Source organism: Polypterus senegalus, chromosome 5, assembly GCF_016835505.1.
Source record: "Polypterus senegalus isolate Bchr_013 chromosome 5, ASM1683550v1, whole genome shotgun sequence".
NCBI lineage: Eukaryota > Metazoa > Chordata > Cladistia > Polypteriformes > Polypteridae > Polypterus > Polypterus senegalus.
In genome coordinates, this window is record NC_053158.1 from 155638033 (window position 1) to 156791465 (window position 1153433).

Here is a 1153433-nt window from a genome sequence, read left to right on the forward strand (position 1 = left end):
TATCACTGTGGGAGCTGCATGATCATCAGAGGTTCCTCTGACTGTTAATTTAAATGTTTCACCGTGATTTTTATAAATGATTTTCATTCTTGCAAAAGTGAATTCACAAAGTGTATAAAGATTAATGTGTTAGTGTGGGGCAGCAGAAAGTCATTTTAGCCAGAGTTAAAAAGACAACTGGTGTATGTCACTGTCATATGTGAGCCTGAATGCTTTTTATACACAATTTAGGGGTAGGTGGTATGGTCAAACATTTATATCATGATATAATTAAAAATGATCATGGTGACAGTATATATATGGTATAATCTATGTGCATATACTTTTTTAGATTGAATCCAGTTTAGGTGCTTCTTTTGGCTCAGTTTTATTGGTTAACAATCGGTAGTTCTACTGTGATGTTTCTTTTCATAAGGACCATTTTAATCAACTGAAGTACTGTAATTCCAAAATATCTGCATTCTGCAAAAACAAAAGAAGAACTGAACAAGAAATAAATAAACATATTGTTCATTTTTTTAAGACACAGAATTTTAGAAAATGTCTACTGTATAGGCTATCCAGTAAAAATGGAACAACAATTGACAATACAAAATAAGTATTCAAAGAGCTATTCTACCCAATTCCCTTGGGTTCCCAATGAACAAAAACAAGCAGCCCTAACTAGACTTTAATATTGCTTTTCAAAACATCTTTGTAAACATGAAGAACAATTATATAAAGATAAACTAAAAAAAGTGCCCATCTCCATTGACTGAAAACTGCCTCAGCTGAGTTTACCAAAAGAAGCCCTACAATTTAGACTATTAATGTAATCTTTCACACTTTTCATAGCATACTTTTCAATTTTCAGTGTTGTTTCAGTGTTGGTGGATTTTTTTTAAACATAATGTAATAAAGAAATATGATTATTTGAACTAAAAATATTTTCCATTCCATTGCTTTCTAACCTTGAAGATATACAGCATTTCAAAATTCATGTAAAAATAACGCTTATTGTTATTTACTTATAACTTTATTTATACTCATACTGTTGTAAAAACTCTGTGGTACCCAAAGTACTGTATATACATATCATGCTTAATGGTAATTATGCATAGATTGTGGAAAGTATCCACATGCATGCATTAAATCGCATCACAAAATGTATTTTCTGTTGGCAGCACAGATTAATTGTCATTGTTTTTGTTAAATGCAGAAAGCGCATTAATCAAGTTTATTACTGACTCCACCAAAAATCGATAGTTTTGAGTTTTGACTGAGAGCAGAATGATGTGTCATCATGTCATTCAAATTTAGCTGTCACAAGTTGAAACTTGTGTGGACTGAGCATGCCCCTTTTTATTTAACCAGTTTTTCATTTTTTTGTTTGTTGTGTGGATGTAAGTTAGTCTTCTTCTTGTTTTCCGACTTTTCCCTAGCTGGTAACAGGGCAGGGCTTATCCCATAGACCGTACAATGCTGTGGGTGTTGCAAGGCTTTGATTTTCGCTATTGACGTTTCTTTATTCTGGGTGGTACAAGGCAATGTCTTTGGCATCCAGAAGTTTAAGTTGATGGCTATTCAAATCCTCCTTAACTTGTTTTTTGGTGTGTGTCTTTGCATCTTCCAATTTTGTGGTTGTTTTCACCAAAGCAATTTGTATAGCGCCTAGTTGTGGTTCATCTGGCAGATATGTTCAGACCAGTGTATTTGCCTTCATTGGATCTCCATGTTCACTGTCAGTTGGCTGTTGCACCTATTTGGTATGGTCTTGTTTCGAAGTGTGACACCTGGGATTGATGTAGGAAACACATTTGGAGGACTTAGAGTTTATTCTGCTGAGAGCTGAGCATAGTCCACATTTCAGATCCATATTGAAGGATCGGCAGGATCAAAGACCTGTAAAGGTGGATGTTGGTCTTGATGGGGATGTTTGCCTTTTTCCAAAGGCACCACTTTAATGAAGTGAAAGCTGCTGTAATTTGGTCGATTTTACTGTGTACTTCTGTTGTAGAGGCATCCCTTTTTTTTCTTGGACAATCAATCCCAGACAAATTTTTGCACTTGTTTTATTCGGATCCCGTCCAGGTTAATATCTGCCGACGATCCATCTATAGTTAAGAATTTGGTATTTTCATGGTTGATCTTCAGAATATACTGTCACGACCTTATGGAATCTAAGCCTGCCTAGATGGACTAAAAACATTCTCTTCTGCCTTGGCCAAGGAAAATACTATCCACTTCCCTAAAGATGGACATTCAATCATCGAAGATCCTACTAAAGAACTGTATGACAACTCTGTTGTCCCGTGGGTGTTCTTTGGTTGTTTGTATATTTCGGAGTAAAAAACATTTAAAGGCAAAATACAATATCCTTTCTTTATCATTATATTTCCTTATGTTAATGTCTTCACCATGGTTACTGGGGATGAATAAAATAGTTATAGTATGGCTGCAATTGTAAAGAAAGAACTCATTCCCAGGGAACTGGTCCCACCTGCTAGATATACATGTGTTACTGAATATTTGTCTTGTTGACTTGTAGATGTCTCTGAATGTGATTTTTTTGTTGGTATTATAATATCTCAAAGGTAATGTCTTAAATGGGTTAACAGTGATCAATAAATGAGCCTACCTCTTTAATTTTGTTTTCGGAGTGGTATGTGGATCTTGAGTTAATCTTGATTAGTGTATGGATATTTAAAACTGTGTGGGGAGAGTTGTGCCTTGTGTTTTTAAGCAAAAGAAGTAAACTTATACCTTGGGATCCAACTGTTTTTGTCAAGTGTACCTTGGAAGGTTTTACTTGACTCATTTGTAGTTGACTAAAGCCCAGCTAAGATTCACACCGCCAATATGACTGTGAGTTATTTATTTTTTTGGTCAGGATCCCAGAAACGCACCCAGCCTTGGCCCGACTCACACACACTCCCTCACAGAGACAAAAAAGCAGAAATTAAAGAATGTATTAAACAATAATGAATTAAGTATATTCAATCCCAGTTCCCCTTACGGCGATATACTATAAACACAAATTCAACAATAACAAACCAGTAAAAAACCACACACTATGAACTTCATGAAAACGGCAACTGATGAAAGGAAATGATGGAGGAAGATAGTCCACAGATCAGCACACTGTATATAAATATAAAGATAGTCCTACCAGTATTTCCTGATGAGATGGGGACATGTGAATGGAATTAGGAGCACTCCTTTCTTCGCAGGTCAACAACAAATCCTCAGACAGTCCTCATGCAACAGGAAGACACCAGACAGTTCTTATACCCAAACTAAGAGACGAACCAAGACAAAACAAGAATCTGCAAGTACCAAAACGGGAAGGCAAACAGACAGGCAACTCCAAACACAAAAGACTTCTCCCCCCTCTGTATAACTGGCCCCCTTTTAAATGTCACACCAGTCTCCTTGTCCCCAGCAGCCTCTGCACCCTCAGCAGACAACCAATCAGAGCTACTGCAAGGACTGCTGGGAGCTGAAATTTCTTTACTCAGTAGCACCACTACACATTAACATTTAGGACTTAACATTTACATGTTATTAATAATTTTTAAAAGTATTTGACTTGTTAGATTTACTCCAGCTCTGTAGAACAGCTATAAGTGGAGTCTGAAGGATGTCAAGAATATTGGGACATGATGGAAACTTTTTAAGGGCAAATTTTACGCAAATGTTAGAAAAATGTTTTAAACTCAATGAACCACAGACAAATAGAGTACAATGCCAATTTAGAAAAGGTTGGAATGGTACAGAAAATGCAAATAAAAACAGAAAGGGATGATTTCAAAATTCATTTTGACTTGTAATCCAACACAAACAGTATAATATCAAGATAGTTAATATTTAGTCTGGTCAACTTCGTTTGTTTTTAAATATACATCCATTCCTGCCATTAAGAGCCCTGCAACATATTCCAAAAAAGTTGGAACAGGGCAGTTTAGGGCCAGTAACGAGTTAGAAAAAGAAAATAATGATGAGAGCAGATGACTGTAATCATGTTTTGGTATGAAAGCTGCATCCTGGAAACGCCTAGTCCTTTAGGAGCAAAGATGGGCCGAGGATCACCCATTTTTCCACAAATGCATGAGAAAAACATTTAAAAAAATTAAAAACAATGTCTCTTAAATTCAGATTAGAAAGTATTTGGGTATTTCACCCTCAACAGTGCATGTGCCTAAGCTGACTGCCTGTGATTTCTGATCCTTCAAACAATATTGCATCAACAGCCAACATTCATCAATAAGTGGTATGACCACAGAAGTACTTTTGCAAACCTTTATCAAGTAACAGAATTTGTAATTACTTTCACAAACGGCAATTACAATTGTACTGTGCAACAACGCAGCCGTATCTTAACAGTTTCCAGAAGTGCTGTTGATTTCTCAGGGCTCGGAGGCATCTGGGACAGACCATTATACAGTGGAAGCATGGGCTGTGGTCAGTTGAATCCATATATATACAGTATATACCTGTATATATTTTTGGTACACTGTTTGTAGAATTTCAATCAAGTATTTTTAATCGATACATGGTCATTTTTACAATTGAATACAAGTATATACTTAAAAGAAGTCGTATCAATGGATTATTAAAAGCTAAGGAGAAGGACTTAAGGTAACTAAAGGGTTAACTACATGCAGCTTAAAGCTTGAGCATATGAGGGTTTTCTCATCTTAAGAGGAACCATCAAGGAAATTACTAAGGTTAAAACAAAGTAAATGAGTAATGAACACCCCCTTTAAAAACAGGGACAAACTAGTGAGAAAGCCCAATCACCCATATTATGAAGCAGAGGTAAGAAAATGCGTAGGACACCACTATTAACGAAGTGATGTTTAAAATAACGGAAGAATCGACATGTATACGAAGTTACTGGTAACAGTGGTCGATTGGCTAAGATGATAGAATTCTACATATTAAGAGTCAGATGTTGTGATCTATTAGATATGGTAATGGTAATAGAAAAGTATAAAAGGGAATGAATTGTTTTGTTGATTGTTCACTCCATTGACCGAGACATTTGTGCATATCTATATAAATAATGAATCGCTCTACATTTTTATTTGGACTCGGAGAATGATTTATTTGAAAACAGAGGAAAGCTTTTTCTACAACATGTTCAAGTCTCTTTTAGAAGAAGTGCAAGCCGTGTCCTGCAGATCAAAGAATATAAAGATCATTCAGGCTGTTACAGCATCTGTGATGACATGGAGTTGTGTCAGTGCTCTGGGCAAGAGTAGCTTGTACTTCTGTGAATGCGCCATTAGTGCCTAAAAGTACATAGAGATTGATTTACATATGCTGCCTTCAAGATCATATCTTTTCCATGGATGTCCATGCATCTCAACAAGACAGTACAAAACCACACTCCGCACGCATTACAAAGGTTGCAGGTTCTTGACTGGCCTGTCTGCAGTTCTGACCTGTCCCCGATTGAGGATCAGTGGAATGTATTGAAAAGCGATAACCTCTTACTGTTGCACACCTTAAGACTTGTTTGCAAGTAGAATGAAACAAAATTGCACCTGAAACATTAAATAAATTGCTGTCTTCAGTACCTAAATGTTATATTAAGTGTTGAGAAGAAACAGTATTGTTACGAAGTGGTATGTTCTTTACTGTCTAAACATTTTTAAAATATGGTGCAAGTATCAAAATCAATGTTTATTTAAAAAAATAATAATGTAATTCATTAGTTTTAGCATCAGATAATTGGCTGTTAGATTGTTTTTAGGATGATTATTTTGTATTATTAATTAATCGCTGCTTACTGTTTTTATTCATTTTTTCCATAGCTTCCCAACTTTTCCCAAGTTTAGGTTGTAAATTATCATGTGGAGTTGTGGAAAGTAGAACTTCAGCGACCTCTAAATCTCAATTTGATGTATTTTGGACAATCCAGTAGAATAGGATAGAGGAGCTTGTTGGGTTGAATAGCCTATTCTCATCGCAATTGTTATAATGTTGCAGTGATTTGAATCTTGTTTAATTTAAGCAGAGATTAATGGATAATCTGGTAGAGGTATTTATAAACTTGAAGGAATAACTGAAGTTTATGCCAGCTGTAACTTAAACACAGTCACAGATTGGACTTGCCTGAAGGTAAATTTCACACAGACCAATCAATATCTGAAATAAAATACCAAGCAGTGTGTAATAAATGGTAATGTCAAAACTCCATTATATTTAAAACAAGTGAAAAAATGTACACATGGGAGACTTAGTTAACTGTTTTCAGTGTTGGTGCATTTAAGTCTTTCTTTAACAATTTGAATACTTTTTGTGATCAAATTTTTATTGATAAAATGAAAAAGGAATACAGTAAAAGCAAACCAACAATAATAACTAATGAGCAATGCTAGAATAAAAACAAAACATACTCAAAAAATGACTGGCAACAACCCACCATGTTCCATTTCACACAAGACACTTAATTAAACAGAAACAAAATAAGAGAAAAAAGGAGTTGACAGGTACACCTACAAACAAAAGTAAGAGAAGAATACAAAAAACGATAAAAGGTAAACAGGAGAAACTCCCCCCATGGAGCACCCCCAGCCAGTTCCTTAATAACTGAGCGCTTGTGGCCAAATGTGCAAAGTTCAAGAAGGATAAAACTGTAAAATTAAGACTTCCAGATGGCAGATTTCCAAGGATAGGCTGTAATAAGCTTATATGTTTAATATGTCACTGTGCTCTGTACAAAAATATTTTATAAATCGACTTTTCTACTCACATGTACAGCTAACACAAAGCCAGATTTAGCACACAGGAGTTCACCATATAAGAACAGCTAAGGACAACTGCAAAATGGGCAAGGTGCACTATTTCTGTGTGTCAAACTTAGCATGAAATTGTATCTTCTGTCAATAAACGGACTCTTAAAGGGCGCTGTTGCCCTGTGAAACCAAACAGACAGATGCAGACACAGATTTAAAAGCACTCAGAAGTATTTTAATTTTCTTCTTCAAAGTGCCCAAAAGCACCTCCACCACCATAAACAAATAAGCACTATAATAATCACAAAATACTAAATACAATAAATTTCCTCCTCTCATCCCAGTAGCTCTGTCACACTCCCTCCCAACTCCGACTCTCTTGCTGGGTCTCCACCAGTCCTTTATATAGTCCTTGACCCGGAAGTGGTTCTCCTCTTCTGTTCACGTGACTTGTTAGCACTTCCGGGTCAGATGGAGAATTACATCTTTCTTCAGCCTGGAAGTACTTCCGTCCTTCCGTCCGCATGACTTGGGAGTACTTCCAAGCTATATTGGAAACCAAAATCCCCTTGTCTCCCTGCAGCGTCCCCTGGTGGCACCCACGGTACCGAGCAGGGCTGTGAAGCCGAACTCCATCTCCCATAATGCCCTGCGGAAATCTAGGGCACCGCAAAGCTGCAGGGAAGTCGCCATCTAGCGTCCTGGGGGTTTCGTCTGGATTGAGCTGCTTATTTGGAATTGTAGTAAGTGGGGGCCTGCACGTGAAGTAAGACTATAAAGCCTTGGAACATTGCCTGGCACACCTTTGAAGTTGACAAAGTGATAGGAGATAACGTCATCTGATCCAGAAAATCCCTTCCAACGGTGCAACGAAAATGGCAGACTCTGCACATCGGACCCCCACTCCCGAACTGCATTTTTGTTATGGCTTCCTTGTCTGTTATGCAGCGTAAACCGTCATTAAAGAAAGTTATTTCTCCTATGTGTTTCCTTACTGCTGCAATTACAAAACAACTTATTCCAACAAGGGAGCTAGTGCCCCCTGCTGGATACATAGGCTAAATGCAATTTAGCTGCAGTGGTTACAGTCATTAAAAGCCTGTTTTGTGAGAGAAAAGTGGAATTGAGAGGAAATAGAAGAAAGGTCTAGAAGGAGAAGAACTTCAGGATACAAAGGAATAGAGAAAGAAAGAATTGTAGAGAGGGGTTTGGTCACGCAGAGACAGAACTGCAGCCGGAGGACATTCCAGAACATGTGGAGGAAGGTGTCAGGGACTTTAAAGACAACAAAGGTGACATGTGGGATCGAATTCTGTCCCAACAGATAACATCTCCTGGGAGTAAGGAACAGTCTATGAACAAATTTAAACTGTGAGTACTGATGATTAGGATTTTTAAAGTAATTTTTTATAATTAAAAAGATGGGAAAAGGTCTACTAGTCAATTAGACATTATCAGTAGAGATTTGAAGGAAAAATTGCGGAGGAGGGAATAGAGACCAGATACTTATTTGGACTTACAGGAAAGGGATGAAGCAAATGAGTACAAGGGATAAATTGGAAGAGGGGAAGAGAGAAGAACTAACTCCACATGTCCTGAGCACAGAAAAAGTAGAAAGTGAATAATAGAAAAAAATAATAAAAAATAAAGGTCTTAGCCCTCTCTAAGAGAGACTTTTGATTTTGGATTCGTTACTAGGGATCTAGTGTACTACTGACCTCTATCAGAGAGTGAAAAGTTATACATTTCTGTTACAATCGAGAATATTTAGACTTCAAAATCGAAATTGAAGCACATATATTAAATATTATTTATTATGTATTTCTACCTCATGAAGTAAATCATTACATTTCTTTATGTCACCCCAGGTTAACAGAGTCTTTTGCTAATTTTGACTTTTTAAAGGTTGCAAAGGACCAGGGCTAATCCTGACAGCACCAGGTGTAATGGAGTGACTGGTGTATCCAGATGTAACCAGCAGGTTTACATCAACTAATAAAAAAAAATAATAATCTATATGTAAATACTTTAAAGGAAAGCAGAAATAACCAGACGAAGGGTTGGGGTATCACAGACCAACTCCGTTTAATATCCTGTGGTGAAAAATGGCAATGGCCTGGAAAAAAAATCTAGTCACTTGTGAGGCGTTGACTATTCGGGCTTGTATGAAGTTGTCCTATTCAGAGAGCTGTGCTCTAGTTGGCAGCCACAGAAGGGAACATTCTAGTGGTTTCGTGTTATTTATGGGAAATGGGAAATCAGAAGGGAATGATCAATAAATGACGATGGTGATACTGTGGTGAAGCATCTTCCACACTAGGACAAACTGAAATTGCATTACATGGTGTTCCAATCATTTATTGAAGGACAGTGTACTTCAAGGGATTTTCTAGAGTGATAGGTGCAAATTCACCCATAGAGATAGAGATAGGTACAGTAGATGGTGCACGTTGTAGAAGAAAAACGACATGCAGTAACTCCAGTTTAGACAAACAGGATTCAACATGTAGCACTGCCACATAAATTTATGTTTCTTGTTTTTCTTTTGTGTCTCTCTGTGAATCCTGTTTCTGTCTGAACACACTGTAGCATAAGATGCTCAGATTGGATAGGGGGGACCCTTGTGAGGCAAGGGTCTGTCGTTGCGATTTCTGGGAGTGCCATGGAAACAGACAAACTATTGAAAAGGAGCGAGAGAAGACGGGAAGAGAAAAGGAAAAAACAGTCTGAGCTTTATGGTGGAGGGGAAAGACATGACCTATCTAAGGCCAGGAAAAAGACTGTTTCTCGTGGAGCACCAAAAGTCAGATGCAGTTTGGGGTGGCCATCTCGAAGAATCCTGATCGGAATCAGTGTGAGCAATAAATCTTTTATTCTTGGATTGGCAAGTCTGAGAAACTAAAATATTGGGACATATGATAATCTAATAAAGAGACTAAATTGAGTCGACGTTTTGGGGTATATGATTTTATGACATTTGTTTACTGTATATGTTGGGAAAGGATGAGCGGTTTTCAGAATTGGTTTATTTAAGGGGAGTTTGTGGGACCAATCAGTGAAGAGACACATAATAAGCACAAGCAAATCAGAGAGCAGTTAGAGGCTGCATTTTCAGAAGTCTATGTTTTCAACCGTCCACATAGAAATGACGCGCCAGAGTTTTCAAAAGTATGCAGTTCAAAAGTCTCTGTTTTCATGAATTAAAAATGCTGAGTAATGTAGATGAAAGGTGAAAGCAAAGACAAATGTATGCATTTTTAAATGAATGCATAGTAGTGTGAACAGAGCCTTAGAGGTTAAGTAACATTTGAATGAGTAAGCACTGCGTCACCAAGAAGTGTGAAGATGTGACAATGGGGATGCATGCATTGAGGAAAAAGGAAGAAACAGAAAAAAGTCAAGACAGAGAGTATATAAGAAATGAAATGCATATTCATACTTATTGAATTAAATTACCTGGAAGTTTGACTGTAATTTTAAAGGAGAACTTTATGCTCTGTATGCAGGATGTTTCGTTTTTCCCCTCCCACCAAATTCATGAATAGCGAGTGTGACAGATAGAGGTCGCTGTCGTCTCCTTAAACCCTAAGACCAGACTCCAGAAACACCAGATAAAAGTCCAAATAATTAATTTATTTTTACAATAAAGTGCACACAGTACCTTCACCTCCACTATACTTTCAATACTTGCAATAATAATAATAATCAGTAATACACAATTCACAATAATTAATCCTCCACACCTCCCAGCAACTCAGTCACCCTTCCTCCCAACTCGGCTCGCTGCTGTGATCTCCCACAGTCCTTTTAAACTTCTTAACCCAGAAGTGCTTCTGATCCCACAGTCCATGTGATTCCCCAGCAATTCCGGGTCAGGTGAAAACTCCTCTTTTTCTTCAGTACTTTATTTCTTCCATCCTCGTGACTGGGAAGTACTTCCGGGCTATACGGAAAATACAAGTCCTTGAGCCAACCTGCAGCGTCCTCTGGTGGCCCCAACGGTATCCAGCAGGGCTGTGAAGGAAAACTCCAAGGTTCATGATGGCCTGGTGGAATTCGGGGCATCTCCACATTGCAGGGAGGGCTCCATCTGGCGGCTTGGGAGTATTGGCCGGAATAAGTTGCTGGCCATAGTCCACACGAGCTAAAGGGAAGATGCTATTAGAAGAACTTGGCGACTCCCAGGAATGATACTGGGCGCAGAAAAGTAAACACGTCATAGTAATATGAGAGCGGAACACTAAAACTGATATTTTTTTATTCTGCACATAATTTTTTTAATGTAAGTGGGTTGATATTGATATGAAAATATATTTGTAAGACTTATTCGTTTGATAATTTTGGCTCTATAAAGTATTCTGTGTATTTGCAGAATACAATGTGTAAATTACAAATTATATATATATATATATATATATATATATATATATTGCTAGTAAAGCATTTATTTGGTAATTGCAAGCCAGTTGTGTGTCAAACTAAAATCTACGTATATAAAATGTTAAGGTTTGTCCGTCTCTCACATGACTGCTCGCAAACTACTGGGGTTATAACCTTGATCTGATCTTAATTATAAGGATATGATCTGATGTGTTCTGGAAATTCAAAAAAGTTTGGGTAGAGGCAACCTCCGCAAAGTGGCCTGTGTGGTCATGTGTTTATTACAGCCAAGTGACTGCAAAATCAAGTGACATGGCACAAAGATAACGAAGAGAAGTGAGAGCTGAGCATCAGGCACATTTCGTTTTCATAGTGTTTGCAGAACATCATGGTAGGAAGAAAAAGAAGAATTCCAGAGACATCTACAGAGTGTCAAGAACAGGATACAGAATGCAAGGACGACCTAGACAGGGAAATGTATGCTGACAATCTAGAAGATCGTCAAATACGTTTTCAGAATTCTTAATGATGAGTAAGTTCTTATGTCTGTATACATCTGACAGAGTTTACCGTTGTTTATATTTATACTTTTGTTGAGTCACACACCCCCCTTACTAAATCAAAATGCTCTTATAACACCAGTATGAAAACAGCATCCTGTTTTTGAATGTATTGTTTTTATTGATAATTCAACATCAAACTTTATTAAATGTATGAAAAATATGCAAAGTGACCCGTGGATGTATTCTTTAAGGTAAACTAATCCATAAACAATGTGATAACCACCATAACAGGAAAAAGAAGAGCAGCAACACCTGCTGAGCATCAAGCAAACTGCAGAAGGTCCTTAAGTGATGAAGAAAGAGGAACAATAAGACACTGAAGTGCATAGACAAGCAAGGAATAACATATATTTAATGTATTTTTTTGTTTGTGTTTTCATATATTTTAATTTTTTTTTTCAATAAAGCAATTATTTGATTTGTTCATCTTGTTCTTTATGAGCCACCACAAGGATTAACATACATTATAGCTTCTACAGGAGCTGAAAGAAGCAGCTCCTTAAAAAAATATATGAATTATGAACAGCTCCTTATCTTTACCTTAGTTTTTATTTGCTTTTTATTTTAGAACAGTTTGACCACTCCTTTTATTATTATTTAATAACATGAGGTATTAGACAAGAATTATACTGATTAAAGATAGACGTTGTCAAGTATTCATATTTGAGGATCACTCTCCAAGCTCTTCCCAGGTATGTAATTCCACATTTGGCCGAAAGAAACCGGCCCAGTGAGGGCAACTGATCCAACCCTTCCGATCCTTGGGCTTCAAAACTGTGACCACCCAGAAAGTGGTGTCACTGTGGTAGAAATTAACACCTTAATTAAAGAAAGAAACTTATCCTCTAAATCAGGGGTGTCGAACCCCGGTCCTGGACAGCCGCAGTGGCAGCAGGTTTTCATTCTAACCTTCTTCTTAATTAGTGACCAGTTTTTGCTGCTAATTAACTTCTTTTGTTTTACACACCCCTTAGTTTCTTTTTCCTTAATTAGCAGCCAAACAATAATGAGACACAAAATGAGCCGCCACAACTCACCTGTGCCCATCACACAATATCTGACAATAAAGAAAGGTAAAGGTCTCAGTAAGGCTGATCTGCTCAGGTCACTAAAACATCTTAACTTTGTTCTTAGAAAAAAGAGAAAATCAACAGTTTGGAAATGTCTGTAGTGGCAGAATGAGAGCAACAACAAGCTACAGAATTAAATAGCGAGTTTAATTAACAGCAATAAGCTGGTTGGAGTTTGAAGCCCCAAGGTCACCTGTTGGCTCGTTTCACATGTCATTTTTGTTTGACTGTTATTTAATGAAGAAAAGAATCAGTTGATAGGACTGAATCCTTAAAAACAGAGCTTCTAAGATGAAGGGAAAACAAGTTAACTATCAGTGAAAACTGGTCACTGTTTAGGAAAAGGGTTAGAATAAAAAACCTGTAGCCCTCCAGGCCTGGAGTTTGACAACTCTGCATCAGTAATCAGGCAGGAGAAAAGTTGTTCATTGTATCTTATAACCTCCTTAGTGTTAGACCCAAGTGTCACTCATGTTATTAAAATAGTGCTAATTGTGTCACTTGGTCAACGGTATAGACGCGTTTCGTGTAAGACCTGAGGTTTACCTGTGCTGAAAAAATACTGACAGCGTTAGTGGCGAGCGTTATTTGGGCAACGGTATAGGCGTGTCTAACGTAAGCCTCCGACCCAAGCGTTACCTAAGCAACGATGTAGATGCGACTTCTCCTAGCCTCATAATGGCGTCTTCTAAGAAACGCCTCTCATCAGCAGTCGTGGCAAAGTGTATCTGTCTTCAGGCAGAGAGATTAAAAAGGTCAGTGAAACTGAAAATGATTCTTGGAAACCGAAAGTGACGCTCGAGTCACTTGCACCTGTGCAGTGTGCTGTTCATATTATCATTATTATGGTTATTATTACTATTATTTGAATCTTTATTATACCTTCTACACTTCTGACTTTGTAATTTTAGTGTTTTGCACGTTTTAGAGTAGAAAGATGATATTTAATAAAAATGTAATTTTTCAAACCAAAAAATGCAGTGATTTTTACATTTTTTTTTTTTTTTGAGAAAAAATGTAGCGCCAAGGAGGTTAATTACTCCTCGGCAAAATTCCTTGTAGGAAGTATTCTTTAAAAGCAGTAATGTTACAGCATGGACAGAATGATCGGAGAAACAAAGAATAGAGGTTCATTTTATAAACTGTTGAATTTACATACAGTGTCAATCAATGCATACGTTTTACTCTGGTTGGTTCTTTGGCTTACACCCAAATGAACTATGTAAAATAAAAGTCTAATTTACCCAATTCTTATTCTTATTCTTGTTATACCTTTTGGGTTGATCCACCACCGTTGAAATCTCTGTGTATGTAACAACTGTCCACTCTGGACATCTGCTGATTTCTTAGTCATTGTTCAGTACATTTTTTTTTCACTTGGTCTTTATCCAGTTTCTCGATATGCCTGAACAGGTTTCTAACATTTATTAACCCTTTATGTTATTTCTGTAAGATCAATGCTATATTTTAATATGGAAAGCATATCAAAACACTTTATCCTACTGGACTATGTGACCCCCAAGTCTAATCTTTCTTCCACATCATTTGATGACCTGAGCTAAGGATTACTGAAGCAAAGATAGAGCCTGTTTAATGGTGGGCACATACCTTAGGTGGCGACTGGTTTTGTTTTCATTTTCATGCCGTTGTGTGTTTGTTTTATTTCAAGGAACTGAGAGTTAACAGTGCGGGCCGGTTAGCACCCCAGAATTCTACCGTTGTTGAGCCTTCTTTTCCTCAGATGACCACAATGTGTAAATACTAAATCCCACTGCCATGAAAAGCCCAGTAACTGAATGATAACAATTGTTATAAATTTAAGGGATTTTTCACAGAGGAAAAAACCCATGCAGTCATGAGAAAACATTCAGACTCCACACAGACAGCAGCTTGTGACTTTAAGTTGTGTAAATATTGTGTCATATGTGCGGGCCAAGTGGTTGACTAATATCACAAGAACTGAAATGTGCCTGTTGACCATTAGCAGTAGCAGTCATATTGTCACGTGTATAGAGTATTCTTAATTGCATGTCTGCTCATCGTGCAACACTTCGCTACCAGTGTTGCCTCTCTCACTTTTAGGAAAAACATAGACCATGTAACCAAATGAACACAGAAAAACACACACATGTTTCATAAGGTATACAAGGAATTTTCCAATTGAATGCAGCAGCAGCACATGTCTGCCAAATAAATTGAAGCGTCAAAAAGCTATATAAGTAGGAAATGTCAAATTTGAACTTGGGAGCAGAACATTAAACAGGACTCATCCTCACTCAAATCAAGAGCTTTAACTTTAAATTCTCCTGTTTTTACTTTTCCAGTTTCTCACAACATTGTTTAGGGCACCGTCCTTCTTTAACATCCTCGATGACAGATTTTGGTGGTTTCCCAGTATAGCAATTGATATTTAATGAACACTTTTGCTACCAGCACATTGTAGTGGTGCTACTGGGGAATAAAACTTGAACTTCCAGCAGTCCCTGCAGTGGCTCTTATTGGTCGTCTTCTGAGGGTGAAGGGGCTACTGGGCACAAGGAGGATGGAGCGACATTTAAAAGGAAGCCAGTTCTACAGAGAATAGAAGTCTTTTGTGTTGTCTATTTGCCTTCCCGCTCTGATATCTGTGGATTCTTGTTTTGTCCTGGATCATCTCCTGTTTTGGGGGTATGGACTGTCTGGTGTCTTCCTGCTGCATGAGGACTGTCTGAGGAATTGTTGTCGACCTGTGAAGAAAGGAGCGCTCCTGATCCCATTCACACATCCTCATCTCATCACGAAATACCGGTAGGTCTATCTTCTGCTGATCTCTGGACTGTCTACCTCCATCATTTCATTTCATTATTTGCCATTATTTATGATCTTCATCGTGTCTGGTTTTCATTAGTAATTTGTTATTGTTGATTTTGTGTTTATTGTATAATCAATGGAAGGAAACTGGGGTGGAATTATTGTAGTTTGTATAGTTATATTTCGTTTATTATTATTTAATACATTCTTTAATTTCTGTTTTATTACCGGTTGCTATTTTTGTCTCTGTGAGGGAGTGAATTGCCAAGGCTGGGTGCGTTCCTGGAATCTCCACCTTATAAATAAAAAAATCACCATCATATTGACGGTGTGAATCTTAGCTGGTTTTAGTCCACTACAACATGACTGACTGACATTAAGGCATGTACACTATGCAGGATGTGACGTCAAGGCACATGTCACCAATTGAAATCACCAAGTCAATTTGGTTATGCACAGACTAGTAATTAGGTTTTAGAGATGCGCAGAGTTGATCAGTTTTTGTTAAGATGTACGAAACAATACATTTATGTACACAAAAACTGTAGTGCAAGAATTGTAAAAGAAATACGTGTTTGTGATGAAAAAAACGTAGACTCAGGAGACAAAAAAAAATAGGAACAGAAAAACGTAGATCTAGATGGAAAAACATAGGGGTGGTAACAGTGTTCGCCACTCCCTGGTGCCATGATGTATTAAAATACCAGAGGGGTTGACCAGTTCTCTGTAGCTTGCAGCTGGATAGATTGGTAATTCTAAAATGACCTGGTTTAGGTGTGGGTATGGCAGATTGGCAGAGCCAGTCCACAGAGTGGTGGATATGCCTGCTACTCATTACTACCGCTACAGTTTGCGGTATTCTACATAGACCCAGTATAGACGTTGGTGGGGCAGTAAATGGACCTGCCATAGATACTACGAAGGGCCAATTGCTGTTGTCTTAGTTGCTAGATCCCTATAGTGTGCTGCCAAGGTGACTCTAAATGTACCCAGTATGTGTGTTGGCTGTGATAAACTGCCATATCAACTTGAGTTGGCTCCTGTCAAGTGTCCATATAGGGTGCACCACACCACTGGCCAAGAAAAAGGCAGATCAAGAAAATGGAAGAATTGTTTCAGACTCCACAAGGTCTGAACTCATAGTGCCAATACCCTTTTTAAGGTTTTGGAAAAGTGGTAGCAGTTTTTAAAAATGTTATTGTTAATTTATAAATGAATCTCTATACTAGTATATTGGAGGTTTAATTTATTTAGCTTTCTTATTTATTTATTGCTTTCAAACTTTAAGCAAATGTTCTTTAGAAAACTGCTGGATACATAAAGCATAAAAAGAACATGAAACTTGGCTTAGGAAGCGTGTTTCTGGAAATATATTTAGAAGACTGTGTACTGCAGTGAGTGGGAATCTGTGTAAGCCATAGTGCCATTTTAAAGTATTCAAAAGCAGCGCATGTCAAAAGAAGGTGGACAGAAAAGTATTTAAAGAAGCTCTGAATCATCGTGTGACTTTAAAATATTTAATGCACTTCCACCCTGTCACTGAGTGGGATTTGCGCTTCAGTGAATTGTAAAATCCAAACATAAAAATGGAAAAGTAGCATGCCTACTTGTTTGAAATTCAGAGGCCAGCCAATGCCTACAGTTGCAGAAAATAATCAAAACAAAAAGTAAAAATACAGAGTTATGACTTCAATTTGTGGTTGAATGGTCCATGTTAATTCTTTAAAGAAATATGAACTGGCATTAAAGCAGATCACTTGGAAGGCTAGCACAGAGGGAAACACGAGGACATGTATAGCGGGATGACATGCCAGGTTTTTCTTTTAGCTAGTTGCTTCTTGTATCATCAAGCAAAGGTTTATCAGATAGAAAACTGGTGACAAGTCAATGGCTGGTCTTTTGTACTCACTGTTTACATGCACATACCTGAACGATATTCTGTAATTAGAAAAATGAAAAAGGAAACGTGCCCCTTAACTGTTTTAATTTATTTTGATCCCTAGGAATTCACAAATTTAGGCTGTGCTTCGGCTTGCAGGATCCTCATTGACCAGGCCAAGGGGAAGCCCATGTAACACCAGATAGAGAGTCATTTAGTAAGGGTGGGACTGGACCGGGTGTCTGCCTGGGGGGTTGCCAACCAGGATCCTGAGCCATTTCGTCGTGGGGTAGGTGAAGTAACGTACTGTACCAGTGCATGCTCCCCAACCTGACCTGACCTGACCTGGGTATGCGTTTCTTCCAGGACTTCTGCTTACAACGCCGACAGACAGATGTTCTTTGGGGGGACCCTGGTGCTACATTGCCTTTCATTGACTCCACCTTTCACTTTTAACCAAAAAAAGAGCAGCCTTGAGTCAACATTACAAATTAAACTCAAAATGGACATCCCTTATTTACATCACGTTGCGGAATGTCACCCCGTAAGCAGCTAGCTTCTCCATGGCAAGACTGAAGGAATTAGTAGAACAGCTTCCTTTAACCAGCTAGATTTATTCACATATAATAGCTAGAAAGCATTTTGATTACACCATTCAGCACACAGATAAATAGTACAGTGGTGTGAAAAACTATTTGCCCCCTTCCTGATTTCTTTTTCTTTTGCATGTTTGTCACACAAAATGTTTCTGATCATCAAACACATTTAACCATTAGTCAAATATAACACAAGTAAACACAAAATACAGTTTTTAAATGATGGTTTTTATTATTTAGGAGAAAAAAAATCCAAACCTACATGACCCTGTGTGAAAAAGTAATTGCCCCCTGAACCTAATAACTGGTTGGGCCACCCTTAGCAGCAATAACTGCAATCAAGCGTTTGCGATAACTTGCAATGAGTCTTTTACAGCGCTCTGGAGGAATTTTGGCCCACTCATCTTTGCAGAATTGTTGTAATTCAGCTTTATTTGAGGGTTTTCTAGCATGAACCGCCTTTTTAAGGTCATGCCGTAGCATCTCAATTGGATTCAGGTCAGGACTTTGACTAGGCCACTCCAAAGTCTTCATTTTGTTTTTCTTCAGCCATTCAGAGGTGGATTTGCTGGTGTGTTTTGGGTCATTGTCCTGTTGCAGCACCCAAGATCGCTTCAGTTTGAGTTGACGAACAGAGGGCCGGACATTCTCCTTCAGGATTTTTTGGTAGACAGTAGAATTCATGGTTCCATCTATCACAGCAAGCCTTCCAGGTCCTGAAGCAGCAAAACAACCCCAGACCATCACACTACCACCACCATATTTTACTGTTGGTATGATGTTCTTTTTCTGAAATGCTGTGTTTCTTTTACGCCAGATGTAACGGACATTTGCCTTCCAAAAGTTCAACTTTTGTCCCATCAGTCCACAAGGTATTTTCCCAAAAGTCTTGGCAATCATTGAGATGTTTCTTAGCAAAATTGAGACGAGCCCTAATGTTCTTTTGCTTAACAGTGGTTTGCATCTTGGAAATCTGCCATGCAGGCCGTTTTGCCCAGTCTCTTTCTTATGGTGGAGTCGTGAACACTGACCTTAATTGAGGCAAGTGAGGCCTGCAGTTCTTTAGACGTTGTCCTGAGGTCTTTTGTGATCTCTCGGATGAGTCGTCTCTGCGCTCTTGGGGTAATTTTGGTCGGCCGGCTACTCCTGGGAAGGTTCACCACTGTTCCATGTTTTTGCCATTTGTGGATAATGGCTCTCACTGTGGTTCGCTGGAGTCCCAAAGCTTTAGAAATGGCTTTATAACCTTTACCAGACTGATAGATCTCAATTACTTCTGTTCTCATTTGTTCCTGAATTTCTTTGGATCTTGGCATGATGTCTAGCTTTTGAGGTGCTTTTGGTCTACTTCTCTGTGTCAGGCAGCTCCTATTTAAGTGATTTCTTGATTGAAACAGGTGTGGCAGTAATCAGGCCTGGGGTGGCTACTGAAATTGAACTCAGGTGTGATACACCACAGTTAGGTTATTTTTTAACAAGGGGGCAATTACTTTTTCACACAGGGCCATGTAGGTTTTTAATTTTTTTTTCTCCCTAAATAATAAAAACCATCATTTAAAAACTGCATTTTGTGTTTACTTGTGTTATATTTGACTAATGGTTAAATGTGTTTGATGATCAGAAACATTTTGTGTGACAAACATGCAAAAGAATAAGAAATCAGGAAGGGGGCAAATAGTTTTTCACACCACTGTATATTCCATAAACATCCCCGTGTCATTAAGTACCATCCAAAGGTCCCAAAATATCCATCCATCCATCCATTTTCTAACCCGCTGAATCCGAATAGGGTCACGGGGGTCTGCTGGAGCCAATCCCAGCCAACACAGGGCACAAGGCAGGAACCAATCCTGGGCAGGGTGCCAACCAACCGCAGGACACACACAAACACACCCACACACGGGCCAATTTAGAATCGCCAATCCACCTAACCTGCATGTCTTTGGATTGTGGGAGGAAACCGGAGCGCCCGGAGGAAACCCACGCAGACACGGGGAGAACATGCAAACTCCACGCAGGGAGGACCCGGGAAGCGAACCCGGGTGTCCTAACTGCGAGGCAGCAGCGCTACCACTGCGCCACCGTGCCGCCCATGTCCCAAAATATTTAATCATTAAATGTTTTGGGTAAATATCTGTTCATAGAATAAGATTTCCTATGTGTAGAGAACAAATTAAACAGATAAAATGTTATATGATCTTGCCTCTGAATTCATGTGCTGGTTATCCTACTTTAACTGTGTGATTCTGAGCAAGTTCTTGACCTGCCTGCGCTCCAAATGGAAACCCAAAAGAAATGGAACCAATTGTTTCATAAATGTTTTTGCCTTTGGATAAAGGCGTAAGTCAATGTAAATGTTAACAGGTAGGCCGTTTTCCAGCACATTTTCCCTTACATTACTTACTAGTAAATCGTCTTGATGGCAAATGTTTGTAATTTTGTGCAGAGATGTTGACTCTCATTTCTAGGCTCCTCTAGGTCACTGTCTGTGCTGGTTCTGCTTATTGTTCCTTTGTCAATATGGATTGCAATGTTAGAACTGATTGGCGTGAGTGAATGTGATTGCCTTTGTCTGTTGTTTCCAGAACAGAGTTGATGTTATTAAAAAAAAAAAGAAAAAACTAGGTTCAGAAAATGAAAGGTTGGAAAATGTAAAGCGAATATAGCAGTAAGCAAAACAGCAGTTTTGTAATGTGAAAGTGTCCCTAATTTTTTTTTTTGTTTTTTTTTGTGGGATGAAACACAAGGAATATTATTCCTTAAGGGTTATTTCATAGCCATACCCACTTTTTACTTTTTAAGGTGCCCCCCAAAGCCACCCAATTTTCGACCACTCCTGTCATATGGCTCCTAGCACTCTCAGCTGTCTTATGCACTGCCTTCCTGGGTGTTCACACCACCAGTTTTACCTCGCACCACTCATTTGTGAGCATTTCCTCACCTTCTCCAACTCTGTTAGCTGATCCAACCCAGGATCGTTTTAGAGTGTCAGTAGGGACCATATACCCAGGCCACTTAATTTAAGCAGCAGAGAAGTCCTTCTTAAGTGCTCTTTGAAAAATCCTGTCAATCCTATCATGGACTTGTGGACCAGCTAGTATGATAAACTGTTCATGGACCATTTAGGTGGAAATCGGGGAGCATTGGCATGGGAGAATGCTTCTTGGAGTTTTGAATGTGTAGATTTATTGGCCTTTGATTGTAGTGTGCTGCATTTTTTCTACTTGGAGTTTCAAGCGTTCAGATTTAATAACATTCGATTGCCCTAGGAGTTGAGAGGGGTTTCCGCTTGAAATATAGAACATTCACATTTACTAACAACACATTAATGAGCAGAGAACATTCCAGACCGGTAGTTAGGGGGAAAAATGAGCTAATATCAATGACCTGCCTGAATTTTGCAGACCGACAAAAATCTTCTGTGGACCAGTAACAGTTTTTGGGTGGAAAACACTGCTTTACACAATATATCTTGCTGTATTTTTGCACATGAAGAATTAATGGCACAAATTTCACTTGTGACGAAACACCATTCATTCTGCAAGTAAGTTTCACGGAAAATAACATTTCCCCAAATTTACTCATCACTAAAAATGAATAACAAAACACATCAGTATTAGGTCATCCAATGCCAGTGCTGGTAAAGACTTTTAGACACATGGGACACCATGTTGTTGCTACTTATGTTTGTTTTGAGCCTCAATTTTACATTTTGGGATTCTTGTATTAGGCAGTGTATAATGTGCAGTCTGCGGTGGGCTGGCGCCCTGCCTGGGGTTTCTTTCCTGCCTTGCGCCCTGTGTTGGCTGGGATTGGCTCCAGCAGACCCCCGTTACCCTGTCGTTAGAATATAGCGGGTTGGATAATGGATGGATGGATAACGTGCAGTCATGAAAGTCACCTACTTTGATTTAATTTAGATCTCATGAGGGTTTCTTGAATAACTCTATGTAGATGCCCCAGAGGATAAGTGACCATCCCACTGAGGACAGAGGCGAATAAGTGGGGGCAATACCCGGCCGGAATACCTTATGATTCCCGTCCTGATTGGGACACCCAAAAACATCAGGAGCCAGCAGGGGAGCAATCACCCCCACCATTCTAGGTGGCAGTGTCCCTAATGTAGGGTCCCAGTCTGGATACCTGCAGGACTGCATAGGAGTTGGAGTGCAGCCCTGTAGGGTTCCCAGAGAGACAGTAGAGGGCTTTGCCAGGGGAGAATGTCCCTGGCTTTCTTGTAGCCTAACAGTGCTTCCAACTGGCCATGTAATGACACCAGAACTACTCCCAGGTTTGCCTTAAAAGGTTCCATAACTCTTGGAGTCGGGAGAATGTGAGCAACACTCAGCTAGAGGATGGAAGAAGAAAAGATTCATTGGTTTATTGTGTTTATAATTGTATTTGTGGCAAATTATTAGAAGGACAGTTGGAGAGATACTTCGGAAAGGAATAACAATCCTTTATTTTATTCTGTCAACATGTGGTGCTTTACTGTGTCTATGGTTTCAGGCTCTCTGACATCCCCTTGTGGTCACATCTGTTAATGTCAACTTGTTTAAGGAGTGAAGCCTTCTAACAGTTTACATTTTTGAGCCCAAATTTGTATTGAAGTTTAGTAAGAAAAAATGCAAGATTCACAGAAATTAATATTCAATAAGAAATGCCTCACTGTCGACGAAGGGGAAGTTAAAAAAAAACAATGACAGTAAGTTCAGGCCTCGGGATCTCCCCTCCAGTACCAGTATCGGCCATGCTTATGACAGCCCTAAGTAGTTGGAGTGGAAAATATAGACCTGGACATGATGAAGAGAGTAGTGTGACCCACAGAGCATGTTCCAGGGATGAGAAGATTAGGAAGGAGTGTGGTGACAAGAACCGCTGGCCATCTGGCCCAGGATTAACTGTGGCAGAAACTGCAATTTCTCTACTTTGTGATATAGCGGGTCTGTGGCTCAGAAGGAAAGGCCAGCTTTTAAATAAGTAATTGCTGCAAATAGGAGGTGTGGTAATGTGGCCAGAGTGGTTCCCGGGCACCATGCAGGCATGGGCCTTTGCGCACTGAAGTGCACAGGTGTGAGATTGTCCACGTCTGTAACTGATGTAATCGCCGCTCCTGTGCCACATCCCCATTATAAATAGGAGAAGCATGAATGCAGAGGGAGAGAAAGAAAGAAGAAAAGAGAGGACAGAGGTTAAGGTTGAGAGAAGAAGGCAGGACGTGAAGGAGCTGGTGCAGGAGCAAGCGAGCAGGCAGGCTCGCTTTAGTAATTAGGCAGGCAGGTGGGAAGCAAACCCTAGCAGGGTGTTTGGCCGGCACTCAGGGGTCGATGGATTGGGTCACTCCTGCTGAGTTTTCAGAGGAGCAGGAATGACCAGGATCAAGAACAGCCCACCATGAAAGGCAGTGGGAGTCGTGGAGGCGTGGGAGGGAGAGTCCCAATGTGAGCATCCTGACCGTTGGGGAACCCGAGTCTTGGTCTGGCGGATCAGCTGTACGGAGCTAGGGGACAGAAGGCTACCCAGCCAGTTTATAAGGCAGCTACACCTGCAGGTAGGGCGACTCCCCTGTTGCACGGCCTGTATGGGAGAAGCAGTGGAATTGGCAGTTAAAAGAAGAAAGCACTGGGTTTTTAAAGAAGGGACTGCTTACAGCTAGTATTTTAACCTCATTTTTAAATTGAATTATTTATTGGGATTTTAACCTCCTCTTGTTGTTTTAATGGATTATTTGTTTTTTGACATTTTCAGCACTGCACTTTATTTCAACACTGTTTTGTTTTTGTTTTATTGAATAAAAGGACTTTTGCACTTTGCCCCTTCCCCTTGCTTCGCTTGGTGTCCTCATTGTCCAGCTCATCTGGATACATTACCGATGATATTGGGTTCAAAAGGCTCCCAGAAGAGTGGTGTGAGCATGGAGCAGGACCTGCATCGTAACGTACAAAGGTTAAGAAGAGCCATTAACTGTCACCGCTGACTGTTTGTGTAGAGGGAGATTGTATAGAGAAGCTCACCAGAGAGGAAAAGAAGGAAGATTGGCAGATTATCAGGGAAACACAAGAACCGACTTGGCAACAGTCATTCCCAGGGAGAATAACCGCTGTTGGGACATAAGAAGAGTTAGACAGGCGAGGACCTACAGAGGGTAGATTTGAATATGGAAAGAAATATTAATAGAAAGTAAAACTAATTAAACCCCACAGACCAAAATGCAGAAACCAGTAAACATTCCCAGAACGTAAGTACAAATGTGTGAAGGACATTTGCTTGATGATGCACAGTAAGTCTGAATTCAAAGCCAGCTCCATAGCAAAGTGCTTCTCGGGGTACGATAAAGGAGATAAGCGAACGTAATGGGAATATTCTGAAACTTGAGGTTTCTGAAGGAAGTACAAATGTTTTCAAACAATTAATCCTTTGGAAAGAGGAGTTTAAGGGAGGAAGTCATCATGTCAAACAAATTGGGCCCGTAAGATCCTTTGCACAAAAATGGATGCATTGCTGCCAACAAACATCATGGAGGGGGAAGTGAATTGGCATACTTATAGAAAGGAATCAGAAAAGGGAGCAATTGTTTGCACTTTACTTTCTTCCACTTTCAAATGTTTTGTTTGTTTTTTTCCATGTGGGCCACAACTGTTGTTTGAAGAAGAGGACTCAGCGTCTTCTTCATCAAAGTCACATCTACATCCAAACAATGACATTTAAAAGGGAGACATGAGTTGTTTTTCTCAAATAGCATGAGCTACCCTTGCAATCTAACCATAAAAATAAAGCAGGTCATTATTTCTTGTTTGCTTTTAAAAAATATGTAATTTTTATAGTGAAATCAACATATAATAATGACACCACTGTTTATTTTCTGCCTTGTAAGCAGAGAGAAAGATTCACTAAGAATGAGCTGTAAATAAAACATATTACAACGCTCATTAAAATAAATTAAATTTGTACAAAATACATTTCGATTGAAATTGAAAGTCTGCAGGAATGTGTCTGGGTGTATCAAATGAAATCAAATAGTAATCAAATATTTACAAAATGGAAAAGGCTGCATAACAGCCTAACTAAACTGTCTATTTTACTGTTTATTCACTCCATCTACCTACAGCTGCAAATGAAATATTTATTCGAGCATTCAATTATGTAATTTTATACCATGTTCCAATATATTGAAATAAAACTGTTAACTCCTTTCTGTTAGCCAAATGAGATTTTGCTGTGTAAAGAATTGTTTCATCTTTGTTCTCCCTGCACCTGCCTTCAGTTTATCACGGCTTCCTCCACTGGTTTTACATCAAGCTTTTGTCCATCCAGTAGCTGGCAGTTTAAATTATTTGCAATTACTTTTCATTATTTTTAGGTGCCTCATGTCATATGCGTGTCTCATGTGTGGGATGCTCAGCCAATTACAGTACAAAATTACAAGATAAGGTTCCTGTTAACAAGTAAGGAAATGTTGATGGCGTAACATTCAAGTGTGTTCAGAGACCTGGTTAGCTGGTTTGAAAGTTGGAGCATTTTTATACCTGCGGTGGGCTGGCGCCCTGCCCGGGGTTTGTTTCCTGCCTTGTGCCCTGTACTGGCTGGGATTGGCTCCAGCAGACCCCCGTGACCCTGTGTTAGGATATAGCGGGTTGGACAATGGCTGACTGACTGGTCTCTTCACAATTTCATTTATTACATACAGTATTTTTGTGACAGTGAGTAATATTACAAAATATCAGTGAAAACAGAATGTAGAGTTGGGGAAATACATATTCAAAACATCAGCATTTTCTTGTTAAACTTATTATCAATGCAGCTTTTCACATGGAACTTAAACGAGACATTGGTATAGTTATGGAGAACTTCAAAGTAAACACTCGGAGTCCTGGGATCGGCAAGCAGGATAGACTTTATTGCAAAGATATATAAGCACTGTCTCAGTTCAGTGAAGTGAGCGCCCTTCGTTGGACGAATCTTACATTTATTACAATTGTTATCAGTATCTCCTGTTGATGCCACAAGGGCTGAACGGGCAAAAGGCCAGGAGAGGGAGCAGACCTGGAAGGATGGACTGGAAACTGTGGACGGACAGCCCATTAAAAAGAGAAAATGTAGCTGTGGTTTTTTATTCCCCCAGCATGCTAGATGGCAGCAGCCCTGGTTATCAGTGCCCAGTGAGAAGTCAGCAGGACACGCCGAGAAATGTAGTCCAGCAGGGCAGCCCTCCTGGGGTCACAGGGTACTGCAAGAGGGCACTGCAGAGAGACAAGCTCCCTACTGTGATGGACTTCTCTGTGACTAAGTACTTAGATCGAGCAATCGCCCTGGCAAAAGAAGTACTCCCGGGTCTGTAATAAAAGGGACACCATTCCCTTATCCAGGTGAGTCTAAGTGTCGTATTTTTGAATGGGCCTCTAAGTCGGGGTCTGATTTTATGAATGATTTTTCGGGTTTCAAGACATATAGTACATATGGTACTGTTAAATGTGAATAACAACACTGGTTGCACCGATTCCCGTTTGTAAATTGGGATCGGTGCCTTTTAAACAGGTTTTCACTGATACGCTGGGGCTTGTGGGATTTGTAGTTTGTGGTTTGTATGCGCTGTAGCGATAAAACCAGAAGAGAAGGATGTGGTGGGACTTTTTGATTACGCCATTTTTCAAGCAACTTCTTCAGCAGCAGCTCTTAAACCTTTCATTAACTGGGCATTTGTACCAGAGAAGGATGGTGCTTAAGGACAGCGGTGGGTTCTTTTTCCTCCCAATCCAGTCCACCGATGTTCTTTGAGGAGACTTGCGCCACCAAAGACTGTTCTTCCGGATGCCGGTGGTAGGACAGTATTTCACTATCCAAGTTCTGGGAAGCAATTTATTAAAAGAGAGCATTCTGCACTTCTTTTTATCCTTTAACCATAGTTTATGTTTCCAGAACCACTTCCATCACCTACAGTAAGGACTTTTTCCAGGACTATAAATATCATCATGTGGGGGTTTATTCATGGTGTTTGTTTAGTACTGTTGGCATTATTTTGCTTTATCGTGTTTGTAAGTAGTTATTCTACTAAGTAAGGAATATTTATATATTTGTGTGTTGGCTGTGTTTAAAGTGTATGGACATTTTCCTGGAGTGTTGTTAATTTTCAGATGGCAGGCTGGACATATGGTAGGGCCTTAGGTGTTGGCCTGATTCTATCTGTCCTTAATTTTTGAAGCGTAGCAGCTTCTTTTCTTCGTAAATATGGAGGGAACCTCAGTGCTTGCTTAAAATCGGAGGGGTGTGCTACAGAGTGGCTTTCCATGCATTAAGAAAAATAAAAAATACAAGCATATGGCTTTAATAGTTTAACTCTTTCATAACCTAAGGCTAGCCAGTACAGTATGTTCCATTTTAATTTGATGAAGATTGCATTAATACAAGAATACAAACTTTAATTCCTCTATAGGATTAATTCAATAAAATCACACAGCCAAAGAAAGCGTGGCATTCCAATCCATGCAAAGGTTATGTGCAATAAAGCCCATTGCAACCACTTTTCACAATGAAATATTTGAAATGCCATGTAACCTGAATTTTTGTTTGGTTCATTTATCTTATACATGCAAAATGTAGTGAAAATCAATTCAGCTGTTTTTGGGGGATTGCGTCTTCTCTGTTTGTTTTCCAATCTTGAATAATAAATCACATCAAACAAAGCCAAAAAAATTCAAAAGACAGATAAGGTGGTATTAGACTTTATTTTATTAAATGCATATAGATCATTTATATTTTGTCCGAGATACCTGCCACTTTGTGTTGGTGACAGTTGGCTGCAGTCTTTCCTGTGTAGTAACTAGATGTTTTTTATTTTATTTTTTATTGAGTTTGCACCCTGCCATCTCAAACAAGATGATCAAAATAAAAAAAAAATTGGATTTTAATTTCCTGAAACTTTATTTTGATCATTTTCATATCTTACAGGTGACAGATATTGGTCTTGTTGGTTGTTGTATGCAACATATTTCTTTTTGAATTTCAAGTTGATTAATTGACTGGATTAAGTGGGTTTGAAATTGGATGGATGAAAGTTGTTTAATTCATTTTTAATCCCTAAATATTCACCTTCAATGCTGTGAAATCAAATACCCCGGCCTTTCAGTCTGAGCATTTTGAGGTGCATTCATGTATGAGCCAGGCTAATGTCACTCCCTGAACTTTGCTGAATGCTGATTTATATTGTGATGGACAGCCGGGTCCCATGCCCGGCAGGGACACCCCTGCTGCTTCTGTTCCGGGGGAGTCGCCATGGGAAGTCCAATACCTCCCCCGGGACGCTTGGTGGCAGCCTCCCTGGCCGACGGTGATTCCCCAACCGCCCGCAGGGCTCCATGGGAGATGGAGTCCTCCACAGCTTGGTTGGGGCCCGGCATGGCCGCTAGGGGGAGCTGCCTGCTTCCCACAGCTTGGCTGGACGAGCTTTGAGCCCCACCCGGAAGTTCAATTAGGACCAGGTGGTTAATCACCTAGAATGCTTCCGGGTAGGCTATAAAAGGCCCCAGCCACCACCACTCGGAGAGCCAGGGTTGGGAGGAGGAGGACTAAGCTTGCAGAGGAGTGGTGGAAGAAAAGGTGAAGGAGAATTGTGGTGTGTATTCTGTTTGGTGCTTTGGACTGTGTTTGGGCTGTGTGGCACGGGGAAGACGTGTCACACAGCTGAAGAAAAATAAAAGCCTGTGTGTTTTGTACACATTGCCTCTGCGTGGTTCTGTGCCGGGTCGGGCGCTATATAGCGCCTTTTACAATATTTAACACTAGCTGTCCCCTGTCAGTGGTGTAGCTAGGGGGGGGCAAGGGGGGACACCTGTCCCCGGGCGCAGCATCCAGGGGACGCCAAATTGATATTACGAAATTTTAGAATGAAATGTTTTCCATTCTTAAATGCACTAAAAAGTAAATAAAAAACATTTGCATACTCAGCCCATCAGTCCATCAGTATGAGGATATCTTTTCCTATGGTTTTTTGTCTCTTTCTGATTTCAAAAGGAAGTATTAGTTCTGTATACCCAACAGACAATAATTTATCCCCTCCACTACTCTAACATGCTTGACTCCCACCCAGAAACATTTTTGACGTTATTAAACAAGTTGCGCGACTGACATGAGGCATTAGTGTATCATTGCAAGTTGTTGCAAACGCTATTTCTGTGTGCCAAGTGATTTGTGTTTATGTGTTTCATAGATTGGGCTGTGGTGAAGTATTCTAGTAGATGGCTGCAAAAGTCTAGATGTTTCCTCATCAAATTTTAATACAAATAAATTGTAAGTAACGCAGTTTTTATAAATATATAATTATTTTGCTTTATAATTTGCTATATACTTTCTTTAAAATCATTTTTAAATGCAGAAAACGAATTTTTTCTTACAAAAACTAATGACGGATTTAGATTTTAAAGAACACAAGGCGGCATTATTTTCGGAGACTTATATGAAATTTTTTTCTTAAAATACTATTATTTTAAATACATTTTTAAAAATTTTCTTTCCCTTCCCCATTGCATTTTGGCAAACAGGAGGGGGTGCGAAATCTTCAGTTGTCCCCGGGCGCTGAAAACCCTAACTACGCCTCTGTCCCCCGTGGCTCTGCACACATAGTAGTGAAACAAGACAAACTTTAAAAATCAATAAAAAAAAATGTAATTGTGGCCAAGTGGAAGGTAGGTACGCTGCAACATGAGGCATTGGCACTGTATCTGATCGTGATCAGCTCTGACTGGAGAGAGTCCCCTGCGTGGGGAGATGAGCAAGTGGTCGTGATATCTCTGGTAATCAGCAGCTACCCTCTAAGACACACGTAGCTCTGATCTCTTTCTCAAAAACGTCAAACGTTACTTCTTAACAATCTCTAGATTATAATGTCTATTGAACAATCAGGTATCGCTAGCTAAGTGGGGGCAAGGTGCACTCCAACATGTGGCGAGAGGTATGGCGACTCAAACAGAGCCTGGCGCGTGAGAGAGAAGGTCCCTGTCCCCCTCTCCTTGACCCGAGCTGCTCTCTCAGATTCGTGTAAATAATTAGTGCATGTGAACTACGATACTTAATGCGAAGAGAGAAGTCGCAAAATCAATGTTCAAGCAAATTATAGATAAAAACCTGATCTAAATCCGTTTAAGTAGTTCTCTCGTGAAAAGCAGACAGACAGACAGACAGATGTTGGATTTTATACATACTGTATATAGATGTCTGCTTTTCTAAATTCTGATGCTGTTTGGCCTATTGGGATCTCTTTGGTTGACAAATTAGAATAAATTACGGACTCAGTTCTTTCGTGTTAAGGGCAAAATGGAAAATCTCGATCTGTTTGTGTCATGGCTATGGCCCCATTTTGATCGGACAACCCACTGAAAGGTTCTCCATTTCTTGTAATTCATTTTTCTCAGTCTATTCATAGATTCTTTCAATTTAGAGTGTGCCCTCATTGACATCTTTGACTCATGACAGTTATTAGGGATGTTATCTTTCCTGGCCTGATGCAGCTCTCTCAGCTTGGTATTTCTTCATCTTTCTGGTCAACACTGAATTCTCTGGATACCTGACTCTTTAGGAGATCTATTAAAATCTTCCTATTTAAATGAACCGGAAGAAAGGGGCTTTTAAAGGCGGTGATCAGCATGAGCTCAAGCGCGTGCAGAAGCAACTCCAAGTCCAGCGCAGGTAGGCGAAGGAGCAGTACAGGAGAAAGCTGGAGCAGAAGTTGCAGAATAACAGCATGAAGGAAGTGTGGGATGGGATGAAGATCATCACTGGATGCAGCTCGAAGCGGGGTGCCACCTTCGAAAGAGACATGGAGAGAGCAAACCAGATTAACAACTTCTTTAACAGGTTTGACCACCCTAACCCACTCTCACCTTGGAGTACTGCATCCTCCAGCCATCCTTCTGCTGATACCAGCTGTGACAGATTAAGTGCTTGCTCGCACCCTTGCACCCTCGGACCACACGTCAGACACCAGATAAAAGTCCAATAATAGGATATATCTATACTAATAAAGCAAAGCCCTCACTCACTCACTCACTCACTCACTCACTCACTCACTGACTCACTCACTGACTCACTCACTGACTCATCACTAATTCTCCAACTTCCCGTGTGGGTGGAAGGCTGAAATTTGGCAGGTTCATTCCTTACAGCTTCCTTACAAAAGTTGGGCAGGTTTTATATCGAAATTCTACGCGTAATGGTCATAACTGGAAGCAGTTTTTCTCCATTTACTGTAATGGAGATGAGCTTCAACGCCGTGGGGGCGGAGTTTCGTGTGACATCATCACGCCTCCCACGTAATCACGCAGTACATAGAAAACCAGGAAGACCTCAAAAAAGCGCTGAAGAAAACATGCATTATATAATTGAGAAGGCAGCGAAACAATAAGAAGCGAGCGACTGACATATACTACCATATTCATGAGTTCTGCTACTTCGGAAACAAAGCACGATGTAAACCTACACTTTAAATTAAGTTCATAGACAGGCTGCCGCTGGCATTTGTAATTTAGTGCCTGCCCATATAAGGCCGTCCGTCAGCGGCAATCCAATAGCAAACTGCCACTAAATATTCACGGGTGAAGGACTATGCTTATGGAGAGGAAGATGAGATGGTCAGGGTGGTGTTTGACACAAACTCAGCGAAACTGCGAGAGAAAGTTTTAAGTGCCAGGACTAAGGTAACATTAAATACAGCCACGGACATAGCACGAGATGGCACCAGCACAGCTGGGAACCTTCGATGCATGTACACCGAGTGGCTCACGTGAACTGACGCAGTGCACAGATAAAAGGCAACAGTTCCAAAGAGCTGAACAAAACAGAATTACACAATTGAAAAGGCAGCAAAAATATGAAGCGTTTGATACATACAAGCATATTCATAAATCCAGCTACTGCGGAAACAAAGCACACGTTGGAAAAAGTCAATGTCCCGCTAAAGGAAGACAGTGTAAAAAAAACCTGTGCATGCAGTGTGTCAGGTCTCAGATAAAGAAGAAGACGAGCTGTTTATTGATGCAGTAAGAAACGAATCGATGAAAGAAACTGTCATCTTTACAACAATTGACAAACACGGAATGTAACTTGAACACAACACATCCTACAAATACGAGCCTGATTGAAAGAAATAATGATAATCAAATCCTTGATGACAGCAACACTCATAACACTCACAAAACAATTACTGTATATTGACAGTCATGTTACGTTATTTTTAAAATGTTCCCTTTTCTTTTTCTAGCTTTTTAACACACTACTTCTCATGATACGCTTGTATATATATATGTGTATATATATATATAACCCGATCTACATACTCGAATAATGGATACTTTATTCGCCATCAATGATTGTTTTGGTAAAGCCATACTCAGTGTATTCATTAGATGAACGGTAAAAAAGTAAGAGCGAGGGGAGGATGACTTATTGAGGCATGCAGACTGTAGTGCGCGTCAACTCTATCTGAATTGCGCGATCACATTTAAAAAAATATATCTTTTCAAGTTCTATTTAGTCCATATGTGTCAAACTCAAGGGCTGTATTATTGTTATTAATGGCCCGGGTATATGAAGCGCTGGTAACACAATAAACTACAGATCCCATAATGCAGCGCTTCAGCTGCCTTGCCGAACACTTACCGCGTTAATCAAGTCTAGCTTATGATGCTGCAAGTTATTGCGAAGCTAGCTCACACGATGCTGAAGAGAAAAGTTGATTCTGAAAATAGAGCCTTTAAAACCGATGGGAGGCTGAGTATATGTTTACTGAACCCGTGTGTCTCATTTGTGGAGCTAATGTGGCTGTAATTACAGAATTTAATCTAAGACGGCACTATGAGACAAAACATCAGGGTAACCTGAATGCAATGCAGAAGATACAGAAAGCAGAAGAATTAAATAAGAATCTGACGCTTCAGCGGACGTTTTTACCCGTGCACAATCGCAAAGTGATTTCAAGTGAAGCTGCTTTTATGGGAGACAAAAATGCAATTTGCCCCACTTTCCCTGTTGCCAAGTAATGTTGAACCAAGTCGTCACTACGGTGTTCCCAAATACGCACTTTGCTGATAAACTGAGCGCACTGAGTTTGCACGGCGCTTTGGTGACTTTGAAGAACAAAAAATGTCCGTCTACATGCGGCTCGAACCTTGTGCATGTTTGGTAGCACATATCTGTGTGAGAAGCTCTTCTCAGTGATAAAGACTAACAAAACAGCACACAGGAGTCGCCTCACTGATGAGCACCTGCAATCCATCCTGAGAATCTCCACAACACAGAACCTCACAGCAAACAGAAACGAACTTGTGGCCAAAAAAAGATGCCAGGCGTCCAGCTCTAAAATGACATATGAGCAAAGACAACTGAATGATTTGATTTGTTTTGCTGAAAGGAACACATTTTATTTATATTTCCAGGTTTTGTTATGCAGCATGTTCATATTTGAATTTGTATAATTTTGACAGGATATATTTTTATGGAGAGCAAAATCTTTTGGGATATTTAAAATCTAAGTTTATTTTTTATATAAAATTACATAAGAGTAAAGAAATGTGAATGTTTGTTCTTTTAACGTTTACTTTATTTCTAACTTGTATAATTTAGACAGGATATATTTTTATGGAGAGCAAAATATTATAAGTTGTTTAAGGTTTGAGTTGATTTATTCAGGAATAATATTCCTGTCTGTTTTACCATTCCTACCAAAGATATTTCTGTCGACTAAATAAAATTCCTTCTATTTAAAATTTAAATAGAACTTGAACAAATACGATAGTTCATAATATCCACGCAGACTTGCACGTAAGAGCGGGAGTTATCCGTTTTAACAAGCAGCGTATTGCACTGATACGAAATAGCTGTGTGTGTATATATGTAGATATGTATGTATATGTATATATATGTTTATATATGTGTGTGTGTATGTGTATATATATATATATGTATTTGTGTGTATATATGTGTGTGTATGTATGTATGTGTGTATGTATATGTATGTGTATATATGTAGATATATATATGTATATATGTGTGTGTATATATATATATATATATTATATATATATATATATATATATATATATATATATATATATATATATATATATACAGCAACACTCATCACTCACAACAGTGACAAAACAATTACATTGACAATCATGTTACGTTATTTTCAAAATGTTTCCTTTTCTTTTTCATTGCTTCTTTAACACACTACTTCTCCGCTGCGAAGCGCGGGTATTTTGCTAGTTATAATAATAAAGTGCACAAAGCACGCTCCTCTCCACAATTCCCAATAAACAAACAATACACCAATGACCAAATCCTCCAATCTCCCAGACGCTTAGCCACCCTGCCTCCCAACTCAGCTCGCCATCTGGGAGCTCCCACAGTCCTTTTATATCCCCCGACCTGGAAGTGTTCCCAATCCAACAGTCCACAAGTCCTTATTCCTTCCGGGTCAGGGTAAACAATACTTTTTCTCACCCCGGAAGCCCGTCGCTCTTCCTATGACGAACTTCGGTCCTCCCTGCAGCTCCCTCTCGTGGCCCCCATGGCATCCAGCAGGGCGGTGCATAAAAACTCCATTGTCCATGATGCCCTGCTGGTCTTCTGGGGACCTCCATGCTGCAAGGAGGGCTCCACCTGGCGGCTTGGGGGTATTGGCCTGGGTACATGGCCGGCCATATCTTACAGTACTCCCCCCTCAGTGACGAATCATGATTGGGCGGCCAGCCCAGAGGGATGTCTTCCTCCAGGAGGAGTTGTTGTTCGGTCCTGGCGAAGTCCAGAAAATTTCCGGGAGAACCTTGGGGGAATATTAAATAAAAAAGGATTTGTATTCCACATCCTCCCAGGACAACTTCGCCATCCATGTCCCGGTCGGCAGCATTCATAGCACAGTCGCCTTCCTCCAGTGTGTATCCCTCTGCGAGTCTGGAAACAGTCTGGAAACTTTCACTCCGCCCCTTTGTCCACTGAGGAGGGTTCCACGGCTGCCCCTGAGCTCTCAGCTCGCTGCTCAACTTTGTCAGGAGACCCCTTCTTTATTCTTGGGATCTCCGGTTTACTCTGGGGCTTGTCCACAGTTTGGCTCTCTCTATTAGTGAAAGAGAGCCCTTTTACTGTCTGCACACCCTTTGATTCATAAATTACCGGTGGCGGCGTCTTTAGGGCTGTCTCGCTCCGGGAGTCAGCACTGTGTAGCTGCCCCGGATCGATTAGTCCTTCCGCCGGCCACTCGGTTATCGTACCGGCCTCTCTTGTAGGGCACGCCGTGTATTGGCACCCGCTATTTATTAAAAGTAGGCCCGGATTACACTGCGTCCCTCTTGTTTTATATACGGTACGGGTTTCACATACCTGTACCGCCACTTCATGATATACGGGAGGCTCCCCACCAAATCGGCGCACGTAGTCCCTCAGCTTCTCCAACGGCGCTTTGGCTACCGCTTCCAGTTCCCCGACGATCTTCTCAATGGTCGTCAGGACCTGTAAAGAACTCTTTACGGGCTGGATCAAGCGTTCGAGTTCCCGCAAGTCAATATTATTTATTTCGACCAGCATAAGACTTACTTCCTCATCTGTCTTCTCTGCCGGCCGGAAGCCAGTGAGCACGCCCGCTTCTGGCACGTGCTCTGACGGATTCCGCAAGGGAGCCTGGGACTTGGAGTTCTCTTTGGACGAGGACCGGGCCGCCATCTTTGGCTGACTGCGATCTGCCTTAATTAATTTGGCGTCAGATCGACCAGCCATTTCCCGGCCCTCCTTACCTTCTCGTGGGTTGAGCGGTGCTTCGCTCACCTCCCCTTTCCCCTTCGGAAAAATCAAGTCCGTCTTTTCTTGGGCGAAGCCACAAACAGCTGGACACGGAGCGTCACCTTTCTGGAATCCTTCGTGGTACGTCCCGTGTCCCTCGCTGGCACCCGTAATGCGGAAGTCCTTCGGGTTACTCGTTTGCCTGAACGAGAGCGCTCCATCGCCTTCGGGTTTATCTTCTGCCTCCCGCAGAGCCTTCGGATGGACATCTGGGAGGTATGTACACGGGACAACAGGTGTTAAATTAAAAAGATTGTAAAGTACATTCCCTGCACATACCTCGTCGGAGACGTCCTCCTCCGGAAATCTCTCCTGAAACGCTGCTCCATGGCTCGTCTTGAGCGCAGGCAATGTCGAGCTCTAGACCTCCACTGTTGCTGGCGCTCTGCTTTGTCTTCTTCTTCCCCATGACGGACTTGATAAAGGTGAGGTTTTTTGGCGATTTTTCTGTGTGTCTTGACGCTGTCTTCTTGGGGTATTGTGTCCACAATAAAATTTTTAAATTCAAGTCCTCCGCCAAACTGACGGCCAGAGAATCCTGCCGACTACGCCAATTGTGACAGATTAAGTGCTTGCTCGCACCCTTGCACCCTTGGACCACACGTCAGACACCAGATAAAAGTCCAATAATAGGATTTATTATAATAATAAAGTGCACAAAGCACGCTCCTCTCCACAATTCCCAATAAACAAACAATACACCAATGACCAAATCCTCCAATCTCCCAGACGCTTAGCCACCCTGCCTCCCAACTCAGCTCGCCGTCTGGGAGCTCCCACAGTCCTTTTATATCCCCCGACCTGGAAGTTTTCCCAATCCAACAGTCCACAAGTCCTTATTCCTTCCGGGTCAGGGTAAACAATACTTTTTCTCACCCCGGAAGCCCGTCGCTCTTCCTATGACGAACTTCCGGGTCATAGGGCACGAAGAACTCTTCGGTCCTCCCTGCAGCTCCCTCTCGTGGCCCCATGGCATCCAGCAGGGCGGTGCATAAAAACTCCATTGTCCATGATGCCCTGCTGGTCTTCTGGGGACCTCCATGCTGCAAGGAGGGCTCCACCTGGCAGCTTGGGGGTATTGGCCGGGGTACATGGCTGGCCATATCTTACACAGCATAGGAGAGAGTTTTCCCCCACCCACAATTACAGCAGCCCAGGTAAGCAGAGAGCTGTGTCACGTCCTGGTGAGCTGAATGACTTCTGGCCTGTCGCTCTAACGTCACATGTGATGAAGACCATGGTGCGGCTGCTGCTTCACCACCTGAGGCCACAGGTCCGCCATGCCCTTGACCCACTGCTGTTCAAGTGTGGGAGCAGAGGATGCCATCATCTATATGCTACACCGATCCCACTCCCACTTGGACAGAGGCAATGGTGCAGTAAGAATTATGTTTCTGGACTTCTCTAGCGCCTTCAACACCAACAACAACAACAACATTTATTTCTATAGCACATTTTCATACATACAGTAGCTCAAAGTGCTTTACATAATAAAGAATAGAAAAATAAAAGACACAATAAGAAAAACAAAATAAATCAACATTAATTAACATAGAATAAGAGTAAGGTCCAATGGCCAGGGGGAACAGAAAAAAAAAAAACACCAGACGGCTGGAGAAAAAAATAAAATCTGTAGGGATTCCAGACCAAGAGACCGGCCAGTCCCTTCTGAGCATTCTACCTAACATAAATGAAACAGTCGTCTTTGGATTTAGAGTTCTCACGGAAGGGCTTGATGGAGATGGTCACGTAGACTTCTGCCTTTTAATCCATCCATCATTGTTGGAGCATCATGAAGTTTTGAGTAGGTGGAGGTGGCGCAGTCCTAGTGATCTGATTAATATGCGATTTAAAATTCAGATTACAGTCAACAATTACCCCTAAGCTTTTTACCTCCGTCTTGACTTTTCATCCTAATGTATCCAGTTTATTTCTAATAGCCTCATTGTATCCATTATTGCTAATCACTAAGATTTCTGTTTTCTCTTTATTTAACTTGAGAAAGTTACTATTCATCCATTCTGAGATACAAGTCAGACATTGTGTTAGTGAATCAAGAGAATCTGGGTCATCAGGTGCTATTGATAAGTACAGCTGTGTGTCATCAGCATAGCTGTGGTAGCTCACGTTGTAACCTGAGATAATCTGACCTAACGGAAGCATGTAGATTAAGAATAACCTGGCATTATCAGAACTACTAGATGCTATAAAGTCACTCCAAGGTGGAAAAGCAGCAGGCCCTGATGGGTACCCTGCAGAGTTTTACAAGAGATTCTCCGCTCAGCTAGCTCCCCTACTATTAGCAACATTTACAGAAGCCAGAGATAACCAATTTCTTCCACAAACCTTTCGCCAAGCACTAATCACTGTTTTTCCAAAACAAAATAAGGACTTATTACAATGTGCATCATACAGACCAATTTCACTTCTGAATAACGATGTTAAAATACTCTCTAAAATCATAGCTAGAAGGATGGAGAAAGTGCTGCCCTCGGTAGTATCACACGACCAAACTGGATTTATTAGGGGCCGACACTTATCTTCAAATCTTCGACGCCTGTTTAATATAATATACTCACCAACTAAATCAAACACCCCAGAAATATTATTATCATTGGATGCAGAAAAGCATTCGACATGATTGAATGGAAATACCTTTTACTATTGGAGAAGTTTGGGTTTGGCCCAACATTTGTGCATGGATTAAATTACTGTATACTAACCCAGAAGCTTCAGTTTGCATCAATAACATTTGCTCAGACTACTTTAAACTAGAACGTGGCACAAGACAAGGATGCCCTTGTCACCGCTGTTTGCGATTGCCATTGAACCACTGGCAATACATTGTCGAAATACTGATCAGATAAAGGGGATTAGCAGAGAAGGACTGGAACAGAAAATCTCATTATATGCAGATGACATGGTACTGTATATATGGACCCAGAAAATTCTGTGCCTGCAGTCTTAGCAGCACTCACAGAATTTCAAAAGCTCTCTGGTCTCAGAATTAATCTGAATAAAAGTGTACTCTTTCCGTGAATTCTCAAGCATATAATATTAGATTAGACACCCTACCTTTTATCATTGCAGAACAGTTTAAATACCTCGGGGTAAACATCACAAGTAAACATAAAGCTCTTTATCAACAAAATTTTGCAGTCTGCATGGAAAAAATTAAACAAGACTTGCATAGATGGTCAACCCTTCATCTCACACTAGCTGGAAGAATTAACACTGTTAAGATGAATATTCTTCCTAAGCTCCTTTTTATTTCAAAACATCCCAATATACATTAATAAATCATTCTTTAAGCAATTAGATTCAACAATAACCTCATTTATTTGGAATTCAAAACATCCACGCATCAAAAGAGCGACCCTACAAAGACAAAAGGCAGAAGGCGGCATGGCTCTACCTAACTTCCAGTTTTATTACTGGGCGCAAATATACAGTCGATAAGAACCTGGACACAAATAGAAGAACATACACAGGCATGGACCGCAATAGAAGTAAAATCCTGCAGTACTTCTTTGTATTCCTTGCTCTGTGCTCCAATAAACACACGCTATCGGCAATACACTAATAACCCAATTGTGCTCCACTCACTTAGAATCTGGAACCAATGTAGAAAGCATTTTAAGACGGAGAAGCTTCTATCTGTGGCACCCTGCAAGAGAACCACCTCTTTCAACCTTCACAAACATATGCAGTTTTTAATATCTGGAAAAATTTGGAATTAACTTGCTTAGAGATCTTTATATAGACAACGTCTTTGCATCCTATGAACAATTACATTCCAAATTTAACATTCCAGCTACACATTTCTTTCACTATCTTCAAATCAGGAACTTTGTTAAACAGAACCTTCCAGATTTTCCTCATCTTGCACCCTCATCCACGCTGGAAAAATATTGCTCAATTTCAAGGATTAGACTCCATCTCTACAATATATAAAATCATTTTACAATCCCTTCCTTTCAAAGATCCAAGAGGACACTGGGAAAATGACCTCTCAATTAATATATCAGAAAAGGAGTGGAAAGTAGCAATGCAGAGAATTCACTTGAGCTCCATATGCGCAAAGCATACAATTATACAACTCAAAATTATATATCGAGCACATCTGTCTCGACTAAAACTCTCCAAAATGTTTCCAGGGCATGATCCAACCTGCGAACGTTGCAACCAAGCCCCAGCCTCACTGGGTCACATGTTCTGGGCCTGCACCAAATTAACATTATTCTGGACAAAAATTTTAATTACCTCTCAGACAGCCTTGGACTCACAATCCCTCCTAACCCATTAACAGCTGTGTTTGGGGTTCTTCCAGAGGGGCTTAAAGTGGAGAAAGACAAACAAATTGTGATTGCATTCACTACACTGTTGGCACGCAGACTTATTCTGATAAACTGGAAGAACCCAAACTCTCCTCTTTTAAGTCAGTGGGAAACTGATGTGTTATATTATTTAAAATTGGAAAAAATCAAATACTCAGTTAGTGGATCTGTACAGACTTTTTTCAAAACATGGCAGGATCTAATCAGTAATATTTTAAAATAAGTTTATAAAGCACAGAGAATTTATTAATTTAGGTATTTTACAAGCCTTAAATTTTACACGTTTGGCTTGCTCTCTCTCTCAGGGGTGGGGATCGATCTGTTCTTAACATAATTATTTTTTTGTAAAAACTTGATTGCTATGTATGGATTGTAATAAAATAAATAAAAAAAATAAATAAATAAGAATAACAGCGGACCCAGGATAGAGCCTTGTGGAACACCATATCGGATATCATGTGTCTTCGAGTTGTAATTCCCACAACTAACAAAAATTTTCTCCCTGTCAGGTAGGATTCAAACCAATTTAAGACACTGCCAGAGAGGCCCACCCATTGACTAAGGCGATTTCTAAGAATATTGTGATCAATGGTGTCAAATGCGGCACTCAGATCTAAGAGGATGAGAACAGATAAATGGCCTCTGTCTGAATTCACCCGCAAGTCATTTACTACTTTAACGAGTGCAGTTTCTGTGCTGTGATTTGTTCTAAAACCCGACTGAAATTAATCAAGAATAGCATGTTTATTGAGGTGGTCATTTAACTGCATAATGGCTGCTTTCTCCGGAACTTTACTTAAGAAAGGCAGGTTGAGATGGGTCTAAACTTTTCAAGAGCCGAGGGGTCAAGATTATGTTTCTTAAGAAGGGGTTTAACTACAGCAGTCTTAAGACAGTCTGGAAAGACCCCCATATCTAATGACGAATTTACTATGTCAAGAACATTATCAATTAGCACGCCTGATACTGCTTTGAAAAACATTGTTGGAATTGGATCAAGGACGCAGGTGGAGGATTTTAATTGAGATTTTATTTTTTGTAAATCAGGTAAATCTATCCTAGTGAAAGAGTTTAATTTGTTTATAACAGGATGTTGGGGTTTAGGAGGAACCTTAGTGTCGGAGGGATATTTTATGTTATTTCTAATATCATTAATTTTTTTATTGAAAAACCATCCAACCTCGGCTCCTTAGGGACAAGCTGACAGAGATGGAAGCAGATTCATACCTGGTGGTATGGATCATGGACTATCTTACAGACAGACCTCAGTATTTGTGTCTCGGGAACTGCAGGTCTGACATTGTGGTCAGCAACACAGGAGCACCACAGGGGACTGTACTTTCTCCAGTCCTGTTCAGCCTATATACATCGGACTTCCAATACAACTCAGAGTCCTGCCACATGCAAAAGTTCCCTGATGACACTGTTATTGTGGGCTGCATCAGGAGTGGGCAGGAGGAGGAGTATAGGAACCTAATCAAGGACTTTGTTATATGGTGCGACTCAAACCACCTACACCTGAACACTAGCAAAACCAAGCAGCTGGTGATGGATTTTAGGAGACCCAGGCCCCTCCCGGACCCTCTAATCATCAGAGGTGACTGTGTGCAGAGGGTACAGACCTATAAATACCTGGGAGTGCAGCTGGATGATAAATTGGACTGGACTGCCAATACTGATGCTCTGTGTAAGAGAGGACGGAGCCGACTATACTTCCTTAGAAGGCTGGCGTCCTTCAACATCTGCAATAAGATGCTGCAGATGTTCTATCAGACAGTTGTGGCGAGCGCCCTCTTCTACGCGGTGGTGTGCTGGGGAGGCAGCATAAAGAGTAGGGACGCCTCATGCCTTAACAAACTGGTGAGGAAGGCAGGCTCTATTGTAGGCATGGAGCTGGACAGTTTGAGATCCGTGGCAGAGTGACGGGCGCTGAGCAGGCTCCTGTCAATCATGGAGAATCCACTGCATCCACTGAACAGTATCATCTCCAGACAGAGGAGCAGCTTCAGCGAGAGACTGCTGTCACTGTCCTGCTCCACTGACAGACTGAGGAGATCATTCCTCCCTCACACTATGCGACTCTTCACTTCCACCCAGGGGAGTAAACGATAACATTGTACAAGATGATAGACTGTTATACCTGCCTCACACTCTTCACCTTGCATTTTTTAACTTGCACTGCACTTTTATTGCTCTTTAATTAATATTGTTTTTATCAGTATGCTGCCGCTAGAGTATGTGAATTTCCCTTTGGGGATTAATTAAATATCTATCTATCTATCTATCTATCTATCTATCTATCTATCTATCTATCTATCTATCTATCTATCCCAACTTGCAATTTGCTAACAGTAGCAGTTATTAAGCTATCACCAGAAGTCTATTTAAACGGTCCAGGTTTTGTTCAATCAGGTAGAAACTGATTATGAAGAGAAGCCTTTTATCTTTTTTGTTGTTTGATTCTGTTCCTTATTTCTTTTTCTTTGAGTCCCAGGCTTTTTCCAAAACCCTCTGAACAAAGACTTTGTTCAACATATTTTCATGATGTGCATTTTTTCCCCAGAACATTAGAAAAGATATAATAAATCAGACCATTCAGCTCAATTTGCCTCATCAGTCCTTCTTTGTAAAGAACTGTGGGTCCACAAATCAGTCATAATGTATTTAATGAACAATCTCACTGGAACTGGATATGTGCGTTAGATTGGTCCAAAAAACAAAAAACAGATTCAAGTTCTCCACAAGGCTATTTTTCTTCTTTATTGTATATATAACAAACACACAAACTTTTAATGAAAATAATACTTAGAGTTCACTTCATTTGATAGTTTTTATGCCATCTAAACTGAACAGCAGACGATTGTTCCACTCTTGTAGGCCTACAAGGAAACTGTGAGTGTACGACTGGACAAAGTGACATGCGGATTATGTGACAGAGGCAGTATTTTGGATTTTGTTTCCTGCTGTCCTGCGTTATCCAACAAACTACATTTTTCTCTCAGTCAGCACTACAAAGTACATGGGGTAAGTAACATATATAAAGTATTTTTTTCCTTTAATTGGAAACATTCGTCTTTTTAAACCTTTCCTCATAGCTCTATCTCTCTGGCCCCAGAATCAACCTACTCACTCTTCTCTGGGTGTCCTCACTCCACAGACCCTGAATAGTTCCTTCTGTGCTCCTTTGTCTCTGCATATCGCTAGTCCAGATTAAAGACCTTTTTACTTTGTTTCCATTTTAACCAATTGATACTGTGATTGTGCTTCTTGGTGCTTTGCAAAACATAGTATTTACTGCCTGTGATTAAATAGGTCAGTACATTACACACTGGATGAGTGATGACTATTTTCCTTAAACAGAAGAAAATTCTGAATATTGTCAGTTATAAATTATATATAAATTGGTGTTTCGCTGTAATTTCTCCTTAGGTCAGGGGTGTCCAGCTCTGGTCCTGGTGGGGCCGCTGTGGCTGCTGGTTTTCATTCTAACCCTTTTCCTAACCAGTTTTCACTCCTAATTAACTTCTTTTCCCTTCATTTCAATTGCCCCGTTTTTAAGGATTCAGTCCTCTGAATTAATTCATTTCTTCATTAAATGGCAGCCAAACAGAAATGAGACGTGAAACGAGCCAACAGATGACCAGTTAAATTGAAACATCAGACTCCAGCCAATTTCACTCCAACCAGTTTCTTAATGAGAAGCCAATTCTTGCTGTTAATTAAAGCCATTATTGAATATCAGGACTTGTTGCTGCTCTCATTCTGCCACGGCACACTGTTGATTTTGTGTTTTTTCTAAGATGTTTTGGTGACCTGAGCAGCCCAACATGACTGAGACCGTCACCTTTCTTTATTTTCAGGTTAGCTGGTCATGTGGTGGCTTGTTTTGTGTCTCATTATTGTTTGGCTGCTCATTAAGGAAAAAGAAACAATTAAGGGCCTGAGTCACGTCAATTAAAACTAAGGCATAAACGTTAATCAGCAGTAAAAACGGCTCACTAATTAAGAAGATGGTTAGAATTAGACACCCCTGCCTTAGATGCATTTTTTCTGTTAATTTGTTGTGAATATTCCTTAAGCGTTGTATTAAAAAGATCATGACCATGTATGTCTCTTTAGTTTGAGAAAGATATTATTTCTATGATATCATTTTAAGTGTGTCATACTGCCATTTTAGAATTTCAGTATTTTGTTAGTGAGTTGGCAGATAGCACTGCACAGCTGCCAAGGAATGCCTCCTTGCGTCACGTCAAGAAGGATTTGCTGTAAAACTCAGTGGAACACTCAAGCTCTCTGTCAGAGATTACAGATTTAAATCTTGAACGCTGTTTGTCTTGAACACGTAGCATTTGGCATTCTGGTTAGTGATTCATTGCTTCCCACTTCTTGATTCAGTTCGTAGTTGTAGTGTTTGGATTCTGGCAACATTCTCGTAGTTTTGTTAACAACTCCCGACAATTCATTTTTTTTTTACTTCGCTTATGATTTAGCCCTGTTGATTTTGTTTTTTGACAGCAATTCTTCAAAAATGTCTGTTTTTAACAACTTCTTTGCGTTTGCTCGCGGTCCTCTATTGCAACATAATGTAACTGAAATGGAAATGTAGTCTACACAAGAAATGTATGACAGCCCTAGTATAAATATTCATTTTTCCAGGAGTCATTTATTTTGTAAGTCACACCATACCAAGTCCATGTCCTAGGTGGCCTTATTTCTGATATTAGCATTATAAAATGTACTGTATGCCCCATGATAAAACAGCCTGAAATGGTCAAGACTAATGGTGTTGATGTCTCTTTGACTTTTTGTAAACAGCCACCTTATCAAGATGCACGCTGTATTTAGTTCACCATCTTAAGGGTCACATCTATTGATTGCACTTTTAGTATATTTTATATTTCCATTAATAATGACATTTGACAGACAATGGTACAGTATATACAACCACTCTTGATTGGTCAACTAATAAACACAGTGTAGATTATCTTGTTGTTTTTTCTATCTAATGCATTGTATATAAGTCATGTATGACTAGCATACAAATTAATTCAAGTCACTGTTTGAGAGCCACTTCTCTTCTACTTTTACTGTTGCTTTTGCATGTCAGAATGCTGTGATCCAACCGATAATCCAAGAGTTGATTATACAGTGGTGGCTAAGCAAGAGACAAGTTGGGTTGCTTCCCATTTTTCTTGTCCATCTAAACCAGGGGTGGGCAAAGTCAGTCCTGGAGGGCCGCAGTGGCTACAAGTTTTTGTTTCCGACCCAATTGCTTAATTAGAAAATAATCCTTGCCAATAACTGAATTTCATGACTTGTTAGTGCTTTAAAACTGCCATGTCAAGTAATTCTAATATCCTAGACTTTTTTTCTTTTCTAACAATATCATCCAAATGATCCATACACACCTCCATTATCCAACGTACAATACAGTGGAACCTCGGTATACGTCCTTAATCCATTCTAGACCCTTTGACTTATACCAAACAGGACGTATACCAAACAAATTATTACCATAAGAAATAATGAGAAAATGATTAATCCGTTCCCATGAAAGAAAAAAAATCCTATTGCTACTGGCATATTATACATTGATGGGGTTATATTAAATAATTTAAACACTGCTTAATAGTAAAATACATAAATACAAAAGCAATCAGATGAAATAAATGAAAATTTTACCTCACTTTACTTTTTAATAACATCTTTGTTTTTCACAATCGTAGATACCATCGTTCTCGGCAAACGGTATGCAACAGTCATGTCCCGGATTCGCATGCCACCTTCATACTTTTCAACAATCAATTCGAATTTACATGAAAAAAACACAAAATCACGTTGTGACGATGCAGGTTTGCTGTATGCTCCCATCTGCTGTCGGGGAGCCCTTGAACCCTACACTGTTGGTATTATGCCTCACTGCTAAGCTCATCAGTAATAACAAAGCAAGGGGATGGTGAAAAAGTGCAAAGTGCTTTATTAAAACAATTAACAAAACAAGGTGTTCAAATTAAAGTGCAGTCTCCAAAGTTCCAATAAATAATCCATAAAATCAGAAGTGAAACGTGGAGGTTAAAAACAGTAGAAAAAAGTCTACGAGGTTAAAATACAGCAGGAAGTATTCTTTAAAAAAAAAAACAAGAAGCCCGGTGCCTGCTTCCCAACTGGGGAGTCGCTCTACTTGCAGCTGACCTTCGCACTGCCTGTTTCAGCCACTTCATCCATGCGCGCTCTCGCTCGCTCTCTCTCTCGCGTCCATTCTTTCTTTTTACTCCCCTTCAAGCCAACTCGCGCTTCTGTTTATCAAGATAAGCAGCCCCAGGAACAATCATGAATGCGGACGGTCCCTCACAAGTGCACTTTGGTGAGAAACGCCAACATCGCTAATCGCCCTGACAACCTTCAGCCACATAACCACCACGCCCTCTCACCAATCTGTGAGCGCGGTGATTATTTATTTTAAAGCTGGACTTTGACAGGAGCTGTGGACCCGCTATACCACACACGTGAAAGTTCACAGAGAGTTATAGCGCGGGTTGTTCACTGAATGCTAGCAACTGGCGCACTAACGCTCGTGGGCAGTCGTGGCTTTGTCTCGAGAGAGGTAAACAAGGTTAGCACGCAAGTCGTATTCCAAACAAAGGTCGTATACCAAGCCAAATTTTTTGTGTCCAAACAGGACGTATACCAAGTTGGACTTATTCCAAAGCAGACGTATACCGAGGTACCACTGTATATCCTAACTACAGGGTCAGGGGGGTCTGCTGGAGCCAATCCCAGCCAACACAGGGCACAAGACAGGAAACAAACACCGGGTAGGGCGCCAGCTCACCACAGGTTGCGCACACACACACACCACACACCAAGCACACACACGGGACAATTTAGAATCGCCAATGCACCTAACCTGCATGTCTTCGGACTGTGGGAGGAAACCCACGCAGACACAAGGAGAACTTGTAAACTCCACACAGGGAGGACCCGGGAAACAAACCATGTGGTGCATGCGTACGGGTGCCGCTCTCATTCCCTACCACCTCCACCATCACTTCACCTACCTTCTTCATATCTCAAATCATTCTTGAGGCAGATTGATGACTTAAGTGCCAGCTTAAGTGAAAAATTAAAGAAAATGTACCAAGTAATTGCAACACAAACACTGATTTAAGCAGTTTTAACGTGAAAAGATGTTGACGAAAGAAGAGAAGCAGCGGGCCGCTAGAGTGGAGAAAAGAAGAGCTGCTCAGGAAGCAGCAAGAGCATCAACCTCTGAGCAAACGAATGCTAAACGTACAGAGAAAGAGGATGAAAACTATGAAGGCTCAAGTCAAGTGTATTCACTGCATGTTATCATACAGTGCGCCGTTACTGGTTTGATTATATTTTGATTATACTGAATGACTTTTGTCCTTTATTTGCTTTTGCCTTTAGCACTCTTATAAAGTTTACTTAAAAAGTAATAAAGCTTATAAAGCTTACTTATAAACTCTTATAAAGTTTACTTAAAGCCTCTTGATCGGTGACCCAGTCCTGCTGCATCTTTAGCACAATGTTAAGTGTTTATAAGAAATCTGGTATAATCTAGTGTAGCAGAGTCCTGACACCAAGGGTCCTGTTTATCAGCAACTAGCAAGGACATGAGAAATGAAGCTAATCATGTACTTGTGTAATTGACAAGTGTATTTTAAGAAGTGTTACCACTATCTGTAAGTCAGTCGTCTCTTGCCATGCACTGAGTAGCTCCACATACGTATCAGTTAATGGTATTCTTCCCATCCTGAACTGGCCTCGTTATTTGACTTTGACACATCAAAAGCTTGAACACCAGGATTGTTTCTTTCATTTTATTGCTTGACCCTGTTGTGATGACCTCCTTAATTCCTGGGCATTTAGAAGTCTGTGAAACTGAACAAAACACAGTAGTGAGTGAGATACATACAGACACTTGATAAAAACTTGAATACAGAGCCAGATTGAAAGAATACAAAAAGATGATGATAAAGCTGGTCAACGAACAAAATGCTAACACATAAAGGGAAAAGGATGAAAGGACAAAAGAGGAGATAAGCAACAGGAGCAGACACCTGAGGGAACCAGGTGGGATATGTAGTGCTACTTGATGGCATCATTTCATATTAACAGGCTAATAATTACCAATAACACAACAACAATAGCATACAATAGAGAAAGGAGCAGGGAAAAGCATAATCAAAAATTATTGACTAACTAAGACTGTCCCTTTAAAAGCTATGGAGGACCCGGTGCTACAGGGGTACTGTAAGTGGGTTACAAGATGGAGATCTAGCGTTGTGTTTCTATGGCCACATTAAGGCTCTGTTTGATTGATGATGATGAAAGATCCATTACGATTAGAGTTGTAAAGAGAACTGAAGGCTTGTTGATGGAAGGAAATGATCCAGGTTATTGAGAGAGAAGGGTAATGGGAGTTGTGGCATTTCACAGGTGGGCCTCACAATCGGACAGAAAGGGTGAAACCCTATTTACAGAGAGGCAGCAGGTTTTCGTGTTTTGCCATTCTTTTGGGTTTTGAGTTTTCCCTGTGAATGTGTGCATTTGAGCTCCTTTAACATTACCCCAAGTATGAAGAGACACAGCAGGAGTGCTCTCCAAAGCTACAATCTTCAATTTATGCAACCCAGGTACAGCAGAAGCTATGTGATATGGGGGTCGACTCCTTACTTTATGGTGACAATATAGATTTATCCAGAGTAGAGAGCCGGTCACTTGCAGTGTTGCAAGAAACTACACTTAAATAAACCTCTTGTGGTTCTATTTAGCAAAACGTTCATGTCTACAATTTTTGTATATACGATTTATGAAAGGAGTGCTGTTGTTAACTGGCCTCTAGTGATTTCTGTTTCTATTAGACTGGGCTCAGTAGACAGAGGAGTGGGTGGCATGCTCGCTCTGTTTCACTTGTGCTGTCAAAACACACTGCCAAGAGACAGTCAACTGTTCCAGAAGTAATTTCAATGTGCGAATGAAGAGGAGAACTGTACAGGAGCACAGTCAAACACATTTTGGCAGAGCACAGTTAGGGTGAAACTTTACTGATAATATACTATGATGAAACATGTACCTTTCTTTTTGTTGTGTTTTATAATCTTACCAATATGTTCAACTTGTTTAGCAACAGAACTGCTACAGCATTATAGTCCATTTTTCCTGTGCATTTCCATTATATTAATAAATTGTATTGTATTGTATTGCATATGTGAAGTGGCACGTGCCCTTTGACATTACCAACATTCCAGAAGCATTACAGAGAAACAAACATATTTGGAGCAAACTTACATATTCACACTTTCTCATGCCCTATGTTGTTCCTCTGTTACTCTAATTTTTAAGTATTGAAAGGTTTTATGCATATACTCAAGCAAATCACATAATGTTTACAGTGATGATGTGTTGCATGTTGATTACTACACAGAACAAAAAATTTACAGTAAATATACTCTGTTCATGCAACACTGATAACACTATAAATCTATATTTTGCATAAAAAAATATTGTAACTATTCTTAAACATGCTGGTGACGTTGATTGGCTATTCTAAATTTGCCCAGTGCGTGTGTGTGGGAGTCAGCACTGCAATCTTCTTCTTCTTCTTTTGGCTGCTCCCGTTAGGGGTTGCCACACTGGATCATCTTCTTCCATATCTTTCTGTCCTCTGCATCTTGCTCTGTTACACCCACCACCTGCATGTCTTCTCTCACCACATCCATAAACCTTCTCTTAGGCCTTCCTCTTTTCCCCTTGCCTGGCAGCTCTATCCTTAACGTTTCTTTCCCAATATACCCAACATCTCTCCTCTGCACATGTCCAAACCAACACAATCTTTCCTCTCTGAATTTGTCTCCCAAACGTCCAACTTGAGCTGACCCTCTTGTGTACTCATTTCTAATCCTATCCATCCTCGTCACACCCAGTGTAAATCTTAGCATCTTTAACTCTGCTACCTCCAGTTCTGTCTCCTGCTTTCTATTCAGTGCCACCGTCTCCAACCCATATAACATAGATGGTCTCACTACCGTCCTGTAGACCTTCCCTTTCACTCTTGCTGATACCCGTCTATCACAAATCACTCCTGACACTCTTTTCCACCCATTCCACCCTGCCTGCACTCTCTTTTCACCTCTCTTCCTCTGTACTGTTGATCATAAGTATTTAAACTCATCCACCTTCACCAACTCTACTCCCTGCATCCTCACCCTTCCACTGACCTCCCTCTCATTTACACATATGTATTCTGTCTTGTTCCAGCTGACCTTCATTCCTCTCCTCTCTAGAGCATATCTCCACTTCTCCAGGGTCTCCTCAACTTTCTCCCTACTCTCGCTACAGATCACAATGTCATCAGCAAACATCATAGTCCACGGGGACTCCTGTCTAATTGTGTCTGTCAACCATTGCATATAAGGAAGGATTCCGAGTCGATCCCTGATGTAATCCCATCTCCACTTTGAATTCATCCGTTACTCCTACCGCAGACCTCACCACTGTCACACTTTCCTCATACATATCATGTACAACACTTCATGTACATACTTCTTTGCCACTCCCGACTTCCTCATAAAATACCACAACTCCTCTCGAGGCACCCTGTCATATGCTTTCTCCAGGTCCACAAAGACGCAATGCAACTCCTGGCCTTCTCTAAACTTCTCCATCAACACCCTCAGAACAAACATTGCATATGTGGTGCTCTTTCTTGGCAAGAAACCATACTGCTGCTCACTAATCATCACCTCACTTCTTAACTTAGCTTCCACTACTCTTTTCCATAATTTCATGCTGTGGCTCTTCAATTTTATCCCCCTGTAGTTACTACAGCTTTGCACATCCCCGTTATTCTTGAAAATCAGTACCAGTACACTTCTTCTTCACTCCTCAGGCATCCCCTCACTTTCCAAGATTCCATTAAACAATCTGGTTAAAAACTCCATTGTCATTTCTTCTAAACACCTCCAGACTTCCACAGGTACGTCATTTGGACCAGTGGCCTTTACATTTTTCATCCTCTTCATAGCTGTCCTTACTTCCTCCTTGCTAATATGTTACCCTTCCTGATTCACTATCTCCACATCATCCAACCTCTTCTCTCTCTCATTCTCTTCATTCATCAGCCTCTCAAAGTACTCTTTTCATCTGCTCAACACACTCTCCTCGCTTGTGAGTACATTTCCATCTTTATTCTTTATCACCCTAACCTGCTGCACATCTTAACCCAGCTCGGTCCCTCTGTCTAGCCAATCAGTGCAGGTCCTTTTCTCACTCCTTAGTGTCCAGCCTCTCATACAACTCATACTAAGCCTTTTCTTTAGTCTTTGCCACCTCTCTCTTTACCTTGCACCTTATCTCTTTGTACTCTTGTCTACTTTCTGCATCTCTCTGACTATCCCACTTCTTCTTTGCCATCCTCTTCCTCTGTATACTCTCCTGTACTTCCCCATTCCACATCCAAGTTTCCTTTTCCTCCTTCCTCTGTCCAGATGTCATGCCAAGCACCCTTCTTGCTGTCACCCTTACTACATCTGCTGTAGTTTCCCAACTGTCTGGTAATTCTTCACTGCCACCCAGTGCCTGTCTTACCTTCTCCCTAAACTCAACCTTGCAGTCTTCCTTTTTCAACTTCCACCATTTGATACTTGGCTCTGCCCTCACTCTCTTCTTCTTCTTGATCTCCAACATCATCCTACAGACCACCATCCTATGCTGCTTAACTACACTTTCCCCTGCCACTACTTTGCAGTCTTTAATCTCCTTCAGATTGACTCTTCTGCATTGGATGTAATCTACCTGTGTGCATCTTCCCCCACTCTTGTATGTAACCCTATGTTCTTCCCTCTTCTTAAAATACGTATTCACCACAGCCATGTCTATCCTTTTTGCAAAATCCACTATCCTCTGACCTTCTTCATTCCTCTCCTTGACACCATACCTACCCATCACCTCCTCGTCGCTGCTGTTACCTTCACCAACATGTCCATTGAAATCCGCTCCAATTACCACTTTCTGTCCTTTGGGCACACTGTCCATCACTTCATCCAACTCACTCCAGAAATCTTCTTTCTCCTCCATCGCACACCCAAATTGTGGGGCATATACACTGACAACATTTATCATCACACCTTCAGTTTCCTGCTTCATAATCATCACTCTGTCTGACACTCTTTTCACCTCCAAAACACTCTTGAAATACTGCTACTTTAAAATAATCTCTACCAAATTTCTCCTCCCATCCACACCATGAAAGAACAAACTGAATCCACCTCTGATCCTCCTGGCCTCACTCCCCTTCCATTTAGTCTCTTGCACACACAATACAGTATATCAGCCTTCTTTCTCTCCATCATATCGGCTAACTCTCTCCCCTTACCAGTCATACTGCCAACATTTAAAGTTCCTATCCTCAGTTCCACTCTCTTTACCTTCCTCCTGTCCTCCTGCCTCCGGACACATCTCCCCCCTCTTCTTCTCCTTCTTCTTCTTCTTTGGCCAACAATAGCCCAATTTCCACCAGCACCCTGTTGGCTAACAGTACTGTTGGCAGCCGTTGTTAACCTGGGCTTTGACCGATCCGGTATGAAAATTTGTATAGTTGTCCGCATATTGATCTGCCAAAATTTTACACCAGATACCCATACTGAACTAACCCTCCTCATTTATCCGGGCTTGGGATCGGCATGAAGAAACACACTGGTTTGTGCTTCCCCTGTGGCTGGGGTACTGCAATAATACTAATTATAATAATAGTTTTTATTAATTACATTTATATAGCACTTTTCAAGGTACTCCTAGTGTTTTACACAGTCAGTGGGGAGCTACTTCAAACACCACTAATGTGTAGCATCCACCTGGAAGATGCGACGGCAGCCATTTTACACCACTACGCTTACCACACATTTGCTGTTAGGTAGCGGAGGGGTGAGAGATAGCCAGTCAGAGACAGGGGATGATTAGTTGAGCCAGAATGACCAGGTTGTGGTGAGCAATTTAGCCAGGACATCGGGATGCACCCTGCTCTTTATTAAGAAGTATTTAAAATCAATTGGTTGATCATCTTAACTCCAATAATTTATTTGAGACCTACCAGTCTGGTTTTAGGCGTTATCATGGTGTTGAGACGGCCGTCCTTAAAGTGTTCAATGACATCTCTATTATTACTGACTCAGGTGATGCGGCAGTCCTTGTCCTCCTTGACCTGTCCGGTGCCTTTGTCACTATTGACCATGAGATATTGCTTTTGCGGCTTGAACATCTTATTGGGCTTAAAGGGGCTGTTCTTAACTGGTTCAGGTCATATTTAACTGGTAGACACTTTTCAGTGACTTTAAATTCCTCTTTTTCTTCTACTGCTCCTCTTAAATGTGATGTTCCTCAGGGATCAATTTTGGGTCCTATTTTATTCTCTATATACCTTCACCCTATTGAAGCGATTTTTAGGAAATTTAACATTTCTTTTCACTGCTATGCTGATGATACTCAGATTTATATTCCTGTCTGCAACTCTGCAATAAATCAACTCCACAACTGTCTTTCTGAACTAAGATCCTGGATGGCTAATAATTTTCTTGATCTGAATCAAAATAAAACGGAGGTGCTTATAGTGGGTCCACCAGCTAAAGCCCAAATTGATCTTGGACTTCTCGGCTCTTTCTCTGTCTTTTGCAGACCTGAAGTCCGCAATCTTGGTGTTATCTTTGACAGTAACCTCTCTTTTCAGAAACAAGTAAATTCTGTAGTCAAGAGTTGCTTTTTCCAGCTTCATCTATTAGGTAAGATCAAGCCTTTTTTATCTTCTAGAGATCTTGAGAAAGCTTCTCATGCTTTTATCTTCTCACCTTGATTACTGCAACTCACTGTATTCTGGGATTAGCAAATTCCTGATATACAGGTTACAGCTGGTCCAAAATGCTGCCGCTCGCTTTCTAGTTGGGGCAAGAAAGTCCGATTCTGTTTCTCCAATTTTAGCTTTTTTACACTGGCTGCCTGTCAGTTTTTGAATTGATTTTAAAATCTTGTTGCTTGTTTTTAAATCTTTATATGGGTTTGCTCCTGCCTATTTATCTGAACTGTGTGCTTTACACCAGTCATCTAGAGTGCTTAGATCTTCTGGTTAGTTGTCTCTTGTTGTCCCTCGTACTAAGTGTAAAACTAAGGGGGACAGACAGGGCTTTTGCAGCTGCTGCTCCTCGCCTGTGGAACTTTTTACCTCATTACATAAAGGAGTCGTCTACAATTGAACTGTTCAAAACAAGATTAAAGACTCATTTCTATTCACTCGCATTCCGTGACCTTCAGTAATACTGATGGTTTCCTCATTGTGATTATGTAACATTACTTCTATTTATTATGTATTTTATTTATGTTCTTATATTTTATTTCTGTTTATGTTATTTGTTTGTTTCCTTTTATTCTATTATTGTAAAGCATTTTGGCCACAGCATTCCTATGTTGTTTTAAATGTGCTATATACTGTAAATAAATTGACATTGACATTGACAAGGATGGCCAGGGATCTTTAATGACTACAGAGAGTCAGGGCCTCAATCTTATATCTCTGAAGGATGGTGCCATTTTTACAGCACAGTATGCCCTTCACTGTACTGGGGCATTGAAATCGACATTCAGACCACATGGTAGGCACCCCCTGCTGGCCTCACCAACACCTCTTCCAGCAGCTACCCCAGCTTTTTTCCTGGTTGGCCTCCCATCCAAGTACTGGCCAGGCCCACCTTCAGATGGATGACCTGTTCTGAAATGCTTGTAGTATGGCTGCTGGCAATAACCTGGCACCAGGGGCTGTCTGGCCATTAGGGCTTTTGGGCAATGCCCGGTGGGCCGTGGACTCTGGTCTGGTTTTGGGCTGGCTGTTTCATGAAATAAATGTTATGTACTGGTTACTGTTTGACATTAAAATTAATTTTCTAAATTACTAAACTACTAAACATCTGCCTGGTACTGTGATTTATACAGTCCTATATAATTTACCCTATTATGTCATCAAGTTGTTTTAGTTGTCAGTACACAACGTTACAGTGAAAAACTTGATCAAAACTGCCTTTTGTCAATTTCTGTTTCAGTACCACTACATTTAGGCATATACAGTACATTATTGCAATTTATTTTATCTCATATCTAGTATTTAACTTTGGTACTAATAATTAGTTTAGATTATGTATTATGCATTTTATTGTTCTCTGGTCATAGGCGTGAGCGATAATTAGTGGTGCTCAGCTGCGATTATTTGTATGATGAAATAAAGTTATAAAGCACAGGATAGGACTTTTTCATAATAGGACGGAACATTTATAGTTTATTGTTAAGTTAATGGAACACTTCAATTGTGAGGTTTTCATTATAACCTCAGTTATAATTTATTCCATTGTAAATGAGCAGCTACTAGCCTACTAGGGTACTGGCACTTGGACATGACATTGACATTTGACATGTACTCTAATAACGTGTATGCCGTGTTACTAAATTTTTATTTTTCAGTAAATTTTATTTCTAAGTGTGTCGTCAAATTTTAAGTTGTGTCTAAACAACAGTGTACAGATTAAGTTTGGCAACAGTTTAGATAGAGCTCACAGCAAGTAGTGAGCCACGTACTTTTTAAGAAAATGACAATGAATAATGTACCGAGTGGGTCGACCTCATCACCTCAGTTGTTGAAGGATGCCCGGGCCGGTTTTGAGACCCAGTCTGCTCCTGCCTGGCACTCTGTCATGAGCTTTATCAAGCCTTGCGCCTGGTATGACACTTTACAGCTTCAGTACTGGTGCTGTGGTTTGACCAGATCAGAAGATCAGAAGCAGTCCATCTGAGCAAAGCAGGTCAATTGTCAGAAGTTTTTGTGGGTGAAAGCCAATCTCTAACAAACTCATTGAACTGAATCAAGTATATTAAACATTTCAGAACATTTATTTCAGCGTAGTGTTTTTGGCATTCATGAAGCACTATGTCAGGACAGTCTATTGGCTTTGGGTGCTACTTTGGACCTAGTTTAGCCAATTGTTTACCATGAAAATCCCGAGGGTTATGTGTTTATTAGAATATACTCTATCTGCTCACAGCAGAACTGTCTCAATGGGCTATCTCACCTATTTTAAGTGAGCTTCCTAAAAAGATTTATATGTGCTGCTGCAGTTCATTTACCATGCCAGACCCCCTGGGAGGCCTTTGACTTTACTGGCACAGTGAAATCAGCTTAAAACAATTAATTCATGGAACCTTTTACCATCTGATGTCTTCTTCTCTTAAAGCTTCCTTTTTAACTACTAGAAGCAATGAAATATTTACCCATTATTTTCTATTATATTTACACTACTGGGGAAATTAGAGCCCATCCCAATGCTATCTTATCATTCCATTGCAGTTGTAGAGAAATTAATAAAAATTTATTTTGTTTGCCATCACCAACGCTCCGTACTTCAGTTTTGGAACCTCTAAGCCCTTTGGCAGTTTGGCAAAGCTGAATAAATCTTTGCAGTGTTGAATATTCACCAGCAGTTTATTAGTTTTATTACCTGTAAGTTTTTGCCTTTATCAATAAGCCTGATTGTGGCCAGGAACACAGGGAGAAATATAGAAATAGAAGAAGCTTTTAGCTTTAAATGAATTTATAACACAATAACAACTTATGTTTTGTATAGCGCTCTTTTCTGAGTTTGGACGCGGAGTACCGTGAATAATTCTAGTTAAAATAAAAGTATAGATTATATTAATTATTAAATACAGAACTAGTACACATATAAATACAGATTTATTAAAACACAAAGAGCTCAAGGTAGGAAATGATTAAACTTACATGGAAACCAACAATATTTGTCCATTAATTAATTGATGAACTATGGCCAATTGACAATGGAGGAGATAAAAATTGTAAAAGAGAAAGTCAGACGTAAAGTCTTAGACATGGAGACCGCGGCTAAGTGGCTGCCATTTCCCCCCCAGTCACAGGTTGACAGCATCTTTCCATCGGATGATTCCAGCACTCCTTTATTCAAGACGACTTTACTGTATACATGAGAGCAGCTTGGCATTAGAGCAGTGGCACTAAGTGCCACATCCAGATACTGAGAAGAGAAACCGAATAGAGGAGGGTTAGTAATGGTTTAAAAATATTTTGATATTTCTATACAAACAGAAATGGAGTATTAACAGATAATCAGCAGCTTTAGTCAGGGTATAATAGACTAAAGTAGTAAGTCTTCAGTCTGGATATAAAAAGTGAGACTTATATTAGCAGGCAGACCATTCCACAGCTTCCAGGCCCTTTAATTAAAAGCTCGACTTCCCACTGTTATTTTAGTAATTCTTGGAATCTTAAGCAGGCCAGCATCTTGAGATCTCAATATATGCTCTTATTTATAAGTAATAGCGAAGCCCGCCGTAGTATACGGCGGTGTAAGAATAGGAACGGAAAACGGTGACAAAGGAATTCAGTATAACAAAGGCTTAGGAAACCACCGTCGCAGTATAACGAAAATAGCAAGGTGCGAAACCAATGCCAATGGTCGAGAGAGTACCTTCCTGTAGCAGGCTACAGAAAACATAGACATTTATAGATAGACGCCGCATTCACTGTGTTGCCCAGTCGACACGATAAGTCAGCGCATCCGCCCTATTGCGAGTGGTAAAAGTGCCATTTAAACTAATACAGGTAGACGTGGAAACTGGGTTTTCTGATGAAAAAACATTAACGTTTGAAACAGTATCGTTTACATACAACAGATTTTGGCAAATCGTTTACATGCAATTATTTATATCCATTTATACACTAAATGCGTGCGTATCCCATGGTCTTAGGGTTGGTGGACGGGGCTCTGTGAGTTGGCGGGCGTGACTCTCTGTCTTGCGTGCGATGTAAAGTCAACGTGGCTCAGAGGTGCATGTGGACTTTTGCACAGATAAAAGCAACTGAGGCTGTGTTTGGTGAGTTGTTGTGTGCCTCGTGAGCGACGCTGAACTCAGGAGGATGGTTACAGTTGGCGTGCGTGGCTCTGTCGTGCGTATCCCATGATGCGGTAGGAGGGTTAGAGTTGGCGGGCGGGGCTCTGTCGAGCGTATCCCATGATGCGGTAGGAGGGTTAGAGTTGGCGGGCGGGGCTCTGTCGAGCGTATCCCATGGTCTTAGAGTTTTCGGGCGGAGCTGTGTCTTGCTTGTGCTCAGTGTCTTGCGTCCCCTCAGTGAATTATATATATAGATGATAAGTTCAGGTAAGTAAACAGGGACTTGGCAATTTAAGACTTTATAAGTTCAAATGAGGATTTTGAAGTCAGCCCTAAGTATAACTGAGAGCCAGTGTAAGGAGTTATGTGTTTGTATTTTCTGGTTCGTGTAATAATTTTTGCAGCAGCATTTTGAATTAACTGAAACATGAATAAATAACAGAAGCTGAAAAGAGATCTTAGGAATTTGGAAGCCAGGTCATCACCACATGATCATGTTCCTCAAATCATTCCAGAACATCTTTTGCAGTGTGGCAGCCATCAGAGTATATCATTGCTCTTAAGGGTGTACATGTTCTGCAGCAAACTTTAGGTAGGTGATAGATGTCAAAGTAATATCCACATTTATACCAGGACCCAAGGTTTCCTGGCAGAACATTGTCCAGAGCATCATACTGCCTCTGCCAGTTACCTTCTTCCCATAGTGCATCACGGTAAATGGCAAAACACGCACTCAGCCATCCATGATGATCTAAAAGAAAATGTGGTTCATCACACTATGTCACCTTCTTCCATTGCTCCATGTTCCAATTCTGATGTTCACATGGGCATTTTAGGTGCCTTCAGCAGGAGACAGGGGTCAATGTGGGCACTCTGACTGGTCTGCGGGTATGCAGCCCCATACACAGCAAGCTGTGAGGCACTCTGTGTTGGGACACTTTTCTGTCATGGCCAGCATTAAGTTTTTCAGTAATTTGTGCTACAGCAGTGGGCTCAGACCAGACTGGTTAGCTGTCGCTCCCCACATACATCAGTGAGTGCCAGTTCACCGGTTGTCCATTTTTGGACCACTTTTGGTAGATACTAACCCCTGCATACTGGGAAAACCTCACAAGACCTGCTGTTTTGGAGATGCTCTGACTCAGTCATATAGCTACCACAATGTGGTCAAAGTTGCTGAAATCCTTACGCCTGATCATTTTTCTTGCTTCCAACATGTCAACTTGAAGAACCGACTGTTCACTTGCTTCCTTCTGTATTCCACCCCTTGACAGGTGCCATTGTAATGAGATCGCCAATGTTATTCACTTCAGCTCTCAGTGGTTTTAATGTTGTGGCTTATGGGTGTATATAGAATATCATATATATTGCTACATGTAATTTTGTTACAATACCACATCAGCTACTACTTCTACTAAAATAGTCATCTGAAGTAAAATATTGGATTAAAGATGACAGGGAACACAGTTACCTCAAGAAGGAAGAGCCTATGGATTTTAAAGACTTGTCCCTGTCAAAAAGACAGGATAGAAATAAATCAAAAAAGTTGAATGATGGATTGGTGAGGTGCACTGTGGATGTCCTCAAGTCCTTAGAAAAAACTGGTCAGTCTATGTGACATTCCTAATTTAGGGTTAAAAGAATGAAATCCTAGGTATATGCAGCCCAAAGTGTGGTTTTGCATAGGGTTTCGAGGGAGCTCAATAATTTAGCGCTAGTAATGGTCTGGATGAAGAGGAGCCCACTGACCGACATGGTGTTGGGTATCTAGTGAGAATGCTCTCCTTTGGCACTTCTGGAAGACATGTATTGTGAATATGAGGCCTTGGGCTGACCCAGGATTCAATGCTGAGATTATATCTCACAACTTCCATAACAGCATCTGGCAATTTCCTGTGAGGAGATAGGAATTGTTGATATGGGATGATGGACACCAGGAAGTGTTTCTTCACACATCTAGTCATAGGAATCTAGAACAAAGTATGCAGTTAAACCAAAAAATTTTGAAAAGTTGTAAATAGTGTCTGGATGGGGACAACTTAGCTGAATAGACCAAATGGTTTCCTCCATTATTTTGAAATTCTTATATTTTATCAGTACATTTCATATGATCTGCTTAACCTACTAACCAGTGCAACCCTCACTAGGGCAAATGTAGGAGATGAAGTGGGATTTGACATTAGAAACTTAAGTATGTGGTTTCTTTCAGAATCTCAAATGACCGAGTTTTTTTAAACTTTCTGCTAAGATTTACTTAAGAAATACACTGACGATTGAAAGGCTCAATAAAAGGAAACATTAGAAACACTTGGGAATATCAGCAAAGTTCATTTTTTGATGAATTTCCTCTCATGCAACTTCTCTGGAGAGCCTTTACTGAGCAAAGTTATTTGAACATTGCGATTTGCAAAATCAAATCAAATACAGTTTTAATGCCACCTTTATGAAGTGTATACACAGTTAAATAAAACAGAATAAAATGCAAGTCTGTGAAAACTACTATTCCTTACATAAAAAATAGCTTGCCACAGTAGAAGTCATCAGAATGTGTAGGCCTCACTGCAGAGAACCAATGTTAGGGGGTTTGGGGAAAGAGTTGATTTGTTTGAAGTAAATGTGAGTGATGTGAAGAGCTAAACACTGCATTCTGCTACGGTTAGGACTGTCCAGTGTTAAGATAACATACTGGACTTCTTCAGGTGGGACAGCAACTATCTGATGAGAGAATGACAGAATTTTCATACTAACTGCTGAATGTTTTTGAAATGTGTGTTTGTTGCAGGGGTTAACACTGCGCCTTTAAAGCTTCAGAGCAGTGGCTTTGAGTCCCAGCCCTGGTAACCATCTGTGCGGACCGCTCCCTTCATGGGTCTTCTTCACATCCCAAAGACTTGCACGTCAGGTTAACTGGAAATCGCTTGTTGAAATGGACTGACACCCCACCCATAAAATGGTCCTTGCCTTGTGCCCTGTGATGCCCATGACCATGATTATTTGGGTCTGGTAATGATGGATAGGTTTCTTAGGTCTTAGATCCGAAGCTTAAATTGCTGTATTTTGTTGGGATTTACAGTATTTACATTAAAGAGAGCAGGACATCAGTACGTCAGCACTCGTATATTGTTGAAACAACAGGAAAAAAAGAGCAACAAAGTAATGCCTTTCCAGATGTGAGTTCAAAGTTGAGCTGCCTAAGATGGCTGAACTTCTGGTCTTATGTGCAGGGGCGGGTCCAGGAAGTGACATCAGAGATGGCAGGAACGTCAATCATCCAGTCTGCTGTGGGAGAAAATGAGAAGACATTAGTACATGGCACCTACCCCTGGCTCGGCAGGTAATTACCATTAACTGAGACCCTAAGTTGTCTCCCAAACGCACACGCATGACAATGTATATACCAGTCAGGCCCCTAGCATATATAAAGTGTGCTGATTTTCCAGTCATGTAATACGGGGCATCAGCTAATTTCAACAAATAGTTGGCGAGGTGTTATTTTGAAAAAACTCACTTCTTCCACAAGTTATTGTTGTGGTGTGAATACTACAGACTTGTGAGCTGCACTCATTGTTAGCAGTGACTTAGCAAATGAATTTTTCCGTGCTGATGTTCACTTCACCATATAAACATGTAAAATGCATTCGCCCGGACCGAGCTCACTCTACATGAATACACACATGGACACGTGATGCAAGGTGCAATGTGAATAATGCACACCAATGAGACCTCTAAGCGGTGGCCTGGTCCTCTGTGCAAATCCCTTTTCGTGAGAGCAACAATTTCTAAAACCAACAACTTCTGAGCACCAGTATTACCAATGCACTTCCATATATAATGTAAATCACAAAAAATATCGCAAATGGGGTTGTTTACTATATTGCATTTTTAATGTTAAATGTCAAAAAATTAACAGAACTGATATAACAAGATTTTTTTAAAAAAAACAAAAAAACAAAATGGTTATTTCTACTCAAAATTTCACTGAATATTCAAAGAGTTTCTCTTAACCTTTTCTGTCTTCCATAAGGCATACACTTTATTAACATTAACAATCTGTTTGAAAAGATCTTAATTATCTAAGCTACTTCTGGATTTTAATTTTATATTGTTTATTGGGCTAAATCCTCTTTTGCAGTCAGCATTTGAGGCTGAAAATGTGCACAAATGTCTAAAAGTGAAACTACTGTAGCTCCTTGAAGCAGTCCTAGTGTTTAGTAAATGTAACCATATCTGAAAATTTCTTTACAATTCCAGTTTCTAATTTTTCCTTAATCAGTACCTTGAACCTCATTTAATGGTTTAAAATTACAATTACATCTGCCTCTGCAGCTTTGACAAGTCCTTCAGATTTTGCCTTCTTAACAGATGACCTTCAGAAAATTGTGTAAGTAGTCCTTAGCAAAGTCTCAGTGTCATTCAACAAGGGAGTGTCTTTCCTAGAATAATCGTTACAAAGATCCTCATGATGTGCTACATTGATAGATAGATAGATAGATGCAACATTGTCTATCTATCTATCTATCTATCTATCTATCTATCTATCTATCTATCTATCTATCTATCTATCTATCTATCTATCTATCTATCTATCTATCTATCTATCTATCTAAGTGTTGAATGGACTCCCACAAAATAGCAACTATACCTTTTCATTTGCCCTGCATGACTGATGTGCTGTCTGGTTTCAATTGAACTTGTTTTCCACATAAAACTTAGAAGGTGCAGGGCTTTTGGGCAGCATCTTAGGGCTTCAGGAAGAACAAAACGAAAAACGCTTTGCGGGGGTCTGCTGTACTTACTTACAGACCCAGTAAAACTCTGATGTCAATGAACAAAACAGTTACCTTTGTATCTGAGTTTGGCTCAGTAGTGCCCTCTGGAGACCACAACTGATGCCAGGCATTCTTACTGTACTGTATTCAAACTGTCACGTAATGAGTGAATGAGAGCTGCATTCAATATTTGAATTCCCGCACTTTTATATTTTCGTTGGAAACGGTGAAGTTGGGAGGAGTAGTAATTGGTCATGTCGTGTCATGTGACTCGTTCTGTCTGGCAAGTCAGCTGCCCTTGTAGTTTAGTTGTCACCCTGTGGTGAAGATGGCTGTGAAACTTATAAATTGTACCAAAGAGGAACAGCGTTCTGTCATACGTTTTTGTGGGCAGAAGGTGTGCCGGGAGCACAAATTCATCTCTGCATGTGTGCTCAGTATGGGGATAAAGTTCTCTCTCTTAGAGTCGTCTGTGAGTGGATTGAAATGTTCAAAAATGGCTGTACTAGTGTGGCGGATGCAGAACTCTCCAGACGTCCAGCTACAGCCACGACCACGAAAAATGATGTAAAAGCAGCGGTGCATCAGTGGCTACGCGCTCAACCAAAAACATTTTTTGCTGATGGTATTAAAAAGTTGGTACGACGCTGGATAGAAATTGCACCACAAAGGAAGGTGACTATGTAGAAAACTGAAATAATTTGTTTTTGATATACTTAATAAATAAAGTAAAAAAAAAAGTGCAGAACCTTTTTGAATGTCCCTTGTATTTTGCACCTAGTTGAACTTAATGTATAGTTTTCATTGTGTTGCTGTATTTGCAGGTTTTCTAATCAAAGGGTGGCGAAAACTAACAAATAAAGCCAGTGTTTCCAGAAATATAAAATATTTTTAATGGCATCGACATCAAGAAGGTGAGGAAGAAGTTACAACTTGTGTTTATTTGTATATTTAAACCGACTGGATTTTCACACTGAAGTTTTTTTTCCTGTTTTGTTAAGCAGAATACTATTGTACAGAAACAAATTTACGTGTGAAAGGTAAGCTCCTTAGAGACCTCTGGCCATTTTGTTTTGCAAAGTCTTGACTAGGAAATCCATTTTTTTTTAATTCATTATTTGTCTCTTACATTTCACTCATTCTGTAATTTAACATTTCTTAAGCATCAGCCTTAACATGTCTTGGTTTACTTCTTGCAAGTTTCATCTAGGTGTTGATGTTTTAAGTGTTTCAGTAAGTTTGTCTTATAGAATTACATTCAATTTGACGAGCCTTTTGCCATGAGGATTTTTAAAGTCACGCCCTTCTCTCAACCATTTTCAAACAAGACTACGGTCATCGAACTTCTCATTCGTGTGAATGCTTTTGTCAGACACACTTCCTGCACTCTCAGCTCTTATAAATTTTATCGTTTTCCTCACTTTAAGTTCCTATTTAAAGAATTTGTATTATGTACAAATCTTATTGAAGAATTTCATCACGGAGGGTTATCAACAGGAAAAATGATTACACGGGCGAACCTAGCACCGAGAAACAAGGAAGACAAACAAATTAATGCCAAAAGTGTTGATCGGTAACGCAGCAAAATGGTTAAACGTGTATCAATAGACTATTTCTGAAACAGTTGGTGGTGATCATGCGAAAGATGAAAACAACAACTTACAATATCGCGAAGAATATCTACAACCGTTAACACTGTCTGGTCTTTCAACGCATGAATTACCGTATGTGGCATCCGGCCGGGGCTGGATCCCGGCCAGGACGCCCAGGAGGACCGGAGGAGGGCTTGTGCCTCCTCCAGACCGCGAGGGGGCATCCGCCCTGGTTGTGTTGGGGGCCTCGGGTAAAGGGTTTGGAAGCCCAGCCCTGCAGGGACCCATGGCCACCGCCAGGCGGCGCCCCGGTGCCTGAATATCCCTGGAGCCCAGCACTTCCGCCACACCAGGATGTGCTGGGGGGAAGACGACAGGGGACACCCAGACGGCTTCCGGGTGTGCAGCCGGCACTTCCACCACACTGGGGCGTGTCTACGGAGGAGTGCCGGGAAGCAGTTGGAGCCCATCCGGGTTCCTATTTAAGGGGCTGCCTCCCTTCAGTCGATAGCGGAAGTCGGGTGGAAAAGAGACGGAGCTGGGAAGAGAGGACTGGAGGCAGCCAGGACGGCACAAAGACTGTGAGGCCTGGACATTGGGGGAGCGGTGCAAGAGGCACTGGGGTTTGTGTGCACGTATATTGACTTGTAAATATTGTAAATAAACAGTGTGTGGTGGAACTTACGATGTCCGTCTGTGTGTGTCCGGGTTCGAGTCCACACGTAGAAAGAAGGATGTATCCAAGAAAGGTAATGTAGTACATCTACCGCAAATAACATTACACAACAAAGGAGATCAAGATGTGCCATTCGTATTAAAACATTTACAGTTTCACGTTAGAATAGCTTTTGCAAAGACAATTAACAAATCTCAGAGCCAAACATTCGAAAAAGTTGTATTATTTAATAGAGAGAAAGAAACGAAATTCAATCTCGGGTGATTATACGTTGCGTGGATGCAAATGTAACAATTCACATGAAAATTAAAATCTGTTTAAATTGTACATCCACATCCCTACACGTGAGTGGCAGAACCATAAAGAGTGTAGCGCTGGCCCAGGGTTTGGCGAGCGAAACGAGCATTGCCCCCTTAGTTAGAATTAAAAACAAGTTTTTATTCTCACCTTATAGATGAATGTGAATTATAGTTGACATGAAAAACTGCAGATATCTCCCTTAATTTCAATTATTTCTGTAAAAATCTTCTTGTCCGTGCAGCATGATTAACAGCAAAACGCTGAGCTGCACACACAATAAATCTATAAGAGGGGAAAGCATTATCCTACCTTACACAAAATAAGGAAAATCATTTTGACATGCATGCTGTCACTCAGTGCTCGGTTATTGTTTTGTATTTACACAAAGTCACATGGTGATTATGGAAGTGTGCCCGAGCACAGAATGTTAAAGCACAGTGTGAGTGCAGGGGAGCAGGGAGGTGGCGCGGCACAGAACAAATGTGCCTAGTGTGAGTACACCCCAAGAACTGCGTACAGTAAGGTTCTCGAAGCGATGTGCAACAGTTTATCGTGCTTTTTCAGTTTTCCTCTCTAGACTGGAAGAGCAGCAGCAGCAGGAAGGGGACTGGTATCACTCCTGCCCTCCTGACTCAAACACTCCCATGTAGGAGGGATAAAACTGCAGTATTTCTAGCAGACACCTCATAGTGCAGACGGCTCTTCCTGCAGCTGACTCTCCTGTAATAGTGATGTGTTCAGTGTGATATAAATCCATCCTTGTATCAGTGTGTGGTCCTAACCTCTCCCTCTCTCTCTTTGGGCTAACTTATCTGTTATATTTGCATCATTAAATGGGGTCTCCCAGATGGGAGTAATGCCCACCTTATCTGGTTTATTTATGTCAGTTAAAACCACACAATACAGTCCAGGCAACCTTTTTCAATAGTTAGCCACTGACTTTTATTAACCCCATCTAGGAGTTAATTCAAAAGTTAATTCACATATTCATTTTTCATAACTGCAAATTCAAATAAAATCCATACTGTACTCATCATGTGTGACCCGACATTTGCACGATTGACATATGAGCGCCTACAAAATAGCGCCAATTAAAGCGTGGCGTCAAAATCGCGCTGACAAAATTGTGCAGCCAAAATTGCGAAAGTTTCATTAAATATGAATTACTAGTTTAAAGCATATATAATAATGTTTATTTTAGAAGTCAATATTATGAGACGCGGCATGCCATCAGCACAGCACACAGATAGTCCTTAAGATCACGCCCTGCATATGTAGGAAGAATTGCAGCAAGACGTCTTGATAGTTGAGTGTATTTAGACTTGCTGGCTGCTTGACTGCTGGTAATTCTGCTTTGTATACGATGCGTTATGCCAACCCTCGACTGAGTTATTTGTTCGCGGCATGCCATCAGCAGTTACAACAGTTATAACCTAGCACATAATGTGTACATAATGCGCACGTAAGCGTCCCACTCTCTTGGCCTCTCTCGCGATTTTGTTGTGGCGATTTTGTCGGCGCGCATTTGTCGAAAACCAGTTAGCAGGTTTGTCAGTGCTCATTTGTCCATCGCAGTTTTGTTGGAGCGCATATGTCTATCACACTTTTGTTGGTGAACCCTCATCATGATAGCCAAATATTGTGAGAAAAGCAGCACCACTGCAATAACAGCAGCAGACAAGTCAATAAAAGCAGAATCGGAGACTGACCTAAGAGAATTCACCCTGAGCCTTGAAGCAGCAGGGTGCTCTCCATCTACAAATGTACAATGGAACCTCGGTTCACAAACATCTTGGAACACATACAAATTGGGTTACAACCAAAAAGTTCATCAAACTTTTGCATCTGTTCACGACCACACACTCGGTATACAAACAAGCCAGTTTCCCTTTCGGTTTGAGCACACCGATGATTTCCGCACGTGCTCAGTCTCTACCTGTACTGTACATTGTTCTCGGTGCACTGTCCCTCAAAACTGTAACCTCCTCTCAACCCAGCATCCTCCTGTGGTATAGCGGGTCCCCAGCTCACGTCAAAAGAGCCAGTTTTAATAAATAACTAAATAAATGAAGCTGGTGCAGGAGACAGAGAGCGCAGGCTGGTGTGCTGCTGAGCAGGAAGCCTGGGTGTTTGTCTCAGTGTTATTCAATGTTTTTACATTAGTTTACTATTACACTATGCATTCTATGGTATAATTAACTATTTTTGTGCTTAAAAATCTTTAAAGAAAATATATTTACATACAGTTCATACGGTCTGGAATGGATTCATTGTATTTACATGCAATCCTATGGGGGAAATTACTTCGGGTCACAACCAAATCGGGTTACGAGTTTTGGAACAAATTATGGTCATGAACCGAGGCTCCACTGTACTTCTCTGGAGCAAAGAGTGGATGGATAATCAGAATGGGAGCTCAAATAGAAGCACCAGCAGCATAGCACATCCATACAGTTGTTGGTTGGAATCAATATAAAATGGATAACCTCAGGACATGCAGACAGCACCCTCAAAGACCACGAATAAGGTCAAGAGTGTCAGTTTGCTGAATGAGACCTCCCCAAGGTAAGCTTGGGCATTTACAGCATATCTTCCCAGCTTGATACAAACCTGAATCTCTCCTTCATGGAGACATATCAAGAAGAGAAAGAAGAATCATAGTACTGGTGGCCTGACTCTTCAAAAGAGATTAAACCAACAGCTGTATGTGGATAGAAGGCCATATGCTTGACACAACAGACACGGATATCATTGTGCCCCCTAAAGTGCTGGCTGCCTCTGCTTACAGTACCTACTGTGCCTTTGAAGAAGGCTGAATGCTCGGCATGACTCCTGTCATTGACCTGTAAGGTGGAGAGTAGATTTATGCTCCAATGCTTTCAGCCAGCAGTGTGAACGAAGGTCAAGGTAAAGATTGAGATGACAAGCCAGGTAAGAAATATATATACATTTTATAATAGTGCATAGTTCAAGATAGATAGCAATAAAAGTCAGAATCCAGAAAGGCAAACAGGCATTTGCAAAAACATCAAAAAGATCAAATACATCTGTGATGCACTGAAATAAGCGAGAAGGCATTTGAAGACCTGAAGCAAGTCTTGTTTGCGGGCTAACTGATGTGACCCTGTCCTTTGCGAAGGATACAGATATTAGGAAAGCAGGCATTGAAGCAGCGCTGGCCCAGTGACACGCAGAGGGGAGACCTGCGCACATCAGAGCTTAATGTTTCCAAGTCAGAGCAAACATTTCTGGTGTCTAAAGAGAAATGCTGGCAGAAGTAAGAGGTAAGAGATGGTGAAGATGTTTGTAGAATTCTTTGCCTTTCACTAACTTGAATCCTTTTCAGAGCGTGGGTTAGGTTGGCCAGTGGGTGGAAGAGCTTCGGGGTTTTCGGGGAGACAAGGAAAAGCACAACAATGAAGTTCTCTCCCGAGTGTTCAATAAAAAGGTGCGGCCACTTCAATGGTTATAAAGAATTAGCTGTCAGGCCCCAACGATTCCTGAGGGAGAATAAGAGTAGTGCACACTACAGTAGGACTGTCAGGTTGCTTGTCACTCTCTGAGTATAATTCAAATATATTAAGATGAAATGTGTTTGCACTTGTGTGACACGCCGTGTAGTGGCAAGGTTGTGGACGTCTTGTAGTTCGGGACTGACTGGGATCAGACTTGAGAGACGTCAGACATGGAGACACAGGCCAAAAAAGGTGCTATTTCCAAAAAACAATAGTAGGTTTTATTTACGGGTGCACAAAAACAAAAAATAATGTCCCAAGCAAAAACAATGAATTATATTTTCGGTGCAGAAAATGATAAATAGACAAAAATGTATATACACAAAATTGTAGTCATCCTCAAAAAAGAAAATAAACAGGAAGAAATTATACACGTTGAAATTTAAAAAAAATCCACGAAAATATTTAGAAGGAAAAAAAAAGTGTATATACAGGAAAAACAAAAAGTGCACTTCAAACCCAAACTCTACATAAATACCTTTACAAAAACAATACTAGAGCTAGAAGATATCTGTATAAAAATATTTACAAAAATAAGAACAAGCTACTGTTTGGTACACTAAATGAATTCTAAAGACAACTCCTTTGAGGCAGGAAGTGCCTCTTATAGTCAGGGAACAAATCTTCAGCCAATCCGGTGACACGTTGCTCCCTTTCACCAATCATGACTGACACAGGTGCTTTTTACACAGGTGCTCCTCTCAATCCTTACAAGGATTAAATAGGGCTAGCGGCCTCATGTTCAGGTGAGCGAGCACAAGCGTGAACATGAGCGCATCCCGACATGCTCCCCTCAGAAGAGCCGATACACACTACAAGAGTAAGTTACTTTTTCTTGGGAATCCCCTTCTCACACTAACGCATGCACTAACTGAACAAAACGCTTCACACCTTTTCCTTTGCTAATAGCAGGCCTCAAGAGACGCTCACCTTTATGACGGGGTATGCGCAGCGTCCTCCAGCAGGCCCGACCCATCGCAGGCGTCCCGCTGTGTGAACTTGCCGAAGACAAAGTTAAAATGATCGCAAAGGGCACCCCACACTTCAATGATTTAAATAGGTAAGTGCTTTAACTTTTATTCCCCAAAAGTCAACTTTACTCTTAGGACTCTCTTTCCTTTAAAGTGGTACTGCCAGGTGGGTGGATTACCACAACAAATGTTCATTTTTTTGACAATGTATTACTTGAAAATCTCAATTCAATATTAGGATGTTTTGCAGATCCCTTTTTTGTTCATCATCACTAGGATCAAGAAATTTGTAAATCGGAATGGTTAGCTTGTATAATCTTTAATAAGGTGGACAGCCTTCTGCTTCTTAAACATGTCTCTTCCTTGTACATTTTTGGATCGTGTTTTGTACTGCCCATTTTATTTTAGTAAATATAGAATCCAGCAGACCCCCATGACCCTGTAGTTAGGATATAGTGGGTTTGATAATGGATGGATGAAATATAGCAGTCCAACTTGATGTGACACCCACTTAAAGTGTGGTCATACTGTATAAGGGAAAAAAAAAATATATATATATATATATATATATACACTACTTGATAAAATTAAGGGAACACTTAATCATCACAGTCTAACACCAAGTCAGTTCAGCTTCAGGGATTACATTCTGTCCAGTTAGGAAGCGATTGTGAATAAACTTCACCTGCTTTGGTGCAAATAAACGTGACAGCAGGTGCACTGGAGAGACAACAGCAAGACAGCCCCCAAAATGGGAATAGTTTTGCAGGTGGTGGTCACAAACAATTGTTCTCTTCTTATCCCTTCCTGACTGATTCATCTCCAGTCTTGTGTTTTGCTACTGGTAGCATGAAGAGGTACCTGCAGCCAATTCAGGTTGCACAGCTCCTCCAGGATGACACATCCATACGTGATGTCGCATGACGGCCTGCTGTGTATCCCACCAGAGTCTCAAGATCACAGAGGAGATACCAAGTGATGGGTCATCTGAGTTTCAAAGGGATGACCACCTGGAAGGAGGTGTCCTAATAAAAGGAGTTCCAATTCCAAGGACCCGAAACATTCAGATATCAACTGCCTACATGGCACTTACCTTAGTTATCTTTTCTCACACCATTGAGTGTTGTTTTTGTTTTGGATTTTGCTTGTAATTTAGATATACTGTTTTTGTTGACCCTCCTTCACTCTGAGAAGGTGCCCCATGAGGACAAATGATTCTGTTGTCCACACTGCTAAGACCAGATATGTGATACCACTCTGGGATGAGAAGTGGGTGCTGTTGCTATCAGTCTTGTCTCATCCTTTTGCTGCTCTGACAAGGTGTCCCATGAGGGCAAATGATTCTGCTGTCATCACTCCAAGACGTCCTGCCATTGGGGTGTGAACCATATAAAGACAGCTGTTCGTGGAAGGAGGCAGTTCAGTCTTGACCCAAACCTACTACAAGATGAAGCTCCTCAGACAGACCCTGAGCACAGAGCCATCAGAGGCTATACTTCCTTTAGATGTTTTCCAGACTTTGTGCCACCAGCACCAACCTGGCCAGGTTGACACCCCAACTTTTCTTTGTCACTCATACCCGACAACATCAATTAGAGAGTAAATGTTTAGGTAACAAAAGTACCAATGTGACAAAGCTTTTATTCACTGTAACAGCATCGTTAATGGGAGAGCGATACACACTGTACAGAAATAGGCAACAGACTCAGATGGGTAAATTCACATTGGTTTTAATTATTTTTAATTGTATTCATTTATTTATTTTTGTACAAATCTTACAAATATACATCCATTAATACAGTATTGCCATTCAGTTATCATGCCTTTTTTCATTTATCTCTGCTTTACTTCACTTGTGCAAGCTTTCCTCAAAATGAGCTGCAAAAGATAAAAGGACTGCTGCTGTGAAAGTGATAATACACAATAAAAAAGAGAAGTGGGTAAAACTATCAGATCTATAAAAAATATATACTGTATAGATTTGTGTAAGTGTGTGCATATGTCTGTGTATATATAGAGAGAGAGGGAGTACATGGTTTTTAAATTACATTTGGATGTTAGGGTTCCCTATCGCTTCTCTTTATTATATATCCTAAAATGTCAAAGTATCTCCTTAAAAAAAACAGAAAATCATGTACAGAAGTAGAAATAATATGTCTTGGAAGGAAAAATCAAAACATATCTTCAGCGGCTGATCTAAATTACATACCATATCATACAATTTAATTAGAAAATTCTATCATATACCCGCAAATCCTATTTTTTTTTTTCATTCACAGCTATTATACAGATACTAAAATTGTGTCTCAGAAGCAGCCTCCTCTGATACTCAACTTCTTTGTTCTAAATACTATATGCCCTTTATAAAAGAACACACAGAACATTTTTGTACACTTTATACAGTTTTCTTTTTGTTTAAATGAAACATTGTATATCCCAGTTTTTGCTGCCATTGGAATATGGACATGGAGATTGTTTCTTTTTTATTTTAGAAGAGTAAAACCAATGGAGTTGATTTCCGAAATACATACCATCGAGGCTTAAGGACAACATTGCACACCTGATGACCTGAAATTTTCTATTATTAACAAAAAAACAAAAAACAGTTCAGGACTTGCAAACGTAAATATTAAGAGGCGAACACTCATTCCTCAAAATTCAGATTACAGAGACGTGCTCTTTGTTAGTTCAGATTCAACTTGTATACATTTCGCTCTATGGAATAAACCTTGTAATATTTTACACGAGCATCAATTTCTGCTCAAGTATAACTAATAGGGTAACTCATTAATGGAAGGTTGTGTACACTGCATTTCTAGTGTGTGTATTATGCACGCATGGGTAATAATTCAAATGAAAAGGCAATGAGCGAAGAAAGAGCTCTTGTGTGATTTGAGCTGCTTGGACACTAGGTGGCAGTGCTGCCTACAGAGTCAGGGGAGCACACTGTCTTGAAAAATGTTGGCTTTGCTTTTCTTCAGTTTTTACTATTACTGGAAATTTGACTTTACTTAATGGAAAGCTTTAGCAGTAGCTAGTTGTATAGCACAGAAACAAAATGAACGTGTCTAACTTAATCGAATGTGTCCAACAATGTTTTCACATCCTTCCAGATAGTTACCAGATTCTTCTTTTGCGTTTCTTAGAATTCAGCAGTATATGGACTCTAAAATATACTCATGTATTTGATCTCCAGTAGCAATTCCAATATTATCATTCATTTATTGAGCATTTTCAACTTCAGTTGCAATGTTTAATCATTCGATAGGCAGGAGCATTGTATTACTGTATAATTTTGTAACTATTCAGATTAATCACTTGATTACTTTTAATGATGTCCATAAACAAACCATTTTAGTCACACTGGGCCAATCCAGACAAAATGCTCTGTCGCTGTTTGTGACCCGAGGCTACATTAAGTCTAAACTGCAGGCCCACAGATTGGACATTCCATAAACTGCACTCCAGTGTTGTAGATCTAATCTTCTTCAATCATAGAGGGCACATCAGGACTGGAATCCTGCAGGACCCAACCTGATACAACATAAAACATATGGGCGTGGGATCTTTCACTCTCATGTGACCAGGAATGAGCGGTCAAATGGGACAAATGTGGGATGACAAATTCCAGTCAAACTCCTGGAAAAAATATTGTTTTTAAATATGAACATAAAGCATTACGTTTAAAAACAAGAATTGTAATGCTGTTATTTTGGATCATTATCAATCGGCAGAAAACGCTGCCAGGAAGTTTGAAAAGGACCGTCAAAAGCAGTCAAGACAGGACGGGTGCAGCTGGATATTTGGAGGAGGATTTCACTGGTTTTAGAATCCGATGTAAAGGAGATGAATGACCTGAGCTGTGAAAATCCATCCATCATCTTAACTTGCTTACTGTATCTAGGGCAAGGTCACAGGGCAGCTGGAGCCTATCCCAGCAATCACTGGGTGCATGGCAAGAGCAACAGGGCACCAGTTCATCACAGGGTGAGCAAGAACACACACGGGCCAATTCATGAATAAAAGTTTGAACAATAGACACACATCAGGTATCTCTGGCTTGCAGCGACAAGTTAGTTTGATCAAATCAGTTTGTGTTTCAGGGAGAAATACTGTAAGTTTCCCCTATTAACATTAACCAAGAAGCAACAATGAAGTCTGTTTCATTCTGGTGTTTTTGTAATTGCTGAAGAATTGAGAAAGACACCCAGCTACAAAACTCAATGTATCCAGAAATTGCCTCATCAAGCAAACAGTGCCCAGGCATGTGGTCAGAGTTACTGCGAGAATGGCTGGGACTTGTCATGGTGTTTGCAGATTAGAAAACATTCAAGGGCCCAGCTCTACCTTAGACCCTGGCCTTTAGATTCCAACGCCAAGCATCTGAATTTAAGCTTGATGTATGCAATTCTAGTCATCATGCTACAAAAAAGACATAACGGCACATGAAGCGGTGCAGAGGACACCAACCAGGTGCATCCCAGGACTTAAGGGCATGTCGTACTCTGACAGACTCACACAGTTAAACCTGTCTAGTTTAGGAGACTTTGTGGGGTTTTCAAAAATCTCAAAAGCATTGTTAAAGTAGACCTAACAGCCATACTTGAGGATGTCAGTGGAAATTAAAAGAAGTGCATTTAGGACTGAAGTCAGAAAGCACTTTTATAAGCAATGAGTTGTGGGAATCTACAACAAGCTACTGAGACATGTAGTTGAAGCAGAACCTTTACGATATATCTGGATGAGATATTGGGACAGCTTAGCTATTAACAAAACAAACAAACTTGAACTGAATGGTTTAACCTCGTTTGTCAAATTTCTTATGTTCCCTTTAATCCTTTCTAGATGTTTGACCCGTGCCACAAGGTAACCATCCTGTACTTTGCTCACAAATGGGGATTGATCTAGAAGGATCTTTGCGAATAGGAGCACTTTCAAGCCCCATATCTCTATGGTGGGACTTCATCACCTACGTTAATAGAGGCCATACTCTGACGAGGCTTTGCAAAGGAATAGCTGGTCACTTTATGCTAGGTGTACCTAATAAAACGACCCCTAGTCTAGGGTTTGTTGTTTAACAGTATATTTCTGGTTTTAAACATTATTCACTGCTATTTAATTCTAATTCTAAAATGTGGAGATGGTCACTTCTCCAACAGTGTTAAATGTATGATGAAGAACACTTCCCTGTATTGTGATTTTGCCAAAAATCTTATTATCTTTTTAAACAACCACTCAAAAACAGATTCGGGATCCAACATGCCAGGTTCCTCAGTACCTCCAAAGAGTGAGTGGTCAACACGTGGACACCAGTGGGCTGTGTTTCTGAATGTCTACGCATTTTCGAGAAGAGACACGCTCCTTCATCTTGCAGTCTGCTCTTTCCTACACAGGCAGGTGGAATTGCTCCTGCTCAGGTGGTTTCTTCATCCATGTGCCCAGACCGGCATCCTGCAGTGATCGGAAGAATTGCTGTTTGACAGTTTGGTACGTCTGAGCTGCCAGCTTTGCTTCACAGTACATCAGTGGTGTTTCTCCCCTGTTTGGCACTTGCATGCTCAGCTGCATAAAAAAAAAAGAGGAAAACAAAACGAATGAGCCGGCACAAACGGGAAACTTCAACAGCTGTGTAATCTTCCCATTTAAATTTCACAAGCAATTTAACATTCTCTGTGCTTTTGTGAAATTTCTTTGTTTTAGCAGAGGGGAGTAGAGCTCGATATTGACACAAGAAGAAAAAGCAGCAGACACAGGCCTCCTGGAGATCTCGGCTTCTGCACACAAGGGCAGGGCAAATGGAAGCTGTAAAGCCAGTCCAACCAATGCCTAACTTCGTAAAGCTTTTAATTTGATGGGAGTGCTGACATGATCTATATATGATGAATATGTGCTATACATACATTGCTGCTTTATGTCACTCGTTTTGAAATCACTATAATTGTTTGCTATTAAGAAACTCATAACACAACAACATTTACTAACATTGCCTAACATCAAGACCGCTCTTCTTCCACAATGGAGGATTTAATTAAAAAAATGAATGTCAAAGACACAGCTCAGCACCATATGTTTAATTAAATTTGCTCCTTCATTCAGTGGATGAAGTATCCTCAGTCAGAACAGCACATTTGTTCCAACGATATGAGCATATTAACAGCTTTGAAATTTAAAGAGTAAATATGGAATGATTAAGGGACCATAATTTGTTAAATAAAACATCTGTTTACTAAGCACAGTCCTTCTACAGAATCGAGGAACAGCAAAGGTAATTCATCTCTGCCTAATTTCTTCATTGCCTTCCATTTCATCAAAAGTTTCCTCCTTTTGCTAAATGTGTTGACATGGCGGAATAAAGGGCATCCGTTTGGTTTCAAGTGGGTGTTTAATATTGCAGCATTTCAGAGACACTTCAGAGTCCAGCTAAATTTGAAGTTCTCAAGGGATTTGTTATAATACTGCATTTATATACTGTATTTATTGACTTACTATTTTGAGCTTCCATTAAAAAGCCACATTTCACCTTGGGAACAAATAAAGTCCTAAAAGAATATTTTCGAATGTGTGTACCTTAACTTCCATTTGTGCTCGTGCATCCTGGCTTTGAGACAATCGTTGTCATCTATGTTTTAAAAATGCTTTATAATTTTTAATATACTAGGGGGCTCTGCCCCCTGCTCACTTCACTTGCCCACCCCTGGGTTTTGTTTACCGGATATACAATTAAAAATGATTGTTAGTTTCATGGGAGTTGTTACATATGCATTATTTTCACTTTTATTTAAAAACCTTTGTAAAAACAATACATTATTTCCATCCCCGGGCGTGGTTACATGTCTTTCTCGCAGGACGTATAATGCTGCTCGTGTTGTAAAGGGGGTTTGGCTGAACGCACGCTAAGGAGATGCCGTCGGATCATCTGCTGTCTTTCTGTTGCTGGCGAGCTGCCTGTTCTGCTTGTCTCACTGACCAGTCATTTCAAAGCCTGTACAGCAGCTGTCCTTTTGCCACTTCGCATCTCTGTCCCTTGCGTTGTGAAGGGGGTGGGGTGGGGACGAGGATTAGTTTGGCTGAATGCACACCAAGGAGAAGCATTCTGATCATCGGCAGGCTTTTTGCTGCTGGCGATCTGCATGTTTTGCTTGTCTCTTGTTATTATTTTAAGAGCAGGGAGCACATGAAGCATGTCCGCCAACAGCAATCCAACAACTTTTAGGTTATATGTCCATGGGCTTGTTTTAAATGATGTCTCACTGCCTTGTCTCGTGTGGCGTTGTAAACACAATACTTGTCCTTCATTTCTGGCCCAGGGTGTAGTTAAATCTCTTTCTCAGGACGTATAATGCTGCTCACGTTGTATCGGGGGCAGCTGAACGCATGCTAAGGAGTTGCCGTCGCGCTGCTATCAGTCTTCTGTGCTGTACTCCATCTCCCTCAATCAGACCTAACAGTCACTTGAAACAAAAAAGGCTTCAACCTGGCTGGGATGCTACAATACTTTTGAATTTTACTGCTTTCATATTCTTTAGCTTTCTCTGCATGTGCATCGCGCCATTGTTTGTTTGAGCCTTTTGAATTCCACTGCTTTCATAATCTTTTATCTGTCTTTTTTCTCTCGAACGCTTTTGGGTCTCTTTTCTCCACGCTGCTCTTTCTTCTTCTTTTGTTGATGTTTCATTTACGTCACACTGTCCTTATACGCTGTATATGTGCTGAAAGCACAGGATCTGTTTGTGCTACGTGCTTTACACGACTGAGTGTTATTTGATATTGTTTGAGTCTCATGGGTCTTTTAAATGTCTTCCGAGAAGATCACGTATTGTCGCCCTGCTTTTTCTTTCCAGGATTTTTTCTCCATTTGATAGATAGATAGATAGATAGATAGATAGATAGATACTTTATTAATCCCAAGGGGAAATTCACATAATCCAGCAGCAGTATACTGATACAAAGAAACAATATTAAATTAAATAGTAATAAAAATGAAAAGAATTAAAATAAAATTAATGTTCGCATTTACTCCCCCGGGTGGAATTGAAGAGTCGCATAGTGTAGGGGAGGAACGATCTCCTCAGTCTGTCAGTGGAGCAGGACAGTGACAAAAGTCTGTCACTGAAGCTACTCCTCTGTCTGGAGATGACACTGTTCAGTGGATGCAGTGGATTCTTCATGATTGACAGGAGTTTGCTTAGTGCCCGTCGCTCTGCCACAGATGTTAAACTGTCCAACTTTAATCCTACAATGGAGCCTGCCTTCTTAACAAGTTTGTCCAGGCGTGAGGCGTCTTTCATCTTTATGCTGCCACCCCAGCACACCACCGCGTAGAAGAGGGCACTCGCCACAACTGTCTGGTAGAACATCTGCAGCATCTTACTGCAGATGTTGAAGGATGCCAACCTTCTCAGAAAGTAAAGTCTGCTCTGAGCTTTCTTACATAGAGCATCAGCATTGGCAGTCCAGTCCAATTTGTCATCCAGCTGCACTCCCAGATATTTATAGGTCTGCACCCTCTGCACACAGTCACCTCTGATGATCACAGGGTCCATGAGGGGCCTGGGCCTCCTAAAATCCACCACCAGCTCCTTGGTCTTGCTGGTGTTAAGGTGTAAGTGGTTTGAGTCGCACCATTTAACAAAGTTGTTGGCTGGGTATGTAGGTGCCATCGGATTGGTGGATAGTGGGCATACAAGGTATGAGGTAGAGAAGGGTGGACAAAGGAACGAAGCAGCTGGAAGATGCCAGCAAAGTGCTCACTAAGTGCAGTGTCTGCGAATGCTGATCGATGAGCTGCTTTTTTTTTTTACCGGCTTCTCTGATAGTCTCACCCCTTTGGGCAGTTGATGATGCGTTTTTGTGGTTAGTACTCTAGTGCCATGCCTTTGGCTGTTTTTGGTAACAGAAAGTGTGCCACCACAGAAAAAAGGTTGGGAAACCTAATCAATGAAAGAAGGACCTCAAATAAACATAACAATATTAACAAAAATTACATAAAAGCAAAAAACAAACAAAAATAATAATTCAAAAATAACAATAAAATGAAAAATTAACATAAGACGGGAAACAAACCCTGGAGGTAACATAACAGCAAGCTTCTAGATTTTTCTCATTCTTTGCTCATTTTGAGACAGAACCTTTTCAAATAAGACAGCTATATATTTTAGTATCATGTATTCAAATTGTGTGATTCTATTCCTTGTGTCTTGTGGGTGGAACCCCTCTAAGAGGCAGGACCAACGTGACATCACTACTTTACAATGAGGTTGAGGAGATGGTCTCAATAGTCTCATCGGAGCTTGTGGAGTAAAGGACTTTCTGTCAGTATAGAATGGGATTTTCTGGTTTACTGAAGTTTATTTACTACTGGCTATTACATTATGATATCACAATGTGGATTGGGATCTTTTTGCTTTGGTTTGCCTTTCTAGGCACATTCTTTTGTCTTTATGTTGCCCTTTTCCATGTCTGTCCTCTTTTTTTGTCTTTTGGGAATAAATTCTTCATCCATAAAGATTCTTCATTAACCTTGTCCTTTACACAGGTTATACAGCTTCCTCACCCTTGATGGCTATTTTTGTATTTTTGTGACATTTAAAAATAATTTTGCACTTTTAAAGTTAGTGTCCCATCTTAGGAAAGTGCAGACCTGAAAGCCTGCCTCTAGATTTTGGGGTCTGGCTTCCTAGGGTGACGTCTGTTTCTAAGCAGACCAGTGAAAGTATTTTTTTGCCTGCACCTCCTTTCGCCATGTTGTGTGGCTACATCACAAAACACAGGAATTGGAGGACATCTTCGCCTTTTGCCCAAAGTACCCTGGGGTTTTAAACCAATAAAAATGGATATTTTTAAAGATGCTCTCCAGAGCTTTATGCTTCTGAAAACACAGCCTGAATGTTGTGGTGTGGACATGTGAAAACAACCACTCTTGAAAATGCAGACTCTAATTGAACTCTAATTTATTAATGCTTATTATGTAGCAGAATCCCTGATTAGATTCTGCTCATGATAGCATCTTATTCCCTAAGTGGGTCGCCCTTCATGGAAGAAAATCACATTTCAACATAGTGAACATACTGTAGAGGAGTTACTTCCTATAGCACTCGTTATGCTGCTTACCTGTACAGTATGCAGCTAAATTGCATTTTGGATGCTACATACATGCCAAAAATTTACCGGCTGCAGTGCTGTGACAAATTCTATGGATGGGGACGTTACTATCCCTTCAAGGATTTTATGTGGGGGCGCGCATGCCTGGTGCATGCAAACACCTATGTTATATACATTTCAGTCATTTTAGTGCAGAAGGAGTTACTTCCATAAACAATATGAAAACTTCAGTGTGGATGAAGATAATTTTCATTTAAAAATTTAATTTTTAAATAAAACAAACATAGTAATGTGTACATAGCCTTAAATAATCCAAGCTAGAAACAAACACCACGGTTAAGGGGGTAAGGTGAGAACCCAACCATAACGAGAATGCATGAACTTTTACTATGGGACAAGTTAAGTTACCAACCAATCTAAGAAGAAAACAGAACTCATAGAGAGAGGATGCAAAGGTACTTTAACATAAAACGTACATTAAGATTTTGTTCATCCTGATAAGTAAGGTTAAGACTGTGTTACTTGCCTTAAAGATAGACAGACTATGTCCGTATGAGGAAGTTATGGGGTTAGCAGGACTCTGAATAAATGTCACCTTGTAATATAACACATCTTTTGTTTTACTTTGGTCATTCTCTTAGCAATGGCAGAACTTTGTTCCAAATAACAACACTAACTTCAGGGCTCACGTGACAGAAGCAAACACAATAAAAAAACATCTGTTCATTTAGTGCGATAGTTTTTACTTGTATTTATTATAATTTTGTGAGGCTCAAAGTTTTATAATTATGGACTCTTCTGTGACTTGAGATTACATAGTTAATAATTAGAGTGTCATTTGTGTTTTTTCCTCATTCATTTTTGTCATTTGCTGAGTCAATGGAGGCTCTGATCGGGGCGCTTGAGAGCCTGAGCAAGGAGTCTGAGTGTCTGGGCTTGCTTGTGTCCTTGATAAAAACCAAGATCCAGGCTTTTAATGACCTCTTGGGCACAGTCATCAGCAGTGTGTCTGTTTGCAGAGAGAGTGTCGACCTTGTCGAGAGATTTACTTACCTTGGCAGTGACATTTATGTGTCTGGTGACTCTTCCTATGAAGTCAGTAGATGGATTGGGAGAGCATGGAGGGTCATGAGGTCGCTGGGAAGGGGTGTATGTCACTCCTGATATCTATGCAAAAGGACGAAGGTCCAAGTCTTTAGTGTCCTGGTGCTTCCTGTCTTGCTATATGGTTGCGAGACATGGACGCTATCCAGTGACCTGAGATGAAGACTGGACTCCTTTGGTACTGTGTCTTTCCGGAAAATCCTTAGGTACCGTTGGTTGGACTTTGTGTCAAATGATCAAGGAGTCCCAAATGAGGCACATTACCTGCATTGTGAGGGAGCGTCAGTTACAGCACTACAGCCATGTGGCACGTTTCCCCGAGGGTGATCCGGATCACAGGATCCTCATTGTTGGGGACCTGAGTGGCTGGATTAGGCCAAGGGGTCACCCATGTAACACCTGGCAGAGGACGATCGAGGGTCATTTCCGGAGGGTGAGAATGGACTGTGTGTCTGCCTGGGGTGTTGCCAACCGGGATCCCGAGCTGTTTTGTCATGTGGTGGGTGCAGCAGTGTACTGTACCAGTGCGTGCTCCCCACTTGACTTGACTTGTCATTTATGTATTTTATAAGCCTATGAGGGGTCGATTTATATAGCAGCTTATCTGCTTGTCTATCCCGGAGAACAACGGCCTGCACAAAATAAGGTGCACCTAGCTCAAGTCTACCTACATTACTACATTTTCTAATACTCCAGATGTTGAAATCAGCCAGGATATGAACTTTATGCCAGTCAAGGTCAGTCTGAAAAGCTGACACTTGTGTTCAACCAAATACTATTTCAACTAAAGGACACATTTGCTTTGCCAGTACAGAAATAAACTGGGATTTCACGCAGTGACCCCAACTCCTTCACATTTCCTATTTTGTGTTTTCTTGTTTTTGCAAAACTGAATTTCTGATGCATTGATTACTGCTGCTGCCTCATGGATACAGCGCACTAGATTTGAATCTCGTATCCAATCCACTATCAGTCTGCTTATTGTTGCGGTATCTGTGTGGGGATTCCGCTGTGTACTCTAATATTTATCCAACATCTTCAAACATGCGCACGTTATATTAACTGGTGATTCTGTTAGTATGAGTGAGGATGAGTGCTGGAGAAAGCTTTGCTAGGAACTGACGCCCTGCCTGGGGCTGATTTCTGCCTTCAGATTGGATTTAGCAGTTTTGAGAAGTAATGTTATTTCTTAACTGGACTTCAATTCCATCATCCTCCACTAACAGACAGAGAAGAAATGTGAATGGATGCTTAGACAAACAACTATTACTGAGAATGTTAATATGTGTTACAGAGTGAAATGTGTTTTCAACCTCACCTTCTGGTAAAGTTTAGCCCAGCGAGAGAAGAGAATGTGCTTGCAGAGGCGGGAAGGACCTCCAGAGTCTTTTTTTTTCCCTGTTGTGGTGCTAATAACTTCTAATTCATTGTCTCCGATGGTCCAGTTAAGGCTGAAGCAGCGAGACTTTCCAGGAGGACGACTTTCAGTGTTGCTGAGCCCTGGGAATACACATACAAATGGAAAAAAAAACATAAATGATAAAAATTAACAAATCATATCATATGGCACTTAAAGGGGAACACAAGAGTACAATTTCAATTTGTATTCTACAGTACATTGTCCCAGCTTGGAATTCATTCCTATATTCTGCCTGATGCTGCTAGTACAGAATTGACCCTGAGCTGGATTGAGCAGATTTGATAATAGATGGGTGGATGGATGGATGGGTAGATGGATATCTCGTTTGCAGCATGTGGTGGTTAGAATGTCTACCTCACACCTCAAGGCACCAATTCTTCATTACCATTCCAGTCATGGTCTTAATGGAATTTATGAGTTCTTCGACAGTCTGGATTCCCCAAGATGTTTTTGAAAGGTTGTTTCACAGCTCTTAATCAATCATAAACATTTAACTGTGTCTGAATCTGTGAGCACCTGGGAAAGTACAAGATAATGAGCACGGGCACCACTAGATAGTGGGTCAGGTTGTAAGGCTACCCTGGACTACAACAGCAACATCATTTATTTATATAGCATATTTTCATACAAATGATGTAGCTCAAAGTGCTTTACAAGATGAAGAAAGAAAACAGAAAAAATATAAAAATTAGGCAATGCTAATTAACAAAGAATAAAGTAAGGTCCGGAGGACTGGAGAAAAAAAACAAAATCTGCAGGGGTTCCAAGGCCCTGAGACCGCCCAGCTAAACATAAATGATCTCAATCCGTCCTCATGGTTTTCAGGCTTCACAAGGAAGAATTAGATGATGACGGTCATGTGGACCTCTGGCCTTCGATCCATCAATGTAGAGACTGCATGGTGCCTTGATCAGATGGTAGTGGCACAAATCGCCATCACAGAAAACCAGAAAAAGAACTACAGAGTAAGGGTTTGTGCATATTGTGGAAATATGATAAAAATGATAATTCAATGCATATACAGAATATCAGGGTTACACTAAAATGAAGCTATGAGAAAGGCATGTTAAAATAATGAGGTTTTTAGCAGTTTCTTAAAGATTTCTATCGGTCAGCTATTCCAGATTTTAGATGCATAACAGCACTTCTTTTAAATTTAGCTCTTGGAGTTCTAAGTAGACACGCATTTGAAGATCTGAGGTTACAATTTGGAGTTTAAGTTGAGAGGCATTCTGAGATATACTGTAGGATGGAGCGAGATTATTTAAGTCTTTGTAAATCATAAGCACTAGTTTAAAGTCAATTCTAAATGGCACAGGTAACCAGTGTAGTGACATCAATACTGGAGAAATGTGCTTGGATTTTCTTTTCCTAGTTAAGATTCTGGCAGCTGCATTCTGCACTTGTTGCAATCGATTTATGTCATTTCTGGGTAGTCCTGAGAGGAGTGCGTTACAGTAAACTAGTCGACTACAAACAAAAGCATAAACTAATCTTTCAGCATCTTGCAAAGTTATAAGGGGTCTAATTTTTGATATATTATCAAAAACTGCTGTCCTAGTGATCTGATTAATATGTGATAGTTCAGAGTCAATAGTTACCCCTAAATTCTTTACCTCTGTTTTAACTTTCAAGCCTTAAGGATCAAGTTCATTTCTAACACCCTCAATAGTCCTCACCCAGGACTACATGAGTCTTTCTTGAATATATGGCCTGAAACTGATATTTATTGCACAGTGTTGTATTCATTGTCTGTTGCTGGTAATATGGTCACTAGTCTGTGGGGTTCATGTAAGTAAGAACTTTATTGCGCTATGTACAGGATGAGACCTTTAAACTTGAAAGTGAGTGAGCCCAGTGCTGACTGTGCTCCTGTCCGGAGTTAATTCCTGCTTTGTATCCTGTGCTGCTTGGGAGAGACTCTGCCTCTCTACAACCCTATCATGGATTAGATGTTCTATGAGCAAGAAGATTGATTGGCATTTTATTTAGACAGGACCCAAACATTCTGCAGCTGCATACTGTCCATGTTTCATTTATGTAGTCCTAACTGTGGTGCACGTCAAAGCTTTTTATTCAGATTTAGTCATAGAAAATAGATTGCACACAGATAGGTATGATATTTTGTACAGTTATACTGACTCTTTCACATTGTGTGGATTCATTTAAAGCAGATGGAGTACAGGCAAGTATGGTGTTTAGCAGAGCCATACTGACTCTTCCTTATATCTATGTATTGTTCACAAATAACACTTGAGATTTCACAAATTTGAATCTTCCACATATATTCTCAGGCAATGTATAGCATAAAGCTAACCAACATCTGGAAATGAATGCAGTGCACAACATGGAGATTTTAATTAACACACACTAGAAACTCCAATTTGGATGACCCCGGAACAGAATCCAGATAGTAAGATTAATGCAGATTTTCTTCATCTCCACTGCTCTGCAAATGTTAAGATATATTTGGTGTTTATTTATCGTCATTACACATGGCCATTCATGCGTTACTTGGTCTGAGGGAACCTGTGGTAAAGTGAGGTCCGCCGCTGTTTGGTAGTTTTAATAAATAATCGCTGCATTCGCGTCTTCGTGTGGGTAGCGTGGCGAGCGGTTCCTGTGGACGATGTGGGTGCAGAAGGCCCTGCACTTAGTGCACGGGTGTGGGATGGTCCGCGACCCTAACTGACGCTGGGAACTGCTGATTGCCCAGCTGTGCCACGTCCCCATTTTAGTGCTTGAGAGAAGAATCGAGAAAAAGAAAAGACGGGGGTTAATAAGAGAGACAGAAAAAGGCAGGAGGCGGAAGGAGCTAGTGTGAACGAGCTGAAGGGAACGGGCCCAAGGGAGAGAAGGCAGGCAGCTGAGAAGGAGAGTGATCGCTCTGGCTGAGCAACTTGGGGAGCCAGAGTGATGTGCGTTAAAAGGAGCGACTCACCGTAAAATACCCGAAAGGCAGTGGGGATTGAGGAAGCTTGGGAGGAGAGCTCCAATGTGAGTGCCATGGCCGTTGGGGTCCCAAGCCTAGGTCTTAGGGTGTAGCTGTTGGACGGCAGGGATCAGGACCTCTGGAAGTTCAGCTGCACCCGTCAGTAGGATGACTGCTTTGCTGCAAGGCCCATATGGGAGGAAGTGTTGAAGAAGGCACCAGGTTTTTAGTTACAACAGTTTCCTGCCAGTTGATATTTTAACCTCGTTTTAATGGATTTAGTTATTTGGTCATTCTAACCTTCACCTCACATTTGTTTTTATTGGATTATTTATTTTTTGATGAAACACCGCTCTTTTTGAACACTTGTTTTAGACTTGTTTTTTAATAAAAGCACTGATCGCTTTTACGTCATCCCCTTGCTTCATGTGTGTTTTATCCTCATCTGCCATGCTCAACTGGTTACATTATCAATGGTGTTGGGTTCAAGAGGCTCCAATTATAGAAAAGGGAGCAAGGAGCCGACATGCACCGTCACAGAACCTCTAGAGCAAACATTAAAATAAAAGTTCTCAATACTGAAAAAGAAAAGTAATTCCCCATGAAGACAGGATGCTTACTCAAAATGTTGTGAAGTTTCTGCTTAAAAATGTTGTTTAATTCAATAGGGAGTTAAGCATGCATACAAATATAAACAGCAAGCATCTAAGCATACAAGTTACATGTATACTGTACAGGTGGACACCCCATTTATCCATTTTCTCATCCTTCTTTTGCACCGTAAGCGCATCCAATATCCAATATATGCACTCATCCAATATTACAGCCTTCTTTGCACAGACAGGTCATATTAGGTACAGCTAACTTCTAGTTGCACGATGAGTCAGGAACCGAAGGACACAAAAACGGTCAGAGTATTATTTCATTGAGTTGACATGGGCACTTTAACATGCTTCAGAAATTAGATGGAGGAGATATTTCAATGGCTTTACTATTTATTAACTTAATGGGGTGATGTTCAGACCTCTCTAATGTTGTAACCACTGGACTGCACTGCTGTCGTCTCCTTTCATGAGTTACTCTCCTGAATACTAGTGATGTTCAGTTTGGTAGCCATCCAAGCTCCAGAATTACACATCAGTTTACCTCTGTGTTACTCTCGGGCTCTCCATGGCCAGCCAGTTTGGTATAACATCCATCCATACATCTTTTTCCTGCAAGTCTATGGCTATAGTTTACTGTATATCGTGACTTTCATAATTTTACATGTAGGAAAACACTTTTGTGAACAGTTGACCCAGAATTCAAAAAGGAAAAGCATTAAAAGGAAGATCTTAGCAAACACATCATATACATTTGAGGCAGGATGGCTCAAAGAGACAATGTGTCACGGCTCAAAATACAATACAAGACAGTCTATTTTTATATAGCCCAAAATCACACAAGAAGTGCCGCAATGTCCTGCTTTTTGACAACCCCCCAGCCTTGACTCTCTAAGAAGACAAGGAACCCCCAAAAAAAATTGTAGGGAAAAAATGGAAGAAACCTTGGGAAAGGCAGTTCAAAGAGAGACCCCTTTCCAGGTAGGTTGGGCGTGCAGTGGGTGTCAAAAAAAAGGGGGCACATACAATACAATACACAGAACAAAACACAAGTAATCCTCAATACAATATAATAGTGCAGTTGAAAACGTACAGGTACAGAGCAGATTTCAACAGTAGATGATATCACATAGTACGATTTGGATTTGTTTAGAAATGTTGCCGGCATCAGCGCGTACAATTAGGAGACAACAACAACATTTATTTATATAGCACATTTTCATACAAACAAGACATCTAACGGGCCCTGGTGACTGCAATTCTACTGCCACTCCAGGGGTTGGCGCTGCATTCTAATGCCTCTCTCTCTTTCTCCTCCTGCAGACCAAATGATTGATGTCTTAAGACACCTCTGATGTCATTTCTGGTTTCTGTCAACCTGGACCCATCTCTTCCTGTCAGAATGGACCAAAATTGGAAGTTCCATCATCAGTTCTGTCTAAAACTCCTGTCCGTAGAGACGACTCTCCACAATGTTGTGTGTTTTTTGAATCTCGTTGCCTCCAAATATATGCAGTGGCTGTCTTGGCACCCCAACTTTTTATCAGTGACCTCTTTCTGTTTCTGTCTGTTCATTTACAGTAGCTTGACTCACAATCCTTCTAGTTAGTCTGGTAAAGTGTGGAATGTAATGGACTTTAAAGCAGATGACTGCTTATTGAATCACCAACTCTGACTCACTGTGTAACACTGAGCAGGACACTTAAACTACTGTATCTTTGCTCCAACTGATTAAAAAAATGTATACAGAAACTATTGGAGTTAGTGAAGGACTGCGTCAGCGTATAACTGCAAAGGAAAAAATAGGAAAATACATAGGAAAGCAGGTAAGAAACACTAAGTTTTAGCTATCTAATGTTCATCAAGAGTGTTGACGTTCCTGATGAATGCTATACAGCGGTGTCGTGAAACATGTTAGCGGGTATGGATTGTTTTTAATTGCTAATTCCTTTTATTTATTTTAATGGTTGCGGCATAACCTGTGTTGTTCAGGTGGGTGTAGGGGCACGGACATGACACCAGGGTTATAACTAATGATTGCTGGCCAATAGCAGTGTGGCAATCAGGAGGCACCAGAATAAAAGGGGGTGGGGTTAGGAAATAAAGAAGAAAAAAAAACAAAGAAAGGAAAGACAGAACTGGGAAAGAAAGCGATCGCTCCCTGTGGGAAAGGTAAACGGAGGAGGACAAGTGGAACTGCATCCTGACTGCTGATTATTTATGAAGAGCAGGGCTGGAGGAGCTCCAACAGGTGGCGTGCTCTTAGCAGCTAATGAGCTGAGATGCAAACTGTTGTGAGGAAGAGAACTGAAGAAGGGATGGAGTCTCAGATGGAGGGCAATGCACCCTGGGAATGGCAGTGACTGATGGAGGGAGCAGCTCTGGATTTATGGGTACTGCCTGAGGTGGCGTATCAAGGGGAATGCAGCGGGCTGTGTCCATGGAACGCCTATGGTTCTGACGAGGACTGAGAAAATGTTAAGATCTTCCCTTTACTTATGGATTTTACCCTATTTATTGGTATGCGTGCTGGAATTTAAACAGCTGATATTGATTTGACGGATTGTTTGTTAAAATATTTATCATTTTGGGACAGTGTTTGCACCTTCTTAACGCACTTTATATTCTCCATATTATGAATAAACTGTTATTTTTTTCGACATGCAGGTCTCTTGCTCGCTTGTTCCCTCACACTGATCCATCTTCATTTGTGATTAACAATGCCTTGGGAAATGGGCAGTGCCGTGACTGCAGGCACACAGGACATCACAAGCAGAACTGTTCCGACTTTCACCTTCTTCACTTTCAGAATGGAAATAACCTTTCATTTTTTTCTATGGAACTAATTTCCTCGTATAAAAGTGCAAGCCCAATTTATTATAATATTTCCCAAATCTGCTTATTCAGTTCTTAAGATGTTGTGACCCCAAGTATTGCAGTCTGACAGACAGAATTTTGAAAGAATGGTAACCAAAAAGCGGAATGTCCACTCCTGTCCTAGAATGTCCAGTTCTGAAAAAGCTTTGAAGACAATATCATGGAGGATAATTACATGTCTGCTGCTTCACTCTAAGCAGATACGATGGCATTACCCTGGTGGGGCGGCTAGCACATGACTGGAATAGTGGACGGTGGAGCTGACATTCACAATACTGAATGTTCTGACAGGATGTGTGCACAGTTGAAGAATCTAACAAACGCCTTCCATCCCACTGAAGATAAATGCACACAATCAATCCTCATATTTTGTCTTTCCCATCGATTTATATCACAAAGTGCCTTGCTGAAGTGGGTTACTAAGGATGTTATTACTTGCTCGTTTTAGAAGGCTTGTCATCATTAAAGAAAGCTTTCAAGCTTCAGCCTTCTTATGCCTCAAAACCTGTGGGCATCCTATTGATCTATTTTTCTGGGGGAGAACTAATATGAATGTGTAAGTAGAGACGAAAAGCCTGCTGGGATTAGTGAAACATAATCTGCACAAATTTAAACAAGAACAATGTGCACTATGTATTTCCAAAGTGTTGTGTAAAGAATGTGTCTGCAATTTAGAGTCCCCAGGCTTGCTAATTGAAAAGCAGCTCTGTATTAGACGCATTAACATGCCTATCAGAAGCAATTCATTAGACAAGTTGTATTTGTGGTTTGAATTTGAATGCCTAAGTGCGGCTGGAAATAATTCTTCTAATCAAGTCAATTCAGGGGAAGTGTGTGTGTGCTGCAGGCATGAGGGAGGGGGTGGGCTTGTGTAAGGAATCCCCATCTCATCTTTCAGAAATGGTCTATTAATATTTTTCATTAGAGTGTGAATTTCTTCAGGGTCAGGGACATTCCTCTGCACCGCCTGCTAGTTACACGGTGCGCCTGCTGCTGATTAAAGGGCAGTCGCTCTCAAACGAGTTCCCTTTGCAAAAAATTATATGCAGATCTCCCCTTCCCCATCACATTGGTTATGTTTCTTTTTTAGATAATTTAATGGGCAGCGGTTTGCCTATTAAATAGCTTGCCAGCGTAAACAACGTGGCACAGACTATAGCGTAATAATACGACTCTGCGTCATACAGTGAATTCAGAAAGCATTCAGACCCCTTCACTTTCTGCACACTTGATTGTGTTGTAGATTTAATATTAAATGGATAAACTTGACATTTTTGCCCATCACTCTATAAAGCTATAATAACAAGGTGAAAACATGTTTGCAGAAAGGTCTGCAAATTTATTAAAAATCAAAAACTCTCACTCATGTAAGTATTCAGACTCTTCATTTCGTAGAAGTCCCTTTGGCAGTAATTGGATTCTACTTGGGTAAAACTCTACAAGCTTTGCACACCTGGATTTGGGCAGTTCATCCCATTATTCCAGGCAGATCCTCTCAGGTTCCATTAGATTGAATGGGATGTGTCTGTAAATAATAGTGCTTACAAACTTGCTACTATATTTAATATAAAAAAATCAATTTCCACTGGAGGCTATCATGGAGATTCAATGAGCTCAGACTGTATTGTTTCTGTACAATTTATTGTGTTATAGACTTAATTTTAAATGGATAAATTTGACATTTGTGCCCATCAGTCTATACTCAATAACCCATAATGACAAAGTGAAAACACGTTTTCAAAAAGGTTTGAAAATTTATTAAAAATCAAAACTGAAATCTCTCATTTATGTAAGTATTCAGACCCTTCGATGTGGCACTCAAAATTGTGGTCAAATAAATCCTATTTGCTTTAATTCTTCTTGAGATGTGTCTTGAAGTCAATTGGAGTCCACTTGTGACAAGCTGAATTGACTGGACAATTTACAGAAGACAAACTGGTATATATATACTGTATATATATATAAATCCCACAATTCACACTGCATGTCAGGACTAAAAACAAAAACCAATTCATAAAGTCCAAGGAACTCTCTGTAGACCTTCACAATAAAACTGTGGAGTGGCATAAATCAGAGAAAGGAGATAAAACCATTTCTAGAGCTTTGAGTGTTCCCAGGAGCACAGTGGCCTCAATAATTGTGAAACTGAAAAAGTTTGGAACAACCAGAACTCTTTCTAGAGTTGGCCATCCAGCCAAACTGAGCAATCGGGCAAGATAGGTCAGGAAGGTGACCAAAAACACAATGGTCATTGGAAATAAGCTTCTGAAATTCTCTGTGAGATGGGAGAACCTTTTGGAAGGCCAGATATCCCAGCACCATTCCATCAATCAGGCGTTTATGGTAGTGTGGTTAGGCAGAAGACATTTTTGAGGCAAATGATTCTCTGGCCTAATGAGACAAAAACTGAACTCTCTGGGCAGATCTCTGTCACTATGTCTGGTTAACACCAGGGCCTGCTCCTCCCCTGCTTAACACAATCTCTTGAGTAAAGCCCTGACTTAAAGCCCACAGAACTTGTATGGAGATACCTAAAAATGGCGGTTTACGGATGTTTCCCATTCTGTCAAACACAGCTTGACAGCATTTGCCTGAGAGAATGGGATGAACTTCCCAAATTCAGGTGTGCAACCTTTTTTAGAGACTTACCCAAGAAAACTCAAAGCTGCAATTTCTGCCAAAGGGGCTACTACAACATACTCAAGTAATGGTCCGAATTCTAATAAGAATGACAGACGTTAATGGTAGAGTGGTTTGGCAAAGGCCACTCTTGAGTAAAAGGAAAGTGACAGCCCACTTGGTGTTTTTCAAATAGCATTTAAAGGACTCTAAGAGCATGAGGTCAGGTCAGATTGGGGAGCATGCACTGGGACAGCATGTTGTTGCAGCCACTAAACGATGAAACAGCTTGGGATCCAGTCCCACCCTCTATCTGCCACAGCCAAGTGTTACGTGTGGGTCCCCTTGGCCTAGTCCAGTCACTAGGGTCAATAATGAGGATCCTGTGAGCAGAATCACCCTCGGGGAATCTTGCCACTGGCTGTAGTGCCGTAATTGATGCAGGTAATGTGCTTCTTTCTGGACTCCATGAGCAACTTCTCACTTGAAACAAAGTAAAACCAGCGGTACCCAAAATATTCTTTGAAGAAACACAGTACCAAAGGAGTCCAGTCTTTGTCTCAGGTCACTGGATAGCATCCATGTCTTGCTATATATAGGAAGACAGGAAGCACCAGGACTCTAAAGACTTGCACCTTCGTCCTTTTGCAAAGATATCGGGAGAGCCACACACACCTCTTTCCAGTGACCTCGTGACCCCCATGCTCTCCCAATCCGTCTACTGACTTTATACGAAGAGTCACCAGAGGCATAAATGTTGCTGCTGAGATAAATAAACCTCTCGATAAGGTCGGCACTCTCTCTGCAAACAGACACACTACTGATGGCTGTGCACAAGAGGTCATTAAAGGCCTGGATCTTGGTTTTTATCCAGGACACTCGCAAGCCCAGACCCTCAGACTCCTCGCTCAGTCTCTCAAGAGCGCCGATCAGAGCCTCCATTGAGATTATTCGGTCTGAGGAGGCAAAACCCTAACCCCTAACCCTGATGAGACAAAATTTGTTCCTGTTGTGCAAAACTCCAAGCACCATATCTGTCTGACCAGACACTGCTCACCACCTGCCTAACACTATCCTAATGTGAAGCATAGTGGTGGCAGCATCATGATATGGGGGCTTCTCAACGGCAGGGACAGGAGACTGATCAAGAGCTGAGTGAAAGATGAATGCAGCCAAATGTGGAGAGGTCCTTGAAGAAAACCTGTTCCAGATTTCACGCAACTTCAGACGTGAACAACTTGTCGGTTCAGCACCACAATGACCCAAACCATATAGCCAAGACTACACTGCAGTGACTTCTAGACAAGTCTCAGACTGTCCTTGAGTGGCCCAGCCAAACCCAGACTAAAAACCCCATAGAAGATTAACTGAAGTGACCTGAAGATGGCAATTTACAGACACATCCCAACCAATCTAATGGAACTTGAGCGGATCTGCTAGGAATAATGGAAAGAACCATCCAAACCCAAGCATGCAAAGCTTGTAGAGTCTTACCCCAAGAAGAATCAAAGCTGTAATTGCTGCCAAACGAGCTTCTACAAAGTACCAAATTAAGGGTCTGAATACTCCTATGAATGAGATTTCAGTTTTTATTTAAAAAAAATTGGCAAACATTTTCACCTGTCATTATACTGTAGGATGTTGAATGTAGATTGATGGGCAACAATTGTACATTTATCCATTTAAAATTAAATACAGAAACAATTTTGTAAACATGATGATTTTATATATGATATTAGAATCATACCTTTTATTTATTTCATTCATGTGAAAAGGCCAGAGTGGTGGCTCTGTGGCTAAAGAATCTGGGCTGGTAACTCGAAGATTACCATTTCAAAACCTGCCAGTGACCGAAGGTAATGCTACTCCATTGGCCCCTTGAACCTTAACCTGCAATTGCTCTGGGGTGCTGACCCTGCGTTCTGCCCCTAAAACTCTGAGCAAGTCGAGATATATAAAAAAAGAATTTCTCCTTGGGGATTAATACAGTATACCAAAGTTTAGTGTGATGTTAATTTGTTTTGTAAAAAAAAATATTATGAGCTTATTTTAAATAGCACCGCCCATTGAGCTTGCAACCCTGAAGCATTTTATTCATAATTGTTATTAGGCTTCAATAAATGTGAAGCACAAGTGGGTGAAGTGACTAACTCAGGGTCACACAGTGACACAGGGCAGACCATTGAATTTGCAGCCTTACACTTTACAATAACAATGTCTGACATATAAGGTCATGCTGCCAGGCTCACTATGAATTAAAGAGTCTGATTTAAAGGTGCAACAGACTAAAAGTTGTAAGTTATATTTATGCAAATGAGAAATGTATTAGCAGGATTACAAAAATGCAATATTTATATCATTCTTCTAAACATTTTTGTCCAGTCATTTCATGGTCTATTTAATATTTTCTTGTATAATTCAGTATTTTTAGCTTAATGGACCATCAGAGGAAGACTGACTGATGTGACCCCAGCTAAATGGCTCTAATGAAACAGTTCCTTATTCTAGAGACGCATTACCCGTGGTTATAAAATCCTCACGAGGCCCTAACACCAGCTGCATTACCTCTCTTGTTTACACTTTTATGGGTATTTTAAGCACATACACCATAAATTAAATAATAAAAAAGATGCTTTGGCTTGTGCGGTGTGTTTCTTCAGTTAAATAAAGTTTGCCTCAAGCCATTATTCTGCTTTCTTTCATTTCTACGAACTTTCCTCCTTGAGGATGCGGGCAATCTAGAAATACCATAAACAAAACTGACAGATGACAGCATCAGAAACACACGGCGAGGCGCGCCTCAATTAACTTTTAAAAACATGACGGAATCAAAAAGGAAAATCAAATAAAACAAGAACAGAACCTGAATGAGAAAAGAGCACTGCTCTAAAAGATAATTTGTGAACGCATGGGGGTCATCATTACAATTTAAATGGTCAATTTTGAATATTCTAAAGCTATGTTTTAAAAACAAAAGTATCAAAATATTTGGAGTCACCAATTTTGTTTGTAGGTGACACTTAAGTTTTATTTACACAGTGATGCGTGAGTCCCTGTCTTGCAGCCCAAAACATTAGTACTTGAGCAAAACCAGCTTTATTCAGCTTGAAACAGGAACAGCACGGTTATTTATTGTAGCGGGATCTCTCCTATACAAAGACACAGCGATCAGGTAGGGTCGTGGTCAGGTTAGTGGGCATGTGATTGTGTTCCCTACATTTATTATGTCCCTTGCATCACCCATCGAAAACAGCCGCTTATAGCACGACCGTGATCGGGTTTGGGATTTGGGTAAGGACTCAGGCACTGCCGTGAGTGGCAGCTTTTCCAGCAGCTCCGTGTACGACTTTATTTTTCTACCTTTTTCTCTACTTTACTCCATTTTACTGATCACTCCTATCACTTTCTTTTATGTGGACACGTTCCCTGGACACTTTTTACTACTTTTTTACCCCTTGGGATTAATAAAGTATCTATCATCATCATCCTCATCAACAGGCGATTGCGATTCGGAGTGTCGTCCTGTTGGGAAACCTCACAACACTATTTACACCACACTGGCACACTCTTTTACCTTTAAAGCTTAGCAAGTGAACAGCCTACACACTTACTGTTTAGTCAGTCTTGGTTTAGGTCCCTAGAAAAAATAATGCAAAGTCATCATGGGACATTTATTACTGTCTTGTTTGCGTATGTCTTTTAAGCCGCAGTGAGCCCGAGAAGTAAACATGCAAAATTGACTCCTACTTTTGCTTTTGGAAACAACTTAAGCTGAGCCATCTGTCCAGCACTGTCAACGTTACACCAGCCAATGGCGCTTGCACTCGCTTTCCAGACTGTATGTTAAGGACTCCTGGCCCCGACAGCTGAGCCTGCCTAGCAGAATATGTTTACTGACCGCATTTGCGCCACTGATGAACAGGCTGAATCTACCGTGACTCTAATCAGCACGGAATAAACCATCACTGGGGAAAATATGGATGGCGTGTAACTGAAGCAAACTGCTTTTTTCCACTCTGAAAGGGGCATGCATTTAGGCAAGGAGTAGATTAACTCAAAAGTAGATTGACAAAGCATTGAAAAATTTCCAAGAAGATCTTGAGCTCCATGCAACTTGGTGATGGAAAAATAAAGGATGGTTAAGAGGTTTGTTCCAGTAAGGGTGTTATAGTAAAGAGAGCCGCAGGGGCAGCCATAGGCATGTGCAAACTGTGCACCTGCACAGGGCTGCCAAATCCCAGGGGCCGCCAGGCCAATATATATTGAATATAAAACAGAAAGAGAAAATGACAGCTGACGCGAAGCTGGTGCAACTGGGCAAGTCGTCTTACAAGTTAATGTTTCACCTAGTTTTAATAAAGTATTAGTGTTAGCGCAATAGTCATAGTGAATATCTGGTCGGATAGGGGACACAAGACATTCTCTTCCCCATTCTAAGCAAAATGAAGAGATTTCGAGTACACGAATCTGGTTATTCGAAACGAAAGAGAAAGGCGGCTCAGGAGGCTTTCATTGCGTCACAGGAAGGAGCAATCCTGAACTTTATCATAAGTTAAACGCTTATGTCATGAGCACGAAGCGGCTATGCAGCATCTGCAGCGGACGTAGCCATCCACCATGCATAAGATACCATATTGACATTGGCGGGTGAAGGGGCCACCGATTTTTTTCTCTGCTCAGGGCCGCCACGATCTTAGAGCTGCCCCTGAGAGCCACAACATTTGGGACGTGAATAAGTCAGTGATAATTGCATGCTTTTTAAATTTAAATTAGAAAGAAGACTCTTGTTATGGTCCTGAACAGGGATGCATGATGCGGCTCCCCATTTTATTTAACAGATATCGGACCTCTTCTGATTATCGCGCAAGTCAGATTGAAGAAGGTTTTCACATGGGTTGTACATGCTGGTCAGATCGAAGATAGGGAATGGGTGGGAGAGAAGAGTGGTTTTTGCACAAGTTGTATATGAACATTAAGTCAAACATTGCCTAGATGACAGATATCAAGAGCTTAAAGCCCTGAAGACCCCTCGACCCTCGGCGCCATTGCTCCGAGGCTTATGGAGGTGGCACTGAGGGCTACAACACAGATCATTAAGAGAAAACTTGAAACTGAAACCTTCCTGACAGGCAACATACACCAGTTTTGTTTGGTGTTACACTCACTCTCATTTAGGAGCACGATATGCCATATAGAACACCATCACACCATGATGTACAAGAGTAGTGAATGATAATGCAGTGGATTCAGAAAGTATTCAGACCCCTTCGCTTTCTGCACAGGTTGTGTTGTTGATTTAATTTTAACATTAATACATTTCATTGTGAGAGTAAATAGATAATGCACTCACATTTTTGGGTGTGGTTTAGGTAAGTAGTGTTGATCGAGCTGCCCTGTGGGACATCCTGAGACTTCGTGGGACCCCCTCAAGGTTTCTGGATATCATGGCTGGCCTGTACAATGGTACTATGAGTTCTGTGCAGAATGGAGGCAGAACCTCTGCGTTTTTCTCAGTTGATTCTGAGGTTCGTCAGGGATGTGGTTCTTGCTCCTACTCTGTTTGTTGCTTGCATGGACTGGGTGTTGGGCAAGGTCGTGGGGTCCAGCAGCTGTGGAGCATATGTTGGCGAAGAACGACTCACTGATCTTGACTTTGTTGTGATCTTCGCGGAGTCAATGGAGGCTCTGATCGGGGCGCTTGAGAGACTGTGAGGAGTCTGAGTGTTTTGGCTAGTGACATCCTGGGCACAGCCATCAGCAGTGTGTCTGTCTATGGAGAGATGTCGACCTTGTCGAGAGGTTTACTTTCCTCGGCAGTGACATTCATGTCTCTGGTGATTCTTCCTATGAAGTCAGTAGATGGATTGGGAGAGCATGGAGGGTCATGAGGTCGCTGGAAAGGGATGTGTGGCGCTCCCAATATCTTTGCAAAAGGATGAAGGCCCAAGTCTTTAAAGTCTTGGTGCTTCCTGTCTTCCTATATGGCTGCGAGACATGGACGCTATCAGATGACCCAAGACAAAAACTGGACTTCTTCGGTACTGTGTCTCTTCAGAGAATCCTTGGGTACCGTTGGTTTGACTTTGTGATGAATAAGCGGTTGCTCATTGAGTCCCAAATGAGGCTCATTACCTGGATTGTGAGGGAGCATCATTTAAATAGCAGTGGTGCGATTTTCTGAGGGTGATCCGGCTTGCGGGATTCTCATTGTTGAGGACCTGAGTGGCTGGGCCAGGCCAAGGGGACTCCCACGTAATACCTGGCAGTGGCAGATAGAGGATCATTTCTGCAGGGTGGGACTGGACCGCGTGTCTGCCTAGGGGGTTGTCAAACAGGATCCCGAGCTGTTTTGTCGTGTGGCGGGTTCAGCAACGCATTGTACCAGTGCATGCTGCCCAACCTGTAGGTAGTGTGGCGGAATGGCCCCAGAGGCAGACGTGAGGGAGGGTGATCCCATATCTACGTGTGCACATGTGGGATTGACTTGTTCCCTTGTTAGCACTGGCGCCATGATAGTCACACCTCCCATCAGGTTTTGAAAGAGAACTGAGGCATGAGAGAGACAGACAGACAAAGGAAAGACAAACAGAACCATGAGTGCACACAGTATCAGGTGTCTGAACCAGTTAGAGAGAGAAGAAGCAGAATGGTCGGTAGCCCTGTGGAATGGAGAATGATTGGCCCTCTAGGAGTGGATCATTATCGGATGATTTAATGGAGAAATGGGTACGATGGTGGAGTTCTACTTAGGGATCCAGAAGACATTAGGAGAGCATGATGGAGGACAGTCGGCTCTGAGCGGTCTGGCAGGCACCGATGGTGGCAGTCAAGACAGGACAGCAGCTGCCGGTGTGTCTCTGCCAGGTGAGCAATGCCTTGGGTGAGTTGGGGAGAGAATATAGAGTGGAAGTTGCGCTGGACTTGGTGAAAAGGAAAAAGAAGAGTAAGGACCCGATTCCTGTGTTGATTTTATCTTTGGAATATATATTGAATTTTTAATTCACGAACCGTCACAGATTATATGGATTATTTATTTATTGAAGATCTTTTGCACTGCACTTTGGATACTTTGTTTGGCTTTCATTAAAAGCAGTTTGCAGCAACCCCTTGCTGACTGTGTGTACCCTTGGGTACGTTTTCAGCGGCTCTGGGGTCAAGATGCTCCTGGAAGCAACCAGGGATAGTGGAGTTGACCCGGACCATCACATTGCTATTTTGACCATTAATCTACACTCAATAACAGATCATGACAAACTGAAAACATGTTTTCAGAGGTGCTTATCCAACTTTCAGCTGCAAGTTAACACAAAATACAGGAGGAGCAGTGTCAAAAAAAATATATCAGCTTAGATTCTAGTAAAAAGTGCTACCCTGCTTTTCCCACATTTTCATTCATGGGTCTGTGATTTCACACTTCAGATAAAACTCTATACAAAATAAATAAATATGAGTATAATAGAAATGAATTGGATGCAAATATGCAGCTTATGAGGTTCTGACACAATGGCCTGATTATTTTTTGCCAGCTTGCAAAGGCACTTGGGCACAGACTGGGAAGTGTCGCAGAAAAAAAAAAAGTAATTTCCAACATCGTCTGAGGGGATTGATAATTAGGATTCTGATAAATGTCAATTAGCAAGCATGTGCTTCACCCAGTACCAAATGGAAAATGTGAAAATTGGTCTCTAGCAGCATATTATTCTAACTTAGAGGTAATTACATTTTTTATGACAGAAAATATTGTTAATACATAGACCAGTAAAATGCAATAATATAAAATAAAATTAGTGGCATCATAAAGCACGCATATAAAAAAAGACTCCTTACTTCAGTTTTTGAAAACAGCTGATTCTTTTTCCGTTTTTTTACTTGCATAGTTAACATTTTGAGGAAAATTAAACCAACTGTTTTAAGAATTGTCTAATGCAAACAATGGCACTTTTCACTACTTCTTAGCTGGTTCATTGGCAAAGAAATGGAACCCGTTCCCCAAAAATGGTTATTTTCATGTGTGATCATCCATCTGAAGAAAAAAAAGTACTTGGCAGCTTTGACTCCTTTCTCACAGAATCTCATGGAATCTGGTAGGAATGTTCCATGCTTTTCTGTGTTCTACTTACAGTATGTTACAATGGAGCCTGATAATTATACTTATATTTAGTTTAGTGTACATCCAGGAAATGTTGGGAAAGATGAAGTAGTGAATTTAAGTAATGGGGATTGTGGAAGAGAGGTGAAAAAGAGGGTGGAATGGGTGGAGAAGAGTGTCAGGAGTGATTTGTGACAGACGGATATCAGCAAGAGTGAAAGGGAAGGTCTACAGGATGGTTGTGAGACCATCTATGTTATATGGGTTGGAGACGGTGGCACTGACCAGAAAGCAGGAGACAGAGCTGGAGGTAGCAGAGTTAAAGATGCTAAGATTTGCACTGGATGTGACTAGGATGGACAGGATTAGAAATGAGGACATTAGAGGGTCAGGTCAAGTTGGATTGTTGGGAGACAAAGTCAGAGAGGAGAGATTGCGCTGGCTTGGATATGTGCAGAGGAGAGATGCTGAGTAAAATGGGAGAAGGTTGCTAAGAAGAGAGCTGACAGGGAAAAGGAAAAGAGGAAGGGCTAAGCAAAGGTTTATGGAAGCTGCAAAGGACAGAAAGATATGGAAAAGGATGATCCACTGTGGCAACCCCTAAAGGGAGTAGCCGAAAAAAAAGAAGAATGTTGACCATTCACCCCCCGACAAAGAGAGACTTTTTTAGATCTCACCAATCTTGTTCCTATTCTACAATTTCCTCCTGTGCGTGTTGGGTGTGCTGATGTGGCAAGCCATGGCAATGCAGAATGGCCTTGTGTGTTTCACTAGAAGCCTGAATTGATGACAATAGTTAAGAAGAAACAAAATGCACAACAAGCAAAGAGAGGTGACCAAGGAGGTGTTTACTAAACCCTTTCAACCCGGCAGGCAATCTGAAAGTTTGGTATGACGGCCCACCATTCTATCGTCATAACCCTGCTGGGCTGAAAAATGTCCTATGTATATCTGTTAAACTATGCTGTTACACTACTCTACTCTCTAAATCTTCCAGTCCGCTGCCGTAGACATATTTTTGAAAGGCTGGTACACCTCATTGCCATCATCATTACCCGGCTGGCCAGAATATCAGCCTTTGCTATGTTAGACTATACTCATTATTTACCACCGTCTAGTTACGCTATTGCTCTACTTAAGCAAGTTACGTTACTGTTTTTTAGCTGCAGATCAGTTTTATTTTTCTTACAGAAAGAAAGCGGAAAAGTATTTTAGCATGGGAGCAACTCAAAACAATAGTTTGTGCAGAAACTTACAAGCACACAAAGTGAGCTTTTATTCCTCCCTGAGTTCCCCTTAGGACATCTGTGTTACGGTGAAGCAAGATCCCCCCCGCGGGAAGGGGAGATGTGAGACGATTTATCAAAATGCACTGAAAACCACGTGTAGTGTTCTTATGAATTGCTTCTGTCACTAAAAACTGTCTTGAAGCATATTACTCAAAGGTAGAGTTTTTGTGTTAGGTCCTTATGAAGGACGATAGAAAATGATAGAAACTGCGAGACTGTAGCTTGCTCTGTAGTAACAATCTATTATAACATTATGGCTTATCATCAATTAATCAAAATTTTTGGTTTTAAAAATTGTTGAAAATTGATGGTGAGGTTAGGGTTATAGTGCCAAAATGCTGGGAAGGGCAGGGTTCAAAGAGTTAAAAAACTTCAACTGTTCTATCCACAAAAACACCAGATGTCAAATCTCTCTATATATAAAATCCAACTTCTGTCTGTCTGTATGTCTGTCCACTTTTCATAAGAGAACTACTTAACGGATTTAGATTTAGGTTATTTTCTATAATTTCCTTGAATATTCCGGTTGATTTTGCGACTTCTCTCAAGTATCATAGTTCACTTACAGCACCAATTTATTCGCGTGAATCTGAGACACAGGCTGTAGGCCAAGAGGAGGAGGAGGCAGGAGTAGGATGCTGGGTGAGGCCTTCCTCACTCACGCGACAGCCTCCATTCGAGTCTACCTCTACCTCTCGCCACATGTTGGAGCGTACCTTGCCTCCGCTTAGCTAGCGATACCTGTGTGTTCAGCAGACATTATCATCTAGAGATTGTTAAAGAGTAAAGTTTGACATTTCTGAGAGGGAGATCACAGCTATGTGTGTTTTAGAGGGTACCTGCTCATTGGCAGAGATATCATAACCACATGCTCTTCTCTCCATGTGGAGGATTCTCTCCCATCAGAGCTGAACACGATGAAATACAGTGCCAATGTTGGAGCGTACCTACCTTCCACTTGGCCAGAGATACCTTGCCAACTTTTTACATTTTTGGCAAAGAGATCACAGCTACATTCTTGACCCTGAGAGCAAAACCAAAAATATTGTATATTATGAAGCCCTCGGATACGAAAGTGATCAACATAAATTCTTCTCAATACAAATTACATTACATTTTAAATTTTTTTTTATTGATTTTTAAAGTTTGTCCTGTTTCACTACTATGTGGGCGGAGCCACGGGGGACAGCTAGTAATATATAATGCAAAAATCAATGTAATCATTAGTGATTCATGTAAACCATTATGAAATGTATTTTAAAATGGGGCTGACACCAAAAACTAAACCTAGAAACTTGCTGCAGCAGAGGAGAGCGACCTCTGACCAAGGTTCATCACGATAACACCAGCGTCCTAGAATCACCAGCCAATACCCAGAGCAGATAGGTGAAGACAGAAGGACCTTGATGGAACTGAATGTCTGTGTCTCCCTCGGTTGTTGTATATTCTTTTAGAAGGTATCCTTTAATATTTAAATCTTCTTATGGGTGAAGCTTAGAGCACTGCTTCATTCTGTGAGATCTTTATTGTTTAATACTAAACACATAATGAACCTGTAATTAAATTAATTAATATTTGGCTCCTGTCTGTTATTGTTTAGTTCTGGTAACACTGTAAAAGGTTCACATACAGTTAGTGTGTTTACATGCACACACATATAATCGGGTTAAGGTGATTAACCTGGTTTCATAAAAATCCATGTTTATATGCGCAAGGAATCTTTTGGGATTTTCCTTCAACATCATTAAACTGACATCACATGTGATGAAGACCATGGAGCGGCTGCTGCTTCACCACCTGAGGCCACAGATCCGCCACGCCCTCGACCCTCTGCAGTTCGCATACCAGGAGAAGGTGGGAGAGGAGGATGCCATCATCTATATGCTACACCGACCCCTCTCCCACTTGGACAGAGGCAGTGGTGCTGTAAGAATTATGTTTCTGGACTTCTCTAGCACCTTCAACACCATCCAACCTCTGCTCCTTAGAGATAAGCTGACTGAGATGGGAGTAGACTCACACCTGGTGGTATGGATCGTGGACTATCTTACAGACAGACCTCAATATGTGCGTCTCAACAACTGCAGGTCTGACATTGTGGTCAGCAACACAGGAGCGCCGCAGGGGACTGTACTTTCTCTGGTTCTGTTCAGCCTATATACATCAGACTTGCAGTACAACTCGGAGTCCTGCCACGTGAAAAAGTTCACTGATGACACTGCTATTGTGGGCTGAATCAGAAGTGGGCAGGAGGAGGAGTATAGGAAGCTAATCAAAGACTTTGTTAAATGGTGCATCTCAAACCACCTACACCTGAACAGTAGCAAAACCAAGGAGCTGGTGGTGGATTTTAGGAGACCCAGGCCCAAAGGGTGCAGACCTATAAATACCTGGGAGTGCAGCTGGATGATAAATTGGACTGGACTGCCAATATTGATACTCTGTGCAAAAGAGGACAGAGCCGACTATACATCCTTAGAGGGCTGGCGTCTTCAACATCTGCAATAAGATGCTGCAGATGTTCTATCAGGTTGTTGTGGTGAGTGCCCTCTTCTATGCGGTGGTGTGCTGGGGAGGCAGCATAAAGAAGAGGGATGCCTGGTGAGGAAGGCAGGCTCTATTGTAGGCATGGAGCCGGACAGTTTGACATCCGTGGCAGAGCAACGGGCGCTGAGAAGGCTCCTGTCAATCATGGAGAATCCACTGCATCTACTGAACAGTGTCATCTCCAGGCAGAGGAGCAGCTTCAGCAACAGACTGCTGTCACTATCCTGCTTCACTGACAGACTGAGGAGATTGTTCCTCCCCCACACTATGTGACTCTTCAATTCCACCCGGGGAGATAAACGTTAACACAACACAAGACTATAGACTGTTATACCTGCCTCACACTCTCCACATTGTATTTTTTAACTTGCACTGCTTTTTTTTATTGCTCTTCAATTAATATTGTTTTTATCAGTATGCTGCTGCTGGAGTATGTGAATTTCCCCTTGGGATTAATAAAGTATCTATCTATCTATCTATCTATCTATCTATCTATCTATTAAACAACACAAAAAACATTAAACGTCTTCATTGGCCACTGTGAATTCAAAAATAAGCATGATGCCTGTGATAGTTTTCTTGTAATTTATCAATTTGTTTAGTCAAATTGATGCTTTATAAGTCTCTGCTTCTGAAAAGAGCAGACTCTTTTCTGCTTGGAGATGCAATTGAGCCCTGCAAAGGCCCCGGTACGTGTGCTTCTTGCCTTACACCCAGTGCTGCTAGAATAAAAATAATGCAGGTATTTTCACTTCAGTAAGGTATGCTTCAGGTTTAGTGCTAGTTATTTTGCACCCTAGGCCAAGCTTATTATTGCGGCAACTGACCGTATGGTAGCTAACTCATGCAGGGTTCCCCCCTTATGATCTATGCCCTAGGCGAATTAATTCGCCTTAATGGTGGCACCAGCACTGGTTAGGTTACTCGTTACTTTAAAAAGTAATTGGACTACCTAATGTACATTACTTTAAACATGTTACCCTGACTGCTCTTGAAATTGCGTTGCTCACCTACATTCAACTCATCAACATAAATATTGTGATTACTGAAATATCGACAGATTATTTCAGCCGGGAGAGGAAATAATGTAATTGCCCAAACATTTGCCTCTTGAAATATATTTTGTGGACACTTCTACCTGTGGTAGCTGAAAGTACAGTATATGCAAAACAAATGCATGTGCAGGCTGACAGAGTGCAAAGAACATAAGCAGATTACAAAATCTGTAACAGTAACTAAGTGTTTACATAGCCACATAATTGGGTTATTTGTGGAGAAATCTGCCTCTGTTAACCATATTCTCAGTGGCCAGTAACCTGATTTCTCCAATCAGAAGAAAGATTTACATGGCAGAAATGAAGTTTCTGTGAATAATCAGGTTATTGAAGCACATACGTATAAACATGCTAAGTGATCCAGGCCGGGGCATCTGAGAGGCGTATCTGTGCAAGTGCCTCCATGGCTGTAGAGGTGCCTTGCTGGAATGTTTTATTTAAGTTAAGGGGGACAACAGTTCTTATGGGAGACAACATGAGAAGGCCACTGCTCTGACATGTAAGCAAAATTAAAAGAACTTTTTTTTTTTCCATGACAATACATTTGGGGCCAATATATTTTCATTGTTACTTGCATTGTACAATGTAAGTGTGCCTTACAATTTGTTAGTGTCTTGCAAAAAGTACTGAAGAAACCTCATTTTTAAAATGGTACCAAAAGTTAATGGCAGTTTAAAAAAGCCTTGTGTTCAGCTCTTCATTATTCCACTCTCTGAAGAAATTTGAGACATTCACCCATACTCAATTATCTGGTAGTGATATGAACCAAAATCATGGACCTATAATATACCAGCACCCACCATTGTGTCACCATGTCAATTCATTCATTGCTAAATCTTATTAATCCCAATTCAGAGTCCAGTGGGCTGACGCACTTTATGCAAAGCAAGAACTAACCTTGAAACGTTTGCTTGAGGGCCAATCTATTTATGCACACACACACAGACACACACTTAGTTCTACTAGGCCAGTTACACATCACCAGTCATCGTAACATGTACCAGTATAATGTTAAGAATGTGGAAAGAAACCTGTAGAACCTGAACAAAGAAACAGGCTGACCCTGCCAGTTCCATACAAATGGAGCCAAGGGTGGGGACAACAGCACTAACTAATGTGTTCCAAATTTATATCATAAATGCAAAAATCTAAATTATTGTTGCATATTGTAGATTTAGCTTCTTCCTCATAATGAGTGAACACATTTCAAAATGTTGACTTTCTGTCTTATGTTCTATTCAGGATTAGTTTCTAATGGCATGGGTTCTAGGATCCTAGTAATCCTGAATCAGGATGTGAGGAAAGGAGAAGAAATAACCCACCACCATGTGAAGTGACAGACATCAGAATAAAGGGGCAGTAAATAATTAAGGCAGCAGAAAGAAAAAAAAAACCTGGTATGTTACAAAAACATTTTTACAAGTAACAGAAATGAGTTGAATACGAAATGCCAATTACATGTTAAACTAAAAGAATGATAAAAATGTGATGGTTGCAATGAATGTTTTTTTGTGATAAAGGCTGTTCTTGTCTTATTTGCATTAACATAAGAATGCAGAATACATTCATAAAAAATAACTCATCATTGTCTCATTATAATCAATCAACCAAAACCATATTACAGTTCTTGCATTGAATACAGTTGTTAATAAATCACATGATTTCACTCGATTTCGCTTTCTCAGGACTTTATTCACTAGATGAAAGGAGGAGGCCTACAATTCCAACAAAGAATGAGATAGAATGACAGTTTCTGCCAAGAATAGCAACAAGTTAAATTGCAAACAAGCACTTCCACCTAAGATGACAAAGCAAGGCATAATAAGGAAGGCTTAAAAGTAGAACAAACCCCAGAAAAATAAATGTATTTCTTTAAATATAGATATGAGCCCCAAGCTACCAGATGCCTCTGGGGAGTCTCTTGAACCCGCTACCACCGATAACGTACCCGAGTGATAAGCCAGCGAATGAGGACACAACACACACGTAGCAAGGGGTAGGTGTATAAGTGCTTCAGTGCACAGAGCATTGTTCAAAAGTGCAGTGCATCAAAAGTTTCATCAATAAATATTCCATAAAAAGCAGTGGTACTGGAGGTTAAAATGATTCAAATACATTTTTCCATTAAAACTGAGGTTAAAGCTTCTACAGGCAGGAATCTGTCCTTTACATGGTAGTCCCTGGTGCTTCCCTTGAGCCTGGCATCTCCTCTCCTTATCCTAACTGGACCTTGCAGGAGGAGAATCACGACAATAACCGACAATCATCACATGCGTTTCTTGGGCCCTGGTTCCTCCTGTCCCATGGCTACCAGCAGGGCTCCCCAGTCTGTACCAAGGCTTGGACCCCCATTGTTTATGACTATAATAAGGCTCCCACTCTGAGCTTTGTTAACTCCCATCGCCTTCCTGGAGTTGTGTGGTAAATCGCCTGCACTGCCTGATCACTCCAGCTCCATGAATTGCTCAGCGAGAATGATTCACTTCACCAACCCCAATCATCAGTTGCATGCTCCCTCCAAAGGGGCTGACTTCCTGACTGTACGCCATCTGTTTTTCTCTCACTCACTTACTCATGCACCAGCTCTCTCTCTCCCTTGTCTCCCTGCCTGCTTCTCTCTGTCCTGTCTTTTAACCTCTAGCTCCTTCTCTCTCCTTGTGCCAATCTCTCTTTTCTTGTGCCATCTCATCCTTATATGCTTCCGTGGGAGCAACATCCCAATTACACACCAAAGGAAGCTGTTGAAGCAATTGAGACAGACTGCATCCTCACATGCCTGTGTGTCTCACCCCAATTACTCCCCCAACCCCCCCAAAGCTGTGTGAGTAGGCACACCCACCAAAATCGAGCTGGCCAGTTAATTACCTTATTTATTAATGGATGAGATAGAAGGCTGCTTGATGCTTGTCTTGATCTACACATTTACAAGACAAAAGAAACTGATGCAGAGGTGCGAAGGGATTTAAGGTGGGTGGGGTTTACGAGTATTTTCGTAGGCTTTGGTAATTCTAGTGTTAAAAATCACCCACCTTTTTCTAAGCCACGGACCTGCTATACCACAAGATGCTTATTTCTTCCAATGAGTAAATTCAAGTGAGAGTTTCAGCACAACTCATTCTTATGTGATCTAAGAACAGCAACTAATTATGAGATGACTGTTAGAAATACTAAATAAAGTAAAGGAAGGCTCTAGAACAGGATTGGGCAAAGTCATTCCTGGAGGGCCACAGTGGCTGCAGGCTTTTTTCCAACCCAAATGCTTAATAAGAAGCACTTATTGCTCAAGTAACACTTCTGCTTCATTTAAATTGTATCACTTGTTAAGATTTTGAACCCTTATTGCTTATTTTAGTTTTAAACAGCTGTATTCTTGGTTGTAATTGCTCCTTATTAATAATAAGATGCAAATGGCAAAAGACAGCAGCATTTCTCCATTTAGCTTGGTATCACTTTCACCTGTGTGTATTCATCATGCACTATTTGATTTAATTAAATACTTGGAAGGAAACTAAAGAGAAAAAGTGAAGGACTGAGAATTAGACTTTAAAACATTTGGATGATATCCTTAGAAAGGAAAAAAAAATCTAGGATATTAGAATGATCTTACATGGCAGAGTTAAAGCACTAACAAGCCATGAAGTTAAATTATTGGTAAGGATTGTTTTCTAATTAAAAAACTGGATTGGAACAAAAACCTGCAGCCACTGCAGCATTCCAGGACTGTCTTTGCCCAACCCTGTTCTAGAATGTCTACAAAACTTTAGAATATTAAACGATTGTGACACGAGCAGGCCATTGCGCCCAACAAGCGTGTCCATCCTATTAAGATTGTTCAAAATAACATTAAGTTGAGATTTGATGGTCTCTAAAGTCCTACTTTGTTCCATCCTTCTTTGTAATTTTTTCCATAAGTCTATTAGTTTGAAGAAAAACTTCCTAATATTGATGTGAAATATGCTATTAAATTTCCAGCTGTGTCCCCATGTTTTCCATTGTTACTCTCCGAGTTTCAGTTTTTTGTCCAAGTCCCCAGCTTTGAGGGGTTTGTGCAGCTGTACTTTCTGAAACAGCCTGTTAACTGCAAGATAAATCAATTACATTTTTAAGGAGAGTGCTCTCTGTGCAAAATTCAATTGGTAAGAAGAACTGTTGCATCCTCACAGTTCTAGAACTGAAGGCTACAATCGCATCTCCCTCCCTCTCCATGTGGATTTTAGACATTTTCCTCATATCGACTTGGGATTTATCCCATTTTCTTCCCGCTCTCCAAATACATGCATGTTTTGTTAACTTGCAATTCCAAATTACAACTGTGCGAGTGTCTGTGTACTGTATGTATGTACGTACGTATGTACGTGAAAAGGCTTTAAAATGGACTGGTGCCTCGTCCTGGACAGTTTGCTACTTTGCATTGCACCTAGTGTTGCTAGGGTGGGCTCCAGCACCTGTGACCTTGAAATGGACTAAGTGGATTTCAGAATATACTGTTACGAATTCACGGTCTGACTCTCTAGATTGTTTCTATATTGTTTCCCTTACTCACACAATCACAATCCTGACTACCATCAACTCGCTTTGTGATATCTGTGGTCATCACCCAATGATTATTGTCAGCAAGGTTGTGAAGGAGCAAAATCTGCACACTAAGATTCAGAATTTATCTGTAAAACAGAACATGTTACCAAAGTTCTTACAATTGAATTCTGGAAAATTGGAACAGCGGTCAGGAAAATTGTACTGTTTCATTAGAAAGGGACAATTTAAGGCAGAAATAAGGCTCTGCGAAAAAAAATAAGAATTTAATGGACTGCAAACCAGCAATCCTAGGAAAGACTGTGATCTCACTTCATATAATGGGGTGCTCTATACTGCATATACTCCTATATCCAGTAACTCTGGAAATAAATGAGATTGAAAAATCAAAAATGCAACTTTGTTCTTTATTATTTTATAAAGGTATGTAGCAAACTTACCATTGAGCAGTGGTTGGTTATGTCTATAGGTTGCTGGTAACTGGCTGATACGTTCTAACCGATAGTTTACTATCCTTGCAAAGTGGCCAGTATGGTGAAGGCTTCCCACAGTGATGCTGTCTAAGTAGATGGGCTCAGTGAAATGACTGATGAGAGATCCCTGGATACCGAGGACATTCCATCTGAAAGAAAAGGAAGATAAACCACTGATGGATTTAATGATTTTAGTCTCAGAAAACACATCAGAAAAAAATGACTATTTGTCCGTCTATTGGTAAATCCCTCCTGGACATGCTGACAAATCTGCATTAGCGGCAGCTGGTTAATAAACCCTAAAGGACTGTGCAAGTGTCTCACCAGTGACATCCTTGTCTATAATAATTATAGTTACATTTATTTCTGATATGAAAGCTAAAGAGTTTTTGCATGTGCACTGCTTTTTCGTTTCTTTTTTTGTTTGTTTTTTATTTATTGATACAATGTACAGTATATCTATGAAGTAGTACAGTGGCTTGCAGATTAGCACTCCTACCTCAGATGACAAGGAATGTCTGCGCAGATTGAACATGTTCTCCCTGTTTCAGTTACGGTTTTCTCCCAGTGCACCTGTTTTTCCTCCCATATCCTAACAACAAGTTCATTAGGTTAATTGAAGATTCAAAGTCGGGCAGGTCTTTGTGCCTCTAGCATGTGCTTGCCTTATGCCCGTTATTGCCAAGAGAGACTCTAGTCTCTTGCAACCCTTGGATAAAGCAGTGTATAACATGCTATGTTAGATTAATTTCTGACTGTTCCTGGAGCTGCTACCATTGCTGCACATTTTGTCTCATGGAAAAAAGAAGTAATATCTCCATATCTTTAAAGCATAATTTCTGTTTGTTTGATTTTAGGAACAGCTTTCTTTTGTAAGCCACTGAATTGCAATTTATCACATGGTTCCGGTAACGATTTTTGTAATTTCAACGATTTTAGTAGGAGCTTGGGGCAACATGGAGCCTTCAGTGTGGAATGGTAGTATAACAGTTAACATGTTTACCTTTCATGTTTGGGCTCAACTCCTGTCTATTACACTGAATTTATTCTTTAGTTGGACACTTCTCTCACTGTTTTTGTCAGGGCTGTAAGGCCACCCTGGGCAGGGCCAAATTGTATCTGGTGTTACTTATTATACAGTGCTCAGCATACATCAGTTTTGTTAAGGTTTGTTCCATTTTCTAATAAATCCCATTTTCTAACTTTAGCTTGACTCTCCTCCCTTGTGTGTATATATATATATATATATATATATATATATATATATATATATATATATATATATATATATATATATATATATATACTGCTCAAAAGAATTAAAGGAACACTTTTTAATCAGAGTATAGCATAAAGTCAATGAAACTTATGGGATATTAATCTGGTCAGTTAAGTAGCAGAGGGGTTGTTAATCAGTTTCAGCTGCTGTGGTGTTAATGAAATTAACAACAGATGCACTAGAGGGGCAACAATGAGATGACCCCAAAACAGGAATGGTTTAACAGGTGGAGGCCACTGACATTTTTCCCTCCTCATCTTTTCTGACTGTTTCTTCACTAGTTTTGCATTTGGCTACAGTCAGTGTCACTACTGGTAGCATGAGGCGATACCTGGACCCTACAGAGGTTGCACAGGTAGTCCAACTTCTCCAGGATGGCACATCAATACGTGTCATTGCCAGAAGGTTTGCTGTGTCTCCTGCACAGTCTCAAGGGCATGGAGGAGATTCTAGGAGACAAGCAGTTACTCTAGGAGAGCTGGAGAGGGCCATAGAAGGTCCATAACCCATCAGCAGGACCAGTATCTGCTCCTTTGGGCAAGGAGGAACAGGATGAGCACTGCCAGAGCCCTACAAAATGACCTCCAGCAGGCCACTGGTGTGAATGTCTCTGACCAAACAACCAGAAAGACTTCATGAGGGTGACCCAAGGGCCCCATGTCCTCTAATGAGCCCTGAGCTCACTGCCCAGCAGCATGCAGCTCGATTGGCATTCGCCATAGAATACCAGAATTGGCAGATGCACCACTGGTGCCCTGTGCTTTTTACAGATGAGAGCAGGTTCACCCTGAGCACGTGACAGAAGTGAAAGGGTCTGGAGAAGCCATGGAGAACATTATGCTGCCTGTAACATCATTCAGCATGAGCAGTTTGGTGGTGGGTTAATGATTGTCTGGGGAGGCATATCCATGGAGGGTCACACAGACCGCTACAGGCTTGACAAAGGCACCTTGGCTGCCATTAGGTATCAGGATGAAATCCTTGGACCCATTGTCAGACCCTATGCTGGTACAGTGGCTCCTGGTACACGACAATTCCTGGCCTCATGTGGTGAGAGTATGCAGGCAGTTCCTGGAGGATGAAGGAATTGATACCATTGACTGGCCACCACACTTTCCTGACCTAAATCCAATAGAACACCTCTGGGACATTATGTTTTGGTCCATCCAATGCCACCAGGTTGCACCTCAGACTGTCCAGGAGCTCAGTGATGCCCTGGTCCACATCTGGGAGGAGATCCCCCACAACACCATCTGTCATCTCATTAGAAGCATGCACCGATGTTGTCAGGCATGTATACAAGAACACAGGGGCCATACAAAGTGCTGCGTACAATTCTGAGTTGCTGCAATTAAATTTTGGCAAAATGGACTAGCCTGCCACATCATTTTTTCAGTCTGATTTTTGGGGCGTCTTTGAATTCAGGGCTCTGTAGGTTGATCATTTTCATTTCCATCAAACGATGTGGCATCCTTTCGTTCCTAACACATTACCCAGTCTATATCAGTATAGATATCCAGGAGGATTTCTTTTTCCCATTGAGATCTGATGTGTTTTCAAAGTGTTCCTTTAATTTTTTTGAGCAGTTTATATATATATACTAGCAAAATACCCACGCTTCGAGAAGTAGTGTGTTAAAGAAGTAATGAAAAAGAAAAGGAAACATTTTAAAAATAACGTAACATGATTGACAATGTAATTGTATTGCCACTGTTATGAGTGTTGCTGTCATATATATATATATATATATACACTCACCTAAAGGATTATTAGGAACACCTGTTCAATTTCTCATTAATGCAATTATCTAATCAACCAATCACATGGCAGTTGTTTCAATGCATTTAGGGGTGTGGTCCTGGTCAAGACAATCTCCTGAACTCCAAACTGAATGTCAGAATGGGAAAGAAAGGTGATTTAAGCAATTTTGAGCGTGGCATGTTTGTTGGTGCCAGACGGGCCGGTCTGAGTATTTCACAATCTGCTCAGTTACTGGGATTTTCACGCACAACCATTTTTAGGGTTTACAAAGAATGGTGTGAAAAGGGAAAAACATCCAGTATGCGGCAGTCCTGTGTGTGAAAATGCCTTGTTGATGCTAGAGGTCAGAGGAGAATGGGCCGACTGATTCAAGCTGATAGAAGAGCAACTTTGACTGAAATAACCACTCGTTACAACCGAGGTATGCAGCAAAGCATTTGTGAAGCCACAACACGCACAACCTTAAGGCGGATGGGCTACAACAGCAGAAGACCCCACCGGGTACCACTCATCTCCACTACAAATAGGAAAAAGAGGCTACAATTTGCACAAGCTCACCAAAATTGGACAGTTGAAGACTGGACAAATGTTGCCTGGTCTGATGAGTCTCGATTTCTGTTGAGACATTCAAATGGTAGAGTCAGAATTTGGCGTAAGCAGAATGAGAACATGGATCCATCATGCCTTGTTACCATTGTGCAGGCTGGTGGTGGTGGTGTAATGGTGTGTTTTCTTGGCACACTTTAGGCCCCTTAGTGCCAATTGACCATCGTTTACATGCCACAGGCTACCTGAGCATTGTTTCTGACCATGTCCATCCCTTCATGACCACCATGTACCCATCCTCTGATGGCTACTTCCAGCAGGATAATGCACCATGTCACAAAGCTCGAATCATTTCAAATTGGTTTCTTGAACATGACAATAAGTTCACTGTACTAAAATGGCCCCCATAGTCACCAGATCTCAACCCAATAGAGCATCTTTGGGATGTGGTGGAACGGGAGCTTCGTGCCCGGGATGTGCATCCCACAAATCTACATCAACTGCAAGATGCTATTCTATCAATATGGGCCAACATTTCTAAAGAATGCTTTCAGCACCTTGTTGAATCAATGCCACGTAGAATTAAGGCATTTCTGAAGGCGAAAGGGGGTCAAACACCGTATTAGTATGGTGTTCCTAATAATCTTTTAGGTGAGTGTATATATATATATACACACACACACACATATAAACATATATATAAATATACACATATACACACATATCTACATATATACATATATACACATACATCCAGATATATATACATATATACATATCTACATATATACACACATACATATACAGTACACACATACATCTACACACATACATACACACACATACATACATACATATATATACACACATATATACATACACATATATACACACACACACACACACACACATATACATATATATATCTATACTAATAAAAGGCAAAGCCCTCACTGACTCACTTACTCACTCACTCATCACTAAGTCTCCAACTTCCCGTGTAGGTAGAAGGTTGAAATTTGGCAGGCTTATTCCTTACAAAAGTTAAGCAGGTTTCATTTTGAAATTCTACACGTAATGGTCATAACAGCCGACAACATCCGCTATGTTGAACTTTCTTATTTACGGCCCCATCTTCACGAAATTTGGTAGGCGGCTTCCCTGAGCTAACCGAAACCGATGTATGCGTACTTATTTCGATGGTATGACGCCACTGTCGGCCGCCATATTGAACTTTCCAACGTCACTAATTCTCCAACTTCCCGTGTAGGTAGAAGGCTGAAATTTAGCATGCTCATTCCTTACAGCTTACTTACATAAGTTAAGCAGGTTTCATTTAGAAATTCTACACATAACGGTCAACAATGTCCGCCATGTTGAACTTTCTTATTCATGGCCCCATCTTCACGAAATTTGGTAGGCGGCTTTCCCTGTGCTAACCGAAACCAATGTACGTACTTATTTCGGTGGTATGACGCCACTGTCAGCCGCCATATTGAACTTTTCAACGGTCTTTGTTACTTATGTGCTCATCTTCAAGAAATTTGGTACGCGGGATACCAACGCTAACTGAATCCGACTTACATTTATACGTCCATAGCCTGCAGCTCGGTCACCGTGTGAGGCGGCGTTGAGTCCCCCATCCCAATGCCTCCCACGTTGTTGGCTGGCTGCCTGCCTATATAAGGCCGTCCGTCGCTCCGGTCTCTACATTACCTTCCTTGCTTCGCCACGGGATTCACGTCTCACTGCTGATAACTACAGCCTTTTAATTTAATCCACGGCTTTTCCGCTGTTTTATTGTTTGTTTATTACGATTATAGTTATTGTTTAGGTATTTTAGACTTACTTTACATTGTTCAGGTACCCATTTCCTTTATCATTCCAACCGTACCCCCATTAACATGTCTATCGAGGTGATTACCATTGATCAAAGAACTGTCACTTACCGAGTGGTTTCCATGCCCGGAGATGGCACCTACCTTTTCCATTCTCTGTGTTACATATTGCACAGCCATATCAGGCTCTCTCTTGATATCCGGAGGAACATTGTGTCTTATGTATTGAATGACTGGGACAAGTTCAAGGTGTGGACTGATGACGGTACAGGAGATAATTATACTACACAGGAGCACTAGAAGAGTGAAATGCTTAAGCCCTTCACCTATGGTTCTGCATGTGAGTTGATGGCTGCCACCGAATTGTTCAGTTGTCGCTTTCAAGTGTACCGAAATGGCCAAATATTTTACACCTTTCGACAACTGCCAGTGCCTCTTAAACATCTTAGACTCACAGGTGACGATTTCAGTAGTGGACACTTTGATGTTTATGAATGCTTAAACTCTCAAAAGCTTAATGTGAAGTTATCAATGAAACCGGTTGTATGCTTACACAGCTTGACAGATGTCGAATGTCACTTCAACACAAGTCCTGCAAATACTGTCGTCATTGAAACAAACCATGAAACTCAAACCGATTATGACAGCAGCAATCCAAGCTGTGAGATTTGAGACAAGATTACAGTTCACATGGCCAACTGTACATTGCATGCTCGAGTAAGCTCAGTGCACAGCTTGGTCATATTACAACCGGAGGGCCGAACTCAAAATGTGGTATACAAAGAGATCCTTAACAAATAATTATTGGCATATTTTCCCTCAGTTTAAAAAGGTTTAATTTTCTTCTTAATAAAAATTTTAAGTCAGTACTTTCGCCGCTGCGAAGCGCGGGTATTTTGCTAGTCTACATATACACATATATATATACATATCTACATATATATATATATATATACAGTATGTTAATATATATATATATACCAATGTAATAGTTTTGTCACTGTTATGAGTGTTGCTGTCATCAAGGATTTGATTATCATTATTTCTTTCAATCAGGTTCGTATTTGGAGGATGTGTTGTGTTCAAGTTATATTCCGTGTTTGTCAACCATTGTAAAGATAACAGGTTTCATTCATTGAAGTGTTCACAACCCAAATCGGTACTCGTGAGTCTAAGATGTTTAGCAGGCATTCCCGGTATCAAAGCTTCTCAGCTGTGCTTGTGCTATCTCGTGCGATCTCGCGATGTCCACAGCTTTATTTAATGTTAGCTCAGACCTGGCATACAAGCAATTTAAACTCCATTACAGCAATTTTGCCCCCTATCCGCTTTGCTAGTAGTTTCGCGGGACTTCAAAGTGTCTCTCCGAGATAGTTTCTTATCCAAATGGGAGGCCAGAAAGGAAGGACAAATGGGTTGGCCGGCTGGATGAAGAACCAACTTTGTGCTCAGTCAGAATAATATAATGGCTGGACCAGCAGAAGCCAGAAGTCAAGAGCAGTTCGATTCCTCATATGGCATGTGGCAGTGGTCCACTTGTGGAAGTTAAAAAAAGAAATCAGTGATAATAAAATAGAGCATCCATCCTTTTATTTTCAAACCCACATGTAATTTACAGTCCTGGGGGCTGCAGTCCCTTACACACACTTCGGGAAGATTCCTGGACAGTTTGTCAGTCCAGCACAAGACATAACGTACAAGGTTTGTTTAAATCAAGATTTATTTTCAAGTAACATTTACAGATCACATATTGTATTACCCACATTTCCAAGAAAAAGAGTTACTAGCCAACAGGACCAGATGATCTAGAGTCAGTAGACAACTCAATCCATCTCCCTTCACCAAATTCAGTGTAGACAGCTGGTTCTTGCCTTTATTAATGATGCCCACTGGTTTGTATTCTAGGAATGGCTATGGACCAGACACTACCACTCTTCCTTACCAGTCGTGGTAATTTGCTGACTACTTATTGTTCAAGTTGATCAACTGATTCCCTAAGCACACACATGCACACATGCACGCAGACACACACAGTATCTTATCATAACTGGTCTTTCGCTATTTTATTTTTAAAGTCCATCCAAATCTTTAGAGAAACTGTTATTAAACAGAACAAAAAGTACTGAAGCAAAAGGAAACAAGTGACTCAGGGCACCTCTAGGTAGGGTCACCTTCCTCATTTGTAACATTAATTAGCGGAATCAGACTATGGAGGAAGTAAAATGCCATTGCAAGTGTATCTCTAAATCCCAATAGTGAAAGGAAATGATTAATGGCAAAACTAGTAAAAAAAGCGGCCTTAGCAGTTTCAGGGCAGAATGAACAAATCAGATAGTGATTGCAAACAAAACCAGGCAAAGTGTATAAATGTTCAAGGTGCAGAATGATGAAAATAAAGTGTAACAGTAATTTGGGCAATAGTGCTGGAATGTTGTACAGTTGTTGTCTGCAAATATTTAGACTTGAAAATTATTTACAAAACTCAGATAGAGATAAGTCACACATGGGCTACTGTGACAGAAGTGGCTGTTCATCGGGGAGACGAAACGAAGGCACTCAAAGAGACTTTCTGCTATTCAGATGTGTCTCATTTTCAGTTAGCATTCTAGGACCTGGTGGAGGATTTAAATTAGAGAAGATGAACTACATCTAAAATAATTTTTAGATCATGCAACCCTCAATTGAAAAAAACAATAGATTCTTATGAAAAAAGGTCCTCAACTCTGTCCCAATCTTATTCTTAATTTCCACCTATTCATGCAGTCTTTTCACATCTTTTTTTCCAGTATAGGCCAATGCAAGACATAAGAATAAGACAGGAGCCAATCCTTGATTGAATCTAATTCATCACATGGTACATTCTAGCGTAGATGTAGGCCAATGAAGGCACTGCTATTAGTGTAATGCACGTTACATTGGGATGCACTAGGAAAATACCTGCTTAAAATCCACACAGGCAAAAAACTATACACACTCTAAGTAGACAGTGACCAGGCCAGGAAAATCAGCCAGATTCTTTGGAGCGGTGAGGCAGTAGCACTAACAACTTTACCATCATACCATCTGTAAGTAAACACATTTTATCAGAAAATCAACCTAACATAAACACAAACCTCTGAGAAAAAATCAGAATGCCTGGGGAACACCAACACAGACAGTGGCCAGACCAGGGACTCCAGCCAGGTATTGCTATCCACTGTACCATCATGTAAAGCGTAATCGAACTGTACAGTATGTACTACAAATATCAATGCTTAAGAAATAGGAGTTTTTTTATTACTTATTATGGTCTAGATATTCTTATTAGTTTCATGTTTTTTTTGGTCATTTCAGTTAGCTAATTTGCATTAGACTGGTTGCTCTTTGCTCTGCCTGTGATTAGTGATTTATAACTCCTGTCACTGCATTTACGTGTAGCACCTAACCCTGGAAATCAGGTTGACTGCATGAAGCTGCCTGCATTTTAGGACATATATAACACAAATTAGCTTAGACAGGCACACAGGCTTACTAAACACCTCAGACATCCTGAACGGTCATTTTTCTTATTCATGCCTTCTGCTAAATGATAAAACACAATTTATGTGTACAGCAATGGATTCACGGACAGTTTCTATTCAGAAGTTGTGAGGTTACTGAACAGCCAGCATGAGAACAATAATGCATATGTTCTTGAATATATATATATATATATACACTGAGCAATAAATGTAATTATATGAACAAATTATATATATAAAATGAAACACTATGGTCTGTGTGTCCAGTCCCTCTGAGCAATCTCATTGGTCAGTTTCACTTTGGTGTCATTGGTCAGTTTGGCTTTGGTGAATCAAGGAAAGGACGTGTGAGTTTGAGACACATAAGGGGAGTAAAGGTGCATGCTGAAGGTCACCTTCTAACATGGAAAGTATTAAAATGGACAGGAGGTGAGAATGGAGCCTGTAAAATAATGAGGGAGTCAGAGAAACAGGCTTTACAGGAACATGCTCGTGATAGGGAGTGAAGAGACATTCACACACACACAGAGGAAAGGAGCTGAAGGTACACGTAGGCCAAATATTTTTTAATTATTCTATTGCCTGTTTTTGACAGGTACTGTGGCTAGTATAAATATATATCTGCTGTGGCAGACGGCCGGGGTCCATGCTCAGCTGGGACGTCCCTTCACAGTATATTCAGGGGGAGCAGCCCTGGACAGTGTAATACCTCCACTCTGGACGCTAGATGGCTGCCCCTCTGGAGCGGTGCCTCGGTTTCCCACATGGCTCCATGGGAATTGGAGTTGGGTGCAGCCCTGTTGGGTCTTTCAGGCGCCGCCAGGGGGTGCTGCAGCTGGGACTCCTGAGCCCGTATGGGCAGCGTGTTCGCCACAACCGGATGGACTATAAAAGCACCCAGCAACCACCACTCAATGGACAAAGTCGGAAGGAGGAGGAGGACTACACTTGCAGGAGGAGTGGTGGTGCGAAGGAGAAGAGTGTTTTGGGTGCTTTATTTGTGCTTGGGACTGTGTTGTGCCTGTGGGGATTATGACGAAGAAGTGCCCCACAGGTGAAGAAAAATAAAAGTTTATTTATTTTTATACGTGCCTCTGGCGTGAGTTTGTGTCGAGTCAGATGCCTACATAGCGCCTTTGTTACACTACATATTTAAAATACTAATGTCTGTCCATCTGCCATAAGATTACTCACAAACTAATGTGGCTAGAACATTGATCTTGGTCTTAATCAAAAGCTTATGACCTGATATATGTTGGAAATTCAAAAAAGCACGGTTTCCCGCAAGCTCATCTACTGCTAATCCCCCAGAACATGGACTATACAGTATATGATCAGAATTCATAATCAGGTGTTAAGTTTTTATTTTTGTAAACAGAGAGTTTACTGTTGTTTATATGTAGTCTCTTGTAGCATTTTATTTTAGGACCACAGGCCTATGTGTTTCACTAATATTTATATATTATTCTATGTATGCTTTTTTTTTAGTACTGTAATTGTTATTCCATACACTTAAACTTGAACTATACCACCACGAGCATTAAAAAATGTAGATTTTTTTTTGGCAAAAAAGCACAACAAAAGAATCTTCTTATATAATACGCTACCGTGGCTCTTCATTTGTCTGTCCAGGATTTTAAATCACCTGTAGCTCGCAAACTGTTTCATCTATTGACTTGAAATTTGGTACACATATACTACGTGATGTCTACTATCCGCATTCAGGGTGATGATTTTTATTATTATTTTAATTTATATTTTATTTTATTGTAGAATCAACTCTCGGCAGTGCGTAGCAGGGTGCCCGTGCGGTGCATGCGTATCGGCGCCGTTCTCATTCCCTACCACCCTTGCTAATCATTCTTGAGGCAGATTGAAGACTTAAGTGCCAATTTAAGTGACAAATTAAAGAAAACGTACTAAGTCATTGCAACACAAAAACTAACGTAATCAGTTTTAACCGGAAAAGTTACAGACGAAAGAAGAGAAGCAGCAGGCCGCTACGGTGGAGAAAAGAAGAGCTGCTCAGGAAGCAGCAAGCACATCAACTTCTGAGCAAATAAATGCTAAACAGAGACAGAAAAAGAGTATGAAAACTAGGAATGCTCAAGTCAAGTGTATTCACTGCACCTTATCATGCAGTACGCCGTTACTGGTGTTCTATAATAGGCATGCAATACAAAACATGAAATGCCACTCTGACACCCTTGGGCCTTACTAGATATGACTATAATGTAAAACTGACAGTATAGGTATCCCATAAACCTTACAGTGTCATCTTCTCTTATTTTCAGACTATTGTGCTTCTCTTCATGAGAAGTCTTACTTTTGTCTTCTACTCAAAGATCACAGACCTTTCAAATATCAGGACATTGACTGCTGTTGTCAGGCAACTTCAATTAGTCAGCTATTTGCTAATTTCTGGTCTTATTATAATCACAAATTTCTCAGTCATTGAGCGATCCTTTTGATTATCATGCTTTTGGATAAATTTCTGTAAATCGTTCTATTTCTGGACCTTGATTTTTTTCCTTTTTTAACTTTGATATTTCTAGAGTGGACTGCTGACCTTTTGCCTGTATGATGATGCCCACACCATTTAGCAGATGGGTAATTAATTACCAGAACTTTGTTGCTGGCTTGTTGTGGTTATTTTGCTTTTCATAAGTCAATTCCACCATGCACTACCAAACACTTGTCACACGCATGCGCATGGGAGGCAGCTAAAGGGCTCAAAAGAGGGTAATTCTGTGCTGGACCAGGGGTGGCAGAGTGCACTGATCCTTTCTCTTTTTCCTCTGCAGACCAACCACGGGAAATTCTGCCTTGGCCCGATGCCATAATTTCCGGTTCCGGGCCTGATGACCTCACTTCCGGTTCCTTTCCAGATGACATCACCTCCCCTGTCAGGCTTTAAAACTACCATGTTTTGTCTGTTACCTCAGTTCTGTTTTGGACTTGTGTCTGTGAAGGCCGATTGCTCATATTTTTGCTTTTCTTTCAAAACCAATTTTCAAGTATACGGGGTGGCTGCCCCAAACCTTTTTGTGGTGCCTTTTGCATCATTTCACACACAATAAGTGAAAACTTTTGCAGAATAATCTCATTCGGTAGGTGGTTAGCACAACCTTTGAGCTACATAAAAGTGACAAAAACAGCTACTTATACCAGTTTATATGATCTCTGTCATTCCATTACTTTGCTAAACAAAATCTTGTCCCTGTTTTTTTGCTTTTGAAAATGCATTCCATAGATGAAGTGCTAAAAACCAACTGTCTTTTTTTCTCTTTTACATGCAGGAGAAAAAAAATTCTTTGGTTAGGAATTTCTAGTTCTTAATTAAAACTCTCTTTTGACTTCTAATTTTTTTGTGTCCCATCATGAAAATTTGCCTGATCAATCGACCTCCACTAGTCTTAAAGGAATACTAAACCGAAAAATTGATATATTTTTTATATGTCTTAGCCTATGTGGTCTGTAGTGATAAATGAGAAAAAAATCTCATGTTCATGGAGAAAAATTAGCTGGACAATGTAAAAATATCCGTGAAAAAAAATATTACGTTAACTTGTGTCACATAATCTGCATGTTAAAAGTCATTCATTCGTATGCTCACAGTGGGCAAAATGTATGCACTGGTTGCTCAAATATTGTTCAATACACATAGAAAATCAGAGCAGTGCACACTGAGAAAATGTGTTCACAAGGGATCGAGTGTTTGAACTGAAGACCCGCCTCTTTCCCTAATTCATTGGTCAAAAACCATGTCTTCAATTCGAAAGCTCACTCCCATGTGAACATGAAAACATAAGATTAAAAATTCTTCCCAGCCAACACTATAAACTACTTTAGGTAGGTAAGCTGGTTTCTGGTTTGTGTAATTAATTTCTGACACTTGCTAAAACGAATCTACAAAATGAAATGTTCTATGAGGTTCCATCATGTTGCTCACAGTAGCTTTACCTGGATGGCCATGGCTTGAAATTGCAGATTGCTTCTCTACTTGGATGTGCTCTTGTTACTGTTTTCTCTGGGGAGTGGGTCATGAAAGTTTCCGGATGTAAATCTTGCTTTGTAATAGTCTTAATTATTCAAAATTAGATCTATTTATTTAAACACTAATTGAGCTTCTAGTCTCTTAGAACTGCATATGTAAATTAATATAATCTTACCAGTTCAATACTGCCTAAATATTTAATTCATATTATCTGCTGGGCATTTCGATACTTGCAAATTTCCTCAAGTAAATTTAATTTGTAAAATTCTAAACAGTGGATAATTTTTATTAACTCATAAGTAACATATCAGGACATTTCCTCTATTTTTTTTTCCTCTGTTACTGAACCGCCACACAGTTCATTGCTTATCTCTGTAAATCAGCTTCAGAAAGCCACACACTCTTCAGTATTTTTGCAAGGCTCTATACATATGAGCCATTCTAATGTGGCAGTGCTAATAAAATGTCAGATAAAAAGCCCACTGGGGACCAAAGGGTTATAGCAATTGCCCAATACGGGAACGCGATTCCTACACTTCATCACCCGAGAGGAAAGTGGACGATATTTGAAGGATAAAATAGCATTACCATATTTGGTCCTCTGCCCCTCTTGTCCCCTATGCACGCCCTTAAATAACTGGTAAAAAAATCTAAATCAGAAAAAAAGTGGGACTGATAAATATATTGAAAACTGCTGATTACATTTCCTTGCCTGGTGCCTGAGTGCTCATTTGTGATCCCACTTCCCCAGACGCCCTTCCTCTGCGGCCAAATCATGTCCCCTGGTTTGACACAGACAATAAAGAAAAATAAAAAACTGTTCTCAGAGAAAGCAGAAAGAAAGTTTTAACCTAGCCCATATATATGGAGAAGAAACCTTCAGTCCTCTGGCGAAAACGGCTTCTCCGCTGGCTATCACGAAGAAACGCACTCATGAGTCCGACTCACCAAACGGGAACGCCTGGAGAATACCAGACCCTGGCCTCTTCTAGGGGATTCGTCACACTGATTATTTCTTCAGGGTGGCCTCCCACAAATAGCAGATGTCCCTGGGTGAAGTCAGATCCTGATGTTTCTTAAAGCGTATATAGTCGCCTCCTTGCCTTCAGCCTTTTTCCTTCCTTTTTTTTTCCCCCTTCCTTGATCCGCCATTCCCCTTAAAAAGAAAAAGTTTCCCGCCAAAACATCTTTTCCCCTCTCGGTTGTTATGGAAACATGGAATATTTACTGGGTGGGATCCTCCCAGCACTGGGTCATCCTCAAAAGTGCCTGAAGGGCTATTTATAGACGCCCTCCCAGCCACATTATAAAGTGACGGACAGTCCAGAAGGCCAACCCGACTGACAAGTTATGTAGCCTTGCTACAGGGTGATTTGCACTTGTCCCGTTCTGACATAGAATTATGGTGAAGGGGTCAGAGGTTAAAGCAAAATTAATTTGGAAGAGGAAATACAGATCTATGCCACTTTTCTTGGTTTGTGTCAGAGGTTTTGTTAAAAGCAAAATACGAACTCCATGCCTGATCTTCAAGAAAAATAATTGTACATTTTAATTAAGGAAAGTCGTGAAATATTGTTACTATCTATTATGAATCCTAACTGCAATGAATGTATTCAATATTTATGTTAATAATGCTGAGCGATTAGAAAAAGAACCAAAATTATTTCTACCTTGCAGTTGAAAATTTACCTCTTGACATTCTATTTATTCGTTTATTTATAGGACCTGCTCAACCTGATGTCAAAGACACAAGGGACCCACAGTCCACAAAGGGATCACTAGATGTAAGAAAGCAAACAAACATATCGCAAAGCACACCTAGGCATAGATTGCCAGTTCATCACAGAGCAAAACAAAGCCAATTTGGATTCATCGATCAACTTAACATATGAGAAAAAATAGACAACCCAGAGAAAAATACATATAAACACAGTCACTAACCACACCAGGGTTTTCAATCAAGTCTCCCACTGCGTCACCAAGCTGCCCATTTCTACATCAATCATCCATCCACCACTCACTCATCTTGTCAAATCCAGTCACAGGTTGTGCAAACAGGAGTCTAATCTGGCAGCTTCAGATGAAACCAACCCTGGGCGAAGTTTAGGGTGTGTGAAGAAAAAGGTACTTGATAACTGTCTGGCTGTTTAACTTGACATATTAACATTATTTGAACCAACACATTTAAATATGAGGATGAGATCATGTAATTCATTTAACTTTATACTTTGTTCTCTGATAACAGTTTACATATAAGAAGTATTATTTATATGAACCAGATATCTACCTAAGGTTTTTACTAATTAACTATATTGGGACCTTTGGAGGGTACTTAATGGTACAGGGTAGAGGGGTGTAAATGATAGAACAAGCTGTTCTCTTAAGACTAACCATTCTTGCTGTGGAGAGTCTTGCCGCTCACATGGCTAGGCTCCACTGGCTAACTGTAATAAATGATGTCCATTTTGGATTTCATTTGTAACAATGACTTAGGACTCTTCTTTACTCTTCTTCTTACTGAGAATTTTCTGCAACAGGGTTTCAGTCCACTGCAGGACACACTCACATACACAGCCTTTCAAAATTCACTGAAATGTATGGGGAGGAATGGGGAATCTTCCTATTTATGTAACACATTTAATGAAAGCAAAGTGAGAACTGACCTGTTGAACAACTAAAGAACTTTGGGTAATGGGAAAGCACGTAAATACTCTGAAATGCTTAATCCTGTTCAAGGTCTCAGGGGAGTAGCTTGTGTCAGAGCACTGAAGCCAAGTCGGGAAACCACCCTGGAACGGCTTCCAGTCCATTAAAGACATTACAATCAATAATTTATGCAATGCTCTACATAGCTTGCTATAAAAATGATCATGTTACCTAAAAGCTAAATTCTTCTTGGTCCTAATAATGCAATGACCAGACTGAAGCACGTCTAGAAAAATGCATGGAATTCTGAGGCACGCTAGATGTTTCAAGCTTGCAGGAGAAAAGAAACTGGACTCTGGGATAAAGAATTCTAAATACTATAAAACAGAGGATACACTGTTAGAAGCTTGTGGGAGGAAAGAGTGATAACAAAACAGCTTGGTGACAAACTGAAAGTTAAAATGTGTGCAGAAACAGCGATAAATGAGATCAGCTAATGGGCTACTCATCATCTCAGGTAGTTGCTAAAAAGAAAAGTGCAGAAATTTAATTTGGGGAACAATTACAAAAACAACAAATCTCCTGTATGTTAAAATGTTATTAGCTTTATGTTCTGTGTCTTGTGATGATATTTCAGCTGCTTCTAAAGAGCTTTTGAATACTTTTAAAAGTAAAACATATATAATTAAAGGGAATGAGAAATATGATTTTATGTTGATATATTAATCTTTTTAAAGGTTAAGTCTTTGAATATTTTCTTGTTTCTGATCTGTATGCAATAAATAAGCCTGTGAATTTAAGAATGTCACACACATGCAAAAGGAAATAATATACTAACGTCTTAAAGGTAATGTCTTTGTGTATGGACTTGTAAGTGAACAACAAGTGAGCCTTCCCCTTTAAGGATATTTCTCAGAGTGTTGTGATTTGAAACATCCACCCATCCATTATCCAACCCGCTATATCCTAACACAGGGTCACGGGGGATTTGAAACAGCGAGAGATATAAAAAAGACTGCAATCAACAGATAAAGAGGTATATCTGGATGTACAACTATTAATCATTAATATATGTGTTTTTTGCAACACTCACACTTTTGTCGTATGTACTTCATGTTATGAAAGCAAAAAATGATCCTACAAAACAGACAAATTCTAAAGATAGTGCTGGGGTGCTTGCCATTGATCAAATCCAAATCTTCACGAACTAAAGAGAAACTTTGAACTGATGGTAATGTTCCCCATGGGTTTCTGTCAGTTTTTTTTTATTGACCATTTGCATTAAGCAAACTAAATGAACATATGCATGGCATTTTATTTTACTACAGTATAGTTGCTAAATTAAATCTCACTATGTCATTATATTTTGAAGAACCGAATCCTCAAGGCAGTTAGCATCTTTACTGGGTCAAATGGCGTAGTTGGCAGGATTGTGTTAGAATAGAGAATGTCCTGTGTAATGCACTGTCTGATTAAAAAAGGAAATATTACTGTGACGATGCGGGTTCTGGCTCCATGCTCCCATCTGATATTTGGAAGCCCTTGAACCCAACACCGTCGGTAATGTCACCGATGAGCTAGTCAGTGGAGGCAATAACAACTGAGAAAAGGGGATGGTAAAAAGTTAAAAAGTGCTTCTATTTAAAAAAGTCAACAATCAAAAACAAAGTGTTCAAATAAATTAAGTGCAGTGCTCTCCAAAATTCAGTCATTAAAGAAATAATCCATTAAAACGTGGAGGTTAAAACCAATACAAAAAAAAAACAATCCTTTAAAAACGAGGTTAAAAAGTTCATCACGTAGCAGTCTTTAAAAACAAATGACAAACCCGGTGCTTCTTTTCTGTAAGCGTTAGCGTCTCACCTGCTTCTCCCATACAGGCCCTGCAACAGGCAAGACGCTCTCAATGCAACTGACCTTCTGCCTACTCCTGCTGCTACTGTCAGTTGCCTTTCCGATCCTTGGCTCCGGTCGGCTCCCCCTGACAGTGACTTAGGAATCCCCTAACAGCCAAGGCTCTCACGTTGGGGACACCACGTCCCAAGTCCCGACTCCCGCTACCTTCCGCAGAGAGTACTGCAACTTGCAAAACAAACTCTGCGGGAGCGACCACAACTTCTCCCAGGTGTTGGCCAAACACCCAGGCTGCCTTCAGCTGCCTGCGAGCGTTCACTCACTCGCTCGCTTCCTGCTGCACCGATTTGCTCGCTCTCTCTCTCTCTTTACTGCTTCCTGCTGCCAACCTCAGTTTCCTTCTCTTTCTGTGATCTTTTCTCCCAACCGACTTGCGCTTCTTTTTATATAGCGAGGGGCCATAGCAGCTGTAGCACATTAGCCACGGGAACAATCACGGATGTGGGAAGTCCCTCACCTGTGCACTCGGTGAGAAACGCCCACACTGCAAATCGTCCCGTGGCTTGCTATGGCCCAACGCACCCTCACTAAGCCGCCGCGAGAGCGGTGATTATTTATTTAAAAACTGGCCCTTACTGAGAGCGCTGTGGACCTGCTATACCACAATTACCAAATGCTTATTTTAAGAAAATGGAATCCAAGGATGGGAAAGTAATAGCATGTAGGCAATTGCATAAATATGCTGCATTAACGGTGTAGCCACAACTAATAAGAGACAGTCAAAAAGTGGGTTTTTAAAATAAGAGGAATAATGAAAAAACCACTGCAAGGACAATTTGGATGGCTTTTATTGCATGAATTGGACTGTCAAGTCCATAAGTTAAAGAAATGGATTTGAAAAAAGAGATTAAAGATTTAAAGGATAAACAAGAGCTTACATGTGAATGTTTTGAGAATGTTTAGAGCAAATGATTGGGAAAATACGTGTGTAATAAGGACAATGTATTTATTAAAGGCAACACAGTGGATTACGGGAAAAAAGGACTACAGTTGTAGCACTGCTACGTAAATATAAATGTTGTTTGTGATTGTCCTTTGCATGCATAGGTTAATGGCCATTGCTTATTAATAGGAGAAGGAATGGGATGGTAGTATTTGAAGCATTTTTCTCTCCTTGGTGATAATAGTTGCTGTATCTTTATAAGACCCACAGTGAGATCACTCTAATTGCTATTCTTGGGGATTGGACCAACTGCCTTTTATTTTTAAACAGCTACTACTGCTTCAGTTAAAGACAGGTTTATGCCACCTTTACCAAATATCAACTCCACTTCTTTCAATAGCCATTTAAAAATTGCATCAGTTGGGGATTTGGTGGGAAACAGAATTGATTTTGTGCATGGATAATTGTCTCATATTGTCTGTTTATTTGCATGCTTGTTTCTTTTAAGTACTGTATATATGTATAAATAGGCTATATATCTGTGTTTTACTTAGTATCGTTTGCTCAATTGAATATACTTGTTATTTTCAGTTTTCATATTGTTGAAAGTTGTTTTTCTTGTTGGCAGATGAGGAGAGGACTGGATATGGTCTGATGTTGGTTAAGTCACAACACATAGTAAGCTCAGATTCTTGTTTGTGTTCTTTTTTGAGTGAATCATTACATGGTGCACGTTCAAAGTATGTGCTCTAGTACTTGAATTTTGTGAGGTGGGCAGAAGATCTGATAGATGGCTGGTTGCTGATTGATGAGTAAGAATAGAAAAACAACAATGAAGGCCTGACCTATCATTGAAATTAAAGACAAAAATGAGATTAAGACGGTGACCCTGATCTTGCAAGAAATATAAGAGATTATACACAAGCAAGAAAAAAGTAATACATTGGGTAGATACTAGAGACAGTGTTAAGTTAAGCAGTGTAGAAATGTAGAATTTAGATGAAAATGCAAAAAGTTAAATAATTCTTTGTGTTGCATAACTAGCTGAAATATGTCATCCATATTTGAATGGGCAGTAAGTGCCATGAGGTTTCCATGACTGAACCAGAGAGATAGAGAATATACGATCATACATTAGTATCATTACAAAACAAAAAGACTGTGGTGTACTGCATGTGAAGGTTCACAATGATTCAGGTCATTGACCACACAACAAGGTCTATATACTGTAATACTGATCAAGAAAGACAGTTAATGGGCCCAAATGACTGTTTCCAGATTTACCACCAGAATATGGAGGTGGTTTATTAAAAATACACTCATTATTTTAAAGGAATTCTCTTTTCTGTATTATCAGTCATGAAAATACATTTTGGAATATAACAGTGCTGCTAGGACAGTTACATGAGATGGGAGCAACTTCATCTATGAACAAAGCCAAAAGCTGGGGAGAACAACTGAAAATGAGAAAACACTAATAAATTGTTTAGTGTTGTTTAATGTTGTTTAATGTAGTAGCAGGAGTAACAAAAGATGAAATAGAAGGAATGCTAACTGCTAAAACTAATACCTGTTAAAACAAAAATGATTGTGATACGAATATTGTCTTACACAGAGGATAAAAATTAGTAGCAATCTAGTTTAAATGATAGATTATTTTAGATTTCTAAAACACTATATGATAGGACGGCAACATTCATCCATCCATTTTCTAACCCGCTGAATCCGAATACAGGGTCACGGGAGTCTGCTGGAGCCAATCCCAGCTAACACAGGGCACAAGGTAGGAACCAATCCTGGGCAGGATGCCAACCCACCGCAGGACACACACAAACACGCACTAGGGCCAATTCAGAATCGCCAATACACCTAACCTGCATGTCTTTGGATTGTGGGAGGAAACCGGAGCACCCGGAGGAAACCCACGCAGACACGGGGAGAACATGCAAACTCCACGCAGGGAGGACCTGGGAAGCGAACCCGGGTCTCCTAACTGCGAGGTAGCAGCGCTACCACTGCGCCACCGTGCTGCCCGGACGGCAACATACCCTGCACAAATTTTTATAAGAAACAGGGAAAACTTGGTAATCCAGAAATAATTTATCAAGTCAATAGTGTTAAAGATGCTGGACATTCAGATGGTATAATTAAGGCTACTGCAGGTCGGTCAGCAAGAAGATAGTCTTACCATGTTAGAGCTACCATACTGAATTCAAACCTAAAAGACTGTAATTTGTATATAAAGTGCACGGTAGCTAAGTAAAGGAAGTCTAAATAAGCAAATTTACGGAGTACAAAACAGAACACACATGTGAATTTCAAACAATACTTGCTGGAAGGCCAAAGGGAAATTAGGAAGACAATGAAAGAAGAGCTGTAGGAGGGAATTATTTAACCTGTAATTTGTCCTTTTAACTCTCCTGTGTGGGTAATCAGAAAACTGGACAGTTTTCCTCTAAACCTCAAAGCCTCAAATCTGATTTTTCCTGTTGCACCTCAAGGTTGGGATTTGTCAGGAAATGTTTGGATGGATACACAGTGCTCATGCCACAGCTCTCTTTCACAGCTGTAATGGCCTGATAACCGGAGACTTGACTTTAATTATCAGTATATTGAGGACATCATGCTGTCAGGCAAGGAGAAGTGTGTAAAAGACACTTTACTAATAAAAATGAAGAAAAGAGAATAGACTATGACTAAAGTGGGTGGCACTAGGAAAAATATTTAGGGGAACCTGAAAAAGAGGTGACATGGAGCATAATTAATTCTATATGGATACTAGCAGTGCAAAATAGTGAATAAGAAGTTAATATACGTATGTGACTGAATGAATTGTGAGGGGGCTGTATCCCACATTTAGGACATCACCTGCACATGGTGCAGTACAGTACATTGTATAATTTTGAGTAAGACTATTTTTGAGTCTATTAAAAGAACAAAGCTACTGGTTGCTTATAGGATTCTCTCAAATCACAAAAGACAGAATGGTGTAATGGTGTCACTAATTTGCCCAAAACCAGGTTGGGATAGTGAATCGAGAGTGAGAGCAGACACTGCTCAGAATAAGATAATGAGCCAATGGAAATTGTATGTGTAGGCAAAAACAAACCTGGAGCAAAGTGACAAAAGTGCACTGCAGAAGTCCATGACAGAGCAGAAAAAAACAAACTATGCCCAGCAGCCGCTACAGATTCAATAATTCACTTAACCCGCATGTCTTTGGGGATGAAGGACAAAAAGCAGTGAACCTGCAGAAAAACGCATGTGGACTAGCGAGAATATGCAAACTCTGTCAGACAATGCCTAGGTGTTAAAACCTAAAAAAGCAAAATTCTGAATCTATGAGGCCACCATGACACCCACAACAGGAAAGTTTCTCTAACAAATCTCTGCTTGGCCTCAAATGGAAATTTGAAAGAATTCTAAAATAAACTGATAATTCCATATTTTTCTGTACTGGGAGCTATCTATGTAAGATGATTTATGTCTGTCCTGTTCCTATAATAAAAGGAAACTTACTTCCAGGTGAATGTAGTTTTGTTTAGTTATGGAAGCTTAGATGATGCTTTCCTTGACCCTTTAGCGAGTATGTATATAAACCCTTGACACATATTTTTAGGAAGCCACTGCACACTGGAGAAATGCCGAAGGACTGAAAAATGGCAAATATTATCCTGTTGTATAAAAAGGGTGAGAGGGTAGATCCGAGCAACTATAGGCACAGAAAAATTAATGGAAGGAATTATTAAGGATAAAATTAAGCAGCTCCTGGCAAGTACAGGAGTTTTTCTGAACAGTTAGAATGGACTCAGAAGAGGGATTTCATGTTTTACTAACATGCTGGAATTCTGTGAGGAAACAACAAAAGGGTATGGTCAAAGTGGTGATAATAATATTATTTATCTGGACTTTCAGAAAGCATTTGATAAGGTGCCACATGAACGGTTGGGTTGGCTTTTCAAACTAAAAGAAGTGGGAGTTCAGGGTGATGTTTTTAGATGGGTGCAGAATTGGCTCAGACACAGGAAGCAGAGGGTGATGGTGCGAGGAACCTCATCAGAACTGGACGATGTTAAGAGTGGTGTTCCACAGGGGTCAGTGCTAGGGCCGCTGCTATTTTTATTATATATGAATAATTTAGGTAGGAAATATAAATAACAAGATGGTTAAGTTTGCAGATGATGCCAAGCCAGATGGATTGGCAGATAATCTGGGGTCTGTTAAACCATTAAAGAGGAACCTGGACAGCATATTGGCTTGGCCAGATTTTTGGCAGGTGAAATTTATTGTCAGTAATTGTAAAATATTATACATAGGAAGCAAAAACGTTAGGTTCGAATACACAATTTGAGGTCTGAAAATTGAGAGTACACTTTATGAGAAGGATTTAGAAGTCAAAGTGGACTCTACGCTATCAACTTCCCGACAGTGTTCAGAAGCCATTAAGAAGGCAAAAACAATGTTAGGTTATATAGCATAACATGTGGAGTACAAGTCCAAGGAGGTTCTGCTCAACCTTTATAATCCACTGGTGAGGCCTCAGCTGGAGTACTGGGTGCAGTTTTGGTCTCCACGCTACAAAAAGGACATAACAGCACTAGAAAATGTCCAGAGAAGAGTGACTAGGCTGATTCCAGGGCTAAAATTCTGAAGGGAATTAGTTCAGTGGATCGACACATGGAATAAGCTACCAAGTAGCATGATAGACAGTTAAGACTTTAGGGACTTTCAAAATTAGACTTGATGTATTTTAGAAGAATTAAGTGGGTAAGGACTGGTGAATTTTGCTGGACTGAATGGCTTGTTCTTGTCTAGATTACTGTAATAGTCTAATGTTCTACATTTACATTTAAATACTAGACTAATAGTCCATGATTTATCATGGATAGAGCTGGCTAGTTTTTAAATAATAAAAAAAAATCATTTAAATTTATGCATATACAGTACATTGTATACACTGTATATATAAAAGTTTACATAGCCTAAAGTATTTTGAAGGACTTTGCAACTCATTACCATTTATATACTTAATGGCTTTGTTTTAAAAACCTCAGCACAATCTGTACTTGCCTTGCCACATGGGGCCAGTGGCTAATTTAACACTTCAAAAGAAGCAAATTTTAAACTGCATCCTTGAACTGGAAACGTAAAAATAATGGTTTCCTATCTAATAATGGCAATGGCAGTGTTCTGTCAAATTGTTACGTGGCATTAGTTAAATACCACACAAACCGCAGAGTGCTCTATCAAGGGGGGTTATCACAATGTGACTACACTGTGTGTGTTCATTCTGGGTCTAAATTGGGTTGAAGAAGTGTCAAAGAGAAATGTTAACCTGTTAGATGCAAAAGTGACCGAGTTTTATAAAGAATGTACACCGATAGGCCAAATAATGAAGCTCATCCTCTCTTTTCCTGTTACTCTACAGCTTATTGAAAACAATGCCTCTGCGGACATTGCAGTTTAAAGCTGATGTGTGAAGGTGTGCAATTAAGGCAGAAAATAGGCAATACTAAAGGTTTATAGTTCTGAACACAGTCCCAGATATGCCAGCATAAGTGTATTAGGAAATCAAACTTGGTTGAACTTTCCAGATATCACCCTGCTATGAGAGTCATTAAGAATGAACCACTAACCAAAAATATCTACAGGCCAGTGGTTGAAAAATAACAGTTGAATGGGGCTTAGAGAAGCTGAAACTGGATCTGGCTCCTTTTTAAATTTTCTATATTGTTCCTGAGTCTCTATGACCTTGGTTAATTTTAAATAACCGTGACCATCTCCTAATTTCACTTCCCTTTCTAACTTGCTGCTACCCAGTGCAGCCTGAACACAAACTGGCTATATATGCAGTAACAATACAAGAACGAGTTGTATAAGAAATCACACTTCATTGTATCCTGTATTAGATGGGTATGACAGCAAATAATGTATACTGAGTAAGCCATTACCGTTATGCCACTGCACCACCATTACCTGTGAGGGTAGCTGGAAGTTCAATCAAGAGATGAGAAAAAACATACATCTTCATTTTGCTTTTGACTATTGGGATTGAGGAAGACTGATAAACAGAAAAATGGTTAAGTTCAAGAGCGTGTTGCTTCAAAGATGAATGAGCATTTGCTCAGAATACATTAAAGCTCATGAATAATTAAGAGAATGGCTTAGGAGAATATCATCGGTTTTAAAGGTTTACAATGGGTAAATAACATAGACAGGTACTTGGCTTGTTATTTTAAGATCCTTTAACTTCTTCAGTAAGTTTATCAGAATAGTAGACAAGGAAGTGTGATCTAATGACTTAGATGCTGGAAGCTAAAACACAAGACTGCTGATTTCAGCCCTACCTGTGACAAACACACTGTATGACCTGGAGCAAGTCTCTTAACCAACCTGCGATCCAAAAATATATAAGTAATAGATGTGACAGTTTGCCTTGCACTATAGTTTAACTTTAAATGTGTTAACATATGTGCTCTCTACAATAAAAGGCTTATATGCAGTAGTATTGACAGTAGAACAATACCAACAATAGACATAAAATACAATGAAAACAATATCAGTGCACTATATGAGATAATATATATATATATGTAACTGTAAACATCTATAAATATAACTAAATAAAAATAAACTAAATATAACTATATATATAAAACACATATACTGTATATAGTTACGGATGGCAGGCAGGGGCCGGTGTCACAACCGGAATGGTGCATAATCCCTTACCTGGTCAGGCAATCACTGCATTGAATGGCCAAGAACAATGGCAGGGTATTCCCTACCTCAGCCAGAAGACTGGTAAATGCCATCTGGGAAGTTGGTACAATGGCATGCCAGTAGAAATGACCCGAAGACACTTGCCCGGCCAGGTTGATAATGTAAGGAAGGGTGGGAGCAGATGACTTATTTGGGCCACTGGCTCCCCGACACACTAGATGGTAGCATTCCTGGGCTATGGCACCCAGATGGACATCTGCAGAGCTTGCTGGGTACTGTAGTCCTGTGGGCACCATCAGAGAGTGGTGCTGGAATTTGTGGGGCTTGAGGTAGTGTATCTTGATAGTGTAGTTTATAATTTAAAAATTGAATAAGAATCTGAAAATCTAACATCACACTAAAGTTTGATGCATTCTGAAAAGAATGAAACCAAACATACTGCATATATGTAGATTTTAAAATAAGCCTCATTTAAAGTGTGACAAAAAAACGTTGCACAAAATCGTTGTACTTTTAGGTAGGATTTTATATATACAATATATATATTCGCTTTGCTCACCGACCCCCGTGTTTGGATTATTATGAGATTGTTATTTTCATGGGAATTGTTACATATGCATTATTTTCACTTTTACTTTAAAAACTTTTGTAAAAACAATACTTGTCCTTTATTTTCGGCCCAGTGCGCGGTTACATCTCTTTCTCGGCCGATGTATAATGCTGCTTGCGTTGTGAAGGGGGGACGGCTGAACGCATGTTAAGGATATGTCGTCGGATCATCTGCTGTCTTTCTGCTGCTTGTGAGCTGCCTGTTCTGCTTGTCAAATGTCATTGTTTTAAGAGGTGGGAGCACATGATGCTTGTCTGCCAAAAGCAATCCAACAACTGCTAGGTTAGATGTCTGTGGACTTCTTTTAAATGATGGCTCACTGCCTTGTCTTGCATGATGTTGTAAAAACAATAATTGTCCTTTATTTCCGGCCCGGGCGTGGTTAAATCTCTTTCTTGCAGGACGTATAACGCTGCTCCCGTTGTAAATGGGGGGGCAGCTGCTATTGCGCTGCTCTTCGATCATTTTAAAGCCTGTACAGCCACTGTCCCTTTTGCCACTTTGTGTCTCTGCTGCTCGCGTTGTGATTGCTTCTCCTAGATCAGAAATCTACACCTGACCAAATTGTGATTTCTTTGAAATTAAACGTTGTTGCTTTAAATGTTGCGGGACCACAGATTCTCATAGCGTATGGTCCATTATTATGTAAATATACGTTTTGTGCATTGAATGATGCGAATGCGAAAAGGCTTTTTTTTTCTGCTCTTTACCTTTTATTTCTGACCTCGTTTTGTCCTGCTATTTTTCTCAATTACACCTGGTCCTGAAGATTAATTTTCTTTTGTTTGCATTAATGTGATCTTTTAGTCATCGACGTTTCATTTATAACGTATTGTCCTTTATACGCTTTATATGCACTGAGACCCTTGTATCTGTGTGTGCTGCATGCCTTTACATTACTGATTTTTTTTGATGGCCATGCTCTGATATTGCTTGTAAGTAGGGCGTGGCTTGCAAGAATCTCATGTTCTATATCCCCATGAGACGCTCCGTGGCCATTCTCTTTCGTCTCACAGGTCTTTTATTTGTCTCCCATGATCTTAATGTGAAGATCACGTATCGTCTCCTAGTCATTCCCTCCCATAGGATTTTTTTTTATATAATGTATACAGCCTGCCTTGCGCCCTGTGTTGGCTGGGTTTGGCCTCAGCAGACCCCTTTGACCCTATAGTTAGGATATAGTGGGTTGGATATTGAATGGATGGATGGATATATATATATATATATGTGTGTGTGTGTACTGCTCAAAAAATTAAAGGAACACTCTGAAAACACATCAGATCTCAATGTAAAAAAAAATTATCTATACTGATATGGACTGGGTAATGTGTTAGGAACCAAAAGATGCCACATCGTTTCATGCAAATGAAAATTATCACCCTACAGATGCTCCTAATGAGATGACGGATGGTGTCCTGGGGGATCTCCTCCCAGATCTGGACCAGGGCATCACTGAGCTCCTGGACAGTCTGAGGCGCAACCTGGCTAACATTGGATGGACTGAAACATAATGTCCCAGAGGTGTTCTATTGGATATAGGTCAGGCGGGCGTAGGGGCCAGTCAATGGTATCAATTCCTTCATCCTCCAGGAACTGCCTGCATACTCTCGCCACATGAGGCCAGGCATTGTCATGCACCAGGAGGAACCCAGTACCCACTGCACCAGCATAGTGTCTGACAATGGGTCAAAGGACTTCTTCCCGATACCAAATGGCAGTCAAGCCTTGTCTAGCCTGTAGAGGTCTGTGCATCCCTCCATGGATATGCCTCCCCAGACCATCACTGACCCACCACCAAATTGGTCATGCTGAATGATGTTATAGGCAGCATAACGTTCTCCATGGCTTCTCCAGACCCTTTTCACGTCTGTCACATGTGCTCAGGGTGAACCTGCTCTCATCTGTGAAAAGCACAGGGCACCAATGGTGCCCCTGCCAATTCTGGTATTCTGTGGCAAATGCCAGTTGAGCTCCATGGTGCCAGGCAGTGAGCACAGGGCCCACTAGAGGACGTCGGGCCCTCATGCCACCCTCATGAAGTTTGTTTCTGATTGTTTGTTCAGAGACATGAACACCAGTGGTCTGCTGGAGGTCATTTTGTAGGCTCTGGCAGTGCTCATCCTGTTCCTCCTTGCCCAAAGGAGCAGATACTGGCCCTGCAGATGGGTTAAGGACCTTTTATGGCCTTGTCCAGCTCTCATGGAGTAACTGCCTGTCTCCTTGAATCTCATCAATGCCCTTGAGACTGTGCTGGGAGACACAGCAAACCTTCTGGCAATGGCACGTATTGATATGCCATCTTGGAGAAGATGGACTACCTGTGCAACCTCTGTTGGTTCAAGGTATCGCCTCGTGCTACCAATAGTGACACTGACCGTAGCCAAATGCAAAACTAGTGAAAAAAAGATGAGGAGGGAAAAATGTCAGTAGCCTCACTCCACCTGTTAAACCATTCCTGTTTTGAGGGTCATCTCATTGTTGCCCCTCTAGTGCACCTGTTGTTAATTTCATTAACACCAAAGCAGCTGAAACTGATTTACAGCCCCCTCTGCTACTTAACTGACCAGATCAATAGCCCAGACGTTTCATCAACTTTATGCTATACTCTGATTAAAAAGTTTAAAATGTTTAAATTCTTCTTTCCTTAAATTTATTTCAACAAACAGTACTGAATGCCCAAAGGTACTGAACATAGGATTTTAGAAATTTCTGCAATTTTTTTTTAATAAAAAAGTAAATATCTCATTCACACAAGTATTGTATTTAGACTCTTTGCTATCACACTTTAAATTTTGGCCAGTTAGATGCAGCAGGACAAACTGGGCATTGCCCATTCTGCTAGGCTTTAGTGGCACACTAGGTCTGTTAAGGCAGCAGATGTAACAGACATCTGGCTGCACAAAACCCCCACTTGCACTCCAAAGTATGTGACAGAACTCCAACTTTTACCAGCTGATGTTGAGCTGAAATTTTTCCAGAGGGTTTTTTTACAGACCTCTTGAGCCAGAAGGTGCAAAATGGACTCAAGCAAGAAGAGCTTATAATTCAAGGATGACAACTGTGATAGACAGAAAAATTCGACTATGAGCATGCACTGATTTTGTAACTGAAAGTGCCTTTAATCCAATCAGGAGAAGTTATACATTCCCTTTAATATAGTTACTCTCATCCCAAATGGGAATATTCTCTGGACATTCTCAATTAATTCCGTGGAGACTCCCTTGGGGGACTCTGTCTGGGGTAGTATGTCCCAGGGAAGAACTGTGTTCTTACTCTGCAAAATGACCTCCTGAAACTTCTCTCTGAAATTAAAAGCTGATGAGCCATTCTCTGTTTGGGGATCAGAGTACTGACAACGCATATTTTTCATTGTGGCTCAGAAAATGACAATCTTTCTGTCAATCCAAACTCTGGACTGGTGGGCTGAAAGGCTGAGAAACAGCCATCACATCAAGAATGTAACTTCAGCATCTAAACTCTTATGTCAGAAAGAGTAAGGCTTTTTCTTATGAAGTTGCAAACAACACGGCAAAGAGCCTAACGGCGGAAAGCAAAAACAGAACAGAACACAACAAACAAAAGATGACGCAGCAAGGAGAAAGAGTGCACTCCAATGCAAGAAGAATCCTCCACTTGAAATCACAGCAGAATCAAAGCAACAACTTCACCCACCATCAGACATCACCTTCAAAGACTTGGTATTGTAAAATTGTTTATCTGTGCCAAGATAAATAAGAACTCTAAATTGCAAGAAAACAGCAAGCCTCTCTGTGTTATATGTTTGCATATGATAAGGAACGGCACGTGTTTTTAAAAGGTCCCACAGTTGACAATGTGTATCAGAGCAAAAAGCAAGCCATGAGGGCAAAGAATTGCCTGAAGAGCTTAAAGTTGGAATGGTCCTGAAACACAGACCCAGAGAAAGCTACAAAATAATTGCTGCCCCATTGAAGGCTTCCAAGAGCACAGTGGCCTTAAGTGGAAGAAGTATGGAACAAGCTTGACTCTTCCAAGAGCTGGCCACTTGGCCAAACTGAGCAATCAGGGAAGAAGGGGCATGGTAAGAGATGTGACCAAGAACCCAGATGTCACTCTGACTGAGATACCCTTTGTGAAGATGGGAGAAACTTCCAGTAGGATAATAATCACTGCAACAACTCACTGACCTGGGGCCTCATACATAACGTGCATAGAATTCACACTAAAACATGGCGTATGGACAAAAGCAGAAATGTCCGTATGCACAAAAAAATCCAGATGCATAAATCTGTGCATAAGCCAACTTCCACGTTCTTCCACTACATAAATCCTGGTCAGTGTGAAAAGTAACACACGTGCACGCGCCTGCTCCCCAACTCCTCCCAGAATTATGCCTCTTTGAATATGCAAATCAACATAAATAGCCCTAAAGCTCAGCATTCTGTGTAAAGGCAATGGCAAAAGCATAAGGAAAAATAGAAGATTTTCAGCGAATACCAAGTGGAGGCAAGGAAAAATGTACTATTTGTTGGTTTAAACAGTGGTATAAACAACAAAAGGAAATTGATCGAGTGACATAAGAGTGTCGGAGAAACTTGAAAGCTCAAGTTCACAAAGTCGCACAGTGCCCGAAATAAAAAAGAAGTTGTCAGATATCAAAGTCGCTGTGAAAAGGTGAGTCATAGCCCACCGTCTGAGTGTCATATGAAAGCTTATTAGGGTACAGAGAAAAGAAAAAAAAATAGGCACACAGTGGGAAAAAAAGCACAGAACTTTAATCTCGAAATTTCCACTTTGATCACGTAGTTTATTTTGTCAATAAAGTAAAACATCATAAGCTTTATCTTAAAATCTTTAATTTACTAGTTTCTCAAATACCATCATAACTAAAGTCGCACATTACATGCTTTGTTTTGTATAAGTTCTTCTATGTGCTCTATGTGTGTGAATCACGGCAGGTCATCCATTACGTCCATGATATTAGACCTCTCTGAATAATTTAAATACTGAGATGTATATTTGTTATCATTTTTATGATGATAGAAATTAAAGCATGTATTAAACATGGGAAGACAGTGGCGCAGTGATAGTGATGAGCTGGTGCCCCGTCCAGAGATTGTTCCTGCCTCCTGCAAGATGCTTGCTGCGCTGTGCGTGACCTTTGATGAAATTATTTATTGCAGCAGTACTGTTTCTTTCAAACGTACTAACCTCCAATTCCTGTCCTTCCTTTTCTTTCTCCAAGAAACCAATCGCCACACGATCAGCTCTGTAATAGATGTCAAGTCATCTGTAGGCTTAGAACGTCGATTCTTCAAAACTTTTAAAGAACATTGAAATATCTTCATAGTACATCTTTAATTATTCCATCCATCTATCCATCCAGTGTCACGCCAGTCCCGGCAAGAATACAGCACGAGGCAGGAATGGGCGCCAGCTCATCACTAGCGCTGAGACACCGTGTCCTCACATGTTTAATTATTGACAATATAGATTATTTAAATAATGTTATCATTTTTATCTGTATAATGTAATAAACATATTTTGCTGCATTTCATCTTAAAAATTATATCATTATATGTAAATACACGCTTTATAAAGTGGCTCAGGTTGAGCTATATTATAACGGTATCACAAGTTTACAGTGAGGTAATTGTACTTAAAAGTACAAACAGATCTACAAGGAGCACTTGATGGACTGATTGATTGCGTTTATAGCTCTTGGAATGAATCTGTTTCTGAACAGCGAGGTTCGTACAGGAAAGGCTCTGAAGCGTTTGTCATATGAGAGCAGTTCAAATAGATAGCATGGCTGAGGCAGCGTGTGCTTGATGCTGTATACCGATAATTCTCTTTCCGATCAGCTGCTGTAGAGCTTTGATTCCATGTTCAGATACAGTGATATAAATACTCCGAGTGGTGCAGTGAGAGTAATATGGAAAAAGATGATCCACTGTGGCAACCCCTAATGGGAGCAGCTGAAAGAAGAAGAAGAAGGTGCAGTGAGAGTAACAACGCTAAAGCAGCTTTGATATTTGGAATAGTTTGACCATTTTGTGGACCATTATATTGTTATAGGTTAATTACAATCAGATGCCTTAAACTAATAAACAATATGCTGTTAATTTCAGTGTATATGATAAAGCCGTGTCAGATATGTGGCTCTAAAAAAGAAAGGGAAACCACACTGGAACAAAAGCATTGCTTTGACGCTGGATGCTGCCAGTTTGCAAAACCGAGCAGAGAACTTGCGTACGCCAGGGTTTGAGCTAGCATGATAATGTGCGTGGCTTTACGCTAAGTTTAGGTTTTATACATTGCAATTTGAGCTTGGAAATGGGAGTACGCCTCTGGACTTTATGGCATGGTGGCCAGAAGAAAGCCTCTCCTCAGTAAGACAAACCAGATTCTCTAATCTCATGAAACCATGACTAAACAGGGAATGCTAATCACCTGCACAATTCTAATGGTGATGCATGGTGGTGGCGGTGTGATGCTGTGGGATTGTTTTTCAGCAGCAGGGGCTAGTTAGGGTTTAAGGAAAGCAGAATGGATAAAAATCTACTGATATCCTTAATGAAACCCTGCTCCAGAGTTCTCTGGACCTCAGACAAGACCAAAGGTTTAACTTCCAATAAGATAATAACTCCAAAAGAGAAGAAAAGTCAACAGAGGAGTGGCTTGGGGACATCTCTATGAAGGTCCTTGATTGGCCAGTGATAGCCCAAACCTGAACTCTATTAAACACATCTGGAGAGACCTGAAAATAGCTGCCCATCGATGGTCTTCCTCCAACCTGTCAAAGCTGGAGAGAATCTGCAGAGAAGAATGGCTGAAAATCCCCAAATTCAGACGTATGGTGCTTGTTAATTCAAAGAGGACGGTAGGCTGTAATTGGTCCCAAAAGTGCCTCACTAAGTACTGTAATAAGTAAAGTGTCTGAATACTTGTGTCAGTGTGATCGTCCTGTTTTTGCTTTGTTATACTGGAGTACTGAATGTTGCTCTTTGAGGGAAAATTCATTTAAATGTTTTTACCACAAGGCTGCAACACTACAAAAAAGAAAAGAGGTGAGACTTAAACCACAATGCCATTGAAATGCTACAGTCTGTTTCTATTCTGCAACAACCATAGACTGGAATTAATACCAGCCTTTCCTACAGCATTGCAGTTGTTTTCACAAGTACTTTTTTTTCTCAAAATTAACTTTTGGAAGATGTTTGATTTTTGTGGGCCACAGGGCGGTAAGTTCAATCAGTCTGTGAAAACTATTTTTTTCCTTAGGTTGTCTGCAAATAGCCAAGGATTTCTTATCAGTCAGTCAGTCAGTCGGAGAGTCAATCAGGAACATGTTGCTTTATACAGATACTGAGCATAGACATACAATATATATTAGATACAATCATGCATTTGTCGGTATGGGCAGATTTTGAGTAACCTTATGACCTGTGAATAAAATCTGTCCCTGAATCTCATGGTGGGAGTGCTAAAGATCCCATCCTATTTTGCTAGAACTGAGGAGAGAGGAACATGGCTCTGCAGGATGGCTGTGGTCTTTAATAATACTCTTTATCTTATAAAGTGAATGTGTTATATACTGTATGTTCTGAACTGAATGGAGCTATGTGAAAGAAATATTCTGAGATGACATCATTACCCTGTACATAGCGTTGCAGTTCTGAGCTGAGTATTCTGTGCCAGAATGTTACAACAACAACAACATTTATTTATATAGCACATTTTCATACAAGGGTGCCACGGTGGCGTAGTGGTAGCACTGCTGCCTCGCAGTAAGGAGCCCTGGGTTTGCTTCCCAGGTCCTCCCTGCGTGGAGTTTGCATGTTCTCCCCGTGTCTGCGTGAGTTTCCTCCTGGTACTCCGGTTTCCTCCCACAGTCCAAAAACATGCAGGTTAGGTGCATTGGCGATTCTAAATTGCTCCTGGTGTGTGTGTGAGTGCCCTGTGGTGGGGTGGCGCCCTGCCCAGGGTTTGTTTCCTGCCTTGCGCCCTGTGTTGTCTGGGATTGGCTCCAGCAGACCCCCGTAACCCTGTAGTTAGGATATAGCGAGTTGGACAATGGATGGATGGATTTTCATACAAATGGTGTAGCTCAAAGAACTTTACAAAATGAAGATAGAAATGTTTAAAAGAATAAAAACAATAAGGTTGATGGCCAGGAGGACAATAAAAACAAAAGCAAACTCCAGATGGACCAGAGTAAAAAAACAACATCTGCAGAGGTTCCGAGGCCACAAGACCACCCAGTCCTCACTGGGCATTCTACCTAACATAAATGATCTAAATCAGTCCTCATGGTTTTCAGGCTTCACGTGAAAGAATTTGATGATGAAGGTCACGTGGACATGTAGGGCACTGCCTTCAAACCATCAATGTAGGGACTGCAAGGTGACTTGATCAGGTGGTGGTGATTCCACCATGCACTTGTACAAGTTGGTGAGCAGTGGTAGAGACATTGGAGCTTTCCTCGGATATCTGAGGAAATAAAAGCATTGGTGAGCCTTCTTTACTATAGTCAAGAGGTGCTGTGCCCACCTCAGGCCATCAGTTATGGTCTCTCCAAGAACTTTAATGGGACTGACATTCTTCAAAGTATCTTGTTCGATACAGATAGGAGTGTGGCGTACTTTCTGCTTCCTAAAGTCTATGACCATCCCCTAGGTTTTGCTGGCATTAACGGAGAGGTTGTTGTTCTGGCACCACTTCTTTGGCAAACTTCTTCTCTGTAAGGTGTCACATCATTGTTAGTAATCATTCATGATGGTGGTGGTGGTGGCGGTCTCATCAACAAATGTAATGATGGAACTGAAGTTGTGTGTGACTACAGAGTTGTAGATGAACAAAGTCTACACCAGGGTGCTCTGCACAATAATCTATGGGGAGCCTGTGTCAAGGACGACTCTGGATCGATTGATGCTGACAATTATGAATACTGTTGGTATGCAAGTTATAATGTCCGAAATCCAATTGCAGGTGGTGGCACTAAATCCCAAGCTGATGACCTTAGTGACCAGTGTTGAGGGTACCACAGCATTATATACTAAGTTATAGTTTATAAATAGTATACTGATGTAGCAGTAGAGAAGAAACTGGACTCTAAACCACAAGGATGCTGCATCTGACTTATTACATGTCGCTCAGTAAATCACTTTACCTGCAGAGTGCAAATTGGAAAAAAAATGAAAATATAAATTGTTGTACTATGAATCTGTACTTGCAGAATGCAATGGGATGATTTTATTATAGAAGAGTGCTATATTAATTAGCTGATTGTTGTTATCATTTGTAAAGCTCCTTGGAATGGTGTTTACAATAGAACAGCACTACATAAAAATAAATGTTTTGCACTGAACCTCAGAATAGAATTCACAACAGATGCAAGCAATTCTTCTTCCTCTTTTTTTTTTCTCACTTCTATGTCGATGGGGTTGATATGCTTGATCAACCTTCTCCATGCTGCTCGGTCCTACACCTCCTCCCCACTCAGACCCTTTTTCTTTAAATCTTCTTTTATTCTATTCATCCACCTCTGATCTGGCCTCCCTTGCTTTCTCTTTGCCTGTACTTCCATTGGCATCACTCTTTTGCCAACGTATTCACTGTCTCTCCTTATCACATGTCCATCCCACTTCAGCTTACTTTCCTGCTCATTCTTAAATATATCTCCCACTTTTATTGTACATCTGATTGTCTTATTTCTTATTCTGTCCGTTTTTTGTAACTTAACACATCCATCTGAACATTCTCATTTCTGGCACATCCAACTTCTTCTTTTGCACTACCTTTACTGCCCACGTTTCAGCTCCATATATCATTGCTAGTCTTTCGAGTGTCTTAAAAATCTAACCTTTAATCTTTGCCTTAATTCTTCAATCACTCCATACGTCTGATACCTTCTTCCAATTGTTCCATCCACACTGCTCTCTATCAGTTATCTGCATCTCATTTTCCATCTTGGGCTACCACTGATCATAGATATTTAAATGTATCCCCTCTTTTCAATAGCTCTCCCTGTAATATAAAGTAAAATTAGATTGTATCAAGAAGCTGCAAATTAACCTACACTGCAGTATATGGTCAATCTAAACTACAAGAATACGAACTAATATTGACTATGTCACAAATCATGTATATGCTCACATTTTGGAATGTTTGGTTTTGTTGTAGAGTATTTTGCTTGAGCTGATGAAAAAGAAGACAAACTATGAAGATACTTACACAGGAGATGGCAGAATTCCATTTTATTTGCAGACAAGATGAGAGGGTTACGAATCAGGCCACTACCAATATAATTTCCAATCTCCAATATAAAAGATTTGGTTGTTTGGGAACTTCTTCAAGATGCCAATTCCTCAATTTTTAAATCCACTTAATCCAGTTGAGGATCACCTAGACTTGAGTTCATCTTTGGCAGCAGTGGGCATAAAGTAGGGTGTCATTGCTCGGCATATACACACGCACACCCAAGGCTACTCAATCTGGGCCAGTTTAGTAGTAAAACTAGCAGCAGAAGTAGTATTGTCACATATCCAAATTAGAGTGAAGTTCTTACTTGCATGTCCAACCACCATACAACAACATGTAATTAAGGCTAATAGGATACTAGTTAACATTTGTGTCTATGTTTATCAGGTTTATTGTCTCTCTATTGGAAGTATATAAGAGCACTAGAGCGATTCAAGGGTAAAGGTAGTACTCATTAGAGGACTACAAACTCAGTAGTATAATGAAGCAAAAAACAAAGCCAGCACACAAAACAGTCCAGAAAGTGAATACTTTGCAGCTAGGAAGTGGACCAGGGATAGAAATACAGAATTGCTGCTAATGCTAACCACCACAACTCCACACCATCATGTAACCAAGATGTGGGGTGAATACCTAAACGTTTAAAACAAAGAGGGAGTCAGTTCTTGACTGCTTCACATTCAGTGATGAGGTAACAGATGTGCCCAGTAGACAGAACCATTGTTTGTTGGTCTTTCCAGATCCTTGTCATCTCTGCGCTTAGTGGCAGCTTTGGACAGTTATGTTGCTTAAGTACAAGGTGTTGTTACATACTGTGTATATACAGTATATATCTTTCTGACAGTGTGGTATTAGGCATCTAAATAAACAATGACCACTCTCTGTCCCAGATCACTTGCCTACAAGCACATTATCATGCTGACTGCATATCACAACACCAGTGTCTACAAAAGGGCGTTTAAACACAGTCACAAACAAATCAGCATTCTGTCACTGTTTGTGCACAATGCTGTCTTTATTTTGTTAGAATATGGTTGGAGCACATTGGCAGTTGTCACATACAGATCAGTATGTCAGTAACACATTGGCATTCGCCTGCCAGAACATTACAACATCACCGCCAGCATACTGGCAGGCAGCTACTACATTTCTGCTGCCTGCACATTTTTATGCCATCATCAGTTTGGCAGTGTTCGTTTCATACAATAGGCAAAATGACATTCTCCTTTGGGCCCTTTGGCATACTTCCATCGTGCTGGCACATCACCACCCAAACATTTGCATGCAGTCAACTCACTGGCGCAGATTGGTCTTCAGATGAGCACATTCCAACAACCTCAGCACAAAGATGGCTGCATATCAGTAAATGTCTGTTTTTAGTGACTTACCAAACTGATTGCTCTTAGACCACAGGTATCACTCTAAGAAATTATTGTTACCGAACCAGGGGATGAAGAAGCAGGCAGAGGATTCACTGGTGACAGACTTGTCTCGTAAAACTCCTGAACTACTTCAAACACATTCACAATTTTTGACTATTTTCCTCAATGATGGTCCAATTCAATAAATGTCAGCAAATCGAGCATACAAAATGTGACGTGTGCTTTACAAGCGCTAAGTGGGGCAAACTAAAATGACAGCTGAATAGACCATGTCTGTTTATCTGATAAAAAAATAATAGATAATCAGGGTCAACAAATTTGGCATTAAGGGTGAAGTGAGAGTTTACATTTGCACAACATGTCTGGGATGGTAATCAAGTTAATGGAAATTCTCTAGTGGATTTTGTGTGATTGAATTAGCTAAAAATCAACCAAAAAGCCGTAACATTTAAAGAAAGCAAGCTGAACTTCCAATATATAGCTTGTGTTTTTACTTTTACATTGTTAATTAACCTCTAACCTATTTTGTCAGTCTCCTACTAAACACGGGGTATGAATCGTGTGACAGAATAACAACTTTAAATGCAAGACAACATGGATTACTAGAGTTAAAGTCGATTACTAAGGGAAAGTATTGAAGATTTTGCAGAACAAGTAGAGATGGCTTATCTTTTACTGGTTGATCAATTTAGAAAAAAAAACATAATTGATAACTAAAAAGTGACTCACTCAATATGTGGCTTTCAAACAGATGTTTCAATCAAAATCCTCGATAGATATGATCTGGAATACTTTCAATGAAAAGATGGTGTGTCACTCTCCAGCTACATGGGTCTTAACTAAGTGGTGTGCATAACACACATCACATCTATATATCTTATACTTGTATATAAACGTCTATGCGTGGAAGTGTGTGTGTATGTCTGTCTGGCCTGGAAATGCGAGACTACAGCAAAGAAACTCAAAGAGCTGGCAAGGTGACCCCAAGTTAACAAGTCGGTAGAAGAAAAAAGTAAGAGGCTACACCATGAAGCTCAAAGAGACGGTAAGGCGGCCTCAAGTTAACAAATCAGAAGAAGAAAGAAGTGTGAGGCTACAGCATGAAGCTCAAAGTTCCGGCGAGGTGGCCCAAAGTTAACAAGTTGGAGACAAACTTGCTTAGACGCTGATAGACAAGGGGGGGTGAGCACGTCCACAAAACGAATCTCTGCATTTCAATTTTTTTTCTAGTTTCTAGGAACTCAGGCTTTTTACAGCACGGCCTTACACAGCTAGTATGTATATAAAATCAAATTTCTGTCTGTCTGTATGTCTGTCCGCTTTTCACAAGAGAACTACTTAACGGATTTAGATTGGGTTTTTTTCTATAATTTTCTTCAACATTCCAGTTGATTTTCGACTTCTTTCATTGCGCTAAGTATCACAGTTCGCTTGCGGTATCGATTTATTTGCGCAAATCTGAAAGAGAGGTTGCAGAGTCCTCCTCACTCACTTGCCAGCCTCCATTCGAGTTGGTCTGCCTCTCGCCACATCTGTTTACCTCTCGTCACGTGTTGGAGCATACCTTGCCTCTGCTCATCTAGCGATACCTGTTTGTTCAACAGACATTATTATCTACAGATTATTAAGGAGTAACATTTGACGTTTTTGAGAGAGAGATCAGAGTTATGTGTGTTTTAGAGGGTAGCTGTTGATTGTCAAGGATATCACGGCCACGTGCTTTTCTCCCCACTCTGGTCTCTCCCGTCAGACCTGAACATGATCGAATATAGTGCCAAAGTCTATTGATTTTTAAAGTTTGTCCTGTTTCACTACTACGTGACCGTAGCCACAGGGGACAGCTAGTACAGTGTAAAACTGAGACGCTGGATATGCCAAATCTTTACTAAGATTATGTATTTTATGTGCTTCTATGTTAAAATGCCTGCATGTTCCATTTTTACCTGAGATTCATTCTGACATATGATTTCCTGTAAGATTTACTGTTTTTCTCTGTTAACACAGCTAGATAGATAGATAGATAGATAGATAGATAGATAGATAGATAGATAGATAGATAGATAGATAGATAGATAGATAGATAGATAGATAGATAGATTACATTATATCAGGACACTCAAATGTCACCAGTCAACCTGACTGTATATTTCAATATTTTTCTAAAGTTGGACATTGCACCTCACTCAATTTTGGCAAGTCGTGATGCACCCTTTCTCTTTGTAGCTAATCCTGAAATGCACCCCAGGTTGGGAACCCCTATTTTAATGGTCACCGAGGTTTCTGCTTCAACTATAATTATTTTGATTCAGCTACAATGTGGTGAATGAAGCATTAACGTTCTTACGGCCTCCTAGGCTATTCTGTCCAAGCTCACAGGTGTCAGTAAGAGGAATATAAAGAGGAATACTGCAGTCCTGTCTTATATAGAACAGGATAGCTTATGCAGAAATAGTTGCAAGTGGCTTTCTGTTGCAACCAATAGTGGGAACTGGAGAAAGCAGTTGTTTGGAAAGAGGAAGCAGGCCAACTCAGATTGTGCATATGCACATTTAGCTAGAGTTCTGGGCACAAGAAATATACAAACTTGGCTGTATGTGTTGTCTGTCTACAATTAATGCTATTCCAAGGCACTTGGTAAATCCAAAGCTGCAATACATTTTGCACATATTTTCATAAATAGAGCAGAGACAGGTTATGTAACTTGCTCAGGATGAAACAACAAAGGTGACAACTAAATCAGTGACCTTGCAGTTTAAAGTCCAATGCAATAGTCATGAGTCCACACTGTCTACGTCACAGCTATTAAAGCGAGACTGCAAAAGTCAACTAGGCATTTTTTAAATTTTCATATTTACTATGGTTTACCTGCTATAAGGCATGGTACAGTACTATTCCAAGACAGCAAGTGCCACACACAGATACTGTACAAATACATGCACATTAATGCGAGAACAGTCCAGGAGCAAGTGTTTGGTGTGTTGTTTTATATTTTCATATAACGTTATAGCGATAAAGCAGGTATTAAATCTTTGTTGTATTCTAGAGGAAATTAGTAGAAACACATTATTGTATTTTAGATGATATTTCCATCGTAACTATTTAGTAAACACATAATCAAAATTTTTTTTCTTTGTTTGCCTCATGGTCATCTAGAACAGATCACAGGAGGAATTTGAAGTTGGCTAACATGATACCTTACCTACCTTTACAACGTACCCACTGGTTCAGGCTTGCAAATGCCAAAAGACATGTTTTCTCCTAGCCCCTAGTCAAAAGTAGAACATTAATTGGTAGAAGGTTCAAAAACATAGGTCATGCATGATCTGGATTGGCTCAGTGGCCTTAGGCATGCATATTGAAAAGGAGGTAGTTCCTAAACTATGTTATTCCATTGGTCCAAGAAGTATAATAAGGAAGCACAAGACCAACATAAATGCAAGGACACCAAGAACCTTGGGGTCTCTACTTCCTCATCCATTGTGCCCATTTAGAGACCATGCCAGACCAAAGACTGGCCAGCTCAGAACAGAAATGCAAGATTTGACACGACCACCTGATATCTAGGAACATATGGTTCCTACACTTCTAGCATAAACAGATGATATCCATCCAAGTTGTACGGAGTGTTTGCCCCGCCCACCTCTTTTTGCTTTTGCTTTAGGCACTTCTAAAACTGAAATCTATAAAATGTTTTGAGTAAATAAATGTTTGAACCTGCTGCTCTAATTTCTTTATACTCTAGCTTACTGCCTGGAAATTAGTGAGTTAAATTAAAAAGTAATCAGCATAGTCAAGTCTGAATCGCCTTTATGGTGTCCACATGTAGAGCAGAAAACTGCAGCAAAATCTCTATGAAAGGATGGAAAGCTTATATAAAAAAATGGGATGAAACAGTTTGGAATATTCAGGTCTTCATTGGAAAAGGTTCTAAATTGAGGAGTGTCTCATCACCAGATGACAAAACACACATATATGCTCAAAAAAATTAGAGGAACACTTTGTAATCAGAATATAGCATCAAGTCAATGAAACTTCTAGGACATTGATCTGGTCAGTTAAGTGGCAGAGGGGGTTGTTAATCAGTTTCAGCTGATAATGAAATTAATAACAGATGCACTAGAGGGGCAACAATGAGACGACCCCCAAAACAGGAATGGTTTAACAAGTGGAGGGAGGCCATTGACATTTTTCCCTCCTCATCTTTTCTGACTGTATTCACTAGTTTTGCATTTGGATACTGTCAGTGTCACTACTGGTAGCATGAGGTGATACCTGGACCCTACAGAGGTTGCACAGGTAGCCCAACTTCTCCAGGATGGCACATCAATACGTGCCATTGCCAGAAGGTTTTCTGTGTCTCCCAGCACAGTCTTAAGGACATGAAGGAGATTCCAGGAGAATGGCAGTTACTCTAGGAGAGCTGGACAGGGCTGTAGACGGTTCTTAACCCATCAGCAGGACCGGTATCTGCTCCTTTGGGCAAGGAGGAACAGGATGAACACTGCCAGAGCCTTACAAAATGACCTCCAACAGGCCACTGGTGTGAATGTCTCTGATCAAACAATCAGAAACAGACTTCATGAGGGTGGCCTGAGTGCCCAACGTCCAGAATTAGCAGGTCCACCACTGGCACCCTGTGCTTTTTACAGATGAGAGCAGGTTCACCCTGAGCACATGTGACAGACATGAAAGGGTCTGGAGAAGCCATGGAGAACATTATGCTGCCTGTAACATCGTTCAGCATGACCGGTTTGGTGGTGGGTCAGTGATGGTCTGGGAAGGCATATCCATGGAGGGACGCACAGACCCCTACATGCTAGACAATGGCACCTTGACTGCCATTAGGTATCGGGATGAAATTCTTGGACCCATTGTCAGACCCTATGCTGGTGAAGTGGGTCCTGGGCTCCTCCTGGTGCACGACAATGTGGTGAAAGTATGCAGGCAATTCCTACAGGATGAAAGAATTGATACCATTGACTGGCCCGTATGCTCACCAGACCTAAATCCAATAGAACACCTCTGGGACATTATGTTTTGGTCCATCTGACGACGCCAGGTTGCACCACAGACTGTCCAGTGATGCCCTGGTCAAGATCTGGGAGGAGATCCCCCAGGACACCATCCGTTGTTTCATTAGGAGCATGCCCTAACGTTGTCAGGCATGCATACAAGCACGTGGGGGCCATACAAACTACTGAGTACGATTTTGAGTTGTTGCAATGAAATTTCTGCAAAATGGACTAACCTGCTGCATAATTTTTTCACTTTGATTTTTGGGGTGTCGTTGAATTCAGCCCTCTGTAGGTTGATAATTTTCGTCCTTTCGTTACTAACACATTACCCAGTCCATATCATTATACCTGTAGATATCCAGCAGGATTTTTTCCCATTGAGATCTGATGTGTTTTCAAAGATATTTTTGAGCAGTTTACATATATGTTTCTCGTGAATGGCATGTTGTTGCAATGGGCAGCACTGCCACCTCCCAACACTTGTTTTGTTCTTGGTTAGACTGCATTTTGTGTGGAATATGTGGGTCTCCACCAGGGGCTGTGGTTGCCTCCATGGCCTTCCAAACATGTGCTGTTAAAGGATGTTAATCAACACCACGAAGCTGTTTCAAATGAGAAGTAGTGTGCGCACCTTGAGGCGGAATAGGTTGGTTCCTGTTTTTGCTCGTTAGGTTAGTAATAAAAAAAATGGTAAAAACATAACTTTTTATGAATTACTGGTCACTAAAGTTTTTTCTTTTGCATGCAGTCAACACAGAAAATTTCAACTTTAGCAAAAAACTACCCCAGGGATGTGTGACATACTGTAAGCAAAAGTATGGTTCTTTATTTTATTTATTTTATTTTTTTGCTCCCTAAAATGGAAGCGATTTATCCTGCAATATTAATTTGCCCAAGAAGCAGCTCTGTGAATTAGAAACATCTTTTAATCTCATGCAAGAGGAGACAGCCATCTGGCTGTTGCTGAATTTGAGGGGGAGCTCCTCTGCTTTTCTGTCTCACTTGTGCTTCTCTGGGTTTCTCCCTCTGCTAATGCAGGCCATTAAAGTAATGTGTTCATCTACATAAAACTCAAATGGAATATAAAGGATAATATTCACACGCAAGCCGTTTAAACCTTCAATTAAAACAGTCATTGCCTTGATTAAACATCTACTCTGGTCAATCAGGTTTCCATTCATTTTACTTTGAAAAATCTTTTTTATTGTATCTCATAATCATAAAACTGCCCCATCTCCCAAAACAAAAAAAAATGGGTTGATAATTTTGCATGGAAAATTAACAATGCATCCTCAGGCATTGATAGCTGAGCATAACTACCACTCTCCTAAATCATCATTTTACACAATGCATGTCTCAGGCCTTTAGACCAGCTCGAGATCCAAACTGAGACCCTGCTGCTCTTTTCAATGACCTTGATTAATCTTGACGACCTGAGCACTCCAATGGAAGTGTAAATTACAGCGGTCTAAGGAGAGGGGGAGTTTGTGAAGGATGTTTAAAACCTCATGATTCTCTTTCTCTTTTGTAAAGAAATTGCTTTGACCTTAGGGGTGACCTGGACAGATTTAATCGGACCACATCCAGCCCTGGTGAAGTAAATCAAATTGTTCAAATTAACACTAGCGGAGAGGCAACAGGCAATGCCATTGGTTGAAGCCAGTAGACAAGGCCACTATCAGTAAGCCCTAGCGACTGATGCATGGTTACTGAATGTTACAAAAATCTAACATTTGATTGCTTTCTAGTTAATTCAACAAAGGTATAGCTCTGGAAAGTACTGCCATAGCTGGATCTAGTGGCTGGCACAGCTCTCTAACCTACTCCAACCACCCAACAAGAATCTGCCTGCACTGCACGGATACAGAGCCACACATAATCCAAAGAGCTTCAAAAAATGTTATTATCTATAATATAATCTATATTCTTCATACGCACAAGAAGATTAAAATACCTCATATGAACTTAATCCTTCTTTCTCTCATCTCCATCTCTTTCAATTTTTAAAATCTGCCAGAACAGTGTTAGCGTTTACTGAAGCATCTTTTGTAGTTGTCAAGAATAAAGTTGTCATAAAAATAGCAATATTTATCAAGGTAATCTATTAAATGATGCCTATAATGATTTGGACATCTTTTTCCCAATAAGTCATCTTTTTTAGTTATTATAGGAAGTTTTATATAATAAAAACAAAAAAGTAAAGCCTAGCACAAGAAATCAGTCTCTACATACTGGTCAGTTAAACCTATTCAGTTTGTTATTGTAGTCTCCTACCCTTTATATTTGTTGCTATAAATGCACTACATCAGTGTCATTAATATAAATTAAGTCCTGGAAGTCACCAATAATTTTCCTGACACTGAGATAAAATATTTGCCATGTGTAAGTATGAATATTGGAAAGATTAAAATTCTTTAATCATGAGAATAAATAGCTACCTAAGTCATATATGTATTCTTAGCAGGTTTAATTGGCCATTTAGCCCCATTTTAACATTTGATTAAATAAAGTTTAGATTTTTTGGGTAAACTGCTGCTGTTAGCAATGTATACGTTCTAAATAAAATGTCAACAGTAGGGTATCAAACTTTGCTCTGAGTCTATTTATCTCAAGCAGAAGAAAATGATGGCAATAATTTAAAGGAATACTCAACCCAAAAATAATATATTTTTATATGCTAATATATATTTGAGGGTTTCTAAAGTCTTTTGGGGCTCACCTCAGTGGGACGATACGCTGAACAGCGTCCCAAAGTGAGATTGCCGCATCTGTGGAAGACAGCTTATCAGTTTTTGGGGTAACCACAGGCTCCCAGCGCTGTAGCGACTCACAGCGAAACCAAATCTGAGATGATCGTGGTCGCACTATAAGTGCTGTTGTCGATGGGTGATGTAAGGAACATTATAAATGAAGGAAAAAGTATTAGGGTGGCACGGTGGCACAGTGGTAACACTGCTGCCTCGCAGTTAGGAGACATGGGTTCGCTTCCCGTGTCCTCCCTGCGTGGAGTTTGCATGTTCTCCCCGTGTCTGCGTGGGTTTCCTCCCACAGTCCAAAGACATGCCGGTTAGGTAGTTTGGTGATTCTAAATTGGCCCTAGTGTGTGCTTGGTGTATTTGTGTGTGTCCTGCAGTGGGTTGGCACCCTGCCCAGGACTGGTTCCTGCCTTGTGCCCTGTGTTGGCTGGGATTGGCTCCAGCAGACCCCTGTGTTTGGATTCAGCGGGTTGGAAAATGGATGGATGGATGAAAAAATGCAGACAGAGGTCATTTATCTGTTCTCATCCTCTTAGATCTGAGTGCTGCATTTGACACCATTGATCATAATATTCTTAGAAATCGCCTTAGTCAATGGGTGGGCCTCTCGGGCAGTGTCTTAAATTGGTTTGAATCCTACCTGGCAGGTAGAAAATTCTTTGTGAGTTGTGGTAATCACATCTCAAAGACACATGATATCCGATATGGTGTTCCACAAGGCTCTATGCTGGGTCTGCTGCTTTTCTCAATCTACATGCTTCCGTTAGGTCAGATTATCTCAGGTTACAAAGTGAGCTACCACAGCTATGCTGATGACACACAGTTGTACTTATCAATAGCACCTGATGACACCGACTCTTTCGATACACTAACACAATGTCTTACTGGTATTTCTGAATGGATGAATAGTAATTTTCTCAAACTAAATAAAGAGAAAACTGAAATTTTGGTAATTGGCAATAATGGATTCAGCGAGGTTATCAGAAATAAACTTAATGCACTAGGATTAAAAGTTAAGACGGAAGTAAAAATTTAGGGGTAACCGTTGACTGTAATCTGAATTTTAAATCGCATATTCATCAGACCACTAGGACAGCATTTTTTCACTTAAGAAACATAGCTAAAGTTAGACCTCTTATATCATTGAAAGATGCTGAGAAATTAATTCACGCTTTTGTTTTCAGTAGACTAGATTACTGTAACGCACTCCTCTCAGGACTACCCAAAAAAGACATAAATCATTTGCAACAAGTGCAGAATGCAGCTGCTAGAATCCTAACTGGGAAAAGAAAATCCGAACACATTTCTCCAGTTTTGATGTTGCTACACTGGTTGCCTGTGTCATTCAGGATTGACTTTAAAATACTGCTTATGGTTTATAAAGCCTTAAATAATCTCGCTCCATCTTATATATCGGAATGCCTGACACGTTATATTCCAAATCGTAACCTTAGATCTTCAAATGAGTGTCTCCTTATAATTCCAAAAGCTAAACTTAAAAGAAGTGGTGAGGCGGCCTTCTGCTGTTATGCACCCAAAATCTGGAATAGCCTGCCAATAGGAATTCGCCAGGCAAATACAGTAGAGCACTTTAAAACACTGCTGAAAACACATTACTTTAAAATGGCCTTTTTATAACTTCACTTTAACTTAATACTGATACTCTGTATGTTCAATTCTTCATAATAACTATTCATGGTGGCTCTAAAATCCGTACTGACCCCTACTCTCTTCTGTTTCTTTTTCCGGTTTCTTTGTGGTGGCAGCCTGCGCCACCACCACCTACTCAAAGCATCATGATGCACCAACATTGATGGACTGAAAGCCAGAAGTCTACGTGACCATCATCATCAGGTCCTTCGATGAAAACGCTAAATACAAAGAGGACTGTTTGATTTATGTTAGGTAGATTGCCCAGAGGGGACTGGGCGGTCTCTTGGTCTGGAACCCCTACAGATTTTATTTTTTCTCCAGCCTTTTGAGTTTTTTTGTTTTTTCTGTCCACCCTGGCCATCGGACCTTACTCTTATTCTATGTTAATTAATGTTGACTTATGTTTATCTTTTATTGTGTCTTCTATTTCTCTATTCATTTTGTAAAGCACTTTGAGCTACATTTTTTTGTATGAATATGTGCTATATAAATAAATGTTTGATTGATTGTTTGAAAAGTATTACTTGCTACAACCCTGCCTGATTGCTGTGCCTGTGTATAGAAGAGTTGTAAATCTTGCTACAATAAATAATCATGCTGTTCCTGTTTCAAGCTGAATGAAAGATGGTTTTGCTAAAGGACTGAGACTCAGTCTCGTGTTTTGAGGTGCAAGACAGGGACGCACGCGTTACAGTATATGACATACTGACTTGAACCCATGCAAGAAAAAAATGTAACCTCCTTTTCATGTAGAATGGAGATAATGTTTATGACAGAACTGGAGCCTATGGTGACATGAGTGTTGGACAACGGCAAACAATACCAAACACATCCATGAAAGCACTTCAGGTTATTCATGTCGCATAATCCACATGTCAAGTCACCAGTTAAAAGCTCGCAACACACAAATTGCATACAATATTTGCTGAAATATTGTCAGATAAATGCCTCAGGAACATGAAAATAGTCCACAAACAGGATCGTGCTTTTTAATTTAATCATTTTTCTTGCCCATAACTACAAACCACATGAGATAAGTACCTAATAAAAATTAATTTTTTTGGATGGAGTAGTTATTTAATTTGCAACAGGCAGTTTTAGACTACATTCCCTTAGTGTATCTGAAAAAGCTCGCATCATCAGGATCGACTACTTTGCAGTTATTTTTAAATCCCTAAAATTCAGTCATGTTTTTTTATCAATTAATCTAACGTTAGTCCTGTGTACAACAAACCACAATGTAATATAACTATTAATTTCTTAACAGGTGGAATACTTGCTAGTGTATTAAACATTTTGTTTTTGTTTTTCTTAGATTTTTACTACAAATAGACCAATCTACGTGCTCAAATTTACAAAGTGGCGACTAAGTAAAAATACAGGTTTTATTACAGTATGCAGAGGGCTTGATTGTATTTACTGTGTTAAAACTTGTTGAGCTACAATATTTATCTGTTGTAGATGCCACATAAGCTGGGTGGGCATCCCGGCCAGGAGAGGGACCAGACCTGGAAAGAAGGACCGGAAAGGGTGGTCAGACAGCCCATTAAAAAGAGAAGAAATTTCTGGAGATTTTTTATTCCCCCAACACGTTAGATGGCAGCAGCCGTGGAGGTCAGTGCACATGAAGAAGCCAGCAGGGCATGCCGGGAAATGTAGTCTGGCAGAGCAACCCAGCTGGGGTCACTGGGTACCATGAGAGGGTGCTGTAGGGAAACAACCTCTCTATTATGGACTTCCATACGACCCAGAAGTGCTTTCATTGGGCAGTTGCCCTGGCACTGGAAGTACTCCCGGGTCTGTAGTAAAAGAGACCACACTCCCTTATTCCAGCGAATCGTAGCTGTGAGGTAGTGGAGCAACGCTTGAGTAGAGGAGGGTAGTGTGGTAAGGTGGAAAGAGAGATATTGTGAGAGGAAGACCTGTATTTGCTTGTGCTTGTGTCACATTTGGAGGTATTTAAAATAAAAATACCTCCGCATTGGGGTTTGGGGATCACCGACGCCCTGGGTTTATCACAACTGGCATAGTCAGCGGGATTTTCTGGCCATCTGAGCTCACCAGAGCCCTGGGTTTATCACATTGTATATATATAAAATCCAACATCTGTCTGCTTTTCATGAGAGAACTACTTAACGGACTTTGATTGGGTTTTTTTCCATAATTTGCTTGCATATTCCAGTTGATTTTGCGACTTCACTCATCGCGCTAAGTGTCATAGTTTGCTTGCAGAAGCGATGTATTCGTGCTAATCCGAGGCTGTGGGCCAAGGGGAGGGGGAAGCTTGACATCAAGAGTGGGGAGCTGGGTGGGGCCCTCCTCTCTCACGTGCCGGCCTCCATTCAAGTACGTCTACCTACCTCTTGCCACATTTTGGAGTGTACCTTGCCACCGCTTAGATAGCGATACCTGTTTGTTTATTAATTTTTAAAGTTTGTCCTGTTTCACTACTACGCAGGGGACAGCTAGTAAAATATAAATTAAAACAGAAAGTGCAGGGTCCCAGAATACATTTGTCTTTTACCTAAAAAACTGCAGACTGCCTAATTACTATTTTTTTTTTTTTTCCTGAAATGAATTGCAATGAACTTTAAAGGATCTAACTAATATACCAAGGAATTTGTAGGACACTTGAAAATAATTTATCTTTAACACACACGCCATCTTAACAGCATAACAGGCCCTAAGGCAAAGTAGTATGCTGGGGACCATGTTTTGATAGCAAAACAGAAACATACATAGGCATCAGAAACATTGTGGGCCCCTATGCTCTTGGGGTTATGACCAGTGCCCATTGTACCCATATGTTAAGATGGCCCTGCAAAGAAGATCAACTGAAAAAGATGAAATCTGTATGCCCATATGACACCCAGTACCCACCCTCAAAGCCACCCCCCAGAGCCTATCAGCAGAATTAAAATCAAAAAATGCTTAAATAAAGAGGAGGAAAATAAGTAGGTAACAACAGCATCAGGAACACATCTAAGTGTGCTACAACTATGATGTCAATAGTCATCAAATAATAAAGGTTTAATTTTTGAAAATGAGGTAGACCAGTTCTCAATGGATTCTAAGGAGAAAGCATTTTATCTAACTACAGTTGTATTCCTTATTCCTTTTGATCAGTAGTTGAATATTCTGTCTTTTTGTACGAAAAGTTTATAACATTAATGATTGTGTCTTGTTATCCAAGCAATGTAGTTTAAAATGATCACACAGTTTACAAATTGTAAAGGAAACAGAGACAATATAAGCCTCATGTGCACCTTTAACATAAATAGTGAATTGAGGGACAAGAGAGTGGAGACAGGAAAAAGTAAAGTCAGAGACCGAGACATGTCAGAAACACACAGACAAATCATTTCATCTGGATGTCAAAGAGCACAACTTATTCAGCACACCAATTGCTAAATCAAAAAAGTGTTCAGAACAACATCCACCTTTGACATTGTTACTTTTCACTAAGCTTTCTATTATACTTTCTTCTACAAGTATTATTATACTTAAATAAATACAATATTGCTTTTAAATCTTATACTTTATCTTTATACTTAGAGTGATTGAAATAATAAAGTAAACATTAGGGCAAATGGTGTAGGGGAGATTGCCATTTGCTTTGACCTACAGAATTATCAGGCTGAGGGGGAGCACCACGTGTGGTAGAAGCAGAAACTTGTTGGCTGGTAAGTAGCATACTGTATAACCTAAAGCTTATATGAGTACAGGAAAGTTATGTAGAAGTTTGTCTTGTTGTGCAGAAAGAACCACCAGCAACTCAACATCAGCAAGACCAAAGAGCTGATGATGGATTCCAGTATGCCAAGGAGTCTCTGAGAAAAGTCACAATCCGGGGGAGGACATTGAAGTGGTGCAGAGCTACATAAACAACAAACTGGACTGGTCTGACAACACAGTGGTGCTGTACAAGAAGGGCCAGAGCAGACTGCACTTCCTAAGGAGAATCAGATCTTTTGATGTATGCAGCAAATTGCTGGAAATGTTCTAACAGTCCATAGTAGCCAGTGTGGTGTTCTATGCTGTGGTCTCCTTAGGAAGCAACTTGAGTTCAAAAGATCCACAATGCCTGAACACATTTATCAGGAAAGCCTACTCCATCACAAGGAGAACCCTGGGCAAACTGGAAGCTGTTGTGGAAAAGAGAATAGTGGCAAAATTCCCTTACATCCCCTCCAGGAGGTGCTCTCTTGAAGCACTTTTAGCCACACACTCATTCTATCATAGTGTGCTAAGAAGCTCCCTGGGGGTCTTTTCTGCTCATTGCTATCAGGCAATTCAATGCTTCTTCCTGACGTACTCTTTAACTTAATTTTGAAAATTCTGCACAATGTAAATTTATCTATTTATTTAATTAACTTACTTATTTATCGATCATTTGATTGATTGGTTGGCTGTATTAAATGTCCTGTTAGTTAATTTCCATGGTTTTATGCTTGGTTGCTGTATGAATGTGAATTTCCAATTTGATTTAATAAAGTTATCTAATCTAATCTAATTTAATCGAAAATAATGAGCATTCATATGTAACAAACATTGTATGTTGTTAGTGCTGAAGATAGTGAGTTCCTATGTGGAGTACAAGGAAGTGACTGGTAGCACATGCATCACTCATACAGTACTTACAAGAAAAAATGTAAATTGAATGACTTTTTTTTACTTTGGTTATATTCTTGAATAAAAGTGCATGTGTTTATTTGATACTAGCAAAATACCCGCGCTTCGCAGCGGAGAAGTACTGTGTTAAAGAAGTAATGAAAAAGAAAAGGAAACATTTTGAAAATAACGTAACATGATTGTCAATGTAATTGTTTTGTCACTGTTGTGAGTGATGAGTGTTGCTGTCATATATATATATATATATATATATATATATATATATATACTGTATATATACACACATATAAACATATATATATATATACATATCCATACATATATACATATACATATATATACATATATACATATATATATACACATATCTACATATAGGCACATACATATACATACACACATACATACATACACACACATATATATATAGACAAATACATATATACTGTAGATTCATACACACACATATTTAAACATATATATACATACATATCTACATATGCACACACATATATATATATATATATATACATATATACATACACTCTTTGGGGTGCGAGCAACTGTTGCATGGGGTGCCAGAATCCATCAAGGAAGAAAAATCAAAAACATTATTTGTACAAAATCTTAATTTATCTATCCATTCCTAAATAATTAAATGGGCAGGCTATTTCGTATCAGTGCAATACGCTGCTTGTTAAAACGGATGACTCCCGCTCTTACGTGCAAGCATATTATGAACTATCGTTATCTGTTCAAGTTCTATTTAAATTTTAAATAGAAGGAATTTTTATTTAGTCGACAGAAATGTCTTTGGTAGGAATGTAAGTTAAATGTAGGCATCATTGCATACATTTTTCTTCACCATAGAAATGTAAAGAGTAAATTCGCCTTACATTCCAACCAAAGATATTTGTGTTGACTAAATAGAACTTGAAAAGATATATTTTTTCGAATATGATCGCACAATTCAGATCGAGTTGACGCGCACTACATCGAGCTCACGTGCTATTGTAGTTTCGCCTGCGTGCCTCAATAAGTCACCCTCCCCTCGCTCTTACTTTTTTACTGTTCATCTAATGATTACACTGAGTATGGCTTTACCAAAACAAACAATCATTGATGACGAATAAAGTATCCATTATTCATAAAGCTTCAATTGGTGATCTGTCTTTCTGTGTTAACCGCATATTTTTTCATACGTCTCAAACCAAGGGGATGAGAGGGTAAAATGAATCGGGAAGCGCTGATATATATGTATGTGTGTGTATATATATGTATGTATATATATATATATTGAAATAGTTTTACTGTGAAATAATGCAAAGAGTACGTGACACGCGTTTCGCCCTAATTTTGGGGTCATCAGGGGTACATACTCAGTGCCTCTTCTATTGTGCCACGGTGTGTGCTTTGTCTATTTGAGAGAATGTAGATCGGGGTATGTATATATATATATATATATATATATATATATATATATATATATATATAGTGTATATATACTCGCGCTTCACAGCGGAGAAGTAGTGTGTTAAAGAAGTTATGAAAAAGAAAAGGGAACATTTTAAAAATAATGTAACATGATTGTCAATATACAGTAACTGTTTTGTGAGTGTTATGAGTGTTGCTGTCATCAAGGATTTGATTATCATTATTTCTTTAAATCAGGTTCGTATTTGTAGGATGTGTTGTGTTCAAGTTACATTCCGTGTTTGTCAGTCGTTGTAAAGATAACAGGTTTCATTCATCGATTTGTTTCTTACTGCATCAATAAACAGCTCGTCTTCCTCTTTATCTGAGACGTGACACACTGCATGCAGGTTTTTTTTTTTACACTGTCTTCCTTTAGTGGGACATTGACTTTTTCCACCGTGTGCTTTGTTTCTGCAGTAGTTGCACTTATGAATATGCTTGTATGTGTCTGACACTTCATATTTTTTTGCTGCCTTCTCAATTGTGTAATTCGTTTTTTTTTCAGCACTCTTTGGAACTGTTGCTTTTTGTCTGTGCACTGCGTCAGTTCACGTGAGCCGCTCGGTGTACATGCATAATAGACGTCTGCTCGATGGCCATGGGAGGTGCCATCGAGCAGACATCTATTATAGTATATGGACGAAAATTAGGTTCCAGTTATGACCATTATGCGTAGAATTTCGAAATGAAACCTGCCCAACTTTTGTAAGTAAGCTGTAAGAAATGAGCCTGCCAAATTTCAGCCTTCTACCTACATGGGAAGTTGAAGAATTAGTGGTGAGTGAGTGAGTCAGTGAGTGAGTGACTGAGGGCTTTGCCTTTTATTAGTATAGATTTAGACTAAAGTCTTCACACATTATACACTTCATGTCATTAGTAGTATAACATGGAAAACGTTTCTATTTTAGGTATGTGTTCAGCATTTCTTGCCTCGCATTTCCTTTCATCCTACACTTGCACACTAACACACATGAAATATATGTATTCCAAATAACTATATATTATTTATCCTATACAACTCTAGACACCTCACACCCAGATAAACTCACTTGAGCTGTGAGAATTTTGAGAATGAATTCAACTCTGTCTCTGGGATGGGATAGCAGGCTGCTTGTTGCTTGTGCTGATCACCACATTTACAAAATAAAAGATGCTGATGGAGAGGTGCGAAGGAATGTAAGGTGGCCCAAGAGTACAAGTTTTTTTGTAGGCTTCAGGGATTCTAGTGTTAATAAAGGCTGAATCTCATAATATTGAGGGTGTTCTGTTTGAAAATGACATATATAAAGTATTCAACAATGTGTGTATAATCACAGGATGCAGATCTATACTCATTAACTGTGTTGGCTTGAACAATTGACATATTTGGTAAGTTTTGCAGCTATTTCTCCATACCCCATAGACTTCAAAGTAAATAGCCATTGAGGGCAAGATGTTTTTTTTTAATTTGTAGAAATCAATTACCTTTGCAACACATTTTCTTATGGCAAATGCATATAAAGTATGTTTGTGAAGAAATAACTTTGACTTGAAAAACACCAAACTTATCCACCTACTATAAAAAGGATAATATCTGGTGTGCTTTTCATTGATTTGAAAATCCAGTAGGTAAAATAAATTCTTTGAAAGAGAGAATACAAGAGACTAACAAGTAACCAGGACTGCTATTCACAGTTTGGAATTGGAATTTGAATATTAATTTTTATAAGGTTTTCTCTGAAAACTTCAATAAAAATATGTCTCAAAAAAACAAGTGACTGCTAAAAAAGCAGAGATTCTAGAGATCATTTCTGTAAAAGATTAAGTCTTCTTCAACTTAACTAGAAGTCAGATGCTTAAGAAGATACCAGATCATAAAAAATCTAACATCCTTTTTTACTTTCTCGTATACGAAGTACAGGGAAAGTATTGTAATTGTCCAAAAATTCAATGTTGAGATTTTGATGAATCTCAACATTTTAGACCTCCCTGACTTCCACGTATATGAAGTATAGGGAAAGTATTGGAATTCTCCAAAAATTCCATTTCGAGAATTTGATGAATCGCAACGTTTTAGACCTCCCTGAGTCCAAAAATACCATTGTTGGAATTATGTCTGTGTGTGTGTGTGTATAAACATGATAACTTGAGTATGCTTTTACTTAGGTCAACCAAATTTTGCATACAAGTATTAGGTACAAAACGTAGATTTCTACCAATGTTTGGGCTATCTCTGCTAACCTGAAGTGGTACTTAACCTTTTATTCATGCAGCTGCAGAGTCAGATTTATTCAATTTTACTTTTATATTAATTGTTCAATACATTATTGATTTGATTTGATTTTGATGGTTCTTTAATGTAAATAATATAAAAATATATTCATGCCTTGCAGTTTACTCCTCAAATATCCATTCCCATATCTGAGTATATGGGAAAGTCTAGGGGAGAGCACTCCCGATTTATTTTCTTAATGGTAGTCCTTTAGGACTGTGGCACAGTCCTTCAGAAGATTTTGTTCAGAAAAAGTAAATGCAGCAGTTGCAGCTTCAGTTGATCCACCAAAAGGCAATAATTTCTATAGCATCAATTGTAGGAAATACATCTGCAAGACAATTTAGGAAAACCTCAAAATGAAAGTTAGCAATGGATCTGTACTCCCTTTGGAAAAGGACTTCCCGGGTAGTACAAAGAATGGTGCCCACTGATGACACAGAAGTCTAGCTCACAATATAATAAAGAACATATGCATTGTATATACTGATATTTGCAGAGTGAGCAGGCATATGACATTATTTCTAAGAAGAAAAATCCTCATAGCTCACCACAGAACTGCACAACACAATGACCACTGATTTTAGAGACTGTGGTCCCCGGCCGGGGCTGGAGCCCAGGAGGACGAGTGGAGGGCTTGTGCCTACTCCAGACTGAGAGGGGGCGTCCGTCCTGATTATGCGGGAGGCCTCGGGTAGAGGGCTTGGAAGCCCAGCCCTGTAGGGACCCATGGCCACCGCCAGGCGGCGCCCCAGTGCCTGATTATCCCGGGGGGAAGACGACAGGGGACACCCAGGTGGCTTCCGGGTGCGCAGCTGGCACTTCCGCCACACAGGGGTGTGTCCAAGGGAGATTGCCGGGAAGCAGCTGGAGCCCATCCGGGTTCCTATAAAAGGGGCCACCTTCCTCCAGTCATGGGTGGAAGTCGGGTAGAAGAGGACGGAGCTGGAGTGAGGACTGGAGGCAGCCAGGAGAAAGAGAGGCACAGGACTGTGTGGCCTGGACATTCGGGGAATCGGTGCTTGAAGCACTGGGGTTTGTGACTGCACTAATTTGTAAATATTGTACAAATAAACGTGTGTTGGGTGGAACTATGTTGTCCGTCTGTGTGTGTCCGGGCCAGCGTTCACAAGAGTTATGTGTTGATATAGTGGTAGGGCTAGAAACACAACTATTCTTTGACTAGTAGTGTTGCCAAAAATGTCACTATATTAAAGTACCCATCATTTCACAACACCACACTTATAGAGGATCTAAAGCCAAACATCTACTTCTATTAGTGGTAGATACTGAGACAGAGGGCTAATAGAAGACCAGGGAACTGATTGGATTGAAAAAGACCACAGCTCAGCTGATCTGACACTTGTGCTGTTTCCACACAGCAATGACCTGAATATCACATCATATGCAACAGCTTGGTGGTTTGTCATTAATGATTCAGGTTTGTCACGAGTGATGTTTCAAGTTTCTGGAAACCTTGTAGGGACTTAAAAGAGTTAAAAATCTATTTGTAGTAATGCCAATACAAAGCCTTATTACGATACAGAGAGGCGTAGCCATGCTGTGCTGTATTTCATTCTTTCAGTCACAATCCTTAAGTCAGATTTTGCTGCAGGTCCTAAATTAATCACTAGCTGTGTTAAATAACTTTTGATTGCTCTCTGTAACACTTGAAAATACGACTTTTAATTTTCCATATGGAAGGTACAGCTGTGTCACAGACTGCAGACAAGCTGGAAAATTGCATTCGATTAACTCCTCTGCATCCCTGATTCCCATCTGAATGAGAAAAATCATTAAAACCAAACTTGCACTTCCTCCATTTTAAGTGAGTAATGCTCCCACACACAGCAAATATTATAAGACCTTCACTTTTATTGCAGAATGCCTTTTAATACTGCAGTGTTTAAACTAAAAACTCCCATGTCCAGTTTTTAATAAAAATAATCCTTAAATCAATATATCGTCCTCTCTGTCTATCACTGAAATGTCACTGAAGGACGGAAGTGGTCCTTTAACAAATGTTTTACTTAGATTATGGCCCCATACCCTCAGATCATTTCTCAGTTAAATTGAAAAATTTAACTGAGTTCCCCATGGACACATTATGCCTATTAAATATTCAATTTTTAAGATTATAATTGTTACAAGAATAATTTCATCCTTTCAAGAAGAACACCATACGAAAGCCTTTGCATTTTTCTTTCCTGAGTTCAAGAAACAACATGTCACTTTTCATATGGAAAGCAAATGCCTGCTTTAAAAGGTGTACAAAAAGCTTAACAGTACATCACCTTTCTAGAAAGAATGCTCCTTCTTCTCAGTTCATGATCAGTTTTCTAGTGTATGTAATCATACGAGGCATTTCCTCTTTAAAACACAGTCCGTTACTGTTCTCTGATTAATATCCACCCATCCATCACATTTTTTTAACCTCCTTGCTCCATTACAGGGTTACAGTTAAAATGGTTTGAAATGAGGTGGAATGATTTTTATTTAATTTAGTTAACAGTTGTTAACTTCAGTTTGGAGAGCTTCAGATCTTAACCTGGGCTAAGAAATGATGAAATTTCAGAAAGAAGCAAGTAAGAATTCCAACCAACCACCAACCGTTTTCTAACCCGCTGAATCCGAATACAGGGTCACGGGGGTCTGCTGGAGCCAATCCCAGCCAACACAGGGCACAAGGCAGGAACCAATCCTGGGCAGGGTGCCAACCCACCACAGAAGTAAGAATTCATTCCTGTTAAAAAAAAGTTTCATGTCATTGTTTTACGAAAATTAATTTGATAGATGGATGAAAGAATAATTGAAACTTTTTGGCCAGGAAATGTATAACATATACAATATATAGCTTTGTACATTATATCTAACAGCAGCAGCAAACAATATAGAGCAAAGTACTCAATAATTACTTAAAAGTACTATAAGAATATGCAGGATTGCTCCTTACTCAATAAATACATAAACTACTATAACAATGTGTACAATTGCACCCATGCCTAATTCTCTGTGCTGTAAGTTGTTAAAAGAAAATGTAATTAAGTGTGGATGGTAGTGGTTGGAGGTCTTTGGGTAGCATAACGGAATCCATGACTGACAAGAGGGAAGCATACTAATGACATTTTTCTTACGCTGAGTACTGTTTTTATGATGGCAATCATGGAGTGTGGTCTTTGATTACATTTCTTCATTGTTTCCTGGATTTCGATGCTCATGAGTCTTAACTGAGTGCAGCTACAGGCATAAAATGCTTTAGGCCCCTTGAACAACAGGTTTATGTTTTGACAGAGCTGCTCTTAATAAGGTTAATTGTACAGCTGTAAATAAATGTTTAGGTACCCCAGGCAAATTGTATATTTCATTGAATCTGTAAGTGAAAAGAAGTTAAGACAATCTGTGCAGAGTAAACAAAGATAAATGTACAATATGTCGGCATTATCACAGGCCTAACAGCTCGGTGCTCCCATAGAGGTGAGAGTTCACACAGTGCTACCCTTAATGCTGTCATCCCTGTAGGACAAGCTATATGGTGGGGCTGCAGTGTAGCACATTTACCTGTACGACATGCCTGGTATTACAAGCCTAGGTTGGTGTGTAGATTAGGATTAGGCGACTTTAAAAAGGTATAACAATTTCTGCTTTATTATCAGCATGCCCATTATCCAAAGAACAATAAAAAACAGGCAGATTTTGTGGAAGAATAATTTTAGGGTAACATAGCATTCATCTTAAAGAAATAGCATAAAGGGTTAATAAATGTCGGAAACGAGATAAAGACCAACAACAAAATGTACACTGAAATATAAGATTTGGTTTAGGAAAAATACTGAGATGGTCAAGTAAATAAAGACTGTACCAGAAGAAAGGTTGATGTAATATACAAAATGTACTGAAGGATGACTAAGAGATGACTAAGAAATCAGCAGATGTCCTATACCCTAGAATGACCAGTTGTTATATGCACAGAAATTTCAGGGTGGTGTCTCATCTCCAAAGGTATAAGAAGAACCAGAATCTTTATATATAATACGCTATCGGGGCTGTTTGTTTGTCTGTTCTGGATTTTAAATCACCTGTTGCTTGCAAACCATTTGCACTATTGACCTGAAATTAGGTACACATATACTACGTGACCTCTACTACACGGTTTCAGGGTGATGATTGACCTCCAAGGCTATTCCTCTTTTTATTTTTACTTTATTTTATTGTAGAATCAACTCTCGGCAGCAGCCAGCATGGTGGCCGTGTGGTGCATGCCTACGGGGACTGTTCTCATCACTTCCACCTTCGCCATCACTTCCCCTACCTCTTCATATCTTACATCATTCTTGAGGCAGAAAAGACTTAAGTGTCAGCTTGAGTGAAAGATTAAAGAAAACGTCCTAAGTAATTGCAACACAAACACTGACTTAATGAGGTTTAACACGAAATGATACAAACGAAAAAAGAGAAAAAAACGGGCTGCTAGGGTGGAGAAAAGAAGAGCTGCTCAGGAAGAAGCAAGCGCATCAACCTCTAAGCAAACGAACAGTGAAAGAGGATGAAAACTATGGTTTTCGCTGCATATTATCGTGCAGTGTGCCATTACTGGTAGACTTTTATTCTATATAAATATTTGGGTGTAAACCAAAAAACCAACCAGAGTAAATGTATGCATTGATTGACATTGTATGTACATTCAGTAGCTTATAAAATGAACCTCTATCCTTTGTTTCTCTGACCTTTCTGACCATGCTGATACGCTGTAACGGACTGCTTTTGAAGAATGCTCCCTCCAAGTCATTTTGCTGAGGAGTAATTACAGCCTGATTACTGAATTGTCCTGTTAGAGGATGCTTCTTTCTTTAATAAGATGTTACAGTAAATTTCGACCACAATTGTCATACACAGAAATGGCAAGATAACTAGGAAAAATGCACAGGACAAAATCAAGATTCAAAAAACAGGTCAAAGCTCTAGGATACAATGAGAGCTAAAAATACTGGTTAATAAAAAAGCACAACGCACACAATGCTAAAACAACACTGGCCCCTGAGATCCCCTTTAATTCCCCTGTCACTATCACACTGTGACTGGTATATATACAAATTAGCACATTTTTGGCATGTGTTTTGGATGATTTTATGGGTTCCTACCATGTAGAATCTGTTTTTGAGGTTGAATTTGCTAATATGATTTGAAAATGTGTTATCAAATTCTCACTCCGTCTCTTTGTTTATGTGACACAGTAGTCACATTAATTATGTCACCAATTATGGCAGCAATCACATTTATCACTATCTGGAGTGGTTAGTTTATTTACCAAGTAAATCCTAGTAGCAGGTCTTTTTTATGTTTTTTTGATCTCTTTTTTAAATTAGACTTCTGATTCTCATTTTGCGCTCATGTTTTGCCTGCCTGACTACAATTTTTATTTTTTGCTTGACTTTACCACATTTTCATTATATTCCACATAATTAGCGTTACATAGCAAGCGGCATGCTAGTAGTGGCTAAGATGCCCCAGCCAGTTCTTCACATGTACATTTTAATTCACAGCTGCTATTTCTTTGATAGACTGTAAATGGCTGTTGCAGGAGTAACTTGTGGCCAGTACTGATATTAATAGATAGAGTGCTGGATTAAGTGGACTGATTTCCTCAAACGAGCTTTATCTTGCATTATAAAGATATGTACTCATGCTTACCTATTCTTTATCATTTTAAGAAATATTTTTAAATACCATCTTAAGCCTGATGGGTTTTAATGTGATGTCTTGTTTTGTCAATAATAATTCTGCTTCCAAATCAAATTTTATTCATGGAACGATAAAAGGTGAATTGCTCTTAACTATTCTGAATGAGAATACATTAATTTTAAAATGAAGCTAATGGATGGGTAGATCATTCATTTAGATTAGAAAGAGTAGAGAAAAATCACCACAGGTGCCACAGCACATCTTACCTGGCAATTTTGTCTGTACAAGACATTGTAATGAGTTGTTCTCCCTGTAACACGCCATCCCATGTTTGAAACAGACTCCTGGATCGCACTGGAAGGGTTCCTTCTCCTGACTCTATCTTTGTCCGAAGATGACTATGAAATTTCTTCACAATGTGCTTATTGCTATGCACTGCGATAAAGAAAAAGCAATGGTGCTTCTTAGTATAAAGACATCAGTTTCAAAAATAATTGTCTTGCCTCACTTCTGCAACTTTCAAAACATAAGTTTGTCATCGTCCCTTAAAATATTGTTATAATTAAATGTAGAAAAGCTGATTCAAGTGATGCTATCCCAAAGAGGAAAGTTTATTACATTGTTACAAGGAAATTCTCAGTTATCATACTTGAGTTTAGTACTGACAGTCTGCTTTTATTTAGACAGCAATCAGTCTATTTAGAGACCCAGCCTGTAAATACATCATTTACCGCCCAAAACTTAACATGGTTACAATGTGTGCAATGTTGTTAGGGTTTTCTACTAGCTTAGCCTAGGATTCAGAGGGGTTTAAACAAAAAGCTCTTCTAGGCTGAAACAGAGCTGAAAGCCCTCGGTTAATTATGTCACTCAAGTTCATCATCTCAGATGGCAACATCAAACGGCATGTCTTTTATTCAATGCCAAGAAATCCGAAGTTAAAGATAAAAGTGAAACCAAAGCATTACCTATAATTGGGAACAAGTAATATACATTGCTATAAAGAGAAAATTGGATGGACTATCATTAATAATAATTCTCTAAGCCTAAATATTCTGCATACGAGACAGTCCTGGCAAGGCTTAACACTACATACATAACTATCTTACTTATAAGATAGTACAATAGACCTAAGTAACTTACTGGATTTAATTCCACTACTACAAGAAAATAAAACTCAACATAACCGGACAAAGAAAAAGCAAACTTAACCAAATGTCTAATAGTCACAGCAAGAAACATGTAAAACATCTTCACTGACACACTTGCTGGATGTCTTTTCTTCTTTATATAGTCAAAATGTACAATGAAAGATATACATAGAGAAAGAGAGAAAAAACAGCGTATCTCACAGTTGGCTGTGATTTCATATGGAGAGTTGATGCGTGCATCTCCACAAGGCGAGCTGCTCATGTACATATGGAACTGGATGTTTTCCCTCAGTTTGTATCCGCCCTCCTTACGCTTGATGAAGATGGATTGTTCCCAGTCCTCTCCCTGCTTGCTGCAGGCAAACAAGAACAGAGAAAACATACATCAGGATGACTTGTGGAGCCAAGACGAGTGGGGTCGGTGCACACTAAGATGTGCAATTCTTCTCTTGGTTTCTCCAATGTTGCCTGATACAGATGTTCTGCGCTTTGTTATTTATTAAATAAGACACATTTTAAACTCATTTTATATTGGCATTAATGAATTTCACTTCGCAGTGAAGATTCAGGGAATATCACAAATTACACGAAAAACTCAGTTTTTGTTCAAACAACTGCAAAATTCATAACACTTGTAAAACAGAAAACATCATTTTCCATTATCACTTAAAATTTAAATCCATTACAGCATTTCTAAATTCTGATTACAATGATTAATTCTTTGTAAAACATTATATGCGACTTTCTAATTATGTATAAGCACGCATAAGAATGTGAGTTTACCTTCAAAAATCTACCTGGCTGAGAAATAATTCAACAGAATTTTAATTTATAAAATATTTCCTACATATTATTACTTTCTTATCTTTTTGATATCAAAATACATATAATGAAAGTGCTGGTTAACCCATCTTATTTATGCTTGATAACTCTAGGTAACAGTAGAGATCTGTCTAGTTATTGCTAAGAATTTTATAATTTTCAATCATCCTTCCTTGTACTGTATTTCTTTATTAACATTCAAATACAGCATTGGAAGACACTGGATTATACCTCAGCAGCATTAGAAGAAAGGTAAGAAACAGCACTCGTCGGGATGCTAGTCCATTGCAATGCACAGCCACGCACACTCCCACACTCACTCACTCACGTCAGGTTAATTTAGAAATGCCAATCAACCCAACCTACACATCTTTGGGATGTGGGAGGAAAATCTGAGTACCGGGAGGGGAAACCTAGGCAGACATATGGAAAATATACAAATACCTTACAGACAGTAACCAAGTTGGAATTTGAACCCAGTCTCCTGTACCTGTGAATCAGCACCATTATAAATATGTTAGCAGGCTGTCTTAAAGCTTTATTATTATTATTAAAGCTTTAAATTCCCTATATGAAGCAATTGTTTTTATACTGGAATGTGTAAAAACCCCATTTTCGTCTTCAGTTTTCATGAGCAAAGGTAATGTTGCAGTGATTGAGGATGAGCACTATTAGCTGCAATGTGAACTTTGATATGCTGTTTACATTTGACAATACCTCTGCTATTACTTACCTCATTGGCTCAAGCCCAGTTAGTGAGGCAGTGCAAAGTGATATGAAAAAGATATAAATCTACACAATCTTGAAGCACACATCATCCCTCTCAGAAGAGCAAGTATTTAGATGAGTGGTCTAGAAAAGCTGAGCTGCTAATTGTGCTCAGTGTAAGACCTATTAATTAACTACTCAATTATGGCACAAACCCCCAAGTGTTGAGCTGCTACATTGTGGATAACCAAAAATGGTCATCCCATAATGACATATTCAACCAACTCCCTGTGTGGCTTCCTTCCAGAAAACTCATATAGCTCTGATTGTGGAGCAGTGGCACAATGCCTGACATTCTGTGTCTGCGAACAACCAGACATTAGTCACTTAGCCTCCAATCCAGCAGCTAGATTTCCTCCTCCCTAGTGAGATGTGGTTTATGCTAAATCACTTCTGCAATCGACAGTGCTGCAAAATTCTACAAATGTTTTCTAGTCACATTAGATAAATGTCAGTTTGATCAGCTACTGACGATGCACCAAATAGTTAGTCGTGTCAATTAACAAATCTCAGCAACTGCTGATTATGATGATTGCACTTTGTCAGTGACTGCACAGTTACCTGGCTGAAAGGAGAAGCGATGAGAACGCTCTTACTATAAATGAAACTATGTAATGAAAGTAAAATTTCAGATTCTTTCTGCAGATTAAATAACATTACATTCCATACTGAAATCTTGTCCACCGCATTTGATGAGTTTGTATTTTAATAACAGAGTCCACTCCATTTATGTGCTTGTAAATGGTTTTACAGCTTTGTTGACTTAAATCAAATTGAATATTTCACTGGCTCACTATTTTGGTCATTCATAACTTCCGATGAATGAGTACACTTAATTTTGTGAGAGCCAAAAAAGGTACCCCAGCAGACCATTATGACATCTTTGACCTAAATCAGGGGTGTCCAACTCCAGTCCTGGTGGGAGGTTTTCATTCTAACCATCTTCTTAATTAGTGAGCCATTTTTACTGCTAATTCACTTGTTTTGCCTTAGTTTTAACTGATGTCACTCAGACCCCTTAGTTGTTTCTTTTTTCTTAATGAGCAGCCAAACAATAAAGAGACACAAAACAAGTTGCCACATGACCAGCTAACCTGAAAATAAAGAAAGGTAATCGTCTTGGTCATGTTGGTCTGCTCAGGTCACCAATACATTTTAGCAAAAACAGAAAATCAACAGTGTGCTGTGGCAGAATGAGAGCAGCAACAAGTCCTGATATTCAATAACAGCCTGAATTAACAGCAAGAACTGGTTTCTCATTAAGAAACTAGTTGGAGTGAAATTGGCTGGAGTTTGACGTTCCAATTTAGCTGGTCATTTGTCGGCTCATTTCACATCTCATTTCTGTTTGGCTGCCATTTAATGAAGAAACAAATCAATTCAAAGGACTGAATTCTTAAAAATGGGGCAATTAAAAATGAAGAGAAAAGGAGTTAATTAGCAGTGAAAACTGCTCGCTGATTAAGAAAAGGGTTAGAATGAAAACCTGCAGCCACTGCGGCCCACCAGGACCAGAGTTGGACACCCCTGACATAAATAGTCTGAATGGTGCGATTTTAAAGATTCAATTTTGTGCACTTTGTTTGAAGGGATCAGATTATGACATTATTTATAAAATATTCCATCCATAAATATTAAACAGTCATCTCATTCAGTGTTGCTTTTTCCATTTTTTAAAATTATTTTTTACCTTGTAGACTTGGCTTACACGTGCAGTGTAAAGAACACTGATCAGGTAAGAAAGCGGAAAGGTAAGCACAAGTTCACTTTTGATATAACACTTTCAAGACTCTAAGTACAGCTGGTCATTCAGGAGTTTTTCTGATTTTGAAAATTTAAACTAAAAGTCATAGTTTACACTACCTGGAAGAAACATGACACAAAAAGTGTCGCATGGAGAAGACCAGTATCTGCCCCCTACAGACTCCCACTGAGGAGCCAATCTAATTTATTAATGAGAACTTTTGCTCATCACAGCAGCGGTAAACACTAATAGATTTTCATGGCTTTAAACCAGTTGTTTCAGAGTGCTTTCCATAAATAGTGAGTGACCCATTTTTTTTAAGTGTTCTTCTGTAATAGAAAATTGGCCTTCATTTGCCCTCAGATAAACCTTAATTCCACATGGCACAACTCTCCATAGTGAAAATACATCAACCCAGTGATGACAACCTATGTCAGCTATAAAATGTCCTAAAGCAGTTGAAAGTTACCTGACCATGGAACTGTATTTTGACTAGCTTGTACCATGTGTGGAAGAAGCCCCTTAACACAGACAGACACAATGAATGGGAAGTTACTTACATGTCCCTGAAACCAATGTAGAAATTTTTCTAAGCTTATGGCGTGGTACTTCATACATTCTCCCATCGAAAAACTCCATTTGCATATGAGTAGTCCCATGTCTGCTGGCTTTACTACTTGATAAAATACTTGAACGACTAAAACCATGGGAGCCAATGCCTGCCATAAAAACACACCATAACTCAAATCAGCACCATCAGCCTGTATTGTTGACAACAGCCCATATGAACCAGTGGACTCACAGGTCCTCTGATCAGCATTAAGTAAATCAAGTGATGCTCATTTGTTGTATTCCTTAAACCTCTAAAAATGACCCTTCCTTTTTTTTCATTGCCCCCATGTGACAATGTTCAATGTGTGGTTGTGGTACAGTATGTTTGGGGTCTACGGTTATGGAAGTTTTATTAAACATTGTGCTTCAGGCTTTAATTGTGTGGGTGTATGCTTCCAGAAAGCCATGCAGCCATAGTGTATTTAACTGGGAAATTGCCTAATGGCTCATTAACATGTGAGCGTGATCAGCACAACCATCCCTCACTGATGCTCCTTGGGTCACTAGGGAAAGCATCTATATGCACAAAGATAAACGGGGTCTGAGTTGGAAAGAAACCAGAAACAACAAGGAAGGAAAAAAAAATGAGGAGAAAGGAAATGGAAGAGAGAGCAGAATCAGGTTATTTTGCTGCTTTGAGAGAGAGTAACAGGAACAGTGGTCCAGTGGCTGATCAGCCCTTCTAAGCAGTATACTGATGAGGCTATCATGTGCTTCAGGTTCCTGCAGACGCTGAACGAGGTAGCAGGATGAGGGAACTGGGCTTGGTGGGTCCTGGCGGACACTAAATGAGGAGGCTATGATGTGAGCCGGACAGGGAACCATTTTTACTGGCATCTTGGCCCTGTTGAGAAAACCTGGAGGGTGAAAATGGGAGACATGGGAGAGAGAGATGCAATGGAGTGGAGAGTACTGATTCTGATGTCTGGTTTTAACTGTTTCTTGGAGTAATTTGTTGGTTTTTATCATCTTCACAAATGCACTATTTTAATGGATTATTTATTAAAAGATTTTGATCCTGAACTGCACTTTGGACACAGCTTGACTTTTCATTGTTCTGAATAATCGAACTTTGCACTTTTACACTAGACATGTTGCTTGGGTCCTCATTCACCCTACTCCATCCTCAGTTATGACTATCAGGGTCCTGGGAAAGAGAAGGAGCTCAAAGCTGCAGGCACATAGGGCATTACAAAGGTGCATTTGATATGCTTCTTTCCTCAGAAATGTTGCACTCTGGTGTTACTTGACTAACTCTACCCAATTTATTATTATATACAAGTTGTGTAATCCTCTATGATCTTCTTTGGCTAGTTTATTTACGACTTTTGGTTGTTGGCTAATTTTTAACAATTCATAACCCCGTCATTTGTGAAAACTCCAGTAGGATTGCTGATCCTGACAAACAAGTAAAAAGCCATTTAAATCACTAGGTTGCCTATTCTCCTTCTGAATTGCACTCACACAATCGGTTGGTGATGCGTGCCTAAATAGTTTTGTCTGCACGTAGGATGGGGACACTGACTAAGAAGACAGTAATGTGGGGTGGACAAATGTATTTAATACAGTGCCCGCTCAGTGGAATGTTTACTGATTTAGCAGAATGTATTAAGGGGCATAAAAAGTCTATCTTTACCAAGAAACTTTACAAAAAATACTGACACTACATTTGACAGGTATGACTGTTTATTTAGACATCTATTTGGGGGTGGAAGCTTTCAGTCGCAGAGTGAATGCTTATTGCCTGAAGGTGAAACTAGGATTTGAAAAGCCTGTCCCGACTGCTATTAATGGGAAATACACCTTAAACTCTATCACTTATCTGTCATTATACCCAGGCTTAGCAATAATTATGGTGCCAGCATAATAATCAAAATACATTTCATTTATAAACCTTGGCTGTTACCATGGCACTAATTATGGATTAATTACTAAGCGCAGAAACGCAGACAAATGAAACAAAGGGGAAGGAGGTTAGGCAGACTTAGGCAGTAAAACTCCAGCAGCTGCTTTCTTTCTCCCTCTCCCCATGAGTCTCTTGTGCTGTTGTCTTGTTAACCCTGTATTTAACTGGAGGAGACACTACGCTGATGTACATGCTTAGGCAACTGAAGGCTATTCTATGTATTCAAAGATCAGGAAGCATTTTTGAAGATGACCATTTGTTGGAATGACAAAATTTACCAGTAAGACGATATGCAGAATGTTTTAGAAGGGACTAAGTTTCAAATAGTGTTACAATATAAACTCAACAGAGTGATTTATAAACATTTCAAAAGACATATTTGTTGTCCAGGAATATGTGCCTTTGTCCCATCATGAAGGTAAATGGATGATGTTGGGGAGTATGCAATGGTACAAGCAGATATGTGGTCCAGTCCAACCCCCGGAAATGACCCTTTTTATTTAAACTATTTTCTGCAGCCAGGTGTTACATGAGCATCCCTTTGGCCTGATGCAGCTGCTCAGGTCCTCAACAAGAGGATTCTGTGAGCTAGATCACCCTCGGGAAATTGTGTGAACTGACACTCCCTCACAATGCTGTCAATGTGCCTCAATCGGAACTCCATGAGCAACCGCTCACTCAACAGCAGTACCCAAGGATTCTCCGAAGAGAAACAGTACTGAAGGAGTCCAGTCTTCATCTCAGGTCAATGGACAGCGGCCGTGTCTTGCAATGATACAGAAAAACAGGAAGCACCAGGATTCTAAAGACTTGGGCCTTCATCCTTTTGCAAAGATATTGGGAGTGCTACATACCTTTCAAGCAACCTCATGACCCCCCATGCTCTCCCAATTCATCTACTGACTTCATAGGAAGAGCCATCAGAGACATGAATGTCGCTGCTGAGGTAAGTAAACTTTTCAACAAGGTTTACATTCTCTCCTCAGACAGACACACTGCTGATGACTGTGCTCAAGAGGTCAGGCCCAGATCTTGATTTATATCCAGGACACTCACAGGCCCAGACACTCAGACTCCTTGCTCAGTTTCTTTAGAGCCCCGATGAAATCCTCCATTGACTCCATGAAGATCACAGCATTTTTGACAAAGTGAGGATCAGTGAATCTTTCTTCACCAACAGATGCCCCGCCACCGCTTGTCATCACGACCCTGCCCAACACTCAGTCCATGCAAACACTGAACAGAGTAGGAGCAAGAACACACCCCTGATGAACCCCAGACTCAACTTGGAAAAACGCAGAGGTTCTCCCTCCACTCTGCACAGCACTCACAGTACCAGTGTACAGGCCGGCCATGATATCCAGCAACTTTGTGGGGATCCCGCAAAGTCTCAGGATGTTCCACAGGTCAGCTCAGTCAACTGATAAAGGCTGCAAAGAAACTCTGCCAATATTCACGTCTGCACTTCATGAGAACCCTCAGTGCCAGGATTCATTCGATGGTAGAATTCTTAGGAAAAATAACAGACTGTTCCAGTCGATGGTAGGTGAGCAAAGTGATCACGGATCCTATTGAGGATGACCCTAGCAAGGACCTTACCTGGCACCAAAAGCAGTGTTATCCTCCTGTAGTTGCCGCAATTCAGGCAATCCCCATTCCCTTTCCAGATAGGGACAACGAGTCCCGTTTTCAAGTCAGTTGGGATGATGCCTATTGCCCAAATGGAGGCATAGATTGCTTGCAATACCAGAAGGACAGTTTTATCACCAGCCTGGAGAAGTTCGACCTGGATACCACAGGTCTCTGCAGCCTTCCCTACCTTAAGCCAGTTCACCACTTGTGCAATCTCAGTGAGATTGGGTGGTTCACGGCTAATTGGAGGATCAGCCTCAAGAATGGATGGAACCATAGATGTCCAATGTCCTAGGAGGAGGATCAGCTTTAAACAGTGTGTGTGCTCTGTCATACAGCTCATGCCTGTTCTCCTTCAATTCATGAGATTTGTACATGCCAGTCCTATACAGAAAATGCTGAATCAAAATAAATTTTGTTAGAGGTAAAACCATCAGCTGAATTTTCTAGTCTATTGTTCTAATTATCTTACAATCATAATTAGCAAGATCTAACTTAATTGATGATAACAATAAAAAATGAAATTGTCAGTCTGAACAGTGAAATTTACTGTGTTCACTACAGCAAACATAACATTTATTATAATACAAAATTGAATTAATAGCTGCATCATTCAGTTAAATAACAGTGAATTACTTAGTTTTCAGATTTTAAGGCACAATTTTCAAAATGATGTAACAAATCATAAAAGCGTTAAGGTGCCTAAATAATCTTTTACCTTAGCAGCAGCTCCAGCTGAGAATAAAGGAATCGGACAAAGGCTCTCCGTGCAACAACTTCAGCATGGCAGTCATTGACAACAAGTCCCTGGTCGCTGATATATTCACCATTAATACATTTGGTGCCAGTTGAAAGTGCAACCACTTGTCCTTGTCTGATGTCTAAGCCTGTTAAAAATAAAAATATTCATTCATTGATGTTCTGAGCCCCTTTTTTGTCAAAGATGTAATGAAACCAGACTTTATTCATGTAGTGACTGGCTCCTGTACACCCATCTCTTCCATTTCTGCCTTTCATGTGCTGCCTGTGCCAAACTTATACCTTCATATGCCTTTTATTGCTCTTTAACCATGTCTGTCTGTCTGTTTACTTAATATTAAGGCAAGTGTTTGGAGGGGTATAGAATTTTAATAAAATATTTTAAATCAATACATTATAATTTTTACAATTTAATACAAGTATATACTTAAATGAAGTTGTAACAATGGATTATTAAAGGCAAAAGGAAAAGGACTGAAGGTACCTAAAGAATTACCTAAATGTGGTTTATAGCTTAAGCACATGAGGGTTACCCCATCTTAAAAGAGCCATGAACGTGATTACTAAGGTTAAAATGAAGTAAATGAGTAATGAACACCACTTTAAAAATGAGGACAAACTGGCTAAAAAGTCCAAACATGCCTATTACGAAACAGCAATAAGATCTGCACCAGCATAATGTCTGACAATGGCTCTGAGGATTTCATCTTGGTACTTAACAACAGTCAAAGTACCATGGCCTAGCATGTGGAGGTCTGTGCAGTCCTCTAAGGTTATGGCTCCCCAGATCATAACTGATCCACCACCATACCAGTCATGCTGGATGATGTTACCATGGCATCTCCAGACTCCTTCATGTCTGTCACAAGTGCTCAGTGTAAACCTGCTCTTATCTGTGAAGAGAACGGGGGCAAATGGTAGAGATGCAAATTGTGGTATTCTCTGGTAAATGCCAATCGAGCTGCACAGTGATGGGTTGTGAGCACAGGTCCCATTAGAGGATGTCAGGCCATCATGCCACCCTTATGGAGTCTGTTTGTGACAGTTTAGTCAGAAACATGCACACCAAGTTATTTTGTAGGGCTTTGGCAGTGCTCCTCTTGTTCCTGTTTGCACAACAAAGCAGATACCAGTCTTGCTGCTGGGCCCTGTCTACCTCTACTCATGTAATGGCCTATCTCCTGGTATCTCCTCCATGCTCTTGAGACTGTCAGGAAGGATAAGGAGAGAGCAAATGTCTGTAGCCTCCACCTGCAAAGCCATTACCTTTTTAGGGGGCGTCTTGCTGTTGCCTCTCTGTTGTCACTCTCATTTGCACCAAAGCAGGTGAAGTTGATTTAGAATCACTTATTCTTCCTAACTGGACAGACTAATCCCTGAAGCTGAACTGACTTGGTGAGAGACTGTGATATATAAATAGGTATAAGGAATTGTTACACAGCTACAAGAAAAAAAAAAAAACATAACAAGTAACAACTACTGCTAATATATATATATATATATATATATATATATATATATATATATATATATATATATATATATATATATATATATATATATATAGTGGTGTGAAAAACTATTTGCCCCCTTCCAGATTTCTTATTCTTTTGCATGTTTGTCACACAAAATGTTTCTGATCATCAAACACATTTAACCATTAGTCAAATATAACACAAGTAAACACAAAATGCAGTTTTTAAATGATGGTTTTTATTATTTAGGGAGAAAAAAAAATCCAAACCTACATGGCCCTGTGTGAAAAAAAAAAGGTTACTTTTTTTTTTTTTTTCAAGTGGAGCACAGGCAAGTTGTTCAGATTCATTAATGGGATTTAAAGTCCAAACCCTTAACCACTACATCACACTGCCTGATTTTATTGAAAGAAGACTAGAAATCTATAAACAGCAATTTCGCATGCTTTTTTGGTCCTAAAGTTAATTTAGAAGTGTCGCTGTGGCATCCTCCAACCCAACACTTTGCTCATTATTAAATACTAGCTGTGTAAACCTTGCTGTAAAAAGCCAGGGCTCCTGGAAACTATTGACATCATCAGAAAATAATTGAAATGCAGAGTCGGTGGTTTTGTTTTGCGGACGTGCTTGCCCCCCTTGTCTATCAGCGGCTAAGCTAGTTTCTCTCTCGTCTGAGGTTTCGTTTTGCCAATGTGCTTGCCTCACTTGTGTATTAGCGGCTAAGCGAGTTTGTCTTTCCTTGGCAGGCTCAGTTTGGCGACAGAGTCGCTTTCTTTCAGCTTCGTGCTGTAGCCTTGTACTTCTTTTAACTCGTTAACTTGGGGCTGCCTTGCTGACTCTTTGAGCTTCATGCTGTAGCCTCGTACTTCCGGGCCGGACAGACAGACACACACACTTCCATGCGTAGACGTTTATATATAAGATACTGTATATGACATAATATGATACATTTATATGCAACATAAATATGAGTGTGTTAAATAAAAGTCACAAGAAAAAAACACCAATAAATGTCAATTTTATACTCAGATATACTTAAACTTTTGCAGTTGGAACAATAGGAACTTGTCGCTTTTCTTTGGTCATGAAGCACTTTACTTAAGGAAATGCTATCAGTACATTGAAAGCCATTAAAATATCGGTATAATTTATGCAAAATATAAGGCTTGCTTATCAGAATCACAGTAGTAGTTATTTTCAAAATTGTATTTTTCTAACTGTCCTAGGTTCTGCTACAGTAAACTCTTCTATCAAATTCTCATAATTAACACTCTCCTACTTCTTTTTCAATGGAGATCATATCCAATACCTTCAATCTCTCTAGAAGACATAGTTGTTTTTAAAAATAAATATGTACAGTACATAAAAATATCAATGCACTTACAGTATATTCCATGTGAGCATGTGGAAGACACATATTACTAAGACAGTGTTTAATAATAAACACTGATGTCCTTTTCTATCGAATGTGTTAGAAAACAAATGTGACAGAATATAATCATTTAGTGTGAGCCTTAAACATGTTCTGTAGATTACAACTGATATCATGTGTGTGTCTGGTTTGTCAGTAAATTTGACAAGTTTTCCCACATTGTGCTGAGCTTAAGTCAAATGAGGCATGTATGTGGTATTGTATCTCTCAAGTTGTTGATCAGGTTGAGCTTATACCTTTCAAAACACTAAATCTTCAGGTTGTCACAGGCACATATGAATAAGTAACTGTGAACAAGTCAGTAACTTTAGTCTCATTTGAAATCAGACTAAGAAAACATTTACCTAGTTCACAATGAAGGAAAGAACAGCAAAAGGTTCAGTTAATAGCATCCCACTTACAAACCTAATTTGGATTTCTTGCAAACTGAACCCACCTAATCCATGTCTTAAGGATCACAAAGTGTCTTTTTCCGGCAGAATGCCCAGCTTAATCAGATTCAGCTGAAGGCCAGAGACTTCAACAGCACTCTCGCTGCTCAAATACAGGGCCCAGATAAAAATGGGGACAGTCCTGATAAGAAGAAAAGTTACCTGATGAAGTGCTGGTGAAGGATGCTTTGAAAATTTCTTTTACTCAGGGTTCTGAGGAGAAAAAGGCTACAATGTATCCCTTGGGATATTGTTAAAGATGGAAATTTCAAAAATAAATTGAAATGATGTTCACAAATGAGCAGCAAGCTGCTGGAGCACAGGGCTTACACCTCAGTTCATTTACTCAAGGGATAGGCCCGTTTGGCAATATACGTACATTTGGTACAGTCTCTTTGACGATCAGCCTCATTTGCTTGGATTTTGTCTGTAGTCCCACAAATCTATTATTAGCACAAAAAAGTAAATACCGAGTAAGAATAAATAATATAAAGAACTAGGGAGAGTGTTCAAAACCTGTGCAGATGTGATAAGTGGTCAACGATGCTGTGCTAATTTTAAATAAGTAATCACATCCCACAAAGTACAGGTCCTAGTCAGCTGCGGGTGGGTACACAAACATGCTCCGCTCCAAGAACAGATAGGGAAGTGCCTGCCTGATTGAGAAGACACGTGCGAATACATATGTTAAAAAGTGCCTCATTAATTCCTCGGAGGGAATGGTGAGTGCAAACTTGTGCCCCATTAGAACAGTGAGCTTAAAAGAAACATGCATGGGCAGAGGGAAGAATATAAAAAAAAGTGAGACACAGAGAGAGAGAGAGATCTGTGAGAACAGCATCGTTGAGAGAGGCAGGGCAAAACAGGCAGTGTTAGTGTGAGGCAGTGTGGTCGTAGGTCCACGAGGGAGCAAAGGATTGCTGCACTAGGGTCAAAGCACCCACTCTGATTAATGGTTGAGGAGTGGGAACGATGAAGTTGGCGCCCTACCCTAGGGATTCGAGATACTCCGGAATGGGCAAAGGAAGCCGGGAGGACAACCAACCCCGAGCAGTCTGGCTGCTGCCATTTGGAGGCAGCGAAGATGGAAAGGGCTGTGGCTGCTTGTGTCTCTGCTGGCTGAGCAAGTAATGGGTGAGCCAGGGAGATAGAAGTGGAGAGGTGATGAGCTTGTCTGACAGACTATGAAGGACCCGATGGATGTTTGCTTTAATCTTGTTTAAATCTGGATTGTAAACTCACAGACTGTCACTGTTTCTATGGATTAAAAAACAGAGCACTGCACTTTTAAACACTTTTTGTTTTGATTGACTTTGTTTTAATAAATTCTCTTAGCACTTTGCACCTACCCCTTGCTATGTGTGAGTGTCCTCATTTGCTAGGCTGATTCCTTGGGTATGTTATTGGTGATAGTGTCTTTAGTCCTGTCCTGAAGGACAACATGGACTAAAACCATCTTCCTCATAAGCATGGACTCACTAAAGATATTCCCATCAGTATGGGTTTCACATACAATACGACAACCAGGTCAGCACAGGTTTTTAAACAGTGATTCCAGGTACCCCAGGAATATCAGTATCCCCAAGAAAAACGTACTAGAAATACACAAGCTAGGGGATAATGGAAAAGCATTATATCACACCTGAATACATCATTTTGGCACTATTCTTAAACATTAGAATACTTCTCTTTTGGTGAATCCACCTTTAATTTAGGGTTGAAGTTAAAAGGTTCAACTTTCGACTAAAATCCTACCTGAGATGTTGAAAGCACTGGACATTGTTGGGGCAGTGTGGTTAATGCATCTATTCATTGTTGCATGTAAGGCAAGTAAAGCACCCTTGGACTCTTGTGGTGGTCCTCATCTTTAAGAAAGGTGACGAGATGGTGCATTCCAACTACAGAGGGATCACACTCCTCCACCTCCCAGGTAAGGCATATGCAAGGATGCTGGAGGGAAGAATCCATCCAATGACTGAGCCAACAATACAGGAGGAACAATGTAAATTCCTTCTTGGCTGTAGAACAGCAGACTAGCTCTTCTCTCTGGTGCAGTTTCTGGAGAATGAATGTGAGTATTACAGTCCAGTCTACATGTGGTTTGTAGATTGGGAAAAAGCATTTGACTAGTGTCCAACGGCATGTTTTGTGGGAGGTTATGCAGGAATATGGGGCTGCTCTGCAATTCATGCTCTATAAGAAGGCAGTGAGAACTGTGTCCGAATGCTTGGCATCAGACTCCATCAAGGCCATGTCTCGGCACCACTCCTGTTTATGGTTTTCATGGACAGGATATCAAGGTGCAGCTGAAGATGTGAGGCTGTTCACTTGAGGAGGCAAGTGAGAACATTGTAGCTTTATGGAGATGATTTTTTCCTCTTTGTCTCATCTGATGTGAGCTTTGGCATGCACTGAAGCAATTCATTGCTGAGTATTATTCGATTAGGATGAGGATCACCACCTTCAAGACTGAAGTAATGGATCTCTCGTGGAAAAGAGTGAATTGTTTTTTTCCAGGTGAGGCGGGAACAACTGCACTTAGTAGGGGAGTTCAAGTATCTCAGGATCTTTTTCATGAGTAGTTGACAAGCGGATTGAAGTGGCAGCAGCTATTCTATGGGTGCTGTACCGGTCACTGGTGGCGAAGGTGGAGTGGAGTCTAACGAAAAAATTATTGGCTTACTGGTCAGTCTATACCCCTGACCTTACATATGGTCATAAGCTGATGGTAAGGACCAAAAGAATGAGATTGTGAGTGCAATCAAAATGAAATTTCTTTGCATGGTGGCTGAGTGACTGACTATGTGGTAGGGTGAGTAGCTCAGTGATTAGAGTACAGTTGCTGCTCATCCAAATTGAGAGAAGCCAGTTAAGGTGGTTTGGGCATGTCGTAAGGAGGGCCCCATGGCGACTCTGGGCACGTCCTACTGGGCAGAGACTCTGTGGCAGACCAAGCACACCCTGGAGAGAGTAGATCTCTTGGCTGGCTTAAAAATTCCTGGAATCTGTAGCTGGAGACAGGGAAGTTTTGGCTGACCACTTTGGCCTTTTCTTCACTGTATTTTGGAAATATTCAAAAAATATTATTTTGCACAATGTGCATCCATTTGATGTATATCACACTCTAAAGGATTTTACCATGTTCAAAAATATGTACTATTATACATATGCAGCATGTTGTTATGTCCTGTGCCTAAGTACAGATAGTGCTATGCACTGAAGACATTTTAATAAAGATCAGATTTTCAAAAATACAACAAACTGATTACTTTTCTTTCTAAAAACTATAACAGAAGTCTAGAGAACATTTGGTCATTAAAGAACAAAGGACTGTGGCTTGGTCTGCTCCTCACCCTGCTTAACTGTACTCTCTGCTTGTACTGGTAGAATCTTTTTATCTCTGTAGTGACAGGCTTCCATGTTTTTTCAAGTTCCCAAAGGCACAAAGGGCTCAGAAAAGTGGTATGGATCATCTTGGTAATGAAGTGTTGGTAAAAAAAATATATCTTTCTGATAATACGGTATTACTGACTTTCCCATTCCATTCTATGCAATCAATTAATTATTTACAAATTTCATTGTGATAGGCGCAGAGCATGAATGTGGAAGATAACAACATTTCCAGGTGTGAAACAGAAGCATCTCTTTTAAACATCTTTATTGCCTCATCCCCCAAAGATTTAATCAATTTGCTTCTCACTGCTTCTTAGTCGGTATTATGAACATTAAGCCTTTATGCTGTCAAGAATCAGAATCATAATCCTCACAAGACCTCAGCACCATAAGGGTCCATGGCTTTATTGGCTACATTAATAAGTTGACCAATTTTTGAAAAGCTTCAAATAAGCCCAGACAAAGGAAACCATAAGCCTTTGACTGACACACCACAGATTCTCTCTGTAAAGTGAATAGCCAATCAGATGAGCGAAGAGCACTGTCCCTGCTGCCCTGTGTAAATTTGATTACATCTTCTGCTTTTAGCTTAATAAAGTCAGCAGACAAGCATCACTCTATCTACTGTATGGCACAATATTTTGCTGTCCTGCAAAATGCCATGTTAATAGTATAACTTATGAATCTCTATGATATTTCACTTCTTATTTTTCTCTGCAACCAAATGCAACATTCTGACTTCTATATACTTCAAACATACGAGCTTCTCAAAATAAAAAGCTACTGTGTTTTTCCAATTAAATTTGAATTATAACACATTTCTTCTCTGCTCAAGCGGGAACCAGACATTCACAGCTCTTTGCTCCAAGGTTTACTGGTTTTGATAAGTTGCTGCCAAAATTGCATTTTTCCAGCTGTATAATAGAAGCACTGCTTCATGCAAACCTCTCCCTGGTCTACATTTACAATTCCCATTGACAGATGCAAAATGGTAAACTCTTCAGCATTTGTAAACAACAGTTTTCGATAGATTTTTCAAAAATATTCTGATAATTTGCTTAATAGAAAATACTTTTTTTCTTTTTAAACGCATGTCTGATAAGTGTGCAGAAATGAAAACCACAAAGGCTGTAACTTACATTTAACTGACAGTTAACAGACTGCCAGTTTTGTCTGCATCCTTGAGAGATAAATGTCAAGAGCACAAGGCAATCCCTTTGGAAAAGAGTGAGGAAATTCAAATGCCTCACAGTGTGCCTTTCTCTTTTGTTTTGGGAAGACTAAAAGTATCCAGATGAAACCAAGCCTGGCAAGAACCAAGGAGGCTACAGGATGTGGTAGGGCCCAAGAAGACCTGACCAGAGTGAGAACCACCACGTTCAGCTCACTTTGGAACCAATTAAAGAAGACTAGCACAATGAGCTGTCAGTTTATTTCTCTCGTAAAGAGAGAGCTGCACTCTGAGTTTATTGTGACAAGAGGGACCCCAACCCTGTAAAGGTTAAAGGTAAATGAAATGCTTGAAGCTACTTTTTGGTGAGTTTAGTGTACTGTTTATAAGGACTGTTTTCTGAAGTGTTGGGTCAAAAATGTTATTTCGGTTATGAAAACACAAAGCAGCCTGACAGCTGCACAACTCAGATGGCCATCGCCTATCTTTTTCCCAAACTGACTGCTGAATGGTTAAACTTTTAGCAATGATTGTTTAAGAGCAACTGCTAGATGTTTAAAGCTGCTAATCAGGAAATATGTATTTGTTATGAGAATAAAATACAAAAAGACTTTACCAAAGACAGAAAATAAAAAAATAGAAGGAAGACTTTTGTAAGGGCTGCAAACTGTTCTTCAAGTCTGAGGGTTTAACTGTAATTAAAAAATGTGTAGATGGAAAAAAACACTTATGAATTTTACAATCCCTTTAAATGTGTCTTTGACCCACAAGACACACTGTTGCTCTAGTTTGATCTGCCGACAGCACTATGTTAATCAAGGACAAGCTTAGGATTTTCAAATGATGGGCTGAACGTTTTCATGAACTACTCAATCAAGTCCATATGTGATAACTCTCTTCTTGATGAACTTCCCAATCTTCCAACAGTTTCAGAGCTGGATGAACAATCAACCTTCTCTGAAATGTAGTCAGCAGGTCACTCATCTCTACTGTGTATATATATATATATACATAAAATCTAACGTCTGTCTGTTTACTTTTCACAAGAGAACTATTTAACGGATTTAGACGGGGCTGATTTTGTGACTTCACTCATTGTGCTAAGTAACATAGTTTGTTTGTGGTACCGATTTATTTGTACGAATCTAAGCTTCACGCAGTGGGTTGTGTGAAGGGGGGCGGGATCCATCTCACTCACGCACCAGCCTCGGGTATCTTACATCGACTTAGCTAGCGAATGACAGAACTTCTTAATGGATTTAGAGATTTTTTTTTTGTATAATTTGCTTGAACAATCGCAACTTCGCTCATCACGCTAAGTATCATAGTTCGCTTGCAGGAGTGATTTATTCATGGTAATCCAAGACAGTGGTTGTGGGCTGAGGGGAGGGGGAAGCATGACATCAGGAGTGAGTAGCCGGACGGGGCCCTCCTCACTCACATGCCAGCCTCTTTTCGAGTCGGTATACCTCTTGCCATGTTTTGGAGTGTACCTTGAATCCGCTTAGCTAGCGATATCTGTTTGTTTATTGGTTTTTAAAGTTTGGCCTGTTTCACTACAACGGGACAGCTAATATAAAATAAAAAAGCTCCTGCCAGTAATGGAGTTCCTAGCAAAATTTACAAACATGGTAGTTATATGACTATTGACCATATTCCTGCATTATTTACGATCTGTTGGGACATGAAATATGACCCTGATTGCTGGAAACATGCATTGATCATCACGATTTGATTTAGAATATAAAAGGAGATTGTTCTGATTGTAGTGACAATCGAGACACAATCGAGGCATTTCTTAGCTTGATGTTGCTGGTAAGATCCCTGTAACTGTAATTGTAGAAAGACAAGAATTGCAAAGTGTGTTTCATGAAAAGTTTACTATACTACCAGACCCAAAAAACTAAGGCCGGGGATATACTTAACATTACGTGAGCTTGAGGATGTTGCTGCTGCACAAGCAGTGTACTGATTATACCTGCATGTGTACTTTAAGCAAATCTGGAGGATTCCACCACATGGCAGTGCGAGAAATCATCATGTTGAGAAAGCAATGCCTGGTTTTGCTGTGTAATGAGTTGAGGGAAGAAAGATGTTAGAAATACAGATTCTTTGCATTCTGATGCTGTTGTGAAGATCCAAAAAACCTGACAGAAGAAGATGGTATGTGAGACCTTTAAATGTATTGCGCCATTACAACGGGGAAAATGCATTACTTGTATTACCTATGCAGAATTGGATGAAGAAAGGTACCATTAAGACATTTGCATCTCAGCTTTTAAATTTGATGATATGCTTCACCGCATCAAACCCTTCATCAAACATTGAAGCACACATATTGATCCTGTTGGAGCTGCAAGGCTGGCATCACATGTTGCTGATGTCACATAAAAAAACGTGAACACACACCCATATTTTTGTGCTGGTATTGTAATGCACACATTGTGTTCATTTCTGATGACGTGCTCAGAGAATGTGGTAAAAGAATGCTGGGAATGCGTAGCAGCTATAATGCGTGCGCATTAGCATTCTGAGCATAAAGTATAAGCTGGCCCTACGATGTAAATTTAAGGAGCTACCAGACACTTTGCCACACACGTGCGCATGGGAGGCAGCTAAAGGGCTTGAATGAGGTCAATTACGAATCTGACCCGGATGTGGCAGAATGCGCTGACTCTTTGTCTTGCTTTCCTGCAGACCATTCATGGGAAGTTCCACCTGGCCTTGCTGGCTCCAGCCCCCTTGATGTCACGTCCGCGCTCGAGCCTATGGCTGAAGACCTATCTGATCCTGGCCCCTTTGACGTCACTTCCTACCCTGACCTTTAAAAGCCTCCACCTTTTCCCTATTCCTTCAGTTCTGTTTTGGACTCCATTTTGTGCACATCAGTGCTATCATTTATTTGAAACTTTGCAGCCAGGAAACCAATTATAGTACAATCCCTCTTAACCGGCCACCTCGGGACTGGACCCATGGCCAGTTGCCGTTTTGGCTGGTTAATCTGAAAGCAATCCTATTTTCATGTAGAAAATTATTTCTAAGGTATGTTCCATATCCACAAGGCTTCATCCACGATTTTGTGGTATGTGTCGTTGATTGGTTCAGTGATCATGGAGCTGGAGTGACCGGTATTGAAGACAACTGGCCGTCGAAAGGCAGCGGCAGTCGTGGCGGCTTTGGGTTGGTTTAGCCCCAGCGTGAGCGCCCTAGCTACTGGGGAAAGAACCCAAGTCTGGAGCCTGAAATAGTCAGGGATTGGAGGGCTACCAGACCAGTGTGGATGGCAGCTGCACCTGCAGGTAGAAAGAAGAAGGCGTCGTGGTTTGGATTTTAAGAGACTGCTTCCAGCCATTGTTTTAACCTTGATGTGTTGTTTATAAAGGACTTGCTTTTTTACTAATGGATTTTAACCTCCACTAATACACTCGTTTTAATGGATTATTTATTTAAAGAAGACTTTTGATACACTGCACTTTATTTAAATTGAGCACTGTTTTGTTGTTTGCTGGTTTTAAAATACCTCTCACCTTCCAAGAAAGGATATGCATACATATAAAGAAGAACTCAGGATTAAAAAAAAATATCTTTTATTTTATTTTATTTTAACAGGCCGGTTAATCCGTCAGCCAGTTAATGTGAGGCCAGTTAAGAGGGATTGTACCGTGTACGGGTGCTGCCCCAAACCTTCTTTTTTTGTTTTTGTGACAACTTGTTCAAATCTAAAGAGTTACCAGACGCCAGAATATTGAAAATACTTGTTCACTGATCAGATTCTGTATCTGACAAAAGGGCTCCTGTGCTGCATTGATATTTAATAGCGAGTCTTCATGATGCATGATGCAAGAAACCAGACAAGATTCCCTAGCAACCTATTATCTACGTATAGCACCTTTTAAAAGGGCAATGTGACACACTTCAAATTTAAATTGAAAGAATGCAAGCTTTTCAAACAAAGAAACACAATTTTAACTAGTATATAAGAACATGGCTCAAAAATAAAGACGGGACAATATGAAAAAAATATGCAAAACACAAACAAATTAAAAAAAAAGAACCCAGGGCTGTGAAAACTCCTAGTGTAAGACTTTTTTCTTTTAAATAATATGCTTCATTCACCCAATAAAGGCACCTCTAGTTCTAACAGATGCAAAATAAATTAAGAAAATGTGTTACTGGAGCACCTCCATATGGTCTCGACAAATAACAGAATTCTTTTCTATTACAGTTAAACAAGACTCGAGAAGGTAAAAAAAAAATAATGGTAATTGGTGTTAAATTGCTATTTAAGTCTCACTTACATTAACATTCATTCATTTTCTGATTTAAAACCTCTGCTTGCTTTATTACATTATGACAATACATCAAAAAAATTAAAAAGCTGTAAAGTATACCAAAACTGTAGAATTTGTAATGTGAACTGCCTCAAACAAGGTTAGAAGTTGTCCCTACACTTTAAGTTGAATATAGTAAGGCTCCATGTACTCTCTCTATCAAGCACTTCATGTCACATTCACCTCATAGTAACTGCAGAAAACATGAATGACAGCTGCCCTTATTCTGTTATTTTGGCTTGATAGATATAAACTGTAGACATATTTCCAATCCACAGTAGTTTTTTATAGATAAACACAGAAAACAATCACAGAAAAACACTGTAAGAGGTTTCCATTCTGATTATCATCCCCTAGTTATGTCACAACTTGAGCAATTCAATCTGTCAGACATGTGCCTCTGCAGTGACCCTGGCTGAAATCTGCATGATTTATTTTGTGGCCACTCAAGTAGCGACAGCTACATGCAAGATTCCTTCAGGGAATTTGACCTGTTCTCTGAGTTGTGCGTCCAAATCTGATAAGTCATTGAGATTCAGGATGACACTGGGATGTCAGCATGTTTCCAATGTTAATCGAACTCAAAAGGACCGCAGAGACATATTGTCAACTTTACTTTTTCATCTGTTCCACTTAGCAATTGTTTTGATCAATTTGGTGCTAGAAGAGCATGTAATAATTCTCCCATCTTTTATCTCGGCATGAAATTGCTGTAAAAGTCCCCTTGGCCTGACGTTTACTGCAGAAGTCGAGCCAGCCTATTTGCTTTTAAATACAAAATGATTGTCAGCTGCACAAAGACAGCAGAAGAATGAGTAAGATCGAGATAGAAAGCTGTGCAGACAGAGGCCTCAAACACCAAGAAGGCAGAATCTAAGTGGAGGTGCTTTAAATGAGATTTGGGACGCAGCCGCACCCCTGTATTTAATCTGTCAGCCTGTATTGTGAGCATCAGGACTGTCAATGGTTTTTGCCGAAAATGTGCTTTGTCTTCCATCTGACAACTATGTGAGAAGATTTAGAAAGAAATAGACAACAAATTCCTTTGACAAAAGGCACAGCTCCCCCTGGTGAAAAACATCCTCAGACAAAATAGCAAGACGTTAGAAGATCCAAATAATAATTGCAAAAAGGAACAAATGCTTTCATCTGCTGTACTGTACAATGGACAATGTTTTACAATTTTATTTTATTTTTTTAATTGATTCGTGTTACTGTTTTTGCGCAGGAGGACATTGGTGCAGCAGATAGCAGTTGTAGTGGTGGAGCTCCCTCTTTAAAATGACTTTCTAAATGGAGACCCCAAATTCTTTTCACAGACCAATGACAAATTCTTTATATGGCCCTGCAATAAGTGTTTGGGCTTCTTACTTTAAAAAAGTGCATGTCTATTGCTTCTGTGACAATGAAAATAAGAATGAAAATGGACAACTGATTATATTACCAGGAAGATTATGGTCCCAAAAAGAAAATGATGCTAAAGTGGAAGAACAAAATGTAACAGATACTATTATAGTAATTACATTATAGTAATACAATGGTAATAGTACAGGGTGGTCCAGATCTAATTATGCAGATCCAGATCATCTGGATGACTTTAATTTATGCGGGGACGATTCCAGTACGGAACAAAGACAATTCTTCATGTAGTCAGTTTGCACACTTCCCAATGGTTTTTCGGGATATTTTCTATGTAATAAACTTAATAAGTTTAATAAGCGTAATGAAAATTGCATAATTAGATCTGGACAACCCTATAGTTACAGCACCACCGTGTCTATAAAAGTGTTCACCCCCTTGGAGTTTTCACATTGCATTGTTGCACAACACTAAAACACAGTGGATTTAAATTGGCTGCTTTAGCATTGATCAACAGAAAAAGACACTTTAATGCCCAAGTGAAAACAGATCTCTGCAATTGGACTAAATTAATCACAAAAATAAAACACAAAATAAGTATTCATCTCCTCTGTTATGACACACCTAAATCATCAGTGGTGCAGTCGCAAGTTAAATATTTAATTCAATGCAGGCCAGCTATCTGGGTTTTCCATTGCTTGCAGTATAAATGATCCAGCTTGTGGTGAGTCAGTATGGTGGTCTAAACTAAACAATGAAGGCAAAGAGACCCTCCAAGCAACTCCATGAAAAGGCGATTAAAGAGCACAAGCCAGGGGATGCAGACAAGACAATATACAAGTCACTGAAAATCCTCTGGAGTTCAGTTTAATCAATAATTAAGAAATGAAAAAAGAGTACGGCACAGCCCAGAGAAGGGTGTTCATAAAAACCGAGTGGTTGTGCCAGACGAAGGCTAGTGAGGGAGGAAACCATTAGAACCTGTGAGAACTCTGAAGGAGTGGATTGACCACCTACAGCAGTAGAGATCAGAGAGATTGTGCATACAACTGCTGTACTGTTGCTTCACCAGTCACAGTTTTATGGGAGAATGGCAAAAAAGCCACTGTAAAAAAAAAACATGAACAACATTTCTAATAGAGTTTGCCAGAAGGTATATATGGAAGACACTGAGGTGAGCTGGAACTAATGTTTCGGCCTGATGAGACCAAAATCGAGCTTTTTGACCATCAGATTAAATGCCTTGTTTGCCGAAAGACAAACACTGCACATTGCCAAAAACACACCATCCCCACCATGAAGCAAAGTGTTAGCATCATCATGCTGTGGGAAATGCTTCTCTGCAGAAGACTTTGAAGGCTTGTCAGGGTGGATGTTAAAATGAATGCAGAAAAATCCAAGGGAATCCTGGAGGAAAACCTGACACAGTCTTCCAAAAAACCTGTGCATTGGGAAAAGATTTGCTTTACAGCAATACAGTGGCCGAGTCAGAGTCCAGATCTCAGCCCGGTTGAGAATTTGTGACTTGACTTGAATAAGACAGTTCATTCTCAGTTCATCTCCAAGTGACATGACAGAGCCTGAGCAGTTTTGCAAAAGAAAAGAATGGTGAAAAACTGCAGTGTCCAAATGTTCAGAGCTAATAGAGACCTGTGGACAAAGACTCAATGCTGGAATGTCTGCAAAAGGTACATTCACTAAATACTGACTTGGAGCAGGTGAATACTCATCTGATCAATTATTTTGAACTTTTTATTTTGACTGCTTTGCAGAGATGTTCCTTCTTTAGCATTATTTGTTAATAAAAAAAGCCAAATTAAATCCACTGCGATTCAATGTTGTATAATAATAAAATGTGAAAACATACTTATAAAGTAAAGGCTAGCTAGTTGGTGGATTAGGCTCATTGGGTGTGGTATTCAAGAAAACACTGAGTACAAATTTAGAAATGAAAGTGGATGGATGAGCGTAATATGATAATTAAAATGATCATGTACATATTAGATAAAAAGAGGTCATAAAATGGATGGCTAGAAAGATGTTGGCTCAAGATGTTCACCGAAATGTGATGGCTCACTACAGAAGTGAAAAACAACATGACTCAATGAAAAGTTTATGAATGGGTAGAAAGGTTTAAAGCTCGGTCTGGTTGACCACCAACATTGCGCAAACAAGCCCACATTGACATGGCGAATGCCTACATCAGAGAAGACCGACGGATTCCATTGTCTGTGGGTTGCTACACACTTGGACGTCAGCTATGGATCTGCACATGCCGTGGTGCATGATGACTTGGGATACTTGGGAAGCTGGGTACCCAAACACCTTGCTGATCTGCACAAGCCAACATTTTGTGATGAAATTTAGCAGGTTTCACTCCATCTGCCCAAAGAAATCTCACTATAGGGCGTTGTTTTACAATGTTGCTGCAGACTGCTGATGTTCAACTGACCTTGGCTTCAACTAGACTAATGGCAGAGCACTTTGGTGTACTTATTTGAACTACCCATAAGCCATTGCATACGTGCTGTACTGCATCAAGTTCATTTTAAAATTGCCTTTATTTTTTGATTTAAACTCATACATTCCATATACTGGGAAAATTGAAAAGACAGTCTGACAAAGATATGACTATCTGTACTGTAGGCAACCAAAGGCTTACATTCCTTACAAAAACAATTCGTGTTCTTGAAATATTCTATTATATTATATAAGTGATTTTTGCATAGCATTCTTTACTGACTACAGGCTCAGAACACTGCAGTAAGATTACTGGTAATATATTAATCAGTAATTTTACAAATGATGTAATGTAAACATAGAAGGCTACAGATTGGGTTAAACACCCAATTAAAAGTGCAATTTCATAACAAAAATAGAACAATATATGTTCATTATCATTGAACTAGGACCAGTTAAGAACAGAGGAAGGAAAAACAAAACCTCTAGTAAGAAACATCCCTGGAAAAATTAAACCTCTGGGGGTCCGGAGTTGGTTATACTAGAAAGTCCTAGTCAAAGTCACAATAGTGAAGACCTATGCCAACCGACAGCCCCCCAACTCACCTTCTGGGTATCCTACAAGATTTTGTAGGATTGTGCTGGCACCTAACAAAAAGACAGAATTCTTTCATCCTTAGACTCCCAAGTATTTCCAGTGACTTTGCTATGAGCAGGAGAACAGTATGGCAGTACAACAATGGAAATAGAAAATACAGTGCAAAAACAAATTCCCTGAATTTTCCTTTTTCAGCAGTTTAATGCATGTAATAAAGGAAAAAAAATAAATAAATGAGGCAGAATTAATGTACACAGTACCAGTTAACCACATTACCACTATGTGCCATTTTAACTTAATGTATCTTATATTTTTTACACAAATTTGACTCTTGAAGAAGTATTTGTGTTAATGCATTTTTCTTGTATTCAGGAGTATTTAATTAAATATACAGTTTTATGGCACATTTATGTTGTCTGTTAAAAGGCACTTTAAGCTTAAACTATTTATATGAAGTGCTACAAATTAACATTTTAGAGCTGTTAGAACAATGTAAGTGACTGTCAAGGTCAGGAATGGTAATATCATTTACTCTCCATTATGGTCTGGAAATACCATAGAAAACAAAATCAATTTTAACCCCATTTTATTATCCAAAGTTTTAAAATGTGTCCAGAATACCAAGGATTCTTACCAATTAAAAAAGAAGACCACCTTAAATAAATGAAAATCGCTTGTGTATTTTTTGAAGAATAACACTTAATAGTTTTGAAAATATAGTCCAGTTTTATATGTTGTAATTCTTCCATGTTGAGTTGAATGGTTGATTTTTCCTTCTAATTATTATTAATGTATTATATTCTGCATGTATATACTGTATCTACACTAGCATTCAAACACTCAACCAGAATTCTTTTATTTTGTTTTTATGTTTTGGATAGAATTCAATACTGTTTTTTTTACCAAGGTACCATTCTTTTTATTAAAAAATAACAGCCAAAACATTAATGATGTGACAAATCGCTATTACTGCTTGAAAGTACTGCTTCATAATTTCTTATTCACATATGAATACAAAGCTCCATTTTCAGCAGCCATTACTCCAGTGTCTTATTGGTAAACTCTCATAGCTCATCCTTAATTAATTGTGTTTTAACGTGTTATTAGAGAGACCTTTGTATTTGTGTTAGCATACATGAACTGTTATTCTGGTCAATGAAGCAAATAAATTCTTTCTTTTTTGTTTTGCACGGTTCTGGCTCTCCTAAAGTTCAATCCTGGGTTAAAAGATGGCCAAAGTCAAACAGCTTTCTAAGAAACATATCAATCTGTTGTTGTTTTATGAAATTAAGGATATGACAGATTGCCAAGAAAATGAAGATTTCATACAAATCTGTCCACTACTGGCTTGAGAGAAAAGGGCAAACTGAATCTAACAAGGACAGAAAAGGAAGCAGAAAGGTCCAGTGCACAGCGGCATAAGGGGATAAGTACATCAGTGTCTGTAGTTTGAGGAGTTGATACTTTGTAGGTCCTCAGTTGGCTGCTTCCTTAAATTGTACATGTCAAATACCATTTTCATCTGCAATCTGTTGCATAAAATAACTTTCATTTTACAAGAAAACAATTGACTGACATGTTTCTCAAGAATGCTGCTTTATTTAGGCCATTTTATAACCTGAGATTGAATTTGAGATTGTCTTTGCCCCCAGTCATATTTGGACTTTTTAATCTAGAAAATATTTTTTCAGGGGTGATTTTGGGAGAGCTTTGTGACACACAGCTCCCTTAGAAAAGTCAGTCAGTCATTTTCCAACCCGCTATATCATAAGACAGGGTCATGGGGGTCTACTGGAGCCAGTCCCAGCCAGCTGAGGACGCAAGGCAGGAACAAATCCCGGGCAGGGCGCCATCCCACTGCAGGACACACACACACCCACACCAAGCACACACTAGGGACAATTTAGGATCGCCAATGCACCTAACCTGCATGTCTTTGGACTGTGGGAGGAAACCCACGCAGACATTGGGAGAACATGCAAACTCCACGCAGGGAGGACCTGGGAAGCAAACCCACGTCTCCTTACTGTGAGGCAGCAGCGCTACCACTGCGCCACCGTGACGCCCTCCCTTAGGACATGCTGTAGTAATTTAGTAAGAGATCCGTTTTAGACTCATTAATGGCTCATACTGGAAGTTAAACTGTAATTACGGCTTAAGAGAGTGAGCTGTATCTGGGTAGGTGAACAGTCCTTTAGAAAGAAATAACTGGAAAGGATGAAGAACGCTGCTGATGAAGCAGTAAGTTTAATGTAAGAGATGTAAATTAAGGAGCTTAGTTTAATTTTAATTCATCTAATAGTATGGTAACTTAATAATAATAGTATTTGTTAAGAATGACAAGGACAAACCTGGAAGGGTTGATTAACCTGTTTGGTATATTCAAATAAATAAATACATACATACATAAATAAATAATGATTGCCAATTACCAAATTATCAAAATTAGTTATTCTGTTCTAGTTTGTTAAATTATATGTTCACTTTTGTATGCTAAGTAAACTTCTGGTAGAGCCAGCACATTTCCAAACAGTTTAAACTCAAAATCACCCTGAATAATCCTGAATACGTTTATAGCCTACCATCTCTGAGGAGTTTTTTTGATTTTAGTACTGTTGTTTTTCACAATGTAAAGATATTCATGTTGATTATTTAGACTCTACCTTGACCTTGAGTGAGTATGCATGTGCTTGAATGTCTGCTGCAATGAACTGGCATCCTGTTCATGGCGGGTTCTTTCTGAGTGCCCAGTAGGTCCAGTTTAGACACCACATATGGTCTCTATGACCCTAAACTGCTTAAATGGAGTACTCATCACCATTCATTTCACATAACGTACTGAAACTTCTTAAATAGTATTAATGGAACTAAACAGTAATGCTAGACAGATGAGACAAAACAAAAATCCAATCTACACAGATTCCACAGAAGAAAAAACTCAAAGGCTCAATAACTATATGACATGGGTCAGCTGGTTGCTGAGTCCGTCTTTGGGCATTTTGCAATATATAACATCATGGCACACATTACAGCCTACAAATGTCTTGATATTACTGCTAACTTTGATGATGGAATTGATTTTTCATTTTAAAAATATGCTTTGTGATGGTCTTTTTAGGGCCGGTTCTTTCCATGTGCTAGGAAAGGCACCAGCTCTCTCTGGGCCAGAATTGGATAAAATAGGTTTAGGAAAAGAACAAAGTAAAACAATCCTAACATAAGAAAATAAACAACAAATGTAACAAATGACAGAATAATCAAAGAGCTAAAATGTGCACTATGGCCAGTATATGGCCAGCCATCTTTCTCAAGAACATTTTGTTATCTTTAGGTTTATAATTGTATCGGTTACTTACATGTGTTTGCAGTGTTCTTTCTGCATTAAAGATTATTGGGGCACAGCCCCACCAGATAGTGTGAAAAATAAGTAAAAATCTTTCCTCAATAATTTAAAATATTATGAAAATATTTAGAATGACCCTCAGGACTGCCTACTTAAGCATTTTTTTAGTATTCTATCAAGGTTAAAATAAATATAAGAAAATACTACTTCTTGTAGTATTTAAAACTGTTTTCATACTGGGTGCTGCAATTCTGTTTCTAGCTAAGCTGCTGGACCAAATGGAACTGTAGTGTTCTCTATAGCCCCGGTGATGTGCGTGCATGTGCAAGTGAACTTTGCATTTTAGAGGTTGGTCATCATCCATACTAAAATAACAACCAGTATCATTTGCTCTTTTAAGGGTATCCACAATAATTTAAAAGAAATGTCAGCAATGCTTCAATCACAAGGCATTATGCAGCAACACTGTGGAGGACCACTCTAAGTTTGGAGAAACCACCAATGAAGCCTACAAGTGGTCCATGCAACTTTGTGAACAGTTACAGTATGTATGTAGAAAAAAAAAAATTTCAATTGTTTGTTGGCCTACAGCAAAACCTTTGCCCATGGTAGTTAGTGCTGCTACTGGATGTGCAGTGTGCAGATTGAGTCATGAAGTGTGTGTAGTCTGCATATTTATTTCATGTTATTGTAACTTGTCCTTTTATCACCTCAAAGCCTTTTGATTGTAAATGAAAGTGTTGCCATTTCAATTTAGGCAGATTTGCCTAAGCAGCAATTGGTTGAAAGAGTCTCACTATTTGTACTGTCTTTAAATCTATATGGTTGTAAATTGTCAGATGATGACAATGTCAGAGGCTATCCCAGTGACATGATGGCAGTTTAGATGCTGCAGGCACCGACATCTCATTGTGTGATCGATTTGTTCTGACGTCAAAGGTGTGTGAACTTGCAGGTTTAGCTAGTTAATAGCAAAAGAGGGACAAATATTATATCGTAGTTAGGATAATGCTTGCATTAGAGAGTTTTGCACACATATAGGATTACTCTGGTATGGCCCTGCCAGACTTTTCATGCTAAAACACCACTATATGTATGTTAAGAGCTCCTTAAAACCCTTTACTGAATCAAATTCCACCAAACCTGATTGTATAAAAATAAAAAGATCTGTCTATCTATTGTCATGGATATGTACGTGGGAACCATCTTAATAGCTCTGATGAGGCAAGCAATGCCACCCTGGAACGAGATGGGAGGCGCTGACACAAACCTTATCTTCTCCTTACTCCTCTGCAGCCAAGAAAAAGTGCCTAAGAGGGTTAACTTACCCTGCTTCCACCCGAGAAACTCTGCTCCTTCCGGACTATAAAGCTGGCACATTTACGGAAGGTGCATCAGATGACAAACTGAGTATTCTAGAGGACACAGCTCCTACTGTTAATCACTGAGAGATACAGCAGATTAACTGATTTATGTTGGGGCTGCCCAGTAAATGTCAGTCTGCCCAGTCATTTCTTACACTATCTATCTATCTATCTATCTATCTATCTATCTATCTATCTATCTATCTATCTGTCTGTCTGAGTTAACAGTGTTAAAAAAAGTAAATATTACAGGAAATCATATTTCAGAATGAATTTCATGTAAAAATGGAAAATGTAGCCAATTTGACATAGACGCAGAGAAAATACATAATCTTGTTAAAGATTTGGCCTATCCAAGGTCTCGGTTTTATATTGTATATGACGTGTGTTAAGCACACCACTTAGTTAAGACCCATCTAGCTGGAGAGTGACGCACCATCTTTTCATTGAAAGTATTCCAGATCATAACTTAAACTCTAGACACTGCTGTCCTAAAAATGATTAGAACCCTCTATCTGTGAAGCTATGTAATGCATCTGCAGCAGACTGCTGAATTATTTCATGTGCAATGTTAGTAGATACTGTACTTATGAGGTGAATATTAATTATATATAATTCACACATCTGGTTTAAAAGTGGCCATCCAAGTCTTGGATAAGTCACCTGAATAGGCAAGTCATTATTCCGAGTTCAAAATGCATTAAATGAGGTGTAAGCCAGCAAACTAATTAAATAAGATGATTGCTCCCAAGGAAATAAAAAGCCCAAAGAAGAATTTCTCTTCCCACTCTCTTAAAAATCAACTGCTGATGAATAATTGCTTCATCTAGACACCCCTTCCACTCACTATGAATGTGCAGTATTACTTTGATGATCTCAATTATCCTGCAGTAAGATGATACTTACTTTCAATTTCAAATTAAATATTGCCTCAGCCACTGAACATAACGCAAGATAATTGGTTATATAATCATTACAAATTTTTACATTATTACATACTGAATATTACAACAATTGCCAGGGGCAACAGTGGCACCAATATGGCACAGAACAGGGTCAGTTGGCTTTGCAAGTGTATTGGGTGCACTGGAAGTAATAAATTTGGAAGCAACAGAGAAATAAGTGAACAGTGACACCTGACTAAGTCTGTAGAACGGTTTCCCAAAATACCAGAGGGAAGATGAACCAGTATGAACAAAATGGTGCAGAACTCTCTACTCACAGGGCAAACAGTCTACTGCTGTTGCGGATGCCACTAATCGTTGGCATGTATAATTTAAGGAACTATCTGAGCACCAGTAAGGCATCTTCCTCATGATATACTTATCCTCTTGCACCTTTATGTATCTGGGCCTTCAGTTTCTTCATCTGTCTTTGTAAGATCTCATTTGCCCTTTTCTTTGAAGTCAGTAGTTGACAAATTTGTATGAACTTTTCCGCATTTTGTCAATCTGTAACATGGGATAGCCTTCAATTTGCAAAACAACAACAGACTGCCATGTTTCTTGAGAAAGCTGTTTTGTTTTGGCTAATGTTTACCTCAGAATTGAGCTTTAGGAATACCAGCACCCTGCAACCCAAAGAAATACAGTTTACCTACTGTGTTGAAGGGGAAGTTTTCAGTTGTGCTAATACAATTAAAAAGGTTTCTCTATCTATCTATCTATCTATCTATCTATCTATCTATCTATCTATCTATCTATCTATCTATCTATCTATCTATCTATCTATCTATCTATCTATCCTTAATGGTGAAGGAATGCCCATATTGCTGAAATGCTTGAAAATCTTGGGATTTGAGGTCTTGGACCATCCTCCATATAAACCTGACCTCACTCCTGGGGTTACTATCTATCCATCTATAAAGCAGTAACAAACATTTTAAAAATTAGTAATACTGGATAAAACTCCTTCCCAATTGAGACTGCCTCCATCTCAGGTGGGGTGTCTTCATACCTTCTCGTACCACTTTGACAAATGACAATATTAGCTTCTCTGTTTTGGGCAGCGGGGCGTCATCTCTCCCACCATTACTGCTAACTTATTCTGTATTCTCTCTCCCTCAGGTGAATTTGAACTAATACTTCTGTATGTCTGAAGGGTGAAACATACCCGCACTGGCAAATTAATGTTTTTTCCATTTGCCAGACTGTGTGTGATGTGCCACCCTGATGCCAGCCAGTTAGTCCCATTATAAATACAGCACACATACATACACAGGGCAGGGAAAAGAATACTTTAAAAATAATGAAGAGTCTAAATATCAAAAATGTACTATAAAGAGTAAAAAATAACAAAAACAACCAAAAACTATATTTGATTAATATTTGGTATGACCACCCATTGCCTTTCAAAAGTTTCAGTACTCTTAGGTACAGTGTTGTGCCATTTTATAAGGTATTTATAGTCTGTTCTAAGCTTCCTGGAGAATTTGCTCCAGTTCTTCAATGTACTTTAGATGTTTCACTTTCTTCCATCGCTACAGGTAGTCCAAGACCCTCTTGATGATCTTGCCATTAGAGCTCTGTGGAGGCCTCACACCTGTTGCAGAACTCTGTATTCTTCCTTTTGCTGAAGATAATTCTTTGTGACCTTGGCTGTGTTTTGGGGGCCATTGTCTGGCCACAGAATGAAGTTAGGACTGAGCAGATGTCTTTGTGATGGTATTGCATGATGGATGAGAATCTGTTTGTACTTCTCAACATTGAGGATTTCAGCAATTCTCAATGAAATCACCAGCTCCATTTACAAAAATACAGTACCACACTGCAAAGAACCTTTGCTGTGCTTCACTGTTGACTGCAGACACTTAATCCTTGTATTACTCGCCAGCTTCTCTGCAGACAGTCTTCTTCCTTTTAGAGCCAAAAATGTCTTATTTTGACTCATTAGTTCATAGCACGCTGTCATTGTTCACATCACTCCAATCCTTGTGTTTTTATGCAATGATGAGTTTCTTGTCTTTTTTTTCCACGCTGGAGGTTGGCTTTTGGGCAGCAACTCTTAAATGATGACTATTTTTGACAAGATTTCTTTAGATTGCTGACAGGTATACTTGGATACCATTGGTTTCTGTGCATTCACAGCTGATAGCACTGCTGGACACTCAGTTTCTTTGGCTAACCACATCATTTTTGGGACACAGCACTGCTGGTTTCTTTGTGTTTCTTTAGAAGAAATTGGACAACACATCTTGAAATTCCTGAGCAGTGCAAAATTTCTGCTCAGGAAAGAGCCTTTTTGATGCAGGATGACCACAATATGTCCTGCTCCTATGTTCACTACTGCCATGGTGCTATAATTGCGGTTTTGAATGCAAGCCAGTCACATCTTCCACACCGTTACCTTTTTTTTTGGTTATCCATCACCGAGTTTGAATCATTCTCTATGAATTTCTCTTGGTTATTCAGTTTGGTTCATTATTTCTGTGATCACTAGCACCTGCTTGTTATCTTTACTTAATCATGTTTTATGCTACAGTATATACCTTGTGGCAGATGGCCAGGGCCCTTATTTGGCTAAGACGCCTTCATAAAGGTAATTATCTCCCATGGAGCGCTAGATGGCTGCCCCCCGGGTTACAGTGGTGCATCAGATTCCTACAGGGCTCCTTGGGAGTTGGAGTTCAGCACAGCCCTATTGTCTTCTGAGGGTGCCACCAGGGGGTGCTGCAGGAACTGAGGAGCCCTACTCTATTGGAGTTTCGCCTAACCAGGAAGTGCTTTGTGACCACCTAAGGGGCCACTGGAAGTACTACTGGGTGCAGCATAACAGAAACCCACAGCCTTCATTCTAGAAGAGAGTCAGAAAGGAGAGGAGTGGAGGCAGAAGACAAAGAGACTGAGAGGAAAGTAGAAGAAAAGAAAGTGCTGTATTGTTCTGTTGTGCTTGCTATACAGTGCTGGCAGGTGGGAAACGTTTCCCACAGCAGAATAAAACGTGTGTTGTGCTTGTGAATTTATGTCTGTATTTGTCAGTGTCAAGTTTGGGGAGCTGGTGTGCCCCCTGCAGGCCACAACCAACAGTGCAATCAAATTTTTATCTAAAAGTGAACTATTGCTTAATATATTACTTTGTTTAATGAAATACATAAAAAAATAATTTTTTGGAAAATAAATGTTTGCAAATTTTAAACTTGCTCTTTGTTAATACACTAATGCAGAAGATAAAAAATAAACACCTAAGACAAAATTTGCAGAAAATAAGGCGTACCTAAGTCTTTTGCACAGTACGGTATATGCATATACACCATCATATAAACATAGAAAATGTCTAATTTGTACTGATAAAAAGCTTGCTTAGAAAATGGCAATTTATCTACTGGGCCACAAATACATCAAACACAGGTTTCAAGAAGTGAAAACTGTCACTTTGATGTCAAAGCAAGCTTAAGTGGAGACACAGGTGCCAGGGCTTGCAGGGGAATTTTATCAGCACATGCAGCCCAAACCCCCTGACAGCTGAACAGAAGCCTGTTGCTATTGTACTGATGTATTTATGTGGGCTGAATATTTTCACACCCGTCTGCTGCTTATTAGGGACACGGTGCTACAGCTTTATTTATGTAGGAAACAAAGGCCGTCATGTCACTTAAAAACAGCGAATGTTACAAAATGACAGCAAAACAACATAGATGAGAGTAAAATATTAATATGAAGAATAATAATAGAGTTAACAATCTTCCTTGAAAAAAACAAGTTAATGTAACATAACCAAATTTCTTTAAAATAAACCACAATCCTAAGTCCATGGACTGGTGAAAAGGCTGTCTTCACAAATGAAAAGAACCTCTGAATTCAAGGAGGGAAAAAAATGAGAATGAATCACATTAGTTATTCACAAAGTGTATCTAATGATGGTAAAGAAAAAAGATATTAATTTAGTATGATTACCATTGCAAAAGCAGTACGGCACGCTAATAACCATTTTGATAGCATCGTACATTTATCTTCACAAATTCTTTACAGACAAAGCAAATCTCATAAAGCCATACAATCAGATATTCTTTCTTTTATACATGAAAGACACTTTCCCCTCATGCTGTGTGTAGATTTGTGAATGTCTGTATGCCGACGACTTTATTCAGGCCTGTGAATTATTCTATTCGAGATGAAGATGCTTGTTTCTTACCTTTAATTACTGTGCCTGCTCTTTGGCCTTGCTCAGTTACTTCTATTACGGCAAGGCAAATATAAACTAAACCACCACTGCAAAATGTTTTGTTAAATGTCTTCATGAATTCTAAGCGCCGCAATACAATATTGTTATTCTATTTCTTGTGCTCTCTTGGTTTACAGCTCTTCTGAGATTTTAGTTATGAAGAAATATGACATTGGGAAGCATAAACATGCCAGACTAATGTCTGAGAATGCTTTCCCAGGAAGTTTTTTGGCTCCACAGACTTTTTGTTTCTCCGGATGTACTGACACAAAGGCTGATTCCATCCATCCATCCATTATCCAACCTGCTAAATCCTAATGACAGGGTCATGGGGGTCTGCTGGAGCCAATCCCAGCCAGGACAGGGTGGAAGGCAGGAAACAAACCCCGGGCAATGCGCCAGCCCACCACAGGGCACACACACCCACACACCAAGCACACACTTGGGACAGTTTAGGATCGCCACTGCACCTAACCTGCATGTCTTTGGACTGTGGGAGGAAACCGGAGTACCTGGAGGAAACCCACACAGACATGGGGAAGGCTGATTCCACAATAATAATAAAAAATAATAAAGCCAGCCCAACGCTGAGGCACTATGAAATAACCCCTCCAACCATATCTGCTACCCATGTTTACACATAAACAGTGCCAGTTTGGATGAGGATATTTTCTGCTCCCATTTAGTTAAAAAATAAAGCAGCTTCCTCATCCCGGAAGGCAACTTTCAATCAATAAGTCCATCAATACACAAACAGAGTAATCAAAATATTGCACCCTCTGAAAGCCTAAAAATCTAAATTGTGGAGTTCCCAAAAAATAAATTCTATAAACAGGCAGCTGTCTGCGAGTGCTTCACAGGATGAGCAGAGCTGAACACCTGACCGACAGGGCAGTGAAGCGTGTCCATTGACAAGCCTCGAGTGGCTTCAAGAGGGCAGACTTTCAGAAAAGAAGTGTAATTAGAAGCCCCATGCCGCTGTTAGTAAGTGCCTTAATGATGACACCAACAGTACTCGTGTTTCGAGGAAACACAGATTGTGCTCTTCTGCCCTTCCTGTACTCTTAACAAACTAGAATAACGTTGGTCTGTGGCAGTGTGGCAAATTCACTCACAGCGCGGATTTATCTAATGAAGGAAGAGCACTTTTAGTGTCCCACACACAGTGTCTAAGTGTTAAGTGACTGTTCTGTGTGATGATGGACAGAAGTACAAGCTTATGTTTGTAAATAGCTTTTCCGTTTATGATGCAATTTGTCACTTTATGTTATGCATGCCCTAAGGCAGTATTTCTCAAGCTGTGGGTCACTGGATACTCCAAATAGGTCACCACCTTAAGTTTAAAAAAAAACTAAATGCAGATTTCAGTTCTGCACCCAGTCAAAAGAATATTTTTCTCCTGCAAACTGAGTACAATAACAGCAACAACATTTATTTTTATAGCACATTTTCATACAAGCAAAATAGCTCAAAGTGCTTTACAAGATGAAATAAAAAGGAAGTTAATATAAAACATAAACAAACAAGACTAGGCAATAATACGAGGGACGTTCAAAAGGTTTCCACACTTCCGTAATTTTCATTGGAAACGGTTAAGGTGGGAGGAATAGTAATTGGGCATTAAAAAGCTGGTATGACGCTGGGAAAATTGCATCACAAAGGAAGGTGACTATGTAGAAAAGTGATGTAATCTATTTTTGAAATTCTTAATAACTAGAGTTTAAAAAATAAGCTTTCTGAATGTCCCTAGGGTGGAGTGGTGGCTCTGAGTCTAGGCATTTGCACTGCCAATTGGAAGGACGCCGGTTCGTATCTCGTAAACGCATCGTATCTCGTCTACTTCGCTAGGCCCTTGAGCAAGGTCTTTAACCTGCAATTGCTCTGTCCTGAGTATGACGTTCATCTGCACAGATCAGTCAGTATATTTGTTGCTGTGCTGTTTATTTTATAAAGTACATTGTGATAGTGCATAATGAATATCATATAAAATAAACTGATAATAAAAGTACATTGATTTTGATTTCTGAAGCCATGTAAATATTTACATTAAGTTGATTCCGTAAGTTAATTATTAAAGAGGGACATTTATTTTATTCCTCCATCCACTTACATAGTTTAATTCAATTATTTGTGCTGTAGGGAGCTGGAAACTACCTCAGCAAAAAAAAAAACAACAAAACAATCATATTTATTTTGTACGGAATTAAAATGTATCACTATTATAAAGAAACGTCAAAAAATGATAGCTTTAAAACTCAACATTTAAAATTTATGAAGAGATGTAGCTAACATGTCCTTACAGAATATGATTTACATCAGGGTAAGCTTCATATTATCTGAAGGTGTTTTGCAAAATGATGTACTGGCAGGAAAAGTGATTTTCTAAAAAGGTAGTAGTGGAATGGAATTCCTTTGCTTTGAGGTTCATTACCCACTACAGTTTATTTCTACCCCATTACTTAGGTCAATGCACAGCTGACCATTCACTGCTGCTAGAAGGAGATTGATCATCTGTGGTCTAACTGCTAGGATATTCTTCATTTAGCAGACTATCATCAGGGTCCCCAGCATCACTCCTCTTGTTGATTGCAGGGTTTTACATCCACAACTAGTTTTAATAGGGCCACAGAACAGATCATACTTTGGTGATTTCTTTATAAAAACTAAACAGCACAACTGAAATAAAAGTCAGCCTTTTCAAATGATATTTATTTATGCCCAAGTTTGTTTGACAGCAAGATGCACCTACAGTACACATCCATTCCGTTTTCATGACTTGCTAATTCAGATGAATGTTACAAGGCAGTGGAACACAACCTGACAACAACAGGCACATGTTTAGAAAGCAGCAGATTCACATAAAAAATAAGCTGGATCGTGGACATTGGAGGTCATGAGAATTCTGAAATATATTTTATTCATTACAGAAAATAAACGATTATTAATAAAATCCACTGATCCATTTAGTGGAGCCGCTTATTCCTTAACAGTGAATAGGGTGGTGAATCCAACACTGGTAGAATTTGCATGATCCCTTCAGACTCAGCAGCAGTTTAATGTGATAGCATACATCGCAGCTGTGCATCGCTCAAGTAGAAACTTGTTTTCTGTAAACTAGTTCATAAGCATACAATACGACTAGCTGTATACCGAAATTTTGTTTGATTCTCATCCAAATGATCACTGAAATGTCTTGATGATCTTCTTCTATTACCATACTTTTGTATTGATAGTGCGTTAGTACAATACTGCCTTAGTTACACTATAAATGAGGGAGCACACAGAGCATGAGTATTGCGTACAGACAGCTATTAAGTTCCAAAGGTGTCTCCGGAATTCAAAGACATTGTCAGTATTATGGTTGGCAGTGTCCTTTTTAGAGCAACAGAGACAATCTAGCATCAATAAAGAAGGATTTGGCAAAGAGTTGTCATTTAACAAGTAGGGGTCCAACAATCCTCCACCAAAGCCTTTCAAGCATTTTATGAAGGTGATATTTATGCTATTTGAGCACAAATAAGTGCTATATTAACCAAATAAAACACAATGTGTGTATTAAATTTCTGACACAGGATCCAGCTTTTAAATTGGCATATTTAAATCTATCACTTTGGCAGGTCAGACCTCCAGCCTATGTTATTTTCTATGTGCGATTTGTAAAAGAAAAGGAAATTTACAGCAGAAATACAATGCATGCTTTTACTATATAGCCATCATTTGTTCACACAGAGAGTTTTGCTGTGCTAGCTGGTCTGAAAAAAAGTTAAAAATAGAAAAAAAATGATTAAAGACTGCACGCTATCTTTTTCTCAAGCCTTGCTGTGCTCATCATAACATAGCGTTCTGAGTGCCAAAACGATCATGAAGAATATTATGCCTAATTTGTCAATGCGTTTGTTCATTTCAGCTGAAATAAACATGAAATTAATTCAGAATTCTTTATGGATAGTTCAGGTTTTCCTAACTTCATGCCATTCCAAATTAACAGGAAAGGCTGTCCCTAACCTCGGAAGAACTGCCAGAAATTAACTTTTGATTAATGTCATTAGAAAATGTAAAACTCATTAGAATGCAGGCATACTCTGTTTCCTTTTTTCTTGAGGCTTAATGGATCCCAGTAACTGCCATTTTCACTCAAGGTTCCCACATCGGTAAAAGTGTCTTGGACTATCCAGGAAGCATTTTTAAATATCTTCATCATCGATCAAAGTATAGTTTCATTTTGTGGAATAATCTAGGAAATTCTTCAAGTAAATGTATTCTACTTGCTGCTACTACAACTGATGTAGCCAACTTTATTCTTTGTTATAAGAATTGTTTTAAAAGGGCTTTGGACTAAATGATGTTCAGGTTTATGTGATAATTATACTTAATCATTTTAAAACTGTTCCCTGCATATGCTGCAAAAAATATTGATATACTGCATAAGTGCTTTTTTCAAAGCAAATTAGGATGATTTGATACACATGGGTGTAAGCTGTTTTGTAGCTGAAAGCTTCATAAATGGGACTTTACCAAATATACTGTCAATTTCCATGAATTTCATGGACCACAATTTTTCAATATGTGTAATTTCACAGAATTAATTAAGAAAGACAATAATTTTTTCTCTGGGAATATAAACTAATCAAAACAACAGAAAAGGGACGAGCATATATTCTAAGCAGGCGTCATCTTCAGGAAATCATTTATTAGCGAAACTCTAGCGCATTTGCAATGAAAAAGATACACTTTTAAGGCTCTTTCATTACAGGAAGGGAATGGTCAAGCAGAAGGAGGAAAGTGTTAAGAACAGCAAAGTAGTGTATACAAGATACAAAAAATGAAGTAACAGATACTTGTAATTGAGATTTTTCTGAGGCATTTACCTCCTAATATGTCAGTAATATGATGGTATTGCAACTACAAATATAATCCAAGAAATGAGTGTAAGACATAAGAAAAGCAAGATGTTTGACAAACAAAGGGAAGACCATTCAATCCATCAAGACTGCTTGATTAGCTCACAGATAATTTGTCTCAAAATGTCATCCAGATACTGAAAGTGAGCAGAGCAGAAAGTGGTAAATGAATTAAAACCTTTGGAAGCAAATACAGAGCAGGCCTAAAAGAACCTATTCATTAAATGTCCATTCTATTTTTCAGAAATCATAAAATGTTGGGAAACTTCTTAAAGGAATACCTCACCCAAAAATTATATTTTTTTATATGTTCATGTCTACATTTTGTCATTTATTACTAAAACATGAAAAACTTTTCTGTTCTAACGATGTGTTTACATAGACTGTTTAAACACGGAACACACTAAATAACAATCTATTATTTCAACTCTAAAACTCCAGGACTTCACTCCAAGATAATCAAGGCTTGACCTGGGCTCTTTTTGCATTGGTGGGGGAGATGGTATAGCAGGCTGCTTGCTGCTTGTGTTGATCGACACATTTACAAGATAAAAGACACTGACGGAGAGGTGTGAAGGGATTTAAGGTGGGCCGGAATTTTTTGTAGGCTTTGGTAATTCTAGTGTTAACCAATTTGTTTTGTAGTGATGACTAACAAAAATGTTTAATCTCATGTTTTCATGGAGAATGAAAATAAAATAATGTATGCTATCATACAAGCCAATTGTGACCAATGCTGCACAATGGCAATCAATATGAGAGAAAAAAAAAACTTTCATGTTACATAACTTGCATTTCAATTACCCAGTCATTTGCTCACAATCTGCAAAAAATATGCATTTTTTAAATAGATACTTTTTTTTTTTTTTTGCTACTTTTTTGATACTGGAAAATCATTATCACATAATGCTGAGCTTTTAAACTGAAGATCCACCTATCCCTTTCATTCATTGGTGAAGAGTCCTGTCCTGTATTCCTGAAGATTGGAGTCACATTTGCAAATATGACTGCAATAGAGCCTTGTACGTACAGATAAATACATCTCACTTATGTACAATGCAAAATTACGGAAACTATAATAAGAAAAATGATAAAATAATATACTAAATAACAGCCATCATGGGGTTATGAGAGAAACATCTGACCAAACCAATTACCTAGACTTTCAAAAAGCCTTTGATATGGCCCCACACCAAAGATTATTTCTGAAACTAGAAGCTGTAGACATAAGAAGTTACCTAAAAAACAGGATATCAAGTTGGTTAACCTAAAGCAAAGCTGACCAAAAAGGCAATAAGTACCTCTCTTTGTTTAAAATGTTTACTCCTTAATGTTAGAAGCATTATAAAGAAAATGCATGAACTTGATGCAACAGTATTGACTTGGGACTATGATATTGTAGGAATTACAAAGCCAAGGCTGAATGAGACTGATGGAGAGGAATAGGACAATTGTGGCTACACATGCTCCAGGAGAGATACACAAGGAAAAAAGAAGTAGGTGACGTGCTATACGTGAAAAATAATATTCAGGGTCATGAATTCAAGAGGGAAGACGTGAAAACATTGGAATCACTGTGAGTTAAGTTAGTAAGGAAAAAAGCCAGAGACTTGGTTATTGGAGGTTGCTACACACTGCATGATTCTGATATTTTAGACAATGGCATAGGACATACTGTATGTGTAACTTTCCAAACATTGATTGGGAAGTCCCTATCAGAAATGCAAAAGATAAAAACTAAAATGGCGCTGATGGTAAATGATTGTTTTCTCAACTAGTATGTTTCATGCCCAACATGTGGTGACGCCTCTCTAGAAGTAATTTTTTCAAACAATAAGGACAGAGTAATAAAACAGAAATTACAAATTCTTTAGTCAACAGCGATCACAACATAGTAAAATTTAAGATCTTTGAAAACTCACAAATGTTTACCAAGACAAAGACTTATAATTTATGGAAAGCAGGCTTCATGGGGATAAGGAAGTATCTAAAAAACACAGAATGGGAAAGCAAAAAGACCTTCTGATCCAGGCTCAAAATAAGTCTATTCCAAAATCTAATGAAGCAAAAAGGCTAAAAAAAATGGTCTGTAATGGATAAATAAGGGCATTATTAAAAAGGTAAAACTGAAAAGATCAGTGTGCAAGAAAATTAAGAAACAAGCCAAATAATTCTGGTTCAGAGGAATATTGGACACTATAGCAAGAGATCCAAAATTCGAAAAGGTTAAAAGTGAAGCCAAAGAAAAAAAAACAGCAAAGCAAAAACTAACAACAACCATTTGTTTGAGTACTAATTTAGTAAAAAGACAATAAAACATTACTTAAGGAACCTCAGGGACATGAAAAGAAAAATCATGGAAAATAGGAAGGAACCTTAAACAGACCAAACAAATATTTCACCCAAGAAATAGTAAAGGAAGAAATAAATGGAAAACCCCATGCAGAAGTAAAAAATAGAACAGGCAGATGTGATTCAAGACCTCGATACAATTAAGACTAATAAAACCCTCAGATCTGATGAGATTTAACCAAACGTAATAAAATGAATGAAAGATGCTGTATATAAATACTTATTAGGCATATTTGAGTAAGGAGAAGTATCTGAGGACTGGAAAGTTGCAGATTGAGTGCAATCTTCGAGAAGGGAGACAAAATGGATCTTGGCAATTACAGACCAATAAATCTTACTTCTGTGTCATGTCGAATTATGAAAACTATAATAAGAAATAAACTAGAAAAGTACTTATATAAAAACAACATACTAAATGACAGTCATCATGGGTTTAGGTTATATTGTATAAAATGCTGAATGTAAATTGAGGGACGTTATGCTCAGACTATATAATGTACTAGTGAGACTGCATGTGAAGTATTGAGTCCAGTTCTGGTCAACATGGTACAAGAAAGGCATAGCAGCACTTCAAGCTATGCAGAGGAGAGCAAGCAGGTGCATCCCAAGACTTTAAGGTCATGTTGTACTCTGGCAGACTCAGAGAATTAAACCTGTTTAGTCTCAAGCAGAACACTGCATAGGGAGCTAATCCAGGTTTTCAAAATTCTCGAAGGCATTGATAAAGGAGTTCCAGCAAAATTCTTTCAACTCAACAGTAAATCACTTACTTGAGGATATCTGTGGACATTACAGAAAAGGGACATCAGGATTGAAGCCAGAAAGCACTTCTTTATGCAAAGAGTTATAGGAATCTGGAATAAACTACTGAGCCATGTAGCTGAAGCAGGAATCTAGACAACCTTTAAGAAGAAGAACCTTCTTATGGCCTTATGTTCTAATTAACAGGAAATAAATAGTACAGATAAGAGGTGAATGCTCCATGTGGAGTGAGGCCATCAGTGAAATCACTCGGTGTCTGTCCAGGGAGCATTACTTTTTCTGATTTATTTTAATTACATTAATTCCAATATTGATAGTAAACTTGTGAAATTCACAGATGATACTAAAATTGGAGGAATGCCTGACCTTGAGGAGGCAAAAAAAAGAATTCCAAAAGACTTGAATAAGCTTCAGAACTGGGCAAACACTTGGAAAATGTATTTAAGTACAAACTGCTTTACCTGAGTGACAAGAACATCAATTATAAATATAAGATGGGAAACACTGTTGTATAGGAAGCAATCTTTGAAAATGATTTAGGGGAATATGTTGACATAACTTGTTCATTGTCTAAGCAATGTGCAGAAGCAATTAAAAAGGCAAATAGAATGTCAGGTTATATTGTTAAAAACTGCTCAATATAATCAAGATATATTATGCTTAGACTAGTAAGACCACATCTGGAGCATTGTGTTCAGTTCTAGTCATCATGCTACACAAAAGACATAGCAGCACTTGAAGTTGTGCAGAAGAGAGCAACAAAGTGTACTGCAGGACTTAAGGACATGTCCTACTCTGACAGATGCAAAAAATTAAACTTGTTTAGTCACAAGCAGAGAAAACTGCATTAGGACCTTATCTAGGTCTTCAAAATCCTCAAAGGCATTGATAGAGTAGTTCCAGTAGAATTATTTCAACTAAACAGTGAATCACATACTCAAGGACACGTGCCAAATAAGGGGACATGCATTTAAGACTGAAACCAGGAAGCACTTCTTTATGCAAAGATTTATGGGATTTGGGAATAAACTACTAAGCCATGTAGCTGAAGCAGGAACTTGTACAACCTTTAAGAAGTATCTAGGTGAGATACTGGGATAGCTTAGCTATTAACTAATCATATGAGCTTGATGGACTGAATGGTCTCTGTGTTTGTTAATTATTTATATTCTTATTAGGTTAATTTCTTTTTCTTGGTCGTCATTACAAAACATAAAAATATTATTCCTTTAAAAAATGATAACCAGCAGATGGTATACCATTAAAAAGAAAGTCTGAGTAGGCTGACACTGGTAACTATAGGTCAGTTAGCTGAATAGGAAAATTAATGGAAGTAATTATAAAAGACAAGAAATCAAGCCAGTGTGAGTGTGTGAGCAGACCGCTAAAACTGGATTGGACAGGAAAGATTATATTTTATCAGCATTCTGGACTTTAAGGTGCAGGCAAAAAATAAGATTGTATTAAATACCTTGACCTTTAAAAGTTTTTTTTTCTATTTAGAGCCCCATGCTAGGTTACTCAAACTACAAAATACAGGAATTCAGTGAATAATACGCAGATTCGGACAGAACTGGAAAAACCAAAGAAAACAAACTAGTAAGGTATAAAAAATTTGTCAGAATTAGTTGAGCTCATAAGTGGGATACCGAAGGGTCAGTGTTAGACTACTAAATATTCATTTATATAACTTATGTAGGGAAAACTGTAAATAGTAATAAAAAATAAATTTGAATAAGTTGCTGCATTAAGTGGATTAGCAGACAGTCTCATCTCTGCAGAATTCCTATAGAATGGTAAGGTTGCTTATACACTTTGTTTCAAACACAATCATTTAATTCATTTTTTAAAACAGGGTTTCAAAGGGACTGCAGCCTATCCTAGCAGCAGTGGGTGCTACAGAAGACACCAAGTCCTGTGTAGGATACACTCACTCACATCATATTAGTTATGAGTCTGCAATAAACCTAAACATGGATTTCTTTACCATGTTGGGCAAAAGCCACTTAGACTTAAGAACACCATAAAAACACCAGAGATAATGTGTCCTGGTTTGGAAATGTGGCCAGAAAATATGAGGTGGCTTGAAAAGAAAACTCAAAATTACACATTTTCACTACAATTTAGTAATATTTTAAGACACAAAAATGATTATGATTGGTAATGGAGTGCCAATGGTTATTAAGTAAGTAAAAGTAAAGTTTAGAGTACACAATGGGGCCAAGATTTACTAATTCTTTCGAAAAGCATGTTAATTTGATTATTTTTATACTTAGTCCAAGGGGGAGTGAAGCTTATGTTAGAAAAGGAGATTTATTAGAAAATGGAATGAACCTTAACAAAACTGATAATGTAATTTCTCAATGTAGTCTCCACCTGGTGCCTGGACTGCAGCAGAATAAAAGTTTTTGCCTTGATCTTGTGCAATGCCTTCTTCATGTCATCATCGGTCTTGAATAGAGAACAACCCAGATGTGCTTTTAGCAGTCCAAAAAGGTGGAAATCACACAGTGCCAAATGTGGCAATACCTCAAACTTCAGTTTCACCAGACAAGCCTTGGTGTTCTTAGCAGTGTTTGGGCGGGCGGGCAGGCATTGTCTTGCAGCAAAAGGACTCCTTGAGACAGCAGTCCCTGCCACTTGGATCGAATAGCAGGCTTCACATTAATCCCCAGCAAGTCACAGTAACTTGCACTAGTGACCGTAGTACCCCTTGGCATGCACTGCTCAACAGTAACTCAGGTGCATGAGTGGTTGTGAGGATAATATAAAACCTGCTGGATTCCAGGCACTTCCAGGTAGGTGGAACAAATGCATTGAGAAGGTTGGAGACTACATTGAGAAATGACATTATCAGTTTTGTTAAGGTTCTTTCCATTTTCTAACTTTGGCTTGTCTCCCCCTCATATATTATCACTTGAGAAGTCATTCAGGGATAACACATGAGTTTAAGGAAGGCAAAAATACAATAATTACTCACACACTGTTATGTAGCAAGAACTTAACTTAGACTTTTTTGTCTTAATAACACTTACAGTATAATGGTTGCTCATCTCTACAATATGACCTACTAAAGTAACTTCACTTTGGAATGGTCAGAGGTGGCTTAACAGAGATGTATTTCCCTTGATATTTCATACTCCAGTATAAGACCTGTACCAGCACATCAAAGGCTTTTAATAAGAAACATTAAACAAAGATAAATAACCACTTTATGGATACTTTGTTTATGTGTCATTAAGGCTAGAAGAAGCAGCCTTTGTTACATGGCAGTATATGAGTGGTATGGTATGTATTTTTGCAGCACCTAAACTCAAGTGTTATCCCTAAACGATTTCTGAAGTGATAATATACTATGAATATATATAATATAAAAATATTCACAGAGATATGCAAGTAAAGTACTCGCAAGTAAAATGGATAGATCATTGTGAAGGTGAGAAGATACAGAGATGAGAGGCTGTTAGTCTGAATGCTAAGTCCACATTCCTTCTCTTTCAAATTACACAGCAGAGTTAATAGCCTAAGTGAATGTAAACCTTTTAAAACAGTACCTTTACTGCTGCAGCCTTTGTGCTGTGAGAATAAGTGGCTAACTGTGATAACCAGCTGAGAACATGTAGCTAAATCTAGCCTTGATTGATGATGCCTGTTTACATAAGTGTGTGAGATACACTTGTATGTGAGAAATCAGTGCCACGACTGCAACATTAATTGAGTGAGATCATTGTATTGAATGACTAAATATGACACAGGTTTTACTTATGGTATTATTGGACACGTTAAAATATCAAATGCACATTAGCATTCATACTTTACATATTTGTTGGTGTTTATACCAAAAACATAAACCTACTGCATGACACTTAAGCATCAAACTACTGAATATAATTATACATTCACTTATTAGGCTGACATCAGCTTACAACAACTGATTTTTTTTGTATTTCCAATTGTAGTACAGGTAGGTTAAGTGACATTTCATGGTCACACGGTGTCAGTAGCAGGATTTGAACCCACAAATTCAGAGTGTGAGGTCTGAAGCCTTAATTACTACACCACACTGACATACTAACTATACAACATTTAGTCGAAAGGGGTGCAGACTGTTCATCCCAGTCAGTTCAAAAGAAATGTGTATTTACTTAGCAATAGCTGCTTGTGGTACCTTTCTGTTAGCCCCAATTTATTATCCACTGCACTCCAAAAGTCCAAAAGAGCTTACAAGTACACACATATAAATTAGATTCAATTTATTTTCACATAACACTCTACACCGAGTACAAACTCTGAGCTTAAATTATAGGGAGAATATAAAATCAATAAGCTATATCGTGGGCACTATATTCAAATTTATTTCATAATTCCAAGCATTTCTTGTGATTATTTTTATTGCAACAATTATCTTATTTTCTTTTCCATTCATAGTCTTTGATCGTGTGTTCTCTTGGCATCATTAGTGTCATTAAACTTTTCTACTGAAAACTTGAGGTGGGAGGAAGTAGAACTTAATATAAGAGGGTATTAAAATATATTTTGTTTTGGTATTAAAATTTTTTTTTTTTATATATTAATGCTACACCGAGGACACATGTAAGAATTGTATGCTGTTGTTTTCCTATAGGAGGCGTTAGCTCCCTGGAAATATGTTTGTTTTGCAGTTGTGGCGTCTTAAGTAACCTGAACCTAAATAGATATATTATAAAGAGGCGATATGCCTCCCATAGTGAAGAAATCACATAAGAGAAAATAACTTAGCTTTCTTTAATGACAATTTACACGGCATTACAGACAAAGGAAATCATAGCAAGATATTAGGATGTGGGAGCTCGATGTATACAGTCTGCCATTTTCGTTGCTGCGCTGGAAGAATTTTCAGGATCGGATGACGTTATTGCCCATCCATCCATCGGCTTCAAAGGTGTGCCGGGCAATGTTCCAAGGCTTTATACTCTTTCTCCATGTGCAGGCCCTCACTTAGGTAAATCATGCCATTCAAACAAGGCAAAGAGAGGATACAATTTCATGCTGACTCTGACACACAGAAATAGTGCACGTTGCCCATTTGCAGTTATCTTTAACTTGTCTTGTCTTAAGATGGTTGCTTAGCAATTCTAAATGATGAGCCCTTGTGTGCTAAATCTGGCTTTGCGTTAGCTGTACATGTGAGAAGAAAAGAATGGCAGATTTAAAATATCTGCATAGAGCAAAGTGACATATTAAACTAATATTCTGATTACAGTTGTTGTTGCAATGTATGCAACAACAGCAGCACATGGCTTTACGAAAAACACTGCTGCTGTACTACAATTTGAGGTGTACCATTTACATTTATTTATTTTGCCAATGCCTTTATCTAAAGTGACTTACAACATTTGAGATACAATTGCTTACATTAGTTTTCTTTTTCCAACTGGAGCACAGGTGGGTGAAGTGACTTGCTCAGGGTCACACAGTGCCAGAGGCAGAATAAGTCAATGCCTTAACCACTGCACTACACTGCCACACTATATGTCAAAATGTAGAAGCGATACAATGTATTTTTACTAATATTACAAATTTTAACTCTGCCTAATTTTGGAAATTTTTTGCGAACTCTCGTTCACAGCAGAAAGTCGTCAAGTTCAAACATGTGGCATTTTATGGTACTGTGGAAAACCTCCTTAAACATCTTACTTCAGATGCCATTTTAATGCAGGATGGGTTTCAAATGATAAACCAGCGTGGTAAAAGCAGTAGGGGGACTGAAGATCTATGTGAATGAGCAATGGTAAAAAAAACCCAAGCACATTACAATTAGAACTGAAATGTGCAATCCAGGCATTGGCATACTAACCAAATTCGTCCACATTACTGCCTAGGAAGGTTAGGAGCATGCACTTATATTGCATTGCACTTATATTGCATTGCAACACCCACCACACATCATACCACCTGGATTGGGACCCGAGTGCAGCGGGTGACACCTCAGCACTACAGTCAAACTGTGTGAGGATTTTTCCAGTGGCTGGAGTGGTAATCTTGCCAACAGCCCCCAAGTGTTCCCTGTAAGTTGCAGGTCTTGCTTGCAGGGTTGGATGCACGTCATACCCAAGATGGAGAAATTGCTGGTATAGGGCTTTGCTCAAGGGCCCAATGGAGTGGAATCATTTCTGGTATTTACAGGCTTCAAACTGTCAACCTTCCGATTGTCGTCGCAGATCACCAACCTCAGAGCCACCACTCCGAGCAAGATGAGTAATATTATGCATATTAATGTTTAGCAACTCAAATGATTCACTCTGTTACCAATACTTTTATTATAAATTAATTTGACCCTAGAATGTTGGTGACTTCAGCCAGGAGAACTTTGAAAGGAACACAGTTCTTTGTTCCATTTGAACACAGGAAGCTGGACCTGCTCTGCCCAATTTTAATGCCCTGTGACACAATTGATGTGATCACCTACAAGCCTATTACCAGATGGCTGGAGATCTCATATTAATATTATTCAAGTCAGAAGTTCTTGTGTCTATTTAGGGAGTTGTGGCCTGTTGAAATATTTATATATTTTTTGAGCTCCTCCTCTTGGAGACAAATAAAGAATATCTATCTATCTATCTATCTATCTATCTATCTATCTATCTATCTATCTATCTATCTATCTATCTATACATTTGTACAAAAAGCATACAACAATAAGGCACATGTACAATATCTCATGACAACATACATTTATATAGCTTACAAGAATTTAAGCACACATTTGTATTTAATCCAACAGTTGTTCCAATCTGTAACATTCTAATGTCAACTATTGATTTACAACCCAATTACAAGCATACTGACTCATCTCATAAGGACTAACCTAGAGCCAAATATACACTGTTATAAACATGAATTCTTTTTAGATTGCATGACCTTCCTGTTATATTTGCAATAGTTTTGTTTCACCCATTTTAGATTTTTAAATATAGAGGATTTTGAGTTTTAAAATATATTTAACTTTGTAGAAATATATATTTTTTTTTCTGACATAATCTTTGTTTCTCACTGGAGCTGCCAAATTGGAAATGTTTGTTTTAGCTTTAACCTAGGACATAAGACAGAGATATGTGGTGCATGACATTAGTAGTGCAACGGGATAAAAGGTCAGTACTGGTGTCTCATTTCTATCCGAGATTGCAGGTATTCTCTGTGTTGGTGTGGGAATCCGTTTTGAATAAGTCATTTAGATTTAAAAACTATGATTTCATGTTCAGTGACTTTAATTTTTGATTAGCGATTTAAAGTTGGTAACAAATCAGCTTGACTTTTGGTATTTTGTCCTTGGTTCATTTCTTTACTACGTCTCATCTCCTGGGTCTTTTCATTCAATTAACCTACTGCCTCCTTTTAGTCTGTACAAACACAATGTCCAGATATTTGTTATGTAGCATATAAGTATCCCCAGTCTTACTGAGGAGACTGTTAAAGTACTTGAAATCCATTTAAGAAAAGATTTAAATGCAATGAGTTGAGCAATAGGCTTTACATATTAGAATGTAACAGACATATTTTTACTTATGAAGGTCTGATTTTAACTTTATCAGCTAAATAAAAAGCAAATAATAAAGTGTAATATACTACAGAAAAAGCAAGGCTTAATGTTTGAAAAGATATAATCATATTGTGACACAAGTATTTGAACAAACTTGTAACATAGAGTCCCCATAAATTTCTAACCCTAAAAGAAATGCAATAAATGTTTTGGTATAAACACAAAATGGTGTAATTTGGTGTAATTGTGTCTCTAATGTTTCTAATTTTGATATGCCTCATGTTAGCTACAGCAACCAACAATAAGCATTTTAATGTCCAACTTACTTGGTCAATTCCATATATTAATGAGGTGTGGAAAATAATGAAGAAGGAAATTTACACACAGAATTAATGCTTCCACACTTTTTTCTCATGTAAAAAGTAATGATATGACTGAAATGTGAAAGATGCTATTATCCTTCTGGGCAGAGTAGATTTCATTATAATTTATAAAGATTGACTTCTAAGGTCCCACAAATTTGGGGACAGCATCACTCAAACCCCAAAAAATTGTACCACATAGAGATATACCACACAATAAAGGAGCAATAGTCTCTTGTATTAAATATTTAAACACTGTTGTGGGCTTATATTTACAGTAGATTTTCTCCCTTGACGAGCTAAAGAATAATTTTATTTTTCTTACACATTACCGCAGGTACTTAACTCAAGGAAGTAAAACAAAATGTTTACAAGTCTTCATTAAAAAGTATAAATAAGGCTGAAGGTAAATATCCCTTTCTGGCCAGGTAAGCTGCATTAAAAGATGAAATAAATACAAACTGTCTTGGGGATTAACATGGCTATAGTTTGCTGACATATCTCATAAAGCAGGAGTTTAAATATTTAATATTGTATTATTCTGTAATGCTGCAATATGTTGAAATGTGCTAGCCTTCAATATATCGGACTTACTAAATAATTCAATGTCTTATAAATGCCAATAAAATGCGCCATACCTCTAGTCATTATGATTCCTGCCAAGAATTTGTGACGTGAGTACAGGGATGAACATCTGTTGGCAAGCTCCTGGAACTTCTGTGTCACCAACTGGAATACTGAGTCTGCAAACTCCTGAAAGACATAATCCAGCCTTTATTTACTTTGTTATCAAACTCTTAAATCTATAACAGCTTCAGTGGTGAGTTTTTGGTTGTTCCAATCTAAGTTTAATATGTGCAATTAAAATAAAAAAAATGAATTAAATGACATTGTTATGGATTGATTATCTGGATAAAATACTGGCCCTATAAAACAGTGGTTAACATTACCTCCACACATCACACGACATCCGCCTTACTCCTCAGCTGGCTTACACTTGCCTTTGTGTGAGGAGCTTTCCTTTCCTTTCTATGTTTGTGTGGTTTTCCATACATATTTGGGATTCTTCTTACCTTCCAGAGATCTTATATTGGGTGATCGTTTTAATTTTTTTCTGAAATGGGTCAATGAATGTAAAGGTTTATCCTGCAAATAGGCTGGCACCCCACTGTAAATGATACGTGTCTTGTACGTGCTTCTATCAAGAGGTTCTGTCACTGCAGTTTGGAAAATGGATGAACACAGTCAAATGGTTCAGAAAACATACTGAACATATCACATAAAGACACAGCTTTTCTTTATGTAGAACTTTTCTATACCTGATGTAGCACGTTTCTAAATTTAATACTGCCTCAACATACTTTACAATTAAAATAGAATACTTTCATAAGTTTTACAATTGTAACACAGGCAAGTTATGTCAACTACCGTAACATCACAGAAGTGGGTAATGAAAAGCCACCTTCTTCTTTACAATCTGGTACATTATCCACTGCACAAACAATCATACAGCCGAACCAATGGGAGAGATTCCAATAGTAATTTTTGCATGTTTCTGCAGCCCTGGAAACTACCTGCAAAGCTTTTCATTGACTGTAAGACATACAATAATGAATTGCATTCTTTTAACAGCTCTTTAAACATACAAAACTAGCAGAATTTCCTCATGTCACTGGTTCTGACGTGGACAATAACTATAGGATACACAATAGGTCATATAACAAGCCTGCTCATATGCTTGGGGAGGTCTCATATGACAATACATATGTACACCAGACAGTCAACATACCATATTGTCATTTGTCAAAGTGGTATGAGGAGGTATGAAGACACACCACCTGAGATGGAGGCAGCCTCAATTGGGAAGGAGTTTTATCCAATATTACTAATTTTTAAAACGTTTGTTACTGTTTTATAGATAGATAGATAGATAGATAGATAGTAACCCCGGGAGTGAGGTCAGGTTTATATGGAGGATGGTCCAAGACCTAAAATCCCAAGATTTTCAAGCATTTCAGCAATATGGGCAGCAGTACGTGGGCACAAATTGTAGTGCAACAACAAAACCTCCTTCACGATTAAGGATAGATAGATAGATAGATAGATAGATAGATAGATAGATAGATAGATAGATAGATAGATAGATAGATAGAGCTTTATTAACTCAAGGGAGGAAATTTGTTTTCTTAAAGAAGTCCTTCAAATAATTAAATATGTAAATCTACTCTAAATATATAAAATTCTTTAATGTGATGTTGTTAGGTTTTCAGATTCTTATTCCATTTTTAAATTATAAACTAAAATATTAAGAAAATCATGGGGCAGTCTACTAGGCTACAACTGGGGGTTGGGTGCCAAAGGCGCTAGGGGGGCTTATACCATACCTTTAAATACAATTGATTTCTCTAACAGAGCGGCTCAGCTGCAGGATAGATTGGGGGCCCAGCGCCCACCCTGGGTTTGGCGAGCGAAGCAAACAGTGGGCGGAGCCTCCTAGTAGATATACTGTATAAATATACTCATATACACTCATACTAAGAAGAAACTAAGGAAGAAAATGAAAAAAGAAATAAAACTGATTTGGCAGTCATAGGGAGGCATTATACAGGCACACTAATGTTGGTATAAAGGAGCCCAAGTAGCGCTTCTTGACACATTTCTGCTGAAAGTGCTTCTGAAAACGACTGCTAACTTTTACAGTATATGCTTTTGCTGCATGGAAAATATATGTGTCAGTCCAAAATATCTTTCACTTGAACACTCTGTCCACCATACTAGTGCCTGGTAGATAAAATTGAGCTTGTGTGTGACAGGTTGATATTGGTAGTATAAACTTCATTGGTCTCCTTGCAAAGTGCCTGCGTTTGATTAGCAGAAATTCTGATAAAACTTGGGCACAGTACTGCAAGGTAGCCTAACATATGTTAAGGTGATCATTAACATCTGACATAACTAATATGAGTGACCTCTGTAAGAAGTGTGTACATGAGAGGCTATGTGGTGTTTTAGAGCATTGTATGAGTGTTTCATTACTCTCCCAAAGAAGGATGAGAAAGACATCTGTTTTACCCCGGCTTAGAATTGAAGTTTGAAGGGCTTATTGTAGCACATCTTTTGTTTTCTTGTTGCTTTGTAACAAAAAAAAAGCCTTTTGTTAAGGTCTTTTTATAAAGCAGTTAAATGACTTATGTGCAATTTAGTTGGCCAATATTTTAAGGACCAGTGAACACTATGTAAGGGTCTGTTTATATAGAAAACTTCTTCTTTTGGCTGCTCCCATTAGGGGTCACCAAAGCAGATCATCTGTTTCCATATCTTCCTGTCCACCTGCATTTTGCTCTGTGAAACCCACCACCTGCATGTCTTCTCACCACATCCATAAACCTCCAATTAGGCCTTCCTCTTTTCCTATTGCCTGGCAGCTCCATCCCTAGCATCCTTCTCCCAAAATACCCAGCATCTCACCTCTGCACATGTCTAAACCAACACACTCTTGCCTCTCTAGGTTTGTCTTCAAACTGTCCAGCCTAAGATGACCCCCTAATGAGTACCTAATTCTGTTCATCTTCATCACACCCAATGCAAATCTGAATATCTTTAACTCTGCCACCTCCAGCTCTGCCTCCTGTCTTTTTGGAACTCCTGACGCTCTTCTACACCCAATTCCACCCTGCCTGCACTCTCTTTACCTCTCTTCCACACTGCCATATTACTGTGTATTGTTGATCACAGGTATTAAAACTCATCCACTTTCACCTGTTCTACTCCCTGAATTCTAACCATTCCTATGACCTCCCTCTCATTCACACACATGTATTCTGTCTTGCTCCTACTGACATTCCTCTACTCTCCCGAGCATATCTCCACCTCTCCATGGTCTTTCAACCTGCTCCCTATTCTCTTTACAGATCACCATGTCATCTGTAAACATCATAGTCCAAGGGGACTCCTGTCTAATTTCCTCTATCAACCTGTCTATCACCATTGCAAATAATCACACTCAGAGAAAACATTGCATTCTTGGCATGAAACCATACTGCTGTTCACTAATTATCACCACCCACCTTAACCTAGCTTCCACTACTCTTTCCTATAACTTCATGGTGTGGCTGATCAATTTTATTCCTCTTTAGTTAATACAGTTCTGCACATCCCCCTTGTTCTTAAAAATCAGTACCGGTACATTTCTTCTCCACTCCTCAGGCATCCTCTCACTTTCCAAGATTAAACAATCTAGTTAAAAACTCCACTTGCCATCTCTCCTAAACACCTCCATGCTTCCACATGTATGTCATCTGAACCAAATATGGGAATAACTAACTAAAAGATGCAATTCTTAAATATGTAACTGACTTTTCAAGTGGTATGTTAATTTTTACTTTTTGATCAACCCAATACTCTAACTCTTAGACATTCCTCTCTTGACTGCATACCTGGACATACTAAATGCACACATACTGTATATTTAACTACATATTCTGTACATGCTAATAATTTAGTCCTGTCCTACTCATCTTTCTTTATTGTCATTTTTTGTGTGATCTTATCTGACCAAACTATGAATGCAGTTAAGTCCTCTTTCCTAGACATTCATTCTTGTGGATGATTTAATATCTACATTGATATTCCTACATATAACCTCAGACAAATAATCATGGTTCTAGCATTCTGTGTTTTTGTATTTTTTTTATTCCTGCTTGTTATTTCTTAGTCTAATTCAGAAAATTGTGTTTCATGTACAGTGCCTATAAAAACTATTTACCCCATTGGAGTTTTCACATTTTATTGTTGCACAACATTGAATCACAGTTGATTTAATTTGGCTGTTTAGAAATTGATCAACAGAAAAAGATTATTTAATGCCGAAGTGAAAATAGAACTCTGCAAAGTGGTCTGAAATAATTACAAATATGCAACACAAAATAATTGCATTGGTATTCAAGTCAGTTTTTAGTAGATGCACCTTATGACAGCCATTCTAGCCCTGAGTCATTGTATCGAGGTCTTTATCAACTTTGCACATCTGGGGCCTCATGTATAACGGCGTGCGTAGAACTTGCACTATAACATGGCGTAAGCACAAAAGCCGAAATTTGCTTACGCACAGAAAAATCCAGATGCAGGAATCTGTGCGTACTCCAACTTCCACGTTCTTCCGATACATAAATCCCGATCAGCGTGAATAGTAACGCTCGTGCACGCGCTTTATGTAACGCCCCAACTCCTCCCAGAATTACGCCTCTGTGAATATGCAAATGAATATAAATCGCCCTTAAGCTCAGCCTTCTTTGAAAAGACAATGGGAAAAGCACGGGGGAAAATATAAGAATTTTAGCGAATACCAAGTGGAGGCAAAGGAAAAACTTACTATTTTTTCAAATAAACCGTGGTATAATCAACAAAAGGAAGTTGATCGAGTGACATAGTGTGTTGGAGAAACTTGAAAGCTCAGATATCAGTCACCGTGAAAAGGTGAGTCGTAGCCTACCGTCTGAGTGTCATATGAAAGCTTTTTAAGGTACAGAGAAAAAAAAGGCACACAGTGGGGAAAAAAAGCACGAAATGTCAACTTCAATCTCGAAATTTCCACTTTAATCACGTAGTTTATTTTGTCATTAAAGTAGAACATCAGAAACTTCATCTTAAAATCGTTTAATTAACCAGTTTCTCAAAATTACATCGTAATTAAAGTCGCACGTTAAATGCTTTGTTTTGTATTTGATCTTCTATGTGCTCTATGTGTGTGAATCACTACTTGCTTCTTAAACGGGCTCTCTTCCTCCAACTGGACACAAAATCCATTACATTCATGATATTACATCTCTCTGAATAACTAAAATACTGAGATGTATACATTATATAATTTTCATGATGATAGGAGTTAAAGCACATTATTAAACATGGGTTTCATGGCGCAGTGATTGTGTGCAACCTTCGATGAAATAATTTATTGCAGCAGTACTCAAGGGCGGCTCTAGGCTTGTGGTAGCACTGGGCAGAGGAAGAATCAATGTCAATAAGGTAGCTTATGCATGGTGGATGGCCACGTCCATTGCGGACACTGCATAGCCGCCTTGAGCTCATGACACAAGCATTTAACTTTTGCCGAAATTTGTTGCTGCGTTTTTAGCTGTGTTGTTATTTTCTCTTTCTGTTTTATATTCAATATATATTGGCGTAGCCAGCACTGCAGTCCTTGCTTTTCTTTCTCCAAGTAACCGATCGCCACACAATCAGCTCTGTAATAGACGTTAAGCCATCTGTAAGCTTAGAGCGCCGATTCTTCAAAACGTTTAAGGAACATTGAAATATCTTCATAGTACATGTTTAATTATTCTATCCTTCACGACAGTCCCAGTGAAGAATATAGATTATTTAAATGAAGTTAAAGTTTTACCTGTATAATATAATAAACATATTTTGCTGCATTTCATCTTAAAAATGATATCGTCATCATATGTAAATACGTGCTTTATAAAGTAGCTCAGGTTGTGTAATATTATAACTGTAGTGCAAGTTTACACTGTACTTATAAGTACAAACAGTTCTACAAGGAGCAATTGATTGAGTGCATTTAAAGTTTTTGGGATGAAACTGTTTCTGAACCACAAGGTCTGTACAGGAAAGGCTTTGAAACGTTCTGCCGTGGCTGAGACAGTGTGTTCTTGAAGCTGTATACCGATAATTCTCTTTCCGATCAGCTGCTGCTGTGATTCCCCACTCAGATACAGTGATATAAATACTCCGAGTGGTGCAGTGAGAGTAATATGGAAAAAGATGATCCGTTGTGGCAACTCCTAACGGAAGAAGCTGAAAGAAGAAGAAGAAGAAGGTGCAGTGAGAGTAACAACGCTAAAGCAGTTATGGTATTTGGAATACTATGGCTATTCCCTGGACCATTATATTGTTACAAGTTAACTACAATCAGATTCATTGCACTAATAAAAAATATACGGTTAGTTTCAGTGTATTTATTAAGCCGTGTCAGGAAAATAAGGTGTAACTACACAGGAAAAGTAGCACTGCTTTGACCCTGGGTGGCGCCAGTCTGCAAAACCGAGCGGAGAACTTGCGTACGACAAGGTATGAGGTACCGTGGAAAAGTGTGTGGCTTTACACCAAGTGTAGGTTTTATACATCGTGATTTGAACGTGGAAAAGTTCTTACGCAACATTTCTGTGCGTACGCACCGTTTATACATGAGGCCCCTGGCCACTACCATTTTTCTTTGCAAAACTTCCCATGCTCTGTCAAATTTAATAGGGATCATGAATGAACAGTCTTTTTCAAGTTCAAAAAACAATTTCTCCATTGAATTGAGTTCTGGACTCTGACTTGGCTACTGCAGAGGATTAACATTGTTTTTTTAATATATTCTTATGTAACATTGAATTTATATTTGGAGTCATGGTCTTGCTGGAAAACAAATCTTCTCCCAAAGTACAGTTTTCCTGCAGAATACTTCAGGTTTTCCTCCAGAATTTCTACATACTTTGCCACATTTATTTTACTCTTTACTCTCACAAGCCTTTCAGGGCCTGCTGTAGAGTGGCGTCCCTAGAGCCTGATGCAGCCACCACCATGCTTCATGGAGGTAATGCTGTGTTTTTGATACTGTGCAATGTTAAGCTTATGCAAACATGGCATTTAGGCTGATGGCCAAAAAGCTTAATTTTTTGTTAGTAGATCATAGAACTTTATTCCTGCTGACTTTAGAGTCTCCTGTGTGCCTTCTACCGAGAGGTCATGTGCATTTATAATACAATACAATACAATACAATTTATTTTTGTATAGCCCAAAATCACATAAGAAGTGCTGCAATGGGCTTTAACAAGGCCCTGCCTCTTGACAGCCCCCCAGCCTTGACTCTCTAAGAAGACAAGGAAAAACTCCCAAAAAAAACCCTTGCAGGGAAAAAATGGAAGAAACCTTGGGAAAGGCAGTTCAAAGAGAGACCCCTTTCCAGGTAGGTTGGGCGTGCAGTTGGTGTCAAAAAGAAGGAGGTCAATACAATACAATTTATAACTGATTTACTCTTTGCACTCTCCCCATACAGCATCCATGTAGCAGTTGATGTAAGCATAGTCTCTCTATTCTCATCCACTGTATCTTGTCACTCCTTCTATTAGGTCTTATGGTAGTCTCCATTACTAGTTGTCTTCTTCCAAAATCACTCGGTTTTGTAGATGGTCTGCTCAAGGCAGAGTTACGGCTGTTACCCTTTCAATTTCTTAATGACTGATTTAATTTTTCTGCTAAGGATATTCAGTAATTTCAGTATTTTTTCCATCCTCAGACTGTACTTTCCAGTCACCTTTTCGCAGAATTGACTAAAGTGTTCATTTATCTTTATTGTGTAGGTTTGGCCATGATATTCACTCACCACAGGTTGGACCTTCCACAGACAGGTGCATTTATACTACAATCACTGGAAACCCTTTAACTACAGACAGGTGATCTCCTTTGAAGTAATTATGTGAATTCTAAAAAATGACTTAGTTGATTTAGGTGCATCTTAATAAAGGAGGTGAATACGTATACTAATTATTTATTTTGTGTTTTATATTTGTAACTAACTTTGCAAAAATCTGTTTTCACATTGACATTAAAGAGACCTTTTCAGTTGATCAGAGTCAAAAAACCCTAACTAAAATCCACAGTGATTAAATGGGCACTGTATTAACCTATTACTTGGTGTTTAATATTTAATGTTATTTTCCATTCAGTGTTACTGATTTGATCTTTTTCTGTCCTCGAATTCCTTTTGTAAACTTTTGAATATTTGTAAAGTAGTATTAGCAATGAATTGAAATGAATTATTATTTGTAAAACATCTATCTATCTATCTATCTATCTATCTATCTATCTATCTATCTATCTATCTATCTATCTATCTATCTATCTATCTATCTATATAGTCTTACACTATTCTCATTGTGATTATAAGAACTAGTTTTATAAGTTTTAGTCAGGCAGTCAGACAGACAGCATATGCTTCTGCTCTCGGCATTTAGCTGCCTGTTGTGAACAATTAAAATATGGTGTGCCTTGGACACTGAAACAGTTGCCTGGCACATCAGGCCCTCACAGATGTTTTCATCCTTTACATGCCAGCTTCACACATCCTTGACCCCAAATGGGTTATTTTGCTTTCTAATTGCCAGTTTACCCTCCATGGCACTACAGAGGTGCCAGCAGCAAAAACAATAATTTGATAAAGTAAACAATTATAGTCCTAATTACTTATTCAAAATTGAAGCACAGTAACAGAAATTACTTAAACCTGAAAGAAAAGCCAGGCACTGAGGGAAGGGGGCGGTGTGTTTTGCTAGTCCTTTGGCTGGTAATGCAATAAAACTGACATTTGCCAGGACTGTGGTTGTGTGAAAGTCAACAGATAATGGAGAGAAAGCCTCTGGTAAACATTTGCTGTTCAATGCCTGTCCTTAGAATTAAAAGAGATTAAAGGAAAAAGTCAGCACTGTTTATAGTGGGCCAAGGTGCCTGCTAGTTGATGTATTTACACTTGTTGTTATCTGAACTTGCCAGTACTACATTTCATATAGCATCTTTGGCATGCACACAGTCACAAACTGCTTTATGAAGTGCACAAGAATACAATAACATGTCATACAAGATCAATCAAATATATATCAAAGCACAAGTATACTCTGGAAAAAAATGAACTGCATGTACAACAGGATCAGCATCATTATGGTAGACAGTACATAACAGTTATGGACCAACTGTGCTACCAGCTCATCCATTCATTTTGAATGCGTGCAGTGCAGAGAAAAGGTCACAGCAAGAGTCTGAGATAACATTTGACACCCCAAAATGAGTGTCATGTAACAGGAAAAATTGTGTGGCTTTTGCATGCTGAGCTAAAGAATTGTACTTTTTCCCTTAAGCTTAGCTCAACCGTCTGAAGAACTTTGACTATTCACCTAATATTCTGTACTTGCTCCATTTCCTGTGTGTAAGTGGTGAGACACCAAAGGGCATTCTGCCAGCACACATTTACATGCACACTCAAGGGCAGGCAGTTAGGCTAGTAGCATATCAGTGGAAATGGCATGTAAAAGTTAGAATTACATGTTAAATATATTGTAGTGACCAGAAAAAGTTCAGGGCTGTTGTTTTAACATCTCTAAAGTTCAGGGTGAGTTTGACACGTGGTGAGTTATCTTGGTTGTTATGCACAGTAAAAGCAAAAGGTTTTTTGGTTGTTGTTTGCTCACAGGCTTGGTGTATGGACGCACACTAAAACCACTCCGTACTCTGAGCTAGAGCAACAACCTGTTAAGCAGCATCTAATTCATTAAATTCAATGAAAATGTATTGCAGAATAATTCTGGATACCGTTTAGTTAATTATTAAATGCTTCCTGATGGATATCTTTGTCGTGGACCAGTTTTTTTTCCCTCGCCGCATGGACGGCACGACAATATAAATAATGACACAGACAAAAATATGCAAAATTCACACAGAAGGCATTCATTCTTTAACTTAGAATCTGGGCCCAGGAAAAGTTGAAAGCTTCTATAAAACATTAGGATGCAAGTTTAATTCCCAAGATTCTGTGTCCTTGACCAAGTCATTTAAACTCCTGCTAGTGTACCAAATGCCAAAATACTGTACCTGTAAGTTAATGGTGTTTATTTGCTGGCTTGCACCCCACAGCCAAGAAGAGAATAAACAGATCAGTAAATCGATGAATGGATGCATAACTGTATTCAAGTCACATGACTTCATCTCAACTAGGGAATCCATTCCCGGGAATTCCGCATGTCATTGCATGGGGTGACACAGTGCATGGGTATCTCACATGTGAACGGTTTTAGAAGGACCGACACTTCTTTTTAATAAAACTACTGCAATATGTTGACACCAATAAAAGTCTAACCTTATCTACAAGCAGTTCATGCTGTCATACAAGTACATGTATCTAGTTCAGGGGCGCCCAATGCATCAATCGCGATTGACCGGTAGATCGCTAAGGTAGTGCAGGTAGATCGCGTTGCATTCAAAAAAAAATTTTTTTTAAACGTTAGTCTATCATATATCCTCCCTATGGCATTTGCCACTTGATTGACATACAGGGCGGCCAGTCTGAGATCTCCTTTCTTCTAAGACACTGGTCACCCCGTACGCATGATCAAACGAGCGAGCTACTGCAAAACTCCGGCTGTGATCGAGTTAGCCTTCCAATTTATATTGACTAAAGAAGGGATTTAAAAAAAAACGTTTAAATGTTTGGGGAGGGTATCGGCTGAATGTGGAATTAGAAGAGGATTTTTTCTCTCACAGTGTCACAATTGAAGTGCGTTTGTCTGATCTGTCAATCTATCATTGCTATTCCAAAGAAGGAAAATGTGGAAAGGCACTTTCGAACTGTTCATAAAAACTACGAAACTGACTTCCTTCCGAAAAGTGATCTGAGAAAGAGAAAAGAGAGGGAACTAAAATTGAAGTTAATCGGACAGCCGTCATTTTTCACTCAGCTGAATTCAAAAGCTGCTTGACTAAATTATTCGGCTCTACTTATTTATGCGAGTCTTTTCCTGCATGAAGATTATTAAATCCAAATGCTGTAGTGACCACAAATGTATTGAATTGTTATTATGCCATAAAGGTTATTCAGTTATGCAAGGTACAAAAACATATATTTTATGTATAAAGTATACTCAGAGTATATATATATATTATCTTTTTAATGTAGGTAGATCATTTCGACCTGGTCATTTTAAAAGTAGCTCGCAAGCCGAAAAACTGTGGGGACCCCGATCTAGTTAGTTGCGGTAATAAGAGCGTAGAAAGCATAACATATCCAACGTGCGGTCGTCCAGGCGAGAGCGTACTTCGTGCAGAGTATGCCAGCCGCTGAGAAAGCACGCTCTGCCTCCACTGAAGTAGGCAGCACAGTCATCAGATACAGATATACTTCTTCTAAACAACGCCCGCGCTTGTCGTTGCTCTGAAACACCCCCATTTCATCTTTTACTGATGCATCCAGTTTCTTGTCATCATTCTGTGATGGCAAGTTTCTTGGCACAGATAATGCACAGACTGACGCATTGCAATTTCAAGTTGCTGTTCAAAGCTGTTGTCTGACAGACATCAATGAAGTCTTCAGTTTTAAACTCTAACTGTTATTTCTTCATCGATTTTTACACTTTTACTTGCTATATATGCAAGCTTGGCCGTTCCCGGTTTCCCGGGAATTACAGCAGTTTCCTGAAAAATGTCCAGGAATCCCGGGCTCCCGTTTACCGGATTCCCTAATCTCAACCAAAGCAAAACTAAGCAAACACACATAAATCTACGTGACATATTTTAGTGTTGGAAAGCAGGATTTAAGATGGCACAATTGCTTTGGTGCATTGCCTTAAGTGCTAGGGACATGGCTTTGATTCCCAGTCTGGCTACTCAACTATGTGGAGTTTGCACCTCCATTGACTTTGGTATCCTCAAGCAGTTTAACTGGTGACTTGTTTTGTCTGATATGAGTGAATGGATTGGAGTGGACGCATGAATTTGCCCCGTAAATGCATTCCCTTCTGAGTTGACTTTAATCTTCTGCCAAGTGCAGCTGACGCTTTGCCGCACATTGTGATCTAGTCTCCTTTTACAGACTTTTGTGTGATATTATCAATACGTGCCTCTGCTGAGAAAACTTCTCAGGGTGATGTCCCCCTCTTCGATGCACATCCTCCCTGAGACAGTATTGAGATGTGAATTTGGGGTATTTACATTGCAGAACAAGCTTGTTATGCTACGGAAGGCAGCAGTAAGAAAAAGTAAGACTGGAAGAGGAAACATAGTCCGAAATGAGCACTGGGGTCAAAACTATCTTTAATCAAAACAATAGCGAAACCAAATATCAAGGCCAAGAGTACAAAGCCTGAGTCAAAACCCACAGACAAAATACTGGATTTCTTAGGAACTAGTTTTGTTGAGAATAAAGGTTTTTTATCTGCAGTCTTGAAAAGGAAATTATGTCAAACTGACAACCTTTAAACCTGATATTGTAGTTGTGTCTTCTGAGAACACACCCCTAAAAACAGGGAGAAGCATTCAAACAATAAGTTGTAAGAAATTGTGGCAATCATGTTCTACCAGTGCATTGACCAGAGTCATTTTTATGAGAAACCAGGAGATGTGTGATCAACCAGAAAACGGTTAAAGCCAGGAAATCAACAAAACCAAGCAAGGTCAAAGTTCATATCAAAAAGATCAGTACTCAAAAAGAAATAACGAGAAAGGATTTAGCAAAGGTTGCGGTAAGGTTTTGAATTCTCAAATCGAGTAAGAAAGTGCACCTACAGCTGAATTTTAAACCTGTTCTGTTGAACATCAACAGGTCACGACTTCTGAGGCCACGCTTCTGAACACATGGGATGCGGACCTATCGACTGGTTAGTAAACTAGCAGCAAAAATGATCCAAAAAAATTGCTCAACTCCTTAACTATTTGGAGAATTAAAAAATTAATACCAGAAATGAAATCTCTCGTTTGGAAAACCTCATGTCAAATGATGAACAATACTGAATGAAAAATTAACATAACCCATAACATAACAGATCATAACAAACAAAACGTCAGTGAAAATGGCTTAAAATAATTACAAAAATATACATATACATTATTTCGAAAAAATAATGCTAAATATAATGTAGATTCCTTGACACAAAAAAACTTTAGCTACAAAATCAAAACGATTAAATCTACAAAAATAAAAATGCAAAAAATTAATAAACATGACCATTCTTAATAAACCTTTTCAGGGCATGCATCTAAAGAAAACTAAAGTACAGTGGCCATTAAGACTTCTAACTTCTTATATAGCAGCAGACTCTGTTTCTCTCTGCCTTGCTACACTAGCCATCGTGTTACACTAACCCCTTGTGGTATACGGGGTCCGCAGCTCAGAAAAAGTGGCCATTTTAATAAATAAATTATTGGTTGCGCTCGCGCTGGGGTGTGGAGCTGCTGCATGTGATCTGCTGTGAAGACGCCTTGGCTATGTTGGTTGGTATGAAGTGGTTGACAAACTTAGTTACCTTACCCACATGTGTGGGTGGTCTCAATATCAGTCTGGGGGGCAATCAGGTAATTGCAACTGCAACTACTCCCCAACATATAAAAAGGAGAGGGCAGGGAAGAGAAAGAAAACAAGCTGGTGTAGAGAATGGAAGCAGGTGGGCAGGAGTGAAGCCACAAGGTGGTGCGAGTGACCAACCCTCAGGATGGGGATGAAGGGTCGCTGCTGCTGAGTGACTAGGTAGCAGGAGTGTCCATCATGCTTGCAAGAGCCATTGAGATGGTAGTGGTGGGAGTACTGAGCACCCGTGTTGGGTAGAGCAAGGGTAGGCAGCGGTTCAGGTGGAGCAGGGCTCGGTGGTTGCCCGTGAACACTGTGGGATTGGTAACGGGGACACAGGCCAGATGAGAGGGGTGTCTGCACCTGTTGATCAACATCTCTCTGGGCTGCCAGATTCAAACAGGATAAGCCGGAGAGGTGGCAGTTTTAAAAGCAGGCATCTGGGCGTGTGGTTTTAAATGAGTTATTTTTTCAACCTAATTTTAATGGATTTATTTATTGGATTTTAACATTCACATCATGTTTATTTTATTGGATTATTTATAGACATTTTGAGCACTGCACTTTTTGGACACCTTGTTTTGTTGAACTGTTTAATAAAAGCACTGAGCACTGTTTCACCATCTCCTTGCTTGGTGTGTTTGTCCTCATCTGCTCAGCTCATCTTGGTCTTGACTATTGGCGGTGGCGGGTAGAAGAGGCTCCTGTTAGGACCCGGTAATCTGGGGCCGACCCACACCATCACACCCCTACTCTGAGTGAATCCAGGTCTTGCCACCATTTGACTCTGCTTATTAATCTGCTGCTATCTCAGCTGCTCATCCTTCTCTGGTAAATTACGAAGTTCAATTAAAACCAGGACTACGAGGTGTCATAAAAATATTTAATGTATTTACAAGTTATAAGATGCATGAACTAAAAATCTTGACCTTAAGTGTCTTCTACACTAATACTAGATATACCATATCTAGGTGTGATTGTATTAAATTGGCGATTTGTGTTGTGATTAGAAATGATGGATCATTTTGTCCTTAGAGTGTACATCTCTGCTGATTTTAATTTTATTAACCTCGGCCAATCAAACTCTGTGAAACAGATGTTATCATGGCAATCAAGCATTTACATGCGAAACATTTGGGCCTCAAACTGCATGTAGAATCTTTAGGTAAATGAGGTGCTATGCAGTTGTGGGGGTACTAGTTTATCTTTTAAAGTTCTGACCATTTGTCTTCTGAGTATGTATAGCCTAATTCAAGACTAATGTCCTAACATTACATCCAACTCATCAAAACGACCTGCTCTCAGTGTTGCATATCTGTGCTCTCAATTTCTGTTGCCATGCGTGTACGCATAGGAGACAATTTAAGGGCTCTGGTGACAGCAGTTATCTGCTGAACTAAGGGTCTGTGTTGTGCTCTGATGCCTTCCCTTTTCCTCCTTCTGCAGAATGAAAGATAGACGGCCATTTCACCACTGACGGCACTTCTGCTCTCCACCCACCTGGGCCCTCCCCTTCCTGCCTGGAACCCATATGACTGAAAGTTCGTCCATTTTGAGTCAGTTCAATTTTGAGCTCCTGTCTGAAAGGACATTATCTGTAATTGTGTGTTTTTCATTGTTGTCTTATTTCCAATTATATGGGTTCAACCAGGTGGTGCCATAGCACTGTGATGTTGTTTTAGGCAATACTACTCATATACACACAATTCACTCAACTTCATGAATAAAATCAATTAAAACTTTTTTATATCACTATCAAATCTATAATTTCTGTGCACATACAAATAATACTTTCCCCAATTTAAATCTAATAGTAGAATGAAATAGTAGAAAATTTCACAATGCTGGCTGGATTGGGAACAATGTAGGACCCAATCATGGACTGCCAGTCTACTGCAAATACACGGTGGAGTCCCTGGAGAAAAATCTATAACAGACAAACAGAAAAAGTTCACACAGCACATTGAAAAGCTTTACTTAAAATTTCCACCATTACATCTTGTGTCTTTGCCTTTAAACCACCAGGTTGCCGTTTCAGCTCTTGTCAATCTAAGACCCTAAACACATCACTAAAAACGCCAGAGTGCCTGCTGTAAAAGATACTGAATCTGTAAATATCCAGATATTGCAAGTCACCTTGGATAAATGTGTCACTTGAATAAAAGTAAAAGTAAAGATGAATTCTAGGTGTATCTTAATTTGTGGAAACCCTGTAAAATAAAATTGAATCACATTTTGTTTTACCTTCCAGGATGACAAGATGCTTCATTCACAATAAAAACCAATATAACAAGGAATAATTTTAAATCGCTAACAGAAGAGTCCATTCCACTAAACTGCTTTCCACCAGCTGTAGAAAGATTTACCACCAATTAAATTTGTATTCATGAAGTGACGTTTGCAACATACATCCATGACCATGCGGCAGTGCCATATCAGGTTCAGAAATGCAATCATACGTTCCCATACACAGTCAGTGATTTATTTACACTTGCCATCTTATCAGGCAGAACCAGAACGGCTCTGACTGCATTAAAATAGGCCATGTCTGATTTTCCTTCATAAGTATTTAACAATTCATTCAGCAGATTTTAACAGTATCTCTTTAAGAAACGAATCAGCATTTTATTTCATCTAAGGCTTTTGAAACTGATATAGGCTTATTCTGCAAGCTTCACTCTTGAAGGTTTTATTTCCTCTTTTTTTAATAGTGGGTACAAAATTAATATCACAAAATGCAATTTTACCTGGCTAATATTTCTCTTATGACTTTTGATATCCCAGTTTTTCTTTTCCTGTTCTTTGTGTACCTTGGAAGCTGAACTGTGTGCATATTCGAAAGTGTGATAAAATGGTGCCTCAAACCACTTCCAACCTTTGAGCACCATATCCAGATGGCTCACCAGCCTGTGTGGCAGACGTTACCCACGGGTGCTTTTATCACCGTCAGCAGGGTATTATGTCAGCCCGGCAAACTGTACTCCAAGAAGAGTGATGTATGAGGAAAGACACTGGAAAATATCAGATTCTTTTCATCTGTTCGAGCATTTGTACTATAAAAAATAAGAAATAACATAAAATGTACAAAATAGCTGATGCCTGACATGACAATATCTATAAATTTGACATTTAATATGTATGCCTTTGAAGACAAATGTTCATTCAAAATAAAGCCAAAAGTCATCAGTGACCTGTTAAGAGCAAAAATGAGCATTGAGATGGAGAGCCTGGTGGGTACTAAAACTGCACATAATTTGACATTATAAAGGAAAGGTGCTAGGCTGTAACATGCCCTTGTCGTAGGTGCAACGGCAACTTTGCTAGTGACACAAGGCCACTAACAGAGGGAACTTGGCCCAGATATAATGAAAGGTGTCCAGCGGTTAAGTACTCTGGCACATAAATATGGATGAAGGGCAGTGGGAGTATATAAATTGAACTACAGGAGTCGCTGAAGCCAACTCTAAGCAAGTGTACTGATGATGGCCTGATCATTTATAGGAGGTATGGAATTCAGGACTGCATAGATAGTTCTGGCAGATAGGGGGAGCTGCAAAGATTTTTCTAACCCCTGAATTAATCTACAGACCTGACCCCAGAAGTAGTTCCTGCATGAATGTCATGAGGATGATGTAATAATATTATGATAAAAATAAGTACTTAGAAAAAATACTTCAGAAAACAGTTGTACTTACTACAGGTCAGAACTAGTATAGATAAGAAGTTAAGAAAGCCCTGCTAAAAAGCAAGTTCTAGCCAGCTAGCCTGAAGGAATACAGGAGGCTGAGATGAAAGGAGAAGTGGCTGGCCTGGAATTAGCTGAGTCATGAACAGACCCCCATTGGTCCAAGAGATGTGCCAAGGATGACAAAACTGGACTTAAATGAAAAACTGAGAGAGATAATCCAAGGGCTAACCTGAACTATGTCAGATCTCAGACATACTAAAACAGAGAGTCACCTGGTAATCTAAGCAACATGAACTGATTATTACCCAGGTTGTAATTATGTTATCTTTTCAATACTAACATTTGTACTCTGCTTATATTTTGGGCACATTATCTCTCTATATATAAAATCCAACGTTTGTCTGTCTGGTGGCTCCAAAATCCGTACTAACCCATACTTTCTCTGCTGGTCTTTTGATCTACGCCACCACCACCTGATCAAAGCACCGTGATGTCCCTACATTGATGGATTAAAGGCCAGAAGTCCACATGACCATCATCATCAAGTTCTTCCATGTGAACCCTGATTACCATGAGGGCTGACTGAGGTCATTTATGTTAGGTAGAATGCCTAGAGGGGGCTGGGTGGTCTCGTGGCCTTGGAACCCACGCATATTTTATTTTTTTTTCTCCACTCGTCTGGAGTTTTTTTTTTCTTTTTCCTGTCATCCCTGGCCGTCAGACCTTAGTTTTTTATTCTATGTTAATTAACATCGTCTAATTTTATTTTTTAATAGATTTGGTCTTTTTTCTCTTTCTTCATCTTGTAAAGCACTTTGAGCTGCATCATTTGTATGAAAATATGCTATATAAATAAATAAATATTGTTGTTGTTGTTAGTCTGTATGTCTGTCCACTTCTCATGAGAGAACTACTTAATGGATTTAGATCGTGTTTTTTTCTATAATTTGCTTGAATATTCCGGTTGATTTTGCAACTGCTCTCATCGTGCTAAGTATCGTAGTTTGTTTATGGTACTGATTTATTTGCGTGAATCGGTGAGAGATGCAGCGGGCCACTCCTCACTCACGTGCCAGCCTCGGGGCATGTATCTTTCCTCCGCTAAGCTAGCGAACGAGATAACTGCTTAATGGATTTAAATCTGGCTTTTTTTCTATAATTTGCTTGAACATTCTGGTTGATTTTGCCAGTTCTCTCATCATGCTAAGAATCATAGTTTGCTTGCAGGAGTGAGACATTCACGCTAATCCGAGACAGAGGCTGTAGGCTGAGGGAACAAAGTGTGACGTCAGGAGTGGGGAGCCGGGTAGGGCCCTCCTTATTCATGCGCCAGCCCCTGTTCGAGTCGGTGTACCTCTGCGTTTTGGAGTGTAGCTTGCCTCTGCTTAGCTAGCGATACCTGTTTATTGATTTTTTAAATTTGTCCTGTTTCACTACTACATGGACGGAGCCGCGGGGAGCATTTAGTCTATAATAAATGAACACATGTGTAACTTTTTCGCCTGTCTGTTCTGCTTCTCTGTCTAATTGCCTGGGGTTACAGATGTAAAAAAAAGAGAGGGCTATAGATGGGATTTGGGGCATTATGTTAAAGTCTACATAGTAATGAGTCTTAAAGGGAAAATAGGGTCACCTTAGGACCCTATCACGACAAAATAATGGGAGTTAAAGGTCACATTCAGTCACTAGACCAGTGAGCTTGGAGATGGTAAGATGGTTCAGCTAGTCAGGTGAAAAGAGGCCAGCAAAGTAGAGAAAGAGAACGAGTGAATAGGAGGGAAGACATGCTTATCAATTTAGTGTGCAAGACCTCCCAAAATATCACATGAGAGTTGCAGATGTATTGTTTACCTCTATTTTTTGCCCAATTATCTTAAAAACGTTGTACCCTTCCATTACATTTATTTTTATTAATAAATTTTTATACAGTTTGGCTTTATTTGAGTTCAATGTAAAGCTACAAGCTATAACACTATAAGAAAACGAGCACATTTCACACAGATTGTTAGTATAAGCAAAAATCCAACAGATGGTTTAATGCAGATTTACCTTCTACAGAGACTGAAACCTGTTGCAAAAATAGTAACATGACTAATTAATCATACATTAATTACAGATAATCCCATATTCAGAATCTTTCAATAAAGCTAAATGTGCATTTCATTGAAACAATGAAATCTCAATTTATTATTATAATCCATAAACTGCTGTCCAAATAGGTTCCTTGAATCCTGTGGGATAATGACTATGGCAGTGCTTTATGTAGTGTTAACGTGGTTAAAATATATATTTTTAAGAAGAAAAATGCATAATCTTAGTGAAGAAAAGCAATTTTCACAATATTTACATTTAACATGTGATTAAACAGCAAAAAGAGACCATGGAAAAAATAACATGAAAGCATTTGTTTGCTGTACCTATATATTTCAATGGAGGATTGGAGTGGAGCTGAACCTATAATGGAAGCAGCTGGGTATAAGGCAGGAACTACCATGAATGATGTGCTAGTCTATCACAGGGTATACTCACTCACCACACTCGTATCGAGTCAGTTTGACACACTAGCATGCATTTCTATGAGTAGAAAACTGAAGAAAAATTAGAAAGAAGAAAACAAATAAATACAGCCAGAACATGCTAACTTGAAGTGGGTTAGGAAAACATTTACACTATCCTGCAGATATGAAAAGTACAATAAGACCACAAAATATTATATAACTAGTAACATTTGGACCTCCTGTCCTCAAAGAAAGGTGATTCACATGCCTTTCACGTAACACAGCACCCTAGGGCACTCTGCCGAGCTGGCTGCAATGTTTTTCACTGCCATCCAATGCCACCAGGGCTCTTTTCCTGACATGCATGCCACCTGCTTGTGCTTGTCATATATGAATGAAGGATGCCGGTGTCCATCCGCCTGGACCCGCCTCTTCCTGCTGGAAACCATTATAACCAGAAGAACTGCCATCTTGAGCAGCCAGAGTCAGACTCCTGTCTGAAAAGACATTTTTCATAATGCTATTTATGTTTTTCTTTGAAATTTAAATTAGACAGAATTTGCCAATGGGTACCCCAACACTCCTTATTGTCTCTGCTTTATTATTATACCATTATATAAAATTGGTGGTTCACACTAGCATTTGTCTGAACATTAGGAGAACAAATGGAAGACTAATAGAAACAACTATTTATTTGGAAAAGTATTTTAGGAATGCTGAACTTTGTGAAAATGGGGGTCAATTCCCACAGATAAACTACAAAATCTTGTAGAAATTCTTCTTAGGAGATTGGAAGCTGTAATCGCCACAAAGATGTGACCAACTCTATATTAATGCCCATTGTTTTGGAATGGAACATCCAACAAGATTTTGGATGATGGTCAGGTATCCACAAACCTCTTGCTATATGATGTACTTTTTCATATACAGTATATTACTACATATGAAGTAAATGGCTCTTTCCCAATGTCTGAAGTTGCCAGTGCAGAAAATAGTACCTGTGATTGTGAACTGGAGAAAAGTGGCAATTGATACTGAAATGCATAATACACAAGTTTCTGATTCTCATTAAATTATATACATTAATTTAAGATGCTCATGACTGTTGGTAAATCATGATAAAACATCAAGCATGGTTTGTCACATTCTTAAGTAATATTAACTTTTAATAATAATTCAGTAAAGTTAAAGCAAACTACTGTGGTAAGTGAATCCATTATCCTGTCATCTTCTCTTCATATGACAATGAATTCAGGTATTCAGTTTCACTCCACAATTAGTGACAAAGACGATCTAATCAATACAATGATATGAGGAGTCACTTTGTTTGTAAACCTGTTAGTACCTTAAGCAACTACTGTCTACAATATTCTTACATTTCAAAGAAAAAAACACACTTGGAAGAGACTCTAACAGAATTTGACAAATAATACCTGCACAAAAACACGAATAACAATTTTTCCAAAATTACAGTAAGAACTTATCAGTCTCATACTATTTTGTACTGTAACTCATAGCTCATTTATGAACAATTACATTGTTATCAAGGAATTGAGGGAAAGGTTGCAAAGACAAGCTGTTATTACCCTGCAGTTTGCCATGCTATTGAGCTCATGCTGATGTGCTTAAAACTGTTTGATGTATAAATAGAGAGAATGAGGCTAAGGAAGTAGAAGGAAGTAAAATAGAAAATGTGATGATAAACATAAACAGATGGCATCCTATACATAGTCAAACAAAACAAATCTGGAACAGGTAATTTAGCTTCACCGACTGCTGCAAAATATATAAAGTTCGGGGAGTGATCATCATGTAGGAGCCGAGTCTGCTGTGAGAATATATATTTCGGGCATAAAACAATCTGCATAGCCAGAACATGCTATGTTAGCATAGTTAACGTCAGTTAAATCAATGGGGAACAAATAAGGCAAATAAGGCAAAATGAGTAAGAGTACACTATAGGTGGAATCGAGGGAGATTAGCGTAAGGCTTGAAAAGGCACCTAATGTAGAATTTTTCCCAAATAAAGCAAACAGAGCCCAAGGGAAAAAAACTCACAATAACAATCCACAAAATCAGTGCTGCAGTGAGGAAATTAAAATTAAATAAATAAGAAAAATTTCAAGTAAAAAAAATCATAGTCAGAATTATCTTCTTTCAAATTGCTCCATAGTGCTTCACTTGTTCCCTCTCTCATCTCACCTTACTGACCCATCTCACCATGTATGGTCAGAAGCACCAAGACAGTGCCAACTGAGGTCCATATAATGACTTCCATCCCAGCCACCTTCCGTCTGTGTCCTCTGGGACACTGCAAACCTGACTCCCTCATTCTGCTGCCTGCATCGGCATCTGCAGGAGCTATGGAGCATTTGATCGATCTTGCTCCTAAGCTCAACAGGAACATTCCAATCCATCCTTGGAGCACTTCTGCCTACTATACGTTCCTTTGTGGGTTTTCCCCAACCACTCACCTCTTTCCACCAGCACTGGGTCTAACCCAGCTCTGTGCTTTCTTTCACTGGATTTCATTTTCACATAATTTTTTCTTCCAATTTCTATCTCCCCCTTTCTTTCCTTTTCAGGCCAATTATAGTTTTCTGAGTGCGGGTGCACTAACTGCTCTACAAAGCACCAATGAAGAATGGCTTAGCCGATTTGTCTTATGACCGTTCCCTCATTAAGTGTTCCATGGCTGTTTATTGCCTTGTGTACACCCACACTCATGGAGCCTAAGCCACACAATTTTACATACACACACCTACTCAGATCCATCAGTCACGCCAGTCTTGCCACAAATCCTGAACATACTAAACCACAGATCGCTATATGGTATTGTTACCATTATTAGAAGCCCTGGTGAAAGTTGCTCATTGGCATTACTGGTTTTAGGTTAACCGTTTAAAATGCAAAGATAAGGCATTATGCCTTAATACAATAGAATAACAAATTTAAACTGTTGATGTTGATGGATAGAGTGTCACTGTTTAAAGCTCTATGGAATCACTCAGATACATCTCACTACTGTCTACAGCACAGCTTGTGACGGTCATCAGAATTCAGTGCTGCTCAGCAAGCACAGTCTGAATTTGGGCACACTAGTGACTTTGCTTTTTGTGATCGCTTGTAGAGAAGAAAGGCAGCCAATTGTGTTATTTATTGTGTTAATTATTTAGTTGTCGATGGTGTTACTTCTCAGTTAGTGTCATTGTAGGGTGTGTCATCACTGGGTTTTATTGGATTTATGTTCTTATTGATTGTGAAGTTGTACAGGTTTTTGGTGTCTCTTCATGTAAAGCACACTAATCCCAATGGAAATGTTGCTTTGTAACTTATGCATCATGTGCTATCTACTCAGTTGGTATAATAATGTCATTAGATTGTGTCTGATGACCTATGAAAATAAATAAAAATCAACATTTAGTTGAATAGCAAACTTTTATTTTGCCATGTTGGTTTGGGCTGGAGGTACAGGTTGATGGTGGGAGCTGAAGTCTTGTCTTGGGACTTTTAATGTTGCAATGGTCAGGGTGGTCAGGTTCTGATTACATTTCCCTCTCATCTAAAATGGAGACAGCATTTCATCCTTACTATGTGAGTGCCAGCTCCCTTCTGTGTCCTCTTAAAATCCCCTTCCATAAAGGCAGTGCAATGCTAACAATCTTGAAACCCTTAACACTAGAATTCCTGAAGCCTACAAAAAAACTCCCGGCCCATCTTAAATCCCTTTGCACCTCTACCATCAGCGTCTTTTGTTTTGTAAAGGTGTCACAAAGCACAAGCAGCTCTTTATCTTTGAGTGAGATCTGGAGTTGTATAGGATAAATAATACAGTTTATTGTTATTTGGAATACACACATTTCATGTGTGTTCCTTGTCTACAAAGATCTGGGTAAGTGTAGGATGAAAGGAAATGCGAGAAATGTAAGAAATGCTGAACACATACCTAAAGCAGAACCTTTTTCCATGTAATAGTAATAATGACGTGAAGTGTATAATGTGTGAAGACTTTAGTCCAAATATCAAATTAACATGTACATTTTTATTCAAGAATATAACCAAAGGAAAAAAAAAGCATTTGATTTAGATGTTGCTGTCAATGAGTTAAAAGCTCAAGGTCAAATGTCAATCAACATGGAGTTTACACGTAAGAGGTAAGAACTGCTGCCTTATAACCTGAAGGTCCTGGGTTCGAGACCTTGCACTCTGCGTTTTGAGTAGTTAGCTGCTATTGTTATTATTATTATTTCTACAATATAATAAAAACATACATTTGATTTGAACCTGTAACACCCGGTGTAAATTTTGGCTACTTGTAAAAGTTAGCGCTTGATTTTTTATTATTCAGTTTTATTCTCTCAGTGACGCTCATGTGGTACAACGAACTTGCCTCTCCCTCTCTGAGTTGATGCCATTTATCTCCATTCTTTTCACAAGAGCAGTGCTGTGGCTGATACCTGCTTAGAACTATTTGTTTTACCGGCAATCAAAGATACAATGTCCTGTGACCACTGTCAGACTGGACAAAGGCAGGACTGTAGCAACAGACAGCTTCTGAACAGAGCTTTCACCGGCTAATAGTCTGCTGTAACACAACGCAACTCTGCTTGGCACCATAAGTAAAATGGGACTTCCACCTGCAGCTAAAGTGACTTTAGGACGCGAGCAATTCACCATGCTAGTGTTTAGATCTGACAGCGCTGTGGTGACGGTGTATGCGCCCAAATTTTACACCCGCTGTTACAGACTGAAATCAAAGGCTTCTTCTTTTTGGGCACATACACCATCAGCACTGTATTGCCAGATCTGCCAGAGTGTTAAAGTGATTTCCATTTTTTCTAAACAGTTATCTAAATGAGAAAAGAACAAATCTTTCCTGTAGAAAAAAGTAATCTGTCATTATTTGCCAGTAAAGTATTTTGTGGTCACCTTAGTAGTGAATGGTGAGGCAGTGGTGAGTATTGCTCAAGAGGTGATGGATAAACATTCTTCTAAGTGAAAGATAAGTGTACGTCTGAAGGATTGGATCCATTGTTAGCAAAACAATATTTCTTTAGAGTGCTCAGGGCACTCTAGAAACTTAGCAGAGTCTATCAAATCAGTCAGGAGATGCTGTACTGCAGATAGCAGCTTCAGCTAAAGAAAAACATTTTCTTTCTTTTTGTCTCTTTGATGAAGCAGTTTGTTATTCAGTTTGTAGAGACAGCTTCAATGCAAGATACCATTAATGACTACAAGAAACGCCTATATTCTCCTAAATAATTATTTTAAGGATTGCTCAGGCTTACAGATGAAATGCACCATCATATTTTCAGTTCAGCCTCTAGTCTTCTAACAGAAACTGCAAAAATGTGTTAAATATTTCATTGGAAACAGTGGACCTTTGCTATATGATAAGACATAATTTCACAAACACATTTTCTGAACCAAAATTTCCCATTGCAAGCTCAGGCAGGAGTTAGCATTGGATTAAACTGTCAAACCACAGTAGTATATTATAGCAACCACCAATTTTGTAAATGTTTATGAACCTTGCATGCAGAATTTGAGTTTGCATATCCTTGAATGGAAGGCCATTTTTTTTGCAAAGACTACATGTTTATAAAAAGACTAATTTAATTCAGAATATGTAAGACACATTGAAATTTCAACAGATGGTAAATGTTAGTTTTATTAGAAAAATAATGACTCAAGATCTAAGTTCTGACCTGAATAGTTAAACTGACACAGTTATTTGCTTAGGCTGCAGACAACAAAATGCCTTATTAGCTCAGTGTCAGTCCTTTGCCTGCTTTATGTTAAGAGGAGCTAATGCAGGTTGACTGAGCTGTCTGTTAAATATTAAACAGCCAATACATACTGCTGTTTTAGAATTTGCTATTTCTAAGGTGTTTGATTGGTTCTGTTTAGGTTGCTGAGGTAGTCTGGTGATTTCTCATACAGTATCTCAAAGTCACGCATTCCTAGGTCAAACACAGATATCTGTCTCTGCACTGATAGCCAAGATTTAAATAATCACTCTTGATAAAAATACTGTAGTAAGAAAGTCAAAAATATTTAACAAAGTGTATTTGTATAAAGTTTACAACTGTATTTAATAAGAAAAGATGACGAGACAAAACTTAATTTACCTTAATTACTGGCCATTATGAACATCAGGTCATTTTATATGAATTAGCTAATGTATTTCCTATACAGTAATCCCTCCTCGATTGCGGGGGTTGCGTTCCAGACCCCCCCACGATAGGTGAAAATCCGCAAAGTAGAAACCATATGTTTGTATGGTTATTTTTATATATTTTAAGCCCTTAAACTCTCCCACACTGTTCACATTATTAGAGCCCTCTAGACATGAAATAACACCCTTTAGTCAAAAGTTTAAACTGTGCTCCATGACAAGACAGAGATGACAGTTCTTTCTCACAATTAAAAGAATGCAAACATATCTTCTCTTCAAAGGAGCGCCATCAGGAGCAGAGAATGTCAAAGAGAGAGAGCGTGAGATAAGAAAAGCAAACAATCAAAAAATCAATACGTGCTTTTAAGTAGCCTATGCCGAAGCACCGCGATAAAGTGACATTTTGTAGAGGAGCGTCCGTATCCTCTGTGCAAACAGCCTCTGTGCAAACAGCCTCTCTGTCAGGCGCAGAGAATGACAGAGAGGGTGAGAGACAAAGAAAAGCAAACAATCAAGCACCGCGCGGGAAGCACATCACATATCATTGAGGAGTTTTAGTTAATATGTAATACATACTCTGATTGGGTAGCTTCTAAGCCATCTGCCAATAGCATCCCTTGTATGAAATCAACTGGGCAAACAAACTGAGGAAGCATGTACCATAAATTAAAAGACCCATTGTCCGCAGAAATCCGCGAACCAGCGAATAATCTGTCATATATATTTAGATATGCTTACATTTAAAATCCGCGATAGAGTGAAGCCGCGAAAGTCGAAGCGCGATATAGCGAGGGATTACTGTATTTCAGTTCTTTCATTTTATATATGGTGGTCAATATGCAGAACATTTTTCTTGCAAAAAAAGAGTAATTATATATTACACAAAAATAATTTCTCATTTATGAATAAAAATATTTTAATTGCGCTGTCATTGCTGTTATATTTTTGCCAGTGTTCAAATGCCGGTTTTATTTCTTTCTCGTTCATTTTTGATTCCTTTGTTTATGTTAATATTGTTTGTCATTTAGTCTATCTGTACCTATGTATCTTCTTTTATATTCTCAGTGTTTTGTGAGTGCTTCCACAACTACAAATATCCCATCACCTTCAAGGGACTACCCTCAACCCCATAAAGGCTGCGGAAAACAACAGTCCCTTGCGGTTCATTGTAAATGTGCACATGGTGTGGTGTGTTCTTTTGAGTTTACTCTGTGCTTTCTTGTGATTTATGGATTTCAGACCCCTTTGCTCTGTGTTTTGAGTACTATTTGGGCTTTTGTATTTGGACATTATTTGCCTTTTTTGTGCCTATTTTTATTTTATTTTTGTTTGACAGAGCGTTTTGTTAAAATAGTGTAACTTATAAAGATTCTGTTGTGAAGCTCAAGTGTCCCAAAATATCCCCAAAATGTCTGCTATAGTAAGAAATTCCCTCAAAAAAAGCTTGTATCACAAAGGGCAACGTAGAATCTTCAAAAACAAAAGATTTATTATGCAAGTGCATTGTGGAACTAATATAAACATGAAGGCACAGAAGGCAATACATTCAGTAAAAAGGCTATAAAAAGACAGAGAGGGTGAGAAGACATGTGCCAGAATTAGCAGACCGGATAAGAATATTTGAACCAGGCTGAGCAAAGAAGGCGAGGAGACTTAAACATTGAGTGGCAAACAGGGAAAGAAGGCCTCCTCCTTTTAGTCCCAGTGGGGCAAATGAAACTGGCGAACAACCTCCTGGTGATTCCAATGGGGCAAATGAAACGGGCAGACCACCTCCTGGTGTCTCCTGCAAGGCAAATGAAACAGGCAGATCACCACCTAGTGGCCCCCCCACAGGGCATGCGAGAAAGGAAGGCCACCTCCTTGTGGTTTTGGGAGTTTAAATGAGAAAGACAGACTTCCTCATCGTGGTCTCACCAGGGCAGGTGACTGGGCACCACTTATGGTAGATGTGGCAGGGCAGGCAACTGGGCAGCCTTACTGGTAGTCCCAAAGAAACACGTAATCATACAGCACCTCCTTGTGCTACCACTTTCAGTTTCTGGCTGTGCTGTTCACATTGTTTCTCAGGCTTCAGGCGGTGCACTAGCTCCATACCTCTGGCTTCTTTCGGAGTTTCCAGATCTGCATTCTCTGCAGTTTTTAAAATGTCTCTCTTAAACTGAAGTTGAGAGTGCTTCAGATCTTTCACCATAACCGCACAAAACTCAGCAAAAGGCTGGAATGTACCAACAACATGGCTCAAAGGTAGTGCTAGTAAAAATGATCAGAGATGAAAGGATAGACGTGATATCAATGACTGGAGATTTAGCTGCAGCCACAGGTGTAATGGTGGTGGCGGTGTTTCTTGGTTCAGCCACAGGGGAGCAGGAAGCCTGCTGGGCTTTCCGTCTGCTTTCAACGGTTCGAATAGCATACCGCTCTAACAGGTACTGAATATTAGTTTCACACATACACACCTCCTCCTCGTCTTCTTCCATATCACTCCAAATCACTATTCCTTGCCAGGAGAGCTGAGGCTACACACAGCTTGTCCTTGATTTCCCTTAAGTGATTATACAATAGATCCATAGGCGCACACTCAGAGACAAGACTTCTTTAAGGGTATCAAAATATTTAGGAAGATAGTCATCCACAGAGTTGAGAGTGAGTTTTTCAAAATCTGTAATTCACCCTACGCAGTGCTGCTGCCAAGGAGATGATTTTTTAAGGCGCTTTGTTTTATTATGACTTGCAGTCCCAACGCACGTAAATCCTGACACTTCCAAAGACAGATTTAAATGCAAACACAGGATATTTATAAAATAAAAGATTTCTTTTTTCAGCACACTCTGTAATAACAAGAAGGTCCATAGAACACAAGAGGCAAAGGGAGATTCTTGTAACAAAGGTAATTCGATAGAAAACATATTCCCAATACAGTAAACCAATGATAAAGATAAAAAACAGAATAGAAAGTTAAAAATCCAGAAAATCACAAAAAACACAAAGTACAAGAACTCACCAACTTCAGTGTGCATTAACAATGAACCACAAGGTACTACTGGATACCCTCCGTCTTTATTGGGCAGAGGAGAGTACCTTGCAGTGATAGGCATGTGGACCGACCTCTTGTGGAACCAACAACAAAACACATGGAATGTAACACAGGCATACATAAATAGACAAAATTAAAAACAAACAATAATGCATTTGATAAGTGGGAAATTAACCCTGGTGTCACTGCTGCTGGGCCCTCATTCTGGCATTTAATTGCATTCAGATAGAGACACCCGGAAGTGGATCATTGAATTTTTAAGTTTTGCTTTTTTTATATTTTCTGTTTTTTAGGAATTATGTTTGCTTTTTTTTCTGGATTTTTGTGCTAAACTAGATTGTCTTGGATTTAATTTTTCAGAAAATCTGTTTTCTGGGAAAATTTGTTATATACTGAACTTTTAAATCTATCTCCCCTTTTGTCTGTGTAGGCCCCAACCTACAGGTAGCAACTGGGGGAAGGCTGAAATGGGGCGAGCTTCTTCTGCACAGGCCAGTGAAGGTTCTTGGTGCAGGACATCTGCAGGCATTAAAATCTACCTGTCCTAGTGGGAACTCTGGCAGTTACTTGGATAAAGAATGAAAAAGATAAGAAACTTATAGAATTAAAAGAAGAAGAATAGATCTGGGATGACCAAGTGCATGATGGGAGCTCATGAAAGATTTGGCCAGTCATATACCCACACTTTTTGTGTTCTATTATCAAAAAATCCAGGAACTTGCCAAACAAGTTAAAATTCAAAAATCTATATATATAATTCACTAAGGGCACGCAAGACAGTGAGCGAAAGACAGAGAGCCACACCTGCCAACTCACAGAGCCCCGCCCACCAACTCTAAGACCATGGGATATGCATGACAGAGCCCCGCCCACCAACTTAAACCCTCTTCCCGCATCATGGGATGCGCACGACAGAGCCCCGCCCGCCAACTCTAACTCTCCTGCCGTGTCCACCCTCGCTCTCAATGTATGCGTACTGCCTGCTCATGTGCCCGCACGGAACACCTCACCAAACACAGACTCAGTTGCTTTCGTCTCTGCTACAGTCCATATAAACCTCAGAGCCACGTTGACTTTTCATTGTTCTTTTCAATACCGGCTGCTTTTCTATATATATAATCGACCAAGTCGCCCGACCATGGGGTACGCACAACAGAGCCCCACCCGCCCACTCTAACCCTCCTCTCACGTCATGGGGAATGCACGACAAAGCCCCGCCCACCTTCTCTAATCCTCCTTCCGCGTCCACTGTTGCTGTCGAGGCTAAAGAGAAGGCTAAATCAAACAGCAATAATTAGCAAACAAACAAAGATAACTGGCAGTAACAATGCAAAGTTCACAATTGGTATGCCAGTTTGAAAAGATAAGTTTTGAGGGTAGTTTTAAAATGTGTTATTGAATTGAGCTGATGTATATGAGAGAGAAGAGAATTCCCGAGTTGAGGAGCACTATGAGAGAAGCTCGAGGTCCCATTGCACAGAGTTTGATGTGTGGTACAGAAAGTACAGCTGCAGGTGAGAATCTGAGTGAGCAAGAGGAGTGTCAGTCTGTAGGAGATCAGTGAGGTTGTGGAGAGCTTTAAATGTTAAGAGCGGTATTTAGTATTGTATTCTGTAGTTAACAGGGAGCCAGTGAAGTTGAGAGAGAATAGTTCAGTGGATTTAGAACAGCAGAATTTTGAATAAATTGTAAGCGATGGATACATTTTTGTGGGATGACAGACAGAATAGCATTACAGTAATCTATACGTGAGGTGACTCAGGCATTAACCAATACTTTAGTACTGTGTTGCGTAAGAACAGGACGAAGTCTAGAAATATTTTGGAGATGGAAGAAAGCAGTCTGAGAAATGTTACTTATACAGGAGGAATTATTTAATAATAATAATAATTATTATTTAATAATTGCCATTATTAGTGTATAAATGGATATAAATAATTGCATGTAAACAATTCGCCAAAATCTGTTGTATGTAAACGATACTGTTTAAAACATTATTGTTTTTAATTAATAAGAAAAAACAGTTTCCACGTCTACCTGTATTAGTTTAAATGGCACTTTTACCACGCGCTGACTTATCGTGTCAACTGGGCAACACAGTGAATGAGGCATCTATCAATATATGTCTATGTTTTCCGTAGCCTGCTACAGGAAGGTACTCTCTCGATCATTGGCATTGGTTTCGCTTCTTGCTATTTTTGTTACACTGCGACGGTGGTTTCCTAAGCCTTTGTTATACTGAATTCCTTTTTCACCGTTTTCCGTTCCTATTCTTACACCGCCGTATGCTACGGCGGCTTCGGCTAGTATATTATAAATTAGCATCTCAATTAAAAAATGACGTAGATGAAAAATTAATAAACAGCAAGCAGTCAGATGCTGGTTTTGGGATCATCAAAGTACACATCAGCTGTAAAAATGTAGCTGCTTCTTTCTGCACTCCCCTCTTTGCTCTGTATGCAGTCATGCATTGACTTACGGCTCTGCTTATGATTGACCACTTCTCAGTCAAAAAGTCATTGCAATTGAGGGACTGTGAGTCTGGTGTGTTTAACCGAACTTGAAGTCTCTGCGTCCACACACTAAGTCTATGCAGGACAGTGATCCTCAATCACTGTCGAGCAGCCAGAGTCGTGGGCTACTGTTCTTGGTTTGAGAGTGACTTGTGATGGGTCATGATGGGGCACCTAAGAGATTAACAGCATTGTGCAATATGTTTCCCCATTTCTAACTGAGCTTGTTTCACTAAAGGAACCCCTGATTGTGCTCTTTTCACCAAGGGGCCACTTTGCTGCTACTTAGTGAGTTGTAAATTAAATTAAAAAGGCAAAATTAGGTTGTGGGATCATAAAGGCTGAGAAACGTCGGTGTAAGGGAAGGCGATGCAGGAATTCCAAGAGCCAGAAAACATTAGGGACCATCTGAAATAATAGTGAAAATAACGAAAGGTTACCGCACCTAGTTTTGGAAATTTCTAGAACATTGCTACCCTGTTGTTTTCCCATAGCCCTTAGCTGTAAGTACAATTCACCTTAACCCGGTCAGAGGTAAATCGGTGTATGACTGTACAAATTGGCATAGGTTTAGACAGGCATGAGTTTTGCTTACCACCTCCTTCTTAGTTTTTCCTTCATTCACTTATTTCACTTCCCTAACCAGCTTCCAGAGAGTTGGAGACTAACCTCAAATTATCAGATGTAATACAATAATCAATCAACCATCACAGGGCACGCTCATTCACTTACACATCTACACACATTCATACCAGATTTTTTTCTCTATTTTCCCTTGGCAGTTGGACTTAATTTAGTACATTCATATTCTTCCCTGTTATACTAACGTCATCTATCTATTCTTTATACTCACATAAGCCCTCACACATGCAGATGGCCAGTTTATAGATTTGCCAAATAAATGAATACGCATATCTTTGGGGTATGGGAGAAAACCCATTAAGACTGAAGTAAAACACTTAGGGGTAACTGTTGACTGTAACCTGAATTTTAAATCGCATATTCATCAGACCACTAAGACAGCATTTTTTCACTTAAGAAACATATCAAAAGTTAGATCTCTTATATCATTGAAAGATGCTGAGAAATTAATTCACGCTTTTGTTTTCAGTCGACTAGATTACTGTAACGCACTCCTCTCAGGACTACCCAAAAAAGACATAAATCATTTGCAACGAGTACAGAATGAAGCTGCTAGAATCCTAACTAAGAAAAGAAAATCCGAACACATTTCTCCAGTTTTGATGTCACTACACTGGTTACCTGTGTCATTCAGAATTGACCTTAAAATACTGCTTATGGTTTACAAAGCCTTAAATAATCTCGCTCCATCTTATATATCGGAATGTCTGACACCCTATATCGTAACCAAATCGTAACCTTAGATCCTCAGATGAGTGTCTCCTTAGAATTCCAAAAGCTAAACTTAAAAGTAGTGGTGAGGCGGCCTTCTGCTGTTATGAACCTAAAATCTGGAATAGCCTGCCAATAGGAATTCGCCAGGCAAATACAGTAGAGCACTTTAAAACACTGCTGAAAACACATGTACTTTAACATGGCCTTCTCATAACTTCACTTTAACTTAATACTGATACTCTGTATGTTCAATTCATCATAATAACTATTCAGGGTGGCTCTAAAATCCGTACTGACCCCAACTCTCTCTTCTGTTTCTTTTTCCAGCTAGGCCACCACCACCTACTCAAAGCATCATGATGCTCCAACATTGATGGACTAAAAGCCAGAAGTCTACATGAGCATCATCATCAAGTCCTTCCGTGAGAACCCTAAATGCAAAGAGGACTGTTTCATTTAGGTGAGGTAGAATCCGCAGAGGGGACTGGGTGGTCTCATGGTCTGGAATCCCTGCAGATTTTTTTTTTTTTTCTCCAGCCATCTGGAGTTTTGTTTGTTTTTTCTGTCCTCCCTGGCCATCGGACCTTATGCTTATTCTATGTTAATTAATGTTGACTTATTTTATTTTCATACTGTGTCTTTCATTTTTCTATTCTTCATTATGTAAAGCACTTTGAACTACATTTTTTGTATGAAAATGTGCTATATAAATAAATGTTGTTGTTGTTGTTGTACAATATGTATACATCGCACAGGCAGTGGTTTGAGTCAGTATTTGAACACAAAACTCTGTGGCAGCATTATTAATAGGGCCACCCTGTCACTAGAAATATTAAATAAATATATAAATGAAATAAAAGAATCAGTGTATCAGGAACCAAAACCATCTAGAGTATTCAAGGGATAATGTTATCATGATTGCATGATCATAATTCATAAGTCATTCATGATTACATTGAAAATGAGCTACCATTTAAAAAAAAAGGTCAAGCCAGCGGCAGTCCTGGTGTCAGAATAAATAAACAGAAGATTTATTAAGAATATCAAAGGGATCATGCTCAGCTTTGTTGGAAGAGACATATTAGAAATGTGTAGGTGCCTATGAACAATTTAAGTTCCTTGCCATTCAGGGAAAAAAGAATCTGTAATGAAAACTAACACTGAACCCTGGAGGACTGCTGAGACCATGTCCGGAGGAATGTAATGGAGTTCTCACACCAAAGAGGGGTTGTGGAAAGGTGTACCTAGATAAATAATTGCTCACTTTGTATATTGTGCATTTAGATGCAACGTGTTAATCAATCATCTTAACAAATTCAACAAACTCCTTACCCAAATGATAATAAAATATTAGTGACATTGCTGTTAGTGTCATTATAATATTGACAACATTTAAAAAACATTAATGGCATTTAAGTAAACAGCAGTCCTATACAATACCTGCCTTAATGCTAGAAGTACTGTTGATCTCAGACCCCTTAGACCTGCCACCAAACAGGAAGTGTAAACGCGTTCATGAGATCTCCTTGATAGACTTAATTCAACAAATGACTAGAGAATAGCAGTAATGCATCACATGTACTGAAAATCTCAAAATGAAAAATGTTAAAGTTACTAAAATCAAACACATCCAGCAGAAAAAGCCAACAATCTTTATACAGTAATTTGTTCATATATTTGAGCAGCCAGGATAAGGACCTCTGATAATGAGGAATCTGGCACCGAGTTGAACTGCACAGCATTTTCGGTTAAAATCCTGACAAGGAATAATGAGGCAAGCTAGTGTTCAAAAGTTGCTTAAATGTCATATGTAAATATTTACCATTCTGTGTTCTTTGCAGTGATCACTAATGGAAACTGCTTATTCTACTCAAATTTCATGCTATGAAAATGTATTCTTCAAAAGGTTAACATTTTCACTTCAGTGTGAGATATGGCTTTAAAAATGCTGCCATTTAATTTCAAAGGACAGCACGGATACCTGGCATGGGTAACGAGACTGACATTAGACCACAAACTAAAAGCAGCGCCTTGACACTAGAATATGTTTTAAAGCTGATATTCAATCCTGCATTGTTTTTCTCCTAGCTCCAACTGCAAGATTAATTTTTAACAACTGAGCTGGAGCGAAGTCTGTGGACAAAGCAGTCACTTCACTAGTCTGTTAACACAGCCATTCTCTGTTACGGTCACAAACTCTGGGTAGCAATCCTTCCTAAAATGACATGGATGCACTGTTTAACAGTAAGTGTGCAACCTCAAGGTGTGGATCAACACTCAACTAACATTCTTGGCTGGAAAAATTAATCAATATGGTTTGTTTCAAAGATTTTGATTTCACCTTTGGACTCAAGCCTGTTTATTTTAAAATTCAAGAACAGGTATGACATTTTTAAAAATTTATAAAAATGCTTTATATTAGAACACAACTTTATGTGACAAATTACTATATACCATGGATGTGAAGAAATAACTTTCACTTGAAAAATACAAAACTTATCCTTTAAGTAATCTGTCTATGCCAAAGATGTGTTTAATACAACTGATTCCATTTTATCATCTCTACTTGCTTTCATGGGCTCAGGGTTAGGTTAATGATGATGATGGCGGTGATGAAGTTTATAAACATGTTTTACTCAGTGCTGAAGCAGTTGATGTCTAACAGCTGTGATGGGCGGCCGGGTCCCATGACCGGCCGGGACGCCCCTTCAACACTGGATCCAGGGGAGCAGCCATGGGATGCACTCTACGTCCCCCGGAATGCTTGTTGGCAACCCTCCTGGGTTACCTCTGGGCCACAGGTGTTGGACTTCAGGACTCAGACCTGTTGGGCTCCATGGCCACCAGGTGCATGGCTTAACGAGCCTCTGTGGGCTGGAATGCAGCCACACCCGTAAGTGCAGCCTAATTAGGCCAATTACCACCTGGAGCACTTCTGGGAGGGCTACAAAAAGAGCCTGCAGCCACTACTCAGAGGCTTGAATCGGGAGGAGGAGGAGGAGGATTGGATTGGATTGGATTGGATTGGATTGGATTGGATTGGATTGGATTGGATTGGATTGGATTGGGTTGTGTGGTGTGGAGCTAAGTGCTTGTGGGACTATGTATTGCCTGTGGGGTTCACGGGGAAGATGTGCCCCACAGGTGAAGAAAAATAAAAGACTCTTTGTGATTTTACACGCGCCTCTGTGTCAGTCTGTGCCGGGTCAGGCGCAATATAGCTCCTTCATTTTACACAGCTCAAGAGTAATGGGGTTTGATTACCATTGCAGTGTTTGCATGAACTAGTTCAAACGAGCGCGTTCATTGAACAAGCTCATGTTTCTAAGAATTGTGAACTTAATGTAATGTATTTGCAACAACAACTTGAATGTGAGCTAGTTCAGTTTTATATGATATTCTGGATCTGGTTTAGATCCAGATTAAACATTTACCCTTTAATTGTAGGGGTGGAGCTGAATCCAAATACAATATTCGGATAAGTACAAATAGTGGATTTTTACGAATATTTATTTCATAGGAATTTTTTGCCATTTATTTGTAATTGGAGAAAATAACCTAAAATCAAATAGGCACTGTCTGTGTCTACCTGCTTGTGCGTAAGCTGCACCCGCGCTGACAAGGGCATGCGGTGAAGCTCCGCTTTCACTTTTAGGAAAACGTACTTCGTGAGGCCACTTTATATTTTTCCCCATTGGACATGCAACAAGATCCAGGCCTTTAATGACCTCTTGGGCAGAGCCATCAAGCAGTGTGTCTGTCTGCGGAAGGAATATCGACCTTGTCGAGAGGTTTACTTACCTTGGCAGTGACATTCATGTCTCTGGTGACTGTTCCTGTGAAGTCAGTAGACAGATTGGGAGAGCATGGGGGGTCATGAGGTCACTGGAAAGGGGTTTGTGGCACTCCCAATATCTATGCAAAAGGACGAAGGTCCAAGTCTTTAGAGTCCTGGTGCTTCCTGTCTTGCTATATGGTTGTGAGACATGGACACTATCCAGTGACCTGATACGAAGACTGGACTCCTTTGGTACTGTGTCTCTCCGGAAAACCCTTGGGTACCGTTGTTTTGACATTGTGTCGAATGAGCGGTTGCTCATGGGGTCTCAAATGAGGCACATTACCTACACTGTGAGGGAGCGTCAATTGTGCACCATGTGGTGCATTTCCCGAGGGTGGTCCAGCTCATAAAATCCTCATTGTTGGGGACCCAAGTGGCTGGACCAGGCCAAGGGGTCACCCACGTAACACCTGGCTGCAGCAGATGGAGGGTCATTTCCGGAGGGTAGGACTGGACCGCGTGTCTGCCTGGGGGGTTGCCAACCAGGATCCCAAGTTGTTTCACCATGTAGTGGGTACGGCAACGCACTGTACTAGTGCATGCTCCCCAACTTGACTTGACTTGAACATGCAATATGTGACACAAATTTTGACCGTTAGTTCACTTACAGTCAACATTTTTGTCACACAGTTGGAAATAGAGCTGTAATTTATATGCATACTTACATCTATTTAATGTATTTTTTGACCAGGAGGATATTAGCATATATAGTTATATGTGTTTGTTGCTGGGTATAACTCAATAAAGTGTATTTAAATAAAAAAGTCTTTATAATTATTGTACTTTATTCAAGAACACTGTAATCTATACTAATAAAAGGCAAAGCCCTATCTCACTCACTCACTCACTCACTCACTGACTCATCACTAATTCTCCAACTTCCCGTGTGGGTGGAAGGCTGAAATTTGGCAGGTTCATTCCTTACAGCTTCCTTACAAAAGTTGGGCAGGTTTTATATCGAAATTCTACGCGTAATGGTCATAACTGGAAGCAGTTTTTCTCCATTTACTGTAATGGAGATGAGCTTCAACGCCGTGGGGAGTTTCGTGTGACATCATCACGCCTCCCACGTAATCACGCAGTACATAGAAAACCAGGAAGAGCTCAAAAAAGCGCTTAAGAAAACATGCATTATATAATTGAGAAGGCAGCGAAACAATAAGAAGCGAGCGAGTGACATATACAACCATATTCATGAGTTCTGCTACTTCGGAAACAAAGCATGATGTAAACCTACACTTTAAATTAAGTTCATAGACAGGCTGCCGCTGGCGTTTGTAATTTAGTGCCTGCCCATATAAGGCCGTCCGTCAGCGGTAATCCAATAGCAAACTGCCACGGGTAAATATTCACGGGTGAAGGACTGTGCTTATGAAGAGGAAGATGAGATGGTCAGGGTGGTGTTTGACACAAACTCAGCGAAACTGCGAGAGAAAGTTTTAAGTGCCAGGACTAAGGTAACATTAAATACAGCCACGGACATAGCACGAGATGGCACCAGCACAGCTGGGAACCTTCGATGCATGTACACCGAGCGGCTCACATGAACTGACGCAGTGCACAGATAAAAGGCAACAGTTCCAAAGAGCTGAACAAAACCGAATTACACAATTGAAAAGGCAGCAAAAATATGAAGCGTCTGATAAGCATATTCATAAATCCAGCTACTGCGGAAACAAAGCACATGGTGGAAAAAGTCAATGTCCCGCTAAAGGAAGACAGTGTAAAAAACCCGTGCATGCAGTGTGTCAGGTCTCAGATAAAGAAGAAGACGAGCTATTTATTGATGCAGTAAGAAACGAATCGATGAAAGAAACCTGTCATCTTTACAACGATTGACAAACACGGAATGTAACTTGAACACAACACATCCTACAAATACGAACCTGATTGAAAGAAATAATGATAATCAAATCCTTGATGACAGCAACACTCAGTAACACTCACAAAACAAATACTGTATATTGACAGTCATGTTACGTTATTTTTAAAATGTTCCCTTTTCTTTTCTACCTTTTTAACACACTACTTCTCGCTGCGATACGGGTATATATATATATATATATATATATATCCCGCTCTACATACTCGAATAATGGATACTTTATTCACCATCAATGATTGTTTTGGTAAAGCCATACTCAGTGTATTCATTAGATGAACGGTAAAAAAGTAAGAGCGAGGGGAGGATGACTCATTGAGGCATGCAGGCTGTAGTGCGCGTCAACTCTATCTGAATTGCGCGATCACATTTGAAAAAACATATCTTTTCAAGTTCTATTTAGTCCATATGTGTCAAACTCAAGGGCGCGGGCCACATCCGCCCGGCGTAATTATATCCGCCCGAGATCATTTTATACACTGTATTATTGTTATTAAAGCCCGGGTATATGAAGCGCTGGTAACACAATAAACTACAGATCCCATAATGCAGCGCTTCAGCTGCCTTGCATCAGGGTAACCTGAATGCAATTCAGAAGATACAGAAAACAGCATAATTAAATAAGAATCTGACACTTCAGCGGACGTTTTAACCTGTGCACAATCACAAAGTGATTTCAAGTGAAGCTGCTTTTATGGGAGACACAAATGCACCAGTTCACCTTGCCCCACTTTCCCTGTTGCCAAGTACTGTTAAACCAAGTCGTCACTACGGTGTTCCCAAATACGCACTTTGCTGATAAACTGCGCACTGAGTTTGCACGGCGCTTTGGTGACTTTGATGAACAAAAAAAGTCAGTCTACATGCGGCTCGAACCTTGTGCATGTTTGGTAGCACATATCTGTGTGAGAAGCTCTTCTCAGTGATAAAGACTAACAAAACAGCACACAGGAGACGCCTCACTGATGAGCACCTGCAATCCATCCTGAGAATCTCCACAACACAGAACCTCACAGCAAACAGAAACGAACCTGTGGCCAAAAAAAGATGGCAGGCGTCCAGCTCTAAAATGACATATGAGCAAAGACAACTTAATGATTTGATTTGTTATTGCACGTAAGAGCGGAGTCAACCGTTTTAACAAACAGCGTATTGCACTGATACTGAAATAGCTGTGTGTGTATATATGTAGATATGTATGTATATGTATATATATGTTTATATATGTGTGTGTGTATATATGTATATATATATATATGTATTTGTGTGTATATATGTGTGTGTATCTATGTATATGTGTGTATATATGTGTGTGTATATATGTAGATATATATGTATGTATATATGTGTATATGTATAGATATGTATATATATATATATATATGTTTATGTGTGTGTGTGTAAATATATATATATATGACAACAACACTCATCACTCACAACAGTGACAAAACAATTACATTGACAATCAGGTTACGTTATTTTCAAAATGTTTCCTTTTCTTTTCATTGCTTCTTTAACACACTACTTCTCCGCTGCGAAGCGCGGGTATTTTGCTAGTCTATACTAATAAAAGGCAAAGCCCTCACTGACTGACTGACTCACTGACTCATCACTAATTCTCCAACTTCCCGTGTAGGTAGAAGGCTGAAATTTGGCAGGCTCATTCCTTACAGCTTCCTTACAAAAGTTGGGCAAGTTTCATTTAGAAATTCTATGCGTAATGGTCATAACTGGAAGGTATATTTCTCCATATACTGTAATGGAGTTGAGCTCGAAAGCCGTGGGGGGGCGGGGTTTCGTGTGAAATCATCACGCCTCCCACGTAATCACGTGAACTGACTGTCAACGCAGTACGGAAAACCAGGAAGAGCTCCAAAAAGCGCTGAAGAAAACATGCATTATATAACTGAGAAGGCAGCGAAACAATAATAAGCGAGTGAGTTACATATACAACAATATTCATGAGTGCTGCTACTTCGGAAACAAAGCAAGGTGTAAACCTAAACTTTAAATTAAGTTCATAGACAGGCTGCCGCTGGCGTTTGTCATGCCCACGGGTAATGCGGGATACAAGTTTAATGAGAGGACGCAGGATATAAACGAGAGTTTTGATCACTTTGTAACTAAGTTAAAATTGCAGGTAAAGGGCTGTGCTTATGCAAATTCCGAGAGACTGTGTTTGTGGGGGATTGACAGTTAAGGCGGGTGGGGGAGTCACGTCATCATCTCCCCTCCCATTCACCTCATTTCGCTCTGAGCTGAGCGCCGAAGCTAACGCAGTCTTACAGAAGTGACTTTGTGACGCTGCTACCAAATACTCACAGAAAAATCCACAAGTTAATACACACGCTGTCTGTAGAGTTTCTCCAAACTGAATCCTCCAGGCACTACTTACAAAAGGTTACATTGACAATCGTGTTACGTTATTTTTCAAATGTTTCCTTTTCTTAGCACAAGCACAGCTGAGAAGCTTCAATGCATATGCTCCATAACGCGTTAAAAAATAATGCATTTAATCACACTTTCAATTCCAAGCAAAGGGGAACTTCTGTCAATGCATGATTTCCTGGTACACCGATTACATTGATCAACGTTTCCCAATTCATTTTACCCTCTCACCTAATTGGTTTGAGAAGAAGTATGAAAAAATATGAGGTTAACAAAGATAAATAGTTCACCAATTGATTCATTATGAATAATCAATTCGCCATCAATAATTGTTTTAGTAAAGCCATACTCAGTGTAATCCTCCTTCCATTTTATAAATTTTCCGCCACTAGCCATGATTAAATGAACGTAAAAAAGTAAGAGCGAAGCGAGGGTGACTTATTCAGGCAGGCAGGCGACAGCTTAATAGCTCGAATTTGGATATAAGTAGATTCTATTTAGTCCCCAAAAATATCTTTGGTAGGAACGGAAGTTGAATTTAGTCTTTAAATTTCTATGATAAAGAAATAGTTATGCAATGATGACTAAATCTAACTAGACTTTATATATTCAGGTTTTGACTTTATATATTCCAGCAATGACTTTATATATTCAACTTTTGACTTTATATATTCAAGTTTTCACTTTATGTATTCCAGCGCTGACTTTATATATTCTGACGCTGACTTTATATATTCAAGTTTTGACTTTATATATTCAGAAAAAAGTTTTGACTTTATATATACCGACACTGACTTTATGTATTCAAGTTTTGAATTTATTATTTATATATATGTATATACAGTGGAACCTCGGTTTGCGAGCATAATTCGTTCCGGAAACGTGCTCGCAATCCAAAACACTTGTATATCAAAGCAAATTTCCCCATAAGAAATAATGGAAACTCAGATGATTCGTTCCACAACCCAAAACTATTCATATAAAAATGATTAAGACAAAATATAAAGTAAAATACATAATACAAATTAACCTGCACTTTACCTTTAAAAAGAATCATGGCTGGTGTGAGTTTCTAAACTCATGTGGGATTCCACCCAACAGGAAGACACGCGGAAGAGTGTCCCAAAGCAATCGCAGTTTCCCAGCGCTGTAGCAGTTCGCCGTATAAGCGCATCCAAAAAGATCGCAGACATGCTATAAGCGCCTGTCATCAATGGGTCATACAAGGAACATTATAAAGATCCCGCTGCAATAAATAACAGCACTGTTGCTGTTTCAAGCTGAATAAAACTAGTGTTAAAGTACTGAGACTCAGCTTCGTGTTTTGGGGAGCAAGATGGGGACTCGCACTTCACAGCACACACACACAGTCACAATGCTGTAGTAAACAGAGAGACGCGCTGGGCGAGCAAGCGAGATAAGGAGAGAGAGAGGTGCTGGGCAAGCGAGCGAGATAAGGAGAGAGAGAGGTGCTGGGCAAGCTAGCGAGATAAGGAGAGAGAGAGAAGAACCATCAGCTCAGTTGTGATCACATGACGCTCAGCAGACAAAGTGTATCCATACTGTTCGTATTGCAAGACATCGCTCATTTATCAAGTCAAAATTTATTAAAAATTTTTGCTCGTCTTGCAAAACGCTCGTAAACCAAGTTACTCGTAAACCGAGGTTCCACTGTATATATGTATATATATATGTATATATTGTGGTATCCGGCCAGGGCTGGAGCCTGGCCGGGACACCCAGGAGGACCGGAGGAGGGCTTGTGCATCCTCCAGACAATGAGGGGGTGTCCGTCCTGGTTATGTTGGGGGCCTCGGGTAAAGGGCTTGGAAGCCCAGCCCTGTAGGGACCCGTGGTCACCGCCAGGCGGCGCCCCGGTGCCTGAATATCCCTGGAGCCCAGCACTTCCACCACACCAGGAAGTGCTGGGGGGGAAGACGACAGGGGACACCCGGATGGCTTCCGGGTGCGCAGCCGGCACTTCCGCCACAATGGGGCATGGCTACGGAGGAGTGCCGGGAAGCAGCTGGAGCCCATCCGGGTTCCTATTTAAGGGGCCGCCTCCCTTCAGTGGATGGTGGACGTCGGGTGGAAGAGGATGGAGCTAGTGAGAGGACGGGAGGCGGCCAAGAGAGAGGCACAAAGACTGTGATGCCTGGACATTTGGGGGAATGGTGCTGGAGGCACTGGGAAGTACACTGACGTCATCATTGTAAATATAACTGTAAATAAAAGTGTGTTGGGTGAAATTAAGATGTCCACAATATATATATATATATATATATATAATATGCCAGCAACAGTCATGACAATGACAAAATAATTACGTTGTCAATCATGTTACGTTATTATTAAAATGTTTCCTTTTCTTTTTACTTCTCCGCTGCCAAGCGCGGGTATTTTGCTATATATATATCTATTTATATCTATATACATAGATATATATATATATATATATATATATATATATATATAGATATAGATACAGATATATATAATATATAGATATATATATATATATTATATACAGATATAAATAGATATATATATATATATATATATATATAGATATATATATATATATATAGATATATATATATATATATAGATATGACAACAACACTCATATCAATGACAAAACAATTACATTAACAATCATGTTAATTTATTTTTAAAATTTTTTTCTTTTCTTTTTCATAACTTCTTTTACACACTACTTCTCCGCTGCGAAGCGTGGGTATTCTGCTAGTAGCCTAATATAAGGCATACAAAATTGAAAAATGAACTGAATATGAACTAGTTGAAAATTGAAATGGTGAACTATGAATGTGAATATATTCATTTTAATCTATGTGAACTAAACTTTGAGCTAGTTCTTGTGAGGTTTGAACTTGCACAACACTGACCTTTTGAATATGACTTTGTGAAATTTGCATTTTTTCTCCATCATCTGCGAGTCTCTTAGAAACTCTATGATCCTTCTATCCCTTAAACCTGTTTCTGAATGGATAGCTTTGTACTATCAGTTCAGAAGACAGCAATGTGAACAGGGTTTCAGTTAAGAATAACCTTGTAATTTGTAAGTTGCTTTTTATCATATTATTAATTAAATAAAGAGAAATTGAAAATAGTGTTCCTTCAACAAAAATTGACAGGTTTCTACACTTTCTGCAAATCAGGAAAAGAACAAATAAAGCCACTTTAGACTGTAAGAAATGTTACTCTCTTCATTTTGAAACATTAAAAAAGACAAGTCAACAATATCCAGAATTGCTACAAATAAAATGTTCGATAATTATTGGAAATTATACAATACAAATAATGAAAAAAATGGCTAATAAGTAAAAATGTTTTCTTTGTGAGGAGCAGGACATACTTTATATCAGCAGATGGAATGCCATCAATCTGTCAGCCAGTTTAATCGAGAGCAAGGATATAAAATATTTAGTCGCAAATGAATAGATCCATATTGCTGATTGAGACCCCACAGAAAGTTTCATTAATCAGCCAAGAGAACTGTAGAAAGTCTGAGCCACGCTATTAAAATATATTGTTCATCATAAGGTAATGTTGTCTGTTTCTACGAGTGCAGTGAGACTCACCAGGGACAGAGTCCTATCCCATGACCACCTGAGTAAGCAGCAGCTTTTCACTGAGAAACTGAGCAAACACAGCAAAAGGTTATCAGTCCAAACAAGCAGTGGTAACATTTGAATAAATACACAATTCTCTGAACTCACTTAATGAAAGATTTTAGGATTTTCTGATTACACATTCTAAATGTTCCAGAAGGTAATGAGATTGGGTACTGGAAACTTGGACGCCCATCAGGAATTTTGTGATCAGCTTGGCCAAGAAAAGACAAAAAAAGGAGACAACTTGCATATAACCACATACAGTAACTGAAATAACTGTACTTATTCTAGATAGGCACATGGAAACATGCAATGATCACCCAAATAGTGATTCGGATAGGGTTTGAGCCCTAGAGCTGTGAGCACCACTATGCTGCCTGGAATGAGGAGTAATAATTAATGTCTGAGGGTATCTCATTTTAAAATGTTTAACATGGCAGAGAAGTCGGATAAGCCAGCTGATGCACAGAGTATGTAATTTGTGGTGGGGTTGTCGAAGGCTCTGCACTTATCTGGTTGTTATCATTGCTTTTCTATAACCTGCACCCCCCTAAATGTGAAGCTGCTGCTTTGATACCCTTTCTGTGACATCAAATTAGAATTTTTGAGCCTCTAGAAGGTGATCAAGTTCTAGAACCACGAGCACACCTTTGTCTTCCAGGAAGACAGCCTCGGGGAATACAGGTGGTCCAGATGAAAGGCTAGGATAGACTGAATAAACTGATCTTTGCAGAGGCATGCTGTGTCTCTAATGCTCTGTTCATACAGAAGGTCATGCCTTTGTCTGTGCTATCACATTGAGGGAGGATCCATGCACTGTCTCTGCAATTCTATCTAAGGGCCAAGAGGGATTACATTGGGCGTTTTATGTGACATTCTGGATCTGGTTTAGGTCTAGAGTAAACATTTACCCTCTAATGTATGGGTGGAGCTAAATGCAAATACGATATTCAGATAAGCACAAATAGTGGATTTTTACAAATATTTATTTTGTATGATTTCGTGGATTTTTCTCTGTGTCTGCCTGCTTGTGTATAAGCTGCACCCACGCTGACACGAGCATACGGTGAAGCTCCGCTTTCACTTTTAGGAAAACGTTGTACTTCGCGAGGCCACTTTATAATTTTCCCCATACTAACATAGAGAGCTACCTGGTAGCCCAAGCAAACAAGGTAAAACGCTTATTAATTGGGTTGTGTAATTTTATCAACACTCATTTTGCACCTGTTCATATTCTGGACAAAGTTAGAAATCTTAAGTTAACTTTCTCTCCTGTCTCTTCTTGTACTCAATCTATTTGCCTGAGGTTATAGATATAAAAGAAAAGGGGAAAGTATTTAACATCAATAGCAGTCAATCCTGACAGTGCCCAGGCTTGTAAGAGGAAACATAAAAGGCTATAGATGAGATTTGAGATGTTCTGTTCAAGTTTACATAATATTAAAAAAGGGAAAAAAGGGTCACCACACGACGCTACCATGTCAACACCAAGCCCAACTTAATTCACTCCATTACCTGTATTTAAAAAGTTTTACTTGTCGGCTTTGACAAATCAGTATGACTTCATTTTGCTGTAGCTATATAGTACAGAAAAGTTACATTTAACACAGAATAATGGTTACTGGTAGGTTCCTCGAACAGTTACTTTATTGTTTAATTTTGCTATTCCTGTGTAAAGAATGAAGCATATTTTTGGTTTCTGCTTTGTTTCAATACTGTATTATTTTACACTTAGAATCAATACTCAATCTACAGGAGGTCACTGGGGTAACAAAAGGTGAAATTTGGTGGTACACAGCATCACTTTATTATTCTGTTAAGTAATGTGGTAGGGAATAATGAGCTAAAGAAAAACCTAAATGAGTTAAGCACGACAGCGGCTATTTTGTTTAATAGCAGGAATCATGGACATTAGACTGGTTAATATTTCTATAGCAATAGGTGTAGCAAGAACTGTACTGCACAAAACAGCTTGGTTTGCCATAAAGAGACAGACTTGTTGGTAAATATATAGAGCAAGAAGGAAAGAAAGACCAAAAATTGACATTGTGGATGAAGAAAATATTATTAGCACTTAGTATTTTTGTCTATTAGTAATGATCCTATCTGGTGACCTGAGATGAAGACTGAACTCCTTCAGTACTGTGTTTCTGCGGAGAATCCTTGGGTACCGCTGATTTGACTTTGTGTCGATCACACTCATGGAGTCACGAATGCACTGCATTGTGAGGGAATGTCAGTTACAGCACTACGGCCACGTGGCACGATTCCCAGAGGGTGATCCGGCTCACAGGACCCGAGTGGTTGGACCAGGCCAAGGGGATGCCCACGTAATACCTGGCTGCAGTAGATAGATGATCATATTCCAAGGAGTGGTGGGTGCAGTAACACATTGTAACCGACGCATTCTCGCTCCATAACCTGACCTGATCCTAAATGAGCTTTTTGGAAGAAAATACAACTATTACATTTTTTTGAACACATTGTGTAGATTTCTACATTTTTGGCTCCCTGTCATGCAGTCACAATTTCCTTTTTGTTATGTTTTGCACTGTTGTTACCTATGGTGTTAGTGTCAAGAACTCTGCCAAAGATACTAATCTACTTGTCGCCTCATAAGCACAAGAAGCTGAAACATTCAATTAAAAAGTTTGAAATTCACTATATAGTTTTAACAAGTTTTATATTTGGATGTGGCTGTTTGCTAAGCTGTTATACATCTGCACCACAGTCACATCCTTGCAGTGCTGCCCTAGGCAAAAGTGAAAATGTAGCACCCAAACCACAGATTCCTGAAGGCAGCTGCTATACATATTATTGCAGATCAAAAACATGGGGGGAATTAAATAATGTGAATCATAAATGGATGTCTGATTCAAGAGCAGGGGTGTCCTGTTTGATTTTCACGCAAGTCGTACATGGATTTCAGATTGGGCAGCATGGGTGGGGGAAAGGGTGTGCTGATGGGGAAAAACTTGTCAGCCCCAGGCATCTGCCTAGTTGGCCTATATGGTGGAGGAAATCTTGCATCCTTCTGAAAAAAGAGCGACCCATATGGGAGTGTTGGATGTTCAAGGAGGAAATAAACTAAATCGAACAATTTTGGTAAATATTAATAAATAGCTATGTTTCAAAGCTCTACTGGCAGGTAAAAAAAAAAAAAACAAAGATGTGTCATGAACATAATAACGATCAAGATTTATGGACAGTCTGTGGTGTGAATATCTAAAAGCTCTGGACATAACCTAACAAAGAAAGAACCAGGCTGAAGTACCTACTGGGTCTGCAATAACTAACTTCATCCATCATGTCTGTGGATGCTTCAAACTAGGCAGCTCCAAAAAAACCTGAAATATCAAATAGTGGGTCTGCTCAAATTTAAGGAACTTCTGTTGGTATTTTTATGATTTCTCAGTATATTGTTCAGGAAAAATCAACGTTTACTGTTACCTCATATTTTTCCCTTTTACTATCATGTGACTTTTTGTCACATATTTCCTGTGAGATTCCATGCTACAGGACTGCAGCACAGACAGAATTTGAGCCTCTTGTAGTTAGTAAGACTGAGTATAAACTAGGGTGGTACAGAAGAACATAGACAGATGGAGGTAAGACTGAGTACAAGGAGGGGTGGTAGAGAAGAACATAGACAACAAATATACAAAAATACAAAAAGGTTCATTTAAAAACAAAACAAACAATGCATAAGTTACATAGTGTTGTGCCAATGCCAGCATATTAGATTACTTAGTTCAAGTGCAGGTGTTAAAAAAATCCCTTTTCTCACCTTTCTTCTCTAAAGGCTTCCTAGGAGAGGCCATCTTCTGGACAAAAACTCAAACCAAAATAAATCGATTGGCTTGCAGCTTCCAGCTCCCCACACTTGATCCAAAAGCTCTACCTCTACGCTTATAGTAAACTGAAAGTCTCCTTTTGCTAATTCAGCACTGCCTTCTATCTATTGGCTCAATGAGTAGGATGCTTCATCTCTCTAGCTCACTTTGTCTGCTCCACTTCACACCTCACCTTCTTGGAGGTCTCCTGGACTCCCAGCTCTGCATTACCTTCTCAATTTATGGAAAGTCTGTAGGCTGCCATGTACAGTACACAGGACCCACTCAGTAACTTCACAGCACCCTTCTCACTTAAGCTATTCATAGGAGGTCTGCAACACAGATAGTGAAGCACCTTCAGAAGATGATCAGGGAGACACCTAGCTACTTCTGCTTCTTGTTTTTATTGGCAGCTGGCAAACCTACTGTAAAAGTGTAATACTGCCACCTACTGAGCTGGAGTATGAAGATGTGTCAGGATTGTGAACCCAATATCTACTGTATCATACACAATATACACAATTAAACTACCACCCAATTGTTCTAAATTAAATAACATTATATAACTCAATAAGCTTCAAGTACTTCAATATATTTTTATGATACCCTTGGAATCCTTGACCATATCCAAAGTATCCATTGTGACATGTTTATTACTAAAGTATCCATTGTTACATATTTATTTTCTATAGTGTGCTTTCTGTCATTTTCATAAGTTTTACTTTCCAATCTTCTTCTTCCATAGCTATTCCCATTTTATATGCTGTTACAATTACTTTTTATTAGACTTCTCCAATAATACATGTGACACTATCTCTGGAATCTTACTCCTGCATTTCCCTGATACATGTTTGCCCATATGTTACATTTAAATCAATATGTCCAATTCCGGTTGGGGATATTATGAATCCCTTCCAAAGTGTTTTAACAGTTTTATGGATCCCAAATACATGTCTTTCCTTTATTTATGTATCCCATAACCTCTGCCAGAGTGCATAGACATGATACTTGATTAACACCTTTGGCCTCCTCCTTTCTTAATGAAATTTGTGTATCAATATTTTTGAACTTCACTGACTGGCCTTCATGTCAGTTACCCCATGTTATACCCACAGAAATTAGTCATAATCTCCCAGATATTGCAGCCTTAATAATGTCTAATTTCTAACATTTTATTTTGACAGCTCTTGGACGCACCTATTTTAAGACTACACAGTACAGAAAATGAGTCGGAACAGACTGTTAATTTGAACTGACATCTTGAACCCACTGTAATGCCATAAGAATCACCACCTTCTCAATTGTCTATACAGATAACTTATCTTTTAGTCTTATCTGAAAATTTGAAGCATACCATAATAAAGATGCCCACCTAGCATCTTATGCCATTTTAAACACCCATTGGATTTGTGCCGCCAATTCCAGCAGACTTCCCATCAGTCCTTACCAATTAAAGTGCACATCACCATGCTCACAATGCTATGGACTTCAGATTATTTTAGGAGATTCAGCTGCGCATGTACTGTACACTGCATACCCACACATCAACAGTGTCCTCCCAAATTTCAAGTTAACTCTTTCCTGCACACATTCTCTGGGCCCACAGCTCATTCAGAGTTGTTCTCGCTCTATCAGAAATGCTGAGATTCCCTTTTATTTTTCACAGCTATGCAGTGTGACGGATGGCCGGGGCCCATGCCCGGCCGGGACGCCCCTTCTATGTATGTTCCAGGGAAGCAAGCATGGGCTGCACAGTACCTTCCCTGGATCAGTTGGTGGCAGCCCCACTGGGTGACTGTGGTGCCTCAGATACCCACAGTTCTCCGGTTGGGATCTGGGGTGGCCACCAGGAGGCGCTGCAGGGGTTCCTGGGCCCGACTGGGTCGTAGTTCAGCCACACCCGGGGGTGCAATCAGAGGCAGGTGGTCAAGCACCTGAAGCACTTCCGGGTGAATTATAAAAGGGGCCAGCAGCCACCACTCCGGAAGCCTGAGTCGGGAGGAAGAGGACAACACTTGCTGGGAGGAGTGGTGGTGCAAAGAAGAAGAAGAAGAGTAGTGTGTGTTTTGGTGTAGTGCTTTTGGGACTGTGTACTGCCTGTGGGACACGGGGAAGATGTGTCCCACAGGTGAAGAAAAATAAAAGTTTATTTACTTTTATATGTGCCTCTGGTGCCAGTCTGTGTCGGGTCAGGCGCATATATAGCACCTTTATTACAGCAGCAACTCCATGGCGACAGCTTTTAGCGCACTTTTGCTCAGCAGCAGTCAGGACTTTCATATACCTGCATGTGTGCGCCGCCTCTTGGAGCTCAACTTTGTGCAGGTGCCCCACCATACCTTACTGTGACTTATACCTGCTCTGCTTGTAATAACCAGGCAAGTAAGAAAAATGGTTTTAACCAAGCACATAATCTACAAACAGCTTCCTAATACCCAAAAACGACTGCTTTGTGACATGGCTTTGTCATACTTCCACACTGAGGGCGTTTACAGGCACACAGAAAATGTGGATAATTGAGTAATCCGGTTAATGCATGCATTTTTAAAGGCTGGTACAGAATGGCTGCTTTCTCTCACAGAAATTGAGATCTACAGCAACGCTGTCCAATTAAAACAAGGGTTTTTAAGTACATCACTAAACATAGTTGCTTAAAAGGCATCCTCAAGAAAGCAGAAAGATGAATTAAAACAAAATAAATTGAAAAAGCATTAAAAAAATCTTAACTTTTAAGTGTACAGAGATGAATAATAATTATGTTTACTTTTATATAGTTACCCATGAAATTATGTTATTCAATTATATATTAACCCATGAAATTTTGTGATCACAGTAATCACAAAATAATGAATCATTTTCTCCTTCCTCCATAGCTATTCCCATTTTTATCTGGGGTTGCTATTTTTTTTGTTTGCTTAGACTTCTCTAATATTATCCATTAATCTTGTAAATATACATAAATATTCATAACCAGTAATGGCGGATTGCACAATAACGTGCAGTGAATACACTTGACTTATAGACTTCATACTCTTTCTCTGTATGTTTACATTCGTTTGCTCAGAGGTTGATGCGCTTGTTGCTTTGTGAGCAGCTCTTGTTTTCTCCACTCTAGCGGCCCGCTTCTTCTCTTCTTCTGTCGGCATCTTTTTGTATTTAAACTGATAACGTCAGTTTTTGTGTTGCAATTATTTAGTACGTTTTTCTTAATTTTTCACTTAAGCGGGTACTTAAGTGTTCAATCTGCCTCAAGAATGATTTAAGATATGAAGAGGTAGGGGAAGTGATGGCGAAGGTGGTAGGGATGAGAACGCATGCACCATCCTGCTACCTGATGCCAAGAGTTGATTGTACAATAAAATAAAATAAAAATAAAAACAGAAATAAAAATCATCACCCTGAAAGCGGACAGTAGAGCTCACATAGTATATGTGTACCAAATTTCAGTTCAATAGGTCAAATGTTTTGTGAGCTACAGGCGATTTAAAATCCTGGACAGACAAATGGACAGCCACGGTAGCGTATTATATAAGAAGAATAGCCATCCCCCGTGGCTTCGCCCACGTATTAGTGAAACAGGACAGTGAGGAGGGCCCCACCCAGCTCTCTACTCCTGACATCAATCTTCCCCCTTACCTCGGCCCGCAGCCTCTGTCTCGGATTAGCCAGAATAAATTGCTCCTGCATGATTCTTAGCGCAAAGAGAGAAGTCGCAAAATCAACGGGGAAGTTCAAGCAAATTATAGAAAAAAAAGATCTAGATCCGTTAAGTAGTTCTCTCGCTCGCTAACTAAGCGGAGTTAAGGTTACGTCCCGAGGCAGACGCATAAGTGAGGAGGGCCCCGCCCCCTCCCCACAGCCCGATGAGTCTCTCTCGGATTCACGCTAATAAATCGGTACCGCAAGCGAACTATGATACTGAGCTTGATGAGAAAGTCTCAAAATCAATGGAATGTTCAAGCAAATTATAGAAAAAAAAACAAAATCCGTTAAGTAGTTCTGTCGTGAAAAGCGGATGGACATACAAACGGGTCTAAAAAACTATAAGAAATTTCGGGCTTGGACCACAAAATTTTTAAAACCGTTTCTTAGCGAGGACCTATGGGCCAAGGGTAACCTACATTCCAAATTTCAAGTCCCAAGTCCTCATGGTTTGGGAGATTTCGTGATGAGTGAGTCAGTGGTATTTGGCTTTTATATAAATAGATAAGGAAGAATATTTAGCCAGAAGAAATTTAAAACACAAATGGTGAACATAATATATTAGTTAAGATCATCATGTCAGATGTGCAATTCATCGTAGGTATCAAACAAATTTTCTTCCTACTGCATTAGGATTTGGTGTATTTCACCATTAAAATGTTGCTAAAAAACACCAGTTGTAGCCTCATTTAACTATTTTTGTTGGTCATAATTTTTTTGTCGTAAATCAATCTATTTTTTCAGTATGCCCCTGCAACTCTGCAATGACATTGATACTCGTATTGCTACGGATATGATGACCTTGAAGGATGGATATAATGTGCTGCATATAATGTATTTTCTATGTTGCCTTAATATAAACGTTTTAAAAAAAAAAAAAGAAAACAAAAGGCACACACTACAAAGCTTCTTGTGAAAATGTGCATGATAAATCGATGTAAATATACTGCATGCAAAGTAATCAGTAGTGCCAGTAATGCTGTCATGTTTAGTGTATCAAATCTCACATTCATTTACTGCCCAGCTGAACACACAGCACAGCTGAACGACTGCAAAGCATACCCCAGCATCACGTCTGGCAAGGCTGCTACTAGCGAAGCCTTCCAGCAAGCCATACATCATAAAACATTGATAGGGTTCCAGTAGGCTGCCATACCTGACATTTGATTTATTGCTCAAGGTGTTCTTTTTTAATTCTAAACAGTCAACAAGGGATCACAGAAAAATGTCAAATGTGCACTATTTGGAAAACAAGAACGACAGGGCCAAACTGGGTAGACAGGTGACCCAAGTAAGTCCTCTGATTTGCCAACTGCCTGCTTTTGCCTTGCACTGACAGGACCCCTTCCGTGCTGCTCTCAGGATTTCAGATGTTTATCATCCTTAATATTCCCTGGGTTCCTGAATATTGCAATCATTTAGCTTTTTCACATTCCAATGACTTTTTATTATTTTCATTGACCAAAGTAAATTAATAAATTGTTTTAGACGGCACAAGATGGCATGGCAAAGAAATCAATAATTGGATTTTTAAAAGACTTGAAATAACTTGAATGCTTTCATTTTCAACACTTTTTTTTCCCCCAGTGGTAAATTTAAGCATTAAATAGCCTCTCTGGACTGGAACAATGTATAATTTATAGGACAGAGGTATAAACACATGTTGGTCTTTATTTTTGACTCTCACAAACCAATCTAAAACATACTATGCATTACTTGTTTTAAAGTCAGTGATGGCAGTCTTAGCGTATATCAAGTGGATGTGATTAATAACTAATTAATGGCTTAATTAAGTTTCCTGTTTACTTCTTGCTAATTTCAGGTGTCTCTTAGGCACACACAGAATAAGCAGCTTAACCATTATGCTGTTCTTGTCATGTAACAACCTTGGACATGCCTTTTGCAACACTGCTGCATAACGTTTGAATTGGACGATTTGCTTTTCCTATGGGACAGATCTTCATTCTTAGCGGCTGAGATGCAAAATGCCTTTCTTCGAGGGTACAGAAAATGGACTGATTTGAACATAAATAAGGATCGTAATACTTGCCAAAATTTTACAGAAAAAAACAAAGTTAATGTTATACAAAACAATAGCCAAAATCAGAAATTTTAAGTTGTTTGATTGCATTATACTGTACCTAGCCTTCTACAAAGCTATCCCTTAATTTCTTTAAAGTTAGGACACCGTATATGACAAGTGTGTTCTCATGATGTTACTGCTGTGAACAACAACAGTGGTCCTGAGCACAATATCCCCAAAAATCCCAAAAATGTTAACTAGAGGGTGTAAACAGTTAGACCCAGACGAGTCACAAAGAGAGCAAAGAAATATCTTTATAAGTAAAAGATTTATTTCAACAAAGGATAAGCTCTGAGGCACATAATAAGGACCAGTGTTGTGCACAAGATGCCAAAGGAACTGAAACAAAAAAGACAATCCAAACAATGTCCCAAAAATTATCGAAACACGAAACACAGAAGTTATAAAATGCAGTAATCACAAAATAATCAAAAGAGCAATGAACACTGGAGAACTCACCAAACACCTAGCACATTTAATGAACCACTAGGACTGTGAGTTTCCTTCGGCTTTTATAGGACTGAGAGCAGTCCCTTACAGAGGTGGGCAGGTGGGAAAACTGCCCACAAAACACAAGAATCATAGCAGAAGATGATTTGACAATAAGAAACTAGATGAACAACAATGTTTACATAAGAAATAAGAACAACAAATATAAAAGGGACATTTGAATCCCTTGGCTGAAACACAACACTTAGGGATAATACGTGCTACAGGGACCTAGCATCCAGGCATACCAAACAGAGGTGCCTTTAAGAAAAAAAAATACATGGTGACAAAATGATGTAATCAAAATAATGATAAAATAGAAATCAATATAAAGAAAAACTCTTAATGCATTTGTAATATTTTGCCACCCCTGTATCATATAGTTTACCTGTAATCATGCCTTCCACATTCAATTTCATGGCAATACTAATTATCTAAAACCATTTTGTCAAATCCTGTTGCATTTAAAATTTGCCCAGATGTTCACCCTTGCCTTATTATTAGACTTTTGGTATCCTTAGTTTCAGTAATTTCTTTCTAGTGATCCTTTCAATTTTTCTAACACTTTTTTGTTTTTTTCCTTAAATTGCTTGCATCCAGACCTTCATTTTGAATGATGTCTTTTGTTGCTCAGTGTCAAATTATTTTCACCAACTGGTTACTTATCTTTTTTCCATTTTAAAGACGTCTCATTATCCTATAGTGTTATCATTAAGAAATTCACCATCAATAATAAATATGGCCTATTTCTCCCTGTTAAATATAGTTAACTAAGTTTGTTCTTATAAACAAGTTTAACAAGATTAACTGTGAATAGAAATTAACTGTCCCGTGATGTGACAGGTATATTTGAATTCAAATTGATCCAGAGCAGAATCACAAAGATTAATCGGATTATCAAACCCTTTGGTAATTATGAATTATTTCTTAACTCCTAAATTTTTTACATATTCTCCTACTTGAATGATCAGTTTAGTTTATTCATAAAGCACATTTAAAAACAACCAATGTTGATAAGAGGGCTGTATATTAAAATAAATAATGTTAAAATAATTACATTCTAAGGAAGTGTAAGGTTTAACAAAACACATAAAATGCAATAAAAAAGAACCAATTATATTTAAAAGCCAAAGAGAAAAGATGCATTTTCATCCTGCATTTAAAAATGGTCACAGTTTCCGCAGACTTTACATGAGCTGGTAGATTGCTCCAAATCTAGTACAAAATCATGCTTTAGTGTTTTAGTTGAACCCTTAGAACTACTAAAAATGCCAAATTAGACAAATAAAGTTGGCAACATGGAACGTAAAGGTGTAAAAGTTTGGAGAGATGGGATGGTGCTAACTCATTTAGGCACTTGAAAACAAACAATGGTACCTTCAAACAAAATCTGTAATGAACTAGAATCCAATGAAGGGAGGCCAAAACCAGGGAAATATGATTATGCTTATGTGTGCTGGTCAAAAGTCTAGCAGCAGCATGTGTGACTTGTTGTAGAGATAAAGATTGCTGGGTAACTCCATTTTAAAATGAGTTACAGTAGCACAAATGTAAAGAAATAAAGACATTAGCGACCTTTTCAAGATCAGCAACATACAAGAAAAGGGCTTGATCTTAGCTAGAAAAACATGTTTTAACAACATAATTCATGTTTAACCAACTTGAGGTCGCAATCAAAAACCACACATTAAGTTCCTAGCATGGGATTTAGTTTACGGTGCAAGTGGACCAAGACTACAATCGTAGGCACAATGGAGGTCAGACAGCCCAAACATCACAATCTCAGTTTTTCCTTATATTAAAATCATGAACATTTTAGGATATTCAGGACTTGATACCTTCCGTACAATGCAATAAGGACATAAGGGAGTGACCACATTTCAAAGAGTGCAAAGAAATACCATATTTATTTAAAGGTAGACCTTACAGTGAGAGTAACATGCCACATACACAGGCACCATTTTGCAGAACCAGTAGGTGTAGTTCAAGTGTAACAGGGTTAAGAATAACATTAAATCTGATTAACAGGTACAGTAATTATCCAACTTGATTTCACTAAAGTATTCCAAAATTGCAAAAGAAACAGGTCAACAATGCACCAACTCTTTCTCCTTTTAGGCAAATGTGGCCTCTAATGAACTAAGACAGCTTAAGCCCACTGGGTAATATTTAAAATGCACATCAGATATCAGTTAATACCATATGTTACGTAATGTCAATACATTTAAATAAATCATCTAAAATGTCACAAGGACTAACAAGGATTAGCAAAGACATTTCTGATTATGCATCTAATTATTGAACAAATTCAAGTAAATTGCAAAACATCATTGTATTATTTAGACATAGCCAGGGTCATACAAGAATCAAACTGACCTGCACTCAACGATACATTGTGGCGCACCCAATCCCCATAGGCAACCTTATTTTCCACTGCATGGGGCTCAACTGAAGAATGAATTATCATCATCATTATTATTATTTTTTATTATTATTATTATTATTATTAAGAAAATGAAGTAGAAAAATAACTAGAAGAAGAAGAAAGGAATAATAAAGTGAACTATAGTAGTCCACAACTATATATTTCTGATAATGAAACAGAGTGAGTGAGGCTTCAAGTCGACAGAAAATTCTTTACTTCAAAAATGCACACAACTGCTGAGGAAATCATGAAATATTTTTTTCAGGTGACCGTTGACAACACCGTGAGAGCCTACAAAGCTTCCAAGAGTCACCAGGCAATAGTCCATCATCTCATTATGAAAAGTCCCTGCTAGATACAGATAACTAAAGGAAAGAACAATACATGTCCTAAAGTACATGCCAGTTTAGTAAGGGTTTAAGGCTGGCGATGCTCTCCTGGAATTTTACCCAACAGCTGCTATTTCACAAAGATGATGTGAATTTCACAGAAACCTATGAAGAAATTATTTTTACTACACGATATGTATATCACGTTATACTATACCAAGTACTGAAGACACAACACTGCTTATTTAATTAGACCTGTCTGTTTATGTATGTAAATTTTGTTAAGCGTATGTGGTCATATTATGTTTCCTAATCTGTTTAAGACCTCCAAGTCAATACACATTGAATTAAAAATAGAAACTGAATGGAATATTTTCTGAACGTGTTAGTTCTGTTATCACAGTGTCAGTCGCTTGTGTTTTTCTGGTTACTACAGTGCAGGTTACTATTGTTGTGCACGATAAGGAGCCCTGGCTGGCTGGGACGCCAGTTGGCTGGAAGGATCGGGGGAAAGAGTGGGCTCCCCCAGGATGGTAGAGGACAGCCCCTCTGGGTTGCTGTGGCACCAAGGATTACCTGGGAGTTTGTTGCAGCCCTGTTGGGCTCTATGGGTACCACCAGGGGGCGCTACAGAGACGGCAGAGCACTAGTACGGTGGGCTTTTACCACATCTGTAAGTGATTGCTGGCCATGCTAAAAAGCCACCTGGAGCACTCCCAGGTGGAGCTTAAGAAGTGCTAGCCAGAGTCAGGAGGAAGAGAGACAAAGCTTGCCAAAGGAGGAGTGAAGGCATAGAGAGAGAGCGAGAAAGAGAGAAAAGAAGAAGAGAAGACAAAGAGAAAGTACTGTGCTTGTGTTTTGTACTGTGCTGCTGAGGGGAATGATAGAGAAGTGTTACCCCTAGAGAATAATTGTGTGTGCTGTTGTGTGCTGAACTTGTGCCTGGTGTCTGTCTGTGTCGGGTTTGGGTGGGTGGTGCACCCCCTGCAGGTCAAACTGTATATTCAGGTCAGCAATTCTTTTGATCATACCCTCTTCCAAATAGATCTTCACAGTTCATGATGAAGGTAATGAAGGTCAAGGTAACTGACAACCTACACAGAGGCTCATTTACACAAAGCAAACATACAGCTGGCAATTAACTGAATGTACACATCTTTAGGATCTGGGATGCAACCAGAGAAAATCCAATCAACCAAAGAGAAGAAAGATGGGGGAAGGCACTTATTCGGGGACACTGCCTCCCCCAAGACACTAGATGGCCAGTTCCCTTAAGTGCAGTGGTGCCCTGGATTTCCGCAAGTCATCATGGACTTTGTAGTTCTGCTTGACAGCCCTGCTGGGCATTGTGGGTGCTGCCAGGGGACGCTGCCGGGGGACACGAGGCTTTATACTTTCCATATAACCTGGAAGCACTCCCAAGTCATCAGGACGGAAGGACAGAAGTACTTCCGGGCTGAAGAAAAATGAAATTCTCCAACTGACCTGGAAGTGTTGACAAATCACATGAACAGAAGAGGAGAAGCACGTCCAGATCAAGAACTATATAAAGGACTATGGGAAACCCGGCAGAGGAGCCGGAGTTAGGAGGGAGCGTGACAGAGCTTGCTGGGAGGAGTGGAGGAGAATTGTATTATTTATAATGGGTTTATTGTTTGTTGTGGTGGTTGTGGTGCTTTGGGGCACAACACAGAAAAGAGAAGAAATTAAATTACTTCTTAGTGATTTTATCCCGTGTCTTGCATACTGTCTGTTGGGGAAAAGGTAAGCAACAGCACCACAAAGCGTCCACTTTATGACAGGTCATAAATGACACCCTAAATACCCCATTTCCCTTTTTAGAATTTTCTCTCAAACACCCAGTTCTCCCTCCACTGTTATTCCTTTCACCTTCCACTTCTTTTTGCCATCTTCTAAACCTCCAGAAGCCCCCACCGTTCTTTGTATCTCACCTGTTTATGGTACCAGCCATCTTCTTCCTCCCAGTGTCAATCCTTTCACCCTTGGGTAGCCCCCCATACTGCACTCCACCTCCACAGCTAGATTCAAAATTCTCCTAGTCACCAGGTTACATTCTGGATAAGATGCTACACTATAATTGAATTTGCTGACAGCAACGATGAGACTGCACACCATTAGGAGATGAAGAGTCTGGCTAATTGGTGACACACTAACAACCTCACCTTGAACATAAACAAAACTAAAGAAATTATTGTAGATTTCAGGAAGGGAGATCAGTCTGCATTGATGAGTCAGTGGTACAAAGAGTGGGCAGTTTCAAATTTCTCAGTCTCCACATTTCAGAGAAACTAAACTAAGGCACCACTGCCATCATTATAAAAAGCATAGCAGTGTGTTCACTTACTCAGAAGCGTATGGAATTGTGGCATGCAAAACCAAATACTGGTGAGCTTCTACTGCAGCACTATTGAGAGTGTACTGAAATGAAGGATCACAATATGGTATGGGAACACCATAGCCCAGGAAAAGGGATCACTACACAGGGTGGTAGAGCAGGCACAGTGTATCACTTGTTCTGTTCTTCCACAGTAGAGTCCATATATACCAAACGCTACAGAAATAGGACTAATGCAATTCTACATGACCTTACTCACCCAGGGCACAGTCTGTTCTCTAAACTCAGGTCATGCCATTGGTATGCTATTATCAAAGCTGGCACCTCTCGGTTCAAGAACAATTTTAATCTCTGTCTTCTCAATAATGTGCATCATAGTCAGAAAAAGTAAACTGTACAATAACACAGTAAATGTCCAATAAGCAGACTAGTAAGCTACTTAGTAATGTAAGAGGTCTGTTCTGCATTTGTCTTGTCGTACTTGTTTCGTCGTATTTTATATGGGTGACCTGTTCTGTGTTTCATGTACTTGACTGAACAGATTGCATAATATTTTCTCTGTACATCTGTACAAAAGGCAAGTCAAAAGTCTTGAATCTTGATTAAGGGAGTGAGGTAACAGTCTTAGTAAACAAAAAGCAAGAGGTCGAAAGCCAGAAAGTCACGGTAGCAAACTAATGCAAAAGGCTAAAGAAAAGAGAGTAGTTAAGAATTTTCTAAAAAAAAAAGAACCATTAGCACATTAGCACGAGTTCATTTTCTGCCAAAGCTAAGATATTCTTCATACTACACCACCATCATGTTATAGCGTCATGAAATCTTGCGTAGAGTGGAAATCTTGCATGATGTGAACATCTTGTAAACACTGCATATCAAAATGGCAATACAATAACATCACCATCATCATAAAAATACAAGAAAAACATATACAATAAAAATCAGTTATAACTGTAAAATAATATATGGGAATGATAGTGTCCAAAAACTAAAATTCATAACACAGTATTGTCATTTATTTCAGTCTCTCCATTCTGGATGTTAAAGTTTCATTAATGCTTCATGTTTTGAAACTGTTTTGGTTAACAGTTGATCTGATGGAACCACTATATAATGAATGATAAAAGGCTCTCTCATAAATTGGTTGTGACAACTACCCTCGGACCACTTGGAAAGAGCTAGCTACAAAAGTGGAACTGCACACATTGCTTTGTGTGGTCCAATTTAATTTCACCTTCCACTATACACAAGTAATGTCAACTGGCAAGTTTAAATTGACCTGGAATGAGTGAGTGAAAGTGGGAATCCGAGTGTTCTCTGTGATGGGCTGGTGTTCCATCCAGGGTTGATTCCCGTATTCCACCCAAATACAAGCAGGCTCAACTCTGTAAAGTAAAAAGCAAATTCAGACCTTGAATAAACACTTGGAAACTAATTGTGGGACATTAAGATTGCACTCTACCACGTACTGTTGAGACTAAAGTTAAAGTATATGAGATTGTCCACCAGGTAAAATAGGCAGATATTTCTGCATTGAGCATCTTTAAGTTTGGATTGGAAAAGTTACATGAAAGACCACAACTGGTTCTTTAAAATTCCCAAGTGTATCTTAATGAATTGATCTTATAAGATTTACTCTGCCCACATGGTAGTGAAAAATAAATAAAAAAGCTGTAATTCTGGCCAAGTGGAAGGTAGGTACGCTCCAACGTCAAATGTTGGCACTGTATTTGATCATGTTCAGCTCTGACAGGAGAGTGTCCCATGTGCAGGGAAAAAAGCTTGTGGCTGTGATATCTCTGCCAATCAGCAGCTACCCTCTAAAACACACGTAGCTCTGATCTCTCTCAAAAATGTCAAAAGTTACTCCTGAACAATTTCTAGATGATAATGTCTGCTGAACAAACAGGTATCTCTTGCTAAACGGACGCAAGGCATGCTCCAACAGGTGGTTAGAAGTACTGTAGAGTGACTTGAACGGAGGCTAGTATGTGAGTGAAGAGGGCCCCACCTGGCTCCCCACTGCTGACGTCACGCTTCCCCTTTTTCTCGGCCCACAGCCTCTCTCTCAGATTCGCACGAATAAATCGGTGCTGCAAGTGAACTATGATACTTAGCGCAATGAGAGAAGTCAAAATCATCCAGAATGTTCAGCAAATTATAGAAAAGAAAACAATCTAAATCCGTTAAGCAATTTTCTCGTGAAAAGCGGACAGACATACATACAGGCAGAAAAACGTCTGGATTTTATATTGTGAAATGTTTGAACAGACACAAAAAAAGGTTTGGGGGCAGCCACCCATATACTTCAATCAGGCTGCCAAAATGAAAGATTGGTTCCAAATGACATGTCTCAACAGACTTCATTCCAACAATAGGCAAACATGCAGGGGAAGTGATGTCAGTAGGGCAGGTACCTACCGGAAGCGACACCCTCAAGTCCAGGCAAAATTTTTTGTGGTTGGTCTGCCGATGAAAAAAGAGGAAGGATTAGTGCACTCTGCCACAGCTGGTGTGGCACGGAATTATCTCTTTGTGGGCCCTTCGGCTGCCTCCCATTTGCACGTGTCTGACAATATATATATATATATATATATATATATATATATATATATATATATATATAGATAGATAGATAGATAGATAGATAGATAGATAGATAGATAGATATAGTGAATGAATAATGTGATAAACTGGGAATGATATATTTAAGATCATTTGTGACAAATAAGGGGAGATAAATTCAGTATGGAAAACTGACCATACAGAATTGTGCCAGACCATGCTGTTGAGATATGAAGACGGATCTACAGATATAAACAAATCAACCCAGTTTGTTGTGCTAAATGCACTCCGTTCATTTGAAAATCTTTCTCCATATGACTAAAATCAATACAGTCAGCAAAGCTCTGAGTTTATTAAAAAGTAGATCTAGGAGGCAGCTGTCATGGGGAAAGTTATTATGTTTTATCAAAAGTTGTGTCACACTTTATCTTTCATTCCTCAGCATGAAAATGGTCTTGTGTCAGAGTGATGGGAGTCGACAGTCTCCTGATGCAACAGATGTCACTCTGACTTAACATTAGGAAGTAGTCAGTCTTGCTGCTGTCAGATGTGCTCACAGAAATCATGTGTTCTGCATGGTAAAGACACCAAATATGAGACCTTTTCACATCCGCTTAATGTCTCAGAATTTTACATTAGGCCTATTTAAAACCTATACGAATCAAGTACATCATTTGGCATACATTAGATTAATATTTTTAAGGTGTTGTTTTAGTGCTTTACTTTTCCACTGCAAACTCTTAGATTTAGGGGCTTTGTAAGTAGGGAATCCATTCTCGGATGGGTTTATCCATTCCCGGGAATTTGGGAGTCCCGCAGCATGTCATTCCCGGGAATCACGTGCTCCTGGGGATGACACAGAGCACGGGCATCTCACATGTGAACGGTTTTAGAACGACTGACACTTAATTTTAATAAAACTACTGCAATATGTTGACACCAATAAAAGACTAACCTTATCTACAAGCAGTTCATGCTGTCATATAAGTACATGTACAGTATCTAGTTCAGGGGTGCCCACACTTTTTTGGCTTGCGAGCTACTTTTAAAATGACCAGGTCGAAATGATCTACCTACATTAACAATGCTATATTTTATATATATATATATATATATATATATATATATATATATATATATATATATATATATTTTGCATAGTTTTACTGTCAAATAGTGCAAAGAGTACGCGACACGTGTTTCGCCCTTTACGTTGCACCACAGTGTGTGGTTCGTTTTTCTGACAGCATGTAGATCGCGGTAATTACATTAATGGCATTCGTAGTCTGAATCACAATGTGATTGTATGGGTGGTTACCTACCAGGTAACGCTTGTGCCCTCTTCAGTTGCGAGAAGCAGATCATAGAATGTTGCAAAGTTTTACTGTCAAATAATTCAAAGAGTATGCAACACGTGTTTCGCCCTAATTCTGGGCTCATCAAGTGTACACACTCACTGCACCCCCTCTCGGGAATCGAACCTCAGACGTCAGAGGCGAAGCCACGGCGTGTGGTTCGTTTATTTGACAGCATGTAAATTGGGGAAATTACATTCATGGCATTCGTAGTCTGAATCACAATCTGATTGTATGGGTGCATGTGAGATGACCAGTGTGTTAGAAGAAAAGAGATCTCATACTGGCCGCCGTGTATGTCAATCAAGTGGTAAATGCCATAGGGAGGATATATGATGTGATGGCAAGTTTCTTGGCACAGATAATGCGGATGCAACAGACTGACGCATTGCAATTTCAAGTTGCTGTTCAAAGCTGTTGTCTGACAGACGTCAATGAAGTCTGCCCTGTCCTGGCATTCGTGAGCTGCAGAGTGCAGACTTTTCCCAGTCCACTGTACTCAGTCTTAGTCGGAGCCGGGAGACTGACGACTGTTGCTGGTTGACTGAATTAATCTGCAACACACTGTACTGTGGGCCAAAAAACGGTGCCACTTAATTATTTTCAACTATAACTCTGTTATTTCTTGATCGATTTTTACACTTTTACACGCTATATATGCGAGCTTGGCCGTTCCTGGTTTCCTGTGAATTACAGCAGTTTCATTCCCAGGAATGAAAAATGCCCGGGATTCCCTATTTGTAAGTCGTTGCCTTTAGTAATGGATCTTCCTGGTAAGCTACTGAGGGAGCCATATTTACTCTATACATTATGAATTAGAAAGGATTCCACTTAAGGCATTTTGAACACAAAAACGGCCTTTGGCTTTACAGTGAGCTCATACATAAAGTCACTAAGCTGTAAAAGAATTAAGGTAAAGAACAAAGGCAATCATGCCACAAAGTTCTGAAGAAACAAAGGATTGCAGGGTTCCCAAAGTAACATCAGTCTATTCATCCATTTTCTAAACATGCATATCCTAGCATCACCTTGTGTAAGGCAGGACTCAATCATGAACCATTTCAAGTAGGCTGCTTTTTTTCCAAAGCTTCCAGAATCACCAGATTGCTTGTTTTATGTACAGTATTTGCAAATTCAAATTGAGATCACTTCAATTTATTTATTATATGGCTTTGACACTAGTTGCCATGTGCAATTTAACTGTGTCAAATATTGACTGTCAGTTTTATTTCTGAAGTGACATTTGATAAAGGAAGAATCAAGAGGTTTCAAGGTCTGCTTTGGCTAGCAATCAACACTGATCATCATGCTGGACAGAAGCAATGTGGTCAAATATGGAAGTAAGAGTTTCATTGCATTCTGTATATGTAATGATAATATTCCTATTAACCTATTAAGATCATTTCTTACTACCACCTCTGTAACATAGCTCAAGCCAACTCATTCCTGTTCTTTTGTGTTACTAAGAAGCTTCTCCATGCTTTTATCACATCCATAAAACTCTCTTATCTCTGCTTCTGCTGGATCAAAACTCATTCAGACTTGCAGTCTTCAATGGATGGATCCCTGTGTCTTGTAAGATTAAATACAAAAGACTTTTGTCATCCTTGCCCTGGAGACCATAAATAACCTTCTATATTGGCATCCTACATTAGTCCTTGCCGCCAGTTCTAGGGAAGTATATTTAAGACTGAAGCTAGGAAGCACTTCTGTATGCAAAGAGTTGTGGGAATTTGGAACAAACTACTGAGATATGTCGTTGACGCAGAAACCTTGACAATCTTAAAAAAAGCATTTGGATAGATAAGAGACATTGGGCTAAAAAAAAAGTCTGATGAACCGAGTGATCTCTCCTATCATTGGTCAAATGTTTTATGTTCTTATGTTCCCTTCATGCTGGCATTCCTGTCATGTAACTAAACTACCTTATGCCCTACAGGTAACAAAGTATGCAGCTCTGTTGCTCCCGATCCAGAACATAATTAGTCCTAAATCTTATTAGAAAGGCATTTAACTTACACAAACATTCTTACATCCCTTCATTTTTGTTTATAAGTTATATAAAATTACACAATAAGTATGACACAGAACAACTGAGCACACATCAAGTGATGCTATATTTTATATCAAATTCAACTTCAACATCAACCACAACCCTTCCATAATGCTATGAAATGGGAAAGCCCATTATGAAGTTGTCACTCAAGGATACTTAAGCTTCTAAAAGGTTAACAAAGGCCCAACATGCTTAGTTAAGGAGATCATTAATTAATTCTTCCAAAATTCTAAAGAAGCTTTGGACAATTTCTGTTTTGGAAAATTAATTTTTTTTCTAATTTTAAACAGAATAGGACACCCATTGTGTTATAGTGGGTGGATTAACATTTCTCCAATTTAATAATATAAGGTGATGAGAAGGCAGTGTAGTGTAATATATCTTAATAGATTTTTCACTACCCATATTATCACATATCGTAATACTCCAAAAACTGCTAAAAAGGATTAGGAGTAATGCTGATTTAAATATTGTCTGACAGATAAGCAAAACTGTTTTCCCAGTACGGTATAAGTGTGAGAAACTTACTACTAAACACATTATGTTTCATTACATAAATTTTAAAGTGGCCAGCATTATCAAAAATAGTGATAGTTTTGATAAAATTAAATAATAATAATAATAATAATAAATTCTACATGTATATAACACTTCTCTCACTACTCAGGATGCTTTACATAGTTAGCAGGGAGCCACTTCAACTACCACCAATGTGCAGCATCAACCTAGATGATTGGACAGCAGCCATTCTTGTCCCAGTATGCTCACCACACATGAAGTATTTGGTGGTAAAGGGGTCAGAGAGATAGTTAGGCAGTTAGGGACAGGGAATGATTAGGGGGCCAGAATTACTAGACCACGGATGGCAATTTAGCCTGGACATCGGGATACACCCTGATCTTAATGAAGAATGTCCAGGGATCTGTTATGACCACAGAGAGTCAGGATCTCGATTTTACATCCCATTTGCCACCACTTTTACAGCACAGTGTCTGTGTCACTGCATTTGAGCATTGGGATCCACACACATACTGGCCAGGCCCAAACATGCTTAGCTTCAGGTGGATGACCTTTTCTGAAGTGCAAGGTTGGCCTTCTTAGTATTATGCTGATCTCTTATCAGAATCCCTTCTCTTCTTACTATACATACTTTATTTTACACTGTCACAAGCAAACATAAGCAAGAAGAAGCAGCCACCCATGTATAAATCTTACTTTAACTATCTTTATCATTGTTGATATTCGGTCCTGTATCACTTACTTTCCTTCATTATGCCTCATTCTTTCTCAAACTTATAAATGTCTTTCAGAAATCTCAGCTTTTTACTTCAGTTTCATTAGTTTTAAAAACATAAGCACTACAGTATTGATTGAAATGCTTTTTAAATGTCTCCATAATCAATTTGTTTCCCTGTTTAAGGAAACATTAGTTGGCAAATTAGCTTCAGCACTGACAGCCAAAGGCTTGTTAGCAGATCTATTGTTGAGAGTTCATCAGTCACACTGAGGTAAACCTGGCAATATATTATTTTCAGTGCATGAAAATAAATTTTCACCGAGAAGATTCACATCAAAAAAAAAAAAAGAAAGTCATAAAAAACCCTCTGACTTCATCATTTCAAGTTATTTATAGCACCCACACTCATGTTCTTTGTCATCTAATTGGATGTCTGACATACAGTAAATAGGTGGATTGACAAGTGCAGAAGGATGTGTGGAAATCAAATAGAGGAGACCCAAATGGTGTGACAGCAAGGCATTACAGTATATTATGATTTAAACAGTAAACTGGCCCAAATGGAGAAATCTGGTCCAGTACAGTGACAAACTGGAGATTTCAAAATTTTTCATATTTGAAACTTTAGTTAAAATTAAGTGTGACAAGAGCATGAAAGATGCCCAAAGAAGTGATTGTCTTTTCTGGCGGAAAAAAGTTTACTAATGGATATTTACAGTACCTTACAATGACTGATCCCACAAGAAAGATATCCTTGGCACCTGACTGATTTATATTTTATTTCCACATTACATTGGTAAGCTCAATGAGGAACCTTCTAAACTTTTATAGTTTGTCTCAAAGATATAATGAACTTATGGGGGAACAACAAAGTGCAGTACTTGGGAGGTGGCAAGATGCACCTCTGGGCTCCTCTTTCTCTCTAAAAAATAAATTCAGTGTTTAAAATCATAATAATAATAATAAATCTCACTATTATATTAAAAAAAGTTTTCCATTGTGTCCGTGTTATTCAGCCTTGACCACTCCCTTTCACACCGCTCGCCCAATCATTACTCCTATGGTGCTCATCCTCTCTCCATACCACCCTGTGACACTCTCAGTGCTAACTCGCCGTTCAACGCAGTCGGTTATAATGGCAAGACATAAAAGCAAACTTTCGATACGAAAACAAACAAAGAACAAACCGTCTTTCTCCCGCGCCCCATGTACTCTCCTATATGCCATCTCTTTAAATACAATCACTTTCTCTAATGGAGGAGCACCCTGATGCCCTTCAAGCAGCTCAGCTGTGAGATAGCGGGTGCCCCGCTCCCATCCCTGGGGTTTGGCGAGAGAAATGAGCAGGGGTTGGAGACCTCTAGTAACTAAAAAGAAAAAAACTTTAGAACATTTTTAAGTTCAAATTAACAATACAGGTGTACAGCAGTTTATTTTAGAGAAAAAACACGCTAGTTATAATTGCAAATCATACAGCCACCACTACACAGCAAAAACGGATAGACAAAGTCAGTTATAAGGATTGGAAGGTCCCTGATGTACTGACTTGCTATTTCACTTACCCTTCACAAACCACTAACCATTCTCTAGTAGTAGTATTGCTCTATTCCAGTATTTATTACTGTTTGCAAGGGTAACTACTACACATACTGTACTTCCATAGTTGTATCAGTTTAATTGTGATAGTTTTTGAGTCTTTAAATTATGTGTCTTATTATTAGTATATGTACATTAGCACTAAGCTATGTGTTCTTTTATTTTAGCTTTCTTTGTTCAGTACAGAAGAATTTTAGCAATATTGCATACTTAAGAAAATGAATACTGTACGTATAATTGGGCTATACATGAATGATGCAAAACTAAACCATGACATTTGAGTATTTAGTAAACTTTGCAGTAACAAGACCAGGGTTCATGTTTTGAGTCCTCCCTGTAGTTTGTTTGCACTGTTTGAGTCTGCATGGGTTTTCTGTGACGTCTACCATCTGCTTTCAGGGTGATGATTGACCTCCACAGCTGTTCCTCTTTTTATTTTTTTTTATTGTAGAATCAACTCTTGGCAGCAACCAGCAGGCACATGCGTATGGGCGCCATTCTCATCCCTACCACCTTTGCCGTCACTTCCCCTACCTCTTCATATCTTAAATCATTCTTGAGGCAGATGGAAGACTTAGGTGCAAGCTTAAGTGAAAAATTAAAGAAAACTAAGCATTTGCAACACAAACACTGACTTAATCAGTTTTAACTCGAAAAGATGCCGACGAAAGAAGAGAAGAAGTGGGCTGCTAGAGTGGAGAAAAGAAGAGCTGCTCAGGAAGCATCAAGCACATCAACATCTGAGCAAACGAATGCTAAACATACAGAGAAAGAGGATGAAAACTATGAATGCTCAAGTCAAGTGTATTCACTGCATGTTATCGTGCAGTGCGCCATTACTGGTAAATGCATAATGCATTTCGGTATCTCTTACATGAATTTAATGTAACATATAAACATATTTAAATTGATAAGTTGGACTTTTCATTCATTCAATTATATAAATAGCATACACAACAGAGATACTAGGTAACCGGTGAGCGAACTGCCACCAAGGTAGGAAAACACACTTAATAGACATTTGGGTCATCACAGGATACACACTCACACTAACACATTTTAAGCAACATCAGTCAACCTAATAGCAACTCTGTGTCAAATATGCAGACATTGCTGAAAAATGTGTAGCTATGACACCGCATGTCATCCCTGTGGATCACTGAGCCTACATTTTCTAGCTCATTGGAATTAGTGACCTTAATAATTAAAGCACATAGGTGCTACATACAGTACTTTGTATTATTCCTCTTTTTCATGTACCCGCTATAACTTTGAGCATTTGCACAGCTACTTTTTGCTGATCTTACAAAGAAGGCAGATTTAACTAAGCTACAACACCCCCCATGGAGGTGCCAGCCTTTGGTTGTGTTTCTAACAGTACCAGGTGGCCAGTGCTCCTAGCAGGAGGTTAATGGGATTTAATGGACCAAAAAGAGGACATTTCCAGGTGGGTGTAAATGCACTGAGGCTTCTGCCACACAGTTTCTTTCTTCTTTTTTTTTTTAAATAAGAAAATAAATAGGAGTTTTTTCAATTAAGATTATGATGAGAACCTGGCATTTACACACAATTGTAAAAAGCTTCATAACCTCTGTTACAGTACTCTTACATTCTGTATTTTTGGGCTAAAAGGAATACTTAAGCATTCCTGTCTATGTATGAAGAACACACACAGACAAATTAAAAAAAAAAAAAACCTAGACATTTTATGTAAGTGTAATTGTTGTATATTGCATGTCATGCTTTATTATTTATTATTTATATATCTTTAATAATATGCAGATTGTTTTTCCAAAAAGGTCTGATTGAAATATCTTATTAATGCATGCCCTTAGTGTTAAGGCACTGTACTAAAACAAATGGAGCGACAAAATGGTAGCAGCTTGTGCAGCAGGGGGAATGGCAGGAGGTCTGTCTTTCTCTTTAAGGACTCAAAATAAGCCTTTGGGCACCAAACCAGATGCTTGTGCATTAATCTAAGCTGAGTTTCATATTCCGATGCTACTTTTACAGCATATTGATAATAATAGTAATAACAAAATTGACTAAACCCAGCAGGTTTTTCTGATAACTTTCACTCCTTTCTAATGAAATCTACCCTGCAGTTGTCTTCCTGGAAGGCAATCAATTCATGAAACGGGAAGAGTTTTTACTATTCATATCTCATTTTTCTGGTTTTGTTCATGTCCTGCTGTCATTGTACCAATACGGTTATGAAAACATACTAAAGGAATATCGAGTGAAAGCAGTTTTCTCTGATCTGCTCCTCACACCTCTGCTATGTTCTTCAGCTTGTCTGCAGGCTTCACTTCCAAGCAGTCCACAGTGATAATGAATATCTGGCAGCAATGAGACTGACAAGACTGGAAAAGGATTCACTGTCAATTAGACATGTACTAAAAATGCAAAGCTTGTGCTTCTTAAATATTGTAAAATATTTACACTTAGTATGTCAAAAATGTATATTGAAAAGCGGATGGTGGAAAACTGGTGCAAATAGATAAACATGAGAATTGTAATGACTAATGAAACTGGGTCTCCGAGTGAGGTAAAGAAGGATACTTCAGTCCATTATGGAAGGCTGTCTGACAGCTACAGAGTTGTGGAGAGCTGATTATATAGATAGATAGATAGATAGATAGATAGATACTTTATTAATCCCAAGGGGAAATTCACATACTCCAGCAGCAGCATACTGATAAAGAACAATTTTAAATTAAAGAATGATAACAATGAAGGTATAGCAGACAGACAATAACTTTGTATAATGTTAACGTTTATCTCCCCGGGTGGAATTGAAGAGTCACATAGTGTGGGGGAGGAACGATCTCCTCAGTCTGTCAGTGGAGCAGGACAGTGACAGCAGTCTGTGACTGAAGCTGCTCCTCTGTCTGGAGATGATACTGTTCAGTAGATGCAGTGGATTCTCCATTATTGACAGGAGCCTGCTCAGTACCCATCGCTCTGCCATAGATGTCAAACTGTCCACCTCCGTGCCTGCAATAGAGCCTGCCTTCCTCACCAGTTTGTCCAGGCGTGAGGCATCCCTCTTCTTTATGCTAGGGACTAGCTCTGCATGGAAACCTGTCTGTTATCAATTTTACAAATCTAAATTTATTTATTTGGCTCCTTTATCCAAAGCAGCTTGCAACATTAGAGATACAATTAGTTACATTTCTTTTCTTTTTCCAAATGGAGCACAGACAGGTAACTGACTTGCTTAGGGTCAAACAGTGTTTGTGTAAGTCCAAAGCCTTAACCACTACGCCACACTGCCTGCATCAAGCTACATTCCGACAAAAAAATAGCTGCACCTTGCAGCAACAGTCCGTTCACATGATTACTATAGATAGAGAGAGAACAAGCTAAAGGATACGTGACTAAAAGATTACTCCAAACATATTGTAAAGCAAAAAACTACAAATGACCTACAGAAGCCTTATGATTTTATGCAAAGCCAGCAGGAAAGATGTCTGCTATGAATATTTTTAGATGACTACAAGTATCCTCAACATACCTTTTGGACTGTCACAACTCACCAGTGACTATTATAAAGAGGGTTCATTTCTATTTTCTTTACTTTAAAGGATTTTTTGATTGGGATTAGAAAATATACAGATTTCAAAGTGAAGATTAGCTTTGTTTAAAATATATTTAATATATTGAAAGTATTGTTGTGCTGTAATCAGCATTATGTGTGGTATGATTGCAACAATGTTGCTAAGAAATTAAACCTGTTACTTCCTAATATTCTGAGTTTCAAACTTTTGAAGAGAGTTAGTATGAAGTTTTTATTAGTAGTATTAGCTTTCAAAGAAAATTAACCTTTTGCTTTTTGTTACTAAATTTGATTTAGGATTTTGTTTTGGACATGTCCCTAAATCATTCTAATTTCCTGCCAATTGAACTTGGCTTTTCAACAGTCAAAAAATACTGCTAAGTTTTATCAATTAGCAGAATAGTGCAGGCAATGGTGCTCTTAATATAAAATACAAGTGTGTTGCAGATGATGTAACACTGAAACCTTGACCTTTCCGATAAACAAGAAATGATTGATCAACAAAGCCGTCTTTTTCGCAAACCTGAAAATGAAGATGTAAAAGCATGAAGATTTATTGCAAGAAGATCTTGCTTAATAATTTGTTTTATCATTTGTAATTTTGATAGCCTCATATGACACATCAGAGGTAAAAGCATGTAGTAGGCAATTATTCCCTTGCCATAAGAAGAAACTGTTTTGATGATGTGTCATTCAAAAATTCTGTAATGACTGCGCCATGGTTTATGACAACTTTCTGTGCCATTTCATTGGCCACACACTCCAAAAGCTAGAAGGAACACTCAATGATGAAGATGACCCCAATTTTTGTAAATAATACTCCAGGCTGCTTAAGATTGTTACGTGGAAGGGTCAAATGAGTAATGAATGTTCCAGTTCTGTTTGATTTGTATCTTTAAATGATAAGCCCTATGTTTGACACTCCAAAGGCTCTCATAAACTCAATGGTCATATTGACCGGGTCCTGGCAATGCTCATATTTTGTGCTCGGGAAATTTGGACTACTGCATCTGGCATGCATATTTTCTTGACACAGATATTGTCACCAGCAAGAAACACAAACAGAAGAATGCATGAACATTAAAATGAAATGCTGAAGAACTACCTGATCCAATCATGCTAGTTGTAACATTAGAAGGTTCAATCATGGCCTCTCTGTTGCCAAGAGGCCAAAATGGATTACAAATAATGTTTTGGTTCATACATCATACAGAGTGATGACTCTTTCACTTAGGTTGAACTCTCAAGTAGCACACTAAAGCGCTCCATTTTATACAGATCTTCTCTCTCACACATACACAACTTTGGTCAAATGGTGTCCCTCTGCCATTGATCCATCAGGAGCTTTTATAGATCATCATCTTTCAGGCAGCTTCTAGGCTTCCCCATTAAAAAGTGCTACATATTCCTGATCCTTCCAGATGGGGACAGTCTGCTACCACCTAATGGGCTATTGAGCAATGACTATCCTCCTGCAAATTCTCATGGACCTTAGTGTTAAAAGAGAAAATGGTTTCCTTTTTATTTTTAGGTCCATGTAATACAATCTATTTACAAATTAAATATTTATACAAAATTGTATCAAAAGTGAAATGTGTGTTAATAGTAAGAGCTCAGAAGGTGAAGTAAAACAAAAGGCAGTGTTGGCACGATATAGTGCCTAAGTACTTGTAAAACTGGCCTGTACCTTTCAACTGGCAAATATCCAAAGCTGAAAGTCAATAAAATATGGAATAGATCCCCAAATGGTGAAAAAAAAAAGCAACTCAACAAGTTCCATGACTAACATACTACAAAAGCAATGTCTGAAAACATAACATTGATTTGTTATTCCGAACAATGAAGTTCTCCTGAAAATGAGACCAAATACCCAGCACACCCTCTGCTATTTTGCCGTCTGACTTAAGTCCTTACAAAGCCTCTTTGCTTCACTGTGAGACCTCCCCTTCTTCAGAAGCTGCTGACCGGAGTCTCCTTCTAAGAGCAGATAAAGATGCAGGAGCTGTTTTGTATTGTGCTCAATAAGGTATCCTTCTGGGAGTCTGCTGTGGCAGAATGCAGCAACTATGTAATGATCTGCTCCTTTTGTCCTGATTCAGGCTCTCCTCTGCTTCACTGCTCTGACTTTGTTCATTTTTCTTTGCATTCTCTTGTAACAAAATACACCTTTTTTAAAGCAGTAATAGTCAACTGGCAGAGCTACAGAACTCTAATATGCCTTAGTAAAATAAAAATGCGTAGACTTCTGGAATTATATCATGTGACTTTTAAAATTATAAGATTCCCTAACTTTAAATTATCATCACTACACAGAATTGAACCTATACCTTTATGAACTTCCCTCAAAACAGATTACTATAATTTTTTTTTTTTTGATTGTCATTCTGGAAGGGGGTGCACAGTGACTTAGTAATCATTATGATAAATAGTATAATATTATTAGATACAATATTAAGGGGTTATGGTCAAGAAAGTAATAGTAAATATGATTTAATATCATGGAAACCCTTGTAAGCATAGTAAAATTTAGCAGGATTGAGAAGTTTATAATATAATATAATCTCTCTGTATGTCTGTCCACTTTTCACAAGAGAACTACTTAACGGATTTAGATTTTTTTCAATAATTTTCTTGAACATTCCAGTTGATTTTGTGACCTTTCTCATTATAGTTTGCTTGCGATAATGATTTATTTGCACAAATTCAAGAGAGAGGCAACAGGTCGAGGGGAGGGGAGGCGGGGCCCTCCTCACTCATGCACCAGCCTCAGCGCATACCTTACATCCGCTTAGCTAGCAAATGAGAGAACTTCTTAGCGGATTTAGATCGGGTTTTTTTCTAGAATTTGCTTGAACATTCCGGTTGATCTTACGACTTCTCTCATAGTGCTAAGAGTCATAGTTTGCTTGCGGGAGCGATATGTTCCAAGGGGAGAGGGATACGTGACGTCAGGAGTGGGGAGTGGGTAGTGGGTCTACCTCTGCGTTTTGGAGCGTACCTTGCCTCCTGTTTCACTACTACAGGGCAGGAATTGGGGGGTGGGCGTCAAGTAAAATATAATATAATATAATATAATACCTTTGGGTGGCATAATATGTCTCGCAAATCCACAGACACACATTCGATTCGCAGTTTGGCCACTTTGCTTGTGGTGTTTATAAGTTTTCTCTATTTATAGGTTGAATTTGCCCACATTTCAAAGATGTGTATGTCATGTTAATTTATGGGTAAGGTACTTCAGTTCCCAGAGTGACCAGTTCAGTGCTCTCTACCAACTCACTAATATATAAAATAAGGTTTGGTTGTTGTGTGCGAGTACAGCCAATGATTGGTCCAAGTCCCTTCTAGAGATGGTTACTGCTCAATAGCATAAAATATGAAGGTTACTGAAAATCTGTACAATGGATTATGGAGAAAGTCAGCTGATAAGACCTGTACTGCTGATATAGTGTGTTGAAATCCACACAGTTAAAACAAGATACAAGCCAAAATTAAATAACAGAGACACAACTTGTTTTATGTTTCTAACAATTCATCTATCTATCAATCTTGAGTCACTCCTTTCTTTAAATGTATACAGTGCATGCCACTACTTTGTTGGCATTATTACTATCCATTATCTTTATATTAAAAAGCACATGTGAATTCATGCCATCTAATATCTGCTTTATGCCCAATCTCTTAAAATAAATGTTACATATAAATTTGTTTTGAGATAATTAACATACCTCAATTTGAAGTGTGTTAAAAATGTTAACATTGATTACAATATTATCAAGGATGCATATGTCTTTACAGTATGTATAAATGTATAAAATCGAGTCGTTTAAGTTGCACAGCTAATATTCATACATTCTGAAGTGCATTGAGCTTGTTAGTCACACATATTAGCTGGTATACTGTAACATTAACTGGTAGTTCCATATATTTATTTATGTACAGAACATACTTGGTACACATTAATCTCTAGTGGCATAGTTCACAAACGTATATGAAGGCTGAAAATACACATCAAAGTTACATTTTTGTTTAGCTGACAGCAATATATTTTTTCTTGATAGTATTTGCATGGCAAGATCTGAATGCCCCCGGGCTTTTTTATTCCACTCAATTCAGTTTGTGTGGCTCCTTTGGTCTTGTTTATTCAAATACAAATTGAAGATCCACCTGTGCTCTGTTAGAATTGCAAAACTGAATTTGTCAGATATTTTGGTTTTACCCTTAAACTGTGACATTTAATCTTCTGACTGACCCTTATTTTCATCATATTTACTGATTGATTATTTTGTGTGGGATTCAGTAGCTAGAGCTGCTGCCACAAAGGATTTGGTCACTGGTCTGATTCTAGTCTGGGTGGAGTTTGCATATTCCTTTCATGTTAGTCTAGGTCCTCCTCCAAGACCTTTGTTTCATCTCATAGTCCAAAGACATGTATCTAGACTAGTGGTGTTCAAGTTTAGTCCAGGGGGTTGGAATTGATGTTTTGTTTGTTTGTTTTTGCACTTTTTTTACTTCATAAATGGCCTTGTTGTGTGTGTCCCCTTTGACATCTTTAAATCTATGCAGTTTAAAGTTGTGTATATCTTTGGGACCCATTCACAATCTTATGATACAATGGTGGAAGGAATGGGTAGGAGCCCATAACACTACCCCATTAACTCCAGTATGTTGACAGAATGAAGGCTGTGTATAACATTACATCAACGGCTGATTGAAAAGGCTCCGAACTTAAAAACTCAAAGGAGATGTGGGGCAGCCTATACATGGTACTGTATCAAAGGGAGGTGAATCGCCTGGCACCCAATGGTGCACTCTCAACAGCCTTCCTTACCTTGAATATCCTGAAAAAAGTACAAATAGAAATGAGTGTGGATTTTTGGAGACACTTCTCATCTCCTAAATCACTAGTTATAAATAATGCCACTATGAACAAGGTGGAATTATTTACATTTCTTGACACAATCATCACTCAGTCTGGCCTGGGATCAAAACATAACTGCTCTTATCAAAAAAGCACAGCAGCTGCTGCCTTTCTTTGTCAAATTAAAAAAGTTTAACTTGTCCTCATCAGTGCTGGTACGGTTTTATCAAGCTGTTATTGAAAGAATCCTCACTTTCTTCATAACAGTCTGGTAGGGCATTGCATTTGCTCGCTTGAAACGTAAAAATAAAAATTATAAACCTGAAACTGGACTCTATTGTGTATACATTGTAAGGTTTCTAAACTCTTTTGGGACCCCCCCAATGTGAGGACACACGATCACTGCGTCTATGGACGCTTGCCGCAAAAGCAAATCCGAGCCGATCGCGGTCATGCTATAAGTGCCATCATCGATGGGTGATGGTAGGAACATTATTAATGCAGTGAACAGCATTACTTGGCCACTAACCTGACCACGACCCTGGTTGACTGCTGTGTTTGTGCATAGGTGAGTGGTAGATCCCACTACAATAAATACCCATGTTGTTCCTGTTTCAAGCTGAATAAAGCTGGTTTTGCTAAAGCAGTGCTCCGCAACCGGTGTGCCATGGCACACTGGTGTGCCTTGAGCCGATACAGGTGTGACGCGGTCAAATAAGACAATTTTCTAACTAAATAATATTTCAACGGTCCTCCTTAGAAACACAACAATGAGAATACGTGCAATGAAATATTCGCTTAAATAGCCTTTTAAAGGTTTCATAATTTTATGTGTCATTTCTCTGAAATAATACATCCCATCGCCTGTCGCCTACAACGTAGGTCCTACGTAGTCGCCAGACAACTGCGTAGTATGCTTTGATAGGCAGAGCGCTCCGTGCCCTCACCTAGATTCAATTCAAGCCAACGTTTTAGTCGTGCTACGTCGCATTCACTCGTCTTGCGACAGTAGTTATCATTCATTACTATTAGTTGTGTTGCTGAATTGTGTATGGATAACCTTTGTGTGATTCATATTTAGTTTTATACCCCTTTAAATATGGTTACATTTTTACGTGGAAAAGATTCGTCTTCACGTACAGATGATGAAGAACCCAGCACCAGTGTTGCAAAAAAAACAAAGAAGATTGTGAAAAGGAAGTAAAACGAAGACTACATTCGATATGGATTCTCGTGGTGTGGTGACGAAACGGCTCCAAAGCCACAATGCATCATTTGCGGCAATCAGCTATCAAACAAGGCAATGGCACCCAGTAAACTGAATCGCCATCTAAATCAAACGATCCCAGTTATGCCAAAAAAGACAAACAATATTTTCAGAGGTGCTTAGAACAAAATCAAAAACAGAAGCAATTTATGAAATCGGCCATTACGGTTTCTGAAAAGGCCTGAGAAACTAGCTACCATGTAGCAAAATTAATTGCACGTCAGAAAAGACCACATACTATCGGCGAAACACTTATTAAACCAGCATGCATGGAAATTGTTCGACTTATGCTTGGGCCCAATGAAGTTAAGGAAGTGAATAAAGTTTCGTTGTCTGCCGATACTGTTAAAAGACGTGTTAACGACATGTCAAGCGATATTTTAGGAACACTGATTAGAAAACAGATATTGGCTGAAAAATTTGCGATTCAAATCAACGAATCAACCGATATTAAAAATAAAGCACAACTGATAGCTATTGTTATTGATAGCGAACTGCCGGTGAAGAAATTTTCCGAGTAACCCATGATTTCTTCAAAATATATAATATTCAATGGAGCAATTGCATTGCTATTTGCACGGATGGCGCTGCGGCAATGACGGGTAGTAAAAAGGTTTTGTCTCTTGTGTAAAATAAAAAAATCCAATAATACAAATTACATTGAGAAGCATACATCGAGAAGCATTGATGGTCAAGAATTTGCCAGAGGAACTTTTGAACACTATGAATGAATGCATTAAAATCATAAACATAATTGAATCGAGAGCCCTAAATTCGCGAATCTTTGGAATACTCCAATATGAATATGAATCCTTATTGTTTTATACTGAAGTTCGTTGGCTATCCCGAGGCAAAGTTTTGGCTAGATTGTTTGAGCTTCGCTACGAGGTGTGTGAGTTTCTTTTAGATCAAAATACAGTATGCCCGAACTATACCAGTGCCTCGATGATGATTACTGGATAGCCAAACTTGCATACATGGCTGATATATTCGAGCATCTGAATGAACTTAATAAAAACATGGAAGGACGGAATGAGAATATATTGACGTGGTCCGATAAATTACAGGGGTTCAAAAAAAAAACTCGAACTTTGGCAGGAAGAGTTGCGAAAAGGATGTTTAGAAATGTACCAAAGGACCAACCATAGTACAATTGAAAACCAACAATTAATTGGGGATTTGGCCCAATAACATTTAAGTAGGCTTCAGCAGAAATTTGATCACTATTTTTATTCTATTAATACAGAACAATACGATTGGATTCGAAATTCTTTTGCAACCAATGCAATAAATTCTACGGAAGCACTGTCACTGCAAATTAGAGAGGAATTTATAGAATTAAGTAATGACGGGACGTTAAAACTTAATTTCGCAGATGTTCCATTAGATGTTTTCTGGATTTCCGTTAAGAAAGAATATCCTCGCATTTCCGACAAGGCCATCCTAACACTACCATTCTCGACGACATATTCATGTGAGCAAAGTTTTTCAACTTAAAAAGTGTTAATTAAAAATGATAAGCGGTCATGCTTAAAAGATCTTGACCAAGAACTTCGGGTTGCGCTGTCAAATATTGAGCCGAATATAAAACTTTGTGTTCATTGAAACAAGCGCAGGTATCACATTAATCAGTCATTATATTATAATAATAATTAATAGCAAAATACCCGTGCTTCGCAGTGGACAAGCAGTGTGTAAAAGAAGTTATGAAAAAGAAAAGGAAACATTTTAAAAATAACGTAACATGATTGTCAATGTAATTGTTTTGTGACTGTTATGAGTGTTGCTGTCATCAAGGATTTGATTATCATTATTTCTTTCAATCAGGATCGTATTTGGAGGATGTGTTGTGTTCAAGTTATATTCCGTATTTCTCAACCGTTGTAAAGATAACAGGTTTCACTCATTGAAGTGTTCACTACCCAAATCGGTACTCGTGAATCTAAGATGTTTAACAGGCATTCCTGGTATTAAGTTGTGGATTTGCCTGCGAATATTTAGAGGCAGTGTGTCTATGAACTTAATTTGAACTTAAGCTTTACACCTTGATTTCCTATTGATATGTCTACAAAGGCTTGTTCAGATTCAGAGGGTTGTTCCTTTCTTACTGCATCAATTAACAGCTTGTCTTCCTCTTTATCTGAGACATCACACACTGCATGGACAGGTTTACCTTTCCCAGTCCTGCAAACTTTAGCGAAGTGGTTCAATTTACCACATTTTTACACTGTCTTCCTTTAGCTGGACATTGACTTTTTCCACCGTGTGCTTTGTTTCGGCAGTACCTGTACTTATGAATATGCTTGTATGCGTCACACGCTTCATATTCTTTTGCTGCCTTATCAATTGTGCAATGCGTTTTTTGTTCAGCGCTCTTTGGAGGTCTTGCTTTTTGTATGCGTACTGCATTCACAGTCAGTTCACGTGAGCCGCTCGGAGTACATGCATCGAAGGTTCTTAGCTGTGGTTGTGCTATCTCGTGCGATCTTGCGATGTCCATGGCTTTATTTTATGTTAGCTCAGACCCAGCACTTAAAAGTTTCTCTTGCACTTTTGCTGAGTTTGTGCCAAACACTATTCTATCCCTGACCATCTCATCTTCGTTTGCATAAGCACAGTCCTTCACCAGCAATTTTAACTCCGTTACAAAGTGATCAAAAGTCTCATTTATACCCTGCATTCTCTCATTAAACTTGTATCTTGCGAATTCGTATTCGTCTTAACTTAATTTAAAGTTAAGCTTTACACCTTTCTTTCCTATTCGTTTGCATAAGCACAGTCCTTCACCAGCAATTTTAACTCCGTTACAGCAATTTTAACTCTGTTACAAAGTGATCAAAACTCTCGTTTATACCCTGCGTCTTCTCATTAAACTTGTATATAACGAATATCGTATTAACTTAATTTAAACTTACGGTTCACACCGTGCTTTGTTTCTGCAGTAGCTGCACTTATGAATATGCTTGCATGCGTCACTCGCTTCGTATTCTTTTGCTGCCTTCTCAATTATGTAATGCTGACGGCCTTATATGGGCAGGCACTCAATTACGTGGGAGGCGTGACGATGAGGGACGTAACTCTGCCTCACACGGCGACCAAGCTGCAGGCTATAGCTGTATATATGTACGTAAGTAGGTTCAAGTTATGACCGTTACTCGTAGAATTTCAAAATGAAACCTGCCTAACTTTTGTAAGTAAGCTATAAGGAATGAGCCTGCCAAATTTCAGCCTTCTACCTACACGGGAATTTGGAGAATTAGTGAACAGTCAGTCAGTCAGTCAGTCAGTCAGTGAGAGCTTTGCCTTTTATTAGTATAGATTAAGATTGCATAAAAGTAAATATAGTATAGTTTTTATGTATATATACTTATAATAAATGTTTACTTATAATAAAAAATGAAAAATTATTGTAAAATTTGTGTATTAAATTAATATCTATATATCAGTGACATAGCTGGAGATCATGTTGCCCGGGCGGTGAAAAATTTGATGCCCTAAAGCTGAAAAATAAATTGGAGTTCATGTTGTCTGGGGCGGTGATAAATTTGACGCCCCAAAGCTGAAAGAAATTTTTTTTTGTGCCTCCTCAAGGAACAAAAAAAAAAGGAAACTACCATAGTTTGGACACCCCTAAATAGCTGGTGCTCGGAGCGGATCGCCTCCCCCACCCTAGCTACGCCACTGCTATATATTTTAGCATTTGACGTGCCGCAGAATTCTAGGAAGAACTTTGGTGTGTCGTAGGTGAGTAAAGGTTGCGGAGCACTGTGCTAAAGTACTGAGACTCAGCCTCGTGTTTTGGGGTGTAAGACAGGCACTCACACGTCACAACATCACAGGTCAAAAATGCACTGGAAATATAATCAAGGACTAGATTCACCAAGGCAGACATCTCTTTAAGTTATTACCATCGAGGAAACTTTAACGGTAATTAAATACAAGAAGTAGTAAACATTGAAACAGTTTCGTTCCTTCTGCAGTCACTACGGTTAAACTCAACCTCTGATTCATCTTTGTCTTTTCCTGATCTTTAAACTTGTCCATCTAATCTAAATTATGTTTATTTTATAAACATTTACTTCACATATTACTGGGCAGAAGTATATTTTTCCTTTACTATATTGTTTTGTATATTTGTGTTTTGCATAGCATATTTTTCAATACAACTACTATACAGCATATAATGCTTTGATGGTGTCAAGTATTGAATATTATGTCATTTAATTGTATTTACTTGTTTTGTGCATGAATGTAACACCAAGAGAAATTCTGAGCAACTTTTTTACATGCCAATAAAGTTCAAGTTCAATCTCGATTAAGGAAGTGAAATAAAAAAATAATAAATGCTAAAATTTTAATGTCTTATTTCATTAAAGTACTTCAAAGCAGTTTACTAAACACATTTGCTCAGAAAATCTCTTCATTACCCTTTGCCATTAGTACCTGTTAGGGGATGTCAGTTTCATCCATCCCACTTCAACCCAATGAGGATGAACTGAAATGTGCATGTGTTGAAACCAGAAAAATACTCAGATACTTAGAGGTGGACTGGATTAAGCTTGTTGAATATTTAGATATTATTGAAGATAAAGCCATCAAGAAAACTAGTAACTGCAGTCTTTTTATTGCATATTTCTTCAATCATCTGATGTAGAGCTTGGCCCTCATGAGAAAGAAATGATTTGAATTGAAGAAAACTGCAATGTTTGTAAATTTCTGATAATGTACTGTCTTACATGCTGTCACTGACCTGATGGATAACAACATTTTTTAAGTGTGTCGGAGCCATAAATGAATTGTTACAGAGCTTATCTAAGAGATGACAAACAGAAACATGCAAATTGTGATTGTTTTTACTAACTCCCCTTATGTAATTACATTTTGTTTTATTTGATGAACATACGCTTTAAATAGGAATTACTGAATTATATCTTGAATAACATAAACTTCAGTAATTTGTCCTAGCTTTAATATCTAATTTATCTTTTTCTACAGCTCATTATAAATACTACATCTCACTTGTGTGCAACCACCCATTTCTGACAATCAGCTGGCTAGTGGTCTCGGTTTGAACCTAAAATTCAGTGCAAACAAGTTTTAAGGGAAAATTTTTATAGAATGGTCAAACAAGCAACGGTCAAAATCTTAAATTGTGAATACCGGAGCATTTAAGACAAAGTCTAATAAAAAATTACTGTCAAAATGAAAGCAAAGTTCAAGGTCTGTACATGTTTTTTCTTTTTAAGTTTGTAGTTTTATTTTTTGAGATTGTCTTTATTAGATAGATTTCAGACACCAGGTAAGAGCTACATATCTAGAAACTGTTAAAGAATTGCCAGATGTGTCCTTTTTATGTATCTTCTTTTTCTTTGTCCTTTAGATATTATTTTGTAAATTATGTTTGTTTTCAATCTGTTGATATTTTATTATTTCTTAGTGAGTACTGACTTGTTTATTTTGTATTGTATTTGTGAATTGCCTACTTATCAGTTCTTATGTTTCTTGTCCTCTTCATGTTGAGCCTAAGTTGATGGGGCACTCAGGTTCTGCAGCTGTGGGTCCGTTCCCAGGTCTATATAAGCCTGAGAAAACCGCGTTTGCTTTCAATCAAGTTTGCTTGGATTTCTTGTCTTCATATTTTTGGATTATTGTAAGTACCTATTTTAGATATTCTAGTTCTTGTATTTCTGCTCTCCTTAATGCTTTGAATACGAGGTACAAGGGAACTCATGTGTCATTGAGCCACTATAGTATAATAGGTTAAAAAGCTGCTGATGCTTTTGAAAGTAGATTTGTTGCAAGAGGGATATTTTGATGATAACAATAATCGAGATAATGACAAAGAATGAGATGATGTGGATATTGGCTCTTTAGGCGTTTCTTCATCACAAGACACCTGACTTGTCACGACTGTCAGGACAGCACTACATGGACTTTTTGCCACCCACTGAGCGCTAACAATCACTTACTACAAAACGTGCGGTGTGCAATTAGCGTAGGTAGCGCAAAGAAACATGCGTTTGTAATACTGCATTCTGCGGAATGCCATGATTCAGGGGCTGTCATTCAAATGCACACCTTTAGTCATTTGCTGGTAAAAATAAAGTAATTAATAGTTTCTTAACATTTTGTATTGGATATATTTACATTTTCAGAGCGTTGAAGAGTTACTGTTGATAGTAAAACCATTGATTTTTAAAACATTAATTTATATTTTTAACAAGTTTTGATAGAGTTTATTATTTATTATATATGCATAAACCTACAGGGTGGTCCAGATATAATTATGCAGATCCAGATCGTCTGGATGAGTTTGATTTATGCAGGGACGATTCCAGTTTGGTGCAAAGACGATTCTTCATGTCGTCAGTTCGCACACTTCTCGATGGTCCGGGATTTTTCGGGTGATTTTCTATGTAATAAACTTAATAAGTTATAGCGTAATGAAAATTGCATAATTAGATCTGGACCACCCTATATACTTGCAGCAACCTGGCAACAAATGGCTCAGCAGTCAATGTGTTAAGGACTAGATTTCAGACTTTGGAATCTTTTCTATTTGGATTTGGATTTTTTATTTTTGAATTTTGGTTGTTTGAGGTAACATTATTTTTTCATTTTTTAAAAGTAAACCTTTTGTTTCTTGGGCAAGGGGCTTTAATGAGTACCCCTCTCCTTTTCTCAGCCTTGGCTTTATTTTAGTTTTTGCAGGCCATAAAGCCTGTTTCTCACCAGACTTATTTTGTATCTAGGGTTCATTTCAGTTTTTGTACTGAAGCCCTTTTTCAGTTTTATGAGCCACGTAGATTGTAGTAGCAATGGAAAGCAATGCTACAAACAATATTGCCCGACCAATACAACTAGGCCGACAAAATGGGAGTGCCTACATAAAAATGAAAACAAAATGATGCCATGAGGATGTCACCAACTCAACATGAAAATTAATCAAACTCAAAAACAATTCAGTTTGTATAAAAATGATGTCAAATGAATCCTAAAATATCCCTGATTTCATACCAAAATCAAAACATGACTAAATCTGTTAAAGGATATGTTTGGTATTTTTCAAGTCTAAGTTATTTACTGTATATACTCAAGTATAAGTCAGGTCTTGAAACCATAAAATCAGACCCCGACTTACACGCCCATTCAAAAATGCGACATATTTCTTTTTTTACATTTTCTTGCCTACTCCAATCTCGCACCAGTTTCTCAGACATGTCAAATTTTGCTGCAGCAGCGCAGTTACCAATTTCTTTCGCCACTTCAATGACTTTTAATTTCAAACTAGCTTCATATTTTCTTCTGATCAAACGCTCCATCGTAGATAAGAGATGCTCTTATGATAAAGGTGAATGAGGGTGTGAGATACCAAAAACACACAAGAGTGCAATTGTCACTTCGGAATAGTTCGGGTATTACCGTGTGGTCACGTAGGCTCAATACATAGAAAAAAAGGCAGTGTGCTCCATGGTTACTTTCTCAGGTGGGCATTAGCATATCATAATCTCTTGAATCAATAGGGCGAGTTTTCCACATTCAACTTATATGACCGATATTATAAAATACTGTAAACTATACGGTAAAATCAAGCCCCGACTTATCCGCGGGAGAACATAAATGCGAGTATATACGATATACAAAATCATGGTATATAATAATTTGCCACGTAAGACTGTGATCTAAAGTAAAGTGTTTTTTTTATAAATTTTTAAAAATACATTGTCTTCTCTTACAATGGGAATTAAGGGTACATGGGTCCATAAGACAGTGAAAAAGCCTTAAAACTTACCAAATATGACCACATTGAAAAAGCAAAGGTTTTGCTTCAAGAAAACATGCCTTGTGCATTTATAAGGCAAAATAATGATTGCATCACAGATTCTTAGAACTTTTTCTCTTGTGATAAGAATACATTTCCTGTTCACTTGTCTGCTCATAGCCTCTGTCATGGGTGGAGTTACGACAACCCCAAGAAGCCCCCAGTGCCAAGCTATATTCTGTTTAGACTTCTGCTTTTGCTTCTGCAGTAGTTATGTTCTGCCGTGGCTTCTACAAACAGATAGGTGTTTGCTCAGGTAATATAATAGCAAATTGCTGCTGCTAAAGTGGCGCAAGTTTTTATCTGTGTTCGCCTTGCAATGTACTGGCACCCTGTCCAAGAAAGTGTTGAGAGCCCGGCACCACAACCTTCTGATTGGTAATATTATAGTGATGATAAAAATTAATTAAATTAATTTTTTGAAACTTCTGAGTACTGTTTTAGTTGAAATAGTTGCATTCTTAGATAATATGTTGAAAGATATGTATGTGTGAATAAATACCCATCACAACCCTCTACAAGCATGTGCTAAAGCAGGGTTTGCTAATCACATACTGTACATGTAAAAATGGCTACTGTCCAGATTTTGTAACATATAATGTTATCCTTCTATTTATATTAGACTCTGCTTAATTTGCTTTAGTATAGACTGAAGATCCCTGAAACAATAGCAACATCAGACAAAGGTCAGGAATCATCACTGGTCCAAATAATGTTAGCTTCTCTTCATAAAAAAATAAGAAAAATCTACCAATGGCATAACATTCAGGTGTGTTTAGAAACGTAGTTAACTATTTTGAAAGCTGGAACATTTTTAAACTCTCTAACTTTCAAAGACACAGTTATTACATTTTGTTTATTAGATATTTTTATAACAGTGAGTTATATTTAAAGATAACAATAATAGAAAATAATTATATAAAGTATGTTAGTAAGGCACATAAAATACTTGTTTTCAATGGAAACAGAGCCCAAATAGGCTTATGAGTCAAAGTCAAGTGATGCAAAAAGTGCATCAGCTGATATGCTATTTTTTGTTGCTGGTTGTGCAGAGTTTATGGCTAATTGGGGTTCAAAACATTTCAGAAAGAAGATTTAAAATCTCTGTTGAAGTCTCTGTTGAAGACAGAGATTATTTTTTTTCAATCCAGACAATTCAGTGAAATTAAAATGATGCTTGGAAGTGTGTTGGCTTAGATAAAAATGAGAGCTGGTGTTTCTGATTTGTCAGCTGGGGTTTTTGGGTACTTGACCCCCATCTTCAAGTTAACTTGTGTAGTAAAGTACTTGCAGACTACTATGTCACCATCTCCGGTTCTCATAATGTAACTGGACCACAGTCTCGTTGATTGCTAAAATAGGGGAATACTTAAAATAATTATAAAAGTTCCACTTACGCCAACCTTTGTTTGAATTCGGGTAATTATTCAGGGAATGTGAGAGTGATTAATGGGTCACTTGTTACAGATTTACAAAATAAATACTGTACTGCTCAAAAAAGTATCTTTTGTTTTTTACTGCACAGATATCTTAAAAATAATTTCTTTATTGATTGTTAAACAACTAATCAAGACACAATTCTGTCACATGGCACAAATAAAGTTTGACTTCCTACAATCCAAGACAGAAGAAGGGAACACAATAAAAATGAAAATGCAGTACTGTAGTGAGATTCCCACATTAAATAAAAAATTGCAAAATGAATGATGCTAAAGTGCATTTTGAGCCAAGAGAGAAGCTCCTGCAGATTTACTATGCATTTTAGAAAACAATAGAGGCAAGCTCTAGCAGATTTCCTATCATTAGCACTAATTAGTGGCAAGCCAGTTAACATTTCAACAGCAAAATGACATAATTAAATCCACTTGACTCCACTGTTCCTGTAAAAGAAATTATATTTTCAGCAAAAATAAATTTTATTCTTGAATGCAGAGTCCTGGGTCTAACTCCTGTCCCAGATATAGTTTGTCTCCTTTGTTTGAATGTCTGAATATTCCCCTCATAAAAAAACAGAATAACTGTTATTTCCTTATCAGTATATTTTATTGCCTGTTTACAGATCTTAATGCACTTCATTTTCAAAGTAAAATATGTCATATTATAGTTTATTGTTGCAAAAACGTTAAATTATATTGTTGTCCTGACTTCTACCTGTGATTATTACACAATGTTTAATTAAGGTCACTCATGACAATGATAGTCCCAAATAAATGCACTTTATTGTTACAAAGCTACCTATTGGCACTGCTCTCAGTACTAGGGAGACTATAACATGATCAAAATGTTACAGTTCTATCACTGCAGCTTTCTATTCAAACTCAAATATTTTCAAAAGCATGTGGTTCATCTGCCCTCCGAAACAGTCTCATATTTATATTATTATGAAAATAGCCATCCTTGTGCATTTTTTGTTCTTGCCTGTCCTTTTAAAATAACATGAATCCATTAAAATTAGATTTATGCTCATTTTTAAGATTCAGCCAGGTTTCTGTTACTGCTATAATAATGTTATATTTATGTGCAGTTATACACAAGCTCAGCAATTTTATTTTTAACACTTCTGGCGATAAAAAGAGTAATTTATGGACTATTACTCTCTCTTTGTGTTTGCTTTTCCTCGGTTACTTAATATTTTCAACATTATGTTACTAGATGATTGGCATGGCGTTAGAGAGGTAAGCACTGCTGCTTTATAGCTCTGAGTGATAAGGATAAAAACCCCAGATCAGTCTGTGTGGAGTTGGCAAATTCCCTCTGTGTCTTTGTTAAATTTTAAAAGGGTAGTTCGATCTTCCTCTCCCATCATAAAGATGTGAGTAATAAGTTTGCTGGCCCAATGTGGATGTTTCTGCAAGTGCCCTGTGATAGGCAGCCATCCAGAGTTGGTTACTGTCTTGTATTAATTTCATTCTGCCATTGAAAAAATGGCAGTACAGCACTTTGTTTGGTGAAGGGACCAGGAGAAAGTCAAAAATATGGATGAAAGTCGGAACCAAAAATCTATCCTATCTGTTGTCAACCTAAAAAACTAATTTAAATTGCAATCATAATTATGAAGGAGATATTTTATTAATCCTAAAGACTATTGAATTGAAATTGAAATATACACTAAATGTTTTGAGGGATATTTGCAAATTCAAACAATTTGAATGTCACTGCTACTTTATTCTGTTATATGTTTGACCTCAAAAGCCACTCGCTTGCATTGTCTGAGTCTAACAATGTGGAGGTAATCATCAGCAAATGCCCCAAACCTGGCAGCACTCACTGGAAGAAAAACAGCATCCAGAAATATGAAAACGATTATTAACTCTTAGAAATATTGTTGGAAAACAAAAGTATCCTTAAGTGTTTTCGACTTGAGATACCTATTTTGTACATTAATAGTATTTCCTTGTTTGAATTCCTAAACCTGGCATACCTTGTATCATAAACGTCTTGCCTCCAGTTCTTTAATTTAAAGAGCACCCCGCTAACCTGCTTGTAAAACACTATCCTTCGACCTCCTGTAACCAGGTTTAGTCTGCTCCAAAAAGGACCCTCAAAATCATATAAATGTTTGAATCATATCTTCATGCATGACAGAGGACACACGCTTACACTTCTGATGTCAAACTACAATGAGTCAAGTTGTTCAATTTTGGTTCTTGAAAGGCGCCTTATATTAAATTTTGTTCTTGAAAGGCACTATTACCTTTAATGTTCATTTTATATTGGTGGACAAGTTAATACTCAACCTGGAATGATCTGCACTGTATACCTTATTCTAAGAGAAAGGTCTGTAACATATTAATAGTGGCCAGGGGCCTCATGCATAACGCCGTGCGTAGAATTTGCACTATAACATGACGTAAGTACAAAAGCCGAAATGTGCTTATGCACAGAAAAATCCAGATGCAGGAATCTGTGCATACTCCAACTTCCACGTTCTTCCGCTCCATAAATCCTGGTAAGCGTGAAAATTAACGCACGTGTACGCGCCTGTTGTCCCGCCCCAATTCCTCCAAGAATTACGCCTCTTTGAATATGCAAATCAATATAAATAGCCCTTCAGCTCAGCATTCTGTGAAAAGACAATGGGAAGAGCAAGAGGGAAAATTGAAGAACTTCAGCGAAAACCAAAGGAAAAACATACTATTTTTTGATTTAAACAGTGGTATAAACAAAAAAAGGAAGTTGATCGAGTAACATAGCGTGTTGGAGAAACTCGAAAGCTCAAGTTCACAAAGTCGCACAAAGCCAAAATAAAAATGAAGTCGTCAGATATCAAAGTCGCCGTGAAAAGGCCAGTTGTAGTACACCGTATGAGCTTATTAGGGTACAGACAAAAAAATAGGCACACATAATCTCAAAATTTCCATTTTAATCACATAGTTTATTTTGTCATTAAAGTAGAACATCATAAACTTCACCTTAAAATCATTTAATTTACTAGTTTTTCAAATCCCATCGTAACTAAAGTAGCAAGTTAAATGCTTTGTTTTGTATTTTATCTTCAATGTACTCTATGTGTGTGAATCACTACGTGCTTCTGTTCTTTCTCTGACAGGACACAGAATCCATTGCATTTGTGATATTACAGCTCTCTGAATAATTAAAATACTGAGATGTATATGTGATATTTTCATGATGATTGGAATGAAAGCATGTTATTAAACATGAGAACATGATGGCGCAGTGATTGTTCATGTCTCACACAAGATGCTGCTGCGCCATGTGCGAACTTCGATGAAATAATTTATTGTAGCAGTATTATCTCTTTCAAACGTACTAACTTGCAATTCTTGTCCTTACTTTTCTTTTCCCAAATACCCAATCGCCACACAATCAGCTCTGTAATAGATGTTAAGCCATCTGTAAGCTTACAACGATGATTCTTCAAAACTTTTAAGGAACATTGAAATATCTTCATGTATGTGTTTAATTATTCTATCCGTCTATCCTTCCAGTGTCACACCAGCCTCAGCAAATATAAAACGCAAGGCAGGGACAATACGTGAACTTGCTATTGCTGTGGCACCGTGTCCTCATATGTTTAATTATTAACAATACAGATTATTTAAATGAAGTTAAAGTTTTATCTGTATAATATAATCAACATATCTTGCTGCATTTCATCTTAAAAATGATATCGGCATGTAAATTCGCGCTTTATAAAGTGGCGCAGGTTGTGCAATATTATAACTGTAGTGCAAGTTTACAGTGGGGTAATTGTACTTGTAAGTACAAACAGTTCTACACGGAGCAATTGATTGAGTGCGTTTATAGTTTTTGGGATGAAACTGTTTCTGAACCGCAAGGTCTGTACAGGAAAGGCTTTGAAACATTTTGCCATGGCTAAGGCAGCGTGTGCTTGATGCTGTACACTGATAATTCTCTTTCTGATCAGCTGCTGCTGTGATTCCCTACTCAGATACAGTGATATAAATACTCTGAGTGGTTCAGTGAGAGTAATATGGAAAAAGATGATCCGCTGTTGCAACCCTTAAAGGGATTAGCTAAAAGAAGAAAAAGAAGGTGCAGTGAGAGTAACAACGCTAAAGCAGTTATGGTATTTAGAAAACTATGGCTATTCCCTGGACCATTATATTATTACAGGTTAATTACAATCAGATGCATTACACTAATAAACAATATGCGGTTAGTTTCAGTGTATTTATAAAGCCGCGTCAGAAATGTGGTTCTAAGAAATAAAGCATAACCACACAGGAACAGTAGCACTGCTTTGACGCTGGGTGCCGCCAGTCTGCAAAACCGAGCGAGAACTTGCGTACGACAGGGTATGAGCTACCGTGGAAAAGTGCGTGGCTTTACGCCAAGTGTAGGGTTTATACATCTCAATTTGAACATGGAAACGTTCTTACGCAACATTTCTGTGCGTATGCACCGTTTATACATGAGGCCCCAGGTCTGGCTACTTAAGCTTTAACACCTTAGCATGGGCCCGACGCTGCTCTGCTCATGAGTCACACTCCTTTTGGGATGCCTATATATCCTTCAGCTGCAAAATCATTATCCATGAAAAGGGGTACACTTCAAAGAACTTCAACAAAGGCCAAGAACAGCACCAGATGGGCGTCACAGGTGTGGCACTCTGATCCCTGACAGTTACTTTTGAAAAGGCTGCACTAATTCAGAACTCTATCAAAGGCCTGGAGAAACCCTTGCCAGGTAACCTGTTACCTGTTCTCGAAATGTTACCTCTGAAAGAGCCGAACAAACAATGAATCACACAAACAAGTACAGATCACACCTAAAGACATACATATCATTTACAAGACATATGACTCACATCTCGCTATATTGCACTTATCACTCAGGGGAGATTATATTTGTTAAAAAGGCAGTTTCAATGAGACAATACTCAAAGTTTATTTCAAACATTACTTATATTTAGTTGCATAAAAAGCAGGCATCAAATATTAGAAGTCATAAGTAGAAGAAAACAACCTTAACGATACAAATCAACTTTGGTATAGCCACGAAAAAGATGTCCGTGTAAACTAGAGTCCAATCTTCATAATTCAACTTTCTTAACATTTGAATTCCTGAAGCCTGCGAAAAAACTTGGAATCCCGGCTCACCTTAAATCCCTTCTCACCTCTCCATCAGCATCTTTTGTTTTGTAAATGCATCGATCAGCACAAGCAGAAAGCAGCCTGCTGTCCCATCCTCCACCTTGACGGAGCTCAGCTTGGGCAAAAAGCACTCCCAGCTCAAGGCTCCTTATCTGCGTGTGAGGTGAGGTGCCTGGAGTTGTATCTTCTTATATAATATGCTACTGTGGCTGTCCGTTTGTCTGTCCAGGATTTTAAATCACCTGTAGCTCGCAAACTGTTTGAACTATTGACCTGAAATTTGGTACACATATACTATGTGACATCAACTATCCGTTTTTGGGGTGATGACTGAATTCCAAGGTTATTCCTCTTTTTATTTTAATTTTATTTTATTGTAGAATCAACTCTTGGCAGCGGTCAGCAAGGTGGCCATGCGGTGCATGCGTACGAGCACCGTTCTCATCCCTACCACCTTCGCCATCATTTCCCCATATCCTTCATATCTTAAATCATTCATGAAGCAGATTGAAGACTTAAGTGCCAGCTTAACTGAAAAATTAAGGAAAATGTACTAAGTAATTGCAACACAAACACTGACTTAATCAGTTTTAACGCAAAATGATGCAGATGAAAGAAGGGAAGAAGCTGGCTGCTAGGGTGGAGAAAAAAGAGCTGCTCAGGAGCAGCAAGCGCATCAACCACTGAGCAAACGAATGCTAAACGTACAGAGAAAGTGGAGGAAAACTATGAATGCTCAAGTCAAGTGTATTCACTACATGTTATCAACAGTGTGCCATTACTGGTTGGGTAAATAATACAGTATATCTTTATTTGGAATACATGCATTTTATGTGTGTTCCGAGTCTACAAAGATCTGGGTAAGTGTAGGATGAAAGGAAATGAGAGAAATGTGAGAAATGCTGAACACATACCTTTGTCCATGTTATACTAATAATGACATAAAGTGTATAATGTGTGAAGACTTTAGTCCAAATATCAAATAAACCTGTGCGCTTTTATTCAAGAATATAACCAAAGGAAAAAAAAACATTTGATTTACATGTGGCTGTCAAAAAGTTAAAAACTAAAGCTTAAATGTCAATCGACATGGAGTTTACATGTATTCAGAGCAGAGGTAAGAACTGCTGCCTTATGACCCCAACGTCCCGGGTTTTTAGAACGGGGACTCTGCGTTTTGAGTAGTGAGCTGCTATTATTATTATTTCTACAATATAATAAAAACATACATTTGATTTGAGTCTGTAACACATGGTGTAAATTTTGGCTACTTGTAAAAGTTAGCACTTCTTTTTTTATTATTCAGTTTTATTCTCTCTGGGAACGTTCACATGGTACATGAACTTACTTCTCCCTCTCTGAGTTGATGGCATTTATCTCCACTCTTTTCACAAGAGCAGTGCTGTGACTGATGCCTGCTCAGAAATGTTTGTTGTACCGGCAATCAAAGAAACAATGTCCCATGACCGCTATCAGACTGGACTAAGGCAGGACTGTACCAACAGACAGCTTCTTCACAGCTCTTTCGCTGGCTAATAGACTGTTGCACTCTACTTGGAACAACAAAGTAAAATGGGACTTCCACCTGCAACTAAAGTCACTTTAGTATGTGGGCAATTCATCATGCTAGTGTTTAGATCTAACAGCGCCGTTTTGACAGTGCTTTAAGTTTTCTTTGGTTATATTGGTTATAATTGATTAAACCATTATAAGTTGAGTCGGAAAAGGATCTCTCACTCAACATCTCAGAAAAGGAGTGAAAGGTAGCAACGCACAAAATTCACTCAAGCTCCATATGCGCAATACATACAATTATTCAACATAAAATTATATATTGAGCGCATCTGTCTCGTTTAAAACTGTCCAAAATGTTTCCAGGGCAAGATCCAACCTGTGAACGTTGCAATCGAGCTCTAGCCTCACTGGGCCACATGTTTTGGGTGTGCACCAAATTTACATCATTCTGGACCAAAATCTTGAAATACCTTTCAGACAGTTTTGGTGTCACAATCCCTCCTAATCCATTAACAGCTGTGTTTGGTGCATTATTGGCAAGTAGAATTATCTTGCTCAACTGGAAGAATCCTAGCCAACAACTTTTAAGTCAGTGGGTAACTGATGTTATATACAGTACTTTATGAAACTGGAATAAAATCAAATTCTCACTTTGAGGATCTGTACAAAACTTTTTCAAAACCTGGCAGGATCTAATCAATAACATTTTAGAATAAGCATTTTAATTAAGGAAGTGGATTCTCTCCCTTCTTTTTTAACTCTATTTATTTTTATTAATTTATCCATTTACTTATTTTTATTAGCTTAAAGTACTCTGCTGGCCTAGCTCTCTTTCTCATGGGTGGGGGTTGATTTGTTTTGAACCAAGTCTTGTAAAACCACTTATTTGTATGGAATGTTATTTGATTTTAATAAAATCAATAAAATCAAAATAAATAAATAATAAAACCATTATAAGTCTGGTGCCCACACTTGAACGAAGTGTAACTTTCTATGAACATCTGATCGCTGTAGATTGAACTTTCATTAGCTTCAAGACTCCCCAGAACATCTCTAGAACCTTTTACATGGTCCTGGTACCCACAATTACACTTAGTCATCTTTATTTTACTGCTCAATTGTAATGTATGTTACAGATGATATTTTAAGCACTATGTGTTTATATGTTTTTGGTTTAACAGAAGCTAAAAGCAAATAAGAAAGCCATAATGCCAGATAAATCAATCAAATGATGCATCAATCATCATTTCTAAAAATAGTTAAGACACAGCTTTTTAGCCTTTGTATTTCTGTTTATTGTTATTTGTGAACATTTCTTTCTGCATTTTTAGCAACTAAATCAACAGATTTTTCCTTCAGATTCAGGCTGAATCACTGATTGTGACTGTATGATGACAATTTTGATCTTTAAATAAAATATACATCTAAGAATAATTTTTATTGAATGGTGAGGAAGATCAGTACAGAATTTATTCAAAACACAGAAATTCTGGAAAGACACCAGCAGCCAAATTAATAGAAGAAGAGTGGTTTAAATTCAAAATAGCTTCAAAAGAAAACGCCACAGAAATTAGTTTCCTCAAGCTAACCAAAAATTGTCTCTGTAAGCAATTACAAAGCACAATTCCACACACGTGAGGGCTAGAAGGACATGCTGCCTAGTGACACATGGCACAATATCAACCAGATAGAGTCTCTCCTCACTTGAAAAGCATAATGCATACCTGAAAAAACCCAAGTAATGTGACTTGTAATTCAAAAATATAATTACACTTAAATTAAATGGGGGAAAAAAGCATGTGTTCCTGATTTCCAAGATTGACACTGATTCTTCTAAAACTAACATCAAATTTCATTAAAATGAACACCATCACTTCAATAGCTAACAATATTAATAAGAATAAACTTTATATTAGCATTAATGACAATACTATAGTTCTCATTGAGCTCATTTCTGGCTCACAGTACACCAACTGTATATTTAAAAACAAATCAAACATGCAATACTCACTGGCACTATTCATAGTATTTCTTCTTTAGTTCAAAAAAGTGACAACAAAAAATGCAACTTATCACACTTGCCAAACAAACTGAGAATGTGGAGAAGAGGCAGATATGGTGATAGCATCCTTGCTATGGGCTTGCTGGTGACTGCAGGAGTTTGGGTAGTGATGGAGAAGAAAAGGATAAAAAGGAAAAAGGTGCCAAGTTCTTTCAGTTACATTGCTGGAAAGTTTATTTTTTTCCACCCTTCTCTTTTGTTTCAAAAGAGAATAAGAAAGGCCAGAGGTTGAAATCTGTGGGCATTAGCTGCAGAAAGCAGGTTCCTGTTAGTTTTGTTTATAATTTGCTAATGATTTACTGTATCTTTAAATGTGTTGCCATTCCGTGTATTTCGGGGGGAAAATGCCAAGAGGCGGCTCCACTCCGACATCACTGTTGCTGGATCCTCCCTTCTAGATTTATAAATTGGCCAGAAAAAAATCCAGTAGTAGAGCATTGAGTTTGCAGTGGTCCAGTGCTGCTAAGATTCAAATCGTCGATGAGACGGTCATTTATTTATTTTTTTTGTTAGAGATTCCAGGGATGCACCCGGCCTTGGCCCGAACCTCACACACTCACAAGCAGAGACACAAAACCAATGCATGAATAAATAATATATGAAATGAAAACCCAATACACAACAACATCAATCAGACAAACGTCCCCTTTCTCCTACAGCGATACAGTTGAAACATAACAATGAACCACAACACTAAACTCTCATGACAATGTCCTAATACAGTCCAATACAGCAAAAGCAGGTGAAATGGTATGGTGTGAAGATAAAAATCCCAAGAACAGCTTCCACAGGAAATGAGTGAAACAGTCCTACTGGTAGTCCTGTGCGGCGAGGGGTGAGATTTGCAGGAGTGTTCCTTTTGAAGATGCATGTCGATTAATCCACCGAGCTACACACGACAGGCAGGCACGATACAGTCCATTCATCCTAACGGGAAACGATCCAGGGCACAACTGACTTTTTAGACGACACGTTGGACAGGATACACAAAAACACTGATCTCCCGTTGCTTCGTTAGGCCCCCATTTTCAACTCTCCCGCTGGCCTCTTTTTCATCCCCAGCAGCACCTACTTCCGTTTCAGTCATTCTACGGTAGCACTGCTACAAGTTAGTATTGGAGTTTGTTATATATATTGTTTTTCCTTGATGATTAAGTTTTTAAATGTATTTTCTTGTCTTTGGATTGTGATTTATAGACATCATTCCCCTGGATTGTCTTTTAATGGATATACTTTTTGCTCTTTCGACCTTTTTGACATGTGGACCGAGTGAAGTATGAGAAATTCGTCTTTGCCTGTTTAGCCAGGAGTCCTCTTGGAGCTCAGAGTTCTTAAATTTACTAACATATAGGATCGAGGAGGAGGGTGGTCCCCGCTCTTTGAGTTTTGCACATTTATATTTATTACTATTAGGTTGGACAGAAGGCTTTCCATCTTGGAGTTTCAAGCAACCAGATTTACATGGATAGTTTAAACATCCACATTTCCAAACAAGAACTCAATGAGTGGCGAATGCTGCAGACCAACACTAGGGAAAGATTGTGCTAAAAAACATGACATGTCTGATGGTCTCAGAATGACAGTTGGGAAACACTGTTTCAGAGTATTTTTGTATGTCTACTCTATTCTGGTTGATAAACTCTTTATAAAGGTTCAACATAACCTTGTATTTACAAGGAAGAGTTTTTATGGTCACTTTCCCTTGTAAGACATTATTTGTGAATTCTGTTACTTACATTACATTATATCTGCCACAAATCTGCTCAAGCCTGTATGCTGTCCAAGTTCCTCTGTAATGATGTGACCAATTCTAGATTTTCCATACCACCTATTTTGGTATCATCTACAAATCCTAACCAGCTTGTTATTTAAATTCCAAGCCAGATAATGTATTTTAATTAAAAATAAAAGCAGCCCTGCCATTGACTATTGCAGGACACCTATTTAGCATAACCCAGTTAACATGTACTGCCAAATACGTGATACTTCACTTTCTGCATTTTTGGATGCCCTTACATTTTTATTCATACCCTTCATATTTGCTTAATGGCTTTCTGCAGAAAGTGGCAAATAAACAAAAACAAATATAAATGAAATGTAAATTTGTGGTGTTCCTATATATATTGTGACATGGTAAAAATACAATTGCTGTAGGTTTCTGCTACATTAATAAAAGCAAATTAAATTTAGGATATAAAACAATTAAATAATTAGGACTTCATTATCAAATGATTCATTTAAGCCTTATATTTTACACAGCACCAGTACATGGATATCCTTCCTCCTTTCTTTTATATCCTTATGTATCGCAGAGAATTCTTTCATATTGATGGAGCCACAGTTCAAAATTAAATTAAAATAAAGGAAGATGATTAAATTATAGAGATGTTCCCTAAGATGTAACAGTTCTGTGCCCTCTCAATCGAAAGGTTCATCAATATACCTCTAAAACTCCACTAAACACACTCTAACAATTTTCTGTGACAGCCTTTGTGGAATAAACAAAAAAACACAATGGGCGCACTGCATGCAGACACGTCTCAGCAAACTGTTAGGTCACTGCCAGGGGTAATCTGCAAGTCATTCTATTCTGCTTAAAGAAATAAGCCATCAGCAAAAGAAAACTAGAATGGTTCCAATGATTTATAATGAGCTATTTGGTACCTGAGCATCTATGAAATTGTAATGAAACTGATTATCTTTTAAATGAAGTGTGAGCTTTTTTATTGATATGCAGTTAAGGGTCTTAAGAGAAGGAGATGGGGAGTTAGTGGAGGAGCAGAAGCCGCACATTAACTGCTGTCAAGCGGCCAGCACATTTGTGTGAGGGTTGATCTCGCCCAATAGTAATGGCTGACCTGCTGCTCTCTTTAGCTATTTAAATCTGCCTCATATTAACTGCGGGGGCATTGCTTACATCATTCACCATATACCCATAAAGCTTTCACAGCCAGCAGAACAAATCTAATATCCTTATAGGTCATCTTTTGCATAAGTGTGAGACAAAGCATCATCATGCCCCCTGTAATGCAATCAGACTTGTGCCAATTTAAACTGTAAAATGCCACTGAAAAGCCTTGAATAACAATGTGAATTCGACAGAACAACTGCCCTGTGCATAATAAATACCAGAAGGAGGGTACTAAAGACCATGATCCACTATTGACAGTTCTATCCAGCAGGTCCAAGTGTGCCCATCTCCTGTGTTTTCTTCTGGTATGGATTTGTGAATCCTGGCTGGTGTTTGAACACTTGTGTTTTCTATTGAATGAAGTGATGATATGTATTTTAGTCCATTCTTGTTAATCATGGCAACATGTTGCATGCTGGTTGGATAGGCAAGTAAGAATTTCACTATACTCTGTACATGTGACAACACTACTACTCTTAGTATTGCTTCTCATGTACTTTCACATCCACAGCAAAAGGGTTAACAAACCTCTGAACCAAATAATGTGCTTTTCACACCTATTCAGTCTAAATTTATATCTGTTTAAATCTGCGCATCCCTCTATTACTAATTTGTTATAGCAATATTAATTAATGGTTTTCGCTTTATGGCAGGTGAAATGCTGTTTATATTGAGTGAGACAGATTAGTAGGAGTCGGAGATTAGAAAAACAATCTGTATGCCACTCTCTGGCAGCTGGGGTCACCTTGATGTGTCTGAAATGATTTTTAATTTTCATCTCATGTAGGCAAATTGCACTGCTAAATGACTTTAACACCAGTTTTCAGATAACAAAATATTTGAAACTCAGTGTGCGTGCCCACTTAAATTACTGAGGTCAAGAGCACCTTTTGCCCAAGCTGGCACTAATAAGACCAATCTGCTATCCTGTACTGTATATCCTGTAGAAAACATATGCTCTGACCTCTGACACAGGAGTTCACCACTGGGATGTTTAAATAATCAAGTACCTTTAGCAAAACTAACATCCCAAGCTTATCTCAAAGGTATTCATATTTACAAATGGATGTAATTTGAAATCACATCTAAACATTCTTGCTGAACCATCTTTTACAAAAATTAAATGTTAAATTGACTTTATTTAATGCTGGGATCAGAATAAGCTACTTAGCTTAATACAAATGTAATTTTAGGTTCAGGGCAAATTGTTTTTCCTTGAATTATACACATGACTGCTTAGGCTAGAATAGCCGTACTATAAATGATGAACATTCATATTCTTCTATCTTGAACAAAAACTCTCCCTCACCCCCTTAAAGTCAGCGAGTCACCAACCCAAATTACCCTCTGATTCCAACCACATTAAATACTGCAATTTCTATCTTGCTGTGATGGTTATTTCCATGTTAATCCTGACATCGCTTCTGCATTCAGAGAATATGGTGGCCCAAATGACACAAATTTAAGGTGAGCATCTAAAATCGTTCATCGGTTGCTACTGTTTATCATTTAAAACACTTTACTTGGACCTCCTGGTGCTACTGTGGACTGTGAATACAATCGACATTTTTGCCCATCATTATATACTGTACTTATTAACATATAATGACAAAGTGGAAACAGGTTTTTAGAAAGGTTTGCAAATAAAAAATCAAAAACTGAAATCTAACATTCAAATAAGTATTCAGACCCTTTGCTGTGGCACTCCAACTGTTGCAAACTGAATTGATCAGATGTACCCTAGTTTAGAAAGGCATGTATTGTACCTGTGCATATAAGGTCCCACAGTTCACATTTCATGTGAGAACAAAAACAAAGTCAAGGAATTTAAGAAACTCTGTTTTCGAGATCTATGATCAAATTGTCATGAGGTATTGATCAGGGAGAGGGTATAAAACCATAAAGCATAGTGGCCTCAATAATGGTGAAATGGATGTAGTCTGTAGCCACCAGAACTCTTCCTAGAGATGGCCCTCTGGCCAAACTGAGTAACAAGAAGGGCCTTGCTCAGGGAGGTGACCTAGAATTTAATGATAACACTAACAGGGATTCAGAAATCTGCTGAGATGAGAGACCCTGTCAAAGGCTGATCATCTCCATCAGACAGGCATTTATGGTGGATTTCTTAACTCCGATTAGGACTCTGTGTGCATGCAGTAAAAGATTCTCTGATCTGGAAACACAAAAGTTGAACTCTTTGGGCAGAAAGCCACTTGATACTGTATGTCTGGTGACAACCAATCACTACTTATCATCTTCCTAATACCATCGCTTCGGTGAAGCATAGTCGTGGCAACTTAAAGATATTGCGGTGCTTCTTAGCAGCAGGAACAGGGACATTGGCAGAAACTGGGGGAAGGATAAATGTAGCCAAAGAGGTCCTTGAAGAAAACCTGTTCCAGAGTGCACAGAATTGGGGCAATTGTTCACCTTTAAGCATAATAATGACCTGAAGCATACAGCCAGGGCAATGCTCGAGTGGTTTCGGGACAACTCTCTAACCGTCCTTGAGTGGCCCCGCCACAACCCAGACTTAACACTCACAGAACATCTGTGGAGAGACCTGAAAATGACAGTTTAAAGATGCTTTCAATTCAATCTAATGGAGCTTGAGAGGATCTACCAAGAAGAACAGGATAAACTGCTCGATTTCTGGTGTGCAAAGCTTGTATACACTTACCCAAGAAGATCTGAAGCTGTAATTGCCACCCAAAGGGCTTTTACAAAGTTATGCATTAAAGGTCTGAATATTTAAATAAATAAAAGATTTCAGCTTTGAATTTTTAATAAATTTGCACGCCTTTCTGAAAACATGTTTTCACTTAGTCATTATGCCTAACTGAGTGTAAATCAGGGTTGCCATAATCCAAAATCATAGACTGTGGTAGCCACCAATTCGAGTGAACAAATAAAAGATTTTAAGGAACTAAGGAAGACAAAAAAAAAAAAACATAATTTTGGTTAAATTATAGATATATAAATATGTTGTGATAGATGGCTGGCTGTTCAATCCGGCCATAAAATCCCAGAGCAAGAAGCATGGAGGAAGGCAGGCTTTTCTGGATGCTGTCTCCCCCGGGACGCTAGGTGGCAGCTCCCCTGTACAGCAACGGTTCCCCAGATTCCCTCAGGGCATCCTGGGTCATGGAGTCCCTCCCCTCAGCCCTGTTGGGGGCCGTGGGTGCTGCAAGAGGGAGCTCACAGAGAACTTGGAGATTTATATTATTACTACAACCCAGAAGTACTTCAGAGTCACGAGGACGGAAGCCCATAGTACTTCTGGGCTATTTGAGAAATGAGGACGTGGCATTGACCCAGAATAAGAGATGGATTACTTCCGGGTCATGAACTATTTAAAGGACTGGCCAAGACCCAGCAAGGAGAGCCGGAGTTGGGAGGGTGGGTGACTAAGCTGCTGGGAGTGGAGGATTGTTTATTGTATTGTGATTATTGCTTATTATTGAAGAATTATGGAGTGTTTGGTGCTTTGTGCACTAGATCTGAAGAAACATATTAAAGAAATCTTCTTTGTGCTTTAAAATGTGTGTTCTGGACATCTGTCTGGTGGGTTTAACGGGGCAACAGCGCCTCTAGTGTCTACAATGTATAATCCAAACATATAAGTATATGTAAATAAGTACATACAGTATATAGAAGAGAACATATAGAAAACAGTATGGGTATGTTTGATATAGCTTGCAACATGTTTTATGTTTCATATAATATGACATATGTATTATATGTAAATATAATGCAGATTTGCCAATACAAACTACCTTGTTAGCTGAAAAGCTTTTACAAATATCATTTTCAAGACAAATTACACACGAGCATGAGCAGCCATGATAAGCACGAGAAACATACAACGACACAAGCACATAATGTACACAAACACACACAATTCAAATACTCAGATTCAGCTGAGAATTATAGATTTTATTCATAAAGGGTAGTACGCTAGGTTGTCTACAAAAAGCTATCTAGTTATTCAATGTAAAAATTGATTTTATTTTTTTTTTCTACACAAAATTTTTGTTTCAATTGGGATTTTCAGAGGCAATGCAGGACTCATAATTTGTCTGTTAAACTTGGGACAATCCCACTCAAATTGGGGTATCTGGCAACCCTGGTGTAGATTTATGCACAAAAATGGCAAATGTATCCATTTAAAATAAATCTGCACCATAATAAAGTGTGCAGAAAGTGAAAGAGGTTGAATTCTTTATGAATCCACTGTACATATTGACTAGAGAGAAAATGCCCCTGACCATGAGCAGGGCCAAAATAACAACATTTAAAAAGTTCAACACTAAGAACCATGCCTGAACTCCCTGCATTTCATATCACTATTAGTGGCTAGATGAAAACTCCCTTACTATTCATTTCTTGAATTAGGTGTGCTGCCCACTAGAATAAATGATAATAATTACAAAGACTGATTACAGGACAGATTTTCTTCTATGCACACCTGTGCACATTTCACTGAAACAAGAGTCATAATGAGGTCTTTGCTTAACTAGTAACCCTTTAATGTCCTTCTTCTTCTTCAGGTATCCTTAGCTAGCATGCATCTTGAAAAATATGGGCTTGTGTGTAGGTTCAACAAATTATTTTACTACTATTACACATTTTAGTAAAGATTATATAATTATTGCAAATCACACTTTTTCATTTGTGGAGTTATTAAAGTGCACATGTTTACTGGAACACAAATCTGTGTAAAAAAAAAAACAAAAAAAAAAACATGTGAAATGTAATTATTTTTCATCTAGAATAGTTGAATATAACATCTTTAAAATATATATAGATATTTTTTTTAATAATAATGGAACCTTTACTATCTGTACTCATCTATGTGGCACAATGTTTAACAGGTTTTTACTATGACTTTAGAAACTGTCCTGGTTTGCAATAATTGCTGTACTCTATGGAACTTATCTGAACTATTCTTATTCTCTACCTTCTGATAGTGAAGACAGCTCCACAACAGAACGTCAAAAAAAAAGTTTTTTATTTTTAGGGCCCCAGACTACAACACAGTATAGATCTGTGATAATCTGTTACTGTGTCAATGACTTTCTGTTATAATTGTTATGATTTGTATTCATTATTCATTTTTTTCATGTTTTACTAATCTCTGGTCTCAACAAATGATATCCTTTTATATTTTTACGTCACAGAATCCATTTATGGCAATAGTTTTTAGAGTAAGAGTAATCTTTCCAATGGTTAATTATTTTTGGTGACTTATATCGGTGCCATCTTGATTTATCTGCACATCGCCATATTGAGGATTGGCTGCCACAACATTGCTATGCAGCATCTCTTGGTGTTGGCACAGGTAAAAAGGATATAAGCAAATAAATCTAAGAAATTTCCAAGTGTTTTGTGTTTTGGATTTACATGTCATTTTCAGTTCTTTGTTTCTGACATTCAACCTTGATTTTTTTGTTTTTTTTGCACTTAGAACTGACAATAGACCATCTGTTAACAATTTATTTGGCTTGTTTCTTTGGTGTTTCTCATCCTGGTCATCTCCATATTTTAAAGTTCCTTCTTCAAACATAACGATAACTAATCATGGATCTCCAGAGGTTTGTTTTTTTCGAGAGATACTACTGACTGCATTTTTTTCCCTCTCCACATTTGTCAACTGGCCACATATCAATGATAGTAGTAATGTTAATTAAAAATTAATTTATAAATTAACTATATTATTAATATTAATTATTAATCAAGAGGAGACCTGATGATTACAGTATCTTCAAATTACATTTTCGTGTGTTCATTATGCAATTTGTTTAGTTTGTAATTGCATCTTATGTTGCAGCATTCTGAGCCAGCACTGTTTTATTAATAAGTGGAAGTAGAGGTTATTGTAAGAAAGGAATTGGAGCGTAGCATAGTTCTGTGGATTTTCTACATAACAGCTGTAATGAAGAGGAGGCTAAGACTTCAAACCAAGTTTTCAAAGTACAGGTCAATCTACATTCCGATCCTAACCTATATGGCTCAAGCGTTAGACAACGTGTCTGAAACAATACAATTACTTCAGCAACTACCTAAAATGGGGGTTCATGCTCATTATTGCTAGATCATTGTCCAGGACAGCATGAGAACTCAGCAATATGGAAGAACTGCAAAGTAGAACTGCTACTTTTTCAGACCAAGAAGATCCAGTTGAGGGGGTTTGGGCATATAGTTAGGATACTCACTAGTTGCCTCAGTAGAGGCACTGGGTATAGTGCAGTAGAAGAAGAATGAGGTGCAGATCTGGGACACACTGTAGGGAATATACCAGGTTAGACTGGAATGAGAGAACCTGATAATTCCTGAGGAGTGGTGGAAAGATGTTGCTTAGAAGATTATGCATGTTGATATAATGAATAACCAAACTGAAAATTATTAATTAATGAACCCTGGAATACTCTTATGTCTAAAAATTAGCATGTTAAGTTAACTGGCTACAATTGGCACAGAGTTAGTTATCATAGATGTATAAGTGATGCACTGCAATATTGTTTTTAATCATTTTTAAGCATTTGGCTTCTCTGATTGGTGCTCTTCAATAACATTAATCCTTATTTCTTTGTGATTTTTTTTTTTTTAATCACAGCTTTGCTAATCAGATGAGGGACTAAAGATATGATAGGTGCTTTTCAGCTGAACTTGGGAAAACATCTTGATTGTGCACAGGTAGACACCATTTAAATAATTATGTGACTTTTCAAAAGACAGTTGGTTGCATCAGAAATTAATTAGGTTAGATATAATAAAATGGAGATAAATACATGTGTTTATTTATAATGAATTTAGATGAATAATTTCACTCTCATTACTGAGCTCTTTTTTTAGATCAATTCCAATTAAATAACTTATAATGATAATGTAGCATGATAAACTATGAAAAAAGTCTAAGGGGTGATGAGAAGGTGAATATTTTTAAACACTGTGTGTTTGCCTTTATAGTTCTGTATTATAAAGATATGAGAAATAAAGTGATATTTAATGCACTGCACCCTTCTTGTAGTTTTTAAAGTAACTATGAATAATCTGCAAAGCTTATTTTGATAAGTGTCAGAGATTAGTCAGGACCAATTCCTAGCTTCTTTAATGTATAAGTACTGATTTGTTTACTTATCTATTTGTCATGTTTATTTTAGTATTCTTAAAATGTATGCATTTGACACTATATTGTAAGTTAGGAAGAACGTAATGATGATGCTATTTATTAATGGTGCTTTATAAGAAAAGATTACTTGACTGTCACAGATTATGTCAATAATAAATAGAAGACTGGAAAGTGTTCTCTATACATTCAAATATATTATAATTCTTCCATCCACACACATTCTAACTCACTTATATAATTCAGGGTTGGGAGGAGTACGGAGTATAACATGGGAAACAAGCCTGTGTGGCACACCAGATCCTCTCTGTGCACACTCACACACAAACCCACACTCAATGTAGAGCTGCCAAATTGCTCTACTAAGCACATGATACTGATGTAAACTTTTTTTAGAAGTATTTCAAGTTATAAACTTATTTTGATATTCTACATGGAAACATTACAAGGTTTAAGATATGGTCTCTATAGATTTACTTACAAATTCTCTGTCTACCTTGGACATATATAATTTTGACAGTTGTGGTCAATATTTTCCAGTCCTTGCATGGGAAAAACTGTGCAATGTTCTGTCCACCTTTCCTGGACTTGAAATGGTTTCCCAGAATTTCCCAATTTTATTGATTTTATTGTAATCATTCCATACAAATAGATCAATTTTTACAAAAACTAGGACTGAAAACAAATCAACCCCCACCCCTGAGAAAGAGAGCATGGCCAACGGAATAAAACTTAAAGCTTGTAAAAATACATAAATTGATAAGTTTAATAGGCAGATAAAGATAAATGGAGAAGAAAAAGAAATGGGATGAGAATCTACTTCCTCAGTACTTTAAGAGCTTATTCTAAAACATTATTGATTACATCCTGCCAAGTTTTGAAAAAGTTCTACACAGATCCTCTAACTGAGAATTAGATTTTTTCCAATTTCAATAGTATAAAACATCAGTTACCCACTGACTTAAAAGAAGAGAGTTAGGATTCTTCCAGCTGAGCAAGATAAGTCGGTGTGCCAGAAGTGTAGTAAAAGCAATGACAGTTTGTTTGTCCTTCTCCACTTTAAGCCCATCCGGAAGAACACCAAACATAGCTGTTAATGGGTTAGAAGGGATTGTGACGCCAAGGCTGTCTGAAAGGCACTTAAATTTTTTTGATCCAGAATAATGTTAATTTGGTGCAGGCCTAAAACATGTGACCCAGTGAGGCTGGGACTTGATTGCAGCGTTCGCAGGTTGGATCTTGCCCAGGAAACATTTTGGACAGCTTTAAGCGAGACAAATGTGCTCTTTGTTCTTACACAGACATCAATTCTGTCTACATGTCGTAGACTTAGAAAAGCTTATAATTGTCTTCTTGTGGAAGTTGGCACAATGGCTTGCTATTCCATTCAGTACTGTGTGCCAGTGTTTGGTATTAAAGGATAAGTTTGGTATATTTCAAGTCAACTTTATTTTTTCATAATCTTAGTATACATAAATTTTTCACAGGAAATTGTGCTCTTAAGTGAAGCACGTTTTTATAAATAAAAAAATGGGGTCTATGGGGCACCAAATTGAACATGAAAAAAAACAAAACAAATAAAAACAGCCTTAAAACCTACCAAATATATCCAACAAAAGTGTTGAATACCAAACCTATCTTTAAAGTTAAGGCAATTCAATGTGGGCATTGTACTGTACGGTGCATTTGTTGCTGGTGTGTGTCTCTCATTTCCTTTCTTGTTTGTGATTTTCATTGACTTGTTATCAACCCACGGCCAAAGCTTGGAGAACATTCAGCTTGGAAATCTAAGATCTGCATATCTGCTGTTGTAGATGATGTTGATGTTGAGATCCCTGGAGGATGATGCTTTTAGGATGAGAATTAGATGAGATGCGAATTGAAGCTCTCTGTACCTGCACTTAGTGGACAGCGCTATGCAAAAAAACAAGTTGTGTTGTAATTAGCACCTCCAAATCTGAAGTCTATGTCTTTTCAAGGAAAATGTGGCATGTCTTTGTTGGTTAAGGGTTGGAGCTCAAGTTGAGGGGTTCAAGTACCTTGGGATATTGTTTTATAATTGCGGGTAGATGTGATCTTGAGATCGCTGAAGAAGCAACACCTTTACGGACATTATCAGATTGTAGTGGTGATGCAAGAGCTACGTCCTTAGATTAATATTTCAATCTACTTGCTAATCAACATCTCCATCTGACTTAAGTTTGTGATCTTTGAGGAAGTAAACGAAGAAAGGAAAACTGAAAGTACAAGTAACCAAAATAAACACTCCTGCTCAGAGTTAGTTGATCGCTCTATAAACTCTACAATGCAAGAAGACCTTGGTGTAAAACACATTGCTTCTCTGAACTGAGAGGAGCCAATTGCAATGGTTTGGAAATGTATTTAAGATGCACCACTGTAAGGCACAAGGTCTGGCCCATTAGGAGAAGACAGAATTGAAGACTCAAAAAACACTGGATAGATAATATATTCCACCTGGGATAAAAAGTCTGGAAATACCCTGAGAGGAGAAGGAAATTGCTGAAAATAGAGTAGCCATGTCAGCCCAGCATAATGTGTTTCCAATGCAACCCTCACCAGGAAAAGTAAAATGAAAATAATGATGATCATTTCTTACAGTCATTGTCTCTACCTTTATACCAGGAAATGGTTACTGTGTGCCTCAGATTACGTTCTGTACTCTTTTTTGCTTCTGAAGGTGACCCCTACCTTTTATGTTTCTTCCTGTTTGGTAACATAATTTTTGTGGACAATTTGATATCAGTTTCATTATGCTACAATAATATATAATGAGACATCTTCAATTTACAGTGCCAAATTTGATTGACTCAGAGGAATTGAGGTTACAAGCTTCTAAAGGCTTCATTGATGGAAGTAATAACAATAATCATAATAATAATAATAAAAACAGAAAATAATAATCAGCCAATGTAATATTACCCGCTGAAGGTCAAAGCAACCAGTTAGACAATGAAATTGGTTTTTCAAGTCTGGTACAGTATATCCATTTCAGAAGAAGGTTATGTTCTGGATAGTGACTAACTAGTATGGAAAATGTCCTGAAATAATATGCAGGCAAGAGAACCAGTGATAGATTCTTATTACATTTTTATAATATTTTCTGTTTTTACTAAGAGTAAGTGAAACTACTTTAGCCTTCTTTAGGTTGTGTTGTCTATGAGTTAAGTCAATCAGTTTCCGTAGACTTTTTAAGTTTGTTTCTAAAGTTAAAGGAGTTTAGGATAGAAATCTCAAAGTTTAAGGAAAGCATTACAATACATTTTATCATCTATATTATATACACTATTATTACACTATTTTAATGTGCACAATTGTTTTCCTCCACTTTCTCCTATTAAGTAAAATACTAAAAAAGCAATCTGATATAAATCATCTAAGGCCACCCTGGAGGTTGAAAGAGAAAAGCTTTACACAACAGCTAGGTAGATATATCCCTCTTGATTAAAGTTTATTTTTTTTTACAGTTTTAGATACTTAAAGATATTTCTTTCTGTTGCACACTGGAGGGTGTCTCCAACTAAGATAAAATGCTCAACATGCTAGCAATGTGGCAAAAGGCAGAGCATTAGAATAGCCTTTTAGGATTGATCCTTTCAAAAAGCTCAATTAGTAATACAGATAAAAGCCAAACTGATAGCAATGTAAAAATGAAAAATGTTTCTAAATTTCTTATGAACGTAAATATCTCACTTTTTCTATTCTCCAAATGCAGAACAGAAAAAGATGAAAAAAAAAACGGTCATTAAACAATGACTTCAGTGAGAGGCAGCCTCATTACATTGGTTACCTCTGTCCTTTATAATTGTTTTAAAATGTTATTAGTGGTATATAAACCTCTAAATAATCTTGCTCCTTCCTGTATTTGTGGAGTGCCAGCCCAAGAAAAAAGTTCTTGAAACTGCCTGCCCCTTAAACTAGGACATCCTGACTTCATTTTTACCAGCACACATTATATTAGGGAATGAGATCATACTGTATATGACATTTAAGTTTGTGCTTTGTTCTGTCAGAATAGTTTACACATAAGAAAAGTAACCTCAGATCTTCTAATAATGGTTTGCTTATTATTCCAAGAACTAAATATAAAAAAGAAGTTGTAAGCCTGCCTTTTACTGTTACACACCAAAAATATGGAAAACTTTACCGACAGAGATATGCCAGGCTAATAACCATGGAACACTTTAACAAACTTCTAAAAACCCACTTTTTTAATTTTGCTTTTTCTTAACAGCATTTTAGTTCTGCTTCTAATAGATTGTACACCATGAATTTGCAACCATTATTAACGTCTGCTTTCTTTTCCAGTTTTTCTGTGATGGCACGCTACACCACCATTGCTTGATCAAAGTGATTTATAGCCACGTGTGATGCTAAAACATAAGCAGATACTCCAACTGTCGACAAAACCCACAGCTTCACATTTTGGAGGGTGAAGCTCAAAAAACAAGAAACTACTTAAGAACATTTATGTTTGGTAGAATGCCTGGTGGGGGCTGGACAGCATTTTGGCTATGAATCCCCTGCAGATTTTTTTTTTTTTTTAATCTTTAACATCTCAACCCTGGAGTTTTTGTTTCCATGTCCTCCACAGCCTTCTGGCCAGACTATTGTACTTAGCATTAGAGACTTAAAAACAAAAATATATAAAATGACTCTACTTTTTCTATTACAGTACTTACACATCTGTTAGGTAGGTGCATTATTTACTTATTCTTATTTATTATATTTGGTGTTTATTCATTCTTATTATTAAAATGTGTTTTCTTTTTCTTGTAACTGTATATTTGACATCTCATAAAGAATTTTGATATTGTGGTATGTGATAATGTGATGTTGTTGTGGCAAAACCCTGCAGCCACAAGGGTCCCACAGGACTGAGATTATAATCCACAGTTCTAGATAGAAGTTATATTGCAGAATTCAATGGCAGCAGGTAAAAGAGGCCTCAGATAGTGCTGTCTGAAGCACAGTAGAGCCAGTCTTGTACTGGTCTCCATGTTGAACAGACAGTCATGTACACAGTAAGATGCATTATTCATGATAAACAGTAACTTGATCTTTGGCACTGCTTGCAGAGAGCCCAGGCTAGTGCCCAGGACAAAGCCAGCCATACGGAATAACATTTAAGTCTGTTGGCTTCTCTTGTACATATCTTAATACCATCAAGTTATATTCATTGGATAAAGGTAAGAGTCAAGGCAGCGTTGCTGCTCTTGAAATGCAAGTACAAGGACACTAGAAGGTGGAATGTTACAATTAAAGACACTACAGAATACACCAGCCAACAATTTACTTATTCTAACCATAGGCCTGAGAGAATGTTGTGTGAATAGATTTTTCAGTACAATTGAAAAACTTTTTTGTAATTAATATGTAAGTGGTATATCCAACAAATGCTTTTTGTCTTGTTCCTACAACAACAAAAAAATGATAGACAATACTAAGATAACCCTAAAATCTAAGTACACACACAGTTCATAGAATAGTGTCCATCTACGTCATGTGGAGAGATATGTACACACAATCATATATATGGCATTCACTCACTTAAAATAGATTTATTATAACTGTATATAAGAATAATACCACCACATATGTTTAGCTTACTTCCACTCTGTTTAACCTAAATTAATACATAGACTCTACCACAGCTGTTGAGACTTGTCGCACCCAGGTAGCACATAGTAAACACATAATCTAAGCACCTGTACTCGGTAGGGGGTCTTTTCTGATTTTTTATTTTCTTAGTATGGCAACATCACAGGCTGCATTAACTTGCAGAGTGAAGCAAAAACCTGATAACTTTCTGTCAATCAGAATATGCTTTTTTCATCAACTACTTTTATTTCTGTCTATAGAGTTTATTCTGTTATATAGCATTTTCATTTTTTAGGCTTGGTCAGGAAAGAGCTTATCTCAGTAGCACCAGGCTCAAAGTATAAGCCCAACTTAGACAGCTCAATCATTTAGCACACTAATGCACACACTGACACTCACACATTGCTAGCCATCATCATTATTTTAAGTCATCAAACAACCTTGAGATGTGGGAAGTACCAAGACGAACACCCACAATGTTACAGAGAGAACATGTAAACTCTAGAGACTGATCGTGTTGAGATCCAATTTCCCTGACTCCGGGAGATTACAATTTATATGGATGGTTTGCACAGAAAAATATGCATTGTGAGAAAATGTTGGATGGAGGAATTTTGATACAAACCATCAGGGCACATCCAGTGCAAGAAAAAAAAAACTTCTTATTGAACTAAAGGATGTACATTTTATGGATAATAATACTAGCAATGCATCCAGAAGCACAAATAGGCTGTTCCTAAAAGTAACTGTGAATTCCAAATGTAGATCACAAAATTCTCATATAGCTACAGTGATTACAGAGTTCGTTAGGCGGCACTTATCGGAGACACTTGAAATTTTCAGGCACATTTTGAATATAAATTGTAATATACATACAAGGGATGTTCAAAAAAGTTTCTGCACTTTTATATTTTCGTTGGAAACAGTGAAGGCGGGAGGAGTAGTAATTGGCCATTAAAAAGTTGGTACGATGCTGGGAAAATTGCATCACAAAGGAAGGAGACTATGTAGAAAAGTGATGTCAATTGTTTTTGAAATTCTTAACAAATAGAGCTGAAAAAACGCCCCTCATATGCTGTATTCCAAATAGAGATGAAAATGTGACAGCCTTACGATGTATTATTGACAATAAGCCTATAAGCCCAATTATTTTCAATATTTTCAACCTCTCTTCCATCCTACAGTGAATGATGCTATTTAAAAATAACTCAATGCCTGCTAAAATTTATTTTGGCTGACAGGAAGAGCATGCACAATCTATACAGAAGTCATCCTTGAGTAGATGTGAACATGGAAGTAGCATCAGCCTCTGTAAGTTACATGCAACCAATGCAAAAAAGAAATACAGCCATTCACTCTTCTAAACTGCCAGTCTAGGTGTCGCCTTACATATAAGCATTGACAATTTATCCAAACTTCAGGTAAAATGTTTACTGATTAGAGTGATGAAAAGGCACTCATTAAATCCATTTTTATACCATATTACTTTATGTGTCAATAAAAATGTATAAATGTATTGTGATTTTATTTTTCTGTGTGGGGCATCTGTTGGTGAAGAAAGATTCACGGATCTTGACATTGCTGACGATGCTGTGATCTTCACGGAGTCAATGGAGGCTCTGATCGGGTTGCTTGAGAGACTGAGTGAGGAGTCTGAGGGTCTGGGCTTGCGAGTGTCCTGGATAAAAACCAAGATCCAGGCCTTTACTAACTTCTTTGGCACAGTCATCAGCAGTGTGTCTGTTTGCAGAGAGAGTGTTGACCTTGTTGAGAGGTTTACTTATCTTGGCAGTGACATTCATGTCTCTGGTGACTGTTCTTATGAAGTCAGTAGATGGATTGGGAGAGCATGGGGGGTCATGAGGTTGCTGGAAAGGGGTGTGTGGCGCTCCCGATATCTATGCAAAAGGACAAAGGTCCAAGTCTTTAGAGTCCTGGTGCATCCTGTTGTGCTATATGGTTGCGAGACATAGACGCTATCCAGTGACCTAAGAAGAAGACTGGACTCTTTTGGTATTGTGTCTCTCCAGAAAATCCTTGGGTACCATTGTTTTGACTTTGTGTCGAATGAGCAGTTGTTCATGGAGTCCTGAATGAGGTACTTGCATTGTAAGGGTGCGTCAGTTACGGCACTACGGCCATGTAGCGTGTTTCCCAGAGGGTGATCTGGCACATAAGATCCTCATTGTTGGGGACCTGAGTGGCTGCACCAGGCCAAGGGGTTGCCCAAGAAACACCTGGCTGCGGCAGACAGAGGGTCATTTCTGGAGGGCGGGACTGGATGTAGGTTGCCAGTAGTCCATGTTAAAATATATATTATATGGTGTTTCAAAAATGTAATGAAGGTGCATCTCAAAAAGTGTGTATCATTCCAAAACATGTTTAATAAAGATGAACCAACTTAAAATCAAAGCAATTCAAAAATAGGTAGTTATAAAGGGGTAAGGGGGCAAAAATGCATTATAAAATGAAATTCATGAAATTTTGCCTTCCTATAACTGTTAGTACAACATAAAATCTAAACTTGAAGCCCTTTCAAAAGTTCCATCAAGAAACGGGGTTGTAATTGGATTAGGGGAAACCAAAACTGCATAATCACGGCACAACTGTTTCGCTGACGGTAATAAATTTGGCATATTGTTAAAATTTAGCCCTACTTACAGTGAAGGCTACATTCCAAGTCAGTAAATTAGTGGAAACAATGGCAGCTGGGGGATTTAGGTGTGGTATAATGGGGGGCCAACACATAAAATCAAGCATCAGTCGGGCATCACTCAAAAACTGTTACGACTAGTTTCATAGAATTTTGTATTTGCATTATTATTCATTCAATTTATATTATAGGCTTCAAGGAGTTTCAAGAATTTCACTAGGGAGTTGGGAGGGCCAACACCACAAAAACTACAATTTACTCCAAAACAGCTATGTGGATGTTCACAAAATTGTACAGGTATACTGCCCTTAGTCAACTAAACATATAAAATTTATGGAGTTTCAAAAGACTGATCATGTTCAATAGAGGAAGCAACACATAAACCGGTAGTCGTGCCCAGCTTACATGACATATCAATGATTCAATTCTTCAACAAGCCATGCAGATTACAGATTAAGTAGGATTAAACATCTATTCATGAAATCACAGTAAACACAAAGAAGTAGTGTTCATGGTTTCAACCCAACAAGGTGTTACTTCTATTAGGGAAGTCAGAGTCATACGCAAAAATAATGAATTCATAACTCATGAGAATGGATTAATTCACAGAGATGTAGTGTAGATGACAGATGGGACACTTGCATTTCAGCCAGGAGTGTCAAAAGGTCAGCATTTAAAAAGACACATAAATATTTGCTTTCTTACCATAACCCACTACATAAATATAGCTAGGTAAAACTAAGCACTTAGGCTAATTAATCATAAAGTTAATTATTACAGACATGGCATCTGTTAAAACCATAACATTGCTTTGCTTTGTAAGTTTGAAATCAAAAGGTGTCAATAGATAAAGGCTGCAAATTTAACAAGAACAAAATGAAGCACAACTGGCACTCTGGAGTGACCTAAACTGGTATTCTGTTTCCCAATTGCCTGTTCTGTTCAACTAATAATGGCTAATGCCTGCTTGTCCATCCATATACACCTCAGAAATGTTCAAGATGTACTGGTTACTTCTAGAGCTGATAAGGAGCTAGGGGACTGATTACTGGTGCTGCACTCTTGCACTGTAACACACCCTTAGAGAACTCCTGCTGTTAACACATTTGTTTTGGTTTTCTAGAAGCAGTATGAAGGTATTAACAACCTGATCAGTATTTATAATTATTATTGTAATTTTTATAACACTGCAGTAATTCTGTAACTTAAATATCAGTGTAGGAAGGAACCAACCTAAAAAACATTCATTTGTAATGTAAACGTGATCACCAAACCAAGGTGCCTTACAAATACAGAGCTGCTATACAGTATATTCACTCAGTGGCCGCTTCCTTGCTCATTAATACAAATAGTCTGCACCGCCATGCAACCAATCATGTGGCTGCAACTCAATATACAGAGCATGCAACATAGTCAAGAGGTTCACTTGTTGCTTTACCAAATAATACAATGGCCAAGATGTACCATATGATGTAAATGACTTTGAAAGGATTGTGATCTTTGATGTCAGACACGGAAGTTGAAATATTTCAGAGAAGGCTTCTTGCTAGAATTGACAGAGAACGGTCGACTCGATCCAGCTAACAGAAACACCACACATATTCAGACAGCACCACTTTACAATTGTGTTGTGCAGAAAGGTATCTTAGAAAGAACATATCAGATGTTAAAACAAGATGGGCTACAGCAGCAGAACATCATGGCAGATTCCACTACTGTCAGTTAAGAACAAAAAGATGAAGCTTCAGCGGAAAAGTGATCATAAAAAGGGGATGACCAAAATGTCACCGGCTCTGACAAATCCCAGTTCCTGCGGTGACATTCCAATAGCAGGGAAAGAATGTGGCATAAAGAAAATTAGTCATACCTTTTGTCAATGGTACAGATTTGTGTGTGGTAGTAATGTAATGGTTTGGGAAATGTTTTTTTGGCATATGTTAGGGCTCTGAATACCATTGCTTTATGTGCCACATTGTACCTAAGGATTATACTGACCACGTTCATCTTTTTATAGTCACAATCTACCCTTTCTCAAATGGATATTTGAAGCAGAATAATCCTCCATGTCACAAAGCATGCATCATGTCAAGGTTAAATTATGAACATGACAGTCACCTCAGTTCACTTCAATGGCATGCACAGTCGTCACTTCTCAATTCAAAAGGGCACCTCTGAGATGAAGTCAAATGGAAGGTTTGCAGCATGTATGTGTGATTGGAAAATGTGCAGGAACTGTAATATAGTCAAGTCAGCATGGATGAAAATCTGAAAAGGTTTTTTTTTAGCACCTTAAAGAATTTAGGCCGTTCTGAACACAAAAAGGTCCTACCCATTCCTACCTAATAAAGTGGCCAATGGGTGTATTTATTATATTTAACAGGTTGCTCAGGGTTGCTGGATCGGTTAGCCAGTGGGATTGACCCAACATACATGCAGCTTAAATTCTAATATCTAAACCATTAGGCCACACTGTTCAATAAAATGCTAACCTGAAACGTGTGTTCAAGTAACAGCATAGTTACGGACTAAACACAAATTATCCTCTAATTAGGGAGATCTATTCTAAAGTGTGCTCCTATGTTGGATGGTGTCATCCTAATATTACTATATAACACAAAATTGATTGATTGATTGACTTTTTTGGCATACATCCCTAAAGGAAGCTGGAACTCTCTACACTCTTATCAGAATATATTGCACTGAGTGCATTTAAACGAGGGCCCCCCTGAAAGCTTGTGTATCCTATCCACCCCTTTAAGTGCCCCTAAACAATGAGCCGACATATTAATTTAGTTATATACCAGGTAAGTTAAGTTTTTAAATTTGACTTTGATTGTACCAACAGTTCACTCGTTTCTATCAAAAACAATTAACAGAGTCATCACAGTATCTAAAATGGCACTTTTTTCAAAATTCACAGCTCGTCCCTCTTTTTGTTTTATTACAAACTGCACCTCCTGATGTTTACCTCTATCATGTTCGTCTCTGCCTAAATTTGAAAAGGCCAGATTGCAATTCAGAGCATGCAGTTCTTGTACACTGAGCTCCCATATCATTTTCTAGTAACACACACACAAACACCACACTGCTTGTGCACAAATCCCTTTAGAAAGCAACTGTGTTTCCTTTGCTTTCAGACACACAATAATTTGCTTCATTAGCATGGCTTTCCTTTTCAATAGATGAGTGAACAGATTTTGTTTACACACTGCATGAGCCTTCCTTCCGACATACAGATCTGCATGTTACGCTAAATGCAGCCCACAGCCTCCTTGCAAACTAAAGCCGATGCAGTTAACTCTCACGCTGAGACATTGGCCTCTCCTCCCAGTTAATGTGGACTTGGCCACCACCACCTTAGCCACCCTGCTGCTCTCTTTATCAAGTCTACCAAAGGCGAGGACAGCAGTGTGTGCCAGCATTCTCACCTGCGGTAAGTGACAGCATTTGCTCCTGCTGTATATGCGGCTTGTTTTTCCCTCGGGTACCATTCTGATGTTAAAGAGGGCCTGCAGAGCAGTCTGTGCAGCCTGAGCCTTTGCCTGCTTCTTACTGCGTCCAGAGCCTTCAAATGTTCTCCCATCAACCCTCACTGCCATTATGAAACTCTTGATGTGTTGCCTCTCTACTGTTTCAGCGAGGCAAATGTACCTCAGTCCAGGTCGCAGCTCATTTAGCAGCTCCACTGGATTCTTTTCGCTCTCGGTCGGGGATACCATCTTGTGCTTGTTTTGTTTGGCTTGGACCATTAAGTCCAACGTGTGGCAAAGTAATCTCCCATGTCGATAAGCACTGGAAAGCAATTCATTTTCTGTAGGTTTGTAGCACGGAAAGCTGTTGCCATGCGGTGCAGGCTCAAACTCCTTAAAAAGAGTGTCGGGAAAGTCAGCCTGGTCAGAGGTGAAGTCTGTGGATGCGTTGCTCAGCATCCCCATTGCAAAGTGGGCCTGAGAAGCATTTGGGAATTGAACAAATGACTTAAGGGCCATCTCAGCAGCACGCATCTTGGCTTTCTTTTTCGTTGGCCCCGAGCCCTCAAATGTGAGACCATTCACCTCCACAGATATGGAAAACACAGGTGCATGAACTGGTCCAGTCTGAGAGACCATTTTGTACTGTAAACCTGGCTTAAGCTCATTGAGCTGAACGAGAGCATTCTTTGGTGTGACTGACCAGGAGAGTTTTTTATAGATGAGCTTTAGTTTGCACAGATGGCGGCTATTTCCTTCTTCTAAAGGCCTTTTCCTTTTCAGACCTGGCGTCCCTCCTCTGGATGCATCGGCACAGCAGAACGACTGACGATCCACCGTCACAATGGAGCACTCCTCCAGATTGTCTACGTTTCGATTCTCCTTGACTTCTGCACTGCTGGTACCTGGTTAGTAGGAAATAAAAGACAGTGAATATTAAAACCTTATACCGAAATAGGGAGAAATCCATCTGTGCTTTAAAAAAAAATCCACTTCATATCTTAGGAGATTTATCATCTTGAGTAGCATCTGAAAATGAAATCGGCTCACATTAGCCTGATCCTGCTTCATGCACCGCTTCACATGCCACAAATACAGAATTCTTCCATGTACCAAGATATTTTAAATTAAATGCATGCTCAAAACACCAAGCTTGTTTATAACTGACACCTTTGAGTGGAGATGTGCACGGATTTGTGAGAAACATGCTGGACATATTAGATTTTGGGTAAATGTGATTTAAGCTTAGATCAAATAACTTGTTTCAGAAATTAAACATGCTGTCACTGTTGGATGCTGTTAGAAGAGGAGTTAGGATCAACACTGAGTGCTGTAAAGGGTCACAGATTCATTTGTCTGTGTGCTAAATAACGGTACTAAAGTAAACAGTAACAGTTATAAAACACTGCCATTGTAGCAGTTGACTTCTGGATTGAAAGCCATATCTTGTAAAAAAAATAAAATGTGCCACCTCCTGAACCAGTCAGCAGTGGAAGTGGAAGTGTATTAGATGAAGTCAACCTTGGAGGTTCTCAAAGCTACACTCATTTTTAAAATGGCACATCAGTAGCACACAGTATAAATAATCAATCATCAGTAGATCACTGTGATGTATTCTTTAAAATGGTATACACACTTAAATCTGATTTTTGCTGTATTTACATATAATCCCAATTACAAGAAAGCTGTGACAACATGGAAAATGTTAATATATATATATATATATAGAGAGAGAGAGGTTGGAAGCTGGCACTGATACAGTAAATTATCACACCCACCACAGGACAAACAACCTTTGGATCCCAAATTAGATCTCAAGTGCAACAGGGGACACCACACCAGTTCGAATGGAGTGGAACAGTGTGAGCTTTCATGCAGTGGCTGGAGTGACAATCCTGCCACCAACCCCTAAATTTTCCTTTGCAAGTTGGAGGACCTGATTGCATAGCTGGATGCAGGCTAACGTCCTTCCCAGGATGGAGAAACAACAGGATAAGGGCCTTGCTCAAGGACTCAACAGAGTGGAATCACTTCTGGCATTTATACGGTTTGAACTGAATTGCCACCACTCCACATAAAATGTTAATGAAAACAACTGAACTGTTTTTTAAAAATGTATTCAAAATTCAATAAAGTTGGAACGGGTAGTTTAGAACTAATAGTGATGTGACAAGTTGAAATAACAAGTTAATGTTAAACAGGCCTAGTCCTACAAGAGCAAGGCTGGGTTGAGACTCACCAATTTGACAACAGCAAATAATCCAGTATTTTGAGAACAATATTTCGCAAAGACAAATGAGATTTTGGGCATTTCATACTCTACAGTGCACAAAGAAATTAAAAGATTCAAGAAATCCAGTCAAATCTCAGTGCACAAAGAGCAAGTCTGGAGTCCATTTTTAAATATGCATAATCTCCGATCTGTGTGATGTCACGGTCTTAAAAACCGTAATGCGTCTGTAATGGATAAAACTGAATGGGCTTAGGAATACTTTGGTACCCTTTTGTCTGTCAACACCATTCCCTACTGCATCTACAGATACAAGTTAAGACTTTAGTATGCAAAGCAGGAGCCATACATCAACATTGTTCAGAAATGCAGATGACTTCTCTGAGCTTGGTCTCATCTGAGATGGAAAGTATAACAATGGAATCATGACAAGTCATTTCAAATAGTTTTTGGGAAAAAAAACATCAATCATGTTCACCAGACCAATAAGAAAAAGGACTATGCAAACTGTTATCAGCATCAGGCTCAAAATCTGGCATCTGTCACGGTATGGGGGTATGTCATTGCCCATGATATGGATAACTTGCACAACTGTGAGGGCAACATTAATGCAGAAAAATATGTACAAATTTTGGAACTACATATTTTGCCATCCATTAGCTGTCTTTTCCAGTGAAGTTCCAGCATTTTCCAGCAGGGTAACAAGAGTCGCATTCTACCCAGATCACAAGTGCATGGCCTGCCTGCAGTCCTGGCCTGTCTCTGATTGAGAATAAAGCGCAAAATACAGCAACGAAGGCCCCAGACAATTATTGCATTATGGATGAATGGGAGGAAATTCTTGCTAAACTTAACAAACCTGTGTCTTCAGTGTTCAAACACTTAATGTGTTATTAAAAGAAATGAAAATGTTGCAAAGACTTAAATACATCACTGTCCCAACTTATTTGGTGTGTGTTTAGCATGGATGTGTATTATCAAAAAAACCCCAAAACCAATTAAATTCACTAGGTAACACATCAAACGTGTGTTATAGTGTTTTCAATATAGTACAGGGTGAATGAAACTTACAAATCTCATGTTTTTATTAGCATTTTCCATACCATGACAACTTTTTTGTAATTGGGGTTATTTGTAGACACACAACGATTTAGGATGCGTTTTCCACACAAGAACTTTTTACAATATTCTGGTAAAACAGAGAAAGAGGAGGAAGAATAGGTATCTTGGATTACAGCTTCATTCATTGGACATGATCTGTAAAGACAATAAAATGAAGAGCCCTTACATACTGTAGCCAGCTTGTGCATCTGTCCTATGTTTTAACATCGACCTGCTTTTTAGAAAATTCCATCTATCATTTTGCACAGTTTTTCTTCAAACTAAGCCACCCGAACAAGGCATAAAATTAAAACACTCAAAAATGGAGAAGATATGTACATATGGTCCAGTTCTTATTTGGCTAATGAGGATGGTGATATACTTTTTGTCTTTACTGTTGCTTATAATTTACTAGCTGTCCCTCGTGGCTCCGTCTGCGTAGTAGTGAAACAGGACAAACTTTGAAAATCAATACAAAAATTTAAAAAAATGTAATAATTTGTATGGAGAAGAATTTATATGGATAGCTTTCATATCCAAGGGCCTCATGATATACAATATTTTTGGTTTTGCTCTCAGGATCGAGAATGTAGCTGTGATCAAGTTGGCATAGAATCTCTGCCCAAGCGAAAGGTAGGTACGCTCCAATGTCAAACACTGCCACTGTATCTGATCGTGTTCACCTCTGATGGGAGAGTGTCCCCCACGTGGGTAAAAGAGCACGTGGCCATGGTATCTCTACCAATGAGCAGGTACCCTCTAAAACACATGTAGCTGTGATCTCTCTCTCAAACACGTCAAACGTTACTCTTTAACAATTTCTAGATGATAATGTCTTCTGAACAAACAGGTATCGTTAGCTAAGCTAAGGTACGCTCCAACACGTGGCGAGAGGTAGAATGACTCGAATGGAGGCTGTCGCATGAGTCAGGATGGCCCCGCCTGGCTCTCTGCTCCTGAGGTCTTGCCTCCTCCTCACCTCAGCCCGCAGCCTGTGTCTCAGATTCGCGCAAAAAAATCAGTGCCGCAACTGAACTATGATACTTATCATGATGAGAGAAGTTGCAAAGTCAACTAGAATGTTCAAGCAAATTATAGAAAAAAAACATCAAAATCTGTTAAGTAGTTCTCTCCTGAAAAGCGGGCAGACATACAGACAGAGAGACAGATGTTGGATTTCATATACAGGTAGTCCCCAGGTTACAGACATTCAAACTACGACTTACAAATGAGGACGCAGCTGCGACGCATGCACCTCAGTAACTGCCGCTCCGTCATCTTCGGCCTGGGGATACTGCAAGCGCTGGCTGGAGGGGGGCGATTTCGCTGCTCGCGCAGTGTAGTGTCCCTCGGGCGGCTCCTGGCAGCAAGCAGTGACCCGTGGTCCATAGTCACCAGGGCCACATCTATTGCTCGTGTGCAGGACGATGGTTTGCTGCCCGCTCACTATGCTGCTGCAGCTACTGCTCCTGACTGAACGCAGGCTGGATGGAGCGGAGGGAGGCTTTTCACTGCCCGCCCAGCACACACGGCTGGTAATGCTGCAAGCAGTGACCCGGTTGTGGCTGAACAGGGTGGTGGGGGTAACATTGTAGTGTGCCTCGGATGGCTGCCTGTTGAACTGGGGTTGGGCGATTCACTACCCGCCTTTGGCCACACTGTGTTCGTTCTCGGTGAGCAGGCGCTGCAGGCACTGTAGTGGAGGTGACTGTGAGGTGGGCTAGTGATGAACCCCCCCCTCGCCGCCCCCAGTCATTCTCAATAGCAAGCCTGCTTGTACTGTTACGCACATAGCAGGAAGTTGTCTCTTGACAGTACATAAGACGTGTTGACGGGTGCCTTCCTACTGTGATAGCGTGTACTGTATAGCGCTGTGCAGAAGAGCTCATCTTAATCTTTTGTCTTCGCCCTTCAACAATGTCTCTGAAACACAAATCTGATGCAAGTGCTGGTGATACAGTAAAGAAGAGAAAAACCATCACCATGGAAAATAAAGTAGAAATAATAAAAAGTTCAGAGAGAGGTGAAACTCCATCATTCATTGGCAGAGCACTTGGTTACAGTCGGTCAACAATAGCATTTATGAAAATAATGTACCTGTTCCGACTTACATACAAATTCAACTTAAGTACAAACCTACTGTCCCTATCTCGTACGTAACCCGGGGACTGCCTGTACTGTATATAGAGATGTATAATGTTAAAATACCTGTAACAGTCAGTCAAAGTGCTAAAAATATATACAATGTCCAAGAATTTTTATCTTTTTCACTTGAATATGAGGGGTGTGCATGCATGTGTGTATTTTTATGGAATTGCAATTGGATTCAAAACAAAAGAATCATTTTCTCATAAAGCATCTACCTCTTGTAAAACACAACACCCAGTGGACTTTATTGTACTTTTAAGTTTTAAAGTTGATATTGCAATGTATTCTTGTTGGACAAAACAACTTATGATGTTACATACTTTGAATGGTGCTACATAAAATAAAGACTGACTGAAACATGTAGTAGAATGAAAATTTCTATATTATTATAAACAACTCTTAATAAAAGTACTTTACTAACACACAAGGCATATACAATTTCCCCTGAATACCAAATACACATTCAACTATATCCAATGTCACAACCTGCCTGTCCAATTCATGGTTGTGGAGAACATTTAAAATAAACAGATTATATAAGAAAATGTATTTGAAGCAATATAATTTTCATTGTATTACATTTTAGTGGTTTATAATACATACAGGTAATTGAAAAGCCACCTATTATTTTAGGTGTGAGTTTTACTGGGTCAGTAAGTAAGTATGTCTGGTACCTCTGTATCATTCACATACTACTGGTAGACCTACTTTAATCCACCTCCCTATAATTGGATTCCTTTGCTAATCTGGCATCAGTGTTGGACTGGTACTAAAATTGAAACTCTGGTATCAGTACTAGCTTTCAGGCATCAGTAGTATTATCAAACCAGTTCCGAAGCAATTAGATCCACCACAAGGAGCGGACACATCAAAGCAATAAATAATTGGCTAGACTGGGGGTGGTCCTTTTAGGAACTCCATATTGTGTCGCATATCTCTTTATAGCCATCTCCCTGGTGCACCGCATTGAAACAAAAAAATTGTCAAGAAGCCGCAATGACTTCAAAGCAATAAGAGGGAGGGGGTCCCCCGTGAAGTCACAAGTGTGTCAAAGCAATAAGGGGAGATTGGGCGTGGTTTTCAAAACTTCATTTACGGTATTTAGGTGGTAATACCATGATTGTTTTTGTTGATGGTTTTCCATAAAGAGTTATGCAATTTTCATTCATTCAGACATCTTTGCAAGGCAAATAAGTAGAAAACTCAGACAAAGTTTTTACTCAGAACAGAGTTTATTAAGACATATTTGATTAATTCCAAAACTAGAAAAAAAAATGCAGTGGATTAGATAAATGAATCACCAATACCTTCAAAACAGAAAGCCTGTAGGGCAGCTCGGAAATGGAGGTCCACGTTCCCTGGCCTGTACAATTCTTTGAAATTAGCAGGTGCCTCTGCAATACATGACTTATGCACACATTACGCATGCTACGGACTTAACTAGTTTTTAAGTATTGCACAGAAGGCAGCATCACACTATGTGACTTTTCTAACAATTTTTCAAGTATGGCTTTCATGTATACAACCTGAAAAAAATCACAGAAAGTTGTAATCATATGCAACACATGTCCATCACTGTCAATCTTTTATTGTGACATTCCAAGTTACTCGGCCATAGGACTCTGTTACTCACTATGATCAAATCAAATTGATCTGACTGTTTTGCAGAAAGGAGTTGTAGGGTTGAGCTCTTGTGCTTGCGAGAGTCAGCAGCTAATGAGTGCTCAGCTGGAAGTACCAAGCACACCATTGTTTTTCTTGTGAAATTCCCAAAAAGTTTGATGTGTCACATGACCCTCTTCCTATTAAAAAAACAAAAGTTGGATCCAAAATGGCCGACTTCAAAATGGCCACCATGGTCACCACCCATCTTGAAAAGTATTCCCCCTCACATATACTAATGTGCCACAAACAGGAAGTTAATATCACCAACCATTTCCATTTTATTAAGGTGTATCCATATAAATGGCCCACCCTGTACAATGAATTGTTGAGTCCAATTGTGTAATGCCAGCCAATGGAATGCCAAGAGAATGTATTTATCACATCTGAAACACTTGTTTTGCATAATTTGTCCATAATATTTGCCAACTGAAACTATTTAGCCCCATGACCCTCAAATGGATTTGTCTGGCACAAAAATTGATAGACAGAAGAAACTAATAAAACCATAGTAAAATATTTAATCACATGGCACAGTGGACAGCACTGATGCCAAAAGATCTGGAGTCTGGGAATTAAGCCCAGTACCAAGGCATTGTTGATGTTCTCCTCATATTTGCATGGGTTTTTATACTGGTTTTCAAGTTTTCTTGCACATTTCCAAACACATGTAGGTTAGATTAACTAGAAATTATTAACTGGTCCTTTGTGTATGATGGATGGGTACCTTGTACTTTCCCCTAGGACTAGATAGGTTCCCTAACACCCTTTATCTAATTATGTAGGTCTGAAAATGTTATATAGTGTTACAGTCATATGAAAAAGTTTGGGAACCCCTCTCAGCCTGCATAATAATTTACTCTACTTTCAACAAAAACGATGTCAGTGGTCTTTCATTTCCTAGGAACATCTGAGTACTGGGGTGTTTTCTGAACAAAGATTTTTAGTGAAGCAGTATTTAGTTGTATAAAATTAAATCAAATATGAAAAACTGGTTGTGCAAAAATTTGGGTACCCTTGGAATTTAGCTGATTTTAATGCATGTAACTGCTCAGTACTGATTACTACACCAAATTGATTGGATTAGCTTGTTAAGCATTGAACTTCATAGACAGGTGTGTCCAATCATGAGAAAAGGTATTTAAGGTGGTCAGTTGCAAGATGTGCTTCCCTTGGACTCTCCTCTGAAGAGTGACAGTATGGGATCCTCAAAGCAACTCTCAAAAGATCTGAAAACAAAGATTGTTCAGTATCATGGTTTTGGGGAAGGCTACAAAAGCTACCTCAGAGGTTTAAACTGTCAGTTTCAACTGTAAGGAATGTAAACAGGAAATGGAAGGCCACAGGCACAGTTGCTATTAAACCCAGGTCTGGCAGGACAGGAAAAATACAGGAGCGGCATATGCGCAGGATTGCGAGAATGGTTACAGACAACCCACAGATCACCTCCAAAGACCTGCAAGAACATCTTGCTGCAGATAGTGTATCTGTACATCATTCTACAATTCAGCTGAATTTGCACAAAGAACATCTGTATGGCAGGTTGATGAGAAAGAAGCCCTTTTTGCACTCATGCCACAAACAGAGTCGTTTAGACAAGGCAGATTCATTTTGGAACAAAGTGCTTTGGACTGATGAGACAAAAATTGAGTTATGCGGTCATAACAAAAAGCGCTTTGCATGGTGGAAGATGAACACCGCATTCCAAGAAAAACACCTGCTACCTGCTGTCAAATTTGGTGGAGGTTCCATCATGTTGTGGGGCTGTGTGGCTAGTTCAGGGACTGGGGCTCTTGTTAAAGTCAAGGGTCGGATGAATTCAGCCCAATATCTACAAATTCTTCAAGATAATGTTCAAGTATCAGTCACAAAGTTTAAGTTACGCAGGGATTGGATATTCCAACAAGACAATGACCCAAAACACAGTTCAAAACCTACAAAGGCATTCATGTAGAGGGAGAAGTACAATGTTCTGGAATGGCCGTCACTTCCCCTGACTTGAATATCATTGAAAATCTATGTGATGATTTGAATCAGGCTGTCCATTCTTGGCAGCCATCAAATTTAACTGAACTGGAGAGATTTTATATGGAAGAATGGTCAAAATTACCTCCATCCGGAATCCAGACACTCATCAAAGGCTATAGGAGGCATCTAGAGGCTTTTATATTTGCAAAAGGAGGCTCTACTAAGTATTGATGTAATATCTCTGTTGGGGTGCCCAAATTTATGCCCCTGTCTAATTTTGTTATGATGCATATTGCATATTTTCTCTTAATCCAGTAAACATAATGTCACTGCTGAAATAATACTGTTTCCATAAGGCATGTCATATATAAAAAGGAAGTTGCTACTTTGAAAGCTCAGCCAATGATAAACAAAAATCCAAAGAATTAAGAGGGGTTCCCAAACTTTTTCATATGACTATATTTCATTCATCCTTCCATTTTTTGTAAAATATGTGTCAGGGCAGCCCAAGCCTATTCTATCAGCATCACACACCAAATCAGAAATAAATCCTGCATCATATGCCAATCAATTAAATGGCACACACACACCAAGACTCTCTCATAATGTGCCATTACACCTGTCAAGCTGATCTGGAAACTATAGGACACAGAAGTACCTTGTTTAACCATTTAGACACAATCACAAACTGTACACAGACCACCACTAACTACTGCACAACTGTCCTACCCACCAGTTACAGAGTACTGTATATGCATAACACTACTATGGGTTCAAAAATTAGATTTTGCTAAAATTGTATTATAAACCTAGTCAAAGAAACAACGTGATGATGCTGGTTGATATTATCAGTGACAAACAAAATATTTAAAGAAATACTACATTAAGGACAGCATGCCTTATTAATGCAGACAATATAGCAATGCACAGTTTTAAATTGCAATAATATCTCAAAGCTAATGTGGTCACTGTATATTACTGCCTATTAACAGATACTGAGTGACACAGTGATTAGCAGCATAGCCTTATGGTACAGAGGATGCAAATTAACTTGTTTTCAGTTTATTACATTAGACTCTTAATAATTATCTACTGTTTTTTCATTTGAGGATAATTTAGATTAGATGTAGCTTTTAAGTGAATAAACTATGGGACCAAGACTATAACTGTATTATAGAGCTCATTAGGGAAACGCTAGCACTACTTTTAATTGTGTGTACATAAACAGGAGTTTAGTAGAAGGTAAAGAGAAGTAAAATGCAAGTACAAGACTGTGCAGCATCATGATATTGGCCTTGAGTTAGTGAGTAAGACGCTGCAGAAACTTCCCTGAGGAAGTGCTCTGAATGAAATAGTGCAAGGGACAGCTAGATAAGTACAGATTTAATAGACATTGTGTTAGATCTGTTCCTCTTTTGAACTAGCAGCTGAACAAATTAAAAGGAATAACAGTGTGCTTTGAAAGAGTGTTGCATTCTGGGATGAATTTATGCAAATTTAAAGTGTTCTGGGAAAAATAAGCAAATGTAAAGCAAAAGTTAAAGATATGATTGGATAAGATTAGAGAAGATAAGGATAAGGTTGAGCAGCACAAAGCAAAAGAATAGGAGTTTTTCTGAACAGTCAGCATGGGCTCAGATGAGGGAGGTCATGTTTTACTAACATGCTGGAATTCTATGAGGAAGCAACAAAAGAATATGATCAAAGAGGAGCATATGATATTATTTATCTGGACTTTCAAAAAGCATTTCATAAGGTGCCATGTGAGAGGTTGTGCATCAAAGTAAAAAAGTGGGAGTTCAGGGTGATGTTTGTAGAAGAAAGAATTGGCTCAGACACAGGAACCGGAGGGTGATGGTGCAAGGAACCTTATCAGAATTGGCTGATGTTAAGAGTCATGTTCCACAGGGGTCAGTGCTAGGGCTGCTGCTATTTTTAATATATATATATGATTTAGATAGGAATATAAGTAACAAGCTGGTTAAGTTTGCAGATGATACAAAAATAGGTGGATTGGCAGATAATCTACAATCCGTTATATCATTATAGAGGAACTTGGACAACATACAGGTTTGGAAAGATTTGTGGCAGATGAAGTTTAATGTCAGTAAATATAAAGTATTACACACAGGAAGCAAAAATGTTAGGTTTGAATACATAGTGCAGGAGGTCTGAAAATCGAGGGTCCACCTTATGAGATAGATTTATGAGTCTACTCTATCAACTTTCAGACAGTGTTCAGAAGCTATTAAGAAGGCAACCAGAATGTTAGGTTATATAGCATGTTTTGTGGAGTACAAGTCCAAGGAGGTTATGCTCAAGCTTTATAATGCACTGGTGTGGCCTCATCTGGAGTACTGTGTGCAACATTAGTCTACATGCTACAAAAAGGACATAGCAGTGCTAGAAAAGGTCCAGAGAAGAGCGACTAGGCTGATTCCAGGGTTACAGGCGATGAATTATAAGGAAAGATTAAAAGAGCTGAGCCTTTACAGTTTAAACAAAAGAAGATTAAGAGGTGACATGATTGAAGTGTTTAAAATTATGAAGGGAATCAGTACAGTGGATCAAGACTTATATTTTAAAATGAGTTCATCAAGAACATGGAGGCACAGTTTGAAACTTGTTAATGATAAATTTCACACAAACAGCAAGTTTTTCTTACACAGAGAACCACAGACACTTGGAATAAGCTACCAAGTAGTGGACAGTAAGACTTTAAGGACTTTCAAAACTAGACTTGATGTTTTTTAGAAGAATTAAGTGGATAGGACTGGTGAGCTTTGTTGGGCTGAATGACCTGTTCTCATCTAGATTGTTCTAATGTTCTAATAAGTGTCATTATTTATTAGAATGTACATGTTTAAACTGAGATAAACTTTGTGTTTCTTGCAAGTAATTCATTGTTTGTTTAGCTCTTCAGAGGTAAGGGTTTCAAGAGCCGTAGGATTTAGGTGTCCCAGCAGAATCTTCTGACCTAAGTTAGAGTCACTGTAAAAATGTGACACTTAATTTTTTTATTTTTTTACATCCTCTTTCCTCCACCAATCTCGTATCAGTTTCTCAGACGCATCGAATTTTGTTGTAGCAGCCCATTTACCAAATACTTTCGCTACTTCAACGACGTTTAATTTAAAACCAGAATCAGATTTTCGTCTGATCGAATGCTCCATCGTAGATAAGGGATGCTCTTACGATAAAGGTGTATGAGGATGTGAGATACAAAAAACACAGAATGAGTGCAAATTTTGCTTCGGAATAATTTGGGTATTACCATGTGGTCACATAGGCACGAGAGAGAGAGAGAGGTTAGGAGCACACGCTGATACAGTGCATTGCTGCCCCCACATCAAAAAAAAGCCAGTGTGCTCTGTGGTTACTCTCTCAGGTGGGCGTTAGCATATCATAATCTCTTGGACCAATAGCGTGAGTTTTCCACATTCGACTTATACATCCAACATTATAAAGTACCAGAAATTATATGGTTAAAATCAAGTCCTGACTTATCCGCAGGAGAACTTATCCACGAGTACATACAGTAAATGCACTTGATATAAATAAACTTCACCTTAATTTCCGCAGATCCTCAATTAAGTAACTGACTATTTAACTCACATAATCTTGCTGAATCAAATTTATTAATTGTTGTATTAGTTTGGTCACATGTTCAGAGTACAGTGAAGTTCTTACTTGAATGCCTGACCAACACGCACCAAATGGCCACTCTCCAGTGCCATTGTAAGAATTTAGTAAAATACATATTGATATCTTTCAGAATTTAGAAGATCTAGATTAGGTCCCTTTGCAACCTTCACTGCTTAAGACTAATGGGGTACAATTCTCTTCATGGGACATCTCCAATCTTTCCCCAAATATACTTGGTTGGTTGGCGCAAGGCTTCTAGTGTTACTTTATCTTTTTATATTGGTAGAACACAGCATATCTTAACATTGCACATAGTGTTGCAGAGGTGGTTTCAAAAGTGACATATACAGCCAGTGCATAACATCTGTTGATTTATATTTAAAATGTTTTTTTAAATATATCCTAATATTTTGCACATTGCATAGATGCTGAGAATGCTGGATTGATGTAAACCACTTAATTATTTCCAGAGGTTACTTCTCAAAAGTCCAACATATATTTATAACAAATGTTCCTTTTGTCTGAGTGTAGCGTTTTGCATTTTTCTAATTTACACTTCACTTTCCAAGTGTTTGCCTAATTCTTAAGATTTTTATGGTCATTTTGAGTTGCCTCATTTATTGACTCTTCAGTATCTAATTTTAATCAATTTCTAAATATACTAATTTGCCTCTGAGCGTGATGGCACACTGTAGTACTGCTAAATTATTGAATTCCTGGCCCAGCCACTAATTGTGTGGAATCTGTGCATTACCTCTGACTCTGTGTGGATTTTCTGCTCTGAGCTTTAAGAAAGTGTTGTTCTGGGTTGTGTGTGTGAAGTTGTAATGGACTGACTCTCCATCCAGGGTGGTTCCGGCCTTATACTCAGTGTTTATGGGAAGTGTTCAACCCCTGTCACTGCATTGGATAAGCGGATTTATATAATTAATTAATTTACTTACTCATCTGATTGCTTTTCCTCTTTCCTTTTTCTATACTAGTCATATTGAGTTCAACAAAACATCTTTTAATTTATTAACGATCAAGGCCCTTAACCTGCAATTGCTCTGTGATGGGTATGATGTAGACCCTCCAACTTGCACAGAAAAACTTGGGAGTTGGTGGCAGAATTGGCACTTTAACCACCATAAAAAAACCTTCCACTGTTCCACTCCATCTGAACTACTGGAGTGCTGTGGTGTCACCCGTTACATGGTTGTCGTCGGGTCCTAATCTGGGTTCCTGAGTTGGTTTGTCATATGGTGGGTGCAGCAATGCGCTGTATCAGCGTGTTCTCCTAACCTCAACTCACCTTAAACATAATGTAAAATGAAACCAAAAAAAAAACCTTAAAACTGCATTTTGTGAGTATCTTGCATAACACGAGGAATATTAAAAAAGCTTTTACATCATTAAACTATTTAATATTTATAATGAAAAACACAAGCTCCCTTCTCAGATATCCTGATGTTTTCTAGATTCAGCTGTCAAACGTCTTTCAGTTTCAGTGCTTTTAAAACCTGTTATCTTAACAACATGAACTTGCTAGCCTCAATATTTCCGTGGCTTTCGTGACTAGGGCCTCGCATTAATTTATTTAGCATGCTGTTTATAAAATCTATCCCTACCATAAATCTGCAGGAGGCTTAGACTGGAGCACTAAATACTGCAGTTACTCTTAGCATATTCATCCAATTTGTTCAAATACCTATAATCCTCTGTACAGTCATTATTTACAGCTGCCTAAATCTGAAAAGCTGTTTTGATACAAGGAAATGTACTATGTGCAAAGACTCTCCCAAAGACCAGCAGACAACTACATGTTTGAGACAAAAACAAAACATCAGTTTTTGTTCATTGCTTTATCCTTATAATTCCTACTGGTGTGGGGTAGAATTATACAAAAGTGATGGATTACTTTTTTTTTAAATGAAAGTTTTGAGATAATGATCATGAGTTTTCCATACACAAAATATAAGGTAATTAATTTTTTAAAAACCTCAAGCGCAGCACACTTTTTGATTTGGCTATTTAAGTACAGGTTTGTGGGGGGATGACTGAATGCAAACCACCTTGAACGTTCACACACTCACACTCAAAGTCAAAGTGAACTTTATTGTCATCTCAACCATATACAAGTATACAGATAGACGAAATTGCGAAGCTCAGGGTCCACAGTGTAACAACATGAAGTGCAAATAAAAATTAAAATTAAATTAAAAATAGAATTAAAATTAAATTTAAAATTAAAGTTTAAAATGAATACACAAACAAGACAAGACATTGTGCAAAGACAAGAGTGATGCAATGTATGATATTATCCAATCTAGATACATAAATATAGTCAAAAAATATGTAATATAATTAAAAAAAATAATAGATATAGATAATACAGAAATTATCAGTATATGATAATAGTTGTTTAAGACATGTGTAAACAATGGCAGGTCAGAATGTTTCAAAGAATGTCAAAGTGCAGTGTACAAAATACTTAAAGGTCAGTATGAGATTTTCAGTTCTTCTCTACATGCAGACTAGTCTTTACAGGAAAGTGGCTTGCATGTATAAAAGTTCTCTTTTTAGAGGTGGTTGAGGCGGTGTGGAAGATCTGGCTCTGATGCTGCAGTATCTTCTCTTAGATGGCAGAAGTGTGAAAAGTTCATGTGAGGGATGTAGGGGTCCTACCCAATGCTGCAGGCCTTGTGGCCTTGTAAAAATATATCCCAATAATGTTCTCTGCTGTCTTCACAATCCTTTGCAGGTGCTTGCGGTCAGATATGTTGCAGTTGCCATACCAGACAGTGATGCAGCTGGTCAGAACACTCTCAATGGTGCCTCTGTAGAACATGACATTATTCAACTATATGTCATCAGACTGTGACAGAAAACCTGAGAACCTGGGCACACTTCAGGCAATGCTAGCCACTGTGCCGACATTCTATTCAGGACCTACTTAAACAAAAACTAAATTTTATGTCTGTTTTTATAAGGTAAGAATCAATAAGGTTAAATAGCACTACTGTGTCGCAGAACTTGCTCTCCTGCTTGATCTGATTCAGCAGCTGCTTCTTTATGTAATTTACAGTATGTGTCGTCCACCCTTAACACCCTTTCTATGCACCCCTCCAAAAGCCCACAACATTACAAATCTGTTCTGATTTATCAACTCCAAACCTAAGGCATATTCATTCCTACTGTAAGGGGAGAAGTACATAAATGTGTTTGTTTTCATGGCCCCTGAGTATGGCTAAGAAAACAGAAGCTACGTCATTCAAGTGACCCAGGTTTTCATTAATGAGAGAGACAGAGAGAGAAAGAGATGTCAGTTCCTGCTGTTTGCAGACATCATGGAATTATTACCCCACTGCTTTTATTAACTTAAGACATCTTTAGCTCTAAGGTAAACAGCTGAAGACAGCCAAAGAGAAGAAAGAAGAAAATCAAATACACCACAAGAAAAGATTCAGATAAAAAACAAAAAATAATATATAAAAAATTATAAACACAACCCACATAGTTTTGTTGGACAGGTACGTAAAAACATTAAATGTAGAAATATATAGCAAGCTCAAAAAATTTTAAGATGATGACACACTGTTATGTACTGCTGTGTCCTATTTATAAAATACAGCACCATCAAATTGAAAAAGAACATTCCTATGTAAATACTTTTCATATTCTCCGTATGGTTACATATGATTTGCACATTATTGGGCAACAGTTGGTTGCCTGCTGTGTACAAGATATGGCAATGCTGCAACAGCATAACCACCTTGGTATGCTCAGTGCTTAGCATAATCACCATATGATACTAAGTAATCAATATGTAGACTATGGCCAAACACTAGAGCCTAGTTTACTCATCGGCAGCAACGACATTCCTTCCAGTGATGCTATTGGTCCTTGGGCAGTTGCGCCTCCACTGTTGAGAAAAGTTTACTGTTTGCAAACATCGCTAATCAATGTAATGAACCATTATGCTCAGGCATGTTTTCATAGCTCTACTTAATCATAAATCAGTTGTGGTTGCATAAAGTACCACTTATACTAGATCACTTCAATTTTTGTTTGACATTTAGGATAAAGTAAAGGCAACACAACTTAGAAAAGATAATCACGGAATCAGATGATACATTCCTTAGTCTGGTTGTTGGATCATTTTTTTAAAACCTTTGTTGCACATATTTTTAATTGGAGCCTTTGTGTCTTTTGATAAATGCAACGCAACGACTACTATTATCTGATTTTTCTTTGGATATCCTGATGGATATGCATATGTTTTTGTAACAAGCTCTAGGTCCAGACCCAGTGTCGGTAGACTATCTGAGGGGGTAAGAAGACCTGAAGAAGCCGGCCATAAAGCAGCCCATAAGCAGCAGGTAAGGAGGATGCTGGGGTGGTGTGGACACAACACTTAGAAGAGCACTTCAATCAGACATGTCTTCTGGCTGCTGAAGGCCATCATCTTGGAGGTGCTGCCATTGGTGATCATCAGATTGGACCCTGGACCTAACACTGACTTGGGATGGATCACAAAAATTGCCAGAAGGAATAGCGTTACATGCATGGTTCCTCTGACCCCAGGTGAGGTGGAGCTGGGTAGTGTGCATGAATGGACAAAGGGACAAGCAGATGAGAGAATGTTGTGATGCCACTGAAGACCTGAGCGATAGCCAGAAACAGCAATGAAGACGCTAACCACTACTTTTAAGAAACGCTCATTAGCAACAGACATTAAAAAGTTAATTTCATTCTTCCATCTCTTGTGGCTATTGCCTAAACATGTACTGGATATCTGCGTTGTGTCCTAACGTTACCAGAGCTATGTGCAGTTTACTTAGCTTTACGTAGCTGATTATATGTGTACATTTTAGATGGTTGTATAAATGTTTGATAGTAGTGTTGCAACAGTTTGCATTTGTGATCAACATCGTCATTATTGAAACAAAATAATATCAAGGACGGTTCACTTTTTATTGGTATTAAAACATCTAGAAAGCGTCAGGTGATTTTGGTTCCACATTACTTTTTATAAAAGACATTATTGGGGACCAAACTCCTTAAAATGAGTTCAGCATGGTTGCCCGTAACGATTCATGATCTAATATCTGGCATTACAGCACTTATTTGCAGTTAGATTAACCTGTAACTGGGAAAACTCAATCTCCGACAGCAAATGAGTGCTAAATGCAACACATTAATCGCCTGCTTTTATGATTGGTATATCACAGCAATTGTAATCGTAATCGCAATTAATATGCAATTATCTGAATGTGTAGCTCAAATTCCAGATTTTAATTTTTTCCTTTATCTATTTAATGAATTCTGTCGTAGAGCTTTTTTGTAACAGAATTGGCACCATTGTTATTGTTCTAAATTCCACTCCGCTTTATTTGTAAAGGTTTTCCTTCATTATCCAAGTAATTTTTAAGCAGACTGGTGAGATTAACCATCCAGATGTTGTGTGTGTGTGGAAGAGTGTGTCCTGTAGTGGACTAGATAGAGTCTCATAACCCCATTATGTGCATGATCCATGCAGGTAGACTGAGGGCCCTATGACCCATAACTGGAAAAATTAGTCACTGTCTGCGCAATATTATCATTTTTTGATATGATCTCTTCAGAATGATAAAACCTTCAAGCTGATGATATTTTTTGAATTGCCTTGTGCTTATTTATGTAAACTGTAATCTTTAGGACAACTACAGGTACTTTATTTATTTTCTTGGGCTGGAATGTGGTAAAATGAATCCATTTCACTAAAATGTTTGAAAAAATCAATCATGCACATGCCTACAGAAGCACTGAAATTAAAAGTACTGTAAAATTAAAAGATGGGTAGTGTAAAACGCATACAGTAAACTAATCCATAATTGTAGTTGCACAACATGTTTCTCTGTTTTAACACATTTGCAAATTTACCAAAATTTTCAATGAAGAATTTTGAAATTTCAAATTTTTTTTACAGAGTACGCTATTCAAGGGATCACAATGAAAACTGGATTTTCACAAAAAAATTCTTGAAAAGGAATTGTGACAAGATTTCAACAAAATTGCAAGCCAAATGTTTAATTAGAAAGCCAGATAGACATAGATACAATGCATCCACAGTTGGTGCTTTTATGTGCAAATGAACGTACAAAATAGTCAAAAACTTTACAAACCAAACTATACCAAAGCATCAGCTCTCTCAACGAATATCATAAAAGTGGTTAAGTGAACAGGCAAAAGAAACACATTTGGGAGAAACAGCAAGTTTACCTGGGAACAGTAACAGAGAATAAAAAATACATTGCTTATATTTTACATTACAGTTTATTCTAGATAGATAGCAGGATTGCACGCAACATATTTAAATGCCTTGACAGAATTAATGTTTAAAATGGTAAAATAAGAAAAACTGAACACATACAGTGCTTTCCCTGCTTGCTTACCACCTTGAAAGTACTTTGCACTCATTACTTTAAGGAACAAATAAAAATGCGAGTATACTATCATGTAAATAAGAACAGAATTTCTACCATTATTTTATAGTATACTGTACTGAAACATTTGCTTTTACCTATCTATCCATTGTATGTGCCAGGAAGGACAGGCATCCTAGCTGGGATAAAGGAAGGTTTCATACCCGGCCAGGAGGTCATAATGGAAGGACCAGGCAAACAGGCTTACAAGAAGCAGGTTATTCCTCCACACAACAGGTGGCAGTGTTCCTCAGGGCTGAACCTGATTAGGACATCCACAGATTGGCATGGAAATTGGAGTCCAGAAACGCAGCACTGTTGGGGTCTTTGGGGACTGCCAGAGAGTGCTGCCAGGGGAAGATTGCCCTTGTTTCCATATGACCTGGTAGTGCTCCGGACGACTTGAGTAGAAGGCCGGAAGCAGTTCCTGGGTCAACTTTAAAAGAAAGTCCAAAGCCTCATTTTAATTAGGTCAGAGTCTGGAGGCAGTGGGCAATGCTCTCTTGGAGGAAGAAAGAGGATTGTGAATGGTGTATTTGTGCTGGTGCTCTTATGAAAGGATGATTTTGTCAAATAAAAACCTTGAACCTGGAATTGTGCTGGATATTGCTGCATCTGTGGTTTGGGGCTCAGTGGTACCCCCCTGGTGATTACACCACCCATTTTTTGAAACTGATTTTTCCAGTACAGGGTCTCAAGTTATAAGGTGGTAGCATTATTTATTGTTTTGTGCTTATATAAACTTTGTGTATGTAGCATTTAAGCACTGCCTATACTAAAAATATAAAATATCTTGGGAGTTATTTAATATAGCTAATAATGCCCAAAGTCCTTTTCCAAACATAAATGTATAAGTAACATTAGAATAAATCCAGGACTACACAATTGAATTGTCAAAGTTTTAAAAAAATGATTGTTAGACCTAATAAATGTTTACACTTTGTTTGATAGTAAACACCATCCAAATTGTGACGCAGAAACTGAAAGACGTCAAAACCGAGTGATCAGCATTACCCAGACATCAAAATTAAAGAGATAAAATCAATACCAAGGGCAGTCTTAGATTTAATTTCTCTGCCAGGAGTTCTTAAAATATGTCATGTTGGTCAGACATTCAAGCAAGAATTTCATTGTACTCTGACAATGAATTTGAACATTGAATTTTGACAAAAGGCAGCGTTTTTTTTAAAGAACTTTTAGTAAATTAGATGCAACATGTTCTTGAATATAATACATCCAACACAACATCATATGCCAATAAATGATGCAAACACCACACTGGTGTCCCTGTGGCTAGGATTCACAGAAGAAAGGTGTGAATGTCTGATGATGTCCTTAGCCCATAACTCCTATGGTGCTAAACAAAAACAAACAAAATATTCTAAAATAAATTGATTAAATAAGTGAAGAATGAGAAAAATAAGTACAAGATGGAACTCAAACAGCACTACATCCTGGCATTTATTGTCTTACAAATCAATTTCCTTTGTGGAACTAAAGCAAATACAAAATCAAGTTTACTCTCTTGCCATAATCTCGTCGTCTGTGTTATGAAATGCTTTGGTCACTACATGCTTAAGACTGTTTGTAGCATTGATTTTTGTTTTTAAGAATTATACCAGGGACTGGAAAGCACAGGCTGAACATCTATTACTAGAGAAGACAAACTAACTAAAACACCAAAACTAGAACACTAACTAGGAAGAAGAGTTTTTAATGTCAGCCATAGTAGTCAGAGATCCTAAACTAAACAGATTTTCTTTACTCTATCTAATCTAAGGCAATCTGTTTGTTTTCAATTGAATCCAACATAAGGATTCATATTGCTCTGTGCCACCATCTTATATAGGCAGACATTATAATACAGAATGCCATATGATTTTTATGTCATGTGAGTGGCAACAACATGGTCACGGCTATACAAGAATACCACAAAATGGCTGCAGAAAACATCCAGAAAGGGCACTACATGGGGGAAATTTTCAGTGTTGCATTTGTAAGGGCATTTTTCTATGCAATGGAGACACCACTTCCAGACGGCACACCACAGAGGTGATCAGATTATATATTTAACTATTTTCATTTTTAACTGTAGTATTTATATGTAAGATGTTCCTATTCAATAAGACTTTTAATCTTTCTAGATTGTGGTAGATAGGGGGCACTCTCGCTCCCTTGAACCCCTGTCCACGACACCAAACACCAGGTCAAAGTCCTCAAACTGACTTTATTCAATTGCCACAGTGCACAAAGCACCCTCTCCTCCACAATACTCATATAATAACAATAATCAATCACAAATAAACAATCCTCCACTCCCAGACGCATTGCCACCCTTCCACCCAGCTCAGCTCGCCGTCTGGGAGCTCCCACAGTCCTTTTATATCTCCTGACCCAGAAGTGTTCCTAATCCCCAGTCCATGTGACTCTCAATCACTTCCGGGTCAGGTACAAGTTCTTTTCTTCACCCTGGAAGCACGTCATTCCTCTTGTCCACGTGTGCTTCCAGGGCGTGGGGGAAAATAGCCATTGTTCCTCCCTGCAGCATCCCCTAGTGGCCCCCACGGCATCCAGCAGGGCTGCGCATAAAAACTACAATGTCCATGATGCCCTGCTGGTCTTCTGGGGACCTCCATACTGCAAGTAGGGCTCCACCTGGCGGCTTGGGGGTATTGGCCGGGATAAACGGCCGGCCATCCTCCACAAGATACATTGGCACCTCTTTATCTGTATAAAATACTGGGTGCATGATGGCCTTTACTATTATCTTTGTGTTGATTGATATAAAATTGTGAGTTATACAGATATATTAGCTTAAGCTTTTATATGTTTCTTCAGTCTTGCCATAGTAAATTGAGCTGGATGTACATTGGAACCATTGCAGTTGTAATCTCAGCTGTTATTTAGAGGAAATTTTTCCAACACTCTATAATGATATTACTGTGATAATATAAAAAACAATACACAAAATACATTAATAAACATTTCAAAAATCTAGAAAACGGTTTCCATGAAGTTATAATATGGATTTGTGACAATATCAAATGACCCATTGAGAGGAGCAAAAATAGACTGACATGTAGGACTCACCAATGAACAGAAAACATCTACTTTTGTTTTCTTGTTAAGTTCACAGTAGCCTATCCAGCACCGACATTGCAAAGTGGCAGGGTATGGACCAGATGATCCAATATCAGGACGCTCATGGGTGTCAGCATTATCTTATCTCTTAATTTCTGAGCCCTTGAGGCCTGCGGTGTGGTTTGCACCTCTCAACTTACTTGGCCTCATATTCATGCCCCATTCCTTTCCATTGATGATGGAGGGAAGTTTTCTTATTCTATACTAGAAAACGTGGGCTACGGTCTTCCCAAGATCAAGGTCCCAGCCCCAGTAGTTTGCAAGTAGCAGCAGGTTGCTGTACCACACGTGATTGACATACAGAGGATGCCAGAGTTTTCATTCTTTTTCTTAATTCTCCTATTATGTAATCAGCTTCAGCAATTTGCTTCAAACTCAGCAGGTGTTCCTACTCTTCTCCTTCTTTCTGTCATGGCACATTTGCGATCAGTTTGTAGTAAGAAAGATGAAAAGAGTGCTAAGTTTGCGGAGGTTGCTGCTAATCTCATTTTTTGTTTTGCTAGCATGTATCATGCCATAATCTTTTGAATAAGATTATGTTTAAATAAACAAAATAAAAAATATTAATATGCATAATATGAACTAAATTTGATGTGTCTGGGAATCTCCCTAAATTAAAGGCCAGCATTTTGCTTGAAAGTTGGCTTTATGTTAACATGCAAAGCCAAGTTGTAAATCCTCATAATGTGAAATCTGATAAACCTCTCATCATTTACAATCAAGGGGTAAGCAATGATGAACCCATGTTCCAACCTACCTGTAACCTAGACACTGCAGAGGCACTGACTTTGATGAATGACATTGTCAATCCTTTATTCAGTAAGAACCTTACGAAAAAAAAATGTCAGTCTCTGTAACTGACATGAGGCTAATTGAAGCTCTGTACATGATAGACCTTCAGACCATTTTACAATGTCGCATTTGTTCGCTGACGTCTTTTTAGCTTCAAGAAAAATACCATCCCCTGGTTTGCCAAAAGCATCCACTGGTTTATTGTCTTAGGCACAGATGAGTATAAAAAATATGTAAGATTTAAAATTGTGAACACAAACATCTAAAATTGGAAAGGAATTAACGTGCAGTACATTGTGCTCTTTGACAGCGATTCTCACGTTCAGTCCAGGATGAGAGATGGCTGTAGAATTTTGTTCTGGCTTGATTCCCAATTAGTGAGTTTTTCGTTCTTTTAATGGATCACAATGAATTAGGCAGCTTCATTTCTGCTTTTATTTTTAACGTTAAGAAGGTATGGCAAGGTTCACATTTTTAAGAAGTTGAGAAAGATGTATATTTTTGGCAAAACTGTGGATGCTCAAAGGTTTCTTTTGTCACCTTCTTCTTTTTATTTCACTTTCTTTTGTCGCATTTTTTCCTTTTTATATGCCAACAGTGACTAGTAATTAGCAGAGCACACACAGGTGCAAATGACAAATAATGCGAAAGGCGGGGCTTCTTGGCAGTAGCGTGTGCCTGTCCTGTGTGCTCATTGGTGCATAATGGCTTAAACACCTAAAACCTTTAATCAGAATGCCAACAACACATGAAAGGGAAACAAATCATTTACTGCGTGCTACCCAACTGCTTGATAAATTCCTATACCAATTTAAGAAGCCCACTTTGCCTGGATTGATAAAAAAGAAAGAAACTATTAAAAAACACCATGATTATTGTTTACTGAAGACAGGAGTCCAGTTAAAAGTAGTAGCTGACTGTAATGAAAACCTTCTGTCTCTGACGTCCTCCATGATTAAACTTGGCAACCTCTGCTTTTAGAGGTGTAATGCTGTAAGAATCCTCAAAGATGCCACATTATTACTTCTTCAAATATGGTCTGCCTCTGTGGATGAGCTAGAAACTCCAAACATAAAGTAATGCAAAAAAGCAGTTGTGTAATGTATTTCCAAATAAGTAAAGCCAAAATATGGAAGCCAGTGTCGCGCATTTGTGCCTTGGGGTCATCTTTCTGGCCCTGGCAAGCTCTGCAAAAAATGAAATCTAAGCAAGCGAAAAGTATTTATATCGTGACATTAAATCTTGTTTTCCTTATTGTAAGAATTAATAACTTATTAAAAGATTTGAAATATGATTTTGTTAGCTTACTTTAAGAAATCTTGCCAAGTGAATTTTGGCAAAAGTAGGCAAAAAAAAGCAAAACATCTCCCATTTAAAGTTTTTTTTTGTGTAGTATTTGTATATGCTTTTTTTTTTTGAGGTAAGCAGTGCCACCCCACGAAAAGAGATGGCGATGTTGTTAAAACTGTCATCTTTATCTTCTGCAGTTCAGCCAGGCAGCCCCAGGACAATGCGTAACACCCACTTTCATCTCTGAAAATGCTTCTCCCCTTTCGTCGAAACACAATGAAAATGGGCTTCTCCGAATGATGGCAGCTCATTCTGAGACCAAAAAGCTTGAATTGATTAATGATTTGGACTGCTGTTTTGTCCATTTGCAAACACATTCTTTCTGTTTTATTTCTAGTTTTGACAACACCCTCAATTAAATAGTTTAGCCCATCTTGTGCCCCAACTATTTCTACTATTTCTCTCCCTCAGTCGGTGTAAAAGTCACACCATCAATGATCAAATAAGTTAGCACAGATTTTTTTCTGGCATTTACAACGATAAAAAACACACAAAAAAAGCAGGGCGTATGGTCGTTAGTAATATTTCTCATAAACATTCTGAGCAACCAAGTTAGTTAAATTTAACAGTCAACTTGAGTAAGGCTTTACATTTTTATTTAAGCATATCCTATATGACAGCATCAAAAATTTATGATGGAATGAGTTGGTAGAGAGAACTTCACACTGCCTTACAAAGCAAATGTAGTCACTGAGATAAAAAAAAAAACACTTTTTAAACTATTTCTGTATTTAAAAAAAAAATTCATTTTCATGTTGTAGCCTTATGTTAAACTCATTTAAATTCATGTTTTCCCTCGTAAAGCAACACTCAATACCCTATAATGACAAAGCAAACACAGGATTTTAGAAAGTTCTACAAATTTATTGCACATAAAAATCTGAAAAATCAACACTGAAATACCATATATACTCTCGTTTAAGTTCTCCCGTGGATAATTCGGGCCTTGATTTTACTGTATAATTTCTGGTATTTTATAATGTCGGTCGTATAAATTGAATGCGGAAAACTCACGCTATTGGTCCAAGAGATTATGATATGCTAACGCCCACCTCTGAGAGAGTAACCATGGAGCACACTGCCTTTTTTTCAATGTATTGTGCCTATGTGACCACACAGTAATACCTGAACTATTCCGAAGCGACATTTGCCTGTTTTGTGTTTTTTGAATCTCACACCCTCATACACCTTTATCATAACAGCATCCCTTATCTACAATGGAGCGCTCGATGGGAAGTTGGTTTTAAATTGAAAGTCGCTGAAGTGGCGAAATAAATTCGTAACTGCGTTGCTGCAACAATATTCGACATGTCTGAGAAACTGATGCAAGATGTAAAAAAAATTAAGGGTCATATTTTTGAATGGGCGTGTAAGTGGCGGTCTGATTTCATGATACAGTGAGTATTCAGAACCTTTGCTATGGAATTGAAATTTGCTTTGGTGCATTCCATTCTGTTGAACATTCTTGAGATGTTTGTGCACCTTGTCTAGAGTCCATCTGTGGTAAATTCACTTGATTTTACATAGAAAAGACACACACATGCCTATATTAGAACCAACGTTTGAAAATATGTATCAGAATAAAAACCAAGACATGAGGTCAAAGAAATTACCTGAAGGGCCTAGAGAAAGGATTGTGTCAAGACCTGGGGAAGACTACAAAACATTCCTGCAGCATTGAAAGTTTCCAAGAGACAACAGTAGCCTTCATAATTCTTAAACAGAAGAAGAACCGTGACCCTTCCTAGAGCTGGCCACCCAGCCAAACTGAGCAATCTGGATGCCACATAAAAAGACAATAACCCATGTCATAAGGTGTTAGAGATTTGACTAGCTCAAAGAAAAGATTAGTAATCATAGAGAGAAAAAAGAAAATCAGATAGGGATCATCTGTGCTTCATTTTATGGCTTTCATTCTGTTATTGTTCTAGTAATGAGCTGTAATATTAGTAAGGATTTTTGTGTACAGCCTCTGTTTAACATTCCCAATAATTCTACTGCCTATTCCTAAACAAAAAGACCTGCTTGCTAAAATGCTTTTTCCCAGAGCCCCCTCTTGCAAATATATCACTAGAAATATTAAATCAAACATGGTACAATGAGCAGAGAAACAGTTTTTAGTAGGCAGAAGCTTCTTAAAGATGGACAGAGGGAAATATTCATCTAAAGAATAGAAGAAGAAGAAAAAAGCTGCAGCTGCCTTGTTGAAGACAATGTCAAAATTTCCCTACCGTGTGTCTTGTGAGAAGTTTTTAGAGTTCTGCAGGCAGTGAGCAGACTATGAAGGAAGGTGCTTTGAAAAGTGAACGGTCCGCAATACCAAGGTCTATTCGGATGTTGAATGACAGTCCGACTGGCAACATTTTTACAGCTTGGAAAGTGTGACTTAAATGGTTAAATATGGCTAATACAGAAGTACTTTAAACATGAAAACAGAGTTCCCTGTACTTTAGTGGAGATAAACCCACTTTGTAGTAGTTAAAGGAAAAATGACAACTGCATTATCTGTATTACAAAAACATCATTTCAGAGGGCTAAGATGTTAAGGGAACACTGCAGTATAGTCTTTAAGGACTTGCTATAGTGTATCTACTAGACAGTTATTGATCTGCAACACAAAGCCTTCCTTAAGCTTTTGCTACATTGCATTAAATGATTAACAGATGCATTATGGCCTATATTCTAAAAAATAACAAGCAGGTTATCATTGACCCTGGTGTTTCATCATTGCTATCGGTGTTGCATTGCTTGTAGTCCATGAACTACTTGACCTCACAAAACATCACGTTATAAGAACATTCTACCATTAGAACATAGATAGAATATAGATCTTCAATTGGAAAGGCAAGTGAATTTTTTTAGGGAGAAGTAATTAATGGATGAACAAAACTATATAGCAGTCTTATACTTCTAACAGCTCAAAGTAACAAAGTGTGAATATTATTACACCTACAGTATATACATCCACTACTGTAACTTACTCTAATAAAGTGTAAAACATTTTTTTTAATTCTAATAAAATAAGTACAAATTAGAATGAATGCAAAAGGCAACAGATGTGTATGTTTAGCCCAAACAGCCCAGGTGTGTTTACAGCCTGCAGCTGCAAATTTGTTTCATGCAACAAGAATGAATCCAAAAATAATCAACAGCTTCCACGGGTTTTGATCTTCGAAATGACATATCGGAGGTTTTAGATTCAGAGGAACAGCTGTTCAAAATATTTAGAAATATTTTCCGTAACTAACTGAACACCAGAATGTAACATTAGCCAAAAGACAATCCGTGCTTTGACTGATGAATAACACAGCACCTATGGACAACCATGTTTGTACTTGAGGCTTGATGCTAACAAACATAAAAAGCATATTTTACAATTTTGAAATGGAAGTCTTTACAGCTGTTTACTTTCTTTTAAGGACAACTGTAGCCCTAATAAATACATTTAAAAATTGCCAAGAATCTCTCATTCTGCACATTATAAATAATGAGTACCATTCATCTAATGTCTAAAATTGCATTGACCAATTTGGCACTGTGTGGCGATATGATGGTGCAGGTTGTCTCCACACTATCTTCTGGAAGCCTCTTGAACTTGCTACTGCCGATAATGTACCCGAGGGATGTGCCAACAGATGAGGACACAAAACACAAATATAGCAAGGGGTAGATGAAGCAGTGCCAGTGCTTTTATTAAAACAATCAAAACAGTGTCCAAATAAATAGTGCAGTGCTCCATCAGTCAATAAATAAAGAAATAATCCTTAAAACAGTGTAAAGTGGAGGCTAAAGACAGTTCCAATAAATAAATTCATTAAAACAAGGTTAAAAAAAAACTGTCCTTTCTATTCTGAGTCCTGGTGACTTCCTTTAAAACAGACGTCTCTCCAGCTTATCCTATTTTGACTTTGCAGCATAGAGGGACGTCAACTAACAGGCACAGACAACCTTTTATTCCAGCCCGTGTCCCCGCCGCCAATCCCACGCCATTCCGGAGGGAGCCCTATTCCGCACACATCGCTGCCAACACCTGGCACACTGTACTCCCACCACTGCCAATCGCTGGCAAAAGCATTCGCTGATCATATTGGTCGCTCCTGCCTCACAGTCGCTCAACAGAAGCAATCCCTCAGAACTACCCTCAGCGTCGGCCGCACGCTCCTTCCTGAGAATCTCCTTCCTGTCTGCCTGCTTCCTTCCGTCTTGCACCGGCTCTCATTCACTCCTGCTATTCTCTCAGTTCCTCTCTTTAACCTTTTTTTCCCTGTCATTTCTCCTTTCCAACTCGGTCCTTTATTTCTCCCTCTTCTCGTGTCAGCTCTCCCTTATTTGCCTCCATGGGCACAATGCCTGAAATGCACACCGTAGAAGGCCAATGAAGCAATTGAGACAGACCGTACCCTCCAATTACCCCAATTACCTCACTAGCCTCCCGCCGCTGCATGAACACGCACACCCAACAGAGATCGAGTTGGCCATTCAATTATTTATTTTTCATCCACCTTCTTCTATATCATAGGCAGCTTTGGGTGCAGAGCAGAGCCCCATCTGCGGTCCATTGCACACACAAACCCTCACTCATACTGGGGCAATACAGAGTGGCCACATAAGGTAACAAGCACATGTTTGTAATGTGGGTGGGCAACCAGAATATCCAGAAAAAAAACCAACACAGACATGTGCAAATTAATCTGATGACCAAGTTCAAACACAGCTCATCCAAACAATAGTACTTCAACAAGTAAATTTGTAGTTTAGGGTCCAAAGCCTTATCTGTTATTCAGATTCCATAACGTGATATGATACCAATTGATACCTACTGTACAGTGTAAAACAAGGTAGGACACAACAATGCAGCCATTTAGTTTAAAATAAAAAAAGAAACCACTTTCGTGACCTTTTCTACACTGGGTCAGTAAGGCTACTATGGAATCTCAGTAGTCTTCCAAGTGCTTCTATTTGGTCATCCTACAATTGGAATAAGGAGTGCTAAACAAAGGCTTGCATCAAACATTTCCTCTGTCATAGCTTCTCTTTTTACATTTTAGAAGCAAGATATACTACATTCAGCTTTCAGTAAGATAGGTGCTTCATAGGCATGTTGATGTTGATTAAATGTTTTAATTGGTAACAATGAGTTATTAGTCTTTGCTCCTTTTACCAGTGTCAAATTGACATTACACTACATTGTGATAAGTACTAACTTGTTCAACACACTGTGACATTTTGAAAATATCACCTGATCTCTCCTGGACTATGAAATAAACTGCTCAAAAACATTAAAGGAACATTTTGTAAACACATCAGATCTCAATGGTAAAAAAATCCTGCAGGATATCTGTACTGATATAGACTGAGTAATGTGTTAGGAACGAAAGGATGCCACATGATTTGATGGAAATGAAAATTATCAACCTACAGAGGGCTGAATTCAATGACACCCCAAAAATCAAAGTGAAAGAATGATGTGGCAGGCTAGTCCATTTTGCCGAAATTTCATTGCAGCAACTCAAAATCGTACTCAGCAGTTTGTATGGCCCCCACATGCTCGTATGCATGCCTGAAAACGTTGGGACATATTCCTAATGAGATGACAGATGGTGTCCTGGGGGATCTCCACCCAGATCTGGACCAGTGCATTACTGAGCTCCTGGGCAGTCGAAGGTGCCACCTGGCAGCGTCGGATGCACCAAAACATAATGTCCCAGAGGTTTTCTATTGGATATAGGTCAGGCGAGTGTGGGGGCCAGTCAATGGTATCAATTCCTTCATCCTCCAGGAACTGCCTGTATGCTCTTGCCACATGAGGTTGGGCATTGTCGTGCACCAGGAGGAACCAGGACCCACTGCACCAGCACAGGGTCTGACAATAGGTCCAAGGATTTGATCCCGATACCTAATGGCAGTCAAGGTGCCATTGTCTAGCCTGTACAGGTCTGTGCATCCCTCCATGGATATGCCTCCCCAGACCATTACTGACCCACCACCAAGCCGGTCATGCTGAACGATGTTACAGGCAGCATAACATTCTTCACGGCTTCTCCAGACCCTTTCACGTTTGTCACATGTGCTCAGGGTGAACCTGCTCTCATCTGTGAAAAGCATAGGGTGGTAGTGGTGGACCTGCCAATTCTGGTTTTCTATGGTAAACGCCAATCGAGCTCCACGGTGCCAGGAAGTGAGCACAGGACCTACTAGAGGACATCGGGCCCTCAGGCCACCCTCATGATGTCTGTTTCTGATTCTGATTTGGTCAGAGATATTCACACCAGTGGCCTGGTGGAGGTCATTTTATAGGGCTCTGGCAGTGCTCATCCTGTTCCTCCTTGCCCAAAAGAACAGATACCGGTCCTGCTGGTGGGTTAAGAACCTTCTACAGCCCTGTCTAGCTCTCCTAGAGTAACTGGCTGTCTCCTGGAATCTCCTCCATGCCATAGAGACTGTGCTGGGAGACACAGCAAACCTTCTGGCAATGGCACATATTGATGTGCCATCCTGGAGAAGTTGGGCTACCAGTGCAACCTCTGTAGGGTCCGGGTATTGCCTCATGCTAATAGTAGTGACACTGACCATAGCTAAATGCAAAACTAGTGAAAAAACAGTCAGAAAAGATGAGGAGGGAAAAATGTCAGTGGCCTCCTCCTGTTAAACCATTTCTGTTTTGGGGTTCATCTCATTGTTGCCCCTCTAGTGCATCTGTTGTTACTTTCATTAACACCACAGCAGCTGAAACTGATTAACAACCCCCTCTGCTACTTAACTGACCAGATCAATAGCCCAGAAGTTTCATTGACTTGATGCTATACTCTGATTAAAAAGTGGTCCTTTAATTTTTTGACCAGTATATATCCCTGCACTTATGGTCAAAAGGGGAAAATGTTATGCTGGAAATACAAAAAGAAGGTCAAAATTGCTAAACAAATACAGTATTTGGAGAATCTTGGTGGAATATTGAATTCTGTTTGTTTTTATATTGGTCAAAGTAAGGCCCCAGATGAATCTCCTTTCCAATTTCTTTACATCAATTTTTTTGAAAATATTTTGTTTTTTTATTTTTTGACCACAGTTTCATTGTTACAAGCACAAAATTTTAAAGAGACCAAAAAGCAGACATATTTAGCTTCTCTTTATTTCAAAAATCAGTGAAGTGCCAGAGTAGTTATCAGTTATGCCTGTTAATCTGAAGGTCTTAAGTTTAATTCCCAGCAGTTTCTGACTCAGTTGAGCTTGTCGGAAGAAATGAAAGCACTAAGTCCGAAAGGCTGTCAGTTGGCAGGGAGGCAAATTACTTTTGGCGCCGACTGTTGTACTAGGAAGAACGGAGGGTGCTTGCCAATTGCTCCTCTTTAGTGGACGGAGATATTTCTGTCATCAGCAATAAAGCATTTTGTTCCCAAAGCTTTGTTAAAGGATTTGAAAAAGGCATAATCTGAATTTAGTGCAATGCTAATGTTAAATTATATGACTCTTACTTTACAGGACATAACCGCTTTGTCACGTTGCTTTCATTGTTCCTTAATTCTAAACACTTATGACTGTTTATTGCTACAAAAGGACTTGCTTGATTACAGTAGAAGAGACAATGTAGGAGTCATAACAGGCCTCCAACCACGACTTCTCAAAATCTAGGTGGTGTAACCACCAGGGGGCACCACTGAGCTCCAAACCTCAGACACAGTAATACCAAACATAATTCTGAATTTAAATGAAAGATATTTATTCAGTCAAATCACCCTTCCAGTAATCAGCCACTCAAAGATCAGCCACAATACACACAAATTAATCAAATTCTTCCTCCTTCCTCCAGTTGCCCGCTGACTCCCAACTCTGACCCCCCAGTGTGAGGTGGCAGACTCCTTTTCAAGCCAGACCTGGGAATGCTTCTGGTCCTCTTGGAAGGATTTCTGGGTCATATGAAAAGTAGGGAGACCACCACCAACAGTTCCCTCTACACAGGGACCCTGACAGGGTTGCACTTCCGGACTCCAACTCCCAAACACCCCTCCGGTGTCCAAACTGGGCTGCCACAAAGAGAACCACTGTCACTTGCCATTTAGAGTAGAGAACTGCTACCAGCTTCTGGTTTTTCACACACAGCTAATTTTGCTTACATGAGCCACTAAATGAAGAGCAATTAGTGAAGAAACACCGAAGAGATGTTACAAGAAACAGAGATTTTAAACACCTATGTATGGTTCAAAATAAAGGAGGCACAGAAGAGACTTTAGAGAGGGAATGTACAGGGTAGGGTACAATGTGAAGGCAGTCAATAGGTTACAGAATAACAGAAGTTATCAATAGCGGATTGATCCTGAAAATTGTCACTTGAATAAAGTTCAAATTAATGACTACCTGGATAAATAATATCGATTATTTGAAAAGAAAACATCCAAATAACTCAATTTTCTAGGCTAAGGCACAGCTCCTTGGAGATATGTTTCTAGGTGTTGCTGAAAAACTTGGATTAATCATCAAACTGTGTTTTAACATATTTTGGACTTATCTATGTTTTGTACACTTAAAATCAAATCCATCCAGTCCCTTAGTCGGTTCAGGGCTGTGATAAGCCAGAGCCAATCTCGACAGAAATGTGAGCCTGGAACCAAGAACCTTTGAATGGGGTTCCAGGTAATCAAAACCATTCAAAGCCAACATAGAATTACAAATCAAGCTAACATACACATGTCTACATCAGCAAGTACCCTTAGAAAACGCCAAGAGGATAACATAAACTACACATTAGGTGTCCATTCTAAGAATTAAACTTGCTGCACTGTGCCACAGGACTGAAATAAATAGCAAATAAATGTGCTATGGTGAATAAAAGAAGTAAACGTATTAGTTATTGGTGTTTATCTAAACTATGAGGTTGCCAGTTACGTTGCTGAGCCTGACCCACATTGGGACTCAGATATCCTATGAAACTACAATTGTAAAGTACCTTAGTATGGTGTTCAATACAGAAGAAATAGAATGTAAGATATTAAAGCAGTGCACTGATATTAAGTCATTTTGCAGTAGCTGAGTTGCATCAAGAGTACAAATTTACTAGCCTGCCCTGATACGTTTTCCTTTCTCAAAGTGCTTCATACGAACTAGCACACAAATTTCAGCATGAATTTTGCCTAACAGCATTTTAACACTAATTTTAGAATTCCTCATCTGTTTTTACAAGAAGAAAAATTCTCAGCTACTAATGACTTTTTTGATTGTTCTGGACCACAAGTGTCGCAAGTTCATCTAGTTATAATTACACAAAGTTGATGTTCAATCTGGGAAAAAAAAGAAACACATAAATTGGGTGGGTAGACAGCTCCTCTTGACACCCTGCCTATAGATTGTTCCTGCCTTGTGCCATATGCTAAGTGGTGTAGGCTCCATGTTCCTAAACACCCTGCTCAGGATAAAAGCAGTTTTGGAAGATGGGTGGATGGGTAGATTATTGTCCTTATTTATATTTATACTCTTAATTATTATCTCATTATTATCCAAACATGTGTAACAATGTCAATTTCAAATGATGTTCTAAGTTTTCTAGAGTTCCCCAGAGGCACAACACAGTCCTACAAGCACAGTACCACACAATTCTTTACTTTCTCCTTCTTTCTCCTCCACTCCTCTCTGGTAAGCTTAGTCCCTCTCCTCCCGACTCTGGCTCCCAGAGTGGAGGCTGCTGGCTTCTTTTATAGCCCACCTGGAAGTTCTCCAGGTGTTTGATGACCTATTTCCGGTTGCACCTCCGGGTGTGGCAGAAGAGCCACCCACATGGGCTCAGGAACCACTGCAGCGACCCCTGGCAGCACCCCCGGATCCCAACAGGGTTGTAGAGTAATCCATCTCCCATGGAGCCCTGTGGGAATCCGAGGCACCACTGCCACCCAGGGGGGCTTCCATCTAACATCCCGGGGGAGGTAATGTTCAGTCCCTGCTTGTTCCCCCAGACTATATAAAGAAGAGGCGCTCCGGCCGGGTAAGGACCCTGGCTGTCCAACACACATGTTAAAAGTATTTTATTTCATGTGAACGCTAATGTTTGATGGTCTAAACTGGAACTGCTCCTTTTACTGTAGTCACACAAATGCACATATCTGGGAATTGCTATTATTATATAAAAAAAATATTCAAAGCCCTAGTTGGACCCTTTTAAATGGTCTAATACAGCAATACTCAACCTTGTCCTACTCAGGAGCTACATGGGCAAAAATATTTTTGCAAGAGCCCCAATCCAAAAACGTCCCTTTCCTCCCTGAAACCATTATGCATTTTGAGAATAAGGATAATATTTGTTTTTAAGAGATGAAAGGCATGATGCAATAACTGTAATTTAGTATCACTGCAACCACACATTTCAACATTACTGGTAATGTTTCAACATTACCAAGCGCCGATCACAAAGTCCATAACAGCATAACAGACAGCACTGCCGATCACTCACTAGTATCAGTGTGGAAGCTGAGCAGTTCACTTCTGCACGAGTCTCGCCAGCTTTTTAGCCCATAGCTGTCCACCCTTCGGAAAGTTAGTGCTGAAGTTTGGGTGTTTAGCTTTGTGATGGCGCTGTAAATTGGACCTTTTGAACTGCAAAATGACATTATCAAAAAGCTGACAGATGCATTTTTCCGCACCACTTGACACAAAGAAAAACTTGAGTTCCCAGTCCTCTTTAAATGCCTGGTATTCCTGTTCATATTTGTGTCTCTTATGTTCTTTAACCATTTTTGATGAATGCTGTAAATGACTGCCAAATCATTCCATGCATAGGGAATGTAATGACGTGGGATGCAGGAGGAACTGGTAGCAACCTTTTACTTTTATTTTTTTCTTTCTCTTTGAATGCTTTCATTTCATTTATGTTTGATTAAGTTGTTGAACTTCGTTACATTTGTATTTGATTAATTTATTGAACTATATATTGTATATTTTTGCTTCAACTGTTTACTCGCTGTTTTTAGATTGATGTATGAGTTAGCATACTAATTGTTTTGGCTTCTTTGCTGTATCAACTGAAAGTGAGAAGATAACGGAAGGCAAACGCTTATCTGTGAAATGGACAAATCTTTTGGTAAGCAGAGTGAGGTACGCAAATTTGATTACATGTTGCTTCAACTATTATGTTTCTCTGTAAAATGTGTGTATAAAATGTCTTTTTACATTTTCTTTTGTTTATAGTTTTCACGGTACACATGATGGTGTAACTTTAATAAACAGATATAAAGTTTTGGAAGTAAATAAAGATAAAGCACCAGTCTGGGACTCTGCACCTTGATTTAAGAAAACTGCTACAAATGCTAGTTGCTCTGTGTTCATGCCAGTTTTCCTAGCACAAGACCTGAGGTACTGTAAATTGTGATTTTGTTTTTCAGATGGTTGAGGGGGCATAATAGATAGTGGTAGGTGATTCTCCTGATTTTCTTTTCGATCCGATACCAGGTGATACCGAGGCCAGTACTGCTGGTACTGATGCTGACACTGATGCAGCCAGAATGTTGTTTTGCAAGAATGGTTAAGTAGTTCTGTAAAAACTTACAGTATTTGTAGACATCAAAAAGTCACATTTTAAAGACTTTGCATTAGTAGCCTATTACATATAGTGCCAAAGATTAGACTTGTTTGCTTGTTAATTAACTGGAATCATTAAACATTGTCCTGCATTCACACTGGCAGTGCTGTGGTCCACCAGCCAAGGCAGTACAACTGTGTATGTGAGGCCATGCCTGAAAGGGTGGGGGACATATATATGATTTTACTTAACAAAGAATCTGGGCGTGAGAATAAAAGCCTCTATGTTTTAGGATAGGGTGTAAAGAGTTGTATTAGACCAATGGTTCTCTTCAAAGTCCACATCTAGCTCTTTTAAATCCTACGTAAGAAGAAAAAACTCTTTACCAATTTCATTTCCGTCTCATTTGCTCACATCAATCTATTATTAATACTAAAGTATCAATGCTACCGATCCTGATCTTTTAATTTAAACATCACTATTCATACTGAAAGTATCAATATTACACATTTTCAACAATACGCAAGGTTCTTAGAAATTATTTTTAAAAAGCATTTCATGGTATGAACATGATTAGATTAAACATGTCATATTCAGTAAAACAGGAGCTGCGTTTCCTTCCTAACTTGTTAAGGTTACATTGCTGCTGATCAAACATGACATGGATCTTCAGGTCTTAATTCTTCCCTCTTCCTCCTCCTACATCTTCCTCTTCCTACCTCTCCTCCAAGCTGTGCGGAGATCAGCCCAGCTATAGACAGACACAGACTTAGAATGTCCCAAAATACACGTTTTTTTTTTCTCTTCTGCACAGGACACAATGCATTAATCAGCCACAATACAGCTCGGTCCTTTTTACTTTTACTTTACTTTCATTTCTTCTCTCCTTCTTATTCTTCTACCGCCTCCACTCCTCTCCTGCAAGCTCTGTCCTCTGCCTCCCAACTCTGGCTCCTCTAATGGCCCCTTTTATAAAGCCCCGGATGTGCTCCATGTGGTCCCTGATGACCTTCCTGCAGCACTTCCTGGTGTGGCGGAAGTGCTGCATAGACATCCAGAAGCAGTCCAGGTGTAATTGGTTCCTGTTCCAGCAGCACTTCCTGGTGTGGTGGAAGTGTTGCAGTCCAAGGCTCCATAGTCATCCGGGCGTCCCCTGGCGGTGGCCATGTGCACCTACAGGGTTGAGCTTCTAAGCTCTGATCCCGTGGCCCCGATGCAAACCAGGGAGGTTGCCCTCTTGTGTCCCAGGGGAGGTATTGTCAGTCAATTGCTATTGAATGTTGATGTTACACAGTTTGATGTTAATCTCGAGTTGTTACGATACTACATCGTTATTATTATTCATGTTCAATAAAGGCTGGCTGGTTGCGTTGCAAGCAATTAAGGCTCCTTGGTCGGTCTGAGTGCGCATGCACATGCACCAATGCCGAGAAAAAATAGGCCTTTTTTGCATCGCAGCATCAGGCCCAATTTTGTCTTAATCCGGCCCTGCTAACATGTTCTATTTTATTGTATGTGATTAGCTGCAGTTACATAGGTCAGAAGTTCAAGTAAACAGAAATAAAATGGGTACAAATTCACAGTTCTATGCTGCATTATTATCCATAAAATGCCCTTAACAATTTAAAAATCTTGGAATGAAAGAAAGAGTTTAACATTCTTTCTTAATACTGCTTTCCCCAACTTAATCTCTCAACTCAAAGGAAAATGAATGCCTTCTGTGGTTGGTACAACTTCTAAGTGCATTTCAGATTATAGAGTGGGGTCTTTAATAAGAATGTAGACAGTGTGACAATCTCCTTTATTTGGTGCAAGAAATGGCCTCATCTGGGAAAACTGCAACTGCAAAAATCCAAGAGAGAGGGCGGTTTGGTACTTCAGATTTCCTTCTGCCTTACTGAGTAGCACTTTAATGTTCAAGTTCAGTCCTGGAGCTCTCTGCGGAAGTGGTTATTTGTTTCAACTGATGTCATAATTAGTCATTTTTACCTTTATTTGATCCAGTTGTTTAACCAGCTAACCAAATCTGGTTTATTTATATTTAGTATTAATAAAAGTGCATGTAATAGCCAATCTTAGAAAGTTAAAGCTTTCGAGTTAAACCCATATTAGTATTTGCTTAATTTGAATAGAATATAAATTTCTTTCATAGTCATAGACAATGGTATAGTCTTTCCCTCTGAAAGATAGTAAGAGATAACTAAGATGCTATAACTAAGATGCAGTGTGATAATCAAGTCAGTTGTTGTTTAGAACAGGTCCGAATACACAGGGACTTAAAAGACCTATTTTCAGCGTAGAAATGGGATAGACATACAGTTTTCTGACCGTTTTGAAATGGTTCAGAAATGTTTAGAAGTGATTTTGTAACGATTAGAAATAAAACAAAGATTTATAAGCTTTGAACAGAACATCTTTTAAAAGAACTTTTCTAATTTTTGCTATTTCAATTTTCTCTATTTTGTGTGAACTGTTTTACTTTGAATTTTAACTAAAACTTTAAAAAACAAAGATAGTTTGTCTGTGGAATCATTACGACGTGTCAGGCTTTTGCTGAATCCCATTTACAAGCTGGAGCTGCACAATTCTGTTCATTTTGGGTAAACACAGCTACAGTGCAAAGGTATAGGATTTACATTTGTAAAAATTGAATGTATATACAGTATTTTTTACCAAAGCTTTAAATGCTTAACTCTAATTATTATTAATTTGTAAATCACTTTTTATGGTGCGTTAGCTCAGTTAATTTTATTTGAATGCTGAAATTGAGTGGATACAGGTGTGAATGATACTTAACACTAACCGGACGACGCTACTTCAGCATTATTTATCCACTTGAGTACGTAGTGGTGAAGAATTGCTTAATTAACCTGAATATTTAAAAAGAACAAGTATTAATCAACAAGATAACAAAAATCCCAGTCTAATGCACATAAATGCGTCCTTTATTCAGTTCTGATTTAGAATTATCAGTTCATAATTTCTGGATTGACACAAAAAAATTTGGAAACTGGGAAATAATCAATTAATGGTGGAGCCAAATTAAAAGAAGAAATTGGTAGGGACAAAAGCTTGCAGTCACCAGGTGGCCACAGGACTAAACATGAAACTCCTGGGCTAACAAATGAGTGGGAAATGGGATACCAACAAAAATAATGTATCTCTCATCCTCTATCTGGGTCTGATAAAATGAAGAGGGAGAGACTGGTTTCTCATTCTCTTTATAAATTCTATTTATCTATAAGCAATCATAGATATAGCAGAAATCCACTAGTTTAATGCTCATTCAATATTTGTTACCTATACAGGTAATGCTTTGCTTCTATGATGTTACTGTTTCCCCTTAAAAACAAACCATATGGTTTTCATTTCACCAGAACATTCAACATTTAACATCTGACAAGAGTAGGTTGATGGATCATTAGTGACTTTTGTAGAGAAGACATTTTTCCATCATTTAAATACACCATATGCCAAAGAAACGTTCCTTCATTAATTGCTATTTAGATTTTTTTTTCCAAAACTACCATTTTAACTAGTATAGACACTGCTATTTAACAAGCTTACACAGAAATTATTAACTTCATATATACATCAACTTTTTCTTAAAATAGCTCAGCTAAAAACAAGAATATTTTATACTTAGTGTCACTGAGAACAAGTAACAAGTCAAGTTCCGGAAAGCACATTCCTCTTCAATTTTTCCTAGTCATGTATTCTTACAATCTAAAATCGTAATCCACATGCTCCTCTTTCCTTTATGTGTGAGAGATGCCAATGATGTCCAGAATCTTGTAGTCACCTGTTTCACCTTTATCCTCGATTATGACTGAACTGGACATTTACTGTATTTTTGTGACACAGGATTCTTTTTGGAATGGAATTGGGCAGAACATTTGTCTGCAATTATTATGCCACTGTTACATTGCTAGCTTGCCATCTAATTTCAGTCACCATCTTTATTGAATTGGTCTAAGATTTTTATAAAGTTTGAAATTTAAAAAATAAGATTTACCTAACAGAAATCAACATAGCTGCAAAAGAATGACAACCTTTTTTACGTAAACAACCCCAAAATCAATTTTAGGTCTTCTTCTTTTAGTCAGCTCTTTTTACTTCAGCTCATTGTTTCTTACTATGGGGAAAGGATTTGGAAAATAAAAAGAGGCATATTGTATTGTGTATATTTTAATAACTATATTATTGTATTGCTTTGCTGTTCAAAGAAGCCATTTATAAGATTTTTTTAGAATCTTCGAGTTGCATTTGTCAGAAGACTTAATACAGTATATCACTAGTAAATATGAAAATACATATCCATCCATCCATCCATCATCCAACCTGTTAAATCCTAACTACAGGGTCACGGGGGACTGCCGGAGCCAATCCCAGCCAACACAGGACGTAAGGCAGGAAACAAACCCAGGGCAGGGGGCCAGCCCACTGCAGGGCACACACACACAGACACCCACACACCAAGCACACACTAGGGACAATTTAGAATCATCAATGCACCTAACTTGCATGTCTTTGGACTGTGGAAGGAAACCGGAGTACCTGGAGGAAACCCACGCAGACACGGGGAGAACTTGCAAACTCCACACAGGGAGGAAACGGGATGTGGTCTGAAAACACATATATTTATACTATATATACAGTATACACACATACATATTATATATATATATATATATATATATATGTACACCAGGAGGCTCTGCCCACTGCTCGTTTCGTTTACCAAACCCTATCTATCCTGCAGCTCAACCGCACCGTTAGAGAAAACGTTTGTATTTAAAGATATGATACAAGCCCCCCTGGTGCCTTCGGTGCCACACTCCCAGCTGCGGCCTAGTAGGCCACCCCTTGACTTTCTTGATATTTTAGCTTATAATGTAAAAAATGGAATAAGAATCAGAAAATCTAACAAAATCACATTAAAGTTCGATAAATTACGATAAATTCTGAAAAGAATGATACCAAACATATACAGTGTATATGTAGGTTTTAAAATAAGCCCAATTTAAAGTGTGACAAAAAAGTGACATAAAAACGTCACATAAAACTGTTGCACTTTTAGGCTTAGGATTTTATATATATAGAATAGATATATATAGTTTACATACATATTATGGACACAATGGGGCGTACAGCTCCCCAAATTCTGGATACAACAGACACAGAGTCCAAGTTTAGCACACAAGACACGTTTATTCATCTCTGGGAAACGCTTTTGTCTTGTTCCCCACAGTACCACAGTTCCTCAGCACAGTACAATACAGCACCCTTTTTTTCATTTTCTCTTTCTTTTCACTTTCTCTCTGTCCACCTCTGCTCCTCTGCCTGCAAGCTTTGACCTCCATCTCCTGACTCTGGCCCTTGGAGTAGTGGCTGCTGACTCCTTTTATATGGTACCCAGAAGTGCCCCAGGTGCTTGATGTCCTTCTTCTGGCAGCACTTCCGGGTGTGGCGGAATTGTTGCAACACAGGGTCCCACAATACCTGCAGCACTGCCTTGCGGCACCCATGGAACCATATATATATATATAAAACACTCTCCGAAGACTGGAAGTGCACCATTACATGCAGTACATTCTTTTGAGCATCATTATTACTGCCATGTTCTTTATTTGCATTTGAAAAATGGGAATGCTTATTAGACAAATGGCAAAATTATTCATGCTCTTAGTTCCTCTCCAGTGGCTACACAATTGTCTGATTATAGTAGAGTTTCCAAATAAAGTGTCAGTCATTTTACAGTCATGCCATAATAATCTCCACAACAATATCCAATTTGATTAACTGTCTAGTGTAAATACAAATTTTCTCACCTTCACTGACAGAATTATTAGAGAATGGGTGACATCTCTGAAATGTGTTAGGCTGCATTGTTCTGAATGTCAGTGAATGTCTTGATGTTTCAGTCATATTTTTATTACAGAGTTAAAACACATATTATGGAAGGCTTCCCTGTGATCCATAATTTGGGAATCTGCTTGTAAACTCTCCTTCAGATATTTATCAGAAAATATTTCTCTTGTCAAAGTTATAATATTTGCAAATTCATTAAAATCTAATTGGATACTTTAAGGGTCCTTAGCTGTCAACGGTATTCAACCAATAATATTAATATCACTCAAATTAACCAAATTTCAACTTTTTAATCTAATCCTTAAATTGATTTTTTTTTAGTTTTTAAGATATTCAGCAGATTTTGTTTACTTAATTCACATGCCTTTTATAGTTATTTAGATAAGCATTTTAAATAATACACTGTTGTCTCATCTGGGCTTATTTCCTACCTTGCACTCTTCTGGGTTCTTCAGTCCCACTACTGTGATAGTAAAGGGTGTTCAGATACTTATGAACACGTGAACTTCGAAAAGCAAGGTAGTCAAAAAGTTCTCGGAATTAGCACATATTTTCACAACAGTATGGACTCCCTCTTCAGCTCAGAATATTTTGTTGTTCTTGCTGGACTAACATGAGTAAGTAGTACATCAGGTAAACTTATTTGTGTTTTTTACTAAATGAAGTGTATTTTGTATGTTTGTGGAACATGCAAGTAAGTATTTTATTATACTCTGTACATGTGACAATACCACTGCTATTATGGATAGTACTACTACTGAAAATACTATACTGCTACTACTAACACCACCACCACCACATTCTTGCATAATTAGAACATTACAACAATTGTGACAAGAAAAGGCCATTCACCCCAACAAGCGTGTCTGCCTAGTTGACCTAGATTCTCCAAAATAACATCAAGTCAAGACTGGAAGACTCCTCAAGTGCTACACTCGACCACAGTGGTCTCAAATTCCAATCCTGGAGGGCCACAGTGTCTGCAGGTTTTCATTCCAATCCTTTTCTTAATTAGTGACCAGTTTTTGCTGCTAATTAACTTGTTTTGAATTAATTTTTATTGACTTCTTCTTGAAGACTCCTCAATTGTTTCTTTTTCCTTAATTAGCAGTCAAACAATAATGAGATATAAAATGAGCCAAAACATGACTAGCAAACTGTGTCCACCCCACAATACCTGAAAATAAAGAAAGGTATGCTGATCTGCTCAGGTTCCCAAAATATTTTAAAGGTGCTCTTAGAAAAGAGAACATCAATAATTTTGGAAATGTTTGCTATTGCACATTGAGAGCAGCAAACACCATGGAATTAAAGAACGGGTTTAATTAACAACAAGAATCAGAACCTAATTAAGCAACTGGTTGGAGTGAAATTGGTTGGAGTTTGTGGCCCTGACTTAGTTGGTCTTCTGTTGGCTCACTCACTTCACGTTTCATTTCTGTTTAAGAAAAAATGAAGAAATTCTGGGGCACAAATCTTAAAAAAAAACAAGTCAATTAAAATTCAAAAGAAGTTAATTAGCAGCAAAAACAGGTCATAAATTAAGAAAAAGGGTTAGAAGGAAAACCTTCAGCCACTGCAGCCCTCGAGGACCTGAGTTTGAGACCACTTCTCTACCACATAATTTGGCCTTATTTATTCCATGTGTCTATGGTTCTTTGTGTGAAGAAAAAAAAAATTTCTTAGCATTTGTACAAATATGCCATTAAGAAATGTTTAATCATATGCTTGTGTTCTTGTTACAAAATTTATTTTCAAGAAACAGCTGGGGTGTACTGTAATATTTACATTTATAATTTTAAACACTTTGATCACGTCACCTCTAAATTTCCATTTGCTTAAACTGGAAACTCCTTTTAATACACTTAAATTTTAAATAATATTAGAATGCTATCACATTTTATTAAAAAAAAATAACTTAAATTTAAAAACATATGGTGCCAAAGTACATTAACTTCTTTTAGCAACAGTTGTAGACTATAAGAGACACTAACAAGCCATCTTTACACCCAAAAAGTAATTACAGAGACCAAAAAAGCCAAAATAAGCATTTATTAAGAGATCTTCATGTACACAAGTGAGAACTGAAAGTGTAAAACAGTGATAGGATGCATCACTGGTGGGGATGAGGAAGCCTACAGGAGGGAGTTGGACAGTCTGGCATCATGGTGTGAGGACAACAACCTCACCCTCAACACAGACAAGATGAAGGAGATGATAGTGGACATGAGGAAGGAGAGGAGACCTCACCTGCCACTGTTCATCCGATGGCTTGAAGTGAAGAGGGTGAGCAGCATTAAATACCTGGGCATTTACATCAGTGAGGACCTCACTTGGACACTTAACACCACACAGCTGATCAAGAGGGCTCAACAGCAGCTGTGCTTTCTGAGGAGGCCGAGGAAGTTTGGTATGTTGACTAAGAACCTCGGCAATCTTTACAGTTGCATTGTTGAGGCCATCTTGGCCAGCGCATCACCATGTTTTACGGCAACACTACTGCTATGGACCGCAAACGTCTGCAGAGAGTGTTAAAGACTGCTGAGAAGAATACTAGGACTCCATAGCCCTCTCTGCAGAGCATCTACAACTGCAAAGTCCACAGGAGAACTGCCTCGATTCTCAGCAGGGACCCCACCCAGCAGGAGGTATAGAAGTATGAAATGCAGGACTTCCAGGCTAAAGAACTCTTTCTTCCCCAAGGCCATTAAACTCCTAAATAACTGACTGGAGTTTATAACCATGGTTCACCTCATTCGATCTACCTCACACAACTGTATTTGACTTGTCCATCGCACACCTACCTGCACCTTACACTTTATACTTCTGTTCTGTTTTTATACTTTATGCTGCCTCTGTTACTTATTATCTGTCTGCTACTTATTATTTATGTTTATCTGTATACATTGGTTTTGGCATTTGGTGTGGATAGCAAAGACAGAATTTCATTGTACAGGGAAACATGTTTCCTTACTGTGCACATGACAATAAACTTTGAACTTGAACTTAAAAGGGTTGATAAACAATAACCTATACCTCTTTTGGGTCAACCGAAACAATTAAAAGTCTTAGCTGGCATACAGGTTGAAATATCCACCGTAATAACCAAAATACCTCCCTACAGCAATCCCTCCTCCACCTTCTGGTCTCTTCACTTTAACTCTTTTTAAACAGTCATTCCAAATTCAAGCTCCAGTCTCAGGAAGGTCTTTTCAGCCCCAGCTGTGAATTCCTGTTAGGTATCCCCTAGGAATTGCTTGTGGGGTCCCAGATGCAGCACATGTGTAAAACATTATCTAGAGACCATATGTATACTGGTGCTTCTTCAGCATCATTGATATATACTGGCAAGCACCACATACGGTGTCCTCCAAAGTACCCTTTATCACCTTGGGGGAATTCCAATACACTAATGGGAGTTTCCTGTTGCTTTCCCTTAATTAGCTCACAGCCATTCATGACCCTGCTTTTGTCTTGTAGTGTCTATTGTTGTTCATAACTGCTGTCTCTCCCAGGGTTTCCTATAAAAAGTTCAACAGTCACAACTGATTCTCCACATGCATTTACATTACATATCCTTTCAATGTTTAAAAAATATGTGTCTAAATTAATTGTCCAGTTATTCATTTGCTTTAAAAATATTTTTTTAATATTGAATTAAAGATATTCTAAGTAAAAAAAAAACAAAAATGATTGTGTGTTTCTATTTAGCAGCACAAACAGAATAAAGCACAAATATATGGAAATGTGCCATTTCAGACAGATTGAAGATGATGGTCTGCCTCTCCTCTGGGACTCACTGTCACTGACACTGTAAGACATGTTTTTAATTGCACTAGCAAAGAGAGGAGTTACACTCTGGTCCTTACCACAAGTCTGACAGCTTTAGAGAGCAGATGTTTGCTACCTGTGAACACCTCAGATCACACATTAGCAAGTTTTAGTTCAAATGATTTGGTTTCATTGTACATTAAATGTAAAAAGTGTCAGTGATGTTTCTAAAATTTAATTGGATTTTCATATTGTGGTGGCTAGCACCACCCTTCAGGTAATATAAAATTCTATGATGCCTCATTTTCAATGACCACAAAGATATTCTTCTTCACTTCTACAAAGAAATTCTAAAATGGCCTAAACACGTTTCTTGGTACACCTAGAAAAGATAATAAATAACTGGATTGGAGTTTTTTTTTTTAAACTAGCTGTTTTCTTTAATCAGTTGTCATAGAGGGCCAGGACGCCTCTTGGACTCTATGGACCGGGGGAGCAAGCCTGGTCAAGACCGTACCTCCTCTGGAATGCTAGATGGCAGCCCCCCTGGGTTGAAGGGGTGCCTAGGACTTCTGCAGGGCTTCATGGAAGATGGAGTTTGGTGCACCCCTGTTGGGATCTGTGGGCACTGCCGGGGGTGCTGTAGCTGCTGCTGAGCCCTACAGAGCAGCTCGTCCACCATACCTGGACGTGCTGCCGGAAATAGGTCATCAAGCAACTGGAGCATTTCTGGGTTCACAATAAAAGGAGCCAGCAGCCAGTACTCTGGGAGCCAGAGTCGGGTGGTAGTGGATGAAGCTTGCCAGAGAGGAGTGGCGGAGACAGAGAGAAGACAAAAGTATTGTGCGGTATTGTGCTTTGGACTATGTGTTGTGGACTCGTGGGAACGGGGAAAAATTTCTTCACGAGTGAAGAAAGATAAAAGCAATTGTGTTTTTAGTAGTGTGCCTCCCATGTCTGTCTGTGGTGGGTTGAGCGTTTGTATAGTGCCATCTACAGTCACACAGTATTATAAATGTGTCTAACCATGCAAACAGTCATTCAGCCTATTCAATTGGAGAAAGGTAGTCACACTGCTGTTTGATATTAACCGTGTCTCCAACATTGAAAGTAAAGGAGAGAGTTGTCTGTGGAGATCAGAAAGAAAATTATAGATGAGCATCTTAGAGGCAAAGGCGATAAAATCATCTTCAAGAAGCTTAATGTTCCTGTGACAACAGTTGCAAATATTACTAAGAAGTTTCAGGTCCAAGGTCCAATCTCCATGGACGCAGCTGCAACGGGAAACCAACCCCAGAACCGGCAAAAGGATAGCAAGAATGGTAGACAAAAAGCCAAGGAAAACTTCTAAAGAGATACAAGCTGAACTCCAAGGTCAAGGTTCATCAGTGTCTGATCACACCATCCATCGCTTTTTGAGTGACAGTGGGTTCAATAGAGGAAGACTCAGGAGGATTCCACTGTTGAAAAATAACATAAAATGCCCAGACTGCAATTTGCTAAAAAGCATATTGATAAGCCGCAATGCTTCTTTGGACAGATGAGAGAAAACTGGACTGAACTGGAGTCATGTCAGCTCTATGTCAAAAAAATTAAGCTTCCAAAGAAAAGAACACCATACCAACTGGAAAACATGGAGGTGGCTTGGTTATGTTTTAGGGCTACTTTACTGCATCTGGCACTGCATGTGTTGAGTCTGTGCAGGGAACAATGAAATCTCAAGACTGTAAGGACATTGTAGAGTGAAACGTACTGCCCAGTGTCAGAAAGACTTTGTTTCAGTCACAGGTCATGAATCCTTCAACAGGTTAATAACCCAACATATATCCTCCAACAGAATAATCACCTAACACAAATCCTCCAACACAGGATAATGACCCAAACACACAACTAAAAGCACCCAAGAATGCTAAGAAGAAAACACCAGAGTATTCTGAAGTGGTCTTCGATGATCCCTGATCTGAATTCTATCAAAAATCTATGCAATACAACTAATTATGTCTGGAGAAGGCACCCTACAAACCTTATGCAATGTAAGCGATGGCCGGCAGCTCAACCCGACCAGGACGCCCAGAAAATTGAAGGATGGGGGAAGGCTGCTACTTTTAGACACTGCTTCCCCCAAAATGATAGATGGAGACTCCCCTGAGGTATAGTCGTGCCCTGGATTCCTGTTGGGTACCATGGGATATAGAGTTTGACTTCACAGCCCTGCTGGGTACCGTGGGTGCCACCAGGAGACGCTGCAGGAGGACCTGGGAAGTCATGCTTCCCTCATAGCCCGGAAGTACTAGTGAGTCATGAGGACAAAAATCCAGAAGTACTTTCGGGTTGAAGAAAGCTCAAGTTCTCCATCTGACCCAGAAGTGCTGGCAAGCCACGTGAATGGAAGAACAGGAGCACTTCCAGGTTAGACCATATACAGTATGAAGGACTGTGAAACAACCAGCGAGGAGCCAGAGTCGGGTGGTTGGTGGCTGTTTATTGTGGCTGTGGTGCTTGGAGGGCATTGTTTATAGAAGAAAATAATTAAAAAGATCTTATTGGTGCTTTTGCCTGGTGTTCTGCATGTCTGTCTGTTGGGTTTAAAGGGCAACAGTGACCCCTAGCGTCCACAGCAGCTAGTGCAGTTTGCTCAGGAAGAGTAGACCAAGCTACGTGTTGACTTCTGCAGAAGTCTCAATGAGAGTTAGATGAATCTCTTGTTTGCCTGTAAACTGTGTGCAAGTTATTTCAGAGACAATCATGAAGGAGTACCAACATATTTCTCCACGTGCATTGCTTTACTCAATGACATATCAAAGACATGCAGGTACTGTATACATGGTACGATTATTTTTGTATTTAATCAATTTTCAGGAGGCATACAGTATTTTTCAATGAGCTGTAAGGGTTCTAACAAATGTATCCATGTCTGTAAAAAATAGAAATACACAAGATTTTTTACATCATTGTAATTATGAATACAGCTGATCTCATCCCATCCTCATTGGTTGCACCTTTACTCCAAACTCATTTAAGCACATGGGGGCAGACTGAACGTTACACCTCAGCGGTTTGTATGCTCCAGAAAAAACATGAGATATTCACTGAGCCCAACTCAAGTCAGTGGTGCAGAATAATGTACACAGAACAATACAAGGAGGGCGAAAATCAAAAATAAATGGTGACTTTCTCAGACAATAAAAAATTAATAAACTAAACAGAACAGATACACCATACGCTGTATATTTTGCATACTTTCATTTCTGAAAAGCATTAGTTCCTAATCTTGAGTTTACGGGAATCACTTTTCCTATAAATAAGTGTCAATATTTTAAGATGCCAATAAGCAAAAATGCTTGTTGCTCGAGTTGAAATTGCATTTATATCTCTGAAGTGCATTACATGAAGATGACACAACCACATGAAATTTAAATGAAAATCTCCAAGAGGTTGTGATGATATGAAGAAGGGAAGACCAATGAAAAAAGAAAAAGGTTAGGAAACCAAAGGTTTAGCAAAAAAATGAAGAAAGAATGTTCTATTTCTTACAGGAAACTGGAAGATTTCTTTAAAGAATTAGCTTAACCTAAACACGGATATCATAGTAAAAATCTCATCTTCTTCCTCTTTCAGCTCCTCCCATTAGAGGTTGCCACAGTGGGTCATGTTCCTCCATATCTTCCTATCCTCTACATCTTGCTCCATTACACTCATCACCTTCATGTCTTCTCTGACCACATGCATAAACCTTTTCTTAGGCCTTCCTCTTTTCCTCTTATCCTTCACATCCTTCTCTCACTAAACCCAGCATCTCTCCTCTGCACATGTCCAAACCAATGTGATCTTGCCTCTCTGATCTGAGCACAATTTTAAAAATTGGGGAAATAGCAACCTTTAAAACATAAATATCTGTCTTCTGTATACACTGAGTAGGCCATCACTCTGACCTAAAAGCTAAGCGATACCAAAATTTTTGGAATGAGCCATTAGATTTTACTTGTGGCAAGCTGGCCACTTGAAAACTAGTGAGTGGTCGCTTTTGTAAGTGATTTCAACCTTGCAATGTCATTAACTGTGTTTGAATTTTGAATCTACTCACTTTTTTGTTGCTCAGTGCCTCCAGAGTATATAAAATCAAATGTTCATATATTTATAAATGAAAGTTATTATTGGTGCTGCATAATACTAGAAATGTACAAATATTGAAACCATTAGTTTGAATGTTAAAGGGTCTTGTGCCAAATGTTAAACCAGGACGCATTGAAGAAATCAAAGATCATGACCTTTAAAACCACACCGGGAGTAGTATCTTGGCGACAGGATTCACAAAAAGCCAGCATGCACAGCAAAAACAAAATGGTGCCCGGACTTTTGAAAGCAACATATTAAATTAAAGTCTTCAAAACAACAACCACAAAATAATTAATCAGCCCAAAATGATACATGGTAACCCAAACCAACAATACACCATAAATCATGCTTAGTGAAAATTTAGAGATAGGCTGAGACTCCAGAGAGTGGAGCAGAGTTGATGACCCTCCACATCGAGAGCTGCCAGTTGAGGTGGTTTAAGCATCTAAAGTGGATGCCTCCTGGGTGTCACCCAGGGGTGGCTTTACAGGTATGACCAGCTAGGAGGAGACCCCAGGGAAGATCCAGGGCTCACTGGGAAGATTATATCTCCAGATGGCCAGGGAACCACTTGGGATCCAACAGTATAAGTTGTGGCTGGAGAAAGGGACGTATGGGCCTCACTGCTAAGACTGTTTACCCCGGGTTTGAACAAGCAGTGAAAAATTAATGAATGAATTAATAAAAATGTATCCAAGAAAAAAAAAAAATAACCAACCAAACATTTAGGCACTTGCAAAAAAAAAGATTCAAGCAACAAATGTAACTTTTTCAATATAATACAAAGGGTCGTCTTAACAGCATCGTTGGTCCCCGGGCAAAGTCATGCACTGGGGCCCCTATTTTGATAGCAAACCAGAAACATAAATAGGCTTTAAAAACATAGTGGACCCCTATGCTCTGAGATTACAATTAAATCTGGAACTTTCTCTTTCTTGATTCCTTATTGCATATTTATGTAATATTTAGAAGTATTATTTCAATTTGTACACAATATTATTTTATACTAAACTCTACCTAATGGATGTGAATCCCAAGTATTCCATTTAGAACTTAAACACTTCCAAAGAAGCAACGCTTTGCATTTTAAAAGAAAACAGTGGGTGAAGAAAGTAAAGTAGAAGAGTTGTGTAAAAAGTAGGTTGTAAATTGAAAATGCAAGTGGAGCCCGTGAAAGAAGAAAATGTGTAAGCTGGTATGCCGTGATATAAAGTCTCGGCAGGTGCCAAGAAGAAGCACAATGTAGCTAGAATAGGATACATAACAAAGTAAGAGCGACTGTTGTATAGTAACTTATAATGGTGGAGAAATGTGCCATATGGATGTTCTGTTTTTTTTCAGTTTTGTTGATGTGATGTGATTTCTGATATAATCGGTAACCTGAACTGTATCATATTGATTCAAAAAGAGAATAAGGTAGGTGGCATTTCAGATTTCAGGTTATTGCAATATCATATGTCATGCTGTGCTGTACTGTACTGTACTGATGTGTCATATAATGCCTAATATAAGGATGCCTCATGATGAATCTGAGCAAAGCTGGAATATCACATCTGCAGTAATACATTATCTTTAACATTCTTTAAAAATCAGCTTAACTACTAGCTCTAACAAATACAAGGCACCGTGAAACAAGTGCTTTTAAATCTTGACAAGAAAATACTTCCATGCATGAGGCTTCAAAGCTTCATGGTTTATGTTCTGATCCCATTAATCCACAGTGCTCACTCTATGACACTACAAAAAGCCCAATGTAACAAATGAAATATGAGTATTTGTAGCCTCTAATTCAGTGTGACAGCTGAGCCTCTAGCATTAAAGTTCCTACAGTAAAAAATGACATATAATGATTAACTTTAAATATGAAAATCTACTCACGACTAGAATTAAACAAAGTGCTAACAACTTTTATGATAGATAGATAGATAGCTAGATATAGATAGATAGATAGATAGATAGATAGATAGATAGATAGATAGATAGATAGATAGATAGATAGATAGATAGATAGATAGATAGATGGATGTGATTTGTTGGTCATTCACAATTGTGTGTATCCAAACCTCGTTACCCAGTTCAATGTATGCTGTTCTGTGTTAGAGAAAGGAATTTGAACCCAACTAAAGCATTCTGAGATGCTTCACAATGTATTATTTTAGGATCTCCAAAATGTTAAAAATAACTGAATGCACTTTACATTAGTTTCAATATCTGTAAAATGCCAAATCCACTGAAGAGTGTCATCTCCAGGCAGAGAAGTAGCTTCAGTGACAGACTTTTGTCACTGTCCTGCTCCACTGACAGACTGAGGAGATCGTTCCTCCCCCACACTATGCGACTCTTCAATTCCACCCGGGGGAGTAAATGCTAACATTACTCAGTTATTGTCTGCTTTTTTAATTTTTATTTTTTTAATTTTTTCATTTTTATTACTATTTAATTTAATATTGTTTCTTTGTGTCAGTGTACTGCTGCTGGATTGTGTGAATTTCCCCTTGGGATTAATAAAGTATCTATCTATCTATCTATCTATCTATCTATCTATCTATCTATCTATCTATCTATCTATCTATCTATCTATCTATCTATCTAAATGCTTTTGAAGTTTTGCACCTAAACACTTATCTAAATCTCTTAAATACCTTTCAATATATCTTAAAATAGCTTGTTTTTGTTTAAAATAAAATATTTCAGATTTAGCACCATGGGGAGATGGAAGGGGAAAGCAGTGTATCCACATGTAATACAATTTAGTTTTTGTTAAGCCGAATATCTAATTTATTGAACTTTCTGAATTTCTATATGTGTTTTTTATATTATTACCTTATCACCATTTTGGATTTTTTTCCCCACCATTTAGTGGTGTTTCTAATGGTTGCAGCAATACTATTAAAGACAATAGCGACCATTGGTGGCCACGTGGGCAGGATCTTTGACATCACCATATCATCCCATATAACTTCTTTACTGAATCTGCTTTTCCAATTCAGGGTCATGAGTACATTTACAGTATTTCAAGACTTTTCCAAATGTAAATATGTCACCTCAAACAAACGTAATACCAGTTCTCTAATAAAAAGCTTCATACCATCTTATACTAACCATAATGATAAAATGGACATACTAGTTGTATATATATGTGTGTGCCTTGCGCCCTGTGTTGGCTGAGATTGGCTCCAGCAGACCCTCATCACCCTGTAGTTAGGATATACACATGAGTATATGTGTATACTCATATGTATATGAGTATATGTGTATTAGTTCAGGAGGGTAATGACACTGCAGTGCTCCATGTAATACATTAAAATAACTTAACTGTATAAAAACAACCAAAGTATAGAATAGTTTACTATGCCATGGGAGACTTTGTCTTAATTATATGCTGGCAATGACAGATATAGCATTTTGCAGAACTAGTGCAGAAACTTTTAATCGAGAAAACTTTTAAATATTATTATTGTGCTTTACAATATCATGTATTTCTTTCTATTTCCCTTTCTGTAATGAGTCACCCCTCAGCCTACTTGCTGAATTGTACTGTGCTGGTCTAGCAGACATCTTAATAAACAAATACATTATGTTCAATACACTGTAACTTTCCAATGATTGACATCCTGCATTGTAACATTATAACTTAGTAAATACCTACCCTTTGTTAATTTACTTATAGATAATTCTTATTGCATGTGTCTTTGTAACTTTTATAATACTTAAGATTATGATCATTCTTGTTATATGTACACTAGCTGTGCTATTTGTCTGAGACAGGTTGAAATCTATGTAATTAACGTAGACTTCAATGTTAATGTTTGCAGTGCACTAAATATTGGAATGTTTTTTGTAATGCATCTAGTAATAAAATACACTACATTTTCCATTCCAGTAGATGGCACATCAAAAACATTTGTACTAATAAAATGCATTTCATCTGTATTTCCAACAGATGATGCATCACAAACATTACCATTGCTTTTATGAATCATATACAAAATGGCATATAACACAGTCATAGCAACTGGACCGACAAACAGATACCTAGACACACAGATGCTTGTCCTTTTATTAAGGTGGATTTGTACTATGTTTGTCTGCTACAGTAATGCTACAATTTCCTTTGTCTATATTTATCTATCTTAAAAAGTATAAGCCAAGGAAGGTTATGCTTAACTTATACTGTCTAAAGTACTAATAAGGCACTCACCCAGAGTACTTTGTGACGTTTTGGTGTCCATAATGCAAAAAAGATTCAGCAGTGCTACAGAAGGTCCAGAGAAGAGTGACTAGGAGGAGAGGAGAGTTGTTCAAAGTGTTCAAAATTATGAAAGGAATTATTATAATGTATCCCAGATGTTCTTTAAAATAAATAATTCAACATTCAACAAGAACACAGGGACACAGTTAGGATCTTTTTAAGGGGAGATTTTCCACAGATCTTGTATGTGTTTTGACTCTAAGAATCACAGACACCTGGAATAAAGAACTATGTGGTGTGGTGGACAGTTGGACTTACTGACCTTCACATCTTGACCTGATGTTATCTGGTGAATTGAGGTGAAGGGGATGAACAGGCTTGTTGGGCTGAATGGCCTGTTCTTTTCATAACTGGTGTAATGTTCTAAAATACCGTATATTGATGATTTGCCAATCCATCGCAGGATGAATTTAAAGGGAGTCCAAAAGGGTCAATTTAGATTTATCTTAACACGAAGGTGTAGACTGTGAGACTGTGCCTGAGGTGGGACTTAAACTAAAGAGATTTGAATGCTCAAGAAGTGTGAGGAGGAAGCACTATATACATCCTTTATATGCAAATGCAAAGTGAAGACTGCATTTCAGAAATCTTTCAGGCAAAGTAATAGATATTACTGCCCAAGGGAAGAAATTTCTCCATTAAATCCCACATACTATCTACATTTCTTACTAAAAAGTACCCACCCCTTTAATGTCTTTATTGAGAAAAGTTTAATTTCTTTCATTTTAACAGCTATTTAAAATTTCTTAGTCAATCAAGTCAAAGGATTTTATTTTCAAATACTGTTTTCATGCTTGCTTAAACTCTTAAAAAAACTCTACATTGTTAAGTAGCATAATGGAACCTCACACGGAGGGGGCTTGCCATTCAGTATATATGCACATCTGTCTGACTTCTAATAATGTGCTTTCATTCTGAACTGCAAATCAAGAACAGCTTTTAAATTAAAGAACAAATTGTGAAACAAAGAAAAAGAATAGAAATGACAGAAAAAAATAAATTATAGTTTAAGTGAAAGCCATTGCCAGATGAACTGTGGCAGAGGTTTACTTGATTAAAGTTATCTGAAAAGAAAGTTATAAAAATGAAAGACCAAGATGTAAAATGAAAATAGGGTATCTTCTTCTTACTTTAACAGTGCTAACAAATTACTGTTTTTACACATCATTAAACAATAGAGTCAGCACAAATGCTGTGCACTCATTAAATGGAGGCAGGTCATATGGTATAAAGCAATGGCTTACCAAACCACGTGCCTTATTAGATAACTGTAAGGCTTCATGGAGGTCCTAGGTTGTAAAAGCTAACTATACAAAAGAATGAAATGTCACATCACAGAAGCAGAGGGTTGGTCTGGCAGTTGAGGGGGTCAAACCATGCTCCATAATCTCCTGTCACTGTGCTGATCTAATAAAGGACAAGGGCCACATACTGTACTATCATCACCATCAGTGGGAGACAACTCTAAGCAGGGGGCCTGTCAAGAGCTGGATCTGATCCCCCGTAACCCTGAACTACATAAAGCGAGTCTGGATATAAATGTATAGAGTTTCTGCAGTACAGAAGGTGAATATTTTAAACAACTGCATTGTTTTTCATTTAATTGTGCTTTTAAACAATCACAGGGCCTTCCTTTTGTTGCACCACTTCCTCTCATCTGTAAAACATTTTATGTGCTTACATGTTATGAACCAAAAGAAACAAATGTTGTAATTAACTCCATAACTCTAGATTGTTACTACCAACAAATATACCGTATTTTTCGCTCCATAAGACACATTTTTTTCCCCAAAAGAAGGGTGGAAATGTCTGTGCGTCTTATGGAGCAAATATTGCGTCACAGACCGTGATGTATATTACCTGACAAAAGTCAACATTCAGGGGTAGAGGGCGACAATCAGCTGTTAATGGCGACAAAACTCACTGTTACGTTACAGGCATTCTCTCTCTGCTTAGAAGAATGTTAGACTCATTGACTTGGCATCTAATCCTTGCGTTGGCATGAGTTACGAAATGTAAACAAATGTAAACAAAGGCAAGATGGCATCAACATCTCACGTGGAAGCGAAGCGAGTGCAGAAAACAAAATACTCAGCAGATGATGTTTTGTGCATTATCGCTGAGTCGGATTTCTCAGAATCTGATATTGTTGAGAGTGACCAGGAGATCGAGCAAGAGAGTGAGGAACTGGCATCAGCTGATCGGACACCAGCCGATGCCACCCTAGCTGAGCGCATTCGCACAGCCGATGCACCTACAGCAAGGTTCGTGTGGGAGGAATACCCAGACATTGATCCGTGGCAGCCAAACTGGCTACCGGACTTCACAAGACAGCCTGGCTTGCTGTTGGACTCGAAAAATTATCAGCAGCTGGACTACTTCAGGTTGTTCTTTTCTGAGGCTGCCTTTCAGCTACTGTCAGACGAAACAAATAGGTATCCAGACCAATTTTTTGAATCATGGGCTGAGCTTGCACCTCATTCTCATTTTTCAAAGTGGAAACCCACAACAAAAGATGAGATGAAGGGTTTTGTAGCATTATAAATAGAGAGGGGAATAAACTGGCCATATAACTTCAGGGAGCATTGGTCCAAACGTGCTTTGTCCCCTGGTGGCTTTGGACAGGTTATGCCGCGTGATAGGTACATGCTCCTGCAAAGTGATTGTGAGCAACTGAGCTTCACAAATTCTGACACTAGCGATGAGGAGTTCTTGGGGTTTCCAGAAATCTAGAAGAGTGCTTGAACCTTAAAGTCTCTCTTCATTTGTTAATGACACTGATGATGGTTCTTAATACCACTGTTGACTTTACATGGTTGAAATATTATTCTGCTATATTTTATTAAATATATTAGTACACCGTTTGATTAAGAATATTTTTTTTTTGTTGTTTTCCTCCTCTAAACCTAGGTGCGTGTAATGGTCAGGTACGTTTTAAGGAGCAAAAAATATGGTAATTAAAGGATTGATTTTATCTATTTTCTGCACCAGGTTTAAAAGGATGTTCTAGAATCAGTTTATAAAAAAACTAAATATTTACAGAATAAGGAAACCAAGAAGCAACCTCTTTCCTTATGAAGAATGTCACCTTTTGTTGGACTGGGTGTCTTCCTCACTATTTAGTATGTGCACAAGATGCATAAATAGCAAATGACTTCTAAGGATTCAACTTGTTTATCTTGCTTTCTAAACACAACTTCTCTTTTTCTTTTCTCAAAACTCAGTGAAAAAGACAATCAATTGTGAAAGCCCTCAAGTGCCATCATTGAGACAAGGGTCTTATAATTAGTTTCATCCCTTTACAGATATAGCAGTGCACACAAAAATAATTTCCGTAAGGCTGAGTCTAGTAATGACAAAGACAGAATCAATACCTGGCCGATAAACTCTATGTAAATACTTAAACTTTTACATTAAATATTCAGTGCACTGCTTGTCAAATCAATAAACGTCTGACAATAAAACAGCAGTCAACAAGGAAAGTGACCTCTGTTGATCCTTAACAAAATAGATTTTGTTTCACAGACACCTGAATGAAGTGTGATGATCTGGTGAAGCTCAGGGATGTATCTGGCTGTCAAGGCATATAAATGAATCCAAGGAATAAATGTACAGAGAAAAAAGTGCAGAGCCATTTTTTTGTATGGCATTTCATGAATCAAATTATAAAATACTAGGAGCTACCACTCTATCAAAGGTGTCTGCGGTTTGGTCTTGTTAACATTGCATAACTTTTTAAAAAAGAAATAAAGATACAGCACAAAATAGTACAGTATAGTATCGTAAAGCACAATATCATGCTATAATTGTCTTGTAGAACTAAGATCCTGGATGGCTGACAATTTTTTCAGTTTTAATCAAAATAAAATGAAAGTTCTGATATCTGGCCCTCCTGCCAAAGATCAAATTGATTTTGAATTTCTCAGCTCTTTCATAGACTTTTGCAAACCTCATGTTCAGAATCTTGGCGTTATTTTTGAGAGTAAGCTCTCTTTTGAGAAACAGATAAATTCTGTGGTCAAAAGTTGCTTTTTCCAGCTTTGTCTTTTAGCCAAAGTTAAGCCATTTTTATCACTTAGGGATCTTGAGAAAGTTACTCATGCTTTTGTCTTTTCCCAGCTTGATTACTGCAACTCATTTTATTCAGGGATCAGCAAATTCCTTACGCAGGTTGTAGTTCGTCCACAATGCTGCTGCCTGTTTTTTGGTCGGGACAAGAAAGTTTGACTCTCTCCAATTTTAGCCTCTTTACATGGGTTGCCCATTAGTTTCAGAATTAATTTTAAAATTTTGCTGCTGGTTTTTAAATCAATACATGGGTGTGCTCCCACTTATTTATTTGAATTGTTTGTTATACACCAGCCTTCCAGAGAACTTAGATTCACCAGTCAGTTCTCTCTTGTTGTCCCTCGTACTAAGTGCAAAACTAAGGGAGACAGAGCTTTTTGCTGCTGCTGCACTTCGTCTGTGGAACTCTTTACCTAATTACATTAAGGAGTCACATTCAACTGATCTGAACTGATCTGATCTGTCAACTAGATTGAAGACGCATTACTATTCTCTAGCTTTTTGTGACAATCAGTGATACTGATGGTATATTGCAAAGTAAAGCAATTTGGCTACAACATTACTGATGCTGTTTTAAATGTGCCCTGTAAATCAATTGACATTGACATCATATAGCAGCCATTGACTGAGCAATGTGTTTTACATTATGTACCTCCAAGTAGTATGAAAATCTCTGTAAAAAAGTTAGAAATGGATTGACAGAGTTTGAAGTCAATCCAATCAGTGGCCTGTGATAGATAGATAGATAGATAGATAGATAGATAGATAGATAGATAGATAGATAGATAGATAGATAGATAGATAGATAGATAGATAGATAGATAGGTTTATTTGTCCCCAAGGGAAACTGAACAATAGGAGCTCATAATGCACACAAAGTCTCAAAGGCCAACCCTTAATTTCCTCATACTACCAGTTTTTCATTTTCATTTTATCAAAGAATTTAAGTTTTCAGTTTACTAGCGGTAACAGGACTACACAATAGTTTGAGGCACACTTTTAATGTACTTTAAGGCTGATCTCAAATTACCGCCCAGTTATTGTCTGCACAGCCTTTCCTTGTGTGCTTCAGCTTTGCTTCTGAAATCCTAAATCCTGCGTGTGTTAAGTGCTGGCTTTGTGTGACTAAATGTGGGTGGGTGTGGACAAGCGTGCCATGCAATGTACTGGTGCCTAATCCAGGGCTGTTCTTGGTCTATTACTCTATGATGCCAGGGAAACAGTCTGTGACCAAAAAAAAAAAAAAACACCAAAGAATGAATTGGGAGGGTTGGGTTCCTTTGTATTGGATGATATTGTTTTAATCCTGCCTTTTTTCTTATTTAATAAAAAAGGAAAATGAATGAACCCAATAGTAACCAAGTTAGACACTTATCTTCCCAAAATTCCAGCTTTCCAATCTTTGTTGTAGCCCTTCTTTTTCAAATTAAGACACTAATTCAAAGAGGTATTTTATTTCATTCTGCAAAGATTCAAAATGCACCTGGTATGAGTTAGCATAGGTGTGCACAAATGTGCCCTGCATTGGTTCCACCCCCTCACTGACCAAGAAGGGGGTTACCATTAATGGATGAATAAATCATTTTTACCATCATATGCATATCACGTTTGTCAAATTAGCAAAAAGCTGTGAAATCTGCTAGAACACAGAATTTGTCACATACAGTATTATTGCAGATAGCTGTCACAGACCAAGAGTTTTATTTAAAACTATAAATACTACCCTTAATCCTTCCATGTGACACATACACATTCACTTTAATGGAATGTCTGAAAAACATTAAGACATGAATTTCAGTAAATTTTCTCAATCTGAAACACAAACCAACAGAGATTGTGTGTTTTAGATCCTCTGACCTTATCTGTTCTAATGCAAGTACCGTGGCACTTTGACAATCTACTGTAAACCTTCCGCAAAAAATCTTACTGTGATTTCTGATAGTGCCCTCAAATCCATTAAAACAAATTAATTCTTTTGCTAAAGCTTGTTTCTGCCAGCTCAGGGTATTAGCTAAAGTCAAGTCTTTTCTATCCGTTGATAATTTTAAAAAACTAATTCATGCATTTGTCTCTTCTTGACTTGGCTATTGCAACTAATCATACACTCGAGTCAACCAGTCTCCCCTTGCTCGTCTTCAGTTACACAAAGCACAATCACATCACACCAATTTTAGGTTCTCTTCACTGGCTTCTTGTTCACTAGAGGATTGATTTTCAAATCTTATAGTTTGTTTTTAAGTTTCTGAATGGTTTAGAAACTTTTGAACTTACTGACCTCATATTCTTCCTTAAGATCACTTAGGTCTTCTAACCTGTTGCTCGTCATGTTGAGGTCTAGTCTTATGCTCAGAAGTGACTGTGCATTTGCAATAACTGGGCCTAAGCTTTGGAACAGTCTATTCCTTTATATTAGGTCTGCACCAACTGTGGGCACTTTTAAATCCAGGTTAAAAAACAATCTTTTGTCCTTGACTTTTTATACTTGGATGGAAGTATTTGTTGTTTGATTTATCCTGTTTATCTCATTTTATTTATGTATTGGTCTATTTGTAGGAACAGAACAGCACTTTGGTCAACTGTTCTAGTTTTAAACGTGCTATATAAGTAAAAATGACTTGACTTGATATGCAGTGGTATAACTTATGAAAACGAATACTCACTGGTTGTAGTCACTGCATTTTAAATTTCAACAGCCAACTGTTTATGATGTACAGCTTGCATAAATCCTCCAACTTTACTCATATAGAGTTGAAGCCTATCTAGGCAGCATCAACTAAAAAAACAGCACCCAGCACCCAGTCCTATATAGGATACCATTCCATGACTGGTCATAGTCTTGCACACACTGAACCCCACTCATAAAGGACCTGTTTACAGAAATGAACATGCAAAATCTTCATTTGCATGAGGAAACTGGAGTAGCCAAAGAAAACACATGTGAAAAGGGTGAGAATTAGTCTTGATTGGTGAAATTCTCCAGAGCATTTTTGCAACAAATTATTTAATGGTGATCTTGTTCGTGAAATATTTTTCAGGAAATTCAATGTGCGGCCAGCTTAGACTAACTTTTTTTTCCCAGCACCCCAGGATTGTTTGTGAATACCATAAGGCCAGAATGACATCACAGAGCCATGAAAGCCAAAATACTGAATGGCACCGCTCCTCCCCAAAGTATAAAACGCCGATCCTAGCTGAGGGCTAAAACTTAGCAGAAAAACTTGTGAATGCATTTAAACGCAAAATGGTCATTCAGAAGGAAACTGGAAATGTGTTGGTGTATTCATGTCATAAAGGTAAAGTGTTTTTGTATGAACTTGTATGTAACCTGTCTGTAAAGTTGAGCCCACTCCTTTAATAAGAATAACCATAGTACTGTGCTGTTGATGCAAACAGGAAGGATTGAAGAATCCACGTGCTTTAGTGTAGTGTTGTGCTTATTTGGTATAATGATCACGCAAATGTAAAAATATAACTTTATGTGACTTTCTGCAAATTGTTCTAACCATATTTAAAAACTATTTTACTTAGTGAATATGGCACAGTTTGCATACAAAGTATGAAGTGTGATGAAGTGTGGATGACATGTTTTCAACTTTTTAACTTACATCAAGTAAATGGTATTTAGTGTTGTAACTCCAATTTGAACTTATTTGCTATTGTTTGCATCTTTTTAATCTATTATCTTGCAGTATTTCACATTTTCATAATTTTGTGGTCATGTTGCTCACTGTAGTAAAACCCATTGTCTTTCACATTCACATTCATCAATATGTCAGCATTGTATGGATATTAAAAACAAAACCTTGAATTTCTGTTGATGTGTTTGGTTTGGGATATCTTTTTTGTTTGTTTCAGTTAAGACTTCAGACTTGATTTTCTACTGATTTCTAGAACTGGTTTTGGGCTTTGGTGGTTGACACTCTATTTTTTTTTTTTGCCTATTGACCTTTGCTCGTTTTTGCTCCAAAATAACTTTGCTTCATGTCCTGATCCAATTCAGCCCCTGTCTATTTCCCCTGTTCATACTATTGAGAATAAAATACAGTATGTAATGTCAATACATATAAATATCAAAAACTTACTTAAATTGTCTTCATCCTCAGTGCTAGTAGTCACTGGATTCAAGTATTTAAAAGGACCAATGAAAGCAGAAAGCATGTTCAATTTTTCTGAAAAACAAAAATAAAGAAATAGATCTGTTATTGCCAATAAGAAAATGACCAATTGATATTGAATAGCGCACTAGAGAAAATGGTGTACTGTATTAAATTTCAGTGCAATAACACTACTGTTTATAAGTCATTATAATGTACATTTAATTCCTGCTTTTATTCAAGGTGACTTAAAATATTAAGGTATATTATAGACCATAAGGTGCATACTAATTCAGTGTGAGCAGGAACACTCAATAAAACTGAATTCAAAAAAGAATCAGTTGACGGTGAGAAACGAAGAAGGCAGATTCACCAGCGTTTGTGTGTCAGCTTTTATCCCTCCAGATCAGGGAATGTCCAGTTCCATTGGCTCAAAACACGACTCACATCTACAGTTATTCCCAGTTTCAAATAAAAACTAACAGCGTCACCTCCCCTTAGTATGTATCGTGATTGAGAGAATAAAATTGAAAAAAAAAAGTCTTGCAAATGCACACTATCTGTCACAGACGCCAACCAAATGTATGTGTGTACTGTATAATATTAACAATAAGAGCAGCCCACTACTGAAAACGGCAAATATAGGAGGCATTCAGGATTGAACCTGGGACTCTTTATTACAAGTCAGTAAATCTTACAGCTATGCCATGGAAGCTGTTGTCTTATCCTTGAACCTTTTGTGAAAGTGTTTATTTGATCTTTGGACTTCAGGCTTCACACATTATATAGTTTATGCCAACATTTTGTCATTTACTACTAAAATACGAAATAATGATCTATTATTTCCACTCTAAAACTCCAGCACTTCACTCCCAGATAATCAAACAAGAAACGAGCTGGGAGAGGTTTGTGCACGTTCTGTGGCGGTGGGGGGATGGAATAGTAGGCTGCTTACTGCTTGTCTTTATCGGCACATTTACAGGACAAAAGACGCTGACGGAAAGGTGTGAATGGATTTAAAGCAGGCCGGATCTACGAGTTTTTTCGTAGGCTCTGGTAATTCTAGTGTTAGTGCCAGCTTAAGTGAAAAATTAAAGAAAACGTACTAAATAATTGCAACACAAACACTGACTTAAGATTAAATTTATAGTCCTATCAGTTCACAAGTAATGGTGTGACAGACTGACATACATTAGCATTCAATATACTTAAATAATATATATACAAAGACAGAGAATCAACGGTTATCCAAAGCAGGGAAGTAGAATCACAACACACCTAACTGATTCTAGAGTTAAAAATGGAAGCACAAACTGAGAATTGGAGGGTCCCTCTAAGTACCAATATTAATGAACAGCCACCAGAGTGCTGAATGTAGTTGGAAAGATTCCCTGAGACTATATATTTTGTGAGGAATAGGTCATAAGAAGCAGCCGGTTAAGTCAGGAGAATTCCACTAGACAGAAAAGTGATGGAAACAGTTTCCTGTTGTAGATATATTGGCACCCACTGCATAATACAGAGTTTGGACAACATGGGGACTACTAAGAGTGCTGGATCATTTATAGTAATTGGGGATTTGAATGCAGGAATGCAAGGTTGCCTGGGGCTGGCATAGTTAGCAATGGTAGCACAGTTCCAGGCCTTTCAGATGGTCTTTCTAAAATGCAGAACTAATCCCTGGTTGTGGTTTAGATGCCACTCTTTGTCATTAGGCCATTGAATGTCCAGTAAGTAGTTAAACTTGAGTTAAGGAATTAACTGAGATGGAGGTAGCATGGTTAGAAGATGGAGACAGAGAAAAGATGACAGAATTTGAAGGCAAGTAAGCATGTACTGTGGTGTCTTCAGGCACTGAACCTAATATTCAGAGACCAGAACCTCTAATAGCTGTATTATAATGAAGCAGTTACAATTGCTTGTTTTCTGCTTTATATGATACTAATGATCATCTCTCCTTTATTTGTTTTGGATAATAAAAATAAATCTTGACAACAATCTTGACTTTAACAGTCACTGGTTGGAGTTAGGGTGGTAGATGTGCCCCTTCACAAACTTACATGAACATATACAGGTCGTATACATTTCACATATAACCGCATTTACATTACTATACTTGTAGGTGAATCAACAGGTGATAACCAGACCATGAATGATGGCATTTCTCTCAGTTTGTGATGGTGACCTTTTACTGAGTAAACAGCTTAGCTTTAATTATCTTAGATGCAGATAACAAGCCACTGCATTAAGTACAGCCACAGTGGGATCTTGTTATTTATTTGCTTTTGTCCAAGTTGTCTTTTCCCATTACCCTGCCTTTTTCTTGTGTATGTATTGTGTGACAAATAAATAAGCATTTTCTTCATTCATGTTGACAGCGTCAGGCTCCCTGTTGGTTGCAGTACTTCAGAAGTAGAGATAACTCTCTCATGGCATATATTAGTATATAAATAAACACCCAGATCATTGCAAAATGTGGCATGTTGCATGAATTACTTAAAATGTTTAATATATCATTTAGCTTTTCACCACAGAGCCTGTGGGCAGCAGCATGTGTTTCCATGGTAACGGTGCTGCAGCTGAAAAGGCATTATTACATCAGGATTTTGGATCGAATTGGAACATGTGAAAATAATGTTTTTACTGTATGTGATTCATTTTCGCTCTGTTTATGAGGTTTTACACTGGGCTATGAAGCATTTTGGCTTGCACTTGATAAAATCTCCCATTCTTCCCCTAAAGTATGTAGGGGCTTTCATAAAAATAGTCAAAACATACTGTACACCATAGTAGAGTACTGTAGTGGTTTCTATCCAACACATATTCATTCAATTACACACTGACCTAACAGAGTAATGGTTCAAGAGTTGAAGAGAAAGCAAATACTGTTACATACTGAGCTTCTGCTATGTTAGCACTTAAGTAAAGTAACTTAAGTAATTAGTATTCAAAACCAGTAAACATTACCAATTTGAGCAATTAGCATTAAAACTGCAAAATATTACCAGTTTGAACAATTTGCTAAAACTGCTAAATATTAGCAATTTGAGCAATTAGTATTAAAAACTGCTGCTGTAAATGTTACTTTGCAACTATGCAGTATACAGTAGACTCCCTTTGACTATTTTGTTCAAAACTAGCTGTCACCTGTGGCTCTGCCAACGTAGTAGTGAAACAGGACAAACTTTAAAAATCAATTTAAAAAAAAGTAATCATTTCTATTGGGAAGAATTTATATTGATATCTTTTGTATCCAAGGGCCTCTTGATATACAATATTTTAGGTTTTGCTATCAGGGGCAAGAATGTAGCTGTGATCTCTTTGCCAAAAGTGTAAAAAGTCGACAAGGTATCTCTGGCCAAGCGGAAGGTTAGGTACGCTCCAATGTGAAACATTGCTGCTGTATGTGATCGTGTTCAGTTCTGACAGGAGAGCGTCTCCTGCGTGGGGAGATGAGCATGTGGCCGTGATATCTTTGGTAATCAACAGCTACCCTCTAAAATACACGTAGCTGTGATCTCTCTCTCAAAAACATCAAACATTACTCTTTTAACAATCTCTAGATGATAACGTCTGCTGAAAAAACAGGTATCGCTAGTTAAGCGGAGGCAAGGTATGCTCCAAGACGTGGCGAGAGGCAGAGTGACTCGAACGGAGGCTGGCGCGTGTGTGAGGATGGCCCCTCCTGGCTTCCCACTCCAGAGGTCCCACCTGCCCCTCCCCTCGGCCTGCAGCCTGCCTCTCGGATTCGCACAAATAAATCGGTGCCGCAACCAAACTATGATACTTAGCATGATGAGAGAAGTCGCAAAATAAAATTATAGAAAAAACCCGCTCTAAATCCGTGAAGTATTTCTTGTGAGAGACAGAGCGACTTGAACGGAGGCCGGCGCATGAGTAAGGATGGCCCCACCCGGCTCCCTATTCTTCAGGTCCCGCCTCCCCCTCCCCTCAGCCCACAGCCTGTCTCTCTGATTCCCGTGAATAAATCGGTACCGCAGCTAAACTATGATACTTTGTGTGATAAGAGAAGTCACAAAATCAACCGGAATGTTCAAGAAAATTATAGAAAAAAACCCGATCTAATTATAGAAAAAAACCCGATCTAAATCCGTTAAGTAGTTTTCTCGTGTCAAGCGGACAGGCATACATACATACATACATACAGACAGACAGAGACAGATAGATGTTGGATTATATATATATATAGAGAGAGAGAGAAGAGGTACCACAATACTCAGGGAATGGTACTAGTTGTGGGAGAACATACTCAAGATTTGACTCAAAAGGAGTACTGAGCCAGATTTCTATAACATACAGTACATGAGTAGAGATTGTAGCTTCATGCCTGTATTGACCATGCAAATTCCACAAAGGCTCTGCCTGGACCAAGACTTGAAAAAATTCTAGACTCTGGAACTGCTCCACCTAATAACAAAAATATGAATTTGTTTAGACCTGTATGAATTGTTAGCACAACAACACACATATTTCTCACCCCAATTGCACTGCCACAGTTATGCTGTGAAGTGCATCATGATATCACTTTTAACACTAAGAGTAAAGGGAGGCTGTCTACTGGAATTTCCCCAGAAATTCTGAAAAGAAATCGCCTGCTGCTTACTTTTCACTGCCCACTCATGCTCTCAAGAACAAGGGGCACATTTCCCTAAGGAAAGAACTCCTTAGCCAATCTGTGATGACAGTGCAGAGCTCCCCTTCATAGAAGTATACATCATAAAAAAGAGAACAGCATCTGAACACCAAAAGGTCTTAGATGTTTTTAAATGATGGTGTACATCATCTTTGTTTTGTCTTTCTCAATTAAGAGATTTTAAGGTACCCTAAAGTAAAACACTTAAAATTCCAAAAATGCATGCATCTTATATCAAATTCTCTAACCTGTTTAATTCAATTCAGGGTCACAGTAGTGGACCCAATCCTGGAAGCACAGAGTACAAGGCAGGAGACAGACCTAGACACACTCTGAATTGGATTAAGCGGTTAGACTTAATATGTTACACTAATGAGCTGCATTTTCTTCAGTATGTTTTTCCTTACTCATTCACTACGATTTCCTATGATTCCTTTCACTTTCCTTTGTTGACCTTTATCTCATCCTTATGAAAAAGAAGGTAGCAACAATGGCCTAACAGACACCCCACAGCCCATGCAAGGAGGGTTGATGGAGGGTGGGGCACCAGACCTCCACCAAGTCAGTCAGAAAAGTATAAATTTAACTATTGAAAAAGGAAAAATATGTAGTGCATTTTTAGACCTAACGTAAGAGGTGTGTTGCATTGTGTGACATTACAGTCAACAGACAGGCGAGCGCAATAATAATTATAATCTGCATAAGTTAGCTAGTAGAAAACGAAGTGACCCATCTATATAAGAAAAAGAAAATAACTAAATACTGGCAAAATCAAGCAATTGGTACAACAGGGCATTGTCAAACTACCAAAGATAACATCTCTGCTTAAACTATCAATGGAAGGGGAATTGGCATAAAATGAGCAAATTACAGAATTACTGTAATTACTGAATCGAGCATCGCGGCAAGAACGTCAAAAAGGCTTCTCCTTTATTCCTTCCTATTGTAGATGACCACAAGCTTATTAATAAAGACGTGCTGAACAACCTGGCAGCCTTAGACCCAGGCAGAAATAAGGATAAAGCAATATTTGAATAGACATAAGTAAATAATAACACTGAGGGTTCAAAATGTTTCATTCTCATTATGTTAATGCCACAGCAATTTTCCCCATGAATTGCAACAAATTTGCCAAGCACAGCACAAGTTTAATGTAATTTGGCCTCAGAAAAAATGAAAGAATGGTTTCTGACTTCAGCAGATTGGCACACAAATTTGATATATAGTAGAATACCCATGTACTGTTTTTTTTTTCTGGGGACCAATGGGGAAAAAAGTGTTAAATGCAGGAAATTGTCAAGGACTTCATAGGATCTCATAGCTGAAGTTGTTTATAGGATTAATAATTATGATCCAGATTGAAGCATCCTGCTATTGTCTATTTAATCTGTTGAATTAGTATTGTAATTTTTGTCATTTCAGATTGTTATTCCTTTTTCATGAACACCGCTGTGTTGTTTATACCAACTGTGCTGTTGTTACGCTACTGTGTACAACTGAAAAGGGCTACATTCACACTGCAGCTCCATTCTCATTTCTTTCCCTCATATCTGGCATTGATCTCATTTTTGAGAGAAGCATGATCATCAAAAAATTATATCTGAACTTTTCCAAAAGGATTTACACTGCTCTTGTAATGACTGTTTTGCACCAAAACTGTCCAACTCCTTCTCACTAGTCCTGTCCCTTGCCCTTTGGGCTAGTTACTTCTATGTACAGAATACTGACAGTAAGAAATGCACTCAAACCAACAGCTCTGATCTTTTATTTCTTGTTTCTCTTCCTTGCCATCATGGGCTTACAAATTAACAGACGTCTTGCAATGAAATAACCTAAAGAAGAGCAGTTTTGTTGACTGAGGTAACACATAAGTCCAAGAAAGAAATGTTTGGGTGCCAACCATATCGCTCCTTTTAATAACTAAGGTATCTGACAAAAACAAGCTGGTGCACAGTGGCACAAGGCGAAGTCAAAACACAAGAAAAGATCTATTACGGTTCTAACAAAGGGAGTCAAGCTCTCCGGAGCGCTTACAGGTTCAGTGTGTCTTGGCTTGTGGGGGTTCACCACATTGGGTGGTATCTCAGAGCCATGGTTGGAAAAAGAGACCATACCATCAGCAATAGTGCCCCCTCATGTCCCGGCGTGGTATTGCTTATCTCTGATGAGCCTGGAAGGTGAATCTCTGATGGCTGGACATGTGTGACAGCAGCATCCAGCATCTGTCTGACAAAACTGTTTTATTCATTTTGTACATGGTGGGCACCTGCAGGACAGACTCATCAGATTTGAATCAGTCGCAAAAAAAAAAAAAAAAAACAGATACGAGTTAAAAACCAGAATATTGTCACTTTTAGCTACCATGTGAACGCGGCTTTTGAAGGCTTTTATACTGTCAACAACAGCATCAAAAAAAAAATGTGTGAAAATGCAAAATATGGGCATGTTAAATTGGAGAACTACTGTAAATTATTTTTTCAGTAAGGGCCCACCTGTCCAATACATTCGGTGGTATGCTAGTGGGTGGCATACTTTCAAGTTAGACATACCCGGCAACCTCATCCGTTCCAGCAATCTTCAATTAATTTTAGGAAATTCTTAGGCCATCCCTAGCCAACCCCTGAGTCTTCTCCCAGTGGATGGTTTCTGCTATCTCTAGTGGGAGAAGCCATTCGGTGAATCTGATATTGTTGGTTTACTGTTGATTCCCGGATTTCCACCAAAGTTGTCATTCCAGGTCATGCACTCACCTTTGACCAATCAGGTTTCAACTCAGCCTCTGACATCATAAAGCAGGTGCTTTACACCACACAATACTGGTATACAAGTTCACATTTTTTAATAATTAAAAATGGGTTAACTTAGAAGTTTAAATGATAGCAGATGTTTTAATGTGAAAGTTTGTAGATTTTTTTAATTTCAATTTTTTCTGATGTCGGAGGCTGAGTGCTTTAAAGTAAAGGACTGTCCTAAACAACATCTTTATATTACCACTAGGAACAACAAAAACCCAATGATATCAGATATCTGAAAAGCATTTAGTTATCTTAGATGCTAGGTTAAATGGCTATCATTTATTTCTTTCATTGGAGGTAACAGATATAGAGTAATTATAGAGTAACCTCGCTCTAATGTATAAAACAAACACAAAACTTCAAAGGAGTGAGTCGCTAACTTTTACAGTGCAAGAAGTAATCAGTTTGGCTTTGTATTTGTCATGTGACGGAAAACTTTCTTGGCTTTTATAAAGTGTTTCCAAGTACGATATTTATACATTATTATAGTTATCCTTTTTTACAATGTGTAACTATTCAATTTTATTGGCTTATCGGTTGTATTTATAAATAAGGAGGAGAAGAAGCTTTACATAGAGAGGTAGGAGCTACTTCAATCACCACCAATGTGTGGCATCAGCCTGGATGATGCAATGGCAGCCGTTTTTTGCACCAGTACATGCACCGCACATTAGCTATTAGGTGGTGAAGTGGTGAGAGAAGTAGTCAGACAATTAGAGACTGGAGATGATTAGGAGGCCAGAATGACCAAAATGTGATGGGCAATTTAGCAAGGACATCAGGAAACTCCATAAACTTTATGAAAGATGCCTAGGGATATTTTATGATCACAGAGCGTCTGCACCTCGGTTTTATCTCTCATCCGAAGGATGGCACCATTTTTGTAGCACACTGTCCCCACTACTGTGCTCGGGCATTGGGATCCACACTCAGGCTACAGGGTAAGTGCCCCCTGCTGGCCTGACCAACACCTCTTTAAGCAGCAAGCCCAAGCTTATTCTAGATCAGGGGTTCTCAACATCAGTCCTGGGGACCCCCTGTAGCTGCAGGTTTTTGTTCCAACCAGCTTCTGTTTTTAATTGAACTCCTTGGCTAATTAAGTGAACTGATATTTCCCAAGTTCTGTGTTTAAAGAACAATATATTAATTAGAAAACTAAGTTTGTTAAAAAAATGTATATATATATTAAAATGTACCAAGCAGTTATATAGGAATAATGTATATATATGTATAATGTAATGGTCTGACTCTAAAGTAGCTGCAGCCTTAGATTATTCAGTGTTGTTTGCCTGGGTGTCTGCTCTGCTCGTTTTAAGTTGTCATTAATAAGATACAATGAAGGGGGAAAAACTGCACAGAGAAAGGACAAAGTATAATGAAATCAACAAAAGAGAGTTAAGCATTTAAATCTAGAGCAAAAGCAGAAATATTTATAAATGTCTTATAAATGTAAAAATCATGCTGCTATGCTTTTCTGAATGTCAAATAAAAGAAAAAAAAATACCAGCTAATGAAATGAGATCAGTGCTATCAAATCCATCCATCCATCCATTTTCTAACCCGCTGAATCCGAATACAGGGTCACGGGGGTCTGCTGGAGCCAATCCCAGCCAACACAGGGCACAAGGCAGGAACCAATCCTGGGCAGGGTGCCAACCCACCGCAGGTGCTATCAAATATTGTCACTAATTAAGAATCTGGTTACAACAAAAACCTGCAGCCGCAGGGGGTCCCCAGGACCGACGTTGAGAGCCCCTGTTCTAAATGGTCTACCATCCCATTACTGACCGGGCCCGAAGAGGCTTAGCTTCAGGTGTAGTACCTGTTCTGAAGTGCATGTAGTATGGCTGCTGGATAGTTAAGTTCACTTTAGATAGACCATACATTTTAGGAGTTTTCAGTAAAGACAAAGTGAAACTGACAAGCCATAAGGAACCTTCACTAGCTTTTTTACTTCTACATAGTTCGTAATGATCTGTAGATTTAATGGATTGTATCTGAATGTTGAAAAAAGAAACAAGAATAAAGAGAGTAATAAATCATCTGTAAAATAATCAAAACAGTTCATCTATTGATGTCTGCAGCATTCTCATTTTTTATCAAATAATTAACACTGTAAAAAAAAATCAAACAAGCACCAGGAGATTGCAAAATCAATTCTGATGCACAGTATACTGTATGAGTTGGCATCTAGAAGACAACATTGCTCTGATAACCGTATAGTTAATCATGCATCTATGAACTGAAGGTTATTGTTAATAACACATAATGAGTAGTAAAGAATGAAAGACATTTGTCTGTCTAATTACAGATCTGTCCTGCGGTGGGCTGGCACTCTGCCTTGTTTCCTGCCTTGCGCCCTGTGTTGGCTGGGATTGGCTCCAGCAGACCCCCGTGACCCTGTAGTTAGAATATAGCGGGTTGGATAATGGATGGATGGATTACAGATCTGCACAGTGGTTAGTGTTGCTGCCCCTGAACTTTAATCATGGTTTTTTGTCCATGTGGATTCTGCACATTCTCCTTATGTCTGTATGGATTTCCTCTGTGTACTCCAGTTCATCTCCTGCATCCTCAAAGACATTCATGATAGGTTAATGTGCAACATTGGAATGGTCCTATGTGAATGTGTGGGCTCAGCAATGGATGGGTTTCTACCTTATACAGTGAACCTGTACTGGGTTAAATGGGTTGAAAAATGTTATGTTATTTTTAATATCTGGTTATAAATGTTACTCTATACAGCGTCAGTTTATGCCTTAAGTCCTTTATTACTATGTGTATGCGAAGATCAAAAAATTTGTTTACGTTAGAAATTAAAGAAAACAAAATTACATGGCAGAATGGTTTAACCATCTTAAATTAAAAGTAAAAAGCATTGGATTGAAGGTGCATTTTTATGGATCTGAAGCAACTATTAAGTACCTTTTCTCTAGAAAGGTGGTCATTGGAGTATCTCATCCAGAGGCAACCAGATATAGCTCTGTTTTCTATGACACAAGATCTAAAGATAGATAGATAGATAGATAGATAGATAGATAGATAGATAGATAGATAGATAGATAGTGTGAAAGCTAGGGGGCGCAACTGAGCCCCAAACATGAACACACAAAAAAGTCCTGGTTTTCAAATCAAAGGGGTTTTATTGCACAACTACCCTTTGTACAAACAATTCACAAGGGGTCTCTCCTTCTTTCATTCTTGATAAGATACTCTTGATAAGAATGTTGCCCATCTCTGCTCCCAGCTCCAACTCACTTGGAGAAGGCAGTGCAGTCTCTTTTACTGAAGACAAAGGGGTACTTCTAGTGCCAGGGCTCTGTCTGTTGGAAGTACTTCCAGGTCATATGTAAGTCCCAAAGAATGGGGGGTGTAACTCCTTGCAGACCCTAGCAGGGTTGCACTACTGGACCACTATTCCTGGCATTCCCTGCTGATGTCTGAATGGGTATCGAGACACAGGGATGCTGTCACCTAGTATACGGGGGTTGAGATAATACCCTGGATATTTGGCTCTTCCCAGTCCATAATATTGGAGTCCCTGCCAGTTAGGGTTCCCAAGTCAGGTCTATCTGGGGCGCCGGTCTGAACGTGTCGTCTCTTACAATAGACAGATAGATAGATAGTCCTTTCTTGTCCCTCAGCAGTAACAAAGGACATACCAGCAATAATTGTTATATAAGTGCAATATAATAATAATGATGATAACTTCTTGCAATTGTAGTGGTGAGTGAAACAACACAGTTGTGTTTCTCATAGAGTCTCATGAAATTGACCCTAAAGTTTGTTTTGCATCTGATTTCAACACGATGAAATGCGAAACTCACTAAAAAGACTTTTTCTCTGTATATCTTTAGATTTGTTTGGGGTGGAAAGCAAGGACAATTGATCCCTAAGCACTGGGCAACACCTTGCATCTCATTGGGACTCATACATTTCTCAAACTAAGGGCCCAGATGAAAAAAAAGGAGAGAAATGTGTCTTTTGGAAATTCAACATGGCTAATAGAAAGTTTCAGTACTACTGTTAGGTAATTTCTTCTTTTTTGGATGTGTTAATGAAGTGGTCAGGCATGTATGGAGATGATGGGGAAAAAAAATCATATGGTGCCTCCAAGTCTAAACAAATAATTTTATACAGTCTTGATAAATGACACTAAATTAATTTTCCAAGTTTTTTTATATGGAGAAAAATGTTGAAAATGAGATGAAAACACGGGAAGACATAGGTTTTTATATATAAAACTAAAATATCTTTCATGCTGTGTCAATGATGCAAATTGTGCTGGTTGTGAAAGCCTGTAGTGTTAAAACAATTGTTAAAAATCTAACGTTTTAAACAAATTCAGCTATGTAAAAGTTGCTGGCTCATCGCTAACTAATTTTCTAGTATATCTGGATTGAGTAAGGATGGGCAGTTTGGGTGTTAGTAATGCTTCGGACAAAAAGAGTCCCAATAGTGCCCTGCTGCAAATGGTGGTGGAATGGGCCTGTGCCTAAAGATGCACCAGAACATCCTGCCTTGGAGAGGATAACCTCCCTCATAGCAGCCTGTGACTCATAGTTGGTCCTGCTCCATGCTCCATCTTCCCTTTTTGGCAGCCTCTCCAACCCAGCATCATTGGTAATGTAATCAGATGAGCTGGTCTGATGGAGACAAATCAAACTGAACAAGGGGATGGTGGAAAAAGGTGCAAGTGCTTTTATTAAAACAAAAACCAAAATAAAATCCAAACAGAGTCCATAATGAAAGTGCAGTGCTTTAAAATGTTAATCAGTAATCTATAAAAAGGTAAAAATCCAAATGTTTAAAACAAGGCTAAATAATACATGGGAATAGAAACCTGCAGCAGACATTGGAGCAAATCAGCCAAGCACAGATCCTTCACAGTCTGTCCAGCCCACCCAAGTTTTGCTCAGCTGAAGAGAATTCAGCATATGGGGTCCTCACACTACCGACCCCGGCCTTGCCTACCTCTGCTGGCATCTACCAGACTGCTCGGGGTCGATTGTCCTCCTGTCTTTCTTCTCACACACGTAGTCGTCCCTCAGATCCCTAAGGATGATTCCACCTCAATTGAACCAATTCCTCCCATTTAGTGGGAGCGATCCATCCCTCAAGTGCTGATCCTTCACTCCACACAGGACATGGTGCTGACCTCTCTCTTTAAGATAACTGGCTGGCAGGCCTGTCCTCTCTTTAACCCCTGATGCTGCTCTTGGTCTCTAAGCCCCTTTTGTTTCTTCTTTTCTGCCTTTTTTTTCCTCAACTTCTCCTATCTATGCCGGTATGTACTTATACGGCTCTGTAGACGCAGCGACTCAATCACGCACCACAGGAAGCAGATTAAGCAAATGAGAACAATCGCACCCTCACGTGCAGGTGTGACTCATTTCAATTACCTCATCAACTCCCAATGGCTGCAAGATCGCACCCACGAAGACTGACTTGTCCAAATGGATTATTTAAAAACAGGCCTTTCATTCAGAACCACGGACCTGCTATACCACAGAGCCTCTAATTTTGACATCATCCCCTTCTCTTCCACTGTCTCCAGTATGTCCAGGGTCAGCCCAGCAATGCAGCTGATCTTCCTTATCACTCTATGCAGGTGATTGGCATTCTTGAGCTGCTGTTGAATGCCCAGCACACCACAGCAAAGAACAGTACACTGGTATGGGCTAATAAAACATGTACAACACCTTGTCCTCTACTATAAAGACAATGAGCCTCCTCATAAATAATAGCCTACTCTGGACCTCTATGAACAACAGGCCTGTATACTCCACTCCATACTGTCTCCTGTTTAATTCACCCCCAGGTATTTATATGATTGGACCAGCCACCTTCCTACTTTTATTATAGTACAGTACTCTGGTATGCTGGAAGTGCACTTTTTCTGAGGGAGGTGGTTTATCCTCCACCACCTCACTATATTACAGAACCTCTGTAGGTGACATAGATTTGAGTTGTGCTTAAAAACATTGGTTTAGATAGAGAATACATTTACTTATTTGACTGATGCCTTTATCCAAGGCATCCAACAGCATTTAGGATATGACTGGTTACATTTCTTTTGGTTTTAAAATTGAAGCACAGACAGGTCAACTGATTTGCTCAGGGTCACACAGCATCAGTAGCAGGATTTGCACCCACAGCATCAGGGTTTGAGGTCCAAAGCCTTAACCATTGCACCATACTGCCTGCCTAGGAAGGGAGATGCTTGGATTATATTCATTGGAATGCTCTCTTTATTAAATACCGTTTTTACTTGTGCACCACACACCCTCGTTTAAGACGCGCACCGTAATTTTTACAAAGAAAATCGCGAGAATCATTTTGCCCCGTGTACGTTGTGATTGTATAGAAAGTGTCTAGGGCATGTTTTCCATGAAATGCCCTTCTGTTTTTGTTGCATGACGCCAGTCTCGAACACATGAACACCGTACTTGCGACCTGCTGCCCGATTTCTCTGCTTCCAAAATCACTTTTAGTTTTTCTCCCACCGTAAAGGAGTGTAAACGTTTGCCACTATATATGCTGAATGACGACGTCAAACTGATTCAAAAACAAGAGCGAGAGAGAGCGCGAGTGAGTGAGCCCATGCAGAAGAAGTAAACATTACAGAATTACATTTCCTCGTGTATGACACGCACCCGATTTTCTAATGCTAATTTTCGGGAAAAAATGTGCATGTGGTACACATGTAAATACGGTAAACTGATCCTCTACATAAGTCCTTCTCAGACTCAGTCCTGGAGACCACATGTTTTTGTTCCAAACAGTTTCACAACAAGTGAGCCATTTTACCGCTAATTGATCTCATTTAATTAGCCGGAGTTTTCTTCTTCTTCTTCTTTGCATTCAAAAATATACAGCACTGTCATTGTTACAAATATAAAATATTTATAAATATTTGTATAACTGCTATAGCTTTAAATTCTTAACTTCCTTCTTTTTTTTTTTTTTTTATTAATTTGCCTTTTTTGTATTGTTTGCTCCCTTTAATTGTATCCTAATAATGACAATTAACAACCAGTGGAGTAAACACCCAGGCAAATGACATTGAATGCTGAAAGGCTGCAACTCCTTCAGTATCAGACGCACTAATGTGCTCATTAGTAAATAATAGATTAAATAAGCACAACACCTGGAAAAGCAGAATGTAAATGATAACAATAATGAAAAAATATATATATATATATATATATATATATATATATATATATATATATACTGTATTGCTTGATACATTGTGGAGAAATACCAGTTTGCTTAATTAGGCTCAGGGTCCAATTAGAACAAAAACCTGCAGCCACAAGGGGTCCTCAGGAATGAATATGAGACCACTGCTATATGTCATGCATGGTATCACCACAGAAAAGGAAGAAAGAAAAATATATCTTACCGATGTGCAAAGCTACCAAACAACAATGGATTTGGTGGTAGTCCATATCAGGACACACTATCATGCACACTACACTCTCCATCCATCTATATTATAATTTGCTTGTTGTAATTAAAGCTGGAGGCAAAAGGTAGGAACCATCTTTGAATTAGACATGCACACGCACAAACACATTAAACTGTGGTCAGTTCAAAACCATGCACAAATCAAATAAGCACATTTTGGGGTTTAGAAGGAAACCAAAGAAGCTACCGAAATGGAGTCAAACTGAGAGCCCTCAAGCTGAGAAGGGGTAGTGCTAACCAGCGTACCACACGAATCTCAACTCACTTAAAGAAACAGTGCTGCTTTATATTCTTACCAGTAACGGCACACTGCACGTTACGCTTGACTTGAGCATTCACAGTTTTCATACTCTTTCTCTGTACGTTTAGAATTCATTTACTCAGAGGTTGATGCACTTGCCGCTTCCAGGGCAGCTCTTCTTTTCTCCACCCTAGCGGCCTGTTTTTCTGTTCTTTCGTTGGCATCTTTTCTCGTTAAAACTGATTAAGTCAGATTTTGTGTTGCAATTACTTAGTATGTTTTCCTTAATTTTTCACTTAAGCTGGCACCAGTCTTCAATCTGCCTCAAGATTGATTTAAGATATGAAGAGGTAGGGGAAGTGATGGAGAAGGTGGTAGGGATGAGAACGGCGCCCGTATGCATGTGCCGCACGGCCACCCTGCTGGCCGCTGCTGAGATTTGATTCTACAAAAAATAAAATAAAAATAAAAAGAGGAATAACCTTAGAGGTCAATCATTACCACAAAAGCGGATATTAGACATCATGTAGTAAATGTGTGCCAAATTTCAAGTCAATAGTTCAAACTGTTTCTGAGCTACAGGTGATTTAAAATCCTGGACAGACAAATGGACAGCCACGGTAGTGTATTATATATAAAGATTCCTCACATGCAATTAAAGACTTCAAAATTTGATCTTATGTAAGGTTCATTATCAATTGCCAGAAAAGCTTGTTCAATATTTGTATATGTATTGTGTTTACTATGAACACAACATTCATACTGCGGTGGACTGGCACCCTGCCCAGGGTTTGTTTCCTGCCTTGCACCCTGTGTTGGCTGGAATTGGCTCCAGCAGACCTCCATGACCCTGTAGTTAAGAAATAGCGGGTTGGAAAATAGATAGATGGATAGACAACATTCATAGTCAACCATGCTAAATATGTTCCTTTTAAAAAAGCAAACTCATTAAATTGCTGTCTAGTTTTAACAAGTGATGAAGTCTCCTTTGGTGTTCAGATCCCCCCAGAGAAGAACATGGTGTAGATTAAAGATATGTGACTGTGTGTCAAGATACAATGTGGCAATGACTGAAGAGTAACTTAGGAAAGATGATTACTGCATACAGCATGCTTTCATCTTTGGTGATCACAGCTTCCACTTGTCAGTGCTCAGTCATGCAGTGAGGTCCTTAACAAAACATGACGCAAGTGCTAACAAATATGTGCAAGCAGTGTGTTAGCATTCAATATGCTTCCCATTAAAATGTGTTGATGCTGCTCCTCTGTGAAATGAAATCGAGTGTTGACCCATTAATGATTCAAAAGGCAATCGGTTCACTCTGTGACTGAATGCGTTTCCCTAATGTCAAAAACTACTTCTCCATTTTCAACATGTGTCGACTGAGCACAACCTGTCAACAGTGATCTGTACATTTTTTAATCCTAAATTTACAAACTGAACCTGAACTGCCATTACATATGATGTACCAAACAGTGAACTTGACAGTTGTAAGTAAGGAATAATTCTAGGGTTATAGAATTTAGAATATATAATTAAGAATATTATTGTTCAGTGGGAATTGTGAATTAAAGCTTTGATATTGCTGTAGTTGTTCTTATTATTGTAATAAGCATCATTTTAATATGTCACTGTACTCTTTGCAAATATATCTTATAAATCTGCCTTTTTCTACTCACAAGCACAGTTGACACAGAGCCACATTTAGCACAGGGGTTCACCATATAGAACTGCTAGGTAAGCATTGTAAGACAAGAGAGATAGACACAACTGGGAAATGGGCAGTCAGACTGAGGACTGTTGTATACTATTTTTGTCTGTCAAAGTCAGCAAGAAACTGTATCCTATTTGGTCTTGTTTGGAATTGCATGATTCACCTAAGTGGGGGCCTGCACGTGGAGAAAGAGTATAAAGCCTTAAAACATTGCCCGGCACACCTTTGAAGCCGATGGAAGGATGGAAGATGATGTCATCCGATCCTAAAAATCATTCCACTGCAACAGCGAAAATGGCACACTCTACACTCCCAAACTGGGTTTTTGCCATTGGCTTCCTTCGTCCATTATGCAGAGTAAGCTGTCATTAAAGAAAGCTCAGTTATTTCTCCTATATGAGTTCTTTTTTTTATTAAGATTTCTTACCGCCATATCTCTAAAGAAGAGGTATTGCCTTTTTATATTATATCTGTATAGTTTTCGGGTTATGTAACACGCCACAATTACAAAAGAACTCAATTCAACAAAGGAGCTAATGCCCCCTGCTGGATACAATTATATACTGTATACATTAACTGTGTAAATGTTCAAAAGAATCAGCCTCACTGGGTCACATGTTCTGGGCCTGCACCAAATTAACATCATTCTGGACCAAAATTTTTAATTACCTTTCAGACAGCCTTGGTCTCACAATCCCTCCTAACCCATTAACAGCTTCTGTTTGGGGTTCTTCCAGATGGGTTTAAAGTGGAGAAAGACAAACAAACTGTGATTGCATTCACTACACTTTTGGCACGCAGACTTATTCTGATAAACTGGAAGAACACCAAACTCTCCTCTTTTAAGTCAGTGGGAAACTGAAGTTTTATACTATTTGAAATTGGAAAAAATCAAATACTCAGTTAGAGGATCTGTACAGACGTTTTTCAAAACATGGCAGGATCTAATCAGTAATATTTTAAAATAAGCTCTTAAAGCACAGAGGAAGCAATTATTTCTGTATTTCTTTGTCTTCTGCATTCATCTCTATTGGCTTATCAAACTTATTAATTTAGGTATGTTTACAAGCCTTAAATTTTACACCGTTTGCCTTGCTCTCTCTCTCAGGGGTGGGGGTCGACTTGTTCTTAACTCAGTTTTACTTTTTGTAAAAATTGATTGATTTGTATGGAATGATTGCAATAAAATTAATAAAACTTCAAAAAAAAAATATTCCAAAGAATCTAATGTCTTCTACGACATTTTATAAGAGACTATAAACTAAAACTGTGGCTTTAAGTTTTTATGTAGCAGTTTAGATGATTAGACATACATAAATGAAAGATCTGCGTGTGTGTGTGTGTGTGTGGAGCAGTCCAATCTGCTCAAGCTCAACCACAGCTACTAGACAACAACAACAATAACAGCAACAACATTTATTTATATAGCACATTTTCATACAAATAATGTAGCTCAAAGTGCTTTACATGATAAAGAAAGACTAAAAAGACAAAGTAAGAATTAAAATAAGAGAACACTAACTAACATAGAGTAAAAGTAAGGTCCGATGGTCAGAGAGGACAGAAAAAGCAAAAAAAAAAACTCCAGACGACTGGAGAAAAAATAAAATCTGCAGGGGTTCCAGGCCACAAGACCGCCCAGCCCACTCTAAGCATTCTACCTAACATAAATGATCAGTCCTCATTGTATTCAGGGTTCTCATGGAAGGACTTGATGATGACGGTCACGTGGACTTCTGGCCTTTAATCCATCAATGTAGATGGCGCATGCATTAATTTGTTCTGTTTTTTCGGTGCTTGCTACGAAGCAAACACCACTGTCCAACAACGACATAGTGCTATTGACACAGATGAAGAGATACAACGTTGAAACGAAGCAATCATCATGATTCAACAATGTACAAGTAAAACACCTCAGCAATGGACAGCAAGGCTTGAACTTTTCACTAAAAATACTCTCTATCTGGAGGTATTTTCCCAAGACAAACATTTATAGGGCTCATATGCCAGCAATATGGCTAAGATATGGTATCACCAGTGTCTTTTTACAAAAGTCAGTGGGGCAGCAAGCACAGGTGGGTCCACGTCCTCTGCACTGGGTAATTCTTAAGAGTTATCTAACGCCTCTTCAAGTTCACGAATATAGCAAAACTGTTAGGGAGTCTTTGGGTTGTTTTTTGTCCAAAGACCGTACACAGCTAGTATTAATAGAATGGAATATCACTTGTTCACCTCTGACTTTGTGGCCGGACACAACTCCAACTTCTTCATCAGATTTGCCAATGGCACCACCGTTTTAGGCCTAATCACCAACAATGATGAGACATCTTACACAGAAGAAGTCTAACTACTGACTCTGTGGTGCCAATAAATGTCAGCAAAACAAAGGAGCTAGTTATAGACTCTAGGAAGCAGAAAACTGTCCACACTGCTATCTACATCTGAGTGGATGCTCTTGAAAGTGAGCAGATTTAAATTTCTTACGTTGTTTATTACTGACAAAGTGAAGTGGGACAACACAAGAGCCAAAAAATTTCTACATGTCAAATAAGCTCACCGGCATGTCTACTTCATCTGGCATCTGAGGGCAGCCCAGATTTCTCAATCTGTTATCATGAATTTTTACCAGTGCACAGTACAGTCCATCCTCATTGAGTACATCACATTCTGGTATGGCACCAGTTTAAGATGGTTTAAGCATCTGCTTAGATCATAAATCACTGAAGATCGTGATGAAGCCAGCAAAGAATATCACTGTCAGACAGCTGCCTTCTATTCAGGCCCATACAATACTCACAAACTAAGAAAGACAAACAGGATAATTAAAGACTACAGCCATTCAATGATGATTTTCTAACTCCTCTCAACTGGTAAATGGTATTAGGTCATTTGCACACACATAAATTTATACCCACAAGGTTGCTAAACAGCCAGTTATATGAATTCAAATATTGTAAAATAACAGTGTGTATAAATATATTTATATTTATTTGCTTAGAAGATGCTTTTATCTAAAGTGACTTAGAAAAGAGGTCAACATAACTGAGTAAACATCAGTATGAAGAATTGTTTGGGGAAAGCTGTTACAGGAAAAGGTTACAAAATTCATCATCACAAGTGAAGAGCTTGGAACAAAGTACAAGCTAGTTACACATCTTGGTTACAAGAACCTATCAAAGCTAACAATAATTAGACAAAAATTCAGCAAACAAGAGAGTCTTCAAAAGCTTCTAAAACACATTGAAGGATTCAGAATTTTGAAAAGAGATGGGAAGCTCGTTCTACCAACTAGGAGCTACACAAGGACAGAGTCTGGATTGAGATTTGATGCCGTGCAGAGCTAGAACTACCAGATGCCATTCAATGAGAAGGAGCATTGGACCTCACAAATTTCTCAATAAATATAGGTGTACAAAAAAACTGAACTTAATATATGCTGCTACAGGTAGCCAATATAATGATCTGAAAACTGGAGTAACGTGTCCCTGCGTCGGCAGGTTGAACACCAAAAGTGGCGCCACATTTTTAATCATCTGCACTGGTTTGGTGAGGTATTCCAGTACGCCTGCCAGCAGAGAGCTGTAGTAGTCCAAATGTGACAACACCAAAGCCTCGACCAGGAGTTCTGAGCATATTCTGTTTCGATTACCACCCCAAGGCTGCATATACAATTGGCAGAAATGTGGTGCTAATACTTAGAAATACATAGTGTGTGTATATATATATATATATATATATATATATATATATATATATATATATATATATATATATATATATATATCCATCCATCCATTATCCAACCCGCTATATCCTAACTACAGGGTCACAGGGGTGTGCTGGAGCCAATACCAGCTAACACAGGGCACAAGGCAGGAAACAAACTCTGGGCAGGGCGCCAGCCCACCGCAGATATATATATATATATATTATATATATATATATATATATATAGTAAAAGATCAGCCCGGGAACAGACAGACACAGACTCCAGATTTCCCAAACACACACACTGTTTAATTGAAATACTGCACACACACAATACTGTGCACAAACCACAAGGTTCAGTCCTTTTTGCTTCTCTTCAACCGCCTCCACTCCTCTCTCACAAGCTCCATCTTCTCCCTCCCGACTCCGGCTCCTCGAAGGGAGTGAGACGGCCCCTTTTACCCCGTCCCAGAGATGTTCCAGGTGCTTCCTGATCTTCTTCTGGCAGCACTTCCTGGTGTGGAAAAAGTGCTGCTCTTGCACATGGAAGCACTCCGGGCGTACCTGGACTCTTCCTCTGGCAGAATTTCCTGGTGTGGAAGTGCTGCCATCCAGGGCTCCATAATTGTTGGGCGGTGGCCACAGGCCCCAATAGGAATGAGCTTTCATGCTCTGTTCCCGTGGCCCACAAGCAGACCAGGGCAGCTACCCTCTCGTGACCCAGGAGAGGTATTGTTCCTCTCCTGGTCCTTCCTGGTGTCCCGGCTAGGCAGGACCCCGAGCCGCCTGCCACAATATATATAAAAAATATTAAAGGAACACTTTTTAATCATCAAGTCAATGAAACTTCTGGGCTATTGATCTGGTCAGTTAAGAAGCAGAGGAGGTTATTAGATAGATAGATAGATAGATAGATAGATAGATAGATAGATAGATAGATAGATAGATAGATAGATAGATAGATAGATAGATAGATAGATAGATAGATAGATAGATAGATACTTTATTAATCCCAAGGGGAAAGTCACAAATCAATTTATCAATTAATCAGTTTCAGCTGCTTTGGTGTTAATGAAATCAACAACAGGTGCACTAGAGGGGCAACAATGAGATGACCCCCAAAACAGGAATGGTTTAACAGGTGGAGGCCACTGACATTTTTCCCTCCTCATCTTTTCTGACTGTTTTTTCACTAGTTTTGCATTTGGCTATGGTCAGTGTCACTACTGGTAGCATGAGGCGATACATGGACCCTACAGAGGTTGCACAGATAGTCCAACTTCTCCAGGATGGCACATCAATACATGCCACTGCCAGAAGGTTTGCTGTGTCTCCCAGCACAGTCTCAAGGGCACGGAGGAGATTCCAGGAGATAGGCAGTTAAGCTGGAATGGGCTATAGAAAGTTCTTAACCCATTAGCAGGACCACTATCTGCTCCTTTGGGTAAGGAGGTACAGGATGAGCACTGCCAGTGCCCTACAAAAAGCAGGTCACTGTTGTGAATGTCTCTGACCAAACAAACAGACTTCATGAGGTTGGCCTGAGGGCATGACCTTCTCTAGTGGCCCTGTGCTCACTGCACGGCACCGTGGGGCTTGATTGGCATTTGCCATAGAATACCAGAATTGGCAGGTCCACCACTGGCGCCCTGCGCTTTGCACAGATAAGAGCAGGTTCACATTGAGCACATGTGACAGACGTGAAAGAGTCTGGAGAACCCATGGAGAATGTTATTCTGCCTGTAACATCGTTCAGCATGATCAGTTTGGTGGTGGGTCAGTGATGGTCTGGGGAGGCATATCCATGGAGGGATGCACAGACCTCTACAGGCTAGACAATGGCACCTTGACTGCCATGAGATATCGGGATGAAATCCTTGGACCCACTGTCAGACCCTAAGCTGGTGCAGTGGGTCCTAGGTTCCTCCTGGTGCACAACAATGCCCAGCCTCATGTGGCGAGAGTATGCAGGCAGTTTCTGGAGGATGAAGGAAATGATACCATTGACTGGCCCCCATGCTCACCTGACCTAAGTCCAATAGAGCACCTCTAGTACATTATGTTTCGATCCATCCGACACCACCAGGGTGCACCTCAGACTGTCCAGAAGCTCAGTGATACACTGGTCCAGATCTGGGAGGAGATCCCCCAGGACACGATCTGTTGTCTCATTAGGAGCATGCACCGGCGTTGTCAGGCATGCATACAAACACATGGGTGCCATACAAATTACTGAGTGCGATTTTGAGTTGCTGCAATTAAATTTCCTGCAAAATGGGCTAGCCTGCCGCATCATTTTTTCACTTTGATTTTTTTTTTTAATTCAGCCCTCTGTAGGTTGATAATTTTCATTTCCATCAAACAATGTGGCATCCTTTCATTCCTAACACATTACCCAGTCCATGTCAATATAGATATCCAGCAGAATTTTTTCCCCATTGAGATCAGATGTGTTTTTAAAGTGCTCCTTTTTTGAGCATTTTATATAATTGTATATATATGCTACATGCTAAGTATTCTTTCTGTTTTGTGATTTACTTTTTTACTGTGTTTCTGTCAACTGTTCTAAGGAGACATTCAAGTAAGAATTTAAAGAACAAAGGCCGAAGGATTTTAAACTCACCATTTACACTGTGCTATAATACTAGCATTAACCTATAAATATAGTAATAATAGGTTTTAAACAGAAGACATTCAAATAATTTTTAATAGGCAGTTTATTAATGTTTTTTAAAAAATCAAGCAGCTGAAATTCTTGAAGAATCTTTTCTTTGACAAGAATTATGCACAGCGACTGGTTCTTGCCTTGTTGATATGTTCCAGTTGCCCAAATGTTCAGAACTACTGTAGAATAAGTGTATACAATAAATGGATAGAGGAATGGATGGAAAAAATATCCTTGAATGTTGCCAACCATCTCTATCATAGTTTTTTATTATAACGCCATTACTGACCAACAAAAATGAATAAATAAGAAACACATATCCTAAAATATGATAAAACCACATACCAAAATATAGAAGATTAAACTGAGAAAAATACTGCATAATTCTAACAGATTATTTGGTGATTTCCTGTTTTGTAAGTGTGAGACACGTGTGTGTGTGTTGTGTGTGAATGTTGTGTGTGAATGAGCCCTAAAACTGACTGTCACAGTATCCTACCTTGTAGCCAGTTTTGCCGGGATAGGCCTGATTTGAACTAAACAGAATTACTATATGTCTTGCATACTTTTTATAACAGTTAATGCTACCGTTTTTCTGGCCCATGGACTTGGGTTTGGGTCCCAGCTCTGTCTCTGTGGAGTTAGTTCATGTGGGTTTTATATTGTTACTCCCCTTTTTTTAGTTGATGACTCCGTTTTTAACCCTGCAATGGTGTATGGCGTGGTTGTATGCATGAATATTCCCAGCAATGGAGTGGCATCTTATACATTCTGGTTAATGTCTTGCACCCAATGCCACCATGATAGGCTATAATTTCATGACAACAAGGCAACACGGAATATTCCAGATAAGTGAGTATAAAATCAGTAGACTATAGAATTTGTTGTCTTGAAGTAAAATGTAAGGCCAACAGACTTTGTCTACCTTGACCACCATGCAATAGAGAGAATAGGACTTTAGAAATATGTAACAATTTAGATGGTGAAATAAATACTGCACATGCACAACAATTGTTAGTAGTGTTCAGATGAGATACTGGCTGAATACCATCATTAATAATTGTACATACAATAGATATACCATACCATACCATACCATTTTTATTTGTGGAGCGCTTAAAAACACAGCATTGCAACTGACCGAAGCGCTGTACAGTTAAAAAGAAGCAAGACTAAAAACAAAATATTAAACACAAACATTAAGAGAAATTAAAATAGAGATACTAAAAACAGGCCAGAGGACCCAATAAAATAGGGAAATAGGAAGAAACAAGTGGAAATGAGACAGGTTAAGAAGTAAAAGCCAATGTGAAGAAGTGTGTTTTTAGGCGTGATTTAAATGAGGCGACTGAGGTGGCTTTTCTAACCACTAAAGGTATGGAGTTCCAGAGCCTGGGTGCACAGACGGAAAAAGCCCTTTCACCACGAGCTTTAAAACGTGCCTTGGGAACAGTTAGGAGCAACTGATCTGCGGATCTAAGAACACGAAGAGGATTTTGAGGATGGAGCAAGACACTCAAATATGCGGGGGCTAGACCGTTTAGTGCCTTATAGGCTAAGAGGAGTATCTTAAAATCAATTCTGAATCTAACCGGCAGCCAGTGTAGGGTTTTTAAAATTGGTTATATATATAGATATAGATACAGTATAGGTTATTTAATACATAATAAAAGGCTGAAAAGGAAAAGAAACTTGATGAGTAGATTAGTTATCAAGATATTTTTTAAACAGTTTTTGTTGCAGGTGGAAATTAATTCATAATGTCATAAAATGTCACATACCTTTTAGCTCAGGCTCAAACCTCCCCTAATCCTTTTCTTCTGCTATTCTCTTTCACTGCTCCCTCTGTAGTTCCTTCTTCCGACTGTACCTACTGCTCTCCTGACAGACTTGCCACTCCAGACTAGGTGTTGCACACAACAAGGTGTCTTTAATTCCTCCATTAAGGACCCTGAAGTGGTCCTAGTCCATCTGGCTGGTACATCATAATATGACTAAAGTGAGCTATTAATTACAGAATGTCACTTTTGGAAGTGCCAAGTAGAATTCCCATGGGGAGGTCAAAAATGTGATAACTTTTAGCTTAAAGGCGAACTCAGTCTGTAACCAAAGGATTTTTTTTTCTCTGTACTGAGGAAAACTGAATCAAATAAATTAGGCTCTTGCTAGAAAAAAAGGGAACAACTTCAAGTCCCATCTAAGATGTTACAATGGAACATTTGCATTTACATTAACTGGAACTAAATTTGACAAGTTGCTTTCACATGCTTATTACAGCTCGCTAATTCACAGACAAATCTGTCACACCACATCTTGTTTGTATCCACCTTAAGGAACTTAGTGTCATGTCTGGGTATTCATGTAATTTATTCACAGATCCTAATCACTCCAATGTCCACATCTGACTGTAAACCAAGCATACACTTTACTTTATGCACAAGTCTACTGATCAATGAGCAGGATATCATAGAGCAAGCCAGAAAATAATGGAGGTACATGTGCTTATTATAATTTCCACCATCAGAAATATAGTATTGCATCTCAATTCATTTTCTTTGCCAGCACAGTGGCTAGATTGGGCGATTTCATGCCCATTTGGTTTATTCTTAAATCCATTGTGTATGAAACAAATGGCTTGGGCAAAACTCCTCATTTAGGGCAATTTTTCTTGAAATTGTGTGCATTTTTCTAAAGACTAAAAGTGTCTATTTGAATTTCCATACCACTTTAGCCGATAAAACCACCTCTTCTTCTTTCCAACTTAATGAAAGTGACATGTCACACAACCTCCTTCATTAAACAGCCTGTCTAAAAACGAATCAAAAACTGGAATGCAAAGGTGGGATAACTGCAGTAAGGAAAGCATTTTCATGGTATCTCAACTACTGTCGGATCACGTTGTGTAAAAAAATATATATATACAGTGATCCCTCCTTTATCGCGGGGGTTGCGTTCCAGAACCCCACCACCCACGAAAGGAGAAAATCTGCGAAGTAAAAACCATATGTTCATATGGTTATTTTTATATATTTTAAGCCCTTATAAACTCTCCCACACTCTTATAAACATTTTCCGCACAGTTATACAGCATAAACCCTTTGTATTCTTAGATATTAGGTAAGATTCGTTTAAATTATATATGTAAACACAGTTTATGCGCAGTAAAACCTAAACATTATTTTAAAGATATCGAGCTTCTCCGATATCACATATGTTACAGCCATTATGATAGACAGATCGTTTTGAAGCCATAACGAAGGGCTCGACTATGCACAAAGATAAACACAAAAGTTAACTCTTTACACAGCAAAACACATTGATGCTGAATGAGCGAGACGAGAGTTCCTGGTTAATGCAGCGCAATCGAATTCGGCGCTCCGTTGCTGAGACATTCAGCACACAGGAACTTAACTGCGTGCTCTGATTGGATAGCTTCTCAGCCATCCGCCAATAGTGTCCCTTGTATGAAATCAACTGGGCAAACCAACTGAGGAAGCATGTACCAGAAGTAAAAAGACCCATTGTCCACAGAAACCCGCGAAGCAGCAAAAAATCTGCGTTATATATTTAGATATACTTACATATAAAATCCGGAATAGAGTGAAGCTGCGAAAGTCGAAGCGCGATATAGCAAGGGATTACTGTATATTGTCAGGGATGCCAGGGGCCATGACCCGGCCGGGACGCCAGGAGGGACCGGAAGAGGGTCAGAGCCCTGCCTGGATCACGTGGGGTTTGCCTTCCGGGTTGCTTTGGGGGCCACGGGTCAAGGGCATGGAAGCCCTTCCCTGTAGGGGCCCGTGGTCACCGCCAGGAGGCGCCCAATGCCTTGGGACTTGTTTCCCAGCACTCCCGCCACACCAGGAAGTGCTGGGGGGAAGACTTTGGAGGATACCCGGAGAGCTGCCGGGAGAACAGCCGGCACTTCCGCCACGCTGGGGCGTGGCTAGAGGAGGAATGCCGGGAACACCTGGGGCTCATCCGGGTCCTGTATAAAAGGGGCCGTCTCCCTTCATTCGAAGCTGGAGTCGGGTGGAAGTAGGACGAAGCAAGAGGAGTGTGGAGGCGGCCCGAAGAAAGGCATTGTGGCCAGGAGTTTGAGGACTATTTGGGGTTTGTGCACGTGACTGGGTCTTTGTGACCACTAGTAGTGTGTAAATATTGTAAATAAACGTGTGGTGGTGTTTCAAACAAGATGTCCGCCTGTCTGTGCCCGGGTGGCGTTCACAATATATACATTTATAATTACCAATGCTGCCGTGATATCAGTTGATTACCATTCTGTCATACTTTCTTCCATCTAAAATGGAAGAAATTTTGTATTGTTTACTAGTTAAGTATGGTGGTTCACTTATTATGACTGCTGCCTCACAGCTCCAAAAACTTGACACCTCAATGACTGTGCAATATTTTCAGGTTGTGTAACAATTAGAGACCAGTTTATTCCATAACTAGAAACTCCATGAGTGTTTCCAGGACTCACATCACACCCAAGGTAGGTAACTGCTTTGTGCTAGATACTCCGGTCAAAGGCTATTGCTCCTCAAGATCATGCAATGAAAATTTGGTTTTGAAAAAACAAACAAATGGGTATTTTTTCAATCACTCCTTTAATTTACTCTACGACTGCATTGTATTTCTTGGTGTTCATTACAGTAAAAAAAGCTGGGTTTTATTTCTTTCAGACATACATAACAGTGTGGCATTTAAGTAAACTACATTCTGAGTGTAAAGTAAACATTTTAAGGCATGCCACCTGGTTGCCACTGTCCTGGTGTAAATCAGCGAAAAGACCTTTTGAAAGGCAGTCAAGATTAAGATTATCTACCTGTATGTAAATGTAATTGATAAGCAAGTGTCCTTCTTTGGCCTGTTGTTTGGAGAGTGAGATCACTGCAATGTCAGCATGGCTTAAATAAGGCCTTAGTATATCACAATGGTAAAGGCTTCAGTGCAGTGAAGTGTCAGCTTGGCCTGCTTTACAGAAAAATATATAAATGGTCTTAATGCCCCCTTTACCTTTCAAAAATTGCAATTGGATACTCTGTGTATTTTGACCTAAGTAAAAATGATAAGACTGAACAGCGGAGGCAGCTACACCTATCAACACAGACAGATTGTGTCAACAGCCAGTTAAACAAGAAGAAAAAAAATAACTTGCAACTGATCTTGCTTCTTGATACGCATCTGTCCAGCATTACTGTATTGGATGGTATGGAATTTAAAGTTTGGGTTTCCACAGAAATGTTGAAGGTCACTCAGGATGACCTTAAGAACACATGCATCCTGTGATATTGTGCCTATGGCAAGACCATCTGGGCCCTGAGTTGGCACAAAATAACTCAGAGTTATGGGACACAGACTTGGGATGGGAACTTCATTGCCAAGGGGTTCCCTCATGTTTACTGAAAGCAAGGCTTTCTGAGTAAAATAACCTTCATTGCTGTCATATCCTTTCTTAATATCTATTGTGGTAGGTGAACTAGGGGGTTATGATAGACAAACGTGACATGTCTAATCAAAAAGTGTAATGCCTGTACAAAACACCCATTTAACTGGGAAAAAAGCAGCATTAACTTGATATGAAATTTCTCAAAGCATGAATGAATAAATGAAGAATGGTACCCAAATTGAACATAATAAAAAGACACAAGCTCATGGTCCACTGTTTATGACAAGCTGAACTGTTGTGAACAACCTCGAAGTTGTTTAAGTGCTGTATGTCACAAGGGCATTCTTGTATTTGTCTTAACATACACAGCACCTGAAATAATTACACAAAAATACATTTGGGTCTGAGTCATAGGAGCCAATTCTCCATGCTGCATCATTCTGATACATTTAATGAACATAATTTGATAACATTTCAGAAAACGGATTAGGGTCTCTAAACAAATGTTACTTCCCCGAAGTCACTGACATCACATTCTCAACTATTTAAACTAAAGAAGTCTCACTCTGCACTTATGATTTGATTCTGTCACGGAGAGCAAAATAGAGAGTTACTTCCAGCAGCAATGCAAGTTGGTGGAAAGATTCTACAACAGGGGTGGGTAAACCTTTTGGCTCAGGGGCCACATTGACTTAAAATTTGACAGACGGGCCGGGCCAGCACAAGACGCATACATATCAAACATAAACACAAAAAAGGCATTACAGTGTTAATATTTACATTCACTTTTAATGGGAACAGTGTTGTTGACCTCCCTTTTTTGCCAGTGCATCGAAGTCTGGTGTTAGTTTTGTTGTGGCAATTCTCAGAACAGATCTGAGGTGTTCATCACTCAACTGGGATCTGTGGGGTGCTTTGTTGGTGTTCATCACACTAAAAGTCTGTTCACACACATACGTAGAGCCAAACAACACCAGCATCCTCTGTGCCATCTTCTGGATGTTTGGAAATTTGGCTGCCCTTAATGAAGCATACAACTCATCCAATTTAAGAGAGTTGAACTTCTCCTTTAAGACGGTATCACATTGGAGATCAATCAGTTTCAACTGCAACATCTGTGGCGCCGTTTCAGGGTCCTGTGTGAAGGGACATGACACCAGCTGAAGTGACTTGAAAATTTTTCCAAAATCAGAGAATCGACGGCAGAATTCTCCATGCAGGTCATCCAGTGATTTCCTGTATTTTTTAACAAGTCGAGGGGCCCCTTTCAGCATAGCCAGTGTGGGGAAATGAACAAATGAGTTGTTTGACATTTGCTTTGAGAATAAAGCTAGCTTGGTTTTGAAGGCTCTGACGTTTGTGTACATTTCATGCACAAACTGGTCCCTTGTAGCTTCACGTTCAGCTCATTCATGTGCGTCAGTATGTCCACAGCAGAAGCTAAATCACAAAGCCAATCTGTGTCACTCAGCTCAGGAGAATTGTCAGCTTTCTCAAGTAGCTCCAAAAATGAGATAATCTCCTGTTTGAGCTCCCACACTTGTCAACATACTTTCCCCAAACTTAACCAGCGGACATTGGAGTGGTAAAGCAAGTCCTGGTGATCAGCGTCAATTTTTTTAAGAAACTTAATAAACAGACGATGCTGAAGTCCCCTCGCTCGAATAAAGTTAATGTGTTTTACAACTGGCTTCACTACGTAGTCAAGCTGCAATACAAATTTACACAGTGCTTCCTGGTGGATTAGGCAGTGTAAGAAAATTACCTCCTGCTCAGGGTTGTCCTTTTTCACTCTCTCCTGTATTCTTTTGAGCAGCACAACTTTTTTTCCAGTCAGATTTGGCAATGTGGTAACATTGGCGAGCGTACTCCAAGGTAGCTTATGCCTATTGATGACCCCCAACACGCTGTCATACAAGTCCTCTCCCCGCATTTTCCCCTTTAGGGATTACATTGCCAAAAACTCATCCGTTATCTCAAAATTATCATTAATCCCTCTGATAAAAATTAAAAGCAGAGCAGAGTCCTTTATGTCATTACTTTCGTCCAGTGACAAGGAATATAATGTAAATGACTCCGCTTTTTTGTTTAACTTGCTAGCGAATCACTGTCCTGTGTGATAAGCTAATTTTTAAAAATTTGTTCTTGCTCTCAGGACACAAGATACCTGCTGTCTCTACCATGCACTCTTTGAGAAACTCCCCTTTGGAGAAAGGCTTGCTGGTCTTTGCTAATTTGAATGGCAGCACATAACTTGCCTTCGTCTTTGATTCTTGGATGGCAGTTTGCCAGATAAAGGTGTTTTACTGAGCCTGCAAACTAGCTGCCAACCTCTGAGCGATAGCCGTCCGTTCTTGCATTGACTGGTTGTTAGTGTAATATTCATGCTTGGTGGAAAAGTGACTTCTGATGTTAAAATTTAAATGTAAAATGATGTTTAAAACCGTAACGGTTTCTTGGCAAATAAGACATACAGCCTTTGACCGGACTTCAGTGAAAAAAGAATTTAGTTGTGCATTCCTTATTAAACACTCGGCACTCACTGTCGACTTTTCTTTTCTTTGGCCCACTCATTGTTGCAGATGGGTTCAGAGCAGTAGCAGAGTAATAACAGAGTAACCCAGGCTCCGCAAAATCAAGTCAATGTATCACTGCGCCTAATGCGCTACCTGGTGGAACAGCAGGCATTACAGGACAAGGTCAAATGAATGCAGTCATAATTATGATATGATTTGATTTGGGCAATTTTTTACCACTCTTCGGCGGGCCGGATTAAAAAGACCAACAGGCCGGATGTGGCCCGCAGGCCGTAGTTTGCCCACCCCTGTTCTACAAGCAATTTGTGACTGTGCCATAGTACATTTCACTGAAAACAATGCTGAATTAGATCTCAATTCTTGTCATTCTGTTTGACTGCATGCCTCCTTTTTACTTTCTCGTATGCGAAGTATAAGGAAAGGGATGTAATCGTCCAAAGATCTGATGTCAAGATTTTGATGAATCTCGACGTTTTAGACCTCCCTGACTTTCTTTTATTCGATGTATAGGGAAAGTATTGGAATCCTCAAAAAATACCATTTCGAGATTTTTAGGAATCTCGATGTTTTAGACCTCCCTGACTTTCCCTTATACGAAGTATAGGGAAAGTATTGGAATCCTCCAAAAAGTCAATTTTGAGATTTTGATGAATTTCGACGTTTTAGACCTCCCTGAGTCCAGAAATACCATATTTGGAATTATGTCTGTGTGTCTGTCTGTGTGTGCATGTCTGTATGTAAACACAATAACTTGAGTACGTTTTCACTTAGGTCAACCAAACTTTGCATACAAGTATTAGGTACAAAACGTAGATTTCTATCAACTTTTGGGCTATTTCCATTAACCAGAAGTGGTACTTTACCTTTTATGATGCAGCTGTAGAGTCCGATTTATTCAACTTTACTTTTATAATAATTGCTCAATATATTATTAATTTGATTTGATTTGTTGTTGATGGTTCTTTAATGTACATAATACAAAAATATAATCATTGTCTTGCGGTTTGCTCCTCAAATATTCATCCCAATATCTGAGTATACGAGAAAATCTAGGGGAGACCACTCTTGATTTTTATTTTTTATTCTCTTCAAGCCACCACCTGTAGAACCACAGTAGAAAACATTATCTGCCTCCTTTCACCCCTGCCAAGGTAAGAATTAAGTTATTCCTTCGACAAAAGAGCTTTTACGTAACTCATCTGAAATTATAGTACAGACGTGTGCCTTTGCTTCTTTAGCTTTAGAACACTGGATCCTCTTTTCTATGTTTATAGCATTGAATTCTTAAAATTATTAGTCATCAGTTAGATCTTCAGCTATTCTTCCTTTGAAATAAAAGCCCAATTTAAAAAGTAAAAAAAATGTTTGCAAATAACTTTTGTCTTATTGTACTGTGAAAGATAATATGCAGCAACAACAGATGGGGAATAAATGACTTGCACTTCATTCTTTAAAGGAGTAAATGATGCTCATTGTGGCCTGTTAGTGAGTTTGTTACAAATAAATTAATAAATTTAACTGAGACTGCGGATGTGTTCCTTCAAGTCAATACAGTGTCAGGATCACAGACACATCATCAAATAAAGTATTTTTTCACAGATGATCTATTAACATATGTAGCATTTATCTTTTCTTGAAGCTGTCACAATAACTTGCTTGAATAAACTGAACAACTGTAGACAGCAGAAGTCACACTAGGCAGGCACCAAAATATATCAGCTTGGCACCAGAATACAAAGGTGTCATTAGAGAGCCAGATGTTTCATGTTTTCAGAAAAATACCCCATTAAATTTCTAGAAACACTTCTGTAAAATGCTGATACAATATTCAACTAATGGAAGCTAATGTCCAACTCTTATTTATGTTCATCAAACTGGACTTATGCTTAATATTTGTCAAAATAGATATTTGTGGATTTCCATCTAACCCACCTATTCCATCACAGGTCCTCAAAGAACTATAAACTGGAAAGTCTTCAGGCAGCATCAGGACAAGTCAGGAATGAAACCTGAATAACATGCCATCACAGGGTACAATCCCACCTTTTATTTTTATTACCAATGTTCTGTAGTTTTCTGTTGTTTCCATAGCCATACAATATATAGCTTATTTTCTGCAAAATTACTGCTGCATTAGACTGTCGGGACAGTCTACAACAAAGCCAGAGAATACTACAAATAGCCAGAGAAGATCTTACAAGATATTGTGCTCCCAGACGGGCTTAAAGTGGAGAAGGACAAACAAACTGTAGTTGCCTTTACTTCACTACTAGCACATAGACTTGTCTTGCTAAACTGGAAGAATCCTAGCCCACCTCTTTTAAGTCAGTGGGTAACTAATGTTATATACTACTAGGGCGCTTACCCTCTGCTCGCTACACTCAGCAACCCCCCTTGCCTGCGCTACGCGCCAGCCACTTCACGTGTCTGCCGCTCATGTTGTGAAGAGGGGGGCTGAACACACCTCAATGAGACGTGGTCGCTCATCCAAAACCCCCTCTTAAACGTTGATACAATGGGAACCAAATACAGTTTTTTTTACATCCTCTTCACTCGATCAGTTGCTGGGCTGCTTCTGCTGCCGTGCTGTGTGATCTGCATCTTGTGCGGTACTGAAGCCGTCCTACTCTTTGTCTTTAATTTCTGGCCCCAGGCGTGGTTAAATCTCTTGGCAGAAAGTCTTGTCTCGCTGGACGCAAGTTCTTGATATTTTTTAGTTTATAATTTAAAAACGGAATAAGAATCTGAAAATCTAACATAATCACATTAAAGTTTGATAAATTCTGAAAAGAATGATACCAAACATATATACAAACCGGATTCCAAAAAAGTTGGGACACTATACAAATCGTGAATAAAAACTGAATGCAATGATGTGGAGGTGCCAACTTCTAATATTTTATTCAGAATAGAACATAAATCACGGAACAAAAGTTTAAACTGAGAAAATGTATCATTTTAAAGGAAAAATATGTTGATTCAGAATTTCATGGTGTCAACAAATCCCAAAAAAGTTGGGACAAGGCCATTTTCACCACTGTGTGGCATCCCCCCTTCTTACAACACTAAACAGACGTCTGGGGACCGAGGAGACCAGTTTCTCAAGTTTAGAAATAGGAATGCTCTCCCATTCTTGTCTAATACAGGCCTCTAACTGTTCAATTGTCTTGGGCCTTCTTTGTCGCACCTTCCTCTTTATGATGCGCCAAATGTTCTCTATAGGTGAAAGATCTGGACTGCAGACTGGCCATTTCAGTACCCGGATCCTTCTCCAACGCAGCCATGATGTTGTGATTGATGCAGAATGTGGTCTGGCATTATCTTGTTGGAAAATGCTGGGTCTTCCCTATATATATTTTTCTGCATTGATGGTGCCTTTCCAGACATGCAAGCTGCCCATGCTACACGCACTCATGCAACCCCATACCATCAGAGATGCAGTCTTCTGAACTGAGCGTTGATAACAACTTGGGTTGTCCTTGTCCTCTTTGGTCCGGATGACATGGCGTCCCAGATTTCCAAAAAGAACTTCGAATCGTGACTCGTCTGACTACAGAACAGTCTTCCATTTTGCCACACTCCATTTTAAATGATGCTTAGAAATGGCTTCTTCTTTGCACTGCAGAGTTTCAGCTGGCAACGGCGGATGGCACGGTGGATTGTGTTCACTGACAATGGTTTCTGGAAGTATTCTGTGATTTCCTTTACAGTAGCATTCCTTTTTGTGGTGCAGTGTCTTTTAAGGGCCTGGAGATCACGGGCATCCAGTATGGTTTTACGGCCTTGACCCTTACGCACAGAGATTGTTCCAGATTCTCTGAATCTTCGGATGATGTTGTGCACAGTTGATGATGATAGATGCAAAGTCTTTTGCAATTTTTCGCTGGGTAACACCTTTCTGATATTGCTCCACTATCTTTCTGCGCAACATTGTGGGAATTGGTGATCCTCTACCCATCTTGGCTTCTGAGAGAAACTGCCACTCTGAGAAGCTCTTTTTATACCCAGTCATGTTGCCAATTGACCTAATTAGTGTTTATTGGTCTTCCAGCTCTTCATTATGCTCAAATTTACTTTTTCCAGCCTCTTATTGCTACTTGTCCCAACTTTTTTGGGATTTGTTGACACCGTGAAATTTTGAATCAACATATGTTTCCTTTAAAATGATACATTTACTTGGATTAAACATTTGATCTGTCATCTACGTTCTATTACAAATAAAATATTGACATTTGCCATCTCCACATCATTGCATTCAGTTTTTATTCACAATTTGTTTAGTGTCCCAACTTTTTTGGAATCCGGTTTGTATATGAAGGTTTTAAAATAAGCCCGATTTAAAGCGTGACAAAAAAGTGACATAAAAACATCACATAAAATCATTACACAAAATCGTTGCACTTTTAGACTTAGGATTTTATATATATAGAGTAGATTTTAAATTGGAAAAAATCAAATTCTCACTTAGAGGATCTTTACAAAACTTTTTTAAAAACCTGGCAGGATCTAATTAATAACATTTTAGAATAAGCATTTATATTGGGAAGTAAGACTTTCTCTCTTTACTACTCTTAACAGTTTTGCTCTGGTTGTTGGCCTTACTCTCTTTCTCTCGGGAGGGGGTTGATTTGTATTTAAATTCTTTTAATAAATTCAATAAAAGATCCAAAATAAAAAAAATCTTACAAGACATAAATAAAACCAGGTCATCAGATATTCTACACGTTAAAGTTATCTTTATTAAAAAAATTGCAGAAGACCAACATTAGCTGGAAAAAGAGTACTTTAAAAGGATTGTGTTTGTCTGACTGTGGCCTCTTCTCTAAGCAGCACTATGACATTTGGTCGATGTGACATGGAGGGAAAGCAGGGATCCAGAATATCCACTTTCTTTTATCTATTCCTGGAAAAGATGTGTTTGTTTTTTTCACTGTAACTTGGCTTTATCTGATTCGCTTGTGATTTTGATATCTAAAATTTGAAACAGGACCAGTCCTCACACCTCAGTCATGATCTATTGCATGACCCAGCTACTAAACTCCATCCATGGAAGACTTGACATTATTTGGATTCCTATCTTAATTAAATATGCCATTATTTCCAGGTTTCTGCCTTTATTGCACAAAAATGCACAACAGGATTGATTTACTTTTTAAAGGAATGTAATAAGTATGGCTAAGCTATACACTGATCTTTCTTTTTAACAATGGACCATTTGATTTCTTTTAAAAGGTCTTGCTTTTTTAATCAGTTGTTTAGTAATGATCAAATAAGCAGAAACAAGAGTATAGAAGCTGCTCCTGTCATTTGCACTTGTGTCTGCTATCTTTTAATGGACACTATTTGAAGAAAAAAATAACATTACTTCTAATTAAACTTCTTATTCAATTAATTGGCCTTTCCCAAGTCTCTGCAGTTTGGAAGAAATTTAAATATGTTTTCACTTTTACATTTTGCTTCACCTTTTCCGAGAGACTGTATCCAAATAATGACAACTGAAAAAGAGAGGACACACTCACTAAATGCTAAAAAGAAGCAGTGCATTTAAAAACACTTTCACCTGAAAAATCATTAACATGTTAAAATGAATTAAGGCCATGTCGCATTAGATGACTTTTCTAGTGATATTTGAGTTGTAGCCTCTATTTACATAATCATAGTGATTCTGAGGCATTTGGCAGTTAAATCTCGTGATTTCAGTTGTGTAACGTCTCATGCCCAGTGACCATTGTTGAGTTATATATAATATGGGCAATACCCAAATACATCTGGTCCTCACTATGCCTTCTTCTAACTATAAGACAAAAATGTTTAAATGTGAGTAAATGGTGTGCTTGGTGCTGTATGGAATTGATACAAAATTAATATTCTTCACTGGTCATTCACTCTTCACTCTGACTTTTTCAACATTTATGCAAGTGCTTGTTAATTCATCTTGTATTACTGTATGTGGTTTGAATGACCACATAGAATGTCAGTATCTTACTTCCAGAATGTTCCAAGTTAGAAAACTTACAATAGGAAGACGCCATTCAGCCCGACACAGCTCATCAGCCTCTAGTCACCTAAAGGCCGTGTCACATTACCCGACTATTCCGGCAATCTTCATAATAGACCTCACTTACATAATCTTAGAGAGTTGGGACAATTGTGGTGCACTCCTGCGACCATCACTTGTGTGGTGTACAATACCCAGCGACTCAATCCATCTAGTCCTTGACTTGCCCTGAAAAAATCAAACAGGTTTGATTTTGTCTTTAATCATGGAGACGGGCTCTGACTACATGAGAGCTGACAACCAATGAATGCTCATATAATGTAAGTTATTTTGGACTTCACAAATAGAAGAGAAGCTTGTGTTATGTTTCATATTTTACATATCACTACATAATGGAAAAAAGAAAATAAAGGGGCCATGATTATGACTTAATTCGCTATACCTGTTAACCCTTCAAATAGCACCGGTTCTGTTAGGGAACATGCTATTGGCTGGTGCTGGAAAGTCATCACACAGTCACTAAAATTGACATGCCCAATGATCTTCAGTTACATATCTCAACATGGTCCAGCAACGGGAAAGTCTGACATACTCTACAACAAGACGTCGCTTAATATTGTAGCGGTACTGTCCCTGCAATGGTCGTCTGCTGAGGGTGCAGGGGCTTCTGGGTACAAGGAAGCCAGCACAACATTTAAAAGGGGGCCAGTGATACAAAAGTGGGGAAGTCTTTTGTGTTTTGTGTCTGGAATTATCTGTTTGTCTACCTTCAGTTATGATACCTTTGGATTCTTGTTTTGTCCTGGATCATCTCTTGTTTTGGGCTATGGTCTGTCTGGTGTCTTCTTGCACATGTCATCCTGTGAAGAAAGGAGTGTTCCTGGTCCCATTCACTCGTCTTCATCTCATCAGGAAATACCGGTAGGCCTATCTTTACATTCCCATTCAAAGTGCTGATCTCTGAACTACTGTATCAACCTCCATCACTGCATTTAATCAGGTTTCTGTTTGTGGTTTGTTTGTGTTTATTGTACAGTATAATCGCCGGAAGGGAACTGGGATGGGATAGTTTTAGCATGTAGTTATATTTTATTTATTATTATTTAACACATTCTTTAATTTCTGTTTTATTACCGGTTGCTTACTTGTCTTTGTGAGGGAGTATGTGTGAGTCGGGCCAAGGCTGGGCGCGTTCCTGAGATCCCCACCTAAAAAAATAAATAAATCACCGTCTTATCGACGGTGTGAATCTTAATTGGCTTAACACAGCAGATTTGAAGAATTTTATCATAATTTTTTAAAACGTCTTTGTGTCACTCTGTAATAACATAGTAAATAAAAATAAATATGCTTAATTAATATATTGGCTCCAATTAAAAGCAGGTCGGCACGGTGGCGCAGTGGTTAGCGCTGCTGCCTCACAGTCAGGAGTTTGCATGTTCTCCCCGTGTCTGCGTGGGTTTCCTCCGGGTGCTCCGTTTTCCTCCCACAGTCCAAAGACATGCAGATTGTAAATTGTCCCTAGTGTGTGCTTGGTGTGTGTGTGTGTGTGTGTCCTACGGTGGGCTGGCGCCCTGCCCGGGGTTTGTTTCGTGCCTTGTGCCCTGTGTTGGCTGGGATTGTCTCCAGCAGACCCCCATGACCCTGTAGTTAAGATATAGCGGGTTGAATAATGGATGGATGGAATTAAAAGCAGGTCTTGGATGGAATAAAGACCAGCACATATTGCATAGCCATTATTTGTGGTGTCACTCTAAGAATCAAATATGGAAAGAGACAACCCATAGGGTCATTTTTCAAATTGTTAGTATTCCACTGTAATAAAAAACAAGTTGCAGGGAGCAGCACATTAACAACATTTCATTAATCCAGGACCTGAAGTACTGATGCCGATACCACCTGAACATACTGTAAGGCAATTAAATTAAAATGCATTGTGCAAATAATAAGTGTTCATCCTCAAAGGATACAAAATACAGAACAAAAATAAGATAAGCTAAAGGAATACTGACTAAGAGAGAAGCTTATTGACAAAAATTGAAAGGAAAGCCATACAAGACAACCATCCTTCCAATTCTAAACCATACTTAATCCAGCCAAGGGTTGCCTATGCTGAAACCATAACAGTAACTGGATGACAATTGTGCTAATATGATCTGCTAGTTTACACAACTGATCGAACATACAAGGTTTATCACCAATCTGCATAACAAGAAATGCTTTCCTCTAGTAGTCTTTAAAAAGACTACTAATTTAAAAAGACACAAATAACGTAATCATCTGAAACTACAAAAAAGAAAAAGAAAAAGATATGTGAAGGAGGAAAATGGGGCATAGATTTTAAGTAGTGCATCTTAATAATGGAGAGGCTATTCATTTTAAACAGCACAATGGGATTACTTTGCAAAATACTTCATTTTATTTATGATGTTTATCGAGGCAAAAAAAGAAACCAATTTATCTTTATTGCATTATTACTCCACTTGGGATTAATTAAGAATCTGGGGCCCAAAGCTCAAACAGATGTAACCTCTTTTTTCCATCTCTACAAGTTACTGCCATTTACTAAAAGGACAGCACAATGTTTCACACAATACATGTAAAAATGTGCAAAAAATAGGCAAAATTAGTAAATACTATCCACTCCAAGGAAATGTAACAAACTTGCTTCAGTATGAGTATTAAATGGAGTTTTCATGGCTAGGACCCGTTAGAAATGCTCAGCTAGAATGCCTGATCTATCAGAAAAACCTACAACTGAAAGATGCAAATCTATTCACAATTACTACAGTGCAGTTCTGGAAGCTGCATAAGGATGTGGTCTGCAGCACTCACACTAGCATACAGATTATAATCTTTTGACTGGGGCTCTGAACACAGGTTCTAAAGGACATGAATCATCACTCACTGTTCTATTCTTTCACGTCCCAAAGACAAACAGGTTTGTTTGAAGGGTGATTATGAACTGGCTCTGCAGAAACGATTGTGAGGTGTGTGAATGTGGAATCTGGAAAAGGTGAAATAAAAATGAAAAATGAGCAAAATAATGTATTCAGGATGTTAATAGTAGAAGAGCAGAAAAGGAGGAGGTGAAGGGTATTAGCAGCAGTAAAGGGAAAATAAAATGTACAGGCAGTGAAGTAGTGAATGCTTTGAGTCTTGCATTTTTCTAAAGCTTCAGCATGTGAAGAAGTTGATAACCGCCTAACAGTAACAGGAACTATCAATGAGGTACTTAGTGATTTGGAAATTGCTGAGGAAGACATGTTGCATGAAATAAATAGGCTTAAATCTATCTAAGAAATTGCTGGGGCCTAGAGTATTTAAGAAGGCTAGTGAGTGCACATATAAACCATTGATGCTTATCTTTCAAAAACTACTGTTTCTGAGGGAAATTCCGAAAAAAACTGCAAGCTAACAAATATTGTACATTTATTTAAAAAAGGCGATGGGCTGATTCATGCAAGTTTCGGCCAGTTAGTTTAAAATGCCTCATGGGTAAATTGATGATAGCAAATATTAAGGAAAAGATCAACAGCAGGTGGGTTGGTAAACCATCATCATGGGTTTAAAAGGGGGAAGAACGTGTTTCAGAAATATGCTGGAATCCCAAGAGGAAAAAACAGAAACACATGAGCAGAGTGATGCATATGATATAATTTATCTGACTTTTCAGAAAGCTCTTCATAAAGTGCCACCTGACAGGTTAGTCATTAAATTAAAAAAGTAGTGTAAATGGGAGCAAAATTGATTTAAATAACAGGAACAAAGAGTTACATTGTAAGACATGCAGGTTAGGTGAATTGGCGATTCTAAATTGTCCCTAGTGTGTGCTTGGTGTGTGGGTGTGTGTGGGTGTGTGTGGGTGTGTGTGCGCACACCCAGCGGTGGGCTGGCACCCTGCCCATGGTTTGTTTCCTGCCTTGCGCCCTGTGTTGACTGGGATTGGCTCCAGCAGACCCTGTAGTTAGGATATAGCGGGTTGGATAATGGATGGATGGAAGTTGTGTCCCTCGGTGGTAAGTGTTGGATTAACTGATCTTATTATATATATATATTGGTGCCAGAGTGGTCCTTCAGAGCAGATGAGACTCATCCACATGAAGGTTCCAGAAAGAACCTTTATTTATTTAGATACCAGACTTCCCCCATGGCTATGCCTGTGTAAAAGTGAAAAAGGACTGTGAGGAGGGCCCTGCCTGGCTCCCTACTCCTAATGTCTTGTTGTGCAGCCTCTGTCTCAGATTAGCGTGAATATTTCACTCCTGCAAGCGAACTATGATTCTTAGTGCGATGAGAGAGGTCGCAAAATCAACTGGAATGTTCAAGCAAATTATAGAAAAACGGCCGATCTAAATCCGTTAAGTAGTTCTCTTGCTTGCTAGCTAAGCGCAAGTAAGATATGCCCTGAGACTGCTGCATGAGTGAGGAGGGCCCCACCTTTCTCCCCACGGCCCACTGCGTCTCTCTCGGATTTGCGCAAATAAATCGGTTGGCAAACTCTGATTCTTAGTGTGATGAGAGAAGTCGCAAGATCAACCAGAATGTTCAAGCAAAGTAGTTCTCTCATGAAAAGCAGACAGACAGACATACAGACAGACAGACATTGGATTTTATATATATAGAGATGTAACATGCTCTGTATGGTAGATAACGATGAAGAGACGGTAACATATTTGTAATATACCAATAGCTCATGATTTTTATATATACAGTAACACAGGCTAAGTTTAGGTTTTCATGATGTGTTAGTGTCTTGCAAGGTAGCCTACCACACATTCAAAATTTCAGTTTTTTCTAATTTTTAGAAACGTTTTTCAAAACATAAAGAACCAACTTAATATGTAAAGCGCTCGTCCCAGAATAAAATGGTGCTTTGTTAAGCATTAGTTCTACAAGGAATCACTCAACCCAGTAAAGAATCATAAAATACCTTTAAAGAACCAGTATTTTTAAAAGTGTACATATAAGGCAGAGCAAGTAGGAAGTAAAAATATTAGATTTGAAAAGCCAATTTGAGGTTTGAAATTTGAAAATACAACTTATAAGAAGAACCTTGGAGTCGTCCAACTTGTCACTGTCTACACTATATCCATACACTTTAATAGGCTAATATGATGTTAGGTTATATATATCAATATATATGTACAGTATCTCTATACTAATAAAAGGCAAAGCCCTCACTGACTGACTGACTGACTGACTCATCACTAATTCTCCAACTTCCCGTGTAGGTAGAAGGCTGAAATTTGGCAGGCTTATTCCTTACAGCTTACTTACAAAAGTTAAGCAGGTTTCATTTCGAAATTCTACATGTAACAGTCATAACAGTCGATAACAGTCGACAACGTCCGCCATGTTGAACTTTCTTATTTATGGCCCCATCTTCATGAAATTTGGTAGGCGGCTTCCCTGCGCTAACCGAAACCGATGGTATGACGCCACTTATTTCGATGGTATGAAGGCTGCCACTGTCGGCTGCCATATTGAACTTTCCAACGTCACTAATTTTCCAACTTCCCGTGTAGGTAGAAGGCTGGTCCCATCTTCATGAAATTTGGTAGGTGGCTTCCTTATTTATGGCGCTAACCAAAACCGATGGTATGTTCTTATTTTGGTGGTATGATGCCACCAAAACCGATGTCGGGTGGTATGATGCTGCCATATTGAATTTTCCAATGTCACTAATTCTCCAACTTCCCGTGTAGGTAGAAGGCTGAAATTTGGCAGGCTCATTCCTTACAGCTTACTTACAAAAGTTAAGCAGGTTTCATTTCGAAATTCTACATGTAACGGTCATAACAGTCGATAACAGTCGACAACGTCCGCCATGTTGAACTTTCTTATTTATGGCCCCATCTTCACGAAATTTGGTAGGCGGCTTCCCTGCGCTAACTGAAACCAATGTACGTACTTATTTCGATGGTATGACGCCACTGTCGGCTGCCATATTGAACTTTCCAACGTCACTAATTTTCCAACTTCCCGTGTAGGTAGAAGGCTGGTCCCATCTTCATGAAATTTGGTAGGTGGCTTCCCTGCGCTAACCAAAACCGATGATTTTCCAACTTCCCGTAGGTAGAAGGCGTTCTTATTTTGGTGGTATGACGCCACTGTCGGCTGCCATATTGAATTTTCCAATGTCACTAATTCTCCAACTTCCCATGTAGGTAGAAGGTTGAAATTTGGCAGGCTCATTCCTTACAGCTTACTTACAAACATTAAGCAGGTTTCATTTCGAAATTCTACGTGTAACGGTCATAACGGTCAACAACGTCCGCCATGTTGAACTTTCTTATTCATGGCCCCATCTTCACGAAATTTGGTAGGCGGCTTCCCTGCGCTAACCGAAACCGATGTACGTACTTATTTCGATGGTATGACGCCACTGTCAGCTGCCATATTGAACTTTCCAACGTCACTAATTTTCCGGCTTCCCGTGTAGGTAGAAGGCTGGTCCCATCTTCATGAAATTTGGTAGGTGGCTTCCCTGCGCTAACCAAAACCGATGTACGTTCTTATTTTGGTGGTATGACGCCACTGTCGGCCGCCATATTGAATTTTCCAACGTCACTAATTCTCCAACTTCCCATGTAGGTAGAAGGCTGAAATTTGGCAGGCTCATTCCTTACAGCTTACTTACAAAAGTTTAGCAGGTTTCATTTCGAAATTCAACGCGTAACGGTCATAACGGTCAACAACGTCCGCCATGTTGAACTTTCTTATTCATGGCCCCATCTTCACGAAATTTGGTAGGCGGCTTCCCTGCGCTAACCGAAACTAATGTTCATACTTATTTCGGTGGTATGACGCCACTGTCAGCCGCCATATTGAATTTTCCAACGTCACTAATTCTCCAAATTCCCGTGTAGGTAGAAGGCTGAAATTTAATACTTATTTCGGTGGTATGATGCCACTGTCGGCTGCCATATTGAACTTTTCAACAGTCTTTGTTACTTATGGGCCCATCTTCAAGAAATTTGGTACGTGGGTTCCCAACACTAACTGAATCCTACTTACGTACATATATATGTCCATAGCCTGCAGCTCGGTCACCGTGTGAGGCAGTGTTGGGTCCAGCATCCCAACGCCTCCCACGTTGTTGGCTGCCTTCCTATATAAGGATGTCCGTCGCTCCAGTCTCTATATTCCCTACCTTGCTTCGCCACGGGATTCACGTCTTCCTGCTGATAACTACAGCCTTTTTATTTAATCCACGGCTTCTCCGCTGTTTTATTGTTAATTTATTACGATTATAGTTATTGTGTAGGTATTTCAGACTTACTTTACATTGTTCAGATACCCATTTCCTTTATCATTGTAACCGTACCCGCATTAACATGTCTATCGAGGTGATCACCATCGATCAAACAACTGTCACTTACCGAGTGGTTTCCATGCCCAGAGATGGCAACTACCTTTTCCATTCTCTTTGGTACATATTGCACGGCCATATCAGGCTCACTCTTGATATCCGGAGGAACATTTTGTCTTATGTATTGAATGACTGGGACAGGTTCAAGGTGTGGACTGATGGTACAGGAGATAATTATACTACACAGGAGCACTATAAGAGTGAAATGCTTAAGCCCTTCACCTATGCATCTGCATGTGAGTTGATGGCTGCCGCTGAATTGTTCGGTTATCGCTTTCAAGTGTACCGAAATGGCCAAATATTTTACACCTTTGGACAACCGCCAATGCCTCTTAAACATCTTAGATTCACAGGTGACAATTTCAGTAGTGGACACTTTGATGTTTATGAATGTTTAAACTCTCAAAAGCTGGGTGTTAAGTTATCAATGAAACTGGTTGTATACTTACAACGCTTGACATATGCCGAATGTCACTTAAACACAAGTCCTACAAATATTGTCGTTATTGAAACAAACCATGAAACTCAAACCGATTATTACAGCAGCAATCCAAGCTGTGAGATTTGAGACAAGATTGCTTTTCACATGGCCAGCTGTACATTGCATGCTTAAGAGTAAGCTCAGCACACAGCTTGGTCATATTACAACCGGAGGGCCGAACTCAAAATGTGGTATACAAAGAGATCCTTAACAAATAATTATTGGTATATTTTCCAACAGTTTTAAAAGGCTTAATTTTCTTCTTAATAAAACTTTTAAGGCAGTACTTCGCCGCTGCAAAGTGCGGGTATTTTGCTAGTACAGACTATGCGTGAAAGGATATCATGCATAAGCTGTATAACACATGAGTGAGGTCTCATCTGCAGTACATGTACAGTTACGGTCTCCAAATATAAAAAATAAGACATAACAGCACTAGACAAAGTCCATAGAAGAGCAACAAGGTCGAATCCGGGACTACAGAGTTTCCAGCTATGAAGTAATACTGAAGGAGTAGAACCTTTTGAGTACAAGCAAAAGGGGATTATGAGGTAACATGATTTTTAAAATCATGAATTAGTATGATGGATCCCATTTGTTCTTCTTAATTAAGTTTTTTAACAAGAACATAGGATCACAGAAATGTGTTATTAGCAGTTTTACGCATAAATGGTAGAATTTTTTTTTTCACAAAGAGAACCACAGACACATTGAATAAATTACCAAGTAGTGTAGTAGACTTGAACTGTGCCTGATGTTATATAGAAAAAATCAGGCTGCATATACTGTTCTTATCCAAATTGTTTAAATGTGCGCTGCAGTAAATTGACACCCTATCCCAGTCTGGTTCATACCTATTGCCTGATTCTGCCAGGTTAGGCTCCAACTCCCTGGCATATGAGTTTTCTTTTGTTTTTGTTTTTTTAAAGAAAAACATTGTAAGGAATAAATTATCTGAACCTATATATTCTATTACAGAGGATCACAGGTATCCAAATCCCATTCCAGGATCACTGGACACATTGTAGGAACCAACATAGGATAGGACATCAATCTTTCAAAAACTACACTCACCCTCATGTACTCATGCTAATTCTTACTAAGTCAATGTAGTACCACCAGTCAACCTGACATTTACGTCTTTAGGATATGGGAAGAAAAACTTGAGGACTCTGAAAAAATCAATTTAGATGCAGAGTAAGTGGCTAGACTAAGACTGCCTAGAAATGCAAGGTAATAGTCCTTACCACAAATGCACTGTGGTGTCCTTAAGTGCTTAGGTGTATTCCTGTATTGTACCTTATAATCTAGCATCGCTTTTATTAAAGAGCATCTCATATGGATACCTTGACAGTCCCAAATGCATCCTGAGTAAACAGATCTAGAGGGCTATTAATCAACCCTAAAACAGACTCTTTGAACTGTCTTTATGAACAGGAGGATAAGCAGGAAAGTCTGGCTTTTTAAAATATATAGCAAGACTCAGCAATGCAGAAGAAATATGGATTTTCATGAGCCAGCTAGAGGCACCATTAAGGCATTCCAGCATTCAAGAAATGACCCCAGGGCTGGCTGCCCTGAGTTTGGATTTTGGAAGAGAAATAAACTGAATATCTCCTGACAGGGAGACAGTACTACAGACATTTTATCAGGAGGAATCCACAGCACAGTGGTAGTGTAGATTGATTTGCTTACTAAGTAAATTAGCTGCTCTACCACTTATTAAATGAAATCTTAAACCCTTGAATCCCAGGGGAACACCAGAGTTTTTGTGTTTTCAGTGATTTCCCTGTTTAAACTCTGAGCTCTTCTCATCTTAATATGTCTTGAAAAAACAATAATTGTCACATAGATCATATTTCCAGTTTCAGACAGTCTTTAAGAAGTGTTGTAGCATAATATACTGTACACACACACACACACACACACACACGCACACATATATTCAGTATATACATAAATATATGGTATAGTATGCAGTAGGAGGAGAGTTCCTTCAACTCACAGTACTACCAAGTAGGTCAAAGAGTATACAGATTGTTGCACTCATTAACAACCGACACATGGAAAGTAACAAATATAAGTGAGTAGATATGAATGCAAAGGTAAGAGACAACATGACTGTTTTCCTGGTGGAGAGGTTCTCCTACTTGCATAGCACACACTTCTGAATCAGACATTTTCCTCTTCCCAACTCTCTCTCTCTCTGTCCCTCTTTTTTGCACACCACACTTACTACTAACTTTTCCTCTCCAGATGATCACTGGCCATCAGCACAGCTCCCAATTCCACATACAATGAGACAATGGGCTTGAAGCAGCTTCATACTCTGTCCCAGAATCTGCTTCGGCATCACTTACAGGGGATAGCAGGCTAGAGTTTCCTACAAGTGGCTGGACCAAATAACTGCTTTGAAAAGTAAAAAAACTTTGGAGCAGTCCTTATGTTGCCCAACCATTTAAATAGGTTACCTGGTCTATGCTATCCTAGCCTGGGATCATGTGCTGTACAATATCGGCCATGAAGACTTTTGACATTCCCCTGGCCTTCCTTGGCTCACTTCTCTAATGTGTTTGTGTTTAGGGTCTTCAAAGTGGTGTGTGTCTATCCATCTTTGGCACTTGCTAGGTTACCTGCCATCTAACACCTTAGCAGAGCACTGACCAATTCCTGGCAGGTAGCCCTTCTTTCCTCGCTTTCTGGTTAATCCCCACATAGAAGCTGCCACCTCTCTTTTATTTGCCCATTCTGGGCCCTACTTCAATTCTCTACTTCCCTTTTATCCTGAAACCCATATCTACCAGATCCATATGTTATACATTGTGACAGTAGATGGCTCTTAGCCCGATACAGACAGACACGGGAGGCACACTTATAAAAACACAAGCTGTTTTTTATTTTTCTTTGCTCGTGTGGAACATCTTCCCCATCTCCACGAGCCCACAACACAGTCCAAGCACTAAACACAATGCTTTACTTTCTCTTTCTTTCTTATTCTTTCTCTTCCTTTCCTGTCCAGCAAACTTCATCACCCTCCTCCCAACTCTGGCTCCTGGAGTGGTGACTGCTGGCTCCTTTTATAATGACCCCGGAAGTACTCCAGGTGCTTGTTGACCTACTTCCGGCAGCACTTCTGGCTGTGGTGGAAAACCTGCCCAAGAGGGTTCAGCAAGTGTTGCAGCACCCTTTGGCAGCACCCCCGGATCCCAACAGGGCTGTAGATAACTCCAGCTCCCTTGAAGCCCTGTGGGAATCTATGGCACCACTGCAGCCCTCGAACAGCCATCTAACGTACCGGTGGAGGTTCTGTTCTGCCCATGCTTGCTCTTCCAGTCCTCTCCGTGAAGAGAAGTCCCAGCTGGACAAGGACCCCGGCCGTCTGTGACAACAGATATACAAATAAATCTTCTCACTTCCTTTTATATTGTAACACTACAGTTCTCTGCTTTTCAAGCCCAGATCACTTAACCCCTATGTCATAGCTACCCATCCTGTTATCAGACCCTCACTAGCAGGTCCAATTTTGGTCTCTCTCCTTTCTTGATCTTTTTCAGATTCTCCATGCACAGATACTCTTTAAATACTGTATCTCTAACCTCTTCTTCTGGGCAGCTCTTTCTTCTGAAGCCAAGTTACAGATTATGTCTGATTTCTCATTTAACCTTAATTGACCCTACATTGCTTCTACATATGTTAATGAAGTTCACTCTAACACAATAGAAGTCTCCCAGTAATACACCAAAAATACATATGGAGATGTGTTACCATTGCTGCCTGGCACAGTGAAGCAGACATTGATGATTTTATTGTAGCAGCAGGCATTTAAAGGACCATTCAATGTGATCAAATGTTGTCATGTGTGCCAGACATCAAGAGGGAAAGAACATAAAGAAACCACTTAGTTATTTATGACTTATGTAAAACAAAGCATTAGCCAGCTGGCATCACACTACATGTAACATAAAGAAAGGGAGCTGAATGTGAGGGAATATGATGAAAGAGAACCAGAAGCACAGTAAAAGCAGCAGGGCAAATAATACATCAGTGAAGGCAATGATAGCGCCTGTCAGACACCAGGCTGGAAAGTGAGGAATTACCACTCTTAGCAATGCGGCTACCCCGCCACAGGAGGCCAGGCAGCTGAACTGGAAAGGCACTTACAGCCACAACATGACACGCTCGAGGCCAGCGTGAGCCTCAGGAGCAGGAAAAAGTTGATGTGTATTCTCCTCCAATCTGGATTTTTCAGATTAGTTTGTCTACTTTTGTTTTGTTTTAAAAAAGCAGGGGACATGATTTCCTGTGGTGGAAATTAGGATAAAATGGTAAACTCAGATTGATCTGCTAGTTAGAGTAAGCAGTGCTTTGCTGCAATTTAATTTCATTTGGATCATAAACGTGTGTAGTAGTAGTGCACATTTTAAATGGTTTACCTTAAAGACATCTTTATTCATCATTACTAAACAGATGATGGCTTCATCAATAGACCTCACAGTTATATTTACACAGGTGTATAAAGGGGATGAAGGGCTGAATAATGATACCTTGATTTGGGTTGTTTTAAACATTCATGTTATAGATATACTGTACATCCTTTATCAAACTTCTTTACCTGGATGAAAGCTGTGAAGCCAATCAGAGTGAATCCTGGAGGAACTGGATACAAAGTCGAAACAAACTCGAGATAAGGGATCAGTCCAACACGGTGCACAAGTAGGTAAGGAAAACACAAGACACAAGGACCGTCTTACAATTAAGGACTACTTAGAATTAGTATTCAATTAAGATTTAAAATATGTGCGTGCATTTTTATTTGCATACAATGCGATGTTGAGGTAAAACGCATTCCTAAAAGCTGAGACTGCAGAATAAACCTCTACAGGCATACCAGTTATGATGAAAATGAGTTTCTGGTGGCAGTCTGGAGGGGTCACATACAAGGTAAGTGGTGCACAGATAAACTCAACTCTAGTGTTGAGGAAGTCAACTCAATTATCGTTCAGTAAAAAAAAAAACAGCTGTGCTAGTCTGTCTAACACACACTGATCACGTCGTTGTTGACCTTGGACCATGCCTGACAAACGGCTGGTGGCTTCAAAAAACACACAAATCTTTAATATTCTTGCATGCGACTGTGCTGTGTTGTTCTCATATAATTGGTCCTAAAGGCAAGCAGCTCTATGTTAAGAGACTAAGTTAAGCAGGCTGAAGTGTTTCTCTTTAAAACTGACAATAAGAATATTAATAATTATGCTCAATTTGGAAAACCAAGCTTACCAAGTCTACAATATATTATGGTAAGGAAGGATTCTACTTCATAGCCTTTATTTATAGTGAATAAATAAAATCATGTTTCCACTTGCTTATACTACCTGAGGACCAGCAATTCTTTAAAAACAATTATCCATATATATATATATATATATATATATATATATATATATATATATATATATATATATATATATATATATATATACATACATACTGTGAACACCAGGGGGTGCATAGGTCCCCAAATACCTGAACATACCAGACACTGACACAAGTCCCAGCACAAAACATTTCCAGCACCAAACAGCACACAATCCTTTCTCCTCTTTTATCTCTCTCTCTTTCTTCTACCTCTTCTCGTCCTTCAAGCTTCTTTCAGTTCCTCCCATCTCTGGCTCTCAGATTAGTGGCATCTAGCTCCTTTTATAGGGCACTTGGAAGTGCTTCCAGGTTTCCACTGGTCATCTTCTGACAGCACTTCCGGGTATGGCGGCAGTCCTGCTAAGGAGGGCTCAGCCGTTCCCCTTGCGCCCTCTGGTAGTGACCACGGGCCTTGGTAGTGTTGAGTTTCCACGCTTCAACCCTGTGGCACAGTAGCAAGCCAGGGGGCTGCCCTCTGTCATCCCGGCGGAGATATTGCCCCGTTCAAGCTCCTTTCCTTAAGAAGGCGTCCCAACCGGATAATAGTCCATCACAACACAAAGAAGAAAAATGACAAAGATGTTAGAGTAAGACAGTACTGTGTGTTGTGGTGGTATATGATAGGGTGAATGATTATACAATAAATCAAACGATAAATGTACTTTGTCTTCTTTTCTAACAGCATAGCTGTGCCAATGAAGAAAATGAAAGTTAAAAAAGTTTAGCAAACTGCAGCTTCCACTATGTGGACTCTCATTATCTAGTGGTTTTATAGTGCCATAAGCAGGCAGAGTCCTCTTTCACTTCTGTATTTTATGAAAGAAACCAAATATGTATCAGTCTTCATAAAATGACAGGGTTTGAAATACATATAATAAGAAAAGGTCTGTGATGATCTGTCTTGCAGGCTTTTATTGGTTATATTTGGGTAGTAGAGTGGACTCCTCTGCTACCAACCCATCTGTTTAGTTTGCACCCCTGTTCTTATGACACATCCAATTATTTTTAATGTGACTAAAATGTGCATCCTATCAAGCTACTATTCTTTTTTTATCAGATTGAGCCAAAAATATGACAAGCAAGAGAAGGGGAAATAGAAAAACAAGTATAAAATAAAAAAGTGCAGTACACATTTTATAGTATAACATGAACAATAACATAAAATAACAGAGGGCTTCAAAGACATCAGCTTAGATGCTGCTTGACACTTGGTTGTTCTCCCTGTGTATTTGTGTGTATGTTTTTGTTTTCCATCTAGGTATTCTGGGTTTCCTCTCACTTCACTTCCCAAAGACACAGGTTTACTGCCGAATCTAAACTGGATCATTGTAAACATATGTATGAGCATTCGAAGCGATGGACAGCACCTGGTGATGCTGGGATAGCCTTCAGTTTTCTTGTGACCTGCGCTGGACAATCAGGTACAGGAAAATTAATAAATGCATACTTGTTCTTTAAGTATTCTTCAGTTATTTTAACCGTGACTTTGCATCATTTGCAGAAACGTTCTTCTTTGTAATGAGAGTATCTGCTGAATGTACTTCATAGTGACGCGATTTCTATAGACTCGTGTCTTATGGGGAAACTGTCAAGACCCAGGAGATTACATTCCTTAAATGTGGGTTGTGGCATCCTTTACATATTCTACAACTCTGGGATGGCCAGTGCAGTTTTCTGCACTGTAGTATGCAGGGTCAAAAACATCACCTCAGGAGAGGCCCAGAATTCTGTAAAGGCTGACAATCACAGATGCATTAAGCACTTCTGTGACAATTTGTCTGTCTATGACATTTGTTTAGATCATTTACTATATGTGCTTAGTTTAAAATGAAACATTATTTAAGTTGTTCACTTTATTCACCTCAACTATGGGACACACGCTCGTCGCCCTGGAGGCAGTAGTGTAAGAGAGGATGAAAACAAATGCACACTGAGTACATACAGCCAGCAAATTATTTAGCAGGCATGGGTCAAGAAACGCTATTGGGACTCCTTTATACCTTCATATTCCTTTATAACACCTCACTGAGACTGTGACTGCTCTTTTTTATCTTTAGCAAAGTTAGAAGTTTTTCATTTCTTTTTAAATTTCTTTCTTTTTCATCAACCTGAAATGTACATTATTTGTTGTTTGTAATAATATAACAATAATTGCTTTATTTTGCTTCTGTAAAAAGTCAAACTTTCCCCTGGGGTTAAATGAGGTTTTATCTATCTGCTACTCATCTGCCCTAGTAAGAGGACAACCCCCAATGATAGATAGACAGACAGACAGATAGATAGATGAATAGATGGATAGACATACAGAAAGACAGACAGATAGATAGATAGATAGATAGACGGACGGACAGACAGACAGACAGATAGATGGATAGATGGATAGATGGATAGACAGACAGAAAGACAGACAGACAGACAGACAGACAGATAGATAGATAGATAGATAGATAGATAGATAGATAGATAGATAGATAGATAGATAGATAGACATGCTACAGAAGTTAGTCTACCTAATAATCTCTTTCTTACACTTTTAACTGTGTCTTATAAGGGTAACAATCACCATAAGTTTTAATTGGGAACTGGCATACTGTATATGAGAAAATAAGTCAAAGAATCAACAAAGAATATTAACAAATAACAATTACATTTTAAATTAAAATACATGTCACATAGGCCATTAGAAAATTACAATAGCCAAACTATTTTGACATTAAATGGCCTTTCAAATGAACAAGCTCATCAATCCAGTTCACCCAGTTTATTCAAAATAACATCAAGTGAAGTTTTAAAAGTCCCTAAAATCCTACTACGAACCACACTACTTGTGTCTACGCTTATCTGGGTGAAGAACAATGTTCTAAAGTTTGGAGAAATTTGCCCTTAGCAAGTTTCCTTCTCTGTCCCTGATTTCTTGCTAAATTACTTATTTTAAAATAACATCCTGGATCCACTGCATGAATTCCCTTCATAACTTAAACATTTGCATGTCACCTCTTAATCAGTCTTCTTCATCAGTCCACTACGATTCCTCCTCATTAGGTGTATTTTTAGGTTCAATCCTACTGCTATGTAATCAAATCTTAGCATTTTTATTTCTAACAGCATACATAATATTTTACATTTACTTACATTAAGATTAATCTATAGCAAACATGCCCAAGCCTATATTCCAGTGCTTTCCAACTTTTTTCCATCGCAACTCCCTAAAATCTTGCAAATTTCTGGATAACAGGCCAGCATATTTATGTACACAGCTACAGCCACATAGCTAGAGTTTAGAAGTGGAGTAGAAAAAAATAAGAACACATTTACACTGATAAAAAAATGTAATGGCAGATTTTCAACAGTTAGTGATTCACATATGACTAGTACATTTTAGAAATCTCTTTGAAACCAGATCAAACATGAGATATGTTAATTCTAATTTTTTATTATACAGTACCATATTTCAGTTCTTCCTTTTGTTATTATAATGGCTTTACAGTTACACTTGTAAAGATATTTTTTCATGTCAGCAATGCTCATTTAGCTACTGTACCTCTGCCAACACATTGTATAAATGCAATCTGTGTCTAAGGTGTGCAGCTGACTTGATGCACAATGCAATGCAAAGAAGGCATAATGAAAAATAAAGGTTAATGTCACCTCTATTACATTTTTACAAGCTGCACGACACCTAAAGCAATGGCACTCAGTTGGGAAAGCCCTGCTGTATTCTGCCCTGTTCCCTCTGCAGTGACTCAGCTGATTCTGAATTATCTGCCATTCTACCCAGTTTTGTATTATCTATCTATCTATCTATCCATCTATCTATCTATCTATCTATCTATCTATCTATCTATCTATCTATCTATCTATCTATCTATCTATCTATCTATCTATCTATCTATCTATCTATCTATCTATCTATCTATCTATCTATCTATCTATCTATCTATCATCTGCAAATGAAACCAGAGACATTCCAGGGCCCTGTCACATACACCATTCAAACAGGAGCTATTTTGGAATTCCCAATTAACCTAACCCACAAGTCTTTGGAAATGTTGAAAAAGCAGAGTAATTAGAAGAAACCCACTCAGACATGGGAAGAACATTCAAACTCCAGAGTAGGTACATAATTAGAACATACATTTGACTTCTGTCAGGGCTTAACAAAGGTACCTAACCAAACAATACTCATATTAAAATTTGCACAGGACCTAAAATAACAAACTTCTCAAACCCACTTAACCCAATTCATAGTCATGCTGGAGACTGAAGCCTGTCCTGGTATTAAAAAAGAAACTTGGACAGTGCAGCAGCCTATCACTGATCTCATTCTCAGAAATGCATGCCCTGAAACTTACACAGTACTAATTTAGAGTTCCGTGTTATTCTAATGCGCATGTTTTTCTGGGTGTAGAGGAAAACCCAGGCAAACATGAGGGATATGTGCAAACACTACCAAGTATAAGATTCAATGAGTTCAGATTTTTTTTTAAATATAACTACAATAAAAAACAATGAAGTAAACTTGTAAAACATAAATTGAGCTCAGTGTTTTGGACTTAGTAACACCAACCACTGAATGATCATACCGCCTGTCTTAACAAAATGCCTTTATAAAATAACCATTATTTACATCATGAAATTAAATGCAACATTGGTACATTGGCTCACTGATTAGAGCTGTTGTGTCATAATTCCAGAGTTTTGGGTTCGAATCTCTTCATAGCTATGTCATTTTTTTGCAGCTGCTCCGTTTTCCTTCCATATCCCAAAACTGTGCAGGTTAGGTTAGTTGGTGCCTCTAAAGTGAGCTCATATGAATGTGTGTGAGTATCCCCTGCAACAAATGAAGTGGGTTGGTTCCCTGACCAGCTCCTGATACTGCTGGAAATGGCTCTGACATTTGAACTGGATTAACAAAGTTTGTTAGTGGATGAATAGATGAAAGTAAAGAAAGTATGGCCTAAAGGGATTAGCTAAAATGAAACTGAAGAGAACATTTAAATTTAAAGGAAAGGGATCTGAAGAATGATTTAGAAAAACTGTGCAAAGCTTACTTAAAATTAATGTTAAACTAGCACAGGTTTGTTTTTACTCCCTGATGACATATTTTATGTCCTTGGGGAAAAAAAAATACAAAATCATTCAACAATTATCTGAACGCCATATTGTTTTATCTGGAGGAAAACAAGGTCACTCTGAGTGAGCCTTAATGGTGCATTATTACTATGCCAGACCACTCAAACCTTCCCATCTTTTACCATGTTGGACATTTTTCTCCTTCCAGCACATCTCATGAATATTTTCAGCAACTCCTAATGTTATTTTTTCAGACAATAACTTGTCATTAAAATCCTTTGACTTCTGCCAAGTATAACTTTTCACAGTATTTTTTCATGTTATATTTGCTATGGTATTTTACTATGTTTTACATATCTCTCTATTATATAAAAAAATCCTGGGACGAGACAAGACTTTTCAGCCTGGGATGAGACAAGACTTTTTCAGAGAGATAATTTCATGTCCCATGAGATGAGACTTTGAGGCAAGAGATTTAACCACGACCGGGGCCGGAAATAAAAGACAAAGAGTAGATGACAAAGTAGAACGTTGTAAAGAGGTTCAAAAACGTTTGCGCAATACATAACGAAAGTACTAAAATTTGAAAGTCTCAAGAAAATGATAGTAAAGATCGCATTAGCGGAAACAAACGGAAATCATTACATGGTGAAATAACAACAGCAAAAAGAGATTGAATATATGGACATACAGGTGATATGACAGAAGTATGCAGATATTGTTCGGATTTAATCTTTAAGTTGGAGACTTGTAGATCGTCTAATCTGTGTTGCCATCAGGAAAAAGTAGTGTTTCTTCCGAATGAAGAGGTGTATCTGCGAGAAATAAAAGATTTGTTGTTTGGTGAAAGTGAACTCCACATACATGAGCAGCAGAAACACAAAGTAGCTGGCGCACAGCGCAGGCCGGTGGGTTGGAAAGCGAAGTGAGCAGGGGGCAAAGCTCCCTAGTTATTCTAAAAAAAAACATTTTCTTAATTGGTATTAGAACGTTAGAAACTGCCAGAATAAGCGCATGCACTTCATTTTTACATGGCTGTAGGAAAAATACAGTTGTCTTTAGGATTCTTCAGACAAATGACCCATATAAAATTTGAAATGCTGATTATGAAGGTAGCACTAGACCAGTAACATACATAATATTAAATGACATACAGTATGGAGACTAGCACTAATATAAGTATAATTACAAGAATTATACCAATATTATTTCAGTTAGTAATAACAAACTAATTTTATCAACTCACAAAACATAAGTACTAACTTTAGGGGGGTCATGGGGTTAATAACGGTAATAATACCACACAGACTAATGATGCCCATTCTTTCATTACTACATTATTAAAAACAATGATAACATATTAATATACTTTTTCAATATTCCATCGATTTTCTTCGCTTATTTTTAATTCAAGGTTGCTATAAGTCGATCTCATAGAGGCAGGTGCAGGTTCATCTCAGAGCATAAGCAGTGGCAGTAATGCAAAGAATCATATGGAGGGAAAATTATTGCAGACCAGCCACCATTTAACTGGTCTGTGGTAGAGGACTTAAGGCCTCAGAGAAATGTAAGCATAGGTGTGTTTTCTTCAAGATTCCTAAAAAAAAGGTATTAGATACTGGAAAGGCTATGATATGTACACATACATTAAACATACATAAATGAAAGACCTGTGTGTGTTTGTATGGAGCAGTCTGCTCTGCTCATGCTGAACCACAGCCACTAGATGGCGCATTAATGTACTTTTACATTTTTTCGTTGCTTGCAGTTCTCACTACGAAAAACACGTTTGTGTGTGTGGAGCAGTCCACTCTGCTCACCCTTAACCACAGCCACAGCCACAGCTACAGGAGTTGGTGTTAATTCTATGGAATATGTAGAAGCTTATACAAGTGTGACTTGCACTTTGTGAGCTGACACTTGCATGCACCTCACTTCTCATTCAACCTAAGCAGACAAACTCAGCTTTCTGGTACTAATTCACATCGTATGTCCACATGGTGAGCTACCAACATGTTTACCTGAGACAGGTTCCAGCCTGTTCCAGTCAATTTCTGCCACAGCTGCACTCGACTACATGTCCGTCTTGGACAAGATACAACCTGTCCCAGCCCATTTAGCTGATGCCTCTGCAGGTTCATCAATATAGTAAAACTGCTAGGGAGTCTTCGAGTTGCTTATTGTCCCGAAGACCATGCGCAGCTAGTATACACATACTATAAAGCAGGGGTGCCCAATGCGTCGATCTCGATCGACCGGTAGATCGGAAAGGGAGTGCAGGTAGATGCGTTGCATTCAAAAAAATATTTTTTAAATGTTAGTCTATAATATATCCTCCCTATGGCATTTGCCACTTGATTGACATACACGGCGGCCAGTTTGAGATCTCTCTTCTTCTAACACACTGGTCATCCCACACGCACGATCAAACGTGCGAGCTACTGCAAAACTCCGACTATTTAAGTGATTTAGTTAGCCCTCCAATTTATATCGACTAAAGAATGGATTTTAAAAAAAAAAATGTTGTTTATGGGCTGGATGTGGAATTGGAAGAGGATTTTTTTCTCTCACAATGTCACAATCGAAGTGCATTTGTCTGATCTGTCAATCTATCATTGCTACTCCAAAGAAGGAAACTGTGGAAAGGCATTTTCGAACTGTTCATAAAAACTATAAAACTGACTCCCTTCCGAAAAGCAATCTGAGAAAGAGAAAGGAGAGAGAAGTAAAATTGCAGTTGAGACTCAATGGAAGGTGTGTGCACGACTTGACAGCATACGCTACAGAGCAGATTGAAAATTGTCTGTCAGACTTTATCTAATGGAAAAAAAGTAACGATTTGAGTGTTGCCGAATGTAGAGGAGTAAGTGTAGTGTTTCTTCTTCACAAATGTACTCAAGTAAAAGTAAAAAGTATGGTGCAGTAAAATTACTCTTCGAAGTACAATTTTTTTTTTTAAATTACCCAAGTAAATGTAACGGAGTAAATGTAGCTCGTTACTACCCACCTCTGATACTCAGTATATATATATATATATATAATTTTTAATGTAGGTAGATCATTTTGACCTGGTCATTTTAAAAGTAGCTTGGAAGACGAGAAAATGTGGGCATCCCTGCTATAAAGATTCACTGAAGTTTAAAATAAAAAAGGCAAAGAGAAAAATTGTGAATACACTTAAAAATTAAATTTTTGCTTTTGATAAAACATCATAGTTACAATCTATTAATTTACAGTATAGGTTTCTATAACTACATGAAAAATAGTCACAATACTGTTTCTTTATACATTTTTTGCAAACAAAAATAATATTACATTTTTCTTAACTAATTGGCTAAGATTATCTTGTTGTTATATCATAAATATAGCTGAATTTCTTAGAATATAGCTTGTTCGTTTACAGAGGGTAACTCAGAGTCTACCACTATCAATGTAGCATTTTAAAACTAACATTCTAGTCTAGTGTGAACTTTCCGCGACTGGCTGTTACACCAAGGCAATAATCACATAGTTGATACAAAGCCAGAAATCAAACTAATCAACATTCATCACATGCACCATCATGCCTCCTTATCTACTAATAATATAAAATAATGTATACATTTTGCTGGGATAGCATGTTGGGTACTACTCCAGTGTCTCAGATTCAATTTCCTAGCTGTGTGGAATCTGCAATTTCTTCAAATGTCTACATATTTTTTCTCCTAGATACTCTGGTTTCAAAGATGTGCATGTCAGGTTAGCTGCCAACTCTAAATTGGCCCAGTGTGAGTGAGTGTGGGTGTGTGCCCTGCTACGGTACCGCAAGATGAGAAAATAGCAGCAATTACTTAAAAAAGGAAATGCAAATAACAACTCCAATGTACTGTAATCATTACTAATGTCAAGTACATCTTGAAAACAGTCTCCATCCTGAGGCAAGCACATACGAGAAAGTCTCCAGATTAGCACAAAGGCTACACTGACTATATAAAGCATAAAGGCAGCTTTTGTGCAGGTTGTATGATTATGCAGGTAATATTCATGAAATTATGGTCATCCTACATGTGACTTGAGCAGGGTCCCAGACAGACAGACAGACAGACAGATAGATAGATAGATAGATAGATAGATAGATAGATAGATAGATAGATAGATAGATAGATAGATAGATAGATAGATAGATAGATAGATAGATAGATAGATAGATAGAATTTGCAAAGGATGTCACTAACTACATTAAAGGAGCTCAGTGTCCTAAGAAAAAAATCCTGCCGGCTCTGCACTCTCTTAATAGTTTCTCTGCATTCCGAGATCAGTCCAGCCTGTCACTGACACGAAACCCCAAGTACTTGTAAGGGTGTGCCACCTGCTACATCCATTCTCTGAATAGAGACCAGACATTGAGGCTTTTGGTGCAGATAAAGACAATAACCAGATCTCTGGTTTTGCTGATGTTAAGATGCAGACAATTCTTTTTACAACAAGAATCAAAGTTCTCCAACTGACTCCTATACTTTGTCTCGTCCCCCTTATTGATACCCTTCACAAGTGCAAAATCATCTGAGAATGTCTGCAAGTGGCATGACCGGGTTTCAGGTGTACTGAGTAAAGAGAAAAGGAGACAAGACTAATCCTTACGGTGCTCCAGTGTTGCTTACATCCATATAAGAGACACAGTCTTTGAGTCTCACAAACTGCAATCTTCCTGACAGATAGTCCATTATTTAGGACACCATAGCCATATCCACTTGTGATATGTCTGAGATATAATTGTAGAGATTATATATGAACCTGCTTTTTTTACGTTTTATTACCTTTTGTATGTGAGAGCTATGCAAAACTATTTCCTTTGTTCCCTGTGTTAAAATTTTAAACAATGTTAATTGCTGGAAAGAACTGGAAAACAGTATATGTGGATCCAGAATGAACTATCCTGTTTTTCTACTAGCTGAGCAGCCATATTCTCCTAACTGTCATGAAAATATGATTTTCTAATCATTCTGCTAGAGAAATGAACCCTTATAAATAAAGATCTCTATTTGTTAATATTGTGGCTTATATTTTCTTTGACAAAATTTAGGTCCAGGTACACTTTATGAGGAGTTTACATATTCTCCCTGAGTCTACATGAGTTTTTTTCAGAATATTCTGGGATCCAACCATATTTCAAAGACATGCTTATTAGTAAATTAGCAGCTCTAAATTGTCATTGTATGAGCAACTGCTGATGTGTGCAATGTTGGTTTGTTCCCAGCCTTGTACTCACTACTGTGAAAATGGGTAGAGGATCACCACAATTTACAAGTGGACACATAGATGGATGTCTCTTTGGATGTGCGCATGGCATTACACAATCACTGAGACAGTGCACAAACACAACACCAAAGAAACAGCAGATTAAATCCAACCAACATGAAGTGCCATAGGGACCTGCTGTGCAGCTGTGCTGCCCTAAGTAATAAAATACAACTGATAAGACACCATGAATAATATCACCTTTTACTATTAATATATTAATAATAAGGCATTAGGACAAATTACAGGCAATAAAAACTAGACAATCTTTATTTTAAATCATATCTTTCATGGCATATATCAATTCAAGGCACTTTACAAAGCACAGACAAATCTCTCTATTATAATAAAAAAAATCCTGGGATGAGACAAGACTTTTTAGCCTGAGATGAGACGTGACTTTTTCAGAGAGATACTTTCAAGTCCCACAAGACGAGACTTTGTGCCAAGAGATTTAACCACGTCCGGGGCCGGAAATAAAAGACAAAGAGCAGATGACAAAGTAGAACGTCGTAAAGAATTCAAAAACGTTGGCACGATACACGTGCAGAGCAGGTTAGAAATAATGAAAGTACTAAAATTTGAAGGTCTCAAAAAAATAATAGTACAGATCGCATTATCGCAAACAAATGGAAATTATTACTCGGTGAAATAACGGAACAGCGAAAAGAGATTGAATATATTGTTCGTATTTAAGCTTTAAGTCGGACACTTGTCATCTTATTCGTGTTGCCATCAGGTAAAAGTAGTGTTTCTTCCCAATGAAGAGGCGTATCCGCGAGAATTAAAAGATTTGTTATTTGGTGAAAGTGAACCCACATACGCGAGTGGCAAAGACGCAGAGTGGCAGGCGTGTAGCACAGGCCGGGGGGGGGTTGGCGAAGCGAGAAGGGGGCAAAGCCCTCTAGTAAAATATAAAAACAATGCAAGAAAATAATATCCCTAATAATATAAAATTAATATACTAAAAAGTGTGGTGAGAAATCAAGCAAAATGACACCTTTTATTGGCTAAGTAAAAAGATTACAATATACAAGCTTTCGAGGCAAATCAGGCCCCTTCTTCAGAAAAGATGTAATCAACCTAGTACTACTATATTAAAAAACTTAAAATCAACATAATGAAAAGTCGTAATAAGTGCAAAGCTAGAAATCTCTGTCTGTCTCTGTTGGTTTAGCAGGCCAATTTTCAGGTTCACTCCGGTAGGTCAAGTGCAATAGTCCAATGAACAGGGTTAAAGAAAACTGATACAACGTCAGCTTTACACCTTCTGCTACTATATTGAAAGGTTTGTTTACTGAAAAACATTTGGTGATTATCATTGAAAGATTTAAGCTGAACTCAAATGCAATTTCAGATTGACGTATCACATTGGAATTTAGAAAAACATGAAAGAAATTAGTATTGACTTTAGTATGTCAAACTGCATAATGATGTGGATACTTTGCATTACATGTAGTTCAACTGAACTAAAAACATTTTGCTGTTGATTTTCATTTGTACACTGCTTTAGTTTTGGTGCCCAATGATAGGCAGCCGGCTGGCGCCCTGCCCAGGGTTTCTTTCCTGCCTTGCGCCCTGTGTTGGCTGGGATTGGCTCCAGCAGACCCCCGTGACCCTGTGGTTAGGATATAGCGGGTTGGATAATGGATGGATGGATGGATGATAGGCACCCAGCACTGATAGATGCCACTTGCCCTGATACCACTTTTCCATCATTGCAATGTCCTGGTGAAACATGTTCATCTCTGACTTGTTCAGGATAAGTAAGCAAAAAAATTCAGACAATGAATGCAGGCAATGGATCTTTAGTGACATGTTGCATTCCTAATTTTCTATACTTGAAGCATATGTTGTCAACCAGTCAGACATAGTCTGGTGCTCTGTAGTTGCTAAGAAATTCTCAGCCACATCCTTGAATGCCTTCCATGCGACTTCCTCCAGCCTCAGTAATAGACCTATGGACCGCTTGTCAATAATGACTCGACTGATTTGTGGACCAGCAAAAATGCCTTCCTTAATCTTGTCATCTATTATTTGAGGAAACAACTATCTCAGATATCCAAATCTTTCACATTTCCTGTTCATTGCTTTTACAACTTTTTTTGTCAGTCCAAGTTTTAAATTATGAGGAGACAAAACTATCTTTTTTTTGCTCGGTAAGTGGTTTACATGACACACTTTTATGTCCTGGAACCAAACACCTATGGAATGGCCATTTTTTAATGTAGTGAGATTATTTAGCATGGCTGTCCCATTCACAAATGAAACAACAGTACTTTGTAATCTGCATACAAATATCTTCTATCTTGTCTGTGATTATCGGAGCTGCATTCCTAATAGCAATGGCGTTACTTTAGATTAGAACAGATTGTTGTTATAGTGCATTTGTATACTTATAACATGAGAAGAAATCACAAAATAGGAGATTGCAATAAACTAGCATTTGACAGGAAAATTTAAAGGTGATCTTTGTGATCAGCAAGCCAAAAATCCATAAGATACACCCAAAAGTGTTCAGGAGTCTTCATTATCCAGTGCTATTGATATTAAAGTTCGTCCACCCTTTATGAAACCAACTTAAATTAAAACTTGACAAAGTAGAGCAGCCAAAGAACCAACACTATATTAGGAATAGCAAAGTCATGCTCAAAAATGATTATTGCTGCTGTGTGTACCATACTTCAGTGACACTGTTTTGATTGGTTGCCTAAAATAATTAATCTGATACATGCAACTGCAAATTCGCTTGCTGTATTCCTGACTGGCATCAACTGCTATCACACTGGCCCCTCTAACTATGAAAAACTGGGCACAGAAAAATAAAAAAAGATAAATACTATGAAACTGCTGGGTTCCCTTTTCCTTCACAAAGAAATGTTTTTCACTTTCCAGGTTTTGGTGTGCAAGTCAGTCACTTCTGCCACAGTTATAAGTCAAGGCTAGGCAAGTGAGAGTAACTGCGCCACATACTGTATGTTAGGAGAATTAAAGTGAGTCCCTCCTGCACTACCCTCCCCATCCCGTCTGCTTGACCGAGTATCACTCAGTAGGCCCACATCAGGCAAGTGTCTGCAGCTCTTCGATGCTGCACCAATGGGGAAAGAGGCACAGATGGGACGCAGACAGTTTTTCATCGCCTGTTCCATACGATGAAACTCAACACATCTGCTATGCAGTGACAAGCATCTTTGCACTAATTTGTTTGTCACTATACATTGAAGGGACTATCAGTCATCCTGGCATGCAGTAGCTGCACCGTGATGTCTGAAAACATGGCCAGTCACAAGTTTCAGTGCTCGGCCTTCTGGGAGACACTTAACTGTGATGTGCTGAAATCACAAAAACACAGAGCCAGTGGAATTCTTTTCAAGGCTTCAGAGGATGCTTCACTTTTCCCATCATCATACAGGAGAAGAAAAAAAAATGAAAGGTCTGTAAGTGTGATTATTTGCTGTCTGCCTGCAATTTGTGGAGTGTAACTGCTGAGAACTGTAACGGGAATTAAAGTAATCCTCAAATATCAGCAGTAAAGAAAGACCCCGTCGACTGCTGCTGATTCAAAGGTTAACACAACATGAGCGTTTCTGTATAGACCAATCAGTTCACAAGACCTGAATCGTTTAGATGCTTGTTTATTATTTTTTCACTCAGCAATAAACTACACCTGTTTGTAAAGTATGGATGAAAAAAATAAATGTAAAGGACTACGTTCGTGGCACAAGAAAACAATTACATTTTTAAGCAGAGGCCAAAGAAGACTAGTCACTAATTAATTAGAAGACAGCATCCCATCCTATATGATCAATAGGTAGATGATACACCGGAAAATATAGTACTTTGTGTTTTACTTGATAAATGCAAATATTACCTTTCTAGTTTTTTTGTGTTACTGAAAAATGGATTTAGAACAAAAAAAAAAAGAAATACCTTGGAGGGAAAAAACACTGACAGTTAATAATATCGATCTCACTGCCCGCTAATCATCTCCTCTGCGGAAGAGCATCAGTTCCAGATGTATGGCTGTCAGATTTTCAGCCTTTTCACTGAGCCAGCATCTGTTACTTTGATGTTGTTTGTTTCCCTTCTGAAAATCTCAATCAGATCTCAAGTCGGTAGAGGAGGGGTATCTGTAAGGTGTTATTGTTTGAAAGTGGCTGCCCAAATCCTAGAGAAAGGTGGCTAAGGCCCACTTAGCCTAAAACGGCTCCCTCGTACAGTACTACCTCAATATGATTTCACAGCAGGATTGCGGAGGCTCTGAAAACCATGTCATTACTGGGACTGACACATTGCCTCTTTTCATCTTGAGAGACTTTTAAGCAGTTTTGCGTGGTTAACCAGTTGAAGGCTGCAATACTCAATTGCACCATTAAAGTGGAAAGTATTGTAAAGCTGTGTTATTTGAGAAATAAGATAATAAAATACAACTGACTACCAATTCTTGTGTAGAAATGTGTGCAGCTGAGGCAAAGTTATTAGCAAGTATAAGAAAAAAAATGTCAAGCCATAATTAATGGCAATTTTGTCACAATTCAGTTTTGAACAGTCAATATACAAGATCTATCATTAATTTTTCATAAATAAATTGTAGAAAATTTTATTGTAAAAATTACTGCCTGTAAGTTCTTGAATTGACTCTGAGAAATCACATTCTGTGAGGTCCCTTGGTATACAGTGCCTATAAAACGTGCCCCCTAGAAAGTTTTCACATTTTATTGTTGTACAACATTAAATCCCAGTGGATTTAACTTGGCTTTTAAGACACTAATTACCAGAAAAAGTGAAAACAGATCTCTGCAAAAGTGGTGTAAATTAATTACAAATACAAAACACAAAGTAACTTCATACATATTCACAACTAAGTCATCCAATTGGTTTTATAAGTCACGTAATTAGATAAACGGAGATTTCCTGTCTGTAGTGAAGGGGCTTCCATTGATTGTATACAAATACACCTTTAGAGTATCTGAAAGGTCCAGCTTGTAGTGAATCAGTATCGTAGGCTAACCAACACAATGAAGACAAAAGTACACTTCAAGAAACTCTGTGAAAAGGTGATTTATAAGCACAAGTATAGGTACGAAAACAAGAAAAGCCTTTAACATAACCCAAACACAACGGCAATATCAAAAACATACCATCCTGACCATAAAGCACGATGGTGGCAGCATCATGCAGTAGAGATGCATCTCTGCAGAGCCTGGAAGGCTTGTGGGGAAGAAATGAAAATAAATGCAGCAAAATACAGGAAACTTGTGCCTTGAGAGAAGATTTGCTTCTCAGCAAGACAACTACCCCATGCATGAAGCCAAACCTATAAAGGAATGGCTTAAAAGTAGCCGAATCAAAGTCCAGACCTCAATCCAATTGAGAATTTGTGGCACTATATTGGTTCAAACACTTTCAATCAGATGTGTTCAAGCAGTCTCATTTCTTTCATGTTAGATGTTTATAAATAAATACAAAAAATGTAGCTTATACAGTATAATAAAGAAAAATAATGAAAAGATAGATAGATAGATAGATAGATAGATAGATAGATAGATAGATAGATAGATGTCAAACTGTTCCGCTCCGTGCCTCCAATAGAGCCTGCCTTCCTCACCAGTTTGTCTAGGCGTGAGGTGTCCCTCTTCTTTATGCTGCCTCCCCAGCACACCACCGCATAGAAGAGGGCGCTCACCACAACCGTCTGATAGAACATCTGCAGCATCTTATTATTATATGCAGAACAGTCCATATAATGTGCCATTTTAGCACTGGTGGGCCTTCTTACCTTATGCATGAACTTTGCACTAATTAGTCAATATCCCTATTTTTCTTTAGACTCATCACGGCTCATTGGGAGACTTTCTCCCCACCATACTATCTGGGAAGTGCTCTGAGAGAGACAACAGTAAGATAAAATAAGATACAGTAAGATAATGTGCAATCTAAATGGTTTCTTTGATCAACAAGAAACATTTTTGTAAAACAGCTGAGTAATTAATATGTTACATTTTAATGTAACATAAAATTGTCACAACCTCCAAATCATGCATCTTATTCAAGAATTAAACCAGAATTGGAGGCACCACAGCACAGTGATTAGTGCTACTTCCTCAGTGCTTCGTGACCCTGGGTCCAAATCTTGTCCTAGCGATTGTAAATGTGTGGATGCTAGGGGTCACTGTTGCCTGTTTTTTAACCCCAACTGAACACAGGTTAAAAACACCAAGAACAGCCACCAATTGACAATTAAATAGGCACAATGATATTCTTAATTCTCTCCTCCACACCTCCCAACAAGCTCTGTCTACCACTTCCTGAGTCCGGCTCGCTTGTTTGTTATTCAGCCGTCCTTTATATAGTTCTTGACAGTCAGAGAATTGAGGTTTTAATCAGCCTGGAAGTACTTCAGGGCTTCTGTCGTCATAATCCATTAGTCCTCCTGGCTACAAAAGAAAGCAGGACTCCCCAGGTCCTTTCACAGCTCTCCCAGGTGGCACCCACAACACCCAGTAGAGCTGAGACACCGAACTCCAAGTCCCAGGAAGCCCTGTGGGAATCAGGGGCACCGCTGCATTCCAGGGGAGCTGCTATCTAGCGTTTTGGGGGAGGCAGTGTCCACAAATAGCTGCCTTCTCTCATCCTTCTATCTCTGGGATGAGCTGCCGGCTATTTTTCACACAAGTTATTTGTGTGGTGTTCTGACTTTCTCTCTACATCACTAAACATTCTTTTCCAATATTTCCACCCCAAAACCCAAAGAATGCTAACTGGACAACGTAAATTGGGCCCCTGTTGCGCTGTACATAATTATCCTCTACTATGATCTGTGGTTTTATCCAACATTGTTCCTAAAGCTTCTTGGATGGGGCCTACCTGATCCTCCACTAAATCTTATAAAAGATATATGTGCTAGAACTATACTGCACTATACTGTGCTTAATATTTAATAGTGATATCCAGGGAACTGATGCACATTATGTAAAAGCAATATCTGGCTAATAATCTAAATGTTTTAATTAATTAACAGCTATATCCAATGTCCCAAAATAGTCAATCACCTTTTATTTCATAAAAACAACAAGCCCATTAAGTCTTAAAATACAATTTCTGTTAATAAAGCCCAACTAATGTTAAATGTGAAAGTTGAAGTTGAAAGCTGAATGTTTCTGTGGTATACATATCAATAGTTGTCACCTAAAAGAAATGAAAGCAATACGACCAGTAAATGTGAAAAGGTTAAAGTAAATCTCCCATACTGATAGAACAGAGGCCATAGAAAACACTTGTCACCACGTTACATCTACAGAGAGACCACCAGCCTAAACAAGAAAAAGTAAGGGCCAGCAGACTATCCATTACACACTGCATGAGAGATCTTATAACTGCTGACAGTTTCTTCTACAGAAATGTCTCTCTCAACTCTGTACTACTCAGAGGAGTAGCTTGAGGTCCTATATGGGTGCCCTCTCCTGGGTAGGTAGGTTCAATATTAGACATATTAACAATTCATAGATGAAAAAATTCTCTCAGGACTATCATTTACATTTCTTTATTTGGCTGATGTCTTTATCCAAGGTGATGTACAAATTTTCTATATATACATAAAATCCAACGTCTGTCTGTATGTCTGTCAAATTTTAACAAGAGAACTACTTAACGGATTTAGATTGGGTTTTTTCTATAATTTGCTTGAACATTCCGGTTGATTTTGAGACTTTTCTCATCGCACTAAGGATCTTAGTTCACTTGCAGGAGTGATTTATTTGTGCTAATCCGAGACAGAAGCTGTAGGCTGAGGGTGAAGGGAAAGCGTGATGTCAGGAGTGGGGAGCCGGGCAGGGCCTTCCTCACTCACGCGCCAGCCTCCAAGTCAGTGTACCTCCCGCCACGTACTTTGCCTCTGCTTAGCTAGCGATTCCTGCTTGCTTATTGATTTGTAAAGTTTGTCCTGTTTCACTACTATGGGTGAACAGCCACAGGAGACAGCTAGTTTATGATACAATTGGTGACATTTCTTTTGGTTTTCCAGTTGGAGTACAGACAGGTCAAGTGGCTTGCTTATGGTCACACAGTATCAGTCCAAAGCCTTAACCACTACATCACACTCAATGTCAAAGACACAGCATTATTTGGCAGTTTAAAATACAGCATACTATACATTTAGGTATTTGTGTGAGTGAATAAATTATAAGAAGAGAGGGCAGACATTGCAGAAGTGAAAACAGAAAGTGTTATTTGTCACACAACTTGTACTGACACTCCAGCCTCCTAATGGCATCTAGCAGCTACAAAAATGCAGAGCTGTCTTACATTAGCTAAATGTGTTATGTTAGCTGTCTATAGTTTACCAAAACGTTGGGTTATTTTGCAAGATGAAAATGTTATGCACTGTTGACTTAATAAAGGGCTTTTTCCTACAGCATTATTATTAATCTGTTTTTACTTTTCTGACCTTTATAGCAGACAGATGCTAGAAGGAAGGACGCCCCCCTATACAGAGTGGACAGTATATGAGGTTATGCTGTTCTGCAACTTAATAAAAGTCTTTAGATCTGTGTAAGAAAATAATGTGTGGAAGTCATACTGTAGGTGGACTAATTGATGCAACCTTCATTATCAAACCCTATAAACAAAACCTCATCTGGTCAGTTGTAATGAGAGAGCTGTTCTTATTTGCACTTGTGCCACTTCCTGAACTATTCCGACCTGCTTGATGAGATTAAGGCAACAAGGTTTTTTTTTCTTTTATTCATTCACCAAGCCTACTTTTTCCAATACAAAGTTGCAGAAGGAACCATTCCAATATAGAGGATGTGATTTGTTTTCCAGTGACTGTAAATTGGTCTGCAGTGAATAAGTGGGTGATCACTGTAGTGGACTGGCATTTCTTTGGGAATCGAGTGGAAACCCTGAGTACCTGGATATGGGGGTGTGCAAAATGGATGAACAGTTAAATACAGTACATATAGAATACAATTGTACCACTCTTAGAACCAGTACGATTATAATATGCGCTGCCCTCCTAGAGTGGCAGCAAAGGAAAAAGAAAAAAATAACCTGTGGCGCGAGTGACCAACACTACTTTCCCACATAAAGTATAGAGGCACACCAGTGAAAGCAGGGTTAAGTAAAAAATGATTATTGAAAGATGATACACATACTTACTGTAACAAAAAACCCTATATACATAATATCGCGCTGAAGCACTTCCCACCCAACACAAATCACGGCACAAAACACAAACACATAAGCTACTAATACAGAATTTTGAGTAAGAGAAAAAAAAATAATGTATTCATAGTCCTTTAAATATTATCTGCATGGAAGGCCAAGCTTAGTCTGCTATGGGGAATGAGATGCCGACCATACCTCCTGTTCCAGGAAACGTACAGCTCAACAGTTCCTGTGCTGGCCTATCAGGTCCTCTCCCAAATACCTTTCACCAGAAAGTAAAAATAATTTGTCAATCCTTTCCCTCTTGCCTTTTCCTGTGATGGTGTCCACTTCTCTCTTGGATCTGCACTTCTCCTCTCCTTTTTCCCACCACCCATTCATATACTGTTGGTTCCTCCCCGTGCAGTCTGTTGGCCCTCCAAGCCAGGTGCTCTCCTCCCCCTGTACAATTGGCCGACCTTACAAATTAAGCCATTCCACTAATAACAGGAATGGGAAAAGGTACAAACTCACAGTGACGCACACATATTCCAGATGACTGTTACATAATGCTGTTGTGTTTTTAAAATAACATAATCGATGCCCTATGGCAAGCTAGAAGAAATGGCCTGAACACCTGCTTCTACTAAATAAAATCACTTTGTGTCTCACGTATGTTCACAGACAGTGATGGGGATCAATCCAGTGGTGTTCACTGAAGTAAACCAAAGCATTTTGTAGCTAACATGCACTTTGTCATGTTAAATGGAAAGTTTTTTGCTTTGTGCCCCCCCCATCATAACCTATCGTCTATGAGTGAGGAGCGAAAGCTTTAGATTCGTCAATAATTTCGATTTTCGGATGATCTTGATGTTTTAGGGACCCCTAATACTGAAAACATAAATATCTCAATGATGGGTGTGTGTCTGTCTGTGGGTCACAGTTTCTTGAGGATGGTCTAGAGCTAAAACGGCTGGACGGAAAATACCAAACTCGAAATTTAAGCTTGATATGAGATGACGATGTGCTGATTAGTTTTTGAGCCAAATAGTAAAAGAGAAAGAGGCACTCTAGAGGAACCCTCAAATACTGTAAGTTCTGCAAATAATTATTAATTCTTCTCATCGACTGCTATCGCAGTGACCTATTTTATGATCAGAAAGATCAGCATCAGAGCGGTAAATAATTACTGAAATGTTAAAAATTGCCTACTGATGCTCATGTCTGAGTGTGGCGCAATTTGTAGCACTGACGAACAGAGTCCTGAGAACTGAGTTTGAATCCTGGCTTTGACCACATGTTATGTAGCACTGGTGCATTCAACCCATGTCTATGCAGGTTTCTTTGCAGGTATTCCTCTTCTGCTCCCACAGCCCAAAGATGCGCTGGTTAGGACAGCTGGCCCAGTAAAGCACTGGCACTCAGTTCAGCATTGGTTCCTTTGTTATGCACGATTCTGAGAAAGACTTCAAAATAGAAATGATAGAATTATTTGAAGTGTTGCTCTCACTGCTGACCCCATAGCTCCATTATATCTGTAGTGATTATGTATTTGATACTGACTTTCAATTTGGAAAAAACAGTCCTAAACAAATCCCTTTACTTTTAGATTCCTTGTCATTTTTAAGGTTCTCAGCCCAACTTGCATTTACACAGAGTAACTTTCTTATGACAATCTAAACATTTGCAGGAATTATTTATTCACTTATTAATCAATTATCCTTCAGTTTTTCAAAACTCCTTAATTCCATTACAAGGAGTTTGAGACACAGTACATTGGGCAAATTATATGAACCAACTGTGAGTAGAATGGAAGTTTCAAAAAGCAGTAATAAATACATATGCATACCAAACCAAAATAGTATTATAAATTACCATATATATGAGATGAGGTGGAAAACCTAAGTATCAGAAAGAAAGGACACAAATATTGCCATAACATTCAAACTCTGCACAGACAAGTCCCATAGGCTACAACAGAGCAGTGCTAATCACTGCACCATCATGCCACTCTCCAAATAATCAATTTGTTTTGTCAAATCATACTGACATTATCACCATATTAGCTTAAGTTAAAAGTTTACAAAAAAAAATGTGTCACAATATAAATCCTGAAGTAAAATTGTGTCTGTCTAATTGAAATGATGTCCAGTTTTGTACTTATTAATGCAGTGATGGGTTAACTGTATAATTATATAAACAATTATACAGCAATTTTGATTTTACATAATAAAGATACATCCACGCAACAATCCATTTTACTACATTTGTCAATAATTATATCAGTTTATGACCCTTGAGGACTGATAACCTGGAGCAATGTCATCATGATAGTTCCCATTCATGTCACAAAATAAGCAATATATTTTGAAAAGAAATGCATCCGTCATGATATGCAGACAAGATTGCTGCCTAACCTTGGGCGACCCAATCAACACATCTGAGGAGAGCCGACACCTTGCTGAATGCGACTGACCAATGTCTGCCGGCAAGGTGACCCTAACTAGTGACATCACGAGTTCTGCAAGACACTTACTGAAATTGATTATGCTCCATTTGTACAGGAATACATTTCAGGATCATTGATAGGTAAAAAGTAAACTAATGGAAACAGAAGGAAATTCCTCTTTATAAGGGAAATTGAGTGGAATCACTATAAAATGACTTCATGTTCTATGCTAAGAAGTGAAATCTTTAATTTGATGACTTACAAATAGTAACAGAAACAAAAAAGGACATTTATGGTAACACTTATAACAGTTTTCACTATAAAATTAACTTTTCTTTTAGAATGAACATTCATCGAATATCTTCACTTTTAACCCACTTTTTGCATGACAGGGTTTTGTAGAGCAGGAGCCTACAATATCTTAGCAGCATAAAGCAGGAGAAAGGATGGATGGGGCACACTCAAGAGCACTTATATCAGGTTAGTTTGGAGATTTAAATGAATAAAATATGCACGTCGTGGGAATGTGGGAGGGAAATGGAGTACCTGATATAAAACCTTTCCAACATAGGGAAAACACGCCACATATTGATGACTCAAGCACCGCCGGGAGTGGCAGCCTCTCCAGCAGCTCCGTGTACGACTTTATTTTTCTACCTTTTTTCTCTGTCTTTCTCTTTTTTATTGATCACTCCTATCACTTTCTTTTATGTGGAATCGTTCCCCGGACACTTTTACTACTTGGACATGGATTTTTACATGCCGAGACTCATCTATTCAAGTAGTCAAATTCAAGCGCTGAGAACAAATGCCTGCGCCGGTGTGGTTCCCTATTTACCTGACGGGGTAAGAAGGCGGTATCGTGGCAGCAGAGCCGGAGCTAAGCTAAAAGCGAAGCGGCTTGTGAGAAAGTGGCGTTTCAAACCTTCAGTGCCTTCTGTGATCCTGGGAAAGCACGTGCAGAAGGAACTCTGAGTCCAGCTCAGGGACGAAGGAGCAGTACAGAAGAAAGCTGTAGCAGAAGTTGCAGAATAACAGCATGAAGGAAGTGTGGGATGGGATGAAGGTCATCACTGGCTGCAGCTTGAAGTGGGGTGCCACCATTGACAGAGACGTGGAGAAAGCAAACCAAATGAACAACTTCTTTAACAGGTTTGACCACCCTACCCCACTCTCACCTCGGAGTACTGCATCCTCCAACCATCCTTCTGCTGATATCAGCATAGGAGAGACATCCCTACCCACAATTACAGCAGCCTAGGTGAGCAGAGAGCTGAGGAGACTTCGTGCCAACAAAGCAGCGGGTCCAGATGGAGTATCGCCATGACTGCTGAAGGCCTATGCGCTGGAGCTGGGGTCCTCTACAGCACATCTTCAACCTAAGCCTGGAACAGGGGAGTCCCGAGGCTTTGGAAAACATCTTGCATCACCCCAGTCCCAAAGGTATCACGTCCTAGTGAGCTGAATGACTTCTGGCCTGTCGCCCTGACGTCACATGTGATGAAGACCATGGAGCAGCTGCTGCTTCACCACCTGAGGCCACAGGTCCGCCACGCCCTCGACCCTCTGCAGTTCGCATAGCAGGAGAAGGTGGGAGCGGAGGATGCCATCATCTATATGCTACACCGATCCCTATCCCACTTGAACAGAGGTAGTGGTGTTGTAAGAATTATGTTTCTGCACTTCTCTAGCGCCTTCAACACCATCCAAACTCTGCTCCTTAGGGACAAGCTGACAGAGATGGGAGTAGATTCATGCCTGGTGCCATGGATCATGGACTATTTTACAGACAGACCTCACTATGTGCGTCTCGGGAACTGCAGGTCTGACATTGTAGTCAGCAACACAAGAGCCCCGCAGGGGACTGTATTTTCTCCGGTCCTTTTCAGCCTATATACATCGGACTTCCAATACAACTTTGGATCCTTCCATGTGCAAAAGTTAGCTGATGACACTGCTATCGTGGTCTGCATCAGTAGTGGGCAGGAGGAGGAGGATAGGAACCTAATCAAGGACTTTGTTAAATGGTGCGACTCAAACCACTTACACCTGAACACCAGCAAAACCAAGGAGCTAGTGGTGGATTTTAGGAGACCCAGGCCCCTCCTGGACCCTGTGATCATCAGAGGTGATTGTGTGCAGAGGGTACAGACCTATAAATACCTGGGAGTTCTATCAGACGGTTGTGGCGAGCTGCCCTCTTCTACGAGGTGGTGTACTGGGGAGGCAGCATTGAGAAGAAGGACGCCTCATGCCTGGACAAACTGGTGAGAAAGGCAGGCTTTATTGTAGGCACAGAGCTGGACAGTTTGACATCCGTGGCAGAGCGACGGGCACTGAGCAGGCTCCTGTCAATCATGGAGAATCCACTGCATTCACTGAACAGTGTCATCTCCAGACAGAGGAGCAGCTTCAGCGACAGACTGCTGTCACTGTCCTGCTCCACTGACAGACTGAGGAGATCATTCCTCCCCCACACTATGTGACTCTTCAATTCCACCCGTGGAGGTAAACGTTAACATTATACAAAGTTATTGTCTGTTTTTACCTGCATTTTTATCACTCTTTAATTTAACATTGTTTTTTATTAGTATGCTGCTGCTGGAGCATGTGAATTTCCCCTTGAGATTAATAAAGTATCTTATCTATCTATCTATCTATCACAGTAATGAGGAGTGGAAACTCGGGGCTGCCTTATAGCAGATGTCTGTGCAACAGATTCCATTGGTGGGTACTGTATATGTGAAAAGTAAAATCAACGACGTTATAAATCAGTTCTGGGCTGGAAAGCTGATCTATTTTAAACTGGAAACTATTATTTGAATAAACTGTTGTTAATGTTTCTCATAAATGACATACACATACCCTCCGTGTTACAAAGGGGTCATCAGAATATTTACTATTCCAAGTGAATAGCTTGTCTTTTTCATAGTGGGTATTTGGGCTGGAAATTGCTATGATATGACAATGTTGTGATTTTCTGTGTTTTAAAATAAAGTAGTATGATTCAATTCTACAATATAGTACAATGTGTTATTGTCAGCAGACTCCACAGTATGACTGGAAGTTTTTAGCTATGGCACATAACACACTTACCTGTACAGTGTATCACGTAAGTTTAGCCTTGAGTGAGTCCTTCTAATATGATTTGTAGTAAGAATGTTAACCAATAATAATTTCATATTTAAAATAATATTTGAATATTGGCAAGTGCATGTCTAAAATATGGACAACACGAATGTAAACCACTGCCATTTTCAAAATAAACTAATAGATCTTCATACATAAGCAAAATGTGCTGAACGCTATTTAGTTGATAAAAATTCCATATCAATAGCCAGTAGCTTAAATTGTCCCTAGAGGTCCCCTTTACCTCATCTTTGTAAGGTGACTATGCTATGCAAACTGAATCCGGCGGCTCAGATTTTTGCCCAGCAGCTCTAACTGAAGAAACTCAACCAAGATTGGCACTGGCCAAGCAAATTACATCAATTAACTATGGGAGAAAGGTCATTCTTGAATTGTTTCACACTATCTGTCATTTGTATTATTTTAACGATATTAGTCTTTTTTTTCATTTCATTTGTGGAGCTTTGTTGCATCTCAGGCCAGACTCCATTTTCACAAGAATGTTGAAGAGCTATGACATTAAAAATCGAAATACATGATGTGGCTGTCGAAGGGAATGACACACTCGAAAAGAAAATTTTTGGGGTGCCAACCTGACTGTCCCCATGTACATCTGAGCTCAAACAAAACATACGCACGCTGGTGTAAAAAGGAAACAAAAAAGAATCGCCACACAAATAAAGTGGTTGCAATTAATTAGGCTCCGTGGTCTGCTTTTGGGTAATCTTGGAGCTCCTTAACTCTAGTTATTCTGGGTAGAAGTGACCCCTCCCTCTGCGAGGTCGCCTTTTTATAGACCGGGGATGGGAAGGGGCGGAGTCAGTTGCCCTCACTGGGTGGTTTTCTGTTTACTGTGGAGGAAGCAAAAGACCAGATAGTTAACAGAGGAAGCCCCTCTCAGCCCAGGGGGGTATCACATACCTAGGAAGAACTTGGAGGGTGACCCTTTGACACGCATGCTATATGACATGACATGTGACCTTTATAGCAATTTTATTTGACTGAATGTTGAAGACGTTTTCTGCCACTGTTAATCTAAGAATTTATGAACTCTTTGATCAAAAGGCTGTATATCACAACCATAAAACATTGCACCAGCTATTGTTTAATTATAAAAATTGCCAGATACATTTGATTTACTTCGCTCTGTCTCCTTTAAACCAGAATTAAATTCTCAACATTAATTGTATTCTTTAAGTGCATCGTAAAACTGAAAAGTTATCATTTTTTCACAGTAAAACTGAAAATCTTGATTTCGTAACTAAACCAAAGACAACCTCAGTGCAATCCTGAAGTAAAATGAGTTATCATTTAATGTTGTAAAATAACACTCATTTCTGGTACACATCTAACAACACTATAATATTCTATGTACGCCTGTGTGAATTTCCAGGCACCATATCTTAACTGTTGGCCACAAACTCTCCCTGTCCCATCTGCATAGACAGCAGTTGTCTCAATATGTGGTTCTACATAGCAATAACTCTCTCTTGGTAATATCAGCGAGTCCCCAGCATCACCGCATCAAGGCATTGCCTAGAACTTCTAAAACAGTTCTCCAGGTATTAGAAGTTTCAGACTTTCAAAAACAACGTAATTATTCAAGAATAGCCAGACAGGGTGTTTTAATTTACTTTATTTAACTGGTTGCGGTTAATTTTGCGGTTATCACACCAAGTGATAGCTAAACTTTGCCTGAGCTGATCATTTTCTGCTTACTAAGATCTAGGATATTTTAGATATCTTTATTACTATCTTTAGCTCACATTAGAATTTTTTAAACCTCATAACTTTGTATATCTAAACAACCCATACATTTCACAAAGTTCATACTGCGTTTCATATTTTTAGTTCATTCATTCATCCATCCATCAATTCAATGAACCTGATTATTTCAATCATAAGATCATAGGGTACAAGAGTCCATCCCAGCATTGCTGGAAACACTGCTAGAACCATACCTGTCTGGAGTGCCATATGATCATAAAGAACATTGACTGATACAGCGCTAATTAAGAGCTGCACATTTTTAGGATGTAGGAGGAACACAAGAGTACCCCAAAAAAAACTTACACGGACATGGAGTTGTGTATCAGCTCCGCACAGAGAGTGACTATGCCACGTTTCAAAACCCGCTTTCTTGAACTGTGATACAGTAACACTAACTAGTGTTAAATCATAACAGCCCCATTTTCTTCAAGGTTAGTTTGTGGCCAGAAGACAGGAAAAAATTGTGGACATTAGTCATACTCAGGTATTGTAACAAAGCCAACAAAATAAATATGAACCTAGAACTAGTATCTGTTTAATGCGTTTCATTATTTATAAAAATTTTCACATATTTACCTAATGACTTACAGGTAACAAATGTAGGTTACAGCTGTTTACGTGTTTCTAGAGTTTGCAATTGCTCACAACTACAGGACACTGGGAATTAGTTATCTGTGCTTTACATTTATTTGCTTACCAGATACTTGTATCCAAAACGACTGACAAAACAGGTCAGCATAATCAAGTAAACATCAGTCTGTGGGGATTGTTCGGATAGAAGAGTCACAAAACTGGTTACAAAATCGATCACCGAAAGTGAAGAGCTCAGGACACAATACAACCAAGTTACAATTCCTGCATTACCAAAACTGAACAGCTTATCAGTTAGACAGAAATTCACCACACAAGAGAGTCTTTAAACACACCGAGTCAGAAGTTCAAATAGAGGTGGGTAGCTCATTCCAGCTAGGACCTACACGTGAAAAGAATCTCACTTGAGATTTAATGCCACACAGAGGCGGCATCACTAGACACCAATCATCAGTAGACCTGACTGGTTGAGAAACAGTGTAATAACTCACAAGTGCTTTAATATATACATATAGGCGCTGACCCATTGACTACTGTGCAAGCAAGCATCAAGGATGTGAACTTGACGTCCGCTACAGAAAGCCTATGCAGTGATCTGAAAAGAGATTATCCACTGTGGCATTCTGCTTTTGCTTTATTTTTCTGAATTGTTTACAAAGCCTTCTGTATAATGATCTACAATTAAAACAAACTCCAATAATCTGTAATTGATGACTCACCATCTGACGTTTTGTTCAAGATAATTTGTGTCTCTCAACAGCTAGCCAAGAACGGTAAAATATTTAAACAAGCTGAGAAAGGAATTCCTTCTTTACTGCTACAATTTTCACAAACACACAGAAAACGATGATTTTAGTTGGATGAGAAGGTAAACTCAAAAACAATAAAAAGAAATGTTCTGAATATTATGTCCTTTCCTTTCTAAGAATATTATGTAAAGTGCTCTGCTGAAATTCTGCTTTAAATGGAGCCTTCAGGCAGTTTAGACCCCAGTTAAATTTGTATCATTTATCCTCAATTTTTTTTTGGATCCCTAGAGCAGTAGTTTGTCACAGGATCTGAACGCATGTGCCAGTAAGCTGTGTATTTTGGCCCACAAAATAATAATAAAAAATGTCCAGTGCTACCTTCTTTGAAAGATGTGATTTACTGCCACATTAGACACTGGGCCAGGCAACAGAGGGTACCATCCTCACTGAATATTATAGATCAGCCATGCAGAGTTACAGTTGTGTGTTGAAAACCACATTTTCGTTCCTCTGTATAAAAAGACAATTGTAAGTTCTGCAAATGTAGAAACTCATCTACATTGTCTGCTGAGCCTACATTGCTCTCAAGTTAGGGTCTCGAGCTTTTCAATACTAACATTATAATCAATTCACTCTTTGAATGCAGTTTTTCCCATTCATTGTCCTCCAAGAGCAATGGGGGAATTTTTTTATTATTTTTTTTTTTTATTATTATTTATTTTTTATTAATTTTATTACAATATTGCAATGGGGGAATTAACCCTTGACGGGATGTCATTCATGCCTGAACACAATCAAACACAGCAAAATAATCAACTTAACAGTTTATCTACGGGATATCCCAGGTTTTAGCTCTCTTTTCACTACACTCTCCTCTTGTTCTAATGTTGTTGAGATAAATATCTAAGTATTCATTTTTTAAGTTCTACAGTTTCTCATAAATAGTGAGAACAGATCACATCTTTGATATTTAAATTAATTTTGAACAACCAAACTATATCAGTTTTTACTGGGTTATCACAAAACTGAAGCAGACTTGACCAAAGAGCACAAGAATGCACATTAATCGCTAACTTGGTTTAATCTGGCCTACTACTCTAATTGCCATAAATTATAAATGTACTGTTTACACAAGGCAGCAGTTTTGAGAAAAATTGGACTCAGAAGATAGCATGAAGAAGTCAGAATTGATGCAGGCGTTGTAACCAGGACAACTATAATTAAATAATTGAAGCTTATGACGTGAAGCCACAATTACAGTCAAAATATAGAGCAGTAAGTCATAAGACAAAAAGGAAAACATAGAGTCATAGAGTCAAGAAACATGAGACATAAATCATAGTTAGAGGGCAGAAAATATTGTTGTAACCAGTAAAGATATGAAATAACGCAATGGTTTTTAAGGTTTTTTTTTCTTTTGTAAATTCAATCTTGGACAACCATGAAATTTCTTTTAAAACATTGTACCAGTGGTGGTATAACATGCAACCCGTTAGAACTGCATCCCAACAATGGAGAATTACCTTCTAGCAACTGCTCTCCAACATTGGCATTATTCATGATGAAAGCATGTTGACACCATGAAAAAACATAGGGAAACAAAAAGATGAATATAAGCACTAAATTGTTTAGTTTTGGGAACCCCTAAACTATACTAAAATCATTTTTAGAGGACAAGGAACAACTGAAAAACAATATCATAAGTCAGATCATAACAATAAAATCAATGTTCTCCATCATCTTCATCATTGTTTTCTAATTTTCCTTCTGATGTTTAGCCTGATGAACAGGTAGAGTGTGAGAAGTAGAAGATGGAAAAGGGTAGAAGGAGGACATAGCAAGCATCTATGGGTGAAAGGGGAGAATAATCATGCCAGTGAAGAATGGAGGACAACACCATAGTGCAGGGGTCCTCAATCACAGTCCTGGAGGGCAGCAGTGGCTGCAGGTTTTTGTTCTAACCCGGTTACTTAATTAGAAAGCAATTCTTGCCAATAATTTCATTTCATGGCTTGTTAGTGCTTTAACTCTGCTATGTCAGGTCATTCTCATATCCGAGATTTTCTTCCCCTTTCTTAGGATATCATCCAAATATTTTGAAGTCTAAAATGGAAGAGTAATTCTCAGTCTTTCACTTTTTTCTCTTCACTTTCCTGTCAAGTATTTAATTAAACTCAATAGTGCATGATAAATACACACAGGTGTAACTGATAACAAGCTAAATGGAGAACTGCTGGTTTCTTTTATTATTTGCATTTTATTGCTAATTAGGAGTAATTAAAAACCAAGAATACTGCTCTTTAAGACTAAAATTAGCAATAAGGGTTCAAAATCGTAACGAGCGAGACCACTAAAGTGAAGCAGAAGTGTTAATTGAGTGCTTCTTATTAAGCAATTGGGTTGGAGCAAAAACCTGCAGCCACTGCGGCCCTCCAGGACCGTGATTGAGGACCCCTGCCATAGTGCATTATGTTCTGTATATGAAATCACAGCACCATAAGGATTAGATGTTGGGCGCTGCTCTAGGAAGAAAAAAAGTGTGCTGTGCCAAAGTGCTAAATCAAATGCAAGGCAGCAGATACCATATAAGACAAGACATATAATCCTCCTGTTAATGAGAGGCTTAAGGAAGGTTAAAAGATATGCTGGCAAATGAAGAGGAGCACTAGATCTAGGATGGGAGAATAGGGACTGGGTTGTTTCTTAAGAGGGATTAAGGGTCAGGTCAGGTACTGGTACAGCGTGTTGCCACACCCATCACACAACAACAGCTTGGGATCCTGGTTGGCAACCCTCTTTTTCTTATGCATTGCTTGTCTGATACAGTATGGAATTTTTAGTTAATATACAATTTATTACAAGTATAGACATACAGTATATATGAAGCTATAACAGAATGAATTATTAAACATATTGAAAATGACTGAATGTAATTCAAGGGTTAATTAAATTTAAGTTAAATCTGATTTTAGAGAATCTAACAATATAATTTTCCAAGGTTAGAATGAGATAAATGAGTAACGAACACACCTCCAGAAATTGGGGATACATCCCTCCTATGAAATGGTGCTAAGATCAATGGAAGAATTGGCTGACCAACCCTCTTAACACTAGAATTACCAAAGACTACGAAAAAAAAAAGACACTAATCCCGGCCCACCTTAAATCCCTTTGCACCTCACCGTCAGCGTCTTTTGTGTTGTAAATGTGTCGATCAGTAAAAGCAGCAAGCAGCCTGCTATCGCAGAAATCAAAGAACAGAAGAAGAGTATGTAACCAGAATATAAGGATAATCATTAAGTTTTGCTTTTTTAAGAGGAAACAGAAATCATAGATGAATAGGGGAGTGGATACTCTGACGTTTATACAGTTGTGTTGATGATGTGACATGTTTTGTACTCCTGATTGTCTTGCCTGGTAACAGCATAGCAACAGTTAACATAAATGGCAGCACCCATAAGAAAACAAAAAGGCTCTGTGAAAGAATGTAATTCTTCACAACATCGAAAAAAAACTCACTTTGGTATAAAAAACAGATAACTGATGGATTCCTTAGTTCTGAAACCTTGGACATGATGTTCAAAAAAATTATAAGAACAAGGAGAAAACCATTAAAGTTGGCAGCCAAATCATGACAGACTGCTGCATCCATCTCTTTTATTTGGGATTTCCTGACAGTTTGAGCCTGCTTGTGGAATTTGTATGATGAAAGATTCTTTAATATAAGCAAAGTATAAATGTATTGATATTAGGATTTATTTCTGTTATTAATGTAGTTAATTTGTCACCATTATGGTGGAGCTCTTTGCTGGAGTTTACAACCAATTATATAGCACTCCATTATTTGATGTGGGGTTACTTCAAATATTGTTGTTAAAGTATTAAGAGTTACTTTAGATCCAAGGCTACCTGCGATATACAAAAAGTTTTACCCAAACTTGTTTGTGTATAGAATATTCCAAAAATATGTGATATGGCAGTTGGTGACATCCTAACACGTTTGATCTTACGATGTGTACATTTTAGATAAGATATATGTGAACAATGAGTAATTTGTCATGGTTTTTATAGCTGTATGCCTTTCCTGATTCCAACCCTCCCCATTTATCAACAATAATTACTTGATTGGTGGCTAAATTTAATTTTTCTATTTGAAAAATCTCTTTTTTGGATCTGGATCTACTTGTTAGAGGAAACATTATTCAAATTCACTCTAAAATGACCTTTCATTTAGGAAGGTTACCCTGGTGCCTACGTATTATAGCCTCTTGTAGACATCTGTCAAAATCAATGATGCTGATGCCAACAACCAGATGTGGACATAACAATGGACAATATTCTCCTCATCTTCAGTTTCCCTTCCATTTTTTAAATTTTGTATTTTGATATATTTTTATAAAAACACATTTCTAAAGTCTATTCCTTACTCAATAAAGCACAAGCTATTTTCTATTAGAAAATGTCAGGGAATCTCCCAGGCACTGATAATAACCTGTTATGCTGGGAAACTGTTTTCAATTATGTGTTCTTACTTCTCAAACACAAACCATCAATTTAGTTGGTTCCAAATAATGTGGAGATTACATAATATCATTGTAAATGTTACAGCATGGGACTCTAAACATGTGCACTGTATTCCTGTGAGTCTCTTTTCTTCATGTATACAGAAGTGTCCTCCTGTCATTTCTGCATTTTATTTCAGAACCCTTAAACTTACTTGGAAAACAAGAAAAAAATGTAAATTTTGAATGAATAAAAAAATATTGTTTTTGTTCCTTCACAGCTGCTATTCAAGATGTAAAAACCCAGGTCTTTTAACTCATGCATTGCTCCATTTACATTTTGGACTTATTTGAGTTGAAAATTTCTGCAGTCACTGGAAACCATATGAAGTCAATAATTGATTTGCCTATTTGTTTATTCACTGTTTAAAATTTGATTAGTGAAACTAATGTAAACTATTACATTTGGTTTTGATTGTAAGCTCAGCCTCCATGAAAGACGAAGAAGGGCAAAAGAAATAAAATCCTCATTAATGAAATGCAGTGTAGAAAATTCATTTTGTAGGGTTAGTAGTACGATGTCTGGTAGACCTACAACACACACAAAACATGACTCCTCTTTCTATACACCTTTTAAAATACAGAAGAACATATTATACATAGGTGCAGTGGGCAGGCACCCTGCCCGGAGTTTGTTTCCTGCCTTGCGCCCTGTGTTGGCTGGGATTGGCTCCATTAGACCCCCATGACCCTGTAGTTAGGATATATATATATACAGTGCATTCACAGCGCATCACTTTTTCCACATTTTGTTATGTTACAGCCTTATTCCAAAATGGATTAAATTCATTTTTTTCCTCAGAATTCTACACACAACACCCCATAATGACAATGTGAAAAAAGTTTACTTGAGGTTTTTTCAAATCTATTAAAAATAAAAAAAACTGAGAAATCACATGTACATAAGTATTCACAGCCTTTGCTCAATACTTTGTCGATGTACCTTTGGCAGCAATTACAGCCTCAAGTCTTTTTGAATATGATGCCACAAGCTTGGCACACCTATCCTTGGCCAGTTTCGCCCATTCCTCTTTGCAGCACCTCAAGCTTCATCAGGTTGGATGGGAAGCGTCGTTGCACAGCCATTTTAAGATCTCTTCAGAGATGTTCAATTGGATTCAAGTCTGGGCTCTGGCTGGGCCACTCAAGGACATTCACAAAGTTGTCCTGAAGCCACTACTTTGATATCTTGGCTGTGTGCTTAGGGTCGTTGTCCTGCTGAAAGATGAACCGTCACCCCAGTCTGAGGTCAAGAGTGCTCTGGAGCAGGTTTTCATCCAGGATGTCTCTGTACATTGCTGCAGTCATCTTTCCCTTTATCCTGACTAGTCTCCCAGTTCCTGCCGCTAAAAAACATCCCCACAGCATGATGCTGCCACCACCATGCTTCACTGTAGGGATGGTATTGGCCTGGTGATGAGCGGTGCCTGTTTTCCTCCAAACGTGACGCCTGGCATTCACACCAAAGTGTTAAATCTTTGTCTCGTCAGACCAGAGAATTTTGTTTCTCATGGTTTGAGAGTCCTTCAGGTGCCTTTTGGCAAACTGCAGGCGGGCTGCCATGTGCCTTTTACTAAGGAATGGCTTCCATCTGGCCACTCTACCATACAGGCCTGATTGGTGGATTGCTGCAGAAATGGTTGTCCTTCTGGAAGGGTCTCCTCTCTCCACAGAGGACCACTAGAGCTCTGACATAGTGACCATCGGGTTCTTGGTCACCTCCCTGACTAAGGCCCTTCTTCCCCGATCGCTCAGTTTAGATGGCCGGCCAGCTCTAGGAAGAGTCCTGGTGGTTTCGAACTTCTTCCACTTACGGTTGATGGAGGCCACTGTGCTCATTGGGACCTTCAAAGCAGCCGAAATTTTTCTGTAACCTTCCCCAGATTTGTGCCTCGAGACAATCCTGTCTCGGAGGTCTACAGACAATTCCTTTTACTTCATGCTTGGTTTGTGCTCTGACATGAACTGTCAACTGTGGGACCTTATATAGACAGGTGTGTGCCTTTCCAAATCATGTCCAATCAACTGAATTTACCACAGGTGGACTCCAATTAAGCTGCAGAAACATCTCAGGGGAAACAGGATGCACCTGAGCTCAATTTTTAGCTTCATGGCAAAGACTGAATACTTATGTACATGTGCTTTCTCAGTTTTTTTATTTTTAATAAATTTGCAAAAACCTCTAACTTTTTTCACGTTGTCATTAATGGAGTGTTGTGTGTAGAATTGTGAGGAAAAAAATTAATTGAATCCATTTTGGAATAAAGCTGTAATATAACAAAATGTGGAATAAGTGATGCGCTCTGAATACTTTCCGGATACACTGTGTGTGTGTGTGTGTATATATATATATATATATATATATATTTATATACATATACATAGGACCTTTAAAAAATGATGCCATTGCAGGGTTCTCTACAACTATATCACTGTTCTGTTCATTAGAAAAGTTTATTTATACTGTAACAAACATGTAGCCCACTACAGATACTGTTATTTTTAATCTAGCATTATTAGCCTAATTCTATAAGTAGCAATGCAAGATTTTACCAAAGCTATCAGAGGTAAGATTTAAACCAAAACAAAAATCTTCTAAGATGATACCTGCTGGATTAATTTTTCTAGGATGTTACATTAGGTCTAGTGCAGGTGCAAAGGCGAATGGACTGGCATCCTGACTAGGATGGAGAGTGATTCCTTATCCAGCCAGGGGGCCATAATGGAAGGAGCTGTAACCCAGCTGGTATGGTTATATCAGTCGGGGTAAAAGGCTAATGTATGGACTGGGCAAACATGGACACCAGAGGCAGTTCATTCCCCCACATGATAGGAGGCAGTGTTCCTCCAGGCTCGTCCCTGTTTTGTTTCCCGCAGGGTTGCATGGAAATTGGAGTTTAGAAGAGCAGCCCCTTAGAGGTCCCTGAGTGCCACAAGAGGGCGCTGTCATGGAAAGACTGCCCTGGTTTCTGTCTGACCTGGAAGTGCTCCAAATGACCACTGCTGTGACACTGGAAGCATTCCCAGATCTGGCTTAAAAGGAGCCCACTGCTTCTCTTCGGTGAGTCAGAGTTGGAAGGCAGCTGCACTCACTTGGAAATGTTAGTGACAAATAAAAAAACCTTTATTTGAACCCAGAGTTGTGTTGATTACATTGTATCTGTGGTTTGGGGCCGAATGGAGCCTCCTACTGGTTACACTTGATATTAATGAATAACTGAATCTAATTTAAGTACTGTAGAATGCCCACAAGGAGCTTAGCGATCATTTGGCCTTGAAACTCCTAGACATTTATTGTCTCCAGTATTAGTCCCAGTTAGTATTTTATGTTTCTTCGCTGTTAATCAGACCACAGAAAACACTTTCAAATTGGACACTGACTTTTGCACTATAACCTTAATATACTATTATATTTTTATTTTAATTTCTCTATTATTATTTATAAAGCACTTACAATGTATGCATGAAAATATAGAATATAAATAAAATGTGGCTGCCAGAAGCCATATCACCTGTACTTCAGAACAGAGGATCCACTTGAAGCTAAGCATGTCTGCCTAGCCAGTACTGGATGGGAGACCAACCAGAAAAGCATGGCTCGCTACTGGAAAAGGTGTTGGTGAGGCTATCAAAAGGCACTTACCCTTAAGTTTGTTTGTGGATCACAATACCCCAGAGCAGTGACAGGGACACAGGGCTGTAAAAATTGATGCCGTGCCTCAAAAGAGAAATAAAATTAAGGTTCTGACTCTCTGAAGATACTTAGGCATTGTGACGATGCAGGTTCTGCTCCATGCTCCCATCTAGCTTCTGGTGAGCTCTCGAACCCAACACTGTCGGTAATGTCGCCAATGAGCTGGATAGTGAGACACAACGAAGTAAGGGAATGGTGCAAAAAAGTGCTTTTATTAAAACCAAGCCAAAAACAGTGTTCAAATAAACAGTGCACTGCATAACGTTTAATAAATAAATAAATAATCCATTAAAAAGTTAAAATCCCAAACGGTTAAAACAAGGCTAAAACAGCAGCAGATATAGGTGCTACTCCAGCCAGACACAGCTCCTTCCCAGCCTCTTCAGCTCACTCATGGTTTGCTTAGCCAACGAGACTTCAGCTGCTGTGATCCCCTCGCTACCTGCCTCAGCTGGTGTCTACTAGACTTCTTGGGGTCGGTTGTCCTCCCGTCTTCCTTCTCGCACACGTGGTCATCCCTCAGATCCCTCGGGCAGACTCCTCCTCGATCGTTACTCACTCCTTCACATAGTCACTGGGCACTATCCATCCCTTTAGCGCCGATCGCTCGCTCTATCTGGGACCCCCGACCGTGCTGACCTTCCTTTTACTTTGCTGGCTGGCTCGTCCACTCTTTTGCACTACCCCAGTTCTGCTGTCTCGTTCTCCAGTCTTTTACCATTCTCTCTCCTCACTTTCTGCCTCACGCTTCTCCTATTTATTATGAGGACGTGGCTCAGGTGTGGCAATTAGCAGCTCCCGGCTTCAATCAAGGATGCGGAAACCGCTCCAGACACACTACCACACCCCCTCTTTAAGCCGCGAGTATGGCGATTATTCATTTTAAAAAAACTGGCCTTTTTGATCTGAGCTGTAAACCCTCTACACCACAGGCATCTTTCGAAAAGTGTAAGGTGTACACCGATGTCCTAGCTAAATTGCTTATCACAGCTTGGTCATTCTAACCCCCTAATCATCACCTGTCCCTAACTGGCTAACTATCCCTGTCACACTTCAACTACTAATAGCTTATATGTGGTGAGCGTACTGGCACAAGGTTACCGCTGCATCATCCTAGTGAGTGCTACACATTGCTGGTGGTTGAAGTGGCTCTCCACTCTCTTGAGTAACTTGAAAGGCGCTATATAAATGCTATTAATCATCATTATTATTTATAAACAGCATCTGTATGGTCTTCTAAAGTTTACATGATCTCCCAATCAATGTAGAAATGTCTCCCACAGACATGTTGTGGTGTTATGGCACTATTCACTTTTTGCACCACCCTTTGCTCAATTGTTTATTTGCCTTCACGGACTAGCTCACTCGGTTTCATTATCGACGATGTTGGGTTCAAGTGCTTCCAAAAATCAGATGGGAGTGTGGAGCCAGAACCCACATCGTCACACATGTGTGTTACGTTAACTGGGTATTCTAAAAAATGAGTTGTTGTGGAGGTCTGTTTGTGAGTGGGCACATGTCCAAAATGGCTTTGTGGCCCACACTGCCAGGATGGGCTTTAAGATAGGATCCTGTCCCCCTATGAACCAGAAATAGATTAAACCGGTTTGAAAATGTTATGCTGCATAAACATTTTTTAATTGACTTTAGCACAATAAAAAGTTGATAATTAAATTTTAGAGCATCTGAACAAAAAATAGAAATATCTACAGTAAAACTGTATAATACAAAGTACTGTTTAAGCACTTTAAACATTTTTAATGTATGAAGACAATTGTGCCAAAACTATTGCCAAATTTACTTCAGCTTAAATAGTTTTTTTTAATTAGTTTTTAGTTATAATTTTCATTTTGTTTTTTAAAACTTGAAAGTGCTCCCAGTGCCAAATATTTTCATTTTCACTGAGAAAATATAAAATCAGGCAGCAGCTATGCTAATTATCCTTGAGCACAATGCACAACGCCTTAATTCTAACAGATTCATTGATTTCCTGTTGAATGTCTGCCATATGTTTTGCTTCCACTGTACCTAGAATTCCACAAGTGTTCGCAAAGAGTTTTTTGCTGTAAATGAAAAAAATGACTGACATCTCTCCTCGATAGAATCATATAAATGAGGCTATAAACAGATACATAAATATGCAACACTATGAACAACTTTAGACAATTTAATAGCAACTGAACAGAATCAGACATATTTCTTTACAGTTATTTCTTCTTCTAATCATTAATAAGGCTCAGTGTCACCTTCATTCATCCATCTACTAATTGAATGAATATATTTATCAATTAGAGGGCCATAGTGAGCAGGAACCTATTCTGGTGTCAACACAGGAATGGGCTGCTAAAACACTGCATGGTGCACCACTTACAGGCACATTGGGTCATATTTGGCCATTTATGGTTAAAATCACTGCATTTCTTTCTTTATGAGAACAGATGCACACCACAGTTTTCAATAATCTTTATTAGTTCAAAATAAAAAATAGTTTAAAAAGTTTAAAAAAGAAAATTATGTGATTAAGACTATGAATAAAACATGACTAAAAAAGAGCAACATTAACTAGAACATTAGAATAATCTAGACGAGAACAGGCCATTCAGCCCAACAAAGTTTGCCGCTATCCACTTACTGTATATACTCATGTATAAGTCGGTTCCTGAAACCTGAAAAATCAATCATAAAATCAGACCCTGACTTATACGCACGTTCAAAAATGTGACACTTATTATTTTATTTTTTTTACATCTTCTTGCTTCCTCCAATCTTGCACCAGTTTCTCAGACACATCGAATTTTGTTGCAGCATCGCAGTTACCAATTTCTTTTGCTACTTCAACGATCTTTAATTTAAAACAAGCTTCACAATTTCTTCTGATCGAATGCTCCATCACAGATAACGGATGCTCTTACGATAAAGGTGTATGAGAGTGTGAGATACAAAAAACACAAAACAGTGGAAACATTGCTTCGGAATAGTTCGGGTATTACCGTGTGGCCACGTAGGCACAATACATAGAAAAAAAAGGCAGTGTGCTCCGTGGTTACTCTCTCAGGTGGGCGTTAGCATATCATAATCTTTTGGACCAATGGCGTGAGTTTTCCACATTTCACTTGTATGACTGACATTATAAAATACCAGAAATTATACGGTAAATCAAGCCTGAATTATCCGCAGTAGAACTTAAAAGCGAGTATATACGGTAATTCTTCAAAAAAAACCATCACGTCTACTTTTGGAAGTCCCTGAAGTCTTAGGCCTCATTTATACTTTACGCTCAGAACGTGTATGGATTATGGCTGCCACTCGCTCCCAGCGTTCATTTGACGTATCCTATGAGCACATCCTCAGAAATTAATGCGATGCATGCGCGAGTTGCAGTATCAACAAAACGTCAGGTGGCACAGTGTGCTAAAAGTCGGAATGTGACGTCAGAGTCTCTGTTTACTATCTACATGTGACAGAAAGCTTCGATGTTTGATGAATGGCTCGATGTTGTGAAGCAAAATGCCGACATACAAATGCATTCGTGGTGCTTTATATTCAAGCGTTGCATATTCCCGATCATACTGACATGATACATTTTAAAAGTCTCACATACCATCTTTTGTGCCATCTTTTTTTTCTGGGGCTTCCTCCTGACCTGACAGCAGTGGCAATCACCACACAGAACACATTACATTTATGATATTCCAACTCTCTGAACATTTAGAATCCTTAGATTTATACTTGATATCACTTTCATGATGTAATGCATTAGTGTATGTATGTTACATTTTACAGATAAATCATAAATTTCATTTAAATAATGAATACTGTTAATAATTACACACATGGGAGTGACACGGCAGCACAGCGGTAGCACTGCTGTCTCGCAGGGAGTCACGTCGCTGGTATTCCCTGCGTGGAGTTTACATGTTTTCCTGCTGGGCTTCCACAGTGTGCTCCAGTTTCCTTCCAAAGATATGCAGATGTGGTGACGCTAAAAGACACCAGTGTGTGTGTGCTTGTATTCACCTTGCGATGAGCTGATGCCCCATTTAGGGATTGTTTCTGCCTCATGCCCAATGCTAGCTGAAATGGAGACATCCCTGGATTGATGGATTTAATCATTAAACATCCTTTTCAGCATTCTCACCGTGATATATCACACTGCCACCTTGTGGATTCTTCCAGAATTACGTAAAGTACACACACAAGTATAAACAGTAAAACACTTGCGTAACAGGAGCGTCCGCTAGAGCATGCGTTGCGTCACGTGAAGTATAAACTTGGCCTAACTGTATACCACACTGCTTGGTAGCTTATTCCACGAGTCTATGGTTCTCTACAGTATGTAAAGAAAAACTTCCTAATATTTCTAATGCAAAATGTACCCATAACAACTGTGTCCCCTTGTTCTTGATGAACTAATTTTAAAATAACTGTCTTGATCCACTGTACTAATTCCCTCAAAATTTTAAACACTTCAATTATGTCACCTTAATAAAGGCATATCTCTTTTAAATCTTCACAATTCATCCCCTGTAGCCCTGGATTCAGCGTAGTCATTCTTCTCTGGACATTTTCTAGCGCTGCTATGTCCTTTTTGTAGCCACGAGACCAAAACTGCACACAGTACTCCAGATGAGGCCTCACCAGTGCATTATAAAGTTTGAGCTTAACCTCCTTGGTCTTGTACTCCACACATTGTACTATATAACGTAACATTCTGTTTGCTTCTTAATGGCTTCTAAACACTGTCTGGAAGTTGAGAGTGTGGAGTCCACTGTAACACCTAAATCCGTCTCATAAGATGTACCCTCGATTTTCAGACCTCTCTTTCTGTATTCAGACATACCATTTTTACTCCCTACCTTACATTTACTGACATTAAATTTTTTCTGCCACAAATCTGCTCCAGCCTGTATGCTGTCCAGATCCTTATGTAATGATTTAACAGATTCATCAAATAAATCTCTGTTTTAAGACCCAGTTACACAAAATATCATTGGCTGTTGTCTCCCAACATTAAAAGATCTGTTCATTGCCAGAGCAAAAAAGAGAACTTGAAAGATTGCAGCTGGCTCCACGCATCCCAGAAGCCATCTGTTCATTAAATTGCCATCACAGAGGAGGTACAGGTCTATCATGACCCCAAATACATGCCATCTCCTGAGTTTCCTTCTTTAAAAGTATTCACATCTTAAACAAACTTACATAGGGTTATTCCTAACTATTTTTGCAACATATAAATGTTAACTGTGTTGTTTGTCCATGTTTAAATCCTTCATATTTGCTCAAATTGTACCATTTGATTCTATTATTTTGTATAATTTTCTCATTATTGAGTCAAGTTTGCAAATGTTTTGTTCAAGAAATTGATGGATTTGTGTAGTGGTATGCACAGTGTTAGGCTAATAGTAAGTTGTAATCGTGCTGTTTTGTGTTTGGTAATGTCTTGTACTTCTTGTTTGTACCCAACCAAAGTTAATTCTGGTATGTTTCACATGCTAGCAATTCTGATTCTGATTCAAAATAAATTGAATTCAGATGTCATTGCCAAATAACATCTGAAACGAAAAAATATTTTTGACTACATAAAGCAAGACTAAATCAAAAGAAAACAGTAAAAAAAGAACTACTAATGAGTACCTCAGTGCATTAGACATTGTATGCAACTTCAAAGTTCTTAATCTAGGCTGTGTAAAGCCCAGAATTCTCTGCCTACAATCACCAAACTCTACAAGTGCACATTAGAGTCCTTTGTCACTGGCTGCATAACATAATAGTATGGCACCTTCTCATCTCAGAAGTTCAAAGTTTCAATTATTTGCATGCAGGTAAGCATCTCATTGTACCGCGCACAAGACACTGAAATTATAATTTTTTTATAGTACATTTTGGCGCTGATGCTTTCATAATCAAGTCATGTTTTATAATAGTGCAGGTGTGTATAGGAATGTTTGTTAGTTAAGGAAGAGTCAGTTTGCAAATATAGGGCTTCTTTATAACCCAAACACCTCCATTTCCCCACAGATGGAGAGCTTTTAGCCACAGCTTCACAAAGGAAATTCTCCAAGACACATTTCTTGGATGTCATGAACTGTAAGTCATAGAAGTACTGGGATTTAAAGTGGGAGTTAGACAAAGCCTTTAAAACAGTCAGCATGGACTCACACTTGCCTGATTTGTCAACATTTTGAGGAACCAAAAAGCATCTGAAAGTTACTAAAAATTAATAAAATTAATTTTATAAAAGAGTCTCATCACCCAAAACTGGGGTTTAATAATGCTATTTCATGAAATTTTACAATCTGATTTTTTTTGCCTGCAATACAGACCATGCAAACATCTACTGAACAATGAATCCACAAAATGAAGACTAATTGCATGGTTCTTGCCATTATGCTCTTTATGTAACACACTTTCTGTTTGACTGAGATTCTACAGTCGACATTGGACTACGTGTTGCTTTTCCATTTACAGCTAAGTAAATCATTTTGAAGGATTCCTGCCCCTTATGTACTTGGTTATAATAAAAGATACGTAATTAAACATTGGACATAAACAGGGCACTACCTCCCCCGGAACTCTAGATGGCAGCAACATCATTTCCTGCAGGACATCATGGAAATTGGAGTTCTGTAACTCAGCCCTGTTGGGTGCCGTGGGGGCCACCAGGGGGAGCTGCAGAGCCCTACTTTGTGGCACTTTCACCACACCTGGGAGTGCTTACAGACCTTGCTAACGAGCCACCTGGATCACTCCCAGGTGCAGCATAAAAGGTGCCGCCTGCCTTTGCTCAAGGCTCAAGAGTTGGAAGGAAAAGAGAGAAGAAGCTTGCCAGGTGGGGTGGAGGTGAGAAAGAGAGAAAGAGAGAAAGAAAGAAAGAAAGAAAGAAAGAAAGAAAGAAAGAAAGAAAGAAAGAAAGAAATGGATTGCTGTCTGCTGTTTAATGTATGCCTCGCAGTTAGGTGACCCAGGTTCGCTTCCCGGGTCCTCCCTGCGTGGAGTTTGCATGTTCTCCCCGTGTCTGCGTGGGTTTCCTCCGGGTGCTCCGGTTTCCTCCCACAATCCAAAGACATGCAGGTTAGGTGGATTGGCGATTCTAAATTGGCCCTGGTGTGTGCTTGGTGTGTGGGTGTGTTTGTGTGTGTCCTGCGGTGGGTTGGCACCCTGCCCAGGATTGGTACCTGCCTTGTGCCCTGTGTTGGCTGGGATTGGCTCCAGCAGACCCCCGTGACCCTGTATTCGGATTCAGCGGGTTAGAAAATGGATGGATGGATGGATGTTTAATGTACTTTAGTGTACTGTACTGAGCAGGTGAGAACAACTGAAAAGCGTTTTCCACTAAATAAAGCCTGTGTGTTACTAGACTTGTGCCTGGTGTCTGTCTGTGTCAGGTTTGGGGACTTGGTGCGCCCCCTGGTGGCCACAACAGACAGCTTCAAATGTCAACATTGTTGTATAGAAAGTGCATCTGGTAAAAGTTGCGCACTTAAGGTTATGTCACCAACATACGTTCCATTTGTGTTTATCTTTACCCTTCCTAAAGGGCTGTACTGGAAAACCAGGCATTCGGCGAGAACTAAACAAAAAAAAGCAAAAGTGCGTTATATGGCTGTGATTCTGAATGGAATATTATTTCATGATTGAGTGACTTTACAAAATCACTTTGTTTCCATGTTATTTTACAGTTCTTCAAATCACTATAAGTTTATTGCACTCCATCTGATTTCTGGCTTTGGCTTTAGTGAAAGGAGCTACTAAAAGTAGCGGTACATTCATCTTTTCCACTTGCATTATATCCATCCATCCATCCATTTTCCAACCCGCTGAATCCAAACACAGGGTCACGGGAGTCTGCTGGAGCCAATCCCAGTGAACACAGGGCACAAGGCAGGAACCAAACCCCGGGCAGGGTGCCAACCCACCGCAGAACTTGCTTTATATTTTGTGCCCAAAATGAATTGGTTCCAAGAGAGATGAACAACATGTTTTTGAAATGGTAGTAGAGCAGTTATTTCTATGGTAGGTAATTTGAAGGCTAATCTCTACTGAATCATGAATACTTCCTCTTCATTTGATTGTATAATTTTTACTCACATTTAGCTGTTTTTGAGCATAGGATTTTGCAGGAACTAAGCTTAAAGTGAAGAGTCCTAACATCTACAGTATTCACTCCAGGCACACAGATGAATTAACTATACAGAGCATCTCTTGAACTTCTGCATCTTTCATCTAAAGCATAAATCACCAGAAATGTGCATAAATGTTGTGCAACTACATATAAAAAAAATAAATAAAGCAGATAAGTAAAAAAACTGAGCAGCAGAAAAGAAAATAAAAAGCAACAATCAACCATAAATGATACCATAGTTTTCTCCCAGTGGGGGTGGTACAAAGAAAACTAAGCAAACCATAACTTTTCCCCAAACTATCTCAGCTTCTGCCTTCCTAGCCGCTCACTTTCCATATTTTAAAGGATAAAACAGAGGGCAGCACATCAGGCACCAAGACGCCAGGGATGCTTATTTCCTCACCTGGATGCTTATCGACTCCAATCATTTTACTTGCTCCCTGAAAACTGGAAGCTGTGATGTGAAAGTATTTTCATCAGTGACTTCTGGATCCTTATCAGACTACAGAATGTCTAATGCTGCCACTGACTCCAGCCTCTACTGTCAGGTGAGGTGACAAATAAGTAATTCTTCTGGATAGTGTTCATTTTTATAAAACCCTGTCCGTGTGTGTGTCAGCCTTAATGAGGTTAATAATCAGCACAGCCTGGGAAGATGCTAAAGTTCTCCCCTTTGCGTGCACTCACAGCAGCTCACACAGCTTCTTCTCAAAGATAAAGCTTTTAAGTCACGGTTGGTTTCCCATGGAAAATGCATATTGGTTTCCACTCAGCCAGTTATTAAGGAAAAGATTGATCCACAATGCATGCCGCTAAATACTGCAATCACATAAATAATGTTGCATCTGGTTAATAGGTGCTGCTGAAGGAATCTTAATGGCTTTTTGGCCCTTACTGTCAATTCTCAATCACATCAATATCTACAATTGAAACAAAAATCTACTGCTAGATCTAAATGCATGCAAACCATTTTTATTGTATAGCATCATTTGTGGTAAAATTATATCCTTTGCCCTTAATGTTGCCAGTACATACATTAGGTAGGTAAAAGAATTTGTTTTGGGGTCAATAGTAGGAACTGAACAGGAAGCCTTGAGATTGACAGTGCAAACCACAATGTCTGCCTGAACCAAACTGCCACAACATATGTCTGGCATTGTAACATTAACAAGTGCTTAGGATTCTTAGGGGTGTTACACACAATTTGTACCATAACTTAGAGGCATATTGGAGCTATCAAGAAATGCCCGACAAAATTAAAATGTATAGCATCGTAGCTCGTAGCTCCATTTATTGTTTTGCACCTCAATATAGAAACGATATCATCAACCTCAGTAAATTTAATCTGGTAGGGGAAAATGAAAACAAAGCAGTTCTCTAACACCCTGGCATTGTGAAAGTAAATCAAAGTAATTGAACTATAAAAAAGTAAAAAGTGCAACAAGTATTCGAGGCAAGCAAAGTAAAAATGCCCTTCAAAAGAATTTAGCCTGAAGCTGTGTACTTTGTGTGGGATTTAGGAAGCAATAATATTTAACTTCTAATGCAACTGTCAAGTTAAAACGTGCACATGGGCAGGGATGCAAACTCTGTATGTGGAAAGCTGCAGTTTCTTTATAGTTTAAGAACAGAATAGTCCAGGGGTCTCCAACTCCGGTCCTGGAGGACCACCGTGGCTGCAGGTTTTCATTCTAACCCTTTTTAATTGAGTGCCCTGTTTGAGCTGTTAATTAACTTCTTGTGAATGCTTTTTTAAGATTTGTTCCCCTGAATTTCTTCATCGTTCCTCTGAATTGCTTTGTCGTTTCTTTCCTTAAATGGCACCCAAACAGAAATGAAATGTGAAGTGAGGGAGCCAACAGAAGATCAACTAAGTCAGGGCCTCCTCCTCTAACCAATTTCACTCAAACAAGCTGCTCAATGAGGTGCCGATTCTTGTCGTTAATTAAACTCGTTTTTTAATGTCATGGCTTGTTGCTACTCTTGTGGTGCATTAGCAGACATTTCCGAAATTGTTCATTTTCTCTTTTCTAAGAGCACTATTAAAATGTTTTGGGGACCTGAGCAGATCGACATTCCTGAGACCTTCATCTTCCTTTATTTCAGATATTGTATGATTGTTTTGGCTCATTTTGCATCTCATTGTTGTTTGGCTGCTAATTAAGGAAACAGAAACAATTAAGGGGTCTGAGTCTTCAAAAGCAAGTCAATTAAAATGAATTTAAAAGAAGTTAATTAGCAGCAAAAACAGGTCACTATTTAAGAAAAGGTTTAGAATGAAAACCTGCAGCCATAGTGGTCCTCCAGGACTGGAGTTGGCAACCCCTGGAATAGTCTGATTAGCAAATATTCTGAAGAGACAGATTATAACTGACTGAACACACACAGATGTAGGATATGCACAATACATAAAGTCCAGTAACAATGAAGATCAGAAGAATTAGCTGATCAAAATTTGAACAAGAAAAAGAAATAACATATTGGTCATTGTGAAAAAAAAATCTTTGAGAAAGTAACTTTGAAATTGCTTGTACAGGGCATTAAGCTACTTTACACGTTAATAAAATTGGATCTTGACTCACTAAACATCTGTAAATGTACTAACAAATGCTAACTGACAAGTTAATTCCTTGATGATGCGTACAGTATGTCATTTTAAGCAAACCTTTCAGAATTACACATCTTAACTCTTCTAAACTGGTTTTATTGCCATTGGGTATCATGTGGTTGCAAGCAGGAGGCCTCTTTATAATCATGAGGGTACGTACCATTTAAAGCCACTTATATTTAAGCATTAGGGGTTTTAAACGTCAGCCAAAACAAGCTATCCAGATAAAATGAAAGCGGCACAGCCTGGTATTCTTCTGCCTCTCTCCATCCATTATCCAACCTGCTATATCCTAACTATAGGGTCATGGGGGCCTGCTGGGGCCAATCCCAGCCAACACAGGGCGCAAGGCAGGAAATAAACTCCAGGCAGGACACACATACACACACCAAGGCCAATTTTTAGAATCGCCAATGCACCTAACCTGAATGTCTTTGGACTGTGAAACCCATGCAGAAATGGGGAGAACATGCAAACTCCACACAGAGAGGACCCAGGAAGCGAACCCGGGTGTCCTAACTGCGCCACCATGCCGCCCTATCCCTCTCTCATCTTCAATAAATATATGAAACTATTTACAGTTTATATGCAACACCCTGCACTTCTTTATTATGTACTGATGTTTCAGTGCCAAATATCAAGAATTCACAGAAAGAGACAAGTTTTTCTGACTTTCGAACAAGATCCCAGGAAATTTGAGGAAAAATTATTAAAAAGATGTCACTTAAATAAGAGAACCATTTCTTAATGAGGAAATGAATGTTTGTTAACAGGAATACTAAGGTAATATTTAATTTAGGAAACAAATGCATCCCATCTCCACTGCCAGATGTGAATGCCAAGATTGTCGCACAGGTGCAGCCTTGGTGTGAAGAAAGAGATTCACCAAAGCAGCATCAGTTACTGTACTGGCTTACATCGCACTACCTTAACTTTTGGAAAACATAGTTTAGTTTACTGTCAACCCACCTACTTTTTGAATCTTCCTTTTACCATTCTTATGTTAACTTCACCGTTTGTTGTCTGGTACAAATATTGTAATCGGTATTTAACCCACTTCCTATTGTCTAAATAACTTGAAATTTTGCACACTTACTCACTTCCGATGACAATACAGGAATCAATAATCAGTTTCACTAATTGATCAATTAATCTATGTTAATTAAGAAATGAAATGTTCATATGAAACATAGTTAAAGATTTCACCAATAGATGGCGCTAGTAACGGCTAGAAATATTAAAGGAAATGTTAAAATATTGATTACAAAATTATTCTAAAACAAACCAAGACTAAAAAGTTGAAAATAATAAATGTATAAAAAAGATACTTTTTAAAAACCACGCTTATATTAAGTTAATAGTGCTAAAAAGTAAAAAATAAGTCTCTCATACATCACTCATAAAATTAAAGCGTGGGCGCTTTTCATCAATCAACATTTAAAAAAACACTTCTTAAAATTTTATTTTATCTTTACTTTATAAGTGATGTATGAGAGACAATTTTTTACATTTTAGTACGCTTTTAAGCATGGTTTTTAAAAAGTAGGCCTATTTTTTAATATATATACGAGACAACTGGAGCTTATCCCAATGCATGATGCTAGTCCACTGCAGTGGGCACTCACTCACTGCCAGTTTAGACCAACAACCTACATAAAATGCACAATCCACAAAAGAAATGACCAGGCTTTGAATTAAATGTCTGTTTCTATAGCTGGAAAGCAGCAGCCCTAACCACCTTGCCATTGTGCTCCTCAATCTCCAAAGCATGTGTTTTTATTGTGATACCTAACATGCATGTCTCTGGGCTATGAGAAGGCGCAGAAAAAACCTGTATAGACAAGAAAGATCACACACTGTGTAATGTGTTGTCTTTAAAGGAACGATTTACTAACTAACTGATAAACTGCTATTTTAATAATGTACGACATATGTATGTTTTTATTTCCCAATTACTAAAAAATAAACCTATTTACATCTTGTAATTACAGTGTCAAGTTCAGTACACATACAGCAGATTCAGAAAGTACTTAGACCCCTTCACTTTCTGCACACTTTATTGTGTTATAGATTTAATTTTACATGAACAAAATTTGCCATTTTTGTCCATCAGTGTACAATTAATAACCCATAATGACAAACTGAAATGTTTTCAGAAAGGGTTAGCAAATTTATTAAAAAATCGAAAACTAAAATCTCTCATTCGTATAAGCGTTTGCATGAATTATTTCTGTAACGCACATTAAATTAGTTATTAGCCTCTGAGGCTTTTGTAAAGCACATGCTACCTAAATAGCCCTTAACCTCTGAGGTTACGTATGAAAAACCGACTACTGGCCATGGTCAGATAGTTCTCTAGGATAACCTTAAGCGTTCTTGACCATAGCAATTCACCCTAATTCAAATATTCTAGTAGCTTATAGCTATCGCATATACTCGCGGATAAGTTGGGACCTGATTTTACCATATTAATTTCTGGTATTTTATAATGTCGGTCATATAAGTCAAATACGGAAAACTTACTATTGATCCAAAAGATTATGATATGCTAACACCCACCTGAGAGAGTAACCACAGAGCACACTGCCTTTTTTTATGTATTATGCCTACGTGACCACACAGTAATAACCCAAACTATTCTGAAGCGAGGTTTGCACTGATTTGTGTTTTTTGTATCTCACACCCTAATACACCTTTATTGTAAGAGCATCCCTTATCTACGATGGAGTGTTCAATCAGAAGAAAATATGAAGCTGGTTTTAAATTAAACATTGTTGAAGTAGCGAAAGAAATTTGTAACTGCGCTGCTGCAACACAACTTGATGCGTCTGAGAAACTGATGCGAGATTAGAGGAAGCAAAAAGATGTAAAAAAGAAAAAAATGTAAGTGTCGCATTTTTAAAAAGGGCGTAAAAGTTTTCTGGGTTTCAAGACCCGATATGATAATTCATCTCATACAGACAACATTTGTCTTTTAGACCAAAGCTGGAATCAGACTGATGGTCCACGCTAATTCTCCTATGTTGGTTAGATGATGTGAGTCTGTAGTAAAGCTGGTTAAGTAACATCTATATACAATAAACTCATAACCAGCTAATTTGTCCACAACAGGGGCAAGTTCAAGCTTTCTTTGGCTTGGGTTTGCAAGGTAAACTGGTCTTTGGAGTTTTAGGATAGGAGATCTATAATTCTAACAATTGTGCAATTTGCAAGGTAGTTATTCTTCTTTGTAGTAATCTTGCACGAGTGTACTTATGATAACATTGGTTGTCACTTTTTCTATCTTGGCTTGTTTTCTTGAATTTTTGTTAGAATTCCTTATGCATTATACTAACCTTCTGCAAACAAATTTCCCTTTTAGGATATTAGTCAGTCAGTCAGTCATTGTCCGACCTGCTATATCCTAACATAGGGTCATTGGGGGTCTGCTGGAGCCAATCCCAGCCAGCACAGTGCGCAAGGCAGGAACAAATCCCCGGGCAGGGTGCCAACCCACCACAGGACACCCACACACCCACACACCAAGCACACACTAGGGACAATACATACTCTTCCCCATCCTATCCTGCATTTCAGTACTTCTATCTATGATGACATACCAGTCTTTGAACTCTCACAACAGACTTTCGCTTATGTTGTACCTTGTAGAGATGGTCTATGAACAGTTCTCCTTATAAAATCTATATAAAACACTATCATTTACTATATGTGCTTATTCCAATACAGCATTTTAGGGAGGCAGAAACTAACCAACTCTGAAAAAATCTCCCCTAATTTACAGAATTTCAGGTTATCAATCAACCTACTGTGCATGTTTGTAGTAGGAAGGCCATCCAAAATACTGAGAGAACATTCAGTCTCTACAAAAATAGTGACCAGGGCCAGGATTTAATCTCAGGTCCTTGGTTCTATTAGTTAGCTGTGGTTAAGCAAGAGTCCTCTCTTCAAAGTGAGAAAGAGAGCAAATCTTTAGTTCACCAAAGCCCATATGAAAAAACAAAAAAAGGAGAATGAAAGGCAGAGAATTAGAAAGTCAAATTACAAACTCTGTTAACCTTTCTTTAGCTAAAGTTAACCATTTTTGGTAGCATCAGTGCTTTTACATCTGTGGTTAAGAAAAGGACTGTTATTATGCCATTTTTGAGTCACCCTTAAGCCATTATAACGTACATATTTTATCAACACAGAAGAAAAATCTGTATAAATTAAACAACACTAAAAATTCCCTAAATATGTCACAATAATAAAGATCCTGATAACTTCATGATAATGAAGATCTTTAATATCAAGTGCTGAATCATAAATTTGGATGAAATCACATAGTTGTAATTAACAGACCTTGAGGCATCTTGATTTATAGAAGACAGGACGATATGGAAGAAGATGATCCACTGTGGCAACCCCTAACGGGAGCAGCCGAAAGAAGAAGAAGAAGAGTAAGACGAGGCATCTTGATTTGTTTAATGGTATGAACTTGTTTTATAAAGCGAGCTGCTTTTGTTTCTTATTAATAAATAAAAACAATTGTTAAATCGTACAACCCAATCCAAGGCAGTGCAGAAAATCTTTTTTTTTTTATTTTTGTTTACATTAATACACAAGACAGCATAAACCCTTAGGATCCTAAAAGAGGTGAATAAATAACACAAACTAAACCAACTTTATGCACTTTCCCCATACCTGACATAAAGCATGCGGTAGAACTGACAATATATGTTTGGTTATTATTAAGCAAGATGAGAACTGGCAGTTACCTATGAGTTTTTAATAAAATGAATAGACATTGGCATGTCCAGGTAATTAAAATTATGTGCGATTAATGAAGGTGGAACATAATTACCAAAAGGAAATGAAATTGGTGAGAGTGAGAGATGATACTGTTCATTGCAGCGCAAAAATAATTGACTTCAGAATGGCAGCTATTGATTAAAGAACAAGGCTGGCTGCTAAAAGCTTGGCAAGCTAGAAAGGAAATCCTGTGACTTTTCTAAATTATCAGTGTGAAATACATCTCAGGGAAATCCTGATTATGCAAGATTTCAAAGCCAGAATCTGTTCTGCCTAGTCATCACCATCAGGCAACACATGGAAAAAGCAACAATGTGAGAGGAGTTTTCTGACAAGCTTATATTGCAAAAATACATGAAACTCAACATGAAATACAATCTCCTATAGGCACTAAAATCTGTTCCAATTTGGAGTTTCCTTTGTTCTCTATTAAAGTCAGTGAGACACTTCAACAATGTTCTGATGGTAGACTTCTCAAAGAGACTTATCCAACTATTCTCTTTTCTGTTTTATTTAGTAGAAAATTAACAGAGACAGAAAGTCATCAAAGTACAGACAGTATAATGATAAACCCTACTTTACTTCACTACTATTTGATTAAATTTCTGGTAAACCCAATGTCACTTGATGCATCTTTTTGTTGTAGGGCATGTCAGATTTGCCGACCACAGTTGCTGATCTCACCGCTGCACCATGTCAGTTTGCATGAATGAAAATCGCAGCCCACACCACATTTACTGAGTGAACAACGATCTTTGAGCGCAGTTGTGCTTACTCCATTTTCTGAGATCCAATACCATACTGTCTGACAGAGCTGGGGTCTCATGTATTAATGGTGCATACGCAAGAAAATGTTGCGTATAAACGTTTCCACATTCAAATTGTGATGTATCAAACTAAGGAATGTGTGAATTTAGGGTGTAGTGTGTAGATAGATACAAAATTGGTTCAAATATCAGAAGAATGGATTATGTTGTATCAAACGTCTTCAGAATTAGGTATTGTCATCAGGGATCACTGCCTGGGTGGCCTCTTTTCTTAATATAGATAAAGATCTTGATAAGATTATAAATAATATGCTGGTTAAGTATGCAGATGACACTTAAGCAGGTGGAATAGCATATACTGTAATATAACAATTAGCCAAATCAAAACAATATTGGATATGAATGTACAATAGGAGGTTGGAATCCTGAATGTACAGCTTATGAGAAGGACCTAACAGTAATAGTTGTGGACAGGTCACTTTCTACACCTGTATACAGCATGAAATATGGAGTACCAGTCAATGGAGGTTATACTTAAGGTATACGATGCACTAGTGAGCTTTGGTCTCCACAATTACAAATAAAGGACATAGCAGCACAAGAGAAAGTCCAGAAAAAACTGACTAGATAAATTCTAGGACTGTGACATATAAACCCTGGAGAAAGATTAAAGGATCGAAAACATGTGACAAGTGACATGTTAAAAATCACAAAGGGAATTAGTTTACCAGCTTCAGACAACCAATTTAAAATATATTCTTCAACTAGGACATATGGACACAGTTGGAAACTTTTGGACATATGTTAGAAAGTGTTTGTTTACACAGAGAACCACAGACACACAGGATAAGTTACCAAGTAGCATAGTAAAGTTCGACTCTATCATTTTGGAGCAATTCGGAAATTAGGAGTAGTGAGCTTTTTCAACCACATGTTCCAAATTCTTGAAATGCTCTAATACAGTATAATAAATATTTAAAATCTAAATGGCAATTACCCTTCATCTCTTACAGCCCTCTATATACATGTCAAACGAAAATTCTGCACACAAACAAAAAAAAATTCTAAATTTTTAAAACACGAAGGTTTGAAACAAGCTTCACCAGGCAATATTTATAAAGTGGCCACCAAGCATATCTCCATACATACAAGCAAAACACATTACTCTTTACATCCATCCATCCATCCATTATCCAACCCACTATATCCCAACTACAGGGTCACAGGGGTCTGCTGGAGCCAATCCTAGCCAACACAGGGCACAAGGCACGAAACAAACCCCAGGCAGGGTGCCAGCCCCCCGCAGTAGTACTCTTTACATGACTTTCATATTAACCCAGTTTGGAATCATCGGTTAACCTGACACGCTTTTAAGTATCAAGACAGACACTCCACACAGACATGGGCACGGTCTCCTGCGGCTCCACCATTCTATTCTCCTACATTATATTATTTACTACATGCTAACAATAAGTATGTAACTTTAAATATTTTAGAATGATTTTGCATCACTATATTTGAAGTCAATGCAAGTTTCTTGGAACTGACTTGATAGTAGAGGTGCAATTTATGTGTGTGCATTTAATTAAATTCTTTTCAGTCCTCTGAATGAAGATCTGTAAACAGAATCCTCTTATGCCACTGCAGTGTTTTGTGCTAAACTCATAATAGTTTCTCATCAGGTTTTTATGTATACAGTACTTCAAACCAACCAATAGCACAACTGGAGAGATATCAGTTCTGTCCACTTCATTTCACTGAAGTGTAATGTAAAATAATCTTCTAATTTTCTCAAACGGTTAGGCACTGAGCTTTCAGCACTTATTACCACTTGAACTGACCCTGTCAGTCTAATTAAACACTTCTAATTTTAATATTGACATCACAACAAACAGAATGACAGAAACTTTAATTATTATATTTAAAGACAAGAGAAACTCCTCCCTCATCACATTCTGGTATGTGTGGCAAAATTTTTCACCTCCAGGGCATTTGTCAAAGCAGACATTGATTTTGAAGACAACCTCTAGGCAGCCGGCCTACATGATGCACCCTCTTTGTAAGTATATTTATTATTTGTATTATTAAAAAAATCAAATTTATGAATAATGTGACTTATAGTTCAGGTTTTTTTGTCTGATTATTTATACTTGTGACTAACCCTTTTAATAATGATGAAATGCATTCATTCCACGTAACTGAGGATTTTACTATTGTGAAAGGTTTATGTGTAACTGTAACACTGGATGTCATTATCAGTAAAGTACCAGGCACCCAGCACAGTCTCGCTACTCCAGGACTAATAATGAACGGTACCATTAAGGGTTCAGTTATTCATAACACGGTGAACAGCCAAACTCATCTGGTCCTCACTGTGCTTTCTTCTAAGTATAAGACAAAAATGTTTAACTGTGAGAAAATGGTGTCCTTGGTGCTGTGTGGAATTGATACAAAATGAATATTCTTCACTGGTCATTCACTCTTCACTCTGACTTTATAAACATGGATGCTTGTATATCCTGTTTTTTCTGGTGTTGTGAATGACCACGTAAGATGTTAGTATCTTACTTCCTGAATGTTCCACCATTAGAAAATTTACGATAGATAGAGGCCATTCAGCCCAACATATCCCATCAGACTCAAGTCACTTAAATACTATGTCACATTACCCAACTGTTCTACAGATTTTTTAGTCATAGATGTCATTTACACAATCTTCGTGTGTCGGTAGCAGTTAAGGCGCACCACCATGACCATTGTTCATGTAGTCTAACATACCCAGTGACTCCATCCAAACAGTCCAGGTCTGATTTTGACTTACGTTTTAGAGGTAGGCTCTGTATGCATGACAGCTGACAACCAATGAATGACCACCAGGAAGTAAAATGCATATAATGCAGTAATGAGAAATAAGGCACAAGATTGTTTTGGACCTCACACACAGAAGTGAATCTCATCGGTCTGATGTCTTGTCATCATAATAACTATTCATGGTGGCTCTAAAATCCGTACTGACCCCTATTCTCTTTTTCGTTTCTTTTTCCGGTTTCTTTGTGGTGGTGGCCTGCGCCACCTCCACCTACTCAAAGCTTCATGATGCTCCAACAATGATGGATGGATTAAAAGGCAGAAGTCTACGTCACCATCATCATCAAGTCCTTCCGTGAGAACCCTAAATCCAAAGAGGACTGTTTCATTTATGTTAGGTAGAATGCCCAGAGGGGACTGGGTGGTCTCATGGTTTGGAATCCCTACAGATTTTATTTTTTTTCTCCAGCCGTCTGGAGTTTTTTTCTGTCCCTCCTGGCCACTGAACCTTACTCTTATTCGATGTTAATTAATGTTGATTTATTTTGTTTTCTTATTGTGTCCTTTATTTTTCTATTCTTTATTATGTAAAGCACTTTGAGCTACTGTTTGTATGAAAATGTGCTATATAAATAAATGTTGTTGTTGTTGTTGTGTTTTACATTCCAACACAAAATGCAAGTCCCATGTACAGCACCGGCTCCATCAGGCCACACATTACTGGCTGTCAGAAAAAAAGGGCATGAAAACGCAATTCTTTGGAAGTGTGAAATTGTTTTGGAAATACGTCACAAAGTCACATAATTTGACATCCCCTCTAATTTCTAGTCATAAAAATTGACATACTCAGGCGATGAAATCAGCAACCACCAATGTCAAGCATAACATTCCCTCCAACTAGAAGTCGTATAACATGACATCAGTTTAACAAACACATGACAATTTATAATATAGTTTACAAGATCCAGGTACCCTGGGTATCTCCTCCACATAACACACTTAGTGGCCATCAGGTAAAATGCATTGTGGTTTAAAAAATAGTTAACATCCATCCATTATCCAACCAGCTATATCCTAACTATTGGGTCACATGGGTCTGCTGGAGCCAATCCTTGCCAATTTTCCAGCACGCAAGGCAGGAAACAAACCCCGGGCAGGGCATGCGCACACAGGCACGCACAAACACACAAACACTAGGGACAATTTTAGGATTGCCAATGCACCTAACCTGCATGTTTTTGGACTGTGGGAGGAAACCGGAGCACCTGGAGGAAACCCACGCAGACACGGGGAGAACATGCAAACTCCATGAAGGGAGGAACCGGGAAGTGAAACCGAGTCTCCTAACTGCAAGGCAACTGTGCCACCGTGCCTCCCCTAAATAGTTAACAGTAAAATGTTAATTTCGGTCTTAAGAGGAACTTTTTCATTTTAAGCTTGGCTTTTCAGTTAAAGAGTGTGAGGTGGCAGGTATAAGGATCAGCACCTCCTGTGAGATCATGGTCCTCGGTAGGAAAAAAAGAAGACTGCCCTCTCCGAATAAGGGGGGTGAGTTGCTGCCACAAATGGAGCAGTTTTAGTACCTCAGGGTCTTGTTCACGAGTGAGGGAGAAAAGGAATGGTGAGATCAACAGACAGATTGGGGTTGCGAGTGCAGTTATGGGGTCGCTATTCCAATCTGCAGTGGGGAAGAAGGAGCTCAATTTACAAGTTGATCCATGTCCTTATTCTCACCTATCTATGGTCATGAGTTTTGGTAATAGACGAAAGAATATGATCGCAGGTACAAACGGTTGAAATGAGCTTACTCCGCAGAGTGGCTGGGCTCTCACTTAAGAGATACAGTGAGAGGTGCCAACATTCAGGATAGGCTTGGAGTAGAGCTGCTGTTCCTCTAATACTATACTTAATTGCTCATCACCGTCAATAACTTGATCATTTTTCTTTACATAATCTTTACACAAGTATTTTTCAAATGGTATCAAAAGGAGCCAATTGAGGTGGTTCGGGCGTCTGATACGGATGTCTCCTGGATGCCTCACTGTGGAGGTTTTAAGGGCATAACCAGCTGGGAGGAGACCCTTGGGAAGACCCATGCTCATTGGGAGAATTATATCTCCCAGATGGCCTAGGAATACCTTGGGATCCCAAAGTATGGATTGGCAAGTATGGCTGGGGTAAAGGATGTTTGGGCCTCACTGCTAAGACAGTTGCCCCCACTTCCTGGCTTCAGATATGCGGTGGAAAGTGAATGAATGAGTGAATTTTGGTTAAAAAAAACACAATATCCAACAAAGCTGAAAATTCTTTTAGTATTTATAATTTTAAGGGCATTTAACAACAATCATTTTATAATTTATTTAACTCTGCTATGACCGGAGGGTGATGGGATGAGAAATGAGTAGGAGAACCTTTGATCTGACTGTAACCCTGCTTAGCCAAGGGGAGCAGAGATGAAATGAAGCAACATTTACTTAATGGCTTAGATATTTATATATAATGCTTTGTATGCACATGTAAAATATATAATTAAATGTCATTTCTATACAAATAGATTTTAATTATTCACATGCAGGCTTAGACATGTAATTCCTTGTACTTAATAATAAAATCAAATTAAAAAAAAAAAGTAGTGTAGCATTAAAAGTAAATCTACAAACTGCACCTTGAAATATTACAGTTCTCTTGGCTGTTAGAGGAGATCAAGTTAATTCACTGTGTATTTCCCTGGACAATATTATCACATGTACACAGGCTGGATGGCTCATTGTTTTGAAACAGGAAATATTTAAAAAAGAAAACTATAAAAATCCTCTAAATAAATGCACACAAAAGAAATCTGAAGTGGTGCTTCAGGTAAGTATTGGCAGAAAAGATTTATTCTGCCATGCAGGCCCATTACAGGCTCTTCCCAATAAAATCAGAGCAGACACAAGGTTACCCCGTCCTTTTCCATGGCCTACATTTGAAGAAGAAAACTAATTGCATAATTTGTTTGAGGGTTAATAGCTTACAGTTGCTCACTGCCAGTTTGCAAGAGAGTGTGTTTGCCACAATATATTTCACGAAAGGACCAGGCTGTACAGTATGGTGCCGAGACTCAGCAGCTAAGGGAAGTCACACAAGGTTCTGAGTGCTTGCTTAGATGCAAAATTAATTAGAGAATAAAAGGATATGTTACAGTCTGTTCTCAGGACAGCAAATCAGAGCTCCTAAACAAACAGCTCTAACTACTTTGTTCAGAATGGCCTTTTACAAACTCCCAGACATGATGAACTTAACTCTGCATCATCTATGCCTAAGGCTGTCTGAGCAGATAAAAAATGATGCAGATAATGTGTGAGAGAGTACATCAGATAGCTAATGTACACATGAAATTACTGGAATTGTAAACGTTATGAGCAATAAGTTAAATTTAACAGCTGCCTAAAATTGTAACATCTTAATACCGTTACCATAAAGTAGCCATAATTTGAACAGTTTCATTCTATGAGCATTTCCCTAGATTCAGAAGGACATCACTTTTGAGATGAAAGTTTGTTCTTGTAAGTATTTATATTCTTAAAAATAAGCAACTTTGACTTGTAGCCCACGTCTATCTTGAGTAATATTAAAGTGTGGCAACTCCTAGGTTATGTTGCCTATATGCAATTGTCTCTTCTGTATTTCACTTTAGTCCCATCACACTACAGGGAATGCCCAGCAATTTTCAGCTGTAGCCTTCATCTACTGTACATAATCTTAGCAAGACATTGGCAGTCCTTGACCATGTGATGGCCCCAACAATGCATCAGGCTCAGTTTTATCACAAGTCATACAGATGAGGTCCAATAAGGGTGTTCTGGACCATGCAAACAGATTAGAAGCTTGTGGAACAGTGGGCTTAACAACATCTTGTGGAGAGTGAAGAAATAAAAAGATGTTGCACATTGATTACCTGCGAGAGTGTGTTGATCCCACTATTTGTTTGCAGTACAATAAGGAAATTTGAAACTATGCTGTGAAGTCATAAGGGAGACATGTTCTCTTACATCATCTGAGATTGCTAGTCATACAACCTGACACTATCAAGTCAACAAAATCAAGCAAATGGATTTACAAGTGACATGCTCTCCAACTTGAAGTAGTGTAGCACAATGCCAGACATTCTCTAAGGTTATATAAAGCAAACAATCCATCCATTTCTCCATTCATTTTGTGACCAGCTAAATTTAGCTTAGAAAATTACAATTAATCAGTGTTATAATTAAATTAACTAGGATGTGAATGTTGTATTTTAATTTCAAAGGTTGTTATTATGCAAAGTTTCAGCAGTAAATTATAGCAGATTCAAACTCTTATAAAGCTATTTAAACCACATCTACTGTATTTAAAAAAGTCTATCTTGTATCCATCATTAATAAATTACTGGTGTTTTGATTGTGACTATGACCACTAGTTGGCACTGCTGTCCCACATGTCAAGGAGACCAGGTTCAAATCCATGTCTATGCACTGTTTGTGAGGAATTTGCATGTTTTCTTGGTGACTGTGTGGGCTATTCTCCAAGTACTTCTCATCACAAAGATGTGCATGTTAGGTTACTTAATATGTGTAAACTGGCACAATATGACAAAGCATGAGTGTGTGAATAGGCGGCGGAACTGCTGCCTCACAGTTAGGAGACCTGGGTTCGCTTCCCGGGTCCTCCCTGCGTGGAGCTTGCATGTTCTCCCCGTGTCTGCGTGGGTTTCCAATGCAGGTTAGGTGCATTGGCAATGCTAAATTGTCCCTAGTGTGTGCTGGGTGTGGTTTGTTTCCTGCCTTGTGCTCTGTGTTTGCTGGGATTGGCTCCAGCAGACCCCTTGACCCTGTAGCTAGGATATAGTATGATGGATGTCTGCGTTTTTAAATGAAAATGGATTAGCGCGAACAGGACCACAGTGACAGTGGAAGCTTTTGAATCCAAGGAAACAAGGATCACATCTATATATTAGGCTGTCCGGAATATATGTACTTCAATTGTGGACTGTTGGCCACCTGGATTAGGTCACCACTGGTGTCTTTGTCTGACATTGACTGTAACATTGCTTGCTTAAACCAATTATGGAACCCTAAAAGGTTAATGTTCTTCATGAATAACATTAACTGGAATTTTTATTTTCATCTCCACCACTGACCACATTTGAAACATAATCTTAATTGATTTATGTTGTCATGATTTAATGCTACTTACATTGAAATTGTGTGTTCATGTATGTAAATGATGAATTGCAATGAATAGGCAAACATGTCACAGATGGCTAGGGTTCTTACCCGGCCGGGACGCCTAGAAGGTCTGGAAGGTGGCAGTAAAAGCTTCCGGGTCAGGAGGACACAACCGCCCTGGAGCAGGAGAGGATCATGGGAGAGGAGGAGAGACTTTCCAACTCGTTGGGACCCGTGGCCACCGCCAGGGGGCGCCTTAAGCCTCCTAAAACCCGGGAGAACATTACTTCCGCCACACTTAGCAAGATGGCGGAGGAACATGCCAGAGACGCCCGAAGTGCTTCCGGGGCAAAGGGCAGCACTTCCGCCACACCAGGAAGTCCTGCCGGAAGATCGTCACCAGCCACCTGGAGCACATCCGGGCGGGAATAAAAGGCACCGCCTCCCAGCCAGGAGGAGATTGGCGGCTAAAAGACTGACAAAAAGAAGGTTTATTGGGGAGATTAATTGCTGTGTGCATTGTGTGGTGTTTAGGACTTTATTCTTGTGTGTAATAAACGTGTGACTTTTTATAAAGATGTGGTCTCAGACTGGTGGTGTCCGGGCAAGTCTCACAATGGTAAAATGTGATTACAGTGCCCGTCATTCTAGCATAAGCAAATTAAGAGAAAAATCTACAAATTCTTCATTTAATAACAAGGAAGGAATTCACTTTGGCCAAAAGCACTGACTGAAAAATACAGGTAATATGAGTCATGGTTCAAGAAATCATCAAAAATGTCTCAATATCAAACCTTGGAAACGTCTAGCTGATTTAGACATGTAAACAATGGCTAGGCAAGCATACATCACATATTGCAAGATTAAAAAATTCTAGGTTGAGTGGAAGAAGGTATTGATTAACTGCAAGAAAGAGACTCAACATGCACAGAAATTGGGAGTGGTCTCCCATAGACTTACTTGTATACTCAGATATGGTGATGGATATTTGAGGAGTAAACCGCAAGACAATGATTATATTTTTATATTATATACATTAAAGAACTATCATCCATCCATCGTCTAACCCACTGAATCCGAATACAGGGTCAAGGGGGTCTGCTGGAGCCAATCCCAGCCAACACAGGGCATAAGGCAGGAACCAATCCTGGGCAGGGTGCCAACCCACCGCAGGACACACACAAACACACCCACACACCAAGCACACTCTAGAGCCAATTTAGAATCGCCAATCCACCTAACCTGCATGTCTTTGGATTGTGGGAGGAAACCCACGCAGACACGGGGAGAACATGCAAAACTCCACGCAGGGAGGACCCGGGAAGCAAACCCGGGTCTCCTAACTGCGAGGCAGCAGCGCTACCACTGCGCCACCGTGCCGCCTAAAGAACTATCAACAACAAATCAAACCAAATTAATAATATATTGAACAATTATTATAAAATTAAAGTTGAATAAATTGGACTCTGCAGCTGCTTAAATAAAAGGTAAAGTACAACTTCCAGTTAGCGTAAATAGCCCAAAAGTTGATACAATACAATACAATACAGTTTATTTTTGTATAGCCCAAAATCACACAGGAAGTGCCGCAATGGGCTTTAACAGGCCCTGCCTTTTGACAGCCCCCCAGCCTTGACTCTCTGAGAAGACAAGGAAAAACTCCCAATAAAAACCTTGTAGGAAAAATGGAAGAAACCTCGGGAAAGGCAGTTCAAAGAGAGACCCCTTTCCAGGTAGGTTGGGCGTGCAGTGGGTGTCAAAAGTAGGGGGTCAATACAATACAATATACAGAACAGAACAATTCCTTAAGACAGCATAATAATAAAAAATTTTTTAGAAGTACGGTTTCACAGTAGATGATATGACATAATTAGGTTTGGATCTAATAGAAATCTATGTTTTGTACCTAATACTTGTATGCAAAATTTGGTTGATCTAAGTGAAAGCGTACTTAAGTTATCGTGTTTACATACACGCACACACAGACACAAAGGCATAATTCCAAAAATGGTATTTCCGGAGGTATAAAACTAGAATTTTTGGAGGATTCCAGTACTTTGCCTACACTTCGCATACAAGAAAGTCAGGGAGGTCTAAAACGTCAAGATTTATCAAAATCCCAACATCAAATTTTTGAGTGATTACAACATTTCCTTATACTTCTTATACAAGAAAGTAAGGAAATTCAAATTTGCCAAATATAGTCAGATGTTAAGGTGATTCTGAGATGAACTTTGTGACCATTTTCTCAGTAATTATCAATACTGTATATTTAGTCCACCTACATCAGTTTTGCCTTTAAATGTGGGATAGGTACAGTAATTCACTAGTGTTTTTTCTTCTTCACCAAACACATTTAATGTATGTCAATTTATAATTTTAGCGTTGTTGTAAATGAGAAAAGATTAATAACTAAACATTGATACAGTGATCAGTAGGCCTAGTACATAATACTTTCCACCACACTGCTGTTGTGAGAGGTTGTTGTAAATGTAGAGAAGGAATAAAGTGATGAGGGAAACATATTTATATGTGGAGGAGTCTTACAGAAATAAATTATATTTTTCTGAAAATATATTAACAATCTCAGAAAGTTGATAAATGTACTGGAACATCCATAAGTTCCAAATATATGTATTTGGTAGACTTTAAGGCTTTTGATTCACGTGTGTTCCGATGCTCTTTTGGCTACAACTGTAAGCTCTGAAAATGATTATTTTCATTTTTAATTATAAATACACATTAATTTAACAATATACAGTAAGTTTACTGGGTAATACCCAGAAAGTGAAAAAAAACTCAGATTTTAAAAAATGCTGAATGTACTTTGCCATGGCTACTAAGAAGGAATTGCCTTTGATCTGAGGCATGGTACTTTTAGAACATTGTAGTTTAAAGACTTATGAATGTCATAGGTATTTTTTTTTTAATTTGCTAATACATTCTGACACCCATTTTCTTACTGTAATAAGGAGAGGCAGGGTTTGGGCATTCAGCTGAACAGAGAAGGGTTTTATCTTCAAGTAGGAAGTGTGTTTTAGCCATTGTCCTACTGTAGTCCTACTGTAGTTCGAAACCAGAAACAGGCAGACATGCTGTGAAATTTCACAGAGTGGTTAAATGCCCCTAACAAGCAGCAGAGGTGGCCCTTTATTATAGTGATGGGGCTCCATACTTTAACACCAGGCATTCTCTCAGTACACCATTTCAGAATGTCCTGATTGCACTGCAGTTAGTTTAGTTTTTATGTGCAAAGGAAAGAAGTGAAACTTGCCACTAAAGATGGCAGTTCTAGCTATTTGAATCGAACATAGACATAAAGTCTCACCTCTATAAATCATCAGCAATCAAAGGAGCATACCACATATTTGAAAATTATGAAAAATGTTGATCTAAGGTAGCTTGTAATGACCTGTTGGACACCCTTCTGTAAGACTTGAGAGTTTTTTTTTAATTATTGTCATCAGTATCATCCCATTAATATGCCAAAAATGTGGTACAGTATGGCACAGTGACCTCCTGCACTCATAAAGGTCAATATTTTGGGTTACAGCAAACCACTAAATTATTCCTGGGACAGCAAAATACACCATCATGAAATTGGTGATAAGCAGCAGCAGCCTTGCACATAACAGCAAATCACCTTTATCAGCCTTTGTCTAGCTGTTACCTTTTATTGGCAAGCCTTTTGCATGGCTCTCTACCGGTGATTGTTAATGTAATAGAAATAATAGACCTGTTTATATGAATATCTCATTATGCTACCAGTTTCCATGCAAATAAAGACAATTGTTCTAGGTACAACTATACCACAAATTAGCACAGATTTAGTCTGTCATATTAGTTTTTCGATGGTCACAGTCTGTGTATAGATAGAAGATCCACCTCTCCCCTCATTCCTTTTTTCAATTCAAAAGCACTACCCAGTGTGAAGAGATTGTCTGTTTGTGCACTACTTGCACTTTCCGGGATTATTTATTTTACAATATTTTAGAAAAAGATACATGTGTTTTGCAAGTTGTGAGTATACAACTGGATGACTTGACTTGTGGTTTATTTGACACAAGTAGTGTGAGATTTTTTATTGACATTTTTGATATTGTTTGCTGTTGTATAGAGCTCTTTCCATTCTCCATGAAAACAAGAGATCAACAATTTTCCACAGCCACCACTGTAAACTACATGGGGTTAATTTACATATTAAAAAAATCATTTTTGGTTGGAGTATTCGTTCAAGGTGATTAGTTGTGTGGTGAAATCTTTGTTGATCACCCTGCCCTTCTAACTGAGATAGCATCTGTTCTACAAGAAGTAGCTCTGAAACAATTTAAAGGACACTCCCCACTAAAAATGCATCACGTCTTTACAAATTTTACTTTAGAAGACAATTAGTAGCCTCGTGCACTCTAGACTGAAGAAGAAAGCAGAGAGGTTCGGCAGCATCACTATGTGTAAAGCTGCCTCCATTGTACTCAAACTGATGATATGGAACTTGTAGACCTTCTATATATTTTGTAGCATTGCAGCCTTTAGTGTTGTATCAAGTTGACTAGGCACACTCATTTTAAAAGAACACAACAATACAATTTATTAATCAACTAAAGGATTATAGAAATATGATAACTGCATATACTATATATATATATATATATATATTTATTTATTTATTTATTTTTATTTTTTTCAGAAAGTCATTTTGTATATTTCCCACTCCCTCAGAGAATCACAGAGAAGATGCCTTGAGTACAGTGAGGGTCCAGCATATATCCCAGAGAGCTTCTTCAGGATGGCAGTTTTAAATAAATGTATATGTCCTCCTGATTGGATTAAAGTGATTTCCAGTTACAAAATCAGTGTCTTCTAACTAGCGAGTTATTCTGCCCATCAGAGTTGTCATCCCTTGAAATAACAGGTTTTTGTTCTTGCTGGAGTCCATCTAATGCTTTCTGGTTCAAAAGGTCTCAGGAGAGATGTCAGCTTAACTCTGATATACACCTTTATTATTAAATAAAGTCCAGGAAGATCCAGATACAAACTGTAGTGCAGTCATTTAGTTTGGAATGCAAGAGGGAGAAGGTGGAGCTGGGATGCCTGCATCCCTGTTAAAGATGCTTTCTTAACAGAACTGGTGTGCCACTAAAGCCTAGCAGAATGGGAAATTCCCACTTTGTTCTACAGTAACACTGTACGTATCAACAATAGTCTAAATATTAACCATTGTGGACAATGGCTGGCTGTTCATCCTGGCCAATACCCCAACACCACTAGATAGAGCCCTTCCGGTAGCATGGAGGTGCCCCAAATTCCAGCAGGGCATCAAGGATATTGGAGTTTTCCTTTACAGCCCTGCTGGATATCATGAGGGATGCTGTGGGGAGGCTCAAAGACTTATATTTGCCCTATAACCCGGAATCATGTCCTAGTCACATGAATAGTGGAAATGACGTGCTTCCGGGATGAATAAGAAGAGTTTTGATTTGTGAAGTGCTAGGAAATCACATGGACTGAGAGTTCAGAAGCACTTCCGGGTCATGGACTATAAAGGACTCTGGGAAATTCCAGACGGGTGAGCTGAGCTGGGTGACAACGCGTCTGGGAGAGGAGGATTGATTATTGTTTATTGGAGAATTGATTTGTTTATGAGTATTGTGGAGAGGAGGGTGCTTTGTGCACTTTATTATTATAATAAATTCCACTTTTGGACTTTTACCTGGTGTCTGACGTATTGTCTGAGGGTTCAAGGGAGCGATAGCGGCCCTAATCTGTCACACCATCTATAAACATAATGTTATGCTATTACTGTGTAATTAACAGTAATAGACTATCATTACAAACAATAGTACTCTTAAAATATGTTACATTCATTGTTTTACAGATTTGTAACATTCTGACTTTTAATAGTTGCTGTAATCAGTAAGGGTGGCTATTGGGCCACAAACCCCAGAGACCAACACACCCAACACAGACCAGGGTTCAAATAAACATTTTAATTTATTTCCACAGTAACTTTACACTATGTTGATCCACTTTTATTGCCACCGATTGTATAATGTTCCTTTCCCTTCACTCAGTCCTCCAAGTGAGTGTCACCTTCTGCCTCCCAATTACAACCAAATTGGGGGAGGCTGGACGGCTTCCTTTTATGTTGGAGCTGGAGGTACCTCCGGTGCTATAACACTAAATTTCAGAAACCCCACAAAACAAGGAGTCCTCTTCCCTACAGTGTCCTCTGGCAGCACCCAAGGACCCCGACAGGGTTGATCCCATTAATCCCATTGATCACTGTGGGTGTCCATACTGGGTCCATGACAGAGGAATACTGCTATCTGTTGCACAGGGGGAGAAATTCTTCTGGATAGACAATCTCCCCCGTCCATCCACTGTGCCCTCCCAGCCAGGAAAGGCACTATCAACCAACCTGGCTGCGATGCCTATCCATCCACCTTGGCACCTACATTGCTTATAACAATTGCCTAAAGTGTTATAATCTTTTATTTACCGAAACAGATATTAATTTTCTAATGATAAAAGATATTAATTTGATGAGACTCTATATATAATACAGCACTCAAACATTACAATACAATATAATATACAGTATTTAGCACATAAGGTATCTAAAAAGAGCAGAATCCCTACCTAAATCTGACTTGTGAACCTGAAGTGCTCTGCACTCTTATAAATGCTGTAAATATGTGGCTACAAGCTGGCAGGTGCTGTGGGATACACCGTGTAGGGGTAGTATATCAAATGCTAAAGTGGCCATGGCCCAGTCACAGACACCACATGATTACTCGCCTTACATGACCCACAAGGCTAAACACTGACTCACTCAGTGCCTGCACTGTCAGCAGCCGCTGATAAATGTCCTTTATGTGAGAAGGGAACACACAGAATGTGCTGATAAAAATGGCTTTAGATTTTTCACCAAGATGTGTCAGAATGTTTGATTTCTTTAAAAAAAAAACCATAATCACAATATGCATTTTTTCTACATGTTACATGAACACAAAGAAATACCTGCCTTATCTTGGGTTCCCTGCAATGAAACTGGTAATTTTTGTTTTACTAGAGGGCAAAACTAATCAGTATAGAATAAATTAATCACTAAATGGTGTTCTTTCTAGTCTTCTTATGTGTTATGAGTGCATAAGGAGCTGAGGGTACACAATTTGTAACATAAAGCTTAGTGAAGCAGCAGAGCTTGAAGGAGCATCTCATGTGTGAGTGAGAGAAATGTCCTTGGTCTGAGAGATGGCAAGGCGCAATCTCACCTGTAGAATTACAAAACATAAAAAAAAATGTAGCACAGTCACTCTTGCTTATTTTTTACTGTTTCAATATGCCCATCCAAAAGGATTGTGCAAAATTTAGGTGATCCCCATTCTCAATAAAGCCAAAGCTATGTACTTAATTAAAAAATGTAAATGTAGCCATCTGATTTTATCCCCTGATGGTGTTTAGAAGAAGTAAATATATTGGACTTGTTCAGTGCAAACAAATGCAAAGTGTATTGAGGCTGTGATAAAATCAGAAAGAAGTGAAAAGCATTTGGCTAACATCCAACAGGCATTTCGAAATGCTGCTATATTTGATTTCTAAAAGAATCTGATGGAAATTCAGACACACTCTAAAGGTACTGAGATAAAAAACAAAGCCACCTTCCAATTCTACAAAACTTTAATTAGATACAGATGACTGTGCTCCTGTCGAGCTCAAGGTGTCATAAGAAATATAAGGTGCCAGAAAACCAAGGAAATATGAAAGCCAACATCTGCAAAATATCAAAATACAGCAAGCTGTGTCAACATTAAACTTTGACATTATTATTATTATTTTTTTTTACTGTCATGGACTTTGTTACCGTAATAAGAATATTTAAATACTCATGCATCCATTCATTTCTGAACTTCATTTTGCCATTAAAGGATTCCAGGAAGCCAGAGACTTATGTAGCAGGATCAGGAGCAGGGCAAGAACCAACCCTAGATGGAGTCCTGCTCTATTACCAGATATGGTTTTGCACTCAGTCAATCCTTCTGTATTGAAGAGAAAAAAATTCTAATATCTAGCATAAACAGTAGGGTGATTAATATTTTCTGGGTTGTATTTATCTAACAGTCATACTGTGGAAGCTTTATAAGCCAGTTCATTCTTACCAGTTAAAAATTCTGCATGCAGATGTTTAGCACCCAGCAGAAAATATCAAATCAGAAGAAGGGGGAGCTGACTGGCCGGTGCTGGACTGGACAATTGAAGGCTTTGAATTAGTGGTTGTAACTGATTGCATAAAAAAACTTTACTATAACCCATTATTTCACTAAATGCAAAGCTGCTGGTCTAATTATCTACCTGTGACACCAGAAGTGTGGATTTAGTTGGGCAGGTAGAAATTATGAGCCTCTGGAGCAAGGACAAGATTTAGAAGCATGGGCGCTCATTCTGCATCCTGGAAGATGGTCTGGAGGAATATAGGTAGCTGAGTTGAAAGGCCATAGGTGGACCAGCATGTGGTTATGACTAAACAGGACCGGGAAGAACCTGGGAAGTTCCTGCAATACAACGTTCAGGAAATACATCAAGGAAGCTGAACTAGCATAACTTTAGGCTAATAAAGATGCTAATTATCTTGATTCTGCTCCAGTCATGCAGAAGGCCATGCTGCCTGTTTTGGTCATTCCAGCCAAGAGCCATACCAGAACATGCTGGGCCGGGGACCTATCAACATACTAAGACAGAGAGCCACCTGGTAGACTAAACACTAAAATGAACTGTTCTTTATCCAGGTTGCATTGTTTTGCCAGCATTCTTACTTTACTTGTATTTGGGATAAAATTGGAAACTTTAAGTTAAACTATGAATGAAAAGAAACTTTCTCTTCTGTCTGTTCTGGTAGTCTACCTAATTGACTGGGGTTATGGATGCAAATGAAAGTGGGAGTATTTAAGTGCCACAACGGTCATCCCTAACGGTGACCAGGCTGGTAAGAGTAAACATATTGGGGCTATAGATGGGATTTGGGCATTCTGTTAAGGTCAAATGGTGAAGTGTCTGAAAGGTAAAACAGCTCACCATAGGACCCCCCACAGCAAAACTCCCACACTTGGCTGATCGGCAGTTTCCAATTAACTTCATATTAGAATTATGAGAAAACACACTCAATATAGCAATAATATCTCTTATTAGAAATGTTTATATAAATGTTTCAATTTAATTAAACATTAAGCTTTGACAGTTATAGAAAATGAGTAGGCACTAAATAATGTAAAAAATTTGGATGATAATGATTAACCATTGTTCAATCAAAGTATGCTAACAGTTTAAACAGAGTAATCTTACTTAATAAACAATTAATGTGTGTGCGGTGAGAAATTTAATTGTCTTCCTGCAATGCAAGGCAGACTTACTTTGAAATATGTTCTTTATTGAAATAGATTCATGGGTGTAATATTTGAGAGACATGTCAGAACATTTTATAACCAGGAGCAGAATAAAGGACCAGTGAAAATTTACTCAAAATGGGCTAAACACAGCATGGTTTGTGAGGACTTTGAGTGAAAGAATGAAAAAGTTTCCCTTAAACTGTGTACTAGTGTCCTGAAATACAGAAGCACCGCATCTACAATGCAACTCAATGCAAAAAACAAGCATAAATCACATACAGTCAGGGAGCAGCAACCCACCAAATACAGTAGGTAACACTAGTAAGGGAAAACTGTAAAGACTGCCAGTCAGAGGAGGTCTCACAGAAAATGTGTACAATAATAGAATAAGACGTGTTACTAGTGATTAACAAAATATTTCACATAAAATTGAATTCTTCATTCTGCAAAAAAATTTGCAAAATAAAATGAATTTTGCTTTATATGTATTCTAAGCCATTTACAGAAGATGAAAGGCATTTAGTTCCAGTTTGGACCCATTTTAATTGGTGCTGGGCAACGATTAAAAACTTTTAATCTCGTTTAATCGCAACAATCACAAATTTAATAATGAACTCAAAAGTAGTGCATTACATGTATTTGGTTTGCAAACACTTTAAATAAATAAGGTGCTTTTTAACAGCAGTATTCCCTTTACATAGTAGCAGTTAAAATACTTCTTGTAAATCTCGACTTAAACATTAATGTAATCAAATCAAACATAAAACCAAAGCTATTTGCCAAAGCCAGGGCATTAATGTTTTATCTAGTTTGTTAAAGAAAAACAATTTACTCTGAGAGTCCAGAGCCACGATCATAACATTATAACAGGCACCTTCTGAGCAACAGCAAGTTAACGTTTCTAAATCTGTTTTCTTTTTTATCTGAACAGATACCAGCAGAAACATTTTCTTTTATCATGGAGCAGAATAAACAGTCTATGTTCAGTAGCAACTCTTTGAGGGCTAATATTTTTTCCAAAAAACTCAGTTTTCTGAAAAGCGCACAAAGTAATGGTTTCACACATAAATCAGCATAAAACGTCTGTTGCTGCCTGTTTTGCCTGTTGTAGGCACCTGTTTGTAGCAGCGGCAGCTTGACGGCCAGCAGGAATGCATGGTGGGCTAGCTGGCTGGCTGTCTTTGCGAGACAGGTGCATGCGGGTGGCAGTTGCAGTGAGACACAATAAGGTTTGTACCTCCTGTCATCGTAAGTGTTTGTCCTCCCAGGCGAATGTATGTGTTCAGCACCACGATCAGTTGGAGACCGATCAGCTGATGCCAGTACCTCACTTTCGTTTTCAACCTACATCTCCAGATCACTTGCATTAAAATCAGAGTCAGACAAATCAGAGTCCGATTCAGTGATAATACAAAAGAGTTTTGTTTTGAGCATTCACTTCGGTATCTCTCCACATGCCATTTTATAAGCTGTTTGCTCTTCGCTACTCATGCACGTGCAGGAAATCGAGGTCAAATCAACAAAGCTAACTTTTCTTCTAGCAAAAGCATTATCGAATAACACTGTAACAAGACGATCACTGATCTCTATCGTTCACTAACGAGACTGAGGGTTTAAAAATAATAATAACAAAAACTGCATTAATGCACGATAAAATAATTGTCGGTGTTAATTAATTTATTAATGTGATAATAACATGTTAACTTGCCCAGCCCTAATTTTAATGCATTAATTCTGCAATGCATCTGTCTGTTATTTAGTATTTAAAAATGGATCAGTAGTCAAGGAAACAAAAATCACTGGAAATGTGCATATCCTCAACTAGGATAAGGTGGTTACTGGACAACAATTAGGTGAGGGGAGAAGATGGCAACAGTTTTCCTTGAGTGGAAATAGGGCAATGAACATAATGGTGTGTTTTGGTCTGTGTTTGTGAAAAATATGCATCATGTCATATTTTTAATAAAATGTACTGCATTCCTCTGAAGTAATGTGAAGAAGTAGTAGGTTTAATAAGTTTCGCACTTCACAATTATGAAATCATCTGCAAAACAAATTTTAGTGTCAGCCTCATGAAACTCTATGAAAGCTACCTGTTTTTTCATCACTCAATGTTGCCAATAAATGTAATTACTGTAGCACCAAATTAATAATCTTGAGTCAGTATATCACATTCCATCTAGAAACACGGCCACATGCCATATAGAATTTTTTTAATATAAAAAACAGAGCTAGCCACAGCTAATAAGCTTGCAAATGACTTTTAGACTGCTCTGACAACCCAGCAATACAGTCAAGCCCATACAAGTATAACGTGGCACTCGTGACAGTTGGGCAGCTGGCTGGGGAGTTCATACAACCCACTTACTGACATCTTTCTGCCAGTAGATGGTAGCAGTGAGCCAACACTGGTTTGACTGGATTCTGTCATTTGGAAAGAGTCACTAGTGATTCACTGCGCTCAAGTGTTACAGGAATGTTTTGAATTTACTTACCTTTCATCAGCATTCTGCATATGTGGATTTCCAATGGGCATTTCAGAAGAACAGTAAGGTTGCTGTTAATACATCATCATTCTTAATGAAAATAAAAAAGCAAACTAAACATCCATCCACCCATCCACTATCCACAAGTCTTATTTATTTCTAAATTTTTACAAGCATTTGACACCAACAGGAGGATAGTCAGTATATATATAATGTATTCTTTTTTATGTGTATTTTTTTACTGTTGCTGAGAGTTTGTATGAATGTAGAGCCAAATATCCCTTCATCAATTTAATGTTCAGTATATAATAAAAATACATTTTATTTATATAGAATCTTTCCTGTGTTCAAGGTGCTTCAAAGAAATTCAAAATGAACAACAGGGCATTTACAACATTGGATACAAATAATATTCATATACAACACTAAATAAAGATAACTATACTGTATATAGGAAACACTAAGCTTTGAGTTAGAATAAGAGGACAATGAATAAAAATACAAAATATACAAAATAATACAAGACAACAAAAAACATAATTTGTGAAGCAAATGCAAATCATATTGAGTTCCCAGAATGTCAGGGTAAGTTAAATGCATCCCTGAACAAACGAGTTTTAAGTTGTTTTTTTAACAATCGAGTTAGCTGATCTCATTCATTTAGGGAGGTCATTCCAAAGTCCTGGGCACTACAGAGCTGAAGGTGCAAGTTAGTTCAGGGCACAAAAAGATTTCCCATATCAGTGGACCTTAATGGACAAACAGGAGCATAGCAATGGAGGTTACTGATGTAGTTCAGCGCAAGGCCAATTAAAGCTTAACAGGTTCGCAATAGAATTTCATACTCCATCTATATTAGACACCGGGAGCCAGTAACGGTGAAGCAGGATGGATGTTATGTTCTTGCTGTTGTCGGTCTGTGTAAGGACCATTACAGGAAAGTTTTGAAGCAACTGGTGCTGGGATAACAAACTAGAAGTGGCACCTGCCAGTAGGGAGTTACAGCACTCAATGCGGAATGTAATAAAAGTTTCTTAGCATCAGAAAAGGAGAGGAATGAGCGAACACGACATATGTTACACTGGTAGAAGTAAGAACATTTCTTAATATGGTGTATGCAGATAGTGTCTTGGCTACACATGTGCAAACTAACATTACCCATCTTACATTTGGTTATTTCCATTTTATATCATTCAGATAATTTAGCTAAAGCAATGGTAACACTTAGTTTAGGTACTGCAAAAATGCATCTATTACTCATTTACTCTTATGTAACAAGTTTTTAACAAAGGCCTCTTTTGGTCTTCATAACACTCATAAAACATAAGTACTGTGATCCCTCGCTATATCACGCTTCGACTTTCGCGGCTTCACTCTTTCGCGTTTTTTTTCTCATACACGCTTACGTCACTACGCATGCGCTTTCTGAGAACTTTTATCTAAGCCCTACGATGCTGCTTTTTCTAAGCCTTCTGACAATAAAACTAAGCGCCGGAGGAAGATGCTTACTATCCAGGAGAAGGTGAAACTCTTGGATATGATTAAAGATGGCAATACCCTACAAAAGCCTCCTCACGCATATGAAAAGACAGTGCCAGCAACTGCCTATCAAGATGTTCTTCAGCCGCGCACCCAGACACCCACTGCCTAGTACTTCTTCATTGAAGACAACAACGCACCTGCTGAAGATACTGCACCACCTCTGAAGACTCTCCTACTGAGGTTGTGCCTTCATAGATTAGTGGTTGTGTGTAATTAAATGTACAGTACAATAATCTACTATAAAAAAGCGTTCGCGATTGTCCTTCCGTCCCGTGAGTGCAAAGCGTAGCGGTATTCCGCTTATTACAGACTTACTACTTGCGGCTTGCGGTAAGAAGCGACGCGATGTGAGCAGAGTTCTGGTGCTGTCGTCGTTCCCTTGCTTTTGTGCGCGATGTGCTGGAAAAATAGACAAAATTATGTCTCTGGAAATAATTAATGTTGATGGAGTACAAATGCCTCACCACGTAGTAAATATCAGGGGAGATGGTGCTTGCTTATTCTCATCTATAGCTTATTTAGTGCCTGAAACTCCGTCTTTAGCGGTACAGATTCGAGCTGACATTGTACGACTTTGGACAGGCACTTGAGGGAATAAAAAAAAAACTTAGGTTTTCGGGAGATGTTATGAATGGGCACTTTGATGTTCTCATTCCCTACACTTACATGCCTGATGTACACATGGAGCGCACAAAAATTGAGGATAAAAGTCGGTCGCCTTAAAAGGCGAGTGCGCCTAGTAATATGATATTTGTAACATCTAATACACTGTATGTCTTATTTTCTCTTATTTTGTCTAATATATTGGGTAATACGAGTGTAATGGTGACTAAAGGGTGTTATTTCATGTCTAGAGGGCTCTAATAATGTTAACAAACGTATTTAGAAGGTCGTAACAGGTTTTCTATACTCTTACTGCGAAAATATTCGATTTATAAATAAAGAATCCTACTTCGAGAAAATTAATTTATCACGGTAGAGTCTGGAACGGATTAACCGTGATAAACGAGGGTTCACTGTAGATAGGTTTCTATCTCTGTGATCTCTGTGCAGTGTGGCACTTTAACTTGATGGTAAAATTATTTGTTAATATGAAGGATTCACATGTCTTATACTAACTATGTAATATTGAGAGAAATGTGTCTCAGTTAAAGCACCTCAGACCACTCCAAAGTGAAGTTGTGTTAGTAGGTCACATTGCAGAGATGAATGAACACTTTACTGATGCTTTGTGAGTGTTACAAAAACTCAATGAAGTGTATGGTAAGGTCTTGTTACATAATATTAATGAGTAATGGATGCATTTTTTAAGTGCTTGCCAAAGTGTTTTTGTAAAATACAAGTTTTCAATCCAGTGAAAACTACTAAATTCATAAACTACACCATACCTCAAAATGGATAGATAAAGCAGAGTCTTTTAATAGCAGCCACAGCATTAGAAGGATGCTGAAGGTTGTAATGGTGTATAGTGAAAGCTGACAAAATTAGTGGGAACAATCGTAACCTTAACTACGAAGAAGAAGCAGATGTAAAAGTTCTCTGTCCCTGAACAATGAGTCTCCTTGAAAACCTCTAAAATATTTTCCATGCAAGGAATGTTGCCACATACAGTTTTCTATGATATAATGTTTGTTGAGTCATTGTTTCAGAGCAACAGATGTTGTTGTCCAAAATGGAGAGCTTTAAATATGTTTATATGTCTGAGGTGTTGAACTAAGACAGCTGCTGCACATAAGTGATTGGGAAAAAGAATTCCATTTGTATATAACTATATATAAAACGTTTTGAATATTTTCTGTTTCATTATTGTAAAACTAATATCCAAGGGTGTGGAAATAAACAACTAGTGAGACTGAAAAGAAAATAGCTTTGTATTAGTCACATGCATTTTCCATTTTTTTTTTTTTTAATTTATTTAGCATAGACTTTAATCCAATGCAAGTAATGTGAAGTATTAATTATGCTTTTCAAATTGATGCTGACTAGCCATTCCTTTGAAACATAACAGTTGCTTATCACAATGATTAGGAGTGTTCTCCTGTCAAGACGAAAGCCAACCCTCTGGTTGCGGAATGAAACAATGCCACACGTAACAGTGATGGATGCACTTAACACATGATAAGAGCAGAATGAGTTGAACAATCAGGGCAGAGGCAGAAATGGGAGACAAGGTGGAAAGGAGGTAAGGGAACAGAATATCTGGGGAGGGAAAATAATGGTCCTGAAAGCACAAAAATTAAAATCCATGAAAAAGGGCAAAAAAACAAAAGAAGGCAAAAAAATACATATCACAAATACAAAATAAAAACAAAACATGCAGACAAAGTTAAAAATCTAAAAGGTCACAAAAAAGTCAAGTAAGAACAGAAACATTGTGTTTTCTTGGAGGTGAAATGCTGAATGCTAAAAAAAGTTTTACAAAGTTAGGAAAAGTTCAAGAATTTTGTGGGAGTAAAAGGCATTTGCAGTTCGGATGTAAAGAAATACAAAGATGCAAACCTTGATTGCAAAAGCTACCAACTGCTCAAAGTGTGCAAAATTGAAGAGTACCAAAGTTCAATTATCTAGACAAGCCTTAAGATTTACCAAATGCATCCATATCTTTCATGAGACGAGTGATACGCATTGAGCTGAGCTATAGATCCCAAAGTACATTAGTACTTCATTAATACTGGATTACAGAAATTCAAGCGAATGCAACAAGATAACAACAAACAGGAGCATAGTATTTCAGCATGGGTAATGAAATTAGAAATGCCAATTTCTATAGCCACTAATAGCAAATGTATACAAAGTTTAAATGTATTATATAGTGTGGAAAAACGAGCCCCGACACGCACAGACAGACCACAGGAGTCACAAAACACACACTTTTTATTTTCCTTTCTGCTTTCTACAGCACACAAAGCACAATACCCAGCAATCAGTACTCAGTTCTTTCTTTCATCTTTTCTTGACCTTTCCTTCTCTCTTTCGGCTACCTCCACTTCTCTCCCACAAGCTCTGTCCTCTACCTCCCGACTCCGGCTCCCTTCTGTGAGGTCTCCTTTTATATTGGCCAACCTGGAAGTACTTGTGAGCTTCCAGTCACATGGCCTGCCAGCACTTCCGGGTTGGGTGAAAAACTTGTCTCTCCTAAATTCACAGCACCCCCTGGCGGCACCCAACAGGGCTGAGATACCGAACTCCGAGTCCCAGGATGCCCTGTGGTAATCCGGGGCACCGCTACATTCCAGGGAAGCTGCCATCTAATGTCTTAGGGGAAGAAGTACCCTAAAAAAGCTTCTTCCATATTCAGGATGTCCGGCCAGGTTGAGCTGCCGGCCGTGTCTTACAATAGTAACGTTCTCTTTTTCAGCACAGTTCTCCAAAGTTTGTCAAACTTAACTTTTATCTGTCTGTCCATCCATTCAGTCATCCACTTTTAAATCTGCTTAGTGAAATTCAAGATCAAAGTGGGATAAGAATTCAGTTCTGGCTTCGCTTGGCATTTGGCATAAATTAACCTTTAACAGCACATTATCAATTATTACTGGGCAGACACATTTGTGATGCAGCAGCATTAACCATACCTTGTTTTATTTGTACTTTTCTAAAATGCAAAAACCTACAAGTCCATATCTTTATACCTTACAGCTAAAATGTTGTTTTTCTTTTAGGCTTTCTCACCTTGTAACACTATCTTCAAGGCTTGTACATCACACTTTACCTATATATGTACCTTTGAGAAGGTTAATAATGGTTATCAATCAACAAGAAAATCTGAAGGTGTAATTTTTAATATTTCATGTCATAAATCAGTTTTACTGCAAAGAACCAGCATCCCGTATGGAAAAATGTCTTACCCTCATCCCAGTTCTCCCAGGATAAGTGCATCAGGAAACAAGAATGGAATAGATGGCTTGGTAGAGTGAGTGAAGATATGGATATCAGTGTCACATAATGTGTATTAGGCTACAATGACTACTTCTGGAATCGGGTGGCTTTATAAACTATGCCAAGAAGGCATATCCATTTGTTGAATGGGCCAAACTAATCCATACAGAGCCATATTCCTCGGGGTCTCTCATAGCCTATTTATAGAATGAAAAAAATAACTAATTAACAAATACAAATCTAAATTTAACTTTGCTAGAAGCTTAAGTGAAAAATGATAATTTTGCCAATTAATCTCTCTGTAAACAGACACTCACCAAGGAATGCCCCATCTATTCTACAGACTAAGGATGTTTTGTTCTTTTTTCATTCTTTTAAAAGCATTTCAGGTTTAATAGACCAAATACAGTATTTCAAAATACAAGACATTCCCTTTGAGATCAAATGTTATTTGACTGTCCCTGAAGCTTAAACCGTCTAATTCTCCTCGTTGTCGACAAAGTTTGGAAATAATGTTTAGTTTAGGAAATATGTTGTCTAAATGAATTGCCTATGGGCTTGGCATTGAGTAAAAAGTTTGCCAGTGTAGATTTTACATGGCAATTAACACAAAATGCCTGAAATTAAATGAATATGTTTCTGCAGAACTGCAGACACACGTTAAAGCATTTCTAAAGCAAACATGAATCTCCACCAAGAACAGCAATGTCTCCCTAAGGGATCTGTAATCCCCTTTGCTGCCAAATCTCATATCGCCAACAGCAGTCTACCATGTACAATATGTATGTTTCAAAGAGTGTTGGTGGAAGAACTCCTGAAGATTATTCCCTTTAATCAAATTCTTCAAATATTACAAATGGAAAACAGGCAACAGAGAAGTAATATATATCAAGTACTTAAATCACATCTACAATTGCTTGCTTGTTTATCACCAGTCATTTCTGAATTCTTTTAAAATTGATTTGCCAAGAAAATAAATTATCTAACAAAATTTAAATCTGGTGGTTCTTTTACCATTAGATCACATATTGCTATATTTACTTATTTATTCCTTTTGTGATGGCTGGGGGATTTAATGGGATTTAGTGTGGTGAAGTGGTTAAGGCTTTGGACTTCAATCCCTGAGGTTGTGGGTTCATATCCTGCTACTGACGCTGTGTAACCCTCAGCAAGTCACATCACCTTCCTGTGCTTCAGTTGGAAAACCAAAAGAAATGTCACCAATTGTATCATAAATGTTGTAAGTCACCTTGGATAAAGGCATCAGCCAAATAAGTCAATGTAATAGATGTTTGAATCAATGAAAATCACACATTATAGAAAGACTTTTTGTAAAAGTGAGGTTTCTGTACCAATGGGTAGGTCGATATACTGTATTTAAAGTCCAATGTAATGGGGTATTACAAAGTGCTGAAGAAACCAATTTGTAGAGAGGGAAAAAAATTCAATCTGTCATTAAGAAGCTGGGACATTAGGGTAGAACACTGTATGGCGGAGTTCCCTTACAGTACCTACAAGTATAAGATTTTATTGTTACACTACATTGAGTCACAATGGATTTAATTTGGATTTTTTGACATTGAAATAGACTCTTTACTGTCAAGGTAAAAACCAATCTCTGCAAAGAATTCCAAATTGATTACAAATATAAAACAAATTAATCACGTAAGTATCAATAAGATACACCTAAATCATTAGCAGTGCAGCCAACAGATTTTCAAAATCACATAATTATTTGCGATAGACGGCCGGAAGCTCAACCCGGCTAGGACACCCTGAGGATGGAAGGATGGGAGGAGGCAGCTACTTTTGGGCACTGCCTCCCCGAAAATGCTAGATGGCACCTCCCCTGGAGTGTGGCGGTGCCCCAGGTTTCTGCAGGGCATTCTGGGACTTGAAGTTCGGTTTCTCAGCCCTGTTTGGTATCATGGGTGCCGCCTGAAGGAGCTGTGAAAGGACCGGAGGAGCCATGCCTCATCCATAGCCCGGAAGTCCTCACAAGTCACGAGGATCGAAGCTCTGAAGCACTTCCGGGCTGAAGAAAAAGCCAGTTCTCCATCTGACCCGGAAGTTCTAGCAAGTCGAGTGGATGGAAGGACAGAAGCACTTCCGGGTCAAGGACTATTTAAAGGACTGCTTAAGACCCAGCAGGTGAGCCAGTGTCGGAAGGAGTAGAGCAGAGCTTGCTGGGAGGTGTGCAGGAGAGATTTGAGTTTATTATGATTATTGTGATTATTATTGAATTGCCTGTTTATTGTGGCAGAAGTGCTTGAGAGCACCATTACAGGAAGAAAAGAATAAAAAGATCTTGTTGCTTTTAACCTGTGTCCAGAGTGTTTGTCTGTTGGGTTTAAAGGGGAAACAGCAACCCCTAGCGTCTTACACAGCCTAATGGCCTAATGGACACAATGAAGACAAAAGAACACTCCAAGCAACACTGTGAAAAGGTGATTGAAAAGCAAAAGTCAAGGGATAGAGACAAGAAAATATGTAAGTGACTGAATATCCCTTGGAGTTCAGTTTAATCAGTCACTAAGAAATGGAAAGCATGTGGCACAGCTATAACCTGCCTATAGTATAAAACTGAGTGACCAGGAGAAGGGAAGCAACCAAGAGAAGTCTGAAGGAGGTACAAGCTATAGTGGCTCGGACTGGTGAGACCATGCATGCAACAAATGTTGCCCGCTGCTTCATCACTTGCACCTTTACAAGATTGTGGCAATTAGATAAAACACATGACATCTAGTCTAGAAGGTACATAGCAGACTCTGAAGTTAGGTAGAAGAAGGTTCTATAGTCTGCTTAGACCAAAATTCAACTTTTTGGCCATCACAGTAAATGTTTGTCATAAGCCTAACATTGCATTTTATTAAAAGTACTCCACTGTGAAGCATGGTGGAGGCAGAATCATGCTGTGGGGAAGCTTTGATGCAGCAGGCCCTGGATGGCCTATACAATCTGCAATAAACCTGTGCCTTGGGAGAGGATTTTACCTCCAGCAAGACAACGAATCCAAGCATAAAGCCAAAGCTGCAATGAAATGGCATAAAAACAACAAAGTTTAGGTCATATAGTAGCCAAATCAAAGTTCAAATGTCAATCCAACCCAGAATTTGTGGCTGGACGTTTAGAAGGGCTGTCCACTTGTGATCCACATGCAATCAGATAGAGCTTGAGCAGTGTGGCAAAGTAGAATTGCAATGTTCAGATGTGCAAAGCTGATAGAAACCAGTGCATATAGACTCAGGGCTGACGTGGCTGCCTAAATACTGACTTGAAGGAAGGTGAATACTTAAGAGTATCAAGTATTTTGTGTGTTATATTTGAAATTAATTTAGATTAGTTGGCAGAGATCGGTCTGCATCCTTTTTTTCAGTTGATCAATCTCAAACATCAACTTAAATCCACCATTAATTCATTGTTGTATAACAATTAAAGGAGGGGATGAATACTTGTTATAGACACTGTATAGCTTCAAAAATGAATGTTTCATTCCCAGCCAGTTGTGTCTCTAGTTGCCCGTTTTACTCCCACATCTGTGCAAATGTGATTGTTGATTCTGAGTTTGCTCGATGCATGTAAGTGAGGGGATAGTACAACATTACATTACATTAAGGTGAGGCAAATGTACAACCTTAATATTGGAGTTTTATACACATAAAAAACCTGCTCCCATGACAACTAACTGATGCCACTCAGACTGAAGGGGAAAAGACTCTGAAGGCAAATCCGTCACAGGTTAGCTACGATGTGATTAATTTTTACACAGGTTGTCAAAGAAATCTAAATTGACACTTTTGAAAATGGAAGGGCATTTCTTTAATGCAGTATAGAATTTGTCACATTAAAAATCAGGAGCTTTCATCTGTTCGTAATTAGGAACATGCTTAAGCTAGCATTTCTAGTGTTTTTACATATATAGGAAATACGATCTAAAGACATTTTACAAGTACTCCTACACATTGCAATAGTTACATGTATTTTTTAATTTGCATGGGGTGGCAAAATGAGTCGGAGATGACAGAGAAGAACTTTGCTTTGATGGTCCAGCCTTTCATTTGCACTCGCACAACCTACCTACACAAACTACTGTGTCCTGATTTTAGGGACACTGGATTGAAAATCAGACGATATCACATCCATATTAAATTCTATGTCCCAGAGTGTAACTCTCAACCCACCTTTTCCTTTTCACTAAATCTTTAAAAGTTGTGTTGCTTAAAGATGAAGTTGACTACGAAAGGTGTTATATGACAACAGTTTCTGTAAGAGTGCACTTTGGAAAATACTTCCTCGGTACTTCTGAAATAAAAATGTGGCTTCTGGGTGTTAAAAAAAATCCAAAGGAAGACTTCTTTTCTCATGTTGTTCTTTGGGGAATGAGAGAAAAGATTTCTTGCTTTTTTTTTATTTATTTACAGCTTAGACAGTCGGAGTCTGTTCTGCTCAGAAGACTGACTTTGTTCTGGTGCCTCAAGATGGGACACTGGCTATTGGCATAAGCATGTCTTCACAGGCATCTTTTTTAGTTTAAAGTGGATTATCCTCTGCATCAGATGCCTTCAGGACTATACTTTCACCACTGTGGATCTCTGTATTTTCTTTACTTACCTGCAGGGTCCTTTTGCTTCACACAACAAAACAGTTTTCATCGTCAATACACTGTATTGGTTTCCAAAGATAGAATGGAATTACTTACAGAAACATCCCTAGAAAAAAAAGTGCATCACACAGCAAAAGATGCAGAAGATGGGTCACACAATGGCTAACAGAAAGCTGCCTTTTCAAATAGACTGGCATGCATCTCAGCACAAAGGAGAAAAGCAGGGGAGACCAAAATATCTTTTTTTGGACCATTTCAGAAATGTCTTAACGCTTTAATTGCCAGCCATAGCAAGTTTTCTAAAAGTCCAGATAACAATATTTAGCATTTATACGAAGACTACAACTGCAAGTGTGTCTGTGTGCTCCAACAGTAGTACCATTTTTCTTTTGCATTTTTGGTCTGCTGTTTCGTTGTATAATTATGTAACAGACTGCAGTACTCTGCAATGGGCCCATGCCTTGTCCAATAATGGTTTCTGCATTGTGTCCAGTTCTTTACGGGCAAGCTTCTACCATTATGACCCTAAACAGGGTTAACTCAATTCAAAAATGGATGGATGGGTGCTGATGCCAACTTCCTGTTAAAATATCTTAATCACTGAGGCTGGGGCATTAGCATGGGTATTTGTTAGGTGGCACAATGCAAGGAGAGTCCCAAGTGAAACCTATAGTAAAGTGAGGAACCCACACTTTATGGCAAGTATGGAGCCATTATATTTGGCACGGTGGAAAAATAAGAGCCACTAGGGTGCAGTAAACTCTAGGGGTGTACTGCAGCAAGTAGAATAAGGCCTGTGATGGTGTAAATGGCTCCACGCTACCAGTTGCATCCCGGTAGCCTCAAGGACCCTCTTACCACGTACATGAGGGATGAGCCAGCAAATGGGGACGCTCACTCATGCAAAAGTGAACATAGTGCTTTTATTAAAACCAGCAAAAGACAAACAGTGTCCAAAACATGCAGTGCTCTCTTCAATAAATAAATAAATAATTCTTAACAACCAGGCGACAATCCATGAGATTGAAAATCCAGATTAAAACAAGAATAAACCAACAGTCATCGGGTCCTTTATGCTCTGTCAGACGAACCCAGAGCAACACCCTCTTCATCTCCCCAGTTTACTCCTGGCAAAGGCACTAGCAGCCATGGTCCTCACTTGGCCTCCACTTTAGCTGCCTTGAGCAGCTCGGGGTCGGTTGTCCTCCTGTGTTTCTTCTTGCTCCCCTGGCGTACCCCGGATCCCTTGGGTAGGACTCTCACTCGTTTGCACCCACTCCTCAGCAATATTCAGTGGGGACAATCTACTCCTAGAGCGCCGATCCTTTGTTTCTTAAGTGGGGTTCATGCCCACGCTGCCCTTCACCACTCTGGCTGGCTGGCTCGTCCTGCCTCTTCCCCTCCAATGCTGTTCTCACAGCTCTGTAATTTCTTTTCTTTCTCATTCTTTTATTTCCTACCCATGCAGGCTCCCCCTTAAATGCCTCTGTTGGCGCACACCGTAGGGGGCAGATGAAGCAATTGAGATTGACCACACCATCACGTGCAGATGAGTCTTGCCTCAATTACCTCACCAACCTCTCGCACACTCAGGGACATCAAGCTGGCCATTCATTTATGTATTTGAAAACTGGCCACTAAAATGTTAAGCCACAGACCTGCTATACCACAAGGCCACGAAGAGTTGGCTGGAATTCAAAACACCTTCTGGCTGATGGGTGGCCATACACTATCCCAAGTAAAGAGAAGTAGGTCTATATTGCACTTTTAAAGGTGGGGACAGGACAACTGCCTTTTGGAAGAAACTTTAAAATACAATTTTAACAAAAATAAAAAAAAACGTGTTGACTTGGAAATTCTAACCCATTTACAGCAATTATCTTCAAAACTCTGCTAGCAGCTTACAATGCGGTTAACACCCCAGTTTAACCTGAAATTGTTGGCCAAACATTCAAGATCTTCTCACACCGGCCTTCTCAATATTTCAAAGGTTCATCGTGCCATTCTTCAGGCCATGGTTCATTTAGCTTTCTGTTTCTGTAAACTTCTGTCAATGAAGCTCCATTAGTATTCATGTTCAAATCATGCATAAAATTGTGCCTTTCACTGCTGGCATTTTAATTGACTATACCTGAACTCTCAAATTTCAATCTAATATACCAACTATACTGATCCCATGTCTGCTATATTGCTATCTATCATGTAGACTATTTTATGATTGTTTTGTTATACTTTAAAAACCATGGAATGATCTTGTATTTAATTCTGTTTCTGTAAATTGCATTCATGTTTACTTTCTAAAGTACTTTGTGGTGGTGAAAGAACCTATATAGAATAACACTAACTAATATTTATGTTGTGTTATGCTGACTCCATTATTTCTTAAACATGTAACCATTACATACCAACATTTGGGCTGCACAAACTTCAATATTTATTGTGTGCACTCTTCCTCAGCACTTGGGCCATTGCTGATTCTTGACTTAGATGCTTCCATCCATCCTTTATCCAACCCGCTATATCCTAACACAGAGGCACGGGGGTCTGCTGGAGCCAATCCCAGCCAACACAGGGTGCAACGCAGGACACAAACCTCGGGCAGGACGCCAGTCCACCACAGGGCACACACACCCACACACCAAGCACACACTAGGGACAATTTAGGATCGCCAATGCACCTAACCTGCATGTCTTTGGACTGTGGGAGGTAACCTGAGTACCTGGAGGAAACCCACGCAGACACAGGGAGAACATACAAACTCCATGCAGGGAGGAAGCAAACCCAGATCTCCTAACTACGAGGCAGCAGCGCTACCACTGCGCCACCGTGCCACCCGGCTTCGATGCATTGTACATATAATTCCTACATTCAGATCCAGGTTTTCTTGAAGAGCCTGGCTACCCCTTGTTATGAAGATACAATGTTAGACTAACCATCCAAACCATAATTGTGAAAGATGACTTAATAAGAGTATTTGCCTTTCTGTTGCAGGATGTGTTATGTATGTCCATAGCCTCCTTTAGCTTTATGTTTAACCCCAAAAAATGAGTCAAAAGCATTTAATTTCTTTCACCAACAAGAAATGTCATTATATGTACCCAAAATTTATAAATGCCATCCTGTCTCATCTGGACAACAAGAACCTGTTGATCCAGGTTGCGTTTTGTAGACTATAGTTTGGCATTTAGTACTCCATGGAGCAGTATGCTGATCCCACTGATCTACTCTACTCTATCTCTCTTCACCTACGACTACGTGTCCAAGTACAGCTCCAATACCATCCTCAAGGTGGCTGATGTTACCAACATTCTCTGTTTGATCCATGAGGATGAAGAGACGGCCTACAGAGATGAGGTCAGACTCCAAACAGAATGAAGCCAAGACAATAACTTCACCCTCACAATAAGCAAAACTACGGAACTGATTGTGGTCTTCCACAAGTAGGTGACAGAATATACCCCCATTTATATCAGAAGAGATGCTGTGGAGTGGGCCAGCAGCTTCAGGTTCCTTGTGATCACACAAACTAATGACCTTAAATGGTCATGCCACACTGCAGTTGTGGTGAAGGCGGCCCACCAACACCCCTACTCCTTTCAGGATACAATCCATCCTGGTATGGCAGCTGCTCAACTCAAGACCACAGAACTCTGCAGTGTGTGATGAAAACAGCATAGCAGATCAAGGATACACAGCTGCCTGCAATCCATATCATCTATACCATTTGCTCTCTCAGGAAAGTGAGTAGCATCAGGTAGGATCCCAGTCATACTGCATTGCCACTTTTCATCCTCCTTCTCTCTGGGATGTTCATGAACAGTTTTTTCCCCAACTACCCATCAGTAATTACATCTCGAACATCATTTTGTGTCACTATCACTTGCCACTTGCACTTTGTTACTTAATAATGCATGGGCTTATTTCTGCTCCATGTTTTTTCTCTGTGAGGGTATATGCAAGTAAGCATTTAATTGTACATAGTACTTGTCAAAAGATTTTCTTGTAATTATTTCTGTTATTTGTGCATGAGAGGGGAGAATGTCAGAACCTGACTTGCACGATTGACACTATCCATTGTGTTATTGTAGACTACCACACCACAAAGGCATAGTGACTTCCACATTTCCATTGACAAGAACACTGACAGATGCTGCATTGTGATCAGTGCTTAGGAGGCAGGCATCTTTCTTGTCCTCAACTTGATCACAATCATTTTGCCTTCTTACCACACAGCTACGGCACCATGCTGTATGTAGCTTGATGTGTGCATGTGACCGGAGTCACTGGGCATATCACAGCAGTTTGGTCGTACAATGCCTTTGAAGTAAAATCCTAAGCAGTTTAGGTCAATTATAGAAACTGTCCATCATTATACAGTGTCACACTAGGATTGAGCTGAACGGACCAAGTGCAGGTGATTACCCGCCGGACCAGGGGGTGGCGGGGTGCTCTAAACCTGTTTCTGTTAATTCTGCAGATCAAATACGGGAAAACCTGCCTGATTCAACGTCACTTCCGGCTCCGGCTCCCAGACTGACATCACGTCCGGTTCCGGCTCCCAGACTGACATCACTTCCAGTTCAGGCTCACAGATTGAAGTCACTTCCAGGTTACAGACTATAAATCCGCCATATTGCCAAACCGAGTCAGTTCATTTTGGAACTCAAACCAGCAACATCGATTGTGCTCTAAAAGATCCTTTTGCGGCTAGAAACAATATAGGGGTGGCTTCCCCAAACCTTCTTTTAGTGTGTTGAGACTCATCATTTCACAACAGTAACCTTAGTCAAGCAAGTCCTCCAGTAACACTACAGATGATATAGAGATGCCATATTAACTGTATTTGCCACTCCACTTGGTCCCTTTACCAGTGTAAAGCACTGAGTTCCAGATGTACCCAGAGCTTGTTTCACACAACATGCAGAAGTTCATACTGAATCATGTCTGTTTGGTATGTACTTTATCAAAGACATCACTCCCTTGTAACCCATAAAACGTTTCTCAATACTTACATCACGATCAAGTACAAACACCTTCTGCATATTTTTGATGATTGTCTGATACACGTCCCACTATTTGTAGAGATTCGCTGCTGTTTGATTGGTTTCATCATAAGCATCATTATTAGTGAAATGCAGGCATCTCATAATGAGCGAAAAACAACACTTACTCATAATTTCACCAAAAATGGGTGTCTGCAACAACTGGTTTGTAGACCAGCATACCCACTATGTCCTGCAGTATCAGGAGACTGAAAAACACCAGCAGCAAAAAGTTGTCCATGACTGCAACAAGCAAATGTTTTACTATTTAGACCCTGCTCAGCATAGGGGTCCACTTCAATGTCCACTTTCTGCACCTAACTATCATTGGCAAATTATAAATAATCCAGATAAGTTTGATCAAGAGTCATCTTTAGACCATGGTTACCCTTAATAGGTAATGAGGAGGTGCAGGATTTTCAATAGTAATATGAAGCCAACACCAAACACAAACATCACTGCAACTTGGCAGATCCATATCTACTAAACAAGTGTCACTGTCAATTATCTGATGACCAGTTCACAGTGTCATCACTACCAAACAAGTCTTGCAATGGTTCAGTTTCAGTTTGTTCTGAAAGCCATCTGGCTTTACGGCTTTTCATTTGCCATTGTGTTTTTCATAGATGCCTCATGGTAACTCATCATGAATATTGACAAATTACCTTAATCTTACCATAACTTATCACAAATATTGACAAGTCACCTTAATCTTACCATAACGTGGGAGAATACACAGAAATATTCATGATGTTATTTCATCCACTAGATGGTAGAAGAATACTGCCCTGAGGGTTTTTCAGACATAACACTGTAAGGTAGATCATTACACTTCACCACGAGTCTGACTTGGCTTAACTGTATTTACATAGAATCTTGAGCCCAAGTTACGCTCAGGGTCATGCCAAGCCATGTCAAGGAAGTTAACAGAAGTGATATTCTGTTTGCCAGTGAGGATAACCTTCACTGTGCACATTATAAAAATTATGAGCACTGATAAAGAGATAAAGGAGAGGAGGAAGTAAAGGCATGGATGAATCTTGATGATGGCCAAGATGTGTTGCACCTACTTCAAACAATCAGTGAAATAAAGCTGTTGACCCTCAATAGCATTTCTTCCAATGGAGATAAGAGTGTGCCCTGTTTCCCTGAAAACTATATCTATCTCCACTATTTTGCCGAAATTTATATAGAGAATGTTGTCCTGGTACCACTGTGTCTCTTTTCTATATAGTATTTATCATTGATGGCGATTTGGCCTACAACAATTATATAACAGGCAAATTTAATAATGGAGTTAGGAGAAGAGAGTACAGAAGGGGGCATAGCACGCTACCTTGTGGAGCACCTATGTTGAGGACCTATGTTGAGGATCAGTTTAGTGGAAGTAATGATGCCAATAAATGCATGCTGAAGTCTGCCATTTACAAAGTCCAAAATCCAGTTGGTAAGGGTGGCACCAAGATGAAGTTGAAAATTGAAAGCATGGCAGGTGGTGTTGCTACTGACCCCAAGTGAGTAGTGTTAGGCAGAGCCAGTGGAATGTAGAGGCAGCCAATAGTGTGTGGTTGCAGCAAAACATTGATCAGCATTGCAAATGAAGAAGGAGACAGCAGGTTCAACTGGGATTGTACCAATGTTCAACTAACACCAGTGTTTTCAGAGTACTAAATTCCTTCCTCTGTCTCTTGCACCCCTGTGTCATTACAGTATTTTACAAAACACAAAGCCATGACGTAAAATAAAATTTTTAACAGAATTATTTTGGCTGATTGGTGATGATATAATTCTAACTGATAGTTTTAAAACCTAACACTGTTCACCAACATTGCACACCGGCCAAAAGACAACCTTAGAATGGGTTCCAGTCCTTCACATGGCATACCAACATTCTTAGACTTTTACCTAACACACAAATCTTTGGGAAATGGAAAGAAAAGTAAAGCAAATGATGGAAAAACCCATAAAGATGTGAAAATGGACGAACTGTAACAAGTAGCTCCTGCTTGTTTACCAGCAGCTCACACAAAACAGATGAACTCTTTAAAACACATCTACAAATAAATAATATCAATAACAAATCAAGAACTTACTTGCACATACTTTATCAGGCAGCTAAACTTTACATCAAGCAGTCTGCTTATTATAAAAATGGTAACATAATGGTTATTATTCTGTACCTGACTGAATTTATCTGTGCACACCTTGACCTTTGAAATGAATGCCACCATGGCATCTGTGAATTTAATGCTAAACAGAGGGTAAACAATCCTTCGACTGTGCAAAAATAAAAAATATAACTTTACAAATGTATCTAAATAATAGCTCTTAAGGCCTGAAAGCCTATGTATGTGACATTCTTCTACATCCAAACCAGCTACTTAACTTTCCACGACAGACCATTTGTGATCTCATTAAACATTAAAAGCATTTAAAAGCTTTGCTTTACCAGTTGTAGACACATTACAGTCAGGGAAATGGGAACAAATATGCACGTATTAACAGAAATGTAAAGAAGCAATGAATTTCTAATAAAACTGCTTAACACTCAAGAACATACATTTGATGTATTGTCAACCATACACTAAACAGACATGTCTAATAAATCTGATATACGTAACATTGAAGATGTGAGATATTTTGGCATAACACACAACATTTCAGAATTAATAATCATGTATAATATGTAAATGTCATTTAGTAATAAAGGAACAATATATGGTGTCATCTCATAACTAGATTCTATTGAATATAAGGGCACTAAATATCATTCAAATTCATTTTTTTCTGAAGTTTAACATACATCTATTGGTGCACTGGAACACATAATCAATAATTTTATATGAGGTCATCCAGTGTTTTGGGTTTTTCAACATCAGACACCCTTGCCCAGGTAATCTAGCTGGGGTTAATGAGCAGCGTCAGTCCACAGGTCATTCCTTCTTATCCATAGCCACCTGGTGGCTTCTCTGAAGTCTCTATGGTTGCCTTGATGGCTCTGCTCCTTATTACCCCTGTGATGCCAAGCAGAGTGCAAGTTTTGCAGAGTGAGCGACCAATGAATATTTTGCACCTGACTTCAGTAGAGTCACACTGTGCTCTCTATTCTTTCCTGTGGCATTTTTGCTCCAGCTCCTCACACTTATTCCTTTTCCTCTCGTTGGCTTCCTCAATCCTGTCTTCATATGGTACTGTTAATTCCATCATGACAATCTGGAGGGAAGCCTCTGAGAGTAGGATCATGTCCGGACACAAAACTGTGGTCACAATGGTGTCTGGGAACTTGAGGTGTCACCCCAGGTCGACATTTAGCTGCCAATCTGAAGCAGTTGTGATGAGGCCTTCTGACATTCTTTCCTGTGGCTACAGCTCTTCTACCCTAACAAAGGCAACAAGTGACTTGCCTGGATGATGGATTTTGGTATTATTGATAGCCATGTGGATGGATTATGTTACCACCTTTAACCCCTTGATCATGCCGCCAGTGACAGCACCCATTTTCCAGGGCTTTTGGGCTTCTGCTGAGGATGTGCTCCAGTATTTAACAAATAATAATTTTCTTACACTTGTCTCTAGTGGTAGTTTGAAGTACAGCTAGCATGATGGGTTTCTGGTGTACAGGGTTTTTGACAGATGGGGAAAAGCAAGGCTTTTGGAAGAGTAACAGAACAAACAATAGCGCTAGTATTGTGATGCAAAATGAAAGATCTTACCAAGAGGGGCAGCATTATATATATTTAAAGAGTGGCATAAACACTGATGTAAGAGAGAGGTGGTAAATAAGAGGGCAGGTAATAGGAAGGGGTTCCTTTCGGGGAGATATATTGCCTCAGCTGTATAGGCCCAAAAGCCTGCAAGCCACCAAAGATCTCTTTGGTTCTTTAATAGTAAATGTGGCTTAAAGATGTCAAAGGAAGCTTTGGGAAGAAGGTTATAAGACCTTTAGGTATTGTTGTTTACCCCAAAAATTATTCCAAGAATTGTTCCAGAAGTAATCCCCAGAGTGTAGTTTAAAAACTACCATATATACTTGCGCATAAGTTGGGTCTTGAAACCTGAAAAAATCAATCATAAAATCAGACCCCAACTTATATGCACGTTCAAAAATACAACACATTTCTTTTTTTTTTTTTTTACAAGTTCTTGCTTTCTTCAATCTCGCACCAGTTTATCAGACGAATCGAATTTTGTTGCAGCAGCACAGTTACCAATTTCTTTCACCACTTCAACGACCTTTAATTTAAAACCAGCTTCATATTTTCTTCTGATCGAACGCTCCATCATAGATAAGGGATGCTCTTACGATAAAGGTGTATGAGGGTGGGAGATACAAAAAACACAAAACAGTGCAAACTTTGCTTCGGAATCGTTCAGGTATTACCGTGTGATCACGCAGGCGTAATACATAGAAAAAAAAGGCAGTGTGCTCCGTGGTTACTCTCTCAAGTGGATGTCAGCATATCATAATCTCTTGGATCAATAGCATGAGTTTTCCTCATTCGACTTATACGACCAACATTATAAAATACGTCAAAATCAAACCCCAACTTATACGTAGGAGAACTTAAACACAAGTATATATGGTATTTCCTTTCAGTGGCCATTTGACTGTGATGTGAGTTGGGCTAGGCCTTTCTGGTGGGAGGAAGACAACATCATAGAGAGAAAGAGAGTGAGTGGGGCATGTTGTGATTGAAATGAGGGCACATAGCACCACCAGATAAACATGATGCTCAGGAAGGCCCAGAGAGGCCAATTATCATCCATCTGTGGAGCTGCAGAACCACACATCACCACAGGTCTATCTCAGCAGTTGTAGACCAGCAATTTCTGGATGGAAATTTTTCAGCAATTGTACACCCCTTAGTGTTATTAATCTAGATTATTATTGAAATATAATACAGTTATAACAAACAATAAAGGTATAAAATTAAACAATAAAAACTGTAGAAAAAAGAACAAATCAAACCAAACAAAGGGCATCATAATAACATGTGATTTTAAGTTCGTTCTGTACAAGAAACTATTAAGAAGTTAATCATCATGCTTCTAGAAGAAAAATTAAAATAGGATCTTTGTACACTACTGTATTCTACTTCCATCCACAAAATGCTGGCCTAGACCTGCAGTGACGTGTGATGCTGCAGCTCTGTAAATGGATGCATCTCAAAGAGGTGGCAGGGGTCTGTTTCCTATACTTTATGTGTACCTGATGTTCTTCTTTGGATCATTGTTCTGCTGTGTATTTTTGTTGAACAGAAGCAACACCTCCTTTGTCTCATTTGAGGCTAGGAGGGCTCCAGCAACACAAATCCTTTATGTCACCATTCCCCTTCATGACTTAAAGTTTTGAGTTACGTTACATCTGAAAGAACTGGAAACTAAGGGAAGCTTACCATTACTGCTCTTTTTATCTTTGCCCAAGTCAGAAGTTTTTAGTCTTTTTAGTAATTCTGGTTTGTAATTGAGTTGGGGCTATTCTTGTTTATTGTATTATGTATTTATTGAGCTGATGTAAAAAGCTAAATTTCCCTCTTAAGACAAATAAAGTGCTATCTAATGTATCTCATCTAATGAAACTCACTGTAGCTGTTACTCATATGCATTTCAACATATTGACTAAAGGCACTATAAAAAACATAGCTCAATAAAGAAGAAGGAAAAACAAGACATACCTATTTGTTTCAGATCCACACCAAGAGTTTCCAAGAATTACCAGCAGCATGAAAAGAAAGAAATTACAACGTAAGTAAACAAGGCAAATATGGTATGAAAAATTAATGTAGGCAGAGATGCAGAATGAACCATGTTGATTGCCTCCTTATCTGTAATTTGCACATAACACTTTGCAAAGTATTGTGTGAGCAAGGAGAAAATGATCAAAATCTTAAATATAAATCAGAAATTCTATTTGTATCACTGTTCATTAAGCTCTGCACATTTACTACAGCCACCCCATTTAAACACTATTACATCCCTTAAAGGCATGCAGTATTTTTTAAGTTTTCTGTCTTTTTTAGCTCAGTACAGAGGACAAAAAAACACTCAGTGATAGGGGGAAGCAACACATGGTTATGTAGGCATGACACAGGTTACAATGGCTTCTGGATGGAATCTTTTAAGCACCTATTGCAATAGTCATGTCTGTCCATCTGTCTGTCAATCCCTCTGTGTATCTGCATGAAACATTTCGGCCCACAGTGGACCAATTTTTTTGAAATGTGGCACACTTATCCTACAAGATAATTTGTTGAGACAGTTGAAAGTACTATGAGATATCTCAAATAGAGTGCACTATATTTTAAAATTTCATAATCTCCCATTGAAAAGCATTAACAAATTTATAAACGCATCTATCTTAAAACCGAGAAACATTCAGTGTGATTTCAAGCATGAATTAGTTCGTTGTTTCAATTTTACCTTGACTGTGTTTGCATCAGTTTGTATATTTAGTGTATTTTCTTCTTTTACTTCTCTGACCGCCACTCGGCTCCCCAGTACAGTTAGTCAAAACTCTGGAAGAGGTGTGCTTACATCACTCAGTAAGCATTGTCTGATCTAACATGTCCTTAGTATTCTCAAACTTGTTGATTTATTTTATTCTTTCTTAAGCATTCTGCATTAAAGTAAATTAAATCTGAAGATGTCTTCAATTGCTTTCATCTCTTCTGGGATTCTCTGCTATTGTTAAGCAACTTTTGCAAGTTTGTTATTTTTTCAAACTTCTTATTTAAGTTGGCTTCACCAAAGGAAATCAGGTGACCTAGAGAGTCACCATAGCCCAGCATATACAGAAACATAATGTTTTCCTATGTTGCTTTTCACAGGTTGTCAAAATTTAACTGCTACTGTATTTTTCATATTAGTGATTGCGTTGTGATTGGTTCAAATATTTCAAAAAGACTACTACTCCACATTATACACAACCTACCACTGCACTGCAGATTATGTGATTTATTCTCTGTGGTGGGTTGGCACCCTGCCCTGGATTGGTTCCTGCCTTGTGCCCTGTGTTGGCTGGGATTGGATCCAGCAGACCCCTGTGACCCTGTATTCGGATTCAGCGAGTTAGAAAATGGATGGATGGATGGATGATTTATTCTGTTTATGGTGCTGTTTTGTCTGTGTATGTGTGTAATATTATGTTTTTGATTGATATGATGTTTATTAAGTATGTGCTTAGTGTTTTATGCTATCTGCCCTGCTGTCTATAGGTGAAGCTTAAGGAGGCAGGGCCACCTATTTAGGCAGCTGGAGTTGCAGCCCCAACAGCATTTAAGCCAAAGCAGAGAAAGACTCAACAGCTTCAGCATTGTATTTGTGATTTGGACTTCTCATTTTGTGATTCATAATTCTTGTTTGAATTTATTGGTTTTGACTCCTGCTTCGTAAACTTCGTAACTTTCCTTATTTTGTGTTTGATTAGAGGTTTCATGGTTTTCCGCTTCTCCATATGCAAAAATTTTTTAGGCTTTTTTTTGGGTTTGGGTGGTCAAGACACCCGTCTGTTTTATTCTGGCTTAGCTGCTGGCGGTAAGGCTGACTGTCGCATGGAGTAGGACTCCATGAAATCCTACTCTGACTGGTGGTTCTGGGATACCTACGAACCATTTAGTTAATTGTAGAAATATTACTGTGGCATGGCGTGTCATTGATCTGTAGCAGATAAGAGAGGTGCAGGTTTTTATTTAATGTTCAACTCAGATTGCTGAATGTAGGTGTGTGGAAGAAACACGGGTTGCCATGGAGTGCTTAGTGGGGAAAGGGGCTAATCAGTTATTCATATTCAGAGAAAGATTAGCACAGATAACCCTCAATAACAACTCCATGGGTCATGTAGCTGATTGCCTATACTCGAAGGATAAAAACCTAAACCCACAAAAAAATAACGGTGAAGTAATAAAACGATAGATTAAAAGTTAGACAGAAGACTTAGAGTATTGCAATCAGTGTAGTTTGGTAGTGAGAGAGAGAGAGAGAAAGAGAGAGATAATGGACTGGACTTGAGGATCTGCAGGGAATTAGCAAGGTGTGCCATTCCAGGGGATGCTGATTAAACCTGCTTATTATTTAAAAGGACCAAGGGAGACTGTGAACTCTAGGGGTCTTGCTGCTGTGAACGCTGGTGGTGGCAGTGAGAACAGTATCTAAGTGGATAACAGCAGAGGTGGCAGGGAGAGGGAGATAGGAAGACTTAGGATATTGGTGTCTTGCACCTGCTGAATGATTTTAAAGTAAAATAAGGGGAGATGAAAGGGGGATACTGGAGGACAAATACTAAGAAGGTCAGTTCTGATTTTACCTAGTAGTTGGAACTATTTTTTGACTTCTGATTTATTTTGTTTTTTAATTACTGCACTATTTAATAGATTTGATTTATTTTATTTATTAAAGTGTTTTAAATGTACAACATTTTGACACAACTTGTCATTTTCTTTCTGCTTAATATGTATGCACTTTTGCACATTCTCCATCTTCAACTTGTTGTTGTGTCCTCACTTGCCCTAGGCTACCTTCAGTTTATGAACTACCAAATGCTCCACAAAGCTGAAGGGGGCTACATGCACCAGAGCTTAACAGTTATACAACAGTTTCTTTGATTTCCTTTTGACACCCAGCTCAAACATACCCCCCATCATGCAACAGTCAAAAGATAGGTGCACGGGAAATAAAACCAATTCACATAGTGGGGACCCTCGAGCCATGTGCATTGCTTATGTGTGCAATAGACATTCTGTAAATCTCTCATACCTGAGATAATACCCTACTAGCAGTGGATCAAGATTAGACTACATAGTACGGTGGTGATCCACAGGTCTAAGTGCTGTCTAAATAAAGAGTGGAACAAGATCAGTCCCAAGTTTCACTAATCTGCTGCTAGTCTTGTTTTGGCCTTATGTTTATCCTCGGTTTGCTCACCTGGTCGTATGTTTGCCTGTTAGTGGCTGCACGGAGGCAATGCTTCACATTCTCTTAATTAATGATGTGTCACTATACATTCCCCTTAATTTAAAAGGGAGAGGCCCAATTAAAAAATTACATTCTCATGTACATTACAAAAAATAATTGTAATCATTTGGGTACATTAGGTCATAATGAGTGCTACTGTTGCTATTGTAAACGTTATTCACGTCGAGTTTATGAAAAGGCTTTGAAACCCCTATTTGGAAAATAACGACGATGATACACATTAGTTGAATCATATCTGAAGTATAATTGTCTCTCTGTAACTCCTTTCCCAGTTATGTAGATAATACAGAATAATGGATGCTTCTAATTCATTAGGCTTTGTGTGTATGAAATACCTAATCACAGCCTGGACAATATTCATGAAGAATGTCTCATTGCAGTACAAGGTTCACAGTAGAGCACAAGCTCTAAATAATACACATTGTGAGAGATTTGCACAAAGATACTTCCATGACACTCCATAGGAATACAAGATGGAAGAAACTGGCAGCATCTTTTAACATGCACTTTCTGAACTGGTGGCCGAGTAGCATATTACAAAATATAAATATTTCCATGCATCGCTTGTTTTTTTATTGCATTGAGTTAAATAAATTTGATTCAGTATAATTCCATACTTCAGTCTAAACACAGGATGAGTCAAAATTATGTTAACACTTGAATGGCGGTAACAACTTATTCACAAAACATATTTCATATGTGCAAGATGATTTACAGGAATGTCTCAACCTGTTCGCCATCATGTTCAGCACATGAACCATATGTGTCACATAAATTGTCCACAAAAATTGTATATAAGTGTATACATAGCAGTACCATTAGTGTTAACATAATTTTGACTCGGGCAGCACAGTGGTGCAGTGGGTAGCGTTCCTGCCTCGTAGTAAGAAGACCCGGGTTTGCTTCCGTGTCTGCGTGGGTTTTCTCTGTGTGCTCCGGTTTCCTCCCACAGTCCAAAGACATGCAGGTTAGGTGCATTGGCGATTCTAAATTGTCCCTAGTGTGTGCTTGGTGTGTGGGTGTGTATGTGCCCTGCGGTGCGCTGGCGGCCTGCCCGGGGTTTGTTTCCTGCCTTGCGCCCTGTGTTGGCTGGGATTAGCTCCAGCAGACCGCTGTGACCCTGTAGTTAGGATAGAGCGGGATGGATGGATAATTTTGACTCTGTATATGCTTTCCATATTTTAATAGCATATTTGTGCTTTTTCATGTTATAACAGTTGCGTGTGGAGTTCATTTTGTAACATCACCCATTTACTAAGTTTGCTAAGCCTGCTCACAAGGAGGTCTAAGTTAGTAAACAACTTTGTTCCCCTTCTCCAAACCATAAAGCACACTGCAACTGCACTTAGTCTTCATCTTGGTCTCCTGCTAGTCTGCAGCTCTGTGGCACATAGCATTAAAACTGGAAGTTAGTCTTTATACCGTACATAACAAACTAAAACAAAAATAAAACAAAAGCAGTACAGGATCATCCTGAGATGATAGCATACTGCAAATGCCCCTTCTAGTGATTTTTTTAAACTTTATAACTATTGCTTACATTTTTAGACTTGTCGTTTTGCCTACTGTACGGTTGCCATCATGTTTGTGACTCTACGCAAGTTTATCATTTGCTTTGCCTCTTTACCCCCATCAAGTTCAAAGTTATTTAAATTCCTCGCTGTTACCCCAGTGTGCAAGTGTACGTCCCTCTGCCCGATTATATTTTTCTTGATTTGGAGTTAATATTTTAAAGTATCTTCAGCTAACCACTGTGTCATGCCTTTGTTTAAGTTGGTTTATTCAGATCTGCATTACAAAGACATAAGGAATAACATAGTCACTTCTGTGGCACAACCTGTTTGCACACATGTGATAGATCTTCCACAAAGCACCACCTACTGGTACAACATGAAGTTACTACATATTAAAAATTATGAGTCTTTCCATACTCCATCCTGAATACACAGTTGGTGTGATCGATTTTGTCCTTATTGTCAACAATGTCCCATTCCACACTTAAGATCTAGCAAATAAAATAATACAGTACATCCAGGACTGAGATGTCTATAAATTATTTACTTGACTAAGCTGTGAAAAAGTAAAAGGCTGATTGAAAAGCTCAAAGTAAAAACATGTGTAACAACCTTAAAACCCAATCAGAAAATGAATGCGATTTGTGATTTGGCTTAGACTTCTTTTTAGGCCATGCACACCAGCTGTTAGCCGTGAATGAAAGGCTCTCTTTTAAATGTAAATTACCTACAAACTAAGGGTGATGGTTACCTTGCTGACTGAAAGATAATTCTATTCTCAGCCCTATTTCATTCTAAACTAGTAAAATTAGTAGTCAATCCAGGTGGCACCTACATGAAAGGAGACAGAGAGAGAGAGAAGAAATCAACTTTAAAAAAAACAAACACTTGTAATGACCTATTGAGTGCCTCAATCCTCAAGTGCCATAAAATCACCCAACCTGCTGTTAATCACCCCAGCTGCCTTTTGGTAATTAAACGCTTACTTTCCAAAGACTGTCACATTTTAAATTACGCCATTCGCAGCATGAGTCTACTCAAGTATTGACAATAAAAACTTGAGGAGATTATTGCACTTTCTCATTTTCATTTCTTTGCTCATTTCATGCGCAGTGAAGTTTCACCCCATGCCAGCTCACTCCAAATGCTGTAGACTCTCAATGAAACAGGGGTTGAATTCAGAAATGGCTTTTTTCGTGCAAAAATGCTATCACTATATGACAGATCTGGTTTTCCATTTAATTTAATTTTATCCATGGGCACTTTTTAAAAACTAAGGTGTAGAAATTTTTAAGCTTTTTTTTTCCAACGTGCAAATAAAAAGCAAATAGAAGGTTCAGTGGAGACAATGGTAGTTGCAAAAACTAAAATATTCAAGGTGACTAGACAATGAGCTATAAACAATTTTAAATAGTTGGTATCATCATGCACCAATAAAATGAGAAAAGGAACAAGTGTAACTTCACTATGTATGTATAATTGACAAATATGGAGTAGGAAAGTAGCACAGAGATTAGTGCTGCAATTTCATGATTCAAGCTTCCTTGATTCAAATTTCATGTCATGGTCCGCTACAGTCTGTTTTCTCTGTTCCTGTCCATTTTTTTTTGATATTCCAGTTTGTTTCCCATATCCCCAGATATGGAGGAATTAGGCTGTCAATTCTAAATTGACTAGAATGAATTGGCATCTCATCCACAGTTATTCCCTGTCTTTTACCTAACGCTGGCACCATATGATTCTTTGATGTTGGACTGGATGAGGCTGTTTAACAATGCGGGCAATGGCATAACTATAGACAATGCACATAAGGCAATTGCAATGGCGGCCGCAGGTATGGGGGGGGCTCACAATTACTGCATGGTTGTTGCTTCACATAGCTTTATTATTAACATGCTTGACTACCCTGGCATTGGAATGAAAAGACAGACAGACAGACAGATAGACAGATAGATAGACAGAACTTTATTTGTACCCGGGGGAACAAATCTCTGTAGATATATAAATATCTACACACACACACTATCTATGGTCTGAACTCACACCAGAATGACTAAAAAGCAAGAAAATTAAAAAGCAAGGAAACTTCTGACTTGGCTGTAACAGTCCCTAATTGGCACATGTACTGCTGTTGGTGTAAAGTACCCCCAGTAGAGATTCTTGGTACACTTCTGCTCAATAACTCGCTGGCTGAAAGTCCTGAGTGTTAGTGTTTCAGATTGAGGATGTGCAGCCATTGTTCATAATGGCACTCAGTTTTGTTTTCTCTCCTTTGCCAGGGGCTCCATGGCGTTTCCCATAAATGAGCCTAGACTTTTAATAAACTTGTAGATTTGGGGGGTTGCCTCTTGTAGTGATGTTACCAGTACAGCACACCAGAGTGTAGAAAATCACACTGGCCATCGCAGAGTTATAGAAGATATGAAGGATGTCACTTCCCATATTAAAAGAACGGAGTCTCCTAAGGAAAAAGAGCCTGCTCTACCCTTTCTTATGCAGTTCCTCTTTCTTCTGCGACCAGTCCAACCTGTCATTAATGTAGACCCCCAAGTACTTGTAGAAGTGGACCACCTCAACATCCACTCCTTGAATAGGGACCACACATAGAGGCTCTTTAGTGCAGCAAAATTCAATAACCAGTTCCTTAGTTTTGCTGATGCTAAGACGCAGACAATTCTTTCTAAGTTCTCCACCTGACTCCTCTCCTCTGTTTCATCCTACTTATCAACAAGTACGGAAGTATCTATGAATTTCTGCAAGTGACATGACATGGTGTAATGTTTACTGTTTGCGGTACACCGAGTGAAGAGAAAAGGAGACAGGACTGTTCCTTGTCACTGGCGGCAGTGTGGTTGATGGAGATATCATTCCCCTTTTATGCTGTTAAAATACTTGATACAGCTAATTGATGGTGGATATTGTTTAAATTGGATTTAAATTTGTTTCTCTGCTGTAAAAAGGCAATTTCTCTGCCATAATATTTTTCCACTTTTCAGGGGTGTGAAAGTCATTGTCTTACACAGACCAGATGGAATGGTCATAAACATATACTGGAATAATTTACTGTTGTCCGCTCATGTTATATGCAAGTCTTTAGGTTGTAGAAGAAAACCAAACTGCTTGGAGGCAAAATACACACATAGACAGAACAAGAAAAATCCAAAAGGACACTAAGCCTAGATTGCTGAGAGAACCTGCGTTTTTTACCATAGCACCACCAGGTCACCCTTTCATCATTTCATTCTATAAACCTGAAAGAGGTGTGAGAGGATATCCTGCAAGAATGGTATCTTGGGATGGACCAACCAACCTGCAATGTATTATTTGGAAAGACAATTCTTTTGCATACACAGAGAACATACCAATTCCACATTCTTTTAGGTTAAGTTGCAGTATTAAAGTACCATTGCCACTCCAAAAATGTCAGAAAAGTTAAAGTTAGCAGCATTGGCCATTTTATCAACAAACCCAATAAATCAAAATGTAGGCATGATCACATTTGGGTTAACTCACGATGCTCTGCTTGAATCATAATACTGTATAGACAAGTAGCACTCATTCTTTTTTGCCATTTTACCTAGTTTTATGTCATTTCAGGTTGATGACGATCTTGGCAGTTTCTTTAATAATAGTGTATACTAGCTGAAATACCCGACATTGCCCGGGAGGAAAATAAAGTGTTTTTTTTTTCATTGTTTGAGAAAAATATAATTAAATAAAATACACAACTTTAAAAATAAAAATAAATTAACAAAAAATGAAGACTAATGTGCTTGTATTGTTTACTGAAGTGCGATGTTATATGCAATGTTTTTTGTTTTTCCATGTTTAGCCAATATATGATGGTTCTTAGGACTTCCTACCCTTGAACATGCCACATAAAGTTGTCCATGTGAGAAACAGGCTGTGTCCAAATTGATTCTAGGAATTTTCAGTGATTGTCCAAAGTGAATAATAACAGAGATACAAGACCGAATCTTCAATTAGTCTCTTCCAATTGAATTTCTTTTACAATCAATTAAAGGTTAGATATTTTATGTATATAAATAAATAATTATGAGTTAAATATCATAGCTATATTTAGTCTATACTTTAGTTAATTAAATTAGTTTTTTTGATTATGAACATTGTCAGGGATGCCAGGGGCCACGACCCGGCCGGGACGCCTTGGAGGAACGGAAGTGGGCGTGCGCCCATCTGGGATCACGTGGGGGCCGACTTCCTGGTTTCTTTGGGGGCGACAGGTGCAGGGCATGGAAGCCCCACCCTGTAGGTGCCCGTGGTCAACCTCAGGAGGCGCCCCACTGCCTTGAGAACCCTGGACCCCAGTACTTCCGCCACACCAGGAAGTGCTGGGGGGAAGACAAGCAGAGCTTCCGGGAGAACAGCCGGCACTTCCGCCACACTGGGGCGTGTCAGCGGAAGATTGTCGGGGTGCACCTGGAGCTCATCCGGGTGCGGATAAAAGGGACCGCCTCCCTCCAGTCGACAGCAAGAGTCGGGTGGAAGAGGACGGAGCTCGGAGGAGAGGAGTGGAGGCGGTCAGAAGGACTGCGCAAGGCATTGTAGTGCGGCCAGGACTTGAAGGGGTGATTGGTGCTGCGGCACTGGGTTAGTGCACTTTATTTGTAAATATATTGTAAATAAACACGTGTGTGGTGAACCAACATGTCTGCCTGTCTGTGTCCGGGCTGTACCCCACAACGTATTAAAAAAAAATCTATTTCTTTTTTACAAAAATATTGCAAAACCAATGACATTTAGTTCATTAATAAATAAACAAAAATCACAAAGACAGCCACTGAATCTACAAAATAAATATAGGATATTTATGGTAGATACAAATAAAATTGCTTTCTTATCTTATATATAATATAATAGATAGCATATTTTAATCAAAATATAATTGCGGAATAAATTCAAAGTAGTGTAAAAATGATTGAAAAGGCAAATCCTTTTTAAAGATTTTTTGACATTAATTTTTATTTTGTGGTGTAGTAATAAGTTTTTACATGCAGAATTTTTGACGACATAAAAAAACATCAATTAGATTAACATAATTGTTAGGTTGAATTAATTCTATTAAGATTAATGCAAGATGAAAATATAGTTAACAAAAACAAACATTAAACGACGGAATTTTCATGATAAAACCATAGGTTGCTTTTACGGAGCACACCAGAAACGTTTCGAACATCAACTGGATGATAACATACATACAAGACCACAAGATTGTTACAGTCTGCTTTATATATAAGATATATGTGGCAGCTCGAGTCACAAAGACAGAATGAGTCCCAAAAATAGTTGGGATGCCAACCCGGCCAACTCTATTTAAGTTCAAAAGCAACAGGGGCACGGTGGTGCTCAAACATAAAGAATGCTGGAAGTCACCTCCAGTTCGCACTCTGGTGGTCGTTCTGAGTGTCACCCGGATGATAACATGCATACAAGACCACAACATCACCCCCACCCTACCCAGAAGGGCTGATTTCACCCTACAGTATTTTTAGTCGACTAATGAGAAACATGTGTAACAAGTTTCATGAAAATCGCTCCAGCCGGTCGGAAGTAATGCTGGAACATACATACACACACACACACATACATTGACTTTTATATATAGAGATTTATGAAATATAGTACTCCATGCCTTTGTCGGACTCTTTGTGCTTTTCACAACGTGGTACAGAATTGAAAGGGGGGTGTTTCCTTGGTGTTTTGAGATACAGTGCAGGGGATGTGTGAGGTACTCTGGAACTGAAATGGGTTTTTACTTAATTTCCAACTTAATCTGTCGACTCTCAGGTCATTGGTTAAGAAACACTGGTTTAGGCTGATTGATTGTGAAGACGAAATTCAACCTCATCTGTAAGTCAGGTTTGCTGTATCCACTTTGTGCAGTGGGTTCATATTGCACTAAAAGGAGTAAACATCACTCATGCAGCCTCTGAATGTATTCTTCACTAGCGTGTTCTATGGTACCAGTGTGTTCATTTTCATTAGCTGGACTCAGCAAGAATAAAGCTCAGTGCTGCTGGCTAACTTGTTATTGTCCAAAGACATAACACAACAATTTGCCAAGTGTCCTACTAGGATACAGGGAAAGCTGGCAACCAAATACAGTCGTGGCATCACTGAGGAAGATCCCCTCGTCTGTTGAATGCAGAGAAATCCGTGTCAATGACAGCAGAGAGTAAATGATGGTTGGGAATCTGACTTGAGATTTCAGTTCAATGAAGGAATAGTTCATTGAATTCTCAGTGACCTCCTGCTGGGGAGTTCGACTATATAACAGGAACAAAAAAATGTATTTTTATCCAAGGGTTTCTCACAGCTTTGATTCTGCTTCTGTGAAAATGCTAATATTTGCACTAATCATATGACTTGACCTGGGCAGCCAATGATCTGTATCTGGATTGCTGGAATGTGATGTATTATGGCTGTGATGCCGGGCTGCTGGCAGAAATCTTAATTAAGGCTTTTTCCTAAAGTCTGACCTTCAGCAGGAACATTACAGCAGCATCAAACATAAAGGTGAATGCAAAACACATATTATATTCTCTTCCAAAATGCTCACCAAATAATTAGGGTTTTTTTTGTTCCTTTTTAAAATGTGATTCTGCTTATTAAACTATAGTAGTACTATTAGTATTGTCAGTGGCCTTAACACATTTTAAACCCTAAGCAATCAAAATGGGTAGGGCTGCAATGAAATTGTTAAACTGGCAACTAAACTAGTCATAATGTAGTGATATTTTTTCATCTTAAACCCTCTCAACTTGTTAAATATCCTAAGATCATATATTAAGTTTAATCATAATGTATAAATACTACTATTATACTATACTATTATTGTTACTGTTTTGATAGTGCCTATCTATCTATCTATCTATCTATCTATCTATCTATCTATCTATCTATCTATCTAGAGTGCCTTTTACATTTATTTACTATATATTGCCTTTCATATCTATCTATTTATTTATTTATCTATCTATCTATCTGGTCATTCCATATGCTCTTGTGGTCCTCATCATAGTGCCAATATATATCTTTGCCTGTCCAGTACCTGACCAATAGGACAAATCCAGACTAAATGGATTACCCTTTCCACCATGCTGCCCAATCTAATTCTAGCTTTCGCATTTCTGCTGTGCTGCCAAACTTCAATCAGTGATATCCACAGTTCCCTTATTCTTCCCATAACTTGCCCTGTAGCTGTGGAAAAGAACAGGTGCACCTGCCACCCAAATTTAATACTACACTTATCTCTAAATTGCCCAGTCCTCTGACAACTTGCCCAGTTCCACATTCTGTCAAAACCCACACCATAATGTCCATATCTCACCTCCATAAGCTTCAAGTAATGTGCTCTTCCCTCTGTTCAATAACACATCCACAGCTCAAGTCCAATCCAAATCTTATTCTGTCTCTGCTAATAGAATGCCCAGTCCTGGACGTTTTCCAATGAATTCTATACATCCACATCATTCAATGACTAGTCCCCCTAATTTCTGAAGTCTTGTATCCCAGTTTATCATGTACCATACCCGCAGAGTCATTCCCAACCTAATGTTAATGTATACTTGGTCCAGTCTACCTAATCCTATGCAAATTTGTCAGGCTTACCTCACCTGGGCACAAACATACGTGGTAAGATCCACAGACACCCATCTTCAAACACAATTCTTCCCCCAATCTGTCTTGCACTACACTCAAAGGACAAGTCCAACCTAAACCGTATTATCCCTTTATGATCAGGACACCTATATTTCATTGAACATAAATTCTGCCCTCCTTTCCTTCAGGCCTGAAAATTTCTCATTTACTTTCTGATTAAATTGAGGCATTTCAGTGAGTCTGCCAAAAACATAGCCTAATACTATTGTCTATATCAGTGTTTCCTAACGCTCTTTTTTTGTAGTGGCACACTTTTTGTAATCAAGATGATCCCAAGGCCACCACTATCTTACTAATTACAAACATATTATATCTCAAATACGTGCTCAACTGCCCGAACTCGAGGAGGTTGTCCCACTCAGGTTCAGACCCAGGTGTGCTACACTTTTATTGCCATGGCACACCTGGGTAGCTCTAATGGCGCACCACTCTGCCGCGGCACACTGGTTGAAAAACACTGCTCTAGATGACTGTGGGTTCTTTCGTGACCCTTGCATTTTTCAGAAAGATGTTTTAGGTCTCATACCCCCATTGTTGACCGCAATGCTTCGACACTTTGAAACAGCAAACAGGGAAAGCAAAAAAAGGCATGACTTATACCACATCCAGTTAGAAAACTTCATTGTCATAATAAGATCAGAAAAAATCTGTGTGTAACCTTGTCCTCGATTACTAGGCTGCTGCTAAATTCTTAAGTCATGTCGGTCTGGTCCAAGCTCCTTTGTCTTCTTTTTTTTTTCAAGTGAACAATTTATGAAGGAGAATTTCATTAAAGAAATAATTGAATTTTCTTCGATTTCAGAAGTTCCACTTGATGTTGCCGTCTCTGTAAAGTCATGCTTGCTCAGCTATAGTTAAAAGTGTGAACTGTGAACCGTTGATGTGAACTTGATATAGTGCACCGGCAATTATCCAATCACATTAGATTAAAAAAACACTAAAATAATACTAATTCGCTGCCAATAAATTTGAGAGTTTCAGGGGCGCAGACAGCTGTGTCCATGGAAACACCTGAAAGCAACCAATAAAAGTGCAGCCTCAGGTCACCGGCTTGCCAAAAGAACAAGGACTTTCATACACTTTCATTTGACCGGTGCCATTCACTCAGGAAATATAGGTATTCACACAGAAATTAAACAAATACAAGTCAGAACCAATAATGGATATTGACAAGCACTGACACCAGGCAAGTTGTGCAAATAAACAATTTATTTCATGATTATTTTGCATAGCCTAATTAATTTAAGTAGAGTTTTTAAAATATTTGGAGGGGGAGCAGCACCCCAGCACCCCACATTACAATCCTCAACTGATAACTACTACCATAAAGCACATATACATTTTATGGTTCCACAGTCATGCTTCCCATAATCATTTGTTTCTAAGTTATATAAGCATACCTCACTGTAACCTCCTGCTTCTAACGCCAGAAGCACAAGTTAGTTTATGAGCGCCACAAATTGACTGATTTTGGAGACAGAATTCTATTTATAAGTCTCGATAAAAGGCAAAATAACTTTGGGGCTGGAATTACAACTAAGTACAGTTATACAGTATGTGGTTAGACAAATGACCAGAAGGAGGGGGAAATAAGATCGAGAATACTTTGAGTCACAGCTGAAGCTTCAACACCGCCTGTATAAAAGTACATTTATTGGAAGTGCTGCAGATCTTTATTTGCTTGCAGAACTACAGGAAAATCTTGGCTGAATTGCCATAGCCTATTTGCTTTTGTTTATGGCCCAAGATATCTGAATAATGTTTAAAAGTTAAAACATATCAAACCTGCACATTTTCTCTCTTTTACTGCAAGGGGGTGGAATCAAGTTTTTTTTTTTTTCTCAGCTACAGTGATGTGAAAAACTATTTGCCCCCTTCCTGATTTCTTATTCTTTTGCATGTTTGTCACACAAAATGTTTCTGATCATCAAACACATTTAACCATTAGTCAAATATAACACAAGTAAACACAAAATGCAGTTTTTAAATGATGGTTTTTATTATTTAGGGAGAAAAAAAAATCCAAACCTACATGGCCCTGTGTGAAAAAGTAATTGCCCCCTGAACCTAATAACTGGTTGTGCCACCCTTAGCAGCAATAACTGCAATCAAGCGTTTGCGATAACTTGCAATGAGTCTTTTACAGCGCTCTGGAGGAATTTTGGCCCACTCATCTTTGCAGAATTGTTGTAATTCAGCTTTATTTGAGGGTTTTCTAGCATGAACCGCCTTTTTAAGGTCATGCCATAGCATCTCAATTGGATTCAGGTCAGGACTTTGACTAGGCCACCCCAAAGTCTTCATTTTGTTTTTCTTCAGCCATTCAGAGGTGGATTTGCTGGTGTGTTTTGGGTCATTGTCCTGTTGCAGCACACAAGATCGCTTCAGCTTGAGTTGACGAACAGATGGCGGACATTCTCCTTCAGGATTTTTGGTAGACAGTAGAATTCATGGTTCCATCTATCACAGCAAGCCTTCCAGGTCCTGAAGCAGCAAAACAACCCCAGACCATCACACTACCACCACCATATTTTACTGTTGGTATGATGTTCTTTTTCTGAAATGCTGTGTTCCTTTTACGCCAGATGTAACGGGACATTTGCCTTCAAAAAGTTCATCTTTTGTCTCATCAGTCCACAAGGTATTTTCCCAAAAGTCTTGGCAATCATTGAGATGTTTCTTAGCAAAATTGAGACGAGCCCTAATGTTCTTTTTGCTTAACAGTGGTTTCGTCTTGGAAATCTGCCATGCAGGCCGTTTTGCCCAGTCTCTTTCTTATGGTGGAGTCGTGAACACTGACCTTAACTGAGGCAAGTGAGGCCTGCAGTTCTTTAGACGTTGTCCTGGGGTCTTTTGTGACCTCTCGGATCAGTCGTCTCTGCGCTCTTGGGGTAATTATGGTCGGCTGGCCACTCCTGGGAAGGTTCACCACTGTTCCATGTTTTTGCCATTTGTGGATAATGGCTCTCACTGTGGTTCGCTGGAGTCCCAAAGCTTTAGAAATGGCTTTATAACCTTTACCAGACTGATAGATCTCAATTACTTCTGTTGTCATTTGTTCCTGAATTTCTTTGGATCTTGGCATGATGTCTAGCTTTTGAGGTGCTTTTGGTCTACTTCTCTGTGTCAGGCAGCTCCTATTTAAGTGATTTCTTGATTGAAACAGGTGTGGCAGTAATCAGGCCTGGGGGTGGCTACGGAAATTGAACTCAGGTGTGATACACCACAGTTAGGTTATTATTTAACAAGGGGGCAATTACTTTTTCACACAGGGCCATGTAGGTTTGGATTTTTTTTTTCTCCCTAAATAATAAAAACCATCATTTAAAAACTGCATTTTGTGTTTACTTGTGTTATATTTGACTAATGGTTAAATGTGTTTGATGATCAGAGACATTTTGTGTGACGAACATGCAAAAGAATAAGAAATCAGGAAGGGGGCAAATAGTTTTTCACACCACTGTATGTCCTCAGGGTGAAGGAGGATACTCCCAGCAAAAGGCTACAGTAGCAATTATATATACTGACAGAAGGTAATGGACCGTAGTTCTGGGTGCAAGTGCGTCACAACTAATAACTGCATATCCCCAAGAGTTGGTAAGTGTAAAAATAGGCGAACATAAGCAGCAAAAGACGTGTGACAGATAACTGTGGGTTTACAGTAAATAAATCTGTGCACTTAAAAGGGCTGCTCCAAAGCAACTGAAGCAACTATTGCTCCAAATACAAATCGCTAAATTCTGTTTCTGGATGACCTAATAAACATGTTTTTTACTTTCTTGTATACGAAGTAAAGGGAAAGTACTGTAATTGTCCAAAAATTCAACCTCAAGATTTTGATGAATCACAATGTTTTATGCATCCCTGAGTCCGATTTACCTTCTCATAAGGAAAGTATTGTAATCGTCCAAAAAGTCGATTTTGAGGCAACATTTTAGACCTCCCTGCGTTCGAAAATACCTTTTTTGGAATTAATTATTAGCTAAAAGGTGTCATTTTGCTTGGCTTTTCTCTACATTCATAATGGCTAACAAGATACAACACCCTAGTACTACTTAGGTCAACCAAATTTTGCATACGAGTACTGTATTAGGTACAAAATGTAGATTTCTATCAACTTTTGAGCTATTTCCACTAACCAGAAGTTTTACTTTTTTGTTCATGCAACTGCAGAGTCTGATTTATTCAATTTTACTTTTACAATAATTGTTCAATATATTATTAATTTGATTGGATTTGTTGTTGATGGTACTTTAATGTACATAATATAAAAATTAAATCATTGTCTAATGGTTTGCTCCTCAAATAACCATCCACATATCTGAGTATATGAGAATGTCTAGGGGAGACCACTCCCGATTTTTTAATTTTATAGAATGAAAAAAGGATAACAGATCAGCCTTACAACACAACTACCGTAGGTGAATTTGGGCAACGGAGATAATCTCTTCCCAATGGGAATGAGAATTCACATGATATTTCCCACTGAGAATCATGCATTTCCCATATATTCAGAAAACGAACAACTCACAAGCCACACAAGGTTATAATACATTAGGCTATGCTAAAGTTGCCCATACAGAGGTGACCGATGAAGAAAGGAAATGGAAACCACTCTAATAACCCAAAAAGGGAAACAGCTATAAAATATCATAGTGAAGTTAAAGAGTAAAATTTTCACTTCACTGCTCATGCGGCCCTCAGAAGGCATTAAGGTGGGTTATTGGTAAAGTGTAAATTGGATACAAGCATTTGGCTTCTGTCACCTTTGAAACTATTCTCACTTTCTAAATCCACAAGCTTTAAACTTGAAAGATTCCAAGCTTTAACAAAATATGACATCATATATCATTGCTTTCTAGCATTTATTTATATTTTGTTTCTTTCAGCAACTGCTTATTCTAACACAACATTAGGGGAGACCACCCTGACAGAATGAGGTCCAAGGCAGGAACCGACCCTGAACAGGATGCCACTTTATCATGTGAAATAAGCACACAGGCACTAGGTGTGTTCACGGGTAGTCATATTTTGAATTTGTGAGGAAAACAGACTTCATAGAGACAGGGATCAGACCATGATTCACAAACTGTTTTCTAGAGATGTATGGCACTGTGCCATCATGCCATATGCAATTGCTAATATGGTTTTAATATTCAGTGATCTGATGTATTAAGCATTTAGACTTAAAGGCTTTAGAATCTATTAGTCATGCATCTGAGAAGCTAGTAAACAGTGTCTACCTGTGAATGATCGCATCAGATGATAAACCTTGTATAATAAAATATTTTCCACCAGAAGTATCAAATCATAATTGATTTGCAGATGTGTGTGTAATCAGCTCATCAATTTTCTGTTTGTCGCAATAGCATTACACAGAAACAAGCTAGCATTGCATTAACTGTGGGAAACAGCTTTCAAATATTCCACCAGTAGTACTCCAGTTATGCATTCGGAGCTTCAACCTCATTCAGAGAGAGAGAGAGAGAGAGAGAGAGAGAGGGAGAATGAGCAAATGTACACCAGCTGGGCACAAGCATAGCAACTCTGGGGCATCACACATGTTGCCCAGATAGAAGTGTTAGTTTTCTATTCCTGCATGAGCTCAATCATTATTTACATATTATATATTGAATTTTGCATAATACCTGCATGATGTCAAAATTTTTATTTATATTTGTCTTTGAAAAAAACAGCAAAATACCTCTGCAAAACTACAAATAATTTAATTTCTGAACTGTTGAAAGCTATTTATAGCTAACAGAAGCACTGAAATAGCAAGACTACAGATTAACCACATAGCTGCCTTCACTCTTTTGAAATGAACACATTTTTGCTTTGACTACATTATGCTGTTCCTTATTGAAAAAAGAAATCTCATACCTAACATTTAATAAAATACCGTTCTTGATTGTGAAATAAAATGCCCCTTTATCCCAACATATTAAGTAAAAAAAGGTACATAGTTTATAATTACAAACTAATATAAAACCATACAGTATATATGAATGACTCATAATGAATCAGAATGAAACATCTACTTTTTAATATACTGTATATTTACTAGGGGGCTCTGCCTCCTGTTCGCTTTGCTCGCCAACCCCCATGCGTGCCCTACACGCTAGTCATATACCGGATCTGCTGCTTACGAAGAATTGTACTGTGCTTTTGGATAAACACGAATATCAACCCTGTCTTTGATATCTACGTCCTTCGAAACTATTATCCCTGACAATTCATCACATGTTGGTGTATTATATATGCGAGTCTGATCTTTCCAATTCATATAGAAATCCAAGAAAACTTCTTTGTCCGTATTTTTCAGATACATTTTGTGTAAAGTGCGATACTTTTGGACGTATGGAACTTGTATCCATTACTGGCTGTTGAATTACTAATATGTCCGATCGTTTAACTCTTTTGATCCTATGTTGCATCTCTTCTCTGTGATCATTAATATAACCCTGACCGAATTGTGGTTTCTTTGAAATTAAACTTGTAGTAGCTTTAATTGTTGCAGGACAGCAGATTATCATAGTGTATGGTCCTGAATCGTGTAAATCTACATTTGAAGCATTGAATGATGTGAACACAAACAGATTATTATAGATTTGGATATTATGCATGTAATGTTTGTGGATTTCACTTTCATCAAATAACAAATCGTTTATTTCTCGTGGGTACGCCTCTTCATTGGGAAGAAATACTGCTTTTCCCTGATGGAAACATGAATTAGACGATCTACAAGTTTCCGACTTAAATTTTAAAGCCGAACAATATCTACATAATTCTGTCATATCACCTATGTTCATATATTCAATCTCTTTTCGCTGTTCCGTTATTTCACCGAGTAATAATTTCCGTTTGTTAGTGCTAATGCGATCTTTACTATCAGTTTTTGGAGACTTTCGATTTTAATACTTTCATAATCTCTAATCTGCTCTGCATGTGTATCGTGACAACGTTTTTGAACCTCTTTACGACGTTCTACTTTATCTACTACTCTTTGTCTTTTATTTCCGCACCAAACTAGGACCTGTTAGGTTTTCAATTCTAATTGGTCGGGGCTGATTATTACTTTCCTTATTTTCCGAATTTGCACTTAGATATTATTGCTCTTTTTGAATTCTTTTCTCTCCAATGCATTTGGGCCTCTTTTCGACACACTGCCCTTTCTTCTTTGCTTAGTCATTGATATTTCATCTAGAACCTATAAAATTTTTGTCCAGAAAAGGACTACATCGAAGGAAATGAATAGATTGTATGGCTTTTATTAAAATGAGGAAAACGTTCAAATTTATAAGAGCTGAGAGCACAGGAACTTGTCTGACAATAGCATTCACACCAATGAGTGGTGAGTGGACCATGGGGGTGATTAAATGTCTTGGCACAAAGTCTCATCTCGAGGGACTTGAAATGATCTATCTGAAAAAGTCTTGTCTCGTCCGAGGATTTTTTTATATAATAGAGAGATATATAATTTGATTTTAAGTTTATTTATGCACATAAAATTGAAATAGAATCACATTTCACTTTCTGGAACTGAAGCTTACTGAAACCCCATTTTTTCCTGCCTAGGGAAAGGTGAGGAGACAGTTTTTCAGCCCTCAAGTTATAATATCCACTCAGTAGCCACCTTATCACACACATCTACTTAATAGTTTGTTGATGCCTAGTTTACTCACAAAAAAAGGGTTACTTTATGATGCAGACTCAAAAAATTGTAGAAAAATGTTAGCTCTTGAAGAAACTACTATGTCCGATGATTGATAAAAGTTAACTAAGCCTCTACTCCAACTAGCTCATTCAATGTCTAGATTTGATTGGGAACCAGAAGATGAAATGTAAAAAAAAAAAAAGTTGGCATGTAATGGTCAATACAGTACTTCCTTGTAAATTTCACTTAGTAAAACCACAGGAAACACTCAATGAAAGATTGTACAATATAATGCAAATGATTGCACTGTACAATAATATATACTCCAATACACTAATTATACAAAGGAGAGTCAAGCTAAAGTTAGAAAAGGAGATTTACTGAAAATGGAACAAAACTGGCAATGCCATTTCTCAATGTAGTCTCCACCCTTCTCAATACACCACCGGCTTGGAAGTGCCTGAATTCCAGCAGAAGAAAAGGTTTTGTCTTGTCCTTGTAACCACTCATGTACCCGAGTTATTGTCGAACACTACATGTTGTCATCTGTATTGAATCGACAATTACCCAGATGCTTTTTTAGCAGTCTTAAAAAGTGGAAATCACACAGTGCCAAATCTGGTGAATAAAGAGGATGTGGCAATACTTCACACTTCAGTTTCTTCAGACAAGCCTTGGTGTTCTTAGCAGTGCCGGAGGGCATTGTCTTGCAGCAAAACGACTCCTTGAGACAGCAGTCCCGCTTGGATTGAATAGCAGGCTTCGCATTTGTCTCCAGCAAGTCACAGTAACTTGCACTAGTCATTGTGGTACCCCTCTGCACGTACTGCTCGACAGTAACTCGGGTGCACGAGTGGTTGCGAAGACCAGACAAAACCTTCTATGCTGCTGGAATCCAGGCATTGCATTGAGAAGGGTGGACACTACATTGAGAAATTACATTAATATTTGTTAAGGTCCATTCCATTTTCTAATAAATTCCATTTTCTAACTTTAGCTTGACTCCTCCTCATATTATTATGTACACAAATAAATATAGAGTAAAATCAACAGGAACCTGAATGAAGTGAAAATCTTAATGATACTTAACATTGGGTCTAATGATGAAAACAAGCTGCATAGACAGACACATTGTCACAGAAGTCACTTAGTGTGTCTGTAAATGTCAGCATTTAAAGATCTAGGTGTGTGTTTGTGTGTGTTCATTTCTCTCTCTTCATCATCATTCATTTAATGTTTATTGGTGCAGGAAGAATTGTCAACAACTTAACATCAGCAAAACCAAGGAACTGGTTATAGACTTTCGCCACACCAGAGAACCTCTATGCCCAGTCACTATTCAAGTAACAGATGTAGAGGTAGTCCACTCCTACAAGTTCTTGGTGGTCCACATTAATGACAGGTTGGACTGGTCTTGGAAAACAGAGGAACTATGTAAGAAAGGGTAGAACAGGCTTTTCTTCCTTAGGAGACTGTGTTTCTTTAGTGTGGGAAGTCATATCCTTCACATCCTCTAAATCTCTGAGATGGCCGATGCAATTTTCTGCGCTGTGATGTGATGGGCTAGTAACAAAACTTCAAGAGAGGACCACCGAATCAACACACTAATTAAAAGGACAGGCTCAGTTGTAGGATGCACTCTGGGCCCCCTGGAGGTAGCAGCAAAGGAGAGAATTAAAACAAAACTGAGTGCCATTATGAACAAGGCTGTACATCCCCCTCTCTGACTCACTAACACTGAGGTCTTTCAGCCAACGAAGCATTCAGCAGAAGTGTTTGTCACGAAACGCTACTTTGGCTCCATTATACCAACAGCAATACACCTGCATAATGCCTCATTGGCACCGAGACTGCCAAGTTAGAAGTTTTCTTTCTTTTCAGTTTTCTTGCTTTTTAGTCATTCTGATGTGTGTTCAGACTATACTGTACATATCTATCTATCTGTCTGTCTATTTAAAGAGCTTCTATAAAAAGCCAAATTTCCCTTAGGGACAAATAAAGTTCTTTCTATTTAATAAAGTGTTATCTATATACTCTGGTATAGAAAACTCTATTTAATACTGTAAAATTCTATCTATATACTACGGTACAGAAAAGCAGTAAGTGTGTGTGCCTCCGTGTTTGCGCAACAACAACATTTATTTAAATAGTACATTTTCATACAAAAAATGTAGCTCAAAGTGCTTTACATAATGAATAACAGAAAAATAAAAGACACAGTAAGAAAATAAAACAAGTCAACATTAATTAACATAGAATAAGAGTAAGGTCTGATGGCCAGGGTGGACAGAAAAAACAACAAAAAAAAAAACTCCAGACGGCTGGAGAAAAAACTAAAATCTGCAGGGATTCCAGACCATGAGACCACCCAATCCCCTCTGGGCATTCTATCTCACCTAAATGAAACAGTCCTCTTTGTAGTTAGGGTTCTCACGGAAGGACTTGATGATGATGGTCACGTAGACTTCTAGCTTTTAGTCCATCAATGTTGGAGCATCATGATGCTTTGAGTAGGTGGTGGAGGCGCAGGCCGCCACCACAAAGAAACCAGAAAAAGAAACGGAAGAGAGAGTTGGGGTCAGTACGGAATTTAGAGCCACCATGAATAGTTATTATGATGAATTGAACATACAGAGTATCAGGATTAAGTTTAAGTGAAGTTATAAAAAAGCCATGTTAAAGTAATGTGTTTTCAGCAGTGTTTTAAAGTGCTCTACTGTATTAGCCTGGTGAAATACTATTGGCAGGCTATTCCAGATTTTAAGTGAATAACAGCAGAAGGCCGCCTCACCACTTCTTTTAAGTTTAGCTTTTGGAATTCTAAGGAGACACTCATTTGAGGATCTAAGGTTACGATTTGGGATATAGGGTATCAGACATTCCAATATATAAGATGGAGTGAGATTATTTAAGGCTTTATAAACCATAAACAGAATTTTAAAGTCAATTCTGAGTGACACAGGTAACCATTGTAGTGACATCAAAACTGGAGAGATGTGCTCGGATTTTCTTTTCCTAGTTAGGATTCTAGCAGCTGCATTCTGTACTCGTTGCAAGTGATTGATGTCTTTTTTGGGTAGTCCTGAGAGGAGTGCGTTACAGTAATCTAGTCGACTGAAAACAAAAGCGTGAATTAATTTCTCAGCATCTTTCAATGATATAAGAGGTATAACTTTTGCTATGTTCCTTAAGTGAAAAAATGCTGTCCTAGTGGTCTGATGAATATGCGATTTAATTTTATATGGACATGTATATATTTAAATAAATTATGTATCAAAAAAACTATTTGTGCAAAAACTTTACACATAAAAAGGCCTGGTCCCATGACTAAATAAAGCAGAGTGCAGAAATCATTGGATAGGGGTCTAAGCATTTTTGAAGGACACAGAAATAATTCCTGAACCAAACTGGACCCAAAAAACAGCTTGTAGCCTGTAACAAGACAACATAATGCAACTTGTTTCAAAAAGACAGGTTTCACACGGACATAATATAAACACCATGCTAAAATCAACTTTTCTCAACTTACTAGCAAATTTGTGTCCATACCACCAAACTTCCATTTACTTGGAAGCAACAATAAACCAAAGTTGAAACTAGGAAGCTAATCAAATCAAATAATGAATGCAAAATGCTAAGCCAGAAACACAGAGGAGAAACAAAACAAAAGGCTCTAAACTGCGGAATTCCCAAGCAACGAAAACCACATAAAAAGGTCTTTAGTGGAATCCACAATCTTGGATAAACATGAAGAGCATATTGCTGACCTTTATACTGTTGACCTGGTCACATCACAGTTTGCAACTTCTGAAAACCACATTATGAAAAAAAAAACTACAAAATGGCAGCACACATGAAATAATAAAATGGCGTAAAATGTGAATTTAATTGAAACAATTTCAAAACAAGGAATGCATATCAGAAATGGAATCAGTGATCCCAAAAACCTATAATGTATACTAGAATTCTAGAAAAAAGTTCAGAAAAAAAAAATTAAATGAACCCAAATCAAAATAGCTTGATGAGAGTTTGTGACAATGGAGACTACAGCATTATGCTTATGCTCTCAGAAAAACTAGTGGATGTATCCAAGCCTTACAAACAGAGAGTTACTCTGCTAAACATGGACGTTTTCAAAAAAAGTCCACTACTGCTATATGGAGATTAGCCTGAGTAGTAGTGACATTCATATAACCTGTGACATTCAGAACCTTCCTTCATTCACACCTTTAATCTCATTGTGTTTTCAAACACACACATACCATTACGCTAAAATGTCATTTCCTCTATGCATTGCTGAGAATCCTCAGGATGGATCTATAAACTCAAGATTCTTGTAATGTCTTGCTCTTCTGTCAGTGTATATTAGCAGGACCAATAACTTATTAGATCAGACAATTCTTCCTAATCCTATAGTCTTGGTTTGTGTTCCTTAATTTAAAGTAACTGTAACTTGTTGTTGATTTTTTATTTTTTTGTTGGCTTGTCGTTGACAGGTCACTTGACATTTGGATTGTCCATTTATGCATACAATTATGGCATGATATGATGAATAATGTATTCTGATATGCATCTTTCAGCCTCAGTGATGTACTCAACTAATAGCTGACAAACTGTAGCCCTTCTAGTATCCTGTCACTCAGTGGATGAGTGTGTTTTGCAGGTAGCCTGTTCTTTATGTTTTATATAAGAAATATTGTTATATATAAAAAAGACAGCAAAACTGCTATTGTTAATACATTTATTACAGTATGGCTGAAGCCACCTTCCATTCTGTTTCAATGATACTTAAATCTGTAGCCTTGTCCATTGCACAAACTCACAATCTGTTGTTATCTCCCCATCTTTGTTAAATAGCATGATCAATGAAGTCAAAGTCTTGTTAATGGCATTTATACTTAAAAGTGATCACTCTGTGTATGTGTCATTTCTCAGCTAGGGTTCGTTCCTCCATGGCTGTGGTTCAAATTTATGTTTTATTTGTTCGTTTTCTGATTTTATTTATTCATGTTGGTTATATGTATCATTCTTTATATTTGGTTTTATGTATGTACATAAACTGTTTTATTCCGTGTGTTTTGTGGATGGTCATCACCAGGGTCTTCCACAGTTGCTCTCAGTCATTTTGAATTCATTTTGGGACTTTTGTGAATTATTTCGACTTTGTGCTCTGTGTTTCGACCACTGCTTTCAGTTTCTGTTTTGGGACTGTGTTCGTCTTAGATCGTCTTTGTTATAGGCAGTTCTATTTTGCCTTTGTGCTCCACGGAACTTCACTGTGATTGGAATACTTTTTAGATAGATAGATAGATAGATAGATAGATAGATAGATAGATAGATAGATAGATAGATAGATAGATAGTTTATTAATCCATCCATTCATTTTCCAACCCGATGAATCCAAACACAAGGTCACGGGAGCCAATCCCAGCCAACACAGGGCACAAGGCAGAAACCAATCACGAGCAGGGTGCCAACCCACTCCAGGACACACACAAACACACCAAGCACACACTAGGTAGGGCCAATTTAGAATCACCAATCCACCTAGCCTGCATGTCCTTGGACTGTGGGAGGAAACCGGAGCGGCCGGAGGAAACCCACGCAGACATGGGGAGAACATGCAAACTCCAAGCAGGGAGGACCCGGAAAGTGAACCCGGGTCTCCTAACTGCGAGGCAGCAGCGCTACCACTGCGCCGCCACTTTATTAATCCCAAGGGGAAATTCACATAAACCAGCAGCAGTATACTGATACAAAAAAAGATATTAAATTAAAGAGTAATAAAAATGCATGTAAAAGCAAACAATAACTTTGAATAAGGTTAGCATTTACTCCCCCAGGTGGAATTGAACAGCCGCATAGTGAGGGGGAGGAACGATCTCCTCAATCTGTCAGTGGAGCAGGGCAGTGACAAAAGTCTGTCACTGAAGCTACTCCTCTGCCTGGAGATGATCCTGTTCAGTGGATACAGTGGATTCTTCATGATTGACAGGAGTTTGCTTAGTGCCCGTCGCTCTGCTACAGATAAACAGTCCAACTCCGTGCCTACAAGTGAGCCTGCCTTCCTCACCAATTTGTGCATGCGTGAGGCGTCCTTCATCTTTATGCTGCCTCCCCAGCACACACCTGCGTAGAAGAGGGCACTTGCCAAAACCATCTGGTAGAACATCTGCAGCATCTTATTGCAGATGTTGAAGGACGCCAACCTTCTAAGAAAGTATAGTCGGCTCTGACCTTTCTTACACAGAGCATCAGTATTGGCAGTCCAGTCCAATTTGTCATCTAGCTGCACTCCCAGGTATTTATAGGTCTGTACCCTCTGCACACAGTCACCTCTGATGATCACAGGGTCCATGAGGGGCCTGGGCCTCCTAAAATCCACCACCAATTCCTTGGTCTTGCTGGTGTTCAGGTGTAAGTGGTTTGAGTCACACCATTTAACAAAGACTTTTTTGTGAAAAATAAATCTTTCATTTTATGAGGATTCAGTGCTTACCCCTATTCCTAGCTCGGGTTTAATGGCGATATCACCCTCTGACACTGCATTGTTAGGAGGCATTCCCCAAAAGTCACACCATGATTACTTCATGCAGGCAAGTATTTAAGCTGGTGTTTCTCAACAAAGATATGGATAATATACAGAGCCTAGTGCGCATTTTAGTGTTCTGGCTTTCAAATTCTCTCTCAGATATTCTTGACAACATCTTTTGGTTGTATTGATATTGTTCAGATTACTTGTGTTATAGATTTAGTCATTTTGACCACGGCTTTTTAGTGAATACATTTCATCTACTGTTTCTTTATTCTCTGACCTGTTGCCTACAAATTCATTATCTCTGGCAGTACATTAGACTTGCGAAGGGTATCAGTAAGGTGAATAACTGTCTAAACCTTAAAATTAGTTCTTTTCTCCAAAACATTTGAGGAGGATTAAGGGTAAATTGCTCATGGATGTATGGTTCATACAGAAATCCAAAAATACACAAAATAAACCATTAGGTAGAGTAGTAGATCACAGTACATGAAAAATCTTCTAATCCAAACCTTACAGTATTTTAAAAACATTCGGTGAGCATGCCTAAATCACATAAAAAATATATATTTTTTCAAAGTAACAGAACATACAATGGAGTTCAGGTTCTGTCAAGGCCTGGCTACTAACATTTGAAGTCATCTCACATAATCCTAATTGCTTAGACTATAACAATTTAATCATTTATCTAGTTACAGTGTATACTAGCATTTAAAATTTTCAATGAAAACTAATGTCATTTCATAATGAGTTTTGTTCACTGTGCTCCATTTCTCCATTTCAGGCATTCGCCTTCATCTCAACAAACAGTAATAAAGCACAAAGGCATGGTGGATGATCGCATTATTTACCAGAAATAGTATTTGTTTCAAAAGATATAGCAGCATTTGCTTTAGCATTTGCTCAGACTTACATTTCTTACAAAAAAAAGGAAATACACATTCAGTATTGTATTGTCTCCAAGGATAATAAAATGATCTATTGTGTTTCTGAAAAGATTGTAATAATGCCATTGGCAGACTGGGTTACAAAGCCTAGAGGGCAAGAATAAATCCTGGAAGAATGTTAACTGCCTGCAAATACATTTTGCTTTCCTTTTTTCAATTTTTCATTAAGCAGTAATTACTTTGCATCAGTTTCATTGTAAAAGTGCAAATTGCACAGTTTTACTCCAGTAAGATGTATCTGTCTGTTAGTAAAGTGTTTTAATTTTACAGGTTAGCAGAACAATTAGAGCCTGTTTGCTAACCTGTGGCACACTCAGAACCCAAGCTGAATATACTGTATATACAGGATGCTGGAGGTCATGCTGCAAGTGACACGCCAGATTGTACTTAATTTATAATTGTGTACACATTGTCTTTTGTAGGCACCGTTCAATTGTAATTAGTCCATAAGGGACTGTAGATCACAATCTCAGTGTACACTTGGCAATACCTTTCCACTTAAATGTGAATATGAGCACAAGAGCAGCAGCACAAAAGATTAGCAGAAAGTGCTATAATATGGGCATAGCCTTTAAATCACAAGAAAACATATGAAGGAAAGGACCTGCTGCAGGCAGAAACCCAGTTACAAAAGGCGACAAGCGGCATGCAAATGCAGTGCCTCCGGCAAAAGTCATGTAACAGGAGGTTTTTATAATGAAAGCAAGAGGGGCATCACAGAGAAGAAGAAAATTTTACATAACTGAAGCAAGTATAGGCTGTTTGGTCCATATTTAGTATACATATAATAGTGCTGGCTAGAGTCAGGCCGTATGCATATAGGGCTACAAGCAATGTAGCAAAGTGTTAAAAGATATGCACCAGCAGTGCCATAGAAAAATATCTTTATTGCTGCAGGAAGAGTCAAATGCTGAAGGCAAAAACCGCAGGCAGAGCAATAAAGTGAAAGACCGCAAATAGCAGCCCACAGAGAGACAACACAATACCATACACATATGCCAAGCCACATGAGAGTAAAGTAACAAACACAAGCGACCCGTCATCAGATAATACAACAATCACTACTGCTTACAACAGTACCACAGAAGAGAGACATGACACAGATGAGTATCCAACCCCGGAGAAGCAAAATGCTACGGTCAAGTGATGTTGAATGTTACAAATGGTTTTGAATTGTTCAATATTTCCTGACAGGTTTGCTTTGCAGTATACATTGCAGCTCCTTTTCTTTTTTTTTTACAGACTGGCTTGTGTGCTGTCTAAAGCTTCCAAATGTAAAGTCATACTAGAAATAATTATTTATTCTATTTCCAACAAAGACCTAAAAGTACAATGCAAAGTTTGGAGTTTATCCATCTATTAAACCAGAATAACAAATTTCATGGTAGGAGGATGGAGTTTGTCAAGGCAGTGTGAGGGACACAAGTCCACCGTAAGGTACATTTATACACACTTGGCTAAGGGGCATCACATAGAAGGGGAAAAACTTGCCTAACTGAAATAACAACAGGCTAACCTTTGGATACCAGGACACTGGAATAGATGCATGTCAGGAGTGCTGTCCACAATTAAATTTAGTTACTAATCAAATCTGCATGTGAAAGAATAAAAACAAACAGGTGTATAATATGCCTAGAAAGACGACATTTGTCCTGCAACATGACGCATCTGATTTAGGAAGGCAAGCTGCTAGACATAACTCTAAAATTAATGGCGTGTCAAGGCAGAAAACAGATTCTCTCGATGAGCTCAAAGCAGGTGTTTAAAGTAGTCAGTGTGACCCCATCCTATTTTGTCTTTTCTAAATGGCTTCAGAACTTCAGCAAGATTAATATCACTATAATACTAAGATAACAATTACACCAAAGTAATTTACCTTCCTTGAAGTTTCCGTATAAAACGAGTCAATGTACATTTAAAAAAAGCCTCCTGTTCTTTATTTTCAATGCAGGATAACAGTGCCCACGGGAGCCATAATATAAGCAGCAGATTAAAAGCCTGTTAAATGGTTACTTTCTGCTTGGCAGAGCATCAAAAATTTTAAGTGCTATATGCCAACATGTTCTTCGGAATAAGTTGCATTATCTGAAAAAGTACTTAAACTCATGACCATAAATACTCTTAGAAGTCTAAAAGACATTTGTTACAGTTATTAATCGGTTTGAACAATTTAACTGCAAATTTAGTGTTTTTAAAATCCAGCTGGGAGAAGAGGAACAAACAGTAAAACTAAGTGAATATTACAGAACAAGTAGAGGATAGACACAAAAAACAAAGTTTCAGACAATATGACCCCAATGCATGAACACACATTGGCAGCGGGATATGAAATAAAAGAACAGTATTCCTAAAGGAAATTTGGAAACCCCTGAGTAAAGAGACTTGTTCTAAAATTCACAATCTGCCTCAGGCCAAAAGCTGCAGCTCTAATCTGATATTGGCTCAACTTGTGCTGGTTACCTCAAGAGTGAGAGTGAACGGTGAAGGTGAAAGTCGACAGTCAGCCTCTGACGTGACGAAATATAAAGCAGACAAGGTAAAACAGGGGCTATCGTTGGAATTTCAGGATGCATTTGTTGACAATCCTGTGAATTGAAGATGAATTAACAAAGTGTAATTTGTAGAAGAGAAGAAGGAATGGTCTCTACTGCTTAACAACAGACCAGCAAACAAACAAAAACCTCCGAGGTAGCTTCTAAAAGTGTCTGCAGTGTCTGCAACATTACCTACTGACTTCTGGCCAATATGAAATAAAGACTTCACATGTTCAGATTTCACATGACCTCTGCTCTTATTCTGAAACACTATACGCAGGGAAAAATACAACAAGCTTTGTAGTTTTCTTTCATGTGAATTATTCAATTTTCACATATGGAGTAAACTATATTACTAGCCACTTTATTTTAATTTTTTTAGCAGCTGAAATGAGCTTCCTAATTACAATAATGAATATTCAATGTTTAGTGCATTTGTTTTGGATGAACATTTGTAAATACTTTGTCCTGGTTATTTTTAAATCTGATGAGATTACTTAAAGTGAAATACACAGCCATATCCCTTTGGAAGCAGAAGATAGTCATAAGAAAATAAATTATAAATTAATGAAATAAAAACCTGTGTGGTTTTATAATGTAAAATTTGAATAGGGAGATGTTACTTTACTGCTTATTCAGATTGAATAGCATACCCTGACTAGAGCTGCCTATTAGCTATATACACTGTATCTCTGTTTGTCATTTGTGCTGAAATGCATGATGCTGAAGATGTCTACCCAACGAACCAATGAAGAAGAGTCAATAGAATTGGTTCAGTAAAGATATGTGCTGCGTGTAGTGGAGAGAGACAGATAATTATCTAAGGTAACTGTATTAAGAGATTCTAATAGCAAGTGAAGGTGAGAGAGAAGGTGTTCAAATTACAGAATTCACCATTAGCAGCACACAATAAAACAATATGACGTTCAATAATCATAATGGTAATCCACCTTAATCGGTTAACTATTTATTTGTTTTGCTATTCATTGCACATGCAGCTTGTTAGTACAAAGTGTTTCTGCCCTTACTGGTATCCGTTTTGAAGCTGTGGCATATTTTACCAGATCGTGGGGATACGTTGAGGAGTAGGGAGTTGTCTCAAAGGGGATTAGAAAAATGTATTCTGATGCACTCTTATTTCAGAAGGGCTTCACTTTGATTGAAAGCATGTCTGATCATGCAAGTCTTGTTGCTGGTATTCTAGCCCCCAAATGGCCTTACTGCCTTGTGCAGTTGCCAGTCATAGCTAAATAGTGCAACAACAGTACATTCAACAGTATCTGTTCGGTCTTCTATCACTTCCTTTTGTTCCTTAGGATGTGGAGTCATTCCTGAGTTTTCCTCACCATGTCTTCCAGTGCTTTACGTACACAAGTTTTCAGAGATCCTCAATTTTAAGAATGTGGAGAAGATTAAAATATACACAGACGTTCAATTAAAGTTGACCAAGAGTAATTTGGTCAGTTCTCTCATCCTAATGATGACACAGATCAGGTTTGTCAGGCCTAGAAACTAATTTCAGTATATAATCGTGTCCTTATTTTTCACCAGAACTGTTATTGCCTTATTTAATGATATTCTTTTCACTATATCACAAGTGAAGAGCATTTTTGTGTAAGGCTGCAGACCTGATGAGCTGCTATATTTAAAATGCTGTGACGATGAGAGTCTGTGGACTATCTTTACCATGTTATGGTTAATGCTATGATTAACTAAGGTGGGATCTTGAACTTTCAAAACCTGTCAGTCAAATGAGGTTAAAGATTAAAATAGATAGCATTATATGGGTAGGTCACAACCCCTGTTTGGGCACATTTATAGGGAACACATGGGGAACATATCGAGGCCACACAAAAGTCTGATTTTTGCAGCTTGGAAGACTTCAACCTGGAAGAACTCATTTGAGCTCATCTCCCTTACTTCCAAGTTTTGTAACCAAGAAGAATACACAAGAGGGTATCATCTGGACCTTTTAAATGACAAATACCAATGTAGCCAATGCAGGAGCATTCTTTACTTTTCTTGTTTTTCAAATATTTTGCCTAACTGGCAAAAAGCAGTGAACTCCACTTTGAGTCTATAACACATTTTGTCCTGTTTATTTGTTTCCTTTTTACATCACCTAGGTGGAAATAACAGACATTGTAGATAACAAATACTGCAAACCTTTCCATCTAAAGCCAGAGGGCTTAGTTTCCAACTTGTAATCACATCTGTCTTTGTTTAGCAATGCCATCAATGCAATGGATTTTCTGTGTATCTGTTTATTTTAGTATTCTCATTGAAGCAGTTGTAGTAGCATTGTCACGTGTATAGACTACAATGAATTCTTACTTGCATCTCCAACCAATATGCAACACATTGCTACTCTCTTCTGCCATGATAAACAAGAATGTATAAAATACTGTACATATCATCATTTTAATGAACAGAGAAAACAAATCATATTGCTGGACATTACATATCCCCAGGGTCCTCTTAACACATGAGCACACTGGACAGTTGCCTGGGGGACCTCACAAGCATAGTGGCCCATGCTAATCTATGTATGTTGTGACTTGCTGTCAATAAATAAATACTAAATAATACTAAACTATAAATATTTGTTATTGTGTTACAAGTGAACATTGACATTCGCCCCAGATTTAGTATCACAGTCACCTCTGCAACCTCACGTGCATGTATGTGTACGAATCTCACACACTACACAATGTAAAAGCGTGCAAGTTAGCGTCACTTCAAATCAATTCACTGCAAAGTAATTTCACAAATGCACTGCCAAAAACGAAATCTAAGCAAGTGAAAAGTACTTAAGCATGACGTAAAATCTTTTTTTCCTTATTGTAAGAATTATTGACTTGTCAAAAAACTTGTATTTACAATTATTTAGCATGTTTTGAGAAATCTTGTCAAGTAAATTTTGCTTATCCCATGGGCAGATGTTTTTGCTAAATAAAAGCAAAACAACTCTCATTTTAAATTTTTTTGTCTAGTTTTTGCATATGCATTTTTTGCAGTGTGTTAGTACTGAACAGGTTGGCACGGTGGCGCAGTGGTAGCGCTGCTGCCTCACAGGAGACCCGGGTTCTGCGTGGATTTCCTCCAGGTACTCCGGTTTCCTCCCACAGTCCAAAGACATGCAGGTTAGGTGCATTGGCGATTCTAAATTGTCCTTAGTGTGTGCTGTGAGTCTGCCCTGCAGTGGGATGGTGCCCTGTCTGGGGTTTGCTTCCTGCTTGCGTCCTGTGTTGGCTGGGATTGGCTCCGGCAGACCCCCGTGACCCTGTGTTAGGATATAGCAGGTTGGATGATGGATAGTACTGAACACTTGATTAATATTAAATAATTCATAGTAATTTCATACTGTGCCATCTTCACTCTATGGTTTACCAATTGAGTATCATTTATATGTTGAAATTTTTGTTTTTCAAGGCTCATGTTATATTGTTCAAATGTTTGTGTTGATTAATCTTTGCTGTACAGTATGTTTTTTAATGTTTAAACACTGATTTTGTTTGAAGTACCAATACAATAATTATATCGACCATTTACATTTTTATTCCTGTGAGTGGTTGCGGAGGTAGGGGCCCTAGTACACTGCTCTCCCACGGGGCCAACAATGCAGTTAAGACAGCCCTGCCTATTCCTTCACATTAATGTTAGCTACTTAGTTTAAAAGGAATCCAAATGTGTAGAGGAGCACCTGTGGAGGAGACAAACACTTTATATACTGAGCTGGCATTTAGAATCAAAGTTTTAAATTGGTGGATGACTGGAGTGGCCAACCATAAAATTCTTAATGGCATTTCTGAAAAGAAATCAAAAGTCTAACAATGCAGATTTAGATCAGGGCTGCTTGAAACAAGAACTAAACCTGGCAAGGATGGAGATGGAGGGTAGCAGAGAATCGTATAAGTACTGTGCAGTTGATCATCAACGCCAGCAATGCCAATCACCGCGGGGCATTTCTTTGAATTGTCTGAGAAAAACACTGAAACTCGACCGAGAAGGCAGTCAAGCCTTGAACTACACCTGGGGCAAAATCCATAGTTTGTGCATGCTTGATTTACTGACAACTCTAAAGTGGCCCAGTGTGCCTTGTGTTGTTTCCTTATGCCTGATGTTCTCAGGACAGTAACGGCGCGCTATACAATAATGTGCAGTGAATACACTTGACTTGAGCATTCCTAGTTTTCATCCTCTTTCTCTGTACGTTTAGTACTCGTTTGCTCAGAGGTTGATGCGCTTGCTGCTTCCTGAGCAGCTCTTCTTTTCTCCACCCTAGCGGCCCACTTCTTCTCTTCTTTTGTCAACATCTTTTCACGTTAAAACTGCTTAAATCAGTGTTTGTGTTGCAATTACTTAGTACGTTTTCTTTAATCTTTCACTTAATCTGGCACTTAAGTCTTCAATCTGCCACAAGAATAATTAAGATACGAAGAGCTAAGGGAAGTGATGGCGAAAGTGGTAGGGATGAGAACGGCAGCTGTGCGGCGCATGCCGAGAGTTGATTCTATAATAAAATAAAATGAAAAGAGGAATAACCTTAGAGATCAATCATCACGTCACGTAGTATATGTATACCAAATTTCAGGTCAATAGGTCAATCGCTTTACGAGCTAGAGGTGATTTAAAATCCTGGGCAGACAAACGAACAGCCTTGGTAGCATATTATATAGATAGATATACAGTGGCTTCAGAAAATATTCAGACCCCTTCACTTTCTACGAACATTATTGTGCTGTGTAGTTAATTTTAAATGGATAAATTTGTCATTTCTACCCATCAATCTATACAAAGGTTTGCAAATTTATTAAGATCAAAAACTGAAATCTTTCATTTATTCAAGGTGAAGACCCTTTCCTGTGGCGCTCCAAACTGTGGTGAGGTGCGTCCCGTTTGATTTAATTCACCTTGAGATGTGTCTAGAACTTGACTGGAGTCCAACTGCGGCAAAGCAAATTGAATTGATCAGACATAGTTCAGGCAGCACGGTAACACACTGGTAGCAGTGATGCCTTGCAGTTAGGAGACCTGGGTTTGCTTCCCGGGTCCTCCCTTCATGGAGTTAGTTGTCTGCGTGGGTTTCCTCCGGGTGCTCCAGTTTCCTCCCACAGTCCAAAGACATGCTGGTTATGTACACTGCGATCCTAAAATTGTCCCTAGTGTGTGCTTGGTGTGTGTGTGTGTGTGCCCTGCCTTGGGCTTTGTTCCTGCCTTGCACCCTGTGCTGGCTGGGATTGGCTCCAGCAGACCCCCGTGATCCTGTGTTAGGATATAGCGGGTTGGGTAATGACTGACTGACTGACTCACAGTTCAGAAAGGCACCCACTTGTGTATATATACTATTCACACCGTATGTCAGAACAAGCAATGAAGTCCAAGGAACTCTCTGTAGACCTCTGCGATGAAGCACAGATCAGGGAAAGGGTATAAAAACATTTCCAAAGCTTTAAGTGTTCTCAGGAGCACAGTGGTATTTATCATTGTGAAATGGAAGAAGCTCTTCATAGAGCTGTCCATCCAGCCAAACTGAGTAACTGAGTAGCCAAGCAAGAAGGGCCTTGGTCAAGAAGAAGACCAAGAACCCTATTATCACTCTAACACAGCTTCAGAAATCCTCTTGTGAGATATAAGAACTTGTCAGAAGAATGATAATCTCAGCAGCATTCCATCAATCAGGGTTCTTATGGGTAAGTGGTTAGATAGAAGTCACTCTTTAGTAAAAGGCACTCTGTACAGCATGAGGAAAAAAGGTTCTCATGTCTGATAAGACAAAAACTGAACGATCTGGGCAGAACTTCAAGCACTTCAAACACTGTTCATCACCTGCTTAATACCGACCCTATGGTGAAGCATGGTGATGGCAGTATCATGCTATGGGAGTGTTTCTCAGTTGCAAAGACAGGGAGACTTATTAGGATTGAGGGAATGATGAATCCAGCCAAATATTGAGAGAAAACCTGCTCCAGAGTACTCCTTACCTCAGATTGGGGTGATAGTGACAACAGCCCAAAGCATACAGCCAAGGCAACACTGGAGTGACTTCGAGACACATCTCTGACTGTCTTTAAATTGCCCAGGCAAAGTATAGACTTAACCTCCATAAAATATCTGTGGAAAGACCTGAAGAAGGCAGCTTACACACACTTCCCATCCAATCTAAGGATCTTGAGAGGACCTGCCAGGAAGAATGGCATAAACTGCCCAAATCCAGCTGTGCAAATCTTACCCAAAAAGACTTGAAGCTGCATTTACTGACATAGGGGCTCCTACAAAGTATGGAATTAACTATCCGAATACCTCTATCAATGAGAGATTTCAGTTTTTGATTTTTAATACATTTACAAACATTTCTGAAAACATGTTTTCACCTTGTTATTATGGGTTATTGAGTGCATGCTGATGGACAAAAATGGCAGTTTTTTAATTGTGCACAGAAAGTGAAGGGGTCTGAATATATTCTGAAACCACTGTATGTCTGTTAAGTTTGATGTCAGTAATCTTTAAAAATGGAGCATTCTATATTTATAGTACCATCCACACACAAATAGTGCCAGCCCTGTAATTTATCCAAAAACCAGTTTATTGTGTTTTGAATGAAATACTATCCAATTAGAATGAATTGATTATTTTGTACTCAATAACAATTTATATCATATATCACTGCTTGTGTATAGTAAGGAGCTTAAAGTGTAAATCGTGGCAGCACAACATTCAGCACTGAGCTGATATTCTACAGAGGGACCAATTAAAATAATTTACATCTGCAGTTTTACATTTCATTAGTTATGGAGTACACTGCACAAATAATAAATGTAAAAATGAAAAAAGTACTTGATGACTAACACTTAAGACTTTGAAAACGCTGTTTTTAATTTACTATAATGAGGCATCTTAATAAACTGTTACAGTGATGGAAAAGGAAAAAAAAAGGATGAGAACTCATGGCGGGTTATGCCCATGGCTGCCATGCTATTATTTAAATCAGTAACCCTTCAATTCACTATTTACAAACATGCAATGAATAAATGAGCTGGATCAGCAGGGCAGCACCGTGAAAGTTATCATAATGCACATTTGACCTTCAATCTCCCGTAATGCATTAGTTCAGAATCCACAGGTCTATTGCATTTTTAACAGGTCCACAAATGAATATCTGTATAATATAAACAATGGAACCTTTCATAAAAGCTCAGTGTCTGCATGTCTGTTCTTTAATGCTTTTCCTCCTTTCGCTCACTTTTCTTGAATACTGCTGAAATGCCAAATGAGCCACTTTGTGTAACCTTGCTGCCGCTGTCCTCCACTCTTCCCTGAATACCAAAAGCTTTCACACCCTCCAACTGAGCTACAAGTCACCTGACATTTTTTTTCACCCGGCAAACCAAAGTGGAAGACATTGCCAAGCCACTGAACCGGAGAGGACAATGATTCAGTTCAGCTGGCCTCCTCCTGGCCATGTCCAGTAGCGGAGGTCTGTGCATGATTAGACAAATGAACCCCAGAAGACTTTTTTTTCTATGCTTTATGAACTTTTGAAAGTCTTCTGCACCATTGCAGGTAGAAATTACTATGACTGAGCCTTCAAGTTTTATAGGCGGGAGTCAGAAATATGTTTATTTGAATCAGTATATACTGTTAATAAAAACTGGCATGCTGTCAGGTGTCTAATGAGAGCAGTACCATAATGACAAATAAGTCAGCGAGTAGAGATGCAGCGTAAGGTCTGTCAAAAATCACTATATACATGTAGATTCATTATAACAAGTGCAAAGAAGTTGCTGATCTTACATATACAATATGCTTTGTGAATGCATTGTGACTACTGTTTTATATTCAAACTGCTGGGTGGTTTCTTAACCAAATATTATGATTTTATTTTTACTTTTTTAAAAAGTATATTATAATCTCTTGTAGGATTGTCTGGCTCTGTGCATAACTGGTCATCCACATTTAGCTAAATGAGATGATGTTCATCTTCATTTGTGCAAATATATTGCCTATCTAATATCTGTTTATATTTAACTAGCTGTGTAAGCCTGTACTGTAAAAAGCACGGGATCCTAGAAACTATTGAAATCATCAGAAAAAAAATAAAATGTAGAGATGTTAGGTAATTGAAAGGAACTACTCTGGGCATCTCTCCCCTAGGAGGTTTCGTTTTGCCGATGTGCTCACGTCGCTTGTGCATTAGCGGCTAAGCGAATGTCTTTCTTCTGAGGTTTTGTTTTGCTGACGTGTTGGCTTCACTTGTCCACTAGCGGCTAAGCGACTGTCTTTCTTCGGAAGTTTCATTTTGCCGACGTGCTTGCCTCACTTGTGTATTAGCAGCGGGAGGAAAAGTAAAAGGGATACCATTTTGCTGATGTGCTCGCCATGCTTCTGTAATAGCGGATAAGCGAGTGACTCTCTCTTCAGATGTTTCGTTTTGCCAACGTTTTGGCCTCGCTTGTGTATCCTCGAAGGTGGAGTCCTTAGCCCAACTCCACCACATACTTCCACGCGTAGACGTTTATATATAAGATAGTTCTTTTCATATCTAACTTATCTATGTTCACTATTTATGGACATTGATCTATCATCTATATCTAATCTTGCATGTGTCATCTGTCTATCTGCTATTAACCTCATTAGCATTACGTATATTTATCCCAGGAAAAACAAGCCAAAAACAAGAAAAAAAATGTTATTACATGAAACAGAAATCTGTAAATACAGTAGGAAAAGTATGTCTGGTGTCCACTGCTGTACTAATGCAGATTTAGCACACATCCTTTGTGTAATATGTTTGGAAACAGTCACCAAAGCACAGCCCGGGTTTGAAATCGAGACAGTAGAAACGTGTCTCTTTGTGCACTTTTCTTAGGTTTTTTTCGGTTGCTTGCACACAAGAGGGTAGAATGTCAGTCCCTGAGCTGCATGATTGATGTGCCCCTTGTGTTATTGTAAGTTACCACAGCACAAGGCTTAGTGACCACTGATATGAAACTTGACAGCTGCCACACTGTGGACAGTGCTTAGATGGCTAACATCTTACTTGTCCTTGCACTTGATCACAATTATGTTGCCTTGTAGCCATGTAGCTACTGTTGCACCATGGTGAAGTTTCAACATGACTGACTTCACAGGCCATATCACACATCAGTTTCACTTTCCACATCAGCATCTGATGACACCTTCACATCATCACCACTATCAATCGATTTAAGCAGTGGTATAGTTTCTGTTTGTTGTAAAAAAGCCTTTAATAGCTTCTCATTTGCCTTTTTGTTTTTCATTGGAGGCTCCGCTCCACTCTGAAATATGAATGAGTTCCCTTAGAGTTACCACATAGTGCCAGAAAGCATAGGAATATTCATGTTTCTCTTTTTTTTTACAGCATGATTTTATTTCATCCATTAGATGCCAACAGAATATTGCCCCGAGAGTTATTCAGGCTTAACATTATAAAGTGCATCATTACATATCACCCTGTGCTTGACTCAGGTTTACTCATAGTTGCAAAGAATTCCGAGCCTGAGTCACCAACTGGGTTAACATCAAGTATGTTAATATCTTTCCTTCATATATTATTTTCTATTGTTTACATGTGTGTCAAGTAAGTTCACTTGCCATTTGTGTTGCACAGTTTCCTATTTATCTATCCTTAATATCGAATCTTCTACCTTTCATCTTTCAATCTATTTATATGGGCCTCTTCATAGCTATCTGTCCATGCTTGCTTTGGCTATCAACCTTACTATAACCTACAGTCAATTTCTATTTCCATGTGGCACAACTGCTTCCCAGACTTCCCTATCCCTGGCCACTTCTACTAGCTCTTCCAGTGGAATTCCGAGGCGTTCCCAGGCCAGCCGAGAGACATAGTCCCTCCAGCGTTTCGGGTTGAGGTAGTAGTGTCAGCCTGGTAGGCAACACTATCTATCTATCTGTCTATCTATCTATCTATTGTGGAAGATCATCCTCGACACATATAGACACAGGACACACAGAAGTCCAAAAATACACACGTTTATTTTCTTCCTATTTAACACAATGAACACACAGTGTACAAACCCCACAATGCTCTGTCCTTTTCCTTTCTTTCTTTCTCTTTCTTCTCTTTTACTGCCACCTCCACTCCTCTCTCGCAAGCTCTATCCTCTGCTTCCTTGGCTTCCAGAATGGATTGAGGCCGCCTCTTTTATACTGCACACGGAAGTGCTCCAGGTGCTCCCTGATCATCTTCTGGCAGCACTTCCAGGTGTGCTGCAGACCAAGGCTCTGGAGCTGTCCAGGTACCCCCTGTCGGAGGCCACAGGGCCCTGCAGGGTTGAGCTTCCAAGCTGCAAACCCATGGCCCCGATGCAAACCAGGGGGGCTACCCTCTCGTATCCCAGGGGAGGTACTGCTGTTAACATGTCCTCCCTCCCGATCCTCTCCTCAGAAGGGCGTTCTGACCGGGCTGTCTGTCACACTATCTATTTATCTACCTGTAATTTATTGTACAGCAGCACAGTTAAATATCTGAAAATGCTACTGACAACCAGCAAACTACAAAAGAACAAAGAAACCCTGTTTTAAATGCCAGCCTTCACAGAAAACAACATTGGCTTTAAAGTTCCATTTTGTTTTCCAATCACATTTGCATAATTCATATGCCTTCAGGTTAAGTGGGAGCACAAGCCCACGGACATTCAGTCAGCAGTCCCACTCCTTTAGCACCAATTAGACAACATTGCCATAAGTGGAGTAAAGTTTCCAAAACTAACTTGGCATCGCATAGCCAGTAATCACCAATTTATTTTATGTTTTTTTCTTTTTAACTGTAGCACAGTTTTGTACCATAAGCATTTGGCAGAGTGGAAATACTTGAGAGTTTACTGGCAAAACAATATGTCAAGCTTATGTGAAGTATAAAAGTGTTCTTGTACAAATTGGTCTCTTTTCTATTTTAAACTTCCCCTAGTAAACATGTTTCTACAGGGGGCCACTAATACGCTTTTATTATTTTACTGTCACAGGCAATGCCATTACGGAGTGTGATAAACTATTCTTTGGAGGATTCCTTTTAATTTTTTTTTTTTTAGGCGATCACCGGGGAATGTAAACGGTAAATTTAGTTTAATGCCTTTACACTATTAACCAACTCTGAGTGGGTCCTCTGGGGCTCCGAGGACTACAAACACTTCAAAGAATGTTTCCATGATACTGAAAATGATATTCGCCCTGAGACAAAGGTTTAAGTACTGATCCGCTACTGTTTTCTTTACGATTAGAGCAGCAATGGAGCAAAATGTCATTTAGTCAAACTGTTTTCTGGAGGATTTAAAGCACTGTTTGCCCTTCTAAATTTCATAACAACGAATGCTGACAAATGGACCTGATCCTATGAATAAAACAAAACAAAAAAGTTGTAAGTGCCTACTTAAATTAGAGCTCAAACCACCAGAGACTCTTTAGCCTGCACAGCTGAATTCACAAACGGAGGGCTCAAAAGAAGTTCGAACTCCTCCTTCTGACGCTGCTGTAGTACACTGAAAAAGTGACCATGTTCAGTGGGAAAGAGAAGCCCCTAAATGATAGTGCAACTGCTGCCAGCCATCTTATTCCTTTGAGTTACTGACACATAAGCTACTGTATGCCGTACTTGCTGCCTAATATACTTAATGCTTTACCTTTTAGTGTCTTGAGGGCTATTCCTGTATGCTTTCACTCTCTCTAGGTTCACCTCACAAGGCACAGTTCCTTACCTCCTGCCATGTTAATAATGTATCTGTCCATTTTTTAACTGCCGTAATCCAGTTCTGGGTTTCAGAGACCATGAGCTATCTTGGCAAGACCAGACACAAGACAGAAACACAACCTGAACGGAAGTGTCAGTCCAACACAGTGTACACTCACACACACACCAATACTCATTCACAGTGGACGTGTTGAGAATTACAAGATAACCTACTTGGCACAATTTTGGATTGTAGGAAAAATGTCAAGGAACCTAAAAAATCATATAAAAACAGGGAAAACATGCACACTCCAGAAAGACAGTGACTGGGCCCCAAGTCAGTCTGTAAAAATTGCCAATTATTGTCTGAAATAAGTATGTGTGTGCATCTATGTGAGATTTTAAATGTGTGTTGTAAATGTGTGGACACTGTTGCTCACCTTTTCCCCAACAGACAAACACACTGGACACATGTTTAAACACCAAGACTACTTTTACTTCTTTTATAGAGCCTCCAAACCACCACAACCACCACAATAAACACAAATCAAACTCAACTTTACACTTCTCCTCCACACCTCCCAGCAAGCTCTGTCACACTCCCTCCCAACTCCAGCTCGCCTGCTGGATTCCCATCTGTCCTTTAAATAGTCTTTGACCCGGAAGTGCTTCTGTCCATCTGACCATGTGACTGGCTGGCACTTCCGGGTCTAATAAAGAACAGGGATTTTCTTCAGCCCGGAAGTACTTTGGGGCTTCCGTTACCGTGACCTCGTACATCTGGGCCACAATGAAAGTATACGTTCCAAGGGTCCTTTGACAGCTCCTCCTGGCAGCACCCACAGCACCCAGCAGGGCTGTGTGTCCGAACTCCATGTCCCATTGTGCCCTGCGGGAATCTGGGGTACCAATGCACTCCAGGGAAGCTGCCATCTAGTGTTTTGGGGGAAGCAGTGTCGGCAAGTAGCTGCCTTCCCCCCTACTTTTATTCCAGGTGGCATCCCAGCAGGGTTGAGCTGCTGGCAGTCCATCACAGTGTATACATTGAGTTCAGCTCTTTCCCTTCCATTCAAGACTGCTTCCTACTTGCTTTAGTCAATACTATAAAGGTATATCTTCATCTCTAATATATGTAACTAGAAAATACAGTTTCAGAAGATGTGAGAATGAATCATTTACTAATAGCCCTCGACTGAATATGCTCTGTCTGGTTTATATTGTCGAGAGGTTTACTTATCTCGGCAGTGACATTCATGTTTCTGGTGGCTCTTCCTAAGATGTCAGTAGATGGATAGGGAGAGCATGAGGGTCATGAAGCCACTGGGAAGGGGTGTGTGGTGCACCCAATATCTATGCAAAAGGATGAAGGCCCAAGTCTTTTGAGTCCTAGTGCTTCCTGTTTTCCTATATGGTTGTGGGACATGGACGCTATCCTTTGACCTGAGACAAAAACTGGACTCCTTCGGTACTGTGTCTCTTCAGAGAATCCTTGGGTACTGCTGGTTTGACTTTGTGTCAAATAAGCAGTTGCTCATGGATTCCCAAATGAGGCACATTACCTGCATTGTGAGGGTGCGTCAGTTATAGCACTATGGCTATATGACATGATTCCCAGAAGGTGATCTGACTCATTATTGAAGACCCGAATGGATAGACCAGGCCAAGGGGATGTCCACATAATACCTGGCTATGGCAGATAGATGATCATTTCCGGAGGGTGGGACTGGACCGCGTGTTTGCCTCGTTGGTCGTCAACCAGGATCCGTTGTGTGGTGGGTGCGGCAACGAGCTGTACCACTGCATGTTCCCCAGTGTTGACTGACCTGACCTGGTTTATATTTAAAAGTTGTGTATTTATGTATTTCAAAAGCTGGGCAGAATAATAGCAAGGTAGTTAAAGTTGTCCCTTCACTGTTTCCATGAAATATATGCATATTTTGTTAATTAGCCCAGTGTGGGCATGTGTGCACTTCCTGGAGTTTATTCCAAACCATGCACCCAATTCTTCAGGCACCATCATCAGCTCAATATGACCCAGAGACAGAGAAAATTAACAGATGGATGGACATTCACAGAACAGTTGTCTAGAATGGAGTCTCAATAAGCAGACATATCATTACCAATCAAAAGCAAAGATTCTGTGTATGAGGAAAAAAAAAAATATATATATATATATATATATATATATATATATATATATATATATTATTGTTAAAACTTCTGACAATTTCAGTCACCTTATCTTACTTCTTTTACTTCCTTTCACTCCTGTCAGGCCCATCCAACTAATGCCTCTAGAGCCGTGCTGCACACAGCTCAGTGCGTTTCCACACATGGATTCACAGCAGGACTGGCTCATCTCTCACCCAGGAGGCTCTAAGGCCTTTGGCTAGCTACAGCAAAGCAGAACATGCCACTCTGGTGAACAAGACACACTTGTATTGTGGGCCTGGGTCACTGGGTGCCCCGCAGCCAAAGGTAGCTCTGCATCCTGCGCGTTTCCTGTATATGATTTAATGGTTGACTCAGTTTTAATTTTCTCACAGCGTTATGCTCATTGATCTACATTGACAGAAATAGACTAGTGATCTCTGGTGATTGTATTAGTCAAGCTGAATCCTGAGCAGCCAGTCTGGCAGAAGATTTATATTCTGTTTAAGCTGTTTTCACTATTTACAGTTTATTTTAGGGATGACACAGATGATAATTATTTCCTCCTATGTATTTCATAATCCTAAAAGTCCAAACCCAGCAAACATTATTCAATTCTTTTGGAAGAATGCGTGGCATCAATCCATTCTTTTCTTGACCTTAAGTAAGTGACTCATTTAATTAATTTTACACCTCTTAGTGATCTGAAGATGAAATTAACAGAAAAAATGCTCCATTGGTTCGGCGATCAACCTGGAATAAAATGTTGCAGGGTGCCTGTTGGGGAATATGACATCCTTATGTTGCAGCATTACTAAGAATGTATTTTAGTTATCTTTCTTTTTAGCTTTAAGATGTTAAACGTATTTCAGATGATAAGTCATGTCATTAGGTTAGTTATTGCTATGTTATAGTCAGGGCTTATGTTTATTTTATGTTTTGTTGTTTTTTTATCATTTTTGAAATTTTTTTTTTGTTTTTTTGTTTTTATGCAATTTTGTTAATATTGTTATGTCTTATTTAAAATTCATGAGTCCGTATGTAAGTTTGAATTCATTCCAAATTTTCTGTTGCTAGAACCCCCAAGATGTGGGGCCACATTTACAGCACTGCTGAGGCACTATATATTCCAGACTGGAGAATGACTTCTTCAGAGATTCATTGGAGTCCGTGGAGTAAACATAATAATAACAAGAAATGCTGAACCCTAACCCTAACCCTAACCCTAAAATAGAAACTTTTTCCATGTTATACTAATAATGACATGAAGTGTATAACGTGTGAAGACTTTAGTCCAAATATCAAATAAACACATAAAGAATATAACCAAAGAAAAAAAAAATCATTTAATTTACATGTTCCTGTCAATGAATTAAAAACCCAAGCTCAAATATCAATCGACAGAGTTTATACGTGTTCTTGAATGGTGCAGAGGTAAGAACCGCTGTTTTATAACACAAAGGTCCCAGGTTTGCGTTTTGATTAGTGAGCTATTATTATTATTATTATTACTATAATATAATAAAAACATACATTTGATTGGAGTCTGTAACACTGTATTTTGGCTACTTGTAAAAGTTAACACTCGTTATTTTATTATTCTCTTAGTGACGTTCACATCGTACAACGAACTTGCCTCTCCCTCCCTGAGTTGATGATGTTTATCTCCATTCTTTTCACAAGAGCAACGATGAGCGCAGTTGGTACAGTGATTGATGCCTGCTCAGAACTATTTGTTGTACCAGCAGTCAAAGATACACTGTCCCATGACCGCTATCAAACTATCATGCGCCATTTGTGCTATGACAACAAAGGCACCCATGCAGAATGTGTGAAAAATAACAGATTTGCTGTGATCTCGGACATCTGACAACGTTTTGTTGAAAATTGTGTTTTGAGTTACAACCCAGGGCAAAGACTTTCCTAGTCTGTGATCATAAAGCTTATGTAGCAGTTTGAGGAAAAAGGCAGAACCATAAAAAGAGATTCTTCACAGCACTTTCACTAGCTAATGGACTACTGCACCGCAACACAACTCTGTTTGGCACAATAAGTAAAATGAGAGTTTTTAAAGTCACTTTAATATGTGAGCAATTTGCCACACTAGTGTTTAGATCTGGCAGTGCCATGCTGACAGGGGTGGGGGCTTTGGGAATGTTATAGCAGGCTGTTTGCTGCTTGTGCTGATCAACACTGATCACATTTAAGGTGGCCCAGGGTTACGAGTTTTTTTATAGGCTTCTGGGATTCTAGTGTTAAGTAATGTTAATGACTGTAATGACAATAAAGTACTGCATCTAACACCTGCTCCCCTCAATTGCCTTTTTGGTCTATTCAACTTAGCCTGGGATAGATAGATAGATAGATAGATAGATAGACAGATAGATAGATAGATAGATAGATAGATAGATAGATAGATAGATAGATAGATAGATAGATAGATAGATAGATAGATAGATAGATAGCACTTTATTAATCCCCAGGGGGAAATTTGGCTTTATACAAAAGATAATAAATAAATTAGTATTACAGTCTCCCTCTCCAGATGCACAAATTATTTGTGAGTTGGCCATGAACAGTTAAATGAGAATATTTTAACAGCTTGCTGAAAGATTGCAGAATCGTGTAAATGATGCATAAGCCAAAAATACATAAACAATACTGAAAATTATTTGTTTCACATAAGATCATACAATATATGTGTTATTTAATATGTGTTAGTGTAAGTGAAAACTATCATTTTTGCTAAAAAAAAAAAAAGAACTGTGGGGTCTACTCCAGCTACCAAGTACTGTATTGTTTGTGATTTTTCACATTCACAGAGGAATACTGAAATGAAGGATTTATATTTTAGGAGAGGTAGCCCCAAAACCTTTCAATAAGAAAACAGTACCCCAGAACATGCCTCAAATTTTTCATTCTACTTAATTGATCATCCACCTGAATTGGAGAGCTTATAAAGGTTATAAAAACAAGCCTGTAAGTTTACATCCTTACTAATTCTGGCACATTTTGCTATTATATTTTTAGAAATTAAATCACACTACACATTTGCCTTTGGGGCTTGTGAGGACTCTCAGACATCCATGAGGAAAAGCCAGCCACAAAAAGGGGGACCATGGAAAATTCACACAGGTAGTGCTCATTACTGGATATGAGCACGCTCTCTTTTAAAATAATGTAATTTTCAATTAACTGATTAGTTAATAATTTCTGATTGATTTTTGGTTCAAAATCTGAAAAGAAATCTTGTAAAATAAAAAGTGTAATTGTGCCAAGTGTCTGTAGCATCAAGTGAAATATCTGCTATTTCTTTATCTCCTAACCATGGCAGCTCATCATGATGGACATATGAGGCAAAAATGATAACACTTCAAGCAAGATGGTTTTTCACACTTCCTATCATTCCATTTCTAAAAGTCTGTCAGTATGAGTGTAACAGCACAGTGTTTGGCATATCCTGGGCACCGTGTTACCATGACAACTGCACAATTCCTTGTGGTTCCTTTGGTCTTTAATTGAAACTTTTCTCTAATTTCTTTTATTGCTATTTTTTGAATCTGAATTAAATTAGCACAGCAAATGCAATAATAAAACCCATTGCTGATTTCCTCTTTCTTACACCTGTACAAGTGAACTCATTTAACAATGTACCATTAAGAGATCTGTAACAGATTGCAAGAACATTATGGTATCTATTATCCACTTAAAAGCCTGCTCTATACCACACCATATTCAATTCCATGTTTTTACTACTGTTACAGGTAAGGGATCCTGACAAACAAGTTTTTATCCATTCATCCATCCATCCATCCATTACTTGACCTCACATTTTAAATATTTGTTTGAAGAGTTTATCTGTACTTGGCTGTTAAAAGGAAAGACACTATATATAATAAACTGGCACTGTGGCAAATTTAAGATTTGGCACCACCATCAACTGGATTTTGCCCTTAATTACCAACAGACCATAGATGGATTGGCAGCACCACATCCTCAGTGCCAGTCCTCAATGCAGGCAATCTGCAGAGAGATGTGCTGAGCCCACTTCTGTGCTACTTGTTCACCTCTGTGCAGCCTGGAACAGCACCAGCTCTGTCCTTAAATTTGCTGATGACACCACTATTATAGGCCTTATCACCAACAATGAGGAGACCGCTTACAGAGAAGAGGTCTACCAGTTGACTCAGTGGTGTCTGGACAATAATCTCACTTTTGATGTCAGCAAAGCCAATGAGCTGGTCCAAGTATTCAGGAAGAGGAAGGCAGACTATGCTGCTGTGTACACCAGAGGTAATACTATTGAAAGAGTGAGCAGCTTTAAATCTGTTTGGAATGATTATAACTAACTAAATGAATTGGACATCACACATTTTGGTTCTTATATAAAAAAAAAAAAAAAAGGCTAACCAGGGCTGCTTCTTTATTTGATGTCTAAGAATAGCTTGCATATCACCAACCGTTCTTACTAACTCATACAGGCACATGATAGAGTCCATCCTCACATGGTTACATCATGTATTCAGGTCAGGATTATATATACAGTATATACAGTACTAGGGGGCTTACACCCTGCTCACTTTGCTTGCCAACCCCCCCTTTGCCTGCACTATGTGCCAGCCACTTCGCATCTCTGCCACTCACGTTGTGAAGAGGGGGGCTGAAAACACAACAAGGCTCCTCCAAATCCCCCTGTTAAATGGTGATACAATGGGAAACAAATACAGTTTACCTCCTCTTTGCTTGATCAGCTGCTGGTTTGGTGCTGGTACTGCTGCTGTCCCACGTCATCTGCATCTCGCGTGACACTTCAAACATTTAAAAGCCTGTACAGCAGCTGTCTTTTTCATCTACTCTTTATCTTTTATTTCCGGCTCTGGCCGTGGTTAAATCTGTTGGCACAATGTTTGTCTCATGGGATGTGAGTTCTTGATATTTTTAGTTTATAATTTAAAAACAGAATAAGAATCTTAAAATCTAACACCATCACATTAAAGTTTGATAATTTCCGAAAAGAATGATACCAAACACATATATGTAGGTTTTAAAATAAGGCCAATTTAAAGTGTGACATAAAAACGTCACATAAATTCGTTGCACTTTTAGGCTTAAGATTTTATATTATATATATATATATATATATATATATATATATATATATATATATATATATATATATATATATATATATATATAGAGAGAGAGAGAGAATAGATATTGTGGAAACCAGGCGAGCTCCAGCTGCCCCAACCCTGACACAGACAGGCAGAGACACAAGTTCGGCACAGTACATGTTTATTTACACACGGGAAGTGTGACTCATTCGTTCCAGCAAAGTATATCAAGCCCCAAATAATGTCCCTTCTTCTTCTCTCCTTGTTGTCTGCCTCCATTCCTCCTCTTGGCAAGCTTTGTCCCTCTTCCTCCCGACTCTGGCTCTCCGAATGGAGTGAGGTGGCTCCTTTTAAGCAGACCCTGGGAGTGTTCCAGGTGGCTCATTAATCAGACCTGGAATCATCCCCAGGTGTGCAGCTCCCCTGGCGGCACCCACGGAACCCAACATGGCTGTGCCACACTCCAGCCCCCAGCATGCCCTGCGGGAATCCATGTTGCCACAGCATCCCGGGGCTGGTAGTGCCCTGCCGAATCTCTCTCCCCCCGGTCCTTCCAGCCAGGTAATGGTTTTATAAATCAGATTTTTCTTCTGGTGTACGCATTTTCCTGTTTTGTGGCTTACACATTTTTTCGGAAAATTTTATAAATGGCCCCTGGTGTCTACCCTGTGGCATTGCATATAGTGAGTACAGGAATCCAGTAAAGGTCTGTGCATATATGGCTGTAAATTTAATCTGCAAACAGGGCACCTTTCATTCACATAGGTTGTGCCAGACAATTATGGGTAAATAACCAGCATGATGTCAAATACGAAAAAAAATATTTGGCCAAAGTTCATATCCCAAGAATTAAAGATGCAGCATGCTCCCTGATCTAGCTAGTATGATTTAAAAGAAATAAAATAGCAGATTCAGGCAAAATGTCATGACAAATATTTGGAACAAAAACTAAATAAAAAACAGTCTGGCAAGGGGAGCTATTTAAAAAATATCTATTTAAGATACTTTTCATTCTGTAAACAGAGGAACCTTTAAAGCAGCTATTGTAAGCAGCAAAAAATGCACCACCATATACCTGAAGTCAAATTTTAAAGATAGGAATGTGCCTGGACCACTAAAAAAACTCTGCAGGTTACAAACATACTGAAAACTGGGCCTGTCTCTGGTTATGGACCTTTAGGTGGATCTTTTAATATTCCTTCTCCTTTCAATCTGTCCCACCCTGGGACTGTTAAATGTGAATACCGTTGACCTGGGGAGTTAATGTTGCATTCTTATCTATGTGAACAAAAGACTTCTATTAAAGTTTTAGGTATAAGAAGTGTTAGGGATAAACAATCCTGTACACGCCACATAATAACTGACTGTTGTGAAGACATAATGACATTTTATAAGTGAAAAGAAGTGCAAAGAAAGTAAAATAGGGTAAAGAACACAGCACAGGGTCCCTCTATATTTGAAGCCTCTTGAAATAAGATGGATTGTGAAGGGTGAGGAAGATCTGCAATAGCAAAACATATTTATTTTGCCGTGAAAGGTCAACGACCGATAGAGTAGATGAACATTGGCTTTTTCATTTTCAGCTGGTTTATTCTGAAAAAACAATGTTTTGGGAGAGAGCTACCTTTTTTTGTTAGGTAACATTTTTGACGTGTATATATACTGTATATATATATATATATATATATATATATATATATATATATATATATATATATATATATATATATATATACATACATACATACATACATATACACAGGTATATAGAGTTGCCACATGCAATCCTAAAAAATTGGATAATAGTAGGAAAGTAGATTGAAATTCTTTAAAGATTTGATAAGCAAACAAACTGCTATCTTGATTTCATGAATACTTACAAATCTGATGTATACCAGAATGAAAAGCAATTATTTTTCTACTCACTAAGAGGCATAAACTGTTTGTTTATTTAAATTCTTTTTGAAGTTCTGTATTTCTGTAACAGCATGTTGTGAGCTTGAAACTCAAATAAGGCATTGCTTGTGTGGACTCTGCCAGTTTTCTCCATATCCATGTGGGTTTCTCTCTAGCTACTCTCATTTTCCTTTCATATCTGAAAGATGCAAAACTTAGATGAACTGGGTGCATGAGTATGCCATCCATTACATCAATTCCCTGTAACCCTGAACTGGATGACCAAATTACAACAAGGATGGTTGGACAGTAAGTAATTAGTACTGTGGAATTCTTGTTCATATTTGTTTTCTCAAAAGAAATATACTAAGCAGTGTGAAGATGGCTGGAACCCTTACTCGACTGGAACACCTTGATAATGGAATGACTAGTGGAGAGAACATGCACAGGGCATTATCTCCAACGGAGCACTAGTTGACAGCCCACCTGGGTTGCAGCAGTGCCTTGAATTCCCACAGGGCCCCATGGGAGTTGGAGTTTTCTACAGCCATACTGGGTTCCATGGGTGCCACCAGGGGGTGCTGCAGGGACTACTCTGTCGGACTTCTGCCTCACCTGGAAATGCGTCCGGACCAAGCTAACAGGCCATCGGAAGTACTCCTGGGTGCAGGGCAAAAGGAGCCTGCTGCCACTACACTAGAAAATACAGTCGGGAGGGAGAAGACACCATTTACCAGAGGAGGAGTGAAGGCAGATGAGGAAGAAGAAAAGAAAAGAAGAAAAGTGTGCCTTGTGCTTATACTGTGCTTCTGTATTGAGCACTGCAGGTGGGAAACAATTGAAAGTGTTTCCCACTACAAAAAAAAAATGTGCATGTTTCAGAGACTTCTGCCTCTGTCTGCTTGTGTCGAGTCTGGAGAGCTGATGCGCCTCCTGGTGGCCACAACAGCAATAAAATTAAAGCTGTTAACACAGACAGCAATGGTAGACAAAGAGGTTGCTGACTTCCATGAAAAACACACAATTTAGTCTTGCGATCATGGGAAAGCATTTTAAAAAAGGGGATCCCCATTGATGAATTAAAATAAATCTGAAATAAACTTACTAAAGAAGCGTCTCCAAGTTGAAATCACATCTATACCATCCTCATCCCATAAGAATGCTGTCGATCTTGGTGTTTAATTGTATTTGTTGGGGGTGAATGAATGTACAGTAAGCTAGGGGAAGCAGACCAACGTTTATAGCAACATTTCTGTTTCCACAAATATAATAAAAGAAACAACTACGTCAGTGATTGTTATGCATAAATATGACTTATGTACTGTACAGTATTTCAATGTAAGATCTAGTGCTTTTTGCAAAAACTTTCCTTTACAGAGTACTGTAAATAATAAAAGAACTGTTGCTTCATATTGCAGTTCTACAACTTGTAGCATAATAAGCCCTAAGAGGAATAACAAAGTATTTTTATTGCATTTTATTGCAACTTTTTTGCATTTATGATCTCAACAGTTGACTGCCACTTTTAATAGCTACTTTATTGCGTATGCACAACATAAAAGATTGAGGAAAGGGTGTCATGGTCACACGCAAGAAAAGGGTACATTAGGAAATAAGTGAAAAGGTTGACTATAGAAAGACAATATAATGTAGCATCATATAAAATGTGGAGAAGGTGATGTAAAATGTATAATATTATCAAGCATGGGGCGGCACAGTGGCACAGTGGGTAGTGCTGCTGCCTTGCAGTTAGGAGACATGCGTTCGTGCTTGCATATTCTGCTTGTGTCTGCGTGGGTTTCATCCGGGTACTCCGGTTTCCTCCCACAGTCCAAAGACATGCAGGTTAGATGGATTGGCGATTCTCAATTGTCCTTAGTGTGTGCGTGGTGTGTGTGCGCGCCCTGTGGTGGGCTGGCGCCCTGCCCAGGGTATGTTTCCTGCCTTGTGCCCTGCGTTGGCTGCTATTGGCTCCAGCAGACCCCCGTGACCATGTAGTTAGGATATAGCGGGTTGGATAATGTAAGGATGGATGGATTATCAAGCAGTCACTCACTGTTCCTCAAGAGTTCACGGCACATATACACTTCATATGAATTTACTGTAAATACGGTTTTGAACCTGCTGGTCTGAGCTTATACGCAGAAAATAGTTACAGGAGAATTATTAATAATATATTTACTTTATAGTGTATAACAAATCTCAAAATGCTTTAAAATAAGGAGCTCACATTTACTCACATTTTGACTGTGTTAATAAAATCCTGCACCTTTCGGAATTGTCAGTGATTTCGATTGGAATTTTTTTTTTTTTTTAACTTCCTCATTTATTTCCTTTGGCGGTATATATGCCTGACACTTCATCTCAGGTCACTAGATCACTCAGCAGAGATGCCGTTCAGACCTTGTTAGCACCAACACCTCTGTGACAGAATTATCAGGTCAGATGGAGAGTCAGACAATCTCCAGGGTACTAAGTGATCATCACTCGACCTTCACAACTAAATTTGTTTTTATTGGTCCGTTAGAGAATAGAAAGAGTCCAGGCACGGTACTGCATTTGATAAGGGGAGACATACATGTTAAAGTGGGTTATGGGAAAAACCAGAGAAAATGAATTCTTCCCCTCCATCCTCAGCTTCTGAAACTTTCAAGGTATGGTTTGCCACTGTTACATGCTTGGGATGCTATTTTGTGCTTGAATGAACCCGATCAGCCCTGCCAGAGGTCTCCTTGTGAGGAAATGACAACAACACAATGAATACAATTATAAAAAAAAGAATATGGAGGCTATCAGAAGGAGAAAATAATAAAGTGGAAACTCTAAAGAGCAATTACTCTAGGGATATTCTAGCCTTTTGTCTTTTGTCTAGTTTTAGTCAAACTGCTTATACACATTTAACAAAAAGTGCTGGCATTATGCTCTGCTGCATGGTTTGCTTGCTTTACTAATTCATGTTCATATGTAATAAGCCAAAAGTCAACAGCTCAAGGGCACGCAATAGGGTGATTAAATGATTTCAAGCTTTTCTTTACAATAATGGTATATATTACTTTGCCACATAAGGCTACGTTCGAAAGTGAAGCATATTAAAAAATAACTACTTCTCTCTTGCAATGGCAGAGTCCCATTATAAAGAAAAGCCTTAAAAGTTACAAAATACGTCCAATTTGAAGTTGCAAAGGTTTCAACTTAAGAAAACGTGCCTTCCACGTTTCTGAGGTTTGCTGGTGACAACAAAAACTAGAAATAAATTTTACCAGAGATTCTTGGTCCGATTTTCTCAAGGTAAGGATATGTTTCTTGCAGTTTTGTCTGTTTGCAGTGGTCTTTGTGGGTGGTATTATGAAAACCCAGTTATCGGTTTGCTACTTTTTCTAGTCCAATAAGGAGGACAAAAACCTGGAAAAAGATTGGTGAAAAAACAGTGATTTGCATCCGTTTCAACCCATTCTGATCTACAGAAAGCATAAAATAATAAAATGATCCAACATGGCATCAGTTGTGAGCTGACACTGTGGACAGCATCCCAGAGTTGCACAGTGCTCTATTTTCCCATCTTCAAACCACTTGCCTTTGTCAGGGATGCCTGGGGCGACAACCTGGCTGGGATGCCTTGGAGGACCGGAAGAGGGCGTGCGCCCATCTCAGACCACGTTGTGGCAGCCACCCTGGTTGCTATGGGGGTACAGAGCTTTGAAGCTCAACCCTGTAGGGGCCCGTGGTCACCGCGAGGGGGCGCCCCCATGCCTTTGGAGCCCTGGACCTCAGCACTTCCGCCACACCAGGAAGTGGTTGAAGGAAGAGGAGCAGGGACACCCAGAGTGCTTCCGGGGATACTGCCAGCACTTCTGCCACACTGGGGCGTGTCGGCGGGAGATTGCCGGGAAGCACCTGGAGCACATCTGGGTGTGGATAAAAGGGGCCGCCTCCCTTCATTCGAGGCTGGAGTTGGGTGAGGAGAGGACGAAGCAGGAGAAGAAAGAGTGGAGGCGGCCCGAAGAAGGAGAAGGAGAGTTTGTGAGAGGCCTGGACTTTGGGGAAGTCTTGGGGATTGTGTGGCACTTATTGGACTTGTAAATAGTAGGAACTGTAAATAAACGTGTGGTGGTGTTTCACAACATGTCTGCCTGTCTGAAAGTAATAAAGTAATAAATATAGAGTCTGCATTGGGTCCCCAGTCCTTTAAGGATTTTAAGCTTTTTTTTACACTATAGGTATATATTAGTTTGTCACATAAAACTGCATTCTAAAGTGACACATATTACAGTATATACATTTTACTGTGTATAACTGTATGTAAATAGAATATACTTAATCCATTTGTACTTTTATTCACAGTGTCTTTCATACACGATCCTGAGTTAGTTCACCTTCTGACTATCAATACTGTAACAGGAGAGTCTTCTCAGTATTTAGCATCTTAACAAAATTCCAGAAAGGCTGGTTCATTATTTCTTGAAAACAGGAAATATGACTTGAGATGACGGAAGCAAAAAAACTTCCTGGAATTATATTCAGTGGTCATTTTTCTCAATTAAAAACTGGACCACCCATGAAAGTGAAGTTAGTCAACCTGGATCATTACCATTCTAAGAAACAGTCTGCATAGTCTATGCTATAGAGTAATGTCAGGCAGACAGAATCAGAATATCTTTATTGTCATTGTAACAAATACAACGGAATTAGGTGCAGTCTCTGCGGTGTCTAAATATAATTACAAAAGGATAAGAAAGGATAAGGAGAAATAAGCTAGAACACAAACATTCAACATAAGACCTTAATTGCACATGAAACACTATTGCACAAGATGTCATCTATTGCACTGCTGCATTGGAAGTGATTAGGTGGCATCCAGTGCCCTAATAGCAACAGGATAGAAACTGTTATTCAGTCTATCAGTCTTTGTTTTGATGCTCCCATATCTTTTGCCTGATGGCAACAGTTGGAACATGTCATAAATGTGGGGCGTGTGGAGTCTTTCAAGATGTTTTCCGCTTTCCTGAGGCAGCGAGCGTTGTTCAGTTCATCCAGAGGGGGTAAAAAACAGCCGATGATCTGCTGGGCAGTCTTTATGATCTGCTGAAGTGTTTTCGTCTGTGCTGTTTTGTAGCTGGAAAAGCCACACGCAGAGGCAGTAGCACAGGATACTCTAGAGCAGCGATACTGTAGAAGAACACCAGCAGTTTTGGGGGATGTTCTTTTTCCTGAGGACTCTACCATTCTACCATTGGAAGCATTTGTTAAAGTGACAATTATAACCAAATAGATAAACTAGCCTCAAACCTATCGAAATGAAAGAACACACCATACTGTATCTAATGCAGATAAAGTGTACATCTGACTATAGCGAACAGTGGCTAACAGAACAAATTGAGTGCCCACTGCAGGCAGGGAAGGGGGCCGGAGTCCACCTGTCTAGGTGATTGGCTTCATTTCGCTGGCAGTCGGTCAGAGAAACCCTGGATAGTTGTGCTTATTAGTGTGATGAATGATTTAGAGGAAAACCAGGCTGGCAGAAAATTTCTATAAAAATTAGATGCATTTGGGACAGAAGAAGAAGCTTCTAATTATTGTTCTATATTTCACAACTTCACTGGTGTTTGATTTTTGGCAACTTGAAGAAAATTAGCTTACTTTCCACACTAAACATTATAATTTCAGTGGCTGGAAATAAGGAGTATAACACCCAAACTCCATTATAAATATCTTCTCCATCACACAAAGTGTATAAACCAAATAATAGACCTTTCTGTGCCTTGGATACATTTCTCTGTTTGGCAATTTTCTATAGCACAATGTGCTGATTGTTTATATGAGACAAAAATTATTATGTGTTGAAATGTAATTTGCATGAGCTGTCAATTAAGAAAGAGGGAACTAGAAAACAGTGTTATAGGCACACTGCAGCACATTATCATGTTGATCAAAAAAAAAAGACAAGCGTGAGCTGCTTTTTTAAATTTATTTGAATGGTACAAAAAATTTAAAAACTGCTTTCTATGAAGACTTAATTATATTTTGCCAGGCTTAGAAGGTAACATAGAAAGCAAGCTCTGTCCAACCAAAGCCAGTCTTCACAATACTATATACAATCCTGGATGGTGCAAACTCCTCTGCAGGACACTTATGTACACTCCTTCACTCCCCCAGAGGTAATTTAACTATTAAACTAACCTGCACTACCTTAGTTTGTAGAAAGAAGTCCTTAGTACTGAGATAAAATTCTTCCAGACATAGAGAGATCATGCAAGTTCCACTGTAACAGGACTGGCATTCAAAATTCACCATTTGGTGCTGGAAGCAGAAATCAATGCAGCATCATTCCTGCCAGACTATTAAACACATTTTAAGATCCAGCCATCACAGTTTGTATGGACTGAAAATTTTGAAGTTAATAGCAGAATTTATTTAATGGAATTATAGGATACATGTGGTAAAAGAGGAATAAAAATCTATAAGACAGTAGAGATATCAATAAGAGCAGATTTGATGATTAAAATCATTTAGGAAAAAATAAATATATTTAGATTTGAATCAATACTTTCTGTGATAGCAAATTAAGAAATTTTCAAATTTGGCACATGCATTCCTAAGAAAAAGGAGTTCAAAAAACTTCTTTGAACTACTTCCTGCCAAAAATCAGCTCTTCTACCTGTCTATTCTTCTTATACATCAAAGAAACAGTTGGCAGTTATCTGCTTAAAGTGGTTGACAACTGTATAGAGCCATTCTATGTATTCTATCCAAAGAAAGAATAACTGAACTGATAAAGACTCATACAGACAGTTTGATTTGTAGTCTTACATAGTAGGTAACAAAGTAAACAGAGGACAAATTCACCCAGAATGATAACGTCCTTATCATAGGTGCTAAAATCGATACCCACTTTTCCTTCAAGAACTGGCCGTTCAAACAGCGCTTATTAATGCTGAATTAAAATGAAAAAACTTGCAATAGGGAAGAATGCAGAGCAAACATGGTAGTGACCCACTTTTGTAGATAACTGTCCTGCATCAATTCTCAGACAGAAAATAAGTATGTCCAATTTTCACACTATAGAGATAAACTTCACAGTTATCAGTCAGTGCCAGAGTGTCCTCCATCAAAGCACAGAGTAAATGGTATGACAGTTAGAAGTTAAACAAGTCCTTAGGGATTTTCAGTCACAGAAATTTACTTTAAACATGTTTCTGATTTTCATGAACATACATACACACAAGTAAATGGATTACTTGGATTAAGAGGGTAGGAGAATGTTTTCGTTACATTCTTGCCAACTACACTTCAGATATGCCCAGTTTCAGGATCCTATGCAAGGGATATAGGATCCTGAGTGCAAGACTCTTTCAAGACGAGTATCTTCAAAAGTTGCAGAAAGGGTAGAAGGTGAGTGTTGACAAATGTTGACATGCATTGTTTGATTTTATCCTCAGCAAAGACTGCAAGATAAATTGCAGTCCAATGCACTTCAGGCATTCATTTTCCTTACTGCACAGAGTCAAATACCGGCTCTTGCTTTCATTATAATAAATACTTTGCAGTAGATGGTTTGTGTACTATTGATGACTTTGATTCTGTACTGTCAGATGAGGGTTTTGATCCATCAGAAGAAAGTGACAATGAGAGTGCTGCAGAACTCAAGTGAGAGAGAAAGGGATATATCAGTGCACAAATTCATGTAACTGTCATTTGGGGAAATATTCAGAGACTGATCCCTGTCAGTGTGCTTGGATACCAGATTTTATAAAAACACATGAGCTTCTTCTGCACACTATTGACCACGAGCCAGCTGATTTTTTTCAAACTGTTTGTTTTTTAGAAAGTGCTTGTGAACTGACAAGCGTAGGGACAAAAGGATGTGCTAAACTTTTTTCGACTTTCTCTGTGAGTTCATCTTTCATCCATTTCCAGTCACTATTATGAACAAGAAGTACAATCCAGATTGTGTAGTCAGCAGTGGAACATGTACTGCAAACAGTGTAACTTCCCACTTAATGCAATTAGATGAATTGAATTGTATACGCACCTCAAAATGATCACATATAGAGTGTATATAAATTTGATAATCGTATGATTTCCTTAATTTGGGTAAAGAAAAAGTAATTTTTCTGGAAAAAAAAATTAAGCCAACAGAACCCTCCCCCCTATCCAAAAAAACTGCTCTTCTTCAGTGGAACTATCACAATTCTCAAGTGTAGTTTAGCAAATAGTCCTCAATTTAATATTCATGTTGCATGTATTTACACCAGCAGTGGGCTATACATACATTTTTGATGTAAATACATTATGTGCCATGGGTGCTAAAAAAAGAAAACTGCAATCTAGCTCTGTCATATTGGTACCTGATAAACAACCAGCAATCTGTCAAACACACACCCTCTCCAGAGGACAGCTTCTTTAGCTACCCAGTGTCAGTGAAACACACTGCCACTTGTTATGGGAGCTTCATAGTTAAACTGATGCTCACCATAATTAGTCTGTCAAGTCACTCTCCCTCTCTCGCAATTTGAATCCCATTAATATGGTCTGTTTTTCCCATTTAGCAAGACACTGAGTACTGTTTCACTGATAGGAAAACGGCAAACACAAATTGTGATATTGACAACCTGGAGAATTATTGTGCTATAACACAATACAAGCACCTAATGATGTTAATGGCATGATATAAAAAAACTTGGAGAACCTTTATTATCTTACTTAATACTCTCCCTCTTCCTGGTGCAAAATATGAGGCATTTTGTTAATTATACAAAAGCTTCTTCCAAAATGTTCATAATATTGTTAGTTAAAAAAATGTTTTGAAATGTGCTAACATCACTATGGCAACTCAGACAGGTACACATAAGTACAAACAGCTCAATGATTGAAAATGCCAGCTAGAAAAGGTCACATTTTTATCAAGTTAACATATTGTAAATTTAAATGGCTTTTAATACATGACACTTTTCTGTGAAATGTTGAAGCACTTTAGAAAAAACAAACTAATCAATCTCAACCTGAAAAATATATTTATTTTGTGTTCACATTCAATTAATAATTTAGAGCTGTGTTTCTCAACCATTGTGGTGTTTTCCCATTTTTTACCCATGGACGTGTCTTCATGAATCAACAAGTGTGATTGTCAGAGTTTTGTCCTCCCCTTAGTGAATCAAGCATGAACATCAGAGCTTTTTGTTTGTTTTGGTGAATCATGTTCAATCATCACAGCACAGAGGTGAAGGTCATGTGCAATCATTGGATCCACAACCCAACCGCCATTACCCAATGAAAGACCCACCGTGACCCACTACCATTATAAACAAAAGAACCATTAGGTCACAACCTTTCTCTCCGATTGTGAAAAACTGATTTAGAGTTTGCACAAATAATCACACCATGAGCCTTCAAATTTCCTCTGCTATTGCAAATTTTTGACCCTGAACATTTATATATATATATACATAAAATTCAACATCTGTCTGTCTGCTTTTCGCGAGAGAACTACTTAACGGATTTACATCTGGATTTTTTCTATAATTTGCTTGAACATTCCAGTTGATTTTGTGACTTCTCTCATTGCGCTAAGTATTGTAATTTGCTTGCGGTACCAATTTATTTGCATGAATCTGAGACAGCGGCTGTGGGCTAAGGGGAGGAGGGCAGTGCCCTCCTCACTCACGTTCCAGCCTCCTTTGGAGTGTACATACTTTTTGCTTCAGCAGAATTACATTTTTTTAATTGATTTTTAAAGTTTGTCCTGTTTCACTACTACGTGGGCAGAGTCGTGGGGATCAGCTAATAAACAGCAGGCACTGTTGTACAGTGGTTAAGGCTTTGGCCTTCAAACCCTGCGGTCATGGGTTCAAATCCCGCTATGGAGAGTGTGTGACCATGAGACAGTCACTTCACCTGCTTGAGTTACAAATGGAAAAAAATGTAACCAATTGTATTTTGTCAAATGTTGTTAGTCACCTTGGATAAATGGGTCAGTCAAGTAAATACATGTAAGCAGATCAGTGGACAAATGGAATTTTTTCAATACATTTAAATTATTTAATACACAAAATTATCCAATTGCAGCTGTCACGATGTGAAAAAGTAACCAGCCCCTAGTTAAATTAACTCAGTTAAAAACATAATTCGAGTCAACTGACTGAACAGAGACAGTCTTGATTACAGCCAGGTCAGCATAAATCTTATTCTGACCTTTACACACGATGCCACAATCAAAGAAAATTTGGATCAGAATAAAGATGTTGATATCTAACAGTCTAGAAGAGGGATGCAAGCAATTTCTATTCTCCGAGACTCATTCAAACTACTACGAGAGTCATAATCTCTATATGGAAAATGCTTGGAATAAGGGAATCTTCCCAACACTAGTCTATCTGTTAAAACTACTCCAAAGATGCAGCATAAAATCATCCAGGAAGTCATAAGAGATCCAGAAATTAATTGAAGGTTTCTCTTGTCTCATTAAATAAGGCAGAAAAAATGCCAAGTAAATCATAAATGTTTCCCTCAGGAAGTACCTGGATGATCTTCATTGCCTTTAGGAGAATATTCGGTGGAACAATGTGACAAAATTAGAAACTTTTGGATAATACAGGTCTTGCACACAGCAAATGCAGCATTACATAGGATGAACAGTAAGATATTGTGATGTAATGGAGTGGGGATGTTTTCTACCTCAAAACCTGGATGAATAACCATAAATGAGGGGACCATGACTTCTGATCTGTATCAGAAAATTCTCAAGGAATATGTCTGATCATCCATCTATGACCTGAAGATGAAAATGGAGTGTGGCTGGGTCAGGAAGCAAGACCATTACCCTAAACACAAAAATCAAGTCCACTTCAGAGTGGTTACACTGGGTTAAATTTAAAGATTTGGACTGTCTATGTCTAAACATACAATGAAGATGGTGTAGCATACTTTTTAACCTACAAATGTTTCTGAATTAAATCAGTTGTAAAGGGGCTACAATTCTTCCACAGCAATATGAAACCCTGGTGCTGAATTATGGGAAGTGTTTTGACTACTATCGTTACAGCTATGGGTGGCACCACCCATTATTAAGTGTAAGGGGGCAATTACTTTTTCACATAGCGTCACTGGGACTGGATAGATTTGTGCATTCAATAAATAACATATGTATAAAAAAGCTGTGATCTGAAGACCTGAAAATGCTCAGTGTCAAATATTAGCAATAAGAGACAAACCCAGGAAAGGGCAAATAGTTTTTCACAACACTGTGCATCCTGCCAAAACACACACTCATGTAGCACAATCTCAGTTTGTTTTAATGACATGAAAGCAGACAATGGCAGCTTGAGCTCTGGTAACTTAGTGAAAAATAGCTCATAAATGCACAACAGTAAATCCAGTCCGTGCAGCACACCAAGACAGAGGTCAGAAGTACACAACCGTAACTTCAGCCCACGCGCTATGTAGGCCACATAAATCAAGTCTTATTTGTCCTCTACAGTGCTTTTAAGTGCAGTCTCTTTAGTACAGCGACAGAGCTGGAATATTGGCATACAGCATTGCTGCCTCAGTACAGCTTTTAGTCCTCGGCTCTAGTATGTACAGCTGAAGCACTGGGTTTTATTGGAGATTTAGAGACTCAAACGGACAAATGATATCAAATAAATTATGGATTGCTTCCTACTTAACAGTTCTGCATTATTTTTAATGGAAGACATTTTTCACCATTACCCTATCATGACAAAAACAAGCCAAAAACAATGTTTTAATAGTTCAATTAATGACTTAAAACCTTGTGAGAATTTTTGTATATATTAAACTTTCCTAACAAGCAACAACAATACCGGGATTAACACAAAAGGGGCGCTTTGTCACGGGTACTTAGCTTAAGAGTGAAATGATCAAATAAATCAAGCGGGAGAAAACTGACCAGGAGATGGGACATGTCAATAGTGGAAATCAGAAATACAGTCAAAGCAAATGCAGGAGTCAGAGTACCAAGACAAGTCATTCAAATGCCAACACAACCCAAACTCTCATGGAAGAACCTTTTAGCTTCCTGTATTCTAGTAATTCTCAAACTCAGTCCTGGGGGGTCACATGTGATTGCAGGATTTTATTCCAACCAGTCATTTTACTTCTAATTAATCTTATTTAACTAATTGGTCTTTCTACACCTCTGTTATTCACAAAGGTTCTACAAGTACAGTGTGATTTTTACATGTATAAGACATTTACATTTCTTTTTTTGCTACAGCTTTAAATGCTCAATTCATTTTGTTGATTTCAATTTTCTACGTTGTTCCTCCCCTAAATGTATTCTCATAATAAAAATGAACAATGATCACAGCAGACACCCAGTCAAATGACACAGAATGCTGTCAGGCTACAGCTACTTGAGAATCAGACCCACTATTATGCACATCAGTAAATAATGGGTTAAATAACCAGAACACCTAGAAAATCAGATTGAAAACCATGATGATGATGATGATGATGACAATCTTAAAAACCAATTGAAAAAATCACTAAGTTAATCTGATATAATACATATGAAGTGAGACACAAAAATATCCGGATTGGCAAACAAAATATATTTATTGATGAATTACAGCATTCTAAACATTGTCGCCTTCTATATACTCCCCTTCCCGATCTCTACACGACTCCATACGTATCTTCCATTGATTGGAACAGTGCTGGGAGTCTTTCGGCTTGAGGCTCTTCAACAGGCTTGCCATTTTTGTCTTTACTTCATCCATTGAAGAAAAATGTGTTCCCTTCAAGTCACTGTTGATTTTCAGGAACAAGTAAAAATCACAGGGAGCTAAATTGGACGAATAGGGAGGCTGATCAAGAACAGGAATGCTTTTGTCATTCAAAAACTGCTTTGTGGAAAAAGAGAAAATTCACAAGAAATTTGATGTTGATTCACTGTTTGATTTTTTCACCCGACATTATCGTGGCAACTCGTGTAGTGATTGTTGGGCAAATGCTGACTGGGCTATTCACAGGATATACCTAGCTGGTCGCCATTTTGAGAGGGTATGTAGGAGGGGATATAGTTCTATGATTCACATCCGGCCGACCTCCAGACGATTTTCCAGGAAAGCCTCAAGCCGAGTCCGGTTATTTTTGTGTTTCACCTCGTACAGTGGAACCCCGGTTCACGAACGTCCTGGCTCACGTACAACTCGGTTCACGACCAAAAAGATCGCCAAACTTTTGCCTCGGTTCACAACCACATACTTGGTATACGAACAAGCCAGGTTCCCTTGCCTGCCTGCAAGCAGAGCTGAAAGAGAGAGAGAAAGAGCGAGCGAGCACGTGCCTGCTGGGACGGGGGAGGAGGAGATTGCTGCACGTGTTTGCCTGCCTATCTGTAGGCTGTAGTGCAAGCGAAACCATCCCCCTCCCCCCACAGGCAGCCTGAGAGAGAAAGAGAGCTGCCATGCTTTTTCATTTATGCAAAGCCGCTCCTTGTTCATTGTTTTCAATAAGACGTGCACTCTCTTTGTGCTCTACAGTATTTCGTGTGCTTTTGCAGTTAACTATGGCTTCTAAGCAAGTGGAGAGTGGTCAGAAGAAAGTTTTGAAGAAAATTGAAATCGAAGTAAAGAAAGAAATTACAAAAAGTGGAAAAAATGTTTACCAGTTTACTCATTTACCAATCTGAGAACCCTCGTGCTTTCAAGCAGCACAATGTAAACAAAGCCAGACTGCCAGTAATGTGGGGCGCAAACACGAAGGATTGGGTATCAAGGAGTTTGTTTTTGGAATGGCTGCATGAGGCTTTCACTCCTACCAGCTAAAAGCACCAGAAACCCAAGAAATCACAAGAGAGAAAACACCTGAAGGAAAACACTTCATGCCAGAACTCGACTCATTTTAGGAGGATAGGGTGTGTGTGTGTGTGTGTGTGTGTGTGTGCGCGCGCTACAGAGAGAGAACGTCCAGCCAGCCTGCTCCTGTAGCTGAGGGAGGGAGGGAGCGCGAGCGAGCCAGCTCCTATAGCTGAGCAGGGAGCCTGGGTGATTTGTGTCAGTGTTATTCAATGTTTTTACATTAGTTTACTATTACACTGTGCATTCTATGGTGTAATTAACTATATTTGTGCTTAATCTTTACATATATTTACATATTTACATACAGTTTGTACTGTCTGGAACGGATTAATTGTATTTACATACAATCCTATGGGGGAAACTGCTTCGGTTCACGACCAACTCGGTTTACGACCAAAGTTCTGGAACGAATTATGGTCGTGAACCGAGGTTCCACTGTATATAGAATTGACAAATTCTAATAAAAATCTATCAAAACTTAGTTTTGTAGTTTCTTTATTGAACCCAAAACACAGAAACTGGAAAATATCAGTTTGCCTAATTAGGCTAATAGTCCAATTAAAGGTTGGTCGAAGTTGGTCAGAACAAAAATCTGCAGCCACAAGGGGCCTGCAGGACTGAGTTTAAGAACTTTCACAAAAATGAGGGTGAAGATAATGAAAGAGGATCCAAATGACTGGATGTCTATTGCAGCATTTTGCCATCTTAAAGACGAAGGATATGACAGAACAATACGCTGTGTGACCTCCCTGTCACAAACTCAATAATGGGAATGGCAAGTGTAAACAAGATGGTTTTGACTATTCAGACATATCTATAAAATGGCAATGACTCTCCAAAAACACAATACAAAATCACATCAACAGAATAATTATAAAATTTACAAGCAATTAAAGATTAGGACAAAAAAATCCAAATATGGACCAAACAAATCTGACCAGGCCAAAAGAGGCCAAAACAATATTAATCACTAATATCAAATTAAACGAAAAAATGAATAAGCTTTTGATGGGACTATGGACACAGACCCTCACCTCCAGGAAATCAAGAATTTGTCACTAATCCCTGGATATCCAAAGAATGTTAAACTGTGGAATAAATGTATTGTATGCATCCTGTTATAAAAGGGTTTCATGAACTTAGGGTTCCTGTGTGCAGTTAGTCCCACAAATGACTCAAAATGTTGAGCTGTGAGGCGGCCATCGCGCAAGCTAGTCACCTTCAAAAACTTGTCGTCTAATTCGGTTGTGACTTTGGGTCTGCCAGATCTCTTCCTATCAGACTTTCTTCCAGTTTCCAATTCCCTTTGGATTGTGTAAGACACCATATCACTGACGTTTTGTTTTTCAGTTTCATTAAATGAAAGGCATACACTTCTAAATGCTCTGCCTCATTTCATTTGTTAATTGCAATTTTTTTGCCATTATCACTGGAAAATTGTCCATGTAGTACTTCAGAGGGTGTATCAACACAGTCTGTTCCAACTCTGCTTTAAGACAGACTGAGGGTTTTTAAGTAATCAACAGACGTTGGGGCACCTGTGCAAATTGTCTACTTCAACTTGCATGGCTTAATTAACTTTAATTGCTGCAGGACATCTGTATGGTGTAACCTATAAGTTGTTTCCTGAAGAAGACCCAAATGTAATATTCTGACATTTCCTTTCTATCAGTTTTTGCTAACCTAAACATTAAATTTAAACCTCTGGCAGTTTACTGCTTACCTTGTCACCATTTTCGGTCATTCACTGCATTTCATTTTATAAGAATAACTGGAAAAACTGAGTTGTTCTAAAACTCTTGACTAGTAGTGTACAGAATAAACTAAAGCTACAGTCAACAGTTACTCAGCCAGCAACTCTCAGTGTATCATTCAGATATCATTTATTGCTCGATTAACAAATGAATGCACAATACTGTGACTCATAATACTACAATTAATACTGCCTGAAAAACACTGATATTAGTATGGATTATACAGAATAGAACATTGAGTTAGCAAATATACCGAGCTGAGGAGACCATAGAACTACAAATTATAGATGAGCAGGCAAGTTTGCAACAGTTTGCATTGGACCAATGGCATGGATGAATCCACACAGAAAAACATAAGGAGAAAAATGGCACCAGAAAATTATACTGTGTTTAGGAGTAAAATGTACACGTAAATGTTATATAAATTATAATCAATTTTTTTGTGATGGCAATGGGTCACATTCTAGACAACTGTAAACCTGAACTAGACTGAACAGGTTTCATAATGGATGAATGGAAATAACAATAACAAATAAAAAATCAACGTATTAACGCACTTATGTTACAGTCCCATAATCTACCATATTAACAACGTGAATGGCACAAAACACATAATAGTATATATATATAATCTGTACTAATAAAAGGCAAAGCCCTCACTGACTCACTGACTCACTCACTCACTCACTGACTCACTCATCACTGACTCATCACTAATTCTCCAACTTCCCGTGTGGGTGGAAGGCTGAAATTTGGCAGGCTCATTCCTTACAGCTTACTTACAAAAGTTGGGCAGGTTTCATTTCGAAATTCTACGCGTAATGGTCATAACTGGAACCTATTTTTCTCCATATACTGTAATGGACGTTAGCCCGATGGCCGTGGGGGGTGGAGCTGCGTGTGACATCATCACACCGCCCATGTAATCACATGAACTGACTATGACCGCAGTACGTAGAAAAGAAGGAAGAGCCCCCAAAGAGCCCCTGAAGAAAAACGCTGAATACTTTATTCGTTAGATACGTTTAATGAGAAGACACAAGGTATAAATGAGACTTTGGATCACTTTGTAACGGAGTTAAAATTGTTGTAGCGAGAAACTTTTAAGTGCCGGGTCTTAGCTAGCATTAAATAATGCCGTGGACATCGCGAGATTGCACGAGATAGCACAGGAACAGCTCAGAAGCTTCAATGCATGTACTCCGAGCGGCTCACGTGAACTGGCTATGAACGCAGTACGCAGAGAAAGCAGGACCTCTAAAGAGCGTGGAGAGTTCTGCTCACATGAACGTGTCTGCAAAAAGTGGCGTTTCCCGCACTGCAAAAATACTACAAAAGTTGGGCAGCCGGCGCGCGCGTGCATAGCTGTGCCGGCCTTTGAGTGCGCTGACTGCGCTTCTGCCTTAAGTGAAAGTAAACACTTTTAATTTTTTTCCCCCTTCCCATGAGCTATAGCCCAGACAACTGTAAACACGGGATCGCATTTCTAGACTGCGGCAAACTAATATTAAGGCGCTTTACACTTTCTTTTACACGTATACGATTATGAAGTCGTCAGGTCGGATTATGAAGACACGCACAAGAGTGGAGGACCGACAGTGCCATCCCGGATAGTTCATGGCAGGGCCGTCTCTCCAGTCTACACGAGATCCACCATGACGCTCATATCGTCAGCGAAGACCTCTCTCTACACTATATTAAAGAAAAAGGCAAATTTCCTTTCTTTACACCTTTTTTCCTTTTATCCCAAACCAAAGCCTTTCTCTCTTAACACTGCAGAGGACACAAAAATGATTTTCTTTAATTGCTGGTAATGCCAGTAAGGCACATTACCAGAGGCAGAAGTTTGGACGTTCACATAGAAAATGTAATTTCTATACCACAGCCGTCGTGTAGCGCCTTTCAAAAGGGATCAACTACCAAGAGATGATCCATATACATTTTAGCTGCTGTTAGTACTACTTACCTGTTGTGTTACACCGTGTTTAAAATGTAGTTTACCCGAAACCACTCCAGTAGTGCTCAATGTAGCTTTACCTCTTAAAACATTAATGTTTTACTGTTTAATAACTTATAGAATACATTTTATTTTTTTCCCTTGCACTCAGTGACCAATATGCACGTATGTATGTATGTATGTGTATGTATATATATATATATATATATATACTGTATACACACACACACACACCTATCTACATTATATATACACATAAATACATACATACATACATACATACACACACGTATATAATTTGTGTGTGTGTATGTATGTATGTGTGTATATATGATGTAGATAGGCATGTATATATATATGTGTATATGTAGATATATATATGTATATATATGAAGATATGTATGTGTATATATATGTATATATGTATGTATATTTATATATATGTAGACTCAAACCGATTATAACAGCAGCAATTCAAGCTGTGAGAAAACACTAAAAAGGAGGCGTGTCAGACGTGGTACATTTCCTGATGCAGCTAGACGAAAACAACTTCGTGACGCTGAGGCCAAATACACAAAAAATTACTTTGACAATCATGATACGTTATTTTCAAAATGTTTCCTTTTCTTTACTTCTTTAACACACTACTTCTCCGCTGAAGCGCTGGTATTTTGCTAGTATATATTTATATATATATATATATATATATATATATATATATATACACACACACAGTAGTACATAAAGTTGGTTTTCTTGAAGCATTTGGACTCAGTGTTCTCTCTCAGGTGCAAGACAGTGTTTGACTCACGTGTCAATATATATAGTGTGACGTGCAGCCACGGCCATTACCTGGCCAGGACACCAATGGAATGGAAGGACTAGAGGAGAGAAGATTGCTGAGGCAATACCTCTCCTGGGCAGTTATGGCAGGATGGATTACCACAGGGCACGCTGGGAGCTAGCGTTTGGTGCAGAGCTGTAGGATTCAGTGTGGGCCGCCACGGGGAGATACACAGCCCTATAATGGACTTCCATCACACCTTGGTGTGATTCCAGGTAATCCTGATGAACCTACCTGGGGCACTCCCAGGTAGGGAATCCATTACCAGATGGGTTTATCCATTCCTGGGAATTCGGGAATCCCGCATGTCATTCCCAGGTATCCCGGGCTTCCCGTGATGACACAGTGCACGAGCATCTCACATGTGAACGGTTTTAGAACGACCGACACTTATTTTTAATAAAACTACTGCAGTATGTTGACACCAATAAAAGACTATCCTTATCTACAAGCAGTTCATGCTGTCATATAAGTTCATGTATCTAGTTCAGGGGTGCCCAATGCGTCGATCGCAATCGACCGGTAGATCACAAAGGTAGTGCAGGTAGATCGCGTTGCATTCAAAAAAATTTTTTTAAATGTTAGTCTATCATATATCCTCCCTATGGCATTTGCCACTTGATTGACATACAGGGCGGCCAGTCTGAGATCTCCTTTCTTCTAAGACACTGATCAAATGCGCGAGCTACTGCAAAACTCCGGCTGTGATCTAGTTAGCCTTCCAATTTATATCGACTAAAGAAGGGATTTAAAAAAAAATGTTTGGGGAGGGTATAGGCTTTATGTGTAATTAGAAGAGGATTTTTTTCTCTCACAATGTCACAATCAATGTGCGTTTGTCTGATCTGTCAATCTATCATTGCTATTCTAAAGAAGGAAAATGTGGAAAGGCACTTTTCAAACTGTTCATAAAAACTACGAAACCGACTTCCTTCCGAAAAGTGATCTGAGAAAGAGAAAAGAGAGGGAACTAAAATTGCAGTTAATCGGACAGCCTTCATTTTTTCACTCAGCTGAATTCAAAAGCTCCTTGACTGTATTATTCGGCTCTACTTATTTATGCGAGTCAGCCTTTTCCCACATGAAGATTATTAAATCCAAATGCTGTAGTGACCATAAATGTATTGAATTGTTATTGTGCCATAAAGGTTATTCAGTTATGCAAGGTACGACAACATATATTTTATGTATGAAGTATACTCAGTGTGTGTGTATATATATATATATATATATATATATATATATATATGGTTGAAATAGTTTTACTGTCAAATCAGGCGTACACACTCACTGCACCCCCTCTTGGGAAATCGAACCTCGGACGTCAGCGCTAGAGGCGAATATATATACTTTTTAATGTAGGTAGATCATTTCGAACTGGTTATTTTAAAATTAGCTCGCAAGCCGAAAAACTGTGGGCACCCCTGATCTAGTTAGTTGCGGTAATAAGAGCGTAGAAAGCATAATGTGTCCAGCGTGCGGTCGTCCAGGCGAGAGCGTACTTCGTGCAGACTACGCCAGCTGCAGAGAAAGCACGCTCTGCCTCCACTGAAGTAGGCACCACAGTCATCAGATACAGATACACTTGTTCTAAACAGCGCCCGCGCTTGCTGTTGCTGTGAAACAGCGCCATTTCAGCTGTTACTGATGCATCCAGTTTCTTGTTATCATTCTGTGATGGCAAGTTTCTTGGTACAGATAATGCGGATGCAACAGACTGACGCATTGTAATTTCAAGTTGCTGTTCAAAGCTGTTGTCTGACAGATGTCAATGAAGGCTTCAGTTTTCAACTATAACTCTGTTATTTCTTGATCAATTTTTGCACTTTTTACATGCTATATATGTGAACTTGGCCGTCCCTGGTTTCCCGGGAATTACAGCAGTTTCATTCCCGGGAATGCGGGAATAAAAAATGTCCGGGAATTGGATTCCCTACTCCCAGGTGCTGAATAAAAAGAGCCACTTCACGCTGGGAGCCACAGTCGGGAGGTGTAGGACAAAGCTTGCTGGGAAAGGAGTGGAAGCAGCAGAGAAAGAGAGAAAGAATGAAGAAGAACAAGAAGAAAATGAAAGAAGGGACTGAGCATTACTGCTGGTGCTTTTATACTTTGCTGTGTAGTGGGGAGCGTGAAAAAGCAATGCCCCACAAGAATTAGACATTTCAACAAATATATACATATACACATCCATCCATTATCCAACCCGCTATATCCTATCTACAGGGTCACGGAGGTCTGCTGGAGCCAATCCCAGCCAACACAGGGCACAAGACAGGAAACAAACCCCAGGCAGGGCATGCACGCACATACACACACACCCACACACTAGGAACAATTTAGAATCACCAATGCACCTAACCTGCATGTCTTTGGACTGTGGGAGGAAACCGGAGTACCCAGACGAAACCCACGCATACACAGTGAGAACTTACAAACTCCACGCAGGGAGGACCCAGGAAGCGAACCCGGGTCTCCTAAATGTGAGGCAGCAGTGCTACCACTGAGCCATATACTGTATATACACACACACATACAGTATAAACTGTATGCATATATATATATATATATATATATATATACACACACACACACACACACACACACACACACACATATATATATATATATATACATGTATACACATACACTTGGCAATTTAAATATTCAGTCTGTTTTGTGTATATGGACAATATCAACAACAGCATTATTGCCCCAAATTCTTTATAAATACAGTATTCAGAGATGATATTACATTCAAGTTGCTCAGATTAAACATTTCTCATTCCAAGATTTATACTGGCACTTTATGGCTTTTGCAAATGACTGTCTCAGCGCAGCAAAGTAATTCCCTCCTGTCATATTTGTCTTTGGAAATTGTAACAAATTATGGTGATTTATAACATCAAACTCTTTACTTCCATTTTTTGCAAGACAAGACTGTAGCCGATGGTGAGATTGGGGGCCATCCATTAACTGTGCACAGCAGCTGACAGCAAGACATGTTTCATCTTGCACATGTGATGCTCTTGTTCCCTTTGAGGGGAGGCTGTCAACATAACTCAGGCTGTTGAGAATTCTTTGTAAAGCTTCAAAGGCAAAATGGGGGGTTCCATCCACCTGCAAGTTTATTAATGAGGTGAGATTCTTGTTTTAAAAACAGACCCAGTCATAGCCTCTTTGGCTCTGACTATGTCCACTCTTGGGAAACAATCCAATGCTAACAGAGCCATTTCTCAGCTTTAAGGGGTGGATGTCAAAGCTGTAAAGCCTTTGCATGATTTCAGCTAGCACCATCTATTTTTTTGACCTCCTCATTATATCATATGCCAGAGACTCACAATATGCTAGGTTTGCTCATCTCTAAAATGCGATAGAGACTTCTCATTCTGAATGTTTTAATTTCTTTTAAATCCCAGACACAACAGAGAAACGAAAAACTCTCTGAAATCACAGTGTCTGGTGACAGACTGTGTGACATAATAAGTTGAACAGAAAACCCTGGAAAAATGTCATCCTGGGAGTAAAGACAAGAATACTTTGATTCAAACAACACTCACTAAATAGTCAGCAGTAACTGTTGACAGTATTTCAAGAATAAGTTTGGTATTTTTCAAGTCAAAGTTTTTCTTCATAATCGTGGTATATATTCATTTGGCACATAAAATTGTGTTCTAAAGTGAAGCATTTTTTTTATAAATTTCCAAAGTACCTTGTCAGCTTTTGCAGTTTACAATGGGGCTTAATGGTACCAGGGTCCAAACATGAAAAAAGGCTTTAACAGACAAACTATATCCCTTTTTCAAGGCATAAATGTTATAGGATATTAATCTGTTCAGATTACATAGATATTCTAATTCTATTATACAGAGCATATCCAAGTCATGTTAGAAAGGAATAAAAAAAATAAGTAAACTGTGTCACACATGTGCGCTTGGAAGGCAGCTAAAGGGCCTGAATGAGGGCAATTCCACACCAGACCAGGGGATGGTGAAGTGTACTAATTCTTTCTCTCTTTCCACTGCAGACCTCATCCCGTAATTCCGCCTGGCCCTAATGATGATCTTCCGTTTTCTGGCCCCAATAACTTCACTTCCGATCCCAGCCCCAATGCCATCACTTCATTTGCTTGGCCTTAAAGCCGCCAACTTTATCTCAGCAATTCAGTTCTGTCTTGGACTCTAACCTGCACACATCTATACATCAATTCAATCCATTTTGCAGCCAGGAACAATATACAGGTGGCTGCCCCAAACCTTTTTGTGGCTCCTTTTGTTTGTCTTTGACAACTATTTGTGAGATTCGGCCATTTAAAAATACTCACTGATTGTCTGTCTCTCTGCAGCACTGTGGGAAAGGCAAGAAATGGACGCCTGCCCATGACAGGAACAACAAGCACATGCACACTCATGCACAATCCTAGTCACACATAGCTGGATTTGACATTTCAAATTATCTTTATGGCTTTGTATACGTGTTAAAGGCAATACTATCCTGGTCTGAGAGAACATGCAAACTCCACAATGGACAATGACCAGGAACATGATTTAATCCCATGATGCTAGCCGGGAAGCAGCACCAGGAATAATTTTTCTAACTTGTTGCCCTACGTAAGAGCTAATCATCTATACATCATACATCATCTTGGTTTGCTAGTAAACAACATATCCATTGTTGATATTCTCCATTGTTGATATTCTTGCAGCTGCTGTGGAATGACTTACCTTAAATGTGTTTGGAACACATCTTTCTTTGCTTCTTAGGCTGCAAGTAGCCGTACATGGAGAAATGAGAGCTACAAGCCCGCAGGTCTGCTTTTAGTACTTTGTATATACAAACCAGATCAAATGTTATTTACCTATTTGCCTTGATTCATTTACTTATCTTCCTACAGAGTAAAGTTACAAGTAGACTGCAAAGCTTCCTATGTTTGATCGACACAGGCAAGCTCACAAAGTACAGCAATGGCGAAAGTGCGATGGCAGCTTCCACCTGCAGCTATAGACTTCAGTACGCAAGCAACTCTCTCACGTTGGTGTGAACATGACAGCGAGAATAAAACTGAATAAAAAAAAAACACTAACCTTTACAAGTACCAGAAATTTATACCGGCGCTTACAGACTAGTATAGTATATATATAGTAAGAATAGTAAGAATAAGAGCAGCTCACTTCTCAAAATGGAGGCATCCGGGGTCAAACCCGTGACCTTTTGATTATCAGTCAGCAGTTCTTACACGGCATTTCTCGATTCCTATTCCTCCTTCGGACTACCACATTCCCCGCTTCTCTCTCATGACCCCATTGGTGTAACGTCACCGCCCAATATCTAGCCTGACCGCGTGACCTTTCACTTCGGCCATGTGTGTGCCTGGGAGTCTTTTACATAGCCTTAATTTAAAAAAACATGTCGTGGAGTTTACAATTTCTTGATGTGGTAAATCATGGGCCCTAGCCATTACGATAGACAGGCCACCAGCAATAAATACGTACAATGCAAGAAAAACTGTATACAATAAAATGTGTGTGCAGTGACACTAAACATACATACATGTGCTAAGTACTGTACGTAGAAAACTAATTATGGTTACTCACCAACAATGACATGACGACTTGTCCGATAACGATGAGTTTAATTTTACTGCACAACAAAGGACAGCGTTACAGCTCTTCTAAAGGAGCCTCTTCAGGCGACTGTGTTGCACCGCCATTGTTCTTCTTCCGGCAGTCTTCAATCCAAATCCCTAAAGCAAATTCCATCCAGACTACCACCTTACTATGTCCACTTACAACTCATTTTGTGCCCTGGTTAAAGGACACTGCGGCCATAGATATTATATTCTTTTCCTCCTTTTTAAATAAAAAGAATCATGGACTCATTGATGCCATAATGGCGTCCTACAGCGATGTAGCTGTCCTTCAATATATTCAAAAATTTTACCTTTTCGGCAATCGTTAGCATCTTCCGTTGACGCTTGGGCACTACCCTAAGGGCTTGACTATGCACAAAGATAAACACAAAAGAGCACAAAACTTAACTCTTTACCCAGCGAAACATGTTGATGCTGAATGAGCGAGACGAGACATCCTGGTTAACGCAGTGGAATCGAATTCGGCGCTCCATTGCTGAGCCAATCAACACACTGGAACTTAACTGCGTGCTCTGATTGGGTAGCTTCTCAGCCATCTGCCAATAGCATCCCTTGTAGGAAATCAACTGGGCAAACCAACTGAGGAAGCATGTACAAGAAATAAAAAGACCCATTGTCCGCAGAAACTCGCGAAGCAGCGAAAAATCCGCATTATATATTTAGATATGCTTACATATAAAATCCATGATAGAGTGTAGCTGCGAAAGTCAAAGCGTAATATAGCGAAGGATTACTGTAATACACTACCATGGCTGTCCATTTGTCCAGGATTTTAAATCACTTGTAGCTTGCAAACCACTTGACCTATTGACTTAAAATTTACTACACATATACAACGTGACATCTACTATCCACTTTTGGGGTGATGATTGACCTCCAAGGTTATTCCTCTTTTTATTTTTATTTTATTTTACTGTAGAATCAACTCTCGACAGCGGCCAGCAGGGTGGCCATGAGGCGCCCATGTGTACGGGCACCATTCTCATTCCACCCACCTTCGCCGTCACTTCCTCTACCTTTTCATATCTTAAATCATTCTTGAGGCAGATTGAAGGAAAAATTAAGGAAAACATTCAAAGTAATTGCAACTCAAACACTGACTTAATCAGTTTTAATGCAAAAAGATGCCAATGAAAGAAGAGAAGAAGCGGGCCGCTAGGATGGGAAAAAGAAGAGCTGCTCAGGAAGCAGCAAGCGCATCAACCTCTGAGCATATGATTGCTAAACGTAGAGAGAAACAGTATGAAAACTATGAATGCTCAAGTTCAAGTGTATTCACTGCACCTTATTGTGCAGTGCGCCATTACTTGTAAAAACACAAGTGCAATAGTTAATATACTTAAGAACAGGAGCCAAGGAAAAAAAAAAACTCTAATGCAATGCAAATGAAAATCTGCTAAATAATAAACTTCCCAGGTCTCACTTTATACTGCACTAACAATATCTTTATACTAGGCCAGCAATATAAGAATACTTAATACAAAGTACTTTTACTTAAAATAAGACCAATTTTAATTATCTAGAGATACTGTCACAGTATGTCATCCCACATCTCTAAAGATCACAGTGCCCCCTCTTCAACATGATGACTGGGTAGTTTGTTTCAGATTTCTCACTACCCTATAAGCAAAAATGGTCTTTCAGTGTCCTGCTTTGAATACACCTCCTCTTAATTACTATGACTGTCCTCAAGAGTGCATCTCCCAATTTAGCTGAGAAAAATGTGCTAAATTTATTTCAGCAATAACTTTAAGGAATTTGAAAAGCTGTGTTAAATTTTTGCAGAATCAAAGCATCAAAAGGTTTACCTTAGGCACATGCACACATGAAGGTATTTTGAGTCATTATATTACAGTTAAATATTTATCATTATGATCCATTTAATTGAAAGATATCTGACTAATGGTGTACCCTTTGCTCTAGTATCCTTGTACTAATTGATTCATCTCAGTACACTGCACAACCCACGTATTTAAGACTGAACCTGTTGACAAGTGCATTGATAACAACACCTCATCCTGAGGAAAAGCATCTGGGGATTCCTAGACTAAAGGAATTTTCATTTCACATAGTTAGCAAAGTCACTGTTTTTTTTTTTTTTATACAGATGGTCAGCTACATAAAGTAGGTTTACATCCAGAACGGGATCAGCCTGAAGCACGTATGTGTAAAAATACACTAGGCAACTACAGAATATGGGGGGAAAAATGTTATGGTTCACATTCAACACTGGGACACTGTAATGACCCTGCCTCATCCACAACCCATAATATCCAGCAAATTAAAACTATCTGCAAAAACAAATGCTTCAAAAATATCTCTACTCACTGACATTAAGAAATGCTTTCATATTTTTATTTCCTGCTAATGTGGTAGTGTTTTACTTTGCAGCTCCTTCTCCGAAGCTAATGCTATATTTATATTAATGAATAATGAATGAGGCTGGTCACAGGTCACAATTAAATACTTGTTGTATACTAATTAAACACTTCACAAGTGCATATTGCTTAACAGTAAGTGACTAATACATATATATTAGGTGATAAAAGCTTTACTGTTTTATATTTCTGCCTATTTGTAACAGCTTCCCACAAATAAGTAGGCACATGAAAGTCTAATGCAGCATTAGCGGAGTTGTGGTTTCTTTGGAATAATGCAATGCAAATCGAAGTACACTTTCTACTACTGAAGTACACCAAGGATCACTAATAAATGAGGACAGATAAGGGAATAAAAACTCCAGTTCAGTATAACAACAGATCATAACACCTCCTGAGGTTATTAAGTCGTGTGTGATTTCAAAACAGTGCATCTAAGCATCAAGGATACTGCCAGCCATCTATAAATCACTGGATTTTTTTTTTTATTTGTATTCATCAGATGCACCTGGCTTCATTTAAAAATATATATGTATGCTACAAGCCAACTTGTTGCTTATGTTGTTCAATTTCAAGATGCCTGAGGGTCAACTTCACACGCCTAATACAACAATGACAAATAGCATTAAAACAAGCTTGTAGCATTACTATGTCAGGATCCTCTTGAGAGAGTTATGGCTTTAACCTGTGTACACCATCTATATAACCACCTGACTGATTATTTTTGTATTGTCAACTGTAATAAAGTCATCCCTGTCACTTTTCCAAACCATTAATTATTTCAAAAAGCGTAAGCGTTCTTTCTAGCAAATTATTATTCATAGGTACTCAACCTTTGGTTAATACTTAAATCCCTAAACTGGAATAAAATGCACTTCATTATCTAAACAAAGATGGATCCATACAGAGATAATAAACCTCTCCACTCTGTCCCGGTGCTGAATGAAGTGAACTAATAGATTAAGAGAATTCAGAGTTCTACAGGTGAGTATGGTGAAGCAGAAATAAACAGATGTAAAGTTTTCAATGTACTGTAGGAAGAAAAAAATAGATGGGATAGGTGACGGTGGATTGACGCTGAAAAGTAAAAATAATGAAACCACCTTCTAGGTCATGGAGAATTCATCATTGTCTGCAAACAGAGAGGCAGTGAGCAGAATCAATTATAAAAGCAATGGGCTGGATACCTCTAAGTGTGCACTACAGGTCTACTGAGGTTACACTTAACCTATATAATGTGCTTGTGATGTTTTTACAACACTGCGTACAGCCTTAGTCTCCACATCTGGGAAAAGACATAGAGATTGTAGAATGTCTACAAAAGAAATGGGGCCATGCTAATTAGAAGACTGCACAGTATGAGTCATGAGGGTAGACTAGAAGAGTTAAATGGTATTCACCCTTAGCAAGCAGACATAAGGAATATTCCAATATTAGACATTATGAAGGAAACTATTAAAATTAGACAATGAGTATAAAGAGCACAATTAAAACCAGGTGAAGAGTAAAATAACAAAGTTACAAAATCTTTTTTAAATGAAATATTATTAAATGTGTTGAATGAGTTCCTGGGGAGTATGGTGGAAAGCAATTCCAATATTATTTAAGGGCAACACTGTGGCACAGAGTATAGCACAGTGTTCTCATGGATTCAGTTGCCTGGGTTTAATGGTTTCTGTGTTTGGATGGTGTCTGTAGTTTGAATGCGTTCTCCTTCTCTGTGTGGGTTCCCCTCCCACGTTCTCTAAGACATTCTGGTTAGGTTAACTGTTAGTCCCAAGTTGGGTCTGTGAGTTTAGACATAAATGGATCCTGCAATGGACTGGATTTCCTTCCAGGAGTATTGTCAGTATACGAGGTGTGGCAGAAAAGTAATGAGACTGGCAACACTGCAAGCGATCTGGCAACGCTGCGCTGTTGTCCTTGATAGAGCAGGTGTATCAGTACCCTCCCATAGCTCAGTGCGAGTTTCAACTCCTTCCGTTAACTACGTGATTTTTGTGACTGCTATTAGCGAAGTTGTGTTTTTGGTTGTGCGTCACGCAAAATGGAACAGCGGAATTTGGAGCAATGTTGTGCCATTAAACGGCAAGTGTGACGTTTGAAAAGTTAAAACAGGCCTATGGGGAACATTTTTTATCCCGAGCTCAAGCTTTTCGCTGGCACAAATCATTTTTGGAAGGCAGAAAACACGTTGAAGATGAACACCGTTCAGGGAGGACTTCAACTTCGAAAACCAATGAAAACATCGAACGTGTGAACACTCTTGTGAGATCAGACCGTCGTTTAACATTAAGAATGTTGAGTGAACAATTAAATTTGAACAGATTTACCGTTCATCAAATTTTGACTGAACATTTGCACATTCGAAAGGTCTGTGCCAAAATGGTGCCGAAAAACTGTCCTCTCCATAACAGAATTTTTGACCTCAAAAGGCATTCCTGTGGTTCCCCAGCCCCCTTATTCACCTGACCTCAGTCCGTGTGACTTTTTCCTTTTTCCTAAACTGAAAAATGTCCTCAAATGATGTCATTTCGGGACTTTAGAAAACATCCAAAAGAGTGTAACGGACATGCTGAAGACCATACTGGTTGAAGACTTCCAGCGCTGCTACCAACAGTGGGAACAACGTCTCCATCGGGGTGTAGCTGCCCAAAGGAACTACTTTGAAGGGGATAACATTGATGTTTGAACAAAATAAAAACTTTGGTAAATAAAAAATCAGTCTTACTTTTCTGCCACACCTCGTAGACTCTGGCTCTCCATGGATGGATTAAGTGAGCCTGAAAATGTTACATCAATGTTATTTTAAAAAGACCAGTTTGAGGTTGAACATATACATTCTTGTAATACCCACCACAAACGATCCAAAAAAGTAGAGCAGGCTTCCAAAAAAGCAATGCAAAGGGTCAGACTTGCCCTTAATTCTTATTTGAGCCCAGTGGAAAGGCCTCGTGTCCATGCTGCTTAGCTCTAAACTCAAAACAAAGGCTCTAAGGCTAAGGCTTTGTTGTGATGTGGGATTTTACATATAACTTGATAAATGTTTTGTATGTCTTTATTTATAATTTAGGCAAACCAAGTGGTGAGAGGTATTCGTGTTTGCACAAACCCTCCCTCCTTTTATGACTGTCTCTTTGTAATTTTATGACAGGATTTGGGGGGGGGATGTGTCTTAAACCAGTTTGATTCCCCCACACAAAGCCAGGTTAGCTTAACATATGGTCTTGGGGGGTTGAGGTGTTAAAATGTACTATTTCTCCCATTGGTCTGAGATATGGCTGTTTGGAATTGGCTTGTCTCAGAGGCCTTCAAGTACCGTGATATCCTATTGGTTCTAGGAATTGGAGAGAACATCTATAAATGTACTTGCTCAACCACATTCTCTCTCTCTGACCCACATATGATGAAGAAGCATCTCTCTCTCTAACCAACATATGATGAAGAAGCATCTCTCTTGCTAACCTGCAATGATGAAGACAACACAATGAAGAGCACAGCTCAGCAGCCATATTGAACAGACATGTGGCTGAAAGCTGAGCACCAACTATGCCTTAACTAGAGACATTTTAAGTAACTGCAAGTCTGTGTGCCACCTGAATTACACATCACCATTTTATCAGGTTGTATGGTTGCCAATATTCAAACCTACTTTGCATTTTGTTGTTATTTATGAATATTATCAGTAATACATTATTTTATGTGTAACTTAACTCCTGCTTGTTTTTTTACTACATCTAATTGCCTGAGGTTATAGATATAGAAGGGAAGTTACATATACAATAATACCTTATAAACAGTGGTAAGTCTGTGAGATTAGGCATTCAAAGGCTACATATTAATAATACAATGGGGGAAAGTAGAGCAATATATATATATATATATATATATATATATATATATATATATATATATATATATATATATATATATATATATATTACTCTACCAAGATAAAACAGGCTTTTAATGTTCAGAAAACATCTGTCAATATCCACAATAGATGATGGGAATCGGTACAAACCTCTGTCAAACAAAAAACAAAGGCAGTTCCTTAACGTTTTTAATTATTTGTTATAAAATATTTCAAAAAAAGGAAATTAAAGGAAAAAAAGAGTAATCCCAACAAGCACTAAACCATTATCACTAGCTGTAGTTGAGGCAGGGGTCAAAACTACAAATATCAGAAAAACAAGAATAAATCAAAATCAGGAGTCAAAAACCAGCAATGCCAAAAATACAGTTACAACTGCAGCTTTTTCTTTTATGAAGCTGTGGTAATCATCAGGTCGCCTCAGCCCTTGAAATCCAATCTTTAAGGGGTGTGGTATCTGGCCGGTTTGTCATCCCGGCCAATACCCCCAGGCCGCCAGATGGAGCCCTCCCTGAAGTATGGAGGTGCCCCGAAGACCAGCAGAGAGTCATGGACTTTGTAGTTTTTATCCTCAGCCCTGCTGGATACCACAGGGGCCGCAAGAGGGAGCTGCAGGGAGGACCGAAGATTCCTTTGTGCCCTATAACCCGGAAGTGTGTCAGAGGAAAAGCGTCGTGCTTCCGGGGTGAAGGAAAACGACTGGTGCCTGACCCGGAAGTGATACAAGATCATGGGGATTGGGAACACTTCCGGGTCAGGGAGTATAAAAGGAATGTGGGAGCTCCCGGACGGCGAGCTGAGCTGGGTGGAAGGGTGGCAACGCATCTGGGAGTTGAGGAATTGTTTATTAGTGATTATTGTGATTGTGTTTATGAGTATTGTGGAGGAGAGGGTGCTTTGTGCACTGTGGCAAATTAATAAAGTCAAGTATTGGACTTTTACCTGGTGTTTGGAGTCATGGACAGGGGTTCAAGGGAGCGATAGCGCCCCATATCTGTCACAGGAGACAGGGAAGAAGACAAATAACACTAATACATATATCCTTGATACCTTACAAAACTGAAAATAATTAACCAACAGTCATAATATTAAATGAATATAACCACAAAACAAAACTGAAACACAGAATTAATAACAGAATATGAAAACATCAAATACAAACACAAATACTAAATAAAAAAGAAATAAATCTGACCCTGAGCAGCAGCTTTGGCTGTACCATAACATGCAGGTCTTGAAAGGTTGCACTACAACCTGTCTGACAGTCGCTATCTATTTTATGTCGGTGGTGGAATGCTTTTAATTACTGCATGGTTTCCAATTGTGTCAGAAAGATTCTCTGGGGTGAATTGTTCTTTTCCTTATATAACCAGAGGTGTGCATATTTTGCAAGAGCAATATATAAGAGTAAACCATCACAATCTACTCATCATGCTTATCTGCTCTGTCTAATTTAGAATTGCAATGGCCAAAGTACATGGCCCAAGGCACAATCACAGACATGCATACAATCATTCATATGGCACCTATTTCAACAATCTATTTAGCAGAAAAAGAAAGCCTTTGGGATGTGGAAGAAGACAAAAAACTCACGCAAGACAGTGACCACATCCAGATGTTGTGAGGCAGCAGGTCTAACCAACAGCGCAGTGGTGCAACGTTACTTGCTAAATAAAAATCTATCCTCTTGTGATGAGCAGATAAAGATGAAATTGATATCTTCTTATCAAAAAATATAATTTATACAAACTTTCAAATCAAATTAAAATACATTTTTACTTGTCACATATAGCTATACACACAGCACAGTATCTAGTGATATGCTTAGTTGCTGAATTACGAGTCTGTGCCTTAAGTAGAATATAAACAATAAACAATGATGCGCAACTTTATAAACATCAAAAATCATTATGTTAAGTGACACAATAATTAAATGATAAATTGATAACTAAAAAGAATTAACAACAGCACATGTTGTAGCTCTAGACACTGTCCTCATTAGGATATGAATGGACTGTGGAAAGAAGCTTCTCTTCGGTCTCTCTGAACTGGTCTATAGGCAGTGATAGGATTTCCTTGATCTCAGCATTTTGTTGGGATGACTAGTATCCCTGATTCCTTTCTTTGCCCTGATCTGGCATCACCTGGATCAGATGTCCTAGAACAGGGGTCACCAACTCTGGTCCTGGAGAACCACCGTGGCTGCAGGTGTTCACTCTAACCCTTTTTTTTAATGAGTGCCCTGTTTGTGTTGCTAACTAACGTCTTGTGAATTCATTTTAATCGAATTGCTTTTTTAAGATTTGTTCTCCTGAATTTCTTCATCGTTCCTCCTAATTGCTTCATTTCTTTCCTTACATGGCACCCAAACAGAAATGAAATGAAACTAATTTCACTCCAACCAGCTGCTTAATGAGGTGCCAATTCTTGTCATTAATTAAACCAATTCTTTAATTTTGTGACTTGTTGCTGCTCTTGTGGTACATTAGCAGACATTTCTAAGAGCACTGATAAAATGTTTTGGGGACCTGAGCAGATCGACATTCCTGAGACCTTCATCGTTCTTTATTTTTATATATTGTACCTAGAAGTTACAGAGTGCACACTCAGTGATGTGTTCAGCTGACTGCCCCATTCTCTGCAGAGTCTTACGGTCCTGCTGCATGCTGTTTCCAAAACTAGTGGTAATAGTTCCTGTCAGAATACATCTGATGGTGGATGAGTAGATTTTGTTTAGTAACTGGGAATGGAGCCTAAAATCCCTGAGGTTTCTGAAGAGGCCGAGATATCATTTTTCAGCAAGGTGTCGATATGCTTGGAGCAGGTCAAGTTCTCTATGATGTGGAGACCAAGATATCTAAAACTGTCCACCATGTCCACCTGAGTGCTATTAATTCTGAGGGATGGTAGTGCCTCAGCTATTTTTCCCCAAAGAACAACTAGTAAACTCAAACACTTGAAACAGTTCTTTTAAAATATTATTCTTACTGTCACTTAATTATTTCGAGAGGATGCCAGTCTGTTGCACGGCCCACGTGCCTATCAATTTAATATGCGCATCTATCTGGATATGAGAGGAAAAGCTGAGAAAAACCCATGAAGGCGACAGAAGAACGCATAAACTCAACACAACCATTGACTAAGCATGGGATTTAATCTCTAGAAGGTGGACCTTTGAGGCAGCAGTGCAAACCTCTGCACAACCGTTTCAATCCTGTCTCTTGTTATTTGCATAAATGGCAAGTTCAGCTAAATATGGGCACATTCTGCTGCATAATACACCTTCATATGGTTGGATTGCTTAGAATAAAGACCTCTGACCAGGCTTATCCATCCTCGCAGTATGTGAACAGAAATGAATAAACTAATGTTTTGGGCTAAATGTCTTGTTTATTTTACTTTCATCGGAGCAACGTTTCAGCCGTGGCATGGCCAAATGGGGAGGCAGCTAGATGGATGAGGTCTCCAGGACTCTAAAAATATCCAAACCTAATTATGTCATATCATCTACTGTTAAACCATACTTCTAAAATTTTTATTATTATGCTGTCTTAAGGAATTGTTCTGTTCTGTATATTGTATTGTATTGACCCCCTACTTTTGACACCCACTGTACGCCCAACCTACCTGGAAAGGGGTCTCTCTTTGAACTGCCTTTCCCGAGGTTTCTTCCATTTTCCCTACAAGGTTTTTATTGGGAGTTTTTCCTTGTCTTCTCAGAGAGTCAAGGCTGGGGGGCTGTCAAAAGGCAGGGCCTGTTAAAGCCCATTGCGGCACTTCCTGTGTGATTTTGGGCTATACAAAAATAAACTGTATTGTATTGTATTGTATTGTATTTTGAAACTTTGCCATCCTCAGCTGAAGAAAACACAAACTGAAGTCAAGTGGTTAAGCTAATGAGTGCACATTTGGCAAGTCGGACAGCTGGATATGGGAACAGTATCCTTGTGCCTACTGTATATGTTTAGGTTCCACCACTTAAACATAGGAGATGCTCTGAATTATTATATGGAATAGAAATATAAGAACCAGTAGCTGAGGCTGAAAATACATCAGACTGGGCATTTAATCAAAGTAAACATTTTAATAATATACAATTTATTAAAGCAGAGGAAGGATGAATATAATAATAATAATATTAATAATAATACATTTTATTTATATAGCGCCTTTCCCATGCTCAAGGCACTTACAGAATATAAGAAAGAACGGCAGCATTGTACAAACCAAATAAATAAATAAAAGAAGATTAAGACAGTAAATTCAGAGAAAGCCTAACAGACAACAGAATTGATGGTCTAGCACACACACACACACACAGGTTACATGAGCATCTCAACAGAGAGGTAAACTGAGAGAAGGGGAATGAAGTCAAGTAGAGCTAAAAGCCTTCCTGAACAGATGAGTTTTGAGTTGTTTTTTAAAAGAATTCATGGAGTCGGCTGATCTAATTAATTTCAGTAGGTCATTCCAGAGTCTGGGCGCTATACACCTGAAGGCCCTGTGACCCATGGAGTGTAGATTAGTGTGGGGCACAACAGGATTTCCAGAATCGGAGGACCTTAGTGGGTGGGCAGACACATAGTGAAGGAGAAGGTCACTGATGTAGTTTGGCGCGAGGTTATTTAAGGCTTTTTAGGTTATTAGCAGAATTTTATATTCAATTCTGTAAGACACAGGTAGCCAGTGAAGACGGAGCAGGATGGGTGTGATGTGCTCGCTGCTGCTGGCTCGAGTAAGGACTCTTGCAGCCGAGTTTTGAATAAGCTGGAGCTGTGATATAAGATTAGATGGGGCACCTGCCAACAGCGAGTTACAATAATCTATACAGGAGGAGTAAGCTTTCCAAAAAGAATCCATCGCACAAGTCTGAACAACGCTTATAACAGAGAAACAGATAGTCTCCTGAAACAAAAATGAACAGAACAGCACAAACAATATATTTATTTTTATATTGCATCTATTACAGAATCCTTCCTGGCAGGACTGTGACCTTGGTATGGTAGAAGCTCTTGTAACCTCGCTGGTCACATGTCTTGTGCTCCTAATAAGGATGGCAAATTGATCTAAGGGGATGAGGCAAGTCAAAATTATACTCACATGATAGTTGTCAGTAAATCTAAATTATTATCACTCAGAATGGTAATATTATGACTAACTCACAGAACCAGATCTGGGAATGAGATGAAAGACAACAACTGCCTGTTAACGGAGTCCCTACATTGCCTATTTGTGCTCAGGTGGAAAAATGAATGTGAAAACAGCACGTAGGCTCACTAATTTCACTGTACTCTGTACACATGACAATAATAAGCCTATAAAACGAAAACTGCAAGACAAAGTGAGGAGGATGAGTTTCAATGAAAGCTGAGTGACAGGTTTTGAGGGTTTTTCAAAGTGAATTGAATCACACTGCTGCACTGACAACCAAAGGACTAAATCCCTACCAATAAACAGAAAAGCATGGGTACCTTATTTTCTACTCTTGTCTCTTAACTTGCTTGCCTTTTTTATTTGGGGGTTTCCCGTGCCTGGGGGCTTCATGCCTCGCTTCCTGATCCGCGCATGCACTAAAGACTTTTGATCGTCTAGGGCAGGGGTTCTTAAACGTTTTATGAAGACTGAGAAAGAGGTTATTACCATAATGACAACCAATATACACATAAACAAATATCTAAGAACAAAAAATTACAAAAATAAAATAAAATTTTGCTTCCATTCAAGCATATTTCTCACATGAATATCACTAAAAGAGAAAGTAGAAAGCAAACTTACCTTTAATAAAACAACAATTATCTTCAAAACAGGGAATAGATTCCTGAGGTATATTACTGTCAGTGTCTTTTCTGATTGAGGTAGACAAAAATACATAGTGTTGTGTGTCATTTAAAAATGGTTGTAGGATTTTTTGTGTTAAAATAGTTCTGTGTTAACTGTGCAACTTTACAAGCTACCGAGAATAAGACCTACGTTCATTTGTGAATCACTGTCTCCAGCCTCACTTTTCATTTCAGCTAGATTATGAATGGGGTTGAACAATTGTATGCCTCTCTTTGCAATCATCTGGGTTGTATTGAGTTAGATTAGGAATAAAGTAGTCAAAAACTATTCAATGCAGAATAATGGCCTTGTCTTAAACAATAGTTTTAACAACTAGCATTTTTCAAGTAGGCTCCCCCATTAACAATACATTCTTCTAAATGAGTTTGCAAATCGTTTGGCATATCCTGGTTGTCATTTGTGAAAGTCGTATTTTAGGATATGGCGGTAATGGGAGCACACAACTGTCAGCTTACCAACAGTCAAGAGTCAAGTTCTTTCTTAAACTTTGAGTGACCTACATAGCTTAGCAGAAGAATCGTCAATATATAGAAATGCACACAGAGATGGTGACCACCGTTTCTGGACAACTTGCCTTTTCTTTTTAATGAGACAAAAAATTAAATTACGAAGCACGAGCTACACCAACTATCTGATTTCTCCACTCCAACTGTCTACTGTCAACCTCTCACTAGTTGTTCATTCTGTCTTTTTAAATTATCAATAAAAATGTTATTAGTATTGTGGTGGGAATTAATGCTTATAATTTAGCAAATAAGTAGCCAACCAACTAGTTCTCAATGGCTTCTGAAATTGTATTTAGCACTACTGTACAGTATATATAACCTCTAATCTATTCACTCAACATTCACAACATCCTGGTAATTGTCACATCCTTGTGCCCATCTGTTATTTTCTTTTTAACATTTCCAACCAGTGCTGAGGTGCTTTCCAGTCATAAGACTGTGTGTCATTCTCTCATTTCTCCACCTTTCTTATTTGTGTCCTAGGTGTCAGTAATACCAGTCTGATTGTTTCACCAGTTTGTTTTACGTAGTGGTGGTGGTGTAGTAGGGAATATTTTTCATATTTTTGTATTATAGAAAGGAAAGCTCAATAGAGTTGTTAATATTATACAAGGTTTCCCACACCAATGTACTGAATGAGGATTTATTTTCTTAAAGATACAGCAAGAATTCAAAAAAAAGTTTACAGTAATCCCTCCTCGATCGGGGGGGTTGCGTTCCAGACCCCCGCGATAGGTGAAAATCCGCGAAGTAGAAACCATATGTTTGTATGGTTATTTTTATATATTTTAAGTCCTTATAAACTCTCCCGCACTGTTTATAAATATTCCCCGCACAGTTATACAGCATAATCCCTTTGTATTCCCTTAGATATTAGGTAAGATTAATTGAAATTATGTATGTAAACACACTGTTTATATACAGTAAAACCTAAATATTATTTTAAAGATATCGAGTGTCTCCGATATCACATATGTTACAGCCATTACAAAAGACAGGCCACCAGCAATAAATACGTACAATATAAGAAAAATTGTATACAGTAAATGTGTGTACAGTAACACTAAACGTACGTACATGTACTAAGTACTGTAAGTAGAAAATTAATTATGGTTACTCACCAACGATGACACGATGACTTGTCCGATAACAATGAGTTTAATTTTACTGCACAACAAAGGAGAGCGTTACAGATCTTCTAAAGGAGCCTCTTCACGCAACTGTATATCACCGCCGTTGTTCTTCTTCCGGCAGACTTCAATCCAAATCCCTAAAGCAGATTCCATCCAGACTACTGCCTTATTACATCCACTTACAACTCATTTTGCACCCTGGTTAAAAGGACACTGCGGCCATAGATCTTATATTCCTTTCCTACTTTTTAAATAAAAAGAATCATAGCCTCATTGAAGCAGTAGCAGGAGCAGATCGTTTTGAAGCCATAATGAAGGGCTTGACTATGCACAAAAGTTAACTCTTTACACAGCGAAACACGTTGATGCTGAATGAGCGAGACGAGACTTCCTGGTTAACACTGCATTCAGCACACAGGAACTTAACTGCGTACTATGATTGGTTAGCTTCTCAGTCATCCGCCAATAGCGTCCCTTGTATGAAATCAACTGGGCAAACCAACTGAGGAAGCATGTACAGGAAGTAAAAAGACCCATTGTTCGCAGAACCCATGAAGCAGCAAAAAATCCGCATTATATATTTAGTTATGCTTACATATAAAATCCGCGATAGAGTGAAGCCGCGAAAGTCGAAGCGCGATATAACGAGGGATTACTGTACATCTATATTTTGGTGAAACAGCAGTAAAAATCGAATGCATTATGTGTAACTTAACATAACATTCTCAAACCCACCCAATCCAATTTAGAAACACTGGTAACCAGGGCCTGTTCTGGCAATATCAGGTCCAAGCAGGAACTAACACCGGATGAGACGTTGCAAACGATTTTAACGAAGGTTAATAAAATTACAAATGTTTACTGTGATTTTTTTTTTACTACAATACAAATGGCAAAACCCCAATAAAAGGAAATTCAGGGCATCAGTGTAATTATTGTACCTCAGTGGGCAACTAATGCTAATCATTCACACGGGCAGCATTTGTGCAGACCACTTTATAGGTCTGTATAAAAGACAACTTTGGTAGACTTAAGTAAACTTGAAATGGGAACCTGGATTACAACCATATACAGGACTCCTGTTTTAGAAATATTGGTTTAGAGTAAATAGTCCTTTGATCATTAATTTTTGCCTTTGTGTTATTTCTTGTATTTTTGCAGTACAAATCGAAAATTGAAAAGCACTAGTACATTACTGAAAGCCTGAGCAGAGGCTTTGTAAAGGAAGTCTTGCCAGCCTGCTGTAAAACTTATTAAAGGGGAGGCTGGGGTAGGCTGCACCTCAGGAACGTTCTGCTCTCCAAAATGCGGCAATGATACACCTGAAGGACGGGCAGAGAGCAGTAGATTACTCAGCAGATATGTCGGATAATGATTTTTTCGCTGACTCCTTCTTTCAGCAAATGAATGTTCCTACACTCCATGTGTGAAAATGAATGAAGTAACTGATAATGCAGTTTTTTGTAATAAAATGGAGTTCAGCTTTGTACCTTTGACTAATGACTGGTATATCAAGGACTGAAGAAGAAACGCAAAGTATAGCACTATAAAAGTTCCTCATTTGTAAGGCTAAATCGACTACAGCCAGACTGGATTTGGGTGGCACAATGGCGCTCCTGCCTCACCACTCCAGGTTGCCACATTTAAATCACCGTCTGTGTGAAGTCTGAATGTTCTCCCAACACCTGCAAGGGGTTTCTCCTGACTATACTGTTTTTTTCCCACATTACTCAAATATGCTTGTAATACCAATTGCCTCTGAAGTGTGTTCTGAAGATGACTTGTGTCCCATTCAGGGTTGGGAGAAGGAGTGTCTCCCCTTGGTAATAATTCTGGACAACAAGCATAGGAAATGAATGTATAGACTGCATTTCTCAGTGACCTCAGTTCACTAATACCAAGCAACATGGTTGTCAATTTAATTAGAATATTTTGTTATCTTGTGATTTTTGCTATGTTAAGCCTTGAAAATTTATCTGAGTGTTGCATATAGGAACCTCTGAGCAGAAGATAAATGACAAAACTCCTGAGAACATAAGTTGATTCCCTTGTAATAAATGTATACATTTAATATGTCACTGTGCTCTGTACAAATATATTTTATAAATCTGCCTTTTTCTACTCACATGCACAGAGCCAGATTTAGCACAGGAGTTCACCATATAAGAACTGCTAGGCAAGCATTTCAGGACAAGTCAAGTTAGGGACAACTGCGAAATGGGCAGTCACTCACACTGAGGGCCATTGTCTACTATTTTTGTATGCCAAACTCAGCATGAAATTCTATCTTCTTGCCTTGTTTGGAATGGCATGATTCACCTAAGTAGGGGCCTGCACATGAAGAAAGAGTAGAAAGCCTTGGAACATAGCCCGGCACACCTTTGAAGCTGACAGACGGATGGGAGATAACGTCATCCTATCCTGAAAATCCTTCCAACGCAGTGACGAAAATGGCAGACTCTAAACATCGGGCCCCCACTCCCGAACTGAGTTCTTGGAATGGGCTTCCTTCGTCTGTTATGCAGCGTAAACCATTATTAAAGAAAGCCAAGTTATTTCTCCTATGTGATTTCTTACCGCCGTATCACTAAGGGAGTGGTATTGCCTTTTTATATCATATCTATATAGATTCAGGTTATGTAACACGCCGCAATTACAAAAGAACTCATTCCAACGAGGGAGCTAATGCCCCCTGCTGGATACATCCATTTACCCAGCAGCACTCATCACTATAATGTCATCGATATCACTACTTTGCAACAGAGTTCACATTCAAACTGTCAGATTGCACCTGGTATGAAAGCCAACAAAATCTTCAGCTGGCCAGCTGACTTATTACTTGGTCAATTAGGCACCCATGGTATAAACAGGGGAAAAAAAAAATCACATTCTGCTGGTGAAATGGACGTGCCTGACTCCCTTGAGTTCTGGTCAAAGAGGCATAAATTAAGTAAAAAGCCTTCCAAGCAAATGAGGCAGCCCCACCAGATTGTGCATCTTATATTGACCCTGCCTGCTAAAGCCATCATATCACTTCTCTAAGAACACTCCCACAGAGATACTGACAAAATGTTGCAGGTGGGTGGGCTTGAAACAAGCCACTAAAAATATGTTTAGCTAAACTCTCTACAAATAGGAAAATCCAGCCTTGGCATAAGACAATGCAGAAAACAGTAAGTTGTTGACCCTCCTCTGCAGAAAATAACAGGTATTTAATTTGAAACCATTACATTTATAACTGAACACAATTCCAGTTAAATGAAGGTTCATCGCCTAGAGATATCTCAAAGTAAGAACATTTTTGTAAAGATGAAATGATTAAGAGCAGAATAATGTTGTCCATGTAACCTCATGACTCCCTAAGGGGGTCAAGAATAAATATTAATGGATGATAAAGTCTCCAGTTTTCTTTCTTTACACTTGTACTTCCTATCTTTGTGCTTTTAATTGCTTCTCCAGCTCCCAGTCAAAATAAATAAATATATAAACAGATCCTGGGGGAAGACATTTTCAGCAGCGAGTGCAATGTACACATTCCACTGTAAACCGGGAACTTGACATGAAAAGCCATGCCGTGGGATTTATTGATTACATCTCTCTAGTGGTTATCACTCTGACAGTCCCCAAAGGTGATCATTACTGCCGGACGACTGAGTCAATAAACATCATCAAGGTGCTATAACTAAACGGAGCTGGGAGAATGTATGAGTGTCATCCATTTCCCAGGGAGCCAGATGTACACTTTACACCAGTGCTTAGGTCGTAGTGCCATCTGTTTCTGGAAAAGCCATTATTCCACACACACGTCTGCCACGTTTGTCTCACCCCTTTGAAAAATGATGATCCTTTGGTCATTTTCAGTCATTGCAGAATCCACCCCTTTTAAATATAGTTTTGCATTCTTAATATTTCTTGAGGCTTTCACAATGAGCACCAAATAAAGTTTATGTTTTCTTGTTTGGTAACAATATGTGCCAATAGAAGGAAGCAGAAATCAACAAAAAAACATTTAAAAATATAAATGTAAGAATGCCCAACACTCTGCCCACAAGGCTCTGTAGCAACAAGATATGAACAGTCAGAGTGGGAAGGCACAACCACACAAAAAATAAAGCTGTACAGAAAACAAATCACAGCTTCCATCCATGCAGCTTCATACAACTCAAATGCTGGAGTGCCAATTTGAAATACTGGAGCCTGCCGAACCACTAATTGTTGAGAGTTAAAACAGTTATTTTATTGAGAAAGAGAAGTTGAATCATTTATTTATGAGCTCACTTAGTTGGACAAATCTGGTACCTAATACTGAGCTCGAAATTACATGATGCTACTTCCCACATCACCCAAGATATGTATGGTAGAGTGTTTGGTATTTTTTAGAGATCCTGAACGGAGCACCATTTAGTCACAGAGACTATTTTTAACTGCCAATACATCCGAGCTGCATGTCTTTGGATAATGGGAAGGAAAACACAGGGTACCCAAGCAAACATGGGGAAGTAAACACTCAAAGAAGCTTAAGATTTGAACCCATGCTTAGCCTGTTGGGGTACCCACTGTGCCAGGTTTAATATATTGTAAAAACTAATTAAGAGATCCAATACTTGATGATAAGACCATGTATAAAAGTAATTCAAGCATCCCCTGTGGAAATGTGCTTCAGCTTCAGGAAAGGTGACAACATGTAGTTAGGCCAATGGAGCGAGAATTAAGAAAAAAAATTAGCAATAATGCATTGTGATCAATAAAAATAATAAGTAATATAAATAATACCCCAAAACTAAAATATTAGATTTCTTAAATTCATTAAATAAACTCATTCTAACACTAAATTGAAGTGGTTAAAGCCAAAAAAATGGGAAAGACAGGGCAATAAATCTAAGGGGACTCCCCACTCTCACAAAGAAATATACTCAGCAAAAAAAGAAACGTCCTCTGACTTTCAACTGTTTTTATTTTCAGTAAACTTAATGTGTAAATATTTGTATGAACACCAAAAGAGTCAACACCATAAGACATAAACTAAAAATGTTTCACAATGTGTCCCTGAATGAAGGGAGGCTCAAAATCAAAAGTACCAGTCAGTATCTGGTGTGGCCACCAGCTGCTTGAAGTACTGCAGTGTATCTCCTCCTCATGGACTGGACCAGATTTGTCAGTTCTTGCTGTGAGATGTTACCCCACTCTTGCACCAAGGCACCTGCAAGTTCCTGGACATTTCTGGGGGGAATGGCCCTAACCCTCACCCTGCGATCCAACAGGTCCCAGACGTGCTCAATGGGATTGAGATCCGGGCTCTTCCACTGCGAGGATGATCAGCTGTCCTTCCTGTCTCCCTGTAGCGCTGTCTTAGGCGTCTCACAGTGCGGACATGGCAATTTATTGCCCTAGCCACATCAGCAGTCCTCATGCCTCCCTGCAGCATGCCTAATGCACGTTCACGCAGATGAGCAGGGACCCTGGGCATCTTTCTTTGGGTGTTTTTCCACAGTCGGTAGACAAGTCTCTTTAGTGTCCTGCGTTTTTAGAACTGTGACCTTAAATGCCTACTTCCTGTAAGCTGTTAAGGTCTTAACGACCATTCCACAGGTGCATGTTAATTAATTGATTATGGTTAATTGAACATGCATGGAAAACATTGTTTGAACCCTTTACAATGAAGATCTGTAAAGTTATTTGGATTTTTAAAACATTATTGTTGAAATACACAGTCCTGAAAAAGGGACGTTTCTTTTTTTGCTGAGTATATTTGGGTCATTTATTTTGTCATTCCCAAATACCAAATTATAAGGTGCTTAGCACAGTAGTGCAGTCTTTGTCAATGCTTCCTGACAACTCGAGCAAGCTAAATTTGACTCCTGACTCAGTCACTCTTTGTGTCTAGTTTGCATGATCTCCCAAGGTCCATAAAGCAGTGTATGTAAAGTTAATTGATGACTCTGAATTGGCTTTGTTGTGCATGACAATTGCATGTGATAGACTGGTGCCTCATTCAGGATCGATGCCTACCCTGCGAACAGAGCTTCCAGAATAGGTTCCAGCCCCCCTGACCCTGAATTGAAATAAGCCAGATTGAACAAAGATGGAAAAACCTATTAAGGTCTACTTGTCATTATTGTGGTTGTTCCTGCTCCCCCAGTCTTCTAATTAGTTGGCCAGCAATTGCATCAGGCAAATAATGAACAAGTTTTCTAGAAGATTGCTAAGAGACCATGTGTCCAGCTCACCGAACATCAAGAGGTTAATCTGGTGGGTCAAGGTAGCATGAACCATCTCATCAATCTGTGTGAGCTAAAAGAACCCTCATTGTGAACTGCGCTAATTGTTCTCTCTTAATCTAGATGATCTCTTTTTATTTTATGAAGCCAAACAGAAAGGGTTGATTGGTAGGGGGAATTGTTAGATGGTCATTTACAACTATAAAGAGAAAAAGCAAAAAAGGCCAGTATTGACCTAGCCATCAGGGACCTATTGTATTCTGCCAACTACAGCTAATAATGATCACAGTTATACCATTTTACTTTTACCATTAATAAAAAATTCGTTTAACTCTTCACAGCACTCAGCTGGTAAGGAGACAGAGAGCAATGGCTATGCCACAATACCTTCAGATGACATCATACTCTTCACTCTGATATATGAGTTTTGCATATTAAACATTTACTTATTGCCCCTCAAGCCCTTTAATGTATTGTATATTGTAAGGTTAGGTGCAAACATGCTATGTATTTGAACTATTGCACACAGATTTAGCCTGGTTTTCGGTTCTGCATAATTGTCAATACAACTAATTTTCATCTACCTGCTGCTTTCCGTCACATTTGTTTGGTAGCAAAAGAACACTTAATGGATCGATCTGTTGAGTTTCTTTCCTGGAGCAACAAACAGCAGGAGTAAAACTGTTATTTGTTGGCTTGCTTGCCTTTTAAATTGGATTTCGACTGTGGTCAGTTGTGTTACACCACCAGCCAGCCGCTTGGACATCTGGCATATTAAACTGAGCTCAGGGAGCTGACCGAGGTACTCAAGCAGGATTAAATAGTGGCTCAAGTGTCATTTCAAAATCAGTTTGAGAGGAAACCAAGACTAATGGGGCTCTGATAGGATCAAGTGTTTAAAGAGACCACTAGAATCAACCTAGAGGGTAATTAGACTCACTTTGGGATATTCAGAAAACAAATGTGCATAATGATGTGCTGTCAATAAAAAGGAGGTGAGGAATGGTTTGTGGCTTTCAACTTGTGCACCTCAGTTTCAATGTGCCTCAAAATGAAAGGAGAAATTAATAACAGAAATGTTTTCATTCAAAAGTTCAATACTTGAGTTAGAATGTAACAGCACCTGAAATACAGCCTCTTATTTCCAAAGTTCCACTAACTTCATCTTAACCATAGCAATCTTTGTTTTGCTTATTGCCCATTTCAATTCTTTTTTTTTTTGAAGTACAATCCAGTGAATCATATTTCTGAATTATATTGCTGATTAGATAGATAGATAGATAGATAGATAGATAGATAGATAGATAGATAGATAGATAGATAGATAGATAGATAGATAGACAGATAGATAGATAGATTTTAATCCCAGCAGCTGACAAACACACACAAATATACATATAAGAAGAAATATTATAAACTTAAGCATGCTAACAAGGAACAAATACACATTAAAGAAGAATTATCTGTAACTAAATAATCAAAGTATTTAGTAAGTGGAAAGTGATTAAAATCATACATACTTTTAAGTTAAAATTTCACAAAACTGGCACTGTAATTCGGCACAGTATATTGCACATAGTGTCATTGTCTGTTAAGATGTCCAGTAGACCAGCTCAGTACAATTCGGCAAACAGGAAACAATACCACCTCGGCTAAGGGGAGGCTCATTATAGTGTTAGATGGCTAAGGAGAGAAAGGATACCTCTCTTTTCTTTATCTCGAGTTTTTACCTTATTTTTATTTATTTTTCTTTTTGTCACCTCATGCTCAGACCTCTTTTAAATCTGTCACAGCTCCTCCACATTGAAAGGAGCCAGTTGAGGTGGTTCAGACATCTAATTAGGATGCCTGCTGAATGTCTCCATGAGGAGGTGTTCCAGGCATGTCCATCTGGGAGGAGACATTGGGGCAGACACATATTATATGCCTCGGCTGGCCTGGGAACACCTTAATTTCTTTCTGGAGGAGCTGTTAAGATGTTGGCAGGGAAATGGAACATTTGAGCATCTTTGCTTAGACTGCTGCCCCTGAGACCTAATTGGAGATAATATTAAAAATGGAAGGACTCTGAAACCATCAGAATCACAGATGAGGCTGCACGGTATCCAAGCTCTGACAATATGTTTAAGCGAATAACTAAAGTAATTTGAAATTACTGTGTAATTGTAAATGTCAAATACTCCAGTAATAGAATACTACTAGACCGCAATACTGAATCAAGCATTATTCTTAAGACATCCATTTTGAAATGGTACAGTTCAAAATTCATTAACCTTTGCTAGTTGTGTGTGCCACTATTTGGTATTAGTTTCTGATGGCTGCAACCACATTGTTTACAATGATGATGTCCACTGCCCCCTTATGGTCAGGGTGTCATCATAACACATTAGCTCATCATGTGGACTCTATTTAAGATTGCTGCATGATGTACTTGACATATAAGCATTAGAACAGCTACTGAAAATCTTTCTACTTCTAGAGTTTGGCTCTTTTGCAACATTCTTTTCACTATGATTTAGGTTTACTTTTCTGGTTTTAGTGATTTTTTTCTAAATGATTCTTCTGGTATTTTTTATCCCTGCCCATCCACAGGCTGAGAATTTTGTTTTCATCTTTACATTTGTTCATCTCCCTGTCCATTATTCCTGCTTTTTTCCTGTGAGCACTCTCATCTTACAGAAGTTCAAAACAAGTATCTTATATGGCAGTACAATGATAGACATTTGAGATACATTAAAATTTACTGAATCCATCCATCCAACCATTTAACAATTGCAATAATACTATTTAAGGTTGCAGGAATTGGGTCCTATAATAGTAGTACCAGATATAAAGCAGAAATCAGCTCTGGATAGAGGACCGGTTCATCACTTCACACATCATACGCACTCCTACACATACTTATATTTGACAAATTCAGAGACTTCAATTAAATTGACATGTATATATTAATACTTCAAAAACCAAGAGATACACTAATAAAAAAAAAACAGAAGTAAGAAGACAGATGCCAGATGTAAGCCCAGCAAAGACAGTGGTAGATGTCAGAGAAAGGTTAACATTATCTTTACTGATGGATGAGCAAGATGGAATGTCAAGAGACATGACAGACCTAACATGACAGGTGGTACAGGTGTGAAAAGGAGTATCAGGAGTGATGCCATTTAATGAGAAGACAGATTAGATGGAGGGTCAAGGGTGAGTGATCATGGTATAAACACTCACTTACAAAGTTGCCAGGGAATACACACACACATACACACTTCTTCCAGGGGAAACACTGTGTTGGCTTAAGAATTTCACAATGACATACTATTAGGGTTAAACTTATTCAGATATACTGTATGTGTAAGTGTGGACATCTTGGAACATGCTGTGGATTGCATCTAAATTTAGTGTGTATAACTGGGGTGTGAATAATTAAGACTAAAATGACTAGATAAGTAGATAGATGGAGAGTCACCTTATTAGCAAAGAGAAATGTGGACCTTCACATCAATGGCTTCACACTAAACTGATGATTATTTTAAGAATGTACCCCTCAGACTTGTTAGAACTGGTTGGTGACAAATTAAAGTCACCCAAATGAGTTAAAACCAGTACAGGGACTGTTTGTGCAGGTACAATTAAGGTCTGCTCCAAAATAGAAAAAGGAACCATAAACCAAGCTTGCTGGCCTTCTGGGTAATAAACATCCATAGAGAAATATACAGAGAATTCTGCTCATATAAACATGCTGTTATATAATGGGGAACTTCTGTTAACATTACATACAGTAAATATTTGAGGAAACCATTAAGTAACACTTTTTGGGTGTAGTAATATTAAAAAGTGCCTATGTCTACGGTTATAAATCACTTGGGTCTCATTACTCTCACAATTTATGTATTCCCTGGGAAAAACAAACACGTAGAGCTAAAAGAGTTAGATAAATTTCAGCACGTTAATAGTATTCTTAGACTCAGATAAGCAATATTCAAGCCAAAGGGAGAATAACACTAATCTATATCATCCATACATTTTTTTTCCTGGCAGTGAGAAAACACAAATAGCAAAGCAAATCAATTATGAAATAAATAAATAAGTAAACAGCCTTGTTCTCTGTCAAATATGCAGTCCATTCTTTATGCTCCGATTTCTAATACATCATAAAACTCTCAGATTGAATTCTGAAAACCTTATACATTATTAAGTCTCAATGTGCTCCATCAATTTCTACCAATGCTTTTTATGAAAGGTGAGAGCCATAAAGGACAAGTCTATAAAATATGTGTTAGTGTTTTAATACTTCACGCAAAAGCTGCATTCAGAAGACTCGTTCCTTGGCAATAAACACAACACATAAAAGTGCGAAGTGTACAGTAACTGATGTAGAATCAGAGAAAGTCCCTTCAACTTATACTGGCTTATTAACCCCTGCTAATGTTTTTCCAAATGATACTTGCATTTTTACATTATTACAATATATAATATTTCCAGTACCACTACCCCAATGGTTTTGAGTTGACAAAAAGAAAAAAACAGAAGATACCAGTCTGGTCTAGTGGGGCAAAGTATAGGCACTAGAGCTGGATCCCAATATAATTTCTCTACTTGTTTCCTTGCTTCCATTTCAAGTGTGATCTAGTGACTATGGCACTGGAATTTAAACCACAGTGTTGCCAGTTCAATTCTTAGTTTCTTACTCACTGTTTCACTCTGACATGCATGTGCTCCAGTCATGAACTGTCTGATTGTATTATAAGAGTAAAGGGTAGGATCAGTGTACATCTACAAAAGAAAAAAAAATCATAAAGGCTTTTATTTCAAGCTGAAAAAATAGAAAAATGTTTAGCGACACAGTGCTTTAGCTGAATAGTTTTGATCCATTGACTGCGGCCGATGAAAGTTATATAGCTGCAATATGTATAACTTTTTTTTTCCTATTTTACAGCGTGGAAGTAAGCTTGGTTTATTTTATCTGTTGTGCTATAGCTCGGCACTTATGATGGTATTCAGTAGACAAGGCTGATAACATTATATTTTTGAACCTGTTTAATTCACAGGGCATTTGTGGTCACCGCAAAGACCGTAAACGCACACACACTTACTTGCACAAGGCCAGTTTAGAATAGCCAATAATCCTTAAGGCTATGTCACATAAGTAGATGTGTATATGTGTCCCTCGGGGAATCCTGTGGGAGGTGTTCTGGGAGTATGGGTACCGGACCCCCTGATAAGGGCTGTTTGTCAGTGTCAGAGCTTGGCCTGCATTGCCGGCAGTAAGTCGAGCCCGTTTCCTTTGAGAGTTGGACTCCGCCAGGGCTTCCCTTTGTCACCGATTCTGTTCATAATTTTAATGGACAGAATTTCTAGGTGCAGCCAGGGTGTTGAGGGGGTTCGGTTTGGTGGACTCAGGATTGGGTCACTGCTTTTTGCAGATGATGTTGTCCTGTTTGCTTCATCAGGCCGTGATCTTCAGCTCTCTCTGGATCGGTTCGCAGCTGAGTTTGAACCGGCTGGGATGGGAATCAGCACCTCCAAATCCAAGACCATGGTTCTCAACCGGAAAAGGGTGGAGTGCCCTCTCAGGGTTGGGAGGGAGATCCTGCCCAAAGTGTAGGAGTTCAAGTATCTCGGGGTCTTGTTCACGAGTGAGGGAAGAATGGAGTGTGAGATCGACAGGCGGATCGGTGCGGCGTCCGCAGTGATGTGGGCTCTGCATCGGTCTGTTGTGGTGAAAAAGGAGCTGAGCCGTAAGGCAAAGCTCTCAATTTACCAGTCGATCTACATTCCCACCCTCACCTATGGTCATGAGCTATGGGTAGTGACCGAAACAATGAGATCACGAATACAAGCGGCTGAAATGAGTTTCTTCCGCAGGGTGTCTGGGCTTTCCGTTAAAGATAGGGTGAGAAGCTCAGTCATCCGGGAGGGGCTCAGAATAGAGATTGTCTTAACGCACATTTTATGGGATGTTGGGAAGAAACCTAGGAAAGTAACTTCAGAAAAAACAAAGCAGATATGGGGAGAACATGTATACTCTACAAAGACAATAATTAGGCATGGTGTCTGAACCTAGAAAGATGTATCCTGAAATTATGGTCACCTATTTCAAATGACAGGTATACTAATCATTCTTTTCTATTGGTAATCCACTTTAATTATTCTATTACCATTTATACAGAACAAGGAAAAGAAAGCACTAGCAGTGGGCTTGAGAGGATTGTGTGGAATTATATTTTAACAAAGACTGGTCAGAGATACATAGACAAGCAAAGGTGAACTAGATGGCTTTTCTAATACACTTTGGTTGCCTTTTCTTTGGATTGCCTCTTCTTTTTTGGTATTCTCAACCAGTCAAACAAAATAACCTTTTCTTGACTGTCTGGCTAAATTTACTTGGTACAATTGACAGTAAAGGTGTGCCGTATGAAGTTCCTGCATGCCATTCACCTTTCTCTGTTGCTCCCAATAATGCCCATTACAACTTGTGGCAACCCATTAAGTAAAGTGGGTTTAGAAAACGGATAAAAAAAAAACTAGGGATTTACTGAGATTGACCTTGGGATTTTACAAGATACTTTATGCAAGAATACAAACTGTATGTTGCTCAGCCTTTCTGTCTTCTGTGCAAATGATAAGCTGCCTAATTTAAAAGATTGTGAACCTGTATATTGTCAATTATTATAACTCACCATTGATGTAATATTGATTTTATATTGATAATTATCAATATATAAGCATTTTCAGTAGGCTTGCTCACTGTCCAAATTTAAGATATAAATCAATTTAAGATTTTAACATAAGAACATCAGGATAATAGAACAATTTCAGTAAGAACATGTCGTTCAGCCCAAGAAACTCATCAGTCCTATTCATGTAATTTCTCCATAACATAATTAAGTTGAGATCTGAAGGTCCGTAAAGTCCTACCCTTGACCATACTAATTGGTAATTTATTCCACGTGTCTCTAGTTCTTTTTGTCAAGAAAAACTCATTTAAATTTGCCCTTAACAAATTTTCTAGTAATCACTTTTTTAGTGTCTGCATAAAAGATCCAGAAATGCACATGAAATAAAATTAAGAATACCTTCTGGATTTTTTAGAGGTAAACTGATAAAATGAACACCCGAATGACCACTTTTTAAGTAGGATTGAAAGCTGCTTTCTTTTTTAATACCATAACCTTATGACTTACTAATATTCTTTGATTGGCTTGTTATTTATTTTTCTGTTGTGAAGTATGCCTCTAAATATGGGTTCTGCGATTGTTGCTGTAACTGTTTACAGCAGATTGAGTGATATGAATTGTGCTGTTAATTAACCTTAATGATGATGATTAAAAAGCCTCCTTTTAGCATAAAATGTCTTCAAAATGTAACAACTAAGTAATTCTGAAATCATTTAAATTAGAATAAACGAACAGCCAAGTAACATTTAGAGTCTTTAGCAAGGGGCTGAAGTAGGCCCAGATGACATTAAGGTTTTTAACTCCTGTGTGCCTGTGCTGTATGCGTCAGTTCATCAGAAAATGTACACTGACAAAAGGTTTAGAGAACTACGCAGGTCACCATTTATTTTCTTAAGGATTAAAAAAATTATCTGTGGTAGTGCACTTCTGAAATGCAGTACTGCAGGTTGTTTGTCATCGGTCAAAGCAGTTGTGTCTTTTCAGGTTTTCCGCCTCTCATTCTCTTTATCTGTCTGTCCAAACATCCTTTCAGATTTTCAGAATGGTGCTTTATTTTCAAAACCCCTTTTAATAGTAAACCTGTGGGGGCAGGCAGGGTCAATTTTAGCCACTAATGTTATGTATGGGTATGGTATAGTGGGTCCGCGGCTCAGAAAAATGCGGCCAATTTTTAAATAAATAGTTGATTGGCTGGCTCAATCTCCATGGCTGTGCATGCTCACGCAGCTGCGAGGGGTTGGTGGAGTAACTGGGGTGAGACATACCTGCAGAAGAGGGTGTGGTCTGTCTCAAATGCTTTATTGGCCTTCTGCAGTGCACAACTGAGGGGCTGAGCCCACAGAGGCATATAAGGAAGAACGGGGAAGGGAAAAAGGAAAAACACAGACTGGCCAGCGAGTGAGCAAAAGGAGAAAGGAAGGACAGAGCTTAAAAGAAGAGGAAGGAAATGGGAAGAGAGACAGGAGAGAGAGAACAATGACCTATGTGGGATAGAATAAATGCAAGTGGTCAGAAGTGGAGCCTCTGGGTGAGGAGTCTGAGGCCTAAGAGAGGGCGCTCCTACTAAGTGCTTACCAGGGAGTAGGAGCGGCATTTGCGGTGTCGTCCACAGACACTGAGGGACAGATATATGCGGCTCGGAACAGCACTCCACGGTTACTGAGGGCCTGGCAATAGGGACCTGAGCCTGGATAGAATGGTTGACTGCATCGGTCGTTTGGGCGTCTCCTTGGTTGCCAGGTCCCGTAATGGGACAAGCCGAGGAGGCGTCGGCTTTTAGAAGGCAGCATTGTGACACGTGAGTTTTAAGAAACAGCAAAAAGTATTGGTTTCTAAAGGATTACTTATTGGATGGTTTGGGTTTTGTCTTGGTTTTAACCTCCACTGTCTGCACTTGATTTTTAGAGATTATTTATTTATTTACTGAAGATATGCAAAGCACTTTTAGACACTATTTGTTTTTTGATGGTTTTTAATAAAAGCGCTTTGTGACGTTTATGCATCTAACCTTTGCTTTGTGTGAGTGTCCTCATCTGCTGGCTCATCCCTCAGGTACATTATGGGCGGTAGCGGGTTCAAGAGGCTCCTAAAATGCTACAGGGAACATGGAGCCAACCCACACCATCACAAGGGGATGAATCCTAATGTCAGGAAAAAAATCTTATATAATACGCTACCGCGGCTGTCCGTTTGTATGTCAAGGATTTTAAATCACCTGTTGCTCACAAACCGTTTGACCTACTGACCTGAAATTTGGTACATTTATACTATGTGACGTCTACTATCCGCTTTCGGGGTGATGATTAACCTCCAAGGTTATTCCTCTTTTTATTTTATTTTATTGTAGAATCAACTCTCAGCAACGCCCAGCATCCCTACCACCTTTGCCATCACTTCACCTGCCTCTTCATATCTTAAATCATTCTTGAGGCAGATTGTAGACTGAAGTGCCAGCTTAAGTAAAAAATTAAAGAAAACGTGCTAAGTAATTGCAACACAAACAGATGCCAATGAAAGAAGAGAAGAAGCGGGCCACTAGGGTGGAGAAAAGAAGAGCTGATCAGGAAGCAGCAAGCACATCAACCTCTGAGCAAACGAATGCTAAACATACAGAGAAAGAGGATGAAAACTATGAATGCTCAAGTCAAGTGTATTCACTGCATGTTATCGTGCAGTGCGTCGTTACTGGTATACAGGATAATACTTGTGACACAGGTCGTATTTGTTAATTTGTCTTTGTGCTTTCAGTCACTCTCTTAAGAGAAATGTGAAACCTCTTACTATTACGGGGTATGAGTGTTTTATTTTGACAGGTGTTTATTTTTAAATTTTCATTATTTTTACTTAAAATCAAGGCCAAAGATGCCCACAGTCAAACATCACCTTATGATTAACTATGTCAATCAACTCTATTTGCAGTATGTTGTAAAGTTAAACATCTCAGGCAATTAAAACACAAAAATGAAATAACTTATAGAAAGCTACAGATACTGTATATATAAAAGGTTTAAATATAAACATTCCAGAGGAGCCTGTCTAGACGTCTTTATCGAGATACTAAAGGCCAGACAACCTTTTCTCATTCAGTATGTAGGTGTACAACATCAATGCCTGCACTCAACTAAATATTTTCAAAGCTATAGGAGGTTTTTAATTTTTAGATAAAGGCATTTACTTTAAAAAATGAGGCTGATATCAGGAAATGAATAACTGACATTTAAAATGCAATTTGTTAGATAAACTATGTAAAGTTCATTTATCTATAAATCACTTCATATAGCATATTGGGTAAAAGTGAGCCAGTCATTTTGTTATAATTTTTTCCTTGATTTGAACAAGATTACAAACTGACATTTTACCACACATACCAGAAGAACAAGTGATGGTGAATATTTACTGACAAAATGATGAAAGAAAGTAGAATTTGGATATACCGTCTATGCTGGAGTTTGACACAGAAAGGATTAAAATGTCACTATGAGAATAAAGTCACATTTAATTAAAATGTGTTGAGATGTGTACATCTGGAAGGTTAGCTAAAGATTATTGACCCTTTATCTTAAACATGAGAAGAAGATGTTCAAATGATATCATTTAGAGCAGCCACAGATGGGATCAAATCAAATCAAATTTTACATGTCATATACAAATATGCAAACAGTACAATATGTAGTTAGATCCAAGGCTGTGCATTACAAGAAGAACATAAAAGACAATAAGCAATAAATATGGCTCTATAAATATTAATCAAAATCAATATTTACAATGACAGCATTAGTGTGCATTACATTAATATTATAAATACATGAGGGATGTTCAAAAAGTTTCCATACTTTTTTTTAACCGTATTTATTAAGAATTTCAGAAACAAATTGCATCTCTTTTCTACATAGTCACCTTCCTTTGCGATGCAATTTTCCCAGCGTATTATCAAATTTTTAATGCAATTAGCAAAAAAATGTTTTTGGTTGAGTGTGTAGCTACTGATGCACCGCTGCTTTCACTTCTCGTGGTCATGGCTGTAGCTGGACGTCTGGAGCGCTCTGCATCCGTCACACTAGTACAGCATTTCAATCCACTCACAGACGACTCTAAGAGAGAGAACTTTATCCCCATACTGAGCACACATGCAGAGATGAATTTGTGCTCCTGGCACACCTTCTGCCGACAAAAACGTACGACAGAAGGCTGTTCCTCTTTGGCACAATTTATAAGTTTCGCAGCCATCTTCACCACAGGGTGACAACTCTTATACGAAACTGCAAGGGCAACTGGCTTGCCAGACAGACACTCAGTTACATGACACTCTCAGACACAACCAATTACTACTCCTCCCACCTTCACCGTTTCCAAAGAAAATGTCACTCGATTGTCACACGTATAAATTACAGGGTATCATGTAGCTCTAGACACTAGTCTCATTAAGGATGCAAATGTTCTGTGGAAAGAAGCTTCTCCTCTGCCTCTCTGAATTGCTCTACAGGTATCAGTAGTGTTTCCCTGATTGTAGCATAGAGATGATGCTATTGTTGTTGACTGGTATCAATAATCATTTTCTTTGTTCTTGTTCAACATCACTTGTTGTTTATGTCCTGGAAGTTAGAGAGTGCACATCCAGTGATGCATTTAGATGACTGCACCACTCTCTGCAGAGTCTTGCGGTCTTGCTGTGTGCCATTTCTTAACCAGGCAGATATACCTCCCATCAGGATTCTTTCGATGGTGGATATGTAGGAGTTCTTTAATATCTGGGAAGGCAGCCTAACATCACTAAAGGCGTCTGAGGTGGTAACAACATTATGCCTTCTTTACCAAGCTGCCAATGTGCTTGGACCAGGTCAGGTTCTCTGTGAGGTATTTGAAATTGCCTGCCCTCACCACCTGACAGGATCAGAGGAATCTTTATCAATGAAAAAATGGCTCTATTTATCATTTTATAGAAAGGCGACTTAACTATTTAAGGCCTCTCTAGAACATAGGATGGCTGTCACCTAGAGCTCTGTAGAGCTCATACCACAGTAGTTAAATTTATCAGTTATGTTTGCTCAAGCATTTTAAATTTTGAACAAAGATCAGTGGTTAATATTGAGCTACACAAAGAAACAATGTCACTTGCTACTTGCATTTCACATTCATGGATAACATTAATTAACATTCCATGAACGATCTCATGAGACTGACTTCTCCTATATGTGTATAGAGTAAGACTAAAAACAAGCTGTAGAAATCATTTTTAAAGCTCCTAAAATATTGCAATTTTCCTAAACTAATTCAGAGATTTCATATTAATTCTCCGAACAAAGTTAACAGTGAATGCGTAGGTTGGAAAAAAAATCAAATTTGGGCTGAGTTAATGAACTAAAAGATATGGGCCCTGACCTGATATGATGGTGATGCAAGAAGATCATTCAACACACAGTCCTGCAAAACATGAACGTTCAACCTTTAAATGCATCACTCTGTTTTGTTTTAGGTTACTGAACCTATATTTAAAGATCATAAGTATAGTAAAACGTTTTGGAAAATGTACCGACATAGCTTAAGCAGTGTTGCTTGCTATTGTTTGGGTTTGTGAAGTGTGTTTTCATCATTTGTTCTTTATGAATGGATTCAAATTGTTTTTAAATCTTATAAAACACATTATGTGCTCTGGTTAATCCCTAGGTTAGAAAAAGTTGAGTTGCAACTTTTCCTGATGTGCTAATGTAAAACAGCCTGGAACAATTCCAGAAACTTAATGGGATTTACAAATGTCCCACATATCCAGGTGTCTGGACCATGGGGTAAAACAAAATGTTTAACAGTAGAGGAACACATCTGCCCATTGATATGAGACACTCTCTCTTTATAAGCTAAAACCAGATAATGTGAAAACACTAGAAATATATTCAATAGCTTTCAATATACTCAATAGTGCCTCCATGACCCTGAACTGGATTTGGTGGATCTGAGAATATTACGGTGGTGCAAAGGTTAACGCTGTTGCCTCAAGATGTGTGCGCTTGACTTAATCACAGCTCCACATTGGTTCCATGGATGGACAGATCAATTATAAATGTACACATATATGTGCTATGCCTTGATTAACTAATCTTTCAGAAAGGAACATAACATTTTGACGTCAATATTCACACTGAAATAGTGCTAACCTTGCAATATACACAAAACCACTTTATTCCTTTTGAATTAAATATTATCTGATAACAACAAATTGCTAATTTAGATTGAATATCCCAAAATATCCCTGGTTAGGTGTTTGGGTGAGTGGGCCCTGGGAACAACTGGAGACATGGTCACTGTTAGATTCTGCCAAGTGTGTAACAGTGTCAGGAAAGGCTCTGCGTCTACGTCTCCATGACCCTGAACGGGATTAGGCAGAGTTGAGAATATTATAACCAATAATTTTTGACAGTACTTTTAAATATTTAATAAACATTATGGAGATTCATAGGTCACACCGTTCTTCAAGTGCTATAATGTCAACAAGGTTCAATTCAATCAATACTCTTAATGACAGACTGTCTCACACCTTAATCTGACATGCATACCTACCGTAATTAAGCATTTAATATTTTTAAACCTTAAATATTAAAATAATTCAACTAAACTTTCTAAAAAAGGTGTATTCAAACTGTAATACTGTGGTTATAATTTATTATTCTACATAAACGTATTATAATCTGGACAAAAAAGAAAGTACAATGAGTACATACACTTAATTACTTTAAAAAAAAATCTAAATTAATCAACAGTCTGCTGTGGCAGAATGAGACAAGCAACTAGTCCTGATATTCAATAACGGCTTGAATTAACAGCAAGGATTGGCTTCTGATTAAGAGATTGGTTGGAGTGAAATTGGCTGGAGTTTGACGTTTCAATTTAATGTTGGCTCATTTAACATCTCATTTCTGTTTGACTGCCATTTAATGAAGAAACAAATCAATTCAGAGGAGTGAATCCTTAAAAACAGGGCAATTTAAATGAAAAGCAAAGGAGTTAATTAGCAGCTTTGGACTCCTCTGGATAAGGGAATGTGGTCCCTTTTATTACGGACCCGGGAGTATTTCCGGCGCCAGTGCCATTGCTCGATAGGAGTACTTCTGGGCCACATGGAAACCCGTTATAACAGGAAGCTTGTCTCTCTGCAGCGCTGCCTCACAGCACCCAGTGACCCCAGCAGGGCTGCTCAGCTTAAGATTAATGATCAAGCATTTGTAATCAAGTTTTTTTAATTTTCTTTAGTTCATCCAAAACCAAAAGAGTAACAATTTTTTACATGTGCTGCTCATCTCAAAATACACAGTATAAAAGCTTGCCAATGAAATTTAATTTACATATTAGAGGAGCCCAATCATTTTCTCAAAAGCAAGTACTTAGCTAACAGCAAGTCTGTCTCAATACTTCATATCGTCTTATTTTAAAAAGACTCTAGGGTCTGCATTTTAACTATATTGCCTTGTAGTTAGTTCTAGATTCGCATGATTCTTTACTTGCACAAGTTCTTCCAGAGTTTCATCTTGGGAGCACTTCCCCTTACTTTCTATCAAGGTGTCCTCAGGTATGTGGTCTACTGCTTAACAGAAAGACTTCTGCTGGATCAAATTTGTCAATACCTATGAAGATTCTGTATACCTAGATAAAAGACCCAACACGAATGTTTCAGATTAGAGGTTGGATGTATCTTATTTAGCATGCTCAAGTACTAAAATAAATAATATGCAAAAATTCAACCTTTTTTTTGCTGTACAACTCCTGCAACTTTCTTATATCATGTCAACCTGATAAACACACAACACTACCATACCGGATTATTGAGTTGGAACATAAACCCTGTTATTTCTACTTTAACAAATCTGAATAAAAACCCTTGAACATACTATATTAATTGCTTTCGCGTAATACTTGCAGAGTTAAAATGCTTGATGGTTTTAAATTGCTTTTCCAGAGTTTCATTCTTGTAGTTCAGCATTGCTCATCTTGCATTTTGTATTAATGTTCCTTTGACCAGTCATTCATTCAAGTTGTGAGGCACCTTTCATCTGAATAAAATTTACACAGTTAAACTATTAAAATAATTGTTACATACAAAGTTACTGACAGAAAATAAAAGGTGTTTTTTGATGTGTACTTTGTGCTACCTTTGTTTTATTGCTTTGTTACTGATGGGAGTCTGATGATTTGTCTGGAATAGGTGTTTGGGGTTTTGTTAACACGGGGGTGTCCAACTCCAGTCCTGGTGGGCTGCAGGTGTTCATTTTAACCCTTTTCCTAATCAGCAACCAGTTTTCGCTGCTAATTAACTCCTTTGCTTTTCATTTAAATTGCCCTGTTTTTAAGGATTCACTCCTCTGAATTGATTTGTTTCTTCATTAAATGGCAGTCAAACAGAAATGAGATGTGAAATGAGCCAACATTAAATTGAAACGTCAAACTCCAGCCAATTTCACTCCAACCAATCTCTTAATCAGAAGCCAATCCTTGCTGTTAATTCAAGCCGTTATTGAATATCAGGAGTTGTTGCTTGTCTCATTCTGCCACAGCAGACTGTTGATTTTTTGTTTTTTCTAAGATGTATTGGTGACCTGAGCTGACCAACATGACGGAGACCTTCACCTTTCTTTATTTTCAGGTTAGCTGGTCATGTGGTGGCTTGTTTTGTGTCTCATTACTGTTTGGCTGCTCATTAAGAAAAAAGGAACAACTAAGGGGTCTGAGTCACGTCAATTAAAACTAAGGCAGAACAAGTGAATTAGCAGCAAAAATGGCTCACTAATTAAGGAGATGGTTAGAATGAAAACCTGCAGCCACTGCAGCCCACCAGGACTGGAGTTGGACACCCCTGTGCTAACAGCATACAGAGTTTTGGGGGTTTTTTTTATCATGAAGGATATATTGTGGTACAAAGAGGCTCACTACTGACATAAATCTTTAAGAAAAGGTTTAACTGCGAAAAGGAAGTTAAGCTCAATGTGAAGAATTGTTGGAAACACTACAACATGTTTCTGTGACATAGATGGGACATCTTTTATCCTTTTGACAGAGAAGACTTTGGCAATATTGGGCCCTGAACTAACATTAAGTACATATAATGCAATGAATAGGTCACATTTACTTAAAACAGCAATCTGGGAAGCCTACTCACCACACATAGTACTTTGATGCAAATGCACAGGGATTAGCGAGCAATGGTTTGTTTGAGGCGGTTAAAAACACTGGTCTTGACCAGAGGGGAAGTATGACCTAGCTGGTTCTTGCAGCTCAGGTGGCCCTGCAATTCAATTCTTTTTAAATGTTAGCCAGTCACTTTGCCTAAAATGTACCTGACTACCAAGAAAATAAAAAATGCATTTCAGTTCATGTTGAGACACAGCAGCAACCCATACAATATCGCCTCATGCCTTGGCTGTTAGTGTGCTGCCGCACCATTTTTAAAAGTAAGCTTTGACTTTTGATCAAAGGGAAACCTTCTAGAGAGTCATTAGTGCTATAATGACGGTTTTATTATTCCTATTTCTTAATAAGACCTAATGATCAGCCCCACAAATTGACTGGCTCTTCATGCCATGTAAAAGCACCCACTTGATAGAGTCTTTTGCCCACGTGAACAATGGTGTTTGTCAGTCACAAAAATTAAAAGGAAGAGAATCTAAGAAGCTGATAGAAGGATGGTGGTGGTAGGGCTTACTGACAAAGGCATGGCCTTTGAGTAAAGAGTCAGTGGGCTTTATATACACATTACAGGCACCATCACAGCATTTAAGCTATCATACCCAGAAACTAAGTCCAACATCTCCAGGAAGCTAAAAAATTAGATATATGTTTAAAAAAATGCTGAAGAAAATCAAGGTAAATTAGAAAATTACTACCTAATGTAACCTAACCTTGAGCTAGACTGGCATTCTGGCCAGAAGAGGGGATGATTCCTTACCCGGTCAGGAGGCTCCTAGTAGGCAGACAGGCATCCCGGCCGGGAAGGAGAAGCGGATCAAACCCATAAAGAAGGACCAGAAAGAGTACATGGACAACCCACTGAAGAATGAATCCAGCATGCTAGATGACAGCAGCTCCAGATGTCAGTCCCCAGTGGGAAGCCAGCGGGGCATACTGGGAGATGTAGTCCGGCTGAGCAGCCCTGCTGGGGTCACTGGGTGCTGTGAGGCAGCACTGCAGAGAGACAAGCTTCCTGTTATAACGGGTTTCCATGTGGCCCAGAAGTACTCCCATCAGGCAATGGCACTGGCGCCGGAAATACTCCCGGGTCCGTAATAAAAGGGACCACATTCCCTTATCCAGAGGAGTCAGAGCTGGGAGGAAGAGAAGCAACACTCCACTGGAGGTGGGCAATGTGGTGGTGAGAGAGAAGATTGTTAGACATCTGTGCTTTGTGTCACTTTTGAGTGTTGTGGTGTAATAAACACACCTCTATTTGAACCCGTGTTTAGGGGTGTGGGACTTGCTGACGCCTCTGGTTCTATCACACTAACTATCTCTGGCATTCTAAAAATTTAAATTTTGTTAATAAATATTAGTTAATTAGCAAATGCAAGAAAGAATTTCACTTTCCTGGTAGACATGACTATAACTATCCTATAAACCTATTACACTTGTTAAAATCAATTATGCTATAATAAAACTGTTATGTATATTTTTAAATTATTGAATTCATTTTTTTAAATAATGTCTACCAAGTGTGGTAAGCACTCTATTTCTGGCCTGCTGGCTGATGTAATACAAAAGCACCGGCTTTAATTACATCTGAGGTGGAACTGGCACGCTCAGCTACTAAGTGAAGTGTTAATCAGAAACAATTTGCTGTCTTTCGTGACCCAGACCTGATGGGCTGCTGCACGTCTTTTGCACTCCCAATCATATTAGGTATGCTGACACTAGCTTTTAATTACAACATGAATACTGGCAGCCATTGATCTTGCACATATTACCCACGGTGTCAGACCATTCTTCCTGCAAACAACCCACAGTTTATCCACATTAGCAGTAAACTCCTATTGGGATCTGCAGGCTCACAGGGCCAATTTCTGATATCTTATTGAAAACAGTTGTTCATTTAAGATGGCATGAAGCTGCCAAGGCTTTGGAATAAGAGGCATGCTGTTGCAGAAAGTGCTGTATAATCTGTAGCTGATAAACAATTATACTACTTCTCACAAGAAGGAGATCCAGTATAAGTATGGTTGTATATTTCCTTAGTGGTTTTCTTGTTTTATTGCTTTGTTCTCTGAATCATTTCTAGTATGGATACAATGCCATAACCCTGATATTCTCGATTCTGTAAGTGATGGAACATTCAGTAAATGACATAAGTAAAAATATGTTATTTATCCACTCAAATGCCCTTTATGTTATACTAGCTTTTGGTTGAAGTCTTGACAGCAATGACTGTCACAAATTTACAATAGTCAATGAATTCAGGAAGAGGGCTAAGAGTTTATTGCAACAACATAAAATGCCAGAATTAAGCGAAACACAATAGTTACAAAAATGTCTATTCTTTATAGGTTTGATGGTTCTACAGCAGAGGAAGGCAGTGTGGAATTATGCTTAGCACTGTTGTCTCAAAGCTCCAAGGATGACACTTCAGTTTCCATTAACTAACTTCAAAGAGACTGCATATTCTCTCAGTGTTTGTATGTTGTTTTTTTTCCTGCTGTTTAGGTTTCCCACTCCAAAGATTTTACATTCCAAAGATAAAAACATTAGCTCTTGACCCTAAAATGGCCCATTGTGAATGACCATGGGAGAATGTGCCCTGAAGATGAACTGGGATCCTTCCCTTTGGTGGATCCTTCTATGTGCCTGATGATGCTATGATAGGCTGAACTAAATGAAATCTTGCAATAAAGGCAGTGGGTTTGAAAAATGGATGGATAGAATCCTTTAAGCTTTGAATAACAAATAATAGTTACATGATTATTGAAATACACTTTTTGGAAATCCACATGCATCTCTACTTAGAAGCAACGTAAACAAAGGGATAATGCACGCTACTTTCAATTTACTAATCACCTCTTCCACTCATCAAAAGGAATTCCACTCTAGTTTCTCAAGTATTAATTGTTGTGCAGTTATTTATTTTTTAAATTCACATCTATTGTTTTTTATGAAATTCTGTCATATGGCGATATGTTAAATTAGCAATGAAAATAGTTACTGGTTAACTTAATGCTGTAAACATCTGCGGAAGGCATACAGAAAGCCAGAAGTGACTTGTTCATTTGATGTTCTAACTTGTTTTCATTTTATTGTACACTGATATTAATAAAATAACAAGAAACACAATGCAGTAATCACAAATTGTTTTCACAAAAGGATCAAGTGACAAACTACACTTTGCTGCCATTATTTGTTATTTGGTGCTCATTAATCCAAACAGCTAATAACATGGCTACAACTCCTTACTGTATATACAGCACATTGATATGGTCAAGAGGTGCTCTCTGACCAAATATTTAAACGGGCAAGATGTACGATATAAGAGGATATAGTATGTGCACATTATACAGTATTTGAGGGTTCAGTGCTGAATGTGTTCCCAAAAGGATTGCAGCAGAAATTCAAAATCACGTTAAGCTCAGCGGTAAAGAACAGAATCGTAGTGACTCCAACCAATATTGCATCCTTAAGTTCCATCTAACTAAAATAATAATAATAATAATAATAATAATAATAGTAACACATGTTTTTCATATAGGTCTTTAAAATTCAACTGATAGGTAAGAAAAGGTCTAATTAACTTGAATATCCCAAATACCTGGTTCAAGCGTTCACTTAATTTAGCTATGTGGATTTGCTTCCTGGGTCCTCCCTGAGTAGAGAGCGCTTTGAGTAGTAAGAAAAGTGCTATATAAATGTAAAGAATTATTATTACTATAACTATTATTATTATTATTTATGTAATTGCAGAATGTATGATACTTTTCCAGGAAAAACATTAAAGAAGCTCTTGTCACTATTTGTACTGGTCTCTAATACACTAAACTAGCACTAAAAGCCCCTATTGAACTCACAACCACAACTCCAGCAGCATATGATGAGGTAATTCATCCTTGCATATCCTCATAGCACAGACCATATATAGGAATAAATCTAAGATTTTGTTTAGATCTGAAGTGACTCTATCAGATGTTCTGGTGAGCTCTGCTCTTATCAGGAGTTTCAATCATTTTAAGCAAGGCTTTAGCTTCAGGTTGTGGACATGTCAACCCAAAAACAATGAAACCTGATGAACTGTGCTATCTGTCTATTCTTTCTCTGTACTCCCGATGAAGATTATGGGAACAAAATGTATGTACAGTATATTTACATACAGTATGTCCTCCCTGTGTGGAGTTTGCATGTTCTCCCCATGCCTGCGTGGGTTTCTTCCAGGTGCTCCGGTTTCCTCCCACAGTCCAAAGACATGCAAGTTAGGTGCATTGGCAATCCTAAATTGTGTTTGGTGTGTGTGTGCGCCCTGCCCGAGGTTTGTTTCCTGCCTTGCGCCCTGTGTGGCTGGGATTGGATCCAGCAGACCCCCGGGACCCTGTAGTTAGGATATAGCGGGTTGGATAAATGGATGGATGGATACTAGCTGTGTAACCACATGCTGTAAAAAGCCTAGGCTACTAGAAACTATTGAAATCGTCAGAAAAAAAATTGAAATGCAGAGTTGGAGGTTACGTTTTATGGATGTGCTCGGCCCCATTGTCTATCAGTGGCTAAGCGAATATCTCTCTCGTTTGTCTTTCGTCTGGGGTTTCACTTTCGGCTTCATGCTGTAGCCTCGTACTTCTTTCTTCTTCCGACTCGTTAACTTGGGGCCGCCTTGCCAGCTCTTTGAGCTTCATTGCTGTAGCCTCACACTTCCGGGCTGTACAGACATGCACACACACTTCTACGCGTAGATGTTTGTATATAAGATATACAGTATATACAATTTTTTGGAACATTTCCAAATTTGTATCAAATAAATACAAAATAACATGAAGAACCTTAGTTGAAAATGCATATTTAGAGTAGTCATTTCTAATTCTGTATGCACAACTTTATGTATGACATGCATGTTGTTATATTAAATATACCACATATTGTGCAATTATAATGTAAACAGTTTTCTGATTATAAATTGTTCATACCTTAAAAATTAATTATCTAAAAGCTAAGTGGTGGAAACTGATTCATTTGTAGTAACTGACACAGAAACACGTAGTAGCATACTGTTGACATATTTTTGCTTTAAAGAGATATCACTTTTTAGGGGTTTTCTTGATCTATTTCTTTTACATATTCCTGGCCATCATATGTGGATGTCTATAGCCAGAGGCTTTATCAAGCCCGTATTCTGCTAGTGATCATGACTATAGAGATCTGTTCATGTAATTAAATACATCTACTGCCATGTATTTGTAAATCAGTAACATATTTTAGATAGCAGCATGGCAGGCACAAACATACTGTAGAAATGGGTTAAAAGATTCATGAATACTGAATGTCAAAAAATGAAATTCTATCTTTTTTTTTTGTTCAAGCTCACATTTTCTCTTCAGAATTGTGCCCTTCTCTTTTCAAAAAAATATATACAAATTTTTTGTACACTGTATGTCTCTAATAAGCTCAGGCTATGATGTTAGACACCAGTCTATGCACATACAAACCTAGCAATACCAAGCAGTTAGCAATCTGTCACTAGCAAATGATACAATGGTAAAGAGTCAGCAACATCACCATCATATGACATCAAAAAGATCAATCCAAAAAAAAAGAGCTAAAAAATAAATAAACTAATCCTGACAAGATGATAGTGACAACATAACAAGAGTGCTAATTATGCCCAGAACCTGACAGATACTCTCGTTGTGCACAGCATGGTACAACACTTGATAAAAGATTGATTATTAAACATGAAGGAAAACACAATTTCATATTGCTCTTCAATCGTGATGGATGGACACATAAAATGATACCTCTTCTCGTTTGTAATTAGCAAAATAAAAGGAAATTAATGACATTAATGTTGGCGCCCTCTGTTAAGACATCCTACCATCTTTACCATACTAGTGCATGTTAAACAAAATTCCAATCATTTACAGCATTTTGGAGAGAGGTTAGGAGCAGTCGCTGATGAAGTGCATTGACGCACCCACCACATGACAAACCAACTCAGGATTCTAGATTAGGACCCGAGTGCAGCCATGCAATGGGTGTCACCTCAGCACCACACTAGTTCAGATGGAATGGAACCAGTGTGAGGTTTTTTTATGGTGGCTGTAGTGCCAATTATGACAACAACACCCAGGTTTTTCTCTGCAGGTTGGAGGACCTACTTGCAGGGCTGGATGCAGATTAACGTCATACCCAGGACCAGAGCAGTTGCAGGTTAAGGGCCTTACTCAAGAGCCCAACGAAGTAGAATTATTTCTGGCATTTATGGGATTTGAACCAGCAACCTTCCACTTACCAGTGCAGACCCCTATCCTCAGAGCCACCACTCCACCCAAAGGTTAACCTTTAATTGCATTTCACTGAACATTTTAAGTCACCAACAACAGTAATTCACCATTTTGCTGTCTTTGTTCTTTATAGAGTCATGCGAAAAAGACAATACACCTTTTTTCAATTCTGTGGTTTTATATATCAGGGCATAACTTTTAATTACCGAGTACAAAACTTATTTTTTGTGACAAAGTAAAATCTGCTTGCAATCTGAGGTTAGGACCTTAGATGTTCATTAATTATGTCCTAATATGTAAAAATGTTTAAATTCAAGTTTTGTATTTCTGTTATCACAACTTTATGAACCAAAATGTAATCTAAAAATGACCTACATATTGACCTATATGTTTCATTCACTTCTCAAATTTTCCTTTTAACACAAAATACATTATAGTTCAAACTCTCTAGAGAACACAGAAATGCCAAAATATTAAACCTCTATATAGGTGGTGGGAACAGAGAGTCTTACACTTTGTAGGCATGAAGTTCTTCAGTTCTTGCTGCATGTCAAATATGTTCTTTAGACACACAATTTTAGCTTTACTAATCTAAGAGCAACGTGTGGCCCATGCATCTTCATTGATCTCGACCCTACATCAGCAAATAACTTTAGACTTGGCAAAGATGGCAACAAAAATGTGCATAGATAATGTATATAGAGTACATTGTTAACATGGGGACCTAAGAAAGCTAGGAAGCTGGGAAAGTTTTTCAATGCTGCTTTAACAAATGGAAGACCTCAGAATTTAATTTGTAATCAACAGACTATTAAACATGCGTTAATATTCTAACCACGTGATAGTAAACACAGTATCTCATTAACTGCTCGTAATCATGATTTTTTAAGGTGTCCCTGAGGTCAAAATAAACTATTAAGAACCCATGGCAAGAACTGTTTGAAATCCAGAAGCACAGAGTTAGCTTGCAACCACGATAACAGAATTAAGCAACTTTTTCGAAATCTATCACATTAATAGTACATCTAGTTTGAAATCTGCATAACCAATTACATATTAATTGCCAAGGAAAGATATGACACTCTGGGGGCAATACATTCCCCAATTCTTAATAGATCCTGAGTAGTATCAGTGAGAGATTCGCCTATAACAGGTAGGAGAACTTCTGGATGAGTTGGGAATAGTCCATCCATCCATTTTCCAACCCGCTGAATCCGAACACAGGGTCACGGGGGGTCACAGGGACTATAAATAGTCAATACTTTTATTTGATGCAAGATTGAATGCATCTCAGCATTGTAAAGTATTTGTCCCTTAATCTCTTAGTAAACCACTGACAGGGAGTAGACATTACCGAAGATAACACCTCTAGACTGAGAGAGGGCTATACTATCCCCTACATGGGATGACAGCCTATACCCTCTGGGCCCTTAAGTCTCATGGACAACTCATAGAAGGCAAGAACACCAGAAGCCTCCAGAGAGAATCAAAGTTTGGTATTCTAGTTCCAGTTGAAAGTAGGACCCCTCATTTGGAATAAATAACATTCTCTTAGTCAAAACTCCACTAAGAATAAACTCAGGAGGTGAGTTATGGACAAGTACTCAACTGGCAGAAGAGAGTGGAAATAGATTTGAGTGGAGGGAATGAGTGGAGAGATAAAACGTATAGACTGGAGTAACTGGTGCAGTACAGTGGTGGGAAAATGGAAAAGACTCTCCATCTGGCACAAACAGGAAAAGATTTTATTCTGGTTGAGAAACTGGTTACAATGAAAGAATGCAGCCAATCTGGCTGTCTAGGATCAAAGTTGTCCACTGCTAATTTACTTTATAAATGTCTCTATATAAGTTAAAGATTGACTGTTGGCTACTAACTGAAAGTACTTAATTTATGGTGTGACTGAGAACTCATTAGAAAAACTCTTAACAGAAATAACCAATCTCTGGTTGGCCTCTAGGCGCTAGCACCACAAGTTTTAATTTAAGCTGAGCTGCATCTCCTGTGAAGTCTGCATGAAAACTCAGATTTTGATTTGGTTGTCCCCCAAGGTAACGTTACACACGTGTACTTATCAGCTAATAGCATTGCTATTTGTGTACACTCCATACAAAGTTAAAATGTTAGCACCATACAAGGTACAGTGACAATAAATGCAATAAACCAGATTTGAAAATAAATGGATATTCAGCTAAGCATAACATTTTTGACTGTGGAAAATGCTCAGTAAAAACAACAAAAAAAATTGTTAATTATACTCAAGCACATTAACGTATACTGATAGCAGACTCTTAGCTCAATCATGTTACCTGATATCTTTTATTAAATATTAGACATTTCTTATATTGTACTTGTGTATTCAATTTTCAGATCTATGCATTTCAATACATTTCTCATGGAACCAAAGGCTAACCCAGCAGTACTGGGCATGGCTGGGATTTTCTCCTTATTAAATGATCAGTCGAGGCTCAGGATGATTTGAAGGTTCATTTATTTACACCAAGGCAAGAAGGGAGGCCAGCACAACTGAACTAACACAGTATGAAATCCACGAATGGCTCTGAGGCTAAGGCTCTGTGCTGGCATCTGGAAGGTTGTTGGTTCAAGTCCCATTACTGCCACAAGGGATCCTTCTCCACTAGGCCCTTGAGCAAGACCCTTAACTTGCTCCAGGGGTCCTTTACAATGGCAAACCCTGTGCTCTGACCTCCAAAAGTCATGCAAAAAGACAATCCTCCACTGGGGATTAATAAAGTATATCAAAACAAATTTATAATTTTATGCAACTCTGGTTAATCAGTACATAATTATTAGTTAAGGATGTTTCTTTTGTTCTATCAGTCTGTCCTAGGTAGTTCATTCATTCATTCATTACTGTATCACCTTTGTACTGAAGAGCCTACACTTTAACTTAAAGTAAAAATTTCTCTAATGTAAAACATTTATTCCTTAGGTACATTTCATAAAGGATCCTTTAGTGAGACGTAGGATCATCACAAAGCACTCTCACAATCACACATGCACTAAGGAAGGACCAATTTATAGTTTGTAATCAATATATTATTCATACCTTTACAATCCGGAAAAAAACAGAGTACCTGGTAGAAAAAGGAGTGGAGAATGTGTAAATGCTGTACACACAGTGGCTGGGCTGGCATTTAAAGGACACTGAAGCAATGATATGTCAGTGCTAATCACTGTGTCACCATGCTGCTCTTCCCATATTATAGAAAGCATAACATTCTCAAGCACACTTAGCCCAAATCAGTGATCCTGGAGCCTTGAGTCCATTCTGGCAGCACTGGGTCCAAGACAGGAACCACTCATGCACTCACCATTACTTACACTCACGCTCAGACATCTAGGAGTATAAAATTAAACTGTGTAGCAGGGTGAGGGATGACGCAAGGCAAGACCAAAAATAGTTGGTGCCAACCAGGCAAAATCATGTTTAAATCACTGCCACAAAAAATAAATCCAATCTTAAACAAATACGTGCTTAGCAAGTTGCTATTGTGTGTAAAGTATTGAGGAGTCTGCATGATTTTACTTGTGGTGTGTCAGCTCCAATTTGAGACACCACCTCTTAGGAGCTTCTCTCCTTTATACAAGGGGCATTCTAATATAAAAAGGAATTATGAGCTATGCTTTATTTATTGAATATAATGAAATGACTAACCCACTGTTTTTCTGTGTAGTCTCCTGCCACTGCAATACACTTGTTCCAGTGCTCAGGATGCTCCTAAATCCCAGAAAAGTTGAAGTCTTTTGACTCCATGTTGACTTATTCTTGCTCAGCGTCAATAACCTCCTCATTTGACTTGAATTTCTTCGTGCCTAAACATTTCTTAAGTGTCCTGGATAAAAACCAAGATCCGGGCCTTTAATGACCTCTTAGGCACAGCCATCAGCAGTGTGTCTGTTTGCAGAGAGAGTGTTGACTTTGTCGAGAGGTTTACTTACCTTGGCAGTGACATGTAGATGGACTGGGATAGCATGGGAGTCATGAAGTCGCTGGAAAGGGGTGTGTGGCACTCCCGACATCTATGCAAAAGGACAAAGGTCCAAGTCTGTAGATTCCTGGTGCTTCTTGTCGTGCTATATGGTTGTGAGACATGGACGCTATCCAGTGACCTGAGACGAAGACTGGACTCCTTTGGTACTGTGCCTCTCTGGAAAATCCTTGTGTACCATTGGTTTGAGTTTGTGTCGAATGAGCGGTTGCTCATGGAGTCCAGAATGAGGCACATTACCTGTATTGTGAGGGACGTCAGTTCCGGAACTACGGCCATGTGGCACGTTTCTCCGAGGGTGGTCCAGCTCGGACGATCCTCATTGTTGGGGACCCAAGAGGCTGGACCAAGCCAAGGGGTCGCCCACGTAACACCTGGCTGCGGCAGATAGAGGGCCATTTCCGGAGGGTGGGACTGGACCGCGTATCTGCCTGGGGGGTTGCCAACCGGGATCCCAAGTTGTTTTGTCATGTACTGGGTCTGGCAACACACTGTACCAGTGCATGCTCCCTAACTTGACTTGACATGGACCGAAGACATGATAGTCCCTCTCTGAACGACTTGCATCAATCATACTAGAGTGTGTGAGAGAGAGAGAGAGAGAGAGAGAGAGACACTCATCCCCAAACTGTTTTTAAGTCTCGAATAAATCAGAGATTGAATAACTCCTTCATTTGTCAAAAACTGAATAATAATGCGCTGTGCAACACTACTGTATACCTCCACCTCCGACATGTTGATTACAACAGACAGGAAAGTGGGAAAGAGCAGCTAGCACTACTAGCGACAAGTTCAAAGATGAATGCACTTGTCCAATATGTCATGTCTACCTTGTACTATTTATAAGAACAAAGCATGAAAATTACTGTTTATAATTGAACATCCCTTGTACCAACCGGAGTGGAAGGGTCTGGACTTCTTTGGCTCCATTGCTCTCAAGGTCAGTTTCTTGAGGCTGTGAGGGGAAAGGGCAATATGAAAATAAAATAAAATAAATAAAATAAAAAATAAAAATAAAATAAAAATGTTAGCGACAGCGCCCCCCTTTCATACCTGGGTGGCACCACATATCATATGTGAGCCCAGAAGGTGATCTTCAGGCACACATGTGTGACAACTAATATGCATGCCTTTGGGATGTGGGAAAAGAACTGAAGTATTCAGAGAAAACCCCACACAGACAGGTGTTAGAGGTGGCTGGGGTGGCGACCCGGCCGGGACACCCAGGAGGACCGGAGGAGGGCTTGCGCCTTCCCCAGACCATCTGGGGATGACCACCCTGGTTCCTTTGGGGCCCACGGGTACAGAGCTTTGAAGCTCCTCCCTGTCACCGCCAGGGGGCGCCCCATGCCTTTGGAGCCCTGGACCTCAGCACTTCCGCCACACCAGGAAGTGCTGGGGGGGGAGAAGAGCAGGGACACCTGGAGTGCTTTCCGGAGATGCAGCCGGCACTTCTGCCACACAGGGGCGTGTCGGCGGGTGATTGCCGGAACCCACCTGGAGTGATAATAAAAGGGGCCGCCTCCCTTCATTCGAGGCGAGAGTCGGGAGTGGAGTGGACTGAGCATGCTGGAGGAGGCGAGGAGGCAGCCTGAAGAAGAGAAAGTAAGGCATTGTGTGACAAGGACTTTGGGGGTTTTGTGGTGCACTTGTGACTGATACTATTGTAAATAAACGTGTTTGTGGGTGAAATGAACGTGTCCGCCTGTCTGTGTCCGGGCCAGCTTCCACACAGGAAATGAAGTGTGCAAACTTCACCACAGCCAGACGCATAATTCAAAGTCAGAAATCAGAATTAATTTTTGAAAGGTCTTTACCAAGATGTAAAACTGACTTAAATACACATTAGTGATAAAGCAAAAAGTAAATCAAATTATATTTTTTAGTTCAGACCCAGTAACAAATAAGGGTACTTCCTTTTAGTAATGTAGCCAATATGAGCAGTATCAAAGATGACATTAATTACAAGTGGGATTTAATGTTTCTCTAATTCAACAACCTAATGTGATGGAGAGGAGGAGGAGAAGCCATAAACAGTTTAGGAAACATCAGGTCAATGCCATGGCTCTGCATGCAACCCTCAGAGTGGCACTAATCAAAAAGATGTCTGTGCGGATACAGTATGACTTTTAATTATAAATGCCTAATCTATATAAACAAAAATCCTAAACTACAGAATATTTGAATATTCTCATAAAAACATTCAAGAGGTCTCTCTTATAGCATGTGGCACAATTTACAGATGAATGATAACTATAACAAAAAAAAGAATCAATCAAATCATAGCAAGCAGAGTCCAAACAATCTCCAGGCAGTTCAAGCTCTACTATCCACACTCTTATCCATGTTACATGTTCAGCTAACAGTTCAGATCAGTCAAACCTAACCATCAAAATGGAAAAAGACTTTGGACTCACTCACCAAGGATGATAACTAAAGTCAGTAGTTCATCTTCACTGGCGTGACTGAGCATTCCCAGCATGTTGCTGCAAGTGTACAGGCTTTGAACTTTTCATTTACTGGCATTTCAGTTTGAACAGCTTAATTAAGTCTCCTGATCATTTATTGAAAGGCAGAAAAACTTAAAACACAACAGTATTTTTGTGTCTGTACAATATACAGTATCATACTTCATAATGAATATTATCACCCAGGCTTTGTGAAGCTGTAATGAGCATTACTTGGTTAAATGAAACAAATAAAACAGAGTACACTTAATATGCTACAGCTTACAGATGACAGAGTCCCTATTTGTAATAAGAGGAAAGGAGGGCAAGGACAACTCTACATCAAGTACAAAGATATAAATCAAAATAGGTCACATAATATAATTTTAAAAATTAGGCTTACTCTGAATAAGATATACTACAGTATATCTTACTCATCTGTAATGTATGCATTGTAATGAAACCTTGAAGCCATTAAAGCAATTAAAAAATTAAAATGAGAGAGTAAATTACATGTCAAGGTAATGAGAATGTTACAGTACAAAAGGAAGTATTCAGGTAAAGCTCACAAATAACAATCATATTAGCCACATTTGCCAACTTTTCCTTTCTAACTGAATTACTGAGCTGCTGATGGCTCACACCACATAAGCACCATTTTTTTTTTTTTACTTGTCACATGTAAAGCACTCTTCATAAGCACCAACAGGAAACTAGAAAAGAGTCTGACTTCTGACCTTTCAGAACCAAATAGCATTAATTCAGACACAGTGGACACCAGGATTGGTGCACAGATTTGGGAAATGTTTAAAGCTAAAGTGCACCGCTATTATTCAAGAACAAAAAATGTTCAATTAAAGGCATTGAAAGAGAGGGAACGATCATCATTTGGGGATCTTGGTTTTCTGGTTGGATGGAACGCTTTTAAGCACTGGATGAATAATTTCCATCTTAATAGGTTTAACTGTGAAAGAAACTGGCCTAGAAAGGCAATATAATTCCATAAATGGTACGACTGATAAAACATCAAATGAAAGGTATCAACAAAGTGATTATCGGTACAAAATATCAGATTGTTAAAAAATGTAAAAAAAAAAAGCTTCTGATGAGCTAAGAATTTTTTGCTCTCCTATGCAGAGTAAACACAGGTAGGTAAAACATTACCTACAGGGACTGACACAGTAATTATATGGCCACTGGCATTTTTCTTTTTTAAACTGCATAAGAATTAAACTCTGCACTCTGGCTAGCAGAGAGACTGCGAAATAAAGGCCACTAATATGCACATGTCATATATATGAGCTAAGAAAAGAAATGAAGGATTTAATTGGAAAAGGGCTCGCCCACTTTAGAATTTAAAGAAAATTTACATACTTTACTTTGCATTAATCACTGATGCTCCTCTGTTTACTATCAATCATACATGCAAATGAATACCACAGAAGTACAAGCTGTCAATCAATCCAATTAAGGGAATATAAAGGGCCAACGTCGAGAAGAAATTAGCAAGCATTCACATATTCTGTATTATACATGTATAAATGGCCACTAGTTCTCCCTCATCATCACAGTTTACAGTAATGCCTAACATATACAGTAGATTCAGGGTCAAAATACTGTCCTAAAGATTTCTGGGAAAATTAAAAAACTCACTGATGCCAATCAGTATCAAAAATTTTAAAAACATTGTTTCTGCCTAAGACTGAACTCCAATGTGCCACAAACAGAAACAGAGTCTTCTATCAAAAACAACATCCATCAGGATAGAGGCATGGTTAGTAACATTTAATTACTTAGATTTGTTTTATTTGTCATCATCTTAAATAAGAAATGATTTATTTTAGCTCTTGCTTATGTTTTCCATTTGGGGTGCCATGTGTCATCAGAGTCATCTGTACTGTGAGATGAGTCAATGTTAGACAAATGACAGATAGCAGCCATCTTTATTAAGTGAGAGGACCACAATCCTGTGTTTCTAAACCCTGCTTACAAAGGCAGGACGGGGCTAAACAAGTTTATCAGTTTATGCCATCATTATTTTCATGCATACAAAGAGAGTAAGAAATTTTATTGAGCACAATTAAAAAATAAAGGTCATTACTAAACACTTTTTTTCTTTGTTCAATTTATTTCAGGGATTTCAGAACAATGAGTGAATATCCCTAACATTAATCATTTTGAATGCACTGAAATATCCAGATGATTAGATATAGTTCAGCTGCTTCGGGTAAGGTCAATGCCGCAGGGCCATCTTAGCGTATGGGCACAACAGGCACAATGGGTATTGGCTGGGGGCCCCAGGAGCATATGGACCCACAATATTTCTGATGCCTATGCATGTTTCTGTTTTGCTGTCAAAACAGGGCCCCCATTGCATTACTTTGCCCGGGAGCTTATGCTGCTGTTAAGACAACCCTGCAATGCTAATATACATTCTAAATTCTACAGAACTTTTGATCTGTTGCTCCTTAAGTTAATCCATTTTTTTAATTTTAAGTAAAACCTTTCCATATCATAAGAGATTATTTTCAGATTCTGTAATGGTAGGCATCTTTGGGTTTCTTCCAGGTGAGCAAAGGCAAGACAATGTGCTGTCCATACTGTATAAAATAAGTAATAATGCCACATTGATTTGTTAAGGCTATTAGGGATAATTGTGAACTTGATTAACAGGTAAATATCTTATTTCAATAAGGCCTGAACAGGAGACATCCCCACAGAGTGGTGATAACTCTCACAAAAAGGATATACTAGCCTAAATCAAGAGAGATGTGTGAGATGTGGAATTGTGAGTTGGCCATGTTTCACAGAGATAGAGGAAGAGTATGTTATATCCAGTATTAACATTCGCTCAGTTTTTGAAAATCATATTAAAAGGTCCTGTTCTCAGCACTGTATCAGTTTATGTAGATGTGTGAAGATAATACCTCCAACGAAAAATTACAGCTTCTACGGTAGATACACATTTCATTTCTTCAACTGTGTTCTTCAAGTTGTCACTGTTGCCATTTGCTCAAGTTTTTGAAAATGAGATTTAAAATTTATTTTTTTGCTTTTGCATCTTCCAGCTGGGTACTATATTTGTGTTCTGTACATCTGTGTGATTTCTCAGGGTATGAAGATCTTGCTTAATAATCACTCAAAAACTGATTATCATGTTGTTTAGTTCTGCATCATACTTTGTTCTGTATGTTTCAAGTCCTGTCTTGTATCTTTTGTTAGCCCAGTATGATAGACGCCTAGACAGAAAGATATACAAACTCCCCAGGGTAAATTTGGCTTTTTACAGATTATTGCATAATCAATCAATCAATCAATAAACAAATATTATATTATATTATGACTAACTAAAACCCCTCTCAAATACAAACCAGAATGACTATAAACAAAGAAAAATAAAAAGAAACAAAATTTGGCAGTTACTGTCGCAGTAAGGCATTACACAGGCGTATTGCTGTTGGTATAAAGAAGCCACAGTAACTTTTCTTGACACTCTTCTGCTTAATAATTCATTGGCTGAAAGTTCTCAGTATGTCAGAGAGGATGTGCAGCATGAAGACAATAGCAGTGATGCACAGTTTTTATCAGATTTAAAGTTCAGTTGTTTCCAATTGTGAAAGGTGTGGCTTAACCATTTTCTGTTGCTTTTGTATTGGACTTGTGAAGGTCTGTGTCTTCTGCTTGAGGACCCACTTTCAGTTCTGGTGTTTTCACTGACTGGCTAGATTAAGTCATTTCTTTCCCCTGTTGGTGACACAGCAGTAGAACTACTACCGTACCGCTTGCAGTAAGGAGGATCACACCCAGGATCCTCCCTGCGTGGAGTTTGGATGTTCTCCCTGTGTCTGGGTGGAATTCTTCCGGGTGCTCAGGTTTCCTCTCACAGTTAGGTGAACTGGCAATACCAAATTAGCCCTAATGTGTGGTTGGGGTGTGTGTCTCTGTATATATGTTGCTTTGCCCTGTAATGGTCTGGAACCCTGTCCAGGTCTTGTTCCTGCCTTGCACCCTATGCTGGCTGGGATAGGCTCCACTACCCCTACAACCCTGTTCTGGACCAAGTGGATTACACAATGACTGTCTTTTTTCTGTTATGACTGATCTTTCCAAACTTGTTTAGGAGGCACTTTTCCTAGATCCAGACTGCCAAGTTGTTAGGATCAGTTTTGTTAGCTATAACTCCGGTCTGCCACTTTCCAGTACAAATGTGCTCAATGTTAGAAAATAAAATTTATGTCACTCCTTGTATATGTCGATATATTAGGTCACTGCAATTTAATAAATAAAGCCTGAAACCCAAAAGAAATGAATTTTGGAGAGTCAAAAAAAGCTAAAAACTTTCAGAGATATGCATATATGATATATGTTTCTTGTCTAGGCTAAAATCAGTATTCATGACTGTATAATCATTAAACTAATTTTTGGCAAAGTGGCAAGGCAGAAATCATTGCTCACTAAAAAGAAGAACATAAACACTAATGATTATTTCAAGTATATACTTGAATGATCCCCAAAAATGTTTAAGGCATGTGTAATAATATGTTTGTTATAATATTAATATAATGTCACTATCTCTGTGCACACTGTTATACAGGCAGACCAAGTATGGTACACAGGGGCTCAGCATTTAGAATTGCCAACCAAGCATTGGATTAGATAGCCAAAGACAACTGGAGGATTGTATAGTCAGCCTAAACACAGAATAGTATATTTCTGTCCTCTGTCAGTACAAAATCTTCTTTCCTTGTTGGGAGAATGAGAACCGGCATGTAGGCATTATGCTATTCCTGTATTTTGTGGAGGAGGAGTTCAGTCCTTTCCTGCCCTTGTTTGGAGACCAGAGAGGGCCCTGCAGATGGAGCAACCAGTATATAAGGATGGACCTACTGCCAATACACTTTGAAGCTGTCGGACCTCCGTTCGAAAATCCTCTCAGCGTGGTAACGAAAAATGGCAGTCTACATAGATCAAGACTCCCACCTTGATAAGTCTGTCATCAGCTTCCCCTTTGTAACCGTGTAAACCATCAGTAAAGTAAGCTAATGTACAGTATATTGTTCTCATGTGATTGTTTTTTTGTACCGCCGTAATCACGATGGGAGGAATATCACCTTTTCTGTCATATTACTATATTATTTATTTACTTAATATGCCACAATTTCAAAAGAACACATTTCCGGAGAGCTAATGCCTCCTAAGGAAACAGCATGTTCTATAGACAGATTGGACATAAGTGAACATTTCCACAGATTAGTGCATTCCACAATAAGTATTACTTGTCAAAAATAATAATGAGGGTGTTGTGGTGGGGAGATGCCTTACACATATGGATATCATCAAAGTAATCATCATTTACAATTTATTTGAGAGAATTGTGCAAAACATTATCTGATCTCCTGTCAATTACTTGGGTTATGAAAAAAGTAAATTAACCAAAGACAAGTCTAAACCAGAGAAGCAGTATCGAAAGAAGAAGCATTAACCGCAGAAGAAGAAAAAGTGGAAGAAGAAGAAGAAAACCAATGATTGAGTTCAATACCAGATCCCATAGAAATGTTGTAGCAGGACATGAAAAGTGCAATATCAAAATCTTTTGATTTTTCTAACTTTAAAAAAGAAATGTCCAAGACTCTTCCACAGCATATGACAATTGCTATAATCTAACTAATTCAACAGTGTATCGGCAGTTATTGCAGCAAATAAGGAGTAACCAGCAACTTAATATAAGGAGATGGCTGTTTGTTTGCCAGCACACTTTGATGGGCAATGAATGCTGGGGCAGTTACATTTAGAAAAAAAGGTATTAAAGAAGTTTTAAAAATGTCATATTTATTCACTTAAGTAGCCTTTATTCTAGCATAAGGATCTTATATTTAAATTAAAACAAATTCAAAAGATGCAATAAATCCAATTACTGCATGTTTTACTGAACTATATTAAATGAAGTGATGGTATGCCTGTTTCCTGCAGAGGCATTAGCTCTCTTGGAAATGTGTTCTTTTAATATTGTGGCTTATTAAATAATTAAACAATATCATAATATACCAGAAAAGGCGATATCCCTCCCATAGTGATTACGGTACAAGAATCACATGAGACAAAATATCTTTTAGCTTACATTTACTGACGTTTACGCGTTACAGACGGGAGGCATATGGACAGACTTTTATCCAGGTGGGAATCTGGATCAACACAGTCAGCCATTTTCTCCGTCCCTACGCTGGGAGGTTTTCCAACACCTTTGTGTCGGCACAGCCTCGAAGGGTCTGGCCACTGTCCAGACCTTCACATGTGAATAAAACTCATAACAGTATTGTCCAGATACAGTGACATAAAGAAACATGTAGTATAACAATGACGTCTTCCTTTGTATGCATATTTTGTCATCATGGATTACAAAGTCTGCAGTAACAATACTTTTTTTTTTCATTTTAAGCTCATCAGCAGAATTGTAAAGGTATAATACCAGGGAGCTCACCCAATATCATATCCACATTGCACTTCTCAGCTCACTAGCTCCCAAATGTAACTGCGTTCATTATTTAAAGATGCTTATTTAAATACTTTATGTTCAATTAATACATTTAACTAACAACATAAATAAGAACAGAATGGTGGTAATCAACCCTAACCCTAACCCTAACCCTAATTGTCATAAACAGCCACCTTCATTCATTACCTGCCACACACGTCAAACAAATCTGCATGGTTAAACATCTCTATAAATATATAATCCAATGCCTGTCTGTCTGTCTGTCCACTTTTCACGAGAGAACTACTTAACAGATTTAAATCAGGTTTTTTTCTATAATTTGACTGAACATTCTGGTTGATTTTGCGACTTCTGTCATCGGGTTAAGTATCATAGTTCACTTGCAGAAGCGATTTATTCGTGCTAATCTGAAACAGAGGCTGCGGGTGGAGGGGAGACGTCAGGAGTGGAGAGCCGTACAGGGCCCTCCTCACTCACGCGCCAGCCTCTGTTCAAGTCGCTCTACCTCTCACCACGTTTTGGAATGTATCTTGCCTCCGCTTAGCTAGAGATACCTGTTTATTTATTGATTTTTAAACTTTGTCCTGTTTCACTAGTACAAGAACTGTGAATCTTACAACGCATAATAAATATTTAGTGTTGTGATCTTTCATCAAAATGACAAAAATGTGTATCATCTTGTCCAGATCTTTTCAGGATGTGGAAAAAAGCTTCTGATTGACATACTCTCTACTGCAATAAGGTTAAGACTGATAGGATTTATTTAGAGGAGGCTTTTGCTCAAAGCAACTTACAGATCACAATTTTACAACTGTTTACATGTTTGCCATCCTTCAGCACCACACCTGGAGCACTTGGACGTCAATTGATTTGCTCAGGGTTAAGAAATGAAACAGCACTCAGAACTGGAGTGGCAGCCTTCTTGGTTAAAGTGCAATGCATTAACCGGTAGGCCAAACTGCCTGCTTACCATGTATTTATGCATAAATCGACACAGATTAAGAGGCACAATTTATATACAGTAGTTTTTTAATAGCTCTCCATTATCTGATAATCAAAAAAATGTTTACTCACTGATGAACATTATGATTTCTCTGCTTTAACAAAATTTCTCACGCAACCTGCCTTCCGTCTCACACTTATCTGTTTTATTGCCTCAATCCATCTGGTTGTTTTCTTAGCTATATTTATGCTGTCAGATTTGCTTTATTTTTATGAACTGCCTTCTATAAAACCTTTAGCGCTACAGGTCTCTCTAAAAGGCACTCTATAAAATAAGAGACTGATTTATTCCCTGATTTCTAGTAGTAAAGAACACAGTCAATTGATTCTTCTGGATCATCAGATTGTAGTGAGAGTGGAAGTGAGATGCAGCAAGGTAAAGCATTCACAACAGCTTCTGCGGAAGGATCAGTGAAGACATACAAATATCTGGGCATTGATTCACACTCTTATTAACTTGGATGTGCTCCCACTGTATGTGCCTATTTGCTACCATAGGAGATGAACAGCATACATGATACGTTTGATAATAGACAAACTAAAAGTATTTGCTCCCACTTAGGACTGATTCCTGCCTTGCACCCAATGGTGTAGGAATACGGTCCATATACCTCAATCTAATAAGTGGATTAAACTGCACTATAAAGAAAACTATTCACAAATTAGAAGCCATCCCATCCCAGAAATTCACAGGACTGATTGTGCACATTACATTGATTCTGAATTCTTCCAAACTTTCATCTCATTAGGCCAATGAAGAATTACGCTTCATAGAAGAAAGTTGGGGTAAGATGTAAATCTGACACTGACTTTATGCAAAGAAGTGGCACCCAATCTTTTCCTAGAGGAAACACATTTCAACAATTCTTAACCCCTTTAAGTAACTAAATAAATAATGTTCTGACCTTCTACTTATTGTAACCACATGGAAAAAATAGAATCAATTTGTAATTTGTTTGCCTTTTATGTGGAGAAATCTTTTGTGAATGCATGCACAGCCACTTTGTGGGTATGCTTTTTTTTGTAATTCAGTTTTAATCAGTATGCATTCTTTTTTGTTGTAAGAAATGTTCTTCACATTTATTCCTCTTGTTTAATTATCTGTGCCAACTCTCTAAAAAAGATCCCTCTAATGGTCAGTAGCCTCCCACTAATAAAAATTTTATATATGTTATGGCATAATAAACGTTTGCAAGAAAAACATACTGTGGTGGGCTGGCACCCTTTTCAGGGTTTGTTTCCTGCCTGGCACCCTGTGTTGGCTGGGACTGGCTTCAGCAGAACCCCGTGACCCTGTAGTTAGGATATAGCAGGTTGGATAATGGATGGATGAAGAAAAACATAACACCTTCAACTCAAGGTTATAATAGGGATTTTCCTGTTCAACGCTGCTAGGACAGGCTCCAGCCTCCCAGGCCTCTAAATTAGATTAAATAGGTTTGAAAATTTACAGACACTAACGTGCATCTTCTTAAAAACAACTTTAAAAAATTGGGATGATTTCGACATGGACATTTGCTCCCAAATGTGCTCCCCCAGCGACAGGCTCACAGATGCCTAAATGCACACACATCCTCAAGCGGACTTCACTCTACACTTTGCTCTGATTCATTCCACATTTTTCCAGTTATTACTTTAATCCCCTTCAAGCTTGTTTTAGCTGATTAGCTGTAATGTCAGGGGGTCTAGGAATACCAGCTTAGCAGATAACATGAAAGGTTTGAGAAAATAATCTTTTAAAACAGTCAGAAGCAAGTGAAGGCATAATGAAACAGGTGACTCAGGTATTTTGCACTTATTTTCCATTATAAAGAGAAAATTTAGTAAAAGTGTCAGATTTCATATTTCTTCATGCAACTACTGGATATGGGTACATCTGCACATCTAAATGCTTCTTACGTGTACACATTGGGAAAGTATTCATATTAATGAAGTTAAATATAACACTGTCCCAACACCCTGAACAATAAAGAATCAATCCAACATGTACAGAGCTTTATAGAGCCTAGTCCAGTTCATGGCTGCTGGGAGCTGAAGCCAAAGCTGGCAGCACTGATATGTAAGACAAGGACAAAGCCTGGATCCTAAATTGAGTGTCAGTCCATTACAGAGCACCCTGACACACAAGAATAAAGTTAAACTGCACATCTTTAAGATCTGCAGGGAAAACCAGAGTAGCAAAAAGGAAAATGCACACAGACACAGGGAGGCTGTTCAAACTCCACATAGAAAGTGAGCAGGTTGGGACTCGAGCCGAATGTTTGGTGTTGTGCCTCCATGCTGCTCCATCAAAAGAATCAATGTTGAATTGTGAAGTGGGCTTGTCAGTCTTTTCTCAGTTTTATTGTAACATGTGCCTTCTAAAAGCTTATAGTTTTCCAAAGAGCTTCTATAGACAGGTTTGCCAAACGATGTACTCAATTTGCAGTGAATATTTATGCAATGAGAATTCAAGCAAAATAACACCTTTTAATGGTTAACTAAAAAGATAACAATATGCAAGCTTTCAAAGTGGCTCGGGCCCCTTCTCCAGGCAAGATGTAATCAATAGTATGTAATACAATATAATATAATAATAATAATTATAATAATAAAAATATAATATAATGTAATAGAAGAGGGGGCCTAAGCTACCTCGAAAGCTTCCATATTGTGATCTTTTTAGTTAGCCAATAAAATTTGCCATTTTGCTTCACTTTTCATTGCATCCATAATGGCTAACATGGTAAAACACCCTGCTACTACAGTAAATATGTTGTTAGTCACCCTCACAGAATACTGTTTGATTGTTCAGTAAAGTGCTTTGTGATACTGCTCACTATGAATGACACTATATCAAATAAAAATGAAGAAGCAGATGGATAATAGACCAGTGTTTAAGCTCCACGATGCTCTCTTTCTCTTTCTCAAGTATGCTGAAATGCCTGTTTACTGCCAATTACAAATCTAAACTGAAAAAGTGCAACACATTTCACTTAACATTGTATTTTATGTTTATTGCTATACTGCTGCTTTTTTTCCACAAACCACGTTTTTGAATCTGCTTTGTAAAAACACTTGAGGATTTGAAAATGACAATCTGTAGAGTGCACAAAAACGCATCCTTCTACTTCTTGAAGTAAACTGGATTACATGAAGGACAAAAGACAAAAAAAAACAAGCTACAAGCCACTATCAGCATAGGGTGTGTTCTTATTTATCCCTATGCCATACATTATATAAAGTAAAAGAAGGGGTATAGTAAAAAAGAATAAAACAAAAGGCTAAAATACAAGGCAAATTCCCAAATGACTTATGATTCTTGTACTAAGCACCTAAGCCAGATGGCCATCCAGCCTCTCCCTGGGCATTTTTACACTAAACACAAACTGTCTACTGGCTACTGTCCAAAACTGTGGCACAAAAGAGCAGATCCAACACTCTGGCGAGACTATACTTGTGCTATACTTGACTCATATGCCGGGAAAACCATGGCCGAAAAATGATGGGAAATGATGCTTTCCAGGACAATGAGAAAATATTAAAGTAAAAAAAAGTGATTTCAACAAATAATTTAGCATGGATTGAATGAAATATATGGTTTTATGTTTTTTTTTGCATGAAATCATTGTGGTATAGTAGTTAGTCTTATTACCTCACACAGGCAGGGAACACTCTGTTAAAGTTTAGCCTGGGTTTCAACTCCTTGTTATACAAAGTGAGACCCAAACGTTTTTAGACAACTGTTATAAAACACAGATAACTTCTTACAGGGGCGTAATTTATTTTTATTCTTCAAACTTCATTCCTCCTTGAACAATACACTTGTTTTCACGTTCCTTCCAGGGCTGTGGAGTCGGTAAATAAATCCTTCGACTCCGACTCTGACTTCGACTCCTTAGTTTCCGGTACTTCTGACTCTGACTCCTCTGTATTTAATATATTAATGTATTTTCCATGTTGATTGAAGGAAGGCAACATACACGTCATTTAACCACAGAACTACTGGCTAGGAAGCTGACTCTCTACTGTATTGGCCAGTTTAAACAAAAGACAAGAACCCCTGAACACACATCAGGCCATAGCACACACCTCCACCTACATCATTACACTTGTTTAAACTCAAATTAACTTTTCAAACACATTATATCTGAAATAAAATTAAAAAAACACTTTTTGTAATGTACCATAATCCAGATTACAATATGTGAATGTCAGGTTGTATAATACCTCAACTGAACTTCATACTAGTAGTAATACAACTATGCACTGGGCTTTATTCTTACATCACAGAAGTACTTAATTATGACTATTGTTCGTGAAATGGGACATAAGAACTTGCTGTAATTTTTTTTTTTACAATTTCAATTTATTAGGAGTAAGAGTCGGTACATTTTTGCCAACTCCGACACGAACTCCGGGTACCCAAAATTGTCTCAGACTCCTCGACTCTGACTCCACAGCCCTGGTTCCTTCATCTTCTTCATGCCCTCCAGGAAAGCAGTGTTTGAAATGTTGTTAAGCTCCCTTGCCACTGCTCACTGAATTTCTTCCACTGTTTGAAAATGCCAGATCGTAGGTGAAACAACAAGTTTCATGACCGGTAATTATATTTTCCCAAAAACGTTCATCATGTCCCATTAAAAGAAGTTCCTGGCAGTAAACCACATGTTCTTGTTTCTGCTCTGTGGTCAAGGCGTGAAGAACAAATTTCATGCAGATCTTTCTTTTTCCCCCCCAAGTCTTTGGTTACAATCAGGCAAACTGTCTCCTTATCAATATTGCCAATCATTTGGAGAGTGGTATGACAGTACATGAAACACAGTACTACGTAGTTAAGTTGTCAACCGCTAGATGTAATGCACAACTAGTCTAAAAACTTTTGAATTGTACCTTGTATGTCATTTTTGTGTAATTTATTTTTGTTAGTGTTACTTTTGCAAAGTATCTCCTTTGTTTCCTAATCCTTTGTTATCTGCCTTGTGGGTGATTCCCTAAAAGGTGGGACCACTGCCCATCAGCACCAGAGACTGTCCCCAGCCCTATAAAGGCAACAGTTTTCCATTGATCCTGTAAGATCATTCAAATGCATTAGGGAGTTGGTGAGTTAACTTGTGTTATTTTATTTTGCTGTACTTGTGCTTTTCTGTATTTTTTGTCTTTCTGCTCTGATTTTTAATGATTCTCTGTGGATCACTGTATGGGGACTTGGTTGCTTTTGGAATTGGTTTTGCAGGCACTGTATAACACTTATGTTCTTCAGAGGTTCATAGTGTAAAAGAGCCCTTTGGTGAAATAAATATTTTATGAAGACACTAGTGGGGACTTTTTAGTGCTTTAACTCCAAGTTCATTACAATCACCAACTTATTATTATCCTGGAGTTGGCAAGTGTTAAGAGTCATGGCAGAATCTTGGTATGCATTTTGTCCTGGTGCAACCTACTACATGCATGTTAGGTTAACTTGTGACTGTACTGGACCTGCAGGTGTCAAGTTAAGTCAAATTTATTGTCAAGCATATTCAGTAAAACTAGTATTACTTGCATGTGCGCATGAGTGTGATTTGCATCAGATGCCTTTACTTCCCATCTCATGCTGATGGTACCAGTGTAGTTTTCAGGTATCCCTGGTCCTCTGATTGATAAAGTAAGACAATTTATGCATGGTGTGACACTCAGGAGCACTTGTAGACTTGGTTAGCTGCTTTGAAAGTTGCAGCATAATTACATTTTCTAGTTACTTCATTAAAGAGTATTATATCACAGTTTTGTTATTACATATTGCCTAACAGTGAGCAATATTAAAAAAAAATAACAGAATGCAATTATACAGTATATACTAGCAGTGTACATTAAATGTTTTAACATAATTTTACAATATCATGCAGCGGAGATTGCTTTCATAAACAGAAGATTGTAACAAGTGATGAAAATATTCATGTATTTTTGTTAGTTTTTGCATGTGGAGAGCCACTTTGGAGATTTAAAATCTGTGCTGGAATCTCAAACTAATTTTGTTAGCTACATTCAAACATGAGAGATAATGGATCATTGTGGTGCGTTGCCAATAAATTACAAAGTCAATGAAATATTGAATCACTAGACATTAAGCCCGTTACAATAGTAACAGTAGTGCATAAACATTAGTAGGCACAGTCTATATTAAATGGCAAGGGACCTTGTAGGTGGCTGTAATATGCATCACTGTATTGTGTGCCTTTAATTTTCTCTCTCAGTAATACTGGTTTGTATTTTCGTAAAATGCCTGTAATTTTGTCAGACAGCAATACAGTGGAACCGAAGTAATTTCCCCTATAGGATTGTATGTAAATACAATTAATCCGTTCCAGATCGTATGAACTGTATATAAATATATATATTTTTTAAGATTTTAAGCACAAATATAGTTAATTATACCATTGAATGCACATAGTAATAGTAAACTAAATGTAAAAACATTGAATAACACTAATAAAACCTTGAACAACAGAGAAAACTAACACTGCAAGAGTTCACGCTATAGCCTTACGACCTGCTCACTAAAAACACCTTTTTTAATGAGTTTTAAGCACAGGGAAAAAAATGAACATTTGAAAAATCCATAATCTAATAAACAACCAAGAAAAGTAACATTGTAACAATGCATGCGTGCACCTGTGTGTGTGTGTGTCTGACTCTGTCCCGTGCCTGTGTGTGTGTGTGTGTGTCCGTGCGGGTGGGCGTGCGTGCGTGTCTGTCTCTGTGGCGGGCCTGCGTGCGTGTGTGCGTGCGTGTGCATGTCTGTCCCCCATGCAGGCCTGTTTCTGCGTGTGAGTGTGAGTGTGTCTCTCGTGTGTGTGTGTGCGCGCGCGCACGTACGTGAGTGTCTCTTGCGCGTGCGTGCGTGCGTGCGTGCGTGCGTGCGCGTGCGTGCGTGCGTGCGTGCGTGCGTGCGTGCGTGCCTGCCTGCCTGCCTGCCTGCCTGCGTGTGTGTGTGTGTGTGTGTGCGTGCGTGTGTGTCTGTCTCTCGGGCGGGCCTGCGTGGTTGTCTGTCTCTCGTGCGCACGCACCTGTGTGTCTCTCCCTCTCTCTCTCTCTCTGCACACACAGGGAATGCACAGGAAGAGACTGAACACGTGCCGTGTGGCCCCGCGCATGCACACTTCACCAGAAGACACACACACACGGACACCTGGACGCACACAGAGGTTTTATTAAAGAGGATTGTAATCTTTTGATAATGCAGTTGTGAAGTTGTTTCGGGTGTTACGGAAATGCTGAATACACATTTAGTCAATATAGCATGAAGTGTCACAAGCCATCTGTCATACACTTCTACAAAAGTTAAGTGGCTTGCATTTTTTACTTTAGTGAATATGAACACCATGCCAGTTACCCATTTCAATTTCCAATTTCACAAGTGAGCTGCTTTGACTGAAGTTTGCACAGCATGACGCTGTTACGTATTAACTTGGGTTTAATGCATATTTTATGTTTTGTTCTTGTTTTTGTTATATTGAATTATTATTTTTCATATAGCTATGTTATTTCTGTTATCTTAGTAATTATGTACAGACACTTACTGTATATACTCGCAGATAAGTCAGGACTTGATTTTACTGCATAATTTCTGGTACCTTATAGTGTTGGTCATATAAGTTGAACACAGAAAACTCACGCTATTGATCCAAGAGTTTATGATATTCTAATGTCCACCAGTGGAGCCTTTTTTTTCTTTGTGGGTGCGGCAATGCGCTGTATCAGCATGTGCTCCTAAACTCTCTCTGTCTCTCTATTGTGCCTACGTGACCACACGGTAATACCCGAACTATTCCGAAGCAACGTTTGCACTGTTTTGTATTTTTTGTATCTCACACCTTCATACACCTTTATCGTAAGAGTATCCCTTATCTACGATGGAGTGTTCAATCAGAAGAAAATATGAAGCTGGTTTTAAATTAACCGTAATTGAAGTGGCAAAAGAAACTGGTAACTGCGCTGCTGCAACAAAATTCTATGCGTCTGAGAAACTGATGCAAGATTGGAGGAGGGAAGAAGATGTAAAAAAAAAAAATGTAAGTGTAGCATTTCTGAATGGACGTATAAGTCGGGGTCTGATTTTATGATCGATTTTTCGGGTTTCAAGACCCGACTTATACATGAGTATATACCGTATATTCTAAGGCCTCTGTAGATAGTACTCCAAGAGGCGAAGCCAATCTGACATCAACACTCCTGACACCTCCCTCTGATTCTTTAAGTACAGGGAAAGAGGCTCTCAGGCAGCGATGCAAGTATTCTGTTTCGTGAGTATTGTTATTTCTTAGTATTACCTGTCTTTTGCAATTTATTTGCTCTCTTTTCTGGATTTGCCATTGACTTGGCATATTAGGACTTGTTTGCTTTGGATCATCTCTGAAGCATCTTCTTTTTTGCCCTGTTTAGAATTATTTTTTAGTTTTCCTTATTTATTTAAGTAAATATCCAGTTTACTTAAAGTTATCATTTGGTTTGACTTTAGAAGTCGGAGTTTGTCATGGTTTCTCCCTCAAATGGTGCATTTTTAGCATTTTGAGACAATTATGAGATTTTTTAATTTTATAAGCCAGTTCCCACAATTTGGACCTGGCCCAGGATGAAGCCTCTATAGCTATTGGGGACTGGCTTGGTTAGGTTGGGTTGAATTTCTTTTGTGCTGGCCAGTGAAGACCCTGGCTTGCTTTATGTGGTACTTTTGGAGACCTCACAGCCTTTTCGACATGTTCCTGACTCCAGATCACAACAGTCATGCACTTGCAGAGATTAGCACAGGATGGAGGAGGAGGCCCATATAATAAAACCTACCCCTGGATTCTGGTAGAGTGAAGAATTTTTTTTTTTTTAATTTTATTAATTTTATTGCAATCATTCCATACAAATCAATCAATTTTTACAAAAAGTAGGATTGAGAAAAAGTCGACCCCCACCCCTGAGAGAGAGAGCATGGCCAATGGAGTAAAACGTAAGGCTTGTAAACGTACCTAAATTGATGAGTTTGATAAGCCAATAGAGATGAATGGAGAAGAAACAGAAATGGAGAAATAATTGCTTCCTCTGTGCTTTAAGAGCTTATTATAAAATATTACTGATTAGATCCTGCCATGTTTTGAAAAAAATCTGTACAGATCCTCTAACTGAGTATTTGATTTTTTCCAATTTCAAATTGTATAAAACATCGGTTTCCCACTGACTTAGACAGTGAAAAATGTTGATGAATAAATAAAAATTATCATTACCACAAATCGGAAGGAAAAAAAAATGATCATTATTAGTGGAATGAATAAATGAATACACATCTAATGCCCTACCTTTCTTATATGGAAATATTTGACCTTCCAACTCCAACTACATCTAAATCCCACCCCATCTATGTTTTGCTGCGTTGCGTACTTGCTTTAGTGCACACGACTTCAGATGCTTCACTATTCTGCTGTCAAAAAAATATACAAGTTGAAGTAACTGCTCTCAAGGCAAAATTGAAACAGCAAGCTTTCATAGTGGAAATATTTCTCTTTTATTTAAGATAGAGTTTGCAAATTCAACAATGGTTTTCAATGGGAGATTGTAAACATTTTCAAAATGTATACAGTGTGGACAGTTCCAAAAATTAACAGTCGTAGGAAAATAATCTGTTTGAACGTTGGCTGAAAATGCAAAGGGAAGATATCCTGGTCAAGTATAAAATCAAGGCTCTACTATGCAACCTATCATATTATTATCACGGCAGAATACTTTTCTAATACTGTAGCTCATCTCACTAATATATTGCAAAATGCCCATTTCTGTGACAGTTACCATTAATAATATTAATAATGCAGAACAAAACGCATTTGGGGATGCTTGCCATTTCTTTGAGGATAACAACTTAGAAGCTAAATGCATTTGTACTCTTTTAGTGCAAGTTTATAAGAGCTTTTCAACACTATTCTGAATGTGCTTTAAAAGAATCAGTAAAAAAGACATGTTTTCTATCACAATGAACCTAAAACCCACACTGCACTATGAAGCAAGCTCAAAGAAAGACTATATAAATGCTTTTGTATATACTACATAAAGCATACAGCTACTAAATTCATGCCACTCAGGGTGACCTAATGTAAAGTGTTCTTCGTGAAAAGCACTATATAAAACCAGACACTAGTGGCTGCTTAGCTGATTATAGCATGAAAACCCACTCAGTTGATCTGAATGCATTTTTAATATAATAGAGTAATGAGTCACATACAAAATGTCTGATTTTTATTGTGCCTCTCCTCATGGATTTGCTCCATATCAAAAATAAATGTGTACTGATATCTTACCAAAAAATCACAGTGAGGCAGTAACAGTTACTGGGCCCATTAATGTTATATTGGTATTATGTACCAATATATACAATATAATGTAATATACTGGTGGAAACTACCAAACGTCAGTCCAGCCGGTTTTATTCCCATTTTAATCCAGTTATTCATATTCAGATGGTGTCTATTGTGGTAGCACCAGGCAATCCATCACAGGGCACAGTCACTCACATCAGGGAATTTTTGGGTCTTCAGAAAAATAGACACACAGCCCACACCCATTATTTAAATGGCTTAATCCAATTTAAGTATTCATGTATCAGGGTTATCAAGAAAACAGACCACCCTGGCCCACCACCAAAAGCTTAGTCTAAAAACCAAATCATTGCAGAAATGGACTGGACAGACTCAGTTAATAAAGATTGAAACTGGTAGGTCATGAAATGGCTTTTACATTAAGAAATTAAGCAATGACCTGTACACGAGAAAAAACTAAGTCCATAAAATCCACTTCCTGTCAACTCCTGCTCCGAAAACTAAACTTTTGTACAGAAGGTGATTTTTATTATTCAAATATTCATCTAAAACTAACACAGGAACCTGGCCTTTTAAGTAGTAATGCTTTCAAATAATTAACTTTACTCATAACAGTGTTTAAATAATTGAGTGAAGGTTAATAAAGATGGAAGTGAAAACAGAATTAAAAAATAAGGAAACGTTACTTATGCAAGGAACAGTATATTTTAATCAGATGTCATGGACTGTTAGACATAAAAATGAGATTACTCATTTTAAAAGAAATATTGCTCCATTTCAGAAAGGAAAGCCCAAGGTGGCACAAACGTTGATTAAAGGTTGGAGGATCCAAACAATTGGAGCAGACATTTCTGGCATAAATAGAATGAGATTTGAAAGAGTAGATAAATCGTCTCAAAGGTAGAGAGTAAGGTCTGATACTGTGTCATTATTGCCAACTGCTGAAAGAATATTATTTCCTTTATTATTCTTTTGTACTTAACCTTTTATCTTTGTATTTTATTGTTTTGCTTTAATAAATAAAGCGATTAAAATTAAAAGAGTTTACTTGGTGTGCATTTTTATATTTTTTTTGGTCCGTTAAATACAGGTCTGTGAGACAATTGCCTGTTAAAGTCTCAACACCAGGCGCTAGGACCACAAATTTAAAACTGTAGGGTGAACTTTAGGGCTCTACACTCACCATTGCTCCAAATATAACATCACGTAGACTGGTAAGAAAGAAGAATAACCTGGGTATCCATCCAGACCTGAATCTAGACAGAGTATAAAATAAATGTGATAATACGAGGGACGTTCAAAAAGATTCTGCACTTTTATATTTTCATTGGAAACGGTAAAGGCGAGAGGAGTAGTAATTGGGCATTAAAAAGTTGATACGACACTAGGAAAATTGCATCGCAAACGAAAGTGACTATGTAGAAAATGATATAATTTGGTTTTAAAATTCTTAATAAACAGAGTTTAGAAAAAAGTGAGGAAACTTTTTGAATGTCCATTGTATTAAAAGAAGTATAGTAATATAAAGTTTAGATTTAATGACAAGTAGTTAGCACTGTTGCCCCGCAGGTTGACCAACTCATTAATCAGCCAATGTCAGGATATCGAAATTAAAAGAAAGTCACGAAAGGCACGACTTAAAAAAAAAAAATCCGGATTGCAAAATCATCTGTAATATTAATGAATGTAGAGTGCATGTCTCTTCTCGCTGCATTTTTTTTTTCAAATTCTGCTTAAGAACAGAACCTTCTTTTTGTTTTTCAAATAAACATTATGTAACGGTCCTTGTCAATGATATGTAAAACTATAAACTTTCATATCACCATGGGCATAGTGTTGCAGGTTAGTTAATGAATTTTAACAGTGTACCTAAATTTAGATTAAGCAAATACCACCTGCCAGGTGACTGCAACTTAACTTAGGAATCTTTGTTGTCAAATATGTGATAATAAAACCTGCTGCAGTATGGTTTAACTCCTGCTCTGCACCTAACACATACCAATTCATTTACAAAATACGGTAGATGACCCAGTATACCTGGTTTGCCAGTGTATTTGCGAAGGACAGTCAAGTTTGGCCAGGCAAAAATCATCTCATTTTAACAAGTGCATGGCCCAATGTGATTTAGAGTGTATATTAAATACAACAGTTCACTGATGCAGATAAGCAAGTGTACCAAGTTTACCAGAGACTTTTATTAGTGTACCATCATTGGAATGGGCAAAATTCACATGCAATCATTATGTATATATAAACTGCTCAAAAAAATTAAAGGAACACTTTGAAAACACATCAGATCTCAATGGGAAAAAGAAATCCTCCTGGATATCTATACTGATATAGACTGGGTAATGTGTTAGGAACGAAAGGATGCCACATCGTTTGATGGAAATGAAAATGATCAACCTACAGAGCCCTGAATTCAAAGACGCCCCAAAAATCAGAGTGAAAAAATTATGTGGCAGGCTAGTCCATTTTGCCAAAATTTAATTGCAGCAACTCAAAATTGTATGCAGCACTTTGTATGGCCCCTGTGTTCTTGTATACATGCCTGACAACATCGGTGCATGCTTCTAATGAGATGACAGATGGTGTTGTGGGGGCTCTCCTCCCAGATCTGGACCAGGGCATCACTGAGGTGCAACCTAGTGGCATTGGATAGACCAAAACATAATGTCCCAGAGGTGTTCTATTGGATTTAGGTCAGGAAAGTGTGGTGGCCAGTCAATGGTATCAATTCCTTCATCCTCCAGGAACTGCCTGCATACTCTCACCACATGAGGCCAGGAATTGTCATGCACCAGGAGCCACTGTACCAGCATAGGGTCTGACAATGGGTCCAAGGATTTCATCCTGATACCTAATGGCAACCAAGGTGCCTTTGTCAAGCCTGTAGCGGTCTGTGTGACCCTCCATGGATATGCCTCCCCAGACAATCATTAACCCACCACCAAACTGCTCATGCTGAATGATGTTACAGGCAGCATAATGTTCTCCATGGCTTCTCCAGACCCTTTCACTTCTGTCACGTGCTCAGGGTGAACCTGCTCTCATCTGTAAAAAGCACAGGGCACCAGTGGCGCATCTGCCAATTCTGTTATTCTATGGCGAATGCCAATCGAGCTGCATACTGCTGGGCAGTGAGCTCAGGGCCAATTAGAGGACATGGGGCCCTTGGGTCACCCTCATGAAGTCTTTCTGGTTGTTTGGTTACAGACATTCACACCAGTGGCCTGCTGGAGGTCATTTTGTAGGGCTCTGGCAGTGCTCATCCTGTTCCTCCTTGCCCAAAGGAGCAGATACTGGTCCTGCTGATGGGTTATGGACCTTCTATGGCCCTCTCCAGCTCTCCTAGAGTAACTGCTTGTCTCCTAGAATCTCCTCCATGCCCTTGAGACGGTGCAGGGAGACACAGCAAACCTTCTGGCAATGACACGTATTGATGTGCCATCCTGGAGAAGTTGGACTACCTGTGCAACCTCTGTAGGGTCCAGGTATCGCCTCATGCTACCAGTAGTGACACTGACTGTAGCCAAATGCAAAACTAGTGAAGAAACAGTCAGAAAAGATGAGGAGGGAAAAATGTCAGTGGCCTCCACCTGTTAAACCATTCCTGTTTTGGGGGTCATCTCATTGTTGCCCCTCTAGTGCATCTGTTGTTAATTTCATTAACACCACAGCAGCTGAAACGGATTAACAACCCCCTCTGCTACTTAACTGACCAGATTAATATCCCATAAGTTTCATTGACTTTATGCTATACTCTGATTAAAAAGTGTTCCTTTAATTCTTTTGAGCAGTATATGTGAAATCCTCTTCCCACAATAGCCCCTTCCGCAACCTCTCCAACCAATCCCCTTTATCTTTCTCTTCAAGCTTCATTCAGTGGGACAATCATGTTAAATGATAAATTTGGACAAGGGTAAGGTTAGGTCAAGGATTAGGCTTACGGTTAGGGTTTCCGGCTGCCTCTATAAATCTGGATGTCCCACAAAATTCAGGACATTTGGTCACACTACTCACAGATGTAATGCCCTGTGTTTTTAATCTTGTGCATGGTTATTGTCAGGGTTGAGTTGTCCTTCACTTTTTATGCCTGTGCAGGTTTTCTTGCATGCTGGTTTTCCTCATACTTCCATGCATTCAAGGTTACCAAATTGGCCCTGTGTGAGTGTCAGTGCACCCTGCAATGAGTTACACCCAGTACAGCTGGACTATGGACCAGCGATCCACGGGCCTGAACTGGATAAAGCAGGTGAGAGCATGTTATGTTATGTTATGTTATGTTATGTTATGTTATGAACATGAGCATACTGGTGGAAAATATGAAGAAGTGCCTTAAGAAACACTTTTTCATTCACAATCCACCTTGCAATTAACAGAGATAAGAACACATTGGATAATATACTCTAACAATGCATTTATTAAATAATCAAATGATCTACAGGGGTTGAATGGTCATCTTACACAGATTGCATTTCATCTGTTTTAAATTAAATTGATTTCTTGTTTTTAATGAATTGAATTTTAATACAAGTAAAACCCAGGTAGGTTGAATCCACACATGCATTCACATTATGCTGCGCACTCACAACTGTGTTAATACCTACCGGCAAACTGCACATCCGTAGCAAAAGCAATTTCCAAACATCCGGCCAAGCTTACTCTCATCAACTGATTCTGCTTCACAAACATGCCGATTTAGTAAAAAGCAAGTTTACAAGAGCAATTAATGGCCTTCAGCTTTTTTTTTTCCTCTAGGGTAATAATGAAAATCTTGGCCTTTTCATTTGCATTTAAAGTATTACTGGGGCAGATAGCTGCTTTATTCCTGTCTCCCTGCATTACAAACCCTAACAGAGAGAATGAGCAATTTGCCTGAGGGCTGCGTTAATCGACTTTCAATAAAAACAAAGACAGAATTCCTAGGGCAGAAAACTCAACTGACCATCAAGAAGAAGCATCACCAATTAAATATTTAAGGGAAAATAGATTACAGAATAGTTTGAAAACAAATTATTAATTAGGGCTTGATAGCATAGATGAGACTGAATGAGCCAAACCATTTTTTCCAAGTTCCATAAACAGATGACTGTCAACTAAACTTATTTTTACAGTTTGTAAAGTTGTAAAGTACACAACATGATGGCACAGTGTTTAGCACTAGCACCTCATTGTTCCAATGTCCCTAATTTGATAAATGACATTTGTTATCATGTGGCAGTCACACATATGCCCAGTATTTCCTCAGGATTCTATGGATACCTTCCTCAACCCAAAAACATGCATATTAGACTAACTATCACATAACTATAACTTGGTCCAAAATGAATTTATGCATATTTGTGTGTATCTGTGCAGGGTGCGGTAGCAGTTTGTCCAAGCAGCATGCAGCACATTATTCCCAATTCAAATCATTGCCCTGTGCTCTCCTATCACCAAATCCAATGTTGGACCAACAGTCTCCCTAGTTTATATGTAGATTCTCCATGGGAAACTAGGCAAGTCAGTGATGGACTCCTGCCTTATATCAGGGAGCTCATCACCTTCTGCCTCAGCCAATCGTATTGACCAGCCGGAACGTAAGCAGCCATCTGGACTCCACAAGGAGATATCTACAGGTACTCACTCCGTATTCATTTCCAACACCTAAAAAAGGCAAAAATTGTTCAATTAAATTCTATTAGCAGCCAGAATATTATTACTAAATTAACATAACCCAACAGAAAATAATCTGTTGTGCAGCAATTATATGTTTAAACAGTAAACATCATAATCACAAACTGGAAAGAAAGGAGCCAATAAGGCAGTGGGAAATGAGATGGCAGTGGTCTTCACTGCAGCTCCAAGATGTGTGTGCTAAGAACATGAAACCTTAATATGGCAGTCTTACTTTGTGACATGTTACTAGGATTTGCATATGCTATGTCAAATGTACCTGCAGTTGGCCATAAAATGGTTGACGTTTTAAATTAGGTGTTGAACTGTAACTAGAGGTCCTATTCTTATATAGATAACTAAGAAAAAAGAATATTACATGGTTACCAGTATTTTCCCGGGGATGGCGTATAAGGTATTGTTGCTGTTGATTTTTTATTTAAGTGAACTACAAATTTATAAACTATGCAAATCGCTGCAGTTGTTAACTGTATCCACATATTTCTCACATCTGAAAATTTAAGAAACTACCTTTTTGAAACAATGTTGGCAAATGGCCTCTTTTACACTTCTTGACTCTCATCATACGGTTTGAAGCAGAAATGAGTCTAAACAGTAGAGTTATACCTGACCCTGATATAAATCCGTCTTCCATATCATTCCTTTCATTATTGTTAACTAAGGTCGCTAATGGAAAAGTGCCTTTCACTTTCGAAGACAAAAATCTGTAACTGTCACTAAGGACAGAAATTATTCAATCATCACTCAATAGAATATTTTTGAATTTTTTGGAGCTTTAGCAATCTTGAAGAACATGGCTGCAACTTTGTTGGTTTCAATTGGTCTATCCAGGAAATATCATGATAAACTATTTAGTGTCGTAGTGTTTGTACTACGTGTGTTTCTTATACTCTGCTCATTTTGTAAATTGGCACCTTAATTGCTATCCAAAAGCTGTAAAGTGATATGTTCCATGTCACCACAGTTAGCTGGTCAACTGTCTAATGGCTCATGCCAAGTTTCAGCTTCAGTTCTTATAATTCTCCCCCTTCACATAAGGGTCCAGCAGTATGAGGCCATGAAGATATGTTGAATGGTGTTGAGCTTGCCCCAGTGTGAAACTGTGTATGAGGGTGAGTTTTTAGGTCAAGTCAAGTGGCTTTATTGTCATACCATTCGTACTTTGGCATGAAATAACATTTCTCAGCAATACAGTGCGACATATGCATAAGCACAGGACAAGTACAAGACAAGAAAGTAAATATTTTATACTATAAATAGGAAAATAAATAATGGGAGAATGAACATAGAAATAAATTAAAATAGTAATACATAAAAATTCAACAACTAACAGTAAATGAAACAGTAGTAACTGACCTAGCATATATACTGCATATAAATAAACTACTAGGAGCAGATGTTAATGTCGGGGTGCAGCACAAAGTTCAGAGTCTGGGCACCCTAAGGGTAGAAGTTGTTGAAGAACATAACAGAACTGGGTCAGATGCTGCAGAACCGTCTACCAGATGGAAGTGGTACAAAGAGACTGTGGGTGGAGATGAAGTGATCTTTCACAATGCTATAGGCTTTATGGACGCAACTCTTGAGAAAGATGTTTTTAATGAAGGAAAGAGGTCCTGTGTGCACTATCCATTGTAGGACCTTGTGGTCAGAGACACTGCTGTTACCAAACCAGACGATGATGCAGCTGGTCAGAATGCTCTAAATGGTGCCCCTGTTGAATGTGGTGAGAAATGGGGGGGGAGTAGGTTTGCCTTCTTCGACCACTGAAGGAAATGGAGATGCTTCCGCAGGTTCTTGTCTGTTGAGGTGCCATTAATTGACCAAGTAACTTCAAATAAAGGGTGCACACGAAAGAGTTTATGTGTACTCTACAGTGGAAAACATTCAAACTAGACTGCCATAAACCACCTTAATGTCAGAATAGGTATTCTCTTCCTTCATCCATGAACTGAGAGGTTCTGAAAATGATCAGGCCTTTAATAACCTCTTGGGCACAGCCATCATTTCTGCAGAGAAAATGTTGACCTTGCCGAGAGGTTTACTTACCTCAGCAGTGACATTCTTCCTATGAAGTCAATAGATAGATTGGGAGAGCATGAGGGGTTTGTGGTGCTACTGATATCTCTGCAAAAGGACTAAGGTCCAAGTCTTTAGAGTCCTGGTGCTTTCTGTTTTGTTATATGGTTGCGAGAAATGGACGCTATTCAGTGACCTGAGACAAAGTGGATTTCTTTGGTACTGTGTCTCTTCTGAGAATCTTTGGGTACCACTGGTTTGACTTTGTGTCAAACAAGTGGATGCTGATGGAGCCCCAAAAGAGGCACATTACCTGCAGAGGGTATCATTACCTGTGAGGGAATATCAGTTATGGCACTATAGCCATTTGGCGCGATTCCCCAGGGGTGATCTGGCTCGCAGGATTCTCATTGTTGAGGACCCGAGCAGTTGGATCAGGTCAAGGGGATGCCCACGTAACACCTGGCTGAAGCAGATAGATGGTCTTTTCCGGAGGGTGGGACTGGACTGTGTGTCTACCTTGGGAGGTTGCCAACCGGGATCCTGAGCTGTTTTGTTGTGAGGTGGGTGCGGCAACATGCTGTACCAGTATATGCTCCCCAACCTGATCTGACCTGACCAGGTCTGAAAACTGGCGGTGTGTAGATGCCTGAAAATGCCTTCCTTACCCCATAGTTAGGTACAAGTACTTAAAAAGCAGATGTTCTGTTAAAACAGTGATCTTAAGGTATCTACATACAATTACTCTTATGTAAACGTGCAAACAAATACAGACTTTGACAAAGTGACTACTTATTTTGACTGACTCTTACAAGGATATGGATTGGTCAGCTTAGTTTGGAAATATACAGCATACTCCAGTCTAAGGCTTTGACTACAATTATATTTTAAAGAGCTTTTGATAACAGGATGACAAAACGTCACAAATTAAAAAGGAACAAGGGAGTCAGCAGCCCAGTAATTGTTAAGGTGCTTCAACTATGCCTGTAAGATCAACTGAGAAGGCTAATTCAGAGCTAGCACTGAGTACAGTATGTTATAATTACCCCCTGTGAAATATGGCTATTTAACAGCACTGTCAGTGGCAAGCAATACATTAAAAAATGTAAAATATGAGCTGCAGGAAATCATCAGTGTTAATTAAAGATTAAAAAATATATTTTAGTAATATAGGCACTTTTTTCTTTTAATGATGGCGAACATCATATCTGGAACGTTATTGCTCTTAGCAGGTACAGAGCAAGACTTGTTGGCACCTTTTAGAAAATACCCAGTGATTTGACAATGGCAGATAAATTCCAAGTTGTCACATGAGATTCATTCTTAGAGAAAATGTGCTATCCTTAGCAGAACTGCAAAGAGAGAAATTGTACAGTACATAGTAAATGCTTCATAATGAGGCTTTGTGTTGATTGCAGAATAACTCAGAATGCTGCTACAAGATCAAGGTTTTAATTAACTAGATGAAATATTTTGTTTGTGGGTATATTTGTCAGCTGGAAATATTTTAAACCTAGCATTTTCTGTCATGAAATAATTTTAAGAAATTGTATATGTGAATAAAATTTTTATTTTGCATACAAGTTATCTTGGAAAAGAGCACATATCTACAATTAAAGGGAATATAGTTGATGTGCAGACAATCACTCTATGAGCTTCTTTGTGATTCATCAAGCAATCTGCGGTCAGTACATCTACATAAAATGTTCGACAACCCATTAAAAAATGCAAACAGCGCTATCTCCAATATAAATCACCTCTCCTTCTACACAGCATAAATGCTGGCAACTCTACAAAAATCTAATTCCGTCCATTAAACCAGTGATCTCAAAAACTACTTTTGAGAGTTTTATGTTGGTTCTTCCCTTCTACACAGTGTTCCAGTCTTGTCTAAGCATTTATAGAAGCAGCACATAAAAACATTTTTGTTCATGCAGGTAAACAGTCTTCTCAAATTGCTTATTTTATGCTCAGTTCTCAACAATGTGGTAATAAACATTCTAAAGTGAAGAACAGAGGGAACACATAATATATATTACCCATAGTCCAGCTTCATTAACCCCAACAGGCTGCTTCCAAATCTTAGACTAAGAGCATATCACAACTGGGACAAATCAACAAAAAGAATGACAACTTCCAGTTGCAATTTTAAACCTATGGTGTAAATTTAAAATTGCTAAAAATGTTACAGATGGACAAAACTGTGATGCTATTAAATACTGTGATATATGAAACTTCATGCTCCATATACAACCAGTTAACTATCTGAAACAAATTTCCATGAATCCATAGAATATGTCTGAATCAGACAATAGGATGAGTACATAGTGCATAGTTTAGGATAAGCAGGCTTCTCACCCACATTCCAACAAATATACAGTGTATGGCTTTAATTGTTTAATTTAGTTTAGTAATTTTAAAGAATATTTCTGTCCAGTGCAGCCAACCAACCACCCTTACATTCTATGAAACTGCCTTTCTGTACCACAAAAAGTCAAAATGTCTGTTCCTTCAATTTTAACCACAAAGCACACACTAACCTTGCAGTCTTTTCACCAAGGAATATTCTCAAAAACCCTCTTTTGAATAATTACCGAAATTATTAGAACATTAGAACAATTGTGACAGGTACAGACCATTCAGACCCAACAAGCTCATCCATCCTGTTCACCTAGAATATATAAAACAACATCAGGTCGAAATCTCAAGGTCCCTAAAGTCTTACTTTCCACCACACTACTTCTTAATTTATTCCATTTGTCTATGGATCTGTACATGAAGAAAAACTTTCTAAAATGTGTGCAAAATCTACCTTTAAAAAGTTTCCAACTGTTTCCCCATGTGTCTGTTGAAGAATTTATTTTAACGTAAAAGCTATGATCCAAGGTACTAATTTTAAACTCTGCAATCATCACCTCCTAAATTATATTTGTTTAAATTGAAAAGGTTCAGTTTCTTCAATTTGTCCTTATAGCTCATAGTTAATACATTTTTAGATTCTCAAACTGCTTAATCTAACTCAAGGTAATGGGAGGTCCTGAGCCTATCCAAGAACCACTGAGCACAATGCTGAAAAAAACCCTGGACAAGCTGCCAGTCCACTAAAGGGTACACATGTGCATTGTGGCAGACGGCTGAGGTTCATGCCCAGACAGGACTACTAGAGGATGGACGGACCGGGAGAGGAGCAGTATCTCCCCTGGAACACGAGAAGGCAGCCGCCCTGGTGGGTGTTGGGGTCACGGGAACAGAGCTTGGAAGCTCCACCTTGAGGGGACCAGTGGCCACAGCCAGGGGGTGCCTGGATGGTTCAGAAGCCATGGTATGCAGCACTTCCGCCACACCAGGAAGTGCTGCAGGACGGTCATCAGGGAGCACAAGGAGCACATCAAGTTGCATTATAAAAGGGGCCACCTCACTCCATTCAGGAAGACGGAGTCGGGTAGAAGAGGACAGAGCTTGCAAGGAAAGGAGTAGAGGCGGCAGAAGACTTGAAGTAAAAAGGACTGAGCATTGTGAGTTTGAGCATTGTGTGGAGCTATAAAAAGGAAAGAAGAAAATATAAAAAAATGTTATCTTGTTTAAGTGTGTCTCTTATGACTGTCTGTGCCAGGTTAAGCACTGGTATAGCGTCATCTGCTGTCACAGCATACATCCACATTCACCCTGGAAAGAATTTAGAGTTGAAAATTAGCGTAATATGAACTGTATGTCTTTTGGACTGGGGCCACAAATACAGCATATGCAGAGGAAACTGACAATGAACCTATCTATGAGAATTTAAGAGAACACACAGAGACCATGCTGTAATGGCAGGTGGGACTGTGTAGCATCCTGGGTCTGGAACTGACAGCAGATAGATATCTCAGTTAGCCAAGAACTGCCACAAGGGGTGAGGCTACCAGGAAAAGCTAGCATGGTAAGCTCACAGAGTCATGGGAAAGTGTGGCAGAATGCCGTGCCTCTGATCCTGGGTGAGCAAAGTGAGGTGAAGCTAGCAACATATATGTGCAGGCAGAGGAATGAAGTAATTGGATATGCATGGAGCCATAGAAGACATAGAGGAGTGGCTGATAACGGAGGTAGTGGCTCTGACCACTGAAGAAACCAACCATCCTTCTAAGGGCCACCTACCACTTGTTTTGCACAGAATGTTAAGGCCATTACTCCATCTTTCACACACCCCAGGCCTTTACACTGGTGTAAAGAATGAAAGAAGAAGCAACTATTGACCCACGGCAGAGAACTGGTTATTACACTAATGTTTATGGATCACTTGACCTTGTTCATTAGGGCTCACTTGAGGTCAGGAAGACCTGGTCGTTTCACACCCCTCAAATTGCCCAGCAGAGGAACTTAGCATTACTTTCAAGAATGAGGAGTTTGTGAGGTGTGCAATGTAGTGCTGGGGTTCTAGACATGAGAGAAACACATTCCTCAGGTAGCTGAACAGTGTCACAAAGGTTGGGGTACCTGGAGAAGCCTGTCATTAAAGCACCTCCTGGCAGCATGTGGGGGTTTGCACAGACAGACAGAGCACTTAGAGATGCACTTCAAATATGTCTCCCTGCTGCTGAAGTCAATTGGCCTGGGTATAAGGCTGCTGGTGAGCCTCAGGTTTCTACTGTAGCCTTTAGTTGGCTCATGGAGCCATGGTAAAGCGTGGCAGAAGGTGATCTTAGATTTAGAACAGGATGAGGAGGAGGAGGAGGCTGTGGTGGAAGTGGAAGTGGAGACAACTGCAGTGGCAGTAGCAGGAGATAGTAAACTGTGGAAATGGAAACTGCTGGGGTAGGGGAAAACAGTTTTAGTTAGGCTGAATACTGTAAATGTAGTATTTTAGAAGGTCCAGATAGGCAAGGCCTCTATTATATTTGCAACCTGTTTGTATTTTGGTTACTTCTTCCCTTTACCCCTCCTTTGTGTTGCTTGATAAATGACCCTTGCTAACTCTAAATTGGTGTCCTTCTGAGTATGGGATTTGCTTCAGCCTACAGGAAATGTAGTCAAGAAGTAATCCTTATATCTTTAACTATATGCAGCATGCAAGAAGAATTTAATATGGAACAATACCAGGTAATGGTCCTACAGTATGGGTAACAACAAAGTGCCTTTAATTCATTTTCTACCATATGCACATATGCATTTCAAATTTACATTATCATATCTCACAAAAGGGCGGCACGGTGGCGAGGTTGGTAGCGCTGCTGCCTCACAGTCAGGAGACCTGAGTTCACTTCCCGGGTCCTCCTTGCGTGGAGTTTGCATGTTCTCCCCGTGTCTGCGTGGGTTTCCTCCGGGCACTCTGGTTTCCTCCCACAGTCCAAAGACATGGTGGATTGGTGATTCTAAATTGGGCCTAGTATGTGCTGGGTGTGTTTGTGTGTGTCCTGCGGTGGGCTGGCAACCTGCCTGGGATTGGTTCCTGCCTTGTGCCCTGTGTTGGCTGGGACTGGCTCCAGCAGACCCCCGTGACCCTGTGTTCGGATTCAGCGGGTTGGAAAATGGATGGATGGATATCTCACAACTCTTCCATCACTATATCATAAGTTATAAGCATGCCTTTACAGTTTCTGCTACAATACTGTTTATATCCTATCTATGGTTCATTTTAATAGTGTTAACAGGAAGCAGCAACAGGGAGTAATACTGTACTCTAGTTGCTTTCTTTCAATTATCTTATTCAAATATTATTTAAAACATTTGCCCAACTAATGATCCAATTCTATATATACTCATTCTTCACTCTGTTTCTCTATCTATTTTACCAAGCTATTTCATTCAGATGGACCTAAAACAGATCCTTAATGTCCTCCTCCCTCGCATTGCATTCTATTCTTATCCATATCCATTCTATTTTATACTGTATTCTATTCTAATCCCTATCTATTGTCTCCTTCCTATTAAACAATTGAAATTGACACCCTTAAGTTACCAGCAATGCCCACAGGCTTCATGTTTAAGAATGAACCTTTTTTGAGTATCTTTAATAGCACAGAAACAATCCTCCTTGTTTCATTGATCAATCATTGCAGAGTTATGTTTATAACGTGAATGTCTTGCGTTTGGTAAATTTTACCAAAAAATTGAAGTTACCCTTAAAGTCAACATTGTTGCAAAGAGTCAAAATTTGAGAATTTAGATTTTTGTCACTTTGAGAGAAAGACTTTCCAGATAGTTCTTGTCCATTAGCTTTGTATCCTCTCCTGTAACCAAAATAGTGCACACAGCCTTGTGTATTACTGCACATGCCTCTACATAAAGGAAGAGGTATAATCTTTTCTATGCAACACTAAAAAAATCAAGCAATAGTTGCTTCATTTAAATTAATTGGATTAAATGAAAGAACATTTGAAAAGACATAATGTGTGAACACTTGGACATCATACACAAAGAGGTATAAAATGCTGCAGTACATAATGGGAGGTTAATATTCCTTCTAGCAGCTTTATGCCATGTGTTTCTTATGCGTAGGTTCGGACTTGTTAGCTGTTCAAACACTAAAAGCAGATTGAGCTACAATATCAGCTCTTTGCTGAAAGCTTGTACAGCAAGCAGAGCTGTAGAGCACAATGCTGACCTGACTGGTTGCTGCTCATGGGATAAAAAGAGAGAAAAAGCAACAGGAGATCATTTTGCTCTCTCACATGAATGTCAAAGACTCAGGGGGCTGAAAGACACACCTGCAGATGATGGTAAAGGGGTCTGCCATTCATCACTGTCACCTTGGGCTTGCATAGCAGCGTCAGCTTAACATTATATAAAATGAAAGAAAAAGGGAGAAGGACTTAAAGGGGAAGCTAGCCTGGAGGGTTATAGACAGAAAAGACAGACTTTCAGAAGTCACCATGCCTTACACTTCAGGAAATTTTATTTTAGTGTTATAATTGAAAGCCACACATTCATAAATTTAAAATGACAATTTATTTTGTTTTTTTCCTTTAATTTGATTTTATACATAAAATCAAAGATGACAAAATATCCATCCATTTTCTAACCCGCTGAATCCGAATACAGGGTCACGGGGGTCTGCTGGAGCCAATCCCAGCCAACACAGGGCACAAGGCAGGAACCAATCCTGGGCAGGGTGCCAACCCACCACAGGACACACACAAACACACCCACACACCAAGCACACACTAGGGCCAATTTAGAATCGCCAATCCACCTAACCTGCATGTCTTTGGATTGTGGGAGGAAACCCACGCAGACACGGGGAGAACATGCAAACCCGGGTCTCCTAACTGCGAGGCAGCAGCGCTACCACTGCACCACCGTGCCGCCCATGACAAAATATGGTTTTGTTATTTTGAAATTAACAGCAAATCTGTCTTTCAATACAGATTTCAATTCAAGCCATTGTGGCAATATGCCAAGCTAGGGAGATCAGGCTACCCAGTAAGAGTTTCAACGTGTCCTGAGTTTTCTCCCAGTGAGCCATGCATTATATACTTTCTGTGTGTGACATTTGGGGGATTTCCTTACTTCATGGATAAACCACCTGACTAGGCACCTCTTTTGTTTTATTAAGCTGTTCACTTTAAGCAAAGAGAATAAGTTCATTCTTCTGGTTACCACCATGATGGGAATGATAGATGTGATATTATCAGGGTTCCGTTGTTCCTGAAACTACATCAGATCTGTTGTGCCAAGACGTAAAGCACAAAGTCAAAGAAAAGACATTTAAAATCAAGCACTGGGAGTACAAAAAGACCTTTCTTTTGTCATTCATGAATTCTAAAAGCTGTGCTTGAGGACTAAACTCCCAATTCTCGACCACAGCTCACATTTGTGAAACTGCCGTTAATTCCACCAATTTGTTGGTTAATATGAACTAAAACAAATAATGAATGAAATATAGAACCACAGCTACAGTATGTTCAGATCACAATGCATTTCAATTACTTCATTTGTGGAAGTACATTCACACTAACCTACAGAGAAAGCAAGATGTCATCTGCAAACAGATGTAATATTCATGTCTTCAAGCTGGATACTTTTCAAGCCTTGACCAAGTCTCATTATGAAAGAATTACAAACAGGAGAGGAGACAAGACACATGCTCGGAGAACTACACTCACTTTAAAAATCTCAACCCAGAGCCAAATATGCAAATGCATCTCTTCCTTTGCAAGTATAAGAATGGAATAGCAGAGAGCAGCAACCCCGAAACATGTACTGTACTGTTGTAGCACTGCAAATAATGAGGTGCAAAAGGCAAAAATGCCTTCTAAATTAAACAGCAAAATGAAACTCAACTACAATGTGAATTAAACAATATGAGCTCAAGAAGCTCTTTTTTTTTATCAAAGGAGTGTTTAGTCAGTAAGAAAAAGTATGTTTTTAATTTAAGTGAGATGGTGGTAAATGGGTTTCCTACTGCTTGCCCTACAAGCAAGTTTATGTTTTTTGAGTAACACCTTATTAATGGCAAAATAAATATATATTCTATAAAATGTTTATTGTTAAGGTCTCTGTGAAAAAGGATTGAGAAAATTCAAAAACAAATTGACTATTAGATTACTATATTTATGTTTATATGGGAGACCTTTGAACATTGGGAAGCAAGATTCTTTAGACAAGTTGTCACATGGAACCTTATTTTTTCCTTTACAACAAGAGGGTATAATATTAGTAAAAACTGAATATGCTTGACCATTGCTATTACACAAAAACTCTATTTTGATGCCCTGATTATGTCTAATGTTATGGGTTTCTTACTGCTTCTCCTTTCTCACACCTATGCATGCTGACTATGTAACTGCTTACGCTTGTAACATCGAAGGCTTTGTTGTACAACCAACTACTGCAATGTCTGCTGCAGACATAAAGAACAATACCACCACTAACAACACATCAACCTGTACCTGTAGCTATTAAATGTAACAATGGACCAACCACAAAAAAATGGAAATTAGATTAAATCAAAACAGAAATGTGTGCTGATAAAATACCTCATAAAATTACAAAGCTTGCTGAGCTTGCACTTATATGAGCGCCAGAGCTCTTACAGATTCATGAATGGCAGTGAAAATATGTGTGTTCTGCTAGCTAGCAGACGAAAGAGGTGAGGATCAGGAAATAAAACTTAATCAGGCAAAAACTGGAACCAAAACAGGAAATCAAACACAACTTCCATAAAGGCAAAGAATAAACCAAAATTCAAGTCAAAATTAAAAAGCTCATAATTTGCAAGGAATTTTGATTAAATGAGTCACCAAAAACTCATAAGTTATCGACAAATTTAGACATTGAAGTCTCTGAGCTGGCAGCTTTTAAACTGTTGTGCCCATGACATTGGCCAGTGCCCTTAACAAATTTGGGGTGCACTCTAGCAACCAAGTTACAAAACATCTGTTCACTTGTAACCACCTTTCTCTACTTCCTTAACATACTCTGTTCCACTCCAGTCCAAACTTTATTTCCTTGAAATTCACTTTGACATCAGTCCACCTCTAGCGATTGCAAAAATATAATTCCCCGCAGCTTGTAACATATGTCGCTTCTGTGCTGTCATGCTGTTATGCTGCTAGTAATACTATCTTCACGGCTCAGGGCTTATTATGAATCACTGGATGAAATGTGGGGCTTTGAATTGCCACCCAGTAACATTTTGATGGAATTTTAGTAATTTACACATAAATACCTTTAGTGAAATAATTGTATTAACTGTAATCTGGAATTATCCCCAGCAAGGATTGTTAGCCAAAGATGTGTCCTTGATGCAGATACAGTGGTCCTCAGTCTGAAATACTTTAAGTACCACTGATTTATATGTGGCTGTGTGGCATCTGTTGGTGAAGAAAGATTCACGGATCCTGACTTTGCTGATGATGCTGTGATCTTTGCGGAGTCAACGGAGGTTCTGATCGGGGAGCTCGAGAGACTGAGCGAGGAGGCTGAGTGTCTGGGGTTGCAAGTGTCCTGGATAAAAACCAAGATCCAGGCCTTTACCGACCTTTTGGGCACAGCCATCAGCAGCGTGTTTGTCCGCTGAGAGAGTGTTGACCTTGTTGAGATGTTTACTTACCTTGGCAGTGACATTCATGTCTCTGGTGACTCTTCCTATGAAGTCAGTAGATGGATTGGGAGAGCATGGGGGGGTCATGAGGTCGCTGGAAAGGGGTGTGTGGTGCTCCAAATATCTATGCAAAAGGATGAAGGTCCAAGTCTTTACAGCCCTGGTGCTTCCTGTCTTGCTATATGGTTGCAAGACATGGACGCTATCCAGTGACCTGAGACGAAGACTGAACTCCTTTGGTACTGTGTCTCTCCGGAAAATACGTGGGTACCATTGGTTTGTTGAATGAGCAGTTGCTCATGGAGTCCCGAATGAGGCACATTACCTGCAATGTGAGGAAGTGTCAGTTACAGCACTGCGGCCATATGGTGCTCTGGCTCGTAAGATCCTCATTGTTGGGGACCCAAGTGGCTGGACCAGGCTAAGGGGTCACCCACATAACACCTGGCTGCGGCAAATAGAGGGTCATTTCTGGAGGGTGGGACTGGACCGTGTGTCATCCTGGGGGGTTGCAAACCGGGATACCGAGTAGTGGGTGCGACAACGCACTGCACCAGTGCATGCTCCCCAACTTGACTTGACTTAACTTGATTTAAATGAAACTAGTTTTCTTTTGATTGGATTAATAAAATACTTATTAATTACCTTTTGCTAAATTCTAATAAAAAAGAAAATAAACTGGAATCTATGCACTAGTTAACATCTAACCTTTAACGCTACCAATGAAACTAAGTAAGTTACTTTCATTATTCTATTGAGTTAAAAGGTTATTGTGTATATTTTGTAAACTGCCCCTGGGTTGCATTCAGTGTGGGTAATAATTGGACCTAAACATAGCGGCCACGAAGTAGTGAAACAGGACAGTGACGAGGGCCCTGCCCGGCTCCCCACTCCTAACATAATGCTTCCCCCTCCCCTTGGCCTGCAGCCTCTGTCACGGATTAGCACAAATATATTTCTCCAGCAAGTGAACTATGATTCTTAGCATGATGAGAGAAGTCGCAAAGTCAACCGGAATGTTCAAACAAAGTAAAGAAAAAAAAACCCGATCTAAATCCATTAAGTAGCTCTCGCATGAAAAGCGGACAGCCATACAGACAGCCATACAGACATTGGATTTTATATAAAGAGAGATAAGGTGTACATCCTTTTCCCAGTCTTCAAAGCACATGTGCAAAGAATGTGTCCTACAAAAGTTACCACGTACATATCTTCATACCCTACAAGATTACAGCTCCATGTTTACAGTATATATCAAAAAATCTGTGAAGGAAATTTAGACTGAAATTTGGTTTTCATTTTAGAAATACATCTCATTTTACTATTAAAACTAGACAAAGAAATGTGTTGGCAACATTTTTTGCATCACCTGATATATACTGCGATACTCTGTATATGTGCACCTTATACAGCGTTCAATTCTTTCAATATGCAATAGCACAGTCTGCTGCATTTTACTTTGAATGCTAATCAATAACACAGCATCATCATCTCCTTTATCAATGGTCAGGCTTTTCACCTCTTTGGGTCACTTTTGGCTGATTCATTTGCGCCTATTTTTTATTAGGCCATTACAGTGAGACATGCCCACTATATCATGATTTTATCAGTATTATATTGGACAGATTCTGTGATAAAACAATGTATGGTCTAATAATGTAGTACTTTTTAAATAATTAATTCAAGCAATGAATCAGGGAAGACAGCATTTCTTTTTATCAGCAGTGCATTCTTTTTTTTCATCTGTCTGTATTATGCAAGAGAAAGAGCGAATGCAATCAAATTTTCAAACATTTTTGTTTGATTATGAGGACATCATAGACATTTGATTCAAGAGCTGGAAGTCATGTAGCTGGCCATTACAGCAATTCTGAAAGAAAGAGAAAGTCAGGCGGTGAACATGAGTACAGCAAGCAGCACAGCACCTCCTAGTACAATTTCAAACATGTCGTGCTATCAAGATCAGGTAGCTTTACTGTCACACCATTCATACGTAGTATTGCTGTATACAGTGGCACGAAATAATGTTCCCAGGAACACAGCGCAAAATATACATAAACACAGGACAAGTACAAGACATGTAAAGAACTACACCATAATATAACAGGTGAACACATTATTGAAAATAAATAATATGTAAGTGAATCGATAGTAATAATTATCATCACAGGTGTACTAGTGTGAAACCCTTAAAAACTGAATATAAAGCAAAAGTTGTTTTTTTTAAAGAATTACTTGTTTAAATATAGGATGAATAAAACAAACTAATTTGACTGTTTATCAAGTATCTAGTCATAGATTACTATAGGTCCGTATTCTAGTTCAGAGATTTCAGGAGTAACGGTGCATAAGTATCCAGTGTCCTGCAGCAGCCACTAATTTGAATGAAAAAGCCGTCTCCTCCAAATGCTGTCATAATGTGTTGTCATCTCAATTAAATAATCAATTGGACCTTATCCTCCCAAGACTTGTCCAAATTTGCAAATCTAAATCTGAGCAAAAACCATTACAGTGACTATAAAAGGTTCCTTGGTTTTGCTGATGTTGTAATGTAGATAATGTTCTTTGCACCAAGAAACAAAGTTCTCCCCCTGACTCCTATACTCTATTTCATCCAATTTATCAATATACCCCAAAAGTGCAGAACTGTCTGAGAATTTCTGCAGGTGACATGACCTGGGGTCTCATGTATAACGCCTTCCATAGAACTCACACTAAAATATGGCATATGTATAAACACAGAAATGTGTGTACACACAAAAAATTTCAGATGCATAAAACCTTGCGTAAGCAAAATTCCATGCACAGAAGTGTATTAGGACCACAGAGAAGAAAAAAAAAGTCGAGATTAAAGTCGAAATGTATTTTCAACTAAATGTTTCACATTTGAGTGGAAATCATCAATTGGACTTTATCCTCCTATTTGACTAAAAACCAACACAATGACAATAAAAAAAATCTGTACAGCACCCTCCTTTGCAATGACTTTTCCATTCTGGTATTGCCACTGCCTAGCCCAGATAACAGTTAGAATACTGACACATCTGACATATCAGTACATCTCAGCAAACTTTCCTTTAAATTTTATGTTAATGATTGAAGACAAAAATATAAAAAAAGAAAAATAATAATTCATGGCTACTGCTACAAAAGGTAAATTGTAGGTCCTCTCACGCCATTAATAAGAAATGTTTCTTAGCTTACGGATGACAATTGTGTACTTTCCCAATAACAAGGGGAATACTTTCATCTGAATTTGGATAGGGCCATAACATTGTGATTAGCAGCTTTGCCTACATTTTACAGTGATTTTTATCTAAATTATTTCAGCTATGTATTATTTTCAGCTGTACAGTAAGGACTAATTCATTTATTTTAGCACTTTGGGCAATATTTAGTAGCAGTGAAAAGAGCTAAAGGTTAAAAAAAAAGGTTACCAATTAGTTTTACCTGTTATTTTCTATCACAATGTTAAGTGGACTGAAAGGCTTTTTTGATTGACCTCCCTGTCTGCATTGCACCACTCAATGCTGATCGGCATGTAAAGTGAGAAGGGTTCTTGAAACATTGAATACCAGTAGCCTTTGGGTATTGTGGAGGTACCAAATTAACATAAAGGCATCTTCCAATTGTATATTTTCCTGAACAATACTGAAAATTAATTTGTTTTCAAATCATTGACTTTCTTTCCTTTAATAACATGGTGAGTCAAACATAAATATTGTGTAATAATTGTGGTTTGAAAATAGACTAAAAGCTTATCACCAGTTAAAAAAAAACACTAGCTCTGCCTACTTGTGAAGAACAACCATAACTGTGTCATTTCCTCTCCTCCTCTTCATTTATGTCTGATGGGCACAAATGTTAATATTGTCAGGAATCTCTGCCAGCACCCTCCTCAAGATGCCCATTTGAAAAAGGAAGCCAGTCACAATGCATTCCACATTGCAAAATCTGAGCTGAAAGAATAAACTTCCTTGCCTTGCATATTTTTCCTATTGTGCCATCAGAAACTGACACTGATTACGCTCGGCTATAACATGATAAGGTGAACTTTGACAAATTGTGGATTATAAATTCAGAGCATCTGGGTAACTTTGTGACTTACACTCAATGATATTATCCATCCACCCATTTTCTAACCCGCTGAATCGGGTCACGGGGGAGGAGCCAAACCCAGCCAACACAGGGCAGGAACCAATCCTGGGCAGGGTACCAACCCACCGCAGGACACACACAAACACCAAGCACACACTAGGGCCAATTTAGAATCACCAATCCACCCAACCTGCATGTCTTTGGATTGTGGGAGGAAACCGGAGCGCCCGGGGGAAACCCACACAGACAACATGCAAACTCCACGCAGGGAGGACCCGGGAAGTGAACCCGGGTCCCCTAACTGCGAGGCAGCAGCGCTACCACTGCGCCACCGTGCCGCCCCTCAATGATACTAGGAAAATATATTAATTAATACAATTTACTTATGATGGCACGGTTCTAATAAAAGAAAATTCATTTTAAATTGATTTTATTTACATTTTATTTAATGAATAACTATGAACCCATAGGACACAACTAAAGGTGCTATGTGTTAATATGTTAATTTTAGTGGAGGAACAAAGATGACAAATTACAGAACTAAATATCTTTATTATGCCAGGAGTTTAGAGTCAGGATCCGAGGTCCTCACAAAAATACATCTATCCATCCATCCATTATCCAACCTGCTATATCCTAACACAGGATCACGGGGGTCTTCTGGAGCTAATCCCAGCCAACACAGGGCGCAAGGCAGGAAACAAACCCCGGGCAGGGCGCCAGCCCACCGTAGACAAAAATACAGTACATACATAAACATTAGCAAAAACCAAATGTGAACAGCAGAATTCACATACAGGATATTCATGAAAGTGGTATGTTCAGTGTATTCTCCTAATAAGTGTGACAGACATCCTGCTGGCACACCACATATTGCACACACACTGTCTAATTATCTAACTCCGTCTGGCTATTTCAGCTCAAATGGCAAAACTGCTTGCTCTGGTGGCATATGTTAATGAGCACCATGTGTATAAACTGTTAAGATTATTGTGAGATTTACTGCTGAGATAGGAAGGGTTCACTTGAACTAATTCGACAAGAGGGATAAGGGAAAAAATTCAGGATGCCTCTCAATCTGACCGGCCTAAAGGTAGTGATGGGTTCCAATAAAGAACAAACGTGGCTTGACATAAGAATAGGGAAAATAATATGGAAATATATTTGATCTCAGTAACACCTCAGTAGGAGGTGAAGAGCAAATGACTATAATGGATACAATACTGTGCATCTCGGAAAATACACTGAGCAAGTGCACTGACAGCAAAGAATCTGAATGACTGCAGACAAAAACTGACAAATCAATTAATTTAAAATAAATTCAACTGTTTATTTTTTGTATAGTGCTCTTCACTCAGTGTACAGTGCTGTAACAACCTCTAATAAAGCCTAAATTACCCAAATGTTCAATTTTTCACTTGTCTTCTTTTTTACACCTCAAACTTAAATTTTATAGGATAAAACATATGAACTCAGTGGATGGAGACCTTGTCATCTATACATTTATGGAACTCCAGAAGAACTATGAAAGGCCAACACAAACTTGATCCATCCATTTTCAAGCATGTTTAATTCAGCTTAGAGTCATGAGGGGATGAAGCCTTCCCCTGCAGAATCAGCCAAAGGGCACAAATCATCCCAGATAAGGCGTCTTTTACATAACCATTTCTAAAATGCAACATGATGTGGCTATAGATAAATATAATGAAGCACAACAACGGCTCGGTGGAAACTGGGTGACAGTTAACTCGGCAAAAAGACAACTTGGCTAAAGACAACTCGGCGAAAAAACAATTCGGTGAAAAACACCCGGCAAAAATACAACTCAGCAAAAAGACAAGTCGGTGAAAGACAAGTCAGCAAAGAAACAAACTGGTGAAGTACAACTTGGCGAAATCCTTTACCAGGTAGGTAATAGTTAGGTTCAAAGAGATTTTTTAATTATGCTTAAATGATAACATGATTTAAAATGTTGAAAATAAATTTATATAATTGACAAATGAACTTTATTCTGCATATGGAACAAACTCTATCTTACATTATCTTCTGCAACCAAAATTGCTAATCCTTTATATAAATTGTATTGATTGTAATCAAATGATAACGTTATTTAGAATACAAAAGGTGACCTGCGAGTATGGCTTAAGGAATATCTTTACTCTCAACGTATTGGGACTCTCATAAAGCAGGTGATTCTGTGGATCTTCCGGCGCCCTATGTTGTCATTTAAATATCATTAAAAAATCTCTTTGAACCTAACTATTACCTAACTGGTAAAGGATGTCGCCGAGTTGTCTTTTCGCTGAATTTTCTGTTGCCCAGTTGTCTTTTCGCCGGGTTGTCTTTCGCCGAGTTGTCTTTTCGCCGAGTTGTCTGTCGCCCAGTTTCCCATGAACGTACAACAACAATAGCTAATAAAGGTAAGAGGAGCGGTGTGGCATGCTTTGGGGAATTTGAATTATCTGCGATCTGGAATAATCTTTTTAACAAATGTTTATCAGTATCAGTAATTCAATGGCTTTACCTGTCAGTTGGGGATGCAGCATAGCAGAACCAAAGTCTGATTAAATAATGTGTGGAGAATTTTTCATGTGTCTGGGTGGGATTTTCTCCAGTTGTTTCTGGTTTTAAATCCACAACCTAAAAACAAGCAGGATATATGAACTAGTGACTCTAAACCTGACCAGTATTGCTGAGTGTTGAAGTGCGCTCTGTGATGGAGGGTGCAACCTGTTCAAATGTGGTTCTTTTCTCACAGCCAATTCAGTAAGTACTTCAAAAAATGAATGATGTAACCAGGGCTGGAATTCCGGGAACTAGTGCAGCAGCAAATGTCAAAAATAATGTGTCCACAGTCTGATCGTTGGTCTAAGCTGATCTCTTTATCATCAAAATTATAATCATTGGCAGTTCTTACCAGTCCCATTAATATTGACTGGTATGTGCTTACCGACTTTAATAGTAGATTGAGGTGGTTCCTTTATTAACAACTGAAAGATTAAAGCCATGCAATGTCCATGTGCATTAAGGGCAATAAGTGTTATTGGAAATAAAAGTGACAGCTCTGTAAATTTGATTGTTTTTCCTTTGGTCTGTGATGGACTTACCCTAACCCAGCACTATTCTGCCTTTTCAGAATGCAGCATATTTTGTTCGACAATGTTTCAGGAAAAATTGACATTTATTTGACTTGTTGGATTTCTGTAAAACATTTCCATTTTTGCATTTAATGAATGGTGCTTCAATGTGCATACATCCCGGCAATCAAGCTCTTGGTGTTAATATGCATGACTATTGCTGTCACTCATTTAATCGCTGATAATAAAGCCCCTAAACTTTCTACTAGGCTCAGGAGGTACCTACTAGCCCATTCCTGTGGGACTGATGAAAGCTGATAACATCAATTCAACTCAGGGGCTAGAAGTCAGTGAGCTGAGATTTTATTTTGTAATCCCACTACCTTGTCTCCATTATATTTATTACTTAGTGCTGTGATTTTTAAGGATGGTGCCTATACTGTAATCTATTATTTGAACTGGGTGTAGAAATTTTCAGCTGCAACATCAGACTACACATAATCAATATCAATCAGCCAAACCTTAAACCGTTCAGCAACTTTCCAAGTAAAACCAAAGAGATCAAATGTTGGTAAACAGCGGGTCTTAATTTCCTACTTTTAAGAATAAAGCTTGAAGCGCTTTTGGAACAGATTCTGCAGTCTTCTGCTAAGCAATATTAAAATCCACTGATGTTAACCAAGGGGTTTGAAGTTCCCATAAATGTCCCAGGGTACACAGTGTCAGTGGGGGCACATATATGAAGCTGTGCACACTTAGATTGACTTTTAATACTTCCAATAAGAAATCGGATAAGAGCAGCACATTAAGGAGCAGTGCTTTGCTGTTTTAAGAGCACCCCCACTAACATTAGTGACATGCTTGTAATTGCCACATTTAAAACGAGTTACTAATGAAGTGCACTTTAAAGAGGCGTGCAGCCCAGCACAGATTTACTAAATGAATGCTCTGTCTTTTCAGAGCCTATTATTCCACACCGGGAATCGATAATGCGCTTTTGTAAACCAGACGGGAAATTACTTACTTCTTGTGCACTTTGTCTCTTTCTGAAACTTATGTCTGGAAAACAGTGTAAGGCGGTGTCAGGAAAAATTCAAATATGAAAGGCACCCCTGATTTTGTGCTGGGTGCAAAATATCTTTTACCAGTCATGCCTGACCCTTTTCCTTGGAAAGCATTTTTTTCTGATTTGTTCAGGTCACAAGTGGGATGGAAATGAGCCTCTGTACTGCTTCTTCACACATCCGGATTTAATAGACTTTTTCCACTGATAAAAGACCTCTAATGAGTTCATTTTTAAGCTATTAAATTGGCTATAATAGCTGGTTCTACTGATGATTGCACAGAGCCCTGCTGGTTGCAGTCTGTTTTTTTGTCTTCTTCTGAATTTAACTGTTTAGCATCCTTTAGTTTCTGCGACAGCAGATTTTCAGTTATGAGGGTAAAGATCTCAAAGGATGTGTGAGGATCTGGACAGGTCTGGAGTCCAAGATAGCAGATGGTTCCTGATTTTGTTCATTCTTGCATTGTTAATGTCATTCAAATTAAAATGCATCACCAAGTAAGGCAGTTTGGAGACCAAGGCTATCTAAAAAGGGGACACATTTTGCATTAAAGAAAGTGCTCACTTGTACTTTATTAAGGTTAATAGTCATATTCTGGCTGGCAATAGGCAATGTGGGATTCCTTACAATGTAGCATGTAGACTCATGTAAACAAGCAACAATTTTCTTTCTCTTTTAACAGTTTAGGATTAATACACTTTATTTTCATAATACCAACAATAATGCATATTCATATAAAAAGGGATATCTTTTGGTGATTTGTAACACCAAAGAAGTGCCCTATGTTTGTGGACCTTCAGCAGCAAGGTTAGACAACACTATGGGAAGTACCCCACTCTATTGAGTGTCACAATAATATAAAAATAAAAGAATAAGGGAAACATAAAGCATTGCACAGGCTATGGAGGAACAGCAACTGATCTTGATTCTGGTGAATTTATAAGAATCAGATTATAAGGTCCCGTATCCAAGAACCTAAAGAAATAACACGAGAGAAACAGGATTAGCCATCCTCACTGCTGGGTTGAAGGGTTTTTCAAAATCAATACAATGGCCAAATGAAAACACATAAAAAAGCAGGAGACTCCTATATTTCTGAACAGAAGTAGTGAAGTGTGAAAATCAAGCCAGCTGCTGCCTGTTTCTTTGCTTGCAGAAATTGCTTATATGGGCTATGCATACAACTCAGACCTGCAGGGAGGAGCCAGAAAGTCAGTCATTGCCCACCTGGTGTAATCTGTCCCCCTGTTTTAATACTTCCCTATACTAGTTATGAACTTGTACAAAATTTTTGTCCACATCTATAACAGCTTTACACCTCACTACCTATAGTTACTTATTTCCTCTCTAGGTGCCTTCATAAAGTCTTTTCCCTGCCACATTAGCCTAAATTCAGTTCATTCTCTCAAAATATGAAAAGGGTTTTCTTACTTTCTCTCTCCTTCTCTTTTTCTCTCTCTCTCCCTTTTCGCAAGCTGTAGAATAAGATTTTCTTCACTATCTGAAATACTCTTGGTATACTCAATCAAAAATACATATAAAGATTTTGGGTGGGGATCAGAGTTTCAGGTAATAAAGGGTGCTACAGCAACATGTAATAAATACATTGAGAACTCTAGAAATAAATACTACAGTCGCAGAGATAAGAAAAAGGTAGTGGTCATCAATGGTATAGAGCTTGGAACTTCATTAGGTGGCAGCAAGGGGTAAACTCAGAGATATGCACATGGATGAGCCAATGGTATCCCAAATAATGGATGATCTGTCAGGCATACTGCAGTTTGTGAGACTCAAGGACTGCGTTTCTGATTACAGATGAAGCACCACAAGGAATAATCCTGTCTTCTTTTTGATTCACTCTGTACAACTCAAACTATATATATATAACACCAGGTCATCTCAAGTCAAGTCAAGTGAAGTTGGGGAGCATGCACTGGTACGACGAAACAACTCGGTATCCCGGTTGGCAACCCCCCAGGCAGACACGCGGTCCAGCCCCACCCTCTGGAAATGACCCTCTGTCTGCCGCAGCCAGGTGTTACGTGGGCGACCCCTTGGCCTGGTCCAGCCACTCGGGTCCCCAACAATGAGAATCTTACGAGCTAGATCACCATCTGGGAAACGCGCCACAAGGCCGTAGTTCCATAACTGACACTCCCTCGCAATGTAGGTAATGGGCCTCATTCAGGACTCCATTAACAACCGCTCATTCGACACAAAGTCAAACCAATGGTATCCAAGGATTTTCCGGAGAGACACAGTACCAAAGGAGTCCAGTCTTTGTCTCAGGTCACTGGATAGCATCCATGTCTCGCAACCATATAGCAAGACAGGAAGCACCAGGACTCTAAAGACTTGGACCTTTGTCCTTTTGCATAGGTTTCCGGGAGCACCACACATCCCTTTCCAGCAACCTCGTGACTCCCCTTGCTCTCCCAATCCATCTACTTACTTCATAGGAACAGTCACCAGAGACATGAATGTCACTGCCAAGGTAAGTAAACCTCTCAACAAGGTCAACACTCTCTTTGCAAACAGACACACTGCTGATGGCTGTGTCCAAGAGGTCATTAAAGGCCTGGATCTTGGTTTTTATCCAGGACATTCGCAAGCCCAAACACTCACACTCCTCGCTCAGTCTCTCGAGCACCCTGATCAGAGCCTCATGTCACCTGCAGAAATTCTCAGAGGATTCTGTACTTATGGGGTGTATTGATAAAGTGGATGAGAAAGAATATAGGAGTAAGGCGGAGAAGTTTCTTGGTGCAAAGAGCATTGTTTGCATCCTAACATCAGCAAAAACAAGGAACTGGTTATTGACTTTCACCGCACCAAAGAGTAGCTACTGTATATGGTCTCAGAACAAAGAGAAACAATATAAAATAGGGCAGAGTGGGCTCTTACTCCTTCGGACTTCAGGAAGCAACATCCTTTACATCTTGTATAACTCTGTGATGGCCAGTACAATTTTCTACATGGTGGTGTGCTGGGCTGGTAACATCACTTCAAGAGAGACCTACCGAACCAACAAGCTAATTAAAATCCCAGGCTCAGTTATGAAATGCACTCTGTGACCCCTGGAGGTAGAAGCAAACAAAACTGAGTACGTTTATAGAGAATGCAATCCTCTCTCTGACATACTAACCCTAAGGACTTTCAGCCAACAAATTATTTAGCAGAAGTGTGTCAAGAAATACTATTGGGATTCCTTTATACGAACAGCTGTACATCTGCATAATGTCTCACAGTGACTGTGACAACCAAGGCATGTTTACTTTCTTTTTCATTTTCTTGCTTTATAGTCATTCTGGTAAATATTCAGACCAAAGTGTATGTATATTTATTTATGTACTTACCTACCTATATATGTATTTGTTTATTTAAAGGGTTCTATAAAAAAGCTAAATTCCCCCCTGGGGACAGATAAACTTCTTTCGTCATCATCATCATCATCATCATCAAGCAGCTCCTATTTGATATGCCTAAGCTTCCATTTTAATTTATGAGTGACAATGCTGCACATACTCTCTCTGACACACTAATCCTAAGGACTTTTAGCCAACAAATTATCTAGCAGAAGTGTGTCAAGAAATACTATTGGGATTCCTTTATACCAACAGCAGCATGTCTGCATAATGCCTCACTGTGACTGTGACAGCCAAGGCATGTTTTCTTTCTTTTTTATTTGCTTGCTTTATAGTCATTTTGGAATATATTCAGACCAAAGTGCGTGTATATTTATTTATTTGCTTACCTACCAATATATGTATTTATTTATTTAAAGGGTTCTATAAAAAGCCAAATTCCCCCCTGGGGGCAGATAAAGCTCTTTCCTCATCATCATCATTATCAAGCAGCATCCTATTTGATATGCCTGTTTCCATTTTATGTTATGAGGCCTGGAATTTGCTTTGAGTTTCAGGAGTCAATCTGGGTGCCAGAATTGTAGGATATGGGGTTGGTAGTTATCAAAGGAAGCTGTAGGAGTTACTGAGAGTCTTCCTAAAGGTAGCCACGATAACTGGATAACTGGAGTAAGAGTGTCCAGAATTTCAATGAAACAGGAAGGGACATAAGAAAACGGAGTGCTTGGTGTGCTATTTAGATACTGTCAACGGTGACAAAATGGTATAAAAGTAAAAATGAGAGCTTATTGAAACAGAATTATATCAGACAAGACAAAGGAGAGGAAACAGTATTTTCTTATTTCTACTAATGTGAGCAACAAAATGTAATTACAGACTTCATGAATGTAATAGAGTGTCTGCAATGTCGTGGGAATTGTTTTATTATCAATTCAGATTGAAAAAGTAGATATTTCATCACATCTAAGAGGACAGATTCTTAAAAGTAGTTTTGAAGACATAGCTCAAAAAGACCATTTAATGAAAAACACCAAAACCTAATGTTGCAGGTTATTTCATAGCAGTGGTAGACAAACTTGATCCTCTGATTTGTAGGTTTCATCTCAGCCCATCTGACGATTACAAGCTAAATTAAGCACATAAAACCACCCTTTTAAAATTGGATTTCTGGTTGCTTCAGTTTGGTTTCCCAGCAGATCAGTACAAATTTGTCTGTAGGTCACTACTTTGTTTTTAGTCTCTTCAGTTTCAGGCAGACCAATTGTTTCTAAAAGGTTTGTATAAAGCAAAGATTTCCTGATGAACAGACGCTGGTGTGAATGATAAAGTAATAATTAGTACCTGTCCTTCACACTGGTGTCCGCTCATCGGACGTGACCTGCCTACAAGAAAATAAATGATCTTGGAGATTGTAAGCAGTGTAATTTAGGAGTTTAACACAAGGATGCCAATAAAATATGCACTGGCATTTTAAAGAAAGCTAAAATTCACCCTGTCAAGTTCCGTTAAATGATGGCAAAGATGAAAACTGTATAATGTGAAAGTTCTAAACAAATATGAATGGGGTTTAGGAAGGTGATGAAAAAAATGTTTTAACCGTAAAACTCAAACTTACAAGATGCAGTAGAAAAAAATAAATAAAAGTGCTTATTTCACATCAAACGTAATAGTGTCCAAATGTATATGGTTTCTGTCACTCTCTGTCCTTCTGTTAAGGATGAAGAAAGAGCTATTTGTAGCAATGTAGTTGCTGTCCAGCATTAACTGAGCCAAATATTATTGAAATATTTTAAAGACACGGTCACCTAAAATCTCAAATTATTTTGTGCCATGCAATTTTGAATACAGGCTTAATCCAAAGTTTAAATATGTATTAGAACAGATTCAAGGTTCATTGGCACAGGAGCATGAAATTGTATGAAAGGTTAAATTTCTTCACCCACTTCATATTTTTTTGTTCCAAAACTTTAATTAAATTCCTCTGCGGATTGATACAAATCAATTCAGCTTTTTTTCTTAGATAGTGCAAACCTAATTTTAATATTCTATAAAAAAAAATAATTACAGCAATTTAAATAGTACAATACTGAAAAACAATAGTTTCTGCATCATATAGAAAACAATTAATTATTACTAAGACTTTTTTTAAAGAAATACAGTATAAGTTACAGACTACTGTAAAATTAGGCAACACTTTTGTTTTTAGCCAACTAAATTAGAGCAATGAACTCCTATCAGGAGTACAGGAAAAGATATAAAGATTTTTCTAAATACAGCAGTAAGAAACCTGATAAAAAAAGAAAATCTGACCACATTTCACTATTATTTGCATCATTGTGCATCTATCTTTTAGTGTTGAATTTAAAATACTCTTTAACTACTTGCAATACTCTGGCACCATCCTCTATTTCTGAATGCCTCTCCCCATACGTGCATTTGTAATCTCAAACCTTCAAACAACTGGCCTTCTCATTGTTTCAACCCTGAGGTATTAAATAACTTGTGAAGTGGCCTTTTGGTTTTATGCACTGTCACACACATACAATTAGGATACAGTTTATGGACACGAATAAAAGTGAATATCCACCAGACCAGGGACTGGCACTGTCAGATAACGCTTTCTCTTTCCTCCTGTGCAGACCAACAGAAGGAACTCCTGCCTGTCAACCTCACTTCCGGTCCCAGCTCTACTGACCTCACTTCCTCCGCTGACTATATACTCGTATAACCACAATCATTTTTGTCTACTGCATTTCAGTTTTTTATTGAGCTCAGACTTAAAAAACTCTGTTTTGCTTCACTTCATCGATACTTTTCAAGTATACGGGATGGCTACCCTAGACCTTTTTTGCTGTTGCTGTAAATTTTTTTGCAGCACCAAAACTGTGAAGATTATAATGGTAGAGATGTGTCAGGCTAGCACTGTTCAGCATTTCAAAAAGCTGCCAAAATTAAACCTTTTTAAAAATGTTGCCGTTTTGCAATTTAGTCGTAGTACTGTATATCTACTGTAAGAGACTAAAATTTTCTGATTTGCACTTGCCTAAAGAACGGTTACTAATTACTACTTTTGTCTTTGTTTTCCCTTTACGGTATCCTGCTGTGGCACTTGATACTGGAAAGGTTGAAAGATGTTGGCAATATAGTGATACCCGCAGCACTGAATCCTTAAGGACATTTCATCATACAGCATGTACATATTTTGGAATACCTTTAACATATTTAAGTACTGCAAAATGCCCAAGTTGCGCTGAGAGTGGTCATATTGCTTGCAAACCCACACAATTATTTTCTCTGACATCTATGCTGGTTTTAAGTATTTATTTTTTCTTCTTCCTGGACATTTTAGCATAGCATATATTATTAAATTAGACATTGACTTTTGCAATTATAGCCATTACAGACACATAAACTGGCTGAAATCAATTGAATTTTAATTTGTGCTCACTTCTGCAAAGAATTTTTCCATTTTTTTAAAACAGGATATATAAAAATTCGAATGTGAACAGGCTTTGCAACATAGGAACCAAGTTACCCAAAATATTCTTTAACGTTTCAGTAATTATTTACCACTCTGATGCTGATCTTTCTTCTCATAAAACAGGTCATTATGATGGCAATTAACAAGAAGAATTCATAATTAATTGCAGAATTAAAGAATTTGAGGGTTCCTCTACAGTGCCTCTTTCGCTTGCGCAATTTGGTTCAAAAACTAATCATCACATCGTTATCTCATAACAGGCCTATCTATTGTCTATCCAGCCATCTCCATCCTCAAGAAACTATGACACACAGACACACACACACACACACACCAATACAGACACAAACCAATCATCGAGATATCCATTTTGATTTTGAAATCAAAGGACCCTAAAACGTCGTGATCCGTCAAAAACTGGAGACCGAAATTTTTGAGGAATCTAAAGCTTTTGCTCCTCCCCCGAAGACAATAGGTTATGGTGGGGTGGGGGATGAGGGGTGCACAAAGCAATACTTCATCCAAATTAAGCAAATTAAAATAATATACTGTAGGCAGTACAATATAATGCACCAAAAGTAATCCATGAAAACTCAGCATTCAACTCCACCTGAGGGCTTCTTCCATTAGCATACTTTGCTTTTATAACTGTAATTTTAATTTTTATATGTGTAAAGCACTTTGAGCTACAAATCTGTATGGAAACATGAAATGTTGCTGTTATTGGCTTTTCCTGCTGAAATTTTAAAGCTACTGCTAAATTATTTATAGCTAATATATAAAATACAGTTAATGCTTTGGATGAAGACTTAAAAATATTCTATTTCCAAAACGTGCAACAATAGAGGAAATTAAAATGGGGCATTTTTCTACAGCTCTCGCTCTCTCTTTGTCTGAATTATTCTCTAAAATCTTACATGTCTTTCATTCCAGAAATTAATTATCTTTTTTAGATAACTTGTCCCTCCCCAGGCTTTTTAATTTGTGTCTTTTATTGAATTAACACAGTTATCTAGCCTAACTAGCACTGCATGAAAAAGTAATTGCCAGATCACACTTAATAACTGGTTATGCCATCATTAGCTGCAATGACTACATGCAGACCTTTCCTATACTTCATGTTTTATCTTTCAGATCACCATGGAGGAATTTCAGCCCTTGCTGAGCTGCTTTAGTTCAGGAAAACTGGCAGGGTTTATGCACCCAGTTTGAGCCCAGTCACATGGTTACTGCTAGATTTAGGACAACATATTTAATAAGTCAGTCCAAAACTTTGTTTTTTCAGTAATTCACATCTGGATTTGTGTTTTTGGATGACTGTTTTCAGGTCCCAGATGGATGACAGGGTATTCTCCTTAGGAATTCTCTGATATAGAGCAGAATTAATGGATCATTCAGTGTTCTCGGGGGATAAAATCATAACTTTAGAAATATACACACTATATTAAAAAGGAAACTGCACTCAGCCTCAGTTACAAGGTTTTGTTCAGATGACTGTGATGGACTGCTTCAGGACACTTATAGGCAATTTATAACAGTGTTACATTTGTGTATCTCTTTGTAGATTCTTTGAAACTGAGAACATACAAGAACAAAAGTAGGGTATTACGACCAGGCAGAAGGTGGTCTGATGAACTGAATTCTGGCTAAACAGGACTGTTCACAGAATCAGGGGAGCCCACCCTGTATTATGATGCTCCATCGGTCCATGAAGGTGTGATGGGAAACCACAGGGCTGACATACATTTAAGATGCTTGCTTTCTCCGTCATCCCATCATCCAGAGACCACACTGAAAATGACAGATTGCTGAATTTAAAAGCCACTCTAGACAATATCTTCTTTGCTTCTAATTTTAAGTAAGTATGCTAAAAGTAAATATGTACATTCAGACTTTGGGATCTGTTTATAATTTCTGTAACATTTTCTTCTACTAGTATGATTCTATTTTAATAAATGCCATGTTGCTTTTAAATTTGTAAATTTGTATACTTTGTCTTTATATCTAGAGTGATTATAGTAATATAGTAAATAGAGGACACCTGGTGTGGGGAAGACTGCCACTTTTGATTTGTAAAAATTTAAAGCTGAGGGGGACTTTCAAATAGGGCAGACATCACGATGACAGTAAAGTATCATTGGATGGTAAATGGTTTTAACCAAGGTATATTAGTATCCATGTGTCTAGGTCATTCCCAGGAATCAAGGTGTGCCAGCCTTTAGATCAGGGGTAGGCAATGTCGGTGCTGGGGGGCTTTTTATTTCAACCCAATTGCTGAATTAGAAACCAGTCCTTTCCAATCTTAAAACAACATTTTTAAATTTAATTGACTTGTCAGTCTGTAATGTTAGATTCTTATATTGTAGACTTTTTCCTTTCCAAGGATATTGCCCAAATGATTTGAAGCCTAAAACAGATCATTTTCAGTCTGTCACATTTTTCTATTAAGTGTTTTATTAAACCAAATAGTGCATGATGAATCTGCACTTGTGTAAATGGAAACAAGTTAGATGGAGAACTGCTGCCTCCTTTGTCATTTATATTTTATTGCTAATAAGGAGCCATTCAAACAGTGAATGCAGCTGTTTAAGACTGAAATTAGCAATTAAGGGTAGTGAACTTTAACAAGAGAGACCACTAAAATGAAGCATCAAAATGTCACTAGAGCAATAAGTGTTTCATCAGCAATAATTGTCTTCTCATTAAGAAACAGGGTTGGAACAAAAACCTTCAGCCACTCTGGGCCTCCAGGACTGACACTGCCCACCCCTGCTTTAGATCTAGGATATCTAGAGACATGTATGTGTCTAGGTTATTCTTGAGGACCAAAGAAGCCTTAGGTCTAGTTTATATCCAGGGACACCTGTGTGTTGTTCACAATGAAGGTAGCGAGTCCCTATGTGGAGTACTAAGGAGTGACAGTCTGTGCGTGCATCACTCATAATTAGTGTCCCTTTTTCTGGATATGAAGTTTAGGGTGCGAGACCAATCCAGTAATGAACTTGGTGAGTTTCACTCATCCCAGAATAATACATTCAGTTATGGCAAGTCACCCAGATCCCTAGGCAGCAAAACATTCCTACACAATCACATGTCTACACCATGTTCTTACTGTGGAATGATGCAGTTGTTTTACACAAGGCATAATATCACCCATGTTGTTCAAAAAGTTCCACTTTTGTCTCATCTGTCTATGGAATTGTTTTTCCAATAGCTTAGGAGTTAAAATCTATAATAACACATGAAGCTAAATTTTCCCAGTTACTTTCTGACTGCAAAAATAAAAAAACAATAATGACTTTTGCTAAACTAAGAGAAACCTGAAGTCCTCTGTTTAATTAAATTACTTACTGATATGACCCTCATAAACCTACATACCCACCCTCTCCTCATTTGCTATATATTGACTTTGATTCCTGTAAGTCCAATCATTTTCCTCTTATCACAGGCGACGGAACTGGAAGTGACATCATTTGGGCAGAAAGTGACATCATCATGGATTGCCAGGAAAATGGAAGTGACGTTGTCACGGCCAATGGAACTGGATGTTACGTCATCACAGGTGTCAGAACCCTGTGGAATTTCACATGAAAGGTCTGCGGAGGATTAAGAGAAAAAGTCAGTGCACCCTGCCAACCCCTAGGCAGACTATGAATTGTCGCTATTCGAGCCCTTTAGCTGCATCCCATGTTCACATGTGTAACAATATATATATATATATATATATATATATATATATATATATATATATATATATATATATATATATATATATATATATATATATATATATATATATATATATATATATATATATATAAACACGTGCACATAAGAGACAGATTATGGGCTTGCATAATTGTAATTATACACTGGAGCAGGGACTGACACTGTCACCCAACACTTTCTCTCTTTCTTCCCCTGCAGACCTACAGAAAGGAATTCCAACTGATGACAAATTTCCAGTTCCACTTCCTCTTCACCAACCCTTTCCTGTCTCACAGATATATAACTGCCATTTTGTCTGTGTATTTCAGTTCATTACAGAGCTCCGTCTGTAAAGACAAAACTGGTACTTGCTGGTTTTCTGCTTGTTTTCAAGTATACAGGGGTACCACGTTGGTATTCTCCCACCTTTATTGTGGTTATTTATGGGCGGTTTTCTATGGTGGCTGGAAAGCCAATCCTGCTACCAACCCCCAACTTTTCTCTCTAAATTGAAGGTATTGCTTGCAGGGTTAAAAGCAGATTTAATGTCATACCCAGGGTAAAACAATTGCAGGTTAGCAGCATTGTTCGAGAGCCCAAAATAGTAGAGTCACTTCTGGCATTTATGGGATTTGAACCAGAAACCTTCCGATTGCCCCTCCTTGAACCATCACCTTATCATGGTGGAGGGGTTTGCGTGTCCCAATGATCCTAGGAGCTATGTTGTCCAGGGCTTTATGCCCCTGGTAGGGCCACCCAAGGCAAACTGGTCCTAGGTGAGGGATGAGACAAAGAGCGGTTCAACAAACCTCCAATGAAGAGCAAAAACTCTGGACAATGTTTTCCCTTGCCCGGACGTGGGTCACCGGGACCCCCTCTGGAGCCAGGCCTGAATGTGGGGCTTGATGGCGAGCACCTGGTGGCCGGGCCTGCACCCATGGGGCTTGGCCGGACACAGCCTGAAGAGGTAACGTGGGTCCTCCTTCCCATGGGCTCACCACCTATGGGAGGAGCCAATGAGGTTGGGTGCAGTGTGAGTTGGGTGGTGGCCGAAGGCGGAGACCTTGGCGGTCTGATCCTTGGCTACAGAAACTGGCTCTTGGGACGTGGAATGTCACATCTCTGAAGGGGAAGGAGCCTGAGCTATTGCACTAGGTCGAGAGGTTCTGGCTAGATATAGTTGGACTCACCTCGACGCACAGCTTCAACTCTGGAACCAATCTCCTTGAGAGGGGCTGGACTCTCTACCACTCTGGAGTTGCCCCGGGAGGTGCCGAGCAGGTGTGGGCATACTTATTGCCCCCCGACTTGGAGCCTGTGCATTGGGGTTTACCCCGGTGGACGAGAGGGTGGCCTCCCTCCGCGTTCGGGTGGGGAAGGGTCCTGACTGTTGCTTGTGCGTATGTGCCGAACAGCAGTTTGGAGTATCCACCCTTTTTGGAGTCTCTGGAGGGGGTGCTAGAGGGCGTACCTTCTAGGGACTCCCTCGTTCTGCTGAGAGACTTCAATGCTCATGTGGACAATGACAGTGAGACCTGGAAGGGAGTGATTGGGAGGAATGGCCCCCCCGATCTGAACCCGAGCGGTGTTTTGTTATTGGACTTCTGTGCTCATCACGGATTGTCCATAATGAACACCATGTTCAAGCATAAGGGTGTTCATATGTGCACTTGGCACCAGGACACCCTAGGCCTCAGTTCGATGATCGACTTTGTGGTTGTGTCGTCGGACTTGTGGCCATATGTCTTGGACACTCGGGTGAAGAGAGGGGTGGAGCTGTCAACTGATCACCACCTGGTTGGCTTCGATGGTGGGGGAAAATGCCGGTCAGGCCTGGTAGGCCCAAACGTGTTGTGAGGGTCTGCTGGGAATGGCTGGCAGAGTCTCCTGTTAGAAGTAGCTTCAACTCCCACCTTTGGCAGAACTTCGACTACGTCCCGAGGGAGGTGGGGGACATTGAGCCCGAATGGGCCATGTTCCATGCCTCTATTGTTGAGGCGGCTGACCGGAGCTGTGGCCGTAAGGTGGTCGGTGCCTGTCGTGGCGGCAATCCCCGAACCCGTTGGTGGACACGGGCGGTGAGGGATGCCGTCAAGCTGAAGAAGGAGTCCTATAGGACCTTTTTTGTCCTGTGGGTCTCTGGAGGCAGCTGATAGGTACCGGCAGGCCAAGCGGAATGCAGCTTCGTTGTTGCTGAGGCAAAACTCGGGCATGGGAGGAGTTTGGAGAGGCCATGGAGAACGACTTTCGGACGGCTTCGAGGAGATTCTGGTCCACCGTCCGGCGTCTCAGGAGGGGAAGCAGTGCAGTGTCAACACCATATATGGTGGGGATGGTGCACTGCTGACCTCGACTCGGGACGTTGTGGGTCGGTGGGGGGAGTTCTTCGAAGACCTCCTCAATCCCACTAACATGCCTTCCAATGAGGAAGCAGAGCCTGGGGACTCTGAGGTGGGCTCTCCCATCTCTGGGACTGAAGTCACCGAGGTGGTCAAAAACTCCTTGGTGGCAGGGCCCGGGGGTGGATGAGATACGCCGAGTTCCTTAAGGCTCTGGATGTTGTAGGACTGTCTTGGTTGACACGCCTCTGCAACATCACATGGACATCGGAGACAGTGCCTCTGGATTGGCAGGCCGGGTGGTGGTCCCCTCTTTAAAAGGGGACGGAGGGTGTGTTCCAACTATAGAGGGATCACACTCCTCAGCCTCCCTGGAAAAGTCTATTCGGGGGTTCTGGAGAGGAGGGTCCGTCGGATAGTCGAACCTCGGATTCAGGAGGAACAGTGTGGTTTTGTCCTGGTCGCGAACAGTGGACCAGCTCTACCCTTAGCAAGAATCCTGGAGGGTGCATGGGAGTTTGCCCAACCAGTCTACATGTGTTTTGTGGACTTGGAAAAGGCGTTCGACCGTGTCCCTCAGGGAATCCTGTGGGGGGTGCTCCGGGAGTATGGGGTACCGGACCCCCTGATAAGAGCTGTTCGGTCCCTGTACAACCGGTGTCAGAGCTTGATCCGCATTGCTGGCAGTAAGTTGAACCCGTTTCCAATGAGAGTTGGACTCCGCCAGGGCTTCCCTTTGTCACCGATTCTGTTCATAACTTTTATGGACAGAATTTCTAGGCACAGCCAGGGTGTTGAAGGGGTCCTTGTTTGGTGGACTCAGGATTGGGTCACTGCTTTTGCAGATGATGTTGTCCTGTTTGCTTCATCAGGCCGTGATCTTCAGCTCTCTCTGGATCGGTTCGCAGCTGAGTGTGAAGCAGCTGGGATGAGAATCAGCACCTCCAAATCCGAGACCATGGTCCTCAGCCGGAAAAGGGTGGAGTGCCCTCTCAGGGTTGGGGGAGAGATCCTGCCCCAAGTGGAGGAGTTCAAGTATCTCGGGGTCTTGTTCACGAGTGAGGGAAGAATGGACCGTGAGATTGACAGGCGGATCGCTGCGGCATCCGCAGTGATGTGAGCTCTGCATTGGTCTGTCGTGGTGAAAAAAGAGCTGAGCCATAAGGCAAAGCTCTCAATTTACCAGTCAATCTACGCTCCTACCCTCACCTATGGTCATGAGCTATGGATAGTGACCGAAAGAACGAGATTGCGAATACAAGCGGCTGAAATGAGTTTCCTCCGCAGGGTGTCTGGGCTTTCCCTTAAAGATAGGGTGAGAAGCTCAGTCATCCGGGAGGGGCTCAGAGTAGAGCGCTGCTCCTCCGCATCGAGAGGAGTCAGATGAGGTTGCTCGGGCATCTGATCAGGATGCCTCCTGGACACCTCCCTGGTGAGGTGTTCCAGGCACGTCCAACTGGGAGGAGGCCCCGGGGAAGACCCAGGACACGCTGGAGGGACTATGTCTCCCGGCTGGCCTGGGAATGCCTTGGGATTCTCCCAGAAGAGCTGGAAGAAGTGGCTGGGGAGAGGGAAATCTGGGCCTCTCTGCTTAAGCTGCTTCCCCCGCGATCCGATCCCGGATAAGCGGAAGAGGATGGATGGATGGATGGACCTTCCGATTGCTGGCACAGATGCCTAGCCTCACAGCCACCACTCTGTCTGATGACACCAAGAAAACAATATCATCTGTAAACAGTTTAACATGGCATTGTTAAATGTTAATTTTACTATATTCATTACTACCAAAGCTACAGGACATAAATTAACATTTCTGATTACTTTTGACAGTTACATGATTGACAACCTTGTTCTCAGTCACTATCAAATTACAGGTATTTTGTAGTGTATATTAGTAGACAGATTTTATTATCTTTCAGGAAGTTTGTTTTTTTTTTCCTGCCTTCATCCTTGTCATCAACTACAATTAGCACTCTACTTACTGTGGCCTAAAATTAGTCTGGAAGCGTGTGAAATTCAGGCCGCTGCTGAAGCCTGTGCAGAGCTATTTATGGAAGAGCACAATTGAGGTTAATCACGTACAGAAAAATACAAACACATGTGCATAAATATGGCACATTTCATTATCAAACAATCAAAAGATATAACCTTTTTCCAAGTAAAATCCCAGCCCCATTTCCTTTGTTCTAATTGAGGGTTTCAGTTTTCACATGACAGTTATCCATTTGGCACATATTACTCACACTGCAATACTACTGCTACAATACATAAGACCTTATTAACAGTGTTGAACAGATTTATGATTATGAGTAAGTTGTTTACTAAAACGACCAGTTTTAATTATTGATTATATATTACTAACATGGTGATTTTTAGAGATGTAAGAAGCTCTTTTTAAACAGAATGTGAAAGAAGGTTTTTAGAAAGGTGGGCTTCAAGTGCCAAAGAGCTTTGCACAGTTATGCAACACCTGAGTTACACAACAAGTTAGATAATAAAAAAGGAGACCCAAATAAAGTAGGTTTCAGCTAGGATTTGTTTCCCAGCTTATGTTTGTTTTTCAGTTTTTGGGCATTTCTGCATTTTTATCTATTTATATTTGCATTTTCTTTTTTGTTTTATGCATTTTTTCTTGATATTGTTACATTAATTTATTTTTAGGATTTATGCATTGTGTACTTATGCTGTTTATGCATGTTCCTTGTTTTCTGCTGGTGAAACCTCAAGAGGTGGGGCTACCATGATGTCACGCATCAGCCATTACATTTCAGGTTAAGGTGTCTCTAAATTAGATGTTTGTTGATTTTTGCGGAGTGCATTTAATTTGTAAGTATTGTATTAAATTTCTTTGTGTTTATTTCTACTTAGCACTTATTTCTCTGTCATTTGTTACTGATTACTAGATTGTGGATTTAGAACTTATACCCCTGAGTTGCCTTTTCAGGCAAACCCTTTTTGCTTCATCTTTGTATTTTTCTAGTTTTTTGCCATGTTGGTACTTTTTTTGTTTGTATAAATACATTTTGGTCTGCAAAATTTCTTTGTTTGCCTTGGTGTTCTCAAGCCAGTAGTTTATAGGCCTGCTCTCCCTTAAAGGGAATTTTGATGTTTTTTTGGACATTTAAAAGTATTTTTTGAATAAGCTCCATTTTGTTCCTGTACAGCCCTTGAAGACTATATTTTGCATTTGGTACAGGGCTGCCTGGGGTGAGGCCTATCTTTGGGGTCAGATACAGTGAAGTCCTGGTCTGGCTGGTGGTATTTGGAGGCCTATTAAACCTTCTTGCTATTTTGTGCTTCAGCTTCAATACAGTCTGTGTTTAAATTGTATTTATGCATGTTGTATTGGTAGCAAAGAAGTGGAACGGTTATTGCTGATGCTTCAGAGCCTCTAGTCCCACATATTCCTAGTCTCAGTTTTATAACACAATATTTGGAGTTTGCAGTTTTCCTGTTTCTGATTAAGTTTTACTCCTACATCCCACAGGCATTCGTGTTATGTTAACTAGTTATTATAAAATGACTCGTTGTGAGTGGCTATATGTGTGATGTCTAGTGGACATCTTCAGAGCTCTTGCCACCTAAACTATTCTACTCTAAATCGAAAGGGTGAGCTGTTGCTAATGCAATCTGCTTTTACATCCGTAATTCTGAGGGACATCAGCCAGAAGACAAGTAACCTCAATTCCTGTCCAACCCAAGAAGCCGTGCCCTTCCAGGAAGACGTAATGAAACCTCCCTAGCACCCAAAAGTGGATGTTCAGTTTAAGACCCACATCCGAGGAAGATAGAGTTCTTCTCTCTTTAGAGACTCTTTTATTTGATCATGGTAGATGCAAAAGCTTTGCACCCTTGCCTGCTATTTATTTTCAATCTTTTTCAAATGCTACCATTAAACGGGATTGTCAGGCTGGTACCCCATCTCTTTGGGCTGACTGTGCCCCTTGTTTATTTTACAGAGTTTAAGTGAAAATGGACCTTGCCCACTATTGTTTTCTGGTTTCTGCCTAATGTTAGCAAGTTAGGCTTCTCTATGATCCTGAACTGGATTAGGTGGTTTTGAGAAATGCATGTATAGGCACAGTTTATGTTGGTTAAGTGAAAGCTTCTTTTTTGCTTTCTTATATTTCAGATAATTGTTAAATTTAGCTCATATTCTTTACCACAGCAATGCATTCACTTTATCTCAGGCAGTACTTCTTTATTATACCTGTAAATATAAGAGTCACAGTTTATAAACCCAAACACTACTTTCTACTACCCAAGAAACAGCTTGAAGTCAGGAATCTACTTGGTTCACATTTAACAAGAACTGAATATAATCCTAACACTAAAAGCAAAGCCTGAAGTCTGAAGTGGAGTGATCAGATGAGTTTGTAGTTAAATTCACTTTTGCTTTATTTCTGCACCTCTGACAGGGGAATCATAAATAGGGTGTGAAGGTCTTACTCAGTAGGAAACAAATGAAAAAAAAGGGAAATAAATTCACCGCCTAGATGCTTGCCCCGCTACACATTCTATTACATCTTCAAAATGTCATGATCTAATTTTACCTGAACCATGCTGCTACTATAATTTAGGAGCAAAATTGCATCTAGCAATTATTTATTTTATTTTTCTTCTCCCCAGAGTTATACTGAACATCTTTGAGTAAAAAATATATTATAAAAGGCTGAACAATAATAAATACCATACTGTACTTCTTTATAAAGATGTTCATTTTAAGGGGGAAAGGTTCTGGACTGGCACTGCAGCCAGTGCTCACTTAAAAGCTGAACTAAGGAAAGAGTGAATAAAAGACATAAAAGCCTCAAGGGTCACTACAAACTGGACTACAGGGAATCCATTCTTCTTTGCATGCCTGTGTGCTAATGCCGGTGTGTCACTCAGCCAGATTAAAGGGTGGGGGGTTTCTGTTCTGTGGCTCTTGTGCCCAGTGAGACTGCTCAAGAGGAAAGGCACACGGCAGCGATAGTGAGCGCATTAGATGAGAAACTCTCAAAGCACATCCCTTCGGCTTGTTGAAGAAAGATACTCCTAATGCCAATAAGGCGGCACATTGAGAGGGAAGCTCATCAGTGCTTTAAGATAACTGTGAATAAATCCTAAGCTCTATGGGTAATATTCCTGATTAATTGCATCCACCAGACATTAGACAGAATTATTATCTGCCGCTTACTGCTCGGCACTTGCTATGATGTTAATTATTGTTGTGTAGCTTCAAGGGATATTTTGAAAACATATTTTGTGAGTCTGTCTCTGTCCCAGTGTATACAATGTCTTAATCAGTCACATTTCATTATGTGGGAGATGATTCCTTTTTCCCCTACTAAGCTATTAGCAAGCACAAACGAGGGAAGGCTTATAAAGTGCACATTTTAATACAATAAAGATAACAAGGCCGTGTTTTAGCACCTTATGATATGTCTCATGTGCTCTTCACTTAATCTCTGTTAATCATCTAGCCCAGATGTTCTTAAACTGAAACTTGAAGACTCCCTCAGGGTCCATAAAAATGCTGTCTGCTATTTAGTCTTGACTCAGTCCTCACTAGATGCAAATATATATGCAGTGGATAGCTAAAGCATACTTTAAATCGCAATTTATTTTCACTGATAGGAAAGAAAATTTACTGCAACTCTTTCTCTCACCCAAAATCTTCCCCCTCTTGCAAGAGATGAGATTCCATGGAACAAGCAGACTGACAAAATGTGCTCAAATTAAATCCTGGAAAAATGTAATAGTGATAGCAGGCATTCCATATAGATCAAAACTCCAGTTTGCTTCATTCTTTCCATAGAGATATAAAATTAGTAATAACTGAGTTAATGAAAACTCTTATTTTTACATATGAAAGGCAGTCTGGGGTAAGGATTCATTTTGGCTTCAAATGGAACAGTCACATTTTTCTATCTTTTAATAGCGAAAAGTACTTCGTAAAAAAATCATAGCATGAAATGAAGCTGCCATTTTCATATGACTTACCAGAGAAGAGTTGTCACAGGTCTAGTGCTGATCTGGCGGAAGAATTCAAATCATATGAATCAACGCAGAGGTTACAGGAAGGGCTAGTCATGCCTGACAATGCTCACGTAAAATACTGCATCCTTTTGTGCCACAATTGTTTCAAAGCACCCATAGGAAAGAATCTTTTTAAATAAAAGATAGAAAAATGTTGTGGGTGTGTTAAAACAAAATTTCCTTAATCTTGAAATCTTACATTTGGCTTCAAATTTTTTTTTTATGGCAGTGGGGTTTAAGTTCTTAGAAAGGTTACAAATGACAAATTAGGTTAAAGAGAACTAACAAATAGGCAACAATGGACTTACAAGTTTTAGAATCCAGATGCTGGATGAATTAAAGATGCAAAGCCTAAGGGTGGTGTTTTTTGATGAGTGAGCTTCTGGCACCTCACTTCCTGTAATGTGAACAATGCCCTTTTGTGATACGTTTTCAGGATTAATCTAGGCAGAACAAGAATTGGCAATGGAAACAGGCTCATGCCACTGGGAAGAAGGAGCTCATGCTTGAGCCTAGACCTAGTTAAAAATGTCTTGACACACAACATTGTCTCAGTTAATAAACCTGAATATTGAAGTTACAACAATCCCAGAATGCCTGTTCAAATCTGTGTTGTGTTAGTTTCCATGTAAAAAAATGGAAAACATTGACATTACTTTGTGTGTTTTCAGCTAACAAATATTCTGATCACTTTGCAGTCTTCAAGATGGCACATGTCATACTCATAAAGCAGTCCCAACTACTGATTCAGTGCTTCTACTGGGACACATCAGTACTCACACAGGATATGAAGATAGCTAGTAAAACAAAAAATCCTTGGAGGAATGGCCATACTGATATAAACCCAAGTGGTGAATTGCTGTTAGATTTCTGTGCTAGTCATGGATTAAACTAGAAGTGACGTCAACAGCAAGTGATTTACTGGTTATGGATTTGCAGAGGGAAGGAGAGAGAAGCAGTATAAGACAGCGACAACCCTTGGCTTAGGGCGGAATTGCAAGTTGACATATATTCTAAATAAAATTGTGAGAATTGAAATAGGTAGATGAAACACAAATAAACATGAACAGTATCAAGTGCAGGTGTTTACTGCCATGTATAACCAATAGTATTACCAATGTATAAAAATGCATAACCAATAGATTGCAATTCTGGTCTGCACTAAGATTTCAAAGTAACCATCAAATACAAATGTAAAAGTCATAAAGTAATGTAAAAAGTATATATTTCACAATGCTATTAACATTTTACTTTTTTTTTTTTTTAATAATTGCAATCATATGGCCTGCGGTGGGCTGGCACCCTGCCCAGGGTTTGTTTCCTGCCTTGCGCCCTGTGTTGGCTGGGATTGGCTCCAGCAGACCCCCATGACCCTGTAGTTAGGATATAGCGGGTTAGATAATGGATGGATGGATGGCAGTCACATGGCTGCCAAAAACTGCACAAAGTAGGGTGATCAGGTACAATTTTGAGATATATTAAGGGTATCAGTTCTACAAAAATTTCACAAATGACTGGAATAATGTAGTAAAAATATTGAGATTGTTCTTGACATGCCAGAGAGAGAAGACTTGGCTCAGTAATGTGCTTTTCCCTTTTTAAATATACAGACGCATCAAAAAGTAGATAGGAGACACTAACTCTCAGATAGCACTGTAGTCTAGAGTCCACTGAACTGTAAAGGAATACTTCTGCCAAAAATGTGTTTGGTACTTACCCCATGTGTTTTGTACTTTTGACCAAGAAAAATTTTAAATCTCATGTTTTACAATAGAGAAATAAAAAGTTTTCATATTGTACAAGCTAATGGTGACAGGAAGACATAACTCTTGACCAATTAATGAGAGGATGAGGCGGATCTTCGATTCAAAAACCCAATTCCATGCGCACTGATTTTTCGGAAATCCATTTAACAATCTTTTAGGAAAAATTTAACATGATTTGCATGTTGTGAGAAAACAACTGGATAACTGACGTGTGGATTATGTAACATGAGTAACGTGAATTTTTTTTTCTCCTGTAGACATTTTTCACATAGTTTACAGTTGAACAGCATTGGTCAACATTGGCTTGTTTTTACTAAATCATAAACTTTTTTATCTCCATTTTCTATGAAAATATGAGACCAAAAATGATTTCAATCATTATTACAAAACACATGGATTAAGTGACATATAAAAAAGGTCACTTTTGTGAGGGGTATTCTTTAACGTTGATTCCAGTAACTGCAAAGCTGAACCAAAGCCTAATTTTTGGGATTCTGCAGTTCCCTTGAGGATTAATAAAGACTCTATCTATGTAAATTGCAGAATTTTGTATTTATGGTCATTCCATCTTGGAATGTTGCAAGCCGGGCATGAAGGGTCATTGATATGTGAAAATACGGCAAATGAGATTTCTGTCCATCCATCCAACCCGCTATATCCTAACTATAGGGTCACGGGGGTCTGCTGGAGCCAATCCCAGCCAACACAGGGTGCAAGGCAGGAAGCAAACCCTGGGCAGGGTGCCAGCCCACCACAGGGCACACACACACACCAAGCACACACTAGGGACAATTCAGGATCGCCAATTCAACTAACCTGCATGTCTTTAGACTGTGGGAGGAAACCAGAACATCTGGAGGAAACCCACGTAGACACAGGGAGAACATGCAAACGCCACGCAGGGAGGACCCGGGAAGCAAACCCAGATCTCCTTACTGCAAATGAGATTTGCAAGGGATATTTATTTTATTTTATTGTTGGTGAGCAACACAAACTGCATGACAGCCAGAATCACATTTGAGGTCAGTAAGTTATTATATGGCTTTTATTTAATCAGTAATAAAATTAAAATAGTGAGAAGTGCATAATTTTGGACATTGGGCTTTTATTAGGTGTGGAGTTGATTTCAGGTATTAACTTGGAGACGGCTCAACAGCTGCAACCTACTCTTTATTTCAACATTTCCTTTGCTGTTCTTCTCTGTCAGTTAATATACTTTAGGTCTTGGATCATTATATACCTCCTTTAATAATTAAGAATCTAATACCTTTATAAAATATTTTAACAGTTCAGTTTACTTACAGAACACAGTTATTGGGTCCACACTGATCTCACAGACATAGGAAATGAGCTCTTATACTAAGAAAAATACAAACCAAGCTATCTTTGCAAGTTTACTTACCCTGACATAAGATTTTCTGGCAGTTGTAATAGCCTGACCATTTTCCTTCTCCTTAACCTCAAATGATTCTGTCGTTACATATTAACTACCAAGTAGCTCTCCATTTCAAATATGGCATTTTTAATATATATATATTTTTGGTGTAGAAAAGAGATTACTGGAAATACTTCAGTCTGCAACATGTACAGAATGTAATAACTGCATTCATGTTCCAACGGCAGAAGGGGGCTAATCCAATCATCAAAACTTACATTCAAAAAGCCAGTCATCTCACAGTAGGTGATGCCACTTTGTTGCTGGGTTAACTAACTACTTGGGCCCTATTAGATTACAACTATATTTAAAGGACCAGAATTTTTTCTGCCCTTGCTGTCAGATATTCACAAAACTGCCACTTTCAAATGTAAATTTATGCCCAACCACTTGGCCTCACTGTAACCATGCACTCCAAAGCAGTCCCGCTAAATCACATATGACATTAAACTTGCTTCATTACCCAGACAAAGACCATTACTGACAGGCAGAATAGCCTGTCCACCTTTACAAAGCCATTCCTCCCCCTCCTTAGCCTTAAATCATGTAAATAAGTAGCTTTCCATTTCATACAGGACACTGTCTCCATGTTCTTATTAAAAAAGAGAAAAGGGTACCATTTACTTAACCTACAAATACTTGGATTTCAGTAATAAACTGCATCCATGTTCAATGCCAGAATGGTGCCAATGGAAGCATGAAACCTCACACATCAAAATGCCAGGTGATACCACCCCTTTGTTAACCACCTGAGCCCCAACCTATACTGCATGCATCCTTTATCTGCAGACACTGGCAGCAGTTTTTAATGTTTTACCAATATAAAGTGTGTTCACCTTCCAAAGAGAATGTTGTAAGTTACAGCAGCCAACAAGAAGGCCACCAGAGTAAGCTGAAAGAACCATTACATGAATTCTTTATTTTTTTTTCATTGTTGTAGATTTTTACCCTAATAAAAATCTGCTTGGAAAGCAAAATGTTTTTACTTTATTAGGTGCATTTTTGGACTTAAATGAAATCTGAAAACATAATAATAAGAATAATTCTGTCACTTTCAAAACGGAGAGAGAAACAACTTGGTCAGCAGCTGCCATTCTTTCTTTTATGCTGTCCATCAAACTGAAGTTCTTCAATTAAATTGCTGTGCGTTCAGCGGTCCCAAAATAGAAGGTTCCAGAAATTCTGCAGTTCTGTAATTAGGATACAGGTGCTTTGGGCAAAAATGCATTTCAAACGAGTCTAAACAAGAACTTCAGTCCCTCAGAAAACACAGACTTTTAATATAAATTAGGTATGGGCTTTAGGACCCAATGAAAAGTGCATTAAATCTATTTAAAACTGTGAATGACTTTCAGAATGTAACATTAGAAACATGAGACTAGGTAAGAAATATTTCTGATTGTCACCAAATTGAAAGTCTGCAACGGCATCCAAGTGAAATCTTTCCAAATCTAATTAGCACATAATGTATAACTGGCCCAGAGCCACCCTGAAATTCTGACAAGATGCTGCTCTGCAATCTATCAGCTCTCACCCAGTGGTCATGGAGTTCGATAATCACCCTGTCCTTAGCCAAGGAGTGCCTGTACGGCACTTGCTTTGTCACACGTCAACAAGACAGCTTCCATCAATCTGTGCTCTAGTGTGTGCAACGAGGCTGCTGCCTTTTAGCCTTGGGTTGAAATGCACAAATTCTGCCTTGTGGTGACCACACCGTTTAATTTCAAGTAGTTTCTTAATCAGAGGCCAATTTTCTTCTTTTAATTTAGAACCTCGCTTAATTAAACACACCATGAATTTGTTCCCTTGAGCATACTCTGTAAGCTTTAGTCCTCTGTAACTTATCATATGGTGTATAAGGATTTTATGTGTTTGTATATTTGTTATGTAGCTATTTTGAACAACTTCATTTAAAAAAAACCCATAAAATTCTAGAGAAAATAAAAACTGAATGTGTACAGAACATGACTTTCCTACAAAATGCTATAATTTTAGCAGTAAAATGTTTCATGCCAATATTTTATTATATAGAATGAAATGAAAAAATCATATCTTCCTAAAATACATTAGATAGATAGATAGATAGATAGATAGATACTTAAAAGCCCTAACGGCACCTATTGATTTTTGATTGTTTGCTTTTCTCTCTCTGTCTCTCTCTGACATTCTCTGCTCCAGGCGGAGTGGGTGTGAGCAGAGGGGCTGTTCGCACACTGGCCTAGAGGATAAGGACGCTCCTCTAAAAAATGCTGAAAGACTACCTTCACATTGCTCCCTATCTTGCGGCTGCTTTGTCGGGTGGTGCTTCGCATACTTAAAAGCTCGAACAGCCCTATTGATTTTTGATTCTTTGCTTTTCTCCTTCTGTCTCTCTCTCTCTCTCTCTGTGACATTCTCTGCTCCTGACACACACTCCTTTGAAGAGGAAGAAATGTTTGCATTCTTTTAATTGTGAGACGGAACTGTCATCTCTGTCTTGTCATGAAGCACAGTTTAAACTTTTGAAAAAGAGACAAATGTTTGTTTGCAGTGTTTTAAAGTCCCTGTCTCTACAACCTCCTGTGTTTCTGTGCAAATCTGTGACACAAACATTACAATATAAAAATAACAATATAAACGTATGGTTTTTACTTCATGGATTTTCACCTTTCGCGGGGGTTCTGGAACGCAACCCCCGGGATCGAGGAGGGATCACTGTAATGTCATTTCTCCTTCCTCCATCCATCCACCTATCCATCTATCTATTATAGTGTGCCTTATCTATCTATCTAAACAGCTACAATTATAAGTTCTGGACTAGTTCAACTTTGGTTTCTTTTTACTCAATTTGTTCTATAACCCAGACATTAAACAGGGTATCCTCTGGAACCCCAAATGTTTTTTTCTTCTGTTCTTCTCTTCATTTGACTGTATCTATTGTAATCAAAGCACAGAATAAAGTTGAAAACTTAAGAAACCTTGCACTAACTAGAATTACTACCTAGTGATCTTCTTAAAACCTGATAATGCTGAATAGTGCCATTTTACGGCGGAATTTCCAACTATGTCATGTACCACAACTTCTATCTATCAATCTATCTAACCAGTAATTTGACTGCAACTGGTCATGGTAACCAAAATAACATAGCTCCTCCAAGAAACTGAAATGGCAGCAAAATATTAAATATTTTTAACACATATAAAAATTAATAAACACCAAATGTTTATTCATAATAAAAAAGAAAACACCAAAAAACTCAGACTGTAAAAATAACTATAACACCGACCCTTAACAATCACTCTTATACATTGTACACTCTCAACACTGGTCACCCTACTGCCAGCAAGGCACTTGTCCCAGTTTTGCCTCCTGATCCCATACAAAATAAGCTTGCGATCTCAACAGGTAATTTCTGGGATCATGCCCAGCTGTCTTACAAAACAACAGGAACGTCTGGCAACCTCAGATAGCCTGCCCTCCATTGCATGCTGCAGAGATCTCGAAATTCCTTTCTCTGCTTATACCTAGTAATGAGTGAAATTTTATTTTTTCTAAATATATTGAACTAAATTTGCATGGGAGGCAGCTTCTGTAGACCAGTTACAGGAAATTCCGCCTGACCCCGATGACTCCACTTCCGGTCCCGACCCCAACGATGTCACTTCCTCTGCCTTTCTATAAAACCAGCATCTTTACCTCCTCCAAATCAGTTCTGTTCTGTTCTGGACTCGAATCTATATGCTACTGTGCAAACAATTTACAAATTTTGCAGCCAGGAGGCTGCCCCAAACCTTTTTTCTGGCTCTTATCTATTCATTTGACAATACAGTATGTATTTGTATTTTGAAGTATGTTGCTAGGGAAGGCATGGGCATGAGCATTATCTAGGAAAGTCCCCCAGGCCCAGAAACAGACATACATTGAAAAAGAAACCAAACTGGTGACTATATAATCCCACTGAGTAGTAGTGTGGGTAGGGTGTGTCCAGGTCAGTAATACCTATTTGAATAGTGGGTCCCTAGTAGTGTTCACTCCAAGGGTACTAAAATGAAAGACAGATCATGGGACAGCATTTGAAGCTCAGCAGAATCATCTTAATCTAATAGGCAGCCACCAGGAGTTTCTTTCCTAGTAATATACTGCTATTATACTGCTTTCTGCTATTAACAGCAGAAAGTCAGGAGGTCATTTAAGTCTGGCATTTTAAATAAAAACTGAGGCCTGAGGATATAGAAAAAACGTAACCCACCAGAAGGGGCACTGGCAGGATAGCCTCATGTCCAACTACAGGAATTTCTGACCTCAGAAAAAATTCTAAGAATAGTCCTATTTTAAACCATGGGTGGGTTGTAAAAGTCACTTCCTGAAAAGACGTTCACTGAGTTGGGGGTCAAGAGAGTAGCTGGGGCACAGGCTGGACTAGCAGTGGAGAAGAAGGCAGGACGTGATGAAGGAAAGGTTTAAAGAGTGTACCTTCAGATGTTGTGTTATACAGCATGCTATCAACATGAAAACCCAGTTACGAGTATGTTTATCTCTTCATAAGCCTTTTAACTTTAATACTATCAGATACAAATATATAGTGGCTGCTTAAAGGATAACATGATTGCAAATGTTTTGTACTTAGGAGCGCACTCACACATAAAAAGCAAAATCAGTGCACTATCCCTTGTCACTTCAATGCTTATTCTTAGATGGCGTGTTGAGCTCAGTCGATTGAACAGAGCATTTATGGCAACTGAGATTAATACAATTTCACTTTCTGAAGAGTCCATTCTCTCTCTAGAATATCAAGTATTCAAACTCACAGTACACAAGATGCAGTGTGTACTTTGAAGATTTTCACTTGCAACTTAAATGTGAAAAAACTTTGGTAATGAAGTCAGGTATTTGTCCAAGTTCTTCTCTTAGTTAGATAGTTCTCTTTCACGTGATAACTGTATATTGAACTTACATGTCAACTGAAAACACGTATAACAATTAAATCAGACATTAAGCACAGTAATGCATTTAAAGAAAATTAATAAGCTACATTGCTGTGATATTTTCTTTGATTCCACTATTTGTTCACTGGTGTATTAGGGCTGGACAGTGATGTGGAGTCTGCACATTCTTCCCATGCCTACATGTGGTTTTCCTCTGAGTAATTCTGTTTCATCCCCCCAGATTCTGAAGATATGGCAAACTGGTTAATTGGTGACTCTAGACTGGCATTAAGTTGAGTCTGGCTGTATATTTATTTACACAAATTCACCCCATCCAGGACTGGTTCCTGCTTTGAGCCCTAATGTTGTTAGGATAAACCCCAGCTGTGTATTGATTTTGAATTAGAATAACCTAATTCAGGAAACAAAGTGAAAAAGCATGCTTGTTACGTACAAAACTACAGTTTAAAATCAGGCTACACTAACTTCTTCTATAATACACTACCGTGGCTGTCCGTTTGTCGGTCCATGATTTTAAATCACCTGTAGCTCGCAAACCATTTGAACTATTGACCTGAAGTTTGGCACACATATACTACATGATGTCTACTATCCGTTTTTGGGTAATGATTGACCTCCAAGGCCAAAGGTCAACCCAGGCAGGCCAAGGTCAAAAATCAAATAACCTGTAGCCTGAAGTTTGGTACACATATACTACGCTGAAACTCTGCACTACAGCTTTATATTAAAAGCAAAGAGTTTTGGAATTATTCCTCTTTTTATTTTTACTTTATTTTATTGTAAATTGAAGCTCTCGGCAGCGGGAAGCAGGGCGGCTGTGTGGCATATGTGCACCACCTTCACCGTCACTTCCTCTACCTCTTCATATCTTAAATCATTCTTGAGGCAGATTGATGACTTAAGTGCCAGCTTAAGTAAAAAATTAAAGTAGTTGCAACACCGACTTAATCAGTTTTAACGTGAAAAGATGCTGACAAAAGAAGAGAAGAAACGGGCTGCTAAGGTGGAGAAAAGAAGAGCTGCTCAGGAACAGCAAGCGTATTAACCTCTGAGCAGTCAAATGCTAAACATACAGAGAAAGAGTATGAAAGCTAGGAATGCTCAAGTCAAGTGTATTCCCTGCACATTATTGTGCAGTGCACCGTTACTGGTAAAACAATAAAAAGCAAGAATATCACACTGAATATTGCCACATATCAACACATTCAGCCTGTTGCACTGACTTATTAAAATAAACTCTATAATAAACAGTACTAAGTAGTGTGGTAGACAGTAAGACTTTAGGAACTTTCAAAACTAGACTTGATATTTTTTTAGAATAATGAAGTGATTAGGACTGGTGAGCTTTGTTGGGCTGAATGGCCTGTTCTTGTCTAGATTGTTCTAAAGTTCTAATGTTCTAGCTAACATATTTTGAAGTGCCCATTCCCTTTGGTCCCTCTGACGGTCTTCCTCTTTGAACACTTGTCCACAGTTTAAGCAGTACATGTAGTTGGCATGATTGTCTCATCCCTCTTTATCCTCTAGATTGCCTGGTCAAACAATGTATTGACATTCTATGCTACAGCTGTTAAATGCAACAGCTGCCCATGGAGGTTTTCTTCTTAAGTCAGTTGGATTGTCTTTCCTTATGTGGCTCTCTCAAAATAGGGTACAATTGCTGACCAGTTAGTGGCTAGGCTTTGCCTCTACTTTAGCACCTGCAGTTATACTAAAAATTATAGAATGGTCCTGGTCTTCACTTTACCTCAGCAAAACTATACCTTGTTGCCCCATAATGTTCACATCAACAACCTCATTACTCACCATCTCACCATCTGCTACACTGTTCATCTGTGTTTCCCACGTGTCATTTTTCCAGCTCGGCCTAGCTTTTTTGCCTCCATTCATAGTAAGGTTCACGTACGCAGACTGTCTACTAAAGTGCACTTGACAGCAGTACTGTGAACGCAAATCTGCACATTTTGTTGCCCCCAACAGGTGCTTAATTGCCTGCAGTGCTTATATGCGAGTTAAGATGGTTACAGTGTATACAGTCTTGGGCTGGCAAATATAAAGCAAAGAAGAATCCCAGCAGGAACTTGGTGCAAAAGAAAATGAGCAGAAAAAACAATTTACAGGCAGTGCTAGAAGTAAAATCTAAAGTGAGCTTGCAGCATTAATAAAATAATATTAGGTGAAGGTCGGATAGAGAAAAGAGAGTCAGCAGAAAGACACAGAGAGAGAAATGAAAATGAATGCTTAGCACGGCAACATAAAGCTTTTAAAATGCACATTTACCAGCATGTGAAATGGGACCATAGTGCAGGCCTTCATTTGCCTGCTGTGAATTCATGCAGATGGCAACCCCTGGCTTCCAAGGGAAATTGGGACCACAAGAAAATTACAGGAAAGGTACACCAGGATTCTTGGAAGACTGGTCTTCTATACAGTAATTTGAATTCTTATACAATAGAGCTCTTTATTTAAGACCAAATCTTTATCCTTTCAGCCATTATAATTCACAGTTGTACCTGATATTGTTCACTGAGATACAGACATTATTTTAGTCTCATAAAGGGTGTAACTTTTTATTTTTAATACTTCATTAATGTTATTTTGAGTTTGATGTACATGAGAATATTATGTGGTGTAGTCTGTTTCAATGCTTGGATCACATGAATATTCATAAAGAAGATAAGTCCTTTGGTGGCATTGGGTGGAGTGGATTAGGTGTTCTGGGTAATCCTACTCTCTGTCCTTGAATGTTTCTACCCATGTGGATTTTTTTTTCCACATCTCAAAGGGCAAGTTTAGAATGTACAGTTGTAGTGTAGCCCCATTTTTATTATTACACAGCCAGGGTTATTGCACTTGCTGATTCTTGTTTTTTTTTTTTTGTATTCTTTTTGTTGTTATTTAAATATAATTTTTCTTATTGTGCCATTTATTCTCTTTTTGGTGTTGTTCTTTCTGTGTTTTATTTATTTGATATTATGTTTATTAGTATTGTGTAATGCTGTCTTATGTTAACACTACATATTTTCATTCGCATTGTTATTTTTGACAGCCTTGTCTCTTGAATGTGAAGCCTAAAGAGGCAGGGCCGACTGATTATGCAGCTGGCCGACTGCCCAGCAGTATAACTGAAAAGCCTCTGGCTTCACAGCAGCTTCGGCATTGTTGATTTTTGACTCATGACTTTTCATTTTGGTCTGCTGTTGATGTTCAGATTTCCTGGCTTTTGAACTCTGCAATTGCTTTTAGGTACTGTTTCTTGGTTTGTGGATTATTGGAAGCGTTTGCTAGTGGCTACTGTTGATTCGCTAAAACGTTTCTTGCAGCGAATTTGCAGGGTGTGCTATGTGATCTTGTTCACCAAATATTTTCCTGGAAATTTGCTGTGTGGCTAGCTTAGACAAACATTTTTACCCAGGATTCTGTGATGATTTGTGAGACCAGCATGACACTGCAAAACTGTAGTAGCCCATGTTGGATGGAACAGCCCATTCTGAATACATAATGCTGATTCAAGTGGTGGCTGGTATGCCAAGACAATTACTTTACTGCATGAAATCCTTCTTCTGGTATGGATTTAATAAGAACTTGTGAATACATTTAAACTTGTGAATACATTTAAACACAAAATACACACACACATACACACAGAAAGAAACTGGAAATGTGTCAGTGAATCTGTGTCTTAAGGGTTATGTTATTTTTGTATGGACTTGTTTGAGTCCTGTGTGTAATGTGTGAGCCTACTCTTTTAATAATGTGCAGCTGATATAAACAGGAAGGAGTGAAGAATCCACATGCTTTAGTGCTGTACTTAATTGGTAGCTATGGCAGTGAGCAAGCAAGCATGCATAGTAAAACCAAACTGTACTTTTCTGTTCAAGAGAGGTGAGTACTTGCTTTGGAATATTATGGGGCTAAGCCTCAATGACTTCATGCTTCCTGTTCCTGCTGCAATGAAAAATTACTGCTCTGATATTTATTCTTAAATTTATCTCTTGGAGACATAGTTTTTCAGTGGTTACCACAGCTTCCTCACAGCTCAGGTCGTTATTTGGTCACAATAATCAATCCGGCATTGTTGGCCAACACTCCACTAGTCATCAGGGACACTTAAAACATAACTGCACCATTATACTCTGCTCAAAACTAGGTCAGTTTCTCCTTCTGCACTGATTTTAGTTCATTTCACCAATTTAGGCAAAGTTCCTGAAAATTGCTGTGATTTTGTCAAAGATGAGACAAAACAAATTCAGTGATGTTCACTAATCACTACTAGTGTGGAACCTATTTTTGCTTGGTTTCTGAATATACGTTCTTTTTGGTATGTTTTAGATTTTTTGCGACTAAATCTTTAATATTAAAAAATTTGGTTTCTGGACTGGAGGATTTTTAATTAGACACTTTTTCAGAATTTTATTATTTAACAGCCTTAGCCCCATTTTGTGCCTATGCAGGCCAAAAAAAACATCAATGTTGAATTTTGTGATTAGTCTTCCTGGGGTGAGGCCCATTTCTTGGGCTTGGACCTGAATCAGAGTTCGTCTGGCCTTTTTGTGTTAGTTTTTGGGAGCCATGCTCCCTTTTTGTGCTTCATTGTTGTGGGGTATTGTAACATCATTCCTGGCATGTGCCTACTGTCTCTGAAATGGATAAAACTAGATTAAGGATGTTATTGTGTTCATAAGAATGACTTATGAATTCTTTGAAATCATTTCGTTACTTTCCAGTTTGATAAAACCCTAACATACAATATACTGTTTGACTCATCATGATGTCTAGTTATGCACAACATCAAGCTTTTTGGGGTTCCCTCTTATTTTTAGCCCTCTAGCCCTGAAAAACCCTAATGTTTAGGCTATTTTTGGATCATTTATTTTATATAGGAAATTACACTGTTATGATAATTAATAGGTGTCTTCAGCAAAAATTATCAGAAGGATTTGAAGTTGTGCCTGCTACATCAACAGACCTGAAGGGTTCAACCACTAATGGGATACTAGGAGTCAGAGTTACTCCTTTTCACAAAAGTTAAAGAAATGTGTAGTGTCATTATATGCTATTTCAAGGTTGCCGATGATTAATAATATTTTCAACTAGCCGAAGCCCACCGTAGGTGTAAGAATAGGAACAGAAAATGGTGAGAAAGGAATTCAGTATAACAAAGGCTTAGGAAACCACCATCGCAGTGTAACGAAAATAGCAAGGAGCGAAAGCAATGCCAATGGTCAAGAGAGTACCTTCCTGTAGCAGGCTACAGAAAACATAGACATTTATAGATAGACGCCGTATTCACTGTGTTGCCCAGTTGACACGAAAAGTCAGTGCGTTCGTCCTATTGCAAGTGGTAAAAGTGCAATTTAAACTAATACAGGTAGACGTGGAAACCGGGTTTTCTGATGAATTAAAAAATAACGTTTTAAACAGTATCATTTACATACAACAGATTTTGGCGAATCGTTTACATGCAATTATTTATATCTATTTATACACTAATAATGGCAATTATTAAATAATAATAATATTATTATTATTAAATAATTCCTCCATCTCCGAAACATTTCTAGACTTCGTCCTGTTCTTACGCAACACAGTACTAAAGTATTGGTTAATGCCCATGTCACCTCACGTATAGATTACTGTAATGGTATTCTATCTGTCATCCCACAAAAACGTATCCATCGCTTACAATTTATTCAAAATTCTGCTGCCAGGATAATAACCTGTTGTTCTAAATCCACTGAACATACTACACCTATTCTCTCTCAACTTCACTGGCTCCCTGTTAACTACAGAATAAAATACTAAATACCGCTCTTAACATTTAAAGCTCTCCACAACCTCACTGATCTCCTACAGACTGACACTCATCTCACTCACTCTGATTCTCATCTGCAGCTGTACTTTCTGTACCACACATCAAACTCTGTGCTATGGGAGCTCGAGCGTCTCTCATAGTGCTCCTCAACTCGGGAATTCTCTTCCCTCTCATATTCGTCAGCTCGATTCAATAACACATTTTAAAACCACCCTCAAAACTTATCTTTTTAAACTGGCATACCAATTGTGAACTTTGCACTGTTACTTCCAATTATCTTTGTTTGTTTGCTAATTATTGCTGTTTGATCAAGAGCAACGGTGGACGTGGAAGTAGGATTAGAGATGGCGGGCGGGGCTCTGTAGTGTTTGTCCCATGGTCTTAGAGTTGGTGGGTGGGGCTCTGTGAGTTGGTGGGCGTGGCTCTCTGTCTTGCATGTGCTCTCTGTCTTGCTTACGCTCACTGTCTTGTGTGCCCTTAGTGAATTATATATATAGATATTTTATTTTTACTGGTGGTCCTAGCCCTCTAAGAGCCAGTCTCATAGGTTAAAAGTGACATATTTTAAACATAAAATATGGAGTATTGTTTTAGGCTATTTCAAGGTCAATACTTATGAATATGACCATAGTTTTGATTTTGTATTCTTTATCAGGGATCTAGCACCCTGTGGAAAAAATGACAAATTTCTATTGCAACAGACAGAATTTGTACTTTAAACTTTTCAATTAAAGCATGTATTTTAGTATTTCAAATATCTGAAATCTGTACTTCTACCTCACAAAGTAAATCATTATGTTTCATATGAACACCCTGAATTAAGGTGGCTTACGCTGTGGATTTATAATACTTCTAGAAGTAAAATTTAGGTGGCACATTAGTACTGCAAAAATGAATTACATATTTACTGTTAGCTAACCAAACCTTAACAAAGGCTTATTTCGGTCCTAATAACTCAAAGAATCAGTAAAAGGTTATTCAGTAAAGTTTGGTTTATTAACAGATTGTGATATACTGATAAAATTACTTGTTTATATGAAGGAGTGTGATGGTGCAGGTCATCTTCACACCCCTAGTTGCTCCAGGAAGCCTCTTGAGCCTGCTACCATCAATAATATGCCCAAAGGATGAGCCAGCAGATGAAGACACAACACACAAAACAAAGGGGTAGGTGCAAAAGTGCTCCTGTGATTTTATTAAAAACAGTTAAAACAAACAGTGCTCAAAACAAACTGCAGAGTAAAAATTCAATTAGACATATATAAACAAAACACACATGTATTTGTGTATGGAGTAGTCCTTTCTGTTCACAATCAACCACAGTCATTGGATAGCACAGGCATGCACTTATAATTTTTTTTGTCACCTCATGCACATCACTACAAAAGATCTGTGTGCAGCACCACCGCTGCACAACAACCATGTCATCTGTCACAATAACGAGACATGAACAGATAAAAGGTTTGGGGCAGCCACCCGTGTAATATGGTATTCCGGCTGCAAAAGTCGTTTTTATCACAATAATTAGCACTGAAGTGCATACAACGGAGTCCAAAACAAGACTGAGGGAAAAGGGGAAAAGGGCATGTTTTTAAAGGGGAAGACAGGAAGTGAGGTCATAAGGATCAGGCATGTGTTCATCACTCATTGGATCAGGCCCGGACGGGACATCAGGGGGGCCGGAGCTGGTAAGGTCTGTTTTCATTGGTTCGGTCCCGGGAGTGCTGTCAAGAGAGCCAGGTGGAGTCTCCCAGGTATGGTCTACAGGGAAGTGAGAAAAAGAGTCACTGCACTCTGCCACATCCCGGCATGCCTCCGAACTGCCTTCATTTAAGCCCTTTAGCTGCCTCCCATGCGCACGTGTGTGACACATGCTAATGGCATATATGAACAGACACAAAATTGAAAAGAAGGAAATGCTCAACAACGTGCAAGTGAAACAGCTCATCAATGGAGGACAAGGCTTAAAGTTTTCACTAAAAATATTGTCTATCTGGAGGTATTTTCTCTAGACAACGATTAATAGGACTCCTAAGCCAGCGATACGGCTAAGATATGGTAGTTACTTGACACCTCTCCATGTTCACAAATATAGTAAAACTGCTAGGGAGTCTTCGGGTTGTTTTTTGTCCCGAAGACCACATGCAGCTAGTAAATAAATAATCCATAAAATTCAAGGTGCTGGTGGAGGTTAAAAATCCAAATAAATAAATCCATTAAAAACAAGGTTAAAAACTTAATCAGTCTTTTAAAATCAAGTCCCAGTTGCTTCCTTTTCAAAATGGACATATCCCTGGCTTATCCTATTAGGATCTTGCAGCCTGGAGAGACAGAGAGAATCTTTTATTCTGATCTGTGTCCACAGGGAGCCACTGAGCCTTGCTCCACTCGCATCACTACTGATACCTGGCTCCTCCCGCTGAGAGCGTGCTGTCCTCCCACTGCTGCCAATCGCTGGCTCCTCCCGGTGACAGCACACTTTGAGCATAACGGCCACTTCTGCTACATAGTCTCTCAACAGGAGCTGCCCCTCAGTCCCCTCCTAAACATCAGCCACATGCTCCTTCTTGAGGCTTCATTCCCGTCTGCCTGCTTCCTTCTATCTTGCACCAGGCTCTCATTGAGTCATGTCTTTCTCTCAGTTCCTCTCTTTAACCTAATTTCTTCTTCCTCTTGTTTCACTCTCTTTCTGATTCTTCCCTGTTCTTCTCATGACGACTCTCCCTTATATGACTCCTTGGCGCAATGTCGCAGTCGCACACCCCTGGAATCCAATGAAGCAATTGAGACAGACAATACCCTCACGAGCAGGTGTGTCTCAATCCCAGTTGCCTCACCAACCTCCCACTACTGCGCGAGCACACATACCCACAGAGATCAAGGTGGCCGATTATTTATTTATGTATTTATTAAAACAGGCTCCTGATTGTTAAACCGCGGACCTGCTATACCACAAGGATTCATAGATCTTATACTAGGATATACAATATCAAGTGAAATGTGTCTCACTTAAGCCACTACTGAACTTTGCAAAGCTCAATTATACGAGGTCACATTCATATTAGAGATGAATAACCACTTTGCTTATGTTTTATAAGGATTAAAGAAACCTTTGTTAAGATGTTGTGACGTAACTGTATATGAGTAATAAATTAATTTTTAATAGTAACCTATATTGCGCTGTTTTCATTTTTAAAATATTGTAAGGTGTTTTGGTAGATGTGAAGGGGGAATTGTCCAAAAATGCTAAAGGAAGCAGAAATTCACATACATAAGGTAAAAATAATACCATGCTGGTTATAAAAAAACAGTACATTGACTTAGATTTTGTGGAGTGTTAAAACAGCAGCTTTCCTCATATATACAAACACACCAAAATGCTATTTTTAGCCACGGGCATGTGTCACAGTGCAGTCCAGACAAAGCTACTGCAAAGACCACACCAGCCTTTAGTTGTAAAAACACACACCGTTGCGCTTCAGAGGCTAAAGGTTATCGAGAGCTGTGACACAAACAGTGCTGGCGGCACACAGTGCTGTCACTTCAGCTCACAGTCGCTTTGCAAGCGGCTGGTGCAGAGCTGTCAGCAGATCATCACACCAGTGCAAGTGTACTAGTCCTGATGGGCCACAGCATCTTGCAGATGATCATGTTGTGTACAGCTGTTAGCCTGTTTTCAATATACTGTTCAGCAAGTGCATAATGATAATTAATTGTATCCACAAACCCCTTTATCAGAGGATCCCAACCTAGTGCATCTTAATTAAATACCAATACATCAGGCAATGTCAACTATTTCAACTAATACTTTTTCTAATTCAATCATTACTTTCCATGGATGAATTCAGCACTGGAATCCTGCATTCCACCTGTATTCATATTAACAAAAATAAAAAGACATATTGAGTGTGGGGTTCTGAATGAAGGTCTGCATCAACACACACACACCATGGAGCACAGCTCTCTCATTTGTAATCGGGCTCCTTGCTTCACCCATTGCTTAAATATGAGTAGATCTAAAAAAAAAAAATGCGTTCCAGGGCTTTGATAAAAAAGAGCATAAGACAATATTAAATGCTGCATGTCCAGCCAAGTACATAATTAGATTAATAAATCACTGGAGAGCGAAAAACCTGCAGCAGCTGCACCCTTGAAGGATCAGAGTTCAGGGGCTGTTTTCTATATAATAACAGGTTTTTTTTTAGAAACAAATAAATGGATTAATATTAGGCAAAGGTTATTTTGACACTGAAAAATAAAAAAAATATATAAATAGCTGTTGAACCTTCAACCTTACATGAATTTACAGTACATTAAAATATATATGACATGTCAGCCAGTTCACTGTTTGGTATTTTATGTCTGGGGCAATATTGATAAATGTGCAGCAGGTATACAGATTTCTGAGGGATCTTATCACAAGGGATCTTATCACTGTTTAGCGTGTATTTAAATATACATTATTCTTAACTTAATTAGCAAGTTTATTTATTAACCACCAACACCCCTGGCAGTAAATAATCACTGTGAAGTTCATCTTTGCTTTTTTAAGTCACTTGACAGTCACTTGACTTCTTTTAATTAATCCACAACAACTGTTTTGGTCTCGAGCAACATCACTGTCGTCTTGTGAACAGCAGACCCATATCTGGCGCAGCCTGGGATTTCTGTTCACTGTCAATGCAGACTGAGCAAGAGGGGTTCTTGAGTAACTGCTGTCAACTCTGGGTGTAATTCATAACAACTCCCAGCCACTACTATTATCACTCTAAGCACAACACCCACCACAGCAGGCGATACAAAGGGTACCTAGGATGACAAAAAAACCACAAACCTACCCGATGGGTTTCTTTAAAGTACCGTAGATCTAAATAATGTAGATTTGTGCAGCTTTCTTTACGTTGTAATTTAATAAAATTATAATATCCACATATAATAAGTGTGTTGTGCCTGATGCTGCCACAATAAGCTCACACCATTGACAACCCTATGATGGAGAAATGGATACTAGATGTTTTTATTTCATTACAGTTTCGAAAACATCCACCTGTGTTTTCATTTTGGATTTTCTTTGTGTACAGTGAGCGCATGATTTTTGTGCTCTGGTTGTCTGTACCGGCTGTACCAGTGGGTACAAATTCTATTTATTTGTATGCTTTACATGTTTAGGCGGAAGTTTTGAAAACACTTATTGTTATAAGATGGAAAAATAAGAAAATGCACGGAAGGAGAGCAAACATGTGGGGCATGAAAGTCTACCAACATGAGCTCATGCACTCAAATAAAATTATATGTTTTTCAATTACAACAGCTAATCTTTTAGAATATTAATAACCTTAAGTGCGTTATAGTTTCGATCTTTTCTCTGCTTTCTTGTAGAGCTACCCTGTTACCCATTTGATGTATCTAAAATATGGTAGTTAATGTAACTGTAAAGTGTTACTAATAACATACTTCCACAAACAGTTTTGTTGGACATACCAGTTTATACAAAGACAATAGGTCTAACAATTTGTCAATTAATACATATTGCAGAGTAGCAAGTCGATGCAGTGATTACGGCTGCACAAATAATGGATTATGGTATGACACTTATATCTATGTGCAGAAGCATCACTTATTTGAAATTAATTCAAAAGAATGTAATTCTCCTGTGCAAAATGTACTCTCATTTAAGTGAATGATTCTTGACACACGCGTTTTTTTGTGTTGTGTATACTAATAATAAGCACTCATTTTTTACTTCAACAAATGGTTTACACAATGGATCCTATAACTTCATAAAGAAATTTTCAAATTCAAAGAAAAATCTCATTTGAGACCATTGACTATCACACAAAGTGAAGCAGCTGACAGCTTAAATGCTGCCGTCTGAAACTCGGCTCCTGGATACCCAATATGTCAAATTTATGACTGTTATGGAATTTATTTATTTTCATGATTTATCTTGCGCTCCTTTTAACTACAGAATGTCTAATGGATTTGAATTAGATTAGCCTCCCCTCTATCATTCCTTTTTTATTTACTATATATTTTTTTCTATTTAAATTTTCCTTTATTAAGTGATTGTGTCAGTTTGGATGTTGTAACAATTATTTGACATTTGCGATTGGGGTCTCATTAACTGTAATAATGATTGTGATACACCATCTGTTGGAATGAAAAATGCATTACATTGTTTTTATTTCATGCAGTTTAAAATAATAAAAATTCTAATGGAGGACACATTGCAAATGTATGTGTATATATATATATATATATATATATATATATATATATATATATATATATATATATATATATATATAATTTGATACTATCCGTATGTATGGTGTTCGCGTCAGTACCCCGTATGTATGGTGTTCGCGTCAATACCTCGACTCAATACAAGTTAGAACCATGCAATGGGAGTCTACCTCCGTAGTTAGAACATAACGTGGCAAACGTGGACATAGTATTGCATGATTGGCTAAGAATGTTCGAATGCTTCAGAGACGCCACTGGACAGGCAAGTATAGTAAGTCGGTGTTGGTTCGAGCAGATAACAGTAAGTAAGTAGATAACCGTAAGTAATTTAGAACATATCGCTATTTGCTTGGTACGTCGAAATCTATCTTTGGGCAGTTCGGTTTTGGCATCTGTCCTTCTGACATCTATTGGCAAACTGAGTAATGACGGCTGGGTATTAACATTGGTCATTGTTTAAATTTTAGCTGATCTCAGATCTAAAATGACCACACCAACATAATTATTACTCCAACTCTGATTAGAGTCATAAAATACGGTTTGTTTTGAAAATTTGTTTACCAGAAAAAATCAAATAAGGTGCGCCAAACAGCTGAGTTCACATCTCACAGCCCCGTTTAAACAGGAAGCTTTTCATTACATCGGCCGAAAAGGTCGATTTTAAGCACAAATCAGTGCCATGATAACAAAATCATTTCAAGGACTTAAAAAAAACATAATTCTTTGCAGAGAAAAAATGGATTTCACAATCGAAGAATTTGTAGCCCGATCAAGTCAATATCAAGTCTAGTGATATATCGTTTCAAGTCTAGTGTTGCACAAAGAATACTCAGGAAATTCCTATTAATCATATTTTACTCTTCAAAGAGCAATATTGGACTCCTTTAAAGGCAGACTCTAAATGCAAAAAACTTCACTCATTTGACTCTAGTCACTTCTTCCTATCGCACTCTGGGTCTACAGGTCAGAAAATTCCACCATATACTGAATCGAATATTACAATAAGTTGTAGAGCTTTAAAAGTTTCCGCTAGCATGAGACTTGCGACTTTGAACACCGGCCCACACTGTGAAAGTGCTACCTTGTCTGAAAGTGGATTTTCTCAACAATTATCCTCACTTTCTTTCTAAAATTTATTAGAACTACAGCAGAGAACATACAGACACATAATTTTTCAGAACAGTCCAATTGCTTTTCAATATACTTGATTCAGTGTTTCACAAATTTGTTTATGCCCTCAGAAAGAAATGCTTTGGGTTAGTCTTTCAGCCACACATGCACCACTTCTTTCACATGTTGGACCAAGTGAACTCAGTGACATCTAAAAGCATCTTTAAGTTGTCCAAACAGATGGTAACCCCAGGGAGTGAGGTCAGGTCTATATGGAGGATGGTCCAAGACCTCAGATCCCAAGATTTCCAAGCATTTTAACAATATGGACAAAAGTATGTGGGCATAAATTGTTGAGCAATAAGAAAACCTCTTTCACCATTAAGTATAGATAGATACCGTATATACTCGCGTTTAAGTTCTCCAACGGATAAGTCGGGGCCTGATTTTACGGTATAATTTCGAGTATTTTATAATGTAGGTCATATAAATCGAATGTGGTAAACTCACGCTATTGGTCCAAGAAGAATAATATGCTAACACCCACCTGAGAGAGTAACCACAGAGCACACTGCCTTTTTTTTCTACCTACTGTGCCAACGTGACCACACAGTAATACCCGAACTAAACTGAAGCGAGGTTTGCACTGTTTTGTGTTTTTTGTATCTCACACCCTCATACACCTTTATCGTAACGATGGAGTGTTCAATCAGAAGAAAATATGAACCTGGTTTTAAATTAAAAGTCATTGAAGTGGCAAAAGAAATTGGTAACTACGCTGCTGCAACAAAATTCGATGTGTCTGAGAAACTGGTGTGAGATTGAAGGAGGCAGAAAGATGTAAAAAAAAAAAAGATCAAGTGTTGTCTTTTTGAACAAGTGTATAAGTCAGGGTCTGATTTTATGATCGATTTTTCGAGTTTCAAGACCCAACTTATACATGAGTATAGATAGATAGATAGATAGATAGATAGATAGATAGATAGATAGATAGATAAGGCACCCTATTATAAATAGATAGATAGATAGATAGATAGATAGATAGATAGATAGATAGATAGATAGATAGATAGATAGATAGATAGATAGATAGATAGATAGATAGACAGACAAAGTGGGACTGAATAAAGATGCAAAACGCTGTTATCAAACTATATATCTGCACCTGTATATTTAAAAATTCTGACAGATCTTCAGATACTATTATAATGTATTTGAATATAATTTTTATGGATGAAACTTTTTTAAACAAATAAGAAATGTCTCAGTGGTTAACAATTCTCATCTGCCAAGCAAACACAGGACAAGACACGGTTTTATCCTGTCCTCCTTCCCTATTTCAAATGACAAGCTTTAAATATAAATTGTGAAAAATGTGGAATCTATTGGGGATATAGTCAGGAAAAACTGACCAAATAGGTTCAACCGCACATCACTCTGGGTAATATTCTTAAAAGGACAGGCTCATTTATTACACATACTTCACATACAGTAGAAGTACAAACAGAAAGACATTACCTTTACAACACTAATAAACCAAGAGAAAATCACATTTCCTGTGTTCTATTGCATACATACTTAGATTTGCACATTTTGTGTTAGGACATGTTTTGCACTGAAACATATTTGCAAGTTTTTCACCTATTTCTAGCATACCAATATTTTTTTTTACTAAATCCATATTACAAACAGAATTGTATCTGGTATACCAGAGCAACTGGCTTAGCTTCCACTTCTAAGATGAACCAATCATTTATCCAAATCAAACAAATTTCCTCTATCTATTATTGGTCAAGTTCATGGATTATGGGGAATGGATCCAGGCAGCATCAAGTGCAAGACAGGAGCAATTTTTGGACAGAGTGCCAGGCCATTACAGGAAACAACATTTCACTGTCACCTAGTGTATCCGCACCCATAAATTGACATAGCACACTTGCCTCTAGGGTTATGGGAAGAAAACCAAACTACCATGACACACAGAGAGAACATTCAAAAGCTACAGTATAAGAGTGAACAGTTCAAACCTGGAGCAATAGCTTAAGACATGAATGAATGAAACAACCAAATTTTGATCAGAGGATAACATGGTGGTTGGTGCAGCTGCCTCACAGACCCTGAGACCTGAGATCCGCTTCCTGGTCTGGTCACAGTGTGTGTTTTCAGTGGGTATTCTCATGGTTTCTCATTCTGGATTTCTACCGCATTCTGAAAATTTTGGATTGCTTTCTGCTTTGCGGTTTATAAAATTAATGAATGTGGCATGAAATCAGACTTACCACCTTGGAAAAAAGTTTGGAAACTGCAAAAGATGCTTACACAATGCAAAAAATATTCCCCAAACCTTATGTGTCTTATTGCTTTCCAGTGAGCAAATGTGCAATAAGATATTTATTAGACACACACACACACAAGCACAAAACATCTAGAATTAAAATATTCTGAACCCGTTAGCTTTTACCTGACCCAGAAACATAATTTATTATGGAATGCCAAAGGAATAAATCAGAACTCAAAAAATACTTATAAAAGCCATCAAAACAGTGACATTGGTACTACATCTTTAGTGGCACTCAGGTGTGACTGCGTGTGTATCAGGTACTAAATTTGGAATTAGCTGCTCTCTGACTAACAACACATACATCACACTAATGTAGTTCTGTCATCTTCTGTATACCTTTAATCAGCAGGCATCTGTGTTCCATTGGCGTCCCTGTGCCGACAGAGCCGTATACATTAAGTCCTGCACACAAAAGGGTTGCAGTGCCTTGACGTGTATTGCACCGGCATGTCACAGCCGTTAGAAATACTAATGTTGACAATGAATGTCGGCCTACATAAGCAGGAGGCTGCTGGCTGATTAAATGTGCTTTTTCTACAGTCCATTAGTAGATTCTTGTTTATAATCAGTGGCTCTCGATCATATCCGCCATGTCACACTAGCCAGTCCCAATGACTAGACAACCAGCTATCATAGCTTATGCATAACTGACACAATGTAATTGTGTTATATGCAACTCAACAGCTAAATATGCCTCTTTAAGTTTAATCATTAAAAAAGCTCAGGGGCACCTTACTAAAGCTCCAAGTTGGCAGCCTCTCAGAAACAATAGAAAAATGTTTCATTTTGAAATAACCTTCAGATTTTCTCCTCACCTACTGAACAAATAGGTGTTCACTGAGCTCGACATATTTATAATAATAGACGGAGGGGGTAGTCTCTGGTGGCACGCTTGTTTAACACAGAGACACGAGGTACAGCAGGAGTCACAGCTGCAGCTTTCATGTTACAGCCTGGAAACTGCTCACATTATTGGAAAAATTGGTGGAAGTCAAAGTTGGTAGCAGCCTAAAAAAATAAACAAATAAAAGACAAGATGCCAGGAGATCACACTGGCACTCTCCATTCAGCTTTTTAAGTGTGTGGCCAGTGAAGACAAATCATGTTTTCCATGGCTCAGTAGCTAAAGAATAAGCACCTTCTTTAGCCTTTTTATTACTAGAGGCATATAGTGATGGTGAGATGGAAGTCAGAACAAAAGGCTGACAGTTTGGGGGTTGATTGTGAAAAAGGAAAATACAAATACTGGAGCCTGCAATGTCTCAGTGATACAATGCTAACTATACCGTATGAGATTACTTAAAAAAAAATGTGCATAAGGACACATTAAAAGATGGGGGCAGAGGAAGCTCAAGCGCCAGTTCATTCTCTTCAATCTCAAGCAAGTCCCGATTAACTGTATTATAACGGGATTAATAACAGCTAGGAAACATTCTGAGACAACATTGTAATAGATTGAGCAGCATGATGGAGTGGCCCCAGGTGACTAACTGTGAGTAACTGTGCAATATGTCAGTTTTCACTTCACCTGTAATGTGTCCACTGTGTGCAAATATTCCGTCTGATGACCTGATACCTGATCAAGGATAGGGTTGCATCATATACCGTACTGGTATAAACCCAATTTTTAAAATGTCATGGCACTGGAAATAAGTTAAATTTGATGTCAGAATTAAATGTTTGCTTACAAGCATTACAGGCAACTCATGCTCAGTCTTTTAGTAGCGTGATTGGAAGACTCCTCAGCAATGAAATATACAGTACATATTTCATTAGGCTTCCAAGGACTCTCCGCACCCGATAAGCAGAATGTAGCAAAGCAGAGAGGCGCGCATTTGCCTGGAGTAGCAAAGAGGCATATGTGTGCAGCCTTGGGAAATGAAATAGTTGGGAGACAGAAGGTGAGTTAAATTTTATGTACCTCAGTATCATTTTGGTATCGATACTGAGGTGCAAAAGATGGTATCAATAACAAAATTTTAGCACTGACCCAACACTAATCCAGGGTGAAATCCCGTCTTGCAACCAATGCTGCAAGACTAGACATACTGTATGCTCTTTCCTCCTTTGAGAATGGAAGGATGGATATTTTAAGAGTCCAATTCATGACTGCATACACAGTGAACACAATTCTATATTACATTTACAAAGCGATTTCTGATTATAGCAGTAACGCTCAAATCTTTATCCTGGAGGATGCATGGCAACTCAATTAAGCACGCAAGAGGATCTTTTGGTTTCAAATTGCCTATTGCAGGGAACCATGCTTTTTTCTTCTAGGATATGACACAGTTGGGGTTTTCCCTTTTGGGCAAGGAGCTTCTCATTATTCAGAACACGTATGCTAGTGCTTGTTTAATCACACAATATCATGATGCTTTGAGGTGCTGACAACATCAGAGTATGTGGCACCTGGCAATGGTTTTAGAGGGAATGCTGGCAGAATGTGGACTTGCTGATAACATACAGAAGCGGAACGCCTGGGGCCAGATGCATTAATAAACAAAGATATAAAATTGTATGTCACCCCCAGGGCTCGTCTGGACACATGACATAGCTCAATTAGAGATGGCACGTCCAGACAGTAAAAGACTCTGCATTAAACCAGCAACAGGAACTAACAATTTGAACTGGACAGACCACATTTAATCCTGAACCTAATCTAATATGAAAGGAGTGAGCACCACTTCATGCTTCTGTTTTTAATTTAATATAGGCACTCCCATGGGAACAATAATAGTAATTTCAGGAAATAATATTAAAAATATAGATGGCATCTGTATCCATTACCCTTTACATTCAGTCCAGTGGGGCACCGGTGCCTGTATCTGCTTGTAAGGTGGGAGCCAGACTTAAATGGGGCACCAGTCCATCATACACTCAAAAGTCAATCAAACGGAGCCACGTTAGAGTTTCCAGTTCATTTAAAACACATTTTTTTGGATGTAAGTGAAAAGGCTGAAAAACCCATAAAAACACAGGGAGAAATACATGAGAGAGGACAATACAGCTGTAGGACAGCGATGCCAACCACTGCACTACCAATAGGTAATGTATAGTTTAGTGCAAGTATACATATTTATCCTGTATTTGAAATAGTAGTACTTTTAATTAGTAAATTTAAATAAGCAGTTAAAAATTACTTGAAATTGGTTGGTTCACTAGATTTTTAATATGTAGTATTTAATTTCCAATTGAATTAAAGTTAGATGACAAAAGGGACATAATGGTGGTAAAGAGGTTAGCACTAATGCAGTTTGGGATTTTTCTCTGGGTTAACCAGCAACTCTAAAGTGTCCTGTATTAGCGAGTCTCTCCTACGATGAACTGGCACCCCATTCAGGGTTGCAATTGTTGCTGACAGGATTCACTCCAAACCATGTGAACCTAAGCTGGATTAGCAGAGTTTGAAAATATGTGGATGAGCAAAGAGATAACAGAAAGAGGGCGTTACAAGGTAATTTGCTTAATGTAATTTTGTAAACACTTCTCCCATTCACTAACAAAGTGCATCCCTGATAATATAAACACATCCGCACATCCAGACACACACAAGTTACTGAAACAAGTGCTGGGGAGCACTTTAGCATTAAATCGATAACCAACAGACTTATCAGGTTCATGTTATAAATTTTAAAGATTGATTAACATTAAAAAGTATGACATATTTCAGGGAAAATTCTTAGTATAAACTGTCAATGTATTAATAACAGCATAACACTGGACACATTGGAACTTGTACTTTTTTAGCTTCTTCCTCTTCTGCAACTGTGAAATGGATTAAGTGAGTTTGAGAATGTAATGTAAAACATGCTCTTCTTAGGGTCAAACATTCAAAAGATCAGGTTTAGAAAGTTGTTTGAACTGTATTTTCATGTGCTCTCTAAAGACCTGCACAATGAAAGGTGTCATAATATCCGTATTTCTACCAACAGTATATATATAAAATGCTATGAGCAGCCTGTCTGTCTCACAAAACTACCAAACCACTGGGTTATGAACCTTCACCTTTGTCTTAATTGACGGCTTATGACATAATATACATAACACAACCCAAGAATGCAAGGTGTGGGCTAACCTGTACCTAAATTTGGACTTTGGGTCCTTCTCACAACAAGTGCCGGCACTTACAGGAAAACAATTTTGGCGCAGGCACATGGCACGGCTCAAAGGAAAAAAACCGTGGTCATACCTACTGACATTGAGGCACATGGCACAGCTCAAAGGAAAAGAACCGTGGTCATACCTACTGACATTGAGGCACATGGCACAGCTCAAAGGAAAAGAACCGTGGTCATACCTACTGACATCGAGACGCATTACACAAGATGACTGATCATTTTAATCGCAAACAGCAAGTTATATAATCACGCAAAATGCCAGATGACCAAAGAATTTGAGTTGCAGGCTGTCTCTGCCACGTAATTGGATTTCAGGTCCTTCTCATAGCAAACAGTGGTGTGGTCGCACAAAATGGATGACATGAAAAGAACAGCAGGGTGCACTGCACTCATTTTCATCACCAAGGTAAGTCATACAGTCCAAGTGCAAAAGCCAATGATATACACCATTGGGGCATGAAAAGGGTGGTGGTACCCTCAGCAAAGTTACCTGGGATGTTGTATTTCCTAAGATGTTCATGAACCACCTCACGTCAAGGTCTGAAAGTGCAAGTGTAAATAGAATAAAATAATGTCTAACTGATTAAATCTGCATGTACCAAAATCAATAATTAGATAAACCCACCTAAATAAACTTTATTAAAAGGCATCAATCAAATTGTAATCAAGAAACAGAACACTGGCATGGTCATTAGCATGGCTGTCTCTTACTGTCCACTGGATCAAAAGATCTCCCTTTGAACCGGTGGGTTCCCTATGTGTACTTCAGTTGCCTTCTATACCTCATATACATGCAGTATAGATTAACTGGCAACCCTGATTTGTCTTGGTGTGAGTGATCTGGTAAAAACCGAGTCAGACCATTGTCCTGTCATGGTTTGCTGCCTTCCAGGTGTTTGGGCTGCTTTGGTTCTTCCCTATGATTCGTTAAATGAAACAGAGCAGAGATAATAGATTAGTGAAAGGAAATTCTCATTGGGTTAACATAACTCAAATGTAAGCATTGCACTGTTCAGTGAAACAAGGCCAATGTTGATCAGTTTATTTTTCTGTATTTAATCAGACACTTGGGTTGCTTAATTTTGTATTAGTTTGTTGCAGTCTCGCATTTATAAATCTGCATACTATCTAGACCAGCCATTGGAGAGGAGCATTATATATAAATGAGCTGAAAACACTGAAATCCCTGCTGCTCAAACATGACAAAGTTGCCATTAACTCAGAACCCTGAGTCAGCAGGTCAGAAGTGTCCCTGTTCCATGTTGAGAAGTCGCTTCATTGCAGCACTTAATGGGAGTTGTGTTTTAATACTCCCACGACGGGTAGTTTCTCACATTTTTTTTCTGGTTTCTTTATAAAATCGTTCCTCTTCTTAGCACAACGTTTACTTTTTTTGTGCCACACAAATGAGTTAAGAAGCAGCATTATGCAAATAGTTCTTTTTCATTCATTGGAAAAAGAACAAATTTACAAATTATTAAATGGAAAACATAAATCAAATGCCAGAACAAATATACTGCAAACAGGGCATAATGTGACAAAAGAAAAAAGCAACAGATGATGGAGCAGCTGCTTTGTTAATTATTCTATAATACCACTGCAAGGTCTGCCATCACAACAATCAGCACATTTGGAAGTGAGCTACTGTATCTGTTCTGTGTTATCCTGCTCTTAGGGCTGGTTTATTTCTAAATATTATTAAATAAAGTATGTTTATATAAATTAAACACGTTTATGCAAGCAAACCAAATAACAGACTTTACTAAATTTGCAACTTTTGGTCTCTTGTTACAGCTTAAAGATATTAAACACTGAGTATTTAGTGCAAGCTTTTTCATGCATTTGGGTAGATAAGAATTGTACTAAGAAACTGTGACCTATCACGAGCAGTCTGATCTTGTGTCACCATATCTGAATTGTTTTCAGATCACTGACTACATTTAGCATCTGAACACTGTTAAATAAATCATGCAATCTATGATGCTCATATCATTCTTTATAAATCCTAAACTGAACTCCACACCAGCCCATGCATATAACAGCTCCTTCCATTCCTGTCATGCTAAAACTCTGTACGTCTTCCTCAGTTTGTTAGACTCCACTACCTCTGCAGTGATTAGGTTGACCTCTGTAACAAAGTACTAAGAATGAGGAGTATGTCCATTAATAAGAGCACATCCTTCTAATATGGTGGACACCTCATTCAAGTCAAGAATAGACCATCCACTGTAAATTCAACCTTGAATAACAATTCCTGTATCTCGCTGATCCTCCCATTCCACCTCAACACTCTTTATCACTCCAACAGGTCATTAAACAAAATTTTCCCATTTTGCAGGGTGATCCTTCCACAGGAACCTTTTCTCCTAACCCTCCCTTAATCTCTTTCCACCAACCACCTAACCTACAGAAACATCTCATCTATTGCTCATGTCACAGAGGAGAGTTACACTCCCCACCAGGCAATTTGACCTGTAAGAGGAACCCCTATGATATTTGCAAATATGCCACTAACAATACCCTTGTATCTGGTTCCTCTGGTAAATTTAATATTAAACAGAGGGCCTCCTGAAAGTCTAAAAATCGCGCGTACTGGATTTATTGTAGGAAGTGTCCAGCTATTTACGTAGGTGAAACAGGGAGCTACTTAGCAGACCATTACAGGGAACACATTCAAGCTGTTAAGATCAAAGATCTCACAAAGCTTATGGTAGAAGACTTCACATCCCTTGACCATAGCCACAGTGATCTCTCTGTTTATGTTCTTTCACAGGGTTTCAAAGACATCTTTCAAAGAAAAAGAAAAGAAGCTAAGCTCACTCTCAGCCTAGGATCACATATCTCTTCAAGTCTTAGTGACTGAATAACTTTTTGAACTCTCCCCTCATCATTTCCAATTGCAGATTTCTTTTTCCACCTCCTCCCTATTCTTTCCTTCCATGTACCCTGGCATTGTTCCCTCCTTCCAGGTCTTTCCTGAATGATATACAACTGAAATGTTGTGTCTCTTACCTTATTTAACAATTTATTTCCTTTGCAGTTGTATGCTGATGCAGTCCTTCACTAACTTCATACATACAAAATTTCCCATCATCTGGAGGGGCTTTTTCCATCTCTGTCACAAGTTAGATTCAGATCCTGAGGTAAACCGGCACTATAACAACACCCTTGGTAAGTCTGTGAATGAATGTGCTCTGTCCAGGGTAGATTCCTGTCTTGTCTAGAGTAAATGGGCTCTAGGTAAATTCAGTTTAATTCAATTTATTTTTGTATGGTACTCTTCATTGAGTGCAGGCCCAGAATGCTATAACACATGTACAGCTAAATGTAGCCTTGTCATTGGAAAGTTGATGACTGCGAATATAAAATAAGTCTTTTTTGGCACCAAAACAAAAGATTTTTGTGAATGTGCAGATTTTGGTATTTTACAAACATTGTAAAATGTTCAGTGTCGCAGAATTTGTTATAGGCCTAAATCTAGAATTCAGACAGAATTGAAAGTCAAGCTGACCACAAATCCAAAATTAAACCAAGCATACCACCGTGTATAAAAAAGAAAGTTATGGTAAAATAAAATTGATGCTAATAATTGGTGATCACATGGAACAAAGTAAAGGGTAGCACAATTAACCTATAGCCTCACTGGGTGTATCTAAACAAGGGTTCAAGTGCTGTCTTTCTGGTAGGGTGACTGGTTCATTTGCCTACCTTTTTATACTTCCTAAGTCTCTGCTATTCACTTATTCTGCCTTTTATTTCTCTTGCCTTCATTCCTTCTGCCAAATGAGTCTAAGCTCTATGGTCAGCCTGAAAGAAAGTTTGAACACAGGAACAATTTTAAAGGAACCATACACACTGTTTCTCAGGATTCTCAGGAATCGCTTATGGACTACCTGGGCCTGTGCTCTCTTAGCCTACTTTAACACTTGCACTCTACACATCGTACTACATAACCTAACAATTTGTTAGCCTTCTGAATGACATTTGAACAGTGCCGAGAGATTGATACTGACGAGTCCACTATGACTCCCAGGTCCTTCTCATAAGGTGTACATTCAAGTTTCAGACCTCCCAATCTGTATTTAAATCTAACATTTTTACTGCATGTAATATTTTAAATTTATTTAAATTGAATTTCAGCTGCCAAATCCTCCTGAGCCTGTATGTTGTCTAAGTCCCTCTGTAATAGTTCAATGATTTCTAGATTTTCTGCTAACTCACTTAGCTTACTATCATTTGCAAACATAATTAGTTAGTTTATATTCTTATCCAGATCATTTATTTAAAAAATAGCAGCAGTCCTAACACTGATCCCTGACAGATACCCCTCTTTAAATCACCCAGTTCTGATAAGGCTCCTCACATTATTAGCCCTCTGCTTCCTGTGTTTAGTCCAGTTTTGCACCGATATACACACTAAATAGACAGCTAAATAGATAGACTGACAGACAGACAGACAGACAGACAGACAGACAGACAGACAGACAGACAGACAGATAGATAGATAGATAGATAGATAGATAGATAGATAGATAGATAGATAGATAGATAGATAGATAGATAGATAGATGCTTTATACTCTTACTTGTTTCAGTCTGATGTCCAGCCACTCATGTGAGATCTCTTTAAATGCTTTCTGATTGTTTCCACTCTAATAACAAGATGAACACCCTGAAACCAAGGATAGAACTGCCACCTGATGGACCCAGGATTCTTGATTTAATGTCCACACTCAAGCATTGTCTGGGTAATTTCCCCAAATTCTCTCCAGGTACTCCTACTGTCATTGCACACAGGTTTCTAAATTGGCCCTGTATGGGTGTATATGGGAGTGGACACTGTGACAAACTGGTTCCCTGCTTAGGGCCTTGCAGCCTGTGGTTCTGGGATAGGTACTATGGCCTCTGCAAACTTGAACTAAAATGAGCGACTTGAGAAAGGTATATTGTACTAAGTCATAACTATGAGGTGTCCAACAGTGGCCTTCTATCATTTGTCTCAAAAGTGCCTCCTAAACTTGGCTATAAGTAGTTAAGGACCTGACCTGAAGACTTACTAAATAAACTTATTCATTAGATATACTCATATATCACCATCAGAGTTACAGGCAAATCAGAAGGAAGTCACACTCGCAAACGAGACGGATAACTACATGGCTCACATGTGTAACCTCCCTAATGCTGCTTGACACCAACAACTTTGCACCACTTTTGTTGACCACAATGGTGCACCAATATAAGCCATATTTAAAAATACACTTATGCTTCACTGGTAAAACAGGTGTGCGTTTTCCTCTTTTACAAATATAAACTGATACACATTTAAAAATACCAGCCAAATATTGTCTGTAAATTGCAAGGCTATATATTCCACAAATATTACAGCTAAAAACAATTTCGCCTACTGCATGGGAAACGTTACACTACTCAATCCTGACCATCTGGCGTTCCCAGAAAAGTTCAGAATTTCTACATTCTGTCATATATTAAAAAATAGAAATGGCCCTTTTCCCAAAATAATTAAATGCTTGGACAGCTGCCTTGATTGCAAGTGTGCATTACTGTGTATGTGTATTTTGGCTTTGCTGATATTTTCAAACACCATCTTTTAAAATCTTATTTTCATTACAGTCTGGTGTCGCAGGAGCCCCTCCAGAGGGCTGCTCCAACCTAGAAGAAAAATGCTAAAATAGATAATATGTGCTAAAAATAAACTCTTACTTAAATTAAAGATAAAAAAAGGAAGAATAAACTATGGCAGAATAAAAAAATAGCCAAAAAATAAGCAAGAAAACAAAAGCTTTTTCTGCCTGACCAATGGGGTGACTTCACCATTTACTTCTGTCCATGAACCTTCCACTTCCATACCATCCCAAAATCTCTGGGCTAACAAGTGTAAAGTACCCTCAAGGGACCTGTGAAAGTGCTGTACTGTTGAGCTCTGATTTACAATGAAAAAGACAGACACACAAGGAGGCTTCCCCCTGCTTTCCATTGGATGGTAACAGTAATAAAACACAATTTACACACCAAGTTAATTTTGGTTTTCTCCAAATTCAGCATGCTCACATTCTCCTTGTGGTGTTCCCTGAGAATTCATTATGGGGCACCATCCGTCATGGTTTTTACCAGGGCTATGTCCCAAGGCTTTAGTATGCTATCAAGCACATTTTTGTTTTGTCACATTCTGCTAGGTTGCAGCCTTGTTCTAAAATCATTTACAAGTAAATTCATTTTCCACAAATTAAGCCACACTCAATATTTCAGAATGACAAAGTGCAGTATCACATGGACACAGGTATTCAGACCCTTTCCTATGACAGTTGGAACATGGCTCAGGTGTATCCCATTATATTGATCATCATTCGATATTTCTACACCTTATTTGGAATTTACCTGTGGTCAATTCAATTGATTGTACCTGATTAGAAAAGACATGCATCTGTCTATAGAAGGTTCCACAGCTGACGATGTGTACTGGAGCAAAAACCAAACCAAGAGATTGACGGTATCACCTGCAAAGCTTAGGGACTGGACTACATCAAGGCACAGATCTGGGGAAGGATACAAAAAGTTCCTGCAGCATTAAAGTTTCCCAAAACCATTTTTGCCTTCATAATTCCTAAATGAAAAAAGTTTTGGGACAACCAGGACTCTTAGTAGAGCTGGCCGCAAAGGCCATGGTAAGAGAGGTGAGCCAGATGGACACTCTGACTGAGCTCTAGAGAACTTTTGTGGATATACAAGAAACTTCAAGAAGGACAGCCATCACTGCAGCTCCACTGATCTGGGCTTTATGATGGAGTGGCCCTAAGTTGAACCTTGAAGGGACGGTGCCCACTGACACTGCATCTGAGGGACCACAACCGTTTATATAAGACCTAGGATGTCTCAGGACTATTGCTGAGGTATTATCTACTGCTCTTGTTGTGCAGCGGCCAACCTTAGATTCGCTTTTTTATTGTAAGTTTTTGTTCTCATTTTTTGGTTTCAGACCCTCTGCTCTGTTTTTGGATTTGCTATATAAATTTTAGAATTGGTTTTGTTTGCTTCTAGACTGTTCCCAGCAGATAATATTTTGCAAAATTATTGGACAATAAAAAAAATCATTTTTGCTTTGACTTTTGGTTAGAACTTTAATATTATATTAACTTATATTAATGCAGTGGCATCATAATCTCCCATTTTAGATTTACAGGCATTGACCTTTGAGTGCATAGGCCTTAAGCCTGCTTCCAGAGCTTCACAGCCTGGCTTCCATTATGCAAGTGAGGTCTGTTTATCAGACCAGTGTGGAGTACAAAACCTGTTTCTGAAATTGAAGTTTGTTTTGAGTTTTGCAAGTCCTTCATTAGAACAACTGTGGTATAGCGGGTCCACAGTTCAAAAAGAGTGATCGTTTAAATAAATAAATAATGAACACGCTCATATTGGGGAGTGGAGCAGGTGGAAGTGATCTGGCTTGAAGACGCACCACCTCCGGGTTGGTTTGAGGCGGTCAGCTGTCGGTGAGTTGTCTTGCAGGCTCCTGTGGGCACTCTGATTGCCTTATTATCAACTCGGGCGGCAATCAAGTGATCACACCTGCAATAGCTCCTCAGGATATAAAAGGGGACCGCACATTAAGAAAAGGGAGGAGAAAGAAACAGACAGGTTAGAGCAGAGGTTAGATGGAAGAAGCAGGCAGGAGAAAGGGAGAGGAAACAATCTGGTGAACAGAGTGGAAGCAGGTGGACAGGAGTAGAGTCCCAAGGAGGAACGAGAGGCCATTGCTCATGAGGGGCCTGTGGGTCACTCCTGTTGAGCATCTTTGGGAGCAGAAGTGACCATTATGCTCTGGAGATGCTCTCTGCGGGAGGAGCCTTGGAGACGGCAGCAGTGGGAGTACAGAGCACCAGCGCTGGGTGGAGCCTGGATTGGCACCGGTTCAGGCTTAGCAGGGCTTGGTGGTTGCCCGCACCATGGGATTGTCAGCAGGGGACAAGGTCCGGATGAGATGGGTGTCTGCACCTACTCGTCAACGTCTCTCCAGGCTCCAATGTCCAAATAGGATAAGCCAGAGAGGCATCAGTTTTAAGGGAATGCACCACCGCTTATGGATTTTAAAATGAATTTCCTGCGCTGCATTGTTTTAACCTTTTTTTTGACAGATTTTTTTCTATGTATTGATTTTAGCCACTTTAACGTCTTTTAATGGATTATTTATTTATTGACAGTTTTGAGCACTGCACCTTTTGGTACACTTGGATTTTGATTTGTTTTAATAAAAGCAATTGCACTTTTCTCCATTCCCTTGCGTGGTGTGTTTTGTCCTCATCTGCCACACTCATCTCGGTTACAGTACTGACAGTGTCGGGTTCAAGAGGCTCCAATTATGGAAGAGGGAGCAGAAGCTGACCCACACTGTTAAAACAACCACTACAGAAGAGATTTACCATTCCCAAATTTCCCTAGTATGAACATAAACCTCTTTCTAACACCCTACTACTACTAGCAGCACTCTGTAATTCATAGTCTGGCTAACCTCTAATACGTGTGATGCAGTAAGGGTTACTACAACAGTATATAGATATATATATATATATATATATATGTGTGTGTGTGTGTGTGTATGTATAGTCATACACCGTGCAAGCTGGAGGCAGCCAATGGGCCAAGTGGCAGTGTGCACTAACTTTTTCTCTTTCTCCTGCACATCACCCAAGGGAAATCCTACCTGAGCCTGTCTACAACACATCCAGATCTGGTTCCAATGACATCACTTCCTCCGACCCATCTATTAAAAATGCCATCTTGTTCCCACTGAGTCAGTTCTGTCTTTACCTCAGTCTGTAAAGACCTTATGATTGCTGATTTTTTTGCATTTGTTTCAAGTATACAGGGTGGCTACCTCAAACTTTTTCTGTCTTATTATTGTTTATAGGTCTGGTAATCAATTAAAAAATTAACTAATTAATCACATAAATGTATGTATTTAATCACGATTAACTGCATCTAGCATTAAAATGTAATTATACAATTAATACATAAACCATTAAGTAAATACACACTGAGTAACATATTTAATGTAGAATCAACACAAAGGAATTAAAAAAAAATAATGGCATAGTTTAAACTTAAACATTAACCTTAAACCTGAATTTTAACAAAATACTACTTTAACTACACCAGTGTTTTTCAACTGGTACATTGCAGAAATAACAGCTTAGTGCCCCTGCGCCCTGACCTGAGAGAGACACGCTCCGCAGGTAGTTGAGACCTGTCTGAGGAGGACAGAACTACCTGAAGAAGCCAACATAAAAGCAACTCTGTGAACACCATTTTGCAAACACAGCACTAAGAGACCACTTTAGCAGCCAGGAGACATGTCAGGGGTCCATCTGCCTGGGTGCAGGTTCACCAGTGTCTCTTACAGTAGATTACCTGGAGTGGATTCTACATTTCTTGGGTAACCAGGGTGAAATTAGCAAGACAGCTTTTTGAAAGTAGATGAGTAGGTGAGCAAAAAAGTCTTTCTACTGTAATATGCTTTCAGCTGGAGATCTGTTACTGGGGTTTTGGTAGCCTTCAACTCAAATTGGAGGTTTCTTGGTGCAATGACAGATGGACACAACATTAAGTTTGGTACTATAGAAAGAGGAAAAGATAGGCAAAATAAAGGTGATACTGCGATTTGAATTAAAAAATAAAAACACAGTAATTTATTGTTTCTGTTAACTCACAACTCTTTGCCGTAAGTTTTCATTCTAAGATGTGAGTCTTCTGTATGTTCACATACTTTTCATGGAATCCCCACCGATCAAAGACATGCTGCCACATCAAATGACAACTATAAGCATGTGTCACATGCATTTGTGAGTTTGACCTGAGATGTACTGCAGAATGAACTTTGCTCTTGCAGCTATTTCTGCTTGACATGCAGTAGATATAGCTCCAGACTGTCTAGTGTGAAAAGTAAAACTGATTTGTGGAAAAGAATCTCTCTTTTATCCAGATTAGTAAAAAATTTATACAAAATAATAACATTAATGAATGAATCTTTTTTTCTGTGAGACCTTACAAATTTGTTACTCAGCCTCCAACTTGCATTTGACACTATACATCTAGAAAAATAAAGATTTTCTTTCTGCTTCATTAGTAATGAATTCTGACCTATGTGTTTATACATGAATTCTGCATATTATTACAGATTAAACTCCAATATTTTAAAAACAGGATTTCTTTTAATCTTTTTTGACTTTTTATTACTCTTTCATATTATCAGCAGTACTCACTTCCAAAATTGCAGCGGTTGTCAGTTTCCCACTCTTTCACTCAGATTACGGCCTGTACAGGTTAGCATTTTTTAAAATGTATTCTATTATAGCTGACTGTGAGGGAAAAAAATTACTTGTGTGCCTCATTTAATATGAAATAACTGAAGATGCACTTACGAGAATAACATTTTGTGCTAATCTGCTTTGAGTGCTGTCAAGATGCGAGGTCCCTTCACTATGTTTGTGGATCATGCCTTCTTTATAAATCACTGTTACCAGCAAAAGTGCTGCGTGATCATCTCAAGAAGTCATAGTCTTGTCACACTATGTTTCTTTTAATTAATAACAAAACAGACATGTATGTCCATATATATGGATTGCAAAGAAAACACAGTTTACAACAAGTCTTGTGTTTACTGTGTTTGTTGCCATTATATTTGAAGTGTACATGTATACATCAACTGTAATGGATGTTGCACCCGGTATAGGCTGCATTCTCAATCAGTTCAGGGCTGCAGAGAATGTTGTTTTATTTTATGATAAATTATGTTATCAGACATGATGGACTTGCTTAAATAACATTCACACTGAACGTCCAGAATAGACTTCTTGTCATAAAGTAAGTACAGTAAGTATTGAGCAGTTTTCTCTTCTCGGTTCCACTTTTGTTGATTAATTGAAAATTAACAAATATTATTAACATGATTGGGGATAAAGAATATTACTACTTGTCAAACGTGCATATGGGAGGCAGTCAATGGGGTTGACTAAATGTGGTATGCCGAATCCAGGGTTGACAGAGTGCACTAACACCTTTTCTCCTTCCTCTGCAGATTCTCAGAACAAAAGGCTGCCTAATTATAATCCCAATCTTTAAACAGGCTCCACTTCCGGTTCCCCACCCTACTCCTGACCTCACCTCCGCCTACAGCTCCTTGGACACACCTCTTCCTCCTTGCTGGATATAAAGCCAGACACTTTTCTTTATTTGTTAGTCCCGTTGTGGACTCAGTCCTCAGAGATTACTCAGTTATCTATAATTTAATTTTTTTCCAAATTTTTGTGAATATATGGGGTGGAACACCAAGCATTTTTTGTCTCTCTTGCTCTTTTCACCCACACCCTATTAACATCTTTTGCCTCAATTTTACACATTCTCCATGCTATTTAAAAAGGATTCAGGGTCATTTGAATTACTCCAAAATTAATATGTCAATACTCTTATAATACACTACTCTCTACAATATTTCTTGGTTTAGTATTATTGAACACCTGGAAAATGTCACCTTTCTACTCTTCCCTGAGGCTCTGCAGTGCAGACTATATCACAATTCACTTCCAGTATAATCCTTACAGTCTCACACACACATCTACACAGCTCTGAATGTTCTCTCATATTTTCTATCATTTGTGTTTTTGCACCAAACCACCAGGGAAAGATTTTCTCAATGCTCACAAGCTGTCTAACTCGAAATGTTCTGTGCCATGTTTTTCCTATCCATAACATTTTTTTCTGTTTTTTTTTTCTTTTTAATTGTTTTATAGCCTAAAATTGGCTATAGCAGTATTAAAACAAATCTGTGCTATGATCACTCCTTGTGACTTCCCCTTGGTTACAACAGCATTTTGCAAAGATATGAAGCTACACTAACAATTTTTTTTAAGCACGTCAAATTTTATTTGTTCTTTTGTATGTTTTGGCCTTTAAAGTGTTTGTCACTTGGTTTGATTTTGTATTAGCTGTGCATATTGATTCTCTGTTAGCATTATGTACAAAAAAGCAAGCATTACAGTAATTATGAACAATTACTACCCCTTCTATAGTCTGTTTCTCTTCTTGGTATACTACTGTACTATTTGCTGCTACTGCCCTACATCCAAGTTATGTTCCTGTCCATGGATAAGACACCTGACATACTGGGAGTCCTGTAATCAATAAAAAGAAAGAGTCAGTCATCAAATTTGATGGCCCAGCACAGACTCTGCCTGGGCACAGGGTGGGTGACTAGTTGTCCAAGGTCTCCAAGAATTTGACTGTATCTGACTTTGTGACTTTCTGTCTTACGAAAAACTATGGGCCTTCTTGAGGTTTCTCTTCTTCAGGGATGCTGTTAACTGGAGTTTTCTGGAGTGGAGTGGAGTCTCCACTGTCAACAAGCTAAAGTTCAACAATTAATTAATGGAAAGATATTGTTGGGTTCCATTTATGTGAAATATTTTGTTCTCTTGTGTGTTTAAAAAATCTGTGTATTTATGTGTGCTCACTATGTAATTAGTACTTTGTAAACTTTATATTTGCAGTTTATCAGAGAATTTGTCACAGCACTCTGTGTGCCATACAAAAATAAACCAAACTGAAATTGAATTGAATTGATTCAGCCTTTTGAGACTTCTTGCTTAATCAGTGTACCCATTTCTACCCTTTCATGGTTATCTCAAAGTTGTCTACCTACTATGTAAGTATTCCTTTATTTTGGTGCTTTGGCATTCCTTTTGTGCAAGTGAATCCTTTCAACCAGGGAGGCTCAACAAATGGTGTCTGTAAGATGAAGGTGCCACATTCAGCTAATGATGCTCCTGAAGGTAAAATACAGGATACCTGAAAGCTGATTTTAGATATCTAAACAGAATGCTCCATCTACTTAGACTGATACAATCATGTTACTGAAAAGTAGAGACATGGGTATAGTTTCTACTAACCTGTAGCAGGGCTACATAATAGTAATATTTGTGCTGAGTGCATTTTGGTTTCATTGTCCGGTTTACTGTCCGTTATGTGTGTGCCACTGAATGTTGTCCCCGTAAGTGCAGAGGGGAAGGATAATGGAGAGAGACTGCAGCCCCAAGACGGAAATCACCTGTTTACACACCAGATACATCCGGGACATTTTACATTTAAAAAAAAATGAGCGAAGGAGAAGAGAGGCGATAGGCGAGAGGCAAGGAGAGAGAGAGTGAAAAAGAAGACAATTTACCATCCATCTACAAACTCATCACTGCTATTTATTGCTTCATTCCACTGCCTGCTTTTTCAACTACCGATCCTTCATCACGACAACCACAGCCGAGAAACCCCAGGATTCAAAGTCATTCTAATCATTGCCAGGACTTTTCCAGTGAGGTTGTTTGTTGTCAGGAGGAAGCATGATATCACCACAGCCAGTTTCAATACCTCCGGACTTTATTTTGGGACACATTTTTCACCACATTTTCAACTGGTGTGTTTATCTGATCCATGTTTGTATTTGTGTTGTGTACGTTTGTTTCTTGTTTAGGGGCAAGGGAGAGTTTAATGTAAATATTTGTACTCTTATATATAGTAATTAGTCACTGGTGCTTTTGGGATAAGTGGTTAATTGCGTGCATACACACACACACACACACACACACACATATATATATATATAATATTTCTCTGTCTTTTCATTTTTCCAATATATCAGTGTTTAATTTTATATATGTTTACTGCTTCGGGTTATTTCATCATGTCGGGAAAAATAAGACAACTTGTAAGGAGCATGGCTTGTTATTAGAGCAAAAAACCTCAGGTAATCCAAGGAATAAGTCTTGGTAGTGTAGTGGCCGATCTGGGTAAGGGGTTGGCCGTTACAAACCAATGTTCCTTTAGGGTGTGCTCCCACAAGAACCTCTATTCAAGGTGTTACATGGGTCTCATGAACAATATTAACACTAAGAGATACCAACAATCTGTTAGTTTTTACGATGACATTGTGACATAAAGTACATGGATTTTCCAGGAGATAACATCAGAGATAATAATGCCAAAGGTAAGTGATCAGCACTTTTTTTTGAAGATTCTTGGCGCCTACGATGCAGTACTAAGTAGCGATATAATTAAATTTCATGGAAACATTCTGAAAATAGACCACTGCCAGAAATAACGACAACCTTATATAAGAATTAAATATCAAATTTATGGATCTTCTTCATGGCTCAAAGTTTGGCACAGCCACCGAAGTATATGCATTTAAACTAGATGGAATTCATTCTCATTTCAACTGACTTCCCAGAGACTTAATTAAATATCTTTTTAGAAAGCAATGGAAACTGAAACATATCAAAAGACTTTTATAATAAGAACATACTGTGCAAGTCTGGTACTCCCACATAAAAGCTATGCCAGTGTGCCCTGCAACAGAAGTTCTTCTTTAAAATTGTATCTGTATATAGTCTGCAACAGGTCTGAGAGAAATAGAGATGGAATTGGATCCCCATTGTGGGACAAGCGGATTTGTGCCCTAATTAAGAATTTGATCATGGTTACAATAAGCTAATCAGTTTTATTTGGCCTGCCCACCAAGTACAGAGTTGGTCCCCCATGTGCGTCCAGATCCCAGTTTTGGACTTTCTTCCACATACCTCCCATCCTCATTATTACTGGCTCTGCCCACACCACTGTCTACATTTAACGTGTCATCTACGTGGAAGAAATTCCTTTCTCTCTCCAAACCACCTCCACTGCCGCTATCTAAATTTACATTTACTACAGAACATTATCAGTCTGCATCTCTGTCACACACTTTCTACAAACAAAGATCACACTCTCTGCCTGAAGACTACCCTTTACGTCACTACACCTTATACAAGGTTTATAAAAAACATCCTCCCCTTGGAAGTTTTCACATTTTGTTGTTATAGAACATTGAATCACAGTGGATTTAATTTGCCTTTTTTGACACAACAGAGAAAAGTCTCTTTAATGTCAAAGTGGAAATAGATCTAAGCAAAGTGGTCCAAAGTAATTACTAACATGAAATTCAAAATAATTGATCACATAAGTATTTACCCCCTTCAATATGGCACACCTTAATCATGAGTGCTGTAGCCAGTTGGTTTAAGAAGTCACATAATCAGTTGAATGGAGATCACCTCCAAATGCTTATCTGGAATGTCTATCTAGTGGTGAGTCAGTATCATGACCTAATCTACACAATGAAGACAAAAGAACACTCCATTCACCTCAATGAAAAAGTGATTAAAAAGCACAACTCAAGGGGTGGGGATCACATAATGTCCACTTCACTGAAAATCCACGGAGTCCAGTTAAATCAGCCATTAAAATTGCAGAGTACAGCACACTTGTAAATCTGTCTAGAGCATAAGAAGAAGACTAGTGAAGGAGGTCACCAAGAGACCTATGAGAACTCTAAAGGGTTTACAAGATACAGGAGAAAAGATTGGAGAGACTGTGAATACAAAAGATGTGGTCTGGGTGCTTCAGCAATTACAGCTTAATGGAAGAGTGGCACAGAAAAAGACACTGTTAAAAACACAACCAAAGCCTTGGCCAGAGTTTCCCAGTAGGCACATGAACTCTAAAGTCGGCTGGAGGAAGGTTCTGTGGTCTGATGAGAAAATAATTGAGCCATCAGACTAAGTGCCCTGTTTGGTGTAAGCAAAACACCACGTATTATCAAAAACTCACCTTCCCCACTGTGAAGCACAGTGGTGGCAGCATCATACTGTGGGGATACTTTCTGCAGCAGACCCTGGAAGACTTAAGGAGAGAAAAATAATGCAGCAAAAATGCAGGGAATCCTGGAAGAAAATCTGATGCAGTCTGCAAGAAACCTGCCCCTTGGGAGAAGATTTGTTTTTCAGCAAGACAACAACCCCAAGCAAAAACCCATGCTATTAACAACAAAGTGGCAGTGTCAGAGTCCAGATCTCATTCCAATCGAGAATTTCTGGCTGGACTTCAAAAGGCTATTCAATCACAATCCCCATGCCACCTTATAGACTTTGGGCAGTTTGGCAAAGAAGAAGAATTGGGGAAAATTTTAAGTTTTCACATATGCAAAGCTGATAAGAGTCCTCTGAATATAGTTTCAAGGTTGTATTGGCTGCCAAAGATGCATTTACTAAATATTGGCCTGAAGTGGGTGAATATTTATGTGATCAATCATTTTGTGTTTTATATTTGTAATTAATTTATATCACTTTCCAGACATCTGTTTTTACTTTGACTTTAATGAGTCTTTTCTCTTTTGAACAGCAGCAAAAACGCCATATTAAAACTACTGCTTTTCAATGTTGTATAACAATAAAATGTAAAAACTTCCTGGGGGTGGGGGGGGCGCAATATTTTTATAGGCAGTGTATGCACCCACTTTTTGACAACCCATGCTTGGAGTTTCTCCAAGCACCACTACTGCATATGCCACAAAGCTATTCAAACATCTCCTGCCCCTTCAGGCACCTTATCAATGAAATAATCTTTACTTTTTTATACTTCACTGCTTTCCTTTGTGTGCAATAAATTAAAGTGAGCTAAACAACTATTTGTAATATCACAGTTCAAAAGAATAAAGAGTTTATTGAAATATGAAAAGAAGTGTATATGGGCAGACAGAAAACTGAGAACATTACATTCAGTAAGTGCAAGGAAGAATGAAGGGAGGAATTCATAGGTGTTAGACAATGGTAGAGTTTTAGAAAAGAAATGTTATGCAACAAAACAGTATCACTGTTCATGGAAAATTCTACATTAAAGTTTTTAAATAAAAATAAATTATTTACAGGATGTTGGCTGTCATGCAAATTAATGCAATGCAACTTTATAGATGAATAGATTATGTAATTAAAGGAAAGCCAAAGTAATCCAAACTTGTCCTGTGCTATAGTAAAAGGCATTAGACTAGTCTACTACATAATAAAACACTCAGGTCTGTGTGTCTAGTGCCTCAGAGCAAACTGATTAGTCAGTCTGGCTTTGGTGATGCGAAGAAAAAGGAAATGTGAGTGTGAGAAGCACAAGGAGGAGTAAAGGCACATGCTGAGGGAGTCGACTTTAAAGACAGAAAGTATAAAACTGGACAGGTGGCAAGAAAGGCACCTAGAAAACAATGAGTCAGAGAAGCAGGATTTATGGGAACAAGCTCAAGAAAGTATGCACTAGTGAAGAGAAGTTCAGACACACGCAAATACAGAGGATAGGCACTAAAAGTTCATGTAAGGCAAGAGTTAATATTTTATATGATTCTATTACCTGTCTTTGAAAGGTACTATGGTTCCTAAAAGATAAAATAAGATTTGAAGGTTAGGTTGATAAGTGATTTTAAAGTTAGAATGACAAATTCAGAAAGTTAAGATGACAGACTGAACCAGGAAGCCATGAACTTGATTGTCAAAACAGAAACAAAACCCTAAATCAGTCAAGAAGTCATAGCTTTCATTAACCAGGAAAGTTATCGGAAAGTAAACATACGGAAAATACTTTTTTTCTCTGGAAACTCGAATAAATTGAAGTGTGCATCGTGACTTTTATACCCACAACCCTGTGATAATACAGACATTAACTACTGGGTTGTTCACCTACCCTCACAGCTAACAACCACTCCACAAAATAGTGGCATCTTCAATGAACAAAATGGCATTGCACAAACGGCAGTAAAATAAATCAACTTTTAAAATAATATTTTCTGAATGCTAACTAAGGTCATATCCAGAACCCTTGGCTTAAATTAAAGCCTAATTCTGTCAAATATGTTCAACTACTGAGAAAAGGCACAAAAAATTAATCACAAATTCAAATCATCACAAAAATGGTTCATAATGAGTATACTGGTGGAATGGTGTGTAAGTGTGCCCTGTGATGGACTAGAACAACATCCAGGGTTAGTTCTCACTAGGTACTATATTTGAACAAGGTTAGCAGCCTCAAAAACAATGGATGTTTCTGCACCGAAGCACCAGAAGCAGGAATACACTAGCGGACTGACAAGGAAGGTGGAAGGATCCGTCCCTTGCCTTTGCTTTGACTGATTGAATGCCAGCTTTGCATGCTATTTATTCTTGCCTTTTTCATTCACTGCTGTTACTCCAAACCTTCTTTTTGTTCCTCGTTTTTCTTCTAACTCAAACCAGGTAATCCGTTATTTAGTAAACATGGCAAAAATGTATTGTACAAATGATCATAATAATTGTTAAAGGTGTGCAGCTCCTAAAGATCATACTTTTTCATATCTGTCTTGCTATCACAGTTATAAAATTACAGTATGGTGATTTTATTTATTAAGTTTTTTCATATGCAGTAATACTGCTCATTATCATTTTCATTACGTTATTAAAAAGCACCACTTAAAGCACACATGCCAAATTACTACAGTCCTTCTAGGTTACAGAGGACAGAAATGAAACCTTTACAGGAAAGATAGCTAGAAATGGCTGGAATCAGTGAGAAAGAAAGTGTCTCAAAGTCACCTCTAAACATGATCTGGCAGATATAAAGTCTACTGTGGGCAGCTTTGCACTCTTAAGATATTTTAAATGTAATTCACCGTTCATGAAGTATAAAGGAAGTCACTTAACTTGGAATATGCTATCTAATTTTTTTCATAAAGTGGGCTCTGCTTTGGTGGTCCCCTGATAAATGTTATTTTCTCCCCTCTGATCTTTGTAATTGTGTGTACAATACAGCATGGCTTTTGCCTCAAGTGGTCCACACTTCCTTCCATCAATGTAAGAAATTGTTCTGCATATTATTTTCATTGATTCATATAAATGCCAGACTTCTCCAATATGCTTCCCATAGAAATATAGATTTGTTTACAGCCCAGAAGCAGCGGTTACTTAGTTTAGATTCTGAGTCTCCAGCTATTACCCCTGAGCGATCAGTAATCGGAAATCAGAAAAACACAAAAACTATTAAGTGCAATGGAACATTTGTTAGTTTGGATTAACGCTCTGAATGCCAACTTTTCATTTTTAACAAGGTAATGCAGTAGGGCAGAGGGGATTTGGGTGTTTGGTAGAGTAATCTTCCATTTGTAACTTCACTACAGACACACAGTAACTCATGGATGGCATGTGCCCACACATCTTTGATATTATGGCCACGGAAAATGGTATTAGATTTAATGATAACCTTATAGACATACCCCTCATGGCATTATTCTTTAATGGAATGGCACAAACATAACTGCTATTGCCTCACAGAAACAGGAAACAGATTTCGATACCTGGTCAAGTCACCGTCTCTATGGAGTTTTTTTTTTTATAACATCTGCTTTCTGAAGCATTTCAGTTATTTGTGAATTTTAATTATCCTGGAATTAAGTGAGTTTGTCCAAAGATGGGCTATCATCCTGTGGGCACAAATTGTTAACTGCTATGAATATCCATTAATCTAGAGATTAAGCTGTTTCTTCATTACTTTTATATGAACCTAATGGTGCTTCCGTATAGAAAAAAGCCAAGGGATGCACACATACTATCTTAACTACTGCTGAAATTATTACACCCCAAAGCTTACAGCAGACACTCTTTACTACTTGTAATTGAATCCTTTTTGCTCTATCATGGTCCATCCAGGCATCTTGCTTATCAACAGCTTCTGCTCCCTTAATGTGGTCCCAGTGGACTAGATACCTGATTGACACAAACTAGGCAGAAGCATACTGTGACCAACCAGCAGCTGAGCTTAAGCAGTGTAATCAATTGACCCAAAACCTTTTCTCTTTTGAGCCTACCATGCCAGAACTAATTGTCTAAAAAAAAACTCATTTTCTTGTATTCTTTCACATTTTCTTGTTCTAAATACAATGTGAAACATTTGGATTGAGTTAGAAATGTGGCTCATCTGTATATTCATTGAATCTATTTGTTATGTGTTGAACTCAAACCCAAAGGTTTACAGTTTCCCTCTCCCATGAAGGGCATTTTTACGTGTTTTGTAGTATTTTTTACTTTTTTTAAGTTTGATTCAGATTGAGATGAGTTGTTTGCTACTTAGAGCTGAGACTGAACTAGAGTCAGCATAGTTTTTCACTTTGGTTTAATTTTGAAAACTACTTACAATATCCACAATATTGCATAAAGTTTTAAAGTGTTAATTTTAAGACTGATAAGGGTTCTTGGTATTAACAGATGTGTTTAACACTACATGCAATTTTTAAGATAACTCAGCAAAAGCTTTTTTCACTCCTTCTAAGTTACAGCCAGGGTTTGTTCACTGGCTTATGGTTATTTTCCTTATTGTTGATATTTCTGTTATTGTTGAATTGTTATTTTTCATATGGGTTTTGTTAATATAGCTTCATTTAAGTATTGTTAAATTATTATGTATTGTACCTTTTAAGCTACATTACTAGTGTTTAGTGAGTGAAACGCAAAGGGGTGGGGCCTCAGTGACATCACTGTTTAGGACCCCTCTCATCTGGTGGAGGGCTACATGTGACAGATATTCACTGAAAACTTGTGGAGCTGGTGCAAGTACTGGGTGGAGTTTCTGGTTTTGTGAATTTTTTGCTGTTCATTGATGTTTCACTTTGAATTTTAGAAGAGACCTGTTTACCTTATCAGGCGTACCCTTTTTGCCTTGTTTATTTAGTTATTTTTTTATTTAATACATTCTTTACTCCATATAGGGATTTTTGGTATGTTGTCCTGAAAGCCAGATGTTTGCAGTTTGCTCCCCTCTCCGTATTTGTAACTGTTATAAGCCTGAATTGGAGGCTGAGTAGGCTTGGAAGCCTGCCTACTACGTTTGGGGCTTGGCTGCCTGGGGCAAGTTCTATATTGGTGTCAGACCCAGCAATGTCTACTCACCTCTTGGTCAATTGTGTATCGAACCCTTGGGGATCTCACAAATAAATGGCACAGCACAGAAGACAAACATGTGGTGGAATGCAGTTAATGTCTAATAAAGCAAACAAAGGGAGCTGAAGTACCAGAACAAAGTACTTAAGAAAAGCAGAATTATTGGTAAAATCTACATAGGAAGCCTCTGGCCAACATAGGAAGCATATATATTGACACGTGAGTCACTGTCTTGCACCTGAGAGAGAACATTGAGTCCAAATGCTTCAAGAACACTATCTTTATTCCAATCGAAACAGGAACAGTCAGTGTATTTATTCAAATGGGATGTACCACTATGATGCACACAAACACAGTAAACAGGCAGTGACTCAAAGGGTCTTAAAAATCTCACAATATAGTAAAACCCCGCAGCATGAAAGTACCTATGCACGTACGTACAACCACACAGCACAACCGGTTTTTTGTAGCCAAAAATGCATCAGGACTTGACTAAAATCCCGAAGCATGACCAAAAAAGTAAACATGTTCCGATCACGTGTCGTAAACAAAACCTTAAAACGTTAAGTACAGCGTTACCCACTGTTTTGTAAACAACGTTCCTTACTGTGCCAGTGATATTACTGTTATTTAGTGATTATTTTGTGCTTTTTACTAAATAATAATGTGTCCAAAGAAAGCTAGAGAGGTAAGCACAAAACCAAACAAGATACAACGATCAATAACAATAGCAACAATGAAAGAAATGATCGAAAATTACAAGAGAGGCATACAGGTGACTGATCTTGCAACTTCGTATGGCATGAGTAAATCTACTGTATCCACGATTTTGGAAAACAAAGAGGGAATTAAAAAAGCTGGTGTGACATATGTACTCTCTAAAAACAGACCACCAGAAATTGATGAAGTTGAAGGATTATCGTTACTTTGGATATCTGAAAAACAGTGTGCTGGTGATAGTCTATAAGAGGCTATTATTTGTGAAAAGGCTAGGGCAATACCTGCTGATATTGCGAATGATTATCCTTCAGGGAGTTCTGATAAGGAATGTCCTGTTACAGTAAATTTTCTCTTTTAATTTCAGTTGTGTAGCCTATGCTGTGCTTATTCTTATGTCATTCTTATGCAGTGTACAATTTATTCTTTATTTATGTGTTTTCCCATAAAACAATATTTTTAATATATAGAAAACTGAATTATGGGTATTAAATAGATTAGGTATGGGAGTGTATAACAATACTGTATTTTATTATGCACAAAAAACTCAAATATGGGTAATTAAATAGGTTATGTATGTGATTTTTGGAACGGTTTAATTCTGTTTCCATTATTTCTTATGTTGGTCCACGACCAACTCAGTCCACAACCAGTTTTCCAGGACGAATTAAGTTTGTGCTGCGGGTTTTACTGTCTGTCTGTATATATATATATATATATATATATAAACACATTACATGTAAAAACTGTGTGAATAACAATTCAGTAATGTTTTTGATGTGCAGCAATAAAGCAGCTTAGCTCACAGGTCTTAAAAACAGTGGAACAAAACTGTCCAAGTCCAGACCTTGCAAACTTCCTTCAATCAAAAATAGAATAAGATATAAACTTGGTATGCTGTTGCCATTATATTTCTCTTTAAATTATGACATCTAAAAAATATGCTTGCTGTTAATCCAAAATTATATTTTATTATACATATAAAACAAGGCTATGTTTCTCTGAAGAAAGCATGCTTTAATTCATAATTTTATTCATAAAGCAACTGAAAAGCCTTGCTTCACCAGTGTTTTTAAGGCCCAACCTGAACAGAAAACCAAGATAAGCCAAATTTAAAAAAAATGAAAGCATCACTTGTTTGGTTCTTTTTTATTTTTATCCACTGAAGCACCGATTTATTTTTATTCTTTGCAGCTCTGAGGCAACCTAAATGATTTCATAGCAGCAGGGGGGCGTCAAAAGACAAACTGCGCACCTAAACGGCTGAAATGTAAGAAAACAGCCCTAACATCTAAACAGTTTTGTGCTCTTTCATTTTTAATAAACGCACATATGGAGATAGCTTGCTCATTTTAAATCAGCAGTCTTGTTACTTATTGACAGGGGAGGAATTCACAGCTACACTAAAAAAATAAGCAGCACAAGCCTCTGTAGCTGCTCATACACCTTGCATGCTTACAACCCACATTTGATGTCATATTTATTATTTATTTTAATTATTTTCGGGAGAATTATGCCAGCAAAACCTTATGTTGATTTTGCTGGTGCTGTTAAAACTTTTTTCTTCCTTCACTGCTTTTAAATATGGTAAGCAAAACAGAGCCAAAACGAATGAGCACAACCTGCAATGTTTTGTTCCTTTAAATTCCCTAAAACTTAAACTTTCTTTTATTTTTTGGTTTAGCTGGGAAAACTGCCCAGGTTTTCCATGAAAATTAAAATAAGAAATAGCCATGTTGCTGGTTACAATGCAGGGGCCCGGAATTCGTCACTTGGAGATGTTGTCAAGTCAGAGAAGCCAATTTTCCGCTCGGCTGAGAGTCTCTCCTGTCTGCTCCCATAATGTAAAGTGCTACTCAGACGCATTCCCTTGGAATCTTTTCTGGCCGTCAACCTCACTTGCAGGGTGCTGAGCTCTACTAAAGGACCTAGGATTCCCTTTGGCGCAGTTGCCTCAGACACCTTACCAGTGCTTCATGCCTTGCAGAACATACGTCTAGATACCAAGAGTCTGCCAGGGTGTTGAAAAGCTGGCACACCAGTCGCTTGGTTCCAAAATGACAAATTGCCTCCCTCGCCAAATGATAGCTACGGTTTCTCTTTGCAGCCCTCTCCAGATGGGCCTAATTAAAGTATTAGCCAATGAGTAAGGGCTGATGGCTCCATTAGGAACCATTCTCTGCTTAAATACACAACACAAATAAAGGCAACTCTCAATTAAAGCCCTTTTTATACATAAGCTGATAGAGTTTTTAAAGAAACTGGTCTCCAGTTTGAAGCCATTTTCCTGCTGATATACTGGAAGGTACTTATAAACAATCTCTGTGTAGAGAAAAGTGAGTGGCTCTTCACTTCAAGTGCTGCAATTTCATCTGAAATATAAATAGATGCGATCAGAAGAGCCACTGCCTCCTCACCCAAGACCTATAATTGCATTTTTACCTGACATGTTATATTATACTAGGTGTTTATTTACACAGGCATTTTCACTCCTCTAGGGTTTCTTCTGCCCCATACCCACACCGATCAGTTAATCATCCATCTCTCCATCAATTTTCAGAACCCATTGTTTATGGGAGTAGGATGCAAACCCAGCAGGTAACTTTGGATGGGGTGTCTTCAATAAGGCACACTTACCCAGCAATTTAGAGCAGCAATTGTTCCTAATCAGCACATCTTTTGGATGTGGGAGGAAAAAAGTAACATCATTAGTTAAATGATGCCTACCTCTCAACAATTAAGGTGATTCCCCAAGTTTAGATTAAACACACAATCTCTGGAAAGTCTCTCAGTAGGTTGATACAGCTTCCCTCAAGAAATACGTGGTAAAAGCAACACAGAGAGCTAGAACAACTGGTATAAGATTGTTGAAAACTATTAATTTGAAAAGCCCAGTAAGGAAACATACAGAAATGGAGAGAATAGATTAAATCGTATCCCTGTTAGTGCCCTATTATACTATAGTTTTTGATGAGTCATTACATTGTCAAAAGAATCAGAATTCTGTCCATCCATTCAGTCCGTTTCATTCAGTTCCAATAACTGTTTCCAATCAAGGTAGCATCAAACACTATGGAAGGACACAGCTCTAGAAGTGGTGGCAGTCCATCACAGGGAAAAATCATAATGTTAGCTCTTAGCCAGTTTTTAGTTACCATCTAACCTAAGGTGGTCACATGTCTTTGAAATGGGAAAGTAAGCCCAGAATACCAGAAGAAAATTCCAAGGGTCATGAGAAGAATGTGGAAACTGCAAATAGATACTGAGTAACCTGGGATTCATTCCACCACCCTGGAACTATAAAGTAATTTTAACCATTGTGCTACTTTGCCACAGGTACCTTATCTTGCTAGAACATAAAATCTGTAGAAAGATTTAAAAAAATGGCTCTCATGGCAAAATAAAAGCTGTATGCTTTAAAGGATGGAAACTTACACATTTCATCATTTGGTAGGTCTATCAGCAAGTAGATTCATTTTAGTTTTGCAAATTACACTATCCCAAGGGATTTCCAAGACATTTTCTTGGTTAAATTTAATTTATATATACCATCCCATCTTAAGCCCACTTAATCCAGAGTAGGGTCACAGGAGTGCAACCCAGCAAGAGTACAGCAGAGAGTAGGAACAATCCCTTGGACAGGGTGCCGGGCCATTCAAACTTTAGCCAATTCAGTGTTGCCAATCTAGCTAGCCTTCATGTCTTTAGACTTCAGGTGGAAAGCCACGCAGACACAGAGAGAACATGCAAACTCCATGCAGGGAGACCCCAAGATGTGAACCCTGGTCTACTTACTATGAGGCAGCAGTGCTACCACTGTACCACCATGCTGCCCTAATTTAGATATAAAATAGATATTAGAGATTATGTTGAAAAAAACTGACACACTGAAATAGTGGATGCATTGTCCTTCTTGTTGGTATCATAGACCATGTAATGGTAACAAGGCTAAGACTGGATAGAACAATAGAAGGCACGGGAATGAACCATGAAGTAGTAAATCTTAAAGCAAATTAGGCAAATGATAGGAGTGACCCTTGACACTCACATTTCTCTCTCCGTTCATGTCCTGCCAAATGCTAACCATATTCTCCACTTGCCCACTTAATTAAACATCTAAGAGACATCAGCTAATGTGCAGTTATGTCTATATTTAGTCATGGACTACACTTGCATTGAATCTGTTTACTAGCATATTGAATGCCCTTATGTTTCTTTCATGTTTAGACTTCCATGACTTCCAGAACTTCTTCTTCGGCTCAAGAATATGTATCTACCTTGGGTTTTGTTTTTTGATTATGTGTGAGGGTAACCTGAGTAAGTCCTTGCCTGCAGTAACAGATGTGATTTCCTACTGTACTATAAGTCTGCCTTCAAAACCTTTGTTACCTGAATCAAACAACTGAATTCACTCTTCAACCCTGCCACCTACGCTTCCAGAAGCTTCATCTAGCCATCTATCCTAACAGATACTAAAGGGTAAATTGACGGTACATTAAGGCCTCAGACAGCACTGTGCGGGCAGCAGTGCGGCGCTTGGAAGGTAAATTAGCTCTAGATGCAATTTGACAGATCATAATTTAGGAAATGTTTTACAGAGGTGAATGCTGACACTGTGATGTACAATCAATGACTTGTTAAGACTTACAGTTCAGTAAGTTGTGTGTGGTGATTAAACCTCTAGATACGTGGTCACTAGGCTATACTGGTTCACATGACAAAGGTTATCTGATAGTGCTTGAAAATGTATTTACAATATACAAACTGTAGTCACCTTAGCATTCTGGCTGATGGAATCACATCATAAAAATGCAGATCAGATGCTCAAAAGTATTTTTTTCCTTTAAGTAGTAAGTGTCATAAACAGTAAAGACACCCTAATTGGGTAAGTGTTGGTCTTTAATACCTGAAGTTTTTAATATATTGTATATTTTTGATATATTGATATATGTATTGCTTTCCTGTCTAATATGTTAGTTGGTACATGTAAGGACTATTAACAAACTACTTATTTCTTGCTAGACATATATGTACAGTATAATTTATTTTTGCCAAGAATATAAATGCAGAAAAATATACTGTGGACTGGGACCCGGACACAGGCAGATGGACAACATATTTCCACCACACACCGTTTATTTACAAGAACTATTTACAAGTTTTTGTGCACTCACACACCCCAGGGCCTCCAGCACCAATTCCCCCAATGTCCAGGCCACACTCTTCCAGTGCCTTTCTCTTGGCCGCCTCCCGTCCTCTCTCCAGCTCTGTCCTCTTCCACCCGACATCCACTATCGACTGAAGGGAGGCGGCCCCAATAAAACCAGGACGATCGCCCCCTTGCGGTCTGGAGGAGGCACAAGCCCTCCTCTGGTCCTCCTGGGCGTCCCAGCCGGGCTCCAGCCACGGCCGGGGACCACACGGGATATTCCGGCATCGGGCGCCGCCTGGCGGTGGCCACGGGTCCCTACAGGGCTGGGCTTCCAAGCCCTGTACCCGAGGCCCCCAACATAACCAGGACGGACGCCCCCTCGCGGTCTGGAGGAGGCACAAGCCCTCCTCTGGTCCTCCTGGGCGTCCCGGCCGGGGACCACAATACATTGTACTGATTACGCATAGGCCAGCAAAGTGGCTAGTGCTGCTGTTTCACAGCTTGCTCTAGACAGACCTTTGGGTTCATATTCCAGCCTATGCATTGCACGAGTGGTAGTATCGTGAGGTCAGATGTGATTCTCAAATGAGAGTACAAGTCTGGAGACAACACATTAAAAAGTTTGAAGTGAATGGCTGAGAAATCCAGTGCTGCAGACGCAACAACCCTGCCTAATTACCCCAATCCGTGCATTTTAAACTGCCACTGGAGTTTCAGGGATAGAGAAAGAGATACTGAACTTGACACTAAGAGAAAATAAGAATTGCTGTTATCCATTCAGGATCTCAGTAGCACAAAGTAACTGAAGGTTAATTATTAATTTGCACATTGTAATGGACGCTGTGACAGAAGGGACAGAGAGACATACACACGCAGACCACCACAGTTTGGGTTCCACACATTTGAGATGTGCCTTTGTCTGCTATGTTATCATTCTGTCATTTTAACTATTGCATTACTATATGACATAACAACAGCCAACAGAGTTTAGATAAGCATGGTGGCCTATGGAAATACAAAGTGTTAAGATGCTACAACTATTTTGTCGATTAGACTGTATTGTGTTAAATTTCTTTAGTTATTTGTTTAGATGTGCAGTGAAAAAGTGGATGTTTAACAGCCTCATCTGTGCCTCTACTAGTATTGTTAGGTAGATATGTTGATTCGGGTATTTTGAGTACTGAAAGCTGCAACTCATGTGGCTCTTCATTATCATCTCTCTTAACGAACATACTTTTGAAGGGGTGTGACCCAAAGTTTACTTCAAATGCATATTTTGCAGTTCATATTTTCATGAATACAGCTGCCATTCTTTCAAGCTTACATCGACTCCTCCATTATTATCATAACACTGAACAACACAGGACACACACAGCGCCTTCAACGACATGTCATTCACGTTTACCACTTGTTCACAAATGCCATTGTATAATCTGATATTACAGAAAAGTTTTTAAAAGTTTATTTTTAAAAACGAGTTAAATTTATTTTTAAAATGTGCAATATCCTCTCTGCACACAACACATGTTTAAATATATATATGTGTTTTTTAAAGCAGAATTTTTGACTGTAGATGGCTCATCATTAAAAGCAGCTTGCTGTCTGTCGGAACCAGATTAGTGAAAGCACCCCTGATATTTGCAGTTCAAAATCACCACCCTTACTTTGAGCGCTGCTTTCATTCAATTGGTGTAAAAATGTGACAATCAGTGAGCCATCTAATTGTTCCCACCCAATTTTAAGCAAAAATTCAATCGATTACATGTCTGGCTTCAGACAGACTACATCTGTGGAGTCTCCCAATTCTCTCCCATACAGTTTCTCTGGTTACATTCATTTTGTTCCACACAATTCAGTTCAATTCAGTTTATTTCTGTATAGTGATCTTCACAGTACAGGCACACAGCACTTTGACATGTTCACAGGTAAACACAAATGCAAATTTTACAAATTAATTATTGCGTAATGAACATATAAATATACTGATTTGTTTAAACAGACAGGAAATTAAAGTAGTTTTGAAACTGATTAACATATACAGAGTCCAGTAATACCTGCCTAATAATTATTTGTTGAACTATGGCCAGCTGACAATGGAGAAGAGAAAAACAAAAAGTCCAAACAGAAGCATCCCTGGTAATATACACCCATTCCCCTGTGTTATTTTTTTAGCCACTTTGATTTTATCCCACAACGTATACATGCTGATTAGGTTAATTTCTGACAATACTTACTCAATATGAGGAAATGTGTGGAGGTGTGAAAAAGTGCATTCATAAACGGTCTGGAATAATTCGACCCTTGCTCCTAACTAGTATCAGTGCTGCCAGGAAAAGCTCCAGCTTCTAACCGCCATAGGTTAACCAAATTCAGGAAACAAATCAATCAAACCAACATCCAGGCTCATGTGTCATTTGGTGAGCTCAGACGGTTTCTTCCATTTCTATACAAAGTAATGCTTGACAACGAGATCAAGGGATCCATATTTCCTTGCACAAAACTGCCAGTGAGAGGGCAGATATATTGCAAAAATTCGTAAAGTAAGACTGACCTATCCAGAACACATTACTCAAGTGAAACAATATGGCTAATAGATCCAAACTACATTCCACGAAGCAGCCGAACAGATTGCAAATAATGTACACTGCATAAATTCCTTCTGTCTTTTCCACAAAACAGCTAAGTCTTATGATGATTGGTTGCAATTCTTTTTATTTGTCTCTGCATTGTTGCCAACTGGTCTGTCTGGTCAATAGTGTACTGATGAGCCAAATGTAATTTTAATGCTGAGTTAGGCATGTGAACATGCTCTACAAGACATGGAGAAAAGATAAATTATATACTAGAGGTTATATTAATTGCATTAAAAACAGTGACAATCTTGCAGGACATCCAGTTTTACATAAGTAAAATTCATTGTTCATTTAGAAATAGAATTCTTTTGTGAGTAAAAAAAAAAAGAGTCTGGCATCAAGTGTTAATTGTTAAATGATTCTACACCCTAAGGTGTATATTCTGTATACACTATATAAAGCCAACCCCATACAGCTTGCTCAGTAAATGTATGAATCATCTAGTCACGGGAAGAATATATTCCATTCATTTGACTAACCTGTTTTTTAAAGACAGGGATGCCAGATTTTATTGAGGCAGCACTAGTCAGAATTAGACCCTGAATGACATGGCAATTAGCTCCAAGGCAAGCTGACACATATTGTACTTTCATTGTAGGAATCTAGCATTGGAAAATTGAAAGCAAGCCTTTGATTATAACCAGACTTCCCAGTAAAAATATATGAAAAACCCAAAGAGTAAAAATATTCATTTCAAAAGGCATAGCACCTTGAATTTCAATGCATAATGGAAGGAGTAGCAACCTAAGCCACTATCTAAGCCACACCTCTAGAGCCCTGGGTTGAAATCTTGGTCAAGGTACTGCTCATATGAAACTTTCACATTCTCACTGTTTTTCTGGGCATCACGGTGGCACAATAGTAGCACTGCTGCCTCACAGTGAGAAAACTCTGCATGGAGTTTTGATGCTCTCCCCATGTCTACGTGGGTTTAATTCGGGAGCTTCAGTTTCCTCCCACTGTCCAAAGACATACAGGTTAGGTGAATTGCAGACACTAAATTGCCTCTGGTGTGTGGGTGTGAGTTTTCACCCTGCAATGGACTGGCGCAGTGTCCAGTGTTTGTTCCTGCCTTGCGTCCTATGCTAGCTGGGATATGTTCCATACCCCTCCACAACAATGGTCTGGATTAAGTGGATTGGAAAATGACAAGACACTTTTTTTTTAGTACTTCAGTTTTCCTACCATATCTCCAAAGAAATGTTACGCCAATGGCACATTACATGACTTCTAGATGGAGATGATGTCAAACTTGATGGCAAGTGTTGCTGATCTCACTGCCTGAGGATGTCATATTATAAGACTAGAAATTTTAGGGGATGACAAATTAGAGGATTCTGTGACAATCGTCCAAAATATTGTAAGGTCGTGCCTTTTATCTAAAAGCTAATAAGAAGCTACATGACAGACCCAGGCTGTATGAATGCATTACAGGAAAAAAGAGTTCAGCCGCAATCTCAGCCTTTTTATTCTATTCTGTCATATCATGAAAAACATGAAACATCAGGGCAGACATGTCTCTTTTCCATTTGCAAGGTCCAAAACACCCACATTCCTTATTCCTTCTACCTGCTGTGGTCCATGGCCGGCTTTGTATCCCGGCCAATACCCCCAGGCCGACAGAGGGATCCCTCCCAACGGCATTGAAGGTCTCCAAAATCCAGCAGAGCCTCATGGACATTGTAGTTTTTATGGACAGCCCTGCTGGATACCGTGGGGGCCACCAGGAGCCACTCTAGGGAGACTTGGGGAGTCTTATTTGACCTATAACCCGGAACTTCGTCAGAGGAAGAGCGACGGGCTTCCGGGGTAAAGAAAAGAACTTTTACCTGACCCGGAAGTGATACAGGATCACATGGACTGGGGATTGGGAACACTTCCGGGTCAGGGAATATAAAAGGACTGTGAGAGCTCCCAGACGGCGAGCTGAGCTGGGCGGTAGGAGGGCAACGCGTCTGGGAGTGGAGGATTGTGATTTATTGGATTTGTTATTGTGATTGGTTATTTATGAGTAGTGTGGAGTGGAGGGTGCTTAGTGCACATTATTATAATAAAAATAATTATTTTAGCACTTTTACCTGGTGTTTGGCGTGGTACCTGAGGGTTCAAGAGAGCGATAGTGCCCCCTACTGCTACATTGCGTTATATGTATCATACTTCCAGCTAACTGTTCATTAGTGTTCAACTCTCACACACATAGAGCCTGTCCCTACAATTTAAGACAAAATCAGACTAGCTAATCTGCAGATTGGTTGGACTGAGTAGCTGGGTATGTCAGACTACACAATGCTAGACAAGGGAATGTGCCACGACATCCTTCAGCTAACTAAGATCATGTGCATGAAGTTTGCAAGTGCAAATTGCCAAAAAAGTTGCACAATGTGACATGGTAATGAGCAGATCAGGTATGATTGATGCCTTCTGCTGCCCTCTATAGAAATTGATTCAACCTTGTAGTTGTTGCTCTCAGGAAAGGTCCCAACACCTGCACCACCGAATGGAATTAAAAAGGTTCAATGATAAGTGGATGAAAGAATGGATGTTTAGGTTATGGGATGTAGTGCTGCATTGGTAATGTGATGAAAAACTTTAACTACTCCTATTAAAATCGGCGGCCTTTACAACTTCACCAAGCCACCTTTGTCTCTCTCAAATTCATCTAACTGGATCCTTCATCCTTCTTTCATTTTCGCTCTTAACAGCAATGCCAAGGTAAGTTTTTACATTTTCCAATGTAACCGAGAAAGCGAAAAACAAAATGTAAGGTACTACATGCAAAAGGAGAATTAAAAAATCAAACAAAATAATGCAACACTAATTGTACAGTTCACAACACGATATTTGTTGCTAAATTTCTAATGTTAGAATAGAAAGCCTTTATTGGCATTGTAAAAAAAATTACAACAAAATTATGAGTGTCACTCCAGCTGGGTACAAAAAAATCAAATGACACTACTTTTGTGAAAAAAAATCATTAAAAAATAATCTTCTGTCCTGTGGTGTGCAATAGTAAAAAGTACAGTTTAAAGTATTTAAGTTCAGCAAGAAGTTGCCAAATTCACTTTATCTGAAAAGTGCCAGCTGACTTCCACTGGTTCCAAACTAGTGAGGGGATCATTTATCATCTTGCCCCGACAGGCTGATGAGCACCAATCCTAGCTGACTACTGAATAGGCTAATTGCAGCAATTTCACAGAAAGACGTTTTTTTTTTATTCTTGCCCGCAGGCTTTGACCAGCCGATGGTAAATTCTTTGGTTAAATGCGACGCCCTTGAACAGCCTCAACGATAACTCAATACAAGCTGTATTTACATGCGGAGCCAATGTCAAGTGTTCTGAAAAAACAAAGTGTGTTTTTTTTTTTTTGGACAATGAAATGCAGATGCATGAATCAGTAGCTGCCTTGACAGCTGAGATGAAATGTAAAATTGTCCCAGTTTGAAGGTGTCAGATGTGTGCTCACTATGGTAGAACTGGGCTTTCCTAGTTTATTTTGTAGGGCTTGTCAGAAGACTCATTAGCTCCATGTAACAGAATGTTTACATGTTACACAGCAAAGCCACACTTTATTTTTTTTTTTGCCTTTTTTTTTTCTTTTTCTCCATATTTCTGTTCAATTGTACTGAATCCAGCATAAATCGTTTTTCTGTCTTTTATTCACTTGAGCACAATTTTAGGTCATAATGGAAAATGAATGTGGGTTACAGTATATCTGAATTCCAATGCGTGAGATGTGCTCTTCTGGGGTTAACAGCATTTCAGTCACTTTCTTTTTTCCATTATTATTGAGTGCTGCTGTACAAAACCTGCAGATTGCAGGGACAAATTTATTTCTGGGCTGTTTCATAAAGATTCAGATTTTGGTTAAAATCTGTGGATGTCAGGCAAACAAAATTACATACCTTCAAGGCAAATACATAAATAAAAATATACAAATTACTAAAATTAAACAAGCACAATTAATAGGTTTAAGTCAAATGCTACAATAGTATTTAAGATTATTAGATAAGAAGCCAAACAAATATGTAAAAAGTCAACGTGCATATTAGTTTTGGCATTATTCTTTATTATTATTATCATTTGCAACGAGTGCAGAATGCAGCTGCTAGAATCCTAACTGGGAAAAGAAAATCCGAACACATTTCTCCAGTTTTGATGTCACTACACTGGTTGCCTGTGTCATTCAGGATTGACTTTAAAATACTGCTTATGGTTTATAAAGCCTTAAATAATCTCGCTCCATCTTATATATCGGAATGCCTGACACGTTATATTCCAAATCGTAACCTTAGATCTTCAAATGAGTGTCTCCTTATAATTCCAAAAGCTAAACTTAAAAGAAGTGGTGAGGCGGCCTTCTGCTGCTATGCACCTAAAATCTGGAATAGCCTGCCGATAGGAATTCGCCAGGCAAATACAGTAGAGCAATTTAAAACACTGCTGAAAACACATTACTTTAACATGGCCTTTTTATAACTTCACTTTAACATAATCCTGATACTCTGTATGTTCAATTCTTCATAATAACTATTCATGGTGGCTCTAAAATCCGTACTGACCCCTACTCTCTTCTGTTTCTTTTTCCGGTTTCTTTGTGGTGGCGGCCTGCGCCACCACCACCTACTCAAAGCATCATGATGCTCAAACAATGATGGACTGAAAGCCAGAAGTCTACGTGACCATCATCATCAGGTCCTTCCATGAAAATATGATGATTTATGTTAGGTAGAATGCCCAGAGGGGACTGGGCAGTCTCTTGGTCTGGAACCCCTACAGATTTTATTTTTTCTCCAGCTTTTGGAGTTTTTTTTGTTTTTCTGTCCACCCTGGCCATCGGACCTTACTCTTATTCTATGTTAATTAATGTTGACTTATGTTTATCTTTTATTGTGTCTTCTATTACTCTATTCATTTTGTAAAGCACTTTGAGCTACATTTTTTTTGTATGAATATGTGCTATATAAATAAATGTTGATTGATTGATTGATTGATTGATTCTAAAATCATGCCACAGGATCCAGTTTGTATTTCCATGGTCATCAGGATGTCATGGACTACTGACTGTCTGAGGCTTATATGGCTGCTTAAAAAGTGGGCTACTCATACCCTGCTCCTTATTTTTATTCATGCTTCATTAACACAGAAAGTATTAAGACCCTTTCACTTTTTTCACATTTTGCTATGTTGTAACCTTAGGCAAAAATTGTACTTCATTTTATCCCTCATCAAACAACTGTCAATACCCAAGAATGCCAAAGCAAAGAAAGGATTGCTCAAATTTTTGCAAGTTTATTAAAAAAAAATTAAACATCACATTGGCACAAGTATTCAGATCCTTTGCTCAAGTTCACCCCATTCTGTCAATCATCTTTGAGATTTTTTTAATGCCTTGTATGGAGTCCACCTGTTGTCAATTCAATTGATTTGACATGATTAGGAAAGGTGCATATATTTCTATAGAAGGTCTCATGGCTAACAATGTGTTTCTGAACAAAGAACAAGCCTTGAGGTTGAAGGAATTGCCTGCAGAGCTTTGAGACAGAATTAGGTTGAAACACAAAATGGTGAAGGCTACAAAAATGTCAGCAACACATTCCGAAAAGCACAGTGGCCTCCATAATTCTTAAATGGAATACATTTGGAACAACCCTGATGTGTTCTAAAGCTGGTTTGCCTGGCCTAACTGAGCAATCATGGAAGAAGGGCCTTGGTAAGATAGGTGACCAAGAACCTGATGCTCACTTTGTCTAAGCTCCAAAGAACATTTGTAGAGATGGGAGAATGTTTCAGAAAGACACCCACCAATGCAGCACTCCACTGCATTATGGCAGAGTGGTGAGGGGACACATGAAAACCTGCTTGGAGTTTAAAAAAAAGGCACCTGAAGAACTCTGCGACTATTAGAGACAAGCTTCTCCGGTCTGATTAAACCAATATTGGACTGTTTGGCCCGTTCTTAGTGTCACGTTTGGAGGAAACCAGGCACCGCTGATCACCTGCACAATGCCATTCCAGGGGTAAAGGATGGTGCTGACAGCATCATGCCGTGGGGTTGTTTATCAGCGGCAGGTACTAGGAGACTCAGGGTCAAGGAAAAGCTAAACAGGTAAAAGTACAGAGATGTCCCTAATGAAAACCTGCTCCAGAGTGGTCTGGACCTCAGTTGGACCGAAGGCTCATCCTCCAACAGGACAATGAAGCACAAAGCAAAGATAACAGAGGAGTGGCTTAGGGACAATTCTTTGAATGTCTTTTAGGGGCCCAGCAAAAGTCCACACTTGAACCTAATCAATCATCTCTAGAGACACCTGAAAATGGATGTCTACTGATGGTCTCCATCCAACCTGACACAGCTAAAGAGGATCTGTAGAGAAGAATTTCAGAAAATCCCCAAATAAAGTCATACCCAAGACGATTCTCGGTTGGAATTTGCTGCCAAAAGCTGCTTCAACTAAGTACATATTTAAAGGCCTGAATACCTGTGTCAAAGAGATATTTTTAATAAATTTGCAAAAAAATGTTTTTGCTTTGTCATTCTGGGGTATTGAGTGTTGCACGATGAGGGAAAAATTGAAATTAAATGAGTTCACCATAATGCCACAACATACAAAAATGTGAAGAAAGTGAGAGGGTCTGAATACTTTTTGAAGGTACTGCACATTCTATCATATGACCTGACATCAATCATTTAAATTGCTGCACTGAAACTGTGACCCGTTCAGTAGGTAAGAATTCAGTTGCCATCTTTGTCTCCCTAAGGATGTCACTGCAACCTCTCCCCTCATTTGTTGGTCAAGAGTCTTGTCTTCAGTTCAAAAAGTCATGCCCATAAGGCTTTAGTTCCTTTATGTGATGATGGTATTTAATGTTAGTTGAGCAAAAATGCATGCATTTTGCACATTTTGAGACATACAATTGAAAAAATGACATGCAGATTATACGATATAAGTAACATGAGCTTTTTTTAACATTTTTTCTATGGGCTTTTTCACACCATTTGCCATTGTGCAGTATTAGTCATTATTTACTTCTATTATATAATAAACATTTTTTTTCTTCATTCTACATAAAAACATTAGAGTACAACTTTTTCACAGCCACCATTACAAACTACATGGGGTAAGTTACAAATACAAAAAACATGATTTTTCTATCCCTGAAATCAATAAACCAAATTCTGCTTAGGTAATAAGAATCATAAACCTACAACAAAATGTCTTGTAAAGCAAGCATGGTCAGAACAGTACCTCCCCGGAACGATAGATGGCAGCCCCCATGGGTTGCAGCGGTGCCTCTGACTCATGCAGGGCTTCATGGGAGATGGAGTTATCTACAGCCCTGTTGTGATCCAGGGGCGCTGCCAGGGGGTGCTGCACCAACTGCTGAGCCCTTATAGGTGGTCCTTCCGCCACACCCGGAAGTGCAGCCGGAAATACATCATCAAGCACCTGCAATACTTCTGGAGGTGCTATGAAAGGGGCCAGCAGATACTACTTGGGGAGCCAGAGTCGGGAGGAGGGAGACGAAGCTTGCCGAGGAGGAGTGGAGGAGAAAGAATAGAGAGAAAAGAAAAGAAAAGAAATAATATTGTGTTTGTGCTTAGTGGGACTGTGTTGTGCCTTGTGGGAAATAGGGAAGGCGATTTCCAGGGGTTGAAGAAAAATAAAAAGTTTTTATAAGTGCCTCTTGTGTCTGTCTGTGTAGGGTTGAGTGGCTGCTATGCCCTCTACACTTGTCACAGTGCATATACTACTTATAAATCTGGCTAAGTCTAACATGAACATCTGAACATCATGCCATTGTATTTTCTAAGAAATAACATCTATAATACCAGCTTATCTGAAGGTACTGAAAAAGGTTTCCTCAAAATCAACCCACCACTGCTGTATGCCACTAAGTATTGGGGAACTATTAATTTTACAAGTGCTCACAATATTCCACCATAAAGGATTCAAGCTCAAATTGTACATTTTCTTTTCTTTGCTATCAAATACAGCTCATAACCATGATGATTTTAGCACAGAAACGGAGAACACACAGTACAGACACCCACAAGACTAAGGCCACAGCATTTTCCAAATCTTACCTTATTTTCTCAGTTTGCTTTGAAATTACCTCGCCCCATGAGGTATATAATTCTGGTAAAGCTGTTACCAATTTTTACTATTTGTTTTTAAGAAATGCACCAGGTTCTACAGTATTTGCTCAGACAGCTCACACTATTTTACAAGTTCTCTCTTCCTGGAGTAAGGTTAACAGTTCCTCTACCCTGATTGCTGCCATTTTCCAAGTACTACCAAGAGGACATTTTTGAGCCACCACTTTCCCTCTGAGAAATTACAGTATTATAAGAGTTTGATTATAGATCTCTTCTTTTCATTGATACTGTTTTTGTCGAGTCAGTTATGGATTTGGGAAGTGTCTAGGAATAGCAGGTGGGGTGACCTTATAATATAATATCATTAATGCTTTTTTCACTCACCACTGCCGTTTGTTCCGACTGGTGTGCCACTGGTACAAAAATTTCACTTCACTTATAGCATTTCTTTATATGCTAAATGTGTTTGTTCTCATTCTTAAATAACATCTATAAGCTTATTATTGTTAAAAAAGTTTCAAGCTTATTTAGTCACTGCATAATTGGTGCATGTCAATACGAATGTCAATACGAATCTCTCACTCGTTAGAAACCTATCAATTAAAATTTTCATTGTTAACCACTGATATCAACATGCTAATATTTTCCTAAATGAAAATGTTTTTAATTGCTACTGTATTTTCCCACATATTAAAACCTGCTTTCATCCTTTTATTTCTGCATAAGAAAAAAATATAATCCAATATGTCAATTTTATCAGCTCAACTGTATACCCACCTTTATGTCCTCCTAACATACTGACAGATTGTTAAATGTCTTATACAGTATTTATTTTGAATACCTGGAAGCTCCTCCCCTTATGACACACACATATGTATTATTGGACTACATTACTTCTCTTCTTACCTCATTTAATTCACTTCCTTCACCTTCTTGGTTTTTAATTGAATCTTCCAAAGCTGTCCCTCACACTTATTCTACTGTATAAAATTTTTCACATATATCTCTTACAAACTTGCAAAGACTGTCTCAGTTCAATTACTGTATGGGATTTTCAGACTGGCACCCACTGGAAAAACAACCAGGTGTCATATCTACTCACTCTTCTTTAAATAATTTTACTTTCTAGCTTGAAGGTCACCCCTGCATTTAAAGCAATTATTTATGACAAAGCATTTGCAAAACGAAAGATATTTTAATGAATCTGGACTGTACATTCCGAGATTAAACTGCATACTTTAAACTCTTCCTTTTTCTTTTATATTCAGCTGTTTTACATTGAAAATTTATGGGATATTTTCAAAGATTAAAAGGGCCTTTTCTCCGGTTTTTCATAACATCTCTCCCTTCCAAACAAGTCCTTGGCTGTGTTTATTAGTTCAGATGCACAGGACAGTGAGATGAATCAACCAATTTTCACTTTTACGCAACTGGTACATAACTGGTCAATTTTATGATAACATAAGCCAATTGCTACTGTGGGACTGGGATGTCATCATCTTACTAAAATTACAAGAGGTTCACTAAATGTGTCATTTTACATCTTAGAACATGGCTGAATTTACTTATGGTTTTGCCACTGCACCCTAAGTCTTAAATACGTAGATGTGACTTTGTTTGTGGTTCTTCCTAAAATGTACTGGACAATACACTGTCAGCTGTTTAAAATATTATATTATGTAAAATGAAACAAAGAAAGGCTCTTTGGAGTCATCTATATCAGTGTTTCTCAACGGCCTCTACTGGTCTGTAGAATATTTTTGCCAGACTGTGAAAATCCATGAATTTCCAGGTCATGTTTTTTCACTACATTTTGAACACTTTTCAGGTAATAGTTCCAATAAAAACATGCAAAATGTTCTGTCGTGTGTAGCAGGTGTGGACCCTCACAACTCTAAGCTTATTAGAACTAATTTAATAAATCTGGGCATAAGTCAGATATAACATGAAAGAACACCACTTAAATATTTCGATTTTAGGAACTGGAATGGCAAATTATTATACAGAGTAACTGAGTTTATCATATTTTCCTCCACTGGTCAGTTTACAAAAATTTTCTCAGTCCTCTGCCAGTCCCAAGTCACTTTTGTGGATTATGATCATCTATAAAAATCTCAATTGGAGTGCCAGAAAAGCAGCGGGTCCAGATGGTGTATTGCCACGACTGCTGAAGGCCTGTGCGTTGGAACTGGGGAGTCCTCTACAGCGCATCTGAGCCTGGAACAGGGGAGAGTCCAGAGGCTTTGGAAAACATCTTGTATCACCCCAGTCCCAAAGGTATCATGTCCTAGTAAGCTGAATGACTTCCGGCCTGTTGCTCTGACATCACATGTGATGAAGACCATGGAGCGGATGCTGCTTCACCACCTGAGGCCACAGGTCTGCCATGCCCTCGACCCTCTGCAGTTCGCATACCAGGAGAAGGTGGGAGCGGAGGATGCCATCATCTATATGCTACACCGTTCCCTCTCCCACCTGGACAGAGGCAGTGGTGCTGTAAGAATTATGGTTTTGGACTTCTCTAGCGCCTTCAACTCCATCCAACCTTTGCTCCTTTGGGACAAGCCGACTGAGATGGGAGTAGACTCACACCTGGTGGCATGGATCGTGGACTATGTTACAGACAGACCTTAGTATGTGCGTCTTGGGAACTGCAGGTCTGACATTGTGGTCAGCAACACAGGAGCGCCGCAGGGAACTGTACTTTCTCCGGTCCTGTTCAGCCTATATACATCAGACTTCCAATACGATTCGGAGTCCTGCCACGTGCAAAAGTTCGCTGATGACACTACTATTGTGGGCTAGATCAGGAGTGGGCAGGAGGAGGAGTACAGGAAGCTAATCAAAGACTTTGTTAAATGGTGTGACTCAAACCACTTACACCTGAACACCAGCAAGACCAAGGAACTTGTGGTGGATTTTAGGAGGCCCAGGCACCTCATGGACCCTGTGATCATCAGAGGTGACTGTGTGCAGAGGGTACAGACCTATAAATACCTGGGAGTGCAGCTGGATGACAAATTGGACTGGACTGCCAATACTGATGCTCTATGTAAGAAAGGTCAGAGCCGACAATACTTTCTTAGAAGGTTGGCGTCCTTCAGCATCTGCAATAAGATGCTGCAGATGTTCTACCAGACGGTTGTGGCGAGTGCCCTCTTCTACGCGGTGGTGTGCTGGGGAGGCTGCATAAAGAAGAAGGACGTCTCACACCTCGACAAACTTGTTAAGAAGGCAGGCTCTATTGTAGGAATAAAGCTTGACAGTTTAACATCTGTAGCAGAGCGAAGGGCACTAAGCAAACTCCTGTCAATCATGAAGAATCCACTGCATCCACTTAACAGTGTCATCTCCAGGCAGAGGAGTAGTTTCAGTGACAGACTTTTGTCACTGTCTTGCTCCACTGACAGACTGAGGAGATCGTTCCTCCCCCACACTATGCGACTCTTCTATTCCACCCTGGGGAGTAAATGCTAACCTTATTCAAAGTTATTGTCTGTTTTACATGCATTTTTATTACTCTTTAATTTAATTTTTTTGATCAGTATACTGCTGCTGGATTATTTGAATTTCCCCTTGGGACTAAAAAAGTGTCTATCTATCTATCTATCTATCTATCTGCTCTTTACTCTCTAAATCCGCTACCTACCATATAAATGTCTATCATGCAAGAAAGAATAGGAGAAAATGTTCTTCAATATACTTAAATTCATCACACATTAGAGTTCAGCCTTTTACAGCTAGTTTATATTCTAACAGCCTTATGTTATTGGCATTTGAAAATGGAAACCACCATAACCGGTGAACAATTTCTGTTTCTAGTCCACTATAAGTCTTTCACCCGAATAACATTCTTAAAAAAATCATCAGTGTCAGGTCTTAAACTGCCAATTCCCTGAAATCTTTAGCTCATCATTATTTATATTACAGTTTGAATGTGTTTACTTTCATTTTTTTGTCTTTCAACACTGTTTGACCGTCCTCAGTTTTACTTGCAACCATATGTGGGGTCAATGGCTATGGCCAAAAACCATGAAAAGTGTTGACGTTGGAGGTTGAAAATGAGACCGAGCGCTTGATGTTGTTATGATCAACAGCGGCTATTGGGGGTGGCAAGAGGGGCAACCGCCCTAGGCCCCACGCTCAAGGTCCGTGTGTCCCATTCGAGCGGATTTGTCAAGTTATATTCTCCAATATAGATCAACCATCTCTCAAGACAGGCTTTGCGGTCTGGCGATGCTATGTATAGAAAAAGACATTGCATCCAGATTAGACTACAAAGATGTCATCAACGACTTTTCCAATTGGAAGGCAAGAAAAGTGGATTTTTGTCTCTGAACCTAGAAACTGGTATTTAATGATGATACCTCTACGTTAATTTCACACTTCCTGTCGAAACACTGAAATTCACATTTTATTTGTAGGCCATAAAAGTGAACGAATATTAATGCACAAAAACATGTATTGCTAATGATAACCGGCTGACATGATCTCAATGTGAGTTATGACTAAGACATCCTGCATATCAAGATATGATTTGAGTATACTTGCAATTTGGGTACTTTTCTAGAAGAGGCCCTGCTAATTTCCGCATGACACCGCATCACATTTCTCACTGTTATGGTATTGTCATGAATTATGAATTGCACTTTTTTAATAGATTATCTACTCTATATATATAAAATCCTAAGCCTAAAAGTTCAATGATTTTGTGTAACAATTTTATGTGATGTTTTTATGTCATGTTTTATGTCACGCTTTAAATCAGGCTTATTTTAAAACTTACATATGTATGTTTGGTATCATTCTTTCCAGAATTTATCGAACTTTAATGTGATGTTGTTAGATTTTCAGATTCTTATTTCATTTTTAAATTATAAACTAAAAAATATCAAGAACATTTTTGTGAGATGAGACTTAGCCAAGAGTGCCAAGAGATTTAACCACGCCTGGGGCCGGAAATAAAAGACAATGAGTAGTACAGCTGCTGTTCAGGCTTTTAAATGTTCGAAGCGCCGCGTAAGATGCAAATCATGCGACACGGCAGCAGCAGCAAGTCAGCAGCTGATCGACCAAAGAGGACATAAAAAAACAACTGTATTTGTTACCCATTGCATCACAGTTCAAGAGGGGGTTTCGGAGGAGCGACCGTATCTCCTTGGGGTGCGTTCAGTCCCCCTCTTCACAACGCGAGTGGCAGACTGGCTGCAACTGGGGGCTGGGCGCCAGAGACGCCAGTGGGGCTTGCCCCCCTAGTATCATTATATTTTGATAAAGCCTGCGTGTTATCTTGCAAAAATTTAGCTGAATACTGTAAGTAGAAAATCTGCTGTATGTTTACATTATTTTTATTAAAATAAGTTCCACAAGTTTATACAGTCCGACATACAGGTAACAGCATTTGACGTAACCGGCCCCACATGGGGTTGGTCAGCACACCCCTAAGGTCGCCTCTGGTTATGATCTTTTATGTATGTAAACCTGATTGTTTTTCTTTTGCATTGGCATTTGTAATAAAAGCAAATTATCAAAAATAATAACTGTCTGTAACCTATGCCTGCTGTGAAAAGAAAAATGGTTACAAATGACATGTCATTGCTTTTAAGTGTTTCAAAAAAGTATATACACCATGTATCTCAATATTACTGAAATATATGGAAACAGACTGATAGTATTTATAATGATAAATGACAAATTGTTCAGTGTAAAAGGAAATGGGGCCATCACAATTAACTTTTGAGCAATTAAATGGATTCTTAAGTGCTACTAGAAAACATTCTTCTGTAATAAGAATGGAGGATGAAGGCATGTGAAGTATTTAGTTAATCACCTGGCTTATTATTATCGTGAGATTTCTACTTAAGCCATACCCTAAAAAACAGTGTGCATGATACAAAGTCAAGAAAACAGCTGGAGGCACAATACGGAATGAGCCTGTGGCTCAATTTCTACACAAATAGTGGTAAATGTATGTCATGCTGTTCCACAAAATGGCCAAAAATGTACTACCACTGCTGGTGAACATTTTGAGACTTACTACACAAACTTCAGACAATTATCATTTCTTTTGTTTGTTATTAAACTCCATTGCTCTAGAATACTTTACTAAACAGTGGTATTTTGTGAAAGTGTATTATATAATGCAATGCAGATTCCTGCCCCATGCCTGATGATGCCAGGTTCTAGCCACCCTACACTTTCGATTTGGATTAAGTACTTTTGCTGATATAGTTTTTATTTAATGGACAACAATATGCATCATTAAGGTATTGCTGAACTTAAATCCACCATTAAACGTAATGCAGAATATCCATCAAGGACATTTTTTTTCTTTTGGAGAAGGAGAGGGGTGACACCTTGGCACCACACTAGTTCAGATGGAATGGAACCAGTATGATTTCTTTTGGACTAAATGGTATTTGGTTAAGACTGATGCCTAGTTTTTTCAAAGAGTGGGAGATCAAAAGGGTCATGTACTGTAAATGGAATGCCCAGATATAAATTGAGTAAAGGCTTACTTACGCATGTGGGGGAACTAGAGAACAATGCTGCAAATCTAAATAATATTAATCTCTATGAAAGATTGTAGGAAAGAAGGTAGACATCTCCTGCTTTTATAAAAAGTTTCCTGTTCTTGATTTTGACAAAATACCAGAAGTGCTTGCCTTTTTCCTTTTGTTCATTAAAGTAAGCAAAGTGATTGCTGTAATGCGAGCATCCTGTTACCCCAATTACACTGGTATATTATTAAATGAGGAAGAACTTAAAGCCATCTGTCATGATTTTACCTAATGATTCACAAAATTATTGAGTTGTAACTCAAAATGCATTCATTCTGTTTTATTTTTTTCAGGTAACTTAAAACCTGATGTTGTGCATCTGGGGACTACCTTCCAGTGTTTTTCGTTGGTATTGGCATTTGGAAAAAAAATAATAACTGTCTCTAAACTATGCCTGCTGTGAAAAGAAAAATGGTTACAAATGACATGATATTGCTTTGAAGTGTTTCATACACATTTTAATCCTGGCTTTGGTGAGGTAAGCAGTTCCACCCCAAGACATGAGAGAGGTGTCGCCACTAACATTGACTTCTCCTTCCTCCTCCACAGTAAAGAAAGACAACTGACCCCACCCAACTGCCCCAAAAAAGTTCCAGCCCTTCCAGTCTTCTCAGCCCTACAAAGCCCCAGAAGTGGCATCAGATACTGAACTAACAGTAGTGAACGATAGAACTCCTGAATGCCTACCCGAGTGATAAATGCCTTTGAATATTGTTTTTTGTTTGAGCCATTTGTCAGCTGTATTTTTGTTTTGATTAAAAGGCATTACCAGAGTAGTACCCCAACCTTTCTTTATGTCCTCAATTTGTCTGCTTACACGGCCTCACTTTCACTGAACATAGCAAGCAAAGACTGTTCATAAACGGCAAAGCCATTAACATACTAAGGTAAAAAAAAATCTATTACATGGTGAATATGTCAGAAAATGAAAAAATGGTCTAGTGCAGGGATGTTCGGAAGGCAAGAAAATTGGATTTTTGTCTCTGAACCTAGAAACTGGTATTTCATGATAATACCTCTATGTTAATTTCACACTTCCTGTCGAAACACTGAAATTCACATTTTATTTGTAGGCCATAAACGTGAACGAATATTCACGAATAGATCGTGATCGACTGGTAGATTGGAAAGGTAGCGCAGGTAGATCAAATTGCATTCAAAAAAAATTTTTTTAAACATTACTCTATCATATATCCTCCCTATGGCATTTGCCACGTGATTGACATACAGGGCGGCCAGTCTGAGATCTCTTTTCTTCCAACACACTGGTCATCCCACACGCACGGCCAAATGCGCAAGCTACTGCAAAACTCTGGCTATTTAAGTGATCTAGTTAGCCTTCCAATTTAAAGAAGGGATTAAAAAAAAAATTGTTGTTTATGGGCTGGATGTGGAATTGGAAGAGGATTTTTTTCTCTCACAATGTCATAATCGAAGTGCGTTTGTCTGATCTGTCAATCTATCATTGCTATTCCAAAGAAGGAAAATGTGGAAAGGCACTTCCAAACTGTTCATAAAAACTACGAAACTGACTTCCTTCCGAAAAGCAATCTAAGAAAGAGAAAGGAGAGGGAACTAAAATCGCAGTTAATCGGACAGCCGTCATTTTTCACTTGGCTGAATTCAAAAGCAAAGGCAGACACACCGATGCAGCGTTCCGGGTGAGTCACTTGATCATTAAGCATAAGAAGTCCTTCCAAGATGGAGAGATGATAAAAGATGCCTTTGTTGAGGCAGATCGCTAGGGAGAAATTCCTGCTGAGATTTGAAGACCCCTGGCCGGAGAAAAAGGAGTTTCTCCTTGTCATTAAACATGCAGAATACAAGCAACTTAATAACAATCAATGGCCGCTAGACTTGGCATTTTTTTTCCGATCTGACCAACATGTTGAATGAGCTTAATTTACAGCTGGAAGGAAAAGAGAAAACCATGATCAATATGATTAGCTCAGTTAATGCTTTCAAACGAAAAATGCAACATCTGTCCTCAAAGCTGCAGCGCCTTGATTTGGGGAAAATCCAAAACCTCGCGTCAGAGCTGGAGACGCAATGAAAGGCGTGTGTGCAACTTGACAGCATACGCTACACAGAGAAGATTGAAAATTGTCTGTCAGACTTTATCTAATGGAAAAAAGTAACGATTCAAGTGTTGCCCAATGTAGCGGAGTAAGAGTAGCATTTCTTCTTCACAAATGTACTCAAGTAAAAGTATAAAGTATGGTGCAGTAAAACTACACTTAGAAGCACACATTTTTTAAAAAGTTACTCAAGTAGATGTAACGGAGTAAATGTAACTCGTTACTACCCACCTCTGATACTCAGTATATATATATATATATATTTATATATATATATATATATACATATATATATATATATATATATATATACAGCATTTTTAATGTAGGTAGATCTTTTTGACCTAGTCATTTTAAAACTAGCTCGCAAGCCAAAAAAGTGTGGGCACCCCTGGTCTAGTATAATTTTTCTCACTGCTTAAGCTAGAGTTCTTTGACTGGAGTGCTTATAATCAACACATGTTCTTTTCTGGTTAAAGTGAAGAATCTGGCTGAAAATTGAGAGATGCCACAGTCAGAAAGTGTCACATTTGGTGAGGCCTGTGCTTGGGCACACATAGCTGTCCAACAACATGAACAATGTGTCATAAGCAGACAATGTCCCTGGTTTTAATGACTATTATAACCACCAAAGGAGCAAAAGGTGAAATGGAGTGGAGTAACAAAATGTGGATCCTGGGATAAAAGTAGACTATGAAGACTTTAAAGAAGAGAGAACAGATATGTCTCAATTTGTTTTGTGTAATGGTATGAAATACTTTAAATATAACAATGAGCTTTTAAAAAGGCAATTATAGAAATAAGCTTGTCATACATTCAAGTCCATAAGTATTTGGACAGTAACACAATTTTCATAACTTTGGCAACCAAAATTATTATGTGATTGAAGTGTAGACTTTCAGCTTTAATTTAAGGAGTTTAGCAAAAATATCGTATGAGTCATTTAGTAATGACAGTCATTTTTCTACATATCCCCCCATTTCTAGGGGCTCAAATATATAATGGACATTTGACTAAGAAGCTGTTCCATAGCCACGTGAGAGCAGTCCCCTCTTTATTTCAATATTATGCAGATAAAATGTCTGAAGCTGATCCCAAATGTGGAATTTGCATTTGGAAGCTGTCATTGTGAACTTGCGATATGAGGTCCAAAGAGATGTCCATGCAAGTAAAAACAGTCCATCATTAGACTGAGAAAACAAAAAAAACCCTTTAGAGAGATAGCAGAAACATGAGAAATGGTCAAATCAACCATTTGGTATATTCTTGAAAATAAGGAATACACTGACCAAAAAGTCTGGAAAACCACAGAAGACAACTGTGCTGGATGATTGCAGAATTCTGTCGTTGGTGAAGAAGAACCCCTTCACAACATTAAGCCAAACCAAGAACACTCTACAGGAGGTAGACCAATCATTGCCAAAGTCAACAATCAACAGAAGACTTCACAAAGGTGCAAACCACTGGTAAACTTCCATCATAGGAAGGAGAGATTAGACTTTACCACAAAACATTTTTTGATAGCCTGTCCAGTTTTGGAACAATTTTCTTTTGACAAAGGAAACTAAGATCAATATATACCACAATGTTGGAAAGAAAAGAGTGTGAAGAAAAGAGGAAATGGCTCATGATCTGATGAATACCACATCATCTGTGAAATATGGTGGAGGCAGTTTTATGGCATGATCAAGCATGGCTGCAATTGGAAGTCAGTCAACAGTGCTTATTGATGATATGACTGCTGGCAGAAGTAGCAGAATGAATTCTTACATTTATAGAGCTATTCTATCTGCTCCAATTTAGCCAAATTCTGCAAAACAGATAGGATGATGTTTTACAGTACAGATGAACAAAGGGCCAAAACATACTGTGCAAGCAGATCAAGTGCTTTTCAAAGAAAAACTAGTAAATTATTCTTCAATGGCCAAGTTAGTCAACTGACCTTAGCCCAATTGGACATGCATTTCTCATGCTGAAGACAAAACTGATGAAAGAAAGTCCAACGAACAAGAAGCAACTGAAGACAGCTACAGTAAATGACAGGACGAAACCGATCAAATGGAAATGGCTATGTGCTCCGGACTTCAGGCAGTCATTGACTACAAAGGACTTTCAACCAAATATTGCAAATGGCTATTATATTTATGATTGTTAGTTTGTCCAGATACTTTTGATCCCCTGAATATAGGAGAAACATGTGTAAAACAGCTCATAAAATATTTTAGTTAAACTCCTTTAATTAAAGCTGAAAGTCTATACTTCAATCACATCTTGATTGCTTTGTTTCAAATCCATTGTGGTGGTGTACAGAGCTAAAATAATTAAAATCGTGTCACTGTCCAAATACCTATGGACCGGACTGTACTATCTTGCCTATATATGTTTTATTCTGGTCATTTAGAATGTGCAAGGCTGGCCTGCACATAGGACAACAGTCATCATTTTTTTTACCCAGCATGGATAAGGAAAGAGTTACTGATTCAACTATTTTGAATTAACAACAAAAACTGGAACTATCAGAACTGCAACACCTTCCACAATAAATTCAACATAATTATATTTTACAAAGCATAATTTGTAGTGACACATATTAACAGTGTTGAGTATTAAAAGTAACACACATTACACAGTCAGATATCTTTTTAAAGTAATGAGTAACCTAGCGCAATGCTTATTTTATTTGAAGTAAAAATACCTGTGTGACTTAAACAAAAACAGATATGTGGGACTGCGTTACTATTGAAGCTCATTCCCGACATTACAAAAAAAATATTACTGCATCATTTGGTGCATTTATTCAGAACATTGGGGACACTGGCCATCTGAAGACAGATAGTGAGGATTAGGTTAAGCATGTGCGTAGTGTACAATCAAGTAAAAAGAAATTAATACAAGTTATAAGTATACATTTAATTCTGCATGTGCTGAGAGGAGTAAACTTAATCAGCCCAGTTTAGTGTCACAGCAAACCAGTGAACACTGCAGCATCACTGGGTCTAAGGCGAGAAGAAAACATGGTGGACAGTACGACAATCCTTTGCAGGGCTCAATCGCACAGCCAATTTAGAAAATAGTGTGCCTCATGCAATCCTGCGAGAGAAACCTATAAATGAAGCTTCAGTTTAGTTTTCATCTAGGTATTTGCTATTGATATGTTGGAACAGCGGCTATTGGTCTTACTGAGAATCTTCAGGGAATCCTGTTGGGGATGGAATATTTGGATAAGAATAGTTATTTACTTCACACCATGTGAAGAATTAAATATATTTATAAAACACAAAAAAATTATCAAATATGCTGTGCTTATGGTCAGTTTCATGAAAGTTCATCTATTGGTTAGGATTTAAAAACATGCTGGCCAGTGAAATGTGCAGTTTTTCATAAAGAAAAAGTACCTTCAAAGCAATGCATTGTTTGTAACATATTCCATTTTATAATAAGAAACTAGGTAATATATTTACTTACTTTTTGTAAGTAATGAAACTAAATTATTTTTAAAAGTAATGTTCCTCAAAACCACTTAAAATAGAAGAGCAATAATGAACAATCAAAATAAATGTATGAGTGTCCCAGAACCAAAAAATGTTTAATAATTTTTGAAAAAAAATATCTATAATCTCTATTTCTGATATCTGAAAATATGTGACAAACTTATCATATTGACAAAAGTCCGCAATGGGAGAAAAAGTCCCTACAGACAGTTTTTTTTTTTCATGATATTATGGTCTGATTCAAAGGAAATCACTCAAGTAGAGGTTAACAAAACACCACCGAGAGAGAGGCATGTCAAATTAGCAGCTTCGTAAATCTCCTGGTAATTGTCAGTCTAATTAAAAAATTGCTAATTATAATGTTTGTAACTTCAAATAACTGCTCAGCTATAAAGTTCTAGCTGGCAGGTGTAAACAAGGCACGGAACGGTGGAAAAGGAAAATCAATCGACATCTGTTAATTTATCACAGGCAGTATACTAAATTGAAAAATGGATTGCCTAATGTGCTGCAAATCTGCATTACGATAAAAACAGCAATACATTTGAGCACCCGCTTAATAAACGGTAATGACCATTTTTAGAGGGGTAGCCACAGGGACAATTTTGCCAATCAGAATCAAATTGCTGGCAGGCTGAGGGAAAATACAGAAGGTCTGGTCTATGTGCTGCAAATTAGTGCCTGTGCTAATAACCCAGGAAACTAACTAGGCTAACATAAAGGATCAGATTTCTTGGTTATGATTTTTACTTAAGACATTGCTGGCCCAAGTACCGTAAGCTCAAAATTTTGCATTTTGATTCAGCTAAACTTGAACTGTATAGAAGAGCTCATCCGGCTCATGCTCCATCACTCACTCGTCAGTTTCACTGCTCTCACTGCACCCATGGCTTGTTATCACAGTCACTTCAGTGAGCTGCTACATTGAAAATCTGTACCACAGTAAATAATTTTATTAACAACAATTATCACATTCATGAGGATCCTGGTATTAATTACCTTATATACGCAAGTAAGTAGGTGTAAAATAATAAATTACTGACACTTTACATCTGAAGATAAAAGTACACAGAAAGAAAAAACAGCCAATGTGCAACTAAACCATTTTATTCATTATATTTGACTCAATAAACACCATCCATCACTGAACACAGACTGCTAAGCATTAAAATAAGATAAAAAAGTGCATAAATAATTAAACATACACACAACATGTACATTACAAGTAAAGTCAAATATGGCTAATAATGCTGAAATAAAACATTTGCACGTTTCAGTCATAAGGCAATAAAAAAGCTAAATTAAGTGCCAGTGGGAATCATGGCAAGCAAGAAAGGTTAAAGCCCTCCATTAGCCAGCACAGGCATACAGAACCCTCCAGTGAGAGATAATCCTATTATGTACAGGGAATGTGGTTTAGGACTAGGCTGCAGGCCACAAATCTTTTGGCCCGATCGTCACCACCGAGTCACTGTGCATCACTGAGTATGGCATTGGAGATGTGAGTGTTGCAATTGTGGAAGTTGTTAAAAGTTGAACCAGTGAAATTTGTACGTCATACTGGATGTAAGCATGAACAAAATAATACAAATATGTAATGCAGTCCTTCATCTTAGACATACAGTAAGTACTTGGTAGGAACTGAAGTTTGTTGAGTCCTCACATTTTGTCCAATATTCAGAGTATTACTGGATATGTGAAGTAAGGTGTAACTCAAACAGCAATAACCAGGCAGGGAGTACTAGGCCCTGATGGAAATGTGACTGACAGCTCAAGGACTTTAATGTGGGGCAAGCCATTAATTGTTTTTACAGCCAGAGTATAATGATGGTTTTATTTTTCTGATAGGCAAAAATATATTTCTTCTCTATCATTTCTGAGACTACACACCAACAGTTTAGTTATCTTAGGTTCTACAAGTGGAGTTTTACTGATAAAGGCAGAGTTTTTAGATGGATACTATCATGGATACCGGGGTTATTTAGTGGCACCACTTAATGAGAAATCAGAGCTTAACTTTTATAGTTCCAATGAATCTTCTACCACTTGTCTGTGCAATGATATAGCTACTCAGTTGTATTTCAGGTAGTTGGGAATGTATTCCTATATCATTAGCTTTGGCCTTAAATGATATGCTCAGTATTTCTAACGTCTAAAGTCTTATTTGGATGGGGTTAGTTTTAAACCGGGAGGTGGGTTATAGAAATTATTACCAGAGGACCTGTGTAATTTGAATGGGTTTAGATTTACAACAGGAGGTGAGTCGGTTGGTGCTTGAAGTGGACCGATATGCACTGGTACTCAGTAAAGAATTTCCACATTCTTGCCTTATAAGTAGCAGTAGTTAACTTATGTGTACTATCAGTTCAGACTGCTTTAAAAAGCCACATACTGTATATATATATATATAAGGAGTATTCATGTCTTTTTACTGAAACGTGAACGTACAGTCTATAAAAAGTTAAGGAGTGATTTTGATGAGACTAAATTTACATCGGTCCTCCAGTAATAATTATATTATCCCATGTCTTGGTGTAAGGTATAATAATATGTCTGTTCGCACATCCAAGGGGAACCTCCACCACCCATGGTTTAATACAAATTGTGCATATCAATGTACCTCCCCATTAACATCCCCCCACCCTCCAACAATGTTATTTAGTATATACAACAAGGAGTATCAGGCACTGGGCAAAGAAATTATTGCCAGAGAACCTCTGTAATTTTAGTGCCATCTGAATCACTTTAAAGGAAAATTTTACTGATAAGTCAATTTGCACTGGACTAGATTAACCTGGGTGATTTTTTACAGACGTTTTATAGACAGAAAAAGGTATACTGAAATGTGAATGCATAGTCCATAAAAGGTTAAGAAGCAATTCAAACTGGACTAAGATTACAGAGGTCCTCCGGTAATAATTTCTTTACCCCACATTCTGGTGTAAAGTTAATCTGGTCCGAATAATTTGCCATTGGGAATTGTGTCTTTAAGTAAAGTTTTTTTAAATGTCTTACAAAATAGATCTGTTCTTGTGGATTCAAAATGGTGTATAAAGGGCACCAATCCAAATGTGAAAGCAAAATCCCTTACAAATAACAATATTGCAAATATTGAGCCCAGTCTCAATGTAATTTTTAAGAAAAGGATATTTTTGTTAGATTCTGGAATCTTCTTATATAATACGCTACCGTGGCTGTCCATTTGTCTGTCCAGGATTTTAAATCACTGGTAGTTCGCAAACCTTTTGACCTATTGACCTGAAACTTGGTACACATATACTAAGTGACGTCTACTGTCCGCTTTCGGGGTGATGATTTTTATTAGTCTTTTTATTTTTATTTTATTTTATTGTAGAATCAACTCTCAGCAGCGGGCGGCCAGACGGACATGCAACTCATGCGTATGGGCACAGTTCTCATCCCTACCACCTTCGCCGTCACATCCCCTACCTCTTCATATCTCAATTCATTCTTAAGGCAGATTGAACACTTAAGTGCCAGCTTAAGTGAAAAATGAAGAAAAATGTACTAAGTAATTGCAACACAAACACTGACTTAATCAGTTTTAATGCGAAAAGATGCCGAATCAAGAAGAGACGAAGCGGTGCACTAGAGTGGAGAAAACGAGCTGCTCATGAAGCAGCAAGCGCATCAACCTCTGAGCAAACGAATGCTAAACGTACAAAGAAAGAGTAGGAAAACTGTAAGTCAAGTGTATTCACTGCACGTTATCGTGCAGTCTGCCGTTACTACTTTTAAAATATTTTCCTGTCTCACTGCATGACAACATTTCACCCCCGTAGTGCGGTTTATTGTAGCTCGTTTCATGAATGTTGCATATTCCATTGTTCTTATGAGAGAATTTGAGTATTTAGAATAAGACTGCTCTGAGAATTGTGACAAATAACCTATCCTTTTATACCAGGGACATATCCCACTATAAAAAAGTAAAAAGGCAATCTCATGCTAAACAGCTTCAGACAAGTGTACTATTTTACTTCTTTATTTACATGAATATCTCTACCCTCGATAACCGCTATGAACAGAAATATATAGTGACAAGAATCTGAGATAAAATGTATTACTTTTAATTTCTTTTTGTTATCACAAACACAGTTCAGACTCACAGAAAAAATATTTGCTGAAATCGACAATTTTGCCGCTTCAAAGTGGAAGCACAGGCTTTTGTTTGGGCCGGTGCTTCGTAGACCCCATTTTAAACCACAAAGACAGACAGTTTTTTTTTTAGTTTATAAAAATACTTCACCTTAAGGAAACAGTTTCCTGTGGTAAATTCAGATATGCCATGATTGTGAAAATAAAATTTTGACTTGGAAAACTATAAACATTACCCTTCAAGCCTTGAACAAATGATGGGTGTAATATCAGGCGTGCACATACTGTAAGAATTTTGGCCAATCTAAAGTCACCGACTAACCGATTATCTACCATATTTCAACTAGTCAAAAGTATAAGATACCTCTGCCAAAAGTGTACACTACAATTACATGCAATTTCTACTGGAAAAAACATAGAAAATTTGGGGAGAAAAGAACTAGGACAGAAACTAACTATGGGCATTCAGCTATGTGACAGAAATGGTCTGTTTCCCTCTAGAGTTACCAGTCCTCATAATGAAGGCTGACTGTCAGAAAAGAATACACTATGGAATTGTACATTTCCTAAATGATTCAATAAATCAGACATTTGTTTACAAGTAAGTGATTTAATTATCACAAATGCCCACACACAGGGAACTATCATAATACTTTACATAAAACATCTTGTACATACACATTAACCATTTTCTTTCTGGCTAACAAGTTCTAGAACTTAGTATAATATAGCCAGGGTCTCAGTCCTTGCTCAAGTGTCTGTTTGCTTTCTTTAATCTTTTTTTTATTCTTTGTTTCCTAAACATTATTGGCTACAGTATACTGTATTCTTTCTTTCTTATTTATACGTCCTTTAATCAATATTTTGTTTAAATTGTTGTTAAGTAATACAAACATTTCATTTTGATATGTGCCATGCATAAAACAAAAAACCTCAGGGGGGCAGACTTTGCAGCTGGGGGGCTTGTCTTTGGCCTTAAAATTGGCTGTGTGATGTCAGTATTTCACTAAGATACTGACTATGGTTTATGTCTGTTTTCCTTATTGAAAGTGTTTCTTCTGACTACTCTTTAATTATTATTTTTGTTAAAGGATTTTGACCGTGTTATTTGACTTCAATTACTGCATTACAGATTGAATATTCTTGCCTTAGGTTTGCCATTTTTGTCCTACTTTTCTTCTTTTGCTGTTACTATGTCTTTATTTCATCATTTTGTAATACATTCTTTCACTGAATAAACTTTACTTTCATCATTTTGGGCCAAGGGGTTCTAGATGTTCCTCTCAAGCGATACATTTCTGTTTGGTTCTTCTTGGCTTGGGATGGCTATGAAGCTGCTTCTTGTCTGGGTTTGCTTCTTGACTGTAAATGTGTCTTATGGACTAATATTTTAAATAAAGCCTGTTTTTGAGTTTTTGTAAACCAGCAGTGTCAACATTTTGTCCACAGACCACCCATCCTGACTATTCGGCAAGGATGGGTAAAGCTGTACCTGATTTTTGTCACATTCTGACTCATTTGTACATTTACTCATTTAAATTCACATAGAGTTACATATGGAAGAATTTTTTTTTTGCTGCACTGAAAAAAATGTGGTGTACTACATATCTTCAAAAGGGTGTCATAAAGTCTGAATCAACTTCACACCCTTTTTGTAGTCAATAAATCTTAATTATTGAGTGCTAGGGAAGTTCCTTATTTCTTGCTAATTTTAAACTGTAATGAGAATTCATTGTGAAGAAAGAAGCATTGCCTAAGCTGAATGTACTGCTCTGCCTGCCTGCACATTCACAAAACCAGTTCCACCTTGCTCTGCTCATTTGAGGTAAGAGATAACTCCATCTGTGCTTACTTTCCCCAAGTCTGTTAGCTAATCCATGAAAGGATCCTTCCACATGCTTGCTAGAGGACACATATCCAGTCCAAAGCAGCAGCAGAGAATCCAAAGTGCTTGTAGGTAAGTATTCCCAAAGCGTTATCATATGTATTCAATCAAACAGTGTAGGATATACAGAGACAAACAGTGAAACATGAGATTTCTGCATCCTGTGAGTGGTCGCTGATGCATTTATGACACGCATTTCTAACAAGAAAGAAAGACGCAAATAATGTCTGGGATGTGATCACTGTAATGCTCTTGAGGACATTTTGGGGGGGGATTTTTATATTATTTATTCCTGCTGAAAATTAAAAACATATTTATGGACAAGGAAGCACTAAACAAGACCAAGCAGTACATTCACAAAGAATTTGACAGATTACGCAGCCTTCAAACTACAGCTGCCAATATAAAGATTGATAAACTGCATGACCATTGACCTCTCAGCTGGCCAGGGTTTTTTTTTTTGAGTTTGTCAGTTTTATTAAAAGCTTTGAAATTAAACTCCTTAGAACACATTTCTGTGGTGAAGTCCACAGCCTTGTTATGCCAAACTCAGTGCACACTCATTTCGGCTTTTGTGTGTCAATTTACATGCAGCATGACCTTGAGGTTAAAGCGCTGTCATTTAAATCAAAGGGTTGCTGGTTTCAGTCCCTGCCTCTGACACACTGCGACCCTGACCAAGTCGCTTACTGTGTCTGTGCTTTAGATGAAAAAAAAAAATGCAAATTAATTATACTTCCTATATCCATGTGTTTGTAAAGGTCTTTTCAGATTAAATTCATTTTGTATAAAGCCTACCTATAGTAAAGTAAGACTGTTTTGCTTTGTCATTTGAGAATTCTTTCCCTAATCCTGTCCATTAAAATACAGGTTAAAAGATAAACCTTTTTCAGCTGCTAAAGTTGTACTTCACTTGGAACACCTAAGGTTTACCTCTGCCTTAGCTTTGCTACTTTGATGTTACAGTTTTACTATTGTCACACACGTGCAATTGGGAGACAGCTGAAGGGCCTAAATGACAGCAATTCCACGCAAGACCAGGGGGCAGTGGGGTGCGCTGACTGTCTCTCAATCTCTTGCAGACCGTCCATGGGAAATCCCACAGATTACCAGCGCCACTGATGACATCACTTCCATTTGGTCCGGTGCCAATGTTGACGTCACTAACAGTCCCGACGACGCCAATTTTCTGGTTCCGGCACCAATGATGACATCAACTTCCTGCCCTGGGCCCAATTATGACCTTCGCTTCCAGTCCTGAATGACGTCACTTCCAGTTCTGCCCAGATGACCCCATTTCCTTGACTGGTCTTTAAATCCCCCATGTTGTCTCAATAACAATAACAAAATAGTTCTGTTTTGGACTCGCATCTGTGAACATCTCTGTTCAATTTAAACCTAATTTTTCTGCCCTTGAACAATATACGGATGGCTGCCCCAAACCTTCATGATGTCTAAGACTCATTCTTCTGACACTGTATTATATTTCATCTCTCCTTACCCTATACTACAGTGCCTATAAAAAGTATATACCCTCTTGGAAGTTTTTTATTACTATACAGCACTGAATCACAGAGGATTTCATTTGACTTCTTTTAGCAATGATAAACATATAAAAAATACTTAATAAGTTTAAGTGAAAAAAACAGATCCCTGCAAAATGGTCTAAATTAATTAAAATATGAAGCACAAAGTCACTAATCGCATAAGTATTCACCCCCATTTAAATGACACACAAAAATCGTCAGTGGTGCGTCTAAATGGTTTTAGAAGCCATATAATTAGTTTAATAAAGATAACCTATCTGTGGTTTCAAATGATTGTAGTATAAATACACCTGTATGTGGAAGGTCCAACTTGTGGCGAATCAGTATGGTGGCCTAACCTACATGATGAAGATAAAAGAACACACCAAGCAACTCAGTGAAAAGGTGATTGAAAAGCACAAGTCAGGGGATGAAGACAAGAAAATATCCAAGTCACTGAATATCCTCCACAGTCCAGTTAAATCAGTCATTAAGAAATGGAAAGAGTATGGCAGAGGTAGTAAATTTGCCTACAACAGGTTGTCCACAAAAACTGAGCGACTGTGCAAGAAGAAGACTCTTTAAGAAGATCACCAAGATACCTATGAGAATTCTGCAGAAGTTACAAGCTGCAGTGGGGAGAAGACTGAAGAGACTGTGCAGACCAGAAATGTTGCCCAGGTGCTTCAGCAACAACAACAACAACAACAACATTTATTTATATAGCACATTTTCATACAAACAGTAGCTCAAAGTGCTTTACATATTAAAGAATAGAAAAATGAAAGACACAATTATAAAACAAAATAAATCAACATTAACATCGAATAAGAGTAAGGTTCAATGGCCAGGGGGGACAGAAAAACAAAAAAACTCCAGACGGCTGGAGAAAAAATAAAATCTGTAGGGATTCCAGACCATGAGACCGCCCAGTCCCTCTGGGCATTCTACCTAATATAAATGAAACAGTCCTCTTTGGATTTAGGATTCTCACAGAAGGGCTTGATGATGATGATGGTCACGTAGACTTCTGCCTTTTAATCCGTCCATCATTGTTTGAGCATCATGAAGCTTTGAGTAGGTGGCGGTGGCGCTGGCCACCACCACAAAGAAACCGGAAAAAGAAACAGAAAAGAGAGTAGGGGTCAGTACCGATTTTAAAACCACCATGAATAGTTATTTTGAGGAGATTGAACATATAGAGTATCAGGATTAAGTTAAATTAAGATTAAAATGAAGTTATAAAAAGGCCATGTTAAAGTAATGTGTTTTCAGCAGTGTTTTAAAGTGCTCTACTGTATCAGCCTGGCGAATTCCTATTGGCAGGCTATTCCAGATTTTAGGTGCATAACAGCAGAAGGCCGCCTCACCACTTCTTTTAAGTTTTGTTCTTGGAATTCTAAGGAGACACTCATTTGAGGATCTGAGGTTACGATTTGGAATATAAGGTGTCAGACATTCCGATATATAAGATGGGGCGAGATTATTTAAGGCTTTATAAACCATAAGCAGAATTTTAAAGTCAATCCTGAATGACACAGGTAACCAGTGTAGTGACATTAAAACTGAAGAAATGTGCTCGGATTTTCTTTTCCTAGTTAGGATTCTAGCAGCTGCATTCTGCACTAGTTGCAAACGATTTATATCTTTTTTGGGTAGTCCTGAGAGGAGTGCATTACAGTAATCTAGTCGACTGAAAACAAACGTGTGAACTAATTTCTCAGCATCTTTCAGTGATATAAGCGGTCTAACTTTACTTATGTTTCTTAAGTGAAAAAATGCTGTCCTAATGATCTGATTAATATGTGATTTAAAATTCAGATTAAGGTCAACAATCACCCCTAAGCTTTTTACCTCCGTCTTGACTTTCAGCAAGCAGTCACAGCTTTATGGTATAGTGGCAAAGAAAGCCACTGTTAATAAAAAAAACACATGAAATCTCGGCTAGAGTTTGCCAGAAAGCACATGGGAGACTGTGAAAACAGCTATAAGATGGTATGGTGAGACTACAATTAGGCTTTTTGGTCATTAGACTAAACGCAAGTTTGATGTATGCCAAAGTCTGCACATTATCAAAAACATCACATCCTTACAGTGTAGCATGGTGTTGGCTACATTCTGCTGTAGGGATGCTTCTGTGCAGCAGGCCCTGGGAGAATTGTGAGAGTAGAGAATAAAATGAATGCATCAAAATTCTGGGAAACCCTGGAGGAAAACCTGATGCAGTCTGCAAGAAACCTGCATCTTGGGAGAAGATTTGCTTCCTAGCAAGACAACAACCAAAAGCATAAAGCCAAGATGACACAGGAATGGCTAAAAATTAACAGTTAATGTCCTGGAGTTGCTAAGTCAGAGTCCAGATCTCAATCCAATTGAAAATTTGCAGCTGAATTTGAAAAATGCCTGTTCACTCGCAATCCCCATGCAACCTGACAGTATGGTGAAAAATGGCAGGATCCAGATGTGCAAAGTTAATAGAGACCTATGCACACAGACACAAGGCAGGAGTGGCTGCCAAGTGGGCTAAATACTGACTCAAATGGAGTAACCAATTAAGCAAGCAATTGTGTTGTGTTTTATATATGTAAATAATTTACACCAATTTGCAGAAATCTGTTTTCACTTTGATATTAGAAACTCATTTTCTGTTGAGCAGTGTCAAAAAATCCTAAATACATCCACTGTAATTCAAAGTTGACTCACAATAAATTGTGAAAACTTCCAAAGGTGAGAACAGGCAGTGTAAATTCAAAACATTTTATTCAATGGCATTGGTAGTTTTGAGGTTTACTCTTAATTCTGCCTCACAAAATAAAGGCTGATTCCTTAAAACCCTTATTCCATATGTTTTCACTATTTCTAGTAATGCTAATCATGCAGCACTTAAAAATTGTATGAACAGGAAAGTAGAAAAATTAACATTTAGTACAAGTATGCTTCTACCCCCAGCAGAAGATCCAATAATATCTCTGAAAAGTTTCTCAAACATAACTTTTCATTTCAAATTATTACCTTATTAAAGTTATGTGAAACAGCCCTGACATTGTGAGAGGTTCACCTGACATCTCTTCCTTTTCTTATTACTTCTAGGGAATCCCATACAAAACATGCTTGCCTCTTGTAAACACAGCTCTGCAATGCCTGAACGGAGTTCAGATAATTATAATACATTTTGATGGAGCCCACCCCATTCTTTCACTGTGATAGTCAGGAAGCACAGCCAAAAGTAAAATCTGTAATTTCTTGGCCTTTGTTGCTACTGTTTAAAAGATCGCCGCTCATTTCACTTTAGATTTCTAAACAATAAGGAAATCCACAACACAGCATCTTAAGACAGCTGTGCATGATACATCTAGCTGCTTACACAGCATGTGAGTAGTGGGCGGTTAAACTTTTATTTTCAATTACAAAACACCAAAATACAACCTTTAATTACTAAATCTGATTTTCATCCCGATTGATGTTATGACAACAGCATGAGGACTGTTCAGCTATAAAAGTGACACCCTACAATGCAGGATCCTGCCTACATTATTTCACTAGCTTCTAGCATTTGAACGCTTTATGGCTCTATAAATAATAAGACTCTAAGGAATAAGACTCTTTCATTTTAGTATACAATTAATTGCAAGAAATACAATTAATTGCAAGAAATTTTTAGGGATCGACAGTGAGCAAATTCAACATTGAAGAGGCAGGGATTTTTTCTAACAGTAAAGCACGCAATTCAAGAAAACAAAGGTTGTGCCTTAAATGCTGCTTAGAAGGTATTCAAAGTAGCTCAGAAATATGACAAAGGAAAAACCACTTCACTGGCAGTAATGATATTTTGGGCTGCCTAATATCCACGGAGGATCACAGATGAGCAGATTGCAGTGAAAGAACTTGAAAAGCTACTTTGTCTCCAGCCTAACTGACAGAGCAATTAGTTGTTCTCCTGCAGATAATGTGAGATGTCACATCCTAACACGCGTCTGTGTATGTCTCCCTGTAGGAAAGACGTTTCATCCATTTAGCAAATACATGTGTGGGGGTCACGGTCATGATTTATCATACATGCATTCAATCTGTTTCTCAGTTCCTCACCCTAGAGATTAAAAATAGCAAAGATTTCCTCTGCCTGTTCCATCACCCAGACAGATTTTCAGCAAATGCACTCTGTCTGCACAAAAGCACAAAATGCTTTGAAAACAGATGCAGACTCAAACTACAGTATGTTTAAAAATCCTGCAATAGTTTGCAAAGAATTAAGCAGATCTATTCTAGTAACATTTATAATAAACAGGAGCATCTCTGCTAACCCTAACCCTAGCCCTAATTAAGAACTTAACTTTCAAATAAAGCAGCAATAATTAGTATTTTGACCAAACCAGAAAAATTATGCATTTTTTAAGCTTGACTATAGTGGCAGAAGTCTGGAGCAAATACATTTCTATAAGCAAAGTAAAAAGGTTGCCAAGAGTAGGAAAATTACAGGGCAGTCCATTTCATATATTTTTCAGACAACAACAATATTTATTTAGACAGCACATTTTCATACAAATGATGTAGCTCAAAGTGCTTTACAGGATGAAGAAAGAGAAAAAAGACAAAATATAAAAAATAAAATTAGGCAATACTAATTAACATAGAATAAAACATGTAAATGACATATCCAGTCGTTGTCTTTGAGAGTTTTAAGATTTTCAGGCATGTGGTTGTGTATAATAGCATAAAAGGAGCAGTCACCATAATGATAAAGTGCTACAATAGTCTGCTTTACTTTCATACCCAATTAGTAATTCATTAGTATATACATATGTAAGCAATTTTCCACCATTCTTTACTAAACTCTACACAGCTATTTATTCTAACAGGGCTCCTCCCAATGTAATGTAAATGCCTTACTGACACCAAGTAAGCACTGCCTGTGACAATGACAATGAACAACAAGAAGTGTTGTTACTTCTCCTCATTTACCCTTAAATTCAGCTTCTGTATAATATAGAAGCGTCATGTGACAGCAGATGTTTAAATGCCAATGGAAGGTGTAAGAAGAGTATAAAAAATATCAATAGGACTCCGAAGCCACTAGAAGCTAGAAGCTATTGGTGTGGGTCAAAATAAAGGCTAGTTGACAAAAAATCTAGCAATAACACAAACAAAACTGCAGTTAAACTTAATATCAAAAAGCAGACGGGGTCAAACTTTGATTTAGGCAGAAACAGAGGTAGTAAAACTAGGCAGGAGCATTTGTGAAAAAGGCCAGGCATAATAACTGAGATACAGTCAATAAACCAAGGTGAGAGTAGTGTTGGGTCGATACAAAAATTTTGACTTTGATAACAATACCAGCTTTGTCACCTTCACACAAGTACCAAAACAATAGGGAAGCAAATAATGGATAACTCACACAACATCTCCCTGCTTCATCACCCCAGCCTAGCTCTGCTGCACTCTGCTTTCCTTGGTTCAAAGGCAACCCAGCTGCCCCACTATTCCCCAGGTTTGAGAAGGGTCCATCTGAGGCTAGCAGGTAGCCACACTCAAAGGCCTCAACAATAAGGAGACATGTAAAAAAGCGCTTTTCACAGTGCTGGATATGCAACATCCCCACTCCAGTCTTCAGTTTCCTGGAAAATGTATCCCTCGCAGGTCCCCATAACCCTAACCCTAATTATAATAGTGACCCCATTTGGGGTTGAGGGCACATGAATATTCAATTATTGTTTTAAAGAACAGTTCATTGGTGGGGGTCAGAAAGAAAAGAAAAAGTCCTATATTGTCCAAGTAAGATTACTGAATTTTACATAATACCATTATAGTACCATTTTAAAAAATTGGGTAGCTTGTTCTTGTTAAGTACTGGAATACCGTGCAACACTAGACAAGAGTAAGATGTCTTAAAGGAAAAGGAACAGAAGGATTAACTACAAATATCAGCACTGCAAGAAGTCAGTTACTTGGATTGAAAGAGGAACAAATGATAAATTGCACACTCATTCTACATCATGTGACAGGTAGAAATTGTTAAAGAGATGCCGAAGTAAGAAGTAACAACATGTTTGGATTGCATGTAATAGCTGTAACTAGTAGAAATGAGGTTAATATGTAAAGCTGTAAAAAAAGGGCAGAAAAATGGATAGTATTTAGCCTGCAAGACCATACTACTTATGCCCTACTTCTATTAATCCAGCTATATGCCAAATACTCTCAAGAAAAATAAGCATTCTCAATACCAATACCAACAGAGTAATGGACTGTCATATTGGAAAAAACAAAGATTATTGCATTTTAAGATGGTCCTTAGTTAGGCTAAGACACTGCAATCCAGACTTATCAATACATTTTACAAGCAAGGCCATACTATCACCTATGTGAATTGAAACAAAGCTCAATTCTAGATATTCTGAATAATCGCAATTCATTTGATGATAGTTTCTTGCTAGCATTAAATTCCACCAAACTCCTAGTGATGTTTGATGTTCCTATCATTCATTCAAATGCATCCCTTCAGCTCTGTGGTATTATCATGGAAAGTTTTATTGATACAATAACCAAGCGGACTTCCTACAAATGAATACTGAATAGATTATATCTGAATCTGCAAATTTATGATTTATGTAATTTTCATCCACTTGCTATCACCAATGTTTCACTTTCTACCACATCTTCCTCTAACTCTACTGATAGGCCATTCTCCAAATACCCATAATTAACCATGACTGCACATGTACCTGTAATAGTCAGTGTCCTAATTAACAAGCCAATTAAGATTCCTTTATATCATATAGAAAGCTTCTCATCAATCCACTGACAAATACATTTGAAAAAGGCCTTATCAATCATTTATTTACAGGGAGCATACCTTCTAGGACAAATCTATAAAGACCTATCATTATAAGGCTAAGAGAAAGCGTGTTTCTCAAAACCCACCTCAGAGAACATCCTAATTCAATCAATATTCCCTAAATAGTGTGCCATTGTAGAGATACTAGTACAATAATGTTGCATTTTTAAAAACAGTTAAAGGAGTTTGGGCAGACTCAGAAATAATACAAGCAAGCAGTGGATGAATTTGCTTTTGAATAAATCATATGTAAATGACTGATAAATGCATGGATTTAGTGTCACAATTAATCATAATAAATATAATATTCAATATTGTACACAATGCAGTACATAGCCAAATTTACAATTTTAAAAGTGAACTTACTGGCTAAAGCTGACTTTAACATCCTCTTTCTCCCATATAAAGCTTCAAAATTTGCCCTGGAACATACAGTATGTACAAATATATTATGAAAGGTTCAGGATAAACCATTTATAAATTAAAATGGTTAACCTCTAATCTTACAAAATCTATTTGTGCCTATGTTCCTGGACATATATTGCGATCTCGTAACTTACTTCTTCTTAGCAGCAACTTGATCATTCAGTTCTTGTGGAATGATCCGCTTACCAATAATAGAGAAGCCCAATAATGCTTTAACATTTAAATCAAGGTTGAACAAACCATTATTCTTGTAGTTCCTGTTCTGTATCATTTGTTAAGTCATTATTATACTTCTCATTATTGTTATTATTACCATTATTTACCATTAAATTATTTTCTTTATTGTGACACCATTTTGTATGGTTGCTGCCATATTTTTGGCGGTTACAATGCCCATTGCTAAACAAGTTACTTAACATTGACATTGTACATGGCATCATAGTGTGCACACTATTTAAGATGGTGGTGCACATTGCCTGATATCCAAGTTTTTGGATTCAATTAAAAAACAAAGCAAACATTTAGATTTATAGTATTGTTAAGGATGCGGTATTTCATTTATGGTTGGAGCTCTTCACAACATTAATTTGGACTTCAGCTTTTGAATTTCATGTTTGTTTTATTTATTGGCATGTCTAAACATCTTGTTGATTCTTTTGACTTTAGCACTGTTATCCAAATACTCTTCTGTGAGCTTGCTAAATACAAATCTTCATCTGCTAGTGTTTTATTATTATTATTATTATTATTATTTTTAGTCCATTTTGACCATGATAGTTTGAGCTGCCATTGTGAATGTTTAACATTGTTATCTTATATTGCTTTTTAATTAATTTTAGCAAATATGATTTTTCTTCACCAAGTCTTTTTCATTTTCTTTCACTTCTTTGCAGCACTGGTGGCACTTGTTAGTTATATAGCATACAGCAATTGTCATCACATATTAACCTAATTTTACACAATTTCTTTCCAAATGACACTGCTTTGAGTCTGACTTGAATATATCTCCACTTAAGGCGTGGTGTTTCTCTGATTATGTTACAACATTGTTCTGTGTTTATGCTTCATAATGTAATTCTAATTAAGGTATAATGCACTAGGCTCATAAGCAGAAGAGCAGCAGAATTAATTAAGCTCAGTTCAAAATTTTCAACATGTACACCTGCCTGGGCTCTGCTGAGATGGAAGAAAATCATCTTTCCTAGAAAGTAATCATAAAGAACAATCCTCTTCCAGCCAGTGACTGCCAGTGGGTGAACTTCTAATGTGGTGAGTGCTCAAAATTAATAAAAGGTAATATATGTTGAAAACTTGTTCAAGTCGTTCTTCATGCAGCACTCAGTTAATTCAAAATGCTGTAGAATTATTACACTATCCAGAATATACAAACACATAACTCCAGTTCTTACACTAGCTCCCAGTTAATCTTAGTGCTGATTTCAAAATACATCTTTTAACTTATAAAGTCATAAATGGCCAAGGCCCTACTTACTTATCTGAACTTATCATTTCCTACAGTACAAACCAGAGTGCTCATTGAGATCTCAAGGTGCCGGCCTACTTAAGATTCCCAGGATTAATAAACCTAATAGTATGAGATCAAGCATTTAGTTAAAGAGCCAGGAAGCTGTGGAATGACCTGTCTGCTAATACAATGTCCATTCAGTCTCTGCTTTTAAATCCAGACAGAGGACATACTACTTTAGTCTAGCACACCCTGACTAGAGCTGCTGATTAGCTGTGCATAATGTATTTCTTTTTGGCAGGTGTTTCTACTGAAATATAAGTATCACAATATTTTTAAACTGTTACTAACCTTTCTATATTCTGTTTCTCTTCTCTGTGTCTGGATGTGATACTTGCTACCACTGCTCTAATGACTCTCTGCTCTCCTGTCTATGGAAAAAAATATCTTGGATAAAGGAGTGCTGGAATCATCAGATAGAAAGATTCTCTCATCAGACTGAATGGCCATCATAAGCTGTACTATAGAAAACCCAGGAGTGGGTAGGCAGCTCGTTGACCAAGGACTGTAACTTTATGTTTGAATTTAATGATTTTGAATTTAATGATTTTAATCTCCAACGTTGTTAACTAGCCATAGCTGATCAATTAATTAATGGACAGATATTGTTGGTCTCCATGTATGTTTAAACTAGCTGTGTCTGGTCTTCAGGACAAAACACAACCCGAAAAGACTCCCTAGCAGTTTTACTATATTGGTGAACTTGGGCCAGGACAGGTCTTATCTTGTCCAAGATGAATGTGTAGATGAATGCAGCGGTGGCACAAATTGAGTGGGACAGGTTGGAACCTGTCTCAGGCAAACATATGGTAGCTTGCTGAGTTTGTTTACTTGGGTTGAATGAGAAGTGAGGTACATGCAAGCACCAAAAAAATCTAAAAGTGCATGCATGCATCATCTCATTAAGTGCAAGTCACAATTGTATAAGCTTCTACATCTTCTGTAGAACTCACTGCAACTCCCGTGGTTGAGCATGAGTAGAGCAGCCTGCTCCACACACACACAACATCTTTCGCACTGAGAACTGAGGTGTATGCAAGCAATGAAAAAAATTGAATACATGCACCATCTAGTGACTGAGGTTGAGTGTGAGCACAGCGGACTTTTACATACATACACACACACACACACACAGGTCTTTCATTTATATATGTCTTAGCAGTTTTTAACTCATTCTCCATTTGTTTAAACAAATCTGCATTTATATTTATATCAGTTCTGTATTTAGTAATTAGTATAAGCTATACTTGAACTATAACTGAGAATTGTTAACAGCATTCTGCTCCCGCACTCAGTGAAGAGTACTATACAAAAGATAAGTTATATGTTGTATATGTTCTGCTAAAGAGCTGCACAGAATGATGTCCTTCAAACAGCAACGTTTTAAAGCTATGAAAAAACAACTTTCATTTGCTTCTGTTGATGGGTAAATAAAGTAACATATACAAAAATAAATACAAACATAGCTAAAATAAGACAGAAAGCCAATGTCATGTAGAAAACTGTGAAGCAATCTAGTATGTCGCCTGAAATGAAACCATCTGCACAAAGTATTCATTCTGTAAGACAGTGAGTTCTCAAGTCAAAAAGACTATTAAGTAGCACTTCCAAAAATATTAGAAGACATCTTATTAAAGTGACATTATCTCTGCTGCAATTTGTTTCTAATTAGGTGGCGGCAACAATTTGAACAAAGGCTTTCCAAATCCAAGAACATTTCCTTTTGTTTCTAAATGCATACTGTAGTTACATGGTGTTCACAATTAAGCTACACAAATACAGAAGTAAACACTATAAAAATAATGCTTAGTTCCAGGCACAGTAAAGAGTTATTTCTGGTCTCAAGCAGTGCCACCCAAATTATTAACTAAGACGTTTCTCGTTTTTTTTTAGCTGAAGGTCATGATGAGTGTGCTAAATTTATATCGATGTGACTCACTTTAAAATTAACGACAGAGGGGGAAAAAAAATCATTTGTGTCTGTATCCAAAATAAATACAGTTAAATAAAACCCCAGCTGTGAATTCCAAAAAAAAGAAGGAAAAAATAATGACAGAATTTATTTTGCTCTGTCCACCAGCTGTACATAATGATAATGATGAATCGCTTTGTTGAAGGTGCCTGTCCTCATTTAAATTAAACCAGTTGAGCTTACTCTGCAATTTACCCAAGGTAAAGATAAAAAAAGGCCAGTGATGCCTGCACTTCAGAAACATGGCTGTGAACTACAGTTCTTTGCTTTAGGAATTAAGAGAGAAAATGTTCAGATCAAACATATATTTTATTTCATTCAATCACAGCTCTTGAGGACGCTTTCACAACAGGAGCTTGGAGATTAGCTGCATTATACCCTCCTGCTGGTACCTGGACCTTCTTTTGCTAAAACTGTGCACTATGTGAGAGAAAGGACATTCAGTGGGTTATTATGGAGCTGCTTCAGTCCCCAGAGCTGATAACAGAGCGCGGCAGAATGGCCACAGAGGGCCAGAAACAGGTCTAGTCAGCAGGCACCTTTCTGCCTTGTGATTTTTATTGATGTGTATTATTACGGAGTGAAGACAAGAGCGAAAACAAATAAAAAATGAAATGAAATAGGGAATCAGAGATAAGGAATTCAAGGTCCGAGAAGTGTACAGCCGAGTATTGACAGCAAGGAAGATACTGCATCATAATTTAAAGGAATATAGGGTTTCACAAAACCTGTAATTCCACAGAACCTCTCATTTAACATTCCACTGATAGGTGCTGTGTAACAAAATTGATGGGACCAAAATAGAAAACGGTATGCCTGAACGGCTTTTAAAACATATTCAAAATAAGATGCCATTTAAGTGAGTGGAAGTGCCGTAATAACAGAGCGTGGACATTATGATTAGACTATAATGCTTGTGACCTTTGAGGTGGGGCTCTCAGAAAGAAAGAAGCTATCAACAAAGATTTCCATTACCATACCCACAAGAACTGCCTGTGCAATATTTGGTCTGGCAGGGAGAGAAAAATTAAATTACCTAGTACACTGAGCTTAGCAACATGGGCCGTCTTCCAGCAAAGGTAGCATGGCTGATGTAGGAAGTGCTTAATAAACTGTGGAATGCCCAATGTTCTTCACCCCTCTTTTCTGGCAATGATCTAAGTAAGACCTGGTCAAAAAATTCTTACTATTTTTAAAACTTTTGAAAGAATAAGTAATACACAGATCTATACATATTAAAATTCCCTTCCATATTCCAAAATGATGTGAGTTAACTGACAACACTAAATTGTGCACGTTTGAGTGAGCTTCTGACTTGTGATGGACAAGCACCCTACTGTAACTAGTGTTTGTTCCTGTTTTGCACCTGATGCTACTATGGTTGATCCCACACTCAAGGTCCAAAATCCGATTAAGCAAATTTGTAAATGAATAAATAAAATGTATTATACAGACTGCCTTCGACTCACTTGATGCTAGGAATAATTATGTGTCTTAAAATTATTCTGACACACTAATGACATCCTATGAAATATTCTTACATGCCTATTATTTTTAGAACAATAAGATATGGACCTATCAGGTATCATCTCACTATTATTAGACCTGTTCCAGAGCACTCATTTATTCATGTCTGATGTACTTTTTATATATAAATCCATTATTGTCTAGTCTTTTATTTTTCTACACATGAATAACTAGATATTTTTCTTCCTTGAAAATACTAATTTTCCAAAATACCATACCTCAGATAATAGCATTTCACTTTTATTTACAGTGGGCGGATAAATGCAGCTCAAAATTAAACACAAATACAAAACTGTTGTGTTTAAAATTTTTTACACTTGAAGGCACATTTCTGAATGGCCTTTTCAGTATTTTGTTAATTTAGGATGCCGAATCCAACTCTGATGTTAGTTTTCTGTTTCATTTTCATGTTGATACTGTTAGTTTTCATTTACATCTTTTTCCAACACCATTCTGTTTTTGTCATAGTCATCACTTTGTGGTGTGATTAATACAGCATTCCTATGGCAATCAGGGTAGAGGTCCAGAATTGTGGAGATGGCAGCGCAACAGTATAAAGATTGGACTGTACACTTCCACCCCATCTGACTTTGATGGATTTTCCCTTGGCATTTGGAGCTTTATTAATCTATTTTCATTTTCCCAGTATTTAATTCTTTAGCAACATTATTCCGACTACAGTTTTGGATTTTGTTTTTGGTGTGAAGAAGATCAGTCTGATTTCCTACTGGTTTTTGATTCAAATAATTTATGATATTTTTTTGTTCTACCAAACCTTTGGACTCGGTCTTTACATGTTGGATGAGTATTTGATTCATCTGACCACCATCCAACAGTTTTATCCCCTCTCAAAAGTGGCAGCTTTTGGCTTCAACTCTTTTACTCTGTAAAATCTTTAATTTCTCCACTTCCTATACTTCTGTCTACTGGCATTACGCAATAGGACAGCATTTTCATCCCCCAAAGAGCACAATAAAGCTTACAGGTTAGGTAAATCACAAATTGTCATGAACTCTAAATGGTAAAACAACTACCATCATATTTAATTCATCAGATCAAAGGCTTGCTACCTGATAAATTTGTCTAACTTACCTGAGTCGGGAAACCAAATTTGTTCCTGACAGCAGTTCAAAGACAAGACAAATACTTTCTTAAAGGACAACAGTTTAACCCTAAGACTCAATTTAGCGTTGCCAGTTCTGCTAACCTGCATATCTGTGGAAAGAGGGGCACCTAGAGAAAACCCACACAGACACAGGCAGAACATGCAAACTCCCCACAGGTAGGACCCAGGACGCAAAACCTGATCTCCTTTTTGCGAGGCAGCAGTGCTACCACTGCTCCATCTTGCCATCTCTTTTATCCAGAGGCCAAATGAGAAACGATATTGTGTGTCCACCTAAGGTGAATGTTATTCTTAGTAAATGTGTCATTTTATGATATCCCTCAGAGGGTTATTTTCTTATGTGGTCAAAAGTAAAATCTACACCAGGAAATACTTTTTTCTGTAAACATTGTACATGCTAGCAAAACTGTACATATGATACATCCTATGTACAATAAATGCTATCCAGAAGCAGAGCAAGGTTTTTGAACCAGAAGGGTGAGCATGTTAAGTGTCCTCCAACCATCTTAATACACGACCAGCATAAAACACACACAACCTCCAAGAATTCAGCATATGATAGATCGGGAGTGAGTAAATGATTTTAGAACCAATTCGAGTCAGTGGTGTAGCTTTCTTGAGAGTTAAACCTGAACAAAAGTACTATATTTTCACATTTATCATTTCAGAATGCTTGTTTCCATGTGTACAGAATCACAACTAAAAAATCTGTACATATTGGTTTGCTTGATATTCCAAGTTCTAAGCATAAATAACTGGTGAGGCAGCTTCTTGTTTTTATGCACATAAAATCTGGAATAATTTACCAACAGAAATACGCCAGGAGAGCCTATGGAACATGTCAAAAAAATTCTAAAAACCCATTTTTTAATCTGCTTTCCAGTAATTAAAACATAACATAGTGATCTGATGACAGGTTTAGCTCTTTGAGGTATAAATAACACCTGGCATTAATCCATTGCTTTCTTTGTATTTTTTTGGTCTTCTATCTTGTGTGGTGGTACCATGCGCCACCCGCACCTGCTCAAAGCGCTTTACTCTGCACTCACCTGGAGAACTCGAGTAAACAAGGAGGCCTCGGAAACCTTTATTAACAACTGTATCAACTATGCCCAGTGGAAGGTGGGTGACCAGCTGGCCTAGGTTATTCTGGTTTCTATGATGTATAAATTGATTACCATCAGACTTAACTATTTGATTTGCTCACTTCTGTCTTCCAACCGTGGCTCTATTATTTTTCTCCTACTGAACTAATCTTAGGAGTTTTTTGTTTTCCTCTCCTCCATGTCAGCTGGTCAACTAATAACATTCAGGAATCAAGAACTCCATCAACATCCTTAATCAACCGAAACTGCTATGGACTGTTTTATTTGCTTTTGTATCTTTTCATTAAATGTAATAACATCAGACTGTTTCTACTTAATGTGATGCCTTGTACACAGGCCTAAGTCAGATGTAGATATATACTGTTGTGGCAGACGGCTGGGGATCCTGCCCAGGAAGGACCAGGAGAGGGAAAATACCTCCCATGGGCCACGGGAGGGCAGCCACCCTGGTCTTCATTGGGGCCACGGGATCAGAGCTTGGAAGCTCATCCTTGTTTGCACCCATGGCTACCACCTGGGGGGCGCCCTGACAGTTATGGAGCCCTGGGCGGCAGCACTTACGCCACACCAGGAAGTGCTGCCAGAAGAGATTCCAGGTACGCCCAGAGTGCTTCAAGCACCTGGAGCACATCCGGGTGAAGTATAAGACAGGCAGCCTTACCCCATTCGGAGAGCCGGAGTCGGGAGGCAGAGGACGGAGCTTGCGATGGCAGAAGGAAGTTTAAATAGAAAGAGACTCAATTGAGGGTGAATTGGGCACTATATTGTGTGTGCATTGTGTTGTAAAGAATTAAAAAAGTGTGTGTTTTGGGACATTCTGTGTCTGTCAGTTTGTGTCCGGGTTCAAAGTCTACACTGTATATATATTTATTTTTATATATATATAGTTAAATTAGATCTGGTTGTTTTCTTGCCATCTTTATGTGCTTTTAATTAGAAAGCAATATGAACCTGTTTCTGATAGGAATGAAAGTTTGTCTTGCACTTTAGTGTTTACTGTAAATTTTGTTTAACAATTCCCAGGTTTATTTTCTATTTAGTATACTTACATTTATTAGAAACTATCGTAAGAGTAATTAATGACGATATTCAAGTAACTATGGTATATCTCTCTTTCTGATTGGTTAATCTGCGGAAAGCACCTTGAGTTGCATGTAAATGTATTATAAGGTGCTTTATATAAATAACATTTTTATTATTGTTGTCAGCTTTGGTAAATTGTGATGGGCCACCAACCCTGTCATTTTTTTCACTTGCTGCATGTTCTTCTCTCTCTTGTTATTATTGTTTTCATCTACATGTGTCGTTCTGTGCTATTAGCATGGTCACGTTTTTCACTGGGCAATCCGTCTCCCCTCCTCGTTACTTTGATTGTGCACTTTTTATTGCTGCTTTGACTATGTGTAGTTGTTAGCTGGCTTGAAGCAAAAATGCATGGTGATGAAATCAGAGTTGAAATGCACAGGGCTCTTTCTCACTGTTTTTTCTGCTCCACCATGCCTCCAACTTGCTTGACGTATTTACCAATTTCCCATATTATTATTATTTCCTATATTATATTACTTTTACTTAGAAAGTAGGAGCTAAACAACTTTGCTTTAAACTAGTGTTACATATGTTTACTACTCATCCGTCCAGGTACTGAAACTACTTTTCTCTATTACAGTGCTGTGCAGTGGCAGACTTTACCCCAGGAATATTGTATACAAACTAGGAACACTCCCTGAATGGGAAGCCAGTCCATCCAAAGATGCTGCTGGGCACACTTCCGGTTTCTCCAGGCCAACACAGATTCACCAATAACCAAACCAGCCCATCGTGGGATGTGGGAGGAAACTCATACTGATAGGGTGTAAACTCCATTCCAAAGACGATTGGATCACAATTAAACTCAGGCTCACCTAGCTGTGGCAATAAGCACTAAATGCTGTTATTATAGTTACCAAAAGATTAGCAGCATATTTTGTTTATATTAGACTTGTAATTAGCTCCATTTAGTGACCCTTTATTTTATAATATAGGACTACTGGTCCCAAACATCTTTCCTTGCCTCATTCCTAATTGGTGGGTTTCACTCAATTTAATGTGGCACTTTTGGGGCATTAGACCACATCAGTGATACACTTCAATATACTCGTACACCGAAAACAACTTTGAGAGCTTCTTTTTGCTGCTTGTACTCTTAACTGTTTTTATTAGCTTACCAAGGTCTAGTTCCTGCTATGACATAAAATAGGGAGCTGTGCTACTTCAGCAGCTGTGATCTCATTGTTAAAACACCTCCACAACTTCAAATGCCTTTTTCAATGAAAGAAAGTGGCACATATACACTGTATTGAAAAGTCATTCTAGCAAGGCTTTTTTTCAGATTTTTGTAAGGTATAATTGTATTCTGTACAAAAGCTATACTAGGTGGTAATGAGAACACAAAAATCTGATTTTTTTGTCCTCTTCTTTGTCTCCACCTTATTATATAGCATCCAGTTGTTGTTAATGTTTTTACAGCAAAACCTGATTTAACAGAAAATGACAGTAAAGCTGTTCATTTCTGTTTTCGTATGTGTGTGTAAAAGTACATTGAGTGTGTCAAGACTTTAATCTGTACCTGTAACCTTAAATAAAAAGTAACTTCATGACACTAACAAGCAGCATGCCAAGGTGGGTAAGCCTTCGTGATCACTAAAGGTTTGCATGACTACACTTTTTGTGTTAACTCTTTCACAGCCCAAAAGGGAAAACAAACAACTGAAGGATCTTGAATTGCAAAGGCTTTAGCTCTCAAAAGACTGATGGGTCTCACTCCAACCTTGTATAAACACAAAGTAAAACAATTCATTATTATTGGTTTATGGAGTTTAGTTCAGTTATGTTGTATACACATTTTGCAATTAACAATAGACAGTTTATACTACTTCTTAATCACATGTTCAAAACCCCAGGTTTCAACTTCCAATCAGGTCATATTACATGTAGACTTTGCACATATTTTAGCCTCATATCTAAATGAGTTTACCCTACGTATGCATTTTGAGTAAACTGCCGAGGTATTCTGTTTTGCTTTGCACCCAGTGCTCTCTAGGATCCTTAAAAAAAAAAGAAAACAAGCACAACAAATGGGTTTATATATGAACTACTTATACCTAATAAGTGGGCAAAACCCTGGAATCATCTGTTTTTATCCTGAAGCTGCTCAAGATAAAAAAATAAATTAATTTCATAACCTATATTGCTCAAAAATGATACAGTGGGGAAGAAAAACAACTCCAAAAATGGACATCATTAGCTTCAAGCAGTACTGAATGGTAGTCAAGCCTCAAAAGATAATTGTGGCATTTGTCCATCTCACAAAGCTACCTTAACAGTCCTTCTTGAGTCCTCTGGGCTTCTTTCCATCTGCTGCCCTGTCCTAACTTCCCAAGTAATCAACATGAAAGAGTAACTCACCCAGCTGAGCCCATCGTGGCCTTAATTAACCCTAATTATAAAGGCAAAGGTATGTAAATATCAAACAATGTCATAAAGAGGTATCATCAGTTCAACACAGCTTGATACTGGAATGCATTCAGGCTCTATCCATATGATTATTTTACTTCTTTATATGTATTTATATATAAACAAAATGAATACATACAGATGCATCTTATATACATATACTCATGCATATATATTTATAAAACAGGCTCAAACTCTTACTAGCCTTAAATTGTAATACATGAGTTTGAGAATACTCTGCCCTGTTATGCCTTATGTCCACATTAGCAAAAGTAGCAGGGGATGGAGATGTACTGCAGGGGCTTTATGCCATATCTAAGTTAAAATGAAACAGACCGAAAAAGAAGCCAAGCTGCCTTCCAGGAATTGGGCTGGAGCACTGCCCACCCAGAAGGCCAAGGAGTTGTCTGGAAACTTGCATTATAAAGATGGCTGGAGAAATAAATTAGGCCAATCATTAGACCTCCATGCCAGGGCTGTCTTAATAGCATTATAGGCCCCCAGGCAAAGCAGTGCACTGGGGCTCCTACCTACACAACCACATCAGCAAGTCACATCATAAATAGATTAGCATGGGGATCCTATGCTCGTGGGGTGCCCGGGCAACTGCCCAGGGTGCCCATTCATTAAGACGGCCTTGCTCCATGCCCCTGCAGCCATGCTAAATCTATATGTATATGTGCCTAGCTCTTAAGAAGATGAATGCATACCTCCTAATTGGCCAGTAATAATTCAGAACCACTGACCAGTCAAGTGATCATGACCCTGGAAGTAGTCTTATGCTTAAATAGGACCACCTGACCTAATCCATGTAAGCCTGGAGTTGGGAGGGAAGTAAGGATGAAGGCTCATCTAGAACAAAGAAGGATGAGGTTCTGGACAAGGAAAGTCTCCAGCATGGAAATAAGATTGAGAAAGAGTTGAGAGCAAGTCTGGAAGAAACGGAAGTGAGCTAATTTTATTATGGATTGTGCTTCCCTCCTTCTGTTCATTCTGTTAGCTGTTCTCCTACCTGACCTCAATAAGTTCCCTTTTTGCTTTGACTTCACTAGCTTTTGGGTTTGAGACTCACTCATGATTGGCACGTTAAGGGAAACCAGGGGAGTTATGCATCTATCTACTTTATCTACAGCTCCAAAACTGGATAAAGATTACTAATTCAAGTCTGCCTCTGCCCATTTTGCCATTTTCATCTACACTTACAGTAACTTCATTATAAAAGGACAAAAAAGACACCCTCACATTGTCTGAAGACCACTTGGACAAACTGTTTCCTGGTGTTGAAGTTATCACCGGAGGTATGCAACTGTATTAACCAACTTCTACATCTTCAACCTCATTAAATGAGTTATTATTTTGGGACCCAACTCCTTTTAAATCTCTCTATATATTTTATCAAACATACACACTCTCATAATCTGAAATGTAGCCTGTATCTAACAAATAACACCACTTTGTCCTTAACCATCAACCAAGCCAGTAATGTTGTTAAAGGCGGGAACAAGTCACAAATGCCAAAAATAAACCCAAAACCAATACACCTGGTCAAACCTTGACTTTAAACACAAAGTTATGCTCCATTCTTTTTATTTGAAGATGTGCACCCTTGGCAACATCTCTCTACATATATAAAATTCAACGTCTGTCTTTCTGTATGTATGTCCGCTTTTCAGTAGAGAACTACTTAACAGTTTCTTTCTATAATTTGCTTGAACATTTCAGTTGATTTTGCGACATCTCTCATTGCACTATGTATCATCATTCGCTTGCAGCACTGACTTATATGCGCAAATCTGAGATACATGCAGTGGGCCAAGGGGAAGTTGGCGGGGACCTCCTCACTCACACACCAGCCTCAGGGCCAGTACCTTACCTCCACTTAGGTAGCGAATGAGAGAACTACTTAACGGATTTAGATTGTTTTTTTCTATAATTTTCTTGAACATTCCGGTTGATTTTGCGACTTCTCTCATCGCACTAAAAATCATGGTTCGCTTGCATGAGTGATATATTTGCGCCATTACGAGACAGAGGCAGGGCCCTTCTCACTGTCCTGATTTACTACTACATATACATATGAAAAAGGCGTGACCCGACACAGATGGACACGGAGGCATGTATAAAATGAAAGACTTTTTATTTTTCTTCAGCTCGAGGGCACGTCTTCCCCGTAATCCCTTCAGCCACAACACAGTCCCAAGCACTGAAACCACACCACAAAACACACCACTCCTCCACAGCTTTGTCCTCCTTATACCCGACTCTGGCCGCTGAGTGGTGGTTGCTGGCCCCCTTTTATCAGGCACCCGGAAGTGCTCCAGGTTGTTGATTGCTGACATCCAGCTGTACTTCCATGTAAGGCGAAACCAGTGCCCAAAAGGGGCCAGCCACTCCTGTTGCAGCACCCCCTGGCGGCGCCTGCGGAACCCCACAGAGCTGCACAGAACTCCAACCCCCATGAAGCCCTGAGGGAGTCCGAGGCACCACTGCAACCCAGCGATGCTGCCATCTAGCTTCCAGGGGGAGATACTGGGCTTCCCACCCTTGTCCCCCTGGCAGATGTGGTGAAGGGGCGTCCTGGCCAGACATGGACCCCCGCCATTTGTCACAATATATATATATATATATATATATATATATATATATATATATATATATACAGGGGTGGGCAAAAATAGGTTACAGTTGTGAGTACGCAAGGCTAGCAATTTGAGCACTTATGAGATTGAACCTAAGTGCACTACACTCTGTCATTGTGACATTCTTTTGAGTTAATGAAGTTAATAAAACTATTTTTCCATACGAAAAACTGTAAACCTACCTTTTCCTACCCCTAATGAAAATACCATTAACAGACACTTGGACTTGAACCTAGAATATGCAGGCTTAAAAAGAAGAACACTCAAATAATAAAAAAGACTATATGACCAACACTTTCTGAACCTTACCTTACCAATTCCCCCCCTTACACACTACAGTACATACACACTCACATATTTACGCCTGGGGAGATGCCTGGTTAAAGCACTTTGTTCAGGTTCACCCAGAAAGTTAATGGTGAGCATTTAGTCTGCAACTCTGTGATTTAAATTCAGGTAGGTCAAACAGCCAAACACATCTCCAAAGGTTTTATAGCACAAAATGATAGCCTATTTTTATATCACTACAGTTACCAAAAGATACTGCAAAGTAAAGTAAACAACTAATTAAATGAATGATTGTGGAAGAAACAAACTAAAGACAGACACAAATAACCAAATAGATACCTTACATAAAAAACTTTTTTAATAACTAGACTGGAATAAAAACTAATAGTCATTACAAGTATTAGTAACAGTATCTACCCTGGTTAGTCAGGATAAGGTGATCACTGGTACTATACATTTTCAGCTTTTTTTACAGCTTTTAATTCCTTCACTATTTTCCCTGTCTTCTAGTTGCTGTCAACTTCCAAGGCTGTTTTAATATATTATGATGTTCTTGTGAAGAATTTATGATACAGGGTTTAATTTCTGTCAGTGCCCATAGCTTTACATACACCTGATGCAGCTCATGGGGAAAATATATATGAGAAAATTGTGTCTTCCATGTCAACTAAAACCTCTGATATTTGAGGTTTTTTTTCCATAATATGTTCATACAGTACAGTAATTAATATGTACCTCTTTTCTTACCCTTTGCACCAAAGATTCATTTGTGATAATAAAAGGGGTGATAGATAGTTTTTCCCATTTTTTGTTGTTTTGGCAGGCAGTGTTTACTCTCAATTTACCCTAACACTGTCATGGACATAAACCCTCATTCTCTCCTGTATGTTAACCACAACCATAAAAGATTTGAATGCCACTTAGATTCTCAGTTTCCCTGTAACTACACATATGATGCATTGACCACCCCCTACTTACTTTAAACTGAGTTTACTGTAAGCATAATCTCGTCACAAACATAGAAGTTGATTATATGTGATGGCAGGTGTGCCCAAAAAATTTGCCATTCAGCATATAAGGAGTTGCATGTACCTGAAGTCATTCTTCTTGGTTTGTCTCCAAGTCCATCCTCTCTATACCTACTATTTAAAGCACCATCTCTGTTTGTTCCTTTGTTCTTCATGCACAGCCATTTTTTCAAGTCATAGACTTGAAAGCTGGCACACAGGTACTTCCCATCGTATGTCATATTTTTGACATATAACTTTCGGCCTTGGTGACGTTGACTGCTCAAGGTTGGAAGAAACGATTGGCAAGAAATACTACAGTGTGATCAGTTGGCAGTGCCACACAGGTTGTAATGATGGCGTGAAAGCTTGCCTTTCAAACAAGAAGTCCAGGTTCAGTTCCTGCCCCTTACATTTAAATTTATTAGTTAAAGACTTAAAACACTCTTTTTGTCTTAACCCAAAGAAACCAAATCATTATTGTAATTTGAAGTTCTTTGCACCAATGAGAAAAGATTATACTTGGCAAAAAAGATACTACATCTGTATGGGTGTATCTTACAGATTTTGTCTGGCTTGGCACAAAAGTCGCCTTTAAATTTTCCTATCACGTACCATTTTGTACTATTTTATACTGCACCATTTTACAGCAATCACCTATTTTTCTGATTAAGCTGTAAATAAACATATACAGCAAAACAACTACAACTGGAACATCTGTGATGATCTTAAAGTAGCAGCACTAGATTGGACCCTTGGATATAACAAGAAATATTTTTTCATTTTTGAATTGGACATATGTGTTAAAGAGTCGCATTACATTGAAAAGAACTGGCCACTCCATAAGCATTTGGTTCTGGGAAAGAAAAAAGTGGGGCACATAAATCAATTGTCAACTTAATAAAGACATTTTTGCCTCCTCTTTTAAGAAGCCTGGATTGATTAAAAAAATGATGAAAGCAATGAACGAGTAAGGTGAAGGATTTCAATATGTACTTCCACGAATAACTGATTCCAAGATTAAGGAAGGCATTTTGGTAAAACTTTAGTTCAGGTGCTGAACAAATGCATCTATTACTCATATACTGTTATGTAACAAGATCTTAACAAAGGCTCTTTTATGCTTAATAACACAAAGCATCAATAAAGTGGTTATTCATCTCTTTAATGTGGCCTACTAAAATAACTTCACTTTGGAATAGTCTGAAGTAGCTTAAGTAAGACATATTTTTCTTAATATTGCATAGTTCAGTATAAGGCCTATGAAACCTTCTTATTCACAAGTAATTGTACCAGCACATCAAAGGCTCTTAATATGCCACATTGCACAGAGATGAATAACCACTTTAATTAAGCTTTGTAAGTGTTAAGACCAAAAGAAGCCTTTGTTAAGATTTTATTATATAACAGTATATGATTAGTGGATGTGTTTTTGCAGTGAATAAACTAAAGTGTTTTCTGCATTCTTGTTGGTAAAGAAAGACATTTAAGGATATTGTTGAGAATTTTCTTGGCAAGTACACAGCAACAAAATATGTCCAGCTGGCTGAATACATGTTTCATGCATACAAAATCCAGAAGTGCAACATGTCGCTGTACATTGATTTTCTGTATTCACACTTAGGCACTGCAACAAGAAAAATCACATGCCAAGTACAAATGAAAAATCAGCAGCAAAATATGTTTAGCATTCAATTGGTCTCATGCAATGTGTCAGCACCGGTAGGTGATTAAACATGAAACTCAATAAAAGTTAATTTCATGTTTCTCCAAATTTCTAAGTGATACAGTTAATCTCAGTACATATTTGTGGCCAGTTTGAAGCTGTCTATTATAATCACATAAATTCTTTCAGTAACGTTTTGAAAAAGTTTGCTGTCCAGAGTAGAAATGTGCCAGTACTAAAACAGTAAGTATGGACTGTGGCGTGAAGTAGGGTAATCAGGTTTGGTAATGTATTGTTTGTAATTACTTTTTATCTTTCCACCCTTCTAATTTCAAACCTAGGCAACACATAGTTACTCTGCTACTCTTCTCTTATATGATCGTATATTCTCCATGTACTTGAACGTGCCTGTTTCTAAACAATTATCAAGAAGACAGTCAGAGTAGGACCAGACTGAATTATATTGAAATTCCATTATGGCAAAATTTACATAGATAATGGAGTCATGCTCAAAGTCCATTGTACATCCTTAAATGTGCTCGCTGAAGGAGTTGGACTTTTCTCCATCTATAGGGCTTCGTTTAATGCCAATCTGATCAAAATTTACTTTTGCATTCAAAAGTGTTAGCTTTAACTGCCACGTTTCTTTGCAGACCACAAGCCTCAAAAATCCCCAGGTCTTTTTTTACTACAATCACTCTCCTGCTTTTTTTGTGAAAATCATGTAAAGAACACATCATTTTGGCTTAAGCAGCAGTAGATTATAATACCCCTGAGTTTACTCCACTTCAACTGATAACTTTGAGATGCCTTTTTTTGTAGGAGCCTGGTAATGTATTCTACTAATCTCTTTAATACCAATAAATAGTGTAGCAATGGGGAAAAAAAAGATTATAAATTATTAATCACCTTATTAATCAGTGAGTAGAACTTTACCTTATCTCTAGAATTTGCAAGTTTGGGTGAGAGAAGAAATGATTTTGCCTTACAATGGCATTTCAGATGTCAGGCAGAAATTGAGATGATCATTCCAACAACATATTGCACTTGTGCCAGCTCCTCCATAGCCGAGTGTTGGGCAGGACCTGTCCGTGCTGTAGGTTATATTAGGATTCTAGTCTCCTCTCTAGCCCACTCAATTTAACTTCCCTTATAATCAGAACCATTTGACTGCCTAACTACTGAGAAAAAGGAAAAAAAAAATCTTAACTTCTCTGCCTACTTAAACCCTTCATTAATTTTATCTAAAATAGAAAACCATACTAATGGGAAAGAAGAAGGCTTTAAGCTGCCTTATCCAATTTGTTCTTATATATTTAAAATAAACCTATCGGCATCATCAATTCAAGCTTGCCTATTTTTAAAATTCAGACCGTGAAGTATTAAATAATATTACTACAGTAAGTACCACTTGGCTTCAAGCACTTAAAGTCACAGTGCATCGTTGAAATAAGGAAAAAAAAAAACATTTCAGATTTTTCTAATGGGCTCTAATTTGACAATGCCCCCCATCAACCCCAAACCATCCTTTTTTTAATAATACAATTTATGTCTGACTGCAGTTAAGGTTGGCGCGTCACCTTGAAAGATTTGTAATAATGTTTTAAATATGTAATATGCCTGCATACATTAGTGCATTTCTTTACTCTTAAGAGCCGAATAAATGGATTTTGCTGTATTAAAATGAGACAAAAGAAGGCAAGATAAAGGACTCCAAAAGTCTTATTCTTAAATTAGATATTTGATCAGTTAGACCACTTACTGAAATAACAAAACAAGTTGCAAAATGCAGGAAAAAGTTTAAAATAAATAAATATAAGCTACAAAGAAAATGGCATGGTATAGTAATATCCACAATGCTTGGCTACATGCATTAAGTATCAGAAAGCCTGGGAGCTTAAAAACTCCAACAGCACTACATTCACTATTAGCAATAGAATAATTTATTTTTCCGCCCAACCAAAGGCCTGGAGTGAGACATAGTTTCTGTTTAACAATAATCCTTACTGCTGTAGTTTGGAGACCTTCAATGAAACAGCCCCTCAGAAGTATATATTGTGAATATTGCCTTACTAACATCTTTGATAACTGTAGGACATGAACCGAGGTTATGCTCAAAGCTGCTGCCATCAGGAGACCTCTCAATGAAATAGTTCTAGCAATTGTTCAGCCCTTTTGGACACACGGGGACTCCAAAGGAAAGCGGCTGAAGGATGTTGCACTAAACTGGAATTGAAAGTTTAAACTGTGTACCTGTTAGGCTTCTTCAGATTACTTCTTTTCTGCACTTCACTGCTGTTTAAATTCACTTATAGAGAGTCAATCTATTACAGAGGCAGTTACTGCTGGACAGATGCCTCCCCTAAATGGGAGGTACTTAATTGTTGGATATAAACACACTAGCCTTTAACAGCATGTCCTGCCATCCGAGAAAAGAAGGCTGTAGTATGAGGCGTATTCATAATGCTTTTGGCTGCAAGAGTAAAAGAAGGATGAGAAAAATAAGTAAATAACGCACAGGCTTACGTGCTTCTATGCTTATATGTAACTTGTATGGTTACATGCCTATTATATACATACTTGAATTCTTACATAACACTTTATTGAAGCAGAACATTCTTCCTTATACACAATATTTTGAACAAACACTGTCGTCATTAGTTTCCTCTTGCTTTTCTGCATCAAGAAATTTAAACTTTTGGTCGCAAGGCTGCTCTAGACCAGGAGTTTCCAACCTGGGGTGCCTGGACCCCAAGAGTGTGCAGTAAAGAGGAAGACTGCATTGCTATTCACCAGAATTGACTTAGGCGCGTTGTCCTACTTTATTGGGGTGCAATCAGCGTCTTGCAGTGTGCTGTCATTGTAGGTCATTTATTAGTTAGTGCTCCTATTCCATGATATGAAAAGAATCAAGCATTGCCCACACAATTGTGACCTGTGAATGAGCCACAGCAATGACCTTCATTTATTTATTTCTGTATTTATTTATTTTAGGAGAATGGAATTTGGACTTTGTAATAAGAAGGTTGATGTCTACTTTTTTTCTGTGCAAGCCCAGATCGTGAAACATTAATCATTTTGAGGTTTGAATGATATTTTTGTCAGAAGAGGACAAGGGGGACCAAATTGGATGAAACATTCTGCTGCTTACAGTCAGCCCATCTCTTTTGCTGGTGGCCCTGGCAGTAGTGCAAAAATTTTAACTGTGCGACACATCTGTTTTTGAACTGCAATGTAGGTGTTATCAGGGGACAAAGCTTGTCAACTGTGTTTCATTGCTTAGCAGTGCACTGGCACCCATTGCTTCACGGGGGTCTACAATTTCCCAAATCCCTAGATCATCGATCGTGTGTCATTTCCTCATGATGCTTGATGCTTTGTGGTCTACCCGGGGGTATACCCCGGATTGTCAAGCAAGTGTCTAAGCTTCACAGATAACATATTTAAAAGATTACTGAGACTTACAAATGCTCAATTTGTATTTAAATTTTATACACTGACTTAAAAGATTATTTTTTTAGTTCAATTTGTTCACCTGCAGTACTGTATGTGGTTCAGGTTGACTTCTTCATCTTCACATGTGATATTACTTTTGTAGGGGATGCAAATATAAACATTTTGTAGGGGTGTTGAGCATCGAAAAGGTTGGGAACCACTGCTCAAGACCAAGTAGCAATATGCTTGGCCATGTGTAAAATAATAGGGATGACAAATAATGTATCTATCCATATGGCAAACCCACTTTATCCTGAGTTGAGTCCCAGGGAAACTGGAGTACTTCCCCTCAAGCGTATGGCACAAGTCTGCAATCATTCCTGGACAGTGCAACAACTCATTGAAAGGTGAACACACACACACATACATACACTACATACTATGACAGACAGGGGGCGCTATCGCTCCCTTGAACCCTTGCCCAAGACGCCAGACACGAGGTAAAAGTCCAAATATTGACTTTATTATTATTCTACAGCGCACAAAGCACTCTCCTCCCCACTATACTCATTCAATACACAAAAGCCAAGCAAAATTACACCTTTTATTGGCTAACTAAGAATATGACAATATGCAAGCTTTCAAGGCAACTCAGGCCCCTTCTTTAGGCAAGATTTAATAAACCAATCCACCACTCCCAGTCGTGTTGCCACCCTTCCACCCAGCTCAGCTCGTCGTCTGGGAGTTCCCACAGTCCTCTTATAGTCCTTGACCCAGAAGTGTTTCGCCCTCTCTGTCCACGTGACTAGGAACACTTCTGGGTCAGATAAAAATCCTTTTTCTTCACCCCAGAAGCACGTCATTCCTCTTGTCCATGTGACTCGGACATACTTCCGGGGCGTGGGGAAAATAATCTTTGCTAATCCCTGCAGCTCCATCTAGCGGCCCCTGTGGTATCCAGCAGGGCTGTGGATGAAAACTCCATTGTCCATAATTCCCTGCTGGTATTCGGAGCACCTCCATGCTGCAGGGAGGGCTCCATCTGGCGGCCTGGGGGTATTAGCCAGGATGACTGCCCGGCCATAGACAACAATACCAAAAATATTTAAAGTTTGCAGAACACTGGAGGTGAATGAAATAACACATGTGTTTGCACGCATTTAAAAAAATGAATGCAGCAATACAGTTACAAACACATACAAGTGCATTAGCTTCAAATTTTACATTCTTTACATGAGTTGTCCAAATTGGAACTTCTGATATGTTTTTTTTACTGTTTGCAAATTCACTGCATTCATTTCCGTATGTTGTGCACTGCATTTATTTACATAAGTTGTGTAGCTTTATGCTACTCTGCATGGGAAAATATGTGCAAGATTCACATGTGTGAAATCTTTAAGTGCTGTCTGTGTGTTGTACATAGAAATAAGGACATCCAAATGCACATACGCAAACACCAAGGAAATTTACAATTACTAAATTAATTAGCAGTTTGTCTTTATCGCTGGACAACAACTCTCAAACTCAAATATCTAACTAAGTGTCGTGAGACAACTGTACTCCTCCTTCCTAAAATATACCCTTGAGTGTTACCTGTGATAAGTGGCCTATAGCATAGGGCAGGTTTTTAATAAAAAGTCAAGTCCCGAGTGCAGGCTCAGTACGGGTGTAGGTGGGTGCAAGACGGCACTATTCCGGCTGATTCTGGATGATTGGCTAATCACGAACTCGCATGCAAATGCACGTGGATCGGTCAGGTGCCGCATGCACACCTCAGAGTGGGCTAGGGTCTCATCTGCATCTGATCGGTCATTATACAGGAGCCTGTACAGCACAGAAGGGGAGAAGAAAAAGTGAAAAGAGAAGGAAAAAACAAGCGAAAAGGACAGATAAAAAGAAAGAACAGAGAGAATAAAAAGGAAAGACGGGAGAAAGAAAGAGTGAGAGGCAAAATCTGGAGAGCCCATGTAAAAAAAGAATGGAGGCAGATGGTCAGGAGTGAGCATCAGGGAGAGGAGCCTGGGGCTGAAGAAGGGGTGCTGCTATTTAATGATGCTGTGGAGTAGGAGTGGCCTGTTAAGTGGTATCTCCCGCAGATGCCAAGGAACTGGCAGCGGGAGACAAGTGTGTGGCTCAGCACAGCACTCCAGGGATGCAGAAGACCTGGCAATAGGGAACCAAGTCAGGAATTTAAAGATGACTGCACCTGTCGGCTGGGCATCTCCTCCACTGCAAGATTGCGCGTGGGGTAAGCAGAAGAGATGTCAGGGTTTAGAAGGTTGTATTGAATTATGAAAGAACTGTCTCTGGATTTTAACCTTATTTTATTGGATGTATTTATTAAATTTAGACTTTTTAACCTCCACATTTTAACTGGTTTTACAGATTATTTATTTATTTATTGAAGATTTTGATGCACTGCACTTTTCAAACACTTTTTTTGGATTGGCTTTGATAAAAGCAATGATACGTTTAGCAACAACCTACTGCTGGATGTGTGTGTCCTCATTTGCTCAGCTCATCTCGGTCTATGACTGTAAACGGGTCTGGATGGAAGAGGCTCCTGGATGCAACAGGGAGTGTGGAGCTAACCTGGACTGTTAGGCTATCATACTGCATGCATTAAGACCTCTTCACTTTCTGCAAACATTATTCTGTTGCAGATTTAATTTTAAATGGATTAATTTTTTCCCCCATCAATCTACACTTAATAACCCAAAATGACAAAGTGAAAAGACGTTTTCAGAAACTTACTTATAAAAGTCAAAAACTGAAATCAATCATCTATAGAAGTACTGAGACTCTTTGCTGTGGCACTCCAAATTGTGGTCAAGTGCATCCTTGAGATGTATCTACAAATCCCTGTTTATGTAAAGTCCAATAATTAACACTGCATGTCAGGAAAAAACTAAGCCATGAAGTCCAAGGAACTCTCTGTAGATAATACTGTGGTGAGGCATAAATCAGGAAAAGTATATAAAACCATTTCTAAACCTTTGAGAGTTTCTAGGAGGACAGTAGCTTCAATAGTTGTGAAATGGAAGAAGTTTGGAATCACCCATGCTCTTTCTAGAGTTGGCTACCCAGCCAAAATGAGTAACTGGGCAAGAAGGGTCTTCATCAGGAACGTAACCAAGAACCCAAATGTCACACTAACAAAGTTTCAGAGTCTTTTGCTAAGATGGGAGAACCTGTCGGAAGGAAAAGCATCTCATCAATCATATGAAAGTCTTCCTTACATTAGTAAAAGGCAAATGACAGCCTGCTTGGAGTTTGCCAAATGACATTTAAAGGACTTTGAGAGCATAAAGAAAAAGATTATCTGGTCAGATGAGATAAAATTGAACTATTTTTTGCTGAACTCCAAGAACTATGTCAGACAGAAACTAGGTACTGCTTATCACCTGGCTAATTCTAACTCTATAGGGAAGCAAGGCGACAGACAGGGACAGAGAGACTGGTCAGAAAAGAAAAAGGGATGAATGCAACTACATCTAGAGAAGTCCTTGAGGAAAACCAGATCCAGAGTACAAGTGACCTCAAACTGGGGCAACAGTTCAGCACAGTGATGACTAGAATCATACACCCAAAACAATCCTGGAGTGGCCTCGGGACAAGTCTCTGATTGTCCTTGAGTGGCCCTGCCAAAGCCCAGACATAAACCCCATAGAAGGTGTGAAGAGACATGAAGATGGCAGTTTCCAGAAGCTTCCCATCCAACCTAATGGAGGTTGAAAGGATCTGCCAGGAAGAATAGATAAACTTCTCCAAAGCCTTGTAGAGACTTACTCAAAGTTGTAATTATTGCCTCTACAAGGCACTGAACTAAGGGTCTAAACACTTCCATGAATGAGAGATTTCATTTTGTAAGAAATGTTCAAACCTATTTGAAATCATGTTTTCACTTTGTCATTATAGATGGATAGAGTGTAAACTGCTGGGTAAAAAATGTAAATTTATCCATTTAACAATTAATCTGCAACACAATATAGTGTGCAGAAAGTGAACACGTCTGAATACTTTCTGGATCCACTATATGCTTAATGTTGCCAGGATACTCCTGCTGTGACCCTGAATTGGATTAATCAGAAATGAAAATGTTACATTCCGTTTTTAAGTGTTTCACTGCATTACACTTTCTCTGTGACACTTGTTCCCTCAAATTTAGTGCCAATATGGCCTTGAACTCCTCCCTTTTAATCCATACACCTGTAGGTTGGCTTCCTTCAAAGATGTAATCACTTGGTGGTAGACATTTTAACATTGAAAACACTGAAACTAAAAAAATAAGCTTCATCAAATATCCTCCAATGAGCAAATATTGATGGAATATCACTTGGTGGTACAACGTTTAGTAACGAATATATTGTTTAAGTATGAATTGTTTTTAATTGAGACAAAAACATCATTGGATTGTTATATGCTTGAACTGTTATTTTTTTAGCATAGTGAAGATAAACAAAACATCTTCTTTCTGTGCATGTCTATTAATTACTAAAAGTATCTGAGGACACATACGATGGTTGAACAAACTGGTTTTACATGTAACTACAGTGTCAATATAACACCGGGACAAAACACCTTCACAACAAGCTTAACATATTTTTATATCTTCTGTCAGTTTATCAATCACCGATGATCTGTCTTTTTTGGTTGCTTTTTCATATTCTCTTCTTTGTTTATAACTACTAAACTCCTGTTATTCATTTTACACAGTTATTAAAAGAGCAAGAAAAATTATGACTCCAAACATTCATTGCATGCAAGGGATATGCAACAAAGCACAAAATACGAATGCTTTAATGTACCTACCACTGCTATGTCCCAAACATTATTTCCCTGAAATGGAGGGACCATGTAAAAAAAGTGTGACTGAAATGTATGTAAATACCCTTATATTAAAGTCTGCATTGTGCACTTTAATTACTATAATCCTTTGATTCGGAATTTTAAGCTGTGGAGCAGAAGGGTAAATCAAGAAAAAAATATATGTCTTTTCCCCAAATGTTATGGATGGTAATGCTTGTTTCTTTGTTCTTGTTTTTCATGCCCTTCATATTATTACATTTTCATTTTTTTTATTAATCCATATTATACTTCTTAGATAAGCACACAGCATGGTGTCCTAATGCTTAAAAAATCTGTCTCACAGCTTTAGAGACTTGGGTTTAATTCTGCCTATCTATTATTGTTTCACTGTATAGAGGTTGTCTGTTCTTCCCACATTGACACAGATTCCCTTCCATATTCCAAAGATGTGCATGTTCAGCTAACGGACTGCAGTTTCACACCGAGCTGGTTACTTCTCTACACCCAATATCATTGATATAGCTCCTTACAAAGCTACAGAGGAAAACAAGAGCTGCAAATTTGAATATGAAATGAAAATAATTATGTCTGACACTCAGAACTATGGGCGGTATGGTGGAGTAGTGGTAGCGCTGCTTCCTCACAGTAAGAAGACCAGTGTCGGAGTCCTGGCTACTCCCTGTGTGGATTTTGCAAGTTCTCCTCATGTCTTTCAGGTTAGGTGAATTGGTCATAGTAAATTGGCCCATGTGTGTTCACCCTGCAACAGACTGGCACACTGTCCAAGGTTTGTTCTTACATTATAACCTATGCTGGCTGGAATAGGCTCCACTGACCCTGTTTAGGATTGAGGGGGTTAGACAACGACTGACTGACTATATTTTAATTATGCTATAAGACCTTGACCACTTTAATACTTGGAGGAAAGGTGAATTGGAATTATACCAAAATCTTTTACTCTTGCATATCTACATGCACTTTTCGACAGAGTCTGTCCTGTTTATTTACTCTTAGCAGCTGCTTTTCTGTGAGTTATTGCTCTAGTGCTCATAAATTTGCCATTTGGAAGAAAATGATTAAGTAAATAAAATGTCACACGACTCGTTACTGGAGATTCAACTCGATAGCTACATTAGCTCTGTCCTACCCTGGAGAAAGGCTACTTGTTTGCTTTCCTCCTTTCTTTTTTAACACCTTAGCCAGGCGATTACCTCAATAGCTCAGCTGTGTTATTGAGACATTTCAGCGTGAAATTTGTTTTTCCTCGCTGAACTTTAAGCAGAATTTCAAGTGCCAAGTCTCAAAAGCCAAGAGGGGCTATTAAGAGATAATTACTAATTATGCTAATTTGCAAAGTTGTGCTATTTCTTTCCTTGGTCATTTTATCAGCAGCTCTCTTGAGAGAACAGTCACTATTCAATGTTAATAACCTTTTTCCCCCCCCGTTAAATGTTCGGTGGAGGACAAAGTGTCCTAAACCTGGAAATATTTTACAATTAATCTGGATGTGGCTGTGAATTTGATGACACTTTTACAGAACGGCAATGTTAATGACCTTCATTAACCTTTTACATGCCAGTCATGTTTGATCATGTGTCAATGTGCTGATTCATCACTAGCAGAGCCAAAACTTACCCAGGTTTTATTGCATAGGAGGGAAGGTTTGTACATGAAGTGTGTTGATTGTGAAGCGGCAACACTACATTTTACGATTCACATTGTTCTGAATATTAGTCTGCAGGTCACCTACAGCTATAACATATATAAAATTAAATAAATGAATATAACATTGAAAAATAGATTTTGCCATCAACACAGGTTTAACACTGCGGTGAATTAAATTAAACTTGCCATGAAAAAAGCAATGCTTGTTTATTATTAAATAACATTCTCTTCTCTTTACACACCTCCTCACTAAGCCCTATCATCTAGTACCATTTTTTTTTTCTTATCAGTGCTATGCTGATGATACATACCTGCATCTGTCATTCCATCCTGACGACAATACTGTATGGTATCGGCTAGAATCTCTGTATGTTTCACTGATATTGCAACCTGGATGAAGTAACACCATCTCCAGCTAAACCTGGAAAGACGAACCTTCTTGTTATCCCTGCTTATCTGTCTATTCAGTACTCCATCTCTGTTCAGTTTGGCTCGTTGTCATTAATACCCACCAAGTCTGTATGCAGTCTTGGGGAGGTAATCGATAACCAGCTGTTCATCAGAGGCCATGTTGCTATAGTCTCTTGGTCTTGCAGATTCACTTTGTACAACATCCACAAGCACAAACCAAATCTGACAGAGTATGCAGCATAACTCCTGGTCCAGACTTCGGCATTGTCACGTCTGGACTACTGCAACTCTCTGCTGGGCAAGAGTGCCTTTATGTGTCACCCAGCCACTACACAGGATTCAAAATGCGGTAGCACATCTGGTGTTCAACCAGCCGAGGTGTGCACATGTCACTCTTCTTTTCAGCTTACTACGTTTTCTTCCTGTAGCAATGTATTAAGTTCAAATCCTTGATGCTTGCCAACAGAGTAGTCAGTGAAGACACTTCTGAGGTCCTATGTTCTTTCTTGACCTGGCACAATGAACTGCCCACTTCCATTCCAAATTCTGACTATCTCAATACGTTTAAGACATATTTGGTGAATTTATTAGATTTTATGTTTTATAAGCCAGGAATTGTAACTAGCTTGCATTTTGTTCTGAGCTCTTTACTTGCGATGATCAACTTTGCAAGCTTGTCCTGAAACACTTCTCGCACGTAGTCCCCAAAAATTTGTATAAAAGTGTTTGCTAAGCAAAAAAATTTAAATATTCTTAACACTGGCAGAATACATTTAAGCAACTTTACACATTTTAAAGTATCCTTTTAGATATGCCAAAATCAAAAGTTAATCATGTCTGAAAAAAAAAAAAACAAATAATCAGCAGAAGTTGTATTTTTAAGGCAACAAAAACAGTCATTTAGTGGATAACACGATAAACCGTAATCTCCACACCCATCATTCATTCATTATTCCAAAGTGAAAACTTTCTTAAGAATCATATCACTATAAAACCTAAGTTGACATGAAATGAAATGTCAGTCTCATAAATGAATGTGAGCTAATTTAGCAAAGTATGTATAGCAAATCAAACATTTTGGCTAGGCAGAATGTTTCGATGTATATTTCAAAAGCACTGACCAGTTAATTACTTGTATTGTCCGAATGTTAAACATATATTTATACATTTATTTCTCATTCAATACGGCTGCATATTTGTGAATATGTAATGCGTTCTTTTGTCATTGCCTTTAGTAGTTTATGTCTTCTGTGCCATTCTATCATGTACTACATTGCGCTACGGTTCTGCACTAGTGGGACTAGCAGCAAATCTTCTTTGCTAAACTATAAGGTAGAGTGGCAATGAACTGATTGTTAGAATTATATATATATATATATATATATTATATATTTTAGTAGGGAATCAGTCCTTGACCAAAGAATACAAAAAACATTTTCAGCACAGAAAGACAGTGAAGCAGACTTTAAACTCATATTTAAGCACGCAAAGACACTTGTAAACCTTGTAAAGATACTTTCTACTGTTTTGCTTTCAGCAGTTTTATTATAATCTATTCTCTATTCAGCTAAATCATATGCTAAAAAGTCTGATGAAATTCCTAGTTTTCATACAGTTGTTTGGCACCTCAGAAGAGCGCCCTGAAAATATTTTGAAGAGGTGTTTACACATACACATTTCCGACCATAAGCAGTTGGCTCCATTTATGAATGGGTGTATATATTATATTCAGGTCTGTGTGTTGATATTGCACATGAAGAGGACCAAAGCTCTTTATGAATATGCCATTTCCTCATCTTATATGCATTTTGCTCACCTCCTTTCGCTTTTGAAAAAAATTAGTTATTGAGTTTCTATGATGGCTTGCCACAGTAAACCCAAATGTAAAATTAAAGTGAAGGTTATGCTGAGGTAACAATAAGAAAGTGAGTGCTCAGCAGATGTCTCGACTTACTTGTCTACATACAGCAAGAAACACCAGCAGCACAGTGACCAGATGTCGAAATGTTTATCTTTTAAATTGCAAACATACAATCTGACAGATGCAGCAACAGAACTAAGCCAGACCCAAAAGAAGTCAGCATGTCTGCTCTCAGCAAAGCAATATAAAACAGTGCAACTCCTCCACATCCCAAACACAGTAAGTACCAGTCCTGTGATGCCCCTGTCTCTTCCATTTTACACGGCCAGTGGTGACAGCCCCATGCTTTCTTGGTCCAAGGAACACATCGGGTTTACTAATCGGTTTTTGAGCAGGCTGCTGTGCGCCTCACTGACCTGGATCCCCAGGCACTGGGAGTTCTCCACCACAGGAGCGCGTAAACAGTAATTGCTACATAAATTATGTGACACTTGGAGACAGCTTCTGACTCAAAGCCAGATTTGTTGGTGAAATGCTGGATTTATAGAAAAAAAAAATCCAGTGATCTTCTTACTTCCCTTGCACAGGAAGAGAATGAATAAAATAATACCATACATTCATTGTTTTTTTTTCCTGTGTAGAATTACATAAAAATATAAGAGAAACTCTCACAATATACTAAAATATATTCAAGTATATACAAAATTACAAAAATGCTATTATCAAATCTTATTGGATTTTAACTTTCACATGATGCGCATTTGTTTTACTTTCAAGGCCACTAAAATGTGTGCCAGATAATAATTCCGTCTAAATGTATTATTTGTTGCAAAAAATAAAATCATGCTTCCTGGACAGACTGTCGTCTCATCTTATGAGGTTAACAAACAGCGGCAAATGAAATCTAAACTACTTTCAAAATATAAATTGCACAAAAATGGATAAAAAGCTGGTATATTCTATGAGGTGTACTTACTAATGACGATGGATTCAGTATTATAGAGAATATGATTCCTGCAAGTGTACACATGTAAATGTGCAAAATCTTATTTTCATAACGAATAACTGACAAATTAGCAGAGAAATTTATAAGATGAACCAAAAGCCACAGGAAGGTAGAAACAAATACAAGGGTATCCTCCAGAAAATCATGGCGGGAAACTATTTGAGTTCTTTAACTGTTTGCATTTTCATTGGTGTGCAAACGTTCACCGACACCTGCAGAGAGGCTGCCCTTTTTTTGGATCCTACTTATTTTAAAGCACTGACCGAAAGCTGGTCCACTCTCTGCAGGCAAACCTACCCTCCAATACTTCCAGCACCAAAAAGGACAATACTCTATACAGACCTAATGAAATCAACACAAAATCTTCTTACATCCTTTGAACATTTTTCTTAATATAAAACCCGCACTATGATAATCTACAGGATTTGCAGGGGATAATTCCAGCAAATCCCATGTCCGTGTAATCCTGAAGTGCTGACCACTTGCCAGGAGGCCTATCAGAATAATTGTTTAGGCTTTCAAGGGGATGAATCTGCATTAAAACAATATAAAGAGAACTGCAGTTTAATCTCCATTATTCGTGCAATTGTTAAAGAGAGCAATTTATTTAAAATATGAGCATTCCTGGTCAACAACTGATTTATACACCAATGCAAGGACACAAGCCATTGAGTCACTTCCGGCATGTGGTAAGGTGCTTTGAAATGAGAAAAAAAGTATGAAAGATTAGCGACGTTCTTTTTCAAATACATAGCGCATAGTAAGGTTGAGCCCTGGAAAATTCCAGTACTTTTCTGGAATATTAAGGGAACTTCTATGATGCAACTAAAAGGTGCCTAAAATAACTAAGATTATTGCATATGCTTAGATCTTAATTATTTTAAATTATTCTAAAACCCCCCAAATGCTTTAAAAGCAAAAAAACGAAAGTACACTGCCAGCCCTACTACATTAATAGGAATTTCAAATTGCCTGATAAATTGAGCAAAAAGACCTATTTCTTTTAATAAAAATGATGACACGATTTTTTTTTATTTGTAGGTGGGTGTCACAAATTACTCTTATAAAAACACCTCAGGAAGCCAATTACTCAAGCTTTGATTTCCTAAGATGTCATTTAAATGTTGTAATTGCAAAAGTGTTGCGAGCTTTTAAGTGCTGTATACAATCTCAGTTTACTAAGTGCTCTTTAAAGGTTTAAAAGCACAAAGTGGAACCCGCATTTTTAACTACTCAAGACTTTCAGCAAATTACAATTTTGAAACTAGTTTCTTGAATAAAAAGTATTAGTTCATTAGCACAAACTCCCATTATCAATCAATGCATTGAGGTAAAAAAAACAAAAAAGACAGACAGGAACCTCCCATCACACAGAAATACTTAGGGAACCTGTTTTGTATTTCATTATCTACAGGGGTCTATTTTTTATTGGGTTTACTTATAATATAGCTCACAGACGGGTATGGAAAGAGTGTGGAGATAAAAAAAACAAACCTATGGGATGTTAAACTCATTGCATTCCTGACTGACCTGTTTCTTATTGTAATTTGCGATATCTATAAAATAATAAAAAGCGACTATGTTTTCTCTTTAAGCAGCACCCTTCTTGTACATCTCCTTTCATTCAGCGATACTATCAGTGTTGATATGGAAAACATTTAAATAGATAACATGACAGCTCCAAGCACATCTCTACAAAAATACAGTGTCTGGTTTTTCTGTTTATTATAAGCACTGCCTAATGTTCTGTAACCAATTTCATTATATCCATTATGTAAATACATTTTCTTCTATTCTATTTGGTATTTATTGTCCCTCCTGTGTAAAGCATCTGGATTTTAATTTCTTGTACACACAATGAACTGAGGTACAAGTTACATTTAAACACTGATGCAATTATAAAGAAACTGTTTAATGAGTTTGAGGCATACAAATGTTAAAATGGGAAAGAGAATGAGAGTATTGTAATGAGGCCAGCATTATATCAACCACACTTGTAAGAAACCAATTTTTCAGGCACTTGTCACATGGTGGAAAACTATACAAAATTAAATAAGAGAATTGCTCTTCTGTTTGAAAAAGTATTTTGATACACGCATTCATGCCCAAACACATGTGAATAAGCAAAAGATGTTAACCATTTATCACTACTACCACTTTGAGATAAGCATAAGACACAGAAGCATATTTTCAGACTGCACAAGGAGTTACTTATCTGCAAGTATGCACATACATGTAAAGTGTTTCTGTATGCATGTTCAGACATATATGTATTCTGTGAATGCACTTTGACTTGATTTATACATTATAAAAGTAAAAAGGATGGCATGGTGTCATACCAAATAGCAAAGCCTTCTCTTTGCGCATGGAACCCTGTTCAGTTCCCGGCTTTCTTGCATTCTGTGTGGAGTCAGCAGTGTACTTCTTCTGCTAGTGTAGATTTTCTCTGTTTTCTAGTCGTGCCATTAGGTTTACCAAGATCTCTGTACCATTAAGGAGTATGTGTCTGAAACAGTATGACTTGCAAAACACTGGCATCTGGATCACCACAGCTGGTTCATACTGTGTGACCAATGCTACAGTAATGTGATCTGGCTGCCTGCTATTCTGCAAAGGATAAAGAGAGTACAGAAAATGGATGGTTGGATATGAGCATATACTAGCCCCATCATATATCATAAAACCTATGAAAAAAAAGTCCAACTGTTTCTTCTTCTTTTATTGTACAAAATACAAATGTTCACTAATAAGTGCCTTTCGGTTTTTCATAATTTTGGGTTGAGCATTATACATTTTGTATGTCAGTCTGTTCGGATTTTCTGAGCACTTGTCGAATGGGAGATTCTTTCTTTATTATGTTCAGATAAACTTGCAGCTATTGCTATTGAACACCAAATGCAAATGAGTCCTCTGCAATTTAGCTGAATGCATGGTTTAAAGCGAGATAAGGACAAGAAGAAAATGGTGTTACCTTTTTTTTCATACAACTGTCCTTAATAACTGCAAGATAAATAGTCAAGGGTATGGGGAACAAATTATTTGCACCAAATGTCCTTCAAATCAAATTATGCTGGCCTTTCTTTCTTATTTTGCTTTTTAATATAGTGATAATTTTCCACACCGCAGAATCTTTGTGAAAACAAAAAAATGCATTGCAAAATGCCTGCTAAATGTGTTCAATTCATTTTTTTTACCCCTCCAGCCACAAAAGCCTCATCACTATTAGCAGATTTGCAATATTTTAGAAAACAGATCCATGAATTCAGTATTTCTCTTTCTCAGAGAAGAATTCCAGCTGAGGGATGTAGTGCAATTTAAAACAGATTCTATTACACAGAGAGGCAAAAATCAGCAGTACTAGCTAACCGAAATAAATAAATACAGTAGACGAAAGTGTCCGCTTGCTACAGCTTTAATCGATTTAATTTTATCAACAAATCCAGTCCTTCCCCTTCAGCTGTCAAGGAGTGCGATAAGCGAAGCGAGTCTTGAAGCATGGCACAGGCTTGTCGTAGAAAAGGAGCTGTGTCCCTGAACCCAGCCGAGATGAAACATGACTATTTATTATTTTGGCATTGCAGGAGGATGAAAAGCCAGAATGGTTCCCCACCTCTCGCCCCGCGCAATCTTTCTATTCCATTAATTTTTCATGGAATTTCATTTTTCAATAACCCTACTCTAGTTTTCCACCTGGGATACTTCATTGTTTTTCCTACTCCCCGTGACCCCAAGATAAAGCCCCATTACCCCCATTTTTCAAATCAGTCAATGGTTCATCTAGTTCACATTAATTGACGTATATGAGCAGAGCACAGACTTACATACATTCACATGATGCTTATACAGTACTTTAATTCTATGACAATTAATGATGTATTAATTTATACAATATCATACTAACCGACTTTATCATCTATTTCTGGCACTACTTAAACTGCATTGTAATGATTTTATTTTTACGGGAACATTACATTTCCTGCAGTCATGGCTTATTAACACAACATTTATCACCAGGTCTTCTACTACCACTTCATTAATATATCTTTCACCTTTTTTTAAATTTATTGAAATTGAGCTCCTTATTCCTTCTGACTCTGTGCCTCAAAATCATCTGTGTCACATCAAATCAGATTTACTAAAGTGAGATTAAGAGCAGTGCTGATCTGACAGTGGTGATTTTGTTGTGCACCTGGCTGTTATGTTTCTTCAAGTAGCTATTTTCTTTTCCAGTCACTTACTTTGAGACATATCCAAACTGAAAAAAGATGTGAGTGCTCTTAGAGAACATTGTATCATTTGTCCTTTTAACACCATTTATTACACTAAACTGTCATCATCAATGGCAATATTAGATATGTTCTGAACACAAAGAAACGTCAGTATTAACTTCAAGTGGGCGTGTTTACAAGTCTTAAAGGTGTTTTTTTCTATTCGGAGATGCTGCATATGTAGTGATCTAATACAACAATGTACTATATACATTGATTGGTGTGTATGGGTGGTTTTCTTTGTTTTGTAATTGTTAAATCGTTTAAATCACTGCGATACACACAAGCCGTGTGCTAAATGATTTGCAAGCTTTGAAAAAGTTTTAACATACATCAGAAAAATGTTCCAATTATTAAAGTAGTCTCTCAATTTGTTTTACCACAGGAAGCTTGTCATAACTGTCAAGGGAATTTGGTTCACTTTACAATAACTAGTCACCTGCTTTCCATTGCACGCTCACTGTTGTCCCATAACCTGCGAAGACTCAACACGTACCGCACAATGCAATTTATCGGGCAGATCTGTTAATAAACAAAGGCGTGTGTTTGACGGTTTCAGCTTCTAATCCGAGATCTGAATCCTGGAATACGAACTACTGAATCTTTGAAATTCTTAACTGCACAGTAAACATGCATCCCGATGCTTTCATAGCGAATGACAACGCGCGCATTCAGTCGGGCTCCACGTCCGCTGAAACAACCAACACGTGCATCTTAACGCCCAGGTGAACCTGAAAACCTTCCACTGTATCTGCATATCGGGATGTGTCTGGAAGCTTTAAGGTAGGACTGACGCTCAATACGAGATGCTTTCTTTGTCCTTAAAAACCAATGGGCAGGGCAGTTATCTTCAGGTAAAGCACATCGACGTAAAACTGCAGGATAGTTAGTTTTATGATGACGTGCAAATTACAGATAAGCAAGCAAAGGTAAACGACATTTAGCACAAGAATCTTCTTTGAGCAAGTTAATGTTTCGTAATACTGAAACTGCTCGTCTTTCCGGGACAATCATTGCGTTTTGCTACGGCCTCGTTAATCAGTCTTTCTAGTCAAATGGTTTCACGCGCTCGTCTAGCGAAGCGCTCCCCCAGGTTTTCACCGGCTATGCTTCTTTTTTTTCTCAACAGGCAAATAGAAGAATCGGGAGAAGGCACAGGAGTTAACAGCCCGACAAAGACACGCAGCCCAATGCCCAAGAGGCAGCCAGCAGACGGCGATGACAGCACCTGAGCGCAGGATGCAAAATGCAATGTACGTGGATGCCATTCTGTCCCTCTCCGAGGTCATATTAAAGAGCGACGTATAGAACTTTACCTTTCCGCTTGGACCGCCTCCTCCTCCTCCTTTTGAACTTGCCTCTGAGTTGGCTGTTTGGAGCCCGAGTGTTGTTCCCAAGGACCGATGCCATATCAATGTAGCCGTGACAAGGTGGAACAAAGCGCGCCTTCTTTCTTCTCGTATGTCCTGCTGCCTTCTTTTACTTTGTTCCCCGACTTATTCTTCACAATGTAATTCTCCGTTCCTTTGCCTTGCGCTCGTCCTCCACTTTGAACAACTCTTCTCTCAGTGCTGTACTGCTGCTAAACTCACAAGCGTTAAGTCGATCCAAGCATTGCAGCGCTGATACGGCTCTCACGAAAGTCTCGCAGGGCTGTAAATGCGCTGCTCTAGTTTCTGCACCTCTGCTTTTTTCTTTTTTTTTTTTTTTTTTTTTTTTTGGCACCAGCCACTTTGAAGCCAATCATGCAGGAAGCCCATCTATTTGGTGCCGTAAATTCTAATTAGATCCAATCATGGCTGTCTCTAGACTCTGACATCAGCACCACTCCCACCTCCCTCCTACAGTCCATCCCTGTCAGCTTGCAAACTCAGCTCCTCTTTACACTGAATGATGTCTGAGTTGTTAGAGGAAAATGTGACGGCACTTGTGGATACACGCGGGATCGAGGAGCTTTGACGCAGTCATTGCGTTGTAGACACCTAGCTTACACATCAGTTTGGAAAAGAAATGACATATCCCTTTATAAGATTTATTCCTGTAAAAAGTGCTGGCACCGCTGTGTTGTGTCTCTCATCCTGGATCTCGTATTTACCTCGGGTACTCAGGGTGTCCGTCCGCACAAAAGTTAAACTATCCCGCATCCGCTAGGCATACGATCACGCACACTCGTGGCTTTTTTTATCGTGTCAGCCACATTGTCACTTTGTGCATGTTTTATCTAATGGATGGGATACTGGATTGGATCAATTAAACCGACGACGTTACAGCACCTTTCCTTCTGGAAAAGTACAATAATGTTTAGCTTTATCCAAAAGATGAAAGCCGTTTCGTCATTCCAACAACTGAAGGTCGAGTTTATGGCAGTCTAAAGCATCAAGGATTTTTGGTAAAGAAACGGGAATGTCTGCGCTATTCTGAGCATGTATTGCTGGTGTGTCTAAAAGCATTTAATTTAACTCTTGCTGTAGATAATACTTCTTTGACCATTTTTAATATAAAAATCTCTCTCTTTCTCTTCAGGACGCTAACAATTTAAGATAGACTTTTGGTCTGATAATTACACTTTCAAAGACATCATTTTCCATTTAACATTTCCGTTACACGAGAGGAAGAATATGAAAACTAACGCAACCAAATTTTAATTGTTTATTTTGGAACAATAAACTTTTCGGCTATTCTTTAGTCACAGATAATTTTCTTCCTTTATGTGAAATGGTCTTCTGTGAGTATACATGGCATTACTGTTGGTGATACTATTTTAAATATATATTTGTTAACTGGTACTTTTTATTTCCTGCTTTTAACACATTTTACATTTTCATGAGTTCAAGTAGATTACTACATTTTTCACGAAGAGAACACATTGAAAATATGCACTTTTAAGTCAAGTATGGTATCCCTGTTGGAAGTCTTACATCTTGAATGATTGCAAGCACAAATACTTTGTTAGTCTCTTCCTATTCATATATGTACTCACTTTGTATGTGTTGTTTATATATCATAAAGAGATTTTGTAATTGCATAAGAGTTATAAATGTATTTGTTCACATGGGACGGCACTATATAATATAAACGGAAGTGAATTACTACACTAGTGGGCTCATATAGTGCGACTTAAATTATGCATCTTGGTTTGAGTATTTTCTTTTATCCGTCTCATTTTATTTTCCGAAGCAGTTTCTAGAGTCGCCCAGACTTTTTTATGAAACCAGTGACATAATAACATAATACCAGTAAGATATGACACAAGGGGGAAAAAACGAGGGATATCTATACCTAATGTAACCATTAACAGGAATATATTACTAAAAAGTATTTAATGCCATGACTGAGTTCTTGCAACTTTTAATATTAAGTCTTTACAAAATAAATGTTTGCTAACTGAACAAAACTTTTTTCTAATTTTATGTTTTAAACCTTTGCAGTTGCACGTGCATTGTGATCTAATCATGGAGACAAAACTGGATCATCCATAGGTAAAACATGTTATTACATATATATATATATATATATATATATATATATATATATATATATATATATATATATATATATATATATATATATATATATATATATATGGAAATAGGTGGCCGATTGGATACAAAGTCCTCGATTTTTTGTGTTCTTATTAATGTGCCATCCCCGTTTTCACGTGACAGCATGTGTGTAACATTTTATTTGTGAGATTGTGGAGAAGTAAGGGTTTCTGACAGGTCGCAGTACATAGCAGAAGAAAACTGGACATTTTGACTTCTAACCAAAGAAGCAAGGGTACAGATTTGCTGCCGGTTGTGCTAGAAAGTAAAAATAACTCGGCACCTCGGGAGCACACGCAGTCGCTTAAAGCTGTGTCATTTGTTCTGAATCTCAAGAGCAAACCCAGGTAGACAACACTTAGATTTAATCAACAATGAGTCATTTATTTCTGAAAAGCCCTGTAGCTATATTGGTGAAAATTAAAAAAAAGATAAAAAGTAGGGTTAGTAAGTCATCAGTCCCTCAAAATAAGGAGAACAAAAAGGAAACTAGTGTAGGCAACTGTCAAAAGGCATATAAAAAAAATAGAAGCTGCGCTAATTTAGCTCATGGAAACGTTACACTTGTTAATATAAATGAGTATTAAAGTGCAGGTGTTACATTACAGATTTACTTTCAGGAAGGAAAATGAGACTCAGCAGGGAAGTTCATCGCGTGTATAAAGAAGACACACAACTTATGGATGGCATTGGTTTTATTATTATTTTACAACAGCAATTATAAGAAGCGAGTAATGTTTTCTATTGAAAATCTGTGATTTTTCTTTAGAAATTAAACAATAAGCATATTTTATTTAACGGCTGCAAATCAAATTTACTGTCACTTCAGTTTGATAAACTGTTTTTAACTATATTTATGTTTTAGAATGGAAAGGCAGACTATTGAATACTGAATATGCTGTAACAGTCAAAGTCTGTTGTTAAAAACACATCACACCAAATAGACTAATGTGATTTATTTTTCGTTTTTCTTTCAGAGATGGAAATGTATGATTTTTTGGAAGTCTGCTGCGAGTGCATTCGAGATTCATTACCGTAAGTATGAAGGGTGGTAGCCTAAGTCTAATTTGTTGTTAGACTAAGTTGAATCGCATTATTGACTATAATCCTTGATTGTATATTTATTAGTTATTACATCATTTTAAGTTGTGGCAATCAACTTTTTTTTACCTGTCCTACTACACTTGCTGAACAAGCAGGCCCTACCCTAATGTTACTCGACTACGTTTAACTGTTTTGTAAGTCATTTTGGATAAAAGCGTCTACCAAGCAAATGCATGCAACTATAAGTCATGAGAATGAGACAAAGTTCAGTATGAAATCAATTACTCAAAGTCCAAACAAACATCTTTTAAACATTATGAAGAGAAACGGGTTTCATTTTACAGAAAGTAAACGCATGCAGACTGTTTTTTTACGGATTACCTAAATAATTTACGCATGCGCAAAAATATCCACTCATTATTATAAATATAAACTTTCCACAGATAGGAATAAAAGCATGGACCAAGAAAAAAAGAGTAATACGCATAAGTGCGTGCAAGTGTTATTATGGGGATAGGTGGGTGGATGGATACGTGTAAATGTCTGCAATAGTGAATAAATAAATAGCTACAGAAGCTATTCTCTCCATAATTAGGCCGCTAAACTTCACATGTACTCTTACAGGATTAGAAGGCATTTTAAAAAAAGCCAAGAGTTGTATTTGTTTCTGCATTGCGATTTATATATAGTACATGTCAAGCAGTATTGATGTATGTAGGAAAATATTTATTCGAGGATATACATTAACATACCCGTTTTACAAATTTTAAAGATCAAAAATGTGTTATATTTACACCATTTAAATTAGTGCGTTAATGTTGTTTCCGCACATTTCCAGGGAGTTATTAGGAAGTTACCAGGCAAGCACCTTTTAAAGTAAAGCTGATAAAGCTAAGAACATTGACATTGTAATATGATGTATGCTGCCTGTGTCGCTTTCAATACTTTTTGGCTCTTTTTCAAGCATTTGTATGAAGTATTTTTGAAGCATAAAGATCTTTTTCAAAGGTTGAAAAAAGGCAAAATATCAATATAAATTGCACTCAGAGGGGAATCAATAGATGCTACAAGCTGCCGAGCAAAGGTCATAATGAAGGTGTGACCGCTAACAGATAACTGAGCCATGGGGGAAATCATAGCTGCCGAGGGACTTGGACGTAATGTCGCGAGGAAACATTGATAACAGCCATTCTCTTCAAAGCAGCACATTCGCGTTGTATCCCTCTTACAGTAGACAATTACCAGCAGCTGCACAACCGGTTCGCTTTAACTTTTTATTACCTTATGTCATAACTGTATGTTCATTTTGTCTAGCACTTTCGTATGACTGGTTGCAGCGCATTACTGTTAAATTAGTTTCGACTTTTGCCTAAAATAGTCGGATATAACTAACTCATATAATCCTACATAACTATGGAACATGAACTAATGAATGCAAACTTTTTCATTTTCTTGTATACAGAATACTGCGGGCAATTGAAGATAAACATTTAGGTTGTTTCCGACCTCCTGCATTCCTTTGTAACCCTGCAGCCTATTGAAATCGATAGCATTACTGCTTAATGATCTCTCTTCTCTATATTAACAGTCTTATAATGTTTTTTCTACGTTTTCATGTAAAGAGCTCTGCGATAGTGCGCAACATGAAACGTGTTAATGTTATTATTCCGACTTAATCTTTGTTTCAGTGCTGTGGGTTCACCCTGCTGCTACCGTAAATAGTTTGAACCCAATTTTCTATTTATTTGGTTATTAAGTTGTACTTGTGTAAGTCACACAGTATGAAGTTTACTAAATGGACGGACGAATGCTTTTAGATTGTGCATGGATATACTGTACAGTATAGGATTTCAGTAAGGCGCTGTCCGCGGTGCTGATGTACGAACGTTCACTCTGTAATGTACAGCAAGATACTAATAGCACACTGCACGGTCATCGCTTAAAGGCAGTCGTTCACGTGATGGTAGATAAGTAGTATAAAACTTGACTGAATTAACTAAGTAAAATAAAAATATTAAAATGCAAGAATAACATCTTTATTTAATAAACGCATAGATTACTGAATGTACTCTAAACCGATTTTCTAAAATGTAAGCCACATACTAACCGTACAAAGTTAAGCAAATGAACGAGAGTAGTTGGTACAGTTGTATCAATTTGTTCTTATTATAAATTTAAATGAATATCAATATTTCCATACAATAACAGAGAGAGAGTTTAAAGCATAGTGACAGAATGAATATGCACATCTGTAAAATATGATTCCACAGCATACTGTTAGTTGCATTAGTTTATTAGTTTATATTTAACATTAAACAGCATTGTGACTTTTATTGTACTAGAATGTATTGTTTCCTCATTTATTGCTCAAATATCATCTCTTTTAGTCTTAGAAAGTGATGAAAAGAACTGCATAAGTTTAAGTTCATTCATATCCGTCCATCCATTATCCAACCTGCTATATCCGAACTGCAGGGTCACGGGGGTCTGCTGGAGCCAATCCCAGCCAACACAGAGGCAGGAAACAAACTCCGGGCAGGGCGCCAGCCCACCGCAGAGTTCATTTATTCATATATCAATGATTTTTTAAAAACTTTTTAATTTTATCAAAGAGCTTTTATAAGCATTATATATTGTATACTTTGTCAGCAAATCTTATCATTTGTGTTCCAAATCTAAGTTTCTAGATAGTATCTTTACATTTAGATTTGTGATTGCATTGTCTCACTTGTCTTCCAGGCATTATTATTTTCACAGTTTATAAACCTCTAAATAAGAAGTTATGTATGGTTGGTGAGCACTTCATTCCTGCAGTCTTTTTCTTATCAAGGGTAAGAAATCTGATATCATTCTTGATGTTAACAGCATTACGTAGGGTTGTTTGTGTCATTACTAAACTGTTAGCCTTTGGTTTGTGCTGTCTCTAAAATGTGCATGCAATTATTATACTGTACAAGCTTAAGTGGTCTTGAAAGTGAGGTCAAAGATAACAAAGTGGAGCACAAATTAACATGCAAAATAGTAAAAAAAAAAAATTGCATTTCTCAAAAGAAGTACAAATTTCTTTAAAACTAGCATTAGAACAGCCATAATTGGAATACAGATATCTATTTATATACCAAAATAGATTTTGTATACTGTATCTCAAAATTTCTTAGGATTAGTTTTATGTATGTTAAAGAATACAAAAAAACACTTCAGGGTATGTCAGATTTATTTTAAAATAACTGAAATGCATTTCAAGGTATTGTAAAGCAAGCCTAATGTCATATTATGATGTAGTTAAGTTTTTATCTCAAATGAAGGAGAATACGATTAAAAACAATGTCGTAGTCCTAAAAAATAATGTAATGTTATCTTAAAAGAAATCTCCTGATTTAAAACGAAAAAACATTTCCCAAAGAAGTTATTTTCTATATTGAAATGAAAGGAAGGTCTTTTGAGAAGAGTTAGATCAATTTTAGATCCATATTTTCAATTTTAAGATGTGTATTACTATTTTAAGATAGCAGAATATTCATAGATATCACTGAACATTTCTTTTGCTTATTTGATAAGCACAAGTAGCTAGTTTGCAGATGTTGTACAGTTTAATCTGTAAGGGCACAATTTTAACTACACTCATGAATTTACACAGGTTAACTGTTAATGCCATGCTCTTTATACTGTGACTTCAACCTTCATTCGCCATATATCACATGCATCAACTGAAATATCACTTGTTGTTACAGATAATGTAATTAATGTCTAGTTAAAACTTTAATCAGATATATTGTTTGTTTTTTCCTTAAATTGTATAATTCAGTAATCATGTGTACAGAAGCAACAAAAGGAAATATACACTGTCTGAAGCAGGAATATTGTTCTTTAATTCATGTAATTAGGAGCATTATCACTGTCATTACATTTTGCAATCATTCAGTTTCTAGATTCATTGTTCAGATGCTTTTTACTTTCCATTTGGTAAAAATGATGAATAATATATCTATATTAGTACAGAAAATTCTTGATATATTCATTTAAAACTCAAGACATCTTTTAATGTAGTTAGCTATATGACACATCAGTTAGACAGAAACAAATGAATTCAATGTGTATACCTGCTAACTTTCTTTCTTATTCAAAAGTCCAAAATATGTTATTTGCTTTACATTTTAAGTGGTTCAGTTACACTACTAAGTGATAAAAGAGAAACTTAAAATCTGTTGTGAATGTGCTCTAATTAATTCCTGCAGTAACACCTCTTTTGCCTTTTTTAAATTGTCTAAATAAACTTTTGAAACAAGCTCCTTTACCTACAAGTGAAAATAAAATTAACATGATTTCCAATTTATACTTTGGATTTAAAAAAAACAGAATAGTGTAGTATTTCCTAATCCTCCATTATTCCCTTTTTGCTATGTTGCTCATTTCTAAAATGTATACATCAACTTGTAGTCAAATCAAGGTGTAAGTGAAATTTACACAATGCTTTTGTTTCTAATCCCATTCATGTGTGTTCATTTGATTTATTTAAAAATACAATTTTAGACTAAAAGGATATAATCTTAAACATTAGAGTAACTGAAGAGAAGGAAGGAAAAACAAGAAATTAGTAAAATATTTTCATCAATGATAACAGTGTAGTTTCTTTATAAGTAAAGTATGGATGGCTTAGGACATTGAAAAATCATGTACATAGCCAGCGAAAAAATAAATAATGAAATAACTGCATATTTATTTTAAAGAAACATACTAAACTCTGATTAAATGGACTTGGATTTAATATATAGTTGTGAAGAGAATCTGGTGAAGATTATTTTGAGGTGCAAATTCTTAACAAGTCATTGTCTGTGTGAATTTTGCACATTATCCCTGTGTCTGCACAGGTTTTCCCACACTGTAACACATTTTTGCATTTTTTACAGTAAACTCTACAGAAACATACCATTTTAATCACTTTACAAATGGTAACTCTAACTCTCAATGCACCGTGGGTCCCCAAAACAAATACAGCAGTTAGCAGTGGGCTTCACAAAAGACAATGAGCACACATACAGGCAGGACATGTTCTGAATGTAGTCTGGCTATTTTACAGTAATATACTGCAATTCCTTTTACAATAGTTAAGAATTTTACAGTGTGTTACTTAACAACATTTTGCAAGTTATTTATTGTAAACTGTGGGACAGGCAGGCAGTGTTTTTCAGTAGTTAAGGCTTTGCTATTCAAGCCTTGAGGTTGTGGGTTCAGATCGTGCTAGTGACATTAGGTGACCATGAGCAAGTCGTTTCTTTTGCTGGTGCCCCAATTAGAAAAGCAAAAAGCCAAATGTAACCAGTTGTATCTCTCAAATGGAGTAAGTTACCTTGACTAACACTGTCAGCCAAATAAACAAAGGTATTGATACAATTGTTGTATTCCTTAATATGTCAGTGTAAAAATATTTTACAACATAACACTGTCAACCTAGGGTATTTGTAACCCTTTATTGACAGCATGACTTCAAAAAAAGTGCTGTGAACTGAATTGCAAGTACATTGCAGTATTACTTAAAAACACACACACACAAAGGCTGTATTTTACTTCCAAGAAGAAGCTGTGTATTGGAGTCCAGCAATCGCTTATTACACTAATTAACATCAATTTCACAGTTTCTTATTGGCAACTTGTTTGCCAGTTATTTACTGTAAATTCTAAACTAAATTTTTTACTGTGCAAGCTCTCCAGCTTTCCTACCACATCCTCCCCCAAGACAAAGTTAATTAAGGAGCCCAATCCCATCTAAATGTGAATGGAAGCAATGATGACAGACGGTCACCCATATCCAAAATTATATCCTTTCTTGCAAGAAAACAGGGTTTAGCTGGTCTGATAATGGAAGGATAATGTTGATCATTACCAATAAGTTAGTAGAAACCTAAAGCTGATGTGACTGGAGACAGAAATTGACATAATAAATAAATGTAGCATTCATATGGAAACATTATTCATGTAAATACTGCTTAACAGTCAAATGTAAAGATGTCCAGAGCAAATGAATTCCTTTCAGTCTATGTTTTACTTATTGAGGCTTAGCTATGACATTAGCTAGATGGTCACACTCTAGAGTTTGTCACCACAGAAAATGTGTCATTGTATAAATTTTTATTTGGTAAACGAGATCTTCATTGGAATTTAATAAGTTTGTTTCTCATATTTTAATGTAATCATCCAAGATTCAGTCTTTGAGTGCTTTGGAGATTTACTGTACTTTGACAAACAAGTAAGCAAAATGAAAGGTACATTTATGGAAAGTTTGTTTCCATTTCTTTTTTTTCTTTCTTGAAATTGTGTATGGTCCTGTAAAAAGTACTATTTATTTATTGAATGTAATTTATGACTTCATATATTTCTGTTGGTAAGGACAATTTAAATAGAAAACACTCATCGGTCAAAATACTTTTAATAATTTCATACAAATTTTTAAACTGGAATCAATGATTCTTTTCCCAGTTGAATAAATAACATTAGTCAAGTTTTATCCTGATACAAGATTTAATGAAACGAATTTTAAAATTTATACCTTAAAATAAGAATTTAAATTACATAATTTTCCACAGCTAAGTTTAGTTCTGTATAGTTATTAGTTAAGCACTTTGAGAACTCAGTTATAAAAATTACTAAAGTCTTGCAAAATTTTTCTACAGCTATCTTCATACCCAATTGTTTCTTTCATTTTGAATTTTCATCCTTATTTCTTCTAGATCCCATTTCCAAATGTTTATTTCTAATTCTCTTGTTGTTCAAATTGTTTTCCTTCACATGTTTAACATTTTACAATGAATAAGACTTAAGATGTGTGGCTTTAAAAGAACTTAAATTCTTTGCTCTTTGACAACATGGCAAGAACTAAATAATATTTTCAACAAATTAGGTTGATGAATTTGTAACATGTTATCAAGTGATGCCTGACTGCTGACACACAAGATTTTATCAGCAGATTAAGGTAATTATTAAGATTTGCACAATATATATATTTTCATGCACATAGTAAAATATTTGTTTATGACTTTTTCTGATTTTGCTGTAAAAATTAAACAGGGAGGTTAAGAGAGTTGTGGCTCAAGGTGGGTAAGTCACATTTATTGTAGCAGAGTTACAATGAGGATGTGTGCAGTTCATGCCTGACTGTGATTGTTGCAGTCACTTATTAAGCACTTGGAAATAGTTTTCATTTTGTTGGTAGACATTTTTCATCTGTATTCTTGGGTTATTTACAGGGTGAGTTGCTGTGGAGATATGTAGGAATTGCTGGTCTTCTGGGTCATCAATATCTGAATTGTAGATTCTGTATCCCAGTAAGCATTTCTTCCTGTGTTGGCTATATTTTGGTGTCCATAAAAAACTCAAAATTGTCATATCCTTGGCAGTATGTTATCTTGATGTAGAGTGTTCTTCTTTGGAAACACAAACCTTTGTTGGTAGTGCAATATTGGTTGTTATGCATATGACAAAAGCTTCATTATTCTATACTAAAGCATACTGAAACTACAATTTAAACCCTATCTCTTTATGAAAGTACCAAAAACTTTCTTTAGTGTATACTTTGTGGAGACCTTCCTGGATCATTTTATCGTGAATGTAACAGTGGAAGTCCATGTCTGGCAACATTTGCCACTTTCAACATCAGACATGTGGTGGCCTAATTAATGGCTTACCTCTCTTTGACCAGTTGTAATTGATTTCTTGCATATAACTCCCAGAGCTACAATTCTTGTGCTCTGTCCTAATTCTTTGACCCTTGCTAAAGAGAGGGTTACAATATAAGAACAATAGACACTTTATTCATGAAATATGAAGCACAATTAAACGCTTTCTCATTCATTGATTAATTCCCTGCTGAGATCTATTCCCCAAGGCAACATCTCAATAATGTTTTTCATCACACTTGTGGCGTAAGTGTTATTTAATATTTATGAACCAAAATAAAGAGATAGGAGTAAACATTATACAAAAAAGTGCAAATTTAACAAGTAAAAATAATTGATGGAAAAAAATCTTATCCAGCAGTTCTCCAGAGTTAAATCATTCTGATTTTATTTTTCAGTTTAAGTAAACCTTGCTAATTTGTATAAGCTATTGTAGGTTAGGTGACAGCCTCAAATGTGAAGGATGTTAATCAGTATGCTAATTCTCATTAGTATGGTAATGAACCCTAACATATTAAGCACCAAGAAATATTCACCAAAATGTGTAGTCTTTGTTTATCGTCTATTCATCCTTAATTTCTTCAACACATTATTTTCCATTGCAGTCTTTTTGTTTACAATGATTTAAATTTAAGTTTTTTTAAATCTATTTATAAAAAAATATCTCTTCTATTACAAAGAGTTAAAAGGGCTTTTTCAACTCTAAAAGATATATAAAAATATTAAGAGTCACCAAGGTTGTATTCTGCTACAGAAAAATGTTGGGGCAGATTTGTAATGATTAGGAATCAGGAGATGAAAAAAAATCTAAAGCCTTACAAAGTTTAAGACTGAAAAATCTAACTGATCTGTTGTTAAGTCTAAACAAAATAGCAGAAATGAAAGTCAAGCAAAAAACAACGCAAGTCGTAACCAGAATTTCTTAATTTCTTAATTTTTTTTATCCAGAACTCTGATAACCAGGAAGTCTTTGAACCAGGAAGTGTTTGAATGAATCTTTATACCTTTAAACTCATAGCATCACAGGTAAGGACCTCAGGTCATCCTGCATAGCAACGTTGCAAGCAATAATACACAACCTAAATTCAAAATGGCAGCACTAACAGAAAAGAAAATAGCATTGCTGAAAGAATTTAAAATAGCTTTCATAATGTTATCAAAACAAGACTCCGTAACCTTCAAAACTTGAAACAGAATGTCCAAGAAAAAATGAAAAATAAAGCTGTAATAAATGTATAACATAATCTAATCATAACAAGTTGTGCAGTGGTTATTGCCATGCTATTAACTTATGGATCCATATTCCTTCCTGTGTGTAGCTGGGATATTTTTTCCCAAATATGCATTGGGTTTCCCTCTACATTCCCTAACACATGTATGTGAGGATAACTGGCACTTCCAAGCTGCCCATGTTAATGTTAATGTGTGTGTAAACAGGTCCTGTGATGGTCTGGTGCTGCACCCACAGCTGCTTTCTGATGTTATTTGGAGAAGTGATTCTGGGGAATTTTCCCTTTAGGGACTTCTTTTATGTTCAGTTCTTCTTTCCTTGGACTTAACTGTTCTGTTTTCCTGTTTTTTTGTAATCGTTAATCTGGCAGTTCCATTTTGGTAATTGTTGTGATTTAATCATCTTTATTTTTTACTTATCATTGCATGACTGTGGTTATACAGTTTATTATATCTACGCTTCATGACAGTCTCTTCATGCCAATGTAAGAGAAAAGCATATAGCTAAAAGACACTGCTGAAAAGATCCTTGGGGTTTCTTTGGCATTTATCTGGCTAGAAAGAGGTTTGTGTGTCTGTTTTGGTTTTTGTTCATTTTCGTTCTTGTTTTCCCTAATGCTACTAATCCTTTGGTCACTATTTGAGTTTCAGTGACTGTGATACTTGCACTTGTGATTGTTTCTGACAACTGCTATCAAGACATCTCTTGGTTTGTCATTCCTTTACTTGTCCCAGATGTTGTCTCCATTTTTTTATTGTAGTGTGTTCATCTTCTAATTGCTCATTCTTTTCATCAATCTAAGTATATCATAACACTGTGTAGTCTCTGGTCTACCACTACTCTAGGAATGTTATCATAATCATCATCATCATCGTTATACATGTAATTCCAGTTTTTCTGGTGAGGTTTGGGGAGGCAAAATGCTGAGATGGGGTGATCAATCAAGAACTATTTCTGTTGCCAGAACTAGGAGTGGTAATTATCATCAAGTGCTTTGTGGCCAGGTGACTCACATGTCAAGGTTAGGTTCTGCCCAAGAAAACTTTGTGGAGCCTCAATGTGGGTTTTCCACTAACAAGACCAACACAAGAACACTAATAATAATAATAATAATATTATTATTATTATTATTATTATTATTATTATTATTATTATTATTAATACATTTTATTTATACAAGGCGCCTTTCAGAGAACTCAAGGACACCGAACAAACAATAAATAAATAAATAAATACAAAACACAATTATAAGCAACTTAAAACATCAGAAAATCTAAAAATTAAAACCAAACAAAACCACTATAATTAGGAGGAAGAAGAAAAAGCCATTTTAAACAAATGTGTTTTAAGTTTACATTTGAAAGATGAATATGATTTGATATTTCGGAGATCCGCAGATAATGAGTTCCAGTGCTTGGGAGCAGAACGGCTGAAAGCTCTGCTCCCCATGGTGGTTAGACGGGCTGGAGGAACGGTCAGATGGGTGGAGGAAGAGGATCTAAGGTTAAGGGATGGAATGGCAACATGTAGAATGTCAGACAGATATGGAGGTGCGAGGTTATGGATGGCCTTAAAAGTTAGTAGCAGAATCTTAAAATCAATACGAAACTTGATCGGGAGCCAATGAAGCTGCTGCAAGACCGGAGTAATATGGTGAAAAGATGGGATTCCAGTGATGATACGTGCTGCAGAATTCTGGACTAACTGAAGCTTATGAAGAGATTTATTAGGGAGACCAAAGAGGAGTGAATTGCAGTAGTCCAGCCGAGAAGTGACAAGACTATGAACAAGAATGGCAGTAGTATGAGGAGTGAGGGAGGGGCGAATGCGATTAATATTATGTAAGTGGAAGTAAGCAGACCGGGTGATGTTATTAATGTGACATTGGAAAGATAGAGTACTGTCGAGGATGACACCCAGACTCTTGACCTGAGATGATGGGGAAACAACAGAGTTATCAATAATAAAAGAAAGATTATTGGTTTTGGATAATGATGATTTTGAACCAATGAGGAGAACCTCAGTTTTGTCACTGTTTAATTTAAGAAAATTTGAAGAGAACCAGGATTTAATTTCAGAAATGCAATCAATAAGTGAGGGTGGTGGAAAAGAGGAGGTGGGTTTACCAGCAAGGTAGAGCTGGGTGTCATCAGCATAACAGTGAAAATTAATGTTATATTTGCGAAAAATATTGCCAAGGGAAGAAGGTAAATAATAAAGAAGAGGCCCCAGGACAGAGCCTTGGGGCACACCAGAAGTAACAGCGGTGGGTTGGGATGTGAAAGTTTTAAGCTGTATGAACTGAGTGCGGCCTGAAAGGTAAGATCTAAACCAATCAAGTGGAGTGTGAGTAATGCCAATCAAAGATAATCTATTAAGGAAAGTGGTATGACAAATAGTATCAAAGGCCGCACTCAGATCAAGAAGGATGAGAATAGTGATTAGACCAGAATCAGCAGCCATAAGGAGGTCATTAGTAATTTTAACAAGTGCTGTTTCTGTACTATGAAGGGGGCGAAAACCAGACTGGAACTTCTCATATAGATTATTGTGAGACAAGAGGGTGTGAAGTTGGATAGCTACTATTTTTCAAGAATTTTGGAGATAAAGGGCAAGTTAGAAATGGGGCGAAAATTATTGAAAGTAGTAGGATCACAACCAGGTTTTTTTTTAATATTGGGGTTATAGCAGCAGTTTTGAAAGATGAGGGAATAATACCAGTAGTAAGAGAAGAGTGAATGATGGCAGAAATAAGAGGGACTAGAGAGGGGAGGCAGGCTTTAACCAAAACTGTAGGCAGGGGGTCCAGCTGACAAGTAGATGACTTGGATTTGCAGATGAGATCTGAGATTTCAGAGGAAGTGGAAAGCTGGAAAGAAGAGAAAGAGTGAATAGGTGAGTGTAGTTCAGAAGAAATACAGAAAGGATCTGGACCAAGGTGCTGATGTATTTTTTGGATTTTCTCATTGGAAAAAGACGTAAGAGAATTACAGAAGGCAGTTGAGTGAAGGTGAGATGGTAAAGAGTCTGGAGGTTGTGTAACATTATTAAGTAAAGAAAACAAAGTGTTACCTGTATTACTAGTAATTAACTGAGTGTAATAATTAGATTTGGTTTGAGCTATACAATCCTTGTAATAGAGTAGATGATTTTTATACATCTCTTTGTGGACAAAGAGTCTGTTTTTTTTAAACAACCTTTCAAGTTGCCTGCCTTTAGCTTTCAGAAGCCGAAGTTCAGGCGTAAACCAGGGGGCAGAAAAGGAAAAGAAACAGATCTGGTTTTTAGCGGAGCCAGAGAATTAAGAATACCATTAAGACAAGTGTCATAATATGAGACCAGTTCTATGGGAGAGGATAAATTATAAAAGTCCATTTGCGAATCAATTCTAGAAGACAGCAAATTCAAGTTGATATTCTTAATGTTACGAAAGGCTATGAGACGTGGAAGCTTAGGAACAGAAAAGGTAAGTTTAGCGTTGAATGAGAGGAGAAAGTGGTCGGTTATAGTGAGTTCATCTGCTGTAAGATCAAAAGGAACAACACCAGAGCAGCAAATCAGGTCCAAGATATGTCCTTTACAATGGGTAGGAACATCAGTGTGCTGCTGGTATCCAAAACTCTCCAGGCAAGATAAAAAGTCTCTAGTGAGAGGGATATTGATATTGTCCAGATGTATATTAAAATCCCCCAGCAGAATTATATTTGGAGTAATTACAGATAGATTGGTAAGGAAGGTAGCAAGATCGTTCAAAAAATTGTTGTTAGACTTAGGAGGACGGTAGACAGTTGCAATGATGGTTGGAACTGGCCCAGACAATTGACATACAGTCGATTCAAAAGAGCTAACAGCAGGAGCAGGCAACGGCAGGACTTTCCACTTCTCGCGATACATTATCGCGACACCTCCTCCACGGCCAGATGCACGGGGTTGACAAGTGTAAACAAACCCCAGGGGGGTGCATTCATTAAGTTGTGAAAAGTCTTGAGGTTGCTGCCAAGTCTCAGTTAAACAGAGAAAGTCAAACTTACGGTCAATGAGGAGATCCTGAATGAGATGTCCCTTGCTCGTAAGTGAGTGGATGTTCAATAGACCAAAGCTGACAATGTTGCTGTCGCATTTGACAGTGGTGTTAGTCGACCGAGCTAAGCTGACCAACACGCTATGGTCAGCGTTCCTATCTGTGTTATGTGGAGGGTGCCGAAAATCAGACCAAAAAGAGTTAATTCCTTTCGAGGCGTCCGCTCGGAATCTCCGGCGGGACCCACGATGGATGTATCTCCGACGAGGGAGAAGTATGATGTCCGGGTCGAAATATAGCACCGACAGCAAAGGCACAGACTGGAGAAGACGCAGTCGAAGCAGCTCAGCAGCTGGGTACTGGAGGAGGCCAGTCGCAGGTTGAATAACGAGCGACAGAAGACTCCAAACAAACAACCAAGCAAAAATCCTACCAGTCCACATTGTAGGCGAGGAGGCCTCAAGCAGCTCAGACGTGCAGAGAATAAACCGGTAAGTTTCAAACAAAACGGAGGTTAGGCTGAAGCTAAATGCAGACACAGCATATAGTATATAGCATATATAGCCACGCAGAGATGTCAGCAATATGAGAAAAAGAAATACCATCAAAATCACTAGTCTTAGCAAAATCAATATTCTAGTTACCGGCGAGCAGCGGCGACCAGTCCCGCCAGCGTTCACTCAACCGGAAGCACAACATCCCAAAACACTAAACACTAGCATTGTTTGATAAGGAATAAAATTTAGAAAGTCTGCTTTCCATGTTTAATTAACAAAATATATACAGATGCATGTGAATCCTGATGAAAAGAAGCAGAACAATAGCTGAAGTTATTTACTTCCTCGTAAATGAGGAAAATAACTCAAACTCAGTTCTGAAGGTTGAATGTCTTTATGTTTAATAGACTCAGTGGTTACAGTTTTCTAACTTCAGGCTATTCCTGCCTTTATTTAAATACAGGGATGAAAGTTACCAAACATTGATAACTCTCAGGTCAGGTCAGGTTAGGTTGGGGAACATGCACTGGTACAGTGTGTTGCCACACCCATCACATGATGAAACAACTTTGGATCCTGGTTGGCAACCCCCTAGGCAGGCACGTAATCCAGTCACCCTCCAGCCACCTCATGCCTTCAACAATGAGGATCCTGCAAGTCGGATCACCCTCAGGGAACCACACTACATGGCTGTAGTGCCATAACTGATGCTCCCTGACAATGCAGGTAATGTGCCTCATTTAGGACTCTGTGAGCAACTGCTGATTCGACACAAAGTCAAACCAGTGGTACCCAAAGATTCTCCAAAGAGACACAGTACTGAAGGAGTCCAGTCTTCGTCTCAGGTCACTGGATAGTGTCCATGTCTCGCAACCATATAGCAAGACAGGAAGCAACAGGACTCTAAAGACTTGGACCTTCGTCCTTTTGCATAGACATCAGGAGCGCCACACACCCCTTTCTAGTGACCTCATGACCTCTTCATGCTCTCCCAATTCGTCTGTTGACTTCATAGGAAGAGTCACTAGAGACATGAATGTCACTGCTGAGGTAAGCAGTTCACCAAAAATAAAAATCATGTAACATTGGAGGACCACATCTGAGAGAGAGAGGGAGACAGTCATGCTCTGCAGCAAACTTGTGTGTTTGGAGGGGACAAGTAAGAGAGCACTCATCTGAGACACTCTTTCACAGAAATCCCTTGTTTTTGGTGTGTGATACTGGAGCAGTCACCATTCTGGTATCAATCAGCTCAAAGAGGTATGGAAGCAAGAGGGAGCTGTTGCTTCTCAGCCAATATGATCTTTGAAAGACTTAAATTTTACATGGAAGATAGACACATGGGGGAAGAATGGGGTTAGGAGAGAGGGGGGTGGTGTCTGATAGCAGGATTACCGTAAGATGGCTGGTGAAATCGAACCACAGTGTGGAGACTTTAGTTTGACCTCTGTGTAACCAATAATCACTTAAAGTCCCTTTTTTGATCCCCATTTTTTTGTTTATTTTTTCTCATGCCACCTGACAGCTACTTGTGTACTGCAAAGGTTTAGGACCTCTGTTCTTGTGTATAACTACATTGATATATAACTGTTTGTTATGTAATTATTGAAGAATATTTTCGGTTACCTATAGGTTTATTTAAAAACTAAACAACTGTAGCGGGGCGAATGATGAAGCCAAATGCTGGTGGTCTCAACCAGGCAAAACCCCATTTAATTCCAACAAAAAAAGAAAGCTGCAAATAAAACACATGTTTAATGGCGCTCTCTGCTGGGGACAATTCCATTGAATCAGTGTTGTTTAAGAGATACACTTTCTCTCTCTGTCTCTCTTGTGTTCACTAAAGCAGTCAGGTCTGAAATGAGACACCACCTTCCAAGAGCATCTCCCTTTTATACTGAGTGACCAGAAGGGGTGGGGTTTCATTGGCTTTTTTGCCCTCAAGAGGTGGTTTCTCAAGGGTCTGAGTGAAAAAAGAGACAAGACTGTTAGTAACAGCACCCCCCTCTCACCCTGTGCTTAAATCACACACTTCAGGTGCGCTTGGATTATGACCCACTGGTGCTCATGTGTGACACAATTTAAAGACAGTCTTTACACTGCAAAAAATTAAATCAAAGCAAGTGAAAAGTACTCATATCATGATATTGAATGTTTTCCTTATTGTAACAAATTGAGACTTATCCAAAAACGTGTATTTATGATTGTTTAGCTTACTTTAAGAAATCTTGTCAAGTAAAGTTTGTTTACCCCTTTGGCAGATTTTTTGCTAAATACAAGTAAAACAAATCTAATCTTTTTGTCTAGTTTTTGCATGTGCAATGCAAATTGTCAGTTTACAGTGACAATCATGGGTGGAGTTTTTGAGTTAAGAAAGAAGTAAATTAGCACAAACCCACATACATGTCTGAAGTTTGTTTAGCAGCATTACATTGCCTTTCTACTTCTTCAGAATAGGACATAGTGCTTATATAAAATGACAGTTTATTTGTCAGAGTTGCAAGAAAAACTTTACCTTAAGCACTCAATTCACTGTTAAAAAAATAACAGCAACTGCAGAATTCACAAAATGATTTTCAAGGAACCTGGCCTCTGAGGGAGACAAGCAATGGAGTGAAGAGCACAGTTTTTAAAATGGCAGACTCTCAAAAAATGTTTCGTATTTTTTTTTTCAGAAAACAGCAAACATATTCTGCTTTACAATGTGTGTGCAATCTCCCAACACTGATCAATATTCGAGAATATTCTTGGCTTGAAAATGAGACATTTGGTAAGTTTTAAGACTTTTGTTTTCATGTTTGAAGTGGTGTCCCATAGATGTCATTGTAAACAAAACAAGAACAGCCACAACATTTTTTAAAATGTTGTATAAAAAACATACTTTACGTAACAACACAATTTTCAGTGGCAAATTAATATGACTGTGGAAAAATAATTTTAAAATGAAAAAGAAGAAAATTTTTCTTTATTCCAGAGTAGAGTGTAATGAACCCAACAAACATTGCAGCAAGTCCTGGCTAATGCCACAGCACATGCTAAAGATGCATGAGGACCTTATATTATCCAATCAGGTATCTTTGGCCCTAAAAACTGTCCTAAATGCAGATGATGTCTATAAGAGCACTAAACACAATTTAGGGTAAGGGAAACTTACAAACACAAAATGAAAACTGCCCAGACGATAAGGGAGAAGGGGGAAATGAAAAATTAAAGGGGTGAGGTACTGTTGAGAACCTAACACTAAATAAACCTTTGTGTATGGTCTGCTCCAAACTCTAAGCTGTCCTGACTGGTGATAGGAAGCCCCTTATATACGTCTAGACCCAGGACGTTTTATGATTTCACTTCCCATTTAGTCAGTAAGTACTGCCAGATTATCTACTGAATATAATACTGAACCCTTACATAAATATAATTTCCCATATTCCTTTGCAAAATGTCTTATGCTTATGCTGTCATCTTTCAGCCTGGGAGACTAAAGCAGTATTACAAAGTGTACCCAACCATCCTCTCATTATTTCCATGTCCAGGCTAGCTACTGTATGCATATTTCTACTGGGAAATACTGCATTAAATAACAGTCAAAATCACCATTACAAATGTCTCCAAGATGGATGTTCTTTATTAAAGCAAGCTTGTAAGAGCTATGCTGTGTGAACAGTTTAGTTCATTATGACACTAAAGTTTATAACTTAGTCTGCATAACATAGTTAAGAAACAAATCAGTTTGAACCAATCAGCATAAAGATAAATGGTAAAATCCTTAATACACCTAAATCTTTGTATATAATAAAGTCCCAAAATAGTTAAACAAATTAAAATTTTTTTGCCACACATTTATATCTAAGTAGGAAATTCTTATGAATAAATCCTTATAGAAAACAAAAAATAAGCATTATTTGTCATTATCACATTATTAAGTTAGTAATTGTACAGGAAACAATAGGTACTGAATATCTTCGCTGCACAAGACAGGTACATTGAAATCATTTGAATTCACATAGAAATAATAAAACACACAAGGATGCATTGTGTTTTTTCTGCTACATTTCCTGTATTGGATGCCTAAGTGCAGCTTCTTTCATCATCCTGCTTTCCTTTATAACTAGTGTTTATTTTCATTGTTATCTTTGTGATACCATCTCAACCCATTTTGTAGAGTGTTTCTTGGTGTTTTGTTGTGCAATTTTCAAGGATGCTCCCATGGTGTTAGCAGAAATAACCATATTGCTTATCACATGGGTAGACATCAAAAAAGTGAGTGACACCATCCAACTGGAAATTGAACTGTGTTCCAAACTGAAGTGAAAAACTTGTGATTATGTAGCTTATTAAAGGCAAGATGTTTTGTTTGGTCTTGATTCACACAGAATATTTTTGTCCTCGATACTTAATTAGTTTTTTGGTATGCATATGGGGCTGTGTCTGATTACAGTATTTGACTGTACAGTAATCCCTCCTCGATCGCGGGGGTTGCGTTCCAGACCCCCCCGCGATAGGTGAAAATCTGCGAAATAGAAACCATATGTTTGTATGGTTATTTTTATATATTTTAAGCCCTTATGAACTCTCCCACACTGTTAACATTATTAGAGCCCTCTAGACATGAAATAACACCCTTTAGTCAAAAGTTTAAACTGTGCTCCATGACAAGACTGAGATAACAGTTCTTTCTCACAATTAAAAGAATGCAAACATATCTTCTCTTCAAAGGAGCGCCGTCAGGAGTAGAGATGTCAGAGAGAACGGTCGCTAAGAAAAGCAAACAATCAAAAAATCTATACGTGCTTTTAATTATTCCGAAGCACTGCGATAAAGCGGCATTTTGTAGAGAAGTGTCCGTATCCTCTAGGCAAACAGCCCCTCTGCTCACACCCCCTCTGTCAGGCAGAGAGAGTGAGAGAGATAGAGAGAAGCAAACAATCAAGCACCACGTGGGAAGCATATCTTATATCATTGAGGAGTTTTAGTTAATATGTAAAACATGCTCTGATTGAGTAGCTTCTAAGCCATCCGCCAATAGCGTCCCTTGTTTGCAATCAACTGGGCAAACAAACTGAGGAAGCATGTACCATAAATTAAAAGACCCATTGTTCGCAGAAAGCCGCGAACGTGATATATATTTAGATGTGCTTACATTTAAAATCTGCGATAGAGTGAAGCCGCAAAAGTCGAAGCTCGATATAGGGAGGGATTACTGTATATCTGATTTTATACTGAATAAATAGGCACATAGAGATCCTTGTAATTCTGCTGACCTAAAAGAAAAACTATTATGAATACAACTCCCATTTTGGCATTGTGAGATGATGATGCCTTCACTTGTCACTTTGGATTTTTGGGTGACAGGATGTCAAACACCACTAAGTGCATGTGAGTAACCTGCATTCTCAGTAATTCTCAGTAACTCTTTGTACTTTGTTTTGATGAGTTAATTTCTTTGGAAATTACTTTTCGAGGGGTTTCAATGGTTGTTTTTCTTCATTATTTGTCTTAATTTGAGTCCATACTTTGACCTGGTTGCTGACCTAGTATTTTCACATCAGTTCAGCACATTAAGATGTCTCTGTCACACTTTGGTTCCTTAACTTTTGTGATCTGATCTCTATGGAAAGTTACAATTAGTTGCAATATAAGGGAAACAGTAAGAAGATCTAAACCTTGTAATTCTTCTTTCAATGACAGCTTTCTAAAGATATAAAAAAGTAATACTAAGGTATCTTCATTATTTCATATACTTATAAATGCTAGTTTAGTTAAACCAGATTAAGCTAGTTTAGACATGGATGAACAGATAATAGTTTACTTCTTTACGGGAATAATAGTTTTGAGTATAATAAAGAAGGGCAGGGATGCAGAGACCTTCTCCTCAACTAAGGCCTGCAGATCAAGTCTGCCTATGAGCACCAAGTGCCTAGATGACCTAAATAGACTAGTCAAACACAGTTCAAATTATCTTCAAGCTGCAGCTGGCTCAATGCCATAATGGGAAAGGACAGATATGTGAGACAGATTTTGACTGACTAGAAATAGTTGAGGTTCCTGCAAGGGGATGTACTCAAAAAGTGGTTAGTACCTGTTACTAGATCATTAGAACAGTTTAGGGAAGAACAGGCCACTGATCATTGTCCGGGAGGTTTGTTTCAACCATGTAAGCAGCAACAGATCATTGACAAGCAGACGATGATTAGCTGTGATTTTGCAAGGGCAAAGAAACAACCACCCAGATGCCCCTGAAAAATGATTAGCGGCAATTCTCCCTGGGCGGTTGGGAAATGGGACAATGATTGGCCACTGTTCTGCATCAATTAGGAGTCTCAAAGATTGCAAAATGCAAAATTTGTTCATGAGAAAAAAAATTATAAGAACCTCTGGTATAAATTAACCGTATTTAATCTATGATTACCTATCAACCATTTATCTTTGTATTGTTTCAAACATTTTTCAATATTTGTTATATATTAGTTATTAAGTCTCTGCCACAAAACACATGAACGTACAACATTAGATGTGGTTTTATATTTAAAGTTCATATTATTAGTCAAAAAAAAAAGATGAATTTAATCACATGACAGTTGTATTAAGTTGTACCTACTCACCAGGAGCTGATACCCTCACATAGTCATGATCCACTGAAACGTAACTTTGCAGCTGCTCACACATTAACTCCAAGACAAAGATTTTCCCATTCAAAAGCTGAGTCTTGTGTCAATAGGATACTGAAGTTGTTCTAGCTAAAATGTCTTACCATGGTATCGGCATTTAGCCAGCATGCAAACATCATGTACTCATCAGAGTTGAAGTGCTGGCTACAAACATACATGAAGCAATAAAATATAACAAATTTGGCTCTTCATCTCTTTTAAATGCCTTGAATCCATTTTCTTCTCTGTGCTTCGTTAGAAAACTATGAAAAATTAGATGGAGGAAATTACAGAAGCTGCTGTTTTGTGATTCTGCCATTGTTTTGGATGACGAGAAAAGAGTTTACCTGTTTATGATGCCTCCCAGAAATTAAAATAGAGAAGTGTGAAAAGGGCTATATACAAAGAACACTGAAAACAACAACAACAACAACAACGTTTATTTATATAGCACATTTTTAATACAAATAATGTAGCTCAAAGTGCTTTACATGATGAATAAAGAGAAAAAAGACAAAATAAATAAATAAGAAAAACAAGACAAAACCCATTAAAATAGGATAAAAGTAAGGTCAGATGGCCAGGGAGGACAGAAAAAACAAACAAAACTCCAGACGGCTGGAGAAAAAAAAAATCTGCAGGGGTTCCAGACCATGAGACCGCCCAGCCCCCTCTGGGCATTCTACCTAACTTAAATGATCAGTCTTCATTGTATTTAGGGTTTTCGTGGAAGGACTTGATGATGATGGTCATGTGGACTTCTGGCCTTTAATCCATCAATGTAGGAACATCATGGTGCTTTGATTAGGTGGTGGTGGTGCAGGTCGCCACCACAGAAAACTAGGAAAAGAACAGAAGAGAGAGTAGGGGTTAGTATGGATTTTGGAGCCATCATGAATAGTAATGATAATTAATTGAATTTACAGAGCATCAGAATTAAACTGAATGAAGTTATGAGAAAGCCATGTTAAAGTAATGTGTTTTTACCAGTTTTTTAAAGTGCTCCACTGTATTAGCCTGGTGAATTCCTATTGGCAGTCTATTCCAGATTTTAGGTGCATAACAGCAGAAGGCTACCTCACCGCTTCTTTTAAGTTTAGCTCTTGGAATTCTAAGCAGACACTCATTTGAAGATCTAAGGTTACGATTTGGAATATAAATATGATATGAAAAACAACTATTCTTTCTCCAGACAGATTTGGCAATTTGGTGCCACATAATATATATCTGCTACTGCACATCTTACCTGCTCTTTGGTGACAATTAAAAGCAGCTCTAGAAGGTTGAACCAGGATATAATCCCTTACATATAAGATGCAGTCTCTGGTTGATCTTACATTGCCAATTTATAGGCTGGTACAATTACCAGTAGACAAGACAGTAGTAAAATATACTAAACAGTTATGGCATCAGTAATTTTGTTGGCAGAGGCAAACATTGAATACTGTCTTAAAACAATTACTTACACTGCCCAAGTCATGACTACGCTCTCAAAATTTAAGTTGTTTTGGATTTGTTACATTGCTTTCAGAATGAGGGGCACGTGGAATATACGGACAAGTTCTACATATCACATGAATTATTTCTTGAGTTAAAGCATAAAATAATCTGTGCATGTGGTACAGCAAGGACTAACAGAAAAAACACATCCCTGCAACTGAAAACTAAAGAATCTGATGATGAGCCAGTTTTGGTTCATGCAGATAGCATGTTGCCGGTCATACGGCAGGATATACAAAGAGTAATATGTCTCACAACAGTTCACACAAACATTATACAGTACATAAAAAAATAATCTGCCAAAATTGAAATCCAGAAGGAGGGGTGGTAGATAAACTGGTGGTAATTGAAGAATATAATCTGAAGTGAATGAAATGTATGGGACATTTGCTTTTGCCCACAAGCTCTTGAAGTAAAACTATGCTGCCTATCACAAAGTGTGTGAGATCACTCTGATGCATGGAATCCTTATTTTCAAATAGGATAAAAGACAGACTGGATGCTGCCACCATCCACAAGAAGGTCATGGATGGTGTGATCTCTGAGTATAGTTCCAGTGAAACTGCCAGGCAAGGCACACCATCCTAGAAATTATTGCCAGGTAGGCAATATCAATGTAATTTTACAATCATCCATGAGAATAAGATGTACAAGATATACAGTGAAGTCTGTAATAACAAGCAGGAAAAACAGCAACACCAGTGCAGAACTTGTTTTGAAGTATTAATGTATGAAGTTGGTTGCTTTAAACAGTATCATGCAGTTCAGAATGATGAGTGTTTTGAGTGTTAACACATTCTTTAGTTGTATGTTTTGCACAATTTGTGAAATAAAAAAAATGTTGATACCTTTTACAAAACATGATTTTCCTCAAAAAATATAGCCTATAGTCACAACAAAAACAAAATTGACCCTCAAAAGAGTTAATGAGCCTTTACATTGTTACCGGCAAGGAGCCTCAATAATACCAGACTGCGTAGCTGGTCCTCGTTTTCATTATTAGGAACCAGAGGGAAGGAATATTGCAAATGCCAAAGAAATGTACTCCTCAACCGCACTGGAACAGCCTTTGGTGAAGTATTAATAACGAGACTCCGGCCAGTTTTCATACATCAGATTCAGAAATAATGAGGATTCTGTGCAGGCCATGACACGGTGCACCGGCTCTTTTTCCTTGCAGCTAAGCTTGAAAGGCCAAGGCCACTATTGTATGACATTTAGCCCCTGTGTTTGCAAAACTACAGTTGTGTCTGTATTCTTGGCATGACATCAGACTCATTCCCATCTATGTTGCAGCTGTGACTTGTAGAGTATTGAGTGAGGGGTCATTGGGGTTGAATCTCTACTGTTTGGGGTTAATGTTATCCTTTTGTTCTTATTTGACCGTGATCTAAATAGTGCCACTGAAGCATTTTGTAGCTGACTGTGATGCCTTTGGGATGAGGATCAGCAGTTCTATATCTATATAGAAACTATAGTTCTCTCTGCTGAAAAATAAGAAGCAATTTCCCCAATTGAACAGGTTTTAATATTGTAGAATTTTGTTTACAAGTGAAAGTATCACATATAATGAGGTTAACCATTGAATTGAAGCAGTGGTGGCTCATGTGTTGTACTGGATGATGGTGAAGTTAAATTCTTAGATAAAGATCTTGATTTATTTTTCAGTTTTTATACTGCAACTTTTAGTTCAGTTCAGTTCAGTTTTTGTGCAGTGTTCTATATTTTATGTAAGCTTAGAGTGCTTATTTATAGTTATAATGCACTTCCAGTGATTTATCAGTCCACAAAACATTTATATACAGTACATAAACATACAATAAATTTTATGAATCTTAATAGGTAACATGGATCATGACAATATAAAGCCTTGTTTTCTTGATATGAAAGCAGTGGGGCTCTTGGATAGCCAGAGAGAGAACTCATACTTGAGCCAGCCTATTGTTTAAAAAAATATTTTCATTTTCAATGTTAAAAATTTTTCAAAGAGTCTCTGCTCTCAAAACACATAAAACTCTGCGAACAAATCCAAATAAAGTCCTTCCTGTGCTTAGTGAATAGTCTATAAACCCACTGGGTCACTAACACTCCCAGTACTTTAAAATTTAAGTACAAACTCTTTTAGATACTTTAGTTGTACACAAAGCAGGGCAAAGTTCCTCATCTCTTTTTTCAGAAGCAAATTAACTGTGGTTTGTCTAGACACTCCATTTAACCCTTGTCCCTGGTCCACATGACTTGGAAGAGGATGGACTGTCCAGGATCCTAGCTGCCCTTACTCGGTTTTTTCTATGTCCTAGATTCCGATGTGCCTCCAGAGTATCCTTCCTTGGCTGGTTTCCTGCTTCACCTTGTGGGAGAAGAACATTTTTTGAGACATAAAGAGTGCCTAATCTGTTTTTAATGGTTTTCTCTAAATACCCAGCTCTTATATCACAAAAAGGGGGAGTGATCCATGACATTGATGAAAGCAAGATTCCGATAACACTGTGTATCAATATCTTTCCTGAATGTAATCTCTCTATTATAATAAAATAATCTTGGATCGAGACATGATCTTCTCTGAAAGACACTTTGATGTCCCACAGGACTAGACTTTACAACTTTTGAAAGTAAGACCCATGAGATGGTGACTTTTGCACGTCACGGCCCTAATTACAAACAATTTAAAACAAGATCACGGACATCTAACCTCCCAGTTGTTGGAATGCTTTTGGCAGACACACTTCATGTGGTCCCAACTCTTAAAAATTTCACACGTTCTAATGGCACATCAATGACTAAGCAAAGAAGAGCAGTGCGTCGAAAAGAGACACAAAAGCGTTGGAGAGAAAAGAATGCAAAAAAGAATGCACAAAAGAACAATATAATCTAAGTGCAAATTCAGAAAATAAAGAAAGTAATAATCAGACCGGACCAAGTGGAATTGAAAAGAATCGAAGAAACCACAATTTGTCAGGTGTATATGTATGATCACGGAGAAGCGATGCAACGTAGAATCAAAAGAGTATATAACAATTCCCATGAAAATAACAGTCTCTTTAAATTGTATATCTGGATAACCAAACTTGGGGGTGGGTGAGCAGGGGGCAGAGCCCCCTAATATTAATAAAAATTCATTCATCAGACAGATGCAACCTAATAGAAGATCATAAATATCAACTACTGTTGACTGTTGCCATACTGAGTTCAAATTGTTTGCAATGCCAGACATCATTACAAGAGCTCAAAAGTATTCATGGTGGAATTATTACCCCCCAGATTTGTAAATAGAAACTTATGGATATGACAGGAGTGTCAGCATTAGCGAGAACAAGGGTGGAGGTGGTTGATCTGAGGTGGGCATTGAATTACTTAGAGGAATGTCTGTCTTTAAGACTCCTTCAGACAAATATGTGCTTGAGGTAATACATATTAGAAAACACATAGCATTTGGGCTGTATTGGCATTTTTCTCTCTTCTTGAATTTCACAGTTCTCTTTAAAGTTCTAATTTGTGTCATATGAATGGGAAAACACCATTGAGCAGCAAAATAAATACATTTTGAAAATGATGGATCTATATTTAATTCACCAGCTTAAGAGGTAGCTTACAGTGATTGTCACATCACAGCAATAATCTAACAATGCAGTCCTGTAAACCATAAACATATACATTAAATTGAGCCCCATGAAATAAACCAAATAGCCTAAAATAATCAGAAAATGTATTTAAACATTTACTGAAGATTCCTGTTTACTATGCTCTCAACTATATATGCAAAAACACAATATCACTATCCATTCAATACACAACATCAGGCAATTTCTTCAGCAAAAGATTGAGTATGGTGAAGTTATATAGTATGCAGGAACAAATGTAAAGAGTGTAATTAATCAAGTCCTGTTTAGGGATTGACAGAGGAGGACAGTATTTGTCAAGTTTCAAATTAAGCCCATTTGAAAGATGCTTATACTTTGTATTAAATCTGTCTTTAGTAATGCATTCAAAGCTTACAGTAGAAGTTCTGTTGTCATGTTGATCGTTTACTTTTGCTATGTCTGCCTTTCTGGTGCAATGCCAGTTTGAGGATTATTATTACTGTCATTGGTATTATAGTTACAGTTGGATTATTAACTTTGTTTTAGCCTACAATTTTTGGTCCCACCCTCAATGTTTAAGAGGAGTTAATGCTCAATGACCTGGAGCTCAGACTTTGATTAAGAAGTAAAGCAAGTAAAGAGGACTTGGCAACAGACCTGGTCATGATTTAAAAAGGTAAAGGAGCTAGCTGAGGTGGTTTGGGCTTATAGTAAGGGTGCCTGTGAGGTCTTCTGGACATACGGTATCCCATTGGATAGAGACAAAGGAGACATACTGTGCAGGAAATTCTGTCTCACAACTGTTCTATAATTATTGGGAAATTCCTAGGTGTAAAAAATCTGAAATCTTTAATAGGCAGGATTTGATTTTTTATTTGCTCTAGGGATACCAGGTTAACTATCTCATTATTGGTTTCTGTTATTTCTGAAATACCAAACTTTCTGTTGGCCTCAAAGGCACACATATTCAATATACCTACATTATTTGAAATACAGCAAAGTCCTATAAATAACTGTGTAGGACCAAATGCCTTCAAGTAGCCAGGAGGTGTTGTCACATTCCCTTGTTGCCTACAGTCTTTGCCCAAGAAGAAAGTTAGGCAACAGTAATAACTACTGGATGAACCAATCTCTCGAGTTCTTAGAGTCTTTTTCTATTTGTCATACATGCTGGTGCTCCAACCTATAGCCAATCCAGGGTACTCAGCACATATGGTGCCTAAATTGCTATGCTGACATACACAGAAACTCCACTGGTGCCATTGTGGTCTTCTCTTTTTTCTGGAGGTTTATGTGGGAAATAATTATGTTTTGGACTGTCCTTTCCCACTTCTGTATAATATGCAGAGTATATACAAGGGTGGGCAAAAGTAGGTTCATAGTTGTTGGTATGGAAAAAGACATGTAGGTTATGATTATTACAGTATCTTTATTAAATTTAAAGCTTTAACTTTATTAACCTAAAAGAATGTAACAATGGCACAGTTCACAGTGCAATCTCATAAGTGCTCAAATTGCCTGCCTTCATTATTTGCACATTCTTGTAATCTACTTGGTAATAACAAAAGAAGAAGAAGAAGACAAATTAGGGGACAAATAATACACATAAATAATAAAATTATAAATAATACAAGAATAAATTATGTGTGTTCGCATACTCACAACTGTAAATATACTTTTGCCTGTACAGTAGAGTCTCGCTTATCCGACATAAATGGGCCAGCCAAACGTCGGATAAGCGAAAATGTTGGATAATGGCAGGTGTTAAGAAAAAACCTATTAAACGTCAAACTATGTTATAATTTTACACATTATGTACCTAATAATCATGTTTTACAACAAAACAACAGAATAAATTAACTGAAAAAATGAACTTAGTTGCAGAATTGTCTGACGTTAAATACAGTATGTACTGTACTTAAAATGTTCAGTCCTGTGATGATTTAAAGACATTTTACATCGTAGTCTGCTTTCCTGAAGAGTGCCGTTTCTTCGCTGTGAAGTCTCGCCATCTTTGCAGAATCATTATGTCGATTCCTATAGCTTCTTCTTGTTGCTTGATGTAATTAATTGCAGTTTCTAGCCTTAACTCCGCCACTAATATAGTCAACATCCTTACGAGCGTATACTGTTTAATACAGCATTGTGACTGTCTGTGTGTGTTTGTGCTGTGACATGCGAGTCCCTGTCTTGCACCCGAAAACTGAGTCTCAGTACTTTTAGCAACATCAGCTTTATTAAGCTTGAAATAGCAACAGTGAGGTTATTTAATGTAGTGGGATCTTTCATTCTCCTATACACAGACACAGCAGTCAGGCAAGTCGAGGGGAAAGTAATACTGAGCTCAGCGCATTTATAATGTCCCTTGTTCCTTGTATCACCCATCAACGGCAGGCGCTTATAGCATGTCCGCGATCTTTTCGGATTGGCTTTTACATCGAACTGCTACAGCGCTGGGAGACTGTGATTGCTTTGGGATGCTCTTCCGCGTGTCGTCCTGTTGGGTGGAATCCCACAAGAGTTTAGAAACTCACTCACACCAGTCATGATTCTTTTCAAAGGTAAAGTGCAGGTTAATTTGCTTTATGTATTTTTACTTTATATTTTGTATTAATCATTTTTATATGAATAGTTTTGGGTTGTGGAACGAATCATCTGAGTTTTCATTATTTCTTATGGGGAAATTCGCATTGATATAATGTACGATTGCTTTGGACTGCAAGCACATTTCCAGAACGAATTATGCTCGCAAACCGAGGTTCCATTGTAATTAGCTGCGGCAGAGTCGCAGAGCAACGGAGCAACAAATAATAGACTATGCTCACGCTTGCAACTTGCAGTTCTTGTTGCCGATTGATGTGTATTTTTTTTTGTTTGTTTTTTTTTTGCAGTGGGACGTCGGATAATACGGAATGTTGGATAAGCGAAGGTAGGATAAGCGAGACTCTGCTGTATATATACAGTATATGCATGTGCATATTTGTTTAGTGGAGAGGATAAACCAGTAAAATAATAATTACCTTGCTCCTATGGGGAGTTACACTAGGTAAATGGCATTGAATAAAAATGTCTGGCCATTGCACCACTGAAATTGCTTGCAAATATTAACCTGATTGTATGTGATTAACATGGGAGCCCTTTGTGTAATTAATGATTATCAGAGATTTTGAATCATTTTGGCTGGATGTCACATGACAGAAGTAACCTTTCCTCCAGTTATTTTGTTATTAGCTTCTCATTTCCATAGAAGCTTAATGCTGCTGATCATGTGGCCACTGCTTCTATAATTTTGATGAAGACTAGATTGAAAATACAATACAGTTTACAATACAGTTTATTTTTGTATAGCCCAAAATCACACAGGAAGTGCTGCAATGGGCTTTAACAGGCCCTGCCTTTTGACAGCCCCCCAGCCTTGACTCTCTGAGAAGACAAGGAAAAACTCCCAATAAAAACCTTGTAGGGAAAATGGAAGAAACCTCGGGAAAGGCAGTTCAAAGAGAGACCCCTTTCCAGGTAGGTTGGGCGTGCAGTGGGTGTCAAAGGTAGGGGGTCAATACAATACAATACACAGAACAGAACAATTCCTTAATACAGCATAATAATAAAAATTTTAGAAGTACGGTTTAACAGTAGATGATATGACATAATTAGGTTTGGATATTTTTAGAGTTCTGGAGACCTCATCCATCAAGCTGCCTCCCCATTTGGCCATGCCACGGCTAAAACGTTGCTCCGATGAAAGGACCCCTCTTTCCCATGATTCCTGTGATCCTCCATCAGGGATGACTTTACCATTGGCAGGCAAACAACTTGGCAGGTGGGCCGTGGCACCAATTGCCATATTTGGGTACCGAGAAAAGAAACAGAATAGGTGAGGGTTAGTATTCAAATATAATTATCATGTTACTTATGTTATAGTGCTAATGACTAACAACAGAGATGCAGTCTGTACAGTTAATCAGCAGCTCTAGTCAGGATATGCTAAACTGAAGTAGTGAGTCTTCAGCCGGGATTTAAAGGCTGAGTCCGAAGGGGATTTAGAGATATTCACACATGAAACATTAAAAGTCAGTTGAAAAAATATTGTGTGCAAGTGTGAATGTGTCATTTCACTTACACTAAGGTTGCATTAATATTGTGTACTTAAATATCCATCCTTCCATATAAATTGTAAAATAGCTTTACATTTAGGTGGCTTGCTACCACGTCACAGCACATGCACTCTGGTGTGAGGGCAGGCCTTCATCCTTTCCACATAGAGTTTATGTTCATTTTAGTTCAGCGAAGAACTTCAGTTTCACCAGCTTGCTAAAGGACACTTGCCATGTCAACTGGAGACTTTATATTTCTTAACTTTTCATTCTGTCAGTGACTGGTTGATTCTCCATTGCACCACCGAAGCGGTGAAAAACTGCAACCTGCTACAAATTAGGGCAGAATAGATAAAGAAAATAGACAGATGGCGTATTCAATTTAAAAAAAAAAAAACTAAACATATATAAGACCAGAAAAAAAAACATGGACTTTTTTGAACACTTGGACAAGTTAATGCACAACTAATGCTCAAAATCCGAATAAGTACACTTGAATGAACAGTTCTGAAAATACTTTTTTATTATGATTTGCCCCTTTTTTGTAACTGTTTAATGGCCTTTCATCACTGAGTATGTTAAATGCACTTTATTGTATTGGTTACACACTAGCGGATCAAATGTATTTTGCAGGTTTCAGATTTTTAACTAATCAAAAACTTCTTTTACCTTTAGTTTATAAGAATGTGATTAAGTACACAACCCAGAAAGTGATGTAGGCAACTTGTTGACTCCATTCCAATTGGAGGTACAGAAAAAAACAAAACTATATTTTTTGCCCATTGACAATACTGAAGGAATAATATATTTAAAGCTCCATCATTCTATGCTCTAACCCGCTTTTCCAATCATGAAAGTATGACTATCAAGGAAATTTGAGTACTTTAGGTGTATTGAAGTAAAATACATGGTGTAATATCTCTACTTCTCATACAGAGAGGTAAGGACAGACTCTGGGTATATTCAGCTGAAAATAGAATATAGTTTTACCTGAGGCTGTAGATATGGCAGTCTAAGCCTAGATTGCTATCAAGAGAGGCTTCATCTCTAACCAAAGAAGTGCATGAAAGTAAATTGCAGGTCTTAAGATTTAAAGAGGAAAATGTCAACCATGAATTATTTTCAGATTTTTTTTTTATTAAAAGTATTGCTTCACTGTATATTATATATGCTATGTGCACTAAAGAAAAGTGAAAGACCAATTTCATTTACAGTGAAACTGTAAAGCAGTGAGTAGTAAACATTATGTTTTCTAAATTTTAATTTCCTTTCAACAATAAATGACATATTGGGTAAAGGACATGCATATTATTTTTGGATTTTAAGTCTATATATTTATGATTTACTAGCTATGGTACCTAATTTAAACACATTTGCTATCTCTTACCTTATGTGTCACTGTAGGCATGATATTAGGCAGGTGGTGATCAGTGTTTGGTCTTAACCAGACATAGTGCTTGAAGTTCTTCCCAAAGAGTTTTTTTTTCCTAATTCTCTCAGATTCCTCTTACTCAAGAGAGCGTTCTTTATAGTCTGAACAATTTCTGAATCCACTGTTTTTTATGTAAAATGATATCTTTAGTTGTTTGCTGCACAATCATCAAATACATATACACCGTATTGCTCTAAAATGCACAATATAAAGAATATCTAAGAAGACGCATGTTTGTCGCGGATGCGAATTGCTGTATGTAGCGTGTACAACACTTTGCTATGCTGCACGCGGTCGTGCTTCGAAACCGAAAAGTTGTTTTTTAAAGACTGCTCACTTCATTGTGTTTTAACCTCAGTTGTAAAGGAATGTTTTAATGATCCCATGGGATACCCCTCGCAAACAATTTTACACGCTGCATATGGCGATTCACTTCCGCGAGAAACATGCCTCTATTAACAGTCAACGTGTGGGAGGGGGGTGTGTACAAAGGGTAGGGACGAAAACAGTGAGAGCGTATGAGTCGCACTTAGTGGCAATTCTACGGTTTGCAGCCCGAATGGGGTTCAACGGCTTACCCACGCCTAGACACACACTCAATCTCATGCATAATTATTTATTGAATGGTAAACACTTCTGGAAAGACACGGTTGTCTAAAACAGGTTAGTGTGAGAATACAACAGTAAGTGAATGAAAAGACGGAACTCTGGAGGGAGCAAAATACAACACAATAGTGAACCCGCGGCATAACAAACGCCGCATAATTATTTATTGATGGTTGAACACTTCTGAAAAGACACAGGGACACCCCTCGCAAACTATTCTACACGCCGCATACAGCGATTCACATCTGCGACAAACAAACTGTTTTACACACTGCATACAGCGAATCACATCCGCGACATGATTTTTCCTAGATGGTCCTGTCGTGTCCACCCTCGCACTCAAAGCATACACACTGCCTGCTCATGTGCCCGGTCGCAAGCCGTGTCCAGCCTAATTCTCGAAGCATACACACCGCCTGGTTTATGTGTCCGCTCGCAAGAGAAACTCACGGAGAGCTGCCCACCAGCTGCCTGTGTGTGTGCCTCTGTCTGTCTCTGGCGTGGCTTTCACTTGCGCTGCCTCTGTGTGAACCGGTCAGGCACAGAGAAGGTCAGCTGCTGACAGAGCGTCTCGACTGTTGCAGGGCCTGCATTGGTGAAGCAGGTGAGACGGTAATGAAACAGAGGCACAGGGCTTATTGGTTTTTAAAGACTGATTCCATCATTGTGCTTTAACCTCAGTTTTAAAGGATTGTTTTAAGAATCCCATGGGATACCCCTCGCAAACCGTTTCACACGCTGCATATGGCGATTCACCTCCGTGAGAAAACATGCCTCTATGAACAGTCAGCGTAGCTCGGAGGTACATGACATTAACCTGCCCTGCACTGCATATGGCCTCTACGACAGACAAACATAAATGATGCCATTTTTAATGTGTTGTCGCGTCCGAGTTGGTGGGCGTGGCCCTGCGAGTTGTCGTCGTATCCAATGGTCTTGGAGTTGGTAGCCGTGGCTCCTTCCTGTGTGCGCCATAGGTGTCTCACTTGTCGGCGGCTTAGTGAATCCACGCCCCTTCCGGCGTGCTTTTCATGGTTGTCTTGCCTTAGTGAATTATATATATAGATGCTATAAAACAATTTTAATATTTTAAATGCAGACTATACTAGTGAAACATTCAGCTGTATTTGTTTTCATATTTAGCTATAAGAAAATAAAAGAAAGCTGAAATTGTCTTGTCCAATGCAATTTTTGACATCATGTTTCTTTTCCATCTAATACCACTTGGGGTGCACTCTTTCTTTTCTACAGCTTTCTACTCTTCTAGAAGCTGAAGATAAAACATACAATGATTGCTTTTTTTGTACTCCAACACAGTAATCATGTAACGAGTGATTTCAGTGTCTTGTTTGATCAGTTTTTCAGTCCTACTTTAAAACATAAGTTTGGACACCATAGCATTTGTTTCTACATCTAGCAGTTAATTTGAATTCAAATATAAGAGTTAGGATGTATGATCAAAGTTAAAGATTTGCAGTCAAATCTGATTTGGCCATTTAGTAATTCTCTTTTCATATAAGTAGACAGAAATGTAATACATTTCCTACAGAAAACTGAATCCTACCTCTGATGCCACAAATTGGGTCAGTCTGGTTCCTTGTAATCTTATTATTGCCAAGCACTCAAATCAAGCTCACTGCCAATAAACTCCAGAAATGCAGCTTTTGCAATTCTTCAGCAGTTTTTATCTACTACTGCTTATGTGCTCTATCAAGCAGTAAATAGGGATGACATGATTTGTACTTTCAAGAATATACAGTACATACATAAATTATCAATCAGTCAATATTTATTTGTTATAATGCTTTTCCCACATTACACAGCTGCTCAGCTCTTTACAAGGTAATTCACAGTACAATATAAAAAGAATTTATATTGCTGGTACATAATAACAAATAGAAGTAATAAATTTAATATATAAGCACAGTCACAGCTTGCAAACTGTCCTTTTCAGAATGCAACATACAAAAAAGGAGGTCTTCAACTTGAATTCAAATTGTAGATTAGAAAGAGCTTTATAAGCATCATTTTCAGAAAATAAGTGATGATAAAGCTTAATGAGTATTTGCCAAATGTTTTACAGGTAGAAATTTGAAAGTGAGGCTTCACTAAACTTTCAGTTTTATTACTAGGGAACAGACTTTTGTACATTGAGGCTTTTAAGGAAGTGGATGTCATATTTTTGTATTCCTAACCACATTAGGAACAGAACATTCATTCATCTTCAGTCAAACAACTTTAAAGTTAGTCTTTGACATTATAAAGCTGCGACTGTATGCACACAAGTGCATTCTTTAACAATAGTTTTAAAAAATTAGCACACTTTAGGGTTTTACTACAAATGATGGCAGATCTTTTTTACCACAAGCTTGATGGATTTTGCATACATTTTCATCACAGACACAGCAAGATGTTTTTGTACTGCTAACCAGATAGTTTGCATACCTTTACGTGTTGTCCTTTTTCTGTGATTGTCAGATGTTATCTTTAATGACTGCCCTTTAATTACTGACTGTTTGATGTAGTGCCAGGAACAACAGAAACCCAACAATATGAGATCCACGCTGGATGGCCGTATATTGCACTTTATCCAACAACAATGTAGCTTTATATGGAAGGATGATCTTGCACTGCTTTCTTTGTATATGCACTGTCCTGCATGCTAAAGCCTACACATTGTGGTACAATTCTTTGAGCCAGCACTCAATGACAATCTCATGTTAGGCAGGCCATGCTTGAGGGCAAAACTGTCTATCATAATAATATGCACTATATAGTGTTCTGAAAAGCCTTAATCTTCCCTGTACTCCTACTAGTTTTTTAAATAGCTTAAACCCTAACCAGGGTTTTTGTGAGATATGCAGCTCCATTGAAAACCCTAGTTACATAATCAGAAGTTAAAGAGATACCATTAGATCTGGAATATCTTAGATCTTAGACGCCCACCAGAATTCAAATACCCATGTGGCCCTGTGGGTGTTCAAATAGTAGCCATATCAGAGGGATGGTGTCATACGGTGTTCCAGCGCTCCCAGAAGACACTCTCCCTCTGTCCTTTCATTAAAGACTATTGGCCAAGAAAGGTTCCATCGACCAACCAGGCATGCCCATCACACCACATCCTCCTTTACAATATATAAGGTATAGGACACTATAAAATGTTGAAGAATGTTGAAGAATCCCAGAGGTCCATGTTTATTAGCAACAGTGTTACTAAAAGAAAAGAAAGGAAATTAGGAAACAATCATGAATGGAACATCAAGCTTGTTCCATGGCTTTTTAAAAAGATCCGTGTTTCTGCAGACTAATGTTGTTATATGGAGCTGGGTGCAGAAGTGGTGTGGTATCTGGGTTTTCCAGAATTGGTGCAGAGCTCTTAGAGCACTCCTCCTCCATTCTTGAGCTGGAGAAGGAAGAGAGAATGGTGCATGTGTTTCACCACATATATAGGCTATATATGTTAATCTTAGCCAGTGAACTTTTCTCTCAGCTCTACAACTCTTTCTGTTGTGTGATAAAACATTAAGATTCCCTTGCAGAGTCACTACTGGTCAAGTCAGTTAATCATTTCTGCAGTCAGGAGGAGTCCTTCTTAAGCTACAGGTGCATCAATTCATCTTCAATGGAAGCCAGTGGGTGTTCATCCCAGAGCCCTGAAATTTATGGGTCTGTAAGCCAGCTCCCCAGGTGCCCATTCCTGTGTAAAGCCAACATGGTCTCACTCCTCAAAGTCAGGGATCAAGTGCTACCCTGTAGCTGTAGGGGCTGTACTATCCTCCCACTAGTCCTCCCTCACCTCTCCTTTAAACAGACATCTTGGCCACTACTTTTACAGCTATTGATTATGACTGTCCAGTCATCCATATATACATTCATCTATTAACCCATTATCCTGTTTACTCGGAGCAGGTATCTGTCTTCGGAGCTTTGGGCACAATGGCAATGGCAAACCCTTTGTATGTCTTGGGCCTGTACTATTGAGAAAGGGCTTGCCCACTGTAACCCTGAATTGGATTAAGTGTATTCTGGGATAGATGGAAGAATAGATGGAAGAAGGGAAGGATGAATGGAGTTTTAAAGGGTATATCCACTGTGTTTTACAAGCTGTCTGTTGCAGGCTGCACCTTATAGACAATATAAATAAAAATGGAATTACTGTCGAGCAATTTATTACAGCTGAATTGCTAGTGCTATTGTGAGACAAGTAAAACAGTTATGAAAAACAATGGTCAGTCAAACATTGAGGGGACCTGCAGTGGGTAGCATGTCGTGGAAGAGACCTAGAGAGTTACCTTGCCTGGTCAGGACACCTGCATAAAGAATGAGCCGCTGGAGCCCTTAAGTTTCAATAAGTTAGTCCACCAACCCACTAATGGGCAGCAAGTATATAGCTTCTGGGTAATTCTAGAGCCCACAGTGCATCCTAGGAAAGGTAGCTGCTGCACTGTTTACATAGGGTACAGTGTTAATCTCATTCCAGAAATACTTCCAATCTCCATAAGGTGGTTTATACAGACCTTTGTATTCTCAGTTTGGATGTTCTGGGATTGGGGTGGAGCAGAGGTGAATGCTCTCCTGGCAGAGTAGAAGAGGAAACCAGAGAAGGACACGAGTACTAAAGGTTGAAACACTGGTTTTAGGACAGTTGAAGACAAAGAGGACATTCAAGATAAGCAATTCCAAAAGGGGCACTGTTGTGTTCATGATATGCTAGTATATATTGATTTTCTTCTGTTAAAACCTACCTGTTGTGCCTTGTCTGCTATAATTAAACATTGCATATTTGGAAGCTCTGTGTCATCTAATTGTTGCTCTAACCAGAGCTTCAACCTCAAGTGTCCCCTGTAGATCACACATGATGGAAGCAAGAAAGATAGATAGATAGATAGATAGATAGATAGATAGATAGATAGATAGATAGATACTTTATTTGTCTCTAGAGACAACTTTGTCACAGAGGGGGAGAGAGAAAATTCAGTAAAATGTGCAGCTCAACTATTAAATAATAAAAAGGAAAATTCCATATTTTTCAAAATCAATGTACAAAATCTGTCAATTTCATATACATTCACTATTGGTACTCAACAAGTCAACTGCCAAATCAAATGTATTTATAAACATATGTACTGAATATAACTTTTAAAATCATCAAAAAGTAAGATTTCCTTAAAAAATTCATGCAGAAATAATAGTGTGCAGTCCTTGTTATGGTAATTGTTAACCATTCTCTATGGCAGAAAAAAAATGTCATAGCCATTAAGTAAAACTGATATCTTGCCTAAAACTGCTTCTCAGTGGTGGTGTGAAAGTATAAAAAGTGCTAGCACAAGGTCAGTCACTAGCTTCTGCAAAGATGGCTAAATGCCTTGGATAGATTGTGCTGTACTTTTTATTTATTTATTTTCTTGACAACTAAATTTGTGTCTAGGATTGTTTTTTGCTTTATGCTTAAATGCCGAAATGTCAGATCTGACAATGTATGAATGTGAAAAGAAAATCTAAAATATGTTTCTACCCAGTAGCCATTTTTTGTAAGCCCAGGATGTATCAAGGTAAGTCTACTTTTGTGCTTTGATGCCAGTAGAAGGTGGTAGGTGCCTGTTGTTCATGTCTTTTCACCTTAACCCTGCTGTTTTAACCATTATAATTGGAGTAAATTTTAAAATAACTTTGATTATTTTAATAATCTTTATTATTCTGGTAATTCTAAAATTTGGTGCTGTGTACTACAGCACTCTCAATAGCTTCCTTCCAACAACTCTGATGCCAAGAAATATAAACTCAAACAATTAAATACCAATTGGGTAAAAAGAAACTCCACTTCATTTGGGTTACAGTACAGATCAAGGCTATGCTGTAAAATAGTCAGCTCTTTAATTCCCAGGTCATAGGATTAAATTATCAATCCCTTTTTTAAAGACTTGCACTTGTCTCTGTTTCTTAGAACTATTACATGATTGCTGTTATGGCCCAGTCCTTCATTAAAAAGGAACAATGCAATTAGTAGTGTGATATTTAATTTCTCTGCTAGTGTAACAAAAGCATAGATGGCTCAATTATTAGCAAATATACTCAATAAATATATACTAATACTATTTTTTCAAATTTAAACCTCCAGGAAACAACTGTTGAGATTAACATTATTACTAAACGTGGTCTAATAAATTCCTATCTTCTATACATGGTAAGAAATACAGTTATTTAAAGCAATGTAGTTATAACTTTTTAAATAATTTCACCAATAACTAATTATAACTATAGCTAAAGGGCTTGAGTAAGGGCAATTTCGAAGCCAGCCGGGATGTGGCAGAGTGTAGTGACTCTTTTTCTCCCTTCTCTGCAGACCATTCACAGGAGATTCCACCTGGCCATCTTGATGTCACTTCCAGGTCCAAGCCTATGGAAGAAGACCTGGCCGGCTCCAGCCCCTGTGATGTCACGTCCAGGTTTCGAGCCTATATTTGAAGACCCTTATGAGTCAGACCCCTCTGACCTCACTTTCTGTCTTCACCTTTAAAAGCATCCACCTTTTCCCTATTCCCTCAGTTCTGTTTTGGACTCAGTTTTGTGCTTATCAGTGCTGTGTAACATATTCACGACTTTGCAGCCAGGATACCATTTATATGGGTGGCTGCCCCAAACCTTGCTATGGGTCTGTGGAGTTTGTGACAAACTGTACAGTATAATATTGCCAAGGCTAACTGCCAATAAATAAACATTAAATAATAAACTTATACTTAATAAAACAGTGTCAATATTGAAAGAACAACTTATAGATTCATCCTCTATGGTCTTTATTGATCTCCATAGCCAGATTAAGCCTCATTTTACATCTTTTTAACATTTCTAAAACAAAAATCAGTCCCTCTTGTCTCTTTTCTCTTTATCTGTTTATTTTTTTCAAGAGACTACTTCTATTACTGTTGGTTGTGCTCCATGTTTACAGATAAGAAAAACTGAAGATTTATATGTGTAAATCTCTCATTCTGATGGCACAGAACAGGTCCCGACCTGATAGCACTTATCACATATTTTGCATAAATAATATTTGGTGTATGCACAGAACATTAATAATAATAAAGCATTATCACCAAACACATAATATTATCCGGAGCACCAGAAACAGCTGTCCAGTTCCACCTATAACACAAAATCTGCTCACTTATGAGTTCTGTTCCTATAGTTTCCACCTGTCTTGATAATAGCAGACATTGCAGTGTAATTAATCATTAAATAAAAAAATGTAAAAATCTAATAGCACAATTAAACAAGTTTAACAAAAATAAACCCTATTTACAGTACAGTATGGTACTTAGTTTTACAAATCCTTTATAAAGTATGAATTTGTGCAAGTCTAACTTGCTGAAGAAAATTTTATTATATACCTCAAATAATAAGAACAATATCCATGCATTTTTTGATTTTACTGGTTTGTGTTTTCGACAGCAACCTTTTCCAAGAAGGGCTTATCACTGTGTTTTTGGTCTATTCAATGATCCTTTTATGAGGTGATTTGTTCTGATAGCTAAGCTTTAACTCTGAGGTTGGTTGGGTTAGATTTGTGTATATCCAGTCATTAATAGTGCACTGTGTGAATTGCGGGTCAAGTTGGGTTATACTTAAGTTGTGTAATTAATGTCTATGGCCATATCCAGACTATTTAGTGCACCATTGCTAGTGTCAGATTCTAAGGATTTCAAGCACATTGCAACATAAAAATACATAAAGTACAACACTTTTTAAAAGACAATATATAACAAAAATAAGAAATTTATAAAACTACAAAATATGACTTGCATAAATGAAAATTGAATTAGCAAAATGCCTAAATGGAGTGAAATACTAGCTCAATTAAAAAAAAATTTAAGCCCTTAAGTAAATGTAAACATGTCTAAAGTGATATTGATTGAGAGTGAGTTTCAAATTTTAAGAGAAAAATAACTGAAAGCATGACCACCAAACATTTTATTTCTGTATGTTGGAACAACCTGGAAGCTGTGCATCAAGTTCAGTTTAGAGCCCTTTTTAGGCACATTGTAACGGTTGTCACATATTTTTTTTTGTGTGCTCTTAATCTCTAAAAGGAAGCAAGCTGCAGAAACAGTTATGTCCCATTAATTAACTGACTGTGGGATATCTCTTTAAGGAAAGTAGGGGTCCAAACTATGCCTGGGGGTCCTTGCTAAAACGTACCATGGTGTGATGTAAGGGGAACTGACTTTAAAAAGGCAAGGTGGCACATATTTTAAAAAGAAAGAAAAAAAAGAGAGAGAAGGAGCGGGAAAGTGAGAAGAAAGTCTGTTTCAGTAAAGTGCTGGGAAGGTGAAAAGAAAGAAGCAGCCAGCTGTAAAGCAAGGAAGACTCCGTAATAAGGACGGTTGGGTGCACGGAGAAGGAGTGTCTGCTAACCTAAAAGGATATTCGGAGCTCCCAGCTTTACTTGTCTGTTGTGGCGCAGGCGTCGGCCATGGACGGACACTAACACCGAGTCACCCAGGTGAGACAGACTTCATCCTTCAATAAAGGAACTGTCGCCAGGCCGGTGAGATTGCTTCTTTACAACAACAACATTTATTTATATAGCACATTTTCATACAAAAAATGTAGCTCAAAGTGCTTTACATAATGAAGAATAGAAAAATAAAAGACACAGTAAGAAAATAAAATAAGTCAACATTAATTAACATAGAATAAGCGTAAGGTCCGATGGCCAGGGAGGACAGAAAAAAAAAAAAACTCCTGACAGCTGGAGAAAAAAAAATAAAATCTGCAGGGATTCCAGACCATGAGACCACCCAGTCCCCTCTGGGCATTCTACCTCACCTAAATGAAATGGTCCTCTTTGTATTTAGGGTTCTCACGGAAGGACTTGATGATGATGGTCATGCAGACTTCTGGCTTTTAGTCCATCAATGCTGGAGTATCGTGATGCTTTGAGTAGGTGGTGTTGGCGCAGGCCGCCACCACAAAGAAACCAGAAAAAGAAACAGAAGAGAGTATAGGGATCAGTACAGATTTTAGAGCCACTATGAATAGTTATTATAATGAATTGAACATACAGAGTACCAGGATTAAGTTAAAGTGAAGTTAGGAGAAAGCCATGTTAAAGTAATGTGTTTTCAGCAGTGTTTTAAAGTGCTCCACTGTATCAGCCTGGCAAATTCCTATTGGCAGGCTATTCCAGATTTTAGGTGCATAACAGTAGAAGGCCGCCTCAACACTTCTTTTAAGTTTTGCTTTTGCAATTCTAAGGAGACACTCATTTGAGGATCTAAGGTTACGATTTGGAATATAGGGTATCAGACATTCCAATATATAAGATGGAGCGTGATTATTTAAGGCTTTATAAACCATAAGCAGAATTTTAAAGTCAATTCTGAAAGACACAGGTAACCAGTGTAGTGACATCAAAACTGGAGAAATGTGTTCGGATTTTCTTTTCCTAGTTAGGATTCTAGCAGCTGCATTCTGCACTCGTTGCAAACGATTTATGTCTTTTTTGGGTAGTCCTGAGAGGAGTGCGTTACAGTAATCTAGTCGACTGAAAACAAAAGCGTGAATTAATTTCTCAGCATCTTTCAATGATATAAGAGGTCTAACTTTTCCAGTGTTTCTTAAGTGAAAAAATGCTGTCATAGTGGTCTGATGAATATGCATTTTACATATAAATTCAGTAAACGTGTTAGTGGCGCACATCAGGATTGGATGCTGGATTCGCTGCAGACTTCCCAGGTCGTGTGAATATAAGCTTTTAAAACAAAGTTCTGATAAAAGGGACTGGGGAACGTGTGGGGATTGTGTGTGTGTCTATAGATGTAATATAGGTTAAGTACATGTGAATATATTTGTGCCATTTATAAATAGGATATTGTTCAGTTTCTTTGCCTTGCTTTCTTTCTTTCCTGCTTTCTTGCTTTCTTTTTTTTCTGTTTCGCCATTTTCTGGGGAGTATATTATAGAGTGTTTAAGGGGGTGGCATATTATTTAGGATTTGTATAGTTATTATAGATTAGATAAGGATTGTTTAAAGGGTGTTTATTGTTTTGTTTTATTTATTATATATATAATATATATAATTTTTTTTTTGATTGTGTAAAGAATTGTTGGGGTGATTTATTTCTTTTTTTTATAAATTCACAAAAGACAACTCCTGCTGAGGACATCAAATTGGTGCTAAGGTTCTGTCAGTTTCTGTTCCTAATAGAATTAATTTTCCTAAGAGTAGGAGATTTTTGTGTGTGCCGGGCTTCTCATTCAACTTAAGAGGAACTACAACATAATGGTTAATAAAGTTTGGAATTTACATTGCAGTGTCATAGAGGTTAAAAGGTAGAACATTTCAACAGAGAGCCAATGCAAGTGACATAAAACCAAGGGTTATAACTGGATCACAGGCAAAATAAGAGCAGCTGAGTTCTGTTCCATCTTTAGATTATGTATGGATCACTTTGAAAAATGAAAGCGTTTCAGTAATACAAGTGAGGAAGGAAAAAAGCATGAGTAAGAGCTTTAGAAACATCAAAATAAAGAAAAGAATGTTCCTTAAATGGACTCATGCAGAATTACAAATGTATTTTATTTATCATATTAAAATTTGACATGATTTTTATCACTCATTGCCTACATTTTAAATTTTGCATTTACTGGCATTCAATCTTACATTTTTACACGGATTCAAGATGAACATGGTGTAATGATTCTGACCGTAAAATGTCTGCACAATAAGTTGATGAGGCCACATGAGTTTGTGCCATAACTCCCAATATTCAGGCCTGGAAGAAAGTGAAGATGGTGAGCTCTTCTGATTTCTTACAATTGTAAATCACTATTTTGACATACTTTTCACTAGATTTTGTAACAGTGCTTTTTCATTTGTGCCAATGCATTTTTAATATTGTTTTTTTTTCCATTTTGTAGGTTTTTCCTTTGTTTAAGGAATTGTGTTGATTTATATCCCTTAGGAGCTAGTTAACAAGGGCAGATACTCACACTGACTGCTCATAAACAGGAGGGTAAGCTATCTCTTGCAGACTCTTTAAGAATTATTTCTATAGTTTTAACACATTTCGCTTTTTTTAAATGCTAATTTTTTTTATTTATTATGACAGTTAAGTTACTGAGTCACCATTTTGGGTTTCTGTTTTGTTCATGGATAACATCATGTTGTTTGGTTTGGTCTTAGCATTAGCCATCCTGTTTATTGTGCTGTGGCTGTTACTGGTTATGTAACATTATGATGTTACTTGCTTTTTCTATATAAGATGGCTGCAGCTAAACAGCAGAATCCTAAAACTCGTAATATTCCACACTAACATAGGGTTGTTCTGTGCCACCTTAGCTGGGAAAAAAAATGTGCAGGGTCAGTCATGACTCAGCTTTTTTAGCCTCTTTTAAGAATAAAGCTGTTTACTTTAAATATGTAGAGTTGAAATAGATTTTTTCTTTAGACTTTAGTGGAATAATCACTGAGCAATATTATTTAATGATTATAATTGTACTTTAAATTATTACATTCAATTGCTCTCCAAAAAATTAATGAACATCAAGTAAAATATAGTGCTTACGCTAGATATGTAAATCTGTTTATACATTTACTCCATACACTGTACTCCTTCATAAGTTTCATCTGTGTTTCTGACAGAAGATACAAATTACTTTCAAGTAAAATTAAAAACCCAGTTGAGGTTTAAGATGAGAAAACACATTGGCATATTCTTAATTTATTACTGTTTTTTGGGGGGAAGTAAATAATTTAAGTTTGATCCAGTTCATTTTCTAATATCTCTTTTGTATTATACAATTAGATAAATATATAAAAAAAATAGAAATAACCCTTGATCAATTATCCTGCATGTTCAACCACTATAAAAATTACTCTTTACCAATATGAAGCTCCGACTAAAGGTTTAATAGATCTAAAAGGAATACTCCACCCAAAATAAGCTACAAGATCTTCCTCTCTTTCTCATTCATTGATTAAGAGCCCTCTATCTCAATACCTTTGTGTGCAATACTCTGATTTCCTAGAAGTATTTATCAAACAGTATTTATGAAAAAATGTATGTGTTTTGCACATCGTGAGCATACAATGATTTGACATCTAGAAAACACGAAACAAGTAATGTGAGGTTTTTCTCATGAACGTTTTTTGACATTGTTGTTGTCTAGCTTTCTTTTATCAAAGTTTTTTTTAATCTCTAGTCTCAATGAAAACATGAGTTTTAAAAGCTTATTTAATATCAGTACAAACCACATGAGATAAATAACATGCTAAAATATATATTAAGTTCCAAATATCCTGGAACTATAAATCAGCATAAGCATTGCGGCGTATTTATAAAAGAAAATGAAGCAACAGCCAACTGAAATGTTAAAGTGACCTAAAAGAAAAAAAAAATAGTAATAAGATAGCTGCACGTATTTAACAAGAATATTCTATACACTGACCATTTTGTTGGTGTGGAAAGGTTAAGGAGTACAGAATTTGTTATCAGTAAATGTACATTTTGCCACCTTATTATTATTATTATTTTTTTAATCCATACAGCATCGCTTAGCCAAATATCAAGGCTGTAACTATGCAAGTTTAAATGCTGTAATGAGCAAAACTTCCAAATACAAATACTCTTTATACTCTCTTTTGCTCTGAAATAGACGCATTCCAGTTTTCATACTTTTCAATAAAAGATTTTGTTATACAATTCTGTTGTTGAAAGGTTGTAATTTATTGTTGTTTAATATCTAAACACAATACATACAAAAATATGCAGTACTGATAATTTACCTAAGAAATTTGATGTACCGTAAAAGCAGCCATGGGTTGTGTAATAACCCTATACCTGATAGATCATCTTCTTCTTCTTCTTCTTTCAGCTGCTCCCATTAGGGGTCGCCACAGTGGATCATCTGTTTCCATATCTTTCTGTCCTCTGCATCTTGTTCTGTTACACCCATCACCTGCATGTCCTCTCTCACCACATCCATAAACCTTTGCTTAGGCCTTCTTCTTTTCCTCTTCCTTGGCAGCTCTATCCTTAGCATCCTTCTCCCAATATACCCAGCATCTCTCCTCTGTACATGTCCAAACCAATGTAATCTCGCCTCTCTACCGTCTCCCAACCGTCCAACTTGAGCTGACCCTCTAATGTACTCATTTCTAATCCTGTTCATCCTCGTCACACCCAATACAAATCTTAGCATCTTTAACTCTGCCTCCTCCAGCTCTGTCTCCTGCTTTCTGGTCCGTGCCACCGTCTTCAGCCCATATAACATAGCTGGTCTCACTACCGTCCTGTAGACCTTCCCTTTCAGGTTGCTGTCGAAAACACAAATCAGTAAAATCAAAATATGCATGGATATTGTTCTTATTATTTGAGGTATATAATATAATTTTCTTCAGCAAGTCAGACTTGCACAAATTCATACTTTATAAAAGATTTGTAAAACTAAGTACCTTAACCACAGTGCAGCTTGCATATACTGTACTGTAAATAGGGTTTATTTTTGTTAAACTTGTTTAATTGTGCTATTAGATTTTTACATTTTTTTTATTTAATGATTAATTACACTGCCTGGCACAATATTTGTAAACTTGCCTTTGCTACCTCACTTCATTATTTAGTATCATAATCAACTTTACTGTAACTCATGAACAAGACCTTGAGGGACATCATCTATCTCTATTCCCTGCTAAGCTGTAGAAAGCATGCTGATCTTCACAAAGAGAAGTTCATGACCCCAGGTGTCAAAGTACAAGTTCTCTTCTTAACTTTAACACACCCATCCTTAGTCCTTTCTAGTGCATGCCACAGATAACAGTCTGATGAGACCAAGACAACAACACAATTTGCAAACAGGCTTCCAAACTGGATACTCTTCACACCACAACTTCACCTCACATACGTCTTATTGAAATTGTATGCTTAATTTTAAAGAACGTCACTTAGTTCTCAAAATGCAAGCACAACTCTTGTTTTGCATATACAGTCGATTCCGGTTAATTGGACCACCGGTTAATCGTACCAGCTGCTTATTCAGACCGAATCCTAAAGAACCGAAACAGATCATATTACATAAGCCTAATATTGTTCGCTTATTTAGACCAAAGAATGTGACAGAGAATAAGGAAAAGAAGCTACAAGTCGCCCGCGGAAAGCGGATGTAAGCGTAAGGTGGAAGACCAGGAAGTGATGATGATGACCCTAATGAGTTAGTGCAGGTGACATCACAGGATGCCAGGAAATGCATTGAAACTTTGTGCTGCTATTTCATGCAGGAGGGAAATGAAGGCAGTCCCATTGATGCGTTAGATGTTTGAGTGATTTTGTTCAAGTGCAGTGTGTCAACAGAATGCGTCAGATCACACTAGACAAGTTCTTCAAACGTTGACTGGAATTTGGTAATATAGCCTTTTTTATTGTGCTTCGCATGCTGAGTGTCATGTAGATCGTTTAGAAGATTTTGTAGATTTTTTTTCAATAAACAAAGTTGTAAGCAACCGTACATGTACGTAGTTCTTGTTTGTACATTCGCCATACATGTGCGCAGAACAATAAAAGTCATAATGACATTTAATATGTTACTTATAGCACGTCCTGTCTTGGTTGCACATGTATAGGGCATGTTCGTGTAATCGGACCAGCCGGTTATTAGGACCAAAATGATCGCGTCCCGATGTGGTCCGATTAACAGGAATTGACTGTAGACTGAAAACAGGTTATATGGATTTTGGCTGTGAAAGAAAGGATGAGGAAGAGAAGAGTATTTCTTTTTGAGGATAAGACAAACTCATGCTAAAGAGAACAGACAGGGAATTGGTAATAAATAAATAAATAAATAAATACCAGTATTTGTATTTTGTAGAATATAAAAGAAAGGATACTTAATACCATACAGATGCATCTGAAATATTCAGTTGTGATGGCCTTAAGTATCATGACAGATTAGCCTATTTGGTAACAATCATTCTAATGAGTAGTCAATGTCCATCAGAAAACACTATGCTATGGGTGAGCAAACCATGAAAAAGGCTTACAGAATGACAGCAGAATGAGGTCAGAAATGAGAAACAGTAAAAAATAAATAAAGAGAAAAATATGAATACGATCAGCTATTTGCAGATCTAACAGGAACATTTTGTTGCAAAAATGTAGAAAATCCACATAGCAGTGGCTTAGGAACCTGATACTCTTGTAAGCAGCTCTAATGACCAATCGAAAACAAAATAATTATACGGCATCCCATCCCAAACTCTGATTAGCATACTAAACTACAATATGCAGTATTGTCAGACTGTGTTTTTATTTCACCTTATTTTATTCTTTAAAATGTAGTAAATAAACTAAATACTGAAATGAATACATTTTTATTAAAAAATATTTAAGATCTTCCACACATATATAATAAACATCCCTGATATTTTTTCTTATATTTTTGTTAGACTTTTAAATAATAAACAGTAAGCATCAATATCCATAGTAAAGTTTTAAAAAGTGCATACTTCACTTCCATCTGAACTAGTTTTCTAACACTTAATATCAATTATACTGTATAGCAAGGAAAAGTGCAAATTTAAATTGATGGATAATGAAAAATAAAATAAATGAAAGAAGTCACAATCTTCAAGGCTTATTGTAAAATGTGCAATAAAAATGTTAAACTCTCAACGAATGAGTATGAAAGCAGCACTAAATGGGTTAGATTGCAGCACTCAAATTTTATTGTTCTATATCATTCCTGCTGAAATGGATCCAACATTCTTAAACACAGTGACCGCTCTTTCTCCTTCACAGATGATGACCACATTGGCAATTTTAACACTAAGCATTAGTTTAACTTATTTTGAAAACATAAAAAAGTTACTGTATAAAAGAGTATATTAAAAAAAAGAATGTATGTAGGCAAAAAAATATCAGAAATATTTCATCAGTGATGTAAGCATTTAAACATCTCACAGTCATAACAAAACATTGAGGCCAGGAAAGAAGTAAAGAAGAAAGAAAAAATACGATTCATGATTTCATTTTATGTAATGGAATTAAATAAAAACCAGTTGGATGTAAGACTGACACCCAAACAGGACTTATGAATATCAAAAACCCAAGCTGAATTGGGTTGAAAGCTGAACAAGAGATAAAAGTCAAGCCAAGCTGAACCAAGAGCTGGACAGGTGGGTGAATAGAGAAAGCCCAGGACCAGGCAGTCAGTGAGTGTGTGAATGAACAGAAGAGGCAGAGAGACAATAAAAGCAGCGTCAGCTTAGAATATTCTTTAACAAGCTAAATTAAATTGCATCTTAGCAGAGTTTTACAAAGTCTTTTTTCTTTCATGTCAGCAGTGTCAATGTGGTTATGTAGACATCTGCCATCTTCCAGCCTGTCATGGGCATGTTATAATGAGACAGGCAAAGCTATCAATAAAAAAAATGATAGGCTGTACATATAACAAAACATACAGCATTTAACAGACCACTTTCATACATAAAACTAAACAGAATTTAAATTAAGCACCTAATCCATCTTATATAGACTAACAGTGTTTTAGATGTCTTCAGATGTTAGGCTCCCTGGTCTTTAGTCTTCTCAATAAATTATAAGGAAGAGATTAAATAATCCTGGATCTCAGAAAGAGTTCCAGCTTAATTGTTAATATTAGTCTTTATTCTTTAACATATATTTTTCAGAATTGGTCTGAGAATTTCTAAAAATGTTTTAAAAATGATGGCACAGCAAAAGAGTTTACCAAAACTGAAAATATTGCAACATTGTCAGACTGAAACTGAAAGGGAGGGAAGGATGCTACAAAGAGGTGCTCGCCAATGAAGATCCTTTTTGCAAAAATCAATGAGTCTTGGCTCATAGTTCCCTGTCAGTCTCAATCCGAACTTGGATCAGCTCAAAGAGCTGAGGAATGAGAGAAAGCTGTCACTTCAGATCTCATGTGAATATTATGAGACTTCGAATTAACGCTGATGGGTGTGGAGTCTTGCAGCAGGATCAGTGTGAGGAAGTGCAGTGGAATTGAAACATGGCCAAGCATGGGGACTCGGTTTGGCCACTATATAACTAGCAGTCCTTTTAAGGGCCACTTTGTCTTCAGTTATTTATTTACTTATTCATTCATTCATTGTGTTCCCTTGTGTATCACCTGACAGTGGCTCATATACTACCGAGGTTGGGAAATAGCTCTGCACTATAACTACATTTCATATGGGGCTAGTTTCATGTAATGGTTGTACATAATGGGAGTAATGGTTAGTTAAAAACTATGTGAGGAAATTTGAAGATAACATTGAAATTTGAAATGTGTCAACCTCATCCGGACTGCTGCAGCCTACACAAAGTATTGTGTTAATGAACAATGATGCTAACAGCCACGGCTGCAGAAGAACTAAGTCATTAGGTCACTGGTGCATCCAGTACACAGAGATGCGGTCTGTGTGTTGGGAAGAAGCAGTTTATGGGTGTTAATGGCCTGATCTCAGTTACTAAAGATGCCCTTTCTGGAGAACACTAAACTTGATCAGTAGAGAGTGTATTAATGTTCAACATGAAAGTAAAATTTGAAGGACTTCAGAACAGCAAAATATGTGTGAGAGCTGACCCATGTGGGGGGCATGTAATGCTAGAGCAATAGGAGCACATTGTTATCATATAAATCATTTCTGCATTACTCGAACTATACTTGGAATCTACTTTTAGTTCCTTAAGTATGTCTTGTAATGTAATTTATCATTTGACAAATGTGATACTTCATATAATTATTCTACTAATATAACAGGTCATGTGATAAGATATGTGAGTGCATATTAAGAAATAATGCCAATAAGTGTATAATTTGAAGAACAAATCTTTATGAAATTCTAATTCTAATACCTGAACTTCAATTTTACAAAATCTGTTATGCTGTACAGAGAAATCTACCAAAACAGTGACATCCATAGTAAACAGTGCTGTGAAGAACCACATAAAAGACAACAGTCAAAGCAACCAGAACTAGTACCTAACATGTCTAGTAAGAGATCCACTGAAGTAAGAACAAGATGAGAGAGAATCCAAACTGATCTGCATAGGTTTAGGAGAAAGGCATAATTGCATCTGGAATAGAATGCCATACTGTACCAGAGTTAATCAACTAACACTCAACAAGTTAAAAGTCTGTAAGATAGCATCTTTGAGATTTTAGAGGAAATGTGGAGTACCCAGAGAAAAACAAAATATGCAGACTATGGAAACTCTTCACAGGCAATGATCAAATGAGGAACTGAACTCAATTTCAGGGAGATGTGAGACAATAGTGGTAACCTCTACAACATACTGTAGCGCTGCCCAAAAAGGTAAACTATTTAAATAATATTAAAACAGCATTATCTACATACTTCCTCTGAAATATGCCATTACTGAAATCTGATGCTACTGGCCAACCCATCTTATATGACTACTGCAATGTGTTTATTGTCAGGCATACTGTAACTAGTCTTATGGCAATAAGGCAAGTTAAACTGCACAGATATTTCAAAATACCTAGAAAGAAAGCTACAAAGACAGCCCAACTATTGGCCAGAAACAATTATCAGAATCTTAGTCTCCTACTGTATGTCCTATCGATTAGTAAAGAGATTAATCTACATCTCCTTACCTTCTTTTCTACTTTGGCACAACAAGCCGTGCACATGGGAGATATTTTCTGCTGCAGCAAGATAACAGTGTTCCTTTTTTTTCCAGTGTCTGTTGACATAAGGATTTGCAAATAAAATTTAAGTGCTAAAAAAGCATATCCCTTTTTGAAAATATCAAGAAGGCACTGTAAAAATTACTTTCCAAATATTGCAATAAGATATATTTGTTATTTTCCATTTCAAAGAAACCTGATATGCAAGTATGCACATCCATTTTCTGATCCTAATTCACTATAGTACTGAAATGGGCAGTATAGCATATTATTTACATTATATTAGATATTGATAGTATTGTTAATATTTTTAACAGACAGCTTTATCCATGACAACTTATAAAACAAAATCATTCAACTGACATTTTTACCTCCTCATCTTTTCGGACTGTTTTTCACTAGTTTTGCATTTGGTTACGGTCACTACTGGTGGCATGAGGCGATACCTGGACCATACAGAGGTTGCAAAGGTAGTCCAACTTCTCCAGGAAGGCACATCAATACATGCCATTGCCAGAAGGTTTGCTGTGTCTCCGATCACAGTCTCTGGAGGAGATTCCAGGAGACAGGCAGTTACTCTAAGAGAGCTATACAGGGCCATATAAGGTCCTTAACCCGTCAGCAGGACTGGTATCTGCTACTTTGGGCAAGGAGGAACAGGATGAGCACTGCCAGAACCCTCCAACAGGCCACTGGTATGAATGTCTCTGACCAAATAATCAGAAACAGACTTCATGAGGGTGGTCTGAGGGCTCGATGTCCTCTAGTTGGCCCTGTGGTCACTGCCCAGCACCATGGAGTTCAATTGGCATTTGCCATAAAATACCAGAATTGGCAGGTCCATCACTGGCAGCCTGTGCTTTTTACAGGTGAGATCAGGTTCACCCTGAGCACATGTGACAGACATAAAAGGGTATGGAGAAGCCATGGAGAACATTATGCTGCCTGTAACATTGTTCAGCAAGACAGTTTTGGTAGAGGGCCAGTGATGGTCTGGGGAGGCATATATATATATATATATATATATATATATATATATATATATATATACTGTTTGTATATATATATATGTATATAAAGAAAGAGAGAGAGTAAGTAAGTCAAAATGGATCATGTTCACTTTCTTGAAAGCCTAGGGTTCAAAAAATGAGAGCAATGCACCATTCAAGGTGAACAAATGAAGGAGAAGAATGCTGTTTACAAATTGTTCAAAGAATTAAGGAGCTTCATCAGTTAACATGTAAGAAGTTGCTGTGGTAGAGGCAGAACTATTCACACAGAAAAGATGGGTCTTGTAAGAAGCTAACTTCTTGAAACTGTCTGTGTCCGTATGACCAGCACACAGAAGCATGGCAGTTTTCTTTTTGCCCACCATAAGTTTACTAAAAAGTCATGATCAAAGAAACTGTGAACAATTAATAAAGTTATTTAAATTTAAAAAATAAGAAATGCACATTTTAGTTTTTTTTTAATTCTGGTTTGTGCTAGTGATTTGAAAAGATGCCAACAAAAAAGGTAAATAACAGCAGTTCCTGACAACTGCATAAGCATGACAGGTTAGTAGTAAGAATCTACTGCAGTCAATGTACAGAAATAGGGAAGGCTTAACTAGCAGAGGCAGAAATGAATGTAAATGTGTATAGTAAACAGATTGTGACAATCATGATAGTTTAATAATAAAAATAATCAAGCATTGCTAGGGCAGATAAGATGAATTTTGATCAATTCTTTTCTATCTGCACAACCTAATGAAAATAAAGCTTACATTTTTCTTCCCTTGTGGGTCTCATGTAGGGGGCACTCAGTTATACGATATAAAAGAGAAGCTTAGTCTTTTATAGCTTACTATGGGTTGTCAGCATGGCTTCCAACACTACTAGACATCTTCTTATATAAGCTTATTATTTATTTTGAGAATAAATATAATTTGATATGTCTGTAAATTTAACTGTCAGTATTATTTACCCTATGCTACACATTAGACTGTTTGCAGTTGTCATGTTACCATGTTCAGAAAAAAAAACTGATTATACTGTTCTGTGGCAACATAATAAACCAGTCAGTACTAGTAGTAAATGAGAGAGCCATTTTCACCAACCGTGAACATGCAAAATTCAATGGCTTCAGGTAAGTGTCTTCTAGTGTGTGGATGTGATTGTTCAGTAGTTTGCAAATTGTTATGTGTAAACCATGCTGAGTTACAAACAAGAATATTCGGACAGGCAACATTCCATGCTGCTAATTAGAGAAATCCTATTGTAGGTGCATTGCTTCATATGTAACTTGTAATTGTTTTCACCGAATTTCTTCATTATGTATGCCTATATCTACATTTATGTTTTCAATTTTGGTGGCACAGTGGGCACACTGCCACCTTAGAGTTTTTGGATTTTGAGTTGCTTCAATCAATATTTCACCCATTCATTATCCATCCATCCATTCATTATCCAACCCGCTATATCCTAACTAAAAGGTTCACAGAAGTCTGCTGGAGCCAATCCCATCCAACAGAGGGCGCAAGGCAGGAAACAAACCCCAGGCAGGGCGCCAGCCCACCCCAGTTCAATCAATATCTTCATTATGTAAATATGTGTTGTCCCTTGGTATCAGTTATATTTTACTTGAGGTAAAACTAGGAAATTTTTATACTTCAGCTTCAACTACGAGTAATACTAATGGGATGCATTTGTTCTTAAACCCTTCATCCCTAGAACTAATAAGTTAATTCCTCCCTGAATTCCTTGTATTCTGTTAAATTCCGGACATGGTTATCACAGTGCTACCAAAAGTCATCTGTCTTTAATTTACTGCAAAATGAACACATGAACTTGTTTAGTTTCTATCAATAGTCATTATTTTAACTCTCACATGTGTTTATGAACTATTTCACTGTAGAAATCCATTGATGTATTATATTTGCTGGATGACTTTCCTCACAAGGTGGAGTTTGGGGAGGAGGTGTGACAAGAAACCTGACTGATGAATCTACTGAATAACTAATGATTACTGCAGCATGGTGAGCAGGAGATGGCTTTGTTTAATTGACTAACTTATTACCCTGGGCTTTAAGACTGCAGTATTAAACATATAGGTCTGGGTCGAAAACAGGTTTATTGTGCAACCAGAATTCTGAAGACCTGTCTTTAACATTACCATAAAATAATTCTGTAACATACCACATGACACAGACACAAACACTATATATATGTGTGCGTGTACATACATGTGTGTGTGTTTGTTTTTTTAACATATATCTTATATATTTTACTACATACAATAGCCTAAGGTTTATATTGTGCCACTGTAATTTGTGAGGTTTGTTACAAAAGCATAATTTTATTTAAAATTGGCATTTGCTGAAGCCACACAAAGGAGCTGACATGGAGATGGGAAGAGCCAAGTGTTACAAAGTGCATCCTCTTTAGTGATACTCAGTATATGGGAAAGGGTTAATGTATGCCATTTTGAGTGTCCCTGTGAAAGAATTCCATGTTTGGCTAGTGAATGTTCTTATTTTGGAACCTGAGAAAAAAATTAAGCCATGGCAACTGCACTGAATAAGAAAGCTCACCTACTGACGGATGGAAGACATTGCTGCTGCTTCTACCAGTACCTAGGACTATATGCCTTCTGCACTCTCTCTCGAGGTGGACAGTGTCGACAGCAGGAATCCTGGCAACTGCATCACACTTTCACATACATAAGTATATATATATATATATATATATATATATATATATATATATATATATATATATATATATATATATAATTTATACAGAGAGGGAGACTTTTGGTTTAGTAAAAGCTGCGATCTCTAACACACAATTTCCCAGGAAGCATGCACATACATTCTTGAAGTTGTTCTAATCTGACAGACTCACACAAAAATAGTCACATTTTGCTATGCCATAGGTATTCTAAAATGTTTCCTTGAAAATTGCAGCTAGAAATGGAAAGGTAAAAGGTGAGAGTGATCATCCATACTAAGTCGTGATTTTTTTAACTGCTTTATAATATACAGGTAAAATTCTGTTACAATGAAATTTTCATTACAACAAAGTATTTTTATGGTTCATAAAACAGTTTCCCCATATGACACGAGTCTATAGAAATCTACATACATTCAGCAGATACTTTCATTACAATGAAGTGCCCAAAAGAACTTGAAATGCTTGAATTAATCATCCACAGAGCAATTTTTTCTGTGGTCACAGCTCAGTTGTGCACAAAGATCCCCAAACAGAAACATTGTAAAAAACAATTATTTTCTTCGAACTTTGCTTGTACTGTTTTTTTGCTGTTTTTGTTTTAGATGGTTTTCAGTGATACCATTTGCTTATTGCTCATCAACATTTGAAAAACATCCATTGGAATTTAACTCATTGTCACCCTCCTATAGAAACGGCAGACACGAAAAAACCATAACAATATAACAATTCATATTAGAAAAAAAACTTTACATTTTTGCAGCTCTCGATTGCGGCAAAAAGAAAAAAGACATTGGCAGTGAATTCGGAATTTCGCAATCAACACTGTCAACTTTCTTGAAAGACCGAGCAAAAAAAAAGAAGAAAAATATCAGGTTGCAAATGTATGCAAACTGCTGCATTTGAAAATGTTGAAAAAGCCGTTTTTATGTGGTTAAGTAATGCTCGTTAAAGGAACATTTCTATTAATGCGGCACTCATTCAAGAAAATGTGAGGTTTCTAAACTCTCTTGGGACTTCCCCCAACTGGACAACAAGCCGAAGAGCATCACAAAGTGCGATCACCAGGTCTGTGGAAGACTGTTTATATGTTGCCAGGGCAACAGCAGGCACACAGCTCAGTCGTGTCGCTCTGCCAAAACAAACACGATGGGTTATGCAAGGAACATTGTAAATGCAGGGAACAGGATTACTTGGCCTCTAACCTGGCCACAACCCTGCCTGACCACTGTGTCTGTTTATAGGTGAGTGGCAGATCCCACTACAATAAATAACCGTGCTGTTCCTGCTACAGTGCTGGGAGCCTGCGGTTGCCCTGGCAATGGAGAAGCTATCTTCCACAGACATGGCAATAGCGTTTCAGGACACACTTCTGTGTGTCATCCCATTGGGGGGAGTCCCAAAAGTGTTTATAAACCTTACAATGTAAACTGTAATTGAGCACAAGTTTTATAGTTAGGCTGGACAGTTCTGGAATTAAAAGATAAATTAAACTTTCTCTTACATTGACAGATACGTATGTGCAGTGCTATTACCCCCTGTACCCAAAGTTTTGAAGTGTGCAACTGTGATCAATGAGATTTATTCCGCCTTACTTAAGATAGGTAACTGAGGCCATGTATAGACACAGCTGAAACATCTAAACCATGCAATACAGCTGAGTAGAAGAAAGGTATTAATGCCATGTAAGCAAACTCACAGGGAGAAGGCAAAACTGAGATAGGAAGCGACAAGTGGAGATAACTCAAGCAAGCAATTAAAGGAGAGTAGGTGTCCCCCATGGTTTGGCAGTCAGTTTATGGTCAAGAGTTACTATGTACTATTTGAGTTTAACCTGTGCCAGTAAAAGATTGTATCCCATGTTTGGAAATTCCATGTTCTTGGTTCGGAACTAAAGACTGTGAGAAAAGTATAAGAGCCCTGGCATTGCACTGCACAATTGAAGCTCACCTATGGACTGATGAAAGACATCACTCCTGCCTGTTCCTATGTAACAAGCCTCCTGCACTCTCTCTAAGTGGCCAGAGCCAACTCCAGGAACCCCACAACTGCATGCTTTTCCAGGAGCTGTCAAGTATTGTATAAATTAATTGTATTATTGCGAGTATCATCCAATATTAAAAGAACCTAAGTTTATACTTTCTTTAGTGCTGTTTTTCTTTTTTCATCTTAGAATGACCACTGCACCACTAGGAAAGGTGCTTTATACAGTATGTGAGCAAATATGGAATACCTTCATTCATTACATTACAATTGTCTCTAAAATCAAAAGTATCAGATCTTCAATAAAAGTGATTAAGATCATTAAAATGATGAAACAACAGCACAATCTTCCTTTTGTGAATTTCCAGCTTTGTTCATCACTCGATTAAGCAACTCTGTTTTGTTCATGAAAACTGACTCTTCATCCCCAAATTTAAACTGCATTTTAGCTTTCTTACCAACAGCACATGTTATAGTTGATTGACTTGTATTTGCTGCCTGTATAAGGCCTGATTTCTGAATTTTGTCTTAAGAATATTAAGGCAAAAACTGGATTCTTTTCTGGGTGCAATTTTAGACTAGGGGCCTCATGTACAGTATAAACAGTGCATACGCACAGAAATGTTGCGTATGAATGTTTCCATGCTCAAATCGCGATGTATAAAACCTAAACTTGGAGAAAAGCCATGCACATTTCCACGGTACCTCATACCCTGTCGTACGCAAGTTCTGCGCTCGATTTTGCAGACTGGCGGCACCCATCGTCAAAGCAATGCTCCTATTCCTGTGTGGTTACCCTTTCTTTCATAGATCCACATTCCTGACGCGGCTTTATAAATACACTGAAACTAACTGCATATTGTTTATTAGTGTAATGCATCTGATTGTAATTAATCTGTAACAATATAATGGCCTAGGGATTAGCCATAGTATTCCAAATACCTTAACTGCTTTAGCATTGTTACTCTCACTGCACCTTCTTTTTCTTCTTTCAGCTGCTCCCGTTAAGGGTTGCCACAGCGGATCATCTTTTTCCATATTACTCTCACTGCACCACTTGGTGTATTTATATCACTGTATCTGAGTGGGGAATCACAGCAGCAGCTGATTGGAAAGAGAATTCAGAGGTTCAGAAACAGTTTCATCCCAAGAACTTTAAACACAGTCAATCAGTCCATCAACCGCTCCTTGTAGAACTGTTTGTACTTATAAGTACAATCACCTGACTGTAAACTTGCACTATAGTTATAATATTGCACAACCTGCAGCACTTTCTAAAGCACGTATTTACATATGAAGAAGATATCATTTTTAAGATGAAATGCAGCAAAATATGTTGATTATATTATACAGATAAAACTTTAACTTCATTTAAATAATCTGTATTGTTAATAATTAAACATGTGAGGACACTGTGCTGCAGCGCTAGCTAGTTCACGGATTGATCCTGCCTCGCGCTGTATTCTTGCTGGGCTGGCGTGACACTGGAAGGATAGATGAATAGAATAATTAAACACCTACTATGAAGATATTTCAATGTTCCTTAAAAGTTTTGAAGAATCGTCGTTCTAAGCTTACAGATGGCTTAACGTCTGTTACAGAGCTGAAGTGTGGTGATTGGGTATTTGGAGAAAGAAAAGTAAGGACAGGAATTGGATATTAGTACGATTGAAAGAGACAGTACTGCTGCAATAAATTATTTCATCGAAGGTTTCGCATGTCGCAGTAAGCATCTTACGTGAGACATGAACAATCATTGTGCTACCGTGTTCCCATGTTTAATAACATGCTTTCATTCCTATCATCATGAAAAAGATATCGCGTATACATCTCAGTATTTTAATTATTCAGAGAGCTATAATATTACGAATGTAATGGATTCTGTGTCCTGTTGGAGAAAGAGAAAGCGCAGAAGCACGTAGTGATGCACACACGTAGAGAACATAGAAAATCAAATACAAAACAAAGCATTTAACATGCTACTTTAGTTACGATGGGATTTGAGAAACTAGTAAATTAAACAATTTTAAGATGACGTCTACTTTAATGACAAAATAAACTACGTGATTAAAATGGAAATTTCGAGATTAAAGTTGACATTTCATGCTTTTTTTCCCACTGTGTGCCTATTTTTTTTTCTCTGTACTCTAATAAGCTTTCATAAGACACTCTGACGGTGGGCTACGACTCGTCATTTCACTGCAAATTTGATATGTGACTTCTTTTTTATTTTGGGCACTGTGCGACTTTGTGAAGTTGAGCTTTCGAGTTTCTCCAACACTATATCACTCGATCAACTTCCTTTTGTTGATTATACCACTGTTTAAACCAACAAATAGTAAGTTTTTCCTTGCCTCCACTTGGTATTCACTGAAATTCTTATATTTTCCCCTGTGCTTTTCCCATTGTCTTTTCATGGAAGGCTGAGCTTAAGGGCTATTTATATTTATTTGCATGTTCAAAGAGGCGTAATTCAGGGAGGAGTTGGGGGTGGGACAGCAGGCGCGTGCACATGCGTTACTTTTCATGCTGATCAAGATTTATGTAGCAGAAGAACATGGAAGTTTGCGTATGCACAGATTCCTGCATCTGGATTTTTCTGTGTGTACACACATTCCCGCTTTTGTGCTTATGCCATGTTATAGTGTCAGTTCTACGCACTGCGTTATACATGAGGCCCCAGATGTCTACAGATGTCTTTCTTGTGCACCAATATACACTGGATTCCTAATAATGGGTAACTAATGTAACCATCCAATCTCTTTTAAAACCTGTTCTCTGATAATATATCACATTATTTTTAATCACTGATAATTGTGTCTGACTGTGCCCTATAAAGTACACTGTGCTATATGACATATTGATGCACGTATTCATATTTGCTACTTGCCATTTTTGACCCAAATATTTAAACATAAGATATAGCACAATCTTCTAATTTAAGCAATTTAGTTTTTTATTTTATCACTTTGTGCATTGTTATTTACAAACTTGAAAACAATTTATATGTCTGTCTATTTCACTAAAAAATTGTTACACAGGCACTTGTTAGATGCTACATAAACCTCCAGCTGAGTCATTTTTTTAACTGCCGGTAGCACTCAAGCAAACTCCTTTCAAATTCTTGCAATATTCTCTGTTATGGTTATATTATTGTGTGGTATTTTTATGATTACTCTTTTATGTGTGTATTAACCTATATTTACTGCTGTTTACTACAATTTGTGTCAATTTAATCCATACTGTATGATCGTGTTTTGTGTATTTTATGCGACAGTTTGATTTTTTTCCTAAATTGAATAGTGGAAATTGTGATGATTACAAGTCAATTTTTTATTGAATGACTTCAGTTTTTACATTTAAAAGAATAAAGTAACCATAAAATTTTTATAAAAACGTTGAACTGCATATAATTTGATAAAAATATTAATAGAACACTTTGTAACTGACTACCCATGATCTCTTCCAGTCTCCTTTAGACTTAATATTGCCAAGGTCTCTCCTATAGGGATCATTTATAACATGGAATTGACCTAATATACAGGTCTTAGGATGTTGGAGAAAAACAGCACACCCAAAGAAAAAATCTGCACCAAAGAAAGGAGACCATGAAAACACCAAAGAAAAGGTGGATAGGCTGGGGTTTGAACCGAGAAATCTACTGGTCTAAGGCAGTGTGAACCATTGTGCAGCTAAATTGTATTTGATATCATGTGTTATTTGTAACTGTAAAAAAAAAAAAAATCACGCAGTTCCCTTTCAGGTTCATTAAAAATATTTTCCAAAAACAAACAAAATTTTTTTATTTTTCCACTTCATTCTTTAAATGTGCTGTTTTCAACTAAGGGAACACACTGGTCACAAATGAAATGTTGTGGGTCGCCCCTTTTAATATTTACAACGTCCAGAATAAAAAAGGCGCTTCATGGCACGTCAAACAAAGGCAAACAAAAATCCAATGTGATGAAAAGAATACACAAGTGGATTCAGAGTACTCAGTTGGCAGCTCCATTCTTCAGTGTGCTATCTCTTGGAATGAGAGGACCCGTGCAGGGAGCAGCTGGGCTTTCTAGCAGAGGGACTGAAAGGGATGGAGTGAAGAAAGGCTATGGGAGAAAAAAGAGATGACACCATTAGAGACAGCACCCCCTTGTGTCCTGGAGTGTTAGTGCTTACCCCTGATGAGACCAGAAGGCAAACGTCAGAATTGCATGTGTGACAGTGCTCAGCTATTTACTTATAAAATCATGTGTCAAAGGAGTAGTTGACCATTATTAAAATTGATGGAAATGTGACCTAGAATTGAACATCCTAATTTCTCCATTTTTGCAAAGCCATGGTAACTCCTGTTCACAATATAATAATCTCTCACATGTTTATTTCAATGTCTCTCTTGTACTATGTTCTTTTATGTTTATTATTTATGCTCAGTGTTTTCATCCCATAGCAGTGGAAATAGTATATATACAGTAGGTATATAAAGGTATATATATATATATATATATATATATGTATATATATGTATATATATATATATAAATATGTTAGTATTACACAATGTCCTTTTCAATGTAAAAACAGTACATTTACTACTAAATGTCTACTAAAATGCCTTGCTGGGTTTTGTAATTATTAGAATAATATTTGCATATATACCAATGTAATAGATTTGCAGCCATTCATTTTCTGGCCCAGTACAGGTTCCCAAGGAACTTGAAGTTATGGTAGTAGCATCAGTTACAAGGCAAGAACTAATGTGCTCGGCATGCCAGTCCACCACTGGGTAAACTCATTCATATACTCATAATTGCTTATACACAGACAATTTCTATGTGCCAATTAACCTAACATAAATAACCTTTGGAATAACAGAGGAAGAGATCTAACAGGAAAAACTTTCTGGATACATGCAAACTCCACATAGGCTACAAAGAAAAAACTGACCTGTACTGGATGGTAGTTCACCAAGAATCAAACCCATACACAAATCCATTTTTACTTTGTTCTTGGATGATATAAAGTTGACAATTAAAGTAACATTAACATTTTAGGGATAAAGGATGTGGGAGAGAGTTGTTGTTAAAGAGAGAGATGAACCACTATATATTCTAGGGAAGCATCACAAAAAGGAGTTCTCCAATAGTACGAGGAGCGTTCAAAAAGTTTCCACACTTTTATATTTTCATTGGAAACGAAGAAGTCGGGAGGAGTAGTAATTGGTCGTGTCTGAGAGTGTCATGTGATTAGTTCTGTCTGGAAAGCCGGCTGCCCTTGCAGTTTAGTATAAGAGTTGTCACCCTGTGGTGAAGATGGCTGCAAAACGTATAAATTGCACCAAAGAGGAATAGCATTCTGTCATACGTTTTTTGTGGGCAGAAGGTGTGGCAAGAGCACAAAATCATCTCCGCATGTGTGCTGAGTATGGGAATAAAGTTCTGTCTCACAGAGTCGTCTATGAGTGGATTGAAATGTTCGAAAAAGGGCATACTAGTGTGAGCTCTTTGGACGTTCAGCTACAGCCACGAACATGAGAAATGAAGAAAGGACCCTGGAAATGATTCATGAAAACAGAATAACAGTTGGAGAGGTTGCAGGAGAGCTGAATGTGAATGCTGGATCTGCCTATGCCTTGATTCATGACGGCCCTTAATATCAGTAAAGTGTATGCCAAGTGGGTGCCTAAGCAACTAACAGAAGAGGATAAGCACAAGCGTTTAGACGTTTGTTCCCGACACTTAATGTGATGATGATATGAAAGCAGTGGTGCCTCAGTGGCTACGCGCTCAACCAAAAACATTTTTTGTTGATGGTGTTAAAAAGTGAAATTCTTAATAAATAGAGTTTAAAAAAAGTGTGGGCACTTTTTGAATGTCTCTCATAAAAGTAATGTTGCCGTGAAACATTAAACACTGCAGAGCACACAATTACACAAACCCATACTCACTCGTACTGGAACAATTCATGGTTATCAATTGGTCGAATGTATGTGTCTTTGTCATATGGGGAAGAGTCAGGGCAAACTGGCAAAATCCATGAAGATATATGCACACTCCATACCAACAGATGTACAGTATACTGTAAGACTGCTCTTGTCACTATATGATTGGCAGTGTTTCCTTACCTCTTAATAACATGATTTGTTAATAGCATGGCTTCATGTTTTTGAAACAGCAGATTCACAAATGGATGACTAGGTTTGCTTTAAATATTGATTTTGTTTAAGCTAACATGATTCAGACATTCCCTAGAACTTTATTTCCTGGGTCTAATTTTCAATGAAAGTACTTTCATTTGCTTTATATTCTGATACCTGGTATGAAACTGAAAAAAACTCTGCTGGCTTGTATGGGCAGCAGGGTTAAGACATTGCACAAAAGAAAAGATTAACAGCTGCCTGTTAGTGGAAAATAAGAAAAAATCAGAACCTTTAAGAGGACATAATTAAAGATTAGAGATAATAGTGAGAAGCTTAGCAAAAAAAAATGTCAGTGTGGAGAAAATCCAACAATCAAAGGCATATCAGCCTTTTCCTATGACAGTGAAACACAAAACAGGGAAAGAAATAGAGATTTATGTCATGTTGGTCAGAATTGTATAGTTTAGTAAGTGAAATAAGATATTATATAAAATAATATTTCATATTTTATTTTTTCATTCTAGCATTATTATTAAATACAAAAGTAAAATAAATTTATGTGCATCCAAACTAGATATATTTATCATAAGGAGTTTTATATTTTTTCTGTATATATAAAGAAGCACATAACTTTAGTTTCCTTAATGTACAGTAGTATTATTATACACCAGTAACAGCGCAGTGCACAATAACGTGCAGTGAATACACTTGATTTGAGCTTTCATAGTCTTCATATTCTTTCTCTGTACATTTAGCATTCATTTGCTCAGAGGTTGATGCGCTTGCTGCTTGCTTGCTTCTTTCCTCCTCACTAGCGGCCCGCTTCTTCTCTTCTTTCGTCTGCAGCTTTTCGCATTAAAAGTGATTAAGTCAGTGTTTGTGTTGCAATTACTTAGTACATTTTCCTTCATTTTTCACTTAAGCTGGCACTTAAATCTTCAATCAGCCTCAAGAATGATTTAAGATATGAAGAGGTAGGGGAAGTGACGGCGAAGGTGATAGGGATGAGAACGGCACCATTGACGAGAGTTGATTCTACAATAAAATAAAATAAAAATAAAAAAAGGAATCATGTTGGAGGTCAATCATCACTCCGAAAGCGGGTAGTAGATTTCATGTCGTATATGTGTACCAAATTTCAGGTCAATAGTTCAAACAGTTTGCGAGCTACAGGTGATTTAAATCCTGGACAGAGAGACGGACAGCCATGGTAGCGTATTATATAAGAAGATTCTGTATCATTTCCTTTAAGCCTCCTTTCATAATTATTAATAAACCATTTTATTGTGTTTATGTTTGACACTGGCAACACATTAGGAAGATAATTAAACAAGTCTGAATCTTTGCCCCAACTGTCTTTTGAATCTTTCTACCTGGTATGCTACACCAGATAAAACATAAACTCCTGGGCTGCAGATAAATTACAAAACCTAATCAAATTAACCAATTCAAACTAAAACTAAGATTATACCAAACATTTCACTGAATGTCGGTTTGTTGGTGATCATTTTGTTAGCTTTCTGGTGTCAGTAGCCTACAGCATCTTTTCTGACTTTCTGATTTAGATTATAAATTTACATTTATTTACTTATGAGATGCTTAGATGCAAAGTGACTTACAAATGAGGTCAACATAATCAAGTAAATATCATTCTCGGGAACTGTTTAGAAACAAGTGTTACAGGACAAGTTGATGATCACAAGTAAAGTGCTCTAAACCAAAACTAATTACTCTTTCTTCAGTCACAAGAATCTATCAAAGCCTTTATGATTAGACAGATATTCACAGAACAAGAGGGTATCCAAATACTGCTTAGACACATTGAGGGAGAGCGCAGTTCAGATGGACAACTCATTCCACCAGGTACATATGAAATGAGTCTGGGTCGAGATCTGATGCTAAGCAGAGGTGGCATCACCAGACACATTTCACTAGCAGACCCGATTGGGTGAGTTGGAGTGTGAGTGTCTCCATATGCTTTAACTGTTGACCCATTCACTACTTTGTAGGCAAACATCAAGGATTTAAACTTAATATGTGCTGCTACAGGGAGCAAGTACAACCACCTGAAAAGAAGAGTGACATATGCCCGTCACGATTGGTTGAACACAAGAACAAAAGACAAGCTTGCATAGTGATTTGGCGTGTGTTAGGGATAATGAAGCAAGTAGAACAGAGATGGGGTGTTGAACAGATGGGCTGGCTGGGATAACAAGGAGATCTGTCGCTGCCAGATTGAGGTGGAGATGGTTTTCACCTCATCTAGTACACGGAACACTTAATTAGCTTAATTTGACAGGCCAAGAGGAAGATGAGCACCACGTTATAACCTGCTCCATACCAGGCTAAAGAGAAAACTTAGCATAGTATTGTGGCCTAAGAGCTCTAGAAAGTCTTGTTGAATGAGAAACCAAACCTTAGAGAATGGGTTTCATTTTTTTATGCATATCTACTGATGCTTTACACTATTGTTTGTATTAATCTGAAACATTTATTACAAAATTATAAAACATTAAAAGCTAAATGGTCCTTTCAGAATGGCAAGAATTAATTTACATTCTTTTGCCATTCATCTGTTTTGCTCTTTTTTGTCAATGGGAAACAATAGGAAAAAAGTATGACACGGTAATTAAAAAATGAGTTATCAATGTGTGTAACATGAGGCTAAAATTGTTAATTATCAAAAATACCAACATTAAGGCAGTAAACATCTAGAAATAAGTAGCACTGGGATATTCATAGTAATTTACAAGAAAATGCTACCTCACTTCAAGACATTTTAGGATCAACCATGATGTGCTCTTTCCTTGAAAATGTTAGTAAACTGAGAGCTGAAATAATGATTAGAAAGAAATCCTATGTCATTTTTGATATATATGTCAAGACAATATTTTTAGGTATAAAATAAAGAATAACATTTGGGTATTTCTTTATATATAATTCGCTACTGTCCGTTTGTCTGTCCAGCATTTTAAATCAGCTGTAGCGTGCAAACCGTTTGACCCGTTGACCTGAAGTTTGGTACACATATACTACGTGATGTCTACTATCCGCTTTCGGGGTGATGATTGACCTCCAAGGTTATTCCTCTTTTTCTTTTTATTTTATTTTATTGTAGAATCAACTCTCAGCGGCGGATAGCAGGGAGTCGTGCTGCGCATGAATATGGACGCCATTCTCATCCCTACCACCTTCACCGTCATTTCCCCTACATATTCATATCTTAAATCATTCTTGAGGCAGATTTTAATCTTAAGTGCCACCTTAAATGAAAAATTAAAGAAAAAGTTATTGCAACACAAACACTGACTTAATCAGTTTTAACATGAAAAGACGCCGACGAAAGAACAGAAGAAGCAGGCCGCTAGGGAGGAGAAAGGCATCTGTGTGTAAAGTGGTTTGCAGAGTATCCCTTCATTAATACTTTCATGCAATATAGGAGGCTTTTATAAATTTGTTGATAATTAAAACTGCAAAATTCGTTTATCCTTAACCAAAGTTTTATCAGCGATACTAGAAAATGTTCTTCAGGCTTCCTAAATGTCATAGGTGTACTCAAGCATGAACAATGGCTCATTAGAGGCTAACTGGAAACTGCAAATCAGTCCATACCATCAATGTGAAGGCATTTCCTTTTGAGATGCACGTATGGAATCAGTCATTATGATCCAAGGCAAACTCCTCAGTAGACAATCCACCTGTGTTTGAAGCTGCAGATCTCTTTTTAGTTGCTAAAAGTGTAAGATATGTTTGCATATAAATGTATATTCTAGTCATTCTGAAGTATGGTCTTTTATTTAATTCTCACATGCTGCCAAGTGTGCTTCACACCACTCATGTTGCTTCCGAATGTATAATGTCAAGAGTATGGTATTTACAATCTAGTAATTTTACCATCAAATTCTGCAAATCAAAAGAGCATTTTTAATTTGAATAATAACATTAATTATGCCATGAGATTCAGAACAATATTGTATTTAGGCACTTAATTGGTCTGCTATAGATTGTCATGCACCCTCTTGCAATTTCTTTGTGCTATTAGGAATTTATACTGTTAGCACAAATGAAGTATTTCATTTTCTTCTGTTGCCAAAAAGAAACCCACTACTTGAGTTATATATTTAATTTCACATTTGTTAATTACAGGTCTGAACAACAGGATGGTTTGTTGCATGTGTCCTTTACTTTTCCAACTATTCCATAATACATCATAAATCCCATCAGCTTTACACTGAAAGTGACAGGAGTTTGACTTATAGATGTTACATTCTCCTCTTTGTCTTTATGAGCCATGATAAATGTTCTTAATGATAATTTTTTGGGGCTGCTTATATAGTGCGCAAATCTTCATGGATTGCTGAAAGCCATCTTGATTTATCGAGTAATATTTTGTTTCAGTGAAACAATTTAGTCTTGATTAAAAGATTAGGGAAACTGAAGCTAGACCTAGGGCCCTGTGCACACTGCTACATTTTTGTTTAAAAACACAGACATTAGTCTCCATTTTCACTTCTCATCCACACTACCTCTGCATTTTCAACTCCCGAACGTGAAGATTTTTGAAAACACTGTCCAGAGTTCTGTACTTCTGAAAACGTAGCATCAGCATTGTAATGTGGATGGTTGAAAGCTCAGTTTTTCTAAAACACAAAACTCTAATTGTGCTGTGATTTTTCTCGTGGATATCATATGGCCCAGGCGAGATTGCATTCTACTCATTACTTTTCATTTCCCGATTGGTCTACACTTATGTGGAAGAAAATCATATTCTAAAATAGCGAATACGAAAAGACAGTATTCCTCTCAGGTATTAACAAAGTGATATCAAATCAAAAAACAAATATATGAGTTGCTTTTCATTGTGTTTGTTGTGTTACTTACCTGCATGCATCTAAATTGAGTTCTGTACAGTTTTAGTGATATATACAGGCAAATAACTTACCCTTTGCTACAGTTTTACAATAAATTATGTGGCTGGCAGCATTACAATCCATTGAAGGGTTTTTCTGTCAATGAGTGCACGCCCAGTGTAAGCAAATGTCTGTCATTCACATCTTGGTCATTTTAGAGTAAGTGGAGATACTTTCTTAAACAATGTGTGTAGTACTAGGGTTTTGTACCGTGTTAGCCATTATGAATGTAGAGAAAACCCAAGAAAAATTACACTTTTTATTGGCTAACTAAAAAGATTACAATATGCAAGCTTTCGAGGCAACTCGCAGTGCTTATGGGCAACTTCAAATCACAGCAAGAGAGAAAAGAATGGGAGGTTAAACTCATGCTAAAATGTAATACATTACAACATGTCTTGAAGTACTAGGTTGTTGTACCGTGTTAGCCATTATGAATGTAGAGAAAAGCCAAGCAAAATGACACCTTTTATTGGCTAACTAAAAAGATTACAATATGCAAGCTTTCGAGGCAACTCAGGCCCCTTCTTCAGGCAAGATGTAATCACATCACATTACATCTTGCCTGAAGAAGGGGCCTGAGTTGCCTCGAAAGCTTGCATATTGTAATCTTTTTAGTTAGCCAATAAAAGGTGTCATTTTGCTTGGCTTTTTTAAACAATGTGAAAATGCTAGTATGGTCAGAGATAGTTTCTGTGTAAAAATATGAATATAGTCTTACTCAGTAAAGTCTCAATTTCATTAGCATAAAACCTTTCTTTCCAACTGGCCATGTTTAATTTTCAAGGTAAAGAAAATAAAGGATGATTAAAATCAAATCAACTGTTTGGGAACCTTTAATTTTGAATATGTCTGATGATTCTATGGTAGAAAGTCAGTATTTTGATAACAAGAAGTCCAGCCATGAAGATCAAAAGTAAGACACACAAATTTAGCACTTTTTCATCCTGAAAAATGTGTAACTCTCATCAGTCTCAGAAACATACGTCTAATGTAAAATGTTATTTGTGGATCTTGTGTAAGATTCATAAACCATATTGTGACTTTAATTGAAAATTATGCAACTTTGCTGATGTACTGTGATAATCAAAAGATCTAAGGATACTGGTCTTATTTTAGCATTAATTACTTTAATTAGTTGCAACAATGAATGATTAAAATTTACACTTTTTTACACTGATATGAATCTGCCAGTTTATTAACAGACATAAATTTTGGATAACGTTACACCTCTCCTGCCAGGAAATAGTATGAAACGTATATACGTAAAATATTAAATGCAATGTGTTTATTGGTCAATGTTGATAGCATGTAAAAATAAACAAATGCGAAACACACAATATCTGACTACGCCTGCTGCCTCACATGGACTTTCTAGATGAAAATCGTATCGAGTATCCTAGCGTGGAGGAAGACTAAAATACTGAGAGATACACCTCAAAGAAAATGTCAAAGGACCATGCATAAATATGCCCAGTGGAGCTGTATGGTTTTATTTTCTTTTCATTGTACCTTGTGTTCTCCCTTGTTTTTAGTTTTCTTTTTTAGTTTTTTTTTTTTAACAAGCCTATATGATTCCCTTTACTATTACTGTATGTGAGGAGATAGGTATTGATAGTGCCCTCCTCCACAGATATAAAGTGTTGCTTATACAATATATATTCATTGTGACATTTTATTTTTTTCTCTCTATTGTGTTATTTGTACCCAAATACATAAATGTTTCAATACTGAACTGTATTCATAAAGTTAAGTCTGCTAGGGTTTTTTTTTTTATCTATCATTGGTTAATTTTCCTTTCCTTTTTAGATAAATAATACATCATAAGCTGCATTCATTTAAAAATGCATATGCAGTAAAATAATTGACTTTTGTTCTCCATTTTCTTTATGTCATTGAGTAAGTCATTAATCAAAGCAGCCTTGAAAAATAATTGTCTAGTTTTTAACTGTCCTCGGCGCTTACAGCATTTGCAATTTTAAGATAAAGATGTATTGGCTACTCTGCAGTCATGTTTCTCGAGATTACCATTCATGGAATTTTGCACATATTGTCATAAATGCAAAACAGTTGACCTCATGTCAGTGTATTTTTAGCATATTGTTAACTCATTTACTTTTTCATACATTGTCACGCTAGACATGACATGAATTGCAAGTTAGCTGATACGCTATGCTATTGTCTTACAATTTTGTATTAAGATATCTCAGTCACTCCCTGCAATATTGTTCTTCAAAATATAAACATAAATTTGTCAGTCGAGATCATTTCATATTTTTCAACTGTCATTCATTCTTTGGAATCAAAGAGCCACAAAAATAACAGGGTCTTTCTGCCTATTGAAGGATTCTAATTGATTTTTTTTTTTCCAAAATCAGAAATAACAATGTGCTGGCAATACAATACATGTATATGTAATAATATAAGCATGGCAGTAAATATTTAATGCTCATTGTTTGTGCTCGTAAGGAAATGGCTGAATATGGAAAAGTCATTTTCAATAAATTAATGTATTCATTTAACCAAAATCTCAGATAAGTTCTCCTAATGGGAGCCCTTGTTTACTGCCTTCCTCAATGCCTATGACATTAGTGACCTTAATGTCATATAACATTAGCAGCTCACTAGTTTCTAACAATAGGCCTATTGTGTCTTCTTTAGAAAAGTGGCTTATCAGGGAGAGACAGGGATGGAGGAATTGAACCACTCATTGAAAACAGGAGGTAAAACGATCCCTTGCTTTACCAGATTGATTGTCATAAGAAAAACTTTATCTGAGGGAAGTAAGAAGCGTATTGATTATAATGTATTTGTATGTATTTTCTCAGTCAAGAAACCTTTGTGCATCTGAAGAACTCATTTTTATAGAAAGAACGTCAATGCAGATGAGTTGCTTTTAATTGGCAGTTTGGGGTAGTACAGTTATGATCTGCTCAATGGCAAAGGCAATCTTGGTTTCAAGTGGCACAAAAATGACTGTGGGTGGCATTTGTCATTAGCTTAATGTGACATAAAGGGTTTTTCTTTTTATTTTTTACTAAACTGTCCTGTGTGATCTAATTATAATAATCATTTCGTAAATGGGTCAGGGAATCCGAAGTTAAATCTGACGTCACTTACCTGTAGATATTATAATGCTTGTGCCAGTCTAGGGTATAAAGCTTATGAAAATCCATCCATCCATTATCCAACCCACTATATCCTAACTACAGGGTCACGGGGGTCTGCTGGAGCCAATCCCAGCCAACACAGGGTGCAAGGCAGGAAACAAACCCCGGGCAGGGTGCCAGCCCACCGCAGAGCTTATGAAAAGAATATTTAAAAACTTAAATAAAGAAGAAAAAATGTATTAAGTGTTAAACATTTTCACTGTCAAGAATTACACTACATGGACAAAATAACAACATACTTTTCAATCATAGTGAACTTTTCACTGTCTACATCTTGCCTGAAGAAGGAGCCTGAGTTGCCTTATTGTAATCTTTTTTTAGTTAGCCAATAAAAGGTGTTATTTTGCTTGACTTCTCACTACATTCATAATGGATAACACGGTACAACACCCTAGTACTACAAACATGCAAGACACTGAAATGTACGGCTACAACATGGAATTGATGACCTGATGGAAGAAACTGGCACACATGAACAGCGACATGTTCTTCTTAACGAAGAAGCTTGCATATTGCAATCTTTTTAGTTAGCCAATAAAAGGTGTCATTTTGCTTGACTTCTAACCACTGTCTACAAGAAAATGGTTATATAAAAGTGATGAAAAGGAATACAGAGTAGTGTGTCATGAAGAAAACGACATTATTGCCCTGTGTACAAATTTTGACATGTTTATTCTTAAAATACAGTGTACTGTATAATGCATTGTGAGTCAGTTTCTTTAATATTGCATTTTATTTCCATATCTAAAGTAAAAAAAAAGCTATTTAGGACAAAGTCCAGACAAGCACAACCAGCGCTACCTGGAAAAAATTTAAAGATTTAAATTTTATCAAATCACCTCATGTGAAAGATTCTAGTTAACCACTTAGGTTCTTTTCAAGAGAGGGAATAAGAAGTAATGCCCAAAGCAGCTATGTAACTGTTCCCGGTAACGTTTAGCCCATCTCACTGTCTTTACTGCACCTCATGTGTTTCATCCTACTGCTCATTATCTGGGGCTGTCTTTACTTTCACTACTTTGATTTAACACATTTTAACACCAGCAAAGGGCTTCACAGAGTATCCTGTTTGCTGCGAAGGGACCGAAATTAGACAAGGTATAAGCAATCTACCCTCCGGCCCACTAGAAGCAGTCAGACAGACACACAGACTTTTATCCTTTAACTAAAAAACTATATTTATTTGCATCAAAACCAATAGCAGCAACTACTACGTTCTACATAGAATCATACAACCTGGATAGGTTGAGTCTTCATTCAATCCCATTAGCAGCAGTAAGATACTGATGACCATCCAGGTGGTTCATTTCCTTAGTACCAGAGTATGAGTTCTCAAGCAAAGTGACAATAGGTATAGAGAGACAAGATTCTTTGAAAGCACCCGTTTCTTTTATGGGCAACAGTAGATTTGGCTTATTTTGCAGCAGTTTCTCATCGCTTCTAGAAGAGCATGCTGACACTTTACAGTTTCCCAAAACATAGTGAAAATATAATATAAATATAAGTTTTAAAAAGACATACCATATATACTCGCGTTTAAGTTCTCCCGCAGATAAGTCGGGGCTTGATTTTACAGTATAATTTCCGGTATTTTATAATGTCGGTCATATAAGTCGAATGCGGAAAACACATGCACCTTGTTATATATTATGTGTTTTTATGTTATGTGTCATGGATTCTTTGTTGTCCTGTGTTCTATATAGCACCATAGTCCTGGAGGAATGTTGTTTCGTTTCACTGTATGCTGTACTACTGTATATGGATGAAATGACAATAAATACTCTTGATACTTGATGATATGCTAACGCCTATCTGAGAGTAACCACGGAGCACACTTCTTTTTTTTCCTATATATTGTACCTACGTGAGCACACAGTAATACCCGAACTATTCCAAAGCGACATTTGCACTGATTTGTTTTTTATATCTCACACCCACATATACCTTTATCGTAAGAGCATCCCTTATCTATGATGGAGGGTTCAATCAGAAGAAAATATGAAGCTTGTTTTAAATTAAAAGCCATTGAAGTGACAAAAGAAATTGGTAACTGCTCTGCTGCATCAAAATTTGATGTGTCTGAGAAACTGGTGAGAGTTTGGAGGAAGCAAGAAGATGTAAAAAAAAAAAAATTAAGTGTCACATTTAAGTCAGGGTCTGATTTTATAATCGATTTTTTGGATTTCAAGACCCGGCTATATATGGTAAGAAAAAATTGCAGGCATCATTATCACTAATAAGCAGAAAAAAATTCCCACATCCAACTCAAGGTTGTTTCACTAGGACTCAGCTATTTAGAAAAAAAATTTGCTTTTCCCAGCATACACTTCACTCCTGTACAGGTTGACTAGACTTTAGGATAAAGGCCTATCATTTAATATCTCAGCTGAAAAATAACCTAAATACAATTACTTACCAATCTCTATAACAACATGAAAAAAACTGTAAAAAGAATAAGTAGTACAGGCTGAGCATTCCTAATCCTAAAAGTCTGGGACTAGAAGCATTTTGGATTTCATATATATTTGGATTTTGGAATATTTGCATAAACACAATGAGATATCTTGAGGATGGGACCCAAATCTAAACACAAAAATTATTTATGTTTCATGTGCAACTTATACACAAAGCCTGAAGGTAATGTTTTACAATATTTTTAATAACTGTGTGAACAGTTAAACAACAGTGACAACAAATAACAACAGGTTTTCAGTCTCCATCTATGATTCTGTGTTTTTATTCAATACTATACGCAGAGAAGAAGCAAAAAACACACTGAGTAATGCACATACTGTAGGTCTGGCGGTGACGATGGCTGATAACAAACTGGTGTCAATAGAGAATCAGAGCCTATGTTGCCTCTCACTTTTGAACTGGCACACAGGTGTCCTGTCACTCACCCCCCACCCACAGTGCTAGACAGCTGTTATTCTGCCTATCACCTGAAACTCCAGAAACTCCACCAGGAATGGGCCCTCCAAACTCGTTTGTGTGTTGGCCCTCCGCTTGAAATTTAAAGGAGGATTGAAGAAATCAGTTGTAAATGGTTAAATACCATCTCATGTAATTCACATTCACTCATCAGTAAAAAAAAAACTACAGGGATGATTAGTCACAGCCCCACATGGGCCAGTGAGGTTAGGTGTGGAAGAACGTTTTTCAGATTTTGGAGCATTTTGAATTTTGGGATTTCAAGTTAGGGATACTCAACTGTAGTTGTTATAGTAGTAGCTGTCGCATTGTCATGTGTACAGAGTACACTGAATTTCTTGCTGCATGTCTGACCAATATACAAAACATCGCCCCATTTAGGCACCATGATAAGTAAGAAAGTATTAATTCTCATACTCAGTCTTCAATTACAATCCCTGATAACAATCAGTCAGCAATTTCGATAAAGTTGGTGGTATCTTATACTTTAAAATGAGTATTTAAGTAATGTTACTAATGACAACTGTCGTAAAAGTATTACAAACTTGTAACGTATAATGTTACAAGTAAGATGGTTGTAAGCATATTCAAAGATGTCCTAAAGATGTTTTTTCCACTTACCGTATATCCTCACGTACAAGTCGGGTCTTGAAACCCAAAAAATTATTCAGAAAATCAGACCATGACTTGTATGCCTGTTCAAAAATGCAACACTTAATTTTTTTTTTTTTTTTACATCTTCTTGCCTCAGATCTCACTTCAGTTTCTCAGACGCAGATGCTTTTATTTTAAAACCAGCTCCATATTTTCTTCTGATCGAACGCTCCATCTTAGATAAGGGATGCTCTTACAATAAAGGTGTATGAGGTGAGGGTGTAAGATACAAAATACACAAATCAGTACAAACGTTGCTTCGGAATAGTTCGGGTATTTGGACAAAATAGAGAGAGAGAGAGGGTAGGAGCATGCACCGATACAGCGAATTGCTGCACCCACATAGAAAAAAAAGGCAGTGTGCTCTGTGGTTCCTCTCTCAGGTGGGCGTTAGCATATCATAATCCCTTGTACCAATAGCATGAGTTTTCCACATTCGACTTATATGACCGACATTATAAAATACCAGAAATTATAATGTAAAATCAAGTCCCGACTATCCGCGAGTATACACAGTATTTACAGCATTTCTCACCACTTGAAATATTTTGTTCCTGAGGTGATGGTTGCTGCTCATTGATGTTTTAAAAAGAACAAGAAAATAATATTTCCAAAAGCTTATTTTAATATACCTTCTATATATTTTGTAATATTTCAAATGATAATTTGAGTGATATTGTCTGATTTGTTGAAAGTATTAAACTTTTTAATATTTTTGAAAGTATAACTGTCATGGGGCTGTTCTGCATACAAATGCAATGTTGCTTACTTTAACCCAAGCAGGGAAGTAGTTTGACTTGTAAGCATGTAAATTAGTACACAAGCATACGTACCTTTTTGAGATCGTCCAGCACATTGTAACATCTAGAAATGAAAGTAAGCATTTACAGAATAATGTTAATTTTAGACTTATACCAATATTTAGTGGTGTGAAGGTAATATTTGATATTTCAGACTGATGACAAGTACTTTTTAGCATCTGAAACAGCCCATATACTGTAATAGGTTTGGATGTAAGCACTCAAACAATCAATTTTATATTATCTTAATCTTTTGTGCCTTTGGCAGCATCACTGAGTTTTACATTGGGACTAAGCGGTGTTCTCAAACTAGAAGCTGGAACATCTTATAGTAAACATTTGGTTAGCAATAGATTGGCTTAGAGGTATAAACTCAACATTTATTGGATTTAGTTTAACTTAAGCAGATTGAATTAGCATTGACATAATAGTATCTCAGAGTTAGACGTCTGGCAATGCAGTTGTATTAAAGTATAAGCTCAGTATTTTTCAATTTAAAGTTATTTCTTCACAATCATGGTATATGTTACTTTTTCGTCACAAAGCTGCATTTTATTTAAACAATTTAGAAAATAGTTACCCTGCTTTGCATTTTATAATGGTAGTAAAGGGGAATCATGGTCCTTATGTGAAAAATAAGCATTAAAATTTACTGAATATGTCTATTTTCAAGTCAAAAATGTAATTGAGTATTGGGCCATGTCTTGTGAATGCACATATATTGCAAAACAGAAGAAAAAAGCAAAACATACATAAAAGTTACATTTAAGATTGCTGATATTCTTTCACTTTACAGAAGCTTATTTAGTTTTTTTGCAAAGATATTGCCTTCTGCAGATTATATGATAGATTCGATTTGGCAGAGCAGGCTCTTTTACAAATGCTCCTGTTCATACTACTACTGCTACATCTACTACTACTGCTACTAATTCCTTTAATGTGGAAAGTGACATCCTTCACAATTTCTGCAACTCTGTGATGGCCAATTCAATTTTCTGCACTGTGGTGTGCTGGGCAGGATGCATCACTTCAAGAGAGACCTACAGAATTAACAATTAAAAGGGGAGGCTTTGATATAGGATGCATTCAGGACCCCCTGGAGGTAGTAGCAAAGGAGAGAATTAAAACAAAACTGAGTGTCATTATGAATAATGTTGAACATCCTCTCTCTGACTCACTACACTGAGGACTTTCAGCCAATAAGTTATTCAGCAGAAGTGTGTCAAGAAACGCTACTGGGGCTCCTTTATACCAACAGCAATACATCTGCAAAATACCTCACTGTGACTGGACTGACAAATTAGTGGTTTTCTTTCTTTTTGATTCTCTTCTTTTTTAGTCCTTCTGGTGTGTTTTTAGGCCATATTGTATGTGTGTATAAATATATACGTACAGGCCAAAAGTTTGGACACACCTTCTCATTTAATGTGTTTTCTTATTTTCATGACCATTTACATTGGTAGATTCTCACTGAAGGCATCAAAACTATGAATGAACACATGTGGAGTTATGTACTTAACAAAAAAAGGTGAAATAACTGAAAACATGTTTTATATTTCAGTTTCTTTAAAATAGCCACTCTTTGCTCTGATTACTTTTTTACTGTCTGTTGGCATTCTCTCGATGAGCTTCAACAGGTAGTCACAGGTAGTCACCTGAAATGGTTTTCACTTCACAGGTGTTCGAGAGAATGCCAAGAGAGAATGTAAATGGTCATGAAAATAAGAAAACACATTAAATGAGAAGGTGTGTCCAAACTTTTGGCCTGTACTGTATATGTATGTATTTTTTAAAGAGCCTCTGTAAAAAGCCAAATTTCTACTGGGGAACAACTACAACTGAACTGGTGGTGGATTTTAGGAGGACCAGGCCCCTCATGGACCCCGTGATCATCAGAGGTGACTGTGTGCAAAGGGTGCAGACCTATAAATATCTGGGAGTGCAGCTGAATGATAAATTGAACTGGACCGCCAATACTGATGCTCTGTGCAAGAGAGGACAGAGCGGACTATACTTCCTTAGAAGGTTGGCGTCTTTCAACATCTGCAATAAGACACTGCAGATGTTCTATCAGACGGTTGTGGCGAGCACCTTCTTCTACGTGGTGGTGTGCTGGGGACACAGCATAAAGAAGAGGGACACTTCACACCTGGACAAACTTGTGAGGAAGGCAGGCTCTGTTGTAGGCACGGAGCTGGACAGTTTGACATCCGTGGCAGAGCGACGGGCGCTGAGCAGGCTCCTGTCAAGAATGGAGAATCCACTGCATCCACTGAACAGTATCATTTCCAGATAGAGGAACAGATTCAGCGACAGACTGCTGTCACTGTTCTGCTCCACTGACAGACTGAGGAGATCATTCATCCCCCACACTATGCAACTCTTCAATTCCACCCCTTTGGGGGTTAACGTTAACATTATACAAAGTTATTGTCTGTTATACCTGCATTTTTAATATAATATTGTTTTTTTATCAGTATGCTGCTGCTGGAGTATGTGAATTTCCCCTTGGGATTAATAAAGTATCTATCTATCTATCTATCTATCTATCTATCTATCTATCTATCTATCTATCTATCTATCTATCTATCTATCTATCTATCTATCTATCTATCTATCTATCTATGATATTTCACAATGATGCTTCAGTGGTCTAACAAGACAATGATACAGCATGCACACAGCATCAAGTGACAAGATCTGAACAGACAGGTACAGGAACTTAATAAAAAAAAAAGAGCCAACTGGACAACCCAGAATTTCTGGTTAAGGAAGAACTGGCCCAGGCAACAATCTGCCTTACACATTGTGGAGCACTCTAAATCAAGACCAACCTGCAGAAATGGGGTTTCCTGCCGGCTGATAGTTCTGTGCAAGTGTGGTGCTGTCCAGGATCCTAATCACTTGCTGTTATGCCTCAAATTAGACCATCCATACACAATGGAAGACATCCAAATGTCCAACAACAAAACCAAATTTCTGGAAGTATTCTGTTTGACCAGCCATGGAAGAAAGAAGAATAAGCTTGCATTTTGTTTTAATCAAGTTGAACTTAGATTTAGTACAAAAATTTATTATCACAGGCAGTAGTAGTAGTGCAGAGCTGTCTTTTCTGCCTCATATTTTTGTGTTATTTTTATTAGATTTAGGAATAAACTTATTTTCAGCCTGGATCAGAAAATCTTCGACTTGAAAATAAAACAAACTTATCCTTTGAGTGGCTTTCTGGAAAGATAGTCAAGGTGTTGAATTGCAAGAGGTTTGCAGCATACTGTGTTATAGTATCCTGAAATGTGTATCTACAACATCTCCCAGTTGGCTAAAACAACTACGGTATATAACGCTTCCAACCTTGAAATTATACTGTCATACAGAAATGTAATCGGTAGCAGAGCAGTTTTGTTTGTGATTTGTTTTCCCAATACAACATATGTGTATAATGTAGGTTCCAAATTTAAAAGTATAGTCCCCATTTTGCCCTCCTTTTCATGACTGGTGTGTTGTGTGTGCCCTCTGGTATGTTAAATGTACAAACATCACAGATTGTTTGAAATGCCAAAAATGGCAGGTTAATTAAGAGCTGATGGAACGCTATGTAATGTAGAAGTCCATGCTAGGACCCTGACAGCTTTATGACAAACTGGTTGGTTTGTTTGAATCACTCAACACTTTATCTGTACATTATCCTACATCCATCATAGTCCGTGAGTTCAAAATTAACAGTTGTTTCTATATGGCTATCATGTGTGAAATACAATCAATTGAAACATACTGTAGGTCACCAAAGTCATTAATTCGGACTCAGAACTTGTGATGCATAATTGGCAACACTTCTGTCGATGCTGAAAATAAAATGCTTATTTATCATAATTTCATGTTCCTCCATAGCTCCTAGATGTTAAAACTTAGAAATGCAAGAAAAATGTTTTTTTGACACCAGAATAACTGACCTTCAATTTCATTTTGGCAGTGTTTCCAGCAATGAGGTCTTTGCTTTGATTTTGCTTGGTGGCAGTAATGACATCCATTTTCAGCAATCAACTGTAATTGAAAGGAGCTTCCTTTTAAATTACACAAAAACAAAATAAAAATGTCATAATTTTAAACTGCTTTGGCTCCTTACCAAGATTATACAGAAGTGCAGTCAATAATAGAATGCATTTTTTCAACTGCAAGATAAAGACCTGAATAGCATATCCTTTATGAAATATTGGGATGATTTCTGAATGGTCTGAATTTCAAATACACAGTGCCCATCCTAACTGGAGGGGAGTTTTATTTTATGTCAAAATATACCAACAAAGCTGCCTGCTTGACTGTTTCAGAACATCTTCCAATATAATTCTAAATTGCTGAGTATACATTAAAATAAATGTAACATAACTAAGATGAAGAGACAAAATAACTTTTTGTTATTGATTTAAAATGTAAGTACAGTAAATGCAGTAAAATTATACCAAATGTATACAGTAGAGACCATTATTCCAAACGAAATTTGGGTAAGATTTAGTTGGCCAGAAAAATAAAAAATACTAATATATATTTTACTTGACTACCATAAACTATTTTCTAGAAGAATACAAATTTTCAATGGAATTTCAGATTCATCTAGACAGGAGACAGTAAAATATTAATTTATGAAGGAAGTACACAAGGAAGCTTAGAGATGAAACTATAACACAGTCTGTTCAATTTCACCATTTGCAGACATGATTTATATATCCAATAGCATAAAAATAATGTAATTGCAGTTATACAAAACAATCTCCTGGTATCTTTCAATGAGTTCTAAGCAGTTAACCAAGTCCAAGGTATCCTTAAAAAGACACAGATTGAAGTGTAATAGCTTGCTCCATAGTCAAAATCATTTTTGGGAGGTCTTTACCATTTGGGTGAATTTCATTTCCTTTTGATCTATCCGTGAATTTTAAAGAAGCCAGAAAAGGTTTATTTGTTTAGTATTGCTTTTCCAAAACTGTGACTCCGTATTCAGATTTTTGGATGACTTGTCACAGTTTCTTTTGTCTTCTTTACCTTTTCTTGATGAAATTCTTAACTTTAAAATAATAGTCTCGATCCACTGTACTAATTCCCTTCATAATTTTAAACACTTCAATCAGGTCACCTCTTAATCTTCTTTTGCTTAAACTGTATAGACTCAGTTCTTTTAATCTTTCCTCATAATTCAACCCCTGTAGCCCTGGAATCAGCCTAGTCGCTCTTCTCTGGACCTTTTCTAGCGCTGCTATGTCCTTTTTGTAGCATGGAGACCAAAACTGCACACAGTACTCCAGATGAGGCCTCACCAGTGTGTTATAAAGCTTGAGCAGTGCCTCCTTGGATTTGCACTCCACATGTTGTGCTACAGTATATAACCTAACATTGTGTTAGCCTTCTTAATGGCTTCTGAACACTGTCTGGAAGTCAATAGCTTGGAGTCCACTGCGACTCCTAAATCCTTCTCATAAGGTGAGAATAAATGTGATATAGGTGATATTTTTATTTTGTTCTTTATTTCACCTTATACAATTTCTCGTATTAGGAATTTGTTCGTTTTCGCATACTCCTTGGGAGCAATTGAAGGTTACATGCTTTGCTCAAGGGCCCAGCAAAGTAGGATCTCTTTTGGCAGTGACAGGACTTTGAACCGGCAACGTTCAGGATACCAGCACAGATCCTTAGCCTCAGAGCCACCACTCCGCCCAAATATATATATTGTTACATCCACAAAGGAAGAAAGTAAATTGTATATCTTAAAATTGTTTTTTTATTCCTGAGTTTTCGACAAGCTACCAGGTTTCATCATTAGAGGAAAATGATTAGACATATACAGCAAATGAGGGTTAGGGATGTGGGAGGTGGTGGATGAATAAGGTGGGGCCATCAATATGGTGTTGGTTATAAAGTCTTTTTTATTGTTTAGGTGTTCATGTCCAAATGTCATTTTCTCCCTAGCTGTAAATTACTAGCTACAAATATGCAAACCATATCACAGACCTTCGCTTCCGTATTGTTATATCCATCCATCCATTATCCAACCTGCTATATCCTAACATAGGGTCATGGGGGTCTGCTGGAGCCAATCCCAGGCAACACAGGGCGCAAGGCAGGAACAAATCCCGGGCAGGGCACTAGCCCACACACCAAGCACACACTATGGACAATTTGGGATCGCCAATGCACCTAACCTGCATGTCTTTGGACTGTGGGAGGAAACCGGAGTACCCAGAAGAAACCCACGCAGACACAGGGAGAACATTCAAACTCCCCGCAAGGAGGACCCATATTGTTATATTTATATATTATTTGTATTGACAGATTTTGTAAATAAAATAAAGTCAATTCTAAAATGCTCAGTCAAATTTACGTTCATTTACCTATCTATAGTAAACTGCTAGTTTTCTTTGGCATAATTTTTTAATAATTTTGGGGATGGCATTTACAGCGTCTCCTCATGCAGCTAAAGCACTACAGCTGGCCCTGGCACAAGCGTCATTTACTCACTAAATACTTATTTTGGACCTGTGAGTGCTGTAAGGTCCAAGAAAAGCTGGTCAAGAGAGAAGACACTTTCAAGAGAGACACAAGGCAGAACATGCAATTGTGATAAACAGAGAGGGAGCTACCTGTGTGTCTTGTTTGTAAAGAAAATTAGGTGAGAGTTGTTTTGTTGATATATTCTGGCTTGCGGTGGGTATATAAAGAGTTTTTTTGTTACCTCAGGACAATTGAGTTTGACACCAGTGTTACAAGGTTTAGCAGAATTTACATGAAAATAATATCATCATACCCAAGAAGTTGGCACTTACTGTACAAGAAAAACTGATTCACACTGACTGAACACTTGCAAATAGCAGAAATAAGCCACAGTGTTGTCCAATCACATCCCACAAAATGTATGTGAGATTTGCTAGCACATTTATAGATGTATAAAATTATAAATAAAGATCTACTGAAGTTGAGATTCCACAGGACTGTTGTGATTTTCTTTGAATGAAAACCTGATGAGTTATCACAAAAGTGGGCCAACACTAAACACTTCCATGACCTCTAGATAACAATGAACACTGACATGAAATTAACTCATTGTCTTGCTTCAAATATAAATATTGTATTTCATTAAAAATTATGATAAAAGATAAGGCTTTTGGAAGACAAAATACATTTGACAACTGCACTGACTGCTTGCTCGCCAGTAACAAACTCAAAAATGTTTTCTCAATAAGCAATCTGCACAGTTCATAGATATTAGAATTCTTCAATCCAAAGTGTACATGTAGGTCATTAATTCAGTCCATCACTTTTTTTTTGTAATGTGCCATACTTGCAACCCTAGTTCAGCCTAACCTTTTTAGTGGTTATAGACTACAGTACAATAAAACAAACCTGTAGAAAATATTGCAGTTTAAAGAACGACTGTGGCCCCACCTTATTAGCCCATCTGTTTTTGGGGCAAAATTTCCACACATCAGCTAACAAATTAGTATTGTAAATGTACATGTTAAAATCAATTAGACTAAGACCAATACACAATTTCCCCCGTGAAACTTTGAAATTATTAAAAAGACATATAATTTTCTTAATGAAAATTCTGCTGCATTTATTGTCTGCAGGGTTGAATTTATGCACAGGCTAACCTGAGCTGCATCCTTAAGGTTGGACAAGGATCCCAAAACTTATCGAGATATATGAAAAAAATATTTGTTCTTTCTTTTTATAAGAAATATTCCTTCATCCAGACTAAACCAACAAGTCCCCTTTACCTCCTTCACTGTTATCCCTGACATACTGTATCTCATCCTCTGCTCACTGCACACACAGCCATCCCCTTGTCTCCAGTGAACAGCAGCTAAACATGGAGGACTGCTGTTGACACTGCATTTATGGCAGCAGGGCAAGTCGAATCTGGACTATTAGAATGTAAAGTGCATGAAGAAAAAAAGTGATTTGTCATGTAATAGTGACAGTTCTACAGAAATGGCCTGTGACATCATTGTAGGTTCTAATTCTAGTGATAGTGAAATATTAGGAGGTGGCGATTTTGCACAAACAGTAAACTACAATGCCACTTCTTAATGTGTGTGGTGTAATAAGAGTGCTGTGTAGCTTTTAAATCGGGTATTCACTAAATATTCAGGACACAAGGTAGATGTATTCCTTACAGAATTTCAATCTGTTCATAAGTAACAGGTGTCACACAAGCGCGACTAGGAGGGAGCTAAAGCGACCAAGTGAAGGTAATTCCACGCCTGGCCCGAGGGTGGCAGGGTACACTAAACCTAATTAAGTTATCTCTGCAGACCAATTACAGGAAATCCGGTCTGATTCTACATTGCCGGTGTCACTTCTGTTTCTGGCACCAAGAATGACTGCATTTTCGGAGCCAATGGTGACGTCACTTCTGTTCTGGACTCTTTAAAGGTGCCATCTTTCCTGCATAACATCAGTTCAATTTTGGACTCAAACTAATGCACATGAGTGCTTTATCAAAACCCCATTGCAGCCAAGGACAATATATAGGTGGCTATCCCAAACCTTTTTGTGTGTGTCAAGGCCGTTCATTTCACACAGGATATTAGAAGAAACTGTGACTGAGTCCAAAAAATGTGAACAACAAGCGATCCAGTAACACTGAAACCAAATCACAGGATGCACCTACAGTATAGACTGATGTCAGTTACAATAAGCTGATGGCTTTCTTTGTAGTTATTACATATAATCCAAAAATCTGCAATTGAAGAGTATTAGTCAACAAAAATCTTTATTTGAAAAGCAACATCCTGGATATGAATCACAAGCAAAAAATGCTTCAGCTCTCTTCTCAGGTGTTTGCATGTTGTTACCTGTCACTTCACACAGTAGTGAGAAGTTCTTTTTGAAAATATAATTGTTTGATGAGGCCCTGATAGAAAGATTCCCTACATTTACATACCTGAGTAGAATGTTGTTGCCATATCACTTATGGTTTGGAAATGTCATTTAGTAATGAAATAATAAGAACCTCATACCTCATCAGTTGGTAGGATCTCTTAGGAACAATCGGTAAAGTTACTGGTGGATTCTGCAAACAAGTAAACAGCTGTTGATTTTTTTTTATTTTATTTAAATTAGCCAATTTATTTTTATTTTTTATTGTGACATGGCATATTGTGCTCTGATGGCTATCAAGTGTAATTTTAAGGTTTGCCATTGCATACCCCCTTCTCTCTCTCTTTCTTTCTTTCTCTCTCTCTCATTCATATATATATATATATATATATATATATATATATATATATATACTGTATATGTATGAAGAGATACCCAAAAATAACCGGAACCTGTACCTGGTGCACAATCTAGACTTAACTGCACATATTGCGGCTAGGTGTGGCATACTTACAGTATTCTGTGGAAGAAGTAGCGTTACTCTGTATTGTTTTGTACAGCAATCCGTGATGGTTTTTCTTGGTGCATATTAAATGTGTTCTGCGATTTTTGTGATGGGTGATCATAAAGAACAGCGAGTTTGCATTAAATTTGGTTTTCTCTTAGGGAAAACAACTGCTGAAACTGTAGTGATGCTTGAAGCCGCTTTTAAAGAGGAAGCTTTAAGTAAAATATAGGTCTACGAGTGGGTTTTGCATTTCAAACGAGGGCAAATGTCTCTTGATCTCGCCCTGTGTGACTTTTTTTGTTTTTGCATATGAAAAAAGAACTCAAAAGAAAGAGTTTTTGGTATTTTTTGTTTTTTTTTATAACTGAATTTTGTTAAAATGTAAGTAATTCGATGTACAGAGGAAAACAACACTGTAACATTATATATTACATAATGACAGAACAATGTGGTTATCTCTAATTATCAATGTTAAAAGAAAGCATTTTTCTACCGTGGAGGAAAAATTGCTGCAGGCATTGGAAAACGTTCCTCTTTAGCATTTCAAAAAATGTTTCCACCAGTAGGAAAACAGTTGGGACAAGTACATTTTCTCACACGAAGAGTACTTTGAAGAAGAAGTTTCAGGAAGTAAAAATTATTAAAACAATCTTTTTTTTCAATTCTGATTACTTTTGGGTACCCCCTCATATATATATATATATATACAGTATATAGTCACACATGTGTGTCAAAGGTTCTCCTTACAGGCTCTGTGAAGGTATGTAATAACCTGCAAAGAGAGAGGGGGTGCTGTCACTAACAATTTCACCTTCTCTCCCCGCAGCACCGAGAAAACACCCAGAGAAGGCTGGAGCCAGGGAAGGTGGTGACATTTTGGCCAGAGTGAGCCACCGGATAGACTCCCAAGTAAACTGACCCTAAATCCACAGCTAAAAAGTCAAGTCTTCTTTTACTGTCATTTACAACCCAAGGACAAGAGCAACAATGCCTAAGGAGTGTTTCTTTTCTTTATTTCGACTGCTCATTAAACGGGACAACCCAGTTGGCACCCTGAATTTTATTCTCACTTCTCAAATGTAACGTACAGAACATTCACAATGGCTTACTGATAATCAATCATAGTTTTTTTACGGGACAGGCCATTCAAACTGAATGTGGCAGATCAATATGAATCTGCAAAATACAAGTGCTTGCTAATATTTCCAAACACCTGGTTTTTCAAAACTTTGCTCCTTATGATTATTATCATCATTATAAGCCCTGACTATTGTTTACTGTCAGTCAAGCAATCAAAAGATCTATAATCTGTAGAATGTTGTCATGGACAAATTTATTAAAATTTGAATATGTATAACATATCGATATGCTTCCAACTCCAGACATATTTGTAAAAATGTTTTTATTTTTTGATATTCATTATGTGAATTCCAGGGTGAGAGATTTAAAAATGTCTTTTCATCATGTTGATGAAGTTACTATATATATATATATATATATATATATATATATATATATATATATATATATATATATATATATATATATACTCAGCAAAAAGAAACGTCCCTTTTCAGGACTGTGTATTTCAAGAATAATGTTTTAAAAATCCAAATAACTTTACAGATCTTCATTGTAAAGGGTTTAAACAATGTTTTCCATGCATGTTCAATTAACCATAATCAATTAATTAACATGCACCTGTGGAATGGTCGTTAAGACCTTAACAGCTTACAGAAAGTAGGCATTTAAGGTCACAATTCTAAAACGCAGGACACTAAAGAGACTTGTCTACCGACTGTGAAAAACACCCAAAGAAAGATGCCCAGGGTCCCTGCTCATCTGCGTGAACGTGCATTAGGCATGCTGCAGGGAGGCATGAGGACTGCTGATGTGGCTAGGGCAATAAATTGCCATGTCCGCACTGTGAGACGCCTAAGACAGCGCTACAGGGAGACAGGAAGGACAGCTGATCATCCTCGCAGTGGAAGAGCCCGGATCTCAATCCCATTGAGCACGTCTGGGACCTGTTGGATCGCAGGGTGAGGGTTAGGGCCATTCCCCCCAGAAATGTCCAGGAACTTACAGGTGCCTTGGTGGAAGAGTGGGGTAACATCTCACAGCAAGAACTGACAAATCTGGTCCAGTGAGGAGGAGATGCACTGCAGTACTTCAAGCAGCTGGTGGCCACACCAGATACTGACTGGTACTTTTGATTTTTCAGCCTCCCTTTATTCAGGGACACATTGTGAAACATTTTTAGTTTTTGTCTTATGGTGTTGACTCTTTTACTGTTCATACAAATATTTACACATTAAGTTTACTAAAAGTAAAAACAGTTGAAAGTCAGAGGGCGTTTCTTTTTTTGCTGAGTATATATATATATATATATATATATATATATATATATATATATATATTATAAAAAAAAATCCTGGAGAGACATGATCTTCACGTTAAGATCACGGAAGATACTTAAAAGACCCGTAAGACTAATGAAATTGACCACGAAGAGTCTCGCGGGGACCTTAAACATGAGAGATTGACCCAGGACCGTCTCGTGATGACGTAGAACATGAGATTCTTGCAAGACAAGCCCTACTTACAACCAAATAACAGCACAAGCAGCTACATAATCAGTCGTGTTTTGGCTTTGAGCACACACAGATCCAGGGCTCTCAGTGCATATAAAGCGTATAAGGACAATACGTTCGTTATAAATGAAACGTAGACAACTAAGCGAAGAAGAAAGCAGCACAGAGAAAAGAGACTCAAAAGCATTGGAGAGACAAAAAAAAAAAAATCTAGGTGCAAATTCAGAAAATAAGGAAAGTAATTATCAGCCCGGAACAAGTGGAATTGAAATAAAAAAGCATGTTGCCGCTATACACATGCAGAGCAGGTTAGAGATTATGAAAGCAATGGAATTCAAAAGGTTAAAAAAAAATGTTGGCGCGATACACATGTGGAGAAAGTTAAAGAATATGAAAGTAGGAAAATTAGAAAGTATAAAAAAAGAAAGTAAAGATCACAGTAGCACAAACAAATGGAAATTATTACTCGAAAAAGGGAAAATAATCACCACGGACCAGGGGCCACATGTATAAACGGTGCATATGCAGAGAAATGTTGCATAAGAACTTTTCCACGTTCAAATTGCGATGTATAAAACCTAAACTTGGTGTAAAGCCACGCACTTTTCCACGGTACCTCATACCTTGTCGTACGCAAGTTCTCTGCTCGGTTTTGGAGACTGGCGGCACCCAGCGTCAAAGAAGTGCTACTGCTCCTGTGTGGTTACTCTTTATTTTCCTGACACGGCTTTATAAATAACACTGAAACTAACCGCATATTGTTTATTAGTGTAATGCATCTGATTCTGATTAACTTGTAACAATATAATGATCCAGGGAACAGCCATAGTATTCCAAATACCATAACTGCTTTAGCATTGTTACTCTCATTGCACCTTCTTTTTCTTCTTCTTTCAGCTGCTCCCGTTAGGAGTTGTCACAACAGATCATCTTTTTCCATATTACTCTCACTGCACCACTCGGAGTATTTATATCACTATATCTGAGTGGGGAATCACAGCAGCAGCTGATCGGAAAGAGAATTATTGCTATTACAGCATCAATCCCATGCTGCCAAAGCCACAGCAAAACGTTTCAAAGCCTTTCCTGTGCGGACCTCATCTCAAGAACTATAAACGCACTCAATCAATTGCTCCTTGTAGAACTGTTTGTACTAATAGGTACAATTACCTCACTTAAACTTGCACTACAGTTATAATATTACACAACCTGTACCACTTTATAAAGTGTATTTACTTATGATGACGATATCATTTGTAAGATGAAATGCAGCAAAATGTGTATTATACAGTATTATACACATAAAACTTTAACTTCATTCAAATAATCTGTATTGTTAATAATTAAACATGTAAGGACACAGTGCCACAGCGCTAGCAAGTTCACGTATTGTTCCTGCCTTGCGCTGTATATTTGCTGAGACTGGCACGACACTGGAAGGATAGATGAATAGAATAATTAAACACCTACTATGAAGATATTTCAATGTTCCTTAAAAGTTTTGAAGAATCATCATTGTAAGCTTACAGATGGCTTAACGACTATTACAAAGCTGATTGTGTGGCGATTGGGTATTTGGGGAAAGAAAAGTAAAGACAGGAATTGGAGGTTGAGTACGTTTGAAAGAGACAGGACTACTACAATAAGGTATTTCATTGAAGGTCACGCATGTCGCAGCAACATCTTGTATGAGACATGAACAATCACTGTGCCATCGTCTTCTTAATAACATGCTTTCATTCCAATCATCATGAAAATGATATTACATATACATCTCAGTATTTTAATTATTTAGAGAGCTGTAATATCACGAATGTAATGGATTCTGTGTCCTGTTGGAGAAAGAGAAAGCCCGTTTAAGAAGCACGTAGTGAGTGATTCACACACAGAGCACATAGAAGATCAAATACAAAACAAAGAATTTAATGTGCTACTTTAGTTACGATGGGATTTGAGAAACTAGTAAATTAAATGAATTCAAGATGAAGTTTATGATGTTCTACTTTAATGACAAAATAAACTACGTGATTAAAGTGTATATTTCGAGGTCGAAGTTAACATTTCGTGCTTTTTTCCTACTCTGTGCCTTTTTTTTACACTGTACCCTAATAAGCTTCCATAAGACACTCAGACGGTGGGCCACTTCTCGCCTTTTCACGGCAACTTTGATATCTGACAACTTCTTTTATATGTCGGGCACTGTGCGACATTGTGAACTTGAGCTTGTTTCTCCCGACACGTTATGTCACTCGATCAACTTCCTTTTCTTGTTTATTCAACTGTATAAACCAAAAAATAGTACGTTTTTCTTTGCCACCACTTGGTATTCGCTGAAATTCTTCTATTTTAACACTTGCTTTTCCCATTGCCTTTTCACAGAAAATGGAGCTTAAGGTCTATTTATATTGATTTGCATATTCAAAGAGGCGCAATTCTGGGAGGAGACGGGGCGGGACAGAAGGCACGTGCACGTGCGTTAGTTTTCACGCTGACCGGGATTTATGTAGCGGAAGAACGCGGAAGTTGGAGTACTCACAGATTCCTGCATCTGGAATTTTCTGTGCATTTCAGCTTTTGTGATTATGTCATGTTATAGTGCGAATTCTATGCACGTCTTTATGCATGAGGCCCCAGGTGTCATTGAAACAAAAGGTCAGAAATAAAAGACAGAGTAGAAAACAAAGTAAAACATCATAAAGAGGTTAAAAAACAAGGGGGCCAAACACATGCAGAGCAGGTTAGAGATAATGAAAACTGGAATTCAAAAAACTCAAAATAAGATGGAGGCGCAAAACACTTGCAGAGCAAGATACAGAATATGAAAGCAGCAAACAACGACAGTGTCAAAACAAAGAAAATAAATATTGCATTAGCGCAAAGAAAGAGAAAATAACGAAAAGGTGAATAGAGATTAAATATATAGACATAGGTGATATGTCAGAAGTATGTAAATATTATAAGGCTTTGAAGTTTAAGTCAAGAGAATTTCAAAAACGGAGTTTACCTCACATGCATTTATTGGTTACTTTGCAAAAAATAATTATTAACTGCTAATGCTGTAGATCATTTTGTCTGTGCTGAAATTCCAAACAGAGAAACCTATCCTGAATTAGGGTACAAAGTCATTAAACACAAGTCTCACGGACCTCATTTAAAAGGTTCAACACATTGGAACTCGAAAAATTTCAAATATTGTTTTAACAGAAGTTCTGAAAGAAAAGTAAAACTAATGAAACAGCAACAATTAAAAGAAAAAAAAAACCTAAAAGTGTGTATCCAGAAAAACAAAAAGGGGGGTTGGTGAGTGAAGCGAGTGGGGGGCAAAGCCCCCTATCATATATATATATATATATATATATATATATATATATATATATATATATATATATATATATATATATATATATATATCTATACTAATAAAAGGCAAAGCCCTCACTCACTCACTCACTCACTCACTCACTCACTGACTCATCACTAATTCTCCAACTTCCGTGTGGGTGGAAGGCTGAAATTTGGCAGGTTCATTCCTTACAGCTTCCTTACAAAAGTTGGGCAGGTTTTATATCGAAATTCTACGCGTAATGGTCATAACTGGAAGCTGTTTTTCTCCATTTACTGTAATGGAGATGAGCTTGAACGCCGTGGGGGCGGAGTTTCGTGTGACATCATCACACCTTCACGTAATCACGCAGTACATAGAAAACCAGGAAGACCTCAAAAAGCGCTGAAGAAAACATGCATTATATAATTTAGAAGGCAGCGAAACAATAAGAAGCGGCGAGTGACATATACAACCATATTCATGAGTTCTGCTACTGAAACAAAGCACGATGTAAACCTACACTTTAAATTAAGTTCATAGACAGGCTGCGCTGGCGTTTGTAATTTAGTGCCTGCCCATATAAGGCCGTCCGTCAGCGGCAATCCAATAGCAAACTCCACTAAATATTCACGGGTTAAGGACTGTGCTTATGCAGAGGAAGATGAGATGGTCAGGGTGGTGTTTGGTACAAACTCAGTGAAACTGCGAGAGAAAGTTTTAAGTGCCAGGACTAAGGTAACATTAAATACAGCCATGGACATAGCACGAGATGGCACCAGCACAGCTGGGAAACTTCGATGCATGTACACCGAGCGGCTCACGTGAACTGGCGCGTGCACAGATAAAAGCAACAGTTCCAAAGAGCTGAACAAAACGAATTACACAATTGAAAAGGCAGCAAAAAATATGAAGCGTCTTATACATACAAGCATATTCATAAATCCAGCTACTGCGGAAACAAAGCACACGGTGGAAAAAGTCAATGTCCCGCTAAAGGAAGACAGTGTAAAAAACCCGTGCATGCAGTGTGTCAGGTCTCAGATAAAGAAGAAGACGAGCTGTTTATTGATGCAGTAAGAAACGAATCGATGAATGAAACCTGTCATCTTTACAACGATTGACAAACACGGAATGTAACTTGAACACAACACATCCTACAAATACGAACCTGATTGAAAGAAATAATGATAATCAAATCCTTGATGACAGCAACACTCAGTAACACTCACAAAACAAATACTGTATATTGACAGTCATGTTACGTTATTTTTAAAATGTTCCCTTTTCTTTTTCTAGCTTTTTAACACACTACTTCTCCGCTGCGATACACGGGTATATATATATATGTATATATATATATATATATCCCGATCTACATACTCGAATAATGGATACTTTATTCGCCATCAATGATTGTTTTGGTAAAGCCATACTCAGTGTATTCATTAGATGAACGGTAAAAAGTAAGAGCGAGGGAGGATGACTTATTGAGGCATGCAGGCTGTAGTCTTGTCAACTCTATCTGAATTGCGATCACATTTAAAAAAATATATATTTTCAAGTTCTATTTAGTCCATATGTGTCAAACTCAAGGGCCGCAGGCCATTTTATATACTGTATTATTGTTATTAATGGCCCGGGTATATGAAGCGCTGGTAACACAATAAACTACAGATCCCATAATGCAGCGCTTCAGCTGCCTTGCCGAACACTTACCGCGTTAATCAAGTCTAGCTTATGATGCTGCAAGTTATTGCGAAGCTAGCTCACACGATGCTGAAGAGAAAAGTTGATTCTGAAAATAGAGCCTTTAAAAACCGATGGGAGGCTGAGTATATGTTTACTGAACCCGTGTGTCTCATTTGTGGAGCTAATGTGGCTGTAATTACAGAATTTAATCTAAGACGGCACTATGACACAAAACATCAGGGTAACCTGAAAGACCTGAATGCAATGCAGAAGATACAGAAAGCAGAAGAATTAAATAAGAATCTGACACTTCAGCGGACGTTTTACCCGTGCACAATCACAAAGTGATTTCAAGTAAAGCTGCTTTTATGGGAACACAAATGCACTAGTGCAACTTGCCCCACTTTCCCTGTTGCCAAGTAATGTTGAACCAAGTCGTCACTACGGTGTTCCCAAATACGCACTTTGCTGATAAACCGAGCGCACTGAGTTTGCACGGCGCTTTGGTGACTTTGAAGAACAAAAAAAGTCTGTCTACACGAACCTTGTGCATGTTTGGTAGCACATATCTGTGTGAGAAGCTCTTCTCAGTGATAAAGACTAACAAAACAGCACACAGGAGTCGCCTCACTGATGAGCACCTGCAATCCATCCTGAGAATCTCCACAACACAGAACCTCACACCAAACAGAAACGAACTTGTTGCCAAAAAGATGCCAGGCGTCCAGCTCTAAAATGACATATGAGCAAAGACAACTGAATGATTTGATTTGTTATTGCTGAAAGGAACACATTTTATTTATATTTCCAGGTTTTGTTATGCAGCATGTTCATATTTGAATTTGTATAATTTTGACAGGATATATTTTTATGGAGAGCAAAATCTTTTGGGATATTTAAAATCTAAGTTTATTTTTTATATAAAATTACATAAGAGTAAAGAAATGTGAATGTTTGTTCTTTTAACGTTTACTGTATTTCTAACTTGTATAATTTAGACAGGATATATTTTTATGGAGAGCAAAATATTATAAGTTGTTTAAGGTTTGAGTTGATTTATTCACGAATAATATTCCTGTCTGTTTTACCATTCCTACCAAAGATATTTCTGTCGACTAAATAAAAATTCCTTCTATTTAAAATTTAAATAGAACTTGAACAAATACGATAGTTCATAATATCCACGCAGACTTGCACGTAAGAGCGGGAGTTATCCGTTTTAACAAGCAGCGTATTGCACTGATACGAAATAGCTGTGTGTGTATATATGTGTGTGTATGTGTAAGCGCGGGTATTTTGCTAGTATATATATATATATATATATATATATATATATATATACTAGCAGAATACCCGCGCTTTGCAGCGGAGAAGTAGTATGTTAAAGAAGTAATGAAAAAGAAAAGGAAACATTTTAATAATACCGTAACATGATTGACATTGTCATTATCATGAGTGTTGCTGTCATATATATATATATATACATATATATATACACACACATAAACATATATATATATATACACACATATATACAGTATATATACATATACATCCACATATATATATACATATATATGTGCATAAAACCACGCTTTTATCAAGGCTTCCTTCAGGTAGTCTTTTGAAATGAAATTTTCCTCCAATCAGTCGTAGCAACACGCTTTCTTCCGACTCTTACATTTTTGTAGCTCTGATGTGTGCATCAATGTAATTGGTGTACCAGGAAATCATGCATTGACAGAAGTTCCCCTTTGCTTGGAATGCAAAGTGTGATTAAATGCGTTATTTTTTAACGCGTTATGGAGCACATGCATCGAGGCTTCTCAGCTGTGCTTGTGCTAAGAAAAGGAAACATTTTAAAAATAACATAACATGATTGTCAATGTAACCTTTTGGAAGTAGTGCCTGGAGGATTCAGAGTGTGGAGAAACTCTAGAGACAGCGTGTGTATTAACTTGTGGATTTTTCTGTGAGTATGTGGTGGCAGTGTCACAAAGTCGCTTCCGTAAGACTGCGTTAGCTGCGGAGCTCAGCTTAGAGCGAAATGAGGTGAATGGGAGGGGAGATGATGACGTGACTGCCCCACCCGCCTTAACTGTCAATCCCCCCACAAACACAGTCTCTCGGAATTTGCATAAGCACAGCCCTTCACCAGCAATTTTAACTTAGTAACAAAGTGATCAAAACTCTCGTTTATATCCTGCGTCCTCTCATTAAACTTGTATACCGCATTACCAGTGGGCATGACAAACGCCAGCGGCTGCCTGTCTATGAACTTAATTTAAACTTTAGGTTTACACCGTGCTTCGTTTCCGAAGTAGCAGCACTCATGAATATGGTTGTATATGTCACTCGCTCGCTTCTTATTGTTACGCTGCCTTCTCAATTATATAATGCATGTTTTCTTCAGCGCTTTTTGGAGCTCGTCCTTGTTTTCTATGTACTGCGTTGACAGTCAGTTAACGTGATTACGTGGGAGGCGTGATGATGTCACACGAAACTCCGCCCCCCATGGCCATCGAGCTCAACTCCATTACAGTATACGGAGAAAAATAGCTTCCAGTTATGACCATTACGCGTAGAATTTCGAAATGAAACCTGCCCAACTTTTGTAAGGAAGCTGTAAGGAATGAGCCTGCCAAATTTCAGCCTTCCACCCACATGGGAAGTTGGAGAATTATTGATGAGTCAGTCAGTGAGTGAGTGAGTCAGTGAGGGCTTTGCCTTTTATTAGTATAGATATATCTATATATATGTGTGTATATATATATATATGTTTATGTGTGTGTGTGTGGGTATATATATATGTATATATATATATATATATATGACAGCAACACTCATGACAATGACAATGTCAATCATGATACGGTATTATTAAAATGTTTCCTTTTCTTTTTCATTACTTCTTTAACACACTACTTCTCAGCTGCAAAGCGCGGGTATTCTGCTAGTATATATATACACTCACATAAAGGATTATTAGGAACACCTGTTCAATTTTTCATTAATGCAATTATCTAATCAACCAGTCACATGGCAGTTGCTTCAATGCATTTAAAGGTGTGGTCCTGGTCAAGACAATCTCCTGAACTCCAAACTGAATGTCAGAATGGGAAAGAAAGGTGATTTAAGCAATTTTGAGCATGGCATGGTTGTTGGTGCCAGACGGGCCAGTCTGAGTATTTCACAATCTGCTCAGTTACTGGGATTTTCACACACAACCATTTTTAGGGTTTACAAAGAATGGTGTGAAAAGGGAAAAACATCCAGTATGCGGCAGTCCTGTGGGCGAAAATGCCTTGTTGATGCTAGAGGTCAGAGGAGAATGGGCCGAATGATTCAAGCTGATAGAAGAGCAACTTTGACTGAAATAACCACTCGTTACAACCGAGGTATGCAGCAAAGCATTTGTGAAGCCGCAACACGCACAACCTTGAGGCGGATGGGCTACACAGCAGAAGACCCCACCAGGTACCACTCATCTCCACTACAAATAGGAAAAAGAGGCTACAATTTGCACGAGCTCACCAAAATTGGACAGTTGAAGACTGGACAAATGTTGCCTGGTCTGATGAGTCTCGATTTCTGTTGAGACATTCAAATGGTAGAGTCAGAATTAGGCGTAAACAGAATGAGAACATGGATCCATCATGCCTTGTTACCACTGTGCAGGCTGGTGGTGGTGGTGTAATGGTGTGGGGGATGTTTTCTTTTCACACTTTAGGCCCCTTAGTGCCAATTGGGCATCGTTTAAATGCCACGGGCTACCTGAGCATTGTTTCTGACCATGTCCATCCCTTCATGACCATCATGTACCCATCCTCTGATGGCTACTTCCAGCAGGATAATGCACCATGTCACAAAGCTCGAATCATTTCAAATTGGTTTCTTGAACATGACAATGAGTTCACTGTACTAAAATGGCCCCCACAGTCACCAGATCTCAACCCAATAGAGCATCTTTGGGATGTGGTGGAACAGGAGCTAGCTAGGACCTAGTCAAAGTCCTGACCTGAATCCAATTGAGATGCTATGGAATGACCTTAAAAAGGCGGTTCATGCTAGAAAACCCTCAAATAAAGCTGAATTACAACAGTTCTGCAAAGATGAGTGGGCCAAAATTCCTCCAGAGTGCTGTAAAAGACTCATTGCAAGTTATCGCAAACGCTTGATTGCAGTTATTGCTGCTAAGGGTGGCCCAACCAGTTATTAGGTTCAGGGGCAATTACTTTTTCACACAGGGCCATGTAGGTTTGGATTTTTCTCCCTAAATAATAAAAAACATCATTTAAAAACTGCATTTTGTGTTTACTTGTGTTATATTTGACTAATGGTTAAATGTGTTTGATGATCAGAAATATTTTGTGTGACAAACATGCAAAAGAATAAGAAATCAGGAAGGGGGCAAATCGTTTTTCACACCACTGTATATATACAGTAGACCGGCCTCAGTCATTCACAGATTTTTCCTTAGAACCTGTCTAATAATTATTAGTGTAAACCGCAAATATCCTCCACAATTTTTATGGCTTTTTTTTGTGGCAATACTGTAATGTAGAGAGAACAGGAAGCAACTGTAGCGGAAACATGGCTTAGGATGGTGATTGTAGCCAAAAGAATTTGAAACTGCAACTCCCAGCAGTCATTGCAGTGGCTCTGATTGGTCTTCTGCTGAGGGTGCTGGGCTATTGGGGTCAAAGGATGTCAGCGCAGTTTTTACAAAGGGGGCCAGTGACCAAGAGCAAAAAAAAAAGTTTTTGTAATTTGTGTTCCAAGTTCCTGTCTCTCTGCCTGCCTTCTGTTAGGTTACCTGTACTTATTCGTTTTGTCCTGGATCGTTTCATGTTTGGCGTCTGCATTGTCTGCCATCTGCCTGTGTACATGAGGACTGTAAGTGGATTCATGGCCATCCAACAAAGAAAGAAGCTCTCCTAAACCCATCTTCACCATTTCAGGAACTAGCGGTAGGACTATCTTTACATTACCATTCAACGTGTGGATCTCTGGACTCTCTGTTTTCATCATTACATTTCATCCGTTGCCGTTTTTCATGATTTACTGTGTGTGTTTTGTTGGTGCTTTGTTGTATTTAATGTGTAATCGCTGTAAGGGGAACAGGGGTGTTATCGTTGTTTTCATTTATTTCATTTGTTTTCATTACATTGTTTATTTGCTGTTTGATTACCGGATTGCTTTGTTTTTGTCTCTGTTTGTGATTGCATGCGGGTTGGGTCATAAAAATAAATAAATTGCCATCTTTTCGACAGTGTAAATCTTAGTGGCACCGAAACGCTACAGCGTTATTCATTTCTCCTTGCTGCTGATTGACTGTGATGCATCTCCAGCTGAGTGTTCTTGTGTTTTTTCGTTTTTCTCCTTTTAACCCTTAAACCACCACAACCAGCTATAGTCATTTTCCAGTGCCATTTGCGAGCACGCAGGAGCTGACTTAAAAGCATGAACAGCATCTGTCCTTTTTGGTTGATTACTTTGTTTCTCTCTCCTCCCCCAGACATCCCTGCTCCTGTTGGGGGTTGTGCTCCCCTATGATGTTTGTCTGTTCTTTAATTAAAAACTAACTGCATACTGAGCTTTTTTTACTTCTGAAAGAGACATGTTTGTTGGTTTGAAGTGTTTGAATAAAGTTCCTGTCTCTGCAATCTCCTGTGTTTCTGTGCAATTCTGTGACCCAAGTGTGAAACACTGCAGCCTCCCTGTCTCTGGGATTGAGACAGGGTCAGCGTTTACCTCTGTGTGTTTGCGTGCTGCCAGTTCAAACGCAGTTGGTTTGGTGGTTTACTTAATTTCTTCCATGGAGTCAGTTGCACTTTGTACATATTGTTCCAGTAGTTTTTTAAATATATTTTTTACAGTTCATTAGCAGTGTGTAAAATGATCAGTGTGGCAGTAATTGTGATGCTCTTTGCATGGAAAAAAAATGTGTTCCATAAAAATTTTACTTTTTCTTTGTTAATTTTGACGTTTACTTAAAATGCAGCAAAATAAGTATAAGTATGTGTCAGTTTAAGGGTTAAAGCCCCAAAATACCATTGAAACGCCCTGCACCTTCTAAGGCTTCTGGCAATGAAAACACACTTGCATGAACATATAGCGGTAACATCTGTATTTTACATTCTAGCACTGCAGGAGACATAGCAGTACAGTATACAGGTTTACCTTTACATTCTTTTTTAAGTTAATGTATTAAGCTGAGTTTGGAAAAGTAAATGACAGTGTTTTGGGTGAATATTTAGTGTTTAAACTACAAAAATAGGCATTTTTTAACCACATCCAAAATTCAGTTTTTCAGAATTTGCGGGTGCTCTAGGAATGTAACCCCCACGAATTTTCGGGGTGTACTGTATATATATATATATATATATTTTTTTTTCCAGGATATAAAACATGAAGTTGTGAAGTGCAAGACTATTTATTCTAATTAGTATCAGCACATTTTTTCACCCTTTTTATTTGTCAAGAAGCATTAATTTAAAATGTCCATACAATGTATTCATATTTTTACAACAGTAATAGCTAATACAATGTTTGGCTTTATTATGAATTTTATCTGACTGTTTGAAAGGGATAGAAACAGTTTATTATTAGCACTGATTCATACTGTATTTAGCTATGTTGCTTACTGAGTTTTTGTGTTTTCAACTGAGCCACAGCCAACCTTGTAGGTCAATGGACATCTCAGCTCTTGTAGCTTCTCACATAGCCTGCTGTGAGCAATAGTAAAGGAAATAAATTTACATGGTAATAGAAACTAAAAATAAGTGAGTAAATAAGAAGATATAATGGTAAGCTGTGAAGAATCTGAGAAACTGTTTTCTAACTTCCTAGAAGTTGTGTATAAAGTTTTCAGAAATAATGTATGTTATATATCCTAATTGTGGCACCAGCTAAGCTATAAAATGGGTTGTTTGAATAACATATCTGTGGCATCACAGTGGGTTTAACTCTTCTACCCAAAGCTGACAGGGCAGGCTTTTGCTGCAAATGTAATAAATATATTACATAGGAGAGATTTATGCTTAATCCTCTGTAAATGAAATACTTCTGATGTATTTACGGCCTTTCTGGGAGCTAGCTCATCCCTTCAGGTAAACAGGTCAAAACAGCATACAATATTTGTCATCTCTATATCACAAATGCTGGTGATCACTTAGCCTTGACTAACTATAATAACACATTCACCAAGAACCTTCTGATAAAATATTGCAAATAATGCATAATGAATAAGGAGAAGAATGATGGATTGATACTAATATTGCTGCATCCTTGGGATCGAGTTCCAGGTTCTAATCTGGGCTGGGATGTCCATAGTGTAGTGTGGCCAATTGGTTGTGTCTCCGTGTTTAAGTAACTTTTTTTTGTTAATTTCAACAACAGGTATTTATTTATTCCTTACATATAGGGGGCTTTGTGACAGACTGGGATCCTATTCCTGGAATGATGGACATTTTCATCCACTGTTCTCCAACACGTAAGCATTTTTACAAATAAATGGATGGGTAAATACTGTCTAAATAAGTATTTACCCCTTTCATATTTTACAGATACAACATTGAATGAAGGTGGATTTCGTTTAGCTTTATTGACACTGATAAAGAGGAAAAGACTCATTAATGTCAAAGTGAAAATAGATCTTGGCAATGTGGTCTAATTAGTTACAAACATAAAATTCAAAATAACGCGTTGCATAAGTATTCATCTCCAGTAATCTGAAACATCTAAATAATCCAATTGGTGTTAGAAGTTCCATAATTAGTTCAATGTTGATTACCTGTTTTCTGTCAAGGGAGTTGACTGTATTTGCAAGGGCCAACTTGTGATTAGTCAGTATGGTAGCCTAACCTCCACAAAACCAAATACTACATATCATTAAAAACACAGCATTCCCATCATAAAGCATGGTGCTGGCAGCATCACGTTCTTGTGTTGTTTCTCTACAAGAACATGGAAGGCATGTGAGAGTTGAGGGTAAAGTGAATGCAGAAAAACCTGAGGCAGTTTGCCAAAAGCAAGAAAAAATCTGTGCCTTGGGTGAAGATTTGTCTTCCAGTAAGACAACATCCCCAAGCATAAAACCAAAACCACAGAAATGACCTAAAAGGAAAAATGTAATGTCTCTGAGTCAGAGACTAGGATCCTTATTTATGAAGCCTCTCACAATTACTCCGAGGAATTGCACTGAAAGTCAGACTACAGTAAAAAATTGTCCTACCTTAGAATAGGACATAAGAAGAAGTTACAAAGCAAGGAGTAAGAGGCCACATCTGAGAATGAATGATGTTATGATTTTACTTTCTGCAAATTAACACTCATGATGATGTTTTGCAGTTTTCTGATACTAATGCTAAGACTTCACCACAAAGATGATAATAACAATAAAAATAATAATAATAAACTATTCTAAGTAGAAGAAAGAAAACATAATAAGGTAGAATATTGTGTTAAGTTGCACAAAATTGAATGATCCACAACTGTATTTCCAGAATAATCCCCTGCCCGCTGTTATGGCAATGGCAAATACCTTGTAACATAACAGTTATACCAAAACTTGCTGTAGTTATTCTGGTACTGTTACTGAAGTTGTAATTCATTCCTGCACTGCTTCTGATCGACTTCTAGAGTCACAGGCCATGTCCCCCTGTGTTATACCATTATCTTCTCTGAGGCTCTATTTGTCCAATGCCCTGGGAGTCTCTCCCTACCTTCTTGAACCTTCTGGGCTTGTGAGATGTAACAAAAATGTTCCAGGGGTTCAAGGAGTACAGAGCTCAGTATACCTGTCTGACATTAAACTGTGAATCACCTATCCAGCCAAGCTTGTCTTCAGGGTGATATGATGACTACTACAATACTGGTTTGCATTCATGACCACCTTTGTCAGTACCGTGATATCACTTTCAGTTCACATATGTGTGTTCATCCATACTTGGGGCACTGATATTTATATGTGTACATATATGCATAAATGCAGTTTACCTTAAATTATCTCATGCGGAGTGGTGAAAAAATATATAAATCTTTGTATTACCTTACGTGGTGTAAGGGCATTTAAAGTTTGTGGCAATGTTCATGTCAAATCATCACTGTTTCAAAGCTGCATTTTCCCTGTGGCCAAAACGTAAACAAAACACTTTAATTTTGACTAACAGCTCATGGCATCTACGCCTAAATGGATTAATCATGTAATTTTCATGAATATTAATATTGTTCCAAATATTATTCCATCTCTGTCTAACCAATATATTCTAACAAGTTCATTATGAGTTAATTTTTGTCCAGCATTTCCAAAACATTCAGTCTTTCCCAGGATATGTGTGCTGATCTCTGCTTGAACGCCATCTTCAGGCAGTTGCTAGCAAGGAAGGACTGCTCATAAGCTCTTCTAAATCCTAGTGATGTTAGGAGTAGTTTCCTAATTTAGGACAATTTATAAAATGCTTACACTTCTATTCTTAAGAGTAACACTAAACATGCCTCACTGTGAGTTTTGAGCCAGTTAGGACCGTTTCCCTACTCTGAGACACTTGATAAATATGGGCACAAATCACAATCCAATTGAGAACTGGAAATATGGATGTTTAGTCATGATTACCATGCAACCTGACTAAACTCAAGCAGTTTGGCATTGAAGAAAGGGAAAAAATTATAAGTGTCCAGATGTGCAAAGCTGATAGAGACCTGTCCACAAAGACTCAAAGCTGGAATGACTTCCAAAGGTGCATCGTACCAAATACTGACAGGTGATTTCTGTTGAACTAATTATGGGGCTGCTAAAACTATTTGGCCGCATCAGTGGTCACTAGGTGTTTCATATTATCAGGGGCAAATACTTATGCAATCAAATATTTTGGGTTTTATGTTTGTAATTAGAACATTAGAACATTTTTTTTTTATTTTTTTTTCTCCGGCCGTCTGCAGTTTTTTTGTTTTTTCTGTCCACCCTGGCCATCGGACCCTACTCTTATTCTATGTTAAATAATATTGACTTATTTTATTTTCTGTGTCTTTTATTTTTCTATTCTTCATTATGTAAAGCACTTTTACCTACGTTTTTTTGTATGAAAATGTGCTATATAAATAAATGTTTTTGTTGTTGTTATTAGAACATTAGACCAATCTAGACAAGAACAGGCCATTCAGCCCAACAAAGCTCACCAGTCTTATCCACTTATTTCTTCCAAAAAACATCAAGTCGAGTTTTGAAAGTCGCTAAAGTCTTCCTGTCTACCACACTACTTGGTAGTTTATACCAAAGTGTCTACCGTTCTTTGTGTAAAGAAAAACTTCCTAATATTTGTGCGATATTTACCCTTAACAAGTTTCCAACTGTGTCCTCATGTTCTTGATGAACTCATTTTAAAAAAACAGTCTCGATCCACTGTACTAATTCCCTTCATAATTTTAAACACTTCAACCATGTCACCTGTGGTCCCCGGCCGGGGCTGGAGCCCGGCTGGGACGCCCAGGAGGACAAGAGGATTGCTTGTGCCTCCTCCAGACCGCGAGGGGGCGTCCGTCCTGGTTATGTTGGGGGCCTCGGGTACAGGGCTTGGAAGCCCAGCCCTGTAGGGCCCCGTGGCCACCGCCAGGTGGCGCCCCGGTGCCGGAATATCCCGTGTGGTCCTCCTGGGCGTCCCAACCACACACCACTTAATCTTCTTTTTTAAATTAATTAATTAATTAATTAATTAATTAATTAATTAATTAATTTAATGAATTAATTAATTTAGACCACTTTGCTTTTCTGTTGATTCGGCAAAAAGTGAAATTAAATCCCATGTAATTCAATATTGTAAAAAAATAAAAACTTCCAAGGGCTGAATACTTTTTATAGGCACAATAAAACAAGCATAGTAATTTTTCAACAAAGTTCAATAGTGTTAACAAGGATCAGTTTTCAGAAAAACCCTAGTCCCAAACTCTAGGAGGACATAGCATTCAATATGCCCATTTTTAATACAGAAAGAGACAGTAATAAAGCATCAGTACGTACTCTATATTCTTTGACTCAACCTTATTGCTCTTTGTGGTCATAACTAACAATATTCTCACTTCTCTAGGAGAGCCATTTGCATGTTTTCTTATCTATGTACTCTACTGAGCACAGATTTTTACTTCTGAAGCTCAACAGATTCTTCCTTTCCTGTCCTGAAATATAAACTCATCAAACTCTTCCCACACAGAAACTAGAAGATCACAAATACCCTCTTCATTATTGGCATTTTGTATTAACAAGTGATGATTTCAGAAAGATTCCAAATACCTTTCTTAATTTTCAAAATGTTATAAAAAATGGAAGAATATTGTTTTGTTCATAACATTTTTGAACAATTTCAGAAAGTGGATACAATTATTCGCCAACTTACCACTCCATTTGGGTTGTATGATGGGAAAAAAGTGTACAGGCCATTGCAACCCTGTGTGGGTCACCAATGTGCAAACTTTAACTGCCGGTACGGCTCAGAGGCCACACGCTGAGCTTGTGTAAGGCAAGTTATCTCAAGCAATGGATTGTGCACACCGAGTCCATGTAAGGCATTGTTTCTCAATTAATGGTTTTTGCCACTAGTAGGTTATGGGTCGCTATCGTTGATTTGCAGGTGGTTTTTGGTGTGTTGTGAATGGGTCACCAAAGCAATTGACAGCACTGTGCGATATATTTCCTCATTTTTAAGTGATTTCTTTTCATCAAGGGAGACTCCCGATTCACAAAGGGGGCAGGTTGCAATTTCTGCTAGTGGGTCATTAAAGAATGTGAAAAGGCAAAACTGTAGTACAGGGCCATAAATGTTGAGAAACACTGGTGTAAGGGAGGTCAAATACTTAAGAATTAGCCATGTGCAGTGGTGACATTACAAAACAAACCTTAGAGGGTCCTCCAAGAGTCAGAAAACATATGAGACCCTGTGACATAATAATAATAATAATAATAATAATAATAATGAAAAATGTATAACTGCAACTGACTTTGGCAGTTTCTAGGACATCATTACACTACTCTTTTCCTATAGCCCTTGGGCATAAGTATGAATCTCCTCAACACTTACAGTTGTAAATCGGCACATGACTGTATTAAAATCTCGTTTTCGTGGAAGTTGTTTTATTCACTGTGGAAACTGTGCTTGATATTTGTGTTGAACAAATGTATTATTGTAAAAGCTTATACAATAGCTGGTTTGACAACTTTCTTATTCTACATTCTTCCTACCTCTATACCAACGGTGGACAATGTCAGTCCTGAAGGGCCGCAATGTCTGCAGATTTTCGTTCCAACCCAATTGCTTAATTAGAAGCCAATCCTTGCCAATTTCAGACCTTATTTAATTTTATTTAATGGCTTGTTAGCTTTTATCGTAGATTTATTCCTTTCCAAAGATGTCATCCAAATAATTTGAAGCCTAAAATAGACAAATTTCAGTCTGTCACATTTTTCTCTTATGTATTTTATTAAACCAAACAATGCATGATGAATCCACACATGTGTAAATGGAAACAAGTTAGTTGGAGAATTGCTGGCTCCTTTGTCATTTGCATCTGACTGCTAATAAGGAGTCATTCAAACAGTGAATGCAGTTGTTTAAGACTGAAATATGCAATTAAGGGTGGGAACCTTAACAAACGAGACCGCTAAAATGAAGCTTCAGAATGTCATTTGAACAATAAGTGCATGTTCAGCAATAATTGACTTCTCATTAAGAAACTGGGATGGAACAAAATTCTGTAGCCACTGCGGCCCTCCAGAACCGACTCAGCCCACCCCGTTGGACATAAGCCCTTGAATGACTCCACAGAGTGCTGGTGCTGGAGCAGTCATTGCCATTGGAAGTGTTCAGCCAGACTCTGTTGGGCGGTTGCATAGATTATGTTAAGCTTCATATCTGTTCATAAACTGTATATCACATTAAATTTTAAGTAAAACAGATAACATTTTGGCAAGAGGCTATCTACGTGTCTAATAGCCTTTAAACTCAGACAGCAAAATGTTGATTCATCTAGACATATTTCTGTATACTTGTTAATATCCATCCATCCATTTTCCAACCAGATGAATCCAAACACAGGGTCACTCGGGTCTGCTGGAGCCAATCCCAGCCAACACAGGGCACAAGGCAGGAACCAATCCTAGGCAGGGTGCCAAACCACCGCAGGACAATACTTGTTAATATCTGTTCTAATATTTATTTTAACATTTTTAGATAAACAAAGTGTCTTAGATGGGTTAATGGTCAGGATTTTACATGCACAAAATATTACCATTTACCTTTATTTTTTTTTTATTCTATAAAATTTTGCTGACTCCAACATTTTGCTTTCTGTAAGATAGCATTCTCAGACTTACTTAATCCAATACAAGATTCGTCTGTTTTAGTCTGTGGGGGGATTTAAACCCATCCTGATTCAACAATAACCTCATTTATTTGGAATTCAAAACATCCACGCATCAAAAGAGCGACCTTACAAAGACAAAAGGCTGAAGGCGGCATGGCTCTACCTAACTTCCAGTTTTATTACTGGGCAGGAAATATACAGGCGATAAGAACCTGGACAAAAATAGAAGAACATACACAGGCTTGGACCGCAATAGAAGTAAAATCCTGCAGTACTTCTTTGTATTCCTTGCTCTGCGCTCCAATAAACACACGCTATCGGCAATATACAAATAACCCAATTGTACTCCACTCACTTAGAATCTGGAACCAATGTAGAAAGCATTTTAAGACGGAGAAGCTTCTATCTGTGGCACCTCTGCAAGAGAACCACCTCTTTCAACCTTCACAAACATATGCAGTTTTTAATATCTGGAAAAAATTTGGAATTAACTTGCTTAGAGATCTTTATATAGACAACGTCTTTGCTTCCTATGAACAATTGCATTCCAAATTTAACATTCCAGCTACACATTTCTTTCACTATCTTCAAATCAGGAACTTTGTTAAACAGAACCTTCCAGATTTTCCTCATCTTGCACCCTCATCCATGCTGGAAAAAATATTGCTCAATCTTAACGACTTAGACTCCATCTCTGCAATATATAAAATCATTTTACAATCCCTCCCTTTCAAATATCCAAGAGGACACTGGGAAAAAGATCTCTCAATTAATATATCAGAAAAGGAGTGGAAAGTAGCAATGCAGAGAATTCACTCGAGCTCCATATGCGCAAAGCATACAATTATACAACTCAAAATTATATATCGAGCACATCTGTCTCGACTAAAACTCTCCAAAATGTATCCAGGGCATGATCCAACCTGCGAACGTTGCAACCAAGCCCCAGCCTCACTGGGTCACATGTTCTGGGCCTGCACCAAATTAACATTATTCTGGACAAACATTTTTAATTACCTTTCAGATAGCCTTGGATTCACAATCCCTCCTAACCCATTAACAGCTGTGTTTGGGGTTCTTCCAGAGGGGCTTAAAGTGGAGAAAGACAAACAAATTGTGATTGCACTCACTACACTTTTGGCACGCAGACTTATTCTGATAAACTGGAAGAACCCAAACTCTCCTCTTTTAAGTCAGTGGGAAACTGATGTGTTATATTATTTGAAATTGGAAAAAATCAAATACTCAGTTAGAGGATCCGTACAGACGTTTTTCAAAACATGGCAGGATCTAATCAGTAATATTTTAAAATAAGCTCATAAAGCACAGAGAATTTATTAATTTAGGTATGTTTACAAGCTGTAAAATTTTTATGCCGTTTGGCTTGCTCTCTCTCTCAAGGGTGGGGATCGATCTGTTCTTAACTCTATTTTTCTTTTTGTAAAAACTTGATTGCTTTGTATGGAGTGCAATAAAATTAATAAAAAAATAAATAAATAAATATATAAAATAAAATAAAAAAAATATATAAATAAATAAACCCATCCTGACAAAATTGAGCAGCCATGGGCAACATGGCAGTGCATCGCAGGGCCCACTCAAATACACACACATATCCATATCAGGTCTATTATTTTAGCACTGATATCTTTGGGAATGTGGGTGTAAATGCAGAGTATTTGGAGATTAAACCCACATAGACATACTGTAAGAAGAAACTCCATGCGGACAATGACCATGTATTTGGATTTAAGAGACTAGAGCAAGTGTTTTACATAATTTAAATTTTATTTTCTTTTACATATTAAAAAACAATTAACTACTGTACTCTTCCTACAAGAACAACTTTTGATGTCATGTTAAAAGGAAATTAAACATATCCTCACCTAACTCCTGTAAAACTCTTATGGGTAATGATACAGAAGACTGCATATTTTTCTGTATTATGGGAAAATTATACAAATACTTATTTGAGTAGAAACAGAAGAAGCAGAGAAAAAATCAAGTTTCCTGAGACAGATTAGAAAACCCCATAAAAATTAAAATGGTTAAAAAAAAATGCAAAAATCAAAAGCCATGCATAAACCGAGAAGAGCTTCTAGATCATAGGGCCAGCCTCCGAACTTTTTGTATCTTTGTTGGCATTCATTGTATAGGAAGACAAGGCCCATGGCTATGCTGGCTTGCAAAATTTAATTCTGAGCTTTATTTTGTGCTTTTGCTTTTACATTGAATAAATATATGGTGTCTGTGGCTAATAAATAATACATTGCACATTGAAGAAGGCTGAGATGAGCAACCATAGCTGGAGGAAATTAATTCTTTCACATATAATTTTTTTGTTTAGAAATATAAAATGTTTGCTTCCAAGCATTTTTCACAAATGTTATTAAATTTTAACAGGCCAGTCCTTTGCTCTGAGTTATGATTTACAATTGCTAATTTACCTAAGACACTTATCTCTTGGGGGTGGGAAAACATTAGAACTCTACTCAAAGAGAGACCATACACAGGATTTGAACCCAGGACATTGGTTCCCCAAGGCAATGACATTTACTGCCGTGCCAATCCTGGGCAAAAAAAATCTTTTCAATTGAATTCCATTTCTAAGGAATTAATATACACTGCATTTAAATAAAGCAAGACATATTCCATTCAGCAGACATTAATAAGGTGACATCCAAAACAAACAGCCATACCAGCTGCTATATAATTAATAAGAGCTGGGAGTTCATTTTCACAAATCACCTTCCTAAGGACTCGATGAGTTAAATGCTTTATTGTGTTGACTATGAAATATTTTGTTTTGTTTGAACATATCCAGTTTTATAGTGGGATTTGGCATAAATCACCATATCTGTACAGTATGCATAAAAGAGACAGATGGTGACCCTGAAGAACAGACAAGATCAGACCAGGAAGGTGTGGGTCTGCTTTTCATTGTGGTGCTTACAACTCATCTTTAAGAAGTACAAGTAAGACGGGACATGGATGGAAACAACTTTAACAAAAAAATTAAAGGAACACTTTGAAAACACATCAGATCTCAATACGAAACAAAAACCCTGCTGGATATCTATACTGATATGGATTGATATGGTGTTAGGAATAAAAGAATGCCACATCATTTAATGGAAATGAGAATTATTCACCTACAGAGGGCTGAATTCAAAAACACCCCGAAAATCAAAAGTGAGAAAATGATGCGGCAGGCTAGTCCATTAGGCTGAAATTTAATTGCAGTAACTCCAAATCGTACTCAGTAGTTTGTATGGCCACCATGCGCTTGTATGCATGCCTGACAATGTCGGGGCATGCTCCTAATGAGATGACGGATGGTATCCTGGGAGATCTCCTCCCAGATCTGGACCAGGGCATCAATGAGCTCCTGGACTGTCTGAGTTGCAACCTGGTGGCGTCTGACGGACCGAAACATAATGTCCCAGAGGTGTTTTATTGGATTTAGGTCAGGTGAGCGTTGGGGGCCAGTCAAGTCCTTCATCCTCAAGGAACTGCCTGCATACTCTCACCACAAGAGACCTGCATTGTCATGCACCAGGAGGAACCCAGGACCCACTGCACCTGCATAGGTTCTGACAATGGGTCCAAGGATTTCATCCCGGTACCTAATGGCAGTCAAGGTGCTGTTGTCTAGTCTGTAGAGGTCTGTGTGCCTTCCCAGACCATCACTGACCCACCACCAAAACTGATGTCTGTCGTTAGTTGAGATTATTTCTAGTTTCTTTAGCATTGTCCTCTGACACACACTTTCCAGATCATCTACATCAGTCCCGATAACCTTAGCTGCATGTTTAGTAATCCGCCGGAGCTTTTTAAATTTTGGTTTGTTAGACCACTAAACCAAGCAATTAAACTGAAAGTGATAACAGACTTAATCATGCTGTGATAAAAGGACAACATGAGGTCCTTGTCTACTTTAAATAGTTTCAGTTTACGGAGGAGAAATAAACGCTGATTGTATTTAGAGAATATTTTTTTGTATTTGCATTCCAGTTAAGATTTCATTGATTTGATTGATTGGATGTATTATCTGTCATGTGAGTCTTGTTTTTTATGTTTTTGCTGCAGTATGCATTTAAAGTTCCCCATGAGATTAATAAAATTTATCTAATCTAATCTCATCTAATTGAATCCAATCTAATGCTTCAAGTCATTGTTGGACTAAAAAAGTGAACCATCAGCTCAGTCTGAAGTTGTGTGTGCTCTAGAACAGGTTTTCCTAAAGATCCTCTCTGTGTTTGGCTGCATTCGTCTTTCCCTCAGTTCTGACCAGAAGCACCCCGTAGTATAATCCTGAGACCACCATGCTTCATATTAGTGACAGTATTAAGCAGGTATTAAGCAGTATTAAGACATAGTCCTTAGAGTTCTTCAAAAAGAGATTAGGATTTGTCTAATCAGACCAGAGAATCTTCTTCCTCATGCTTCCAGAGTCCTATAAACTGTCTTTGCCTTTTACTCAGGAGTGGCTTCCATATGGCCACTCTACCGGTTCTCTCATCTCAGCACAGGACTTCTGAAGCTCTGTTAGAGTAATCATGGGGTTTTGGGTCACCTCCCTGACCAAGGTCATTTTTCCCAGATACTTAGTTTAAATATAGGAAGAGTCCTTGTGGTTCCAAACTTCTTCCATTCCACAGTTACTGAGGCCACTGTACTCCTGAGAACTCTCAAACCTTTAGAAATCATTTTATAACTTTGATCTGATCTACGCCTCACTATAATTTTATTGCAGTTGACTACAGAGTGTTCTTGGACTTCATGGCTTCATGACATGCAATGGGAATAGTGGGACTTTATATATAACGGTGTATGCCCTCCAATCAACTCAGTTTGCCACAGTTGGACTCCAATCAGTTTCTTGACACACCTCAAGGATAATTAAAGCAAAGAAGATGCATCTGGCAACAGTCTGGAGTGACACAGCATGAACAAGAGATTTCAGATTTTGATTTGTTATAAATTTGCAGACTTTTCTCAAAACATGTTGTCATTATGGTTTATTGTGTGTAGACCGATGGGCAAAAATGGCAAATGTAATAGTTTAAAATTAAATCTACAATGCAATGACATGTACATAAAGTGAAGGAGTCTGAATACCTTCTGAATTCACTGTAATTCCACTTAATACAAAACCAAAGCTTGGATATAGAACTTGGATGAAGAATACAATATGTTGACTATGTATTGACTTTGTTTGGCCGGTAACATCACTTCAAGAGAGGCCTATCAAATCAACAAGCTAATTAAAAGGGCAAGCTCAGTTATGGGAGCTCTCTGAATGCCCTGGAGGTCATAGTGAGAGAGAGAATTAAAACAAAATTGAGTGCCATTATGGGCAATGCTTCTTATTCTCTTCCTGACATATTAACACTGAGTACTTTCAGCCAATGAATTATTCTGTATGTGAAGAAATGCTACTATGGCTGCTTTATACCAACGGCGACATGTCTGCATTATGCTTCACTGTGACTGTGATGGCCAAGTCAGACCAAAGTGTGTGTTTATTTATTTATTTAAACAGCTTCTGTAAAAAGCTAAATTTCTTCCTGGAGACAATACAGTCCTGTATGTCTCTCTGTCTGTCTATCTATCTATATTCAGCTAATAAAATCAATAAGTAATGACATTAATTTGTAACAGCTGCTATGTGCTATTCAACAAGCCAGCAAAATAATCTACCTTGAAGTTTAAAAAAAGTCTACAAGTGAATAAAAATTATGCTCATTAATTGCTTTTATGACATTCTGAGCTACAAAATACAAATCCTGAAACCCTAAAGAGAATTAATGACCAGTACATAAAGAAATAATCAGACAATAGTTTACAACTAGGCTCACCCGCCTTTTAAGGCGACTGACTTTTAAGTTGACCACTTCTTAAGGCAATTCAATATGTAGATCAATTTGGTATTTTATACAAACTCATTAATTTGGTTATATTGCATTTGAGCGGTATTACTTTAATACTCATAGTTTCTGTTATTTTTGTGATGAAATTTAAATTTTTCTCTATATTGAGGTCGCCCTTTTAAACCCCCTTGATATTTACTACGCGGTGAGGCATTTGTACTCCATCAACATTAATTATTTCCAGAGACATAATTTTGTCTATTTTTCCAGCACATCGCGCACAAAAGCAAGTGAACGATGGGAGCACCAGAACTCTGCTCACATCATGTCGCTCGCATCAAGCTGCAAGTAGTAAGTCTGTGATAAGCGGAATACCGCTACACTTTCCACTCACGGGACGCAAGAACAATCCCGACCGCTTTTATATAGTAAGAAAGAAGAAGAAGATATCGCACAGTCTGGAGTAGAAAATCATCTTTTACCTGGAAAAACGAAACTACAAATCCCATCGTGCATTGCAAAATGGACGGAGCGTGTGTGAAACTCCGCGCCTGCGTAGCACTCACAAGACGGAAGGACACCCGACCGCTTTTATATAGAAGGATATGCATATTAGTAATTTCATAAGTTTCTTGTCAAACTGACTATAAATAAGTAAAATGGTTAACTATGTATGGAAAATAAGACTTGTGTTTAAGTTGTTTTTAATTTTTCCAACTCTCTAGGCTTTTACTTTGGAAAAGAGGTATGATCTTTTTAACAAAAATAGCACTGAAAAAATAATAAAGCTGACTTTTTCATTTTCTTTGGAAGTCAACATTTATCATCTTCTCCTTCAGTGTGACTGTACACTATTATTAGTGATTGTTTCTTCCAAAAATCACACAAGTATCCACGTACTACTGTCAAAACATAAAAATGAAAGCCTTTACCATTGTGGCAGCTTTGTGGTGAATGACATGAAGCACCTTGAGCATGGGAAAGATGCTATATAAATAAACTGCATTATTATTATTATTATTATTATTATTATTATTATTATTATTAATGACATGACAGTTACTTGTTGTGTAGCATCTATGCTTCCTTTATTGTTTATATGATTAGTAATTAGAATATTTTTTCTAACTTTTACCAGATAATTTACTAGAAGCAGTTGGCATGGTGTTGTGGGGGTTAACTGTGGTGCCCATCTGATTAAGCATCCTTAATTTGGATCATTGTCCATGTGGAGTTTGCATGCTCTCCCTATGTCTCCCTATGACCATCATCATCAAATTCTTCCATGAGAACCCTGAATACAATGAGGACCGATTGAGGTCATTTATGTTAGGTAGAATGCTTAGAAGGGGCTGGAAGATCTCGTGGCCTGGAACCCCTGCAGATTTTTTTTTTTCTCCAGCTGTATGGAGTTTTTCTTTTGTTTTTTCTGTCCTCCCTGGCCATCGGACATTACTTTTACTCTATGTTAATTAGTGTTCCCTAATTTTAATTATTCATGTTGTCTTTTTTCTCTTTCTTCATCATGTAAAGCACTTTGAGCTACATTGTTTGTATGAAAATGTGCTATATAAATAAATGCTGTTGCTGTTGCTGTTGTATACTACAGGGCCTGCTTTATAAAACTAAAAGGTTTTGCTTTGATAAAAAAATGTAGAGTCATTGATTCATTTCAGATTTATCATCTCATGTACACTTTACAATGCCATTCCTATTTGCCCTCAAGACCAACAAGCAGGACACTACCACTACTCTTGTCCACCACCCAAATCTCACTTAACAGGTGATATACTAAAACATACAGTCATATGAAAAAGTTTGGGAACCCCTCTCAGCCTGCATAATAATTTACTCTATGTTCAATAAAAAAGATAACAGTGGTATGTCTTTCATTTCCTAGGAAAATCTGAGTACTGGGGTGTTTTCCAAACAAAGATTTTTAGTGAAGCAGTATTTAGTTGTATGAAATTAAATCAAATGTGAAAAACTGGCTGTGCAAAAATGTGGGTCCCCTTGTAATTTTGCTGAATTGAAACCTTGTAACTGCTCAATACTGATTACTTGCAACACCAAATTGGTTGAATTAGTTTGTTAAGCCTTGAACTTCATAGACAGGTGTGTCCAATCATTAATGGTAAAAGGTATTTAAGGTGGTCAATTGCAAGTTGTGCTTTCCTTTGACTCTCCTCTGAAGAGTGTCAGCATGGGATCCTCAAAGCAGCTCTCAAAACATCTGAAAACAAAGATTGTTCAGTATCGTGGTTTAGGGGAAGGCTACAAAAAGCTATCTCAGAAGTTTAAACTGTCAGTTTCAACTGTAAGGAATGTAATCAGGAAAATGGAAGGCCACAGGCACAGTTGCTGTTAAACCCAGGTCTGGCAGGCCAAGAAAAATACAGGAGCGACATATGCGCAGGATTGTGAGAATGGTTACAGGCCACAGATCATCTCCAAAGACCTGCAAGAACATCTCGCTGCAGATGGTGTATCTGTACATCGTTCTACAATTCAGTGCAATTTGCACAAAGAACATCTGTATGGCAGGGTGATGAGAAAGAAGTCCTTTCTGCATTTACGCCACAAACAGAGTTGCTTGTTGTATGCAAATGCTCATTTAGACAAGCCAGATTCATGTTTGGAACAAACTGCTTTGGACTGATGAGACAAAAATTGAGTTATTTGGTCATAACAAAAAGCGCTTTGCATGGTGGAAGAAGAACGCCGCATTTCAAGAAAAACACCTGCTACCTACTGTCAAATTTGGTGGAGGTTCCATCATGCTGTGGGGCTGTGTGGCTAGTTCAGGGACTGGGGCCCTTGTTAAAGTTGAGGGTTGGATGAATTCAGCCCAATATCTACAAATTCTTCAGGATAATGTTCAAGCATCAGTCACAAAGTTTAAGTTACCCAGGGGTTGGATATTCCATCAAGACAATGACCCAAAACACAAAGGCATTCATGCAGAGGGAGAAGTACAATGTTCTGGAATGGAGATCACAGTCCCCTGACTTGAATATCATCGAAAATCTATGGGATGATTTGAAGCAGGCTGTCCATGCTCGTCAGCCATCAAATTTAACTGGACAGATTTTGTATGGAAGAATGGTCAAAAATACCTCCATCCAGAATCCAGACACTCATCAAAGGCTATAGGAGGCGTCTAGAGGCTGTTACATTTGCAAAAGGAGGCTCAACTAAGTATTAATGTAATATCTCTGTTGGGGTGCCCAAATTAAATTTTCTTTTGTTTAATTTTGTTATGATGCATATTGCATATTTTCTGTTAATCCAATTGGCTTAATGTCCCTGCTGAAATATTACTGTTTTCATAAGGCATGTCAAATATTAAAAGGAGGTTGCTACTTTGAAAACTTGGCCAATGATAAACAAAAATCCAAAGAATTAAGAGGGGTTCCCAAACTTTTTCATATAACTGTAACATCCCAAAATTAAAACAACCCAGTTTCCCTTTGCATTTAGTTTCACAAAATTGACACTAAAAAAATGTTTGTGGTGTAAAGGAAGAAAAATTGTTACTTAAGGGTTTAGCAATGCCATACATCCTTTAGGACTTGTCAATTTCTCTGAAAAGGGTACAAATGAAAACAAACAGGGGAGTAGTGTTTTTGAAAATGCAATATGGCTAAAGGCAACCCATGATGAGACTAAGGCAAGTGAAAGGCAATGAAAGTGTTACACAATGTAGTTGAGGAAAAAACTGTATACATCCAACTCAACTTTGTGCATGCTGCACTGATCAGAAGGCCTCCCATCAGCCACAGCACAATCCTGCTGCCTGATGGGTAGTGTAGTCCCATCTTTGGCACTACTACAAGGCTGCAAATGGGACAAAAATATCAGGAGAGAATATATAGGTAGGTTTAGTGCACCCTGCTACTCCCTGGTCTGGCGGGTAAATACCTCCACTTGGTCCACTAAGCTCCTTCCTAGTCACACGTGTGTGACAATATATATATATATATATATATATATAGTATATAAATAAAATACTTCCTGGATTTTGACGCAGATTTAAGTGGCTGTGAAATGACATAGTTTTATGATTCTTTCTACAAATCAAATTCAATTCAGTTTAGCTTGATTTGCAGCTCATCATAAGTAATGGAATAAAAATAGTTACGTGGTATGTGCATTGGCAGGGGACAAGCATAAAATATATACAAAAATAGTTTGTACCTGTTTTTCAGACTTGATGCTGCAGTGTTGCTTTCTTCTTCATAGCAACTCAACATTAAAGAAAGTAAGAAGTTGTGATGATTGTATAATGGGAGGGAGCAGGCAGATACAATTTACTTAGATCCAGTTTAATTCATAAAAGATTTTACTCCCTCCTCCAAGAGTAAGAGAGAGTGAATTCATTTTTCATTGATAGCAACCAAGTTTTAGTTCAGCTCAGCAGAGTACTAAATATTTATATATTTTTTATGAACTGTTTGTGTGTATGAGTGCGTGAGTACACCCCATGTTTCACTGATGTCCGTCCAAAGCTGTTTCTTTCATGCACTTCAAAGACCTTGAACTGATTTAATACCGGATGGATGTAAGATATTGTGCTGATATTTTACTGGATCAGTGTGGTTTAATTCTACAATCTATAACATCTTTTCATGAAAAAAAATCATACAAATTGCCTGCAATTCTTCCCTCATTTATTTAATGTCTATTTAAAGAAAGATTGGAAAGGCCAGACATGGACTTCAAAATGTTGTGAAAACAATTAATTAAGAGACATCTGTTATTATGTAAATGACCAATAACGACAGAAATCTTTTTGTAATTTTGTAAGAAAATCCCACACACAAGATTCTACATTTTCAGAGCCAACTGTTATTTCAATAACATCTGCCATATGCATTGACTAGGACAGAAGCTTTAACTTTTATCTTCAAGCATATGATGACAATAATAATGAAGTAGATAAGAGGAGGATAGAATTGTGCATATTCCTTAGAGCAATGTGAAAGTGTAGTAAAAATGAGTTATATGCAGAGTGGTATTAAAAAAGAGGGGCACGACTACCTTTTATGCTCACAATAATACTGAAATAAAATGGGAAAGATTATTTTACTGACACACTTCCTTTATTCAAGTATATTAAAAATGAAATATTACTGATGTTTCAAGGCTTGTGTGCAACATAAATGTTGTTTTAGCATACCATATATTTGATTTTTATCACAAATGTTGAGAACATTTTAAATAATATATTAGCTCAAATTCCACAGAACTTTTAGAAATGTGCAGACCCATAACACTTTTAAAAATGTTTCTTTTAGTGGTTAAACCACAGAATAGCCATATATTATCTTAGATTAGTTAGTAATCTATTAGATTAGATAAACAGTATTGATCCCAATGGAAATTCAGATATATACAGCTGTAGAAACATAAAAAGCTGAAATTTTAAAATGAATTCAAAGAGTATGTCAGGAGGATGCATTGAAATGCCTGATAGCAGTGGGCAAGAAAGACCCCCAGAGTCACTCTTAGCACACCATACCATAGTGGAATAACAGCTCCAAAATAGCACCTACTGAATGGTAATGTGGGCAATATTCATGATTGTATACAATTTTGCCATCATCCTGTTTTCCACAACAGGTCCCAGTGTGTCCAGGGCTTGCCCTGTGATGGAGCAGGCTTTCCTGATAATTTTGTTCAGGCATCATGCATATTTTAAGTTCAAGTTGCTCCCTTAGGAGACTGCAGCGTAGAACACCACACTGGTACTATGGGCTGAAAGCTTGCTGCACACATCAAAAGAACTGAATGTTCTTAAGAAGTGTAGTCTATAGCACCACTGTGTATATCTCTCTATATATAAAATCTGTCTGTATGTTTGTCTGCTTTTCACGAGAGAACTACTTAATGGATTTAGATTGGGTTTTTTTCTATAATTTGCTTGAACATTCTGGTTGATTTTGCGACTTCTCTCATTGCGATAAGTATCATAGTTCCCTTGCAGGAGCGATATATTCGCGCTAATCCGAGACAAAGGCTGTGGGCTGAGGGGAAGGGGAAGAGTGACATCAGGAGTAGGGAGCTGAGTAGGGCCATCCTCACTCACGCGCCAGCCTCCGTTTGAATCGCTCTACCTCTGGCTATGTTTTGGAGTGGCTCTTGCCTCTGCTTAGCGATACCTGTCTCTTTATTGAATTTTAAAGTCTGTTCTGTTTCACTACTATGTGGGCGGAGCCAAGGGGGATGACTAGTATAATATATAAAATTAAATAACAAGGAATAGAACATGCCGAGGACAAAACACTATTTATAACCATATTTGCTTTATGTATTAATATTTGCAATATTTAGCACATTTGTAGTACAAACAGGTTTTGAGGAAACCACGCATAGACTACGGGGATTATTCTCTCTATTTTGGTGTGTGGTTTCCAATACAAAAGATGCTGAACAAATTAATTTTCTGTATTTTCATTTTTCCTTAATCTTAAAATAACAGGAAATTCTTTTTATTTCAAGCGGTTTTTTAACTTTTATTTTGAAGAAGACATTAGGGTGGTATATTTCAATGACCACGAGAGACAAGAATACAATGTTGTCAGACAATGGAGCAGTATATTAATACAGTGGTTCCTGAATTTCTTTGGATCTTGGCATGATGTCTAGATTTTGAGGTGCTTTTGGTCTACTTCTCTGTGTCAGGCAGCTCCTATTTATGTGATTTCTTGATTGAAACAGGTATGGCAGTAATCAGGCCTGGGGGTGGCTACGGAAATTAAACTCAGGTGTGATACACCACAGTTAGGTTATTTTTTAACAAGGGGGCAATTACTTTTTCACACAGGGCCATGTAGGTTTGGATTTTTTTTCTCCCTAAATAATAAAAACCATCATTTAAAAACTGCATTTTGTGTTTACTTGTGTTATATTTGACTAATGGTTAAATGTGTTTGATGATCAGAAACATTTTGTGTGACAAACATGCAAAAGAATAAGAAATCAGGAAGGGGGCAAATAGTTTTTCACACCACTGTAAGTTAAAAATAAAAGCAGTTATTTATAATGCTGATTATCCTACAAAATGTAATAAAATATAACAAAGAAAAGGGTTTATTTGTATACAGTTTTTGAGTATAGTATAAATTGATATGATCAGTACACAAATTCCAAGTTAAAGAACCATGAACTGTGCATAGCATTTACTGTTAATACAAGGAGCTCTTGGTGTCTGATCCTGTAAGATGCTTATGTCATTTTTTCTGTTCTGTGCTAAAAGCAAATTAAGTTAATTTTTTCAACAGCATCAGTGAGAAGACAGGAACAAGCTCAGGACGCGGCATCAATCCAGTGCAGTTTGCCCACATCTCCTCTCAGACAGAGCCAATTTAGGATCATCGGGTAAATGAACCCACACGTCTTTAGGATGTGAAAGAAATCTAGAATAACTGAAGAAAACCCGCATAGACATTTTGATAATGTTCAAACTCCACATAAATCAGAGACTATAGCTCTGGAAATGTAAGACAGAAATGTTAACTACTACATGGCTACTGTTTCTGTGGTTTGCAGCTCAGTAACCCAGTAAAGACACGTATGGTGAAAGGAGAAGAAGACATGCAAAAGTATGTGTGTTATACTTCGCTGTAAGAAAAAGGATCAGAACTCAAAAAATATTTGAATTTAAAGGTGAATTGTTTCCTGTTCTTATTTTTAACTCTGATTCCTTTTCAGGAAATAAATCATTTACAATAATGTTAATTAATAAATACTAAAAATAGAGTTTGCAACATAATGGTGCAACACGGCGGTACCCATAAAAAACAAAATGGGAACCGCAGGGGAGCAATTCAAAATTAAACCTTATAAAATGTTTCAAAACAGAAAATAAATGAATGACTTCTGAAACCCCCAAATAATATCCTAATGATTTTTGAGGCTAAGAGCCAACTGCAAAATATTAAAACAACTGATATACTTTATGCTTCTAAATCATATTACTGTATATATTCCTGGATAAGTTCTCCCGCAGATAAGTCGGAGTTGATGTTAATGTATCATTTCTGGTATTTTATAATGTCGGTCGTATAAATCGAATGCGGAAAACTCACACTATTGAACCAAGAGATTATGATATGCTAATGTCCACCTGAGAGAGTAACCACGGAGCACACCGCCTTTTTTTCCTATGTATTGTGCCTACATGACCACAAGGTAATACCAGAACTATTCCAAAGAGACGTTTGCACTGTTTTGTGTTTTTTGTATCTAACACCCTCATACACCTTTATCGTAAGAAAATCCCTTATTTACGATGGAGCGTTCAATCAGAAGAAAATATGAAGCTGGTTTTAATTTAAATGTCGTTGAACTGGCGAAAGAAATTGGTAACTGCGCTGCTGCAACAAACTTCGATGCACCTGAGAAACTTATGTGAGACTGGAGGAAGCAAGATGATGTATATAAAAAAATTTGAACAGGCGTATAAATCAGGGTCTGATTTTATGATCGATTTTTCGGGTTTCAAGACCCGACTTATACATGAGTATATACGGTAATACACTTCACTAAAATATTAATGACTAGCAGAATACCCACGCTTCGCAGCGGAGAAGTAGTGTGTTAAAGAAGTTATGAAAAAGAAAAGGAAAAATTTTAAAAATAACGTAACATGATTGTCAATGTAATTGTTTTGTCATTGATATGAGTGTTGTTCTCATATCTATATATATATATATATATATATATATATATAGATATATATATATATATATATATCTATATATATATAGATATATATATATATCAAAATACCCGCACTTGGCAGTGGAGAAGTAAAAAGAAATGGAAACATTTTAATAATAACGTAACATGATTGACAATGTAATTGTTTTGTCATTGTCATGAGTGTTGCTGGCATATATATATAGATAGCAGAATACCCGCACTTCGCAGCGGAGAAGTAGTGTGTTAATGATGTATGATGTATGTGTGTGTGTGTGTATATATATATATATATTGGCCCCCGGCCGGGGCTGGAGCCCGGCCGGGACGCTCAGGAGGACGTGAGGAGGGCTTGTGCCTCCTCCAGACCGCAGGGCGTCCGTCCTGGTTCTGTTGGGGCCACGGGTTGAGGGCATGGAAGCCCTTCCCTGTAGGGGCCCGTGGTCACCGCCAGGCGGCGCCCCAATGCCGGTTTATCCCGTGCGGTTGCCGGTTGGGGCTGGAGCCCGGCCGGGACGCCTTGGAGGACCGGAGGAGGGCGAGTGCCTCCTCCAGACGGAGTGGGCGTCCGTCCTGGTTAGGCAAGGGGCCTGGGTACAGGGCTTTGAAGCCCAGCCCTGTAGGGACCCGTGGCCACCGCCAGGCGGCGCCCCGGTGCCTAATTATCCCGGGAGCCCGGCACTTCCGCCACACCAGGAAGTGCCGGGGGGAAGACTTTGTGTGGCACCGGAGAGCTGCCAGGAAGACAGCCGACACTTCCGCCACGCTTGGGCGTGGCTAGAGGCGAAGCACCTGGGGCTCATCCGGGGCATTATTTAAGGGCCGCCTCCCTCCAGTGATTGGTGGAAGTCGGGTGGAAGTGGACTGAGCAAGAGGAAGGACTGGAGGCGGCCAGGAAGGCACAAGAGACTGTGGGCCTGGACTTGGGGAAATCGGTGCGAGGAGGCACTGGGGGTGCACGTGAGCACGTATTGTAAATAATATAGAAAATAAAAAGTGTGTTGGGTGAAAGAATGTTGTCCGTCTGTCTGTGCCGGGGCCAGCCTTCACAATGGCGCCCAACGTGGGGCCAACCCCCTGCTAAAAGGGGGGGACCCCGTCTTTATAAATATTTTGTGAACGGCCCGGCGCAGCAGCGGACCCCACACACTGGCCGCGGGAGCGCCCGCGCGGCCCAGCGGGCGTTTACCCGGAAACGCCGCCGGAATGAAGAGAGGCCATCCCGGTGCGGAGGAGGAGCGGCCTCGCTGGAGCGCAGCGGCTCGAAAGTCGCGCTGTCGACACGGACAGCCAGGCGGCGTGGCGGCGCAAAGGCCACACCGGGTGGGGCCTCGGCAAGACGGGATCCGGGAGGTGAGTGCCCTGCCCTGCAGTAATCGGCCCTTCGGGGTCGGTCATACCTTGTTTTCCACAGGGAGGGACAGACCGGATCGCGTCTGTGGCAGGAGCGCCGGGCCACGGGCTGTCGGCAGTGCAGCTACGGAGGCAGCAAAGGAGGCTGCGGAATCGGAGCCGCTGCGGCTCGAGGAATCACTGCAGCTACAACGCGGTGAGGAGGCACGTCTCCGTACCCAGCGCAGGGGAGACAAGATGGCCGGGCGGTGGTCCCGCCGCTGACAGGCACGGATTGGCGGTGTGTCTTGCGTGCCCGCCGATGATTGGATAGAGGCGGGCCCAAGGAATGCCAGTCTCGTGCCAAACCGAGACCCGATTGGGCCAGAGGGAGTGGCCCAGAGGAGGCAGGCGTCGCGTGGAGCTGATGGACAGGTAAGCCCACCGGCGTCTGTCTCTCTCTCCACCAGCGCTCGGCGTGCGTCGGAGGAGTCCCTTCGGCCCGCCAAGCCGCCTTTAGAGGAACTGCTACGTGTTCTCGCCGCTCAGTGTGAGCAGCTGATGGAGATGGCGGTCGCGTCGAAAGCCACCGACTGAGACGGAGGATCGGCGGCGCTGGAACCGGAGGCAGGCAGAACACGGCGGGAGTGGTGAGTGTTGCCGTTCCCGTAGAGCAAGGGGGTTAGCGAACATGGCGTGACCGATTCACGGACGACCGGCTCCGAGTAGGCAACCTCCCAACAGCGGATCGGCGGTGCAGACAGCTAGCGAGGCGAGGAGCTCGAACACGCAAGGGCTGGTAGGATCGGGGCGGCTGAGTGCCCTGGGTCCTAGCGCCCTGCGCTTCAAGCCTGCAGCTGTCTCCTGTCGCTCTGCCTGGACGCAGACGGGCTGGATTTGAGCTTTTGCTGTGCTCAGACCCAGACCGTCAGCACGTCCAAGAAAAGAAGGAGGAACCGAAGGGTGAATGCCGGTTCCTCCGATAGGAGAGGACGCGGCGCTGGGTGCGCGCGTCCGGAGAAGGGCCGTCCTCTGGATGGGCAGAGGAGATCCCCTGGGCGGCTGGACGAGCTGCCTGCGAGAGCGGTACTGAGGCCGACGAACGGACGGGCATGGAACCTGCGGCGGAGGACTTCAGCAGGCAAGTTGGGGGCTGTCGGAGGGGGGCAGGAGCACGGTCGATACGGAGACCGACGGGGCGCTCGGGATGAGTGTCCTGGCTGTGCTTCTGGCCCTCTTTTCCTTTATTTTACAGGCCCGAAGCCCGACGGCGCTGAGGCCGGCGTCGACAGGGACCTGCCCTCCTGGAGCGGGCGCTCCGGAGTGCTCCACGCCGGGAGGACTACGGTGACCCGCTGGGGAACAGCGAGGCGGCGGCGCAGACCACAGGGGCGTTTGCGCGGCGAGGTGCCGAAGACAGATGTCCCAGGGTGCCGTGTTGGACCCTGGGGACATAGTAGGACCCTCGCTGGGGGCGTGCTGCCCTTCGGGTTGTGCCGTTCGGACCCACGTGTCCTCGCTAGCGGTGGGGCACTGTGGCCCCGGCCGGGGCTGGAGCCCGCCGGGGCGCCAGGAGGACGTGAGGAGGGCTTGTGCCTCCTCCAGACCGCGAGGGGGCGTCCGTCCTGGTTCTGTTGGGGGCCACGGGTTGAGGGCATGGAAGCCCTTCCCTGTAGGGGCCCGTGGTCACCGCCAGGCGGCGCCCAATGCCGGTTTATCCCGCGCGGTTGCCGGTTGGGGCTGGAGCCCGGCGGGGCGCTTGGAGGACCGGAGGAGGGCGAGTGCTTCCTCCAGGGAGTGGGGGCGTCCGTCCTGGTTAGGCAAGGGGCCTCGGGTACAGGGCTTTGAAGCCCAGCCCTGTAGGGACCCGTGGCCACCGCCAGGCGGCGCCCCGGTGCCTAATTATCCCGGGAGCCCGGCACTTCCGCCACACCAGGAAGTGCCGGGGGGAAGACTTTGTGTGGCACCGGAGAGCTGCCAGGAAGACAGCCGACACTTCCGCCGCTTGCTTGGGCTAGAGCGAAGCACCTGGGGCTCATCCGGGGCATTATTTAAGGGCCGCCTCCCTCCAGTGATTGGTGGAAGTCGGGTGGAAGTGGACTGAGCAAGAGGAAGGACTGGAGGCGCCAGGAAGGCACAAGAGACTGTGGGCCTGGACTTGGGGAAATCGGTGCGAGGAGGCACTGGGGGTGCACGTGAGCACGTATTGTAAATAATATAGAAAATAAAAAGTGTGTTGGGTGAAAGAATGTTGTCCGTCTGTCTGTGCCGGGGCCAGCCTTCACAATATATATATATATATATATATATATATATATATATATAATGTAGATAGGTGTGTGTGTGTGTATGTGTATATATATATATATATATATATATATATATATATATATATATATACACATACATACAAACATACACACAGGTATATATATGTGTATATATATATGTATGTGTCTATATGTGTGTGTATAGCTTTGGTCACTGAGTGAAAGGGAAAAATAATAAAATATATTCTATAAGTTATTAAACAGTAAAACATTAACGTTTTAAGAAGTACAGGTACATTGAGCACTACTGGAGTGGTTATGGTAAACTACATTTTAAAGACTGTAACACAACAGGTAAGTAACTAACAGCAGCTAAAATGTATATGGATCATCTCTCGGTAGTTGATCCCTTTTGAAAGGCGCTACACGACGGCTGTGGTATAGAAATTACATTTTCTATGTGAACGCCAAATTTCTGCCTCTGGTAATGTGCCTTACCGCATTACCAGCAATTAAAGAAAAATAGTTTTGTGTCCTCTGCAGTGTTAAGAGAGAAAGGCTTTGGTTTGGGATAAAAGGAAAAAAGGTGTAAAGAAACGAAAGTTGCCTTTTTCTTTTATATAGTATAGAGAGATGTGTTCGCTGACGATATGAGCGCCTTTTGGGGACAGTCGCTGTGGGTCTTGTGTAGACTGGTGAGACGTCCCTGCCATTAATCGGTTGTGATGGCATTGTCAGTCCTGCACTCGTGTGCGTGTCTTCATAATCCGAGCTGACAACCTCATAATCGTATGCGTGCAAAATAGAAAGTGCGAATCGCCTTAATATTAGTTCGCCGTGGTGTAGAAAAGGGGTCCCGTGTTTGCACTTGTCTGGGCTATAGCTCAGGGGGAGGATGAAAAAAATTAAAAGTGCTCACTTTAACTTAAGGCAGAAGCGCAGTCAGCGTCTCAAAGGCGGCACAGCTATGCGCTGCGCCGCTGCTCGACTTTGCTGGGCAGGAGACCCCAGTTTTGTAGACACGTTCACGATATGAAAAGTCTCAGCTCTTTGAGGTCATTCATATATATATATATATATATATATATATATATATATATATATATATATATATATATATATATATATATATATATATATATATATCAAAATACCCGCGCCTTGCAGCGGAGAAGTAATGTGTTAAAGAAGTAATGAAAAAGAAAAGGAAACATTTTAATAATAATGTAACATGATTGACATTGTCATGAGTGTTGCTGTCATATATATGCCTGCCTAAATAAGTCACCCTCGCTTCGCTCTTACTTTTTTACCGTTCATTTAATCATGGCTAGTGGCGAAAAATTATAAAATGGAAGGAGGATTACACTGAGTATGGCTTTACCAAAACAATTATTGATGGCGAATCGATTATTCATAAAGCTTCAATTGGTGATCTGTTTTTCTGTGTTAACCTCATATTTTTTCATACTTCTTCTCAAACCAAGGTGGTGCGAGGGTAAAATGAATCGGGGTGCGCTGATCAATGTAATCGGTGTACCAGGAAATCATGCATTGAGAAAAGTTCCCCTTTGCTTGGAATGCAAAGTGTGATTAAATGCATTATTTTTTAACGCGTTATGGAGCACATGCATCGAAGCTTCTCAGCTGTGGTTGTGCTAAGAAAAGGAAAGATTTTAAAAATAACGTAACACGATTGTCAATGTAACCTTTTGTAAGTAGTGCCTGGAGGATTCAGTGTGGAGAAACTCTAGAGACAGCGTGTGTATTATGACGAAGTTGCTTCAAAAGACGGCGTTAGCCGCGGAGCTCAGCTCAGAGCAAAATGAGGTAAATGGGAGGGGAGATGATGACGTGACTTCCCCACCCGCCTTAACTGTCAAAAACACAGTCTCTCGGAATTTGCATAAGCACACCCCTTCACCTGCAATTTTAACTTAGTTACAAAGTGATCAAAACTCTCTTATATCCTCGTCCTCTCATTAAGCTTGTATCCCGCATTACCTGTGGGCATGTGAAACGCCAGCGGTAGCCTGTCTATGAACTTAATTTAAAGTTTAGGTTTACACCTTGCTTTCTTTCTGAAGTAGCAGCACTTATGAATATGGTAGTATATGTCACTCGCTCGCTTCTTATTGTTTCGCTGCCTTCACAATTATATAATGCATGTTTTCTTCAACACTTTTTGGAGGTCTTCCTGGTTTTCTACGCACTGCGTTGACAGTCAGTTCACGTGATTACGTGGGAGGCGTGATGATGTCACACGAAACTCCGCCCCCCACGGCTTTCGAGCTCAACTCCATTACGGTAAATGGAGAAAAATAGCTTCCAGTTATGACCATTACGCGTAGAATTTCGAAATGAAACCTGCCCAACTTTTGTAAGGAAGCTGTAAGGAATGAGCCTGCCAAATTTCAGCCTTCTACCCACACGGGAACTTGGAGAATTAGTGATGAGTCAGTGAGTCAGTCAGTGAGTCAGTCAGTCAGTCAGTCTTGGCTTTGCCTTTTATTAGTATAGATATATATATATACACACATACAAAGTTACATAACCACTTTAATAATCTGTTCAAGTTTTTGCAGTCTCCTAAACATCTAGACTCCAAGATGGAGTATTGGATGCAGAGATAACCCATAGAGTGCAGTATGGATGAAGTATTTAGAAGAAGGTATAAGGAGTCATATGTGGTATAGCAGGTCCACAGCTTCAAAAGAAAAGTGGCCAGGTTTTAAATCCATAAAACTGTGTCACTCTCTGTGGGCACGGTTGCATGGCCGCGGGGAGTTAATTGAAGTAGTTGGAGTGAGTCACACCTGCACGTGAGGGTGCGATCATTCGCAATTGCTTCATTGGCTTCCTGTGGTGTGTGATTAAGGCTCTGCGCCCACGGAGGTGTGTGTGTGAGTGTGTGTATGTATATATACAGGTCTGCACAAAGGAAAGGGGGATGGATCGAGAAATCAGGATGGACAGAGGACAAAAGAGGTTAAAGGACGTGTAAAGGAAGGTTTGGAAGGAGGATCTGGCCACCTGAAGATTTTGAAGCAGAACAAGCTGGGGCCCCGTGAAGGAATGTTTGGCTGTGGTGCTCTAGGGGCTAGTCTACCCCACTGAATGTTTGGGTGGAGTGGGGTTAGCAAAGCAGGTGTCCTCCCGATGGATCTGAGGAGCGACTACATGAGTGCGAAGAAAGAAAGGAGGAGAGCAAAGCTCGTTGCTGTTGGGTCTCTGCTGGCTATGCAAGTTATGGGTGAGCTGGGGAAAATGAGAGCACAATGGAGGTGTGCTGAGATCAGGAAAAGTGAGACTGCATTTTTAACATCGGATTTTAAACGATTTATTTATTGTTTTTATCCCCACTTTGCACTGTTTTTATGGATTATTTATTGAAACTGTGGAGCACTGCATTTTTGTTTGGACACTACTGGTTTTAATAAAAGCACCTCGGCACTTTTTGTATTATCCCATGGCTTCATTTGAGAATTGTCCTCATATGTCATCTCATCTCGGTGACATTACTGACAATGTCGGGTTCAAGAGCTCCCGGAAACTTGGGAGCTTGGAGCGAATCAGCATCGTCATATCATACGTGACCGAAAAATGAAGGTGAAGGTTAAACATAAGGTTTTAAAGACAGAGGTAAAACTAGCAACTGATACATAGACAGTAAAGGAAGCACAGGAGAAGAAGTTGGATGCAGTGGAAATCAGAATGTTGCAATGGATAGGTAAAGTTACAAATCAGGACAGAATAACCAATTAGACAAAAACAGAGAAAGTAGAGGAAAGCAAGCTGAAGTTGCATGAACATGTGACGAGGACAGACAATGAACATCCATCCATCCATTTTCCAACCCGCTGATTCCGAACACAGGGTCACAGGGTCTGCTGGATCCAATCCTAGCCAACACAGGGCACAAGGCAGGAACCAATCCCAGGCAGGGTGCCAACCCACCGCAGGGCACACACAAACACCAAGCACACACTAGGGCCAATTTAGAATCGCCAATCCACCTAACCTGCATGTCTTTGGACCGTGGGAGGAAACCAGAGAGCCACGCAGACACGGGGAGAACATGCAAACTCCACGCAGGGAGGACCCGGGAAGCAAACACGGGTCTCCTAACTGCAAGGCATCAGCGCCATCGTGCCACCCTACAATGAACATGTGGACAAAAAAGTAATAGAAATAGAAGTGCAGGGGAAAAGAAAGAGGGAGAAGTGCTGAAGCAGAGGTGGATGGATGGATAAAGTAAAAGAAGATTGGAAGGAAAAGGGTCTGATTAACTAAAAGGTGCCTTACCAAGCTGTATGGAGAGGGTCACTCAGGAATGTCAACCCCACATAGAAGTTGGAAGAGATGATGAAGCAAATATATATTTTCCTTTGGTTCAATTTGTCTTTGTATTTTTCAGTTCTCCTTGCTTTGTTTTGTGTTTGTACTTTCTGTCAGATCCTTTATTTTTATTGTCATTCTGATTTGGCAGGGATAGGGTCACCATTACAATTGGTCCTTTCAGGTAAAGCCATCACTTGAGTGGGTCATAAAAGACCACTGTTGCCACAGCCTGGTTGCTGTGGCATTAGAAAGCTTAGCTGCTGTGTTTTTGGCTCCTCTGATGTAGTTGTTTCCTAACTTGAAATCGTAAGATTAAAGCTTTGTTTTTAATCAGTTTTGAGACTTCAGTTTGAGTTATTGATTCTCAGTTTTGAAACTCTTATTTGGAGTTATTTTTGGCTTTTTACAGGTATTAGTTTATCATTTTTAGAGTTATTAAATTATTTTTTATGTTTGGTTTCTGTTCTTCTCCTCTGTTATTTCTTTATTTATTAGCTTATTCTTTCTTCTGCTTTACAGAGTTCTATAGTTTATTTTACACTTGTTTAGTGGATTGAAAAAATTCAATTCTTATTTAATTTCTTTAATTTACAGTTTGTTTAATTTAAGTAATTATTATACTAAGTATTCTTTTGAGATATTCTTTGATTTTGGAAGATTTTTTTTACAGTTTGGGAAAAAATTTTAACAATATGTCTTTGTGTCTGTAAATACAGTATGTATCAAATGTTGGTTTGTATTTTATTGTTACTGTACCTTATTTGTAAATGTGTACAGCACTACAAAGATGGCTTCATACTTAAAGTAGCAACAATATAAGCTATTAGTTTCATTATTAGGAAAACCGAACAGTACAAAGCATACATGTATAAAATATAAATTCTGCATCATTTTTCACTATCAAAAAATCTAAAGGTAGCCTAATGAGCCTTATAATACACAATTATTTTATAGATATTTTACTTAAAGGCACAGCTTTTGATTTGGAAGCATGAACTCAGTATATTCAATACATGTCGTAAGCCATAAGGGCCTCATTAGCACAGATATCATACAAAACAAAGTATTAGATTGATTTATATCAGAAAAGGGAAGGTCTTTTTTATTAATCACACAGATGAGCCATGCAAGTATTAATGAGGAGAAGAGTATGGATCCAGTATTTACTAAGCAATGCACCTTAATCTGTGAGCTGAGTAATAAATGAATTGCTCTTTAGTGGTTTTGATGTTATGTCAGACATAAATTGAGTTAATCGTTTTAGCAGGTTTGTTTTGTCAAATAGATTGCTTTGACTGAAAATGAAGGAGTAGAAAGTAGTGATGTTAACTAAGGCATAGATCACAGCAAATACAGTCATATGAAAAAGTTTGTGAACCCTTCTCTGCCTGCATAATAATTTACTCTATTTTCAACAAAAAAGATAACAGTGGTATTTCATGGTCTTTCATTTCCTAGGAACACCTGAGTACTGGGGTGTTTTCTGAACAAAGATTTTTAGTGAAGCAGTATTTAGCTGTATTAAATTAAATCAAATGTGAAAAACTGGCTGTGCAAAAATTTCGGTCCCCTTGTGATTTTGCTGGTTTGAATGCTTGTAACTGCTCAATACTGATTACTTGCAACACCAAATTGGTTGAATTAGTTTGTTAAGCCTTGAACTTCATAGACAGGTGTGTCCAATCATGAGTGGTAAAAGGTATTTAAGGTGGTCAATTGCAAGTTGTGCTTTCCTTTGACTCTCCTCTGAAGAGTGTCAGTATGGGATCCTCAAAGCAACTCTCAAAAGATCTGAAAACAAAGATTGCTCAGTATCATGGTTTAGAGGAAGGCTACAAAAAGCTACCTCAGAGGTTTAAACTGTCAGTTTCAACTGTAAGGAATGTAATCAGGAAATGGAAGGCCACAGGCACAGTTGCTGTTAAACCCAGGTCTGGCAGACCAAGAAAAATACAGGAGCGACATATGCGCAGGATTGTGAGAATGGTTACAGGCCACAGATCACCTCCAAAGATCAACATGAGCATCTTGCTGCAGATGGTGTATCTGTACATCATTCTACAATTCAGCGCAATTTGCACAAAGAACATCTGTATGGCAGGGTGATGAGAAAGAAGCAATTTCTGCACTCACGCCACAAACAGAGTTGCTTGTTGTATGCAAATGCTCATTTAGACAAGCCAGATTCATTTTGGAACAAACTGCTTTGGACTGATGAGACAAAAATTGAGTTATTTGGTCATAACAAAAAGCGCTTTGCATGGTGGAAGAAGAACACCGCATTTCAAGAAAAACACCTGCTGCCTACTGTCAAATTTGGTGGAGGTTCCATCATGCTGTGTGGCTAGTTCAGGGACTGGGGCCCTTGTTAAAGTTGAGGGTTGGATGAATTCAACCAAATATCAACAAATTCTTCAGGATAATGTTCAAGCATCAGTCACAAAGTTTAAGTTACCCAGGGGTTGGATATTCCATCAAGACAATGACCCAAAACACAAAGGCATTCATGCAGAGGGAGAAGTACAATGTTCTGGAATGGAGGTCACAGTCCCCTGACTTGAATATTATCGAAAATCTATGGGATGACTTGAAGCAGGCTGTCCATGCTCGTCAGCCATCAAATTTAACTGGAGAGATTTTGTATGGAAGAATGGTCAAAAATACCTCCATCCAGAATCCAGACACTCATCAAAGGCTATAGGAGGCGTCTCGAGGCTGTTATATTTGCAAAAGGAGGCTCAACTAAGTATTGATGTAATATCTCTGTTGGGGTGCCCAAATTTATGCACCTGTCTAATTTTGTTATGATGCATATTGCATATTTTCTCTTAATCCAGTAAACTTAATGTCACTGCTGAAATACTACTGTTTCCATAAGGCATGTCATATATTAAAAGGAAGTTGCTACTTTGAAAGCTCAGCCAATGATATACAAAAATCCAAAGAATTAAGAGGGGTTCCCAAACTTTTTCTTATGACTGTACAATTACAATACAGTACTCATAAGTGGAATACATTTAAAACTGTACCGCAGTCCAAAATAATAAAGCAATATTGACAGACAGTAGGCAGAAACTGTGTAAGCCTTCTGCATGTTTGGCCAACCATAGTTTAAGAAAACATTAATGATCAAAATTTGAAAACAGACATAATGTGGAAGAAAAGATCTGTGAAAACTTCCATCCATCCATTCATTATCCAACCTGCTATATCCTAACTACAGCGTCACAGGGGTCTGCTGGAGCCAATCCCAGCCAACTCAGGGTGCAAGGGAGGAAACAAACCCCAGGCAGGGCACCTGCCCACCACAGGGCACACACACAAATTGCCAATGCACCTAACCTGCATGTCTTTGGACTATGGGAGGAAACCGGAGCACCCGGAGGAAACCCATGCAGACACAGGGATAACATGCAAACTCCACACAGGGAGGACCCCGGAAGTGAACCCGGGTCTCCTAACTGTGAGGCAGCAGCACTACTCACTGTATATGAAAACACATTTTTAAAAAACAATATTTTGTAACTTCAGAAACAAAATACTACTTAAGAAAATATATTTTGAGTTCGGTGTATGTGGAGCCAGCATACTCAATGAGGCAGACATTTGCACATTAGAGGACATTGTTGTCTCCTTTTCTAAGGAAAAATCTAAGCCCAGAACTTCATCATGAAATGTTGGTCTGTAAAGCATGACTTGAAGTATAAACCTAGGTGGGAGTGGAGATCTAGACAAACCAATGACAAAAATGTGATGAAAAAGTAAAACAATTGTTATCTATTTAGAGATATCCGCAATCCAAATGGAAAATCCAAAACATCCAAGACGTCACCCTGGTGGAAGCAGACGAATACAGTATACAATCCAAAAAGATGAAATACAAAATAAAAACAAATCAGTCAATGGATAAATTACTTGAGTGTCAATCAAGCATACATTCACAACAGAAATCTCCTAATCCAAAAAAACAAACCAAGGTTGTATAGTTAAAAAAGCACAAAAAACGTAGCAATTGCGAAACCCCAGGACAGATCTGAATGGTAACTGTCACCAAGGCAAACAATGCAAATGCTTAGCCACACAACCATCAGGGTGCCCACATTTATTTTCCTGACCTTCATTATTGTGGTGGCAGATAAAGTAGGTGGGGATAGAGGCATATAGCATCTAAAAGGAACAGCTACGGGTCTCAGACAATTTCTAGCTATTTATAATAAATATTTAATTTGTGTAACTCACCAGATGTTTCTAAGAAAGTTGTCTATTTAGTTAACTCTAAACTCTAATTTATACCTAATTAGGCATCTCAGCAAAACTCTTTCAGCAGAAAGTTTGTACTTTCATTTTGGTGCAGTATCATATTAAAAATTTAATTTTTTAAATTTAAAATAAAACCTATCATTGAAACATACTCAGAGACTGTGAAGCGACTGTCTCCCTATGCATCATGATGGTGGAAAAGAAGAGTGCCGGTAGATCTAGCATTATGGGTACAAATGCAGCAGATTTTTGTCATTGAGCCATTGGTTGTGGTCCTTTTTTATTTCTCTCTATGAGATATTAGATCATTTAGAAATCTGAGTAATTTGAGCCATTGTTAGAAGGTCTGAGATCTCTTTGTGATGATGGACTGTGGAGTGTGGCTGGTATCATTGGTACTTTCTGTGTCCCTTTAAAATGTTTCCTAATAGTTAAGCTCTTTTTCATTCTACTTCTGTTCCATAAAAGAACTAAACAAAGGAGACAGTAGCAAACTTTTTACCTTTATGACAGCAAGATATCTTAGTATTCCATTTCTGTACCAAAATGAGAGTGCTGTGATTCACATGTCTCATGCCAAAGACAGCAGACTTTATCATATAAAAACAAACTTTATTTCTCTCAAGCCTTTGAAATGCTCAGTCTTTAATTTCTCTGGAGCTCCCACATACACCTAGGGTGCCACACACTTAATAAAAACCCCAGAAAACATTTCATCACTCTTCACTGACCAATCACAGATGAGCATATGAATTTCGCTTTCTGTCCTCAGACACCACAGCTCTGCCCCCTGTAAACACAGAACTCATGCTAAGCACTGAAACAGAGAGCATGGTCTGACACACTGTACATGGAATTTAAAGATTGCGCCAACTGGTGTGGCTGACTGTCTGCTCGTCTTGATAATTTATGTTTTTACTTTGTCTTTATGTGTTGGTCTTTCCCAGCAGCTACTGTCTTATGATCGTGTTTCTTAACTTGATATCTTTTCTTGTATGCTGTCTTCTCAATTTTCTCCTTCTAATGGGACTTTATTTGAACCTCCATCCTTGTTTATTCATCTCCTGATTTTAAAGCACTTTGGCTACAGCATTAAATGTGCTCTATAAATACATTGACATTGACACTGATATGTCAAAGCTCTGCAATACAAATTCCATTTCAGATATATACACATTTTTTGAATGTGCACAAAAACAATTTTCACATTAACTGTGTTCAGACACTAGACTTAGTTCTGTTCTTTTCTTTTCTTTTTTGCACAATACAAAATTCTAGAGCACACCATACATATCTTTTACTCCTTTCTGAGCTATGGGGTGTTGTCCTCCTGCTGTGTCAAAAATGTAGACGAAAATGACTAAAAATGAACAATGGTGTATGTACAGTAATTGTGTGTCTATGAGGCTTGCATTCATTGACTGCTTTCAGGAGAATAACAAGATATTTTGGTGCAGTTAATGTTTAAAACCAGAATAAGTAAATAAAGGAAAATATATGCGTTATTTTACAAAGTATTAAGTGATTGTTGAAAATAAATGTGTGGAGTCTGCAACATGACTCTTTACATAATTCTGACATTGCCAGTACTTTTACTAATGTTATCCTGCAATGGTGCTCAGTATATAAGTCTGATCTGTTTATTCATTCATGCTGTGAATCTGCTTACTTCAATTTTTCACTCTATAATATGAATACGGGAAAATTTTAAGAGCAGATCGCACACAAACATTACAAACATTTTCTTCATGCAAAGAACAATAGGCACATGGAATAAATTACCAAGTGGTGGAGTGGAGTGTAGGATTTTAGGAATTTCAAATCTTGACTTGATGTCATTTTGGACAGTAGGATGACTGAGCTTGGGCTGAATGGACTGTTCTCATCACAATTTTTCTAATGTTCATAGGGAGAAAAGGAAAATTCACATTGGCAGCAGGAACAATGTACAAACTCTACATAGGCAGAATTTTAAGAGGTATTTGTGTTGACCACTACACCACCACGAAGTTGCTGCATAAAATAAAAATTAATTCAACAGGATTCAATACTTCAGAAAATAATGCTAACAAGGTCAGTTCTATGTCAGTGTGACGGTGCGGGTCCAGCTCCATGCCCCTTCTTCTCATTTGGGAGACTCTTGAACCCAACACCGTCTATAGTCATGACCAGGATGAGCTGTACAAATGAGAACACAACATGAAGCAAGGGAAAGATACAAAAGTGTTTACTGCTTTTATTAAAAACAAACAAAAACAAGTATTGAAAGAGTGCAGTGTAAAGACAATAATAAATTATCAAATTTAAAAAAAAAGTCTGCGAGGAGGTTAAAATAATCAAATACATAATCCATTCAAATGAAGTTAAAAACCAGAAGGCAGGAAACTGTCCCTGAAACTTTGAGCCCCCTTTAAAACCTGACGTCTCCTTAGCTTAACCCAATGCTGGCTCTTGTAGCCAAGGAGACGCCAATCTGGTAGTTCAGCCCACCTTCTAGACCCCTCTGGCTCCAAGCAGGGCACCTCATTGAGCCACCGACTCCCGTTGCCAGGCTTGCATACCCGTGGTCCATGGCACAACCAACAGAACATCCCTATCAGTCTCTACTTCCCCTGCAGCCATGCTGCCTCTCTGCAGCGAGTAGCTACAACTGAGTAGAGTCTTGGCCACTCCTGCTTTCCAAGGGTCACTCAGCTGGAATGGCCATCAGCCCATGAGCACCATTTATGTGCTCTCAGGAACTTCCTCCCAGCTGTCTGTCTTCTGCACCTTTTGAGCACTCAGTTGCACCAGATCTCCACCTCCTGCCTTCTTCTCTCTCTATCTTTTAACCTCCTTTCTTCTTCCCCCTTTTCCTCGTACTCACGCTTCCCCTTTTCAAATGGGGATGTGACACAGCTGTGATGATTAGCAGCTCCCAGCACCAATTAGGGTCGGCACTCTACCATGCCCCCTCTTACGAAGACATGAGTGCTGCGATTATTTATTTAAAACGCCAAACAGCTGCGGACCTCACTTTACCACAGTCAGCCAATCAATAAAATCTATCAATGCCTGTATCTTTCTATTTCTTGATTCCAACTAAACTGATTTTCGGTTTGCTATGGAAAGAACTTTCCTCTATTTTCAAAGAAGTCATTCTCAAAGACTTGGGGCCTCATATATAAATGTTGCGTATGCACAGAAATGTTGCGTAAGAATATTTCTACCTTCAAATCGCGATGTATAAAACCTAAACTTGGCGTAAAGCCATGCACATTTCCACGGTACCTCATACCTTGTCGTACGCAAGTTCTCCGCTCGGTTTTGCAGACTGGCGGCACCCAGCGTCAAAGCAGTGCTACTGTTCCTGTGTGGTTACCCTTTCTTTCTTAGATGCACATTCCTGACGTAGCTTAATAAATACACTGAAACTAACCGCATATTGTTTATTAGTGTAATGCATCTGATTGAAATTAACCTGTAACAATAGCCATAGTATTCCAAATACCTTAACTGCTTTAGCGCTGTTACTCTCACTGCAACTTCTTTTTCTGCTTTCAGCTGCTCCTGTTAGGGGTTGCCACAGCGGATCATCTTTTTCCATATTACTCTCACTGCACCACTCGGAGTATTTATATCACTGTATCTGAGTGGTGAATCACAGCAGCAGCTGATTGGAAAGATAATTATCGGGATACAGCATCAAGCACACATTGCCTCAGCCACGGTAAAACGCTTCAGAGTCTTTCCTGTACAGACCTCGCGGTTCAGAAACAGTTTTATCCCAAGAACTTTAAACACAGTCAATCTGTCCATCAAGTGCTCTTTGTAGAACTGTTTGTACTTATAAGTACAATTACCTCACTGTAAACTTGCACTTCAATTATAATATTGCACAACCTGCGGCACTTTATAAAGCGCGTATTTACATATGATGACGATATAATTTTTAAGATGAAATGCAGCAAAACATGTTGATTATATTATACAGATAAAACTAACTTTATTTAAATAATCTGTATTGTTAATAATTAAACGTGAGAACACGGTGCCGCAGCTCTAGCTAGTTCACAGATTGATCCTGATTGATTGCTGTATGCTGGAAGGACAGATGAATAGAATAATTAATTTGTATTATGAAGATATTTCAATGTTCCTTAAAAGATTTGAAGAATCGTCTCTGTAAGCTTACAGATGGCTTAACGTATATTACAGAGCTGATTGTGTGGCAATTGGGTATTTGGAGAAAGAAAAGTAAGGCCAGGAATTGGGGGTTTTACATTTTAAAGAGACAGTACTGCCACCATGTTCCCATTTTTAATAACATGCTTTCATTCCAATCATCATGAAAATTATATCATGTATACATCTCAGTATTTTAATTATTCAGACAGCTGTAATATCACAAATGTAATGGATTCTGTGTCCTGTCGGAGGAAGAGAAAGCCGGTTTAAGAACCACCTAGTGATTCACACACAGAGCACAAAGAAGATCAAATACAAAACAACGCATTTAACATGTTACTTTAGTTACGATGGGATTTGAGAAACTAGTAAATTAATCGATTTTAAGATGAAGTTTATGATGTTCAACTTTAATGACAAAATAAACTACATGATTAAAGTGGAAATTTCGAGATTAAAGTTTACATTTCCTGCTTTACTTTTCACGCTGCGGAAGAACGTGGAAATTGGAGTACACACAGATTCCTGCATCTAGATTTTTCTGTGCGTAACCACATTTCGGCTTTTGTGCTTACGTCATGTTATAGTGCGAATTCTACGCACGGCATTATGCATGAGGACCCTGATGAAAATGCAGAATAATTCTATATTTGCACATAGATATGCACAAATGTCTCGGTCCATGCAGTAAGTAATTAATAAAACAATTCATTCCATTTTACACTTCTCTATTACCATTACCTTATCTAATTCATCACATCATCTGACTCTTAATATGCAGAATTCTATCATCTTAGCCAATCAGCTACAGCCACCAGTCACTTCATATACAGGTCGATTCTTCCATTATTGTAAACAATAGGGGTGTTCTACGGGTTTTCCCATTGATCTTAGTGCTGCTTCACAATAGGGGAGTTTGGGCTTTCTCACTATTTAGCCTTGCTTTTTAAGGGGGTGTTTATAACTTATTTGCTTCACTTTAACCTTTGTAATTTCTTCAGTGGTTCCTCTAAGATGAGGCAACCCTCACATGTTCAAGCTTTAAGCCACGTTTAGTTAATTCTTTAGTTACCTTTAGTTCTTCTTCTTATGCTTTTAATAATCCACTGATACAACTTCATTTAAGTATAATATGCTTGTATTAAATTGTAAAAAGTATTGATTAAAATTCTATATGTTCAAGATGACATCAAATAATTCTGAATATTAATACAGTCAAAAGCAATATTAAAATAAAAAATAAAACTGAAGAAGACTTTTGTTTTGCACTAACTTTAATTAACATTATCACATAAATTGTCCCTAAAATTGATTTTTCAGTGTGTTTCGCAATTGTGAAATTCAAAACTCGCTAACATTAGATTTTTGGGGTGAAAAGCAAAGCATATTGCTCTCTGAGGGTTATTTCACAGCCAAAGCCTATGTCTCTTTCCTTGACACCCCTCCAATACTACCTGGCTGTTCCATGGCTTCTTCTATGATGCTCTATACACTTTAATTTGATTCACATTTGCCAGCCACACACCCTGACCAAATGGATTTTAGCAATGGACATGTGCTTGCAGGTACCTGCTGTCTAGCCATGCCCCCACTTTCAATGTCGGGATCATCATTCGGGAGAGGTTTGGAGTAGAGCCACTGACCCTGGACATTGAGAGGAGTCAATTGAGGTGGTGCAGGCATCTGATACGGATGCCTCCTGGACACATTCCTGTGGAGGTTTTACGGGCATGACCATCCGGGAGGAGACCCCGGTGAAGACCCATGGCTTGGCCTGGGAATGTCTTGGGATCCTAGAGTATGAGTTGGCAAGGATGGCTGGGGAAAGGATGATATGGGCCTCATTGTTAAGACTGTGGTGGGCTGGCGCCCTGCCCGTGGTTTGTTTCCTGCCTTGCACCCTGTGTTGGCTCGGATTGGCTCCAGCAGACCCCCGTGACCCTGTAGTTAGGATATAGCGGGTTGGATGATGGATGTTAAGACTGTTGCCCCACAACCCAGATTCGGATAAGAGGTGCAAAAAATGTTAATTTTGCACATGAAGTAAAAAAGTACAGTATATATATGCTAATGGAGTGAATTTATCTTCTGACAAAGTGCATTGTGTTTTGCAAATGTTTTTGTAAAATGAAACTAAATTTCTCTAAGAGATATTTGATTAAAAACTACGTAAACATATTTAGAACTAATAGGCATTAGTTGCAACCCTTTTAATGATAACACACCTCACTTCTGTGTTTGTGTAATAAATTTTTTCAGTTTGGCACGCAGTAGCATCTTCATTTTCGGCTTGTCTTCAAAGTACTTTTAAAGTTTTTCAGCATAATTCTTTTCAAGAATAAGCAGCATTTGCATTTTCATAGGTTTCATTTTGCCAAATATAGAGAAATAATTTTAACTTAATCAAAATATGTGCTATTATTTTATTTTGTCTTTCACACCATTTTGGAAAAAGTATAATTTGAATTCATGTCTATTTGTTTAATGACACAACTGAGATATGGTGTGATAGAGTTCTTTAAATAAAGATAATCAATTAGTAACTAATAATTGATGTAAAAATACAAGCACTTGGATCTTAAAGTCAGTCGTAGAAAGTTGAAAACATAAGATATTAACAATTGCCCAGTCATATGTGAGATAAGCATCTAATATATTCATCTGTGTTGCTTATTCCATTACAAGGAATGTGTAAGGATATAGGGCGGCATGGTGGCACAGTGGTAGCGCTGCTGCCTCACAGTAAGGAGACCTGGGTTCGCTTCCCAGGTCCTCCCTGCATGGAGTTTGCATGTTCTCCCTGTGTCTGTGTGAGTTTCCTCCCACAGTCCAAAGACATGAAGGTTAGGTGTATTGGCAATCTTAAATTGTGCTGGGTGTGTGTGCCCTGCAGTGGGCTAGCGCCCTACCCGGGATTTGTTCCTGTCTTGTGCTCTGTGGTGGCTGCGATTGGCTCCTGTGACCCTGTGTTAAGATATAGTGATTGGACAATGACTGACTGACTGTAAGCCTGTAATAAAATAAGGTGGTAAGAGGTGGATAAATGGAAATAATAAAACATGTAAAAAGTTCTAAACTTTAGAAAGTACCATCAGAGCGCAGCAGTTTCCACCACTAGCTCACATCTCCAGATACATGGGGTAAATTCTGTGTGTAGTAGACATTACATTATTCTCCTTTTCTCTCACATCCTGAAACACTTAGGTTATACAATTCTAAAGTTGAACAGTATAACTGAGTGTAGTTGTGTGAATATGAATGCCCACTTCTACAACAACGTTTATTTATATAGTACGTTTTCATACAAATGATGTAGTTCAAAGTACTTTACAAGATAAAAGTAAGACAAGCATATAAAAATTTGGCAATGCTAATTAAGAAAGAATAAAGTAAGGTCCACTGGCCAGGGAGGACAAAGAAATAAAAAAAAAAAAACTCCAGCTGGCTGGAGAAAAAAACAAAATCTGCAGGGGTTCCAAGGCCACGAGACCACCCAGCACCTACCAGGCATTCTACCTAACATAAATACCTCAAACAGTCCTCATGGTATTCAGGCTTAACATTGAAGAATTAGACGATGATGGTCATGTGGACCTTTAACCTTCGATCTGTCTATGTAGGGACTGCATGGTGCTTTGATCGGGTAGTGTTGGTAATCTGGAAAGAGAACAGCAGAGAAAGTAGGGGTTAGTACAGATTTTGGAGACACACAAAAAAAAAGATAATGAAAAGCATATACGGAATATCAGAGCTAAAGTGAAATGAAGCTATAAGAAAGCCATGTTAAAATTATGGGTTTTCAGCAGTTTTTTTTAAAGTGCTCCACTGTATTAGTCTGGCAAATTTCTTTTGGTAAGCCATTCCAGATTTTAGGTGCATAACAGCAGAAGGCTGCCTCACCACTTCTTGTAAGTTTAACTCTCAGAATTATAGGCAGACACTCATTTGAAGATCTAAGGTTACCATTTGGGGTGTAAGGTGAAAGGCATTCCGAGATATAGGATGGAGCGAGATTAGTGGACTTGTATTCCATCCAGGGTTGGCTCCTATCTTACATCAAATGATTCACTCTAACTTAATATGCCCCTGTAAAGGTATATACAGATTCAGGACATGAATGAATAAATCTATGCCTGTTCCAAAGTTTTATGAATGGAGATGCTACAGCAGTGTTTTACCCTTCTTTTAATCCTTAATTTTTCCACCCTTACTTGTCATATAAAAGAAACAGCTCTCCCTATTTTACATACTGTATTACATTTTAATGGGTATCTATCAATAGCACAAAACTGCTTGCAAAGTTATACAATATAAAAACTGCAAAACTACGTGTAAAAGTAAATTTAGACAAGCGATAGTAAATCCATACATATTTTTAATTAAATGAGCAAATGTAAAATTTGTATTACTTCCTAAAAGAACATTACATATGGATAATAACCGAAATAATAAACAAACTAAGCAAGTCAACTTTGTTCTCCTTCAAATGCACTTAATTCAGTTACAGGATTAAAAAAAACCACCTTCAGCAGCAGTTAACCTAAGTGCAGATGTCAGCCTCACTCAGAGGTACCACAGTCCTACACATATTTCTGCTGACGAGTCACATAAAGAGGCTCTTCAGTTGTAAAGCTTGATGGCCTTATGCTTTTTGGTTGTGCGGCCTGCTGTTAAACTGACACTTCTGTGCACTCCTCATTATGCTGACACTGATTACAAGATCCCATTGACTTCAAGCTGCCTTGCTTCGCTTTCTGTCTTGTATGAATAGTGCGTAATCAATCTTTAATCCAATCATGGCAACCCACTGCCTGTCCTTGATAAAAAAAAAGCTCAGTGGGGTTCTGATGAAGCCAGAGCAGTGGAATTTCCCAAGGGGCACATGCATATTCTTGAGGTAAGTTAAGAGATGGGCCTAGAAATGAAAATCAAGACAGTTACTTTGCAAGCAAGAGCTACATAACAGGGTTAAAATTAAATTCTACGTGCCTGGCAGTGTGAGAGACTCAGCTTGTACAAGACTGGTGAACCATAGTTGTTCTGAATTACAAATGTCAGACATATTGAACATCGTTTAATTTTCTGTTTGCTTTAATCCTCAGTCAGTTACTATAAGCCCTTCTGTAAACTAAAGACCTGTGTTACCTCAGAGACACTGACACACATGCAGACATTTGCTGTTAGTTCGTGATACTTTAAACAGCTGTGCTTACACTTTTTGATATTTACATGGATTAATGTTACTTTCTTACAGGATTTAATAACTATGACTAATATTGAAGCATTATACATTAATGGAATTCAATAGTCTTCCTTCCCCTGAAGATATTTCAGAAAAAAGTGATTTTTTACATTTTTTTTTTGGTAAAAAACATTGATATATACCAGAATAATCTGTTAGTCTAGTATATAATACACAGCAATTTTTGTATTTTAACTTTTTTTTATTACACAGACCAAAAGCTCATCCAGGCTGCATTGAATGCAAACAGAAAATGGAACATCGGCTGAACACAGAGCCCATTCACATGTTGTAGACATCCACAGTCTCTTGTACCAGTACAATTTAAAGTCATCCCAACATTTTTGGGACTCATTCTGTCTTTGTGACTCAAACAGCCATATATATCTTATAATATACAGTATATAAAGCAGACTGTAACAATCTTGCGGTCTTCTATGTATGTTATCATCCATTTGACACTCGGAACATTTCTGGTGTGCTCTGAAAAATCAACTAACACTTTTATTATGAAAAATCTGTACTATTATTTGTTTGTTGTTTAATGTTTTTGTTTTTTCATCTTGCATTATTCTTATTATAACAATGTTGTAGTGGTAATAGAATTAAATCAACCTAATAATATTAATTTCATAGACGTTTTTTACGTCATCAGAAATTCTACATGTAAAAACTTACAGTATTACATCACAACAAAACAAAAAATAATCTGTCAAAAAAGCTTAAAAAAGGCTTCGCTTTTCCCATCGTTTTTACACAAATTTTAACTTATTCCTCGATTATATTTTGATTAAAATAGGCTATCTATTATATTATATATAAGATAAATAAGCAATTTTATTTTTATCTACCATTAACATCCTATATTTATTTTGTGGATTCAGCGTCTCTATTTTTCTGATTTTTGTTTATTCATTAATAAACTAAATATCATTTGTTTCGCAACATCATAGCTAACGTGTTGATGCTAAAATTTTTTTGTAAAAAAGAAATAGGAATTTTTTTTTAATATGTTCATAATCAAAAAACTAATTTAATTAACTTATCATATTAACTTATTAACTTATACAGGATGAGGCAGAAAAGACGGGCGTCTTTGAAATGTCTAGAACTCACCACTAGGTGGAGGGACAGATGTGCAGTAGGTGGCGTTAGGTTCATTAAGTCTTAGCATTTTTTAATTTTTTTTTTAGTTGAAGCCATGGAGCTGTGGACGATAGAACACCGCGTTTTTTGCATACAACTGTTTTGTTAAGAACAACCAATATATTACCGCAGTTCAGTGTGAGTTGCGTTGCCATTTCAATATCCACATAAATAAGGCTGTTCATGATCGTAACACTATCCTACATTGGGTTAAAGCACTTCATACATGAGGTACACTAATGAACAAAAGTCCGCTGGGGGCTACACGAACAGCACGTACCCCTGAAAATGTGGAACGCGTACGACTAGCCCTGCTTTGCAGTCCAAGTCGATCTGCTCAGAAGCATTCTTCTGAACTTGGCCTCAGTAATCGTTCAGTTAGCTCATGTAACTTGTGTGTGTGTGCTAGACCATCAATTCTGTTGTCTGTTAGATTTTTTTCTCTGAATTCACTATCTTACTCTTCTTTATTTATTTATTTGGTTTGTGCAATGCTATATACTGTATACCCTGCCGTTCTTTCTTATATTCTGTAAGTGCCTTGAGCATGGGAAAGATGCTATATAAATAAAATGTATTATTATTATTAAAAGCCTACACTAAAAATACATATATAAATTATTTACTTATTGAACAATAATTCAATTTTGAAATAACTAGAACAAGAAAGTGAAAAAATTACAATTTATTATGCAAAACTAAGAAGCAAAAATTAATAAAGCAATGGTGGATAAAGTAAAATAAAATTTAATCAAGATCAAAACTGGTAGATAAACACGTTCTATGTTGAACAACATAGAAAAAGAGATGAAAGATCATGACTAATTAAGATTTACTGATTAAAATAAGAAAACTCTTAGTAAGAACACCAAATTGAAATCCTAGTAGTGTGAACCAAAAGACAGTAAGAAGATAAATCAAGACATTGCTTGTACAAACCTAAATTATCTCAAATCATAACAATGCAAATGTTCTAGCAAAAGGGAGCAAAATTAACATTAACCAAAACACAAGCCAAAATGAAACCGGAAAAAAAATTCAAAAAAGAAAACAAAAATCATTATTCATTTCTGAGAACACAGTGAGACTGTAATGGATAGGGCTGCTCTAAAGCAGATCTAGACTAAAAAAAAAGTCAAAAAAATAATAGCAGTTAATTTTTTTATATTTTGAATTTATTAGGAATTAATGTCATTAGTTATGGTAAAATGGTAGATGCATAAAAAGTAGGGGAACAACATATCAACATAACTGCATCTTTGCTACTCTGTCTTACTATGCAATGGGTGGGCTATTTATTTATTTATTTATTTATTGTTTGATTAACTGATTGATCATCTGGCAGTATTATTTGTCCTGTGATTATGTATCCTTGTTTGTTATGTTTCTGCTATTGTATGCATCTGAATTTCTCAATGGATTAATAAAGTTTATTTAATCTAATCTAATATGCATTCCTTCTCACTTTCTCAGATACTTTTAACACTACACTGGCATCCACCACTTCCTCTTTACCATCTGAGGCCCTTGCCATTGTTCCTCTCCTGACTAAACAGCAGTGATATTTCAGTTCTGATATTAATTGTTGTTTTAGTTTTTATTTTATTTTATAAAAAAAAATTGTTTTCATTGGAGTCAACCAATTTAATTTGTATTTAGTTATATGTTTAAAATTTTAGTTTTTATTTTAATTAGTTCTGGCTTTTTTACATAATAATACCATTTTAGCTTTTTTTCTGTTGCAAGACCACAAATGCTGGCCTTCACATATTTCAATGCAAGTTATGTTTCAGTCAACAAAATACACTTACATTTCATAATGCCATTAAACAGAGCTTGACTATCAATAAGGAAAAAGATTAAGTGGCCTAATGAGTATAGTCAGTAAGATCAAATGTTTCAAACCAAGAAAACAGTCTGTGCAAGCATGTTGCTGTTAAACTTTACAAGTATGCATTTCGAGAGATTGTTTCATGTTGTAACGATGTCCATTGCGCAGATAGCCACACAGTGAAAATATTCGCTTGACGAATGCCTGTAATGCAGGTGCACAGTCGAAGTCCTTGGCCACTGGCACCAGCAGACTGTATGATGAGGATTTCTGCTGCCAGTACTGAAGCAGTGACGTGCAGTGAGGTTCATGGCTGGTGAGGCACTGACTCCTTCAAAGTCAGATTTAGAAATGAGAGAGAGCGGAGAGTGTGCATTTGCTCCTCACACTCTATGTGTTCTAAATTTGCCGTTGCAATTTCACAATTCAAACTCATTCAGTTCAAATGAAATTATAGAGTGGTATACAAAAAAACAGATTTAAATTTTGATCTTAATTGAAATATTCAGTTGTTTTTAAAAGCTTTTAGTTGTGATGCTTTAATCGATTTTAATACAGACTGTTCAACAAAAGGATAACAAGAAAAACAAAAGAATATTTTATTTAAGGTCAAAATTTTGTTTTTAAATATTGGATTGTTTTTCTTAGTCTGATCCCATTTTTTATAAAATTGAAAACTGTTTATGGTCTTACCTTTATTTGTAAATGAAGCCCATACGCCTATCCTTCTTCATAAAAATCTCCATCACTTTTTTTGTAAAAGTCCTCCTCATTTTCCTTTAGTTTTAAAAGGCTTAATCTTCCATTTTGGCAGTCAGTGAAAATAGAAAATAAAAATAAACGGACAGCTGCAGTACACTTGACTTTCTGATATTGCTAACTTATTGACTCCGAGAGCCTCTGTGTAAACAGCAGAAACAAGCACCTGTTGGGCTTCAGTGCGGCATGTTACTGTCTCCCTCAACTCTTTCCTTTTCACTGAGGTTTTATGTCCGATCAGCAAAACTAAATATGTCACAGACATTCATTAAAAATATTAGCCAGACTGTGGAAAGTCAGGGTGTATAATAAACACGCGTGCAAACATATTGGCGACAAACAGAGAGACAGCAACAGGCATGCGCCAATTCCATGCATCAACCCAGTGTGTGAGGGAGAGTGCTGTCTGAGATGAGGCTCGGCTTGTCATGTTGCTGCTTCACCTTACGTTTCTCCCCTATATTTGATCAGGAAACAAGCAAATTCAGCGATTTTAACTATAAAAATGATCAAAATTATTAGAGTCATACAGAAAACAAATTTATAGCACAGACCAGTGGACAAATTTATTTCATGTTATCATTATTATTTTTTTTACTTTTCATGATGGTGAAACCACATGTCCCTATATGAAATACAGTCATGGTACCAGAGAAGTGCTGGACTTTCACTAAGCACTGATCCAGCTGGCCTTGCACTGAAACTCCTGAGACTCTTTTCTTCTTCTTGCATGCTACTTTTGCTTTCATCATCATCTACACTGTAATTAAAGTATTTCCACACGTTACCTCACTTTATGCCCACAAACATCTGTGCAAAAGTCGCCATCGTCAACCACACTTACTTACTGCTTCCACCCGACGAGCCAAATGTGCGCAACAAACAAACAACAGTCCTTTATGGAAGTTACACCACATGACTATAGTAAACCTTAGGTACAAGATCACCGCATAACAAACAGTGCAACGTAACTGAACACTCAGGGCGACCTTCAAACAACCCCTCTGCACGACTGAACTGGATTGAACGAAAATACTATTGCTGTTTTTTGCGTTTTTACGCAATTTTCATACTCGTTTTAGTTTGTTCACATACCACTAATTTTTATTTTTATTTAGTTTTAGTTTCTCTGTTTGCCTTAATTTAAGTTCTCGTTCTTGATAAACGAAAAACAATATTTTTAGTTCTAGTTCTCGTTTTCATTATGAAAATATCACTCTAAACAGATGGAGATGCTGAAGAGGTTGCTGTCAGGAGTACATATGATGCTACACCAGCTTACTGGAGAGCACTTATTTATCTTCAGTTCCTACTAGGACCCCTGCAAAAATTACAGTTCTGAGGGGAGAAAAAGCAGAAAGTGAAAGAAATCCCTGGGGATCATCTCCATAGTGGTGGTATTCTAAAATAAAAAAAAGATATACAACACTTATGGAATGAATTTAGTAAGAAACTAGAGGAGGTCCCAGCATCACTCCTTAAAGCTGAACTATACAAAAGCCAGTGTGCCATCTTTTGGGCCATAGAAAAATTAGTCAGAAATACAGAACTTAAATGAATCTATATTTGTTTTGCCGAGAAAGTCTTTATTAAACTATCAGAATCTGAGCTTTGACAAAAGCAACCACAGCATCACTGAATCACAGAACTGGTTCATGTCAAGTCATTTTCTTACCCCATTAAAGCAGAGCAGTGTAGCTATGGCTGGAGCCTATCCCAGCTAGCATAAGGCAAGGAAAGGCAAGATGGGTCCTCTGACTGCAACATCTGTTACCCCATTGATCACTAGGGTTGGCTAACTAGAACTGATTCGGCTACCTTCAAAAGCTGCTCAATATAAATTGTAATTTATACTTTTTATGAACTTATAGTAAATAAGATGATTAAGACTACTGTCTGTGCTGCTTACCCCTCATAATCCTGTTGTACCAATAAGATATTTGCAGTAAATATTGACATCCTTTTTACATCCAAATGTGGGTAAAACATGAAAACAGCTATGAATATATTAATATCAAGGACCTAATAAGGAGAAGGGCCAGACTGTGCCTTTACCTTTAGAACAGCAAAAATCAGTTCTGAATTGCATGTTTAGTGGTATATTGCATCATTCTTACAAAAGAAAGGCCAAATGTACCACTTTACACACTATGCTCCAGAAATTCCCAGCAATGCTCAAAAATTTAAGATGTGAAGACTGGGGAGGAAGCCCAGTGTGGTTAGATGTGGAGATTTTGGAGTTAATGGAAGGCATTTAAGTTAATTTTAGTGTCCATGCAGTTACTTGTGAATTATTTTAGCAGTGTGTATGGGGGTATTATCATCATGAAGTTGGGGACTTATCACAGAGAAGAGAGTTTACAACACATGGTGCACCTGTTCCTGTAAAATATTCCTGATATTTCTTGGCTGTTATAAGGCTCTGCAATCATCAGACTTAATGCCTCTCATTACGTATCTGCTCATACCATTACAGAACTGTACTATATTGAACAGTTTACAACAGACACTGAGGGTGTAAGACATGCTTTGGATTTCTCTAAATGCAACCCTGTGTAGATACTGTTAAAGATAGCTCATCAGACCATATTGTTTTTATGTAATCCTCAGGGGTCTCATGTTTTTTGCTCTTCACACCGGGCTACACCTTTTTGTGTGTTGACCTTGGATACAAGAGGTTTTGGAATGGCATATGTGTCATAAATTAAGTCAAATGTTTGCTGACACAGGGTCACAGGGCTAAAGTTTTTAAATCCAGCAAAGTCAAGATTATTTTTCTTGATCAGTGGCTTAACTACTGTAGTGTTTAGACAATCTAGGAAGATCCTCATATGTTAATTTACTGCCAATTAGCACAACTGAGACATCTTTAAAAAGGCCTGTTAGGACTGGTTGGAACTGGACTTTAAACCTATTGTAATTAGCCACACAGAGTGGATGGCACTGGTTCCACTATGAAGGTTAAGTCACAATTGAGTGTGGTAAAAATAAATAAACAAACATAGCTTTTCCATTATGCCTGCTGGATTACTGACATTATACTTGCAAGTGGCAGAAGTTAAAGTACCTTATCATTAGACAAAATCATGGATGAAAATAAATCAAGGGTTGTAATGTATTACCTGGTCATGGGTTTAGGCAGATGTTGCATTCCAGCTCACCCAGTTTCTCTACAGCAGGGGTTCCCAATGTGTCGATCGCGATTGACCAGTAGATTGCAAAGGTAGTGCAGGTAGATCACGTTGCACTCAAAAAAATTTTTTTTAAGTGTTAGTCTATCATATATAAGAGAAAGGAGAGGGAACTAAAATCGCAGTTAATTGGACAGCCGTCATTTTTCACTCGGCTGAATTCAAAAGCAATGGCAGACACACTGAAGCATCGTTCTAGGTGAGTCCCTTGATTGTTAAGCATAAGAAGTCCTTCCAAGATGGAGAGATGATAAAAAGAGGCCTTCATTGAGACAGATGGCTAGGGAGAAATTCGTGCTGAGATTTCAAGACCCCTGGCCGGAGAAAAAGGAGTTTCTCCTTGTCATTAAACATGCAGAATACAAGCAACTTAATAGCGATCAATGGCCGCTAGACTTGGCATTTTTTTCCGATCTGACCAACATGTTGAATGAGCTTAATTTACAGCTACAAGGAAAAGAGAAAACCATGGTCAATATGATTAGCTCAGTTAATGCTTTCAAACGAAAAATGCAACATCTGTCCTCAAAGCTGCAGTGCCTTGATTTGGGGAATATCCAAAATCTCGCATCAGAGCTGGAGACGCAATGGAAGGCGTGTGCAACTTGACAGCATACGCTACACAGAGCAGATTGAAAATTGTCTGTCAGACTTTGACAGACGGTTTCAAGACTCAGCTTTACTTGAGCCAATCACTACATTTAAGTGCTATCCATTTAGGGAAGATGTTGAGGGTGATTCACTCGCATCAGAAATTGCAACACTGTTTCACCTAAAACTCCTCTACAGTGGAGGATGAGATTTTGACATTACAGGATCACATTCAACTGAAATCTGGGGCTCTTGGACAGTTTTGGAACTTACTCACAGAGGAAAAGTACCCAAACATGAGGAAATGTGCTACCTCCTTGACTGCATTACTCAGCTTTACTTATTTATGCGAGTCAGCCTTTTCCCAAATGAAGATTATTAAATCCAAATACTGTAGTGACCATAAATGTATTGAATTGTTATTGTGCCATAAAGGTTATTCAGTTATGCAAGGTACGCCAACATATATTTTATGTATAAAGTATACTCAGAATAAATATATAGCATTTTTAATGTAGGTAGATCATTTCGACCTGGCCATTTTAAAAGTAGCTCACAAGCCGAAAAAGTGTGGGCATCCCTGCTCTACAGCCTTGTATCTGCTTGGTCCATTAATCTGATTTGAAATTATTGTATTTAGTTTAAAGAACTATTTTGCCTTTATGAGATGTATCAGCTATAAGCTACTGTATTATTTGAATGTTTGTAGTGCTTTTTAGGTTATATACTAATTGAATACAATGTGAATATGGCTATTAGTCGCTTTTTCATATGTAACCTGAGGTTAAGCTATGTTTAACTAGCATATGCTTTATAAAAGGATCTTTAGGGGTTAAGTAGCTTTCTTAGAGTGTGTTTCACAAATAATTTTTTATATGCAAACCCAGAGGCTAAGTGCCATTTCTTAGTGAGTATTTCAGAATAAAATGTAAGAGGCTATACTGCTCAACTGAACCTGTTTTATATTTAATTCAAAGTGTAACTATTAAAGAATAACCAAATATGAACATTCAGACTGTGAAAATCAGGGACTGAATTCCAGTTTGTGTAACCATTGAAAAGGACTATAACTTTCTAGCATGAATTACCATGACAGCAGTCAAATAATCAGTACAATGCATTACAATTTATTAATAGCAAACTCAAAAATATATACAGTAAAAGAGCAGAATAAAGTTATAAAAATGCAAGATAAATAATGCTAGAAATGCACTCTGGAAAACAGAATTACTTATCTTCCCCTTGTAAACCAAAACTTATGCCTTTTCTTCACTGAGAACCTAAGACAAGTCAAAAATCTAAGCTCACTGAAATGACACAATGCATGGCTATAAAGTCTTCAAAAGAATTAACACCAATTCTGTTTATTAATGAGAAATACAAAGAGAGGGGAAACAAACCAAAACGTTGCACACCATAACAGCTGTACCTCAAGAAGGTATACCGGGATCTGTTTTATTAATATGCATAATTACAGAAACATTTTTTAGAGTTATAATAACAAAAACCTACCCTGAAAATAGCTCAGAAATATTCACTGTAACATTAGCAATCATTTAAAACCAAACCACCTGTGAAGATATTATACACATCATAGAAATTCTTAAATTAATCCCAATGAACTAAGAAGGTGTAAAACTGGTTGAATGTTCATTTGACTGACTTCTGAAAGACTTTTAACAGCTGTGATCTTGGGAAGAAAGCCTGAAGAACGTAAAATATTTCATGCAGGATAAAAGAAGCTCTTTTCTGAAAATAGGCAGCAGATTACTGCTGATGCAGATGTTATTTCCTTCTGTCAAGCACTCCAATTTCTTACAGAAACATAGATAGATAGATAGATAGATAGATAGATAGATAGATAGATAGATAGATAGATAGATAGATAGATAGATAGATAGATAGATAGAACGAACTTTTTTTGGCCCCAGGGGGAATTTGGCTTTTTACAGAATCTCTTTAAATAAATAAATAAATAAATAAATAATAAATAGGTTGATAAATAAGTAAATAAATAAATAAATATACACACACACTTCAGTTTGAACACACGCCATAATGACTATAGAGCAAGAAAATTAATAAGAAAAAAAAGATAAGTTCTGACTTGGCTGTCACAATCACCTCAAGGCATTGTGCTGTTGGTATAAAGGAGCCCCAGCAGCGTTCCTTGACACACTTCTGCTGAATAATTCATTGGCTGAAAGTTCTTAGTGTTAGTGTGTCAAAGAGAGGATGTGTAGCATTGTTCATAATGGCAATTAGTTTTGTTTCAACCCTTAAACCACCGTAACCGGCTATAGTCGGTTCCCAGAGCAATTTGCCAGCACGCCATTCTCTCCGCTCCTGTTAAAAGGATGTGAGGGTCACTGCGCTTATCGATAATTTCAAGACCCAACAGGAGCAGAGAGAATGGGAATACAAACTTATGCTTAAATTCAATATTCTACAAAATGGTCTGAATAGAGACAAGAGTTTTATGGCCAGATATGTGGACTAACAGACTGATTGACCAGCTGACTACATCAGTGGCTTATCTTACAGAAAATGCACTTCAAAAAAAACCTTACTGGACTTTCTCTCGTGATAGTTATCTTATCTCTACATTTTATTAGTGCATTGTTCTCTTCTTTCAGGGTTAATTCATCTAAGCTTTATTCATTTTACTAACATTTGAACAAAAAGGGTGTTAAGATGAAAGAAAAAAATCACTTTGGTGTCCCAATATAAGCTAGAGTATTTTTCAGTTTCTTTGTTACACCTTGCCTGATGAAGGGGCCTTAGCTGCCTCAAAAGCTTGCATTTGTAATCTGTTTAGTTAGCCAATAAAAGATGTCATTTCACCCTACTTTCTAGCACCATTGGGAAGCATTGGCTATTTCCTCCAAACTTCTTTCCTATTTATGTGACTTCCAGGTTATGAAATATTCATAACAACATAATAAGGTGGTCATAAATATTTGTACATTGTGGCAGATGGTCTGGTCCCATACCCGTCCGGAACACCCCTTCTGCTTATGTTCCGGGGGAGCAGCCATGGGCTCCTCAGTACCTCCCCCGGGATGCTTCGTTGGAGCCTTCCTGGTGGACGATGGTGCATCAGTCTCCTGCAGGGTTCCCTGGGAGATGGAGTTCTCCAAAACCCTGTGGGGATCTGAGGTGGCCGCCAGGGGGTGTGACATGTATCGCTGAGCCCAGCTGGTCTAATCTTCGGCCTCACCCAGGAGTGCAATTGGAAGCAGGTGAGCAAGCACCGGGAGCACTTCCGGGAGGGCCATAAAAGGATCCAACAACCACCACTGAGGGCCAGAATCGGGAGGAAGAGGTTGCCTGAGAAGAGTGGTGGTGCCAGTGGAAGGATTGCTGTGTTGGTATTGAGGTGCTTTGGGACTGTGTTATACCTGTGGGGTTCACAGGGAAGACCTGCCTCACAGGGGAAGAGTGTTGGGGCTGTGTTTAAGTGCTTGGGACTGTGTATTGCCTTTGGGGTTCACGGGGAAGACATGCCCCACAGGTGAAGAAAAATAAAAAGCCTTGTTATTTGTCCACATGCCACAGTGTGAATCTGTGCCGGGTCGGGCGCTATATAGTGCCTTTTTCACAACAGTAACTATTACTCATATGTGTTTATGAAAATTCCAAGGGTAACGTTGGTGGTGCAGTGATTTTCCATAGTAATATCCATCAATCCATTTTCCACTGTTTGGTCCGGGTTGTAGAGCAGTTCTCTTAGCAAAGATGCCCAAACTTCCCTTTCTCCCCCCACCTACACCAACCCTCCAGGAGGACGCCATGGCTTTCGCAGACCACCTGAGAAATGTAATCTTTACAGTGCATTCTAGGTCTTCTCCAATTTCTCCTGATGGTTAGACATGCCTGAAGCACCTTAGCATGGAAATGTCCAGGATGCGTCTTAATCAGATGCCTGAACCACTTCAACTGGCTCCTTTTGATGCTGAGGAGCAGCAACTCTACTTAAAGGCCCTCCTCCCTTTCTCTAAGGTAAGACACCCTGCAAAAGAAGCTCATTGTCACCACTTCTATCCACGATCAAGTTCTTTCAGCCACTGCACACACCTTGTCGTTGTTGGTGTGAACAGAAATGTAGATCAACCAGTAAATTGAAAACTTTGCCTTTCGGCTCAGCTCTCTTTTCACCACAATGGATCAGTACAACATTTAAGTGCTGATGCCGCTCCAATCTGTCCCTTCTTCCCCTCTCTTGTGAACAAGACCTAAAAATACATAAAATCCTCCGCTTGAGTGTGCATCACACTATTCCAGCTGAGAACAATGACCTTAAACTTGGAGGTGCTAATCCTCATCCTAGCTGTTTCACAATTAGCTGCAGACCACCCCAGTACACAATCAACAGGACATCATCATCTGCAAAAATCCTAAAGTCACTGAATTGGACCCAATCCTCACATTTGCTGCACCTAGAAATTCTCTTCATAAAAATTACTAACTGGATCAATGACAAAGTGCGGCCCTGGTGGAGTTCCACAATCACCAGTAACAAGACTGACTTACAGCCTGCAATACAAACCAAACTCTTGCACCAGTTGTAAACAACTGAACGGCCCATAACATCAGGCCTGCCGTCATAATAAAGCTTACTATTTGTTTCAGTTAACAATTTCAGATATTTTTCTAATTATATTGAAGCTGTTCTACAGATTGTAAAACTGCTGTAGAACAAGTGGATTTTGGTTCTTCATTTCCTAGCAATTTCTCCCTGCTTCAGTATACACATTTATAAGAAAGTGCCTTCATTGCACATATAATTGTGTACTCCACTATACAGTCATGTCTGAAATTATCGACACCCGTGGGGGTTTTCCCAGAAACTGCAACATTTCTCCCAGAAAACTGTTGCATTTACAAATGTTTTGGTATACACATGTTTATGTGCATTGGAACAACACAAAAAACAGAGAAAAAAAGCCAAATCTGACATCATTTCACACAAAACTCAAAAACCAGGCTGGACAAAATTATTGGCATCCTCAACTTAATATTTGGTTGCATGCCCTTCGGAAAAAATAACTGAAATCAAGCGCTTCCTATAACCATCAACAAGCTTGTGAAACCTCTCAACTGGAATTTCCGACCACTCTTCTTTTGCAAACTGCTCAAGGTCTCTAAGATTTGAAGGGCACCTTCTCCCAACATCAATTTTGAGATCTCTCCGTAAGTGTTCAATCGGATTTAGATCCGGACTTTGCTGGCCACTTCAGAACTCTCCAGCACTTTGTCTTCAACCATTTCTGGGTGCTTTTAAAGGTATGTTTGGGGTCATTGTCCTGCTGGAACACCCATGACCTCTGACGCAGACCCAGCTTTCTGACTCTGGGTCCTACATTGCACCCCAATATCTTTTGGTAGTCTTCAGATTTCATGATGCCTTGCACACAGTCAAGGCATCCAGTGCCAGAGGCAGCAAAACATCCTCAAAACATCTTAGAGCCTCCACCATGTTTGACTGTAGGTACTGTGTTCTTTTCTTCGTAGGCCTCATTCCGTTTTCTGTAAACAGTAGAATGATGAGCTTTACCAAAAAGCTCTACCTTGGTTTCATCTCTCCACAAGACGTTAGCCCAGAAGGATTTTGGCTTCCTCAAGTACATTTTGGCAAACTCCAGTCTGGCTTTTTTATGTTCCTGTGTTAACAGTGGGGTTCTCTTAGCTCTCCTGCCAAAGCGTTTCATTTTGTTCAGATGTCGACGGATAGTTCGAGCTGACACTGTTGCACCCTGAGTCTGCAGAACAGCTTGAATATGATTTGAAGATGATAGGGGCTGTTTATCCACCATTCGGACTATCCTTCGTTGCAGTCTTTTATCAATTTTTCTCTTCCTTCCACGTCCAGGGAGATTAGGTACAGTGCCATGTGTTGTGAACTTCTTGATTTTGATGCGCAAAGTGGACAAAGGAACATGAAGATCTCTGGAGATGGACTTGTAGCCTTGAGATTGTTGATATTTTTCCACAATTTTTGATCTCAAGTCCTCAGACAATTCTCTGCTCTTCTTTTTGTTCTCCATGCTTAGTGTGGCACACTCAGACACACAACAGAAAGGTTGAGTCAACTTTTCTCCATTTTAACTGGCTTCAGGTGTGATTGCTATATTGCCAGCACCTGTTTCTTGCCACAGGTGAGTTCAAACGAGCATCATATGCTTGAAATAAAATGATTTGCCCACAATTTTGAAAGGGTGCCAATAATTTTGTCCGGCCCATTTTTGGAGGTCAGATTTGATGTGTGTCAACAATGTGATTAGATGGAGGTCATGATGTCAGATTTGGCTTTTTCTTTGTTTTTTTGTGTTGTTCCAATGCACATAAAGGAAATAAACATGTGTATACCAAAACATATGTAATTGCAACAATTTTCTGGGAGATATGGTGCATTTTCTGGGAAAATTCCAGGGGTGCCGATAATTTTGGCCATGACTGTATGGACAGAAATAATTTTACAATTTGAAATAAAGCAAAGTTTTTAATAGTGTTAGAGTGGTGCACATATCTATGCTGTATTATCAGGCCACACAGTACACTTAATACTATACGGTTTGATTTTATTATTATTATTATTACTGATACATAATATCCGAGGTAAGAAGGGAGCACAAGAAAAACAATATAAGCTTAATAGGGATTCAAAGTTACCCTTTTTTTAGTTTAACTGTTGTTGTTTGTTAAATCACTATCCATCTCTCTTGTGGCATCTTAATAAATGTGGAGTATGAACAGGTCAGATTTAGAGAGGGTCATGAGAAAAGATAACACAGAGAAGAGATATTTGTGAGAAATAATATGACCCAAAGGAAGGAACCGATTGGAGAATATATGTGAGGAGATAAGAAAAACAAAGATAAATCAAATGCTGAGAGCTGTGATGGGATTAATGTGTATTCTTCATTCAACATTCACATTTCAAGAAAAGAATCACTTCACAGCCATGCATAAGAGTCTCAGTCTGATTAAGTCAAAGACATCGAAGATGTCCTAATGGATTACTGAAGGAGGTCATGAGGGATGGTGGCATAATGTTATTCGCAAGATGAACATTCATAATAGTATTAAAAGTGAGAAAAACATAAGTTTGAGAGAAACTTAACAAGTTAATTATGATAAAGGGGTTCATTTTTATAAGATTGAAAATGATAGGGGCAGTGAAAACAGTATATGTTTTCATGTTAGGTCAATTAAAACTATGTATGCAGCAAAAGGACAGTGTTTTAATGAAGAGTAACATAACATAGGTATTTTCATTTTACACAGCAGGGTACCTGCCTGTCCAATTCTGTTATCTACTTTATTTTTTGTAAAATGTATGTTTGTGAAACATAGTAATAGTATGTAGATTGATTCATTAAAAATGTTTCATTGGCTGAAGGTGTTCAGTGTTATTGTGTCAGAGAGAGAGGATGTGCAGCATTGTTCGTAATGGCACTCAGTTTTGTGTTAATTTTGCCTTTTGCTACTACCTCCAAGGAATCCCGAATGCATCCTGTAACTGAGCCTGTCCTTTTAATTAACTTGTAAATTTGGTGGGCATCTCTTGAAGTGATATTACCAGCCCAGTACACCACAGCATAGAAAACTGAACAGGCCATCACAGAGTTATAGAAGATGTGAAGGATGTCACTTCCCACATTAAAGTAACGCAGTCTCCTAAGGAAAAATAGACTTGTATGCTCTTTCTTATATAGTTCCTTTGTGTTACGAGTCCAGGCGAACCTGTTATTGATGTGGACCCCCAAGTAGTTGTAGGAGTGCACTATCTCCACATTTGCTCCCCGAATAGTGACCAGGAGTAGAGGCTCTTTGGTGTGGCAAAAGTCAGTATTTAAATCCTTGGTTTGCTGATTTTAAGATGCAGACAATTCTCTTTGCACAAAGAAATAAGGTCTTCTACATGACTCCTATTCTCTCTGCCATCCCCCTTTATCAATAAATGCAGATTCATCAGAGAATTTCTGCAAGCAACATGATCTGGTGTTATATTTATAGTTATATTATTATTTATAGTTATATTTATAACTATAAAGGAAGAATGAGATAAACCACCCAGATCCAGGTGTGCAAAGCTTGTAGACGCTTACCCATTAAGATGTGACATTTGTCACACATGTGCGATTAGGAGGCAGTCAAAGAGCCTAAAGGTGAGTGAAACATCGCGAGATAGAGGGTTGTCACGTGGTACTTACCTTAATCTCTTTTGGTCAACAGAAAACCTGAAGAAAAATAATTCCTCCACTTCTGGATTCCAAAATGGCCGCAATGACGTCACTTCCGGCCAACCCTGATGGCGTCACTTCCGGCTCCATCAAAACACCTCATTTCCGTCTCATCATTATGATGTTGGTTCCGGTTCCTGTTACAACGTCACTTCATGCCAACCATTTCCTGTCCCATCATCCTTTTCTCTATAAATCTGCCATGTTTCTGGAAGTAAACTGTTCACTGTTTTGATTTAAGACTCTGAATCATTTATTTCTTTATTTGTCTGGATGACAATATATGGGGATGGTCCCCAAAACTTTGTTTTGTTTGTGAAGCTTTATTTGGACCAGAATAATCTCCACACATTGTAATTGCTGCCAAAGGGGCATCTACCAAGTAAACAATTAAGGGTCTGAACACTTATATGCTGTATACTTATATGAATAAGTACTGTATACTGTATGCTTATATGAATATTTACATGAATGAGAAATTTAAGTTTTTCATTTTGAATAAATTAGTAAACCTTTATGAAAGCATATTTTCACTGTTTTATTATGAGGTATTAATTGTAGAATTTTGGGCAAAAATTTCAAATACAGTATATTCATTTAAAATGAAATCAGCACAATAATGTGTGCAGAAAGTTGGTGGGTTTGAATACTTTCTGAATCTATTGTAGATATACAAGTTTAGTCATTGTGTTACTGTTTTAATTCAGGTTTGTATTTAGATTGTGCTTTTCGGCACAAATATTTGGCCACAGAGAGATCATATATATACTTGATTGAAACATATGCTCTCCCAGTTCTTACATTAACTTAACAAGTTTACGGAGCACTGCCTGTGATGAATGATTACGTAGTACTTTCCTTAGACCAGTCATGTATTTGTAAATATTTGTTTGTAGTACTAGGGTGTTGTACCGTGTTAGCCATTATGAATGTAGTGAAAAGTCAAGTAAAATGACACTTTTTATTGGCTAAGTAATACGATTACGATATGCAAGCTTTCGTGGCAACTCAGGCCCCTTCTTCAGGCAAAATGAAGAAGATGAAGAAGGGGTCCTGAGTTGCCTCAAAAGCTTGTAATCTTTTTAGTTAGCCAATAAAAGATGTCATTTTTCTTGACTTTTTACTACAAATATTTGTTGAAAAACAAAGAGGCAATTTAGTTGTTAAAATAAAGTACCCTAAGATAACAGCTTAAAAGCAAACCTATCATTCAAAATATTTTTAATGGCACCTCAAATGCTTTTTGGAAAATTTAAAAAACATTTATGGTACACGTCAAAAAAAATTAGCTCTATGAGTAGAATTTGACTTGAAGTCCATTCTTTAAAGGAAATATAGCATTTTCTGAGATAACATTTTACTTGTTTCAGTGTATAACCAAGCCTTGTACATTGTATTGTAAAGTTGGGCTGGGTCCTGGTGTCTTGCTTCTCCAAATAGCAGTTAGGTTAGATATTAAAGTGTTGGGGTAGTGATAATCTTTAAAAAGATGTTAACAAGCTTATCATGTTTGTATATTAAATGTTCATATATTTCAGACATAAGTGCAGTTAAGTTTTTTGTCATTCAGGTAAGGAATAAAGATAAAATTCTTTGACAATATCAGCAAAGATTAATTAAGTGGCACACCCAGAAAAACGCATTGAAATTTTTTTTTTATCATTTCTGAGGTCTGTAGGCCAAGAAAAACAAAAATCAATAGTTTTTTCCAACACTGATCATGCAGTTTGTTAATTACAGAGGTCTACCAAACGATAGAGAAAGCCGTTAAAGATAAAAGTAAAAGTAACATTTATTAAATGTTTCCAACAATATCAAAGCAATAGCTTTGCATTTTTTTATTTGTTTTATTGTGAAACAAATATATTAAACACATTTTAACAAAATTAATAACAATATCAACATGAAAAGCAGGTCTATAAAACCACAAAACAGGAACAGAGCAGCCTTTCACACATCAGAGCATGCTGCTGAACATGGTGCTTCAGCCTGTGTGGGGGGAAGAAAGAGAGTTTGTGTCTTGAGAACTGAAACTGAAAAAACTCAATTGTTTTATGTAATGTAGCTTTAGTGTTTCCATAACTCACCTTTCTGAATAGTATTTCATTTTTTCTGGTGGTATATGAAGAAGCAGTTTTGGTTCGTGTTCAAGCACAGGAAGACTCCACATTTATGGCACTTCCACCTAGAGACTCCCTTTGTGCAGTAGCTACATCTCCCTCGATTATCAGAGTGGATGGGCCAATGTGCAATGTTGTCAAATCACACATCTGGCGTTGGTTGGGATGATCTTGCATTGGAGCTCCTTGGTTCCTCAGCAGGAGGCGAGGAAGATGGTGGCCTGCCAATTTGGGGCTTGTTGATGAGCTTGAGACTTCCAGCAATACTCAAACGAAAATTTGTCAGAGGCATTGACTTCTCATGTAGCAGCTGACATTCCCTCTTGTAAAGAAGCCAGGAATTTGACATGGCAAGGTCAAGTATGTAACCAAACAGTGGAAAATACCACCGCCTTGATTTCACAGGGGTCTTGTATAGGTGCACAAGCATATCAGATAGGTCAATGCCTCCCATGTGTTCATTGTAGGCTTTGATGAGGAATGGGCAAGAAACACTGATCTTTGAACGAGCCTCCTTGCTCCACCGCTTCAAAGGCTCAACTCCACAGGCATTGCTCAGTAGGGTGACGCACTTGTTGTCCACCCATTTCACTGCGATCATCCCATCACTGGACCTGTAGTCGCATGCTCCACGACCTTTCTTCACCAGCTCTTTATCTGGCATCAGTGGAGCTCCACTAATGCAGTTTGTCCGCACTGTACCAATGTAGCTGATTCCCAGAGTGGAGCCTCTGGAACAACCCAAAACTGGTAAAATAGTTGTCACAAAACACAACAGACAGACATGGTGCTGTTATAGCTTTGCACAGTCGTGTCACCACTTTGGCCCCCAGAAGCAACATCTGCTCCTCCTCACTCAGGTCAACATTGAAAAATGTGGATTTTCCTTGATAAAGTAAGAGATCATGTATAATGCCACAGGAACTGGCCCGACAGAAGACTTTGAAACCCCACTTATCTGGTTTATTGGCAATGTACTGACGCAGATTCCCTGCCCGTGTGCCTTTGTATGCCACCATTACTTCATCTACACTCTGCCTGTAAGTGGATGGAATAAGGAGACACTGCTTCCTCAGCATTTCAAACAGAGGGCGGATTTTATAAAACCGATCCTGGCTGCTGTCACACTGCTCATTGTCAGTGAAGTGAACAAGTTTGTGTAACAACTGGAACCTTTTGACGGGCATAATATCAGCTATAAGGTTGTACTGTGACAGATGGTGCCAGTAATCGTCTATGGATGGGCATTCGAAAACTCCCATGTACAACAGAATGGCCAGGAAAGATTCAATTTCATGAGAGGTGGTTTGTATGGAATCTCCAAACTTCTGGACAGAATACAAATTACTGTGGTTAGAAATATGTTAACCCATCTCGTTAGTGAACATCTTCTTGAAGTACTGCAGTGGTGTTTCAATTTCATCTGGGGGATCAAATGTGGAATCTGGCACAGGTATTGACTCAATGTCCTGCTTTTTCCATGGTGGCCTTCTATGATCTAACTTGCATTCCTCTTTTTGCTCTGTCATACTGACTGTTTTTAGGCAGTTTTTACCTTTGTTAGCTATTTTCTTTTTTTTTTCTGGTGTTGTTGGTGGTTCAACATCTGGGTCTTCATCCTTATCCAAGGACATAAAATCATCAGCATCAGAGTGATGTGCCCATGTGGGATGGAAATCTGGGTCTGCTATTCTGTCATCGTCACTATCACTGCACCCTTCAGCATCAGACAGAGCAAGGTTTTCAGGTACTACTGCCAGTTTAGAGGATGGCCTTTTGCCATAGAATGTCCTGGTGTCCATCTACATAATATATAAACAACACACACTGAGATGCTTTTCATGAAATATCTATCTAAAATATTGCAATAACTATTACATTGCATTATAGTATAATGAATTCAGTGATTACATTGTAAAATTAGAGAAAATGTAATGAAATAGCACTACATGTAAATGAACAGAATGAACAGAAAACACTGCTATCCGTAGATATTTTTGGTAGCATTTGTAGTACAATAATTACCCATAAACGGGCATCTCTACCATTTGGCACAGCATTTTAAAAAAAATTTCTGCATCATGAATTTTTTGTAAGGGGGAGTTTATTGTCAACCATTCGCTTAAATAACCCCTCTGAATTTATATTTTATTGAAAATATCTGCTTACTTTTGAAGCCGCTTACGGTGTATGTGACAACTTGGAGGGAGTCTTTAAAATTCTTCGTCTACAATTGAGCTCGCTGAAGTGGTGCCTCTGTTTTCGCACCACAGCACCATCTGGTGTATTTTCTGAGTACTGCATGCTCTCCAAGCACAGAACTGAATGCCCAGCCCAGTATTGTAACGCCACACGCAACGCATTTAAAGGGGGGATCGTCATTTAAATGGTCTACCATTTGGTCGAGCAGGCACTTAAAGGGTTAAATGGTTTTACATCTTTGAGCTTTTTTTTATTTTAGTAAATTTAATCTTCTATGTCTGTTCTAGAGGTAGCTGGGCGGTCTCATGGTCTGGAACCCCTGAAGATTTTATTTTTACTCCAGTCATTTGGAGTTTTTTTTGTTTTTTCTGTCCTCCCTGGCCATTGGACCTTACTTTTATTCTATGTTAATGGGTTTTGTCTCATTTTAATTCTTACTTTGTCTTTTTTCTCTTTCTTCATCATGTAAAGCATAATGTAGAGCTACATTATTTGTATGAAAATGTGCTATATAAATAAATGTTGTTGTTGTTGTAGTACTAGGATTTTGTACTGTGTTACCCATTATGGATACAATGAGAAGTCAAGCTAAATGACACCTTTTATTGGCTAACTAAAAAGATTACAATATATAAGCTTTTAAGGTAACTCAGGAAGGAGTTTTGCTTGACTTCTCATTGCATCCTAAATTTAATCACAAAGCAATGGAAAGTAGATGGCGGCACTGATAAAAGAAACTGAGCTCTTAATGCCTCTAAAAGTTGCAGTACCGATGTAGCAATGTAATGAAACACCATTGAAAATACTTAGATAAAGAAGAGTCTTGAGCCATCATTATATATGAACACCAAATATGGACATCCTTTATTTACAGCAGCTGCTTGACCCCCTCCCCCTGCCAACCACATGCCTTGTTCAAAACCTCTTGGCCGAATTCCTTTAATCAGCTAAGTTCATTTACATGCAGTATAATCACTATGAACCCTTTCAAACATACCAATCAGCATGCAGATAAATGGTATGGTTCAGAAACGTACCTCTGCTGTAAAGTCCCAAAATAGTTAATCATTAAGAGTCCTGAGTGGATACTTGGTTAAAATAAGTATGACTTCTTATATGTAAACTGTTTATCAGTGCACAGACTATAAAGCTAATATTAAATATGATCTCATATTCTAATTTAAATGTACTGGTACGCATAAAGTCAGGGTGTTCTAGTTTAACAGGCAAATAATTTCAAGCAATTTTTTCTTTTCTCTTAAAACACTGAGTCAAGACAAACACCGTGTCATTATTATAAGAACAGTCGGCCAAGGTGCTTGTCCCTCATTCTTTTCTGATATGGCATATTACATGCTTAAGTACAATAATAGCATTCTGATTAGGAATATGTATCACAGAGACTGTACTCTATATGATCGGTGCAGCATTCTATAAATAGTGAGTTACTATAGGGAACCATTAGTAATGAAATAAAATGTTCAGAACTTCACTGGAGTTTGCTGAACAAATTGTTAACAACTGTCCTTAAACTGCTTCTTACTAGGGTGCTTATGACTACATTTAAGGACAGCAGGATGCTGATCAATCAGTCTAAATGGACCTTGAACACAGCAGTGGGAACAGGTTACCTTAAATGTATCCAGCATATTTCAATAGCTTTTATGTAAAAAAGGAAGTAATGCAAGTTGTTTTATGCAAGAGATCTCATTACACATGCTACCACTGCTAGAGCAAAACAAGTAAAAAATCTATTTAAAACCCCCCTGGATGTGCATGCCATTATTTCATGCTTTCAGAGTTTATGATGATTATTACAATTCAGACCTGTAAGACAATATCCTACAGTATTTAACACCATAGAATAATTCTCAAGTTGACTATGTTGTGTTTGTGACTATTAGTAAGTTGCAGCACTAATTTGTGAAATGACGAACTGACACAGTGAACCCGCAGAGTGATTAAATGCAAAGAGCGTTTCTAAGGCTTTAAGAGGTTAAAAATATTCCTTTAGCAAGAACAACGAGCTGCCCCACTGTTTTACTTTTAATACTGCCATTTCAAATAAAACGATAATCACCTCACTTAATTAACCTGTCTTTGGCACCTTAGCTGCCTGGGCACGTTTTACTGCTTGTTAGCAAGTCACAAACGATCAGGATGAAGGTGACAGAAATTCAAATTCAGCCTTAAGAAAATTCTGTAATATTATACACTATGTAATAACTAGAGGTTTGGTAGCTTACATATAGTGAGGGATCTTCAACTATTTATAACTATAGGGAACTATAACTTTTTTTATATAAAGTATAATATTTCATTTTAAATAGGCTTTCTAAGATTATTTTGATTGGTCCTACTCTTTACAACTAACACAGCAATGCCTTGTTTATTACCTTTTGAAATGTAGATGCATATTATGAGGAATCAGTCAGTCAGTCATTATCCAACCCACTATATCCTAACAAACGGTCATGAGGGTCTGCTGGAGCCAATTCCACAATTGGCAGGAACAAACCCCGGGCAGGGCGCAAGCCCACCCACACACACCAAGCATACACTAGGGACAATTTAGGATCGCCAACGCACCTAACCTGCATCTCTTTGGACTGTGGGAAGAAACCGGAGCACCCGGAGGAAACCCACGCAGACACGGCGAGAACATGCAAACTCCATGCAGGGAGGACCTGGGAAGTGAAACCAGGTCTTCTTACTGCGAGGCAGAAGTGCTACCACTGCGCCACCATGCCACTCATATGAGGAATCAAATTGTTCTTAATTTCACCTTATGAGTACAAAGGAAAATCATATTAGCTTCAGGCAAACTGATAAGGCATTAGATCTGTCTATACAATTTGGAGTTACAGTTGATATCTCAGCAACATCAGCTGCAAACCACATACTAAGCCTGGGTTGACTACAAGTTCTTCCTGACACACACACAGCAGTACTCACATAGATACAATTTTAAAACCTACCATTGACAAAACCCATGTCTTATGATGTGTGAGGAAATACAGAGTAATTGGAGAAAAACCCACATAGACACAGTAACAAGGAGCAAACTTCCATATAGACAGTAGCTTGACTAGTGCTTGTATTTAATAATATAATAATATCTCACAGCAGGAAAACAGTCCTAACTGGTGCAAAATTCTCAGAATGATTCAATATGAACCTACTCTTAGGAATCAGAGTAAACTCATTTTATCAGTTGTCCTAATGTAGGTAACTACTCCCCACTTCAGCAGGATTTTGGAGAGCTCATGAGCTGTTCTAACCCACTAAGTGCTGCCAGAATATGACAACACCAACAACAACAACATTTATTTATATAGCATGTTTTCATACAAATGATGTAGCTGTAGCTAAAAGTGCTTTACAGGATGAAGAAAGAGAAAAAAAAGACAAAATATAAAAATAAAATTAGGCAATACTAATTAACATAGATTAAAGTAAGGTCCAATGGCCAGGGAGGACAGAAAAAGTACTAAAACAAACTCCAAGTGGCTGGAGAGGCCATGAGACCACCCAGCCTTCACTAGGCATTCTACATAACATAAATGATCTCAATCAGTCCTCATGGTTTTCAGGCTCCACATGGAAGAATTAGACGATGATGGTCATGTGGGCCTCAGGCCTTCGATCCATCAATGTAGGGACTGCATGGTGCCATGATAAGGTGGTAGGGGTGCAGATCGCCACCACAAAAAAACAGAAAAAGAACAGCAGAGAAAGTAGGGATTAGTATGGATTTCGGAGCCACGAAAGAAAATTATAATTAAATGTATATACAGAATATCAGGGTTTTAACTAAGATGAAGCTATGAGAAAACCATGTTAAAATACTGAGTTGTAGCAGTTTTTTAAATTGCTCCACTGTATTAGCCTGGTGAATTTCTATTGGTAAGCTATTCCAAATTTTAGGTGCATAATAGCAGAAGGCCTTACCACTTCTTTTAAGTTTAGCTAGACATTCATTTGATGATCTAAGGTTACAATTTGGAGTGTATGGTGAAAGACATTCTGAAATATAGAGTGGAGTGAGATTATTTAAGTCTTTGTGAACCATAAGTAGTATTTTAAAGTCAATTTTAATTGGCACAGTTAACCAATGTAGTGACATCAGAACTGGAGAGATGTGCTCGGATTTTCTTTTCCTAGTTAAGATTCTGCCAGCTACATTCTGCAATAGTTGCGATCGATTGATGTCTTTTTGGGTAATCCTGAGAGGAGTGTGTTACAATAACCTAGCCGACTGAAAAGTGTGAACTAATTTCTCAGCATTTTGCAAAGTTTTAAGTGGTCTAACTTTTGCTATATTTCTTAAATGAAAAAATGCTCTCCTAATGATCTGATTAATATGTGATTTAAAATGTAGGTCAGAGTCAATAATTACCCCTAAATTCTTTACCTCCATCTTGACTTTTAAGGTTAATGGATCAAGTTTATTTCTAATACCCTCATTACAGTATATCCATTTTTGCCAATCACTAAAATTTCTGTTTTCTCCTTATTTAGTTTGAGAAAATTACTATTCATCCATTGAGAAACACAAGTAAGACATTTTGTCAGTGAATCAAGAGAGTCGAAGTCATCAGGCTCTATTAAAAAATACACTTGTGTGTCATCAATATAGCTGTGGTAGCTCACGTTATGCCATTCAAACAGAGATCAGCATGCACATCCCGGGAAAGGCAGAAGAGTTTGAAGACGATAAACAACAACAACAACAAAAAATGCTGAATGACATAAAAAGATATCAGTTTGACAGAGATTAATATTTGTAACAAACCTTGTACATCATATGATCTTTCAGTCCATACAGAGAAGCAGTGTGCTGTCAGCTGAAATGAAAGTGTTGGTAATGTTAGGTTTTTTTGAACATATAAAAATGCAGCTTTGCAACAGTGATGATTTAGGTTTGTCACAGCTCTCCATTTCTCAAATTTTGCACCAAACTTTGAACGTTCTTATAACACATGAGGAGCTGGCAGCTATCCTGGAGGAAATTATATTTACATTATAATTACTATTTATATTTAACACGTGGACACGATATATGACTTGGCAAAAAGATGGATGATGCAAGATAATATTCAAGAGTGTACAACATGGAGCAGATCAATTGGCCAAGAGGCACAAAAAAGGACACCTGAGTTGCATAACACATTTCTCTCAGTTTTAATCTTGTCAGTGTAATTGTGATGGGTCATGTCACTGATATAGCGATTGTCCAAATACTGTAGTTTACAGCAAAAGTATTTTCTTTGTAAATAGTTAAAGGTGCACTTACCTTTTAGAATGAGTTTAGTACAGAGAGTCACACCCCTTTGTTAGTGACTACATAGTGGCATGCAGACACACTGCAGTAGGAGTTAGTGTTAGGGGTAGGGTTGGACTGGTATGAGTGTGAGGCTTGGAGGCTTACAAACACATAAATATCTACAGAAAGAGACCATCATTCCAGCAGTAGTCTGCCACTATGAAATAAAGTGGCATGATTGGTTACGAGCACACATTCAGACAGGGCCTGGAGAATAGTTTGGAGAACCAGTAGGAAGTGGATGAATGGAAGGCACCTTGCACGCACACCAACATGCACATGTGCGTAAGGGTGTTAGGTATAGATATAGTAATTTCCTACCCGAAATGTGGACCGCAGTGCGACCAGCGTCACATTAGAACACTCCCGAGAGGATCCCTGGCGCTGATACTAGTGCTCATTTTTTGGCCATTCTCATTTGTTGATCATCTGAGTAACCGTGAAGAGAGTGTAAGGTACTTATCCAATTAGGACTATTGAGTTAATATTAGTAGTGGAGGTAATCGTTGAGAGAAAGGGGGCAAACTTTGGGCTTATTTAATCTTTGGATTAATTGATTTTTTGTTTCTTTTTGATTTCTTTGTGGAATAACTATCTGGAATTTTACTGTATTCTTTGGATGGAAGCAGATCTTTTCTTTTTGTTCTTGTCACTGCATAGCTCCTGGAAGGTGCAGGTGTTTATATTGTAAATAGTCCTTACTTTTCACTTCATGGCACTAATTGGTTTTTATTAGGAGTAAAAAAATTAATAAAGGACAGCATTTGGTTTTCCACGTCATATCTTATCTGTATTTCTCACTGACTACAATATGCCCATGGACATAATCCATGAAGAGGTTCAAATAGACAGAACCTCACAGTGATCCTGAATATTCTTGGGTAGCAGCTGCTCCTAAAACCTCAGCTGTGGTAGCCAATGGCTTTGTCTTCTGTTTTTGTGTATGTATATTCTTTTATAAGAAATTAACTGTTCTTCTTTTATGGATAATTCAATTTTACACAGGCAGGTAGTGACAACACTGTTATCTAGCTTCCAGAGTTTCTGGTAGACTACTCTTTCATGTTAAAATGGTAGCATGGCAGAAAAGTTCCTAAGTCATTAAGCAACAAGTGACTCAAGGATATTTAAAAATGCTGTAATTTGTGATTTTTTTTTAGGTTACTTGTCTCATCAATTTTACTGTGATTAACTACAGCCTATTAAATGAATACTGTAGAGCTCTACGTATCACAACCACCAGGCCAGCCTTTAAGCTATGGCCCTCAATTGTTTCTCTGTTATAACTGCTCATATTTTAACTACTTCTGCCTTTAAGCAAAGGAAGCTCATACATATTGCAAACAGTTTTATAACTTCTTTGAGTACTCATAGTTACATTCTGACAAGTTTAAATATTAGCGATCTAAAACATCCTTTTCATTCGTCGGATTATGAATTTGAGATTTCTACAATATACCTGTATATTTAACTGGCTAAAATGGCAAATACAAATATCTACAATATTCAGCACTGCCTTGTTAGAATGTGAATTTGCAATATCTGCAATACACTTTGTTAAATATACAGTACATCTGAGGCATGTTGTCTAGTGGTTGAATAGAGCTTTTAATTCAGTATATCTGTAATTATATTTTGACTAGTCAGAATTCAAATAGTAGACGTCTGTAATTTTGACAAGTTAAAATTAGAATTACAGATATGGTCAATTACATTTGACTAAATAAAATTTCATTTTAGATATAAAAAGTACATTAAAGATATCTACAATTCTAATGTCAACTAGTCAAAAATGTAATTACAGGTATCTTTAATTGAAAGCTCCATATAGAAGTCCAATAGAGAAACTGATTTTTCGTAGTCAAAATGAAAGTACAGGTATCAATTTGAATCGTGAGTTGCCAAAATGTAATATATATATTTTAAATTAGAATTTTGAATAGCTTAAATGTAATTATAGATATTCAAAGTAGGAATTAGCACAAGACATTACATGTTATAATGGCTTGTCATGTGTGTGCCATTGTACTTTTCAACTTTACAAATATCAACCCAGTTTAAGAAATGACTCTAGACTTTATTGAAAGATTATTTTGTTAAGTATAAAATCTTTAACAATACTAGGTGGTAACGTTTTATCAATCCTGACATTTGTCAGATGTATTTTATAATAAGAACTAGTACAGATTTGACAGATTGCTTTAAGTTACTTTAAGTTAGCAAGCCACTATTTCTCAGTGTCCATGCCTTTTAAATCTACCTGGAAATCACAAGCTGGTTATGCTGTATTTTTACTGAATGAAATAAGAACGTACATGTGTTAGAAGGTTAAGATTGAATTCTTTTTCCATTTAAAATTTTTTTTATTATTTTTTAATATTACAATTATTTACTAGTAAGCACACAAGTAGATAACCCTGAAGTAGCTGTTCCTTTCATTGTCATTTGCTCCTGTGTTTGCTCTGCTCAAAATTTAATTTCTATATTTAGATGCACTTAAAAAAAAAACTACACAGAAAAAAAATAAAATAAAAAGTTGTCTGTAAGAGCAAAATCTTTTAAGTTAATGTTAATGGTAAATTTACCTTACTTTTGCTTAATTTGAAAAGAATGCACATTTCATATAGATAAGGAAAGATTCTGTTTACCTCTATTAACTAAGAAGTTAATGGAATGGCCTTGACGCTCTGCTATATTTCTATGTTTAGACAATAGAATGCTCTCAGATTGAAGTAAGAAAGTTAAAACGAAACTTTAAGAGCATATAGTTTTCTAAATGAATGTGCGTATGTCAAACAAAGGTCCTGATGTAAATGATAACAGACAGAAACTTTAAGAAATGTAATTTAGACACTTAAATGGAACATTATATATAAGATATTTTTTTGCATGGCAGCTCTGTTGTTAGCATCCTTTTCCCAATATATCCAGCATTTCTCCTCTGCACATGTCCAAACCAATGCAATCTTGTCTCTCTGACTTTGTCTCCCAACCATCCAACATGAGCTGACTCTCTAATATACTCTAATGTACACAACTCTGTGACTGTTCTTGAATGGCCCAGCCAGAGCCCTGACTTAAACCCAATTGAGCATCTCTGGAGAGACTTAAAAATGGATGTCCACCAGCGTTTACCATCCAACCTGACAGAACTGGAGAGGATCTGCAAGGAGGAATGGCAGAGGATCCCCAAATCCAGGTGTGAAAAACTTGTTGAATCTTTCCCAAGAAGCCTCATGGCTGTATTAGCTCAAAAGGGTGCTTCTACTAAATATTCAGCAAAGGGTCTGAATACTTAGGACCATGTGATATTTCAGTTTTTCTTTTTTAATAAATCTGCAACAGTTTCAAAAAATCTTTTTTTTGTCTGTCAATATGGAGTGCTGTGTGTACATTAATGAGGGAAAAATTAATTTAAATGATTTTAGCAAATGGCTGCAATATAACAAAGAGTGAAAAATTGAAGGGGGTCTGAATACTTTCAGTACCCACTGTATATGACATTTCACAGGCTGTGGCATTTAAAACTACTGTGCAAAAAGTATCAAAAATGTCATCACTTTGTGGCATGAGAATGGTAGTAACGATGTCTTGGACCAGGCAACCCGTACTGTGTTCGAATACAGAGTGGTGGCGAATTGATTGTCGCTAGAGCAGCGCGTATGTTGTGTGTGTTTATACAACCCACTGAATTAAAGCTGAAAGTCTGCACTTCAACTGTATCTGAGTTGTTTCATTTAAAATTCATTGTGGTAATGTACAGAACCAAAATTAGAAAAAGTTGTCTCTGTCCAAATATGTATGGGCCTAACTGTACTCTGCAACAGACAACTATCCGGTGGTGAAACTGAGGATGGCAGTTGAATTTGGAGGCAGTGGCCCTAGTGTGCTAACCATCACAAGAATAAACACAAAATTCAACATCAGCGGAACTGTTTTGCATGTGAAGGGAGCATGTAGGCCCAGGAGTGTGCATACAGATTCCAACACAGCTCTTATGGCGAATGTCTTTCAAAATTGGGTTCTTCTTCAGGCGTGTATTGATCTGGATGGCCCATTCGTGGACCATGCCATGGAGAACAGGGGATGAAAAAACATTTAAGGTTTTAAATGTTCATGTTCCATTATGTTACTTGATAATAACATTGGTAGTTTCCTAACAATAATGCCTTTTCAATCATATACATAAATATGGGGCACCCTGCAGATAGACAAGAAAGCAAAAACATATTCAAAAATAATATTTACAAAATCTAAACAAAACAACAACAAATTTGAGCCAGGAATGCAAACCCTGGCTGTACTATAACAACATTCTTGTCTTTTTCTTCTGTAGCTGGATTATCAACAACCTGAAATAGGATCATTAACTTCACTTGTTCTCCACCTCCCACTCTGGTTCTTCTAGGCCCACTACTGCTGAAGTAGTAAATTCCACTCGGGACTAATACAATTTATCTAATCTAATCTAAGAATATCAATAAATGAAGTTTTCTTTTTGGAACCTAAACACTTCTTTTGTCTTTTTGCCTCTTATTTTCTCAGAGTGATGAACAAGTAGCTGATCAGAAGTGAGTACAGTACAATTGCCTGACAGATCTGCACACACATATTGTAAATCATTGTATTTTGTCAGTAAAGTAGTGAAAAGTCAATCAAAATGACACCTTGTATTGGCTAACTAAAAAGCAACTCAGACCTCTTCTTCAGGAAAGATGTAATCAGTGAAGTGGTATTAGTAACTGCCTGAAAGGTATGTAAAGAAAAAAAAGATGGTAGGTAAACAAGCTACAACAAACTGAAAGAACTGGCACCTAATGCTCTCTTTTAAGTTGCTTTTGCTTTAAAGAAGGTGACACAACTTTTCACACTATTCTCTTCTCTAAAACATTTGTATGAAACAAAGCCAGAATGTATCCATGAACTTATCAGACAAGAACGAGAAAAAAAAATGAAACACCATATCTCAGTTTAGGAGTTTCAGTCAAGGAGACCTTGTTATGCTCTTGGTCCTCAACTATCAGTCTAAATCAGTGTTTCTTAGGTTGCGGATATGTTTGTGGTGGGTCACTACATGCCTGTATAGTAAAGTTAGTTGAGTTTTTCCAAGCATAAATTCTGTGTTGAGTGATATACCTCTATTTGACATACTGTTTATTATGGTAGTATTTAATCCAAGATGGAGTCAATAATCCCGTTGACGCCTCACAGACAGCTTTTGTTTCTATGGTATGATAATATAATTAAAATTCCCTACAAAATCAACCTGAGATAACTGACAAGCAAAGACACAAAAAAGGAAGTTAGAGCGAGATAGAGAGAAAGATAGAGGAGGGAATGAATGACCAGCTTATGAGGTGAACAGACCTGTGGTGCTAGTTTGACATTTCAAAATGAAAAGAACTGGTGAGGCACAAAGATCTGACAATTTTCAGGGTGTTGTGGGGGAATAAGTCAATATGGTATAGTTCTGGGGCAGCTTTTTATGCTAATACAGTCATATCCTTGCAGTCTCAGTAGTAATGTACAACTGATTGGTGCTTCATAGCATGTTCACCATTATTTTATAATTTGAGTCTACAGTAAATCTGCAACAGAGGAGCAAACAAGACTTTGTATTATCATACCTTGGAGAGGATGAATTCCTCCTTTTAGCACTTGACTATTATAAAGTATTTCAATAAATCTCAGTTGACAAGTAGTGTGAAGGACATATTTTTTGGACCATTGAGATCTGTAAGATCTCTTTTTAGTGAAATTGTGCATAACTTCCATCTTAGAGCTTTTTGACCCCTATACTGTTTTCTAGTACTTTTTGAATCTGATTTGCCTGATTATTTGTCTTGCCTGAGAATGGCCATATGCTAGTTATCTATACTAATCTTTTGGATTGTGAACACTGAACAATCAACTATTTTGCTTTGCACCATCCCCCACTATAACCTATCACCCATGGGAGAGAAGCAAAAGCTTTTAGTTTTCATCAAAAATGTCGATGTCTGGTTTTCGACTGATCTTGACATTTTAGGGTCCCCCCATACCGCAAACATCTATATCTCGATGATGGGTGTGTGTCTGTCTATGAGTGTGTGTCTGTGTGTCACAGTTTCTTGAGGACAATTTAGAGCTAAAAAGGCTGAAAGGAAAAATACCAAACTCGAAACCTAAGCCTGTTATGAGATGATGACATGCTGATTAGTTTTTGAGCCAAATCATGCAAGACAAAGAGACACTCTAGAAATAATATATAATATAATAATATAATTCTGCAATTAATTACAAATTCTTCCTATCAATTACTATCATAATGAACTATTTTATGATCAGAAAGATCAGCATCAGAGCAGTAAATAATTTCTGAAATGTTATAGTATAGTTTCGGAAACTTGTTTCCAAGGGTGCAAAGCCTACTGACGCTCACATCCAAATTTTTGAATACTACTTCATTAGACTCTTTCTGTCAGCTTTCCACAATCTGCTCCTAAATAATGACTTGCAGTATCTGCTGAGTCTGACCGGGGGCCATTATGCTCACTGTCCACACACAGCAGCGTCTTCATTCTTCATTTAGAAAGAAAGACCAGCAAAGTGGGCAAGTGTGTCTGTTAGGTATGTTGCCTGACTACATTAAGGCCAGAAAATTGAAGCTAGAGCAGTTCACAACCTGGAGGATGATAGGATCTGAAGTGTTGCTAGAAATGTAAAATGAACTTGATGCAAAAAAACTGACACTGCAACTCTGAACATCTTTTTAAACTAGAGGCAATGGCATCTTTGTTCCTCTTTTATTCAGATATGTTTACTTTTTTATAGTTGACAGTTTTCTCCTCCCAAGGCATTTTCTGAGTTCTCAGGAACCTAACCCCACATGCTGTAAAAAGTAATTCATATTAAATTGTAATTTCCGGCTACACTATGCATTAAACTGAAACTGGACACAGCTTTGTCATTAGAGATCAAATAGGACACTTGCAACAACTGTAAATATTCCCTTTTAAAGAACATACACCATTATTGTTTTGCATTGTTTTCCTATGCATATAGCAAAAGAGCAATGCTGGCCACTATAAAGTATAAGTCAAAGTTATTTCTTCACAATAATGGTACAGTATACAGGTGTACTAATCTGCCACATGAAATTGGTAAAATACCTAACATATTCTTAGATTTTAAGATGCATGAGTTCTAATGTAAAAAACAAAAGCCTTAAAACTCACCAAAATACATCCATTTCTCAAGCCAAGAGTGTTACTAAGTATTGATCTGTGTATTGAGATTGAATAAGCATTTATATTGAGGAAGCAGATTCTATCCCCTCTTTTTAATTCTATTTTTTTGTTCATTTATTAATTCATTTATTTACTTATTTTTACTAGTTAAAAATTTTTCTTATGGGAGGAGGATAATTTGTCTCAAACCTAGTTTTGTTAAACCTGACTTGCTTGTATGGAATGTTATTTGATTTTAATAAAATCACAAAAATGACTAAAAAAAGAGTTAGCACGCTTTGTGTAAAGGTAGAACTCATTCTTTGTGATTCAGCTTCATTTGCAGGGCTAGTTTGTGACTCACTCTGGAGATGTAGTGCATAGTAATGACTATACCAGGGGTCTCCAATATGTCGCTTGCGAGCTTCCGGTAGCGCAACCCTTTATCAAGCAGCTTGCCAAAGGGTTAATGAATCTATACTAATAAAAGGCAAAGCCCTCACTGACTGACTGACTGACTGACTGACTGACTGACTCACTCACTCACTCACTCACTCACTCACTCACTCACTGACTCATCAGTAATTCTCCACGTTCCCGTGTAGCTAGAAGGCTGAAATTTGGCAGGCTCAGTCCTTACAGCTTACTTACAGTTGGGCAGGTTTCATTTCAAAATTCTATGCATAATGGTCATAACTGGAAGCTATTTTTCTCCATATACTGTAATGGAGTTGAGCTTGAAAGTCGTGGGGAGCGGAGTTTCGTGTGACATCATCACTCCTCCCACGTAATCAAGTGAACTGACCGTCAATGCAGTACGTAGAAAACCAGGAAGAGCTCCAAAAAGCGCTGAAGAAAACATGCATTATATAATTGAGAAGGCAGCGAAACAATAATAAGCGAGCAAGTGACATATACAACCATACTCATGAGTGCTGCTACTTCAGAAACAAAGCACGGTGTAAACCTAAAGTTTAAATTAAGTTCATAGACAGGCTGCCGTTGGCGTTTGTCATGCCCACGGTAATCGGGATACAAGTTTAATGAGAGGACGCAGGATATAAACGAGAGTTTTGATCACTTTGTTAACTAAGTTAAAATTGCAGGTGAAGGGTTGTGCTTATACAAATTCCGAGAGACTGTGTTTGTGGGGGATTGACAAGTCACGTCATCATCTCCCCTCCCATTCACCTCATTTCGCTCTGAGCTGAGCTCCGCAGCTAACGCAGTTTTACGGAAGAGACTTTGTGACGCTGCCACCAAATACTCACAGAAAAATCCACAAGTTAATACACACGCTGTCTCTACAGTTTCTCTACACTGAATCCTCCAGGCACTACTTACAAAAGGTTATATTGACAATCGTGTTATGTTATTTTTAAAATGTTGCCTTTTCTTTTTACTTCTCCGCTGCCAAGCGCGGGTATTTTGCTATATATATATATATATATATATATAGATATAGATATAGATATAGATATAGATATATATATATATATAGATATGGCAACAACACTCATATCAATGACAAAACAATTACATTAACAATCATCTTACGTTATTTTTAAAATTTTTCCTTTTCGTTTTCATAACTTCTTTAACACACTACTTCTCCGCTGCGAAGCGCGGGTATTCTGCTAGTCCTACATAAATTTGAAAACTTGATTAGTCAAATTAGGGGTGGGTGATCTTTCCAAAAATCATATCACGATCCACAATCTGAATTGCAATCTGTCTTTTCAATGTGGTATACACTTAAGAGAATATCCAGACTCAAACTCCTCATAACCTAAGTAACACTTTATTTTAAACTAGCAAAATACCCGCGCTTCGCAGCGGTGAAATACTGTCTGAATATTTTTATTAATAAAAAAGTAAACATTTTTAGACTGAACGAAAATATGTAAAAAATTAATTGTTAAGGATCTCTCTGTATACCACGTTGTCAGTTCGGCCCTCTGGTTGTAATATGACTAAGCTGTGTGCTGAGCTCACTCTTGAGCATGCAATATACAGTTGGCCGTGTGAAAAGCAATCCCGCCTCAAATCAATGCCAACCTTTTGTAGTGTTTGTCCCTGAGACTTATTAATTGTCATTGCGAAGCAGAGCCTTACTGGAAATTGAACGCGTTTCAATTGAAATGGGAGATTAGATGGTATAACGGGGATGCGAGGAATAAAAACTGTGTCACCTGAGGCACTGCCAGTAAATATAGTTGCTTCAATTAGGTTGTTTTGTAGAGATGTGACCTGAAGTCTTGTGCCGTTACAAAGTTTCGGTGGTTGTAAGTTTCTGCTTCCTTGGCAAGGTCGTAAACGAAAGAAGACACCGCAGTGAACACAGAAGAGAACCCGTGGATTAAATAAAACCTACACAATAACTGTAACAATTGTAACAAATGAACAATAAAATAGAAGAGAACCCGTGAATTAAATAAAAAGGTTGCTTCGTTGGTGAAGCAAGGAAAAAGCACTTTCTTATATGTCGTTCGTTTTTAAAACAGTGAGAAAGCTGCTTCCTTGGCGAAGCTCGTAAACGAAAGAAGACACCGCAGTGAACACAGAAGAGAACCCGTGGATTAAATAAAACCTACACAATAACTATAAAAATCGTAATAAATGAACAATGAAACAGCGGAGAACCCGTGGATTAAATAAAAAGGCTGCTTCGTTGGCGAAGGACTTTCTTATATATCGTTCGTTTATAAAACAGTGCAGAAGCTCTGAGAAAGCTGCTTCCTTCACAAAGTAAGGAAACGACTGAAGAGACGGCGGGGACGCGGTAAGTGTTCGGCAATACAGCTGAAGCACTGCATTATGGGATCTGTAGTTTATTGTGTTACCAGTGCTTCATATCCCCGGGCCATTAATAACAATAATACAGTATATAAAATCATCTGCGGGCGGATATAATTACGCCGGGCGGATGTTGCCTCGGGCCTTGAGTTTGACACATATGGACTAAATAGAACTTGAAAAGATATATTTTTTCGTACATCGAGCCCGCGTGCTATTGTGGTTTTGCTTGCATGCCTCAATAAGTCATCCTCCCCTCGCTCTTACTTTTTTACCGTTCATCTAATGAATACACTGAGTATGGCTTTACCAAAACAATCATTGATGGCGAATAAAGTATCCATTATTTGAGTATGTAGATCGATGTATATATATATATATACATATATATATATACCCGCGTATCGCAGCGGAGATGTAGTGTGTTAAAGAAGCTATGAAAAAGAAAAGGGAACATTTTAAAAATAACGTAACATGACTGTCAATATACAGTAATTGTTTTGTGAGTTTTACTGAGTGTTGCTGTCATCAAGGATTTGATTATCATTATTTCTTTCAATCAGGTTCGTATTTGTAGGATGTGTTGTGTTCAAGTTACATTCCGTGTTTGTCAATCGTTGTAAAGATGACAGGTTTCATTCATCGATTCGTTTCTTACTGCATCAATAAACAGCTCGTCTTCTTCTTTATCTGAGACCCGACACACTGCATGCACGGGTTTTTTTTACACTGTCTTCCTTTAGCGGGACATTGACTTTTTCCACCGTGTGCTTTGTTTCCACAGTAGCTGCATTTATGAATATGCTTGTATGTATCAGACGCTTCATATTTTTTTGTGTAATTCGTTTTTTGTTCAGCGCTCTTTGGAACTGTTGCTTTTTGTCTGTGCACTGCGTCAGTTCACGTGAGCCGCTCGGTGTTCATGCATCGAAGTTTCCCAGCTGTGCTGTTGCCATGTCATGCTATGTCCATGGCTGTATCTAATGTTACCGAAGTCCCAGCACTTAAAACTTTCTCTCGCAGTTTCGCTGAGTTTGTGCCAAACACCACCCTGACCATCTCATTTTCCTCTGCATAAGGACTGTCCTTCACCCGTGAATATTTAGCGGCAGTGTTTCTATTGGATTGCCACTGACGGACGGCCTTATATGGGTAGGCACTAAATTACAAACGCCAGCGACAGCCTGTCTATGAACTTAATTTAAAGTTTAGGTTTACATTGTGCTTTGTTTCCGAAGTAGCAGAACTCATGAATATGGTTGTATATGTCACTCACTCGCTTCTTATTGTTTCGCTGCCTTCTCAATTATATAATGCATGTTTTCTTCAGTGCTTTTTGGGCCTCTTCCTGGTTTTCTACGTACTGCGTGATTACGTGGAAGGCGTGATGATGTCACACGAAACTCCGCCCCCACGGGTTTCAAGCTCATCTCCATTACAGTAAATGGAGAAAAACAGCTTCCAGTTATGACCATTACGCGTAGAATTTTGAAATGAAACCTGCCCAACTTTTGTAAGGAAGCTGTAAGGAATAACCCTACCAAATTTCAGCCTTCTATCTACACGGGAAGTTGGAGAATTAGTGATGAGTCAGTCAGTCAGTGAGTGAGTCAGTCAGGGCTTTTCCGTTTATTAATATAGATATCAGACAAAGTTGAATTCAATTGTTCTCTTGTTCGCTAGCTAAGCGGAGTTAAGGTACACACCTCGAAGCTGGCGAGTGACTGAGGAGAGCCCGCGCAAATAAATCAGTACTGCAAGCGAACTATGATACATTGCAAAATGAGAGAAGTCGCAAAATCAACCAGAATGTTCAAGCAAATTATAGAAAAAAACTCAACCTAAATCTGTTAAGTAGTCCTCTCATTTAAAGCAGACAGGCATACAGACAGACAGACACTGGATTTTATATATTATATATTAGTTAACCTTCAAAAGTCTCAAAAGCATTTCTGGAGCTTATTAGAGCCGGATGACTACAAGAATCTTCACCAAGCAGCTCTGAAAATGTCTGCTTTGTTTGTTTGTTGACTCCATACAGTGCCAGTAATCTGACTAACTAAAAAACACATCACACATGCAACTGGGCATGTGAATACTGTTGTGAAGTGAAACAGTGACATGTAACAAAATGACAAATCAATAAGGAATATCTGTGTATTTGCAATTGCATTGTTTTGTTTTGACATCATTCATGTTTTAAATCAATAGTCTGAGATACACTAGAAAATGCATACAGACATACAAAATGCACTTGCAGGTGAACTAAATATTTTTTGTGATGTTTCAATGCAAAAGGTGAGTTGTGGACACCAACATTTTGTAAATGTTCAGGCAAAACAAGCTTATTCAGTTTGTTTGGGTTGAAATAAGCTGTGAGAATAAACTTTAGAAAACATGAGTAGCTCTCGGCCATTTTTATTTTGTAAAAGTAGCTCTCGGTGGGGAAAAAAGGTTGGAGACTCCTGGACTATACAAAGCACCAATCTGTTTAATAACAACTCAAATGCAATTCTCATAATTAAATCTAAAGTAAACTCTATTTACATCAGAAATGTGTTTATGCATTGACATACTCTGAAGCTTATGTATGCTTTTTTGTCATTTTTGCTTTGAGTTTTTTTTCATTTGCCTCTTAACATAAGATGGGAGTTGTGGCATAATGCAGTTGAAGTATGCATTATCATGGTATATCACAAGTGCCACTTTCTATATAAACAACTCTGCTGTGATTTGCTGTCAGGGGAGCAGTACAGCAATTCTGGTCCAAAGCCACCAAGAAATAACAGAAGATCAAGGTGGTGGAGAAAGTCACCAGGCTGGAGCAGGAGCTTTTCCATGTGAAAGCAATATCCCAGGGCAGCCAAGGAGCTTGGACAAGATGGGGTGCTACCATTAATCGACACATCACCTCGGAAGACATCTGGAGGACGCCACAATCTAGACTTAGCTTCCTGCTGAGAGCAACCTACAACACCCTCCCATGCCCGTGGAACCTTCCGCAGTGGTATAGTGAGGAGGTAGACTGTTCCCTCTGTGGAAGTGTTAAGGTGAGCCTCAAGCACATATTGTCAGTTTGTAAGGTGGCTTTGACCCAGGGACACTTCAGGTGGCGCAATGATCAAGTCCAGGCAATGCTGCCCCAGATCCAGGGGAGCTGTAGGGTAGCAGCAAACCGCACACCAGCAATCATTAAGTATGCCCTAGCAGCATTTGTAAAGTCCGGTAGTACATATCAGCCTCCTGCACAGAAGAGGGTTAGCATGCTTATACCTGTCAAAGAGTGGCAGATGTTGGCAGACCTCGGAAAACAGCTGGTCTTCTCAAGAGAGGCTGCAATAACTACTGTCCTGCCAGACATTGTCATGTGGTCTGCAGTGGAGAAGAGGGTCCAGCTCATCGAACTAACCATCCTTTGAGAGGAGGGTATGATAACAGCTCACGAAAGGAAGTACTTCAGGTATACAGAGCTGGCAGGGGAGTGCCAAGAGGCTGGCTGGAAAGCCAGAGTTTACCCATGGAGTTTGGTTGCTGGGGCTTTATTGGCAAAGCAGTCCAATTGTTACATGGTGTGGGAGTGGCAGGCTCGAGCTTAAGGAAAGCCATTAAGGCACTGGGCAAAGAAACAGAGAAAGGGAGCTACTGGCTTTGGCTGCGGAGGAAGGAAATTGGTTGGGGGTCAGCACCCCAGTGAAGGCAGCTGCAAGGGGTGGCGGGGTGACTTCGCCAGGATGCCACTGGCCCCCACCCCCTTCACTGGAAGATGTACTGGTTTAGGGGATGAAACATCCGTGATTGGCGGTTTCCAGCTGACGACACTGCAGCTAACCTAACGGCACCGGTGAAGGTGCAACAGGTTGAAGAGCTGAAGCAGGATATACCATCTTATCTGTATGAACACAGTCACCCCGTGTAACACGTCCGTTGCTCAATGGATGATGCGGGGAACATTATAGTTTGGCCACTGACCTGGCCCCATCCCTGCTCATTTGCTGTGTCTGTGTGTTTTGAAGTGGTAGCTCCCATTTGAATAAATTCCCTGACTGTCCCTGTTTTGATTGGAATGGACTCAGTGTCTTCTCTTAGGTGCAGGGCAATGACTCACGCATTACAATTTATATATATATATATATATAGTAACGCTTGGGACACAGATTTGCACAGAGACACAGGAGGTCGTAGAAACAAGAAGGATTTTTATTCAAACACTGCAAACACATGAGCTTAATCGTGCTCCATGACAAGTCAGAGATGACAGTTCCACTAGGAGCAGAGAGAGATAAAAGCAAACAATCAATTCAAAACTGACAGGCGCTGCGCAAGGCTTATAAGTCGGTGGAGTACCGCGCAGGCTTGTATTACGCGTTATAGTGCAAGGATAAGGAGCAATGTGAGGGTAGTCAGTGTTTCAGGGTTTGTGGTTTTCCCAGGGGCGTCTGCATCTATTTGGGGTGCGATCAGCCCTCCAGCTCACACCCTCCCCTTCAGCTTTATTCACATTCCTGTGAATCAAGCGACTCTCTGTACCAAGTTCATGTAGTCGGATAATACGTCTGCGTTGACGTGTTCAGAACCTGATCGGTGCTTTACTGTGAAACTGTAAGGTTGTAAACCCAGAAACCATCTCATTAGACGAGAGTTTGTATCTTTCTGTCGGTACAACCACTGAAGTGGAGCATGATCAGTTACCAAAGTGAAGTTTCGTCCCCACAAGTAATAGCGAAGCGCTTCCACAGCCCACCTAATTGCCAAGCATTCTTTCTCAATTGTAGAATAATTGCGTTCCCTAGGAAGTAATTTCCTACTCAAATATGTGATTGGATGTTCTTCTCCATCAAAAATTTGTGACAGGACTGCGCCCACACCAAATGCACTTGCGTCTGTTTGCAAGATAAAATCTTTTGTGAAATCCGGGTTCCTTAGAACCGGGTAAGAAGACAATGCTTTTTTTAAATCGTTGAAAGAACGTTCGCAATTTTCTGTCCACAAGATAGGTCGGTTTTTCTGCCTCTAGTAAGTTCTGTAAGAGGAGCAGCTCTATGTGCAAAATTTGGAATGAATTTTCTGTAGTAACCAGCGAGCTCAGAAAAGCGCGTACTTGTTTCTGTGTCTCAGGTCTCGGGTAAACAAGCATTTCTTCTATTTTCCTTAATTGTGGCCTAAGTAAACCCTTGCCCATAGAATAGCCTAAGTAATGAGTCTCGGACATGCCTAGTTTACATTTCTTAGGGTTAGCAGTAAGGCCAGCCTGTCTCAAGCTTTCAAGAACGGCTTGAAGCCTCTAAGTGTGTTTTCCAATCATTGCTAAAAATCACGACATCGTCAAGGTATGCCCCCGGAATATTCAGAATGAGGACGTAGGATCTGATCCATCATACGCTGAAAAGTTAGAGGTGCCCGTGAAGACCAAACGGAGTCTTGTAAATTCATAGAGTCCGTCAGGAGTCGCAAATGCCGTTTTCTCACAACTGCTAGCCTCTAAAGGCACCTGCCAATAGCCTTTCGTGAGATCTAGCGTGGAGATATAGCTCGCCTGACCCAGTTTTTCCAACAGTTCATCGACACGGGGCATGGGATAAGCATCGAATTTAGAGACCTTATTCAAGCGTCTGAAATCGATACAGAACCGAACTTTGTGGGACTAATACGACTGGGCTGCCCCAGTCCCTTCTCCTTTCACGAATTACACCCAGTGTCAGCATCTTTTTTGCCTCTTCTCGCACAATATTTTGCGCGCTTCCGGTATCCGAACGGCCATCTGTCGCGAACATCAGGTTCAGTGGTAATTTTATGTTTTGTAATGTTAGTCTTGCCTGGTAAATCTGAAAAGACATCAGTGTTCCGTTCTATCAAAGATAACAGTTCTGTCTTTTGCGTGTCAGTAAGATCGTTACCAATGGTAACATCGGTCTGAGAAACAGCAGCCAAGGAAGTGTTAACCTCTTGTCGGTCGTGCCATTCCTTCAAGAGGTTAATGTGTAAAATCTGGAATGGTTTGCGCTGGCCTGGTATTCTAACCTTGTAATTTACGGACTCATACGCTCCTCAATAATGGCGGGCCCTGCCATTTAGCTAAGAATTTGTGTGGATCCGAGGGAACCAGTACCAAAACACGATCGCCAGGTTTGAACTCACGGAGCTTGCTGCCTATCGTAAAGACGCTTCTGAGTTTCCTGTTCTCGTTGTTGGTGTTCCACAGCAATAGAGGAAAGCATAGAAATTCTGTCTTGCAACGAAATTAGTCGATCTGCAAAGCTTGGACCTTGAGCTGCTCTCTCGTTTCCTATTCATTCCTCACGTATCACATCCAGGATGCCTCGCGGCCGCCTGCCTAATAACAACTCGAAGGGACTCAAGCCAGTGGACGCCTGTGGTGATTCTCACACCGCGTACAAAACAAAAGGTAGGACAGTGTTCCATGTTGTGGGATCATTATGAGCAACTCGCCTGATCATCTGTTTCAATGTTTTGTTAAATCGCTCGGTTAAACCATTCGTTTGAGGATGGTAAACAGTAGTACTCAATTTCTTAATAGCAAAGCTGTCACACAATTGTTTCATCACGCGAGAAGTGAAAGGTGTGCCTTGATCAGTTAAGATTTCTCTAGGGATACCAATACGAGTAAAAGTTTCACATAGTGCTTTGGCTACAGTTGAAGAGTTGGCCTTTTTCAGCGCAATCATTTCTGGATATCGTGTTGCATAATCAACCAACACCAGCAAATATTGGTACCCATCCTTAGTCTTAGGTAATGGTCCCACAATATCTAATCCCACACGCTGAAAGGGAACTTCCAATATGGGCATAGGACAAAGGGGAGCCGAGGAGGCTTATAAGCAGAGACGATCTGGCAGTCTGGACATGAAGTACAAAATCGTTCAACATCTTTTCCCATATTAAGCCAATAAAATCGTTTTGATAACCGGTCTCTAGTTTTGTCGGCACCGAGGTGTCCCCCCAAGATGTGTGAATGTGCCAGATGCAAAACAGTTTCCCTATGTGTTTCAGGTACCACCAGTTGTTCAATAAATTCCCCTCCAAATGATCTGAGATCACTCTGAAAAGGCAACCGTCCTTTTCTATAAAGTGTGGGGTTTTCACACCCCCGGAATTACGCTCTTGGTAATAAGAGTCATTAGCAGGGCGAGCCTGTTTAAATGCATATTCTAATGAGCTATCAGTATGCTGCAAATGCACAAAATCTGATTGTTCGTTAACGCTCGGTTTGTGTTCGGGCGTTTGCAATCTGGGAAGATGTATAAGGACCAGCCCATTCTGGAAGATTTTTGGGGGTGACCTCCTCCGTCTCACTGGAGAGATCGGGTTCAATATCTAAGTTGGGCTCTAGATTTTCCCCGGCTGCTACCAGTTCTTCGTCTTTGTTTTCTTCTTCTTCTCCGACCCCAATAAGTTCATTAGTGGACTGGACTACTGGCCCCTTACATTTATTAATCAGTTTCGGAAAAAGGGCATTTCTCCGTCCTATGAGTAATGGCCAAGGGCACGAGTCTGAAACGGCAGACCAAACCTTAAAGTGGCGACCCCTATAAGTTAAAGGAAGAAGTAAAGTCAACAACAACAACAACATTTATTTATATAGCACATTTTCATACAAAAAAATGTAGCTCAAAGTGCATTACATAATGAAGAATAGAAAAATAAGACACACAGTAAGAAAATAAAATAAGTCAACATTAATTAACATAGAATAAGAGTAAGGTCCAATGGCCAGGGGGGACAGAAAAAACAAAAAAACTCCAGACGGCCGGAGAAAAAAAATAAAATCTGCAAGGATTCCAGGCCATGAGACCGCCCAGTCCCCTCTGGGCAATCTACCTAACATAAATGAAACAGTCCTCTTTGTATTTATGGTTTTCACAGAAGGATTTGATGATGATGATGATGATGATGATGATCACGTGGACTTCTGGCTTTTAGTCCATCAATGCTGGGGCATCATGGTGCTTTGAGTAGGTTGGTGGTGGCGCAGGCCGCCACCACAGAAAAACCGGAAAAAGAAACAGAAGAGAGAGTAGGGGTCAGTTGGGATTTTAGAGCCACCATGAATAGTTATTATGATGAATTGAATATATAGAGTATCAGGATTAAGATAAAGTGAAGTTATAAAAAGGCCATGTTAAAGTAATGTGTTTTCAGCAGTGTTTTAAACTGCTTCACTGTATTAGCCAGGCGAATTCCTATCGGCAGGCTATTCCAGATTTTAGGTGCATAACAGCAGAAGGCCGCCTCACCACTTCTTTTAAGTTTAGCTTTTGGAATTCTAAGGAGATACTCATTTGAAGATCTAAGGTTAAAGTCTGATAATCTTTAACATCACCATGTACACAGCATATTTTTACAGTCTCACAGTCTCTAAGGCATTGTTCATTAAGACAGTCTCGTCTCACAATACAAAGGTCACTTCCCGAGTCTAACAATGCTGAGATTTCTCTGCCCCCCAATTTCACCAGGATCAACAAGCCATCTTTTCCATCCGGATATGTAATAGTTGAGCAACAAATCTCGGCCAGTCCAATCTCCATTAAATGAGCTGGAGACAAACGACATTCTCTTGCCAAATGGCCAAGTTGATCACACCGGAAACATCTACAGTCGGCTCCGTTTCCAAAATATCCTCTGCGACGTCCACCTCGACGTGCTCTGTAGTGTCCACGGTTTCCTCGGCCCACTGTTGCCGCTGTCTCCCCAGAAACAGGTGTCTCATCTACGACTTGATTTCCCGGGGTCCTACCTGACACCATTAGATTTTTAGGTCCTGAGCTTGTCGATCGAAGCGACGAGAATGTCCTGGACGTTCGTTCACAGGTTGCGAAGCAGCACGAAATCCACCGCTGTTTCTCCAAGCGGACTGTGAACCCTCTAATCGTCTGGACATAATCGTTAATGATTTAATATCATGACGTAGAAATTCATCTCGAAGAACTTCAGGTATGCCGGCCAGTAATATATTCACGACAACTGTTTCCATCACGTCTCCTTCAAACCAGCAGTGCACTTTATGTATCAAATCTTGAATTTGCGCACGGATTGGGTCATCCATGTTTAGTTTCCAGTCTCTAAGTGCATAAGTTTTAGACCTCTGAAATAAGTCTTCGGCGGCATCCATCTGTGCAACCACCCCACTTCTGGTACCACTTGTCACACTTGGGACACAGATTTGCACAGAGACACAGGAGGTCGTAGAAACAAGAAGGATTTTTATTCAAACACTGCAAACACATGAGCTTAAACGTGCTCCATGACAAGTCAGAGATGACAGTTCCGCTAGGAGCAGAGAGAGATAAAAGCAAACAATAAATTCCAAAACTGACAGGCGCTGCGCAAGGCTTATAAGTCGGCGGAGTACCACGCGAGGCTTGTATTACGCGTTATAGTGCAAGGATAAGGAGCAAAGTGAGGGTAGTCAGTGTTTCAGGGTTTGTGGTTTTCCCAGGGGCGTCTGTATCTATTTGGGGTGCGATCAGCCCTCCAGCTCACAATATATATATATTGTTGTAGTAAGTGTTGTAGTGTGCGGGACGTCTCCATGCTAGGAGGACCAGAGGAGCAAGCACTGTCTCCCTCGGGACGCTAAAAGGTAACCACCCTGGGTTTTAGCGCTGCCTCAGACTCCTGCAGGGCTTCATTGGAGTTGGAGCTTGGTGCAGCCCTGTTGGGATCCGCAGGTGCCACCGGGGGATGCTGTAGCAGGATGAGCCCTTATGGGCAGTTCTTCCACCACACCCGGAAATGCTGCCGGAAATAAGTAATCAAGCACCTGGAGCACTTCCGGGTGCCTCATAAAAGGAGCCAGCAGCCACTACTCGGAGAGCCAGAGTCGGGATGAAGCTTGTCCGGAGTAGTAGAAAGAAGATGACAAGGAAAAGAATGTTGTGTTTGTATTGTGCTTGTGCTTTGGACTGCGTTGTGCCTGTGGGAAATGGGGAAGAAAATAAAATAAAAAACATGTGTGGCTTGAACTTGTGTCTCATGCTTGTCTGTGTCGGGTTCAGGTAGCAGTGCCAGACTGGGTGGTCCACAGTGTGTATGGATTTTTTGTATGCTATTTATTCATTATTACTCTTACCTAATTTTAAGCTGTTTTTCTGTTATTCTAACTATTTCTTGGTAAAGTACTTTGAGATAAATCCAGTGTTATGAGAATGAGCTATAAATGTTGTTGATCAACATGTGTTTTCTGAACAATGCTGTTTGATGGTTTCATTTAAAATTACATGCGGTGGCTACTACGGGGTGTCACAGACCCCCAGTCCCCTTGCAGAACCTCTCTGTAGCCAGTCCCAGGTTCAAATAAGCTTTTTATTCTTTTCTTTATTTTTTTTCACTAGGGTTCTTTACTATTGAATAGAATGATACACTATCATCCACTGCTTTTCCTGTTTTTCTTTCCTGCATCATTTTATAAGGTTGTGTTGTGAAAATAAAAATCAGTCAAATAACTTAACAAAGCAAGTTTTAAACTGTATTATTGTGTGAGAGAAATATTATAGCATATGAGTGTACACAAGACTACACTTCACACCTCCAGCCTCAGGCCCTTGAATGAAGTCCCAGGGTCCTATGGCAGAGAGGTCTTATTGCCTGTTAGAGGTCTACAGCCAAAGATTTTTGAGGTAATTTGAGCAATGGCTGAATAGATATCAAATTTCATCAAGGTTATTTTGGGTCTTTAGTGTGCGATTTTATAGGTGTACTTTTCCACAGGCCTTTGTTTAATAGCTACAAGGGCACAGTTATTATGTTTATTGGATTGAAAAAAACTAAATAAACTACTGGACCATTTCAGTCAAGGAACCCTAACAACAAAAGATGTCCTGCTTCTTCTCTTTTGTATATTTTTATTATTCAAGTAGAATTTTTTTTAGAGAAATCGTCTTCGTCTAAGTTCAGTCGACACCTAACTGTGTGGTTAACTACTTTTTTTCTTTCTCCATATAACCTGCATTTCAACTTTTCAACACCCCTCTTTTGTACTACTCATTTTATTGCCTGCTTTTAAATTTACCATTTAGTTCTTTTTTAATTGAAATTGTATATATATGTTAATACTTGATTTCTGGATTATTTTATATAAATTAAAATATGCAGATATGCACAAATCCTTTATAAGGATATAATGTCACCTTTTCCATTTTTTTTCAGAAAAGTTCAAGCAAGGAATTGGTTAAAACAAAAATACTCTATAAATATTTAAAAAGTATAAAATGGTAGCTAAAAGTATAAAAAAAGAATAAAAAACAAAAAAATTACTTGTCAGTTTGAAAATAATCAGATTTGACTTTTGAAGGAAACAAGACTGCTATGATGCTCAATTTAACTGTCATCACGGTTTCTTCAGAAACAAGAAAGGGAAACGCTGGCATTGCCTATATGGTTTATGGAAGTCATTAGTAAAACACCTCTACCATTCATGTTAATGAAAGCAACATTCAGAAGTAATTACCCATAACGATGCGGTACATCGGTATCTCATCTGCTACTGCTCATGAGAAGAGAAATGTACAATTAGTAAATGCACCATGTGAAGGGCAGACAAAGGATCTGATATATTCAAGCGATAACAGGATGGAGACTGAGCATGCGACTCAGTCAGCTCATGGTGATAATCTTGAAGGGCGAACTCAGCAGTGCTGACCATTCTCCTTGGATAAACAGACATACACAGACTACCTACAGTCCCATTCCCCACTATGTATATTTCATTTTAAAGGCTTTGCATGGGAGAAGATTACTATGACTCAAATAAGAGAGGGTGAAAAACAGCTTGATGTGCTACCATCCAGATTAGAATTAGATTAAGTTTTCATTTCAAAATATTTTAATCATGTTCTTTACTTCATTATAAATATGTAATGGTGCCAGAGAAAATAAAATAATCACAATCTGTTAAATATATTTTTTAGATGGCAATAAAAATATATCCAATATAGTCACAGCAGTAAACGAGTCTTGTAGCCCAATCTTCTATTTTCCCTTTACCCAAGAAAAATGTGGAGGAAGGCTGATCCCTCCCAAAGAGACACAACTTCTAGTCACCACCCAACAAAAAGGAATATAAAGGTATACTTAGACAGTGTATCTTCAATTCGTGTACAGAACACTCTAAGTGGATACCGAAGGTACTTCAGGTTGAGAAATTCAACAACAAAGTCCCATTCCAAGGTTTAATAAGGGCTCTGTTTGTTATGTCTAAATTTAAAGTGTGAATACTAATAAAAGAATGCACATCATTCCTTAAAATAAACAACTTTTGTCCACTATTTAGTTTGCTAAGTATCCCTTACTGTCACACTATATACTGTATAGGGCTAAGTATTTAATAAAGCAAGGGACTACATTTCAGTTTTTAAACATATAAGAAATTATACAGGCGGCACAGTGGTAGCACTGCTGCCTCACAGTTAGGAGACCCGGGTTCGCTTCCCGGGTCCTCCCTGCATGGAGTTTGCATGTTCTCCCCGTGTCTGCGTGGGTTTCTTTTGGGTGCTCCGGTTTCCTCCCACAGTCCAAAGACATGCAGGTTAGGTGCATTGCCAATTCTTAATTGTCCCGTGTGTGTGTGTGTGCCTGCCCTGCCCGGGGTTTTTTCCTGCCTTGCGCCCTGTGTTGGCTGGGATTGGCTCCAGCAGACCCCCGTGACCCTGTATTCGGATTCAGCGGGTTAGAAAATGGATGGATGGATGGATAATGGATGAAATTATACTTTTTAAATTTGTTCTCTGAATGCAACAGTCTTGATTAATGACAGAAAAAACTTCTGCACACACATGGGCCGACTCACAACGGACAAATTTAGAATCTCAAATCAAGAAATTTTAGCATCTGCAATGATAAACACATACATTGGACTGGTGTCTGCCTGTCATACTCATGGGTGCCATCTATCATGCGCTTAACATGCCTAGGTCAGCCATATTTTGACTTTGCCTATTACAAAGGGTTATAAATCCTGCAGACGTTTACAGTCTTCATAATAATTAAACTAGAGTTTTTGTTTTCTTTTTGCCAACTGGCTATATATTTAATTGTGTTCATTTTTTTATATTGCTGCATTTTTCTTTTCCATACTAATATTATCTCTTTCTTTGAATTACAATTTTGGAAACAGTCAACATAAAATAATAGGTTCTCTGTAATAATGTGTTCCTCTTATAGGAGAGACTGTTATTGACCACAGTGCTTTGCTTGGCACATAAGTTAGGCCCTCTTAACTTCACTAAAGTGTCAGTTCTACTTAAAGTGCCTCAGTTTGGAATGCAGTTTCTGTGTTTCATGTAATAAAGACTGATCAGTCAGAGTAAAATGACATCTAGAAACTTCTCCACGATGCACCATTTAAACATTTGGTCAGTGAAAAAAAAGCCATAACTCAACCATTGGCAACCATGCACCAGACGTCAACCATGCAAAGCATGTACTCTTTCCTTTTAAACCATTGAAAGCACTAGATGTGTGCTCTCTATATGCTCAGTGCTTTAGGCCTAGCTATTACCTATGATCCATTGCGAGACCTCTATTGCCTAGGGTGTGGCCATAACAAAGGCTGGAGCAATCCGTTTTACTGTAAAGTGTAACCTTGAGTTGGGTTGCAAAAGTGGAAGACCATCCATAATGGAGATGGATGTGGGTGCCACGCTAAAGTTCGAATCTTGCTTATTAAGGTACACACACAAGACAGACCATCCATTTAGCAACTCATTCGTTTTGCTGAAGATAGTAGTTGACTCATCACTGACTGTTCAGCAGATGTAACTTCATGCTAGCTAAAGAGAAGCACAGTATGTGAAACCTCCAAGACAAACTGCAGTACCACATGTAACCACAAAGTGTGACCAAAGCAAAGAAGGAGAAGAGGTTTTGAAAAAAGAAAGAATAAACACATTGGACATCCTTCCAAAGAGAAGCAACCCTCTGAAAGAATCAGGACAAAGCATCACCTACACCCAGAGTTAACCGAAACCAAACAGTAAGAACATCTACATTGATATATCAACTGTAGCTTGATGGTTAGGATAAAGTCAGCTAATGTATTCTGATTATTGGTATCAGTGTAACCTGAATGAAGAATGGATTTTTACATGTTACAAGTTTCTCTTCCTAAACTCAGTAGGAAAGTTCAAAGCAGCATCTCAGGAGAGCTGTGTGTGGGGGTAAAGAAACTTTATAGCTAGCTAAGAACGTATCCCACCATGACCAGAAAGAAACCCTGTTGTGAAATATTTTGTAATAAACACCTCTGTTTTGAATCCTTGACTGTCTGTGTTTTGTTCAGTTGTTTTCAGGACTTGAGGCTCAATGGTATCCCCTATCTGTCAAATAGTCTAATGTGGATGGAATTTCTACTTCTGTACAAACACAGGTAAGACAAGTTATATTTCTTGTTGTAAATTTTGTATATTTCCTTTACTTACACTTATTAAGCAGAAACTTAAATCCAAAGTGAATCACAACTAATAGATGTTTGAACAGATTAGACAGAACCATACACACACAAAACTATATATATATATACATGTGTGTGTATATATATATATATATATATATATATATATATATATATATATATATATATATATATATATATATATATATATATATATGTGTAAATGAAAAGAAAACATAAAGTCTATGGCCAACTACTTTGGCTGACATTAAGAAAGAAATTATTGTTCTGGTACCCAGATAACTTGTGTTAAAATATATTAAAGACAATTATTTCCAGCCAGATACTACTAACACCTTTATTTTTGTTCCTGAATTAGAATTATCTGTTGAAATTATATCTATTATTCATGCAATATTTGTAAAGAGAGATTGCTGAACTGGACAGATGAACATTAACAAGTCAAAAATATTCAGGAATTTCAATTAATGTTTAATATTTTATTTATGTAGCAGAAACCTTTACCCCAGGCAATGTACAAGAGCAAGATTCATTACATTTGTTTACATTGTAAAGTAGGGGAAAAGGTTTTTGCCATTTATTGACTTCTTGTGACAGCTGTTCTAATTGGACAAGTGCACATGACTTTTTTCTCCTTTTATATATTTTTTTCTTATCCTTTCTATCCTCACTCTCCTTCAGGTAATATGTACCTGATCCTTACCTTAGTTATTCAAAGAAAATGTTTTTTTTTCTACTGCAGTACACACCAATTAAGCTACATGCTAAGGCTCAAGCAGCACGTTGAGACTGGTAACCTTGTGAGTCTAGTTGATTAGAGATCACTCTGCCTTCCCAAGAAAATATTTTTATTTGGTAATTTTTCAACAATTGTTAATTTTTTGAATATATTTCTCAAAAATGGTTCAAAAGCAATTATTTTCCATGCATACAATTAAGCACGTGCCTATTTCATACATATATACAGTATATCTTTTACATAAAAAAGTCTTTGTAATCATTCTGATTCCAAAATATTGGCAGCACAATAGCATTAAGTCAATTCTAGTCAGCAATTTCTTTCCCACATTATTGCTTATAATAGAAGCAAAATAAATCATAGAAATAAGAATGTGACTATTGTAAGTCAACATTCAGCACTGCAGTTTGAAGTGACATGTAGAATGAATAACCGAATAAGACACCAATGAGTCACATATTAGGAATGAAGACATTAGTCACAGGATTTGTGTTATTATTAGGCAACTCTGAAGTAACACTTTGGCTTAATAAACTGGTCTATGCATAGTAATTGGCTAAGTGTGAAGTCTTTGAAAAGGGATCGCTACAGTATATAGATAATATTACATGCCATTTTAATCTGACAACTTTCAGTTTCAGTCTTACCAAGAAATATCTGTTTATTATAATTGTGTGTGACCAGAATAGCCATACATTGGCTTCTCTTGCTATTTCCATAGATTTTGGTGCTCCATGTGTTCTACATAATACTTTACAGTATTCAGTTCTGTTGAAAGTGTAGCAGAACTGTGCTCCGTTTCATTTACGCCATGAATAAATGCAATACTTTGAGAGCCCAAGGCAGAAAATAAAATTGGAGGATTTGCTGAGAATGTCATTTTCAGTAGCACAACTGTGTGCTGCCATCTTCTCACAACCCCCGTAGACAGTGTTTGAATCAGAGCACAGGCACTCTATCGTGCAAGCTGAACATTCCACTTATGTTTGCATTTGGTGTTTTTCCCCACAGAAGAAATACTACTTTTTACCTACAGAAATCTGATGTCTGCTCACCTCATTTGATTAAACTCAAAAAGAGAGTGTTTAGGTACAGCTAATAATGGAATCAGTAACATCTAGCAGGTTGTGGGAATTACTTGGCTTCATAACATACTGTGAAGTTTAATTCAGTTTAAAAAGTAAACACCTGGCTCCTGGGTAGTGCTACAGTATGAGAGAGAAATATTTTATGAAATTTCAGGAGGTAAGTATCATATAAAAATATCACTTTTGGGTGGAGCATTTCTTTAAGTCTTTCTTACCAACCATACTGAGCATAGCAGTGAAAACCTAAACCTGGTGTTACATGGTATCATTGATACATTTGGGCAGCTGTTTAATTGCAGAGCTGGTATCTTCTCATTTGAAAGCCAGGCAGCAACACTTAATTTTTTAGTTAATAATAAAGGGTGCCTATCAGAAGACCAGTAGGATCTCAAGTGGTGTCAGTGCATTCATGGCAAGTGGAGCTCTGCACCAACAGACAACATTCCTGTACAGAAATTACTTAAGCACTAAGCACAGCTCAGTAACTTAATGTATTGTTAAAACATTTATGGCAAACTCAACCTAATCACGTGTTAATTCTTTTCCAATTATCCATTATATGCTTAATCTGATTTCTTATTAGGAAAGTATTTCTTTTTGGAATTTGTGAAATTTTCTTTTTTGTGAAAGTTTGCTTGGGCAGGCCTTTGGACCCTCAGTATTTTCTGCAGACCTTTGTTCATGTGTGCACATGTGTATCCTGAACATTTCAGTTCCAAACCTTGGGGCTTTGAAGGTCACTGCCCTTTCAGTGTAAAACCCATTTTTATACAATTTGTAAGTAGATGTAATAATAATTATGAATTATGGCAATTTACTTATGTATAATACAATTTAGCATTTTACCCATTTAAAAAATTTGGAATTTTAAGAATATTCATTTGCATTTCTGCCTTCAGTGTTGAGTATTTGATGGTGATATTCAAATATCTTTTAATTCTATTCTGTGGTGGTTGTAGTGTATGTCAAAATAATATGTAGTTAGATCTTCATTTTGTATCATTAATTAATGGAATTTTGTAGCTGACATTTTATCATCACTAGAGATTGGAACCTTATGCACTGTTGTAAGTTATTTAAGTTATATAAATGTTTGCCTAAATATTAGTGCATAATCTATGGAAGGTTCCTACAACCCCCATAAGTTGAATTGAATTGGAATATTCTAACAATTTCTAGCCTTTCTGACTATACGTTATACTCAGTTAGCAACGTGCCTTGCCATGTGTAAGGCGTAGAGGGCACATGGTTTTAAACTGTGCCTTATGTGCTTTGCGTGCCTTACATGCCAAGTAACATGAAAGACAAAGTACTTTATTGAATGTGTAACGCCATATGTTTAAAGCGTACAGAAGAAGAAGTAAAGCATTTTTAAATACAGAAACAACTAAAGTTTGGCAAGAAAGGCTAAGTTTAGAGAAGATACATTTTTCTAACTTTTTTGCCTTTTATTCTATGTGTGTAACAAAATCTTTCCTTTATTCTTGTGTGAATTATTTGCTTTAAATTTTCACTAAATATTTTTAAACGAACCTTTGGACTGAGAGATTTCTTTCAGCACCCATGCTTGAACTCACCTTACACACCCACAGCTATAACTGTTAAGCACAAGGTCTCTACCTTGCTCGCTACCTGGGTAGAGGCTGTCATCTTCCGAAGCCACCATTCACCACCACTGCTGCTGCTTCTTTGATCTTCCACAGCTCCTTCCATGCAGCTCCAATGATCTTTAACCTCCTGCATCCCCTGCCTCCACATTTATGCTATCAGCGTCACCTCACACCGCTCAAAACCATGTGCACTCACCTTTCTCAACTTCCTGAGTGGATCCAAGGCAGGATCCTTCCTGAGATGCCCAGCAGTTATGTACCCAGATGAATGGATTTAAGAAGAAGAGCAAGACTAATATGCTTTGATCCTTAAGTACTTGATCAGCTTTCACTTCCCCAATCTTTTTCCTGGAATCTGCAACTTCTGTGAAGAGTTTGCAGAGGAAAGGAGAAACTAAAAGTGACAAAAAAGGATTTTTACTTGATGGATATGTGGGTGAGCTTAAAAAAGTCTTAGAATGTTTCACTATTAACTTTCTAATCCTGTAATATTCTCATGTATTAAAACAAGCTCTTTGGGTATTTTCTCTGGCTTGTCTTGTGTTTTGAATCTGCTACAGAGGCTAGGTGGCTACCTGTAGCAAGAAGGAAAAAAATGATTACGTATTGTCCTAGGCATTGAACACACTAGATTATTAATGCATATTTTTCTTTAACTGCCTAAACAAAATTAAATTCTGTTACCGTCATTGAGCTATGCACATGAAGTGTTAAAAAGAGAAGGAAGTATCTGAATAACAGGCTTTCCCACCTGCAATATGGATATGTTTACATCACGCCTAAAAGATGTCAAATGATTGAAGCATAAGTTACACTATCATCAATACTAGGCAGAGACAAGAGATATACAAGAGAAATCACTGCTAAAACAAGCCTGTGAGCAAATTTACTATCTGCCTGAATAGCTCTTTCCTTGTTTTTCTTCTTCCTAGTTCAGCTGCACATTTATTTTCCTGTCATGCCTGGAAAGCTAATTTGAAAATGCAGAATGTGAGAAACAACATGCTGAGACTGTAGGCTGAACAAATAATCGTCACAGTTCAATAACAGCATTTATCAGTGTTATTTATAGTGAGAATGAGGAAGTGGGATCACCTGAAAACACTGTGTTTGGACGTATGATGTCCACCTTGGGGCTTATAACTACTGAGTTTGAATCACCTTCTATCATGATGCTAGCCAATCTGGTTAATTAAATATTAAATATTTGCTATTAAAAGATTGAGTTAACTTCCACTGGCCAAGATGGTCTCAAAAGGATACCATTATGTAATTTTCTATTTATATGCTGTGTTGCTGCTGTCAAAAATAATGTTGTACATTCATTTATCTTCTCACCTACTCATTTTATGTTTTAATGTTATATATTCCAACATACATAAGTTATTTTATACTGGTTTGTTGTGAAATCTTTCACTTGCTTATTCATACATATATGACAAGACACCAGTTAAATCAGTGCATTTACATCAATGGCAGATAAAAAGCTTGAGTTTCTTTCTTTGAGCTGTGGTTTTACAAATCTGTACAAACTCTTCATCCAAAATTACTCAGGTATGATGCTGTTGTCTTTAGCCTCCTACAGAAAAGTCTTTTACAACTTCTCTAAAGTAATGTCCTATATTTAAATATAGTAACTAGTGGGAAAGCAACTATGACTAAATTGTTATGAGCAATTTTTAATCTTAACTCTTTTAGGGCGGATGTCGACTTTTGTCGACAGAAGGGGTTGAGGGCGAATGTCGGCTAAAGTCGACATCCAGGGATAGAGGGCGATAATCAGCTGTTAATGGCGACAAATCTCACTGCCGCGTCACAGGCATTCCCTCTGTGCTTGGCGGAATGCTAGACTCGTTGACTCGGCAACTAATCCTTGTGTGTGTGTGAGTTGCAAAATGTAAACAATGGCAAGATGGCATCGACATGTGACAAGGGAGCGAAGTGAGTGCAGAAAAGAAAACACTCGGCAGACAATGTTTTGCACATTATCGCGGAGTCGGACTCTGATTTTTCAGAATCGGATTTTATTGACAGCGATCAGGAGATCGAGCAAGAGAGTGAGAAGCCGGCATCAGCTGATCAAACACCAGCCGATGCCGCTCAAGCGGATCTGCTGCCAGTTGAGCACTTCGCGCAGCCGATGCATCTATGGCAAGGTTCGCGTGGGATAAATACACAGACATTGATCCGTTGAGAGCCGATCTGGCTGCTGGACTTCACAAGACGGCATGGCTTACTGTTGGACACGACAGATCACCAGCTGCTGTACTTTTCAGCTACCGTCAGACGAGATAAACAGGCAGGCAGAGAAATTTTTTGAATCGCGGGCTGCGTTTGCATCGCATTCTCGTTTTTCAAAGTGTAAACCCACAACAAAAGACGAGATGAAGCGTGCTGTGGTATTACAAATAGAGATGGGACAGAACTGGTGATATAACTTCAGGGAGCATTGGTCCAAACGTGCTTTGTCCCCTGGTGGGTTTGGACAGGTTATGCAGCATGGTGATAAGTACGTGCTGCTGCAAAGTTTTATTCACTTCTGTAATAAACAGAAGCAAATCCCATGGGGTGAGCCAGGCTATAATGCCATGCATAAAGTTCATAAAGTTTCAGAAGACAAAAAGAGGTGACAATACGGTTTTCATGATGGCAGAAAACTTGGTGGCAGTGGAATGACACAATGGCAAAAGGGTGACTTGTCTCTCTACAGTATTGCATCTCAAGAACAGGTACAAAACAGGTAGTTAACATGATTTGTCTCCTATAATATGTACCTTCCTTACTGTTTTGTTATGAAGGGGTCTGGTGATGATCCCCTCCTCACTTTTGGATCCTATAGACCTCAAGATTCCAAACCATTCGATCTTAGTACTTTATATTTTAACTTACCACCCTGTCTCAGACATACAACTTCACTTTCCATTTAACCCTCTAATACCCAGGTAATAAGACACAGTAGAAAACAAGCAGAAGAGAGAGTTCAGATTTTCATTTACTAATACCATTAAATAGAAATCAATGTTATATGTGCCTAGAGAGCAAAAGCAAAGCAAGCTGACCTTAGCAAACAACCCATAAAACCTGGATGGATAACAACTATCATTTTGTGAAATCTAGGCACCCATTCTTCCTAGATATAAAGTGGCTCCATTAAATCTTGTATTTCACTTCTGAGCTGGTTGGTCTTTAGTCCGGTATAGTCTCTAGATGAGCATGATGAATGAGGATGCAGAGACCCCAAGGCGCTGGTAGACTCTATTTTTATGTTGGTCTTGTGTTTCCTTACTCTATGACTTGAACTAATGGCTACTCTCATGCTATGTGCATGCCTCATGCATTTGAGCCAAAGCTGATCATGCACAACCTAATGCCCTCAAACCTTCTACCAACTGATGCTCTACTCGTGGCTGGAGGCTAGGGCAAACCCTCTCTGTTGGCATTTGTAAACTCTAACCTGTGGTTAATGTGTAACAGTAGATAAGCTATCAAGTTACCCAAACTAAAGATCCTCTAGGTACCATTTCTGTCTGGGCATGAGAAGCAAAGCAAACAAATTTAGATTATTTACTATTTGAACGGCTACAGTGGAAATACCATATATGCTTGCAGATAAGTTCTCCCACGGATTAGTCGAGACTTGATTTTACCATATAATTTGTGGTATTTTATAATGTCGGTCGTATAAGTCAATTGCGGAAAACTCACACTATTGGTCAAAGAGATTATGATATGCTAACGCCCACCTGAGGGAGTAACCACGGAGCACACTGCCTTTTTTTTCTATGTATTGTGCCTACATGACCACACGGTAATACCCGAACTATTCCGAAGCGATGATTGCACTGATTTGTGTTTTTTGTATCTCACACCCTCATACATCTTTATCGTAAGAGCATCCCTTATCTATGATGGAGTGTTCAAGCAGAAGAAAATATGAAGCTGGTTTTAAATTAAACATCGTTGAAGTAGCGAAACAAATTGGTAACTGTGCTGCTGCAACAAAATTCCATGCGTCTGAGAAAATGATGCGAGATTGGAGGAAGCAAGAAGATGTAAAAAAATAAAAAATTTAAGTGTCTCAATTTTGAACGGGCGTATAAGTCTGCGTCTGATTTTATGATTGATTTTTCGGGTTTCAAGACCCGACTTATACAGAATGTGAGTATATTACGGTACCCTCTAAAATGCAACGTTTTTTTCTAATATCATGCTTTATCACTATAAAAGTATATGAAATTATAAAACAGAGCATCAAACACTTGCTCACAGTCTGTTCCCTTATCACTTAACAAGGTAACAGATAATTTCTGTAGTGTATCCTATTTTTTGGTCCAGTAAACATTTTCTTCATAGTTTCTATGCTATGCTTTTGGGCAGGAGATGTGTAAACAAGTTGAATGTGAAGGCTGATACAACTCACTCTCAGATTGAAGGGTGAAAAAACCCTTATGCCCTCGTCCAAGGCATGCAAATTGACAGATCTTCGTCTTTGACTTCCACAGATTGTTTCTTAATGAGTGAGTTGCCCAGAGGTAGGGCAGAAATCTGCTGCAAAACTGACTAGTTATTACTGTGTCACCTTACAGGTTCAAATACTGATATTCATCAGCCAAACTGGGGGATTAACACTTTCACTTAATCCTCTCTCTTCTTGTTCCTCTGCAGTTCACCTAAAGGCCCGGTCCCCTTATCACATCACCACCAGTCCACCCACTGTTGACGTCACTTCCGCCCAACACTGATGACATAATTTCCCATACCCAGAATCCATCATCAGTTCCTGTTTCGGCCATCCCGACTCCACCTCTTCCTTTTGTTCACCATATTTAAGCTCAGTTATTAACCTGTTAGCCAGTTCCATTTTGAAGTCTGCCTGTAAAGATGTGTTTTCTTTATTTTTGCAGTATATGGGGTATGGGGTGGACATCCCCAAGATCCCCAAATCTTTTTTTGTCTGCTAGTAGTAGTACAAGACCTGGGGAAAAAACCTTCCGCACACTGTGACGATGCAGGTTCAGCTCCATGCTCCCATCGGCTGTTCGGGAGCCCTCGAACCCTACACCGTCGGTAAAGTTACCAATGAGCTAGACAGTGAGGCAACAACATAGCAAGGGGATGGTACAAAGTGCAATGTGCTTTTATTTAAAACAATAAAACAAAACAGTTTTCAAAGTTAAATAAAGTGCAGTGGTTCAAAAAGTTCAATAAATAAATAATCCAATAAAAGCAAAAGTGACTCGTGGAGGTTAAAAAATCAAAATAGAAAAAAAAAAAAACCTTTAAAACAATGAGGTTAAAACCATGCTGGAAGCTGTCCTTTTAAAAGTCCAGTGCATCCTGTTTCTACTACTGGCAGCCCCCTACTTCTCCCGTCTGGACTTCTCAACAGGGGAGTCGCCCTACATGCAGCTGACCTTCTCAATGTCTATTTCTGGTGTCACGATTGCCTCACCGATCCTTGGCTCCGGTCGGCTCCTTCGGACAGCGACTTGGGAATTCCCCCACGACCAAGGCTCTCATGCTGGGGACACCACGTCCCAAGTCCAGACTCCTGCTGCCTTCTGTGGCCTTAAGCAGAGAGTCACCCACCTTCCGGTCACTCCCGCCCTCCAAAGCAAACTCTGTGGGAGCAACCACAACTACTACTTCTCCCAGGTGTCGGCCAAACACCCAGGCTGCCTGCTCAGCTGCCGCAAGCCTGCTCTCACTCGCTCTCCTGCACCGACTTGCTCGCTCGCTTGTTTCCTGCTTCCTCCTGCAACCTCCATTTCCTTCTCTTTTCTTTGTCTCTTTCCTTTTTTCTTCCCTCTTTCTATCCGACTCGCGCTTCTATATATGTCGAGAGGACATAGCAGCTGCTGCACTTAGGTGAGAAAAGCCCACACTGCAGATCGCCCCGAGATCCACTACAGCCACCACGGTGATTACTTATTTAAAAAAACTGGCCTTTGCTGAGAGAGCTGTGGACCCGCTATACCACACACACAGGTTCCAAAATTTTACTTAAATATATGGTCCTTTGGCAGACGTCTCATTTTTCAAATCCTCTTCTATCTTCTCCCTGCAATTTCAGAATGTTATTTTTCTGATTTTCATCCATTCGTTTCAGACAAACATTTTAAATTTACTAAGACCCTTAGTCTATTTGAGCAGCATCAAACACAAGGAAGGAACAAACAGTTTTGACACAGGTGAACACTCATGGATACATCCACACTTACTTATATAGGACAATTTAGAGTCTTTAGTTAACATAATATTCACATCTTTGAAGTATCCAAAGAAATACCCACACAGACAAGGCTAGAGTGCTACATCTCCATATAATCAGTGTGAAGGGAATGAGATTTGAACTCAGCCTTCCAGAAGAAAGTACTATGTTGCCATGTCCACATCTTTTGTTAATCTGTGATATATACATACTTGAGCATAGGAAAGGCGCTATATAAATAAAATGTATTATTATTATTATTATTATTAATATTACATTGCTGGCACAATTTACCAAACATGTCTCAAGTAGCCTGATACAGGTACTTTAGTCTTCAGATACCTGTCTAGTAGCAGTTGAACAAGACTGCTATTCATGCCTTCAGTTAGCATATAGTGCTACTCCAAGACGTTTTTCCAGCAATCACATTTATCAATAGACACCTTGTTGTACAATCCCTTTGTTATCTTCAATGCATTATGTTTTTTTCTGGAGGCACTGGGGAAACTTGAAATGTGTTAAAACTCATATGTGGCAGGAAAAGCACTTAAAATATTGACAACAATGTGAGCTCTTTTGTCGATGATCATATGATCTAACACACAATAACAGGATAACTGTGCTTTCATGCACCTGATAGTGGTGTTAGCAGAGAGGTATGGCTTTAGATCTGTCTCCTTAAAGTCTGAATAACGATTTACCAACACTCTGCTGAAGCAAAATCTCCATGCTGACAATCCAGTGTTACTTGCCATTAGCCTTAGGTTTGTTATTGTCTCCTCCAAGCAAAACCAATGCAATAATGTATTTGCTTGACAGTAGCAGGTTTTGGATATAATGTGACTGGGGGCAGCAAGGGGCACAGCAGCATCCCCTGTTAAATTAGATCACAAAATGACAACTATCTTACGGTTGAAAAGTATATGGCTTTGACTACAAGGCTCCATTCTAAATTGCTAACACACCTGTATGACTAGGATTGTTTCTTTTGTGGGTTTGGCCAATCAGTCAGGACCACTGTTTTCACTTCTACAGTTGATCATCTTTATGAGTGTGGTTTTTCAGTTTTATTCAGGTACATTGATAAACCTTAATAGAATGATTGCAGTGATCCACATTAGACTGTTCCAATGCCAGGCTACAAGAAATATGCTGTTATGTACTGAAGTTGGATTTCCTCTTGATACTATAGCCCTTTTTGAAGTTTCACTAATGTACATCATTGGTCTTATGTACATAATCTTAAGGCTGTCAAACTTTTTTGATATATGCAAAAGAGACTTGCTCAAGATGGAGATTCACTTGTTCATAGGTCACAGCTATCCAGGTAAATGAATCCCTCTGTCATTCACATGACAGTGGCCAAAGCACTAAACTGGAGTCAGTTTGCATTGTTACTGGATGTATTTTTCTTGGCACTAAAAATTCAAATTTTGGTGTGGAATTGCCAAAGAGCAGTTTTCTAAAGGGTACTTTCCTATCAATATACTAGCTGTCCCCCGTGGCTCTGCCCATGGTGTAGTGAAACTGGACAGTGAGGATGGCCCCACCCGGCTCCATACTCCTGACGCCATGCTTCCTCCTCCCCTCAGCCCACAGCCTCTGTCTTGGATTAGCACAAATATATCCCTCCTGCAATCAAACTATGATTCTTACCGTAATAAGAAAAGTCGCAAAATGTTCAAGCAAATTATAGAAAAAAATCCAATCTAAATCCATTAAGTAGTTCTCTTGTTCGCTAGCTAAGCGGAGGTAAGGTATATGACCTGAGGCTGGTGAGTGACTTAGGAGGTCCCCACCTTCTCTCCTCGGCCCGCTGCATGTCTCTCAAATAAATCGGTACCACAAGTGAACTATGATACATAGCGCAATGAGAGAAGTTGCAAAATCAACAGGAATGTTCAAGCAAAAAACCTAATCCAAATCCGTTAAGTCGTTCTCTCGTGAAAAGTGGACAGACAGACAGACAGACATTGGCTTTTATATATATGGAGATGGAGGATTTTAATAATTGATTTAGCTGTTTAAAAATAATTTATGATGTTTTGTTCCATATTCTATATAAGGTGGTAGCTTTGCACAGAACCCAAAGCTAGGACAAAGCAAGAAAAACATTTTTCGACTGACACTGAATTAATCCCAATCTGTTTCTCATTTCGTGTCCTGCTGTGCCACTTGCTTTCTTGATAAAGTTATCTCTCCTGACCTTGGCATGAAACTTTAGAATAAAGTGCTTTCTGTAATGTCACACCCAATGTCAGCCTATCATCATATTCTATCAGAATCATTATATCTGCCTGCTTTAGAGAACAGGGTTAGTGAAATGCTGTGGCAGTGTGCATCTGCAAAAGGAAAACAAAGTAAAGATAATTCCCAAAGTGAATATATGGAAAAGAAGGTTTAAGACTGAAAGTTTTGGTGTGTAGTCTTCATCAGATGCCTGTGTCACTTAATGGCTTGACTGGCTCTGTATATACAGTTCAACAACAACAGTTGGAACATCTGTGGTGATGTAAAAGTAGTGGCACTGCTAGTAGGAATGCAGCTTGGATATAGCAAGTACTATTGTTTCATTTGTGAATGAGACATCTGTGTTAAAGAGACTCACTACATTAAAAACAACTGGCCGCTCTGTAAGCATTTGGTTTCAGGGGAGAAAATTATGGCACACAAACAACTTGTTGACGCCAAAAAAAAATTTTCTTCCTCTTCATATAAAACTTGGAATGATGAAAAACGTCATGAAAGTGATGAACAAGGAAGGTGAAGGATTTTGATATATGAGTAAAATGTTTCCACAAATGACTAATATGAAGATTAAGGAAGGCATTTTTGTTGGTCCACAAATCAGACACATTATCAATGTGAAGTGCTTCAAAGATCTACTAGTAGGGCCGTAGGAAATCACATGGAAGGCATTCAAGCATTTTACTGATTTCCTGGTATCAACAGATCACCAAAGTATGTCCAGCTGTTTGACAACATGCTTCAATCATACAAAACCAAAAAGTGAAAATACTATACTTGTTAAAGATTCTCAATTCACAGTTGTACTTCTTCCCTGCTAGTTTTGTTTGTAAAGTCTGTGACAAACATGGTGAAACATTTCTTTAGGACACCGCAATGATGGAAAAGTGGTATTAGGGCAAATGGAATCCATCAACAATAGCCAACTATTGTTGGACGCTGAAATGAGGAGCATTAGAGGCAGAGAATAAACAAAAATGAGCACCAGAGCATTTTTAGCACAGTTGAACTTATGTAATTTGTCACCATCATTAATTATTTAAAAAAGCTAAATTCAATAAAAGTCAATTTCATGTTTCTCCAAAATCATATGTGATGCAATCAATCAAATGTAACCCTCTGGAGTCTGCAGCAAGTCTGCCAAACAAGTTTTGAGACCCTTTGCCTGCTATTTCCATTAATACCTCAATCCTATTTTATTATAATAATAATAATTCTTTACATTTATATAGCTCTTTTCACACTACTCAGAGTGCTCTCCACAGAGGGAGGACCTTGGATATGAACTCATGATCTACTCATTGCCAGGCAGTAGTGTTACCACTGCACCACCTGCATAGAAAATAGATAAAAACTTAACCAGAAACATTACAGTGTACACTTGCATATGTGCCCACTGTTATAAAAGCATGTAGTTTTTAAAATTAGTTGAATTAGATAAAATTACTATTTTTCCCTTTTCTCAGGAACAGCAGAGTTTGAGCTCATGCAGGAGAAGCCATATTTACATGCTAATAAAATGTAAATTGGTCTCAGTCTCCAAGCAGGAGCAAGGCTGTACAGTATAACTATAACACTTGATCATTATGCTGCTGACGCTTTCCATACCTCTTTGTTTGGAATAGCATTCAGCAAATTCACATCGCATATTTGGTTTGGTTAGGCGCACTTGATTTGGCTCAGGCGAAAATGGCATTGCATGCAGAGACGCTCCATTGCCTTTTGAAATAAAGAAAAAATATAGAAATATTTGTGTGTTTTGTACTGTATCTTTCAAAAAAAATCAGTGTCTCTGCATTACAGCTTCCCTGCATATTTTTGTGGCTGTCTTTTCCAACCAGGGTAAAGTAACAAGACTTGCCATTCTTCATAGACTTTGAGACTAGTTTAGAAAAGCAAAACTCATTAAAATTGATGTTTCTCAAATAAGGCAATCCCAACACAACAACATTCATACTTAGCTCATATGGTGTAATCAGCATAAAGTGAAAAGCCATTCACCTTTCCATGCTGAATTCAAAGGAAGATGTATGGCGCTATAATTCTTTCAGTGGTTCCAGCATTGCTCTACTCTCTAACAGAACATACAAAAGTGAAGTAAAGTGAACAGAACAATGTTCAAAGTAATGAAACTGCACTCTTGATGCACTAAATAAAATAAACTTATCACAACCTGAATGCAATTTTTATACTCAGGTTATGTTTACATAGTGAACGGTTACAATCTTTTTTATTTTATTATTGGGTTTATTTATTTTGTGCATACCTTTTTTCAACAGTACATTGAATTCAAAAGCAGATGAACTGCTCTCTTCTCTCCAAATAAAACAAAATTTTCATGAGAAAAATATTTTGATACTGATCTTACAGTGCACTGTGAATGTCTACAATCATTTTTATTATTTTATATATTTACTTGTGCAACTTTTTTTACCTATACGGAGTTCAAATTTGGAGAAGTTGTTATCTTTCTTTCTCTCCCACTGATTATTTCTCTCTATTATAAAAGAAAATCTAGAGACGAGACAAGACAAGACTATTGCCAAGAGATTTTTTCAAGTCCTGTAAGACGAGACTATTGCAAAGTCCCGCCCTCCTCTGAACCATTTCCAACCACTCCCACAGTCCTCTGAGCTCTTTTAAATTTTTACGTTTTCCTCACTTTAAGTTCCCAATAAAAGAAGACTTAATATGTCCAAATCTAATTGAAGAATTTCATCCCGAAGGGTTATCAACAGAAGGAATGAGTACATGGGCAATCCTAGCACCTAGAAATGATGAAGTCAAACGATCAGTTACATGGCAAATTGGTTAAATGATGAAAAGATCAACTTACAATATTCCGTAGAATATCTACAACCATTAACACCATCTGGTCTTCCACCGGCCGAATTACTGTTGAAAGAAGGATGTATCGCAATGTTATTGTGTAATTTATGTATGAGTGATAGGCTATGCAATAGTACAAGATTAGTTGTATTCAAAATTGGTGGAACAATTCTGACATGTAAAATTTTAACAGGTGATAAGAAAGGTAATGTAATACATCTTCCACGGAAAACATTTGACACCAAAGGAGAGCTTGATATGCCATTCATATTAAAACATTTACAGTTTCCCGTTAGAATAGCTTTTGCTGTGACAACTAACAAATCACAGGGACAAACATTCTAAAAAGTCGGTTTATTTATTAAAGAGAAAGAAGCGATATTCACTCACGGGCAGTTATACGTTGCATTGTCACGATGTAAGTCCAAACACGGAATCAAAATTCAAAGCGATATTGATGAAAAATGTATTACAAATATTATTTTTACTGAAGTTTTACAGTAAAAGTGTAAGTTTAAAAAGTATTTGCGTGTTAATTTCAAAGCCAAACGGATGTATATAAATGTATAATGCAACAAATACCTCTAACGTAACATGAAACGTAATTTTCTTTCAATTTATTACGTTTTGCTATTTTTTTACTACCGTTAATTACTTGCTGTAATGTAAAATAATTACAGTAGTTCTATTACGCATATGTAACAATTATCATGAAAATAACCTAATTAAATTGTACATCTGCTTCCCCATACGTGAGCGGCAGATCCGCGAAGAGGCTAGAATGGTAGCACCAACCTGGGGGGTTCGCAAGCAAAGTGAACAGCCTAGCCTTATAAACTTGTGTTGAATGTTGCCTGCGTGCTTCTTGCTCTGAAAACACCTGATTTGCAATATAGCTCTGTCTCTCTGCTTTGTGTTCTTGATCAGCCTGGGTGGGTTTGTTACCTGATCTTAGGGGTGAATAGCCCACCCTAATACACAGTTAGAATAGATCCACCACTTTTCCGCCCATTTCCATCTTTTCTTGAAAAAAAATGAGTGACAATAAAAATTTTTTAGTAAGTTTTTTTTTACTTTCTTAGTAGTTTATCTGACATAATTTAGTATGCTCAGGTACTCAAAACTTTGAAGAACACATTACAGCAATCAAGGAGCTTTGCCACAAAGGTCTGCTATGTGTTTTCACAAAATTCCCTTACATATTGAGTACCACTGCTCACACATTTTGTACTTTTGGAGCAATTTAAAAGCTAAATATGATCCTGAGCCACTTATTGTCTACATAATATCGTAGCAGAATTTGTGCTGAAAATAAGAATATTGAAAAGTTGAAGTCTGAACATGGCTAAATCACCAAAGTTTCTCATTTCAGCCCCAGTCACCAGAGGGTTTATCTTCAAGTATCAATTATCACACCATTTCAAGAGTGAGCATAGCAACAAGACACAATGTGGACAGCCTCCATCAGCAAATCACTCCCAAGTTGAACTTTCATCATAGACTGGAGTTCCAGGAGTATTGCAGACAAGAGATACGGTACATTAGGCTGATGTCCCTTTGAGATCAGATGAAGCCCAACATTGCAATCAACTCTGAATTCACAGAAAGGACTGACACCCAAGTACACCAATTACACCCTCTACCACTTTGCAGAGGTTTAGTCAGAAGTAGTTTTCATGGAAGAGTTGTTTCAAAAAAGCCATTCCAAAGTACGAACAAGCATAAGAGACTCACCTGTGCACCAACACACAAGGACTTGGCTACTTAACAATGACAGCACATGCTTTAGACTGGTGAGTCAAATTTCAAATTTAATGATCAAGTGGGTTGCAGTTTGCCTATTCAAGAGCTGCAGAGCAATATATGGATGAGTGTCTGCAGCCAACCATGAAGCAACAACAACAACAACATTTATTTCTATAGCACATTTTCATTCAAACAATGTACACATCAGGGTTGGGGCTGTATTTCGGCAAATTAATTTGGTGATCTAGTCAGAATTAATGTAATCCACAATGCAGAGAATTGCTAGCAGGTTCTCATCAATCGGGCAATACCATCAGGGAGATGTCTGATTGGTCCATAAGTCATTCTACAGCTGGACAAGGACCCGAAGCACACAGCCAAGATCGTAAATAACTAACTTTACTGAAAATAATAACAATGGGCTCTGCAACAGGTGCCTGAAGAGACAGAACAGGAGAGACAACTAAAGTACACAAAACAACTGGGGAATGGTCTTCAAGATGGTCAAAGAAATCTACCAGACATTTTCACTTAAAACTTCTCAATAGTGTATCTAAGGGAATTGATGCGACTTTAAAGGCAAAGGGTGGTCCCACCTAATGTTGATTTGTTTAGTTTTATACTGTTTACTGCCTTTAAAGTTATATTTTTTAAATTTAGACGGTTTTTATTTCATTTTTTAAAGTGTCTTTGTTTTACAGAATTTTTTACAACTGCTTAAGACCTTTGCACAGTTCTGTATCTTTTTTGCATGTTACCTGTATGTAAAATGGTTTGCTCTTTTCTTGTAAACAGAAATGCATCATATATATATATATATATATATATATATATATATATATATATATATATATATATATCAATCATATCATACATTCAAGTTAATTACAGAATGTGACCATAACATTCCATATAGATTATGATTTTTTTTTTGCCTTTTAACTGCACATATTTAACAGGATAATGATTTTCAATATGAATAAGTTAAGTCAAGGAACATATCCATCCATCAAATTTTCCCTTTTTTGATCCTGAATTTTCCTGAGGGTTCTGCTTATGCCATTGCCACACTTGGGTGAGATGGGAGGATAGATAGTAAACATATAAAAAACACAGAACTAGGTCAGAACATGTGGAAATTATTCACACTATTTCAACTTTTTAATATAGTTTTAGCTATGCTGTAAATGGTAATCTGAAAAACATTCCTGAAATTATGAGGCCGTATGCACTTGTCAGCGGTTTCTGTTCAGCTGGTACTGTTTTGCTCTGATAAAAAAATTAGTTCAGCTTGTGGAAAGAAGACAGCTTAATTTGTACAAATAAAAGCAAAGGTCAATAGATTAGTCCTTGAATTGGATCTCAGTGACTGCTGTAAAGCAAAGTCCTACATTTGTCTATTCCTGTGCTAACATTTTAAACTGATGGATCCTGTTTTTTGATAATGTTTTGTATAGTTTTTGTTGTAATTTTACATATTGATAAGACCTTGAGGAAGATATATGCTGTATACTGTAAGCACAATATGAATAGGCATGGTTCACAAAGAAGCTAATCCAATAAATTGTAAAAGTTAATTTTGATTTCTTTCAAATAAATCGTCATTACCAGGGCTCATCTGTCTTTAAGTAATCAGTCAAAAGGAACCCACCATGATTACTACCACATTTATGAGGTTTGTTATCAGCAATTTAATGAGTGACAGCAGTGCTTATGAGCATTAATATCAAGAGCTTCAGCTGCCTTGATGGACACATACAGAAAGGGATGTTTACTCAGTGGGCAGGAAGGCAAGAATATTAAAGAATAATCAAACAAATACAATCAACAATTTTCAGTTTTCCCAGAAATGTTTTTTTTTTTTAGTTTGAAGAAAATATAATTACATTCAATCAAGTCAAAGGTATACAATAAATGATATCATGGTGAGCACACAAACACATTAAGCTAAAACCAGAAAAACAAAAATGAAAAGAAAAAATATAAATATCAGAAAATTAAAAAAGGAGAGCAACAAAACAAAATTTAACACCCACCTGAGTGTCACATTTTCAAAACTGATTAATGTTTTGTTAATGTTAGTTCATGAAGTTATGAACCATAGTTTAAGAGCAATCACAATTACAGTGCTGTAGTTAAACAAACATCCTTCACTTTGCAATGCACCTTTCTGCAATGAAAATCAGCCTAAGGCTCTTTAATAGTACAGAACAGTATGTGAATTCATTTGAAATTTGAATGATAAGTAAACAGTGATTCAGAGGCAGAAACTGAACTAGTGACTATGTCGTTTAAAGTTCAGTGCTTTAGCATCAACTTAAACTGACTTCGAAAAGAAATCTTCTCTCACATTTCTTAGAACAAAACATTTCCATTTGTATATAGTGTTTAATTTCTCATCCAGTTCTGAAAGCAGCAAGCAAATTTAATGGTCTGTTTTACATACATTCATAGATACCATCTTGTTCAGAATGCACATGATCATCATTATCAAATAACTGTTAAAGAACTTAGTAAGTCTTCCAGGTGTTCAGTAGGTATTTATTGTCTATTCACATGGGACTAATAAGACCTGAAAACATTCATTCATAGAAATGATAATAAAATGACTGGCTGCTTCCACTGTAGTTATACATTAAGATATTAAATTTCTGTTTTAGTAAGTGCCTTGGAGATGTTCCTAACAGTAGCTTGCAAGTCTTCTACAGTATGTTTACCTAGAGATCGTGGTTTAATCAGAATATGAATAGTATGCCCAACATTTTTTTCTTCTCAGAAGACTCACCCAATTCCATATATATAGTATTAGGTTATACATGATTCCTATGCTGTTTTCATTAGGTCTTCTTTCACATTTCTTAGAACAAAACATACCATTTGTATATACAATATATTTTTGGTCTACATTTTGAAACCAATGCAGATCTGGAAACAGCTCAGTGAGACGGTGGTAACATTTATAGAGGAGCATGCATATTCACATGCATCACCCTTTGACGACAGACACTTATAGTGTGAGCGCGGTCAGCTCAGATTTGTTTTTGTGGCAAGCTGCTACAATGCTGGGAGCCTGCGGTTACCCCGGCAATGGATATGCTGTCTTCTACAGACACGCCAACCGCGCTTCAGGATGCTCAACGGGGTGTGTCATCCCGTTGGGGGGAGTCCCAAAAGAGTTTAGAAACATTACATCATGTAACGTGTCCTCTAATAGAAGAAGAAGAAGGATGGCTAACCTTTCATGTAATATTTAATAATAATCATGTAACTTAAAATATATTTGATGTTACAGTATTAAAAATAAAGCTAAGACAAAGAAAAAGACAGACAGAGAAAAAAACCTCTGCAGTTAAGGCAAAAAGGCCTGATAGCATAATGTCAAACAACTCAAGAAGACTGAGATCAAATCCTAACCTTCTCTTCTATCTAGTTCTGTTTTCACCTTCTTCCCACATTCTCAAGGGGTTTTCTAGGGTTACTTGTGGTTTTCCATCTTAATAAGGCTGAGTATGTCTGTGTTTGTAGGTGTGTCTGGTGATACACTGATGCACTGATACAACGCATTGTTGCACCCACACCACATGACAACCCAACTCAGGATCCCAGATTAGGGCCCAAGTACAGCCTCAGTACCACACTAGTTCAGATGGAGTGGAACAGTGTGAGGTTTTTTATGGTGGCTGGAGTGCCAATTCTGCCACCAACCCCCAGGTTTTTCCCTGGAGGGCTGGATACAGAGTAACGTCATACCCGGGATGGAACAACTGCAGGTTAAGGGCCTTGCTCAAGGGCCCAACGGAGTAGAGTCACTTTTGGCATTTATGGGATTTGAACAGCCGGCCTTCCGATTGCTAGCCTCAGAGCTACTATTCCGCCCTGGTGTCTGGTGATGAACTGGCCTTTATTCATTTACTCCAGGGTTAATTGCTTACACACAATGTTACATACATGAGGTTTTGCTCTTTGTTCCTCTAAAGTCTGTTTACTATATGGATGCATTGGTGGATTTTCACTTGCATATATTATTTTACTTTCAGCTAATAAAAATGCTTTAAATATTTATTTAATTTAGTTTAATGAAACAAAACCTTAAAGGACAGTAAAGACAAAGAAGTATATTAGTTCTAGTCTTGACAGTTGTTTCAGTCCATTTAAATGACTTTAGCCAAGAATGACTTTACAATTAACATGGATGAGTAGACAACTACCTTTCAAACCTCTTTTAAACACACACTAAGAATGTGACCTTATTTTAGTTCCATTTTAAGTGATTATTTCACAAAAGGGATTCCATCAACAAATACAGTGCTTCACACATTGCAAAAGTATTACATCTGACTGTCAAAAGTGACTGTATGTCATAAATGACTGCAAAAATTTATTTTAGGAATTGTTATTTTGCAGTAACTGGAGCTAATCTAAAGATTTGGGGCTATGAAGAAAGATCACACAATGGTTAATTTCTGAGCACACACAATGTAAATACATTCATGCAGAAAGACCAGTTTATAATTGCCAAGTCAGGCTAAATGAAATTCTTCAGAGTACACCAGCGCAAAAATCACACATGGGTCAACAAAAGAACATGCCTTTCCTGATTCAAATCCAAAACTTACGTTTTATTCACAAGTGACTTTATTTGCTAAATCACAGTTTTCACCCTGTGGAAATTATTTGTACATTTTTTGGTTTCTACATATTTTGAAAGTGTAGAATTTAGTTTGTTTAGTACCTTACACATACTACTGCCGGCACTAACAAACTGGAAGTAAGTGAATCTGGATTTAAATCTCATTCTAAAAGTGTAGCCATCAAGCCAATAAAGCCCTTATTGCTGTTTCAGATGTGCTCACATAAAAATAAATATTGTTTCTTGCTGTATAATGTCATCCGAAGGCACTAAATTCAATAAAAAGCTACAGCTACAGAGTGCAATGTACAAGACTATATTTTGGTTGTGTCACTGACAAGTATTCAAGCCTCTTGTGCTTAGTCGTGCATACATATAATTCATAAGACCTAGCTATTTTGCTTTAGGTTGAATTCAGAGCAGAAAGCACTACCTTCTAAAAATTAAAATGAATTCAAATAATATGATTTCTTCTTATCTATATGCATAATGCTTCTGCTGATCCTGATTCTATTAGCAGATATTGCTAGTAATATTATGTCAGTCTACTGAGAATCACTAATAAAAACAGAGATATCTGCCACTGCAATTCTTGATTTTAAGGAAGGAGATGTCTGCAAGAGTGGAATGTATTTGAAAAATAAATGACAAATATCCTCTCTAAAATCTAATAAATATTTATACAAAGAACACTTTATGAGAAACTAACAAAATACCCGCGCTTCGCAGCGGAGAAGTAGTGTGTTAAAGAAGTAACAAAAAAGAAAAGGAAACATTTTGAAAATACCATAACATGATTGTCAATGTAATTGTTTTGTCACTGTTGTGAGTGATGAGTGTTGCTGTCATATATATATACAGTATAGGGGCGAGCTGAAGGGACCAAGTGAAGGTAATTACCCGCCAGGCCAGGGGGTGGCAGGGTTCTCTAAACCTTTCTCTGTTATTTCTGCAGATCAAATACGAGAAAACCTACCTGACCTCACGTCACTTCCTGTCCCGGCACCCAGACTGACGTCACTTCATGTCCCGGCACCCAGACTGACGTCACTTCCGGGTTACAAGACATAAAAGCCTCCATCTAGGCTACCTCAAACAGTTCAGTGTGGAACTCGAACAAATAACATCGCTATCACCGAAATAATCCTTTGCAGCTAGGAATAATATACGGTGGCTGCCCCAACCTTTTGAAAGTGTTGAGACTCGTTCTTTTACAGTGGCGTAGTCAGCAGGATGGCCTCCTGGTGGAATAGGAAGCCGAACCAACAAATCGTCTCAACACATCATCATAATGGACCACCAAAGACCTATCAGGTAGGAAAGTACCATTCTTGTGTTGCCGAGCTGGGGTCTGAAGGTGTGTGTCGGGGGGATCTGGAGTATGTTCCGACCCAGTTCTCCTTAAAAAGAACATGGGCATGTAGGCAGAAGACCTACAGACAAGGGCCAGGTTCTGAAAGGAACACAGTGGAGACCTATTATGGGCTTCCAAGGATGGGGACCAACCCAAAGAAACCCACACAGAAAAATGTCTGTGGAAAAGGTGGGGGTGCCCTAGGTCGGCAGGTGAGGGATATCATGAACTGGGAGTATAACCCAGAGGATTCTCTCAGAGAACAGGCCATGAATTTATGGGTAAAAGTCGGGTGTTGGCTACGGCCATACAATAAAAATGCCCATAACATTGTAGAAAAGGTGGCCTGTGCAATCATAATAAATGGCCTACCCACTAAACTCGCCCAGCTGACCTGGGGGCAATCATATAATAATATGATCACCCTACTGGGGATCATTAACACCATGAGGGAGGAAACCTACTTGGGAGAACCAGAACTGAATCCCTGTGAACCCAGAGGGACTTGTGCCACTAAATTAGGGTCTTTTTCTTACATTGCGGAGCATGCTTTGGAAAACTCTGATGCACAGCGGAGGGCTTCGCGAGGTGACACAAGGGTCTGCAGAGAGACACAGAGTGAGGGGCAGAGTGCTTCTGCTAATCCTTTGGCCTTTGCTCATACGGGAGAAGCGTTAGTCAATGGCGTTAAAGTACCATCTTTATTTGACTCTGGCAGTAACGTTACCATTGTTGCTCGCCATTTGGTTTTGCCGCGACAAACGTTAAAAATAAAGACCCGTCTAACCTGTATTCATGGGGACATCCGATCATACGAGTCCACCCGCTGCTACATTTGCCAAAATGGAGTGGTTAAAAAAATAGTAGTGGCGGTGCACGATAATCCTCCGTTCCCCGTGATACTAGGTAGAGATTGGTCTGATAAAAACTGCGGCAAAACAATCACTATCCCTATAAAAACACTAGGTCTTGTTATGGATGCTGATTCTGCATCCTCAGTTACCTCCACGCCGTGCACACAGCCGGTAGGGGAGCAGAATGCGGCCTTACAGAATGACACGGATACGTCATCTCCAAGCGCAGTGCCGGCTCGGTCTGAAACCACGCCCCTTGAGGTTGAGTCTGATCCCCTCAGTCTATAATTTCAGTTTAGACAGACACCGGCTTCATTTAAAAGGGAGCAATGCAGAATGATGACTCCCTTAAATTTGCAAAAAATGCAGTTGTCTTAGTAGATGGCCAGCGCACAACCCATCCCATGCCACAAGGTCCCCACTTTGTATTAAATAATGACCTTTTATATCGGGTGGCAGATCATGAAGGAGAGGTAAGGTCACTGCTCTTAGTTCCACGGATTTACCGGCGACAAGTCTGTGAACTAGCTCATACCCACCTCCTGGGAGCCCATCTGGGCCCCGAGAAAACGTTACAGCGAATTAAGCTCTGATTTTTTTGGCCTGGGATTAATGAGGAGGTCCGCCGTTTTTGCATGTCCTGCCCGGAATGTCAATTACAGCAGATTCCTAGGAAGGACCGTGCTCCTTTAATTCCTTTACCCCTAATTGATGTCCCATTTGAACGTATTGGGGTTGACCTGGTAGGACCCCTAGAACCTTCAGCCAGAGGACATAAATATATAATGGTCCTGGTGGATTATGCCACTCGATATCCTGAAGCTGTTCCATTACGTTCAGCCACTTCCAAAAATATCGTACGGGAGTTAGTAGGAGTATTTGCACGAGTCGGAATCCCTAAAGAAATCCTGACGGATCAAGGGACTCCATTTACCTTGGAGATGTTCAGGGAGACAGCTAAGTTACTTAAAATAAAACATTTAAAGACCTCTGTATATCATCCTCAAACAGATGGTCTAGTCGAGAGGTTTAATCAAACCATCAAACAGATGTTACGCAAAGTAGTCAATGAGGACAGAAGGAACTGGGATCAGCTCCTCCCCCTCGTCCTTTTTGCATATCGGGAAGTCCCACAAGCCTCCACGGGGTTCTCACCCTTTGAATTATTGTATGGACGACAACCCCACGGTTTACTGGATATATTAAAAGAAGGATGGGAAGAGGAGGCCCTTCCCTCTGTAAATATACTTGAATATATCGCACAATTACACGATAGATTTGCAAAAATTAGACCTATCCTACATTCTCACATGGAAAAGGCACAAGCAGCCCAGGCTCGTTGTTATAACCGTGGCACATCACTTCGGGAGTTCCACCCGGGGTATCGTGTCATGGTATTGGTTCCTACCTCACACTCCAAATTATTGGCTCATTGGCAAGGCCCATATGAAGTTAAGGAGAGGAAGGGTCTGGTCGATTATTTAGTTATCCAACCTAATCGTCGACCTAAAGAGCGGATTTATCATGTCAATTTGCTGAAACCATGAAGGAAAGGGATCACGATCCCTCCTCCGGACAGCCCTGCTCGCTCTTCGCTCATAAATTACACCTTAACTTCGGTGATAATTTGACTCGCCAACAACAATAGGAGCTCGAAGCAATTATCCTGTCTGTCCCAGAGGTAGTGAGCGAAATTCCTGGATGAACCTCCCTGATTGCGCATGACATAGTGACGAAACCAGGGTTTATAGTCAGGGAACGCACATATCGGATTCCGGAAGCAAAAAAGGCAGAAGTGGAGTTGGAGATCAAACGAACGCTGGATCTAGGTGTGATAGAGGAAAGTTTTAGTCCCTGGTCCGGTCCAATCGTGTTGGTGAAAAAGCCAGACGGAAGTTGGAGGTTTTGCAATGACTTCCGTCGGCTTAACCAAGTCTCCCAATTCAACGCCTATCCGATGCCACGAGTGGATGACCTCCTCAAGCGGCTAGGACATGCCAAATTTTTGACTACTCTTGATATGACAAAGGGGTACTGGCCGGTTCCCTTAACGGACTCCGCAAAGGAAAAGACTGCGTTTAGCACTCCTAGTGGACATTGGCAGTATCGTGTACTTCCATTCGGATTACATGGGGCGCCCGCTACTTTCCAACGTCTGGTGGACAAAGTGCTCCAACTCCATAATTCGTACAGTGCTGTCTACTTAGATGACGTTGTCATCTATTCCAGCACATGGAAGGAACATCTACTGCAGGTTGGGGCTGTATTACGGACAGTAGCGAATGCCGGTCTTCGTATTAATCCAAAGAAATGCTATTTTGGATTGGTCGAAGCCAAATATTTAGGTTACCTAGTGGGCCGGGGTATGGTCAAACCACAATGCTCCAAAATAGATGCCATAATGAATTTGCCCCGTCCGATAACCAAGCGGCAGGTACAAGCATTTCTCGGCTTAGTGGGTTACTATCGCCTGTTTTGTACCCCGGTTTTCTGAGAGAGCAACACCCTTGACTAACCTGACAAAGAAGGGGAAACCTAATCACGTGGTTTGGGATGATAATACTGACGCTGCATTTAGTGACCTTAAGCAGGCTCTTACGTCAGCTCCTATTTTGAAGGCACTTGACTTCACATTGCCTTTCATTCTCCAGACGGATGCTTCGGACACAGGTCTTGGTGCCGTGCTGAGCCAAAGTGTCGATGGAGTGGAACACCCCGTGATGTGCCTGAGTCGGAAACTGTTGGACTGAGAGACCAGGTATGCAGCAGTGGAGCGGGAGGCAACTAAGGTACTATCTCCTGGGTCGGGAATTCACCCTGGTGACTGACCATGCACCATTACAGTGGATGGCGTTACACCGGGACTCGAATCCACGAGTCACGAGGTGGTTTTTGGGCCTACAGCCTTACAAGTTTTCGGTCGTTTATTGTCGAGGTCTGCTGCGGGCTAATGCTGATGCCCTTTCCCGGTGCCACAACCTCACGAGCAGGTATGCCCGACCCGATGGGTCTGGGCTGAGGGGGGCACCGTGTCACACACGTGCGACTAGGGGTGAGCTGAAGGGACCAAGTGAAGGTAATTACCCGCCAGGCCAGGGGGTGGCGGGGTGCTCTAAACCTTTCTCTGTTATTTCTGCAGATCAAATACGGGAAAACCTACCTGACCTCACATCACTTCCTGTCCCGGCACCCAAACTGACGTCACTTCCGGGTTACAAGACATAAAAGCCTCCATCTTGGCTACCTCAAACAGTTCAGTGTGGAACTCGAATAAACAACATCGCTGTCACCGAAATAATCCTTTGCAGCTAGGAATAATATACGGGTGGCTGCCCCAACCTTTTGAAAGTGTTGAGACTCGTTCTTTTACAATATATATATATATATATATTTATATACACACACACACACTTATAAACATATATATATATATATATACATATCTATACATATATACATATACACATATATATATATACACACACACATATACACATACATCCACATATATATACATATACATACATACTGTATCTACATATATACATATACACACACATATTATATATATATATATATATATATATATATATATATATATATATATATATATACTAGCAAAATACCTGCGCTTCACAGCGGAGAAGTAGTGTGTTAAAGAAGTAATGAAAAAGAAAAGGAAACATTTTGAAAATAATGTAACATGATTGTCAATGTAATTGTTTTGTCACTGTTGTGAGTGATGAGTGTTGCTGTCATATATATATATATATATACACACACATATATACATATATATACATATATATACATCCACATATACTGTATATACATATATACATATATATACATATTTACATATACACACATACATAAACATACACACATACATACATACACACACATATACACACACACATATATATATATACATATATACACATATACACATTCCCTCTGCCCCTACAGTGTCCACCGCGCTTCTCGTGTTATTAATACAAACACATTACATATAAAACTATTTACAAAAAAATTACTCCAATTTTCCAAAGAAAACTATTTACAATACACATAGCTTTATATAAAAAAATCCTACTTTTCTAATCATATATTCTAGAAAAATTATATATATATTTATATAGCATACCTTTGCAAAACAAAAAGAAAGAAATAGAGTGTCACATACACGTCTTCTTTCCTCTGCCTATTAAACAATAAATTAAATTGATTATAAATTATTAACACAAAGTAAATGAAAAAAAAATATATATCGGGAAAGAAACAGAAACCACAACCTACACCTACAGCGTCCACCGCGCTTCTGGCATTACAGCCAAAAACGTGGCACACGCAGGTTGTGAGGTGTGACGCTAATTAACGCTCGTGCTACAACAGATTATAGTGTTGTTATACTATAAACTATTTGCAGGAATCAACACTTTTGGGGAAGTTCATAACAAAAAAAAAAAAAATTATAGATAACATTTCACACTTTGCTACATGAGCAACTATTGCTGGGGGAGCAAGAATCCATCAAGGAAGAAAAATGAAAAAATTATTTGTACAAAATCTTAATTTATTTATCCATTCCTAAATAAATTAAATGGGCAGGCTATTTCGTATCAGTGCAATACGCTGCTTGTTAAAACGGATGACTCCCGCTCTTACGTGCAAGTCTGCATGGATATTATGAACTATCGTATCTGTTCAAGTTCTATTTAAATTTTAAATAAAAGGAATTTTTATTTAGTCAACAGAAATATCTTTGGTAGGAATGTAAGTTAAATGTAGGCATCATTGCATAAATATTTCTTCACCATACAAATGTAAAGAGTAAATTCGCCTTACATTCCAACCAAAGATATTTGTGTCGACTAAATAGAACTTTAAAAGATATATTTTTTTGAATGTGATCGTGCAATTCAGATCGAGTTGACGCGCACTATATCGAGCTCGCGTGCTATTGTGGTTTCGCCTGCATGCCTCAATAAGTCACCCTTGCTCTTACTTTTTTACCGTTCATCTAATGATTACACTGAGTATGGCTTTACCAAAACAATCACTGATGGCGAATAAAGTATCCATTATTCATAAAGCTTCAATTGGTGATCTGTCTTTCTGCATTAACCGCATATTTTTTCATACGTCTCAAACCAAGGGGATGCGAGGGTAGAATGAATCGGGAAGCGCTGATATATATGTATGTGTGTGTATATATATGTATGTATATATATTGAAATAGTTTTACTGTGAAATAATGCAAAGAGTACACGACACGTGTTTCGCCCTAATTTTGGGGTCATCAGGCGTACATACTTAGTGCACTCCCTCTCGGGAATCGAACCTCGGAGCTAGAGGCGAAACCTCTTCCTTTGCGCCATGGCGTGTGGTTTGTCTATTTGAGAGTATGTAGATCGCAGCTTTTACACTGTCTTCCTTTAGCGGGACATTGACTTTTTCCACCGTGTGCTTTGTTTCCGCAGTAGTTGCACTTATGAATATGCTTGTATGTGTCAGACGCTTCATATTTTTTTGCTGCCTTCTTAATTGTGTAATTCAGTTTTTGATCAGCACTCTTTGGAACTGTTGCTTTTTGTCTGTGCACTGCGTCAGTTCACGTGAGCCGCTCAGTGTACATGCATCGAAGGTTCCCAGCTGTGCAGGTGCCATCTCGTGCGATGTCCACGGCTGTATTTAATGTTAGCTAAGACCCAGCACTTAAAAGTTTCTCTTGCAGTTTCGCTGAGTTTGTGCCAAACACCACCCTGACCATCTCATCTTCGTCTGCATAAGCACAGTCCTATATCCGTGAATATTTAATGGCAGTGTTTCTATTGGATTGCCGGACGGATGGCCTTATATGGGCAGGCACTAACTTATGTGGGAGGCGTAACTCTGCCTCCCATGGCCATCGAGCAGATGTCTATTATACTGTAGTATATGGACGAAAAAATAGGTTACAGTTATGACCATTATGCATAGAATTTCTAAATGAAACCTGCCCAACTTTTGTAAGTAAGCTGTAAGGAATAAGCCTGCCAAATTTCAGCCTTCTACCTACACGGGAAGTTGGAGAATTAGTGATGAGTCAGTGAGTGAGTGAGTCAGTGAGTGAGTCAGTGAGGGCTTTGCCTTTTATTAGTATAGATATACACTCTTTGGGGTGCAAGCAACTGTTGCTGGGGGTGCCAGAATCCATCAAGGAAGAAAAATAAAAAACATTATTTGTACAAAATCTTAATTTATTTATCCATTCATAAATAATTAAATGGGCAGGCTATTTCATATTAGTGCAATACACTGCTTGTTAAAACGGATGACTCCCGCTCTTACGTGCAAGTCTGCGTGGATATTATGAACTATCGTATCTGTTCAAGTTCTATTTAAATTTTAAATAAAAGGAATTTTTATTTAGTCGACAGAAATTTCGAAATGAAACCTGCCCAACTTTTTGTAAGTAAGCTGTAAGGAATGAGCCTGCCAAATTTCAGCATTCTACCTACACGGGAAGTTGGAGAATTAGTGATGAGTGAGTGAGTGAGTCAGTCAGTGAGGGCTTTGCCTTTTATTAGTATAGATATATCTTTACAGTGAAATTGCTTTAAATTGTCAAGTGAATATATTGGTCAAAAGTGAGCATTATGTTTTAAACAGGAAGCAGCATAACTAATATAAATTGAAAATTAATATCAATTTAATTCTAAATAAGGTGGAGATAAGGAAATGACAAAATATGTAATATCTAATATATTATATTACACAGGTAGTATGATGCATCTACAAGAAAAAAAATTTTTTTCAACAAGAAAATCACATGTAACAGAAACACGTAAATACCAAAACGTCAACATAAATACATTAGAAAAGGTATGTCTAGGGTCCATCACTGTAGTGATGCAGATTTAGCATATGTCCTATGTGTGACATGTTATTAGATACTAACGCAGAGCCTAATGTCGCAATCGGGACAGTACAATTGTATTTCTTTGTGCACTATATTTTTCCTGTCAATTGCTCATGGCAGGATAAGATGTCAGTGTCTGATCCACACATAGAGATGTGTCACTTGTGTTATTGCAGGCTACCAAAATGCAATGCTTAGCGACTTCCACATTTCTCCTGATATGAACATTTACAGTTGCCACATGATGAATAGTGTTTAGGGGGTTAACGTCTTGCTTGTTCTTGCACTTGACTGCAATTATTTTGCCTTTTTGTCACACACCTACTGTTGCACCATACTGAAGGTCAACATGACAGAATTCACCAGGCATATCAAGATGGTTTGGTCATATCATGCATCAGTTTCACTCTCCACGTCAATGTCTTTCTACCAATTCACATCTTCATCACTATCGCTCAATTCAAGCAATTGTTCAGTTTCAGTTCATTCTGAAGCTGCCATTACGGCTGTTTATTTGTTTTCAGTTGGAGGTCAGTATTGACGAGTTACCTTTGAATGGCAAAACACCTAGAAATATTCATGATTTTTTGTTGAATGATGCAAGTTCATCCACTAGATGTCAGCAGAATACTGTCCTGAGCATTATTTGGGCTTAAAATGTACATCCGTTCATTACAAGTTAGCCCGAGTCTGACTCGTGGTTAACCATAATTGCACTGAATTCCAATCCAAGTCACACTTGGGTTAACGCTAAGGAGATTAAGAAAGCTAACAGAATGCTACATTTTTAAATACATTTCAAGGAAATCTTGAATTTTCCGTATTTCAAAAGTACATAGTTCAGAGAACAACTGAAATTAATTTAAGGAAGAAGAGGTATGAAAAAGTTAAGATCATAACGTGACATGATAGACGTTTTCACACATGGAATACAAGGAAGTGGTTTTGAGCCAGAGAGACAGCTGGGAAAGGATAATGGTGCAACACAGTCTTTACTGACTCCAATTTTCTTTTCCCTTGAACAGAGTTTCTGAGCGAACTGTGATGTCACATCTGCCCCTTCCTGTCCCACAGGAAGTCGGCACTAATTATGAACTCTGAAGCTGAATAGCACAGAAATTTGAGAAGCTAGTATTTTAAGGACTACTGTCCTTTGCCTTGTTTATTCCTACTTATTTTTGTTTTTTTCCTTCAACTAAATGGGGCTTTTGCCTTAGTGTCCCAGCACCCTGGCTTTCTGACCTTTTGCTTTACATGGCATATAAAATTATGGAGGGAATTACAAGAATGGATTCTATCTTGCACTTTAGCATTAGTTCATCTGCAACAATGTGAAGAGACAAATGCAGATGGTAAGTAGTATATTTTGCAGAAAATTTAGGAAGTTTTTCTTTACATAAAGAATTATAGAGCATAAATATGCAGCTGAAAGAAATACTAAGGGGATCAAATCTTTGTTATACCTGTTGATTAGGGATGGTGAGCTATTTTGGTTTAAGAGAATCAGCAGCCATTTATAGCTTCCATCAGATGTTTTGTGATGCCTATCTTGGAATACAATTATCCTCTTTCCACCAATACTCTCTATTACATCACAACAGAAACTTGTTGTTTCATTCTAACACAGAGTATGAGCAAAATTACTCGGGAGCTCTTGCACAAAATTTATCCAATAAAGATCTTTACCAGCTGCAGTTAAACTGTCACTGATCTTCCCAATGCAAATTTTCATATGCACATTTTAACAGACTGAGAAGTCTCTGTGTTTCTGCTTGTACAATTTAACATAGTATATAGTACTAAGCATAGTATGTCCCTTACAGCTAAACAGATCATTTACAAGTACAGTATATACTCACAGATAAGTCCTCTCTATTGTGCCTATGTGATACCCAAACTATACAATATTTCTGTGCCAGGCATTTCCTCCTTATCAAGCTCCTCATGGTCTTAGTCATGTAGGTGCTCAGAATCCAGGTTGGCTGTCACAAGAGGTCACACAAGAGTCTAGTCACTCAGATGGGATGTATATGGGTTAGAACCAGAGCTCGACATTCAAAATGCTACAACCTCCTTTTCCAAATACTAACACAATCTAAACCCAAAGTTATGGATGTTAAAATATATTATATATGTTAAATTGTAAGCTATATTTTATTTTTTTCTTTTACTGATTGAAACTGACTATTAAGTGTTCATGCAAAAGGTATAAATGGCATTCACTGGCTCATAGTTTCTGAATGGTTTCGAATTAACTTTTTTTAAACAATAACATACAGTACAACTGGGCTGAGACAGGAAGAAGAAGTCAAACTCTTTCAGTTAAAAATACACTGCACAAAAAGCAGAAACCTGAATATAATGATGTTATGTTGTTTACTTTTATCTATGCTACCGTATACTATATTTTAATTCTCATAAAAATCAAAATATGTTTTGTTAAATTATAGCATTTAAAAAATGAAAAAGTAGTGGACTGGGTAACAGTTTCTATATTTGGAAGTGTTAGATAAGCTCCGCCTCCACCATAGCTCACTGTTGACTGAATCGGTTCAAGGTTGGGCTGGCTTAGCTCCTCTGACATGAAATGTTAAGTGATGTATAAAACAGTTCTGAAAACAAAATATTAGTGGAATTCACTCTCTGGGAAGAATCATGCACAGCTTTCACAAATACTTATTTTCTTCATTCTGTAAAAAACAGAGGTAAACTGAACACAAAGCTGATCTTTTAATTTCTTGCAAGTTCTCTTATTTTGAACTTATTTAGTCCTTTTCCCACAAACAGACTATTCCAGAAATTTGCCAGAAATTTCCAGGAGAATCCAAGGTTGAAATCTATCGGGATTCATTCATATAGAGTCATTATAAAAGCTGTAGGAATAAGACATCATTATATGTATGTTTTTGTTATTTTCTTTTATTTTTTTTATCATGGAAAATTAGTTGTAAGGGGTCTCTAACATTTTCTTTTATTCTGACATTTGTTTTATGGAACATGGGAAACCACATCATGTGACTATGACCATCATATATGTAACAGTATAAACATGGTGGCAGTTCCATAATGCATTATCCCTTTGTTGGACAAACAACACAACTATTAGCATTTGTTACTATTTTAAAACAAGTAGGCTTGCTTCTGTACTTGACTCCTGATTCTTGCTTTGCTTTTATGTTTAGGTTGCCTGTTCAAATCAGTCTCTTTGGTTTCGTCTGGCCTTGTTCATATTTTGATTCTGTATTTCATTTTCATCACCGGTTCTAACTTTTCTCTCAACAATCCTCTGAGACAAAAGTCTCATTACAAACGTGAAAAAATCCAAATAATTCTAGGTTGAAGAAAATGGAGTGTCATGGTGTCTTGCGTGCACACTGTGAATCAATTCATAGTAGACATTTAAAAAATAATGATAAGCTGTTCAAGTTAGTTTTTTAAAGTTAGGTTGTATTTTTTAAGGGATGTAAAATTCATTTTATAAGTTTCTACCTCAAGCAAAGGTACTAGAAAAGCTGCATTTTGTTTGTGTGATGCCCATTCCATTCTAACTGCTGTAGTTTCACATAAAAAATCTTCTGCAGAGACAATGAATGTATTTACAGCAAAATTAGAGACAAAATTAAAATAAGCATTAAATAAATATTTATTTATTATTTTTTATTATTATTATTATTGGGGTATCAACGGCAGTGTGAAAGTAAATTTTTTGACAGTTAAGGCAGGGATACTTCAAATGAAGTTTCCTGGTAATGATTTCGGAGCTTATTAAGTTTTACTAGCTTGCTTCATGCAGTAATTCTGGGTAACATTTTCTTGCACTAATGTCTGCCACATGTGCAAAGTCACAACTTTGAGCATGTGCTTTCCTGACAATGATTCACCAATCAAAGGCACACTACTAACTAGAGCTCACCATCTCTACTATGAAGAAATAATGGAATGAATATACTGTATAAAGAAATAAGCAACATAAAACATATTTTGTGAAACACTTTACAGTAATCATTCGCTATATCGCACTTTGACTTTCGCGGCTTCACTCTATCGCGGATTTTATATGTAAGCATATCTAAATATATAACAGATTTTTCGCTGCTTCACAGGTTTCTGTGGACAGTGGGTCTTTTTACTTCTGGTACATGCTTCCTCAGTTGGTTTGCCCAGTTGATTTCATACAAGGGACGCTATTGGCAGATGGCTGAGAAGCTACCCAATCAGAGCACGCAGTTAAATTCATGTGTGCTGAATGACTCAGCGACGGAGCACTGAATTCGATTCTGCTGCGTTAACCAGGAAGCCTCGTCTCACTCATTCAGCATCAAGGTGTTTCACTGTGTAAAGAGTTAACTTTTGTGTTTATCTTTGTGCGTAGTCAATCGCTTCGTTATGGCTCCAAAACAATCTGCTCCTGCTACTGCTTTAGGGGCCGTCCCCAAGTGCCAACGGAAGATGCTAACGATTGCCGAAAACGTAAAAATTTTGGATTTGTTGAAGGAAGGGGGGAACAGCTACACCGCTGTAGGGCACCATTATGGCATCAATGAGTCCACGATTCTTTTTATTTTAAAAAGGAGGAAAAGAATATAAGATCTATGGCCATAGTGTCCTTTGACCAGGGCGCAAATCGATTTGTAAGTGGACGTAATAAGGCAGTAGTCCGGATGGAATCTGCTTTTGGGATTTGGATTGAAGACTGCTGGAAGAAGAACAATGGTGGTGCTACACAGTCACCTTAAGAGGCTCCTTTAGAAGAGCTATAATGCTCTTGTTTTTTGTGCAGTAAAATTAAACTCATCATTATCGGACAAGTCGTTGTGTCATTGTTGGCGAGTAACCATAATAAATTTTCTATGTACAGTACTTAGTACATGTACATACGTTTAGTGTCACTGTCCACACATCATACTCTATGCAATTGTTCTTGCATTGTATGTATTTAGTGCTGGTGACCTGTCTGTCGTAATGGCTGTAACATATGTGATATTGGAGAAACTCGATATCTTTAAAATAATATTTAGGTTTTACTGTATATAAACAGTGTGTTTACATACATTAATTTCAACGAATCTTACCTAATATCTAAGAGAATACAATGGGTTTATGCTGTATAACTGTGCAGAACATGTTTATAAGGGCTTAAAATATATAAAAATAACCATATAAACATATGGTTTTTACTTTGCAGATTTTCACCTTTCGCGAGGGGAACGCAACCCCCACGATCGAGGAGGGATCACTGTATTATTTATGCTCAGACCATTTTATTATTTATGTATTGTCATATTTCACAATGTATATATTTATTTATTTTTTTCTGAAACATTTCTCCATAGTCATCAATTTGACCAAAGAATGCAAGCCAGGGCTGGATTTATGAAACAAATCTAATGGGAGAAAGATATACTTAGTGACATTTCTACAAGCCCAACTGTATCTGCCAGGATTTCCCTGTTAAACTCACAAAGAAGGAGACTAACCCTAACCAGACCTCTTCTTATTATCTTTCAGCTTCACTTGGGACACTCACTATTAGTTTCATATGCACCTAGCTTGACATTTGGGAATATACATTTCCTGATTCAACAGGATTCGTAACTGTAACCATTCAATCCCACCTACAGAGGAAGTCACACTTTAACAATAATTAATCATTTCCAAATATTTATATGTTACAACCTTTAGCAAAAACAGAACCTGATAACCAACTTACTGTATATACTCATGGATAAGTCGGGTCTTAATGTTACCATATAATTTCTGGTATTTCTGGTCCAAGAGATTATGATATGCTAACACCCACTTGAGAGAGTAACCACGAAGCACACTGCCTTTTTTTCTATGTATTGTGCCTACGTGACCACACGGTAATACCCAAACTATTCTGAAGCAACGTTTACACTGATTTGTGTTTTTTGTATCTCACACTCTTATCCACCTTTATCATAAGAACATCCAATATCTATGATGGAACATACCATCAGAAGAAAATATGAAGCTGGTTTTAAATTAAATGTCATTGAGGTAGCAAAAGAAATTGTTAATTGCACTGCTGCAATAAAATTTGATGCATCTGAGAAACAGATGTGAGATTGGAGGAGGCAAGAAGATGTAAAAAAATATATATACAGTATAAGTGTCCATTTTTGAATGGGTGTAAAAGTCGGGGTCTGATTTTATGATCGATTTTTCTGGTTTCAAGACCCGACTTATACATTAGTATATATGGTAATCTAATATTATCTGGGTTATGTTGAGAGAATTAATCTGTTCCTTTGTTAAAGGATGATTTTTAAAAACATAGTAAGTTATACAAACAAGAGGAGACAATTCAGCCCACCAAGCTTGTAACATTTTTGCATCCTACTAATTTTTTTTTTAATTAAAAAAAAAATCTAGTGATATATAAACTTCAGAGGCCAGCATTCACTGTACAATGGGAAATTAATATGTTTCTTTGAAAAGCACATTAAATATTCGGCTTGCACTTGAAAGAGAATGTATATGTTTACTTAGTAATGAGAAAAAAAAGAAATAGGAAGAAAAAATATTTAACAATTGGATGGCTAAAGACTAGCATCACCATTTTGTATACTTTATGCATGTGTCAGTTGTGACCTTATAACAGGGTTGTCAGATTTTCCGATTTGAGTGGGAATGTCCAGAGATTAAGAAACAAATCACGAGTCCATTGCCTCTGAAAATCCCAATTGGACAAAAATTGTATGTATAAAAAAATTTTTATTCAATTTTTATATTGTTTATCTAATTAAAGAAGCTCTCTAATTTTTTGTAAACAGCCTGGCGTACCACCTTTTATGAATAAAATTTGTAAGTCTCAGCTGAATTGTGTGTGTTTGTGTACATGTAACATGTGGTCAGTGGCGCTGCAACTATTTTAAATAAATCATCACGCCCTGTGTAGGTGAAGGATGCATGCGGGTGCAAGGGTGCGTAAGTGTATTTTGCTCCGTGGTTAGTGGAAGCACTGGCTAGCTGTGCCACATACATGTGCAGAGGTGGGCAAGTCAGTCAGGTGCCTCAATGATTCTGCGAAGGGAGCAGCTCCTCATGCCTGCACCCAATTAGGCAGTATATTTAAAAAGAGCCTGTGGTGGGCTGGCTCCCTGTCCGGGTTTGTTTCCTGCCTTGCGCCCTGTGTTGGCTGAGATTGGCTCCAGCAGGCCCCCGTGAAGCTGGATGGATGGATGGATTTAAAAAGAGCCTGCACGGTTCAAGGAAAAAAAAAGATGGGGAGAGAGAGAACAGGAATAGAGCATTGGGTGGAGAGAAGATGAACCAGCCAGGTAGTGGAGGAAAGGCAGCGCGATCAAGGGCCCCGCAAAGGAGCGGTGTTTCAGTGATTATTAGTGTGGAGTGGGTGTGAGCACGGGGGACTCTTCCCCAGGGATCTAAGGTACAACTGCGGGAGTGCGAAGGAAGGCGAGAGGCCAACGACTGTGAATGTTGGCATCTCTGCCAGTTGAGCACGATTAATTGGAGAGCTGGGAAGATGATGATGGGGTTGTGCTAGGCTCTTCTGACTGTACATTAGGGACCCAATGGCTGTGTTGTTCCTGTTTTTCGTTTCTAATCTTAAATCTGAATTTTAATCCATTGATTTCACTTTTGTATTAATTTATTTATTGACATTTGGAACAGTGTACTTTTTGAACACTTGGATTTTAAGAAAAGCACTGAGCACCTTTACACCTTCCACTTGCATTGATCTTGGTCATGATTATCTGCGTTGTCGGGTTCGGAGGCTCCCAGTGGGACCTGGTAGTGTGGGGCTGACCCACACTGTCACAACACATCATGTGCTTGAGTCGTCATACGTTTCTTGTGCTCATCATGGCTGCTCGTGCACATGTGTAATAATTCAAATTTTTGACTAACAAGGTAGGTTGAATCTGCATATCTGCATTCTGTTTACATTTATCATGTTGTATTATATGAAACATAAAACATGTTACAAGTTATATCAAACATACTGTACATGTACTTCTGTGACTATTTTATATATGTTCTCTTCTATATATGTATTTATTTACATACAGTATACTTATATGTTTATAGTATACATATTTATATATATCTATAATTATAATTTTATTAAAATTATCATTTCTTTTGTCCTTCCTTAGTTTCTTAACATCTTTTTTCTTGGTAACTCGAAATGGTGGAAATCTGGCAAACCTGCCTCATAACAATATAAACCTATAAATACCTATAAATATCCAAAATTATGCAAATAACCATTTTACTTGTAAATTATTTTATATGTTAACATACATTATATGCACCTAAAAAACTTTATGTACTGTTAAATAATTGTTAATTTTATATTTTCATTTAGCTCACTTGAAATTATCTTTGCAATTTATAAAGCAACTTTAACATTTTAATAGATGCAACTTTTGCTTTTTTACAGCTTACATTGTATTTGCTATTTAATTTTTTTCACAAGCTGTTTATATAATGTATGTAATTTCTTGTTAAATGACATAAAACACATTATTACCCCATAACACTTAGGTATTGTGGTACCCATAATCAAATCAGCCATTGGCCAAAATGGAAAAAGATAAGAGATGTATGCATAGGGATACTTGAATCATAATAATCAATCCTCAGGGGTCCTCGGGCAATAGGATTACTCCATTCACTCTCTTTCAAATACCTTATAAAGTTAAATGAATATTATTACCATAGTGAAGATAAAAATACATCAGTTCAATTTGTCTCCAGATATTAATGCATTCTGCATGTAGTAACAGATTGCTGCTTCTAAGGTAACATACAAGGCTTCATTTCCAATTGTAGACTCACTATAAATCAAGGAAAAATTGCTTATTTTCAAGTGATGGAATAAAAACTACCACAAAAGCTATCATCATTTTGACAGTATTACTACTTACCAAGGATTTTGAGTTTATTGTATTAGATATAACGTTCTGTTATTTGAGTTTGGAGTTTATGCACTGTTACTTCTTAACATATAGTCTCAAAACTGAGAATCAACCTATAACATTATTACAGTTTTCATAGTTTATCTAATATATATATATGTATACAGTATATATATATATATATATATATATATATATATATATATATATATAATTTCTAATATATATTAGGTTTAGCTTTAGTCCACTGTGAATATGAGTAGGGGGCTATTAGATGAACATGATAGAAAATCTTTCTGCTTTAATGTTAAAAAGTGGAATTGAGTGGTTTATAAAAAAGGCTATCAAAATTATTAATTTGAGTTAACTGCCCTATGATGAATACGTGTTATTATTGGGTTAAGGATAAACATAAAATTGTAATTGAATATTCAATTTTTGCTAAATTTAAATTTCTAATTTTTAAAATAATAAAATTAATTACTATTTTTGAAAAACAATTGCTTCACATTTTTGGTTAAACACATTAATTATTGTTACCTACTGTTAATCACTTATTAACAAACTAGAAAATTCTATTTTTTAGAACAGGTCAGGTCAGGTTGGGGAGTATGCACTGATACAGCACATTGCCTCATCCACAACACAATGAAACAGCTTGGGATTCCAGTTGGCAACCCCCCAGTTGCACACATGGTCCAGTCCCACACTTTAGAAAAGACCATCTATCTGTTGCAGCCAGGTGTTATGTGGGCATCTCCTTGGCCTGATCCATTCACTATTGTCCTCAACAATGAGGATCCTGCAAGCCGGATCACCCTCAGGAAATTGCACCCATGTCCATAGTACCATAACTGACACTCCCTCACTATGCAGGTAATGTGCCTCATTCGGGACTCTATGAGGAATCACTTATGTGACACAAAGTCAAACCAACGGCATGCAAGGATTGTCTGAAGAGACACTGTACCGAAGGAGTCTAGTCTTTGCCTCAAGTCACTGAATAGCGTCCATGTCTCGCAACCATATAGCAAAACAGGAAGCACCAGGACTCTAAAAGACTTGGACCTTTGTCCGCACACCCCTTTCCAGCGACCGGATAACCCACCATGCTCTCCCAATCTGTCTACTGACTTCATAGAAAGAGTCATCATTGACATGGATGTCACTATTGAGGTAAGTAAACCAATTAACAATGTCGACATGCTCTCTGCAGATATACACAATGACGATGGCTGTGCCCAAGAGGTCATTAAAGGCTTGGATCTTGGTTTTTATCCAGGACACTCACAATCCCATATGCTCAGACTCCTTATTTAGTCTCTCAAGAGCCCCGATGACAGCCTTCATTGACTTTGCAAAGATCACAGTGGACAGAGGCAGTGGTGCTGTAAGAATTATGTTTCTGGACTTCTCTAGTGCTTTCAACACCATCCAACCTCTGCTCCTTAGGGACAAGCTGACAGAGATGAGAGTAGATTCATACCTGGTGGCATGGATTGTGGACTATCTTACAGACAGACCTCAGTATGTGCGTCTTGGGAACTGCAGGTCTGATATTGTGGTCAGCAACACAGGAGCGCCGCAGGGGACTGTCCCTTCTCCGGTCCTGTTCAGTCTATATACATCAGACTTCCAATAAGGAATGACAGTGCTATCGTGAGCTGCATCAGAAGTGGGCAGGAGGAGGAGTATAGGAACCTAATCAAGGGCTTTGTTAAATGGTGCGACTCAAACCACCTACAACTGAACACCAGCAAAACCAAGGAGCTGGTGGTGGATTTTAGGAGACCCAGGCCCCTCAAGGACCCCATGATCATCAGAGGTGACTGTGTGCAGAGGGTGCAGACCTATAAATACCTGGGAGTGCAGCTGGATGATAAATTGGACTGGACTGCCAATACGGATGCTCTGTGTAAGAAAGGATAGAGCTGACTATACTTCCTTAGAAGGCTGGCATCTTTCAACATCTGCAGTAAGTTGCTGCAGATGTTCTATCAGACAGTTGTGGCGAACACCCTCTTCTACACGGTGGTGTGCTGGAGAGGGAGCATAAAGAAGACGGATGCCTCACGCCTGGACAAACTGGTGAGGAAGGTAGGCTCTATTGTAGGCACGGAGCTAGACAGTTTAACATCTGTGGCAGAGCGACGGGCACTGAGCAGGCTCCTGTCAATCATGGAGAATCCACTGCATTCACTGAACAGTGTCATCTCCAGACAGAGGAGCAGCTTCAGCGACAGTCTGCTGTCACTCTTCTGCTCCACTGACAGACTGAGGAGATCGTACCTCCCCCACACTATGCGACTCTTTAATTCCACCCCGGTAAATGTTAACATTATACAAAGTTATTGTCTGTTATACCTGCATTTTTATCACTCTTTAATTTAATATTGTTTTTTATCTGTATGCTGCTGCTGGAGTATGTGAATTTCCCCTTGGGATTAATAAAGTATCTATCTATTGTAAAATAAGCGCTCTATAGTGCCCCTTGAACCCTCCGATGGCACGTCAGACTCCTGGTATAAGTCCAATATTTTGACTTTTATTATAATATTGTGCACAAGCGCCACTATTCCACACTACTCCAATAAACACTACAATAGAATAACTCAATTAATAATCAATCCTCCACTCCTCCCAGCAGCTCTGTCACACTTCCTCCCAACCCCAGCTCGGGCTGCTAGGGTAACCCATAGTCCCTTTATATTTCTTGACCCGGAAGTGTTTCTGTCCCTCACTCCATGTGACTCTTAACACTTCCAGGTCAAATGACAACTCCTTTTCTTCAACCCGGAAGTACAACATTGCTTCTGTCCCCTCGACTGGGAAGTACTTCCAGGTTATAAGGCAAATAGAAGTCTCTGTGCCTCCCTGCAGCGTCCCCTGGGGGTCCCCATGGTATCCAGCAGGGCTTTGATGGGAAACTCCAAGGTCCATGATGGAACCCGGGGCACCTCCATGTTGCAGGGAGGACTCCACCTGGTGGCTTGGAGGTATTGGCCGGGATAAGCTGCCGGCCATAGTCCACACTATCTATCTATCTATCTATCTATCTATCTATCTATCTATCTATCTATCTATCTATCAGCAAAGTCAAGATCAATGGATCTTTCTTCACCAACAGATGCCCCAACTGCCAGACCCCACGACCCCAAGCACAGCACTCACAGTACCAGGGAACAGGTCGGCCATGATATCCAGCAACCTTGGGGGGATCCCGTGAAGTCAAAAAATGTCCCACTGGGAAGCTTGATCAACTGAGTCAAGCGCTTTACGAAAACTGGCAAAGACTGCAAAGAAACTCTGCTGATATTCATGTTTGTGCTCAATGAGAACCCTCAATGCCAGAATGTGGTTGATGGTAAACTTTTTAGATCAATGGTAGACTGTTCCTGGTTATGTTCTGAGTACGACACTACATCTAGCCCTGCAAGTGGTCCTCTAACTTGCAGGAAGAACTTGGGGGTTGGTGGCAGGATTGGCACTCTAGCCACCGTAAAAACTAGGAAGGCTGCTCGTATTATGAAGGGGAATGAGGAAAAGCCCTTGAGATCCTCAACCCCGGAAGAATCGAAAGTGCCACAGAGATAATGGAGTCAGGTCTGTTGGGGATTGGAATTGGTGTGGTGCTGAGGTCTCAATCTGGGGTGGTCCATGACAAGACCCTGAAAGTTGCTGAGGGTTGTGTTAGTGTTACTTGTGTTCCCAAAAGAATGGATTTCAACTCACAGGGCACACTGGATATCTTCGAGAGGAGTAGCAGTGCATGGCTTGATGAAAACTCTAGTGTGCATTGGGAACAGAGAAGGATGGCTGTGAGGGCTCTGAGGGCAGATAAGGAGGTGTTTATTAGAAGTATCTGTGAGCATGTGACACACCATCTATGGTCTAGTGACCCATGTTTTACAGAGAAATTGAAGCATTACGCACAACCAAATCTGTTCCTCGGAGAGTCACAGTCAGGGCTGGTGATGGAACGGTCGTTATAGATGACACTGCAGTTGTGACCCACTGAGATAACAGATAATTTGAGCAGCTGTTTAATGCTGATCCTCTGGCTAAAACGTTGGACATTCCTGAGTCCTTGGAGGCTGATCCTGTAGTTAGCTGTGAACCATTAAGTCTCACTGAGATTGCACAGGTGGTAAGCCATCTTAAGGTAGGGATGGCTGCAGGGATCTGTGGGATCGGGGGTGAACATCTCCAGGCTGTTGCTAAGGCTGTCTTCCTGGCATTGCAAGCAATCTTTGCTTCCATTTGGGAGATGAGTGTCATCCCAACTGACTGGAGAACAGGACTTGTTGTACCTATCTGGGAATGGAGGGGTAATTACCTGGATTGCGCATCTTCAGTGAGATAACAGGGCTCTGGGTGCTGGGTAAGGTTCTTGTTAGTGTAATCCTCAATAACATCCTTGATCACTTGCTCACCTACCAGTGACCGGAGCAGTCTGTTTTTTTAACATATAAGACTCTAAATAGGATAGCAAATTCAGCATAGATATGACAAAGTTGTCCTATATGCAAAGAACCATAGACACATGGAATAAATTACAAAGTAGTGTGGTGGAGAGTAGGATCTGAAGTTATTTTGAACAATATAGGTTAATAGAATAGACAAGTTTGTTTATCTGAATGACCTGTTGTTATCACAATTGTTCTTATGTTCTAATTTCAGATTTCTTTTTCAATCCATGTGCTGATACATGTTAGGGGCCTGTGGTAGTGTGGAATGCAGGTGTGCAGCCCCAGAGCGTTTAATAGGGAAATTGGCTAATCGTGTACTGACAACTTTGTAGATTGTTAATGAAAACATCTGCAAAAACAAATTCAAGGAGAGTCTGAATATGACAGAGGAAGATAAAGAATGAAAGAAAGTTGGAATTAAAATTCAGTCAATGATAAAAAGAAAGAAAACGTGATCGAGACAGAACCGTTGTAGTAGAAAGGATACAAGGCAGCCAGGGAAGCCCCTGGCAGAGGAATGGTGCTCTGGGGGTAGGGTTGCTCCTGCTGAGTATTGCAGGAGTGTCCAATCTCTCCAGTGAGTTCTTATGGACATTGTGGGATGGGGATGGGATAAGGAAGCAAGGCTTGCAGGGTTCCCACTGACACTGAGGGATGCAAACTGGGACCCATGCTGAAGAGGCTTTTCTGCACTTGCCGATGTGCGTCTTTGTCTGCTGAGCAGACCCATTGGGTGAGCAGTAGAGATGGGGTTGTGGAAGGATGAACTGGGGCTTGAGCCATACAAGAACTAATCTTGGGTGTGTTTTAAACTGTGATTTTAACCTGTTAATGAAGTATTTATTTATTGGATTTTAACCTCTTCAAAGACACTGCTTTTCTTGGATTATGCATTTACTTATTGAAGATATCACTGCACAGTATTTGTTTTGGATTAACAAATAATGGGGAATAAAGTGTACTGTGCATTTATTGATGCATCAGTCTTGTTGTTATGGGTCCTTATTGAACTATTCCATCCTTGGTTTCATGACTATCAATGATCCAGGTTCAAAAGATGCCAATGCTGTGGGCATCAAAATCCATCAAATATTAAAAAAAACTACAGATGAAAAATACTCATCAACATTTTCTCAGTAACAAAAAGGGAACGAAAACCAAATAAAATGAAAATGTTACAGAAAGACAACTGGACAGTGAGAGATATGAAGCTCTTTGAACAGCATTATTAAATACATGACATTACACAGCAAGTAACGAGCATGAATGCATTGGTGCAGTTTTAAAAATGTGTAAGCATGCTTGCAATTGTATAACACTAAGTTTGGGTGCCATCAGGAAATCATCATTCTACCGCTCCATTCCGTTCTGCCATGTCGACCAAGGTGATTCTCAGTTGAAAAAAGCGGTCAGAGATATCGTCCAACTTTAATTACAATGCTGACAAAAATAAAACTCAGTGTAAGCCACATGGAACAAAGCTTATGGGAAAGAACACCACAAACCTGAAGAGTCATCTAGAGGTGTGCCATCCTGAGATTCATGCCAACGTATGTAACATTACCTAGGTGGTGACTTGACTGATGCCAATACTATTACCTCTGGCTAATTCACCATTCACTCTGCTAATACTGATGTGTGAAGTGCGATTGGGGAAAATGTGCTTATTAATAACTAAAAAACACAAAGGATTTTTTTATTGCCAGTTTTATCCTTTTACAAGTTACTTAAGAAACATATTTGTGCAGATTTGAATGCACAATCAGATGTGCTCAGCCTCAGATGTGTGTTGTAACTGTGTAGCTTGTAGTGTCATGCATTTGTTACAGCAGATGAAATGACAGCGCAATTAATCACTTTTAATACAGTGTCCTACAAAGTATTGATAAAGGAATGGAAGGTTTGCAATCGTTCTTTGATTATAATGACCACATCTATACCTGTTTGTCCTTGCACCCATCCGTTTTCTAACTGGTAGATACAGTTCAAGGTTGTGGCACACACCTCCACATACACATACGGGCACAGTGGCAGTGATGACAAGCAGTCATAGAAATTAAAAATCGAGGCAAGTTTCAAACCAAGTGGCTATTTGGCTTTTTCTGTATCACCGATGAAATGCAGCTGCTCCATTTGTTAATGCTAACATAAAATGTATTTAAGATTTCAGTCGTTGAAGTGCATCTCCCAATTAATACGATATGTACAAGTACAGTATGGCAAAACCTCACTGCTTCATTGATGAATATGATGCTGAAGATGCAAAATTTGTGTTATTGTTTGGTTTTTGACAGCAAACTAATGTTTATGAGCATAACCCCTAAAATGTGAACAATGTAGTAAAAGCACTTATGTCATATATTAGAATGGTGCGTTAGTGAATGTAGTGCACTCTCTCAGTTACGATTAATTGACTACAGGTAACTTTTGAATTTGTGGATTTGCACACAATCTAAACAATAACAATGTCTGATCACTCATGTCAGACCCTTGGGAAACAGCACAGCAAAGGCTCTTTTACAAGAGTTCTGAGATTCAGGGTCTCCACCTGAAATGCAGGGAATCAGGAGGAGAGAGGATCAGTTGCAAGCACCAACCCCCTGTCTTGCTGATAAATAACACTATTTGAGCCTGTAAACTGTCCCCTATGCTCACGTGTGTGACACAGCATAACTGAGGCATGTTGAAGGTCAGAAAACTGTGATGACAGACCAGAGCTGCCATTATCTACCAACAGCTTTTGGAGTAAATCCTTTCTACACCTACTCTATATTTTATGTTCAATAATCACTACATGTGGTTTGGCTCCTTAGTGTACATGTTAGTATAATAGTTTAGAGGTACGGTATATTCTGCGCATATTCATATGTTAAATGAGATATCAGTCTGCTTTCGACAGGTTTGACTAAATTACTTTTACGTTTAGTCTTCTGAAACTTTTTCTCGACTAAAATAATTTTTTTTTGCCTAAAACTAACAATAATTAAATGACTAAAATGGGACTAAAATTAAACTGAAATTTAGTCAGAAGACTAAGACTAAAACTAAATCAAAATGTATTGTCAAAATTGACACAGGGTCTGAAAACCAATTTAACCAAGTTAACTTTGCATATAACAAATGTTCTTCCTGATTATTTTAGGCCTATTATCTCAGCAGTGATACCATTCTCAACAGCAAAAGATGAAGAAGTGAACATTAGTCAACCAGTTAGCCTCAGCAGCTCTGAACAAATGTAAGAGGAACATTAACTCACTTCTGCCAGCTCTGCCACTGTGTTAATCCCAGGTGAACATTCTGGAGATAAAAACGCTTCCAGCTCTTTTCAACCTCAGTGCATAAATGAAGGTGATCACACTACACTGTAGAAATGAACTGTGGAAGGATGGAAGCTGGTAAGCAAAGGTGAACAAAAAGGACCAGGAGATGAATCTTAATTTAGAGAAATAAAACAGGAATCAATATCAGGAAGACAAAATGATTGTGTGTCAAAGCTAAAATGAGAAACAAATCTTAAAGTCAAAATTGCCGTGTCAAAAAGTCAGTAACCGTAAAATATAAATAGAGCACTAGCAAAGCTTTTTTTGTGATGTAGAATGTCCACAGGCTTGGGCAATCAAGGAATGTGCAATGCTGGTTCAACTATCATGTCTGCTGTCATTGGCCCCACTTTGGCACTTCATAGCAATGGATTGCCACTTACTGTAATTGTAGGGCATCCTTTAAAAATAAAAATAATAAAAAATGAGAAAATAAAAAGCAAGTGTTAAATCAATAGTAAGACTGAAAATGAAAGGTAGACTAGTACTGAAAACCACAATAAATAATAAACTGTTCTCAGAAAAAAAAAACTCTCAAGATCAGGAATAATTGATAAATTGAACAATGAGACAAACAAGGAACAGATTTGGACTTTTGTTTTGCATGCCTCTCTGTTATGCAGAAAAATCTAGTGGTTTCATATCAGCATGGGTAGCACAGATATGCTTTTCAATTCCAGCTGCCAATTCGTAAAGATGCTCTTCAAACACCCACTAGTTTAGAGCAAACAGAAATCAGAGGCACAGTCATTGGCAAACTATCCCCTATAACATGTTCCTTTTACTGTGGCTATATACATTCCAAATATAATACTCTGAAAAAGACTGGGGTGTTTTAATAAGATAAAAATTAAAGACAGAGTGTGCACTTGCATTACGTATAATGTGTTGTCATGGGCAGAAGTCACTTACAGTATGTCAATGTTGGGGATGGATTTTGTGATTGTACAGTCTTCTATTTTTTTCTATCCTTAGTGTAAAAGAAGTTGAAGATTGTACTTGACCCTGCCTGTTTCTCCACTCCTTCTGACCCAATGTGGTTCCCAAACTCGATACTAAGGACCCAGAGTGGCTGCAGATTTTTGTTCCAACCAGATTCACAATCAGTGATAAAAACTATTCTAATTGAATTAGCTTGTCTTTTTGTCTTCTCTTATTTTGCAGCCAGTAAGGCACAGAAGTATGATTTTGCATTTATAAAACAATAAGATATATTTTTATCTTTGCTACAGCTTTAAATACTTACCTTTCTTTTTATTTTTGCCCCTTTTCTGCGTATTTTGCTCCTTTCATTGTATCCCAATGACAATTAAAAACCAGCAGAGCAGGACCCAGTCAGACTATACCAAATGATGAAAGCTGCATCAGATCCACTAATTACTCATTAATGGAGTAAATAACCAGAACACCTGGAGAAGCAGATTGAAAATCAGGATAAAATATTGTTAAAAAGTACAAAACACAGCACATTATCCCCATATAACTGCTTAGTACTTTTAAATAAGAAATTACCTAACTTAGTTTTGTAATTTCTACATTGACCCCGGAACAAATAAACTGGGAAATAACAGCTCATTTAATTAGGCTAGGAGTTCAATTAAAAACTGATCTTGTTTGGAACAAAAGCCTGCAGCCACGTTGAATCCCCAGGACTAAGTTTTGGAACCACTGCTTCACCTTAAATTTGCTCTTTTACATGCTAGTTTTAGAGCATTGGTTGCCCCAATACTGCAGTGGGCTGGCGCCCTCCCTGGGATTTGTTTCCTGCCTTGCGCCCTGTGTTGGCTGGGATTGGCTCCAGCAGGTCCCCGTGACCCTGTAGTTGGGATATAGTGGGTTGGATAATGGATGGATGGATGGTTGCCCCAGTAACTAAATTGGATTTCATCAGATTTTCCTAGAACAGATAAAGCCTAAACCTGTTCCAGAACACTGGATTATTTAATTATCTGCATCTTTGACCTCATGGATTACATAATTCTGGCCTAATCTGTTCCATAAAGACTGATTTAGCTAAATTTAGCTTTCTGGAACGATTTAGTTCGATTTCCATGACTCTTGACTTATTTTAATCACATTTCGTATTAATCTTTCTTTCTGGAACAGACCCAAGACACTGAAATGTTTGTTAAAAATGTGTTAGAAATAAAATAACCAAAACCAAAAGAAGAAAATGAGAACCAAAGCCAGCAGCATAAAAACTTGTCTTTATTAAAACGGCTTTGTTAACCCCACCTTTGCAGTTGCCTACAAAAAATATTGTCATATTGCGCCATTTATGGTCCTTCGGTGGAATGAAATAATCTTGTAAAAAGGAATATGAAGTAAATGACATTATAATTTAGTAGCAAATTAAGACAAAGTGTATAAATAAACACAATATTAGACACTGTTTCTTTTTCATTATGCATGCAAAAGAAAAGATGGACACCTGTGTGATGGATGGCCGGCCGTTTATCCCAGCCAATACCCCCAAGCCGCCAGATGGAGCCCTCCTTGCAGTATGGAGGTCCCCAGAAGACCAGCAGGGCATCATGGACATTGTAGTTTGTATATGCAGCCCTGCTGGATGCCATGGGGGCCACTATGGGATGCTGCAGGGAGGAATAACGGGTATTTTCCCTACGCCCCGGAAGCACACGTGGACAAGAGGAATGACGTGCTTCCGGGTTGAAGAAAAGGACTTGTACCTGACCCGGAAGTGATTGAGAGTCACAAGGGCTGGGGATTGGGAACACTTCCGGGTCAGGCTATATAAAAGGACTACAGGAGCTCCCAGACGGCGAGCTGAGCTGGGTGGAAGGGTGGCAACACGTCTAGGAGCTGGAGGATTGGTTATTGAGTATTTGTGATTAGTGGTTATTACTGTATGAATATAGTGGAGGAGAGGGTGCTTTGTGCACTGTGGCAATTGAATAATGTCATTATTTGGACTTTACCTTACCTGGTGTCTGGAGTCGTGGATAGGGATTCAAGGAAGCGATAGCGTCCCCTATCTGTCACACCTGCTAAAAGATAAAACCACATATTTTGATAGAACAGGTTGGTCTTACAGGTAACAGCAGACTCCTGATATTTTCTAAGGCATTCCTTTAAACAGCAAGTAGAAAAAATTTGAATGAGACTGTAAAGAGAATAAGAAGCTTTCAAATTACAACTATGCTCTTTTCAGACACAATGACTCCACAAGCATAAATAAATGAATTTTAGTGAGTATTAAAAATTTCCAAGCTACTTTGAGTACTTTGAGTGTTTATTTCTCAAATATAAGGAAAAAATCAACTATATTAAAATACAATGTTTTTACTTAGGAAACTAGTAAACCAAAAAAATACTTATGTAAAAATGATAGAGATGATGAACAGCCTAGCTTCCACAGCAGCCTGATAAACCCCCTCCTCCTTACTCTAAGATCAGGAATTTTGACATTTCCAACCTCCATACCCCTCTTCCTTTTCTTCACTGGGTAGTGGTATCCTTGCTCAAAAAACAAATGTTAGGCAAAATTGCACATAAAACATTCACAGATCAGTAGAGCTGATGTGAAAATCTGATGTCACGCAATGATTTATGAAGACAGTGGACGTGCATTTTGCATGGAGTTACGCTTACTTCCTATCGCTTACGTTCATATCCAGTTATGAGTTTCCTGATGTGCTGTGTTGCATTGTTCTTTGGTCACTATCTGTTAGCATACAATGATTTTTTCCGAATATTGTGGTTTTAATAAAATTGTAATGTATCAATTGAAGTAACTAATTTTAAAGTATCCTTATGTGATCATTTTTACCACCATGTCATCACCTCTTGAAAAATGCAGTCATAGGACTAAAACAGCATTGAATTGCCCACAAAGAATTAATTGTATCGTCAGTAAGTTTCAAATATATTCATTTCATTAGTATCTAATGTAGGTGTGCACAGTTAATTTCTTTTTTTTTTTTATTTAATATTTCATTTAAAAATTGGGCACATTAAGCCGGTGTACCTCATTTCAGGTAGGTAGGTGGAATACACAACAAAGATGATAATGTAAATTAAATAATGGGTTGAGGTTCATAGTGCTTATAGGCCAGGAGGATTTCTTTCCAGTGTTGTATCCATCCTCATATTAAATTAAAAAAAATGTATGTATAGATTAACATAAGGAATGTGCAAGTAATCATAAAATTTTCTAATTATAACATAATTAACATTTGCTATCAAGCTCATGAAACATTATACAGTGTAAGTTTTCTTTTTTGTTGTTTCGCTTGAGCACTATCTCTAAATGATTCACATCTAGTTATATGCTTGTTTAAATGCTTATTGTTTAAGCCCTGGAAAATTAATTTAGCACTGAAGTGAGAAATGTACTTTTTGGATTTGATAACCATTGCAGTGGAAATACATTAACTCTTTGTCTCTGTAAATCTGTCTTCATGATACGCATGATAAAAAATAATTCAGTTTATTGCAATCATTAAATAAATATGAGTCTTTATGGCGCTTCAAAACAAAAATTATTTTTGATATATTGTTATAAATTGGTAGTTTTTGAATTTTTGTGCACTTTCCTTACAGTACACTTTATGGTGGTGTGGGACAGTTCAAATTGTGCAATTTGCTAAAGTGCATTTTGACTAAATTCTTCTTTCATATTGAAGGATGTGGCATTTACAAAAGCAATAAACATCAGCTGCTTGTTTTTATTTTTAAAGTGTCAGAAACCAAATGCTTCAGTCTCATGAAGTTTCCACTAATCATTTACTATGCCCTTTTGGTTGATGATTCAGAATCATTAAATACATTTCTGACAAGCAGTAGTTTCAAAAATTGTTCACACTTTAAATAAATGCTAGAGAAATACTATATGTTATACACACTAATATTTACGATATTTCCATAAATTTACTTGCTGTCTTCGACTAAATTCTAACAACACTATCCTTAGTAAAACACATTTGATATAAGGAAGACTTAGGGCATACTGTATTCATTAACAAAATAATGAGCACATTTAGAACAAATGCACATTTTTGGAAAATAAATGTGAGCTCCTCAAAATGTTAAATTATATGTGGATAATGCTCAATTTAATGGCACTCAAAAAGTCCTATACAGTGGAACCTTGGTTCACGACCATAATTCGTTCCAAAACTCTGGTCGCAAACCGATTTGGTCATGAACCGAAGCAATTTCCCCCATAGGATTGTATGTAAATACAATTAATCCGTTCCAGACCGTACGAACTATATGTAAATATATATATTTTTAAGTTTTTAAGCACAAATATAGTTAATTAAACCATAGAATGCACAGTGTAATAGTAAACTAAATATAAAAACATTGAATAACACTGAGAAAACCTTGAACAACAGAGAAAACTAACACTGCAATAGTTTGCGCTATAGCGCTACCAAACGCTGGCTAAAAACAAAAAAATGACCATTTGAAAAAATCCGTAATTTAATAAACCACCAAGAAAAGTAACATTGCAACAATGCACACTATGAACCTATCGCTGTAAACAGAAGTGAAAACAAAATCAAGCCCAGTGCATTCTTTAACTGCCTTCCTACCTTATGCGTCCAGTTCTCTCTGTTGCGCTGCCTGTCTGTGTGCGCGCCTCTCTCTCGCGCTGCCTGTGTGTTTGTGTGTCTCTCTCGCGCTGCCTGTGTGTGTGTGTCTCTCTCTCTCGGGCGCCTGTGTGTGACTCCCTCTATCGTGTGTGTCACTCTCTCTCTTGCTGTCTCTCTCTTGCTCGCTGCACAGGAAATGCACAGGGAGACATTGAACATGTACAAACCAAAAGGGAAACTGGCTTGTTCGTATACCGAGCGTGTGGTCGTGAACCGAGGCAAATGTTTGGTGAACTTTTTGGCTGTAAATCGATTTGTATGTGTACCGAGACGTTCATGAACCAAGGTTCCACTGTACTATATTATTTGGATTTTCCTTTGAGCCTATCATATGCTGTAATTTTCTGAGGAATGGGTACCACATGAGAGGCTAGTGATCAAAATAAATAAAATGTTAATTCAAAGTGCTGGGACAGAATTCAGTAAAACAAAGAATGCAAAGGGTTATGGTGTAAAAGACTTTTTACGTGAAGCCACGAATAGCCTGAAAACCCTGAGGACTGATTGAGATCATTTATGTTAGGTAGAATGCCTAGTGAGTGCTGGGTGGTCTCGTGGCCTCAGAACTCAGATTTTGTTTTTTTTCTCCAGCTCCCTGGAGTTGTTTTTTGTTTTTTTTCTCCTGCCCATCGGAGCTTACCTTATTCTTTGTTAATTAGTATTGCCTAATTTTATTTTTATACTTTTTCTTTCTTCATCTTGTAAAGCACTTTGATCTACATAATTTATTAGAAAACATGCTATATAAATAAATGCTGTTGTTCTTGTTTATAAGTTAGATGATGTTACAAGAGGCATTCCTCAATCAGGGGAAGTGATGTACTTGGAGTTTTGATTACTAAAAAACACACAGCAAGGATAGAGAAGGCCCAGAGAAGAGCAACTGTGTTGACTCCACAACTGTGAGTTATGAATTCTAAAGAAGCTTTGGAATAGTTGAATCTTTTCAGTTTAAGCAAGCAGAGTTTATGAGGTGACACACTTGAAGTGTTCATAATTATGAAGAGAATTAGGACAGCAGATCCCAGCTGTTATTTTAAAATGACTTCTTTAATGAGAACACAGTGACACAGATGAAAAGTGGTTAATGGTAAATTTTGCATTCTTTGACAAAGTTTGCCTCCCCAATCAAAAAAACAGCAACCTGTCTTTTTTGGATTTTAGGATTGGGACTGTGATTACCCTGTTATTAAGTTCTAACAATCCCTTTAGAAAAGTGAGAAATGATCGTGTTGGTCTTATCAAGACAAGACAGAAATTGTTGAAGATTAGTAGAAATTAATCCTGGATACTAGCTCATTTTACACATTCTAAATGAAGTAACTTAAATATGATGTCCAAATGCTTTTCTAACTTCCTTCTAATCTTGAGTGTAGATGGAACAAAACAGCCCACCCTTGTATTTCAGAAAGGCACTTGGTGGATTTTGAGGTAGATTGGCCAATTTAGGAGCAACACAGAGAATCACCACTTCCTGTTTTCATCATACTATGCTGATGACTTCTAATTGCTTCACCACTACTAAACATTATCAGAAACACAAATAATTGATTGCATATATGTCACAATTAAGTTAAAAATTAACATTTTGGAAGTGTTAATAATTTAATCACTGTACTAGTTTGGAATTTAAGTATGGACATGTGATGAGAACAGACAATGAATATGTGGGCAAAGTAGTGAAGGGAATAGAAGTACAGGGGAAGAGAAAGTTAGGGGGACCAAAGTGGAGGTGGATGGATAAAGTGAAAGATGATCTGAAGGAAAAGGGCTTAACTGATGAGGACAGAGCTGTTTGGAGAAGGTTGATCAAGCACATCGAGCCCATTTAGAATTGGGAAATGATGAAGTGGAAAAAGAAGGTCGCTATGGTGCCATACACCAGTAGGTGTATATCTTTGATATATGTGTGATGTTATGGTGGCAATCTTATTTACAAGAGAGCCACATGCTCAAAATACCCTTTTTTAAGTATAAGAAAACTTGACAAAAGTTTAGTACTTCACGATTGTCTAGTTCTTTTTATTTTGGTTGCTCTAGAATGTGACAGTTACAACAAAATAGTTTCAATAATTCTCTCTTTGCAGACTTAAAATGAATGCTCTTATGCATCTTTTGCTTGTAGAAAGGAATATTCTCATTGATAAGATTGCAAGGGTTTGGTGGTTAGAAAATTGGCAGATTATGGCAAATCTCATCTTCTGGACCATGTGATGGTGTTTCATAAGGCACTTTCACCCATCATGCCACTTCTTGGGAATATGCATTTAGTTCCAGTGCAAACAGTGCATTTGATGCAGTGTGTTGCACAGATCTCTTCAAAAGCATTTCTGCCACTGGCTGCTAGCTTTTTAAACAGCATGTCCTTACAGTATAGCATGCACACTGGAGTTCAGTGTCAGCTATACAATCTAAGCAGATCAAAAAAGCCACCCACATACTGTCACATAGTGCGAAGTTCTCTATGACTTTGGCTTCTCCTGTTCTCACAGCTAATACATTCAGAATGGCACTCAGTTATTCCTTGACTAACTGCTGTGGCTGACCATAATTTTGTTTTAGGGCATACATATCGCTGGTATATGGGGGTAATACAGATTCCTCTTGGCAGCCAGCACTGCTGCAAGCAGTTCAAGGTGATCAAGTGACACCTGATATTTGTAATCTCCTAAAACATGAGAATAAGGCTCCAAATTGCTGTCAAACCCTTTTTTTTCAACAGGATAAATTTAGTAGCGTTGCCTGACCTGGATACAGAGACGTTGGGCTTCTCAATGTCAAAAGACACCACAAAAGTTTTTGTAAACTACAGTCCAACATGTTCTGATTTGATACATTAGATTGTTCATATAAATGTAAAAGATCTGGTACCTGTTGAGAATCACAGCTTTTGAGCTGATGACATGTAAGAAACTGAGGTGCATCAGGTGTAAGATGCTGTAAGTTTAGGTATTGTTAAACAGAAAATGGTGATAGCACTACATATCGAGATTCATGCTTGGGATATTGAAGTAAATGAGCCCTTAGGGTAGACACACATGATTAAGATCTCAAGATGTTGGCCTCCTTGTGATTCCAAGGATTAATAAAATAATGATTCGAGGTTGAGCTTTTAGTTACAGGGCCCCAAAGCTGTCGAATGGTCTACCTTCTATTATAAGAGGTGTCCCTCCAGCCTCAGCTTTTAAATCCAAGCTTAGGACTCTCTACTTCAGTTCAGCATACCCTGAGTAGAACTGCTGATTAGGTGTGCATACTGCATCTCTGTTGTTACTCATTAGTTCTAAAATATACAGTAAGTAATACAATATTAATAAACTGTTACTAACCCTCCCCTACTCTGTTTCTCTTCTGGGTATTTTCATGAAGCACTTTGCGCCAGTGCTCTACTGCCAAATTGTTTGCTTACCTATAGAAAAGTCATCTCAGATAAAGGAGCCCTGGTATCATCGAGTAGAAGGGTCCTTTAATTAAATTGACTGGTCCAGCACTGACTCAGCTGTAGAATGGCCAATAGTGGGGAGTTGGCTTGTTGGCCATGGTCTCCAGAACTCTGAGTGTGTCTGGCTTGTCTGACTGCTGTTCTACAATCTGGAAGTGGTTCTACAGTTAACGGAGGACAGATTTTGTTGTTTTTCATTTATGTTATGTTACTAAATCCTTATGTGTGATGTATTTAGTGAGCGATATCTATTCTTGCATTTTGTCTTGAGGGTTGTTGTAGTGCTCTGCGCCTGCACTTTGTGAGGAGCAGTGTGCAAGAACAAAGTAGTTTGTACTGTTGTATTGTATTTCTGAGGTGGCAATGATAGATTGACCATCTAGCTCTGTGAAGAGGATTACTTGTGTTGTGTTTTGTGTTTTGATTTACCCCATTTTTTGACACCCATTGCATGCCCAGACTTCCTGGAGGTGGTCTCTCTATGAATTGCCTTTCCAAAGACATCGTCCTTTTTTTCTACAAGGTTTTTTCTTGTCTTCTTAGGAAGTCAAGGCTGCAGAGCTGTCAAAAACACAGGGCCTGTTAAAGACCATTGGGATATTCCTTGTGTGATTTTGGGCTATACAAGAAATAAATTGCTCAACTGGAAGAATCTTAACTCATCTCTGTTATGTCAGTGGGTAAATGATGTTATATTGTATTTGAAATTGGAAAAAACTAATACTCTCTTAGAGGATCCGTGCAAAAATTTTTTAAAACCTGACAGGATCTAATTAATAACATTTTAGAATAAGCATTTAAATAGGTGAAAAGGATTTTATTCCCCCCTTTTTTCCTACTCTTAAAGTTTTAAGTTTGGCCTAGCTCTCTTTCTTATGGGTAGGGGTTGATTTGAGCTTAGTTTTGTAAAGTTTCACTTGCTTGTATGGAATGTTACTTGCTTTTAATAAATTCAATAAAATGTTAAAAAAAATTGTTGTTGTTGTACAGGTCTGGTGATTGTAGTGTTGCATTTATAATTAGAAAGAAGTCACCACTTCTGTTGATACACTGGGAAAGATAGCTGTCTGGTGCATACTGACTTGATGCATGAACAAAAGCAAGAGCACAAGAAGTGCAGTCCTTCAGCACTGACTTGAAGAATCGCTAGGTGGCTGGACTACAGAGCATAAGCTGCTCTGTAAAGTGCCACTAGCAGTTCAAACCTATTAATAATAATAATACCAATGATTCTTTACATTTATATACCGCCTGCGGTGGGCTAGCGCCCTGCCCAGGGTGTTGGCTGGGATTGGCTCCAGCAGACCCCCGTGACCCTGTAGTTAGGATATAGCAGGTTGGATGATGGATGGATTGATTTATATACTGCTTTTCTTATTACTCTTAAGATGAGGACCCGGATGATCTTAAAGATTAACAATAATGATGAGAATAAAAATATTTTAATAATAATTACTTCACTACTAACACTTAGCCTTTTCTTGCTCAACTGGAAGAATCCTAGCCCACCTCTTTTAAGTCAGTGGGTAACTGAAGTTATATGCTGTTTGAAATTGGAAAACATCAAATTCTCACTTGGAGGATCTGTTTAAAACCTTTTTGAAATCTGGCAGGATCTAATGAATAACATTTTAGAATATGCATTTATTTTTATGTAAAGCAATAAAAAGACACATTGTTCCAGTTTAAAATTTTATCCAGAGTAGCATGTTAATCAAGAAAAGACCTGGGGCCTCATGTATAAACGGTGCGTACGCACAGAAATGTTGCATAAGAACGTTTCCACGTTCAAATTGCGATGTATAAAACCTACACTTGGCGTAAAGCCACGCACATTTTCACAGCACCTTATACCCTGTCCTACGCAAGTTCTTCGCTCGGGTTTGCAGCGGCACCCAGCGTCAAAGTAGTGCTACTGTTCCTGTGTGGTTATTCTTTCTTTTCCTGAAGCGGCTTTACAAATACACTGAAATTAACTGCATATTGCTTATTAGTGTAATGCATCTGATTGTAATTAACCTGTAACAATATAATGGTCCAGGGAATAGCCATAGTATTCCAATTACCATAACTGCTTTAGTGTTGTTACTCTCACTGCACCTTTTTCTTCTTCTTCTTCTTTCAGCTACTCCCGTTAGGGGTTGCCACAGCGGATCATCTTTTTCCATATTACTCTCACTGCACCACTCGGAGTATTTTTATCACTGTATCTGAGTATCTGGGGAATCACAGCAGCAGCTGATCAGAAGGAGAATTATTGGTATACAGCATCAAGCACACGCTGCCTCAGCAACGGCAAAACGTTTTAAAGCCTTTCCTGTGCGAACCTCGCGGTTCAGAAACAGTTTCATCCCAAGAACTATAAAAGCACTCAATCAATTGCTCCTTGTAGAACTGTTTGTACTTATAAGTACAATTACCTCACTGTAAACTTGCACTACAGTTATAATATTGCACAACCTGTGCCACTTTATAAAGCGTGTATTTACATATGATGACGATATCATTTTTAAGATGAAATGCAGCAAAATATGTTGATTATATTATACAGATAAAACTTAAATAATCTGTATTGTTAATAATTAAACATGTGAGGACACGGTGCCGCAGCTCTAGCAAGTTCACGTATTGTTCCTGCCTCGCGCTGTACAGTATATTTACTGAGGCTGGAGCGACACTGGAAGGATAGAAGGATAGAATAATTAAACACGTACCATGAAGATATTTCAATGTTCCTTAAAAGTTTGAAGAATCGTCATTGTAAGCTTACAGATGGCTTAACGTCTATTACAGAGCTGATTGTGTGGCGATTGGGTATTTGGGGACTGAAAAGTAACGTCAGGAATTGGAGGTTAGCACGTTTGAAAGAGAAAGTACTGCTACAATAAATTATTTCATCGAAGGTCGCGCATGGCGCAGCAGCATCTTGTGTGAGACATGTACAATCACTGCGCCGTGAAACTCATGTTTAATAACATGCTTTCATTCCAATCATCATGAAAATTATATCACGTATACATCTCAGTATTTTAATTATGCAGAGAGCTGTAATATCACGAATGTAATAGATTCTGTGTCCTGTCGGAGAAAGAGAAAGAATGGAAGCACGTAGTGATTCACACACATAGAGCACATAGAAGATCAAATAAAAAAAAAAACATTTAACATCCTACTTTAGTTACAATGGGATTTGAGAAACTAGTAAATTAAATGATTTGAAGATGAAGTTTATGATGTTCTACTTTAATGACAAACTACGTGATTAAATTGGAAATTTCGAAATTTAAGTTGACATTTTGTGCTTTTTTCCCACTGTGTGCCTATTTTTTTTGTCTGTACCCTAATAAGCCTTTATATGACACCCAGACGGTGGGCTACAACTCGCCTTTTCATGGCGACTTCTTATACAGTATGTGACTTCTTTTTTATTTTGGCACTGTGCGACTTTGTGAACTTGAGCTTTCGAGTTTCTATGACACGCTAAGTCACTCGATCAGCTTCCTTTTGTTGATTATACCATTGTTTAAATCAACAAATAGTATGTTTTTCCTTTGCCTCCACTTGGTATTCGCTGAAATTCTTATATTTTCCCCTGTGCTTTTCCCATTGTCTTTTCACAGAACGCTGAGCTTAAGGGCTATTTACATTGATTTGCATATTCAAAGAGGCGTAATTCTGGGAGGAGTTGGGGCGGGACAGCACGCACCTGCATGAGCGTTACTTTTCACGCTGACCGGAAGTCATTTATGTAGAGGAAGAACGCAGAAGTTGGCGAATGCACAGATTCCTGCAACTGGATTTTTCTGTGTGTAAGCACATTTCGGCTTTTGTGCTTATGTTGTGTTATAGTGCAAATTCTACACACGGTGTTATGCATGAGGCCCCTGGACCAAATGTTGACCCCTGTGTAACCCCAGGGGAGACAAAATATGGATTTATTGTTTCTTGTCAGTAAGATAGGATGTGAACATCCAAAATCACTAAGGTGACATAATAAGATGGCATGGGAGTCAGGTCAAGCAGAACAAGCAGATTGCCAAAGCCTGAACCTGCAGCCATCAGAAGGTTACAGTATTTACAATCCTAACTAACACTGTCTCAGTACTGAGGTCATCTCGAAAAAACCAAGACAACAGTCTTCTCAAGCACCTTAGGCAAAAAAGGAAAGTTGCAAATTGACTGAAAATTTTATAGTACAGCAAAAGAAAAGTTAGGTTTTTTTAGCATTATTTTTACAACAGCATGTTTAAGAGCAACAGGTACTCTGCCAGAAAACAAAGATGTCATAATAATAGAACTTAAAAGTGGATAAACTGTTACAAGAGTCATTTTTAGCAGTTGAGCAGGAACAGGATCTAGGCAAAAAGAAGTATAATTTAGCTAGACAACAGAACAAGTAAAGTCTGTCTTAGAGACCTCTGAAAAGCTACCAAAGTGTGGAGGGACACAAGCAGGGCCAGGGTCAGTGAAAACTGCTGGCTAATTGTTCACTAATATTTGCAGTCTTTGGAAGTGCTGATGAAACTGCACACAGGCATCATGTGGTGGTGCCAGCGAGTTCAAACAGGCAGGCTTGGTCAAAGAATTAATTATAGAGAATAAATTCCTATTATTCCAAGTTAGGAGCTTAGAATAATAGCATGATCAGACTTTTCTAAGTACAATAGAAAACAACTCCTGATGCTCCCTATACAGGTATACTAGCAGATGAACAGTTAAACCTGATTTTCTCCAGCCCAGTTTTTTTTAAGGTCCTGAGCTCATCTTTGTACTATGTGGGATAAATGACTGAAAAAATAGTGCACACTTTCTCACAGACACATTTTTCAATTTTATTTGAAATTGTACAATTATAAAAGGCTACACTTCGTTTTAATGACCAAAAAGTAGGTTAAGAAGGCAGGGCAGAAGATATTGGAGTTGAGAAAACATTAGTATTGATAGCTTTTATATTATGAAAAGTTAAGAGTATGCAGAATAGCAGATGAAGGTGGAGAAGAGAGAACATTAACTCATAACATAGAATGATCAAATACTTGTGACCAGAAGGGGGTGTCTCAAAGCCCCCAGACACAACTATGAAACAGCAATCTTGAGTTCAAGTAAATAATTTTAATCCACAAAAATACATTTTTATAGGCTCTTGAAACAACTCACCCATGCAGCCCTGTTGGTGTCCATCCCTATACCAGAGGGATGCTGTCATCCAGTGTTTTTAGGGAACGCACAGCACTGGGAGGCAGTCACCCTCTATCTGTTCATTATAATGGTACCCACTAACCAGCCAGGCTGAGATGCCAGTCCACCCACATACTTCTTTGCAAACTCCAATATCTAATACTTGAGAATGAACAGAGACAGTATTAGTAGTTGTAGGAAAGTCCAATATAATAATAACTAGCAAAATACCTGCGCTTTGCAGCGGAGAAGTAGTGTGTTAAAGAAGTTATGAAAAGAAAAGGAAACATTTTAAAAATAACGTAACATGATTGTCAATGTAATTGTTTTGTGACTGTTATGAGTGTTGCTGTCATCAAGGATTTGATTATCATTATTTCTTTCAATCAGGTTCGTATTTGGAGGATGTGTTGTGTTCAAGTTATATTCCGTGTTTGTCAACCATTGTAAAGATAACAGGTTTCATTCATCGAAGTGATCACCACCCAAATCGGTACTTGTGAATCTAAGATGTTTAACAGGCATTCCCATTATTAAGTTGTGGATTTGCCTGCGAATATTTAGCGGCAGCGTGTCTATGAACTTAATTTAAACTTAAGCTTTACAGCTTGCTTTCCTATTGATACGTCTACAAAGGCTTGTTCAGATTTAGAGGGTTGTTCCTTTCTTACTTTATCAATAAACAGCTCGTCTTCCTCTTTATATGAGACATCACACACTGCATGCACGGGTTTACCTTTCCCAGTCCTGCAAACTTTAGTGAAAGGGTTCAATTTACCACATTTTTTACACTGTCTTCCTTTAGCTGGACATTGCCTTTTTCCACCGTGTGCTTTGTTTCCGCAGTACCTGCACTTATGAATATGCTTGTATGTGTCACACGCTTCATATTCTTTTGCTGCCTTCTCAATTGTGTAATGCGTTTTTTGCTCAGCGCTCTTTGGAGCTCTTGCTTTTTGTGTACGTACTGCGTTTACAGTCAGTTCACGTGAGCCGCTCGGAGTACATGCATCGAAGGTTCTCAGCTATAGTTGTGCTATCTTGTGTGATCTTGCGATATCCACAGCTTTATTTAATGTTAGCTCAGACCCGGCACTTAAAAGTTTCTGTCGCACTTTCACTGAGTTTGTGCCAAACACTATTCTATCCCTGACCATCTCATCTTCGTTTGCATAAGCACAGTCCTTCACCAGCAATTTTAACTCTGTTACAAAATGATCAAAAGCCATGTTTATACCCTGCGTCTTCTCATTAAACTTGTATCTCGCGAATATCTTGTGCGATCTTGCGATGTCCATGGCTTTATTTAATGTTAGCTCAGACCCGGCACTTAAACGTTTCTCTCGCACTTTTGCTGAGTTTGTGCCAAACACTTTTCTATCCCTGACCATCTCATCTTCGTTTGCATAAGCACAGTCCTTCACCAGCAATTTTAACTCTGTTACAAAATGATCAAAAGTCATGTTTATACCCTGCGTCTTCTCATTAAACTTGTATCTCACGAATATCTCGTGCGATCTTGCAATGTCGCTTGATGTGGAAACAACTAATTACCAGTATTCTCTGTTTTTGTAGGTTGCTTGGTTCTCCTCAAAATGATTTTGCACTATTCCTTTATCAAGCATCATCTTGGAGTTTTGAGTGTACTGTTGGGTCAGCTGGTACTCTGTTGCTGAAACACAAAAATGCATGTACACCATATACTGGTGCATACTAGCCTGCTCAATATTCTCTCTCACTGAAGTACCTGCATGCATTCTTGTTCCAACAACAGCAGGCAAGAAAAAAGCTTCTATATAGTAAAAGAATATAAGCAATCATTTGAGTTTTTTCAATTATTTGTCTCTCGTTGTTTATAAAACAGCAATTCACATCTGGACATCAACATTCAATGTCAAAAACTTTCCAATGTGAATCCACACCACTGGCACTGAAGGGTGCTGCTGAAGAAGATGAACTTGACAAAGTGAATTTTAAAACAATGGCTGGCTTTTTCCCTTTTTTTCCATTCTGAAAACCACATGTTTTGAATTATGTGTGTTTTCTCAAGATGTTGATTAAAACTCAGTAACATTGTTGTCTTGAAAAACTGGTGTCTTCGGTAAGTTTTAAGGTCTTTCTTTACATAGGATACTGGCACCCTTCACCTGTAATATAAAGCACAAAAGTGGGCTAGTTATAATTTTCTAAAATATTCTTCACTTATGAGTTCAATATGCAAACTAACATATAGTGTAATTTTGAAGAAATAACTGACTTGAAAAACACCAAACATACCCTTAAACAGCCCTAATAGCAGCTCCCACAGGAGTATGCTATGCTGAATGACAGGTCTTCATCCTTATTAATAAAAGTAAATGAAACAGCATTTAAAGACACTGTACTCTATATTAGAATCTTAAAAAGATGAAAGATCTCAAAAATAATACAACTCTAAACCTGAAAAGAATGGTCAGGATTGAAGATGAGGCCCTCACCCACATTGTGCGTGGATCCAGGCAAAATAAAATTAAAAGCTTTCAAATTAGCCCTGGCCTGGATTGATATACTTTTTGCAAAAAAAATTATAATTTATTGTTTTCAGAATTAAAATACATGTAATTTTCAGTGTTCCACTGCCTCAGATCACTTAAGAAGTTAATTACAATATTGACATAATTGAAATGTCATCTGATCTTACTGGTAGAGAGACATCAGCAAAAATATATAATTATTATAATTGGAAATGTCTCCTAATAAGAAGCACATTTACATTTTTCAGAACTGAAAATAAATTATAGACTTAGATCAATTTCAGACTGGAACATTTAGTTTTTCTTTAAATATGTGGACTGTTGCATGCAACTTTGTGGAAGCAGAAACTTTTCAAAGAATAAACTTAAGATACAAAAGCAAGAAACAGAGACTAAAACTTATGGAAGGGCATATTTAAACCTTTGTACAAAGCTCAGTACAGTATATGCCAAGTGTGATGTGTGTTGTTCAAGTCTCTTTCACTAATTTAGCATCATGCTCATTAAGGCCTGCATTAACCTTCCTTAGGACCTGCTCTTGCTCTTGGCTGGCCACATCAGTTTAGTTTAGGATGTTTTTTCAGTGCTCAGTACTATAAGAATATCATCTCTGAAAATAAAGCCTCAGCTTTTATCTTCTCTCTTATCTTAACTTTAGACATTCATAAAGCCTGGAGCAGATGGCAGAAAATTACAGTGAATAGATTAGATTAGATTCCCTGATTGTCATTGCACAAAAGTACAACAAAATTAATTGCCAATCTTATTGGTACATTCACACATTAAAAGAACCATTAACAATATACATATACAGTAAATATACACCCATACATACATACATACATATATACCCATAGACATACACATATACACACATACATGCATGTACACCCATTTTAAAAGAGCTAATAAGGTGTTGCTCCACAAATAAATGATCTCAATATTCTGTTTGTGTTCTAGTGCTTTAGTGATGAAAATCACCTTTAATCAAAACAGATAATGGTTAGTTCTGTTTGTGTTGTTCAATTCATGTATAGTTCTGGGATAAAAACTGTTCTTAAATCTGTTAGTCCTTGCTATACTAGACCTATAGTGTCTGCCTGAGGGCACCAGGTCAAACAGATGGTGTCCTGGATGGGATACTTCTTTTAATGTACTGGTTGCTCGACTGAACAGTGACTGCTGAATAGATCCTCCAGTGAAGGCAGAGAGCAGCCAATAATCCTCTGGACAGTGTTGATGACCCTTTGAAGGGCTCTCCTGTCTGCTGCTGAGCAACTGGAAAACCACACAGAAATGCCATATGTCATCACACTTTCAATAGAGCAGTAATTTCCCCTGCAGGTTGTTTTTTTCTGAGATCCCTCAGAAACTAAAGTCTCTGCTGTACCTTTTCCATTACTGTGATGGCATTATTAGTCCAGAAAAGAACTTTATCTATCAGCATGCTCAGAAACATTAAAGCCAAAACCCTTTCTACACAATCTCCATTGATGTATAGTTGGGTGGCCTCTGCATTGTTCTTCCTGAAATCTATTATGAGTTCCTTTGATTTTACAGAATTCAAGACTAGACTATTCTTCGAACATCACCTTGTCAGTCTCTGAATTTCATCCCTGCAGGCAGTCTCATCTCCTCCTGAGATAAGTCCAACCACAAACTGCAAACTTGATGGCATTAGTAGGGTAGGTTGAGACACAATCATAGGTGTAAAGGGCATAAAGGAGTGGAATTAGTACACAGCCCTGGGGGGCACTGGTGCTGAGTGTGATAGTATTGGAGAGGTATTGGCCTAACCTAACAGTCTGGGGATAGTTTGTCAAAAAGTGCTTAATCTTGTGGCAGATGGTTTGGGAAAGTCCAAGGTCTGCGATTTTGGTAATCAGTCTACCCGGGGCAACATTGTTGAAGACAAAGCTAAAGTCTAAGAAAAGCATCTTCAGGTATATACCCCAATGTTTGAATTGGGATAGTACTGTGTGAAGAGCAGTGGAAATGACATCTTCTGTAGTCCTATTTGCTCTAAAGGTGAACTGGTACGGATCAAAGGTAAGTGGGAGGTTGGATTTGATGTATTGGAGTACCAGCCTCTCAAAGAACTTCATTATAATAGATGACAGATAAAAGATAGAATTTTATTAGACAGACAGAACTTTATTAGAGAGATAGAATTACAGAAGCTATTTAAATAAATCAGTTCATAAATAGAGAGAATGACAAATATATATATATATATATATGTAGCGGTGCCACATAGTGTTTAAATGTCAGTGCTGTGTGTGTCTCGTTTTCATTGTCCCATTGACTGCGTTGTGTGTATCAGTTAATGTTGTCCCCGTAAAGGAGGACGGATGATGGGAGGAGTTCACAATCACTTACCTGGAAAACACCTGTTTATCAATTAATCAATTACTGCCGTCACGGATTATTTAAGGAGAAGAGGAGGAGACGAAAAGAGGAGGGAGAACAGCACGAGGAGAGAGAAGGAGAACAACCAACAACGCATTCACGATTTCAACCTGCCTGCCGTTTCATTCCATTGCGCTATCATCCAGTTTGTATTTCATTCACCCGGACTGCCTTTCAACCTGCTTACCGCTGAAGACCCCGGGGTCGAATCATCATTCGCCGCACGCCGAGGAAACACGGTGAGGTTATTCCAAACGCCGGGAAATACGAACATTACTATCGCCATTAATCAATACCCGTATTCAGGACATTTATTTCACGTACCGGACTCAAGTTCATGATCATTCCGTTTGCCAGCCATTTGTCGTTTGTGTGGTGTGTGTTATATGTAACGTGGACAAGGGAGGGGATTTGTATATATATATATTGTCGGTTTTGCTGTGGGATTGTTGGGGGTGTAGTAATATTTGAGTGTACATTTGTCTTGTGGCGTGTCTTGTCCCATTTAATACATTTATTCTTGTTTAATCGTACATTTTGCTTATTGTCTTTGCTTTTCAAACCGTCGATTGTGGGGAAAGTTAATCTGTGTAGGAGTACGGCTTGACAGGAAAAGGTTTCTCAGTCAATTATCCAGGCCACAGGTCTTGGAGGTGTAGCTGCCGGCTGGGAATAAGGGGTCGGCCGTTACATAAGTGGTGCCCTCTCTGAGGAATCTTTATTTAATTCGATCACTGTCTGCCTTTAAATTTTCCCCGAATTAACATGTCTTTAGGGCGTGCCGAGCAGGACGACACCATTGCTTCGCCTCGGTGTGATGATGGAGTAGCGGGCGCGCACGTCACGGTCAGAGCGTGTTCAGCGGTGCGAGAGGTGGTGGATTCTTTGCAGTCGCTGTACCTCGAAGATCACCGTGGATCTGAAGAGGAAGGCCTGGAGGACGTCTCGCCTCTGTGGGAGGATCTGGCGCAACAAATGACCCGGCTGGAGGAGAAGATCCGCGAGGTTGCCGAAAGTACGCTGGAGCGCGAAGCAGCCTTGCGGGCTCGCATCAGCAGCTCCCAGGAGGAAATGAAAGAATACATCAACGAGCAAGTTCAACTCCTGGGGCGGGAAATCGTGTTGTGCCTCCAGAGGCGGGATCGACGCTGGCAAGATTCTTTTCAGGGGGAAGTCCAAAGGTGTCTCCAGAAGATAAGACCGTCGCCCCGTCATTCAACGCCGTACGTATCTCGGGAGCGGAGCGCATGCCTCAATCGGCCATTTGTTCCTGGGGTGCGCCTGTCTTTTCCCAAGTTAGGGGCTCCCTATAATGTCAATGATGTAATGAACTTTGTGGAGGACGGGGAGGCGTACCTGGCCGTTAACCCTCTAACCCCGGAAGAGATAATTGGGGTGATAGGGACATCCCTCATGGGACCGGTGCGGAGCTGGTGGCTGACGGCTAAGAAGACTATTTTCTTGCTGCGGTCCATGGTGCAACTACCTTCACAAACCATCCGGAACTTCGCCTATGAATACCGGGCTTTGTGTTTGAAGTGGCGGCCGGCTATGGCTGAAGAAGAGGTGGTCCGCCGCGTCCTTAATGCCTGTAACCCGCGGTTAGCTGGGAGTCTCAGGGGGGTGGTGGGATCGGTGGAGGACTTGGTGAAGGTAGGCTCCCAAGTGGAACGGGACTGGGAAACTCAAAGACGTACTGGCACAAAGTCCAGGCCAGTACACGAGAAACCCAGCCCCTAAAACCACAACGAGCCAAACCTTGCCGGTCGGAAGCCGATCTCGCCATTATGCAAGCGAGCACGTCCCTTCTGATTGTCCCAGTGAGGCTGCGGGGGTGGCAGATGGATGCGGTGGTGGATACCGGGAGCCATCACACTCTAATCCGCTCAAGCATGTGGGAGAAGATCAGCCGACCGACAGACAAATTAACATCTGCCCCGTCCGTCCGATTTGTATTGGCGGATGGGAGTGAACACAAGGCCCTGGGCAGAGTCCCCTTGAGGTACAGTGTACTCGCCACCACCTGGGATATGGATACGTATGTCCTGGAGGACCAGCACCTGTCAGTTCCGTTACTCCTTGGGCTGGATTCTCTAGCCACCATGAGGATGACCATCCATCTCAGTCCCAGGGGGTATACGGTACCGGGGGAAGGGATATGCGAATTCATTTACAAATCCAAAGAAGATCTGGGCTCGGAATTTATCGGGTTTTACGCAGCAGAGAGGATCGGCGCAAGCACCTCGGCGGCAGCCCCAGTGGAGGGACAACCTGAAGAGGTGAGGCCGGTGCTGAAGAAGTGGGCGAGGTGTGGACGGAGAAGTTAGGAGTTGCCCGTGGGGTGACCCACATGGTCCACACCTTGGACAAAGTCCCTATAAGGCACCGAGCTTACCGGGTTTCTCCACTGAAGAGGGCGTCATTAAAGAACACCTCGATCGGATGCTCGCCGAGGGAATAATAGAACCATCTTCCTCCTCCTGGGCGTCCCCTGTGGTCCTCGTGAAGAAATCGGATAATTCCTATCGTTTCTGTGTGGACTACAGGGGGGTTAACGAAGACGAGCCTGGGCGCATATCCCATGCCCCTGGTTCATGAAATCCTGGAGTCACTGCATGGAGCTGCAGTGTTTAGTACATTAGATCTCCGCAGTGGCTATTGGCAGGTGCCGATGGGCGAGGGAGTAAAAGAAGACGGCAGTCATCACCCCTGAAGGCCTGTTCCAGTTCAATGTCATGCCTTTTGGGCTTAAAATGCTGGGGCCACTTTCCAGCGGCTCATGGAGCAGGTTCTGAGGGGTTGATAGGCAAGATCTGCTTCGTGTACATCGATGACGCCATTGTTTACTCCCCTTCTATAAATCAACATCTCCGGGATTTAGACACCATCTTCCAGCGATTTCATCAAGCGCACCTTACGCTGAACACGAAGAAGTGTACCTTCATTCAACCCCACATTCGCTTCCTCGGGCACATTCTTTCATCGGAGGGGGTCACTGTAGACCCCGAGAATACCTTGGCCATCCGGGAGTACCCCACGCACAGATTTGAAGTCGTTGCAACGTTTTCTTGGGTTAGTGGGGTGGTACCATAAGTTTATTCCCGGATGGCAGATATAGCGGCTCCCTTGAACCAGCTTAGGAAAAAGATGTCCCGTGGGAGTGGACCACAGAATGCCAGGACGCGGTCGACTAAAGAGCCACCTACAAGAGCCACCCGTTCTGGCCCAACCGATCCACAGCTCACCTTCCAGGTACAGACAGATGCCAGCAACCTGGGGCTCGGCGCGTGCTCACTCAAAGAATTAACCAGGCTGAACATGTCATCGCGCCTCACGAGTTTTGCGCGGCGCTGAGCTGAACTACTCGACAGCTGAGAAGGAGTGCTTGGCTGTCGTGTGGGCTGTGGAGAAATGGAGACATTATTTGGAGGGTTGAATTCAAGTGTACACCGACCATCACGCTCTGACCTGGGTGTTCAATCACCCGAAGACCTCCTCCCGCCTGACCAGGTGGGTCCTCCGCCTCCAGAATTTTACGCTCAGGGTGACTTACCGGAAGGGCTGTGGTAACATCGTGCCGGATGCACTATCTAGGGTATCGGAGCCGTCGGGATGGTGTGTTTGGCAGAGGCGAAAAGATGATCCTCCCTCTGCCAAGGAGCCTTGAAGACCTAGCCCAAGCACAAGCTACCAGTCCATTCTGCCAGAACATCAGGGAAGGGCTGGAGCAACAGCGAACTGACCGGTACACTTTGTGGACCTCCAGGGGGTCTTGTACAGGACTATTCCATCCACCCTTGGGGGTCTGCAACATCAACTTGTGGTCCCGGAAGAGCTCGTCCCCACTTTCTGAAGCACTACCATGACAGTCCTTTAGGTGGTCACCTTGGAAGGACAAAAACTTTATTAAAGATTCTGGGGTTGCGTGGTGGCCGTCTGTCCGAAAGACGTGTGCCACCACGTGAAGACGTGTGCCACCTGCCAACAACTAAAAAACCCACCTGGTAAACCGGCGGGATTACTTCAATCGACGATCGCAGATGGACCAGGAGAGACTTTGGGAGTCGACCTAATGGGGCCATTTCCTATCACCAGCTCGAGGAAGACCGTCCTGATGGTAGTAGTGGACTATTTTTCAAGTGGGTGGAGCTGTTTGCGTTAGCCGATGCAAGGGCTAACAAAATATGCTCCATCCTGAAGAACGAAATCTTCACCCGCTGGGGTGCCAAGAAACATCATCTCGGATCGGGTCCGCAGTTCACAAGCTCCATATTGGATGAACTTTATGCAGCCTGGGGAGTGAAGAAAAACCTCACCACCGCTTACCATCCCCAGGCCAACATGACGGAGCGAGTGAACCGGACCCTGAAGAACATGATCGCCTCCTATGTGGGTGAACGCCATCAGGACTGGGATAAATGGCTCCCCGAGCTCCGGTTTGCCCTGAACACCGCGGTGCATGAAGCCACAGGTGAGACGCCTGCTTTGGTTGCGCTGGGCAGACAGCTTAAGGGCCCACTCGACCGACTCCTTCCCAGCACCCCTAGTCCAGAATCCACCAGTTACAATAATTTGGTTAAGGTAGAGGGTTTACGGCGGAGAATCCAAGGGAGGTTGGTGAGTTCGACATCCAGACACGCCAAACTGTATAATGCCCGGCGGAGGGAAGCGCACTTCCAGCCGGGTGATTTGGTCTGGATTAGAGCTCACCATCTCTCAGATGCCAGCAGAAAATTCTCCGCCAAGCTAGCGCCTAAATGGTTAGGTCCAGCTAAAATCATTCAACAAACAGGTCCAGTCAATTTCCAGATCCAAAGGGGTATCGGCACTGCCTCCAAGTTAGACACCATCCATGTGGCCAACCTCAAGCCGTGCCGGCCTCCCTTGTCCAAGGTTGGGGGGGGGAATGTAGCGGTGCCACATAGTGTTTAAATGTCAGTGCTGTGTGTGTCTCGTTTTCATTGTCCCATTGACTGCGTTGTGTGTATCAGTTAATGTTGTCCCCGTAAAGGAGGACGGATGATGGGAGGAGTTCACAATCACTTACCTGGAAAACACCTGTTTATCAATTAATCAATTACTGCCGTCACGGATTATTTAAGGAGAAGAGGAGGAGACGAAAAGAGGAGGGAGAAAAGCACGAGGAGAGAGAAGGAGAACAACCAACAACGCATTCACGATTTCAACCTGCCTGCCGTTTCATTCCATTGCGCTATCATCCAGTTTGTATTTCATTCACCCGGACTGCCTTTCAACCTGCTTACCGCTGAAGACCCCGGGGTCGAATCATCATTCGCCGACGCCGAGGAAACACGGTGAGGTTATTCCAAACGCCGGGAAATACGAACATTACTATCGCCATTAATCAATACCCGTATTCAGGACATTTATTTCACGTACCGGACTCAAGTTCATGATCATTCCGTTTGCCAGCCATTTGTCGTTTGTGTGGTGTGTGTTATATGTAACGTGGACAAGGGAGGGGATTTGTATATATATATATATTGTCGGTTTTGCTGTGGGATTGTTGGGGTGTAGTAATATTTGAGTGTACATTTGTCTTGTGGCGTGTCTTGTCCCATTTAATACATTTATTCTTGTTTAATCGTACATTCTGCTTATTGTCTTTGCTTTTCAAACCGTCGATTGTGGGGAAAGTTAATCTGTGTAGGAGTACGGCTTGACAGGAAAAGGTTTCTCAGTCAATTATCCAGGCCACAGGTCTTGGAGGTGTAGCTGCCGGCTGGGAATAAGGGGTCGGCCGTTACATATATACACACACACATAACTGGTAATGAAGTAAGCAATGCAACAACATTTGTCTGCATTTAAAATGAAACTTTGCCATGAGAAACAACATCACCACATGACCAAAAATGTTGGTTTCAAAGTCACCAGAATAAGTGAATTTGCATTATTGGATGAAATTTGAGTTTAGGAGCTATGAATAATGGCTATTTCTTTTCAATGTAAATGGAGTATAAATTGAACTAAATATAAACTTTAGAATGCTAATGATATTATTAAGGTGGGTAAGTCAGGATTTTAAAATGACAAATGAAAAGCTTGTCAGCATTGAAAAGCTTAAAAGAAATGTATTTGTTCAAATATTCAAGTTGCCTCTCTCACCAAAGTCAGCAAAAGCAGCAGAGATATTTACAAAGCTGTTAAAAATTGCATACAAAAATATACTGAGTGAAATCATAACAGGTGGCGCAGTGGGTAGTGCTGCTGCCTCACAGTTAGGAGACCCAGGTTTGCTTCTTGGGTCCTCCCAGTGTGGAGTTTGCATGTTCTCCCCATGTCTGCATTAGTTTCTTCCCACAGTCCAAAGACATGCAGGTTTGGTGCACTGGTGTTTCTAAAATGTTCCTATTGAGTGTGTGGGCTGGCGCCCTGCCTGGGGTTTGTTTCCTGCCTTGTGCCCTGGGATTGGCTCCAGTGACCCTGTAGTTAGGATATAGTGGGTTGGATAATGGATGGATAGAAAATTAAATAAAAAGGGCAAAAACAACAGCATATCTTTAGATGACAATAGCTTGGTAATCCAGCATCAAAACAATAATATGCTTACTGCCAATTTATCTGTGTCACTTTTAAAAATCTTTAGATTTTTTCCTAGTTGAGGAACGATAGTCAAATATTGATTTGGGTCATGTAGTACTCTAAAGAGCTTTTACAGTTGACAGAAATTGAAAAATGGAATGATAGCTTTATTCATCTGTTGTTGTTAATTGGGTGATCCAAATGGCATCTTAAGTTTCACTGAGGAAAAAAATAAAAAAACCCTTTGGATAGTTCAACTTGAGAGTAATTAATCAAGCAAATATTTAAAAAGGACACTAAATGAAAATGAGGATTTGTGTTGTTCAGGAAGTTAAAAAAAATTGCAATAAAAAGAAATTGTAAACGCTAAGTAAGTCAAGCGGACCTTATATATTCTGAGATGCACCAATCATAACATAAAACAATACAAAAATAAAACAAAAAAATGATTTACCTTAACAGGTAAAATATGGCTGGAATCATATCCTCCATTGTACCATAACTTCAACTCATAACATAATCTAATTTACAATATCCAGTGTTTCCAGTAGTATTCAATTGTATATTTTGGAATGGGCACACTTTGGTGTTTGTTTGTTTACGTTTGTGTGATGGTCTTGTTCGCATTCTGCTGTTCTTTCTGTTTACTGCCTGCCAAAAAGCCCCAAGCTTTGTGGTACTCTTGAAGCACAGTATGCATCTTGGAGCCTGCTTGGAAATTCTGAAGCAATTCTTGTAATTTGTCACACAATTCACTCAAGATGTCACACGTGTGCTTGGGAGACAGTTTATGGGCTCAAATACATTTATGATCCTTCCAGACCAGGGATTGGTGCTGCACTCTAACTCTCTCTCCTCTTTCCCTGCAAATCAGCCGACAAACACTCATCCTAAACCCACTTGTGGTACTCAGAAAACAGCCAACATCACTTCCTCTTTTGGTCCTCAAGATCCCAGCCTCTTCTGATGTAATCTGCAGTTCCCAGAATGCCATTCTTCCATTACATCACTCCCATCTACCAAATATAAATGGCAGCCATTTTCTTTTTCCTTCAGTTCTGTTTTGAGCTCATGCCTGTAAAGACCAACCTAACCAACCTGTTTTCAAGTATACGGGGTGGACCCCCAGACCTTTCACTTTGTCGTGTGTGCTCTTTTTACAAAGGTCACAGCTCTAGTGACTGGATAGTGGCAAAAGTTTAGCAACTGCAGTCCTTAAAAGTCAAAGTGAACTTTATTGTCATCTTAACCATATACAAGTATACAGATAGATGAAATTGCGAAGGTCAGGGTCCACAGTGTAACAACATGATGTGCAAATATTACATTAAAAATAGAATTAAAATTAAAAAATTAAAAAATTAAAACGCAAACAAGACAAGACATTGTGCAAAGATAGGACAAAGAAGTAACAGCAATATTGATGTGTAAGATATGTAATATAATAAATAAATAATAAATAACAGATATAGATAATACAGAAATTATCAGTGTATGATAATAGATGTTTAAGACGTGTGTAAACAATGACAGGTCAGAATGTTTCACAGCAGAAGGATATCAAGAGTGTCAAAATACTTAAAGGTCAGTATGAGATTTTCAGTTCTTTTCTACATGCACACTCATCTTTGCAGGACAGTGGTTTTCATGTATAAAAGTTCTGTTTTTAGAGGTGGTTGAGGTCGTGTGGAAGGTCCCAGGGGGCAGCCTGGTGTTAAGGAGTCTAACAGCTTGGGGGTAAAAACTCTCCTGCAGCCTGGCAGTTAAATGTAATATAAAATTTGTTATGAGTTATTTCAAGAAGTAAATCTAACACTTCCATCCATCCATCCATCCATTTTCCAACCCGCTGAATCCAAACACAGGGTCACGGGGGTCTGCTGGAGCCAATCCCAGCCAACACGGGGCACAAGGCAGAAACCAATAACACTTCCTTTAGATGATACAATGATTCCCCCTTTTTAAATAGATGTCTTCCCACAATACTCACCGCTTTCAATAATTTTACCTTTAATGCAAGCAAATAACACATTTTTGATCTTCTTCTTCTGATTCTAATCAGTTTTAAAAAGATCCAGTTGCATTTGAAATGTTATTTCACCACTTTGAAATTTGAAGTATTTTTGACTTCTGTTTACTTCATTAAACAGGAAGGACACATTTTTATGTATTAAATCTTTTTGTAAAAATGAGTGATATTTAAAAATAACAGTAATGATAGACTTCAATTACATGTACTAGTACAAGAAACATATTTTTGAATGATATTCAATTAAATCAAGTACAGTCATTAAAAAACTGCCAAAACAGAATATCAACATGATGCCATTTTAAGCATTAAATGTTGTATAACAAGATCTGTATTCTATATTTATTACTAAATCCTCCCTTTCCTCAGATTCTGTTCTTGGAGGTTTGCTTATCTGGTACTATAAATATTTAACCCATGGTGTAATTTGCACCTGGTCACGAATAAGGTCCTCACTGTAGGCCACGGGATGTGGCGAAGATGGACATCAGGGAGTTGTATTTGCAGTCATGCACAGCAGAAGAACAATTCTGAGAGGTCTATTGTGCATGAGCAACACATGAAATTGACCAATAACAGGTCTGTGATGCCTGGCATTACCTATGTGTCTGCATAGGTAAGCTGTATTGAAACCCATTCATAAGAGGGGTTGGGGCTTGTAATTGTTCCCCATGAACAAGGAATTGATGGTTTAGTGAGGTTCTCAGATCAGCCCTGCTGTAGTAGGTTATGGCATCTGCTGGAGTGCTTAACAGACAATCAAACTTGACTATCAAGGAAGTAAAATCGTAACAAGTTTTCCATAGTGAATGTGTGGAAGGATAATTACTGCCAGTTGGGCCAAAGCAGAGGGCCAGCACTTATGCCATACCCTATCTACCCCTGCCAGCATCCCGTTGGAGCCAAACCTCTTTTTTCTCTGAGCATCAATGCTTCAGTATCTGAGTTTTCTGAAAATGACAATTAACTGTATATATTTAACTATCTGTATTGGACAGCCAAAGAGGTGACAATGAGTTTCCCTCTGCATGCCGAGTCAAATTTAAATTTTTTATGTTTCCTTTATTTGTTGTAAAAAAATATATATATATACTATTGTTTAATCTATCCATTGCTGCCACCTCTCTACTGTAAGAGGCACCTTCCCTGGTCAGCAAACAGGGGAAATGATGCTGTTAAAATAAAAACAAGTTTGATCATTAAAAATTCTCCGATCACATGGCCTTGAAATTTACATAAATTCAAAATTGTTTCTTTATTCCATTAATATGTCTGTATGTATTGTTGAAGGAACAAATCCAGAATAAATGCCAAAGTACAATAATGTGTTTTTTTTTGCATTAATATGTAAAATATGAACCTGAGAAAAGCACAAAAGAACACAGAAAAGTAAAATAAAAAATGTTGCTGGCAGTTTTGGCCTCTCTAGAAAGGATAATAAAAATGATACATAAATTAACCTGTGTGTGATGGATTTGATCCTAGTGACAATCTTAGTGGCATGAAGAATCATTTAACCTGCAGGCTAGTTTGGCTGCATTGGATGGTTGCTTTGTTATTAATGCTCTCACATGTCCCACAAATTCCATAGTGCCATGCAGCAGTAACTTTTCAGCCCCTGAATCATCCAAGCTCAGATTTCCTCTGCCTGATTTGCTGAAGAAGACTTTCTATGCCAGGGTTAGTAATCCCAATATGAATGAAGGTGTCAAAAATCAGTCAGCTACCCTCATCTGGTTTAACTTTCTTATCTATCAAAGCCATTGCCCAGGGTACAAGCACATTAAAGGTGTTATGAGAGTTAGGTGCTAGTGCAGACCAATAAAGGAAGTGTGTAAAAAAGCCACAACACCTGTGTGACATACTGAAGAGGAAAGGTCAAAACGCCTCCAGGACTCAATTCTTAATTTATATTAATGTATTAATTAAACCAAGCAAAGAAAATTTAAGGAAATTAAAATGGAGAATTTTATCTTCAATAAAGTAACTAAGGAAACCAAAACTGCCACATGCTCAAAAAAGAAAACCAATACATCGGTCCTCCTTAAAAAGGCCCATGGCATCTATGGCGGAATCAGAGTGCAGTATGGCATGCATGCCCACACCCTACACTAATTGAAAAATGTCTTTTCAGCCAGTAGATGGTGGCAATGAGCCAGCACTGAAATTAATACATTTCATCATCTGCTCACAGAGGATTAGAGGGCAAGTGGGGCAGAGCGGGACATTTTCTGAGTAAGTTAACTGTGGAGGAGCAAGCCACAGTTGAACAGCTATAGCAAACTTCTAATATTTTCATCAGTGTTCCAACATCATACTATACACATGAATTTCTGGTTTGTGGTTCGGGTTAAAATCGTCAATGCACCTAACCTGCATGTCTTTGGACTTGTGGGAGGAAACCGGAGTACCCGTAGGAAATTATTTGTGAAAATATATAGTAACCAAATTCAATGCAACCAGAAAAAAAGACCACAGCATGATGTGAGCAAGTTACCCAGAGATGCCCGTTGTCTCTTCTATGGTATAATAATAATATACACTAGACATATCCAATTACTGAGCAGGTTTTATCAGTTTCAGACATACTGCAAGCTTTTAGCACCATTTAGAATTTAAAACAGGGTGGGATTGATAGTCTACATACATTTCTTTAGAAGAAGGCATTTAAACTAACTGTACATACAACAGGAGTAACCCTTAGTGTTTTTTTTTTCACAACAGTGCTTTGCAAGCATGGATATGGTTGAAATAACAAACTCATACTGTACATGAAATGACTTTGCCTAACCTACCTGGGCAATGTAAATCAATGCTACCAAACAGTACACAGTACACAATGCTTGCCAAAGTACACAGTTTATCTAGCTTAAATAACTTATTAGTATCTCTTTAAGGCTAGCACATCCAGTCAGGTAGCACTTGCCTATCCCTCTTTGCCCATCTGATGTGAAGTGTTCATAGACTGGATTATTTTTCTTTGAGAAAGAAAAAAGAAAAGGCATTGTTGGGATGCACATTCCAGAAGAATCCTGAATAAATTACATAAAGATTCATTAATTCAAATAAAACAAAACCATTACTGTTTCATTCCTTGAAAAGGTCTTTCCAGTTTTGAGTTGATTTCTTTACATCTGAGAAATGATATATAAGATCACACTTAGGTTTTCCACATTGTTCAGCAGTCATGAAATGATTATGCTTACAAATGTGATTTGTCATTTCTTGCTAAAGCACTTGCACAGTAAGCATAAACTTTTCTCCTAATCCTCAAATGTTTAAATTCTTCTAGACCCCATTGATTGTTATTGGGGTATAATCAGCACTTTCAGTTATTTGCACAAGAGAAAACTAACCCTAACCCTAATTCTAACCCTAACACAGAATAATATAAAGCCCATTGAATGCTACCATTTCCTGCCTGGCAAACCATTTTACTCACAGATTGGGTTGCAGGGGCACCAGGCTTAGCAGTAATGTTCATATGTCTCTTTCCCCACCCACACTTGCCAACTCATATTGTGGGATCCCAAGGTGTTCCCAGGCCATCTTGGAAATATAATCCTCCTAGCAGGTCCTGTGTCTTCCCTGGGGTCAAAAGCCCTAAGGTTAACCAGGGGCTTAGTTGCTTGACTCCCCAAGGCCTAGCTCCATGCATAGGCCCCGGTAACCCCATACCGGACAGGATGCTCTTTTTATAATTGTAGTCCTGCATTATTAGAGGCTGTGAATCGTTCTTTGTGTAACTCCTCACCTCGGACCAATTTGTCTTGAGAAACTCTATCAGGAGCTTGAGCTCCAGACAACACAGCTCCCAGAGTCACACAAACTTTTGCACCACAATATGGTGACAGTTCATGTAGAGGTAAATAGAAATTGTGAGATAAATTAAAGGTATTAGGCAAATGACAGTGCTGGTATAAACTAGTCATTTGCTTCCTGCCTAGTGCCTCATGTAACTTGGATCTCTCAGCCATGCAACCGTGTAGTAGAAAAAGTGTATTAAGGAAAAAGACATCTGGCATTATAAATACCCCAATCATTTGCTTCCCATTTTGATTTTATGTATAGTTTTTATGTATTTTTTTAGGAAATATCTAACCCTAAGTTTAAGCAAACCATGCAAAGGCTGAGAACATGTGAAAATGTGGTATTTCTACTGTTTATCAAATGGGTCCTATAGATGAGGTTAAAGACAACTTAAGGCTTGGATGTAACAAAATAAAAAAATGAGGCACTCTATCTTGTTAGCATTATGTGCTAGTACATATATTAAGTTAGCTCTCCTAGCAGCTGAATTTATTTAATGACTGACTGTAAAGTCACTACACAACCACTACTTGAAATTTATACTCCCATTAAGCACTCAAGTGATTGAAAAACTATTATGGGATTAAAACCAACAATTGATTTTCTAGTCCATAACAAACAGAGTTTTATCTGATTTAACTAACCTCAAGTAATCCATCACTTTAATATGTTGTAAAACCATTTACTTTTACAGACTGACCTTAATCTATTTCTAATCTATTATCCATTCATAAATTATTGAACTTAAGTCATTTTTGCATTATGTGCAAAATAGCAAATGAGAATTATACATATTTAAATCTCGACGGGCAACTTGTAAACAATCATGCATTCAAGATTAATCTTTAATTAAACTGACCTTAGGACTAAAATAAGAACATTCACCTGTATGTCTTGCATTTACAAATGCCAAACTGAGATGTGGTATTTGTACAAGATTGATTCAAAAACTGTTTACCTGAACAAAAATGGCCTTGTTTTAATGTGTAGGTTTGTTATTCTTATATTATTACATAATTAGTTTCAAATCACATAACATACATTTACTTTTTAAAACTTAGGACAATGTTTATCAAATATCAGTCAGTCAGTCAGTCAGTCAGTCAGTCAGTCATTATCCAACCCGCTATATCCTAACACAGGGTCACGGAGTTCGCTGCAGCCAATCCCAGCCAACACAGGGCGCAAGGCAGGAACAAATCCTAGACAGTTTGCCAGCCTACCACAGGGCGCATACACACAGACACCCACAAACAAAGCACACACTAGGGACAATTTAGGATCACCAATGCACCTAACCTGCATGTCTTTGGACTGTGAGAGGAAACCAGAGCACCCGAAGGAAACCCATGCAGACACGGGGAGAACATGCAAACTCCACACAGGGAGGACCCAGGAAGTGAACCCTTATCAAATATCAACAAATTTAAATTTCAAATTCACTTACCGTAGATACTCGTGTATTAGTCGATTTCGCAGATAAGTCGAGTGTATTTTTAAACCGAAAATTACAAAATCTTTTATGACCCGAGGGTAAAACTTGGGTTTTTTCATGGCCCGTTGTCTTAATAAGTACGGTCTTCTCACCAATACCTGCTACAGTTCGATTCCCCGGCATATCAAATGTCATTGGTGTTTCATCCATGTTACCAATGTTACTGAGGTCAAAGTCATGCCTTTGTCTTTGCTTGATACTAAATTTATGAAAGGAATTGACCTTTTCTTCTAGATTTTTCGGCAGCTTCTGCGCGATTTTTGTTCGCTGACAAAGGCACAGCCAATATCTGTTCATAAACCGCGTACACCAACCAGCCGATGCTTGAAATTCCAACAAAGGCTTATGTGGTGTTATGGGCCCACAGCTCTCTTAGCAAAGGCCGTTTTAATTTTTAAATAAATAATTACCGCGCTCGCCTTGGGGCGATCTGTGATGTGGGCGTTTCTCACCTAGTGCACAGGTGAGGCACTGCCCACATCCGTGATTGTTCTTGTGGCTAATATGCTGCAGCTGCTATGTCCTCTCTGCATATAAAGAGAAGCGCGAGTCAGTTAGAAAGGAAGGGAAAACGGAGTAAAAAAAAAAACAAGGAAGAGAAAGAAAGACAGAGGTGGCTGGAGAAAACAGGAAAGAGTGAGAGAGATGGAGAGAGAGAGGGTGTGCGAGTGGGCGAGCGAGCGAACGAGTGCTCGCAGGCAGCTGTGTGGAAGCCAAAACGGAGTAAAAAAAAAACAAGGAAGAGAAAGAAATACAGAGGTGGCTGGAGAAAGCAGGAGAGAGAGGCGGTGCAAGTGGGGAGCAAGTAAACGAGCGCTCGCAGGCAGCTGTGTGGAAGCCTGGGCGCTAGGCCGGGTTTTTAAAGGATTGTTTTTCTATTTTATTGATTTTTAAACCTCCACGTTTGCTTTATGGATTATTTATTTAATGAAGAGTTCTTTTGAATCACTGCACTGTTTATTTTGAACACTGATTTTGATTGACTGTTTTAAATAAAAGCACTGTGCACTGTGCCATTACCCAAATTCTATAAGTCGACCCTGTTTTTTTTAATGAATTTTAAGGCATAAATTTTTCGACTTATACGCGAGTATCTACGGTAACTTTTTCATTAAAAGGCAAAAGGCAAATTTTATTTATATAGCAAATTTCATTAAAGATAATTCAAAGTGCTTTACACAAATATAAAACAAGAGAAAATTAAAATAAAGTAAGAAGAAAAATAAAAAAAAAACCTTGTCTAAATATTCAGTTGAATACAATGACAAAAGGATTAGTTTGTAGTTGTTTCGAAAGTGTTTGCTGTGCAAATCTTTCAGCTTTTGGAAATCTGTCCTGTTTTGTTACAGCATATAAAGTAAAAGCAGCCTCACCATTTTTTTTTTCGGTCCTGATAACTATAAGTGGCTGGTGGGTTTTTAATATAAGATCTAATATGTAATCCGTTTAATGATCTATAAACAAGTAACAGTATTTTAAAATTAGTTCTCCGGCATAGAGAGTGCAGGCATAGAGATCTGAGTATTGGGGTAATGTGTTCAGTTGATAAAGTCTTTTTTAGAAAGACCAGGTTAAAAGACTGCTACAAGCCTACTAGAAATAAAGGCATAAATAAGTTTTTCTAACTCTGGTTTTGATATAAAACCTGTAATTCTAGCAATGTTTATGATACTACACTTATTTTATGATTTTCTTGATGTGACTATTGTGGCCTGCATAAGATGCTCAGCTCCCCAAAGCCGACACAGACAGATGCAGGACACAAGTTCAGCAACACACATCTGTGATGGTGCGGGTTGGCTCCATGCTCCCACTTCCGTTTTGAGAGCCTCTTGTACCTGACACCGTGGATAGGCATGACTGGGATGAGGCGGCAAAAGTGGTAACTCACACACTCAAGCAAAGGAAAGGTGTAAAAGTGCTCAGTGCTTTTATTAAAAAAACAATTTGAATATCAAAGTGTCCAAAACCTACAGTGCTCAAAATGTCTATAAATAAATAATACAAAAAAATAAAGGTTTTGTGGAGGTTAGAATTTAATAAATAAAAAAATGAAAAACAATATTTGTTCTGCCCCACATCTTGTTAGTTGAGACTGTTATTTGTTGAACTGTGCTCCCCCTTCATCTTGTCATTTATTAACACACCAGTCAGTCACGTCCCACACTCACAGTGGTACTATAAAAGTCTATGAAACTAGCATAATGCACCTAGGTCCCATAATAAACATTTGAATACAATACACCCCATGTCTCTCACGTAGGCACCCCTTTTATCTCTTGTTTCAGTCACGTCCAAAACGTATCCTAAAGGTATATAAACCTCTGGGTCTGGTTAGTTGTGGTACGCAGTAATTTGAACCTCTGTCTACGCGCTTCTCTTTGTCTTGATCCATCCGTGGAAGTCACTCGCCTTGTAAGTGTCTTTTAAAGCTTTATTGTTTAATGTACACTGTCTGCTATGTATTGCTTTGTAAATCATTCTTTATTGTCTTTGATTGTACACATGTAAATGCCTGTATGTTTCTTTTGTATATATTTCAGTTTACAATGAAGTACGTCCAGTAAAAGCCTTCAAGATAGCTCACTCACCCCTTGTCATTTTTTATGTGGATGTGCTGAGTTGTTTAAGCTCTCTGCAGCCGCATTGCACGGACAGTGCAGAGTGAGGCAGAAAAAGGTTACAAAAAAAACGTGAAGGAAACTGTTGGTTCAAATCCACAAGCCCTGGTGCTTTCCTTTAAAACTGATGCCACTCCAACTTATCCTATTCATATCTTGCATCCCGGAGAGACATTGACCAACAGGTGCAGACACCCACTTCATCTAGCCTGTGTCCCTGCCACCAATCCAGTGGCATCCGCGAGCAACCACTGAGTCCTGCTCCGCCTGAACACTGCCAATCCTGGCTCTACCTGGAGCAAGTGCTCTGTACTCCCACCACTACGTTTGACTCCACCCGGCAAGAGCACCTCCAGAGGATGACACCGGACTTTGTCCTATATCCAAATGGTGCCATCTTTTGCCTTTACGGCTGGTGCAGCTGCATAGTTCTTATATGTGAGTGGACGTTTCTTGCAGGGAGGGCTTCTGTTCTCTTTCTCCGATCTGAGTTCACCTCTGTTAAAGGGCGTCTTTATTTGAAAATAGCAGTGTCAGATTGGGGCAAACGTGAATGTGACTGAGAGAATAAAACTGAATAAAAAAAATGCTAACCTTTACAGGTACCATACATTTACACTGTCTGTTACAGACTCAAATCAAATGTATGCTTTTATTGTATAATAGTAACAATAAGAACAGCTTACTACTCAAAACGTTTATTTTGGGAGACGTTAAGACTCGAACCCAGAACCTTCTGAATTGGAGTCAGCAGCTCTAACCAGTATACTACCCGCAAAATGTCAGGACAACAAGCAACACTAACCTAATTTGTTTTTCTTCGGTTATAGTCTTGGAAAAAAGCACATTTGTTCTGTTATACTTGTATCTTTTGTGAAAGTGCTTGTTTGATATTTGGATTTCAGTTTTCACACATTATACACTTCATGTCTACATTTTGTCGTTAGTACTAAAACATGAAAAAAGTTTGTCTTTTACGTATGTGTTCAACATTTCTGTCATCCAACACTTACACAGATCTTTGTGGACACGGTACACATGTTAAATGCATGTGGTCCGAATAACAATATATTTTTTAGCCTAGGTACCTGACTCACTGATAACCAAGGCTTCATTTGGGAGAGGTTTTTGCAGTTTATCTGGAGTTGTGTGGTATAGCAGGCAGCTTGCTGCTTGGGATTATCGACACATTTACAAGACAAAAGACGCTGAATGGAGACGTGTGAGTGGATTTAAGGTGGGCCGGATTTACGAGTTTTCTCATAAGCTTTGGTAATTCTAGTGTTAAGAAAGAATCCCAGCCAGGTAAGGGCTCTGGCTGTCTGTCACACTATATGAATTAAGTACTGATTTCATAACTACACTACAACTGACTTACCTTTTAGACCTTAAGCAAAGTGAATTTAGGTGGTGCACACCATTATACTTTCATCTTTAGCTCCAGCAACAATTGCTTTAGTTTTATCTTATAGGCTACATCCACAATACCATTTTTTCATCTAAAAACAGCATTTTTAAATGAAAACAATCTCCATCCACAATAGATTTTCACGTTACTTACAAAAGTAGTACCGTCTGCACTAAAACAGGTGAAAATGCATATGACGTAGACCTTGGCCTACACTGGGCATGTGCACATCGACAAAAATCCTTAAAGGGACAATGTAGTGAAAAATTCTGAGCCCTGTGAAAAGATTCCATTGTGTTTTATGTTTTTTCCTGGCTATCAGCGTGTTTACAGCAAAGAAAAAGAAATAAATGATTAAAAGAAGCTGCAGAAAATTCTCCCGCATTATATCAAAACACAGATCAAAGATGAAAGTAACAGTATTCGGAACTGGCAATGGTCATGTTGTCATTATTAAAAACAGCTCTAATGTTAAAGCAACAAAAAAAAGAAGAAGAATCAACTAAATATTTATTCGCATGAGGACTGATCATAAGCTGTCCACAGCATTTGGAGCACATCTTGTCAAACCAACTCAACAGAAAAAATAAATACAGTAAATAAATGCATGTGCGTGTGTGTCAATGTTTTCACTTTACTGTATTGAGCTTTCATATCTTTGTCCTGCTATATTCTGAACTCAGTTGCATTCTACATCTGTCCACTTTTTTTGGGCAGCTTGTTACTAGTTTTGCTGTGGAATGTGCTCTTTGTTATTGAACGGATTAAGTTTAAAGTAATAAATATTGATTACATTTATTTTTAATGTGATTTTCTTGGGACAGTGAATTTGTCACTACAACGACAATGCTGTGGTCCACAATTTTATCCAAAAACTGTAGCCACCGGTAAATGATTTGCCCTCTATACATGTATACAGCATTCAAACCATACAAATTGCAATTTAGATGCTTACAGGTAAACTGCACAACAAACGCCATGAAAGGCATCTCTTCTATGTCAGCTATGGTTTTCCTCGGTTCCAGGTGACCCATCAGTGAATGAGATGTTGTAAAGAACAGAATTCATTCAGGCAAGGTCAATGAAATAAGCACAAACCAATTGGAGAGTGATTAGAGTATCGTTTTTGGAAAAACTCCATTTTTGACCATCCATGACACAACATTGAAACTGCATTTACAAGAGCACCCATCTCTGGACAGCATTTTTAATAGTTTTCATTTTCAGAGGTTAGTTACAAAGGGTGGATGAAAGGTAAAAAGGAGACAAATATATGTATTTTTAAATGAAAATGTGCTGGTGTGGACAGGGCCCTATTTAATGAAATCAAATTTCAGCATGTCCAATTACTGATTTGTTTAATGGCCATATTTAGCAATTATAGTCAAAAAGCTATATAAATTTTAAAGTCATCTGCATAAAAATGATTAGAAATGCTATTATTCGGCATAATCTGAGCTAAAGGTAACAATGAGCATCACAATTCCCATTTTTAGTAGATTTTACTGTATAGAAATTATTTTACTAGGACTGGGCTACCTAAAGTTTAAAGATTAAAAGGAAGAAGTCTACGTGACCATCATCATCATTCAAGCCCTTCCGTGAGAACCCTAAATCCAAAGAGGACTGTTTAATTTATGTTAGGTAGAATGCCCAGAGGGGACTGGGCGGTATCATGGTCTGGAATCCCTACAGATTTTATTTTTTCTCCAGCCGTCTGGAGTTTTTTTGTTTTTTCTGTCCCCCCTGGCCATTGAACCTTACTCTTATTCGATGTTAATGTTGATTTATTTTTTATAATTATGTCTTTCATTTTTCTATTCTTTAATATGTAAAGCACTTTGAGCTACTGTTTGTATGAAAATGTGCTATATAAATAAATGTTGTTGTTGTTGTTGTAAAGTTTCTGGGATAATGACCAAAAAGGTGGTTTACAAGGGGGTCTGTTATTGACAGTCAAAGAGAATCCAGCAGTCAATGAGAAAATGTAACTAAAACTCTAAGTCATGGACATTAGCAAAGGGGCAAAAGATAAGTAAAGTAACAAAACAAGAATGTGTGTTTAACTTGAAAATCATGCTATGATGGGAATCATAGGAACATTTTTCCTGTTATCTTCAACTCTAAGATTTCTGGAGGTAAATATCTGTCTATTATAATAAAAAAAATCCTGGGACGAGACAAGACTTTTTAGCCTGGGACGAGATGTGACTTTTTCAGAGAGATACTTTCATGTCCCGCAAGAGATTTAACCACACCCGGGGCCGGAAATAAAAGACAAAGAGTAGATGACAAAGTAGAACGTTGTAAAGAATTGAAAAACGTTGGCAAGATAGACATGCAGAGCAGGTTAGAGATAATGTAAGTACTAAAATTGAAGTCTCAAAAAAATTATAGTAAAGATTACATTAGCGCAAACAAATGGAAATTATTACTTGGTGAAATAAAGGAACAGCGAAAAGAGGTTGAATATATTGTTCAGATTTAAACTTTAAGTCGGAGCCTTGTAGATCGTCTAATTCGTGTTGCCATCAGGGAAAAGTAGTGTTTGTTCCCAATGAGGATGCATATCTGCGAGAATTAAAAGATTTGTTGTTTGGTGAAAGTGAAGTCCACATATGCGAGCGGCAGAGATGTGAAGTGGCTGGCGCGTAGTACAGGCTGGGGGGTTGGCGAGCAAAGCTAGCAGGGGGCAAAGCCCCCTAGTTAATAATGTTTTAGTAAGAAATACACTCATTTTTCATGTTTTGACCATAAAAATGAATAATGGACATGTGGATTGTGCAACAAGAGTTACATGAGAATTTGTTTCATTTTTCCTTAAATGTTTTCACATTATTTGTTTTTGGATAGAACTGGTCACCAATTACATTTCATTACATCATAAGCTGTTTTCCCTCATTCTGGAAGAACACATTGAGTAAGTAAAATATAAAAAAAAACATATTTGGGAGAAGTATTCCTTTAAACAACAAAACTGCAGCACTTGTTAAAAAGTTTAAAATGTCACAAGGTTGAAATAAAAGGGAAAATAAATATATGAAACTTCAAAGGATCATGTCAATTGACTGCTATTAACTTGAAAGGTATTACATATACTGTGAATTTGCATATATTCATGGCCTGAAAAATATCCAAATTATACATTGTAGGCCAGGTTCAGCCAGTAAGCCATAGTTTGAGCAGTCCTGCATAAGGGTGATGTCATTCATTATTAACACAGTTTTTCTGGTTCCTTGCTACTAATAAAATATCCTCATTGGAAAGGTTAGACTAGCACTGTTTCAGGGATTTTGTTTTTAACACGGAGAGGATCTGATCATTTTTTATTGAATTGCAGTACTTGTGTCTCACACGCTACCCTTACTTATGTTCTCATGATGCCTAGGACGTTTAATATTATTGTTTCTGATAAATGTTAAAGTTATTGAACCTTGCCTTGTTTCTTGTCATTGTCATGGAAAAAACGTTCCTCCATCTTCAAATAAGGCAGTCACAAAGCCAAGATCAGAATACAGAACATTTCTTATACACAAATGCCTCAGTCCATGGAGTGAGCCATCAATTAAACAATTCATCTTCATTTATACTTTTTTCAAATTACATCACCTTATCTAATACATCACGTCATCTGACTCTTAATAAATTTAGAACTTTCCTACCTTCTGCAATCAACAAACAGCATCTGTAATTTCTGACTTGTGTCAATTCCTCCATTGTTCTCAGCAATCCTTCGTTAAGTGGAGTGTTTTGCACATTGTTCTATTGATCTCAGCACTGCTTCATAGGAGAGGCATATGGGCTTTCCCATCAGTTTCTCCCCGCTTTCTGGAAGGGTGTTCATTACTCGTTTACCTCATTCTAACCTTAAAATGATGTTGGAAATTTCTATGTGACAGGGCAGAGGCATCTTACACTTTCAGCTTTAAGTTACATTTGGTTAACCCTTGAGTTACATTCAATTGACTTACGTTCAGTCCTTTTCCTTGTGTTTAATAATTCGTTCTGTTAGGGCTTCATATATATACTTGTAATAAATTATAAAAAATTATTATATATTAACTACAAATTCCAAATTATAAATTCGATCTTGTGTTTAAACTATTTTGTTGCCATTTGAAAAACAAGCGTCATGAATACAGTGGGCTAAAAGAATGTGTCATTTTTTGTTTGGCCAGCTGTATTCAATGTACCTTGCTTCAAGGCTCATAGCTGTTATGATTTTTATATGTTTACTTATCTTTTCTGGGCTGAATTTTTTTCTGATTTCTGCTTAACCTTTCCCAAGTTTTTAAGGTAAGGGAATATCTTGGGATTATTGAATTGATTGAAGGTGTTCAATTTTATGTACCGTATTTTGCGCACTATAAGGCGCACTTAAAAGCCTTTAATTTTCTCAAAAATCCACGGTGCGCCTTTAAATTCGGTGCGCCTTATGTGTGCACTGAGTTCCAAAATCTGTAAAAATGTTGTTGTGCATTTTAGTAAGCGCTCCGCTTGATTGACTGTCGGACCATTTCCTGCCGACATAGGGATGTAGTAATACCTACACTACCAGTACGTACGCTGGCAGCGATAAACCAATTGCAGAACATTACGTAAAGCCACGTACAGACGTACAATTACCTCTGCCACGCCTACGGCAGGTAGGTATATTGTTCTACTGGTGCGCTGTGAAACAACATTTGTTTGGCTAAGGACCCTGAAAATGGCATCAGAGAAGAGACATGCTTACGATGCACAATTCAAACTACAGGCTATCAGTTACGCGGTTGTAAATGGGAATAGAGCAGCAGCGAGAGAATTCAAAATCAATGAATCTATGGTTCGGAAGTGGAGGAAGCAGGAGAATGAATTGCGCCAAGTTAAAAAGACAAAACAGAGTTTCCGCGGGAACAAGGCGATCTGGCCAGAGTTGGAAGACCAACTTGAAAAATGGATTCTTGAACAAAGAGCAGCCAGGAGAAGGGTCTCTACAGTCACCATTCGACTGAAGGCAATAACGATAGCACAAGACATGAAGATCGAACACTTTCAAGGAGGTCCGTCTTGGTGCTTTCGTTTTATGAAAAGGCGCCATCTCGCCGTCCGCGCACGGACTACCGTGGCACAGCAACTGCCAGCGGATTACAAAGAAAAGCTGACCATCTTCCACACCTACTGCAGCAACAAGATTACCGACAAAAATATCCAGCCCAACCACATCACCAACATGGACGAGGTCCCTCTCACTTTTGACATCCCCGTGAACCATACTGTGGAGAAAAAGGGGACCAGCACGGTGTCCATACGCACCACAGGGCATGAGAAGTCAGCTTTCACTGTTGTTCTTGGTTGCCACGGTAATGGACAGAAACTACCACCTATGGTCATTTTTAAGAGGAAGACGCTGCCAAAAGAAAAGTTTCCAGCCGGAGTCATCATTAAGGCCAATCCAAAGGGCTGGATGGATGAGGAGAAAATGAGAGAGTGGCTGAGAGAGGTGTATGTGAAGAGACTGGGTGGGTTTTTCCATGCATCACCGTCTTTGTTGATCTGCGACTCCATGCGTGCCCATATCACCGCTACTGTGAAAAAACAAGTGAAGCAAATGAATATGGAGCATGCCATTATTCCGGGAGGATTAACAAAAGAACTCCAACCACTGGACAAACAGGGCGTTCAAAGTGAAGTTGCAAGCGTCATGGGAGCGATGGATGAGAGACGGCGAACACACCTTTACTAAGACTGGGAGGCTGCGCCGGGTGAGTTACGCCATCATATGTGAATGGATTGTGGATGCCTGGGCTAAGGTGTCTGCTTCGACTGTTGTCCGAGCTTATGCGAAATCTGGAATCATTGCTGAACAGCCACCCGGCAACGAGACTGACTCCGACAATGACGAGAGGGAACCCGGCATGTTTGATGGCGAACTTGCCCATCTGTTCAATTCAGATACAGAAGGTGAGGACTTCGATGGATTTGTGACAACAGACTGATCAAAAAACAATGTGAGTGTATTTTTAAATACGTAGTAGAATAAGGTTTAACTAAACTCATTGTTTTGCTTCTGTTACCTTGTTTTTGCATGCGCCGAATAATATGGTGTGCCTTATGTATGGCTAAAGTACAGAAATAAGCCCCTCAATTGAGAGTGCGCCTTTTAATCCAGTGCGCCTTATGGTGCGCAAAATACTGTAATGTTATATTTTGAAATCCTTCATGATGCCATTTTGTGACTCTGTTGCTGTAAAACAAAAACCCATTGGTTGAGGCGTGGTCCTGAAATTTGCTTGGCATGAAATAATCAAAACAATAACTTATAAACCTTGACTGTGTGGTTAACTTCATCCAAGATTGTGGATTTAATATATGAAAAACTTCCTAGCAAGAATCTGTGAGTTTCAAAAATCTTTAGCATAACAAACCTCTGGCAATGACTTTGAGTTTTAATTAGCATTCTTGTTTTGTTGAAAGAGTTGTTTTGATCCCATGGTTATGACAATTGCCTGCCATTTGTTAGGCTTTTGTTAAAAGAAAAAGCCTCGACTGTTCATTGCAGGACCATTCTTTGGGATACATTGACTTTCCTAGTTTTTACAACATACGAAGGTTTATACTATTTGCACTTTTTATTAATTTTTAAAACCTTAATATAACAAACATAGAGAGAACATCTATCATATTTAAGGTAGTGGCATTTTTGGCATGAAAAGTCTTATGGTGCCATACCAGAATTTTCCTTTTTGTGTGCAATTATTCTCACATGAACATTTACTTACTTAATAATATCTGGGCTTTTTTAATAGGAACACATTCAACTTTACACACTTTTCACATCACAAAAAATCAATCAAACAATGAGATGATTGTGCCTGATCTGTCTTAATTGGCCTCTGATCATTGTGATACCCTTTGACATTGCCATTATCTAACAAGCCATACAGCCATATAGATTTAAGCATTAAGTGAAGTAAGAGCCTATCAACCACCTACTATTCACTAAAAAACTATATATTGGGTATGAACTGCCCAAATTAAAGGAGCAATATGTAAAGTTTACAATCAAACAGCCTTAAGGTGAAAAAGAACAAGCCACAAAAACATGGAAAGAATATGCAGATTACACACGCTGCATGACTCAAACTGCACATTGCATGCCCAGTAACGGCAAGAGACCAGCACACAAGTGAAAAAATGATTTACATACTGTCACACATGTGCGACAAGGAAGATGTTGTATGGACCAAGGTTTTGGATTTTTTGTTTTTCTTTGCTGGTGTACTCAAATGGGAAAACTGGAAGTGTAAATACACAAAGAATAAAACAACAAAAGACTGTTCTCATTTTAATAGGGCAATGACCTTTAGGCACCTCTGCTAAAATGGAAAGTTCGGGTTGTACATGTGCACCCACACCCATGGAGACAGAGAACACTGCAGGGCCAATTGGCCAACTCAGCCTAAAACAAACTTGAATCACAAAACACAAAGACAATTTCACTTGCGACAAGAAGCCATATTTTAATAGTAATTAGATTGAGCATATGATATAAAATTGAAAGAAAAAAAATCCCTGCTTTACAAGACAAAACTGAAGGGTAGTTTTAAACGTTTTCAAAAATTTCATTACTGAGGGAAACTAGTTATTTTGCACAAGATATGGTGGGGCTGTGCCCTACTGACCCATAATGAAGAAACACCACTGTTCACAAGGCCAAATGCTTATGAAGGGAGAACATTGTTTTTATAGCCGTTGCCCCTTATCTAATGTGACATACGCCCTGTCAGTGCACCTGAAAAAATTATTATATTTGGATTCAGAAAAGTTACTTATGTATCACAACATATTTCTTGATTGGACTAAATATCATAGCCTGCCCAAAACTGATATATTCAAACCTGAAGGATTTTTTAATTCAAGTATTAATACAGAAGCTAACCCAGCCACAGGGGATGCACAAACCAGTGTGTTTTTGTGGGCCGGTCCCAAGCCTGGATAAATGGAGAGGGTTACGTCAGGAAGGGCATCTGGTGTTAAATTTTGCGAAATCAATATGCGGACAACAATACAAATTTCCATACCGGATCGGTCGAGCTCCGGGTTAACAATGACTGCCACCAGTACAGTTAGCCAACAGGGTGCTGGCAGAAATTGGTCTACTGCTGGCCGAAGAAGAAGAAGGAGAAGAAGAGGGGGTAGATGTGTCTAGAGGCAGGAGGAGAGGAGGAAATAAAAGAGAGTGGAACTGAGGATAGGAACTTTGAATTTTGACAGTATGACTAGTAAGGGTCAGAGAGTTAGCAGATATGATGGAGAGAAGGAAGGCTGATATATTGTGCGTGCAAGAGACTAAATGGAATGGGAGTAAGGCCAGGTGGATCAGAGGTGGATTCAAATTGTTCTATCATGGTTTAAATGGAAGGAGAAATGGGGTAGGATGTTATTCTGAAGGAACAGTAGGTCAAGAGTGTTTTGGAGGTGAAAAGAGTGCCAGACAGAGTGATGATTATGAAGCTGGAAATTGGAGGTGTGATGATGAATGTTGTTAGTGCATATGCACTGCAAGTTGGGTGTGCAATGGGTGAGAAAAAAGATTTTTGGAGTGAGTTGGATGAAGTGATGAACAGTGTACCCAAGGGACAGAAAGTGGTGATTGGAGCATATTTCAGTGGGCATGTTGGTGAAGGGAACAGTGGAGTTGAGGAGGTGATGGGTAGGTATGGTGTCAAGGAGAGGAATGAAGAAGGTCAGAGGATATTGGATTTTGCCAAAAGGACGGACATGGCTGTGGTGGATACTATTTTAAGAAGAGGGAGGAACATAGGGTTACGTACAAATGTAGAGGAAGATGCACACAGGTAGATTACATCCTATGCAGAAGAGTTGATCTGAAGGAGATTGAAGACTGCAAAGTGGTGGCAGGGAAAGTGTAGTTAAGCAGCATAGAATGGTGGTCTGTAGGATGACACTGGAGATCAAGAAGAGGAAGAGAGTGAGGGCAGAGCTAAGGATCAAATTGTGGAAGTTGAAAAAGGAAGACTACAAGGTTGAGTTTAGGGAGGAGGTGAGACAGGCACTGGGTGGCAGTGAAGAGTTACCAGACAGCTGGGAAACTACAGCAGATGTAGTAAGGGTGACAGCAAGAAGGGTGCTTGGTGTGACATCTGGAAAGAGGAAGGAGGAAAAGGAAACCTGGTGGTGGAATGAGGAAATACAGGAGAGTATACAGAGGAAGAGGATGGCAAAGAAGAAGTGGGATAGTCAGAGAGATGCAGAAAGTAGACAAGAGTACAAGGAGATAAGGCACAAGGTGAAGATAGAGGTGGTGAAGGCTAAAGAAAAGGTGTATGATGAGTTGTAAGACAGGTTGGACACTAAGGAGTGAGAAAAGGACCTGTACCAATTCGCTAGACAGAGGGACCAAGCTGGGAAAGATGTGCAGCAGGTTAGGGTGATAAAGGATAAAGATGGAAACATACTCACAAGCGAGGAGAGTGTGTTGAGCAGATGGAAAGAGTACTTTGAGAGGCTGATGAATGAAGAGAACGAGAGAGAAAGAGGTTGGATGATGTGGAGATAGTGAATCAGGAAGTGCAACGGATTAGCAAGGAGGAAGTAAGGACAGCTATGAAGAGGATGAAAATGGAAAGGCCATTGGTCCAGATGACATACCTATGGAAGCATGGAGGTGTTTAGGAGAGATGGCAGTGGAGTTTTAACCAGATTGTTTAATGGAATCTTGGAAAGTGAGAGGATGCACTGAGGGTGGAGAAGAAGTGTACTGGTGCCGATATTTAAGAATAAGGGGGATGTGCAGGACTGCAGTAACTACAGGGGAATAAAATTGATGAGCCACAGCATGAAGTTATGGGAAAGAGTAGTGGAAGCTAGGTTAAGAAGTGAGGTGATGATTAGTGAGCAGCAGTATGGTTTCATGCCAAGAAAGAGCACCACAGATGCAATGTTTGCTCTGAGGATGTTGATGGAGAAGTTTAGAGAAGGCCAGAAGGAGTTGCATTGCGTCTTTGTGGACCTGGAGAAAGCATATGACAGGGTGCCTCGAGAGGAGCTGTGGTATTGTATGAGGAAGTCGGGAGTGGCAGAGAAGTACATAAGAGTTGTACAGGATATGTACGAGGGAAGTGTGACAGTGGTGAGGTCTGTGGTAGGAGTGACGGATGCATTCAAGTTGGAGGTGGGATTACATCAGGGATCGGCTCTGAGCCATTTCTTATTGGCAATGGTGATGGACAGGTTGACAAACAAGATTAGACAGGAGTCTCCATGGACTATGATGTTTTTTGATGACATTGTGATCTGTAGTGATAGTAGGGAGCAGGTTGAGGAGACCCTGGAGAGGTGGAGATATGCTCTAGAGAAAAGAGGAATGAATGTCAGTAGGGACAAGACAGAATACATGTGTGTAAATGAGAGGGAGGTCAGTGGAATGGTGAGGATGCAGAGAGTAGAGTTGGCGAAGGTGGATGAGTTTAAATACTTGGGATCAACAGTACAGAGTAATGGGGATTGTGGAAGAGAGGTGAAGAAGAGAGTGCAGGCAGGGTGGAATGGGTGGAGAAGAGTGTCAGGAGTAATTTGTGACAGACGGGTATCAGCAAGAGTGAAAGGGAAGGTCTACAGGACGATAGTGAGACCAGCTATGTTATATGAGTTGGAGACGGTGGCACTGAATAGAAAGCAGGAGACAGAGCTGGAGATGGCAGAGTTAAAGATGCTAAGATTTGCATTGGGTGTGATGAGGATGAACAGGATTAGAAATGAGTACATTAGAGGTAAGCTCAAGTTGGACGGTTGGGAGACAAAGTCAGAGAGGAGAGATTGCATTGGTTTGGACATGTGCAAAGGAGAGATGCTGGGTACATTGGGATAAGGATGCTAAGGATAGAGCAGCCAGGGAAAAGGAAAAGAGGAAGGCCTAAGCGGAGGTTTATGGATGTGGTGAGAGAGGACATGCAGGTGATGGGTGTAACAGAAAGATATGGAAGAAGATGATCCGCTGTGGCGATCCCTAACGGGAGCAGCCGAAAGAAGAAGAAGAAGAAGATTAATACAGAAGATGCTGCTCTAATTTAGGAGATAAGGCATGGCTGCCTTGTTTTGTCCTCTCCTTTTTGTCAGTGTTACTGAACTGCTCTCTTTCTACATGACATGACGAATGTCTGCAGGATTCAGATGGGAGGGGAAGTCTAAATAATTGGTTCCATTTTACAAATGAAATGCAAGTCTTCAAGTCTAACCCATACATTTTGATTCCAATTTTGTTACAGATGATGAACAAATATATGAAGATTTCTTAGTTTTGGGATAATTGAGTAAAAGTATTCTTAGTTTTGGGATAATTGAGTAAAAGTATTCTATGTCCTCTTAACACTATAGTTCATTGTTCTTCTCCTAAATGCTCCTTTTCATTGGGTCATAAAAATGTACACAATTCTTAAGATACTTATTTAAGCAAAACTTTATTTCCCTCCTGCAGGCAGGGCCTTTCCAACTAGCCTAAAATGCATGTGTCACTAGTAGGAACAGTAAGTACAATTAATATTTTTCCACACTTCCTATATTTTGTAATGTGGTTCCATGGATAGAATTGCTATCTATCTTTTATTATTTTAAATGAAGCTACTGTACAGTATAATCTCATATACTTGCAGTAAATTGTGGTATAACTGAAGGAAATACCGTACAATATCTGTTTCAGAACTGTAACACAGAGGCCTTTGCTATGAGATTTGTCTTTTTGAGTAAAAAATGCACATTATTGGAACTCTGGAATGAATCTCTCAGACTGCACTGGCATAGATTATTAGGTAAAAGACTTTTCGAATTTCCTCTTCAATGCTTTCTTTCTTTTGTGCTTTATCATCCACAAAATGTTACTGTTATAGTAATAATTTAAAGGTTAAAAACACCTTGATAATAAGGTGTTCATTATTATTTCTGATTGTTGCACTCTACAAAAGTATTTAATTTCTGGTACAAGCATAGTATGCAGACCTGTAAAAGATAATTTTGCATCATTCAAAAAATCTATGAAGAATACAATCCAGATTGTTGCAAACACATTATTTTACTATAACAAAAAAAATTTGAACTGTCATATTTGACTGCTCTAAGGTCACAACCTTGCAGATAAAAGAGTCATCCCAAATTCACGTTAGTGCTCTGTAAAACAATTTTTGAATGCTGTTTTCCAAAGAGTACCTTCCTCCTTATTATATAACAATCCAGACTTTCATTCATTTTTAAATGGTATAGCTGATTCCAATCTAAACAGTCAGGCTAAACTTAATATCAATCTAACTGACTGATACAATCTTTGATTGACACAACCAAGCATTCATTTCCCTTAGCTGCATGTTTAGCCACAAGGCTTCATTGTCTTCCAGTAGAAGCTTTAAATAGGGTCCAGATTTTGAATGCAGACTCCCACTTAATGTCAGTTTTATGGCAGAGGCATGATCATTTACGGATTGTTTATTGTGAATTTTCTGAATTAAATCTGGGAACATTTACTGCCTTTCTGTAGTACAGTAATCCCTCCTCGATCGCGGGGGTTGCGTTCCAGAACCCCCCACGATAGATGAAAATCCGCGAAGTAGAAACTATATGTTTGTATGGTTATTTTTATATATTTTAAGCCCTTATAAACTCTCCCACACTGTTAACATTATTAGAGCCCTTTAGACATGAAATAACACCCTTTAGTCAAAAGTTTAAACTATGCTCCATGATAAGACAGAGATGACAGTTCTTTCTCACAATTAAAAAAATGCAAATATATCTTCTCTTCAAAGGAATGCATGTCAGGAGCATGTCAGAGAGAGAGAGAGAGCGCGAGAGAAAAGCAAACAATCAAAAAATCAATACGTGCTTTTGGGCTTTTAAGTATGCCGAAGCACCGCGATAAAGCGGCATTTTTTAGAGGAGCGTCCGTATCCACTAGGCAAACAGCCTCTGTGCAAACAGCACCTCTGCTCACACCCCCTCCATCAAGCGCTGAGAATGTCAGAGAGAGTGAGAGAGACAGAGAAAAGCAAACAATCAAGCACCGCACGGGAAGCATATCGTATATCATTGAGGAGTTTTAGTTAATACGTAATACATGCTCTGATTGGGTAGCTTCTAAGCCATCCGCCAATAGCATCCCTTGTATGAAATCAACTGGGCAAACAAACTGAGGAAGCGTGTACCATAAATTAAAAGACCCATTGTCCGCAGAAATCCGTGAACCAGCGAAAAATCTGTGATATATATTTAGATATGCTTACATTTAAAATCCGCGATGGAGTGAAGCCGAAAGTCGAAGCGCAATATAGCGAGGGATCACTGTATGGTTATTATTTTTTAAACTGTTTTTGTCATGGTTAGTAATTTGATCATTTTTTTGACACAATGGCATTTTTTTTATCATTTTTTTTCACTCTAGTCTCCATTTTGTGATTTTTGATGTTAGTAATGATGTCCATTAGTGGTTCACAGTCAGTTTTATGCATGGCAAGATCATGCCAAGACTGTTTAAGAAGGCAATGCGCACCACCCAGTGTCCACCAGTTTCAATTCACTAGACTTGGTTTCTTAACAACTTATACATTTTTATTTTTTTTTCCAGAGCATTGGGAGTGAGGGATTTGGGATGGTATTGTGACAGGAATTTTGAGGTGTCATCTGTTATTTTTCTTATTTTTACCTAAAAACAGGGGAAGAGCGACTGGTCTTCCTCTATTCAGAAGCCAGTTCCCCCACCTGCTTCAGTTTGATCTATGTAAGTCCAAGGGAGGCCCTCCACCCTGGACCTTTGATCAATGGCTATTCACTTCCCATATACTGTAGTTTGGCAATGAATTTAGCTTCTCTTTTCTCGAAGGGAGACCGCCAAGGAACTTGCCTCCAATCCACAAAATTATTTCTGATTTTAACAAACAAAACTGATCAAATGTTAGCATTTCATTTGATAAAGGATTATTAACTTAAGGTTAGAACTTCAACTATAGGTTTTGATCTGTGTTATGGTTTTGTCACTATTACTACATCAGATTCCCTGCCTGTGTTCTTGCAATCCACTTCTTTAAGCCTTAAAAGGTCACTTTATCAGCTGGTCTTTGGTTTTATTTTTTGGAATATGTTTATTATTAAAACATTATTATGAAAAAGGCAAAATCCGGCCACAAATCTTGCCCAACTCAACATTTACATTTCTTCAAATAATTTGATAAACAAAAATAAATTGTTCAAAATACAAATTTAAAACATTCAAAGATTAAATAAACAATAAACAATGACAAAAGTATTTTAGTGAAAAAGAAAGAACAAAACAAAATTTCAAATCGGGTTAAATACTGTGATACAAAAATCCTAAATACAAAAGTATAGAGCAAAAAATACAAAATCCAAAAAGCCCAGGTCAATCAAGAGACTTTGTAATTTTGCAGGGGCATTGAGGAATATTATTTAGAATAAGGAACAGGAAAATATAACAAAAACCGCACTGAAATTTTAACACTGAGAAAGGTTAATTTAAAAAAGATTATTATAGCTAACAGAAACATTCACCAAAAGCTATGGTAATGGGGATAAAATGGTAACTTTGTACGCTGACAGAGTTCAAGCTATTTTATGATCAGTTTTTAAAATGATCTCATTAGTGTTATATTACTTAACAAGCAAAAAAAAAAAAAAAATAACAGTGAAAGAAAAGACATTGCTTGATTGATTGCTGGCCTCTGAAGAGTAAGCATTATCGTATATATTTTCATGGTTTTTGGCACAAAAAAAAGCAAAAATACGTATTGTAAACAAGTTATGGTGCACGTCACATTTACCTTGAAACTTACTGCAAAAGACATTCCACAGAAATGTTTCATTATCTTTGCATTTAGAAGGTATGCTTGAAAAATGGCAATAAATTCAGCACCTCATAAAGGAGTCATCATTTTTTTCACATCCTAAAATCAATTTCATTGAGGTTCTGGAGTCTTCTGCTCTAATCCTGGGGCAGGCAGCTGTCCGCATGGTCTCCACACGTGTCCTTGGCTTATTTTCTTAAATTCAGGTTCCCCTTATTTCCCAAAAACATATTGGTTAGTTTAACTGGCAAGTGTAATACATAACTAAATTTTCCTTATTTGAGTGCACATGTGTGTGTCAGTGACATAACTGTACTCTACAATGCTGTATGGAGTCTGCCCAGAGCAGGTACCCGCTTTGTGCCCAGTGGTGCAGATTCCTGCCTCCCCAAACTTTGTATTTGAGAAAGTGGGTTTGGAACAAATGAATGATTCTTTGAAGGCCTGGTGTCAGCTCCAGTGGAAGCATAACATGTATGTGAGTAGCATTTTTGATACATGATCTTTAAGCACTGAGGTGGGCTGGCGCCCTGCCGGAGGTT

At 38.6% G+C, this 1153433-nt stretch overlaps 1 protein-coding gene and 1 long non-coding RNA gene across 5 annotated transcripts; one reads left to right on the forward strand and one right to left on the reverse strand.

Annotated features, from left to right (window-relative positions):
• Positions 1-71697: 71697 nt before the first annotated feature.
• adarb2 (adenosine deaminase RNA specific B2 (inactive)) lies at positions 71698-860570 on the reverse strand. Its single transcript, XM_039753536.1, has 10 exons — positions 860189-860570; positions 402930-403016; positions 340745-341691; positions 222832-222946; positions 179740-179908; positions 171739-171890; positions 170653-170821; positions 109571-109752; positions 82486-82667; positions 71698-75524 (listed from the first exon to the last, which is right to left on the reverse strand). The coding sequence occupies exons 1-10, from the start codon at positions 860280-860282 to the stop codon at positions 75348-75350; spliced, it is 2274 nt and encodes a 757-aa protein (XP_039609470.1). The 5' UTR covers positions 860283-860570; the 3' UTR covers positions 71698-75347.
• LOC120529607 lies at positions 858689-891531 on the forward strand. 4 transcript variants are annotated; one of them, XR_005633778.1, is made up of 10 exons: positions 858689-859655; positions 860002-860331; positions 862301-862351; positions 863392-863449; positions 866198-866289; positions 870354-870425; positions 872077-872154; positions 879553-879647; positions 885504-885622; positions 891494-891531. It is a non-coding gene; the product is annotated as an uncharacterized LOC120529607 (long non-coding RNA). The 4 variants fall into 4 exon arrangements; XR_005633777.1 differs by having other exon boundaries at positions 858689-860125; XR_005633776.1 differs by lacking the exons at positions 858689-859655; positions 860002-860331 and adding an exon at positions 860776-861261.
• Positions 891532-1153433: the final 261902 nt, after the last annotated feature.

What these genes read in the sequence shown, in the direction of transcription:
- adarb2 (XM_039753536.1), bottom strand. Translation starts at nt 860,282, where the DNA reads ATGGCATCGGTCCTTGGGAACAACACTCGGGCTCCAAACAGCCAACTC. An exon ending in GAGGCGGTCCAAGCGGAAAG is followed by an intron (nt 403,017 to 860,188) that starts GTAAAGTTCTAT and finishes TTTGTTTTTCAG; the next exon opens with AAAAATTGAACATGCTTTCT. An exon ending in TAACCAACCACTGCTCAATG is followed by an intron (nt 82,668 to 109,570) that starts GTAAGTTTGCTA and finishes GTGTATTCCCAG; the next exon opens with GGCTCAGCAACACTGAAAGT.